At 58.1% G+C, this 1,063,909-nt stretch overlaps 55 protein-coding genes and 5 long non-coding RNA genes across 88 annotated transcripts; 28 read left to right on the top strand and 32 right to left on the bottom strand.

Annotated features, from left to right (window-relative positions):
- Window positions 1-1,348: 1,348 nt before the first annotated feature.
- LOC129119814 (uncharacterized) lies at window positions 1,349-9,296 on the bottom strand. The gene is made up of 3 exons (XR_008534154.2): window positions 7,955-9,296; window positions 4,186-4,382; window positions 1,349-1,826 (listed from the first exon to the last, which is right to left on the bottom strand). It is a non-coding gene; the product is annotated as an uncharacterized LOC129119814 (long non-coding RNA).
- Window positions 9,297-9,848: 552 nt separating this feature from the next.
- NME6 (NME/NM23 nucleoside diphosphate kinase 6) lies at window positions 9,849-14,140 on the bottom strand. Its single transcript, XM_054631157.2, is given in 7 exon segments — window positions 9,849-10,032; window positions 10,035-10,077; window positions 11,139-11,287; window positions 11,505-11,665; window positions 11,977-12,016; window positions 12,093-12,195; window positions 12,302-14,140. Coding segments are annotated over 7 exon segments (1,239 nt in total). The 5' UTR covers window positions 12,965-14,140; the 3' UTR covers window positions 9,849-9,952.
- Window positions 14,141-14,385: 245 nt separating this feature from the next.
- LOC129119104 (rab-like protein 2A) lies at window positions 14,386-16,790 on the top strand. The gene is made up of 4 exons (XM_054630854.2): window positions 14,386-15,037; window positions 15,653-15,750; window positions 16,007-16,090; window positions 16,349-16,790. Exons 2-4 carry the CDS (start codon window positions 15,658-15,660, stop codon window positions 16,427-16,429), a joined length of 258 nt encoding a protein of 85 aa, XP_054486829.2. The 5' UTR covers window positions 14,386-15,037; window positions 15,653-15,657; the 3' UTR covers window positions 16,430-16,790.
- Window positions 16,791-17,600: 810 nt separating this feature from the next.
- On the bottom strand, window positions 17,601-20,129 carry LOC129119103 (acrosin-like). The gene is made up of 4 exons (XM_054630853.2): window positions 19,766-20,129; window positions 19,336-19,595; window positions 18,330-18,475; window positions 17,601-18,186 (listed from the first exon to the last, which is right to left on the bottom strand). The coding sequence occupies exons 1-4, from the start codon at window positions 19,981-19,983 to the stop codon at window positions 17,785-17,787; spliced, it is 1,026 nt and encodes a 341-aa protein (XP_054486828.2). The 5' UTR covers window positions 19,984-20,129; the 3' UTR covers window positions 17,601-17,784.
- Window positions 20,130-25,094: 4,965 nt separating this feature from the next.
- ATP6V1F (ATPase H+ transporting V1 subunit F) lies at window positions 25,095-26,257 on the bottom strand. The gene is made up of 2 exons (XM_054630855.2): window positions 25,878-26,257; window positions 25,095-25,513 (listed from the first exon to the last, which is right to left on the bottom strand). Exons 1-2 carry the CDS (start codon window positions 26,033-26,035, stop codon window positions 25,312-25,314), a joined length of 360 nt encoding a protein of 119 aa, XP_054486830.1. The 5' UTR covers window positions 26,036-26,257; the 3' UTR covers window positions 25,095-25,311.
- Window positions 26,258-27,102: 845 nt separating this feature from the next.
- FLNC (filamin C) lies at window positions 27,103-56,749 on the bottom strand. The gene is made up of 47 exons (XM_054631212.2): window positions 55,589-56,749; window positions 53,383-53,631; window positions 52,991-53,088; window positions 52,440-52,590; window positions 51,769-51,887; window positions 51,567-51,644; window positions 50,665-50,827; window positions 49,902-50,102; window positions 49,375-49,512; window positions 48,856-48,982; window positions 48,328-48,464; window positions 47,443-47,636; window positions 47,218-47,331; window positions 46,802-46,945; window positions 46,290-46,413; window positions 45,746-45,906; window positions 45,514-45,604; window positions 45,133-45,302; window positions 44,445-44,562; window positions 43,586-43,848; window positions 42,637-43,234; window positions 41,809-41,982; window positions 41,153-41,315; window positions 40,305-40,465; window positions 39,673-39,840; window positions 39,088-39,211; window positions 38,841-38,997; window positions 38,407-38,596; window positions 37,937-37,960; window positions 37,592-37,839; window positions 36,765-36,852; window positions 36,539-36,679; window positions 36,197-36,325; window positions 35,896-36,069; window positions 35,147-35,308; window positions 34,620-34,823; window positions 33,805-33,957; window positions 33,590-33,712; window positions 32,592-32,852; window positions 30,915-31,184; window positions 30,385-30,522; window positions 29,958-30,073; window positions 29,384-29,513; window positions 28,753-28,929; window positions 28,336-28,554; window positions 27,651-27,860; window positions 27,103-27,329 (listed from the first exon to the last, which is right to left on the bottom strand). Exons 1-47 carry the CDS (start codon window positions 55,923-55,925, stop codon window positions 27,142-27,144), a joined length of 8,067 nt encoding a protein of 2,688 aa, XP_054487187.2. The 5' UTR covers window positions 55,926-56,749; the 3' UTR covers window positions 27,103-27,141.
- Window positions 56,750-61,249: 4,500 nt separating this feature from the next.
- On the top strand, window positions 61,250-63,926 carry OPN1SW (opsin 1, short wave sensitive). Its single transcript, XM_054631213.2, has 5 exons — window positions 61,250-61,592; window positions 62,211-62,379; window positions 62,545-62,710; window positions 63,091-63,330; window positions 63,804-63,926. The coding sequence occupies exons 1-5, from the start codon at window positions 61,250-61,252 to the stop codon at window positions 63,924-63,926; spliced, it is 1,041 nt and encodes a 346-aa protein (XP_054487188.1).
- Window positions 63,927-64,940: 1,014 nt separating this feature from the next.
- Window positions 64,941-80,033, bottom strand: CALU (calumenin). Of its 2 annotated transcripts, none has more exons than XM_054631380.2 (7): window positions 79,915-80,033; window positions 75,388-75,622; window positions 71,006-71,199; window positions 67,588-67,754; window positions 67,433-67,493; window positions 66,944-67,143; window positions 64,941-66,315 (listed from the first exon to the last, which is right to left on the bottom strand). In XM_054631380.2, exons 2-7 carry the CDS (start codon window positions 75,606-75,608, stop codon window positions 66,211-66,213), a joined length of 948 nt encoding a protein of 315 aa, XP_054487355.1. In that variant the 5' UTR covers window positions 75,609-75,622; window positions 79,915-80,033; the 3' UTR covers window positions 64,941-66,210. The 2 variants fall into 2 exon arrangements, with proteins under 2 accessions (XP_054487355.1, XP_077035470.1); XM_077179355.1 differs by having other exon boundaries at window positions 75,388-75,618; window positions 79,915-80,007.
- Window positions 80,034-87,583: 7,550 nt separating this feature from the next.
- On the bottom strand, window positions 87,584-90,249 carry LOC143694063 (uncharacterized). The gene is made up of 3 exons (XM_077178019.1): window positions 90,115-90,249; window positions 88,257-88,377; window positions 87,584-88,065 (listed from the first exon to the last, which is right to left on the bottom strand). The coding sequence occupies exons 1-3, from the start codon at window positions 90,210-90,212 to the stop codon at window positions 87,805-87,807; spliced, it is 480 nt and encodes a 159-aa protein (XP_077034134.1). The 5' UTR covers window positions 90,213-90,249; the 3' UTR covers window positions 87,584-87,804.
- Window positions 90,250-90,353: 104 nt separating this feature from the next.
- IRF5 (interferon regulatory factor 5) lies at window positions 90,354-95,716 on the top strand. 2 transcript variants are annotated; one of them, XM_077179354.1, is made up of 9 exons: window positions 90,354-90,539; window positions 91,808-92,005; window positions 92,696-92,882; window positions 93,138-93,190; window positions 93,282-93,312; window positions 93,389-93,670; window positions 94,029-94,418; window positions 94,698-94,816; window positions 94,891-95,716. In XM_077179354.1, exons 1-9 carry the CDS (start codon window positions 90,441-90,443, stop codon window positions 95,122-95,124), a joined length of 1,593 nt encoding a protein of 530 aa, XP_077035469.1. In that variant the 5' UTR covers window positions 90,354-90,440; the 3' UTR covers window positions 95,125-95,716. The 2 variants fall into 2 exon arrangements, with proteins under 2 accessions (XP_077035469.1, XP_054487248.2); XM_054631273.2 differs by lacking the exon at window positions 90,354-90,539 and adding an exon at window positions 90,760-90,886 and having other exon boundaries at window positions 91,655-92,005.
- TNPO3 (transportin 3) lies at window positions 95,694-119,031 on the bottom strand. Its single transcript, XM_054631271.2, has 23 exons — window positions 118,797-119,031; window positions 113,030-113,230; window positions 112,370-112,443; window positions 111,565-111,721; window positions 109,811-109,954; window positions 107,873-108,048; window positions 107,007-107,145; window positions 105,854-106,000; window positions 103,751-103,858; window positions 103,255-103,346; window positions 102,017-102,156; window positions 101,759-101,950; window positions 100,516-100,607; window positions 99,941-100,017; window positions 99,663-99,723; window positions 99,060-99,200; window positions 98,446-98,562; window positions 97,910-98,004; window positions 97,626-97,782; window positions 97,145-97,312; window positions 96,902-97,014; window positions 96,237-96,327; window positions 95,694-96,159 (listed from the first exon to the last, which is right to left on the bottom strand). Exons 1-22 carry the CDS (start codon window positions 118,920-118,922, stop codon window positions 96,267-96,269), a joined length of 2,778 nt encoding a protein of 925 aa, XP_054487246.2. The 5' UTR covers window positions 118,923-119,031; the 3' UTR covers window positions 95,694-96,159; window positions 96,237-96,266.
- Window positions 119,032-126,938: 7,907 nt separating this feature from the next.
- Window positions 126,939-129,835, top strand: LOC143694070 (protocadherin-8-like). Its single transcript, XM_077178037.1, has 6 exons — window positions 126,939-126,999; window positions 127,431-127,657; window positions 128,520-128,579; window positions 128,671-128,763; window positions 129,280-129,366; window positions 129,437-129,835. The coding sequence occupies exons 1-6, from the start codon at window positions 126,939-126,941 to the stop codon at window positions 129,647-129,649; spliced, it is 741 nt and encodes a 246-aa protein (XP_077034152.1). The 3' UTR covers window positions 129,650-129,835.
- Window positions 129,836-130,365: 530 nt separating this feature from the next.
- On the top strand, window positions 130,366-135,353 carry LOC143694069 (cadherin-related family member 5-like). The gene is made up of 9 exons (XM_077178036.1): window positions 130,366-130,533; window positions 130,632-130,722; window positions 131,448-131,554; window positions 131,842-132,042; window positions 132,742-132,876; window positions 133,144-133,222; window positions 133,689-133,885; window positions 134,388-134,408; window positions 134,943-135,353. The coding sequence occupies exons 1-9, from the start codon at window positions 130,366-130,368 to the stop codon at window positions 135,351-135,353; spliced, it is 1,410 nt and encodes a 469-aa protein (XP_077034151.1).
- A 3,522-nt stretch (window positions 135,354-138,875) lies between these two features.
- IMPDH1 (inosine monophosphate dehydrogenase 1) lies at window positions 138,876-149,810 on the top strand. Of its 4 annotated transcripts, none has more exons than XM_054631531.2 (16): window positions 138,876-138,938; window positions 140,284-140,379; window positions 140,828-140,876; window positions 141,221-141,322; window positions 141,870-141,944; window positions 142,649-142,855; window positions 144,139-144,226; window positions 144,962-145,161; window positions 145,853-145,943; window positions 146,760-146,855; window positions 147,636-147,779; window positions 147,988-148,132; window positions 148,206-148,349; window positions 148,426-148,509; window positions 149,002-149,018; window positions 149,184-149,810. In XM_054631531.2, exons 1-16 carry the CDS (start codon window positions 138,919-138,921, stop codon window positions 149,282-149,284), a joined length of 1,659 nt encoding a protein of 552 aa, XP_054487506.2. In that variant the 5' UTR covers window positions 138,876-138,918; the 3' UTR covers window positions 149,285-149,810. The 4 variants fall into 4 exon arrangements, with proteins under 4 accessions (XP_054487506.2, XP_077035465.1, XP_077035467.1 ...); XM_077179350.1 differs by having other exon boundaries at window positions 147,633-147,779; XM_077179352.1 differs by lacking the exons at window positions 138,876-138,938; window positions 140,284-140,379; window positions 140,828-140,876; window positions 141,221-141,322 and adding an exon at window positions 141,358-141,376 and having other exon boundaries at window positions 147,633-147,779.
- Window positions 149,811-150,687: 877 nt separating this feature from the next.
- On the top strand, window positions 150,688-157,550 carry PRRT4 (proline rich transmembrane protein 4). The gene is made up of 5 exons (XM_077179348.1): window positions 150,688-150,785; window positions 152,587-153,150; window positions 153,229-153,321; window positions 154,092-155,726; window positions 155,799-157,550. Exons 2-5 carry the CDS (start codon window positions 152,595-152,597, stop codon window positions 156,602-156,604), a joined length of 3,090 nt encoding a protein of 1,029 aa, XP_077035463.1. The 5' UTR covers window positions 150,688-150,785; window positions 152,587-152,594; the 3' UTR covers window positions 156,605-157,550.
- Window positions 157,551-157,694: 144 nt separating this feature from the next.
- RBM28 (RNA binding motif protein 28) lies at window positions 157,695-167,579 on the top strand. The gene is made up of 17 exons (XM_054631403.2): window positions 157,695-158,033; window positions 158,808-159,082; window positions 159,690-159,765; window positions 159,861-159,953; window positions 160,560-160,634; window positions 160,801-161,163; window positions 161,576-161,642; window positions 161,723-161,832; window positions 162,310-162,383; window positions 162,978-163,113; window positions 163,760-163,824; window positions 163,925-164,089; window positions 165,141-165,275; window positions 165,881-165,955; window positions 166,125-166,594; window positions 167,041-167,140; window positions 167,223-167,579. Exons 1-17 carry the CDS (start codon window positions 157,907-157,909, stop codon window positions 167,352-167,354), a joined length of 2,538 nt encoding a protein of 845 aa, XP_054487378.2. The 5' UTR covers window positions 157,695-157,906; the 3' UTR covers window positions 167,355-167,579.
- An 819-nt stretch (window positions 167,580-168,398) lies between these two features.
- On the bottom strand, window positions 168,399-172,316 carry LEP (leptin). Its single transcript, XM_077179349.1, has 4 exons — window positions 170,879-172,316; window positions 170,232-170,257; window positions 169,557-169,720; window positions 168,399-169,000 (listed from the first exon to the last, which is right to left on the bottom strand). The coding sequence occupies exons 1-4, from the start codon at window positions 171,274-171,276 to the stop codon at window positions 168,635-168,637; spliced, it is 954 nt and encodes a 317-aa protein (XP_077035464.1). The 5' UTR covers window positions 171,277-172,316; the 3' UTR covers window positions 168,399-168,634.
- A 6,240-nt stretch (window positions 172,317-178,556) lies between these two features.
- On the bottom strand, window positions 178,557-253,936 carry SND1 (staphylococcal nuclease and tudor domain containing 1). 2 transcript variants are annotated; one of them, XM_054632071.2, is made up of 24 exons: window positions 253,742-253,936; window positions 249,842-249,991; window positions 247,765-247,885; window positions 244,338-244,416; window positions 242,717-242,877; window positions 242,529-242,620; window positions 241,273-241,428; window positions 240,405-240,511; window positions 239,728-239,818; window positions 231,774-231,887; window positions 213,217-213,306; window positions 205,620-205,720; window positions 201,604-201,714; window positions 199,985-200,057; window positions 198,724-198,865; window positions 194,191-194,300; window positions 182,937-183,125; window positions 182,155-182,296; window positions 181,657-181,780; window positions 181,492-181,561; window positions 180,392-180,505; window positions 179,505-179,708; window positions 178,933-178,977; window positions 178,557-178,801 (listed from the first exon to the last, which is right to left on the bottom strand). In XM_054632071.2, exons 1-24 carry the CDS (start codon window positions 253,814-253,816, stop codon window positions 178,736-178,738), a joined length of 2,727 nt encoding a protein of 908 aa, XP_054488046.2. In that variant the 5' UTR covers window positions 253,817-253,936; the 3' UTR covers window positions 178,557-178,735. The 2 variants fall into 2 exon arrangements, with proteins under 2 accessions (XP_054488046.2, XP_077035462.1); XM_077179347.1 differs by lacking the exons at window positions 249,842-249,991; window positions 253,742-253,936 and having other exon boundaries at window positions 247,765-248,275.
- Window positions 184,948-190,336, top strand: LRRC4 (leucine rich repeat containing 4). Its single transcript, XM_054632072.2, has one exon. It carries the CDS (start codon window positions 186,851-186,853, stop codon window positions 188,819-188,821), a length of 1,971 nt encoding a protein of 656 aa, XP_054488047.2. The 5' UTR covers window positions 184,948-186,850; the 3' UTR covers window positions 188,822-190,336.
- A 12,725-nt stretch (window positions 253,937-266,661) lies between the features above and the next one.
- On the bottom strand, window positions 266,662-269,879 carry LOC129119278 (acrosin-like). Its single transcript, XM_054631205.2, has 5 exons — window positions 269,788-269,879; window positions 269,455-269,661; window positions 269,025-269,284; window positions 268,185-268,330; window positions 266,662-267,546 (listed from the first exon to the last, which is right to left on the bottom strand). Exons 1-5 carry the CDS (start codon window positions 269,856-269,858, stop codon window positions 266,662-266,664), a joined length of 1,569 nt encoding a protein of 522 aa, XP_054487180.2. The 5' UTR covers window positions 269,859-269,879.
- A 2,038-nt stretch (window positions 269,880-271,917) lies between these two features.
- GCC1 (GRIP and coiled-coil domain containing 1) lies at window positions 271,918-277,416 on the top strand. The gene is made up of 3 exons (XM_054632268.2): window positions 271,918-272,015; window positions 272,560-273,533; window positions 274,126-277,416. Exons 2-3 carry the CDS (start codon window positions 272,571-272,573, stop codon window positions 275,404-275,406), a joined length of 2,244 nt encoding a protein of 747 aa, XP_054488243.2. The 5' UTR covers window positions 271,918-272,015; window positions 272,560-272,570; the 3' UTR covers window positions 275,407-277,416.
- Window positions 277,417-277,925: 509 nt separating this feature from the next.
- LOC143694184 (uncharacterized) lies at window positions 277,926-281,978 on the top strand. The gene is made up of 10 exons (XM_077179346.1): window positions 277,926-279,026; window positions 279,125-279,842; window positions 280,077-280,175; window positions 280,341-280,396; window positions 280,488-280,607; window positions 280,697-280,739; window positions 280,840-280,920; window positions 280,988-281,144; window positions 281,395-281,465; window positions 281,758-281,978. Exons 1-10 carry the CDS (start codon window positions 278,866-278,868, stop codon window positions 281,911-281,913), a joined length of 1,662 nt encoding a protein of 553 aa, XP_077035461.1. The 5' UTR covers window positions 277,926-278,865; the 3' UTR covers window positions 281,914-281,978.
- A 1,896-nt stretch (window positions 281,979-283,874) lies between these two features.
- Window positions 283,875-300,834, bottom strand: DENND6B (DENN domain containing 6B). The gene is made up of 20 exons (XM_054631499.2): window positions 300,662-300,834; window positions 296,505-296,543; window positions 296,385-296,427; window positions 295,497-295,609; window positions 293,731-293,811; window positions 292,595-292,700; window positions 292,088-292,167; window positions 291,879-291,941; window positions 291,234-291,289; window positions 290,468-290,590; window positions 289,714-289,809; window positions 289,543-289,637; window positions 288,069-288,134; window positions 287,886-287,950; window positions 287,161-287,250; window positions 286,861-286,914; window positions 286,419-286,528; window positions 285,631-285,733; window positions 284,950-285,024; window positions 283,875-284,608 (listed from the first exon to the last, which is right to left on the bottom strand). Exons 1-20 carry the CDS (start codon window positions 300,797-300,799, stop codon window positions 284,486-284,488), a joined length of 1,719 nt encoding a protein of 572 aa, XP_054487474.2. The 5' UTR covers window positions 300,800-300,834; the 3' UTR covers window positions 283,875-284,485.
- Window positions 300,835-306,258: 5,424 nt separating this feature from the next.
- On the top strand, window positions 306,259-374,771 carry PPP6R2 (protein phosphatase 6 regulatory subunit 2). Of its 3 annotated transcripts, none has more exons than XM_054631172.2 (24): window positions 306,259-306,412; window positions 329,125-329,257; window positions 336,423-336,668; window positions 339,521-339,707; window positions 340,425-340,562; window positions 341,683-341,748; window positions 342,626-342,738; window positions 344,200-344,313; window positions 345,881-346,007; window positions 346,630-346,782; window positions 347,492-347,713; window positions 348,849-348,913; window positions 351,074-351,189; window positions 352,003-352,088; window positions 352,382-352,462; window positions 352,806-352,903; window positions 354,754-354,811; window positions 355,561-355,688; window positions 356,536-356,693; window positions 358,806-358,959; window positions 359,331-359,419; window positions 359,866-360,052; window positions 363,741-363,881; window positions 364,546-374,771. In XM_054631172.2, exons 3-24 carry the CDS (start codon window positions 336,442-336,444, stop codon window positions 364,595-364,597), a joined length of 2,760 nt encoding a protein of 919 aa, XP_054487147.2. In that variant the 5' UTR covers window positions 306,259-306,412; window positions 329,125-329,257; window positions 336,423-336,441; the 3' UTR covers window positions 364,598-374,771. The 3 variants fall into 3 exon arrangements, with proteins under 3 accessions (XP_054487147.2, XP_077035459.1, XP_077035458.1); XM_077179343.1 differs by lacking the exon at window positions 306,259-306,412 and adding an exon at window positions 306,583-306,683; XM_077179344.1 differs by lacking the exon at window positions 341,683-341,748.
- A 515-nt stretch (window positions 374,772-375,286) lies between these two features.
- SBF1 (SET binding factor 1) lies at window positions 375,287-438,244 on the bottom strand. Of its 6 annotated transcripts, XM_077179340.1 has the most exons (43): window positions 438,055-438,244; window positions 409,883-409,968; window positions 405,079-405,216; window positions 404,160-404,294; window positions 402,513-402,623; window positions 400,472-400,495; window positions 399,222-399,327; window positions 398,682-398,814; window positions 397,141-397,249; window positions 396,609-396,722; window positions 395,775-395,852; window positions 395,181-395,294; window positions 394,200-394,328; window positions 393,358-393,456; window positions 392,498-392,702; window positions 391,841-391,953; window positions 390,987-391,136; window positions 390,827-390,895; window positions 390,235-390,393; window positions 389,633-389,892; window positions 389,003-389,175; window positions 388,518-388,591; window positions 388,235-388,430; window positions 387,721-387,848; window positions 387,038-387,213; window positions 385,686-385,825; window positions 385,175-385,382; window positions 384,084-384,280; window positions 383,270-383,407; window positions 382,168-382,263; window positions 381,739-381,816; window positions 381,019-381,203; window positions 380,337-380,513; window positions 379,770-379,871; window positions 379,510-379,695; window positions 379,170-379,296; window positions 378,963-379,093; window positions 378,211-378,444; window positions 377,994-378,104; window positions 377,496-377,707; window positions 377,281-377,368; window positions 377,041-377,172; window positions 375,287-376,930 (listed from the first exon to the last, which is right to left on the bottom strand). In XM_077179340.1, the coding sequence occupies exons 1-43, from the start codon at window positions 438,107-438,109 to the stop codon at window positions 376,832-376,834; spliced, it is 5,775 nt and encodes a 1,924-aa protein (XP_077035455.1). In that variant the 5' UTR covers window positions 438,110-438,244; the 3' UTR covers window positions 375,287-376,831. The 6 variants fall into 6 exon arrangements, with proteins under 6 accessions (XP_077035455.1, XP_077035456.1, XP_054487144.2 ...); XM_077179341.1 differs by lacking the exon at window positions 381,739-381,816; XM_054631169.2 differs by lacking the exon at window positions 400,472-400,495.
- A 5,733-nt stretch (window positions 438,245-443,977) lies between these two features.
- On the top strand, window positions 443,978-448,087 carry ADM2 (adrenomedullin 2). Its single transcript, XM_077179345.1, has 2 exons — window positions 443,978-444,351; window positions 445,764-448,087. Exons 1-2 carry the CDS (start codon window positions 444,260-444,262, stop codon window positions 446,164-446,166), a joined length of 495 nt encoding a protein of 164 aa, XP_077035460.1. The 5' UTR covers window positions 443,978-444,259; the 3' UTR covers window positions 446,167-448,087.
- A 2,246-nt stretch (window positions 448,088-450,333) lies between these two features.
- Window positions 450,334-452,393, top strand: MIOX (myo-inositol oxygenase). Its single transcript, XM_054631208.2, has 9 exons — window positions 450,334-450,489; window positions 450,684-450,764; window positions 450,962-451,124; window positions 451,208-451,275; window positions 451,367-451,476; window positions 451,582-451,649; window positions 451,926-451,975; window positions 452,077-452,189; window positions 452,285-452,393. The coding sequence occupies exons 1-9, from the start codon at window positions 450,334-450,336 to the stop codon at window positions 452,391-452,393; spliced, it is 918 nt and encodes a 305-aa protein (XP_054487183.2).
- A 228-nt stretch (window positions 452,394-452,621) lies between these two features.
- Window positions 452,622-464,937, bottom strand: LMF2 (lipase maturation factor 2). Its single transcript, XM_077179336.1, has 14 exons — window positions 464,782-464,937; window positions 462,799-463,052; window positions 462,019-462,047; window positions 461,398-461,594; window positions 460,570-460,748; window positions 458,573-458,711; window positions 457,546-457,680; window positions 456,806-456,911; window positions 456,209-456,305; window positions 455,949-456,131; window positions 455,549-455,717; window positions 454,579-454,690; window positions 454,389-454,497; window positions 452,622-453,581 (listed from the first exon to the last, which is right to left on the bottom strand). The coding sequence occupies exons 1-14, from the start codon at window positions 464,882-464,884 to the stop codon at window positions 453,258-453,260; spliced, it is 2,136 nt and encodes a 711-aa protein (XP_077035451.1). The 5' UTR covers window positions 464,885-464,937; the 3' UTR covers window positions 452,622-453,257.
- A 20-nt stretch (window positions 464,938-464,957) lies between these two features.
- NCAPH2 (non-SMC condensin II complex subunit H2) lies at window positions 464,958-475,042 on the top strand. Its single transcript, XM_077179338.1, has 21 exons — window positions 464,958-465,005; window positions 466,105-466,351; window positions 467,732-467,833; window positions 468,343-468,398; window positions 468,824-468,899; window positions 468,991-469,062; window positions 469,490-469,569; window positions 470,194-470,336; window positions 470,410-470,484; window positions 470,949-471,046; window positions 471,229-471,300; window positions 471,401-471,467; window positions 471,970-472,077; window positions 472,288-472,341; window positions 472,980-473,050; window positions 473,153-473,219; window positions 473,375-473,452; window positions 473,572-473,615; window positions 473,710-473,811; window positions 474,657-474,806; window positions 474,882-475,042. Exons 2-21 carry the CDS (start codon window positions 466,244-466,246, stop codon window positions 475,029-475,031), a joined length of 1,773 nt encoding a protein of 590 aa, XP_077035453.1. The 5' UTR covers window positions 464,958-465,005; window positions 466,105-466,243; the 3' UTR covers window positions 475,032-475,042.
- Window positions 467,301-473,894, bottom strand: LOC143694182 (uncharacterized). 2 transcript variants are annotated; one of them, XR_013182532.1, is made up of 4 exons: window positions 471,955-473,894; window positions 471,390-471,456; window positions 470,392-470,538; window positions 467,301-469,057 (listed from the first exon to the last, which is right to left on the bottom strand). It is a non-coding gene; the product is annotated as an uncharacterized LOC143694182 (long non-coding RNA). The 2 variants fall into 2 exon arrangements; XR_013182531.1 differs by having other exon boundaries at window positions 470,392-471,456.
- Window positions 475,043-475,794: 752 nt separating the features above from the next.
- SCO2 (synthesis of cytochrome C oxidase 2) lies at window positions 475,795-477,605 on the bottom strand. The gene is made up of 2 exons (XM_054631847.2): window positions 477,520-477,605; window positions 475,795-476,562 (listed from the first exon to the last, which is right to left on the bottom strand). Exon 2 carries the CDS (start codon window positions 476,552-476,554, stop codon window positions 475,811-475,813), a length of 744 nt encoding a protein of 247 aa, XP_054487822.2. The 5' UTR covers window positions 476,555-476,562; window positions 477,520-477,605; the 3' UTR covers window positions 475,795-475,810.
- Window positions 477,606-477,936: 331 nt separating this feature from the next.
- Window positions 477,937-483,139, bottom strand: TYMP (thymidine phosphorylase). The gene is made up of 9 exons (XM_077179337.1): window positions 483,013-483,139; window positions 482,286-482,488; window positions 482,110-482,208; window positions 481,362-481,491; window positions 481,150-481,268; window positions 480,237-480,399; window positions 479,605-479,835; window positions 478,439-478,579; window positions 477,937-478,109 (listed from the first exon to the last, which is right to left on the bottom strand). The coding sequence occupies exons 1-9, from the start codon at window positions 483,137-483,139 to the stop codon at window positions 477,937-477,939; spliced, it is 1,386 nt and encodes a 461-aa protein (XP_077035452.1).
- A 757-nt stretch (window positions 483,140-483,896) lies between these two features.
- Window positions 483,897-486,712, bottom strand: CIMAP1B (ciliary microtubule associated protein 1B). The gene is made up of 5 exons (XM_077178018.1): window positions 486,208-486,712; window positions 485,597-485,698; window positions 484,606-484,721; window positions 484,056-484,193; window positions 483,897-483,971 (listed from the first exon to the last, which is right to left on the bottom strand). Exons 1-5 carry the CDS (start codon window positions 486,596-486,598, stop codon window positions 483,897-483,899), a joined length of 822 nt encoding a protein of 273 aa, XP_077034133.1. The 5' UTR covers window positions 486,599-486,712.
- Window positions 486,713-488,430: 1,718 nt separating this feature from the next.
- On the bottom strand, window positions 488,431-490,552 carry LOC129119282 (dromaiocalcin-1-like). Its single transcript, XM_077178017.1, has 5 exons — window positions 490,466-490,552; window positions 489,909-490,003; window positions 489,643-489,831; window positions 489,176-489,281; window positions 488,431-488,886 (listed from the first exon to the last, which is right to left on the bottom strand). Exons 1-5 carry the CDS (start codon window positions 490,530-490,532, stop codon window positions 488,819-488,821), a joined length of 525 nt encoding a protein of 174 aa, XP_077034132.1. The 5' UTR covers window positions 490,533-490,552; the 3' UTR covers window positions 488,431-488,818.
- Window positions 490,553-494,538: 3,986 nt separating this feature from the next.
- CPT1B (carnitine palmitoyltransferase 1B) lies at window positions 494,539-508,570 on the bottom strand. Its single transcript, XM_077179335.1, has 19 exons — window positions 508,472-508,570; window positions 507,152-507,314; window positions 506,942-507,081; window positions 506,181-506,352; window positions 504,924-505,025; window positions 504,696-504,833; window positions 504,030-504,107; window positions 503,833-503,940; window positions 503,027-503,111; window positions 502,751-502,946; window positions 501,135-501,320; window positions 499,845-499,950; window positions 498,807-498,931; window positions 498,273-498,429; window positions 497,761-497,895; window positions 496,666-496,818; window positions 495,452-495,565; window positions 495,087-495,179; window positions 494,539-494,769 (listed from the first exon to the last, which is right to left on the bottom strand). Exons 2-19 carry the CDS (start codon window positions 507,290-507,292, stop codon window positions 494,680-494,682), a joined length of 2,319 nt encoding a protein of 772 aa, XP_077035450.1. The 5' UTR covers window positions 507,293-507,314; window positions 508,472-508,570; the 3' UTR covers window positions 494,539-494,679.
- Window positions 508,571-510,402: 1,832 nt separating this feature from the next.
- On the bottom strand, window positions 510,403-520,101 carry CHKB (choline kinase beta). Of its 3 annotated transcripts, XM_077179328.1 has the most exons (11): window positions 519,799-520,101; window positions 518,865-518,973; window positions 517,191-517,304; window positions 516,989-517,122; window positions 515,863-515,967; window positions 514,993-515,051; window positions 514,825-514,909; window positions 513,653-513,761; window positions 512,401-512,510; window positions 511,691-511,772; window positions 510,403-510,701 (listed from the first exon to the last, which is right to left on the bottom strand). In XM_077179328.1, the coding sequence occupies exons 1-11, from the start codon at window positions 519,948-519,950 to the stop codon at window positions 510,645-510,647; spliced, it is 1,116 nt and encodes a 371-aa protein (XP_077035443.1). In that variant the 5' UTR covers window positions 519,951-520,101; the 3' UTR covers window positions 510,403-510,644. The 3 variants fall into 3 exon arrangements, with proteins under 3 accessions (XP_077035443.1, XP_077035441.1, XP_077035440.1); XM_077179325.1 differs by lacking the exons at window positions 510,403-510,701; window positions 511,691-511,772; window positions 512,401-512,510 and adding an exon at window positions 512,838-513,523; XM_077179326.1 differs by lacking the exons at window positions 515,863-515,967; window positions 516,989-517,122; window positions 517,191-517,304; window positions 518,865-518,973; window positions 519,799-520,101 and having other exon boundaries at window positions 514,993-515,856.
- On the top strand, window positions 520,039-522,462 carry LOC143694181 (uncharacterized). 3 transcript variants are annotated; one of them, XM_077179332.1, is made up of 5 exons: window positions 520,039-520,201; window positions 520,235-520,456; window positions 520,558-520,659; window positions 521,197-521,322; window positions 521,400-522,462. In XM_077179332.1, exons 1-5 carry the CDS (start codon window positions 520,088-520,090, stop codon window positions 521,547-521,549), a joined length of 714 nt encoding a protein of 237 aa, XP_077035447.1. In that variant the 5' UTR covers window positions 520,039-520,087; the 3' UTR covers window positions 521,550-522,462. The 3 variants fall into 3 exon arrangements, with proteins under 3 accessions (XP_077035447.1, XP_077035446.1, XP_077035448.1); XM_077179331.1 differs by having other exon boundaries at window positions 520,088-520,456; XM_077179333.1 differs by lacking the exon at window positions 520,558-520,659 and having other exon boundaries at window positions 520,088-520,456.
- A 5,748-nt stretch (window positions 522,463-528,210) lies between these two features.
- Window positions 528,211-554,422, top strand: MAPK8IP2 (mitogen-activated protein kinase 8 interacting protein 2). Of its 2 annotated transcripts, XM_077179322.1 has the most exons (13): window positions 528,211-528,368; window positions 534,116-534,221; window positions 534,461-534,703; window positions 536,921-537,023; window positions 537,748-537,882; window positions 538,012-539,946; window positions 540,458-540,533; window positions 541,921-542,093; window positions 547,785-547,894; window positions 549,626-549,745; window positions 550,879-550,949; window positions 551,747-551,845; window positions 553,480-554,422. In XM_077179322.1, the coding sequence occupies exons 1-13, from the start codon at window positions 528,304-528,306 to the stop codon at window positions 553,550-553,552; spliced, it is 3,309 nt and encodes a 1,102-aa protein (XP_077035437.1). In that variant the 5' UTR covers window positions 528,211-528,303; the 3' UTR covers window positions 553,553-554,422. The 2 variants fall into 2 exon arrangements, with proteins under 2 accessions (XP_077035437.1, XP_054487193.2); XM_054631218.2 differs by having other exon boundaries at window positions 537,748-539,946.
- Window positions 554,423-558,966: 4,544 nt separating this feature from the next.
- On the top strand, window positions 558,967-560,484 carry LOC143694180 (uncharacterized). 2 transcript variants are annotated; one of them, XM_077179330.1, is made up of 3 exons: window positions 558,967-560,040; window positions 560,247-560,304; window positions 560,356-560,474. In XM_077179330.1, the coding sequence occupies exon 1, from the start codon at window positions 558,974-558,976 to the stop codon at window positions 559,886-559,888; it is 915 nt and encodes a 304-aa protein (XP_077035445.1). In that variant the 5' UTR covers window positions 558,967-558,973; the 3' UTR covers window positions 559,889-560,040; window positions 560,247-560,304; window positions 560,356-560,474. The 2 variants fall into 2 exon arrangements, 1 of the variants encoding a protein (XP_077035445.1); XR_013182530.1 differs by lacking the exon at window positions 560,247-560,304 and having other exon boundaries at window positions 560,013-560,246; window positions 560,356-560,484.
- Window positions 560,485-561,040: 556 nt separating this feature from the next.
- Window positions 561,041-564,057, bottom strand: LOC143694179 (uncharacterized). Of its 2 annotated transcripts, XM_077179323.1 has the most exons (3): window positions 561,708-564,057; window positions 561,397-561,661; window positions 561,041-561,349 (listed from the first exon to the last, which is right to left on the bottom strand). In XM_077179323.1, exons 1-3 carry the CDS (start codon window positions 562,457-562,459, stop codon window positions 561,041-561,043), a joined length of 1,326 nt encoding a protein of 441 aa, XP_077035438.1. In that variant the 5' UTR covers window positions 562,460-564,057. The 2 variants fall into 2 exon arrangements, with proteins under 2 accessions (XP_077035438.1, XP_077035439.1); XM_077179324.1 differs by having other exon boundaries at window positions 561,041-561,517; window positions 561,680-564,057.
- Window position 564,058: 1 nt separating this feature from the next.
- On the bottom strand, window positions 564,059-709,416 carry SHANK3 (SH3 and multiple ankyrin repeat domains 3). Its single transcript, XM_077179334.1, is given in 26 exon segments — window positions 564,059-565,238; window positions 578,762-580,965; window positions 580,967-581,088; window positions 591,612-591,714; window positions 593,080-593,207; window positions 594,808-594,831; window positions 598,742-598,822; window positions 603,653-603,788; window positions 609,075-609,199; window positions 617,173-617,255; window positions 625,709-625,784; window positions 629,417-629,530; window positions 643,174-643,467; window positions 643,750-643,786; window positions 650,774-650,961; window positions 657,293-657,359; window positions 658,391-658,468; window positions 659,259-659,375; window positions 661,255-661,422; window positions 662,522-662,673; window positions 665,076-665,184; window positions 669,592-669,663; window positions 674,676-674,879; window positions 687,721-688,095; window positions 698,121-698,169; window positions 709,255-709,416. Coding segments are annotated over 24 exon segments (5,493 nt in total). The 5' UTR covers window positions 687,985-688,095; window positions 698,121-698,169; window positions 709,255-709,416; the 3' UTR covers window positions 564,059-564,691.
- On the top strand, window positions 700,291-717,967 carry LOC129119834 (acrosin-like). Of its 2 annotated transcripts, none has more exons than XM_077179329.1 (6): window positions 700,291-700,393; window positions 715,392-715,719; window positions 715,835-716,098; window positions 716,318-716,583; window positions 716,759-716,904; window positions 717,427-717,967. In XM_077179329.1, exons 2-6 carry the CDS (start codon window positions 715,568-715,570, stop codon window positions 717,790-717,792), a joined length of 1,194 nt encoding a protein of 397 aa, XP_077035444.1. In that variant the 5' UTR covers window positions 700,291-700,393; window positions 715,392-715,567; the 3' UTR covers window positions 717,793-717,967. The 2 variants fall into 2 exon arrangements, with proteins under 2 accessions (XP_077035444.1, XP_054488012.2); XM_054632037.2 differs by lacking the exon at window positions 700,291-700,393 and adding an exon at window positions 708,499-708,628.
- Window positions 717,968-718,639: 672 nt separating this feature from the next.
- ARSA (arylsulfatase A) lies at window positions 718,640-726,384 on the top strand. Its single transcript, XM_054631567.2, has 8 exons — window positions 718,640-718,984; window positions 719,752-719,992; window positions 721,178-721,396; window positions 722,389-722,558; window positions 723,368-723,492; window positions 723,862-723,989; window positions 724,899-725,001; window positions 725,109-726,384. Exons 1-8 carry the CDS (start codon window positions 718,743-718,745, stop codon window positions 725,450-725,452), a joined length of 1,572 nt encoding a protein of 523 aa, XP_054487542.2. The 5' UTR covers window positions 718,640-718,742; the 3' UTR covers window positions 725,453-726,384.
- Window positions 726,385-726,661: 277 nt separating this feature from the next.
- LOC129119294 (acrosin-like) lies at window positions 726,662-729,237 on the bottom strand. The gene is made up of 6 exons (XM_054631224.2): window positions 729,167-729,237; window positions 728,813-729,040; window positions 727,989-728,254; window positions 727,668-727,813; window positions 726,979-727,135; window positions 726,662-726,915 (listed from the first exon to the last, which is right to left on the bottom strand). The coding sequence occupies exons 1-6, from the start codon at window positions 729,235-729,237 to the stop codon at window positions 726,662-726,664; spliced, it is 1,122 nt and encodes a 373-aa protein (XP_054487199.2).
- Window positions 729,238-730,798: 1,561 nt separating this feature from the next.
- On the bottom strand, window positions 730,799-733,164 carry LOC129119876 (acrosin-like). Its single transcript, XM_077178016.1, has 5 exons — window positions 733,073-733,164; window positions 732,683-732,946; window positions 732,223-732,488; window positions 731,863-732,002; window positions 730,799-731,269 (listed from the first exon to the last, which is right to left on the bottom strand). The coding sequence occupies exons 1-5, from the start codon at window positions 733,141-733,143 to the stop codon at window positions 730,799-730,801; spliced, it is 1,212 nt and encodes a 403-aa protein (XP_077034131.1). The 5' UTR covers window positions 733,144-733,164.
- An 827-nt stretch (window positions 733,165-733,991) lies between these two features.
- Window positions 733,992-736,806, bottom strand: LOC129119295 (acrosin-like). Its single transcript, XM_054631225.2, has 5 exons — window positions 736,346-736,806; window positions 735,956-736,219; window positions 735,581-735,846; window positions 735,260-735,405; window positions 733,992-734,369 (listed from the first exon to the last, which is right to left on the bottom strand). Exons 1-5 carry the CDS (start codon window positions 736,654-736,656, stop codon window positions 733,992-733,994), a joined length of 1,365 nt encoding a protein of 454 aa, XP_054487200.2. The 5' UTR covers window positions 736,657-736,806.
- A 933-nt stretch (window positions 736,807-737,739) lies between these two features.
- Window positions 737,740-741,662, top strand: LOC143694062 (uncharacterized). Its single transcript, XM_077178015.1, has 5 exons — window positions 737,740-737,790; window positions 738,752-738,836; window positions 739,502-739,885; window positions 740,554-740,679; window positions 741,515-741,662. The coding sequence occupies exons 2-5, from the start codon at window positions 738,779-738,781 to the stop codon at window positions 741,601-741,603; spliced, it is 657 nt and encodes a 218-aa protein (XP_077034130.1). The 5' UTR covers window positions 737,740-737,790; window positions 738,752-738,778; the 3' UTR covers window positions 741,604-741,662.
- Window positions 741,663-742,460: 798 nt separating this feature from the next.
- Window positions 742,461-747,496, top strand: TSPAN33 (tetraspanin 33). Its single transcript, XM_054631942.2, has 8 exons — window positions 742,461-742,649; window positions 743,998-744,055; window positions 744,169-744,296; window positions 744,406-744,480; window positions 744,575-744,670; window positions 744,924-745,052; window positions 745,736-745,897; window positions 746,439-747,496. The coding sequence occupies exons 1-8, from the start codon at window positions 742,545-742,547 to the stop codon at window positions 746,538-746,540; spliced, it is 855 nt and encodes a 284-aa protein (XP_054487917.2). The 5' UTR covers window positions 742,461-742,544; the 3' UTR covers window positions 746,541-747,496.
- Window positions 747,497-747,605: 109 nt separating this feature from the next.
- On the top strand, window positions 747,606-756,290 carry SMO (smoothened, frizzled class receptor). Its single transcript, XM_054631951.2, has 12 exons — window positions 747,606-749,387; window positions 751,401-751,606; window positions 752,218-752,427; window positions 752,506-752,678; window positions 752,809-753,028; window positions 753,117-753,240; window positions 753,320-753,412; window positions 753,612-753,720; window positions 753,880-754,065; window positions 754,349-754,497; window positions 754,581-754,715; window positions 754,914-756,290. Exons 1-12 carry the CDS (start codon window positions 749,138-749,140, stop codon window positions 755,417-755,419), a joined length of 2,361 nt encoding a protein of 786 aa, XP_054487926.2. The 5' UTR covers window positions 747,606-749,137; the 3' UTR covers window positions 755,420-756,290.
- Window positions 756,291-761,698: 5,408 nt separating this feature from the next.
- AHCYL2 (adenosylhomocysteinase like 2) lies at window positions 761,699-828,866 on the top strand. Of its 2 annotated transcripts, XM_054630932.2 has the most exons (17): window positions 761,704-762,211; window positions 798,800-798,908; window positions 806,181-806,324; window positions 807,670-807,770; window positions 808,841-808,943; window positions 812,707-812,801; window positions 816,059-816,165; window positions 817,294-817,410; window positions 819,011-819,074; window positions 820,031-820,119; window positions 821,511-821,581; window positions 821,737-821,831; window positions 823,278-823,376; window positions 823,947-824,015; window positions 824,094-824,172; window positions 824,976-825,096; window positions 826,383-828,866. In XM_054630932.2, exons 1-17 carry the CDS (start codon window positions 761,786-761,788, stop codon window positions 826,387-826,389), a joined length of 1,896 nt encoding a protein of 631 aa, XP_054486907.1. In that variant the 5' UTR covers window positions 761,704-761,785; the 3' UTR covers window positions 826,390-828,866. The 2 variants fall into 2 exon arrangements, with proteins under 2 accessions (XP_077035435.1, XP_054486907.1); XM_077179320.1 differs by lacking the exons at window positions 824,976-825,096; window positions 826,383-828,866 and adding an exon at window positions 824,260-824,799 and having other exon boundaries at window positions 761,699-762,211; window positions 824,094-824,219.
- Window positions 828,867-830,079: 1,213 nt separating this feature from the next.
- Window positions 830,080-850,569, top strand: STRIP2 (striatin interacting protein 2). The gene is made up of 21 exons (XM_054630813.2): window positions 830,080-830,279; window positions 831,714-831,783; window positions 832,765-832,839; window positions 832,927-833,061; window positions 833,245-833,365; window positions 833,969-834,037; window positions 834,120-834,226; window positions 834,341-834,468; window positions 834,769-834,969; window positions 836,143-836,366; window positions 837,642-837,707; window positions 838,370-838,433; window positions 839,050-839,121; window positions 839,243-839,317; window positions 839,789-839,886; window positions 840,353-840,479; window positions 842,182-842,282; window positions 844,116-844,182; window positions 847,248-847,352; window positions 848,372-848,576; window positions 849,229-850,569. The coding sequence occupies exons 1-21, from the start codon at window positions 830,142-830,144 to the stop codon at window positions 849,477-849,479; spliced, it is 2,499 nt and encodes an 832-aa protein (XP_054486788.1). The 5' UTR covers window positions 830,080-830,141; the 3' UTR covers window positions 849,480-850,569.
- Window positions 842,276-869,039, bottom strand: LOC129119087 (uncharacterized). Of its 2 annotated transcripts, XR_013182529.1 has the most exons (6): window positions 867,603-869,039; window positions 860,965-862,561; window positions 859,250-859,360; window positions 850,907-851,459; window positions 849,966-850,068; window positions 842,276-842,964 (listed from the first exon to the last, which is right to left on the bottom strand). It is a non-coding gene; the product is annotated as an uncharacterized LOC129119087 (long non-coding RNA). The 2 variants fall into 2 exon arrangements; XR_013182528.1 differs by lacking the exons at window positions 842,276-842,964; window positions 860,965-862,561 and having other exon boundaries at window positions 848,742-850,068; window positions 867,603-869,019.
- Window positions 869,040-869,087: 48 nt separating this feature from the next.
- NRF1 (nuclear respiratory factor 1) lies at window positions 869,088-930,962 on the top strand. Its single transcript, XM_054630815.2, has 11 exons — window positions 869,088-869,240; window positions 883,242-883,473; window positions 885,621-885,735; window positions 887,711-887,837; window positions 888,815-888,955; window positions 895,989-896,147; window positions 896,801-896,995; window positions 899,853-899,954; window positions 903,341-903,498; window positions 905,519-905,643; window positions 929,005-930,962. Exons 2-11 carry the CDS (start codon window positions 883,251-883,253, stop codon window positions 929,166-929,168), a joined length of 1,509 nt encoding a protein of 502 aa, XP_054486790.1. The 5' UTR covers window positions 869,088-869,240; window positions 883,242-883,250; the 3' UTR covers window positions 929,169-930,962.
- Window positions 930,963-946,700: 15,738 nt separating this feature from the next.
- Window positions 946,701-1,001,865, bottom strand: UBE2H (ubiquitin conjugating enzyme E2 H). 2 transcript variants are annotated; one of them, XM_054631116.2, is made up of 7 exons: window positions 1,001,566-1,001,865; window positions 971,831-971,907; window positions 971,214-971,288; window positions 955,443-955,482; window positions 955,125-955,177; window positions 951,913-952,041; window positions 946,701-948,704 (listed from the first exon to the last, which is right to left on the bottom strand). In XM_054631116.2, the coding sequence occupies exons 1-7, from the start codon at window positions 1,001,616-1,001,618 to the stop codon at window positions 948,580-948,582; spliced, it is 552 nt and encodes a 183-aa protein (XP_054487091.1). In that variant the 5' UTR covers window positions 1,001,619-1,001,865; the 3' UTR covers window positions 946,701-948,579. The 2 variants fall into 2 exon arrangements, with proteins under 2 accessions (XP_054487091.1, XP_077035433.1); XM_077179318.1 differs by lacking the exon at window positions 1,001,566-1,001,865 and adding an exon at window positions 998,082-998,221.
- Window positions 956,040-960,227, bottom strand: LOC143694178 (uncharacterized). Its single transcript, XR_013182527.1, has 2 exons — window positions 957,528-960,227; window positions 956,040-957,328 (listed from the first exon to the last, which is right to left on the bottom strand). It is a non-coding gene; the product is annotated as an uncharacterized LOC143694178 (long non-coding RNA).
- Window positions 998,086-1,000,817, top strand: LOC129119222 (uncharacterized). The gene is made up of 2 exons (XR_008534107.2): window positions 998,086-998,323; window positions 999,881-1,000,817. It is a non-coding gene; the product is annotated as an uncharacterized LOC129119222 (long non-coding RNA).
- Window positions 1,001,866-1,004,478: 2,613 nt separating the features above from the next.
- On the bottom strand, window positions 1,004,479-1,022,599 carry ZC3HC1 (zinc finger C3HC-type containing 1). 3 transcript variants are annotated; one of them, XM_077179316.1, is made up of 11 exons: window positions 1,022,173-1,022,599; window positions 1,018,099-1,018,209; window positions 1,016,219-1,016,370; window positions 1,012,031-1,012,114; window positions 1,010,871-1,010,998; window positions 1,009,481-1,009,641; window positions 1,007,906-1,008,125; window positions 1,006,913-1,007,122; window positions 1,006,558-1,006,767; window positions 1,004,816-1,004,898; window positions 1,004,479-1,004,783 (listed from the first exon to the last, which is right to left on the bottom strand). In XM_077179316.1, exons 1-10 carry the CDS (start codon window positions 1,022,307-1,022,309, stop codon window positions 1,004,830-1,004,832), a joined length of 1,482 nt encoding a protein of 493 aa, XP_077035431.1. In that variant the 5' UTR covers window positions 1,022,310-1,022,599; the 3' UTR covers window positions 1,004,479-1,004,783; window positions 1,004,816-1,004,829. The 3 variants fall into 3 exon arrangements, with proteins under 3 accessions (XP_077035431.1, XP_077035430.1, XP_077035432.1); XM_077179315.1 differs by having other exon boundaries at window positions 1,004,479-1,004,898; window positions 1,022,173-1,022,597; XM_077179317.1 differs by having other exon boundaries at window positions 1,004,479-1,004,898; window positions 1,006,913-1,007,119; window positions 1,022,173-1,022,596.
- A 77-nt stretch (window positions 1,022,600-1,022,676) lies between these two features.
- Window positions 1,022,677-1,038,904, top strand: KLHDC10 (kelch domain containing 10). Its single transcript, XM_054631107.2, has 9 exons — window positions 1,022,677-1,022,834; window positions 1,030,985-1,031,206; window positions 1,032,011-1,032,165; window positions 1,032,911-1,033,059; window positions 1,033,660-1,033,744; window positions 1,034,304-1,034,370; window positions 1,034,902-1,034,949; window positions 1,036,227-1,036,366; window positions 1,037,405-1,038,904. Exons 1-9 carry the CDS (start codon window positions 1,022,705-1,022,707, stop codon window positions 1,037,612-1,037,614), a joined length of 1,206 nt encoding a protein of 401 aa, XP_054487082.1. The 5' UTR covers window positions 1,022,677-1,022,704; the 3' UTR covers window positions 1,037,615-1,038,904.
- Window positions 1,038,905-1,041,271: 2,367 nt separating this feature from the next.
- Window positions 1,041,272-1,046,787, bottom strand: LOC129119217 (uncharacterized). 2 transcript variants are annotated; one of them, XM_054631104.2, is made up of 20 exons: window positions 1,046,645-1,046,787; window positions 1,046,218-1,046,364; window positions 1,046,011-1,046,132; window positions 1,045,805-1,045,913; window positions 1,045,605-1,045,721; window positions 1,045,401-1,045,468; window positions 1,045,210-1,045,323; window positions 1,044,892-1,045,077; window positions 1,044,702-1,044,804; window positions 1,044,475-1,044,616; window positions 1,044,212-1,044,395; window positions 1,044,027-1,044,126; window positions 1,043,829-1,043,947; window positions 1,043,652-1,043,689; window positions 1,043,339-1,043,451; window positions 1,043,106-1,043,254; window positions 1,042,849-1,042,943; window positions 1,042,544-1,042,622; window positions 1,042,189-1,042,297; window positions 1,041,272-1,041,818 (listed from the first exon to the last, which is right to left on the bottom strand). In XM_054631104.2, the coding sequence occupies exons 1-20, from the start codon at window positions 1,046,703-1,046,705 to the stop codon at window positions 1,041,745-1,041,747; spliced, it is 2,229 nt and encodes a 742-aa protein (XP_054487079.2). In that variant the 5' UTR covers window positions 1,046,706-1,046,787; the 3' UTR covers window positions 1,041,272-1,041,744. The 2 variants fall into 2 exon arrangements, with proteins under 2 accessions (XP_054487079.2, XP_077035428.1); XM_077179313.1 differs by having other exon boundaries at window positions 1,046,218-1,046,373; window positions 1,046,645-1,046,785.
- Window positions 1,046,788-1,049,886: 3,099 nt separating this feature from the next.
- On the bottom strand, window positions 1,049,887-1,059,554 carry TMEM209 (transmembrane protein 209). Its single transcript, XM_054631103.2, has 15 exons — window positions 1,059,422-1,059,554; window positions 1,058,607-1,058,746; window positions 1,058,448-1,058,506; window positions 1,057,665-1,057,796; window positions 1,056,812-1,057,050; window positions 1,056,527-1,056,731; window positions 1,055,753-1,055,928; window positions 1,055,487-1,055,558; window positions 1,054,874-1,054,970; window positions 1,053,897-1,054,022; window positions 1,052,805-1,052,902; window positions 1,051,808-1,051,922; window positions 1,051,624-1,051,721; window positions 1,051,182-1,051,255; window positions 1,049,887-1,051,043 (listed from the first exon to the last, which is right to left on the bottom strand). Exons 2-15 carry the CDS (start codon window positions 1,058,741-1,058,743, stop codon window positions 1,050,989-1,050,991), a joined length of 1,683 nt encoding a protein of 560 aa, XP_054487078.1. The 5' UTR covers window positions 1,058,744-1,058,746; window positions 1,059,422-1,059,554; the 3' UTR covers window positions 1,049,887-1,050,988.
- Window positions 1,059,555-1,063,909: the final 4,355 nt, after the last annotated feature.

Here is a 1,063,909-nt window from a genome sequence, read left to right as displayed (position 1 = left end):
CCAAGCCCTTGTGACACAGCGCCCATGCTGACTCCAGCCTTGCCCCGGGCTGTGCCAGGTGCCGAGCAGTGCCGGACTCTTGCTCCAGCCTTGCAGCTCTTCAGCACCTGGGCACGGGGGGAGGCTGCTGGAGGAGCTGGGAGCTGCAGCTCCTGGGTGCCAAGTCCTTCCTACAGCCCCATCTTACCTGTTGCAGGACTGTGAGATGCCTGCACCCACCACTATCAGCAGAGAGGAGCAGTGATGGGGGCTGGCCTTTGGCCAAGCTGGCAGCAGAGGTGACTGCACAACACCCACGCTCCCTGTGCTCTCACTACCTGTGCTAACCGTGCCCATCCAGCCCAAGGCACAGCTCTCTGGGGGAGCTGACGTGGTCCAGAGGCCGGGAGAGGACTTGGACAGGAGGGACAGAGTCCTAGCAGTGGCACTGGCTGAACACAGAAGGCACCAAGCAGTGCCCAGCATGTCTGAAGGGCTCAGCAGTGAAATGGCTCCAGCTCAGTGAGATGGCTGGGTGAGCACTGCCTGCTCAGAGCCTGGAGCTGTTCCTGAAAAAGGAGTGAGTTCAGCTGGAGTTCACCATGTATTGCCAGGGAAATGTAAAGTGGGACCCCCAGGAAAGGAGGGCTGCTGCAGGGAGTGAATCTGGAGGTCGAGAGAGCTCTGGGATGTTTCTGCAGCAGGGAAGCACTATGGTGTCCTTGCAGCTTCTGCTCCCGATGGTGGGGCAGTAGGAGATGGTCCAAGCATAAAGTCTGGATCTGAATGTCAAGAGATGAGAGGATGAACAGTAACATCTTCTGGGAAGTAGGGAAAGTGTAGGCTACAGCCCCAGATGGGGATGAACACCCTGTGTGGAAATCCAGCATAGATACCAAGGGAGTGGCAGCCTCAGTGAGGGGAAATGCAGGTCAGAGAGTGTCTGGGGCTGAAAAAGATAAGCAGCAAGTGTAAAAAAAGAGCAGCTGTGGCTGTGGCCCCGTGTGTGTGTGTGTGTGTGTAGCTGCGGATCTGTGTCCTGTGTGTACATGGAACAGTGACTCTGGGCTCTGCCTTTCTCAAGCAGCTCTCAGCAGGGCAGCTGAGCTGGCAGGGCAGAGGGGCCACGGTAATGGGACTTTTTCACTCATTTGCTTTGAGTTTACAAAATTACACCTTTTGCTTGTGGCAGTGACGAGCATTTCCTTGTTTCACACAGAAACTTGGTGCCATGGCATTCCAATACAGCCTGGTCACTTCCCAAGGTTTTAGGGAAGGCACATCCTGGCAGCACTTGCAGAAACCCCCTCCCACTTTGATATTTGAAAAGGGACTTTTCTGAGACCACCAATAGTTGGCACAAATATTAAAATATACTGAAATCTCCCTGGATGCCAGAAACTTCAGTTCTGGTAGTCCATGTCTTCAGAACAGCCTTTAGGATAATAAATATCATGTTTGTGTCCCCCTCTGGTCTCCTGATGGATATCAAACCTGGCCAGTGGTGTCCAGCAGTAAATCAAATCTCTGTGAACTTGTGAAATGTTAAGGGAGATTTTTTTTTTAAACCAAATACCTCAAATTGGAGGTGCAGCCTTCAGAATTGGGCCCAGAGCCTATAAATACTTGTCACTTCTGAAAATCAGACTCCTAACTTACCTTCTCCAAGCATGTGTCATATCTCCCAAAGCCAAGGGCACTGTTGTAGCACCAATAGCTTCTCCCACTCCTGTTTCCTTGGCTGTTTTGAGGGATGCACCTTCCTGCTCAAGAATTCTTTCTCCAGCAGAAATCACCATTGCTTGTATCTCAGCTGGTTCTGGTCTCCACATGGGCACAAATGCTTCCTTTGAGGATGGGGACAAGAAAGTGGTGGGTTTTGTCTGGATTTTGGCTGCCGCCCCTCCTCCTCCCTCCATGTGCCCCTGCAGTGAGTGTGGCACCAGTTTTGGGATAACCTCCCCATAGGGACTGGCAGACAAACGGCTCCTTGGTGTCCCCAAAGCCATTCCTCCTGTGGGCAGAGTCCACTCAGCATTTCCAGCCCCTGCTCTCAGCGTGGGGCTTCATCCCCAGCCTGTTTGGGGGGTCCTCCCCGTCTCCTGAGAGGGTGGTGTGGTTTTTTTTCAGGGAGTGCTGGATGTAGGACCTGGCATTTGTCCTTGTTGAATTTTACCAGCTCCTTCTAGCTCCATTTCCCAGCCTGTCCAAGTCCTTCTGGCCCTGCCCTGGAGCACTGGTCCCCCTGACTTGTGTCACCCACAACCCTGACAGGAGAGCACTCTGTCACCTCTTTCCTACAACTGAATAGGATGTTCTACAGGACATGTGCCAAGAGGGATCCTGGTGACATTCCACTTGTCCCTGCCCTCTAGATAGAGCATGACCTCTTCACACCCTCTGAACCCGGTGGCCTGGCAGGTACTTTCCCTGACACTGCTGCTGCTCTGGCATGTGCCCTCTGAGAGCCCTCCTGCCCTCATCCCTGCTCACCCTGCTGCTGCTGCCCCGGCAGCCTCTGCCCAGGATCCCTGCAGCCACACCTGGCTCAGGAGCTCAGGGGGTTGTTGATGGCCACGATTCTCCCTGAGGCTGCAAGAGCTTCATGCTCAAGTTTTCCCCCTCAGTGGTTGTGGTTGTGTCAGATGCAGTTATGAGGGCACTAAAACTGTCCTCTCCTGCAGGAGTCACCCAAACAGCAGTTCCAGCAGATTTCATACAACCTAGAGCTTGTGCTTTTGTGTTCCCCTTTTCTTCTCCAGTTCAGCTTCCACATCCCTGAAGTGTCCAAGACCAGGCTGAACATGGCTTGAAGTGACCTGGTCTAGTGGAAGATGTCCCTGCCCCACACAGGGGGTGGAACTGGATGAGCTTTAAGGTCCCTCTCAACCCAAATCAATCAATCTGAGAGTCTGTGATTCTAGCACCACTTTTTGAAGTGCTCTCCATGGACACTCTTCTGTAGGATTTTCTCATGTCCCACTGTTTTGGGAGTGAGGAAAAGGGGGCCCTGACCACAGTCTGCAGTTGCCTCATGTCATTGGGAGAGGTGATGGGTACAGACTCTGCTCACAGCTACATGGTGACCACAGAGGCAACTTGCACAAGCTGGAACAGGAGACATCCTCACTGGACCTCAGGGAAAAAACCTTGGAACACTGGATCAAGGCCCTGAGAGGCCCTGGACTCTGACCTTGGAGATTCTCAGCACTCACCTGGCCACAGATGAGCCACCTCTGCTGCAAGGGCCTGCTCAAAGCACGGCTTGGACCAGCAGTCCCTGCCCAGCACAAGTCTGATGCTGGAATCAAACTCTCAGCAGGTTTTCCAATAATAATATTTCAGGGGTTTCTCCCAATGATTTCCTCAGAAAAAGCACTTCCTTCAGGATTTTTCAAATTATTTTAGCTAAATTGTCAGGGCCACCTGGTACTGGAACCAGGCAAGGAATAAGAATATGCTAAATTTGGCATTTCCACTTTGGCCTATCCAAGACAGGACAACAGCCTCACCCCACATCTTGTGGGGGAGGTCGTAGATTCCTGCCAGACTCCTCTCCCAACACTTGACAAGGAGATTTTTGTCTGAGGAAAATTGTACTGTTCCAAGCTCTTGTCCAGTGTAATTTACACTTGTGTTTAAGAAGACTGGGCAAGAAGGGTTGCAGTTTTATGGTCTAACCATAAACTGGCCAAAGCTGAGCGGAACTGCAGGTGTTTGCAGAGTGCTGATGTTTGCAGGAGCCCAAACACTGCACTCACAAACATGAAGTGAGTGCCTCTTACCCAGGGGAGGTCCAACACCTGCAGGGGCCTGGACATGGAAAGTGTGGTCACAGCAGCAGCCCTGGGGCCGCTGGCTCTTCCTGGCCAACTTGTGCTCTGAAAGCACCAAGGAAAGTCTCTTCTGTCATCACTGATCAGCACTTTTGGTTGCTCATGGTCCTTCTGGGCCGTGGTGGCACCTGCTGCCTGTCCCTTCTTCCCACTGCTCTGTCCCCAGCTGCACAGGGCCAGCCCCAGGTTCCTCATCCAGGTGTGGGCACCAGCTCTGAGGCCAATTAGGGCACTTTTACCAGGAGGCTGAAGTTGGAGAGAGAGGTTCCTGTGTTCCCAGTCTGCCTGCTTGGTCCCATTCCCCACAGCCTGTCTGGGAACAGGAGCTCCAGTGCCAATTACAAAAGCCCAGAGCACTCCACCTGCTCACCTGCATGTTTGTCGGTGTGCAAACAAGGCCCACAGCGGGCTGTTAAAAGTTCTGGGCTGGTAAAGGTTCAAGGCAGCCACTTAATCCACAGCTGCTGGAATCAGTCACATCCCAGAGGCACTTGGAGCAAGAAGGGCCCAGGCGGCACAGAGCTACCACCTTGAAATGTCTGTGCACAGGACACACGCCTGGAACTGCTGAAGTAAAACAAAAACAGAAAACAGTAAGTAATTGGCCAGTGCTTTGACAGGCTCTGGGAAATATTTGGGTGACAGGAAGCATTTTGAAAACATCTGTTTTTGCAACAAAAAATAAAATGTTAAGATTCCAGGGCAATTTGCAATCCTGGTTGTACCTCCTGCCCAAGTTCTTGCTCTCCTCCAGCCACAGCAGGTATATCCCACAGTAGGTAGGAGCAGTTACTACAGCATTGCATACCTCATACATTACTTGTTTGAGTCATTCTGGTGCCTCTTGGTCCTATGCTGAGTCACCTCTGATGTTTAACTTCCAAAGGGTTTAATTTAACACAATTTATCTAATTTTTCTCTCCTTGCTGCCCCTTTCCCATCCCTGATCTGTGGGTACAGACCAAGCTGAAACCAGAGACCTGGGCCTTGCCTCAGGCTTATTATTCTCTGTCACAAAGATTTTCAGTTGCTTTATCTGACCTCCAAACTTTGTGTCACAAAATAACAAAAACAATAACCTGAATTCTGGTTCAGCTTAGTTTTGTGATGGACGGTGCTGCCACAGTCTCACATCTATAGTTTTTCTGGTGTTTTCCTTCTGTCCAATGTTTAAACTTCTCCTGCCTGTTGTCCCTGTGCAGGTACCCAGGGATGGGCTTGGGAAATGCTGAACCATGGCTGCTGCTGCATGCAGGAGCTGCTCCAGGACTGCACAGACACTCCAACAGTGCTGTCACCAAAACTCATCCCTCCCATTGCTTCCAGAACTCTCCTGTAGTCAGGGGAGGGATGGATTTCTAAAGTGTTTCCATAAAACATCTGTTCTCTGGAAAGGATCAACACAGCCCCATGTTAAATTTAAATATTCAGCTCCAGCAGCAGCAGTAGCTGCTTTGCATAACTGATGGCTTTTAACTTTCTCCAGGTGCTATGGGAGATACAGAACTGTCTTTTGTTTATCTGGAATGTTTTAAAAGGCAGGGGAACATTAATGAGGAAATCTGGCTAATACAAGTACTCAATAGTCATGTGTGAATGGAGGGGCCAATCAGGTCCTGGACATGTTGATAATTGGGATCGGGATCTGATGGAGAGATGACAACTGGTTCTGCCTGGAGCCTGCCAGGGCTTTGGGCAGGGTATCACAGAGATGTGGCTGTCTGCATGCAGGTGAGGAGGAGCCCAGGTGGGTGGCTTGGCTGTGTAGACAGGAGTCTGGTCTGTGGCATCACATCAAGCTCAAAGTTACATTTGGTCAGTGTCCAGATCCAGCCCATCTTGGCCTGTCTGGGGCATGAGGTGAGAGAGTGTTGGGGAAGATGAAACAGGAAAGCCTTATAAATATGATTGCCTGGCAAAAGATTTTGAGAATATGGAACTATAAGCAAGATTGAAATGAAAGCAAGCTTTGAGATACCTGAGTTACTGAACAACAGGAAAACAATGGTGTGGCCCAAATGAAGGTGATCCCCTTTTGATGAAACAACACCCTCTGCTTGCAGACAGGCCCAAGGGTCAGAGCAGACCCTGCAGCTTGGCAGAAGGGGCCCAAAGAGGAGTTGTTAGGGTTTAAAATGTAACACAGTATGGTAATGTAATGGTTGTTATAGGCTGTATGTAAATTCTATAGGATTTGTATCTTGTACTAGATTGGTTAGTGAAAAATAGAATATTCAGCACAGAAGAAGATTTATTGTATTGTAATGGGAACTTTGCTCTCTTTCAGCCTCTCTTTTCCTCTTGCTCTCTCTTTCTCTCTCTTTGGGGCTCCTCTCTCAGTCCTGCTCTGAGCTGTGGCTGGCAGCTCAAGCAGGGCCCTGCACCCAAGCCCTGTGCAATAAACCTCAAATTCCAAAAGGCCCCTGCACCCAGGCCCTGTGCAATAAACCTCAAATTCCAAAGGGCCCCTGCACCCAGGCCCTGTGCAATAAACCCCAAGTCCCAAAAGGCCCCCGCACCCAGGCCCTGTGCAATAAACCCCAAGTTCCAAGCCCTGGCTTCAGAGATCTCTCGTCTCCGTCTGTCCCGACCGTCCTATCCCTGTTGCTCCTACAGGAGAGTGTTTCTTTTCTGTTCTAGGAAAAAACCAGTCCCAATCTATGAGGATTTTTTCTGCAGTTTGGTGTTTCTCTCACTCCTTGTTCCTCCTGCTTTGTACAGCAGCTCTGTGGGAAAACTGTGGCCAACAGGGTTGTGCCCCCCAAATCTGAGATGACTGTTTGCTAATCCCCTGGAGCTTTCAGTGTGGGGATGGATTGGACTTCTCTGGCACAGCTTTCCCTGAACACCATTACTTCTGTTTGCCTGGGATTTGATTCTCTGGCTGCTTTCCAGGCTCCTTTTCTTTTCCATGTGAGAACCCACAGTCTGATGCAAGATCAAATCCACAAAATCTCTGGCCACCGACAACACCCTTGTCTGTAGCTCTGCACAGTGAGATGCAGCTTTAGCGGAGACAAGTGCAGCCAGCACTGAAGCGGTAAATTTGTCTTTATTTCCGTTGTATCCATTTTTCCTTGTCCCTGGACTGGGAAAAGCAGGACACAGGATGTTGTGAGAAGAGCAGATCTGCTGGTTCTTGGCTTCTTTTCTGCCTCTGTCAAGGTGGGGATTGAAGCACTCAAGACAGTGTTTTGTGTCCAGACTCAGGTGTTTATTATTTCTTATGTCTATTACAAGTGGTGAGTTCTACAGTATTCTACTAACAAGCTACAAAATGGCTAACAATCTTCTGTACATGGTCTTTTGAGGCTAAACTATCCAATTAAGAAATGGCACCTAAGTTATTTTCATGTTTAACCCAATAACTAATCACTCAAAGTCTGCAATGCAGACTTTTCTGTCCAATTACACAAAATCACCCAAACCCATGAAGAAGAAGGAAGATGGTGAAGAAGGACCAGCTACTGTGCTAAAACCTTCATCTTGCTCTACATATATTACTATATTCTAAAACCTTAAACTCTAAGTTTTCCACCCTGTGATACTACACCCTTCTAACCAGCTACACACCCATAATACAAGTGCTATCAATCAATTTTGGAAGCCTTCTCCACAGCCTCAGGTCAAATGCTGTGTTCTCTTGGGGACCAGTGCATGTCAGCACAGAAAGTCTGGAATTCTCAGCATCCAGGGTTCCAACACAGATGAGCTGCAGAGAGGGAAATACGGAACAGCAGCAGAGCCCCCAGGTGGGGCTGGTAGGAATTATGGCCATGCTGGAGGAAGGAGAGGCCTGACCTGCTGCCCCAGTGCATCCCCTGCCACTGCAGCAACACCCCGGGGCCCACACCTGCCCAGCAGCACAGAAAGGAACTTCAGGGGGTGTTGAGGCCAAAGCCCTGCCTTGGTATAGGGACTCCTGACCTTATTTTATCACCCTTGGAGTATAAAAATAATAAAAGAGGGTTTTTTATGTCTCAGTGAAATTGCCAGTTTTCGGGTTGTTTCCATTGCCTTGTGTCCATACCTGGGATACCTGAGGTTCCCTTCACTGCTCACACCTGGGATTTCTACCCATTGATAAACCCCACTGAGCTCCTGAGTCTGAGCAGCCCCAGCCCTCAGCCTCTCCTTACCTGTCAGATTCTCAGATGTCCTAATCAGTCCATGCTGGACCCCAGTTCTGACCAGGCTGTCTTGTACTGGGGAGTCCAAAACTGGTGCCAGTGCTCCAGATGTGGCCTTCCCTGTGCCCCAGGAGGGGATGGGGGTAACCTGTGGGCAAATCCTCTGGCTCCCACACCTGAGGATGCTGTCAGACCATGGAGGTGCACCGCTGACTCAGGGGTGGCTCGTGGCCATCAGGACAGCCAGATGCTTCTCTGGTCTCTCATGTGAGTGTTGGCAAATGGAAACATCCCTGCCCAGGTGCAGGACACGGCGTTTTCCTCTAGAAACTTCATGGAATTCCCACTGGCCCATTTCTCCCTGAAGAGACCAGCCCAGGGAGGGATGACACCAGAGCAGGTACACACCTGAGGGACTGAAGCCTGTGGGTGTGCCATGAGTGAATAAACAAGGAGGAAAGAGGAAGAAACAAGTAGAAAAGCAAAGCCCAGCCCAGCCCCAGCCCTCTGTGCTGTGTCACCTCCCCCAGGGACTGGGAGAGAGGAGGCAGAACCTGCAGGAAAAGAGGGGACAAAAGATGCTGGACTGAAGCTGAACCTGGCAAAGTAGAGGAAAGGTGCTTCCCCACGTGTTTCTTTAGTCATTATCTTGGGTTTTCCTTGGTACCTGAATCAGTTACTAAAAAGTTTGTGTTACAGCAATAAATCAAATGAAATTCCTCAAGCTGAGAGGGTTCTGCCCGTGGTGGCAGGAACTGAGGCCAGGCCTGGGCTGGCATCAGCACTGATCTCCCTCTGAAGCCTTTCCTTCCCTTCTTCCCAGGCCAAACCGTGTTGTCCCCTCCAGTGCTGACACAAACTTGCTCAATTCTTCCAAGAGCAGATCAAGTTTAGGCCCAAACTCATAGGTCCCTGTGAGATGCCCTGTCCCAGCTCCACACCTGAGGTGTCCCTGCAGGTGCTGGGGCTGGACCTTGTGCCCCAGGCAGTGCTTTGCAGCAGCCCCTGGGCAGAAGCTGCTGCAGACACACAGCTGTGACCAGCCCTGTGCGCAGATCCCACGGCTGGGCCAGGCACCTGCAGCTTCCAGGAAAAAACAGGGATCTCAAACCGCCCTTCAAACCTGTACTGAGGTGCCACATTGTCTCGGTTTGAGATCAGCTGGGAGACTGATTTACTGCCGTAACACACACCCATCAGCATCAGCAGGGAATGGTTTGGGCTGGGAGGGACCATGGAGCTCATCCAGCTCCGTGCCCCTGCCATGAGCAGGGATGTCACACACTACACCATGCTGCTCCAGGCCCATCCAGCTCAGCCCAGGAAACTGCCAGCGATGGGGCAAGCACCACTGGAAAAGCAAAAAATCACTTACTGGGTATTTACAAGAAAAAGAAAATGGGGAAAAAAAACCCAAAACAAGCCCACTTTGATAAGAGCCCTCCAAGCTGAGTTACCCATGACATTTTGTAAGACTTCCTTGGAGAGAAAAAATCAGTTTTGACACTGTCTCTTGCATCAAACACCAAGTGCTTCAGCCTCAGGTCTCTGATAAAGTCTGCTGGACAGCTTTAGATTCACAAAATAAATCCTCTGTCTGGGGCAATGGGCTGCCCAGTATGAGCACCCGGGCTCAGGTACAGCCTCAGGGCCAGGGCAATGCTAAGATGCCACCAGCAGGTACCTGAATCACGGTGGCTGTAAGGTGGTGTCACTGGGACAATCCTGCTGGCAGAGTTCTCTGCACTGGCAATGTTCAAAAGGGCCCTTTTCCCAAGTGTAACCATTGCAAGTGAGTAGGAAAAAAGACCAAAACTTCAAAAGTGGCAAGTGTGAGCCAGGAATTATCAGTTAATGATTTTACCAAGGAATATCCCAAAAGGAAAGCACAACATAAAAGAAGAAAGGTGAAAAATAGTAAAGTTTAATAGTTAAAAGAAAAACACACAGATCTGAGCAAAACCTCCAGGAATCAATTAAAAAACATGACAAAATATCAATCAAGTATCAACAGCACTGGGGACAACAGCTCTCAGACCTGTGTGAAGACACACAGGATCCTGAGCAGATCCACTCTGGACACTGCTGGGACAGGAACAGCAGTGGTGTCCTGCAGATCCCTGGATCTGTACCTGGAACAGAACAATGACCATTTGATCCCAGACAGGAGGAGGAGGGAACACAGACACGTGAGTTGGGCGAGTCTGGGCCGTGCTTTCCACCACAGAGTCAGTCAGTCACTACCCAACAGCTCACGGGGTTCTGGAAGCACCTGGAGAGTCCCTGCCCTGGCTCTGTGATGTGCCAGGGCTCTGCTGAATCTCAGCTCAGCTTTCCTGCCCCAAGCCCAGCACAGCACACCTTCCCCAGCCTGAGCATTTGGGACTGCCCAAATGAAATTCCAACAGGGCACTGTAACTAAAATGGCAGCACTGCAAGGAGCCCATAGGGAGACAGCATAAATGGACTGAAACCCCACTGAGGAACACATCTCACACAGCATCACAGAGAGAAATGCAAATCAGCCACCAGGACCTGGCTCTGTACCTCCTAACTAAGCCCTCCTGCACCAGCCTGTCATTGTTCCACCACATATCTGGGTAACTCCATGGCCGTGTTCATCCCATTTCCCAGGACACGGAACTGCCCCAGCACCCAGTCGGGCCGTGGACACGGAGGGCTCCAAGTGCTCTCACATGCAGAGCTATTGACAAAGCTCCTCATTTCCCAGCCCAGTTGCAGGTGAGCAAGGACAGGACAGTTCATCTTGCCCTGCTGATGTCTTTCTTTATGTTCTTCTTCCTTCTTTTCTCCCTAAGGCACTGTGGGAACAGCCAGCTGGGAGAATCTGAGGCTTCCCATCAGCAAACCCAGGCCAATCCCATCTGGAACAAGCAACCCATCCTTCACCTGGCCCTTGACCAACTCACCTGTCCTGTTCACACCCAAAAACACTCAGGGAGCCAGTGAGCTGCACAGCCAGACTGTCAGCATGAGCACTGCTGGGGGAACTCTTCCTACAGCCCCCAGCACCTGCCTGTTACACCATTAATCTGATCCCAGGCAGCACAAGGCTGCTTTCCCCCTCCCACACTCCCCGGCATGCAGCACAGCTCTGTGTCTGCTGCCCCAGGAGAGTGCCCACAGGGCTGCCAGGCCAGCACAGCACCCCCTGCCCAGTCACTGGGGTCACCTGTGCGGGCTGAGCCCCGAGCAGGCGCTCCTGGGCGCTGTGGAACAGCTGCCCACGCCGCAGCCGCGGCTCCTCCTGCTCGTACCAGCGCTGCTCGTCAAACTCGGGGAAGAAAAAGGCAATTTCTCTGCTGGCTGAGGCAGGTGAGTCTGTCAAAAGAGAGGGAAAGGCAGTGAGATGCCAGTCTGCCACCACAAACACGTGCTGCACTCCAAAGGTGCCTGGCTAGGCTGCACCTGGCCAGGTGTGCGTGGGGTCTGCAGAAGGGAGCAAATCGCTCACTTGGAGCCCCAGAACTAAAGCAAAGGCAGACAAAGCACCACTGTTCCTGCCTCCCCAAGAACCATCCAGGAATGCTAGGCCTACCTGAGCCATGGGTCGTGTTCCTGGTGTCCGTAAGGCCGTAGGCACCTCGGATGGAGTCTGGGTCGCTGTGTCGGGCTCGGAACACTTTAGTGGGTCCCATGAGGGATCTCCAGAGAGGGACAGCGTTCTCATGGGCCAGGATGTAAGCCCACATGGGGCCACTGCAGCAAGGGCCCAGGAACAGCAGGAGAAAAGATTACGAAAATCTCATTACAAACAGGTTATTCGTCCTTACAAACCTGCACAGTACAGCTGCCATGGGCTGCCACGCTGGGCCCCGGCCTGCCCTGCCACGCCGTGGGGACGGGCACGGTCCCAGCGTGGCACCGAGGCCCCGGCGTTGGCACTGCTGGCCTGCTGCACACGATGACCTCCAGCACCTCCGGGGGTGCCACCCGCCAGGTATCGCTGCTGTCACAGCAGGCTGCGATGCCGAGAGCGCCCAGCTCCGCACACGGGTCACGGCACGTACCTGGCCATGAACTCCACCAGCCGCTGGTAGAAGAAACGCCCTGCGGACAGACACGGACCGAGTCGGCACCGGCCCGGGGCAGCACCCCGCTCCGGCCCCCCGAGCCCCTCTCGTACCTGCGTGCTCCCGGTAGAAGCGGCGGCTCTGCTCCGCGCCGCACCGCACCTCCTTGGCGCGGACGATGAGGAACCGGTGACGGAGGATAGCGGCGTGCACGGCCTGCGGGAAGAGGCGGCGCTGGGCGGGGTCGTGGCGGGGTCGTGGCGAGGCCTGCCGTGCTGTGCTGTGCTGTGCTGTGCCCGGCCCGGCCCGGCCCGGCTCTCACCTCGCACACGAGCGGATGGGCCACGGCGTCCGGCTTGAGCAGCGCCAGCGTCAGCTGCAGCCGCCGCGCGGGGGCCGCCATGGCCGGGCCGGACGGGATGGGGCGGGGCCGGGATCGGGGGGCGGGACCGGGATGGGGCCGAACCGGGATGGGGCGGGGCCGGGGCGCGTCGCGCGGCAGCGGGGACGCGCAGGCGCTGCCATGGCGACGGCGGCGGAGGAGCAGGGCCGGGCCGCGGCGCGGGAGGAGGCCCCGGACGGGGCCCGGGATGGGGCCGAGGCCGGCGCCGAGGAGACGGTGAAGATCATCTGCCTGGGCGACAGCGCCGTGGGCAAGTCCAAGTGCGTGGGGCACGGGCGTCCCGCGGGTCGGGGCAGGGGTCCCGCGGAGCCGGGCCGCAGCGCGGTGCCGCGGCTCTCCGGGACACGTGCTCGCTCTCTCGGCAGGCTGCTGGAGCGGTTCCTGCTCGATGGCTTGTATCCTTGGCGGCCGGGGAGCGGGGCGGGCACGGCGGGGGAGCGGCTCTGCCCCGCTCGGTGGGTCCTTAACGCGCCGCAGCCAGCCGCAGCAGCTCTCCACCTTCGCCCTGACGCTGTACCAGCACCGCACCCGCGTGGGCGGGCAGGAGGTCCGCGTGGGTGAGTGGGGCCAGCCCGGGGACATGAGGTGCCATGGCAGAGGGAACAGCTGGGAAGGGCAGATCCCCTCGGTCTGGGTCTCGGTATCGTGTTTTGATAGCCAACAGCATCGTCACAAATCTAGTGTCCTTCTGGGACGGGCTGCAGCATTGGTGGATGGGGCACAGTGACTGCCATCATCCCCCTGGGCTTGGCAGAGTGTAGGGCACTGTCCCCACGATGTCTTGGACTCTGAGCTGGAGAGACAGGGGTTGGGTGGACAGTCGGAGGATAAAGAATGGTCTGGATGGACTCCGCATCGAGTCACTGGTCATGGCTCATTGGGGCTGAGGCTGACACTGCTCAACATCTTCGTTGTGATACAGACAGTGAATGCAAATGTGGTCTGGTGGGGGCCTGTCTGTATTTGGGCAGTTTAAGAAAGTCACTGTCCAGTAGGTCTGACATGGAGTCCAGTCACAGTACCAGTGCAAAGGAATCCCTAAGGAAACTGGCTCATTTGGCTTTGGGTACAGCACCATGCTTGGGTCCAGCTGACAAGAGGTGTGACTACACTGAGGTTCTTAACTGAAGCTGTGCCAATTTATACAGCAAACCAGAGCCAGATGTGAACCTACAAACCCAGTGAGAGGTGGGGGATCTCCACCTGAGCTGCACCAACAGCTAAAGGCACGGCTGTGTCCAGGTCTGCCCCATGGTTGCTGGTGTACACAGAACTTCATGGACTGGGACCTGTTTGCCTCTGGCTGACTTAGCTTCAGCACTTCAGAATGATTCCTGCCTCTGGGAGAGCAGAGTCAGATGTCTGTGAGAGGAGCTGAAGCATTTCCCTCGGCAGGGCCCTGGCTGACCATCGCTGGGTCAGAAATCAGCAGTGCCCAGCATCTCCTGGAGTTTTAGGTAGTTTCCCATTGTCATCCCTAGCGACAGAGTGCCAGACATGGCTACTGCTCTGTGCACTTCTGCCTGTCTTGGTCCTGCTGTCCCACACAACTCTTGTCACTGGTGGCTTCTCCTTTGTTGTTGGCCTGTGCCAGCACAGCCCACAGCTGAGCCCAGTGAGGAAAGGTCCCAGTTTGGCACAACTTCTTAACCCTGAGGTGTTTCAGACTGGTGAGGTGAAGCTCAGTTTGTATCTCTGAGCAGGTGGGCTATGCTTTGCCTCCTGGGTGTAAGTTGTGAGAAGAACAGAGCTCGGTGAGTTGTGTCATTCTGAGCTGGTTTTGTGTTACAGACTTCTGGGACACGGCGGGCCAGGAACGGTTCCGGAGCATGCACGCCTCCTACTACCACCAGGCCCATGCCTGCATCATGGTGAGGGGGGTCTCAGCTGCACCTGTGGGAGCTGGGTGCACAATGGTCTCAGGGACACTTGGCCTTCGTGTTACTTTTATGGTTACACTGCCATGTGTTCCTTGTCTCTTCCAGTGGTTTAAAAAACTTTCCTAGATTGTTCTTTCTTCTCTCACCAGATAAACCCCCTGTAGATGGACCTGGTTAGCTCTGGTCTGTCTTTCCTGGTAACCCTTTTCCTCTATCCCCTGGCTCTTCTGTCTTCTCAATGTCCTCATGTTTGCCCCTGTTGCCAGTTTTGTTGGCTCCTCTCCTGCTCAGATCTCCTGGTTTGTCCTGTCACTCTCACTTTCCACTGTTCCACCAGTGATTTTCATTGGTGGTTTAGTTGTCAGAACAGAGGAGGCCACATCTGATCCCGTTTGGCACAAACTGTTCCCAGTGCCAGCTCCCTGTGTGGGTGGCAGGGACTTGCACAGGACACAGGGCAGTGTAAAGGACATCAAGGGGCTGTTTCCTGCTCGCTGGGCTTGGCAATACTGTCCCTTTCTCTCTCACCCTTTCTAATAACACCCAGTTCCCTTCATCTTGTCCTCCTGGGAACATTCTGGATTGTGTCCTTGTGTTGGTCAGAGCTGTCCTGGGTCAGTCAGTGCTGGGCTGGCCCCGGGATAGGTGGTTCTCTCTTGGAAGGTGTTTGATGTGCAGCGGAAGGTCACCTACAAGAACCTGAACAGCTGGTACAAGGAGCTGAGGGAATTCCGCCCAGAGATTCCGTGCATTGTAGTGGCCAACAAGATTGATGGTGAGTGTGCCTTCTGCTCCCAGCTATCCAGGTCGTGCTGGGATTCACTCCTGTCCTTACTGAGAACCAATGTCCCTTGTCTGTTGGGTCCAGAGGATTTCCTCAGTCCCCCAGGGCTGGGTCCTGTGCTGACCTCAGCTGCTGCCTTACAGATGCTTGTCTTGTGTCACCAGCAATTAAAAGTGCAAATTTCATCCATTTCAGTTTTATTCAAGCGTTTTTGTTCCTTGCCACACTGGGGACAAGTTCTGTCCTTGCCACACTGCCTATTCTATCTGTCAAGAACCCAAAATTGATTGGAGTAGCACCTGGTCAAAAATGGCAGCAAAAGGAAGCAAAAGCTGTTCTGTGGCTTCCCTGGATCAGTCAGGGATGGCCTTGGTGCTCCTTCAGCCTGCACAGATCCTCTGTGCTGAAGTGTCTCAATGTAGCTGCTGACAGAACTGTTCACCTGGCTCTGCAGGAGGCTGGAAAGTTCCTCCCATAGGGAATGCCAGCCAGCCCCTGGTGATTGCTGTCACAGGGCTGTGGCTCATCTGTCGTGTCACACAGAAGACACCACCTTCTGCACCTCCTGCCATGTCTGACTGACCATGTCTTCTTTGTCTGCCTCAGCCGATATGAAGGTGACCCAGAAAAGCTTCAATTTTGCCCGGAAGTTCAGTTTGCCCTTTTACTTTGTGTCTGCTGCTGATGGCACCAACGTGGTGAAGGTGAGATGGGCGTTTGACTGCTGGGCTTGGTGTCCACAAGGCCCCTTGGCAGCCCAGGGACATGGGGGCTGCTGTGGGCACAGAGAGCAGGAAATGGTCCATCATTTCAGCTCCATGTGAGTGGCTATGGAGAGCTGCAGAGGGTTTTTTTCCCATGGGATGTGGGAACCCAGGGGGAAAAAAAACCCTCTGTGCTACAAGAAACCCAGTGCCCATGTGCCCCATCCTGAGTGACGGGCCTTGTCCTTCCCACCAGCTCTTCAACGACGCCATCAGACTGGCCGTGGCTTACAAACAGCACTCGGGAGACTTCATGGACGAGGTCCTGCGGGAGCTGGAGGTAGGGAAGGCTCTGTCCCTGCTCAGTCTGAGCAGTTCTGCTCTTTTTCCCCTGTGGCAAAGGAGGGAAACTGTGCGGCACGGGAAGCTTTGCCCTCTGCTGGGCTTTGTGTGCTGCTCAGTCTGGGCTGGGAGGGAGGAAGTGGGAACCATCACAAGAATTCTCCCTGCCCTAGGCAGAGTCTAAAAGAGCCACAGCAGATACAGTTGTTGCAGTCTGTGTCTTTTCTCAGCAGTTCCTTGTCCTGCTTCTTTCCAGAGCTTTGACCTGCAGAACACAAGCAAGGAGTCGCCAGATAAAGGGAAGAGCTGCACTGAAGAGGAGCCCTCATCTGCCTAGGCCTGGACCCTGAGCCTGTTTTCCCTTGGCTCTGGACTTCTGGGGCCTGTGTGGAGGACAGTGATGCTTCTCTTGCCCTAGAGCAGTGGTGGTGGGCAGCTGGGCCTCTTCCCTTCTTGTGGGAGCCTACCTGGGCAGGATCTTCATTGGCTTGGCCCTCGCTGCTGCACATTTCGCTCAGGAGAGGGATGGGAGGATCCACATGATTCCACATGGATGGTGGCTCGTTCCTACTGCTCCCTCAGGACAGAGCTGCCTAAGAGAAGTGAACCATCCTGGACCTGCAGGAGGGATCCTGCCCAGGCACTCTAGTGGTACCTGCTGCAGAAAGCAAACACTAAAGGATATTTTTACAAAGCTATGAGATGGCATCCTTCCCACACTGCTGCTGTAAGGAGGCAGGTCCCAGGTTGTTTAAGGCCACAGGCCAGCCCAGCCTGCTTCCAGCTGAGCCAGTGCTGCCTCAGTTCACCCATGACATCTGCTGCCATCCCTGGGCTGCTGTCCCCATTCTGGCCCACAACAGCCAGATCCCAGGGGCTGCTGAGCACAGGAGGCTTCTCCTTCCCATCCGTACAGCTGACACAGGTGGACTCACACCCAGAGGCTGGTTCTGTACCAGCTTGTTGGATGTGGCCATGGCTCTTGTCTGTGTGTGAGTGTCTGCACAAGATGCTGCATTCCAGAGAGCTGGATACACACACACACTCGTAAAACAGTCATGGAAACATGGAATGGTTTGGTTAGAAAGGGACCTTAAAGGTCACCTCATGCCATCCCCTGCCATGAACAGGGACACCTTCCGCTATTTCAGGTTGCTCCAAGCCCTGTCCAACCTGGCCTTAGACACTTCCAGGATCCAGGGGCAGCCACATCTTCTTCAGGCACCCTGTGCCAGGGCCTCATCACCCCCTGAGTAAAAATTCCTTCCCAGCACCTCATCCCAATCTCCCCTCTTCTAGATTTAATCCATTCCTCCTTGTCCTATCATGGCCTGCCCATGCAAAAAGCTGCTCTCCCCCACTATTATAACCTGCTTTACAAGGGGCACTGAGGTTTCCCTGAAGCCCTCTCCGGACTGAAGAATGAATGTGAACAGCACACCAGATGGACAGACAGAGCAGGGACTCTGCGAGCCTGCAAGTGCACTGAGCAGGGCTGAAAACATGGGTAATGGTGAACACAGAAACTTTACTTCAACACCTCAGTCACGTCAGCATCGCTGTGGCCGCAGCACAGCAGCGTGGGCAGGACAGAGAAGCCTCTGGCCCCAAGGCTGCCTTGGAGCTGCCGTGATCCACTGTAGCCCTGGATCCTGCTCATCCTGCTGCTGCTGCTCAGGCTTTTTTGTCCTTCTAAAACAGCAGGAACTCCTGCACCAGATTCCAGAATTGCACCAGGATCTGGTGTGGGAATGCCATGGGCAGTGACGTGCCCGAGGATGTCACTGCTGGTTTCTGGCTGTACTCAGGGGTCAAGTTGATCTGTTCCTCTGGTTCCTCTGGTTCCTCTGGTTCCTCTGGTTCCTCAGCCTCCTCCTCGGGGGCTGAAGTGACAACTGGCTCTGGTGCTGGACCAGCTCTTTCTGCTGGGCTCAGGCCCGTCTGGAGCAGGATCCAGTTGTAGAAGTGCTGAGTGGAGGTGTAGATCCCAGGGTGCCTGGCTCTGTCACAGCCTCTTCCCCAGCTGTTCAATCCCACCAGCCAGTAGTAATCAGCTTGATTGTCCTTGCAGACGAGGGGACCGCCGCTGTCCCCCTGTGCCAGGAGAGAAGGTTCAGGGACTGTGGGGGGCTGCTGTGGGGAGAGGAGGGGTGGACAGGGGACAGGCTGGGCTGGATGTGGGGGATGAGGGGGTCCCTGCGCTGCCGGGGGCTGAGGGACTCATCACACACTCCTACCTGGCAGGTGTCGATGCCGCCCTGTGGGTACCCAGCACACAGGTTGTCAGCATGAACGGCCCCTGCATACCATGGGCTGCTGTTGCAGAGCTCCGTGTCCATGAGGTGGACCTTGGACTCCTGCAGCACCATGCCTGTTCCCTGAGCTGTGGGCACAGAGGGGAATGAGCCCCAGCAGCTCGGTACCCATCCCCTCCCCTGCCTAGGGTGAACCCCCTTCCCGGGCCTGGCTCTGCCCCTTCCCCATGGAGCGACATTGTCCAGCTGTGTCCCTGCTGTTGGCCTGGGGAAGGGGCCAGACCCATCTCCCCCGAGGTTTCCCAAGGCCAGCAGGAATTGTTTGGGTGAGCAGGGACCTTACAGCTCATCCCGTTCCGTGCCCCATCTTGGCGGGGACTCCTTCCCCCAGCCCAGGCTGCTCCGAGCCCGGCCCCGCCGGCGCCGTGAGGCCGGACCCTGTGTGTGCCCAGCCCGTGTCCCTGTGTGTGCCCAGCCCCTGTCCCTGTGTGTGCCCAGCCCCTGTCCCTGTGTGTGCCCAGCCCCTGTCCTTGTGTGTGCCCAGCCCCTGCCTCTGTCTGTGCCCAGCCCCTGTCCCTGTGTGTGCCCAGCCCCTGTCCCTGTGTGTGCCCAGCCCGTGTCCCTGTGTGTGCCCAGCCCGTGTCCCCTGGGTGCCCAGCCCCTGTCCCTGTGTGTGCCCGGCCCCTGTCCCTGTGTGTGCCCAGCCCGTGTCCCTGTGTGTGCCCAGCCCCTGTCCCTGTGTGTGCCCAGCCCGTGTCCCCTGGGTGCTCAGCCCCTGTCCCTGTGTGTGCCCAGCCCCTGTCCCTGTGTGTGCCCAGCCCCTGTCCCTGTCTGTGCCCAGCCCGTGTCCCCTGGGTGCTCAGCCCCTGTCCCTGTCTGTGCCCAGCCCCTGTCCCCTGGGTGCCCAGCCCTTGTCCCCATGGTGCCCAGCCCTTGTCCCCAGGGTGTCCAGCTTGCCCTCAGAGCACACATCCTGTTGGGAACTCACCTCTGGCAAAGTTCCAGCCGGCGATGTAGCAGGATTTCAGCTCCGAGACCCTGAGCGAGGCGTCGGGCACACAGCCCAGCTGGATGTAGTCGCTGCACTCCACGGGCTGGTCCAGCTCCACCAGGGCGATGTCGTTCCTGGCTGTGGCAGCCACATAGTGCTGGTGCACCAGGAGCCTCTGGATGCGTCTCACCACAGCCTCAGGGCCTGGCTGTCTCAGATCTGTGGCCCCGATCACCACATCCCACATGGAGATGCCCCTGGGGAGCAGATGGACAGAGGGGTGACAGGGAGCAGAGCCACGGGCTGCAGCAGGCCCAGCATTTCCCGGCCTTCTGCTTCCCCAGGTGGGCAGGGAAGTGGCCCGTGGTGCTGTGAGCTGGGCGCCTGCCCGTGCTCTGGGGACATCTCTGTCCCTGCTGTCTCTTACCCGGCCCTGGCGAAGCAGTGTGCGACCGTGAGCACCCACTGGGAGCTGAGGAGGACACCCGCGCACATGTGCCACGTGCCGTTCTCCCAGGTGGCCTGGATGCTGACAATGCCAGGCCAGGCCCCTGGCTGGACACTGGTGCCACCCACATGGGACGTGCCAGCAGCAGAAACCACGGAGTTGTAGTCAAGAACAGCAGAGCTGTGGTCAGAGGCCATGGGCCGGAGCCCGCAGGTCCCTCTGGAAGCACAAAGCCATCACTGCCCTGCTCGGTGGCTGCTGCTGCTCAGGCTGAAAGTCCCACCTGGTGCTGAGCAGCAGCAGGGCCAGACAACCCCGAGGGGCATCTTTCACCACAGTTCTGCCAGGGAAGTCCCCAAGTGTTCCTCCAGCTCCCTCCCAGAGCCTGGAACCACTGACCTGCAGGTGTCCCAGGTGCCCCACACAGGCCCGGCCAGGGCCAGCAGGATGAGCAGCCCCAGCAAAGCCATCGGCACCAGCGCAGGTGGCAGAGCCAGAGCAGAGGTGTCGCTTCCAGTGCGGCCACTGCCACAGCACCCACAGCCTTCGTGGTGCTCACAGTGCCCGGGCCAGGGCCGCTGTCACAGAGGGGCTGGTTCTGAGTGCTGGGCATAGCAGGGAGGGGCAGCACAGAGTCATAGAGACGTGGAATGGTCTGGGTGGAATGGACTTTATGACCACCCAGTGCCACCCCTGCCGTGGGCAGGGACACCTTCCACTATTCCAGGGTGCTCCAAGGCCTGTCCAGCCTGGCCTTGGGCACTGCCAGGGATCCAGGGGCAGCCACAGCTGCTCTGTGCCAAGGCCTGCCCGCACTCACAGTCAGAAATTCCCTCCTAACACCTAATCTAAATCTACCCACCTTCAGCTTAAGGCCATTTCTCTTGTGTCCTATCACTACACGCTCTTGTCCAAAGTACCCCTCCACCCCTCCAGCCTTTTTCTAAGCCCCCTTTAAGTACTGGAAGAGGCACCAAAGTCTCCCTGGAACCTTCTGTTCTCCAGGCTGACCAACCATAACTCTCTCAGCCTGTCAACCCTTCTTCCCACCCTGAATGAATATTTTAAATGTGGTGATCCTTACTGTAAAACAGCAGTGCTCTGCTAGTTAGCCTACATTCACCTTTTGCAAATTTTTATTTGCATCCATTTCAGAAAGGCACCTGACTTTGATTAAATACCTCAAGAAATGAAGGTTTACATTTTTTCCTCCATAATTTCTTGGACACCTCCAGGGACTGGGACTCCATGGGGCAGCCCGTTCCAATACCTGACCACCTCTCCAGGCAGAAATTTTTCTTGAAGTCCCCCCTGAACCTCTTCTGGCATAACTTGAGGCCGCTCCCTCTTGTCCTGTCCTTTGTTCCCTGGGAGGCTGAGTCTCCCCTGGCTCTGCTCTCCTGTCAGGGAGTTCTGGAGAGTGAGAAGGTTTCCCCTGAGCCTCCTTTTCTCCAGGCTGAGCCTCTCCAGCTGCCTCAGCTGCTCCTCAGAGGATTCACCCTCTAGGCCCTCCCCAGCTATGTTGCTTCTCTGGACACACTCCAGCCCCTCAATGTCCTCCTTGAACTGAGGGGCTCAGAACTGGACACAGGACTTGAGGTGTGGCCTCACCAATGCCAAGTTCAGGGGGACAATCACTTCTTCCCCACCAGCTCATTTTTAGGCACATAGGGACAGGCTGCTCCTGCACCTTAAAGGTTTCATTCTTGATGTATGCCCAGCCTTCCTGGGACCCTTTGTTTTTAAGTGCCGCTTCCCAAGGGACTGTCCCAATCAGTGTCCCAAACTGGCTGAAATTCACCCTCTGACAGTGTAGAGGTTTTGTTGACACACTTTGTTACTTCACCAAGCACTGAAACTCCTTCATTTCAGGGTCACTGTGCCCAAGATGGCTCCACCATCTTCCAGCAGCCCCTCTCAGTCTGCAAACACCAGGTGCAGCAGGGCCCCACCCTTGGTGGGCTGCTCAGCTACTGAGCCAGAAGTTCTCTTCATTCCAGGAGCCTCTCAGACTGTCTCCTCTCCACTGTGTTGCTTCCAGCAGACATCCAGTAGGTTAAAGACCTCCACAAAAACAAGGGCTGGCAACCACTAAACATCAGCCAGCACTTTATAGAATAATTCATCTGCCTCTTCATCCTGGTTGGGAGGTCTAGAACAGACCCCCACCAGGATATCTGCCTTGCCAGCCTTCCCCTTAATTTTCACAATGACCACTCAACCTTTTCATTACTAAGCTCCAGACAGCCAAAACCCTCCCTAAGGTACAGAGTCATCACACCACCTCTCCTGCCTCACCTGTCCCTTCTAAAGAGCTTGGAGCCATCCATTGCAGCATTCCAGTCATGGAGTCATCTCAGTTCCATGACAGCAACTACATCAGAGCTTTGCTGCTGCACCACGGCCTCCAGCTCCTCCTGTGGTGCCCACACTGCTGCATTGGTGTAGATGCACTTTAGCTGTGCTATCGATCTCTCCCCAGCACTGGCCTCCTGCCCCCAGCTTCATTTCTAGTGAGTGTGCTGTCATCCCTGTCTCCCTTCAAATCTAGTTTAAAGCCCTCTCAACCAGCCCTGCCAATCCACAGGTTGGAATCCTTTTGCCTCTTCTAGAGGTGAACGCATCTATCTCCAGCCTGGTGCTATACAAACTACCTCATGTTCAAAAAACCCAAAATTCCACCAATGGCACCAGTTTTTAAGCTACTTTTTAGTCCTATGGATTTTCCTGTTCATTTTGGCATTCATCCCTACTACCAAAGGAATCAAGACCACCACCTCTTGTACTTTGTGCTCTTGTCCCTTCAACCAGGCAACCCAGTGCCCTGAAGTCCTTTTCTGCTACCCTGGTACTTCTCTCATCGGGACAATGAGCAGTGGGCAGCACCTGGTGAGCTGAGTTAGTGCAGGGAGTCTCAGCAATGTCCCTTGCCTGGGCCTCAGGGAGGCCTCAGACTTCCCTGTGGGGTGGCTCTGGTTGGAACACAGGGTCCTCAGCCCCCCTCAAAGTGAATCACACACTACAACTGCCCTTCCTTTTTCCTTAATAACTGTAGTTGTGATCTGACTGACTGCACGGATCTGGGAGACCCACCAAGGAGACTTTCTGCTCCACTCTCAACTGTCTGACCCTCAAAATCCAGGACCTCGCATCGGTTCTGTAAGGGCACCTGGGAAGGCGAGGGAAGTCAGGAGGGGATTCTGCTACCTCCCTAAGCAGGGACCGGTTTCCATTCCCACCTTTTAGGTCTCCTCCTGCCTGATGGCAAGAGGGTAAGGGCCTACCTACTCTGACTCTTGCTGAGCTTTCATGCACTGCATTTCTCTCCTGGATGGAAGGTGCAACTCCACCAGTCTGTTTCTCTTGGCACTCCTTGACAATCCTCAGCCTCCCCACCTCCTCTGTGAGATCCCCCACCTGTTCACACCCCATGCAGTGCTGTTTCACTGTGCTCCAGCAGTAACAGTAAGCTCAGACACTCCCTGCAGCTCTGCAGGTGTTTCTTGGGGAGCTGTGTCTGCTTCTCCCCACTCCTGCCAGCAATGGCTTTTGTCAGTGCGTGAACTACTGCTGGGTCTAATCAAGTTGGACAAGTGAAAAAAATAATCCCCACCTGAGAGGAGCACACCTCAAGGGTCAGGAGGGTGGCTGTGCCCTCCTACAAATCCTGCTGCTTGAGCGGCCACCATGCCACGTCCTGCTGCTCCACGTCCATTTGCCTGCCCCAGTCACCACACTCTGGGTCACCTGCACAGCCTGGAGCCATTTCCATCTCCCCCTGCTCTTGGCAATTCCCCCTCTGTGCCTGACGGGCTGCCAGGGCTCCCAAGTCCATGTGGAGCTTTGGACTGCTGCTCACATGTCCACACTAATCCCTCACCTGAGGGGATTGCACCAATCCATGCAAACATCTGAGGGGGATCCCACCAAGCCCAGACCTCCCCAGGTGATGAGGATGGTGCCAGGCCCAGCCCCATCCTGTCCAGCGAAGGATGAGGAGTCAGCCCTGGGCTCCAACAGTCCCAGCTCAGCATGAGGCACAACCTCCCTCCATCATGGAAAGGCCAAGCCCTGGGACAGCTGCCCAGGAGGGTGAGGGGTGTCCCTCCACGGAGACACCCTAACCCACCTGGACAAGCGTCACCTGCTCCAGGCGACCCTGCCTGGGCAGGAGTTGAGCTGGGTCATCACCAGAGGGTCCTTCCACCTCACACTGTTCTGGGATTGTGTGTGCCATAAATGTGTATTTGTGGTATGTGTGTGACACTGTGTGTGGCACCTGTGTGTGTGTGGGACATCTGTGACAACTGTGTCCGTGCCCACCCCTGCCCATTCCCCAGTGCATGTCCCCAGCATGGCCACTGCCCAGGGCCCCAGAGATGTGGGTTCCCCCTCAGTGCCCTCCAGGTGTCACCCCTGTCTGCAGGGCACAGCAGGGGCTGCTCAGGAGGTGGGAGCAGAAACATGGGGGCAGGCTGGCTGGACGGGGCTCCCAGGCCCTCAGACCAATGCCGTCAGGCCCTGTGGGGCGTGGGGAGCTCACCCCTGCTGTCCCCCCGAGGCTGGGGGTTATGGGGGGGTCTCAGGGTGCTCCTGTGCCCTGAGCCCTCCACGGCTCTGTCCCTGGGCCCCACTGCATGTCCCTGTGCCACTTCCCCCCGTCCCCACCCCTCACAGCACCCCACAGAGCAGAGCAGACAGTGAGTGGTGTCAGCACATGTTGGGGACACTGTCAGGGAGACACACAGGGGACACAAATGACATTTGGGCACAGGGGGGAGGACAATAAATAACCTTCCCCCCAGGTTCTGCTGAGGCTGAGGAGGCTGGGGAGGAGCTGGGGGAATGGTGACAAGGTCACAGTGACAACTCCCAGTGTCCTTAGGGTGTTCCTTTCCTCCCCCACGGCGTCCCTCCCTGCCCACAGGCAGGACCTGGCAGGATTCAGCAGGATACGCTGGTGGCACTTCCCCATCACGGGACATGGCTGAGACATAGTCACGGGTCACCCTCAGGGCCCCTGTGGCAGCCCCAGACACCCTCAGAGACACGCCAGGCTCCCCGTGTCACCCTCAGACCCACGGGGCAACCACAGCCCCCAGCATCCGAAGGGCACCCTGGGAACCCCAGAGACCCCCCAGAAGCACCCTGGGATGGGCTGGGGACCCCCAGGCATGGGGCACAACTGCCCCAGGTGGGCTGGGGGCCCCTGGGTGGGCTTCCCTGGGATGGAGACCCCCAGGCCTGGCTTGTGACCCCATAGGGTGCCAGGGGCTGTTTTGGGGTACCACAGGTCGTCGAGTGTGAAGAAGCTGGGGGAGTGGTGGAGGACCTTTTGGGGGTGCTGGGAAGGTACCGGGGACTGTCTGGGGGTGCCACTCACCAGTGACTGGGTGCAAAGAGGCCACGGGGGCAGGGGACAGCTTGGGGGTGCCGTGGGGGCTTGCGCACACGGGGGTCCTGGGGAAACTGTCTGGGGGAGCTTAGAGGGGGATTTAGGGAGGGGCTGGGGGTCCTGGGGGGCTCTATCGCAGCTCATCGGGTGCGAAGAGCCCCCGGGCGCGGCGCAGCACCGAGTCCCGGGCCGGGTCGTAGGGGTGGTCCTTGGAGGGGATCTCGAGCACCGCGGGCAGCGCCCGGGCATGGGCTGCGACCGCCGGCCGGATCTGCTCCGCCAGCGCCTGCGAGATCAGGATCATGCCCACGTCCTCCCGCGCCAGGAAACCCCTGCCAAGGGGAAAAAGGGAAGAGTGAGGGGCACGGAGCGCCCGCCGTGGACGGCCCAGCCAGGCGGGACACGCTGCTGGGCCCCTCGGGCCCCGATCCCCTGAGCGCTCCTGGCAGCCTGAGCCCAGACTCCTGCCGGCCCTCTCCCTCCCCTCCCGGAACTCTGCGACCCCCGGAGCCCAGAGCCTGCCTGGATCCCTCCTCAGAGACCCCACTGTGGGCTCACACAGGCACCGCAGGGAGCCCTCAGGCAGCCCGAACCTTACCGACCGCCCCGGCCCCCCTCGGCACCCCGAACATTACCGACCCTCTCGGCCCCCCCCGGGCCGCCCGAGCCCTCCCGGGCCGCTTTCCCCCCACACACCGGAACGTCTCCTCGATCTCCGCCAGGCTTGTTTCCTTCTCCACCACCAGGAAGTTGGGCCTCCGGTGCTTGTCCAGCTCCCCGATGCCGCCCAGCAGAAACCCGGTCACCGTGTCCTCGTCGCCCATCACCGCGATCAGCTTCCCGCGGCCCGCCATGCCCGGGGCCCGCTGGGAACGGAATCCGCCGGGACACGGACCGTGGGAGAGCGGCTGCCGGGAGCCGGCGGGGTGGGGATGCGCCGCCGGGAGCGGCAGTGGGGATCGGGACCGGCCGGGACCGACCGGAACCCACCGCCGCTTCCGGGTTCCTCCGCCGCCGCCGCCGCTCCCGGAGCGCCCCGCCCGCCACTGCCTGGCAACGCGGCCAGGCCCCGCCCACCGCCGGGGGAGGTCCCGCGACCTTGGGCTACGCCCCTCCGCGGCCAGGCCCCACCCCCTACCGCCGGCCCCGCCCCTCACTGCGCGCATGCGCATTGTGCCGTGTCCTTGAGAGGACGCGGGTCGCTCTCTTGCACAGCGCCCCCTACCGGACGGCACGGGCCCCGCAGGCACCCCGGACCGCGCTGGCCGGGACCCCCGAACCCCCCCGGGCCCCCCAGGCTGCCGCTGTTCCTCCATGGAATCCCCTCGGACCCCCGAACCCCCCCAGGCTGCTGCTGTTCCTCCATGGAATCCCCTCAGACCCCCGAACCCCCCCGGGTCCCCCAGGCTGCCCCTGTTCCGCCATGGAATCCCCTTGGAGCCCTGAATCCCCCCAGGCAGCCGCTGTTCCTCCATGGAATCCCCTTGGAGCCCCTCAGGACTCGGGCATCACCTCCGGTGTTCTGTTCCAGACTCGACCACCTCATACCGGGCCCTCATGATCTCATCCTGCAGCCCACAGGATTCCCCCCACCCCCCAGGACCAAGATGTCCTGCTCTGGACTGCCTGGGCCCCACCATCCTGCCCCGGACCCCCAGGGCCACCCCAAACCCTGCTCTGTTCTGCACACCCCAGAATTGTGGTGTCTTGCTCCGGACAGCCCTAGACCTGGCGTCCTTCCCCAGCATGGCCCTGGCCCTGGCCCACTCCCAGCCCCACGTGTGCTATGTCCCCAGTCACCATGTGTGCCATGTCCCCAGCCCCAGGCATGCCGTGTCCCCAGTCACCACATGTGCCGTGTCCCCAGCCCCAAGCGTGCCGTGTCCCCAGTCACCACGCGGAGCCCGTTCCTCTCCCAGTGCTTTATTGCCAGGCCCGTGTCCCCCACACGCCGGGGCCCTCAGGCCGCAGTGACACGGAAGGGGCTCCCCGGGACGTCGCGGTCGCCCCAGCGCAGCAGCAGCACGTACTCGCCGCGCTCCCGCACGCTGTAGGTCACCGTGTACACGCGGTTTCCCTCGTGCTTCACGTGCACCTCCTCGCACGGCGCCTTGGGGCCGTGCACCCCCACCAGCAGCATGTTTGTGCCTGGGAGGACACGGGCAGGGTCAACCCTGAGCTTGAGACCCCAGGGTTGCCCCAAACTTCCCCCCTGCCTCCCAGACCCTCCACCAGACTCCCCCACTCACCCCCCCCATGCCCTCCAAGGGCCCCCAGGCCTGCCTTTAACCCACCCCATCCTTTCTGCAGACTCCCCAGAATTCCCTGAACACCCCACAGACCAGACCCACCACCTCTCCTCCAAGCCCTCACAGGACTCCCAAGGAGCACCTGCTGAGCCCCCATCTGCCCTTCCAGCCCCATGCCCCCTCCCAGCCGCCCCAGCCCCAGGGCCCCCAGTGCCCTCACCGGCCTTGCTGCAGTCCACGGTGAAGTGGTTCTTGTGGCCGAGGCGGGCGGCTGTCAGCCCTGGCCCCCGGGCCACCACCTGCCCAGCGTCTGACGGGGCCTTGGTGACCCCCCCAAAGGCGGGGGGGCCCCGCGAGCCTGCCCTCACCACCGGCTCCACCAGCACTGTCGAGGTCTCGTGCAGACTGTGCCCCCCTGACAGCCGTGGGCCTGGGGAGCACCAGGGGGACACGGTCAGCCCCCATCAGGGGACACCCCCATCACACCATGCTGGGGGACATCTTTCGGGGACAACCCCCTCCCCCTGGGACCCCCATTATGTCATCCTGGGGCTCCAACACCACGTCAGCCCCAGGACCCCCCACTGATGTCACCCTGGGGGTCCTGCAGGGTGGCCCTCCTGCAACTCTCCATCATGGCCATCATTGACCCCTTGTCACCCCACACGGGGGACTCCTGTGTCCTCCTCCCCCAGTCTCCCTTTTCCATGCCCCCATCCCTGTGTCTGCCCCCACCCCATCTGTACCAGTGACCTTGGCCTTGAAGGGGCTGCCCATGATGTGGCCCCGGTATCCCCATGTCCCCCTCAGTTCCCATGTCCCCACTAGTTCCATGTTCCCCTCTGTCCCCACATCCCTCCGAATACCCATGTCCCCTCCCAGCCCCATGTCCCCCCTGTTCATACCAGTGACCTTGGCCTTGAAAGGGCTCCCCACGATGTGGTGGGGGCCCCCATACTTGATGGAGATGAGGTAGTTGCCAGGGGCCATCGGGGTGTAGGTGACGCGGTGGCCCTCGGGGACCTCAGTACAGTCCAGCTCCACTTTGGAGGGGCCATCAATGGTGACAGCCAGTGCTCCTGCCCCTGCATTGGCTGTCTGCACCAGGAACTCTGAGGGCACTCCTGGGAGATGGACATGGGGATGGCATCATGGGGGGGGACACAAGGACACCATTGTGGTCACCACCCACGGCCACGTTCCCGTCATGGCAATGCCATGGCCACATCTCCATCATGGCTCTGTCCCCATCACCATTTCAGAGCCATGTCTGTCCCCACCCGCCTCCCACAGCCCCGTCCCTGTCCCCACAGCAGTGTCACCTGTGCGGCCACCCTCAAGGCCGGGCCCAAAGGCAGTGACGAGCCCAGGGTCCCCGGCCTGGCTCTGCTCGCCCACACGGATGTTGAAGGGGCTCCCAGGCACGTGGCGCCCATTGAAGCGCAGGTCGATGGAGTGCACGCCGTTCTCCCGTGGCAGGAACCCCAGGGCGTACCGGTCTGGGGGACACAGACACGTCACCATGTCCCTGTGTCCCCATGTCCCTACACCCCTGTTCTTGCACAGCAGGAACCCCAGTGCATATCAGGGGATACAGACACGTCCCCATACCCCTGTGTCCCATGTCCCCGCATCCCGGTATCTCCACACCCATGTCCCCATAGCCCTGTGTCCCGTGTCCCCACATCCCTGTATCTCCACACCCCATGCAAGAACCCCAGTGTGTACTAGTCTGGGGGATGCCATCATGTCACTATGTCCTGTGTCCCTGTGCCCCTGTGTCACTCTGTCCCCATACCCCATGTTCCCATGCTCTCAAACCCATTTCCCCACATCACATGTCCCCATGTCCTGCACCCTGTGCCCACAACCCCACATCTGTAGACTGCTCTCAAGCGCGATGTCCCCTCAGTGTCCCCACGGTGTCCCCATGGTGTCCCCATGTCCCCTCACCGCTGTCCAGCTCGGACACGTAGCACTCCTCCACCACCCCTGCAGGCGTGTGCACCTTGGCATCGATGACGCCGCGCGCCCCGTTCAGCTGCACCGCGAAGGATGCTGGTTGGTTCACTGCCACTGTCTCCTGTGGGGACACCACAGTGGCATCAGGGACAGGGGGACATCGTGAATGATGCTGGCTGGTTCACCCCCAGGAATGAGGGGATACGCTGGGGGGGCAGTGGGGGAACACCACGGGGCCCAAGGGTGACACAGGTGTGCAATGTGACACAAGGGATGTGAGACTGGCACCAGAGAGGGTCCCAAGGCTGGCACAGAGGGACATAAAGGTGGTCTAGGGGTGACATGAGGGAGAGAGAGGTGGGCCCAAGAATTACATGAGGGAGGGAGAGGTGGCCCCAGAGGGTCCAAGGGTGCCACAGGAGACCCAATGGTGGCACACAGTGGGCATCCCAAGAGTGCAATAGGGGCTCAGAGCAGCCCAAGAGTGACCTGGGGACCCAGAGGGCATCCTGTGGCATGTGAGCCCAGGGGTGCCCCAGGGTTTCACAGGGGCTGTCCCCAGTACCTGAAGGCTGGTGACAGTGAGGCGTCGGGCATCATCGGAGTGGGAGGCGACAGGGACAATGAAGGGGCTGTCAGGGATGTGCTCCTCGTTGAACTTGATGGACACCTCGTAGTCACCTGGGGGACAGGGGACAGTCAGGCAGGGAGCCCCCACACAGGGACACCTTCCCTTGGGAACACTGTTATGTGGGGACACCCATGCACAGAGACACCACTCATGGAGACACCCTCCCATGGGGACACTTCTGCAGAGAGACACCTTTATTTGGGGACATCCTCCTGGGAGGACACCCTTAATTGGGGATACATTTGCATGTGGGTTCCTCCTCATATGAGGGTCCTGTGGCCCCAGCCAGAGGCTGAGCACCCTGGAGGATGTTAGGGGCAGTTAGGGTGGTTGGGGGTGTTGGGGTACAGCCCCCCCTCACCTGGCTCCTGCACCAGGTAGGAGACGCCACAGGAGCCGTCCTTGCGGTCCTCAAAGGAGATCTCAGCCTTGCTGGGCCCCTCGACAGCAATGGAGAGTCCCCCCGCGCCCGCCTCACGTGTCCAGATGCTGAACTCAGCTGTGGGGGTCACCAGGGTCACCCTGGCCCTCAATGGCACCCCAGGATGGTGACACCCAGCACAGACCTGCACCCACCTCCCCATGGCACCCAGAGAACCCACATCCCACCCATGGAACACAGAGCACCTGTGCCATCCCTCCATTGCCCCCACACCCAGCTGTACCCAAATCCCCCGTCACAGCACCCAGAGCCCCCAAATTTCACCAACACCCCACACACACATAGCACCTACCCCCCCCATAGCCACCCACACCCCCAACAGCACCCAGATCCCACACACATCACCCCAAGAGCACCCCTCCCTCACTGCCCCCACATCCCCATCACACCCACACACCCATTGCCCCCACAGCCCCCAGGCCCCCATCACACCTGGCAGCCCCCCGTACCTGGCGTGCCAGCCACAGCGCGCTGCAGCCCGGTGCCCCCCGCGCGCACCTTGTGGGCGCCACCCTCGCCCAGGGGCCCCACGGTGAACTGGAAGGGGCTCCCGGGCACGTGCTGCCCTCGGAACTTGACGCTGACGGTGTGGGCGCCCGTCTCCTGGGGCACGAAGCGCACGCTGTACACCCCTGCAGCCCCTGGCACCACCTCAGCCTCGCGCCGCTGCCCCGATGGGCTCAGCACCTGCGCCGACAGCTCCTGCGCCGACGCCTCGCCTGCGGGCACGCACCATGTCACCGTGGGCACCCAAAACCATTGGCACCCCAGCAACACCCCAACACCCTACCCCTATGGCATCCCAGCTCCTGCACCATCGCCTCGCCTGCAGGCACGCACCATCTCACCGTGGGCACCCCAACACACTGGCACCCCAACACCCCACCGCTATGGCATCCCAGCTCCTGCGCTGATGCCTTGCCTGCAGGCACGCATCACATCACCCTGCAGGCATCTGGGCACCCCAACATCACCCCATTGTTGTCACACCACCACTGCGCCACTATGGCACCCCAGCACTCCATGACACACTGTCATCTTGTCACCAGAGCACCTTGTCACCACATCACTCCATCATCCTGTAACCTGGGTACCCCTGCACCCCAGCCCCTCTGCACCCCATTTCCATATCACCATGTCACTATGGCACCCCAGCACCTGTCACTGGGGCACCCTGTCATCCTGTCACCATGGCACCCCATAAAACATCACCCTGGCACCACAGCGCCCCTGCATCACCAGGGCCCTGTGTTATCCTGTCACCCCAACATCCTGTCACACTGATATCAGGGCACTGGGGCACCCCAATGCCCCATCACCTTCTCACCATCATCCCAAGGGCTCCCTGGCACACTAACACCCTGCTACACCACCACCAGGGCACCCTTGTCACTGTCCTCCCACCACCCTGCCACTAGTGTGCCCTGGCATCACAACACCCACCAGAGCCCATGTACATCCCCCCAGTGGGTGCACCCCACCCTGCAAGTGCACCCCCTCATGCACAGGACACATGCACTTGCCAGCGTGCATACACACACATTCACACACACGTGTGCACACACATGCACACGCCCTTGAGGGACTGCACACTCGTGCTGAGGGGACCCACAGCCCTCTGGGCTGAGCACACACACCCCGTAAGCAGGTGTGCACCTGCATGTGCAAAGAGCCAGAGTTTCCCCCTCCTCCGCACACATCCCATGTGAAGGGCACTCCCCATCAGCACAGCAGCCCCCAGGCATGTGCCAGGGAGACTGTCCCAGGTGTGTCCTGGGCACACACAGGTGGGCCCTTGTGTGAGCACACACAGCTGTGTGCAAGGGCACTCCCATGGCAAGTGTGCCCAGCTCTCATGCAAGCCCACTTCCCTGCACACCCAGTCCTTGTGCAAGCACAGCTCTGTGCAAACACACACTGATGCTCCAGTGCACCCAGCCCTTGTGCAAACACACTTCCCTGCACTCACACTCCCCTCATGCCCACCCGCCCCTCGTGCAAGCACAGTGCCCTGCACACCCAGCCCAGGTGTGCACTTGCCCCTCATGCACCCGCAGCCCTCGTGCCATCCCACTTTGCTGCACAGCCCCAGGCGCAGCCCCCAAAGGAGCCGGGGCAGGACGCACCCTCGTGTGCGCGCGCGGGGGCTGCGAAGGTGCCGATGCCCTCGCGGGTCCCGAAGGCCCCGAAGGCCCCGAAGGGCTCCGGGGGCGCGCGGGGGAAGGCGCCGCCCACGCGGGTCGATTCCTCCACGTGCACCTCGCGCGTGGTCTCGCCGCCGCGCGTCTTGCTGATCTCGGTGCGCTCCGTGCGTGTGTACGTGTGGCTGCTGCGCGTGAACGTGCGCGTCAGCCGCTCCTGCGCCGACACCATCTGGAACCAGTTCCCTGGGGAACGTCCCGCGGGACACAGAGGGACAGTGCGGACACGTGGGGACCACAGGGTGTGAGCACGGAGGGGGAATGGAAGGGTGCACAGAGGGGTGACGGGGACACAGGAGGATATGGATAGACATGGGGATAAATGGACAGAGGGATGGATGTGGTGATGGGAGGAGACATGGATGAGTGGAGACACGGAGGGACAGAGACAAGGATGGACACAGGGATGATGGAATCATGATGGGTGGAGACATGGGGGGTCACAGGGTTGGAAGTAGAGAATGGTGCAGGGAGGGGTGGAGCCAAGGGTGGATGAAGCCAGAGATGGACACGTGGATAGGAGCAAATGGACACACAGACATGTGGATGGAGGTATCAGTGCGGGGTGGCACGCACAGTGGGATGCAAGGACACAGGCACAGGCACACAGAAGGACACAGACATGGACACAGACGCACGGAGGGGAGAGAAAGAGGAAGCAAGGAGAAATCAGAGCTGGAGTGGCTGAGATGTGTCTCCATCCCCATGGCCCACAAAGCAGGAGGAGGAAGAAAATTAGGATGGGGAAGAGAGAAGAAGAGGAGCAAGAGAGGAGGATGGAGGATGATGGAGCATGAAGAGGAGGATAATGGAGGATGAAAGATGAGAAGAGGAGAAAGAAGAGGAAGAGGAGAAAAGAGGAGTAGGAGGAGGAGAAGGAGGGAAGTTGAGAGGAGGAGGAGGAGGAGGAAGGCCAACCCTACCAGGGATCTTAAGGTTGAGGTCGCAGGTGCTGCCAACAGTGGCGATGGAGGGCGCCTGCCGCCGGCGCGTGATGCTCTCCTTCATCCGCCCCTCACCCGTCACCTTCACCGTGAAGGGGCTCCCTGTGGGACACAGTTACCTCAGTCACCCCCTGGGGGTCCTAGCACCCTTCCCCACTACAACCCTCTGTCCCCTATGTTTCCCCCAGCCCCACCTGGGACATGTTTGTCAGCAAACTTGATGTTGATGATGTAGTTGCCAGGCTCAGTGGGGCAGTAGGTGACTTTGCAGGTGCCATCCTCCATGTCCTCACAGTTAATGTCCACCTTGCTGGGGCCCTCAATGGACAGGCCCAGCCCGCCGTAACCTGGGTGGACATGGGGACATGATCAGCGGTGTCCTATGGAAGCTGTCCTGGTCATGGTCAAACCATGACCACAGGCCCAAACTGTCCATGGTCACCACCCAATCCCAGGCATCACCCCTGTCCTGGCCACAGCCATGCCATGGTCACCACAGCATCACCCTCTTGGCTGCACCATGGACATGGCCACCACTCTATCCTGGCCATGGTCATACCATGCCCATAATCATGGCCACCAGCCCATCCTGTTGGCCACAGCCATGGCATGGCCTTAGCCACCTTTCACCTGTGCATTGGTCATGCCACCACCATGGTCACCATCCCATTTAGATGAAGGTCACAGCATAGCCACCACATGATCCTGTGCTGGCCACAGCTGTAGCATGGCCATGGTCCTCAAATCATCCCGGCTATGGCCACATCGCCACCACAGCCACCATCCAACCCCAGCCACAGGGATCATCCGGCCTTGGCCATGACCATCATCCTGGCCACATGTAGCTTTGGCCACCATCACACGTGGCCTTAGTACACCACTGCAATAACCATGGCCACCACCTCATCCTTGGGTGGCCACAACCTACTCATGGTCATGGCCATCACCCCATCCTGCCCTTGGCCATGGCTACCCCCTCACCCACGGCCATCCCCCACCATGTCCTCACCAGCGCTGCGTGTGTCCACGATGAACTCAGCTACCTCAAAGGTGTGGCCCTCCAGAAGCCCCTGGCCCCACACCTTGACCCGGCCAGCATCACCAATCTCTGACTGTCCCACCAGGATCTTGAAGGGGCTGTTGGTGACGTGCTGCCCACTCTTCCGCACGCTCACCACGTGCTCACCCACCTCCTTGGGTGTGAATGAGATGCCTGGGGAGGACACAGCGGTCACACACCACCACCAGACTTGGCCACCACGCATGTACCATCCCCATCCCCTAGCCACTGCCACCAGCCCCTGCCACCTCCATCAGCCCCTGGTCACCATCCAAGTCCCCTGACTATGGCCACCAACCCCCTGCTGACCCAATGCCACAAGGCCACCCATCCCTGTGACCCCATAGCCCCACTGTTCCCTGTCCCAACAAGTTCCCAGGTCCCACATCCTCCTCTCATGTGCCCATGTGCCAGTTCTCCTGTGCCCACATCTGCATGTCCCTGTGTCCCCGTGGTGTCCCCGTGTCCCTGCACACCGATGTGACGGTTGGGCAGCCTCTTGAGCAGGCATGGCTCCTCGTTGCCCGAGGGTGCGCGGATGGTGGCCGCCAACAGGCTCAGGTCTGTCTCTGCGATCTTCAGGGACACATCCGTTGAGGTGCCCACATTGAGCTGGGATGTGCGCATGGAGTCATCCCCTGCAGAGATGCCATCAGCAGGGACATCAGCCCAAGGTGGGCGACAAGATGAGTATGATCCCAGGGGTGGTGGAATGATGTTCCAAAGCCCCACAAGGTCCCAATGGACATATGGAGAGGGTCCTCAGAATCAGGGGTTGCCCAAAGGTGTGTGAATAGCATCCTCAAGGCCATGGATAGAGTCCCCACAAGGTCTACAGGGCCTTGTGATGGGGTCCTCAAAGCTCTATGACACCCCCATGGCCATGGGTTGGGGACTCCAAGGTTTCACAGTGTCCCCAAGGCCATGGGAGGGGGGATCCTGATGGCCAGGGATGGACAAGAGACACCACAGCTGTCCCAATGGCCATGGGGCAAGTGTGCCCATTACCCCACAGGTGTCCCCATGACCATGTCATGGACTTCGTGACCCACAGGTGCCCCCATGGTCATACAAGTGCCCCCACAGCCTCGCAGGTGCCCTCATGGCCATGACTCCATAGAGGTCTCCATGGCCAACCAGGTGCCCCCATGGCCACGCGGAGCTGCCAAGGACCCCCAGAACTCCCCCAGACCCCACTGTGCACTGTGCCCCCAGCCTGTCTCACCGGTGATCTTGGCAGTGAAGGGACTGCCCGGGATGTGTTTGTCATCAAAGCGCACGATGATGCTGTAGTCGCCAGGGGCTGTGGGCAGGTAGGACACGGTGCATGTCCCGTCCTTGTTGTCCTGGCAGGTAATCTCCGCCTTGGAGGGACCTTCGACCGCGAGGGACAGCCCACCTGGAGGCACAGGCATTGTCAGAAAGCACGGGACAAGGGGTGTCAGGAGGCAACAGGGGTCTCCAGTCCCTCTTGATGGCACTGGGGGGTCCCTATGACCTCCCAGCCCCCCTTGGCAATCACTCACCCTCGCCAGCATCCTTGGTGACAATGGTGAATGTGCATGGCTTGTTGACCATCCCATGGCTCAGCCCAGGCCCATAGGCACTGACGTGACGTGGGTTGATGGCATCCACATAGAACTGGAGGGGACTCCCTGGGGACACAAGGGACAATGGTCAGAGACCCATGGGGACACCCCAACACAAGGGTGACCAACCATGGACCCCACAGAGACATTCCACAGGGACATTCCACACCGTGGTGCGTGCCTGCCCCACAGGAGCCCAGCCAGGGCACAATTATATCAACCTCCCTCAGCCACCTCCCAGTGGCCCCCAGTGGCTCCCAGTGACCCCCAGTGGCTCACCGGGAATGTGGTTGCCATCGTAGCGAATATCCATCTCGTGCAGCCCCTTCTCAGAGGGGGCATAGTGCACTGTCACTGTCCCATCCTTGTTGTCGGTGATGCTGGGCCGCGCTGTCTTCCCCGAGGGCATCCGCACCTCACCTGGGGGTATTTTGTCAGTAGGGGCACCAAGAGGGGGGCTGGTGCCTGAAGGGGTGGTCCCCATCCCCACAACCCTGTGCTGTACCTGTGATCTCACCCTTCTGCACCGTGAAGGGGATGACGAGGTTAAAAGGCCGGAGGTTCTCGGCGGTGGCTGGGGGCTCCTCCGTGGCCTGATCGTGGGGCAGAGAGGGAGGGTGAGAACCTCATGGTGGGCTCCCAGCCCCAGGGTGGCCATAGAGGGGACATGAGAATGCCCAAGGTGTTCTCCTTGGGTTCTCCCAGCCCTGTGATCAGCCCTCATGACCTCCAAACCCAGGGTGTCCACCATGATCCTAACTCCCAACACTACAACCCTGGCCCCACAGTGCCCACCATGGTCATCCAGCCCCACAGTGCCCACCATAGTCTCCCAACTCTCAGCTCCATGATGGTCTCACTATTGTTCCAACACTGCCCCTCTATGGTTCCCCAATTCCAAAACTCCCATCATGGTCACCCAATCCTGCAGTGCCCATTGTGCTCTTGCAACTACACGCTGACTGACCCAACTCTCTGTCCCTTGGTGTCAACCACGGCCCCAGTCCTCTGTCTGTTGATGCCTACCATGATGTTCCAACCCCACCATGGTTTCACCCTGGTGTTCAAAATCTGTCCCATGCTGTCCGTTGTGCCCTTGACTCTTTGCCCCTTGGATCCACCACTGTTTCCCAACCCCATAGCCCCACCTGTCTGCCCCACAGCACCCAGCATGATCATCCAACCCCACGGTGCCCATCAGAGTCCCAGCTCTCTGCCCCATGGCACCCACCGTGGTCTCCCAGTTCCACGCTGCCCACACCGTGGTCTCCCGAAGTCTGACCCATCACAACTCCCCCAGACTCACAGTGCCCCCCACAGTGCCCCACTCACCATGACATGGAAGGGGCTGTTAGGGACGTGCTCCCCGCCAAAGCGGATGGTAATGACGTATTTGCCGGGCTCAGGAGCAGTGTAGAAGATGTCAAAAGTGCCATCGTGGTTTTCCACCACATCCACGTCCAGCTCGGCACCATCAGGTGTTGACACCTTGCAGGTGACCTTGCCCTGTCCCGCTGCCTTTGCATCCACCGTGATCACCGTCTCCTCCCCGATCTGGATCGTGGGGCCCAGGCAGGCACCTGCAGGGGAGGGTGGGCTCAGGGCCACGGGGGGACTCCAAACCTATCCCCCAACTGCCTCCTCCCAGCCCCCCAACTGCCCCCTGGCACCACTTACCCAGTCCATGGCCCCCAATGGATACTGCAAGAAAGACCAGGGAGAGCGGTGAGAAGGGGTTGGGGGGCTGGTTGGGGGGCCGGGGGTGCCGAGGGGGCCGGGGGGCTCCGGGGGGGCCGGCACATCCTGTCCTGGGGGCACCCGTTCATCCCCACCGCGCTGCGGGGCAGGTCTGGGGGCGGTGGCAGGGGTGCTGGGGGGCAGCCACGGAGCCATAGGGTGGTGGGGGTAAGGCAGGGGTGTCTGGGGTGGGTGCTGTGGGACAGCAGGGGGACACTGTGGGTCAGCATATGGATGTTGTGGGGCAGGAGGGGATGCTGTGGGGCAGGAGGGATGCTGTGGGGCAGGGAGGGGTGCGGTGGGGCAGCGAGGGGACATCGTGGGGCAGTGAGAGGATGCTGTGGGTCAGCAAGGGGATGCCAGCAAGGGGTGACATAGGTCAGCATAAGGACATTGGGGGGCAGCCCCACCTGTGACGAGGCACTTGCTGGCATCGCCAGAGGGCACGGCCAGGACCCGGAAGGGCGATGCAGGGATCTCGTCGCCCCCGTACTTGACAGTGCTGGTGTAGCGCCCCGGCACGTCGGGCACGTAGGACACTGTGTAGGTGCCGTCCCCGTTGTCCCGGATTGAGGCCTTCTTGGGCTGTCCCTCGGGGTCCTGCAGGCAACCCCCATCAGTGCCCTGTGCTGGGGGCACCCTGTGGGGCTCAGCACCCCATGATGTGAGGGAAAGGACAGCATGTGGGGCTCAGCACCCCAGGATGTGGGGAAAAGGGCACCATGTGGGGCTCAGCAGCCATGACCCCCCCTGCACTGACCAGGATCTGGACTGTGAGTAGCCCATCCTCAGTGCGCCCCCCACAACCCTCACACTCCCCCGTGTCTCCCCCTCACGCACTGACCAGGATCTGCACCGTGAGCAGTCCCTCGCCGGCGTCGCGGGCGTCAATGGTGAATTCCACGGGGAGGCTGGCAGGGATCCCTCCCGCGCTCAGCCCAGGGCCACTCGCCCGCACCTTGCTGGCATCGTGGGTGGGCAGCGCCGTCACCTTGAAGGGGCTGGGGGAGGCAGGGAGTCAGGAGGGTGCCGGGATCTCCAGGCTGTGTGGGGATCCTGTCCCCCTGTGCCCACCCGGGGCAGGGTCTCACCTGCGTGGCACCTCCTGCCCCCCGTACTTGACAGACACTGTGTAGGGCCCATCGGTGGCTGGGGTGTAGGTGACCTTGTGGGTGCCATCACCGTTGTCTCGGATCTCCACTGGCTCCGACAGCCCTGCGGGGCAGTGGGACATGTGGGGTGGGGACATGTGAGGCAGGGAGACGTGTGGGAGAGGAGGACATCGGGGGTATAGAGCAGCATGTAGGGTACAACCTCCCTGGGTGGATCTGAGTATCCCTGAGGAGGGCACCCCATGGAGTTGGACACCCTATGAAGAAGGGTATCCATGGGGCTGGATGTCCTATGGGGTAGGACACTCTATGGAGCAGGAGACGTCTACAGGTAGGACACCCTATATAACAGGGGACACCGTGAGGCAGGACACCCTTTGGAACAGGGCATCCATGGTGCCAGACAACCCAGGAGTCAGGGCACCCCAGGGGGCAGGACTCTCCATAGACCATGGGATCCAAGGGCCAGGACATCCTACGGAGTAGGACAAGAGGCAGGACACCCCAGAGGTCAGGACACCCCACAAGACACAGGCCCCCCATGCCCCCCATGTCCCCACGTACCAGTGGGTCCCAGCAGCGTCACCTCGAGGGCTGCACGTCCCGCAGCACTGACGTCCACGGTGAAGCTCTGGGGGAGCCGTGCACGGACACTGGGGCCCAGCCCTGGCCCCGAGCACGTCACCTTGGAGGCGTCCACAGCATCCCGCACTCGCACCCGGAACGGGCTCCCTGTGTGGAGAGAGGGGTCAGGGCATGAGGGAGGCAGCGTGGGGCAGCTGGGGATGGGGGCGGTGTGGCCACTGCCAATGTGAGTGTGGGGTCAGTGTGGGGATGGGGTCAGTGTGGGGATGGGGTCAGCGTGGGGACAAGGTCAACGTGGCCATGAGCTCAACAGGGGCACAGGGACAGCGTGGCCGTACAGTTGGCGTGTCCATCATGTGCGTGGACACTCTGTGGGGCCAGTGTGTCATAAGGTCAATGTGGCCATGGGGTCAATGGGAGCCATGAGGACAACACGACCATCGGTCAGCGTGGCCACAGGGGTACCAAAGCCATGGCTTTGGGGACAGCACAGGCAGGGGACAACTTGGCTGTGGAGCCACCATGGGTGGCATGACCACAGTGAAGCCCTGCGACCAAGAGATGACAGCCAGGACATGTCCCCCCACCCCTGTCCCTGTGTGTGCCCGCACCGGGGATGGGGTGGCCGCCGAAGGTGATGTTGACGTCGTAGTCACCAGGCGTGAAGGGGACGTACTCCACCGCGCAGCTCCCGTCCTTGTTGTCCTTGCAGGACATCTTCGCCTCTGAGGGACCCTCGATGGCCAGGCCCAGCCCCCCAGTGCCCGCGCCCCTGGGGACACGCCACCACTCAGAGAGGTGACACAGGCACGGAGGGGCCAGGGGGAACAACTGCCATGGTGGGGACATGGAGGTGCCACCTCCCTGGCAGGGGGAGGGAGGTGCCACCTCCCTGGCAGAGGTGGCACCTCCATAGCAAGGGGACAGAGATGATATCCTGGTGACATGGGATGGAGGTGGCACTTTCATAGCAGGGGGGGAGATGCCTGTTTGGTGACATGGGATGGAGGTGGCACATCCATGGAAAAGGACACAGGTGGTAGAGGATGCAAGAGGTTGAGTGTGGGACCTCCATGGCAGAACATGAAGATGCCAGAGTGGCAGCATAGGATGGAGGTGGCAGGCTGGTGATGTGGGATAGAGACGGGACATGCACATGAAGGGCACAGGTGCAAGGGGATAGTGGTGGCACTTCCACGACAGGCAGTGGAGATGGTGGCTTGGGATGGAGGTGACATCTCTGGGGGAGGAGTCTGTGGGTGTGGGAATGGAGGGACTCAGGGCTGGTGCCCACCTGGTCTCCGCACTGAAGCAGGGAGCCATGCCCACCCCAAACCCCCCAACACGGACAGCATGAGGGGTCCGTGGGTGTGGAACACGGCTCGGGCAGGGCATTTGTAGGGCAGGGATTTGGCCTTTGGGGAGCAGGGCTGGGTTGAGGCTGGGGGTCAGTGCCCACCTGGTCTCCACAGTGAAGTGGTTGGCAGTGCCCACCAGGCCGCCCTCCAGGCCGGGGCCGTGTGCCCGAACGCGGGTGGGGTCGCAGCCCTCGGCCACCCCCACACGGAACGGGCTCTTGGGGACCGCCACGTCATCGTATGTCACCTCCACCAGGTGCAGTCCTGCGACAGGGACACCATCACACACTGCCCATGGAGGGGGCACAAGGGCTCTCTGCGGTGGGGATTCTCAGGGGATTTTGGGGATCCCTCAGTAGGGTTTGAAAGGTCTTGGGGGTTTTGGGGATCCCTGGATGAGGTTTTTGGGGAGGCTGGGAGTCCCAGATTGGGATTTTGGAGGTGTCTCAGGGGTCTTGGGTGTTCCTGGTTCTGGGGATCCAGTGGGAATTGAAGGGGGTCCCCACTTGGACATGGTACGGGAAGGTCCCTCCCTCTCTGAAGGTCCCTCATGAGGAATGGAGAATGCCTGGCCAGGACTTGGGGTCCTGGGGGAAAGTTGGAGTCTGGTGTAGGAGCAGAGTCCCTGGGGGAGCTCATGGTCCCTGGAGGTTCCCAGGGGGCTGGGGGTCCCTAGGGGTTTGGGAGTCCCCCAGGATGTCTGTGTTCTGCAAGAGGACCTGGGGGTCTCTCCCGGGGGGTTGTGGGGGTCCCTCACCCTCCTCGAAGGGTGTGTACTCCACGCGGTAGGTGCCATCGCCGAGGTCGGTGACGAAGGTGTCGATGGGGGTCCCTGAGGGGTTCAGCACCCGTGCCCGGACGTGGGGTCCCCCGGTGGGGGCCAGTGCCCGTGCATCCACCGTGAACTCAGTGGCCACCTCCCGCAGCACTCCTGAGGGGTACAGGGTGGTCAAGGGGACCCAGAGCTCACCTGAGGGTCCCTTACAGCAACCTCTGAGAGCCCATTGCCCCCTCGGCACACACAGCAGCTTCAGGGGGGAACTGGCACACCCTTGGGGTGCCCACCCCACACCCTCTGCATCCCCAGAACTTCCCCCCAGGAATGAGGGGAAAACCACAGGGACCCTGAGTAGTGGTGAGGGCAAGGGGGGGTTGCCTGTGGGGTGCCCAGGAGAGCCCCCATTAGAGGGGATGCCCATGGGGAGGAGATGTTTGTGACCACGGGAGTGTCCACAGCGACGGGGTTGTCCATGCAAGGGGGAGGTGTCCATGGAGGGATGTCTAGAGGGTGCCCAGAAATCCCCTACGTGAGAAGAGCTGTCCATGGGGTGCCCATGGGGCTGGGATGCCTGTGGGCAGGGATGTCCTCAGAGAGGGGACATGCACAGGGACGAGGTGCCCACGGGGATGGGGTGCCCATGGGGATGGGGAGCCCACGGGGATGCTCATAGAGGGGAGATGCCTGTGGTGGTGTCCACAGGGGTACCCAGGAGGAGGAGATGCCCACAGGAACAGGATGCTGCTGGAGAGAAGGAGACCCCCACCCAAGGGAAGGAGGCGCCATGGTGAGTGGCCCCTCGCTCACCTCGCGGCTCCACGCCTTTGCCGTAGACCTTAACGCTGCTGGTGTCCACGGCCGGGTCCACGGTGACGCGCACGGGGCAGTTGGGCACCGGGAGGCCGCCGTAGTTGATGGTGATGGTGTAGGCGCCGGCGCAGGCCGGGGTGTAGGTGATAGCGTAGGTGCCGTCGCGGTTGTTCTGCACCAGCACCTCGGCCTTGACGCCGGCCTCGGAGCGGATCTCAATGGTGAGCTCAGCCTCGCCGGCCTGGGAGCAGTCCACGGAGAAGACGGCGGCCTCGCCGGCGCGGCCGCGCTCCAGCCCTGGCCCTGAGGCCGTCACCTTGGCCGGGTCGAAGGGCGCCGTGACCGCGGCCGTGAAGGGGCTGCCCGGGATGTGGCGCCCGGCAAACAGGATGTTGATGTGGTACTCCCCGGGCGCCGTGGGCAGGTAGGACACGGCGCAGGAGCCGTCCCCGTTGTCCTGGCACTCAATCTTGGCCTCGCAGGGCCCCTCCACTGTCAGCCCCAGCCCCCCACTGCCCGCGCCCTGCGTGGCAATGGAGAACGGGGCTGGGACCCCAACACGGCCGCCCTTCAGCCCTGGCCCCGAGGCCACCACCTGCAGGCACAGGGACACATGGGAGTCAGGGGGAACACAGGGACAGGAGGAGATGAAGGGCACAGAGGGACACGTAGGGGGCAAGGTGACAGAGGGACACGTAGGGGGCAAGGGGACTGAGGGACAGGTAGGGGTCACTGGACCCCCAGGTGACTGCCCTGCAGCCCCAGCCCCGAGGCCACCACCTGCAGGCACAGGGACACATGGGGGTCAGGGAGGACATGCAGGGGTTATGGGGGTATAGGCACATTTGGGGCTTGTGAGCAGCGCGTGGGGGTCAGGAGGGCAGAGGGACACACAGGGGCTGGGACACAAACAGATCCCTGCGGCACACGCGTGTGCCAGGCTCACCTTGGAGGGGTCAGGGGGCAGCAGAGCCTCCACAGGGAAGGGGCTGCCGGGAACCGGGTGCCCATCGTAGGTGACCTCGACGCGGTGGGGCCCCTCCTCGGAGGGGGTGAAGGTGACGGGGTGGGGGCCCCCAGGGGGGGCAGGCCCCACTGTGCAGGGCACGGGGCGCCGCGAGGGGCCCGTCACCTTCACCTCCAGCTGACCCTGGCCTCCTGCACCCTGGGCCTCCACCTGGAACTCCTGCACCTGCCCCACCTCTGCCTCTGCAGGGGAATGGGGGGTCAGAGGGGCACCCCATGCCCTGGGGTGCCCCCAGACCTATGGAGAACCCCATACCCAGATGTGTCCCCCAGATGCGGGGCAGGGTGTGTGTGTCTGTCCCAGGGTGTGTCCCCTCCACCCAAGGGTGTCCCCCATATCCAGGGTATTGTTTCCCCACAGGGTGTGTGTCCCCCCCATGCCCCCACCCATATCTGTCCCCCATATCCTGGTTGCTCCAATGCACAGGCAGTCCCAAAGCTCTCCAACTAGGGTGCCCCCCAACCCACCCTTGGGGCCCCCAAGCTGCACCCCATAACCAGGGTGTGTATCCCCCACCCAGGTACCCCCACATGCACTGTCCGTGCCCCCATGTGCCCTCACCCCATGCTGAACCCCACACTCAAGAGTGCCCTCCCCCACATTCAGAGTGCCCCCCCAGACTGATCCTGTCCCCAAGGTGTCCCCCCCAAGGTCTCTTTCCCCAGGGTGCCCCCAGTGCTCAGGTGTCCCTTCCAGGGCCCGCCCCCCACTCCACGCCACATGCAGGGCACTCCCCTCCCTCGGGGTCCCCCCACCATTCCCCCAGTGCTGCACTCACTGCTGTTGAGCCCCTGCACCTTGACCTTGCCCAGCTGCAGGGGGGGAGCCACAGTGACGGGGAAGGGGCTCTTGGGGATGGGGTCCCCCCCATAGGTGACCACCACAGACAGGGGGCCCTGCAGGAACAACTGCACTTCAGGGTGTGCCTGGGGACCCCCGCACAGCACCCAGCCATGGGGCAGAGGGCAGGCACCCAGGGGATGGTGCTGGGGGGTTCCAAGGGGGTGCCCACATAGCCATAAGGCTGAGGGGGGCTGGGGGTCACCCATGGCTGCTGGGGACGGTAAATTCCCAGGGGTGGGGGAATCCGTGGACCTGGGGGTGCCCTGGGTTGACAGGTACACATGTGGGGCTGCAGCTGCCCCTAGGGGTGCCCACAGAGGTGGGGTGTCCATGGCAATGGGGGGGTTCATAGAGGTGGGTTGCCCAGGAGCTGGGGGTGCCTATGGGGAGGGGGTGCTCATGGAGTGCCCCTACACACTGGGCTCTATGGGGGGGTGTCCTTGGGGGAGCCCAGGGAATGGGATGTCGGTGAGGGGGCCCCTCTTGGGTACCCCATGGGCCGGGGAGCCCCGGTAGGTTGGGCATACATTCCCCCAGGGGGTGACCCTGTGGGTTGGGGTGCCCCCACTGGTTGGGTGCCTCCATGGGATGTTGCCCGGGGTCCCGGTGCCCCCAGCACGCACCTGCTGCAGCGGGGTGTACTTGACAGTGTAGGAATAGTCGTGGTTGTCGATGACCTCGAAGTCAGCAACCGCCGGGCCCGGCCCCGACCCCACGAACCGCACGTCCAGGGGGGCCTTCCCCGCGCCCCGCGTCTGCACGCGGAAGTGGGTGGGGGTCCCCACCTCCACCCCTGCACCACAGCATCAGCTCAGGTCACTGCAGAACCCACAGCACCCACAGGACCACAGTCCCTGCCCCACAGCACCCAGAAATGGGTGGGGATCCCCACCTCCACCCCTGCCCCCCTGTGTCAGCCACCGTGGGACCCACAGCACTCGCAGCACCTGCCCCACAGCACCCATCACCCCCACCCCATGTGCTCCACCCCACTGGCCCCTCACCTGTCCGGCTGAGCCCAGGTCCCTCGGCTTTGACCTTGCTGGCATCGTGGGATGGGTCCACCTTGATGCGGAAGGGGCTGGAAGGGATCTCCTGGGGACCAAGACCAGGGCACAGTCACACGGGGGCTCCACGGCGTCAAAGCCTCGGCCCTACCTGGGCCCTGGGGCTGGGGGCACCCCACAGAGGGCAGGACGGGCTCCAGGGGATGTGGGGCAGTGCCAGGACCCTGACCTGGTTGGCAAAGAGCACCATGATGGTGTAGAGCCCCGCGCCCGGCGCCGTGTACTTGACCGTGAAGGTGTCGTTGTCATTCTTGATGATGTCAAAGTCGATGTCAGCCTCCAGCGGCCCCACCACGCCTGGGGCACACTTGATGCCAATGCTGACGTCACCTGTGGGGGTGGCCGGGTCAGTGGCCCTCCCAGGGGGACACCAAGGAGTGGGACCGGGGAGAGGGGGCAGGGGGCTGGATCAGGACTGGAGGGGATGGACAGGACTGATGGACCAGGATCAGAGATAATGGACGAGGGATGCAGGTGCAGGAACAGAGATGCAGGCCCAGGAGCAGGGACAATGGACCAGGATCAGGGATGCAGGATCGGGGATGTAGGACCAGGAATGCAGGACTAGGACCAGAACTGATGGGCCCAGAATAAAGGACCCTTGATCCAGGAATGATGGAGCAGGACTGGCGGAAATGGTCCAGGACCAGGGATGCTGGCCCAGGGACACAAGCCTCATGCCCACAGAGGAGTTCCCCCCTCATTGCACCCACCCTGTCCAGCCTCACTGCAGTCCACGGTGAAGTAAGTGGGTTCGTTGGCCTTCAGCCCCGTCTTCTCCACACCTGGCCCGTGCACCTTCACCCTGCCGGGGTGGCTGCCCTCACCCACGCTCACCTGCGGGCCCACAGTGTTTCATGGGGCAGGGGCACAGACCCCTCTCTCCCTGGCACCCCATGGGACCGGGACCTCCAACACCACCACCGGCACCCTGCCTCCATCCAGCCACTCCAGACTCCCATCCCCAGCACTCCATGAGACCCCCAGCCCTACCCCAGCACCCTATGGGTCTGGGACCTCCATCCCCATATCCAGCACCCCATGGGACCCCCATTTCCATCCACATCACCGCATGGGCCCCCAGCCCCACCCTGACCCCCAGCCCCATGGGACTCCCATGCCCCACACCTGACACCTTAACACCCTCCATGACCAACACCCCCTCCCTACACCTCAAGGGACCCCCACGGCCACCCCAGCACCCATGGGCCCCCACGACACCCACACGGAAGGGGCTGTTGGGGGTGTTGACGCCCCCCCAGGCGACGATGACCGTGTGCTTCATGGCCTTGGTGGGGACGTAGACACAGTGGAAGGTGCCGTCACCGTTGTCCTTCACCTTGATGTCAATGGGGAAGCCCTCGGCGTCCTGTGAGCAGCAGGGGGGAGGTGAGGGAGCCCAACAGCACTCAGCATTGGCCAGTGGCACCCAAAGGTGCCCAATGGCTCTCAGCTTTGGCCAGTGGCACCCAAAGGTGCCCAATGGCTCTCAGCATTGGCCAGTGGCTCCCAAGGGTGCTCAACAGCACCCAATAGTGCTTGAGGTGCCCAACAACACTGAACGGAACCCAGCATTGTTCAACAGTACTCAAAGGTGTTCAACAGCACCCAGTGTCACCCAGCAGCCCCTAGAGCTCCCACCTGTGCATAGAGCTTGAGGGGCCCCTTGCCGGCACCACGGGCATCAATGGTGAACTCAGCTGGGCGATCCACAATGCAGCCAGTGGGCTCCAGCCCTGGCCCAAAGGCCTTCACCTGTGGAGGGGGGGGTTAGAAGGATGCAATGGGGTGCTGGCACCCCCAGCACCCACAGGTGAGGTGCAATAGGGCACAGCAGGATCCGTGGGTTGCCATGGGTCGCAGCACCTTGTCAGGCCAGGAGTCGGGGGGAGCGGGGCGGATATCAGCCATGAAGGGGCTGTCCCGGATGTCCTCGTCGTCACAGACCACGTGCACGGCGTAGAGCCCCGGCTCCGTGGGCCAGTAGCGCACGTCGCACGAGCCATCGCCCTTGTCATCGCACTCGATGCGTGCCTGGGATGGGCCCTCGATGGAGAACCCTGCGGGCACCGCAGCCACCGTTACCTCTGCCTGTGCCACCACCCCCGGAGCTCATCCTCATCCCCCTCTGTGCCTGTGCCACTGCCCCCAGAGCTCATCCTCATCCTCCTTTGTGTCTGTGCCACCACCCCAGAGCTCACCCCCTCCCCCCACCGTGTCTGTGCCACCACCCCCAGAGCTCGTCCTCGTCCCCCCTCTGTGCCCAGGCCCCCAGCAGGGTGACACCTAACATGTCCTTATGTCCCCCCAGACCATTGTCCCCTCTCTGTGACCATGTCCCCCCAGTGTGGCACCACCCGTGTCCCCCTGATCCCCCTGGGGCCACCCCCAACCTGCCCCATGTCACCACCTCTGCATGCCTGTGTCACCACAGCGGTGGGGAACCCCACTATGGTGCCCATTCTCCAGCCTGTCCCCATGTCCCCAGTGGGTTTTCACACACTCCGTGCCCTAGTCCCCACCACACTGGCACCCCCCACAGTGCCACGCTGCCCCATGGTGGCCCCCATTCTGTCCATGTGTCCCCACCAGGGTGTCACCCACGCACGCCCTTGTCCCCACCACAGGACCCCCAGCCCTGTCCCCATGTCCCCGCCACGGTGCCCCAACCCTGTCCCCATGTCCCCCCCTTCAGGGCTCACCCAGGGTCCCCACCACAGTGCCCCCCACCTCCACACCCCCCCTGCTCACCGAGTGTCCCCACTTCAGTGCCGACGGCCTCCACCACGAAGTCTGCAGGGCGCCCCACGACGCCGCCCTCGAGCCCCGGCCCCCAGGCCCGGACCTTCTGTGCCCCCGGCTGGGGGGACACCTGCACCTCGAAGGGGCTGGGGGCACAGGCAGGTGTGAGGGGGGCTGTAACACACCTGTACACACCTGTACACCCCCATCCCCTCACACACCTGCACCTCGAATGGGCTGGGGTAATGGGAGGGAGGGGATTACACTACACCTGCACACACCTGCACCCCCAAGTTCCCCCAGATATGTCCCACCGCTGGGGGGACACCTGCGCCTCAGATTGGTAGGGAGGATGAGGGAGGGCTTGTACCCCACACACACCCCACACTCCCCAAACCCCCCACCCCAGGGGGACGCCTGCATCTCAGATGGGCTGGGAGGGTGGTGGGGCAGTGAGGGGTGGGTTTGTACATCCCCCGCCCCCCCCCCGCACAAACCCACCCCCTCCTTGCCCCTGCCCCCGTGCTGGGCACTGACCTGCGGGGGATGGCGTAGCCGCCCCAGGTGATGGACACCTGGTAGGTGCCGGGCACCCGGGGCACGTACTCGCACTCGTAGACGCCATCACCGACGTCCCGCACCGTCACCGGCTCCTCCGTGCCCCCTGTGGGAGGGGTCAAATGGGCACCCACCCCAGGGCACCCCCAGCCATGGTCAACCCCAGGATGGCCCCCAGCCATCCAACCTCCATGGACAGCCTCATGGGACCCCCACCCATGCACCCACCTCCCCGTGGTCACCCCCACGGTGTCCCCAACCCCAGACTCCCATGGGTCCCCCATCTGTATCCATTCCATGGGGGACCCCCACACGTACACTCACCCATGGCCCCCCCCGTAGGACCCTCCCCACATCCTTCCAGTGGCCAAGCCCACGGTGCCCCCAGCCTGCCAGCCCCACCATGCTCCCACACAGTGTCACACGCAGGTCCCCGCTGCCCACACCCACGGTGCCCCCAGGCTGCCAGCCCCGCCATGCTCCCACAGTGGCACGTACCTGGTCCCCGCAGTGTCACCCGCAGGTCCCCGCTGCCCGCGCCCCGCGTCAGAACCTTGAAGTCGGCCACGTCCTGCACTCGGACGCCCCGTGGCTGCAGCCCCCTGCCCGTGGCCCGGACCGCCGAGGGGGTGCAGGCTGCAAATCCCGTTAGCACCACCAGGAACCAGGGGCACCCTGGGGAACCCCCAGGGACAGGAACGGGGGTGTCCCAGGGCTGGGAGCGGCACATGGGGATGCCTTGGGGATGCCCTGGGGACAGGGGAGTGCCACGGCGTTCTCAGGGACACAAGGAACCAACCCCTGGGGACAGAGGTGCCAGAGGGACACCCTGGGGAGTGTGAGGGGACCATGGGTTCACCCGTGGTCACTTATTGGTGTCATGGACCACCACGGTCACCACTGGGTGCCTTGGGGCCACCGTGGTCACAGCTGGGCGACGTGGGGCCGCTGACAGGTGTCATTTTCATAGCTACAGTGGCCACAAATGTTCAGGAGCCACGTGGGGACGCAGGAGGGAGCCTCACCTTCAGCCACGTTGACAGTGAAGGGGCTCCTGGGGACCTGGGCACCAGCGTAGGTGACACAGATGGTGTGTGGCCCTTCGAGGACAGGCCGGTAGGTGCAGCGGAACACGTTGTCCCCCTTGTCCTCCAGCATCACCTCCACTGTGTCCCGTCGGCCCTGGGGGTCCGTGATCACCACCCCCACATCGCCCGAGCCAGCCCCTGCCATCGCCAGGACACGCGCTCAGTGCCATGGCCAGGCCACCGTGGGGACACGTCCCCAGAGTCACCCAGCCATGCCATGGCCCTGTCACCCTGACAACGTGGCTCCAAGGCCACCAGGCCACCTATGGCCATGGCACAAGAAAGACACAGTCTGGGTGCCACTTGCCATGCCATGGCCCTGCCACCATTAGACCACCCCACGGCCATGTCACCACAAAGGTGTGGCCCCAGGGCCACCAGGTCATGCTACATGGAGGCCACCTCGAGGACACGTCTCCAGAGCCACCTGGCCATGCTGGAATGAGGAGGAGGTGTCCCCAAGCCACCATGAGATCATGCCACAGCCCTGCCACTCCAAGGACACAACCCCAGGGCCACCAGGCCACCCCATGTCATCACGAGGACATGGACAGTGCCAGTGTGTCATGCCACAGCCACACCACCACAAGGACACGTCCTCCAAGTCTCTGGGCCATGCCATGGCCGTGCCACCATGAAGGCATGTCCCCAGTCTCCTGGCCGTGCCAGGGACATGTCCCCAGAGCCCCCGGTGCCCCACCTGCAGTGTAGATGTCGAAGTAGGTGGCCTTGTTGGCCACGTTGCCCACGGGCTCCAGGCCGGGGCCGCGCGCCGTGACCTTGCTGGCATCGCCCAGGGCCATGCCCACGTTCACCCCAAAGGGGCTCCCGTCAATGTTCTGCCCCGCAAACAGCACTGTCACCTGCAGGGCACGGGGACAACAAGGGCGTCAGGGGACACCAAGGGGGTCAGGGACCACAGCCCAGGGACACCCCCATGGATCCCCACAGACAAGGACAGCACCTGGCACACCCCAGGGACACTCTCATGGATCCCCATGGACATGGACAGCACCTGGCACACCCCAGGGACACTCTCATGGATCCCCAGGGACACCCCCATGGATCCCCAGAGACATGGACAGCACTTGGCACACCCCAGGGACACCTCCCAGGATCTCAAGCTGAAGAGGAGCCCCCCCCCCCTCCCCCAGCAGTGACCACCCCAGGGACTCCCCACTGTCCCCTCCAGGGACCCTAAAGCAGAGGACACTCAGGAATGCCAACGGGACACTCCAGGGTCCCCCATCACAGCACCTCTCCCCAGAGACTTCAGTGTGGCACCCCAGGGACCCTATAGGGCACCCCAGGGCCACCCAGTGCCACCCCCAGGGATCCCAAGGGGAGCCCCCCAGAGATCCTTAGGGACCCCCTAGGGACCCCCAAACCCCACTGTGCCAGGGGTCCCCCATTCCCCTTGGGAGGGAGGTGTGGGAGGGGCAGCCACCACTCTGGGACACAGGGGTGTCATGGGGCGGGGGTGTCACGGGGTGGGGGTGTCACGGGGACATCACAGGGGGTGTGTTATGGGGGTACAGCAGGGGGTGTTGCAGGGAGGGTAGCACGGAAGGGTTGCCTTGGGGGGGTCACCAAGGGGCTCACCTTATGCAGCCCCCCAACCTTGGGGACGTAGGTGACGCTGTACGTTCGCTTCTTGTCATTGTTAGGGACGACCTTGGCCTGCAGTGGAAGAGACCCCAAAATGGGGGGGGGGGGGGGGTGACACAGAGCTGGGGCACTGGGGGGGTCTCCCAGAGAGGGAGACTGGGGGAGCCCCCAGAGGGGGGGCCAGGACCCCCTGTACCTCCTCAGTGTGTCCCTCGGGGTCCTCTACGTAGACCAGGACCTCGCCCACGCCCGCCTCGAGGGTCTCCACGGTGAACTGGGCAGGGCGCAGCACCACATTCCCCTGGGGCTCAATGCCTGCACGGGGGGGGGAGTCAGGGGGGGGGAGTCAGGGAGGGGCCCAGCCCCCAAAACCCCCCAGGACTTTGGGCCCCCAGGTTGTCCTTGGTGGTAGCAGGGGGTCAATGGTGTTCTCCTGAGTATGGGCAGGTGAGCCTGGCAGGACTTTGAGGGGTCCCTGCTCATAGGGGGACTCTTGGGGAGCCCTGGGTGGGGAGTGGAGACCCTGGGGTTTCCCTCAGGTGTCCTTGGGCACAGTGACAGCCCAGGACTGGAGAGGAGTCCCTGGGCTGGGGGAGGGGGTCCATGGTTTACTCTCATGCCCTGACAGCCATAGCCCCCAGGTACTCTCTTGTGCTGGGCTGCAAAGCCCCCACGGCCCCCATCCGGTACCCTCCCCGTGTGCCCCCTGTGCCCCTGAGCTCCCCCTGCGTGGGCTCCGTGCCCCTTTTGTGTCCCATGTCCCACCTGTGCCAGGTCCCCAGCCCCCTGGTGCCCCCACAAACCTCCCCCCTGTCCTGGGACCCCAGCAGCCCCCCAGTTCCCCCCAGCTGCCCCCCAGCCCCGTACCGGGCCCGTAGGCGCGCGCGCGGCCAGGCTCGGGGAGCCGGGGGCGCACGGGGGCCCCCGGCCGCAGCTTGGCCTTGGGGAACTGGGACAGGTACGTCATCACCGAGTGCTCGTCCACGTTGGGGTCCACGATCTCCTCGGGGGCGATCACCTGGCGGGAAGCCCAGCACCCATCAGACCCTCCTGGCACCCCCACCCAGGGGGACCCTGCTGGGGAATCCCCCCACCACACACCCCCCTGCCAGGAGGGGCCCCTGACACCTGCCTGACCCTCCTGAGACCCCAACACCCTCCTGAGACCCTCCCTGCCCTGCTGGGGAACCCCCCACACCCACACCCCCACCACACCCACAAGTGCTATGGGGTACCCAAATGCCCCGGGACCCCTGTGGGGCCGGAGGACACCCCCAGACAGGCCCTGGCACCCCCAGCATCCTCTCCCAGTGCCCCCCCCCCGCCTGTTCCTGCCCTGCCCCGTACCTGGGCGAGTGCCAGTGCCCCCCCATGTACCTGGGACCCCCCAGTGCCCCCCACGCCCCCCATGCCCGTACCTGGGGGACTCCCAGCCAGTCGTCTGCCTGCTGCATGGCCTCCCGAGCGTTCTGCACCGGCTTGTTGGGGTCCCATTTCTCCCAGTCTGGGCACAGACCTGGGGGGCAGAAGGGTCAGGGGTGCACCCTGTCCTGACCCCCGTCCTGACCCCGCCCTGACCCCCAATCCTGCTCCCCATCCTGACCCCAATCCTGCTCCCCATCCTGACCCCCCTTCTGCGCCTGCTGCCCCCAGCATCTCCACCATCGGTGCCCCCCGAGCCAGCCTGCACCCCGTACCCCCCGTACCCCTGCCAGCTGCCCCCTGCCCCCGCCCCCTACTCCCCCCTCCCTCGGGGCGCAGTTTCCCCTCATTTGTCCCCCCATTTGTGCCCCCCGGCCCCGCCGCTCACCCGGGGCGCAGTTGTCCACCAGCGCTCCCAGCGCTTTCCCGTCGCGCCAGTCGCGGTTGAAGTTGGTGATGGGCAGCTGCGGCACCTTGTGCTGGATCCAGCCCAGCAGCCGCTGCTTGGGGGTCTGGTGGCGGCCTTCGTCGTCCTCCTCCTCCTCCCACATAGGCATCGAGATGGAATAGTGCAGGATGAGGGTCCAGATCAGCCCCAGGATCAGCTTCAGGTTCCCGTCCACGATTGCTTTGCTGTCTGTGGGGCAGAAACGGGGGGGCTGAATACCGAGATCCCTTGGGACTCGGGAGTCCCCCCGGGGCACCCCGACATCCTGTGGGACCCGCTGGAGGGACCCCCGCACCCTGACAGCCGCGGAATCAGCCTCAGGGTGCCGTGCTGGCTGTCTGCGGGAGTGGGGATAATGGGAGGGCCTGCCTGGGACACCCCGGAACCCCACAGCACCACCACGGGGACCCCTGACACCCCGAAACCCCACAGCACCACCCCAGGGCCCCTGACACCCCGGAACCCCACAGCACCACCACGGGCACCCCTGACACCCCGAAACCCCACAGCACCACCCCAGGGCCCCTGACACCCCGGAACCCCCACAGCACCACCCCAGGGCCCCTGACACCCCGAAACCCCACGGGCACCCCTGACACCCCGAAACCCCACAGCACCGCCACGGGCACCCCTGACACCCCGACATCCCGCGGCACAACGGGACGGACCCCAGACCCGTCCCGGGGCACCCCGACACCCCCGGCAGTGCCACGGGACCCTGCACCCCAACACCTGCCTGGGGACATCCCAGAAGCGAGGGAGGACCCCCCGAGCACCCCGAGCCCCCACACCCTGCAGCGACCCCAGCACCCGCCCTGGGGGGGGGCACAACCCCGGCCGCACCCGGGGGACCCCAATGAGCGCCCAGGAACGACACACCCTGCCCGCCCAAGGCATTCCTGGAGTGCCGCCGTGGGGAAACTGAGGCAGGGGAGGGCTGGGGGGGGAGGGGGGCCCGAGGCATCCCGGTCCCTCCCCCAGCGCCCCGCGGAGCGGACCCTCCCCCGCTCCCTTCCCCCGCCGCTTCCCCCCACGAGCGATCGCGTTTCAGGGAGGAAATGGGGGGATGTGGGACGGGGCGGGACAAACCCCTCCCCGCCGGGAGCTCCGGGGGGCAACACCTGGGGGGTGCCCAAAACTCGGGGTCACACCTGGGGGGTGCCCAAAACTCGGGGTCACACCTGGGGGATCCCGGGAGGGAGCAAAGACGCGCGTGGGAGGGGAGGTGACACCGCGGGAGGGGGTCTGGCAGCCCCGGTCCGGGCGTGCGGGGGGGCCCAGCCCTGCCCCGTGCCGGGGGGGTCACCGTGCAGCTGTCGGGTGGGGGTGGGCGCTGGGGCCCTGCAGGGGTGGGTGCGAGTGCGGGCCGGGCCCCCCCGCGCGTGAGCTCAGCGCCCCGGCCCCGGGCCAAGCGTGAGCTCAGCCCACCCGCACGGCACAGCCCGGCTCGGCTCGGCACGGGCCGGACCCCCCGCTCCGCACGGCACAGCCCGGCTCGGCACGGCACGGGCCGGACCCTCCCGCATGGCACGGCCCCGCGCGGGCCGGCCCGACACCGCACCGCCCTCGCACACGCACCCCCTGCACACCCGCCCGGTGCCTCCAGCCTCGCACGCTCACCCCCGTTCCCATCCCTCCGCCGCTCTTGCACACTCATCCCGCTCCTGTCACCCCTGCCCTTGCACATCCATCCCCATTCTCATCTGTCCATCGGCCTCACTCTTGCACACACCCTCCATTCCCATTCATCCATCACCCTGCTCTTGCACACTCACCCACGGGCCCATCCTCATTTGTCCATCATGCCCCTTGCACACCCATCCTCCACTCCCACTCCTGCAATCCCCACCCGTGCACTCTCACCCTATTCACACCCATCCATCCCTTTACACACCCATCCATGTCCTCACTTGTCCACCCCTGCCCTCCTACACTCACCTTCAATTTCCCATGCCCCCCTCACTCCCACCCTTGCACACTCATTCCTCATCCTCATTTGTCCATTGGCCTTACACACTCACGGCCAGCCCCATCCTCACTCTGTACCCACAGCCACGCTCTGCCCAGGGCACCACCCCTGCCCTGCCTTGCACACTCACACTCCCATTCCCCTTTCCCCCTCACACTGTTCCCCTTGCACACCCACCAATGGACACGAGCTTGATGTGCTCCCGCTCCAGGAACTCGAGGGCCACCGAGACGTTCTCCAGCTTCATCTGGCGGAAGTTGGGGCGCGGGTGGTGCTTGCGCCCCATCTTCTTCTGGCTGAGCACCTCGAGCAGCGCGATGAGGCGCAGCCCGTCGCTCAGGTCGCGCTGCAGGTCCACGATGCGCTTCTGCACACACTTGAGGTGCTCGTTGCACCAGCGCGTGAACGTGTTCTGCTGGATCTTCTTCCAGGGCGCGTCCTCCGCAAGGTCCTTCTCGGTGGCCGGGAGCTCCTCGGGGTCCTCGCCCGGCGCTGCCTCGTAAGTGGAGTTCATCCTGCAGGGGTCGGGGGCTCCTCGGTGGGCAGGGGGGTTCCTGGGTGCTGGGGAGGGTCCCGAGTGGGTGGGGGGGGAGTCCTGGGTCACTTCTGGTGCTGGGTGGGGGTCGCGGGTCAGTCCCAGTGTCCCGAAGGGATCCTGGTACCGTGGGGTGGGTCCCGAATCAGGGCCGGGGTCCTGTGGGGGTCCTGTGGGTGCCCGGGGTGGGGCTCCTGGGTCCCGGTGGCGAAGCTGGCGCTGGGGGCCGGTGTCCCGGGTCGGGGCCGGTGTCCTGGGTCACAGCTGGTGTCCCGGGTGGGGCCCTGGCTGGGTGCTGGTGCCCGCTATGGGTCCCGGGGCTGAGGGATGGCGTCCCGGGTCAGTCCTGGTTCCTGGGCAGGGGTCCGGGTGGGTCCTGGATGGGGTCCCAGTTCCCGGCGATGGGGGACGGCGTCCTCGGTCAGTGCCGGTGCCCGGGGAGGGTCCCGGTGCCCGGGGTCAGTACGGGTGCCTGAGGACGGGGGCCCGTCTCAGTCCCGCTGTCCCGAGAGGGGTTCGCTGCTCGGTACCGGTGCCCTGGGTAGGGGTCCCTATTGCCGGGGTCGGGGCTGGTGTCCTGGCTCTGTCCCGGTGCAAGTTCCCGGTGGTGGAGCTGGTTCCCGGTGGGTTCCCGGAGGGCTGGGGGGTCCGGTAGGGTCCCGGCTCGGTTCCCGAGTAGTTCCCGGAGCGGCGGGGTCCGGTGTGTTCGCGGTGCGTCCCAGGAGCGCTCCTGGGCCAGGGGCGACGGCGGCAAGTGGCGGGGCCGGGGGGCGGCGGCGGCTTTAAGCGCTGCCCCGGCCCGGCCCGCCCCGTCCCGGGGAGGGACCGAGCCGGAGGGACGGAAAGACCGCCCGCCCGGCCGGGGGTGGGGGGCCCGGCCCTCGCTATTTACAGCCCCGGCCTCACACCCGGACCCCCAGAGACCGGCACCCCAAAACCGCCGGACTCCGGCACTCCCCAGACCTCGGACCCCCGGACTCCGGCGCCCCTCAAACCTCGCACTCCGGCACCCCCAGAACCCCGGGATCCGGCACCTCCCGAAACACAAGATCCCAGCACACCCCGGAGCCCCCGACTGCGGCACTCCCGGACCAAGGCTCCCCCGAGTCCCGGGACCCCCAAACCCCCAAACCCCGGCAGTTCCAAAACCGCACAGACATCAGCACCCCTAAACCTCTGACATCCCTAAAACCTCTGTAACCTCAGACACCGGCACACCCAAACACCGACACTCACAAACTCAAACACCCCAAAACGCCGGCACCCACAGACTCCCAAACACGGGCACCCCAACACCCCAAAACTCCCCAGATTCCCGGAAGTCCAGTGTGACAAACTCCTAAACTCTGGCACCTCGGAACCCCCTGCCCCCAGTCATTGGCACCCCCAACCTTTGCGCGCTGAATCACTGGCCTGCCTAAACTTCAGCACCCTGAAACCTCAGCGCCCCAAATCTCGGCACCCAGGTACCCCAGCCTCCCTACATGAAACACTGCTACCCCAAATCCCGGCACCCAGACACCCCCGAAACTCTGTCACCCCAAAATCTCGGCACCACCAAACTCCAGGATCCACCTCCAATAATCCCAAATACCTGCAACCTCGACACCCCAAAACCTCAGCACCCTATGGCCCAGGCACCCCAACACCCTGATGCACCTGTGCTTGGTACCCCAACACCGCAGACACCCCAATACCACAGCCCCCCACACTACAACGCACCCCAAACCCCCCCAAAGACCCCCCCAAACTTCCTCAGAACCCCCTCACTCATCCCTTCCCCCTCGGGAACCCCTGAAAAACTCACACAGAAACTCTCCCCTAGCCCCAAGGGGCACAAGCGAGACCCCACAGACCCTCCCAGGATCCCCTCTGGGGAAGCCCCCCGGGACCCCTCCCCAGAGCCACCCCCGCCGTGGAACCCCCCCAGGCCCCCCTGGCCATGCCTCAGTTTCCCCATGGCAGTGGCCCATGCCTGGGGAGGGGGCTCGCTCATATTTGGGGTGCGCCCTGAACCCCGCTGCCCCCCCAATCTCTCTTGTGTCTCCCCCCCTTTCCAGACACCCGAGGCTTCCTCGACACCCTCGGGAGGGGGGGGACACTTGTGTGACCCACATCTGGTCCTTTGGGGGGACACTTGTGTGACCCACATCTGGTCCTTTGGGGGGACACTTGTGTGACCCACATCTGGTCCTTTGGGGGGACACTTGTGTGACCCACATCTGGTCCTTTGGGGGGGCGATTTGGGGAGTATCGTGTTCCCCCTGTTCCGGTGCCTGCCCTGGAAGCTTCCAAGGGAAGGGGGGGAGGGGGGGCGGGGCGGGTGCACCCCGAGGTGACAACGGGTGACAAGGGGTGACGTGGGGGGGTGACGTGGGGGGGGTGACGCGGTGGCGCCTGCGCCAACACCTAAAAATAACCTGCCGAGTCAGAGCCACGCACCGGCACCCAAAATACCCGGGGGGGCACGCGGGGAGGGCACCCCCAACACCTCATCACCCAAAATACCCGGGCAGGGGGCACACAACGGGGCGGGGGGGGCAAAACGCGACAGGGCCCCCAGCAGGACCCCCAAACCCACGGCAGGGGTGGGAAGGGGAGGGAGTGGATTGTGGGGGGGGAGTCAGGGTGGGCTGGAGGTGGGGTCAGGATGTTTGGGGGGGTCCAGGGGGGTCTGAGCAGTTAGGGCACGGTGGGGGGGTCAGTGCAGTCCAGGATGGGGGTTCAGGATGCTGCTGGGGCAGGCTGGGGGATCCAGGGGGGTCCCAGAGCCCCCCAGGATCTCAGCTCTGCCACTGCCGGGGCAGAGGAAGATGATGGTGAAGGCCACGATGAGGGGACAAAGGACCTGACCCCGCCAGCGTGTCCTGGGGAGGGGACATAGGGCAGAGCCACTGCTGCCTGTGGTGACACCCTGAGTCCGGTGTTCCCCAGGTTGTACCTGGCCCTGGCACTGGGGCTGGGAGCACTCAGGGTGCGGTGACACGGGGAGGGGACCACTCTGGGGCACAGAGAGGGGAACAGGGGACACTGGGGACATGGGGCCAGGGCTGAGGGTCATAAGAGACAGGAGAAGGAGGGGTGAGTGGGCAGTGGGACACAGGGAACGTGGCCATGGGGACAGCAGGGACACGTGTGGGGCCACATCCAGGAGGGCACAGGGGCAGCGACTGGGAGGCCCTGGGGGTCCTGTGAGGGCCACGGGGCTGGAGACAGAGCCGGGGGGCCAGGGGGGCCATGGGACCCGTGTGGAGGTGGTGCTGCCGGTACCAGTGGGTGCCGCCAGTACCAGTGGGTGCTCCCGGTACCAGTGGGTGCTCCCGGTACCGGTGGGCCCTGGTGGGTGCCAGGGGTCCCGGCAGGGCTGGCAATGCCGGCACTGCAGCCCCCGGAGCTCCACGCCCAGGCACCTCCTGCTGCTCGGCAGCACCCCCCGAGTCCCTTCCCCACTCTGGGGCCGCCATCCCAGAACCACAGAACCACAGAATCCCAGGATCCCTGGGGCTGGAAAAGCCCTCCCAGCCCATCCAGTCCCAGCTGTGCCCGATGCCCACCTTGTCCCCAGCCCAGAGCCCCGAGTGCCACCTCCAGGAATTCCTGGGACACCAACAGGGATGGGCACCCCAAAGCTCCCTGGGCAGCCCCTGCCAAGCCTGGCTGCTGCCATCGTGCCCCCCTCTGCTGTGGCCCCCCAGGCCCTGCGCTGTGTCCCCCCCTCCACAGCCCCCCAGCCTCAGTGACTGCAGCTCCACAGGGGAGCACCTGGGGAGGGACAGGGGGAGGGACAGGGGTCCCTCTGTGGGGTGTCTGTCCCCTGGGCCACCACCCTGTGGCACCCATTTGGGGGTGCCCCTCCGTGGGGATGCCCAGTACAGCACCAGCAGAGCTGGCCTGACCCAGTACAGCCCAGTACGGCCCAGTATGGCACTGTTGAGCCCAGTATGGCACTGTTGAGCCCAGTACAGCCTGGTACAGTACGACCAGACTCAGTACAACCCAAGAGGACACAGTACAATCCCGTGGCACAATACAGTGCAGTACAGCCCAGTGTGGTCCAGTACAAAGCCATAGAGCCCAGGACAAACCAGTACAGGCCAGTACAAACCAGTACAGTACAGGCCTATATTATCCAGTACAGCCCAGTAAAACATGGGCTGGGGGTTCAGCCCACCCCATCCCCCTGTTCCTCCCTGGCCCGTCCCTGAGCCCCCCTGGCCCCATCTCTGCCCCAGAGCTGGACAGACCCCCAGAGTGCCCCAGGGCACCCCCAGGGTGGGCACCCCACACACGCACCCCCCCCAGGGGCACAGCCTGGACGTGCCCCCCTCCCCCTGACTGAGCTCCCCCTTCCCTGAGGGTCCCCAGTGCTACAGTGAGGTCCCTGCTCCGGCCTTTATAGGCGCCCCCAGCCCGGGGGGGCCCTGTAATCCCCCCCTAAGCAGCTTCTGCTCATCCTTCCTGTTCCCCGGGGGTGCCACAGGCTGGGGGAGGGAAAGAGGGGGGAGGGAGGGCAGGAAATGCTGGGAGTGTTTGGGACCCCAAACTGACCCCCCATCAATGACCCCTGGCACTGCACCCCCAAAATGAACAGCCCCTCTCAGACACCCCACCTCAAGCAGTGCCCCCCAAGCTTCTCCCCCACCCTTTGATACCCCCAGACTCCCCCCCTCACCTGGGGTCTCCCCAGCACAGGGATCCCCCAAGCCCAGAACTGGGGACAATCACTTGAGGGGGGAGACACCTGGGGGGCACCCGGGGGTGTGGGGTGGGGGGCAGCGGGTGGGGGGGCTCATGAGGGAAACCCCGAGCTCTTCCCAAGGCATCCAGGGCTGGGCCATCCTGGGGGACTGGGATCAAGGCTGGAGACACCTGGGGACACCTGGGGACACCTGGCCATGCTGGGGGTGACCAGGACAGAGCTTGGGGACCCCTGGGGCACACTGAGGACCCTGATGGGATCAGGACTAAGGTTGGGGACCTCTGGCCATTGTGTTGGGATCGAGACTTGGGCTTGGGAACACCTGGGGACACCTGAACACCTCAGAAGGAAAAGGACCAAGCTTGGAGACCCCTGGGGACCCTCCCCATACCCAGATGTTGGGGGGAGCCCTCCTGCCCCCCCCCAAATCCTCCAGAGCACCGGCAATCGGCTCGAGCCGGCTCAGGGGGCCGATTAGGGGCTGAGCCCGGTTTAGCCCACCCTAATCCCCAAGTTTGGCCGGGCTGAGCCCTGATCCCCCTTAAGCAGCTTTGGGGGCGCAGGGTATATCAGGGGGGTGGGCGCCCCCCCCGGCACCGCCGCCATGGACGAGGAAGAGTTCTACCTGTTCAAGAACCAGTCGTCGGTGGGGCCCTGGGATGGGCCCCAGTACCACATCGCGCCCATGTGGGCCTTCTACCTGCAGACCATCTTCATGGGGCTGGTGTTCGTGGCGGGCACCCCCCTGAATGCCATCGTCCTCATCGTCACCATCAAGTACAAGAAGCTGCGGCAGCCGCTCAACTACATCCTGGTGAACATCTCCGTCAGCGGCCTCATGTGCTGCGTCTTCTGCATCTTCACCGTCTTCGTGGCCAGCTCCCAGGGATACTTTGTCTTCGGGAAGCACATGTGTGCCTTTGAGGGCTTTGCAGGGGCCACCGGAGGTACGAGGGGAGCGTGGGGGCGCTCAGGCTGCTGCGGCCAGAGATGATGGAGTGACCACTGAGGGCTACTGCGGCCAGAGGTGGCCACAGTGATCTCCAACAGGGGCTGAGGGAGTTGGGGTGACCACCATGGTCTGGTGGGGCTCAAGGTATCGTTGACCACCACATTCTGCTAAGGCTTTAGGAGTTGGGGTGGCCCCCACGGGCTGCTGGGGTGCAGGCATTGGGGTGACCTTCTGGGCCTTTAGGAGTTCACCACTGTAGTCTGGTGGGACCATAGGAGTCAGGGTGACCAATAGGTCTAGTAGAGCTGGAGGTGGGGGTGCCCATCATGTTCTTCTGGGGCTGGGGAGGTTGGGGTGATCATTGTGGTCTGGTGGGGCTGAAGGTGGCAAAATGGGTAAGGGCCATGGGTAGGGTTGAGCCCTGTGATCTGCTGTGGCTGGAGGAGCTGGGGTGACCACTGAGGCCTGAAGGGAGGGGTGACCACTACGTTCTGCTGGGGTCACAGGACGTGGGGTGACCCAGGGGCCTGTGGGGCTTTGGGAATTGGGGTGACCCCTAGCCCTGGTGGCCACGGGCGGTTGTGTGAGGCCAGTGGTGGCCCTGTTTCCCCAGGGCTGGTGACAGGGTGGTCCTTGGCCTTCCTGGCCTTCGAGCGCTACATCGTCATCTGCAAACCCTTCGGCAACTTCCGCTTCAACTCGCGCCACGCGCTGCTGGTGGTGGCGGCCACCTGGATCATCGGCGTCGGCGTCGCCATCCCGCCCTTCTTTGGCTGGAGCAGGTGGGACACGGGGCCTGGGGGCGGAACAGGGAGGCAAGGGGGGCTCGTGGGGGAGCCGTGGGGGTGCCAGGTGAGTGCCTGAGGCACCTGAAGTGCCACGGGGCGCTGTGGGGGCACCGGGGGGTGCCCCACGGTGCAGAGCGGGGGCTGAGCACAGGTCTGCAGGTACATCCCCGAGGGGCTGCAGTGCTCCTGCGGCCCTGACTGGTACACGGTGGGCACCAAGTACAAGAGCGAGTACTACACCTGGTTCCTCTTCATCTTCTGCTTCATCGTCCCCCTCTCCCTCATCATCTTCTCCTACTCCCAGCTGCTCAGCGCCCTGCGGGCCGTGAGTCCCGGAGGCACGGGGGGCACTGGGGTCAGGCACAGCTGTGGCTGAGAGCAAGGGATGGAGGGTGGAGAGGGGTTGGGGGGCAGGAGGGAGGGAGGGAACAGGGATGGAGAGGTGGAGAATTGACTGTGAGCAGGGAGGGCAGGATGGGGAGCAGGAGGGAGGGAGAGGTGACTGGAGGGATGAAGGGATGCAGGAAGGGAGGGGAGGTTACTTGGACAGAAGGTTGGGCAGGAGCACAGGCAGGAGGGTGGGCAGGGGGGCAGACAGGCACACAGGCAGGGGTCGGGGGCTGCACAGGGGATGGGCAGGGGTCAGGAGCCCGGGCAGGGGCCCGGCAGCCTGGGCAGGCCCAAGGTGTCCCTGTCGCTGGGCAGGTGGCGGCGCAGCAGCAGGAGTCGGCCACGACACAGAAGGCGGAGCGGGAGGTGTCGCGCATGGTCGTGGTCATGGTGGGCTCCTTCTGCATGTGCTACGTGCCCTACGCGGCGCTGGCCATGTACATGGTGAACAACCGCGAGCACGGCATCGACCTGCGCCTCGTCACCATCCCTGCCTTCTTCTCCAAGAGCTCCTGCGTCTACAACCCCATCATCTACTGCTTCATGAACAAACAGGTGACACCAGCGACCCCGGCACAGAGACACGGGGAGGGGGACACCCAGGGACACCTGGTGATGGGGGCACCCAGGGCTGCCCAAGGATATCTGAGGACCTGGGACACTCAGGGAGACCCAAGCACGGGGAACACTCAGGGATACCTGTGTGAGGGGACACCTCAGGACACTCAGATAAGGGGATGACATTGGCAAGGGGGCACAGAGAAGACAGGGACACCCCAGGACATTGGGGCAGCGGGGACATGCAGGAGTGCCCAAGGACCAGGGGCAGGGGGGCCAGGGACACCTGGGGATGGCACATCCAGGAGCACTTGCATGGCTGGGGGTACAGTGACCCCAGGGACAGGAGATGGGGCCAGTGTGGCATCTGAGGGTGTGAGGACAGTGCCAGGGCCGGACACAGGATCGGTGGGACCCCCAGGCTGAGCTGTCCCCTCTCCTGTGACCCCGTGTCGCCCGTGTCCCCGCAGTTCCGCGCCTGCATCATGGAGACGGTGTGCGGGCGGCCCATGACAGACGACTCCGAGGTGTCCAGCTCGGCCCAGCGCACCGAGGTCTCCTCCGTGTCCTCCAGCCAGGTCGGCCCCAGCTGAGGGGCTCCGGCACCGCCCCAGCCCCCGGGACCCCCGGCTGCCTCCCAGCTCTCCCCCAGCTGCCCCCCATGGGGCTGGCTCTGCTCTGGGGGCCGGGGGCCCCGGCCAGCCTAGGATGTAGCGCGGGTGGGACAATAAACCATGGCCGCGGTCTGAGCGCAACCAACGGGGACCCCTGAGCACCTGGGACCTGAGGGACAGGGCACCCATGGCACGGGCAGCCAGGGACCCGTGGGACAGGGCACCCATGGCACGGGTGTCCAGGGACCCACTGAGCACCTGGCACCTGAGGGACAGGGAACCCATGGCATGGGCACCCACGGCATGGGCACCCAGGGACCTGCTGAGCACCTGGGACCTGTGGGATGGGGCACCCAGGGGCACCGTGCCCCACTGCAGGGTGGCAATGGGAGAGCTGGGGCTGGCTGTGCTGCACAGTGGGATGGGATGGAGGCCTTGGTGGAGCTGTGCCCCATGGCTGGGTGGGATGGGGGTCCCAGGGGTGGCTGTGCCCCACTGCAGGGTGGGACAAGTCCTGGGAGTGGCTGTGCCCCACGGCAGGGACAGAGGGTGGGTCCCAGGGGAAACTGTGCCCCACGGTGGGGCAGGATGGGTCCCGGAGGTGGCTGTGCTCCATGGTGGTGCCATGGTGGGACCCTGCTCCCTTGTCCCCCTTCAGGCCTCACACACGGGAAGGGCAGGGAGGTGGGATGGTGCTACCCTCTCCATCTGTGGGGCTGGAGTGGGACCTAAGGGCCCCCATCTGCAGGGCTGAGCTCCCCATCCATGGGGCTGGGGCTGGGCCCCCCCTCTGTGGGGTGGGGGTGGGAATGAGGCCCACCATCCATGGGGCTGGATTCCCTCTGTGGGGCTGAGCCCCCCAAGCCCCAGGGGCAGAACTCCCACAGGCCTCGTGTGTCCCCACATCCCCAGCCAGTTCCCCCCCTCCCCAAACCCATCTGGCTCAGTCCAAGGGGGCTCTCCCAGATCCTGGTTTAGGGGGAAACAGGGAACTGGGGTCCGTCCCCCTCGGCCCATCGGGGGGTGAACAGTTTTATTGAGTTCCAACCGATCCGGATCCCTTCAATCAGCCCGAGGAGAAAACCGAGGAATAAACCCGGAGGAGGTGAAAAATCCATGTTTGGAGTTGTCACAGGGGCCCAAATCCTCGCGGATGGGAGCTGGGAGATGTTAGGAGAGGGGCTGCTGCAGGGCTGGGTGGCTGCACCAGAGGCTTTCCCAGGGTTCCAAACATCACTTCTGCTGTCCCAAATCATCCCTGGTGTCCCAAACCAACCCCGACATTCCTTGATCGCCCCAGCATTCCCAGATTCCCAAGCCCTGCATGGGGCCATATTCCCGACCCACTTACCACTGGATTTAGGGAGGGGAGGAAAAGGAGAGGTAGAAAGAGGAGGAGGAGATGGAAGGATCCGGTCAGCCCTTGGAAACCTTTGGGAAAGGATTTAAGGGAAAACCTGGGAATTTGGAGATGGCCCGGCCCAATTCCACGCAGCTCTGGTGGCTGCAGGGGGACAAACAACACAGAAGAGAGAAAACCTCGGGAATTGTCCCAGAGCGGGGTGGGATGAGGCCCTCCCCCAGGGTTTGGGGGATTCAAGGCACTTGGAGCGGGGCTGGGGGGAGGGGTCTCGCCCAGATCCCAGGGGGCAGCGACAGGGGAGGAGGGTCCAACCTCCCTGGGGTCACCTCCAGGTCACCCCCTGGGCCCTGCTGCTGCTCTGACGGTTTTTGGGGCTTCAATGTTCACTTTTCATTCCAATTTCACATCACTGTTTCCACTTAATCCAATTTCACTTATTTGGTTCCAATTCCATTTCAAGTTCAATTTTCAACTTTGATTTCAATGTTTAATTCCAATTCCATTTTTAATTAAAATTTCAGCCCAATTCAAATTCCAATTTTAATTCCAATTTCAACTTTAATTCCAATTCCAATTCTAATTTTTATTCCAACTGCAATTCCAACCCCAATCCCTCTGTGAATTTCCCACTCCCCCCCAGGCCCCCGGGCCCCGCAGCCCCGGGCAGCCCCGTCGCTGCCCCCGCGCCAGGGAAGCTGTCCCCACACGTGGTAAAACCAAAACATACAAAAATAACCCAAAAGTCGTTAAAATCCGGGGAAAACCCACAACAAGACGAGCCCCAGGTGCCGGGGGAGTGTGGCTTTCCCGAGCCCCGTCCCCGGGAGCCGGGATGGGGTTTCCTCCGCAGAGGAGCGGCCTCGGCCAGGGACAGAGCCCACGAGCGCTGCCGGCTCGAGCCTAGAACTCGTCGTGCCGCACCAGCGCCTCCCCGAAGTCCGTGGCCTGGCTGCCCACGAACAGGTCTGACTTGTCCACGATCTCCTCCCGCGTCAGCTTCCCGTCCTGCAGGGAACGCCACATCCCGCTATCTCCCCATCCCGCAGGGAACGCCACATCCCGCTGTCTCCCCATCCCAGAGGGAACACCACATCCCGCTATCTCCCCATCCCGCAGGGAACGCCACATCCCGCTATCTCCCCATCCCGCAGGGAACGCCACATCCCGCTATCTCCCCATCCCGCAGGGAACGCCACATCCCGCTATCTCCCCATCCCGCAGGGAACGCCACATCCCGCTATCTCCCCATCCCGCAGGGAACGCCACATCCCGCTATCTCCCCATCCCGCAGGGAACGCCACATCCCGCTATCTCCCCATCCCGCAGGGAATGCCACATCCCGCTATCTCCCCATCTCACAGGGAACGCCACATCCCGCTATCTCCCCATCCCACAGGGAACGCCACATCCCGCTGTCTCCCCATCCAGCTATCTCACTATCCCGCTATCTCCCCATCCCGCAGGGAACGCCACATCCCGCTATCTCCCCATCCCACAGGGAACACCACATCCCGCTATCTCCCCATCCCACTGTCTCCCCATCCCGCCGTCTCCCCATCCCGCCGTCTCCCCATCCCGCCGTCTCCCCACTCCTCCTCCCGCTCCCCAAATCCCCCCAGAGCTGCTGGCCCACCTTGTCCTGGTCGGACTCATAGACGAGGTGCCGGGCCTCAGCCTCGGCGTGGTCGTAGTCTGAGGGCAGGATCCAATCCTTGGTCTCCTCCTTGTCCATCTTCCCATCCCGGTTCTTGTCCCGGAACTCCACAAACTGTTCCCGCTCCGTCTTCACCCACTCAGGCTCATCAGCATCACCGTCCTGGCTGTACATGTCACCTGGGGGGACAGCAGCATTAGCATCAGCCCCACGGTCCTGTCCCCATCCCAAGGATTGACCCAAAGCCTTGAGTTCCCTAAAGCTATCCCCAAAACCCCAAAGCACCATCTGGGTCATGATTTCACCCAAAAATCCTCGGTGGAGGCCTAGGGGCAGGTGGAAGTTGAGAGAGAGAAGAACATTCTGTGAGGGGGAGGACTGGGAAGGACACGGCAGCAGTGGCTCCCACGGGACGGGGACACTGAGGGGACATGGACAGGACATGGAGCAGCAGCACCAGCGTCTCACCAATGTACTCCTCCAGGTCAATGAAACCATCGCCATTCTTGTCAATGTCCTCCATGGTTTCCTGCAAGAAGATGCCGGCGTGAGCCGGGCCCAAGGTGCCCCTCAGTGACCACCCGCCACCAGAGCTTCCCAAAGGGCCTCTGCGCCAGCCCCACCTGCACAACGATGTCCTTCATGTAGTCGTACTCCTCGGGGTGCAGGAAGGCCGTGAACTCCTCCTTGGTGGCAGCCAGGTCCCCATCCTTGTCGGCCATCTTGAAGCGCCGCTCATCCCGCACCATCATCTGTTTGTAGTTGAAGCCATCATCAGGATCTGGATCGTCTGGGGAGCACAGGGAGCACCCGGGTCAGCTCGGGCACGGCGAGCACCCGTAACCACCAACACAGCCTCAACCAACTCAACAGTCTCAGCTCAACCTCCTCTACTGAACCTCAGCTTCCTCTCAACTTCAACCTCAGACAACTTTGATCTCCCCAACCCAACCTCAACCTTCACCCCAACCCAACCTCAACCTCCCTCACTCAACCTCCTGAACACAACCTTCTCATCCTCAACTTCCTCAATGCAACCTCAACATCCTCCACCCAACCTCAAACTCAACTCAACTTCCTCCCTCTCAGCACAACCTCACGATGCTTTGCCAGCAAAAGCTCAATTGCAGCCACCCCTTCTCTGCCACGCCCACTCCCAGGAGGAGCTGCGGAAGCCCTGGGACCATGACATTCCCAGGGAGGGGCCCCAAAAGACAGGCCTTGGGGGCTTTGGCCGGCACGGCCAGAGGCTCAACGGGAACTATTTTGGGAGGGGAATGTGTAAGGGGATCTGACTCACTGCTGGCAGTGGCAGGGCCAGCAGGCACCGGCCGGGTGGGACTGCGGGGCACGCGTGGCCGCCTGGCACAGCCCTGCCAGCAGCAGGACAGGGGTTACAGACACAGCAGTGTCCAGCAGCCCTGGAGAACGTGGATCCTGGGGGACACTGCCACGCTCTGCTTGAGTTAAACCTGAGCCAGGCCCCATCTAACAAGAAGGTCCCAAAGCTCCTGTGTCCCTGCTCTATTACCTGAGGCAAAAGGCAGGCATTGAGGAGCCTGGGATTAAGGGGCTCTGGAGCATCCATAAAATATCCAAAGATTCTTACTTTAAGGCAGCTCTAGGGCTGAATGAACCCCAAATTGCCCATTCTGTTCCCACGGTTTTGCCTTGAGAAGCAGCATAGCCTCGAACAAGGAAACCTTCAGGACCAGCGCCATTAACAGATGATTCCTTAATTGCTGTTGGGCTAATTAATGGGTTTGATGGGGGAGTGGGGGGGGGGGGGGGGGCAGATGGGTTAAAAAGGGTTAAACCCTCCCAAAGCCCCCAAAGTTACTTCCTGCCTTGGTCCCTGGGCTGGGAGAGGTCTGGGGGAGCAGGGGGTTTTGCTCAGAGTATGGCAGCAAAGCCACAAACTCAACCCTCCATCTTGTGTCCTGGTCTTGGATCCCACCATGGGATTGAGGAATTAACAAAAATAGGAGTGGTGATGATGATGATGATAATATTCTGATTTTGAAGGGAGTTTCAAAGGAATTTCCAGTCTCAGATGAAGCTCTTGGACGTTTATCAGTTGATATTCCCTGCTTCCCAGGACTCCCCCCAGCAGAACCCCACACTGCTCCGTGACACTTCTGGGGGCCACCCAGTGACTCATCCTGGTGTGTAATTAATTAATTAATTAATAAAACCACTCCCAGCACCTCATTTTGCTGACAAAACACATTCTGGACCCTCCAAGGCAGCCAAGGGCAATGCCTGGCCCCATGCATCGCCTGGCCCCATGCATCCCTTGGCCACGGGTCAACACTCAGGAGGCACTTCCAGAGGCATTCCAGCCCCACTCTGGCCAGGGAGGGGAGCGAGGAGAAGACAGGGGAACATTTGAGCAGCAAGGAGCTGTGGAAAAGTAATTCCTGCCGAGAGGAGCCGGAGCCAGAGCGTGAGGCAGGATCCTCCCGGCGCTCCGTAAGGACACAAGTATGTGGGAGCAGCAGGAGCGGAGGCTGCACCAGGGCCTGCCAGGGGCACGCAGCCTCCGGGGCTGCTCCAGCTCTGGAACCGGCCGTGCCGGGGGCTGGGCACTCCCCACACCCTGCCAGACTGCAGGGTAACTGCTCCTCCAGCTCATCAAGGGGGCTCTGTTCATGCAGGGCTCTCTCACTAGGGCTTTTCCTCGTGAATGCTCACACTTTTCCCTATCCAACACCTGCAGGTCCAAAATGCCACCCCAGACCCCTCAAACTGGGCTCAACCCTTCCCAGGAGCTCTCTGCCCCTTCCAGGCTGGATTCACACAGGCAGATCAGCCCAGAAACCCGTGGCAAAGGGAGCTTTGGGAGGTGCTGCCCCAGCCCAGGGGTGTCACAGGGCCCTCCCTGGCCACCAGCACAGCAAATCCAGATCCTCCCCAATCCCAAGGGAGATGGATGAGCCTCCTGTGCAGCGGCTCCCCCTCTGCACATCCCGCGGAGCAGTTTGACTATTTTTGGCAATATTTAGGAAATTAGAGTGGATTCGACACTCCAGAGCTGCAGCTCCTCCGCTGGGCCAGCCTACAGTGCTGGAGGCCAGAGCTGGCACAGGGCTTGACGGTTTATGGTTTTAACCCCAAAAGAGCTGCTGCTTCCCTCAGTCCCAGGGATGTCTGAGGCCATGCCTCACTACTGGCCCAGCACCTGTCCCAAAATCCCTGAGCTCTGGGGTCTAAAACTGCTCCCAGGACAAGGGAAAGCAACTGAAATCTCTGCTAGTGGTTTGTTGGGTTTAGGGATGCAGTGGACACACCAAGGTGGCTCCACAGCTGCAGATCAGTGCATTCCACCTGCTGGTCCCAAATTCCCCCACAAAGCAGGAATTCCAAAGGGCTGGAAACCGCCATTCCCACATGCCATTCATCCCAAAATCACCTGGATTCAACCCAGAGATGCATTTGTCACCAGGAACATTAATAATGCCCAAGTGTGGCTGCAGAGGGGAAACTGAGGGTGTGGGGTGTGTAAACTTTCCGTTGGGGAGATTTCCATGTATTTTGGGTTCTTTTCCTTGGATTTCTCTTTGCTAATGCCACCAGGAGGTCAATTTGTAGAGTTTTAGAGGTTTCAAAGTGTAACATATTGGGGACATCTGCTCCAGCTGGCCCCATGTACACCAAGGCCACATCCTACATCATATTCCTGTGCTTACCCCAGGGGACAAATCCATCTCAGGTCAGCCAAACGCCAGCCCAGCACCACCCCACACTCTCAACCACAACTTCCTCTGGGCCTCCCCAATCCAGGTCCCAAACTCCCCCTCCACAACCCTGTCTGGATCCACGTCCATCCTGCCAACCATCACTCCATGAGCCCATCCCAGTCCCTGACCACCACTGACCACTGTGCCCTGAGCCCATCCCAGTCCCTGACCACCACTGACCACTGTGCCCTGAGCCCACCCTGATCCCTGACCACCCCACTGACCCTCAGTGACCCAAAGCAGAGCAGGACGTCCCAGCTGCTGGCTCCAGGAAAGGCCCAAGCCAAGAGCCAGGACCTACCCAGGATATATCCATAGGTGGCATTTTTATACTCCTCCCAGGAAACAAGCCCGTCCTCATTGAGGTCGTGGCCCTTCCACTGGCGCTCCACATCCTCGTAAATCCAGCGCTTTTGGGCAAACTTGATCCAGGCCTTCAGCTCCTCCACTGTCACAAACCCATCTCCATCCTCGTCTATTTTCCCTACAATCTTCCTGTGGGAAACACAGAGAAATGCATCAAAAGTTAAAAAAAATGAGAGATTAGGAAGGAGGGAATAGGAAGGGGCAGAGGGGGCAAGTTGAGGTCATTACAGAACTTGGGAATTCAACCATTTGGAGAGTTTATCCTTAAAAAGCAACATATGGTTCAGCTGCCAAAACTTTGGCTCAGACACGAAAATCCCTGGCTTGGCCACTTTTGGACTACTCAGGTTCTGGTTTCTTCAGAAATTCTGAGTTTTAGGGGAAAAGCTTCATTTTAAGCCCCAGGGAAAGACCCATCCATGAGTCCTTTGACCAAGATGGTGCAGGTGATGAGTACAGACCCATATTTGTATTAAAAATGGGAATATCGGCTCTGCCTCTCCTGGTGATGCCAGGAGAAAGTTTGAGGTGGTTATGAAATTTTCAAATTCAACCATTTGAAAAGTTTATCTTTACAACCAACATTTTGGGTTAGCTGCCGAAAAGCAAGGTCAGCTGCCGAAACTCTGTTTTGGACACAGAAAACACTGGCTCAGACATGGAAATCACCAGCTTGGCCACTCTCAAACTACTCAGGTTGTGGTTCCTTCAGGAATTACGAGTTTTAGGGGAAAACCTTCCCTGTTAAACCTTAGGAAAGCTCCATCTGCACGTCCTCCCGCCTCGCCGGCGCCGGGCAAGGAGCAGGGACGCACATTTCTGCTAAAGCCAGGAGGTTTGGGGAAGTTTGGGGAGGTTTGGGGAAGTTTGGCTCTGCGGGAGGAGCGGGAGCCGCCCAAGCCCAGCGGAGCAGAGCAGCCCCGGTGCCGGGCCGGGCAGACACCGGAGCCGCAGCCCCGGAGCCGCGTGCCTCCGTTATTTTTAGCAGCAGCTGTAGGAAAGGCCGGCAGGAATGCGGGACCCAGGGGCAGATGGAGCCGGGGGGTGGGGGCTGCTTGATCCGCAGCAGCGCTCGCTCCCCGGAGCACTCCCAGCTCTGTGCTGGGGACGTTTTGGGCTCCTCGGATGAAAATCACGGATAACAGTCCCAAAATCCTTTGTCTGGTGAAGCAGGATCCTGTTTTTTTTCCTCTAACATGAAGGTTTAACGGAAAACAGGTCAGGAATCCTGAGCTCCAGCCCAGGTATTTAAGGAATTTTAGACAGGTGGAAAACACAGAATTTTAAATTTTAGATTGCCGCTAGGACTATTAATTCCAAATATATTGACGCAAAGGGAAAACTGGGCACCGGAGCCACCCATGCTCACACCCAGGTTTCCGTGTTTCAGAATTGCCTCGGTCTAGGAAAACCAGGAATTCCTCTGTGGCACAAAGGATGTTCCTGGCAATGAGAAGCTGGAGAGAGACTGGAAGAACAAAGGGAAAATGTGGAATTTAGTTCTGACAGCGAGAGGCCAGAGTGGGGGCAGTGGGCAGGGCTTGGAGACCTGAGTGATTTTAAAGAGAAATACATAAAATAAATATGTAAATATAAAAAAATAGCTCATCAATAGCACCCAAATTTATGCACACGTATGTAAAATATTATAGAAATATTTCAGAATTTTATACATCAATGTGCAAAGCGTCCCTTCCGATATTTCTGATCAAACACAGAAATATGCAAAATGTCACATAAATATTCAAAATCTTCCGTATAAACATATAACAAATCAATATTATAAAATTCTGCATAGAACTATGTATATGTTTAATATCCATGTGGATAGTTACTATCCATGTAACTATCCACATGGATATTAAACATTTGTCCATGTAAATATATAAACCACAAATAAAGCTCTCAAATCCTTCCTAATTCAGGGAAAAATTCTGTGTTTCTGTCTCCCAAGAAGGTACACCACTAGCAAGGGGATTTATTAGGGAAAATCCCTGGAATGGAGGACCAGAGCCGGCAGGGATTGATGGCCAGGCAGTTTTTCCAGGGCAGTTTCTACAGGGTTAATTAGGGAACAGCTTCCCAGGGAAGTCAAACCCTCTCGAGTGCTCAGGAAGCTCCCAAACCTCCTCCCCACCCCGGTCTGGGGGCTGGCACCAGCTGCTCACGGCTGCTTTCCCAGGGCAGCAGCCACCAAACGCTTCCACTCTGCCAAGGGCCCGTCCTGCCCCCAGCAAGGGCAGGCAGCAGATGTTGGCGAGAGCAGCAGCTGCTCCCCGTTCCCACTGCCCGGTCCCATTCTCACTGCTCGCTCCAAGGGACCAGCACTGCCGGGACACACGGACACATCGACCAGGGCAGGCACCGGGCAGCAGCTGCTCCCCGTTCCCACTGCCCGGTCCCGTTCCCACTGCCCGCTCCAAAGGACAGGGACACACCGACCAACCGACCGACCGGGGCAGGCACCGGGCAGCGCTCCCAAGCCGCGGCCCCAGGGCAGGAGGGGAGGGAGCCGAGGCGGAGCTGCCGCAGGAAAAGCGGCCCCTGCTGCAGCACAGCCCCGCTGGGGCACAGAGCTCACAAAACCCCCCGAGATAAGGGGTTTACGGGAGGCCCTGGGCTCGGGATGGCCGGAGCTGCCCCACAGACAGCCCTGGGCTGTTTGTATGCAGGGCAGTAAATCCCCCGTGGAAAGGCGTTCCGGGTAACGCGGCAGAACAATGGGATTGAGCCGTGACGGGCTCTGGGATTGCAGCCCTGGCATCAAGAGAGGCCGGGGGGGGCCCAGCTTCCCTCCCATCTGATGCTGCTCCAGGGGCATCGAGGCACTCCCTCTGATTGTGCCAGGTGGCAAAAAAGGAGGCAAAAAGTCTCCTGGATCCTGTATTTTGGAACTTATGCAGCGACCAGGGCCTGGCTCCAAAGGATCAAGGGGTTTCCCAGTTTAAATTGTCCCTGGAGGGAGGAAATTCCCTCTGGCCACGAAGTGCTGGAGGAGAGGCCAGCACCTCCTTCCCACTGGGGGCCTGGACGACCCATAGGGATGGATGGAACCTGGCACCCCCTGCCCTGCACATCCCGCTGTGGGAATTGGCTCACTCTGGAGGTGTCCCCAGCACCCACATGTGGTTGAGCTTTCCTGTCCCATCAGGGAGCACCATTCCCAGAAAACAGCCCAAAATTCACTATGGGCTGTGGTAGGTGCTGCTCCAGCAGCAGAGCAAGGTTGGGATGCTTGGCTGAAAAAATCAAGTCTGACTAAAAAAGGGGGAGAGAATCAGGTGGAATCTTGGGAAGGGATTCCTGGCTGGGAGGGTGGGCAGGCCCTGGCACAGGGTGCCCAGAGCAGCTGGGGCTGCCCCTGCATCCCTGGCAGTGCCCCAGGCCAGGCTGGACACTGGGGCTGGAGCAGCCTGGGACAGTGGGAGGTGTCCCTGCTATGGTGGGGGTGGCACTGGAGGGGATTTGGGGTCCCTTCCCACCCAGCCATTCCATGAAAGCCCAGCCAAAGGCACCCAGTTCCAGGGTGACTGGAGCCCAGCACCCTGAGGATGTCCTGAGCTCCCCGGGGAGCCTCTGTCCTCCAGGCCCCCCCACCCCGCTGGAGCCTGCAGGTCCCAGGTTTGAGCCACCCTGAGCCCCAGAACAACTGCGGCAGCAGCTGCTGGGGGGCACCCGGCCCTGCACAGCTCCCAGAACCATCCTGGGCCAGATCCCAGGGGAGGCACGGCCGGATCCCAGGGGAGGCACGGCCAGATCCCAGGGGAGGCATGGCCAGATCCCAGGGGAGGCACGGCCGGATCCCAGGGGAGGCACGGCCAGATCCCAGGGGAGGCATGGCCAGATCCCAGGGGAGGCACGGCCGGATCCCAGGGGAGGCACGGCCAGATCCCAGGGGAGGCATGGCCGGATCCCAGGGGAGGCACGGCCGGATCCCAGGGGAGGCACGGCCGGATCCCAGGGGAGGCACGGCCATCCTGCATCTGAGTAGAGGCATGGCTATCCTGGATCTGAGGGCAGGCATGGCCATCCTGGATCTGAGGGGAGATGTTGGACGGGGAATCTCCATACAGGCTCTGTTTTTCCAACTCCCAACCAACCTCCAACTGAGAAACACCAGTGATCCCAGGGGCTCCAGAGGCACCCAGAGAACAGGGAGCGAGCACAGCACAGTGCAGAACCCCCCTGTCTGCTCTGGAGTGTTGGGGAATGCCGGGCACAGGAAATGGCTCCGGGTGACTTTTTGGGGGATTCCCGCAGGGGAGCGTGCCCGTGTGTGCCCTCCCGCTCCGGGCAGGGCGGGGATGCTGTCCTTACCCCAGGCGCTCCTTGCTCTCCTCCGGGGTGAGCTGGTCGAAGCTCTTGGCCTCGTCGGCGCCCAGGAAGGCGTCGTGGTCGTAGTCGAAGCTCTGGGCGTCGTCGTGCTCGCGGGCGCTGAGCGGGGCCTCGCGCACCACACGCTCCTTGCGCTCCGTGGGCTTGGCCGAGCCGCACAGCGCCCACACGCCCACGCACAGCAGCAGCCGCGGGAACCGCATCGTGCCGGGCCTGCCTGCGGGAACAGGGACAGCGCCGTGGGACAGGGACACCAGGACGGGGACAGGAACACTGCCCTGGGACAGGGGCTGGGGACAGGGACACTGCCATGGGACAGGGACACTGGGACAGGGACAGCGCCGTGGGACAGGGACACCGGGACGGGGACACTGGGACGGGGACACTGCCCTGGGACAGGGGCTGGGGACAGGAACACTGCCGTGGGACAGGGACACTGGGACAGGGACAGCGCCGTGGGACAGGGACACCGGGACGGGGACACTGCCCTGGGACAGGGGCTGGGGACAGGAACACTGCCATGGGACAGGGACACTGGGACAGGGACAGCGCCGTGGGACAGGGACACCGGGACGGGGACACTGGGACGGGGACACTGCCCTGGGACAGGGGCTGGGGACAGGAACACTGCCGTGGGACAGGGACACTGGGACAGGGACAGCGCCGTGGGACAGGGACACCGGGACGGGGACACTGCCCTGGGACAGGGGCTGGGGACAGGAACACTGCCATGGGACAGGGACACTGGGACAGGGACAGCGCCGTGGGACAGGGACACCGGGACGGGGACACTGGGATGGGGACACTGCCCTGGGACAGGGGCTGGGGACAGGAACACTGCCGTGGGACAGGGACACTGGGACAGGGACAGCGCCGTGGGACAGGGGCTGGGGACAGGGACACTGCCGTGGGACAGGGACACTGGGACAGGGACACTGCTGTGGGACAGGGACACCATGATGGGACAGAGACCAGGGGACAGGGACACTGCCATGGGACAGAGACACCGGGACAGGGACACTGCCGTGGGACAGGGACACTGGGACAGGGACATCGCCATGGGATGGCTTGTTTGGGAAGAATAGGGTTTAGGGCCAGTTATCTTGGAAAAATTGGGGATGAGGGCAAGTTATCTGGGAGAAATGGGGATTAGAGCATGTTATTGGGGAAAAAAACAGATTAATAATAATACAGATTATGGGAGCAAAAGTGATTAATTAATCCAAATGATCTGGATGAAATTATAAATATGGATTGTCTGGGCAAAGATGATGATTTAATGCAGACTGTCTGGGAAAAATGGGGAATTACTGCACGTTATTTGGGAAAATGGAGAACTAGTGCAGATTTGTGTGGGCACAAATGACTAATAAATGCAAATTATAGGGGAAAATGATGAATATTCTCAGGTCAAATTGATCAACTGATCCTAATTATCAGGGCACTGTAATGAACTGATATGGGTTATCTGGGCAAAAGTGATTCACTGACATGGATTATCAGGGCACAGGCATTCATTAACACAGATTATCGGGGCACAGGGATTAATTAACCCAGATTATCGGGCACAGGGAATTTCCAGCCCCGTGCACGTGGGCAATGTCCCGTTTCCCCAGAGCTGCTCCCGACCCCATCCCAGAGCCCCTCCGAGCGGCAGCTGGGCTGGGAAGGGATCCAGGGGTGGGGAAAGGGGTCCTGGAGGGAAGAAAGGAAGGAAGGAAGGAAGGAAGTGGATCCAGATGGAGGAATGAAGGACGTGCACACCCCAGCTCTGCCCCCACATCCCCTCCCCAGCCCTGGTGCTCCCCAGACCCACTGCAGGTGAATCCTCCCCCACACCGGGACTGCCTGGACAAACCACCCAAAAGGGCCTGGGATCCATGGCAGCTCTGGAGGGATTCCAGAGGCTCATCCCTTTAGACCCCAGCAGAAACTCAGGTGTTCCCCATGCTCGTCACTGAGATCCCATCTAAGATCCCATCTTAGATCCAGGTGCTCCCCATCCTGATCTCTAAATTTCAATCCAGGTATTCATCATCCTGGTGTATTTAGCCTTAAATTTTAATCAAGATATTTCTGGGTTTTAACTCTTTCATTCTAAATTTAATCCAGATAGTCACCACCCAGAGCTCTTAAATGCAAATTTATTTCAATATATTCCTCATCCCTATTGCTTTAGCTTAAATTTAAACCCAAGATATTCCCCATCCTTACCCCTTTAAATTTACATCCAGGTCTTCCCCATCCAGAGCTCTTAAACATAAATGTAAACCCAGGTATTGCCATTCCTTATCTCTTAAAGTCTGTGGTTTAAAATCCCCTTTAGCCTGAACCTCAGCCCTTTAACCTGAACTCTCACCAAGGAGTTCTGCCCTAGGAGTGACCCCAGAATGACCAGGAGTGACCTGGGACTGGTCCCACGTCAAACCAAGGCACTGGTGGCAGGACATGGGGGAAAGGACGTGGAAAAGCCCTTTCCTTCCTGTTTTTGAATGAGGATTTATCAGACCATTCAGAAAATCCACAAGCTTTAATTCCTTGGAAGTGGGGGAGGACAGGGCAGGGTGAGGGGAAAAAGTCACTATTTTAGTGTTTCTGGGGAGAAGAAACCTGCCAGGAGGGAAAGCCAGTGCCAGGTGTACGTGGAGCTCTGCATAACCCTGTCCTGAGGAGCTGCCTCCTGCTCCCCCTGGGTATCCCTGTCCCAGGAGCTGACTCCTCCTCCTCTGGGTATCCCTGACTCCTGCTCCCCCTGGGTATTCCTGAGGAGCTGCCTCCTGCTCCTCTGGGTATCCCTGTCCCAGGAGCTGCCTCCTGCTCCTCTGGGTATCCCCATCCCCAGGAGCTGATTCCTGCTCCTCTGGGCACATCCCAGCAGCCAGGGCCAGCCCAGCCCCGTGCTGATCCCAGGATCAGCCCAGCCTGGAGCACAGAGTGATCTGGAGCGGGTCAAACAGCCCGATGTTATCTGCCAGTGTCCACACAGAGCCCAGAGGCACTTGGAAGTGATCAAAGAGGGACAACCCCAGCTCCGGGCAGTGCCAGGAAAGGTGCTCAGAGACACCAAAACCCACAAACCACAGTTATCCATAAAGAATTCTCCAGGAAAACCTGGCAGCACCAGCAGCTCCTGCTGACCAAGGGATGGGCCCTGGACTCCCTGTGGGGATCCCAAGCTGAGGGAAAGCAGAGCCCGTCTCGTCCCAAAGGGCCTTTGGCAGAGGATCCCTCTCCTCCCGGATAAAGGGTCTCTGGGTGAGCCGCAGGGAAGTCGGGAGCAGGAACCGGGGGGGGAATATGTGGGGGTCAGAATGGGGGCCCAGACCCTCAGCTGGGGAGGAACTCGGGATTCCAGCAGGGCTAGGTGGGATACTGACGGAGGATATTGAGATTCCAAGAATATTGATGGAGAAACTCGGGGTCCCAGGTGGGTTTGATGGGCTGTTGATGGAGGAACTTGGGATTCCAGGTGGGTTTGCTGAAATATTGATGGAAAAACCCAGAATTCCCATTGAGTTTGCTTGGATACTGACAGAGGAATTCAGGATCCTGCACTGGGCTTGTAACTGTGGTGACATTTAGAGGAAACTGATGGGAAGAAGCCCCTCACATTTCCCATGTGGGAGGCCAACAGGACGCCATAAAGCCCCCCACGGGCAACACAATTTGTTCAGGTTTGGGAATCAGCCTGCTTCTGCTTTTCACGGGATGGATCCCATTGGAGCAGCCAGGGAACAATTAACTGGGACCCCAGGGTGCCACCCCGGGGCACGGCAAGGGGAAAAGGATGCACGGATGTGGGGGAGACACGGAGCCAAAACCAATCCCGGGGCAGAAACGGGCTGGTCCTGCTCCAAACCAGCCCCAGCGTTTGGGGTCACCGAGAGCTGCGGGAGAGGAGCACGGGCAGGGGTGGCACCGCCTCGGCCCAGAGCCCCCGCGCGGGGAAGCACCGAGGGTCCCACGGCCCGTTATCCCGGTGTCCCGAGGGTCCCACAGCCCGTTATCCCGGGGGTCCCACGGCCCTTTATTCCGGTGTCCCGGGGGTCCCACGGCCCTTTATTCCGGTGTCCCGGGGGTCCCACGGCCCTTTATTCCGGGGGTCCCACAGCCCGCTATCCCGGTGTCCCGGGGTCCCACAGCCCGTTATCCCGGCGGATAACGCCCCGGGGCAGGCGATGGATTCCCGCGGGCCGGTCCCGCCCTGGTCGTGAGATGCAGAGACTCCGTCCCCAGGACCGGCGGTCCCGACCGGCCCAGCCCACCCGCCCTGGGCCCGATCTCGGGCGGCCCTGGAACTCGGCACCACACAGCGGGACGGGCCGCAGGAATTGCGGACGCGGCGGCGCCGCCGCTCCCGCCCGTTCCCATGGAGACCGGGCCCGGCGCTGCCGCCGCCGCGTTACCGCCACACCGCAGCGGCCCTGCAGCGCCGCTCCCGCCGCTTCCCCGCGCCCCAGGCCCCGGCCCCGGCCTCGGTGCCCATCCCGGTCCCTTCCCGTCCCTCACCGTCCCCTCCGCCGCCGCCGCTGCCGCCGCCGCTCCGCGCACCGGAAGTCGGCGCCGCGCCACGCCGCACGGCCCCCCGCGCGCCCTCCCCGCCCACCAATCACGGGAGGGCCACGCCTCTTCCCCCGCGCCGATGCGCGCTCCGATTGGTCTTTTCTGCCGCCACTCCGCCCCTCTGCCCGCCCCCGCCTCGCGCCCCGCCCCCCGCGCCCTCCTACGGCCCCGCTCCCTCCGGCCCCGCCCACCCCGCCGGGGCCGGGGGCGCTGATTGGCTGGAAAGCGCCACGTCCTCAGGCGCGCGCCGGCCGCCGGCCCCGCCCACTGGGGCGCCCCGCGCCGCACTGCGCACGCGCACGCGGGAATTGCAGAGTCACGTGTGCGGGAAAGGCGGGAAAGGCGAGGCGGGGCTGGGGTAGTGGGGGTGAGTGTGTACCCTTGGTCACCCCCTGGTCAGTGCCTGGCCACCCCCTGGTCACTGTCTGATCACCCCTGGTCAGTGCCTGGCCACCCCTTGTTCACGCCCTGGTTACTCCCTGGTCACTACTTGGTCACCCCTGGTCACCTCTCTGGTCAGTGCCTGATCACTGCCTGATCACCTTCTGGTCACCCCCTGCTCACCCCTGGTCATTCCTGGCCTCTCCTGGTCACCCCTGATCAGTGCCTGGCCACTCCTGGTTACTGCCTGGTGTCCACCTTGTCAGTGCCTGGTCACTCCTGATCACCCCCTGGTCACTGCCTGGTCACCCCGGTCACCCCCTGGTCACCCCGGTCACCCCCTGGTCACCCCCTAGTCACTCCTGGTCACTCCCAGCCTTTCCCAGCTGGTCAGTGGGCCCAGTGGAAGGGATGGGCTGCCGTGGAGCTGCAAACTCAGTTACAGAGACCCCTGGGCAGGACCTGCTGGGGTCACTGAGCCAGATACCAGCTCTACGCTGACCCCACAGTGCAGGGAAATCCCACTGTGCAAAGCACAGAGCAGGCACGGAGGGGACAGAGCAGGCACGGAGGGGACAGAGTAGGCACAGTGGGGACAGAGCAGTCCTGCAGCAGTCCATCAGCTCAGCCCTGTGCAGACCTGTGTCATTTCAGGGCTGAGGCTGGCTGGGCCCTGTGACAAACCCACTGCAGGCATTCAGCCCCACTTCAAAGACATCAGCACCCACCCCCTCACCCGTGGAACTGTTTGTGAAGACATGAGCGTACACCTTTCCCATCACCAACAATCCCAGCCTGTGCATCCCTGGCAGCGCTGCCCAAACACTCCTGGAGCTCTGGGGCTGTGCCCGTTCCCTGGGGAGCCTGGGCAGTGCCCAGCACCCCCTGGAATAGAGCCTTTCCTGATGTCCATGCTGTCCCTCCCCTGGCACAGCTCCAGCTGTTCCCTTCATCCTGAAGTGTTTATCCTGCTGGGCTGGGCAGTTTGTCCAGAAAGATCTGGAAAGAGACAGAGCTGAAACATCTTAAACTTCAAGGAAGATGTCAAGGGTCTGGAGCCCCAGGAGGGCTGAGGGAGCTGGGCAGGGGCTGAGCCTGGAGCAAAGGAGGCTCAGGGGGGCCCTTGTGGCTCTGCACAAGTCCCTGCCAGGAGGGCACAGCCGGGGGGGCCGGGCTGTGCTCCAGGGAACAGGGACAGGAGCAGAGGGAACGGCCTCAGGCTGGGCCAGGGCAGCTCAGGGGGGAATCAGCAGGAATTTCCCCATGGAAAGGGCTCAGGCCTTGGCAGGGGCTGCCCAGGGAACTTTGGAGTGCCTGAGTGCCCATCCCTGTAGGTGTCCAAGGAATTCTTGGATGTGGCACTCAGGGCTCTGGGCTGGGGACAAGGTGAGGATGGGGCACAGCTGGGATTGGATGGGCTGGGAGGGCTTTTCCAACCTCAGTGATTCTGAGATTCTGGAAAAGCTTTACTGAGATCCAAAATTATTTGTTCTGTTTTCCTTGGATCAGCTCAGGAGGACCTTGTGGTACAAGGTAAGGAAGTTTGGCAATCAGGATGTTCTCTGGGGGCTGCAGCCTTCTCAATACCTCCCAGAGGAATCCATTCCAAGGTTGTAAGGGCGCCAAAGGGACACCAACAGGACTGGAGCTTGCAGCTTGTGCCTCTGGGCCATCTTGAAAACTGGGATAACTCTTGCCAGTTTACAGTTGATTTTGGTTGGAAAAACGTCCATGACCATTGAGTTTCCCCAGCACTGCCAAGGCCACAACTGCCCCTGTCCCCGGGTGCCACTCCACACGGCTCTGAAATCCCAACAGGGATGGGCACTCTATCCCTGTGCCAGGGCTGCACAGCCCTTTCCAGGAGGAATTTCCCCCCAATCCCCCCTGAGCTGCCCTGGCCCAGCCTGAGGCCGTTCCCTCTGCTCCTGTCCCTGTTCCCTGGAGCACAGCCCGACCCCCCCGGCTGTGCCCTCCTGGCAGGGACTTGTGCAGAGCCACAAGGGCCCCCTGAGCCTCCTTTGCTCCAGCCTCAGCCCCTGCCCATCCCCATTCCCTGGACACTCTGGCCCCTCTCTCCACGCTCCCAGCCACACTCCGGCCGTGCCCCAAGCCATGACCACATCATCCCAAAATATCCCCGGGCTCCGCGTCCGCAGTGACGGCCCGGCTATAAATACACTCGCTGCGGTGCCCAGGCTCCCTGCACACGGTGTGACCCCATCGGCAGGGAATGTCCCCAGGGCCCCGGTCCCGCTTTACGGGCTCCCAGCAGCGTCAGGCTCTATTCTCTCAGCGCTGCCCCTGCTCCGTGACACATCGGGGGCTGAGGTCAGCGCCGGAGCAGCCCCCGCACACTGACACACTGCGGGGAAAGCAGCAGCGCTACAGCCTCGGCTTCCAGCGCCGTGATTCATCCGCCCCGCAGAAATGCCTAAATTAGGGCAGCGGGAGCATCCCGGGGCTGCGGCTCTCCTCTCCCGGGGAGCCGGGCCGGGCAGAGGCTCCCTCCAGCAGATATTTACAGTCAGTGAGATAATTCCATAATTCCAGCCTCGCCGGGAGCGCTGCCAGCGCTGACACTCGGGCACGGCCCCGCAGTGAAGTCACGGGCTGAAAAAGCGCAGCCCAGAATTCCTTGGAAAACCGCCCACTGTGTTTTTCCCCTCGTTAAATCTCCCTTGGTGCTGGAAGCGCACAGTCTGGAGAGCAAAATGGTCCCAGATATGGGGAACAGGCACTGAAAGCATGAGATTTTTATCTTATTAAAAAAATACATCTCAGGGGTTGAGATGGTGAACAAAGGGCAGCTCAGGAAGGTTGAAATATTTAAATTTTTATTAACATGTAAGTTAAGGGGGTTTAGTTGGGTTTTTTTAAAAAATGGTTTGAGAGTAATTTTGGGTTTGTTTTTTTGTTTGGTTTTTTTTGGTTTTTTTTTTTGTTTGTTTGTTTGTTTTTTGTTTTTTTTTGTTTTTTTTAACAAAACTGCCTTAGGAGGTTGAAATGTGAGGGCTTTTTTGAGTGAAGTACGGTTTGGAGTTGGGCACTGGGAGGCTCTGGGGTGGGCACTTGTGCCCAGTCCCAGGGACACAGAGCAGCTCCCGGTGTCCTGGCCATGGCCCAGCAATGCCCACAAAAACCCAGAGGACTGAGGGGAGTCTGAGGCTCTTTCTGTGCCCTCCATCAGCTTTCCCCATGGCAGGGACCATTCTCCTCTTCCCCCACAGCCTCGTCTGACCATTCCTGGGGAGGCAAATCCCACTTGATCCACCCACCTTTTGAGTGCACAGCTGCCTTTTCTCATGTTAGCTGAGCCCGGAGCTCTCTGCTGCCCTGGGAGTGATTTATTGCATTTCCTTACGGAAGTGCTCGTGGAAATCCCTTTTCCTCCCCTTCCAGAGGAGCTGAATGACCTCTGAGATCCAATTCCCTCTGGAATCCCTTTTTTTCACACCTCACACCATTCCCATTGTTTCTTCTTTCAGTTCTTCCAGGTTTTCAGTCTTTTAAAGCCATTGACAAGTTGCAGCTGGATCTTCTTCTCTGCCTGTATTTAGCATAAGGCAAAGCCCACTCCCAATTCCTGTTTTCCTGTCTTGACCTCCCCAGTCCCTCAATCCCGCTGGTTTTGCCCAAACTGTGGACATTTAGGGGTTTCTCTGCTCAGACAGCACTGACAGACAACGTTTCCCTCCCCCAATGGTCTTGTCCCACTCCCAGCTGTCGGTGAGAGCAGATCCCAAATTGGGTAAAAATTCTGATTTTAACACACTTCCCAGCTGGGTATTTATTAGTGGGACCTTCAGACACTTCCAAATCCCAGAATTTAGGAACGCATGTTATTTATTAGCCAGCTTTTTGGCTGCAGCCATGTTTGCCTCATTGTCACAGACGCCAGCCAGCAAAGCTCCAGGGAGGATTACCTCGGGATTTGGGCAAGGGAGAGGGAATTTTATTGGTCTGCCTATTATTGATCCCCTCCGCCCACCACAGCCACCACGGGGCCCTGGACACAGACTCCACACCGGCTTCCCCTCTGTGAATTCCATGACAAACCCCTGGGGCACGAGCTGGGATGGTCTGGGAAGAGACAAAACACGAGGAATATGAGAACAGCCCCTGGAGGTCCCAGAGTCTCTGTGAGGATGGGAAACCTGTGCTTGAAATGTGGGGAAAAGAGGATATATGGAAATGTTTTAGCAATCTGGGAGGGTGTGGATGAGGGTGTGCATAGTCCAGGTCCAGCACACAGACCTGCAGTGGGAGAATTTGTATGGAAGGGACAGAGAAGCAGGGATGGAGAAGCTGGGATGCAGAACCTCCATCAAGGAGGCCGCCTGGAAGGTGTATCCCGACGGGAAAGGCTGACTCGTGCTCTGCTTCAGTTTCCCTCAGCCCATGGGAAGGAAGGTGGTGTCAGGAAACCAAACCACAGAGCTGTTCCCAGCTTCTTCCAATGGCTCATTCCCCATCCATCCATCCATCCATCCATCCATCCATCCATCCATCCATCCATCCATCCATCCCAATGCTCTGGTGCCTTGGTGTGACTCTCCGTGTGACCCGCTGTGGGCATGGGGCATTCCTTTACAGCCTCATCCCACACTCCAGAGCTCAGCCCCACGGCTGGGTTCAGCCCAATCCCACAGAACCCAGCCCAGGCCTGGGCCCAATCCCAATCCCACAGAACCCAGAGCTGGGCCTGGCCCCACATGGTGCTGCCTGGGCACTGTCCCCAGGCCCTGTCCCTGGGCACTGTCCCTGGGTACCGTCCCCAAGAACTGTCCCCTGGTCCTGTCCGCAGGCACCATCCCCGGACCCTGTCCTTGGGCACTGTCCCTGGGCACCATCCCCGGGCTCTGTCCCCGGGCTCTGTCCCCAGGCTCCGTTCCCTGGTCTGGTCCCCAGGCTCTGTCCCTGGGCACAGTTCCCGGGCCCTGTCCCTGGGCTCTGTCCCCAGGCACTGTCCCTGGGCACCATCCCTGGGCTGTGTCCTCAGGCTCCGTTCCCGGACCCTGTCCTTGGACTCTGTCCCCGGGCTGGCACCGCCGTGACCCCTGGGGACGGGCAGCGGCTCTGAAGGGCCCCGGGCTCCACGGGCGGGGCCGGGCGTGCCCGGGGAAGCCCAAAGGCCGCTGCCAAACGGGACGAGGGCAGCCGGGCTCGGGTGGCTGTGGGTGCCCCGCGGAGCAGGGGACGGGCGCCGTGAGGGAGGAGCAGGAATCCCGCGGCCGGGGGAGCTCGGGAGCGAGGCGGCGGTGGGAGGACGGTGGCCGAGGAATGCCCCGGCTAATCCTCCTGCCCGCCGCCGGCTATTTAGGGAAGAACGGAGGAGGCCGCGCTCAGCCCTGGCTCCGCTCCCGCTCCCGCCGGCTGGATCCAGGCCCGCGCCCCCTCCCGCGGCCGCTCCGGGCCGGGCCGGGCTCGGCCGGGCTGCCCCGGGCCGGGCTGGGCTCGCGGAGCCCCGGCCGGAGCGGCACCGGGCCCGGGGAGCGGAGGCTGCTGCCGGGGCCGGCCGCGTGTGCCCGGGCCGGGCGCTGGGAGCCGTGATCTCAGGGAGCAGCAATGCGGGGGCGCTGCCAGCCCGGCTGCCGGCAGCGCCAGCCCCGAAATGTCCTTGTCCCGGCACGGCGCTGTCCCCTGCGGCTCACCCGGCATTGTCCTGCCAGCCCGGGACAGCGCCGCTGGCCCCCGGCACCGGGCTCCGGGCAACATCGGCGGTACCCGTGCGGCTCCGCGCACCTCGGGCGTGTTTTGAGGAAGAAAGGAGGTTTTTGTTCCTGGTGAGGCTATGGCCAGACCTCCCGCTCCCCTCTGTGCACCCCAAAATGACGTGGGTGTCTCTGAGCCCCACGCTCCCGCTGGATGCACAGCCCGAACTCCAAGCGGCTGGATTTGGGAGCTCCCGGGATCCCGGGGCTGCGGGGAGGCGGCAGCTCCCAGCCCCGCGGCTTTCTCCGCCCTCCTCTCCCGCCGCAGGATGACAGATGGAGGTCAAAGATGACACCATCAGCGTTGAATTTTCCCAGCTCTCTTCACTTACTCGGCCTTTCATTGGGAGAGCTTCAGCCAAAAAGGAGAAACTGTACCGGGGAATTCCTGGTTCCAGAGCAGCCAAATTTAATCAAAACCACTTCAAACATTAAAGTGATTCACCAGCTAAATCAACGCAATGAGAAACCCCTCATCAATTCTGCCCTTCCCTCCTCGGGTTTGTTTCCCCAGGGAAAGGTCACGGGAGCAGTGATCATGCCAGGCCTGTGCCCCAGCAAGGGTGGAAGTGCCCAGGGACAATTGTGTGTCCCCAGTGTCCTGAGGAGCTCCAGACCCTGCGTGTGGCTGTCGTGGTACGGTGCCTGTGCCACAGGACGTCCTGGATTGGGTCCCTGTGCCCGCTGCTGTTTGTGCCCACGTGCGGCCCTGCCTGTCCCGGCTGCTTCCCGCTGCCCAGCAGCTCTCAGCGCCCGTTCCCGCGCTGCCCTTGGTCACCCGAGCCTGAGAGCTCCCTGGGGCTGGCTCCCAGCGCCCGGCCCCTCGTGGCGCCCAGGGAACATCCCGTCACGGCTCCGTGAACTCAGCACCCCCCAAATAGCCCGGCCAGCCTGGCCCCCAGCAGGAGCGCTCCGGCCCCGGCGCTGGCCCGCGGATGATCTTACAGCCGGGGAAGCTCCAAACATGCTGCTCCTGCCCATAAAAAGCAAAGGGCTTTGGGCATGGAATCATCGGGAACACGGGGATTGCGCCAGCCGGGGAGACGCTCCCGGGAGGCAGCGTTGTTGGAAGGGCGAAAGGGCAGAGGGAGCTGAGGCTGGGGTGGGGGAGCCCCCGAACACAGCTCAGTCTCTCCAAGGGTTTGTAAAACACACCCAGAGCTCTGCTGCCGCCGCTTGGCTCCTTGGCCGCCTCATCCCGATGGGAATACGTGACCCAAATCACGCACCAGAACCAGGTGCTAGGAACACAGAGGTGGTTATTCCGTTATATTGTGATCCTTGTTTTCCAATTGCCCCCACATCCCAGTCTGCCCCATACCATGGCTCTGGAGACCATTCCAGAGAGCTGGAAGCTGGCAGAAGCTGTCCCCTCCCAGCAGTGCCTGAGGCACAGGCCCTGGGCACCACCCCAGCCGTGAAGCCCATCTGGTGGCAAGAGACTGCACAGGGAGGTCCTACTCAGTGAGAAGCCGAGTTTTCCAGGCAGGAAGAGGAAAAACACCTCACTGGCGCAATGGTCCAATGGATAATATTGGAATTTAATTAAGTTAAGGAGATATCTGCAGAACTAGAAGATCCAAACTCCTCTCCCAGCACGCCATGTGCTGCCTCCTGCCCGGACACACATGGAGACAACGGCCCCTCCGGAGCTTCCTGGGCCACAGCTGCTCCCGCTCTTCCGCAATTCCCAGGAATTCTTCTTCCTTATCTTATCTTATCTGGGCACCCGAGGCTGCCCTCAGGCGCCGCTGTCGGCCGGGCCGGCGCGCAGGTCGGGGCGCAGGCGGATCTCCACGAGGCGCACGGCGCGGAGCAGCACGGCCAGCTGCGAGCACAGCCGCGCCACCACATCCAGCACGGGCTCCGCCAGGTCCCGCACGCCGCCCAGCACCTTCAGCAGGAACAGCAGCAGCGGCTGCAGCAGGCTGTGGAACAACGCCGCCAGGAATGGCTTCAGCACGTGGTCACCGATGGCTGTCAGGACACCGACCACCAGCGCCTGGATTTGGGATGAAACCCTGTGTTTGAGGGATACTTGCCAGCAGGAGTCACTAAACACGGGCTGAGGCACAAAAATCCCACAACGGGAGGGAAACGTGCAGCAGTGGAGGTTCGTGCTCCCGGTACCGAGGGACTCTGCCATCCCCAGCAGCTGCTCCGGCCGCGGCTCCGCGGGAACAGAGCGCTCACCTGCACCACGGCCTCGCCGAGGAAGCGGATCAGCTCCACCAGGAACAGGCTGAACACGCTGACCAGGCACCGCGGGATGGCAAAGAGTTCCCGCAGCTTCCGCTGCACCGGCCACTCGGAGCTGCAGGGAGAGCAGGGAGCGTCAGAGCCGGAGAGCCGGCCCGCCGAGGGGATGGATGCACTTCCATCCCAGAGCAGAGCCAGAGATCCAGCCCGCCGAGGGGGTGGATGCACTTCCATCCCAGAGCAGAGCCGGAGAGCCGGCCCGCCGAGGGGGTGGATGCACCTCCATCCCGGAGCAGAGCCAGAGATCCAGCCCGCCGAGGGGATGGATGCACCTCCATCCCGGAGCAGAGCCAGAGATCCAGCCCGCCGAGGGGATGGATGCACCTCCATCCCGGAGCAGAGCCAGAGATCCAGCCCGCCGAGGGGATGGATGCACCTCCATCCCGGAGCAGAGCCGGAGAGCTGGCCCGCCGAGGGGATGGATGCACCTCCATCCCGGAGCAGAGCTGGAAATCCGGCCTGCTGAGGGGGTGGAATCACCTCCAGCCCGGAGCAGAGCCAGAGATCCAGCCCGCCGGGGGGATGGATGCACCTCCATCCCGGAGCAGAGCTGGATTACCGGCCCGCCGGGGGGATGGATGCACCTCCATCCCGGAGCAGAGCCGGCACCTCAGGCAGCTCCTCGGCAGCACATCCCAGCTCCCAGCCACCAAATCAGGGAGGAGAAAGCGCTGGAGCCGTGCTGCCACAGGCTCCCCCTGCATGGCCCAAACCCGCCTGAAGTAGCCCCAAAAGCCAATCCCTGGGGATGGCACCCAGAGCAGCGGCTGGCCCGGGGAGCAGCAGCCCAGCTCCAGGGAATCCCGTCCAACACCGCCGGAGCAGCTCCGGCGTGGGCAGTTCTGAGGCTCCCTCTCATGGCCACGGCCACGAGGTGATCCGGAGATTTATTCCGGTTTCTCTTTCCGCAAAAATACCAAGTGGAGAGGAGGGTGAATTGTGCCGGGCTGGGAGGAAACCCCAACCCAGCGGAATGCAACAGCAGCAGCACCGGTTTGGGGTGGAAGGAGCGACTGCAGGATGACCCAAACCCCGAGGTTTTCCCCCATTTTGTCCCCGTTTCCCAGAATCCCAGGCGAGATGCTCCATGCTGCTGCTCACCCACCCCGGATCCCACTGTGGAGAAACCCCCAGTGAGGCCTGAGCAGATCCCTCTGGGGTCCTGGGGGACACATCCCTTCAGCACCCCATGCCTTGGGTACCTTTCCCCCTCCGGGATCAGGCCCTGGCCTGCGGCCAGACTCGCACAGGCTGCAGCTGTCCCTCGGGATCAGCTGGGATCCCGGGAAAAGCACGGACAGGGCAGGAACAGGCAGCGTGGTGGGATAAGCTGCAGAGCAGTCAGTGATCCAGCCAGGAACCCAGCCGGGAATCCACCTGCTCCGCTCCTACCCCCTACTCACAGGGGTCTGAGCCTCTTCCCTGGGAATCCACCGGGATCTGAGCTTCTCTTCTCCCAGGAATGCACGGGACTCTACTCCCCCAAGGGACTCTACTTCCCCTGAATCCAGTGGGATCCGCTCCTTTCTCCGAGCACTCCCCGGGATCTGCGCTCCCCTCCAGAAAGCCCCGCTCCCGTTCCCAGCGGACGCACCGGGATCGGGGCGAAAAATAACATTAAACCCTGAGATCTGCGAGTTAAACGGGGCGAGACTGGCCCAAGCCCGCCGGGGCCCCCGAGTCCCCTCCGTCCCCCCGGGGACATCCCGATACATCCGCACCCCGCCCCCGCGGGGCAGCATGTCGGGCTCCCGTTCACCGGCGGGGCCCAGGGCAGGGGGAGTCCCGGTACCTCCTTCGGTTCTTCCTCCCGGGGCGGGGCGGCGGCACCGGGGGGGCGCGGGGGGCACCGGGGGGGCCCGGCGTGCGGCGGGGCGCGCCCGGCGCCATGCGAGCAGCCCCGCCCCCGGCCCCGGCCCCGCCCCGACCGGGGACAGGCCCCGCCCCCTGCTCATTGCCATGCGAGTAGCCCCGCCCCCGCCGCGGGCCAGGCCCCGCCCATTCCAGATACGTTGTTGCCGCCCTTGGTCACGCCCATCTAAACCACGCCCCCTCATTGACAGACAGCTGGCTCGGGGCGGGGCTCAGGGGCGGGAGCGTGGGCGCGCCCACAGATGAATGACAGAGACTGTGACCAATCAAAGCCCGCAAAGGCGCCCCGGTGTTCCCGCCCACCGCGGAGATCCCCGTGCGTCACGTGGAGAGGGAAATGGTACTGTGTATGCAAATATATGCAAATCTTATGTTAATGAGGGTCTGCCAGCAGTGCGGGCTGACAGCCGGGCAGACGGGGCGGGATCCGGGAGGGGACACGACGGTGGGGACACGGGGGCTCATAGGGGAAGAAGGAGGGGGGACACGGGGGACGAGACGTGGGGGCCACACGGGGGGGGCTCGGAGGGACACCAGAGGAGTGACACGAGGGGGGGTCCCGTGGGGACACCGGGAGCCCCGCTCCACGCCCCGTGTCCCGGGGCGGTCCCGGCCGGTCTCGCCCCACGCCCACGCCCGGCCCCGCGTGCGGAAGCGCCGGGCGGCGGCGCCGGGAGCGGCCCCGAGCGCAGGTGAGACCCAGGACCGCTCCCGATGGGCGCGGGGGGTTCCCGTGGGGTGGGACCCCGTGGGGAGGGGGCCGTGGGAAGGGGGCCGGGGCCGTGGCGGGGCGATGCTGAGATGCCGGGGAAAGCCGCGGGGACACGCGGGGACAGTGCCCGGTCCGCGAGGGGAGCGGCAGCCCCGGACGCGCCGTGCCCAGCGCGGTGCCGTGGCCGGGCCCGTCCGTGCGACACGCGTGGGCACTGCCCCGCCAAGGGGGACCGGCGGGGACCCGCGGGGAGCGGGGGCTCCCCTCGCGGGGCTCCTGTGACTGCGCAAGGACCGCGGTCGGGACTTCCCGTGTCCCCCATGTGCTCTCCGTGTCCCCCCATCCCTCGTGTGCCACCCCCTGACCCTGTGTCCCCCGTCCCCGCTCATCCTCTGACCATGCCCTCTCCATCCCGTGTCCCCTCTCTCCTCATGTCACCCGTGTCCCTCCTCCCTTCTCCATGTCCCCTGTCTCCCGTACGTTTCCCGTGTCCCTCCACGGGACAGTCCCAGTGTCACTACATGTGTCCCCCATCCCTCGTGTGTCCCCTGTCCCCTTTGTACTCCCCTTGTCCACTCTGTGTCCCCGTGACTCCCTCCCCTTGTCCCTCGTGTCCCCTGTCCCGTGTCCCCTCCGTCCCCCTCACATCCCACGTTCCCTGTGTCCCACTCTCTCCTCTGTGTGTCCCCTGTCCCTCCTGTCCCTCGTGTCCCCTCCCCTTCTCAGCTCCTCTTTTCTTTCCCCGAAGCCACCGCAGCTTCTGCTTTCGGCTGCGGGTGTCGCCCCCACACCCCCGGGCGAGGCAGAGCTCGGGGGGGCTCCCGCACCCTCCCGGCCCTGAAAGCGGAACCGGAGCTGCCCCGCGGGACCGTGCGGGGCCGGTTCCTCTTTCGGGAGCGAGGGCGGCGCCCGGCGGTGCCCCCGGACCATGGAGCCCCCGCGGCGGGTGCGCCTCAAGCCCTGGCTGGTGGCCCAGGTGAGCAGCCGGCGCTTCCCGGGGCTGCGCTGGCTCGACGCCGAGCGCCGCCGCTTCGTCATCCCCTGGGGACACGCCACCAGGAACCCCCCGGGCCCCCAGGACCACGACACCATCTTCAAGGTGACACCGGGGACACGGGGCGGGAGTGACAATGGGCACGTGGGACGGGGACAATGGGGACCTGGGGACATGGGGTGGGGGCGGTGTGTGATGGGGTGACAATGGGGAGATGGGGTGGGTGACAGTGGGATATGGGGGACAAGGGGCAGGAGTGACAGGGTGATGGGTGACGAGGGACACAGGATGGGGGTGGCAAGGATGGTGGGGCACACAGGATGGGGGTGACAAGGATGATGGGTGCACACGGGATGGGGGTGACAAGGATGGTGGGGCGCACGGGGTGGGGGTGACAAGGATGATGGGTGCACACGGGATGGGGGTGACAAGGATGATGGGGCGCACGGGATGGGGGTGGCAAGGATGATGGGTGCACACGGGATGGGGGTGACAAGGATGATGGGTGCACACGGGATGGGGGTGACAAGGATGGTGGGGCGCACGGGGTGGGGGTGACAAGGATGATGGGTGCACACGGGATGGGGGTGACAAGGATGATGGGGCGCACGGGATGGGGGTGGCAAGGATGATGGGTGCACACGGGATGGGGGTGACAAGGATGATGGGTGCACACGGGATGGGGTGACAAGGATGGTGGGGGCACACGGGATGGGGGTGGCAAGGATGATGGGGCGCACGGGGTGGGGGCTGGCGGGCCCGCAGGCCGGGGGTGCCGCGCTGACCCCCGCGCAGGCGTGGGCGCAGGAGACGGGCCGGTTCCGGGCCGGGGACCCGCCGGACCCCCCCCGCTGGAAGGCCACGCTGCGCTGCGCCCTCAACAAGAGCCGCGAGTTCCGGCTGCTGCTGGACGGGCCCCGCGGCTCCCCGGCCCAGCCCTTCCGCATCTACGAGCTCTGCGATGAGCCCCCCGGGGGCGCAGGTACGGGGGGCTCTGGGGAGGCCTTTGAGCAGCCCCCGAAGTCCCAGCGCCCCACAGAGACCTGCCCCCCCCCCACACAAGGGACCCACCCCCTGTGAAGCCTCAGTGCCCCATGAGTCCCCAGGACTCTTCAATATCCCCCCACGAGTCCCCAGGACCCCTCAATATCCCCCCATGAGTCCCCAGAACCCCTCAATATCCCCCCCCAGCACCCCAGGTTCCCTCTGCATTTCCCAGCCCCTCTCTCCCTTGCAGATGGGGGGGATGAGGATGACTATGGCTGCAGCGGGGAGGAAGACGTCAGCCAGGTATCTGGGGGGCTCGGGGTGGGGGGATCCCCACACCAGGGATGCCTCAGAGGGCCGGGGTGGTCCCTGTAACGCCCACTCTGCCCTGCAGCTCCACAAGATGACATCCCTGAGCATCGATGGTGAGTGGGGGGCTCAGGGTGGCTCGGGGTGTCAGGGGGGCTGGGGTGCAGCCTCTGACCCCCCTCTCTGCTCCAGACACGCAGCACAGGGGGGATCTGCTGCCCCCCTACCCCTGGCCCAAGGAGGAGGCTCCCCCCTTTGCCACCCAGTGCCCCCCGGGGGGGCCCTTTGGGGCTCCCCCCCCGGCACTGATCCAGGGGGAGGCAGGGGGCACCCACGGGGCCCCTGAGCTGCTCCCTGGCGCCCTCGCTGAGATGGGGCCCCCCCTGGGCCCCCCAGGACCCTCGTCCAGCTGCCCGGTGGCACCGACAGAGCACCTGATCCCCGACCTGCTCGTCAGCCCCCACATGCTGCCACGTGAGCAGGGCTGGGGCCGGGGGAACTGGCTGGGCTGGCCATGGGTGTGGGGGCTGGAAGGACTGGGGTGGCCATGGGGGTGGGACAGAGTGGCCATGGCTGTGGGGTGGCCATGGGATGGACGGGAGCGGCCACAGGGTCACTGGGTGAGGGTGGCCATGGGGTGGCCATGGGGTGGCTGGATTGGGGTGATTGTGGGCACAGAGTGGCTGTGGGATGGATGAAGGGTGGCCATGGGGTGGCTGGATTGGGGTGACTGTGGGCACAGAGTGGCTGTGGGAGGGATGAGGGTGGCCATGGGGTGCATGGGTGGCCCTGGGGTGCTCCCGGCCCCGCTGACCCCGTGTCCCCCCGGCAGTGACTGACCTGGAGCTGAAGTTCCAGTACCGGGGCCGCCAGGTGTGCGCCCTGACCGTCAGCAACCCGCACGGCTGCCGGCTGTTCCACAGCAGCCTGGAGCCCACGCGGGAGCAGGAGGAGCTCTTCGGGCCGCTGACGCTGGAGCAGGTGCCCTTCCCTGCTCCTGACACCATTCCCAACGAGAAGCAGCGCTTCTACACCCACCAGCTGCTGGACGTGCTGGACCGAGGGCTCATCCTGGAGCTCCAGGGCCAGGACCTCTTCGCCCTCCGGCTCTGCCAGTGCAAGGTCTTCTGGACTGGGCCCTGTGCCACGCCCCAGCCCGGCCCCAACCCCATCCAGAGGGAGACAAGGACCAAGCTCTTCAGCCTCGAGGGCTTCCTCAACGGTCAGAGGGGAAGGGGAGGTGGCCCTGTGTCCCTTGAGAGCAATGGATTGGGATGGAGAGGCCAGCTGGGGTGGGGGCACACCAGGCACATGGTGGCATCAGGGGACAAATGTGCAATGGGGACACCAGCTGGAATGGTGGGGACACCAGGTGGCACATGGGAACAGAGCTGGGATGGGGGTCACCAGCTGGCTCTCGGGGTTGCCCTCACTGGGGTGCTGGTGGTCCAGGCAGGCATGAGGTCCCATCCTGTTCCTCACCTCGGTGTTGGCCCTGCAGGCCTCATCCAGTTCCAGAAGGGGCAGACCCCCACCCCGCCTCCCTTCGAGATCTTCCTCTGCTTCGGCGAGGAGTGGCCGGACCAGAAGCCCAAGGAGAAGAAGCTGATCACGGTGCAGGTGAGGGGCCGGCCCGCGGCTGTCCCGGGGCACGGTGGGGTCCCGGCCCCGGTGACGCCCCGTGGCTCCCGCAGGTGGTGCCGGTGGCGGCGCGGCTGTTGCTGGAGATGTTCTCTGGGGAGCTGTCCTGGTCGGCCGACAGCATCCCGCTGCAGATCTCGCACCCCGACCTCAAGGACAGGATGGTGGAGCAGTTCAAGGAGCTGCACCAGCTCTGGCAGAGCCACCAGCGGCTGCCGCCGGCGCAGCCCCCGCCCGGCCCCTCCGCGGGGCCCTGGGCGCTGCCACCTGGGCCCCTGCCCCACTGACAGGGACACGGGCACAGCTGGCACTGCCAGCCGGGGTGAGTCCCTCCGTGGCCAGCTCGGCTGGTGGGGCCACCCAGCACCGTCCTCACCCCTGTCCCTACCCCAGTCTCCATGCCTGTCCCCCCAGAGCTGGCAGGGACCAGCACCAGGGTGCTCTGCAGGGGAAGGGGACTGTGACCCCCCGCCCTGGGGCAGCTCTGCGCCCCTCCCTGCACTGCCAAGGATAATCCCCCTGGGACTTTTGGGGGAAACAGCAAGAAAACAGGGCTGGGGCCACCTTGGACCTGGAGCTGCCAGGGATGGGGGGGCACAAAGCAGCCCCAGCCCTGGGAGGAGAACCAGAGGGACCTTAGGAGGTTTTAATTTATTTTTTCAGTTTTTTGTTGTTTTTTATTGTTCTCGAGATGGCTACACACCCCCGGAGGGAACCGCATGCGCCCGCCCGCCCTGCCCGCACTCGAGCCACCGCCTCCTACCCCAAAATCAAACCAAAGAAAACCCTGAAAAAGGGAAAAAAAAAAAAAAAGAAAAAACCAAACAAGAAAACAAACAAAAAAAGCAGAACAAAATAAAATATAAATCTCTATTTGCAGAGTCCGTCCCGCCTGTGTCGTCTCTGGGAGTCGGCACCAGGCAGGCCACGGTGGGCTCAGGGGGGCAGCGCCCCAGGACCCCCAGACTGACCCCCCCATCTTCCTAAACAATTTGTACTGTTTGTTTTTTGTTTGTTTCTTTTCCTTCTTTTTTGTCTCCATTTCACAGAAAGTTTTTCTACTTCTTTTGCTGCCGGGTGGAGCCGCATGGCTCGGTGTGGCTCCGGTGCCTGGTGGGTTGCAGTCGGGTCGGAGGTGCTGCCCCGGGGCTGCTGCTCGGGCGGTGGCCCAGCCCCGGGCAGGCGGGGCCGCCGGGACCCCCGAGCCCTCCTCCCTCCCGTGGCTCCGGACTCCGGGACGCGCTGGAGCGGGCGAGAGCCCTCGGCTGATTGTGGGACACATTCTTGGGTTGCTGTTTCCTGTCTTCTCCTTAAAGACATTCCTGGCAGGAGGGAGGGAGCTTCAGCCCTTTGTCCCTGATGTCCTGTGGGGCAGGGGACCCCGGAGCCAGGCCCTTACCTGGGAGACAGGTGCCACATGGAGCCGGAGCTATCGGAACAGGCGGGTGAAGTCCCTCAGAGCCCAGCAGACTTGTTTACATTCCTCAGCACTGCAAGACAAGGCGGACATCGGGGGTGACCCCAAGGGGACATGTGGGACCCAGGGAAGGTGTCCTGCCAAGGGATGGGAGCTGGGAGTGTGACAGCTCGGCTCCAAGGTGTTGGGAGAGATGAAGGGACAATCATCAGGGCAGAATGAGGTTGACAGCCTCCAGTACTGTCCCTAGAGGAGACCTGTGTGCCACCACAGTGGTGGCTGGGTGGAAGGAACCAGCTGCTCCTGGCACTCAGCCTCTGGGATTTGTCCAGGGACGAGATGGAGCGAGGCAGAGGGAGGTGATGTTCCCAAAGCAGCTGGTGGCCCTGGGAAGGGACAGGCCTGGGCAGGGCCTGGCAGCTGGAACCAGTGACTCACAGGGATGAGGAGGTGGCTCAGAAGGGCCCGTGGCTCTGCAGGGATTGGGCTGGGCAGAAAAACCCGTTGGGTGATGGCAAAGGCGCCATACGGCCCCGGGGCCCCGTGCAGGCAGGTGGCACATCCCAGCAGCATCAACAGCACAGGCAGGGCTGGGGCTGCTGGAGGCCAGCCTGAAGGAGGGAGCTGGAGACCCCGGAGGCACTCACCTGGTGACCTGCTTGTGGAAGTCGGTGAGCTGTTTGTGTGTCACCTGGATGGCTCCGCCCGTGGTTTCCTTTGGCAACCCCTTCAGCGAGTTCTCCAGCCAGCGGCAGAACGTCTGTGCCAGGGAAAGGGAGCAACTCGGAATGTGGAGCCCAACCTGGCTCCCGGGCCCTGCCTCGGCAGAGCTTGGGGTCCCAGCCCTGCCCCTGGGGCCCATCCTGTCCCCGTGGGGTCGCTCCCCTCACCGGGCGGTCGATCTGCATGATCTCCCAGAGCACCTCAGCAACGTCGGGCAGGGTGTAGGGCGGGAGGCAGAAGCAGCACGTCTGCAGGAGCTGGTTCACGAGCTGCTGCCCCAGCTGGGTCATCACCTGGTTGATGAGCTCCTTCCGCACCTCAAAGTCCTCCTCATGCTGTGGGAGGAAGGACAAGGGGGTGGGCAAGGCCTGGGGACAGGGACACACTGGTCCTGGGGACAGGGATAAGCTCCTTGCTCTGCAGGCAACCCCCAGAGCTTCTCTGCCAGCAGTGGTGGAGAAAGCAGGGTGGTGGGTGGGGACAACAGCACAGGGCAGATGAGGATGGTGGGGCTGATGGGGTTTGGAGCAGCCTGGGACAGTGGGAGGTGTCCCTGCCATGGCAGGGCTGGCACTGGAGGGGCTTTGAGGTCCCTTCCCACCCAGCCCATTCCATGATTCCATGGTGACATCCCCGTGTGTCACTCACGTCGTTGGCCACCCCGGTGTGGATCAGATCCCGCAGGAATTTCATGACGCTGCAGTTGGCGTCCCGGTGGTCCAGGGTGGTGGCAGCGATGGCCCACTGCAGGATGGGGATCATCACCTGGCTGCGCAGGAGGGTGATGGGGCTGCGCTGGATGAACCTGCCCGGGGACACAGATGGACATCAGGACAGGGCCTGCCTCTCCCCGCTCCAGTGCTCCCCTGGGTGCTCCCAGGGGGACCCTCCATGAGGGGAGAGGGCCGGGTGGCCTGTGAAGGAGGTGGCACCTGGCTGCCAGGCGGAAGAGGTCATCCACGGTGTCTGGGTGGTTCTGGAGGCCGTTGGGTTGCTCGAGGAGCTGGAAGGTGGGGATGCAGAGAGCCTGGGGAGAACAGGGATCCATCAGCAACTACCTGGGATTACTCCTCAAGCTACCCTTCCCTGCATGGAACAGGCTAAGGCTGCCCCATCCCTGGAAGTGCCCAAGGACAGGCTGCAGGGGGCCTGGGACAACCTGGGACAGTGGAAGGTGGCCCTGCCCGTGGATGGGCTTCAAGGTTGCTTCTCACCCAAACCAGGTTGAGATTCTATATAGATGGGATATTAGGGAAAATTCCTCCTAGAAAGGCTGTCCAGCCCTGGGACAGCTGCCCAGGACAGGGGTGGAGTCCCCCACCCCCAGAAGGATTGAACAGCTGTGTGGATGTGGCACTTGGGGACAGGGTCAGTGGTGTCCTCAGCATGCTGGGGACAGTTGGACTCGATGGGCTCAGAGGGATTTTCCGCCCTGAGCGCTGCTGTGATTTGGGCAGGCAGACCCCACCTGCAGCATGTCAAGCAGGCCCTGCCGGCAGCCCTCCTCCATGCCGTACTCATCCACCAGGATGCTGCCCAGGTAGAGGAAACAGGAGTGCTGGTGTTCCCGGTACACATTCACCATCTGGGGAGACAGGAACGCTGCACAGGCACCGCCACATCTGCCCTGACCCCACATCCCTCTGGGCCCAGCCCGGCCCCTGTGGGCAGGGACACCCCAATGGACCTGCTCAGGTCCTGGGAGCATCTCCGTGCTGAGGCCACCTGAGCCAGCAGCGCTTCTTCATGGAAGCTTCCCCTTGGAGCCTGATGGGAGCCAAGTGGAGCAGGGAACACCCAGCTCTGGGATTCAGGGATCCTTCCCTCAGGCTGGGTTACCTCCCCAAGGAGCTGCACCATGCAGGGTTTCACACACTCCTCCCAAATCACACACACACGGGGATCCACAACCTCTCGGCACCCCCCACCTCTTCCAAAGCCTCTCTCCTCCCCAAGGGCTTATGCTGGAATTCCCAAGACTGCCAGGGCTCACTGCAGCACTTCCCAGAGCCCACAGCCGCCCCTGCGACACTCGCGGCAGCCACAGTGACCCGAGCGAGCCCCCCGGCCCCCCAGCCCCACCTGTGTGACGAGGGGCTGCAGCAGCGCGGCCGAGCCCTTGCCCACGCAGCGCACGGCGAAGCGCAGGCAGCGGCAGCAGCGCTCCACGATCCGGTTGTCGGCGCTGTGCTTGTTCAGGGTCTCCGACAGCACCGGCCAGATCTGGGCACGGACACGTGGCAGGGGTCACACCCGACCCAGGACGCTGCCCGCTCCCTCCCGGTCCCCAGAGCGCCCAGACCCCAGCGAGGGATGGCAGATGGGGGAGAAAAGCTTTCTGCGGAGCCTGGGGTGGTTTATCCCCTCCAGTGCAGCGTGGCAAATGGGACACGGGCAGGGAAATCAAACACCTGGGGCATTCCCAGAGCCAGGGCCCCTTCCAGGGGCTTGAAGCCTGAGATTTCCCCCTCCACACCCCAATCCCAGCTTCCACGAGGGACAGGAGGGTGCCCCAGAGCTCCCCTCCCGTGCAGCCCTGGGCAGACACATGGATCCACTGGCAGTCAGGAACTGGGACTCTGTACAACACCTCAGGTACCCCCATAAACCTAAACACCCCGGAAACCCCCACCCCAAACCCCCCACCAGAACCCTCTCCCCACATCCCAGCCCTCTCCCACGCACCTCCTGAATGACTTTTTGGCACGGGTGGACCTGGCCGTTCTCAACAATGGGGTTGGTGTGTCTGTGGGAACAGCCAAGGATTAAGGAGGGTTTGAGATTAAAGCCAAGGAAAAGGGTTGGAGCTGTGGGAAGTAGACCAGGAACTGGCTTGGGGAGCACCTCAGGAGCTGGAATGTGGGGAAGCAGAGACTTCCAGCCCATTCCCCAAGGGCTGGGGAGAAGGGAGCAGTGCAGAGTCAGGCTCTGGGGGAGCAGCAGTGCCCCAGCTCCTTCCTCACCTGAAGATGACGGCGAGTCGATCCAGGGGCACTGTAGGGTCTGAGGAGAGGCCATTGCTTGGCTCCTGGGAGAGCAGCTGGAAAACAAGGGAAAAGGATAGGAATTCAGGAGCACAGGTAGCCCTGGGAAAACACTGCCTGACACTGACCCCACCAGCAGCACCGCCTCAGGTGGGATTAGGGAAGGGCTCAGTCCTGGCCATGTCCTGTGTGGGTGCTGGGCCCTGCCCCCATGGAACAAGTGACAGGATGAGAGGGAATGCCCTCAAGCTGTGCCAGGGGAGGGTCAGGTTGGATACTGAGGAAATTATTCCTGGCCCTGGCACAGCTGCCCAGCGCAGGGGTGGAGTCCCCATCCCCAAAGGGATTTAGAAGCTCTGTGGATGTGGCACCTGGGGACATCAGTGGTGGCTTTGGCAATGCTGGGGAACAGTTGGACTCAAGGGGCTCCAGGGGCTTCTCCAACCCAAACAATTCTGTTACTCTAGGATACACCTCTGGCTCTGAGGACACAGCTGCTGTAGCAGGGCTGGGGCCTGGCCACTGTCCCCACTGTCCCCTCCATCCAGACACACCTTCTTGAGCGCCAGCACCTGCACGGCGCAGAGCTCACTCAGGCACTCCGAGATCTTCTCCAGGGGCAGCCGGGCCAGCACCAGCGCCGTGCCTGCAAGGACACACACGGCTCAGGAGCAGGGAGGGCAGAGAGGCGATGGCATTCCCAGATGGAATGGCTGCAGGACAGGGGTGGGGCCTGGGAGAGCTTCCCTGCAGCTGAACCTGGCTCTGGCTGAACCGGACGCCGAAACGCTTCAGTCCCAGCAGGGAGCAATGCTGGTGTGAGGGACAGGGACAGGCCACAAGCACATCTGGGCTCCCCATGTGTCCCCAGTGTCCCAGTCCCCGTCCAGCAGCATTATGAGATCCTGGGAATCTCCAGGGAAGGTGCTTCGGGGCTCCCAGCCACGGAAGACGAGGAGCACTGAGCTGCTCCCACTCCCAGCTCTGGCACAGCCAGGATCTGGCTGTCATGCCAGCCACCCTGGGGGGAAATCTCCCTGGCTCGGGAGTTCCTGGCTTGTTCTAAGGGAGTGGGAGAAAACCCTCTGGCAGGGAGAGGAGCAGCTTGGCAGGTGCTGGGGCATCCAGTGGGCAAGGGGAGTTTAGTCTCCCATGGCAGCACACAACTGCAGGGAGGGTAAAGGCTCTGGGGGTAAAGGCTCCAGGAGCACTGGAATTCACTAAAAATCTTTAAGGCACATCCCCAAAACCAGCCGTGGTTGAGGAGGCTCATGGTGCCCAACAGTCCAGTGAGACACCAACACTCTTGAGTTAAAAATCCGTTCTTGAGCCCAAACTCTCTCAAAGAATGACCAATACTCCCAAATCCCCACCCTCTGTGTCCAGCAGGTGATTCCCAGAGTTTGGATGGAGCAGTGACCCACTGCCAGCCTGGCTCTCAGCATTTCCCACACGCTCTTCCCACATATCCAGCCCAGGACAGTTACTGAGCTCTGTCTCAGGGATGGGGACAGTTACCAATCCAGGATTTATTTCTGCCTCCAGCCCCAAGGGAACTCCTGAGGACGCTCTGCATGTGGAATGGGACTTGGGGCCCATCAGGACAAACCCCAGGAGGTTGGGGCTCAGCACCCCGGGGAGCAACTCCCATGGATCCCCCAGCAGTTCCCATGGATCCCCTGGCAGATGCCAGGATCAGTTCCCATGGATCTCCCAGCAGTTCCCATGGATCCCCCAGCAGTTCCCATGGATCCCCTGGCAGATGCAGGATAACCCACAGAGCCCAGGCATACCCACCCTTGAGCAGCCCCACAGCGGCCTCGGGCGACAGCGCGAAGGAGTCGAGGGCACGGGCGATCTCCAGCAGCCCCGAGAAGTGCTGGGCCATGTGGTCCCGGCACACGGAGCAGATGTTGTGGATGGCCTTGGCCGCGGCCGACGCCAGGCGCCGGTCACAGAGCCCCTTCATCAGGTAGCCCAGCACGGGATCTGCGGAGACAGGGGCTCAGCGGGCACGGTGGGGGCGCGGTGGGGCCGCGGGGGCGCGGGACTCACCCAGGAACTGCGGGTTCCTGTCCACCACCTCGCTCATCTCGCCCACCAGCTCGATGCTGGTGTAGCGCACGGCCGTGTGCACCGACTCGGGCAGCCGCACCACGCCCTCCAGCACCTCCACCAGCGTCGGGTTGTTCTCCCTGCGGGACAGCCTCGGCTCAGAGCCTGGAGGGGCTGGCAGGGGCTGCCGGACCCTCCGCCACACAGGGACTCTGAGCAGACTCTGAGCGTACAATGTGACATGGAGCACACTGGGACAAACCCTGCGAGCGTGGGGCTCAGCCCCATGGACACCAGTGCCACAGCAGGGAACTGACAGGGAACACTGAATGCCTCCAGGGAGAGCCCCACCACTGCTGGGGGACACGAGAACGAGGGGGGTTAATTATCTGGGAACTGAGCCCCACCACTACTGAGGGGCACAAGAACCAGGGGGTTCATTATCTGGGAACTGAGCCCCACCACTGCTGGGGGACACAAGAACCAGGGGGTTCATTATCTGGGAACTGCCTCCTCTGCTGTAGGAGGGTTTGATGGGGTGATCCTGGGCTGGTAGGGGCAGAGCCCCCAGTGTTTCCAGCCAGCACTCCTGGGAACAGGGCATTGGAAAAGCGAGCAGGAGCAGCCTCAACACAGGTAACAGGAGCTGGTGATGTGAAGGGACTGAGGTGACTCCTCCAGGAGCCTGGGGAGCAAGGGGATAGATTCCCAGCCTCACAAGGAAGGGAGGGATGGCATTACCAGCCTCCTTGGGAAAAGGAGTGACAGCAATCACAGCCTCCCAGGGAAGAGAGGGATGGGGATCCCAGTGTCCCAGGGGTGGGAGGGACAGCATTCCAAGCCCAGGGAAGGTCAGCTGGGTTGTCCCACTGCTGGCAGTGCACAGGACTCGCTGTGGGCTCACCACCCTGGGTGTCACCTGTCCACGCTTCCACTGCCACTAACATAGCAGGAAACACTTTCAGGGACTTAACCTCCCCTAAGGATACCTAGGAAAACTCCACCTGGATGTGGAAGGATCCCCAATAAATGGTTTGGATGTGAACAGACCTCAAAGCCCCTCCAGTGCCACTCATGCCATGGCAGGGACACCTTCCACAGTCCCAGGTTGTTCCAAGCCCGGTCCAACCTAGCCCTGGACACTGCCAGGGATGGGAATGTCCTTGGGATATCTGTGGTGTCTGTGTCACAGGGAGACAGCCCTAGCCCCCAGCCCCCTGGACACAGGCAGGACTCACTGGTCGACGCTCTTGGCAATGGAGGCCATGATGAAGAGCACAGCTTCTGTCACCTCCCAGGGCGGGTTCCCGTCCTTGAGTGTCGCATAGAGCTGCAGGAGGGACGGTCACCGAGGGGCCAGGAGCCCCCATCCCCAACCCCTGCCCCACGGCCCTGCCCCTGACCCATCCCAGCCCCAAACTCCCCCCCTCACCCATCCCACCCCCAAACTCCCACCCCCAAATTCCCACCCCTCACCCATCCCACCCCCAAATTCCCACCTCAGCTGTGGGCCCACAGAAATCCCACATTCCACACTGTGGGACCACAGTGGCTTTCCCCAAAATGTCAGAAACCTCCTGCTGCTCCCACACCTCCTGCTCTCCCAGAACAGCTCCCACCACGCACTTCCTTGTGCACGAGATGTGTGTGACCTCCTCCAGTCCCAAAGACCACCAGGGCTTGGTGACCTCCCTTGACATTTGCCTGCACCTCACTGCACTCCCACAAACCCACCTGAGCAAAACACTCCACTGAGCCCACCAGGAAGATCAGGTCCTTCACCAGGTCTGAGACGCGCATCCGGAACTCCCCGAAGTCATCGGTCTCCTCCGGGACTCCCTCCTGAGGGAGAGGAGGGAGAGCACAAGGGCAGCTCAGGGGAGTTCAGGCTCCCCCTCAGCCACAGCCAGGGGAACACCAGTGATTCTGTTTCAAGGAGATCCAGCATTCCCGCCCTCCTGTCGCAGACCAGGCTGCTGGAGGCTCTGGAGAGCTGTGCCCAAGGAAAACATGACCAGCCTGAGCACACACCGTGTATTCCTGCTCCAACAAGTGGAGGAAGGGATGGGAAGCAAGGGGATGAGGAGGGGAGGACAAACGATCCCAGAGTGCATGGAAGAAGATACCAGCTGGGGCTAGTGAGCCATGCCATCCTGATCCCAATAAAACTGCCTCAAGCAGGGACAACACAGCTTCCAAGGGGACACACACATCCCACTGCCCAGCTGTTCCATAGGGACACACACATCCCACTGCCCAGCTGTTCCACAGGCACACACTTACACATATCCCAGCTTTTCCATAGGGACACACACACACATCCCACTGCCCAGCTGTTCCACAGGCACACACTTACACATATCCCAGCTGTTCCATGGGGACACACACACACACACATATCCCAGCTGTTCCAGAGGGACACACACACACACATCCCAGCTGTTCCATGGGGACACACACACACACACATATCCCAGCTGTTCCACAGGGACACACACACACATCCCAGCTGTTCCAGAGGGGGACACACACACACATCCCAGCTGTTCCATGGGGACACACACACACACACATATCCCAGCTGTTCCACAGGGACACACACACACATATCCCAGCTGTTCCATAGGGACACACACACACACACACACATCCCAGCTGTTCCATAGGGACACACACACACACACATATCCCAGCTGTTCCATAGGGACACACACACACACACATATCCCAGCTGTTCCATAGGGACACACACACACACACATCCCAGCTGTTCCACAGGCACACACACACACATCCCACTGCCCAGCTGTTCCACAGGCACACACTTACACATATCCCAGCTGTTCCATAGGGACACACACACACACACACACATCCCAGCTGTTCCATAGGGACACACACACACACACATCCCAGCTGTTCCACAGGCACACACACACACATCCCACTGCCCAGCTGTTCCACAGGCACACACTTACACATATCCCAGCTGTTCCATAGGGACACACACACACACACACACATCCCAGCTGTTCCATAGGGACACACACATCCCACTGCCCAGCTGTTCCATAGGGACACACACACACACATCCCAGCTGTTCCATAGGGACACACACACACACACATCCCAGCTGTTCCATAGGGACACACACACACACATATCCCAGCTGTTCCATAGGGACACACACACACATCCCAGCTGTTCCATAGGGACACACACACACACATCCCAGCTGCTCCACAGGGACACACACACACACACACACACATATCCCAGCTGTTCCATAGGCACACACACACACACATCCCAGCTGTTCCATAGGGACACACACACACACATCCCAGCTGTTCCACAGGCACACATACACACACACATCCCAGCTGTTCCACAGGAACACACACACACACACATCCCAGCTGTTCCAAGGGGACACACACACACACACATCCCAGCTGTTCCATAGGGACACACACACACACATCCCAGCTGTTCCACAGGCACACATACACACATCCCAGCTGTTCCAAGGGGACACACACACACACACACATCCCAGCTGTTCCATAGGGACACACACACACACACACATCCGAGCTGTTCCACAGGGACACACACACACACACATCCCAGCTGTTCCATAGGGACACACACACACACACACACACATATCCCAGCTGTTCCATAGGCACACACACACCCACATCCCAGCTGCTCCACAGGGACACACACACACACACACACACATCCCAGCTGTTCCACAGGGACACACACACACATCCCAGCTGTTCCACAGGGACACACACCCCCCCCCTGCCCATTGCACAGGCCCTTACGTGGTCAGAGTCGAGCTGGCAGTGCCGGGCCAGCGCGTGCAGCAGGCGCTGGATGTAGGCTTTGAAGATGCTGTGGATCACAGCGTCGTCCGTCTTGTACAGGTGCTCCCCCAGTCTATACCAGAAGTTAAAGGAAATTTCTACCACCTGTTTGGAAAGGAAAAATACAGCATTTTGTTACAGAATAGCAGAACATAGCAGAATGTTTTTTCACCACTCTGTCAGTGGTCTGGATGGAGAAACAGAAACCCTGGCCCTGGGTGGCAGCAGTGGCAGCACCACAGATGTGTGTCAGAGCTGCTGTGCCACATAGTGGTGACACAGGGACTGGTTGCCCCAGATCCACTGATTTCTCTGCCTGTCAGTTAACAAAGGGCTTGGGATCCCCCAGTGACACGGAAGAGCTGCCCCAGCCCTTGGCAGCTAAAGCCTCTCTGGCCTAGAACCACCCCAGAGCGGGGTTGGGGCTCTGGGAGCAGCTTGGGCTGCAAGTGGATGCAGCCCCTTTGTGGTGGGATCTTTTATTTATTGTGCAGTTATTGCACAAAAACCATGAGTGTAGATTTAGTCAGGACCAGCTGCAGAGCTCCATGTCCCCCTCAGCACTGAAGGCACAGGATGAGGTTGTGGCCAAGAAAAACTGAGCTTAACAGGCCTGGGAAGGGAGGAAAAGGGTCCCAGGGACCCCAGGGAGTGTATGGGGCCTGCTGGAACAACAGCCACCCTGCACCTCCCATGGCAAACCAGCCAGGCAGCAGCTTCCATCCACTGAACACAGGCAGGGATCAGCTACTGGCACTTAAAGGTTTGAGAAGAATAAAAGGATAAAGAATTAAATAAAGGATAAAAAGAGACCAAAACAATGACAAGTTTTGCTCCTAAGGCAGGTGGGTGGGCGCTTTAATGTGAACCAACATTTCAGTCACTCACAGGGCAAAATTCCCAGAACCACAAATCCCCACTGAGCTTGACTTTAACGTGTGGGAAAGCACTAACAGGGGTTTCAGAGCTGTGCTGGCAATCCCAGGACACCCAGAAGGAAACACGAAGCCCACGAGTGCAGAGCAGGGACTCCAGAGCCCGCAGCTCACAGGGCCATGACTGGGCAGCAGCAGCAGCAGCAGGATTTCCCCCGTGCCTGGCTGCAGCTCACCTCGTACTGCGGGTGCCCCGCGCAGATGAGCAGCAGCTCCAGCGTGCGCAGGTCGCCCAGGCCCTGGCCCGGCGTGCACACGATCTTGTCCAGGAAGGTCTCGCACAGCTCGGTGAACACACGGCAGTAGTTGAGCACCCTGCAGAGGGACAAGGGGACAAGGGTTGGATCAGCCTCAGGGGCTCTACCCCAGTGCAGAGGGACAAGGAGGGACAAGGGTTGGATCAGCCTCACGGGGTAAAGCCCCAGTGCAGAGGGACAAGGGTTGGATCAGCCTCAGGGGCTCTACCCCAGTGCAGAGGGACAAGGGTTGGATCAGCCTCAGGGGCTTTACCCCAGCGCAGAGGGACAAGGAGGCAGGGGTTGGATCAGCCTCAGGGGCTCTACCCCAGTGCAGAGGGACAAGGGTTGGATTAGCCTCATGGGTTTTACCCCAGTGTGGGGCACGGCTGGGCCAAAATGTGCCCAGGGCCTTGGCCAGAGTGAGAAACCCCAACTTCTGCTTTGCCAGCAGCTGGGAGACGCTCCAGCAGGGGAAGTGGGTGCAAACACTGCACTCCAATAAGTAAATCTGCTGAAATAGTGACCTCAAACTTCTCCAAAAGCCCAGTGAGGACATGGTTCCAGTCCAGCCCAGCCTCTGGCCCCTCCAGGTCTCTCTTACAGTGAGGGGCCCAGACCTGCCCCCAGGACTTGGGTGTGACCCTACAAGTGCCCAGCACAGGGATGGGCACTGCCCAGCCCCAGTGCCCCCAGCACTGCTGATGCCCTGGCACTGGTATCTCCGTTTGGAGGCTGACATGGCACCAGCAGGTCAGTGCTGTCCTGCCATCCCTCCCAGCCACAGCAAGGTCCCTGTCCCTCACTTGTCCAGGTCCTCCCGTGCCACAGCCATGTGATAGGCACTCTCGAGGGTGAGCACGCCCTGGAAGAGCTGCAGGGCCAGGGGCAGGTTGGTCTCCACATTCTCGATGGCATAGAGGGCCGAGCACACGCAGTCCGACGCAGCCTCGTGCAGGTTGGACGAGGTCTTGTCCTGTTGCTGCAAGGCACAAAAGCCCAGCAATTATCAAAGAGTCACGGAACATCCTGAGCTGGAAGGGAGCACAGGGATCACAGCTCCAGCTCCTGGTGCTGCACAGACACCCCAGCAATCCCAGGGAGGGGATTGCATCCCTGGGAGGGGAGCTCTGGCAGCCCCGGGGCCGTGCCCATTCCCCAGGCAGCCTGGGCAGTGCCCAGCACCCTCTGGGGCAGAACCTTTCCTGCTTTCCAGCCTGACCCTCCCTGGCACAGCTCCAGCTGCTTCCTGGGTCCTGTAACTGGTCACCAGAGCAGAAATGGGAGCTGCCCCAATTATATCATGCAACGAGGCAGTAATGAAACCACCAGGTTTTTGCTCTTGTTCCCACAATGGCTGGATTTGATCTTGGAGATCTATTCCAACCCAAAGAATTCTGTGGAAACACTTTGTACAGGTCCTGCACAGCCACAGCCCCTACTGGCCTCGTAACCTGCTTCCCTGGACATTCCAGGTGAGACTGACCCTTCCCCAAGGGACCCTGGCAACTTCCCTAGCAAGCACAGGAGGGGAAACACCAGCTGGAACCCAGGGCAGCTTGGAAGGAAGGAAACCACCATGCTGCTCATCACCTGGCTGGACACAGAGTCATCACTCTCACTGGGAGGAGAGGTGGGAGGTGGGGAGTCCTTGGTGGGGATGGGGACAAGGTTTCCACAAGCAAGTGTGGAATATTGACCAGGTCTGTGGGTCAGTGAATCCCATGGGTGGTGACTGAGTGAGGGGGATTTACAGGGGAGGAGACAGGACATACAGAGCACCAGGAGAGACAAGCAGGGAGGAAACAAAGGAGCAGAGACTCTGAGTCCTACTGGATGAGATTTCAATGGATTTGGGAAACAATTCCTGGTGCCACTGAAGGGAGAAGGGGAGGCCCCATTAAAGTGCCATTAACCACTAAACAGGCTGGTGAGCCCCACAGCCTGTCCTGGGAGCAGCTCCTGCTACAGCTCCACTCGGAGCAGCATCCCACATGGATATTCAGGATCCTGCACGGATGTCCTTCCCTGGGAGCCCTCATCTGCATGTGTCATTGATTGACTCATGCAAATGAGGGATCCCATGGGAGAGAGGGAGGAGGGACAGACAATGTCTGCAGCAGAAACCTCCAGCCACCAGGAATTCCTCACTCTGGCTCCACTCCCTGCCTGCCCTGGCTCAGTGGCACAGGACTCTCCACACCTCCAGCCCTGCCACACTCAGCTGGACAAACACCCTAACTCCTCCAGGAGGGGATCTCCCAGGGCTAAAGGGTCAGAAAAGGAATACTGCTTAACTGACAATCTGGGAAGAAACCAAAATAACCTCAACCCCCCTGATTTGACCAACAAAGGCTTCCAATGCCCAGCCATGGGGATGGCAAACTTCACCTGGGAGCCTGGGTGTGACAAACCTCACCTGGCACCCCCTGGGTGTGACAAACCTCACCTGGCACCCCCTGGGTGTGACAAACCTCACCTGGCTCCCCCTGGGTGTGACAAACCTCACCTGGCACCCCCTGGGTGGGACAAACCTCACCTGGCACCTCGTGGGCAGTGGCACTTCCCTGCCTGCACTTCCCAGCAAGGGACTGCCCATTCTGTGGAGCTGATCTGGCCCAGAGGGAAGCAGAGAGTCCCTGTGTGACACAGGAGGGATGAACGCCCTGCCCCACGCCTCAGTCCTGCTGGGATTCCCCAGTGTCCCCACCCTGGAACGCCCCTACCTCCTGGGAAACACTCACCAGCACCTCGAAGAGCAGGGACAGCAGCTTGCTGTTGGCCATGAAGGTGCTGTCCAGGACACCCAGGTTGAACCAGCTGCCCAGGCAGCGGAAGATTTTGATGAGCATTTTCTCCTCATTGCCTGCCTTCTCCACACATGTCACCTGCAGGGACACAGCAGAGCCAGTGAGGGTCTGACTCCTGCGGGTGATCCATGAGAAATAACCAGTAACATCCTCTGGAGTCCCCATGAGAACATTCCAGAGGCAGGCTGCTCCCAGCACCCCTGTCACCAACAGCCCTGGACTCAGTGAGAGGGAAGGACAGAGCCCACAGGAGCAGGAAGAGCAGCTGGAGCACCTCCCTCATCCCCACTCCTGCAGGATCCCATGTTGGGCCAGTGGAGCACAGCCATCAGGAATGTTCACACCTGACAATCCCAGTTTAACCCTTCTCCCAAAAAAACACCTCTGCAGAGAGAAGCTGGTGCTGAGAGACCTGTCCCAAGGGACATTCCAAACATGCCACCCCAGTGTCCAAGCCAGGATGTGCTGAGATGTGGGATGGCAGCAGCTCATTCCCAGTGCTGGCCGGTGCTCCAGCTGCAGCCCAGTGCCCAGCAGAGCCCTGCCCAAAGCCCCAGCCTCAACTGGCACAGGGAAAGGGGCAAGAGGTGGACAGGCAGGACATGGAGAAAGATCCCAGATCCCCTGGACTGGCCCAGGAATCCTTGCACAAGAGCTTCCAGAGATCTCCTCACTTGACACTTCAGTCCTAAAGGCAGAATCTTGGACCTCATCAGAGTCCCTAGAATGCTGCTTTAACCCCCCATTTTCTAACTGAAGATGGGAAACTGGTATTTAAATCCCACACAGAAAATAAAAATTTGGCTCTTCAGGTATGTGGTGGAAATGCCCATGCTGGCACCAACAGGAAAAGCTCAGGAAAGCTTCAGGCAGGTGCAGGGGCATCAGGAATGTGCAGGGACAGCCCTTGGTGATCCTGTGTCAGCTCTGAGCAACTGCGAGCACCAGAGCAAGGTGACACTGCCTGTGTCCCCAGCATGTCAACCAGGATCTCCCAGGGATCCTGGGAAAATCTGGGGCTGGACATGGCTGAAGGGGACAGCCCAGGGTGGGAGCCCCATGATGTGCCAGCTGGGATATCCCAGGAAAAGATGGGGCTGGAGAGGACAGCACAATGTGGGGACTCCTGATACTCCAGCCAGGATCTCCCAGGTGTCCCTGGAAAAGCTGGGGCTGGCTGGGCAGGGTGGCCCTGGAAGGGGACTCGAGGAACGTGAAGCAATTTCAGAGTGAGCAAGAACTTGCTCAGACAACTTCTCCCAGAAGGAGCTGGGCTGCCCCAAAGGCTGCAGGGAACTCTGCTGGGATAAACATGGAATGGGGGAAGAGGCTTCTCCAGCAACACTTGAGCTGCTGGGCAGAGGGCACAGCTCAGCTCCATCTCCTGATAAGGGGAAGCAGCCTTGAGCTGTGCCAGGGGAGGCTCAGGTTGGATACTGGAAAAATTCTTTCCTGGAAAGGGCTGTCCATCCCTGGCACAGCTGCCCAGGGAGGTTTGGAGTCCCCCATCCCTGCTGGGATTTCAAAGCTGTGTGGAGGTGGCACTTGGGGACAGGGTCAGTGGTGGCCCTGGCAGTGCTGGGAATGGTCTGACACACAGGCTCTGAGGGCTTTTCCAGCCCAAGCAAGGCCGCAGTGCCCTGAGGCGGGCTGGGTGCCGTGGGGCAGAGGCAGCTGAGGCTGCTCACCAGCAGGGACACCACGGTGCTGGAGTAGTAGGCCAGGTCCTCGATGATCTCGGTGCGGCGGTTGGCGCCGATGCGCAGCGAGCGGCTGTGCACCTCCTCGGGCAGCACCGTCAGGATCTCCAGCAGGAAGGGCAGCGACGTCACGTCATTGCTGTACCTGCCACGGGGCACAGGGGACACCTCAGCACTGGGGAACAGCACAGGCAGGCCTGCAGGGCGCCCTGCACCGTGGCATGGCTCTAAGGTCCCTTCCCGCCTCACGCATCCCACAGATTCGGCACGTCCTGCCTCAAGGACAGGCAGTGTCCAGCCAAGCCCTGCCAAGAGGAGCCTCCAGCATGGCTCAGCCCAGATTTACAACACAGCAGTGCCAGAAGCTTTCCCAGCCCGTGAGCTCTGGAGTCCAGGTGCCACTGCCCAGACCAATCCCAGCCCTCCTGTTGCCAATGGACTCGGGGCGGTGGCAGCCCCGGGGGCTGCTGCTGTCACTGTGCAGCAGCGTGTGGCATCCCGTGGGGACATCTGGGGACACCCAGCAGTGACTGGCTCCAGCCCCACTGCTCCATCCCACAGCACAGACACAGCTGAGGGAAGAGGGATTGTCCCTAACAAAACAGGGATGAGGAAAAGCGCTGAGTGTTGGGCTGTGAGCAGGGAAGCGTGCATGGCAGACAGCCCCTCCTGCCACCACCCAGGGCAGCTGAAATCAGCCATCACGGGAGAAAAACTTCCCTTTCCTGCACCACACCTGCCTGACACAGCCCACAGAGCAGTCCCCAGGCAAGAGACAGGAACAGTCACTCACTTCTCCACCAGTGTCTGCACACAGCCCTTCCACGAAGCCATCTGCAGGGCAAGGTCAGCTATTGCCAGGGCAAGCTGGAAGGGAATGAAACACATGGATCAGTGTGGGGAGTGCTGGGATGTGTCCAGAGACAGGGCTGGCAGGCAGCTCTGGAATCCACACCAACATCCCTGCCAGCAGGTAACTCAGGAGTCATTCCCAACAGGGCCCACGGGGTGGGAACTCCGGGATCCATGTCCCCCATCCCTGCCTGTGCACAGTCCCTGCGGTGAACACCGGCTGCCCCAAGGGCTGACGTTCCCTGCCACGGCATTCAGGGGCTGCAGGAGCACCCTGCCTCAGCCTGCGGGTGTCAGGCCCCCCAGTGCCACAGGAACATATGGATAGTGGGAATGAAGGGTGCAGGGAAATCCCCCTGAGCACTGCTAGGTTTGGTCTCCATGGCAGAGCACAGGAAAACCCCTGCTCCTCCTCTCCAAACAGCAAAGTATGGATGAAGTAATGGATGCAACTAAAGGAACCAAGTGATGAAGGAGGGAAAACAATCTTGTGCCAGGCCAGGAGCAGGGATCAGCCTTCCCTGTTTTCCAGCCCAGGGAGAGTGACTGCCAGGAGCAGGACACGGAGGGAGCAGCTCCATCCCCCCCCGCCATCACCCACCTGTGTGACAATGACCGGGGACAGGTCCTTCAAGTTCTGGATGTGGGACAGCAAAGAGTCCCGGAGTGAGGCGTGGGAATCCGTGGGGAGTTCATAGAATGAAGTTTGGATCTTCATCTTCATGGTCTGTGCTGCGAAGTAGCAGGACTCCACATCCTGGTGGATCTGCAGCAGCTGGTCCGAGATCTCCCAGGCATGGACCTGTGGGAAAACCACGCAGTGCTCAGTGGGCAGGGCTGGGGGGTCAGGGTGCTGCAGACAGTCCAAATCCCCACTGGACACACAGCCCTGTCCTGCCAGGGCGAGTCCAGAGAGGCCCCGGAGCTGCTGCAGGGCTGGAGCCCCTCAGTTCCCAGGGATCCAGGCTGGGAGAGCTGGGAATGCCCAGCCTGGAGAGGAGAAGGATCCAGGGAGAGCTCAGAGCCCCTGGCAGGGCCTGAAGGGGCTCCAGGAGAGCTGCAGAGTGACTGGGGCCAAGGCCTGCAGGGACAGCACCCAGGGAATGGCTCCCACTGCCAGAGGACAGCCAGGGATGGGATCCTGGGAACTGGGAATTCCTGGCTGGGCTGGGGACACCAGGCCCATCTGAGGGCCCATACCAGGACTCCAGAGCTGAACACGGATGTGCCTGAGAGCTGGAGGAGAGCCAGGCAGGAGCCCACGGCCTGCCCAGCCTTGGGGCAGCTCCAGCTGGTGCCAGGCTGGTCTGAACCCAAAGGCTCAGTCCTGATGTGGGACTGGGGCACTGGTGAGCCAGGGAAACACCAGGCAGACCCCAGAGCCCCCTGGCTGGGCTGGGGACTGGGAACAGACCCACTGCATCCCACAGTCACTGAGGGTGCAAAAGACCTTCAAGACCATCGAGTCCAAGTTCTGCCCCATCCCACAGCACTGAGTACCATCCAGGGATGGGGACTCCAAACCTCCCTGGCCAGCATGGTTAAAAAATCCCAAATCCAGCTGTGGAAAACCTGGGAACAAAACTTGAGCCAATTCCATGTTATTCACAGCCCTTGTCTCTGACAGCCTTTGGGCCACAGGACTTCCCTGAGCTCAATCCAGAGTGAAATAAAACATCTGCATCCCCAAAGCCCAGCTCTGGCCCTCATTCCAGCCTCACTAATGAAGGCAATTCCATCACAACCCTTGGCCAGTCCCTCCAACAGCCAAACAGCCCTTTGTAATAAACCACCACTGCCAGCCCACCCTCGCTTCCAGCTGTGTCCTGGCCTGGAAGACAAAACAATCCCCTTTCCAAACCTCTCCCCCAGGCAGGACAGCCGTGCCCAGAGGCTCCACCCCCACCAATGCTCCAGACCCAAAGCCCGGGCCAGGGCTCCCAGGGCTCTCCAGCATCGCACAGGGGAACCAGAGGGCAACACCAGGCAGGATCAGCATGATCCAGGCTGATTCCCAGGAAAACCCAGTCTCCTGCACATGGAACATGAAAACATTATAGCTGGCAATAGCACAGGGCCTAGCTCCTGACCCCACTCCCAGAATTTCTCCTAGGAGTTCTTTCCACGGCCACTGGAGCCTGGAAAGCAGCTGGAGCCAACTGCAGAACCCAAAGGGCCCAGACAAGCTGGGGAGGCTGGGACCCTCAGCACCCCACGTGCTCCCCTCTCCTCTCCCTCCCTCCTTTCCACAGGATCCTCTGAGCTGGGAGCCCCCAGAGCCCATGGAGTCCAACAGCTCCCCAGCCCTGCCGAGGCCACCACTGCCCTGTGTCCCCATGTCCCCAGGTGCCACATCCCCATGGCTGCTCAACCCCTCCAGGTTCAGCCCCATGGCCGGTGGATCCATCCCTGCCTCACCCAGGCAGAAGCTCCCCTCAGCTTCCCATGGGACACTTCCCATTTTCCCCATGGAGTGCTGGTCCATCAGCACCCCTGAGCACAGCGTGGTCAAGGAGAGCCCTTGCAGAGCCTTCAGACAACTCCTCTGCTGTTTCCAGGCTCTGCTGCTCCTTCCCCAGCTGCCTCCATGACAGGGGCTGTAACTCCAGCTGCCCCTGGTGTAAAACTCACCTGGAATGACTCTAACAAGAGTGAGAAAAGCCTGGAGCCACTGCTGTCATAATCGTCCCCCCGGATTTATTTATCCTCACAGGGAATTCCCACACTGGGAATAAACAAGAAGTTAAACTACACACCTCCAACAGCCAGAATCCCACCAAACCCTCTCACTAAACTCTTTCTTCCCTCAGTTAACAGGCTGGTAATTCCCACTTTGGATGGACACGGTGGCAGACACAGGAGATGCTCCCAAACCCACCAAGCCCAGGGCACATGGATAATCTGTCTGGGAGCCCAGCTCAGCAAAGAGCACAATTATTAATGGGCTGTGAGCACCAATGACTACAAGAAGCTGTTTCTATGCCTGAAACTCCTCATGGCACATTCAGGACTTCTACAAAGCCAGAGGATTTCCCTCCCAGAAAGCACTTCCTGAACCCCCACTGACACCCAAACCAACCTCCACTTGATCCACATCAGAACCCCAACACTCAGCTCACAGCCATGGACCCACATGGAACATTCCAACCTCCACTCAATCCACACCAGAGCCCCAACACTCAGCTCACAGCCATGGACCCACATGCATTCTCCCAGGGCTCTGCTCCAGACACCAGTGATGCAGAGAAACTCCAGCCATGAAGCTGGGACAAGGCCAATCCCACACTGGGTACAGCCCCTGTGCCTGAGGAAACCCCAGCTAGTCTGCAATCAGCCTTCACACAGCTCCCAGCACACAGCTGGCTGAAGGAGCCTCAAATTCTGGGATTTAGGTCAACTTGCACCGAGCTCCCCAGTGCTGTGCAGGCTCGGAGCTGCTCCGCCACGTCCGGCCCCGTTTCCCAGGAACAGCCAGCAGGAAAGGGAGAATGAGGCTGCTGGGGAGCTGAGGGACAAACCTGAGCCCCCAGGGCCCGCCAGACCCAAACCTGAGCCCCACGTCCTGCCAGAGATCCCAGGGATGGGAACTGTGGGGATCTCACTCAGGTTCAAGGGTCCCCAGCGCCAAACCTGAACCCCCACAGAGTGACCCAGGCACCCAAACTCAGCTTTAGGCTTTGCCTTCTCATCCCCACAATGCAATCTATCCCACAGATACAATTTCAGAAAGCTTCACCCCACACAGAGTAACACCACACTGCTTCAGGAGGCTTCAGGCATCTGCCCATCCAGAGCAACACCACACCACTTCAGGAGGCTGCAAGTGTCTGCCCTTGCTGTTCTTAGCCCACCCTTTTATGCCCTCGTGTTCATGCAGTGCACCTGTGTGCCCTCTGCTCCCTGGGTGGTTGCTCAGCACACCTGGGCACCCCATGGCTCTCAGTGCTGCTCACCTGGGCACCCCATGCCTGTCAGTGCTGTCAGTGCTGCTCACCTGGGCACCCCATGGCTGTCAGTGCTGTCAGTGCTGCTCACCTGGGCACTCCATGGCTGTCAGTGCTGTCAGTGCTGCTCACCTGGGCACCCCATGGCTGTCAGTGCTCTCAGTGCTGCTCACCTGGGCACTCCATGGCTGTCAGTGCTGCTCACCTGGGCACCCCATGGCTGTCAGTGCTGTCAGTGCTGCTCACCTGGGCACCCCATGGCTGTCAGTGCTGCTCACCTGCTTCTCCCAGCTGTGCCACTGGGGATGGGCTGGGGCAGCCCCACTCCCCATCACCTCAAACTTTGTGCCTACAAGTGCCCAAGGCCAGGCTGGACACTGGGGCTGGAGCAGCCTGGGACAGTGGGAGGTGTCCCTGCCATGGCAGGAGTGCCACTGGAGGGGCTCTGAGCTCCCTTCCCACCCCAAACCATTCCAAGATTCTGTGACTGCAACCCCAGAAAGGCAGAAACCAGCAGGAACCCCACATCCTGAGAGCTCGTCCCAGCAGAGGCAAAGGTGACAGAACTGAGCAGGGCTGGGCGCTCTGGAAGGGGCACAGCCTGCCCAGGGGTGTCAGCAAACAGCCCCTGGCAGGTGGCACTGCAGGGACAGGGCTTGGCACAGAGGAGGATCCGAGCAAACATCCCTTGGGGGGTTAATCCCAGTGCCTCCATCCAGACCAGGGCATGGGGACACCTGAGGGACAAACAGCAAGTGCCCAGCCAGTGCCACCAGTGCCACCAAGCTGGGAAAGGTCCCAGTGGAGCATCCCAGCCCTGCCAGGCTATGCCAGGGAGCCCCTGCTGTGCAGGGTGACCTCGGTGCCCCTGCCAGGGCTGGGGTAACTCAGCAGCTCCGAGGAGAGGAAGGTGCTGGACAGAACCAGGCTGGGCCTGGGACACTGGGAATAACTGGGATTCCTTCTGGGAGCAGCACACAAAGCTCAGAGAGGAGCAGGGGGAATAACCCAACAAAGGGAAAGAAGCAGGAGTGCTGCTGTGTTAATAACAACGTTGTTACTGCTGATTTTTTATTATTATTATTACTACTACCATTCTATCAGAAACAGCCAGAGAAACTGGAGCAGAGAGCCCAGGATTCCCAGCTACTTGGGAATACAAATTAGTCCCCAAAAGCCCAAACTCTCCTGGGGATGGGGCGGCCTGATCTGGGGACACCTCTTTACCCAGCAGCAATCCTGGGGGTCTCACCCAGGCAGCCCCCGGCCCTACAGGGTCACCCCAGATTTGGGGGGCCCTGGGACAGGGGTTCTGGGGTCCCACCCAGGTTCAGGGGAGGCTGGGACAGGAGCAATCCCTGAAATGGAACCTCCCTCCTCCAGCTGCCCCTGCCCAGGGGGAAATGGGGACAGCAGCAGCAGAGCCCCCAGACCCAGCAATGGACATTCCCTTGGGAACTCCCATGGGAACTGCAATGTGCTGCAGCACTGCACGGAATTCAGGGGGAAAACGGGAGTTTGTGGGAACAAGGAGTGGCAGGGTTGGTCAGAGAGCGGGAAGGGGCCGGAGCTGGGACACCCAGAGCAGGGAGGGGCAGGACACAGCCCCGCCCCGGCCCCAGGGCAGGGAATCTTGTCCCGCTGCTGGGGAGGGCTTGGGGAGAGGGGGGAGCACAGAGGGGACACTGCCCAGCTCCGGGGAGGGGAAACACCCACCCCCTGAGGGAGGGGGACAAAGCGGCTCCAGCAGGACCAGATGAGGCCACAAAACACCAACAAACACCCCAAACCCGGGGGGAATTGTGTCCTGAGGGCTCTGGGGACTGAAGGAGCCCTTGGCTCCATCCCCTCACGGATACCGGCAACTCTCTCACCCCAGCCGGCAGGAGAAGCCCAAATTTCCCTCCGGGAGCCAATTCCTACTTCCTAACTCCCTCACGATGGTGCCAATCATCTCAGCCCCTTTTCCTAGTGTTAATCACGGAATCAGTGAATGCTTTGGGTGGGAAGGGACCCCAGAGCCCCTCCAGTGCCACCCCTGCCATGGCAGGGACACCTCCCACTGTCCCAGGCTGCTCCAGCCCCAGTGTCCAGCCTGGCCTGGGGCACTGCCAGGGATGCAGGGGCAGCCCCAGCTGCTCTGGCAATTCCAGCACAGCCAGGAATTCCTCATTCTCAAGATCCCATCCATGCCTGCCCTCTGGCAGTGGAAGCCATTCCCTGTGTCCTGTCCCTCCAGGCCTTGTTCAAAGTCTCTCTCCAGAGCGCTCCCAGGGATGGGGCAGCCACAGAGCAGCGGCAGCGGCGGTGTAGAGGCACCCGAGGCCGCCGAGGGGCTGCCGTTCCCTGCCCCGCCCCACCCCGGATGCGGCCCGAGGCCTCCCCGCGAGCCCGGGCCCGGTACCCGCCGCCCGCGGCTCTCACCGAGCGCTGCAGTTCGCCCAGCCAGCAGCTCGCCCGCTCCTTGCCGCTGGGGTCGGGGTCGTGGTAGAGCGCCTGCACGGCCTGCTGGACGAGCTGCAGGCTGGGCCGGCCCGGCCCGTGCTCCATGGCCGGTCCCTCAGCGCCGCCCGCCCGCCGCCATCGCCGCTCCGCCGCACCGGGCCGGCCCCCGGAAACGCGCCCGTGCGCCTTCCGTTCCGCGTCCTCCCGTTCCGCCGACCTCCCTCGCCGCTGCCCGCTCCGCCCCGTTCCGCCTCTCCCATCTCATCGCATCCCATCCCATCCCGACCCGTCCCGTTCATCCTCTCCCATTCCATTCCATCGCATCCCGTCCCTCCTCTCCCATCCCGCCACGGTTTGTCCCACCGCCCCCCCCCCCCACCTCCACGCCCTGCCCGGAACGGGTTTCCGGCGGTGCGGCGGCCAAATGTGTCCGGGCGCACGCGGCGCGGCGGGAAGGGTCTGGGACCCGCCCCTCAGACCGGAGCGTGGGGTCCCGGTACCCCGGGAGCCTCCAGAGACCCCCTCAGACCGGAGCGTGGGGTTCCCGTACCCCCGGCCTGTCCCGGGACTCTTGACGCCCCCTCAGACCGGGGCGTGGGGTCCCGGTACCTCCGGGGGCTCCAGAGACCCCCCTTCAAACCGGAGTGTGGGGTCCCGGTACCCCCGGGCCTCCACAGACCCCCCCCTCAAACCGGAGTTTGGGGTCCCGGTACCCCCAGCCTGTCCCGGGGCTCCACAGACCCCCCTCAAACCGGAGCGTGGGGTCCCGTTGTGAAAAACGCCAATCACTTGTTTTTAAAATTTTAAAAGTTTAATAGTAATAAAATGGTTATAAAAATAGTAATACAATTAGACTAATAATAATTTGGACAATTTGAATTAGGACAATATGAGACAATAGAAACAAAGAGTTACAGACAGTCCGGGTACCTTTTCTGGGCAAAATAAGCCTGAAAAAGGACCCACGTTAACGGAGGATTGACCCTTAAAAACAATAACCTGTTGCATATTCACACACCTCATCCATGATGCATAAATTCCATTCAAACACAGGATTCTGTCTGGGCAGTGTCAGCTTCTTCCTCTTAAGATCGCCTTGGGGTGGGAAGAAGTTCGTTTCTTCTGATAAGAGGGCAATAAATTCTTTTTCTCTGAAAGATTCAGGTGTCCTGTGGCTGCTATCTCAGTGCGAGTGCCTCATTATTTTCTTAAAAAATTATCTCACATAGTTCTTATTTTAACTACAAAAGTTACCTTTTAACTACAAGACTACATTTAAGTGTTAATACAGCACTGCTAATCAATACATCAAAATACACATAGTAAATATCTGTGTAGAGCCATATTATATGCTCTTTTCACACCCCTGGCCTGTCCCGCGGTCCCACTGTCCCAGCCCCTCCGGGCCATCCCACGGGGGTCCTGCTGCCCCCGAGGGCTCCCCCCTGTGAAAAATGCGTATTTTATGATTGGCTTTTCGCAAATATTAAAGTGAATATTGTATGTGTTAGAAAGTAATGCTGTATCAATTCTCTTAAGTAGTGTGGTAAATATAGTTTTAGGTTATAACAAAATGTTAAAATAGAAACTATGCTATGTAGGATACTTTTTTTCTAAAGAAAGGACTCGCACTGAGATAGCAGCCACAGGACACCTGAATCTTTCAGAGAAAGAGAATTTATTGCCCCATTATCAGGAGAAATGAACTTCTTCCCACCTCGCTTAGCCCTGGAGACGCTGTCAGCATTCAGAGGAAGCAGCTGACACTGCCCAGACAGAATCCTGTGTTTGAATGGAATTTATGCATCATGGATGAGGTGTATGAATATGCAACAGGCCATTGCTTTTAAGGGTTAATCCTCTGTTAACGTGGGTCCTTTTTCGGGCTTATTTTGCCCAGAAAAGGTACCCGGACTGTCTGTAACTCTTTGTCTCTATTGTCTCATATTGTCCTAATTCAAATTGTCCAAATTATTATTACTCTAATTGTATTACTATTTTTAAAACCATTTTATTACTATTAAACTTTTAAAATTTTAAAAACAAGTGATTGGCGTTTTTCACAGGTCTGGACCTACGGGAGCCTCAGAAGGGACAGGGTGACATTGGCCGAGGGACTGCTCCCCCTGAGCTGCACAGGGACAGGGAATTGTCCCCAAACCCTGCCCTGTGCCAGCCCCAGCTGGCGGTGATGGGCCCATCCCAGGACAGGGAATTGTGCCCAAACACTGTGCCAGCCCCAGCTGGCGGTGATGGGCACATCCTGGGGGGCTCCAACACGGCTGCAGGAGGGGTGGGCGCACGTGAGGGGGGCTCTGGCTGGCCCCCAACGTTCGATGAGAAAATTCCAGCTGCAGCTGCGGTGGGATTTTGTGATGGGGGGGTTTCCCTGAAGCCCTGGTCCCACCTTGTTCCTTACCTCAATCAATGTAATTTTGGGATGGGAGGTTTCCCTGGAGTTATGACCCCACCTTGTTCCTCATCTCAGTGCTGGTTTGGTGATGAGCCTGGAGTCAAACCCATTGTGTCGGCAGGCAGGGAAACTGGATTGAGAAGGACTTTGGGGAAAAACTCCTTTAATTTCCTTTCCCTCACAATCACTGTTGAGTAATGATGAGGTGGCTTCTGAGGCCAGTGGTGCTCGCTCCCTCTGCCCAGGCTGGGACAGCCTCCCTGTCGCCTCGTGGTGGTGCCCATGGCAGGTGCTGGGACAAGGCCATCTCTTGCTCTTTCCCAACTCAGACCAGCCTAAGATTCCATGATTCCATGGCCAGTCCATCTGCAATTGCGATTTCCCTGGTGGGTCACAGGTCAGGCCACCACTGTGGGATACTGAGTTTGGGTGCTCAGTAGTGCAATGGTGCTGGTGTCACCCTGAGCTGGGACAATCTCTGCTCAGCTCCCGGTGATGGAGCTTGGAGCATTCAGGTGCCCCAGGGCACGGGTTCAGCCAGGCAGGAAGGAGCCGTGATAATTAACACCCAGCCTCGTCATCACACCCAGCTCACACAGCACAAACAAATAATTAACCACCAATCAGAAATGGAAATTATATTTTTGATAGCCTGGAGATCTGGCCCGTGATGCTGGGTGTCAGTGACAGGAAAGGCCAAAGGTGCAGGAGTGGAACTGATCTTTACCTTGAGCAGCTCCCAGGAGGGTGGTCGGGGCACACTGGTCCAGGCAGTGCCATCCTCCCCTCTGGGTGAGGCCAATTAAGCCATTAACGAGGTTTGGTTGCTCTACCAGCCCACAGCACCCACGTGGGCAGCACCACGATGGCTACATGCAAAGCTGGTGGCCCAGCCTCTCCCAGTGCAGGTGACATTGCCTGGGTGGCACCGAGGGCCCAGGATCCCGAGCTGTGGTGGGCAGGGCCACGCCGTGTCCTGGGCTCTCTGTGCCAGCCTGAACTCTGAGCCCTCTCTGCCAGCCTGAGCCCTGAGCCCTCAGTTCCTAAAGGTGACGAGCACAGAGACTCTGCTGGCCTGGACATGTTTGTGACCTGATCAATGCGTCATGGTCAGCCTGTCCTGGTCAGTCTGTCCTGATCAGTCTGTCCTGACCACTGTGTCCTGGTCAGCCTGTCCTGGTCAGTCTGTCCTGGTCAGTCTGTCCTGACCACTGTGTCCTGGTCAGCCTGTCCTGGTCAGTCTGTCCTGGTCAGTCTGTCCTGACCACTGTGTCCTGGTCAGCCTGTCCTGGTCAGTCTGTCCTGATCAGTCTGTCCTGACCACTGTGTCCTGGTCAGCCTGTCCTGGTCAGTCTGTCCTGGTCAGTCTGTCCTGGTCAGTCTGTCCTGACCACTGTGTCCTGGTCAGCCTGTCCTGGTCAGTCTGTCCTGATCAATGTGTCCTGGTCAGCCTGTCCTGGTCAGTCTGTCCTGACCACTGTGTCCTGGTCAGCCTGTCCTGGTCAGTGTGTCCTGGTCAGTCTGTCCTGATCAATGTGTCCTGGTCAGTCTGTCCTGAACACTGTGTCCTGTTCAGAGTGTCCTGGTCAGTGTGTTCTTACCAATTCCGCCTGCTGGTTTCCCACTACTGAGCCGGAGCAGACGAGGGCTAGGTCTGTGCTGGGTCTGTGCTGGGTCTGTGCCTGGGTCTGTGCTGGGTCTGTGCTGGGTCTGTGCTGCGTCTGTGCCCGGGTCTGTGCTGGGTCTGTGCTGGGTCTGTGCTGGGTCTGTGCTGGGTCTGTGCCCGGGTCTGTGCCCGGTCTGTGCCTGGCTCTGTACCCGGGTCTGTGCTGGGTCTGTGCTGGGTCTGTGCTGCGTCTGTGCCCGGGTCTGTACTTGGGTCTGTGCCCGGTCTGTGCTGGGTCTGTGCCCGGTCTGTGCTGGGTCTGTGCCCGGGTCTGTGCCCGGGTCTGTGCTGGGTCTGTGCTGGGTCTGTGCCCAGTCTGTGCTGGGTCTGTGCTGGGTCTGTGCCCGGCTCTGTGCTGGGTCTGTGCCCGGTCTGTGCCCGGGTCTGTGCCCGGTCTGTGCCCGGCTCTGTGCTGGGTCTGTGCCCGGTCTGTGCCCGGTCTGTGCTGGGTCTGTGCCCGGGTCTGTGCCCGGTCTGTGCCCGGGTCTGTGCCCGGGTCTGTGCTGGGTCTGTGCTGGGTCTGTGCCCAGTCTGTGCTGGGTCTGTGCTGGGTCTGTGCTGGGTCTGTGCCTGGGTCTGTGCCCAGTCTGTGCCCGGCTCTGTGCCTGGGTCTGTGCCTGGGTCTGTGCCTGGTCTGTGCCCGGTCTGTGCCCGGGTCTGTGCCTGGGTCTGTGCCTGGGTCTGTGCCTGGTCTGTGCCCAGTCTGTGCCCGGGTCTGTGCCTGGGTCTGTGCCCGGCTCTGTGCCCGGGTCTGTGCCTGGGTCTGTGCCCGGCTCTGTGCCCGGCTCTGTGCTGGGTCTGTGCTGGGTCTGTGCCCGGGTCTGTGCCCGGTCTGTGCCCGGCTCTGTGCCCGTCTCAGGCCGAGTGCAGGAGCTGCCCCTGGGTGATCCCGGCAGTTCCAGCCCGGGACAGGGATGGGGGAACAGCCCTGGGACGGGGCCTCAGCACCCAGATCCTGCTCCAGGTGGGATTGCTCCCAGCAGGAACAGCTGCTCCAGCACCGGGGCCAGCCATCCCCCCGGTGCCCGAGGAGCCGGCGCCAACACCGGAACCGGGTCCGGACAGGCTCCTGCTGATCTCGGTGCCGTACCAGAGCCTGGTGCAGTTCTGCAACCTGCTGAGGGATTTCCTGCAGTTCCTGAGGAACCAGCTGGGCTGAGCGCAGCCGGAGCGGACGCAGTTCTGGCTGCAGAACGCGGCCCCGGCCCGCTCCTTCCCCTCGCCCCTGCCCTGCCGCCCCCCGTGCCGCAGCCCCGTTTGTGTTGAAATAACGCTGTTCGTGCTCCACACACACACACAGAGCTGGCTCACTCACCTTTGCACACACACCTGTGTCACACACACACCTGTGTCACACACACCTCTGTCACAACACACAGGTGTCACACACACACCTGCCACACACACACCTGCCACACACACCTCTGTCACACACACACCTCTGTCACACACACAGGTGTCACACACACAGGTGTCACACACACACAGGTGTCTCACACACAGATGTCTCACACACCTGCACACACACACAGGTGTCTCACACACCTGCGCACACACTCTCACCTCATTTTCACACCCGCACTCCCCCCCTTGGTGGCCCCCGTGTCACTTCCCCCTCCCCCAGCTCATCCTCTTTGTCCCCAAAGCGGATTATGGCGCTGGCTCAGCGGGGACAAGCCAGAGTGCCAGGAGGGGCCACACCCCCGGCCAGCCTCAGGGCCTCAGGTGTGCAAGGGGTGTCACACCCTGTCCCAGGTGTGCACAGGGGTGTCACACCCCTCCCTGGGCCCACACCTGTGCAGGCAGCACGGGCAGGTCATGCACAGCCCAGCGGGGCAGGCAGGGCAGGTACTGTGGGCAGGGGACGGCCCAGGTGGGCAGGGAAAGCCCCAGGCACAGGCAGGTGGCAGAAATGGTGCAGGCAGGTGACAGGGGATGCTCCCAGGCAGCACAGACAGGTGACATCTCCTGAATCAGGCAGTGCAGGCAGGGATGGGGCACGCAGGTGATCCCCAGGCACGGCAGGTGGGGCAGGTGGGGCTCGGGGCAGCGAGGGCTGAGGGCAGGGCAGGAGATGCCCAGGCAGGTGCCAGCAGGTGATACCCAGGTGTTGGAACCCTGGCTGCTGAGAATTCTGAACTCTCTGTGCTGACGGGCACTGACCCCCAAGAGAAAACAGCATTGACCTGAGACCCGACCCCGGCACAAGAGAAGCAAGGAGGGAGGGTGATACAGGTGATGCCCAGGCAGGGCAGGTGATGCAGGTGCTGCCCAGGTGGTGCCCGGCCAGGCCAGGTAATGCCCAGGGCATGCAGGTGATGCCCAGGTGATACAGGTGGTGCCCAGGTGGTGCCCAGGTGGTGTGCAGGCTGGGCAGGTGGTGCAGGTGATTCTCAGGCAGGAGAGCTAATGCCCAGGTGATGCCCAGGTGGTGCCCAGATGATGCCCAGGTGGTACAGATCCCTCCCGGGCAGTGCACAGGTGGTGCCCAGGCAGGACAGGTGGTGCCCAGGTGATGCCCAGGTGGTGGCCAGGTGCTACCCAGGTGATACAGGTGGTGCCCAGGCGGTGCAGACCCTGCCTGGGCGGTGCCCAGGTGGTACCCAGGCTGAGCAGGTGGTGGAGGTGATGCTCAGGAAGGACAGGTGGTGCCCAGGCAGTGCAGGTGATGCCTGGGTGCTGCCCAGGTGATGCCCAGGTGATACAGGTGATGCCTGGGTGCTGCCCAAGTGATGCCCAGGCAGTGCAGGTGATGCCTGGGTGCTGCCCAGGTGATGCCCAGGTGATACAGGTGATGCCTGGGTGCTGCCCAGGTGATGCCCAGGTGGTGCAGGTGGTGCCTGGGTGCTGCCCAGGTGATGCCCAGGTGGTGCAGGTGGTGCCTGGGTGCTGCCCAGGTGATGCCCAGGTGATACAGGTGATGCCCGGGTGCTGCCCAGGCGGTGCAGATCCCGCCGGGGCGGGCCCAGGCCGGGCAGGACTGGCTGCCAGGCCGCAGTCCCGGGTCAGCCCCGCAGTCCCGGGTCAGCCCCGCAGTCCCGGGTCAGCCCCGCAGTCTCGGGTCAGCCCCGCCCCCGGCGCGGCCCCGCCCGGTCCCGCCCCCGCCCCCCCCGTGCCGGGGCAGCAGCGCCGGGGGCGGCGGCGCCGGGCAGGTACGGGGGGGCGGGGGCCGGGGGCTGCGGGGGGAGGGACTGGGGGAGGCCGTGGTCCCCGGGAGGGGGTCCCGGGCTGGGGGGGGGTCCCGGACACCGGGGGCCCTGCCGGGGGGGGCACACGGGCGGGTGGCACCCGGGGAGCGCAGGGTGGGAACGGGAGCCTCCCCCGACCCCTCCTGTGCCCCCCCCAGCAGGGAGGGGGTCCCGGGGAGCAGCACGGGGGACCCCGCACCGCGGGGCCGGGGGTGGCAGACGGGGAGCGCCCCCCCTTCCCCCGCCCTAATTAATTACCTGCCGCTAATTGGAGGGGGGGCGCCATATGGCTGCCATTGCCGAGCGCGGGCAGCGCCGGGGGTCCCCCTGCAGACCCCCGGGCTGGGGACCCGCACAGTGCGCGGGGAGGGGGCGACACGAGTGGGGTCGGTCAAGGGGACCCGGGGACAACTCCCGGGGGACACGGGGGGGGACATGGGGCGAGGTGCCGGCCTGGCACCTGCCGGTGAGACCCTCGGGTGGGGACAGGGACACCCTGGGGACACGCACCGGGGACAGGGACAGCGCCCTGGGGTCCTGGGGAGGGGGACGGCGGCCCGGGTGGGTGACACGGGCAGAGACAGCCGAGCACGAGAGTGCCAGGGGAACGGGAGCCCGGAGCGGTGACAGCGCTGGGGACCCCAGGAGAGGGCAGCTGGCAGGGGGACAGGGATGAGGACACGGGCACAGGGAGCCGGGAAAGGCGACCCCGGGGTGGTGTCAGCGCTCTCACCGGGGCTGTCCGGCCGCGGGGACACTGCGGAGGGGGCTGGGGACAGGGCGGCGGGGCCGGGGGTGGCAGCCCCGCTCCTCCCTCCCCCGCCGCAGGCGCCCCCCGAGGTCCCCGTGTCCCCATGGCGGCCGCGTCCTGCCCGGCGCTCCTGGCCGCCTGCCTGGCGCTGCACCTGGCCACAGGTGAGCACTTGGGGACACCTGGGGGGGACACCGGGGCTGGGAGGGACCCGGTGGGGACCCTGAGAGGGGACCCTGGGAGTGGCAACCGTGAGAGGTGGGACCCAGGGCACGGGGACACGGGGGACCTTGGGGGGGACCCAAAGATGTCACCCGAGTGCAGGACACTGGGGTTGATGGCCCACTGGTGTCCTGGGGACCGGGACTCGGGGGTGGGGACCCTGGGGGCATGCGAGCGACCAGTGCAGGGAGTGGGATTTGGCTGCTGGGGACACGGGGGGACCGAGGGGGGCAGTGGCAATGCTGGGGACACGAGGGACCTGGGGGGGGTCAGCAGGGACCGGGCAGGGCAGGACCTGGAGAGGGGGCCAGGAGTGGGACATGGGGACCCGCGGGGCCGCCCCGCACGGACACCCGTGTGCCATCCCCGGCAGCCCGGGGCGACGGCTGCAGCGGCTTCGGGAACCTGTTCACGGAGATCGCGGAGAACAGCGCGCACGGCAGCCTGGTGGCGCGGCTGCCCCCGCCGGGGGACGCGGGGGGCGCGGGGGGCGGCGCCGGCCTCCAGCTCTGCCTGGTGGGCGCCGACGCCGCCTGGTTCTACCTGGATGGGCGCAGCGTCCGCCTCAACGTGTCGGCAGGGCGGGCGCTGGACCGCGAGGTGACACCGCGGGGACACCCCCGGCCCCTGTCCTGTGTCCGTCGGGTGTCTGTCCGTGTCCGTCCTGCATCCGTCCTGCGTCTGCTGTCTGTCCTGAATCGACCCCTGTCCACCCTGCGTCCATCCTCCACCCACCTGTGTCCATCTACCTCCACCACCCATCCCTCCATCCTGCATCCTTCTGTGTCCATCCTCCGGTCATCCTGTGTCCATCCTGTGTCCATCTGTCCATCCTGCATCCTTCTGTGTCCATCCTGTGTCCATCCCGTGTCCATCCCTCCATCCTGCATCCTTCTGTGTCCATCCTCCGTTCATCCTGTGTCCATCCCGTGTCCATCTGTCCATCCTGCATCCTTCTGTGTCCATCCTCCATTCATCCTGTGCCCATCCCTCCATCCCTCAGTGCCCATCCTTGTCTGTCATCCATACTCCATCTATCCTGGGTCTACCATCATCTGGCCATGTTCCATTCATCCTCCTCCTTCTGCCCATCCTGTATCCATCCTCCATCCATCCCATGTCCATCCCATACTCCTCCCATGTCCATCCTGTGTCCATCCTGTACCCCTGTGTCTATCCCTGTGTCCATCCCCTACTCCTCCTGTGTCTTTCCCCATGTCCATCCCCATGTCCATCCCATCCTCCCATGCCCATCCCATGCCCATCCCGTGCCCATCCCATGTCCATCCCTTCACGCTCCCTCCATGCTGTGTCCATCCATCCCACAGCCCCTCCCTCCCAGATCATCCTGCCCCACCCCATGGGACCCTCCCGTTTGGCTGGGGACCCCAGCATGTCCCCGTGGGGCAGCCCCCCTGTCACCCCCTGTCCCCCAATGTCCCGTTGTCCCCTGTCCCCGCAGGAGCTGGAGTCCCCGGTGCTGATGGTGGCCCTGACGTGTGCCGAGGACGGCTCCTCCCCGGTAGGGCCACATGCAGTGGGGACCCCAGGGGGCTCTGGGGGCCCGGTGCCACCCTGGTCACTGCCTGCGTCCCTCCCCACGGCCCTGGCAGGTCGAGTTCCGGATCATCGTCCAGGTCCTCAACGAGAACGACAACCGGCCCCACTTCCAGGGGGCCACTGTGCTCACCCACAACGTCAGCGAGGTGACAGGGGGTGACATGTCCTGCACGGGGTCACGGTGATGGGGATGGGCACTGGGACAGGGATGGCTGTGTGCATGGACTGGGGACAGGCATGGGGACAGGGAGGTCAGGATCATGAGCACAGTGATGGGCATGGGCACAGGGACAGTTTGTGCCAAGTGGATGCCCAGGAGGGATGGGGACACCCAAAAGCAGGAATGGGGATATTGGGGGTGTTCGTGGGTGCTGGGGGTGTTGGGGGACCCCTGGTGACCCCCACGAGGCAGCTCAGGGGTGTTTGGGGACGCAGGGTGTGTTTGGGGACCATAGTGGGTGTTCAGGGGTGTGGGCTCTGTACGGGGTGTGGGATGTGTATGGGGTGTGGGCTCTGTACAGGGTGTGGGCTCTATGGGGTGTGGGCCCTGTACGCGGTGTGGGCTCTATGGGGTGTGGGCTCTGTGTACGGGGTCTCGGCGGCCCCGGGGGGCACTGGTGGCCCCGGGCGTGTCCCGGCTCCCTGGTGACCGCCGCGGGCAGCTGGCGCCGGTGCACTCGGTGGTGTTCAGCGCCCAGGCCGAGGACGCGGACGGGGACACGCTCATGTACGTCATCGAGCCGGCCTCGGTGAGCCGGGGCGGGGGCGGGGGGCGCGGGGGGGCCGGGGCCATCTGCCGGCCTGACCGACCCCCCCCAGCCCGACGCCCGCTTCTTCCGCATCGACCTCCCGAACAGCGGCCGCGTGGTGCTGGCGCGGGCCCTCGACTTCGAGAGCCGGCGGCACCTCGAGGTGGTCGTGACCGCCGTGGTGAGACCCCCGCCCGCCCCGGGACCCCCCCGCGTCTCCCGTCCCTCCCCATGGCCGTGGGACCCTCACCCGAGGCACTCGGACGTGGAGCCGCCTCTGTGAGCCCCCCACTTGGGGGACCCCGGTGCAGAACCCCACGAGACCCCTGCCCGCCCTCAGGACCCCAGCCCCGCAGAGCCCCCGCAGAGCCCCCGTCCGCGGGTCTGGGGTCCCCGTGCCCCCCGCACCTCTCGGGGTCACGGCCGTGCCGCGGGTGGGTCGCACAGGTGGGGTCCCCCCCGCTGCCCGTCCCCGCCGGCCCCGCTAATTGGGGGTGACGTAATCCCGTCACCTGCCCTCAATCCCCCTCATTTCCTTAATGGGCCACCTGCGCCCCCTCCCCCCTCCAGCGCCCCGCCCCTCGCCCCCGCCCCGGCCCCCCCACGGCACCCACGGCCCCCCAGGGACCCCCACTCCCGCCTGGGGCTGGGGGCTCCTGTCCCTCCAGGTCCCCTTTACACGGGGGGCCCTGTCCCGTGGGGGTCCCTGTGCCTGGGGTGTCCCTGTGCCTGTGGGGTCACCGTGCAGTGGGGTCCCCATCCTTTGACATCCCCTTTACATGAGGGGCCCTGTCCCGTGGGGGTCCCTGCTGTGTCCCCATGCCCTGAGGGTCCCTGTGCATGTGTGGTCCTGTGCCATGGGCTCCCCATGCAGTGGGGTCCCCGTTCCCTGGGGTTCCCCAGCCCGCCAGGGTGCCCCCATGCCATGGGGGTCCCTGAGGCTCTGTGTGCCCCCCCAGCAGGTTTTGGGGGGCCCGTGCCCCGTTTTTCCCGCAGGAGATGAACACCCGGGAGCGGTTCAACGCCTCGGCGCGGGTGCGGGTCAATGTGCTGGACGGGGATGACCAGTACCCCCAGTTCCTGCCCTGCACCCCCCGCGCCCCCCACAGCCCCCCGGTCTGCACCAGCCCCGTCTACACCGCCAACGTCACCGAGGGACAGCTCCAGGTGCGACACGGGGCCCTGGGGACACCGCGGGGTCAGGGTCAGGGTGGGGGGGCCTGCAGGGCTCAGCCGGACACCTCCTGTCCCCTCCTTGTCCCCAGGGCGGTCCCCTGAGCTTCAGCCCCGGCGCCGTCTATGCCGAGGATGGGGACAGGGGGCTGCGGGCGGCCATCACCTACTCCCTGCTGGCAGGTAGGGGACACGGGGGATGCGGGGGGACACAGGGGACACGGGGGGACACGGTAGGACACGGCGGTCAGGGACGTGAGAGGCAGCGACACGCAGACACAGCGGGACAGGGAGGTGGGGACACGGGGACTCAGGTGGGCACAGACGCGTGGGCAGGAACACGGGGACGGGATACCACGACAAGGACACGCGTGGGGACAGGGATGTGGGGTGGATGGGGACATGGGGTTCAGAGGGGGCCATGGTGCCCGCGGTGGGCCCCAGGGTCCCCCTGTGCCCCCCAGTCCCCGGCACTGCCGGGGTCCCCGTACGGTGGGGGTCCCCCCACACTGGGGGTGTCCCTGCCTGGGGTCCCTGTGTGGGGGGGTCAGCACAATCCAATTGCCAGATCCACCGGGCCAAATTGAATAAAGGGATTGAGCTGGGGGGGCCCTAATCCCTCCTCCGGCACGGGGGGGTGGGGTCAGCCCCTGGGGCACCCAAGGGTGCTCCAGCACCAGAGGGGTTAAACCGCCTCCATGCTGGGGTTCAAAGGGTTAATAACGCCCTCCCCCCTTCAAAATAAGAGGGGGTCCCCCTCGCCATGGGGGTCCAGGAATGGATAGGGGGGGACATCAGGGACCTCCCTCAGGGCTGCCCCAGGGGGAGTTTCCCACAGTGCCCCGGGGCAGGAGGCGGGGGGGGGGGGGGGGGGTGTCTCGGGGGTCCCCATCTCTGCGCCCCCCCAGGCCAGGAGAGCAGCAGGTTCCACATCGACAACGTCACCGGGGCCATCACCCTGCTGCGGGCGGTGGAGAGCAGCCGCCAGACCCCCGAGATCTGCCTCAGCGTCATGGTGGGTGGGGGGCACGGGGGAGATGGGGGGCTGCGATGGGGGGCTGCGATGGGGGGATGGGATGGGGGGTACCCGGGGAGATGGGGGGGCCCGGGCTGGAGGGTACCCGGAGAGATGGCGGGGGAGGCCCGGGCTGGGGGTCCCCAGGGGGATGGGGCTCCCTGGGATGGTGGGAGCTGCCCAGGGTGCTCTGGGAAGCCCCCGTGGGTGCAGGGAGCGGGTGGCAGTGGGTGACACCTGGGTGTCCCGTGTGTCCCTCCCCACCCCGTGCCCCCCGTGCCCCCCAGGCCTCGCAGGTGAACGACCCCTCCAAGTACGCGGTGGCGCGGGCCCTGGTGCGGGTGCTGGCCCCGAACCGGCACCCGCCGCGCTTCCCCCGCGCCCGGTACCGCGCGTTCGTGCCCGCGGCCCCGCGCCGCGCCGCGCTGCTGCTCACCTTCGGCGGGCAGGTGCTCGCACTGCGCGCACACGACCCCGACTTCCCCGAGGTGAGCGGGACAGGGGGCGCGGGCAGGTGGGGCTGCAGACAAGGTGTGAGCAGGGAGTGCAGGTAGGGGCGGGCGGGGCGCAGGGAGTGGTGCAGGTAGGGATGAAGGCAGGGATGGATGCAGGTGGGATGAAGGCAGGGAGGGAGGGAGGATGCAGGTAGGGATCAGAGGTGGGGATGCAGGGGAGGATCACAGGTAGAGATGCAGGTAGGGATCGCAGGGATCACAGGTGGGGATCAGAGGTGGGGATGCAGGTAGGGGTCACAGGTAGGGATCACAGGGATGGATCACAGGGATGCAGGTGAGGATCACAGGGAGGGATCACAGGTAGGGATGCAGGTGGGGGTTACAGGTAGGGATCACAGGTAGGGATCAGAGGTAGGGATGCAGGCAAGGATCACAGGGAGGGATCACAAGGAGGGATCACAGGTAGGGATGCAGGTGGGGGTCACAGGTAGGGATCACAGGGATGGATCAAGGTAGGGATGCAGGTGGGGATCACAGGTAGGAATCACAGGTAGAGATGCAGGTAGGGATTGCAGGGATCACAGGTGGGGATCACAGGTAGGGATCACAGGTGGGGATCACAGGGATGGATCAAGGTAGGGATGCAGGTGGGGATCACAGGTAGAGGAGTGGGCAGCCATCAGGTACCTGCCCGGGGGGGTGTGGGCAGGAGCTGACCCCCCCGGCCCGCAGGGGGTGAATCCCCAGGTGCGCTACACCCTGAGCCACGGCGCCAACCAGAGCCAGCAGCTGTTCCAGGTGATGCCCAACGGGCTCCTGGTGGCCCAGGCGGATCAGCTGCATCCCGGGCAGAGCTACAGCCTGCAGGTGAGGGGGGCAGGGGGGCATGGGGGGGCCAGGGAGGGTTGGGGGGCACTGGGTGGGCACGGTGGGGCTGGAGGCTGTGGGTGCCAGAGGGACACCAAGGGCTGGGTGGCACCAGAGAGGGGACACGGGGTAGTTCAGAGGGGACACTGGGGCTTGGGGGCACCTCCATGTGCCCTTGTGTGCCCCCCCGGTGCCACAGCCATGTCCCTGCGTACCCCCTGTCCTCACCACGTCCCCCTGTCCCCTCCATGCCCCTTTCCCCCTCAGGTGCTGGCACGGGACGAGGAATCAGGCGAGACCTCGAACACGACAGTGGAGCTGGAGGTGCTGTGGCCAGGGCAGGCAGGTACGGAGGAGGGGGACCCCCCCAGAAACCCCCCAGGGACCCCTCTGTGACCGTCCCCATCCCCACAGCACTGGGACACCCCCAGGGACCCTTTACAGGGAGGGACCCCTGCCCCACAGCACTGGGCACCCCAGGGACCCCCTGCCCCCAGGGATGGGGTCACCCCAGAGCCCCTCCCAGTGAAGAGGGGCCCCCCAGCACTGTGTCCCCCCAGTTATGGGGTGTCCCCCAGACCCCTGCCCGGTGAATAGGAGCCCCCCAGCACTGTGTCCCCCCAGGGATGGATTTTCCCCAAGTTCCCTACAGTGACAGAATCTCCAGGCTGCCCCCGTGATGGGATCCCCTCCCTCCCCCCGGGATGGGATGTGTCCCCCCCTCCCCGGGACCCCTCGTAGCCCCCCGGGCCGTGCCGGGGTTTGTCCCCGGCTTTGTCCCCCTCGTTTCTGACGTGTCCCCCGTGTCGCAGCCCCGCGGGACCCGTCGGAGCCGGCGGCCGGGCGGGGGGTGCCGGCGGGGGCGGTGGCGGGGGGCGCGGGGGCGCTGCTCCTGCTCGGGGCGCTGCTCCTGCTGGCGCTCCTGGCGCTGCGGGCGAGGCGGCGGCGGCGGCGGCAGCAGCGCACGGCGGACCGGGCGGCGCTCGCCATCGAGAAGCACCCCAACGTGGTAGGGGCCCCCCAGCCCCCGGGCACCCCACCTGCTCCTCCCGAGACCCCCGACACCCTCCTGCACCCCCGAGCTGCCCCCAGAGCCCCCCGAGACCCTCCTGCACCCCCCGACTTGCCCCCAGAGCCCCCAGAGCCCCCCCAACCCTTCCCCAAACCTCCAAAGCTCCCCCAGTCGCCCCCGCACCCCCAAACCGCCCCAGACCCCCGAACCTCCCGCACCCTCATCCCACCCCCGGGTCTGGGCTCAGGGGAGGGGTCCCGGGTCAAGGGGGGCGCTGCGGGACCGGGGACCCTCCGGGGGGGGAAAGGGTCCCCTTTTTGAGGGGCTGGGAAGGAAGGGGGGCTCCTGGGTCTGGGGGCCTGTGGGATGGGGGCGCTGCTGGTTTGGGGGGGCCGTAGGAAGGCGGTTCCCAGGCCTGGGGGGCTGGAAGGGGCTGCGGGAAGGAGGGAGCCCCCCCGTGCCTCAGTTTCCCAGCTGACCCCCCCGTTCCCCCCCACAGAGCCTGAGGTGGTTCCAGCCGGTGAGTGGGGGGTGAGGGAGGGGACCCCCAAAAACTGCTGGAGGGGGGGAGGGTCACCCTGCTCTGAGCCCCCCCAAAAGGGGGATGCGGGGTCCCCTGTGCCAGGGGGGTCCCATCAGGAGGGTCCCATGGCGGGTGGGGGTCAGGGTGCTGGGGGGTCCCATGGGGGGGTCCCGTGCTGGTCCTGCTGGGCGGAGTCGGGGTGATGGGAGTTGCCGGGGGGTCCCGGGTGCTGGGGAGACATTGGGGTGCTGGTGGGGTGCGGGGGGGTGAGGGTGCCTGTGCTGGGGGGGCCATGGGGGGTCCCTGTGCTGGGGTGTTCGAGGTGCCCGGGGGGGTCCCTCGGGGGGTCCCCAGTCTGGGCAGGGTTTGGAGCACTGGGGGTCCCCAAGGGAGGGTCCTCGTGCAGGAGGGACCCCATGGGGCGGTGGGGGTGCAGGGGGGCTCCATGGAGGGTCCCCGCGCGGGGGGGGGGTTCCGTGGGGGTGTCGGGTGTGGGGGTGCCCCCCTGACCCCTCCGTGTCCCCCCCGCAGGTGCAGGCCGGCAAGTCCCCGCCGAGCCCCCCCCGCCTGTACTATCCCAACGAGGGCTACAGCGAGGTGGGCGAGGTGCCCCCCCCGCCGCCGCCCCCGCCCCCGCCGCCGCCGCCCCCGGCGCCCCCGGCGCCCCCCAAAGCCCAGGCCAACTCCGTGGGGGCGGGGGCCCCGGCGGGGTCACCCCCGGCCCCCCGCGGCAGCCCCGGCTCCCCCCGCGCCCCCAGCCCCGGGGAGGTCCCGGGGGGGCCCGCGGAGGGCGGGAGCAGCCCCGGGGCCGGGGGCGGGCGGCGGGGGGCGCTGCCCGCTCTGGAGGAGCTGAGCGAGGAGAGCCTGGAGGAGGCGGCGGGGGGCGACCCCCGAGCGGCCCCCCCGCTGCTGCAGCTGCTCGAGGACTCCATCGAGTGCTGAGGGGGGCGCGATGGGCGGCAATAAACACCTGGAACACTCTGCCGGGAACTGGGATGGACTGGGAGGGACTGGGATGGGCTGGGTGTGACTGGGATGGACTGGGTGTGACTGGGCAGCACTGGGATGGACTGGGAGCTGGGCAGCACTGGGATAGACTGGGTGTGACTGGGAGGGACTGGGCAGCACTGGGATGGACTGGTTGGAACTGGGAGACACTGGGGGGGTCACTGGGCTCACTGGGATGGGCTGGGATTGACTCTGGGGGTTACTGGGGTGCTCCGGGTGTCCCTGGCGGTCACTGGTTCGCACTGGGGGTGTCACTGCGCTATCCCGGGCAGTTCTCACGCTGCCCCCGTCCCCGCTGGCATTTGGGCGTTTCCCGCGTTCCTGTGACCCCGCCCCTGTGGGCGGTGTCTCCATGACCACGCCTCTTAAAGGCGCCGCGTCCCTGAAGCGGCGCTGCCCCACGAGGGGGGCGTGGGTGCCCCTGGCCCGCGTGGGGAGGGTCCCGGGCCGGGGGGGTCGGAGTGTCCCCTGGGCGTCCCCCGGGGTGCCACGAGGGTGCCGTGGGGTCTCTGTGACCCCCGGGGGTTTGGGAGCCCCGGGGGGCCCTGGGGTGCCCCGGGGGTCCCCGAGGGTCCCCTGGGTGCCGTGGGGGTCCCCCCGGGGTGCCCTTCCCCCACGCGTGACCCCGTGGCCGTGGGCGGCCCCCGCTAAGAGGCTTGAGCGGGCGTTTGTCGCTAATCCCCGGGGTCACCGGCACCGGCGGGTCACCTCCGGAGGGTGGCACCGCGCGGCCGCACCGCCACCGGCAGCGCCGGGGCTGCGGGGACAGCGAGGCGCGCTGGGGGGCACTGGGAGCACTGGGAGCACTGGGAACACTGGGAGCGCGGTGCGCTGGTTTGTGCTGGGAGCGCTGGGCGCACCGGGCTGCGCTGGGAGCGCGGCGAACTGGTGTGTACTGGGACATACTGGGCCGTGCTGGGAGAACTGTGTGCTCTGAGAGCATGGAGCTACTGGGATGTACTGGGAGCACTGTGCGCAGTGCGCTGTACTGGGACACACGGGGCAGCTGGGTTACACTGGGTTATACTGGTTCATACTGGGAGCGCTGGGCGGAGCAGCACCGCCCCCCCATTACCTTCCTGCCCCTCCCCCGCCCCGAGCCCCCCCCCAAATCCCCCCTAATCCCGGCCGCGTTAATCCCCGGCAGCTGCCGCGGCTGCAAATGGCCCGGGGGGGGCGGGGGGGGCACAGGCTGCGACCCCCGAGCCCCCCGCGACCCCCGCGTGTCGCGCGCCCACGCGCGTCCCCCTGCGCCGCTCGGGGGGGCTGCGAGTGCGACCCCCACCCCGTAGGACGGGGGGGGGCACGGGGGAGGGACCCCCCTGTGTGACCCCTCCTGTGTGACCCCCCCCGTGTGACCCCTCCTGTGTGACCCCCCCCGGGACCTCCCCGCGAGCGTGGGGCGGACCCCGCGCCGCCCCGTGCCTCAGTTTCCCCCGTGTCGCGACCGAACCCCCGCGGGGTGGGCGGGGCCGAGGGGGCGGCACCGCCCCCCCCGTCCCCCCCTCCCACGGCACCGGGTCCCGCCGGCAGCGGCACCCACGGACCCCCCCGGCACCCACGGGACCCCGGGACCTCCCCCGCCATGGAAGCGCCCCCAGAGCCCCCCGAGGGCGAGGTGACCCCCGCGGGACAGGGGGAGGGCAGGTAAGGGGGGGCACGGGGGGGACTGGGGGGCTGTGGGTGCCGTGAGAGGGGGGGGGCAGTGCCGGGATGGAGGGGGGGGCAGTGCCGGGATGGGGGGGGGGGGCAGTGCCGCGGGGTCCCGGGGGTCGGAGCCGGGGGAAAGGTCCGTGACGGGGGGGGTCAGTGTGGGGGTCATTGTGGGTCAGTTGGGGGGGTCAGTGGGGGGTCCTGTGGGTCAATATGGGCGAGGTCAGTGGGGGGGTTCAGTGTGGGTCAGTGTTAGGGGGGTCAGTGGGGGGGGTTCAGTGTGGGTCAGTGTTAGGGGGGTCAGTGGGGGTGGTCAGTATGGGGTCATTGTGGGGGGGGGTCATTGTGGGTCAGTGTGGGGGGAGTCAGTATGGGGTCATTTTGGGGAGGGTGTGGGACAGTGTTAGGGGGGTCAGTGTGGGGGGGTCAGTATGGGCAGTATGGGGTCATTGTGGGTCAGTGTGGGGGGGGTCAGTATGGGGTCATTTTGGGGAGGGTCAGTGTGGGTCAGTGTTAGGGGGGTCAGTGTGGGGGGGTCAGTATGGGGTCATTGTGGGGGGGCTCATTGTGGGGGGCTCATTTTGGGGGGGCCCGTGCCGTGTCCGTGCCTCGGGTGGGCTCTGTTCGCTCCCCGCGGGTCCCTGTGCTGGGGGGGTCACCCGGGACACGGGGGGGTCACCTTGGAGGGGGCGGGGAGCGCGGCCCTGGCCGGGGGGGGCGCAGTGCCCCCCCTGCCCTGCCATGCCCGGCCCTGCCTGCGGGGGGCGCAGTGCCAGGCCCCGCACCCAGTTCGGGGGGCACCGAGCCCCGGGAGTGCAGGGGGTGATCCCCGGGCAAGGGGGGTGAGAGCGGAGGGGAGCGGGCAGGTGCGGCCAGGGGATCCCAGGTGAGGGCAGGGCACACAGGGGATCCCAGGTGAGGGCAGGGCAGTCAGATGGGCACACAGGGGATCCCAGGTGAGGGCAGGGCACTCAGATGGGCACACAGGGGAGCACAGGTGAGGGCAGGGCACTCAGATGGGCACACAGGGGATCCCAGGTGAGGGCAGGGCACTCAGATGGGCACACAGGGGAGCACAGGAGCTCACACAGGTGCAGACAGGGCACACAGAGGTGCTCGATCACAGGTGCTCACCCAGGAGCTCACAGGTGCTCACCCAGGTGCTCACAGGAGCTCACAGGTGCTCGCAGGTGCGGCTGCTTTGCCGCCCCATCCCCCGGGGCTCGTTACGGGCTGTCCCCAGAGTCACCCGGGGCAGGGGGACCCCGAGGGACGCCCAAAGCAGAGCAGTGTCCCCCCCAAAGGGGCGGCACCCCGAAATCACGGGGGGCACCCAAAAACGGGGAGCACCCAGAACACGGTGGGCGCCCTGAACAGGGGATTGCTCCCCAAAAAAGGCAGCGTACCCAAAAGAGGGGGTACCGGAAACAGAGGGGCGCACCCCAAAAAGGGGGGCCCCAAATGAGGGGGGCGCACCCGCACCACAGGCATGCACCCCCAAAAAGCGAGAGCCCCCAAAATAAAGGATTTCCCCCCAAAGCGGGGTGTACCCACAGAGAGAGAGGGGTGTACCCACAGAAAGAGAGGGGGTACCCTCAGAGAGGGGCGCTCAGCGCCGCCCCCAGGGTTGCCCCGACCCCTAGAGCGGGGGTGCCCCAATCCCGGGGCTCGGGGGTGCCCCAATCCCGGGGCTCGGGGCTGCCCCAATCCCGGGGCTCGGGGCTGCCCCAATCCCGGGGCTCGGGGGTGTCCCCGGAGATCAGGGGGCGTGACCGGGCGTGGCGTGGCCGGGGGCGTGCCCATAGGGCGTGGTCTCGTGGCCCCGCCCCCGGCGGCGCTCAGCGCCATGGGCGAGGGGGAGCCCAGGTACTGGGGTTACTGGGGGTTACTGGGAGCACTGGGAGCCACCGGGGCGCTGCGGGGGCGCGCCGGGGGCACCCCGGGACCGGGGCAGCGGCACCGGGGGACACGGGGGGCACAGGGGGAGGGCAGGGCTGTACCGGGGGCACTGGGAGGGACTGGGGCGTTACTGGGGCGGGAGGGAGCAGCGGCGAGGGGACACTGGGGGTGTTACCGGGGGATGTGGGGCAGCAGTGGCGGGGTGGGAGCTGGGGGGGTACTGGGAGCTACCGGGGCATGCGGGAGGGGCTACTGGGAGCGCTGGGGACTGGGGGGGTCCCCGGGCTGCGGGAGGAGTCACTGGGAGCGCTGGGAGGAACCCTGGTGCCCGGTGGGGTCACTGGGAGCGCTGGGGGGGTCCCTGGTGCCCGGTGGGGTTACTGGGAGCACTGGGGGAGTCACTGGGAGCGCTGGGGCCGCTCCCGGCGCGCTGGAGGCGCTGGGCAGGCTGGGAGGGTGGGGGGGGCTGCGGCGGCCAGTCCCGGTCCTGGTCACGCCCCCGACCACACCCACGGCCACGCCCATGACCACGCCCTGCGCCGGGGCCGCTGCGGGAGCGCAACGCGCGGGACCCCACGGGAACGGGACAGCCCCACGGGACCCCACGGGAACGGGACAGCCCCACGGGACCCCACGGGAACCTCCCGAGGACCCCCGGGACTCTCACCCTGGGACCCCCTCTAAAGAGTGACCCCTCCGTGCCCCCCTCAGGAACTCCCCCCATGAACCCCCCGTGATCCCCCCGAGACCGGGACCCCCCTCAGCCCGGCCCGGTCAGCCCCGGTGCGGTTCGGGGGTCCCGGCCCCGGGTGGGGACGGTCGTGGTGTGGGTGGGGGTCCCAGTCATGGTGGGGGTTCCTGTCCCGGTTTTGGGGGGGCGGATCCGAGGGGAGTCCCAGTCCTGGGGAGGGGGGAAATCTGTCCCAGTCCCGGGAGGCTCCTGGTGTGGTCGGGGGTCCCGGGGAGACCCCGGGGCTGTTCCCGGTGCCAGCGTCCCCCTGCATGGCCCTGGGCGGGGCGGGGTCGCAGTGTGCCGGTCCCGGTGTGCGGGTCCCAGTGTGCGGGTCCCGGTGCCGGTGCTGGTCCCAGTGTGCGGGTCCTGGTGCCGGTGCTGGTCCCAGTGTGCGGGTCCCGGTGCCGGTGCCGGTGCTGGTCCTGGTGTGCGGGTCCCGGTGCCGGTCCCGGTGTGCGGGTCCCAGTGTGCGGGTCCCGGTGCCGGTGCTGGTCCCAGTGTGCGGGTCCCGGTGCCGGTGCCGGTGCTGGTCCCGGTGTGCGGGTCCCGGTGCCGGTGCCAGCCTCCGCCCGTCCCCAGCATGGCACAGCAGCTGATCAGCGGTGCCGGCTACGTGCCCGAGGATGGGCTCACGGCCCAGCAGCTCTTCGCCTGCGCCGATGGCCTCACCTACAAGTGCGGGTACCCCCGACCCCAAAACCCCCTGACCCCCTCGGCACCACCTGACCCCCACAGGCGCCTCCAGACCTCCCCACGCTCACCCCGGCACCCCCAGAGCCTCCCAGGGAAACCCCAACTCCCCCCCCACATGGCAGCCCCAGAGAATCCCCACAAAGATCCCCCAGGAACCCCCCAGGAACTCCCCAGGGACTCCCAGGCCCCACCCCAGGAACCCCCCGACCCCCCTGCACCCCCACTGCCAACCCCCAGGCACCCCAGTAATGTCTCCAGACCCCCCCAGGCACCCCAGAAACCCCTCCAGACCCCCCCAGGAACCCCTGACCCCCCCCGCTCGCACATCCCCCCTCCCTCAGTGGCTCCCCAGACTTCAGGTGCCCCCTCGGTGGGTCTGGGTCAGTTTTGGGGGGGGCCAGTGAGGTCCCAGCCCTGTGTCCCTCCACAGTGACTTCCTCATCCTCCCTGGCTACATTGACTTCACGGCCGACGAGGTGGTGAGTGACCCCCCAGGATCCCCCTGGGACCCCCCTGTGCCCCCCAGGATCTCCCTGGGACCCCCCGTGCTCTCCCCACCGGGGTGGCTCCCCCTGGCTCAGGACCCCCTCAGTGACACCCCTGTGCCCCCATCCCCTCCTGGACCCCCCCAGTGGGGTTGGGGGATGCCCGTGGGGTCCCTGCGGGGTTTGGGGTGTGGGGGCTCATGGAACCCCAGCCCTTGGAGGGGGGCAGGGTCCCCGTGCTTTTGGGGGCGCTGGGAGGGCAGGGGGGGTCAGGTCGAGTCGGGGTCCCCCCATTCTCAGGGAGGGTTCAGGATTTTAGGGGTGCTCCCCTTCCCCAGGACCTGACATCAGCGCTGACCAGAACCATCACCCTGAAAACACCGCTGGTGTCATCCCCCATGGACACTGTCACCGAGGGGGACATGGCCATCGCCATGGCTGTGAGCAGGGGGGGACACTGGGGACACTGGGGGGACATGGCCATCGCCATGGCTGTGAGCAGGGGGACACTGGGGACACTGTCACTGAGGGGACATGGCCATTGTCATGGCTGTGAGCAGGGGGACACTGGGGACACTGAAGGGACATGGCCATCGCCATGGCTGTGAGCAGGGGGGACACTGGGGGGACAAGGGGGACACTGTCACTGAGGGGACATGGCCATTGTCATGGCTGTGAGCAGTGGGGGACACTGGGGACAGGGGGGACACTGGGGGGGCACGGTCACTGAGGGGACACGGCTGTTCCCAGGGCTGTGGGTGCACCCACACGGGTGGGGGCATCTTGGGGGGCATCTCAGGGGCACTGAGGGCATCCAGGGTTTGTGGAGGGGCCCGGGGGTCAGGGCTGGGGGGGCTCTGTCACACTGGGGGGAGCTGGGAGGGGGGCACAGTCCCCGAGGGGTGCGAGGGCAGACGGGGACACGGCTGCAGGGGGTGCCCAGGAACCCACGGCCCCCGTGCCCCCCGTGCCCCCCGTGCCCCCCAGCTGAACGGCGGCATCGGCATCATCCACCACAACTGCACCCCCGAGTTCCAGGCCAGCGAGGTGCGCAAGGTCAAGGTGAGCCGGGGACACTGTGGTGGCCCTGGTGTCCCCTGGGACTGGCTGGCCACCTGCTGGGCTGGAGCACCCCGCCACGGGGGGAGTCCCCTCCCTGTGTCCCTGTGCCCCCCCGTGTCCCTGAGCCACCTGTGACCCCGGTGACACTGTCCCTTGTCCCTGAGCCCCCCGGTGACACTGTCCCATGTCCCTAAACTCCCAGTGACACTGTCCCTTGTCCCCATGTCCCTGGGTGACTCTGTCCCTGTCCCCGTGTCCCTGGGTGACACTGTCCCTGTGCCCCCTGGGTAACACTGTCCCTTGTCCCCGTGCCCTAGGTGACTCTGTCCCTGTCCCCATGTCCCTGGGTGACACTGTCCCCATGTCCCTGGGTGACACTGTCCCTTGTCCCCATGTCCCTGGGTGACACTGTCCCCGTGTCCCTGGGTGACTCTGTCCCTGTCCCTGGGTGACTCTGTCCCTTGTCCCCGTGCCCCAGGTGACTCTGTCCCTGTGCCCCAGGTGACTCTGTCCCGTGTCCCCATGCCCCAGGGTGACACTGTCCCTGTCCCCATGCCCTGGGTGACACTGTCCCTGTCCCCATGTCCCTGGGTGACACTGTCCTATGTTCCCATGTCCCTGGGTGACACTGTCCCTGTCCTTGGGTGACACTATCCCTGTCCCCATGTCCCTGAGTGACTCTGTCCCTGTCCCCGTGCCCGCAGCGGTTCGAGCAGGGTTTCATCCTGGAGCCGCTGGTGATGAGCCCAGCGCACACCGTGGGGGACGTGTGGGACGCCAAGGCCCGGCTCGGCTTCTCGGGGGTCCCCGTCACCCACTCGGGGCGCCTGGGGGGGCGGCTCGAGGGCATCGTCACCTCCCGCGACATCGACTTCCTGCGCGAGGGGGACAGGGCCACCCCCCTGGCCCAGGTGCGCTGGGGACAGCGGGACAGGGGCGGGTGGGACCCGTGGGGTGGGGTGGGATGGGATGTGGGGCAGGGATGGGATACAGGGCAGGGATGAAAGGATGGATGTGGGGCAGGGATGGATGCGGGGCAGAGTTGGAAGATGTGTAATGTGGGGCAGGATGGAATGTGGGGTAGGGATGGGTGGGTTGGAGGATGTGCAGTGTGGGTCAGAATGAGATGTGGGGCAGGGATGGAGGATGTGCAATGTGGGGCAGGGATGGATGGATGGATGGATGGATGGATGGATGGATGGATGGATGGATGGATGTGCAGTGTGGGTCAGAATGAGATGTGGGGCAGGGATGGAGGATGTGCAATGTGGGGCAGGGATGGATGGATGGATGGATGGATGGATGGATGGATGGATGGATGTGCAGTGTGGGGCAGGATGGGATGTGGGGCAGGGGTGGAGGATGTGCAGTGTGGGGCAGGATGGGATGTGGGGCAGGGGTGGAGGATGTGCAATGTGGCGCAGGGATGGATGTGGGGCAGGGATGGAGGATGTGCAATGTGGGGCAGGATGGGATGTGGGGCAGGGATGGAGGATGTGCAGTGTGGGGCAGGATGGGATGCAGGCAGGGATGGAGGATGTGCAATGTGGGGCAGGATGGGATGTGGGGCAGGGATGGAGGATGTGCAATGTGGCGCAGGGATGGATGTGGGGCAGGGATGGATGGATGGATGTGCAGTGTGGGGCAGGATGGGATGTGGGGCAGGGATGGAGGATGTGCAGTGTGGGGCAGGATGGGATGTGGGGCAGGGATGGATGGATGGATGGATGGATGATGGATGGATGGATGGATGGATGGATGGATGATGGATGGATGGATGGATGGATGGATGGATGGATGGATGGATGGATGGATGGATGGATGTGGGGCAGGATGGGATGCAGGCAGGGATGGATGGAGAGATCCGTGGATCCGTGGCGGGGCGGGGGCTGCCCGTGGCGGCCCTGGGTCCCCCAGTGCAGGTGACAGTGAAGGTGACGGTGACACACAGTGCAGGTGACAGTGACAGTAGCTGTGCCTGGCTGGTGCCTGTGACAGTGCCAGTGCATGTGATAGTGACAGACAGTGATGGTGACAGTGCTGGTGGCAGTGGGGGTGACAGTGCCAGTGCTGGTGACAGTGCCGCTGCCAGGATCGGTGCCAGCTCTGGTGACAGTGACGGTGGCAGTGCCAGACAGTGCTGGTGCCAGCACCTGTGCTGATGGCAGTGACACGTGGGTCCCTGTGTCCCCAGGTGATGACCAAGCGCAGGGACCTGGTGGTGGCCCCAGCCGGTGTCACCCTCAAAGAGGCCAATGAGATCCTGCAGCGCAGCAAGAAAGGTGCAGGGGGCACCTGTCACACCCCGAGTCCCCTGTCACACCCCCTGAGTCCCCTGCCCCCCCCGAGTCACCCGTCACCCCCCAAGTCACCTGTCACACCCCCCAAGTCACCTGTCACACCCTGAGTCCCCTGTCACACCCCCCAGGTCCCCTGTCACCCCACAGGGACCCCCACAGCACCTCCCAGGTGTCACCCCTGGGGGTCACCTCCACTCGAGGTCACCTCTGTGCCACCCTGGGCAGCCCATGGGGGATGTCCCCTGTCCCCGTTCCCCTCACATTGTCCCCCACTGTGTCCCCAGGGCTGCTGATGGTGACCAGCACTGGTGACCTGGTGGCTGTCACCGCCCCATCCTTCAGGTCCCCTCCTCGTCCCTGGGGTCAGCCTGTCCCTGGGGTCACCTCCATGTCCCCGTGTCCCTGGGGTCAGCCCTGTGTCCCCGTTCCTGTCCCTGGGGTCACCTCCCTGTCCCCGTGTCCCTGCAGCCCCCCCAGTGCCCTCCACCCCCTGGTGACCCCACATCCCCCCCGTGTCCCCAGGGAAGCTGCTGGCAGTGACCAGCAGTGTCGAGCTGGTGGCCACCACGGCCCCGTGCTTGGGGTCCCTCCCGCGCTCCCTGTCCCCGCGCTGTCCCCGCAGTGTCCTGGGTTCGGGGTGACCGTCCCCGCGCTGTCCCCATGCTGTCCCCGCGGTGTCCTCGGCTCGGGGTGACCGTCCCCGCGCTGTCCCCGCAGGGAAGCTGCCGATCGTCAACAGCCGTGACGAGCTGGTGGCGCTGATGGCGCGCACGGACCTGAAGAAGAACCGCGAGCACCCGGCGGCCTCCAAGGACGGGCGGAAGCAGCTGCGGGTCGGGGCGGCCATCGGCACCCGCGAGGACGACAAATACCGGCTGGACCTGCTCGTGCAGGCGGGTGCCGACCTCGTGGTGCTGGTGCGGGACCCCAAAACCGCGGGCACCCCAAAACCCGGGGGCACCCCAAAACCCGGGGCTCTGAGCACGGCGGATGAGGGGGATAAGGGGGAGGAAGGGCACGGGGCTCGGGCTGCTGGTGGGTGTGGAGGGGTCCCCGAAAATGGGGGGCTGAGGGCACCCCAAAAAATGTGAGAGCCCAAAATGGGGGGGATGAAAAAGGGGGGACATGAAAAACAGGGAGCATCCCAAAAACGGGGGATGAGGATGGAGGAATGGGGGGGATGGAGCTGCTGGTGCGGGGCTGGAGGTGATGTCAGGGGGCTGCTGTGGGGGACCCCGAGAATGGGGAACCCCAGAAACGGGGATCCCCAGAAATGGGGGACCCCAAAAAACAGGCAGGGATAAAAGGGAGGGGAAAGAGATGCAGGGATGGAGCCGCTGGTGTGGGGGGGGAACCCTAAAAATAGGAGGGTGGGGACATGGGGACACCCCAAAAGCTGTGGGACCCCAAAAGGGAGGGGATGGGTCTGGGGATAGGGGTGGAGCTGCTTGTGCTAGGCGGGAGGTGCCCCAAAAAAGGAGGAGCCTGGGGGGTACCCCCTACTCATCGAACCCCAACTCTCTGTCCCACCCACACCTAAAAACCTGCCCCTGTGGCACCCCAAAACCTGCCCCTGTGGCACCCCAAAACCTGCCCCCCAATCCCCAGGACTCGTCGCAGGGGAACTCCCGGTACCAGCTGAGCATGATCCGCTACATCAAGGCCAAGTACCCCGAGCTGCAGGTGGTGGGGGGCAACGGTGAGACCCCAAACGGGGCAGGGGGGGCACAGGAATGGTGAGACCCCAAACGGGGCAGGGGGGGCAACGGTGAGACCCCAAACGGGGCAGGGGGGGGCACAGGAATGGTGAGACCCCAAATGGGGCAGGGGGGCATGGGAACGGTGAGACCCCAAATGGGGCAGGGGGGGCACAGGAACGGTGAGACCCCAAACGGGGCAGGGGGGGCACAGGAACGGTGAGACCCCAAACGGGGCAGGGGGGGCACGGGAACGGTGAGACCCCAAACGGGGCAGGGGGGCACAGGAACGGTGAGACCCCAAACGGGGCAGGGGGGGCACGGGAACGGTGAGACCCCAAACGGGGCAGGGGGGGCACAGGAATGGTGAGACCCCAAACGGGGCAGGGGGGGCACAGGAACGGTGAGACCCCAAATGGGGCAGGGGGGGCACAGGAACGGTGAGACCCCAAACAGGGCAGGGGGGCATGGGAACATCCCGGGCTGCAGATGGAGGGAGCACTGAGGAGCAGGGGTGACCCCAAAAGAGAGCGGAGGGGAAATGGGGGGCAGATTTGGGGTGTCCCCTGCAGTGGTGAGGTGGGATTTGGGTGCCATTTTGGGGGCTTTTTTGAGGTGCCCTCCATCATAATGGGGCAGGATTTGGGGAGGGTGGGGATGGATTTGCAGTGCCACTTTTGGGCTGCTGTTTTGGGGTACTGTGTTTGGGGTGCACCCCTGCAGTGCTGAGGTGGGCTTCAGGGTGCCCTGGGCAGGGTTGGGGTGCCGTTTTGGGGCCCTGGGCAGTTTTGGGGTGCCATTTTGGGGTGTCCCCGCAGTGGTGACAGCGGCCCAGGCCAAGAACCTGATCGACGCTGGGGTGGACGCGCTGCGGGTGGGGATGGGCAGCGGCTCCATCTGCATCACCCAGGAAGGTGGGTGACACCTGAGCCCACCCTGGCACCCCTGGACACCCTGCAGTGTCCCCAGTGTGCCCTTCGGGGTGGCCCTGTACCCACTGTCCCCCTGTCCCTGTGACAGTGTCCCTGTCCCCAGCAGTGCTGGCGTGTGGCAGCCAGTGCCCAGGCCCTGTCCCTGTCCCTCACGGTGTCCCTGTCCCCAGCAGTGCTGGCGTGTGGCCGTGCCATGTCCCTGTCCCTGTCCCTCACGGTGTCCCTGTCCCCAGCAGTGCTGGGGTGTGGCCATGCCCTGTCCCTGTCCCTCACAGTGTCCCTGTCCCCAGCAGTGCTGGCGTGTGGCCGTGCCCTGTCCCTGTCCCTCACGGTGTCCCTGTCCCCAGCAGTGCTGGCGTGTGGCCGTGCCCAGGTCCTGTCCCTGTCCCTCACAGTGTCCCTGTCCCCAGCAGTGCTGGCGTGTGGCCGTGCCCTGTCCCTGTCCCTCACGGTGTCCCTGTCCCCAGCAGTGCTGGCGTGTGGCCGTGCCCAGGCCCTGTCCCTGTCCCTCACGGTGTCCCTGTCCCCAGCAGTGCTGGCGTGTGGCCGTGCCCAGGCCCTGTCCTTGTCCCTCACGGTGTCCCTGTCCCCAGCAGTGCTGGTGTGTGGCCCTGTCCCTCACGGTGTCCCTGTCCCCAGCAGTGCTGGCGTGTGGCCGTGCCCTGTCCCTGTCCCTCACGGTGTCCCTGTCCCCAGCAGTGCTGGGGTGTGGCTGTGCCCAGGCCCTGTCCCTGTCCCTCACGGTGTCCCTGTCCCCAGCAGTGCTGGCGTGTGGCCGTGCCCAGGCCACGGCCGTGTACCGTGTGGCCGAGTACGCGCGGCGCTTTGGCGTCCCCGTCATCGCCGATGGTGGCATCCGCAGCCCCGGGCACGCCGTGAAGGCGCTGGCACTGGGAGCCTCCACGGGTGAGCAGGGGCCATGGGGGGCACGGGGGGCATGAGACGGGGCACCCGGGGGGGGTCTCATGGCCCCCAGCCCAGCCTGGTGCCCCCGGGGGGATCCCCCATTCCGGCCCAGCCTGGCGATGGTCCCGCAGCCCCCGGCCCATCCTGGGGGGGTCTCAGCCCCCACCCCGCGGGTAGGGGGGTCCCTGACGGGGTGTCCCCCCCCCAGTGATGATGGGGTCACTGCTGGCGGCCACCACGGAGGCGCCGGGCGAGTTCTTCTACTCGGAGGGCGTGCGGCTGAAGCAGTACCGGGGCATGGGCTCGCTGGATGCCATGGAGCAGGGCCCGGGCAGCCAGAAACGCTACTTCAGGTACCCGGGGGGCCGGGGGGGGGGATGGAGCCGCCCCCGGCCGCCCCCCAGCCCCTGTGTGTGTGTCCCGCAGCGAGGGGGACGCGGTGAAGGTGGCGCAGGGCGTGTCGGGCTCGGTGCAGGACAAGGGCTCCATCCACAAGTTCGTGCCGTACCTGCTGGCCGGGCTGCAGCACGGCTGCCAGGACCTGGGCGCCCGCAGCCTCTCAGCGCTCCGGTCAGTGCGGGATGGGGGTTTGGGGGTGCTGGGGGGGGTGGTCCCGGCCGCCCACCGAGCCCCCCGTGCCCCCCAGGTCCATGATGTTCGCGGGGGAGCTCAAGTTCGAGCGCAGGACGGTGGCGGCGCAGGTCGAGGGGGGCGTGCATGGGCTGCACTCGTGAGTGGGGATGGGGCTGGGGTGTTTGGGGGCGCTGGGGGGGGATTGGGGGGTTTGGGGGGCTGGGGAGGGTTTGGGGGGCTGGAGGGGTTTGGGAGAACTGGGGGATTTGGGGCAGATTTTGGGTGGCTGAGCGTGGTTGGAGGGGGATTGGGGGGCTGAGGGGGTTTGGAGGGGGTTTTGGGGGCTGTGAGGGGTACAGGAGATGGGGGGATCTTGGGGGGCAGGGGAGGTTTTGGGGAGCTGAGGGGGTTTGGAGAGGGTTTTGGGGGCTTTGGGGGCTGTGAGGGGTACAGGAGATGGGGGGATCTTGGGGGGCGGGGGAGGTTTTGGGGGGCTGAGGAAGGCACCACTTCAGATCCCACCTGTAGGGCCCCAGTTGCCCCAGCAGTGGCTCTGGGACACCCCCAGTTACCCCAGTGTTGGGGATGGGTTTGGGGTGTGGGGGTCCCTGTGCCCCCCTAACCCCCCTGACCTTGCCCTCCCCTGCAGCTTCACGGTTCTGCCCTGTAAGTACCGGCTCCCCCCGGGACGGGGGGCACTGGGGGTCCCGTTTACCCCCCCTTTGTCCCCTCCCTGATGGGCAGGGGGAGGGGGCGCCCCCAATCTCCCAGCCAGGATCTGGGGTTTGGGGGTTCCCTTCCCCCCTGTGACCCCCCCCCTTGTCCCCCCAGTGCCCAGAGGAGGCTGCCCTGAGGAGGGGTCCCCCCGGGCCGGCGCCCCCCGCCCGGAGCCTGCGGGGACCCCCCCGGCCCCCCGACACCGGCGCTGCTGACGGGCACCCCCCAATGGGGCACCCCCAAACCCCCCCGAGCACAGGGGCTGCGGGGACCTCGGAAACCTCCTGGAACTGGGGGTGCAGGGAGCCCCCAAATCCCCCCGGGGCACCTCAGGGGAGGGGGATCCCCAGGGCCCACAGAAATGGGGGTGTAGGGGCCCCCCAAAGGTCCCGGGGCACCAGAGGCTGCGGGGACCTCCCCGGCCTCCCCAGAGAGGGGGAATGCAGGGACCCAAAGCCCCCCCAATGGTGTGGGGACCCCCAAACCCTCCCTGGCACTGAGGAGCTTGCAGGGCCGGGTCCCCCTGTGCCCCCGAGTGGGGATGGGGGGACCCCCAGCACTGCAGGGACCCCCCAGCGTCCTGGGGGACCCCACAGTGCCACAGGGGACCCCAGAGTGTCCCGGGGGACCCCACAGTGTCACGGGGACCCCACAGTGTCCCGGGGGACCCCACAGTGTCACGGGGACCCCACGGGCCAGGGGTCCTGTGTCCAGGGGTGAATAAATTCTTGGAGCATCGGAGCCTGGCTTGTCCCTGTCCCTGTCCCCGCTCCCGTCCCCGGTCCTGTCCCTATCCCTGGGCTGGCCCTGTCCCTGTCCATGGTCCTGTCCCCTGTCCCTGCTTTGTCCCTGGACCGGCCCTGTCCCCGTTCCTGGCCCTGTCCATGGTCCTGTCCCCCGGCTGGCCCCTGGCGTGTCGCTGTCCCTGCCGGTGCCACGGGGGCCGGGGGACACACGTGGCACCAGGAGGGCACATGCCGTGACACAGGATGGTGGCACACATGGCACGGGTGGCACATGCTGTGACACAGGGTGGTGGCACACACATGGCACGGGCATGGGTGGCACACGCATGGCACGGGTGGCACACACATGGCATGGGTGGCAAAGGTCGGGACACACCTGGGACCCCCCACAAGTAGCGCCACCCAAACAGGGCACCCCAAATGTGGCACCTTCTCAGAAGGGAGAGCCCCCCCTCAATTGTGGGACACCCCCCTCCAAATTTGGGACAAACCCCAAACGCAGGATATTCCCCTCAACAAATGTGGGACCCCCTCCCCTACGGGGGGACACCCCAAATGTGGGAGGACCCCCCAAAAGTGGGACCCCCTTGAGATGTGGGACATGTCCCCAGTGTGGGACCCCCATGTGTGGGACCCCCCAGTGTGGGACCGCTTCAAAATGTGAGACCCCCCCCAAATGTGGGAACCCCACCATGACTCCCCCCTGCAGGACGGGAACCCCTCAGACCTCCCCCCCCCGACTGTGGGACCCCCCCAATGTCCCCCCCCCGCTCCAGCCGGGCCGCGCGGCCCCGCCGGGTCCCGGAGCCCGCGGGGGGGGCGGGGGCTGGGGCGGGGGGAGCCCGGGGGGCGCGGGGGGTGGGAGGAGGAGGAGGAGGAGGAGGAGGAGGAGTGGGGGGGGGCTCGGCCCGCCCCTCCCGCCGCTGCCGCCGCCGGGGCCGGGCCGGGGCTGGAGCCGCCGCCGAGGCCGGTGGGTGCGGGGGGGCGGGGGTGGCTTTGGGGGTGCGCGGGGGTTTGGGGAGCGGGTTTGGGGTGCGCGGGGGTTTGGGGTGCCGGGTTTGGGGTGCGCGGGTTGCGGGGCAGCGGGGGGGGCCCGCCGGGCGCTGCTGAGCGGGGCTGGGGGTGCGGCTGGGGGGAGCTCGGGGGGGGGTGCGGGTTTGGGGTACGGGGCGTGCCCGGTGTTGGGGTCCCCGGTGGGGGGGGCGCGGATCGCGAGGTGCCGGCTGCCGGGGGGGGGGGAGGGGGTGAGCCGGGTTTGGGGGTGCCGGGGTTCGGGGGCCCCGGGTTTGCAGGGAGGGGGGGCCGGGTGCGGGGGCGCCCCGGGGCTGCGGCGGTGGCGAGCGGGGTTCGGGGGGTTCGGGGGGGGTTCGGGGCTGCCCCCCCCCCCCCCAAAGCGGTGCCGAGCCCCGCGCCCCCCCCGCGCCGCCTCCGCGCGCGCTGTCCCACGCACACGCGCTGGCACGCGCCGTCACGCGCGCGCACACGTGCGCACACGCACCCACGCGCGGGAAAAGGGGGGGGGGGGCTGCGCGGGGGGGGCGCGGCCGGGGGGGGCTCGGGGGGGTGAGCGGGGCGGGGGGGGCGCGTGGGAGCGGGGGAGGGGGGGCGGCACAGGTGGGGGGGCACAGGTGGGGGGGGCACGGGTGGGGGGGCACAGGTGGGGGTGCGAGCGGGGGTGCGGGGGGGGCGCGGGGGGTGCCCACCCCGGGCTGTTCCCGTGTACCCCCCCCGGCAATGTCCCTGTCACACGCGTGGGCACAGCGGGAGGAGGCGGGCGGGGGGGGCAGGCGTGCGGGGAGCGCGGTTGTGACCCACGGGTGGCACCGGCGTGGGGCGGGGCGTGGGGACCCCCTTCTTGCCGCGGGGCTCTGGGGCAGGCAGGGCTGCGGGGCGGCAGTGCCGGGGGGTGGCGGGTGCGCGGGTGTCCCGCGTGGGGGTGGCAGTGCCGGGGGTGGCAGTTCCGGGGGGGCAGTGCCGGGGGTGTCCCTTGCGGGGGTGGCAGTTCCGGGGGCGCGGTGCGCGCTGTCCTGTGCGGGGGCCGCGGCTCCCCGCGTGTCCCGCGTGTCACTTCGCATCCGTCGTGCCCGCGCCGCCGCCGCCCTGACGGGCGCGGTGCCAGCCCGCGGCGACAGCCCCTGTCACCCCGATTAGGGACCTGGCGCGGGCGGGGGGGCTCCGGGGGAGGCGACACCGCCGCGCGCCCCCGAGTGCCCCCCGTCCCCGAGTGCCACCGCCGCACCCGGGCCGCTCCCGCCCCTTCCCTGGGGGGGCTCTGTGTCCCCACAGGTGCTCCTGTCCCAAACTCGGGGTACCCCTGCTCCCCCTCGGGCTGCTCCTGTCCTCCCCCCAGGGGCTCCTGTCCCCAGGTGCCCCGGTGTCCCCCCCGGATGCTCCTGTCCCCTCCCTTGGAGCGTTCCCGTGTGTCCACCCTTGAGTGCACCTGGCCCGTCACATCCTCTCCCTGTCCCCAGGTGCTCCTGTCCCCCCCAGGTGCCCCTGTCCGCTCCTGTCCCTGTTCCCCCCAGGTGCCCCTGTCCCCTCTCAAATGCTCTCTGGGTACCGGGGGGTGCCATGGGGGGCTCTGGGATGCCATGGGGGGGGCTCTGGGATGCCATGGGGGGGCTCTGGGGTGCCATGCGGGGCTCTGGGGTGTCATGGGGGGCTCTGGGGTGCCATGGGGGGCTCTGGGGTGCCATGTGGGGAAGGGTTCTGGGCTGTCATGGGGGTCTCTGTGATGCCGGGAGGTGACGCCCCCGTCCCCCTGTCCGCAGCCGCTCCGATGTCGCCGCTGTGCCCCGCGGGGGGGGCGGCCGCCCCCCGGCTGCTGCTGGCGCTGCTCTGCCTGGCCCGGGCCGCCGCCCCCCCGCCGCCCAGCGCCCCCCCCGGGACGCCCCCCGCGCCCCACAGCGACTCCCCCGTGCTGTCCCTCAACCTCGGCCTCAACTTCAAGATCAAGGTGCGGAGCCAGGGGGGCCCGCGCCCCCCCGCGCCCCCCACGCCCCCGGGCGCCCCCAGGAGCCCGGGCCCCCCCCCCCGCAGCGCCGCGCCCCCCACGCTGCCGGAGCCCGGCGAGGAGCCCGGCTCCGCGGGACCCCCGGAGGAGGCGCCGGGCCGGGGGGGCGCCCCCGCCCGCGGGGCCACGACCCCCGGCCCGGGGCGGCCCCGGGACAAGCAGCTGGAGCTGGACATCGCCATCGACCTGACGGCGGGGCTGGACCCCCCCCCGGGGGGCGCGGGGCCGGCCGTGCCCCCCACCAGCCTCCTGCGGGGCCCCCCCGGCCGCCCCCGGCTCCTGCCGGGCCTCTCGGAGCTGGCCGGGAGACTGAGCGCCGCCGGTGAGTGCCGGGCCGCGCCGGGCCCCCCAAAGCTGAGGAGCCCCCCAACAGCCACACCAACAGCTCCGTGCCCCCCAGGGTTCCTGTTCCCCACGGGGCCCCCCAGGATCGGCGCTGAGGGGGGAAACGCGTCCCTGGAGCTGGACGAGGCGGGGAGCGGCGCCGAGCCAGGTGGGGGCGGCATTTGAGGGACTGGGATTTGGGGGGCTGGGATTTGGGAGGTGGGATTTGGGGGGCTGGGATTTGGGGGCTGGGATTTGGGGGGGCCGGGATTTGGGAGGCCGGGGTTTAGGGGGCGGGATTTGGGGGCTGGGATTTGTGGGCGGGGGATTTGGGGGGCCGGGATTTGGGGTTGGGATTTGGGGGGGCCGGGATTTGGGGGGCGGGATTTGGGAGGCCGGGGTTTGAGGGGCGGAATTTGGGGGGCGGGATTTGGGAGGCGGGGATTTGGGGGGCTGGGATTTGGGGGGGCGGGGCTTTGGGGGGCGGGCTTTGGGGGGGCGGGATTTGGGGGTGCAGGATTTGAGGGGGCCGGGGTTTGAGGGGGTGGGATTTGGGGGTGGCCTGGGGGGGTTGGGAGGAGGGGGAGTCTGGGAGCTGGGGGTTCCTGGGGGGTGGGAGGGTCCTGGGCTTTTGGGGGTGTCTGGGGGCAGGGAAACGGGGGGGGTCCTGGGCTTTGGGGGTGTCGGGAAGGAACGGGGGGGGTGCTGGGTTTGGAGGGGCCCGGGGGATGCAGGGTCTGGGGGGGAGGCTGTGGACTGGGGGCTGGCGGGTTTGGAGGCAGTGGGGGGGGGGGGGGTTCTGGTTTGGGGGTCCCGGGGAAATGGGGAGATCTGGGAGTTTGTGGGTGCTTGGGGGTGGGCTGCCTCCCTCCGGATCCGTGGGGAGATGCGGGATGTGGGAGCCCCGTTTCCCCGCGCTGAGCCCCGCGTCTCCCGCAGCGCTGTCCCCCGGCCGCCAGCCCTCCCGGGGGGCCGCGCCGCCCCCCGCCGCCGCCTCCGCCTGCACCCCCGGCTCCGCCTGCGGCTCGGGGGGGCCGGACCCCGGCGGGGCCTCCCCCGCGCCCCCCTTCTCGTGGCCGCCCCACTTCCTGCCGCTGGGCACCCCCTGGCCCGAGGCGGCGGCGCTGTGGGGCGCGGCCTGGGCCGGGCACGTCTATGGGGCGGGGGCGGCCTTCGCGCTGCTGGGGGGGCTGGGGGCGCTGCTGCTGCTGGGGGGGCGCCGCCCGGGGCTGGCCCGGCTGCTGGGGGCGCTGCTGGCCCTGTCCGCCTTCGCCCGCGCCTTCCCGCTCTTCTTCGACCCCTACGAGCTGGGGGGGCGCCTGCCGCCCCCCGCCGCCCGGGCGCTGTTCGAGCTGCCCTTCCCGTGCCTGGGCTGGGGGCTGGCGCTGGCGCCCCCCGCCGCCGGCCCCGCTCCGCTGCTGCTGGCACTGGGGGTGCTGCACCTGGGGGGGGTCCTGGGCGCCGTGGGGGCGCTGGCGGCGCTGGGGGGGCCCCCGGCGCTGCTGCTGCTGCTGCCCCGCGCTCTGTTCGCGGCGCTGGCGGCCGCGCTGGCGCTGCGGGGGCTGCGGCGCTGCGGGACGGGCGGGGGGCGCGCCAAGCGCGGCGGGGCGGGGGGGGCGCGGGCGGGGGTCCTGCGAGGGCTGGGGGCGGCGGCGGCGGCGCTGAGCGCGGGGCTGCAGCTCTTCGGGGCGCTGCAGTTCTGGGGCTGGGCCGCGACCCCCGCGCCCGGGCCCTGGGCCTGGTGGGGGCTGCAGCTGGGGGCGCGCCTGGCCGAGCTGGCCATGGGGGGGGCGCTGGCCGCGCTCGCCTTCGCCGCCCCCCCGAGCGGCCGCGCCCCCCCCGGCGGCCCCACCGAGCCCCCCGAGGGCGGCGGCGGGCGGGGAACGGGCGAGGAGGCGGGGGCGCCCCCCGAGTCCCCCCTGGATGCGGACGGGGACCCCACGGCCGGGTACCGGCCCCCGTCCCCCATCGACCTGCGCCGCTCCATCGACGAGGCCCTGGGAGCGCCGGGAATGTTCCGGGCCGGGAACGGCGGCATCGGGGGCGCCGCGGGCGCCAGGATCGGCCTCATCGGCAACGCCGGGAACACCGGCGTCGGTGTCACGGGTAGCGCTGGGAACGGTGGGAAAACCAAGAGCAACGGGGTCAGCGTGCTCGGGAGCACCGGGAGCACCGAGATCAGCGTCATCAGCGCCGCCGGCAGCGCCCGCAGCGCCGCGAGCACCGCGAGCACCGGCACCAGCAGCACCGCCCTACCGGGGGGCGGCAGCACCGGGAGCACCGCGGGCACCGGCACCTCCGCCCTCCCGGGGGCCGGCAGCGCCGCCATGCCCGGGCTGGGCACCGGGAGCGCCATCGGCACAGCCGGGGCTGCGGCAGCGGGCGGCACCGGCACCGCGGGGGCGAGCGCGGATGGCACGGCTGGCAAAGCTGGCACGGCCGGCACGGCCGGCAAAGCTGGCACGGCTGGAGCACCTGACACAAGCGGAAAACCTGGCACAGCTGGAACAGCTGGCAAACCTGGAACAGCTGGAGCAGCTGGAGCACCTGGAACAGGCGGCACAGCTGGCACGCCTGGCACAGCTAGCAAACCTGGCACAGCTGGAGCACCTGGAACAGCCGGCACACCTGGCACAGCTGGCACACCTAGCACAGCTGGCACGGCTAGCAAACCTGGCACAGCTGGAGCACCTGGAACAGCCGGCACACCTGGCACAGCTGGCACACCTAGCACAGCTGGAACGGCTAGCAAACCTGGCACAGCTGGAGCACCTGGAACAGCCGGCAAACCTGGCACAGCCACCACACCTGGCACAACTGCAGCAACCAGCAAACCTGGCACAGCCGGCAAAGCCGGCCCAGCCAACACACCCAGCACACCTGGCACAGCCAGCACAGCTGGCACAGCTGGCACAGCCAGCACAGCTGGCACAGCTGGCACAGCCGGCGGGACAGAGCGCGGCACCCCCGGCACAACCAGGGACAGCAAAACCGCGACCCCGGGAATTGGCACCGCCAGCACCTCAGGGACGGGGACACCGGGCACCGCCAGCACCAGCAGCGCCACCGGCGCCACCAGCGGCACACCTGGAACCCCTGGCACAGCTGGCACAGCTGGAACCTCTGGAACGCAGGGCCCTGCAGCGCCTGGCACAGCTGGCCCGTCAGAGCCCAGCTCCTCTGGCACAGCTGGGACACGGGGGCCTGGCACAGCTGACACCCCCGGTGCCCCCGGTGCCCCCGGTGCCGGCAGCTCCGCCCCCCGCGGCCCCCCCACCGCCCCCCGCCCCTCTGGGCTGTCCCGCGCCGCCTCCTGCGGGGGGGGGCCCGGCCCGGGGGGGGGATCCCGGCGCTGCCCCCCAGGCCCGGGGGGCGCCGACCCCCGGGACCCCCGCGCAGGGCCCCCCCCGGGCGGCGCCGCCCCCGCTGCGGCCGTCGCAGAGCTGGGCTGAGGGGAGCCCCCGGCCCGGCCCGGCGCCCCCCGAGACCCCCGCGGGCGGCGGCGGCCCCAGCCCCGGCAGCGACACCATTGACTTGTAGGGAGCGGAGGGGAGAGCCCGGCCAGAGACCCCCAGGACCCCCTGAGCCCCCCGAGACCCCCAAACGAGGGTGACAGCCTCGGGACCCCCAAACTCCTGAGCCCCCCCAAGTGCTGGTGACAATCTGGGGACTCCCCAGGCCCCTGAGACCCCCCCCCCCAATACGGGTGACAATCCGGGGATACCCCCCCGCTCATGTCCTCCAGAGCCCCACAAGTGTTGATGAGAACCTGGGGACCCCCAAGATGCCCCCCAGGTCCCCGAGACCCCCAAATACGGGTAACAAACTGCCCTCCCCCATGTCCCTGAGACCCCTCCAAGTGCTGGTGACAATCTGGGACCCTTCCCAAGTTCCCGAGTCCCCCCGAAGAGGGTGACAAACTGCCCGCCCCAAATGAGCCCCCCAGGTGCTGATGAGGACTTGGAGACCCCCAAGCCGCCCCCCAAGTCCTTGAGACCCCCAAATACGGGTAACGAAGTGCCCCACCCAGAGCCTCGAGCCCTCCAATCGCTGGTGCCAATCTGGGGACCCCCCCCAGCTGCCCCCCAAGTCCTCGAGACCCCTAAGTGCTGGTGCCAATCTGGGGACCCCCAATTCCATGAGACCGCCCCCAAATACGGGTAAGAAACGCCCCCCCCCCCCCAATATCTTTGAGCCTCCCAAGTGCTGGTGCCAGTCTGGGGACCCCCCAGACGCCCCTCAGGTCCCTGTGACCCCCCTAATACGGGTAACAAAGCGCCCCCAATCCCCCGAGACCCCCAAATGTTGGTGACGACCTGGGGCCCCACAATCTCCCCCATGGCCCCCCCAGTCCCCCCCCCCCCCACGTGTACCCAATAAAGTGCCACGTGCGAAGGATGTGTGTGACACCCCCGGGCGAACCCTGAGCACCCCCAAACCTGGGGCGGGACCCTCTGACCCCCCAGCTCCGACACGGGACCCCCGAACGTGCCCCCATCCCCGGAACGGTACCCCAAGGGCTTCTCGACCCCCTTCCCGCGGGGTGGGACCCCCTGAGCCCCCCCAGTACCCCTCTGGGCTGTGCTGCGGGGTCCCGGAGCCCCCCAGGACCCCTCTGGGCTGTGCTGCGGGGTCCCTGAGCCTGCCCCGCCCCCGGGTGCCCCCGGTCCTCCGCGCCGCCAGGGGGCGCCCTGAGCCCCCCCGAGCCCCCGGGCGCCGCTCCGCCCCGCTCCCGGCACGCCCCGCGGCCCAAGATGGCGGCGCCCGAGGCGCGCACGGTGCTGGTGCGGGGCCTCCCCGCCGGAGCCACCGCCGCGCTCCTGGAGCGGCTCTTCGGGCACCTGGGGCCGATCCGCCGCTGCTTCGTGGTCACTGAGAAGGGTCCGCGCTCGGGGGGGGGCGGGGGGCAGCGGGGAGCGGGGTTTGGCGGGGTCTAAGGCGCTCTGGGAGCGGGCTCTGGGGCTGGGAGCGGGGATTGGAGGGGCTGCAGGGCTGGGAGCGGGGACTGGGGGGGCTGCAGGGGCTGGGAGCGGAGTCTGGGGGGGCTGCAGGAGTTGGGAGGGGGGGCTTCAGGGGCTGGAAATGGGGTCTGGGGGCTGGGCAGGGCCCTGGGGGCTTTGGGGGCTGGAGGTTGGGAGCTGAGGGGCCCGAGGGGCTGAGTCTGCGTCTTGGGGCATGGAGGGATTTGGGGCTGGGGGCTGGGGGGTTCCGAGGCCGGAATTTGGGGGGCTGAGGGGGATGGGGGGGCTTGGATTGCGATTTGGGGCTGGGGCCTGCAGGAATGGGAGCAGGGTGTTGGAAGGGAGGTGACATTTGGGATTGGGGTCTGAGCTGGGAGGCACAGGGGGGGCCGGGGCTGGGGGACTCGGGGGGCAGGAATCTGAGGAGTAGGAATTTGGGGGAGCAGGAATTTGGGGAGCAGGAGTTTGGGAGATCGGGAATTTGGAGGGGCAGGAATTTGGGGAGCAGGAATTTGGGAGGTCAGGAATTTGAGGAGCAGGAATTTGGGAGGTCAGGAATTGGGGGGCAGCATGGGGTGACTCGGCTGCCTCCACAGCAGGGCTCTGGGGCATGGCTGGTTTGGGGGGTCCCAGTCGGGTCCGGGGGGGCCGTGCCGGGGGTGTCGGGTCCCTGACGCGCCCCCGGCCCCCCCAGGCTCCCCGAAATGCCGCGGGTTCGGGTACGTGACGTTCTCTCTGAGCGAGGATGCGGCGCGGGCGCTGCGGGAGCCCCCCGAGCTGGGCGGGCGGCGCCTGCCCGTGAGCCCCGCCCGGCCGCGGGCCCGGCCCCCCGGGAGGGGCACGGATACCCCCGGGGCACGGGGGGAGCGGGGGGAACAGGGAGAGACCCCCCCGGAACCCCCCCGTGCCAAGAGACCGCGGGGCCCCTCCCGCAAGGCACGGCTGATCCTGCGCAACCTCAGCTTCCAGGTGAGAGGGGACCCCCAGCACCTCCTGGGACCCCCCGAGTGCCTCCTGGGTGCCCCCAACTCCCCCAGGCACCCCCTGAGTGTCCTCAACCCCCCAGGGACCCCCCAGTGCCCCTCAGGCTCCCCAGGCACCGCTCTCTTCCCAAGGGACCCCCATTCCCTGGGGACCCCCATCCCTCCATGGACTCCCACCAGGGACCCTCCCAGCACTTCCCCATCCCCAGGACCCCCCCAGTTTCCCCTAGACCCCTCCAGTGACCCCATTCCTCCCAGGGCACCTCCCCAGCAGCCCCTGACGCCCCCAGGACCCCCAAACCCCTGGTGGCCCTCATGTCCAGAGCCCCCCAGTGCTGCCCTCTCCCCAGGGCCCCACAAACCCCATAGTGACCCTGCAGTGACCCTGCAGTGCTCCCACAAACCCCCCCTGACCCCACAGTGACCCCGCTGTCCCTGCAGTGACCCCCCTGTCCCCCTGTCCCCACAGTGACCCCCCTGTCCCCACAAACCCCCCTGACCCACAGTGACCCTGCAGTGACCCCGCTGTCCCCACAGTGACCCCCCTGTCCCCCTGTCCCCACAGTGACCCCCCTGTCCCCCTGTCCCCACAGTGCTCTGAGGAGGAGCTCCGGGCTCTCTTCACCCCCTTTGGCCCCGTGGTGGAGCTGAACCTGCCCCGCAAGCCTGGTGAGCCCCCAGAGCCCCTGAGCCCCCCGGGGTGCCCCCCCAGGCCTGGGCCCACTCTGGGGCTCACTCTGGGGGGCTCTGGGGGGCTCTTGCAGACGGGACCCCGAGGGGCTTCGCCTTCGTCCAGCTCCGGAACCTGCGTGAGGCGGCTGCGGCCCTGCGGGGGCTCAACGGGGCCCAGATCAAAGGTTTGGGGGTCCTGGGGGGCTGGGGGGGCTCAATGGGGGCTCAACGGGGCCCAGATCAAAGGTTTGGGGGTCCTGGGGGGCTGGGGGGGGCTCAATGGGGGCTCAACGGGGCCCAGATCAAAGGTTTGGGGGTCCTGAGGGGCTGGGGGGGCTCAATGGGGCCCAGCGCAGAGGTCTGGGGGGGGTCCTGAGGGTCCTAGGGGGCTGGGGGGGCTCAATGGGGGCTCAACGGGGCCCAGCTCAGAGGTTCGGGGGGGCTGGGGGGTCCTGGGGTTCAGCAGGGGTTCCTGGGAGTTGGGGGTGCTGGGGGTCTCCATGCAGGGGAGATCAGAGGTTTGGGGGTTCTGGGGGATCCTGGGGGGCTCAGTGGGTGTCAGGTCTGAGTGTGGGGGTCCTGGGGTTCAGCAGGGGTCTCTGGGAGTTGGGGGTGCTGGGGGTCTCCACACAGGGGAGATCAGAGGTTTGGGGGAAATGGGGGGCGAGGGGAGGGAGCTGGGGGAGCCTGGGGGCGTCGGGGGTCTCTGGGGAGGGGCACACAGAGGGGGGGTCTGTGGGGCACAGCGGGCCCTCAGGAATTTGGGGCGCTGACCCCCCCGTGCCCCCCAGGGCGGCCCCTGGCTGTGGACTGGGCTGTGGCCAAGGACAAGTACCAGGGGACACAGGGACCCCCAAAACCGCCTGGTGAGACCCCAAAACTGCTCCCAAACCCCCCTGAGACCCCAATCCCCCCCAGTGAGTCCCCAAATCCCCCCAGACCCCGTGTGAGGGGCTGGGGGCCCTGGGGATTTGGGGGGGCAGAGGGGGGCGAGGGGTGACTGTGAACCCCCCACGCCCCCTGTTCCTACAGAGGGAGAGGAGAAAGGGGAGAAAAAAAAGGAAAAAGAGGAAGAAGAGGATGATGAAGGAAAGGATGAGGAGGAGGAAGAGGAAGAGGAGGATGAAGAGGAGGAGGAGGAGGAAGAGGAGGAGGAGGATGAAGAGGAGGAGGAGGAGGAGGAGGAGGAGGAAGAGGCTGCCCCGGCGCCCCGGAAGACCCCAAAAAGGGGATCAGGACTCAGAGCTGGGCTGGGGCCCAGGAAAAAAAAGAAGATAGAGGAAGATGAGGAGGAGGAGGAAGATGAAGAAGAGGAAGAGCAGGAAGAAGATGAGGAAAAAGAAGAGGATGAGGAGGATGAGGACGAGGAGGATGAAGAGGATGAGGATGAGGAAGGTTTGTTGGGTACTGGCGTGGCTGGGGCTGGGGGCTTCTGGGATGGGAGAGGTCTGGGGGGTCTGGGGGGGGCTCCTGGGGGGGTTTGGGATGGGCTGGGGGAGGTTGGGATGGGCGGGGGACTTTGGGGGGTTTGGGATGGGCTGGGGGCTCCTGGGGTGGTTGGGATGGGCTGGGGGCTCCTGGGATTTTTTTGGGGGGTTTGTGGAGAGGTTAAGGGGTCTGGGGAGATTTGAGGGAGGGGCTTAGGGCAATCTGAGGGGTCTTGCAGGGGATGGGGACATTTCTGGGTGTCCGGGGGTGCCCCTGGGTGTCCGGGGGTGCCCCTGGGTGTCTGGGGGTGCTCTGGGTGTCCAGAGGTGTCTGGGGGTGCCCTGGGGGGCTCCCAGGTGCCCTGACCCCCCCGTTGCAGAGGAGCCCCCCCGCAGGCGCAGGCAGCGCCCGTCGGACGTGGGCGAGGGCAGGACCGTGTTCATCCGGTGAGTGAGGGGGGCTGGGAGCGGGGGACCCCCACCCTGGGCACCCCCTGGGCACCCCCTGAGCCCCGGGGTCCCCCCAGGAACCTCTCGTTCGACACCGAGGAGGAGGAGCTGCAGGAGAGCCTGGAGCAGTTCGGGGGGCTCTGCTACGTGCGGCTGGTGCTGCACCCCCACACCGGCACCCCAAAAGGTGGCACAGGGCTGGGGGACCCCAGAGCTGGGGCTGGGGGGGCACGGGGTGCTGCTCCCCCACACCGACACCCCCAAAGAGGGGGGATCTGGGTGGGGGCTGCACCCCAGAGGTGGGGGGGGAGTCCTGGGGGGGATCTTTGGGAGGGATCCCAGAGAGTCCTGGGGTATCTGGGGGGTGTCTGTCCCACATTTGGGGTGTCTGTCCCACACTTGGGGATGTCTGTTCCACATTTTGGGGTGTCTGTCCCACATTTTGGGGGTGTCTGTCCCACACTTGGGGATGTCTGTTCCACATTTTGGGGTGTCTGTCCCACACTTGGGGGAGGGTCTCCACAATGGGCAGTGCCCACGATGGGGGGGTTATCCCATGTTTGGGGTGCCCCCACATTGGGGGTGTCCTATGTTTGGCCTTGGCTCCCACCCTGGGGGCTCCTCCTCCCTCGGGGGCTCCCCCTGACCCCCCCTGCCCCCCCAGGCTCTGCCTTTGCCAAGTTTGAGACCCCCGAGGGGGCCCAGAAATGCATCCAGGCTGCTCAGGAGGGGCCCGAGGTGAGGGGGGCCTGGGGGGGCAGAGGGGACCCTGCAGTGACAGAGACCCCCGGGATGGGGGGGCAGGGGGGTCAGGGCTCTGGGGGGCTCGGGCAGCGCCTGGAGGGGCTTGGAGAGGGGTCTGGGGGTTTGGGGCAGGGCTGTGGTGGGACTGGGGGGGTTTGGGGGATCCTGAGGGGGTTTGGGAGGGCTTTGGTGGGACTGGGGGGGTTTGAGGGGTCCTGAAGGGGTTTGGGAGGGGTTTGGGGGAGGGTCTAGCAGGGTTTGGGGGCAGTTTGGGGTTTTGGTGGGATGGGAGATTTTGGGAGAGTTTGAGGGATTTTGGGGGTTTCGGGGGGTTCTGGGGGACGCTGTGGGTTTAGGGGAGTTCTGGGGAGGTTCTGGGGGACGCTGTGGGTTTAGGGGAGTTCTGGGGAGGTTCTGGGGGACGCTGTGGGTTTCGGGGGGTTCTGGGGAGGCTCTGGGGGACGCTGTGGGTTTAGGGGGGTTCTGGGGAGGCTTTGGGGGATGCTGGGGGTTTTGGGGGACGCTGTGGGTTTCGGGGGGGATCAGGAAGGTTCAGGAGTGTCTGATGCCCCCTGCCCCCTGTCCCAGGGCGGGGGGCTGCGCCTGGGGGGGCGGCTGCTGCGCGTGGACCCTGCCCTGAGCCAGGAGCAGGCCCGGGGGCTCCCAGCGGGGACGGCCCGGCCCCGAGGAGGCACCAGGAACCTGTACCTGGCCCGGGAGGGGGGTGAGTCAGGGGCCACCGTGCCCCCCTGACCCCCCTTTCAACCTCCCCGTTCTCGTGGGGACCCCCAACCCCAATTTCCCCTTGCTCCCCAAATCCCCCACCCCCCATTCCCTCTGCACCCCCAGTGCTTCTCAAACCCTTCCCAAACCCCCCTGACCCCCCTCTCTTCCCCACCACATTTCTCTGACCCCCCCCAGAACACACTAATTCCCTGCCCCAAACATCTGCCCAGGCTCTCCCATTACCCCCTGACCCCACAAATTCCCAAAATTGTCCCATTTCCCCAGTCCCAGCCACCCCCCCAGGCTCCCCCATTCCCCTGAGCCCCCCAAACCCCTGTGACCCCAGTTCCCCTGACCCCAGTTCCCATCCCAGCCATCTGCCCAGGCTCCCCCATTCCCCCAAATCCCATGTGACCCCAGTTCCCATCCCAGCCATCCGCCCAGGCTCCCCCATTCCCCTGAGTCCCCCAAGCCCCTGTGACCCCAATCCCCTGACCCTGTTTCCCATCCCATCCATCTCCCCAGGCTCCTCCCTTCCCCCTGAGCTCCCCCAGTTCCCTACTCCATTTCCCACCCCAGTTCCCATCCCAGCCATCCTCCCAAGCCCCCCGTTGCCCTGAGCTCCCCCATTTCCCCATTCCCAGCCATCCGCCCGGGCTCGCGCGCTGCCGAGGGCGTCAGTGACTCGGACATGGCCAAGCGAGCGCGGGTGAGTGCGGCTCTGCGGCCTCGGGGGGCTTTGGGTGTCTGTGGGGGTGTTTGGGGGTGTCCCCCCTGGTGCCCAGCCCCTGACCCCCCTGTCCCCCCAGTTTGAGGAGCTGAAGCGGCGGCGGCTGCAGGACCCCAACGTGGCCGTGTCGCGGACGCGGCTGTGCCTGCACAACCTGCCCAAGGCGCTGGACTCGGCGCGGCTGCGCGCCCTGCTGCGAGCCACCCTGCGTGGCACCAATGGTGCTGCTCCCTGCATCAAGGAGGTGCTGGCCCCGATCACCCTGGGTCACCCTGGGTCACTCTGGGTCACTCTGTGTCCCCCTGGCTTCCCCTGGGTCACCCTGGCCCCAAGGCGCTGGCCTTGGTGCAGCTGCATGCCCTGCTGCGTGCCACCCCATGCAGCAACAATGGTGCTGCTCCCTGCATCACCGAGGTGCTGGCCCCGATCACTCTGGGTCACTCTGTGTCACCCTGGGTCACCCGGGTCACTCTGGGTCACTCTGTGTCCTTTTGTGTCCCCCTGGGTTACCCTGCGTCCCTCCGCATCACCCTGGGTCACCCTGGGTCACCGTGGGTCCCTCTGTGTCCCCCTGGGTCACTCTGGGTCCCTCTGCGTCTCCCCATGTCCCCCTACATGTCCTTGTGTCTCCCTTGTGTCCTTCTGTGTCCCTTTGTGTCCTTGTGTCCCCCTTGTGTCCCTTCATGTCCCTCTGTGTTCCTCTGTCCCCATCAGTCCCTCTGTGTCCTTCTGGGTCCCTCTGTTCGCTCAGTGTCCCCCTGGGTTCCCCTGTGTCTCACTTGGTCCCTCTGTGTCCCCCTGGGTCCCCTTATGTCCCCCTGTGTGCCCCTGGGTCCCTTTATATCCCTCTCTGTCCCTCCCATGTCCCCCCGTCCTGTCCCCCTGTCCCCTTTGTGCCTGCCTTGTGTCCCCCTCGTGTCCCCCTTGTGTACCTCTGTGTTCCTTCGTGCCCCTCTGGGGGTGCCCTGGGTGGGTTTTGGGGTGACCCAGGGGGTGTTTTTGGGGTGACCCCATCCCATCCCCAGTGCCAGGTGATGGCAGGAGCTGTGGGTGGGTTTTGGGGTGACAGAGGGTGAATTTTGGGGTGACCCGGGGGTGTTTTTGGGGTGACCCAATCTCCTCCTCAGTGCTGGGTGATGGGGGAGCTGCGGGGTTGTTTGGGTTGGGATTTGGGGTGTCCTGGGTGAGTTTTGGGGTGACCCCGTGCTTTCCCCAGTGCCAGGTGATGGCAGGAGCTGTGGGTGGGTTTTGGGGTGCCCAGGGTGAGTTTTGGGGTGACCCCGTGCTTTCCCCAGTGCCGGGTGATGCGGGAGCTGCGGGGCCAGGGCAAATCTTTGGGGTTCGCCTTCGTGGAGTTCGGTGAGCACGAGGAGGCCCTGGGGGCCCTGCGGCGCCTCAACAACAACCCCGAGCTCTTCGGGGCCCACAAGGTCAGTGGGGGCACCCCAAATCCAGGGGACCCCGTTTCCAGACCCCAGAGCTGCCCCTGGCATTTCCTGGGGTTCCCCCGGGTGGTTTTGGGATGCCCTGGGGGTTCCCCTGGGTGTTTTTGGGTGCCCCCCGGTTTTTGGGGCGTTCTGGGTTACCCTGTAATGTTTTTAGGGAGGTTTCTGGGCCCCCCCATGGATTTCGGGGTGCCCTCGTTGTGCTGGGGTGTCATGGGGATTCCATGACATTGCTCAGGACCTCCCCATTGCTCGAGGGGTTCCATGGTGCCCTCTGCAAGTTTGGGGTGTTGGGGTGTCCCCCACAGAGTTTTGGGAGCTTTAGAAATGTCCTCTTGGTTTTGGGGTGTCCCACTGGCTACTTGAGGGGATTTCAGGGTGCTCTGCAGTGTCTGGGGCATTTTGGGATGCACCCCTGCTGTTTGGAGTACTTGGCAGGTGTCCCCCCCAGTGTTTGGTGTATTTGGGAGTGTCCCCCCTGTTTCTGGGGCGTTTTGGGGTGCCCACCGTGGTGTTTGGGGTATTTGGGGTGCCCACCGTGGTGTTTGGGTATCTGGGGTATTTTTGGGGTGCCCACCGTGCCCCCCCAGCGCCCGATCGTGGAGTTTGCGCTCGAGGACCGGCGGAAGCTGCGGCTGCGGGAGCAGAGGATCCAGCGGGGGCTGGTAGGGACACCCTGACCCTGTGCCCCCTGTGCCTCCTGACCCTGTGCCCCCTGACCACTGTGCCCTCTGACCCTGTGCCCTCTCACCCTGTGCCCCCTGACCACTGTGCCCCCCGGGGCTTTCAGTACTGACCCCACACTGGCCCCACACTGACGCCCTTTCCCCACAGCTCAAGGCCAAGGCCAAGGCAGCTGCAGGATCTGCAGAGGGTCCCGAAGGAGCCCCGGACCCCCCAAAGGCACAGCCAGCGCCCCCCAAGGCACAGCCAGCACCCCCCAAGGCGCAGCCAGCGCCCCCCAAGGCACAGCCAGCGCCCCCCAAGGCCCAGCCAGCACCCCCCAAATCACAGCCAGCGCCCCCCAAGGCACAGCCAGCGCCCCCCAAATCACAGCCAGCGCCCCCCAAGGCACAGCCAGCGCCCCCCAAGGCGCAGCCAGCGCCCCCCAAGGCACAGCCAGCGCCCCCCAAGGCGCAGCCAGCGCCCCCCGCAGGCTCAGGGGGCCCCCAGCCCCCCTCGGGGCCGCCCCCCGGGGCCCCCTGGGCCGGGTTCCGCACGCAGGGCCCGGGGCTCAGGGGGGCTCCCGGCGCCCCCCGCACCAAGGTGCTGGCCCTGCCCTCGCACCGCGGCCCCAAGATCAGGTGAGGGGGCCCTGTGCCCTGGCCTTGTGCTGCTTTGCTCCCTTTCACCCTCAGTGTTCTCCCCGCTTCCCTTTTTCCCAGCTTTTTGTCCCCTTTTTCCACCCTTCCCTTTTCCTCTCCTTCCCTCCTCCCTCCTCTTTTCCTACCTGCCATTCTTTCATTTCTCCCCCTTTTCCTCCCCCCTCCTTTTCTCTCTCATTTTCCTTTCCTTTCCTTCTCCTTTCCCACCCTTTTTCCCCTTTTCTCCCCCGTTTTCCCTCCCTTCTCCATCCCTTTTCCCACCCCATTCCCTCCCTTTTCCCATTCTTTTCTCCCCTCTTTCCCCCAGACCTTTCTCCTTTCACTCCCCATTTCCTTTCCCCCTCCCCGTGGGTCTCTGCCCCTCGGGGCACCCTGGGGTCTCCCCCTCAATTCCCCCTTTTCCCAATTCCCCTTTTTTTCCCCAGGAAACGGGACAAGGGGAAGAAGGCTCAGCCACCCCCCAAGCCCCCCAAAGCCCCCAAGGCCTCTCGGCGGCGGGAGAAGCTCCGGGTGCCCCCTCCCCAGGTAGGCATTTGGGGTCTCCCGTGGGAATTGCCCCCCCCAGCCCGGGGTTTCGGGGTCCCCCTGACCCCGCTGTGTCCCCCAGGGCCAGCGGCGGCGCCGGGGGGGCCCCGGGGGGGCTGAGGCGCGCTTCCAGGAGCTGGTGGAGAGGTACAAGAGGAAGATTTTGGGGAGCACCCCCGCCACGGCCCGGGGGGGAAAGTGGTTCGAGAGCTGAGGCTCCCCCAGCACCCCCCTGGCACCCCAAAACCCCCCTGGGGGTGCCGGGGGTCCCAGACCTTACAGGGGGGTCTTGGGGTGCTGCCCCCACGCGCTCTGGGGGGGGCTGGGGGTGGGACCCTGCCCTGGGTCCCTCCTGGCTCCCCCCAGGATTTGGGGGTGCTCCCCCCCCATGGCTCTGTGTCTTCCTGGGTTTTAATAAAAATGGGTTTTTTGAGGAAAATTTGGCCTCTCGGTGCTGCCCCCCACCTCATGGACCCCAAAACATCTGCCCGGGGCTGGGGGGCAGGGGGGGCTCTGGGCAGGGACCAGGAGGGGCCAGGCCAGCGCTGCAGGGGACACAGAGTGACACCACCAGTGCCACCCGTGCGTGTCCCTGTTCCCCCATCCCTGTCCCTTTTGTCCCCCCTGTTCCTCTCTCCCTGTCTCCCATCCCTTTTCCCCTTTCCTGGGGGTCCCGGCCCCCGCCGTGTCCCCAGCCAGGCTGGAAGTGTCAGGGTCACACCAGGCCGGGGGTGGCAAAGCCACCAGCGAGTCATCAGCTGCCACTGAGTCACAGGGCCGTGTCCCCGTGTCACCCCTGCCCTGGGGGCCACGAGATCCCAGGGCCCCGCTGTCCCTTGTCCCCTGGTGCCCCTGTGTCCCGGGGGGTCCCTTGTCCCCGTGTGGCCTCTGTCCCAAATGTCCCTTGTCCCCAAGGGTCCCATGTCCCTGGGGTGTCCCTTGTCCCCAGAGGTGTCCCTTGTCCCCAGGTGCCCCTTGTCCCCAGGTGCCCCCATGACACTGCAGATCCCGTTTCTCAGGGGAGTCCCTTGTCCCCATGGGGGTGCTGTCCCCAGGGGTGTCTCTTGTCCCCAGGGGTCCCTTGTCCCAGAGGCCCCATGTCCCATGGTGTCCCATGTCTCAGGGTTTGTCCCTTGTCCCCATGTGTTTCCCTTTTCCCACGGGTGTCCCTTGTCCCCAGAGATGTCCCTTGTCCCTGTGTGGCCGCTCTCCCCAGGGGTGTCCCATGTCCCCAGAGTCATCAGAGACACGCCTGAGGCTGCTGGAAAAGGGGCTTTAAATTAAATAAATTAACAGTAACAGTAATAACAATAACAGTAGCAGTAATGTTGTAGAAAAAGGTGCTGGCAGCAGCTGGAGTTGCTCCGGTGCCCGCGGCCACTCGCGGTGTCCCCATGGAGCTCCTGGTCCTGTCGGTGGGGTCCTGCCGAGACCCGCTGAGGTCCCGGCCGTGTCCCCGCGGGCCGGGGGGTCCTGGGGGGGTCCCGAGGGTCCCTAACACGCGGGGACCCCCTCGAGGCGGGCGGCGACCCCGTCCAGGCAGCCGCGGAGCCGCGCCAGGGCCACCCCGGCCAGCGTGTGCGGGGCCTCGTTGGGCGGCGCGGGGGGCGCCGGGGGCGGCTCGCGGGGCGCGGGGCAGCCCAGCAGCGCGCCCAGCACGGCCAGCAGGCTGCGCAGGTTCTCCAGGTCGTTGGCCACCTGGGCCAGGCGCAGGTCGGCCCCGGGCAGCGCTGCCAGGAGCCGCTGGAACAGCTGGAGCCGCTGGGCGGCCCAGCCCAGCCCCGGGGGCGCCCCCCCGTCCGGGAGCGCCCCCTCCGGGACCCCCTCCAGGCCCGAGATGCGCAGGGTCAGCGGGAACAGCTGGGGGAACACACAGGGGGCGTCGGGGCAGGGCGGGGGGACACCCGGCCAGCCTGGGGAACCCGGTTTGAGGCACCCCCAGCTATGGCTGTCCCTGCTTGGGGACCCCAACCCTCGGGGAACAGACCCCATCCCTGGGCGTGCAGACCCCAAATCTTCCCCCAGACCCCATCCCTGGGCATGCAGACCCCAAATCTCCCCCAGACCCCATCCCTGGGGGTGCATACCCCAAATCTCCCCCAGACCCCATCCCTGGGCGTGCAGACCCCAAATCTCCCCCAGACCCCATCCCTGCGGGTGCCCGATTTGGGGTGAGACCCCCAGACCCACCTCGCCCCAGGCGCCCCTTCCTGGGGACCCCCCAAATCTGGGCATGGGGTCCCCCCCATGGCAGACCCTCCTGGAGACCCCACCCCGCTTTGGGAAACAGGATCCCCCCTAGTGAGGACCAGCCCCCCAGTCTGGGACATGTCCCCCCCATTGTGGGTGTCCCCCCAGCCCCTCCCGGCTGTCACAGCCCCTCCCCCCCCCTCATTGTGGGGGTCCCCGGGGTCACCTGGAGCTGCTGCAGGCGCGTGCTGAGGGTCCGGGTCAGGGCCCGCGCGTCCGCCCGGACCCTCTCGAGCCGCACGGGGCGACCCCCGCCCACCGCCAGCGCCACCGCCAGGCACAGCAGCGCCCGCAGGGACGCACCGGGACCCCGCATCCCGCCGGCGGCCTCTGGGGAGCGGGGACACGGCTGTCACCCCAAACCCGCGCGGGTCAGCCCCGGGGCGCCGGGGGCAGCGCACCGGGACGGGCGGGAAGCGGCGCCGCTGGCGCACGGGGCGCTCGGCACGGTGGCACCGTGTCCCCTCCCGCACGTGCCGCTCGGGCCGTGTCCCTGACGCCTTCCCGGAGCCCTTTGGCACCTGTCACCAGCGCCACCGCCGCCCGGCCCTGACCACGCGGGGGACAGCGACAGCGCGGGCTCGGAGCGGGAGGGGACGGTCACGGTGCGCGCTGGGTCCCCGGGGTTGTGTCACCCCCCTGGGGCTGCGGGACGGACGCTGGGGGGACCTTGTCACCCACAGCTCGGGGATGGGGGGGACGTGGGGGACCTGGGGGTGCGGAGGACAGGGGGACACGGGTGACACAGGAACGGGGGGGACACAGGGATGCGGGAACGTGGGGGTGTGCTGGGACACGGGGACGGGGGAAACCGAGGGGACACGGGGACAGTGCCACTCACCGGAGCCTCGCACGAACTCGCTGAGCCTGGAACGAGACGGTGCCGGTGATGGGGGGACACGGGGACCCCGCCAGTGCCACCAGCCCACCGGCCGGGCGGGGGCGGCCCGCGGTCTCCTGGGTCACCCCCGGTGTCCCCGCGGGGCCGAGGCACACGGCCGGTGGCACTGCCACCACCTCGGGGACAGCAGGGGCCGGGGGGACAATGACGGGGACAAGGGGGTGCCCAGACCCCCCAGGAGGTTCGGTGCCAGCCAGGCCCGGGAGAGCGAACCCGCAGGTGCCCTGGGGAGGGGGGGGACACTGGGGACCCCCGGGGGTGACACAGCCCGAGACCCCCGGGGTGAGGGGACCGGGGGGATAGCCCAGGGTGGGGGTCCCAGGGAGGGGGCGGGGGATGCCCCTGAGCGGGGTGTCCCTCTGGGGGTTTGGGGTGTCCCTGAGCACCTGGGGGTGTCCCTCCGGGGGGTTGGGGTGTCCCTATGGGAGTTTGGGGGTCCCTCCGGGGGGTTTGGGGTTCCCTCCGGGGGTTTGGGGTGTCCCTATGGGGTTTGGGGGTCCCTCCGGGGGGTTTGGGGTGTCCCTCCGGGGGTTTGGGGTGTCCCTATGGGGTTGGGGGTCCCTCCGGGGGTTCGGGGTCGGGCTCACCTGGTGGCCCCGCGGGTCCCGTCGGTCGCGGCCGTGGCTCCATCGCGCCGCCCCCGTTTATAGCGGCGGGGCCGCTCCCCAGCGCTGCCCGCCCCCCCCGCCCCCCCGCGCTGCCCGGGCCGGGTCCGGCCGGGGGGGCCCGGGACGCCTCCGGGGGTCCCGCAGCAGGAGGAGCGCGGGGGGCCCGCGGCGAGCCGGGGACACGGGGATGGCTCGGGGGGGTCCCGGGGACGCGCGGGGGCTCCGGGGGGGTCCCGGTTTCCCACTGCTCCCCCGGTCCCGTTACCCCCCCCGCGCATACGTGCCCAGGTGAGCGCAGCCCCGCCGTGACGCGCGCCCCGCGCGCCGTGACCGCGCACACGCGCCCGTGTCCCCCCGTGTCCCCCCGTGTCCCGCATGGCCCCGCGCGCCTCGCTCGGTGTCCCCCCGCCCCACCTGCCCCCAGTCTCCCCACAGCGTCCCCACGTCCTCCATGTCCCCTCCTCGTGTCCCCCCTGTGTCCCCCCGTGTCCCCTTCGTGTCCCCGCTTGTCCCCATAACCCCCCTCTGTATCCACCCTTGTCCCCCCCGTGTCCCCGCGCGTGGCACTCGCACACCGGGCACGGGATAGGGACAAACCAGGGACAGCACCGGTGTCCTCAAGGGTCCCAGGTGTCCCCCAGGTGTCCCCAGGAGCCCCCAGACCCAGGGGACACCGCCAGGGTGACACGGGGGGGGGGCGCTCTGTCGGGGGCACGGGCCACCCCGTCCCTGTCACTGGGGGGAACAGAGGGGTCCTGTCCCCACCTGTCCCTGTCACCCCCGGCCCGGGCTGTCCCCAGAGGGAGGGGCTGTCCCCGTGGGGGTCCCCGGGCGGGGCTGTCCCCGCGCTGGTGACGCCGCAGTTGGTGCCACCACGGCGGTGACACTCGGCAAACACCGCGGTGGCCCTTCCGGGAAGGGCGGCGGTGACACCGGTGACACCGGTGCCCGGCAGCCGCTGGCAGGGCCGCGGGGCTCTGGGGACACGCAGAGTGCCAGCACGGTGACCTGGCTGACGTCACGGCCTGTCCCCTCCCACCTGGCATCCCTCGTGTCCCGCTCCCGTCATCTCTGCCAGCACCCCGTGTGTCCCCAAACCTTGTCCCAGCGCCCTGTCCCCACTGTCCCGCATGTCCCCATTCCTGTCCCCATCCCCTCCAGGGACCCATCCCCGTCACCCCTGAGTGTCCCCAGGGGGTGGCTCGGCCACCGGGAGCCCTTGGGCCCCTCCCCCGTCACTGGGCAGCGATGGGGACCCAAACTGGGAGCACTGGGACCTGTTGTGCCCCCCCCCCCGGCTTGGTGTCCCCTCGGCACGCCCCAGTGTCACCCCCCCGCCCCCGAGGTGTCCCCAGTGTCACCCCCACAGGTCCCCGGCCGTGCCAGGAGCTGCGGTGGCCTCGTGTCCCCATTCCTGCTGTCCCCCCCTCCCCAGCACTGCCCCCCCCGTGTCCCCGCTGTCCCCTTGCTGTCCCCCCGTGTCCCCGCTGTCCCCCAGCACTGCCCCCCCCGTGTCCCCGCTGTCCCCTCACTGTCCCCCCGTGTCCCTGCTGTCCCCCAGCACTGCCCCCCCCCCGTGTCCCCGCTGTCCCCCAGCACTGCCCCCCCCCCGTGTCCCTGCTGTCCCCTCGCTGTCCCCCCACTCACCTGGGGTCCCCGCTGGCTCGGCCCCCCGCGGATGCTTTTTGGGGTAAGGGCTTCCTGGCTGGGGAGGGACAGCAAGCCCAGACCGCAAAAAGACCCGAGAGGGACAGGGACGGTGGCCCCCGGTGGCACCGCGGTGACAAGGGAGCAGGTGACAAGGAGGGACGGGGACGGGGACACGCGGAGCCCCCGGGACAGGGCCTGAGGTGGGACACGGCCCCCCTGACCCGAGGGCCCCGCCAGTCCCCGGCTGTCCCCTGTGCTGGGGACACTGCCACCCACCCCTGTGTGCCACCCTGTGTGCCACACGTCACCTGCCGTGTGCCACCTGTCACGTGTGCGCTGCCATGGCCCTGGCACCCGTGAGAGGTGGCACAGAGGGACAGGGACATGTCACAGAGTGGTGGGGACAGGGCACAACACCCTGACACCCTGGGGATGTGGCACAGAGGGATGGGGGTGACAAAGGGACAGGGATGGGGCATGGAGTGACAGGGACATGGCACCAAGTGATGGGGACGTGGCACAGCCCAGTGGGGACATGGGACAACATGGAGGAGATGTGGCTGTGATGGGGATGGCACAGAATGGCAGGGATGTGGCACAGAGGGACAGGGACATGGCACAGAACCATGGGGACTTGGCACAGAGTGAGGTGACATGGCACAGAGTGACATGGATGTGGCACAGAGTGAGGTGACATGGCACACAGTGACATGAATGTGGCACAGAGTGACATGGGTGTGGCACACACACCAGGGGACATGGCGCAGAGCGATGGTGACATTGCACAGAGTGAGGTGACACGCACAGAGCAATGCTGATGTGACACAGAGTGATGGGGACACAGAACAGACACTGGGGATGTGGCACAGAGTGACATTAACATGGCACAGAGTGACATTAACATGGCACAGCGCGATGGTGGCACGGGACAGAGCAGTGCCACCAACTCCTACCAGCACATCCAGGGTGTCCCCAGGCTCCTGTCCCTCAGCCACCAGAGCACCAGGGGGTGGCAGGAGGCCACCAGAGGAGCCAGTCCTTGGTGTCACCGGTGGAGCCGTGCTCGGTGTCACTGCAGGAGCCATTGCTCGGTGTCACCAGCGGGGCCGGTGCTCGGTGTCACCTCAGGGGCTGTTGCTCAGTGTCATCAATGGGTCCAGTCCTTGGTGTCCCCTCAGGGACCCTTGCTCAGTGTCACCGTGGCTGCCAGGTCTGTGTCCCCCAGCACTGCAGGGACGTGGCCCATGGCTGATCCTGTCCTTGGTGCCACTGGCTGGGTGGCAGCGCCCCAGTTCCAGGTGTCCGAGCCGTGTCCCAGGGCTGGTGACAGGACAAGCTCGAAGCTCCATGGCCGGGCAGTGTCCCCATGGCCCTGTGGCCGCTCTGTGGCTCTGTGGATGGTCGCTGTCCCCATGGTTGGTCGCTGTCCCCATGGTCACTCTGTGGCTCTGTGGATGGTCACTGTCCCCATGATTGGTCACTGTCCCCATGATTGGTTGCTGTCCCCGTGGTCACTCGGTGGCTCTGTGGATGGTCACTGTCCCCATGATTGGTCGCTGTCCCCATGGTTGGTCGCTGTCCCCGTGGTCACTCGGTGGCTCTGTGGCCAGTCCGTGGCGATGTCCCCAGCTTGGGGTCCCAGGTGTCCCCGAGGTCCTTTGTGGGGATCCCCTGCTGGTGGCACTCCGGGCTCCCCAGGGCAGCTCCATGGCTGGTGATGCCTGAGGTGCCACCCCAGGGACAGCAGGAAGCGGCTCTGAGGCCACCACTGATGGCTCCTCACCGACGTCACCTGGGCTGGGCTGAGGTGCCACCATCACCTGCCAGCAGTGAACGTGTCCCTGCTCCAGCCCACGTCATCCCCAGCCCCTGATCCTGCTCCACCCCAGGTCCCTGTTCCCCTCCCATGTCCCCGTCCCCATCCCACACTCCCATCCCCATCCATGTCCCTGTCCCCACCCTGTGTCCCCATCTCCATGGCACTGTCTCCACCCCATATTCCTGTCCCCATCCCCATCCATGTCCCCATCCCCATCCATGTCCCTGTCCCCACCACAGGTCCCCTCTCCCACCCCTGTCCCCCCCCTGCAGCCCCACCATGCCGGTGACAGGGATGGTGACGCTCTCCTGGCTGCCACCCCCATCCCTGTGTCCCCCATCCCTCTGTCCAGCCAGAGTGGGACAGGCTGGGGGGACGCGGCCAAGGCCACCAGGGCCCTGTCACCCCCCGATCCCGGGGGGACATCCCTGCCACCCCCTGGTGCCGAGGGAGCCCCATTTGGAGGGATGAAGGGGACACAGGGGACATCCCTTGGTGGCTGTGCCGGCGGGACCTGGGGGTGGCTCCCCCTCACCCGGGGGTCCCCCAGAGCTTGGGAGGGGCCCAGAGGGGACGGGGGGGACGCAGAGGGTCCCTGAGCAGTGCCGGCCCCGCGGGTGACCGCAAGGGGACAGTGACGGTGACAGTGGCCGTGAGTGGCACAGACCTTTCCAGATCCGCCAGGGCGGCTCTGGGGTCCCTGGGTGGGGAGGGCGGTGCCGCCCCCCGAGGGGGGCTCTGTGTGACCCCCCCGGGGGCAGCTGGAGCCGAGGGACCCCCGGCGCCCCCCTGGGACAGAGGGGACATGGGGGGCGGGCAGGGAGCGGCTCCGGGGGTGTCACGGGGGGGTCCCGGTGGGGTGGGGGGGTGTGGGTGCAGGGGGGGCACCCCCGGGCCAGCACATGGGGAGGGGGGGGGGTCCTGGGGGTGACACTGGGGGTCCTGGGCCGTGGGAGGGGGGGCACGGCCGGGGGGGCCGGGGCAGAGCGGGGGGGGTCACGGGCTGGGGAGGGGGCAGGGGGGTCCCTTGGGTCAGGGGCTTTGGGGTCCAGGGGTCCCGGGGGGCTGCAGGGGGGGCTGGGGGGGGTGCCGGGGTTCTGGGGGGGTCCCGGGGGGCTGCGGAGCGGGGTCCGGGGACTCCCGGGGTGCCGGGACGGGGCTCGGGCCCCCGGGGGTCCCGGGGGGCTCTGGCGGCCTCCCCCCCCCCGTGCTGTGCTCGGCCCGGCAGGGCGGGGGTCCCGGAGGGGGCGGGCGGGGGTCCCGGGGTTAGGGGGGGCATCCCCGGGGTGGGGGGAGGTCCCGGGTGGGGGGGTCCCCTGGGCGGAGCGGGGGTGGGGCGGGGGGGGCACAGGGGGATCCCGACCCCCCCCCGGCCCCTCGGTCCTACCTGGAGCTGCGGCCGCGCTGCGCTGGGCGCGGGCCCGGGGCGGGCCGGGGGTCCCGGGGGGGGCCCGGGGGGGCTCGGGGGTCCCGGGGCGCGGGGGGGCCCCGCGGCGGCCGCGCTCGCCCCGGCGGCGGCGATTGACCCGCATTGACGTCACTGCGTCATCAGGGTTCCCCTGGAAACACGCGGGGGCTAAAAATAGCCCGGGGGGGCGGGGGGCGGGGCGGGGGGCGGCCCCCCCTCCCCCGCGTCTGCCGCTATTCTGGGGACAAAGCGACAAATATAGAGCGGGAGGCCACTCCCGGCACGGGGACACCCCCGCGGGGGGGTGCGGGACACGGGGGGCGGACACCGGGACACCCCTGGGGCACGGGGGGACGGACACGGGACAGCGACAGGGACGGACACGGGGACAGCGACAGGGACGGACACGGGGACAAGGGAGGGACACGGGCGGGCAAGCACGGGGGGCACGGACACAGAAACAGCGACAAGAGGGGGCACCACCACAGGGGAAGGCGACAACCGGGGATCAAGGGGACACCGGGAGGCAGGGCAAGGGGACACTGGGAACTGGGGACGCCGGAACATGGGGACATGCGGGTAGTGGGACACTGGCACGTCAGGATATGGGGACACTGAGACCCTGGGACAAAGCGACACAGGGACATGGGGACACCGGGACAGGGGGACATGCGGGTACTGGAAAACCGGCACGTCAGGATATGGGGACACCGGGACACGGGGACACGGGGACACGGGGACACGGGGACACGGGGACACAGGGACATGGGGACATGGGGATACTGGGACACCGGGACACAGGGACATGGGGATACTGGGACACCGGGAAGTGGGGACACTGGGACATGCAGACACGGGGACACCGGGACATTATGGGGACGCTGGAACACGGGGACATGGGGGTAACTGGGACGCTGGGAGAGGGGACACTGGGACAGGCGGCCATGGGGACACTGGGAGAGGGGACAGGGTACAGGACGAGGGGACAGGAACAGGGACAGGCGGGGACAGGGATGGATGGGGCGGGACGGTCACAGCTGCAATGGGGCCGTAATGGGGTGGGGCCGTAATGGGGTGGGGCCGTAATGGGGTGGGGCTGTACTGGGATGGGTTATACTGGGATGGGCTGTACCCGCACTGGTCTGTACTGGGATGGGTTATACTGGGATGGGTTATACTGGGTTATACTGGGTTATACTGGGATGGGCTGTACCCGCACTGGTCCGTACTGGGATGGGTTATACTGGGATGGGTTATACTGGGATGGGTTATGCTGGGTTATACTGGGTTATACTGGGATGGGCTGTACCCGCACTGGTCCGTACTGGGATGGGTTATACTGGGATGGGCTGTACCCGCACTGGTCCATACTGGGATGGGTTATACTGGGATGGGCTGTAGCCGCACTGGTCCCTACTGGCCGCGCTGTTCTGTGTTTGCCGTTCCCGACGCTCCCGCCAGGTGGCGCCATTTCCCTTCCCGTTCGGGCCGACGGAGCCCGCCCGGAACGGACCAGTACGGACCAGTACAGAGCAGTACGGGCCCGGTACGGACCAGTACAGAGCAGTACGGACTGGTAAGGACCAGTATGGGCCCGGTACGGACCAGTACAGAGCAGTACGGGCCCGGTACGGACCAGTACAGAGCAGTACGGACTGGTAAGGACCAGTATGGGCCCGGTACGGACCAGTACAGACCAGTATGGGTCCCGTACAGACCAGTATGGGGCCGGTACGGCTCGGTATGGACCAGTACAGACCAGTACTGGCCCAGTACGGACCAGTACAAGCCAGTACAGACCAGTTCGGACCACTATAGGCCAGCAGAGCCCAGTAGCCTTCTCCACCATCCAGCAGCACCCCTGCACCTGCAGACCCCCAGATACACCCAGAGGCCTCGAGGGACTCCCGGAGATCTCCCGGCCCCCCCTTGCAGATGGAGTCAGAAACTCCCAGGGCCCTGTAAAGCCACCCAGAGCCGCCCAGACATGTCCAGAGACCGCCCACCCCCCCAGACCCCCGGCTGGGGCAGGTGAGGGCGGCCGGGCTGGGGACAGGACAGAATGTGGGACAAGGGACAGCCCCCCCTGCCCTCCCGCTCCCGTTAATTACGATCGTTGCCCGGCGTTAATTATCGATCCACTCGCTCCATGTTAATTGGCTTTGGATTCAATTAGCGCTGCCCCCTCCAGCCCCTCCCACCCCGGAATCGATCCACGGCGCTGGGACAGCGGGGACAGCGCGAGGGGGGCACCCGCGGGGTTGGGGTGACCCTGGGGTGGGGTGCGGGTGACAGGGGGAGCCCGGGGGGCTCTTCCGGGGGTGCTGCCCCCCCTCCGGTCAGGTTGGGGTTCAGGGGTCGCACTGGGGAGGGATCCAGGTTTGGGACCCAGAGCTGAGGTTCAGGGTCTGGAGCCACTCTGGGACCCCTAAATCTAGGGGCTGGGTGGGGGTCCAAGGTCAGGAGCTGGTTTGGGGTCCCAGGGTGGGGGGGGGTCTACAATTGGGTGCCAGGTTTGGGGTCCAAAGGAGGGACCTGCAGGTGGGACCCAGGGTGAGGTCCCAGAATGGGGTCCAGATTTGGGGGCCGCACTTGGCTCCAGGGGGGCTTGGCTGCTGTTCTTGGGGCTGTCCCCATCCCCCTCCATGCCCCCCAGAGCCAGGACAGGGCCGGGGGTCCCAGGGCTGCACCCCCAGAGCCCCCCCCAACCCCCAGTGCCCAGCCTTGGTCTGCAGGGGTGGGGGGGCTGACCCCAGCACAGAGGAACCCCAAAACACCAGGACGCTTCACTACGTTTATTGGGCCTCTGCAGCGTTAAATACAGGCCAGGCTTTGGGGGGCCGGGGGGCTGAGGGTGCCCCTCCCCCCGGAGCACGCCCCCCTGGGCGCCCCCCCGGGGGCGGGGCCGGGCGGGGGGGGCCCGGGGGGTCGGGGGCACCCCCAGAGCCCCCCCGGCCCCTCAGCGGCTGTAGCCGAACTCGTCGGCGTCGTCCGCGCGGAAGTCGCCGTAACGCCACAGGTTCAGCTGCGGGAACGGGGGGGACACGGCGGCGTCACCGGGGCTCCCCCGCAGCCGGGGGGCGCCCCGGGGGTGCCGCCCCCAGCCCCCGCCCCAGCGTGTGCCCCACATCCCCCATCTGGGGTCCCCCCACTCACCCGGGCGCTCTTGGCCGCCTCCTGCGCGTTCAGGTACTCGGTGACCTGGGGGGACAGCCCTGGGTGACCCCGCGGCCCTTGGGGGGCTGGGGACACCCCCGGGGTGCGACAGGGACCCCCCCGTCCTTCTGTGGCTCCCTCTGCCCGCAGGGGATGGGGGTGGGGTGACCTCCCCAGCCTGGCCCCAAGGGGACTCTGGGGTTTGAGGGTGGTGGGCAGCACCGGGAGCTGGGGGGACCCCCGTAGTCCCAATGACCCCATAGTCCCAATGGGGCAGCAGCTGGGCTGGGATGGATCAGCACCAGCGGTGGTGGGGGGGACAGGGACCCCTCAGCATCCACCCGACATCCCCAGCACCCCCAGCATCCCCAGAACCCACCCCACAGACCCCAACAGTCCCCCCAGCCCTCAAGCACCCACCTCAGGCCTCCCAAAAACCCACCCAACATCCCAGCACCCACCAAGAGCCTCCAGCCCCTCCAAACACCCTGAGTATCCACCCAACACCCCCAGAACAACCCCCCAGCACCTCCAGCACCCAGAACAACCCCCCCAGCACCTCAAGCACCCACCACTTTCTGGAACTGCCTCTCCTTGCGGGGCTCCACCATCACCAGCCCCTCCTTGACCAGCCCCAGCCCCACGTCGCTCTTGGAGTCAGCGAACTGCAGGGTGACGTGGGGACAGCCGGGCCCCAGGTGCTCCACGTTGAGCAGGCACTGCGTGTTCTGGATGTCCCTCACCACGCTGTCCACGGCGTCCGCCCGCGCCTCCTCCTGCGCCCGCACCCGTCACACACCCGCGGGGACACCCCGGCCACGGGGACACCCCACCCAGCAGGGACACCTCAGCCCATTGGGGACACCCCGGCCCATCAGGGACACTCTGGGCCACCAGGAATACCCCACAACCTTGGAACCCCCCCGTGGCTTCTGGGGACACCCCACACCCACAGAGACACACCATGGCCTTTGGGGATCCCCCAGACCCTCAGGGAGCTCCCATGTCTGTCAGGGATCCCCAAACCCTCAGTGATCCCCTGTGGCCTTCAGGGACCCCCCAGACCCCCAAGGATCCCCCCAACCCTCAGACCCCAGGGACCACCAGGTGTTTTGGGGACACCCACAACCCACCGTGGGCTTGGGGTATCCCTGGGATTGGGGTGTGGGGGTGCTGGGGTCAGTATCATTGGGGTTTTGGGGTTACCCTGGGATCATGGGTCAGGGTTGGGGTCGGGGCATACACTGGGGAGCTGGGGTTGGTGTTTGGGGTCAGGTGACACAGGTGGGTCCCAGGTTCAGTGTTCCCAACTGGGACCAGTTTGGGGGTGATGGTTTGGGGTCCAGATTGTGGTCCCAGGGTTGGGGCCCATGGGCAGGACACAGGGTGGAGGTTTGAGGTCAGGGGCCACAGTGGGGGCCCAGGTGTGGGGTGACAGCAGGAGCCCCCCTGTACTCACATCCTGCGGCACCTGGATGAAGGCAAAGGTGTACTCGGTGGCCTGGGGCGGCAGCACCCGCGGGGAGAACGCCGGGGGCAGCGGGGCCAGGCGGCTGGGGGGCAGCGTCTCCTTCTGTGGGGACACCAGGGGGACACCAGGGGACATCAGAGAGGGGAGACAGCGAGAGGGGACACCAGGGACACCAGGGACACCAAGGGGATGGATGGATGGATGGATGATGGATGAGGGATGGATGGAGGATGGATGGATGGATGGATGGATGGATGATGGATGGATGGTTGATGGATGGATGGATGGATGGATGGATGGATGGATGAGGAATGGATGGATGATGGATGGATGGATGGATGGATGGATGGATGGATGGATGGATGGATGATGGATGGATGCTGGATGATGGATGGATGATGGATGGATGATGGATGGATGGATGGATGGATGGATGGATGGATGGATGGATGAGGAATGGATGGATGATGGATGGATGGATGATGGATGATGGATGGATGGATGGATGGATGATGGATGATGGATGGATGATGGATGGATGATGGATGATGGATGGATGGATGGATGGATGGATGGATGGATGATGGATGGATGGATGGATGGATGGATGGATGGATGGATGATGGATGGATGGATGGATGATGGATGGATGGATGATGGATGATGGATGGATGGATGATGGATGGACGGATGGATGGACGGACGGACGGACGGATGGATGGATGGATGGATGGATGGATGGATGGGGGATGGATGGATGATGGATGATGGATGGATGGATGATGGATGGATGGATGGATGGATGGATGGATGGATGGATGGATGGATGGATGGATGGATGGGGGATGGATGGATGATGGATGGATGGATGATGGATGATGGATGGATGGATGGATGATGGATGGATGGATGATGGATGATGGATGGATGGATGGATGGATGGATGGATGGATGGATGAGGGATGGATGGATGATGGATGGATGAAGGATGGGTGGATGGATGCTGGATGAAGGATGGATGGATTCACAGATGGATGGATCCATGGATGGAGGGCAGTTTTTCCCCCCGTTTTCCCAGTGCCACTCACGTTGCCGTAGTCGATGTAGAAAATGTGCACTTTGCCACCCGACTCCACCTTCTCCACCCGGGCACGGTACCTGCAGAGCAGGAGGGATTTTGGGGATTTGGTTCTCACCCCACACCCCACTGCTGCCCTGGCCCAGCCCATGGGGTCAGCCCGTCCCCTCCTCACCATTCCCCGTCGACAAACTTGGCGATGCAGAAGTCGCCGCGGCGCGGGACGAAGGAGCCCTCCACGGGCGGGTGGGCGCCCACCTCGGCACGCATGTTCTCCATCAGCTTCTCCAGCTGGGCGCCTGCGGGGCCCCGGATATCCAGGATAAACCCCCAGCCCCATCCCAAGCCTGACCCCAACCCCGCCCCTCAGTGTGGCCCCAAAGCCTGAACCCCAAGTCCCAACAATGGCTTCAACACCAGATCCCAAACCTGGACCTCAACCCCAGACCCTGCCCCAAGACCTTTGGACCCCAAACCTGGATCCCAACCATGGACCCCTATCCTGGTCCCAAAAATGGCCCTGGGGGGTGGAGGGGTCACCTCACATCACCCTGGACATACAGATTTGGGTGTTACCCACCAAAGCCACAGATCCACATCCCAGCCAACTCGCCCCACCACCGGTCTGGGGAGCACCTCTGGGTGCTGGGGGGGCCCAGGTGTCCCCCCGTACCTGTCTCCACATCCTGCACGTAGAAGTGGAGGTCGTCGGTGATCTCGGTGACAAACACGGGTTTGTAGTTGGCCGTGCGCTCCTTCTCCTCCAGCACCGGCACCACCTCCTCCACCGGCGTCTCCTCGTAGTGGGACCACACCTGGGGGGACACGGGGACCCCTGCCATGCTCCAGGTGATAGCAATGGGAGGGCGGGGGGCTGGACCCGGCAGTGGAACATGGCCAGGCCTCAGCCTGGGGGGGTCATGTCCCTGGGGTGGGACATCCCTGGGCTGGGACATCCCTGGGCTGGGACATCCCTGGGCTGGGACATCCCTCATCTGGGACACCTCTTGGCATGCAACCATCCTCTCTCGGGGTGGGGACATCTATCTCCAGGAGTGGGGACATTCCTTGGGGTGGAACACCTCTTGGAATGGGGACATCCATCATGGTGGTGTGGGACATCACCTCTTGGTGTGTGGGCACCCAGTGGGTGGGAACTTTAATTGGGGTTGTGACATTTCCTGCTGTGGGGCCATCAGCTCTTGGGGTGCTCCCCTTTGCACAGGGACATCTCTTGGGACGGGGACATCCCTTGGCACGGGGACACCCCTCACAGTGGGAACATCTCTTGGCATGGAGACACCTCCTGGAGTGAGGCCACCTCTTGACACGGGGACATCCTTTAGTGGGCACATCTCGGGGTGGGGACATCGGTGTGGTGGGGCCATCTTTTGGGACAGGGCCATGTCTCTGGGGTGGTGACACTGCTGGGCCGGGTCCCCTGGCCCCCCTCACCTTCTCCTTCCTCTGCTTGGCCGCGTCCTGGGCCGCCAGCAGGGCCTTGCAGTAGGGGCTGCGCTCGGCCGTGAAGTGCACGCGGGACAGCGCCTGCTCCACCAGCGCCACCGACAGGTTCACGCCCTCGATGTGCAGCCACCCAATGAAATTCCCGGCCTTGTCCATGCTCTCCACCTCCACCTCAACCTGTGGGATCCCGGGAATCTCATGAGCTGTGGGCTCCTGTCCCCATCCCAGCCTGCCCCAGCTGCCACCTACTCCCAGCGCTCCGAGGTCGCCCAGGTGGGGCCCCCCCAGTCACCTCCCTGCACCCAGCCTGGACCCAGGGACCTGAGATGGGGGACAAGGGACATGGGGGACCCACCCATGGGGTACACAAAGTCACCAGGTCCTGCCATATCCTTTATCCCATTCCACCCTGGGTATCCCAACCTGAGAATCAATCACACCCTGGGTATCACACCCTGGGAATCACATCTCCCCCTGGGATGGGTGGGACTTGTGGCCAGTGTGGCCCTGGGGACAGCACATGGCACAGGACAATGCCAGGTGTGTGGCCGAGGCACTGGGGACAGCGAGGTTTGGGTCCAGGGTGACATGGGCCACACCATGATGTTTCAAGCCCCAGCCATGGCCTTTGCCCCCTCAGTGGGGTTTGGCTTTGCCAGTGCTGCCACACGGAGCCTGTCCCAGCCCTGAGCTCACCCATCCCACCACAACTGCTTCCGCTGCTTCCCAAAGCCTGGAGGTGTCCCCGTGTCCTCGCACTGCGGCGGCCGTGGCACCTCACTGGACACGGCAACAAAACCGGCCATGGCAGCAAAACCAGCCATGGCATCATATCAGACACAGCATTGCACTGGCCACAGCACCTCACTGGATATGGCACCACGCTGGCCATGGCACTGCACTGGCCATGGCACCACACTGGCCATGGCACCACACTGTCCATGGCACCACACCGGACACGGCACCACACTGGACACAGCACTGCACCGGACACAGCGCCACACTGTCCATGGCACCACACCGGACATGGCACTGAAAGTGGCCATGGCACCGGCCCAGACATGGCATCTCACCGGACACAGCACTGTCCACAGCCACTGCACCGGACACAGCACCGCACTGTCCACGGCACCACACTGGACACGGCACTGCACCAGACATGGCACCAGGCTGTCCATGGCACCACACCAAACACGGCACCGCACCGAACACGGCACCGCACCAAATACGGCACCGCACCAGACACCAAACCACACTTGCCAAGGCTGGTGTGTGGCAGGGACATGGCCCCAGGCCACCCGCTGTCCCCAGGGCTGCCAGTGCCAGTCTGGTCCCTGGGGTCAGCACCCTGTGCATGCCTGTGGTACCTCCCCAGTGCCTCTGGGTGACAACAGTGTCCCTGTCCCCTGTGTCACCAAGGCGTCACTGGCCCGGAGACATGCAGGACATTGATGGACTCAGGGACAAGATGTGGCCACTGCAGTGGACAGGGAACAGGTGGGACCCACCCATGGGGCACAGGAGGCCACCAGGTCCCGGAGCTCTTGGGGGGGACATCACCAGAACAGCTGCAGCCCCCTGGGGACGTGCCACCATCACGGGGACAGTGACTCCAGTGAGGAAGGACAGGAGGGTCCTGGGGTGCCCCCATGCATTGCCAGACAGGATGTCCCAGAGGGGCCACCAGCCCCACAGAGGTGCCCAACACCCAGTGGCGGCACTCAGGTGACAGCTCCAAGTGCCATCAGTGCCACCAAGTGCAGGGGGGCCATAGGGTGCTTACAGGGGCTGCAGGTGGCGTCGTGGCCCCCAGTCCCAGGGGGAGGGAAGGGACAAGGCACAGCTGGGGGTGCAGAGCCCAACCTGGGCCCCAAAGAGCAGCAGCGCCATCAGGTCTCGGGGTCCCTGTACCCAGCCCCTGGCAGTCACCCCGTGTCCCCCCTCACCCCTGCAGGGCTGGAGCTCCCCATCAGTGTCACAGCTCGGGTCGGGTCTCAGCCCCAAGGGCCGGGGGTCTTGGGGGGTCCCCTATCGGCGGGGGGGTCAGACCCGGGGGGATGGAGCCGGGGTTCCCTGGTCCTCGTCACCTCCAAGCCACCGAGCCCGGCGCTGCCCCCGTCCCTTCCGTCCCTCCCTCCGTCCATCCATCCCTCCGTCCGTTCGTCCGTCCCTCCGGGCCCCGGGGAGGGGTCGCTCGGGGAGCGGCCCCCCCCCTCCACAAGCCCCGAGCGGGGCTGCGGGGAGGGGGAGGAGGAGGAGGCGGCGGGAGGGAGGAGGAAGAGGAGGAGGAAGCGGCGCATCCCGCATCTCCCCCTCCCCGCGCACAAAACCGCTCCGGGGCCGCCGCACCGGCCGAAGCGGGGCCGGCGGGGGCCCCTCCGGAGAGCGGCGGGTGGGTGGGTGGGTGGGGGTGCGGGGGGGCGCGGGGGGGTCTGTGCGGAGCCGGGATGCGTCAGCAGGAGCAGCGGGAGCGGCGGCAGCAGCAATCCATCCGCGCTCGCACTGAAGGACAAAAGGATGAGCCAGCCGCCTGCGCGGCTGCTTCCCGCACCGCCCGCACCGCCCCGCACCGCACCGCCCGCACCGCCCGCACCGCCCCGCGCGGCCCCCGCCACCGGAGGATGCCCGCCGGCACCGCGACCGCCACCGCTGTCACCGCCGCTGTCACCGCCACCATCGCCCCGCGCCGCCGCTGAACGCGACACCCACGCGGGGACGCGGGAACGACACGCGGGAGGGGACGGGACGGGACCCCCCCGCCCCGCCACCAGCGCAGCCGCCGCCGCTACCGGGAGGTGCCCCCGCCGGCATCTCCCCCCCCCCACGCCGACGCCCTTTCCTCCCCCCCGCTCCCTCCCCGAACCGCGTTTTTCCCTCTCCCGGGGGGGGCTCCCCGCGATTTATTTATTTATTTCGGCCTATTTTTAATCTTTATTTTCCTGTTTTATTTTTAGGTTTCGTCCGGGTTGTTTGGGTTTTGGGCTTTTTTTTTTTAATATTTTGAATTTTTATTTTTAGTTTTTCATCTGATTTTAGCCTTATTTTAACTTTTATCCTCATTTCCGTTCCTATCTTGAATCGATTTTATTTTAGATTTTTATTCCGTTTTTACCTCCTTTTCCATTTCCCTTTCCTGGCCAATTTTTTTTTTTTTTTTTCCCATTCCCATTTCCCTCCCCGTTTTTCATTTTTTTTTCCACTTTTTCTCTCCTCCGCTCCCTCCCCTTTTCCCAATTCTTCCTTTTCTCCCGGCTTCTTTTTTTTTAATTATTTCCTTTTTCGCCACTTTCCCCGCGTTCCCCCCCCGCCGTTTCCCCGCGGCCTGGGGGGGGCGGCCATGCGGGCCCCGCCGAGCCCCCCGGGCCGGCCCCACGGGCGGAGGTGCGAGGCCGCGGGGTTGGCCGCGCTCGGGGGCTGCCGGGCCCCCGCTTAGCCGGGCCGGCCCCCCCCACCCTGCACCGCAGCCTCCAGGAGCCATTTTGTCTTTTTTTTTTTTTTTTTTTTTGGGAGCCGGCCCCCCCCCCCCCCCCTCCCCTCCTCGGTCCCGCGCCCCCCGCGCTCGCCTCGAGCCCCCCCGGACCCCCCGATCCCCCTTCCCCAGGTAGGTACTGGCGAGCGGGGCCGGGCGGGGGGGGTTCCTTCTCCTCTCTCCCCCCACCCCCCCCTCCCAGCACCTACCGCTGATTATTTTTTCCCCCTGCCCCTTAAATTTTAATTTTTCCCTCCTCAAACCCCTCTCCCCTCGGAGCTTCCCCCCGACCCCGGCACCCCGACCCCCCCCCTCCCCTCCGGCCGGCCGGGCCCCCCAGCTCGTGGGAGCCGGGAGAGGGGGGGGCCCCGAGCCCGTTCTCCTGTTCTCGCCGCCATCCCCAGACGATGGTGAATGATGAACGTGCCACACCATGAAGCTCTTGTGGCAGGTAACTGTGCACCACCTCCGCCGCCACCGCCGCCACCGCACCTGGCCGGGGCTCCTGGCCGCCTCCCTGACCCTGCACGCGTGGCTCCTGGCCACGGCCGCCGCCTCGCCGGGCCCCCAGAGCTGCCCCTCCGTGTGCTCCTGCAGTAACCAGTTCAGCAAGGTGGTGTGCACCCGCCGCGGCCTGGCCGAGGTGCCCCCCGGCATCCCCTCCAACACCCGCTATCTCAACCTCATGGAGAACAACATCCAGATGATCCAGGCGGACACGTTCCGCCACCTGCACCACCTGGAGGTGCTGCAGCTGGGCAGGAACGCCATCCGGCAGATCGAGGTGGGCGCCTTCAACGGCCTGGCCAGCCTCAACACCCTGGAGCTCTTTGACAACTGGCTGACGGTGATCCCCAGCGGGGCCTTCGAGTACCTGTCCAAGCTGCGGGAGCTGTGGCTGCGCAACAACCCCATCGAGAGCATCCCCAGCTACGCCTTCAACCGCGTGCCCTCCCTCATGCGCCTCGACCTGGGCGAGCTCAAGAAGCTCGAGTACATCTCCGAGGGCGCCTTCGAGGGCTTGTACAACCTCAAGTACCTCAACCTGGGGATGTGCAACATTAAGGACATGCCCAACCTGACGCCCTTGGTGGGCCTGGAGGAGCTGGAGATGTCGGGCAACAACTTCCCCGAGATCAAACCGGGCTCCTTCCACGGGCTCAAATCCCTCAAAAAGCTCTGGATTATGAACTCGCAGATCAACCTGATCGAGCGCAACGCCTTCGACGACCTGACGGCGCTGGTGGAGCTCAACCTGGCCCACAACAACCTGTCGTCCCTGCCCCACGACCTGTTCGCCCCGCTGCGCTACCTGGTGGAGCTGCACCTGCACCACAACCCCTGGGACTGCGACTGCGACATCCTCTGGCTGTCGTGGTGGCTGCGGGAGTACATCCCCACCAACTCCACCTGCTGCGGCCGCTGCCACGCCCCGCTGCACATGCGGGGCCGCTTCCTGGTGGAGGTGGACCAGACCTCCTTCCAGTGCTCGGCGCCCTTCATCATGGACGCGCCCGCGGACCTCAACATCTCAGAGGGGCGTGTGGCTGAGCTGCGCTGCCGGACGCCCTCCATGTCCTCGGTGCGGTGGCTGCTGCCCAACGGGACGGTGCTGAGCCACGCCTCGAGCCACCCGCGCCTCTCCGTGCTCAACGACGGCACCCTCAACTTCTCGCACGTGCTGCTGACCGACACCGGCCTCTACACCTGCATGGTGACCAACGTGGCCGGCAACTCCAACGCCTCGGCCTTCCTCAACGTCAGCACGGCCGAGCTCAACACCTCCAACTACAGCTTCTTCACCACCGTCACGGTGGAGACCACCGAGATCTCCCCCGAGGACGTGTCCCCCAAGTTCACCAAGCCCGTGCCCACCACCTCGACGGGCTACCAGCCGGCCTACACCACCACCACCACTGTGCTGGTGCAGACCACGCGCCCGCCCAAGCAGGTGGCCGTGCCCACGGCTGACGCCGGCGACAAGCTGCAGACCAGCCTGGACGAGGTGATGAAGACCACCAAGATCATCATCGGCTGCTTCGTGGCCGTGACGCTGCTGGCCGCCGCCATGCTCATCGTCTTCTACAAGCTCCGCAAGCGCCACCAGCAGCGCAGCACCGTCACCGCCGCCCGCACCGTGGAGATCATCCAGGTGGACGAGGACATCGCGCCGGCCACCGCGGCCACGCCCGCGGCCGCCCCGGCCGGAGGGGCAGGGGAGGGGGCCGTGGTGCTGCCCAACATCCACGAGCACCTCAACTACAACACCTACAAGGCCGGACACGGCGCCCACTGGACAGAGAACGCGCTGGGCAACTCCCTGCACCCCCCCGGGACCACCCTGGCCGACCCCTATTTAATCCAGACCCACCCCAAGGAGAAAGTTCAGGAAACCCAGATATGACTCTTTTTTGGGGGATTTTTCCTGCTTTTTTTGGGTCGTCGTCCCCCCCCCCTCCAACCCCGGCCCCGAATTATTATAAACGCAATAGATGCACAAAAGCAGAACTCCAAAAAGAAGGAAACCCAGGAGAATTCCTCAATACTAAGGAAAACCAGGAGAATTCCTCAATAATAGACACAACTTTTGTACAGGGGGGGGGAGAGACTCTTTTTCGTGTACATGCTTCTATAGCCAACCTCGGGGCCGAGAAGAGCAGCAGATTCTATTAAAATTTAACGAAACCCACCCAAAACTCCTACAAAAAACCACTATTTTCTAACTCGCAGGTTCTATTTAAACACAAAAAGAAACAAACCAGGAGAAACAGAGGAGGAAAAAAATAATCGGTAATAAGAGGAAAAATCCCCGTGCTCGGGGACGAGCGGCGGTGCCGTGGCGCGGGGGGACGCGGGGGACGCCGGAGCGGTGGCGGGAGCTGTCGGGGTGTTTCTGGGGGGGTTCGGGGTGTTTTTGGGGGTTATTTGGGGGAGGGGGTGAGGTCGGCCCCCCCACCCCGCGGCGCTGCCCTTGGCCGCGCGCCGGCGGCTCCGGCGTCACCGGAGCGGGATCTCGGCCCCGCGCCAAGACCTTCCCAATGCAATAAAGGAATGGATTTTGGGGGGTGGGGGGCTCGGGGGGGGCGGGGGGGCGCAGCCTGAGGGCTGGGGATGGACGTCTGCAATGTATTCAAGCAAAAAATTCCTCAAAAACCCACGGGAAGGGGGGAAAACCCCGCAAGCGCCTGGGGGGGTGGTTTGGGGGGGATTTGGGGGGGGGGGGAGAGCGGGTGCCCCCCCGCTTTGCTCTGCACCCCCTTTCCCACGGTGTTTGTCACCCCCCCGGGCCTCCCGGACCCCCCGGCACAGGGCTATGGCTCCTGGGGGGCTGGGGGGGCCCCCACGGGAGACCTGACCAATGATTGTAACCACCTTCACTAAAAATGGCATTTTTAGTCCTTTTATTTGATTGGGGGGGAGGTGTGGGAAACACCCCCCCGTCCCCGGGAGGGGGTGACAATGGGGACACCCCCCCCAAGGGCTGCTCATGGAACGGGGAGGGCTGGGAGAAATTAAGGGCTTGGGGAGGGGGGGGAGGTGACAATGGGGGGGCCACCAGCATCGGAGGTGGCGCCGGGGGGGTCCCGGTGGGGACCCCAAGTGCCTCGTGGGGGTCCTGAGGGGATGAGGGGGTCGGGCAGCAGCGATGGGGGGGCCCCCCGGTTGCTCGGGCACTGGAATTACTTTAATTTCTTGTTTTAGCTTTAAAATGTTCTTGGAGGGGGGGGGGGGCAAAGCTGAGCTAAAATTTAGGGTTTGGGGGTGTCCGGGGGGGGGGACGGGGAGGAAGGCGGGAAGGAGATGCAGAAGTTCCCTCTCGGGCTGTAAACGCTGGAAGGATCCGACTGTACCGCGAATCCAACAAAAAAAAAAACAAGTGTATTTTTGTATTTTAATAAATATTGTTCCAAATTTGTAACGCTGAGTGCCCGAGGGGTTAAACGGGGGCGCTCGGGGGGGCCGCGGGGGCCCCCCCTCCCCGCCAGCCTCAAAGGGGTTTTTTGTCCTCTCAGCAGGAAAAGCTTTGGAAAAATCGCAGAGCGGGAAAGGGAGATGGAGGGAGAGGATGGAGGAGGGGAGGGGGCGAGGACAACTGGGGGTGACACGGGGGTGACAACAAGAACTGGGGGGGACATCGGGGTGGCAAGAACTGAGGGGGGCTAAAATTAGGGGGTGACATTGGGGTGATGAGGATTGGGGGGCGGGACATGGAGGGTGACATGGGGGGACAATCACAGGGTGACACTGGGGGGAGTGATGAGAATCGGGGGGTGACAGCAGCAGGGGGGCACTGGTGGGGGGGGGCACAGCGGGACCCTGGTGTGGGGCTGGGGGCATTGGGGGTCACACCCCAGGCTGGGGATTCCCGGCTGGAACTGGGATTGGAGGGAGGGAGGAGGGATAGGGATCAATCAGGGGCACTTCCCTTGCCCAGGAGGGACAGGGGGACAGCAGGACCCCCCCTCTGAGGGGACAGTGGGATCACTCAGCCTGAGGGGACAGCAGGGTCTCCCATTCTGTGAATGGGGACACTTTGAGGGGACACCAGGAGCCTCGGCTGTCTGGGGACATTGGGACCTCCAGGTGGGTGACAGGACACTAGGACCCCAGCCTGGACATTGGGTGCCACCCCCAGGATGTGGGGTGTGCTGGGCATTGGTGGTGGGGACAAGGGACACAGGGAAGGGACACAGGGACAGGGACACAGGGACACAGGGACAAGGGACACAGAGTGTCCCTGTGGCGGTGGGGACACAGGGACCTTGGATAGTACCAGTGTCCCGAAGGTGCCACCTCCACCCCCGTGCCACCACCACATCTGGGGGGCTGAGCCCCTCCTGCAGTCACCACACAGCTGTCAGGGTTCAGTGTTGGGATTTGGGGGATTTTTAGGATTTTTGCTATTTTTGGCGGATCCGGGTTAGTTTGTCCCAAAATCATATTCCTGCTTTTCCCTTTATTCCTGAATTTTCCCACTCAAGCCAATCTGGGAATGCCAACACGTCCTGTTCATCCTGGGGTATGAACCCCCCGTCCTCCCTGTGCTGGGGACAGACAGGAATGATCCCAAAAATCTTGGGAATGCTGCAGGGGGCTGGAGGGATTTGTGGATTTTATTAGCACTGATTTTAGCCCAAAATTAGAGCAACTAAGTTCATCATCATCATCATTATCCCATCCTAATCCTGATCCTGATCCTGATCCTCAACCTCATCCTCATCCTCATCCCATCCCATCCCACCCCATCCTATCCCCAACCCCTCTGGTTCTGGACCCCCCCCACCCCGCCAGTCCCCACTTTCAGGAATTCCATCCTATCCATCTTGCTAAGGACAACCCCTGTGGCACCCTGGAGCACCCCCAGGTCTTTCCCTGAATGATTCCTTCGGAGCAGGGTGGGAATCAGGCCCTGAGATGTGGGGAAAGGCAAATACTGACAAATTAAATCCAGGGATTTTTAGGGAATGACAGGGAAGTCCCCATGGCAGCAGGATTTGGAGTTCTGCTCATGCCTCCTCCGGCATTGGTGGCTCTGGAGGGAGTGGGGTGAGGTGGGATGGGGTGGGATGGGGTGGGATGTGGGACGATGCAATGGGACACAGTGAATGCTCCAAGCACAGGGCTGGGATCGCCCCTGGGATTGGGATTTGTGCTGGGATCACTGCTGGGATTGGGATCAGTGTTGGGATTGACTGTGGGATCAGGGTTTGGATTGGTGCTGGGATTGGAGTTGGGATCAGTGCTGGGATCAGGCTGGGACTGGGATTGGAATCAGTGCTGGAATCAGGGTTGGGATTGGTGCTGGGATTGGAGTTGGGATCAATGCTGGGATCAGGCTGGGATTAGGATTGGGATCAGGCTGGGATTAGGCTGGGATCAGGGTTGGGATCAATGCTGGGATCAAGGCAGGACTGACCCCCTGGGAATCCACATCTCCAGCAGACAAAGGGCACTGGAACACATGGGGGGGCCGGGGCAGTTTCCCACATTCCCGGAGAAATGCTCCTGCAGCTCCTGCAGGATCAGCACGGCCGTGGAGGAGCCGAGGGGCTCCCGGGGGTCCCCTGGGCCCTTCCCGGGCGCTGCGGGAGCCGCGATCCCGCCGGAGCATCCCAGCACCCCCTGCCCCCCACGCTGCGGGGCCGGTTCGTCAGCGGCGGCTCCGGGCCCGTGAGTCAGCAGCAGCCGGAGCCGCTGGATAAAAATATCCCACGGCTGTGGGGGTGGGCAGGGACTCGGCTGCCGGCGGGAACGCGGCCGGGGCCACCGTGGGAACCGCGGGGACCCGCACCGGGACCCGCAGCCGGAGCCGGGAATCGGCCTGGGCGGCATCCCGGCTTCCCACGGCCTCCCTGCCACGGCATTCCTGCCCTGCATCCCCAGTTCCTGCCCTGCATCCCCAGTTCCTGCCCTGCATCCCCAGCTCCACGTGGCCTCTCCACCGCCACGTTCCTGGGCAGCAGCCCATCTTCCCACGGCCTCCCCACGACATTCCCGGGAAGCGTCCCGGCTTCCACGTGTCCTCCCTGTCACAGCATTCCTGGGAAGCAGCTCCGGCTCCATCTGGCCTCCCTGCCACGCCATTCCCGGGCAGGTGCAGTGCCTGAGCCTCCGGAATGTGCCGAGGCAGCGGAGCGAAGCCCTTGGGATGCGGGTCAGCAATTCCCGGCAGCGCGAGATGCTGAGCAGGGAGGGGGACGACTGCAGTGTCCCCGTGTCCCTGTACTCCTGTGTCCCTGTTCCTCCATGTTCCTGTATCCCTGCACCCCCGTGTCCTTGTGTCCCTGTGTCCCTGTTTCTCCACGTTCCTGTATCCCTACAGCCCTGTGTCCCTGTGTCCTCATGTCCTCGTGTCCCTGTTTCTCCTCATTCCTGTATCCCTACACCCCTGTGTTTCCCTATCCTCAGGTCCCTGCATTCCCATGTGCCTGCACCCCTGTGCCCCTGTGCCCCTGCATTCCCATGTCCCCACAGCTGGCACCACCAGCCTGCAGCTGCTGCCACATCTGGATACACACCCACATCTGGACCCACACCTGCATCTAGGTCTACAGCCACAACTGCACCTGTGTCCACCACATCTGCACCCATGGCAACATCTGGATCCAGAGCCACAGCTGTCACTGTGCCCACAGCTGCATCCCTGCTCACATCTGGATCCATGCCCAAAACTGCAGCTGTGTCCACATCTGCATCAACCGTGTCTGCAACCACAGCCACATCTGGATCCATAAATCCCATCTGGATCCATAATTCCCATCTCTATCCATGCCCACATCTGCACCAGTACCAACATCTGGATGGGAGCATCAGTCCCTGAATTTTGGCTCAGCAGGACTGACAGTCGGGGGGGAAGGATCCGGTATCCACCTCGGAATTGTGAATCACGGAAAAATTACCCAAAATGGGCCCCGAGCTCCGGAGCTGCAATCAGGGAAATCACAGGAGTTCCAGGGAATTTTAATATTTGGAGACAGTAACGGGAACAGCTTCAAACAGGGGGATCCATCCGGAACCCAACCCCACATCCGACCTCACATCCATCCTGCACCTGCCCAGCGCACTCTCAGTATCCCCTGGGATCTCCTGGATCTCTCAGTATCGCCTGGGATTTGCTGGTGACACCTCGGATCTCTCTGAACTACCTGGGATCTCTCCATATCCCACAGGATACTCCTGGTATCCCCAGGATCTCTGGGTGCAGCTGACAACTGCTGCCCCCGGATCCCCCCGGATCCCCCCCGGACCCCCCGTGCCCGGCTCCGGCCGTACCTCCCTCTGCAGCACGAGCTCCTTGGTGAAGAGCGTGGCCTCCTCGCTGAAGGGCTCCCCCTCCTGCGTCAGCCCCGGCACGTTCCGGGCACCCCGCGGGCACTCGATCCCTGCAGGAAAACCGGGAAGGGTCAGGGCCTGGGAATGGCACCCCGGGAAGGGCTGGGAGGGAAGGGGATACAATGGAAACAAGGGAGATGTGAGGAGCTCCAGTAGGGTCCAGGGGTGGCATGGCTGTGGGACAGGCTGGGACAGTCTGGGATGGAGACAGAGGGACAAACAGGGATAGGGACATGGGGACAAACAGGAATAGGGATATGGGGATGTGTCCGCAGGGATGGGGACACAGGGACAAACAGGGATAGGGACACAGGGACAAACAGGAATAGGGACATGGGGAAGTGTCCGCAGGGATGGGGACACAGGGACAAACAGGGATAGGAATACAGGGACAAAAAGAGATGGGGATGCAGGGGCAAGCAGGGATGGGGACACAGGGATGTGTCTGCAGGGATGGGGACTCAGGGACAAACAGGGATGGGGACAAAAGGAGACAGGGATGGGGACACAGGGACACATCCAGCCCCCCACCCAGATCCCTCTGTCACAGCCGCTCCCCTGCCCCCTTCTCCCGCTGCCCCCGGGATCCCCCTGCTCCAGCTCAGAGCACAGGGAAGTCCTGCATTATTAATGATCATTTACATAATTTGCATAATGAATGAAGTGCTGGGAATACAGCTCCAAGCTGGAGCCACGATTGAGGAGGTGACACATCCCCAGGGCCATGTCAGTGTCACCAACACCCAGGGACACAAGGACACAGATCCTGCCCAGAGCAGCTGGCAGCGCCCAGAGCCCATCCTGAGGGACAATATCCCTGTGCCACCAGGTCCTTCCTCATCCTCATCCTCACCCTCATCCTCATCCTCATCCCCATCCTCATCCCCCGCCCTGTTGTATCCCCATCCCATCCCATCCCAGTCCCCATTCCCAGGCCGTGCTGCCTCCAAAGGAAGCCATTTCCAGGGAATCCAGCAGGAGCTTCCCAGACCTGTCCCTGCCCTTCATGGCACACACATCCTCTGTCCCCAGAAATGGGGACGGAAAGGGGGATTTCTGGAAAAGGGGAATTCTGGGAAACACAGCAGAATGTAGGATGGGGAGCAGGAAATCCCGGGATCTTTGTTCATTATTTGGAACCATCAGGTGCCCCCAAGATCTGGGATCACCCCAGGATTCTCCTTCCAGCACTGGCTGGGCTCTGGCACAGCTCTGATCCTGACCCTGGCTCTGATCCTGACCCAGCACTGATCCCAAATTTTTCCAGCAAGGAGCATCCCCCAGTGCCGCACTGGGAATGGGAATGAGGGGCTGGAGCTGCCCGTCCTCCTCCATGGAAGGGGCCAGGCGGGCTCATGGGCCACAATGGAATTCTTTCCCTCAAAATAACAAGGGATGAGCTGAGGAAGCAGCAGAATCCCTAAACTCTGCCAGCTCCCAGCTCCTCGGGGCTGGGATCCCGCTCCGGATCCTCTCTGGCCTCTGACGCTTCCCAAGCCCACCTGAGGGAAGGTTCTGGAAGAGGGAAAGCTCTGAAGGCTGGGCTGGGCGCGCTCATCCCCCCAGGAATGCTGGCGGGAGCGGGGAGGGGACGCTTGGCACCCGGAAAAGTTCTCCAGCACTTTAAAAATAGCAGCTAATCCCGAATCCGCGGCTGTGCCGCGCTTCCCGGGAAGCCGTGACGGATTAATGAGGGATGCGGCTGGAAGTGCTGCAGCCACCGCGCTCCCCTGGGCTTCCCAGAGAATTCCAGCACAATCCTGCCCAGCCAGGGCCAAGGCTGGGATGGAGAGGGTGGCTCTGGGGCTGCTCCCATCCCGGAATCAGCCCCGGAGGGATGGGGGCAAGAATTCCGCAGCATCCCGGAGTACCCTGCGGCATCCTGAGCATCCCAAGGTATCCCTCAGCATCCCATGGACATTCCAGAGCATTCCTGGTGCCCCACAGCAGCCCTGAGATATCCTGAAGCATCCCAGGGGCATTCCACAGCATCCCAGAGTATCCCACAACATCCCTGCAGGATCCTGCACCAGGATTCTAGGAGGAATTCCTCCCTGGTCCTCAGTGGGAACAGACAGAATGGATCTTTCAGGGAGAATCCCTTGGAGCAAGGGCCCTTCCAGCCTTGATTCCAGGGATTTGAGCACTTTGCCCCCTCGCTGTGCCAGAGTCACACCCGGGATCGGGATCTGGGATGGCTCCAGGCCGGGATCAGCTGTGCTGGGGCCGAGAGCCAGGGATCGATCAATCTCCCACAGGATTTATGGATTTTGGGAGCAGGGGAGGTGAGGGCACACCCAGGAACTGCGGGAGTGGGACTGGAATGCCGAGGATCCACTCCGGATCCCGGCGGGAGCAGCACTGGTACAGCTCCACGTTGGGAATGCTCACAGGGAAAAACCCCGGATTGCCATCCCCGCCTCCCAATCCCGCAGCTCCCAGGGAAGATTTTGGACCCCTTGGAGCCACTTGGCCACTCCAACATCCCCAGAGGTGCCCCCTCATCCCTCGGGAATCCTCCCTATCCCAGCCCCCGCTCCGGGAAGGCGTCAGGCTCCGGAGTTTTGCCGGGAGAGAAGAATTCGGGATTAAACCGGCGCCTGTATTTGCACATATTTATAGTGCTCTGACGGATCTATTTTAGCTGGAAAGCCGGGATGAGCTCCCTCGGGAGCATCCCTGGAGTCACATTTTAAGGGACTTGGCATCTCTTTCTGGTGCTCATTTGCATTTGATATCCATAAAAAAGGCAGGCGTTGATAAAAGGCGGATATTTATCCTATTCCTGGCTTGGCAGAGGAGGGTTGGGAATGGCACTGGGGAGAAATCCAACAAAAAACAGGGAAAATAAAAGCCAGAAGGTCCCACCAAGATCATGGGATTCTATGGGATGGGATGGTCTTGGGGATGCATGCATCCCTTCTAGAACAGAGCAGGGTGGAGCAGGATTCCCAATGGAGCAGGAATTCCCATGGAGCAGGAATCCCAATGGAGCAGGACCACAGAGCAGGAGTCCCAATGGAGCAGGAATTCCCGTGGAGCAGGGATCTCCAAAGAGGAGAACCATGGAGCAGGGATGCCCATGGAGCAGGGACTCCCATGGAATAGGGACTCCCCTGTGGAGCAGGGATCGCAGCACCAGGAGACATCCCAGCATCACTGGGAGCAGGGATGGAGCCCCCACTTCCTAATGGCCATCCCAGTGCCAGTGTTTATGAGGGACAGAGACAGGACACATTCCCAACTCTGGGAACAAAGGGATGGACAAAGAATCCCTGACTCCATCCTTGCTCCCCCTAGGATAAACACTCCCACCTTTCCCAGTGTTTGATCCTAGGATTGAATCCTTTAAACGCTGATGGAATTCCGCCTCATCCTCATCCCCATCCTCATCCCATTCCCATCTTCATCCCCACTCTCATTTTGATCCTCATCCTATCACCATTCCCATTCCCACTCCCATTCCCATTCCCATTCCCATTCTCATCCCCATCCTACTCCTCATTCTCAATCCATCCTATCCCCATCCCCATCCTGGAATTCCCTCCCTTCTCCCCAGTTTGTGCTTCCCTACCTGCTCCCAAGTTTTTTGGGTGGGATCACCCTCTCCAGTCCCAACCTCCCCCACCCCTCCCAGCCTGGCCTGAGGGAGCTCCAGCATTAATTGTGACCACTCATCCCGGGATGTCCCAGTCCAGGGAATGTTCCCGTGCCAGCCCAGGGGATGTTTCAGTGCCGATGCCCAGAACCCAGAGGTGCCAATCCCAGAACCCCACAGTGCTGATCCTTGGATCCCAAGGTGCCAATCCCATGGTGCTGATCTCAGAACCCCACAGTGCTGATCCTGGAATCCCGCAGAGCCGATTGTGGGAACCCTGCAGTGACAATCCTGGGACCCTGTGGTGCTGATCCCAGGAACCCCATGGTGCCAATCCCTGGAACTCCACAGTGCCAATCTGGGAACCCTGCAGTGCTGATCCCAGAACCCCGCGGTGCTGATTCTGGGAACCCCGCAGTGACAATCCTGGGATCCCACAGTGCCAATCCCAGGAACCTCGCAGTGCTGATCCTGGGAACTCTACAGCACCAATCCCAGGAACCCCATGGTGCCAATCCCGGAACCCCACAGCACTGATCCCAAAACCCTGCAGTGCTGATCCCGGGAACCCCGAGGTGCCGATCCCGGGAACCCCATGATGCCAATCCCGGAACCCCGCAGTGCTGATCCCAGAACCCCACAGCGCCTCTCCTGGGATCCCATGGCACCAATCCCGGGATCCCACAGCGCCAGTCCTGGGAACCCTGCAGTGCTGATCCCGGGAACCCCATTATGCCAATCCCAGGATCCCATGGTGCCGATCCCGGAACCCCACAGTGCCAATTCCAGGAACCCTGCAGTGCCGATGCCGTGGTGCCAATCCCAAATCCCTGCAGTGCCGATCCCGGGATCTGGCGGTGCTCCCGGCTCCGTACCTGCGAGCAGGAAGGTGATCAGGCAGGTTTCCTTGGGCAGGAAGAGCTTGAGGCGGGAGCCGCTGAACACGTACTCCACCACAGCCTCGGAGCGGCCGGCGCGCTGCAGGAAGGGCAGGAACTGCTTCGCCTTCTGCGTGTCCTGCGGGAAAACGGGAATTCAGGGACCCCGGAACCCCCACGTGCGGGGCCGGGAGCAGGGGCTGCTCCTGTCCCTGTGACATCTGGGCACGGAGCTGAGCACTTCCAGCTGGGAATGGGCTGTGCGCCCCAAGCACAGCCCAAATCCCAAATATATCCCAAAACACATCTCCAAATACATCCAAAAATCCCAAATACATCCCAAATATATTCCAAAATGCATCCCAAATCCATCCCAAAATCCCAAAAATACTCCAAAACACATCCCAAATGCATCTCAAAACACATGTCAAAATACATCCAAAAATCCTAAACACATCCCAAAACAAATCCCTAATGCATCTCAAAACAAATCCCAAATACATCCCAAAATGCATCCCAAACATATCCCAAATCCATCCCCAAATCCCAAAAATACTCCAAAGCACATCCCAAGTACATCTCAGAACACATCTCAAAATACATCCAAAAATCCCAAATCCATCCCAAAATCCCCAAAATATCCCAAAACACATCCCAAATACATCTCAGAACACATGTCAAAATACATCCAAAAATCCCAAATAGATCCCAAAATAAATGCTAAATATATCCCAAAACACATCCCAAATACATCCCAAATCCAGCCAAAATGCATCCAAAATTCATGCCTAAACCCATCCCCTAATCCATCCCAAATACACCCCAAAGCCCATCCTTTCCCCCCGCACAGGGCAGATGCCTGGATCAGCAGGACAGATCCAGCCCCATTTCCCCATTTCCCCCATCCCTAATGGAGCATCCCATCACTCCCCTTTCCCAGGATCTGCTCCTCCCAATCCCAGCACTGAAGGGCTCCACAGAAATCCTCAAAAATATTAATTAATTGAGGAGAATGTAATGAGCTCTGCTGGGAGGTGTGGGGATCCCCAGATTCCCTCATCAGAGCGGGGCAATGTCAGATTCCCACTGGCATTTCTGGTTCCCAGGCTATGGGGCAACTCCCGGTTTATTTATCCAAGGAAAAAAGGGAAAAAAAACCCAAGGATCTCCCAAAACAACGGCACGTGTGGGTTTTATCCCACTTGATGTCCTGAGGAATTCCCGCCCATCCCACGTGCCCGAGGGGATGGATCCTTACTCCGGAGATGTCGGCCACCCTGTGGATCGGCACCTCCTTCTTGCTGTGCAGCCCCTTCCCGTTCTTGATGGCCCTGGAGAGGAGAGGGAGCGCTGGGAATCAGCTCCTGCTGCCGCATGATGGGAGCTGGAGCCTCCCCTGCGCCCGCTGGGACACCCGGGCTGTCCCAGCCATGGCACAAGGGGAATGTCACACACGGAAGGCACTGAACGCAGGGAAAACCAGCGGGATGCTGGAGCTGCTGCCAGATCCAGGCCCAACGCTGGACTCGGATCCAGATCCTTGTCTCGGCACAAGGACGCAGGGCTGGGATGTTCCCCTGGGATGTTCCCTCGGGATGAGGCCACCAAGCTCTCTGTCCCCACCTGGAGCCTGGAGTGTCCCCTCGTGCCCCAGGGCCTGGCCTGGAGGGTTGGGAAAGGCTGGAGTGTGCCAGGATTCTGGCAGAGCCAATGGTCTGGGGTGTGATTCCAGGCTCTCTGAAGAGCTGGGAATGCTGAATGGATCCCCTGAACTGCTCCAGGCCCTGCACCGCAACCTCATCCCAAATCCCAGAGTATCCCATTCCTGCTGCTCCTGGCATGGTCCCAGAGCTGCTGGCTCCTCTGCCTGGTGCCAGCACAATCCTGGATTTGGGATGTGCCAAAGCTCCCAATGGCATGGATGAGCCACCTCCACCACTGATCCACTCCAGGATCAGGCAGGAACATCCAGCACCTCCACCTGGGGACATCCAGGCTGAACCCCAACCCTGGAGTGTGGCTCTGGCTCCAGGTGCCACATCCTGGCCCCATATCCAGTTCCAGGTGTCAAATCCCAGCCTTGTATCCGGCTCCAGGTGCCACATCCCAGTCCCACATCTGGTTCCAGGTGCCACATCCCAGCCCTGCATCCAGCTCCAGGTGCCACATCCCATTCCTGTATCCCGGTATCCCGGTGCCCCCTCGGCAGCTCTGAGCTGCTGACTTCCTGCCAGGCTTCCCAAAAGGCACATTCCAGGCGCTGGGAAGGAGCCTGCGAGCAATCTGCCGGCCGCCCACCGCCCGGGCACGGCTGGGTGGGAGCGGGAGCAGCTCTCTCCGGATCGATCCGCCTTTTCCCAGCAGCCAGCCCTGCCCGGCGAGGCGCCGCGGCCCCCTCCAAGCTGCTCTTCCCGGCTCTCGGCATCGTGCCGGGATCTGCTGCCAAGGAGGAGCTGAGATCCCACCATCCCCGCCGGGCTCAGCCGCCACGGAGCCGCCTCCGGAGGGAGCGGGGCCGGGCAGGGAAGGGAAGGGTGTCCATCGCCATTCCAGCGGGAGCCTGGGATGAGGGACAGGGACATGAGGACACCTGGGGGGCTCCTGGGGCTGGGAATGGAGTGGACATGGGGGGCACCGGGATATGGGATCCTCTGCATGGGGAGCTGGGCTGTGCGCACCTGGATCTGGCGTACCTGAGACACAGCTGGGGACAGACGGGTGCCCAGGGGACACAGCTGCAACAGGACAGAGGGACATGGGCAGCTGTGTGTGGGAATCACCTCAAACCACAGGGATGGGACAGGGGGACACAGGACAGGGGACACAGGACGTGACACAGCACAGGGGACCCCTCAGAGCCCCCAGCCCCGCGCTCACCGGGCCTCAGCTGCCAGCAGCTCATCGTAGTGCGCCGAGCGCTGGTCGTCGTCCTGCCGGTAGCGCAGCACCGTGGCCAGGCCCTTGCTGACCAGCGCCTCCGCGATGTTGCTGTGGGAATGGGATGGGATCGGGGTGGGAATGGGGCAGGGAGATCCCAGTCCCATCCCATCCCACCCCAATCCCATCCCATCCCACCCCAATCCCATCCCATCCCATCCCAAGGGAAGGCCTTGGAGTGACACATCCCAGCTCTCTGGGCACAGTGGGGGACCCAAACTGGGCTCATGCCACAGGGAGAAGCCTCCCAGGAGCACCCCAAAAATCTCACCCCAAAACTCCCCTCCCACCCCAGCCCAAACGCAGCAGGCTCAGCATTCCCAGCCCACAGGAGCCTCCTCCTGGATTTCCCAATCCTGTCACTATTTTCCAGGAGCAGGGGGTGGGCACTGGTTTGGAGGGGGGGCGCCACCCCCGGATTTCCCCCAAAAACTGAGGGGTGATGGCCCCCAGCCCACAGGAATTTCCTTGATTCCACCATCCCACATTTTTTCCGGGAAATAATTTGGGCACCAGTCTGGGGGGGCTGGGACAGGGAGACCCTCCCACCCCCATTTCCGTGGGAAGGGGCTGGGAGCAGCGTCTCCCAGTGAACTGGGATTTCTGGGATCAGCAAGGGGGGCCTGTGCCAGGCAGGGGTGAACCCATCACATTCCACTGCTTTAAGCAAATCCATGAATTCTCCTTCGCCAGCACTTCCCTAATTCTCCTCCAGTCACCGCCCCCCCACACTAATTCCCTCAGTATCCCCAAAAAAAGAGGATCTGTCCAGAGGATGGAGGGACTGATCCCTTCCCAAATCCCGGGTGTGCCCCTTCATGAGTGGGGGGAAGGGCAAATCCAGCACCGGGAGCTGAAATTAGGTCTCGGAGCAGGGGGAGGAATCAAAAAATTCGGGATTGGCAAGAGACAGAATCGCTGCAGCCGGAGCAGCTGCGGCAGCCTGGGAATGCTGAGCACTGGGAATGGGCATCCTGGGAACAGGCAGCTCGGGAATGGGCACCCCAGGAATGGGCACCCTGGGAATGGGCACCCTGAGAATGCGCACCTTGGGAATGCTGGGGAAGGAGCAGGAGCTGGGGGAGGCCAGGGAAGGGCCAGGGAGGCTCCCAGTGCTCCCTGACATTCCCCATCCCAGACATCCCACTCCCCACCCCAGTCAAATCCTGCTCCTCATCCTGAACACATCTCACCTCATCCCAGCTGCATCCTGGAAATGGGTGTGGAAAAGTGTCCCCTCCCTGGGCCACTGGAGAGCCCGGAAGCTCTGGAGCATTCCCAGCACTCCCAGCCATGAAATTTGGCTGCTTCCCAGTGCCAGAACACTTCACTGGGCTGGATATCCCGGGAAAAGCCCAAATTCTTTCGGGGTTCAGAGGTTTTAAGGCTCAGAATTCCCACGGGGAGTGATCCTCGTGCCCAGGGAAGGAGGGCGAGGGGGAGGGAGGCAGGGATAATGGCTCAGAGAAGGAATTCCAGCACATGAATTCCAGACCCTGCTCCAGCCTGGCTCCCTGGGAGGAACTCCCCCATTCCCACCTCCCAGCAAAGCTCTGGAATGGAGCTGGAGCTGGGGCCTGGAAGGAAGGAGCGTCCCCCAGTTAATCCCAGATCCCAAATTAAAGACTGGGAATATGATGGGAAAAATCTCCTTAGCCTGAAAAATGCCAGTTAGGGAACTTCAAGCCAAAAATGTCAATTTTTAAGCTCCTCTCACATTTCCTTTCCCAAAGGAAATTTTGGAGGGGTTTCATCCCACCCGAGCTGGTGCCCAGCATGGATCGGGATCAGGATCAGAATCAGGATCAGGATCAGGATCAGGGGTGCCAAACCCATCCCATCCCCCAGTCTTCAAATCATCCCAAACTGCAGCATCTGGCCCCGCTGCCCCCGGGGAAGGGATCTCCCACTCCTGCCAGGAATTGCACCTGGAATTACAGCACAGGGTGCTCCTGAAATATGGGGTTAGGGATTTCTAGCTTTTTTTTTTTACTGGGGATGATGTAGGATGCTGTGGGATGCTATGGAATTGTCCAGGATGCTGTGGAGAGCTGTGGGATGCTGTGGGATCCTAAGGGATGCTCTGGGATGCTGTGGAATGCACCAGCATTTCTAGGGCAGGGATCAGGCCCAAAACTTGGAGGAGATGGAAGGGAGAAGTGGGATGGAGGGATCCTGGGATGCAGGGGGTGACACAAGGAGGGGTAGACAGGGATGCAGGCAGGGATGCAGGCAGGGAAATGGGCAGGATGCAGGCAGGGATAGGGGCTGGGAGATGAGCAGGGATCCGGGCAGTGATCCAGCAGGGATCCAGGCTGGGAGATGAGCAGGGATCCAGCAGGAGAAGCTGGGTTTGTGCTCCAGCCCCCCCAATCCCAGTGCCTGGAGCTGGGATTGGGGCTGCAGCTCCTGCCCTGGCTCCCGCCCCGGCGCCGCCGTGCCCAGAATCCCAAGCAGGCTCAGCCCAGCCCAGATGCCGGGCGGACACTCCAGGAGGACAAGCCAGGCTTTATTCCCTGCTCCATCCCAGCCTGGCAAAGGCCTCGGGACACAGACCCTGCTCTGTTCCACCCCCGGCATCCCGGGATGCAGCACCAGGAATGGCACAGGCACTGAGGAACATCCTGGGATACAGTACAGGGAATGGCACTGTGCAACATCCCAGGAATGGCCCAGGCACTGTGGAACATCCCGGGAATGCAGGGGCAGCTCTCCCAGCGCTGGGATTAGGGAGCAGGAGAAGGCAGCTCTCCCAGGTTTTGCAGGGAAGGGAAGGAAGGGAAGTGCAGCTCTCACAGCCCCTGGATCAGGGAGGGAAAGGCAGCGCTGCAGCGCTTTGGGCGCTTTCCAAAATAGCTGCTACCGGGAAAAAAAACTGGGAAAGCAACCAAGGGCCTATGACAAATCCTCCCTACGCAGCTCCCGGAGCCACTGCCAGCCGGAGGCTCGGCCTATCCACAGGGATGTGCCGGAGGCCTGGCCTATCCACAGGGATGTGCCAGAGGCCTGGCCTATCCACAGGGATGTGCTGGAGGCTCGGCCTATCCACAGGGATGTGCCAGAGGCCTGGCCTATCCACAGGGATGTGCCGGAGGCCTGGCCTATCCACAGGGATGTGCCAGAGGCTCGGCCTATCCACAGGGATGTGCCAGAGGCCTGACCTATCCACAGGGATGTGCCAGAGGCCTGGCCTATCCACAGGGAAGTGCTGGAGGCTCGGCCTATCCACAGGGATGTGCTGGAGGCCTGGCCTATCCACAGGGATGTGCCGGAGGCCTGGCCTATCCACAGGGATGTGCCAGAGGCCTGGCCTATCCACAGGGATGTGCCAGAGGCCTGGCCTATCCACAGGGAAGTGCTGGAGGCTCGGCCTATCCACAGGGATGTGCTGGAGGCCTGGCCTATCCACAGGGATGTGCTGGAGGCTCGGCCTATCCACAGGGATGTGCTGGAGGCCTGGCCTATCCACAGGGATGTGCCAGAGGCTCGGCCTATCCACAGGGAAGTGCCAGAGGCACTGGCACCCCGTGCCCTGAGGGGGAAAAATCACAAATTCTGGCTGAGGGGAAACTGCTCTGGAACACTCCCCACTCCTGAACCTTCTCATGGAGAAGGGAAATCAGGGAGGGGTCCCTTGGGAAGGACAAACATCCCGGGATACACAGCAGGGATTACTCCTCCAAAGCCACTCCCGAGGCAGCCAGATGGGGGGAACGTGATCCCGATATCCCCCAAAACTCATGCAGCTGTGGGGGCGCAGGTGTGGGGGGTCCAGGCAGCAGCATCCCAATGCATCCCACAGAATCCCAACGCTGGGATGCCGGGAATGGAGGCTGATCCCAGGCCAAGTGGGGAGCGAGCCACCCTCTGACCCCACGGAGCCCTGGCAGGGTGGGAATGCCAGGTGGGGAGGCCAGGTGGGAATGGCAGGCGGGCAGGGCAGAGGCCGGACTCACATTCCGCCGATGGAGACGGTGGCACAGGTGCGCTCCGAGAAGGCCGGCACGGTGTCGGTGGCGCTGCTGGCGGGGCGGATGTAATCCACGGAAACGTTCACCTGGAAAAGGGAATGGCTCAGGGCTGGCACTGGCCAGGGCCCAGATCAGACAGCCAGGCCCTCATCCTCATCCTCTCCATGCCCAAACCTCTGAGATCAGCCAGACAGGCTGTCATCCCCATCCCATCCTCATCCCCATCCTCTCCATGCCCACATTCCCACTGCCAGTCTCCATCCCCTCTCTCCATGCCCAGGGAATGGAGCCGTTTCCCAGCTCTGGCACCACCAGAGCTCCCAGGCACAATAAACCAGGAGCTTCCAGGCAGGACAAGATCCCAACTTGGATCCCAGCACCTGCCAGGTGTCCCCAGAGCTCCATGGGGATCCCAAGGTGCAGTGGCCCCGGCAGTTCCTGGTTTTTGGACGCGACATTCCCACCAGGACAGGGGGACGGGAGCGGTGCTGATGGCCCAGAACCAGGGTCTCCAGGAGGGATGGGAAGGGCTGGGGCAGGGCAGGGAGCATCCCGAGCCTGGAATCCCACAGTGCCCCCACAGCTCTGACAGTGCCCCCACAGCTCTGACACAGTGGGGAGAGATTGGGACAATGCTGGCACCTGCTGGGATCCCAGACAGGAACTGGGAACACCTTGGGGGCAGATCCTGCTGGATGCATCACCTCCCAGTGCACCAGGGTTGGGGTGAGCTGGGACATGCAGGGATCAGGGAATCCTGGAATGGGTTGGGTGGGAAGGGACCCCAGAGCCCCTGCAGTGCCACCCCTGCCATGGCAGGGACACCTCCCACTGTCCCAGGCTGCTCCAGCCCCAGTGTCCAGCCTGGCCTGGGGCACTGCCAGGGATGCAGGGGCAGCCCCAGCTGCTCTGGCAATCCCAGCCCAGCCAGGAATTCCTCATTGCCAAGATCCCATCCATGCCTGCCCTCTGGCAGCGGGAGCCATTCCCTGGGTGCTGTCCCTGCAGGCCTTGGCCCCAGTCCCTCTGCAGCTCTCCTGGAGCCTCTTTAGGCCCTGCAAGGTCCCCCCTGAACCTTCCCCCCCTCAGGCATCACCCCCCAGCAGTTCCCAGCACCACATCCCACATCTGCAGGCACCATTTCCATGAAAATCCCGCCCAATCCCACCCCTCAGCTTCCCCAGGGAAGCTCCATCCTCGATGCTTTCCTGGTATCAGCTGGAACACCACAAGGCTCTGGGATAGAGGAGGTGACACTGGGGTGACAGGGGGGCGATGTGGGGATCTTTGGGGACATCCCAGTGCTGCTGCCTTGGGGCTGGACCTGGCCCCTCTGGACTTTTCCCAGGCCCATCCCCTCTCCTTTTCCTGTTCCTGTTCCCGTTCCGCATGGCCGGAGCCGCGCTGAGCCAAAGGCAGCCAGACAGGCGAGGCAGGAGCATCCCTGAACCCCTCCAAAGCCTCGGCTCATCCCGAAAATCACTCATTAAACCAACATCAAAATGCAAAAAGGGCCGGAGCGTCTGGCAGGGCGCCGAAGCCGCGGCTTTTCCGTGCGGAGAGGGGGCTCCGGCAGGAAAGAGCCAATTAAGGGGAGCGGTTACAGCGATTCCTCGCAGCAAAGCTCCCGTCGGAACCACTGGAGGGGAAAAAGAGACGCCGATTACTCCGAGAGGCAGGTTGGGAATTCAGCTGCTCCAGGGCTTTTGAGATGTCTGGCTCAGGAGCGGCTGGCGTGGGAAACACCTGGCTGGGGATGCGGCACCGGGAACGGGGAGAGGCGGCGGCGGAGCAGCCAGGGGGAACAGGGGATCCCGGGGCTGGGGAGGAGTCACGAGAGACTGGGATGGGATCATGGGATCATGGGATCATGGGATCATGGGATCCATAGGATCCATGGGATGGGATCCATGGGGTGGGATCCATAGGATCCATGGGATGGGATGGGATGGAATAATGGGATGGGATGGGATAATGGGATGGGATCCATGGGATGGGATGGGATTATGGGATGGGATAATGGGATCATGGGATGGGATCCATAGGATGGGATCCATAGGATCCATGGGATGGGATGGGATGGGATGGGATGGGATGGGATGGGGTGGGATGGGGGCACCCCTCAACAGGAAAGCCCTCTATTGTGTCCCACTGTGTCCCGCTGCATCAGATGTGCCCAGGGGCAGGAAGGCTCCACAGAGGGATCTGGAGAGGTGGGATCCATGGGATGAGGACAATGGGATGAGGTTCCACAAGGCCAGGTGGAGCCCTGGCACAGGGTGTGGCTGCCCCTGGAACCCTGGAAGTGCTCAAGGCCAGGCTGGACGGGGCTTGGAGCCACTCAGGATAGGGGAAGGTGTCCCTGCCATGGCAGGGCTGGAACCGTTCCATGATCCCATGAAGTTCCATGTCCCCCTTTGGATCACACCAGCCCCATGGAACGCTCCAGACACAGAAAGCTGGGAAAGGCCCTGGGGGTGCCGCTCAGCTGGAGGGACACGGAGCTGCAGGGACAATGCCCGGGATCATCTGAGGGCAGGCTGGGCTCCATGTGACACCAGATGTGGCACTGGCACCCCACAGCCCTGGCACTGGGGACAGCAGGCAAAGAATTCCCGGGATCCAAGGGCGACGTGCCCGTGGAGGGGCCGGGAAGGGCTGGGGGTGCAGGGACCCCCGGCACCCCCGGGCTCCGCTCCCCCCGGAGCAGCCGGAGCCGCGCCTGGGCGGCTTTCCAAGGTCAGCTGCAGTCAGGGTGGATTAAATCACTCCAGCAGCTCCGCTCCCGGGAGCGCATCCAGCCCAGAACAGCGGCACCGCGCGGGCTCCGAGCGGCCACCGCCGCCAATGTCACCCACGGGGAGCCGGAACCCACGGGGACCTGGAACCCACGGGGACCCTGCACCCACGGGTACCTGGAACCCATGGGAACCTGGAACCCACTGGGATCCTGCACCCACAGGGACCTGGAACCCACGGGGACCCTGCACCCACGGGGACCCGGAACCCACGGGGACCCAGAACCCACGGGCACCTGGAACCCACGGGCACCTGGAACCCACGGGGACCCGGAACCCACGGGGACCCTGCACCCATGGGCACCTGGAACCCACTGAGACCCTGCACCCATGGGCACCTGGAACCCATGGGGACCTGGAACCCACAGGGACCCTGCACCCACGGGGACCCAGCACCTCACAGAGACCCTGCACCCCATGGGCACCCGGAACCCACAGGGACCCTGCACCCACAGAGACCCCGCACCCCAGCATTCACTGCCTGGGCTCACCAGCACAGAGCTGGGGGTGCCAGGACATGGGGGAACAGGATGGAGTCCCCAGGAGGGGCCCCTGGCCTTGTCCCCAGCATCAGGGTCCCAGAGAGGTTGTTCCCAACATGCTGCTCCCAGGATGGGGTTCCTGCCTCACTGTCCCCAGGACCAGGGTCCCAACGAGGTTGTCCCCAGCTCCTCGTCCCCAGGGTGTGGCCCCTGCAACCCTGTCCCCAGCTGGTCCCAAGGTGGGGGAGGCAGCCCCATGGTCCTGCCCCAGTTCCAGCCCCAGTCTGGGCTGGGGGACACAATGGGACATTCCAGGCACATCCCGTGCTGCAGCCTCAGGACCCCAGGCAGTGGGGACATGTCCCCATGCCAGGGGGGACATCCCGGGGGCTGCCTGAAGAGGGGGGAGGGGGGCTCATCCTGCCGGGAAGGGCCGGGAGCAGCCCCACCTTTGGGATGGGGAGGGTGGGGTGGGCTGGGGCCGTGCCGGTGCCATTCCCTGCTATTCCCTCATCCCACGGGGGGCTCCGAGGGGCCGCGGGGACACGGGGGGGCCGGGGGGGGACAGATGGGGGGTGGGTGGCAGCCCAGACCTGCCGGGCTAAAAATACCCCGCCCGCCCGCGGATCTCCCGGCCCGGCGGCGTCACCCGCTCCCGGGAATATTTTTACTTCCCCGGCAGCTCGTGCCGGGTGGAAGGGCCGGGGGGGCTGGGAAGGGGCTGCCGGGGGGCTCGGGGCGGTGGGTGCCCCCCGTGTCCCTCCCGTGCCGGAGGGAGGAGGTTCCCGGAGACCTGACGGGGGCCAGGGATTGGGAGCAGGAATGTGCATCGGGATGATCCCGGCGGGATGGGGGCTGCAGGAGGCACCGCGGGGCAGATCAGGGAAGCGCTTTCCCTCTGGAGCAGCGGTTTCCCTCCCGAGGGCCGGCTCATCCCAGCCCCCCCAACCCACGAATCCTGCTGCGGGCAGCGGGATTTCCTGGGAATGGCGAGCGGGAGCCGGCTGCGCTTCCCTAACCCCCTCCACCTCTCCATCCTCCCATCATCCCTCCTGGAAAAGGCCGGGATGTGGAACAAGGATGCTCCACAGCAGCCCCGGGAGCCTCCAGCGCCTCCGGCACCGCCAGGAGCGGATCCAGCAGGAGCCAGCTCCCTCCTCCCTCCCGCTCCAGCGGCTGCCGGAGGGGCCACGGAGACCCCCGGGGCAGGATTGACCTTGGAGCGGGATAACCCTGGCAGTGCCGGGCTGGGAGGCGTCGCGGGGAGGGCGAAGGGTGCGGGGAGAGGAGAGGTGCCTGGATTTGGGATCGTTAAAGGGCGATAATCCCGCTCGCCCCTGCCCCCTCCCGTGCCGGGGCCAGCCCAGCCCACTGCAGCAGCCGCGCATTCCAAGCGCAATCCGGGCGGGAAAACTGCGCTCCCCGACAGCTCTCCCGGCTCGGCTCGCGGCAGCCAAATCCTCCCCGGCAGCCAAATCCTGCCCAGTTCCACACGTGGAAGCGGCGGGTGACGCAGCCGGCCCCGTGACGCTCCAGAGCTGGCAAAGCCGCCCCGGCTCCCGCACATTCCCGGGCTCCGCACATTCCCGGGAACAGCATCCGGATCCTGGCTCGGGCACGGCGCAGCTCCCCGAGGGATGGGTCCCCACTGCCCCCAGCCCCGGCTGCATCAACAACTGGGATCTTCCCAAAATCCCCCCGGGCATCGCTGCTGTGCCGAGCTCTCCCCGAGCTCCCGAGCTCTGCTGTGAGACGCAGGAAAAATTGCCCGACATTCCAAAAATCCTCCAGCCTGCCAAAGCCTTCCCTCTCCCCGGGACTGAGATTCCCTCTCTCCCAGGGAGAAGGCTTTTCCTGGTCAAACCCATCCCTGTTTTATCCCAGCTCTGGTCCCCAGCAGTGCTGGCACCGGGATTGCTGCTGGTGTAACCCCAAAAGGAGAATCCCTGGAAGCATCTGAGGGGACCAGACAGGTGAATGCCCTGGAAAACCATCGGGAAACCACTCAGGGCTCTGGAGATGGGCAGCATTCCCAGCTGGAATCAGCCTTCCCAAAAGGGATATGGTGGGAACAATGTGACACAGGGATGGGGCACAGGGATGGGACACAGGGATGGGACACAGGGATTGGACACAGGGATGGGGCACAGGGATTGGACACAGGGATGGGACAGGATGGGACACAGGGATGGGACACAGGGATGGGGCACAAGGATTGGACACAGGCATGGGACACAAGGATTGGACACAGGGATGGGGCACAGGGATTGGACACAGGGATGGGACAGGATGGGACACAGGGATGGGACACAGGGATGGGACACAGGGATGGGGCACAAGGATTGGACACAGGGATGGGACACAGGGATGGGGCACAGGGATGGGACAGCATGGGACACAGGAATGTGACACAGGGATGGGACACAGGGATGGGACACAGGAATGTGACACAGGGATGTGACACAGGGACGGGGCACACGGATGGGACACAGGGATGGGACACAGGGATGGGACACAGGGATGGGACAGGATGTGACACAGGGATGTGACACAGGGATGGGACAGGAATGTGACACAGGGATGGGACACAGGGACGGGGCACACGGATGGGACACAGGGAGGGGGTCCTGGGACACCCCAGGGAGTCCCTCCTTTCTTCCCCCCGGAGCATCTGGCAAGGATGGGGCGGCACTGCTTCCATGCCCAGGGAATTTCCATCCCGGAGCTCTCCCTTGCCGGCTCCGTCCATGCGAGCGATTAATCCCAGAGTTAATTAGGGAAGAGCCACGATCCATCTCCCGCGCCCGGCGCAATTATCCGGAGCCGCTCCGTGGCGCAGCGCGATCGATGGGCGGAGGAGCCGGCCCTTCCCGACACGCTCCACGGATTTATTCCACAAATCCATAGTGGCCTGGGCAGCCGGGCGCCGGCCCCAGTTCATCCCGCGCCGCCGGGCAAATTCCAGCGGCTGGGAAGGACACGGTGGAGCTGGGAGAGGCTCTGGCACAAGAGCCAAAATCCCCAAATCCAGCCCTTATGCGCCAGGAAAATCCCAGCCTGGAAAACTCCTGCTGCTCGGGAATGAGAGGGCAAGAGAGAAAATACATTGCCTTCCATCCCTTCCCAGGGAGCAGGGAATTCAGAGGTGGATTCCCACATCCCAGCTCCTCTCCCAACAGGAGCTGGAGGAAAAGGAGCCGTGGCAGCCACAACAGGGATGGATCCTTCCTCATCCCCCCTCGGCGCTTTCTCCAGAGGGAGTTATTTTGGAAAGCAATGTCAGGCCTGATCCAGCACTCCAGCAGGATGGGATGGGATGGGATGGGATGGGATGGGATGGGATGGGATGGGATGGGATGGGATGGGATGGGATGGGATGGGATGGGATGTGTTCAGGAGGAGCCTCCCAAGGCACAGGGACACGATCCGTAAGGATGGGCCCCGGAGTGATGGGGATGGACGGAGCTCCCAAGGCAGGCCAGGAACCACGGCAGGCTGAGCTCCCCAAATTCCAGAACTCCTTGCAATCCCACAGCTCCTCAGAACAGCCAGGCACCCAGGGCAAGCTGAGCTCTAATCCCAGAACACCCTGGAATCCCAGGGATCCCCAGGGTCACCCTCCAAAGGCACCCAGTGCCAGAGCCAATTCCAATCCCTGATCCAACACAGGGCACAGCAATGGCAGATGGCAGAAACCTGGCACCAGTAATCCTGGAATGTCTCAGACTGGGACCACACTGAGGTGCCAGAACCCCATTCCAGACACGGTGCTCCCATCACAAATCCCACCAACACTCCCACACTCTTTTCCAACTCCGGGAAGCACCAGATTTCCCATTAAAAAAATCTCCCAAGCTGCTCTTTTCCCCTTTCCCTATTTCTTTGGACTGCCTGGGCAGGCTCCGGGCTGGAAAGATCCAATTAGGCACCGGAGCAGCCCCGACGAGCAGCGACGGCCGCGCCACGAAGGGAATTGATTTTATTTGACTGTTTTATGAGCATTGGAAAATTGCATCCGGAGCGTTCGCTCTGCTGGTTAACACATTCCTCATTCCCGGAATTGCTCTGAACCAGCCTCGGAAAACAGCCAGGGAAACAAAGGGAGAAGCGAGGCGGAATTCCCGGGAAATGGGGAGTGCAATGCCTCGAGGGGCACTCCAGGCTTGGGGGCATCCTGGAATTCCCCAAGGAGCCACACAGCAGCACCGGCATCAGACTCATCCCCTCCTTCACTCCCTCATCCTCATTGTCCCGTCCCTTGTCAGCCTCAGCCCCACCCCAGCCTTGTCCCTCCCTCTGTACCTTCTTCCCGATGAGTTTCTTGCGCAGGAATTCCCGGGCCTCGAACATGTAGGGAATGTCGTAGAGGGGCCTCAGCTTCCTGTTCTTGTCCTGCCGAGAGAGGGGACTCAGGTCAGGGGATTCCCAAATCTGCCCCAGGGTCCCCCCAATTCCACATCCCAGTTCAGGCTCTGCTGAACCCCCAGGGGACCCTGGGATAACCCCAGCATCCACAGGAGGAGGTGCCAGCAGCCTGGTGGTGCCAGGTTGGACATCTCTGAGTGACAACTCCAGGAGGGAAGGGGATGATGGAATTTGGGGTGGGGGTGACCAGGGTGACCCCCTGGGGTGCCCAGCCCCTGTCCAAGGGCATCTCCTGGAGTCACATCCCTGCAAAGGCTGAGCAAAAAGGGGAGACTCCCAAAGGAAATGAGGATTTGACCCAACACAATCCAACACAACCCAACACGACCCAAACATGACCTGAAGTGACCCAGTGTGACCCAACATGACCCAAAGTGACCCAAAGTGACCCCATACAACCCAGTGTAACTCAACATGACCCAACACGAAGTGACCCAAAGTGACCCAATGTGACTCAAAGTGACCCAACAGAACCCAATGTAGCCCAGCATGACCCAACAAAATCCATCCCGATCCAACCCAACCCAGACTCTGCTCTGCTTGCCACCACAGTGCCATGGGCACGGCCCCCTCACACCTCCCCGAGCTGGGGAGGAAATCATGGAAAAGAGGGAGATCAAGCCAAAGCAGCCAGAAATGGAGGAGTGCAGTCAGACAGAGCAGGAGAGGGCGGACACGGGCGGCGGCACTCGGCTCCTCCCTAATGAACGAGGCTTTGGAAGAGTTTATTGTCCTTGACGCTGCTCATTCCCAGACTGCTCCTTGGAGACATTCCCTCCTCTGCCTGCATCGACCGGGGATGGGAACGGGATGGATCCAGAGAGGAGATCCCCAGGAACACACAGCCAGTGCCAGGGATAGGAATGGGATGGATCCTGTGAGGGAATCCCTGGGAACCCACAGCCAGTGCTGATGATGGGAACGGGATGGATCCAGAGAGGAGATCCCCAGGAACCCACAGCCAGTGCCAGGGATGAGAATGGGATGGATCCAGAGAGGGAATCCCCAGGAACACACAGCCAGTGCTGGGGATGGGAACGGGATGGATCCAGAGAGGGGATCCCCACGAACCCACAGCCAATGCCAGGGATGGGAATGGGATGGATCCAGAGAGGGAATTCCCACGAACCCACAGCCAATGCCAGGGATGGGAATGGGATGGATCCAGAGAGGGAATCCCCACGAACCCACAGCCAATGCCAGGGATGGGAATGGGATGGATCCAGAGAGGGAATCCCCACGAACCCACAGCCAATGCCAGGGATGGGAATGGGATGGATCCAGAGAGGGGATCCCCAGGAACACACAGCCAGTGCTGGTGATGGGAATAGGATGGATCCAGAGAGGGGATCCCCGAGAACTTTGGCACTTCCTGCCCCCACAGCAGGTCCCAAAGCAGATCCCAAAGCAGATCCCAAAGCAGATCCCAGGCACTGCTCCAGCCCCTGGAGCTGCAGGAGCTCAGAACAAGCACGGAGGAGTTACTGTGGCACCACTAGCCTCTCTCTCTCTGCCCCTTCCCAGGGGAGCACAGCTCCCCTTTTCCAAACTTCCTGCCCATGGGCTCCTGGACCATTTCCGCTCCCCAAATCCTTGGGGTGACCCCGGACCCTTCCGTCAGTGGGATCTGATGGATCCAGACCCTGAGATGCTCCCACCCTCACCAAGGTCACGGCGGAGCTCCGACACCGAGCGCGGCTCCGCGCGACAAAGCCCTGTGCAAACGCTAATTAATCCTCACTAACGAACTCCAAATTTATGGCTTAGTTAAGTGTCTGTCTGGCACAGGCTGTTAAATCCCTAATCCCATCCATCCCATCCCACCGGAGCGCGGGAAGCGGGACAGCAAAGCCCTGGGTGGCCCTGACACCTCTCAGCAGGGCCGGGGGCTCAGGGGCTGGCAGGGAATTCCTGAGGGAGCTGTGGGGTGGGATCTGAGCCCTCCCCAAACCTCCTTCGGGTCTGCAGCCACTGGGACCACCCCAAAAAGGGACCATCCCAAAAAGGGACAACCAGCACAGACCCCCCCAGCACCAGTGCCATTCCTAAGCCATACTGAGATCCACAGTGCCATCCTGCCAGTCCTGGATGTGCCATGGAGGAGGGATATGAGCCATCCCCAAAGCTCCTTTGGAGCAGCTCACAAGTCTGCAGCCCTGTGAGACCACCCCAGAAAGGGGTCACCCCAAAAAGGAGTCACCCCAAGAAGGGACCACTCCAGAAAGGAGTCACCCCAAAAAGGGACCATCCCAAAAAGGAGTTACCTCAAGAAGGGGTCACCCCAAAAAGGGGTCATCCAAAAAGGGACCATCCCAAAAAAAGGAGTCACCTCAAGAAATGGTGACCCCAAAAAGGGGGTGACCAGCACAGGCACCCCGGTGCTGTGCCAGGACCCACGGCTGCACCATTCCAGCCCCGGAAGTGCTGGCGCTGACCGAGCCCTCCCATCCTGCTGCTGCTGTGCTGCAAAATGCCAATTCCCTCTGGGAATCCTCCCCACACGGCCTGGCAGTGCCAGGAGCAGGATAATGGGAACGTTTAAGCGCCCAGCCCAAAGGCCCCGCTGCCACTCCCTGTCAGCCCCACTAAATGTGGCTCTGTTGTCCCACAGCAGTGACACTCCCAGCACAGGGAAAGCAGCAGCTGACGGCTCTGGGAAGCTGTTCAAGACCTCGGACGCTCAGCGGAGCTTTTGCAAATAAACACGAAAAATCAATGGAACAGCGGGAAGTTAACGGAATTCCACAGCCGGCAAACTCCGGCAATTTCCGACACGGAGAAGGATTGTGTTGGGTCTAACCCATTTTCCGAGGCAGGAGCTGGATCCCAGCAATGAATCAGTTCGCAAGCTGTGGCTGCTCCATCCCTGGAATGTTCACATCCAGGCAGGACAGGGCTTGGAACAGCCTGGGATAGCGGAAGTGTCCCTGCCCGTGGTGGGGCTGGATGGGCTCTGAGGTCCCTTCCAACCCAACCCAACTCATCCCAACCCATTCTGGGATCCCACGATTCCATGAAATGCCTGTCCCGCCTCTCCTCGGCTGCTGGAGAGAGTCATCAGCCACTGAGAAGTTAATTAAACCCAGGGATCCGAGGCTCACTTAATTAAAGGTGAGCAGCGAGGACGTCGCTCCATTAGCGACGGAGTCGGAGCTGCATCTTCAGGGAGCTGCCAGAGGAGGGGGACACCCCCTCCCTTCCCTCCTGGAACACGGAGATTTCAATCCCAAGTTTGATGGGAATGCTCTGGTTTATCCCAGGCTGCGGAAGCCGGGCAAGAAAGCGACTCTTTGGTTCCAGTGAGGGACTGAGCAGCTCCAGAGGGGGAGGAGAGACTCCTGAATTCCTTCCTCCCAAAACAACCCCCCACAGCCCAGAACACCCAACAGGTGACAGAATTCCAGCTCTCCTCTCCAATTAACAGCATTACACAGGGCAGGGCCTAACTAAGGTCTACTTCCAGGGAAGCAGCAGCTCATATCTACTGCCAGAATTCCTGAAGAGGACTGACCATGGAGTGCTGCCATTCCCAGCTGCCGGGGATCCCGCTCCCAGCCCCAGCCCCTTCCCAAGGGCGCAGCGTGGGGGTGAGGATGGATGTAAGCACAGCTGGAGCAGCAGGAAATGCTCCAAGACCTGGGATGGCAACTCCAGCTCCACATTCCAGGACTTGTCAGGGACTCTGCAGCCCCTGAGGGATCCCAGAATGGGGGGAACCTGCTCCATTCCCTTTGTGGGAGAAGGATTCCACCCGGAGCAAGAGAAGCTCCTGAGAATCCATGGAATTGCAGGCTCCTGCTCCTGAAGCAGGGAAGGGGCCATGGCTCATCAGCGTGTCACGCCACGCTTCACCCTCGGCTGAACCCGCCTGGGATGTGCCAGGTGGGAAATCCATCCCAGAGATCCATCCCAGAGGCCATGACAGGGAACAGGCAGTGTCTGGAACACGCATCCCACTGATCCAGGGGTGCTCAGAGCAGGGGGAATGCCTGATCCTTCCGGGATGAGCCAGGGCTCCCTGCTCCCCATGCAAAGATTTTGGGGTTTTTCCCCAGAATTCCAGGTGCCAACATCCAAGGGGGGTCCCCAGCAGAGCCGAGGGGACCCAGAGCCTGGTGGCACCGTGGGATGGCAGGTGGGGAGAGCCCCCCCGTCCCTGCCAGCGCAATTAGGGAAGCTCATTATTTGTAAAGTAATTAGCAGAGCTAATCAACTCCCAGCGCCAGGGCGGAATGAGCGGGCGGAGAGCGGGAGCTGCCAGCTGGAAACGCCAGCGCTGGAGGGGGACCCGGGGACACTGCAGCCCCCAGGGTGCCCAGGGTGGGGCCTCGGGCTGGGGCACTGGGCAACGATTCCATCCCACCGGGAACAGGAGAGGCCCCAGGGATCCCGGGAGCCCTGAAGCAGGGAAGGGCCATGGCTCATCAGGGTGTCACAGCGCGCTTCACCCTCGGCTGAGCCCGCCTGGGATGTGCCAGGTGGGGAATCCATCCCGGAGATCCATCCCGGGGCCGGCAGGGCGGTGACAGGAACAGCAGGAGCGCCGGGGAGCAGCTGCTCTGCATCACAGCCTGGGGAAAGCTCTGCCCACCCAGGCCCGGTGCCGCTCCCACAGCTCCTTCCCAGCGTCCCGGGGGCCCGGCAGGGCTGGCAATGACACCGGGAGCTGCAAGGGACAGCGCTGAGGACGGCAGGGAAGTGCCGTGCGCGGGGGCAGGCATGAGCAGCTCCCGGTGACATTCGCAGGCAGCCCCAGGCAGGTGCTTGCTCAAGGAGCGACGCCTCAAGTGGGCACTTGGCCTCTCCAGCCTCTCCAGCCTCTCCTGCTCCACTGCTCCCGCTCCCTCCCTGTCCCCACTTGCAGCCGCTCGAGTACAGGAGCTGGGCGGTGCTGGAGCCTCTGATGGCACTGGGGGACAGAGGGCACAGCCAGGGGCTGGCAGGAGAAGGGCAGCACGGCTGGAGAACCGTGGGATAACTGAAGCTGGAAAAGCCTCAGAGCCCATCGAGTCCGACCATCCCCAGCACTGCCGAGGCCACCACTGACCCTGTCCCCAGGTGCCACATCCACACAGCCCCGAAATCCCTCCTGGAGTGGGGACTCCACCCCTGTGCCAGGGCTGCACAGCCCCTTCCAGGAGGAGTTTCCCCAATATCCACCCTGAGGCTGCCCTGGCCCAGCCTGGGGCTGTTTCCTCTCTGGGGACTGTCCCAGGGCCGTGACTCCGGTGCCGACCATCCCCACTCCCAAACACAACCAGAGCCACCCCAATCCTCCCCCTGCAACTCCATGGCATCAACATTCCAGCTGGGAGACCCCAAAGAGGGGTACAGGGCTGCAAACAGGGGGGGAGGTACAGGACCCCAAATGGGGGGTATAGGATCCCAAAGAGGGGGAAACATAACCCCATGGCCAGGACAAAGTTGGGGTCAGGACAGTGACCCCGAGAGCCTGGAGCAGGACAGCCCCAGCTCCTGTGGGATTGCTGCTCCCATGCCGGTCTCTGCTCCCTGCCCGCTCCAGGACACGCTGTGCACGACCATCCTCATCATCCTGGGCAGGGATGAAGGGCCAGGGAGCCTGGGCTGCGCCGGGAGCTGGAGCAGGAATGCCGCAGGACAAATGGGAACTGCGGGGAACGATGGAAGCGACGGCACGGAAATAACCGGGGCTGCTTCAGCACAACGCAGAACTATAAATAATAAAGTTATAAATTATAGAATCTGGGAATCAGGGATTGAGCTGGGTGGGAAGGGACCTCACAGCCCCTTCAGTGCCACCCCTGACGTGGGCAGGGACACCTCCCACTGTCCCAGGGCAGAGAGGAGAAGGATCCAGGGAGAGCTCAGAGCCCCTGGCAGGGCCTGAAGGGGCTCCAGGAGAGCTGCAGAGGGACTGGGGCCAAGGCCTGCAGGGACAGCACCCAGGGAATGGCTCCCAGTGCCAGAGGGCAGCCAGGGATGGCATCTTGGCAATGAGGAATTCCTGGCTGGGCTGGAATTGCCAGAGCAGCTGGGGCTGCCCCTGCATCCCTGGCAGTGCCCAAGGCCAGGCTGGACACTGGGGCTGGAGCAGCCTGGGACAGTGGGAGGTGTCCCTGCCATGTCAGGGGTGGCACTGGAGGAGCTCTGAGGTCCCTTCCAACCCAAACCATTCCATGGTTTTATGATTCCAACATTCCTGGCTGAGGAAGAACTGGGGAAGAATCCATTAATTTGGGCTGGGTGCTGACAGGAGCTCCCCAAGGGGCTTTAACCCCACTGGCAGCTCCATGCCAGCCCCAGCCCGGCCCCAAACCCCTCTGTGGGGGCAGCAGGGTGGGCAGGGCCCTTTCCATGGAATTACTGGGGAGCATCCGAGCACGGCGCTGCCCGCTCCCGGGGGATTCATCATCCAGCAGCACTTGGCTCCGTGCCCCTCTCCGGGGCTGATGAGGAAATTGAGACATCCCAAAATATCCGCTCCTTCCACAGATCACTCGTGCTTTTCCCTTCCTCATTTCCCCACTGCAGCGTTGGAATTTGGAGTTAAACCAGCCCGACTTCCCCGGGAGCTCCGGAAGAGCTGCTCCCTCCCAAGGAGGCTGAGATCCCTGGAAGAGCTGTGACAGCAGCATCATCCCTGCTCCAGGCATCCAGGATCTCCCAGATAAACAGGAAACATGGCTCTGCTGCCACAGGGGTCTTGTCCCAACCACTGGAATTCATCCACCCTCAGCCTGTGTCTGCCTCAGGAACGAACTGCCCACAAAAAGGTGGAAATCACAGGAGCTGGATTTATGCTGAATACCCTTTGGCTGCTGGAATGCAGATCCTCAGCAGCCTGGAATTGGGGCACGGCATTCCAGGCATCCCAAACCGGGCCCTTGGAATTGGGGCAGGCATCCTGGACACCCCAAACTGGGCACCTGGAAAAGGGCACTGCATCCCAGACTGGGCACCTAGAACTGGGGAATGCATCCCAGACTGGGTACCTGGAATTGGGGTGCTGCATTCCAGACACCCCAAACTGGGCATCTGGAATTGAGGGGTGCATCCTGGAGACCCCAAAGTGGGCACTTGGAACAGAGCACTGCATCCCAGACACCCCATCCTGGGCACCTGGAATTGGGCTGCTGCATTCCAAGCATCTCAGACCGGGTACCTGGAATTGGGGGATGCATCCCAACCCCTGCCACGGTGGGAGATGCTGGTTCCAGGCTGCCCTCAGTGCAGAATCCGGCTGGAGCGGCCTCGGGATGTGGCTTTGCAGGCACCAAGGGGATGTGGCTCTGAGGGCCACGCGGATTTGGGAATCCAGCGGCGTTTTGGCTGCTCTGCTCCCACAGAGAGGGGAAACGGGGTCAGCGTTCCTGGAACAGGAATGATCCCGACCCAGGGTCTGGCTGTGGGACACTGGGACACCGGGAGATGCCTCTGCTTCCTAAAACCGTCACCGAGGGGACGGGAACGGGGACAGGGACGAGGACAGAGGCAGCAGCTGCTGCCAGGCACGGCCATTTCAGGGCTCTGGGAAGAGCCTCCACACTGTCCCCGTTGTTATCCCGTATTTCAGAGGATAACTGCAGAGCCTGAGGGATGCACAGCGGGGCTGTCCCTTCCAGCCCTCCCTGCCCTGGATTTGGGGTCGCGTGGGAGGGGACTGGACTCACTCCCGGCCCCTTTTGTCCCCGCTCCCCGCGGGTTTCACTGCCGTGGATCCTCCCACACGGCCCCGCGGGCACCGGGACCCTGAGCAGGGTCAGGGCAGCACTGGGGAGTGCTGGAATGCGGGAGCAGCTCAGAGCCCAGCTCAGAGCCCAGCCCAGAGCCGGAGCTGCACCGAGCGCTCCAAGCCCACCCGCACGTGACGGAGGGAAGGAGGAAAAGCAGCTGGAGAAAAGTAGGACAGCGGGGCCGGGAGCGAGGGAAGAGCTTGGAAGGATGGAGCTGCCTCCCCTCTGCGGGGCTGGGACAGGGACACCCCGAGCTGTCACTGTCAGCATCATTGTCACTGTCACTGTCACCCCTGCCCTGCTCACAGGATGCTCTGAGACCCCCTCGCCAACCCCGGGGGGCTGCGCTGTGCCAGCGGGTCCGGGGAAAAGGCAGCATGGATCTGTCAGCCACAGCACAGACAGGAGCCCTGGCACAGACAGCATGGATCCATTATCCATGGCACAGACAGGATCCCTGGCACAGACAGCATGGATCCATTATCCATGGCACAGACAGGATGGATCCATCAGCCATGGCACAGGCAGCATGGATCTGTCAGCCACAGCACAGACAGGATCCCTGGCACAGACAGGATGGATCCATCAGCCATGGCACAGACAGGATGGATCCATCAGTCATGGCACAGACAGGATGGATCCATTATCCATGCACAGGCAGGATGGATCCATCAGCCACAGCACAGGCAGGATCCCTGGCACAGACAGCATGGATCCATCAGTCATGGCACAGACAGGATGGATCCATTATCCATGGCACAGACAGGATCCCTGGCACAGACAGGATGGACCCATTATCCATGGCACAGACAGGATCCCTGGCACAGGCAGCATGGATCCATTATCCACAGCACAGGCAGGATGGATCCATTATCCATGCACAGGCAGGATGGATCCATCACCCATGGCACAGGCAGGATCCCTGGCACAGACAGGATGGGTCTGTCAGCCACAGCACAGACAGGATCCCTGGCACAGACAGCATGGATCCATTATCCACAGCACAGGCAGGATGGATCCATTATCCATGCACAGGCAGGATGGATCCATCAGTCACAGCACAGGCAGGATCCATGGCACAGACAGCATGGATCCATTATCCACAGCACAGGCAGGATGGATCCATTATCCCTGGCACAGGCAGGATGGATCCATTATCCACGGCACAGACAGGATCCACAGACCAGCCCCAGTCCCTGGCACAGCCCAGGTCACCTCCAGCACACCCACAGTGACACTGGGGCCGTGCCAGGCCACGCCACCCCTGTGCCAGCAGGGGCCCAGCCCTTCCTCAGCACCAAGCCCTGCAGATCCAGGGCAGCTCCTCCATGGAAAGCCCTTTCCAAGGGTGCCCACTTTTCTACTTGCACTGGGAATTTTGGGAGGTTCTGAGGTGCTGCCAGTGTCACCAAGGATGGCCGGTGCCACCAGAGTCCAGGAACTCGAGCTGGGGGAAGGGGCTGGGGGGGGCTGCAGGTGCCCCCCAGTGAGGGATGTTCCCAATCCATCCCCCCTCCATCCCATCCATCCGTCACATCTCCAAATGTCTGGCACTGAATGCAGCCGGTGCTAACGGAGGGGGAATATTCATGATTCCCGATTCTGGGAGCGGCGCCGGCAGAGGTGCAGGAATGGGGGTGTTCCCACTGCTCCCACGGCTCCAACCCCCCAGTGCTGGGGAGGCTCCCAGCTCCCACTCCTGAGCACAGAGGGATGGGTGCCCTGGGATAAACACGGAGCCCTGGCCCTGCTGGGACCCCCTGTGACCACCGTGAGCCGGGAATTGGGGGTGGGATGTGAGCCTGAGCCAGGCCTTGGGGCTGGAGCTTCCCTGTCCTGTCCAGTGCGGATGGAGCTGCTCCTGTCCCCTCCCTGCCCCACTGGGTGATGGCACCGCGTGGCCCAGCTCTGTCCCCAGGGTCCCCTCGGCCACCCCCGCAGGTGACCGGGCGGGATCCGGGGCGATGCCGGAGCCGTGCCTGCTTCCCACCCGGCGCAGAGGCTCCGGAGCTGGGAGATGGGAAGGGAGCCAGTGCAGAGGCTCATCCCACGCTAAAATCAGGGATCGATTCCCGAGGCACAAGGGCCGGAGCATTAATTGCAGAGCTCAGCTCTGTGCCAGGACCGAGGCGCTGCTCCAATTCAGTGCAATTTCCCATGCGCTGAGGAATTCCAGCAGCTCCCGAGGAGCTCAGAAGGTCAAAGCTCCTCTCTCCCAGCAGCGTTTTCACGCTCATCCAGCCGAGCGACAAACAGCCGGGGCTGGGCACGGACCAAACCTCTGGAGCGGCTCCCGGAGCGCGTGAGGCTGGAGCAGCATCCCCGGGAATGCGAGCTGGCAGGTGCCTGGATCTCCCTCCAAGCATCGGTGTCACAACACCAGGCAGGAATTACAACAGAGGAATTGCAGCACTTAGCGGGAAGCGGCTGGGGAGGGATCTCGGCGCAGCCCGCTCGCTCTCCGGGGATTATTCCTGCCACGCGGCAGATCCCGGTTTCGCGGCAGATCCCGGTTTCGGCGGCGGCAGCAGATGGGCTGAGCGCGGCCTGCTCGGAGCAGCACGGCCCCGGGGCCTCCCGGAGCTGCTGCCTCATGCAAAAGCTGCTCCGTAATTGCTGGCAAGCTCCTGCCCAGCTCCCCGGCCGGCTGCAGGGCTGGCCGGCTGCTCCAGCACCAGCCCGGCTCCTGCTGCCGCTGCTGCCGCTCCAGCGCTCCGGGCTGCTCCCGTTTCGCTGCCGAGCTGCTGCTCTCTGAGCCATGAGCAATTTCCTGGGATGCCAGCAGCTGTAATCCATACAGGAACCCAACTGTGCCAGCTCGCAAATGAATCCAACCCGGAGCAGGCCTTGTACCTGGCGCTGGCGGCTCCCCCGGGAGCCGCCTCCGCAAATTTGGACATTTGCTCGTGGCCGGGCAGGGAAAAGGCTCCCGAGGCAAAGCGGAGCTCTCCCCCGGATCTCCCCCAGCCGGAATTTAACACCCTGCGCTGCCAGGAGCCGCCGTGCCACGATCCAGAGGCGCGGGTTAAACACCGAAGGGCTGCCTTTCCAGGCAGGAATGACTTTGGGAGCGGCAGGAGGCTCGGCAGCCGCAGATGCAAGCAAATCAGTTTTTACCGGCGCAGCACTTGCTGCCCGGAGGGCACATTCCAGGTTCCCAGAACATGCTGACTGCACTCTCTTCTCCCTGGAAGCGACTGCAGCTCCCATTAAATATTGATCCGGGAACTCCGGTGCCCCCGCGCCTCCTCTCCCCGGCTCTGCCAATATTTAGAATCCATTAAAGTCGCGTGCGGAGCACTCGGAGCCGCGGCGGCTCCGCACCGGCCACGCCGGCAAATCAGTTCGGTTACACAACCCTGGATGAGCTGCCATGATCCCTGTAGCTGTAATTTAGCGGGAGCGGGCCCGGATGAGTTCATGGCTTTGTTCCTCGTTAATCTTTCATGCTCGTTGAGTGCGGAGCAATTTGTGTAGTACAAACCCTGCGCCACAAATTGCAGCCGCGACCTGCTCCGCGTGCATCCCGCCTGGCATTCCCAGCGGGGCCGCGGCCCTGGATTCAACCCCGCATCCCGGAACCGCTCCCGGGACTGTCCTCACAGCACCCACAGGGACAGGGATTCATCCACGGGAACAGCTCCAGGACTGTCCTCACAGCACCCACAGGAACAGGGATCCATCCCCAGGAACAGCTCCCGGGACTGTCCTCACAGCACCCACAGGGACAGGGATTCATCCCCAGGAACAGCTCCCGGGACTGTCCTCACAGCACCCACAGGAACAGGGATTCATCCACGGGAACAGCTCCCGGGACTGTCCTCACAGCACCCACAGGGACAGGGATTCATCCCCAGGAACAGCTCCCAGGACTGTCCTCACAGCACCCACAGGAACAGGGATTCATCCCTGGGATCAGCTCCCGGGACTGTCCTCACAGCACCCACAGGGACAGGGATTCATCCCCGGGAACAGCTCCGGGACTGTCCTCACAGCACCCTCAGGGACAAGGACAACAAGGCGGGGACACGGGGGGAGCTCAGCTGAGCTGGAGATTCCCAGTTCCTCCAGGCTCGTTACCAGAAGGATCACGGAATGCTGTGGGTGGGAAGGGGTCTTAGGGACGATCCAGTGCCACACCTCCCACTGTCCCAGGCTGCTCCAGCCCCAGTGTCCAGCCTGGCCCTGGGCACTGCCAGGGATTCAGGGGCACCCACAGCCTCTCAGGCCCAGGGATTTGTGCCGGTGCCTCCATCCCTGCAGAAGGTTTGGCAGAGCCCACCCAGCCATTCCCGCCTGGAAATCGCTCCCTGTGCCAGCCCCTCCTCCCAGCCCTCGCCTGGCAGGGCTGTGGCATCGCCCGCGCTCCCGAGGGTGCCAGCGCAGCCTCTGCAGGGCCCAGGAACGTTCCCAGCTCCCGGCAAGGCGCTGCCAAGCCGTGCAGCCGCCCTCTTCCCAAAATCCAGCTGGCTGCTCCCTGGAAAAGCTCCCGGCGGACACCTGCAGACCATCTGTCGAGCGGCACCCACCGAGCGGGACCGGCCCCAGGCTCTCCATGGGTATCCAGGGTGGCTCAGAGCCGGGAGCAGCAGCTCTTTTCCAGGGATGGAGCAGCTGGGATTGCTAAAAATGGGTGGGATGGGATCTTTCCCAGCTCCTTTCCCAGTCCTCCCGCAGGGTTATGAATCCAACTGGAACAGCCTCAAAAACTGAGCTCCAGGGGCTGGGCCGGGCTGCCCTTGGCCCCAAGGTCATTCCCTGCCCTTCCCGCCTCCAGCAGGACTGGCAGAGATCCAGGCAGGTCGCTGGTACAGAGCTCTTGCAATCCCACAGAAATATCCCAGGAACCAGCGAGGCACAGGGAAAGGAGGAAGCACCAGCCTGGATGGGTGTGGGTAAAACGCTCCCTGAAATCTGCTGGAATGTGGCAGGATGAGCAGCCACATCCACCACCCCTCCGAGCAACCACGACATTCCTGACACACAAAAATCCCGAATCCAGGAGCCAAACCCTGGCACCTCCGAGAGCAACTGGAACCCCGGAGCCCCAGAGCCCTGGGGTCACTGGGATCTGCAGGATCCAGAGTGTCCAGAGAGACGGACACAGCCACGGGAATCCCACCAGGCACCATCTCCAGGAGCACCCTGGAATGTCCCACACTCCAGCTGGGATTGCTGATCCCTGGTGGCCAGGGTCCCACGGGAGCGGGGCCTGGATGATCCAGCAGCTCCCTGCCTTTGGAATCACAGCAGAAAGCCAAGGAACCTGCATGCAGCTCCTCTGAGAGCTGCAAAAAAAAAAAATCCAATCCCAAATCCATCTGTTCTCCCTCTTTCTGAAGCCATTTCCAGCTTTCCTGTGCTGCCAGTTTTTCCCTGCTGGGGTGGTGGCAGCTCTGGGAAGCTCCCATTGCTCCAGAGCAGGCAGAGCACCAGGATCTCCCATCCCAAATCCTGGCCAGAGGGGCCTGGGGTCCCTGCCCAGCACTGGTGTGGGGCAGAGGGACAGGAACGAGCTGCCATTCAGGGAAAACACGGAAAACCAGAGAGCCTCAGCTTTGCATCCCTGTAAAAGACACCTGGAAGTGTCCCAGGGCCATCCCAACAATCCCTGGAGAAATCCCACACCTGCAGTGCCAGCCTGACCTCGGCTGTGCAGGTGGGACCAGGGAGTCCTGGAGCAGCTGGGAAAGGAGCTGGGATACCTCTGCTCCCAATCCCACTCCCAGGGCTCCCAAAAGCTCCCAAACCCCGGAGCAGCCTCCAGGTCCCTGCTCTGGCCGGGGGCACTGTCCCCGTTCCAGCTCCCCGGCTCCCAGCCCACCCCCAGCAGCCTGCCTGTTCCCTGCTCCTCCCGTTCAATCAGGATCCATGTGCTCGGCTCCCCCTCCTCCAGAGAATTCCCAATTAAGAGATCAATTTAGATAAATTGGGGATTGGAGCAGATTTGTGCTGCAACTGCCGCAATCCAGAAAATTCCGCCGGAGCGGCTGACGGGGCCTGGAGTGTGGCTGTCCAAGGGAAAGAGCTGGTGATTGGAAAAGGGAATGGAAATATCCCAAACTCTGGGAACCGTGGTGGCACCGACACCCAGGGAAGCTCTGAGGCAGAACCACCACAGCTGGATCCAGCAGGTCTGAGCCCTCCTTGCTCTTCCCAGGAATTGGCTCTTCCTCCATCCCATGGAACTGCCAGACACGGCTCAGCTCCGCCTCTGGATGGATCCAAGGCCAGCAAACTGCTCCAGGGAACAGGATGGATCCATCTCCAAAATGGATGGATCCCAAACCCCACCAGAGGGTTCAGGGCTGAGCGCTGGCTGCACCTCGGAACAGCTTCCCTGAATCCACAGGCACCTGGAGCATCCCAGGGACGGGAGCATCCATGTTCATAGCCCCAGATGGGGGCTGCATCCCACGGAGATTCCAGCCAGCCTTCCAAGGGAGACATTCCAAACTTCCCAGAGAGAGATTCCAGATATCCCAGTGAGTTTCCAGCCATTCCAGTCAGAGTTTCCAGCCCTTCCAGTGAGATTTTCCAGCCATCCCAGTGAGATTTTCCAGCCATCCCAGTGAGTTTCCAGCCATTCCAGTAAGGGTTTCCAGCCTTTCCAATGAGTCTTTCCAGCCATTCCAGTGAGTTTCCAGCTACCTTGATGAAGACTCCACCCATCCAGGTGAGGTTTTCCAGCTGTTCCCCCACCTCATAGCACCAGTGCAGCACCTGGAGCAGCAGGAGATCCATCTCCATCCCGATCCGAGACGTTCCAGGACAGAGCCGAGCGCTGGGGACGCTCCCGGCCGTCGCTCCCGGGATTCATCCAGCACTGGGAGATGAAAGGCTGGAGATGAAAGGCTGCAGGATCCCATCACACTCCGTTTTCCGTCTGTCACTTCCCATCTCCTCCACCCGGAGCCGTGGGAGCAGCAATTAGCGCTCGGCAGGTCGGGATGGGATTCCCGGCGGAGCTGCGATATCCCGGGGCTCCTGCTCCTGCAGGGAGGAGAGGCTGGCAAGAGCCCTCAAAGGGGCACTGGGGGGAAAAGCCTTCCAGGGGAGCCTGGAATCAGGCCTGAATTGCATTTTATGCATTTTATATTTTATATTAAATAAAGGTGTGTATGCTCCTAGAATTTATATGGATCCCAGGATTGCTGAGGCTGGGAAAGCCCTGCAAGGTCACTGAGTCCAAACTGTGCCCAATCCTCACCTTGCCCCTAGCCCAGGGCCCTGAATGCCACATCCAGGAATTCCTTGGACACCTCCAGGGATGGGGACTCCAAATTTCCCCTTCCAAGGCCTGACCTCCCTTTCCATGGGGAAATTCCTGCTGATTCCACCCTAAGGCTCCCCTGGCCCAGCCTGAGGCCGTTCCCTCTCCTCCTGTCCCTGTTCCCTTGGAGCAGAACCCAAGCCCCTCCACAGGTGGATTTTCAATAAATGCTCAGATGTTATAAATATTCCTGTGGATGTTCTGTAAATCCTGACACATTCCACAGAGAGATGTCCATGCTGATATTTGATCCATAAACAGATGTGTCCACACTCCCTGAGCTCCAGATCCACCTCTGGAATGGCAGCTGGGATGGGGGTCCCCACCCTGAGCCCCAGCAAGGGTGGGTTTGATCCCTTGTGGAATTCTTGGATGTTTTTTCCATAATTTTAACTGCTGGTGTGGAAGGGAGACGCAAACCCATCATTAATTGCACTGCCAGGTAATTAATGACAGCACCAGGGATGGAAACATGACGGAGCCACGGAAGTATGAAACCCAGGGAGAAATAATTGGATTTAACGGGAGCATCCCAGGCCAGAGGGACCTCAGGGAGACCCTGGTGGGGCAGAACTGGGACCAGTACAGGACACAAAACCTCCCAGTCTGGATGCCCCAGGCAGGGCTGACACAAACAGGAGCCAGGATCAGCCCGAGGAGGAGGAGGAGGAGGAAGCAGAGGAAGCAGAAGGAAGCAGCTCTTCCTCTAAGGACTGGAAATTCCACCTTTCTGGGGGGGGTCTGGCAGCACAACTCGACCCCCACAACCCCTGGATGTGCCCTAAAGGTGCAGCTGATTCCAAATGCGGATCCCAGTCCATGGGAACAGACATTGAGCAGCCACAGGGCTGAGATCTGGGGACCTCAGGGTGCTGGGATGTAACACTGAGGGGATGGGAGGTGACCCTGGGGTGCCAGGATGTGACATTGGGGGGCTGGGATGTGACATTGGGGTGCCAGGAGATGACCCTGGGGTGCTGGGATGTGACACTGAGGGGCTGGGATGTGACTTTGGGGTGCTGGGATGTGACATTGGGCCTGGGAGGTGACACTGGGGTGCTGGGATGTGACACTGAGGGGCTGGGATGTGACTTTGGGGTGCTGGGATGTGACCCTGGGGTGCTGGGATGTGACCCTGGGGTGCTGGGATGCACAGGGACAGCCCAGCCTCGGGGACACAGACCCCACGCTGCAGGGCCCCCGGAGCCCCAGGGTTCGGGAGGAGCGGAGCGCCGCGCGGTTCCGGGGCCGATCCCGGAGGATTTCCAGCGGATCCGCCCGGCGGCAGGCGGGCAGGTGGGCGCTGCCTTTCCGCAGTCTCCTTGGAGACTGTGGCTGCTCCGAGGGGATCCCGCTGCTCCCCGGCTCGCGGCAGCTCCCGGCCCCGCCGTGCCCGTGCCAGAGGAGCAGCAGCAAGAGGCGATCTGGGAAGGCATCCATAGCTCCGTGTGGCCAGAGCAAGGCGGCGTGCAGGAGGCAGGAATTTCCAAATTCCCGTTCCCACAGCAACGCGGGGTCACCTCGGGAGCCGTCGCCCACCGGCACGGCCGGGCCGGCCCGTGGTGCTCCAGGATGGAAAACAGCCTGGAAAAGGTGGGTTTGGAGGAATCTTGGCTTGGCCCCCCTCGTGTGCACAGGCAGGAGCCTTCCCAGGAGCCTTCCCAGCATCTCCAGAGGCGCTGGGGGAGGAGGAGGAGGAGGAGGGATGTGCCAGGAACAAGGCAGGCGCTCCGAGGGTCTCGGGAGCTCTGTGATGCCACAGCTCCAAGTGCATCAGCCATGGAGGGAACGCAGAAACAGAGGGAACAGCACCAGCATGGGGATAAAAATCCCTGCCCTGAGGAGCCCCTGCTGGACTGGGATCACCAAGAGACGGCAGGAAATGCCCATCTCTGCACCCCCACCACTGTCCCAGAAAGGGACACAGGGATCGGAGCCACATCCTGGCTCCCGGAGCAGCTCCAGAGCTCCGAGTGGGATGGAGACTCTGTGAAGAGGGATCAATCCCTCATTCCAGTTTCTGGAACAGCTCCAAAGCTGTAAGCAGGGTCAAGGAGCCTCTGTGTAACACAGGAATCAATCCCTCATCCCAACTCCTGCAGCAGCTCTGGAGCAGTGAGGGGATGAGGGAGACTCTGTGACACAGGGACTTATCCCTTACCCCAGTTTCCAGCACAGCACTGAGCTCTGGGCACAGTCAGGGACACTCTGTGTGTGACACGGGCTGATCCCTCATCCTGCACAGCCCCAAAGCTCTGGGCACAGTCAGGGACACTCTGTGTGTGACACAGGCACTGATCCCTCATCCTGCACAGCCCCAGAGCTCTGGGCACAGTCAGGGACACTCTGTGTGTGACACAGGCACTGATCCCCACTCCCAGTCCAGCCCCAGAGCTCTGAGCAGGGCCAAGGGCTCTCAGCATGTGCTGCACACACACCAGGGCCATGTCCTGATTCCCAGCCCAGCTCTGGAGCTCTGAGCAGGGCCGAGGGCTCTCAGCATATGCTGCACACACACCAGGGCCATGTCCTGTTTCCCAGCCCAGCTCTGAGCGGGGTCAAGGGCGCTCCCCGTGCCCAACCCCAGCTCATCCCAGCGCTTTCATGTCCCTGCCGCGCGCTCGGATCCGGCTCCAGCGGCGCGGGCTTGAGAGAGCTCAAACACAGAGAGCAGGGACCAAGCTGTGCAGGAACAATGTGACTTTTCCAGCCCTTCCCAACGTTCCAGAGCCTGCCAGGAACCCATCGATCCTGAGCCGCCGGTCACGAGCCGGCCCTGGCGTCCCTCGGAGCCCAGGACACAGCAGCTGCTCCTCTGGGGTGGGGAGCTCCCAGAGCCCAGCCAGCCCCACGGCCCAGGGGAAGGAAAACCGAGGATTCACCCCCTCAGGAGCAGCTGTGCAGCGTCCTGTGCCTGCCCCACAGATGGGGACACAAGGGCACGAGGCCACAGGCACAGGTATCCCTAAGGAACATCCCACACCCCCGGCCGGGAGTGCCCACAGAACAGAGGGGAAACTGAGGCAGGAGAAGAGGGACGGATTTGTCTCCTTGCAGCCACCAGTGCATGCTCCAGCCCTTCCCAGGCCTCCTGCATCCCATGGGATGGGCTCCCGCAGGAAGGGAAAGGGGGCACGGGCATCCCAGAGGGAGCAGGAGCCCCATGGGAGGGGGGATCCACACAGAACCCACCCTGCCCCCTGCCCGGCCCTTTCCCACCCTGCTCCCATCCCCTCCCTGTCCCCGCAGTGTCCCCAGGCGCTGTCCCTGCAGTGTCCCCAGGCACTGTCCCCTCCCTGTCCCCACAGTGTCCCCAGGCACTGTCCCCTCCCTGTCCCCAGTGTCCCCAGGCGCTGTCCCCGCAGTGTCCCCAGGCGCTGTCCCCTCCCTGTCCCCAGTGTCCCCAGGCGCTGTCCCCTCCCCGGGCGCTGTCCCCGCGGTGTCACCTGGGTGCTGTCCCCCTCGAGCCGTGGTGGCCGGATGCTGGACAGGTGAATGGTTTTGTGGTCCCCGGAGTTGAGCTTCACCACGATGGCGTCAGCGTTGAGCACCTGCATCACCTGGGGACAGAGACAGAGCTGAGCATGGGGACACCGAGGGCCAGGTGCCACCGTGACACCGGCCCTGCCACCCTGACTGCCATCCCCAGCACAGCGAGCAACCCCAGCCCCAGCCTGGCTGTCACCGGGGGAATGTGGCTCCTGGCACGGTGACACGTGGCACACCAGGGCACTGCCAGCCGTGTGTGTCCTGTGCTAGGGCTCAGCCCCCTGGGTTCCATTCCAGAGGCAATTCCAGAGGGGCAGGAGCAGCAGCTGGACACTGGACAAGGGATGATGCTCGGGGAGGAGAGAGCCAGGACAGCCCGTGGTGGGAGCAAAATAATCAGGATCACACAGTCAGGGAATCCTGGAATGGTTTGGGTGGGAAGGGACTTCAGAGCCCCTGCAGTGCCACCCCTGCCATGGCAGGGACACCTCCCACTGTCCCAGGCTGCTCCAGCCTGGCCTTGGACATTGCAGGGATGCAGGGGCAGCCCCAGCTGCTCTGGCAATCCCAGCCCAGCCAGGAATTCCTCATTGCCAAGGTCCCATCCCTGACTGCCCTCTGGCACTGGGAGCCATTCCCTGGGTGCTGTCCCTGCAGGCCTTGTCCTCAGTCCCTCTGCAGCTCTCCTAGAGCCCCTTCAGGCCCTGCCAGGGGCTCTGAGCTCTCCCTGGACCCTTTCTCTCTCCAGGCTGGGCATTCCCAGCTCTCCCAGCCTGGCTCCAGGCAGAGGGGGCAGGAGGATCCCAGTGGGGCTCAGGACACAGGGGTTTAACAGTCCCAGTTCTCCAGCCCAGCTCAGTAGAGTGCTGCATATTCCCAGTGGCAGGACAGGAACCTTCCCCTGCCTGCTCCCAGCACAGCCCAGTCCCCCCAGTCCAAAAGGCTCCCACTGCTGCTTATCCAGCAGGATCCTGATCCCACACATGCCTGGAGCCACGGGGGGAGGCAGGAGCTGAGCCCACTCCAGCCCTCTTTGCCCTGCAATCACACCCACTCCTCCCAGCGTGCTGGGCCAGAGGGAGAGCAGGATTTAAGGAATTCTGATCTGAGCAGACACCACAGGGCACAGCAAAGCCCCCGGGAACGTCCCGGCCTCTCCCGGCTCGCAGCTCCTGGATGTTTCCTCGGCAGGAGCAGCCCAAAGCCGTGTGCCTGCCAAGTGGAGTAATCCAATCTCACGCTCCAGGGCATCCAGGGGCGAGGAGGGAGCGGCCTCTCTCCTTCCTGCCGCCCAAGACTTGGGAAAAGCGGGATGCGAAGCGGAGCTGCCGCAGCCAGGGCCGCTGCGGGTCAGCTCCGGGGGCAGATCCCGCGCTCCATTACACATCCAGCACATGCTTCCCCGGGAGCCGCGGGAGCCGCGGGAGCCGCGGTCACATCTCATTTGTTCCCTGGCAGCAGGAGGCAGCAGCCGGCCAGCGGCTCCCGGCGGCGCGGCCCCGATCCGTGCGGGAGCGGCAGCGGGGACGGGCCCGGCCCCTCCGGCCCCCAGCGCCCCTCCCCGGCAGCAGCGACTCCCCAGAGCCCGCACAGGGGGGCTGAGCCGGCTGAGAGGGGATGCAGGACACGGGATGCAGATAGCAGCACATGGATGCAGCAGGACACGGGATGCAGATAGCAGCACATGGATGCAGCAGGACACGGGATGCAGGACACGGGATGCAGGAGCACATGGATGTAGCAGAACATGGATGTAGCAGGACACAGGATAAATCAGAATACAGGATGAAGCAGGACATGGGATGAAGCAGGATACAGGGTGTAGGACATGGGATGCAGCAGGACATGGGATTCAGTACGACACAGGATGTAACAGCACATGCATGCAGCAGGGTACAGGATGAAGCAGGACATGGGATGAAACAGAATAGAGGATGTAGGACGGGATGCAGGAGCACATGGATGTAGCAGGACACAGGATGCAGCAGGACACGGGATGAAGCAGAATATGGGATGCAGCAGGATACAGGATGTAGCAGAATATGGGATGCAGCAGGACATGGGACGAAGCAGAATACAGGATGTAGGACACGGGATGCAGGAGCACATGGATGTAGCAGGACACGGGATGCAGCAGGATACAGGATGTAGGACATGGGATTCAGCAGGACACAGGATGCAGCAGCACATGTATGTAGCAAGACACAGGATGAAGCAGGACATGGGATGCAGCAGGACATGGATGAAGCAGGGCATGGGATGCAGCAGGACATGGGTGTAGCAGAATATGGGATGCAGCAGGATACAGGATGAAGCAGGATACAGGATGTAGCAGGATATGGGATGTAGGACATGGGATGCAGCAGGGCATAAGATGCAGCTGGACACAGATGTAGGATACAGGAGGCAGCAGGACACGGATGGAGCAGATGATGGGATACAGCAGGACTTGCAGCAGGACACAGATGTAGGACACAGGATGCAGCAGGACACGGCACCTGGAGCAGGGACATCGTGTCTCCCAGGCAGGACAGAGCTGGGTGGCAGCAGGAGCCAAGAGGGACCTCCAGGGTCCCTGCAGGGCCCTGACCCAGTTACAAAGGGTCCCTGCAGGACATGGGATGCAGCAGGATATGGGATGCTGGAGGACAAGGGACACAGCAGGACAAGGGACACGGGACACAGGGCCAGGGCTCCCACGGGATGCCAGTCCCAGGCAGGACAGAGCAGGGTGGCACAAGGGGCACGCCCAGGTGCCCACCCTCCCTGGGCAGCCACTCCCTGCTCTGCTGGAGCTGCAGGGAGGGCAGGAGGGTCACAGGGGGTGACACGGTGACAGAACGGTGACAGAACGGTGACAGAACGGGCGGCTCAGCGCCGCCCCGGGGCCGGGGCTTTTGTCTCCCCCCACGTTGCCAGCCCGCTGCAGCCACTTCCCTTATCCAATATTTATTGTGGCTTCTCCTGCCTGCGAGAGGCCCTTTGATAACGGGATTGGAAGGATTATTTTTTTAAAGCTCTGCAGCTGTTTCTTGCAGAGCCAGCACGCTCCGGCTGCTGCTTCCCACGTCCCCCGGGCTGGGAGCAGGGAGGGCAGCTCTGGAATGTCCCTGTGGAACCGGCCAGCCCGGTCACCCCCGTCCCATCACCGCTCCAGGGCACGGGGCTCGCAGCCCTCCCTTGTCCACATTTATCAGGAAGATTTTTTTCCTCACTGCAAGAGTTGGGCCCAGCAAAGCCTCCAGTTTTCCACCCCGGGCTCTGCTTGTCCCCAGTACTGGGGGCACACAGGGAGGGAGATTTGGGATCAGAACAGGACACAAAACCTCCCAGTCTGGGTGCCCTGGGCAGGGATGGCACAGACCCAGAGCCAGTACCAGCCCGGGGAGGAGGAGGAGGAGGAAGCAGCAAAGGGAAGCAGCTCTTCATCTGAGAATTGGAAATTCCACCCTTCCCAGCAGTCTGGCAGCAGGACCCTACCCCAAAAACATAGGGGACGTGCCCTAAAGGTGCAGCTGATTCCAAATGCTGATCCCAATCCATAGGAACAGGCAGGGATAGACACAGAGCAGCCACAGGGCTGAGATCCAGGGACCTTGGGGTGCTGGGATGTGACCCTGGGGTGCCAGGATGTGACACTGGGGTGCTGTGATGTGACCCTGGGGTGCTGTGATGTGACATTGGGGTGCTGGGATGTGACCTCAGGGTGCCGGGATGTGACCCTGGGGTGCTGGGAGGTGACACTGAGGGGCTGGGATGTGACCTCAGGGTGCTGGGATTCCACGTTTAGGGATGGTTTCCCTGGGAGCTGGGGAGGACAAGGACCCCCATGCCTGGGGACCATGGGGACATGTCCCCACTCCCAAAGCTCCTGACTGCTGTGCTCCTAGGACAGCATCCCCGTCCCAGGACAGCATCCACTCTTGGGATGCACAGGGAGCATCCCCAAAGCTGAGGGCGACCTCCTGCACCCCAACAAGGACGGTGGCACTTGGGGAGCCAGAGCCCAGCACCAGGAGTTGCTCGAGTGTCCCCCCACCCAAAAATGTCCTTTAGAGGGGTTTTGGCAGGGTCTGGCACTCAGCTCAGCTCAGGAGCAGCTCCCAGGCTCGGCTCTGGCACATCCCCCCGAGCTCTGGGATGATTTGGCCGCGACCAGAGCTCCCAGCAAAGGGACTGAAAGCCAGGATCAGAGGAGCCGGGCCGGGCTCAGGAGCGTGGCAGGGCGGGAGCAGGGGCGGGACACGGCCCGGGGCTGCTGGAGCCCCCCAGCCCGCGCTGCCGCAGCCCCCCCTGCAGAGGATGGCTCCCAGCCCAGCGCAGCCCAGCCCAGCGCAGGCACGGCTCCGCAGCGTGTCCCAAATCCCGCTGCTCCCAGACCAGCTGACGTAGGGATTTCGGGAGAGAGCCTCCAGCCCCTTTGACATTTCCCTTCCTCTGCTTTCTCCTCGCCCCTCACCAGCACCAGCCCCACAAGAGAGGCTGAGCCTCCCCTGCTCCCCCAGCCCAGCCCAGCCCAGCGCCAGCAGCCGCAGCCAAAATTAGCCGGAGCCGATTTGCCGCGGTTGATCAACGGTGCAAAGGCAGGTTGGGATCTTCCTCCTCCTCCTCCTCCTCCTCCCCCTCCCCTCGCAGCCCCTTCCAGCAGCTCCTGCGTCAGCTCTGCCGCTGCGAACGAGCCCCGCTGTGCCGAGCACGGAGGCGGCTGCGGCGCCATCCCTGCCTGCCCGCTCCGTGCCCGAACCCGGCACCGGCACCGGCACGGGCCGAGCCCCGGGAGCGGGACACGTGCCCAGCTGCGGGCCCCGCGGCCATGCAGGCATCTGCCCTCCTTCTCCCTGCCGCCTGCGATTCCGGGCGAGGGCAAAAAGACAAAAAAGCCCCCAAAGTGACACCGAAATGCGGGGGCGCTGCGGCTGCCAAAGGCCAAATTCCAGAGCCCCGTGCGAAGAGCAGGAGCGACCCAACAGGCGGAGAAATTCCAGTCTCCTCCCCGAAAAGCAGGACACGGTGTTTGCTGCCTTTGGGGGCTCCCAGGGACCCCGCAGAGCCGGGGAATTGGGGGCATCCTGCAAACTCTGCCCCCCAACCCACGGGGATCCCACTCCACAGCGCCGGGGGCCAGTGCCCACCATTCCCCAGGGAAAGCTGGATCCCCACCACTCCTGGGGATGGGGGCGAGATGCTGCTGACCCCAAAGCCACCCCGGACATCCCCTTCCAGAGCCTGGGGGGTCCCCCTGCTGCTATCCCACAGAATCACGGCGTGTTGGAAGCGCCGGGAGCATCCAGCCGCCCCCTCCAGCAGCTGAGCGGAGCGTGACTGACGGCCCTGGCACAGCTCCTGGCACAGCTCCTGGCACAGCTCCTGGCACAGCTCCTGGCACAGCTCCTGGCACAGCTCCGGTGGCAGCCGCTGCCAGCGGCGCTTCCCAGCGTTCCAGCGCCGGCACGCGGCCCTGCTGTGCCCACGGGACACCTGCCCAGGTGCCATTTGTCACCGCCACGGGGAGGGGAGGGGAGGGGACAGCCACGTCCTCATCCCGAGGGATGGGCTCTCAATTCCGGCCTCCCGGAGCCCCTCCGAGCTCGGTGTCCCTGCACTGCTCCCACAGGGAATGCCCAGCACACCCTCCCTGGTTTGGGCAGGTTTTGGGGAGCTCTGCTCCTGTCCCAGCCACATTTGAGCCCCGGAGCAAGCACAGGAGCCATTCCCAACCTCATCCCAGAGGCCACAAGCCAGCACTGCCACAGGGATCAGCTCTGAGCAGCTACAGGAGCTCCTGGCTGTCCTGGCAGCTCCAGAGCTTTTCCATCTCTGCTCCAGTCAACCCCCAGCATCCAAGAGACCCCCAGGGTCTGCAAAGGCTTGATCCCATTCCTGCATTCCCCAGGATCTGCCAGGCTTGATCCCATTCCTGCTTTTCCAAGGAGCTGCCAAGGCTTGATTCCATTCCTGTATCCCTCCACAGGATCTGCCAGGCTTGATCCCGTTCCTGCATTCCCCACCAGGATCTGTCAGGTTTGATCCCATTCCTGTTTTTCCCCAGGATCTGCCAGGTTTGATCCCATTCCTGTTTTTCCCCAGGAGCTGTCAGGTTTGATCCCATTCCTGCATTCCCCGCCAGGATCTGCCAGGCTTGATCCCATTCCTGCTTTTCCAAGGAGGTGCCAGGTTGATCCCATCCCTGCTTTTCCCCAGGATCTGCCAGGCTTGATCCCACTCCTGTATCCCCCCAGGAGCACCCAGGTGAGGCCAGGTTGCTCGGACACAATCCCGATCCCGGCAGGACCGGAGCAGCCGGAAGGATCCGACCCTGCGCAGGGACCAGGCCGACTTTCCAAGAAATGTGGCTGCTGCCCATTCCCAGGGAAATTCCAGCGGCTCGGGAGCCGCGGCCGCTGCCTGGGCGAGGCGGCAGCTCCATCTAGTGGGGCCGATGCCACGGATCCTGCCCGGCCCTGCCCGGATCCCGCAGCTCCCGCATCCCACCGGGACCGGCCTGCGCTGCTTCACCTCCCTCCGGCACCGCTGTGCCCCTGGATCTGTGCTGGGATAGGGATGGCCGGGCATCCATGGGCAGGGATTGCCGGGCATCCATGGGCAGGGATTGCCAGGGCATCCATGGGCAGGGATTGCTGGGCATCCATGGGCAGGGATTGCCAGGGCATCCATGGGCAGGGATTGCCAGGGCATCCATGGGCAGGGATTGCTGGGCATCCATGGGCAGGGATTGCCAGGGCTTCCATGGGCAGGGATTGCCGGGCATCCATGGGCAGGGATTGCTGGGCATCCATGGGCAGGGATTGCTGGGCACCCATGGGCAGGGATTGCCAGGGCTTCCATGGGCAGGGATTGCCAGGGCATCCATGGGCAGGGATTGCCGGGCTTCCATGGGCAGGGATTGCCAGGGCACCCATGGGCAGAGATTGCCGGGCACCCAGGGGCAGGGATTGCCAGGGCACCCATGGGCGGGGATTGCCAGGGCACCCATGGGCGGGGATTGCCAGGGCACCCATGGGCGGGGATTGCCAGGGCACCCATGGGCAGGGATTGCCAGGGCACCCATGGGCAGGGATTGCCAGGGCATCCATGGGCAGGGATTGCCAGGGCACCCATGGGCGGGGATTGCCAGGGCATCCAGGGGCAGGGATTGCCAGGGCTTCCATGGGCAGGGATTGCCGGGCATCCATGGGCAGGGATTGCCGGGCATCCATGGGCAGGGATTGCTGGGCACCCATGGGCAGGGATTGCTGGGCATCCATGGGCAGGGATTGCCAGGGCATCCATGGGCAAGGATTGCCAGGGCATCCATGGGCAGGGATTGCCGGGCACCCAGGGGCAGGGAACACACCACACCCACCAGGAGAGGGGCTCAGCAGCATCTCCAGCCTTTGGGAGAAGTGGAAACCAATACATGGGGCAGCCATTCCCTGGGAGGATCAGGAATTGATCCATGGGGCAGCCAATCCCCTGGGAACACTGGGAATTGATCCATGGGGCAGCCATTCCCTGGAAGGATCAGGAATTTATCCATGGGGCAGCCAATCCCTGGGAGGATCAGGAATTGATCCATGGGGCAGCCATTCCCCAGGAGGATCAGGAATCAGTTGAGATGCAATCCCATCCCCGTGGCCCCACCTGACCAGAGTGAGGTGCCAGGACACCCCCAGTCCATGCCCACAAACCAAAGCCCCTCTCTCTCTCTCTCAGGGCTCCCTCCCTTCTCCTGGCACCTCTTCCCACTGCAGCCCTGCTGGGGATCCCAGAGCACCCTGGGATCCACGGCCGTGATCCAGTCCAGGGAAATCCCTCTGGGGTTTGTGCAAACCCATGGAGAGGCCAGACTGGTAGCTGGGCACCCCATGCTGTGCCCCTGGTCCCCAAATGTCCCTTCCCAGCCCCGCTCACCTTGGCCACAAACTGTTTGTCCTTCTGATCCAGGTTTGCCGTGGGGGCCACGTAATCCCTCCAGATCCTCAGCTTGCGCTCCTTGGCAAACCTGGCGGGGTGGGGACAGTGGGACATCAGGGCTGGGACACCTGGACGTGCCAGGGGTGGCACTCCCAGCAAAGCACCCGGGAGAGATGGAGGGGAGATCCCATCAATCCCACCCCAGATCAGCCACATGGGGCTGGGGGGGGGGGCTGGAGTCACTCTGGGCACCCCATGGATGCAGCTGGGAGCAGTGGGATCAGCTGGGATCAGCTGTGTGCAGTGCTAACAGTGGGAGCAGATGGGATCAGCGGGATCAGCAGAGAGCAATGGGAACAGTGGGATCAGCAGGAGCACTGGGATCAGCTGGGAGCAGTGGGAGCAGTAGGATCAGTTGGGAGCACTAGGATCAGAGGGATCAGCTGGGAGGAGTGGGAACAGTAGGAGCAGACGGGATCAGCAGGGAGCAATGGGGGCAATGATAACACCGGGATGAGCTGGGAGCACTGATAACAGTGGGATTAGCAGGAGCACTGGGAGTAGTGGGATCAGAGGGATCAGAGGGAGCACAGAGGGAGCACAGGGATCAGCTGGGAGCAGCAGGAGAAGAGGGAACCGAGGGAGCAGAGGGATCAGCAGGGTCCCCATCCCACCTCTCGGCCGCGCGCAGTTTGTCGGCACCGCGGGTGTAGACGGCGATGGACCAATCCACACAGCGGGCAAAGCCCTCCTTCAGCAGCAGCTCCGTGATGTTCCCGTTCTGCAGGGAGCAGGAGAGGGCTCGGGGTCAGCAGGATCCCCCCAGGCTCAGCAGGAACCCCCCTGGCCCTGGCCCTGCTCTGGGGGACCTGCACAGCCCCTTCAATGTCCCCTGAGCTCCCAGTGCTACTGGAGACCTCACCAGTGACACCCCCGGGCTCTGCCCTCCTCACGCGGATCAGGATATCCCAAACCAACCCACAAATCCCAGTGACACCCCCGGGCTCTGCCCTCCTCACATGGACCAGGATATCCCAAACCCACCGGGAAACAGCCCATGAATCCCAGCGCCACCCACAGGCTCTGCCCTCCTCACATGGACCAGGATGTCCCAAACCCACCCACAAATCCCAGTGACACCCCCGGGCTCTGCCCTCCTCACAGACCAGGATATCCCAAACCCACCAGGAAAGAGCCCACAAATCCCAGTGACACCCACAGGCTCTGCCCTCTTCATGCAGACCAGGATATCCCAAACCCACCCACAAATCCCAGTGACACCCACAGGCTCTGCCCTCTTCATGCAGACCAGGATATCCCAAACCCACCCACAAATCCCAGTGCCACCCACAGGCTCTGCCCTCCTCACACAGACCAGGATGTCCCAAACCCACCCACAAATCCCAGTGCCACCCACAGGCTCTGCCCTCCTCACAGACCAGGATGTCCCAAACCCACCCAAGTCCCGGTTCCCCCACTGGGAGCAGCCTGTGACCCCCAGAGCGTCCCCAGGCCCCGGAGCCAGCCCGTGCCAGCTCTCACCGGGTGCAGGATGGTGCCCAGGATGTTCTGGTTGTGGCAGCTCTCCAGGACAATCTGCACATCCCTCTGGAGCAGCCGTGACTCCGTGAAGAATTTGGCTTCGGCCGCGAACGGCTCTGGGACCTCGGAGTCAGCCTCGCGCTTGAAGGTGGGACACTGCAGGACACGGGGACAGTCAGGGCATGGGATGGACCCAAAACCTCAGGCTGCCCCCATTCCCTGGCTCCAGGGGCGTTTTGGGGACTGAAATTGGGGATTTTGTGTCAGGACAGAGCCCTATGGCTGCCCTGGGAAACAGGGACCGACTCCAGCTCAGGAGACCCCTGGACAGGGACCTGGAGCTGCTGCAGGGCTGGAGCCCCTCAGTTCCCAGGGATCCAGGCTGGGAGAGCTGGGACTGCCCAGCCTGGAGAGGAGAAGGATCCAGGGAGAGCTCAGAGCCCCTGGCAGGGCCTGAAGGGGCTCCAGGAGAGCTGCAGAGGGACTGGGGACAAGGCCTGCAGGGACAGCACCCAGGGAATGGCTCCCAGTGCCAGAGGGCAGCCATGGATGGGACCTTGGCAATGAGGAATTCCTGGCTGGGCTGGAATTGCCAGAGCAGCTGGGGCTGCCCCTGCATCCCTGGCAGTGCCCAAGGCCAGGCTGGACACTGGGGCTGGAGCAGCCTGGGACAGTGGGAGGTGTCCCTGCCATGGCAGGGGGGGCACTGCAGGGGCTCTGAGGTCCCTTCCCACACAAACAAGTCTGTGGTTCTTTGAACTTGGACAACAGCAGGAATTTCTCCATGGGAAGGGTGATCAGACATTGGAAGGGGCTGCCCACGGAGTTCAAGGAATTCCTGGAGGTGGCACTCAGGGCTCTGGGCTGGGGACAGGGTGGGCATTGGGCACAGCTGGGACTGGATGGGCTGGGAAGGCTTTTCCAGCCTCAGGGATCCCGGGATCCCGTGAACTCCCAGCACAATCCTGACCAGGGTGTCTGACAGCCCCACCCAAGCCACACCTGTCCCCACCCCACGGTGACACCTCGGGCTGCTCCCAGCCTGGTACCGCAGGTGCAGCAGGTGACAAGGATGTCCCTCCACCCCTCCCTGCTGCAGCCTGGGACCCAGAGAGCTGCAGGTGCCAAGGAGGTCGGACAGGGAAAGAAATAGGCAGAGGGAATGTGACAGTGGGAATTGGGCAGCGAGAACTGAGCAAGGGGAATTGGGCAGTGGGAATGGGGCAGCGGGAATGGGGCAGAGGAAAGGGGCTCACCTTGATCCCCGAGAGCATGACGGTGACCAGGTAGAAGTCGGGCAGGAGCAGGGCCCTCACCACGCTGCCGTCCCGCACGTGCTCGATGATGGCTGCAGAGTGACACCGGAGCTCAGCCCACTGGGCTGGGGACACGGGACATGGGGACACGGAGACAGGGGGACACAGGGACACAAGGACACCCTTACCATTGACGGGTTTCTGGTGCAGGGAGTCCACGAAGTGCCGGGGGTTCTCCAGGGTGTACTTGAGGTCGCGCACGGTGTGCGAGCCCGTGCCCTCGCTCCACATGCCCTTCTTGGCGCTGCGGGCCTGCTCCTCCAGCTCGGCCAGCCGGCTCTGCTCGGGGCTAAGGGCACGCCGCACTCAGCCCCGCAGCCTCCGGGGCCATCCCCGCCCGACCCAACGCGGCTCCTCCCACCGCCCATCCCAGTGGGAATGCAGCGGGAAGCGCCTCTCCTGCCATGGATGGGGAGGAGAGCCCGGGAACCCCTCCAGAGGCTGCTCTGGGCACCACGGGGGGAGGCAGCAGCGTTCCCAGCTCCCAGCAGGGCAGAGCAAGGCTGGGAGAGCAGGGAAGGCACATTCCATGGGATTCCATGGGATTCCAGGGATCAGCCCGGCCCTGCACGCACAGGCAGCCATTGAGGGGCCACCAAAGTGCCCACAACTCCCTCCCAGCCCTGGCACCAGTCCTGCCACAACAAACTCGGGGATATTGAACAGAGCAGCTGGGGCTGCCCCTGCATCCCTGGCAGTGCCCAAGGCCAGGCTGGACACTGGGGCTGGAGCAGCCTGGGACAGTGGGAGGTGGCCCTGCCATGGTGGCACTGGGGGGCTCTGGGGTCCCTTCCCACCCGACCCATTCCAGGACTCCGTGACCCCACAAAGGAGGCTGACCCTGCCCTGGAAGCATCCTGCACCATTCCCATCTAGAATGGATCCTGTCCCCACAGCTGCAGCCCTCTCCAACGCCCCAGGATGTGAGGGAGCCCAGGAAAAGCCTCGGCTCTGCTGGCACAGGGATCACCCAGCCAGATCCAGCACCAGCCATGTCCCAGCACCTCCTCTCCACTGGGAATGAAGGGGACTCAACCCCACCCCAGGAGTGACTTTGGAGGCTCCCAGAGAGTCTCTGCTCCACAGCCCAGGTGCCTCTGCATCCCAGGAAAGGAGGCAGCCCCTGCCAGCCCCTGCACAGCCCCAAAGCCCAAGGGATGTGGGCACCTCAGGAGCCGAGGAGCAGGGCTTGGCCCCTGCAGCTGAGGGATCCAGGGGCTCCATGCCTGAGCACCAGCCTGGGATCGGGATCAGGATGGGGATGGGATCAGGATCAGGATCAGGATTGGGATTGGGATTGGGATCAGGATGGGATCAGGATCAGGATCAGGATTGGGATTGGGATTGGGATCAGGATGGGATCAGGATCGGGATCGGGATTGGGATTGGGATTGGGATTGGGATCAGGATCAGGATCGAGATCAGGATCAGGATTGGGATTGGGATCAGGATCAGGATGGGATCAGGATCAGGATGGGATCAGGATCGGGATGGGATCAGGATCAGGATCAGGATCAGGATGGGATCAGGATTGGGATTGTGATCAGGATCAGAATGGGATCAGGATCAGGATTGGGATTGGGATCAGGATGGGATCAGGATCAGGATGGGATCAGGATTGGGATCAGGATGGGATCAGGATGGGATCAGGATCAGGATGGGATCAGAATCAGGATGGGATCAGGATGGGATCAGGATTGGGATCAGGATTGGGATCAGGATCAGGATCGGGATGGGATCAGCACGCACTTGTTGGCTCGGATGCCCTCCCGCCGGGACGCCAGTCCTTCGGCCACCAGGGACTCAGCAATGTTCTCACCACTGGTGTCTGAGAGAGGAGAGGAGCAGAGGTGAGAGGAGACAGAGGGACACGGGAATGGGGCAGCATTCCCAGAATCCCAGGTAAGCAGTGCTGCAACAACCCCGGAGCTCCCCTGGCAACACAGCCTGGGCTCCCTGGGCTCCCCGAGCCCCTTTCCATGGGTAAATTCCTGCTGATTCCACCCTGAGGCTGCCCTGGCCCAGCCTGGGGCCGTTTCCTCTGCTCCTGTCCCTGTTCCCTGGAGCACAGCCCGACCTCCCCGGCTGTGCCCTCCTGGCAGGGACTTGTGCAGAGCCACAAGGGCCCCCTGAGCCTCCTTTGCTCCAGGCTCAGCCCCTGCCCAGCTCCCTCAGCCCCTCCTGGGGCTCCAGCCCCTGCCCAGCTCCATTCCCTGGACACCCCAGCCCCTCCAGGGCTCTCCTGGCAGGAGGGGCCCGGAGCTGCCCCAGGATTCCGGGGGTCCCTGGGCAGGCCCAGCACGGGGCACAGTCCCTGCCCTGGGGCCGTGCCCACCCTGGGGCTGCCACAGCCCAGGGCCCATCAGCCCCCCTGGCCCCCGGGCTCGTGCCCAGCCGCTGGCACAGCACCCCCAGGGCCCTTCCCAGCTCTGCAGCGCCCCAGGGGCTGGGGCTGACCCCAGGGCAGCACCTGGCACCCGGCCTGGCTGGGCCTCCCCCTGCTGTCCCCAGCCCACGGATCCAGCCTGTCCCCATCCCCCTGCAGAGCTCCCTGCTCTCCATCCTTCCCAGGCAGGAGCTGCTGCAGGGAATCTGTCACAGCATTCCCACATTAATGGTGTTTAAACCCTGACAAACTTCATCAGGAAACATTTTCTGCCTCATTTCTCCCGCCCGCGCCGCTCCAGGCGGGGCTGGAGCAGGGATGGGGATGGCTCCAGAGAGGCCCCAACATCCCAACCCTTCCCAGCCTCACTCCCTGCCCAGGATGGCCCTGGCTGCAGAGCGGCTCAGGGGAGAGCAGAGCAGCAGCTCCCCAAACCCAAGCTCCAAATCAAACATTGGATTCCATGGTCTTGGATCTCGGGGGTCCTTCCCAGCCAAAATGTTTGTGATTCCAATCCCTCCCTCTGCAGGAGGGGATCCCCATCCCAAAGGGCCTCCCTGGCACAGTGGGAGCTCAGGAGTGCATCGTGGCATGTCCTGAGTGGGAAGGGACCCCCAGGGATCACCAATCCAGAGCCAGGACGTCCCAAAATCCCACCCTGCGCAGGAGGGCGTTGTCCAAATGCTCCTGGAGCACAGAGGCAACTCTGACACCCCGGGATCTGTGGGACCTGGCAGCCCTGAGGGTCCCACTGCCCTCTGGGGCAGCCTGGGCCCCATGGGGACACGGGAGGAGCCCCCTGGGATGTGCCAGGGTGCAGCAGGGATGGGCTGGGGGCAGGGCTCCAAGCAGGCACTGCCCACCTGGGCACATCCAGCTGAGCCCAGGAGCCCCACGGAGGGAGCTCCAGCCTTCCAGGGGCACTGCTGGAACTCGGGGAGGAGCGGCCATGCCGGGCTCTGCAGCCCTGCACCCTCAGATCCCGGAGCCACAGGGAGCTCTGCCCACCCAGGGCTGCCTCCCTGCTCCCTCTGCAGAGCCCACTGCCCCATCCTGGGCTGCCTCCCTCTGCAGAGCCCAGTGCCCCATCCTGAGCCTGCTCCCTCTGCAGAGCCCACTGCCCCATCCTGAGCCTGCTCCCTGCTCCCTCTGCAGATCCCACTGCCCCATCCAGGGCCCCCTCCCTGCTCCCTCCAGGCAGAGCTCACTGCCCCATCCTGCCAGCCTCGGGATCTGCCTGGGACCAGCGAGCCCAGCTGGATGAGCCCATCCCTGCTCCTGCTCTGGGAAAGGCTCTGAGTGCCATGGGAGTGCCTGGAAAAGCTCCGAGTGCCACAGGAATGCCAGGAAAGCTCTGAGTGCCATGGAAAGGTCCTGAGTGCCATGGGAATGCCTGGAAAGGCTCTGAGTGCCACAGGGAGCCCACCTGCAGTACCCACTCCCCCTTTCCAGCCCATTCCCACATGGAAAACAGCCGAGTCCGCAGGGATGTGGGGCTGAGGGCACCCAACCCCCCCAGTCCCCACTGGGGCTCCCCAGGGACTTCCCCCAAAATCCAGCAGCCCCTTCCCAGTGCCTGGTCCTTCCCTCCTTCCCACGGGACTGCAGTGCCTGGGAGCGGTGTCCAAGCCCCAGGTATCCCACTGGTATCCCAAATACCCCACAGCAGGGCTGTCCCAGCTGCACACCGAGCTTCCCCTTGCCCCAGCAACAGGGAGGCTCTGGAGGATGAGCCCAGATCTCACCCCTGGAACCCCCAGGGCATGGGAATTCTGGGCAGGGACAAAGCTGGCGCCTCCAAAGGGCCACGGCTGAGGGGACACAGGGAGGGAGAGCCCCAAAACCCACCCGGAATGCTCGAGGTGAATTCCTTTTGGGATCTCAGCCACAGACAGGCAAGAGATTTGTAACAACAGAAAGTATGGGGAAGGGAAAGCTGTGGGAATTCACCCAGAGCTGCTCCTTGTGTCCATGAGCTCCAGCTCAGCTGGGATCAGCACTGGGCATTCCCCCTCTCCCAAAACTGGGAATCCATGGAGAAGTGGGAATGCATCCTGCTGCTGCCACAGCGTACCCCAACACCTCCACTCCCCACTGCATCCCCCAAAAGGGGGTTCCCAGCTGGATTTGTGCTTAGGGCATTCCAGGCTGAGCCCAGGAATGCTCCTGGAGCAGGGAGAGCAGGGCTGGAGCTTGGAAACCTGGGGGGCTGGACACCCCTCACTGCCCTCCCAGAGCTGGGGGCCATGGAAAATCATGGAAAAGTGATGGGAAAGCAGGCAGGCATCCTCCTGCTGATGGCACAGCCCAACACAGTCCAAACATCCCCTTGTGCTCCCCCCCAGAGCCACCTTTTCCCAGGAAAAACACCCTGGAACCACCTTTTCCCAGGTAAAACATTCAGATCCACCTTTTCCCAGGTAAAACATCCTGGAACCACTTTTCTCAGGTAAAGCACCCTGGAACCACCTTTTCCCAGGTAAAACACTCAGATCCACCTTTTCCCAAGGAAACCCATCCATCCTAACCTACCCATCCTGACCCACCTTTCCCCAGGTCCCCATCCATCCTCCCCTTCCCCAGGTGCCCATCCCTGCTCACCTTCCCCAGGTCCCCATCCATGCTCACCTTCCCCAGGTCCCCATCCATCCTCACCTTCCCCAGGTCCCCATCCATGCTCACTGTCCCCAGGTCCCCATCCATGCTCACTCTCCCCAGGTCCCCATCCATGCTCACCTTCCCCAGGTACCCCATCATGCTCCCCGTCCCCAGGTGCCCGTCCCTGCTCACCTTTGCCCAGGTAGACCATGCCGTACTCGCGGCCCTGCGGGGTCTTGTACTCCACGGTGAAGCACACCTCCTTCCCGATCAGCTTCTTCCGCAGGAACTCGCGGGCCGGGAAGCCCCAGGGCTGCCGGGAGGGAGGCGCTGTGAGCCGGGGGGATCCCGGGCGGGGCAGAGGGAGCAGCCCCCAGTGCCCCGGGAGCCCCCTTGTCCCCCAGAACTCTGCTGAGAACCGACTCCTGGGGAGGAACACCCACAAAGGGGTCCCCAAAGAGCTCCGGGGGCAGCCCCGGCTCCCATGGAGGCCCTGAGGGCTCCCACGGAGGCTCCGGGGCAGGAAGGGAGCGGGGTTTGCAGCTCTCGCAGCCCCGCCGGGGTTTTGGGGCACGGCAGGCTCGGGAGCGCGTTCCCGTTCCCGGAGCGCGTTCCCGTTGCGCGCTCCCGCTCCGGCACCGGCGGGTGGGCGGGAGCGCGGCCGGAGGTGGGAACATGACGCGCTCATAAACAATTAGCGGGGCTGACAGGCGTCACTTTGGCAGAGAGTGACATTTAGAGGCTGTTGGGAAGACAAAACTCCCCAGGGAGAGCAATTATCTGCCAGCGCTGCTCCCGCCGCCCCCGGCCCGCGGGAGGGGGGCCGGGCCCCGCCGGCACCGGCACCGAGCGGCTGCGGGACTGCCCCGGAGCCCCTGAGCATGCCCGGGTCCCAGAACAGCCACAGCATGTGCCCCAGAACAGCCACCCCATGTGCCCCAAAACAGCCATAGCATGTGCCCCAAAACAGCCACCCCATGTGCCCCAAAACAGCCATAGCATGTGCCCCAAAACAGCCACCCCATGTGCCCCAAAACAGCCACCCCATGTGCCCCAAAACAGCCATAGCATGTGCCCCAAAACAGCTATCCCATGTGCCCCAAAACAGCCATAGCATGTGCCCCAGAGCATCCCCCGAGTCCCAAAACAGCCACAGCATGTGCCCCAGAGCAGCCACCCCATGTGCCCCAAACCATCCCCCGAGACCCAAACCAGCTATCCCTGTGCTCCAAAGCATCCCCCGAGTCCCAAACTACCCCCCATGCCCCAAAACAGCCACAGCATGTGCCCAAAACCATCCCCATGTGCCCCAAACCACCTCTGTATGTGCCAAACCACGCCCCGGGTGCCCCAAACCACCCCTTCATGTGCCCCAAACCACCTCACGTGTCCCAAAACAGCCACCCCATGTGCCCCAAACTACCCCCCGAGTTCCCCAAAATTGCCATCCCCTGGGTCCCAAACCATCCCCCTGTGCCCCAAACCACCCCCTCATGTGACTGAAACTGTCCCATACATCCCAAACCATTCTTCGTGCCCCAAAACAGCCACCCCGTGTACCCCAAACCATCCCCTGAGCCCCAAACCACCCCTTCATGAGTCCCAAGCACCCCCCAGTGCCCCCCACAACACCGTGCCAAGAGCAGAGAGGCAAGAAAGGAGAAGATCCCCCCCGAGCCCCCCTGTGTGTCCCTGCCAGGCTGCCCCATTCCCCTCCCTGTCCCCTGTGTCCCTCACCTCGTCGGGGGTGTCCCTGCTGTCAGGCTGGCTGGCGTTGGCGCGCCGGGCCAGGCTCCCATCCCATTCCCATTCCCCTCCCTGTGTCCCCTGTGTCCCCTGGGTCCCTCACCTCATCAGGGGTGTCCCTGCTGTCGGGCTGGCTGGCTGGCGTTGGCGCGCCGGGCCAGGCTCCCTGTCCCATTCCCCTCCCTGTCCCTGTGTCCCCTGTGTCCCTCACCTCGTCGGGGGTGTCCCTGCTGTCGGGCTGGCTGGCGTTGGCGCGCCGGGCCAGGCTCCCTGCCCCATTCCCATCCCTGTGTCCCCTGTGTCCCCCGTGTCCCCTGTGTCCCTCACCTCATCAGGGGTGTCCCTGCTGTCGGGCTGGCTGGCGTTGGCGCGCCGGGCCAGGCTCCCTGCCCCATTCCCCTCCCTGTGTCCCCTGTGTCCCTCACCTCGTCGGGGGTGTCCCTGCTGTCAGGCTGGCTGGCATTGGCACACCGGGCCAGGCTCCCTGTCCCATTCCCCTCCCTGTGTCCCCTGTGTCCCTCACCTCATCAGGGGTGTCCCTGCTGTCGGGCTGGCTGGCGTTGGCGCGCCGGGCCAGGCTCCCCGCGCGGATGTTGCTGAGGTTGATCTGACGCTCCGGGGGCGGCCCCCCACGGGGCTGGCCCCGCACGATGATGGCACAGCCCGACAGCACCTGCGGGGACAGCGGGGACAGCAGGGACAGGAGGGTCAGCAGGGACAGGAGGGGACAGCGGGGACAGGAGGGGACACTGAGGTCAGCAGGGTCAGCAGGGTCAGCAGGGTTCAGAGGGGACAGAGGCGCTCAGCGGGGACAGCGGCACCAGCGGGGGGACATGGGGGGGTCAGAGGGGAGAGCGGGGACAGTGAGGGGACAGCGGGGCTCAGAGGGGACAGCTGGGACAGCGGGCAGCCCCTGGGCACAGCAGGGGCAGCCCGGGAGCAGGGACTGCACAGAAAGGTGACGCTGCACGGACACGCACAATTCCAGGGACAGAATTCCAGGGACGTGCCCTGCCCTGGCAGGGCTCGGGAACTCAGCACCACTGAGTGCCACGGGCCTGGAGAGCCAGGAGCTGCCCCAGCTGGAGATGGGACAGAATCCATGTTCTGGGCTCATCCCCAGCAGGGCAGGGGGATCCTGTGCCCCCTCAGGTGAGACCCCACCTGCAGAGCTGCCCCAGCCCTGGGGACACAGCAGCAGCACCTGGAGCTGCTGCAGAGAGCCCAGAGGAGGCCCCAGAGCTGCTGCAGGGCTGGAGCCCCTCAGTTCCCAGGGATCCAGGCTGGGAGAGCTGGGGGTGCTCACCTGGAGAGGAGAAGGATCCAGGGAGAGCTCAGAGCCCCTGGCAGGGCCTGAAGGGGCTCCAGGAGAGCTGCAGAGGGACTGGGGACAAGGCCTGCAGGGACAGCACCCAGGGAATGGCTCCCAGTGCCAGAGGGCAGCCAGGGATGGGATCTTGGCAATGAGGAATTCCTGGCTGGGCTGGAATTGCCAGAGCAGCTGGGGCTGCCCCTGCATCCCTGGCAGTGCCCCAGGCCAGGCTGGACACTGGGGCTGGAGCAGCCTGGGACAGTGGGAGGTGTCCCTGCCATGGCAGGGCTGGCACTGCAGGGGCTCTGGGGTCCCTCAGCACACCCAGACACGGGGTCACCTCCATGCACACAGAACACCAAGGAGAATTTGGAAAATCAGGATTTTACACCGGGTGGATGAGCCCAGCTGGGCCATGTCCCACCACAGCTCTGGCTCCGAGAGCTCCAGGCTGGGCACTGCCAGCCAATCCCCTTTGCCAGGGTTCCTCACACCCCCAGCCACATTCCCCAGGTCCTGCAGCAGGGCTGGGCTCTGGGCCAGCAGCCAGAGTGTGCTGGGATCTCCCTGTTCCTGGGATCTCCCTGTTCCCAAGTATTCCCTTGCTCCCAACAGGATCTCCCTGTCCCCTCTCCCAGCTCTCTGATCCACACTCGGGTCAGTTCCAGTGCCTGCCCTGGCTCCCCACCGCCCAAAACCCCCACGGATGCTCGCAGGGATCCCAAACCCCTCCAGCAGTGTGCCATCACCAGAGCCAGCCCAGCCCCATGCCCAGGACTCTGAGCCCCTCAGGATGAGCCCCCAGAGCCCACCCTGCAGCCCCTGCAGCCACGGCAGGGCCCGGAACACTGCGGGAGCCACCAGGAGCTGCGGCCCAGCCGCACCCGGAGCGAGCCCAGCAAAGGCTCCGTGCTCTGTGCTTAAGGCTGAGAGTTCCATGGCTGTAATTAACCTTAATCTTTAATTTATAGGGCACGGGGAGGCCAGGGGGTGCTGGAGCTGCTCTGTTCAATGCCCAGCACGAGCCCTGGATCCCGGGGTGGGGTCCTTGGCGGAGCTGCTCCGTGTCCCAGGGTCGGTGCAGTGCTCTGGGGGACATTCCATCCCAGCTCCTGATCCCTGTGTGGGCCTGTCCCTGCCCATGGAGCGGCCACACGCCCGGGTGGCTGTCGGGATCCCCCCGCAGATGGGGAACTGCTCCAGGGATGGCAATGGGATCAGGACACTGTCCCAGCAGCCAGGTGTCACTGTCCCACCCTGCCAGCAAGAGTCACCCCACAGCCCATCTGTCCCACTGAGGGCTCCATCAGAGAAATTTGGGCTTAAACGAGGCTTAATCCAGCCTGGAAACAGCACAGGCACATGGGGTGCACAGACCCAGCTCATGCTGCCAAGGTGGCTCCAGAGCACCGAAATCCCACGAGCACATCCAGAATCCAGAGCTGCCCCTGTGGGGCACAAAGGGTTAAAAATCCTGACAGGAGTGGGAGGAAAATTCCTGCTCCTCATCCCCATCCTGCTGCCAAACTCCTGCTCTCAAACCCCGTAGCCTCACTGTGGTTCCAGCGAGCTGCACTGTGATTGCAACAGGAAGGTGCAAAAAACCCCAAAAACCTCAAAGCTGTGACGGAGCCACAGCAGAGCACGTGGCTGGCACCACAGAGAGCCAGGGACGCCCCTCTCCCAGGGGGATTTTGGGCTGGCTGGCCTGGAAGGGAGCACAGAGCCCACCCCGGGCTGCGGGGCACAGGCACAGCTGCCTCCCAGCCAGCAGAGCCCAAAATCCTGCCCAGAATCCTGCCCAAAATCCTGCTGTGGATGGATCGGGCAGGGACAAGCAGCCAGGGGAGGGTTTCCTGAGCATCCCAAAATCTGCAGGGTGGGCAGGAGCCAGGGCAGGGTGGCAGCAGCAGATCCCCCTGTCACCAGTGACGCATGGCACAGAGCAGTGCCAGAGCAGACCTGCAGTGTCCCCAGACCCCCGGTGTCTGACCACAGACCCCCATGTATCACCCCCAGATTCAGTGTCCAGCCCCAGATCCCCGGTGCCCATCCCAAACCTCTGGGATCCATCCCTAGATCCCTATCATGCATCCCCAGCCTTCCAGGGTCCATCCGCCGGTGTCCCCAGCCCTGTCCCCAGCCCAGCCACCGGCTCGGGGCTGCAGTGACAGCCGGGAGCAGGTCTCACTCCAGAGGCAGCAGGGGGTGAAGGGGTCAGCGGAGACCCCCGGATCCACCCGGACTCGGGCACGGCAACCTGGGGGGTTCGGGGGCACGGCGGGGAACGGGCTGGGGCGGGCCAGGACCAGGAGGGGACACGGGACGGGGACACGGGACAGGGCCAGGAGGGGACACGGCATGGGAACATGGCACGGGAATACGGGACGGGGACACGGGACGGGGACACGGCGCCCGGGACTGAACGCGACCTTCGCTCCCGCGGCCCCGCTGCCGGCACACGTGGGGCCCTGGCGCGGGGGACCGGGACCCTTCCCGGGGAGCCCGGAGCGGCCAGCGGACCCCATCCCCGCGCTGTCCCGTGGGGACCCGACCGGGGCTCGGGGATCCCGCCCCGCCCCGCCCCGGGGATGCCCCGGGAGGGGCCGCGAGCGGAGCACGTGCGGCACCCCCGGGACGGCCCCGCCGCCGGCGGCACGGCGAGGCCGCTGCTCTGCGACCCCTCGGGGCACCGGGGGCTCCGGGACCGGCAGCGGAGCGGGACCACCGGCTCCGGTCCCGGGAGCCAAAACTGTTCCTGCCCATCGCAGCAGCCGGGACGGCACCGGGAACGCGCAGTGCCCGGTCCCGGGGCGGCGTGGGGGACCGGGCTGCAGGGGGATCCCGGGGTGCAGCGAGAGGTGCCGGGCAGCGGGCGGTAACGGATCAGCAACTGCCGCCATACGGGGCCCGGGAGCACCGGACGGGCTGCACCGGGCACGGGGAGCCGGGCACCGCGCGGGGAGCGGACAGGCTCCCGGTTACCGGCAAGGGAGGCGGGCGGCGGAGCGGGACCCCGGGCCCCGGAGGAGCCTGCGGGAGATGGGGGTCCCCGGTCGGTCAGCGGCGAGGCGCGGGGTCGGTGCGGGGAGCGGCGGGCACAGCCCTTACCATCTTGACGATGCCGCGCTGGACGACGGGCGGCGGCGCGGAGCCGCCCTGGCCGGGGTTGGCCGCGGAGGCCATGGCGGGGCCGGGCGGGCGGAGAGGCCGGGTCGGGCCGGGCCGGGCACGGGCAGCGGGAGCGCGGCGGGGCCCGGGGCGAGCGCGGAAGGGACCGCGGGGCGGGGCCTGAGCCGAGGACGGGGGCGCGGCCTCCTCGCGGCTCCGCCCCCCCCGCGCGGCCGGCGGCCAACGGGCGGCCGCTCCCGCCGCGGGCGCCGCCCCGCCCCGCCGCGCCTCGGCCAATGGCGGCGCGTTGCCGGTGACGTCGCGCCCCTCGCGGCCCCGCCCCAGCCCGGCGCGCGGGAGGGGGCGGGACTTCCGGGGCGCGCGGCGCCAGGGACACGTCGGCAAAGGCCGCCCGCGCGCACACGTGGCCTCGCGCCGCGACGGGGGCGGGGCCAATACGGGATACGCCCCTTTCCGTTACCCAAGGGCGGAGCTTGGTGTGGCCACGCCTCTTTTCGTCAGTGGCGCGCGCCCAACCCCGGGGCCGGGCCGAGGTGGGTCTGGGGTCCCGGGGGTCGCCGCAAGGGCGACCCCCGGGACCCCAGACCCACCTCGGCCCGGCCCCGGGGTTGGGAGAGACCCCAGACCCATCCCGGTCTGGCCCCGGGGTTGGGAGAGACCCCAGACCCATCCCGGTCTGGCCCCGAGGTTGGGGGGGACCCCAGACCCAGCCCGGATCGGCCCCGAGGTCGGGGGGGACCCCAGAGCCAGCTCGGTCCCGCCCCGGGGTTGGGGGGGACACCCGCGGTCCGGACACAGCCCGGGATGTCCTCCCTCGGGGACACTGGCACTGCCCGCCCCTCCGGGGGTCCCTCCCGTCCCACCCCGATACCCCCAGCCCCGAGCGGGGGAAACCCTCCCGCCGTGTCCCGTGTCAGCGGCTGGGGTGCCCCGGACCAGCCCCCGCCTCTCGGGAGCCGCTGCCGGTGCCCTTCTCTGTGTCACCCCTGCCGGCCCCGAGCGGAGCCGTGTCACTCGTGGGTGGCAGGGGACATTGGAGTGGCCACGGAGGGAATCCAGGGAACGGGAACGGAGCGGCCCCGGCGCCGCACACCGGGATGGGAGGGGGCCCCGTGTCACCTGGGGGGGCGATCGGGGCGCACGGGCTGAGGGCTGAGAAGGGATTGGAGCGCACCTGGGAGCGATCAGAACCCACAGGAATCCGCCCCGCCGGCGTCTCCCGCTGGGCACGGCACGTTTTCCCACCGTATGATATTTTTTCCCCGTGTTCCCGATGTTTTCCCGTGCCTGCTCACTCCGGGGTTTGTCCCCACGCTCAGGTCCCGGTGGGCGCAGCCCCCGCCCCTTTCCCGAGGGTCCCGGCGGTCCCGCTCCCGGATTTTGCTGCGCTGGCTGTGCCAGAGCCTCCCAGTCCATGAGGAATCCTCTTCCCACCCTCTCCCTACCTACCACAACATTCCACCGCTTCTGATCTCCCTGCTCCAGCCCTTTTGATGATAATTAATTAATTTATTGGTTTTCTCCCCATTTTTTAATACTTAGCCCCTTTTTCAGGGCAGGAAATCTCTGCCCAAAAACCTGGAAAAGCAGCTCCATTATCCTGATCCGTGGAATTTCTAGGCCTGCCATATCACTGTCCCATCTTGCACCTGCATTCCACCAGAAATGATGGGGAGGACACCTACAAGCCTCCAAATTGCCTCTTTTTAGCCCGAATCCTGTAATAATCATCATTTTGATGGAAAAGAAAGTGAAATTGTAGGTGGGAACGTGGGGATAAACTCCATTTTCTTGGTCGGCTGAGTCATCTGGGCTTTTAACTTCCACCCGTGCTTTCTGCAGGGGAAAACAATGGGATTCTCCAGGCATCCTGGTGCTCAGTGAGGAGCAGGAGCAGGGTGACCTTCTGCAGGGAGAAAGCCCAGAATGGTGCAAAACAGCCTTGGACCGGCAGACAGGAGCGACAGAGGGAGGGAAATCAGGGAATTCTGGAATGGGTTTTGTGGGAAGGGACCCCAAAGTCCCTGCAGTGCCCCCCCTGCCATGGCAGGGACACCTCCCACTGTCCCAGGCTGCTCCAGCCCCAGTGTCCAGCCTGGCCTTGGGCACTGCCAGGGATGGGAATGCTGAGTGGATCCCCTGGGAGCTGGACCTCATCCCTCTGCCCTCCCAGCCCTCTGGAGCTGGCTCTGAGCTGGGGCGAGGAGAGGGAACACAGGAACTGGGTGTGGAGCACCAGAACGGCCAGGTCTCCTCTGGGCAGGGATGGGAATTCCCAAATCTGGTTATCCCAAATCCGGTTATCCCAAATCTGGTTATCCCAGCACCCATCCCTGGGGGTGCCCTGGCACTGGGAGTGCCCTGGCACCTGGTTCCTCTGAGCCACTGGCAGGTGTTCCCTGTGGCATGGGGGCCCTGCTCCCACCAGTGCCACTCAGGGAATGCAGGCACTGAGTTCCAGACAGAACCCCAGCTATGAGCTGCGGTGCTTTGGCAGCTTTGCCTCGCTGTGGAAATCTCCTGGGATAATGGAATTGCCTGTTCTGCTCCCTCTGTGTCTGCTCCACTCCCTCTGTGTCCCTGTTCCCACTCCTGTTTCCTCCCTTGTCCCTGTTCCATTCCCTCCCTGTTCCTGTGCCACTCCATGTCCGTGTTCCATCCCCTCCATGTTCCTGTTCCACCTGCTCCGTTTCCCTGGTCCCGTGTCCCTCCATGTCCCTGTTCCGTCCCCTCTGTGTTGGTGTCCCCTCTATGTGCCTGTTCCACCTTCTCCATTTCCCTGGTCCCATGTCCCTCCACATCCCTGTTCCACCTTCTCCCTGTCCCTGTTCCCTTTTCACTCCCTGTCCCTGTTCCCATGTCCATCCCTGTCCCTGTTCCCTTTTCCCTCCCTGTCCCTGTTCCCATGTCCCTCCCTGTCCCTGTTCCCATGTCCCTCCCTGTTCCTGTTCCCATGTCCCTCCCTGTTCCTGTTCCCATGTCCATCCCTGTCCCTGTTCCCTTTTCCCTCCCTGTCCCTGTTCCCTTTTCCCTCCCTGTCTCCATTCCCGTGTCCCTCCCTGTCCCCGTTCCCATGTCCATCCCTGTCCCTGTTCCCTTTTCCCTCCCTGTCCCTGTCCCCGTGCCTCTCCCTGTCCCCGTTCCCCTGTCCCTCCCTGTCCCTGTGCCCCTGTCCCATTCCCGGGGTGGTGCTCCTGTCACTCTGGCAGAGCAGGTCCCCTCCTTCCTCCCAGCTCCTCCCCCACTGTCCCTGCAGGGTCCCTCTCGCCTCTGTCCCTCCCCAGCTCCAGACCCCAGTGCCCGGCGCACCCCGCTCCTGCTGCCAGCCTGGAATGGGGACAAGGATCCGCTGTCCCCGGGCGGGGAGGGCTCAGCGCCCCCTCCCTGGAGGGACACCAGAGGGCAGAGACGCTCTGGGCACGGCCGCTGGGACCAGGGACGGGGCAGAGCAGAGGGCAGCGAGCCCCGAGCCCCGAGCGGGGCAGCTCTGCCCCGAGCCACGGCCCGGCAGGCACGGGGCTCTCCCGGTCCCTCCCTCTGGAACAGCCCAGAGACACCGGGATGGGATGGGATGGGATGGGATGGGATGGGATGGGATGGGATGGGATGGGATGGGATGGGATGGGATGGAAACAGGGAGGAAGGTGGGGAATGGGATTGGGAGTGGAGATGGAGATGGTCTGGGAGGGGAGGAGGAGATGGGGTGGAGATAAAGGCAGAGATGGAGATGAAGTAGAGATGAAAGCAGAGAAAAAAAAAAGGATACAAAGATGGAGATGGAGACAAAACACAGATGGAGATGGAGACTAAGACACGAATACGGAGGCAGAAATGAAGATGCAGATGAAAATGGAGCCGGGTACAAAGGTGGAGGTGATGGATCTGCTCAGCTGGATCCCTGTGCCCTGCAAACTCCCTGCTTTGAGAGCCGTGGGGACAGCCCTCCCTGCTGAGCCGATGCCGTGAGCGCCTTTCCTGGGACACGCGCTCCTTTGGGGAGCTCTGTGCTCCCCTCCACAGCCCCCGGTGTCCCCAACACGCCCCTGATCCTGCCTGGGGACAGTGGGGACCGGGTTCTTCCTTTCCCCTTTCCCCTCCTTTCCTCCCCTCTCCAGCTGGAGTGGCCAGGTGCTGGCAGCAGGGGACACTCGGGTCCCCACCAGCCCCCGTGTGCCAGCTGCCGCCCGGCGTCCCCCGCCTTTCCAAAGGAAGCGTCCCCTCGCAATCCCTGGGGCTGCTCAGCACCCTCAGAATCCCTGCGAAGGCTCTTTCCGGGGAGCAGGGCGAGGTCACAGAAGCACAGAGGCCACGGTGGGTCCTGGATCTTCCCTCCACCTCTCCAGAGCTCTGTCCCCACCTCTCCGTGTCCCCAAATCTGTTCCCAGCGCTCCAATTCTGCCTTTGCACCTCTCCAAGCTCCCTGATTGCACCTCCACTCCTCTCCACCTCTCCTTTTCCTCCCTCTCCATCATTCCACGTCTTTACACCTTCACCTCTCCACCTTTCCATGTCTCCATAATTCTGCCTCCATGTCTCCACCTCTCCACCTCTCCACCTCTCCACCTCTCCACCTCTCCACCTCTCCATTTCTCCATCTCCACATTTTAGCATTTCTCCACTTGTCCCTTTTCACCTCTCTGTGTCCATGTCTCCCCCTCTCCACATGGTCACCTCTCCATGTCCCAACATCTGTCCCCCCTCTCCTCCTCTCCTCCTCTCCATTTCACCACCTCTCCATCTGTGTCTCCACCTCTCCCGTGCCCACCTCTCCACCTCCCTCCCTTCCCGACTCCGTCCCTCCGCGTCTCCACCTCTCCATTCCACCCTCTCTCCATCTCTGCTCTGCACGTGTCCATCTCTCTCCCCACCTCCCCACACCTTCCCCTCCCCACATGTCCCCGTCCCGTCTCTGCCCCTCTCCCCTCTCTCTCCCCGCCGTTCCCCGGCCCGGTTTCCGGTGCCCGAGGCCGCAGCCGCCGTCGCGCCCGAGCCGCGCCAGGGACGCACCGCCCGGTGCCCGCCGCCGCCGCCTCCCCCCGGGCCCGCGGGGCTCCCCCGGCTCCCCGGGCGGCTCCGGGGGCTCCTCCCGCCGCCGGGGCAGCGCGGGGCCGGCCCGGGAGGGGCGCGGAGCCGGCCGGGGCCGTGCGCACCGGAGCCCGGCGCGCCCGGTCCCAGCGCGCACGGCCCCGGGGGCGGCCCCGCCGCTCCGGGACGGGCCCGGAGCCCCCCGCGCCGCCCCCCGCCCGGGCCCGGGGGCACGGGGACAGGGCCGGGCCCGGCACCCCCGCCGCGCCGCCGAGCCCCGCGCCCCGCTCCCCGCGGCCGCGTTACGCACGGGGCTGGCCCGGCCCGGGGGCTCCTCCGGGGCTCCCCCGCGGCCGGGGCGGAGCGGGGGTGGTCCCGGGCGGCCGGCGCGGGGCGGGGGGACCCGGCCCCGGGTGCCGGCGCTCCCCGCGCCGCCGGGAGCCCGAGCCCGGCCCCGGGGTGCGGGACAGCCGGGGCGCCCCGGGGGCGGCGGGGGGGCTCCCCGGGGGCCGGGGCCGGGCCCGGGCCCCGCAGGGCCGTGGTTAATGTGTAATTCGGAGCATATGGTATTTTCCAAAGGCGGGCAGCAGTGCGGAGCCCGGGGGCCGGGGCCGGGGTGCAAATAACGCTGGGATGACTCGCGGGGCCGGGCGCGGAGGGCCACGGTGATGGGCTCCTCGCTGGCTAATATTTGCTCTTCAAATATTTTACTTGAAAGGTTTACAACGTTGTTTTTTTTTTTAATCTTCCAAGAAGGGGCCATCTGTGCCGGTGCTCGCCTGGAGCACACCGGGGAGTCCCCGCCGGGGCCCAGCCGCCACCCCGGGGGCCGCCTTCTATTTGTTCAGCACCCAAAATAAATTAGATCGATGTAATAAAAGCGAAGGTGGATTTATGATTGAATCCCATATGTCCCTGTTTGCTTTGCGGGAGAGACGCGGGAGCGAAGCCCCTCGGGGGGCTCCGCCGGGGGATCCCCGGGGATGCTCCGGGGCGCGGGGACGCGGCGGGGCCGTGCTGTCCGCCGGCCGCAGGTGCTGAAACACCGGCGCTCACCCGGCACCGACTCCGAGCCCGGCCCGGGGGGTCCGAGCGCCCCCGAGTCCCGACGGAGCCCCCCGGGCCGGGCGTGTGCTGGGCGCGGTCACGTCGGGCCGCCCCTTCCTCCCCGTCCTCCTCTCCCTCCCGCGGTGACATCACGGCCCCGCTGCCGGCACTGAGCGCCCGCCCGGCCCCCGGGACGCTCCGGTCCAGCTCCCTCGAGGCTCCGCAGGTACCTCCTTGCGCCGCTCCGGGCATCCCCGCTCCGCCGAGCGTCCTTCCCTGCGTGTGAAGGCTGCAGGGATTGCTGCAGGGATTGGTGGCGTTTATGCTTTAACCTGGAGGAGCTCCGGGGTCCCCGGGAGGTGCCGGCTCCGGCCCGGCCTCGCTGCTCCCCGCTGGCTCCTTGTCCCTGCGCCGCACAGGGACCGAGCTCACCCCGGCCCCGGGGCCCCTCGGCACCATCCGTGGGGCACCGAGGGCTCGCAGCTCGGCTTTCCCAGCGCTCCCAGCCTCCCCACAGGCTTTTCCTGGGGGAGAGCAATCCCTGTGTCACCCGCGGGCACAGCGCGGGCCAAGGCAGGGAGCGCTGGGGGCTGCGCGGCCCCGAGGGGCCTCGTGTCCCGTTCCTCCCTCCCGGAGCAGCCTCCGCGCATCGCCCCGGGCCGATCCATCCCTCTCCGAGCAGCGCCAGGCGGGACGCGCCTCGGCTTTGCCACTCACCTGAGGGAAACGCGCGGGCTTGCCCCTGGTGTTGGATTTATTTGGCTTTTCCTGAATTTCCGAGGGTCGGTGTGGCCAAACTCCCTCAGGCTGTGCAGGGAAGAGGCACGGTGGGGTTTGGGGACTGTGGGGGTGCCGGGGGCGTTTTGAAATGCTCCGGGTGAAACCCCAGGTGGACTGGGGGCTCTGGCAAGGCCGTGGGGGCAGCAGCAGCTGCCAGGCTCGGTGGCATCTCTGTGGCTCCGCTGCTGCTCAGGCAGGATGGGCACCGGCGCTGGTGTTCCTCTGGGAATCCTGCCGGGAAATCCTATGGAGCCAGGCTGGGACAGCTGGGGGTGTCCAGCATGGAGACAGAAAGGCTCCAGGGAGAGCTCAGAGCCCTGGCAGGGCCTGCAGGGGCTCCAGGAGAGCTGCAGAGGGGCTGGGGCCAAGGCCTGCAGGGACAGCACCCAGGGAATGGCTCCCAGTGCCAGAGGGCAGCCAGGGATGGGATCTTGGCAATGAGGAATTCCTGGCTGGGAGGGTGCTGGGCATGGGGGATCCCTCCATTCCCTGTGGATGCCGGCACTCAGCTGGGGTGGCTGTGGGGACCCCCTGTGCCCCGTGGGGTGTCCGGGGGAGCTCTGCAGGCGCTGGGATGTGGCTCAGCCACGGCGGCTCCATTCCGTGCCGGTGGCTGCTCGGTGCAGGCAGCACCAGCAGCATTCCCGGTGTCTCCCGAGCCTCTCCAGAGCTCTGTGACCTTTTTTCCCGCTATTTATCCGCTGTACCTGGAGCACAAGGACTTCCCAAGTTGCCCTCAACTGTTTCCATCCTCTGCTCCAAGATTCCTGCCCCTGTTCCTCCTCGCCGCAGGGTCGTGGCTGAGCCCTGGAAAGCGGCGCTGATTTATCCGGCCCCGCAGCATTGCCCGTGTCCCGCGGGGAGTTCCCAGGCACTCACAGCCTCCTGAAGCCTCTCCACGATGCAGCACCGAGGTGAGGAGCGCGGCGTTCCCGGCGGGACTCGGGGATGTGCCGTGCATCCATTCCCTGCTCCGGCACAACCGCACCCGCCCAGCCGCCCATTCACCCGCGGCTCCGCAGGGCCCTCCCGGCCCCGGGGACATCCAGGCCCCCAGCCTGTCACCCCCTGCCCTTCCCAAATTCTCCCCGTGCTCTTCAGGGGGTGTTTTCCTGCTTCCTGGGGCCGGCGCCCCCATTTCCTGCCTACCTCCAGCACCGCGCCCCGCGTCCCTCAGGGCCCCAGCTCCCCCTGCCCAGCCCCTCCGGACCCCTCAGCTGCCCCTGCCCAGCCCCTCCGGACCCCTCAGCTGCCCCTGCCCTGCCCCTCCGGATCCCTCAGCTGCCCCTGCCCTGCCCCTCCGGACCCCTCAGCCCCCCCGCTCTGGCCTCCTCCCCGGTGCCGTCCTGGGCAGCCGGCAGGGCAGGAGCGGCAGCCCCGCTCCCCCCAGCCCTGTCCTCCTCCCCAGGGCCCAGCGGGGTGAACCAGCTCGGGGGGCTCTTCCTGAACGGCCGCCCCCTCCCCACGTGCAAGAGGCAGAGAATCATCGCGCTGGCGGCGAGCGGCGCCCGCAGCTCCGACATCTCCCGCAGCCTCAAGGTGCGCCCGGCCCGGGGCTGGGGGGGTCTCCTGCCCCTCCCAAATCCTCCCCACGCTCAAGTTCTGTCCGCAGGTGTCCAACGGCTGCGTCAGCAAAATCCTGGGCCGCTACTACCGGACGGGGGCCGTGGGGCCCAAGGCGGTGGGGGGCAGCAAGCCCCGCATGGCCACCCCCGCCGTGGTGGCCAGGATCGCGCGGCTGAAGCTGGAGCAGCCCGGGCTCTTCGCCTGGGAGATCCGGCGGCAGCTGCACGCCGAGGGAATCTGTGCCGGCAGCGGCATCCTCAGCGTGAGTCCTGCCGAGAGCCCCGGGATTGCGGGAATTCCCGGGAACGGGCGGAGCAGGGGGTCCGGCCCCACGGCCGGGGGGCGGGAGGTGGGAATGGTGCGCAGGGAAGGCTCAGGACAGTGGGAATGGTGCACAGGGAAGGCTCGGGACAGTGGGAATGGTGCACAGGGAAGGGCTCGGGACAGTGGGAATGATGGACAGGGAAGGCTCAGGACAGTGGGAATGGTGCACAGGGAAGGCTCAGGACACTGGGAATGATGGACAAGGAAGGGCTCGGGGCAGTGGGGTGGAAGCCCCGGGAAGGGCTCGGAGTGATGGGAAGGGTTCGGGCCCATGGGAAGGACTCGGGAACGGGAAGGATCCACAGGGAAGGGCTCGGTGCTTGGTGAGAAGCAGAGCTGCAGCGTGGGGAGGGGAAGGCCGATCGCTCCTGCCCAGCGGAAGCAGAGCCCCGACCGCCACCCCCGGGCCTGCCGCCTCCTCGGGCCGCGGGACACCGCGGTGGCTCCGTGACAAGTGTCCCTGCTGGGCAGGGCGAGCTGTGCTTCCCAAGGACAGACCCGCCCAGCCGATCCCCGCCGCGCCAATGGCCTCCCGTTAGATTCTGTCGGTCCCCGGGATTCCGGGGTCACAAACCGGGAGCAGACGGGCTCGGCCCCGGGCCGGAGAATCCCTGGCTCCGGAGAGCATCCCAGAGACAGCTCCACCTCCATTCCCGTCCCCCCGCAGCCCCGGGGGTCCCGGCACATCCCCTCTCCCCTGCCCAGGTCTCCTCCATCAACCGCGTGCTCAGGACCCTGCCCAGCGACCTCCGGCTGGCGGCCGAGCCCCGGGACCCGCGGCCACGGGGTGAGCCCTGCCCCAAAGCTCGGGCCCCTCCTGACCCTTCCCGGCCCCTCCGGGGAGCCCCCGGCCCCGGGTCCGCCCCCAGCCTCTGCCCCTCTGTCCCCGCAGTGTCCCCGCAGCGCCCCGCGGCCCCGGGGAGCCCCGAGCCGCCGCCGGGCCCCGGGCACAGGAGCGGGGGCAGGAACCGCACCGTGTTCTCCAGGCAGCAGGCGGAGGCTCTGGAGGAAGGTGCGCTCCCCGAGCGGGACGGAGCGGGGCTGTTCCGGGGGGGAAATGCCGCTCTCGGGACGAACTCGTGCTCCTGTGGGCGGCCCGGCCATCGCTGCGGGGCCCCAAACCAGCCCAGAGCACGCCAAACCGCCCCAGAGCACCCCAAACCGCCCCAGAGCATCCCAAACCACCACAGAGCATCCCTAACCACCACAGAGCGCCCCCGAGCATCCCAAACCATCCCATATCCCACCAGACTACTCCAGAGCATCCCAGACCACCCCAGAGCATCCCAAACCATCCCATACCCCACCAGACTACCCCAGAGCACCCCAGAGCATCCCAAACCATCCCATACCCCACCAGACTACCCCAGAGCACTCCAGAGCATCCCAAACCATCCCATACCCCACCAGACTACCCCAGAGCACCCCAGAGCATCCCAAACCATCCCATACCCCACCAGACTACCCCAAAGCACCCCAGCCACGTCCTGGCATTTCCCGCCCGGGTGCCGGGGGTGGCTGCCCCGACCCGAGCCCGCTCAGCGCGATCCCCTTGCAGCGTTCCGGAGGGGACAGTACCCGGACACCGCCACCCGCCAGAGCCTGGCCGCGGCCACGCAGCTGCCCGACACCACCATCAGGGTAAGAGGGACCCGCCTCGCTCCGAACGGGACCGCGGCCACGTCCCGGTGGCCGGAGCAGCCCGGAGGGGCCGCCGGGACCGGGGCCGCCAGCTCCGGGGGACAGGGAGCCCCCCTGCCTCCGGGGACATCTCCGAACCGTGTCACCGCTGCTGGCGACAGGGCTGGGGACGGGCTCCGGATGGCGGGAGTGACTCCCCAGGGCTGCGTTTGTCCTGGCTCGGGGGTCTCCCCATGGCACACCTGGCACACTCCCTGGCACACTCCCTGGCACGCCTGGCACACACCCCTCCCAGGTTCCTCCCAGCAGCTCCAGCTCCACATCTCTGTGCCCCTGCCGAGCCTCCCTGGGTGCACGGCAGCCCCTTCCCGTCCAGCCCCAGCTCCCTGCCGGCCTCTGGGTGAGCAGGCAGTGCCAGCAGCGAGCCCCCCGTGCCAGGGCAGCGCTGCCCGTCCCCGCAGCACGGCAGAGCACACACGAGAGCAGCCCCGAGGGTCCCTGCGCCGGGGACACGCCCGGAGCCCGCGGTGCGCTCCCGGCCCGTCCGGTGGGGAAGGCGCAGGATCAAAGCCTTCCTCTGCCCAGGACCGTGCCCATTCCCGGGATGGAACCCCTTGTCCCTGTCCATGTTTGGGATCAACACCCTTCTGATGCCCAGAACCAAACCCTTTGCTCAAACCCATGCGCATGCCTGGGATCAGGACACGGGCATTCCTTTGCCCACGCCCGTGCCCATGTCGGAGATCGAGCTCCTTTCCGTGCCCGTGTCCCTCCCGTGTCCCTGCTCACTCCCGGGCAGTGCCGAGCCCGTGTCCCGGGGCTCAGAGCTGTGCCGCGGGGCCCTGGGGCGGCCGGGGGCCGCAGCCTCAGCTCCCGCCCTCTCCCCAGGTCTGGTTCTCGAACCGCCGAGCCAAGTGGCGACGGGAGAGCAAGCGGCAGCTGGAGGCTGGCGGCGCAGGTGACATCCCGGGGGACCGAGGGGACGGGACGTGGGACCCAGGGGCGCCCCTGGGTGGGACATTTGGCGCTGGGACCCCGGGGGCTGCTTCCCAGAGCCCCGCTGGGAGCTGGGGAAAGGACACGGCCGCTCCCCGTGCGCCCCGGGGAGCCGAGCCAGGGCATTGTCCGAGCCAGGGCATTGTCCCCGCCCGTGCCCACGCAGGCTCCTGGTGCGACTGGATCCCGCCCGCTGTCGGTGCCGCCGCCGCCGCAGCCGCCGCACGGGTAGGACACGGCCGCTCCCGGGGTGCTGGGGACACCCCAACAAGCTCGGGCACCCTCTGGAGCCCGCCGGGAGCCCCGTCTGGAGCGTCCCGGCCCGCTGCCGGCGCCCTCGGGGTGACCCGGTCCCGGAGCAGCCCTGTGACATTGGCGCTGTCTGCTCCGCACGCAGCCGCTCCCGGACCCCCCCGCGGGCTCGGCGCAGCCCCCGCACGGCCTCGCCCCCCACCCGCGCCCCCCGGCCCCGCTGCACCTCTGCGCCTCCGGGCCCTGCGCCTGGGACGACGCTTGCTGCGGTACGAGGGGCCGGTCTCGGCCGCCCCGGGCTTCTGGGGGTCCCCTGGGTGTCCCCTGCCAGGGCCCAGCGCGCCGGCGGCGATGCCTGAGCCCCGTGTCCATCCCGCAGGTCTGGCTCCCGGCGGCAGCCCCGCTCCAGCGCCCTGGCAGCCCCTGGAGAGCCCCCCCTTCGCCCTGCTGCCCCCCGGGCTCCCCCCGCTGCCGGCCTGGGGCCTGGAGCCCCGCTGAGCCCCCGCTGCCCCCCGAGCCCCCCACGGCCCGCGGTGTCCCGGCAGGATGGGGGGCTCCGACACCTCCAAGCCGCGAATTGAGGACATCCGTGCAGGGCGGGCTCCGGTGGCAGCCGGGCCAGCATGGCCGGGCCAGCCCGCGGCGGGTCCCAAACCACCTCCAGACGCGGGTGGATCGCGGAATTCAGGATCCTTGATTCGATCCGGGAGGGTCACCACGCTCCAGCGCCCCCCCAGAGCCAGGACAGCTCTTTGGAGCCGCGATCCCGCTGGAGCAGAGGGAATGTCCCGGGTCCGGGGATCCCCCCTGGGACCGAGGTGGAGCGGGGGTGGGACCGGGGGTCCCGGCAGGAGCTGGTGACAGAGGGGACAGCCCTGGGTGGCCGCGGCAGCTCGGGGTGGCACCTCCCGCAGCTCCGCGTCCCTCAGGCTCGGGGCTGCTGCCGTTCCCGTTATTAAACCGCTTTTCCCACCCGGCCCCGAGTGCTCCGCGTCTCCTCCCGAACGGGGCCAGCCCCGCTCGTTCTCCCTCCCGGCTCCCGGCGCTGCCCGCGGGCTGAAAGGCGCAGAGACCGCGGTGCTGGGGAGAACGAACAGCGTTATTTCAACAAGAACGGGGCTGCGGCACGGGGGGCAGCAGGGGAGGGGCGGGGGGACGGAGCGGCCCCGGGGCTGCGGCCGCCTCGGGCCCCGCGACGGCGACCGAGCCCGAACGGAGCGGGCCGGGGTCGCGTTCTGCAGCCAGAACCGCGTCCGCTCCGGCTGCGCTCAGCCCAGCTGGTTCCTCAGGAACTGCAGGAAATCCCTCAGCAGGTTGCAGAACTGCACCAGGCTCTGGTACGGCACCGAGATCAGCAGGAGCCTGTCCGGACCCGGTTCCGGTGTTGGCGCCGGCTCCTCGGGCACCGGGGGAGTGGTTGGCTCTGGTGTCGGCTCTGGCACCAGCTCTGGCTCCGGCTCGGGCACCAACTCTAGCTCCTCCTCTGGCTCTCGTGTCGACTCTGGCACTAGCGATGGCTCTGGCACCGGCACTGTTGTCGGCACTATTGTCGGCACTGTCGTCGGCTCTGGCATTGGTTCTGTCGTCGGCTCTGGCGTTGGCTCTGGTGTTGGCTCTGGCACTTGCACTGGTGCTGGGTCTGTTACCAGCTCTGGGGTTGGCTGTGGCACTGGCTCGGGCTCTGTTACCAGCTCTGGCTCTGGGGTTGGCTGTGGCACTGGCTCGGGCTCTGTTACCAGCTCTGGCTCTGGGGTTGGCTGTGGCACTGTCTCGGGCTCTGTTACCAGCTCTGGCACTGATGTTGGGTCTGTGACCAGCTCTGGCCCCGGCACCACCAGCTCTGGCGTCGGCTCTGGCACTGGTGTTGGCTCTGTTTGTGCCTCTTCTTCTGGCCCTGGCGTCGGAGTCTCCTCAGAAGCCATGGTGAGCTCTGGCTTAGGAGTCGGGGCGCAATTCGGCTCTGGTGCTGTACCACTTATGTCCGCAGGGCTCAGGCTTGTCTGGATCAGGATCCAGTTGTAGAAGTGCTGAGTGGAGGTGTAGATCCCAGGGTGCCTGGCTCTGTCACAGCCTCTTCCCCAGCTGTTCAGTCCCACCAGCCAGAAATAGTCAGCTCTGTTGTCCTTGCAGACGAGGGGACCGCCGCTGTCCCCCTGTGCCAGGAGAGAAGGTTCAGGGACTGTGGGGGGCTGCTGCCAGTCCCGGGGCTGGCTCCTCTATCCTAGTCCCAGGGCTGGCTCCTCTCTCCCAATCCCAGGGCTGGCTCCTCTCTCCCAATCCTGGGGCTGGCTCCTCTATCCTAGTCCCAGGGCTGGCTCCTCTCTCCCAATCCCGGGGCTGGCTCCTCTATCCTAGTCCCAGGGCTGGCTCCTCTCTCCCAATCCCGGGGCTGGCTCCTCTATCCCAATCCCGGGACTGGCTCCTCTATCCCAATCCCGGGACTGGCTCCTCTATCCCAATCCCGGGACTGGCTCCTCTCTCCTGATCCCGGGGCTGGCTCCTCTATCCCAATCCCGGGGCTGGCTCCTTTCTCCCAGTCCCTGCCAGGTCCGCATTCCCAGCGCATTCCCAGCACAGGTTGGGGACTCTCCCATCTCTGCACATGGGTCCCAGATGTGCAGAGGACAGGTGTTCCAGGGTCACATCTGCACTTTGGGTCTGCTGGGGCCACTGGATGGGCCTTGTGGGCAGGAACAGGCCTTGGGCACAAGGGGACATGGGACAGGGACCTGCAGGTGGGGAGGGGAGGGGTGGACAGGGGACAGGCTGGGCTGCGTGTGGGGGCTCCTACCTGGCAGGTGTCGATGCCGCCCTGTGGGTACCCAGCACACAGGTTGTCAGCATGAACGGCCCCCGCGTACCACCGGCTGCTGTTGCAGAGCTCCGTGTCCATGAGGTGGACCTTGGCCTCCTGCAGCACCATGCCTGTTCCCTGAGCTGTGGGCACAGAGGGGAATGAGCCCCAGCAGCTCGGTACCCATCCCCTCCCCTGCCTAGGGTGAACCCCCTTCCCGGGCCTGGCTCTGCCCCTTCCCCACAGAGTGATGTTGTCCAGCTGTGTCCCTGCCCCTTCCCCATGGGTGACATTGTCCAGCTGTGTCCCTGCTGTTGGCCTGGGGAAGGGGCCAGACCCATCTCCCCCGAGGTTTCCCAGGGCCAGCAGGAATTGTTTGGGTGAGCAGGGACCTTACAGCTCATCCCATTCCGCGCCCCGTCTTGGCGGGGACTCCTTCCCCCAGCCCAGGCTGCTCCGAGCCCGGCCCCGCTGGCGCTGCGCGGCCGGACCCTGTGTGTGCCCAGCCCGTGTCCCTGTCTGTGCCCAGCCCCTGTCCCTGTCTGTGCCCAGCCCGTGTCCCTGTGTGTGCCCAGCCCCTGTCCCTGTCTGTGCCCAGCCCCTGTCCCTGTGTGTGCCCGGCCCGTGTCCCTGTGTGTGCCCAGCCCGTGTCCCTGTGTGTGCCCAGCCCCTGTCCCTGTGTGTGCCCAGCCCCTGTCCCCTGGGTGCTCAGCCCCTGTCCCTGTGTGTGCCCAGCCCGTGTCCCCTGGGTGCCCAGCCCTTGTCCCCACGGTGCCCAGCCCTTGTCCCCAGGGTGTCCAGCTTGCCCTCAGAGCACACATCCTGTTGGGAACTCACCTCTGGCAAAGTTCCAGCCGGCGATGTAGCAGGATTTCAGCTCCGAGACCCTGAGTGAGGCGTCGGGCACACAGCCCAGCTGGATGTAGTCGCTGCACTCCACGGGCTGGTCCAGCTCCACCAGGGCGATGTCGTTCCTGGCCGTGGCTGGCACATAGCGCTGGTGCATCAGCAGCCTCTGGATGCGTCTCACCACAGCCTCAGGGCCTGGCTGTCTCAGATCTGTGGCCCCGATCACCACATCCCACATGGAGATGCCCCTGGGGAGCAGATGGACAGAGGGGTGACAGGGAGCAGAGCCACAGGCTGCAGCAGGCCCAGCATTTCCCGGCCTTCTTCTTCCCCAGGTGGGCAGGGAAGTGGCCCGTGGTGCTGTGAGCTGGGCGCCTGCCCGTGCTCTGGGGACATCTCTGTCCCTGCTGTCTCTTACCCGGCCCTGGCGAAGCAGTGTGCGACCGTGAGCACCCACTGGGAGCTGAGGAGGACACCCGTGCACATGTGCCACGTGCCGTTCTCCCAGGTGGCCTGGATGCTGACAATGCCAGGCCAGGCCCCTGGCTGGACACTGGTGCCACCCACACCGGCCGTGCCAGCAGAGCTGTGGTCGGAATCCAAAGGCCGGAGCCCGCAGGTGCCTCTGGAAGCACAAAGCCGTCACTGCCCTGCTCGGGGACAGCAGGGACAGGGACCCCCAGGGGCTCCTCTGTGCCCAGGCTGTGCCAGGGAAGCCCCGAGTGTCCCCAAGCCCCCCAGGGCCACTGACCTGCAGGTGTCCCAGGTGCCCTCCACGGGCCCGGCCAGGGCCAGCAGGATCAGCAGCCACAGCAAAGCCATCGCAGGTGCCAGCACTGCAGGTGGCAGAGCCAGAGCTGAGCTGTCACCTCTGGTGACACCCAGGGCCCTGGCGGTGCCCACGGTGCCACCAGGTCGGGGTGATGTCACAGAGGGGCCGGTTCCATGTGCAGGGCACGGTGGGGAGGGGCAGCTCGGGGTCACAGAGATGTGGAATGGTCTGGGGGCAGCACCCCAGGGCACCAACACAGGGTGAGACTGGTCCGACCCTGCTGGCACCAGGCTGGGCATGAGCAGCTGGAGCAGCCCTGAGAGAGGATTTGGGGGTGCTGGGGGTGAGAGCTGGACCTGACCCAGACCAGAGCCCCCCAGCCCTGGGGAGCAGGGGAGGGGGGGATCCTGCCCCTGTGCCCCCTCAGGTGAGACCCCACCTGCAGAGCTGCCCCAGCCCTGGGGACACAGCAGCAGCACCTGGAGCTGCTGGAGAGAGCCCAGAGGAGGCCCCAGAGCTGCTGCAGGGCTGGAGCCCCTCAGATCCCAGGGAGCCGGGCTGGGAGAGCTGGGGGTGCTCCCCTGGAGAGGAGAAGGATCCAGGGAGAGCTCAGAGCCCCTGGCAGGGCCTGAAGGGGCTCCAGGAGAGCTGCAGAGGGACTGGGGACAAGGCCTGCAGGGACAGCACCCAGGGAATGGCTCCCAGTGCCAGAGGGCAGCCAGGGATGGGATCTTGGCAATGAGGAATTCCTGGCTGGGCTGGGATTGCCAGAGCAGCTGGGACTGCCCCTGCATCCCTGGCAGTGCCCAAGGCCAGGCTGGACACTGGGGCTGGAGCAGCCTGGGACACTGGGACGTGGCCCTGCCCAAGGAAGAACTCGATACCCAGTAGAAGACAGAATGCTAATTAATGAAAGAGATTTTTATGTAATTTAGAACCAGTGAACATTTGTTTCTTTGTCGGCTCAGAATGTACACACGGGTGACAAAGTTTTGTGGTGTCAGTGGAGGCCGGAGCTTTGCTGGCCGCAGCCCCTGGCCAAGGACAGGGCAGGGCCGGACTCAGGGACGCTGAACCAGCACGGTTCGAGTTTTATTCATCCCGGCGGCTCCGGGGCATTCCGGCCACGCCATGAGCAGCCCCGGGGCCCTCCCGCAGGGGACAGCGGGGACAGGGGCCGGCTGAGGTGGCACTCGGACACACCGAGGTCGCTCCAGCTCCTCCCCGTCGTTATCCGGAGGGTTCGGAGCACCGGGATGCTCCTCCAGGCCCTCCCCAGCGGGGACACCCCCTTGGAGAGGGGTGCAGGGGCTGGGGGGACAGCGACCAACGTGGGGACAGCACGGGACGGGGCGCGACGCTGCTCGTCCCGCTCAGCTTGCGCGGCGGTGACACTGCTCGGTGTCACCTCCCTGCCCCGCCCGCCACGACCCCACTGCAGGCTGGCACTGAGACCCCCTCGGGGCGACACGGGGGACACGGAGGGGACACGAGGGACACGGAGGGAGCACGGGGGACTTGGGAGAACACGGGGAGTACATGGGGGGAGACGAGGACACATGAGGCACAGGATGGGACACGGGAAGAACACAAGGGGACAACAGGGGGGACACGGGGAGACATGGGTGGACACGAGGGGCCACGAGGGGACACGGAGGACACGGAAGGATACGGAGGGACATGGAGGGGACACGGGGGACTTGGGGGAACGCGGGGAGGACATGGGGAGACACGAGGACACATGAGGCGTGGGACGGGACACGGGAAGAACGCAAGGAGACACGGGGGGACACGGGGAGACACGGGGGGACACGGGGAGACACGGGGCACTCCAGGGGACACACGGAGGGACAGGGGACCACCCTGCTGTCACTGCCCCATCCTCAGACCACGCCCACACAGATGACCACGCCCCTTGAGGGACACCACAGTTCCTTTGCGCTCAGGCCACGCCCCTCGCCATAAGACCACGCCCCCAACGCATCGGGGCCGCGCCCACACCACGCTCCGTGTCGCGCGCAGAGGCCACGCCCCTTTATGGCGGAAGTCACGCCCACATCTGAGTGCACGCGCGCACGGCCCCGCCCCGCGGGGTAGCCACGCCCACACATCGCTTTATTTGGGGTGTGGCTCCGCCCCGCCTGTAACCGCCCCCTTTGCCCCGGCGGCTTCCGGCGGAAGTGGTGGCGAGGCGGAACCGGCCGGAGGTGAGGGGGGACCGGGGGGTCTAGGGGGTGAGGGTGGCGGGGCCGGGGATTGCGGGGCGGCCGGAGGGGTCAGGGTGGGAGTCGGGATGGTCCCGAGGGGCTGACGGTGCTGGGCCCGGGTGGTGTCCGGGGGGGGTCAGGGTGGTTCTGGGGGTCAGGGTGGTCCTGACGGGTCAGGGTGGTCCTGAGGCGTCAGGGGGGTCCTGAGGAGGCGACAGTGGAGGGCCCAGAGAGGTCCGGGAGGTGTCTGGGCGGTTAGAGGGGTGTCCGAGGGGTCAGTATGGGGGTCCCGGGAGGGGAGTTCAGAGGTGTCCTTGGGGGTCAGGGTCCTTTCCTGGCGGGGTCAGGATGGGGGGCTCGAGGGGGTCAGGATGGGAGCTCTGGGCAGGTCATGATGTGGTTCCTGGGTGGTTCAGGATGGTGGTCCTGGGCAGGGCATGGCCAGGGTGGTGTTTGTGATCTTTGCTGCCCGTTTGGTGCGCCCAGGAGGATGCTCCTGCCCATCCCAAAGCTGCCCTTTCTCCTTGCCCTGCTCCCCCCCCAGGTTCCCCCGCCATGGAGAAGTTCGGGATGAACTTCGGGGGCGGCCCCAGCAGGAAGGAGCTGCTGGAGACCATCGAGACGCAGAAGCAGCAGCTCCTGCGCTTCCAGGCGCGCCTCAAGGACGTCGTCCACGCCTACAAGAGCCTGCTGAAGGAGAAGGAGGCGCTGGAAGCCAGCCTGAAAGCGCTCTCCGTGTCCCAAGATGGGGAGCTGGCCGTGCCCCCGCCCGCAGCCGGGGACTCCCCGGACGACCGGAGCTCGGAGCACAGCGAGGACAGCGCGGGGACGGCCGCCAGCGCGGACACCGCGGCCAGCCCGCCCAGGGGGGACGAGGAGGACAAACCCGCGGCCGCCCCCGCCCCGAGAGCCGAGGAGCCGAGCGGCGCCGAGGGCGGGGAGCTGTGTTCCGGCGAGCCCGAGCGGCGGCTGCAGCAGCTGAAGGCGCAGCTGGCCACGCTGACGGGTGCGCTGGCCACGGTGACGCAGGAGAAGTCGCGCATGGAGGCCTCGTACCAGGCGGAGCGGCGGCAGATGAAGCAGGAGCTGGAGGAGGCGGCAGGGCGGGCGCGGGCCGAGGCGGAGCGGCTGCAGGAGCTGCAGGAGCAGCTGGCCCAGACCCGCGGCCGCCTCCTGGAGCAACAGCGCGAGCGGGAGCGCGAGCAGGGCGACCACGGGCTGATGCTGCGCGAGCTGCAGGAGCTGCTGCGCGCCGAGCGCGACGCGCGCTGCGCCGCCGAGCGGGAGCTGCAGCAGGCCCGGGAGGCGCTGGCTGGCACTGCCAGCACCGCGGAGCGAGCCCAGGGCCACGAGCAGCAGGCGCGGCAGCTGAGCCAGGAGCTGGAGGAGCTGCGCAGGGAGCTGCAGGGCGTGCGCGAGGAGAACAGCAGGGCCGACCCACGGATCCAGGAGCTGCAGGAGGAGATGGCCGGCCTCAAGAACCACTTCCAGCTGCAGCTGGTGCAGGAGATGAAGAAGGTGATTGCTGGCTGGGAATGAGGCTGGCGTCCAGGGTTTCGGGCAGAGTTTGGGGCCAGAGCAGCCAAATTCCCTCTCCCAGTCTCTCAGAGTCCAAAGAATCCTGGCTTGGATTGATGGGATGACAAACTGGGGAACAGTTTTCTGTGGGATGTATCCAGAGAGTGGGGCTGGAGTCAGACAAATTCCTTTTCCCAGTCCCTCAGATTCCAGGAGGTTTGAAATAAATGGCACAGGGTGCCCAGAGCAGCTGGGGCTGCCCCTGCATCTCTGGCAGTGCCCCAGGCCAGGCTGGACACTGGGGCTGGGAGCAGCCTGGGACAGTGGGAGGTGTCCCTGCCATGGCAGAGGCAGCCCTGGAGGGGCTCTGAGGTCCCTTCCCACCCAAACCATTCCAGGATTCCAAACACACAAATCCCTAAAAAGCCAGAACAGGGAGGTGTCTCAGGCAGGGCTGCCAGGGTGGGGAGGGCCCCTTGTTGGTTTGGAGCAGGGCAGGGTCCCTGTGTGGCCCCAGGTGTGTCCCTGTGTGGCCCCAGGTGTGTCCCCATGTGTCCCCGTGCTGCCCTAACCCCACTGTGTCCCCACACAGACAGCCCAGGCTGAGGAGCAGCTCCGGCAGCGCTCGCAGCGGGAGGAGCAGCGCGTGGCCGAGCTGGAGGCCCAGGTGTCCCAGGTGTCTGAGCTGCTGGGCACCTACGAGAAGGCCAAGCAGAGGGACCAGGGCACCATCCAGAGGCTCAAGGACCGCATCGTGCAGCTGGACCTTGAGAACAAGACCTTGGCCATCGCCGCCTCCAGCCGCTCCCTGGGCGAGGTGGCCGTGGAGGAGGCCACCCTGGACGTGAGCGTGCTCAAGGAGAAGATGGAGAAGCTGCGGAAGCTCCTGCAGGCAGCGGCTGGGAAGGGCCCGGAGGCGGAGGAGCCACAGGAACCGGAGACGGCCCCGGGCGGCGGGGACGGGAACGGGGACAAGGCCCAGGGCGGGCATTGCCAGCAGGAGCTGAGGCAGCTCAAGGAGGAGTTTGAGCGCTACAAGGTGAGGGCGCAGCAGGTGCTCAAGAGCAAGGCCAGCAAGGACGTGGGCCTGGCCAAGGAGCTGGAGGAGGCGCGGGAGCAGCTGGCGGAGCTCCAGGACAAGAACGTGCTGCTGCAGCTGGCCGCGGACGACACGGAGAAGCGGCACCGGCAGGAGCTGGAGGCCAGGAAGCAGGAGCTGTCCCAGCTGCAGCAGCTGCACCGGCAGGAGCTGGAGCGGTGCCAGCTGCAGTTCCGGGAGCGGGCGCTGCGCCTGGAGGAGGAGATGCACAAGCAGCGGGACCGGGCGCTGGCCGTGCTGGCCGAGAAGGACCGGGAGCTGGAGCAGCTCCGCGCCCTCACGCTGCCCCACGGCCCCAAGGGCTGCCGGGACGGCGGCCCCGGCCCGGGGGACGCTCCCAGCCAGGATTCCTCGGAGATCCTGCCCCAGGAGCTGCAGCTGTGCTCCGGCTCCGAGCCCACCTTCTTCCTGTACGCGGAGCAGCTGGCGCGCAAGGAGGTGGAGATCGCGGCGCTGCGCAAGCACCGGCACCGGCTGGAGGTGCAGCTGCACCAGCTGCAGGGCAGGGCCCTGGCCGAGGAGGACCGGCACCGCGAGGAGGTGGCAGCACTGCGGGACGAGATCCAGAAGAACTGCCGGGATAAGAGCAGGGAAGGAGCCAACCTGGAGTACCTGAAGAACGTGGTGTACCGGTTCCTGACGCTGCCGGACGCGCGGGGCCGGCAGCAGACGCTCACGGCCATCCTGGCCATCCTGCACTTCAGCCCCGAGGAGAAGCTGAGCATCGCCAAGAGCTCGGCCCACGGCTCCTGGTGGCCCCACGGGAAGAGATGAGGGCTGGGTTTTATTCCCTTTTCCGTAAGAGCTCCTTCCCGAGGACTGACTGAAACCTCGTCCCACACACGCCCGCATCTCTCCGGGATTTGGGCTCCAGTTGGGGTTTTTAGCACTAACTTGCCAGGATTTGGGCTCCAGTTGGGGTTTTTAGCACTAACTTGCAGTGAGGTTGTGCCAACTTTTCCAGCCCCAAAGCCTCCATGGTGGGAATTTGCTTCGAGTTGAGACTTGATTTGGAAACCATGGAATTGAAGATGCCGAGGTTTTTTAAAGGTGGTTTAAAAGCAATCCCTACCTGTCAGATGTGGCACCGAGTGGAATTCACTTGGATCTTCAAGCTCCAGTCAGGCTGGTGACTCAGGAGATGAAAGGGAAGGTGGGAAGCACTTTAGGTGGAGCTAAAATAGAACCAGCCCATGGAAAGCTCAGGAAGATGGGGCTCAGTGCAGGCAATCTTGGGCATTTCCCCTTAAGGCTCTTTTCCAGAGCCTAATTTAACCTGTGGATGCAGCTCCAGGCTCATCCAGGGGCTCAGGCTCTCCTTCCTTCCCAGGGATCCTCTCTGGGCAATCAGGGATTCTAGGAAGGAGAAAGGATCTCCCTGTGGATGATTCCCATCCTGAGGGTGTTGTTTTCCTGCCCCACGTTTGGAATTAAATCCTGGCTGCTAAAGCTAGGCCCAGAGACAGGGATAGGTCTGGATTAACACCCCCGGGGGTCCTGGAGCCCTGTCAAGAGCAGGTTTGGGAGCAGCTCCTGGTGCTGCACTGCCCAGAGAGCCTTGGGAAGGATCAGCCACTCCTGGCACTGCCAGGGACAAGGACAGGGGCGTGGAACTTCCCTCCTTTCCTTCTTGGCTGTCCTGGCCCTGTCAGCAGCCAAACTCCCTGGATTCCACTCTGGCCAGTGCAGCCCTTGGTGCCAATTTCTCCTCAAAAAAATCCTCAGGGAAACGTGCCCTGGGCAGAGCCTGTCCCTGCTGGGAGGGGGCCACAGCTGGGGGATGTTCCCTCCATCCAGGGATGTTCCCACTGGGAACAGCAGGATCCAGGTGCTGCCCTGATGGGAGAGTTTGTCCCAGGAATATTTTAAACGCTCCTCAAGGATGAAAGGGGTGGTTCAGACAGGGGAGAGCCCAGCCCCTGCTCCCAGTCTGGAAGTGTTGAATCAAGGAATGTCTCTGGAATGGCAGGGATGGCTCCAACTCTTTGCCTGGAGCCATTCCCAGGACTCCAGAGGGAGGTGGAGCCTCCTCCTGCTGTGGCTTCACTGCTCAGGCTGGGGGATGGATCCCTGTTCTCCCTCTGCTCCTGCAGGATGGAGTGACCTGGAATGGACCCCAGGGCTGGTGGGGACCCAGCAGGGCAGAGGAATGGGGTGGGACCCAGCTGGGAGCACAGCTGGGAGAGCAGGGAATGAGTGTGGGATCCAGCAGGGAGAGCAGGGAATGAGTGTGGGATCCAGCAGGGAGAGCAGGGAATGAGTGTGGGATCCAGCAGGGAGAGAGGGAATGAGTGTGGGATCCAGCAGGGAGCGCAGGGAATGAGTGTGGGATCCAGCAGGGAGAGAGGGAATCAGTGTGGGATCCAGCAGGGAGAGAGGGAATGAGTGTGGGATCCAGCAGGGAATGAGTGTGGGATCCAGCAGGGAATGAGTGTGGGATCCAGCAGGGAATGAGTGTGGGATCCAGCAGGGAGAGCAGGGAATGAGTGTGGGATCCAGCAGGGAGAGCAGGGACAGGCAGGATCCATCTGGGAGGATGCAGATCCATCCCCGTGCCCTCTGTCTGTCCCTGGCAGAGGAAGATGAGGAAGCTGCTGCGGGGGAGCATCTCTAGGAGTGCCCAGCTCTGTGTCACTGTCACCCTCCTGCAGCTCCTGTGCCATTCCTTCCTCTGCTCCCCTCCAGCCCCTCTCCCTCCTGCTCCCTCCTTCCCTCAGATCCTCCCTCCCTCCTCTCTCTCCCTTCAGGCAATATCCCTGAAATAAAGGTAAAATTCCTCTTTGAGGGGACTCTGGTGGCTCCTGGGGACGGGATGGGCATTGCTTGGGGACTTTTGGTGGATGTTGGAACAACCTTGGGTTAAAATTACCACAAAATTGTTAAATCCCGTGATTTCCTGAGGTTCCTGGGAATGGTTCATTCCTGCACCTGCAGTTGGGGTGTGGCAGCTGGGGGGATGCAGAGGAGTCTGGCACTGAGAATCCTGGAATGGTTTGGGTGGGAAGGGACCCCAGAGCCCCTGCAGTGCCACCCCTGCCATGGCAGGGACACCTCCCACTGTCCCAGGTGCTCCAGCCCCAGTGTCCAGCCTGGCCTGGGGCACTGCCAGGGATGCAGGGGCAGCCCCAGCTGCTCTGGCAATTCCAGCCCAGCCAGGAATTCCTCATTGCCAAGATCCCATCCCTGGCTGCCCTCTGGCAGTGGGAGCCATTCCCTGGGTGCTGTCCCTGCAGGCCTTGTCCCCAGTCCCTCTGCAGCTCTCCTGGAGCCCCTCCAGGCCCTGCCAGGGCCTCTGAGCTCTCCCTGGATCCTTCTCCTCTCCAGGTGAGCACCCCCAGCTCTCCCAGCCCGGCTCCCTGGGAACTGAGGGGCTCCAGCCCTGCAGCAGCTCCGGGGCCTCTCTGGGCTCTCTCCAGCAGCACAAGGAGCTCCCGGCTGCTCTCCCGGCGCTGCTCCCTCGTTCCCGGTGTGCCCGGGGGCATCTGAGCGCTCATTTGGGCTCTCCCGTGCCTGGGGCTGATCCCTCCCCGCTCCCGGGGCTGGCACGGCGCCGCTGCTCCTCTGGGAAGCTTCTGTCTCCCCGGCCGGGCAGGTTCCTCCGGCTGCACCGCGGCCGTGTCCCACAGCTGGGCGTGGAGCGAGCCCGGGCAGCAGCGGGAGCCGCTTCCAGCTCCCATCCCATCCATCCCGGGCTGCGGCCATGGCCAGAGCGCAGGAACAGCCCCCGGCTCTCTCGGATATCCAGGTAAAGGCGTGCGGGGCGCTCCGGGAGAGGCTCAGCTGAGCGCTGCGTTCCCATTCCAACAAACCCTGCCCGAGGGAGCGCCCCCCGCACGGGACTTGGGCCGGCGCTTTGGGGACCGCCAGCGAGGCAGGGCGACAGCCGGGCAGGGCTTTCGCTGGGGCCGCAGGGCTCTTTCCCGGCTCCTGCCCTTCTCTCCCGGCGCTCTCCCGGGCCCGGGGTCCGCCCGGCTCCGCGGCCGCTCCGGTTCCAGAGGCGCCGTCGGGAGCCGCCCCCAGCGCGGCCGCGGGCGGGACGCGGCTTCTCGGCGCTCCCCAGCCGCAGGTGAGGGAAGCTTGGGAGGGGATCCCAGCGGGAAAACTCGGGAGGAAGAAGCAGGGAAACCCCGCCACGTGCAGCCGCCGCCGAGGGGCTGCTGTGGAACCGGCCCTGCCCCTCCGCTGCCCCCGAAACGCCTTTGCTGCGGTTCCTGGGCACGGCTTCGGCCAGGGATGGCCGAGGGACGGAGTCCGGCCGTGCCCAGGGTCCCGCATCGCACCCACCGTGGTGGCTCGGGGTGGCCCCGCTCCCGGCCGGCCGAGCCCGCGCTCCCTCCGTGCCTCCCGCAGGTCCTGGTGCTGACGGGCATCACCCTCTCGGCCGCGCTGCTCAGGTGGGTCCTGTCCCTGTCCCTGTCCCTCGCCCTGGGCTGGCACCTGCCGGTGGCAGCGGCTCGGCCGGGACATTCATCACCCGCCCCGTCCCCTGCAGCCTCCTGGGCAGCGGATCCGTCCTCGCTGTCACCTCCTGGCAGGGGCGCTGCTGCCACATCCAGGTGAGTGCCACCAGCTTGTGGCAGTGTCACTACGCCACATCCAGGTGGGTGCCACCAGCTTGTGGCAGTGTCACTGCTCCACATCCAGGTGAGTGCCACCAGCTTGTGGCAGTGTCACTGCTGCCATATCCAGGTGAGTGTCACCAGCTTGTGGCAGTGTCACTGCTGCCATATCCAGGTGAGTGCCACCAGCTTGTGGCAGTGTCAATGCTGCCATATCCAGGTGAGTGCCACCAGCTTGTGGCAGTGTCAATGCTGCCATATCCAGGTGAGTGTCACCAGCTTGTGGCGGCGTCAATGCTGCCATATCCAGGTGAGTGTCACCGGCTTGTGGCAGTGTCACTGCTGCCATATCCAGGTGGGTGCCACCAGCTTGTGGCAGTGTCACTGCTGCCATATCCAGGTGAGTGCCACCGGCTCCCAGGGGCACAGGGCTGGGTCTGGGAAGGTCCGCGGGAGCTCCCGGGGAACGCGGCCGCTGCCGGCAGAGCTAACGCGGTGCCCTGTCCCCAGCTGCGGCCCCTGTTCCTCCTGGCCCTGGCAGATTTCCTGGGTGCCACCGCGCTGCTGGGCACAGGAACCATCCCGCTGCTGCCGGCCCCGCTCTCCGTGCCCGCCTACGCCGCCTGTCCCTACGGGCGGATGCTGACCACGGTAAGGGGACGCTGCTGGGGACAGCTGAGGCTGCGGTGCCCTGGGGACACTGTCTGGCGTCCCCTCCTCGGGGTGGGCACCGGGACAGGTCTGCCGGGGCCGGGGTGTGGAGCCCGAGGAGGGAAAGGACAGGGGCAATGGGGGCGTCGGGGGGCAGAGGGAGGGTGGAAGGTGCCCTGGCAGCGCTGGACACAGCAGGATCCGCGCTCCCTTTCCCTCTCCTCTCTCTCCCAGACCTCCTACGCCGTCTCGTTCCTCATGGTCCTTGTTTACGCGTACGAGTCGCACCGCACCGTCCTCGGGGGGCGAGCCCGGCCCCCGGCAGCGCTGCAGGTCCGTGCCTGGCCCGGGCACACGGCGCTGTGCCAGGGCAAGGGAGCGGCGGGGCGGTCCAGGGCAGCCCCTTTCGCCGGGAGTTCGGGGTTCCCCCGGTCCTGGCGGGGCGGACCCTCGGCTGCGGCCGCCCCTCAGCCCCGGCTCACGGCGGTTCCCCCGCAGGAGCGGAGCCGCTGCCTGGAGAGCGCCTGGCGGGGAATTCCCTACGCGCTGGCCTGGTAGGTGCCCGCTGCCAGCCCCGCCGGGGCGCCCCGGCCGTGCCGGGCTGGCCCGGGGCCCGCTCTCACCCGGGCCGTGGCCCTTGCCCAGGCTGGTGCCCGCGCTCACGCTCCTGGCGCAGCTGCTCGCCCGCGGCGCCTCCGCCGCCGACATCGCGCCCGTGGTGCCCTGGGCCGGCTCCAACGACACCTTCAGCCTTTACTGCTCCAGGTACGGCCCCTCCGCCTCCGCCCTGCCCGGGCAGCCCCCGCGACGCCGGGCGAGGCTTTGGGAGCTCCAGCACCGCTCTGTCCTTGCAGCTGCCTCCTCCTGATCCACCCCAACCGGGACATCTGCTCCCAGGTGGGCGCTGCCCCTCCCTCGCTGCCCCCCACCCACTGACCCTCCCTGCGGGGCCGGGGGGCTCCGGGGCCCGACCCCGCTCATTCCCGTTGCCTCCCAGTCCGGCGGGGGCAAGAACGCGGGGCTGGAGGAGAAAATCATCTTCCTGCTGTATCTGCTGCTGGTGCTCGGCTGCTGCTCGGTGAGGCCCCGGCCCTGGGGGAGGCACGGGGGGTCCCCAGGCCCCGCTGACCCCCGCCCTTCCGCAGCTCCTGTACCGGCGGGTGCGGCTCCGCTGCCGGGGGAACGCGGCGCTGCCGCTGCTCAGCCTGGACCGGGACGGCGGCTTCGGGGGCAGGAGCGGCCGCAGCGTCAGCAAAGCCTTGCTGTACTTCCAGCTGGTTTTCCTGCTCTGCTGGACGCCAGGCAAGGCCGGGGGGTGTCCCACAGCCCTGAGCCCTGCCAGGTCACACTGGGGGTGTCCCCAGCTCCCCCAGCCCTGCCGGGTCACACTGGGGGTGTCCCCAGCTCCCCCAGCCCTGCCAGGTCACACTGGGGGTGTCCCACAGCCCCAGCCCTGCAGGGTCACATTGGGGGTGTCCCCAGCTCCCCCAGCCCTGCCGAGTCACACTGGGGGTGTCCCACCAAGGAATGTCCTTCTGTGTCCCACCTGCAGCCTTCCTCCTCACCATCCTCTCCTTCACCAGCATCAGCCCTGCCTCACTCTTTGTGCTCTACATGTCCACAGTGAGTAAAGCTCCTTTTCCATGGCTCCCAGGCTGGACATTTGTCCCCATCCCACGTGGGAGCTGTGACAGCCCTTGGGGACACCCCGGGCAGGGGGAGGACACGGCCCTGGGCCCAGCGTGACTCTTCCCACTGGATTTTGGGTTGGGATTTCCCCCTTTGGCTTTTCCTGGGGGCTGGACGTGCTGTAATTGGCCACACCAAGAGGAAGCCCCTCCGTGTCCTGTGCCACCCTGCCTGGGCTGTGCCTGCAGGGACCGGGAGCCCTGACCCTCTGTCCCTGTGTCCCCAGGCCCTGAGCGTGTCCCTGCAGGGCTTCCTGCACAGCCTGGTCTATGGCTGGATGAGGGAGAACTTCCGACGGGAGGTGCTGGCCCGGAGCCTCTCCCTGCAGAGCCCCGGGGGGCTCAAGGCTTTCTACGATGACTCCCTGGGGGCTGCTCCCTGAGCTCATCCCATTCCCTGGGGGCTGGTCCCTGAGCTCATCCCATTCCCTGGGGGCTGCTCCCTGAGCTCATCCCATTCCCTGGGGGTGCTCCCTGAGCTCATCCCATTCCCTGGGGGCTGCTCCCTGAGCTCATCCCATTCCCTGGGGGCTGCTCCCTGAGCTCATCCCATTCCCTGGGGGCTGCTCCCTGAGCTCATCCCATTCCCTGGGGGCTGCTCCCTGAGCTCATCCCACTCCTGGGGGCTGCTCCCTGAGCTCATCCCACTCCTGGGGGCTGCTCCCTGAGCTCATCCCATTCCCTGGGGGCTGCTCCCTGAGCTCATCCCATTCCCTGGGGGCTGGTCCCTGAGCTCATCCCACTCCTGGGGGCTGCTCCCTGAGCTCATCCCATTCCCTGGGGGCTGCTCCCTGAGCTCATCCCATTCCCTGGGGGCTGCTCCCTGAGCTCATCCCATTCCCTGGGGGCTGCTCCCTGAGCTCATCCCACTCCTGGGGGCTGCTCCCTGAGCTCATCCCATTCCCTGGGGGCTGCTCCCTGAGCTCATCCCATTCCCTGGGGGCTGGTCCCTGAGCTCATCCCATTCCCTGGGAGCTGCTCCCTGAGCTCATCCCATTCCCTGGGGGCTGCTCCCTGAGCTCCCACCTCATCCTATTCCCTGTGGGCAGCCCAAAGCCCCGTCAGGATTTGCACATTCCCAGCAGCTCAGGGAATCCTGGAATGGTTTGGGTGGGAGGGACCTCAAAGCCCCTCTAGGGACGCCTCCCACGGCTCCCAGGGTCCCGGCAGGATCCCCTGGATGCAGCCCCTGGTGCCTGGAGAGGGCACAGGGGGGGCTGGACAGGTCCCACAGCACTGGAGACCCCCCCAACTTGCACAGATCCACAGGGATGGAGCACAGAATCCTGGAGCCACTGAGGCTGGGGTGGCACTGCAGGGGCTTTGAGGTCCCTTCCCACCCAAACCATTCCAGGACTCTGGGCTACTGGGCTTGCAGGAGGTGGGGTCTGGCCTCCTTGGGAGGAAGGCAAGGCTAAGAATACATCCCTGAGGGAGAATTCCTGAAGGAGGAAGTTTGGGCTGTTGAAGAACAGCTACAAGAGATGGGGGAGTGCCCATCCCTGGAGGGATTTCAGAGCCTGTGGATGTGGCACCTGGGACACGGTCAGTGGTGGCATTGGTGGGAATGGTTGGACTCAATGGGCTCCAAGGTTTTTCCAGCCCAAATGCCTCTGTGATTCTGTGATTCCATGTCTTGGGAAGGGCAGAGGGACACACAGCCACCCACAGGTGCTGTGAACCCTCCAGAAAACCGGGATGGCCACGAGTGACCAAGAGCAGGGACAGCCCTTCCCAACTCAATAAACCTCCCCAGCCTCCAAACCAGGACCCAGTTTGGCTCCAGGGTGTTTTTTAAACCACGATTTCCTGCTTTACAGGAGGCTTTGGGGCCTGCACGGACACACCTGGGATATGTAAGGCTTTACACTATCCCAAAGGATATTGCTCAGAACTCCTTACTCCAGCAGGGCAGGGGCACTGAGACACCCAGCAGCCTCCTGCAGCTCTGCCTGGCTCCAGAGGGGAAATTCAGGAAGAGTTCAGCCCCCTCTGAACCTCCCCAGCCCTGAGAATGGGCAGGGACCGATGGAAACAACCCAGCTTCCACTGGGAGCACTGGGAGCTGCCCCAGCTCAGGGCAGGAACAACCCAACAACCCCACCACGTGCAGAGGTGCTGGGTTCGACCCTCCAGGCTGCCACATCCCTCCCAAACCATTTTTTTAGGATAAAATTCCGTCCCTGGATGGACCCCCTAGTGGCGCAATGCAGTTTTGGAGTACCAATGCCCTGGTCCCAGCAAATCCATTCCCGAGGCAGGAAGGGGATCCCAGGCACAGAGGCTGCTCTGGAGGCAGGGGCAGAGCAGCAGGGCCCACTCCAGCTCGGCACAGGCTGTGAAATCAGCTTCTCCAGGTTTTATTGGGAAGGGGCTGGCAGGAGCTCTCCCAGTGCCTGGGGCAGAGCCCCAGCCCCGCTGTGTCCCTGGAGCTCAGGCTGGGTTTTCAAGCAGAATAAATAGGATTTGGGGCCGGCTCCTGCCAGCAGCCATTCCCAGGCACTCCGGGGAGCTCTGATCCCTGCGGATGCTCCTGCCCCTCCTCTGGCTCTGCCCTGGAGAAACAGAGCAGCAATTGTCCATGTCCAGCAACTCCTCCTCCTGCTCCCCCGGCCGCCCGGGGCAGGGACAGTTTTGTCACCTCCTCCCCGTCCCCAGGAGCTGCCCTGAGCGCAGCCCCTGCAGGGCCGCTCCTGCTGCTGCCGGGCGGGACGGGGCCGCGGGAATGCCGAGGATCCAAGCACGGGTAAGGATGGAGTGTCCGGGCGGGCCCTCCGGCCCTGCCGGTGCCGCCCAGGGGCCGATTCCGCGGGGACAGCCCCAGCCCAGCTCCGGGAGCGGCGCCCGGCCCCGCCCCGCGCTCCGAGGGCGATCCCGGCCGGCCCGGGCAGGAGCTGCCCCAGCGGCTGGAGCGGGCTGGGACAGGCTGGGAAGGGTCTCCAGGAGCCCCCCGGCTCAGGGGTGGTGCAGCACAGTCTGGAGGTCCTCGGGCAGCGAGCCGATGATGGTGTCGATGTAGAGACCCACCCTCTGCAGGGTCTCCTCCTTCACGGGCAGGTGCTGGCAGCGAGCCCTCACCTGCGGGGAAATGGGAATGAACGCATTCCAGGGGCCTTTCCCCTCTGCCCCGGCTCTGCCTGCTGCAGCCCAGGATAAAAACGGGCAGGAAACACCACCTGAGCCTCGGGAGGGGAAGGACTTCCCTGGATTGTCCTAATTCTGAGGGTTTCACATGAACACCGAACTTCCCTGGATCCTCCCAGCTCTGAGGATTTCACACAAACACTGAACTCCCCTGAGCTTCCCAGCCCTCCAGGGAGGGAGAGCAAGGTTTTCCACAGCACAGGTGGGATCTGTGTCCCAGATTTCTCCCCACCCAGAGAGAGGAAGGAGTGCAGGGGGAGGAGGAAGGGACTCACCAGCTTCTCCCGCAGCTTCAGCACCAGGTCCACGATCTCCACCTCGGACTTGTCCTTCATCCAGGCCACGATGTCCTAAGGAGAGAGTGGCTTCCCTCAGGGACACTTCCCAAGGGATTCCCCTAAGGAAAGCCTGAAGGTGAGCAGGGGCTTTCTCATCCTCATTCCTGAAACAGTGACAGAGCCCCTGCAGTGCCACCCATGGCAGGGCCACCTCCCACTGTCCCAGGCTGCTCCAGCCCCAGTGTCCAGCCTGGCCTGGGGCACTGCCAGGGATGCAGGGGCAGCCCCAGCTGCTCTGGCAATTCCAGCCCAGCCAGGAATTCCTCATTGCCAAGATCCCATCCCTGGCTGCCCTCTGGCACTGGGAGCCATTCCCTGGGTGCTGTCCCTGCAGGCCTTGTCCCCAGTCCCTCTGCAGCTCTCCTGGAGCCCCTTCAGGCCCTGCCAGGGGCTCTGAGCTCTCCCTGGATCCTTCTCCCCTCTGAGTAAACCCAGCCCTGTCCCTGTCACCCATTGCTTTACAGACACAGCCCTGTCCCTGTCCTTGTCCCTGTCCCTGTCACCCACCGCCTCACAGACACAGCCCTGTCCCTGTCCCTGTTCCTGTCCCTGTCCCTGTCACCCATCGCCTCACAGACACAGCCCTGTCCCTGTCCTGTTCCTGTCCCTGTCACCCACCGCCTCACAGATGGCCTCCAGGTGCAGGGCCTCGAGCTTCTGGGTCATCTCGCGGTGCCGCTGCCGGAACCAACCATCAAAGTTGGGGGACTTGAAGAATCGCCTGTGGAGAGGTCGGGAATTGTGATTTGTGGGGTGCTGGAGCTGGCAGGGACCCACAGGGCAATCCCATCCAACAACCCCACCCTGTGCCCCACACAGCTCCCCGAGGTGACCCTGGGCTGGCTCAGGGACACACCAGGACATGGGCACAGATTCCCAGAGCAGCTGGGGCTGCCCCTGCATCCCTGGCAGTGCCCCAGGCCAGGCTGGACACTGGGGCTGGAGCAGCCTGGGACAGTGGGAGGTGTCCCTGCCATGGCAGGGCTGGCACTGCAGGGGCTCTGAGGTCCCTTCCCACCCAAACCCATTCCATAATTCTGTAATTATTGTTTCTGATCACTTTCTGGGATTTTTTAATTTTCTATCTGTGCATTTCCCATTTTCCTTCCTTGGGTATCCAACTACTGGATTTTTCCCATTCCTATTTCACCAAGTGTCTTTTCCATCCCAGTCAGAACCCATTACCCAGTAAAACCCTGGACCAACTCCCCTGCAGGGTCTCTACTCATTTAAAACGCACAAACCCCAGGGCTGGATTTGCCCTGGATTTGGTCTCCCTGACCATCCTGAGCTAACCCATAGATGAGTTCTGCTGAGTCCCACAGCTCCCACAGGGTCCCAGTGCTGATGCAGGGTTTGCTGCCTGTTGGGACAGGCCCAGCAGGGGCTGGGATCAGGATTCTCACCTGTAGAGCCCCAGCCAGTCCCCCTTGAGCACACAGGTGAGCTGGGGGCCAGCGTGCTCCAGGCTCTTCATGAAATCCTCCTGGCAGAACGGGCGGATCTGGGGGGGATTCTGCACAGGGAAATCCACATTAGTCCATGGAAATCCATATCAGAGATCCCCAAAGGAAACCAGGAAAACAAGGGCTGCACTTCTAGTGGGAAAGGTGCCCAAGGCACTGAGGATAAAAACACCCCAAGGTCAATCCTCATGTGAGAGTCCCAGTAATTCAGCTCCTGGCAAAACAGGGAATATCTGTCCCAAGAGTTCTTCCAACTTTTCAATGAATTTTTTAAGGAGTAAACCCTCTCTTCCTTCAACAGGGGAGGTTCCCAGGAGTGTGCCCAGCACCCTGTAACCATTCCCACTCCCAAAGGGAAGGAGGACTGGGAAGTGCATCCTACCTTCCACGGAGTGATGGCTCTCTGCAGAGGCATCAGGCTGGCCATGTAATGCTCCTAAAACAAGAAAAGATAAAAATAATAACTTACAGTTGAGGGGTCTCTTGTGGTGCCCCTGGCAGTGCCCAGGGCCAGGTGGACACTGGGGTTTGGAGCACCTGGGGACAATGGGAGGTGTCCCTGCCATGGCAGGGGGATGGGGATGAGTTTAAAGGCCCTTGCCACCCAGCCCCTCCAGGGTTCCCTGCTCCGGGGTCAGTCACAGGCACCGCTCCCTGTCCCCCCAGGTGTCCCTGCACTCACCAGAGGGATGATGAAGCTCTGGGTGAGCTCCAGGAGGTGCCTCCTCAGCAGAGCGCTCTGCACCTCCGAGGGGCGCTTCCGCTGGATGCCCTGCGGGACAGGGGGGTCACCCAGGGCACAGCCGGGTCACACGGGGTCACAGGGGTCACCCACGGCACAGCCGGGTCACACGGGGTCACACGGGGTCACCCATGGCACAGCCGGGTCACACGGGGTCACACGGGGTCACCCATGGCACAACTGGGCCACATGGTGTCACCCACTGTCACAGCCAGGTCACCCAGATGTCCCCTCACTGTCACACACAACCTGCAGCTCTGCAACCACAGGCCCCTGAAGTGCTGCCCAAACTCCAGATCCCCAAATCCAGATCCCCAAACTCCAGATCCCCAAATCCAGGTCCTCAAATCCAGATCCCAAACTCCAGATCCCATAGCACAGATTCCATCCTCTATTCAAACACATTAAAATTTCAAGTTCCACTACACAAAGCCTGATTTTTTTTTTCAGGATTTTTTGATATCAATTCTTCTCACTCAGTTTATTGTTAGCACCAGGATTTAATCCTCAATATCAAGTGGAAAATCCTAAACCTGGCATGATGAATGGTCCCATTACAGACTAAATCATCCCAAAGTGTAAGTTTTGCTCCTTTGGAGAGCTCTGTCTGCTCAAAGCGAGCTCTTGGCTCAGTTTCCCACCAGGACAGAGAGGGAGGTGCTTACCTTCAGCAGCCTTTTGATCAGGGTTTTGTCTTTGTGAAGGAATGTTTTATAGGAAGTGTAGATTCCTGGATGGCAAAAACACGGGATCAGGAAAGATCAGGAGTCCCAAACGGACACAGCTCCCTGCTGCCAAATCCCCAGGGGAAGGGTCAGTCCTGAGGGATTCCCGAGGCCTGCACCCACCTGGTTTGGTGTCCAGGGTCTTCAGCTTGGCCAGTTTCTTCACCTTCACCTGCTTGGGCAGGTCTCCTGTGACACACAGCAGGGACAATTCAGGCTCTGTCCTTCCTGCTGGGACTGCACCTGGGACACCCAGCCCTGCCCTTGCCCACCCTCAGAGCAGTCCCAGCTCCCTTCCCTACTGGAATTCTGGGATGAGGATGTGCTAAAAACCAGCTCCTCCTCCCCAGGCCTTCCTTGGCTTCCCAGTCTACAAAGGTGCTTGATAAAGGAGAGGGGGTTTCTCTCTCTCTCCACCTCTCTCAATTTCCTGCCCAGGAAGGGCTTTTCCTCTCCTGGAAGCTCCAGGACAGCAATTCCTGCTCCCCACACCCTGCCCCAGCTCCGTGCTCATCCTGCACATGGCCACAGCCAGAGGTGAGCTCCTGTGGCTGCTGGGCTCTCCCAGGAGAGGAAATCATCACTGCCAGGGCTGCTCCCTGCAGCCTCCAGCTGCTCTGCCAGCCCCACAGAGCCCTGGGCCAGCTCTCCTTCCATCCTGAGCTTCCCCCTTCATCCCCAGCTCACCTGGCACCCTGAGCTCCCCTGACAGACACCCTGAGCTCCCCCTTCATCCTGAGCATCCCTGGTGTAGGTGCAGTTTGTGGTGATGGGGAGTGGGGCTGCCCCAGCCCATCCCCATGGCACAGCTGGGAGAAGCAGGTGAGCAGCACTGACAGCACTGACAGCCATGGGGTGCCCAGGTGAGCAGCACTGACAGCCATGGGGTGCCCAGGTGAGCAGCACTGACAGCCATGGGGTGCCCAGGTGTGCTGAGCAACCACCCAGGGAGCAGAGGGCACACAGGTGCACTGCATGAACACGAGGGCATAAAAGGGTGGGCTAAGAACAGCAAGGGCAGACACTTGCAGCCTCCTGAAGTGGTGTGGTGTTGCTCTGGATGGGCAGATGCCTGAAGCTTCCTGAATGGTAAGGTGTTACTGTGTATGGGGGAAAGCTTAAAGCTTTCTGAAATTGGGGGATGATGCTCTGTGTATCGTGGCTGTCTTGACTGTGACACCCTGGCAGCCACCCTGGCCCCCTGAGCTCTCCCTTCAGCCTGAGCTCCCCTGGCAGTCACCCTGAGCTCTCCCTTCACCCTGAGCTCCCCTGACAGTCACCCTGAGCTCTCCCTTCAGCCTGAGCTCCCCTGGCAGGCCCCCTGAGCTCCCCTGGCAGTCACCCTGAGCTCTCCCTTCACCCTGAGCTCCCCTGGCAGTCACCCTGAGCTCTCCCTTCAGCCTGAGCTCCCCTGGCAGTCACCCTGAGCTCCCCTGGCAGTCACCCTGAGCTCCCCTGGCAGTCACCCTGAGCTCCCCTGGCAGTCACCCTGAGCTCTCCCTTCACCCTGAGCTCTCCCTTCACCCTGAGCTCCCCTGGCAGTCACCCTGAGCTCTCCCTTCACCCTGAGCTCCCCTGGCAGGCCCCCTGAGCTCACCTGACATGCGGGGCTCGCCCACCCGCAGGATGTGTGGCCAGTGCTGCAGGGTCTTGATGAAGAAGGGGTTGGTGACGCCCACGACGATGTTGGGCCTGGAAGGAGGGGACAGGCTGAGCGCTGGTGGCCCTGGCAGTCCCTGAGGGGAGGTGGCAGGGCAGGGGCACTCACGGGGCCTGGGTGCGCGTGGTGTATTCCTTGAACTCGCTGTCGTGGATGGTGAAGTAGGGCCGGAAGTCGCAGCAGTAACGCAGGGGGGCCAGGCAGCTGCAGGGACAGGCACAGACCCATGCAGGGTCACCCCGGGCTGGCAGGGTCACCCCAGGCTGGCAGGGTCACCCCGGGCTGGCAGGATCACCCTGGACACAGCAAGGTCACCCCGGGCTGGCAGGATCACCCTGGACACGGCAACGTCACCCCAGGTGTGGCAGGGTCACCCCGGGCCAGCACAGGGCACAGTCCCTGCCCTGGGGCCGTGCCCACCCTGGGGCAGCCACAGCCCAGGGCCCATCGGCCCCCCTGCCCCCTGGGCCCGTGCCCAGCTGCTGGCACAGCACCCCCAGGGCCCTTCCCAGCTCTGCAGCGCCCCAGGGGCTGGGGCTGACCCCAGGGCAGCACCTGGCACCCGGCCTGGCTGAACCTCTCTGGGGAAGCTGCAGGTTTTTGGGGTTTTGTGCTAAGGCAGAGCTCTGAGCTGGGGAGAGAACATTCCTCAGAGCTGGACTTAGCAGGGGAGATTCCTTTGTACTCCTCTCTATCCTTGCTGGAAAACGAGCGTGGAATATTTGCAGTTTGTCTTGCAAAGCTTCAGTTTGCTAGCAAACTAAACCCAACCCAGGTGAGCAGCACAGAGTGCACGTGGGAGGGAAAAGCTGCCAGAATTTGCTGTCACAGCTCCCAGTCCCTCCCCCACTGTGGGTGTTACCTGGTGAGGGCCAGGACCATCTCTGAGGACATGGTTGGGGACGGTGCCATCACCACCATGGGCTCCCCCAGCAGCATCAGCTCCCAGAGCATCTGGATGTGGATCAGCACTGGCTGGAAGCACCTGGGACAATGGGAACAATGATAGGGTCAGTCAGGATGGACAGACACAGCTGTGGCCTGCAAGCCCCCCTTGGGGTGCTCCTATCTGGGAATTTGAGATCTAGGATGGACTTCCAGCATTCCACAGGGAAATTCAGGTGTTTTCACCTGGGCTGTCACTCAGTTGTTTCATACAAGTTTAAAGGAAATGCTCTAACTAAAGTCAGGCAAACTGTGATCAGAAAATCATGGAATGGTTTGGGTGGGAAGGGACCTCAAAGCCCATCCAGTGCCACCCCTGCCACTCTGGAGCCTCCTCTGGGCTCTCTCCAGCAGCTCCAGGTGCTGCTGCTGTGTCCCCAGGGCTGGGGGTCTCACCTGAGGGGGCACAGGGGCAGGATCCCCCTCCCCTGCTGCCCACGCTGGGGCTCAGCCCAGGGCTGGGGGGCTCTGGGCTGGGTCAGGTCCAGCTCTCACCCCCAGCCCCTCCGCTGCCCCTGGTGCTGTGCAGGGCACAACCCTCAGCTCAAACCCTGCCCAGAATCCCAAAGGAGTCCCTGGAATGCAGCAGTGTTCGATTCTGCACCATCCCTGCAATTTATGGGATGCTCCCAGCAGGGAGAGGGTGGCAGGTGGAGGGGAGAGGGTTGGGAGGAGCCTCTCACCTGAACAGATCCAGCTCATGAACACTGGGGAGAACCAGGGGGGCTGGTAACAGATTCTGGATGAGGAAGGGAGAAAAGGCTGTTAGTAGCTGTTAGTGAACTGTGAGGAGATGGGAGCAGCCTGCCTGGAATTCCACCAGCCAGCCACAGGGAACAAGGCTCACACCCTGAGGTGGGCAGCACTCAATCCCAAACTAATTCTTGTGCCTACAAACTAAGGAAGATTCCCTTTTTTTCCAGATGGGAAAGGCTGCCCATGCCTGCTCCTTTGTTTTCCAGGGTTTCCTCTGGTGGGAGAGCGTTTGAGACACAGCAGAGCCAGCGGGGTTAGAGATGTGGCACCAAACCAGTGTTAGTCACAGCAGAGAAAGGGAGAGGGAAGGAATCCAAACCAGAGCTCAACCAAAACACTGAAGCAAATTCAGAACAACTCCAGGATGAAGGCAGGAGACCCAGTAGGGCCTGACTTCCCAGGAAGAGCAAGGGGAGCAGTGAGTAAAGCACCCAGACTGGGTGCAGAGAGCCCTGTGTGACCCCAGGCAGGAGAGCCTGGTGTGGAGCTGCTGAGACCACAGTGATCCCGGGCCAAAGGGTTCCCAAGAGGATTCAGGATCCAGCTCCTCCCTCTGTGCCAGCCCCTCTCACCTCCTGGTTGCACTGCTTCACTGGGCTGGAGCCTGGCTTGTCCACCCGGGATGGGATCCTCACCTGCAGGACAAGGAGAGCAGGGATTGCACTGGGGCGGGATTGGCGGGGCAGAAACTTCCCAGCCACCATTTCCAGCGGGAAAGGCTGTGGGGAATGTGGGGTGAGCAGGGATTTCACATGCAGGACCGTGGAACAGGCCCAGGTACCTGGATGACAACTCCCATCACGGGCAGGTTCAGGGTCTGGCCAGGCACTGGGGGTGGCCACTGGTCGATCTCGTTGCACACTGAGGGGCACAGGGAAGGGAAGAGTTTCACCTGAGAGAGAATCCAGCTCATCCTGGCATTCTGAAAGGGAATTGTTCCCTTTCCCAGCTCCCACACCCCCCTGGCTCGTGGCAGACCCAGAGCTGATGGATCAGGATGAAATGACCCAGGCAAGAAAGGCCGGATGGAAGCGCGGCAGATTCCTGGCTTTGGGAATACACTGCGTTCCTTGGGAACAGCCTGCATCCAAACTGGCAGCCCCATCCCCTCCCTCCCTCCCCACAATCCCTCCTTTACACCTGCTTGTCCGCTTGGACAAGCAGGAGGAAGTTCTTCCCTGCTGGAATTTGCTCTAGAATGAAGCCATTTGGAGCCTTCCAGCTGTTTTCCAGCAACCTCCCAATGCAGCCCCTCTATCCCAAGCTGGAATTCCTGCCCCCAGCTCACCTGCCTCCAGGCAGGGCTCCAGCTTGTCGAAGTATTCTGGAGCAATCAGCTGCAGCAGGCACTGGAACAGGTTCACGTAGGGAAGGCGGGACACGAGCACCAGGGACTGGGAACGGCACATTTGGGATCAGGACCCCCATGACCCCAGCACTGCACATTTCTGTACTGCTTAGAGAGGGGTGAACTTAAAAAACCCAGCACTAAATCCGTGGAGCAGCTCCCAAGCAGCACTTTGGTGGAGTTCTTGCTGCCACCTGCTCGTGAGCCAGGATTTGGGAGAGCAAAGGGATGGGAGCATGGCCTGGCAAAGGAGCAGCTGGAGAGGGAATAAAAGTCAATTGCTGGTGGGTTCAAAGCTCCCAAAAACCATTTCAGGTGGAGAAGCACAAAAGAGTGACTCCTGAAATGGGAATTGGGCAGATAAAGTCAAGGAATGCTGGGGAAGGACAAAGGAGCTTGGAATAACAAATTGTGTCCAGGAAGGCCCTTTTTGTTCTAATTGGGGTTTTCCTGTGAAATAAATCCCTGGCTTTTACAGCTGTCCCAACCCAGCCTCACTGGAGGTTTCATTGTTACACTGACTCTCCTCTTCCTCAAGCCATTAATGAGTGCATTAATTAGGAATGCAGGAGTCATTTAAACCCCTCCTGTCCAGCCCCAAACTTGGCCATTTGAATTCAAACCTCATCCAAGTCTGATAATTCCTTCCCTGAGCAATCCCACTGTTCCAGTGGAAAACTCACTGGTTTAGTGGGGATGGAAAAACTGATTTCTGCATTTGCAGGAGTCTGAAAGGAACTCCTGGAGGTGGAGGGCACAAAGCTCAGGACATTGCTGGGACTGAGATGTCCCCATGGACCAGCACAGGACAAGGGGGAATGGCCTCAGGCTGGGCCAGGGGAGGGGCTGGGTGGACACCAGCAGGAATTTCCCCATGGAAAGGGGCTCAGGCCTTGGCAGGGGCTGCCCAGGAAGCTTTGGAGTGCCCATCCCTGTTGGTGTCCCAGGAATTCCTGGAGGTGGCACTCAGGGCTCTGGGCTGGGGACAAGGTGGGCATTGGGCACAGCTGGGACTGGATGGGCTGGGAGGGCTTTTCCAGCCCCAGGGACCCTGGGGTTCCAGACTCAGCACTGACCTTCTGGAAGTAGCCCCTCCTCATGGAGCTGTCCTTGACCTGCCGGAAGTACACGTACCCAAAATAGTGAGCAGCCTCTCGCTGCAGGGACAGAGGGACAGGCAGGGACAGAGGGACAGGGACAGACAGAGAGTGACAGAGGGACACAGAGAGACAGGGAGGAACAGAAAAAGAACAGAGAGAGACAGTTAAGGACAGCCCAGCCCCACTGCCACCAACCCCTCCTGAGCCACCGCCCTGCTCTGACACCTCCCAGCCCTCCAAGAGAGCTTCCCATGGGGACACAGGGAGAGACACAACTGGAGCCAGGCTGGGAGAGCTTCCCATGGGGACACAGGGAGAGACACAACTGGAGCCAGGCTGGGAGGGCTGGGGGTGCTCACATGGAAAGGAAGATTCCAAGGAGAGCTCAGAGCCCCTGTCAGGACCTAAAAGGGGCTCCAGGAGAGCTGCAGAGGGACTGGGGCCAAGGCCTGCAGGGACAGCACCCAGGGAATGGCTCCCAGTGCCAGAAGGCAGGCATGGATGGGATCTTGGCAATGAGGAATTCCTGGCCCTGGAACAGAATTCCTAGAGGAAAATCTGTGGCTGACCCTGGATCCCTGGCAGCGTCCAAGGCCAGGCTGGACATTGGGGCTGGAAGCAGCCTGGGGACAGTGGGAGGTGTCCCTGCTTCAGTTCCCTCTCCCAGAATTGCCGGGATCTCCCTGCTTTGGTTCCCTCTCCCAAAACAACTGAGGTCTCCCAAATTCAGTTCCCTCTCCCAGTGGACCTGGGGTCTCCCTAATTCTGGTCCACCTCCCAAAATATCTGGGGGGTACCCCTGACTCAGTTCAGTTCCCTCTCCCCAATTCAATTCATTCTTTGATCTCCCTGACCTAATTCCCTCTCCCAGCACAGCTTCCTCTCCCAGCAGTTCCCTGTCCCCTGATCCAGTCCCACCTTGATCCCATTCCCTGTCCCAGCAGTTCCCTGTCCCCTGATCCCATTCCCTGCCCCAGCAGCTCCCTGTCCCCTGATCCCATTCCCTGTCCCAGCAGTTCCCTGTCCCAGCAGTTCCCTATCCCCTGATTCCATTCCCTGTGCCAGCAGTTCCCTATCTCCTGATCCCATTCCCTGTCCCAGCAGTTCCCTGTCCCCTGATCCCATTCCCTGTCCCAGCAGTTCCCTGTCCCCTGATCCCATTCCCTGCCCCAGCAATTCCCTGTCCCCTGATCCCATTCCCTGTCCCAGCAGTTCCCTATCTCCTGATCCCATTCCCTGTCCCAGCAGTTCCCTATCTCCTGATCCCATTCCCTGTCCCAGCAGTTCCCTATCCCCTGATCCCATTCCCTGTGCCAGCAGTTCCCTATCCCCTGATCCCATTCCCTATCCCCTGATCCCATTCCCTATCCCCTGATCCCATTCCCTGCCCCAGCAGTTCCCTGTCCCCTGATCCCATTCCCTGTCCCCTGATCCCATTCCCTATCTCCTGATCCCATTCCCTGTCCCAGCAGTTCCCTATCTCCTGATCCCATTCCCTGCCCCAGCAGTTCCCTATCTCCTGATCCCATTCCCTGTGCCAGCAGTTCCCTATCTCCTGATCCCATTCCCTGCCCCAGCAGTTCCCTGCCCTGCTCTCCCTCCCCGTGAGCACAGAAGGAAATCCCTGTGCTGAGCCGTTCTTGTCTCACAGTTCCCACAGCCAGGAAAAGGAGGATTTCCCCAGGGCCCCCAAGTCCACGGCATCCTTGGCTTTCCCCGGCGGGTGCGGGGCCAGGACCCACCTGCAGCGTCACCGGGGCCTCGCGGTTGTACCTGCCGTCATCCTGGAACGGGCAGCTCCGGGAGCCCCCGGCCTGGCGCAGCCGGAAGCTGAACTGGGTGTCCCCGAGGCCACCTGGGGCAGAGACAGCACACAGGGACAGTGACAGGGAATGGCACAACGGGAGGGGCTGTGGGGAAATCCAGCAGGGAACGGGGAGGGACAGGGGAGAAACCACAGCAGAGAAATCCAAAAGGGAGGGGAAAGGGGAAAAGGAAGCGGAATGGGAAGGAAAAAGGAAATGGAGCTATAGGAAAAAACTTTTCCCTGGCAGGGTGGGCAGGCCCTGGCAGCTGGGGCTGCCCCTGCATCCCTGGCAGTGCCCCAGGCCAGGCTGGACACTGGGGCTGGAGCAGCCTGGGACAGTGGGAGGTGTCCCTGCCATGGCAGGGCTGGCACTGCAGGGGCTCTGGGGTCCCTTCCCACCCAAACCGTTTCAGGATTCCATGGAAATGCAGAAACCCTTTATGGGGTTATTATTCCATGGAAATGCAGAAACCCTTTATGGGGTTATTATTCCATGGAAATGCAGAAATCTTTAAAGCCCCAGGGCCTGGCAGGATGAGCGGATTTATTTCTCTTTGTCCCTTTGTGAAGCACAAACTCAGGTTTGGGAACATTTCTGCTGGAAGTGTCCCCTCCCCAGCTCCTGCTCCCAAACACAGGAATGTGACAGCTGCCACCCCTCCTGGCCCCACTGGGAATTCCCTGGGAGCACAGGTTCCCACCCAGCAGAGCACGGGGGCTCTGGCCCAGCCCCAGGGTGCTCCCTGCAGTCCTCTCGGCCCTGCTGCACCCCAGGGACTGTCCTTCCACCAGGGACACTTGTGTCACCCCCGGGGTCACCCACCTGAGTAGGAGTCTGGGAAGGACAGGTAGCAGATGCTCGTTTTCTGCAAAAAACCAACACCCAGTGAGACCCCTGCGAGCTGCTGGCAGAGGAGGGAGGAGGGGAAGGAAGGGTGGTTACCTCCTTCTCGGTGAGCCTGAAGTCGTGGGGATACACCAGCTGTGGAGAGAGAGAGCCTGTCAGCCCCTGTGCCCACAGCTCCACACACAGCAACGCCTCCCTGATCCCAACAGAGCCCGCAGGAGAGCACCTGGGATGATTTAAACTCTGAACCTGTCACTGAACCCGGCTTTGTTTGCATTTCTGGACAGACCCAAAGGCTCCTGGCTTCGATTTATTGCTGAGAGCTGATGGCTGAGTGAATGAACAGCCCCAAATCCTCTGGGAGTATTCCAGATGTGCAAACATCTGTTCTGTGAGGAGCAGGGCAGGACACACAGGAGGGACAGGGTGGAGAAGGAGCTGGGAAAGAGCAGGGGGTGTGGGGGGATGCACTGCAGGGGGAACCAGGAGGGCTCAACAGCCATGGCTGAGACAAACCCCAAGGGAGGAATTCCATCAGTGCTGGACTTGATAACCTTGGAGGGCTTCTCCAGCCTGACTCTGTGCTTCTCATAACCCACAGAGACCACAGAGTCAGGGAATCATGGAATGGTTTGGGTGGGAAGGGACCTCAGAGCCCCTGCAGTGCCACCCCTGCCATGGCAGGGCCACCTCCCACTGTCCCAGGCTGCTCCAGCCCCAGTGTCCAGCCTGGCCTGGGGCACTGCCAGGGATGCAGGGGCAGCCCCAGCTGCTCTGGCAATTCCAGCCCAGCCAGGAATTCCTCATTGCCAAGATCCCATCCCTGGCTGCCCTCTGGCACTGGCAGCCATTCCCTGGGTGCTGTCCCTGCAGGCCTTGGCCCCAGTCCCTCTGCAGCTCTCCTGGAGCCCCTGCAGGCCCTGCCAGGGGCTCTGAGCTCTCCCTGGATCCTTCTTCCCTCCAGGGGAGCACCCCCAGCTCTCCCAGCCTGGATCCCTGGGAACTGAGGGGCTCCAGGCCTGCAGCAGCTCTGGGGCCTCCTCTGGGCTCTCTCCAGCAGCTCCAGGTGCTGCTGCTGTGTCCCCAGGGCTGGGGCAGCTCTGCAGGTGGGTGGCACAGGGTGGGTCCCCAGGAGAAGGATCCACAGAGCCCCTCTGAAGTGCAGGAATTGCAGTGGAGCAGAAGGAGCCGGCACGGGCCGGACTGAGCTGGATCTCCCGTGTCAGCCTCGGGGCTGTGCTCCAGAATCAGCTGCAGCTGCAGCCAGGAGCTCCCCCAGTGCCTGACTCTCCTCTCCAGGCTAGAAATAGCCCGGGTGGCCCCGTGCCAGGGGCTGGAAGTTCACCCAGCTCTGACAATTCCCGCGGATCCCTTGGCGAGGGCGGCGCTCCAGCCGTGCCAGCCAAATTCCCAATTGCCAGCGCTGCTGATGAGCCCTGCTGGGAGAGAAAAGCCACCAAAACCCCGAGGCAAAATGATCCCCAAGCATTGGGACCTCAGCGTGGACAGGGAGGGCTGGGATGCTGCAGTGGGAGGGGATTGGGATTGTCCCAGGGCATCCATCACCTCCCTGCTCCCCTTGTTCTGTGCCAGGACCCCCAACACCTCCCCGTGGTTGGGACTAATGAGCCCCTACCCAAAGATTTATCCTGTTAACTCCCAGGGAATCATGGCCAGGCCAGGGAGCCCTGGACAGCTGATCCTGGTCCATCAGGAGCCTGTGAATCCCAGGAATTGTGCTTTCCTCAACATTTGCTGCCTAATTCAGAGCAGGAGTTGGGACAAGGCTTCAGCTTCTCCTGCTGGATTTTGGGGGGGCTTTCTGCCAGAGAATGGTTGGAAAATCAGGCTTTAACCTCCAGGGCTGGAATTTATGATCTCAGAGGTCTTTTCCAGCCTTAATCCCTCATCTCAGCTTCCCCTTCACTTAAACTCTGCTGTTCCTCTGTTTGGGGTGCGGGGAAATCATCAAATATCCAAAAGTTCAAAATCTCAAATCCAAGCCAAAAGGAATCTGAGTCACTGTAACTTTTCAAAAGCCAAAAAAAGGCAAATGAAAAGGAAATTGGGATGTGTAGAAGTCCCTGGATGTCTCCAGAGCAGCCCAAAAGGGCTTCAATCACATCCTAAAGTGTTTATTTGGTTATTTGAAGGTGGAGGGGCCAGAAACAGGAATTCCATTTAATTCCTGCCTTGATTTGGGTTCTGCTTTCCAACAGCTTCTCCACTGTCCATGGAAGCAGAGTGGGAATTGCTGAATTCCAGGATCTTTGGGCTCTCCCTCAGAGACTTCTGGATTTCTGAATCTCCCATTGCTGAATTTCAGAGACCCTCCAGGTTTGTACCCACAGAAACCCCCTGGGTTTGTATGGCCAGACCCCCTAAATTGGTACCCCCAGAGCCCCCCAAGCCCCCACAGCTTCTCCTCTTCCTGGCTTCCCTTCCCATGTCTCATCCCTGCCCCTTCCCTTCCCTCTGGAACAGAATTCCACAATGCTTTTCCAAAGGAAGGGGGACAGGGGGGCTGTGTCATCCCCACTGACATGTTCCCAGTTTTCCTAAGTCATTTGTGCCACATAAGGAACATTTTTCCACTGAAACTTATGCAGGCAAAGGGAGGAAAAGAAGGAAAATTCCTTTCTAGGGATGAACAAACTACATTCCTGCATCCCTCATCCACAAAGGCCCCTTCTCACAAAGGCAGACAGGTGAGAACCCACCTTTACACATCAAAACACAACTACAAAGTGTTGAATTCACCATGTTAATTATTATCCCAGTATTCCTCCCTTTCTTGGGGTATTTCAGGCTGGGTTTTGCAGGAAAAAGGATCAAACAGGTGAAACTCGGGTCTGGAGGAGATTTTTTTATTCACTTTGAGGCTTCAGGGAAAGAAACAATCAAGCGTTCAAGGCAAGGGAGCAGCAGCAACAAGGTGGAGTTGGTTCCTCCTGCTTCCTATTCCCTTTGGAAGCTCCAGCATTTAAAACTGGGAAGGCTGAATTCTCTGAAAACAAGATCAATCTCCCCAAAAAGGGCAGAGCAAGGAGTGACTCCCACAACCACACAAGAAATAAGAAGGAATTTGAGGTGATGCCTCAGGTTCAGACAAATCCACACTTCCCTGCTTTCCTCAGAGAGCAGCCCCTGAGGAGCCCAGCTCCCCCCAGACCCTCCTGCAGGACCAGCACTGGGCATTCCAGGGAACTGGGAACAGCCCTGTCCAGCCTTTCCCATCCCAATCCCACCCCCTCTGGCCCCACGAGGGGCTCAGCCCTGCTCCAACGCAGCCAGGGAACTTCCCCTCCCTGGGAATCCTGCACGGACACCTCCCTGCCCTGGCTGCTGGGAATGTGTGTCTTTGGAATCCTGGCATGGCTGGGTGGGAAGGGACCCCAGAGCCCCTGCAGTGCCAGCCCTGCCATGGCAGGGCCACCTCCCACTGTCCCAGGCTGCTCCAGCCCCAGTGTCCAGCCTGGCCTGGGGCACTGCCAGGGATGCAGGGGCAGCCCCAGCTGCTCTGGCAATCCCAGCCCAGCCAGGAATTCCTCATTGCCAAGATCCCATCCCTGGCTGCCCTCTGGCACTGGGAGCCATTCCCTGGGTGCTGTCCCTGCAGGCCTTGGCCCCAGTCCCTCTGCAGCTCTCCTGGAGCCCCTTCAGGCCCTGCCAGGGCCTCTGAGCTCTCCCTGGATCCTTCCCTTCCCTCCCAGCCGGGCTCCATGGGACGTGTCACCCCGGGCAGGTTTTATTCCATAAAGGTCTCTTGGATGCTGCCCTGGCCCCTCCCTGCCCTGTGCACCCCCCACCCCACAAAGATCCCCCTCACCCCAAATCTCTGCTCGGGCCCCCCTCCCCTCCCTGTTCGCTGCCCCCACCCCAACCCTGGTCCCCCTGTCCACACCCCCAGCCGTGATCCTGCTTTTCCCTGTCCATTCCTAATCCCGATTTTTCCTCTCCATTCCTTATCCCGCTTTTCCCTCTCCGTTCCTAATCCCCTCCGTCTCCATCCTTAATTCCCCTTCCACTCCTCCATCCCCGATTCCCTCTCTCCCCATCCCTGCTCGCTCCACACCCCCAGTCCCTGACTCCCCTTCTCACCTCCCTATTCTCGATTCCCTCTCCCCATTCCCGACCCTCAGCCCCATCCCTGATTCCCCCTTCCTTCTCCCCATTCCCGCTCCCCTCCTCTCCATCCCGGCTCCCCTCACAGCCCCGCTCCCTGAGGCGCTGTGCCCGTGCCCGTGGCGCACCTCCATGGCCTGTCCCAGCTCCAGATCGAAGGTCACCACACACACGCAGTCGATCCATGCGGCGAAGCGGCCCCAGGGCAGCGGGGAGGCGGCGGCGGCGCGGCGGGGCCGCGGCCCGGCCCGGCTCACCGCGTCCATGGCGGCGCCGCCCGCGCGCGGCCCGCCCCGCGCCGCGCCCCCTGCCGGCGGGGAGGACCCCGCGCCAACGCGCCCCCGCCCCGCCGCGCCGCGCCCCCTGGCGGCCAGGAGGTCCCGAGCACCATCGAGACGGGAGCGGGCGCGCAGAGCGGCCGGGCGGGGCTGTGCGGGTGTCATGGCGGCGGCGTGAGGGCTCCGCGGGGCTTGGGTCTATTGAACCCGCGGCGGCTTCACCGCTCGGCGCCCGGCCCCCGCCTGTGCCGGCCGGGGCCTGTCGGACCCCCGTGTGTGCCGGCCGGAGCCTCCCCGGCCTCCGCCTGTGCCCGGTCTGAACCCCCGTTCGCAGCCCCCCGGGCCCGTCCCGCGGGGCCGGTTTTAGGAGCGCTCCAAACACCGTTTTAGAAAAGGCGCCGTTTATTCCCTGCCGGGCGTGAGGAGGAGATTTCCACAAAGCAAGCTCAGGAAGGGGTAAAAAATGGCCCCTCTTTTACAGGAGAAGTTGCACAGACCCGCCCCGGTGTAACTCACACTCTCCACCTGCCTAACGCACAATTCGTTGTGTGACCTCACCTGACCCAGCTGAGAGTTGACTTTCGCTTGAGAGAGAGTTCTTTTATTGAGCGACTCCTATTGTAGAAGTTACCTGACGCCTCAGTTACGTTTACAAAGGTGAGAAAATGAATTAGATTCCTTTAGGAGCAGTTTTCCCCGGGAATGAGGATTCAGCGGGGAGCCCCGGGGCCGGGAGCTGTCCCGGGGGTGTTGGCAGAGCCGGGCACGGACGGGGGTGTTCCAAGGCAGAGGGCAAAGGCTGGCCCGGGATTGTTAGTTACCGTGATTTTTGTGGGATTCCAGGCACGTGAATGCAGTGCACGAGCTGCTTCCTGCTCAGGGACATCTGGGAAATGGGAAATATCGGGGATAAATCGCAGATCTGTGGCAGGTTTGCTGAGGAGCTGAGGAGCACCCAGGCACTTTGGGGGGTTATTTATTGCCAGGGTGAGGCCCGGAGCAGAAGAGGAGTAGGAGCAGTGTAAAGAGAAAATGTGAAAAGGAACCGTTCCACCCTGGCAGTGCCCAAGGCCAGGTTGGACAGGGCTTGGAGCACCCTGGGACAGTGTCCCTGCCCACGGGACTGGGTGGGCTTTGAGGTCCCTTCCAGCTAAACCTTTCCATGATTCCAGAGTGCCCGGAGGTGTCCAAGTGACCCTGAGTGTCCCCCCAGGCTCCCCGGGTGTGTGGTGACACACCAGCTCCTGGCAGGAGCTGTTTTCCACAGGAATCCCATGGCCAGGCTGCCGAGCTCCCACAGCAGCATCGCTCCCGTCGGTTTGGTTATTTGATTTTTGGCACTTCTTTGGTCCCCCCGTGCAGTTCGTTCAGTTTCAGCCCTTTAATGTCCTTGCCCCACCTGCCCCGCCCCTGTCGAGCTCCCCTGGTCAGGGAGCAGAGGAGCTGCACTAAAACACTGCCCTGTCCCGTGAACTGCTAATTAATGCTGATTATGATTTATTACAGGCTTGTAATAAAGCCTGCAACACTGCATTTACACTTGCCACACTTGGAGCTGATTCTTGCCACACAAGAGGAAGGAGGAAAAGACAAGGAAAATATGAATTAAAAATATTGGACATTTTTTCCTCAGTAACTCTTTGTCCCGCAGTAAAAATCAGTTTTAATCTTGTCCCAGGGGTCTCCCATGGCTGATTTCACTGCAGCCACACGAACATTCCCACCTGGCCAAGCAGAAGAAAATTAACTGTGAATAAAAAGGGCAATAAAAGTGGTTAGAACATCTGAGAAGTATAAAAGTGAGGGCTGGAGGGTTTCCATTAGAATGGGAGCAGAGCCCTGTCCCTGGGCATGGAACTGTCAGGGGCAGTAGGTCACACTCAGCATCCCCATTCCTTCACAGAGAATTTCCCAGAGTCACGAGGCAGGACAGACAAATGTTGAAATCACAGAATCAGGGAATCCCGGCATGGCTGGGTGGGAAGGGACCCCAGAGCCCCTGCAGTGCCACCCCTGCCATGGCAGGGACACCTCCCACTGTCCCAGGCTGCTCCAGCCCCAGTGTCCAGCCTGGCCTGGGGCACTGCCAGGGATGCAGGGGCAGCCCCAGCTGCTCTGGCAATCCCAGCCCAGCCAGGAATTCCTCATTGCCAAGATCCCATCCCTGGCTGCCCTCTGGCACTGGGAGCCATTCCCTGGGTGCTGTCCCTGCAGGCCTTGGCCCCAGCCCCTCTGCAGCTCTCCTGGAGCCCCTTCAGGCCCTGCCAGGGCCTCTGAGCTCTCCCTGGAGCATTTCCCACTCCAGATGAACATTCCCAGCTCTCCCAGCCGGGCTCCACAGGAGGTTTCCTTGACCTGAGGACCTCCCCAGAGCAGTTTTGGTTTCCTGTTGTTGAAACCCCCGAGACCTCAGGACTCCTTTGCCCGGCTCCTCTCGGTACCTCCCGGCGGGAGCCCTGCGGGGCTCGGGCTCTGCCCAGCCCAGGGGAGGCTGCAGAGCGGGATTTTCCCGGAGGGCTGAGCTTGGTGCTCTCAGGAGAGGCTGTGAGGGTCTGATGGCAGGAGCCGGCTGATCCCAGAGCCCGGCCTGAGCTGGGGAGCTCCGGCTGCTGCTGGACCATATTTGGGAAGGTCGGTGGTGCAGCTCTGCAAGCGCAGCGCTGGTGCCGAGCGCGGAGCTGCCGGGGCAGCGCTGGGGCCGCTGCTCATCTCCCCGGCAACCCGGCAAACACAACATTGCCCAACCCTGCCGGCTATAATTAACCGTGCGCCCCGGCCCCGCAGGAGCCGCTGCCCTGGCCGCCCGTGCTCCCGCACTGCCGGGCGGGATAATGTTCCCCAGAGCAGCGAGGAACATTCCCTGCAGCCCCGGGAACGTGCGGGGTGCCGCAGGCCAAGGAATGCGAGCTGCTCCTCGGGCTGTTTGCGCTCGGGCACTCGGAGCTGTGGGATTCGAACCAGGCCTGGTCACTCGGCCCAAAAGGCAGCCAGAGAGAAACGCCGGGGTTTGGAAAAGCTCCCAGAGCAGCGCCGGGTGCTCGGCAGAGTCTGTGGCTGCGGGAGGAGGGAGGAGAGCTCGTCCCCTCCTCCCTGCAGGGCCGCTCAGATTAATGTCAAACTGGCGCTGGGAGATCCTGTTCTGATGCCTGCTGGAGGCACCAGATCACGCCTCAATCCTGAGCCAAGAATAGATCCCAGAATTCTTCATCATCCACAGCCTATTCTGGGCCTGCAGCCTCCCACCCAGCGTGTGCCCGCTCCCGCTGGGAATCCTGCTCAGGCTCAGCTCCGCTCCCTGCTCCAGAGCTGGGAGCTCTGCAGCCGGAGCGCTCCTTGTGCCGAGGGGCTGCCCTCACACAGAGCACCTGCAGGGAATCCTGCCATGGTTTGCATTGAGGGGGTCCCTAATGGCACCCGCACTGCCAGGGACAGGGACACCTTCCGTGAGCCCAGGCTGCTCCCAGCCCCAGTGTCCAGCCTAGCCCTGCCACAGCTGGGCTCAGCCCCTTGTGTCGGTGCTGAGGACATTCCAGCAGTGGTTCCCAGTGGGATCCGGTGCCCTGTGTCACAACCAGGGCACAGAACCGTGGCCTGGGGTGTCTGTCCCTGTCCCTGTCCCTGCTGGGAGAGGGGAGCTGGCAGCTCCTGGCCCTGCTGCTGCCAAGCCCAGAGTTCAGCTGTATCTTAGTGTGTTCCAGAGGGCTGGAGCAGAGACGAAGGAAGCTGTTCCAAGGTTGGAACTCTAGAAATCAGCTGGAGGAGTCAGGCTGTACAACCCCAGCCCTCCTGGGGGTGGGAATGGGCTCTGGGGGTGGCTGGAAAGTTTGGGAATTTGCTTGGATGGTTTCGTCCTGTCCCCAGAAGCCACAGTAAGCCACAAAAAATGCTTTATAAGCCCATTTCCCTCCAACAGAACGAAACAGGGAAGTGAAACTCCTGAGACTGTGCTATTTTTTCCCGCATTAATGGCCACCAACGTGCTAATTACCACACTGGGTGCTGTATAAATTCTAGGAGTCCTTCCCTTGCTGCCCTCACACTGGAAAAGCGTCCATAAATGAGGAATTTTACCCACTCAGTCGTGGGGGACACTTCTAGTGGCATTTCTGTGGCACAGTCCCATAGCCAAACCCCAGCATGTGGCAGGGGGTGACACAGGCAGAGCCTTAAGCTCCCTCCCAGCCCTGACCATTCCAGGATCCCGTGATTCCGTGCCCCCTGGGAGCAGGGCAGTACAAAACCGTCCCTCTTTTCCCGTGGCAAAGGCCACGTTTTCCCTGTAAACTTTAACCACGTGCAGGAATCTGTGCAGGGTCAAGGCCTCGGCGAGAGCAGCACGGAGCAGCTTAGTGGTAAATCTCATGGCAGGAATTCACTTTGGAATGAACGATTGGATGGCTTCCTGCTGGTTCCTGGAGGATGCTGGCACTTGGAAAGCAGTTTATCCACGAGACAAAGACAAATCCGGGCACGGCGACAGCGGATCCAGGAGCCCAGGCTGCCAGCATGACTCAGAGATCCCTGCTCCAGCCCTGGCTCCCTGCTCCCTCCGTCTCCCTTTTCCCTTCCCTTCCCCGTGCTCACCCCACATCCCTGGACACGGTGGACCCTGTCCCCACCCCAGTTCCCTGACCCCCATCTCGGGGTCCCCCCCTTGCAGTAATGCTGGGGCCACCTGAAGGCCAGGGAGGGGCTCTCGCTGTCCCCGTGTCCCCCCAGCCGCGGGGTCCTGTCCTCGTGCTCCCCCCGAGGCCGTGACCACCCCCGGGGGCCGCAGCTCGCCCACCCCGGGGTCCCGAGGGCTGTCGCTGTCCCCTCGCCCCTGTCCCCGGGGCGGGGGCCGCCCCACCGTTCCCCTGTCCCCGCCCTCGCCCCACCATCCCGACCCCCTGTCTCCGTGTCCCCGTGGCCATCCCAGTGTCCCCGTGTCTCGGTCCCTGTCACATCCCCGTCCCAACATCTCCCTGTCCCCAGTCCCCGCCCCCGTGTCTCCATCTCCGCCCCCGAGTCTCCGTCCCCTTATCCTCATTCCCGTCCCTGTCTTCCCTGTCCCCGTTCCTGTCCCCCATCCCATCCCATCCCATCCCATCCCATCCCATCCCATCCCATCCCATCCCATCCCATCCCATCCCATCCCATCCCATCCCATCCCATCCCATCCCATCCCATCCCATCCCATCCCATCCCCATTCCCGTCCCACTGTCTCCCCGTCCCGTCCCCCCGTCCCGTCCCGAGTCGCGATCCCCGTCCCACAGTCCTCATCCCCGTCCTGCGGTGTCCGTGTCCCCATGTGCCCATCCCCATGCCCATCCCTGTCCCCGTCCCCATCCCTGTCCCCGTGTCCCCGCGGTCCCGCCCCAGCCACGCCCACTTCCGATAGCACCGCCCACAAACGACCACGCCCAATACAGACCCCCGCCCACTCTCCCTCGGCCCCGCCCCTCTCCCCCGCCCTGAGGGATCCGCGGCGCCGCCGCCATTTTGGAGCCGCCGCCGCCGCCGCTCCGCCGCCGCTGCCCGCGCAGCCCCGGCCGGCCCAGCCCGCGGGCCCGGCCCGCAGCCCGGCCCGGCAGCGCCCGAGGGCAGCCCGGCACCCGCAGGTGAGACCCGGCTGTCACCGCCGCCCTCGCGGGTCCAGGGTCGGGGCTGGGCCCGGCGCCGCGGACTGGGCCCCGCCGCCCCCCCGGCTCAGCTCCGGCCTCCCGGAGCCGCCCCCCGAGCTCTGGGGGTTCGGTTCCGTTTGGGGGGTTAAAAATCTCTCCCGCCGAGCCGCTGTCCGGGGCTGGGCCGTGGTCCCGCCGCCTCGCTCCGTGCGGATCTGGGTTAAATCCGCCTGCTCTGCGCGTGACAGTTTCCTTTTGCCGTGTTTTGGTGCGTGCGGGGCGGGTTGGCGGGGCTGGGGGCTGGGGCTGCGGCCTCCAGGTGGTCCTGGAGCTCACCTGGCCGGCCGGGAGTGGCCGGAGCTGTCGGGAGTGGTGGCGGTGGCAAGGTCAGGGGTCAGGTCACCCTTCCTGCCACTCAGATCCCCCTCCTATGGCTCAGCGCGCACTCCCGAGGGTCTGGCCACCTTCCGGGGGTCCCCTGCCCGAGGGTCACATCACCCCCCTGGGGGTCTGGTCCCTTTCCCGAGGGTCAGGTCCCCCTCTCGAGGGTTTTGCCCCCCTCCTGGGGGTCAGGTCAGTCCCGGAGGTCAGGTCCCTTCCGGGGGTCAGATCTCCCTTCTGAGGGTCCCCCTACCTGGGGTGTGGTTCCCCTCCTATGGGTCAAGTCACTCTCGGCTGTCTGATCCCCTCTGGTGGGTCGGATCCCCTTCCCAGGGCTCTGCTCCCCTTCCCGAGGGTCTGCTCCCCTTTGAGGGGGTCTGGTCGCCTTCCTGGGAGTCTGGTCCGTCCCCGGGGGTCAGGTCCCTCCCGGGGGTGAGAGGAGAGGGATCAGTGGTCAGGGTCCCCCTCCTGAGGGTCTGGTCCATTCCCGGGGTCAGGTCCCTCCCGGGGGTCACAGGAGGGGGATCAGCCTCCCACGGGTGTCACCCTCCTGGGGACCTGCCCACCTCAGGGTGCAGAGTTTGGCCGTAAATGTCACTGTGCTGGTTTTATTAACGACCAGAAACCGGGGTAGGAGTGGAGGCCCCGCTGGAATCACCACAAGATTGATCTGACAGGAAAGCGGCTCCTGGCAGAGGCTGGGAGGGCCCTGCTGAATTTGAGGGCCTTGTTTTGCACCAGCTAAAAAAAAAACCAAACTAGGAAGTGAAAAAGAGAAACTGAGAGAACTTGGAGGGGCCTAAGAGGTTTTTCCTCTCTTGATCCCCCGCTTGGAAATCAATGTTTTAAAAACTTAAAGGTTGTTTTCGTTGTTTATTTTGTGTCTCAGAAAGGAGAAGGTGGTGATTCCAGCCCTGCCCAGCCCCACAGGTTTGAACCAAGGTCTTAGGAGCAGATTTGGGTTATAAAGCTCTGTTTAAAGCCTGATGAGAGAAGAAGCATTTATGTTTTCTCTTATTACTCTGACACTTAAAAGCGAACATGCTGCCAAAATACTTCAGTGGTAAAAAAAACCCTTGGTGGATGGTAGTATAGGGATTTCCATGGCAACCAATGGTGATCTCATGGGAAGCAAAGTTAAATTTTGGGCTGTCAGTGGGAGCACATCATGGCCTGGGCTGGCCTGGGTGACATTTGCTCGGCAGAAGGTGCTGAGGGCTGGGTAGGAACAAACCGGTCTGAAACCAAGGCTTGTTCTCTGTGCGTACACTGATATTCCTGGTGCTTTCTGTACTTCCTTTGGATTAACGCTGAAATCCAAGGATGTGGGACGAGGTCCTGGCTGGCAGTGGGGACAGATTGGTGCTGCAGCAGCAGGTGCCTGTCGGGCAGGTGGTGCAGGAGAGGTTCCTGCAGAACCTCACGCTGGGGGAAGGTTTGTTGTGGGATGCAGGAGCTGTGGATCATCTCCTGCTCAGCCTGGTGTTCCAGGAGCTCTGCGTGTGCTGTGGGAGGGACAGGGTGGATTTCTGACTTCACAAATTGGAAACTGTCAAAAATAATAACGACGAGGCAGCACTGTGTGAGAGCTGCTGCTCGGGGGTTTGTTACCAGGAGAAAAGTGCTCTGTGGGCTTACAGGATTTTTGGGAAGCTCCAGGCCACTGTTGGCAGAGCTTCCCTGGGGAACAGGGGGCTGGGGGGCCCAGCTGTGTTCCAGAGTGGGATCCCCCGGTCCTGATCACAGTTTCCTGGTTGGATTGGGAGACAGCTGGAGGGAATCCCATCCCTGCTGTTCCCCACAGTAAGATCCTGAGCAGGAAGGGGGTGTTGGTTTGTTAATGCTTCCTCTCCTCTTTGCTAGGGAGATATTCCAGTGTTTTCCTGTGGTGCTTTTCCATGCTCTGTACAGGGAATGCTTCATTTGAGTTTTCTGGTGGCAAAAGGGACCCAAAACTTTTCTTCCCTGAGCCCAGCAGTGGTATAGAGGAATTCCAGCATCACAGAACCATGGAATATCCTGAGTGGGAAGGGCCCACAGGGATCACAGCTGCAGCTCCTGGCCCTGCACAGACACCCCAACAATCCCAGCCTGTGCATCCCTGGCAGCGCTGCCCAAACGCTCCTGGAGCTCTGGGGCTGTGCCCGTTCCCTGGGGAGCCTGGGCAGTGCCCAGCACCCTTGGAAAAGCCTTTCCTGCTGTCCATGCTGTCCCTCCCCTGGCACAGCTCCAGCCCTTCCCTGGGTCCTGTCCCTGCTCAGCAGAGTCTGGGGGGAGCTCGGGGCTGGGAGCAGAGGGATGAGCTCTCCTGCTCTCCTTGCTGACAGCCGGGGGTGCAGGTGGAGCAGCCCGGGGTTCTGTGCTGGGATCACGGCTGTGGATGTCACCCAGCAGGATGGTTTAACAGAGTCAGAGTGCCTGAAGGGCAGGAGCTGCAGCTCAGCCGTAAAAATGGGCAAACTGGAATGCCAGGAAATAGGAGAGTCTCTTGTTGGAGGAAATCTTGGGTTTGGAACAGGAGCAGAACAAGAATAACTGGGAAATTTGGGTGCAAATGGTGCGGGAGAAACGGGTGAGGTCGGTGAGCTGAGAGCAAAGGAGGAGCTGGGTGCTTCACTCACAGGATCAAGGAATATCCCGAGCTGGAGGGGACCCACAGGGATCATCCAGTCCAGCTCCTGGCCCTGCCCAGGACCCCCCAAATCCCACCCTGTGCAACCCTGGGAGTGTTGTCCAAGTGCTCCTGGAGCTCCGGCAGCCCCAGGGCCATGCCCATTCCCTGGGGAGCCTGTGCCAGGTTGTCAGAACTTCAGAGAACTTTACAGGGAGGAGGGTTTGTGGGAGGTCTTGTTTTGCTGGATGCAGAATTCCTGGAGAACTAATTGAGGAGTTAATAGAGGGAGTTAATGAGTGACGGCAGTGCTCGGGCCGGGCTGTCACTGAGCTCGGCCGGGAGCAGCAGTCCCTCACTCCTGGCCCTCTGTGTAGGGAACACAGCCCCGCTCCCAGTTACATTTATGGACTGCGGTGGTTTTACCTCCTTTTCATGGAAAATCCACAGATGTCGGGGTTTATTAAGGCTCAGGGAAGGAATGTGGCCTCTGTGTGACCAGGAGTAGCAACAAAGGCTCTTAAGTGTCTCCTTTGATTCAATATTATTGGAAGCAGGAGTGTGTTGTCTTTCCTGGCTGCTGCTCTGTTTCTCTACTTGAGCTTTTCTTTTTCCCTCTCTGTCCCTGTTCCTCCCACCATCCTCCCCTCACTCCTGATGGACTTCCCTGCTCCTTGTTTTGATCCTACCCAGCTGCCAGCACTGCAATAGCCAATATTGCCATTATTATCACTGCCTGGACTATTTTTACCTGCACCTTAACTCTGGTTTGGAGGGAAACTTGGGCAAATAAATATCAGTTATCTCAGGAAATGAAGCTTTTGCAGCCAAGCTTGAAAATACCAGACAAAAAAGGCTCAGATTTAGGTGGAATTTGAGTGCCACACATATTGCTGTTAGATGAGGTGTGGAAGTGGGAAGTTCCATCTTTGTGTTTCTTAGTGCCTGTTAGTCCCAGATGGAGCAGAGGCACCTCGAGAGTGACAGTAATAAACGTCTGCAGGGCCTGAAGCCTGACCAGAATTGTCATTTTGTCAGGGGCGCGTTTAAACCGAACCCCACGTGGCACGGAGCCGTGACCGGGGGCTGTCACCACAGCGAGGGTGAGGTGCTGTCAGGAGGAAGTGCAGCTCCTCAGCCTGAGCTGGCAGCTCTGCAGCTGCTGGGCTGGGATTGCTCCTCCTTGTCCTTCTCTGTCTCTCTTTGCTGTGTCCACCTGTTACCTGAAAGCCGGGAGCACGCTGGGGGTGGCTGTCCCTGGTGTCACGGTACCCACACACCCCATTCCTTCCCCTGGAGTCAGCCCGGGGTGCCTGAGGACACCGGGATCGTCTGGGCAGGAGGGGAAGCTGCAAGGCGTGAAGAGAAAACCTTCTGGTGAAATGGCAAAGGGCAGGGAGTCACTGGGGGCAGGCAGAGCTCAGAGCTCTTCCTTGGCCGGGGCAGAGTGAAAAGCTTCTCTGGCACAGCTTTCCACAGAATCTGCTGAGCTGGAAGGGAGCACAGGGATCACAGCTCCAGCTCCTGGCCCTGCACAGACACCCCAGCAATCGCAGGGAGGGGATTGCATCCCTGGGAGGGGAGCTCTGGCAGCCCCGGGGCTGTGCCCAGCACCCTCTGGGGCAGAACCTTTCCTGCTTTCCAGCCTGACCCTCCCTGGCACAGCTCCAGCCATTCCTTGGGTCCTGTCCCTGCTCTCAGGGAGCAGAGATCAGAGCTGTCCCTTGGGATGAGGCTGCAGCCCCTGGCGACATCTGAGCTCAGTCTCCTCCAGCTGGACATTCCAGGTGCCCTCAGCTGCTCCTCGTGTGGCCCCTCCAGGCCTTTCCCCATCCCCATGTCCCTCCTTTGGATGCTCCCCAGGAGCTTTAGTTGTTTTGTACATTGAGGTGCCCAGTCCCAGGAGTGGAGGTAAGGCCTCCCCAGTGCAGAGCAGGACAATCCCCTCCCTTGCTGCTGTCCCTGGTGCCCCCCGAGACAGGGATGTCCCTCCTAGCACCAGGGCACTGCTGACTCAGGGCCCCCTTGTCATCCGCCAGGACCAGGTCCCTTTCCAGAGCTGCTCTCCAGCCTCCCCATCCCAGTCTGTGGGTGCATCCAGGGCTGCCCTGGTCCAGCTGCAGAATCCAGCACCTGCCTGTGTTAAACCTCACGCTGCTGGTGGTTGCCAGCCCTCGGATTTGTCCAGTCTCTGCAGGGCCTCTCTGCCTTAGGGGAGGCAGCAGCTCCTCCCAGTTTGGTACCATCTGCACGCTTCCCTGGTGTCCCCTCAGGCTGCATCCAGGTCACCTGAGAAGGTGCTGAAGGGAGCTGGAGCCAGGTGGAACTTTGGCTTTGCAGGGAAACTTCCCAGACATCTGGGCTGCTCAGTTCAGGGTTTGTGTGGGCCTGGCAGTGCCCCTGCTGGTGCCTGTGCTGGGAACCTGGGGCTGCAGTGGGATTTCAGTCCTGCAGTTTGCTGCTGCTCAGAGCTCTGTGGCCCGGAGTGACACTGATGACTCCGGAGTCACTTTGATTCTGATTTCCCTGGGCAGCTTTCGGAACAGTGGCAGCAGAGCAGAGCCTGGCACTGGGAGAGGCACGGACCTGCAGGAGTGGGGATGGTCTGGCTGCTGCAGCCACAGGAAGGAAGAAGGAAATAGAACACAAGAAGCTGCTTCAGTTTCAGTTTTGTGCTCGATTCCTTGTGAGGACTGACTTGTGTCACACCTCAGAGAGCACACCGCTGGCTCTGCTCTGACATTTGGGGTTTTCTTCCGTGTGGCAGTTTCTTCCTTTCCTTCCGTTCCCGTAGCCCTGCACAGCCTGCAGCTGGTTGCAGCTCCTTGCTCGGCTGTGCAGCGGGCTGGGATGAGAAGGTTGTGTTTCCTTCGCTGTTTATTTGTGTTCTCTTCGCTCGGCAGATCCCCCGGGACGCCGTTTAATTGAATTCTTTTATGTTAAGATGGATTTCTTTTCTTTGAGAAGGATAATTGAGCCTGTGAGCTCACAGGTTGCAAACTGTCCCCGTGTCCCCGAGGCAGAGGACGAAGGGCAGGGCTGCCCCGTGCCAGGAGCGGGCAGAAGGCCAGGCTGCCCTGTGCTGGCACCGCGTCCGTGCGGGATGGCAGCGGCACGGCCGCGGGCACAGGGCCAGCACCGGGAGCTCCGCAGCTGGAGCGCACGGCAGCGCTGGCACCGGGCACGGCACGGGCACCTGGGAGCCAGCGAGGAGCACAGGGGCAGGGCTGTCCTGGGATTTAACCAGGGCGTGGTTGGATGGCGCTGGCAGCATCGTGGTGCAACGTGTTCCTGGTGTGGCTGTGCCTGTGCCGGGCTCACAGGGAGCAGGACTCAGACACCTCCCCTTCCTGGGAACTTCTGCTGCTGCCTCTGAGAGCCTGCAGCTCCCGACAGCACAGGGACCTGGAGCTGCTGGAGTGAACCCAGAGAGGCCATGGAGGTGCTGGAGCCCCTCTGCTCTGCAGCCAGGCCAGGAGAGCTGGGAATGTTTCACCTGTACAAGAGGAGGAACCAGGGAGGGCTCAGAGCCCCTGGCAGGGCCTGAAGGGGCTCCAGGAGAGCTGCAGAGGGACTGGGGCCAAGGCCTGCAGGGACAACACCCAGGGAATGGCTCCCAGTGCCAGAGGGCAGCCAGGGATGGGATCTTGGCAATGAGGAATTCCTGGCTGGGCTGGAATTGCCAGAGCAGCTGGGGCTGCCCCTGCATCCCTGGCAGTGCCCCAGGCCAGGCTGGACACTGGGGCTGGAGCAGCCTGGGACAGTGGGAGGGCAGGGGTGGCACTGCAGGGGCTCTGGGGTCCCTTCCCACCCAAACCCATCTCATGACTCTGCACTTCTGTTTCACTGAACTTGAGTCCCACTGCTGGAAGTTCTGCCAGGCAGTTGGAATATGGGGCTGAAATGTGATGGGCTTGCAGCAGTGGGGCTCCACTGGTGTTGACAGCCATGATTCTGGGTTAGGTTAAGTCAAGCTCAGCCCAGGGAATGGAATATCCAGGTTATCCTGAGAGCCCTCAGCTCTGAGCCATGACACCCCACTCCTGCTGAGCAGGTGCTCAGTCTGCAACATTTAGCAAATTGGAAAACACCAAAGGATGTTTTTTTAGCTTAGCTCTGCAGCTTGTTTCCTTTTTATTTTTCAGTTGGAAGATTGTTTTTCTTTGTGCTTAGTTGTTATTTACTTCTCCTGCATTCTCCTAGTCCTTGTTCCCTGCCATGGTTGGAATGAGGTGTTCTTTAAAGTCCCTTCCAACCCAAACCATTCTATGATTCCCTGATTTACTGTATCATTATTTCATGTTGTACTGTCCATGGTATATCCTAATTTTTCTTCCATGACTTTCTAAGTATTTCCCCTTCCCCAACAGTGTGTTTCATACTTTGCCTTGGCTTTCCAGGGGCTGGAACCTCTCCCTAGGTTCACACCTCTGTGATGTAAATCCTTCTTTCTGAGGTTCAGTGGCTCAGGGTTCCTTTTTTAGTCAGTGGAGGAGCCAGGTGCTCACTCCCTGTCTGTGCAGGGGTCTGAAATAGCTGAGTTGTGCTGGAGAAGCGCTCGTTCCTCTCCTGCCCAGGGCATCTGTGTGACTGACTGACATCAGTCATCCTCAGCATGAGGAGCTGCACCTCGGGGGAGACCCAGCCTGGGCAGGGCACAGGGACAGGGACAGGGACCTCCTCACCTGGGTCAGGCAGCTGGAGGACATTGGGCTGGGCGCTCCCCAGCAGCTTTTCCAACCTGAACGGTTCTGTGACTGTGAGATGCTGATGTTCAGCCATGTCCAAACCCTGGGCTCTGCCTGGGGAGCCCTCTCCCTCTCCCACAGCAGGTGGATGAGTTGAGTTTGCTGCTGGAAGCAGGCAGGGATTCAGAACCATGGAGATCTCTCTAGGGCCAAAGCACTGAAGCAAATCCAAGTTGTTGTTGTTGTGCACATGCCCAGCACAGCTGGTTTTCAGTTCTGTGAGGAGCATGGAGCACAGCTCTGCTGCTTCTGGCATCAGGAGGACGTGGAGCTGCTGGAGCAGGTCCAGAGGAGCCCAGCACATCCATACAGAGACAGCCTGGGAGGGTTGGGAATGTTCAGCCTGGGGAAGGGAAGGTCATGTGGAGACCACACAACACCTTCCAGGCCCTGAAGGGATCCAAGAGAGCCAGAGAGGGACCCTGAATCAGCACTGGAGTGCCAGGACACAGGGAATGGATTCCCAGAGGGCAGGGATGCATTGGTTTAGATCGGATATTAGGAAAAAATTCCTGCCTGGGAGGGTGGGCAGGCCCTGGCACAGGTGCCCAGAGCAGCTGGGGCTGCCCCTGCATCCCTGGCAGTGCCCAGGCCAGGCTGGGCACTGGGGACAGTGGGAGGTGTCCCTGCCATGGTGGCACTGCAGGGGCTCTGAGGCCCTTCAGGCAGGGGACAGGGGACAGGGTTTCCCCACCTTCTTCAGTGCCTGGCACGGGGAGGACCCAAAGCTCAGGAGAAGTTTATCAATATTTTACTGAGTTTTTTCTTCCTGCTTTAGAGAAAATTTGTTTACTTGTGGCTGGTCCTAGGCTGCTGTGTGTGACTGAGGGCTCTGGAATCTCAAGGATGAGGCAGCACAGGAGTTTCCAAAAGCTGTAAGGGGCTTTAGGGTGCCAGATGCTGGTGAGGGGTTTGGGATGGGGTGCCAGCAGGGACTGCACACCCGATTTCATGGCTGTTACACTGTAACTTCCTCTTGCAAAAGAGGCAATTTCAGGCCTTCTGTTTTTCCTTCCCTTCAGTCACCTTTGTTCTGACACATGAAATAACTAAATAACTGGTGCAGGGCAGTGATGTTAGTGTGGGGATCCAGTGTGTCCATGGCCTCCCTGCTCCTGCTTTGCCCTCCATTTCCAGCAGCAGCTCTCCTGGGGAATGCTGTGTCTTGCAGGAAAACAAATGGCCACTTCATTTTGGACAGGTGAATTTTGGGCATCAGCAGGAATTTCCCTATGGAAAGGGGGCTCAGGCCTTGGCAGGGGCTGCCCAGGGAGCTTTGGAGTGTCCATCCCCGGAGGTGCCCAAGGAATTCCTGGAGGTGGCACTCAGGGCTCTGGGCTGGGGACAAGGAGGGCATTGGGCACAGCTGGGACTGGATGGGCTGGGAGGGCTTTTCCAGCCCCAGGGATCCTGGGGTTCTTGGAGCTTCTTTGTGCTGTTTCCTCAAATACCTGGAAGCAAATGCTGAAATAAAGCAGTGCAGTTCCCAAGAACAAAACTGTTGAGTTATTTTTAGTTTTAGAAGAGGAAAGCAAGGAGAAGTATTGAGTGTATCCTTGGGATTTGGATCTGTGCTGGAGTTTTCTGAGGAGCAGTGGAGTGAGACGGGGTCACCTGGTGGGCACGGGAGACTTTGGCCATGTGGGGAAAATCCTGTTGTGTAATCCCAGTTTGTTTGGAGCTGTGGACAGTGCCCTGCTCAGGAATGTGTTACTTTGGGAACAGCAGGTGGGATCACCAGCAGCCAACCAGCAGGGCCAGTGCTGGGGGAAGCAGGAGGATCTCCAGGGCCTGCTGAAAGGATCCAGGATCTCCAGGGCCCTGCTGGTTTAGATTTTGATGCTTCAGGGGCCATTCCTGCTGAGGAAATTGCTGCAATTCCTGTGGGTTGGCCCGTTCAGAGTCCTGGGGGGAATCACGGGATCCCAGGATGGTTGGGGCCTTAAAGCCCCTGCCAAGGGCAGGGACACCTCTACTATCCCAGTGCCACCCAAACCATTCCAAGAGAACCATTGATGATCACTTGTGCAAGGTGGATGTTCAGTTATTTTCCCAGTGTTGATCCAATCTCTAGGATTCTTTAATAAGCTTGGAAAAACAAGTGTCATCCTTTTCAGTCTTTTGAAACGCTCACCCTACAGATTCCATGGGTTTTATGAGTGGTTTTGGTTATGATTGAGGTAATTCAGTCACAGTGTGAGTGACTCCTTGGATTAGTGCTCCAAGCCCAAGCTGGATGGACATTTCAGCTGGAATGCTGTCCCCTTCCTGCTGCTCCATCCTTCCTCCCTGCTCAGACATTCCTGCAGCAGTGTTGGAAGCTGGTTTGGGGGTATGACCCAGCTGGTTATTTTTTTGCTGCTAATGCTGTATGGCAGAGGAAACCCATTTTTTCCCAACAGTGCAGGTTTAGTACCCAGCAAGCCGTGGCCTCAGATCAGGAGTGTGTCCTGCTGGTTTGGGATTCCCAGAGCAGCTTGAGCTTTGATGTTTCTTTGTCCAGGTAAAACTCTGAAGGGTGGCTCTGAGAGTTCCCAGGGATTGTTTTCCTTTCAGGGTGTTTTATGATGGATGAAGCCTGCCTCATAAATAGAGGTGAAGTGGTGCCATGTAGGGAGAACAGCCTGGTGGTGCCTTGTTCTGGGAAAGATGTTTTACCCAATTCTGAGGAATTGGGTGAAGAGGGAGGAATTTCCCCATGGAAAGGGGGTTCAGGCCTTGGCAGGGGCTGCCCAGGGAGCTTTGGAGTGCCCATCCCCGGAGGTGCCCAAGGAATTCCTGGAGGTGGCACTCAGGGCTGGGGGACAAGGTGGGCATTGGCCACAGCTGGGACTTGATGTTCTTTTCCAACCTCAGCTCCTTCTGAAGAGTCTTTATTTATTTTAACTGCAAAACTTCTTAAACTTTGCATGGACTGTGTCTGTAATGCCCTGAAAGCTTGAGGCAATGAAAATGCATTTATTTAATGTCCTGTTTGAGGGCTCTGCTTTGCTGGGGCCTGGGTTCTGGGTCCATTGAGTGGAGGAGCACTGGAATATTCTGGCAGGAGCTACAGTGTGTGACGGGCTGGGCTGTTCTGGTGCAGGTACAGGCACAAACTCACCTTGGGAGCTTTGAACTGGGATGAAGGAGCAGGAAAGGAGCACAGCAGTTGTTTCACTGGCTCGCTTGAGGCCGGGTGTTGATCAAATAGGCGTCTGTGGAACGGGCAGCCCTTGATCTCCCCGTGGGGTGCAGCAGGAAATCTCAGTTTGCAAATGCTGGCCCTCAGTCTGAGTACAAAGAGGTGTCTTTTGTAGCATCGCCTTAGGCTGTGGGCAGCAAAGATGAAAACATCCAAGGTCCAGGCAGGGCAGAGTGGGATTCTGTGAAACGCTGCTTGTGCACCCCAGTACAACCAGCACCCTGCTCGGAGATCCCAGTGTGGTCATGAGCAGGGATTTCTGTGGGGCTGGGCTGGGGTGACCCGCGAGAAAATGTCATTTGTTGCTTGGAGCAGAGGAGCAACCAGCCCTGAGCGGCATCAAAGCGATCCAGGCAGGCGAGAGGGAGGAGCCTGGAGTCCTGCAAGGGAGGGAAATCAACGCTTCCAGCACCCCAGGACTTTGTTTTGCTGTCTCAATATTCAAATGCAGTTGCAAATCTCAGACTCAAAGGTTAATATTTAATGGGAAGCCCCGAGTCCCCCCAGGGTTCCTTGGGACTGGTGTTGCTTCTGTGGGGTCAGCACAGAGGAGCAGCTGGAAATACCAATCCTGCTGGATTATTGCTGAAATACAGATCACAAACTGGGAGATTCCTCTGCCCTCAGAGCTGATGTGAGCCCGGCAGCTCACAGAGGTGAATTTTAGGGATGTATTGAGCTCCATGTGTGCCAGCTGAGCGGGTAAAAAAGGCCTTTTTTGTGCTGTTCTGTTCCCAGAGCGTTTGGGATCCTTTTCTGCAGCTTTTTCCTGCAGCTTTTGAAGTGCTGCGGTTTCGGTTTCTTCGTGTCTGGGTGTGGAGCAGTTAATTTAAAAAGTAACATTTAAATCAAGAAGCTGTGCAAATTCTGTCTTTAGCATGGGGTAGGGCAGCAATTAGGAGGCTGCTTAACGAGATACTGGGTGAGGATAAGGTTGATGATCAAAACAAAGTACTCCTGATACCATCTCTGTTTTTGGGAGCTTCAGAGGCCAGGAAGGATTAGAAGGAGCTCTTTATTTCGGGTGTACATTTGTCCAACACAGAGGCCTTCAAGGGTTTATTGCCAGGGGCAGTTTTTTGTTAAAGAAAAAGCCCAGCACAGCCCCTTTCCATGCAGAGCAGCATCCATCCCACTGTGCCTGTGGTTCCTGCTGGTGGCCAGGGAACGTCGGGTGGCCCTGAGCTGGGTGGGAGCTTGCAGGGGGATGGGGACAGCAGGGGGAGGCTCAGCCAGGCCGGGTGCCAGGTGCTGCCCTGGGGTCAGCCCCAGCCCCTGGGGCGCTGCAGAGCTGGGAAGGGCCCTGGGGGTGCTGTGCCAGCGGCTGGGCACGAGCCCGGGGGGGCAGGGGGGGCCGATGGGCCCTGGGCTGTGGCTGCCCCAGGGTGGGCACGGCCCCAGGGCAGGGACTGTGCCCCGTGCTGGGCCTGCCCAGGGACCCCCGGAATCCTGGGGCAGCTCCGGGCCCCTCCTGCCAGGAGAGCCCTGGAGGGGCTGGGGTGTCCAGGGAATGGAGCTGGGCAGGGGCTGGAGCCCCAGGAGGGGCTGAGGGAGCTGGGCAGGGGCTGAGCCTGGAGCAAAGGAGGCTCAGGGGGCCCTTGTGGCTCTGCACAAGTCCCTGCCAGGAGGGCACAGCCGGGGGGGTCGGGCTGTGCTGCAGGGAACAGGGACAGGAGCAGAGGGAACGGCCTCAGGCTGGGTCTCAGGGTGGATATTGTGGCATTCCCTCCTGGAAAGGGCTGTGCAGCCCTGGCACAGCTGCCCAGGGAGCTTTGGAGTCCCCATCCCTGGACTGGATGGCTTTGGAGGGCTTTTCCAGCCTAAATGGTGCCAGGATTTTGTAATGCAAATGCAGAGATCTCTTTAATTTGTCAGATATTAAGGAATAATGAAGAAATTCATTTTCATAGCTCACAAGGGGAAAACAAAAGGAGATTCTTGGCAAATTGGTGAAATATTTTGGTTGAAATTTTATGTGTGAATTTTAAGTGTATCCCAGTGGTTTTCAATAAACAGCTCGAGCTAGGGAATGTCTCAGGGAGCTGAAGTGCCTCTTTTGGGGGTGTGTAGCAATGATGAACCCCCAGTGAGTTGGGATCACTGCCTCCAGGCCTCTGCTGGGTCCTGCTTTGCCTTTAGTCATGGATTCCAAAAAGAATTGAGCAAATGAGAGAGGCAGGGAGCAAAGGGAAAGGTGCTGAATGAGAATGGAGTTATGTAAAATCCTGCTGTCAGAGGAGCTGTTTGAATTTTGTGCTGCCCCTTGGGAGGGTGTCCCAGAGCTGCAGAGCTGCCCCTTGGTGGAGAACCTTCCACAGGTCCTGTCCCTTGGCTGTTCCTCATGGCTGGCGCAGGATGGGCTCCTGGCATGGTGTAATTTGAGAGCAGAGGGGCTGGGTTCATGGAATTGTGGAATCCCGGACTGCTGTGGGTGGGAAGGGACCCCAGAGCCCCTGCAGTGCCAGCCCTGCCATGGCAGGGACACCTCCCACTGTCCCAGGCTGCTCCAGCCCCAGTGTCCAGCCTGGCCTTGAGCTCCAGGATTGGTGTAGGAAGCATTTCCTTTCCTCCTTGGGAGTTTCTCACCATCCTTGGTGCCTCCACCATTCCTCTGAAGAGAAATCCACAAAGGTCTTGGATCCAGTCTTTGCTGTGTTAAAGATGAATGTGGGAATTATTCCATCTTGGAAGCAGAGACACAGTGTGTTGCTCAGGAGTCTGAGGTGGGAGCCTAAGGAGATGAGAGAGCTCTGAAATAACTGAGTAGCTCATGATTCTCTTCCCCTGGCAGACTGAATCCCAGAATCCCAGAAACACTGAGGCTGGAAAAGCCCTTTGGGATCACTGAGTCCAGCTGTGCCCACCTTGTCCCCAGCCCAGAGCCCTGAGTGCCACCCCCAGGAATTCCTTGGACACCTCCAGGGACGGGCACTCCAAAGCTCCCTGGGCAGCCCCTGCCAAGGCCTGAGCCCCTTTCCATGGGGGAATTCCTGCTGAATTCCTGCAGGATGGTGACTTCTTGTCTCCCTTGTCCAGCACTCACAGGAGGAGGACTCTGAGATGGGCCTGCAGCCGCCCTCAGGGCTGACCTGAGACATTCACAGGGTGCTCTGAATTCTGCACGGTGTTTGCTTCTCTCTCAAGGAAATGTGGGTCCTTTTTAGGGAAGTGGAATTGTGCAGTGGAGAAATGTTGATAACCCAAATGATCCAATTTCTTGGGGATAAAAATACCGGCGAGTGTAAGTTGTTGTGAGGTGGCAGTGGGGTGTTGTGTGTGAGCTCCTCGCCTGCTCTCCTGAGAGTGCTTGACAGGCCTGGGGATGGATCAGGGCTGGCTTCCAGCTGGGCAGGGAGGGAGAGCTGTGTGGCAGGAGGGGGGAAAGGGCTGGGAGTGACCCTGTCCCTGCCCTGGGAGTCACCAGGCAGCAGTGGGACACCTGGGCACCCTCCATCTCCCTGCAGGCGATGCTCTGCAGGCTCCAGCTTCTTCCCAGGGAGCCCTGGCCTGGGATAACCATAAAATGATAACAGCAGCAGCAACAGTGCCTCTGCTTGCAGGTGTGGGCGCTTCATTGCCACCAGGAACTGCACTGGGAAGTCCTGGGCTGTGTTTCCTCATCCAGGGCTGCCTGACCTTGGGGAGGGACCTGCTTGGTTTAAGTGTCTGACTGGAAAGCCACAGCAGCTGCACGTCCATCCTGTGGTGTACCTGGAGTCACAGAATCAGGGAGTCTCCAGAGCAGGAGGGGACCCACAGGGATCACAGCTGCAGCTCCTGGCCCTGCACAGACACCCCAACAATCCCAGCCTGTGCCTCCCTGGCAGCGCTGCCCAAACGCTCCTGGAGCTCTGGGGCTGTGCCCGTTCCCTGGGGAGCCTGGGCAGTGCCCAGCACCCTTGGAAAAGAGCCTTTCCTGCTGTCCATGCTATCCCTCCCCTGGCACAGCTCCATGGAGATTTGAAAAGATTTGGAGCAGGCTCTGGCAGCACAAGGTGCTGGTTGTGTGCTGGATCAGCTCCTGTGGAAGATTCCCAGAGCTTGGCCAAGAGTTTAAAATAGTAACTGGTCCTGGTGGCTTCTCCAGTTACCAGGATCATTCCAGGGATCTCGTGATTTGCATATCGTTTTCCAAATGTCCACATGCAGAAGAAAAGAAATTTGCTGTTGCTCTGACCCTGAGGTGATGAAGGAAGAGTTGAAATGATGTTTGCCAGGAGTGGATTTAGGGATGAGCTGAGGCTGGGAGCAGCTGGCAGCCTTTGGGCAGAGAGGGGTGGGCTGGCTGCTCCTCCACGGGGATGGAACAGGAACTCCAGGAAACTGCCAGAGGGCAGGGTAAGGTGGGATACTGGGGAGGAATTCCTGGCTGGGCTGGAATTGCCAGAGCAGCTGGGGCTGCCCCTGCATCCCTGGCAGTGCCCCAGGCCAGGCTGGACACTGGGGCTGGAGCAGCCTGGGACAGTGGGAGGTGGCCCTGCCATGGGCACCCCCTTGTCCTGTCCCTGCAGGCCTTGGCCCCAGTCCCTCTGCAGCTCTCCTGGAGCCCCTTCAGGCCCTGCCAGGGGCTCTGAGCTCTCCCTGGAGCCTTCCCATGTCCAGGTGAGCACCCCCAGCTCTCCCAGCCTGGCTGCAGCCCTGGAGCAGCTCTGTGCTCTCTGGACTCTGTCCAGCAGTTTGTGTCAGCTGTTGTTTATTTACTGTTAGAACCAGTGCCTCTGGGAGTATTTCAATTCCTTATTAGGGTTGAGGTTCAGAAGAGTTGCTGAAGGATCTTTATGTATGTATGTATGTATGTGTGTATGTGTGTGTGTGTGTGTGTGTGTTTATTGATTTATTTATTTGCTGGAAATGAGGCAGCAGCAGAGACCAGAGCCCATCCCAGTGAGCCCTGTGGAGTCAGGAATGGGGGCAGGAGTGTGTGGGTTGGAAGGAAGCAGGACTGTCTGGAGTGACCATCTTGGTCACTTGGTGTTTGTGGTCACTTGGCCGTTCTGGCTGGGCATCGGGGCGGTGCCTGCATGGTTTTACAGCTCTTCCACCCTTCAATCCCTGAATTCCTGGCACAGACACGGAGCCTTAGGGATGAGCTGCAGGTGTCATAAAACCCCAAGTTCAGCAAATCAGTGCAGGTGTTGGTGGTATAGAACCCCCAAAATGGGAAGGCCTCTTGACCATTTTTCCCAGTCTTTGCATCGCTCACTTCTGCTGGAGAGAAGAAGCTGGAAAGTCCAACTGGTTTAGGCTGGGATAATTTTTTTCCTTTGAGTGTATTTAGCTATGGAAGGGGCTGCCCAGGGAGGTTTGGAGTGCCCATCCCTGGAGATGTCCAGGGAATTCCTGGAGGTGGCACTCAGGGCTCTGGGCTGGGGAGAAGATGAGGATTGGGCACAGTTTGGACCGGATGGGCTGGGAGGGCTTTTCCAACCTCAGGGATTCTGGGATTTTGTTGGGGCTGCTCTTAAAGAAGGTGGGAAAAGGCTGAATAAATCCCAAAATTCATGTGAGTGGACATTGATTAGGGAATAATTTGTGGTTGTTCTGCTCTGTCAGCAGTGCAGGTACCCTGGGAAATGCTGCTTTTTCTTAATTCCAACAGCTTAAACTCTTCCTTTATCTGTGAAATCTTGAGGGAAGTTCTAACTTATATAAAAGGTTGAATTTAGCTCATCTGGGCTGATAGTTCTGATCAACCATGATAAAGTAACTGAGGCAGTGGGAAGACTTTAAATTTTGTTAAAAATAGCTGGATTTTGTATGTGCCTGTCCTTTTCCAAATGCTCCCATCCCACTGCTGCCTCCTGGGATGTGCTATGGGATGTATGGGAAAGGCAGGAATTCTGTTCCTCTTGTGAGGCTCATGTTTAAGGGTTACATGGACCTTTTGATTGTTTTTATTGAGGAATTCCTGATTCTCCTCATCCTTTTCCAGTTGCTTTTGCAGGCAAAGAACCTTTTCCTTATAGTTGGCTCAGAGCAATAGTGGGTATGGAATTCCCTCAGGGAATGGGCACTGCAGCCCCTGTGCATCCCTTCTCCCTGTTAATGGGCACTGCAGCCCCTGTGCATCCCTTCTCCCTGGGGAGGGGGCACTGCAGCCCCTGTGCATCCCTTCTCCCTGGTAATGGGCACTGCAGCCCCTGTGCATCCCTTCTCCCTGGTTAATAATGGGCACTGCAGCCCCTGTGCATCCCTTCTCCCTGGTTAATAATGGGCACTGCAGCCCCTGTGCATCCCTTCTCCTTGGGGAATGGGCCCTGCAGCCCCTGTGCATCCCTTCTCCCTGGGGAGGGGGCACTGCAGCCCCTGTGCATCCCTTCTCCCTGTTAATGGGCCCTGCAGCCCCTGTGCATCCCTTCTCCCTGGGGAATGGCACTGCAGCCCCTGTGCATCCCTTCTCCCTGGGGAAGGGCCCTGCAGCCCCTGTGCATCCCTTCTCCCTGTTAATGGGCACTGCAGCCCCTGTGCATCCCTTCTCCCTGGGGAATGGCACTGCAGCCCCTGTGCATCCCTTCTCTCTGTTAATGGGCCCTGCAGCCCCTGTGCATCCCTTCTCCCTGGTAATGGGCACTGCAGCCCCTGTGCATCCCTTCTCTCTGTTAATGGGCCCTGCAGCCCCTGTGCATCCCTTCTCCCTGTTAATGGGCACTGCAGCCCCTGTGCATCCCTTCTCCCTGGGGAAGGGCACTGCAGCCCCTGTGCATCCCTTCTCCCTGGGGAATGGGCCCTGCAGCCCCTGTGCATCCCTTCTCCCTGGGGAAGGGCCCTGCAGCCCCTGTGCATCCCTTCTCCCTGGTAATGGGCACTGCAGCCCCTGTGCATCCCTTCTCCCTGGGGAAGGGCCCTGCAGCCCCTGTGCATCCCTTCTCCCTGTTAATGGGCACTGCAGCCCCTGTGCATCCCTTCTCCCTGTTAATGGGCCCTGCAGCCCCTGTGCATCCCTTCTCCCTGGGGAATGGGCACTGCAGCCCCTGTGCATCCCTTCTCCCTGGGGAAGGGCCCTGCAGCCCCTGTGCATCCCTTCTCCCTGTTAATGGGCCCTGCAGCCCCTGTGCATCCCTTCTCCCTGTTAATGGGCACTGCAGCCCCTGTGCATCCCTTCTCCCTGGGGAAGGGCACTGCAGCCCCTGTGCATCCCTTCTCCCTGGGGAATGGGCCCTGCAGCCCCTGTGCATCCCTTCTCTCTGTTAATGGGCACTGCAGCCCCTGTGCATCCCTTCTCCCTGGTTAATGGGCACTGCAGCCCCTGTGCATCCCTTCTCCCTGGTAATGGGCACTGCAGCCCCTGTGCATCCCTTCTCCCTGTTAATGGGCCCTGCAGCCCCTGTGCATCCCTTCTCCCTGTTAATGGGCACTGCAGCCCCTGTGCATCCCTTCTCCCTGGGGAAGGGCACTGCAGCCCCTGTGCATCCCTTCTCCCTGGGGAATGGCACTGCAGCCCCTGTGCATCCCTTCTCCCTGGGGAATGGGCCCTGCAGCCCCTGTGCATCCCTTCTCCCTGTTAATGGGCACTGCAGCCCCTGTGCATCCCTTCTCCCTGGGGAAGGGCACTGCAGCCCCTGTGCATCCCTTCTCCCTGGGGAATGGGCCCTGCAGCCCCTGTGCATCCCTTCTCTCTGTTAATGGGCACTGCAGCCCCTGTGCATCCCTTCTCCCTGGTTAATGGGCACTGCAGCCCCTGTGCATCCCTTCTCCCTGGGGAATGAGCACTGCAGCCCCTGTGCATCCCTTCTCCCTGTTAATGGGCACTGCAGCCCCTGTGCATCCCTTCTCCCTGGGCCCTGTGCATCCCTTCTCCTGCCTTCCCCAGAGCAGCTGGCACAGAGCAGGATCCTGGCATGCAGGATCAGGTGGGATCCCAAGATGGGGATTGGGCACAGTTCGGACTGGTTGGACTGGGAAGGCTTTCTCAACCTCAGGGATCCTGGGATTTTGTTGGGGCTGCTCTTGAAGCAGGTGGGCAGAGGCTGAATAAATGCCAGGTTGTTCCAGGTTGTTCCCCAGAGGATGCTGGGCACTGAGCAGGGCATGGTGCTGCCTGGAGGCTGCCAGAGCTCCAGGAGTGTTTGGACAGTGCTCCCAGGCATGGGATCTGGGGGTGTGTGCAGGTGATCTCTGTGGATCCCCTCCAGCTCAGCATATTCCATGAGTCCAAGGACAGTTCTCTGCTTCCATCCATGTGCTGGGTGCTGAATTCCCAGCTCCCTTAAGCAGAGGGGCACAGGGAAGGATCCAGACTCTGTCAGAGCCCATCCCTGTCCCTGCTGGTTGGACTCAGGGATCCTGGTGCAGGCTCTGGGGTGGGCTCTGAGCCCCGTGTGCAGCAGGGATGTGTTACACACACAGCACTGGCACACGTTCTCACAGGAACAGTCACAGGAACAGGCACAGAACAACGGGTCTGCTCCTCCTGGGCTCTGCAGATCCTCCAGCAGGGCTGCTCCAGGTGCAAGTTCACTGAGGAGAGCTTGGGAGGGGAGCTGGGATGTATTGAACAGTTGTTCATGACTTGCTAATGTGTGAATGCTTTTCTAAAGGCACCGGAGAGGTTTTCAGTGGGTTTTAGTCTGCTCAGTAACGAGCTTTCCTTGCTTGCCTGGGTGGATTCCATGGAAAGTGGATTCCATTCCATATTCCTGTGCAATATCTTGGGGCCATCTGTCCTGAGGCATGGAAGGTGTGGCCAGGGTGGGGAAGGTGGGCTCTGCTCACGGGATATTGTCATACAGATGTGTGGAAAAGCTGCCACACACTCTGATTTCATTCATGTGCTTGGATCTGAGCCATGTCCCTGAAAGCTGTGGCCCCACCCTGGCAGTGTCCCAGGCCAGGCTGGACACTGGGGCTTGGGACACCCTGGGACAGTGGAGGTGTCCCTGCCATGGCAGGGCTGGCACTGGCTGCGCTTCAAGGTCCTCCCCACCCAAACCATTCCATGGCCTCCTGATTTATACAAAATGGAGTTCAGTCTTGACTGATATTTTTAATTTGTTCATATTATTTGGGCCGTGTCTTTCCAATGACAGCCACAGCTCCTTGTGTATATTTGGGATCTTTGGGACCAGCTGCTGTCTCATGGAGGAGCTGCAGGTCAGCAGCCTCTTGAACTCCCTTTGGGTTTTGCTCCCACCAGACTCGGGGCGAGGTCTGTGGGTGTTTGGCCAGCGCTCCCTCCCGAGGGGGACACGGCTCCCTTTGTGCTGCCTGCTGCTCCTGGCACCTCGGCAGGGCTGGGCTGCTGTGGGAATGGGGCTGGGTGGAGGGAACTGTGGGGGGAATGGGGCTGGGTGGAGGGAATTGTGGAGGGAATTGTGGAGGGAATGAGGCTGGGTGGAGGGAACTGTGGGGGGAATGGGGCTGGGTGGAGGGAACTGTGGGGGGAATGGGGCTGGGTGGAGGGGACTGTGGGGGGAATGGGGCTGGGTGGAGGGAATTGTGGAGGGAATTGTGGAGGGAATGAGGCTGGGTGGAGGGAACTGTGGGGGGAATGAGGCTGGATGGAGGGAATTGTGGGGGGAATGGGGCTGGGTGGAGGGAATGAGGCTGGATGGAGGGAATTGTGAGGGAATGAGGCTGGATGGAGGGAATTGTGATCATCAGTGCCAGCCCCTTGGCCCTGGGGAGCACTGCCAGCAGCTGCTGCTGTCACCAGGCGTGTCCCTTGGCCAGCAGATGTGTCCTGGTGACAAAGCATGACACGGGGTGGTGGCAGGAGTGCTGGCTGAAATGACACAGCAGTGACATGGAATGGTGACACACACAGAGAGTCCTGGCTGAGGTGACACAGCAGTGACATGGAATGGTGTGTGGCTGGCTGTGGTGCCACAGTGACAGGGAGTGCTGGCTGTGGTGACATGGCAGTGACACGGGGATGGCAGGGAGTCCTGGCTGAGGTGATGCAGCAGTGACAGGGAGTGCTGGCTGTGGTGCCATGGCAGTGACACAGGGGTGGCAGCAGTGCTGGCTGTGGTGCCATGGCAGTGACACAGGGGTGGCAGCAGTGCTGGCTGTGGTGCCATGGCAGTGACACAGGGGTGGCAGCAGTGCTGGCTGTGGTGCCATGGCAGTGACACAGGGGTGGCAGCAGTGCTGGCTGTGGTGCCATGGCAGGGACACAGGGGTGGTGGCAGCAGTGCTGGCTGTGGTGCCATGGCAGTGACACGGGGTGGTGGCAGCAGTGCTGGCTGTGGTGCCATGGCAGTGACAGAGGGTTTGCAGCAGTGCTGGCTGTGGTGCCATGGCAGGGACACAGGGGTGGTGGCAGCAGTGCTGGCTGTGTCTGGGGTGTCCCTCGAGGCTCTCCAGAGCTGTTCCCATGAGGATGTGACAGAGCTCAGGGTTGCTGGGGTCAGCCAGGCTGGGTCCCTTGGTGTCCTGGCTCCACAGGGACGTGCAGTGCCTGTGAGAACTGATGGAGAGAGGCTCAGGTTGGATATTGGGAACAAATTCCTGCCTGGGAGGGCGGGCAGGCCCTGGCACAGGTGCCCAGAGCAGCTGGGGCTGCCCCTGCATCCCTGGCAGTGCCCCAGGCCAGGCTGGACACTGGGGCTGGAGCACCTGGGACAGTGGGAGGTGTCCCTGCCATGGCAGGGGTGGCACTGCAGGGGCTCTGAGGTCCCTTCCCACCCAGCCCATTCCAGGACTCCATGGCTGTGGACTGCAAAGCCAACTGAGACTAAGACAAGTTCTCCCTTCCACACCCCCATTGCTCCCTGTCCCAGCTTCTTCTGTGCATTGTGAGAATTCCATGTGTTCTTCCATGGCTCTTCCAGCCTTGAGCTCTCCAAAGCATCAGTGTCCATGTAAGCCAGAGCTGTGCAGTATTTTCTGGAACTCTTGGCATTTGTGGCCCAGCAGAGAATTGATGAGAAGGTTCTTGTTTGAGGTGTCCCTGTTTATGGCAGGGGTCGGGCTGTGCTCCAGGGAACAGGGACAGGAGCAGAGGGAACGGCCTCAGGCTGGGCCAGGGCAGGGGCTGGGTGGGCACCAGCAGGAATTTCCCCATGGAAAGGGCTCAGGCCTTGGCAGGGGCTGCCCAGGGAGCTTTGGAGTGCCCATCCCTGGAGGTGTGCAAAGAATTCCTGGAGGTGGCACTCAGGGCTCTGGGCTGGGGACAAGGAGGGCATTGGGCACAGCTTGGTTGGGCTGGGAGGGCTTTTCCAACCTCTCTGAATCTGGAACTCTGTCAAAGACCTTTGGGCACAGATTCTGGGGAAAAGGGTGACAAAGTTTAGAAATAAAACCCTGAACAGTTTTTGTTCCAATCAATGCCCTTGGTTTGGGTGAATGTTGTACCTGCAGTTAAATAATCACTGATTGGATGATGAGGAAATAAATTTATATTCACATTACATTTAATTTCCATTGATGTGGGGACCTGCTGCTGGTTGGTCTCTGTCTGGGTGTATCCCACAGCACACCAGGAATTCCTGGATTTCAGGAGATGGGTTAAAGCCCAGCTTGGAGTTGTGGGGGAGCTCATGGGCTGAGCCAGGCTTAGCTCTTCCCCTGTGATGTGTGGTTGCTCTGAGCCTCATCCAGCCTGGCCTGGGACACTGCCAGGGCTGGGCAGTTCACGTTTGCCCAGTGCTGCAGGAGGAGGGGAACTGGGATAACTGGGAGGATCCTGGGTGGCCTGACTGGTGATTCCTTGGCAGGGACTGTCAGTCCCTATGATCTTCCTTTGAGCCAAATGGTTCTGTGAAAGTTCATTTAGGGAAAAAAATAAAAGCCTTTGGCCCTCAGGTACCTTTGCTTATTAGTAACTTTAAAAAATATTTTCCAGGATTAGAAGCTTGCAAAGAAATTCACACTGGATGAAAACCATTTCCTGAAGCTGGGTCTATTCCAGAAACTGTAACCCAAATGTTTCTCTGTCCGTGGAGGAGATTTCACATTTGAAGAAACTTCTACTGAAGGTAGGAACATCTCCCTGTCCTTTTGTCTTGGAATGCTTTGTGTGGGAAGGGGCCCCAGAGCCCCTGCAGTGCCACCCCTGCCATGGCAGGGCCACCTCCCACTGTCCCAGGCTGCTCCAGCCCCAGTGTCCAGCCTGGCCTGGGGCACTGCAGGGATGCAGGGGCAGCCCCAGCTGCTCTGGCAATTCCAGCCCAGCCAGGAATTCCTCATTGCCAAGATCCCATCCCTGGCTGCCCTCTGGCACTGGGAGCCATTCCCTGGGTGCTGTCCCTGCAGGCCTTGGCCCCAGTCCCTCTGCAGCTCTCCTGGAGCCCCTGCAGGCCCTGCCAGGGGCTCTGAGCTCTCCCTGGATCCTTCTCTAGGCTGAGCACCCCCAGCTCTCCCAGCCTGGATCCCTGGGAACTGAGGGGCTCCAGCCCTGCAGCAGCTCCAGGTGCTGCTGTTGTTGGCCCCAGGGCTGCTCTGCAGTTGGGCTCTCACCTGAGCAAAGGGGTAGAACCCCCTCCCCTGTGGGATCCACCCAGCACTGGGGAATTTCTGGCCAGGGCCTGTGAAGTTCCTCATTAAGGGGCCAATTAATTCCTAGTAATGAGGACGAGCTCTGTGATGCTGGGTGCTCAGTTCTGGTGGCTGCTCCTGCCATTGATCCTGGTCTTTAATACCTTGAGTCATCTGAGAGGGAATTGTGGAGTCCCAGGGATGTTCTGGGAATGGAGTCTGGGCTCAGGGCTCAGTCCCTGTGTCCCTGTGCCATCTTTGAGCCTGGCCTGCCTTTTTCCCCATGGAAAGGGCTCAGGCCTTGGCAGGGGCTGCCCAGGGAGCTTTGGAGTGCCCATCCCTGGAGGTGTCCAAGGGATTCCTGGAGGTGGCACTCGGGGCTCTGGGCTGGGGACAAGGTGGGCATTGGGCACAGCTGGGACTCAGTGATCCCAGAGGGCTTTTCCAGCCTCAGGGATTTTGGGATTCATGGTGTGCTGGCCAGGAGCCTCCCTAAAACCAGGTTCAACGGGGAAAAAATGCCTCTCAGAACCTGAGCTCAGGTCCATAATGGCTGGGAAGGGCATGGAACTCCTCTTTCCCTGTTCTCCTGGGCACTGCTGTGGCTGTGGCAGGAAATGCCCTGTGGCAGTGCCACCCTGTGCCCTCATCCTGGGGCAGGAAAAGGCAACAGGGATCTCTGACCACCCAGGGAGGAGTGGAACCATCCAGCAGAGCAGCTGAGGGCACACAGCAGGAGCTACCCTCTCCTGCAGCAGCAGTTCCATTGGGGATTCAGTGCCCTGGCATTCCCTGGAGGTGTGGGAGGAGCAGGATCCTTCCCAGGGCCAGCACTGGAGTGGCTGACTCGGGCATTTTCCTCTTGGGAATTCTGTTGGGAAAAGCTCCCCTAATGCTCCAAAGGGAGAGGTTTTATGAAAAACAAGTTCTCCCATGGAAATAGGTGATGAGTTAAAAGATGCACAGACTGGAATGGTTAGGTGGGATATTGGGAAGGAATTCCTGCTGGGAGGGTGCTGAGGGCTGGGATGGAATTCCCAGAGAAGCTGTGGCTGCCCCTGGATCCCTGGAAATGTCCCAGGCCAGGCTGCATGGGGCTTGGAGCTCCCTGGTCCTTGTGACAGCTTTGGTAGGCTCAGCCTAATTATTTTAGTGTCCCAAGCAGGTGTTGATTCCCTGCTGTTCCTCTTGGGAACAGTGATCCTTCTGGGATCACTCCCAAATCCACTGGTTTGGGATCTGCCTGTGCCTTTTCCTCTTTCTGATTTGTGCTGATTCATTTCTTCCCTTTCACCCCGCTGCTGAGTCACCAAAGGGAGGGAGATTTGCTCTAAGGCTGTTTGGGAATTCCATGCCCAGCCCTTCCGTGGGAATTCAGCTGAGCCATTGATCAGCCTGGCCTTGTCCATCTGTGTTTTCCAGGAGGATTTTCCAGTGGTGGAACAGTTGGCTGGAAAAGCTGATTTGGGGGTTCACGTTCAGCAGGTTCAGTAAAGTGAGATTTTATTCCCTGGAGCTGGGATAACTGTTACTGGATAACTGGAATTAAAGGTGGAGAGTTCTTGGATGGATATGTGGTCCTGGTGTTCTCCAGACTTCTTCCCATACTGGAATTGGAGGGAATTCCCTGCGTTTTGGGGTATTTTTTCTTGCTTTGTGTAGCAAAGCTTAAAATTATGTATTCTTATGGAGGAAATAGAGGAGATTTTGTATTAAAACTTGGCAAAAAAAAAGAATAAGCTTGAAATTCCCATCAGGAATCTGTGTCTGTCCAGGCTAAAATCCACCCTGGATGGAACTGAGACTTGCTCAGCTGGGCCAGAGCTGCTGGAGTTGGGGCTGGCTTTGGGATTTTGTACTGGGTGTTACTGGAATGGTGGGAGCATCCCAAAACTCTGTTTGGGAATGTCCCTCCTTCAGCACTTCCATGTGCCCCCACCTAGTAAAAACATTCAGTGATTTATTTTAGCAGGAATAATCTTAAATGGGCCTAAAAAATCAGTAAATCTTGGGAGTTTTGTCCTGATTTCCAGGAGCAGTGGCCTGGGGGTTCCTGCCCCTCCCTGTTCACTTTTCCTGGCTCTGAGTGCACAGAGCATTCTGGAAAGGTTGGGAAATGCTCCGGGTGTTTCCTCTGTGCCTGTGTTTGCTGAGGCTCAGGGGGGCCCTTGGTGACACAGAACTGGCTGGGAATAACCCTGGGAGAAATCACAGCAACCCAGGGCCTGGATACTGCTGGAGCTGTGGGATCAGGGGGCTGGGAAAGTCACCTGAGGGTGACCCTGTCACTGGAACCACGCTCCCGGGTCCCTTGGAGTCACCTGAGGGTGACCCTGTCACTGGAACCACACCCCCGGGGTTCCCTTGGAGTCACCCGAGGGTGACCCTGTCACTGGAACCACACCCCTGAATCCCTTTGGAGTCACCTGAGGGTCACCCTGTCACTGGAACCACACCCCTGAATCCCTTTGGAGTCACCTGAGGGTGACCCTGTCACCGGCACCACAGCCCAGGGTTCCCTTGGAGTCACCTGAGAGTGACCCTGTCACTGGAACCATGCCCCCAGGTTCCCTTAGAGTCACCTGAGGGTGACTCTGTCACTGGAACCACACCCCTGGGTCCCTTTGGAGTCACCTGAGGGTGACCCTGTCCCCAGCACCACGCTCCCAGGTTGCTTCCCTGCTGTTCCCACTGCAGTCCCCAAAGGGAGCCTTGGTTTTCTGGAGCTGCTGGCAGCAAGAAGCTGGGTGATCATCCATGAAAAATAAATAATTAAAGGACAAATTCCCCATTGGAATTCCAAGCCAGCAGCTCCTCGGCTCAGAACATTCTGTGTAAAACATTGATTTTGTCCTTATGCAAATGAGCAGCTCTGGGGCAGGTACTGTCCAGGACACAGCTCTGGGGAGGGTGGAAAATGAACCAAAATTAAATACAATAAAATAAAATAACACAAAATAACACATAACCAAAATAAATAAAATGTGTCCTCCCCCTAGCTCCTGAGCAAATGGAGAAGGAGAAGAAGAACAAAGCAGGGGTGGCAAAAGGGGTCCTTTGTTTGGGATTTTTAACAGCAAGTGCATTACTTGTTGGAACTTTCTATGAACTCAGCTGGAATTCTGTTGGCAGGGAATTGAATACTCCCAGCCCTGAGGAGGCAGGGTTTGTTAGTCTTGGAATTCTGTGTTGGAACAGGGAGATTAAATATCTCCTGCATTGTCCCAGAATTGAAACACCCCAACACTGTTTTTTATCATTCATTTATGGGTTGGAAACTGGTGCTGCAGTGCTGGGACAGGGGGGCTTCAATCCAGGTGGGGCCCAAAATCACCTCTACAGAAATCACCTTCCCTGGTGCCTCAGGCTGTGGAGGGCAGGCATGGATGGGATATTGGGAATGAGGAATTCCTGCCTGGCAGGGTGGGCAGGCCCTGGCACAGGGTGCCCAGAGCAGCTGGGGCTGCCCCTGCATCCCTGGCAGTGCCCCAGGCCAGGCTGGACACTGGGGCTGGAGCAGCCTGGGACAGTGGGAGGTGTCCCTGCCATGGCAGGGCTGGCACTGCAGGGGCTCTGGGGTCCCTTCCCACCCAGCCATTCCCTGGGAATTGCCTGGGCTGCAGTGCCCACCCAGAGGATCTGTAATTGCTCCTGTTAATGAGCTGTCCCAGAGCCTGGTGCCCGCAGGGGTTGCCGTGGGGCTCTCCTTGGCTGCAGCCTCACTGCTCCTTCCCAGCCCTGCAGCTCCTGCAGAGCCTTGGTGGCAAACTCAGGGCTGGGGGTGACATGGGAATTTCCCTGCACGGGGCTGGGAGCTGCTCCCTGGAATGCAGCTCAGGTCCAGCCCCACAGCAGGGACTGACACAGAGCTGCCCTCCTGGAGCCCTCGTGGGTGTTGCTCTCATTGGATATTCCAGAAATAAAATCAGCAGCTGGGGAGGGCTGTGAGTGTCCACCTGAAAAAGGGAAAACAGCTCTGCTTTACTGGTGGCAAGAGTGACCTAAATTTAAGCACTGAGATGGGAGAAGTAGCAAATCCCATGGAATCAGAGAGTTCTGGAATGGTTTGGGTGGGAAGGGACCCCAAAGCCCCTGCAGTGCCACCCTGTCATGGCAGGGTCACCTCCCACTGTCCCAGGCTGCTCCAGCCCCAGTGTCCAGCCTGGCCTGGGGCACTGCCAGGGATGCAGGGGCAGCCCCAGCTGCTCTGGCAATTCCAGCCCAGCCCTTCTCCACTCTTGCAGGGAAAGTCAGGCAGCTTTCCCTGGAGATGTATAAAAAGTTCAGGAAAGCTGTGGAATTGCCAGGATTACAATGGGTGTCAGTTTGGAAGGTGAGAATTCTGTGTGGATTCCACACCAATGGAAGGAATATTTCTGCATTTGGGTTGACTGAGCCCCCAAACCTCCTTCACTGTGAAGGCCTTTGGTGCCAGATTTTCCCTCGGTGAATTTATAACCAAGCAGAGATGGTTAAAAATACCCAAAGAACAGTTTGTGAGGAACACACCGAGCCCAGCAGTGCTGTCACTGCAGTGTCACATAGGTTGAACATTCAGATGGCTGCTCCCAGCTCCAAAATTCAGTGCTAGAATCCCAAAATCCCTGGGCTTGGAAAAGCCCTCTCAGCCCATCCAGTCAAATTTGTGCCTGACCCCCACCTGTCCCCAGCCCTGAAGGAATTCCTTGGACACCTCCAGAGATGGGCACTTCAAACCCCCCTGGGCAGTTCCAAGGTCTGAGCCCCTTTCCATGGGGAAATTCCTGCTGATTCCCCCCTGAGCTGCCCTGGCCCAGCCTGAGGCCGTTCCCTCTGCTCCTGTCCCTGTTCCCTGGCGCACAGCCCGACCCCCCCGGCTGTGCCCTCCTGGCAGGGACTTGTGCAGAGCCACAAGGGCCCCCTGAGCCTCCTTTGCTCCAGGCTCAGCCCCTGCCCAGCTCCCTCAGCCCCTCCTGGGCCTCCAGCCCCTTCCCAGCTCCATTCCCTGGACACTCCAGCCCCTCCAGGGCTCTCCAGAGCTGCCCCCAGGATTCCGGGTGGGAAAATCCTGATGTGTAAAAGAAACTCAGTTTTTCCTCTGATCCATGTCCTGCTTCTGTGAATGCTTCACTTGAAGACTCACTCTGGAAGTTTCACCATGAAGGACTGAGAGATTTAAAGTCTAATGAGAAGATTGGGGTCTTCAGCTTTTTGCAAAGCCCTGCTCTGGTGACTGGAAGGCAGAGCCCCCTCAGTGTCATTCCTGGGGGGAAAATGGGCTTTCAGGAGCACAATGTCCAGGCTGTCCTGTAGCTGAGGGCATGCAGAGTGCGACCAGCAGAGGATCAGGCACAGGGACATTTTTGGATGCTGGAAAAAGCCAAAGGAATGGATGGAGAGAGTTCTGTGTGCGGAAATGGGGATGTGGGTTAGGTTAAAAACAGCCTTGTGATCCTGGGTATGGAATCACATGGTGCTGCTGGATCATCTGGGAATGTGGCACAGGGACACAGCCCAGCCCAGGGGCTGCGTGTGCAGAGCGTGGGAGCCAGGGCTGGCACTGCCCAGGATGTGACCAGAGGGAGCTGTGTCCCCTGTGTCCCTGGGAATGAAAGCCATTGCCTGCTGTTTGTGTTAATGGCTGCAGAGGGACTGGGGCCAAGGCCTGCAGGGACAGCACCCAGGGAATGGCTCCCAGTGCCAGAGGGCAGGCAGGGATGGGATCTTGGCAATGAGGAATTCCTGGCTGGGCTGGGATTGCCAGAGCAGCTGGGGCTGCCCCTGCATCCCTGGCAGTGCCCCAGGCCAGGCTGGACACTGGGGCTGGAGCAGCCTGGGACAGTGGGAGGTGTCCCTGCCATGGCAGGGGTGGCACTGCAGGGCTCTGGGGTCCTTTCCCACCCAACCCATTCCAGGATTCCGTGAATTCTGTACCTGGTGCTGTGGCCAGAACAGGACTGTGAAGGGTTGTTGAGGAGCTGAGGTGAGATGGTGAAGGGCAGAATTGGAAGAGGAAGTGTTAAGCAAGAGGAAGAGCCCTGGAAGAGTCTCCTAGGAGTGGTCTGAACTTGCTTTGGTGTAATGCACAGCTTTTCCAAAATTTCAGGTATTAGGAAAGCAAAGTAGAAAAATATCATTAATAGTACTCATATAGAGAAAAATCAGAATAACAAAAGGGCAAACTAGGGTTGGGGTAGGAGTGCATGGAAATGGGGGATTCAAAGTGCAGTGCCCCAAGAACGACCCTGAGGGGCTGGAGCATGTCAAGGGAATGGAGCTGGGAAGGGTCTGGAGCCCCAGGAGGGGCTGAGGGAGCTGGGCAGGGGCTGAGCCTGGAGCAAAGGAGGCTCAGGGGGCCCCTGTGGCTCTGCACAAGTCCCTGCCAGGAGGGCACAGCCGGGGGGGGTCGGGCTGTGCTGCAGGGAACAGGGACAGGAGCAGAGGGAGCGGCCTCAGGCTGGGCCAGGGCAGCTCAGGGGGGATTTGGGGGAAAGCACTGGATGGGCTGGAGTGCTCATCCCTGGAAGTGTTCAGAAAATGTGTGGAGGTGGCACCTGAGGGCACGGGGTGGCAGTGGATGGGGTTGATGGTGGGACTCAGTGGTCTCAGAGGTCTTCTCCAACCTCAGCAATGCTGTGGTCATGCACAGTGGGTGTGGAGCAGTAACCGGTGCTTTCCTGCCCCCAGCCAGTCGTGTCCCATCACCATGTTCTGGAAGTTTGATTTGAACACAACGTCACACGTGGACAAGCTGCTGGACAAGGAGGATGTGACCCTGGAGGAGCTGATGGACGAGGATGACGTCCTGCAGGAATGCAAGGCCCAGAACCGGCGGCTGCTGGACTTCCTGTGCCAGCAGCACTGCATGGAGCAGCTGGTCACCCTCATCACCCACGAGCCCCCCGTGGACATGGACGAGAAGGTCCGATTCAAGTAGGTATTGGATCCCTGCTCCCCGGGACATGCCAGCCAGGGATCCTGGGGCTGAAAACAGAGATTCCACCTGGGCTCCATTGTGACCCCTCCTCAGGGGGAGGGAGGCTTTGAGCTCTGGGGATCTTCCAGCTTTGGAGGTTTGGAGGGAATTGGTTTGGTTTTGATGGTTTGACGTTGAGTTGGTCTCCAAAAAAATTCGTATTTCAAGTAATGTCTCCAAAAAAAACATAGCTCAAGTAATGTCTCAAATAATCAAATCTGAAATAATGTAAAAAAAATAGTCCTATCTCAAATAAAGTCTCAAAAAATCTGCTGTTCCCTCAAAATCCAAAGCCCCCTGAATAGGTTTTTATAGGAAAGGGAAGCACAAGAGGTAGAAATCTCTGAACTCAGTGGGTTTCCAATCCCACAGAACAAAGTGAGCTGGAAAATGAATACAATCTGGGGTATTTTCAGTGTGCTGCATGTCCAGATTCTGCTGATTTTAGGAATCACAGCTCTGGGCAGGCCCTGCCTCTGCTCAGACCACACTGAGCTCCTCACAGGGGTTTTCTCTTCACCAGAGTTGTGTTTATGTATTTTTAACCCAATGTATACTCAAAAATATTGACATTTGGGTTTGGGGAGTTTGTTTTCTTTTGTGAAGTTTATATAAAAATAAAAGGCTGCTCTGACTATAAATAAATGAAACTGAGCAGGTTTTTCCTGGTGGGGATGGATCAGGGCTGGGGTTGGTGGAAAGCCACAGAAGTGCCATGTTCAGGTGTGGTTTTGGGTAAGAGTTGATAATGATGTGGGGTGGCTGTTCCCAGGTGAGTGAATGCCCGGGAGTATGTGGGATAATAACTTGGAATATCCTGTGCCTGCTGTGCAAGGATCCTGCTCTGAAGGGTGAATTTTGGACCCACCTGCGGAGCTGCGTCAGCCCTGGGGCCAGCAGCTGAAGGACCTGGAGCAAGTCCAAGGAGCTGCTCCAGGGCTGGAGCCCCTCTGCTCTGGAGCCAGCCTGGGAGAGCTGGGAATGCTCCCCTGGAGAAGGGAAGGGTCCAGGGAGGCTTCCCAGCACATTCCAGGGCCTGGAGGGGCTCCAGAAGAGCTGCAGAGGGACTGGGGACAAGACCTGCAGGGACAGCACCCAGGGAATGGCTCCCAGTGCCAGAGGGCAGCCAGGGATGGGATCTTGGCAATGAGGAATTCCTGGCTGGGCTGGGATTGCCAGAGCAGCTGGGGCTGCCCCTGCATCCCTGGCAGTGCCCAAGGCCAGGCTGGACACTGGGGCTGGAGCAGCCTGGGACAGTGGGAGGTGGCCCTGCCATGGCAGGGGTGGCACTGCAGGGGCTCTGGGGTCCCTTCCCCACCCAAACCATTCCATGATTCCCTGGCTGTTACCATGCAGGTGAAGAATGAGGGAAGGGGGGCACAAGGACAGAGGTTTCAAGAAGGAAATTTCTGCTGGGCCACCAAGGGCTGATGTTCATGGAGCATTTTCTTGGCAGCTCTTGGGACTCCCAGGCAGAGCAGACCCAGAAGCGTCTCCAAAGCCTGGAGAGGGGAAGGAGGGTTTGAGCTCATTAGAAACCAGGGAAGCTTTTGGGATAAATAAAGGCTGAGCAGGAAGAATGGACTCTGTGTAAATCCAGATGGAATCCCACTTTGGCTCTTCAGGAAAGGTTTTAAATTTGGTGAAGTGGAACAGGGAGAAACTTGATAGCTTTGGAAGGATCTGGGGCTGGGGATGCATGGAGAGGGGATCATCCAAGGGCTTTATTCCTGGAACAGTGGGATGGAGGTTCATAAAGTCCAGAGGGGAATTTGCAAAGAGGAAAATCCCCAATAAATCCCCATCCAAGCAGAACTGGTGGAATGAAAGGAGGCTGGAGCAGGAAAGGAGAGTGTGAATCTTGGATCTGCCAATGAGCTGCTGAGCCCAGGGGTGAGGGAAGCTCGGCTTGCCAGGGTCAGAGGGGGAGCTCGGGTGAGGTGAGGTCCCTGCAGCTGGAAACCTCCAGGGCTGGGATGTGGTGTCACAGCGGGAATGGTGAGGGGTTGGATCAGACCTGGGGCTGTGAGAGCTGCAGGAGCAGAACCTGCTGAGACAGGGAGAGCTCCCATTTCTCTCCTGTCCATGGGATGTGTTTCCCAGGGAGGCTCCACACACAGATCTTTAGGAGCTGTGGATGTTCTGTGCATGGAATGAGGCAGGAAAAGGAGAAAAGAATCGTGGTGTCCCTTCGGGGGTGTAAGGGATGGAAGGGCTGGAAGGTCCCTCTGTGGTGGTGACAGTGACATCCTCAGCCTCAGCTCCTTGGGCAGAGCCAAGCCTGGAACAGCAGCAGCAGGGCCTGAGGGGCTTTTGGAACCTCCAGGGCTGGAGCTGCAGGAACAGGAGGAGGCTGCTGGGGAAGGGAATGGTGCAGGGAAAGGGTCAGAGCTCCCAGCTGGCCTGGAAGTGGCTTGTCTTAGTGGCTTGTAGGGAATGCAGAGATTGGGAAAGAGCCTGGTGTAGAAACCTGGCATGGTCACAAGTCACTAATAACCCATTGTGGGAAAAGTGCCCTCACCAGAGGGAATCAGTCATGGAATGGCTGGGTGGGAAGGGCCTCAGAGCCCCTCCAGTGCCAGCCCTGCCATGGCAGGGACACCTCCCACTGTCCCAGGCTGCTCCAGCCCCAGTGTCCAGCCTGGTCTGGGGCACTGCCAGGGATGCAGGGGCAGCCCCAGCTGCTCTGGGCACCTGTGCCAGGGCCTGCCCACCCTGCCAGGCAGGAATTCCTTCACTTCCTTTGTGGAGGGCAGATCTCCAGAGAGTTCCCATCTCACCCCTGGTGGCTCTGGGTGTGTCCCTGCAGGTATCCCAACACGGCCTGCGAGCTGCTGACCTCGGACGTGCCGCAGATCAACGACAAACTGGGTGGGGACGAGACCCTGCTCAACATCCTCTACGACTTCCTGGACCACGAGCCCCCCCTGAACCCCCTCCTCGCCAGCTTCTTCAGCAAGACCATCGGGAACCTCATTGCACGGAAAACAGAACAGGTGGGGATGGGTCTGTCCCGATCAGGGAATTCCCGTGCTGTGCCCTTGCTGTGAGCTCGTGGTACTCCTGGACTTGGGTTCAAGGTTGGAGGTGAAATGGGGTCTCTGGAAAGTTCTCAGAATTCCTCAGTGCAGGGACATGCTGGTGTGGACAGACTCTTCCCAGAGTTTTGGGTTGGGATCTGCCACGGCTGGGATATCCCCATGGCACAGCTAAAGCTTCACTTTTCGTGCCAAGGCATTTTGAGGATCATCAGAGTCATCTCAATCCATAAACAAGGCCTCAGGCTCATCCTTGTGGAAGGGGTGCTGAGGCATGGGCTGAACAGGGATTCAGGAATACTCACATCCCAGTAAATACCAAGGTTGTAAATGCTGTCTGGTAGGGAGCTTGAGAGGAAAGGAAAATCCTCCAGCTTCACTTATTTCCATGGCATTGGGTTTCTCTGTGGCACAGAGGGGAGAAAAGTTGGCTGAAAAGATCTGATTTGGTGTTGCCTTGGAATAAGAATTATTCCCTTGTTCCCTGGAGAGTTCCCAGCCCAAGGTCGGTGGTTGAGACACAAAGGAGAAGCTGTGAGGGAGTTGTGAGGGAGTTGAGGTGGATCTGTGAGGGAGTTGTGGGGGAATTGTGGGGGATTTCTGAGGGAGCTGTGGGGGATTTGTGAGGGAGCTGTGTATCCTGCTGGCAGCTGATGCAGGCTCCTGTTTCCACAGGTGATCTCATTTTTGAGGAAAAAGGACAAGTTCCTGAGCCTGGTGCTAAAGCACATCGACACCTCTGCCATGATGGACCTGCTGCTGCGCCTCATCAGCTGCGTGGAGCCCACGGCGCTGCGCCAGGACGTGCTCAACGTGAGGGCCTTCCCCTCCCAGCCCCTGTCCCTGCCTGCCTCGGGACAGGTGGGGTCTGTGCGTGTTTGATCCCAGGAGCAGATCCACCCCTCAGGCAGCTCCTGTACCCTGGGCTGGGGTCACTCCTTGGGGTTCCTCAGCCCCGTTGTGGCTCCAGGGCAGCAGCCTGGGCCACTCCTGGCAGCAAAGGGGTTCCCACTCATTTTTCATGGAGCAACCTCTCTTTAGTCCAGCTGGAGAGCTTGGAGAAAGGGAAACTGTGTTTTCCCAGTGTTCAGAAATTCAGACATTGATTGGGACAGTAATTAGTGTAATTCCTTACCATGTTCAAGGAATCATAGAGTCAAGGAATCCTGGAATGGTTGGGGTTAGAGAGGACCCTAAAGCCCCTCCAGTGCCACCGCTGCCATGGCGGGGATATCTTCCACTGTCCCAGGCTCAGGAGCAGAGGGGCTCCAGACTCATCCCTGGAAATGTTTTTCCTTGTAATGGAACTTTACTCATTTCCCAGGCAGCTGAGTTTGGGCATTGTTGGGATGAGTCTGGGGGATGTCACACATGCAGCAGTTTTCCTGGAGCAGGAGTGGGATGTGAATGGAAATGGGTAGAGATGAGGGGCTGAGCCTGCCTGTGGGGCTGGGAGGGAGGAGTGGAAGGGAGCCTTTGGAGAGGATGTTCCTGGTTTGCCTGGGCCAGAAAGGGGGATAGGGAATGGTTTGCATGGAGAACAGGAAGTTGTGGAGCAAGGTGAAGGTGCAGTGACAACTGTTCCAACATCTGGCAGGAGGTGGAATTGCTGGGTGTGAGCAGCAGGAAGAACAGGAGCTGCTGGGAGAATGTGGTGGGGTTCTGCCACCGCTGCTCAGATGAGGCTGTTTGTTCCTGGAGCATTCCATGTTTTCCAGAGGGGCCTGCGTGTTAGTTCCATGGCAGGATGCAAATCCAAATCCATCCCCATCCATGCTGATGCAGATCTGAATCCATCCCTGTCTCTGCCTCAGGGATGGGATTGGAGAGGGAAGGAAGGGCTTCCCCTTCCTGCAGAGTTTCCCAGAGCCCCTCTTGTTCTGAGTTCTCGGGCATCCATGGAGGATTTTCTCTGCTGCTCTTTTCCTTGCAGTGGCTGAATGAAGCCAGGATTATCCAGAGACTCGTGGAGCTGATCCATTCGAGCCAGGATGAGGATGTGAGTGGCACCAGGGCTGGGATTTGGGGGGCTGGGCCCTGCAGGGTCCAGGAGATTTCGTTTGCCTTGTCCCATGACCTGTGGAGGAGCCACTGGGGATGGCCTTGGCATGTCCCATCTTCTGCTCAGCACCAGATGAGGGGAATTGGAGTGGTTTCACCTGCTTTTGACTTATTTTACGTCAAATTTCTTGGTTCTGCTGCCTCAGTTCATCTCAGTCCTACAGACAGTGGGGATTTCCCTTGGGATTAGGGAAGAACCTGCTGTTCCTGGAAGATCCTTTAAAATCAGCCACTTTATGCCATTTTCATATCTTTCTAGCCCTAAGTAGGAATTCAGTTGTAAAGCCCAGAAAATGCAGTTCTCTGAGCCCAGTTCCCTCAGCTCATCCCAGGCAAATTTCCCTCTGTGAGGGGAAAACTGGGAACATCCCCATGGATTGGATTTGTGTTGGAGCAGATGCTGAGGTACAGCAGCTCCAGAGAGGCTTTGCCTGATGGCCAGAAGCGGAGGATGAATTCCTCAAATGCCCCTGGAAAGCCTTTTAAATCCCAGGAATTAAATGGTGAAGGGTTTTCTCAAGCAGGAAAGCTGAGCAGTGGGAGGAAGGATGGGATGTTTGTATTGCAGATGTGCAGATTAGAGGATTGAGGAGAGAAAAAGGAATCCTCACCCCTGAGCTCCTGAACTGCTCTTGATGGTCACGTTTGGGCCAATCTCCTTTGAGTGCAAAGCCTGTTGATGCTGCTGCTCCAGGAGTGTCCAGCCCTGAGTAACTCCAGGGGGAGCAGGAGTGGGGTTGATCCCAGCCAGAGCATTCCCAGCCTGGCCAGGCTTGGCCCTCCCAACGCTGACGCTGCTCCTGTCCTGTTTCCAGAGGCAATCCAACGCTTCCCAGACCCTGTGTGACATCATCAGGCTGAGCAGAGACCAGAGCACTCAGCTCCAGGATGTCCCGGAGCCAGATCCACTTCTCACAGCACTGGAATCGTGAGTACTGAGGGCACTGGGCGTGCTGGGGGCACTGGGTGCACTGGGAGTGGCTCCTGCATCGCTCTGCCGGGAGCAGACAGAGCAGGGATGTTCCTTTGGAGCTGGAGCAGCTCTGAATGGCCTCTTCAGTGTTTGGGGGTTGGGGCTCTGTCCAGAGGCAGGAGAGGGGGTCAGGGAGCCCAAAGCTCCCAGCCTGGTCCACGCTGAGGCAAAAACCCAAGGAATTCCAGCCTGGGGAAGGGAGGGTTGTGTGAAGGGACCTCACAGCACCTTCAGGGCCTGAAGGGATCTCAAAGGAATCCCAGGACCTTTAAGGAGGGCTGTGATTCCCTGCAGAGGCAGGGGTGATGGCCATGGATGACATGGTACTTACAGACTTTTTTTGGTAGTTTTAGGCTTTCTTTGTAGTTTTGGAGAGGGCTGTGGGACCCTGCACTTCCAGGAACCATTTCCATAATTCCTGCTCAAAATAAAGGAGCATTTTGGGCAAAGGGGTTCTCTTACTCCTCTTCCCTTTCTGCTGAAGGTCACAAAGCTCATTACCCTTCCTGGCCAATTTTCCCAGCATTGCAGTGACCTTTGGGTTTTGGATAACTTCTATCATCCCTGAGTCAGGAATGAATGATCAGCATGATGGAGGTGGGATCAGGGAATCAGCCCCAAATCCAGGTTCAGGAGCTGCTGGCTGGGTGCAATAAAGGGAATTTGGTCCATTACAGAAAATTGCCTCCTTTTCCTGCCTCTGCCTCCCCTGCTCTGCTGACAGAGGGTATTTAGATGCTCCTTATCAAATAATCCTCCCTCATGAATTATTCAGCTGTTTTTACATTTTTGTCTCATATTTTATTTATACCCATGGAAAGGAGACTTTTTGGAACATTAGAAAATAGTCAGGATAGGGCTGTGAACTCCAGGGATGCTGGGTTTGGCTGGATGTGGGACTGGGGAAAGCAGGGAAAGGGAAGGGACTTCCTGAGGGCTGGATTTTGGGGAGCTGTCCCTGAGGGACAGAGCTGGGATGTGGAGGGGAGCAGGAGCTGCAGGAACTGGAGCAACAACTGACAAAACCAGAGGACAGTCTCAAGCTGTGCCAAGGGAAATTCAGGCTGGAGAGCAGGAAAAAGCTTTTCCAGCAAGGGGGATCAAGTTCTGCAATGGCTGCCCGGGGAAGGTGGTGCAGTCCCCATCCCTGGGTGTGTTTGACAAGCCTGGATGTGGCACTGGCGGCCAGGGGCTGGGCTGGACTCCATGGCCTTGAAGGTCTGTCCCAACCCAGTGATGGTGTGAGCTGGGGAGCAGGGCCGGCCTCAGCCTCCTGTTCCTGCCACCCGTCATTCCTTGGTGTGGCACAGAGCTGTGGGAAGAGTGGGATCTTCCCTGTGCCTTCAGTGGCTGCCCAGACAGCGCCTGGGCGGGCGCAGCAGCGCAGCCCCGTGTGAGTGAGCCCTGTGTCCCCAGGCAGGAGTGCGTGGAGCAGCTCCTCAGGAACATGTTCGACGGGGAGCAGAGCGAGACCTGCATCGTCAACGGAACCCAGGTGCTCCTGACGCTGCTGGAAACGCGGCGCTCCGGGTGAGCCGCCACCGCCGCCACTGCCGGCATCGCTGGGATCGCTGGGATTGCTGGGATTGCCAGGGTCACTGGGATCACTGGGATTGCTGGGATCGCTGGGATCGCCAGGGTCACTGGGATTGCCAGGGTCACTGGGATTGCCAGGGTCACTGGAATTGCTGGGATTGCCAGGGTCACTGGGATTGCTGGGATCGCTGGGATTGCTGGGATTGCCAGGGTCACTGGGATTGCCAGGGTCACTGGGATCGCTGGGATTGCCAGGGTCACTGGGATTGCTGGGATTGCCAGGGTCACTGGGATCACTGGGATTGCTGGGATTGCTGGGATTGCCAGGGTCACTGGGATTGCCAGGGTCAACACGATTGCCAGGATCACTGGGATTGCTGGGATTGCCAGGGTCACCGGGATCACTGGGATTGCCAGGATCACTGGGATTGCTGGGATTGCTGGGATTGCCAGGGTCACTGGGATCACCGGGATTGCCGGGATTACCAGGATCGCTGGGATCTCCAGGGTCACTGGTATCACTGGGATTGCCAGGATCATTGGGATTACCGGGATCACTGGGGTCACTGGGATCCCTGGGATTACCGGGCTCACTGGGATCACTGGCATTGCTGGGATCACTGGGACCGCCAGGATTACTGGGATCACTGGGGTTTCTGGGATCACCGGGATCACTGGGATTACTGGGATCACCGGGGTTTCTGGGATTACCAGGATCACTGGGATTACTGGGATCACCAGGATTACTGGGGCTCCAGGCTGTGCTGGGGGCACAAAGGGAAAGGCACTGCCCAGACACAGGGAATGGCTTCGGGCTGGAAGATGGGAGTCTTAGATGGGCTACTGGGAGGGAATTCCTGGCTGGGAGGGTGGGCAGGCCCTGCTGCCCCTGCATCCCTGGCAGTGTCCAAGGCCAGGCTGGACATTGGGGCTGGGAGCAGCCTGGGACAGTGGGAGGAACAAACGTTTGTTAGGTAGCTCTTGCTGAGCCATTTTCTTTGGAAGTGTTTGGGAATTTGGAACTCCAGGAAGCACTTTGGGAATATGGTTTGCCAGCTCTGCTGGGAGGTTATTTCTGGTCAGCTCCTCCTGAGCTCGGCACAGGTTTGGTTGTGTGAGCAGCACCTGGGAAATTATACCAATATTAACTAATACAGTATAATAAATAATAGAAATAACTAATATAATAGGGTCAATACTGTGCAGGTATGGGAATGTGTTCAGGAGCTGAATATTATTATTTTTCATCCTCATTTTTGAAAACTACTGACATAGCCAGTGTGACTGGAGGCTCTTTAACAAAATCTGCACCTCTGGATACTGGGGGCAGTTCTGGGTCCCAGAAGAAGGAAGATGGAATGCAGGAAGTGTAGAAGGAAAATGGTTTTAGTGGAATTGCTGATTAAACCCCAGGTTGGGCACTGATTTAATATCATAAAGTCCCAGAATCCCAGGACAGACTGGGCTGGGAGGGACCTTGAGGACCCTGGTATCACTTGGTTGTTCAGAGTGGGAAGAGGGAATGGTGAGTGACTCGGAGTGAATCCTGGTGTTCCCTCAGAGTGGAAGGCCTGATGGACTCGTACACTCAGGGATTCGAGAGGTCTTACACTGTCAACAGCAGCATCTTACACGGCATCGAGCCCCGGCTCAAGGACTTCCACCAGCTGCTGCTGTGCCCGCCCAAGGTACCGCCCGCACTCCCGGGCTCCAGACAGCTCCAGCCTGGACACGGGGCCAGGGAGGGGAAACCCACACCAAATCCTGTAACTCAGGCCTGCAGGGATGAGCAGCAGGAGTCTGAGAGTTGTGTTCAGGGAAATCTTTGGGACGGGGGGATTGAGGGGAGATGGGAAGGGATGGAGAGGAAGAAACTTTCAGTGGATACTTGGATTTTAATCTTCTGATTTGGAAGTTAAATCTCCCAGTGGCCCCAGAACCATCCTCTTGGGAAGGTGGTTTAGGTTTCCCTGCTGAGAACATTCCTGAAATGGGTGGGTTCTGTTAAATCTGGGAATTCCAGAACAGCTGGGGTTGTTAGGGATCATCCAGTGCTACTCCATGCAGGGCAGGGTCACCTGGAGCAGGTGACACACAGGGACACGTCCAGCTGGGATTGGGATGTCTGCAGAACTGGGCAATGAGGCTTTCCCTGGGCAGTGCAGGGTTCCAGGGCTCTGTCCCCTCCGTGGGAAGCTCTTGCCCCTGGTGAGGTGGAATTCCCACGGCTGGATTTACGGCCCGGTAGAAGCCTGGTGCAGGTGTGCTGTGGGAACATTGTCCTGCCCTGACTGCCCTCCCTGCCCTCAGAAACCGGCGATCCTGACCACGCTGGGGGTGCTGGAGGAGCCGCTGGGGAACGCGCGGCTGCACGGCTCGCGGCTGATCGCGGCGCTGCTGCACGCCAACACGCCCAGCATCAACCACGAGCTCTGCCGGCTCGGCACCATGGACTTGTTACTTGTGAGTGTCCGGGGGCGCCAGGGATGGGACCTGGAGCCCTTCTGGGCAGGGCTTGTGCGGGGGGCCATGTCGTGGCGTTCCCCTTACCTGCTCCAGTGAGGAGCAGATCCCTGGAAGAGCTTTTGGGATCTGAATCCGGCTGTTTGGGGTTTGGACTGAGCCTCACACTTCCAATTCCATGTCCGTTCAGTGGAGAAGGTGGGAAACAGTCTGTGCTGTGCGTGTGAGCTCCTGGAATGATGAGAGATTAATTTTCTCCCCGGATCCCTAAGGCTGGAAAAAGCCTTCTGGAACCTGGGCTGCCTTAAGAGAATTGATTCCACCCTTAGCAGTGGTTTAGTTCCTGTTTTTCCTAGGCTTCATTGAGCCCCAGCAGAGTTAAGTTGTTTAATTCAGTGTGTCTGTGCTGTGAGTGCTGTGTGAGAGGATTCCTAAGTGCTCCATTTACTGGGAATATTCACTGATTTCCCAGCAGACTGAGTGCCCTGGGAATGCAGAGCCCAGCCTGCACTGGGTGCTGGCATGTAGCAGGAAAACCGTTTGAGTGGAATTGCTTGATCAAACAACAGCTTGGGCAACAATTTAATACCCCAGAGTCCCGGAATCCTGGGATGGGTTGAATTGGGAAGATTCCTAAAGATCCCTGATATCATTAAAACCAGGAAGATTTATCCTGAGTAAACTCTTCCATCTCTCGTTTCTCCTGCAGGATTTATTTTTTAAATACACGTGGAATAACTTTTTGCATTTCCAAGTGGAGCTGTCCATAGCAGCCATCCTGTCCCACTCGGTGCAGGAGGGGAAGCCCAGCCCGGGGGAGCCGGGCAGCAAAGAGGAGGCTCCGAGCGGGAGCGCGGCCCCGGAGCCCGCGGAGCCCGCGGAGCGCACACAGCCCCCTGCCGGAGCCACCGAGAACGTCATGGTCACCCACGTGAGAGCTGGGCTGGGGCTGGGGCCGCGGGGTGCCTGGGGTGGGCTGGGGTCACCGGGGATCTCTGGGATGGGCTGGGGTCACCAGGGATTTCTGGGATGGGCTGGGGTCACCAGGGATCTCTGGGATCAGATTGGGATCACCAGGGTCCTTGTGGTGGGGCTGGGGTCACCAGGGCATCTCTGGGGTGGGCTGGGGTCACCAGGGATCTCTGGGATGGGCTGGGGTCACCAGGGATCCTTGGTCTGGGGCTGGGGTCACCAGAGCATCTCTGGGATGGGCTGGGGTCAGCAGGGATCTCTGGGGTGGGCTGGGGTCACCAGGGATCTTTGGTCTGGGGCTGGGGTCACCAGGGATCTCTGGGATGGGCTGAGGTCAGCAGGGATCTTTGGGATGGGCTGGGGTCAGCAAGGTCCCTGGGGTGGGCTGGGTCACCAGGGATCTCTGGGATGGGCTGTTCCAGAGCAGGCACTTGTCTCAATGTAGATTTTTTTTTAAAATTATTATTTATTTTTATATGTAATTTTTAGTGGTTTTTTTTTATAATTTATTGCCTTTAAAAATTGTTTTTATTACTTATTATCAAATTTTCGTGGGCTTTATTATTATCTGTTTTTAGTGGGTTTTATTATTATTTATTATGATTTGTAGTGGGTTTTATTATTATTTTTATCTATTTTTAGTGGGCTTTGTTATTATCATTTGTAGTGGTTCTCATGGAGCTGTGGTGGCTTTTGTGCCTTTATTTGCAGCATCCCATTAAAACTCCCCTCATTTAATGACCCTGTGAATCCCTTGGTATTTATTAAAATTAACTCCATTTATTATTCAAATTCCATTTTTTAAAGTAAAATTTACTACAAATTTTGGACAAAAAGCTAACCAAGACCATTCCAGCTGTGAGTGGCCAGGCCTCAGTGTGGTGGCTGGAAAATGCCAGCAGTGCTTTAGTTCCTGCTGCTGGGGATGCTCCAGGTGTTGCTGCTGTGCTGGGATCCTCTGGGGAATAACCAGGAAGGAACTGGGCTCTTGGGCAGGGGAAGGTTTGAGCTCCTGAGGAGCAGCCAGGGAAGGAGCAGGAGGATCCACAGTTCTCCTTTGGAAAATCCTGAATATCCTCCCGTTTTCCCCACAGCTGTTCCAGAAGTGCTGCCTGGTGCAGAGGATATTGGACGCCTGGGAAGCCAATGACAAAATCCAGTAAGGAATTGCTGGCCTGGGGCTGCACACTGACTTGGGAATATTCTTGGAGAATTTCCATTTGAATGGTGTCCAAACAGACTTGGATTTTCGTTGGGATTTGGAACTGGGGTGGTTTGCATGCTGACAAGCCAAATTCCCAAATAGACAGAAGGCATGATTGGTTTTATGGATGTTTCCAGCACCCCATCCCAAACACTCGGTCTTCTGCTTTCCTGCTTTCTCAGGGAATCCCATGGAATATTCACTTTTTAAACTTTTTTGTTTGTTTGTTTCAAGTGCACAATTTTATTCTTCCCGGAGTAGAAAACTGTTGGAAGTTAGGGTGGCCAAGCATTTGTGGCCTGGATTTCCTATTTTAGCTTTATAAACCCCTTGTGCTGATTGGGCTGATAAGAACTTAATATTCTAAAAGAACTAAAACATTCAAGTGGAAATATTCCAGAGGCTTCAGTTTCCGTGTCCAGCTCAGTGTTTGGTCCTCCCTCTCTATTTTGAGCTCCTGGTGGCTTCCAAGGCCTTTGGAGTCCCACTGGAGTTGTTTAGGCCATAATTGGTGGATTGAGATCTGGATTACATTTTTTTTTTGTTGCTGTGATTTGGGGTTTTGGGTTTTTGGTTCTTTTTACAGCCTCTTGTCCACATAAGGAATTTTGCTGGGCATTTCCTTGCCCAGTTCTGTAGGACCAAAAATATCCCTGGGTGCTGCTTGGGAATTTTCCTGATTAAACCAGAAAGGAGCCAGAGCTCATCCCTTCTTCCTGCCAGAGTTCCAGCCACCACCACACTGGAAAGAATCTGAGTGGAAGGAAAAAACAGGGATTTAAGCAGAGGAATCTCAGCTGGGGCTTTGGGAAGGTGGAGTTTCCTTGGCTGCTCTCAGTGGGCAGATGGAGAGCGGCAGGGACCGACCCTGGATCCCTGGCAGTGCCCAAGGCCAGGCTGGACACTGGCAGGGCTGGCACTGCAGGGTCCCTTCCCACCCAAACCATTCCCTGGGCTGGCTTGGAGCACGGCTTCACTCTGCAGGAGAGGAAGCAGTGAGGAGCCAGAGCAGGGACTCGAGGCTGCTCGGGCTCTGTGTTGGGAACTGGTTTTATCCCAGGGGCAATCCCATGCTTGGATGGGAATATCTTCTGTTCTGGAGGAGTCACTGCTGCAATCCCAGTCCCACCCTGGAGCTCTGCCAGTAGCTGTGCTGTAGACCCTTAACTTTGGGTGTTATCTTCCCTGGGAATTGCAATCAGATTTATTCCTGCATCTTTTCCGTGTTTAGCTCCTTGTTTAGATCCTCTCCCATGTTACCTGGGCAGGAGGAGGGATCAGGAGGGAACAGGGCAAAATGAAGGAAGGTCCCTGTGCTGGGGCCGAGCTCAGCCCATCCTGCCAGAGCAGGGCTGATCCCTGTGTGGGGCTGAAATTCTGTGGGCATTGGGGTAGGAATGCTGTGGCCATTGTGGCTGGAATTCTGTGGGCATTGGGGCAGGAATGCTGTGGCCATTGTGGCTGGAATTCTGTGGCCATTGGGGCAGGAATGCTGTGGCCATTGTGGCTGGAATTCTGTGGCCAGTGGGGCAGGAATGCTGTGGCCATTGTGGCTGGAATTCTGTGGCCAGTGGGGCAGGAATGCTGTGGCCATTGTGGCTGGAATTCTGTGGGCATTGGGGTAGGAATGCTGTGGCCATTGTGGCTGGAATTCTGTGGCCAGTGGAGCAGGAATGCTGGGGCTATTCCCAGGGCTTTGTCCTGGCTCTGTGGTTATCCTGGCTCCATGGGCATCCCATCCTGGCTCCATGGGTGTCTCGGCTCCTTGGGTATCTCAGTTCCATGGGTGCCCTGGCTCCGTGGGTGTCCCAGTTCCATGGGTACCCGAGTGCCGTGGCTATCCTGGCTCCGTGGATATTGCAGTTCCGTGGGTATCCCGGTTCCATGGGTGTCCTGGCTCTCTGGGTATCCTGGCTCCGAGGGTGTCCCGGCTCCAAGGGTATCCCGGTTCCGTGGGTGTCCTGGCTCTGTGGGTGTCCTGGCTCTGTGGGTATCCTGGTTCCATGGGTATCCCAGTTCCGAGGGTATCCCGGTTCCATGGGTGTCCTGGCTCTGTGGGTATCCTGGCCCCGAGGGTGTCCCGGCTCCGAGGGTAGCGGCTGCTCTCTGTTCCAGGGCAGAGGGCGGCAGGAGGAGAGGGAACATGGGGCACCTGACCCGCATCGCCAACGCCGTGGTGCACAACATGGAGAAGGGGCCCATGCAGGCCCAGATCAGTGACTTCATCAAAGGTACTGCCTGCTGCTCCTGCTCCTCCTCCTGCTCCTCCTGCTCCTCCTGCTCCTCCTCCTCCTCCTCCTCCTCCTCCTTCTCCTTCACTTTTCACTGCTCTCCAGGGAAAAATAACCCTTGGGAGCTCCTGGGAGGGCTCACTGCAGGTATTTCCTCAAGATCCTTTCCCATTGGAAAGTGTTCCCAGGGAAATCCCACAATATGCCATCATTTAAAGTATGGTGAGACCCCATTTGGCTGCTCCTGGTTTTCACACAGTGAGGTTAAGATTGGACAGTGGGAGGTGTCCCTGTCATGGCAGGGGTGGCACTGGGTGGGCTTTGAGGTCCCTTCCCACCCAACCCATTCCATGATTCCATGACTCTCTGAGGAAGGAGACATGAGGTTGTGTCCCCAGATGTGCTCATCAGGGATATTCCCATTGCCAGACTGTGTCCATCCTGCCCTCACTGGATCCACTTGAAAAACTGGTTTTGTCCCATGGCTTTGGGTGGGAGGAAGGAAGATTTTCCATTTTCCACATTTTCCATCCCCACTGCTCAGCCCCTGCCAGGCTGGGAGGGGGTACAGGTGGGCAGTTACAATCTGGGGGCACAATCTTCTGCTCTTTTCTCCTTTTATTATTTTTCCATTTCCCTGCCTCAACCCTCAAGTTCTGCTCACCTTTGTGCTCCCAGTTGTGCTGGGCTGGGAGAGATGGGAGGGGAGGGCACCCCCAAGGTGAGAGAAGCTGTGAGTCCTCAGCCCGGGTGAGTCCCCAGGGAGTTCAGCTGGCTCAGAACTCCCATGGTTTCTGTGTCCTTTTGTTCCAGAGTTGCCTGAGGACTGCAGGGGCAGGTGGGAGAGTTTTGTGGAGGAGACGCTGACGGAGACAAACCGGAGAAACACGGTGGATTTGGTGAGTTGGTCACTCCAGTGCCTGCTGGGCTTCCCCTCACAGAAGAAAGGGATATTCCTGTTGTTTCTCATTTTCCTTCTTTTGCTGAAGAACGCTTCAAGGCAGAGTAGAAAGCATTTCCATAAACATGTTTCATAACAGTCCTTCAGCAGAGCTGATCTGTGGTGCTGAGCTGGTCCCTGGGATTCCTTGGGGCAGCACCTGCCTGGGCAGGAGTTTGGGCTTTGGTGGAACTGAAACATTGGAGCTTTTCCAGCTTTCCCTGGTTCCCTGACTGGTTTGTGCTTTCCCAGGTGAGCACCCACCACCTGCATTCCTCCAGCGAGGATGAGGACATTGAAAGTGCTTTTCCAAATGAGCTCACTCTCCAGCAGGTGAGTTGGGATCATCTGCACTAATTCTGGGAAACTCGCTGCTCCAGTTGCCTTTGGTCCATCCTGGTGTGGAGCAGCTTCCTGAACTCTGCTCCCAGTCTGTGTTCAGTTCCTTTGGGCTTTCCCAGAGCAGTTCCATGGCCTGGGATCCACCTGGGAGCAGGGCAGGAGGCATCAGGATGGGAATGCCAGAGCTCTGTGTGACCCTGCTCTGGGAGGGGGTCAGAGTGTGGATTTCACACTCTTCCCTGGGATTTTAGTGTTTTCCTGGAGGAGCTCCACTGACTTTTTCTGGAGTGTCTCTGAACACCCTACTGATGGATTTTTTGGGATCCCTTCCCAGGCCTTCTCTGAGTACCAGATCCAGCAGATGACAGCCAATTTCGTGGATCAGTTTGGCTTCAATGACGAGGAGTTTGCAGACCAGGATGACAACATCAAGTGAGTCTGGGGGTGTTTGGTGGCAGCACCGAGTGAGTCTGGGGGTGATTGGCATTTCAGCCTCTTTGCATCCCATCCTCCCTCTGCTTCAGGTTTACAAATGAGCCTTGTTATCCCTCCTCAGGTTGTAAACAGCTCCTTGTTTTCCAGGAGCCCAGCCCGATCTCCAGAGCCAGGTGGAGAAGCAAGGAAAAGTATTCTTTCATTTCAAAGAGGGATATTTGAAATAAAGCAGGCAACTGTTGTCCAGCCCTGGTCTGGAATGAGTTTAAAGACAAAGCATGAGAGCCAACTCTGGGCAGTTAAACAGATCTTTTCCAAGGCATTAAATCCTTTAGGAAGGAGGAGTGAAGGGACAATGCTCTGATGGAATCCATGGAAAATGCAGCCATTTTCCCCCTCCTGAGGAAGGGAGCAGGGGTGATCAGGAGCAGTGGCATTTCAGGGAGACAGGGAAGGGGATTCAGTGTTACACAACTTGCTGAATCCAGAGCTTGGAATTCGCTGCTTTTACAGAATTCATTCAATCCCATTTAAGCTGCAGCTCATCCTCTCTCCTTAGAAATGTACCTAGCACAGTGGCCATAACAGTCCTGAAATTGGGACCAATTATGGAAAGAGCAGTGCTCCAGGGGATCCCAGTGCTCCTGCGTTTGTCTCCATCCCAGGAATTCCTTAGGATCCAAGGCAGCACTTCTGCCCTTCCCATCCAGGGTTTTTCCTGAGCCTCAGAGATGTCAGAAATTTGATAAGCCCAAAAAGTTCTAGAATAGAATCAGAATTGAAACAAACAGAAATTATTCTGTTCTACACATAATTATTTTAAAATAAAATAAATAAAAGACTTTTCACTGCTAGCAAATACAGCCCCATGTGAGTGAGGGGCAGGGAGGAGTTAAATCCCTGTGGAGCTGCCCCAGGGACTTTGTGCCAGGTGTAAAATGAACATGAAACTGAAAAACATCTGCCTGGCATGTTGTAGCTCTGTTTGTGATTGGAAAAGGAGAATGTCCTGCAAAACCAGGAATATTCTGGGGGTGGTGCTTCCTGCCAGCTGTTTCCAGGTGGTGGACACTGGGCTGGAAGTGAATTGGAATATTTAAGGACTATCAGTCATGTGTCAATGTCCCTGCAATTGCAGGAGTGTTGAACAGGAGAGTCTTTCAAAGAAAATGACACTGGAAAAGCTGAGCTCTTCCTGAATCCAAACTCTGGGAATTGGGAATTTCTGGGCTTGCAGCACCCTCTGCTGTTCCCACCAGGGGCTCCCCTGCCTTGGACTGGGAATTGGGTCATCCGGGGATATTCACATCCTGGGATATTCACAGAACAGCACACCTTGGGATTTGAGACTGAGATTCACAGAATCCCAGGATCCCTGAGGCTGGAAAAGCCCTCCCAGCCCATCCAGTCCAAGCTGTGCCCAATGCCCATCTTGTCCCCAGCCCAGAGTCCTGAGTGCCACCTCCGGGAATTCCTGGGACACCAACAGGGATGGGCACTCCAAATTTCCCCTGCCAAGGCCTGAGCCCCTTTCCATGGGGAAATTCCTGCTGATTCCACCCTGAGGCTGCCCTGGCCCAGCCTGAGGCCGTTCCCTCTGCTCCTGTCCCTGTTCCCTGGAGCACAGCCCGACCCCCCCAGCTGTGCCCCAGGAATCCCCTCCAGTGCCCCCCCTGCCATGGGCAGGGAATGTTCTAGGCTGGAATAACCCTTCCCTCGTTGAGGGTACACCATGGGCAGGAGTGGCTGTGCAGGGATCCCAGCCCAGGAGTGGCTCTGGCCCTGCTGCTGTCCCTCTGGGAAGCACGGGCCACTCCTGAGGCTCTTCCCTCCCTCCTCCCTCCCAGCGCTCCCTTCGACCGCATCGCCGAGATCAACTTCAACATCGATGCCGACGACGACAGCGTGAGTGGGGCTCTGGGCTGGGGCTGGGGTCAGGGTGCTGCTGCAAAGGTGCTGCTTGCATGCTGACAGCAAAGCTTTGGGGGCTTTGGGCAATGCACAGGGGCCTGAGAGAGCTGGGCACTGCTGGCCCCTCAGGGCTTCCTGCCAGGGAATGTTCCCTCTGAGGCAGCACCCCTGGCACAGAGTCCCTGGCAGGGACACCTCCCACTGTCCCAGGCTGCTCCAGCCCCAGTGTCCAGCCTGGCCTTGGGCACTGCCAGGGATGCAGGGGCAGCCCCAGCTGCTCTGGCAATTCCAGCCCAGCCAGGAATTCCTCATTGCCAAGATCCCATCCCTGCCTGCCCTCTGGCACTGGGAGCCATTCCCTGGGTGCTGTCCCTGCAGGCCTTGGCCCCAGTCCCTCCACAGCTCTCCTGGAGCCTCTTCAGGCCCTGAAAAGGGCTCTGAGATATCTCTGGATTCCTCTCCTGTCCAGGTGAACACCCCCAGCTCTCACAGCTTTAGGTCATCTTTCCAGACACAGATTAGGGAAGCATAGGCAGAGATAGATTTCTCATGGATTTAAACATTGCCAGGCTGTTCCTGGCCTTTACTGGTTTATTGCCCCAAAGCAAAGCAGCACCTGGACTGTGGTGGTCCCAGGTGATCCCAGCTCCTGAGCAAAGCTGGATTTGGTCAGCCCTGAGACCTGGGCTTAAAGCAGTGTCTCCAGAGAACCTGTGGAAAGTGATTTCCCTTTGGTCCTGCAGCCCAATGCCTCCCTGTTCGAGGCCTGCTGCAACGAGCGCATCCAGCAGTTCGACGACAACGAGGAGGAGGAGGATATCTGGGAGGAGAAGGACATCTCCTATGCCACCCAGGTCAAGTCCAGGACACGGTAAGGTGAAAGCAGAGCTCTGATTTTCCCCCTGCTGCTGGGAATCTGCACATTTCAGTCCAGGCCAGGAGGAATTCCTTGGGTTTTGTGTGATTTTGGGGCTGTGAGGTTTTGTCTGACACAACCCTGAGCACTTTCCCTGCCACTTGTGTTGGGGGTTCTCCTGAACTGGAAACAGATCCAGTTCAAGGGAATTCATTAACAATGGGAACACCTAATTAATGAGTCTTCCATCAAACACATTAAAAACCCCCACCCTTAGTGTGAAACACTTGGAATTTGCTCCTTCTCTCATCCTTGGAGAGGAGGAGGAGGAGGAGGAGGAGGTGAGACGGAGGGGAGTGGGCAGAACATTCTTTCTCAGAACATTCAAATCAGAAAAGTGAGAACAAGAGGCCTCCCAGGGGCATCTCGGGCTTTGAAATAATTTTTCATCCCTTTGACAGAGCCACTCATTAAAATAAAGTTATTTCCATAATTCCCAATCTGCAGTGTGATCAAAGGAAACGGAGAAAACATCCAAGGCTTCCCTGTGTCCTTGCCAAGCATGAACAGCCTCAGGTCCTGCCTGGGCACAGGGTGGGCTCCACACCAGTGTCTGTCCCCTCTCTGGGCACTGGTTTGTGTGGTGTCCCCAGCCCTGGTCTGTCCTGCACCTCCAGGGAATGCTGGCAGCAAAGCCCTCAGGAATCTGGGGGAATCCCTCTGAGCACCCACGATTGCCCTGAGCAGTTGGGGGAAATATTTTGGGGGAAGCAACCGTGGCAAAGGCTCTGGGCTGTTTCCCCAGGGACAGGGAGGAGGAGCTGAGGGGTCCAGGTGTGGCTCATTCCCAGTTCCCGTTCAGGTTTGGAGCCTCACAGACGTCAGAGAGCTCCAAGAGTGACCTGGAGAATGGGGACCACGACGGCAGCGTGGACTCAGAGGAGGAGGAGGAGCGGCCACCACCGCCCTCCCCACACAAGGGCAGCACCCCAGAGCAGAAGGACTCAGACTCCTGCCAAGGTACCGGGCTTGGGAGAGCATCCCTGGGGCTGCAGGGATCACAGCAGCACTCACACATTGCCAGCTCCTCTGGGCAATCCCCAGTTCCTCCTGGCCAGGGGAAACGGGAATGTCAGGGCTCACCTTGTGCCTCTGGAGTCTCTGGAGCTGCAGCCCTGCCCCAGTACAGCCCTTGTGCCAGGCAGCCCCACAGGGAGAATCCCAGGGAAAGAGTCCCTGCCCATGGCAGGACTTGGAATGAGAGGAGCTGTAAGGTTCCCTCACACCCAAGCCATTCCATGGTTCTGTGGCTCTCTGAATCCCAGCTCCTTCAGTGCAAATCCCAATCAAAGCAGCAATGCAGGAATGTGACCTGAACTCTTCCCATCCCAGGACAGGAGTTGTGTGCCCACCTTTGCCAGGTGTCTCCACACCCTCATCCCTGCCTGTTCTCCTGCTTTTCCAGCTGTGCTTTGCCTGTGGCAAACCCATCCCTACAGTGACTGGAGCAGGAGTGCAGAGGGACTGGCTTTTCCTGGAATCCCAGGAAAGGGATCTCAAAGCCCCTGCAGTGCCACCCTGTCATGGCAGGGACACCTCCCACTGTCCCAGGCTGCTCCAGCCCCAGTGTCCAGCCTGGCCTGGGGCACTGCAGGGATGCAGGGGCAGCCCCAGCTGCTCTGGCAATTCCAGCCCAGCCCCTGCTCACCCTCCCAGACAGGAATTGCTTCCTAAGACCCCGTTTAAACCTGGGGCTGGAAGCCATTCCCTGTGTCCTGTCCCTCCAGGCCCCTGTACATTGTCCTTTTCCATTTTGTCTGCTCCCTTCAGGTGTTTTCACAACTCTCTGTGTAAATGACACCATGAGAATGCTGGACACACACGGTGCTGTTAGCAGAACAATTCCAAGGGACAAAACACTTTCCCAACCATCCCTTTTTCCACACTTTTTGAGTTCTATACCATTTTTTTCTCTGGGTGCTGCCTTTGTGTTGTCACTCTGAGCACCAGGCAGGATTATCCCAGGTTCCTGCTCTCTGCACCCCTTTGGAAGTGTCAGATAATTCCAGTCCATTGGGAAGAGCCAGTATGAACCTTCCAGTTCCAGTGGGCTCTCTGTGTGGCAGCCCAGTCACCCTGTGCAGATTCAGTTGGAATTTGGGATCATTTTTGGGGATACAGCCTCGAGGGGGCTCTCCTGCCTGGTTCTGTTCCTGCAGAGCTCTGCAATCCTCCCTTTTCCCTAAGCTAAGGAAAAATGCTATTCCAAAGATGGGATTTGTAGGACTGGAGGTTGGAAGTGGGACTAGAAGTGGAAGGGGGTTCTGGAGGAGGAATTGTCCAGGACTGTGAAAAAAGCAGTGGGTGATTTTTAGGATCTTAAATATTGGAATCCATTGAGCAGTTCTTTACCTGAAACCCAACCATTGGAGATGGAGATGGGACCTTTTGGCAGGGAACTGAGGGACTTGGAGCTGGGAATCACTGGCTTGGGGGATGAAGCCACCCCTGGTGTCATTTGTCTCCATGGGTGCCTCTCCTGGGGATAAACATCTGCAGAGGGATTTCTGTGGGACGCAGGCGGGTGGGGAAGGGGGGCCCTGGGATGGGTCCCTGTGTCCCTGGGATCCCAGAGGTGTTCCTGGGATGCATTGGGATGTCCCTGGGATGCCCGTGGGATCCCAAGGATGTTCCTGGCCTAGGTTGCTGTGTCCCTGGCATGTTCCTGGGATGTTCCTGGGTTAGGTTACTGTGTCCCTGGGATCCCAGGGGTGCTCCTGGGCTGGGTTACTATGTCCCTTCGATCCCTTGGGTGCAGTTGGGATGTCCCTGGGATGTCCTTGAGCTGGGTTGCTGTGTCCCTGGGATCCCTGGGATGTTCCTGGGATGGGTTGCTGTGTTCCTGGGATCCCAGGGGTGTTCCTTGAGCTGGGTTGCTCTGTCCCTGGGATCCATGGGATCCCTGGCATGTCCCTGGTCTGTCCCTGGGATCCCAGGGGTGTTCCTCGGCTGGGTTGCTGTGTCCCTGGGGTCCCTGGCATGTCCCTGGCATGTCCCTGGCTGCCTGCAGTGTCCCTGGGGTGCTCCTGGCCGGCTGAGGCCGGGCTGGCACCCAGGCTGTGGTGTCCCTAGGGGCTGGCTGGACGGCCGTGTTCGAGCCCGCGGGCCCCACGCCGCCCGTGGCCATGGACGTGGGCTCCAGCGTGTGGGACTCGGCCGCCCCGCAGAGCAGCGCCCCGGAGGAGAAGGGCTGGGCCAAGTTCACAGACTTCCAGCCTTTCTGCTGGTAAGAGCCATGGAATCCCAGCTCCCCTGGGGCTTGGGAAGCGGGCAATATTTGGGGTACGTTTTGATGGAGTGCCTGGCTGCAATCCTTTCTTCTTCCCCTTCCCATCGCTTCCCTTTTATTGTTTAATGCTGTCTGATGATCCTGGATCAGGGCTCCTTTGTGCTTCCCACTGCTTCCCAGTGCTCCTGACTGGGGTGGGACACAGCCCTGCTTTCTGTGTCCTCACTGGGGTAGAAAACCAGGAAATAAGGTTTAGAGAAATTCACAGTAGTGATGGGAAGGAAGAGCAGGGCTGGTGGCTGCTCCTGGGGCTGTTGGGAGGCTCTGGGATGATCCTGGCTCCGTGCTCAGGGCTCTTCCCTCCCCAGCTCCGAGTCCGGCCCTCGCTGCAGCTCCCCCGTGGACACCGAGAGTGGCGGCACCGACGGGACCCCGGCGCAGGGCCAGGACAAGAACTGTGAGTGACACTGGGCCACACGGGGAGCTCTCAGCCCTGGGAGCTCTGCATGGAGCCCCTGGGGCAGGAGAAACCTCCCTGCAGGGCCCCTGCTCTGAGCATTCCCTGCGGGGTCAGTGAGCGAAACAAAGGCAGAGATCCCCAGGGTTTGTTGGGACAGTGTCAGCAGGGAAGGGATGGAGCTGCAGTGGGGTGGAACTGATATCACAGGCACACTTCATTTATCCCTGGAAGTGTCCCAGGCCAGGCTGGACAGGGCTGGCAGCACTCTGGGACAGTGGAAGGTGTCCCTGCCCATGGTGGCACTGAGTGGGCTTTGAGATCCTTCCCACCCAACCCATCCCACGATTCCCAGACCATCTGCAGTGGTTGCAGGCCCTGTTTGACCCCTCAGGCTGGTCCAGGCAGCTTTCCCGAGGTTCCAGTGTGGGCTCTTCCTCCCCCAGCCAGCACTGCTGCCTCTCCCTGTGTGTGGAACGCGTGTGGGACACGGAAGGCACCGCTGGTGGCCTTGGACAGCAGCTCCTCGGGCAGCTCCGAGAGCGACGATGACGACGACGACAAGGCCAAGGCTGGCACGGAATCCACAGCCACGGCACAGGAGCCCAGCAAGGACAGGGCAGCTCCCTCCAGGTGGGAAGGGATCTGCGTGGGCTGGGATGGCCCCTGGGCTGGGATGGCCCCACGTGGCTCCAGTGTCCCTTCTCCTGTGGGCTCCATCCCCTGGGAGCAGGTCCTGCCCTGGCATGGCACAGGGGGCTGAGGGACATATTTAGCACAGGTTATTCCAAGGATATGGGCCACTCCAGTGTCACAGGAGCATCTCTGTCCCTGTCCTTTGAGCCACTCCAGTGTCACAGGAGAATCTCTGTCCCCATCCTTTGGGCCACTCCAGTGTCACAGGAGCATCTCTGTCCCTGTCCTTTGGGTGCTCCAGTGTCACAGGAGCATCTCTGTCCCTGTCCTTTGGCCACTCCATTGTCACAGGAGCATCTCTGTCCCTGTCCTTTGAGCCACTCCAGTGTCACAGGAGCATCTCTGTCCCTGTCCTTTGGGCCATTCCAGTGTCACAGGAGCATCTCTGTCCATGATCTGGGGTCAGACCCGGGGCAGGATCTGGGTAGGATCGCTCGGAAAAGAGGAGTAAAGGCTCCCATGGGATCCTCCTGCAGCCATGGGGGGAAGGTTTAACCCACTCAGGTTCTTGTTTTCCCCAAAGTCATTCAATGATAAAAGCACCAGGAAAGGCTGGAGCAGATGCAGGGATTGGGCAGGTTTGTAAGAGTTGGATCCTCAATCCAGCCTGCTCCAATCACAGGGGATGAGCTGCTGCCCAGCCCAGTCAGCATCTGCTGCATCCACAGAGATTTTACTCAGTTCTAAGATTCTGAGGTTTTTCCTCATACTCTTCCATGGATTTCCTTGTGTTTTTTACCTGAGTCCTTGGGTTTGTGCACCTGACTCAGGACCAGGAGTTTCCTTCAGCAATGCTTGGTGACAGCTTGGGGTCGTCCCTGGGTGTGCTCAGCCAGCAGCAGCTCCTGGGGGCCTGGGGCTGGGAAACCACTGGGATTGCAGAATTCCCTGGAATTAGGGCAGGAGCTATCCCATTGTCTGTTAGGTTGGAAGCAGCTTATTCTGAGAAATGCATTAATTGTGATAATTACATTAATTCTGATAAATACGGCTGATTTTGATAAATGCATTAATTCTGATAAATGCAGTTAATTTGGATAAATGGATTCATTTTGATAAACACAGTTAATTTTGATACGTTTCAGTTTGATAAATGCATTAGTTCTGAGAAATGCATTAATTCTGATAAATGCACTCTCTGTGCCTGGGAATGGCCTGGCTCTGGCTTGGTGGGAAGGCACAGCAGTTCCAGCTGTGCTGAAAGCAGCCTCTCCTTCTCTTGGATTGTGTGGAGTTGAATCCATTGGATCTGATCCAAAGGGTGCTCCAGGTGCTTTTCCTGCCCTGGCCCATGGTGTGGGCACAGCAGGACCTTGCCTGGGGCTGGCTGGGTTCCCAGTAGGATCAGGGAATGTCCTAAACTGGACTCACAGGCTCGTTGGCCCAACTGCCCAGGACAGCCCAACAATCCCAGAGTTGTCCAGATGTTCCTGGGGCTCTGGAGCCGTGCCTATTCCCTGGGGAGCTGTTCCTGTGTCCATCTTCCTTGAGGTGTTCTCACCTCTTCCCTGCTTTCCTGGCAGGAGGGAAGTGTTTGTTCCTGGTTTGGCACATGGGGAATGTTTTCCTCTCCAGACAAGTGTCTGTAGCACATTCCATAGGGACAAAGCTTCCCAAACCTGCTGCCTTTGCCTGCCTGCTGATTCCAGTGTGGCAAAGAGCACCCAGGGCCTCCCCTAACAGGTGCCTGTGGCTCTCCACAGCTGTGTCCATGGCCAGAGATCCCAGGGGAGCTGTGGGAGGACAGGGGCGGTGCCACAGCTGGGACTGGAGCTGCTCCAGGCCTGGGCTTCCAGTGGGAATCACCACCCAGAGCCCTCCCAGTGGCCTCAGCTCTCCCAGACCACTCTGCCTGCAGTGGGAATGTCCATTTCTTACCACATTCCTTAGTGATTCCAGGGAAATCAGGAACATTTTGGAGTCATTCTGTGGGTTGTGACTCTCTTCCAAGCACTTCCCCAAAACCTGCACCAAACCCCATTCCTGTTGCTGTAGGGGCAGTTTTTCCATCCCCTTGTGCCCCTGGAATAACTGGAATCCACACAGGGATCTCTGATTCTCCTTGGAGCTGCTCAGGGACTCAGGGTTTTCCTTCCCCTTGTCCCTGGAATCCACGTTGGAGGTCTTTTATCCTTGGAGCTGCCCAAGGCCTCTGTGGATTCCATGGAGAACCAGATGTTGCAGTCCAGTGAATCCTCCAGATGTTCCACCCTCTGTGAGCCCCATCCCATCTCCCCAGCTCCTTGGGGAGATGCAGCTCAGGAATTGCTCTCAGCTCCCCAGTTTGGATCCTGCTGCCCAGGGAGGTTTGGGGTCCCACCTCAGGGGTGTCCAGGGGACAACAGGACATCCCACACAAACTCCTTGTTTGGGTTGTGTCACCCCTGGGTGACAGGGGTGTGTGTCCAGCTGGGATTTTCCAGGAGCCCAGGGAAGGCAGAGAAATTCCTGAGCCCCCATGGGTGCTCAGGTAACTCTGGAATCCTCCTGCCCTGGAAACTTAAGGGACTGGGCTTCAAATATTTCTGAGCTATGGAAATGTTGAGCTCCAGTTTTTTGTGTGGGAAGTGTTTTTTTCCAGTGACATTCCTGGGAACACAGCTCCATCCGTGTCTCTCCAAGGTGTATTTTGGTACTTCTGAGGAGCTTGTGAGCCTGGAGAAAAAGGAATGTTTGGATCTCATTATTCCTCATTCTAATGGTTTTTTTCAAGAGAAGTGCTCCAGAAATAGAACCTCAGTCTCCAATCTCCATCACATGTCCAATTATCCAGCTGGGATTATTTTATTCCATAAACTCCCCCAGAGCCAGTGACAGGATTCAGCTCAGCCATCTCCAGCTTTTCTCCCTTTTGTGGAGGTTTGCTCTGGGAGAGAGGGAGAAAGAATTGTTCTGGATGGAAGCTGGGAAGAAAACATTCCTGGGGCAGCTCATCCTCTGCCTTGGAAGCCAAAAAATGGGATGTGCACAGAAATCCCTTCTCCAGCTGCAAATCTGGGTGGGTTTATTCCAAACAAGAGATTGGGAGGGTTTGCTCCTGCAGTTCTCCTTTCCCAGGATTTGAGCTTTGGTTGTTGGTGCCTCACTGGGGACATTGTCCCTCAGGTGGCACATCCATGGTCCCTGGAGTGCCTTCAGCATGTTTGGATTCTGGACATCCAATCCCTGGGGGTTTTCCTCCATGGGGTTTTAGGATCTACCCCTAAACCCAGGATTTTCTGTGTGTCCCAGAAGCCTGAGGAGCCCCTTGGGCAGAGCCTGTGGAGCAGAGCAGGGTCTGTGTCCGTGCCCGAGCAGAGGGGGCTGTGCCATCCCAGCAATGGCAGTTGGAATGGTGCTTTGGAGCTCTCAGACTGGACTTGCAGCAGGAGTTGGGAATGCCTCTCTCCAGGAGCTGTTCTGGTGTGTCCTGTTGGGTTTGGGATCTGGAGCCTCCAGGATTTGTGCCCGCTGATTTGAATCCCAGCTTATTGCCAGTTCTCATTCCCAATGGGATCTTCAGGCCTTTGTGAGGAGAGCAGGAGGAATTTTGTTTTCCCCATTGGAATTCGAGCCCCATTCCAGCCCCATTCCTGCTTTTCCCGTGGGCTGAGCTCCACTGAGGCGTCCCTGCCCTCTCCTGCAGTGGCTCTGACGGAAAGGCTCCGGAGACGCTTCCCGCGGCTGACGCCCCCCGTGCCCGGAACAGCGCGGCCACGCACACGGACGGGCACCAGAGAGTGGCCACTGCTGTCACAACTGCCACAGAAACGGCCACGAGAGACAGGTGAGGCCACAATCCTGGCATGGCTGGGTGGGGAGGGACCCCAGAGCCCCTGCAGTGCCACCCCTGCCGTGGCAGGGCCACCTCCCACTGTCCCAGGCTGCTCCAGCCCCAGTGTCCAGCCTGGCCTGGGGCACTGCCAGGGATGCAGGGGCAGCCCCAGCTGCTCTGGCAATCCCAGCCCAGCCAGGAATTCCTCATTGCCAAGATCCCATCCCTGGCTGCCCTCTGGCACTGGGAGCCATTCCCTGGGTGCTGTCCCTGCAGGCCTTGGCCCCAGTCCCTCTGCAGCTCTCCTGGAGCCCCTTCAGGCCCTGGAAAGGGCTCTGAGCTCTCCCTGACTGAGCATTCCTAACTCAGCCTGCCCTCGAGTTGGAGATGCCCCATCCCTCTGATCACCTTGGAAGGGGTTGGAAATAGACAGCTTTTAGGTCTGTTCCCACCCAGGCCATTCCCTGATTCCACATTGGTTTTCCCTGTAATATTCCATGAGGCACTGGGGGAGTTTCTCCACAGGGAGCTGAGAACACCTCACTGCACAGACAGAACACAACCGGGGGGGGCTCAGGTCCCGGCAGAAGGGCGTTCCCAGGAGGAATGAGGGCAGCGTTGGGAGCTCTCCTGGCCTGTGCCATGTCCCTAAGGCTGCTCCCTGGTGTCCCTGCAGGAGTGACGAGGCCTTGCCCTGCGCCGAAGCCACGTTGAACGGCCCCGCTTGATGCCGCCGCCGCCCTGGGACGTGTGTGAGCCAGGCCAGGCTGCTCCCTGGTGATGCAATTTGTCAATTCTTTTTTTTTTTTTTTTTTTCATTTTAATTTTATTTTTTAATAAATGCTGCATTGATGAGAGCGAGCTGGCGTTCAGGACCAGACACGCAGATCCAACAGCACCGATCCGTTCGGAAAGACACTCGGCATTGTCGAAATGTAGCATTGAGTTCAGTCCTCACGGGAATGACAGGCTCTTCCCAAGCCTTCTGCCTGATTTGAGTTGTCCCCTTCCCCGTGCCCCTGGTTTTTGTTTTGGATTTGGGGTTCAGTGCTGTTTTCCCAGTGTTATTGCACACAGTATTCAGCTTCTCTTGGGAAGGTAGCAGGTCCAGCGGCGGCCGGGGCCAGCGCACAAATCCCGCAGCCGTGTGACCAAAGTTCCTGATGGAGCTGTCCTCGGGCAGCCTTTGCACCGCTTTGTAGAGCAATAAAGCCTTACCAGAAACATTTCACAGGAGAGGAGGAATGCCAACACTTCCGTGGGGGGAGCAGGGAGGGCTTGGATTGGGTTGGCAGGGCCGAGGCCGGGGTTGTCCCCGGCCGGAGCTGGGGAGTGACGCTGAGGCCCAGCTGTCCAGGGAACGGGATGTCCCTGCATTCCAGCGCTGCTCCGGGCTCTCCATGGACACGTGCTGGGTCAGGGCAGGGGCTGGGGCAGAGGTGGCCTCTCCTGCCAATGTCCGTGCTGGCCGCAGGGGACCCTGCCCACGAGGAGGTGACCAGGGCTTTGCTGGCTCTTTGGAGACTGAATTAATGTATTTGCAAATGATGATGGAAAGCCTTTTTCTGTTTGTTTTGTTCTGTTTTTAAAGTTTTTAATGGATGCAGGAACAGCAACACTTTTGCACTTTGTACCTGGTGATGACAGCGTTGGGGAAGGGCATGGGAGAGCCCTGGGGGACATCCGGATCCCTCAGGGGGGATGGGAGAGCAGGGCCAGGTGAAGGGAGCACCTGGAGCTGGGATATGGCATGTGGGACATGGGATATGGGATGTGCCCAGGCTGGAGCTCACTGCCAGCCCAGCCTGGGGGGCACATGAGGGGCACTGGGGTGGCTGAGCTGGAACCCCCAGCATGTGGAATCCTGAGAAACCCTCCCTTTGGAGCAAAGGCTGGAGCTTGGCACACAGGGAGCCAGACTGCTGCTTTGGGATGATTCCTGAGGGTGGGAAGGACCTCGCACTCCCAACAGGCAGAAATCCCTTCCCTGTGCTGTGGTGTCTGCTGGTGGGATGTGCTCGGTGGGCAGGGAGGGCAGGGGGGGAGCCAGGTGTTGCCACTGTGAGGCTGCTCTGCTGGGTCCAAGGGCACCATTCCCACAGCCCTGGCTCAGCCCTGTGTGCCCAGGTCAGTTCTGCTCGTAGGGAAAGGGCTGGATCCAGGAGCTGGGGTGCTGAGATGGCTGGGATCCTGCAGGGTCCTGGGGCTGTGGGCCACTCGTGTGCTGCTGGCAGGGCTGGGCTGTCCCCCAGCCCCAGTTCCATGGGAGGCAGGTGGTGCAGGGCTCTTGTTCGGGAAGTCTTCACTCGCTGCGTGTAATTTAAAATTAATAATTTAAAGTTAATTGCACTGGGAGGGAAAAAAATCTCACTTTGTGCTTTGCTTCCCCCGCTTGGTGTTCAGGAATCAATCCCGCTCCAGCCAGGACTCTCAGACAGGATCAGTGGCTTTGAGGTCCTGATTGGAGACACATTAAAGTCTTAATTTTCCAAGGATTGGTGCTAGAGTTCTGCTGGACATCGGGCATCCTTGGGGCCCCAGAGCTGATTCCATGGGAGCTGAAGGATCCATGTGCTGGTACAGCCTGGCTGGATCCCAGGGGATGCCAGGGTGCTCTTCCAGCCTGTTCCCTGTGCCTGCCCCAGGGGCAGCTGTGCCCAGATCTGTGTGGGATCAGGGATGAGGGGAATGTCCTTGGCAGGCACAGCTGGATCATCCTTCCAGCTCAGATCCCTTCCCATGGGAGCTGTGCTTTGGGTGGGCTCTGAGGGACAGGACAGGGCCTCCACCCCCGGGCTGCTGAGCTTTGGGAGCAGAGATTCCACCTGGACAGGGATGGGGCAGCAATGACCCCGTCCCCAGAGCTGGGGCTGGCTGTGCCTTCTGCTGCAATTCCAGCCTGGCATTCCTCAGCTTTGGCTTTGAGTCCCTGCGTGTCAGTGAGAGCTTTAATAATAATAATTATATTAATAATAATGATTATAATAATAATAATATCCTTGGGCATATCCACATCCGAACACAGCTCGTTACCAGGGCTCATTAGTGGGTTAATTTATTACTTAGTGCTGAGACACATCACTGGGGCTTGGTCAGACCTGTGGAGATGCACAAATTCCATGGGTTGGGTGCCTGTGGATGATCCCTCCACGGCTGGGATTGAGGCTCTCAGTTCATTCCACTCTCCACTTCCCTGGGCTTGTTCTTCCCACCAGCCAGGGCCTGATCCTGGCCTGGCTCCAGTGGTTTTGTGGGGATTCCAGGAATGGGAAATCCTTCTGAAGCAGAGCTTCCAGTCCCTCTGGAGACACAGCGGGTGTGGAGGGAGGCTTGGAGTGCCCCACTTGGGGTTTTCCTTCTCCCTGTGCTCCAGGGAAGGGCTTCCCAGGGCTGGAGCAGGATCTCTTGGCTTCTGAGCATGGAATTCCCTGTCCCCCTTGTCCCCTCATTGCCTGGCCCTGCTGGGCTCAGTGCCCAGGTGATGAAGGCTCCCTCCAAGTCCTGCTCCGTGCTTCCCTCCTGCCTCGTGCTTGGAGTCTCCCATAATCACAGGTGCCCCTGGGGCTGCTGAGGGTGTGGGTGGACACAGATCTGTGTCATTCCATGGATGTTCATACACACACTTGGATCTCGTGAGAAGCCTGGGAAGGGGGCACGGGGAGCACAAGGAGCTGGGTTTTTATCTCCAGGCTCAAGACCCAAAGCAGCAAGGGCAGGTTCTGGGGGGTGGTTCTGGAATGTTCCGTGCAGTGGCTCTGCCTGCCTGGGCATTGCTGTGGGGATCTGGTGATCCCGCTGTGCCAGCTGCTCCACACTGGGATGGGAGGGAAGGGGGCTCCTGGGCACAGTTAGAGCCGAACCTCATCCCTTTGGCCAGTCCTGGGGAATCCCTGGATCATGGCACACCTGTCCTGGGTGGGATGTGGGAAGAAAGGGCTCCTTGGGGATGGGAAACCCCCCTGGTGCTGGGAGTGTCCCCATCCCTGTCCCATTGGGTGCCCCTTCCCAGTGTCCCTGGCCCTGTGGGGGCACCGGGTGCAGAGTGAGGGAGGGAGCAGAGCTGGAGGGTGGGAATCCCAAATCCCAGTGTGTGTGTGGAGCTGTGATCCCATGGCACATGGAGCCAGAGTGGCTGGGGTTGAACATTCCTGGGCTCAGGACAGGCTGGGGGTGTCCTGTACCCCCTCAACCCAGGGTTATCCAGAGGTGTGTCCAGAATTCCCTGCGTGTCCCAGGCTGGAGATCCCACTGCACCCTGGAAGGGCGGCCAGCGGGGAATATTCCCATCATTCCCTCAGCAATTCCACAGCCAAAAACTTCCCTAAAACAGAATTCCCTCTCCTCTTGAGGCAGACAAAATCCCAGGTGTTTGTTGGGGTCCTGTGTCCTCAGCAAAGCCCAAGGGAATTTCCCCAAGTGTCCCAAGGCTTTGCTGTCCCTGGGATGGAATCCCAAGGTTCCAGCACAAGGTTTCATCAAGAACATCTCTTTGGAGAGCTGCAGGTGTGCAGGGAATGGAAACCCTGGGGGTGCAGATTGGAAAAAAAAGAAAAATACCAAAAAAGTTACCAAAAAAAAACCCTAAAAGCCCAGTGTTGCCCTCAGTGTCTGTTCCAAAGGGCTTGGGCATCCCAGTTCCCAGACTGACCAGTGAAAGGTTTGGAGTGAAGGTGCAGGGACATTCCCAAAGAACATATCTGAAGGAAATATCATTTAAATTACTTTCTTGTTCTCCAGTGGCATCCCAGAGTCATTTTTCCCACACTGGCCAGGGAGCTGTCATTAAAATCCTGATTTATCAGTGGCAATCCTTGGAGCTCATCCCTGTGCCAGGCCTTGAAATCCCAACCCCTTGGGGATCTCCTTCATCCTGAGGGGACCTTTCTGCCCCACTGGGTGGGCTGGGAATTGATCCATTGGAAAAACCAGAACTGATCTATTGGAAAAGCCAGAGTGTGGTGCTTGGTGAAGGGCCCAGGGTGTATCCAGGGTGTGTCCAGGGTGTATCCGAGCTGAACCCGTCTTCCCACTGTCCTGTCACTCATGGACTGGCTCTGAACTGGTTTAAACTGGGGCTCACTGGGCTTGGTGCTGCCCTGAGAGAATCCCTGGTCCCCTCCTCACCAGCTGCACGTGTTGGGATTGGGAGCTCCTCCTGCCATTCCCCATTCCCGCTCTCCTGGCTCCGTACCACATTTGGGAAGCTGTTCCTGCCATGGAACATTCCCCATTCCCGCTCTCCTGGCTCCGTACCACGTTTGGGAAGCTGTTCCTGCCATGGAACATTCCCCATTCCCGCTCTCCTGGCTCCGTACCACGTTTGGGAAGCTGTTCCTGCCATGGAACATTCCCCATTCCCGCTCTCCTGGCTCCGTCCTGTGCCATTCCCTGTGCTGTCCTGTGGGGACACAGGGATGTGCCACCCTGGAATCCCGGCCGTGTCCTCAGGGAAGGGCTGGAGGCTGCTCAGTGTCCAGGCTGGGACACCTGGGACCCTTGGAATGGGGTGTGCTGCTGTGGTGTATCCATGGAAACTCCATGGCTGGAGGGGTTTCCTTGTGACTGTTCTCCCTTTGACTCATTATCGGGATTCTTCCCTTTGCTCTGCCCGGATTGGATTTGGGATTTTGGTGTTCCCAGTCAGGAATCGGCTCTGGGATTCGGCAGTGTTAATGAGTAATAGTGAATAATTGCCTGTGTTAGTTAATGGCAGTGGCAGTGGCAGGAATGGTGCCCTTGAAGCGCTGGACCAGCTCCAGTGTTCCGTCAGTGAAGGTCTGAGATCCTTTGGAAGATGGCTTGGATCAGTTCCCGTTGGTTTCGTCCTGGGTAACGTTTCTGACTTCATCAGGAATGCTGTTGGGCTTGGGCTGAGAATGGGATTTTTGGTCTGGTTTTTCCCTCTGTGGTGGGAAGTTCCAGCAAACCCAGGAGTTTTCCAAGTGTGTTTAGGGCTGAACTTTGGGACAAGTGGAACAATTTGGCTCCTCCCCGGTGGCTTTGCTCACCTGAACCTCTCTTACCTCATCCAGGAAGGGCTTTGTGGTGTCCCAGCTCCCACCTGGATTTGTACAGAATTCCTGGTATTCCGTGGTGGTCCTCATCACCTCTCCCAGCAGTGGGATATTCCCATGGAAACTGTATTTTTGTATTTGATGCTGTTGGGAAGAGAGGGATTTTCCTCTCTCCCTGAATTCGGGGCTTTTCTGGAGGGCGGAGCCTTCCCTTCTATTTTTGATTCCCTCAGATTCCTTGGACAGATGGAAACGAGGGATAAATCCTTTCTCCTGTAATTTTGATGCTCAGAGGTAGTTTTGCAGAACTCTGTAGGAATTCTGGGAATGCTGTAGGGATTCCCCAGCGGGGGGTGGGTTTGGTGCTTTTGCAGTGAGGGCGCTGCCAGAGAATCCCCTTGGCCAGATCTCATGGATCCAAACGTGAGGATCCACAGGCACAGCAAACGTTCTTCTCTCCATGGAAATGCTTCTCCCATTCTCCTCTTTCCCAGACTGCTGCTGGAGAACCTCGAGTGGCCCCTGGGCTGCTGGGATTGTGACAGGGAATTTTGGCTGCTCCGCTCCAGAGCCCAGAGCTGGGCCTGGAGTTCCCTTGTTCTGTGGTCCTTGTGTGCCTTCCATGTCCTCCTGTGAATTCCTGGCTCCCTGGAGTCCTCTCTGGTCCTTGGAGTCATCCTTTGTTCCTTGCAGTTCCCTGATCCTCACATCTGTTCCATGGTCCTTGCAGTTAATCCCTGCTCCCTGCAGCCCTTCCCTGCTCCCTGCAGTCATTCCCTGCTCCTCAGCTCCCTCTTCCCACTCCTGGCAGTGACTTTGCATGGACACTTCAGCTCTTCCCCTGCTCCTCTCTGTGGTCCCAGGAATGTTCACACTCCAATCTGTGTCTGATTGGCCAAGGCACAATCTGGAAAAATGGGGAAAATCCCCTTCCCTTCCCTTCCCTTCCCTTCCCTTCCCTTCCCTTCCCTTCCCTTCCCTTCCCTTCCCTTCCCTTCCCTTCCCTTCCCTTCCCTTCCCTTCCCTTCCCTTCCCTTCCCTTCCCTTCCCTTCCCTTCCCTTCCCTTCCCTTCCCTTCCCTTCCCTTCCCTTCCCTTCCCTTCCCTTCCCTTCCCTTCCCTTCCCTTCCCTTCCCTTCCCTTCCCTTCCCTTCCCTTTTTCCCTGGATCCTGTTAATTTGCAGTTAATTGCTGTGTATTCATCACATCCCTGTAATTCCCATCCCTGCTCCTCCCCTCCCTCCAGACCTGCTGCAGCTTTCCCAAAAAAGGTTCTGCTCCCTCAGACACTTCCAGCTCTGAGGCCCTTGGATCCGGGAGCTGTTCCAGGGCAGGCACTGACCACACTGGTGGTTCCAAAGCAATCCAAAGCCTTGGATTTAGTCTGGAAGGAGCCACCTCTTCCCATTCCAGCTTGGATCCAGTGCTGTTCCAGCCCAGTTCACAGGAGGAGAATGTCCTGTGCTCGAGCCCTTGGATAACAATCATTCCCAATTCCCACTGTTGCGAGTGCCTTAAATCCATCCCAATTCCAACAATGGATTTCTGTTCCCTGTGCTCTTCCCTCTACACCTCACAGCTCCTTATCCCACTTAGTGCATCCCAGTATCCCAGTTCATCCCTGTATCCCAGTTAGCCCATCCCAGTATCCCAGTTCACCCATCCCAGTATCCCAGTCAGTGCATCCCAGTATCCCAGTTCATCCCTATATCCCAATTAGCCCATCCCAGTATCCCAGTTCACCCATCCCAGTGTCCCAGTTCATCCACCCCCAGTATCCCAATTCACCCATCCCATTTCACCCATCCCAGTGTCCCAGTTCACCCATCCCAGTGTCCCCACGAGCTCTGGGCAGAGCTGGATGGGATTTGGTCACGGGAACCTTCCCTGCACTTGCCCTGGGTTTGGGATGTGAGGATGCTGTTTGGGAATGGGCCCTGTCAGAATTCCAGGGAACAGAAGGAAAAGGTGCTTTGGGAACGCTCAGCTCCCGGGGTTCCCTGTGGGGCCGTGCAGGGAGAAGTTGATCCCTTCCCAGGGGATAATGGAGATCCCGTGGGAGTGGGGCTGTGGGGCAGGGAACGGGAATTCTGTGTCCATTTCCTGTCTGCCCCACAGGGATCCCAGACTCCAGCCTGGGCGTCAGAGCTGTCTCCGAGTAGGACAGAAACTGGGCTAAAAGCACCAGAAAGAAAGGATTATTCCTGATTTTCTGATGGAATGGAATTAGTGTTTAATCCCAAATATTTTATTATTTAATGGAATTTAAATGAAAACTTCTGGACCTGTAAATATTCCCCCCCTTGGAATATAAACATTCCCCTGCTGGGTCTGGGGTTTGTGGAATGGAAAGGGATTTTCTGCCAGACAGTCCCAGAGAATTCCCTGGTGAGCTTTTTCCTCTTAAAATTGTCCTCGTGTCCCCTGGCAGCCGATGGTGGCAAACACCAGGGATGCTCTGATCTCCCGAGTGGAGGGGCCAGTGCTGGGATCCAACCTTAAACCTGGGCCTGGGCACAGAGGGAGGGGCTGGAATTAGGAAATCCCTGGGGTGGGTTGGGGTTTCCCTGGCTGGGATCCCCCTTTTCCTGTTGAGGATCAAAGGAGCTGCTGCAGGGCCAGAGCAGTTGGATGGCCTGGATTCATGGCGGATTTAGGAACAGGACCTGACCCTCCAGCCCCGTTCCCAAGGGAGCCAGAACCTTTCCTGTGGGTTTCCTGTTTGGCTGAGGCTGTGACTCGAGGGTTGGACCATGGAACTGATGAGGAGAGACTTTAAATCCTCGGGATTTCAGGGAAGGAGGTGGTTGGTTTCTCCCCCAGCCTTGGGGACAGGCAGGAACATTCCAGAGGGGATGGATCCATGGAATGAGGGCAGAGGGGACACTGGGGACAGGCAGGAGCATCCTGGCAGTGGCAGCAGGAGCTGCTCTGAGCCTGTCCCTGGCTCCTCCTTCCCTCCCCACGCTCCCATTCCCAGTGTTTGCTGTAAATAGGGAATATTTATAAAAATTTATTGCAGAGATTTCTAAACTCACCCGAATCCCATTTTTCCCAGAGCTTTTGGCTTTGCTGGGATCTCCTGGAGCAGGAGATTTGCACCTTCCCAGTGGCTCCGGCGTCCGTACAACTCAATCCAGTCCCAGTCCCAGTCCCGGGTGCTGGGCAGGGCTGGGAATTCCAGGGGTCCCAGGGCTGAGAATGGAGCAACTCCTTCCCTTAATTTTATCCCTGTTCCATTTTCTCCATGTGGGAGAGGCTGTTCCAGGCTGGAGCTGTCCCAGGGTGTCCCTGGCGCTCTTGGAGGTCATGGATTTTCCCTTTTCCTTGTTTCTGTCTTTGCCTTCCATGTCTGACCCGGCTGCAGCGGCAGTTGAGGGGAATTTGGGTGGAAATGTGGAGTTTTCCAGGCATTCTCCTTGGTGTGACATTTTCCAAACCTTTCCTTTATCCCTCCCAAGTCCCGGGATCTGCAGGGCCATGGGGGGTGATCCCAGCTGGCTCATCCCAGTCCCCAGGGGTTCCCGGTGGTTTTCCCTGGTGAATTGGCTCCAGCAAATCCCTCCTTGGCTCTGCTTTCCCGCCCGGCCTCCTCCGTCCATCTGCACTCAGAGCATTCCATGTTTGCTGTTGAGTGGGAGCCTCTGGAGCCGCTTTTCCAGGGCTTTTCCAGGGCTTTTCCAGGGCTTTCCCTTGCAGGGGCTTGCCGGGAACGTTCGGCTCTGTGACTGTTAGCACAAACCATGGATTCATCCCCCGGGAGACCCCGGTGCCGCCTCCGGCCCCAGGACCCCAGACTGATCTCAAAGTGACCCAAGCCAGGCTGTTTGGTGGGAATAATTCCGGATCTCCAGGAGAGCAGGAGCTTCTGGGACCGCAGCAGTGCCTGGGGCTGGCAGGGACATCCAGGCATCTCCTGAGGGAGCAGATTCTGATCTGTGCCCATCCCGGGGGCTCCGTGCCCATCCCAGGCCGTGCCTGGCTCCTTGCCTTGGCTCATTTTGGGAAAAGGCCTTGGGAATGGCACCTCTGCCATCTCCATGTCGCGGCCGAAGCAGAGCTGATTCCAGGCTGTGGGATGGGAGCTGGAGCCTTCCCTGAGCACAGGAGATCCCATAAATCCAACAGCCCGGGCAGGGGGAGGCGCTGCTGCCGCGGGGATGGGGATTCATGGATTTGGGAAGGTTGCAGGAGGGTCCCCAGGCCGAGCCCGGATTTTCAGCGTCGCTCCGCTCCTCCTCCTCTTCCCGCTCTTCCCAAATCCTGCCGCGGTGTCCCGAGCTGAGTCTCCCTGGAAAGCTGCGCTGGCACCGGGGACATGCCCCGTTCCCGAGGGAGTTCCCGAGGGAGTTCCCGAGGGGTGGGGGTGTCCCGGCGGGAGCAGCGGGCGGGGCGGATTCGATGCCTTTCTCCACAACCACCGGCCCCGCAAAGCAATAAAACCACGGAGGGGCCACGGGGAGATCCCGGGATCCGCTCCCGGCCCGGCGCCGGGGCCCGAGGGCGATGCCAGGGGAGCCTTCTCACGATGCCAACTGCCCTTAAACTGGGATCCGGGTCTTTGTAAGCAATGTCTGTGTATTATGTGTAAATATGAGGGACAAATTTGAAATTACTGCCTTTTCCCTGTTTATTTTTCTGAGTAATTCCAGATGTACTTTAGTCTCTCTACTGTCAAAACTTTTATATTGTAAATCTGATGCTGGTGGCTTTTTCGGTTATTTTGGTTTTTGGTTTGGTTTTTTTTTTTTGGTTGTTTTTTTTTTTTTGTAAAAAAGTGACCAAAAAAGAAAAAAAAAAAAAAAAGAAAAAGGAAAAAAAGTCTGCATCTCTCTATGTTGTCAGTTTTAGGCTGTAAATTCCAACTATCAATAAAAGCTCAAAATTCACGTGCCAGTGCTGGGTTCCTCCATCCTGCAGGACACGCCCTGGGGTGTGTCACGCCCAGGGTCCCGAGGGGGCTCTGGGATGGTCGGGGCCAGGAGTGTGGCTGGACTCCTGATGGAATCATGGAATCCCCGAGGCTGGAAAAGCCCTCCCAGTCCCAGCTGTGCCCAACTTGCACCTTGTTCCCAGCCCAGAGCCCTGAGTGCCACCTCCTGGAATTCCTGGGACACCTCCAGGGATGGGCACTGCCAAGGCCTGAGCCCCTTTCCATGGGGAAATTCCTGCTGATTCCACCCTGAGGCTGCCCTGGCCCAGCCTGAGGCCGTTCCCTCTGCTCCTGTCGGGTTGGAATGGTGGCAGCCGAGCAGGAGCGGGTGGCACAGAGCGGATCCAGCATGGAACAAAGGTTCCTGTGCCAGGATCCCCCTGCCCTGTGACGCAGGAGCTGAGCCTGTCCTGTGCTGGCCCGAGGCTCTGCCCTGTTTCCCTGTGCTCAGCAAGGCAAAAGGAGCATCTCTCATATTAATTTTTTTATTAAATTCCGTTAGTTTTCTCTTTATAGAATAACCTTTTCCTCTAGGCACAAATACAATACAAGGACTCTGCATGTTTGACACAATGTACAGAAACTTCAATAATCTACAACTGCTCGGGTAAGTTACAAAACCTCCGTGTTACACCTGCACAGCCAGGATGGTACAGAGGAACGGGGCGACTGTACAAAGAGCTCTGCACTGAAATAAAACGCTGGACTTTAAAAACGAGACGGGTGGAGGGGCTGGCGGAGCTGGGGGGGTCAGTCCTGGGGGTGCTGAGGGGTCCTGGGCAGCAGCGGGGCCGCAGTGACCTCACGGTGCCCTCTGGGGTCCCCCCACGCCGAACCCCCAGTTCACACCAGTGCAGGGGCGGGGGGGCTGCAGGAGCCAGTTCGGTACCGAGAGCCACCCCCGGCACTGAGGGGCAGCAGCAGCTGGGACAGGGACAGCGGGGCTGGGACAGGGACAGCGGGACAGGAGCTGCTCCCCTGGGTCCCCCCGGGCTGGGCACAGGCAGAGCACAAAGGGGGCACCCGTGGGGGGCTGGAGGCAGGAGAGCCCTGGGGGGGGGGGGGGGGGGGGGGGGGGTGTGACCTGTGCAAAGGGGACCCTGCAGAGACCAGGTGGCACTCGCAGGGCCACTGCCCCAGCCCTGTCGCTGCCCCGTGTGCCTTCAGCCAGAGGGGACCCTCATCCCGGGGCTGGTTTGGTCCCCACGCCCCGGGAGGGGACAGAGGGGCACCCAGGAGGCCGCAGCATTTGGCATCTCCCACAGGGAATGTGCCCCCCGGGACAGCCACCTGGAGGTAGAGACCGTCCCAGCCAGGACAGGGACCCCCTGGCCACAGCCCGAGGAGCCTCCTGCCCACTGGGAGCAGAGTGGCCACAGCCACGTCCCCTCCCAGGGACACAGAGCCAGCACCTGCAGCATCTCAACATTCCCATTCCTGTGCACAGCTGGGAGCGGCTCCAGGGTGGGACAGGACACGGGATGGTCCCGGTGCTCCGTGCTGTCCCCTCTGCCATCCCCTGAGCTGCAGGGCTCTGTCCCCTCTGCCATCCCCTGAGCTGCAGGTCCCGGCTCCAGCAGGACAGGAGCAGAGCCCAGGACTCGCTCCCGGGCCGGGAGGGGCAGGGCAGGTTCCGGGGGCTCTGGCAGACATGCAGGAGGGCAGGACGAGGGGCAGGACGAGGGGGCAGCTCTGCCTCCCCCAGCAGTGTGGGGCGGGGGTGTGGGGCGCAGGAGCCTCTGCCCAGGGAGCTGGAGCGGGGCTGGGGCACACGGAGGACACGGGGTCACGACACGGCTCAGACGGGGCCGGGGGCGGGACGGGGCCCCCGCCCGCTTCAACGCGAGGAATCCCTCCCTGTGCCACCCTCCCCGGACACGCCCTGCCCGGCGGCTGGGAGGAAGGGCCGCTCCTCCTCTCCCTCAGTCCCGGGCTCGGCCTCGAGCCTGGCGCTGCCTCTGCTCCCGCTGCGGGCCCGGCAGCCGTGCCTGGAATTGTGGCTCTGCTGAGCCGGGCTCACGCGTCCGACAGGCAGCTCTGGATGCGGTCGATCCACTGCTGGGCCAGCTGCACGTCCTGGGCGCAGAAATTGTAAACTCTTTTCGTCGTCTTCAGCTGCGGGCAGAGAGAGGAGGGGCTGAGGGCTGCACCAGGGACAGCTCCGGGGCCGCGGCCGGAGCCCAGAGCGACCGGAGCTGCCCAGCACCAGCCCCGGGGACACTCACGTCGAAGAAAGCTTTCTCATCCACCGTCTTGGGGGCCCCCATGGTGGGAGTCCCCGGGGTGATGGACTCCACCTCAGCCAGGTCAATGACGCCCTTGCACTCCGTGTCCATCCGGCTGTCGTAGTACCGCAGCTGCGGGAGAGCCACGCTCAGGGCAGGGATGGGATGGGATGGGATGGGATGGGATGGGAGGGGATGGGATGGGATGGGACAGGACAGACCCCAGGGCCCACCCAGTACCTGATGTTTGGTTTTATCCAGCACAAACCACCGAGACTTCCAGGGTTTCATGAAGGCGCCTTTCTTGTACAGAGACCCCTCGTAGGATCTGCAGGGCAGGAAGGGGCCGGAACAGCAGGGTCAGGGATGGAAGCCCACCGGGACCCATATCCTGCCCCCGGGAGGGATCCCCCTCCTGCCGTCACCATTGCCAGCCCATTCCCAGCCCCGCCTGCCTGTTCTCGCTCTCGGACATCTGGAACTGGCTGTAGAGGGTGGAGGTGCTGCGGCGGCCGCCCGGCTTCCCGCTGGATGGGGTGGACGTGCTGCTGGTGTCGCTGTCCAGACTGAGGTTGAGCGTGGAGCCCACCCCGCTCTCCTGCAGGTACACGCCCAGCGAGCGCCGGTGGTGGGACAGCCCCGATGACATCAGCAGGGAGCTGGGGGTCTGCGGGACAGGGACAGCGTGAGGGGGGCTGGGGCTGAGCTCCAGCAGCAGCAGCAGCAGCAGCAGAACCATCACCACAAGCACCAGAACCAGCAGCAGCAGCACCCAGAAGCAGCACCAGCCTGCCACGCCCTGTCACACCTCTGTCATAGTCCTGTCACAGCCACTGTCACACCATCACAGCCCCATCACAGCCCTTGCCACAGCTATGCCCACACCCTGTCACACACTGTCACACCCTGTCACATCCTGTGCCTGGCACAGCGCTGTCCCCCCCGTCACCTACCCTGTTGCCCTCCTGCCGCCCCTCCGTGCGCTGGGACGCTTTCACCTTGTCCCACGTGTCCTTCCAGCGCTCCGGGACCTGCCCCAGCTCTATCTCCAGGTTTTGCAACTCCTGTGGGGGGGATTCCAGCATCAGCCCCGGAGGGGACAAACCCCCTGGGGCCGCCGTCCCTGTGCCAGGGCTCTGCCAGGTGCCATCCCCGGGGCAGGGTGCCCACCTCGAGCAGTTTGGAGATGGCGTCGGGCTCCACGCGGCTGCGGTTGTCGTAGCAGGGCCAGATGATGCGGCGCTTGCTCTGCGGGGCCGCTGTGTCCTGGCGATCCGGCTCCTCCGCCGGCTCCGGCTGCCCCTGCGCCAGCTCCCAGTCGTACGAGGGGCCCTCGGACAGCGTCTCCTCCGTGTAATAATCCCACACCTTCAGGTTGGAGATGTTGCTGTACGGCCTCAGCACCTGCGGGAGGGGTGGGGGCGGCTCAGGAAGGGCAGCGGGGCCAGGCTGGACATTCCCGGCCAGACCAAGGGGACAGCGTGTCCACATGGAGAGCTGGGAATGCCCAGCCGGGAGAGAAAGAGGATCCAGGGAGAGCTCGGAGCCCTTTCCAGGGCCTGAAGGGGCTCCAGGAGAGCTGCAAAGGGACTGGGGCCAAGGCCTGCAGGGACAGCACCCAGGGAATGGCTCCCAGTGCCAGAGGGCAGCCAAGGATGGGATCTTGGCAATGAGGAATTCCTGGCTGGGCTGGAGTTGCCAGAGCAGCTGGGGCTGCCCCTGCATCCCTGGCAGTGCCCCAGGCCAGGCTGGACACTGGGGCTGGAGCAGCCTGGGACACTGGGAGGTGGCCCTGCCATGGCAGGGGGGGCACTGCAGGGGCTCTGGGGTCCCTTCCCAGGGGACAAATCCCAGCTCCAGCTGCTCCTGCAGGGAGGATCCCAGAGTGCTCCCAGCCCCCTGCAGGTGCCCCCAACTCTCACCTCCCCGTCCTCAGGTGCGTACAGGTAGTTGAAGAAGATGGGAGCTTTCTTGTTGAGGCGGTCGATGTAATCCCAGATGGATTTGGAGAACTGCTGGCCCTTCCGCTCGCCCTTCTCCTCGTACAGGAGCCCTGGGGGACAGAGGGGACACCGGGTGTGACGGGGGCAGGGGCAGGTGCCATCCCTGGCCCCGCACGCCGCGCTCACCCAGCTCGATGCGCTCGTAGTCCGAGTCCAGCAGGAATGTCCGGAAGCGGTTGGAAATGTAGTGGTAGCTGAGGAACTTCAGGTAGTACTGGCTGAACTCGAACTCCATGGGGAACTGCAGGTGGATCTGCGGGAGAGCCCCAGGAGGGCTGGGATCAGGCACACGGGCTGGGCCCTCCCGCCTGGCCCAGGGCACACTCGGGGTTCCAGTAGGCACTGAGGGGTCCCTCTGGGTGCTGGGGATCCCACCGGACACTCACAGCCTTGGGGGCACTTGGGGGGCACTCAGGGGTCTCCCCATGTCCCTTGGGGGTCCCGTGGCCCAGGTGCCAGGGCTCACCTGGTGCACACAGTCCAGGAACTGGAGGAAGATGGGGGCGAAGCCGCTGCTCTGCCCCGCCAGGGTCTGGGCGCCGCGGTGGCTGAAGCGGTGACCGAAGGACAGCCACTCCTTCTCCACCAGCAGCCGGAAGCCCTCCAGCGTCCGGTAGTAGGGGTCGGACAGGAGCTGCACCAGGGACACCACCTGCGGGGACAGGGAGCTCCAGGGGCTGTGGGGGGACAGCCATGGTGCCACCCCAGCCAGCGCCGTGCCCTCACCTGGGTGGTGATGTCCCAGCCGTCCTCCAGACTGACCAGCACGGACGAGCCCGTGTCCAGCAGCTCCACCACCAGCACCGAGATCTGCAGGATCTTGTGGATCTGCCAGGGCAGGGCCAGGAGTGAGGAGGGCACAGGAGTTCCTGGGCTGGGTGTGGGGGCAGCGTCCCCTTCTCCGGAGTGAGGCCACGCTCGGGGGTCACAGGGGCCACCACCCTGTGCTCGGACACGGCAGCAGCAGCAGGGACAGGGGACCCTCGCCCCCTCCAGAGTGGGACCCCTCCCATGGCTCCACACTGGACCAGCCCCCCTGGGCTGCTGCCCTGGCTCACCCTGGCACTGCCCTGTCCCAGCCCCTCTGGAGCATCCCGTGGATCCTGCCTGGCATTCCTGGCTGGCAGCTCTGTCCGGCACCATGGAGCTGAGCTCTGGATTGTCCCACCCTTGTCCCTCACACCCCTCTGCGTGTCCCCAGGGTGTCCCAGTGCTGCTCTGCATAGGGCACTGGAGCCCATCCTTGCTCAGAGCCCCCAGGGGAGGGGAGGGCCCTGTCTGTGGGTGCCTGACCTGGGACAGCCACTCCGAGTCCTCCAGGGAGCGCAGGTAGGCCACGCTGGGGTCGCTGGAGGGGCAGCCGGGCACGCAGGCCTTCATCAGCTTCTTGAAGCTGGCCTTGACCTGGCGCACGTCGAACACCTCGATGGGCACCACCTCCCAGTGCTGCAGCGGGTCCGGCTTCACACCCTGCAGGGGACAGCATGGCCTGGGCTGCCCTGGGCTGGCCTGAGCCACTGCCACCATCAGGACCAGGGAATTCTCTGGACTGGAAAAGCCCTTGGAGACCGTGGAGTCCAACTGTTCCCCAGCACTGCCAAGGCCACCACTGACCCTGTCCCCAAGTGCCACATGCACACATCCTTGAAATCCCTGCAGGGATGGGCACTCCAAAGCTCCCTGGGCAGCCTCTGCCAAGGCCTGAGCCCCTTTCCATGGGGAAATTCCTGCTGATTCCACCCTGAGGCTGCCCTGGCCCAGCCTGAGGCCGTTCCCTCTGCTCCTGTTCCCTGGAGCACAGCCCGACCCCCCCGGCTGTGCCCTCCTGGCAGGGACTTGTGCAGAGCCACAAGGGCCCCCTGAGACTCCTTTGCTCCAGGCTCAGCCCCTTCCCAGCTCCTTTGACCGCTCCTGGGGCTCCAGCCCCTTCCCAGCTCTGTCCCTCCCCAAGGTGGCAGTGCAGGGTGTGTGTCACCTTCAGCTGGGACTTGTCCCCGATGATGTAGAGCGAGGCGCGGTGCTGCCGCAGGAAGGAGGGCTCGGCGGGGGTCCCGTTGTGCTGTGTCCCCAGCAGGTCCTTCCCCGCCAGGCGGGACCCAATCTCCACGTTCAGGGCGTAGCTGCTCATGCGGCCGCTGGCCCGGATGCTGCCCCACTTCCCTGCGGGACCGGGGCCGGATCAGGGCGGGGCCGGGGCTCGGGGGCTGACAGCCCCACGTCCCCAGCCGGGGACCGAGCTGTCCCCGCAGCCCGGCCCGGGGGGCACATGCCAGGGAGGTGCTGGGCACCAGGTTTGCTTTGGCTCCTTCTCCCTCTGGGTGCTGCAGGAATTCCTGCCCGCTGGATTCCGGCCCCGTTGGCTCCGTGTCTCGTCACTGGCACTGTCACACCCCACTCCAGCGTAACCGGGACCTGCCACCTGCACCACGGCCCTGCCCGCTGTGCCACAGCCCTGCCACCAGCTGCGCCCCGCCCCGGCACCGCTGCCCCGCACCGCAGAGCCCAGGAGCCCAAAGCAAACCTGGCGAGGCTGCCCGGTACTTACCGTGCCCGTGGCACACCTGGAGCAGCGGGGGCTCGGGGGGTTACTGGGGTTACTGGGCATTAGTGGTGAGGGGCAGGGAGGGAGTGAGTGGGTGAGTGGGGGTCAGTCACAGGGGTCAGTCACACCCGGCCGGCTCGGGCGCGTCCGTACCTCGGGGCGTCTCGCGGCCCTTCGGCGACGCGCACTTGGGGGTGGACAGGGTGATGACCCTGGCTCTGTGACCCAGCCCTGGGGGCACAGGATGAAAGTGACCTCAGCAAGGGACACAGAGTCATGGACAGGGAATGGGATGGAGGCGATGGCACTGGGGCTGTGGGAGAGCCCTCCCTCCCTCCCTGCAGCTGCAGCTCAAGGGAGCACCTCCTCTTCCCAAGGAATCACCTGCTCTGCCCAGGAATCACCTCCTCTTCCCAAGCAATCACCTGCTCTTCCCCGGGAATCACCTGCTCTTTCCAGGGGATCACCTGCTCTTTCCAGGGAATCACCTGCTCCCCCCAGAGAAGCATCTACTCTACGAGAGCTGCCCGGGGCTGGGGGTCTCAGCGAGGCCCCCAGGCAGCGCCCCTGCCCCGTCCTCACCTCCACGGCTCAAAGTCCCAGGCCCTTCGTCCTTCCCTCCCATCACCTGCTTCATGAGCGATCCCAGCTTAGGCTGCTGCCTCTTGTCGGAGAAATCTGCAGCACCAAGAGAAGGTCAGCTCCCGAGGCCCTGCCCAGCTCCCGAGGCCCTGCCCAGCTCCCGAGGCCCTGCTGGAGCCGGGCAGGGCCGGGAGGAAGCGGCAGCAAGCAGAGCCCCGGGATGCAGAGCCAGCGCAGGAAGCACCATCCAGCTGGAGCCACGGAAAACCAGTGCCCGGGGCAGCCCTGGAGGAGGGGGCTCGGCCCCCAGCCCACCCATAGGGTGGGGTCACCCCGTGCCAGCCCTGCCAGGTCACCTGTGCCACCCTCAGAGCCAGGTTGAGCCCCCGCGCTCTGAACACATCCCTGTGCACTGGGGAAAGGCCTTGGAGGGGCTGCTGGGAAGTTCTCTGCCTTCAGGATCAGGGGGCCCCCCTGGGCTTCCCAGAGCCCCCAGCCCCTGATGTGTCCACAGTGATGATGGGTGGGATGACGGGACAGCATGGATGGCACTGGGACAGCATGGATGGCACTGGGACAGGACGGATGGCACTGGGACAGCACGGATGGCACCAGAGTTTGGCAGGGTGGGATGGAGCTCTGCCCTGCAGGAAGGGCCAGCTGGGAAAGGACAGTTGGGATGGGACATTTGGGAAGGTCTGGCTGGGAAGGGACAGCTGGGCACAGACTTACCAGGGGTCCCCAGACCGACCCCAGCACCACGCATGGGGGACACACAGTGCTGAGATCCTGGTGGGAAGGGTCTGTCCCCACTGGCCCCCAGAAAGTGCCCAGATCCCAGCTCCAGGGACAGGCTTTGGCTCCCAGCTCCAGGGACACTGGGCTTCCCAAAACCCCCAGGGCTCCCGGTGCTCCCAGCTCCAAGGACACCAGATGTCCCAAAGCCCATCCCCACCCGCAGCCAGGGAGACCCAGCTGGAGCTGGGAGCTCTGGAGAGGCGGCGCTGCCTCCTGGGACGTGGGAGAGCAGCTCCCCTGGGATGCAGAGCAGGAGCCAGGGCTGGCAGGAGCCCACCTGTCCCCCTCCCCTGTGCCCCCTCACCTGCACTGCTCATGTGAGCCGAGGTGAAGCCGCTGAGGGTGTTGCGCCCACCGGCGTCCGAGTAGTGGGGCATGGAATTGATGACGGCCTGCAGGTACTTCTCCTGCTCCAGGCTCGTGGAGTCGGCCTGCGAGGGGCCTGCAGGGGACACCAGCGTCACCTGGGTACCCCCAGGATGTCACTATCCAGAACCAGACAACCTCTGAGGGTAACCACCCAGAGCTGGGAGACCCCCGAGTGTCACCGCCCAGAGCTGGGGACACCCCCAGGTATCACTGCACCAAGCTAGGGAGACACCTGAGTGTCACCTCCCAGAGCCAGGGGACTCCCAAACACACCACACAGAGCTGGAGACCCCAAAGTGTCACTGCCTGGATCATGCAGACCCCCAGGTATCACTGCCTCAAGCCAGGAAGACCCCTGAGTGTCACCACCCCAGAGCCAGGGGACAGCTCAGTGTCACCCCAGAGCCAGAGACCCGAAAGCATCACCCCCCTGTGGCAGGGGACCCCTGAGTGTCACTGCCCTGAGGCAGAGGACCCCTGAGTGTCACCACCCTGAGCCAGGGGACCCCTGAGTGTCACCACCCTGAGCCAGCTCAGTGTCATCCCAGAGCCAGAGACTCCAAAGCATCACTGCCCTGAGCCAGGGGACCCCTGAGTGTCACTGCCCCGAGCCAGGGGACCCCTGAGTGTCACCGCCCTGAGCCAGGGGATCCCTGAGTGTCACCGCCCCAACCCCCAAGTGTCACCGTCCGGAGCCAGGGGCGATCCCACGGCCCCAGCCCCTGTTCCAGCCAGGGTGGGAGGGTCACCTGGGGTCGGGGCGTTCTGGGACTTGAAGAGGCCGACGACGCCCTTGCCGTGGAGGCCCCCGGAGCGCAGGAGCACGGCCTTGGTGCGGGAGTTCCTCCAGCACACCACGGGGAAGCGGCTCTGGCGGTAGCAGCGCGAGATCCGCTGGATGGTGTTGTCCTGGATGCTCTGTGGCACGATCAGCAGCCCGGGGTAGCTGTGGGCACAAACCCCGGGATGGCACGGCTCTCCTGAGCTGCTCTCCTTAGTGCTTTCATTAATCCTGAGCTCCACTTGGAGCCAGCACTGATCACCCTTCTCCACACACCTGACTGCTCCTCAGATCATTAAATCACAACTCCGAGTTGGGTAAAACCAACCCTGACAAGCTGCACTCAACAAACCCTGAGGGGGTTAAAGGCTGGACACCTGGGAGCCAGAATTCATGGCCCTCCAAGGACACGACAGAGTGACCAGGACTCATGGCCCTCCAAGGACACATTAGAACGACCAGGACTTATGGTCATCCAAGGATACATTAGTGTGACCAGGACTCATGGTTATCCAAGGATACATTAGTGTGACCAGGACTCATGGTCATCCAAGGATACATTAGTGTGACCAGGACTCATGGTCATCCAAGGACACATGAGAATGACCAGGACTCATGGTCATCCAAGGATACATTAGTGTGACCAGGACTCATGGTCATCCAAAGACACAATGGAGTGACCAGGATTTATGGTCATCCAAGGACACTGTAGGAGTAAATGAAGACAAAGGAAACACTAACAAAGACACTTCAGTCTTAGTGCTGGAAACTCCCCATGTGGGAAAAACATGATAAAACATTGGAAAATTCAGACTAACCACGAGAAGCGAGAAATCAATAATCAATAGAGGGCAGAATATCAATTAATGAAGAGGATTGGGCAATTCAGAACCAATGAACATTGGCTGAAAATGTATCAATAAGTGAGACAGTCACGGGGGGGTTCAGGCTGGGAGCAGGTTGGCCAAGGACAAAGCCATGATGGCACCATTTTTATTGGTGCCGGTGGCTCTGGGTGTGCCGGTGACACCGGCAGGGGCCCGTGCCCGGGCAGCTCACCTGCGGCAGATGGCGTACATGCGGTTGACGGTGGAGATGCGGAAGGGCTCGTTCTTGGAGCGGGTCAGGCTGCTGCTCAGCGTGCCCAGCCCCAGGCGCTGGTAGTCCCGGCAGCAGGCGCGCTCCACCACGTGCGTCATGGTCATCTTCTCCGATGGCCTCATGGTGCTGCTGGGCGTCAGGGTGCTCCTGTCCAGCTCCTCGGACACTGCGGGGACACGGCGGGGCTGGGACGCCTCGGTGCACACACGGTGTCCCAGAGCAGCAGGAGGAGGTGGATTGGTTGGAGCAATGTCCCACACCCTGCTGCTGTCACCCGCCAGCCCCAGGAGATTCTCCAGCCAGCCCAAGACCTCTCTCCGTGCCAGGCTCTCTGCCTGGCCACCAGCAGCAGCCAGGGGCTGGGGCAGCACCGGGAACCGGGAGATGCTCCCATGCTGCTCCCACCGCAGGGACGCCGGGACTTCTCCCAGGTGCCGCTGCTCCCTGCCTCCCTGGGGACATTCCCCACCTGAGATCTCGTCCTCGTTGTCCTCGGGGAAGTGCTGGCTGCCCCGCTGCTCCCAGGCTGGAGGCGTGTACTTCTTGCGGGTCACGTACTGCCGGCCGATCGTCCTCTTGGCGTTCTTCACCAGGTTCTTGGACAGCGTCCTGGGCACACGGGCAAGGACACAGAGGGACAATGCTGTCACCCAGGCAGCCAGAGCCAGGAGCAGCCCTCAGCCCTGCTGGTCACTGTCACACGGGAGGGGACGGACGTGTCACCTGCCAGCGACTCGGCCCTGCAGGAGCCACAGCTCCTGCCATTCCCAAGGGATTTGAGGAGCTGGGGAGATGGGATGGGGCAGTGCCCCAACCTCTGGACCAGAGCTGCCACAGGCTGAGCTCTGGCTCATCCCAGGGGAGGCTCCAAATCACAGCAAGAGACAGGGATCCAGCACAGGGACCTGGGCCTATCCCCCCTACCAGGGGATCCATGGCAGGGCCATTGCTAGCCAAGTCTGGGCTCAGGGCTGCAGCCAGTGCTGCAGGACAATGTCCCCAAGTCAGCCAGCACTGCAGCACTGCATCCCTAAGTCACCCAGCACTGCAGGACCATGTCCCCAAGTCACCCAGTACTGCATCTCTGAGACACCTTGAGCAAAATCAGTGTCCTCAAGTCACCCAGTGCAGGAATAATGTGTCCTCAAGTCACTCAGCACTGCAGGACAATGTGCCTGAGTCACCCAGCACTGCAGGGCCATGTCTCCAGGTCACCCAGCACTGCAGCACTGTGTCCCTGGGCCACCAGGCCACTGGAATCCCTCCTGTGGGACACCTCCTCAGGCAGGGGATGCCACTGCCACAAACTCCCACTTTGCAGTGTGACCTGTCCTCCCCAGTGTGACTGTGTGGGGCTAGGGACACTGCAGGACAGGGGACATCTACAGCTCTTTGGGCTCCACAGCTCCCTGACAGGAGGGGACAGCTGAGGGTCGGGCTGTGCTGCCAGGGAACAGGCACAGGAGGAGAGGGAACAGCCTCAGGGTGGATATTGGGGAAACTCCTCCTGGAAAGGGCTATGCAATCCTGGCACAGGGAGGGGGTCCCTATCCCTGGAGGGGTTTAAGAGCTGTGTGGATGTGGCACTTGGGGACATGGGCAGTGCTGGGAATGGCTGCAGTCATTGTCCCACAGGGCCTTTCCAAGCCTAAGGATTCTCTGATCTCCAGCGACGCAAACGCTGCACCAGGATGGGTCTGAGCAAGGAGGGCTCAGCTCCCCGTGTCCCCTTCCTGGTGGCTCTGCCGGAGCAGGGACAGGAGGGGGAGTCCCAGAGGATGAGGCGCATCCAGGTGTGATCCCCTCTCCTGGCACAGGTACCTGAGTGAGGGGTTCTTCTCCTTGGCCTTGGGCTGCATGGCCTGCTTGGGGGACTGGCCCACGGTGAAGGCGAAGGTGCCGCGCACGTGCTGGGGGTAGCGCAGCTTGTGCAGGTGCTTCCGGAAGATCTCGGCGCTGTCCGAGGCCACCTCCTCGTCAAAGGCAATCTTCAGCAGCTGGGGAGGCACAGGTGAGGGGTGATAGTGGGGTCGGGCCAGGGACAGCCCTTCCCATGGATCAGGGCAGAGCTCGGATCCACCCAGGAGCACCACGGGCACAGGCTGGACTGAGAGGCTGCCCTGCCTCTCCCTGGATTCCCATTCCCTTTCCCCTGCCCCATTCCCTCTCCCCTGTCCCATTCCCTTTCCCCTGTCCCATTCCCTCTCCCCTGCCCCATTCTCCTTCTCCCTGGATTCCCATTCCCTCTCCCCTGTCCCATTCCCTTTCCCCTGTCCCATTCCCTTTCCCCTGTCCCATTCCCTTTCCCCTGCCCCATTCCCCTTCTCCCCTGCCCCATTCCCCTTCTCCCCTGTCCCATTGCCTCTCCCCTGTCCCATTCCCTCTCCCCTGCCCCATTCCCTCTCCCCTGTCCCATTCCCTTTCCTGCTGGAGTCCCCACTCCTGCTCCTGGGTGTCCCTGTGCACAGCAGGTTTGGGAGCTCTCTCCCAGCACGGGGTCCCACCTGGAATGTGCAGGAGCGCAGCTGCAATCCCTCCTGGATGAACTGATCCGCCTGAGCCTGGATACTGATCTTCTTCTCTTTGGTCAGCGAGGCGATGGGGAAGGACCGGATCACCACCTGCTCCCCCACTGGACATGGGACAGGAAGGGGTCAGTTCATCCCTGCCTCGGCCCCGGGCAGGGCCAGGCCACCCCAGGCCACCTCCAGTGTCTGTCCCACCATGGACATGGGTCCACGGGACACAGTGGCCAGAAACAACCAACCCCTGCTCCCCAGGGATCACCAACCCTGCTTCACAGGGATCATTGACCAGCTCCCTGATCCCCAGGGATCCCCAACCCTCCCCCCTGCTCCCCAGGGATCACTGACCAACCAACCCCTTGACCTGCAGGGATCACTGACCAGCCCCCTGCTCCCTGAGCATCCCCAACCATCCCCCTGATCCCCAGGGATCCCCAACCCTCTCCCCTGTCCCCAGAGACGTCCCCCCTCTCCCAGGGCCGCAGCCCCTCACCCAGGGGGTCGGTGGGGGTTCCCTTGAAGATGATCCTGTAGGTGGTGAGGAACACGGCTCCCTCTGCGGGGAGCAGGGGGGGCCCCCCGATGCTGCCCCCGGCCCCCTCCTCGCGCCCGTCTGGCATCAGGTACACGCGGAGCCCCTCCATCACACACTCCTCCCCCAGCAGCAGGTTGGGCCGCAGCAGCTTTGGCTGGGGGAACAACGGGGGGGCTCAGGCCCGGGGGAAGGGTCTCACAGCCCCCCTGGCTCTGCTCCCAGCCCAGCAGGGCATCCCTACCTTCTGGATGGGAGGAAGCCTCTTGCTCTCCCTGTGAACGGCGTCCAGGGTCTCAATGTGCATCTGCACGATGTCTGTGGGACAGGGGGTGAGCCCTGCCCTGCCCAAACTCCACCCTGTCCCTGCCCAAATCCCACCTGCCCTGCCCAAATCCCACCTGACCTGCCTGAATCCCACCTTGTCTGTCCTGCCTGAATCCCAGCCTGTGTCCCAGCCCAAATCCCACCTACGATGCTGGAATTCCACCCTGTCCCTGCCCAAATCCCATCCTATCTTATCCAAATTCTGCCCTCCCTTACCTGAATCCCACCCTGCCCTATCCAAATCCTGCCCTGCCCCACTCAAACTCCACCCTGCCTTTCCCAAATCCACTCTGCCCAAATTTCATCCTGCCCCGCTCAAACCCCACCCTGCCTTTCCCAAATCCCGCCCTGCCCTCTCCCGCTGTTCCTGCGGGATCCCCGCGGCCACCCCAGTGTCCTCACCCGGGATCATGACGTGCAGCCCCTTGAGGTGCTCGTTGGTGACGCCGCTCTCGGTGCACACCTTGTCCACGAAGCGGTTGATGAACCTCACCACGGAGTTGGCCACGTCCGAGCTCTCAGCGTCCTCAAAGCCGCTCTCGGTGTCGTAGCTCTCGGCCACGCTGCCCGCGATGCTTCCCGAGGGAAACGGGGAAGGGTCAGCCCGGGATGGCCCTGGCCAGGGGCCACTCCCTGCACGGACCCGGGAGAGCTCCCACTCCTCATATGGTCCCAGGAGAGCTCCCACTCCTCATAGGAGCACAGGAGAGTTCCTACTCCTGATGTGATCCCAGGAGAGCTCCCACTCCTGACAGAGATCCTGGAAAGCTCCCTCCCACTCCTGACAAGAGTCCAAGACTGTTCCCACTCCCAGCATGGACCCAGCAGAGGTCCCACTCCCAGAAACCCCCTTGGGCACCACAGTCCGCCTCAATCCTGACATAACCCTGGAATCCCAGCATGGCTGGGATTGGAAAGAACCCTCACAGGGGTCCAACCCCCCGCACTGAGCAGGGAGATCTTTCCCTGACAGCAGCCTGGCCCACCCCAGGAGCTGTGTCCCAGCTCGGGTCACGCCGGTGTCCCCAGCACCTGTTGGTGACGAAGCTGTTGCTGACGCTCTCCACGTCGCCCAGGCCGGAGCTGCGCAGCAGGCGGTTCTTGCTGGTGTCCAGGGGCAGCAGCAGGTAGCTCATCCTGTTGGCGTAGTGGATGGCCTGGCTGAACACCGTGCTCTCCTCCTTCTGGATCAGCTCTTGCTGCTTCTCCCGGCTCATGGTGGGCCACAGCCGCAGCTGCTCCGACGCGATCTCCAGCGCCGACTTGGCCTCCTGCGGCTCCTCCGCGCTCTCCTGGGGCAGGGGGAAGGCATGGGGCTGTCGGCATGGACAGACCCACAGGGATCTCCCAGAACTGGGGTGCAGCCCCTCGTCCTCAGCTGAGCAGGGTGCCCAGAACAGGCAGCTGGGCTGGGATGGCCAGAGCAGCTGGGGCTGCCCCTGCATCCCTGGCAGTGCCCCAGGCCAGGCTGGACACTGGGGCTGGAGCAGCCTGGGACAGTGGGAGGTGTCCCTGCCATGGCAGGGCTGGCACTGCAGGGGCTCTGAGGTTCCCATCCAACCCATCCCATGATTCTCTAACTCCATGATGAGCCCCAGCCCTTTGGGAAGAGCTCTCCTGGGCCACCCTCCCACCTGCTCCGTGTGGTTCTCCTCGGCACTGTCCAGGTAGAGGGCCCGGATGTGGTTCTGGACGTCACAGTAGAACATGGCCTCCCAGAACTGGATGTTGGTCCACACCACGTGCTCCTGCACGCAGCTGTAGGCAAACTGGGTGATGCCAGGGCTCAGTTTCTGTGGAAGGAGGTGGAAAAGATCCATCTGCACAGAGCCTTTGTGCCAATCTTTCCACTCAGGTGTCCCTGCTCCTCCAACTGACCACTGTGAAAGCCCTGGGTAGGCAGCAGGGATGTCTGCACCAGAGCTCCTCCAGCATTCCCTGAAAATTCTCTTGCTCAGAGCCCACCCAGAGCCCAGAGGCTCAGCCCAGCCCATCCTGGCCATGGGATCAAACTGGCATTCCAGAGCAAGCCCCTTCCCACAGGTGTTCCAGCCTCCCTGGGAGCCTCGGGCCAGTCTGGGCTGGGTGGAACATTCTGGGCAGGAGCCATAGGCTGACAAGCCCTGAGGGGACACCCCCCTGCAGCCTCTGTCTGCCATGTCTGGGGGGTGGCAGCCTCTGGGGGGATCCTGAGGGCTCCGGGGCAGGGACACTGTGGTCACTCACCCTGCAGAAGGCAGTGACCAGCGGCAGCAGGGCGGCAGCGATGCCGTGCTCGTCCATGGCCGTGCAGTCCTGGGGAAGGAGCAGGGGTGACCAGGGGACACTCCAAGGGCAACCCCTGCCGTGTCCCACGGGAAGAAGGAGCCCCCCAGCCCTGCCCTACCTGGAGGCAGCAGTTCATCATGCGGATGACGAAGTCGAACTGCTGGTGGTCCAGCACGGCGCGGTTCTGCTGCACGTGCAGGTGCAGCTCCTGGGTCAGGCAGTGCCGGGCAGCCCGGCCCTTCATGGCGCGCAGCACGGCCGGGAACAGCTGTGGGAACGGGGATTGTGGGCTGGGATGGGCCCGGACAGCCCTGCTCCCACACCAGTGTCAGGGATGCACTCGGACACAGAGACAAAGCAGGGCACGATCCCAGCTGAGGCTGGCAGGACAGGGCCATGGAGGAGGGGGAGGAGCCCAGGGGCACCGGGACATGGAGCTGGGCTGGTGTGCAGCCACCAGCCAAAATCCCAGGAACACCAGGAGGGGGACGAGTCACAGGTCAGTAGTGGCCACGGTAGTGCTGGGGAATGGTGGGACTTGATGGTCCCAGAGGGATTTCCAATCCAAATGGCTCCACGGCCTGTTACTGAGGTGGGAGTGGGGCCCTGCTCCCAGGGAACAGGGACAGGAGGACATGGAACAGATTCAAGCTGGGCCAGGGAAGGCTCAGGGGGGACATCAGCAGGAATTTCCCCATGGAAAGGGTGGTCAGGCACTGGCACAGCTGCCCAGGGAGCTTTGGAGTGCCCGTCCCTGGAGGGATTTCAAGGATGTGTGGATGTGGCACTTGGGGACAGGGTCAGAGGTGGCCTTGGCAGTGCTGGGGATGGTTGGACCCAATGGGCTCAGAGGGATTTTCTAACTTCAGTAACTCTTTTGACCTCAAGCCAATCAGCAGGACGTGGGCACAGGACAGGGAACGTCCTCTCCATCCACAGTGGACACCAACCCCCATCCCCAGCCTCTCTCACCTTTTTGGCCTCCAGCATCTTGTTCTCGAAGACGTAGGAGATGCAGTTCCTGACCACCTCCAGGCGCCGGGCGCTGTTGGCCAGGGCGTTCCCGTTGCGCTCCAGGATGGCAGCTGGATGGGAGAGATCCTGTCGGTCTGGGTGGGGTGGGGCTGGCACCCCAGCAGGGACACTGTGTCCCCCTGCTCCAAGTGACCACGGGGCCTTCAGGGGCTCCCTGGGGAGCTGCGAACCCCAAGGGGGGTGGAGCTGCTGCTTCTCCATGTTTTACTCCTCTGGTGTGACCCAGAACAGGGTCCTCCTGTGCCCCACATACCCATGGGGTGTCCCAAGAGCACCAACAGCCCCCCAAAGCAGGGTCCCCTGTGCCCCACACACCAATGGGGGTCTCAAGAACACCAACGGCCTCCAGCAGCTCCCAGGACAGGGCCCCCTATGCCCTACAAACCAATGGGGGTCCCAAGGGCACCATGGCTTCCAGCAACCCCCCAGAGCAGGGTCCCCTGTGCCCCACACACCAGTGGGGGTCCTGAGGGCACCATGGCCTCCAGCAGCTCCAAGGACAGGATCCCCTGTGCCCCACACACCAATGGGGGTCCCGAGGGCACCATGGCCTCCCACAGCCCCCCAAAGCAGGGTCCCCCACACCCCACACACCGATGGGGGGTCCCGAGGGCACCATGCACTTTTTCTCAGCCTTGACGGCGGGCGGGGCTGTCTGCAGCTTGGCCGTGGCCTGGTCGATGATCCACTGCACGGTGCCCTCGTCCAGGTGTGGGAAGGGCTTCTGGTGCAGGCGCAGGTGGCAGCCCTCCGTGGGCTTCTGCACCTTGTGCATGGTCACGGCAGGGTACGGGTTCTCCTGCGTGGGGAGAGGTCCTGCTCAGCCCTGAGGTCACCCACAGCGTGTCCCCTCCTGGAGAGGAGCCCCCAGCCCCCTGCTCTGCTCCCAGCTGCCATCTGCAGGCCCCAGGATCTGCTCCCCCAGCCCCCAGGGATGCACGGCTGTGGCACGGCCGTGAGCCAAGTGCCAGCAGGAGCTCCATCCCAGCCAGCTGAGGCTCCCAGGGGCGCTCCTGCCTTCAGGTCTGCTGGGCCAGAGGCTCAGGTTGGATATCAGCAGGAATCTCCTCCTGGAAAGGGGGGTCAGGCCTTGGAAGGGGCTGCCCAGTCCCCATCCTCAGAGGTGTCCAAGGAATTCCCAGAGGTGGCACTCAGGGCTCTGGTCTGGGGACAAGGTGGGCATTGGGCATGGCTTGGACTGCATAGCCATGGGGGTCTTTTCCAACTTCTGTGATTCTGGGATTCTATGATCCTATAAAACCAGGGAATCCCACTCCCAGGACCTCTGGGCACACGAGGATGTGCATCACCACACATGACAGCACAAGGAGGGACAGGATCTGTCACCATGAGCTTATGGAGGGAGGACAGAGTGACCAGGACTGCACTCAGGCTCTCCCTGCCCCACATCCCCCAGTATATCCCCACTCCTGCCCGGGGGCTCCAGGACTCACATTTTTGTAGAGTTTCTCTGCCAGCTCCTTGATGTGCCTCAGGATTTTCTGCTTGTTCCCCTCTTCCGCCTTCATGCGCTTCACGTCGTGGGCCACAAGCTGGGGAGGACAGGACAGGAGTGACAGGGGCAGCTCCAGGGCCTCTCCCGAAGCTGAGGCCATGAAGGTCCTGCTCAGGCCATGGCAGGTCCCGCTCAGCCCCGCAGATCCCGCTCAGGCCATGGCAGATCCTGCTCAGACCATGGCAGATCCCGCTCAGCCCCGCAGATCCCGCTCAGGCCATGGCAGATCCCGCTCAGACCATGGCAGATCCCGCTCAGGCCATGGCAGATCCCGCTCAGACCATGGCAGATCCCGCTCAGGCCATGGCAGATCCCGCTCAGACCCTGCAGACCCCACTCAGGCCATGGCAGATCCCGCTCAGACCCTGCAGACCCCACTCAGCCCCACAGATCCCACTCAGCCCCACAGATCCCGCTCAGGCCCACAGATCCCGCTCAGGCCCCGCAGATCTTGCTCAGCCCCACAGATCCTGCTCAGACCCCACAGATCCTGCTTAGGCCCACAGATCCTGCTCAGCCCCTGCAGATCCCACTCAGCCCCTGCAGATCCCGCTCAGTCCCACAGATCCCGCTCAGCCCCTGCAGATCCCGCTCAGCCCCACAGATCCAGCTCAGACCCTGCAGATCCCACTCAGTCCCACAGATCCCGCTCAGCCCCACAGATCCCGCTCAGCCCCTGCAGATCCCGCTCAGGCCCCGCAGATCCTGCTTAGGCCCACAGATCCCGCTCAGCCCCACAGACCCCGGGGTGTGGGAAGGGGAGCTGCCCCAAGGCCCCACCTCGTCGAAGAGGTCGATGGGGCGGTAGGGAGCCCCGCGCTCGGTGACAAAGCCAGCGAAGGCCATCCCCTCCAGCACCTTGGTGAGGAAATCGTCCTCCGTGAGCCCCCGCTGGCCCAGGAACGCCGCCTGCCAAGGGAACAGCAGGGCCATCAGCAGAGTGGGTGACACCAAGCCTTGGGTGGGCACCTGGGTGGCACTGGGACAGTGCCACCTCCTTCCTCAGGGACAGGGTTGGCATGGAAACCTGAGCCTCTGGCCCATGGCAGCAGGACAAGGGGCAAGGGAAGGACTCTGGTGTCACCTTGGCATGCAGAGGCAGGACACAGGGACACAGGGCCAGAAGGACTCTGGGACATAGGGGCACAAGGATGCAGGAACACAGGGACACAGGGATATAGGGACAGAGGGACACAGGAATACAGGGACAGAGGGATACAGGGACACAGAGGCATAGGGACACAGGGATACAAGGCCAGAGGGACTCAGGGACACAGGGACAGAGAGGCACAGGAACACAAAGCCAGAGGGACTGAGGGACACAAAGTCAGAGGGACACAGGGACACAGGGACAGAGGGCCAGAGAGGCACAGGAACACAAGGCCAGAGTGACTCAGGGACACAAAGTCAGAGGAACTCAGGGACACAGGGCCAGAGGGACTCAGGAACACAAGGCCAGAGGGGCACAGGAACACAAGGCCAGAGGGACTCAGGGCCAGAGAACTGCAGGTGGTCCCTCAGCAGTGCCAAGATCTCCCAAAACACCCAGCTGCAGGCCGGGGCTCCCTCCTGGCTGAGCTCTGCAGGAACACCCAGGCAGGGAAGCGCTCCTGCCCTGGGAGACCTCGGCACGCTCGAGGACAAACACGGGATGCAGGTGGGCTGGCAGGGACGCTGGGGAGGTCACTGCCTGGAAAGGCAGGGCTGTTTCCTGGACTCAGCTGTCCCAGCCTGGCTCAGCCTGGCCCGAGGAGGCCTCACCTTGTGGAAGCGGATGACGGGCTCGGGGTGGATGCGGATGATGTGCAGGCACCAGCGGTAGCCCTGCAGCAGCTGAGCAAACAGGCGCAGGAACACGGCCCGGATCTCCTTGTCCTGCAACAGGGAAGCACAGCCCGGGCTGGTGGGGCTCAGGGGATGGATAGGGCAGCTCCTGGGGCAGGGATTTCCCCCCAGCACAGGATAAACCCCGGGGTGAGGGCAGGGAATGCGGCTGAGCTTCCAGGGAAAAGGGGCATGGGATTCACTGCTCTGCCCCCCAGAGCTGCACAGGGAGGAGAGGAACTCTCCAGCTCTGGGAATGCTGCAAGCCCAAACATTCCCTGTCTGCTCCAGCCTGGCTGTGAATCTGGAGCCCATGGCACTGCAGGATCCAGCCATGGCTTGGAGCAGTGGCTCGGATGGACACGGGGCTGGAATGGTGTGTGAGAGCCAGGATGGCCCTGGGGAACAGCCCCTCACCCAGGGACCCTCTCCTCCTGCCCAGCCCCTCACCCAGGGTCCCTCTCCTTCTGCCCCAAGGTGCCCCTGGGGAACAGCCCCTCACCCAGGGTCCCTCTCCCTCCCGCCACTCACCTGCATCTTGAGGGAAGAGGCAGAAATGGTGGAAGGGGGGAAGGCGAGGTCGGCCACCTCCAGCTCCGGGTCCAGGACCTGCCCAGGGAGGACACTCAGCTCAGGCCCCATCCTGGCTGGAGTAGCCAAGGGCATTTCCCCAGAGACCCCACAGCCCCTGTGGAAACGCTCTGAGGGGCCTGGAGACAAACCATGGGGGATCAGGAATGCTCTGTTGGGCCTGACCCTGCCTTGGGAAGCACGGCTGGCACTGGGATCCCAGGGAAGACCTTCACCCCCCACTGCCCCCAGGAGGAGCAGGAGCTGCTCCAGCAGCGCCTTGGGAACGCAGGAGCAGCCAGGCCACAGCTGCTTCCTGCCCTGGGCAGGGAGCCAGCACCACATTCCCAGAAACCTCTGCCAAAGGAACCCCCCCGGCACTGCAGGACATCAGAGGGCACTGGACTGGGAATGGCCACTGGGACAGGGGCAGCAGCACCCCAGGGCAGGAATCACAGAGGAAGGAACCCCTGCTGCTCCACTCCCAGCTCCCACGGAAATGTGTGCCATTCCCAGGGCGTTGGCCAGAGGCCATTGGATCAGGAATGGTCCCTGTGACAGGACCCCAAAGGCATGGACAGGACCCCAAAGGTGTGGATATGACCCCAAAGGCATGGACAGGACCCCAAAGGCATGGACAGGACCCCAAAGGCATGGACAGGAGCCCAGGGCATGGACAGGAGCCCAAGGCAGGAACCCTGCTCACAGAGGCGCCCTGTCTCCCGTCCCAGTTCCCTGGCCACTGTGTCATTGCCAGGGGATGCTGCTGGCACCCAGGGGTGCCGTGGCACTCACCATGGACAGGGCTTCCCGTGTCTGCTGGAGCAGGGGCTCAGGGAGCAGGGAGATGTGCACGCACTCCGGGACATTCACGGTGCCGCCGTCCAGGTCCGCGATCACCACGTCCAGCTGGGAGGGGACAGCAGTGGGACACAGCCCCACTTCCCAACCCCACATCCCTATCCCACAGGTGATGGGGAGCTATACAGCTGAGCTGGCTCAGGAAAGGGCTGGGAGCAGGCTCTGGCTCCTCCCCACCTTCCCTGAGCAGTTTCTGTGTCCCATCCCGTCCCCAAATCAAAGGACACACTGGGATCCCTCACTGGGGGGACAGAGGGACACCTGCCAGGAGAGGGACCCAGCCATTCCCATGTTATCCAGCCATTCCCATTGACCCAGCCATCCCCCTGGATGCATCCCGGGCTGAGCACACGGAGCCTGTGGCCCTGGGCACGCTCAGGACAGATGGAGCTGTCACCCGAGCTGTGACACCCACGCTGCTCGTGCCCAGCCCCCTGGCACCAGGGCAGGGAACGTGGCCTCTCACCAGCTCCTGGGTCTCCGACTGGAAGATGGAGTGGACGCCGATGATGAAGGGGGTGGGGGTGCTCAGCACCTCCAGGAGCTGGGCGGGCAGGATGGGCACGTAGGTGAAACTGCAACCAGAAACAGCCTCAAAGCCAGCCCCAAACACAGCCCCACTGCAGCCAGGCCAGCCCTGCCCCACACCCCAGCCCTGTCCTGGCACAGCCAGACACCATCCTGGCTCTGGAGCTGTGTCCAGGGTGCCCCTGGCACCCCCAGCCCCCTGGGCACCACACAGCGCCCAAAGGCTATGGCTGCCCCACCCCTGTGAATGCCCTGAGGTGACTGGGGCCAAGGCCTGCAGGGACAGCACCCAGGGAATGGCTCCCAGTGCCAGAGGGCAGCCAGGGATGGGATCTTGGCAATGAGGAATTCCTGGCTGGGCTGGAATTGCCAGAGCAGCTGGGGCTGCCCCTGCATCCCTGGCAGTGCCCCAGGCCAGGCTGGACACTGGGGCTGGAGCAGCCTGGGACAGTGGGAGGTGGCCCTGCCATGGCAGGGGTGGCACTGCAGGGGCTCTGGGGTCCCTTCCAACCCAAATTATCCTGGGATTTCATGATTCCATGATATGATCCCTGTCTGGTCTTGGGGTTGTCAAAGTCTGACCAAGGAAAGGATTTCCAGCAGAGCCAGTAACTCCAAAAGAAGAATTTCAGGAAAAATTCCCCATGGAAAAGGGGTCAGGCCTTGGCAGGGCCTGCCCAGGCTTGGAGTGCCCATCCCTGGAGGTGTCCAAGGAATTCCTGGAGGTGGCACTCAGGGCTCTGGGCTGGGGACAAGGAGGGGATTTGGAACACCTTGGACTTGGTGACCCTGGAGGGCTTTTCCAAGCTCAGGGATTCCATAATTCTGTGAAAAGGAAGGTTCCTCTGGGACACCAACAGCCTCTCTGCAGCCTGGGGACAGGAGCTGGCCAGGAACAGAGCTGCCAGGAGCCCCAGGGCTGTGTCTCCACTCCCCATGGGACATTCCCAGCTCCCAGGGTGAGCGAGGTCCCAGCCATCCCACAGGAGTCACCACGGGGGCCTGGCCACCACCAGCACAGCCACTGCTGGGAACACCTCACTCCTGCTCATGGAACCATGGAATCTCCTGAGTGGGAAGGGCCCACAGGGATCACAGCTGCAGCTCCTGGCCCTGCACAGACACCCCAACAATCCCAGCCTGTGCCTCCCTGGCAGCGCTGCCCAAACGCTCCTGGAGCTCTGGGGCTGTGCCCGTTCCCTGGGGAGCCTGGGCAGTGCCCAGCACCCTTGGAAAAGCCTTTCCTGCTGTCCATGCTGTCCCTCCCCTGGCACAGCTCCAGCCCTTCCCTGGGTCCTGTCCCTGCTCAGCAGGAAGTCCAGAACACTTCCCAGCACTGCCTCCAGTGCCAGAGCCCGTTTTGCCTGGGGGAAGAGAGAGGCAGGGCTGGGAGATTCCCAGTTATTGCCCAGGCCCTGGGACACACCGAGGGTGGGACAGGGGCACAGCTGGCACAGCTGGAGGCTCGGGGACCCTCACCTGTACTTGAGGGGGAACATGAGAGCCAGGAGGGCCCGGCAGGCGTCCGTCAGCCTCTGGTAGCTGCTGGAGAGGAACAGGATCTTGTGCTCGGTCAGCGCCGCGCAGAACAGGAACAGCACGTTGGTGATGCCTGGGCAGGGCACAGCAGGGGCTCAGGAATCAGGGGGCTCCCTCTGACACCCCTCAGAGACCCCTGACCCCCCCCAGGCTGCAGCCCACTCCCCATCCCTGCATCCTGCCAGGAGAGGAGCTCAGCATCCCCCAGAGGACCACTCGTGGTTCTGGTCACTGCCAGGTGTGCTCCCCCCTTCCCAGACAGCTCTGTCCCTCCTCAGGGCTGGTGGCCTTCCCTGGGGGGACACAAGGCCAGTGGCAGCCCCAGGCTGCTCCTCCACACCCCAGCCCCAGTCCCATCCTCCTGGAAAAGGGATGGCACAGCGGGGATGGCACAGCTCACAGCATGAGCTCGGGGCCACATGCAGGAGGTGACCCGCAGGGACCCCAGGTGCCACGGGGCAGGGTGGGGACACATCTCACCGAGCTGGCGGAAGAGCAGGGCCACGCTGCAGCTGCTGACAGGCAGTGAGTCATTGATGGGGGTCTGGATCACCTGCCTGTCCCCTGCTCCCAGAGAGATCGTCCTCTGCAAGGCAACACACACCTGGTCACCAGGGCCACCCAGAGAGGGACAGGGCCAGGGCAGGGGCAGCCAGACGCCCTGGGCACAGGGCCAGTGCCACCCTACCCCAGCACAACCCCCATCTGCTGTGGGAAGAGGGAAAGGGAAAGAGAAAGAGGAAAAGGGAAAGAGAGAAGAAGATGCTGCCACAGCAGCCACTGGGTGCTTGACTGGGTCCCTGGGCTGAGGGGAAGGAGGGCACCTCCTGCAACATCCCCAGGCAGCACCAGCAACGTCCCAAGATCCATGTGCAGATGGGACACAATGGCTCTCCAGGACACGAGGACTCCCCAGAACTCAAGGAATCTCCAGGCCACAAGGGCTCCCCAGGGGTCCCCAGGATCTGAGGGATCTCCAGGATAAGAGGACTCCCCAGGATTCAAAAGCTCTCCAGGATAAGAAGGCTCCCTTAGGATGGAAAGACTCCCCAGGACTCAAAGACTCCCCAGGACTCAAGGACTCCCCAGGACTCAAGGGGAACTCAAGCCTCTCCCAGGCCCTTGGAGCCAAGGGAGCAGCTCCCCTGCCCCAGCCTGGCTGTGCCCAGGAGCAGCCCCAGCTCCACAGCCTCTCCAGTGGAAGGAATATCCAGAGGAATATCCTGAGAAATATCCTGGGGGAAGGGATGAACACCCCGGGCACAGGATGGCTGCTTCTTCCCTGGTACCACTGAATATTCCCAGCCCTGAGCTCCTTCCCAGGGACACAGGGACACTCAAACATCCCCAGGCTGTATCCAGGCCCCTCTCCTCCTCTTTCCACACCTCTCCAGGGAAAATGCTCCTGCAGGAGCAGCCTTCCCAATGCAGCCACCTCCTGGCAGAACAGCCCCAAAATCCAGGGCTGAGCAGAGCCAGAGCCCTCAGCTGGGCTGTCACAACTCCAGCAGGGCACCCAGAGAGGTGAGCCTGGAATTCAGCCCCTTCCCAGAGCCCAGGGACACCCTGGCTGTGACACACAGGGACACACACCCGAGGGTGCCCTGAGACCACTGGGACCTGGGGATGGGTCACAGCAATTAACAGGGAGGCTGCTAACGAGGGGACAGACCCAGAGCCGGGAGAGAAAAGGTGGGGAAAAGAAGATGGGAAAGAAAAGGAGTTCGTACCACAGCTTCGTCCTCCACGTCAGGCTGAGGTGGGACAGACAGAGAGCACAGTCAGTTAGGACACACAGACAGGCACAGCAGGGACAGACACCAGCAGGGACAATGGGACAGGAGAGGAGCCCACAGACAGGGACAGGGACACCAGCAGGGACAACGGGACAGGAGAGGAGCCCACAGACACAGACAGGGACATCAGCAGGGACAACGGGACAGGAGAGGAGCCCACAGACACAGACAGGGACACCAGCAGGGACAAGAGGAGCCCACAGACATGGACAGGGACACCAGCAGGGACAATGGGAAGGGAGAGGAGCCCACAGACATGGACAGGGACACCAGCAGGGACAATGGGAAGGGAGAGGAGCCCACAGACACAGAGTGAAAGCAATGCCTATGGCACAGGGAAGGAGCGCTGGACACGGCAGGAGAGCAGGAAAACCACGAGAAGGGAAGTGCCACCACCAAACTGTCCCCCCTGTCACACAGTCCCCGTTCCCAGGGCACAGAGCCATCCTGCCCCAGCTGGGGGCACGGATCTGTGCCAAGCTCAGCGAGCCATGGTGGCAGGAGAAGCCGTCCTGCTGCGGCAGTCGCTCCTGGTCCCGCCGGGAGGAGCCGGATCCGGGCAGATCCCATGGGAAGGGACTGCAAACCCTGGCACAGCTCGGGCATGGGCAGCACCTCACTCTGCCCCAGCACTGGGACAGGCCTGGCTCCACCCCCCTGCACAAACCCCAGCAGCACTGCTGGCATCTCCGGGGACCCGCAGGGCTCTGGGTGCCAGAGAGAGCCCCGAACGAGGAGCAGCACCTGCCCCAAATCCTGCTGGGATTTGGGATCAGGGAGAGCCCCCTCAGGGTCAGGGCACCGCAGGAAGGGCACCCCTGTGGAGGCACCAGGGCCTGTGCTGCTGTCCCAGTGCCCCTGGTGCTGTCCCAGTGCCCCATGGTGCTGTCCCAATATCCTGTGCTGCTGTCCCAGTGTCCTGCAGTGCTGTCCCAGTGCCCCATGGTACAGTCCCAGTGCCCTGCAGTGCTGTCCCAGTATCCCATGGTGCTGTCCCAGTGCCCCATGGTGCTGTCCCAGCCTGGCCAAGGCTCCACCACTGGATCAGTGTGGATGTAGGATCATTCCTGGCCCTCTGTGCTGGAGGAAGGGGAGCTCAGCCGAGGGAAGGCACATGGGGACACAAGCACACATCCACAGGGACATCCCAGGGGCCAGCAGGGCACGAGAGCTCCAGGGCACAAACTGCTGTCCCCAGCCTCTGCCAGGGGGTCCAGCTGGCCTTTCCCTTTCTGCCACCCACAAGGAGCCTTCCAGCTCCATGAGCTGAGCCCAGCTGGCCCAGAGCAGGGCAGGCTGGAGGGACACGTGGCTCTGAGGGGACAGCAGGGGTGTTGGTGGCCTCAGCTGCAGGAGAAGCTGCTGCTCCTTAGGCCCCCAGCACAGGCACAGGACCCGGTGCAGACACAGACAGGGGACCTGGCACAGAGCTTGGCATGGCCATGGGCACAGGACCCAGCACAGGACTTGGCACAGCCATGGGCACAGGACCTGGCAAAGAACCTGGCACAGACATGGGCACAGCACCAGGCCAGTGCCCTGAGGAGAGCTCCAGGCTCTGTCCTGGCCCTGCTGGCCCGTGTCCCCGCAGCTGTCCCAGCCCTGCTCTCACAGATGGCCTGTGACCACTTGGCTCTGGAGCAGCTTTCTCTCCACAGGGGGATCCCACAGGGCTCAGCACAGAGCCAGACCCCAGCAGTGCCCTCGGACCAGGGAATGCCTGCATGGATTGAGCAGCACCCACGTCAAGCCCCTGGTGCTCCCTCCCACGGCAGCAGGAGCCAGGACAGAAGCTGCAGCAGGAGCTCCTTGGCTAATTGAGGATCTGAGTGGGATTTGTGCTCGGAAGCACTCGGGAAGGCAGCAGGGCACTGAGCCAGGCCTGCCCACGGGGCCCAATTGGGCATGGGGAGCAGGGCTGGGCTCTGAGGGGACAGAGCAAGGACAGGGAGGGGCAGCAGGACCCCAGACCCACCTGTGCTCCCCCCGTGATGGGGATGGTGCAGGTCAGCAGGTTCCCAATGACGTTCTCCAGGGACACGCTCAGCCCGTCCACGTAGATGGTGTAGATCAGCCCCAGGCTGTTCTGGAGAGGGGAGCAGAGCAGGGATGAGCAGTGCAGGCAGCTGGGGACACCCCCAGGGCTTGTCCCTGGCCACACCCTGGCAATGCCAGCTCCAGGTCTTCCTTGTCCACAGGGATGGGATATTCCAGGAGCATGTCCCCATCCCTGCACCGACCCCACTGGAGCAGGAGATGTGTCCCCAAGGCCAGAGCTCCATGGGAGCAGCACTGAGGGGCTCTCCAAAGCTCCAGCAGAGAGGTGACCAGAGCAGCTGGTGTGCTCCAGCCTGCTAGCACCCCAGTCCCACACAAACCCCAGGGAAGGCATGGCAGGAGATCCTTTCCCAGCGAGGGCTGGATGAGACGCCCAAAATTTGGGTGGTGCCGTTCACAGCACACCTCAACTCTGGTCAGCCCTGGGTGGTCACTGTGGGTCCCTTCCCACAAAAACACCCTATTCCAACTGGGAAGCAACAGCGGTCCCAGCTCTGGGGGCACCAGCACAGGGCAGCCCCCAGGACAAGCTGGGAATGAGGGATTTGAGGAATTTGTGTTGCAGGCACCCTTGGGACGCTGGTTTCCAACCACTGAGGAAAAGGGAAAACACAAATACTGGGATTTGGAGAGCAAGGCCAGGCAGACTCTGGCACAGTGGAATAATGAGGGAAGAGCAGGATAAACCCCTGCCCGCTGGAATAACGAGGGAAGATGAAGCTCAGATTCCTGGGCACTGGAATGAGGAGCTGGGAACTGTTTCTGTCCCAGGAGAGCAGCTGGCAGGACATCTCTGTCCTTGGGAACTAGTGAGGGGACCCTGTTTTCTGGAGGTGCCCCAGCTTGTGCTTGGCAGGACCCCACTCTGCTGTCCCAGGCTTAGGAAAACAGATCCTGTATTTCAGAGAATTCCCACACCACACAAGGCCAGGGGCACCTCCCACTGTCCCAGGCTGCTCCAGCCCCAGTGTCCAGCCTGGCCTGGGGCACTGCCAGGGATGCAGGGGCAGCCCCAGCTGCTCTGGCAATCCCAGCCCAGATAGGAATTCCTCATTGCCAAGATCCCATCCCTGGCTGCCCTCTGGCACTGGGAGCCATTCCCTGGGTGCTGTCCCTGCAGGCCTTGGCCCCAGTCCCTCTGCAGCTCTCCTGGAGCCCCTTCAGGCCCTGCCAGGGGCTCTGAGCTCTCCCTGGAGCCCTCCCTTCTCCAGGCTGGACACTCCCAGCCCATCCCCATGGATACAATCCATACCCAGCCCTCCCAAGGCCTCCCCAGGCACACAATGCAGCACCTCTGGAGCCAGCAGAGCTGGCACAGCCAGTGCTCCCAGGAACAGGCCGTTCCTCAGGGGTTCCCAGGACTGGGGCCGGCAGCTGCTCCGTGTCCCGCAGCCATCCGGGATCAGCAGCAGCTGCAGCCCCACAGCTCCGGGGTGCCAAGGGCAGGGCAGGATGGAGCCAGGCTCCCAGGGGCTGTGCCAGCGTGTTCCCACTCCCACAGGCAGGGAGCCTTTCCCAGCACAGCTGCCCTGCCCCCTGAGCAGCACCCCTGCTCCTGACTCACCCGGAACACCTCGGCGTGGTCCAGCCGCGACACCAGCACCAGGCTCTTGGGAGCAAACAGCTGGGCAGGCTGCACCAGGGACGAGGCCTCCTCCTCCTCCTCCTCGCCCTCACCGTTCCTGCCATGGCTCTGGGGCTGCGGAGACACAAACCAGTCCGGGCTGGGGGTTAAGGGATGCTCCTCCCTGTCCCAAGCTCCCAGGGCCAAGCTCCCGATTCCTGTGGCACAGGGAAGGCAGGAGCCCCAGCCAGAGCCAAAAGCAGCTGGGTGCTTCTCCACCAGCACTGCTGGCCACCCTTCCCATCCATCCATGGATTCCAGTGGCACAGGGAAAGCAGGAACCCCTGGCCAGAGCTAAATCCCACTGAGTGCTTCTCCACCAGCACTGCTGGCCACCCTTCCCATCCATCCACAGAATCCTCTGGCACAGGGAAGGCAGGAACCCCTGGTCAGAGCTAAATCCAACTGAGTGCTCCTCCACCAGCATTGCTGGCCACCCTTCCCATCCATCCATCCATGGATTCCTGTGGCACAGGGAAGGCAGGAACCCCTGGCCAGTACCAAAGGCAGCCGGATGCTCCCCCGTCAGCGCCACCAGCCCCCGTCCCCATGTCCCCTATGTCCCCATGTCCCTGTGTGCCCCCGTATCCCCATGTCCCCGTGTGTGTCCCCATGTCCCCATGTGTGTCCCCGTGTGTGCCCTCATGTCCCCGTGTCCCTGTGTGTGCCCCCGTGTGTGTCCCCCTGTGTGTCCCTGCGTGCACCCCCGTGTGTGTCCCCATGTCCCCGTGTGTGTCCCCATGTGTGTGTCTCCATGTGTGCCCCCGTGTGTGTCCCTGTGTCCCCGTGTGTGTCCCCATGTCCCCGTGTGTGTCCCCATGTGTGTCCCCTGTCCCCGTGTGTGTCCCCGTGTGGGTACCTGCGGGCTCTCCACGGCCTCCCAGAAGGTGAAGCAGGCGCAGTAGTGCCGCTCCGAGTTGATGTCAGTGAGCACAGCCACGAAGAAGGTGGGGGGGTTCCTCTCGGGGAAGAGCTGCCACCCGCTGGGCTGGCAGAACTGCGGGAGGGACAGGCTGGGCTCAGGACAGGCTGGGCTCAGGACAGGCCGGGCTCAGCACAGGCTGGGCTCAGGACAGGCCGGGCTCAGGACAGGCCGGGCTCAGGACAGGCCGGGCTCAGGACAGGCTGGGCTCAGGACAGGCCGGGCTCAGGACAGGCCGGGCTCAGCACAGGCTGGGCTCAGGACAGGCTGGGCTCAGGACAGGCCGGGCTCAGGACAGGCTGGGCTCAGCACAGGCCGGGCTCAGCACAGGCTGCCACCCTCACCCACACCGTGGGATCCAGCCCTGAGCCCTGGCCCACAGCGCCCACTGAGCCTGGGGGGAATGGCAGCTCCATGGGCCAGGAGCTGGGAGAGACCAGGCAGAGCCCCAGGGCTCCTGGAACTGCCAACCCTGCTGGGCCAGCTCCTGGAATTCCCAAATCCCCCTTGCAGGGAAGCAGGACCAGCAATATCCCCTCCTGTCTGCAGGGACAGCAGGAGCTGCCTGGAGAGACCCAGACTGGGAGGGGTCATGATGGGACACCCGGCCAGGCAGGAGCCCCCAGATCCTGGGGAAGGTCCCCCCAGGGCACACAGACCCCATCCTCTGCACTGACACCATGGAACACAGACCCCAAACTCTGCACAGCTCCAGACCTCCATGGCACACAGACCCCAAACTCTGCACTGCCCCCATGGCACACAGACCCCAAACTCTGCACAGCTCCAGACCTCCATGGCACAGAGACCCCAAACTCTGCACAGCTCCAGACCCTCATGGCACAGAGACCCCAAATTCTGCACTGCCCCTAGATCCTCATGGCACAGAGACCTCAAACTCTGCTCTGCCCCCCTGGCACGCAGACCCCAAACTCTGCACTGACCCTGTGGCACACAGACCCCAAATTCTGCACACCCCCAGACCCTCATGGCACAGAGAGCCCAAACTCTGCACTGCCCCCATGGCACACAGACCCCAAACTCTGCAATGCCCCCATGGCACATGGACCCCAAACTCTGCACTGCCCCCATGGCACATGGACCCCAAACTCTGCACTGCCCCCATGGCACACAGACCCCAAACTCTGCACTGCCCCCATGGCACACAGACCCCAAATTCTGCACACCCCCAGACCCCCATGGCACAGAGACACCCCAAACTCTGCACTGCCCCCATCCCACCGTGGGCCAGACACCCCATGCCAGCAGCACACAGAGCCCAGAAGGAAAGGGGACACGTGGGACACGGGCTCTGGAGTGGCTCCAGGAGGTGGCACCACTCCCCTGGCACAAACACAGGCCCAGCTGTGCCATCTCACTGCACCAGTCCCTGGCACTTCCCAAAGCCCCTCCCAGGGCCGGGGTAATTCCAGGCTCCCCCCGCTTCCCGAGTCTCAGGGGATTTTCTCGATTTCCTCAGGGCTGCAATTGGCTGCTGAGGAGCTGTGGAAAATTCCCTGGTGTGGGACAGCCCGGCTCCTTCCAGCCCAGCTCCTCCCGGGGCTGGAGGCACGCTGAGGACACGGGAACAGCAAACCCCGGGAGGAGAACTGTGGCACCAGGGCCTGGCGAGCTCAGGAGTCCTGCCCCAGCCCCCTCAGGAGCCCAAGGTGGATCCCACCCGAGTCTCCCAGCTGCTCACAGCGCCCAAGGATCCTCCTGTGCTCCCTGGGAAGAGCCCACAGAGCTGGGCTTTGGCTGGATCCTTGGGGTGGCAGCAGGAGGGACGGGAGGAGAAAGCACCCCAGGAGCTGCTTCCCACATTCTGTGTCCCTGGAAAACAACACCCACAGCCCCTCCATCCTGGGGCTTCATCCCGGGGCCCTTCCATCCCAGGGCCCCCTGCAGGCTCCCATGGGAGCACAGGGGAAGGTCTGGCTCAGCAGAACACCGGGATGAGCACGCGGTGTCACTGTCCCCGTGTCACTGTCCCGGTGTCACTGTCCCGGTGTCACTGTCCTGGTGTCACTGTCCCGAGGAGGGAATTGCCCCTCACTGCTCCCAGCCCCACACAATCTCCTGGCACTGTGGGAATGAGGAGCCCAGAGCACATGGAGCTGCTGGGTCAGGATCATGGAATCAGGGAATCCTGGAATGGTTTGGGTGGGAAGGGACCCCAGAGCCCCTGCAGTGCCAGCCCTGCCATGGCAGGGACACCTCCCACTGTCCCAGGCTGCTCCAGCCCCAGTGTCCAGCCTGGCCTGGGGCACTGCCAGGGATGCAGGGGCAGCCCCAGCTGCTCTGGCAATCCCAGCCCAGACAGGAATTCCTCATTGCCAAGATCCCATCCCTGGCTGCCCTCTGGCACTGGGAGCCATTCCCTGGGTGCTGTCCCTGCAAGCCTTGTCCCCAGTCCCTCTGCAGCTCTCCTGGAGCCCCTTCAGGCCCTGGAAGCTGCTGGATGCCCTGGAATGCTGGCAGAGGTGGAGCAGGTCTGGAGGCATGGACACACCCAGCAGGTGCCAAAACCATCCCAGAGCTGCCTCAGGACATGGAAAATCCCACACAGAGTCCAGCAGACCTGTGGGATCATGGCATGGAAGGTTCTAAAGCCCAGTGCCAAGGAAGGATCCAAAAAGGAGAGTGGGAATGGCCCTGAGAGCCACTGGAGCACAGGGAGCCCCTGGATTTACAGGGATCTCCATTCCCACCTGGATCCCCCTGCTCCAGCAGAGACCCTGGGAATGCCCTCCCCATGGAATGCCCCCACCAGGCAGCTCCTGGGGCTCTGCAGAAACAGCTCTGGGCCAGCAGGGAGAGGCTCCCAGGGTGCCTTATCCACACTCTGTGCCTGTCCCCAGAGGAACTCCATCCATTAAAATGAGATATTTCTGCTGGGAATTGCTGCTGGACACTGTGTACGGCCAGGAGCTCCAAAGCCCAGCTCCCTGCACACCCTGGGAACGCTTCTTTCCCCAAAAAGCTGTCAAGGAGATGAGCCCTGAGCGCAGGGACATGTCCCACCCAAGCCCTGGGACGGGCTCCCGTGGATTTCCCGAGCTGCCTTCGGAGCAGCCCCACGTGCTGCTCCCCCAGGACACTCTGAGAGTTTGTGGGAAGCCCTGGAGCCACCCCTGCCTCCCAACAGCACAGGGCTCCAATTGTTTAAATTCCAAGGATTTTTTGGCCGGACAGTTTGACCCTTGGGAAAAAAAGCAGCTTTGCTCCTGCTTGGGACAGTTCCCAAGTCCCTGCAGACACCAGGAAACTCGGAGCAGAAAAATAAAAGTCAATATAACAATAAATGTGTGGTTTTGCCTCAGATTAAACAGCACAGGAAGGTCCCAAATTGCACTGGAATTTTAGGGGACATGTGATGGGAAGAGGAGCTGGACACTGCTGATCCCAGTAACAAAGGGATGAGGAGCCAGTGATCCCAGGGATGATGGGCAGGGACACCTCCCACTGTCACAAGTGCTCCAGCCCCAGTGTCCAGCCTGGCCTTGGGCACTGCCACAGCTGCTCTGGGCACCCTGTGCCAGGCCCTGCCCACCCTCCCAGCCAGGAATTCCCTCCCAAGATGCCACCTAAAAGGATGCCCATCCTTGGCACAGCTGCCAGGGCAGTGCTGGAGTCCCCATCCCTGCAGGGGTTTCAAAGCCATGTGGATGTGGCACTCAGGGACATGGGCAGTGGTGGCCTTGGCACCACTGATTGCACTCAGTGGGCTCAGAGGGATTTTCCAACCCAATTAAATCCATGATTCCATGAACCCCAGGGAGAATAGAGCAGCTTCCAGAGGGCTCAGCCTGCAGGTCTGTTGCAGCCTTTTCACTGGAATGGAGCTCCAGCTCCTCCCTCAGGGTCCCTGGAGCTCCAGGGCACAGGGCAGGGATTGGGAAGAGCTCCCACTCCAGTTCAGCCATGAGGGGAACAATCCCACCCTCCTGGATGAGCTGGAGGATCTGGAGGATGCCCATCCTGGGAATGTCCCAGCTCTGAGCTGATCCCAGAGCACCCTGAGAGCTGGTGACCATGTCAGGAGGGCTGGGGACACCCAGGCCCTGGCCCTGGGACCCAGCCTGGGCAGGGCAACCGGAGCTGGGGGTGCTCAGCCTGCAGCAAAGGAGACTCAGGGCTGCCCCCATCGCTCTCTGCAGCTCCTGAAAGGTGCCTGGGCTCAGCTGCCCTTGGGCTCTTTCTCCAGCAGCACTGACACAACCAGAGCACACAGCCTCGAGCTGTGCCAAGGGAAATTCAGGCTGGAGAGCAGCAAAAAGCTTTTCCAGCAAGGGGATAAAGATCTGCAATGGCTGCCCGGGGAGGTGGTGCAGTCCCCAGCCCTGGGTGTGTTTGACAGCCTGGATGTGGCACTGGGTGCCAGGGGCTGGGCTGGACTCCATGGCCTTGAAGGTCTCTCCAAACCCGGTGATTGTGTGGATTCTGTGTGATTGCTGAAAGGCCTGGCCATTCTCCTGGGGGGCTCTGCACACTAAGGCTGCATCCATGGCTCCTCCAGGAGGCATTCCTGCATCCCAGAAGAGGAGGGGTAGCAGGAGGCCAGGAGAGGAGCCTGTGCTGGATCCATCCCACCATTTCTGGAGAGTTCCACAGCTGGAGATGCACCCAGGGCAGGAGGGAACTGCTCCCTCCTGGCCCCCCAGTCAGACCCCGTGGGATGTGTCCCAGTGCCACCCCCAGTGCCACCCCCAGTGTCACCCATGGGTCCCCAGCCACTCACCAGCTCGATGCCCTGTGGGAAGGGGTTGTCCTCCCAGTCCTTCTCCGGGAAGCGCTGCAGGATCTGGCCCTGTCCATCCCCGCTCCCTGTGGACACAAGATGGGATTAGAGGGCAGCAGGTACCCCCCACCCACTGGGAATGCCCAGCTGGAACAACCCCGGGGTGCTCCAGCTCTGCATGGATGGGGCAGCACAGGAGAGAGCCCAGCCCCTTCCAGGCTGAGCAGCACTGCCCACTCCAGCAGGGAACAGCAGAGATTCCAAGGAATCCCAGAGCAAACAGCTCCCAGAGCCTTCTCTGGAGGTGGCAGCGGTACTGGAGCAGCAGCTCTGGTCCCTCTCCAGGCAGAACTTCCTCCCTGTGATCCCAACATGGACAGCACCCCCCAGCCTGAGCTGCACTCCCTGCTCCTCACCTCCCTGCTGGCCTTTCCCCAGACAGCCCTGCCCAGGCTTTGCTTTTGGGTTCCTGACAGCTCCTGCTTCCCTGGGGCTTTATGGAGCACTGGGAGCACTCCAAACCCTCACCTGCCCCCCAGCCCACGCCATTCCAGACCCTAAATCCTGCTGTTTCCCATGGACAGCCTGGAAAAGGCTCAGCAGGGCAGGTGGGCACTCCAGGAGCAGCTGGCTCTGGGACAGCCCGAGGTGACAGTGCCACCAAATGCTCCTGTCACAGACCCTGCCAGGCTGGGAATGGCTCCCACACTGCTCACACCGCTCCAGAGACAGAGCTGCTCCTGGATCCAGCTGGGAATCACAAATCACAAGGATTCTGGCCCAGCCACGAAGGCAGGCAGCCCCATGGTGGGGAGAGGGGGCTCCTTCCAGCCCCTTCCAGAGGGAGGGATTATCCATTTCCAGGGACCACCCAAGGCCTCTCCCATCCCGGGAGCCGGGTGCTGGCCATGGAATGGGGCTGGGAAAGCAGGAGGAGCCCCAGGGAAGGGCTATTTTGGGAGCCCAGACAAGTCCCCAGGGTCCTGCTCACCACCCAGCAGCCACAGCTGGATTTAGCAGGGAGAGAGAAAGGGAAAGGGGCCATTTATAGCCCTGGGCCCAAAATGGAAAGGCTGGAGCCAAACTGGGCACCAAATATCCACAAGGATGGGGTCAACCAGATCCTGCCTGGCCACGTGCTGTGACACCACAGTCCTGCTCTGTCACCACAGCCCTGCGCTGTCACCACAGCCCTGCCCGTCCCTGCTCTGTCACCACGTCCCTGCTCCTGACCCTGCTCCATCCCCACGTCCCCCTGGCAGCAGCCCTGGCCCCGAGTGCTCCCAGCCCTGGCCAAAGGCTGCCCATTCCCAGTGCCAAGGGCTTGGCTCAAGCTCCAGACAGGAAAATCCCTTGAGATGCACACGTCAGGATTATGGCTCCAAGCTGTGCCCTCCACATGCAGTCCTGCCACAGCTTTGCTGCAGTATCCTCAGTTAAAGGGGAAAGGATACAAGACACAAAATCCTGGAGTGATTTGTGTGGGAAGGGATCTCAGAGCCCCTCCAGTGCCACCCCTGCCATGACAGGGACACCTCCCACTGTCCCAGGCTGCTCCAGCCCCAGTGTCCAGCCTGGCCTTGGACACTGCAGGGATGCAGGGGCAGCCCCAGCTGCTCTGGCAATCCCAGCCCAGCCAGGAATTCCTCATTGCCAAGATCCCATCCCTGGCTGCCCTCTGGCACTGGCAGCCATTCCCTGGGTGCTGTCCCTGCAGGCCTTGGCCCCAGTCCCTCTGCAGCTCTCCTGGAGCCCCTTCAGGCCCTGCCAGGGGCTCTGAGCTCTCCCTGGATCCTTCTCCTCTCCAGGTGAACACCCCCAGCTCTCCCAGCCTGGATCCCTGGGAACTGAGGGGCTCCAGGCCTGCAGCAGCTCTGGGGCCTCCCTGGGCTCTCTCCAGCAGCTCCAGGTGCTGCTGCTGTGTCCCCAGGGCTGGGGCAGCTCTGCAGGTGGGTCTCACCTGAGGGGGCACAGGGGCAGGATCTCCCTGCCTTGCTGCCCACGCTGGGGCTCAGCCCAGGGCTGGGGGGTCTCAGGCTCATCATCCTCAACACAAACAGAAATCATTCCAAGGGCTGCTGAGAACAATGGGAACCTCAGCTCCCAGGGCTTTCCCAGAGCCAGGAGCTGCCACCTTCAGCCAGCTGCAAGCAGGTACATCCTGATTTTAGGGACTGTCACCAACAGCCTGACTCAGGAACCCAGCACTTCCCTCAGCTGCTGCTGGGGCAGCCTGACCCCAGCTTTCCCACTTCCCAGCATTCAGCTCCGTATCGGGGCTGCGGGATGGGCGCGTCCCTTCCTGCCCAGGGGAGCTGGACCTGCCCCATCCATTCTCCTGCCATCCCAGCCGAGATCCCTGGGAATGCTGGAGATCCCTGGGAATGCACGTGTGCCTGTGAACCTCGGCCCGCAGGCAGCTGCTGCTCCGTCCTTCCTGCGGCTCCTGGGGGACACCTGGGGAGCCGGGCCCCGCCCCGGGCCGCGCTGGAAGGTCACGGGATGTTGTTGTGATACAGGAAATTCTAAATAAGCGCAGAGGTTAAACACGGGGCTGAGGCACGGCACCGGATGAGCCCGGCTGGGAGCGCTGGCACGCCGGGAACACGGCCGGACACTGCCGGGAACGGCTCCGGACAGGGTCACGGACACGCGAGCGCGTCCCCCGTGTGCCCTGAGTGGTGGGACAAGAGGAGCTGCACCTCAGCCCTGCACACACACCAGCCAGGCCTCGGCCCCCCAGCCTGGGGTGCTCCCGGGGCCTGCAGGAGGTGCCCAACCTCCCTGGAAAACCCCGGGGGATTCACGAGTAGAGCAGGGCAGCCCCGGCCCATGCCAGCCCCACAGGCAGGTCCTGCTCCAGAGCAGCCACGGGGTCTGGGCAGGGAACCAGCCCTGCAGCAGCTGCTGCAGCCCTTTCACACAATTCACAGAATCACAGAATTCACACAATTCACACAATCACAGAATTCACACAATTCACACAATCACAGAATCCCTGGCTTGGGAGAGACCCTCAAGGCCATGGAGTCCAGCCCAGCCCCTGGCACCCAGTGCCACATCCAGGCTGTCAAACACACCCAGGGCTGGGGACTGCACCACCTCCCCGGGCAGCCATTGCAGAACTTTATCCCCCTTGCTGGAAAAGCTTTTTCCTGCTCTCCAGCCTGGATTTCCCTTGGCACAGCTCGAGGCTGTGTGCTCTGGTTGTGTCAGTGCTGCTGGAGAAAGAGCCCAAGGGCAGCTGAGCACAGGCACCTTTCAGGAGCTGCAGAGAGCGATGGGGGCAGCCCTGAGTCTCCTTTTCCTGAGGAGCTATATACAACAGAGAGAGAGAAGGGAATTTTCACAGGGATTTGAGGCAAAGGAGCTTGTCTGGAACAAGCCCTGTCCCAGCCCTCACACCTGACACTCTCCACTCCCAGGTGACTGGAGGTGTTTCACCACCAGCACGGGACCACTGGTCAGGCCAGCCCCCAGGAACGGCTCCTCTGCAGGCTGGGACACGACTCCCACACCCCTGAACCTTAGAAATTCAGAATGAAATCATCCAGGGGAGCACAAAGTTCAGACAACACAGCTCAGAGCTGGAGCAGGCACAGGGTGCCCAGAGCAGCTGGGGCTGCCCCTGCATCCCTGGCAGTGCCCCAGGCCAGGCTGGACACTGGGGCTGGAGCAGCCTGGGACAGTGGGAGGTGGCCCTGCCATGGAACTGGATGAGACTTAAGGTCCCTTCCATCCCAAACTATTCCATGATTCCAAGTCCTCCCCAAAGGAGCCAGAGCTGTTCCAGCCCTCCTTCCCCCCAGGCTCCAACCTGGAGGTGATGTCCAGCCAGAAGAGTGTGGAATCACTTTGGAAACATCCAGTACCTTCAGATACCTTAAATTATTCCAGAAACATGCATTTCACACCGTTAATGATTCTCCAGCTCCCCCAGGTTCAGGGGCAGCCTCATCCCTGCTGGAAGCATCAGCTGAGGCTTCCGAGAGCTTCTTGCTGCAGGAATTATTTATAAATTCAGCAGCTTTACAGCACCAGAAAATCCTTGGTGCTCCAAAGCCCTGCCTGGAGACAGCTCCTGCAAAGGCAGGGACAGAGCAGGCACGAGGCCACACAACCTGCCAGGACCTGGAGCTGCTGCTGAGGGCAGCCAGAGCCAAATTCTGACCCCAGCCCAGCCCAGGGCTGCTCCAGCACAGGCAAACGAGGCCCAGCCCAGCCCAGCCCAGAGCAGGGCATTGATGGAGTTCTCGGAACGAGGAAAGAGCCACGGATCCCTGGGGCAGCACCAAACAGGGATTGGGAAATGTCCTGCAAGCCCTGGGAGCGATTGCATCAACCAGCACCAACCAACACAGTGGGGAGCCCTGCCAGCAGCCCCTGCCCCATCCCTGGGAGCACCCAGGCCAGGCTGGACACTGGGGCTGGAGCAGCCTGGGACAGGGGAAGATGTCCCTGCCATGGCAGGGGTGGCACTGCAGGAGCTCTGAGATCCCTTCCCACCCAACCAACTCTGGGACTCCCTGATCCTGCAGTCACACTCTGCCCTACCTGTGCACTGAGGGGTGGCTCCTGCCACACAGTCAGAGCAGGGAGGGCACTGCCAGGATGGAACATGGGCCCAGGGGGGCTGATGGGCCCTGGGCTGTGGCAGCCCCAGGGTGGGTACGGCCCCAGGGCAGGGACTGTGCCCTGTGCTGGGCCTGCCCAGGGATCCCCAGAATCCTGGGGCAGCTCCGGGCCCCTCCTGCCAGGAGAGCCCTGGAGGGGCTGGGGTGTCCAGGGAATGGAGCTGGGAATGGGCTGGAGCCCCACGAGGGCTGAGGGAGCTGGGCAGGGGCTGAGCCCGGAGCAAAGGAGGCTCAGGGGGCCCTTGTGGCTCTGCACAAGGCCCTGCCAGGAGGGCACAGCCGAGGGGGTCGGGCTGTGCTCCAGGGAACAGGGACAGGAGCAGAGGGAACGGCCTCAGGCTGGGCCAGGGGAGGGTCTCAGGGTGGATTTTGGGGCATTCCCTCCTGGAAAGGGCTGGGCAGCCCTGGCACAGCTGCCCAGGGCAGTGGTGGAGTCCCCATCCCTGTTGGGATTTCAAAGCCATGTGGATGTTGCACCTGGGGACAGGGCCAGCGGTGGCCTTGGCAGTGCTGGGAACAGTTGGATTCAATGGTCTGGAAGAGCTTTCCCAACCTGACTCCATGAATCCACGGTGTCAGGAGAGAACAGCCCTGTCCCCAGGGAAGCCCTGTCAGGCCATTCCCACGCTGATGGAACCCGTGGGATTTGTCACCAGCAGCCGCTGCCAGCCCAGGTGGGCCCAAGGAGCAAACCTGCCCCATTCAGCTGCTGGGACACACCCGGGGGCCAGGGCGGGATCAAAGCCTGGCACCGGGGCTGCAGCAGCTCCCCTGGGAATTCCCCAGGATCCGGGACTGGCACAGCCCCGGAGCTGGGCCAGGGCCAGGCCCGGCTGCAGCACCTGCCCCGCGTGGCACCAGCAGCGCGCAGGAAGCTCCAGAGGCAGGAAAAGCCTGTGGGAACACGGTGAGCCTGCAGCTGCCAGGAGTCCCAGACAGGCACAGGCTGTGTGCCACACCAGGGGGCGATGGCCTGGCATGGTGACATCCATCCTATGCCATGCCATGCCATCCCATCCCATCCTGGCCCAGCCCCAAACCCCTGGGACCACCTCCTGTCACGTCCAGGAGCTGCAGCCCCTTTCCCACATCTCCAGCACAATCCTGGAATGGGTTGGGTGGGAAGGGACCCCAGAGCCCCTGCAGTGCCACCCCTGCCATGGCAGGGACACCTCCCACTGTCCCAGGCTGCTCCAGCCCCAGTGTCCAGCCTGGCCTGGGGCACTGCCAGGGATGCAGGGGCAGCCCCAGCTGCTCTGGCAATTCCAGCCCAGCCAGGAATTCCTCATTGCCAAGATCCCATCCCTGGCTGCCCTCTGGCACTGGGAGCCATTCCCTGGGTGCTGTCCCTGCAGGCCTTGTCCCCAGTCCCTCTGCAGCTCTCCTGGAGCCCCTTTAGGGGCATTGGGCACTCTGGGACAGTGGAAGGTGTCCCTGCCATGGCAGTGGTGTCACTGGATGGGGTTTGATGTCCCTTCCCACCAAACCATTCCATGATTCTCGCACATGTCACACCAACCTGAGGAAAACCAGCCCATCCTTCACCCCTCTGCTCACCAGGAACCATCACCTGAGTGGGGAGCTGGGCTATTCCAGCCCTGGCCATCAGCTCCTGCCTCCCTCCCAAAGAGCAGGAATAAGGCACAGACAGGGATGAGCCATCCCATCCCAGCCCATCCCAGCCCATCCCAGAACAGCAGCCCTGCAGCCCCCCGCCCCCAAGCCCACCCAGAACAACACCCGAGTGTCTGCTGTGGGGACAAAGGGGCCTCTGTTCCCTGTGACGTGTCCCCGAGAATGGCCTTTCTATGGAAGGAACAAAGGGGCTGTTTGTGGGGCTGGGGCGGCCAGGAAAGCCCACCCAGCTCAGGGAGAGCACACAGCCCTGTCCCAGCCCTGGCCACCAGCATGGCATGGGACAGCCCTGTCCCCACAGCCCACCCAGCTCAGGGAGAGCACACAGCCCTGTCCCAGCCCTGGCCACCAGCATGGCATGGGACAGCCCTGTCCCCACCAGCAGCAAGGGCTGGTGCTGGCAGCTCCCTGTGGCAATCCCAGCATCCCTGAGGCTGGAAAAGCCCTCTGGGATCACCAAGTCCCAGCTGTGTCCAATGGTCCAATGCCCACCCTGTCCCCAGCCCAGAGCCCTGAGTGCCACCTCCAGGAATCCCTTGGACACCTCCAGGGATGGGGACTGCAAACCTCCCTGGGCAATGGAGTCCCTGTTCCAGTGCTGGACAACCTTTTCCATGGACAAATTCTTCCTGAAGTGGCACTTACTGGACCCCCAGTGTCCCCTCCAGCTGTCCCCAAGGCCACATCCTCCTGTGCCATGGCCTCTGTGCCCCCAGAACGGGACATGCAAAATCCCAAGGAATAATTTCCCATTCATGGTTCTCTCCATGTTTTAGTGCAATCCCATGGGACAAGGAGCTTGGGAAGGACACAGCCCTTCCCAGACAGCAGGAACCCTGCAGGAGCAGGGTGACAGGGACACCTCTGGCTTGGCCAAAGGGATTTGGAGGGGATTTAGGGCAAAAGTCTCCCCAAGTCACACCTGGAACAGCAATTCCTGTCCTGAATGCAGCTAAAAAAAGGGAAAAACTTAGGAATAAGGGCCTGTTTCATTCCCTGTTTAATGGTCACCGCGGTGATGCCTGAGGATGTGCTTGACCCACTGGACACAGGGAAGATAAGGATCACCCAGGGAAGATAAGGATCACCCACAGCCTGGGACACAGAGCTGGGTGAGGAAACAAACTGTCTGCATGCAATTCCAGGCTGGAAAAACTCCCTCCAGCCACGGAACGCTTCCCACGGGAGGCAAAGCCCTCCAGCCCGGGGTCACTCACTCCAATTACAACACCCTGGAGCAGCAGCAGGGGGAGTCACGGCCCGGCCAGCACAGGGAGCTGGACCTGGGGACACTCCCAGCATGGCACTTCCAGGGAGCTCCCATTCCCTGTGGAATTCAGGGAGCAATGGCTTTGGCAGGCTCAGGGTGAGGGTGTCTTAGGAAGCTGAAATGAGGCAGGTGATGGGAGGGGTCAGTGCTGATCCCCCCACCCTGGCTCACACCAGTCCTGTTCTGGGATGTCATTATTCCTCAAACCTCCTCCCAGTCCCTCTCAACCTCTCCCAAATCCCCCCCAAATTCAGGAGAAATGCTGGAGAGAGCCTTCTCTCTCTGCACACAGCCCAGGTGCCCTGCCAGGAGCTGAGGGTGCAGACTCCCAGGGATCAGAAACGCTGGCAAATCCCTGGCACAGAACACAGCTGGAAAATCCCGGGAGCCTGTGGAACGTGGGGCTCTCCACTCTCCCACCGCCCCAGATCCTGCAGGAAGATCCACTTGGATCCTGCCCACAGCCAGCACTTTTGGGATGGCACTCAGCCCGTGCCCCAGGGAAGATCCCAGATGCAGGAGCAGTCAGTGAAGAGGGAGCAGCCCGGCATGGAATCCCTGCTGTCCCGGCAGGGTCAGATCCTGGGAGATCCCTACCACCTCCCAAAGCTGTGCCTGGGAGCGGGCTCGGCACAGCCTGGGCAGAGCCCAGCTGTTCCCTGACCCCGTTCCAAGGGAGAGCTGTGTTTATCTTTGGAAACATTAAGGCAGAAGAGGAAGTAATTAAATTAAAAAAACCCCGCCTGCTTCCGAGAGCTCGGCGCAGGAAAGCGCCGGCGGCCCCGAGCGATCCTGGCAGCGGGACACGGACACGGCCTGCAGCTGCCACCGCTCACACAGCCACGGCTGCAGCAGGAAGGGCTCCCATCAATCCTGGGGACACGGCCCCACGAGCCCCCAAACCACCTCAAACCACCTCAAACCACCTCAAACCACCACCCACACGGGGCAGGAGCCAGAGGGTCCCTTTGGAGGAGCCCTCCAGGAAAACTGGAAGCTGTGAGGGCCCTGGAGCTGCTTTAAGGAATCCCAGGTGACCCCCAAAGGTCCCTTTGGACCTCACATGCTCTGGGGTTCCACCAAGAGCAGCCAGGTGACAGTGACACCCAGCTGGGGCGAGAATGTCCAGGAGGGCCTCCAGGAGAGCTGCAGAGGGACTGGGGACAAGGCCTGCAGGGACAGCACCCAGGGAATGGCTCCCAGTGCCAGAGGGCAGCCAGGGATGGGATCTTGGCAATGAGGAATTCCTGGCTGGGCTGGAATTGCCAGAGCAGCTGGGGCTGCCCCTGCATCCCTGGCAGTGCCCCAGGCCAGGCTGGACACTGGGGCTGGAGCAGCCTGGGACACTGGGAGGTGTCCCTGCCATGGCAGGGGTGGCACTGCAGGGGCTCTGGGGTCCCTTCCCACCCAAACCATTCCATGCCTCCCTGATTCCAGGACCTGGAGCCGGGTGGGTGCTGTGGCTCAGCTCCCCCAGGAGGAGGATCCCAGTGTCCAGCCATGGTCCCGTGGCCAGAGCTGCTAAAAGCACTTTGGGGAGGAACCTCTGCTATTTTTACCTGATGCCAAATTCCAGCTGCTTCCCGGGGGAGCCATTCCCAGCTCCACTGGCACCCTGGGTGATAATTATGGGGATGCCAACATTAACCCACAGCCTAAAAACAGCCCCGGCTGCTCCCATGGCCCCTCCTGCCCTGTAGGAAAAATATGTGGGAATTACAAAATGGTTTGGGTGGGAAGGGACCTCAGAGCCCCTCCAGTGCCACCATGGGCAGGGACACCTCCCAGTGTCCCAGGCTGCTCCAGCCCCAGTGTCCAGCCTGGCCTGGGGCACTGCCAGGGATGCAGGGGCAGCCCCAGCTGCTCTGGCAATCCCAGCCCAGCCAGGAATTCCTCATTGCCAAGATCCCATCCCTGGCTGCCCTCTGGCACTGGGAGCCATTCCCTGGGTGCTGTCCCTGCAGGCCTTGGCCCCAGTCCCTCTGCAGCTCTCCTGGAGCCCCTTCAGGCCCTGCCAGGGGCTCTGAGCTCTCCCTGGATCCTCCTCCCCTCCAGGTGAACATTCCCAGCTCTCCCAGCCTGGCTCCAGGGCAGAGCTGTTCCCAACTGGCAAAGGGACACAGAGGGACAGTGGGACAGGATCCAGCCACAGGCAGAGAGCAGCTCCAAGCTCCAGGACAAAAGGCCTCAGTGCCAGCCCTGGTCCTGTCTGTGCTGGGCAATTCCCTGCAGAGCAGCCAAGGACAGAGGGAAACCCCAAACCCAAATCCCAGCCAGGGCTGCCCCTCACGGATCACACGTGGGTGCCCAAGTCCCTCCCTGCTCCGTGCTGCCAGGCCCAGGGAATGATCCAAGCCCTGCCTCAGTTTGTCTTGACCCCGCAGGGATCATTTCCACCCAGCCTCTGCCAGCATCAACATCTCCCACGAGGGCAGAAGGAGCTTTTGTTCCCTGTGTCCCACACAGGCGGCGGCTGCGGGGCGGAGCGTGGCACAGCCAGGGGGGAGCCCTGCAGGGAGGGACAGGGACAGGGACGGCAACCACGGGGCAGGAATGGAGAAGTGGGAATGGGGTCAGCTTCCACAGGGGCCTCAGCTGGGCTCGGCAGAGCCAGAGCCACCAGAACTGACAGAGGAGGAAATGTCCCATCAATGAGGGAACTGTGAGAATTCCCCGAGAACACCACTGTGCATGTCCCCAAATGTCACATCCACACGGCTCTGATGTCCCTGCGGGGATGGGCACTCCAGCCCTGTTCAAGGGCTGCACAGCCCTTCCTAGGAGGGAATTCCCCCAATCCACCCTGAGACCCTCCCCTGGCCCAGCCTGGGGCCGTTCCCTCTGCTCCTGTCCCTGTTCCCTGGAGCACAGCCCGACCCCCCCGGCTGTGCCCTCCTGGCAGGGACTTGTGCAGAGCCACAAGGGCCCCCTGAGCCTCCTTTGCTCCAGGCTCAGCCCCTGCCCAGCTCCCTCAGGGCTCCTCACAGGATCTGTGCTGCAGAAGGGAATCCCCTCCATGAGGGAGGGCCCCCACCAGGGATCTGCCTCTCCTGGGGCAGCAGGAACAGCAGAGGGTGCAGAAGGAGGAAGAGGCTGAATCCAAGGGGAACTGAAACCCCACTGACCACAGACAGCTCTGGGATGGGGAAATGATCCTGCCCTGGAGCCCTCAGCTTCCTCATTGGCATTTCCCAGAGAACCAGGGAATTTTCTGAAGCAGGTACAGCTCCCATGGAGCACCTGCAGCCCCAGAGCCTGGAGCTGTCCCACAGCCTGGAGAGGAGCCTTGCTCTGCCCAGGCTTGGGAATGCCCATCCCTGGGAATGTCCATGCCCCAAACCCCATGGCACACCACCCCAGAGGGTCCAGCCGTGGTCCCAGTCCTGCCCCAGTGACCTGGAGCAGCTCCTCTCCCTCTGATCCTTGGGAGTGAGCAGGGAGATGGGAATGGAAGCAGCAGGAGTGCTGCCAGCTCTGAGCCTTGCCAGGGATTCCTGGGATTAGCACATTCCCAGCAGCTTCTGCTCCCAATGCACCCCACCAACACCCAGCTCCCCCAAACCCACCTCATCCCCCCACATGGACTATCTGGGAAGGCTGGAACAGGCTGGGATGAGTCCCAAGGTCACAGAGCCGAGTGGTTCTGCCCCAGAGGGTGCTGGGCACGGCCCCGGGGCTGCCAGAGCTCCCCTCCAAGGGATGCAATCCCCTCCCTGGGATTGCTGGGGTGTCTGTGCAGGGCCAGGAGCTGGAGCTGTGATCCCTGTGCTCCCTTCCAGCTCAGGAAGTTCCAGGATGCACCTGCAGACCTGTCCCTGGAGCTGCTCCCAGCCTGACCCTGACTCCTGGAGACCAGCAGGACATGGGCCCTTCCCAGCTTATCCCAGGGGTCTGAACAGGGGAGATGTAGATGGGATATTGGGAAGAAATCAATACAAAACATGACTCAAAATTCCCCATTTCAGTGGAAGTTCTTGGAGAATTCATTTGCCAGGTGCAGAGGGACTGGGGACAAGGCCTGCAGGGACAGCACCCAGGGAATGGCTCCCAGTGCCAGAGGGCAGCCAGGGATGGGATCTTGGCAATGAGGAATTCCTGGCTGGGCTGCAATTGCCAGAGCAGCTGGGGCTGCCCCTGCATCCCTGGCAGTGCCCAAGGCCAGGCTGGACACTGGGGCTGGAGCAGCCTGGGACAGTGGGAGGTGGCCCTGCCATGGCAGGGGTGGCACTGCAGGGGCTCTGGGGTCCCTTCCCACCCAACCCATTCCAGGACTCCCTGACCCCGAGGCACACCCAGAGCTGGGCCAGGGGCAGAGGCTCTGTTTGATGGGAAGGGCTGGGAATCACAGCCCCATGGGATCCTTCCCAGAAGGAAACACAGCTCTGCTCCTCCACCCAAAGCCAACAGAGCTGGGCAGGGGCTGGGCCCTCACACACCTGGGAGCCGCCCTGGAGGGGATCCCGGGCAGCAGAGGACACGGCTGGAACACTCCACGTGCTCCCAGGAGACTCAAGGAGCTCCTCCACCTCCACCAGCCTAAAATCTCCTGTTTCCTTAAAAAACTCAACTGAAATCCTTGAATCACTTTGACTTTGAAGAAGACAGGAAAGCCTCAGTGGAGTAAGGAAGATGAATTCCCTGTCCTGGGGAGCAGAGGAGAATCCAGCTGGAGCAGGAGTGCTCCTCATGGATGTGCCTGGCACATTCCACACATGGAGCTTCCAGCCTTGGAATGACAGCTCAGACCTGAGAGAGCAAACACTCATCTCTGCTGCTGCTCTGCCAGAAAAACTGAGAATTGTGGAATTCTGGAATGGGTTGGGTGGGAAGGGACCCCAGAGCCCCTGCAGTGCCAGCCCTGCTATGGCAGGGACACCTCCCACTGTCCCAGGCTGCTCGGGCATGGCCACCCCTCTGCCCTAAACTGCTTCACTTCCCCCACAGCAAAACCCTGATTTCCCAGAAAAAGCACTTGGAATTTGACCCAAATAAATCCCATCTCTGGCGTAGGTTTAGGTTTTTCCAAACCCTCAACAAGTGACTGACCCCCCGTTCAGCCAAACCATCTTGGGATTTACCAAGCTGGACAAAAAAACAACCATTAAAAGAGTTCAACAATAAAATAAACAACCCCAAACCACCAAGACGACATATGGGTAAAACCAAGTCAGACATGGGGCAAAGGTCAGGGAAAAATGAGCAACAAACTATTGAAAAACACAAAAACAATGGGAATTAACGATAAATTTGACAGAAACACCAAAAATTCAAACATTTTCTCCAACGTCAGCTTCCTGTCCTGCCTGGATTTTCAGGAATATTGAGTGATGTCCGTGCTAACCCCATCCCCCTGGGGATTTCAGCAGCACAGCTGGTTCCAGACACACCAGTCCCAGCAAAAAAACACCTAAAAGCCCCAAAACCACGGGCTAACAGCCAGGAAACGGGGCAAACACGCTGCAAGCATTCCAAACTTGGACATGGATTAAGGAGTAAGGCTGGTTTGGATGCACAGAGCTCGGGGGAGGCAGGACGGGAGGGACCCCCCCCGTGCCCCGTCCCAGGGCAGGAGCGACATTCCCAGAGGCAGGAATGATGCCAGAGCCCTGGGGATGATCCCAGAGCCCTGGGGATGATCCCTGCGTGGGCACACAGGGCTGGGACAAATCCCACAGACACATCCCAGGCCTGCTGGGAGCGCTGCAGGCACGGGGCGATCCCGGTGCGAGCGCACGGGAACGGGAACCAGCACTGACCCCAAAGGCTCCGGGAAAACAGCGGGGCCAAGGGCATTCCAGGGGGGTGATGGGGCTTGGGACACAGGCACAGCCCCTGCCCAGGGCTTCTGGGTGGACACCAGAGCGAGGGAGGACACGGAGGCTCCTGATGGCAATAACTGCATCAACTGGGAAGTGGGAAAAATGCCCCAGATCTGTCCAGAATGAGACAAGGAGCACTGGAACTGCACTGGATGAGCCCAGCACATCCCCACTGCCTCCTTCCCACCCATCCCAGACTGGAGCAGGAGCTGGGATGAGCCCAGCACCTCCCCACTGCCTCCTTCCACCCATCCCAGACTGGAGCAGGAGCTGGGATGAGCCCAGCACCTCCCCACTGCCTCCTTCCCAACATCCCAAACTGGAGCAGGAGCTGGGATGAGCCCAGCACCTCCCTGTCTCTCGCTCCAGACCCAGGGAGAAGAGTCCACATTTTCCACCAAACATTTCTGGGAAAAGATCCAAGAGCTGTGAGCAGCTCCCAACTCTCCCTGCTCCTCCAGAGCCCCTTCTTCATCCTCCTTTTGCCCAAAGCCAGGGCCAGGAGATGGGATTTTGCTTTTGGGGTGGTGCACTGTGACATTCCCACCTTGTCCCCCTTTTTCTGTCACTCCCTTCCAGCCACCCCAGTGCTTGGAAAATTCCATGAACCCCAAAGCCCTCATGGGCTGGGATGAGGCAGCAGAGCCAAGGAAAATAATGTGCAATAATCCCATTGAAATGACTTCAGGGACAGACAATGGGATGGCTGCAAGAGGGAAGCCATTCCCTGTGTGCTGTCCCTGCAGGCCTTGTCCCCAGCCCCTCTGCAGCTCTCCTGGAGCCCCTTCAGGCCCTGGAATGTGCTGGAAGCTCTCCCTGGATCCTTCTCCTCTCCAGGTGAGCACCCCCAGCTCTCCCAGCCTGGCTGGTGCCATGGTCCCCCAGACAAGCTTGGCATGGCTCAGGAGGACTTACCCTGGGTTATCCTGGGAATTCCTGTGTGCCAAAGCCTCAGCTCTGCTCCCAGCACTGGCACCTGGTGCTCCAGGAATGATCCCTAAACAGAATTTGGCACCTTCAAGGGCCTGGGTCCTTCCTGAGCCTGGGGCAACAGAGGCAGCAGAACCCCCTGGACATTGCCAGGGAATGGAGCTGGGCAGGGGCTGGAGCCCCAGGAGGGGCTGAGGGAGCTGGGAAGGGTCTGGAGAACCAGGAGGGGCTGAGGGAGCTGGGCAGGGGCTGAGCCTGGAGCAAAGGAGGCTCAGGGGGCCCTTGTGGCTCTGCACAAGTCCCTGCCAGGAGGGCACAGCCGGGGGGGTCGGGCTGTGCTCCAGGGAACAGGGACAGGAGCAGAGGGAACGGCCTCAGGCTGGGCCAGGGCAGCTCAGGGTGGAATCAGCAGGAATTTCCCCATGGAAAGGGGCTCAGGCCTTGGCAGGGGCTGCCCAGGGAGCTTTGGAGTGCCCATCCCTGTTGGGATTTCAGAGCCATGTGGATGTGGCACTTGGGGACAGGGTCAGTGGTGGCCTTGGCAGTGCTGGGGAACAGTTGGACTCGATGAGCCCCAAGGGATTTTCCACCCCAAACAATTCCATGATTCCATTAAAAACACCCAAGGGAACAGAGAAGCACAAGAGCTTCACGTGGGGGCAGGTGGAGCAGCTGCAGCCAGGTGAGCTCCCCCCATGCCTGAACAATGTCACCCAGCCCTCAGCACACCCCCATGCCTGAACAATGTCACCCAGCCCTCAGCACACCCTGAGGTCTCCTTCCCCCTTTTTTTGGATCTCCAGCATCCCAGGAGGGTGGGCAGGCCCTGGCACAGGTGCCCAGAGCAGCTGGGGCTGCCCCTGCATCCCTGGCAGTGCCCCAGGCCAGGCTGGACACTGGGGCTGGAGCAGCCTGGGACAGTGGGAGGTGTCCCTGCCATGGCAGGGCTGGCACTGGGGGGGCTCTGAGGTCCCTTCCCACCCAACCCATTCCATGAATCCATGTCCCTGTCCTGTGGCCACAGCAGGGTCCTGTCCCCTCCCAGGGGTCCCTGGCTGACCCCATCCACGTTCACTCCCCCCCGTGCCCATCCCAGCACCGCTCCCGCCCCGTCTCAGGCAGGAAACCCCGGTAAATCCCGGGATTTACTTGGAGCCTGGCAGTCTCCATCTGGACCAAGAGCTGCAAATCCCACAGCAGCCTTGCCCTGGATGGGACAGGCCCCAGGCTGGCACTGCTCCCAGGACATCTCAGCAAGTCCCCAAGGAGCACAGGTCCCTCCTCACCCCCTGCCTGCAGGGCAGGACACGATCCCTTCCCTCCCTTCCCACTGGGAATTCTGTCCTGGCCCCCGTCCATCCTTCCCTTCCCCCCCATTTGGGGTTCCCCACCATGCCAGGTGGGCTGCCAGCTGCTGTGCCCTGCAGCATTCCCAGGAACTTGGGGTCAAATCCTGAACAATTCCATGGGCTGACAACACCAGGAGGAACTGGGACTGGTTTGGGGCAGGGAGGCTCTTTAGTATGGCAGTTTTTTGTTTGTTTTTGTAACTCCACAAGGCTATGGATCCTCCTGGAGCTGCATCCAGTGCTTCCACTGGGACACAGATTGGAATTTCACCTCTCAAACTGGAACTGCCTCCTTCGTCAGGACATCAGCCCCACATCCCTGCAGCCCCATCCCAACTCCAGCCCCACATCCCTGCAGCCCCATCCCAACTCCAGCCCCACATCCCTGCAGCCCCATCCCATCTCCAGCCCCACATCCCTGCAGCCCCATCCCATCTCCAGCCCCACATCCCATCTCTGTCCCCACATCCCTGCAGCCCCATCCCATCTCCAGCCCCACATCCCATCTCCAGCCCCACATCCCTGCAGCCCCATCCCATGTCCCCATGGACACGAGATCTCCACCTCCTTTCCCTCACGGCCACACCCTCTCCAGCCTTCCCTCCTCAGATGTTCCCTTCTCCCACTCCCTGCAGACTCACACACACTCGGCACGAGGTGTGAAAGGAGAATTTCCCCTTTTATGGTGAAAGGCAGCAAATCGCGGCTGGGGGAGCTGCCCCCAGCCCTGCTCCTCCCCGCACACCCCAGCAGCCTCCCTGGGATGGGCTCCACGGCTCCCAGCTGCTCCCTCCGCTTCCTACGGGCTCTGGAGCCGGGAACAGATTTCTCCCAGGATGACTCAGAGGATCCCAGCCCTGTGCCTGTCTCATGACTCCAGCCGGCAGGCTCCGGGCCGGAGCGCTGGATCTCTGGGGCTGCCGATTCATGCCCACGTGCCGGGATGACAGATCACATTCCTCCTGCCTGGCCTGCTGCCACCTGCATCCCTCGGGCCAGGAGGAACGGCTGGCACAGGACCAGGGATGCTCACAAGGGCCTTTGGGAAAAAGGAGCCGCTTTTTCTTGGGAAAAAAACTTCCCTGAAAAGGCCAGGATTGCAATCAGGGGATCCTGGGATGGGTTGGGTGGGAAGGGACCCCAAAGCCCCTGCAGTGCCACCCCTGCCATGGCAGGGACACCTCCCACTGTCCCAGGCTGCTCCAGCCCCAGTGTCCAGCCTGGCCTGGGGCACTGCCAGGGATGGGGATGAAGGAAGGGGCTCCAGCAGCTCTTGGAGCTGCTCCTTGAAACCAGACCTGGATCCCAAACACGGCAAACCTCGAGTTCTGCACCAGCATTAAACATAAGTACAAAATCCCAACACCCTCGATGGAATTCCCAAGAAATCCAAGACTTGTGAAGGGTCCTCATATTAAACAAGAGTTGCCAAGAAAACCTTGGGTCAGAGGGAGAATCCAGAAGAAAATCCACATTTCTTCCCTCTGTGCTAATGATGGTAAAGTGACTGCACTGCCAGGACTTGGGAGGAAAAAGGGAAAACAGGGATGCCAGGGAAAGTGGGAAGAATGTGGATGCAGATCGTGTGTGACAGGAGCAAAGCAGCCTCCAAATACAGCCCAAACCCATCCAAGCAGAGGGGAAAGAAAACGTGAGGTGAAAACACAGACCTGAGCCAGGAGAGCCGAGAGGAACTCGGAGAGGGAGGAAGGAGAAGTTAAATGGACGGAGAAATGCCCCAGGAGAGCCCCACTCTGCAGGGAGGAGCCGGGGCAGGAGAGGCTCTGGGACACCCAGGGCTGCCTGCAGTGCCCCTGTGCCCCCTGCCCCGCTGGCATGTCACTGGAGAGGCACTTGGGACAAGGGGGATGGCCTCTGCTGCCAGATGGAATTAGATGGGATATCAGCAAGAAATTCTTGGCTGTGAGGGTGCTGAGGCACTGCCAGGGCTGGGCCAGGGCTGGACCAGCTTTTCCATGGGGAAATCCCTCCTGATATCTCCCCACCCTGCCCCTCCCCTGGCCCAGCATGAGGCTGTTCCCTTTCCTCCTGCCCCTGTTTCCAGAGCCTGACCCCACCTGGACCCACCCTCCTGTCAGGGAGCTGTAGGAATCCACCTTGCTGGGCTTTCCACACATGTCTGCAGGAATTCCCAGTGCTGGGAACCCCTGGCACATCCCCAGGCAGAGCTGAGAGCCCGCTCCTGCAGGAATCAGCTCCCCCTGCTCCCGTGAGGACCCGGCACTGTCTGACCTCCTTCCTGCTGAGCTCACCTTGATCCCCTCCAGGAGCTTATCCCTGTCCTTTCCAATCCCCTGCCCGTGCAGGGAGCCCAGCTGCCCTCCCTGGCCTCATCCCCTGAAGGCACCAGAGCCCCAGCTCTGCTCAGCCCAGCCCCAGCCCGGGCTGAAGGCAGCCATTGTCAGCCCTCAGCTGGGCCCTGACAGAGCCACTGTGTCCGAGGGACAGCGGGGCCATGTCCCCACAGCTGCGGCCCGGCCCTGTGTGCCCACAGCCCCGCAAGGGACAGAGCAGCAGTACCTGCCTTGGTCCCAGCCCTTCCCTGCCCCTGCACAGCTCATTCCCAGTGCTTCCAGCCCCTTCCCTGCCCCTGCACAGCTCATTCCCAGTGCTTCCAGCCCCTTCCCTGCCCCTGCACAGCTCATTCCCAGTGCTTCCAGCCCCTTCCCTGCCCCTGCACAGCTCATTCCCCATGGTCCCAGCCCCTCCCTGCCCCTGCACAGCTCATTCCCCATGGTCCCAGCCCCTCCCTGCCCCTGCACAGCTCATTCCCAATGGTCCCAGCCCTTCCCTGCCCCTGCACAGCTCATTCCCAGTGCTTCCAGCCCTTCCCTGCCCCTGCACAGCTCATTCCCAACGGTTCCAGCCCCTTCCCTGCCCCTGCACAGCTCATTCCCAGTGCTTCCAGCCCCTTCCCTGCCCCTGCACAGCTCATTCCCAGCCCCTTCCCTGCCCCTGCACAGCTCATTCCCCATGGTCCCAGCCCCTCCCTGCCCCTGCACAGCTCATTCCCCATGGTCCCAGCCCCTTCCCTGCCCCTGCACAGCTCATTCCCAATGGTCCCAGCCCCTTCCCTGCCCCTGCACAGCTCATTCCCAATGGTCCCAGCCCTTCCCTGCCCCTGCACAGCTCATTCCCAATGGTTCCAGCCCCTTCCCTGCCCCTGCACAGCTCATTCCCAGCCCCTTCCCTGCCCCTGCACAGCTCATTCCCAGTGCTTCCAGCCCCTTCCCAGGCCCTGCACAGCTCATTCCCAGTGCTTCCAGCCCCTTCCCAGGCCCTGCACAGCTCATTCCCAATGGTTCCAGCCCCTTCCCTGCCCCTGCACAGCTCATTCCCAGCGGTTCCAGCTCCATCCCTGTCCTTGCAGAGCTCATTCCCAGCGGTCCCAGCCCCTCCCTGCCCCTGCACAGCTCATTCCCAGCCCCATCCCTGCCCCTGCACAGCTCATTCCCAGCCCCATCCCTGCCCCTGCACAGCTCATTCCCAGCAGTTCCAGCCCCATCCCTGCCCCTGCAGAGCTCATTCCCAGCGGTCCCAGCCCCTTCCCTGCCCTCAGAGAGCTCCTCCCCAGCTTTCCCCGCTGAGGGACACAAAAGCTGGCAGGTGAAGGTGTGGATGAACACCCAGCTGGCATCTCCCAACGCCTGGCTGGGCATCCTGACGGGAATTTGCTGCAGGGCTGTGACTGCAGGTAGCTCAAAAACACCAAACACCAGGGCAAGGTCCTAAAAGCAGGGTAGAGGCTTTCCCCACATAAAACAGCATCATTACAGCAGTTTCTGAGCAGAGCTGACTCAAAATCAGGGAATTGTTTGGGTTGGAACAGCATTGGGTCCAACCATTCCCCAGCACCGCCAAGGCCACCACTGACCCTGTCCCCAGGTGACTCCATCCCTGTGCCAGGGCTGCCCAGCCCTTTCCAGGAGGGATGCCCCAAAATCCACCCTGAGCTGCCCTGGCCCAGCCTGAGGCCATTCCCTCTGCTCCTGTCCCTGTTCCCTGGAGCAGAGCCCGACCCCCCCGGCTGTGCCCTCCTGGCAGGGACTTGTGCAGAGCCACAAGGGCCCCCTGAGCCTCCTTTGCTCCAGGCTCAGCCCCTGCCCAGCTCCCTCAGCCCCTCCTGGGGCTCCAGCCCCTTCCCAGCTCCATTGCCTGCCCTGGACAGGAGCACTGGGAGGTTTGGGAGGGACAATGTGCAGGAGGCCACTGTCACTGTTCCCATGGATGCAGGGCCAAGCCCCTCAGAGCATCCAGGCTGGGATCAGAAGCTGATCAGACCAGCAGAGCCCCAAGCCTGCCCTGGGGAGGGTGTGACAGTGACAGTGGCAGTGACAAGACACAAGAGGCCTTATCTGGGCCATCAGCAGCCCAGGAAGGCTGGGCAGGAAGGTGCTGCAGAGCTCGTGGAGGAGCTGCTTTGCTGCACTTCCTGCAGCTGCACCTCAGCTGCACACACAGCACGGGCGGCTCCTCCTCCCCAAAATCCCCCTCGTGCTGCCACATCTCCCTCACACAGCTCAGACACACCAAAGTGACGTGTGAGACTCTCTGCATCCCGGCGAGGAGGCTGCAGGAGCTGGGGACGTGTGGCTGCTCCCTGCCAGGGGACACGTGGCACTGGAGCCACTCCACAAACGCAAAAACCTCTGGAACTGCCGCGGGAGGGAGGGACAGGCAGGGCCCCACTGCTGCTCCCCCCTGCCCCGACCCCCATCCACAGCCTGCCCCTAAACCAGTCCCCAGCCCCTTCCACAGGCTCCCACCAGCCCCTAAATCCTTCCACAGGCTCCCACCAGTCACAAACCCCTTCTCAGGCTCCCACCAGTCCCCAAACTCCTCCAGACGGGTCCCATCAGCCCCTAAACCCACCAAGAGGGTCCCACCAGCCCCCAAACACTCCAAGAGGGTCCCACCAGCCCCCAAATCACCCCACAGGGTCCCACCAGCCCCCAAATCACCCCACAGGGTCCCACCAGTCACCAAACCCTTTCTCAGGATCCCACCAGTCCCCAAACAAACCCCCAGAGGGTCCCACCCATCACCAAGGACTCCCACAGGGTCCCACCAGCCTCCAAACCCTCCAAGAGGGTCCCAAGAGTCACCAAACCCTCTGAGAGGGTCCCAGCAGCCCCCAAACTTCCCCAGAGGATCCCAGCAGCCCCCAAATCACTCCAGAGGGTCCCACCAGTCACCAAGGACCCTCTCAGAGGGTGCCTGCAGCCCCCAAACCCTCTGGGCCTCCCCTGGCAGCAGCTGCCAGCCCGGGCCGGTTCCCAGGAGCAGGAATTCCCTGCCCCGAGGCCAGCAGGCTCTCCAGCTCGCCTCTGCCACAAGAGCAGCATTTAGTGGTCAGGAGCTCTGGAGCCACAGGAGGAACAGAGCGGCCCTGGAGGCGTCACCGCCGCCATGGCGGAGAGAGGTGGCAGAAAAGCTCCTGCAGATCCCAGCCAGCCCCACGGGATGGTCCCTGCTCCCCCAGGTGCGGCAGGGAACCAAATCGAAGGCGTTCCGGGGGTTAACTCCTCCCCTGCAGTCCGGGCAGCTCCAGGGCACGTTCCAATGGGGTTTGTTTGTGTTTTTAGCGCCCATAAAACCGCAGCTGCTGCTCCAGCCCAGCACCGGGAAAAGGGAACTGGCTGCAAGGAAAGGCTTCAGATTCGGGGAAAACACGAGCTGGGGTGAGAGAGAGCAGAGAGAAAAGTGCTAAATCCTCACTGGCAGCACACAAAATACCACCAAGAAATGGGGTGAGGATCTGGGTACAACACCTGGGTTAGGGCTGTGTGCTCACCTCACCTTCAGCCACCTTCCCAAAACAGGGACTGCCACTCTCCAAGGAATGCCAGACACCATCCCTGGTGAGAGCAGCGGGGAATTCTGGCAAGGAAACCCAGCTGGACACAGGAATGTGCCCAAAGGGGGAGAAATGACCAGCCCAGAGCTGCAGCTCTGATTTCCCTGCCCAGGGGCTGCTCTAGGTCCAGCCTGATCCATCCTACACCGATAACAACAACATGGAAAAGGAGGGGCAGACAGGGGTGTCCAGGGCAGGGAATGGAGCTGGGAAGGGGCTGGAGAACCAGGAGTGGCCAAAGGAGCTGGGAAGGGGCTGAGCCTGGAGCAAAGGAGGCTCAGGGGGCCCTTGTGGCTCTGCACAAGTCCCTGCCAGGAGGGCACAGCCGGGGGGGCCGGGCTGTGCTCCAGGGAACAGGGACAGGAGCAGAGGGAACGGCCTCAGGCTGGGCCAGGGCAGCTCAGGGTGGAATCAGCAGGAATTTCCCCATGGAAAGAGGCTCAGGCCTTGGAACTGCCCAGGGAGGTCTGGAGTGCCCATCCCTACAGGGATTTAAAATCCTTATGGATGTGGCACTTGGGGACAGGATCAGTGGTGGCCTTGGCAGTGCCACAGATGATTGGACAGGATGGGCTCTGAGGGGTTTTCCAACCTGAACAACTCCATGATGAATGTTCATTCCAAGATGAATCTCTCCCCATCCACAAACACACCCCGGTGGAGCTGGAGGAGCTCAGGCTCAGCTCAGGCCCAGTTCAGGCCCAGCCCTGGCACAGCTCTGGCCCTGTCACTGCCCCTGTCACTGTCACTGCTTGGCCTCCTACTCCCATGTGGGACCTGCAGCCCACAGAGCTGCTCCTCCCGGGCAGGAGTTCAAAGGGAAGGAGAGGAGGATTCATGGAGCAGCTGGGATCAAAGAGCTGCAGTTCCCAGGCCTGGATGCAGCTGGAAGCTGTGGGGGCCGGCAGGAGGGGTGACCCTTCCAGAGGCAGCCAGTGGCTGCACATGGAATCAGGGAATCCCAGACTGGTTTGGGTGGGAAGGGATTAAACATCACCCAGTGCCACCCTGCCATGGCAGGGACACCTCCCAGTGTCCCAGGCTGCTCCAGCCCCAGTGTCCAGCCTGGCCTGGGGCACTGCCAGGGATGCAGGGGCAGCCCCAGCTGCTCTGGCAATTCCAGCCCAGCCAGGAATTCCTCATTGCCAAGATCCCATCCCTGGCTGCCCTCTGGCACTGGGAGCCATTCCCTGGGTGCTGTCCCTGCAGGCCTTGGCCCCAGTCCCTCTGCAGCTCTCCTGGAGCCCCTGGAATGTGCTGGAAGCTCTCCCTGGATCCTTCCCTTCTCCAGGAGAGCACCCCCAGCTCTCCCAGGCTGGCTCCAGAGCAGAGGGGCTCCAGCCCTGGAGCAGCTCCAGGGTCCCTCTGGATTTGCTCTGTCTCACATCCCCACCTTTCCCAAGGCTGGGCACGTGGGTGGGAGCAGCTCTGCACGTGGCAGGGCCATTCCCAGCCTCTCTTTCCCTGTGCAAATATTGACCCAGCAAACAGCTCCAGCACTGCTGCCAGCCCCGGGGGCTTTTCCACAGCTGGGATTTTGCTGGATGCTCCCAGAACTCAGCTGAGTCAAACCCTGAGTCACTGGGCCACGGCCACGGACGACGGTGACACGGATGGGTGCCACCAGGAGAGCTGGCATCCAACCCAAAACAGCTGGGACAGCAGAAGGATGAGCCCTGAGAGCCCTGCCCTGGCCTGCAGATCCAGTCAGCTTCTCCCACCAGGAAGCAGCTCCAGGAGCACCTGGGGAAGGGCAGGATGTGTCCTGTGTGTGCCCTCACTGCTCACAAAGAGCAGCCCAAAGCCTGCCCCAAGCACCTCACGGAAAGAGGCAGCCCCGAGCATGGAGCAGCTTCCTCCTGCCTCCCCAGCCACCCACGGAGCTGCTGAGCCCCAGGCTGGTGTCTGAGGAGGGCACAAGCGTGGGGCGATGCTGCTCCCTGAGCACGGAAATGAGAAACCACCGGGACTTCCCAGCAGCCACAGCATCCTCCACAGGCAGCCCGGCACCCATGGGACACCGGCACCCACGGGACACCCACAGGACACCCATGGGACACCGGCACCCGCAGGACACCCACGGGACACCGGCACCCACGGGACACCCACGGGACACCAGCACCCACAGGACACCCACGGGACACCCATGGGACACCCACGGGACACCAGCACCCACAGGACACCGGCACCCATGGGACACCCAGAGAACACCCATGGGACACTGGCACCCACGGGACACCCATGGGACACCCGCGGGACACCGGCACCCACGGGACACCCACGGGACACCGGCACCCACGGGACACCCACGGGACACCCACGGGACACCCACGGGACACCCACGGGACACCCACGGGACACCAGCACCCACGGGACACCAGCACCCACAGGACACCCACGGGACACCCACGGGACACCGACACCCACAGGACATCCATGGAACACCCACAGGACACCCATGGAACACCCACGGGACACCCACGGGACACCGGCACCTCCTGGGACTGCACAGGGATCAGTCATGGGATGGGCACCATGGGCAGGGACCCCAGAGCCCCTGCAGTGCCAGCCCTGCCATGGCAGGGACACCTCCCACTGTCCCAGGCTGCTCCAGCCCCAGTGTCCAGCCTGGCCTTGGGCACTGCCAGGGATGCAGGGGCAGCCCCAGCTGCTCTGGCAATCCCAGCCCAGCCAGGAATTCCTCATTGCCAAGATCCCATCCATGCCTGCCCTCTGGCAGCTTAAATCCCCTGGAATATCCCAAATCAATCCCAAGCTGAGTCTTGGCTCCAGTCATCCAGGTCATGCCCATCCAGTGTTCCCTTACCCAAAACTTCCAGACTCCTTCAGCCGCAGGGTTTGGAACTGAGCTGTCCTGGACTCTCAGGGTATGGGGGATGCACAGAGAAAACCCCTCAGATCCCGAGGTAAAACCAGGCACAATCCCAGCTCTGGGCAGCTGTCATTCCCAGGTAAAACCAGGCACAATCCCAGCTCTGGGCAGCTGTCATTCCCAGGTAAATCCCAGTACAATCCCAGTTCTGGGAAGCTGAAGGAAGAGCCAGGAGAATAAAACCCATCCATTTCCAGGGAATAATGTGAGACATCAGCACACAATAAAACAGACCCTGCCATGGAAGGAGCTGGTTCCCACTGCCTGGTGGCTCCCACTGCCGGGAGCGTTCACCCCACACTTTTCCCTGGAGCCCCTCTCCCAGGGAGCGGGCTGGGTGCCTGGCACAGCAGAGGGGCACAGGGACACTGTGCCAGGCAGGTGATGTGCCCATGCTCTGCATTCCTGGACATCCCCCACGGCTCCACAAACCAGGAAAAGCGTCTGGATGCCGGCCCTGGTCCTGGACAGCCCGTGCAGCCAGAGCAGCTCAAGGCCCCGCTCCACAGCCAGAGCCAGAGCCCTTGAGAGAGTTCAGAGCCCTTTGGTGCCCCTGTCCGAGGAGCAGGACATGGTCCCAGGCCCTGCAGCACAGCCCCAGGTCACGGGGATGAGGCTGTTCCAGGACACCCCAGGAGCACCCAGTGACCCCAGGGAAGCCAGCACAGCCCGCTCCAGCACGGATCTGCTTTCGGCTTTGTTCCCACAAACTGCACTGAGCCACGGCAGCATCTCATGGAGCCAGCCTGGGAGGGAAGGGAAGGATCCAGGGAGAGCTCAGAGCCCCTGGCAGGGCCTGGAGGGGCTCCAGGAGAGCTGCAGAGGGACTGGGGCCAAGGCCTGCAGGGACAGCACCCAGGGAATGGCTCCCAGTGCCAGAGGGCAGCCAGGGATGGGATCTTGGCAATGAGGAATTCCTGGCTGGGCTGGAATTGCCAGAGCAGCTGGGGCTGCCCCTGCATCCCTGGCAGTGCCCCAGGCCAGGCTGGACACTGGGGCTGGAACAGCCTGGGACAGTGGGAGGTGTCCCTGCCATGGGTGGCACTGCAGGGGCTCTGGGGTCCCAGCCCAGCCTGGCATTGTCTCTCTGGAGATGCTGCAGAGCCACCTCACCTCCCAGCACCCCGCCAGACCTTTCCCTTTCACATCCCCACTGCAAACCCCTCCCTGCCCGACCCCAAACCCCACAGGCACTGCACGCCCTGGCAGTGCCGAGGGGCTCATCCAGCCCTGGTGCAGCTCAGCCCAGCTTTGTTTACAGGTGAGGCTTACAGGGATGGCACAGCCCAGCCTGGCACAGCCCAGCCTGGCACAGCCCACGGCTCTGCCAGAGCAACCCAACCTGTACAGCAATTAGTCACCGGCAGATGAGCGCCGCTGCCCTTCCTCCAGCATTATCTAAGCAGGGAGGGGGGTGGGCAAACAGAGCTGGGAATGCTGCCAGCCTGATCCCAAAAACCACAGAACCGGTGTCAGTCCAGCCCTGGCGACACGGCTCGGACACCTCCAGCCTGGCAGGGCAAGGGGTTTGCCTGGGCCGGCACAGAGAGGCCACAACTCCTGGGTGCCTCATCCTGCACAGGCCACTTCTGACGGGGCCATCCCAGCAGCCAAGAGGGTTGGACTGGTGTCTGGGACCTGTCCCTTCCCAGGGGAACCTGGATCCATCTCCCCACAATATCCTGGAGCCATCCCCTCCCTGCAGAGGTGAGTCAAACCCAAAATAAAGGGAATATTTACACCAAAGGAAGATAATTTGTTAAGTGTGAGCTCTTCCCTTCCCAGTGGCACAGAATCATGGAGTGATTTGAGTGGGAAGGGAACAGAAAGTTCATCTTGATCCACCCCTGCCATGGCAGGGACACCTCCCACTGTCCCAGGCTGCTCCCAGCCTGGCCTTGGGCACTGCCAGGGATGCAGGGGCAGCCCCAGCTGCTCTGGACACGCTGTGCCAGGGCCTGCCCACCCTCCCAGCCAGGAATTCCCTCCCAATATCCCACCTAAACCCGTTCTTCCTTTTGGCTGTCCCACTGCAGCCAACCACATCACCTCACAGCACTATCCCTGTCCCCCAGACAAATCCCAAATGACCCCAGGCACACGTGGGACATTTCTGCTCTCTGGGAAACTCAGGCTCTGGGAGTCACAGCAAGGAGCCCCAGGCCCAAGGAGCCCCAGGCCCCTGATCCCCACCAGCCACCAACCAGCTGACAGCACCAGCTCGAGGGTGCAGGTCCCAGCTGCAGCATCCTCAGGGAGGAGATGAGGAAGAAGATGCAGGAGGAAGCACCTGGAGGCAGGACAAAGGGGGTACAGCCACCCGGCATGGCTCCTGAGAGATGTGGAAGCTGCTCCCAGATGGAATCCTGGAATCCCCCCTGCATCTCCCACCCCAGCACGGTGTGAGCCATGGGATGAGCTCCTGCCATGGGAATCCTGGAATCCCCCCTGCATCTCCCACCCCAGCACGATGTGAGCCATGGGATGAGCTCCTGCCCATCCCAGTGCCCGAGGACAAGGGGACACGGGGGGAACACGACTGCAATAACGGCAATAACAACAACAGCAAAACACCAAACTGACAGCACACCAGCAGAAAGCCCTGAGGGAACACCAAGCTCTGATCCAGAGCTCTGCTCTCCAGCATTCCCAACACACACCTCACTCATCCTGCCCTCCTCCAGGGACCCCGGCATGGGGCTGGGATCCACCCTGGGATTGTGCATCTGAGCCCCATCAGCATCCCCTGATGGACAAACCCACAGCAAAATGAGCATTCCCCTTCCCCAGCTGCGAGCACAGGCATGGAACAAGCCCAGCCCCAGCCTGGGAGTGTGCCAGGTGGGAACAGACACTCGAGAGGGGGGTTCTGCAGCAAAGGCCTCATTTCCTGATTTTAGGGCACTTCACCTCCTCTGTGACGCTGCCAAAGCTCGTTTGCCCCGACAGCTCTGGGGGCAGGAACAAGAAGGAAACACGATGGGAAGAGACCCTAAAGCCACAACAAGGAACACCCCACAACCACAACCAACAGCATCACCTGACAGCGAGCAAGGATGCAAGAGAGGACAGGGAAACTGTGGGACATCCCACAGATCTGGGGGTCAGGAGCGTCTGAGGGAGGGCACGAGGACCTGCCCGAGGGGGCAGTGGGTGCCCGGAGAATGAGGCTGGGGGTGCAGCCCCCCCTCGCAGGGAATGGGGCTGGGGGCACAGCCCCCCATCCCGGGCAGGGTCGGTGGGTGCCCACTGGAAGCAGGACTGGGAGCAGCCCGTCCCATGGCCGGGGCTGAGATGCGCAGGGGGAGCAGGCCGAGGACAGCAGTGCCCCCCCAGGCGCAGCCGATGTTTCCGGAGCGGTGACAGCCCGCGCACGGCGGGGGAGGGAGACAGACCGAAAACACCCAAACCGTGAACGCGCCGAGCCGCGCAGGGGCGGCTCCGGCTGCCGGGAGCTTCCCGGGGGCCGCTCAGAGCGGCTTCACGGCGGGCTGAGAACGGCCCGGTGCTGCCCGGCCCGGCACCGGCCACGGCCCCGCGGCCCCGCCACGGCTCCGCACCCCCGGCCCGGCTCACCCCGCACGCCCGGGATGGCCCCACAGCCCCGTCCGGGTCCAGGACCACCCTGCCCCGCCGCCCCGCACCCCCGGCCCGGGCTCACCCCGCGGCCCCGGCCCCGCGCCCACCGCACGGCCTCGGCCCCGCAGCCCCGGCCGGGGCGGCCCCGCGCGGGCCCGGCCCCCCCGCGTCCCTCCGCCGCTCACCGCGCTTGCCGGGGTCGTATCCCACGAGCACGAAGTAGTCGGCCAGGCGGGCCATGGCGGCGGGGGCGGCCCGGGCCGGCCCCGGGAGCCCCGCGAGGCCGCGCTCGGCTCCTCAGGGCGCCGCCGCCCGCCCGCGCCCACCGCCCGCCGCCGCCGCCATCTTGGCCCCGCGCGCACCGCGCCTGCGCCAGCGCCGGCCGCCGCGGGGGGCGGGGCCGCGCCTCCCATTGGCTGCGGGCGGGAGGGGCTGCGCCTCCCATTGGCCGAGAGCTGAAGGGCGGGGCCGGCCACGGAGTGGGCGGGGCCTGATTGGATGGGGCGGAGCCGGGCGAGGGGCTTCCCCGGGATGGGGGGAGGGTCCGGGAGTGGGGGGGACACGGGGACATCCCGGGGTATGGGGACATCCCGGGGTATGGGGACATCCAGGGGTGTGCGGGGCCATCCCGGGGTGTGCGGGCCCGTCCCCGAGTGTGCACGGACACACGTGTGGGGACCCTCCGGATGCAGGGGGACACCCCCCGTGAGCACAGACCCCCGCAGGTGTGCACGGCCCCCAGGGTGCCCACAGGTTGTACACGACCGCCATTGCACACAGTCCCCCGGGAAAGGACCCCGCAGGTGTGATCCCACTCGGGTGTGACCCCACACACAGGTGTGACCCCACACAGGTGTTATCCCACACACAGAGGTGTCCCCACATACACAGAGGTGTCCCCCACACACAAGTGTGACCCCACACACGTGTTATCCCACACACAGAGGTGTCCCCACATACACAGGTGTGACCCCACACACAGGTGTGACCTCACACAGGTGTTATCCCACACACAGATGTGTCCCCACACACAGATGTGACCTCCAAGACACGACCCTGAGGCTCGGTGTCCCCATCCCGTGGTGTCCCCGGCACTCGGGGCTCCGTGCCACCCCTCCGCCGGGGACAGCGGGGCCCTGCCCGAGGGTGGCGGTGGCCGCAGGGCCGCGTGGGCAGCGCGGGTCCAGTGCCGTTCCTCCGGGGGCTGGGGTCGGCCCGAGCAGTGCCCGTACTGCCGCTGTGCCCGTCCCGTTAAGTCCCGTCCTGTCCCGTCCCGGAGCTGGTCCGTGCCAGGCCCAGGACACACCCGGGACCCGGGCAGGACCCGCCCCGGTGCCCCCGGCCGGGGCACGGCCGCTGCCGAGCCGGGGATCGCCCATCGGAGCTCCCGATCCCCACCGCCACGGGAGCGGGACGTGGGGTGGGGATGGGGGCGGCCCGAGGGGCGCCGGGGTCCGGGCAGAGCCCCGGCAGCAGCGGCAGCTCCCGCAGCCCTGGCTCAGCCCCGGCGTCCCCGCGGCGTCCCCGGGCAGGGCCAGCCCAGGGCATCCCCATCCCCGGCCCTGGGGTTCACCCCCCGGCCTGGGGGGATCCCGGGGTGCGCGGCCGGTCCCGGCACCCCCCGAGCGGGGTCTCCCCGCAGCCCGCAGCCCGCACCCGGCCGGGGGTGATGCAACCCTGCCCGGGCCTTGCGCCTCCCGCCCGGCCCCGCCGCGTGTCGGGACATGTGCGGCGTGTCGGGACATGTGCGGCGTGTCGGGACACGGCTGGCTCCGTGCCGGGCACCGGCCCCGCCGCGCCCGCCGGGCACGGCCGCGCAGAGACCCCCAGTGCCCCGCGCCGGGCCCGCCCCGGGCAGGGCTGTACCAGGGCGGCTCCTGGGGACACCCGCGGGGTGGGCAAACGGTGACCGGTGGTGGCACCGAGCCGCAGGTGTCCCTGTGCCATGTGTCCATTGCAGACTGGCTCGGCCATCGGCCAGGTGCGGCCTGGCACCGGGGTGGCCGTGCCCGTGTCCCCGCATCCCCACGTCCCCGCATCCCCGTGTCCCTGAATCCCCGCATCCCCGTGTCCCCTCATCTCCGTGTCCCTGTGTCCCCGTGTCCCCACATCCCCGTGTCCCCACATCCCTGTGTCCCCGAGTCCCCTGCACGGAGCCACACCCGGAACCCGGTCTGCAGGGAGCACGGGGGGCTGTGCGGGCAGAGCGGGGGACAGCCGCTGTGACCCCGTGGGACAGTGACACGGGGCCACCAGCAGGGTGACCGCCCGGGGACAGCCCGAGGGACGGCTACCCGGCAAAGGTGACAGCGGGGACGTGGGACCGGAGCGGCGCCGGAGGCCGGGAACGGGAAAACCGGGCTGATCCAGCCTGGCAGCGCCCGGGACCGTGCGGCTGTGACCGCGCCTGTGCCAGGGTGGGACGGGCACGGCGACACCGCTGGGGTCTGCACCGGCGGGGTCGGGACCGCAGGGGTGGCACCGGCACCGCAGGGGTGGCTCTGACACCGCGGGGGTGGCACTGGCACAGCAGGGGTGGATCTGACACCGCGGGGGTGACACTGACAGCAAAGGGGTGGCACTGGCACCGCAGGGGTGGCACTGGCACCGCAGGAGTGGCTCTGGCAGCAAAGGGGTGGCACTGGCACCGCAGGGGTGGCTCTGACACCGCAGGGGTGGCATCGGCACCGCAGGCGTGGCACTGGCACTGCAGGGGTGGCTCTGGCACCGCGGGGCTGGCACTGGCACCGCAGGGGTGGCACTGCAGGGCCCGGTGGCGGCTGGCGGTGCCGCGGGCCGTGGTGGCAGCGGTGACACGGCAGCAGGGGCTGTGCGGGACCCGCAGGGGCAGCAGCGGGCACGGGGAGAGCAGGACACGGGCACGGGGACAGGAACGGGGCACGGGCACGGGGACACGAGGCACGTGCAGAGCCCGGTCGTGCCGTGTGCCCGGGATCCTCTCGGGCAAGAGCTGCTGCTGGGGACACTGGGGACTCTGGGGACGCTGGGGGTTGCTGGCGTTCCTGGAGATGCTGGGGACACTGGGAGCACTGGGGATGCTGGTGACAATGGGGACCCTGGTGACACTGAGGTGTCCGCAGGCTGGAGGACGCGGTTCCTCCCCTCTCCCGGCAGTTCCCGGCCGTTCCCGCGGCCCGGACACGGAGCCCGGTGTCGCGGAGTGTCCCTGTCCCCGCTGCCCAGCGGGACACGGCTCCGGGGCCGTGTGAGGCCACCTCGGGTGTCCCGGTGGGCTCAGGGATGGGGTAGCGGCTGCTCGGTTTGGGGGTCCCGGCTGTACCCCCCGCCCCCCGGGTGCTGCTCGGGGGGTCCCAGCACCCAGGGGAGCTTTTTGGGGAGCGGGTGCCCGGAGCGGGGCTGTCCCCGGGGCCTCAGCCAGCAGGCAATTAAGCTAATTAAAACTTCTCCTGGGTTCCCAGGGCCGGGAGCCAGCGGAGAGGAAGAGGGAGAGGAAGAGGGAGAGGGAAAGCGCTGCCGGGCCCCGGGGACAGATGAGGTGACCCGGGGACGGCAGCTCCCGGTGCGGGTCCAGCTGTGGCAGGAGCGGGTGGCAGCAGCTCCCGGGGTGGCTCCGGCGGTCACCCGTACCGGGGTGGCCGTGAGGGGACATCTGTCACCCCCCGCGACCGGGCAGCGCCCGGGGTCCCTCCCTGTGCCCCAGGGGTGGTGATCCCTGAGGAGGAGGAGGGTAGGGAAACGGCTCCTGCCCGTGCTGCGGGCCCGGGGGCTCAGCTGCACCCCTGCGGTGTCCCCAGAGCCCCCTCCTCGTGATTCTGGTGACACTCACCCTGGTGACACGGTTTTGTCCCCGGGGGTGACAGCGGCTGGCCCTGCCCGGCACGGGCACCCGCACAAGGGCCTGGGAGGGGAGCCCAGCCCGGAGCCCGGGATGGCCCTGGGGTCGCTGTGGGACAGATGTCACCTCCGAGACCCGCGCCCCAGAGCCACGGGGTGACACCCGCGGGCGCGGCCGTGGGGACACCGCGGTGGCGGCGTTGGGCTCGGGGCGGGGGTCGGAGGGCCCGGGGTGTCCCGCGTCCCCCGCCCGCGGCTCTCGGCCTTGTTTTGAGCCGGGTTTTCCCTCTCGCTGGGGCAGCCCAGCGGCAGAGCCCGCACCGCGGCAGGGATTCCCCGGGAGCCGGGCGGCACCGGGGGTCGCGGCGGGGCCCGGCCGTGCCCCCCCCGCCCCGCCCCGCTCAGGGCCGCGTCCGCCGCCCCCGCCCGTCCCCCCCGCGCCGGGATCAGGTGCTGCCCCAAATCCCCCCGCACGGGGCCGGGTGTGTGGAGCCTTTGTGTCCCGATAATGCGGAAGAATCCCAGCGATTCCGGGCACGCGGAGGCCCCCGGCCCTCGGCCTGGGGAAGCCGCGCCGGGGGGAGCGGGAACCCCCAGCCCCGGGCTCCGGGCCGCCTCGGGCCCCCGGGGGTGCTGGGGGGGCCTCCCCCGATCCCACCGGGAGCTCCGGCCCCGAGCAGGGGTGGGGGTCCCGGCCGGGGGTCCCAGCGAGGGAAGCTGTGGGGACCCCTCCCCTGCCCAGCTCAGGAGCAGCCCCCCAGGAGCCCCCCGGGACCCCAGGAGCCCGGTTTGGGGGAGCTGCTGCCCGGCGGGAGCGGGGCCGGTCTGATCCCTGCGGATTTACATTCCTCGGTTGTTCTGCAAGGCCCCATGTGATGCTTTAAACACGGAATCAGCCCTGGCAGCACCGGGGGTGGCGCTGCCCCCCGAGGGGCCCGGGGGGCACCTGCAGCTGTCGCTGCTGGGGCACTGGGCTGCACTGGGGGGTGCCGGGGTGCCCGGGGGTGCCGGGCGGGAGGGCACGGCCGGGCTTGGCAGGGCCCGGCGCGACGTGGCACGGGGCACACGGGGCAGCCCGGACCCAGCCCGGCCGGGGGCTGCCAGACCCCCCAACAGTCCCGGCCCAGCCCCGTCCCTCTGCCCCCCAGAGGGGTCCCCCAGCCCAGCCCAGCCCGGCCCCGGGGCCGCTCCCCAGACCCGGCCCCGAGCCGGGAACGTCCCGGGAGCAGCGGGGCCGAAGGGGCCGGGTACGTGCGGTACCGGGGCGAGGCTCGGGGCGGGCTCGGCCCCCGGGGGCTGCGGGGCTGGGGCGGTGCCAGGGAAGGTGCGAAGGGGGCGCGGGGCCGAGGGGCCCGGGGGCAGTGCGGGGCTGGGATGGGGCAGTGCGGGGCTGGCAGGGGCAGTGGGGGGCTGGCAGGGACAGTGCGGGGCTGGCAGGGGCAGTGCGGGGCTGGGATGGGCAGTGCGGGGCTGGGATGGGCTGTGCGGGGCTGGAATGGGGCAGTGCGGGGCTGGCAGGGGCAGTGCGGGGCTGGGATGGGGCAGTGCGGGGCTGGGATGGGCAGTGCGGGGCTGGGATGGGGCAGTGCGGGGCTGGGATGGGCAGTGCGGGGCTGGGAGGGGCAGTGCGGGGCTGGGATGGGCAGTGCGGGGCTGGCAGGGGCAGTGCGGGGCTGGGATGGGCAGTGCGGGGCTGGGATGGGGCAGTGCGGGGCTGGCAGGGGCAGTGCGGGGCTGGGATGGGGCAGTGCGGGGCTGGGATGGGCAGTGCGGGGCTGGCAGGGGCAGTGTGGGGCTGGAATGGGGCAGTGCGGGGCTGGGATGGGCAGTGCGGGGCTGGCAGGGGCAGTGCGGGGCTGGAATGGGGCAGTGCGGGGCTGGCAGGGGCAGTGCGGGGCTGGGATGGGCAGTGTGGGGCTGGAATGGGGCAGTGCGGGGCTGGGATGGGGCAGTGCGGGGCTGGAATGGGGCAGTGCGGGGCTGACAGGGGCAGTGCGGGGCTGGGATGGGGCAGTGCGGGGCTGGCAGGGGCAGTGCGGGGCTGGCAGGGGCAGTGCGGGGCTGGGATGGGCAGTGTGGGGCTGGAATGGGGCAGTGCGGGGCTGGAATGGGGCAGTGCGGGGCTGACAGGGGCAGTGCGGGGCTGGGATGGGGCAGTGCGGGGCTGGGGCGCTGCGGGACTTGGGGGTCGCGGGAGCGCTGCGGGGCCGGGAAGGTGCGGGGCCGGTGCGGAGCCGAGGGCGGTGCGGGGCTGCTCCTGCTCCCGCCCGCGGCTCCTCCCGTCCCGTTGGGCTCCTCCCGCCTGCCGGCCCCGGCGATATTTAACCTGGGCCGGGGCGGGGAGCGGCAGCGCCGAGCGGGGACAGAGCCGAGCCCGAGGCAGCGCAGCCCGGTCCCGCTCAGGCACCGCCGGGACCCCGCGCCGCCCCCGGCTGCGGCACAGGCAGGGAGCGGAGCGGGGGCAGGACCAGAAGGGGGCTGCGATCTGGAGCCGGACCCCAGCGCGACCCCCCCGCCGAGCCACCCTCCCCGTGCCTCCCGCAGCCGCCGCCGCTCGTCCCGTCCCGTCCGGCCATGCGAGCCCCGGCCCCGCTGGCGCTGGGTTGCGTCAGCTTCGCGCTGTGCCTGCTGGAGCTGCCCCACGGCCGGGCCCTGCCGCCGCGCAGGTGAGGGACCCTGCCCGATCCCTGCCCGATCCCTGCCCCGATCCCTGCCCGATCCCTGCCCCGATCCCTGCCCCGATCCCTGCCCCGATCCCTGCCCCGATCCCTGCCTTCACTCCCTGCCCGCGCCCCCCGCTCCCATCCCTGCCCGGACCCCTCCGGAGCCCCCTGCCCGGGGCGATTCCCGCCCTCGCCCCTGCCGAACCCCTCCCCGCTCGTTCTGCCCGCCCGCACCTCCTTTCCCCGCACCCCTTCTCCCGCACCCCCTGCCCGCCCCCCAGCTCCGCGCGCTCCCCGTTCCCCCCGGGATGGGGTCTGGGGGGGTCCCGGGGCAGCGTCTCCTACCGGGCCCCCACCCCGGGGACGCAGTACCGGGCGGGGTGCGCTGGGTCCCGGCCCCCGCCGTGAGCGCTGGGGGCACCGGGGGCACCCCCGGGGGTGCGGGAGGTGCCAGGTGTGCCAAGGTGTGCGAGATGTGCCAGGTGTGCCAAGGTGTGCCAGGTGTGCCAAAGTGTGCAAAGGTGCGCCAGGTGTGCCAGGTGTGCCAGAGCCGCGGGGGTTGGCACACGCCGGGACAGAGATTTTGTGTGTGCGGGATCTCGGGGGTGCCCGTGGCCGCTGTGGGGGCCCGGGGGGGTCCCTGGGGTCGGGCCGCCCCCCCCCGTGTGCGTGTGCACGCCCCGCACGTGCGGGTTCGCGTCCCTGCTCGGGGAGCGCGTCCGGGCCGGTCCCGGCGCCCGGGGATCCCCGCCTGGCTCGGGGCGTGCGGGGGGAGCAGCCCTGGCACCGCCGTGGGTGGGGGGCACCGGGGCACCCCGACCCCGCCGGGCACCCCTGCCGTGGCTGGGCTGGGCTGGGGGCCCGTGGGGCGCGGGACGAGGGTTGAAATGGGGAGGAAATGTTAAAAGAAAGGAAAAAGAGAAGGGCGGGACACAGAACCAAAAGCTCCAAGCTCCTTGGAACTGAGGAGGGGTCCCCTGAGGGAAAGGTGTCGCGGGACAGGGGCACTGAGGCACGGGGCGGGTGGTGGCACCGAGGTGGTGGCACCGAGGTGGTGGCACCGAGGCCGGACCCCCCCGCGGGTGCCCGGGGCTCGGGCGTGGGTGCCGGGGCCGGGGCACGTGGGAACGGGGTGGGCGGAGCGGGGGGAGCCGGGGGGGCTCCGGCGGGACCGGCGGCTGCCCGGAGGTGTCGTGTGTGCGGGACACGTGTCCGTGTGCTCGGGGTACGTGTGTGCCTGCAGGTAGCGGCTGCTTCCTCCTCCTCCTCCTCCTCCTCCTTCTCCTCCTCCTCCTCCGCCCCTCCGGAAGCCCCGGGCTCAGCGCTGGCTCCGGGCTCGGCGTTGCCCGGTTCCCCCCCAGCAGAGCCCGGGAGCCGCAGCTGTGCCTCCTGACCGTGTCCCTTCCCTCCTGCAGGGCCCCCCCGGCGCGGAGCCCCCCGGCGCGGATCCCCGCTCTCCCCGGAGACGCCCCGGCCCCGCAGCCCGTCGGGCCCCTGCGGCACCGAGCCCCGGTTCCCCGGCACGGCCCGTGGGTCGCCCCCCGGCACCGCCCGCCCGCCCCGCGGCCGCCGCCGTGGCACGTCCGGCGCCTCATCCTGCGGCACGACCGACGGCGGGACCCCCGGCGGGACCCCCGGTGGGACCCCCGGGCCGCCCGGGGCCGCCGGCACGCCGGGGCGCACCTGGTGCGGGTGGGCTGCGTGCTGGGCACCTGCCAGGTGCAGAACCTGAGCCACCGCCTGTGGCAGCTGCGGGGACAGTCGGGCCGCCGCGACTCGTCCCCCATGAACCCCAACAGCCCCCACAGCTACGGCTGAGGGGGGGGGCGCGCCCCCGCCCCGCGGGACCCCCCAAGCACCGCCGCGGGCTCCTCCGGGCGCCGGAACCTCCTGACGGAGCACCGGGGTGGCCAGGGACGGACAGGAGCTGCAGCGGCACCGCGGGACTGCCGGTGGCCCGCGATGACCCAACGGGATCCGTGGTGGCCCCAGAGACTGGCGGTGGCCCCAGAGACTGGCGGTGGCCCGGAGCGACTCACGGTGACCGGTGCTGGCCCGTAGTGACTCTCGGTGGCTCAGAGTGGCCCCTGGTGGCTGGTGGTGGCCCGTGGTGACCCGTGCTGGCTGGCAGCGGTCAGTCTGTGCGGGCCAGGTCCAAGGGCCACCGGGAATCCCGCTGACCGCAGCAGCACCGGCGCCTTGTGCAAGACGCTCCGGCTGACTCAGCGTTCCCGTGCCGGCCGTGGCACCCCCGGAGCCCCCCGGGGCACCCCCAGCGCCCCAGAACTTCCCCAGGGTGACACGGGGGCTGCGGGAGCCCCGCAAGGACAGGGCACAGGGACCCCGCTCCGGCCTGGGGGACAGGGCAGCCCCAGCAACGTCCCCACCTGGGGGTCCTGGTTGGGGCTGGCACCTTCCCAGGACAAATTCCTCAGTGTGAATATTGTCCCCTCCCCTGGCTCCTTGTCCCAGCCTGTGTCACCCACAGCCCAGCAGGAGCTGGCCACAGGGAGATGTCCCCAAATGTGGGGGGCCGCGGAAAGGTTGGGGTCCTGTGCCCCACTGCTGCCTGTCCTGGACCTGTCCCCGCTCCTGGCCCTGTCCTGTCCAACCCTGCCCCCTGCTGCACCCCCACACTGCGTCCCCACAGGGCTCAGTGGGTGCCCACATCGGCTGGTGGCCCATGGACACGAGGGGACACGTGTGACATCCCTGTCACCCCGGGGTGCTGCTGTCACCCCCAGGGCTGTCACCCCATGGCCCGGTGGGACAGGGATGTGTGACCCCAGGTGACTGTCCCACCCCCTCCTGGGAGCAGCTTAAGCAGCCCCCCAAGAGCAGCACCCCCATTCCCTCCCGAACAGCCCTGGCCTCCCAGGAGCACCCCCATTCCCAGAGAACCCCATTCCCAGAGCACCCCCATTCCCAGAGCACCCCATTCCCAGAGCACCCCAATTCCCAGAGCACCCCCATTCCCAGAGCACCCCATTCCCAGGAACACCCCATTCCCGGGGCACCCCCATTCCCAAAGCACCCCCATTCCCAGAGCACCCCATTCCCAGAGCACCCCCATTCCCAGAGCACCCCATTCCCGGGGCACCCCATTCCCAAAGCACCCCCATTCCCAAAGCACCCCATTCCCAGAGCACCCCAATTCCCAGAGCACCCCCATTCCCAGAGCACCCCCATTCCCGGGGCACCCCCATTCCCAGAGCATTCCCAGTCCCACAGGAATGTGCCTGTTCCCCCCAGAGCACCCCATTCTCAGGAACACCCTATTCCCAGAGCACCCCATTGCTGGGAACACCCTCTTCCCAGGAACACCCTATTCTCAGAGCACCCCATTCCCAGAGCACCCCATCCCCAGAGCACCCCAATCCTCCCAGGAGCTCCCCAGCCCCCATTCTCCATCGCCCCTGGGTGTCCCGGGAGGTTCTGGGACAGGACGTCCCCTGGGTGCCACACCAACACAGCTGCCCCTGGGTGCCTGTCCCTGGGTGTCCCAGTTTCAGGACAGGATGTCCCCTGGGTGTCCATCCCCACAGGTGTCCCAGGACTTCCTAAATCCCATGGAGCTGCTGAGGGGCGCTGGGGGACCTGAGGGGCACGAGGGTGCCCAGGCCTTTGTCCCCTCCCCTGGGTGCCCCTGCTGAGCCTGGTGGGTGCCTGACCCACCCTGGGCCAGGTCGCTGCTTCCTGGGAATCCTGGTTTGTGTGGAATAAACAAAGCGTGTGAGGAGGAGCTGGGATGGAGCGTGGTGATCCCATGGGGATGGGGCAGGGGTGGAGGGTGGTGATCCCATGGGGACGGGATATGGGATGGGGCACAGTGATCCCATAGGGATGGGACACAGTGATCCCATGGGGAGGAGGCACAGTGATCCCATAGGGACAGGGCAGGGATGGGGCACAGTGATCCCATAGGGATGGGGCAGGGATGGGGCACAGTGATCCCATGCAGAGAGGCACAGTGATCCCCTGGGGATGGGGCAGGGATGGGGCACAGTGATCCCATGGGGATGGGCTATGGGATGGGGCACAGTGATCCCATGGGGATGGGGCAGGGATGGGGCACAGTGATCCCATGGGGATGAGGCAGGGATGGGGCACAGTGATCCCATGGGGATGGGCTATGGGATGGGGCACAGTGATCCCATGGGGATGGGGCAGGGATGGGGCACAGTGATCCCATGGGGATGAGGCACAGTGATCCCATGGGGATGGGGCAGGGATGGGGCACAGTGATCCCATAGGGATGGGGCAGGGATGGGGCACAGTGATCCCACAGGGATGGGGCAGGGGGTGGGCGAGGGGCAGCCGTGTCCAGGGACAGGTGTTGGGTCCCTCAGGGGCAGGAGGTGACAGGCGGGGGCTGTGTCCACGGGGCTGTGGGGACAGTGGGGACACACACGTGTGTGTGTGTGTGTGTGTGTGTGTGTGTGTGTGTGTGTGTGACCCCTTTGCCCGGCTGTGTCCCTGCCCTGTCCCGCCGTGCCTGTGCCCACACGTGCCCATGTCTGGCCGTGCCCACCCGTGCCCTGTCAGCCGTGCCAGCCCGGGCCGTGCCCGGTCACACCCGCGCCATCGCCTCCACGGGGCAGCGCCATCCCGGTGTCCCCGCTGTGCCCCCGTCCCCAGGGTCCGTTCTGTTCCCGTGTCCCTGCGGGGTCACTCCGCGGCCCCACCCGGGGGTCCCCCAGCCCCCTCCGGGCGGGCGCGGGGTCAAACATTAACCGGGGCGGGTTAACTGGTCACCGATTGTCACCGATTGTCACCGATTGTCCCCGCGGGGCCGGGCGGGCCCCCCGCGCCACCCCCGCCATAAAAGCGGGGCTGCGGCGGCCACCCCCAGCCCCGGAGCCCCCAGACCCAGCATGAGCGGCCTGCAGGAGGTGAGTGGGGCGGGGGCCTCCACCGGGGGACAGACACACCTGGGAGGGGGGGACAGACACACCTGGGATGGGGGGACAGACACATCTGGGGGGGACAGACACACCTGGGATGGGGGGACAGACACACCTGGGGGGGGACAGACACACCTGGGATGGGGGGACAGACACACCTGGGAGGGGGGGACAGACACACCTGGGGGGGACAGACACACCTGGGAGGGGGGGACAGACACACCTGGGAGGGGGGGACAGACACACCTGGGGGGGACAGACACACCTGGGAGGGGGGGACAGACACACCTGGGGGGGACAGACACACCTGGGATGGGGGGACAGACACACCTGGGAGGGGGGGACAGACACACCTGGGGGGGGACAGACACACCTGGGATGGGGGGACAGACACACCTGGGAGGGGGGACAGACACACCCGGGCCTCCCCAAACCCAGGGGGCAGAGGAGACCCCTTGGCCATGTCACCCCTGCTGGGAGGTGCCACCCCACCCCAAAGGGTCCCAGCCCAGGGGGTCCCGAGGCTATGGGGAGCTGCTCCCCACCCTGGGTGGGGTTGGGGGGACAGGGCCAGCCCGGGGGGTGTCCCACAGCACCCGTGGGGCTGGGCAGAGACCCCCAACAGGGCCCCCCGGACTGGTGTCCCCACCGAGGGACAGCCGGGGCTGGACCCCCCCAGGGATCGAGGATGGCAGCCCCAGGTCCGTCTGTGCCCCGGGGACGGACAGTGCGTGGTGATTGTGACACCGTGTGACACCGTGATAGATAGTGTGTGACACCGTGTGACATAGTGTGTGATAGGGTGCGACACCGTGTGACAAAGTGTGACATTGTGTGGCGGTGTGTGATAGTGTGGGACATTGTGTGACAATGTGATCCCGCCCGACCAGGTCTCTCCTTGGTGCCAGTGTCCCCCTGTTCCCAACCTCCTGCCCCTGTCCTGCAGAGCCTCGGCCAGAGGAGCGGGACAGGACCCTTGATCCCCTCTATCCCTATCCCCTGTCCCCATCCCACATTACCCGGGCTGGGGCAGGATGGGGCCCCTGACCCCTCTGTCCCTGTCCCACATTACCCGGGCAGGATGGGGCCCCTGAGCCGCTCCGGTCCCCTGTCCCTGTCCCTGTCCCTGTGCCGCGGTGCCCACGCGGGTCCCCCTGAGCCCCCGTCCCCGCAGGACCCCGACAGCTCCGCGGAGCCCCAGCCCGGCGAGGCCAAGAGCGAGCTCCGCAACTACACCGTGAGTGGAGTGGGGGTCCCGGCTGCGCGGGGGTCCCAAACCGGGCGGCTCCCGGGGCTCCGGCTGTCCCCAGAGCCGCGCTGGGGGTCCCGCCCTGCTGGCGGAGCAGCCCCGGGGGCTCGGGCACCCCGGGCTGGGTGTGGGGACACGGGGGGAGCCCCGGCGCGCCCCCAGCCGCCGGTGCTGCCCCGCAGGAGGGGAAGCTGATCGACCGCGTGTTCAACACCTACCGGCTCATGCACACGCACCAGACCGTGGAGTTCGTCCGCAGGAAGGTGCCACCTGCCCCGGGCCACCCCCGGCGCCACCCCCTGTCCCCCGGTGCCACCACAGCGGCGGGGCTGTCCCAGCCCTTCCCCCCCGCACCCCAAACCCAGCCCCGCCGCCCCATCCCAGCCCGGCTGGGGGCACCGAGGGGCACCGGCCCCCCGGGGAGGGGATGGCGCTGTCCCCACGTGTCGCGTGTCCCCAGAGCGCCCAGTACGGCTCCTGCTCGCAGCGGAGGATGAGCGTGATGGAGGCGCTGGAGCTGCTGGACCAGCTCGTGGACGAGTCGGACCCCGACGTGGATTTCCCCAACTCCTTCCACGCCTTCCAGACGGCCGAGGGGATCCGCCGGGCGCACCCCGACAAAGGTAGGGCCGGAGCCCGACCTCTGCCGCGCCCTGTGCCCCGCCGGGTCCCGGCCCGGGGCTGACACGGCCCCGCTCGCCCCCAGACTGGTTCCACCTCGTGGGGCTCCTGCACGACCTGGGCAAGGTGCTGGTGCTGTTCGGGGAGCCCCAGGTGAGCGGCACGGCGGGGAGGGGGCTCGGGGGGATCCCCCCGCGGCCGGGGGACCCTCGGGGGGCGCTGTGACCCCCGTGCCCCCCGGCAGTGGGCCGTGGTCGGGGACACGTTCCCGGTGGGCTGCAAGGTGCAGAAGTCGGTGGTGTACGGGGACTCCACCTTCCACGAGAACCCCGACACCAGAGACCCCCGGTACAGGTGAGCGGGACCCCGGGGGGGTTTGGGGGGCGGGGGCTGCACCCCCGGCCTGGCCATGCTGCGGGAGGGGGGGGTCCAGCCCCTCAATTCCCACCCCATCCCCAGCACCGAGTACGGGATGTACCAGCCCGGCTGCGGCCTGGACAACGTCCTCATGTCCTGGGGCCACGATGGTGAGTCTGGGGGGCCGGGGGTTCCCTCCTGGCTGCAGGGCCCCCTGCCCCAAAGGGGTCCGGGTGCCCCCCAAAGGGGCTGTGCTGACCCCCCCATTGCCCCCTCTGCATGGACTGCGGCCCTTGGTGTGGGGCAGGGGCTGCTCTTTGGGGGGGCTGCAGCTCCTGGGGGGGCTCTGCGACTCTGGGGGGGCTGCAGCTCCTGGGGGGGCTCTGCACCTCTCGGGGTCCCCCCCAGCGGGGCTCAGCCCCTCCCCACGCTCACCCCCCTTTCAGAGTACATGTACCAAGTGATGAAGTTCAACAACTTCGCCCTGCCCAAGGAGGTGAGCTCAGCCTGGGGAGGGGGGGGTGCTCAGGCAGGGACCCCCGGGAGGTTTGGGGCTGTGGGGGGGAGCACCCTAACCCTGCGTCCCCCCCACCCCAGGCCTTCTACATGGTTCGCTTCCACTCCTTCTACCCCTGGCACGCCCACGGTGACTACGGGCACCTGTGCTCGGAGGAGGATCGCCGCATGCTGCCCTGGCTCCGGGAGCTCAAGTGCGTGCCCGGGAGGGGCTGGGGGCTCGGCCGAGCCCCCCCGGGCCTGTGGGGGGTGCAGCCCCCGCCCTGACCCCCCCCGTTTGCCCCCACAGCAAGTTTGACCTGTACACCAAGCAGGAGGAGCTGCCCGACGTGCAGCAGCTCCGCGCTTACTACCAGGGCCTCATCGACAAATACTGCCCGGGGCAGCTCTGCTGGTGACCCCCCTGTCCTGCGGGACCCCCGAACCCCGCTGAGCCCCCCCCAAACCCTGCTGGGACACCCAGACCCTGCCAGGCCCTGCACAGCACCCCCAGGCCCTGCCCTGGGGCTCTACAATAAACCTACTCCTGCTGCACCCCTGTGTCAGTGCCCCCCTCCACAGGGGTGACCCTGCCCAGGGCAGGACCCCCAAAATCCCAAATCCCAAACCCAGGAGAGCTGCAGGGCTGGAATGTCAAAGGCTTTAATTAGAAAATTATAGGAAACCTCTGGGCTCGGGCTGAGCCGGGCAAGGGGGGAACCATGGGATGGGCAGAGCCCGCGGGGGGGAGCACCCCAAAGTGCCGGGGGGGACCCCAAAGTGACCTGAGGGGCTGGGCAGGGTAACCGGAGGGCTGGCACTGCCCAAACTGCCCCAGCCCGTGGGCACAGAGCCCCCACCTGCTCTGAGCCCCTGACCTGTGCTGAGCCCCCCCACCGTGGGGCCTGGAGGGGTCCCTGGGCACTGGGGAGGGGTCCCCCGACATTGGGGCTGGGTCCCCAAGGGGTTTCTGGGCACTGGTGCAGGGTCCCAAGACACTGGGACATGTCCCCAAGCAGCCCCCAAACCCTAGGGAGGGGTCCCCAGGAGCGCCTGGACACAGGGGAGGTGTCCCCAAGGGTCCCCAGGTAGCGGTGGGAGGTGTCCCCAAGCCCTGGGTGTGTCCCCACAGGCGGTGGGAGGTGTCCCCAAGCCCTGGGCGTGTCTCCACCCCGCATGGCCACACCGTGCTGAAGGCACTGGCCCGGGCTGGGGTCCAACAAGCGCTGCCCCCCCAGCTGGGGACTCCCTCCCTGCCCCCCGTTTTTGGGGGGCTGCGGGGGCTACTTCTTCCTCTTGTTGGCCTGCCGGCCCTCGGGCCGTGTCCCCTCCGTGCCCCGCGTCCCCTCGGTGCCCCGTGTCCCCTCCGTGCCCCGCGCCCCCTCCGTGCCCCGGGCCCCGTTGCGCTCTCCCCGCTCCCGGGGCCCTTTGTGGCGGGCGGGGGGCGGCGCCCGCCGGGCCAGGGCCCGCAGCAGCCCCGCGGTGGCGGCCACCAGGTAGAGGGACCAGAGCAGGGCCGGGCCCGACACGGGCTGGCACAGGCGGCGCACGGAGCTCAGCAGCCGCGGCAGCAGCGCCTCAGCCCGGCGGCGAACGGGGGGCTTGTCCTGGGGGGAACGGGAATAAGGGGGAAACGGGGGTCAGGGGGCTTGTCCTGGGGGGGGAAATGGGAAAAGGGGGGAAACGGGGGTCAGGGGGCTTGTCCTGGAGGACAAATGGGGTTTGGGGGGCTTGTCCTGGGGGGAAAGGGGTTCAGGGGGAATTGTCCTGGGGGAAAGGGGTCAGAGGGCATTGTCCTGGGGAGAAAAGGGGTTCAGGGGGGCTTCTGCTGGGGGAAAGGGGTCAGGCAGGATTGTCTTGGGGGAGAACAGGATCAGGGAGGATTGTCTTGGAGAAAAAATGGGGTTGAGGGAAGGGATTGGGGGTGAGGGAAATGGGCCAGGTGTTGAAAAAGGGAATCAGGGTGAGGGAATGGGGTCAGGGGACAGGGAGAGAAGAGGGTCAGGGTAAGGGAAGGGGGGATCAGGGGCTGATAAAGGGGATCAGGGTGAGAGAATGGGGTCAGGGGCGAAGAAAAGGGGTCAGGGTAAGTGAAGGGGGTCAGGAAGAGGGGGCCAGGGGAACAAGGGACAGGGAAGGGGTCAGGGGGCCGAGGGACAGGGAGGGATAGGGGCTCAGGGGTGAGGGAAGGGGGGATCAGGGGCCAGAAAAGGGAGTCAGGGGAGAGGGATGGGGGCTTGGGGGGCCAAAGGTGAGCGAAGGGGATCAAGGTGAAGGAAGAAAGGGTCACAAGCAGTGGAACAGGGTCAGGGAGAGAGTGGGGGTAAGGGAAGGGGGGTCAGGATCATGGCAGGAGGGTCAGGGGTGTTGAAGGACGGGGGTCAGGAGCCAGGGAGGGGTGACCCCGTGCCCACCTTGAGGCCGTGCTGGCTGAGCAGGGACTCCAGCGTGGGGTGTCCCAGGGACACGGCTGGGAAGAACTCCTGCACGTGCTGCCGCCGCCACCACGGTGCTGGGCCTGGCCTGGGGGCACAGGGGGCTCAGGTGACCCCAAAACACACCCCCAGGGCCGGGCTGGGGGCACAGGGGCCCCTCCCCGCTCACCTGCCCTCGCTGGCGGATGTGAACCAGTACTTGTAGAGCTGGGCCCGCAGGAAGGTGGGCGGGCGGGCGTGGAACGGGTACCGGGACTCGTCCGTCTGCACCAGGCGGATCACTGCGGGACAGGGGACAGGGATGGGGACAGCCTGGCACGGGGGGACAGCCCTAACACACCTGGGGACAGCCCTGACACAGAGGGACAGCCCGGCACAGGGGGACAGCCCCAACACACCTGGGGACAGCCCAAACACACCTGGGGACAGCCCTGGCATGGGGGGACAGCCTAAACACACCTGGGGACACCCCAAACACACCTGGGGACAGCCCTGGCAGGGGGGGACAGCCTAAACACACCTGGGGACAGCCCTGGCATGGGGGGACAGCCTAAACACACCTGGGGACACCCCAAACACACCTGGGGACAGCCCTGGCAGGGGGGGACAGCCTAAACACACCTGGGGACAGCCCAAACACACCTGGGGACAGCCCAAACACACCTGGGGACAGCCCTGGCACGGGGGGACAGCCCTGGCACGGGGGGACAGCCCAAACACACCTGGGGACACCCCAAATGCAACCCAAACACACCTGGGGACAGCCCCAGCATGGCGGGGACAGCCCAAATGCAACCCAAACACACCTGGGGACAGCCCAAATGCAATCCAAACACACCTGGGGACAGCCTGAACCCACCCCAGACACAGCCAGGGACAGCCCCAACACAGCCAGGGACAGCCCCCAAACCAAAACAGGGACAGCCCCCAAACCGAAACCTGGACACCTCCAAGGCTGCGGGGACACCCCAAATCCATCCACGGACACCCCAAACCCAAACAGGGAACACCTCAAAACCATGGTGGCACCAATGCTGGGGAGGTCCCACCATACCCTCGGCCCCCAGAGCCCACAGCCTCGCTGTGTCCCCTGTCCCCAGAGCCCCCCAGCCCCCGTGTCCCCTGTCCCGGTGTCTGACCGTCGGGCTGTCCCTGCAGCAGGCGCAGCACCAGGGCACTGAACCAGGGGCTGTTCTGGTGGGGCCCGAGGGCGGCGAACCAGAGCTGCCAGTCCAGGCGGGGCTGGTGCGGGGCCACCACGGCCGGCGCCGTGCTCACGTTCCCGGGCTTGTACATGAACTCGATCTCCTGGGGACGGGAACCATGGCTGCCATGGCAACGGGGACAGGACACCTCCGGAACCCAGCCCCAGCCAGGGCCCCGAGTCACCTCAGCCCGGGAAAGGGATATTCCCACCCAAAATCCCGGGATTCTGTGACAGGGACACCAGCCCAGGCTCCCCATCCAGCTGTGCCCGTTCCTGTGCCCATCCCAGGCTCCCCATCCAGCTGTGCCCAGCCATGCCCATCTCAGGCTCACCGTCCAGCTGTGCCCGTCGTAGCTGCCCTCCAGGATGACCTCGGGCCGGCCGCCCACGCCGGTCATCCTGCGGAAGAGCCCGTAGGAATTGACCACCTGGAACCGCTCCACGGCCCCGAACATCTGGTGGATGCCGGGCCACAGCTTCCCGTTGGACTCGTGCTCGATGTAGGTGAAGGGCACCTGGGGGGGCATGGGGGCTCTGTCACGGCCTGGGGGGGTTGGGGGTCCCCAAGAGCCCCGTGGCCCCCAGGCCTCACCAGGCTGACGGCGAACAGGCCCACGGTGGCCGTGGCCATGATGGCCCACTGCAGGGTGGCCCACAGCTTCCAGAAGCATCCCCGGACGCAGGCACAGCTGGGGGGGCACAACTGGGGGGTTATGGGGGCAAAGAGGCTCAGCCCCCCCGGTTTGGGGGGGTTAAACCCCTCCACACTAAATCTGATAGCTCGAATCCTGTAGCGGGACCATCCCTTCCCAGCTCCCAGGGTGTGACACCCCAGTGTCCCCCATGCCCCTGGGGGCACCTCAATTCCACCCACACCCCTGGGGGCACCCTGGTTTTACCCACGCCCCTGGGAGCACCCTAGTGTCCCCCTACACCCCTGGTTTCACCCACAGCCCTGGAGACACCCTGGTGTCCCCCACACCCCTGGGAGCACCCCAGTTTCATCCACACCCCTGGGATCACCCTGGTGTCCCCCACACCCCTGGGATCACCCCAGTTTCACCCACAGCCCTGGGATCACCCCAGTTTCACCCACAGCCCTGGGATCACCCTGGTGTCCCCCACACCCCTGGGATCACCCCAGTGTCCCCCACGCCCCTGGGATCACACTGGTGTCCCCCACACTCACCGGTACATGGCCGCAAGGATCTCCCAGGACAGGGACAGGGAGGCCACCCCCACGAGCGGCAGCGTCACCGTGCGCAGCCACATGGTGAACTCATGGTAGGTGAAGGCTGCAGGGGGGACAGCCATGGGTCAGGGACAGCCCTGGGTCAGGGACAGCCCGGGGTCAGGGACAGCCATGGGTTGGGGACAGACATGGGTCAGGGACAGCCCTGGGTCGGGGACAGACATGGGTCAGGGACAGCCATGGGTCAGGGACAGCCCTGGGTGAGGGACAGCCCGGGGTCAGGGACAGCCATGGGTCGGGGACAGCCATGGGTTGGGGACAGCCCTGGGTCGGGGATAGCCCGGGGTCAGGCACAGCCCCTGTGCCCAGGAGGGGCACACGGGCTGTGCCCAGGAGGGGCACATGGGCTGTGCCCAGGAGGGTCACAGGGGCTGTGCCCAGGAGGGTCACAGGGGCTGTGCCCAGGAGGGGCACACGGGCTGTGCCCAGGAAGGTCACACGGGCTGTGTCCAGGAGGGGCACACGGGCTGTGCCCAGGAGGGGCACACGGGCTGGGCCCAGGAGGGTACATGAGGCTGTGCCCAGGAGGGTCACACGGGCTGTGCCCAGGAGGGGTACACGGGCTGTGCCCAGGAAGGTCACACGGGCTGTGCCCAGGAGGGGCACACGGGCTGGGCCCAGGAGGGGCACACGGGCTGGGCCCAGGAGGGGCACACGGGCTGGGCCCTGGCACGTACCCACTTTGGAGTCCAGCAGTTTCCTGTCCCAGTCGATCTCCAGGCTGAAGTAGTGCACGGTCCAGCAGAGCAGGAGCCCGTAGGTGCTGAGCTCCAGCAGCATGCCCAGCACTGAGCCCAGGCTGGGGGGCCAGCCTGGGGCACAGAGGGGCTCAGAGCCTGCCTGGGACCCCCCTCACAGCCCTGGGGTCACCCATGGGCACAGGGCCCTGCCTGCAGTGTCACCTGTCCCCTGCCCAGCCTGGAAAGGACCCCCCAAACCAGGGATGCTGGGGGTCCCACTGCTGCCAGTGTTGGAAAGGAAGGAGCAGGGAAAGGCCCAGGAGCAGCAGTACCTCACTGGGACACAGAATTCCAAAGGCTGGGAGCTCCTTGTGGGGTGACAGCAATGCCAGGAAGGATGATCACACAGATAATTTATCTGTTATTATTTATCTTCCTTAATTCCCTGATTTCAGAGGGAAGTGAAACCTCCTCCTCCTCCTCCCCCCACACCCAGCTCTGACCCATTGCAGCTCCAGCCCCAACACCAGGGAGGAATCAGGGAATCCTGGGATGGGTTGGGTGGGAAGGGACCCCAAAGCCCCTGCAGTGCCAGCCCTGCCATGGCAGGGACACCTCCCACTGTCCCAGGCTGCTCCAGCCCCAGTGTCCAGCCTGGCCTGGGGCACTGCCAGGGATGCAGGGGCAGCCCCAGCTGCTCTGGCAATTCCAGCCCAGCCAGGAATTCCTCATTGCCAAGATCCCATCCCTGGCTGCCCTCTGGCACTGGGAGCCATTCCCTGGGTGCTGTCCCTCCATCCCTTGTCCCTGTCCAGCTCCAGGCCAGGCTGGATGGCCCTGGAGCACCCCAGGACAGTGGGAGGTGTCCCCACCCATGGGGGCTGGAATGGGATGGGATTAACAGCCCCTTCCCACCCCATCCTTCCCTGATTTCACAGCTGGGGTGTCCCATGGGCACAGCCCCTGCCCTGGGGTGAGTGTGGCAGCTCCCACAGTGTCCCCTGTGCCAGCCTGGGGCTCTCACCATTGCTGGGCCTCCTGCGGGGCCGGCCCAGCCAGGGCCCCACGTGCTCCTCGTCCAGCAGGGAGAAGGCCAGCACGATGGTCAGCACGTTGAAGAAGTTGTAGTTGCCCGTGAGGATGATGAGGACCTGCAGTAGGACCTGGGGGGCACAGGGGGGGTTTGGGGGTGTCACAGGGCCAGGGGGACAGAGGACACTGGGCACAGCCCAACCAGCAGCTCCAGAGTGGCCACCTCACCTCCCAGTGCCTGTGGGGACGAGCCAGCCCCAGCCCTGGAGAGGCCCCCATGGGGACCCCCCTGGCACAGAGAGACCCAGGGGTGTCACAGACACGTTTTTCTTTATATCTTTTAAAAGCTTTAAACCTGCTTTACCTTCCTACTAATCCTATCTCACAACAAAAAGTGAGCACACCAGTAACTGACCAACACCAAACCCTCCACACTCATTATACGCCGCCCAAAAAATCCCAAAATTAATAAAATCTGAAATCAACAAAAAGTGAGTACACTAATAATTAACCAAAACTAAACCCACCATACTCACCAGTACACCACCCAAAAAAATCTTAATAAAATCTGAAATCAACAAACTGAGTGCACCAGTAATTAACCAAGACTAAACCCACCACACTCACTATACGTCACCCGAAAAATCCCAAATTACAAAGAGTACACAAGTACTCATCCAACACAAAATCCACCACACTCATTAGCACCCCACTCGAAAAATCCCAAAATTCATAAAATATCAAATTAACAAAAAGTGAATACACCAGTAATTAACCAACACTAAACCCACCACAGTGATTATTAGCACACCACCCAAAAAATCCCAAAATTAATAAAATCCCAATTTAACAAAAAGTGAGTACGCTAATAATTAACCAACACTAAACCCACCACACCCACTACTACACCACCCAAAACCCCCCAAAATTCATAAAATCCTGAATTTACAAAAAGCGAATACACCAGTAATTAACCAACACTAAATCCTCCACAGTGATTAGCACAACACACAAGAAATCCCAAAATTAATAAAATCCCAAACTTACAAAAAGTGAACACACTAGTAATTAACCAACACTAAATCCTCCACAGTGATTAGCACAACACACAAAAAATCCCAAGATTAATAAATTTCCCAGATTTACAAAAAGAGTACATTAATCTTTAACCAACACTAAACCCACCACACTCAATAGTACAGCACCCAAAAAATCCCAAAATTAATAAAATCCCAATTTAACAAAGTGAATACACTAATAATTAACGAACACTAAACCCTCCACAGTGATTAGCACACCATTCAAAAAAATCCCCAAATTAATAAAACCTCAAATTAACAAAAAGCGAGTACACCAGTAATTACCCAACACTAAACCCAGTACATTCATTAGCACACCACCCAAAAAACCTTAATAAAATCTGAAATCAACAAAGTGAGTACACCAGTAATTACCCAACACTAAACCCAGTACAATTATTAGCACACCACCCAAACAATCCCGAAACCAAGAAAATCCCAAATAATCAAACCCAAACCTCTCCAGCAGCCGCCCTGAAGTGCAGGATTGCCCACCAATGCCCACCCCCAGAGGCAGGAGCCCCCTGAGGTGCAGGATTACCCACCAATGCCCACCCCCAGAGGCAGGAGCCCCCTGAGGTGCAGGATTGCCCACCAATGCCCACCCCCAGAGGCAGGAGCCCCCTGAGGTGCAGGATTACCCACCCCAGCCCATCCCCACAGGCAGGAGCCCCCTGAGGTGCAGGGTTACCCACCAATGCCCATCCCCACAGGCAGGAGCCCCCTGAAGTGCAGGATTACCCACCCCAGCCCACTCCCAGAGGCAGGAGCCCCCTGAGGTGCAGGATTGCCCACCAATGCCCATCCCCAGAGGCAGGAGCCCCCTGAGGTGCAGGGTTACCCACCCCAGGGGCAGGAGCCCCCTGAGGTGCAGGATTGCCCGTCCCCAGAGGCAGGAGCCCCTGCCCACCTGGCAGTAGAAGGCGAAGAGGCGCAGGCGGCGCAGGGGCGCGAAGAAGAGCACGGGCACGGCCACCTCGATGACGTAGGTGGCCACCACGCTGAGCTTCTGGAACCACACGGGCAGCTGGTGGGCCAGCCACGCGCCCGGCGTGGGGATGCACTGGCTCTCGTAGTGGTAGGTCAGAGCTGGGGGGCACACAAACCCCAAACATCCACCCCAATCCCGGGCAATCCCGGCTTTTCCCATCGCTGAGTACAACCAGGGCTAACCAGGGAAAAGCTTCCCAGGGCAAAAGTGATTCCAGGTTAAGGGGTACCTCGGGGTTGAGGGATACAGGGGGCTTTGGGGGGGCTTTCCATAATTTACTGCCCAAAAATTTGCCCCAATTCTGGGTAATTCTGGTTTTTCTCACCCTCATCTCACCTGCACCCCTCATCTGTGAGCCCCCAAAGCTGCAGCCCTCACCTGTGAGCCCCCCAACACCTGAAACCCCAAACCTATGAGCCCTCCCAAACAGCTCACCCCCCTAAAGCTGCAACACTCCCCAACACCTGGACCCTGAAAGCTGCAGCCCTCGCATGTGAGCCCCCAACATCTGAACCTCCAGAGCAGCCCCCCTCACCTGTGAGCCCCCCAAGAGCTGAGCCCACAAAGCAGCCCCTGTCACCTGTGAGCCCTGCAAGAGCTGAGCCCCCAAAGCAGCCCCTGTCACCTGTGAGCCCCCCAAGAGCTGAGCCTCCCTCACCCATGAGCCCCCACCAGGTGGGGCAGCAGCTCATGAGTTTCACAACCCCTAAAACTGGAGAATTCTCCCCAAGAGCTGAGCCCCCTCACCGGTGAGCCCCCACCAGGTGGGGCAGCGGCTGGTGAGTTTCACCACGCCCGAGGCGAACATGAGGCGGAAGAGGAGCCAGCGCACGGCCCAGAAGGTGACGGCGTCGTGGGGCCTCCAGGCCGGGGACCCCCATCGCAGCAGGCGCAGGGGGGCCACCAGCACGGCCAGGAACCCGGCCTCCAGCAGCAGGCTGTCCCTGGGGGATGGGGGGGACAGAGCTGAGACCCCCACCCTGCACCCCACAGGGCACTGGGGACACGGGCATGTCCTGCTCGTGGGGCTGAGGACACAGGCATGACCTGTATGTGGGGTGGGGACACGGCCATGCCCTGTATGTGGGGTGGGGACACGGCCACGACCTGTATGTGGGGTGGGGACATGGCCATGCCCTGCTCCCCATCCCACTGTGCCCCCATTGCATTCCCCAGAGCCCTCCACATCCCCTGTCCTGATCCCCAGAGCCCCCTGTGTGCCCCAACCCAGTCCCCAGAGCCCCCCACCCCACTGTGCCCCCTGTCCCACTCCCCAGGACCCTCTGTGCCCCCCACCCTGGGGGCCCAGGATGGTTCCCCAGCCCTGAGCCCCCCAAAAGCCCCAAAGGTGAGGGGGGCCTGACTCACCACTGGAAGTACAGGAACACCTGTCCCACCTGCGGAGAGGGAGCGGGGTGGGGATCAGCCAGGGGGTCTGACACCCCCCAGGCACCTCCCCATGGGGAGAGGGGTGGGCACAGACCCCCTGGGCCCCCCTGGCACAGGAGCAGTGGGAGGTAACAGCCACCCCTGGGAGGGCTGGGCTCACGCAGATCATCTGCCCTTTCTTAATTCCTGATTTCAGAGGGAAGTGAAACCTCCTCCTCCTCTTCTTCCTCCTCCTCCCCCCACACCCAGCTCTGACCCATGGGAGCTCCAGCCCCAACACCAGGGAGCATCCAGGGAATCCTGGGATGGGTTGGGTGGGAAGGGACCCCAGAGTCCCTGCAGTGCCACCCCTGCCATGGCAGGGACACCTCCCACTGTCCCAGGCTGCTCCAGCCCGGCCTGGGGCACTGCCAGGGATGCAGGGGCAGCCCCAGCTGCTCTGGCAATTCCAGCCCAGCCAGGAATTCCTCATTGCCAAGATCCCATCCCTGGCTGCCCTCTGGCACTGGGAGCCATTCCCTGTGTCCTGTTCCTCCATCCCTTGTCCCTCTGCACCTCCAGGCCAGGCTGGACGGGGTTGGAGCACCCCAGGACAGTGGGAGGTGTCCCTGCCCGTGGGGGCTGGAATGGGAGGGCATTAACAGCCCCTTCCCACCCCATCCTTCCCTGATTCCATCACGGTGCCTCCTCCAGCACCCTGGGCACGCCAGGAGCTGGCGGGACGAGCCATCACCCCGCTGACCCCTGCCGTCCCCGCACCTGGTAGAGCGACAGATAGAACATCCTGAGCAGGGCAAACACCAGGCAGTCCCGCATGGAGTCGCAGAGCAGCGCCCCGAGCGCCGCCAGCATTCCCAGCAGGCAGAGCAGCTCCATGCCCTGCTCCGTGTCCAGCCCCAGGCGCGGCCCCAGCCACAGCAGCGTGGGGACATCGCGGAGCTGCTCCCAGAGCCCCTTCCCGCTCAGCCGCAGCACCCGCCGCGCCGGCAGCAGCCCCTCGCGGCCGTACAGCCCTGCGGACAGCGGGAAACACGGATTAAAACCGGCACTCCAGGGAAAAACCCGGCTTGAACACGGCATTCCGGGGAAAACCCGGCATAAACCCGGCATGCCAGGGAAAACACAGTTTAAACCTGGCATTCCTGGGAGAAAACCCGGCATAAATCCCACATTCCCGGGAGAAAACCCGGCATAAATCCCACATTCCCGGGAGAAAACTTGGGAAAAACCCCCGGTAATCCCGGGAAAAAACCCGGCATAAATCCGGCACTCCCGGGGAAAACCCGGCACAAACCCCATATTCCCGGGGAAAACCCGGCATAAACCCCATATTCCCGGGGAAAACCCCGCCATTCCCCCGAGAACCGCGGCATTCCTGGGAAAAACCCAGGCATTCCCAGGAAACATCCACAATAAACCCCACATTCCCGGGAGAAAACCCTGAATAAACCCGCCGTTCCCGGGAAAAACCCCGCCATTCCCCCGAGAACCCCGGCATTACCTGGAAAAAAAGCCCGGCATTCCCGGGAAAAAAACCCGGCAGCACCACCGAGGAGTCGGGGCTGGTGCCGGGACAAACCCGAGGCACCGGGAGTGCGACCCGGGCCCGTCCCTGCCTCCATCCCGGGCCCGTCCCTGCCTCCATCCCGGGCCCGTCCCTGCCTCCATCCCGGGCTCGTCCCTGCCTCCATCCCGGGCCCGTCCCTGCCTCCATCCCGGGCTCCATCCCGGGCCCGTCCCTGCCTCCATCCCGGGCTCCATCCCGGGCCCGTCCCTGCCTCCCTCCCGGCTCTCCCGGCCTTGATCCCTGCCGGAGCGGGCGGGAAGAGCCCAGGTGCGAGCCAGGAGCTGCCAAAGCCACGTGGAAGGGACGGGCGGAGGCGGCTGCTGGGGCTCAGGGGGACCGGAGCCGCGCCGGGACGGCCGGTGCTCCCGGGAAGGAGGAAACGAGGGGGGAAACGGGAGATGAAGGCGGCGGGAGGAGGGAAAATGATAACGGGGATACGGAAAATGATAACGGGGATACGGAGAGATCGGCCCCGCAGCGGGACGGGGACGGACTGTCCCTGCCCCGGCTCCGCCGGTCCCCTCCCGACCCCGATCCCGTCCCGGTTCCACGGGTCCCACTCTCGGCTCCACCGGCCACGTCCCCAGCTCTCTCCCGGCTCTGCCCCGGTTCCCCCAGACCCACTCCCAGCCCTATCCCGGTTCTCCCGTCCCTGTCCCAGTTTTCCCGGTCCCACTCCCGTCCCTAGCCCGCTTCTCCCGGCCCCACTCCCGGCTCTGTCCTGGTTCCCCCAGCCCTATCCCAGTTCTCCCGGTCCCACTCCCAGCTACGTCCCGGTTTCCCGGGCCCCACTCCCATCCCTATCCCGGTTCCCTCGACCCCCCTCCCGTCCCTATCCCGGTTCCCCCGGTCCCATCCCCATCCCTATCCCAGTTCCCTCAGCCCCACTCCCATCCTATCCCGGTTTCCCCGGCCCCAGTCCCGGCTCTGTCCCGGTTCCCCCGGCCCCGATCCCGGCTCTGTCCCGGTTCCCCCGGCCCCGATCCCGGCTCTGCTCCGGTTTCCTCGGTCCCACTCCCGGCTCCGTCCCGGTTCCCCCAGCCCCACTCCCGTCCCGGTTCCCCGGCCCCAGTCCCGGCTCTGCCCCGGTTCCCCCAGCCCTGTCCCGGTTCCCCCGCCCCAGTCCCGGCTCTGTGCCCGTTCCCGGTCCCGCCCGGCAGTGCCCGCTGCGGTACCGGGGATCTGTACGTAGAGGGAGCCGAAGGCGGCGATGTAGACGGCGGCCAGCCCGGCCAGGAACAGCGCCCGCGGCCGCGCCAGCTCCCCCATGGCGGCCATGGCGGCCCCGGGCCCGGCGGCGCGCGGCGCTGACGTCAGCGGGGCCGTGACGTCATCGGCGCGCGGGGTGCGTCGCGGAGCGCGGGAAGGACGAAAATGGCGGCGGCGATCGGGGGACGAGGTGGGGCTGGTGAGGGGCGGGCAGCGGGGACACGGCGGGATCGGGGTTTGTATGGGGACCGGGATCGGGACCGGGATGGGGATCGGGATCGGGATCAAGGTTTGGATCAGGACTGAGATCGGGATCTGGATGGGGACCGGGACCGGGATCAAGGTTTGGATCAGGACTGAGATCGGGATCTGGATGGGGACCGGGACCGGGATCACGATCGGGATTGAGGTTTGAATGGGGACCGGGACCGAGATCGGGATCACGGTCGGGACCGAGGTTTGAATGGGGACCGGGATCAGGTCGGGATCGAGACCGGGATTGGGATCTGGATTAGAATCACGATCGGGATCGAGGTTTGGATGGGGATCGGGACCGGGATCAGGGTCGGGATTGAGGTTTGAATGGGGACCGGGATGGGATCGGGGTCGGAATGCCGGTCGGGATTGAGGTTTGGATCGGGACCGGAATCACGGTCGGGATCGAGGTTTGGATGGGGAGCGGGACCGGGATTGGGATTGGAATCACGGTCGGGATCGAGGTTTGGATGGGGACCGGGATCAGGTCGGGATCACAGTGGAGATTGAGGTCGGGATGGGGACCAGGATTAGGATTGGGATCACAGTCGGATCGAGGTTGAGAGTGCAGTTGGGGTAGGGATTGGGATGGGAATTGGGGTCGGGATCAGAATTGAGGTTGGGCTCGGGACCAGGGCAGAGTTAAGGATGGGAATTGGGGTCAGGGTCAGGTGAAGGTTGGGATAGGGGATGGGATTGGGGTGAGAATCAGGGTGGGGAGCGGGATCAGGGCTGGGACTGGGTTCCAGATTGGGATTGAGTTTGAGGTCGGGGTCAGGGTTGGGACTGAAGTTAGGGTCAGGATCAGGTCAGGATTGGGATCACGGTCAGAGTGAGAATCGGGGCCAGGGCTGGGACTGGGGTTGGGGTCAGGGTCGGGGTTGGGATCACAAACAGGGTCAGGATCGGGACTGGGCTTGGCAGTGGGGTTGGGATCTGAGTGTCGGGATTGGGATTGCTGTTGGGATTGGGGTGGGGATCTTCCAGCCCAAACAATTCCCCGTTGCCTGAGCTGTGTCCCCGTTCCCACCCAGCCGAGCTGTGATTCCTGCAGAGCTTCCCCTGGAGCTGTCCCCTGCCCTGCAGCCCAGGACACTCATTCCCTGAGGGACCCTCCTCCAGGGCTGGGAGCTCCCAGGCCGCTTTTGGGGTGTCTGCAAGGGGGATCCCACCATGGAAGAGGTGGATTCCCGCTTCCTGCACCTGCTGCAGCCCATCCGGGACCTCACCAAGAACTGGGAGGTGGACGTGGCTGCCCAGCTCGGGGAGTACCTGGAGGAGGTAACGGGGTCACCCTCGTGTCCCCTGCCCCTCCTTTTCTTTCTCCTTTTTCTTCATCTTCTTCCTTTTATCCCTCTCTTTCCTGTTCTTTGTCTCTCTATTTTTATCCCTCTTTTTCTCTCTCCTTTTTGTTTTCCTTTTCTTCATTTTATCCCTTTCCTTCTTTTCTCTCTCTTTTTATCCCTTCTTTTCTTCCTTTTATTCCTCTCTTTCCCCTTCCTTTTCTCCTTTTTCCTCCTTTTATCCCTCTCTTTCCCCTTCCTTTTCTCCTTTTTCCTCCTTTTATCCCTCTCTTTCCCCCTCTTTTTCTCCCTCCTTTTCTCTCTCTTTCCCCCTCTTTTTCTCCCTCCTTTTCTCTCTTTTTCTCCCTTTTTTCCCTCCTTTTCTCTCTTTTTCTCCCTTTTTTTCCCTCCTTTTCTCTCTTTTTCTCCCTTTTTTTCCCTCCTTTTCTCTCTTTTTCTCCCTTTTTTTCCTTTTCTCCCTCCCTTTCCCCCTCCTTTCCTGTCTCCTTTTTCCTCCTTTTATCCCTCTTTTTCTTCCTTTTATCCCTCTCTTTCCCCCTCCTTTCCTCTCTCCTTTTTCATTTTCTCCCTATTTTTATCCCTCCTTTTCTCCCCTCCATGGCCAGGTGAATTTTCCCAGGTGAATCCCAGGGTCATCCAGCTGGGGTGGTGGCCTTGGGGACAATGACACCTTTCCCAGGCTCTCTGCCACCTCCCCTCATCCCTGTGGCACCCCAGACCCTGCCAGGCTCAGCCTCTCCTCCTGCCTGTGAGGAACAGATTTATAAAGAATTCCCAAAACCTCACAGAAAGCTCTCACAGTTTTATACATCTGTATGCAAACACTGAAATAAGGTGTGCTGACTTAAAACCATAAAATAGAAATGGCATTGTTGGGAGAGAGATTGAAGTAGGAACAAGTTTCAAAATATGGCCTTGTGAAAGAATTTTAAAGGAAAAAAATTAATTTAATTAAGTTTTAATAAAAAACTTAATCTTAGAGAATTAAAACTGGGAAAGACGCATGGTAGCAAGACCACATGGAGGAAAAATAGAAATGATTAGTGTTAGAATTAACAGCAATATTAGAATTAATATAATTAATTCTAAGTGATCAGCGTTAGAATTAACAGCAATATTAGAATTAACATAATTAATTAAAGTGGTCAGTGTTAGAATTAACAGCAATATTTTGTGGCAGAAGCTAATAAGGTGAAAAATATTTACAAGGTGTTGTAACCAGAAAATAAGTTAGCTTTTAGTAGAACAGTGCTGAGTTTGAAATCTTTTATATCTCACCCTTTGTTGAGACTGATTAGAGAATAAAACCTTTTCAAACACCTCTGTAAAAGCTAAACCCAAACCCTGCCCCTCCCAGCTGGACCAGATCTGCATTTCCTTTGACAATGGCAAAACCACCATGAACTTCATGGAGGCAGCGCTGCTGATCCAGGGCTCTGCCTGCATCTACAGCAGGAAGGTGAGCTCACACCTGCCCCATCCCATCCCATCCCATGATCCTGAGCCACCCCGAGTCCCTGGGCTCACCCCGCAATTCCCCCTTGGCTTCAAGTCATTGATTGTTAATTTCAGCTCATCCTTCCAAAACTGGATCCCTTTGTAGGTGTTGGCAGCCTCAGGGAACAGCAGGAATTTTGCTGTTCTCCAGGGTGGGATATAAAATCCTATTTTGTCACAAAATTGTGGCATGTTGGAGCTTTTGGACCACAAATTCCTGGAATGGTTTGGGTGGGAAGGGACCTCAAAGCCCATCCAGCGCCACCATGGGCAGGGACACCTCCCACTGTCCCAGGCTGCTCCAATTCCAGGGATTTCCCCCAGTCTGGCCGTGGAATGGCTGAAAAAAGGGAAAAGAGCACCAAACCCCAGGGAATTGATCCCCGTGATGGGAGAGGGGGAGTCCCTTGGGTGGAAGGGCTTTCCCAGGAGCTGCTCCCCCCTTTTCCAGCTCCAGGTGCTGTTTTCCAGGTGGAACACCTGTACATGCTGGTCTGCCAGACACTGGACTGCATCTCCAAGAAAAAGTGAGTGGGATTTTCCCTTCCCAGGGGGAAATTTCCCTTCCCAGGGGAGAATTTTCCCTTCCCAGGGGAGAATTTGTCCTGCAGAATCCCTGCCCTGGGTCTGTCCTGGGCCATCCCCACTCCCATCCCTGCCCTGGGAGGTGCATCCCAGGCTTAGGAATGCCATCACAGGGATAACTCCCTAAGCCAGGCTGGTTTTCCTTCTGGTTCATGGGGATTCAGGAGTCCAAAGGAGCCGGAGGGAGCCTTTTCCAAAAGGAAAATCCCTTCGGAATGTGCTGCCAGCTCCTTTGGACTTCCACACTGACACGAACGGGGGGGAAAACCCCGTTATTTTTTGGGATTTTCCCACCTGGAGGGGCCACAGCAGGGCTGGAGGGACCTTTGGCCACCATTCCCTGGATCCTGAGCCTGTTTTTCCCTAGGAGAGAGAAGCTCCCCACTTCCCTGGGCCCCGATGGGCGCGATGCCGACGCCACCTTCACGGAGAAGGAGGAGGAGGTGAGGCGGGCTCTGTGCTCCCTGTCCTGCTCCAGGGGGGTCCCCTGGTGTCCCTGCCAGCTGGGGTGACACTGGGGGGGCTTTCCTGCAGTTCCTGTCCCTGGATGACATCCCAGAAACCAGCCAGGCCAGCGTGGACATGAGGAGGGATCAGCAGCCTGCCGTAAGAGAAACCAGTTGCATTTTATGCCTCCTTTTAGTTCTCCTTTCCCTTCTTTTATTCCTCTGTTTATCCCTCCTTCCTCCTTTTCTCCTTCCTTTTTTCCTATATTCCATCTTTTTATCCTTCCCTTTCCCCCTCCTTTTCTCCCTCTTATCCCTGTTTTTATCCCTCCCTTTCCTCTATCCTTTTTCCTCATTTTCTTCCTTTTATCCCTCTCCTCCCCCTCCTTTTCTCCCTTTCTTTCCCCTTCCTTTTTCCTTCTTTTCTTCCCTTTATCCCTCTTTTTATCCTTCCCTTTTTCCCTTCTTTCCTCCCTTCCATGGCACCATTTTCCCAGGTGAATCCTGGGGCCATCCAGCTGGGGTGGTGGCCTTGGGGACAATGACACCTTTCCCAGGCTCTCTGCCACCTCCCTGTCCCTTTCCAGGCCGTGAGCATCGTTCCCCTCACCCCAATGTCCCTGGTGCCCCCGGAAGAGGGGGAGAAGAAGGAAAACCCCCTCCTGAGGTGCCACTCCTGGGATTGTCCCGTGTCCCCTCCCTTGGTGGGATTGTCCTGTGTTCCCTCTCCTGCTCCAGTCCCTGGATATGATTGTCCCATGTCCCCTCCCCTGCTCCAGTTGGGATCCCTGGGTGGGATTGTCCTGTGTCCCCTCCCTGGTGGGATTGTCCCGTGTCCCCTCCCCTGCTCCAGTCAGGATCCATGGGTGGGATTGTCCTGTGTCCCCTCCCCTGCTCCATCCCTGATGGGATTGTCCCTTGTCCCCTCCCCTGGGTGGCATTGTCCCACATCCCCTCCCCTGCTCCAGTCCCTGGTGGCATTGTCCCTTGTCCCCTCCCCTGGGTGGCATTGTCCCGTGTCCCCTCCCCTGCTCCAGTCCCTGGTGGCATTGTCCCGTGTCCCCTCCCCTGGGTGGCATTGTCCCGTGTCCCCTCCCCTGCTCCAGTCCCTGGTGGCATTGTCCCGTGTCCCCTCCCCTGGGTGGCATTGTCCCGTGTCCCCTCCCCTGCTCCAGCCGGGGTCCCTCAGCACACGCACACAGTTCCTGCTGGGATCTGTGGAGGAGCAGGCCAGTCCGGGGATGTGCCCAGGGGCCGTGGTTGGGGACAGTGTCGTGCCGTGTCCCCGCAGCCGGCGCGGCGAGGTGCTGGCCAGCCGCAGGGATTTCCGCATGAACACCTCCACCCCCCACGCCTCCGGCGCCTTCCTGCTGGAGCTGGCCGGGCTCTCCCCCACCCACCCGCAGCTTGAGCAGCGCCTGGGGACAGCCACAGGTACTGGGGGCTCTGGGGTGCCTCTGTCACTGTCACTGTCCCTGCCAGGACTCACTGTCGCTGTCCCCAGCAGCAGCTCCGGGATCCAGCCCCGCGGAGCATCCCAGCACGGCCCTGGTGAGGGCACTGAGCTTCTGCGAGGAGGCAGGTGAGGGGTGGCACCTGCCAGGGTGTCCTGGGGTCCCTCTGTCCGTCCAGGAGGCTGCAGAGGAGGGTGAGGGGTGAATTCATCCCTGACAGGAGGGGACAGTCAGGACTGGGCTCGGCTCCCAGGGAACAGGGACAGGAGGAGAGGGAACGGCTTCAGGCTGGATTTTGGGGAATTTCCTCCTGGAAAGGGCCGTGCAGCCCTGGCACAGGGGTGAGGTCCCTGTCCCTGGAGGGGTTTAACATCCCTGTGGATGTGGCACTTGGGGACGTGGGCAGTGGTGGCCCTGGCAGTGCTGGGAACGCTTGGATTTGGGCTCTGGGGGATTTTCCAACCCTACCAACTGCAGCATTCCCTGCCCCTGCCCTGGCAGGAGAAGCTCCTGGGGGGATTCCTTGGCAGACAGGGTGGGAATGGGTGGTTCTGGAAGCTTCTCCAGCCTCTGCCCATTCCCACCCCTCCAGATGATGCAGGACCTGAGGATGACGATGTTCCCGGGGCCCCCCTGGGGGCTGACATGGAAGCGACCCCGGTCCCTAACGAACACATCGTGGCTCAGAGGGTCTGTGTGGGGCAGGGGCTTGGGGGCCTGCCTGTGCTCCTTCCCTGGATCCCCTCACTCCTTCCCCAGAGCCTTGTGCTCCTTCCCTGGATCCCCTTGCTCCTTTCCTGGAGGCCTGGATCCCCCCAGCCCAGCCCTTCCCTGCCCCCCAGTCCCTCACTGTCCCTCTCCGTGTCCCCCAGAGCACGCCCCGGACCCGGGGGTACGTCCTGCGGGAGAGAGCCCCAAGCCACGACCCCAAAGCCCTCAGCAAGGTAAGGGAGGCCTGGAGCCAGGGAGATCCCAAATCTGAGCCAGGGAGATCCCAAATCTGGGATGCCCCAGAGCCCCTGCCCATGCTCACCCCTGTGCCAGGAGGAGCCCAATCCGTGGCAGAGCCTCGACCCTTTTGGAGACTCCGAGGAGAAGCCCTTCAGGAAAGGTATTTTGGGAAAAACTGGGCAGCTCCAGGGGAGCAGGGACAGCACAGCCTGTGCTGGGTCATCCCTGGCCACGTGTCCCTCAGTGTCCCCAGCCCCACAGCGGGTTATTCCCAGCCCCATGGTGGGTTCTTCCCAGTCCCACAGGGGGACATTCCCAGCTCATGGAAGGTCATTCCCAGCCCCATATCCCTCATATTCCCAGCTCCATGGTGGATCCTTCCCAGTCCCCTGGGAAGGTCATTCTTGGCTATGTGTCTCTCAGTGTCCCCAGTCCCACAGTTGGACATTCCCAGCTCATGGAGGGACATTCCCAGCCCCACATCCCCCCATGGCAGGTCCTTCCCAGCCCCACAGGGGGTCACTCCCAGCCACACTGGACATCCTCAAATGTCCCTGTCCCCACACTGGGTCATTCCAGCCCCATGACATCCAGAGGGGCCCCTTCCCCTTCCCAGCCTCTGGTGGTGGCCGCACACCCGGTGTCACCTGTGTCACCTGCAGGGAGGCCCTTCCTGGTGCCACACGGCCTGGATGACGTGGTTGGAGGCAAGAGGAAGAGGAGGAGCCCGAGGAAGCTCCAGGATTTCACGAGATGGTTCTCTGCAGCCTGTGAGTGATTTCTGTGGGATTGGGATCCAAAAGGATTTAAAAATCTTTAACAGAAGGATTTAACAGCCCTGTGCCTGTGGCACTTGGGGACACGGGCAGGGGTGGCCTTGGCAGTGCTGGGGGGGACCTGATGGGCTCAGGGGGCTTTTCCAACTTTGATAAATCCATGGAATTTCCATCCAATGATTGTTCCTGATCTGCTCGCCCCAGACAACAACGTCACAGAGGGACGGAAAAGCAGGAGGAAGGGCCCCACCTTTGCAGGTGAGGGGACAAGGGCAGGGACACATTCCCTGTCCTGGGGGACACCAGGGACTGGATCCTGCAGTGGGGAGGGCATGGAGAGGAAGGACACCCCAAAACTGAGGGGGGAATGGACACCAGGGACTGGATCCTGCAGTGGGGAGGGCATGGAGGGGAAGGACACCCCAAAACTGAGGGGGGAATGGACACACCAGGGACTGGATCCTGCAGTGGGGAGGGCATGGAGAGGAAGGACACCCCAAAACTGAGGGGGGAATGGACACCAGGGACTGGATCCTGCAGTGGGGAGGGCATGGAGAGGAAGGACACCCAAAACCTGGGGGGGACACCAGGGACTGGATCCTGCAGTGGGGTAGGAAGGAGGGGAAGGACATCCCAAAACTGGGGGCAATGGACAGCAGGGATGGGACCCTGCAGCGTGGAGTGCATGGAGGGGAAGGACACCCAAAACTGGGGAGGGGAATGGACACCAGGGACTGGATCCTGCAGTGGGGAGGGCGTGGAGGGGAAGGACACCCAAAACTGGGGGGAATGGACAGCAGCTCCTGCAAAGGGGAAGGGCCTGGGGTGCCTGGGAGGGTTCTGCTTTGGGGGGGTGCAGAGGGGCCATCCCAAATCCCTGCTCCCATCCCCTGCAGACCTGGAGGTGCTGTACTGGCGGCAGTTCAAGGAGCGGCTGGCGGCGCACAGGAAGCTCCGGAGCCGGGGGGTGAGCGGGGTGTGGGCTAAACTGGGAGGCTGGGGGGCTCCAGCATCCCCTTGCCATGCTCTGGGGGTGCTCAGGGGGGCTCAGGGCTGTTCCTCCCCCCAGGAGCTGCTGAGGGAGCCGGAGCCAGAGCTGGACCAGGAGCGTGGTGCCGACAGCGATGAAGGGGCAGGTGCTGGAACCCAAAACCCCAAATCCCCCCAGCCTGGGGAGCCTTTCTTTCCTTCCTGGGGGTCTGGGGGGGGGGGGGTCCTAGAAGGTTGGGGGGGTCTCAGGGGACACTGAAGGGGTCTCAGGGGACACTGAGTAGTGTCCCCATCCTGGCAGATGGGGATGATGATGATTTTGTGGAGCACGAGGACATGGAGCCTGAGGTGCCAGAGGAGCTGGAGGAAGGAAACCTGGGTGAGCTGCTGACCCTTCCCTCCCCAGTTCCCTGGCCCATCTGTCCCTGAGGGTCCCCTGTCCCTCCCAGGGGGGTGGCAGGGTGCTGTCCCCCACTCTGGTGACCCCTTTTCCCACAGACCCCCCCGAACCTGGCTACGAGGAGCTGGTGCGCAGGAACGTGGTAGGTGCTGGTGTGGGGACCTGGGGGCGACTCCAGAGGGTCAAGGTGTCCCCAGGAGGCTCGGACGTGTCCCCATTGCTGTCCCTGTCCCCAGGAGCTGTTCATGGCCAGCTCGCAGAAGTTCGCGCAGGAGACGGAGCTGTCGCAGCGCATCCGGCAGTGGGAGGAGCGCGTGGAGCCGCTGCTGCAGGAGCAGGCACGGACCTGGGCCGGGCTGGCACCTGGGGGGCACTGCCCGGGCTGGGCAGGGGGCTGGCACTGCCCTGCTCACCCCTGAACACCCAGTACCCACCCACTCTGAGCCCTCTGCCCTTCCCAACCCACCCCTGAGCACCCCATACACACCCAGAGCTCCCTGCCCACCCCAGAGCTCCCTGCCCACCCCTGTCCCCTCATACCTGCAGGAGTCCTGTGCCCCATTCCATGTCCATGGATAGGGGCTGGCACTGACTGGTGACACTCCCTGTCCCCTTGCTGTCCCCCAGGAGAGCTGTGTCCCATTCCATGTCCAAGCCTACGGGCTGGCACTGACTGGTGACACTCCCTGTCCCCTCACTGTCCCCCAGGAGAGCTGTGTCCCCTTCCATGTCCATGGATAGGGGCTGGCACTGACTGGTGACACTCCCTGTCCCCTCACTGTCCCCCAGGAGAGCCGTGTCCCCTTCGATGTCCGCGCCTACGGGCTGGCACTGACCGGTGACACTCCCTGTCCCTCAGGAGAGATGTGTCCCATTCCATGTCCAAGCCTACGGGCTGGCACTGACTGGTGACACTCCCTGTCCCCTCACTGTCCCCCAGAACAACCATGTCCCATTCCATGTCCATGGATAGGGGCTGGCACTGACTGGTGACACTCCCTGTCCCCTTGCTGTCCCCCAGGAGAGCCGTGTCCCCTTCGATGTCCGCGCCTACGGGCTGGCACTGACTGGTGACACTCCGTGTCCCCTCACTGTCCCCCAGGAGAGCTGTGTCCCATTCCATGTCCATGGATAGGGGCTGGCACCGACTGGTGACACTCCCTGTCCCCTCGCTGTCCCCCAGGAGAGCCGTGTCCCCTTCGATGTCCGCGCCTATGGGCTGGCACTGACCGAGCGCTGTGCGGAGCTGGGCCGGTGGCACTCTCTGGCCAGCCTGGTGGCCGGGCAGCCCCCGTTTGAGGTGTGCCGCTACCTGCTGGCCTCGCTGCAGCTGGTAAGGCTCTGGGGGCTCCCTGGGGGGTCGCTGGGTGTGCCAGGACCCCCCTGCCACCCTCTGTCCCCTCCCCAGGCCAACGACGCGGAGGTGGAGCTGGCGCAGGAGCCGGGGCTGGAGGCGGCGCTGGACACGGCGCGGCTGCGGCTGCTCTCGGCCCGCCCGGCGCACGAGAGGTTCCAGCACTTCCAGCTGCCCTCCCAGAGAGACCCCGGCCCCCAATAAACCCCCCCCTTTGCTAAGGAGAGGCCTCTTCCCTGGGGGGGGTGTAATGGGCATGGGGGGGTTACAGGATACACCTGCACAGGGACCCCCAGCCATGGGGAGGGGCCTGGGGGGTCCCTCTGCCCACCTACCTTTGGTCTCCCTTTGGGGAGGGGTCACTTCACTCACCTATGCAGAGTCCCCTGCCCCATGGGACGCTCCCGGGGGGCTGCAGGGGTCCCTCCCCAGCATGGGACACTGCTGGGGGGCAGTGGGGCTGGTGGGGGTCCCTCCACCTGCTCACCCATGTTCTCCCCCTCACAGGACACGCCTGGGGGTCACTCCACCTGCCCACGCAAAACTTCCCTCATCCCAGACCATTCCTGGGGACACTGGGGGCTGTCAGGTGTCCCCTCTCTGCCATGTGCCACCCCTGCAGGGTGTCAGCTCTGTCCCTCCCATGGGACACACCTGGGGGCTGTCAGCTGTCCCTTCCCTGCCATGTGACACTCCTGCAGGGTGTGGGCTCCGTCCCTCCCTCCCTCCCGTGGGACACACCTGGGGGACACTGCAGGTGTCAGATGTCCCCCTCCATGTGCCACCCCTGCAAGGTGTGGGCTCTGTCCCTCCCACAGGATGCCCCTGGGGGCTGCCAAGTGTCTCTCCCCTGCCATGTGACACTCCTCAGAGGCTGTGGGCTCTGTCCCTCCCATGGGACACACCGGGGGTTGCCATCAGTCCCTCCCCCACACCCCAAATCACGACAGACCCCACTCCGGGGCGGTGGGGGTCACGGCCGTTTATTGCCCTCCCGCGGGGGGCAGCGGCTCGTAGGCGTCCATGTGTCCCTTGACGCTGCGCGCCATCTCCTCGGCCGTGCGGGAGCGGCCGTAGCAGTCCCGGAAAACGCCGTCGGGATCCACGAGGAACGTGAGCACCGAGTGATCCACCACGTAGTCCCCGTCGTCGTCGCGGGGCCCGGCGCTGACGTAGACGCGGAAGGCGTTGGCGGCGGCCCGCACCTGCTCGGGGGTGCCGGTGAGGCCCTGCAGGCGCGGGTGGAAGTCCCGCAGGTACCGCGCCAGCGCCGCCGCGTCGTCGCGCTCGGGGTCCACGGTGACAAAGAGCGGCTGCAGCGGCGGCAGCGCCGGGTCGCGCTCCAGCAGCTCCACGGCGCGGCTCAGCTTCTCCAGCTCCTCGGGACACACGTCCGGGCAGTGCGTGAAGCCGAAGTAGAGCAGCACCCAGCGGCCCAGGAAATCCGCCTTGCTCCGCGCCGCCCCCGACGTGTCCTGCAGCTGGAAGTCGCCCTGGCCCAGCGCCAGCCGGCGGAGCTGCTGGAGGCGGCGGGAGCGCTGCTGCCGCTCCTTCTGCTGCCGCACGTAGAGCCAGCCCGCCGCCGCCGCGCCCGCCACCGCGCCCGCCACGCACAGCCGCTGCCGCAGCGGGAGCCCAGCGGCGCCGGGGGGCGCGGCCAGGCGGCGCCGGGGCTGCCACGGCCCCGGGGGGCACAGCCGCGGGATGGGGCGCAGGGACCGCAGCATCGCTGGGGCTGTAGGGAGCGGCGAGAGGGGGGTCAGGGGACACGGGGGCTGCCCCGGTGTCCCCTCCCCGTGGTGGGTTTGACCCCAACCCTGTCCCCCAAATGCCCTCTGACTCCTCATTTCACCTCTCCTGATACTCCTTGATGCCTGCTCTTTCTCCCAAACGCATCCTGCCCCCTACTCAATACGCTGCTGCTCTTGGAGCCCCCAGTCTGCTCCCCAGATGTCCCCTGACCTCTCATCCCACTCCTGATGCTCCTGGACCCCAACCCTGTCCCCTGAATGTCCCCCGACCTCTCAATCCACTCCACCTGATGCTCTTGAACCTCCCACTCAATATCCTGCTGCTCTTGGAGCCCCCATGCTGTCTTCCAAATGCCCCCTGACCCCTTATCCCACCCATTGGACCCCAACCCTGCCCCCAAATACCCTCTGCCCCCCGTGCCCGGCTGCTCTCGGACCCCCAGCCCTCCAACCCAAATGCCCCCGACTCCTCATCCTACCACTCCTGATCCCCTTGGACTCCAACCCTGCCCCTCAAATACCCCCTGCCCCCCGTGCCCTGCTGCTCTCGGACTCCCAGCCCTCCAATCCAAATGCCCCCGACTCCTCATCCTACCACTCCTGATCCCCTTGGACCCCAACCCTGCCCCCAAATACCCCCTGCCCCCCGTGCCCTGCTGCTCTCGGACTCCCAGCCCTCCAACCCAAATGCCCCCTGACTCCTTATCCTACCACTCCTGATCCCCTTGGACTCCAACCCTGCCCCCCAAATACCCCCTGCCCCCGTCGTGCCCTTGGACCCCCAGCCCAAATGCGCCCTGACCCCACGTCCTGCTGCCCTCGGGACCCCATCCCTGTCGCTGCTACTCCCGGACCTCGCTCTGTCCCTCGAACGCCCCCCGGCCCCTCATTCCCCGCTCCCGGTGCCCTCCCTCCACCCGCGGTGTGCAGTTCCCGCTGACCTCTGGCCTCCACCCGCGCCCCGTCCGCCGCCGGTCCCGCCCGGAGCGCCCGCGCCGCTGCCGCCGGAACCGGAAATACCAGGAGGAGGCGGGGCCACGGTGGGAGAGGGCGGGGCCACGGCGGAATGAGGCGTGGTCTATAAGGTGCGTGCCCGATGTGGGCGGGGCGTAGCTAAAATATGAGGGGCGTGGCCAATAGAAGGGGCGTGGCCGGACTGTAGATTGGGCTGCCAATGGGGGCGGGGCGTGATCAAATCGGGAGGGGCGTGGCCAATGTGAGGGGCGTGACCGGGCCCTCGTGCACTCTCCCCTTCACCCACGAGGTGGCGCCACCGCCCCGCGCCGCAGCCCTCAGACTCGTGGGTGGGGGGGCTGGGGTGAATCGCGACATGGCCCCGACATCGCGATCATCGCGGTTTATTGCGAGTCCCGGCATGGCCCGGGCAGGGCTCCCGAGGGCACGATGGTCTCGGCCACCAGCGGCGGCGGGTCCCGGGGGGGCTCCGGGCCGAGGCACAGCGCGTCCTGCAGCTCACGCCGGCCCTCCGCGCCCAGGGTGCCCTCATGGTGCACCCGCAGCCAGGGCTCGCCTGCGGGAGAGGGACACCGAGGGGTCATCGGCGGCTCTGATCCCCCCATATCCACCCCAACCGGGGTGCACAGAGGGGTCATTGGGGGGCTCTGATCCCCCCATAACCCGCCCAACCGGGGGGCACAGAGGGGTTATCGCGGGGCTCTGATCCCCCCATATCCTCCCCACCAACCGGGGGGCACAGAGGGGTTATCGGGGGGCTCTGATCCCCCCAGATATCCCCCCGAACCCGAGTGCACCCCAACCAGGGCTCGCCGAGGGAAGGGAGACACGCAGATGCCCGTGGGGCACACGGCGGCGATGGAGGTTCCGGGGAGCCGCCCTCACCTGCCCGCAGGTGCTGCCCGGTGCCCACCAGCAGCTCGGCGCCCACGCGGGGGTTCACGGGGTCCCCGGCCCGCGACCGACCCGCGCCCAGGCGGTGCAGGACCCGCGCCAGGGGCAGCGCCCGCACCTGCTGCACCCAGCCTGGAAAAAGGGGGTGGGGGTCAGGGACATGGGGGGACAGGGACATGGGGGGAGGACAGGGACATGGAGGGGGGACAGGGACATGGGGAGGGACAGGGATATGGAGGGGGACAGGGACATGGGAGGGACAGGGACATGGAGGGGGGACAGGGACATGGGGGGGGACAGGGACATGGGGGACAGGGACATGGAGGGGGACAGGGACATGGAGGGGGGACAGGGACATGGGGGACAGGGACATTGAGGGGGACAGGGACATGGAGGGGGACAGGGACATGGGGGGAGACAGGGACATGGGGGGAGACAGGGACATGGGGGGACAGGGACATTGAGGGGGACAGGGACATGGAGAGGGGACAGGGACATGGGGGGAGAGGGATATTGAGGGGGACAGGGACATGGAGAGGGGACAGGGACATGGAGGAGGGACAGGGACATTGGGGGAGACAGGGACATGGAGAGGGGACAGGGACATGGGGGGAGGACAGGGACATGGAGAGGGGACAGGGATATCGGGGGACAGGGACATGGCAGGGGGACAGGGACATGAAGGGGAGACAGGGACATGGAGGAGGGACAGGGACATGGGGGGACAGGGACACTGGGGGGGACAGGGACATGGAGGGGGGGAGACAGGGACATGACGGGGAGACCCCAGCCCGGGCGGGTCAGGATATGGGCATCCCCCAGGGATCAGGAACTGCCCAGGGACGGGGGGCAGGGGCACAGGTGAGGACCCCCAGAACACGGGACTGGGAACCAGGGACCCTCGAGGAACAGTGTGTGGGGCAGGGGGGTTTGGGCACCCCCAAGCACAGAGGATGGGGGGCAGGGGGCTGCAGATGAGGGCTCTCAGGGTGGGGGGAATAATCCAGGGGAGTCTTGACCATCCCGGGCAGGGGCGAGGGGATGGCGATGGACGGGGGCAGTGGGAATGGGGGGACCCTCAGCCCCCTGGAGGGGCACGGGGTGAGGAGAGGGTGGGGAGTTTGGGGTGCAGGACTTGGGCTGGGGTCCCCTCTGACCTTCCTGCAGCGTGGGCAGCTCCTCGCAGACCTTGGCCTCGCCCAGGAGCTGGCGGCGCTGGGCGGGGGTCCCGGCACAGAGGCCCCGGGCGGTGTCGGGGGGCACCCCCTGCGCCCCCAGCATGGCCTCGAACGTGCCCAGGGCCGAGCCATCGTCCAGAGCCCGGGCCAGGCGCTCACGGCCCTGCTCGGCCCCCGCGGCCATGCCGCACTGCCACAGCAGCACCCCGCCTGCACCCCAAACGGGACACGGGCTGGGACCCCCACTCCTGGGGAGCCCCCAAACCCTGCCCCACTGCCCCTCTGCGCCCCCAGCCCCGCTCGGGACAGGGAGGAGGGGCCAGGGCAAGGGGAGTGGGACAGGGACCCCTTGAGGGGACAGAGAGTGTGAGGGGGACCCCAGGATTGGGACTGGACACCGGATCCGTGTCTGCAGACCCTGGCCCCCCGTGTCCCCCCCCGTGTCACCCACTGACCCAGAGCCGTGACCAGGTGTCACAGGCCGCCCCCTCCCTTGTCCCCCCGTGTCCCCCCGTGTCCCCCACTGACCCAGAGCCATGACCCAGGTGTCGCAGGTCGGGCAGGCCACTCCCTCCCTTGTCCCCTCCCGTGTCCCCCCGTGTCGCACTGACCCAGAGCCGTGACCAGGTGTCGCAGGTCGGGGGGACCGCCCCCCTCCAGGCACTGCAGCGCCTCCAGCACCTCCAGCGCGTTGCCCACGGCGCGGCCCAGCGGCTGCTCCATGCGGCTCAGCAGGGCCGCCGTGCGGATGCCCAGGTGTGCGCCCACCTCCACCTGCTCGGGGACACGCGCGGGGTGGCGGGGACAGCAGGCGGGGACAGCGGGAAAGGACAGGGACAGCGGACAGGGATAGGGATAGACAGGGACCGGGACAACAGGAGCGGGGACAGTGGGCAGGGACAGGGACAGGGATAGGGAACAAGCAGGGATAGAGACAGGGCAGGGATGGGGGACAAGCAGGGACAGGGATAGGAACAGGGACAGGGACAGGGGCAGTAGGAAGAACAGACAGGGTCAAGGAACAGCAGGCAGGGACAGGGACAACAGGCAGTGTGGGCAGGAACGGGACACGTGAGGACACGGACAGCCAGGGACAGGGGCAACGGGCAGGGTCAGGAACAGGAGCAAGGACAGGAACAGCGGACAGGGACAGGAGCAGGGACAGCGGGAATGGCTCGGGACAGCAGGCAGGCACAGAGGACAGGGACAGCGGGAATGGCCCGGGACAGCAGGCACAGAGGACAGGGACAGCGGGAATGATCCGGGACAGCAGGCACAGAGGACAGGGACAGCGGGAACGGCCCGGGACAGCAGGCACAGAGGACAGGGACAGCGGGAACGGCCCGGGACAGCAGGCACAGAGGACAGGGACAGCGGGAATGACCCGGGACAGCAGGCGGGCACAGAGGACAGGGACAGCGGGAACGGCCCGGGACAGCAGGCGGGCACAGAGGACAGGGACAGCGGGAGGGGACGGCGGGCGGGGCAGCCGGGCAGGGGTCCCGGGGGTCCCCGGGGTCTCACCAGGCTCTGCGCCAGCTCCCGCGCGCTCTCCTGGGTGGGGTACAGAGCCGCCTCCCCGAACTTCACATCGAGCACCAGCGCCGAGAGCCGCTCCGCCGCCTTCTTGCTGAGGATGGAGGCTGGGCCGGCCGGGCGGGCGGGCGGGGGCGTCACCGCCTGCCTGCGCCCCTCCCGCGCCCCTCCCGCGCGTCCCCGCGGCCCCGTGCCCGTACCGGTGATGAGCGGCAGGCTGTCCACCGTGGCCGTGACGTCGCGCAGCCCGTAGAGCACCCGGTCCGCGGGCACCAGCTCCGCGCTCTGCCCCACGATGCAGCAGCCCACCCGCGCCAGGATGTGCTGCATCTGCGGGAGCCGGTGTGCAGTGGGACCCCAGGGACACCCCACCATGGACACCCCACCATGGACACCCCACCATGGACACCCCACTGACAACCCATGGACACCCCATGGACACCCCACGGACACCCCACTGACACCCATGGACACCCCAGGGACACCCCATGGACACCCCATGGACACCCCACGGACACCCCACTGACACCCATGGACACCCCACGGACACCCCACGGACATCCCACTGACACCCCATGGACACCCACGGACACCCTATGGACACCCCATGGACACCCCATGGACACCCCATGGGCACCCCATGGACACCCCATGGACACCCACACAACCCACGGGCACCCCAAGGGCACTCCCCATCTTCTCCTGCACCTTTTGGGACCCCGTGAGAACCCACAACCTGTTGGCACCCGTACCCCATCCATACCCCATGGCATCCACCCCCTCTTTGGATCCCATGGACGCCCCACTGGCACCCCACACCCCATGGACGGGAGCCCCAGTGGGACCCCATCATCACCCCACTGTCACCCCCAGCCCTCTGGAGCCCCGGTGCCCCCGAGCCCGGTTCCTGCAGGGTGTGAGGGTGCCCGTGGTGTCCCCGTCCGTCACCTCCTCGGGGCTCTGGGACACGCGGAACCCGGGAATGGCCTCCAGCTTGTCCAGGGTGCCCCCGGTATGGCCCAGCCCGCGCCCGCTGATCATGGGCACCTGGGGAGGGGCACAGGTGGGCACAGGAGGGGCTCGGGGACCTCCCCTTCCCCGCCCCATCCCCGGGTCCCCCTCACCTTGCAGCCGCAGGCGGCCAGCGCGGGGGCCAGGGCCAGGCTGACCTTGTCCCCAACGCCACCGGTTGAGTGCTTGTCCACCACCAGCCCTTGCCAGGCGGGCGGCCAGGCCAGCGTCCGGCCAGAGCTGGCCATGGCCCGGGTCAGGGCCAGCGTCTCACCCGCGTCCATGCCCCGCAGCCGGATGGCCATCAGCATGGCCCCTGCGGTGACAGCGGCCGGCCGCACGTCACCTCTCGAGTCCCCTCCCCTGTCCCCAGCCTGACCCGTGCCCCGCAGCCAGATGCCATCTGCGTGGCACCCGGGGACACGCGGGGCCACCGCAGTGCCCTCCCCAGGACCCCCACCCACCCACATCCCCTGGCCGCGTCCCTCTGCCGCATCCTGGGGTCCCCCTCTCTCCCCCCCAGATATGTCCCCAGCCCAGGACCCCCTGCCATGTCCTGGGGTCCCTCTCTTGTCCTCCCAGGGTGGTCCCCCAGCCGCGTCCCCTGCCCAGGACCCTCTGGCACATCCCGGGGTTTCCTTTGCTGTCCCTCCCGCTGCTGGGGCCGCCCGCTGGCCCGGTGTCCCCTGTGCCCGTGTCACTCCCCTGGCCGTGTCCCCCCGGCTCTGCCCGCGCTCCCCACCCCGTCCCCGTCCCATCGGCGCATCCCCGGCCGTGCCGCTCCCTCCGCTGCCCTCCCGCTCCGCTCCCGGGCTGTCCCCGCGTCCCTCCCGCCCGCACCGATCTGTCCCTGCTGCGCGGTGCCCTCGGTGACGCCGCGCACGAAGCTCCGGATCTCGGCGTCCTCCAGGCGCTCCCCGTCCCGCTTCTTGCGGATCAGGGTCGGCAGAGGGCTCGGGGCGTCCATCCCTGTCCCGGACAGCCGGCACCCCGCTTTGGGACGGCCGGCACTGCGATGTGGCAGCGGTCACAGCCCGAAGTGGCGCCGCTGGCACCTGAGCCCGCACGGCCGCGCCCCGGTTGCTCAGAGCCGCCACCCCGAGCCCGCAGGGCCGCGCCTGCCCCGGTGCTGCCGGGACCTGCCCGCTGCCCGGCCTGGCCCCGTGCCCGGCCTGGCCCCGTGCCCGGTGCCCGCTGCCCGCGGGCGGCGAGGCGGCTCCGGCCGTGGACTCTGAGCCCGGGGTAACGAGCGGGGCACGGGAGAGGCCGCGGCGGGGGTGACACGGGGGTGGCACGGGGGGTGACACGAGGGGTGGCCCCCGGGTCCCTCACTCGCCCTGGACGCTCGCAGGTGATGCCCTGGCAGGGATCCCCCCCATCCCACAGATCCCACAGAGTGGGGGCAGTCCTCGGGGCGCGGCGCTGGTGTGCACGTCCCCTCCCTGTTCCCTGTCTCCAGAGCCCCCTGTGCCCCGCGGTGCTGGGTGGGATGGCACTGGAGCAGGGAGGGGGTTGGCAGCACATCCCTCACTCCTGGCACGTCCCACCCCACCATGGGGTCCCTCTCCGTGGTCTTGCCAGGGTCTCCCTCGGGATGGGCCAAGTGTGGCTTTAGGGGAGCCCCCGGCCCCCGTGCGACGCAGCGGGACAGAAGGAGAGCGAGCGAGTGCTGCTGTGGTTCGTGTTTGTCACAGGCTGACAGCGTCACCCACGTCCCCGCTCTCCTACAGCTGCAAGTCCATCACGGGGACCACGGATTCCGAGTGGCGCACACCGAAGGTCTGTCCTTGTTTGCGGTCCTGCGGGAGGACAGAGGCCGTGTGAAGGTGAGGGGCTGTGGGTCCCTGTCCCCCAGCCCTGTCCCTGTCCCCGTCCCCGCTCACCGGCTTGGGGTAGTAGTCGCTGGGGCTGGGCGTGTTGGAGGTCAGGCGGGAGCGGGTCCGCCCCACTATGGTGCAGCGGGGCGCCCGTGCCATGTACAGGTTGGTGTCCACAGTGCAGTAATTGTTGGGTCCTGGGGTCTGCGGGGACAGGGGCGGGTCACATCACCCCCGGGACACCCCACACCCTCGGTACCCGAGCCCCTGCACCCCACACTCAGCCCCCCGCAGTCGTGGCACTCCAGACTCTGTGGTACCCCAACCCCACGGACCCCTGGCACCCCACACTCCAGGTACCCCAACTCCCCGGGACCCTGATACCCCAGATCCCAGTCCCCCGGTACCCCAACTCCCCAGGATGCTGATACCCCAGATCCCAGTCCCCCGGTACCCCAACTCTCTGGGACCCTGATACCCCAGATCCCAGTCCCCTGGTACCCCAACTCCCCGGGACCCTGATACCCCAGATCCCAGTCCCCTGGCACCCCAGTCCCTTTGCACTTGCCCCCCCAGCCCCCTGCCCCCCCATGCCCCTGGCCCTCCCAGGCCCCACCTTTTTATCGTCGTCGAAGATGCTGCGGCCTCGCCCTGTCATGGTGTACTGGGGGGTCGATGTCTTGTGCACCAGGCGGGGGCCCACCACGGGTGGCAGCTGGTAGGTGGCAGGGCCTGGGGAGGGGACACGGCTCAGGGGGACACGGGGCTTCAGCCTCCCACGGCTTGGGAGGGAAGGCTCAGCCCCGGGGCGCTGGGTGGGTCAGACCAACCAGGGGATGTCGGGGAGCCCAGTCTGGCCCAGGGGGATGGGGGATCCCAGCCCAGAGGAGGAGGAGATGGGGGGCCCAGCCCGGAGGAGATGAGGGGGTCCCAGTGCAGTTCAGCACAGGGGGAATGATGGGGGTCCCAGCCCAGCCCAGCACAGGGGGAATGATGGGGATCCCAGCCCAGCCCAACACATGGGGAATGATGGGGATCCCAGCCCAATCCAACACAGGGGGAGTGATGGGGATCCCAGCCCAGTCCAACACACGGGGAATGATGGGGATCCCAGCCCAGTCCAACACAGGGGGAATGATGGGGATCCCAGCGCAGTCCAACACACGGGGAATGATGGGGATCCCAGCCCAGTCCAACACAGGGGGAATGATGGGGATCCCAGTGCAGTCCAACACATGGGGAATGATGGGGATCCCAGCGCAGTCCAACACATGGGGAATGATGGGGATCCCAGTGCAGTCCAACACATGGGGAATGATGGGGATCCCAGCCCAATCCAACACATGGGGAATGATGGGGATCCCAGCCCAATCCAACACAGGGGGAGTGATGGGGATCCCAGGCCCAGCCCAACACACGGGGAATGATGGGGGTCCCAGCCCAGTCTGACACAGGGGGAATAATGGGGATCCCAGCCCAACACACGGGGAATGATGGGGATCCCAGCTCGGGTGCGATGTTGGAGGCCCCAGCCCAGCCCCAGGGGTATGACGGGGTCCCAGCCCGGGGGATGCGGGGGTCCCGTCCCGCCCCCCTCCCTGTCTCACCTGGCGTCTGCTGGGGTTTGTCCGGGCGGCTGCGGGACCTCACGGAGCAGGCGGGGGCCGAGGGCAGCGTCACCCTGGTTGCCTGCTCCGGGGAATAATGCGCTGCAAGGGGACAGCGGGGTCAGCCCCGTGAGCTGCGGCACCGGGCGGAGCTCCCGCCGCCGGGGCTGCGGCCCCTCACCCAGTCCGTCAGTCCGTCTGTCAGTCAGTCGGTCAGTCAGTCAGTCCGTCAGTCAGTCCGTCAGTCAGTCAGTCCGTCAGTCCGTCAGTCAATCAGTCCGTCAGTCAGTCAGTCAGTCAGTCAGTCAGTCAGTCAGTCGGTCAGTCAGTCAGTCCGTCAGTCAGTCAGTCCGTCAGTCAGTCAGTCCGTCAGTCAGTCCGTCAGTCAGTCAGTCCGTCAGTCAGTCAGTCAGTCACTCAGTCCGTCCATCAGTCAGTCACTCAGTCACTCAGTCCGTCAGTCATTCAGTCAGTCCGTCAGTCATTCAGTCAGTCCGTCAGTCACTCAGTCAGTCACTCACTCACTCACTCACTCACTCACTCACTCACTCACTCACTCACTCACTCACTCACTCACCCCCTCACCCCCTCACTCCCTCACTCTCACCCACCTGGCCCGGGTGTGTCGCTGGCCCGGCGCTCTCGGGGGCGGCCGCTCATGGTGAAGGCGGGGCCGCGTTCCGGGCCGCGGGCGGTGCAGCCGGGGGGCACCAGGTACTGGGGCCCGGGGGAGCGCGGCTCCTCGGGGCCCTCCAGCCTCATGCCGAAGGTGTAGGCGGGGGCTCGGCGGCCGGAGGGGTTGCGCTGGTCTTTGCCTGGGGGCGGGCAGGGGCTCCGTGGGACTCGGCCCCCCCGGCTCCCGTCCCCCGCGGGCCCCGCGGTCCCGCACTCACCGATGCCGCCGGGGATCCCGTACTTGGGCCCGGGGCTGCCGTACGCGGCCGAGGTGGGCCCCCGGGGCCGGTGGGGTCTCCAGGGGCCCACCCAGGCGTCGTTCGGCATGGGGGGTTCCGCTGGGGGCGTCTCCGCTTCAGGCTCGGGCCCCCGGCCGGTGGCCTCGGGGGCAGGCGCGGGTACCCCCGGCGGGGCTGCCCGGGGCGAGCGCAGCGGCGCCGGCATGCGGGGACGGCCGTGTTGGTGGCAGCGGCGCCCTGGTGACAAGGGACTCTGCGGGGCCGCGGGCGCCGGCGGCGGCGGGGTGGCCGTGGTGTCACAACGGCCCCGGGGTTCCAGCGCTTTGCCCTCCTGCGCGCTCAGCACCCCGCGGTGACAACAGTGACAGCGCCGGGAAGGAACGCTGGGAGCCCCATGGATAAACCCCGGCACCCCCATGGGTACATCCCAATGGGTACACCCCGAAAATACAACCAATGAGTACACCCCAATGAGTACACCCCAAAAATACACCTCAAAAATACACCCCATGGGTACACCCCAAAAATACACCCCATGGACACATCCCAATGGGTACACCCCAAAAATACAACCAATGAGTATACCCCAATGAGTACACCCCAAAAATACAACCCATGGGTACATCCCAAAAATACACCCCACAGACACATCCCAATGAGTACACCCCAAAAATACAACCCATGGATAAACCCCGGCGCCCCCATGGACACATCCCCATGGGTACACCCCAAAAATACAACCCATGGGTACATCCCAATGGGTACACCCCGAAAATACAACCAATGAGTATACCCCAATGAGTACACCCCAAAAATACACCTCAAAAATACACCCCATGGGTACACCCCAAAAATACACCCCATGGGTACATCCTAATGGGTACACCTCAAAAATACACCCCATGGGTACGTCCCAATGGGTACACCCCAAAAATACACCCCATGGACACATCCCAATGAGTACATCCCAAAAATACACCCCATGGGTACATCCCAATGGGTACACCCCAAAAATACAGCTCATAAGTACACCCCAAAAATACAACCCATGGGTACACACCAAAATACAACCCATAGGTACATCCCAATGGGTACACCCCAAAAATACACCCTATGGGTACATCCCAATGAGTACACCCCAAAAATACAGCCCATGGGTACACCCCTGGCACCCCTTGGATGCACCCCTCGGCTCCTATATCTGAACCCCCAGAACCCCATATATGAGCCCCCCCCGGACCCCGTGGAGAGGACAGGAGGGACATGGAGACACAGGAACACAGGAACACAAGGACAGGGGGACGGGAGGGGACAGGAGGGGACATGGGGACAGTGGGGGACAGGGGAACAGGGAGACCTGGATGTGAATGACGCGTGGGGGACATGGGGACATAGGGGGGACATGGAAAGGGCACGGGGACACAGGGAGAGGGTGAAGGGGTGACAGGGGACATGGGGACAGGGGGGACACAGGGGATGTGGGGACATGGGAATATGGGGGACACAGGAGGACAGGGGGACACAAGGACATGGGGGGACATGGGGACACAGAAACTGGCTGAGACCCCAAGGGGCTGCCTTGGGGACAACCCTTCCCTTGGGGACACCTCTGTCCTGGGGACACCTCCACTCGTGGCCCCCATCCACCTCCCATGGGGAACTGAGGGTCCCCGTCCCCTGTTGGTGTCACCCGTGGGGCGCAGACACAGCAAAGGGACACGGGGACATCCCGGTGCTTCGGTCACTTTATTGGGGGTCTCCGTGTAGGGGGGCCGGGGGGTGGGAATTGGGGTGCGGGACAGGGGTTTGGGGAAGGAGGGGATTGGGGGGCAGGGTTTGGGATGGGGGCAGGATGTGGGGCTGGGGGGCAGAGATCCAAAGGTTGGGGGGGCTGGGGGTGGGATTTGGGGGCTGGGGTTTGGGGGCGGTCAAGGGGCTGGGATCTGGGGGGCAGGACACAGGGTTTGGGGGACAGAGTGTGGGGTGTCAGGGGCAGGAGGTGGGATTTGGGGGCAGGACTGGGAGCAGGGATTGGGGTCTGGGATGGGGATTTGGGGGACAGGAGGTGGAATTGGGGGGCTGGGATTTGGGGGGCAGCACAGCAGGGGCAGGGTTGGGAGCAGGGATTGGGGTCTGGGATGGGGATTTGGGGGACAGGAGGTGGAATTGGGGGGCTGGGATTTGGGGGGCAGCACAGCAGGGGCGGGGTTGGGAGCAGGGATTGGGGTCTGGGATGGGGTTTGGGGGCAGGATGCAGGGTGGGGGTCAGGCCCCAAAGTCGGGGGGCTGCGCGGGGGTCCTGGCGCCCCTAGGCCGGGTATTTGCAGATGAAGGGTTTGCGCTCCCCACAGGCCTCGCCCTCCCAGGCCATGAACCCTGCGGGGACACGAGCCAGGGCTGGGACAGGGGACACACGGGACACTCTGACAGCCCCGGAGCCCCCCGGACACCCCAGTCCCTCCCTGACACCTCCTGACCCCCCTGTCCCACCCTGACCCTCCCTGACCCTCCCTGACCCTCCCTGACCCTCCCTGCGCCCCCAACCCTTGGGTCCCCTCACCAGCTGAGTCCCCCAGTGTGGCACAGGGCTGTCCCCAGCCCATTGTCCCCGGCCCATTGTCCCCAGGCCATTGTGCCCAGCCCCGGGTCCCAGTGCCCCCCTCACCTGCCGAGTCCTCCAGGGCGATGCAGGGATGTCCCTTAGGGCCATCGTCCCCCTCCCAGGCCCAGTAGTGCCGCGGGGACCCGTCAGCCCAGAGCCAGCCCTGGCGCTGTGACAGGGACACAGGGACACAGGTGGGACAGGTGGGACAGGGGCACAGGGGGACAGGGACACAGGGGGACAGGGGCACAGGGGCACAGGGGGCACAGAGGGACAGGGGCACAGCACAGGAAGCACAGGGGCACAGGAACACAGAGGGCACAGGGGCACAGGGGGACACAGGAGCAGGGAGGGCTCAGACACCGGGGTGGCACATGGAGACACGAAGGAGCGGCAGGGCGGGCTCGGGGCAGGTTGGGGCGCACAGGCAGGGCTCAGGCAGGGGACACCGGGGTGTGGCACCGGGGTGTGGCAGACAGGTACCGACAGGCACACAGGTACCGACAGGCGCAGCTCGCTCAGGCACCCACCCGCCGGTGCAGCCCGATCCAGACGCTCTCGTCCCTGTCCCTGTCCCTGTCCCTGTCCCTGTCCTTCTCGCCCTCCTCGTCGTCCTCTCCGCGCCGCGGCCGCCGCGCCAGGAAGGCGGCGAGCGCCCGGTGCTCCTCGGGGCTGTGCAGCGACGCCAGGTGGCCCCCGCGGGTGGCCTGGCACCACGCCTGGGGACACAGCCGCCTGCAGGGGGGCCCTGGGGGTCGGGGGGACCCCCGGCACCCCCACTGCCCCCTGCACCCACCTCAGCCCTCCTCCAGCTCAGCTGCTGCCCGAAGTAGCCGTAGCAGTGTCCCTCGAAGGACAGCCACCCCCGGGGACACCGGGTGGCCTCAGCCCCTGGGGGGGGGACAGGGGTGTCACCGTCACCCCCCAGCCCAGCTGCGGCGGCGTTTGGGGGGGGTCAGGGCACCTCCGTCCCTGTTTGGGGGGCTGAGGCTGGGGCAAAGGGATGGGGGTGGGAAGCAGAGGGTGGGCAGGGGGCACTCTGGGGGTCTCAGAGTGTGGGTGGGGGATCTGTGTGAAATTTGGGGCTCTCGGGTGCAGTTTGGAGGGTTAGAGTACAGTGGGGGTGTCTCAGGGTGTGGGCAGGAGGGTCTCGGGGTGCGGGGGGGTCTCGGGGTGCAGTCGGGGGTCTCAGGGCACAGTTTGGGGTCTCAAGGTGCAGTTTCGGGTCTCAGGGTGTAGTCTGGGAGATCAGGGCAGAGTTTGGGGTCTCAGGGCACAGTGTGGGGTCTCAGGGTGCAGTTTTGGGGATCAGGGCACATTTTGGGGTCTCAGGGTGCAGTCTGGGGGTCTCACCCGGCAGGGAGGGGGCCAGCACCAGGCACCCCAGCAGGCAGAGCCCCAGGAAGGTGGCGGGACCCATCCTCAGCCTTCCTGCAATGGGGGGGCTGCAGGGCCGGGGGGGCGGCCGGGCACCCACCCCTGCAGCCCCAGCACCGACCCCTGCAGCACCCACTGCTGCCCCAGCACCCACCCCTGCCCCAGCACCCACTGCTGTCCCAGCACCCACCGCTGCCCCAGCACCCACCCCTGCCCCAGCACCCACCTCCCCCAGTGCCCCCCGCACATTCACCCCAGGACCCCCAGGAAATCTCCCCAGCACCCCCAGACCCCCCCAGGACCAGTCTCGGGCACCCCCGGCCTCCTGGCACTGCCAGGACCCCTCCCCAGCACCCCCAGATTCCCCCAGGACCCCCCCCAGCACTCCCAGGACTCTCCCCATCGCCCCCAGGACCCCCCCAGCACCCTCGGGACCCCCCCAGCCCCCCCAGACCTCCCCAGGACCCCTCCCCAGCGCCTCCCCCCCAGCCCCCGGCACCTCGCAGCTCCGGCAGCGGCCCCGGCGGACGGGACAGGGGCACCCCGAGCCCTTTATAGGCCCGAGCGGGGGCGGGGTGCGGGGGGGCCGCGCCGGGAGCGCCCGCTCGTGGAGCCGCTGGCACCGCATCAAAGGCACCGGCGACAAAAGCGACGCTGGCACCCCCTGGGCCCCCCCTGGCACCCCCTGGGCACCCCCTGGCACCCCCTGGGCACCCCCCGAGCCCCCCGGCGCTGCCCCCGCTCTTGGGGTGCCCGGGACCCCCGGGGGGAGCGCTGGGGGCACCGCCGGTGTCACCGTGACAGCACCGGGGGTCCCCGGCGGGCTCGGGGGTCACTCTCGGGGCACCGGGGGTCACCCGGTGGCCGGGGGGGCTCGGGCCGGGCCCGGGCACTGCCCCGTGCGAGCCCCCAGCACGGGCACGGGCCGGGAGGGGACACAGCGGGACACGGGAGGGGACAGGGCCATCCCCGGGGTGCCCTGAGTGGGGACAGGGGGGTGAAGGGGCCGGGGGTGCCGGGTGCGCTCACACGAGGGATCTGATAAGGGATCTGATAAGGGATCTGATAAGGGATCTGATAAGGGAGGGGGAGTGGGCGCGGCTGCGGCGGATACGGACCAAGGGACAGAGGGACACGGAGCGAGGGACAGACAGAGGGACACGGACCAAGAGACAGAGGGGCAGATAGAGGGGCAGATAGAGGGACACGGACCGAGGGACACGGAGCGAGAGACACGGGCCGAGGGACAGAGGGACACGGAGCGAGGGACAGACAGAGGGACACGGAACGAGGGACATGGACTGAGGGACAGACAGAGGGACAGGCCGAGGGACACGGAGCGAGGGACACAGACAGCCCCTCGCGGTCCGGGATCCCAGCACAGCCCCCCCAGCGCCCAGCGGTGACCCCGGGGTCCTCACGGCACCCAGGACAGTCCAGGGCCAGCTCCGAGCCCCCCCCGGCCGTGGGAGCTCAGGGGGGGACACAGCCCCAGCGTGGGGACAGCGGGATGGGACCCCGATATGGGGTGGGGATGGGGGATGTCACCCCAATATAGAGTCAGAGTGTGGGATGTCACCCCGATATGGGGTGGGGATGGGGGATGTCACCCCGATATGGGGTCAGAGTGTGGGATGTCACCCCGATATGGGGTGGGGGTGCAGGATATTACCCCGATATGGGGTCGGGAGGGGGACATCACCCCGATATGGGGTCAGAGTGTGGGATGTCACCCCGATATGGGGTCAGAGTGTGGGATGTCACCCCGATATGGGGTCGGGGTGCAGGACACAGCCCCGGTGCCGGGGGTGACAGTGACCCCACGGGACGCTCCCCAGGTTGGGCGGACGCCCTCGGGGACGGGGTCTCTGTCCCTGGGCCCTCTCCCAGAGGGCTCTTTGTCCTTGTTCCCGGTCTGTCCCCTCTGCCGGGGGATCTCTGCCCCTGTCCCCAGCATGGCCTTCTCCGGGGGATGTCCCCCATCCCTCTGCTCGCTCTGTCCCCTCTCCCGGGGTGTCCCCTGTCCCTGTCCCCTCTCCCGCGGTGTCCCCAGTTCCTGTTCCCTGTCCCCTCTCCCGGGGTGTCCCCTGTCCCTGTCCCCTCTCCCGGGCTGTCCCCAGTCCCCAGTCCCTGTCCCGGTCCCTGTCCCCTCTCCCGGGCTGTCCCCATGCCCGTGCCCGCTCTGGCCCCTCGCCCGCCGGTGGCTCCGGGCTGGCGGCGCCGGGCGGCTGCGGGCGGTGGCGGCGGGCAGGGAGGGAGGGAGGGCGGGGACGGTGCCAGCGGCGCCACCCGGGGCGCGGCGACCCCCGGGCCGGACACGGCCCAAGGGCTCTGCGCAGGGCCCGCCCGTGCCGCTGTGCCCCGCTGAGCACCCCCGTCACCGGCACGGGGATGGGCACGGAACGGGCACGGAGCAGCGGGACGGGGACAGGCGCCGGGAACGGCCACGGAGCAGCGGGATGGGAGCGGATCCGGGGATGGGCACAGAGCAGCGGGACGGGGATGGGGATGGGGATAGGCATGGAACAGCGGGATGGGGATGGGCACAGAACAGGCATGGAGGAGCGGGATGGGGACAGGCACGGGGATGGGCACGGAGCACTGGGATGGGGACAGACATGGGAACAGGCACGGAGAAGCAGGATGGGGATGGGCACGGAGCAGCGGGACTGGGACAGGCGCCGGGACGGGCACGGGGCAGCGGGACGGGGATGGGCACGGGAACGGGCACGGAGCAGCGGGATGGGGACAGGCACGGGGATGGGCATGGAACAGTCGGATGGGGACAGGCACTGGGACGGGCACGGGGCACCAGGATGGGAGCAGATCCAGGGACGGGCGCGGAGCACTGGGATGGACACGGATCTCCGGGACAGGCATGGATCACCGGGATGGATACGGGTACAGACATGGGGATGGGCATGGGGCTGGGGATGGGAGAAGATCACTGGGACAGGGGTGGGCATGGGTCACCGGGATGGGTACGGATACAGGGATGGGCACGGATCACTGGGATGGCTCTGGATCTCCAGGATGGGCATGGATCATTGGGATGGGCACAGGCACAGATCACCGGGCCAAACATGGGCATGGGCATGGATCACCAGGACGGGCACAGATCTGGGAATTGCCATGGATCACGGGGATGGACACGGACCTGGGAATGGCTATGGATCTCTGGGATGGGCATGGATCATCAGGATGGGAATGGGCACAGATCACCCAGACAAGCATGGGCATGGGCATGGGGATGGGCACGGAACTGGGAATGGCCACGGATCACTGGGATGGGCATGGACCCTGGAATGGCCACAGATATGTGGGATGGGCATGGATGACTGGGATGGGGACGGGCACAGATCACCAGGACAGCAAGGGCACGGGTACAGGGATGGGCATGGATCAGTGGGGTGGGGCTGGGTATGGACCACCGGGGTCACCCCCCCAGGGATGGCCCTTTGGATGCCTTCACCGGCCCTGGCTGGTGCCCACCTGGCCCCCGAGGACACCCCGTGGATCCAGCCCTGGCTGCACCCCATGGATCCAGCCCTGGCACCCCATGGATGCACCCCAGCATCCCGTGGATCCAGCCCTGGCTGCACCCCATGGATCCAGCCCTGGCACCCCATGGATGCACCCCAGCATTCCATGGATCCAGCCCTGGCTGCACCCCATGGATCCAGCCCTGGCACCCCGTGGATGCACCCTGACATTCCATCCATGGATCCAGCCCTGGCTGCCCCCCATGGATGCACCCCAGCATTCCATGGATCCAGCCCTGGCACCCCACGGATGCACCCCGACATTCCATCCATGGATCCAGCCCTGGCACCCCACGGATGCACCCCGACATTCCATCCATGGATCCAGCCCTGGCACCCCATGGATGCACCCCGACATTCCATCCATGGATCCCAGCCCTGGCACCCCACGGATGCACCCCGACATTCCATCCATGGATCCAGCCCTGGCTGCACCCCATGAATTCACCCCAGCATTCCATGGATCCAGCCCTGGCACCCCACGGATGCACCCCGACATTCCATCCATGGATCCAGCCCTGGCTGCACCCCACGGACGCCCCCGGGGTCCCCCCCGTGGCACGGCGGGGTCACACCAAGAGCCTTTATTGGGAGCGGGTCCGGGGCGGCGCCCCCCGGCCCCCCCAAGCCCCCCGGGAGCCGCCGCGGTCACTTCCCGGCGGCGGGGGGGGGTTTGTCGAAGAGCGCCGCGATGTCCAGCATGGCCTGGCGGATGTTGCGGCCGAAACGCTGCGAGTCCTGCGGGCAGCACCGCTCAGAGCCCGCCCCGAGCGCCCAGAGGGAGACCCGAACCCCCCCGTGCCCACCCTGGGGCACCCCCGGAGCTGGGGATCCCCAGCAAGGGCCGCACCCCGGTGGGGGTGACCGGGATGTGGGGAGGGTCCCAGAGGATGGCCCTGGGATGGATGGGGTGGGGGTCCCACAGGAAGGGGAGGGGGGGGCAGGATGCAGCAGGGTTAGATCAGGGTCAGGGGCTGCCCCAGACCCACAGGTGACCCCGCAGGTGACCCCACGGATTCTGGTAGAGCCCCCACCCACCCCCGTGCCCCCCTCACCGTCTCGGGGCTGGAGAACTTGCTGGACACGTGGAAGGTGATGAGGTTCTCCCCGGCGATGATGTAGGACACCCCATAACCATCGTCTGCCACCTGCGGGGGGGAGAGGGGCCATGGGACACCTGGGACCCACCTGGGACCCACCTGGGGCACCCACCCGGGCTGTGGGCTTGGGCTGAAGCCCCCCGGGTCACCCATGTGGGGCTGGGGGCTCCCAGTGTGGGGCACCCCTGGCCCAAACCCACGGGGGGAATGCAGGACAGAGCCCACAGCCCCCCCGCACCCCAGTGCCCCCCGGAGCCCTCCCGGTGCCCCCAGTGCCCCCCGGAGCCCTCCCGGTGCCCCCGGTGGCCCCCGGAGCTCACGGGGCCGAAGCCGCCGCCGCTGGAGACGTGGTTGGGGAATTTCTCGAGGTCGAACATCTTGAGCTGCTGCTGCGGGGTCTGGCTGGTGGAGAGGCGCCAGGGCTCTGACAGCACCTGTGGGGACACTCGCTGCACCCCTGGCACCCCAGGGAACCCCACTGCACCCCACTGCGCCCCATGGCACCCCAGGGAGCCCCAGGGAGCCCCACTGCACCCCACTGCGCCCCATGGCACCCCAGGGCACCCCACTGCACCCCATGGCTCCCCACTGCACCCCGCTGCACCCCACTACACCCCACTGCACCCCACTGCACCCCAGTGCACCCCAGTGCGCCCCATGGCACCCCATGGCACCCCAGTTCACCCCACTGCACCCCATGGCACCCCAGGGAACCCCATGGCACCCCATGGCACCCCACTGCACCCCACTGCACCCCACTGCGCCCCAGTGAGCCCCAGTGAGCCCCATGGCACCCCAGCCCCAGAGTGGGACTCCACATGTGATGACACCAGGGTGCGTGGCAGTGTCCCCTTGTACCCGCTGTGCTCTCCCGTGCCCCTCCCGGTGCCACTCTGCGTCCCCCTGTGCCCCCCCCTTGCCCGTGTCCCACAGCGGCTCCACGTGTGCTCTCCCATGTCCCCGCCTGTCCCCCTCACGTTCCCCCGTGTCCCTCAGTGCCGTGTGCTGCTCCCCCTGTGCTCCCACCCGTGTCCTGTGTCACCCCCGTGCCCCTCGTGTCCCCCCATGCTCCCCCCCTCGTGTCCCTCAGTGCCACCCCCGTGTGCTGCTCCCACACTGCCCCCTCGTGTCCCTGTCCCGTGTCCCTTTCATGTCCCGTGTCCCTCAGTGTCCCGTGCGCTGCTCCCCCCGTGTCCCTGTCCCGTGTCCCTGTCCCGTGTCCCCATCCCATGTACCCTCATGTCCCCGTCCCGTGTCCCTGTCCTGTGTCCCCATCCCCTGTCCCTGTCCCTGTCCCATGTCCCATGTCCCTCAGTGTCCCATGTGCTGCTCCGCCTGTGCCCTGCCGTGTCCCCATCCCGTGTCCCCATCCCGTGTCCCTGTCCCGTGTCCCCTCATGTCCCCGTCCTGTGTCCCCATCCCGTGTCCCTGTCCCGTGTCCCCATCCCGTGTCCCCATCCCGTGTCCCCATCCCGTGTCCCCTCATGTCCCCATCCCGTGTCCCCTGTCCCCGTGCGTGTCCCCCCGCGCTGACCTTGGCCAGGAAGGGGCTCTGCATGCCCAGGTACCGCGACATCAGGTAGAGGCAGAAGAGGTGGCGGTCGATGCCGGCGCCGGTCATGGCGAGGCGATAGAGCTGCTGGTGCCTCTCGGCCGCCGCCTTGAACAGCTGCTGCCGCTCCGAGCGCTGCGGGTGAGCCCCAAATTACACCCAAAACTGCACCCCAAACCTGCACCCCAAACCAGAACCCCGGCACAGCCCCTGGATCTGCACCTTGAACAGCTGCTGCCGCTCCGAGCGCTGCAGGTGAGCCCCAAATTACACCCAAACCTGCACCCCAAACCTGCACCCTGAACCTGCACCCCAAACCTGCACCCCAAACCTGCACCCCAAACCAGAACCCCAAACCTGCACCCCAAACCTGCACCCCAAACCTGCACCCAAACCTGCACCCCAAACCTGCACCTCGGCACAGCCCCCAGCACCTTGAACAGCTGATGCTGCTCCGAGCGCTGCGGGTGAACCCCAAATTACACCCAAACTGACACCACAAACTGAGCCCAAACCAGAGCTCTGGCACAGCCCCCAGACCTGCACCTGGAACAGCTGCTGCCGCTCCGAGCGCTGGGGGTGAACCCCAAATTACACCCAAAACTGCACCCTGAACCGACACCCCAAACCTGTACCCCAAACCTGCACCCCAAACTGAACCCAAACTGGAACCCTGCCACAGCCCCCAGATCTGCACCTTGAACAGACACTGCCCCTCCAAGCGCTGGGGGGTCTGGGGTGGGGCCGGACTCCAAACTGAAGCCCAACACACCCCCAAACCTGCACCCCAAACCTGTACCCCAAATCTGCACCTTGAGCAGCTGCTGCTGCCCCTCTGCATGCTGGGGAGGGGTTGGGGAACTGCACCCCAAACTGCACCCCAAACTGCACCCCAAACAGGCACCCGGCACCCCATGAGGGACAGGAATCTCTGTCATCCCCATTTGTGAGGGATGGGGACCCCCGGGAGGGATGGGAACTTGTATGAAGGATGGGGACCTCCCTGAGTGATGGGGACCCCCAGGAGGGTGTGGAGGATCCCCAGGCCAGCCCCGTGTCGCTCCCGGGGGCACTCACGCTGCGCCGGGTGTCGGCCATGCTGCGCACGAAGGCCGTGGCCTCGGAGGTGCAGGAGCGCACGGTCTCGGTGCGGCCCTCGCGGAACAGCCGCGTCATGGAGGCCTCGTAGGTCAGGCAGAAGGAGCCCTTGTCCTGCGGGGATGGCGGCGTGGGGACACGGCGTCATGGGCCTGGCTCGTCCCAGCGCCCGCCTGCTGCTGTCACACCCCTCCCCGTCCTGGCCACGGCCCCGCCCTGCGCCCGGGACACATCCCATCCTTCCCTGGCCCTGCGCCACCCTATCCCATGGACCCCATCCCATCCTATCCCCCACCATCCCATCCCACCCTTATCCCATCCCATCCCATCCCATCCCATCCCATCCCATCCCATCCCATCCCATCCCATCCCATCCCATCCCATCCCATCCCATCCCATCCCTATGCCATTCTATCCCTATCCCTGTCTCATCCCACCCCGTTATCCCACCCCACGGATCCCATTCCCGCAGCTCCGTTCCCGTCGCTCACTCGGAAGTGTGCCAGCTGCAGGGCGATCTGGATGAAGGCGTCGGGGCTGGTGCGGCAGCGCTTGATGAGCCCCTTGCCGAAGGTGGAGAACGGGAAGCAGCAGAAATCCACGTCCTCGGCCAGCGCCCGCGCCACGCGCAGCGACGCCTCGATGGCCGCCACCCGCCTGGGGACATGGCATGGCATGGCACGGCATGGCATGGCACCTGAGCCTGTGCCCACACCTGAACCTGTGCCCACACCTGAACCTGTGCCCACGCCACACGCAGCGACGCCTTGATGGCCGCCACCGCCTGGGGACATGGCACGGCATGGCACGGCATGGCACGGCATGGCACCTGAGCCTGTGCCCACACCTGAACCTGTGCCCTCCCTTGCACATGGCACCCTCACCTGCTGTACCCGAGCCACCCCCAGTGACCCTTGGATGGCTGCCACTGCCTGGGGACACGGCATGGCACAGCACGGCATGGCACAGCATTCACCTGTGCCCTCACCCTCACCTGTAGCTGTCCCCGCCCTGTCCCCGCCCTGTCACCCACCTGGGGGGGGATGTCCCACTGCAGGCGCTGGGGGGGGGCCAGCTGCCACCTGGGGTCCCCCTTGCAGTGCCCCCCCTCCGTGTAGCCCAGCTGGAACGTGTCCGTGGCCAGCATGAACTGGGGGGGACAGGAGGCGTTGGGGAGGGGGCAACGACCCCTGGCCCCAAAACCCCCAGCCCCCAAAACCCCCGGCCCCAAAACCCCCGGCCCCCAAAACTCCCGGCCCCACAACTCCATAACTCCCAGCGCCCCAATTCCACGATCTGCCCGGACCCCAAACCCCCAGGACCCTCAACCCCCCAATCCATGACCACCCCAACCCCGAATTCCCAAGACCCCCGATCGCCCGATTCTGTGCCCCCAGACCCGCAATTCCATGGCCCCCCAACCCTTGAGCTCCCCAAACCCCAAATCCCCAAGCCCCCTGACCTCCCAATCCCATGATCCTCCAACACCCAAATCCCCACATCCCTTGGCCCTCAGTTCCATGGTCCCCCATACCCCAAATCCCCAAGGCCCTGGCCCCTGATCCCCCAATTCCATGGCCCCCAATCCTTGAGCTCCCCAAAACCCAAATCCCCAAGCTCCTCAACCCCGCAATCCCCCCCGACCACCTGCAAGCCTCTCAAACGCCCCTGTCCCCCAAAGCTCCCATCACCCCAACTCCCTGAGCCCCCCAGTTCCAAGCCCTCAGGGCCCCCCAGCCCCCCAGAATCCCGACCCTTACCCCGCACGGCCCCGGGCAGAGCCCCCACATCCTCTCCCCCTCCCCACCCCTAAACGGGGTCCCCAGCCTTGGGGGGCCTTACAGGGGTCCCCCCTGAGGGTCCCCAGTCTGGGGGTGCCTGGCAGGGGTCCCCAGCCCTTGGGGCACCCCGTGGGGTCCCCATCAGGGGGTCCCCAGCCCGGGCACTCCCAGCCCTGGGGTGCCCCACCGGATGGTTGCCCGTGCCGGGGGTGCCCCATTGGGGGTGTCCCTGCCCCATTCGGGGTGTCCCCACCCGGGGGTGCCCCATTGGTGCCCCGGTACCTCCCAGAGGTGCCCCATGATGGGGGCGTCGGCCCAGGAGTGCTCGGCGTTGGCCCCGACCTTGCCGTTCTTGTAGACCACGAGTGTGAAGGACTTGTCGAACCAGCTGGGGGCGGCACGGGGCGTTTGGGGGGGTTTGGGGAGGGTTTGGGGGCTTTGGGGGGGGCAGGGGGCACCAGGGGGGGTGAGGGCAAGAGGAGGATTTGGGGAGTTGGCAGGGGAAGGTGGGGGGTTGAAGGGGCAGAGGGGGTGTTTGGGGGACCAGGGAGGGTTTTGGGGTGCCCACAGGTGGTGGGAGCAGCAGGGATGGGGTGCTGAGGGTCTGTGTGGGGGCCTGATGGTGCTGGGAGGATCTGGGAATAAGTCTGGGATTGTAGGATGGGGGTGCTGAGGGTGCTGGGCTGGGGTTTGGGGTCCCAGCAGGGTTTTGGGGTGCCCATCGGTCACAGCAGTGCAATGGGGACTTGGGTGATGGGGTCTGGGGGGGCTGGGGATGATGTGGGGGGGTTCAAAAGGGCTGAGAGGGGGTCCCGGGGGTGTCTTTGGGGTGCTCACGGTCAGAGGAGAGCCTGTGCAGCAGGGCCTGGGCTGGGAGGGGATTTGGGGTGTCTGGGGGTATTTGTGGCTGTCTGTGGGTGTTTGGGGCACAGCTTTGGGGTCCTGGGGGTGGTTTTGGGGTGTGCACTGGTCATAGCAGTGTCTGGGCAGCAGGGACGGGGCTGGGTGGGGATTTGGGGTGCCTGGGGTGTCTGGGGTATCTGTGGGTGCCAGGGGCAGGTTTTGGGGCCAGGGGGTGTTTTGGGTCATGCACCGGTCGTAGCAGCGGCCGTGCAGCAGGGACTGGGCTGGGTGGGTGTTTGAGATGTTTGGGGTGTTTGGGGTGCCTGTGGGTACCAGGGGCAGGTTTTGGGGCTGGGGGTGTTTTGGGGTGTGCACTGCACACAGCAGTGAATGTGCAGCAGGGACTGGGCTGGGTGGGTGTTTGGGGTGTCTGTGGGTACCAGGGGCAGGTTTTGGGGTCCGGGGGTGCTTTGGGGTGTGCACCAGTCATAGCAGCGGCCGTGCAGCAGTGACTGGGCTGGGTGGGTGTTTGGGGTGTTTGAGGTGTCTGTGGGTGTCTGTGGGTACCCGGAGCAGGTTTTGGGGTGTCCTGGCTCACGCACCGGTCGTAGCAGCGGCCGTGCAGCAGGGACTGGGCTGGGTGGGTGTTTGGGGTGTTTGAGGTGTCTGTGGGTGTCTGTGGGTACCAGGGGCAGGTTTTGGGGTTTTGGGGTGTCCTGGCTCACGCACCGGTCATAGCAGCGGCCGTGCAGCAGGGACTTGGCGTAGGCGTCCATGCAGCCGGGCCGGGCGGGCTCCTGGCCGTGCTCGTCCTCGTCCAGCGTCAGGAAGAAGGCGGCGCGCTCGATGGCGTCCAGGGCCGCCTTGTTGGGGCCGCGGCTGAAGAACCGCGCCCGCGCCTCGGCCCACGGCACCCTGGGCAGCCCCGGTCAGCGCGGGGCATCCCGCATCGAGCATCCCGCACCGGGCAGAGCCGGGCACCCCGCACCGGGCACCGGGCAGAGCCGGGCACCCCACACCCCACACCCCGCACCCCACCCCGGGTGGCACCGGGGCCATCAAGGACCCCTCCGAGCCCCCCACCCCTGGGGAGTGTCCCGTGTCCCTGTGCGAGACCAGGGACAGGATGGGGACAGGGATGGGGACAGGGATGGGGACAGGGATGGGGACAGGACGGGGACAGGGATGGGGACAGGGATGGGGACAGGGATGGGGACAGGACGCCCTGGTGGCCCAGGGTTCCCAACACTCCCGGTGTTCCCAGTATCCCCAGTGTGCCCATTTTTCCCGGAGTTCCCAGGAGCCCATTATGCCCAGCATCCCCAGTATTCCCAGTATGGCCATTGCTCCCCTTATTCCCAGTGTTCCCGGTGTTTCCAGTATGCCCAGCATGCCCATTATTCCCGGAGTTCCCAGAGTTTCCAGGTGCCCAATGTCCCCTTTATCTCCATCATTCCTGGTGTTCCTGATGTTCCCAGAGTTCCCAGGTGCCCAGCATCCCAGTATGCCCAACATTCCCATTATTCCCAGAGTTCCTGGTACTTCCAGGTGCTCAGTGTCTCCAGTATCCCCATTATTATTCCCATTATTTCCATTATTCCCAGAGTTCCCAGATGCCCAGTGTCTCCAGTATCCCCATTATCTCAGTGTTCCCAGAGCTCCCAGTATGCCCAACAGCCCCATTATTCCCAATATTCCCAGAGTTCCTGGTATTTCCAGGTGCCCATTATTCCCAGTATCCCCATTATTCCCAGTGTTCCTGGAGTTCCCAGTGCTCCCAGAGCTTCCAGTTTCCCCAGTATCCCCATTATTATTTCCATTATTCCCGGTGTTCCCAGAGCTCCCAGGTATCCAGTATCCCCAGTATTCCCATTATTCCCATTATACCCATTATTCCCAGTGTTTCCAGACGCCCAGTGTATCCAGTGTCCCCATTATTCCCATTATTCCCAGTATTCCCATTATTCTCAGAGCTCCCAGGTGCCCAGTGTCCCCAGTATTCCCATTGTACCCATTATTCCCAGAGTTTCCAGGTGGCCAGCATCCCCAATATCCCCATTATTATTTCCATTATTCCCGGTGTTCCCAGAGCTCCCAGGTACCCAGCATCCCCAGTATTTCCATTATTCCCATTTCCATTATTCCCATTATTCCCAGAGTTCCCAGGTGCCCAGCATCCCCAGTATCCCCGTTATTCCCAGAGCTCCCAGGTGCCCAGTATCCCCAGTATCCCCATTATTCCCATTATTTCCATTATTCCCGTTATTCCCGGAGTTCCCAGGTGCCCAGCACATCCCAGTACGCCCAACACCCCCGCCATTCCCGTCGTTCCCAGTGCCTCACACCTTTCCCCGGCCGTGAGCGCCGCCAGCCGCTCCTCGCCGGGCTGCGGGGGCGAGGGATCCTCCAGGATCCTCTGGAATTGCATCTCCAGGTCGGCGGGCGGCAGCACCTGCCCCCCGTAGTACAGCCACACCTTGTAGTAGCGGCCCTTGTGGTACACGGCCAGGTGTTTGCTGTCGGTCAGGTGCAGCAGCGTGTCTGGGGGGGCACGGGGGGGTCAGGGCGGCGGGGACCCCCGGGACCCCCCCCCGGCGCGGTGCCGCCCCCCGGGCCCGTACCCGTCTCCTTTCCCGGGATGCGGGTGGTGTTGAACATCCGCTCCGACTGGTACGAGCACATGGGCACCACGCCCAGGGCCATCATCTGGGGGGGGGGACACGGCTCAGGGGGGCTCGGTGTCCCCATCCCTGCCGCTGCCACCCCCGCTCCGCGCCCCCCGGCAGCCCCGTGTGGCACCGCCCGGCTTCTGCCCCGCGGGGCTCTCCCGGGAGCCCCGAATCCATGGGGTCCCCACGGCTCCCTCCACCCCACGGGACCCCCAGGATCCCCCCATCCCCTTGGGACCCCCCCCAAAAACCCTATCCCCCTGGGACCCCCCCAAAAACCCCATCCCCCTGGGACCCCCCCCAAAATCCCCATCCCCCTGGGACCCCCCAAACCCCCATCACCCTGAGACCCCCCAGCTCCTGCGTCCCAGGCCGCATCCCCCTGGGACCCCTCAGCTCCCCCGACCCCCTGGGACCCCCCAAAATCCCCATCCCCCTGGGACACCCCAAACCCCCATCCCCTGGGACCCCTCAGCTCCCCCTGAGACCCTCTGGAGCCCCCAGCCCCATGGGACCCCCCAGTCCCTTCAACCCTAAAGAGCCTCCGAGTCCCTCCAGTCCCATGGGATTCCCCCCAGGCTTCCCAGTCCCCTTGGCCCCCCCAGCCCCATGGGACCCCCCTGGGACCCCCCAGCTCCATTGGGACCCCCCTCACCGGGGGTCTCCCCCCATTCCAGCTGCTGCCGGTACAGCAGGACCACGTTCACCCCCTCCCCCCGGGACCCCCCAGACCCCCGGGACCCCCGGGCCCCCCTCACCGGGGGGATCTCGCCCCGGTCCAGCCGCCGCCGGTAGAGCAGGATGGAGTGCACCACGTTGGCCGCCCGCGCAGCCTGGATGCGGCTGGGGGTCACGTACAGGAAATCCTGGGGACAAGGGACACGATGCGTGTCGCGGGGGGTGCCGGGGGTCCCCGGGGGCGTTTGGGGGTGCCCCATCCCCCTTCACCCCTTACCATGGCGTAGTAGTTGCTGTTGACCATGAGGGGGCTGCGGCCGCGCAGGTAAACGTACTCCTCCCACCAGTCACTGACCTGCGGGGACGGGGACAGGGACAGGGACAGGGACAGGGGACAGGGGACAGGGACAGGGGACAGGGGACAGGGACAGGGGACAGCAGGGGGAAGAGAGCACAGGGATAGGGATGGAGAGAGGGAACCGGGAAAGGCCACAGGGAGGGGGACATGGGGTATGGGACAGAAATGGAGACAAGGAATGGGGACAGGAGACAAGGAGATGGGAGAGGGACAGGGATAGGGATAAGGGTGAGGGGACAGGAATGAGGACCGGGGACAAGGGATAGGGGACAAGAACGGGGATGGGAACAGGGACAGGAATGGGGGACAGGGACAAGGGTTAGGAGGCAGGAAAGTGGACAGGAGACAGGGGGAAGGGACAGGGATGGCGAGAGGTGAAAGGGACAGAGATAGGGATGGGGACAGGAGAAAGGGACAGAAACAAGGGACAGTGACGGGGGACAGGATCCTCTGCCCCTAGCGCTCCAGCCAGGACACCCAGGAGATCCCAAATCCCTCCTCATGCTGCCGGGAGGGGACACCAGTTCCGGGGTGACCACCCCAAAGGCCGCGGGGTCCCCGTGTCCCCGGTGCCCCCACACTCACATAGTTGGTTGTCCACCAGGACTTGAGGCGCAGGTACCGCTGCAGCCGCGGCGCCGTCTTCTCCTGGAACTCCTTGGCCAGCGCCTCCATCTCCCGGAATTTGTCATCGTCCAGGAGCGGCCGCACCGACTCCAGGTACTGCGGGGAGGGGACACGGGTGACCCCCCGCCACTGCCACCGCCACCGCCGGGCACCCCTCGGGCCCCCAGCCCCACGGGGGCGGCGTACCCGGCTGATGGTGGCTTTCACGGGCGGCACCGGCAGCTTGGGAAGGGAGCTCTGGAAGCTGTAGAGGAGGGGCTTGCGGATGGACATGATCTTCATCACCGCCTGCGGGAGCGGCAGCGGCAGGAGGAGGAGGAGGAGGAGGAGAGATGGGGTGAGGATCCACGGCTCTCACAGCTCCCAAAAAATTCCAGGCACCCACAGCACCCACAGGTCCCATGGCACCCAAAGCTCCTACACCAGCCACAGCTCCCACAGCGCCCAAAAAACTCCAGGCACCCACAGCACCCACGGCAGCCAAAGCTCCTACACCGGCCACAGCTCCCACGGCTCCCACAGCGCCCAAAAAAAACTCCAGGCACCCATGGCTCCCGAAAAACCCACGGCTCCCAAAACCCCCATGGCTCCCAGAGCTTCAACAGCTCCCATGGCACCCAAAGTTCCCAGAGCTCCTATAGCATCTATGGCTGCCACAGCACCCAAAACTCCCCATTCCCAAAGCACCCAAGGCTCCCACACCTTCCAAGGCTCCCACAGCTCCCAAAGCTCCCCGAGTTTCCACAGCTCCCATGGCACCCAAAGCTCCCACAGCTCCCAAAAAACTCCAGGCATCCACAGCTCCCAAAGCACCCACATCTCCCAAAGCTCCCACATCTCCCACAGCTCCAACAGCTCCCACAGCTCCAACAGCTCCCACGGGATCCATGGCACCCAAAGCTCCCAAACCAGCCACAGCTCCCAGAGCTCCCACAGCTCCAACAGCTTCCACAACTCCATGGCATCTGTGGCTCCCACAGCACCCAAAACTCCCACAGCCCCCAAAGCTCCCAAAGCATCCGCGGCACCCAAAACTCCCAAAGCTCCCACATCTCCCAAAGCTCCCAAAACTCCCACATCTCCCAAAACTCCCAAAACTCCCACAGCCCCCAAAGCTCCCAAAGCATCCACGGCACCCAAAACTCCCAAAGCTCCCACATCTCCCAAAGCTCCCAAAACTCCCACAGCTCCCACATCTCCCAAAACTCCCACAGCCCCCAAAGCTCCCAAAGCATCCGCGGCACCCAAAACTTCCAAAGCTCCCACAGCACCAGAGCTCCCAGAGCTCCAAGAGCTCCCACAGTTCCCAAAGCCCCCACATCTCCCAAAGCCCCCACAGTTCCCAAAGCTCCCACAGCTCCAACAGCTCCCACAGTTCCCAAAGCCCCCACACCTCCCAAAGCCCCCACATGTCCCGCATCTCCCGGTGCGGGTGCCGCTCACAATCCAGAGGCGGGTGCTGCGGCTCATGCGCCCGTGGGGCTCAAACATCCAGCCGTGGTAGGAGAGCAGCAGGCGGAGCAGCCTCCGGAAGAGCAGCACGGCCGCCAGCCAGGCCCCCGTGGAGAACACCACGGTGCTGACCACGGTCTGCGCCTGGGGGGTCAGCGCCTCGCTGGGGACACGCGGGGGACACGGCCTCAGCGCTGGGGACAGCGCGGGTGGCATCCCTGGAGGGTGTCCCCAGGTGGGGCTGTGCCCCTGGTGGCACTCCCAGGGAATGTCCCCAGGTGGGGCTGTACCTGTGGAGTGGGACCCGCGGGGATGTCCCTGCATGGGGACATCCCCCAAATGGAGACGTCACAGGTCTCCTGCACCCTCTGGGGGTCAGGGTCCCTCCATGGGGTGGGGTCCCTTGAGGGACATCCCCAAATGGAGACGCCACAGGCCTCCTGAACCCTCTGGGGTTCGGGGGTCCCTCTGTGGGACAAGGCTGTGCCCTGGGTGGGACCCCTTGAGGGACATCCCCAAATGGAGACGTCACAGGTCTCCTGCACCCTCTGGGGGTCGGGGTCCCTCCGTGGGGTGGGACCCCTTGAGGGACATCGCCAATGGGGCGGGGATGTGCAGGGTGGAGCCCCCAGGGCTGGCCCGGGCCCCCACGGCCACGCAGGGTCTGGGGTCTGTCCCTGGGACACTGCCGGGGGTCCCTGCGGGCTGTCCCCCCTCTGGCCGTGCCGTGTCCCGGGCCGTGTCCCGCTCACCTGCGGGGCAGCCAGTGCTGGATGCGGGCGATGAGCCCCAGGGACGGATCCACCTGGCAGTAGCAGGAGCCGGCGGTGGCCATCACCACCACCATCCAGCTGGAGGGCGACGCGGGGTACACGCCGGTCAGGAAGCTGTTCTGTGGGCACAGCGGGGTCACGGGGGCACGGGCGGCCGCCACGGGAGGGGACGCGGGCGGCCGAGCCCACCTTGGCGCGGACCAAGCGCTTCTTCCATGAGTGCACGACGGCCAGGTAGAGCTGGCGCACGGCCTCGCGGCTCAGGTGGAAGTCCAAGCCCTCGGGGGTGACCGTGAACTGGAAGGCCACGGCCTGGTGAGCTTCCGCCATCCTGGGGACCCGCCGGTGACACCTGCGGGGGACACCGGGCCGGTGGGCGGGGGGACGGCCAGCCCCGGCACGGGACCTGGGGGCGGAAGGGGCACCGCGGGCACGGAGGGGACGGCGGTGCCCCGGCCGGTGTCCCCGGGGCGGGGCCAGCCCGGCGGCGGCCCCCGGGAGCCCCGGGCCGCGTCACGGCGGTGTCACGGCGGCGTCACGTGGCGCTGGCCCGGCGCCCACTGAGGGAAGGGTCAGCGCTGTCACCGCCGCCAGCGCGGCCCCGGAGGGGACATCGGGGAGGACAGCCCGGCCCCCGCGCCCCCGCACGTGGCACACGCCGTCCCCCGCCCCGCGTCCCCTGCGGGAGCGCGGGAGGGGCGGCACGGACACGGCCGGGGGGCTCGGGGTGCCACCAAGCCCCTGAGACACCACGGGGGACCCTGGAGACCCCCCCGCTCCGGGGGTTGCCACAAAGCACCCCCGGCTCTGGGACCCCTCGGTGCGGGCACAGCCAGGGCCGAGCCCCGGGGCGTCGGGGGGTGACCCCCCTGTCCCCAACACGGGCACCTTTCCCACGGTGGCCTTGGGCTGAGGGTGACAGCCACGACCCGATCACAGCGGGGCTGCTGCGCCCTCTGCACCTCGTGCGGTCACCACCCTGCGCCCCATGGCACCCCATGGCACCCCATGGCACCCCACGGCACGGCCCGGCCCGGCACGGCACACCTGGGCATTAAACCACATCCCCAGCGCTGCAGGGCTCCGCGGCACTGCGGCTGCCCGGCTGTGTGTCACCGCCCTGTGTCACCCCGCGGGGCACCGTGGCACGGCCCGGCCCGGCCCTGCCCGCCCCCCTGCGGCGGGTGGCACCGGGGACACTCCCGCCGTGTCCCCCCGCCCCGCCCAAGGTCACCGCGGCTCCGGGGCCGGGATGCGCAGCCCTGGGACGGCCCCGCCTGTCCCCCCCACCGTGTAGGGCCGGGCCCCGCTCCGGGACCCCGGGCGGTGACACCGCCAGGGCACCCGCGGAGGGGACCCCGGACACGCCGGGGGCGCGGGGGTGGCTCCGCACGGACACGCGTGGGAGGCGGCACCGGGCGCGACGCCACGGGAGGGACCGGGGGATGCCGGTACCGGGGGCGCCCCCGCGCGTGGGTCCCGTCGCGCCCCCTCCCCTGGGCCCGGTACCTGCGTGGGCAGCGCGGGGGCCGCGGCTCCGCGGGACGGCGGCTCCTGCGGCCGCGGCTGCCGGCAGCCGGTAACCGGACACCGGCGGGGCCGGGCGGGCCCGGAGCCGCCCCGCCCCCGGGGGGACCGCGACACCCGGGGGGACCCCGACACACCGGGACGGGCAGCGGCAGCGCGGGGGGACCCGGATCCCGGGACACGGAGCGGTGTCCCGGGGGACAGCGGCATCCCGGGAATATGACAGGAATCCCCGGCCGGGGGACAGCGACATGTCGGGACACGGACCCCGACATCCCCGGGACACGGACCCCGACATCCCCGGGGGTCCCCGTCCCGGGACGGGAATGGACATCCCGGGACAGAGCGGGCATCCCCGGGATGGGGCGTCATCGACAGCCCGGGCCACGGAGCGTCACCCCGGGGGGACACGGGGACAGCGACATCCCGGGGGGACCCACGTCCCGTGACAGGGACACATCCCGGGACAGGGACACATCCCGGGACAGGGACCCGCACCTGGGACAGGGACACGGGATAGGGACATGGGACAGGGACACGCACGGGGACAGGGACTCCCGTCCTGGGACAGTGACCCGCATCAGGGACAGGGACACGAACCCGGGACAGGGGCACATCCTGGGACACACACACGGGACAGGGACGCACGGACCAGGACAGGGACACGCACGGGGACAGGGAGACACACCCGGGACAGGGACTCCCATCCTGGGACAGGGACACGCATCAGGGACAGGGACACGGACCCGGGACAGGGACAGCGGCTCTGCCACGGGGTCTGGGGGCTCCGGGTGTCCGTGCCCGAGGCAGTGGCTGCTGTCCCTGTCCCTGTGCCCCGCCTGTCACCGGCCCCGTGCCCTGCCTGTCACCTGCTCCCTGCACTGGCTGTCACCTGCCTGCCACCTGTTTGTCACCTGCCCGACCTCTGGCCCCTGTCCCGGTTGTCACCTGCCCGTCACCCCGAGTGTCACCTCCCTGTCCCCTGTCCACTCCCTGTCCGCTGTCCCGGCTGTCACCGGCCTGTCCCCTGCCCCACGCTGAGGGGACACGGGGAGGGGTCTCCAGCACCCGGGACCCCCACCCCAAAGAGCCCCCCCATGTCACCCCCCCCCCGTGTGTCCCTTGTGTCCCCCCGGCCCCTCCCCCGCTCTGCCCCACGGCGATTGGGGGGTCCCGGGGGGCGGATTTGGGGAGGGGGCAGAAGGAGCGGTCGGGAATTTGGGGGTGGGATTTGGGGAAGGCGGGAATCGGGAAGGGGGAATTTGAGGGGTGGGATTTGGGGCGGGGGGAATTTGAGGGGGTTGGATTAAGGGCGGGATTTGGGATGGAGGAATTTGAAGAGGGCGGGATTTAGGGTGGAATTTAGGGCGGGATTTGGGAAGGGGGAAATTTGAGGGGGTGGGATTTGGGGCGGGATTTTGGGGTGGGGGGATTTGAGAGGGGGGAATTTGGGAAGGGAGGAATTTGAAGAGGGCGGGATTTAGGGTGGGATTTAGGGCGGGATTTGGGAAAGGGGAATTTGAAGGGGTGATACTTGGGGCGGGATTTTGGGGGGGAATTTGGGATGGAGGAATCCGAAGGGGTGGGATTTGGGGCGGGATTTTGGGGGGAGTTTTGGATGGAGGAATCCGAAGGGGTGGGATTTGGGGCGGGATTTTGGGTGGGATTTGGGATGGAGGAATCCGAAGGGGTGGGATTTGGGGCGGGATTAGGGAAGGCGGACTCGAGCGCCGGCCCCAGCGCGGCTTTATTGGTCTGAGTTTTACATTCTGCTGTCGAAACGGGGGCCCCGGGAGCGGCCCCGGCCCCAGAGCTGCGGGCGGGGAGCGCGGGGGGCACTGAGGTACAAACGGGGTCCCCCACCCCCTGTGCCACGCCCCAAACCCCCCCAAAACCACCCCAAACCCCCGTTACTGGCCAGGAGTGCGGATCTGGGGGTCCCCAGAGCCCCCCGCCCCAAATCCCACCCTTATGGGGGGGGTCCCACCCACCTCTGCTGCCGAGTCCCGGGGTGCGGGGGGGTCCCGGGGCTCAGCCCCCCCAAACCGTTGTGGTGCCCCCCAAACTGTCAGGGCCCCCCCAAACCGTTACCAACCCCCCCAACCGTCCCAACGCCCCCCCAGAGGCCGGGGGGGGCAGGATTTGGGGGATCCCCTCAGGAGCAGCGAGCCTTGTGCTGGAAATAGGCCTGGAAACGGCTCTGGGCGTAATCCTGGGGGAAAAAGGGGGCAAAAAAGGGGGAAAAGGGGTTAAAAATGGGGGGAAAGGGGAAAAAAAGGAGGGAAAGGGGGAAAAGGGGGGGAAGGAGGGAGAGGAAAAGGAGGAGGAAAAGGGGAGAAGGGGAAGAGGAAAAAGGGAGGAAAGGGCAGGGAAGGTGGGAAAAGGGGGAAAAGGGGGGAATGAAAGGGGGGAAATGGGCAAAAAAGGGGGGAAAAGGGGTTAAAAAGGGGAGGGAAGGGTTAAAAAGGGGGGGAATAGGATAAAGGGGGGAAAGGGGGGAGAAAAGGTGGGGAAAGGGGTAAATGGAGGGGAAAAGGGAGAAGGGGAAACAGGGAGGAAAGGGTGGGGAAGGAGGGAAAAGGGAGAAAAAAGGGGGATAAAAGGGGGGAAATGGGAGAAAATTTGGGAAAAAAGGGGAGAAAATGGGGGCAAATTGGGAAAAGAGGAAAGAAAAGGGAAAGGGGGAAAATGAGGGGAAAAGGGAGGGAAAAGGGGAAAATAGGGGAGAAAAAAGGGAGAAGGGGAAAGAGGGAGGAAAGGGCAGGGCAGGAGAGAAAAGGGAAAAAACGAGGGATAAAAGGGGGGAAATGGGAGAAAAATTGGGGAAAAGGGGGAGAAAATGGGGGGCAAATTGGGAAAAAGGAAAGAAAGGGGAAAGGGGAAAAATGGGGGGAAAAGAGGGGGAAGAAGGGGGAGAAAAGGGGGGAAAAGGGGAAAATAGGGGGGAAAAAGGGAGAATGGGGGAAAGAGGGAGGAAAGGGCAAGGGAAGAGGGAAAAGGGGGGATAAAAGGGGGGAGATGGGAGAAAAAGTGGGGAAAATGGGGAGAAAATGGGGGGCAAAATGGGAAAATGAAAGAAAGGGGAAAGGGGAAAAAACAGGGAGAAATGAGGGGAGGGAGGGGAAATAAGGGAGAAGGGGCTAAAAGGGGTTCAGGGGTCGTGGAGCCCCCAACAGGGGCACAGCGGCCCCCAGAGCTCACCAGGTACCCAAAGTGGATCGTGGAGATCTTGGCCTGCACCACGGACCAGAGCCCCCAGAAGAAGTGTGAGGCCAGGGTGAAGCTGGGGGGAAAAGGGGGGTGAGACCCCAAAATCCCCCCCGGGCACCCCAAAAACACCCGCGGGAGGGGGGCGTGGGGCAGGGGAGCCTAAAAATGGCACAGAAACCCCCAAGAGGGACAGAAACCCCAAACGGGAGCACAGAGACCCCAAATGGGGGCACAGAGAACCCTAAAAATGTCACAGAGAACCCAAATACAGGTAAAGAGACTGCAAAAGTGGAACAGAGGGCCCCAAATAGAGGTACAAAGCCCCCAAAAATCCCACTGAGGACCCTGAAAGTGGCACAGACATCCCAAAGTGGCACAGAGACCCCCAGTGGAGGTACAAAGACCCCGAAAAACCACACAGAGGACCCCAAGAGTGGCACAGAGGACCCCAAAGTGGCACAGAGGACCCCCCCAAAATGGCTCAGAGACCCAAAGTGAGGTCATAGAAACCCCAAAACTTGGCACAGAGGACCACAAAAGAGGCACGGAAACCCCAAACCGAGGTATAAAAACCCCCAAAAATCACACATGGGACCCCGAGAGTGGCACAGAGAGCCCCGAAAGTGGCACAGAGAGCCCCAAACAGAGGTACAAAGCCCCCCAGACATCCCCCTGAGGAGCCCCCGGTGCCCCGGCGGTACCGCTCGATCTCCCGCAGCATCTCCTCCTCCAGGCGCGCCTGCTCCTCCTGCGGGGCCCGCCCGGCGCCGCCCGACAGCGCCGCCGACAGGTAATGGCGGATGAAATGGAGCTGGGGAGGGGGTACAGGGGCTGGGACCACAAAGGGACCCCAGAGGGACACCCCAGTGCCAAAGGGACACCCCAGGGACACCCCCGGCCCCAAAGGGACACCCCAGGGACATCCCGGTGCCAAAGGGACCCCAAAGGGACTCCCCGGCCCCAAAGGGACACCCCAGGGACTCCCCAGTGCCAAAGGGACACCCCAGGGACACCCCCGGCCCCAAAGGGACCCCTGAGACCTCAGACAGGTAATGGCGGATGAAATGGAGCTGGGGGGGACACGGGGGCTGGGACCCCAAAGGGACACCCCAGGGACACCTCGGTGCCAAAGGGACCCCTGAGCACCTGGACAGGTAATGGTGGATGAAATGGAGCTGGGGAGGGGGTACAGGGGCTGGGACCCCAAAGGGAACCCAAAGGGACTCCCCGGCCCCAAAGGGACACCCCAGGGACACCCCAGGGACACCCCTGACCCCAAAGGGACCCCTGAGCACTGGGACAGGTGATGCTGGGTGAAATGGAGCTGGGGAGGGGGTACAGGGGCTGGGACCCCAAAGGGACTCCCTGGCACTAAAGAGACACCCAAGGGACACTCTGGTCCCAAAGGGACCCCAAAGGGACACCCCAGGGACACCCCAGTGCCAAAGGGACACCCCAGCCCCAAAGGGACCCCCGAGCATTCAGACAGGTAATGCCGGGTGAAATGGAGCTGGGGAGGGGCACGGGGGCTGGGACCACAAAGGGACACCCCAGGAACTCCCTGGCCCCAAAGGGACACCCCCGGCCCCAAAGGGACCCCTGAGCACTGGGACAGGTGATGCCGGATGAAATGGAGCTGGGGAGGGACAAAGGGGCTGGGAGCAGGGACTGGATCCCTCGGGAACCCCCCAGCCCCAAGGGACCCCTGCCCAGGGAATGTCCCCGGGACCCCAAAGGGACCACCCAGCCCCAAAGGAGCCCCTGCCCAGCCCTGGGACTCCCCGAGATCCCGGACAGGTGAAAAACCTGGAGGATGAAATGGAGCTGGGGAGGGTGGGAAGGGTTGGGATTGGGGCTGGGACCCCCCAAGGGATCCCCAAAGGGACCCCCCCCGCCCCAAGGGACCCCCCCGGGACCCCAAAGCCCCCCCCAAGGGGTCCTGGTCCCCCAGACCTGCTGCTGGCGGCTGGGGTAGTGCTCGGGGTGTGCCTGGAAGCAGGGCCAGCCCTCGTGGCTGTAGCTGTAAACCCACTCGCAGAAGTGATTGCCCAGGTCAAAGCCCCTGCAGCGGGGGGGTCACACAGCACCGACCCCTCTGTGAGCCCCAAAATCACTGGGGATCAGCACCGACCCCTCTGTGAGCCCAAAATCACTGGGGATCAGCACCGACCCCTCTGTGAGCCCCAAAATCACTGGGGATCAGCACCGACCCCTCTGTGAGCCCCAAAATCACTGGGGGATCAGCACTGACCCCACTGCCACCCCAAACCCACTGGGGATCAGCACTGACCCCACTGTGAGCCCCAAAATCACTGGGGGATCAGCACTGACCCCACTGTGAGCCCCAAAATCACTGGGGGATCAGCACTGACCCCACTGTGAGCCCAAACCCACCTGGGAGCCTTCAGAGGGAACCCCAAACCCCACGGGGAGTGTGGAGAGGGGATTGGAGCCCTAAATCCCACTGGGAGCATGGAGCGGGAACAGGGCACCCCCAAATCCCATCAGGATCATGGAGCAGGGAGGTGGAACCCCAAATCCCAACGGGGTCACGGAATACGAGCAGGAAACCCCAAAATCCCAGTGGGGTCATGGAGTGTGGGGAACCCTGTAGGGACCCCAAATCCTCTAGGGACCCCCAAATCCCCACAAGGGCTTCTAAAAGCTCCCAGGGACCCCCTAAAATCTCCCTAAAAAACAGAGCAGGGACTCAGAAGGGGGAGCCCCTAAACCCCACCAGGAATATGAGCAGGAAGCCCCCAAATCCCAGTGGGATCATGGAGTGTGAGGGACCCCCCCCGGGATCCCCCAAATCCCTGCAGGGACCCCCAAATCCCCCAGGATCAGGGACTTGTGAGGGGGAGCTCCTAATCCCACCGGGACCGTGGAACATGAGCGGGAGTGGGGAAATCCCAGTGGGATCATGGAACATGAGGGAACACCAGGGACACCCCAAATCCCCTCAGGGACCCCCCAGATCCCCTCAGGGACCCCCAAATCCCCTCAGGGACACCCCAAACCCCCCAGGGGCCCCCCAGATCCCCTCAGGGACCCCCAGATCCCCCCAGGGACCCCCAAATCCCCTCAGGGACCCCCCCAAACCCCCCAGGGGCCCCCAAGCCCACCGGTAGTTGTAGCTGCTGTACTCGAAGTCGATGAGCATGAGCCGGTCTGAGGAGGCCTCGCGCCCCGCCAGGAGCAGGATGTTCCCTGTGGGGTCGGGGTTTGGGGGATTTATGGGGTTTTGGGGGATCTGGGGGATGTGGGGGACAGGGCCACCCTGTGTCACTCACCCTCCTGCACGTCGTTGTGGCAGAAGACCACCGGGGACGGGGTGGCCTCCAGCAGGTCCCTGAGGGGCGAGAGGGGCTCAGAAGGGACACGGGGAGGGGTTGGGGGAACAGGGTGGGGACAGAGGGACAGCCCGGGGACAGCCCAGGGACATGGGAGGGTACCAGGAGTATGGGGACATGGGGACATGAGGGACAGCCCAAGGACATGGAGGGGTCCTGGGATATGGGAACATGGGGGGACAGCAGGGCCACGGGGACATGGGGGATGCAGGGATCTGGGGACATGGGGGCACAGGGACTTTGGGGGCAAGGGGGATACCTGGCATACAAGGACACTGGGGACACCGGAATCCAGGGAAATGGGGACATGGGGACACCAGGGGTACAGGGACACAGGGACGCCAGGGACATGGAGATGGTCCAAGGAAATGGGGACACAGGGATATGGGGGATACAGGGGACACCAGGGACACCCCAAGGATATGGGGGACACAGGGACACTGGGGACATGGCAGGTGCAGGGATATGGGACACAAGGGACATGGGGACACAGAGGAACAAAAGGCATGGGTGACACCAGGAGATAGAGGTGACACAGATACAAGGGACACAGGGGAGACACCAGGGTCACCCTGAGGACATGGGGGACACAGGTGACACCAGGGACACAGAGACACACAGGGATATGTGGGACATGGGGGACACCAGGGATAGGAGGACACGAGGGACCCGAGATAGAAAGGACAGAGGGGACAGAGGGGAGGACAGAACCACAGACGCCCCGGCCCCACAGCATCGCTGCCCTGGGGACGCCGTGGGGCCGGGCGGGGACAAGGGACAGCAGAGGGACACTCAGGGGGTGGCAGTGACCTGAGGCTCCTCATCTCCTGCTCCAGGTTGTAGCCCCGGAGCTGCTCCAGCTGCTGCAGCTGTGCCGGCTCTGAGAACGTCAGCTCTGAGATCTGCTGCAGGTACCTGGGGACACGGGACAGTGGGGACACGGGACAGTGGGGACACAGGGGACAGAACCCCCGGAGCTCTCTGCCCAGCCCCGGCCACCCCAAGGCCACCCCAGGGCCACCCACTGTCCCCTCTGTGTCACACGGGACCCTCTGGAAGCAGCCAGGAAACCCCCGGGCTCTGGACCTGCTGGGATTTGGGGTTCCCACTCCCTGATCCCAATGGGATTTGGGGTCCCCACTCCCTGATCCCAATGGGACTTGGGGTTCCCACTCCCTGATCCCAATGGGACTTGGGTCCCCCCTCACAAGTTCATGATCCCGCTGGGATTTGGAGCTCTCCCACCCCATTCCCTCTTCCCAATCGGATTTTGGGGACCCCACTCCCTGCTCCCAGTGGGATTTGGGTTCCCATTCCCCATTCCCAGTGGGGTTTGGGTCCCCCCCTCCCCACTCTCTGTTCCCAGTAGGATTTTGGTCCCCCTTCCCTGTTCCCAGTGGGATCAGGTCCCCTCACCCCATTCACCATTCCCAGGGGGATTTTGGTCCTCTCTCCCTATTCCCAGTGGGATTTTGGGTCCCCTCACCCCATTCCCTGTTCCCAGTAGGATTTTGGTCCCCCCTCCCCGTTCCCAGTGGGATCAGGTCCCCTCACCCCATTCCCTGTTCCCGGTGGGATTTTGGTCCTCTCTCCCCAATCCCAGTGGGATTTTGGTCCCCCCTCCCCGTTCCCAGTGGGATTTTGGGTCCCCTCACCCCATTCCCTGTTCCCAGTGGGATTTTGGTCCCCCCTCCCCGTTCCCAGTGGGATTTTGTGTCCCCCATCCCCATACCCAGTGGGATCAGGTCCCCCTGTTCCCAGTGGGATTTTGGTCCCCCCTCCCCATTCCCAGTGGGATCAGGTCCCCTGACCCCATTCCCTGTTCCCAGTGGGATTTTGTGTCCCCCATCCCCATTCCCAGTGGGATCAGGTCCCCCTGTTCCCAGTGGGATTTCAGTCCCCCCTCCCCTCTCCCAGTGGGATCAGGTCCCCTCACCCCTCCATGGTCCCAAAGAGCCACTTGGGCTCCTTGTTGAAGGGCATGGCCATGCCGTGGAAGCGCGCCATGGTGACGGCGATCTCGGCCGAGACGCGCGGGTCCCGCAGCTCCTCGGTGCGCAGCCGCCGGCTCTGGGGGGGCACGGGGGGTTGGGGGTGCCCGGGGGGGGCACGGGGGGCGCGGGGGACCCCGATCCTACCGGCAGGTACTGCTCCAGGCGGCCCTGCGGGAACACCCCGAAGAGGCGCGGCCCCAGCGCGCGCTCGGCCAGGATGGCGAACATGACGCTCTCCAGCACCAGCGAGTCCACGCCCTGTGGAGGGGGGACAGGGGCGCCCCAAAACGGGGACACAGATTGGGACACCGAAAACACGGGACACCAAACGGGGATCCCCAAAAATGGGACCCAAAAACGGGACCACAGACTGGGACACCAAAAACATGGGACACCAAAAGGGGATCCCCAAAAACGGGATCCCAAAGAACACAGGACGGCAACAGGGAGCCCCAAAACAGGACCCAAAAACGGGACCACAAATTGGGACATAGAAAACAAAAGACACCAACAGGGATCCCCAAAATGGGACACAAAAATGGGACCACAGATTGGGACACCAAAAACACGGGATGCCAAAATAGGATCCCCAAAATGGGATCCCCAAAAATGGGATCTCAAATTGGGACACAAAAAACACAGGACACCAAACAGGGATCCCAAAATGGGACCCAAAAACGGGACCCCAAATTGGGACACAAAAACACAGGACACCAAACAGGGATCCCAAAAATGGGACCACAGATTGGGACACCAAAAACACGGGACACCCAAACAGGGATCCCTAAAAATGGGACCACAAATTGGGACACAGAAAACACAGGACACAAATAGGGATCCCCAAAAACGGGACACAGAAAACATGGGACACCAACAGGGATCCCCAGAAACTGGACCCCAAATTGGGACACCAACAGGGATCCCCAAAAACCAGATCCCAGATCGGGACACCAAAATGGGGTCCCCAAAAATGGGACCCCAAATTGGGACACCAAAACCACGGGACACCAAACAGGGATCCCCAAGAATGGGACCCCAAATAGGAAATCCAAAAATGGGACCACTAAAACAGGACACCAAAATGGGACCCCCAAAATGGGATCCCCAAAACCGGGATCTCAAATTGGGACACAAAAAACACAGGACACCAAACAAGGATCCCAAAAAATGGGACTCAAAAATGGGACCACAAAAACGGGACCCCAAATAGGAAATCCAAAAATGGTACCACAAAAACAGGACACCAAAACGGGATCCCCAAAATGGGACCCAAAAACAGGACCCCAAAAACCAGGATCCCCATACCGTTACCCCAAAACCGAGACCCCAAAACAGTAACTCCAACACCAGCACCCCAAAAACGGGCCCCCAGCTCAGCACCCCCAATACTGGCGCCCCAAAAATGGGACATCAAACCCAACACCCCAAGGAGCCTCAGAACCCCAAACCCCAGCACCTCCCACCCCAGAGGGAGGGCACCCAAAAACCCTAATCCCAGGGAGTTCAGGGGGTTCCCTTGGGGTCCTCATGGGGTTTGGGGTCCCGGGGGTCCCCACGGGGAGTGGCTGTCCCCCCCACCTGCAGGATGGCCCCGGAATCCCCAACCCCAGCACTCCCACTCCAGCTGGATCCCCAATCCCAGGGCATCCCTTGGGGTCCCCACGGGGAGTGGCTGTCCCCCCCACCTGCAGGATGGCCTCGGAATCCCCAACCCCAGCACTCCCACCCCAGCCGGATCCCCAACCCAGGGGGTCCCTTGGGTCCCCATGGGGTCCCCGTGGGGTTTGGGGTCCCCGTGGGGTGTGGCTGTGCCCTCACCTGCAGGATGGCCCCATAGACGCGCAGCAGCACCTGCCGGGGCTCGTCCCCCACGCTCTGCACGTGCTCGGGCAGCGCACACTTGTACAGCAGGTTACTGAGCCCCCCTCTGTGGGACAGGGACATTGGGGACATCAGGGGGACACTGACACACCCCAGACAGCGCACACTTGTACAGCAGGTTACTGAGCCCCCCGCTGTGGGACAGGGACACTGGGGACATTGGGGACACCAGGGGGACACTGACCCACCCGGGCAGTGCACACTGGTACAGGAGTTCTCCACTGTGGGATTTGTGGGGTCAGGGGGCACCAGGACACTGGGAACCAGGGGGAGAAGGGGAGACACTGAAGTGGCACTGGTAACTGCAGGGGACATGGGGGGACAGCCACACCCCTGTTCAGGATGTGCTGGGTACCTGGCAGGGGATGGGGACACTGGGGACAATGGACTGGGGACACGGGGGACAATGCTTGGGGACACTGGGAGAGGCACTGGAGTACGAGTCCGGGGGAAAACTGGGGGCAGCTGGGAGAGGGACCAGGACACCAGTCCGTGGGGACAACCGGGGGACAGGGATGATGGTCTGGGAGGCGACTGGGAGGGGGACACTGGGACACGGCCCCGAGGGCAGCTGGGGACACTGGGGGACAGGGATGCTGCTTCGGGGAGGGGCAGCTGGGGACACTGGGAAGGGGTCGGGGAAGGGACTGGGACACTGGTCCGGGGACACTGGGAGGGACACTGGGTCCAGAGGACAGCAGGGACACTGGGAGGGGACTGGGACACAGGTCTGGGGACACTGGGAGGGGACAGGGACACCGCTGCGGGGTAACCGGGGCCGCTGTGAGGGACGCTTCCCTAAACCCCGGGACGAGACCACCGCGGAGAGGGCGGGGGGGGGAACACGCCTCTCGCCCGTTCCGCTTCCTACCCGATGGGCCAGATGCCGAACTCGTCCGGGCCGATGAGCTTCCAGGAGCCGGCCAGAAACTCGCGGCACCAGGCGTAGGCCTGCAGGCGGGTGGCGGCAGGGACATCGCCGTCCTCGCTGCCGCTGCCCTGGCCCCCCGCCGCCGCCGCCATGGTCGCCCCTGCCCCGTTCCGCTCGGCCAGGGCGGCGCCCGGGCAGCCTCTAACCAATAACAACGCGGTTCGCTGATTGACGGTTTAACCGACCAATAGAAAGCCACCTCGGGGAGGTGGTGCGTGCGCGGCAGCCAATGGGCGCGCTCGGCGGGATGCGGCGGAACGTGGAGGTGAAGGCGCGGCTGAGGGCGCGGGAGGAAGCGCTGAGGGCGGCCCTGAGGCTGCGGGGGCTGGGCCCGGTGTGCCCCGTGTGCCCCGGGGCCGGGCAGGGACCGTCCCAGGTGTGCCCCGGGGCCGGGCAGGGACCGCCCCAGGTGTGCCCCGGGGGCGGACCGGGCACAGGTGAGGGGCAGGAGCCGCCCCAGGTGTGCCCCGGGGGCGGACCGGGCACAGGTGAGGGGCAGGAGCCGCCCCAGGTGTGCCCCGGGGGCGGGCAGGTGCTGCTCCAGACCGACACGTTCTTCCGGGTGCCGCGGGGGCGGCTCAAGCTGCGCCAGACACAGGTGAGGGGTGGCTGGAGGGGCTTGGCCCTGGCCCTGTCCTCACGTGTCCCCGTGCTCTCCTGTCCCTGTTCTCACCTGTCCCTACCTGTGGCTGCCCCCAGGACGGCCGGGGGGAGCTGATTTTCTACGAGCGCCCCGACAGCGCCGGCCCCAAACTGTCCAGGTTCAGCATCACCCCCACGGCCGACCCCGAGGGGCTGCAGGTGAGCGGGGCTGGGGGAGAGCTGGGGTCCCTGTGCCACCTTGTCACCCGCTGTGCCACCCCTGTAATCCCCTGTGCCACCCCTGTCACCCCCTGTGCCCACAGGCGGTGGTGGCATGGGCCCTGGGCTCTGTGGGGTTGCTGTGTCACCCCCTGTCACCCCTGTCCCCGTGTCACCCCAAGCAGTGCTGTCCCAGTCCCTAGGCTTTGTGGGGTCCCTGTCTCACCCCCTGTCACCCCCTGTCAGCCCTGTCCTCATGGCCCCAGGCGGTGCTGTCGCAGTCCCTGGGCGTGCTGGGCACTGTGGGGTCCCTGTGTCACCCCTGTCCCATCCCTGTCCCTGTCCCCAGGCAGTGCTGTCGCAGTCTCTGGGCACTGTGGGGTCCCTGTGTCATCCCTGTCCCCGTCCCCAGGCGGTGCTGTCGCAGTCTCTGGGCACTGTGGGGTCCCTGTGTCACCCCTGTCCCTGTCCCCAGGCAGTGCTGTCGCAGTCCCTGGGCATGCTGGGCCCTGTGTCACCTCTGTCCCCTGTCCCCAGGCGGTGCTGTCGCAGTCCCTGGGCGTGCTGGGCACGGTGAGGAAGGAGCGGCTCCTGTTCCTGCTGGGCCAGACCCGGCTGCACCTGGACCGGGTGCAGGGGCTCGGGGACTTCCTGGAGCTGGAGGTGAGGGGACAGGGGGAGTGGCACCCCGGGTGGCCCTGGTGGCCCTGGTGGCCCTGGGTGACCGTGGGTGGCCGCAGGTGGTGCTGCGGCCGGAGCAGAGCGAGGAGGACGGGCAGCGCCTGGCGCGGGAGCTGCTGCAGGAATTCGGGATTGGGGAGCAGGACCTCATCTCTGGGGCCTACCTGGATCTGCTGCTGGCACAGGGGGACAACGGGGACACCCCCTGAGCCACCCCCCGGCCAGCCAGGGACAGCGGGGTGAGGGCACGGGGACCTGGCTGTGCCCACCCTATAAACACCTTGTGCCTTGTGCCACCCCATAAACACCCTGTACCCCCTATGGACACCCTGTGCCTTGTGCCACCCCATAAACACCCTGTGCCCACCCCATAAACACCCTGTACCCCTATGGACACCCTGTGCTCACCCCATAAACACACAGTGCCTTGTCCCACCCCATAAACACCCTGTACCCCCTATGGACACCCTGTGCCCACCCCATAAACACCCTGTACCCCTATGGACATGCTGTGCCCACCCCATAAACACCCTGTACCCCTATGGACATGCTGTGCCCACCCCATAAACACCCTGTACCCCCTATGGACACCCTGTGCCCACCCCATAAACACCCTGTACCCCTATGGACATGCTGTGCCCACCCCATAAACACCCTGTACCCCCCATGGACACCCTGTGCCCACCCCATAAACACACAGTGCCCCTATGGACACACCTTGTGCCTTGTCCCACCCCATAAACACCTTGTGCCCACCCCACAGACACCCCCAGCCCCATAATGCCCCCCAAAAACCCCATTCCCATCCCACAGAAACCCCCTGCCCTGTCCCCCCCCCACAGACACCCCCAGCCCCAAAGCCCCCCCTGGAAACCCCACACTGCCCCATGGTCACCCTGTCCCCCTGCCAAGGTCACCCTGTCCCCCCATGGCCACCGTGTCCCCTGCCCATGGTCACCATGTCCCCTGCCCATGGCCACCGTGTCCCCCCATGGCCACCGTGTCCCCCCATGGTCACCCTGTCCCCCCATGGCCACTGTGTCCTCCTGCCCATGGTCACCCTGTCCCCCCATGGCCACCGTGTCCCCTTCCCATGATCACCAATAAACTCCGGGCCCGCCCCGTGTCCGTGTCCAGCTGTGTTCATTCCTGGGGTCACCCTGTCCCCCCCGTGTGACATTCCTGGGCTCGGAGGTGGCAGCGATGCCCGGCCCCGATCCTGGATTATGTCCGGAACCTCGGGAAGTGCCGGGGGGGCCAGGGGTGACAGATGGGTGACGGGGGGTGGTGACATCTGTGCCAGCTGCTGCTGCTGCTGCCACCCCGGCCTGCCTGGGGGGGGGGATGGAGGCTGGAAAATCCCCTGGGATCCAGCGGGGCAAGGCCACCCCCCGTGTCCCCAAGTGCCACCTCTGTGGGGATGGAAACCCCTGTGGGGATGGTGATCCCAAACCTTTCTGGGAGTTTTCCCACATTTTCCAAAGGTGGCCCCGGTGAGGCCCCAGCTGGAATCCTGGAGAGCCCTGGAGGGGCTGGAATGGGGCCAGGAAGGGAACAGGGCTGGGAAGGGCTGGAAAATTCCAGAGGGCTGTGGGAGGAGACTGGAAAACTCCAGAGGGGATTGGGATTTGGGTTGGAAAACTCTGGAGGGGTTTGGGATTTGGGCTGGAAAACTCTGGAGGGGTTTGGGATTTGGGCTGGAAAACTCTGGAGGGATTTGGGATTTGGGCTGGAAAACTCCGGCTGGATTTGGGATCTGGGCTCAGCCTGGAGCAGAGGCGGCTCTGGGGCTCCTTTGGGACGGGCTCTGGCTCATCCCGGGATTCTCAGGGAAGCTTCTGGAAGCCCTGGCCTGGCCCTGGGGCTCCCTCATTCCCGAGGGATTTCCCTTTGCTTCCCAGATTTCCATCGGGCCTGGGCGGGGCTCGGGGCTGGGCCCTGCCGGGTGCTCCTGGATCCGGGATTTCCCGGCTTTGGCTTTTCCTCTTCCAAAGGGAAATTCCTTTTTTTTTTGGGTGGAATCTCAGCTCCAGCTGCTCCAGCTGCTGCTCCAGGAGCTGATGTTCCATGTTTGGGTGGGAAATGGTGGGGGTTGGATGCGGAGAGGGGCCGGGATTTGGGAATGAGGAGACCCTGCAGCTCTGTGGGAAGGACTTGGCTGGAAGTGAGAGGGAAAAGGGAAAACTTGGGATAAGGAGAGCAGGAAGAATTGAATGGATGGATTTTCCTCAGGCTGGATTTTCCCAGCGGGAATTTCTCCCATTTTTCAGAGCTCATGTGGGTCCAAATGGATCCTCTGGATCTATTCTGGAAGCCAAAGGTTTGGGATCGACCCAGGGTGGAATTCCCAGATCCTGGGAATGGAAACCATTGGAAAACTTCCTGGGACATGCCCGTGGGATCTCCTGGATCCTGGGGGATCCTTGGGATGGGCTGGGAGGTCCTTCCCAGGCAGGCCCCGCCAGGGTTGGGGAATTGTGGAATCCTGGCCCATGGAATGCCAGCAGTGCCTCGGGAAGGGCCCCCGAGCCCCCCAGGGATCCGTGCAGGGAGAGCCCGGGAAATGTGGGATGTGCCCCGGGCTGGGGCCAGGGCAGCTGTGCCGGGATCGGGGCAGGGATCGGGAATGTCCTTCTGGGCCTGCCCAGCTCCTGCCAGGAGCCAGCGGGGATCGGGATCTGCTCCAGGGAATGAGCCCCGGGAAAAGAGGGAGCGGCCTCAGCCTGGGCCAGGGCAGGCTCAGCTCTGGGATTTGGGATCGTTTTCCATGGAAAGGGCTCAGGCCTTGGCAGGGGTTGCCCAGGGAGCTCTGGAGTCGCCGTCCCTGGAGGTGTCCAAGGAATTCCTGGAGGTGGCACTCAGGGCTCTGGTGGGGATCGGGCCCAGCTTGGACTCAGTGACCTTGGAATTCTTTCCCAGACTCAATAATCTTGGAATTCTATGCTCACACCCTTGTGAATTGCCAGCACAACCCAATTATCCAGGGAATGAGCCCTGGGAAAAGAGGGAGTGGCCTCAGCCTGGGCCAATGGGGATATTTGGGATCATTTTCCATGGAAAGGGGGCCAAGCCTTGGCAGGGGCCAGAGGAATCCCGGAACATCTGGAGTGGGATCCCAAAGGAGCATCGAGCCCAGCTTATCCTTGGAAAACCTTTGAAGTCCCTTGAAGCCACAATTCCCTCTGGGAGTTTGGGAATCCCTGGGCTTGGGAAGACCCTGCTCGGTTTTCAGGGAATGTTTTCCCTGTGGAATGGGGGTCAAACACCCCGGGGGGAGCTCCTGGAACCCCAAACCCCGGCTGGGGTGGGGCCGTGTCCCAAAACCCCAAAGGAACAAAGATGGGAATGGGAATGTTGGGGTGGAAACTGGGAATGGGAATGTTGGGATTGAGATGGGAATGGGAATGTTGGGATGGGAACTGGGAATGGGAATGTTGGGGTGAAGAAAGGAATGGGAAAGTGGGGTGAAAACTGGGAATATTGGGATGGATCAGAATGTTGGAGTGATGTTGGATGGATGGATGGATGATGGATGGATGGATGGATGGATGGATGGATGGATGGATGGATGGATGGATGATGGATGGATGATTGATGGATGAGGGATGGATGGATGGATGGATGATGGATGGATGGATGGATGGATGGATGATGGATGGATGGATGATGGATGGATGATGGATGGATGGATGGATGGATGATGGATGGATGGATGATGGATGGATGGATGGATGATGGATGGATGGCTGATGGATGGATGGATGGATGGATGGATGGATGGATGGATGGATGGATGGATGGATGATGGATGGATGGTGGATGGATGGATGATGGATGGATGGATGGATGGATTGAAGGATGGATGGATTGAAGGATGGATGGATGGATGATGGATGGATGATGGATGGATGATGGATGGATGGATGGATGGATGGATGGATGGATGGATGGATGGATGGATTGAAGGATGGATGATGGATGGATGGATGGATGGATGGATTGAAGGATGGATGATGGATGGATGGATGGATGGATGGATGGATGGATGGATGGATTGAAGGATGGATGGATGGATGATGGATGGATGGATGATGGATGGATGATGGATGGATGATGGATGGATGGATGATGGATGGATGGATGATGGATGGATGGATGATGGATGATGGATGGATGGATGGATGGATGGATGGATGGATGGATGGATGGATGATGGATGAATGATGGATGATGGATGGATGGATGGATGGATGGATGGATGGATGGATGGATGGATGGATGGATGATGGATGGATGATGGATGGATGGGGGATGGATGGATGGATGGATGGATGATGGATGGATGGATGGATGGATGGATGGATGATGGATGAATGATGGATGGATGGATGATGGATGGATGATGGATGGATGGATGATGGATGGATGATGGATGGATGATGGATGATGGATGGATGGATGATGGATGGATGATGGATGGATGGATGGATGGATGGATGGATGGATGGATGATGGATGAATGATGGATGGATGGATGATGGATGGATGATGGATGGATGATGGATGATGGATGGATGGATGATGGATGGATGATGGATGGATGGATGGATGGATGGATGGATGGATGGATGGATGGATGGATGGGGGATGGATGGCTGATGGATGGATGGCTGATGGATGGATGGATGGATGATGGATGGATGGATGATGGATGGACGATGGATGGATGATGGATGGATGGATGGATGGATGGATGATGGATGAATGATGGATGGATGGATGATGGATGGATGGATGGATGGATGGATGATGGATGGATGGATGATGGATGATGGATGATGGATGGATGATGGATGGATGGATGGATGGATGGATGGATGGATGGATGGATGGATGATGGATGGATGATGGATGGATGGATGGATGGATGGTGGATGGATGGATGATGGATGGATGGATGATGGATGGATGGGGGATGGATGATGGATGGATGATGGATGGATGATTGATGGATGATGGATGGATGGATGATGGATGGATGGATGATGGATGGATGGATGGATGATGGATGATGGATGGGGGATGGATGGCTGATGGATGGATGGATGATGGATGCATGGATGGATGATGGATGGATGAGGAATGGATGGATGGATGATGGATGGCTGGGAGGGAGGGAATGGGAAGCTGGGATGGATGGGAATTTTGGGAAGAGGCACAGGCAGGAGTGGGTCATAGAGGGGTGGGGGTTGGGGTGCCCTGGGTGTCCCCTTGGCCCTGTGGTGGCACCAAAGTGGCCTCAGCCTCGCTTGGGGACATGGGGGACACTGAGGGTGTGGGGACACTGAGGGACATGGGGGACACTGAGGGTGTGGGGACACTGAGGGACATGGGGGACACAGGGGGACACTGAGGGACATGGGGGACACAGGGGTGGCATGCAGGAGCTGGGGACACAGGGGGACACTGAGGGAATGGGGGACACACGGGGACACTGAGGGACCCCACATCCCACGGGTGGCAGTTCGGGGCTCGCATTGCCCGCGCCCCGAACTGGGACCGTCCCTGGTGTCCCCTGCGGCCACCAGCGGCGGCCGCTGTCCGGTCCCGGTGTCAGCACCAGGGACAGCTCCGCTCGCGGGCCCTGCGCGGCCCCCGGCCCCGCTCAGCGACCCTACAGAGCGACCCCATAGAGCGCCCCATAGGGCCCGATCCCCTACAGAGACCTGACCCCCTTATAGGCTCCCCCAGATCCCCTATAGACCCCCTATAGCCCCCCGATCCCCTATAGACGCCGGAGCCCCTGTGCTCTGCTCCCAGTTCCCACACAGCTCCTGTCCCCTCTTACCGACCCCACAGACCCCCTGAGCCCTTATGGATCCCTCAGCACCCCTACAGAGCTTCGGGATCCCCTACAGACCCCCCCGATCCCCTATAGCCCCTCTGCCTCCGCGTACAGCCCCGGTTCCCCTTTCCCGCCTTCAGCACCGCGGACAGCTCCGCCCCCGGCCCTGTCACCGCCCCTATAGAGCCCCGCGCACCCTATGGACACCCCGACCACCCTATAAACTGCCCTGCCCCACTGCAGAGCCTGTGACCACCCTATAAACCGCCCTGCCCCACTACAGAACCCCTGAACCCCCTACAGACCCCCTGGCCACCCCTATAAACCCTCTGGCCCCACTTTAGACCCTCGACCCCTCCTATAGACCCCCTGACCCCACTATAAAACCCCTGATGTCCTAGAGACCCTACTGACCCCCTGTTCCCCCCCCCCCCGCGATCCGACCCCTTCCTGCCCCTCTCCGTCCCAGCTTTCCCTCCTGATCCCACCCCATTCCAAAGCCCCTTCCCTTCCCTTCCCTTCCCTTCCCTTCCCTTCCCTTCCCTTCCCTTCCCTTCCCTTCCCTTCCCTTCCCTTCCCTTCCCTTCCCTTCCCTTCCCTTCCCTTCCCTTCCCTTCCCTTCCCTTCCCTTCCCTTCCCTTCCCTCCCCTTCCCTCCCCTCCCCTCCCCTCAGGAGATTTCTCCCCCCCCCCCCCGCCCACCCAGGACCACTCCCCATTCCCTCCCTATCCCACCCCCATTCCCATAACTCCCCCAATCCCATCCCACACCCCCAGACCCCTCCTTCTCTAGACCCCTGGACCGCCCCTCATCCCATCCCACCCCATCCCACCCCATCCCATCCCATCCCACCCGATCCCATAACCCCCTCCCCGTCCCTCCCTCCCTCCCGCCGCCCCCGCCCCTCCCGGCTCCTCCCTCTCCCCCCGCGGCTCCCGCAGCTCCTCCCGCCCCTCTCCCCCCGTTTTCCCGCAGCTCCTCCCGCCCCCCGTCCCCCCCCGTTCTTTCCCGCGGCTCCTCCCGCCCCCCGCCGCTCCCCCGCCGCTCCCGCAGCTCCTCCCGCCGCTCCCCCCCCGCTCCCGCAGCTCCGCAGTCCGGCGCAGCCCCGGCCGGAGAAAATGGCGGATCGCGCCGAGATGTTCTCGCTCTCCACCTTCCACTCGCTCTCCCCGCCCGGCTGCCGGTGAGCGGGGGATGCGCGGGGGATGCGCGGGGGGGATGCGGGGTCGCGCTGCCCTTCCCCTGCCGCCGTGCCGCCCTTGCACCGGGCCCGCACCCCGGCCCCCCCGCCCGCCGCTCCCCCCGCCCGTGCGTTCACCTTGGGATGCGGGACCGGGGGGGCTCCTCCCGGCCCCCGCCCCAACGCGGCCCTTCCCGGCATTAACGGCGCCGCCATCCAGCCCCCGGAGCGCCGCGGGCGGGGGCGCGGGTCCCCTCCGTCCCCTTTCCCAGGCCGGGGCCCGGAGCCCGGAGCCCCCCCCGGCCTCCGGGGCCGCCGCATCCCGGGGCCGCTGCGGGAGGAGCCGCCGCCGCCTCTTTGTCTCTCCCGAGGCGCCGCAGCGGCCCCGGGATGGGGACGGGGACGGGGATGGGGGGGCCGGTCCCGGGAGCGGGGGGAGCGGGGGCTCAGCGCCCCCCGAGGCTCGGCGCGGCCGGGGGGATGCCGGGGGGATTCCGGGGGGGTTCCCGCAGCCGGGACGCCGCACCGGGGCCTCGGGATCGGTCACCTTCCCGCAGGGCCGCCGGGGGTCCCGCGGGGAGGGGACGCGGCGGGGCCCGCCCCGCTCCTGACCTTGGCTGGGCGCGGGGAGCGGGGTCGGGGTGCGGGGTCGGGGTGCGGGCCGGGCTGGCGCACTGCGGGGCCGAGGTGCCCGGCAGCGGAATGGGAAGGGCAGGAGGCGGCCGTGAGGGGCACCTGGAGGGCCCCGGGGATGCGGGAGCTGCGGAGAGAGGAGCAGGGGACAGCGGGGCTGCGGGACGTGCCCTTGGGTGGCGGTGGCCTGTGCTGGGCAGGGCTCCCCTTCTCTGGGCTGTCCCTGGCCCCAGGATGTCCCCTTCCCTCAGCATCCCCATCCCCAGGATGTCCCCATCCCCAGGATGTCCCCTTCTCTGAGCATCCCAGGATGTCCCTGTCCCCAGGATGTCCCTGTCGCCGGGCTGTCCCCTTCCCGGGCCGCAGCGCAGCAGGACCCTGGGGTGTCCCTGCCCGCGGTGGCGCAGGGAGGGGACGCCACGGCCTCGCTGGGGCTGCTCGGCCCCGGGCCGGGCCCTGGGGCAGCCGGGCCCAGTGCGGGGAGCGGGAGCTGTGCCCGGAGCCATCCCAAACCCGGGGCCGCTCCCTGGGGCTCCCCGAGCATGCCGAGATCCAGCCGGGAATGGTGAGGGAGAACCCGAACCCGAACCCGGCTGTGCCTTCCCTAAGGAGCCGCGGGCAGGGAGGGGGTGCCCAGCCCGGCTTGGGGAGCCCGGTGGGGTGAGACCCCCTGGCCGGAGAGGAGAGGCCGGAATGGGCTGGGAATGCTCCCTGGATGTGGGAATGAATGCCCGAGGTGGGAATGCTCCCTCAATGTGGGAATGCTCCCTCGATGAGGGAATTCCAGGCGCGCACGCAGCCGGGCCTTGGGAAGGCTCCCACCTCCCGCTCGGGCCGTGGCAGCCCCAGGTGCCAGTCAGGAGACCCCGGTCCCCAGTTTGGGATGACCACAGGGTCAGAGCCGGCTCCGGGAGCGGGCGGGCACAGAGCAGGAGGGGTCCCGGGCCGCTGTGGGGGTCCCCTCCCGGCCACTGTGGGGGTCCCTTCCCCTCCCGGCTGCTCTGGGGTCCCGTCCTGGCTCTCGGAGCTCCCCCGGGCGGTGCGCAGGGAGCGGGGCTGGCAGCGATGAGGAAATTCCACCCGCCCGGGGCCTGCGCCGCCGGCAGCACTCCCCGGGGAGGGAGCCCGGCCCTGGCAGCGCTGGCACCGCCGCCGTCCCCTGCCCAGCCCTCCCGGCCCTGGCAGCGCTGGCACCGCTGCTGGCCCCTGCCCAGCCCTCCTGGCCCCCTGCCCCCCGCCAGGTGATGCTGGGCCCCTTTGGGGTCCCCTCCGGCCCATCCCGGCATTGGGGTCACTGGGATGCTGTGGGGAGGGGGGGGGGGGGGGTTGGTCCTGCCCTTCCCAATCCTCTCTGTGTGTGCGGGGCTGGGTGAGACCCCCTGGCCTTGTCCCCACCCTCGGCTCCCTCAGTGCCAGCCGGTCCCGGGAGTGTCCCCAAGGTGGGGACGGGCACTGTCCTTGCTCCCGCTGTTCATCCCTGGTGCTGTGTTCCTGCACCCATGGCCAGGGCGCTGCCTTTGGCCCCAGCCTGGCCCCGAGGGGTCCCTCCCTCGGGATTGTGGGGCTGGATGGGCTCTCACTGCTGGTTCCATCCCATCACAGTGCCCCTATCCCATTGTATCCGCCCCATCCCACCACAGTGTCCCCATCCCACTGTGACCACCCCAATCCCACTGTGCCATTCCCATCCCACTGTGACCACCCCAATCCACTGTGCCATTCCCAGCCCACCATAGTGTCCCCACCCCACTGCAGTGTCCCCATCCCATCCCACGGATCCCATCCCATCCCATCCCATTCCCGTGTCCCCCAGCCAGGATCAGGAGTTTCTCCCCCACTGAGGGTGGGGTGCAGGAGGGGACCCCGAGGTCCCCACCCCAGTAGGACTCAGCCCCGCTGTCCCTGTCCCCCTCTGTGCCCACAGGACCCCCTAAGAGCCCGGGGACAGCAGAGGGTCCTGCAGGGGGGCAGCCCCCAATATTCTGTGGGGTTGTGGAGATGGTTTTACACCCCGTAAGGTTCTGCACCCCATAGGGCTCTGCTCCCCAGCATCCTGGGATCTCTACCCTGACATCCTGGGTTCTGCACCCCAATATCCCAGGACTCTGGTCCCTGACACCCCTGGGCCCTGCACCCCAAAAGTCTCTGCTCCCTGACACCCCAAGACTCTGCTCCTCAGCATTCTGGGGCTCTGCTCCCCAACAAATCAGGTCTCTGTGCCCCAAAGGGCCCTGCACCCCAACATCCTGGGCTCTGCACCCTAAAGAGCTCTGCACCCCAACACCTCAGGGTTCTGCTCCCTGACGTCCTGGGGTTCTGCACCCCAAAACCCCGGGGCTCTGTTCCCCAATACCCCAGGCTCTGACCTTTAATCCAACAGGATCTGCCCCCCAAAACCCCAGGACTCTGTTCCCCAATGGCCCAGGCTCTGGTCCCTACAATCCAACAGGATTTGTGCCCCAATATCCCAAAAAGGTTCTGCACACCAAAACCTTTCTGCTCCCCAACAGCCCGGGGCTCTGCGCCCCAACACCCCAGAGTTTGGCACCCTGAAATCCCAGAGGGTTCTGAACCCCAAAGGGTTCTGCACTTCCACATCCCATAGCTCGGCACCCCAAAGGTTTCTGAACCCCAACGTTTCTGTTCCCCTACACGCCAGGGCTCTGCACCCCAAAGGACTTCCCATCCCAGCACCCCAGGGCTCTGCACCCCAAAAGGCTGCGCTCCCCAACACCCCGGGACCCTTCACCCCCCAGCCCAGGGCTCCCCTGTCCCCTGTGTCCTTTGGGGCCCCGCTCAGCCCCGCTCCCGCCGCAGCCCCGGCCCCGGCTCCGTTTCTGCCGCTTTTGCCCCAAATCTGCGCGGATTCGGCGCGGCCGTGCCCTACTTCTGGGAATTATGGGATTAGGGGAATCTTCCTGCCAGGGAATCGGCAGCGGCTGCACCGCGGGGGGGACAGGGGACAGCCCTGGGTCCCCTTTGGGGTCTGACCCTGCTGCCACCCTGCGGGCTGAGCCCCCGCACCTGCCCGAGCCCACCGGGGGGGGGACACAGGGTCCCAGTGGCACCCAGGCACCCTTGGGACCAGAATGGGGGCTCTGGGTGTCCCCAACCCCATGGAGGGTGGGCACAGGGTCCCAGTGGCAGCCAGGCACTGCCATATACCCTTGGGACTGGAATGGGGGACCCTGGGTGTCCCCAGCCCCACGGAGGGTGACCAGAGGGTCTCACTGATGTCCAGGTGCTGCTGGGGGACCCTGGGTGTCCCCAGCCCCACAGAGGGTGGGCACAGGGTCCCACTGGTGCCCTGGTGCTGCCACACCCCGCTGGGGACAAGCTGGGGGGTCCTGGGTGTCCCCAACCCCATGGAAAAAGGGTTCTGCTGCCACCTGGGTGCTGCCACCTCCCCCTGGGGACCAGCTGAGAGTCCTGTGTGTCCCCAACCCCAGGGGAGTTGGCAGAGGGTCCTGCTGGCACCTGGCTGCTGCCACACACCCCTGGGGGTGGTCCCGTGTGTCCCCAGCCCCACGGAGGGTGACCAGAGGGTCTCAGTGGCAGCCAGGCACTGCCACATACCCTTGGGACCAGAATGGGGGGCCCTGGGTGTCCCCAGCCCCATGGAAGGTGACCAGAGGGTCCCAGTGGCACCCAGGCTGTATCTCCCCCCTCACTGAGCCCCCTCAAACCCCCAGTTTCTGTTTTCCAGCCCCAAACCCTGCTGGGATTTTGGGATTTCAGGATTTGGGGATTTCTCTCGGTTCCGTTGTTCCCGCAGGAGCCGCTGGTTTCCATGGCACCCCCGTTCCCTGGGAATGCGCTCAGGGCCCCTCGGGGTGTCACAGCCTTTGTCACCCCCAGCCGTGCCGCTGTCACCCCCCCAGCAGCACAGGTCACCCCAGACCTGGTGACCGTCCCCTCCCCACCTCGGCTCCGGGGATTCTGCGGGGACAGGAATTTGGGACATGCGGTGGCCTCGGCACCTCCGCCCAGCCGGTGCCACCGCGTGGTGACAGCCCTGGGTGACGTGTGCCCGTGGCTCGCCTGTGCCAGCGCCCAGGGGGGACAGGGTTTGGTGCCACGTCCGTGTGGCACCCGGAGATGACAGGGGTTTGGTGCCATGTCCATCTGGCACCCAGGGGGGACAGGGCTGTGGTACCATGTCCCTGTGTTATGGTGACATGTCCCTGTGTTATGGTGACATGTCCCTGTGTTATGGTGACATGTTCCTGTGTTATGGTGACATGTTCCTGTGGTTGTCCCATGCCAGCACTAAAGGATGACAGGGTTATGGTGACATGTCCATGTGGCACCAGGGATAACAGGGTTTGGTGTCATGTCCCTGTGTTATGGTGACATGTCCCTGTGTTTGTCCTGTGCCAGCACCCAGAGGTGACAGGGCTGTGGTGCCATGTCCTTGTGTTATGGTGACATGTCCCCGTGGTTATCCTGTGCCAGCACCCAGAGGTGACAGGGCTGTGGTGCCATGTCCACCTGGCAGCCAGAGGTGACAGGGCTGTGGTGCCATGTCCTTGTGTTATGGTGACATGTCCCTGTGGTTGTCCCATTCTGGTGCCAGGGGTGACAGGGTTATGGTGATGTCCATGTGGTACCAGAGGTGACACGGTTGTAGTGACATGTCCTTGTGGTTCTCTTGGTGTTGGCACCCAGAGGTGACAGGGTTTGGTGCCATGTCCCTGTGTTATGGTGACGTGTCCCTGTAGTTGTCCTGTGCTGGCATCAAGGGGTGACAGGTTATGGTGACATATCCATGTGGCACCCAGAGGTGACAGGGTTTGGTGCCATGTCCCTGTGCTATGGACACATGTCCCTCTGTCTGTCCTGTGCCAGCACCCAGGGGTGACAGTGTCCTGGTTCCATGTCCGTGTGGCACCCAGGGGTGACAGTGTCCTGGTGCCATATCCCTGGTGCTCCCATACTGAGAGTGTCACCCATACACGGACGGATGTCCCCGTGGTGCCACTCTGCTCTCATGCTGCCACGAGGGCCTGGCTGCTCTGTCACTGAGCTGTGTCCCCTGTGTCCCCATGGTGCCACTCTGCTCTGACGGAAGAGGGCCTGGCTGCTCTGTCGCTGAGCTGTGTCCCCTGTGTCCCCAGGCCCCCCCAGGACATCAGCCTGGAGGAGTTTGATGACGAGGACCTGTCGGAGATCACGGACGACTGCGGCATCGGCCTCAACTACGACTCGGACCACTACGAGAAGGTGCAGGAGCCTGGTGGCCCTTGGGGACACCGCGGGGGCTGTGGGGACACCGGGCTGCCGCCACTCACCCGCAGCGGTGGCTTTGGTGGCTCTGTGGGTGCTGAGGCAAAGGAGGCGAGCCGGGGGTCCCTTGTCCCCTTTAGGACGCCCCAGCGGGGACTGGGGACGCCGCCACCCCTCGGTGGCAGGGAGGGTGGCCCGCGGCTGTCCCCTTGTCCCTGACACGGTGCCACCCGCAGGACTGCCTGGTGCTGGAGCGCGGGGAGCAGCCGCACCCCGTGTGCACCTTCCAGGACGACTTCCAGGAGTTCGAGATGATCGACGACAACGACGACGACGACGACGAGGAAGAGGAGGAGGAGGAAGGCAACGAGCTGGAGGCGCCGCCGTCCCCCTCGGCCTCGCCCATCCCCTCGCCCGCCCTGGAGGAGACGCAGAAGCACCGCCCCACCACCCTCAACCTGACGGCCCCGGGCACCCAGGTGAGGCCGGGCTGGCTGCAGGTGTCCCCTTCCCCCGGGGTCACTGTCCCCTTCCCCCCGGGGTCTGTGTCCCTTCCCCCCTGAGGTCACTGTCCCTCCCTCCCTGGTCACTGTCCCTTCCCTTCCGTGGTCACTGTCCCCATTCCCCCTGGGTTCACTGTCCCCATCCCCTGGGGTCTGTGTCCCCATTCCCCCTTGGGGTCACTGTCCCCTCTCCCTGTAGTCACTGTCCCCATCCCCCCCGGGTCACTGTCCCCTCTCCCTGCGGTCACTGTCCCCTCCCTTCTGTGGTCATTGTCCCCATCTCTCCCCAGGGTCTGTGTCCCCATCCCCCCTGGGGTCTCTGTCCCCATCTCTCCCCAGGGTCTGTGTCCCTTCCCTTCTGTGGTCACTGTCCCCTCCCCCTGAGGTCACTGTCCCCTCCCTCCCGAGGTTCTCCGTCCCCGGTGCCCACCCCCACGCCGTGTCCCCCCTTTTGCCGGGCTCGGGGCTCCCCGGGGGTGTCTCCCCAGCCGTGTCGCCGCAGGGATGTCCCCGTGTCGCGGCGCAGGCGCCGCCGCAGTGTGTGGGAAGCGCCGTGCGGAGCGGCTGCAGCCGCCGGCGTTGCCAGGGAACCGCGGGCCCTCGGGAATTTCGGGCCCCCCGCCCTTTTCCCGGGAGGGCCCCGCGCTGCCGGGCTGGGGGGGCTCCGGGGGGCGGCGGTCACCGAGAGGGGACAGAGCCCAGGGGTCCCCGCGAGGCTCCGTCATCTCTTGGAGGGGCGGGTGGGGCCCCTGGATCTGCCCCATCGCGGGGTCCCGGGAGGAGGTGACATCCTGGTCCTTGGGCCCTGTGTCCCTGTCCCCCTGCAGCCATCCCTGTGTTCCCCGAGCACATCCCTGTCCCCCCATCCCTTGTACCCCATCTTTAACCCTTCCACCACCCTTCACCTGTCCTCCCACAACGTGTCCCCCATCCCTGTCCCCTCCAGCGCCTGTCCTCATCCCCTTTGTCACCCACTCCCATCCCCTCCCATCCCTGTCCCTCCTGCACCCATTCTCATTCCTCCTAGCACCCATTCCCATCCCTGTCCCTGCTAGGACCCATCCCCATCTCCCCATTCCCACATCCCCATTCCCATCTCCCCTTCCCATTCCCACATCCCCCATTCCCATCTCCCCTTCCCATTCCCACATCCCCCATTCCCATCTCCCCTTCCCATTCCCACATCCCCCATTCCCATCCCTCCCCTTTCCCACATCCCCCATTCCCATCTCCCCATTCCCATTCCCCCATCCCTGTCACCCCCCCATTTCCATCTCCCTGTCCCCTCGGTGCCCACCCCAGTCCCCGTCAGGGCCACCCCGGTTGGTTCCCCATGGCCCCGGCCGTGCTCCCTAATCCCTGCTCCCGCCGGGATGTGCTGGGATGTGCCGGGATTAGCGCTGCCCGTGCTTCCCGGCGGGACTAATCCTGCTGCAGCTGCCGGCGCGACATTCCCGAGCACCCCGGGCGCTCCGCACACCCCTGCGGGCTGGGGCCCTGCTGCTCCTGGGGTCCCTCACGGCTGTGCCGCGGTCAGCGCCGCTGCTGGGTTTGTCCCCGGGGTGGGCACCGTGCCACCCGTGCCATGCTGTGCAATGCCATGCCCGGCCCCTGGCGCGCTCTGGCCGGGCAGGGGATGCGGGGATGCGGTGGCCCTAATCCGGATAAACCCGCGCACGTGGCGTGGGGGGTGCCAGGCACCTCCGAGCCCTCCCTGTGACACCCCCGGAACCATCCCCACCCCAACACCCCCTCCTGTACCCCCATCCCTGTCCCCGCTAGGATCCATTCCCACATCCCCCATTCCCATTCCCCATCCCAGGGATGTCCCCCCATCCCTGTCCCCTCCTGCACCCATTCCCATCCCTGTCCCCCCTAGAACCCATTCCCCCATATCCCACATCCCCCATATCCCCATCCCCCATTCCCACATTCCCATATCCCCATCCCCCATCTCCCATTCCCATATCCCCCTTATCCCCATCTCCCATTCCCACATTCCCATATCCCCATCCCCCATCTCCCATTCCCATATCCCATATCCCACATCCCCCATATCCCCATCCCCATTCCCACATCCCCCTTATCCCCATCTCCCATTCCCTCTCCCCATCCTGGTGTCCCCCAGAGTCCCCGAGCGCTCCCGGTGTTGGGGGGTCCCCACTGATCCCCTCGGCCCCGCTGTCCCCGCAGGATTCCCTGAACAACAACGGCGGCTTCGCCCCGCCCGCGCCACGCCCCAGCTGGCAGGATGCGCTGCTGCACTCCTCCTCCTCCTCCTCTTCCTCACACACCGGTGAGCGTGGTGGCAGCGTGACAGTGGGGCTGTGACAATGGCACGGTGACAGTGAGGCTGTGACAGTGGCACGGTGACAGCAGGGCTGTGACAATGGCATGGTGACAGTGGGGCTGTGATAGTGGCACGGTGACAGTGAGGCTGTGACAATGGCACGGTGACAGCAGGGCTGTGACAATGGCATGGTGACAGTGGGGCTGTGACAGCAGGCATGTGCCAGTGGGGCTGTGACAATGGTGGGGTGCCACAGGGGCTATGTCAGTGGCAGGGTGACAGCGGGGCTGTGACAATGCAGGTGTGACAGTGAGGCTGTGACAGTGGCGAGGTGACAGAGGGACTGTGACAAAGCAGGTGTGACATTTGGGCTTTGACAGTGGGGCTGTGCCAGCGCAGGTGTGACAATGGGGCTGTGACAATGGCGGTGTGGCAGAGGGGCTGTAACAATGCGGGTGTGACATTTGGGCTGTGACAACGGGGCTGTGACAGTGGGGCTGTGACAACGCAGGTGTGACAGTGCAGGTGTGACAATACAGGTGTTACAGTGGGGCTGTGACAGCGGGCATGTGACAGTGGGGCTGTGCCAATGTGAGTGTGACAATGCGGGTGTGACAATGCAGGTGTGACAATGGGGCTGTGACCGTGGGGCTGTGCCAACGCGGGTGTGCTGCCGGCTCTCGCGGCCGCCCCGCGGGGTGACGCCGGCTCCGTGTCGCCCTCCCCGCAGGACACTCGTCCCCCCACGCCTGCATCCTGGACGGACCCTGCCTGGAGAGCCCGCCGGGCCCCGGGGGGGCTCCCCCCTCGCTGCCGCCCTCCCCCCTGGACTCGCAAGGCAACAGCCCCGAGTCCCTGGCACATGGTAACCCATCGCCCCCGAGAGCCGCGCCCGATTTTAACATGAACCTCATCTCCGCTGCGCTCCGAGCTCCGCTCTCCCCGCCGCGCCCCCGCCAGCCGCCCCCGCCTCACCCCTGTCTCTCTCCAACAGGGCCCGCGGCTCCCCCCGGCGCCCCCGAGGCCGCCCCCCCGCCCCAGGCCGCCCCCCAGGCCCCCACGCAGCCCCAGGGCGGCGGCAGCCCGGGGTCCCCCCGCCCGCAGCCGCAGCCGCGGCCCCCCCGGCCGGAGCGGGACGGGGCTCCCGCGGAGCCGCTCAGCTCCGACGGGGAGGGCCCCCAGTCCGGCCGGGCCGCCAGCGTGCGCGGCCACCCCTCGGGCTCCTCGGAGACCACCTCGCCCTCCTCGGACCCGGGCATCGAGGCCGACCTCACGAGCCGCACGGCCAAGCCCTTCCTGCCCGGCGGGCGGCGCGGGGAAGAGCTCAGCTCGCCCGGCTCTGACTCGGACGTGGACGGGGAGCTCGAGGCGGCTTTCGCCGGCGGGCGCCTGGTCAGCAACATGATCTCGTCCATCTCGGAGACCGAGCTGGACCTCAGCAGCGACAGCAGCAGCGGCCGCTCGTCCCACCTGACCAACTCCATCGAGGAGGCCAGCTCGCCCGGCTCCGAGGGCGAGCTGGAGCCCGAGCTGGAGGCGCCCGGCCTGCTGGGCATCAAGGACTCGCTGCTGCTCGACAAGGGCAAGGAGGACGAGGAGGAGCCGGCAGAGATGGGCCCGCCAGAGCATGGCGTGCTCAGGAGGGAGAGCCTGGCCGAGCTGAAGATGGACGCCTACTACGACAGCCTGGACCCGGCCGACGGCCCCGCGCCCGAGGGCCAGACCGACGTGTCCAGCGCCAGCCCCCTGGACCTGAAGATCGACCCCGACCACAGCCTGGAGAGCATCCGCCGCTCCTTCTACCTGCCCGTGGGGCCCAAGCTGATGCCCGAGGCAGACGAAGAGGACAACAGCGAGTACGACTCCGACTCGGAGTCGGAGCCTGACCTGAGCGAGGACTCGGACTCGCCGTGGCTGCTCAGCAACCTGGTGAACAAGATGATCTCGGAGGGCTCGTACCCCATCAAGTGCCCGGACGAGTGCTTCCAGAACAGCCACTCGCTGTGCGACACCATCTCACCGGCCTCCGACCTGGAGCCCGAGATCCTGAGCGAGGCGCTGGACGAGGAGCCGGGCCCGCGGGACTCGCCGGCGGCGCTGGCAGACACGGCCCCGGGGGCGCGGTGCCAGCGCGGCGCCATCGAGCTGGTGGACATGGAGACGCTGCGCAGCTCCCTGGCCGAGGCCGAGCACGCGGCCGCGGAGCCGCCACCGGAGCCGCCGGCCGAGGAGCCGGGGCCCTTCCTGTTCCTCAGCAACCCCACCAACGACACCATCGCGCCCGTGTGCCCTGGCCGCCCCGTCGCCCTTGGCCGCCTGGACGCCTCTGAGGTCCTGGCCACCCTGGGCTGCTGCCCGGCCTCGCTCCCACGGGCGTCCCCCGGCGCCGAGCCCACCGTCACCGGCGGGGATCGCCGCCCCGCCAGCCCCCGGCGCTGGGCCCTCGACGGGGACCTGGACTCGGGCGTGCTGGAGGCCGACTCCATGATTGACGACGTCCGGTTAGCGCCCGACGCCGACCCTGCCGCGCTGGACGTGTCCACGGCCAAGACCAACCGCGGCTTCACCATGGCCTTGGAGGAGGCCGAGCCGGCCCTGGTGGCCTCGCGCCGGGGCAGCCCGGCCGGGGAGGCGCCGGTGCCGCCGGAGCCGCCGGCGCTGGACGAGTCGCTGGCCTACGACTCGGTCAAGTACACGCTGGTGGTGGACGAGCACACGCAGCTGGAGCTGGTCAGCCTGCGGCGCTGCACGTCCGTGCTCAGCGACGACAGCGACATCCTGAGGGCCTGCGACGACGAGGTGGCCTTTGGGGACGGGCTGGTGGCCCCCGACGTGCGCAGCTCCTCCGAGGACTCGTCCCCCGAGGCCGACCTGCAGTTCTCCAAGAAGTTCCTCAACGTCTTTGTCAACAGCACCTCGCGCTCCTCCAGTAAGTGGCGGTGTCATGTCGTGATGTGTCACGGCATGTCATGGTGTCCTGGGCTGGTCTGGGTGACCCTGGCACTCCGGCTGTCCTCTGTGTCCTTCTCCAGCCATTCCCGTGTACTCTGTTGTGGCATGTCACGACATGTCACGGCATGTCATGGCGTTCTGGGATGTCATGATATGTCCCGGGATGTCATGACATGTGCCATGCTGTCCTGGCTCTTCTCACACCAGCTGCCCTCCCTGTCCTGTCCCTGGCACCATTCCCGTGTGCCATGTCATGTCACGATATGTCACGATACATCTGGGATGTCACGGCATGTCGTGACATGTCATGGGAGACAGGGCAGGCTCACAGTGACCACAGGGGTCCCCAGCCCTGCTCTGCTGGGCAGGGCCCAGGTGGGACCCCCAGGAGGGTTCTGACCCCTCGAGTGCCCCTCAGGGACATGGGTGGGGGTGTCCCCGTGGGGGTGGCAGCTGTCCCCGTGTCCCTGGCATTGCTGTCCCCACAGGCACAGAGTCCTTCGGGCTGTTCTCCTGCATGGTGAACGGGGAGGAGCGGGAGCAGACCCACCGCGCTGTCTTCAGGTGAGGCCACCCCAGGTGACACCCAAGGGACCCCCAGCCCCTGCTGGGGACACCCAGGACCCTGCAGTGCCACCCCAGGGCCCCCTGCCTGCTGCTAGAGTGGCTGTCCCTGGGTTTGGGGGTGTTGTCTCTCCCAGGACAGGCACCCCACAGCTGCCACAGGGTTTGGGGGTGACCACAATATCGGGGTGGCATCTGAGCATGGGGGGTGAGGAGGTGATGAGGGGGGCAGAACTGGGGGTTTGGGGGTGCCCAGGAGGGGAAGGAGTGTGGGTTTGGGGGTGCCCAGGAGGGGAAGGGGTGTGGGTTTGGGTTTGGGGGTGCCCAGGAGGGGAAGGGGTGTGGGTTTAGGTTTGGGGGTGCCCAGGTCAGGGGTGTAGCGGGGTGGATTTTTGGTGAATGGCCAAGAGGAGTTGCTTTAGGGGTGATGAGAAGATCAGGGCTCTGGCTTTGGGGCTGTCCAGGAGGTCAGAGCTGTGAATTTGAGGCTGACCTGGAGGTCATGGCAGTGGCTTTGGGGAGTGATGGTGATCTGAGGGGTGCTGAGCCATGGCTTTGGAGCTGACCAGGAGGTCAGGGCAGTGAATTTGGGGCTGACCAGGAGGCCAGGGGTGTGGATTTAAGGCTGAACAGTAGATCAGGGCAGTGGCTTTGGGGTGCTGAGCTGTGGCTTTGGGGCTGACTAGGAGTTCAGGGATGTGAGTTTGGAGCTAACCACAAGGTCAGGGCAGTGAGTTTGGGCTGACCAGGAGGGCAGGGCTGTGAGTTTGGAGCTGACCAGGAGGGCAAGGCAGTGGCTTTGGGGCTGACCAGAACATCGTGGCAGTGGCTTTGGGGCTGACCATGAGGTCAGGACAGTGACTTTGGGCTGACCAGGAGCTCGGGGCAGTGACTTTGGGGGATGATGTGATCTGAATGGTGCTGAGCCATGGCTTTGGAGCTGACCAGATCCGGGCAGTGGCATTGGGGAGCTGGTGACCTGAGGGTGCCAAGCTGTGACTTTGGGCTGACCAGGAGCTCAGGGCAGTGGCTTTGGGATGACCAGGACATCGTGGCAGTGACTCTGGGGCTGCCCACGAGGTCAGAGCCGTGACTTTGGGGCTGCCCACGAGGTCAGAGCCGTGACTTTGGGGCTGCTCATGAGGTCAGAGCCGTGACGCTGGGGCTGCCCACGAGGTCAGAGCCGTGACGCTGGGGCTGCTCATGAGGTCAGAGCCGTGACTTTGGGGCTGCCCACGAGGTCAGAGCCGTGACTTTGGGGCTGCCCACGAGGTCAGAGCCATGACTTTGGGGCTGCCCACGAGGTCAGAGCCGTGACTCTGGGGCTGCCCACGAGGTCAGAGCCGTGACTTTGGGGCTGCCCACGTCCCCCTGCGTGTCCCCCCAGGTTCATCCCGCGGCACGAGGACGAGCTGGAGCTGGACGTGGACGACCCCATCCTGGTGGAGCTGGAGGAGGACGATTACTGGTACCGGGGCTACAACATGCGCACGGGCGAGCGCGGCATCTTCCCCGCCTTCTACGCCCACGAGGTGGTGGGGCAGGCCCGCGACGCCGTCGGTACGAGCACAGGGACCCCGGGACGGGGAGGGGGCTGGGGGCGTGGGGGGCCCTCTCTGGGGGAAACCAACTCTGCTCTTTAGCGTCTTTAATTTTTCATGAGTGATAAAAGCGTTGGGGGTGCGGCCGTAGCTTGGTCACACTGCTTTATTATAATAATTTTTCTTTTTCTGTATTTATTTTTCTATATTTATTTTTCTATATTTATTTCCATATTTATTTCTATTATTTATTTCCTTTATTTCCATATTTATTTTTCTATATTGATTTTCTTTCTATATTGATTTATTGTTATTTATTTCTAGATTTATTTTTCTATATTTATTTCCATATTTATTTCTATTATTTATTTCTTTTATTTCTTTTATTTCCATATTTATTTTTCTATATTGATTTTCTTTCTATATTGATTTATTGTTATTTATTTCTAGATTTATTTCTATTATTTCTAGATTTATTTCTATATTTATCTCTACATTTATCTCTATATTTATTTCCATATTTATTTCTAGATTTATTTCTAGATTTATTTCTTTTATTTCCATATTTATTTTTCTATATTGATTTTCTTTCTATATTGATTTGTTGTTATTTATTTCTATATTTATTTCTATTATTTCTAGATTTATTTTTCTATATAAATTTTCTTTCCAGATTTATTTCTAGATTTTATTTTCCTATATTTATTTTTCTATATTTATTTCCAATTTCATTTCTCTATTTATTTCTAGATTTATATTTCTACACTTATTTTTCTATATTTATTACTATATGTATCTCTACATTTATCTCTATATTTATTTCCATATTTATTTCTATATTTATTTCTATTATTTCTATATTGATTTTTCTATATTGATTTTCTTTCTATATTGATTTTTCAATATTTATCTCTATATTTATCTCTATATTTATTTCTATATTTATCTCTATATTTATCTCTATATTTATTTCCAAATTTATTTCTATTACTTCCATACTTATTTTTCTATACTGATGTTCTTTCTATATGGATTTTTTTCTATATTGATTTTCTATATTGACTTTATTTATTCTATATTAACTTATACATTATTTATTTCTATATAATATATAAATTTTATATTATTTATAAATTATATATTATTTATATTGCATTGATTGCATACCTATTTATGAGGCTTATACATATTTAAACGTTTTTGAGTTCTTTTACATCCTTTGGGCACTTTTTAGTTTGGTTCCACCCCTGACCTGTCGTGCAATGGTGAATATTTGATTTTTGGGAGTGGTGAATGGCATTTTTGGACAATGTTTATGCTATTTTTTCCCAATGTGTATGTAATTCTTCACAACAAACGGGGAGTTATTGATAGTTGAAGGGTCAGTGGCAGAAATCTTCTTTACATCTTTTTTTCCCGTATTATCTGTGTGGTTTTTTTAATGTTATTTGATCACACAGAGAGTTTTAGTTATTTTCACAAACTTATCTGGGTTACTCGCACACTACTGTCAGTTAGTTCCAAAAATAAAAGCATTAGTTAGTAGTTCATAACTAAAATTACTGTTGTGAAAGTTAATGTTACAGCACACAGCACGTAGCTTCTATATTAATATTTTGTGAAAACAAAATTTAAAATAATTACACTTTAAATGAATATATCTATCTATAATATATGCTTATATATAATTTATTATTTGAAACAATGATATATATTTATCACACCAAAATATACAATCTACACAGGGATTAGGGTTTTGACCACAAAAGGCTGAGAAATTATATAAAAAATGACAAATTATATAAAATTATATCAAAAGTAGTTAAAAAGAGATTTAATAATTTATTATATTTAAAAAGAGATTGCAAATTTTAATTATATTAAAATAATTTACAAAAGTTAATATATAATAAATAGTATCTTAGAAAATAAATAAAATATATAATATAAAAATGTAATCTACATAAAATATATAAAAATATATAAAGAATAAATAATATATAAATAATATAGAATATATTAATATAGAAATAATATATAAGTTATATAATATATAATGTCAATAGTAATTGATATATATAATATGTAAATAAATAATATATATGTTAATATAGAATTAATAATTTATAAAGTTAATATAGAATAAGTAATATATATTATTTAAAAAGAGATTATCAACTGTACTAAATTAAAATAATTTTCAAAAGTTAATATAGGATAAATAATATATTAAAATATATATCAACATTTAATAATAAATAATAATATATACATTTATTATATATAAAATATCAATATATATTAATAATAAATAATATGTAAACACTATATAAAATATATAAATGTATAAATAATTTATATATAATATAAAATAATGTATAAGTTAATATAGAATAAATTTATAAAGCTAATATAGAATAAGTAATATAAATTATTTAAAAAGAGATTATCAACCGTCCTAAATTAAAATAATTTTTTAAAGTTAATATAGGATAAATAATATATTACAATATATTAAAAGATATATATACATATATTTTATATAATATAATATAAATTACTTTCTATATAAAATAAATAATTATATATAAATTTAATAACTATAAATATAAATAATGTATAAAGAATAAATAATATGTAAATACTATGTAAAATATACAAATATTTAAGTAATATGTAATTTAAATATAATATAAAAATAAATAATGTATAAATTAATATAGAATAAATAATCTGTAAAATTAACATAGAATAAATAATCTATATAATTTAAACAGAGATTACAAACGTTACTAAATTACAATAATTTGCAGAAGTTAGTACAGAACAGTGCCTGCCAATGGCTTCCATGGCCCTCTTGGCCAGCAGGGCCCATGGCTGGCTCAAGTTCAGGGCCCAGTGACGCTGACAGCCCCAGCCTGGCTCTGGGCTGGGGTCGGGGTGGCCGGGGCAGTGCCAGGCACAGAGGGACCTGGTGGGCAGCAGGACAGGAGCCCTGGTGTGCCCTGGTGGCCAAGGAGCCAATGGCACCTGGCAGTGTCAGCAGTGAGGGGCAGCACAGCAGGGAGGTCACTGTGCCCTGGCAGTGTCAGCAGTGAGGGGCAGCACAGCAGGGAGGTCACTGTGCCCTGGCAGTGTCAGCAGTGAGGGCAGCACAGCAGGGAGGTCACTGTGCCCTGGCAGTGTCAGGGATGAGGGGCAGCACAGCAGGGAGGTCACTGTGCCCTGGCAGTGTCAGCAGTGAGGGCAGCACAGCAGGGAGGTCACTGTGCCCTGGCAGTGTCAGGGATGAGGGCAGCACAGCAGGGAGGTCACTGTGCCCTGGCAGTGTCAGCAGTGAGGGCAGCACAGCAGGGAGGTCACTGTGCCCTGGCAGTGTCAGCAGTGAGGGCAGCACAGCAGGGAGGTCACTGTGCCCTGGCAGTGTCAGCAGTGAGGGGCAGCACAGCAGGGAGGTCACTGTGCCCTGGCAGTGTCAGCAGTGAGGGCAGCACAGCAGGGAGGTCACTGTGCCCTGGCAGTGTCAGCAGTGAGGGCAGCACAGCAGGGAGGTCACTGTGCCCTGGCAGTGTCAGGGATGAGGGGCAGCACAGCAGGGAGGTCACTGTGCCCTGGCAGTGTCAGCAGTGAGGGCAGCACAGCAGGGAGGTCACTGTGCCCTGGCAGTGTCAGCAGTGAGGGCAGCACAGCAGGGAGGTCACTGTGCCCTGGCAGTGTCAGGATGAGGGGCAGCACAGCAGGGAGGTCACTGTGCCCTGGCAGTGTCAGCAGTGAGGGGCAGCACAGCAGGGAGGTCACTGTGCCCTGGCAGTGTCAGGAACGAGGGGCAGCACAGCAGGGAGGTCACTGTGCCCTGGCAGTGTCAGGAATGAGGGGCAGCACAGCAGGGAGGTCACTGTGCCCTGGCAGTGTCAGCAGTGAGGGGCAGCACAGCAGGGAGGTCACTGTGCCCTGGCAGTGTCAGCAGTGAGGGCAGCACAGCAGGGAGGTCACTGTGCCCTGCCCTGGGCACAGGGAGGGCTCAGCTCCAGGGCTGTGCCCAGCTCTGGCCCCTCAGCCTGGGAAGGGCCTGGGGACACTGAGCAGGGCCAGAGGGCAGCGAGGCTGGAGAGGGGCTGGGAACACAAAGCCTGAGAGGAGCCCCTGAGGGAGCTGGGGGTGCTCAGCCTGCAGCAAAGGAGACTCAGGGCTGCCCCCATCGCTCTCTGCAGCTCCTGAAAGGTGCCTGTGCTCAGCTGCCCTTGGGCTCTTTCTCCAGCAGCACTGACACAGCCAGAGCACACAGCCTCGAGCTGTGCCAAGGGAAATCCAGGTTGGAGAGCAGGAAAAAGCTTTTCCAGCAAGGGGGATCAAGTTCTGCAATGGCTGCCCGGGGAGGTGGTGCAGTCCCCATCCCTGGGTGTGTTTGACAGCCTGGATGTGGCACTGGGGGCCAGGGGCTGGGCTGGACTCCATGGCCTTGAGGGTCTCTCACAAGCCAGGGATTCTGTGATTGTGTGATTGTGTGATTCTGTGTGACTGACTGTGTGATTGATTGTGTGATTGTGTGATTGACTGTGTGATTGTGTGATTGACTGTGTGATTGACTGTGTGATTCTCTTGATTCCCTGACTGTGTGATTCTGTGATGCTGTGTGATTGTGTGTGGTTCAGTGAGATTCTGTGAGATCCTCTGTGATCCTCTGTGATCCTGTGTGATTGATTGTGTGATTCTTTATGATTGTTTGATTGCGTGATTCCATGATTCCCTGATTGTGTGTGATCCTGCGATTCTCTGACTGTGTGATTCTGTGTGATTCCATGATTCCATGATCCTGTGATCCTGAGATTCCATGATTCCCTGATTCTGTGTGATTCTATGATTGTGTGATTCCCTGATTCTGTGAATCCATGATGCTGTGTGATTGTGTGATTCCATGACTCCGTGATTGTGTGATTCCCTGGTTCTGTGTGATTCCCTGTTTCTGTGTGATCCCCTGATTCTGTGATTGTGTGATTCCCCGATTCTGTGTGACTCCGTGATTCCATAATCCTGAGATTCCGCCGTTCCGTAATTCCCTGATTGTGTGATTCCCCAATTCTGTGTGACTCTGTGATTCCATAATCCCGACATCCCGCCATTCTGTAATTCCCGATTCTGTGATTCCCCGATCCTGTGTGACTCCGTGATCCCGCAATCCCCACGTCCCGCCGTTCCGTGATTCCCTGATTGTGTGATTCCCTGATTCTGTGTGACTCCGTGATTCCATAATCCCGAGATTCCGCCATTCCGTAATTCCCTGATTGTGTGATTCCCTGATTCTGTGTGATTCCGCAGTTCCCCGATCCCGTGTGTCCCCGTGATCCCGCAATCCCCACATTCCGCCGTTCCGCGATCCGCGATTCCGCGATTCCCCGATCCCGTGTGTCCCTGTGATCCCACAATCCCCACATGCCGCCATTCTGTAATTCCCTAATTCCGCGATTCCCCGATCCCGTGTGCCCCCGTGATCCCGCAATCCCCGCATCCCGCCGTTCCCTGATCCCTGATTGTGTGATTCCCCGATCCCGTGTGCCCCCGTGATCCCGCAATCCCCGCGTCCCGCCGTTCCGCGATCCCCGATTCCATGATTCCCCGATCCCGTGTGCCCCCGTGATCCCGCAATCCCCGCGTCCCGCCGTTCCGCGATCCCCGATTCCGCGGCTCCTCACGCTGCCCCGCCGTGCCGCAGGCCTGAAGCGGAACCCGTGCTGGGTGGAGCGGTTCAACGTGCAGTTCCTGGGCTCCGTGGAGGTCCCGTACCACCAGGGCAACGGCATCCTCTGCGCGGCCATGCAGAAGGTGAGCGAGCGGGCCAAAAACGGCCGGACCCGCTCCTTTGGGCAGAAAACCTGGGTTTGTGTTTTCTATGGCACAGCTCATATTTGATGGCATTATCAGAAGGTATTTTTATTAGTATACGTTGATTATTGTATATTTAATAATTAATATTATAAAATCGATTATGTATACTATAATATATAATATAATATAATATAATATAATATAATATAATATAATATAATGTAATATAATACAATACAATATAATATAATATAATTTATATTATGATTATAGATAAAATAAACATACCATAATTATTAAATTATGTTAAAGCAATATCATTGTATTATATTATTATATAATAATTATAACTATATAATAATATAATAATTATTATATAAAATAATAATAAAAGTATAGTATAAATATTATAAATATATTATAGTGTTAATTATATATTAATTAGACAAATTATTATATGCTATAATTATTAATTGTAATATTATCTATTAAATGTTATATATAATATATTAATACATAAAATAGATTCTATATTTATAATATAAATAATTGAAATAGTAATAAATAATACAATTAATGTCATATAAATAACAATATTATTAAATAATATAAATAATATTATCTAAACACAAACATATATAGTATAGAGTAATTATATAAATATATAGAATAATTATATAATATACAATGTGATATGATATGATTGATATGATATGATGTGATATGATATGATTAGGATGATATTATTATTATTGTCAGATCTAATTGTAATTAACAACACACACTCAGTTCATCACTATTTCACATATCTGTCAAACTTCTTTATTTTTAGTCCATTTCCACGCCTTTTCTGCTCATTCTCATGGAACAGATCTCTTCTTATTAGAGGCACAGCCTGTTTTCTACCCAGGAATAAATAAATTGTTATTGACTGACTTTTCATTCTCGAGATGGCGAAACAATCTTGAGAATGAAAAGTCAGTTGGTGATAATAATAATGATATGAAAAGTCAGTTGATAATATGAAAAGTATAATAATAATGATGATGATGATGATAATGATAAGGATAATAATAATAATAATAATAATAATATACCGTTGATTAGATGAAAAGTCAGATAATAATAATAATAGAGGTCTGCTAATAATAATATGAAAAGTCAGATAATAATAATAATAACAGCAATAACAGCAGTAATAATAATAATAATATGAAATCAATTAATAATATGAAAATTCTATAATATGAAAATTCAGTTAATAATATGAAAAGTTAATAATAATAATAATAATAATAATAATAATAATAATAATAATAACAATAAACCGTTGATTAGATGAAGTCAGATAATAATAGCAACAACAATAACAACAGCAATAACAGCAGTAATAATAAAAATAATATGAAAGTCAGTTAATAATATGAAAAGTCAATAATAAAATTCAGTTAATCATATGAAAAGTTAATAATATTAACATTAACATTATTAATAATAATAATAATAATAATAATAATAATAATAATAATAATAATAATAATAATAATAATAATAATAAATTAATAGTTAATAAATAATAATAAATTTGGCATGGGAACTTGGGAGCTGTTGCTGAGCCGTGCTTTTCAGAGGGAGCAGGCCCCAGCCTTGACCCCACAGGGCTCCCTGTCACAATCTCTTTTAAATATTTTATAATTTTCCCTTTGCTGCCATTCCCCGCTGTCCCAGATCGCCACCACGCGGAAGCTGACGGTGCACCTGCGGCCCCCGGCCAGCTGTGACCTGGAGGTGACACTGCAGGGCATCAAACTCATCCTGACCGTCACCGAGTACAGCCCCGAGCACGAGGTCAGGCACCGGGGGACAGGGGGGACACCGGGGGGACACCGGGGGGACAGGGGGGACAGGGCTCTGGGTTTGGGGGGACACTGAGGGGACAGGGCTCTGGGTTTAGGGACCAGGAGGGGACAGGGGTCTGGGTTTGGGGAGATGGGGGGGACAGGGCTCTGGGTTTGGGGGGGACACCAAGGGGACAGGGCTCTGGGTTTGGGCATAGAGGAGGGGACAGGGCTCTGGGTTTGAGGGGACAGGAGGGGACAGGGCTCTGGGTTTGGGGACATGGAAGGGACAGGGGTCTGAGTTTGGGGGGACACTGAGGGGACAGGGGTCTGGGTTTGGGGGGACCAGGGGGGGACAGGGGTTTGGGTTTGGGGACGGGGACACAGAGAGGACAGGGGTCTGGGTTTGGGGGGACACCGAGGGGAGAGGGGTCTGGGTTTGGGGATAGAGGAGGGGACAAGGGTCTGGGTTTGCAGGGACACTGAGGGGACAGGGGTCTGGGTTTGGGGGGTACAGGAGGGGACAGGGGTCTGGGTTTGGGGTGACAGGGGGGGACAGGGGTTTGGGTTTGGGGACACAGAGGGCACAGGGGTCTGGGTTTAGGGGGGACAGGGGGGCACAGGGCTCTGGATTTGGGGGGACCAGGAGGGGGACAAGGGTCTGGGTTTGGGGGGGACATGGGGGGGACAGGGGTCTGGGTTTGGGGGGACAGGAAGGGACAGGGGTCTGGGTTTGGAGGGACACGGAGGAGAGGGGCTCAGGGGTGTGGGTTTGGGGGGGCAACAGAGAGTTTTGGGGTGATGGGGAGGTGAGGAATGTGGGGGTGGGTTTGGGGGGTGATGAGGGGCTCAGATTTGGAGGTGACCACGAGGTCAGGGCTTTGGGGGTCTGAGTTTGGGGGGCAAGGACGTAATGAGGGGCTCAGGGGTTTGGGGGTGATCAGGACAGGAGGAATGTGGGGGGTGGGTTTTGGGGGGGCTCAGGGGTCTGGAGGTGAGTGGAGCAGATTTGGGGGTGCCTGGCAGGTGCAGGCTGCAGGGCTGTGGGTTTGGGGGCCGATGCTGAGGGGGGGGCACGGATTCTGGGGGGCTCTGGGCCCCCAGGCCTGACCCAGCCCCTCCTGTGCCCCTGTCCCGCCGCAGTTCGAGCGCTGCAGCCACTTCTTCCAGATGAAGAACATCTCCTTCTGTGGGTGCCACCCCCGGAACAGCTGGTGAGCCCCCCCTGCCCCCAGGGGCACCCTGAGGGACCCCCACCCTGCCCAGGGGCACCCTAGGGGACCCTCACCCTGCCAGGAGCACTCCAATGGATCCTTACCCAACTAATGACACCCCAAGGAACCCCCACCCCACCCAGGGACACCCCAAGGGATCCCCACCCCATCCAGGGACACCCCAAGGGACCCCACTCTGCTAGGGATGCCCTAGGGGACCCCTTACTCTACCCAGGGACACCCCAAAGGGCCCTCATCCCATCCAGGAGCACCCCAATGGATCCTCACCACACTTAGGGACACCCCAATGGACACCCCCACACTGCCAGGGGTACCCCAAGGGACCCCCACCCCATCCAGGGACACCCCAAGGGACCCTCACCCTACCCAGGAGCACCCTAAAGGACCCTCACCCCATATAGGGGCATCCCCAGGGACCCCCACACTGCCAGGGGCACCCTAGGAGACCCTCACCCCATTCAGGGGCACCCCAAGGGACGCCCACCCTGCCAGGGGCACCCCCAGGAACCCCCACCCTACCCAGGCGCCCCAAGGGACCCTCATTGCATTTAGGGACACCCCAAGTGACCCCCACCCTACCCAGGCGCCCCAAGGGACCCTCATTGCATTTAGGGACACCCCAAGTGACCCCCACCCCAGGTGCCACCCCAGAGCCCCCTGCCCACCCCAGTGTCCCTGGGGTGGCTGTCCCGGGGCTCTGGGGGTGTCCCCTGGCAGAGCCCGCCCGGGGCAGGTTTGGGGGCGCCCCCCTGAGCCCGTGCCCCCCACACCCGCAGCTATTTCGGGTTCATCACCAAGCACCCGGTGCTGAGCCGCTTCGCCTGCCACGTGTTCGTGTCACAGGAGTCCATGAGACACGTGGCCGAGTGTGTCGGGTACGGCACCGGGACACCAGGGGGACAGGGGACACCGGGGCACACGGGGGGTACAGGGGACATGGGCGACATGGGCGACATGGGGGGTACAGGGGACATGGGGGACATGGGGGACGCGGGGGGTACAGGGGACATGGGGGACATGGGGGGTACAGGGGACATGGGGGACATGGGGGAAACGGGGGGTACAGGGGACACCGGGGGACATGAGTGGCACAGGGGACATGGGAGGTATGGGGGGTACAGGGGACATGGGGGACATGGGGGACACCGGGGCTACAGGGGACACAGGGGACATGGGGTGACTGGGATGGGGCTGGGGGCATGGGGGTTATGGGGGGTACGGGTACACGGGGGGCACTGGGGTCATGAGGGACATGAGTGGCACAGGGGACACAGGGACACCGGGACACAGCAGGGGTACAAGGGACATGGGGGGTACAGGGGACACGGGGGGTACAGGGAGTGTAGATGACATGGGGGACATGGGGGCAGGGGGTGAGGGGGGTACAGGGGCACGGGGGCAGGGCATGGGGCTGGGGGCACACAGGGGGTACGGGGGACATGGGGGACACAGGGGACATGGGGGGCATGGGCACATGGGGACACCGGGGCTACAGGGGGTAAAGGGGACATGGGGGACACGGGTACACTGTGGGGTACAGGGGACATGGGGGGCAGGACATGGGGCTGGGGGCATGGGGCATATGGGGGTTATGGGGATATGGGGGGTACAGGGGACACAGAGGACATGGGGGACACAGGGGACACGGGGACACCGTGGGGTACAGGGGACATGGGGGGCACAGGGACACTGGGGGGCACTGGAGACATGAGGGGCATGGGGGGCACGGGGGGCAGGCACGGGTGCTGGGGCTGGAGGTTTTGGGGGATCTGGGTGCCAGGGATTGGGGTTTGGGTGCCAGGGATTGGGGTGCCAGGGATTGGGGTGTCAGGGCATTGGGGTCTGGGTGCAGCGTTTTGGGGGGCAGGGGGGGTCTGGCTGTGCTGGGGCTGGGATCAGGGGGTGCAGGAGTTTTGGGGTGCTGAGGGTTGGGAACGGGGGCTCTGTGTGCCAAGAGACTGGGGGTGCTGTGGGGCTGTGGGTGCCGGGGTCTGGCTGTGCCAGCTTTGGGGGGGCTGTGGGTCCGGCTGTGCCAGGTTTGGGGCTCCTGTGGGTGCCGGGGTCTGGCTGTGCCAGCTCTGGGGGTCTGGGTGGGTTTTAAGTCTGGCTGTGCCAGGTTTGGGGGTCTGGGGGGGCTGTGGGTATGGCTCTGCCATGTTTGGGGGGGGCTGTGGGTCTGGCTGTGCCAGCTTTGGGGGGCTGTGGGTGCTGGGGTCTGGTTGTGCCAGGTCAGGGGGGGCTGTGGGTCCGGCTGTGCCAGCTTTGGGGGGGCTGTGGGAGCTGGGGTCTGGCTGTGCCATGTTTGGGGGGGCTGTGGGTCTGGCTGTGCCAGGTTTGGGGGGGGCTGTGGGAGCTGGGGTCTGGCTGTGGCAGGTTTGGGGGTGCTGTGGGTCCCGGGGTCCAGCTCTGGGGGTCCCAGCCCCCTGTTTCAGGGTCTCAGTGGGTCTGGGGGTGCCGCTCTGTGCCCCCTCCCGTCGCTGACCCCCCCTCCCCATCCCTGCCCCCCCAGCCGAGCGTTTCAGGAATATTACCAGGAGCACCTGGAGTACGCCTGCCCCACAGAGGACATCTACCTGGAGTAGGGTCCCTGCCACCCCCGGCACCCGGGGCCACCCCCGGCACCCGGGGCCACCCCGCCAGGGACTCGGTGTCACTCTTAGGGACTCGGTGTCACCCCAGGGATTCTGCATCGTCCCCAGGGACTCTGTGTCACCCTTAGGGCCTCTGTGGGACCCCAGGGATTCTCTGTGTGACCCTTAGGGACTCAGTGTCACCCCAGGGACTCTGTGTCACCCCAGGGACTCGGTGTGACCCCCAGGGACCCTGTGTGACCCCCAGGGATTCTCTGTGTGACCCCCAGAGTCTCTGGCCCCCCCGCGCCCCCCCCGCACGCCCCCCCCCATCTCTCGGGGGTCCGGGGGTCCCCTCGGGGGGTGACACAGCCCAGCGGGGGGGTGGCCCGGCCCGAGCAGCCCCCCCTGCATGAGCACGGCCAGCCCGGGGGGCAGCGGGCCCGCGGCTTTGGGGGCACGGGGGGGTCCGGGGGGGGGGGTCCGGGGGCAGCTCGGGGGAGGGGAGGGGGCATCTCCGCGCACCCCCAAATCCGCGCTGCCCCCCCAAAGGAACGGGGATCCCCCAGAGCCGCCCCCCCCGCCCCGGGTGTGCTGCCCCTCGTGTCGGTGTCCCCGGCTGTCCCCACCCCCCCGCCCCCGCCACCGAGCTCGGGCCCCGGGGGGGTCCCGGGGCCGCCCCCTCCTCACTGCTGTGCCTGGTGGTCCCTCGCTTCGGCCCTGTCGCCCAGCGCTATCGTGACTATATCGCCACCCGCTCGATGTCCCGGTATTTATCTGTACTCAGCAGCCAGAGGAGCCCCCGAGCCACTGTGCCACCCCGGCTGTCCCCACGCCGTTGTCACCCACTTGGTCTTTCAATAAAATATATGCTTGGTGTGAGCTGGGGACAGTCCTGGGGACAGGGGTGGGGACAGGGGTGGGGACAGGGCTGGGACAGGGCTGGGACAGGGCTGAGACACTGCTGGAACAGGGCTGGGGACACTGCTGGGACACTGCTCAGGACAGTGCTGGGGACACTGTTGGGGACATTGCTGTGACAGTTGTTGGGGACAGTGTTGGGGTCAGTGTTGGGGGTGGGGACACTGCTGGGACACTCCTGGGGACATCCAGGGCAGGGCGGACACCCAGATGAGTTGGGGACACCCAGATGAGTTGGGGACATTCAGGTGAGTTGGGGACACCCAGAAAAGTGGGGACCCCCAGCCCCTTCCCTGTCCCTTTGTCCCTTGGCCGTGCCCCACGAGTGTCCCCCCCTGCCCTGGCCCTGGGGACACCAGCGGGTGGCCGGGACCTGATGGGGGTGTGACATTGGGGACAGTGGCTTCAAGCCATTGGTGTGGCACCTGTGAGAGCCAGGACACCCCAAATCTCACCCAGGGACACCCCAAAGCTCAGCCTGGGACACCCCAAATCTCACCCAGGGACACCCCAAAATCCATCCCTCCCATCCTACCCAAAATTCATTTACCCCAAAATTTGAGGGGCACCTCAAATTTCAGCTGGGAAGATCCCAAAATTAAACTGGGGCACCTCAAAAAAATTCAGCCGGGACTTCCTAAAATTCAACTGAGAACACCCCAAAATTCAGCCAGGGACACCCCAAAATTCAGCCAGGGACACTCCAAAATTCACCCGGGGCACCCCAAATTTCACGCAGGGACACCCCAAAATTCAGCTGGAAAAACCCCAAAATTCAACTGGGGACCTCCCAAAACTCATCCAGGAACACCCCAAAATTCAACCAGGAATACCCCAAAACTCATTCAGTGACACCCCAAAATTCAACGGGGACACCCCAAAATTCAGCCAGAAACACCCCAAAATCCACCCACGGGGCTCTGTCCCTTGGGGGCTCCCGTTGTCCCCCCCTGCGTAGGGCCGGGACCACCGCGGGATCTGAGCGACCACAGGACCAGGTGGAGCTTTCTTATAAATTTATTACATAATAATAATAATAATTAATAATAATAATATAATATAAGAAACATAGATCTCTGTGGGGGATGTGTATCACAACGTCAAGGGCGGGAGGCGAATGGCCGCACCTCCGTGACTCCGGAGAAGGAGAAAGCTCCTCCGAAAATCCATACAAAATTAAGGGTGAAGTCAAACTGACCCTGGGAAATTAAAAACGGAACGAAAACCCACAGGTGAGTCCGGCTGGGGGACGGAACCGAGAGTGTGGCGGGGCCGGGCTGTGCACATGCAGCGGGCGTGAGGGCGTGGCACATGCATGGGCAGTGAGGGCCTGGCCGGACAGCGGCCGGCCGGCCGGACAGCGGCCCCGCCGCGGATGGGGCTGGCAGGGCCGGGGATCCCCGGGAGCTGAGTGACCCCGGGGGGTTCTGCTCTTTGTCACAGTCGGGGGAACGGACGGGCGGATGGAGGGGGGCGATGGCGCCGGGCTGGACAACGGAAAAATATCGACAGCTTGGGGGGGAAAAAACCCCTTTGGAAGCGGGGGGAAAAGAAAAGGAAAAGTGTCTCCCTTTGTACAGCGGAAAAACCCGAGTGGTGGAGAAGCCATGAGAGGAATCACAGTAACGCCGCGGCCCGGGGCGGGGGCGGCGCGGCCGGGGGCGGCACGGCCCTGGGGTTGGCGTGGCCGAGCCGTGGTCAAGGGGTCGGCGTGGCCAAGAGGCCAAGCGGTGGTCAAAGGGTCAGCACGGCCGAGGGGTTGGCGTGGCCGAGGGGTTGGCGTGGCCAAAGGGCCGGCGCGGCCGTGGGGTTGGCGTGGCCAAGGAGTTGGCATGGCCGAGGGGTGGTCAAGGGCTTGGCACGGCCAATAGATTGGCATGGCCGAGGGGTTGGCGTGGCCAAGTGGTCAACACGGCCAACGGTTGGCATGGCCGAGGGGTTGGCACAGCCGAGGGGTGGTCAAGGGCTTGGCACGGCCAATAGGTTGGCATGGCTGAGGGGTTGGCGTGGTCAAGGGGTCATCGTGGCCAATGGGCTGGCGTGGCCAAGGGTTGGCACGTCCGAGGGGTTGGCATGGCCAAGTGGTCAACACGGCCAATGGATTGGCATGGCCAAGTGATTGGTGTGGCCAAGGGGTAGTCAAAGGGTCGGCACGGCCGATGGGTTGGCATGGCCAAGGGGTCAACACGGCCAATGGGCTGGCATGGCCAAAGGGCCAAGGGGTGGTCAAGGGATCGGCACGGCCGAGGGGCTGGCATGGCCGAAAGATTGGCATGGCCAAAGGGCTGAAGGGTAGTCAAGGACTTGGCACAGCCAATGGATTGGCGTGGCCAAGGGGTCAGCGTGGCCGGGGGCTCAGCATGGCTGGCGGGTTGGCGTGGCCAAAGGGCCAAAGGGTGGTCAAAGGGTTGGCACGGCCGATGGGCTGGCGTGGCCGAGGGCTTGGCGTGGCCAAGGGCCAAGGGTGCTTAAAGGGTCAGCACAGCTTAGGGGTCAGTGTGGCTGAGGGGTCAGTGTGGCTGTGGGGCCAATGGGTCTGAGGGCTGACCAAGGGTTTGGCACGGCCAATGGCTTGGCATGGCCAAGGGGTCAGTGTGGTCAAGGGGCCAGCCTGGCCAATGGGTTGGCGTGGCCACAGCATGGCCAAGGGGTTGGTGTGGCCAAAGGGTTGGCGTGGCCAAAGGGTTGGCATGGCCAAAGGGTTGGCGTGGCCGAGGGGTCAATGTGGCCGAGGGGTCGGCACAGCCGATGGGTTGGCATGGCCAAGGGGTCAGCGTGACCCTGGGACTGGCGTGGCCGAGGGGTCAGTGTGGCCAAAGGTTTGGCGTGGCCGATGTGTTGTTGTGACCGAGGGGTCAGTGTGACCCGGGGGTTGGCAGAGCCGGGGGTGACCGAGGGGTCAGCGCGGCCGAAGGGTTGGCGTGGCCGAGGGGTCAGTGTGACCCAGGGGTCAGCGCGGCCGAGGGGCCAGGCCGGGGTCAGGGGTCAGCTGGGCTCCCGCTCTGCCTTCTCCTGGATGGCTTTTCCAAAGGCAAGGTGGCCCCGGCTCCGGAGGTGGCTGGGGCGGGGACAGGAGCTGGGGACACCGGGAATCACTCCCGGGAAGGGGACGGCAGCGCTTTGGGAACGGCCACGGCACCGACCCGTGGCCGAGGGGCACCGTGGGGTCCTGGTGGTGGCACCGTGACACCGGGTGGGTGACCCTGGCTGCCGGTGGCACTGCGGGGCACAGGCTGGGGGCGCAGAGGAGCACTGGGGGGACACGGAGGGGACACCGGGGGTCTGTGCTGGCAGCTGGAGGGGCCGCCCCAGGCGAAACCAGTTCACCCGGGGACCCTGATGGCCTTTTGGAAGTCCCTTGTCCAGATCTGCCACATCCCCGTGGCAGAGTGGGGGACAGGGGTGGGCAGGGGACAGGGACGGGCAGGGTGGGGGACAGGGATGAGCGGGGCAGGGGACAAGGGTGGGCAAGGGACAGGGATGGGAAATGAGGGGGACAGGGATGGGCAGGACAGGGGACAGGGACGGGCAGTGCAGGGGACAGGAATGGGCAGGGCAGGGGACAAGGGTGGGCAAGGGACCGGGATGGGCAGGGCGGGGGACAGGGGTGGGAAATGAGGGGGACAGGGGTGAGTGCCACAGAGGACAGGAACGGGCAGGGTGGGGGACAGGGATAGGAAATGAGGGGGACCGGGATGGGCAGGACAGGGGACAGGGGTGGGAAATGAGGGAGACAGGGGTGAGTGGCACAGAGGACAGGGATGGGCAGGACAGGGGACAGGGATGGGCAGGACAGGGGACAGAAATGACGATGGTGGGGGACAGGATGAGTGGAGCGGGGCACAAGAACGAACGGGCAGGGGACAGGGATGACCTGAACAGGAGACAGGGATGAGTGGCACAGGGGACAGGGGTGAGCAGGGCTGGGGACAGGAATTTATGGGATGGGGGACAGGGATGAGCAGGGCTGGGGACAGGGATGAGTGGCACGGAGGCAAGGACGAGTGGGGCAGGTGACAGGGACAAACGAGACAAGGGGACAGGGATGAACGGAATGGGGATGAGCGGGGCAGGGAACAGGACGAATGACACAGGAGACAAAGGATGAGAGGGGCTGGGGACAGGGACAAACGGGACAGGGATAAACGGGACAGGGGGACAGCAATGAGTGGCACAGAGGACAAGGATAGACAGAACAGGGATAAATGGGACAGGGGGACAGGGATGAGTGGCACAGGGGACAGTGATATACGGGACAAGGGGACAGGGATGCCTGGTGCAGGGGACAGGGATAACGGGACAAGAGGACAGAGATGAGTGGCACAGGGGGCAGGGATGAGTGGCACGGGGGACAGGGATGCCTGGCACAGGGGACAGGGATGAGTGGCACAGGGGACAGGGATAAACGGGACAAGGGGACAGGGATGCCTGGTGCAGGGGACAGGGATAACGGGACAAGAGGACAGGGATGAGTGGCACAGGGGACAGGGATGCGTGGCACGGGGGACAGGGATGCCTGGCACAGGGGACAGGGATAACGGGGCAGGGATAAACAGGACAGGGGACAGGGACAGCAGGACGAGGAGGCTGCGGGGACACACGGGGCAGCTCGGTGGCAGCCCCGGGCGCTCTCGGGACGGGCAGCGCGGGTGGAAGTCGCCTTCTCTGGCGTGGGGCCTGACTGGGACGAGCCGTGGTGTCCCCGCGAGCGGCGCGGGTGACACTCAGTGTTCGCCAACACAGGTACGGCTGCAGCTGCTTCAGCGGGAGCTGGGGGTGCGGGCCGGGCACGGCCGCGGCTCCGCGGGCGCGGAGCGGGCACCGCCATTTCCGCCCTCGGGGGGCGCGGAGGAGGACGAGGAGGGAGAGGAGGAGGAGGGAGAGGGAGGGGAAGGCTCCTCCGAAATGGCGAGAAGGCGCACAGCTCTCCGGTCCCAGAGCGAGCTTGAGCGGAGCGGTTGCGCTCCGCGGGTTCGGCCTCTCGCGGCGAGAGGCGGCCGCGGGCGGGGGTCTCCGTCTCGGTGTGGCCCCAAAAAACAGCTGCGGAAGGGGCGGAGACCCCGGGACACCCGGCGGGACGGCGCCGGGCTGCCCGCGCTCAGGCCACCACTGTCACCTTCCACCCGCGCCCGTGGCGCCGGCGGAGCCCCCGAGCCCCAGGGGACAGCGCGGGGCTCCGCGAGGGGACACCGGGACAGCGGTGCCACCCAGGGGACACCGAGAGAGCCGGGGGCTGCCGGGGGCTGCGGGGAGTGGGGAGGGACAGGGAGGGACAGGCAGGGACAGGCAGGGACAGGCAGGGGCAGGCAAGGGTGGGCAGTGCCAGGCAAGGGTGGGCAGGCAGGGGTAGCCAGGGTGGGCAGTGCCAGGCTGGGGTGGTCAGTGCCAGGCAAGGGTGGTCAGGGGGTCAGACAGTGTGGTCAATGACAGGCAGGGTGGTCAGGGTGGTCGGGCAGTGCCAGGCAGGGGTGGCCAGGCAGGGTGGGCAGTGTCTGGCAGGGTGGTCAGAGTGGCCAAACAGAGTGGACAGGGCTAGGCAGGGGTGGGCAGGGCAGTCAGTGCTAGGCTGGGGTGGCCAGGCAGGGGTAACTAGGATGGTCAGGCAGTGCCAGGCAGGGTGGTCAGTGTTTGGCATGGGTGGGCAGTGCCAGGCTGGGGTGGTCAGTGCCTGCCAGGCCGGGCAGTGCCAGGCTGGAGTGGCCAGGCAGGGGTAGCCAGGATGGTCAGGCAGGCTGGGCAGTGCCAGGCAGGGTGAGCAGTGTTTGGCATGGATGGGCAGTGCCAGGCAGGGTGGGCAGTGCCAGGCAGGGTGGGCAATGTTTGTCATGGATGGGCAGTGCCAGGCAGGGCGGTCAGGCAGGCTGGGCAGTGCCAGGCAGGGTGGGCAGTGCCAGGCCGTGCCGAGGGCCAGCGCAGCACCCAGGGGACAGGGGTGGCCCAGCCGGGACCAGCGGTGGCCGTGCGGGGCCGTGGCCAAGCCGAGCGCTCGCGGGGGGCTCCGAGGGGTCCCCCGTGTCCCCAAGGCGGGGACAGCCAGGTGCCAGGTGTGGGGACAGCCAGGTGCCAGGTGTGGGGACAGCCGGGTGCCAGGCGCGGGGACAGCCAGGTGCCAGGTGCCAGGTGCCAGGTGCGGGGCGGCGCGGCCAAAACAGCCACGGGCGCGTCCCCAGCGGGATCCCCCGGGGGAGCGGCCCCGGGAAGGGACAGCCCGAGGAATTCCCGGGAATGCCCCAATCCCACAGCGGGGGAAGGAGCCCGCGCCATGGCACCGGGACCATGCCGCCGTGCGACATTCCCGCATGCGACATTCCGGCACGCGACATTCCGGCACGCGACATTCCCGCATGCGACATTCCCGCGTGCGACATTCCCGCGTGCGACATTCCCGGCGGGATGTGGAGGGGCTCGGGACAGCACCGGGAGGTGGCGGAGGGACACAGGGACACAGGGGACACAGGGGACACGGAGAGAAGGGGCAGGGGAGGCACAGGAGGGTGGCACGGGATTGTCTGGGATGGGATTTGGGATGGGAGGTGGGATGAGAGCTGGGGTGGGATTTGAGATGGGAGGTGGATGGGATCAGATTTGGGATGGGATTTGGGAAGGGATTTGGGGTGGGAGCTGCCAGCCTGTCCCTGTGCCTGGAGTGTCCCGGGAATGCCGGACACAGCGGGGACACAGGGCCAGGGTGGCACCGGCTGGTGAGGGGGGTGGGGATGGATTTGGGGGGATAGGTGGGATGGATTTGGGGGCAGGTAGGAAGGATTTGGGGCACGGGTGGGATGGATTTTGGGGCACGGGTGGGATGGATTTTGGGGTAAGGGTGGGATGGATTTTGGGGCACAGGTGGGATGGATTTGGTGGGTAAGGGTGGGATGGATTTTGGGGCACGGGTGGGATGGATTTGGTGGGTAAGGGTGGGATGGATTTTGGGGGCACAGGTGGGGTGAATTTGGGGTAAGGGTGGGATGGATTTGGGGGCACAGGTGGATGGATTTGGGGGCACAGGTAAGATGGATTTGGGAGATAAGGGTGGGGATGGATTTGGGGGCACAGGTGAGGTGAATTTGGGGTAAGGGTGGGATGGATTTTGGGGTAAGGGTGGGATGGATTTTGGGGCACGGGTGGGATGGATTTTGGGGCACAGGTGGGATGGATTTGGTGGGTAAGGGTGGGGATGGATTTGGGGGCACAGGTGAGGTGATTTTGGGGGCACAGGTGGGATGGATTTGGGGGCACAGGTGAGGTGAATTTGGGGTAAGGGTGGGATGGATTTTGGGGGCACAGATGAGATGGATTTGGGGTAAGGGTGGGATGGATTCGGGGGCACAGGTGAGGTGATTTTGGGGGCACGGGTGGGATGGATTTGGTGGGTAAGGGTGGGATGGATTTTGGGTCCCGATGGGAGGGCACAGGGTGGGGCTGGCACGGAGGGTTTGGGGGCCGAGGGTGACACTTGGTGACACAGCGGGGCTGGCAGGGCAGGTCTGGGGACACGGGCGCTGATTGGCGGCGGGAGAGGCCGGGGTTGGGACATTGGTGGCACTGCGGGGACGCGGCCGAGGGGCAGGACCTGAGCTGGGCAGGGACACCCGGCGGGCGCGGTGGCACCGCGGTGGCGCAGGGGAGGGGTCGGGACGTGTCCGGGCTCACCGAGCCCGCCATTCCCGGGTTTTTTTTATTTTGTTTTTCCCGGGATATTTTTTCCCGGCTCGTCGCCCACCGGGCCCTTCCCCGTTCCCGGCTGGGACAGCGGGGTGGCAGCCGGGGACAGGGACAGGCCACGGCCCCCGGGGGCTGCCGGAGAACGGCGGGGGTCGCCACGGGGGTGAGGGCTCGGGGACAAGGAGATGGCACCGGGGACCCTCCCGGGACAGCCCGGTGCCCCGACACAGGGCAGGGACATCCCGGGGACATCCCGGTGCCCCGACATAGGACAGGGGACATCCCGGGGACATCCCGGTGCCCCGAAACAGGGCAGGGACATCCCGGGGACATCCCGGTGCCCCGACACAGGGCAGGGACATCCCGGGGGGGTCCCGATACCCCGACATAGGACAGGGGACATCCCGGGGACAGCCCGGGGGAGCTCCGGGCCCTTTTCCCTGGCAGGGTCGGAAAGTTCGGAGATGTTGAGGGTCAGGACGGAGCTCCCTGTCCTCCCCTCTTAGCACCAGAAGAGTTTTTTGTTAATGCCTTCCTGGGGGCCTCGCTCGGCTTTTGGGAGCACCGAGCCCTCCCCTCCCGGCCAGCCGGGCTGCCCCCGCCCGGGGGACACGCGGGTGGCGCTGGGGACACGGCCACGGGGAGCGTCCCCTCCTCCGGGCATCGTCCCCGCGGCCACCACCAGCCCCGGGACCCCCAAAATCGGGGACACGGCCCCCGGGGACCTCCCTGCTGTGTGCCTGGAAGACTCGGTGTGTCCCAAAACGCAAGTTTGTGTTTTTGTGTTTTTTTTGTGTGTGTGTGTGTGTGTTTTTTTTGTGATTTCTCTGAATCTTTACAAATCCAGAGCGTCTGAAAAGAGCTGTTTCTGGGGGGGGGAGGGAATTTTAGGGGTTTTTGTGGTGTGTTTAAAAAGACTTTTTCACATTCATTCAGTCGCTTAAAAACTCCCGCGAGCCACGGGCGTCCCGGGAGCGTCTCCTCCAGTCCAGAGACAGGAATTCTTTTAGGAAAAATCCTAACAAAAATCAGGTGGCTATAGCTCTGGAGATATAGATATATAGATATTCTCTCTTTCCAAATATAGAGCTGCTTAAAAAGATGCAAAACGAGGGATGAGCAGGATTTTGTGGGGGGAGGGGGGCGGAAGGGGGGTGTGTGTGGGGGGGGAGGATCCTGTAATTCGTTATCTCGTGGGGCTTATCAGCTGCTCTCTAGATAAATGCACGGAGATTAAATAATTTCCCATCAACGCTTTTCCCCCCCTTTGGAAAAAACAAGACCCCAAGCCCAGAGGAAATCAAACCTTTCCCACCCCCCGCCCCCTCCCCTCTAAACGTTGCCAAAGCGTTTTTTTTGTTTTTTTCTTTTTTTGCTGCGGGATTCGTCCCCCCCCCAGCCTCCCGACATTCCCAAACATGCTTCGATCCATGCGCTCCTCGCTCCCTCTCACCCGGCCGGGGCAGCAGCTCAGAGTCCGGGGGGTCCGCCTGGCGGGGGGGGCTCTTCTGGCACGGCCTGGCACGGCTCGGGGTGGCACGGCCGCCGCTGGAGCCTTCCCGGCCCTTCCTTCCTCCTTTCCTTCATCCTTTCTTTCCTTTCCTTCCTCCTTTCCTTCCTCCTTTCCTTCATCCTTTCTTTCCTTCCTTTCTCCGGAAGCGCCGCCGGGATGGCCCCGCTGGAGCCGCCGCCTCTGAGCCCGATGGGGACACCTTGGGGGGACCCGGGGCCACCTCCTGGCAGGGACACCTGAGGGGGTCCAGGACCCAGGGACACCTGGGGGGAACCCAGGGCCATCCCCCGGCAGGGACACCTGGGGGGGACCCGGGGCCACCTCCTGGCAGGGACACCTGAGGGGGTTCAGGACCCGGGGCCACCCCCCCGATAGGGACACCCTGGGGAGGGGGACAGGACCTGGGGCCATCTCTGGCAGGGACACCTGAGGGGGTTCAGGACCCGGGGCCACCCCCCCGATAGGGACACCCTGGGGAGGGGGACAGGACCTGGGGCCATCTCTGGCAGGGACAGTTCTGACCCTGCCGGGGACACTTGGAGGGGTTCAGGACCTGGTGCCACCCCCTGGCAGGGACACCCGGGGGGGTTCAGGACCTTGGGGCACCTCCAAGCCTGGCAGGGACAACTGTGACCCTGCAAGGGACGCCTGGGGGGTGTCAGGACCTGGGGCCACCTGTGAGCGTGGCAGGGCCACCCGGGAGGTGCCACCCCCGCAGGTGCCACCCGCCCGCTCGGGGGCTCCAGGCCGTGTCGCCGCCCAGGTGCCACCACCGCGGCGCGTCCCTGCGTGTCGCCGGTGCCACCCCGGGCGGGGCACACGGAGCGATTTACAGGCCAGCCTCTCTGGGAGAACGGGAACGAGGAGGAATTTCATGCAACATTCCTGGGCCGGAGGCGGCGGCGCGGGGCCGGGGCGGGAGCGGGCGGGAGCCGGGGAGGGGCGGCCCCACGCCCTCAGTGCAGCGCTCGGAGAAGGAGAAGGAGGATCCGAGTGGGTTTTCTTGGCTTGGGAAATCCGCCCCGCCCTTCCCACGGCGGCTCCGGGCGCGGTCAGCTGTCCACCAGCTGCTTGAGCGCCCGCTCGATGTTCATGCGGTGCCCCACGCGGGTCACCCCCAACTCCACGAAGTCCTCCTTGGTCAGGGCGGGCAGGTGCGTGCCCTCGATCTCGTGGTCCTCGAACTTGTCCCGGTGCTCCACCAGGTTGATGCTCTCCAGCCAGTCCCCCACGTCGTACTTGTTCCACAGGTGCAGCGGCTTCTGCATGAAGGGCCGCGGCGGGTGCAGCGTGTGCAGCGGCGGCCCCGGCGACGGCGACGGCGACGGGGAGCGGCTGCGGGCGCTGACGCTGCGCACCACGAACCGGACTTCCTTGGGCTCGTGGGGGATGGAGAGGCTGGAGGACTTGAGGATGGTGGGGGGCGTCAGGCCGTAGGGCCGGACGGTGCTGAGGGGCTCGGGGCGCTCCAGCGCCGCGGGTTTGACGGGGCTGGGCGTGCGGCGGGTGACGGGGTAGCGGCTGCCGGGCCGCACGGTGAAGGTGGTGCCGGAGCTGCGCTGGGAAATGGTGCTGAGTTCTCCTAAACTACTGAAAAGTCTGCGGAGAGAGCGGGGAGGCGGGGGAGAAAAGAGAGGAGAGGGAAGGGGTGAGGCCGGGTTTGGGAATGGGGGCGCGAATCCAGCGGGGCTGGGGGAGGTCCGGGGTGCGGGACACGGCTCGGGAGGGAGATCCCGCTGGGATGCCCCAAAGGTTCCGGCAGCGCCTCCAGGGTGGGGGCTCCCGGCCGGTGCTGCCCTCCTGGCACGGCTCTGCGCCCCCCAAAGTGTCCCCAGCCCTGGGGACAGGGACCCTGTGCCTCACCCTGCCCCGTCCCCCCCGCCCCGTGCTGATCCCGCATGGAATGGGAGCGACCCAGCGGAGAAAAGCTGGGATAAGAGGGAACCTTCCAGCATTTTCCCGGGATGGGGGGGACCCTCTGGACACCCCTGGTGGCGGTCACCTGGTGGCCAGTGTGGCATGAGGAGCCCAGGGGTGGCCAGGCTGGCGTCCCCTTGGCACTGGGACATGTGGGACCCCCTGGCTGTGCCACCGTGGGAATCTTGGATGGGGACAAAGCTCCTCAAAGCGCTGCTGTCCCCTTGGCATTGTCCCCATCCTGCCATTGTCCCCATGGGATGGACAGGGAATGGGAAAGGAAAGGGATCTGACTCCTGGGTGAGTCCTAGAAAATCAGAGTCCTCTGCTCTGGAGAGACTGGGAGAGCTGGGAATGTTCCCCTGGAGAAGGGAAGGATCCAGGGAGAGCTCAGAGCCCCTGGCAGGGCCTGAAGGGGCTCCAGGAGAGCTGCAGAGGGACTGGGGCCAAGGCCTGCAGGGACAGCACCCAGGGAATGGCTCCCAGTGCCAGAGGGCAGCCAGGGATGGGATCTTGGCAATGAGGAATTCCTGGCTGGGCTGGGATTGCCAGAGCAGCTGGGGCTGCCCCTGCATCCCTGGCAGTGCCCCAGGCCAGGCTGGACACTGGGGCTGGAGCAGCCTGGGACAGTGGGAGGTGGCCCTGGAGGGGTTTTGAGTCCATCCCATCCCATCCCATCTCTGCCCCTCCACTTGTCCTCAGAACTATCCCATGAACTTCCTGCATCCCGGTGCCTCAGTTTCCCTGCCGGGCCTCCCATCTCAGCTCCCTCCTGGAAAACCAGGACACTCTGGAATGCTGCTGGGATCCACCACTGCCTCGATTGCCACCTCCTGGTTTTGGGAATGTTGATGAGCTCCAAAGATCCCATAAATCCATGGCTCCGAAGGGATGAGCTGAACGTGGCTGAAGATGTGCAACATGAGCCCCATTCCTGAAAATTCCCATTTTTGAGCCACATTCCTTCTAATTCCCATTTTTCTGCTTCCCTGGCACAGCAGGGAAGGAATCACCCTCAGGAAGCTCTGACAGGGAAAAGATGAATGTCCTGGGATTATTTGGATTGTTCCTGGGATCGCTGGGATCTTTCCTGCAATTATTTGGATTGTTCCTGGGATTGTTCCTGGGATCATTTGGATCGTTCCTGAGATGGCTGGGATTGTTCCTGGGATTGTTGGGATTGTTCCTGGCATGGCTGGGATGGTTCCTGGGATCATTTGGATCGTTCCTGAGATGGCTGGGATTGCTCCTGGGATTGTTCCTAGGATCATTTTGATTGTTCCTGGGATCTCTGGGATTGTTCCTGGGATCGCTGGGATCATTCCTGGGATCATTTGGATCGCTCCTGAGATCACTGGGATCATTCCTGGGATTGTTCCTGGGATTGCAAGGATAATTCCAGAGATCTCTCGGATCGTTCCTGGGATCTCTGGGATCATTCCTGGGATTGTTTGGATCATTCCTGGGATTGCTGGGATCACTCCTGGGATCGTTTGGATTGTTCCCTGTTCCTTGGTGAGGCTCCCGTGCGGTTGCTCCGGTGTTCCGTGGTGGCCCTCAGACCCTTGGAATTGTCTCCCACAATTCCCATGGTGGCTTCCAAAGGGGCTGTGACCACGCCCACCTTCCTCTGGCCTTGGTGTGCCCCTGTTCCCAACCTTCCTACGGATCCTCCTCCAAATCATCTCCGAATCTTCCTATGGATCTTTTCCCAGTCTTCTGACGGATCTTCCATCCAACCTTCCTATGGATCTTCCCGACTTTCCTATGGACATTTCCTGACCTCCTCATGGATCTTCCTCTTCTCCAGCCTTCCTGAGGGGTTTTCTCCAACATTCCAATGGAGGTTTTTCCAACATTCCCAAGGACGTTGTTCCAACCTCTCTACGGATCTTCCTGTGAGATCTCCCTTCCAATGGATCCTATGGATCCTCCTTCTTTTCTATGGAGCTTCCTCCAAGGCTGATCCCAAACACAGCCCTAACCCTGAGCCTAACCCTAATCCTAACCCTGATCTTAATCCCAATCCCGATCCTGATCCTAACCCTGATTCTGACCCTGATCCTGACCCTAACCCTGATCCCAAGTGCAAACCTGATCCCAGCCTTGACTCGGCCCCTAATCCTGACCCTGACCCTGACTCTGATCTTAACCCTGACTCTGACCCTAAACTTAACCCTGATCCTAACCCTGATCCTGACCCTGATCCTGACCTTGACTCTAAATTCACCTCAACCCTGATCCTGGTTTTGATCCTGGTCCTAACCCTAAACCTGACCCTAACTTCAACCCTGATCCCAAACTTGACCCTAATCCTGATCCCAGTTCACAGGTGGTCCTAACCCTGGTCTGGATCCCAATCCTAATCCTAACCTTGATCCAGACCCTGATCCCAACCCTAACTCTGATCCTGACCCCAATCCCAACCCTGATCCTGATCCCAATTCGCACCCCAACCCTACCCCTGGCTTTTCCTGGGAGCGGGGCAGGGATTCTGGGAGCTGGGCATGGATACTGGGAACTGGGCATGGATACTGGGAACTGGGCAGGGATTCTGGGCAAGGACCAAACACTGTCTGAGGTTTTCCTGATCCCGGTCACTCCGGTGGATGGGATGTGGCCATCCCAAAGGATCCAGGAGCAGGTGTGGGAGCAGGACATGGAATTCCTGCTGTCCTGAACCCGGGAGATGTGGGATGAGCCCTGGGAGGAACCTCGGGATGAGCCTTGGGATGAGCCTGGGAGGAACCACGGTATGAGCTTTGGGATAAGCCTGGGAGGAATCTTGGGATGAGCCCAGGGAAGAGCACTGGGAGAAATCTTGGGATCAACCTTGGGATGAGTCCTGGCATGAGCCCAGGGAGGAACCTTGGGATGAGCCCAGGGAGGAACCTTGGGATGAGCCTAGGGAAAAGCACTGGGAGGAATCTTGGGATCAACCTCGGGATGAGCCCTGGGATGAGGCCAGGGAGGAACCTTGGGATGAGTCCTGGAATAAGCCCTGGAATGATCCATAGGATGATCCAAGTTCCCCCAGTGCCAACACAGGGGACGGTTCCCCCCGGTGTCCCCCAAATATCCCAAATTTCCGTGACACCAGTGCCAGGATTGAGGGAATGAATCCCTGGCTGGATCCAATGGGATGAGCCCCCCACGGCCGAGAGGAGCCTTTGGAACGACCCCGCTCCGGGCGTTCCCAGAAAGATCCGGAGCAGGCCAGGAGCTCCCGAGCATCCCACGCCTCCGCCCCACCCGGGAGCAGAGCAAATCCCTGGGAATGGCATCCAGCAGCCGTCGGGAACGCGGCCCCCGGCATTCCCGGAGCGTCGGGATCCGGCGCCGCTCTCCCGGGACGGGGCCGCGGCCTCGGGAATTCAGCGCTTGGCAGAAAAGGACAAGGAAAAATCAACCGGGAACGGCTCCGGGAGCCGGGACACGGATGGAGCCGGAGCTCCGCACACGGGACGGGACACGAGGACGGGACACGGGGACAACACGCAGGAAGCACAACCAGGAGCACAGAGCCGGCCATGCACGCTGGGAAATTCCCAGGGGGAATTCTCCGGCCCTCCCAATCCCACGGGTGGCCCCTTCCAGCCCCAGGGAGCTGGAGTGGGAACAGCTTTTCCCGGGATCCCGCTGCTCTCCCATCCCAGCCTGGGGAGTCCTTCCAGAAGCTCTGGAAGCCACTGGGATATCCTGGAATCAGTGCTGGAGAAGGGGAATCCCTGGATCCCGGTTTTCCTGCTGTGGCCTCGGGTGGCTTCCCTGGGGGATCCCAGGAGCTCCCTCCTCTGCCTCATGGAATGTTTGCTCCAGAGGGCGACCTGGGAGCCCCCACCCTGGGGAATCATGGATGGATCCCGGTGCATCCATGGTTTGCTGGGATTGGAATGGGGATGCTCTGCCCCCCTTCCCAGTGTCCTTCCCACCTTTCCCAGAATCTTTCCCACTTTTTTCTGTGGTCCTTTCCCCTTCCTGGGATCTCTCTCACCTTTCCTGGGATCCTTTCCCACCTTTCCTGGGGTTTCTCCCACCTTATCTGGGATCTCTTCCAACATCCTTGAGATCTCTCCCACTCCTCCTGGGATCTTTTTCACCTTTCCTGAATTCCTTCCCACCCTTCCTGGGATCTCTCTCACCCTTCCTGGGATCTTTTCCATCCTTCTGGGGTCTCTCCCACCTTTTCTGGGATCCTTTTCCCTCCTTTCCTGGGGTCTCTCCCACGTTAGCTGGGATCTCTCCCATCTTTCTTGGAGTCTCTTCCAACATCCTTGAGATCTTTCCCACCTTTTCTGGGATCCTTTCCCCCTTTTCCTGGGGTCTCTCCCACCTTTCCTGGTGTCCTTCTCTTTTCCCACTTCCTGATGTCTTTCCCTCCCTTCCTGGGATCTTTTCCATCTTTCTGGTGTCATTTCCACCTTTCTTGGAATCTCTCTCACCTTTCCTGGGGTCTATTCCCCCTTATCTGGGATCTCTCCCATCTTTCTTGGAGTCTCTTTGAATATGCTTGAGATCTTTCCCACCTTTTCTGGGATCCTTTCCCACTTTTCCTGGGGTCTCTCCCACCTTTCCTGGTGTCCTTCCCTACCCTTCCTGTGGTCTTTTCCCACCTTTTCTGGGATCTTTTCCCACTTTTCCTGGGGTCTCTCTCACCCATCCCGGAGGACTGAGCTGCTCCGGGATCTCCCCACCCCATGGCCCCAATCCCCCGGGATCCCGACGGGAATTTCCTCAGCAGGAACACCAGCGGGAAGAGCCGGACACGCCACCACAGCACAGGGACAGGGCCATGCTCCCGAGGGACGCGCACATCCCGGAGCCGGCGCCGCTCCCTCCGGAACATCAGGAACGCCGGCGGGAGCGGGGCGGCAGCGGGGACGGGGGAGAGACAGGTGAGGAATGGGACATTCCCGGTGGGATGGAGCTATGGAATGGGAACGTGCTCACTTACACAACTCGCCCACCCTCCGGAGGCCAGAGGCGGATCTAGGACAGAGCAGCGGGACATGCACATGGAAGCAGGAAAAGAGGCAATGAGAGAAATGTTAGCTCCGGTCCGGGAAGCGCCACACGGAAAATAGAAGCCACCGGACGTCGATCCCGAGGGATTCGGGGCCGGGAGAACCGCGGGAATCGATCCGGCCTTGGTGTTCCCTGAGTGGAGACCCCCGGTTGGGTTTGGGGAGAGTTGGGGATCGGGAATGGGGGAATGGAAGGGGGTGGGAATTGCGGGGAGATCGGGATGGTTCCTGTGGGATGGGTGAGGGCGTGGCCGGCCGGGAATGGGGCGGTTGGAATTGCATGGATTCAGCCAAAGCCTGGAGGGTTGGACAGCGACAGAGCTGCTGGGAGGGCTGGGAAAAGAGGGAACAGCAGGGAGGGATTTGGGAAAGGACCAGGGATTTGGGAAAGGCAGGCAAATGGGAAAGAGAGGAATTCAGGAAAGGCAGGGGAATGGGAAATGCAGGGATTTAGGAAGGGCAGGGATTTGGGAAGGATTGGTGATTTGGAAAGGGAGGAATTTGGGAAAAGCAGGGATTTGGGGAGGAACAGGGATTTGGGAAAGGCAGGGAAATGGGAAAGAGAGGAATTTGGGAAAGGCAGGGAAATGGGAAATGCAGGGATTTGGGAAGGAGAGAGATTTGGGGAGGAGGGGGGATTTGGGAAAGGCAGGGATATCGGAAAGAGGGATTTGGGAAAGGCAGGGATTTGGGAAGGAACAGGGATTTGGGAAAGAGGGATTTGGGAAAGGCAGGGATTTGGGAAAGGAAGGAAACAACAAATGCATGAGAAAAATGCCCCACAGCCAAAACAACACCGAGCAGCCGACACAAAATTCCCAAGTTTTTCCATGTCCCCCCGGGGCTGGTGACAGTGACGGTGCCATCGGCCACCCCCAAAGGCCACGGGATGTTCCCGGGGATTCAGTGCTTCCCAGAGGGAATAACCTGTGGAAGCTCCCTGGAATCCCTGGGCTGTGCTGTCGGGAAGGGGGGAATGGCCTCATCCCACCCGGTTAAGGACCAGGAGCTTCCAGGTTTGGATTGGCGGCTCCAAACGCCCCAAACTCCCTGGATTAGTCCCAATTTTATCTCTTTCTGCAGTGGAACAGGCAGGAAAAGCCGGAGCTGTGCCGGGAGCGGGGACACCTTGGGAATGCCAAAAGTTGGGAATTGCCATTGGAGCAGAGCCTGGGAATGTTTGGGAATGTGGATTCAGGAATCTTTGGGAAGGACGTGTGGTTATCCCTTGGGAAAAACATCCCAAGGGGCCCAGGTTGGAGCAGGGATGGGGAGGAGACCCAAGGAGGTCTCAGCCTCCAGCTGGGATTTGTCCGGAACAGTTTTGGGATTGGGATTTATCCGGGAAGCTCCAGCAGGGAGCTCTGGCAGGGTCAGGGACGTTGTAACTAAAATTCCCTTTTTGTCTTCTCTGATCCCAGCAGGAAAAGGGAATTCCGGGCTGGAGCCCATAGGAAAATTCCCGATTCCTCGAGCGTTGCCCCTGGGCCTTCCCAAGCCAATCTCTTCCCGTGAGAGATCCTGCAGAACATCCGGAGCTCCCTCCTTCCCTGAACTCCTCCTGGAATGGATCCCTCTGGATTTCTCCAAGGAAAAACCCCTTTTCCCACGATTCCCACCTCAAGGAAAAGGTGACGAGCCCCAGTTTGATGGGAACATGGGGACACTTCCACTCTTCCCACTCGGAGGCTCCCTCAGGACCTGGAGCTCATCCCGTGGAGCTCCAGGCAGCCCCACTGCTCTTCCCAAATTCCCAAAAAAGCCCATTTCCCTGGGATGAGGGTGATGGGTGGTGCTGGGATGGGAGAAGCCAGCGGAGCGGGGACACGGGGACACCGGGACAGGACACGCGCTGGGGCCCTGTCTCCTTGTAGGCATCAAACCCTGCCCAGATCCCGCGGCACCTTGGGAGTGTCTGGGATCAAGGGCTGGGAGGGTCCCCTCAGTGCAGCCCTCCCAGAATTCCCGGTTTTCCACAGCTCAGCCTCCCTGAGGACCTCAAAGGTCCCCAGCCTTTGAGAACCTGGGGAAATTCCATGGGAACCCAGAGGGGAGGGGATCCAGGGGATCCCACTGAGCCCGGGGACCCCTGCAGCAGCCTCTTCCCACGGGAAGTGGAATCCATGGAGCCCAGTGCGAGGGAGGGTGGAGAACACAGGGGTTGTGGCCATCGGCAGCGTGGCCACCTCCATCCCAATCCTGGAATCTCCATCCCAATCCTGGAATCTCCATCCCAATCCTGGTCATCTCCATCCCAGTCCTGGTCATCTCCATCCCAATCCTGGTTATCTCCATCCCAATCACGGTCACCTCCATCCCAATCCTGGAATCTCCATCCCAATCCTGGTCACCTCATTACCAATCCTGGTCATCTCCATCCCAGTCCTGGAATCTCCATCCCAATCCTGGAATCTCCATCCCAATCCTGGTCACCTCCATCCTGATCAATCCTGGCCACTTCATTCCCAAACCTTCCCACCTCCTTCCCAGTCCAGGTCACCTCCACAATCCCGGTGACCTCCTCTCCAGATGTGGGGAGGGTGGCACCTCCTTCCCAATCCTGGCCACCTCCTTCCCAAACTTGGTCACCTTCCCTCCAAACTTGGCCACCTGCTCCTCAGTTGTGGCCACCTCCTCTCCAAATGGGGCCACCTCCTTCCCAATCCTTCCCAATCCTGGTCACTTCCCAAGCTTGGCCGTCCCCTTCTCAATCCCAGCCACTCCTTCCCCAGCCTGGCCACCTCCCCCTCAATCCCAGTCATCTCCTTCCCAATCCTTGTCACCTCTTCCCAATCCTTGTCACCTCCTCCTCAATCCCGGCCACCTCCTCTCCAGAAGTGGCCCCCTTGTCCCCACCCCTCCCTGCAACACGAATCCCCTCAGTTCCCACCTTCCCTCGCTCAGTGATCCCACTCTCCCTTTCCCTTCCCTCTCCGCAGCCAATTCCCTCGATTTTCATCCCAAATCCCTGCTTCCCGTGGGAATTTCCCCGGGAAAAGCCCCCAAGCCTACAAGGAAACAGGGGGGTGTTTTTCCAAGCTTTTGCTGGGATGTGACACCACTCCCGGGACACGGAATTCATTCAGGATCGGAGAAAAAGATGCAGCTTTACCCTAAAAGGAACTAAAACCCCAAAGGGCTCAAGTGTCTTCTCCTTCTCCCTCAGATCTGTGGGAATACAAAGGAATTCATGGAATTGCAGAGCAGCACCGGAAAAGCTCCCTTTGGAAGCTCGAATTCTGCTTCCCAGGAGCCTTTTTGGGGTTAAAGAGAAACAAAGGCACGAGAAAAGACACAAAAAAACCCTTGGAAAAGTTTCCCTCGGATCCAGAGCTCCAAACTGGGACACTTGGGATGCCCCTGAAACTCCCCAGGGGCCAGAATTCCTTGGAAAAGCTCCCCTGAATCTGGATCCAGAGCCCCAAACTGGGAAATCTGGAATGTTCCTGGAACTTCTGAGGAGCCAGAAGCCCCTGGAAAATCTTCCCTGAGCTTGGATACGGAGCCCCAAACTGGGACACTTGGGATGCTCCTGGGAATCACTGGAAAACCAGGAGCCTTTGGCAAAGCCCTGGTTGGGATGCTCCTGGGAGTCCCCAGGGGCCAGAACCCCTTGGAAAAGCTCCCCCAAATCTGGATCCGGAACCCCAAACTGGGACATTTGGGATGTTCCTGGAAGTTCTGAGGAGCCAGAAGCCCTTGGAAAATCTTCCCTGAGCTCGGATATGGAGCCCCAAACTGGGAATCACTGGAAACCAGGAGCCTTTGGCAAAGCCTTGCCTCACCTGGAGCCCCAGACTGGGACATTTGGGATGCTCCTGGAAGTCCCTAGGAGCCAGAACTCCTTGGAAAAGCTCCCCTGAATCTGGGTCCAGAGCCCCAAACTGGGACATTTGGGATGTTCCTGGGAGCCAGAAGCTCTTGGAAAATCTTCCCTGAGCTCAGATACGGAGCTCCAAACTGGAGCCAGGACTGGTTGGCAAAGCTTCCCTGACCTTGGATCCGGAGCTCCAAACTGGGACCAGCGGGATGTTCCTGGAATTCCCCAGGAGCCAGGTCCCTTTGGAAAAGCTTCCCCTGGCCCGGCTCCGGAGCCCCAAAACCTCAGAACTCTCCTGGAATCTGCCTCGGAGATTTATCAACACCAAGGAAAACTCTGGGAAAAGCTGGAAACCTGTGGCTGGGATTTAGCTGGGAAAACCCTTGGGATGGGTAAAGCTCCCACAGTTCTGGACTTGGAGCCTCCTTCCAAATTCCAGAGGAAAATACAAGACTCTACCTGGGAATGACCTGGACAAATCCTGGGCCCTCCACATCCCAAATTCCTGGGGATTAAACGCGATCAATCTGTTAGAAAAGCCAAAAGGTTTTTTGGGATGTTTGGGATGCTCCCAGTGAGTCCCAGAGGTTGGGAAGATGGGTCCAGCTGGGATTATGGATGGCGGGAGCCTGGCAGGGCCGGGCGGGGACACGGGACGGGAATGTTGCGGGGAATTTTGCGGGAATGCCGGCCTGGAGCGTTGGAGCAGTGGAGCTGGCTCCAGGCATGGAACGCGGCTCCCGGAATGCTGGGAATGGCGCTGGGAATGGCCGTGTCCCCAAAGACACACACACACCGGTCACGGTCACCGTCAGCTTTATTGGGGACACGGACGTCACACGCGGAACGCGCTCGGCCCCGGCACATCCCGAGCCTCTCCCGCGGCTCAGCAGGGTTTTCCCAGGATCCCGGGTTTTCCAGGATCCCGCCACCGCTCCAGGAATCCCGGAGAGGAATTCCAGCCGGGGCACGGAACAAGAGGGGGTCACCTCGAGGTGAAGTTGGGTTTTTGGGAAAATTTCCCTCCCGAGAAGTTGATGAAGCGCTGGGATGGGATGGCCAGGGAAGGGGTGGGAGCCCCATTCCCGGCGGGATTAAAAGCCGTGTGGATGTGGCACCTGGGGACACGGGGCAGCGCTGGGAATGGCTGGGCTCGGTGGGATCAGAGGGGTTTTCCAACCTCAACAATTCCAGGGTTTTGGATTAAACACGAGGAAGCTGCTCTTGGACGCGGCCACCAAGGGCCACCACGGATGAAGGGAAGTTGTCCCCTTGCTCCGCTGCCATTGTCACCGTCCCAGGTGTCCCTGGTCCCGGGATTGTCACCGTCAGTGGCCTGAACTGTGACCTGACGTTCCCACTGTCAGAATTCCTTGGGCTCTTTCCCAGTCCCTCGGCTCAAAGGTCCTTCCGTGGACGCCCGGCTTGGGAGGAGACAGAGCCGGAGTTAGAGCTCGGGAAAAATCCATGGATCGGGGCTTCCCGGGGTTCCCAGGGAGCATTCCCACAGGGATCGGTCAGAGAAAGGTGCTGGGCACTGCTCTGGAGCAGGGAATTCCCTGAGCTTGCATGGAATTGCTGGGAATTCAGGATGAATGTGGGGAGGGAGGAATTCCAGGATGATTCCCGAATGGCAGCTGCTCCGCCAATCCCACGGATTCAGAGCTGCTGGAAGGGCTGGGGGGGATCAGGTATGGGAATGTTGGTGTCCCCATCCCGCTGGGACTCCAGGCCACCTCAGTGTCCCCATTCCCAGATTCCAGGACACCTCATTGTCCCCTCTGGGGACTCCAGGCCACCTCCCTGTCCCCATCCCTGTGGAACTCCAGGTCACCTCAGTGTCCCTGATCCTTGTGGAATTCCAAGACCCCTCAGTGTCCTTTGGGATACTCCAGGTCACCTCAGTGTCCCTGATCCTTGTGGAATTCCAAGACCCCTCAGTGTCCTTTTGGGGATTCCAGGTCACCCCAGTGTCCCCATCCCTACAGAATTCCAGAGTCCCCATCCTGTGGCCCTCCAGGACACCTCAATGTCCCCATTTGGAATTCCAGGTCACCTCAGCGTCGCCATCCCTGCAGAATTCCAGGCCACCTCCCTGTCCCCATCCCTGTGGGGTTCCAAGCCACCTCTGGCTCCCGGCAGCCCTTGAGGGACATTCAGGTGACACTTCCCTTCTCTGGACAATTCCAGAGCCTGGAAAACGCATCCCAAACTGGGTCACCGCCTCTTACCTAACCGTGCTCCCATTATTCCCTGAATTCACAGCAATTCCATAAAAAAGCCAGGAGAACTCGGACAATGCGGGAGAGCAGCTGCCATCATTAAAAATTCCGTTCCCCACCGAATTCCCGGGAAATGTTTCAACTCTTTGACATCCCAAAATCTGGGAGATGAAAGGCTGTGACTTTTCAAAAAGGCAAAAACTGGGAATGTGGGACTCTGTGGGATTGCTGGAAGGGCCGGATTCCGGTGGGGAGTGAGGACGGGATGTGCAGGAAAACAGGAGGCTCCAGGGGCTGGATGAGCGGGGCACGGAGCCCTGGGAATTGCAGGGAAAGCAGGAAGAGAGGATGGAGAAGGGCTGATCCTCGAAATCGGTGAAATTGCTCCAGGGGAAAACCGGGAGATTGGATGGACACGGATGGAAGGGATAGGGACATGGAAAGGGACGTTCCGATGTCATGGGGAGACGGAGGATTCCCAGCAGGGAATCCCAAACCAGCGTGGGATCCTGGTAAAAGGCTTGTAAAAGCCCAGAATTCCCAAAATTCCAGAGCCACTGGAGATGGGCACAGCCTCGATTCCCGAGGATCCCTGAATGGCCTCAGCTCGGGATGAGGGAGGGGACCTCGGGTGACACCCGGCTCCATAGGGAATGACACCCTGGGGCAGGGAGACATCCCTGGATCCGCTCCCAGTATTCCCAGTTTGGATCTGCTGGGATGGGCCAGAGTTGACCCCAGGATGCTCCAGGACACTTTGTCCCCAAGGCCACCACCTGGAATGTCACCGTCTGCACCAGCACCCTGTGCCAGGAGCAGCCGTGGCCAGGATGGTTTGGTTGGAAAAGCTTTTCCCATGGGAAGGGCTGCCCTTGATCCAGAGCTCCTGGCACCCACAGGTGGCACTGGGTGACAGCGGGTGACACCGGCCCATGGCGGCTCTGTGGGGCCACGCCTGAAAGGGCAGGACAAGACTTGGAATATTGGGTCACTTCCTGCTGGGATTGAATATTCCCAAGCTTTTTAAGGGTTTGGGCTCCCGTTTGGAAGGTTTGGGATCGTTTTAGGGTCAGGGGGGTGAGGCAGAGCCAGGGTGGCGTTGGTGCCACCGTGTCCTGTCCAGGGGTGCCATGGGCCACCTTTGTCACCTCCTGAGTGGGACAACACCTGGAGATCATCAGAAATGGAAAAGGCCTGGAAAAACCCATCCTTGGTGCTTGGCCGGGAGACAACATGGAGGGGGTGACCCCGGACTTGACATTGTCATCTCAGCATTGTCACCACAGCGTTGTCACCATGGGATCATCATTGTCACCACATCGTCATTGCCATCACAGCATTGTCACCTCAGCATTGTCATCATCACCACAATATCCTCATTGTCACCACAGTGCCGTCATTGTCACCATGGCATCGTCATCGTCACTACAAGGTCGTCATTGTCACCACAGCATCGTCACCATGGCATCGTCATTGTCACCACATCATTGCCACCACAGCATTGCCATTGTCACCACAGCATCGTCATGGTCACCACAGCATCGTCATGGTCACCACAGTATTGTCACTGTCATGACATCATCATTGTCATCACAGCATCATCATCAGGACATTGTCATTGTCACCACGGCATCATCATTGTCACCACAGCATCCACATTGTCACCACATCGTCATTGTCACCATGGCATTGTCACTGTCACGGCATCATTGTCATCACAGCATCATCATCAGGACATTGTCATTGTCACCACCACATTGTCATTGTCACCACAGCATTGTCACCACAGCATCCCATTGTCACCACATTGTCATTGTCAGCACAGCATTGTCATTCTCATGTCGTCATTGTCACCATGGCATCATCACTGTCACCTCACCATTGTCACCTCACCATCGCCATTGTCACCACAGCATTGCCATTGTCACCACGGGGAGGGGAGGACACGGAGCGGCGGGAAGGGCAGAGCGGGGGGAGCAGCCACAGCCACGGCGCGCCAGGAGCCCATCCCAAACTCCTGCCGACATTCCAGCCCCTCCACCGAGCTCCCGAAGCTCCGAGGTGTCCCTCAAAGCCACTTCCAGCTCCTTGGCAGCGTCACCCGCCCCGTCCCCAGCCCCGGCCACGCGCGGCTCTTACCGTGCGGCCACCACCGGCGACTTCTTGCCGGGATCCAGGGCGGAGCCGGCCGGTTCCTCGCCCAAGGAGCGCGTGTCCTTGTTGAGCTGCTGGAGGCGGGAGCTCAGCTCGCTGATCACAGTTGGTTTGTCCTCTTCGGCCCCGTGGCCGGGCCTGCTCTCCATGGGGTCCCCCCATAGCTTGGACCTTCTCTGAAAGAGGTAGCGTGGCCGGGCCGCGCTGGTGGCCGCCAGCGTGGCCGCGTGGTGCTGGGAGATGAGCTCGCTGTCCGAAGACTGCTTCAAAAGTGGGTCCCTGAAAGTAACCGGCCCCTTGCTGAGCTGGGACTTGAGTTTGGGCTTTGGAGGCACTGGTGGCTTCTCGAGTAGAAAAGTTTGGCCGTCGGCGAAGGACGTGTAGGTGTCGGTGGGCTCGCCGCTCTCCGAGGACAGCGTGGACATGCTGGAGACCGTGGAGATGGTGCTCGTGGTCTCCAGGTGGTGGTCGCTGGAGCTCCTGGTGTCCACCTCTTCCACTCCCGAGTCCGCCGCCGACTCCGGGGCCGCGGGGGCGTCCGAGGGCTTCCCTGAGGGTGTCGCGCCGGGGGGAGAAGGTGCTACTGCTGCCGCTGGCAGGGACGGCGTGCCGGGCGCGGCCAGGTGGCTCACGGGGGTGCCGGGGGTGGTCACCAGCACCCCGTTGGCGAATTCGTCCGGGGGCGGCACCAGCCCGATCTTGGCCAGCTCCTCGCGGGTCTCCTCGTCGCTGGAGGACAGCTGGGCGGGCGGGAGGGTCACCGTGTAGGGCTCCACCTCCTCCTCTGAGCTGCCCTGGCCCAGCGCCTTCTCCGAGGCCGGGCTGGCCGGCGGCTTCCCCACGGGGCTGGGCTGGGGCTCGACCTTGGGCGACTCGACCGGTTCGGCACAGACCTCGGGCACGGCCGGGCTCTCCTCCTTGATCTCCAGGCCTATCTCGTCTTGACCATTACTGGTGGCGTGGACCATGATGAGGCCGGCGGTCTTCTGCTGCGACGTGTCCACGATGCTGATGATCATGGACTTCTTGTCCTCGGGTTTCTTCTCCTCCTTGCCCGGCGTCTCCGCTCGCACCTCGGGCTCCTTCCGCAGGGTGGTCGGAGTCCCCCAGGGGCTCTTGGTGGGGGTCAGAGCGCCGGCGTCAGCCGCCATCACCGCCTTCCCTCCGGGGGAGTAGGCGGGGGACACCAAGCTCTCCAGGTCCCCTCTGTCCGGTTCTTTGGTTTGGATGTCCACAAACAGGGGCGCGGCTCTGTCCGAGTCGGGGCTGTGGATCGGGGTGGGCGACCGGGATGGGACTTGAGAGGACAGCGCCCGTTCCCTTGCGGCCAGCGCCAGCGCCAGGGGCGAGTTGGGATCCAGGGGCTTTCCCGTCAGGGGGTGGATGAAGGTCGAGGAGGAGCTGCTGATTAATGGCTTTAAAGCTGACACGGGGGACGGCAGGAGGACATCCCGGCTGCCCAGGAGCCGCTCGTCGATGGAGCGCGACTGCTGCAGCGACGGCATCTCGCTGCCGCCCGGCGCCGGCCCCTCGATGGCTCCCACCGACAGGAACACCGTGGATTTCCTCCTCTCGTCCAGCCGCCGGTCCCGGTCCTTCATGACGCCGGCGGCGATGGCGGTGGCGAAGGGGAGGCCGGCGGCTTCCACCTGAGCGATGCCGGGGTGGTGCTGGTAGTCCAGGCGGTGGCTGCGGCGCGTGGGGGACGGCTCCCGGGAGGAGTAGCCGCCGGTGATGGCCAAGGCCGCCCGCTCCTGGGCGTCCTCCACCTGGAGCTGCTTGACCAGGGGGCTCTTCTTCCTCTGTGGCTTGGTGGGGGCGAAGAGGCTCACGTTGAACTGGCCCATGTTGGCGTAGGGGTTGTCGATGACCCGGCCCTTCCTCTTGAGCTTCTCCGGGGGCGTCGCCGCCGGGCCGGGCCGCGGGATCTCGGTGGGTTCCACGGGGAGGTGGGAGGAATCCTGGAGGATTATCATGGAGCGGGCCCTCTTCTGCCGCTCGGGGTAGGGCATGGAGCCCCTGGCCTGGTCGTACATCTCGGCGGCGCTCAGCACCTGCGGCAGCCCGTGCAGTTTGGCTTCTAAGCCCGGCTTAAAGCTGGACCTGATGGTGTCGTAGGCCCGGCCCGGCGGCGGCGGGGGCGAGAAGGACGGAGGGGGGCCGGTGTCGAAGTAATAGGGGGAGGGGGGGCGGGGGAGGGGCGGTCTGCGGGGGAGGGGGGATCCCGTGGCCTTCCCGGACCGTGTCCGTCATGGAGGTGCTCCGCGGGAACTTCCCGTCCAGCAAGGACGCGGCCAGCTTCTCGTCTTCCCCTGGAAAACAAGGAAAACGGCGGAGTCGGGGATGAGTTTCTGGTCTCCGGCTGGAGAGCGAGGAAAAGAGTGGAGTCAGGGAGAAGCTTCCCATCATCCACCTGGAAAACAAGGAGAACCAAAGTCAGGGATGAGTTTTTGGTCTCCACCCTGGAAAACAAGGGAAGCAATGGAATCAGGGGTGAGTTTCTGGTCTCCAGCTGGAAAACGAGAAGTTAAGTCAGGGAAGGGGTTTTTCATCTTCCCCTGGAAGAAGGAAAAGAACAAAGTCAGGGATGAAATTTTTGGAAAACAAGGAGAGAACTGAGGTCAGGGAGAAGCTTCACATCTCCACATGGAAAACAAGGAAAAGAGCAAAGTCAGGGCTGAGTTTCTGGTCTCTGGCTGGAAAACAAGGAAAAGAGTGGAGTCAGGGAGAAGCTTCCCATCTTCCACCTGGAAAACAAGGGGAACTAAAGTCAGGGATGAGTTTTTTGTCTCCACCTGGAAAACCAGGAGAGAAATTGAGTCAGGGATGAATTTGTTGTCTCCATGTGTAAAACAAGGGAAAGAGCAAAGTCAGGGATGATCTCCTTGTCTCCACCTGGAAAACCAGGAGAGGAAATTGAGTCAGGGATTAATTTGTTTTCTCCACATGGAAAACAAGGAAAAGAGTGGAGTTTGGGATGAGTTTCTGGTCTCCAGCTGGGAAACAAGGAAAGGAGTGGAGTCAGGGAGATGCTTCCCATCTTCCACCCAGAAAACAAGGAGAAAAACAGAATCAGGGATGAGTTTCTGGTCTGCACATGGAAAACAAGGAAAAGAGCAAAGTCAGGGATGAGTTTCTCATCTTCCACCTGGAAAAACAAGGAAAACTATGGAATCTGGGATGAATTTCTTGTCTTCCCAAGGAAAACAAGGAGAAAAGTGAAGTCAGGGATGAATTTGTTGTCTCTGGAAAACAAGGAAAAGAGTGGAGTCAGGGAGAAGTTTCTCATCTTCCCCTGGAAAACAAGGAAAACAATGGAACCGGGGATGAGTTTCTCATCTCTACCAGGAAAACAAGGAGAGCAGCGAAGAGGACATTCCTAGAGAATTCCCAGACTGGCACAAACTGGGAAGTGGCTGCGGTTGTTCCTCCCACCCCGCTTTGCTCCTGAGACTTTTCTTCTGCCCAAGCCTCACTGGAAAAAGCTTGGAGCAACTTCCAGTGGAAGCTCCGAGAACCAGCCAGAATTCCCAGGAAAGCCGTGGCTGCCCCCAGATCCCTGGGGTTGGACACCCTGGGATAGTGGAAGCTGTCCCCCATGGAAAGGCTGGGAATGGGATGAGCTTTGAGCTCACCCCAACCCCAACCACTCCACGATTCCTTGAGAGCCTCCCCACAGCCACATTCCCGTGGGATCAGCTTCCCCCGGGAGCTGTTCCCGCCCCTTCCCGAGCAGCTCCGGTGACGGAAGCGCCGCCACCGCCAACGTGCCAGACATCCGAGTGCCACCGGCACGGGCGCGGCTCCCGTCACACTTCCCGCTTTCCCGAGGGGTGACATCTGTTCCCGAGCGCCAGACTGAGCCCGGCAGGGTCTAGCAGGAATTCCTGCTTTTTCAGGGAATACTCGGGGACACTGCGAGGATTTGGATGGGAAAGCAGGAACAAACCAGGGGTGGGTTGGGATGATTTCAGGGCCTTCCCAAGCCGAGCCATTCCCTGATCCTAAAATCCATTCACGCCACAATTCCCTCCCTCCATTCCCAGCTCCAGCCTCATTCCCAAGCCTGGATCTGCCGTGCTCACCTGTCCTCAGGGAAAATTCCTCCTTCCCAATCCCTCCTCCGCTCTTCCCAAGCTTTCAAACGGCTCTGGAGAGGATTTGGGCTTTTTTTATTTCTGGCCTCTGGAGCGAATTTTCCTTTATGGAAAACGCTCTTCCAGTGGCACTGAGAGGCTCCGGCAGCTCCGCCCGGAATCCGTCAGCGATTCCACCCGAGGCAGAATCCAATGGGGACAAAAGGGAGGAATTTGGCACTGAAATTCCATCCCATGCTGTTGGTCGTGCTGGAAACTGGGCTATTTTTGGGAAGTGGGGATGTGCCGTGGGAATAAAGAACCGGCAGCACGGAACGGGTTCAAAGGGAGCCTGGACAAAGCCATGGAAAATGTGCCTTTCCCAAGCTTTTTGAAATCCTGGAGCCGAGACCAGCAGGGGGAATTTGGGAGAATGATCCCGTCCTTGCCCCTTTTTTCCCTTGGGAATCTGGGAACCTGCACTAGATGGAGCCGTGGAATGTTCTGGGAGCAGCAGGAAGATCCCAAAATAAACCCCAGTTCTGCCTTTCTGAGATTTCTGGGAATGGCTGGGAGGTGACACAGGGATATTTGGGAAGCTCTGAGCGCCATCCCTGGGCCCGGAATGTCCCAGGACACAGAATAGGGGAGCTTTTCCTGGGAATGTGGCATCCAGCTGGGCAGGAAATCCAGTGGGAAACCAGGATCTTCCCTCTGGAATGTCCTGGGCATGGCTGCTGGATTGGGGGTGACATTGGGATGTCCAGCCCTCGGATCCAGTCCTTGGATCCAACCCTCCTCCATTTTTCCCTAAATGAGGACAGGACACTATGGAAAACCACATCCAAGGAATTGCCAAATGCAGGGAATACCATGGAAAAACCGCATCCCAGGAATTGTCATGTTCAGGGAACGCTATGGAAAACGAAATCCCAGGAATTGCCAAGGGCAGGGGCACTATGGAAAATCACATCCAAGGAATTGCCAAGTGGAAGAGACTCTGGCAAATCACATCCCAGGGAATTGACAAAGGTAGGGAATACCAGGGGAAAACCAAACCCAAGGAATTGTCAAATGTAGGGAATGCTATGGAAAACCACATCCATAGGAATTGCCAGATGCAGGGAATACCAGGGAAAAAACCACATCCAAGGAACTGCCAAATGCAGGGAAAACTATGGAAAACCAAATCCAAGGAGCTGCCAAATGTAGGGAATACCATGGAAAAAACACATCCCAGGAATTGCCACATTCAGGGAATACTGTGGAAAACCAAATCCCAGGAATTGCCAAGGGCAGGGAACACCATGGAAAACAACATCTAAGGAATTGCCAAGTGGAAGGGACACTGCGGAACAGCACATCCCAGGAATTCCATGTTCATTCCCACCTGGCATTCCAGGCCTGGAGCAGCTCCCTGTGGCAGTGGCTGAGCTGCAGCCACGGGATCATTCCCAGATCATCCCTCAGTTTTCCAGCCATTTCCAGGAGGAGCAGCTGAGGCACCTTGGGGGTCACCTCGGCAGCGGCTCCGCTCCCGGATCCTGGAACTTCTCCCTGGATCTGGGCAGGGTTCCTTGGAAAAGGGAGCTCAGAGCAACCATGGAATGGGGGAGGAACCATTGGAGATGACGTTGGGAATGTTCCTCAGGGATGTGTCCGGCTGGATCGGGAATATCTCCAGGGAAGGAGATTCCACAGCCTCCAGAGTCCGGATGTTCTTCCCATGGAAAAATCCTGGAATGGTTTGAGTGGGAAGGGACCTCAAATCCCATCCTAATCCCACCCCATTCCAAGAGCAGGGACATCTCCCACAGGCCCAGGCTGCTCCAGCCTTTCCTTGGACATTCCAGGGATGCAGGGGCAGCCCCAGCTGCTCTGGCAATCCCAGCCCAGCCAGGAATTCCCCATTCCCAGGATCCCATCCCTGGCTGCCCTCTGGCACTGGGAGCCATTCCTGGAGCTCCTGCAGGTCCTGGAAGGTCACAGTTGGGTCACCCTCGATTTTTTCCCTTTTTCCCTTCTCCAGGCTGGACAATCCCAGTTCTCCCAGCCTTGGATCATCCTGGTTCCTCCTCTGGACTTGTTCCCACAATTCCATGTCCTGTCCCTTCCTCATCTTCCATTCCTCCAGGATCTGCTCCGGGAGCTCCCTCTTGTCCCAAGGATCCCAGACCTGAACCCAGCACTCCCTGTCCTGCTGGGAATGCTCTTCCCAATCCATCCCAAGATCCCGCTGGCCTCAGGGACAAAATTTTCGAGCAGGTCCTTCTCCGCTCCCAGCGGATCCTTTGGAATTCCAGTGGAGTTGCTGGGTTCAGGAAAGGATTTTCCCAAATTCCAGGGCTCTCGTTGTCTCCTCCTGCCCAAATCCTCCCCACATCCCAGCTGCCATGGCCAGCCTCGGGAGAGGAGGGAATTCCTCCCAGGAATTCCGAGGAGCATGGAAAAGCAGGATCTCTTTATTCCCAGCATGGATGCTCCAGACCCAAGCTTTATTTACTTTTTATGGAATACCGGGATCTGCCTGGGAATCTCCATCAGGGAACAAAAGCCACCAGCGATCCCCTGGGAGCAGCCTGGAATGCTGGGGGCTGGATCAGGTGTGGAGAATTTGGGGATTGGGCTCCATCCCCGCAGCACCTGGAGCCTGGAGATGCTCCTGGAATTCCCAAGGGAATTTGTCCTTGGAAAAGATCCCTAAAGGATCCTCAAAGATCCCTAAAAGGGAGCAGATCCAGAACATCCAGCTCTGGGACAGAATTCCCAGAGAATCTGTGTCCGCCCTTGGATCCCGGGAAGTGTCCAAGGTCAGGTTGGAAAAATGCAGGATGGTGGAATGTGTCCCTGCCCACGGAAGGGGTGGGAATGGGATGGGATTAAGGTCCTCAAACCATTCCAGGATTCCACGATTCACCCCTGGATCTCAATCCCTGCTCCCTGTGTCCCAGGAAAGCGCAGTGTGTCCCAACCTTCAAGTTCCCGGTGAATCCGGAGTTTTGGGAGCTGCTCCAGACTCTTTGGAGGCATGGGAGAAAAGTGGGAATATCTTCCAGGAAAAGTCCCAAAAGTCCTCCCATTCCCAGGAATTTTTAACCCCAAACCAAGCCATTCCTTTGCTGTTTTCCATGGAATTCTGCTCCCCTCAAACCCCGCCTGGGGCCATGGGAGACTCCCGTGCTTCCCACAGAACACCGGGACATCACTGGGATCAGATTCCGGAGCTCGGGAATAAAGAGCCGGGATCCAAATGGAGCCACCAGCAAGGACCAGCTCCCAGCATTCCCTGGAATGGGAATGGCGCTCCCAGCGTAGCCTGGCAACCCCCGGAGCCATTCCCAGCGCACTCCGTGGAATTAATCTCCAAGGAAAACACAAAGCCTCGCCATGAAAGCTCCCAGGCCGTTGCCATAACAGCCCAAATCCCTGGAAAACCTCGTTCCATGCATTCCTTAGCAATGGAATGAGGTTTTCCAGGGATTTGGGCTGGGATGAGGAAGTGAATCCCAAAAAAAGACCTGGAGCAGGAGGGTGCAAATACTGGAGTGGGAAAGGGGAGGGAATCCGCATCCTCTGGAGCCCAGGAATGGGAATTTCAATCCTCTGGAGCCTAAGGATGGGAATCTCCATCCTCCAGAGCCCAGGGATGGGAATTTCCAATTTTTGGTGTCCAGGAAAGGGAATCCCCATCCTATGGCATCCATGGTTGGGAATGTCCATCCTCTGGAGCCCAGGGATGGGATTATTTGTCCTATGGTATCCAAGGATGGGAATTTCCATCCTTTGGAGCCCAGGGCTGGGAATCTCCATCCTTTTGTGTCTAGGGATGGGAATCATCATCCTTTGGTATCCGTGGCTGGGAATCTCCGTCCTGTGGAGCCCAGGGATGGGAATTTCCATCCTTTGGTGTCCAGGAAAGGGAATCTCTGCCCTGTGGCATCCAGGGATGGGAATCTCCAATTTTTGATGTCCAGGGGTGGGAATCTCCATCCTCCAGCACCTGGGATTGATCCAAGATTCCCAGAGCAGCTGTAGCTGCCCCTGGATCCCTGGAAGCATCCCCGGCCAGGCTGGAGCACCCTGGGATAGCGGGAGGTGTCCCTGTCCTTGGAATAGGGTGGGATTTGGGAATCTCGAGGATCCTTCCCACCCAAACCATTCCAGGATTCCATCCCGGATATCACGTTGACACCAGGACACTTCCCAGCTTCCCCCAATATTCCTGATGATCCTGAGGGGGTCACAAATCCCTCCCATCCCTCCAAAGGCAGCGGCTCCACCCTCTGGAATTCTCTCCGGGAGCCATGGCAGCTCCGCAGCCTCCGGAGTGTTTTTAACTCCGCTGCCGGAGCAGATGGCGTTGGCAGAAATCTTGGAAGTCTGACAGGAATTATCTCCCCTCCCCTTCCCCCCCACTCCTTCCCTTTTTCCTCCAAATATTCCTCCCATCCCGCTTTTTTTTTTTTTTTTTTTTTACATTTTCCTCCCATCCTTGCTTTTTATTCAGGGAATTTTTCCAGGACTCTTTTTTTGATCTTTTCTCCCACTTTTTATTCCAGCCAGCCGGGGGTTAACCACCTTTATCCCGGGAATTTTTTTTTTCTGGAATATTTTCTCCCAGTTTTTTTCCAGCCAGCCAGGGGTTAACCACCTTTATCCCAGGAATTTTTTCCCAGAATATTTTGATCTTTTCTCCCATTTTATTTCTAGCCAGCTGGGGGTTAACCAGGTTTATCCTGGGATTTTTTTCCTGAAATCTTTTCTCCCTCTTTTTATTCCAGCCAGCCAGGGGTTAACCACCTTTATCCCGGGAATTCTTTTTCCCCCCCGGAATCTTTTTGATCTTTTCTCCCTGGGAATCTGCAGTGCTGCTGGAATACGCAAATGCCAGGGAATATTTATTCCCAAAAAAACCCATCCGAGTGCTGCTTTTCCATCTCCTTCCTTGCCCGTGCAGGGATTTTTCCCCGGGAATCAAGTGACTGCGCAGCTCCCGGCCGTGGGTGTGGAATGACAGCTCAAGGACTTCTAATTCCAGCCCCATTCCCACCCGATTCCTCCCTCTCCGCCTCTTTTCCATCCCCGTTTCCCTGGAATTCCATGGGAATGGTTTCTTCCAGGAGCTGCTTCGGGTCTGGGGTTGGGTCCCCTCCATTCCAGGGGTTGTCCCGCTGTGGGGATGGATCTGGTGCTCCTGGGGGGGATTTTTCCCTGGATTTTTCATCGGGATGTGCTGTGGCAGCTGCAGCCATTCCTGCCTGGAGCGGGGACTCTCCCACTGGAGATGGAGATTCAAGGAATGGTTTTAATCCCTTTTTTCCAGGGGGGTTTGGCTGCACGGGCTGGGAATGTCTGGGATAACTGGGATGTGCTGGGGATTCTCACGAGGGTGTGAGCACAGAATTCCCAGATTATTGAGTCTGGGAAAGAATTCCAAGGTCACAGAGTCCAAGCTGGGCCTGATCCCCACCAGAGCCCTGAGTGCCACCTCCAGGAATTCCTTGGACACCTCCAGGGACGGCGACTCCAGAGCTCCCTGGGAAGCCCCTGCCAAGGCCTGAGCCCTTTCCATGGAAAATGATCCCAAATCCCAGAGCTGAGCCTGCCCTGGCCCAGGCTGAGGCCGCTCCCTCTTTTCCCGGGGCTCATTCCCTGGAGCAGATCCCAATCCCCGCTGGCTCCTGGCAGGAGCTGGGCAGGCCCAGAAGGACATTCCCGATCCCTGCCCCGATCCCGGCACAGCTGCCCTGGCCCCAGCCCGGGCCACATCCCACATTTCCCGGGCTCTCCCTGCACGGATCCCTGGGGGGCTCGGGGGCCCTTCCCGAGGCACTGCCGGCATTCCATGGGCCAGGATTCCACAATTCCCCAATCCTGGTGTGGTTTGGGTTGGAAGAACCTCCCAGCCCATCCACTTCCAACCCCTGGACACCTCCCACCATCCCAGGCTGCTCCAACCTTTCCTTGGGCATTGCAGGGATGCAGGGGCAGCCCCAGCTGCTCTGGCAATCCCAGCCCAGCCAGGAATTCCTCATTGCCAAGATCCCATCCCTGGCTGCCCTCTGGCAGTGGGAGCCATTCCCTGGGTGCTGTCCCTGCAGGCCTTGGCCCCAGTCCCTCTGCAGCTCTCCTGGAGCCCCCGCAGGCCCTGCCAGGGGCTCTGAGCTCTCCCTGGATCCTCCTCCTCTCCAGGCTGGGCATTCCCAGCTCTCCCAGCCTGGCTCCATCCCTTGGACAATTCCATGGATGCATTCCCAGTGGATGATCCATCCTGGATAACGCCACCATTCCCACTCCAGATCCTTTTCCAAATCATTCCCAGCTCTTCCGAGCACACCAGCCCTTGAACAGCTTTTCCAAAGCTTCTTCCCAAACATTCTCACCCAGAAACTCCCGACATGCTTTGGGAGTCTCCTGGATCCTCCCAATTCCAATGCCACCAGGGCAGGATCCACGTCCAAGACCAAAATATGGGATTAACCAGGATAAAAGTCCCAGTTTCCCCCTGGACACTGCAGGTTTGGGATGCTGGGATGGGATTTCTCCATGTGCACACACGGATCCATCCCTCACATCCCACACAAACCATCCCGTTTTATCCCAGCTCTTCCAGAGCCTTGGGAACATCTTTTCCATGGAATTCCCGGCACAGGAGCAGCTGAACCAACACAATCCCTGAAACCCCCAATTTTCCTTTATATTTTAGGCTCCAAGGACCCAAACCAGCCAGGTCTGGGATTGGTGGCACCCAAAACCTTCTGGAATGGGGTCCAGGGCTTCCCATAGATGGATTTTGGGATTGGTGGCACCCAAAACCTTTGGAAAGGGGTCCAGGGCTTCCCACAGCTGAGTTTGGGATTGGTGGCACCAGAAATCCTCAGGGACAAGGTGAAGGAACCACCACTGAAAGTTCTGGCATTGGTGACAGCACCAATCTTTAGGGACAAGGCCGAGGACACCCCACAGCCAAGTCAGGGTTTGGTGACACCACAAACACTTTGGGATAAGCTCAAGGAACCACCACAACTGGATTTTGGGGTTTGGTGGCACCAAAAACCTTCTTGGACAGGGTCAAGGAGCCACCACAGAAGGTTTTGGGTTCAGCGGCACCATCAATCTTCAGGGACAAGGTCCAGGACCCACCAGAGATGGCTTCGGGGTTGGAGACTCCATGAATGTTTTGGGATAAGCTCAAGGATCCACCACAGATGGTTTGGGGTTTGGCGGCACCATCCATCTTTGGGAACAGAACCAAGAACCCACTACAGATGGATTGTGGGTTTGGGGGCACCATAAACCTTTGGGACAAGGTCCAGGACACCCCACAGATGGTTTGGGGTTTGGAGACTCCATAAATCTTTAGGGACAAGGTCCATGACATCCCACAGATGGATTGTGGGTTTGGCGGCACCATAAACCTTTGGGACAAGGTCCAGGACCCACCACAGGTGGATTGGGATTTGGGGGCACCATAAACCTTTGGGACAAGGTCCAGGACACCCCACAGATGGATTTTGGGTTTGGGGGCACCATCCATCTTTGGGAACAGAACCAAGAACCCACCACAGATGATTTTGGATTTGGAGACTCCATAAATCTTTAGGGACAAGGTCCAGGACATCCCACAGCCAGGTTTGGATTTGGAGGCACTCCAAACCTTTAGGGACAAACTCCAGGACCCAGCACAGATGGATTTTGGTGGCACCAAACACCTGGAATGGGGTGAAGCACTACCTCCAAATGGATTTTGGGATTGGTAGCACCAGAAATCTTTGGGATCAGAATCCGGAACCCACCAGAGACGGTTTTGGATTTGGGGGCTCCATAAATCTTTAGGGACAAGGTCCAGGACCCACCACAGCTGGTTTGGGGTTGGTGGCACCAAAAACCTTCGGGACAAGGTCCAGGACATCCCAGAGATGGATTTTGTGTTTAGAGACACCATAAATATTTTGGGATAAGCTCAAGGATCCACCGCTGGGATTTGGTGGCACCAGAAATCCCGAGGAACAACATCGGGGATCCTCCACAGCCAGGTCTGGGTTTGGTGGTACCAGAAATCTTTGGGAACGGAAATAAGAACCCAGCAGAGATAGTTTTGGAATTGGAGAATCCATAAATCTTTTGGGATAAGCTCAAGGATCCACAACGAGCAGTTTTGGGTTGGGAGACTCCAGAAATCTTTAGGGACGAAGTCCAGGACCCACCAAAGGTGGATTTTGGGTTTGGTGGCACCAAAACCCTTCTGGAACGGAGTCCGGGGCTTCCCACAGATGGATTTTGGGTTTGGTGGCACCATCGATCTTTGGGATCAGAATCAAGAACCCACCAGAGATGGCTTTGGGTTTGGAGACTCCACAAATGTTTTGGGATAAGCTCAAGGATCCACCACATCCAGGTGCCTCCCCCAGACCTCATCCTGCTCCTCTCAAGCCCCAACTCTGGCATTCCTGGTTCCAGTGCCATTCCCGCTGGGAATGCCCAGTGCCAACACTGGGGTGGCAGAGCCCCCCCTGCCCTTGGCAGAGCCAATCCGGGAATTCCTGGAATTCCCTCCCAAAATTCTCTCCTGGAATTCTCCAGTCCCACCTTCCGCTCCGAGCAGGACCAGGCATCCCTCCAAGCTGGAATTCCATGGAATGCTCCAAAATCCAAGAGCTGGAGCGACCTGGGAAGGGCCGAGCCTTTCCCGCCCACTCCACATCCCACAGGGACCCTCCCTCCTCATTCCCAAGGGATACTCCTGCGTTTTTCCTCACCTACTGACTTGGTCCGTGGAATTCCCTTCCGGAGGGACACATGGGGCTTCTCCGTTCCCGCCAGGACCCCGGGATGTGCCATTCCTTGGCGCTCAAACAGGGACTGGAAGGGAAAAACAGGGAATTCCCAGTCTGGATGCTGCTGGAAGGACCCGGCATTCCCACCCGAACTTCCAGCTGCGGGAAGATGGAAGCTCTTCCCAACGAGCTAGACCGCCCTTGCCTCCGCCTTCCTGCTGCTCCATCCAGCGGAATTCCAAATGCTGGGATAATTCCCTGGGTCCCATCCCATCCCATCCCATCCCCCTGCCCGCTCCAGGTGGGAATCCGGTGAGGATGGCTCCGGGAGCTCCTGTCCCGCTTTTCCTGGAGCTGCCTCCCACCCGCAGCATTCCCGGCACAATCCCGAGCCTCCTCCTCCTCCTCCTCCTCCCTCTGTGCTTCCCCTTGGATTCCAGCAGAATTCCATCCCCGCATCCAGCCCGGCTCTCCAGGCTCCCCCCAGGCTGCTCTTCCAGCCTTCCCTGGGAAATCCATGCGGATTCCCAGGCCTGGATGGGGATCCTGGGGAGCTGAGGGAGCGCTGAGGCCCCGCTGTGGATCGGAGTCTCCCAGGCTCCGCATTCCCGGGAATTCCGCTCCTGAACCAGCTCCCCTTGGCACCACGTTCCCCCCTATCCTCCTCCATGGGCTCCCTTCCCTCTCCTTCCATTCCTGGGAATCCCACTCCCTATTCCTGGGAACGCCGCTCCCCATCCCCTCCCATCCCTCTCCCTCATTCCAGGCCCCCGTTCCTGGTGGGATTCCCTCTGGCTCACGCTGATCTCCTCAGTGAGATCCTCCAGATCCTTCCCATCCCTTTCCATGTGCTCCCATCCCTCTCCTTCCTTCCTTGGGAATTTCACTCTCTGTTCCTGGGAATTCCAATCCCCGACTCCCGCTGTCTCACACTGATCTCCACAGGGGTGATCCTGCGGCTCTCTCCCATCTCATTTCCCATCCCATTCCCCCATTCCACCCCCTCATTCCCAGGGAATTCCTGCTGGCTCACACTGATCTCCGCAGGGGTGATCCTCTGGCTCCCTCCCATCCCATTCCCACATTCCACGCCCCCATTCCCAGGGAATTCCCGCTGGCTCACGCTGATCTCCGCGGGTGTGATCCCATATCCCATTCCCATATCCCATTCCCATATCCCATTCCCATTCCCGCTGGATTCCCGCTGGCTCACACTGATCTCCACGGGCGTGATCCCATTCCCATATCCCATTCCCATATCCCATTCCCGCGGGATTCCCGCTGGCTCACACTGATCTCCGCGGGCGTGATCCCATTCCCATTCCCATATCCCATTCCCGCGGGATTCCCGCTGGCTCACACTGATCTCCGCGGGGGTGATCCCATTCCCATATCCCATTCCCATATCCTATTCCCATATCCCATTCCCGCGGGATTCCCGCTGGCTCACACTGATCTCCGCAGGTGTGATTCTCCGGCTGGTCGGGCGCTGTTTCACCGTGGCCGCCCTGGAATCGGCCTCCACCAGCTCCGCCCTCAGCGCCGGCTCCGCGGCCGCCAGGATCTCATCCAGCTTCTCTGGAATCCAAGGAAAACCGGCTGATCCCGGGGGCCCAGCCCCGGCACCGCTCCCTTCCCGCAGCTCATCCCGGAGAACGGAGGGATCGCCCCCCACCGCTCCTCTCCCCAGCCGATGGTTTTCCATGGATTTGTGGGGGCTGATCCCGCTCGGATGGGATATTCCATGGATGCTCTCCCCCACTGCATTCCAAGGAATTATCTGTGTGGAGCTAACCAGTGAGTTCATCCCAAATTTTGAGTATTTGGGATCAGTCGAGTCCTGCCAGGAGGGTGGGAGATCCAGGGAATCCCAGGACATGGAGATGTCCGTGGGATCCACAAGGCTCCGGCACATCCGGTGTTTGTTTGGGATAAACTGGGATATTCCCAGCCGGAATGGACTCCTTGAATGATCCCAGCTTTCCATGTCTGGGGCAGGATTCGTGCCCACGGATATCGGGAATATCAGCAGAGCCACCACAGCCGTGTCCGAGCTCAGGGAATGGGGAGTGGGACTGGAATTCCCAGCTCCAGGATCCACCCTGGCACTTTTATCCCTTGGGAACACCAAGCTGTGCCTGGATGTGTCCCAGTGGATCCACTCCCTTGGGAATTCCAGCTGGAATCCTGAACCTCCAGATATGGGAAAAGGCAGGAGGTGGATGTGGATTCATTTCCATGGATCCCACCTGAGACGAGCCTATGGAATTCCCAAGTGGAATGGGAGGCTGGGGCCATTGGCTCTGTGCCGCTGATGGCACTTCCCAGATCCAGCTGGATCCGTATCCCAAATTCCTGCCCTGGGAGAGGGACTGGGCAGCTCCACCTGTGTCCAGGTGGGAATTGTAGCCCCAGGATTCTCCTGAAGCCAGACCGGTCCTCGGACCTTCCATGGAATTGTGGGACATGGAATCATGGACTGGTTCGGGTAGGAAGTACCTAAAGCTCATCCCAGAAAATCCTGGATCAGAAAATCCCAGGAGGGGTTGGGTGGGAAGGGACCTTCAATCCCATCCAGATCCAACCTCTCCCACCAAAAACTTCCCGGTTTTTCTGTGGCCCTCACACGACATTCCCGGCACATCCTCAGGGTGGGAACAGCGGAATAATCCACATGGATCCGCCAGGAACAGCGGGAAAAACTCCTTGGAACTGCCAGGAATAGTGGGATAAACTCCCTGGATTTGCCAGGAGAGGTTTTGGCTATTTGGGATAACGCTGGACACTGTCATTCCCAAGGATCCCACATGGAACATTCCCGTGGGCAAAACCCGGAGCAGGAATCACACCTGGGAATGGCAGGGTCGGGAATTCTGGGACACAGGAGCATTCTGCCCGTGCCCAGCAGAATCCCACGTGCCCGTTCCAACTCCCGGCCTCGCAATTCCTGGCATTCCAATTCCTGGCATTCCAACTCCTGGCGTTCCAGTCCCTACTGGAGCGGCTCCTGGATGCTGGAGCTGATCCCAAATTCCCAAATTCCTGGCTGAATTCCCTGAGACGCTGCAGGAACAGCGACCCTCGGGATGCTGGGATCTCTCCCCAGTCTGGATCCTGTGGGATCCCAGCGGGAGCTGGCAGGAAGGGGCGGAATCCCGGGAATTTTGGTTTCACTCACCCCCTTTCCTTCTCCGCATGGAGGCTTGGAATGGGAAACAAAACACAGAATCAACGGCATGGAACAATTCCCGCCCCCATTCCCAGCTCTTCCCACAATTCCCGGCCTCTGGCATGCGGGATCCGGCCTGGGATGTGGAATTCGGGCAGGGCACCTGGGAATTCCAGCCTTTATCCAGTGGGAACGTCTCTTTGACCCGGGATTTGGGATTTATCCCAGCTCCAGGCTGGGATCGTCCCTCATGGATCCTCATGGATCCAGGGAAGCCGGAGCGGGATTGGCTGGAATTGCATCCCAAGCCATGGAAAAGCTCCCAGGGCAATTCCCAGCATCCAAGCCCATGGATTTTGGCCCAGGAGGGATCCTGGAGCATCCTGCTGGGAATCTGCTGCTCCAAGGGGATTGGAATGGCAGGGAAAGGGTCGGGAAGGGCACAGGGGGTGTTTGGGATCCATGGAAAACGGGGTGGGAAGCACCCGGCAGAGCTTTCTTTGGGAATATCCCTTTTCCTGACTGTTCCTGGGGAAGGAGAGCGGCTCCAGACCAAATCCTGGGAATGCTGATCCACAGGAAAACCTGGAGTAAAGGATGGGAAGAGGACAGATCCCCTGTTTTCCCTGGAATGGCTTCAGCCAATTCCTTGGATCCATAGGAATGAGCACTACAATTCCCAGAAAAACTCATGGGAATTGTGGGATCAGAACTGGAGCGGCCTCCAGATCCTTCTCTGGCATTGCTGCTCCCAATCCCTCTCCAGGAAAACTAGGAATTGCTGGGAGGGTGGAAGGAGGAATCCCAGGATCTGGGATGGGGGAAAAGTGGGAAAAAGGAGCTGGTCTGGCTCTGATCCCAAGAATTCCCACCAAAAAAAGAGCCCTTGGATTGGGAATAATGGTCTGGAAATGCCAGGAATCAAGGGTGGGAATTCCAGTGTGGGAATCCAGGCGGAGGCTCAGGATAGAATCAATCCCAGCTGATCGAGTCTGGGAATTCCGGGATCTGATCCCACAGGGTCTGGCTCCAAGGAGGAGCACAGGGAGCAGGGAAAGGCTTGGAAAACTGGGAAGGGCATGGAAAACCAGAGGGAATGGGAAAACAGGAAGGGCATGGAAAACAGGGAGAGCAGGGAAAAAAATGGAGAGCATGGAAAAACCAGGATGAGCATGGAAAACCAGGATGAGCATGGAAAACAGGGAGGGGATGGAAAACCATGGAGAGCTTGGAAAATCAGAAGGAATTAAAAAAGAGGGACGGCATGGAAAAAAGGAGGGGGGCTTGGAAAACTAGAAGGAATGGAAAACCAGAGAGCATGGAAATCCATGGAGAACATGGAAATCCATGGAGATCATGGAAAACAGGGAGAACATGGAAAACCAAGGAAAACACGGAAAACCAGAAGGAATTAAAAAAGAGGGAGGGCATGGAAAAACCATGGAGGGTGTGGAAAATAGGAAGGGCTTGGAAAACCAGGAAGAGCATGGAAAAGCAGAAGGCATGGAAAAACAGAGAGCATGGAGAGCAGGGAGAACATGGAAAACCAGGATGAGCATGGAAAAGCAGAAGGAATGGAAAACTGGGAAGGGCATGGAAAAGCCAGGGAGAGCATGCAAAACAGGGAGAGCTTGGAAAACCAAGGAGGGTATGGAAAAACAGGGAGAACATGGAAAACTATGGAGGGCATGGAAAACCAAGGAAAACATGGAAAACCAGGGGTAATGTGGGATCCTACTGAGGCTCCAGGGAGCCACATTCCCACATGGAAAATCCCAAATTCCCATGGAAGCTGGGGCAGCATCGATGGCCTTGGAGCCAGCCCAGGGACGCTCCAAAGTTTTCCTGGGATCTGGGATCTCTCCATGGCCACATCCAGGGACAAAGCGCCACCAGATCCGGGAAAAGGGGAAGGGATGGAGAGGGATCAGCTCCCACCCTGCCAGGGGGTCCTGGGGACATCCCAGGTGGCCATGAGGGCTGGGAAAAACAAGGAATTCTGGCAGTGGGAAGCAGGGAATGGTGGGAGTAGAGAGGATTTCAGGGAATCTGGGAATGTGGAGCGGGATGGGAAAGCAGCAGGAAATGTGGGAGAGGCAGCGGGGTGGGGGGACGGGGCAGTCCTGGAGATCTCCTGGAATTCTCCCAGAGCTCATCTGGAATTCTCACAGAGCTCTCCCGGCACTCTCCTGGAATTCCAGAGCTCTCCCGGAGCTCCCCTGGAGCTGCCCTGGCAGGGTTTGGGATCTGCCCAGATATGGGAAATCAAAGCCTGGGACTGCCGGGTGTGGGAAAGGAGGGAGAGGAGCGGGATGGGGAAACCAGAGAGGAAAGAGAGGATCAGGAAAAGGAGCAGGAGCAGGGAGAGGAGCAGGAGCAGGGAGAGGAGCAGGAAGAGGATGAGGATCAGGAAGAGGAGTAGGAGGAACAGTGAAAGGAGCAGGGAGAGGAGCAGGAAAAGGATCAGGAAAAGGATCAGGAGCAGGGAATGGATCAGGGAATGGATCAGGGAACGGATCAGGGAAGGGAGCAGGGAGGGTATCGGGAAGAAGGGCAGGAGCAGGGAGAGGAGCATGGAAAGGAGTGAGGAAAGTGAGGAGAGGAGCAGGGAGAGGAACGGGGAGAGGAGCAGGAAAAGGATCAGGAGTAGGGAAAGGATTAGGGAATGGAACAGGGAAAGGAACTGGGAATGGAGCAGGGAGAGGAGCTGGGAATGGAGCAGGGAATGAAACTGGGAATGGAGCAGGGAAAGGAACTGGGAATGGAGTAGAGAATGGAAGGAGCACAGAAACGAGCAGGGAGAGGAGCTGGGAATGGATCAGGGAATAGATCAGGGAATTGATCTGGGAAAGGAGCAGGGAATTGATCGGGGAATGGAGCAGAGAACGGAGCAGGGAAAGGAACAGGCGAAGAGAGGATCAGGAAAAGGAGCAGGAGCAGGGAGAGGAGCAGGCAGAGGATGAGGATCAGAAAGAGGAGTAGGAGGAACAGGGAGAGGAGCAGGAAAGGAGCAGGAAAAGAGCAGGAGCAGGGAATGGAGCAGGGAATGGAAGGAGCACGGAAATGAGCAGGGAGAGGAGCTGGGAATGGATCAGGAATTGATCAGGGAACGGAGCTGGGAATAGAACTGGGAAAGGACCAGGGAAAGGAGCTGGGAATGGAGCTGGGAATGGAGCAGGGAAAGGAAGAGAAGAGAGAGGATCAGGAAAAGGAGCAGGAGCAGGGAGAGGAGCAGGCAGAGGATGAGGATCAGGAAGAGGAGCAGGAAAAGAAGCAGAAGCAGGGAAAGGAGCAGGGAATGGAAGGAGCAGGGAAAGGAGCAGGGAAAGGAGCAGGGAGAGGAGCAGGGAAAGGAGCAGGAATTGATCAGGGAAAGGAGCAGGGAATGGATCAGGAATTGATCAGGGAATGGAGCAGGGAATGGATCAGGAATTGATCAGGGAATGGAGCAGGGAATGGATCAGGAATTGATCAGGGAAGGAGCAGAGAAAGGAGCAGGATGCCCAAGGCCGGGGCACACCAACACCTCCACACCCACCTGGAGACTCCCAACATCCTTCCCACGCCACCTCCGCCGGGACGCGCCCCCGGAGCGCTGGACATCCCAATGGACATCCCCATGGACATCCCAATGGACATCCCCATGGACATCCCCATGGACATCCCAACGGACATCCCAACGGACATCCCAACGGACATCCCCATGGACAATCCCCCTGGACAATCCTCTGGACATCCCAATGGACAATCCTCTGGACATCCCTCCGGACAGGGACGGGATCCGGCTCCCCCGCGCCTCCCACACCCCCACGGCGCACATGCAAACCGCTGGGAAACCGCTGGGAAACCGCTGGGAAACCGCTGGGAAACCGCTGGGAAGCGGCTCCCGAGCACCTCCCGCGACTCCTGCGGGGTCCCAGCGCCGTCCCGGTGCCGGCCTTACCCAGCTCCTCCAGCTCGGCCGTCATGGACTTGGAGCGCAGCGTGAGGGTGGTGCTGGGCGCTCTCTTGGGCGGCGGCGGGGCTGCAAGGAACAGAGAGGGCATCTTGCACCGCTTCTCGCGGAATTTGCGCGGCGTGGCCAGGTGCAGGTGCCACTTCTTCTCCACAGCCTGGATCTCCTCGTACTCCCGGGACGAGGAGTCGCACTGCTGCAGGATCTTATTGAGGCTGCGCGTGGACGCGAACTTCTTCATGATTCCCGCCGGGAATGTGCCCGCGGCCCTCGGGAATGCGGGCCCCCCCCCGCTCAGCGCGGAGCCCGAGCCATGGCCCCGGGGAGGCGGGGGATGCCGGGAGGGATGCGGGGAAACCGGGAATGTGTCCAGCCTGAGATCGGGATCCTCTTCCCGCCTCGGCGCAGCCCCCGGAGCGCCTCAGCCCACCCCACCCTCCTCTTCCTCCTCCTCCTCCTGCTCCTGCTGCTGCTGCTGCTCCTGGCCGTGGATCCCAACCCTATGGAAGCGCCGGCGTCCGGCCGGGAGCTGCCCAAGGACGCATGGCCCGGGATGATCCCAAAAGCTCCCGATCCCGCATTCCCTGAGCGCCCCCCCCCCCCCCCCGCCCCGCGCTTCCCGGAGCAGCGAGGATGAGTGGAAAGCTCTTCCTCTTCCTCCTCCTCCTCCTCCTCGCTGCTCCTCGCTGACAATGCTGGAATAACGCTCCAGGATTGCCATGGCAACGGCAGCTCCAAGGATCCCTGTGCCTGCGGCAGGGATCCAGCGGGGCGGATTCAGCCCCAGCCGGGCCCACACAGGCGCTGTCACCGGGGTGGGGGGGACACGCCATGGGCCCCCCCCGGTCCCCCCGGCGCCCCCCGGATCCCTTGGGAAAGCGGCCGCGGGGATGCGGAGGAGCGGGACGAGGAAGGCACCGGGCAGGGCGGGAAGCGCCGAGGGGCAGCGGCTCACCCCGGGCTGCAGCGGCTGGAGCGGCCCGAGCGGCCCCGCCGGGGCTCCCAGCGCTGATTCCCGGCCGAATTCCCGAGGATTATTCCCGGCTGAATTCCCGGCTGAATTCCCGAGGCTGCCAGCCGTTCCCACGGCTCGTGCCTTTGTGCCGTGACAGGATAATTGGAGCTCCTCGTGCCAGCAGCGCTCCCTCCTTCCCTCCCTTCCCTCTTCCCTCCCTTCCCTCCCCCGAGCCCCGCGTGCTGCGCTGGGAGCGGCCCCGATCCCGGCCCCCCTCATTCCCCGCTCCCATCCCCCTGCTCCAGCCCTGCTCCCATCCCCCTGGCTCCACTCGCTACTCCAATCCCCCTGATTCCACTCCCTGATTCCGTTCTCTACTCTAATCCCTGCTCCCATCCCCCTGATTCCATCCCCCTGATTCCATCCCTGCTCCCATCCCCTGCTCCAATCCCTCTGATTCTATCCCTGATCCCATCCCCCTGATTCCACTCCCTGATTCTATTCTTTAATCCCTGCTCCCATCCCCTGCTCCCATCCCCTGCTCCAATCCCCCTGATTCCATCCCCTACTCCAATCCCCCTGATTCTATCCCTGCTCCAATCCCCCTGATTCCATCCCCTACTCCAATCCCCCTGATTCTATCCCTGCTCCAATCCCCCTGATTCCATCCCCTACTCCAATCCCCCTGATTCCATCCCCTACTCCAATCCCCCTGATTCCATCCCCCATTTCATCCCTGCTCCCATTCTTTACTCCAACCCCCCTGCTCCCATCCCTGTTTCCAGTTCCTGCTTCCATTCCTGTTTCCCTCCATCCCTTGCTCCTGTCTCCTGCTCCCATCCCATTTCCATCCCTCGCTCCCGTCTCCGGCTCCTGTTCCCCCATTTCCATTCCCTGCTCCAATCCCTCTGCTCCCAGCCCAGCTTCCATTCCTGCTCCTCTCTCCTGTCCCTGCTCCTGTCCCTGTGTTTCCATTCCCTGCTTCCATTCCTGCTCCGGTCCCTCCACTTCCACCCTCTGCTCCTTCCCCCATTTCCATTCCCTACTCCAATCCCTCTGCTTCTATCCCTGCTCCCATCTCCCGCTCCCATCCCTGCTCCTGTCTCTCCTGTCCCCTGATCCCATCTCCCACTCCTATCCCCCCATTTTCATTCCCTGCTCCCATCCCTGCTCCAATCCCTCTGCTTCAATCCCTGCTCCCATTCCTGCTGCCATTCCTGCTCCTGTCTCTCCTGTCTCTCCTGTTCCTGTCCCTGTGTTTCCATTCCCTGCTCCCATCCCTGCTCCTGTCCCTCCACTTCCATCCCAGCTCCCACTCCCTGCTCCTTTCCCCCATTTTTATTCCCTGCTCCTCTCCTTGCTCCCATCCCTCTGCTCCCATCCCGTTCCCATTCCCTGCTCCCATCCCAGCTCTCATCTCTCCTCCTGTCCCTCCTGTCTCCCCATTTCCATCCTCATGTTCCCATTCCCTGCTGCCATTCCCCCGTTCCCGGTTTTTATCCCTCCACTTTCATGCCCTGTTCTCATCTCTCTGCTCCCATTCCCTGCTTCCATTCCCTGTATTTCCATCCCTGTTTCCATTCCCTGCTCCCATCACTCTGCTCCCATCCTTCTGCTCCCATCCCTCCACTTCCATCTCCTGTTTCCATCTTCCTCCTCCTGTTCATCCCATCCTAATCCTGCTTCCCAAACTCCCATCCCCCTGATTCCAGCCCCTCTTCCCATCTCTATAATTCCACCCTCTTTTCCCATCCCTCTGCTCCCATTCCCTGGAATTTCAGTCCCAATCCCCCCAAACCCCTCCTGTCTCTTTCCTGTGCTTCCAGATGTTCCCGTCCCTTTGGACAAATCCCTGCCCTGCCCAAGCTCTTGGATCTGCTCCTGGAATCCAGAACCCATGGAATTAAATCCCAGAACTTTCTGGGATCCCTCTGGATTCCCAGCTGTGCCCAGGAATTCCCACAGTGACTCCCTGGCTCCATCCCGGAATTCCCAGTGATCCTTTGGGATCACCATCCTGCCCCACAACATTCCTAGAAATTCCCAGGCTTGCTTCCCATCCCAACAATTCCCAGGTGGAGCCGGAGCCTGGAGCAGCTGATGGGAATTCCAGGAATTCCAGATCATGGGAATCAAAAGTGATTCCCAAAACCCCTCCCAGGACTCCCCAAATCCCTCCCTTCCCACATCCATGAGTTCCCAAAACTCTTGTTCCTCGTTTGCCACAATTCCAGAAATTCCTGATCTTGGGAATTCAAGCAATTCCCAAAAAACACCACAATTCCACAGATGTGGCTGGGACCTTCCTGATCTTCCCTGACCACCTCCCACATTCCCAAAAATCAGCGCATCCCAGAAACTGGCACATCCCAAAAATCAACAAGTCCCAAAAATGGGAATATCCAAAAAAAGGGGCGCATCCCAAAACCAGGCACATCCCAAAAACAGAAACATCCCAAAAATGGGGACATCCCAAAAATCTTTGTATCCCAAACATTAATGCATCCCAAAAATCAGCACAACCAAAATGAGCAAATCCCAAAAAATTTTTGCATCCCAAACATCAATGTGTCCCAAAACCCAGCACATCCCAAAAATCAAGACATCCCAAAAAATGGGCACATCCCAAAAATCTTCACATCCCAGAAGCTGGAACACCCCAAAATGGGAACATCCCAAAAATCTGCGCATCCCAAAAATGGAAACATCCCAAAAATCATCACATCCTGAAAACTGGCACATCCCAACACCAACACATCCCAAAAATTGGTGCATCCTGAAATTGACGCATCCCAAAACCTGGCGTATCCCAAAAATCAGGGCAACCCAAAAACCAGCACATCCCAAAAACCAACACATCCCAAAAATGGGCGCATCCAGAAATTGATGCATCCCAAAAATCAGCGTATCCCAAAAACTGGCACATCCCCAAAAAAATGGCACATCCTGAACAAAATGGAAACATCCCCAAAACCAGCACATCCCAAAAAATCATCGCATCCCAAAAAATCAGTACATGCCAACACCAACACATCCCAAAAAGCGGCACATCCTGAAATTGGTGCATCCCAAAACTGGGTGTATCCCAAAAACCAGTGCATCCCAAAATTGGGAACATCCCAAAAACTGGTGCATCCCAAAAAAATGGACATATCCCAAAAATCATTGCATCCCAAAAATTATTGCATCCCAATGCCAACACATCCCAAAACCTGGCACATCCTGAAATTGGTGTATCCCAAAAATTAGCACATCCCAAAAAAGTGGCGCTTCCCACCTGGAATTTTCCACCCCTGCCGCTCCCTCTCCTTGCTGGGGCTGCTCCAGCCCTCCCTGAATCCCCGGAATCCATGAAATCCCATAAACCAGCACATCCCGAAAACTGGCGTATCCCAAACATCAACACGTCCCAAAAATCAGCGCATCCTGAAATTGGCGCATCCCAAAACCCGACATATCCCAAAAACCAGCACATCCCAAAAACTGGGACATTCCAAAAAACGGACATATCCCAAAAACCGCTACATCCCAACATCAACACATCCCAAAAACTGGCACATCCCAGAAACCGGCTCATCCCAAAAACTGGCGTATCCCAAAAGTCGGCTCATCCCAAAAAACTGGCACATCCTAGAAAATGGACACATCCCAAAAACTGGCACATCCTAGAAAAAAATGGACACATCCCAAAAATTATCACATCCCAAAAACCGGCACACCCCAAACTTCAACACATCCCAAAAATCGGCGCATCCTGGGACTGGCGCATCCCAAAACCCGGCACATCCCAAAAAACAGACGCACGGCAAAAACCAGCGCATCCCAAAACCCGGCGCATCCCACCCCAGGATTTTCCACCCCCGCCACTCCCTCTCCTCGCCGGGGCCGCCCCGGCGCCGTCCCGAGCCCCCGGAGCGGCGGGATTCCCGGGAATTGCGGCTCACCCTTTTTGCGGGATCCCTCCTCGGAGTCGGGCTTGCGGCTGACGGACACGACTTTCATCAGGAGGTGATTCCCGCCCTGCCGGATCAGCGCCACCACCTGCTTGTGCCCCACCTTCACCACGTTCACGCCGTTCACCTGCGCTCCCGGGGGAAAAACAAACATGGATCAGAATTCCCAGCTGGAAAAAAAAAAAAACTGAAATGGTCCGCAAAAAATCCCATTTTTCCTGTTGTTTTTTTTTTTTTTTTTTTCCCCCAGCTTTTCCCGTCTTTTTTGCGGCGTTCGGGAATCAGCGCCCGGTGATGGTGAGGAGGAGATGGGAATGATGGGAATGGCCAATTCCTGCTGGGAGATTCCAAAAGAAACAAAAAAAAAAGGGGTTTTCCCGGGCTTTTTGGAGTGTCTGATCAGGGAGTGTTCAGAATGGAGAGAATTCCCTGGAAAAACAATTCCCATGGGATTCACTGGAATCCATGGGATGGTTTTCCAGGGAATTCTCTCCATGTGCACTGAGCTCCTTCCAAACTGCTGGAATTCCACACCTGCATTCCAGAGCCAGGAATTCCTGGATCCTCATCCCTTTTCCCACCTCCTGAATCATTCCCAGCTCCCATCCCAATCCTGCTGGATCCATCCCCCATCCAGGATCCAAGTGGGAATTTCAGGGAGCTCAGGAACTTTGTCCTTCCAGGATCTGCCACATCCAACCAAAGAATCCAGGAGAAATCTAGAAATTCCTGGGAGAATTCCCTTTTCCCAAGGGAATTCCCGAGCCTAGAACCTCCATTCCCTGCCCGGCAGGGTTTGCTGGAATGGGAAATTCCCAAGGTTCTCCCGTCAGCATTTCCCAGGCTGGGAATGAAATCCTGGAATCTGGGAATCTCTGAGGCTGGAAATCCCGCCAGGAGCATTCCCAGCACTGCCATTCCCACCCCTGATCCATGGATTTGAAACCCCTTGGGAATGGCGATTCCCACTGCCCTGCTCAGCCCATTCCAATCCTTCCCAAACTTTTCCACAAAGGATTTTTCCCAAATATTCCATTCTTGGCTTAGCTTGAGGCCATTCCCTCTCATCCTGTCCCTTTTCCCTGGGATCAGATCCCGATTCCCACCTGGATCCAGCCAGGGAATTGTTGGGAATTGTCTCCCACTCCTAAAATTCTATTTACTTCCACCTGAATTTGAAGGAATTCCAACAAAACCCTTGGGATAACCTGAACCTGACCTCCACCCCCACGGAATTCCTTGGGATTTCAATCCTGGAATTCCCTGTGCTCCCCGTTCATCCCTGCCTTGATTTCCCTCAATTCCCTCCCTCCGGAAAACTGGGAGAGCCCAATGCTCATCCCGAGCCTCCGGAATTCCAGGGCTGAGCAGCATTCCCAGAGCCCCCTCCCGCAGATCTCCGGGATCCGCTCTCCCAGCCCGGTAATTTGGGAATGGATATTTTTAGGAATTCCTCTCTCCTTGGTTACTGGGAAACTTCGTGTTCTGAGCCATCTCCTGGAGAAATCCGAGCTCCGCATTCGCTCCCAACTCGGAGCAGAACATTCCAGCTTTTTTTTCCCCACACCAGAATATCCCAAATTTCGAGCATTTCCATAAAAAACTGGAGCTGGATCAGCCTCTTTCCTTTTTTTTTTTTCTTTTTTTTTTTTTTTCCCCCCAATGCTCCCAAATTCCCAATGATCCGAAATCCCGGCCTTTGATATTTCCTCGGATCCTTTTTATCAACCTCCCACGCTCCGGAGCCGGAATTATCCGCATTTCCTGCCTTTTTTGCTTCCTGACCTTTCCAGCAGGGAGAGGATCCGGGAATGTTTCAGCGCTCCCTCATTCCTGCAATTCCAGAGGGGGAATTTTTTGTCCCAGAGGATTTTTTTCCCCTCTCCCCTCCTGTATTTTTGGGCTCCGTGTCCTTAAAAAAAACTCTGGAATTTTGTTCATTGGGACCATGGAACGGTTGGGATGGGATCATCCCATTCCCACCACTGCCCAGAGCAGCATTTTTTCCTCATTCCCAAAGAAAATCATGGAATTGTTGAGGTTGGAAAAGCCCTCAGAGACCACCACTAACCCACATTCCCAAATCCAGGTTTTTTTGAACATTCCCAAGGATTTGACTCCACCACAGCTCCTTCCAAAGCTTCCCAATCTTTTCCATGGAGCAGCATTCCCAAATATCCCATCCAAACCTCCCCAGGAGATGCTGGGATCCCACCTGGATCTCTCATTCCAGTTTTCCCTTCAAAAAACCTCGGGATAACAATAAAATCCGTCCCTAAATCCTGGAAATATCCATGGATTTCCAGCCATGTCTATATCCCAAATCCTTGAGGAATTCCCACATGGATCCTCAAGGAATCATGGAATTCTCATGGAAGTGGTCAAAGTTCTCCACTTTCAAGGCTCCTCATGGAAAAAATTCCAGGACTGAAAACCTCCCAGGAGGGAGGGAGACAAAAGGCTGGAAATCCTGGATTTTCCTCTGGAATTCCGGCGGGATTTTCCCAATTTCCCCCCCCCCGGAGAGGTTGGATCTTGGCAATTCCCCAGCCTGGCACCGGGAATTTCCTCATGGAGCCATTCCCGGAATGTGGTTCATGGGATCATGGAATTGTTGGAGGTTGGAAAAGCCTTTGGAGATCAAATCCCAGAATTCCCAGCTCTGCCAGGGCCACCCTGGATCCGGGTCTCCCGAATCCACTGGGATTTGCCTCCCTCCAGGAGGAATTTTCCTGATTTCCAGCCTAAACTGTGGCTGTTCCAGAGGCTGCTCCAGATTTTCCGGGAGGAATTCCTGCCAGCGCCTTCCCGAATGGAATTCAGGGCTGGAATTGGCACCGAGGGCAGCTCGGAACACCTCCAGGAGTGACCCAATTCCCAAAGGGAATGTGGGGACTCCGGATCCCTCCGGATCCCTTGGGATCCACACCTGGAGAATTCCAGAACTTCCTCATCCACGCCTGGAGCGCTCCTGGCAGTTCCACCACCTGGAGGACCTCAGGGCCCTCTGGATCCACATCTGGAAAACTTCTGGAAGCTTCAATGTGTGGAGGACTTTGGATCCCTCTGGATCCACATCTCTGGAATTCCAGAACCTCCTGATCCACACCCAGAGGGCTCTGGATCCCTCTGGATCCACACCTGGAGGATTTCTGGAAGCTTGGAATCCACAGGAATTTCCCCATGGAAAGGGGGCTCAGGCCTTGGCAGGGGCTGCCCAGGGAGCTTTGGAGCCCCTGTCCCTGGAGGTGTCCAGGGAATTCCTGGAATTCCACTCGGTGCTCTGGGCTGGGGATCAGGCCCAGCTTGGGCTCGGCGCCCTTGGAATTCTTTTCCAAGCCCAGGGATCCTGGGATTCTGAGGAGAAGCACATGGGAACAGCTCCAGGATTTTGGGAAGCCTCTCCCGGGCGCTGAGCAGGGACATTCCCGGTGTCACACTGGCCCCAAAAGGAAGTTCAGGGAATATGCCAGGCTGGAGCTGGGAAATTATCCATGGAAAAGGCGGAGAGGAGGAAAATCCGGAAATTGGATTCCACGGATAAAAGGAGCTCCCAGAGCTCAGAGGGAAAGGGAAAATTCCCAGTGGGGAAGGAAGAGCTCAGGGAATTCCCAAAACAGCTCCTGAATCCACTGGGATGAATCCAGAGGAGGCTCTGGAGCTGCTCCAAGGCTGGAACCCCTCTGGAGTTGGGTTGGGAAATTTGGGAATGTTCTCCTGGGGAAGGGAGGGATCCAGGGAGAGCTTCCAGCACATTGCAGGCCTGAAGGGGCTCCAGGAGAGCTGCAGAGGAACTGGGGCCAAGGCCTGCAGGGACAGCACCCAGGGAATGGCTCCCAGTGCCAGAGGGCAGCCAGGGATGGGATCTTGGCAATGAGGAATTCCTGGCTGGGCTGGGATTGCCAGAGCAGCTGGGGCTGCCCCTGCATCCCTGGCAGTGCCCCAGGCCAGGCTGGACACTGGGGCTGGAGCAGCCTGGGATGGTGGGAGGTGTCCAGGGGTTGGAAGTGGATGGGCTGGGAGGTTCTTCCAACCCAAACCACACCAGGGTTGGGGAATTGTGGAATCCTGGCCCATGGAATGCCGGCAGTGCCTCGGGAAGGGCCCCCGAGCCCCCCAGGGATCCATGCAGGGAGAGCCGGGAAATGTGGGATGTGGCCCGGGCTGGGGCCAGGGCAGCTGTGCCGGGATCGGGGCAGGGATCGGGAATGTCCTTCTGGGCCTGCCCAGCTCCTGCCAGGAGCCAGCGGGGATCGGGATCTGCTCCAGGGAATGAGCCCCGGGAAAAGAGGGAGCGGCCTCAGCCTGGGCCAGGGCAGGTTTGGATTGGATTTTTGGGAATTTCTCCATGGAAAGGAGCCCCCAGCCATCCCAAATCCCTCCAGGCTTTGTTTTCCTCCTTCACTGGTCAGGACAAGCAGGAGTGGGAATGTCCCAGGTCTCCTCCCAGCTTTCCATGGAGACAGAGCCTGAAATCCTCAGTGTGGAGAAAATCAGGATCAGATTCCCACCCAAAGCACATCCTGCAGCACAAAATGCCAGAAATTTATCCCAAATAGAATCCTGGAATGGTTTGGGTGGGAAGAACCTCAAAGCTCATTCCGGGGACACTTCCCACCATCCCAGGCTGCTCCAACTTTTCCTTGGGCACTGCAGAGATGCAGGGGCAGCCCCAGCTGCTCTGGCAATCCCAGCCCAGCCAGGAATTCCTCATTGCCAAGATCCCATCCCTGGCTGCCCTCTGGCACTGGGAGCCATTCCCTGGGTGCTGTCCCTGCAGGCCTTGGCCCCAGCCCCTCTGCAGCTCTCCTGGAGGCCCTTCAGGCCTGGAATGTGCTGGAAGCTCTCCCTGGATCCCTCCCTTCTCCAGGGGAACATTCCCAGCTCTCCCAGCCTGGCAGGATCCGTCCCAATCCCAACTCTCTGCACATTCCATTTCCAAGCAAAGCAGTGCCTGGATCCAGTCCCTGAACCATTCCCTGGATTTCCCACTGGGAAACCTTTTATCCGCCTTTCTAAACTCCAGCCCTGTCCTGGTCCCACCAATCCCATGGGAACATCCCAAGTTCCTCCTCCAGCCAGGAAAATCCCTAAAGCACCAACAAATTCAGGGAATACCCTGAAAATCCCGGTGTGTTTTCCACGGGATGGAGCAGCCACAATTCCAAGGGGATTCACTGGCACCGAGGGACTCTGGATCCCTCTGGATCTCCACACCTGGAGAATTCCAGATCCTCCTGATCCACACCTGGAGGGCTCCGGGATCCCTCTGGATCCACACCCAAAGAACCTCTGGAAGTTCCATGACCTGGAGGACTCCGGCTCCTCCTGACCCATGCCTGGTAGAATTCCAAAACCCCTGGGCAATTCCCAAAATTCCCTGGGAAGGGGTGGAATTCCGGGAGGAGCTCACCTCGATCAGAAAGTCCCCCGTGCGCAATCCCGCTCTCCAGGCGACTCCTTCCACATCCACGGATTCCAGGTACTGCAGCGCTGGGAATGCTGGCGTGGGCGTGAACTCCTCGATCGGGGTCTCGGCTGGAAAACACAACGGGAAGGGGAACTGAGGGATTTCCAAGGAAATTCCGTAAGGGAAGGCTCAGCCCGTGCACAGCATTCCTAAAATCGTGGAATTACAGAGCTGGAAAAGCCTCGGAGTGCAACTGCTCCCAGCAGTGCCGAGGCCACCCCCGATCCGTGTCCCCAAGTGCCACATCCATGGATTCATGGATTTGAATCCCAGCCCTTGTCCTGCCCCTGTTCCCACCTCAGTGATGGAATCCGAGGTGGAATCAGTATTGGAATCAATGATGGAATCAATGATGGAAATAATGAAGGAATTCAAGATGGAATCAATAATGGAATCCAAGAAGGAATCAATGATGGAATTCAAGATGGAATCAATGATGGAAATAATGAAGGAATCCAAGATGGAATCAATAATGGAACTAATAATGGAATCAATGATGGAATCCAAGGTGGACTCAATGAAGGAATCAACAATGGAATCCAAGGTGGAACCAATAATGGAATCAATGATGGAATTATGAGTTGGAAAATCCTTCGGAGAGCATCAAATCCAAGTGTTCCCAGCAGTGCTGAAGCCACCCCTGATCCGTGTCCCCAAGTGCCACATCCATGGATTCATGGATTTGAATCCCAGCCCTTGTCCCGCCCCTGTTCCCACCTCAGTGATGGAATCCGTGGTGGAATCAGTATTGGAATCAATGATGGAAATAATGAAGGAATCCAAGATGGAATCCAATATGGAATCAATAATGGAATCCAAGAAGGAATCAATGATGGAATCCAAGATGGAATCAATGAAGGAATCCAAGATGGAATCAATAATGGAACTGATGATGGAATCAATGATGGTACTAATAATGGAATCAATGAAGGAATAAAGAAGGAATCCAAGATGGAATCCAAGATGGAATCAATGAAGGAATCCAAGATGGAATCAATAATGGCACTAATAATGGAATCAGTGAAGGAATCAATGAAGGAATCAAAGAAGGAATCAGTGATGGAATCCAGGATGGGATAAACAATGTACTCAGTCATGGAACTAACAATGGAATCAATGACGGAACCAATAATGGAATCAGTCATGGAATCAATGATGGAGTCACGGAGTCATTTGGGTTGGAAAATCCCTTGGAGAACATCGAATCCAACCGTTCCCAGCACTGCCGAGGCCACCCCCGATCCATGTGCCCAAGTGCTGCATCCACATGGATTTGGATCCCACCAGGAACGGGGATTCCCTGGACACCTCCAGGGACGGCGACTCCAGAGCTCCCTGGGCAGCCCCTGCCAAGGCCTGAGCCCTTTCCATGGAAAACGATCCCAAATCCCAGAGCTGAGCCTGCCCTGGCCCAGGCTGAGGCCGCTCCCTCTTTTCCCGGGGCTCATTCCCTGGAGCAGATCCCGATCCCCGCTGGCTCCTGGCAGGAGCTGGGCAGGCCCAGAAGGACATTCCCGATCCCTGCCCCGATCCCGGCAGAGCTGCCCTGGCCCCAGCCCGGGCCACATCCCACATTTCCCGGGCTCTCCCTGCACGGATCCTTGGGGGCTCGGGGGCCCTTCCTGAGGCACTGCCGGCATTCCATGGGCAAGGATTCCACAATTCCCCAACCCCAGCGGGGCCTGCCTGGGAAGGACCTCCCAGCCCATCCCAAGGATCCCCCAGGATCCAGGAGATCCCACGGGCACGGCCCAGGAAGTTTTCCAATGGTTTCCATTCCCAGGATCCGTGAACTCCACCCTGGGTCGATCCCAAACCTTTGGCTTCCAGAATGGATCCAGAGGATCCACCTGGACCCACATGAGCTCTGAAAAATGGGAGAAATTCCCGCTGGGAAAATCCAGCCTGAGGAAAATCCATCCATTCAATCCTTCCCACCCTCCTTATCCCAAGTTTTCCCTCATCCCTCTCACTTCCAGCCGAGTCCTTCCCACGGAGCCGCAGGGTCTCCTCATTCCCAAATCCGCCTGGAGCGGATCAGGAGCCAGGAGAAACTCTCATCCCTACAGATTATCCCAAGAAACGGATTTTTAGGAGTGGATGGATCCCAGATCCCTGAGGTGACCCCGGTGGCCTCTCCTTTGACGTCCTTCCAGCGACATTCCCAGCGTTCCCCTCCCTTCCCGCCAAACCAAGCCTCCGTTTCCACCCAGATCCAAGACTTTTCCTCCTCTCTCCGTTTTTTCTCCCACATTTTAGGCGGGATTTTTCCACTCCGGCACGGATCGCACCCAGGGAACCTTTCCCTGCCACCCCTCCCTGTGCTGAAGCTTCTCAGCTGCTTCCCACCAACGGCTTTCCACGATTTCTGCCTTTCCCGGGAGAAGTGGCAAACGCTTGACAGCTCATCCCTATTTTTAGACATTCCGACGGAATGTTGGAGCGCTCTCCAAACCCTCCAGGATCCTTCCAGGATCTCAGCTCCTGTGATCCCAGGATGCTCCAAGTGTCCGACCTGGCCTTGGACACGTCCAGGGATCCCAGCCATGGATTCTCTGGGATAAATTTCACGGAGCGAATCCCACATTCCCATGGATCCCACCGCATCCCATGCCCATCCATCCCCTGAGTTATCCATGTGTCATTCCAGGCACTTTTCCAGCTTTTTCCGTGGGCTGAGAGCCACCAGCCCACGGTGGGTGCACGTCGTGATCCAGGATTTGGGAAGCGCTGCCAGAGCCTGAAGGATTTGGCAAATGGGAAAATGCTCGGGAATTGGGAATTGTCTCCCTGCGGAATAATTCCAGGAGCAGAATTTTATCCAGGAGGGGACAAAGGGACACAGGGACAATTCCCACCATCCCAGATTTCTCCAGCCTGGCCTTGGGCACTGCCAGGGATGCAGGGGCAGCCCCAGCTGCTCTGGCAATCCCAGCCCAGCCAGGAATTCCTCATTGCCAAGATCCCATCCCTGGCTGCCCTCTGGCACTGGGAGCCATTCCCTGGGTGCTGTCCCTGCAGGCCTTGGCCCCAGTCCCTCTGCAGCTCTCCTGGAGCCCCTGCAGGCCTTGGAATGTGCTGGAAGCTCTCCCTGGATCTCTCCCTTCTCCAGGGGAGCATTCCCAGTTTTTCAGAGGGAAGCTGATCCAACCCTCTGGATTTGCTCCGGGATTTCCAGGTCCTCCTGGTGTCGGGAGCACTGGAGCTCCCCCTGGAATGGTTTGGGTGGGAAGGGACCCAAATCCCACCCAATTCCAACCCTTGGACACTTCCCACTATCCCACGGTGCTCCAAGCCCTGTCCTGGCCTTAGGAATTTTTCTCCCAGGTTTTACAACCCCTGGGACTGGAGAAGGGAGAGCAGAAGGACATCCCTGCTCCCGGCAAATCCTGGGAATCCTGATCCGCCTCTCCCAGCTCAGCCATTCCCAAAACCAGTTTGGGACCAAACCCGATCCAGGGAATGCTCCAGGTGTGGAAATCATGGAAAATCTATCCCTAAATGCCCTCCCAGGGAAGAAATCCAATGGGAAGAGTCTCCCATCCAATGGGAGAACCAAACCAAAAAGTTGGGAATTAAATCCAGGAAGCTCCCACTGGGAATGAGGGGGATTCTCTGACCAGGAGGTTCAGCCTTTCCCACCAAAACTCCAGACCTGGAATTCTGGGAAGCGCTATCGGAACCCCTGAGGAGTCACCACGGCCCTGGCTGGGGAATTGGGAATTCCCAGGCTTAAATTCCCACAATTCCCAGCTGGAATTCCAGAGCCAGCTGCTGGAGAAGCCCTGGCAGAGCCGGGTCACCAGGAAGGCCTGGGAGCTCCAAAATCCATCCTGGAGGGAGCCAAATCCCATCCCGGGAACACCAAATCCCATTCAGGGGGACAAAATTCCATCCTGGAAGCACCAAATCCCATCCCAGGGACACCATATCCACCCTGGAGAACCAAATCCCATCCTGGGGAATGTCAATCCTGGAGGGACTAAATCCCAGCCTGGAGGGACTAAATTCCATCCTGGAAGCACCAAATTCCATTCTGGAAAAACCAAATTCCATCCTGGAAGCACCAAATCCTATCCTGGGAACAACGAATCTATCCCAGAGAACCAAATTCCATCCTGGGGACACCAAAATCCCATCCTGAGTGACCAAACCCAACCTGGGGAATCAAATTCCATCCTGGAAGCACCAAATTCCATCCTGGGGACACCAAAATCCCATCCAGGAGGACAAAATTCCATCCTGGAAGCACCAATTCCCATCCTGGTCATCCCTGGAGTGGTGAGGCAGTTGGAGCAGGTCCCCATCCCAGGGATCCCGGAAAGTTCCAAACTCAGGGAATTCCCAAAGGATCCTTCAATCCTCGATGGATCCTGGCAAGCGCCAGAGCTCATGGAATTCCCAAAGGATCCACTGATTCCATAGATCCTGGCAAGTTCCGAGCTCAGGGAATTCCCAGCTGGAATATCCAACCCCCAGTCCAGCTCCAGGCTGTTCCCTTTCCTCCTTTCCCTTGGGATTGGCTCCTTCAGAAGATCCACAGGAAGGAATAATCTTAGGAATTTTGGGAATGACCCGGATCTCTCCAGGCACACCAAGGAAAGCTCATCCCATCCAGCAAAAACTTGGATTCGTTCCCTTAATTTGGATTTCAGGACACATCCTTGTTTTCCATAAAATTGTGGAATGGGTTGGGTGGGAAGGGCCCTCAAAGCTCATCCCATTCCAGGATGGCATTCCATGATCCCTGGGAATTCCCAAGGGACTGGACGTGGGGCAAAGCCAGCTCTGAGAGCCGCAGGGGCTGGGATAAACGGGAATAACTCCGATCCCTGGGAGGGAACGGGATGGGATGTTCCCCTCAGGAACTGGGAAGAGCCGGAGCTGGGATGGGCTGGGAAGGACCCCAGGGTGGGCAGGGCCTTTTCCCATGGAGTGGGAAAAATTCCAGGCAGGAATTTGCAGCAGGAAGAGCAAATTTCTTCAAGGATCATCCCAAAATCCGCCTCCCTCCCCCTGCCCGGGATGGAGCTCCAGCCCCGCCTTTTCCAGCCCTGCCTTTTCCAGCTCCTTTTCCCTCTTTTCCCCACAGGCCTGGAGTGGTTTTCCAGGAAAATCCAAAGGGAGCAGTGGTGACATGGACAGGGACAACTCCGGGTCTAAAATCCATGGAATTCCGGCCCAAAATCCATGGAATACCGGGATGAGGGGCTAGGAAATGGGGGGGATTCCAAGCCACTTCCCCAACTTGGGAATGCTTCTGCAGAGGGAGCATTCCCAGATTCTGGATCTTCCAGGCCAGGACCCCTCTGCATCCATGACCTCCCTGTGTCCCACAGAATTCCCAAATCCCACAGAATTCCCAAATCCCACATGCTCCATGCCCACTCCAAGTGCTTCCCTCAGCCTCAGCACATGAAGGGAAACCGGGAATGGCAGGAGAGCCAGGAAGGAAAAAAAAGAGGAAGAAAAACCCAGGGAATGGGATTAAATTTCCCATTTTTTTTTCTGACACAAAAGCTGTGGGATTGATCCCAGGAAAAAACCCCATGGATGCCATTTTGGGCCCTGAAGTTTCACTTGGGGCTCCACAGATGGGAAATCCATAGGGAATGGGAGGGAAATTCCCACTGGGATGCAAACCTTGGGACAGGAGGGACAGAAGGGACAGAAATCCAGGAGTTCTCCTGGAAAATCCCATTCCAGCCTGGATCTGCAGCTCTTCCCAGCTTTCCTCCCACATGGAAAACAGCTCCGCTGTCCCTCTGCTCCTGGGAATGCCGGGGGTGGAGAGGTCCCTCCATCCCGAGCTTTTCCCGCCTCCTCTTCCCTAGATCCATAGGAACATTCCCAAGTCTACAAGGGATTCTTTTTTTTTTTTTTTTTTGCAGCAAAAAGGTGGAATTCTGGCCAAAGGAGCCATGGGAAACTCCCAGGAAAGATCCCGGCCCTGGGAGAGCCCTGGGATGAGCCGGGAATGAGCTCCGGGGTGGGAGCAGCAGGAAAAGCTCTCCCGGTTTTCCCCAGGGATCCCAAAAGCCCCCGACTGTCCCCAGCCAAAATCCAGGGAAAAGCTCCGAGCACTCCAACCCCAGAAAGCCATGGATGGAGCTGGGCAGGGGCTGTTCACTCCCACAGGGAAAAGGAGTGAAAATTCCCAAAAATTCCAAGCAGCATCCACACCAAAATCCCCAGAAAGTGGGAAAGGAGAGGACAGAATGAGGGAAGGAAATCCCTTTGGAGCCCCCCAGGATTGCTGGGAATGGGGCTCTGGAGCTGAGCAGGGGCCACTCATCCCTCTGGGAAGCAAAGTGACAATTCCCAAAAATTCCAAGCAGCACCCACAGAAAATCTCCTGAAAATTCCGAGAGAGCCACGATGGCAGCAGGACACTGCACAGAACTGGAGAAACCCAGGGAAGAAAATCCCTTTGGAGCCCCTCCCCGGATAACCAGGAATGAGAATCCCGGGCTGTTCATTCCATGGGGGAAAAGAAGTGAAAATTCCCCAAAAATTCCAAGGCACCACCAGCACTAAAACCCCCAAAATTCCGAGAGAGCCACAATGGCAGCAGGACACGGCACAGAACTGGAGAGAACCGGAGAAATCCAGGGAAGAAAATCCCCTTGGAGCCCCCCAGGATTACTGGGAATGAGAATCCTGAGCCGTTCATCCCTCAGGGAAAAGCAGCGACAATTCCCAAAAATTCCAAGCCACCAGCACCAAAGCCCCTCCAAAACCCCAAATCCACAACCCCAGACCAAGACACCGAACAAGCCAGGGAGGAAAATCCCCCTGGAGCCTGGGAATGAGAATCCCGGGAATGAGAATCCTGAACTGTTCATGCCGCAGGGAAAAGCAGCGACAATTCCCAAAAATTCCAAGGCACCACGAGCAGCACCTGCCCAAAAATGTGAGGGAGCCACGATGGCAGCAGGACACGGCACTGAGCCGGAGAAATCCAGGGAGGAAAATCCCCTTGGAGCCCCCCAGGATTGCTGGGAATGGGGCTCCGGAGCCATTCATTCTCCCAGGGAAAGGGAGCAAAAATTCCCCAAAAATTCCAAGGCACCATGAGCAGCACCAGCACCACAACCCCCGAAATTCTGCGGGAGCCACGATGGCAGCAGGACACGGCACTGAGCCGGAGAAATCCAGGGAGGAAAATCCCCTTGGAGCCCCCCAGGATTGCTGGGAATGAGGATCCCGAGCCAAGCAAGGGCTGCTCATTTCCACAGGGAAAAGGAGTGAAAATTCCTACAAATTCCAAGGCATCACCAGCACCAGACCTCCCCCCCCAAAACCCCAAATCCACAACCCCAGACCACGACAGTGAACGAGCCGGGGAGGAAAATCCCTCTGGAGCCTGGGAATGAGAATCCCAGGAATGAGAACCATGAGCCATTCATTCTCCCAGGGAAAAGCAGCGACAATTCCCAAAAATTCCAAGGCACCACCAACACCAAAAACCCCCAAAATTCCGAGAGAGCCACGATGGCACCAGGACACGGCATTGAACCGGAGAAACCCGGGGAAGAAAATCCCTTTGGAGCCCCCCAGGATGGCTGGGAATGGGGCTCCGGAGCTGAGCAGGGGCTGCTCATTCCCTCAGGGAAGTGAACTGAATATTCCCAAAAATTCCAAGGCACCCTGAGCAGCACCAACCAGCACCACAACCCCCGGAACTCCAAACCCACAACCCCAGACCACGCCACCGAACCGACCAGGGAAGGAAAATCCCTTCGGAGCCCCGCAGGATTAGCGGGAATGAGAACCCTGAGCCGTTCATTCCCTGACGGAGAAGGAGTGAAAATTCCCAAAAATCCCGAGGCACCGCCAGCACCAAACCAAAACCCCAAACCCCAAACCCACGACCCCATTCCACGCCACCGCCCCAGCCCGATCCCCGCCAGCGCTGCACAACCACGCCGGAAAAAATCCACGGGGAAAAAAACCAAAAAACCCTGGAAAAAAAAAAAAAAAAACGGAAAAAAAGAGAAATCCTGGGAAAAAACGCCTGGAAAAGCGGATCCGGGCTTACCTTTGGCCCCGCGCAGGACGAAGCCGAAGCCCTCATGCTCCCGCTTCTGCAGCACGGCCGTCTTCTCCTCGATGATGTAGTCACTGGGCAGGAAAGAGCACAAGAGAATGATGCCAGGGTTAGAGCGCAGCACCATCGCTGCCAGCGCCGTGGCCGCTGCCACCAGCCGGGGGTGGCCCTGTCACCAGCCGGGGGTGGCCTTTGTCACCAGCCAGGGGTGGCCTCTGTCACTCTTCGCATCCAGCCTTTCATCTCCGCAGGGATCGCTGCTTCCCCTCCCCTTCTTTCTCTTTCTTTCTTTCTCTCTCTCTCTTTTTTCTTTTTCTTGGTTTTTTTTTTTCTTTTTTTCCTCCTGGATTTTTTTTTTTTTTTTTCGCCCAAAGTCACACCAAAAAGACGGAAGCGACTTTTGCCTCGGCGTGGAGGAGGAGGAGGAAAAGGAGGAAAAGGAGGAGGAGGAGGGAATTAAAAAAAAAAAGAAGAAGCAGCAGAAGAAATCGTGGATGTTCCCTGCTGCCCACCGGGCCCCTCGCAGTCACCTGCAGAGGAATGCAGGGATACGGAGCCCTCGCAGGAATGCAGGGATAACGGAGCCCACGCAGGAATTTCGGGAATTTCGGGATCCGGAGCTTCGCCCGTCAAACGCGGAGCCCCATCGGGAATCGTCTCTTCCCACACTTGCCAAGCGCGTCTCCCGCGGGAATAAAAACCGGGATTCTTGGATGGAAGCGGCGCTGCCTCCTCGCCGCTGGCCGGGCAGGAGCGGGGCAGAGTTTAAATCCTCATCCCGGCGGATTCGATCCCAAAATTTCCCCCCCTCGGGCGTTGCTAAGTGACGGATTGCCAGGAGCTGGGGGGAAGGAGCATCCTTGGGAAAAGCCGGGAATGATCCAGCGATGGATGGATGGATGGAGGGAGGGAGGGAGGGATGGAGCCCCCTCCCCAGATGGGCTCTAGGAGCGGCGGGAGGGGGCGGCGGCCGCAGGTCCCTCCCAGCGGAGCCGCAGGGGTGACATCAGAGCCGGGATAATCCGGGAGCGCCGGGAAGGAGCTTGGGAAGGAGCCGGGAAGTGGGAGCCAGAGCGGGAGGGAGCGAGGGGAGGGATGGGAACGGAGCTTGGGAGGGATGGGAACAATGGGAGGGATGGGGAGATGGAAAAGGTTTGGGAATACTGGGGAGGGATGGGAACAACGGGAGGGATGGGAACAATGGGAGAGATGGGAACAATGGGAGGGATGGGGAGATGGAAAAGATTTGGGAATATAGGGGAGGGATGGGGAGGGATGGGAACAATGGGAGGGATGAGGAGGGATGGAGAGATGGAAAAGGATGGGAGGGATGGGAACAATGGGAGGGATGGGGGGATGGAAAAGGTTTGGGAATATTGGGGAGGGATGGGAGGGTTGGGAACAACGAGAGGGATGGAAAAGGTTTGGGAATATTGGGGAGGGATGGGAACGGATGGGAACAATGGGAGGGATGAGGAGGGATGGAGAGATGGAAAAGGATGGGAGGGATGGGAACAATGGGAGGGATGGAGAGATGGAAGAGGTTTGGGAATATTGGGGAGGGATGGGAGGGTTGGGAACGGATGGGAGGGATGGAGAGATGGAAAATGTTTGGGAATATTGGAGACAGATGGGGAACAATGGGAGGGGTGGGAATGATTTGGAATATTGGAGAGGGATGGGAAGGGACAGGAACAATGGGGAGGGATGGAAAAGGATTGGGAATCCTGGAGAGGGATAAGGAGGGATGGGGAACAATGGGAGGGATGGGAACAATGGGAGGGATGGGAATGGATGGGAGGGATGAGGAGGGATGGAGAATTGGGAATATTGGAGAGGGATGGGGAAAGATGGGGAACAATGGGAGGGATGGGAAACGTTTGGGAATATTGGAGAGGGATGGGAGGGATGGGGAAGGATAGATGAGGAGGGATGGAGAAGAATTTGGAATATGGGAGAGGGATAAGGAGGGATGGGAACAATGGGAGGAATGATTGGGAGGGATGGGAGAGATGAGGAGGGATGGAAAAGGATTGGGAATATGGGAGAGGGATGGGGAGAGATGGGGAACAATGGGAGGGACAGGAAAGGGCGAGGAATGTTGGGAAATGATTTGGAATCTTGGAAAGGGATGGGGAGGGATGGGGACAATGGGAGGGATGGGGAAGGATGGGGAGGTGGGAGGAGATGAGGAGGGATGGAGAAGGATTGGGAATATTGGAGAGGGATAAGCAGGCATGGGAACGATGAGAGGGATGAGGAGGGGTGGAGAGATGGGAACAGATGGGAATGTTGGGGAATGATTGGGAATACTGGAAAGGAATGGGGAGGGATGGGAGAGATGGGAGAGATGGGGAGGGATGGAAAAGGATTGGGAATATTGGAGAGGGATGGGGAAGGGATGGGAGAGATGAGGAGTGACTGGGAACAATGGGAATGTTGGGGAGGGATGGGGAATTATTGGGAATTATTGGGAATATTGGAGAGGGATGGGAAGGGATGGGGAGAGTCGGGAACAATGGGAATGTTGGGGAGGGATTGGGAGAGATGGGAGCAATGGGATCAGTGGGAGCGCTGGGAATGTTGGGAAGTGTTGGGGAGTGATGGAAGCAATGGGAACGATGGGGAATGTTGGGAATGACAGGAACGATGGGGAGTGTTGTAAACCATGGGAATGATGGGAGTGATGGGAATAATGGGGAACAATGGGAATGATGGGAGTGATGGGAATGATGGGAATAATGGGGAATGATGGGAGTGATGGGAGTGATGGGAATGATGGGAGTGATGGGAATAATGGGAGTGATGGGAAGAGATGGAAAATCATGGAAGTGTTTGGAAGGGATTGATGGGAGGGGTGGGGAGCTCTGGAATTGGCAGGGGGAATTCCCCATGGATCCATTCCCAAGGCACAGGGAGGGACTGGAATTCTGCTGGGGAATGAGGGGCGGGGCTGGGCCTGGCCGGCTCCTCCAGAGGGAAAACCTCAGATTCCCGGGAATCCTGGGAGGGAACACTGGGAATACCGGGAAGGAAAAGATCCCTGACAGGAAAACCTTGGATTTCCTGGATCACTGGGAGGGAATGGATTCCTGCCGGGAACACTTTGGGAATCCATTCCACAGGGAGACAGCTCCTAATCCCGGAGCGTTTTCCCGCTTCCCAACTCCTGGAATCATGACATGCACCCACTGTGGGCTGGTGGCTCCCCTGCTCTTGGGATGGTGGGATGGGATTCATGGAATCATGGAAAAAGCTGGAAAAGCCCCGGGCTGGAGCAACGTCATTCCATGGAAATGGGAATGTGGAGGGAGGGAGGGAGGGAAGGAAGGAAAACTCTTCCTGGAAAGGTTTCCCTGGAATCCCAGTGGGAGCATTCCCAAGCCTCTGGAACTGTCTGGGGGCAGCAGCTTTTGGGATCAGTTCCCGCTTTCAGGGAGTGTCAGGAATTCTGGGAATCATGGAAGGGTTTGGGGGGTGGGAAGGGACTCCAAGCTCCTGGAATTCCATCCCATTCCGGGATCCCGGGCTGCTCCAACCTGGCCTGGGAAGCTTCCAGGGATCCAGGGGAATCCATGATCCCATTCCTCAGACAAAACGGGTTGGGAAAGTCTCAGTTCCATGGAAAACTGGGAATTCGAGCCTGAGGACACCGGAGTGGCTCCGTGGAGCTCTTTTCCCATTCTATGGGAAAGAGAGAGCATGGACAGATGGGATTTGGGAAGGAATTCCTGGCCGGGAGGGTGGGGAGGGGCTGGGATGGAATTCCAAGGGTTGGAATTGGGCGGGATTTCAGCTCCATTCCCACCCAACCCATTCCAGGATTCTCCCATGGAATTTCCATTTGCCTTCCCAGCCCTGGAGATGTCCAGGGAATTCCCGGAATTCCAGCTCCGGGTTGGGAATCAGGCCCAGCTTGGCCTCAGTGGCCTCGGAGGGCTTTTCCCACCTCAGGAATTCCATGGAATTCAGGATTTCTCCAGCAGCTTCAGCCGAACTCCAGTTTTCCTTGAGGAATCCAAAAATTCCCAGGGGAGTGGAATCCCTCTCCAGCCACTCCAACATTCCAGCGTTTCCCTGGGAAGCTGGGACACCTTCCGATGGCTTTTCCCACGGGAATATCCAAGTAGATCCATGAAAACTGATTTTCCTTCCCAATTTCCCCCGTTTTCCTTTAGAACCCCAGGATTGGGGTTGGAAAAGGGACTCAGGATCATTCCATGGGGCCGGGACAATTCCCGCTATCCCAGGCTGCCCCAGGGTTGTTTTCCCAACCTGGAATTCTTCCAGGCCTCTCCTGGCTGCCTTTTCCGGCTGCTCCCCAAACTTTGGGAATGCGGGCGGAGCGTTACCTCCGCGGGATCATCGGCGTCACCGGGAATGTGGGCGGGATCCAGGTGTGGGATCCGAGCCCGGAGCCGTCACCGGAGCCTCGGGAAGCGTGGGAGCCCGGGATGAATCACGCTCCATTGATTCCTGCAGATTCCATGGATTCTAAAAGGAGCTGGAATTGCCGGGGGCGGTGCTGAGACCAACGCCCACCTTTAACTCCCGGTGTTCCGCAGGGACGGAGAATTCCTGGGATTCCGGCTCCCGTTCCAGGTTTTCTGCTCGGCCTCGGGCCCCCAAGGGTGGAATGGCGGTGGCCTCTGCCGGAATTCCTTCCCCAATCCTTTTCCATGGGTTTTCCGTGGTTTTGCCTGATCCAAACCTGGCCTTTAACTCCCAGCGTTCCACAGGGACAGGGAACATTCCAGCTCCCATTCCAGGTCCCATTCCTGGGATTCCAGCTCCCATTCCAGGTCCCATTCCTGGGATTCCAGCTCCCATTCCAGGTTTTCCGCTCGGCCTCGGGCGCCAAAGGACAGGAGGGTGGGGCCTCTCCAGGAATTCCTGTTCCAATCTTTTCCCATGGTTTTTCTTTTTTTCTTTTCCATAGTTCTCCTTGATCCAGTGCCCACCTTTAACTCCCAGCATTCCACAGGGACAGGGAAAATTCCAGCTCCCATTCCCAATCCCATTCCCGGTCCCATTCCCAATCCCATTCCGGGTCTCATTCCAGGTTTTCCACTCGGCCTCAGGCACCAAAGGGCGGGATTGGGATGGTTCTGGCCTCTCCTGGAATTCCTTTTCCAAACCTTTTCCCAGTCTTTTTCCACATGTTTTCCATAGTTTTGCCTGATCCAAACCTGTCCTTTAACTCCCAGCGTTCCACAGGAAATTTCAGCTCCCATTCCAGGTCCCATTCCGGGTCCCATTCCTGATCCCGTTCCAGGTTTTCTGCTCAGCCTTGGGCACCAAAGGATGGAATGGCGGTGGATTCTCCAGGAATTCCTTTTCCAACCCTTTTCCATGGGTTTTCCATCGTTTTGCCTGATCCAAAGCCCACCTTTAATTCCCGGTGTTCCACAGGGACAGGGAGAATTCCAGATCCCATTCCCGATCCCATTCCGGGTCCCATTCCAGGTGGAATTCCAATGAAAACTCAGCCCCTTTGGATGGGGGAATTCCAGCTTTGGGAAACACGGGAAGGAATTCCCAGATTTCCAGAGGGATGGGAGAAGAGGCAACAACGCCATGGGAATCTCAGGAATTACAGGGAAATCCAAGGAAAACTTTTCTCAGTGGAAGCTCAGCTCCCTTTCCCTGTAGAATTCCCATTCTCGGAAACACGGGAAGGAATTCCCAGATTTCCCAGCTCCAGGAAAATTATTCTGTAATTCCCTAATCCCAACCTCCATTATTCCATAATCCCATCATTCCAACCGCCCTCATTCCACAATTTTCTGTCTCCACGCATTTTCCCAGCCTCGGCATTCCAGGACTGAGAAATCCCCTTTTCCCCCCTCCATGTTTTCCATGTTTTCCATGTTTTCCACGTTTTCCCTGTTTTCTGGTGAAGTCCCTCTCCCTAATCCCCGACACAAATCCGGGATTGGCTCCTGCTCCCGATTTTTCCCCTTCCCAGCTGCTCCCAGCTTTAATACTCAAATTAATTTGGAGCCTCTTTAATCCCCGCCTTTAATTCCGAGGGCAATTCCCACCGGGATTTCTCTCCCGGATAAAGCCGAGCTCAGATTCCTCTCCTCCGGGTAAATTTTTCTGTCCCGTATTTCCCATTCCCAGATTTTGGGAATGATCAGAACTTTGGAAGCATCCATAACATCCCGGCTCTGGAGCGGCCCCTGCTCCTCCTTGGAGGGATTCCTGAATCCCAAGGAAATCTGGGAATCCTGGGAATCCCATCCCGGGAGACTTTTTCCATCTCCAATCCGGATTTACCCCGAAATTCCTGGGGATGTCCCATCATTCCAAAGCATTCCATGATCCCACAATTCCATCATTCCCAACCATTCCATGTCCCGCAGCATCCGCAATCCAGAATTTTGGGATTTTTCCCTTTCCCAGCAATTCCCCAAACCCCCCAGATTTTCTCTGGGAGCTTCTTCCTGGAATTCAAACAATTCCCAAGGGATTTCCTGGAGCGGGACCAATCCAAGCCCTCCCTGTGGATCCAACCCCACTCCAGGCTTTTCCCAAGGCTTTTTTCCGGATCCCATTCCTTAAATTCGTCTTAAATTTGCCTTGGGCCAAGGAATGCTGCGGATCCATGGAATTCCGGGAATCTTGGAGCTCATCCGCAACATTTTCCTGCTTTTTTGAGCTCCTTATCCCAAATTTAGTTGGCCCTGAGCATTCCCAGCTCCAAGGAATTGGTGGAATTCTGGGGGTCTTCTCAAACCTTTTTCCATGCTGGATACGGCGCCTTGAATTCCCCTTCCTGCCCCACTCCTCCATTGGAATTCCTGGGAATCTTTTCCCAATGAAAAATTCCCAGGAATTCCAACTCCTGGCCCAAGAGCTCCTCCTGCTGTTTCCCCAGGATGTGATTCCCGAAGGAAAATTCCGTTGCCTGGGATTCCCATGGATTCAGTCCTGTCCTTTCTTCCTCTGAACCAATGGAATTTCACCTCATCCATGAATTCCCACTTTTTCCCGCTCTTCCCACGATCCCAGCAGGGATTTTTCAGAGCTTCCCTCCATTTTTCCCTCATTTTTTCCTCTTTCCTGATTTTTCCCCCACAGGAACAGCCCCAGAGCAGCAAATCCTGGGAATTTTAAGGATCCACCCAAATCCCACAAATTCCTTGGAGTCGGGAATGCTCCCGGAAGCAAAATTTGGGATAAGGAGCTCAAAAAAAGCAGGAAAATGTTGTGGATGAGCTCCAAGATTCCCAGAATTCCATGGTTCTGCACAATTCCATGGCTTCCAAGGAGAAAAACCCCTCCTCTGGCTCCGATGGATTTGGGAATTCTGAAACTTCCCTGGAAAAAGGGGAAACGTCCCCATTCCAGAGGAAGCAGCCGCTCATCCCTCCGGGAATTCCAGAGCTCGGGGACATCCCCAAATCCAACCCTTCCCATTCCCGATCCCAAATCCACCAGGAGAAGCCACAGTCCAGGAATGTCCCCCTGCTGTCCCACCTGGGAACGCGCTCACATTCCCAAACTCTTCTGGAACCTTGGATTCTCCACTGGGACTGGAGACAAGAATGGGAAACACTCCCAGACTTTTCCAGGATGTTGGATTCCCCCCTGGGACAGGAGCCTGGAATGGAAAACATTCCCAAACTTTGGATTCTCCAACGGGACGGGAGCCAGGAAGGGGGAGCACATTCCCAAACTTTTCTGGAACCTTGGATCCTCCCATGGGACACGAGCTGGGAATGTTTCACATTCCCAAACTTCTCCACAACCTTGGATCATCCACTGGGATGTGTCAGGAATGGGAAACATTCCCAGAATTTTCCAGAACATTGGATCCTGGAATGTGAGCTGGGAATGTGAAACATTCCCAAATTTTTCCGGGACTTTGGATTCTCCACTGGGACATGAGCCAGGAATGGGGAAGCATTCCCAGACTTTGGATTCTCCAATGGGACAGGAGCCTGGAACAGCACAACACTCCCGGACTTTTCCGGAATGTTGGATTTTCCACCGGGAAACGAGGCAGGGATGGGAGCACATTCCCAAACTTCTCCAGAACCTCGGATCATCCATTGGGAAACGAGCAGGGAAAGGGAAACATTCCCAAACTTCTCTGGAATGTTGGATCCTCCATTGGGATAGGAGGTAGGAATGGGAAACGTTCCCAGAATTCTCCAGAACTTTGGATTCTCCATTAGAACACGAGCCTGGAATGGGAGCCCATTCCCAAACTTCTCCAGAACCTTGGATCCTTCCCTGGAACAGGAGCCGGGAATGGGAGCACATTCCCAAACTTTTCCAGAATGTTGGATCATCCGTTGGAATACGAGCCAGGAATGCAGCCACGTTCCCAGAATTCCCCAAAACCTTGGATCCTGCCCAGGAACCTCCCCGCCTCTGGAATTCCTCCCACCGCCCAAAACTCCTGGAAAAATCCCCTTCCCGTGGAATTCCAAACCTCCGTGAGGAAAAGGGCGGGGTTTTTCCATGGAAACGGGAATTCCTGGGATTCCCAGGATTCCCGGGAGCGGCTCCTTACCTGTGGGAGGTGAAGTTGTCGTAGGACCCGACGGTGTAGTGCCGGAAAAGCCGCTTGGTCCGGTCTTCCCTGGTTTCTGTGGGAAAAATCCACATCCCAAATTATTCCCGGCTTTTCCCGCCCTCCCCAGTGGATCCACAAAGCCCAGGAATTCCATTCCAGGCGGGAATTTCTCCGTGGATGAGGAGAACCCGCGGGGGTGAGAGGCCCACGTGTGGCCGAGGAATTCCTGGGAATGTTGGAGCCGTTCCTGGAAATCATCCAGGGGGAAATTCCAGCAAAATTCCCGGGTGGAATGACAGAGGAGACTCAACCCTATGGAAACCCCAAATCCCACATTCCTGCCCCTCTTCCTTCCTTTTCCAGTGTTGGAATGGATGGGAAAAGCTGGGAATTCTGTGCTGTCCTGGAGGTCACCAGATCTCTGGGAATGCCGGAATCCTGAGGAAAACTGGGAATGAGGGAGACCCCGGCACCACTCCTGAGGGAGCAGCTCCCATAGAAAAGCTGGGAATGTTCTGGGGATCCTCCTGCTCTCCCAGAGGTCTCTGGATCTCCGGAAATGCCAGAATTCTGAGGAAAACTGGGAATGAGGGAGAGAATCCCAAGGGAGCAGCCACATTCCCGCCCTGCTTCCATGCTTTTCCCACCTGGGAATGGATGGGAAGAAATGGGAATGATCCCTCTGGAGTTTCCCAGCCCTTTTCCCTGGATTAGCCTGGGGAAATCTTCACCGCTCCAAGGGGCTCCTGATTCCAGGGGGAAATTCCAAGGAAATGAAGAAGCCTGGGAAGCTCCCAGGTAACGGCAGCACAAGGAATTAAAGCAGGGAATTCTCTGCTTGGATCAGGATGGGAAAATCCTCACGGGTCTGAGGGGTCTCTGATCCCAGAGGGAAATTCCAAGGAGAAGGAAAAACTCGGGAAGCTCCCGCTCGGCACCAGGAGACGGCAGCAGGGAGCAGCTGTGGAGCCGATCCAGGAATGAATCCCGAGGGAAGGGAAGGGAAAGGGAAGGGAAGGGAAGGGAAGGGAAAGGGAAGGGAAGGGAAGGGAAGGGAAGGGAAAGGGAAGGGAAAGGAAAGGAAAGGAAAAAGGAAAGGGAAAAGGAAAGGGAAAGGGAAAAGGGAAAAGGGAAAGGGAAAAGGGAAAAGGGAAAGGGAAAGGGAAAGGGAAAGGGAAAGGGAAAGGGAAAGGGAAAGGGAAAGGGAAAGGGAAAGGGAAAGGGAAAGGGAAAGGGAAAGGGAAAGGGAAAGGGAAAGGGAAAGGGAAAGGGAAAGGAAAGGAAAGGAAAGGAAAGGAAAGGAAATTCCCAGCAGATCCTGAATTTCCAGACCTCGAATTCCCAGCAGATCCCGACAGCTCCACGAGCTGATCCATCCAGGCCTGGCCTTTCCCGGCACCTCCCATCCCACCAGGAATTCAGGAATTCCCTCATCCTTCGGAATTCCCGATCCCCCTCATCCCTTCTCCTCATCCCTCCGGACATTCTCCCTGATCCCCAGCCCCTCCCGGATCCCATTCCCGAGGAAAAGCCGGGATTTATGGGCTGTCCACGGCCCAGCGGCTCCGCTCCCTTCCCGGCTCCCAAAAATAGCCGCGCTTTTAATGGAGCCGTCACGGAGCCTCCGGAGCTGATGGATGGATCCGGGAGCAGCCGGGATCCACAGGGACACGGAGCGGCTGAAATTAACGGGAATGAGCCCGAGGAGACCGGGATGGGATCCATGGGATCCAGGGGATGGGATCTATGGGATGGACGGGATATATGGGATCCATGGGATGGGATTGAATGAGATCCATGGGACGGGATCCATGGGACGGGATGGGATCTGGGATAGGGGAAGGTTTCCACAGGGAATGGGATCAGGATGGGCCTTAAAGCCCTTCCCAACCTAAACATTCCTCGAATCCATGACCAAAACCCTTGGCAATTCAGGCCCAGAATAAATCTGGGATGTGCTTGGATCTGCCAAGGGAGGGAGGGTGCAGAAATTTGGGAAAAGCCCGGATTTTGGCATCCTGATTAAATCAGTGGGAAAGGATGAGCCTGGTTTTTTCTGGGATAATGGACAGCTGGAAAATCATCGGGAAGGACTCAGTGATTGGAGAAGGGAAGGGATGGGATGGAATTCCATAGGATGCCCTTCCAGCGGGAATCTGGGAACAGGGAATGCTGGGAAAAAGCTGGAAAACCAACCAGGAATGCCTCATCCTCTTTTTTTTTTTTCCCGGGAATCAATCCTGGGTTGCAAATAAGTTGGGGAAAAAATCCCCTTTGGAATGTGGGGAGATCCCTTTTCCTCCTGTCTGGAATTCTGGTTCCACTGAGAGTTTGGAGTTTGATGAATTCCATTTAAAGGGAGGATTCCTGATCCTTGAATTCTTGGGGAATGGGATTTTTCCTTCATTTATTTTGGACCCAGGCAGGGAATTGTGGAATCCCAGAATTCCAGAGGTTGGGAAAGAATTCCAAGGACACGTAGTCTAAACTCGGCCCAATCCCAGTGGAATTCCAGGAATTCCTTGGAGACCTCCAGGGATGGCCACTCCAAACCCCCCTGGGCAGCCCCTGCCAAGGCCTGAGCCCCTTTCCATGGGGAAATTCCCAAAAAATCGAATCCCAACTTCTCCTGGCCCAGCCTGAGGCAATTCCCTCTTTTCCTATCCCTTTTCCCTGGGAGCAGATCCCAATCCTGCCTCGGATCCTGGCAGGAAGTTGGGAAAAGGGATAAAACCCCCCTGGATCCTCCTTTTTCCAGGCATGGAAAACTCCCCCTCAGCGGAACAGGAATTCCTTTGGAATTCCGGAATTCCCATCAGAGCTGGGGCAGTTCCAGCCGATTCTGTGGATCATCCTGGATCTTCCTCTTTTCCAGGCAGGACAATCCCAGTTTTCCCAGCTTTTCCTCTGCTCCTATCCCAACCAAACCCAAACTCTCCATTCCCTGCAGAAGATCCCGAAGAGGAGTCCATGATTGGAATTGACCCCTTGGGATACAATTCCCACAATTCCCTGGAATTTGGAACCATTCCCTGCCTCCTGTCCCTTAGAAATATTCCTGATATTCCCTGATATTTTCCTCTTTTCCACGGCCACTTCAGGCTCTGGATGCCACAGTTGGATCATCCTGGATTTTTCCTCTTTTCCAGGCTGACCGATCCCAGTTTTCCCAGGTTTTTCTTCTGCTCCCACCCCTCCATCATCCCAACCTCTGCATTCCCTGATGGTGAATCCATGATTGGAATTCATCCCTTGGGATACGAATCCCACAATTCCTCTCCCCTCCCCGCTATGAAGGAGCGCTCTGCTGATTCCGTTGGGAATTCCGGCCAGAATTCCAGGACACTGACCTCCAGCTACGCAATCCAAAATTTTCCCAGTTTTCCATCTGCTCCCATCCCAACCAATCCCAACCTCTCCATTCCCTGATGATGGATCCGTGATTGGAATTCATCCCTTGGGATACAGCTCCCACAATTCCCCTTCCCCCCGCACCTCACCGAAGGAGCGCTCTGCTGATTCCATTGGGAATTGCGTCTGGAATTCCGGGACACCCCAACCTTCTCCAACTGACCAGGCCAAATTTTCCCAGTTTTCCGCCTGCTCCCGTCCCGACCAACCCCAGCCCTTCCATTCCCTGACGATGGATCCGTGGCCAGAGCAGATCCCTCGGGACACAGATCGGGAATTCCGGGAGACACCGACCTTGCCTGGAGTCGTACTGGCGCATCTGCACCTCCTCCACGCATTCCGCCGGGAACCAGCCGCTCCTGCCCTTCACGGAGCCTTCCCAGAATCCGCCCTCGCCGATGCTCAGCACTGCGGAAAACAGGGATCGGGAGTCAGGGGGGGAATCCCGGGAAAAGGGGGGGCTCGGGATGGAGGAGGCGCCGCGGGAATCCGGGAGGCGAAGCCGGAGGGAATCTGAGGAGTGTGGAGCTTTCTGTGGGTTTAGTTCCTTCGGGAAAACCTGGAATTGCTGGGTTTTCCCACTCTGGATGCCAAAATTCCCGTAATTTTCCCACTCTGAATCCCCGAATTTTCCCACTCCAGGCGCATACATTCCCAAATTCCTGATTTTCCTCGCTCTGGATGCCACATTCCCAACTTTTCCCACTCCGGATCCCCAAATTACCAAACTGTCCCACTCCTGACCAAATCCCAAATTTTCCCACTCTGGATACCCAATTCCCGATTTTTCACACTCCGGACACCCAAATTCCCAAATTGTCCCACCCTGGACACCCAAAGGACCAAATTTTCCCTCTCTGGATGCTAAAATTCCCAAAGAGTCCCACTCTAAATGCCTTAATTCCAAATTTTCTCAATCTGGATCCCTGAATTTTCCCACTCTGGATGTCCGAATTCCCAAATTGTGCCACTCTGGATCCCCAGATCCCAGCAGCTCATTCCTGGTGTTCCCCAGGTGTGAATTCTCTCAGGAGTGTCCAGATCCCAGAATTCCAGGGGCTGGAAAAGCCCTCCTGGATCACTGAGTCCAGACTGATCCCAGAGCCCCGAGTGCCACCTCCAGGAATTCCTTGGACACCTCCAGGGATGGGAGCTCCAAACCTCCCTGGGCAGCCCCTGCCAAGGCCTGAGCCCTTTCCATGGAAAATGATCCCAAAAATCCAACCTGGCCCTCCCCTGGCCCAGGCTGAGGCCGCTCCCTCTTTTCCTGGGGCTCTTTCCTTGGAGCAGATCCCGATCCAAAGGCTGAAGTTGGGTGGATCCCAGACTTCTGCTGATTTTATGGAATTCTGGAATGGTTTGGGTGCGAAGGGACCTCAAATCCCACCTCGTTCCAAGGGCAGGGAAAGCTCCCATGATCCCAGGGGGCTCCAAGCCTTGGATTCTTCCAGGGATCCAGGAGCTGGAGCCAGGCTGGGAGAGCTGGGAATGTTCCCCTGGAGAAGGGAATCCACTGGAGCAGCCTGGGATGGTGGGAATTTCCCTGCCCTTGGAATGGGATTTAAGGTCCCTTCCCACCAAACCATCCCAGGATTTCATAAAAAGAAAAAACCCCTGGAATTCCTGCGGGATTTGCTGCCCCATTCTCGCGTTTCTCCTGACCCTTCCCAGCTTTATCCCAGCCCCAATTCCCGCGCATTCATCGGAGCTAATCCCAAATTTCTTCAGGCATCCAGAAATCCAGCCCTGCTCCATCCATCCCAAAGAATTCCCAGAAGGATCCAGGAATTAAACCCTGCCTGGAGGCATCCAAGGAAAAACAAATCCAAGGAAAAGCCAAACAGCAAAATCCTTTCAGGCTCCTCCAGGGTTTTTTTTTTGGGATGCAAATTCTCCATCTCTCCAAAGGTTCTGGTGCTGTCAGGCCTTGGAATGATCCCAAATCTTGGATTTCGCTCAATTCCCACTGCTCTGCTCCCAACAGTTACCCCTGGAAAATTCCTGCTTTGGAGCCCTTTGGAATTCTGGCCTCCCAGGAAGGAATTTTGGGATTTGGGGCTTCCCTCCAAATCTCCCTGGGCAGCCCCTTCCAAAGCCTGACCCCCTTTTCCATGGAAAAATATTCCCAAAATCCAACCAGAATCTCCCCTCCAGGCCGCTCCCTCTTTTCCCATCCTTCATTCCCTGGATTCTTCTTCCCTCCCGCAGCCATTCCCAATTTTCGCTCCTCTCTTCCAACGCTCCCCATTCTCATCCCGCAGGCCCTGGACCAGCCTGGAATTCCAGCAGGGATTTCCGCAGGGAATCTGAGTTCTGTGTTTGGAATGAGGGTTGGGAATGGATCCGATGGATCTGGGAATCAGCACCGGGAATGGATCTGGATGGATCCAATGGATCCGGGAATCAGCACCAGGAGCCAGAATGGCCCTGGAAGGATCTGGGAATCGGCACCAAGAATTGATCCAGATGGATTTGATGGATCTGGGAATCAGCACTGGAAATGGCTCTGGATGGATCCAGATGGATCCAGGAATCAGCCACTGGAATGGCTCCGGATGGATCCGATGCATCTGGGAATCAGCACTGGAAATAGATCCAGATGGATCTGGGAATCAGCACGAGGAATGGCTCTGGATGGATCCGATGGATCTGGGAATCAGAACTGGGAATCAGCACTGAGAGCTGGAATGGCCCTAAATGGATTGGGGAATCAGCACCGGGAATGGCCCCGGATGGATCCGATGGATCTGGGAATCAGCACTGGGAATCAGCGCCGGAAACCAGAACAGCTCCGGATGGATCCGGGAATCAGCACCGGGAGCTGTTCCTGCTCCGGGTGGATCCGGGAATCAGCACTGGGAATGGTTCTGGATGGATCCAGGAATCATCCCTGGGGCCGTTCCCGCTCTGCCGGCTCCAGCTGCGGAGCTGATTTGGGAACAGATCCGGCTCTGATTCCCGTCATTATCCCGTCCTTCCGGCTCTAATCAAGCATTCCTTGGAAAAAATAGCGGCAATCAAAGGGAACGGGAAAGGGAGGGAACGGATGGAGCCGGGAAAATGTTCCTGAGGAATTTTCAGCCTCAGCAGAATTTTGGGACTGGGGGGCAGGAAGGAGCTTGGGAATGGGATTTGCTGATCCAAAGGTTTCGGATCCTTCCCGTGATCCAGGATTTCCTCTCCCTTTCTCATTCCCATTTTCCTTCCCACACACACAGAGATTCCCACAGTGGGAATACCGGGGTTTTCTATGGGCTGGATTTCCAGGATTTCCCAGCCCCCCCCCCCCCCCCAGAATTCCCGGTCAAACCTTCCCAGAGCTGATCCCGCCTGGAAAACTGGGATGAATCCGGTCACAATTCATCTTTCCCAAATTCCCAGTCTGGCATTCCCAGCACTTTTCCTTTATCCAAGGAATTCCTGGCAGCTCCAGTGGGGTGGGAGCCACAGGAGCAGAATTCCCAAGGGAAAGTGGCCCTGGAATGGCCCTTAAAGATAAAAGGCGGGAATATTTGGAATATTTACAAGGGCCCCATTCCCAAAACCTGGGATCAATCCCATCCAGATCCCCCAGGATCCAGGGAATTCCAGCTCCTGGCAAAGCCACGGGATAGGGAAAGCTGTTCCCGAATCCCATGGATCCCGGATTCGTCAGGGAGCCAGTTCCAGGATGTTGGGAATACAGGGAGGATCCCGGGGGGATCGGGGAGGTCCAAAGGCACCTGGATTCAGCAGATTCCCAGGAAATTCCCAAGCATGGATATCCCTCAAATCCCAGCTGGCAAAGGCCAGAGGTCAGAAAATCCTGGAATGGCTGGAGCTGGAAAGGATCCAAAAGGATCAAAGCCAGGAGGGATTGTGCTGGAATGTTCCTTTTCCTGCTATTCCCTCTTTTCCATAACCCAGGAATGACAATGGGATCATCCCGGGGAACAAAAGGAGGGAAAACAAAACAAAAAAAAAGACTGAGCACATTCCATAGGAAAACCAGGGAGAAATTCCCCTTTCCTGCAATCTCCCAGCACTGGGAGAGCAGCGGGATCCTGGCATTGCTGGATCTGGACCAGCAAATCCAGGGAATTCTGAGGGGCTGAGGGGTCCAGGAGGGAAAAGCGGGAATGAGGCGCCAATCCCAGCCGGAAATCCAGGGAGAAGCCCATTTCCAGCTGGAAACAGAAATTCCCGAGCCTCGGGAATGCTGGAGCACAGAATGTCCTCCAATCCCTGCCCCAAGCCAGGAAAGAGCCAAAATGTGGGAGAAGCAGCGGGATTCCTGGGACTGCCCCTGGGAAAGGGATCCTGGAATGGTTTGGGTGGGAATGGAGCAGAAATCCCATCGAATTCCAAGGGCAGGGAAATTCCCAGTGTCCCAGGCTGCTCCAGCCCCAGTGTCCAGCCTGGCCTGGGGCACTGCCAGGGATGCAGGGGCAGCCCCAGCTGCTCTGGCAATCCCAGCCCAGCCAGGAATTCCTCATTGCCAAGATCCCATCCCTGGCTGCCCTCTGGCACTGGGAGCCATTCCCTGGGTGCTGTCCCTGCAGGCCTTGGCCCCAGTCCCTCTGCAGCTCTCCTGGAGCCCCTGGAATGTGCTGGAAGCTCTCCCTGGATCCTCCCCGTTCCCAGATTTTCCCAGCCTGGCTCCAGCTCCTTCTCCCAGTGTTTATTCCTCAGATGTTTCCCAGGCTTTTCCAGGAGCTTTCCTGGCTCAGCATTCCCGAGCTCCGGAGAGGAGGGAAGAGCAGCCGGAGCCGTCTCACACCCGTGCCCACGGAAAACATGGATGGGAAAGGAGTCAGGGATCCAAGGAAACCCGGCCCGGCTGCCAGGCTGCTCCAAGCCTTTCCCAGGAAGAGGAGGAGGAGGAGCCCCGGGAGTTCAGGGAATCCCTTTGGAACCCACAGGAATCCTCTTCCCGCTGAAAAGCCGGGATGTGTTTGAGGGATTAGCACCATTCCAGAGGCGGAAATTCCTTGGATAATCCGGCTTGGGAAATGTCTTGGGTGTTATTCGAGTCTGGGGGGATTTTCTTAATTCCCACCCAAACTCCAGGAAAAAAACTGGGATCAGCCCTGTAAGCAGGGATTCAGGAATATTTGGGGATCACTCCCTGGTGGAACTCCCAGCTGGAAAACAGCGGGATTTGGGAATTCCCCATCCTGAAAAATCCCAGGGAGACAGAGTCCTCAGCATCCTTAGAGAAGGAATTCCTGGAATTCCTACCCCAAGAGCAGCTCCTGGCAGGATGAGGAGCTCCATGGGAAGCCCTGGGAATGCTGGATCCTGGCCAGAATTCCCAGAGAATCCGGCAGGAGAGCCCTGGAAATGTCAGGGATTGGGATGGGTCCATCCCGCTTGGAATGTGGCACAAAGGGCAGAACCATCCCAAAAACCCATGGAAAACCTGGATCCACATCCCTCAAAAATCCTGGAAAACCTGGATCCACATTCCCCAAAACTCATGGAAAACCCCCAGTTTCCCAGGGAATATTCCTGGATTTTTCCTTATTTTTCATTTTCATGCACCGGGAGATGGAAAAATTCCTTCTCCAAGCTTTTCTATGGCAATGCCGACACTGGATTCCCACTGGGTCATTTGGGATAGTTCTGATTTCCGTGGATTAATCTGAATTCCAGGAAAACGTTATGGATCCCACTTGGAATTGGCAGCTCCAAGCGGATCCTGGTGGAAAACAGGGAGGAGGATGATGACGTCACCTTTTCCTTAAAAACCCATGGACGTTTTGCTCCCGGAGGTTTCATTTTCCCATGGAAATTCCAGGATTTCTGAGCAGCCTCTGCAGTTGGAGCAGAGCATGACACGGCACTTCCCAGCCCTTGGAAAAATCCAGGATTAAACCCTGAAATCCTGGAATTCCCAACCTTGGAAAAGCCCTCCTGGGTTATCAAATCCCACCTTATCCCCAGCTCAACATCCAGGAATTCCTTGGAATTCCTCCAGGAATGGTGACTCCAAACCTCCCTGGGCAAGGCCTGACCCCCCTTTCCATGGAAAAATTCCCAAATATCCAAACTGAGCCTCCCTTGGCCCAGCCTGAGGCCATTCCCTGTTTTCCCATCCCCTGTTCCCTTAGGAATTCTGTGGCACCTGGAATTCCCAACTCCAATGGCATTCCTGGGCTCAATCCGTGTGAATTGTAGGAAAAAAATTCCATTTTCCTGATGGGAACAGCAGCTCCCAGGTTTAGATCCAGCTGATCCCAACTCCAGTCGGATGGGATTTTCCTGGGAATGGGAATCCACCTGGAGCCAGCAGCAAACAGCAGGGAATGAGCGTTTTCCACGGGGTTTTCCATGGATTCGGCAGCAGAGGAGTGACGGGAGCACATGGAAACCTTGGGATGTCCAAGGGAATTTTTTTGGGACCAGCTCCAGCCCCCATCGGATGCTTTCCAATCCCCCCATCCCTGGATCCGGGATCGGATTTCCAGGATCGCCAGGAGGGGGTGGATTTTCCTGGCGTCGGAAATTCCAAAGCCGTTTCGAGAGCACCGGGAATTGTGTCCCAACATCCCAAATCCCTGAGCAGCAGGAATCCCCATGGAATTCCTCCTTCAGAATTCCCAATCCACAAATTCCCCCCACCAGTTCCTCCCCCACAGCTCCCATTCCAGAATATTCCCAGAAGGCGACTCCCAGTTTGGGTTTTCTGGGAATTTCAGGACGCACAAGGACAGGGAAACTTTGGGAAGTGCAGGAAAACCGGGATGGGAGAGGAAGATCCCTCTGCCCCCCCCCGATCCCATCTGGAATAAACAGCAGGAGTGGAGGGAAAACCGGGAAAAGCCGAGCTCCAAAAATCCTGGAAAACTCCCCACACTTGGAGGCCACAGCGAGGAAAAAATGTGGGAAAAAGGATAAAGCTGGGAAGGGGAAAAAAAAATCCCAAGGAAAAATTCCATAGTTACCTACTTCACGGAGCTGCTGGTCTGGAGCATGGATGGGAATGGAAAAGAGAAAAAAAACCATGGAAAAGAGAGAAAAAAAACATGGAAAAGAGAAAAAAAAACATGGAAAAGAGAAAAAAAAACATGGAAAAGAGAGAAAAAAAACCCCATGGAAAATGTGCAGAGGCACAAGCAGAACAACGTGGAAATGAAACATGGGAATGGTCTCCAGCTAAATCCCTGGAATTATGGCCTGGAATGTCATCCAGGGACGTGTGGACTCCTCAGCCAGGTCAGAACATGGACAATCCCAAAAAACCCAACCAAAGATCCCAAATCTGGTCGGAATTCCAGGTCAGGACCGTGGAAAATCCCTAAATCCCAACGCAAGATCACAAATTTTGGTGGAATTCCAGGTCAGGACCACAGGCAGCTCCCAACAAAAGAAATCCCAGCAAAAGATCCCAGGTTTGGTTGGAATTCCAGGTCGGACCATGGGCACATCCTCCAATCCCAACCCAAGACTCCAAACCTGGGTGGAATTCCAGGTCAGAGCACGGAGAGCCCCGGAAAACCCAAACCTGGATCCCAAACGGGGTTGGACACCCAGGCTGAGACCATGGATGCGCATCCAATCCCAAAAAAGGCCCCAAATTTCCTTGGAATTCCAGGTCAGACCATGGAGAACCCCTCCAAACCCAAAAAAGGCCCCAAATTTCCTTGGAATTCCAGGTTGGATCATGGAGAACCCCTCCAATCCCAAAAAAGGCCCCAAATTTCCTTGGAATTCCAGGTCAGACCATGGAGAACCCCTCCAATCCCAAAAAAGGCCCCAAATTTCCTTGGAATTCCAGGTCAGACCATGGAGAACCCCTCCAAACCCAAAAAAGGCCCCAAATTTCCTTGGAATTCCAGGTCGGACCATGGAGAACCTCTCCAAACCCAAAAAAAACCCCAAATCAGGTTGGACACCCCGGTTAGACCATGGACAATCCCAAAATCCCTAAAAACCCTCCCAAATTTCCTTGGAATTCCAGGTCAGACCACGGACAAGCCCTCCAATCCCCGAAAAGATCCCAAATCCGGCTGGAATTCCAGAGCAGGCCACGGACACCCCCTCCAACCCCGGATTTGGTCGAACCCCAAATCCAAGCCCGACCCCCCCCTTGAACCCAGGATCCCAAACAGGGCCAAGATTCCGGCCAGGATCCCGGGGAAGCCGATCCAGGAAAACCCAACGGCGCCACGGCCGCTCTTCCCACCTCCCCGAATTCCCGGCTTTTCCCAGCCCGGAACATTCCGTCGTTTCCATTCCCACGGGAACTCAATTCCCTCTGGAATTTTCCCGCCTATTTTGGGTCACGCTGGAAAACTGGGACAGCTCCGAGGTCACCGGGATGCGGAGTGGAATTAATGAGGAATTTTCTAATTTTGGGATGGGAATCGGGGCCGGCCGCCAGCTCAGCGTGCGGCGGAATATTCCCGACGGGAATATCTCCCGGGTTTCTTCACTTCCACGGAAAACCAAGGCACTTCCCAAATTCCAGCTGGGAATTTGGGGTCACTTGGAGCCCCTCGTTTATGGGTTGGAATTCCAGGTGGGAATAACAATTCCCAGGATTGTCTGGAGCCAAGGAGGGAGCAAATCCATCTGGAATTCCCAGGAAAATCCTGAAATTATTCCCAAAAAACCAATGGGATTTCCATTCTTGAGGTGCTACCCTGCTTTTTCTAGGAATATCCCATAATTTAGGGATCCCCAATGGAATTCCCATGGGAAGGGGGAAGCACAAGGAGACTTTTCCAGAGGATGGAGAAAAGCAACATTCCAGGACTAAATTCTGGAATTCAAACCCAGGAAGAGCTCCAGGAAACACAGGAACACCAAAATGAATCCTTAACATTATTCCTTAAAACGTTAAAGAGAGGGAATTTTGTTTCTTTTGGAAAATTCCGGGAATTTCCCCACTAAATTTAAGATTTCTGTGTCCGAAGATTTTTCCCACCAGGAGCATTTCCCGCTCCAGCCACTGATCCCAAAAATCTGATTCCCCAAAAAGATCCATGAAATCATTCCAGGGATCTGAAAAGCCTCGGCCTGGAGAATTGGATTTATAACGGAGGCTCTTCCCGAGAATTCCAGGAAAAATCCTTTTTTAAAATCTGGAATTCCCAGAATTCCAGCTTTGGGAATGAACTCAGGGAAGGGTTTTGGTGCCAAGGCAGAGTTTTCCAGCTCATCCAAGTGGGGAAATCGATCCCATTCCAGAGGTTCCGCTCTCCCTTTTTTCCAAAGGAAAAGATCCATGCAAAACCAAGATCTAGGGAAAATCCATCGGGATCAACCTGGAAATCAGAGTAAAACCTTGGGAATTCCCGTGCTGATCAATCCCAAAAGAATTTTCATGGATTTGGGTCCAGCTCCAGAGCTGAGCCCACAAATCCCAGCCCAGGCTTGGGATACTGGTGGGAAAAAAAGCAGGAATTGTGGGAATTCTGTCCAAAAAAACAGATGGAAAAAAAGTAGGAAATGTGAAATTATGTCCCAAAAAACAGAGAGAAAAAAGCAGGAATTGTGGGAATTCTCTCCCAAAAATCCAAGTTTTTGATGGGATCTCCCTGTCTTACCACCAAGGATTTTTCCAGGGATAACTGATAAGAATTCCCAACGTTCTCCCAGATTCCAGGAATGAACGTCATTTTTATGGGAATCTTCTGGAATAACCCAGCCTCATCCTGGATATTTCCATGATTTTCCAATGGATTTCCATCCACGCATTTGGAAAACCTCCCCTTTTTGGGAATTGCAGAAAGTCTGGGGTGACTCCAATGGATCCTGACCAAGGAACATCGTGGGAATCCTCGGTCTCCTCAAATAAGGAAGAAATTCCATTAAAAACAGGGAGGCGTGGGAATAAAAAACCCGGGAATTGTCCTGTCCAGCTTCCCTGCGGATACGGAAATTTGGGAAGAGGGATCTTCCCTGGCAAAAATTGATGCTGAAGGAAAAGCAAAGCACGGGAAAAGTTGGGAATTTTTGAATCCCGAGCAAGATCCCCCCACTTGGATGGGAGGTGGAGCCAAGAATTCCTGGGATTCTGGAATGGTTTGGGTGGGAAGGATCTTTGGGATCATCCCATTCCAATTCCCACATTCCCAGGTTGCTCCAAACCGGCCTCGGACGACTCCAGGGATGGAGCAGCCACAATTCCGACTCCTTTTCCAACAAAATCCCAAAAATCCTGAGGCCATCCCACCAAGCCATCCCTAAATCCTGATTTTTTTTTGTTTCCCCCAATATCCTGGAGAGGATTTTTCCTTGGAGTTCCAGTCAGGAAATTTGGACCTGGGGAAGTTCAAAGTGGGGTGGCTCCAAAAATTCCACAAAACTTTTCCTGGTGACCTGAAATCCCGAAAATCCCAATGGAAAAATCCCGGCCTGACCTGAAATGAAGGAATATAACCTGGGAAAAAGCGGGATTTGGGACAGATGGCATTCCCGAGGGCTCGGATGATTTTCCAGCTGGGAACCAGCTGCATCCTGGCCTCTTCCCAACCTTTCCCAAACGACCTTCCCAGAGGGAAAACCAGGAGCAGCGGGAGAAATTCCTGACCTTGGAATGAAGGAAAAACTTCCCAGGAATTCCGAGCCCTGGAGAAACCACGGGAATGAGCTGATCCTGGGAAATGTGGTGAAAAATGGGAATATGGGATTGGGAATTATCCCGGGAAGGACGCGGAGCTGTTGGAGCAAATCCAGGGGAGGCACCGGGAGGATTCAAGGGATGGAGCTGGGAGGAAAAGCTGGGAAAACTGGGAATGTTCCCCTGGAGAAGGGAAGGCTCCAGGGAGAGCTTCCAGCACATTCCAGGGCCTGGAGGGGCTCCGGGAGAGCTGAAATGTGGGAAAGGAATGGAAGGATGGGACACAGGGAATGGCTTCCCACTGGGAAAGGGAGATTGGGGTGGGATCCTGGGAATGAGGAATTCCTGGCTGGGCTGGAATTCCCAGAGCAGCTGGGGCTGCCCCTGCATCCCTGCAATGTCCAAGGCCAGGCTGGAGCAGCCTGGGATGCTGGGAATTTCCCTGCCCTTGGAATGGGATGGGAATGATCTCACGGGTAGGGATGAGATCCATCATCCCACAAACCATTCCAGGATCCTGTGCATTCCCAGGCTGGATTCCCATGGCTGGATTTCCTGAAATTCCAGCTCCCCGTCCTCACCCAGCAATCCTTTCCATTCCCAAACCTTTTCCCATCCTTCCAGCTCCATTCCCAACATTCCCGCTCCCAGGAATCGCCACCATCCCTGCCCCCGCGTCATTCCAGAACCCTGGAGAGCTCCCTCGGCCGGAATTCCTCCAATTCCAGCCTCTCCCGACATTCCCGGCCACCCCCGAGCTCAGGGATTGTCCCGAATCCATGGAACATGACAAAGCAGCGCCGTATCCGGAGCTGCCAAGATTCCCAAAAAAAAATCCACGGATCAGCCTCTCCTGGAGGAATTCCATGAGGGAAGGGATCGGTTTTGAGCCCCTCATCCTCCCGAACTCCGGGAATATCCAGCGGGAAGCGGTTCCCGCTCCCAGGGGTCACTCCACGTCCTCCTCCTCCTCCTCCCTCTTCCCACGGGTTGTTTTTCCCTGGAGATCACACGCCAGGAATTTTGGGATGGAGAAGCGAATCCCAAGGATTTTGTGGCAGCGACTCCAGGACCACCCACTCCACGGCAGCACGAGGAAAAACAGGGAAAAGGGAGGCGGGGGGATGGGGGGAAAACATCGGGAAAAGCATTTCACATCCCAGGAATCCTTCCCGGACCCTGGAATTCCACACCTGCGTCCCAGGAATGCCGGAAGCCCACGTGAAACTCACGGAATTCCAAGGAATCCACAGGAATTCCTCAGCACAGCCCCCTCCCCTTCCCAGCCGGCTCCCGCTCTCCGCAGGGAAAACAAATCCATGGGAAGGGCAGCGGGAATGTGGGAGCCGCAATTCCAAGCTGGGAATATTCCCGGTCTCCCTCTCCCGTCATTCCAGAGGCTCCGGCCCCGCGTCGTGCCAGGAATCCGCAAAAAAATCGCGGAGGAGGGAGAGGAGGAGAAGCTCCCGAAACTTTCCGGAGGGGGGGAAAAACTCTGGAATTCTCCGGCTGGCAGGGAATTCCCTTCCTCGGGAAGCTGGCAGCTGGAATTCCGAGCTTCCAGCAGAATTCCCAGCCCAACCCCACGGCAGCGCTGCCGTTATCCAGGAAAATCCCCCGGCATTATCCATGAGGATCCCCCCGGTTTTATCCATGAAAATTTCCTTGCCCTTATCCATGAATTTTTTTTTCCCTGGCGTTATCCATGATTTTTTTTTTCCCTGGCGTTATCCATGAGAATTTCCCGGCTCCCGCTGCAGCTCGGGAAGCGGAGCCGGGAGAAGCCGGAATGGGCGAGGGGGGTTGGGAACTCGGGATGTGGGAATGGGATTTGGGAGCGGAGCCGGGATGGGCGCGGGGGGGACAAGGACACGGCCCCGGAACGCCGGGAATGGGAAGGGAGCTGGGAATGGGAATGGAGCCGGGAATGGGAATGGAGCCGGGAATGGGAATGGAGCCGGAGCGGGGCCGGCCGGGAGAGCGGCCCCAAAATCGGGATTGGGGACCCCAAAACCGGGATGGGGATCCCAAAATCGGGATTGGGGACCCCAAAACCGGGATGGGAACCCCAAAACCGGGATTAGAGACCCCAAAACCGGGATGAGGACCCCAAAACCGGGATGAGGACCCCAAAACCGGGATGGGAGCCCCAAAACCAAGAGGGGAGCCCAGAACCAGGATTGGGGACCCCACAGAGCTCCGGCCCCAAAACCGGTAAGGGGACCCCAAAGCAGGATTGGGGACCCCAAAACGGGGATGGAGACCCCAAAACAACACAACAGGACCGGACACCCCACAAAGCTGCAGCCCCAAAACCAGGCTGGGAGCCCCACAACGGGATTGGGGACCCCAAAACCAGGCTGGGGACCCCAAAACCAAGATGGGGACCCCACAGCCACAGGAAGGGACCCCACAAAGCTGCAGCCCCAAAACCAACCTGGGAACCCCACAACAGGATTGGGGACCCCATAACCTCACAATAGGACGGGAGACCCCACAGAGCTGTGGCCCCATAATTGGGCTGGGGCCCACCCAGCTGAGCTGGGCACCCCACAAAGCTGCAACCCCAAAACCGGCCCGGGGACCCCAGAGCGCTGCAGCCCCACAGCTGAACCGGGGACCCCAGAGCGCTGCAGCCCCAGAACCGGCCCGGGGACCCCAAAGCGCTGCAGCCCCACAGGTGGGTTGGAAACCCCACAAAGCTACAGCCCCATAACTGGGCTGGAGACCAGCCAGGTGAGCTGGACACCCCACAAAGCTCCAGCCCCACAACCAGACTGGAGACCCCGCAGTTCTGCAGCCCCACAGGTGGGTTGGACACCCCACAGTCCTGCAGCCCCACGGGTGGGTTGGACACCCCACAAAGCTGCAACCCAACCAGCTGGAGACCCCATAAACAGCCTGGAACACCCCGAGGCCCTGCAGCCCCACAAGCGGCCCACAGACCCCACAGCTCTGCAGCCCCACCTGTGCAGGGGATCCCACAGCCCTGCGGCCCCACAGGTGGGCAGGACACCCCACAGCCAGCCTGGAGACCCCACAGCCCTGCGGCCCCACAGGTGGGCAGGACACCCCACAACCAGCCTGGAGACCCCACAGCCCTGCAGCCCCACAGGTGGGCAGGACGTGCCCAAATCCGCAACCCCACAGGCAGCCTGCAGACCCCACGGTTGTGCAGCCCCACACCTGCGCAGCGATCCCGGGGCACCGCAGCCCCACAGGTGGGCAGGACACCCCAAGAGCCGCAGCCCCACAGGTGGGCAGGACACCCCAAGAGCCGCAGCCCCACAGGTGGGCAGGACACCCCAATCCCTCCACGCCGCACCTGAGCGCTCCCATCCCGCCCATCCATCCCAGCCGCGGCCCCGCCACTGCCGCATCCAGCACCGGGGGCAGCACCCGCCGCTCCTCCCGCCCTCCCCGGCCGCTCCCCGCCGCCGCCGTCCCGGTGTCCGCGTCGCTGTCCCCGCGTCCCCGCCGCCGTCCCGGCGTCCCCGCTCACCCTTGACGGCCTCGCCGCGGTTGAGCTGGATCTCGCCATCGCCCTGCGGCGCGTAGCTCTTCACCACGATGAACTTGCGGCCGGGCACGGCGCTGTAAAGCTTCCGCTTGGGCCCGCGCAGCGGGGCGGGCGCGGCGTGGGGCGCGGGCTCGGTGCCGGGGCCGGCGGGGGGCCCGGCGGGGCCGGCGGGGCTGTAAACGAACACGTAGGTTACGGTGCTGATGCCCGGCAGCTCGCGGCTCGCCCCGCCGCGCCCCGCGGGCTGCGCCATGGCCGGGGGTGGCCCCCGCGGGGCTCAGCGCGGCCCCGGCGGCGCCGCCCGGGCGCGGGCAGCGGCGGAGGCTGGAGCGGCACCGGCTGCGGGGCGGCCGCCGCCCGCCACCGCCGGCTCCATGGCGCAGCGGCGCCGCCCGCCCCGCGCTCCGCTCCGCTCCCTCCGGCGCACCATGGCCCGGGGCAGGTGGGGCCGGAGCCCGCGGCTCCTCCCCCGGCGGGCGGGGACGCCGCCGGACCGGCCGCCCCCGCTCCCGCCGCTCCCGCCGCCGCCACCGCCCCCGCTGCCGGCGCGGTCCCGACCCCGCTCCCGCTCCTGATCCCGCTCCTGATCCCGCTCCTGATCCCACTCCTGGATCCCGATGCCGCTCCCGTTCCTGATACCGATCCCGGATCCCGAGCCCGCTCCCGATACCGACCCCGCTCCCGGGACCGATGCCGGGACTGTCGAGCACCACCCGCAATCCCGTGTGGGAATGGGAGTGGGAATGGGAATGGGTGTGGGACCGCGCCACAGCCATCCCGGGACCGATCCCGCTCCCGATCCCGCTCCTCATCCCGAGCCCGCTCCCCGTCCCGGCGGGGCCCGCCCAGAGTCGCCCCCTGGCGGCCGCTGCTGGCGCTGCCCCGGGGAGGGAACCGGGAAGCGGGAGCGGGAATGGGAATGGGATTGGATGTGGGAATGGGAATGGGAATGGGTGTGGGAGTAGGATTGGGAATGGGAGTAGGATTGAGAATGGGAATGGGAATGGGAGTAGGATTGGGAATGGGAATGGGAGTGGGAGAGGGAATGAGAGTAGGAATAGGATTGGGAATGGGAGTGGAAACAGGAGTGGGAGTGGGAATGGGATCGGGTGTGGGAACAAGACTGGGATGAGAGCGGGATCACATGAATGGAATCGGGTGTGGATCGGGATGGGGGCAGCAAAGGGAGCGGCTCCGGGACACGGGCAGGAGGGAGCAGGGAGCGGGACGGGAGCGGGATGGAGGGACAGGGATGGAGGGACAGGGATGGAGGGACAGGGATGGAGGGACAGGGATGGAGGGAAGGGCGGGAACAGGAGGGAGGGTCCCCGGTTCCCATTCCCGGTTCCCATTCCCGGCTCCCGTTCCCCGCCTGGGGGTCCTCGGTTCCCGTTCCCGGTCCAGGGGTGCCCGCGGTGCCCCTGCCCCGTGCCCCCAGTTCCGTATTTGCCCCCACAATTCCATCTTTTTTCACCCCAATTCCATAATTGCCCCCGCCCTCCCAAGTTACTGCGGCGCAACTGCGGGAATTGCGGGAATTCCAGGGATTTCGGGAATGCGGGAATTGCGGGATGGCGGGAAATTGCGGGAATGCGGGAAATTGCGGGAATCTCGGGAATGCTCCGGGAGGATCCCTGAGTGCACTGAGGGGGCAGAGCCCCGCCCAGGCACAGCGACACCGGTGCCACCCCGGGTGCCACTGTCCCCTGTGCCACCCCTGGGTGCCACTGTCCCCTGTGCCACCCCTGTTCCCCAGTGCCACTCGTGCCACCCTGTGGCCCACTGCCACCCTCAGAGTGACAATCTGCCACCACTGCCACCCACAGGGACACTTTGTGCTGCTGTCACCTGTGCCACCCGTGTCCCAGTGCCACTCATGCCATCCCTGTTCCCCACTGTCACCTGTGCCATCCTGTGCCCCAGTGCCACTCGTGCCATCCCTGGCTGCCACTGTCACTTGTGCCACCTGTGCCCCAATGCCACCCACAGTGACACTGGGTGCCACCACGAGTTGTGCCAACCTGCGCCAACCTGTGCCCATTGCCACCCACTCTGTGCCACTGTCACCTGCGCCACCCTGCACCCCAGTGCCACCTGTGCTGCCCCGTGCCCCGGTGCCCCTGGTGCCATCCCTGTGCCCCATTGTCCCCTGAGCCAGTGCCCACAGGGACACTTTGTGCCATTGTCACCTGTGCCACCTGTTCCCCAGTGCCACTGGTGCCATCCCTGGGTGCCCCATTGTCCCCTGTGCCACCCGTGCCCTCCTCCTGTGCCCCGGGCTGAGCCCTTTCCCGGCTCCTTCCGGAATTTTCCCTCCTTTCCCAGCTCCGCTCCCTTCTTTCCTGGCGGGCGGAGCCCCAAGAATTCCCGGGGAAAAGTGTGGGAAGAGCTCGGCTTTCATCACGAATCCCAGAATTCCAGAGCTCGGAAAAGAATTCCAAGGTCACCGAGCCCATCCTGAGCCCCCCAACAGAGCCCTGAGCGGAATTCCAGGAGTTCCTGGGACACCTCCAGGGATGGCGACTCCAAAGCTCCCTGGGCAGCCCCTGCCAAGGCCTGAGCCCACTTCCCACGGGGAGAAAAATTCCATAAGGAAAAAAATTCCACGAGGAGGAAAATTCCATGAGGAAAAAAATTCCATCAGCAAAAAAATTCCATGAGTAAAAAAATTCCGTGAGGGAATCTGCCCGGCTGGGGTTGGATGTTTTCCACGGGAGCAAATTCCCGGGCGCTTTTCCAGCGGAGTTTTCCCTTCATCCCTTTTATCTCCCCGCACCAGGAGGCTCCAGGCCCTCGTTCCATGAATCCCGAGCTCATCCTGGATTTCCGAGCGGCAGCCGGATAAACCCAACAGCGGGGATTAAGTGGCTCGTGAGATTCCCAAAATTCCTGGTGGATCCGGGATTTCTCCACGCTCGGTGCCCACATCCTCCCGCCGGGATTCCCACGGGATTCCAAAGGGAAAGGGAATTCTGGGAAGGAGCAGCAGCTCCCCCTCCCACCTTCAGTTTTGCGTTCCATGGAATTTTTTGTCCTGGATCGCCTCCATCCCGTTGGAATTCCAGGTGGGATTGATGGGACTCCGTGTCTGATTCCAGGGAGTTCCAGCCCATGGAAGCGTCTGGCTGGGTTTGGGCACCTGGTGGTGCTTCCATTGGGAATTGTCCCATTCCAGGATGGAAAAACCTCCTCGGGAATAAACTTGGAATAAACCCCCAGAGAATTCCCATTCCAGGTGGGTGAACGGACCACAATATTCCCAAAAATTGCTTCCGATGCATCCAACGATCCCAAAAATCCAGGACGTTTTAATTTCCGTGGGATTTCATGGGAATGATCAGAAGTGAATTCCAGGGGAAAGATTCTGGGTTTGGTTTAAACAACACTTCCCTTGAGAATTCCTGGAATTCCCAGAATTTCTGGCTCTGTTTTCCAGGATTCCTGACCCCTCTTTCCCAGAAAAATGAGCCCAAATCTCGGGAAGATCATCCGGAGGGAGCCGTGGGGGCTCATCCTGGGAAAAAGGAGGATCAGGAGGGACCTTTTCCCTCCAGAATTCCATGGCGGAGGCGGCAGCCGGGTGGGATTTGGGATCTGCTCCCAGGAAATCCCAGGGAACAGCCTCGAGCACTCCAGAGGAATTTTAGGTTGGATATCGGGAAAAAATCCTGAATTGTCTCACAGAATTGGGAAGAATTCCTGCTCTTAGGAGAATTCCTCCCTCCGGGAGCATCCTGGGATTCTCCTTCTCTGCACTTGGACACGATTCCAAGATTCCTGACCCTCTTTCCTGGGATTTCTGACCCTGTTTTCCAGGATTTCCAGCCCCTCTTTCCCAGGCTGGTGGGATCTGGGAGTGGCACCCGGAGCTGCCACGAATCCGGATTCAGCCCCAGGGATTCTCAAACTTTCCCAGGATCTTTCTCCCAACATTTCTGGGATCCTTTGCCTGACATTCCCAGGATTTTTTGCCCAGCATTTCCAGGATCCTTCTCCCAACATTTCCAGGATCTTTCCCCCAAAGTTTCCAGGATGGTTTCCCCAACATTCCCAGAATGATTCTCCCAACATTCCCAGGACTGTTCTCCCAGAGTTTCCAAGATCCTTTCCCTAAAGTTTCCTTTTCCCCAGCATTCCCAGGATAATTTCCCAACATTTCCTGGATCCTTTCCCCAAAGTTTCCAAGATGGTTTCCCCAACATTCCCAGGATTGTTCTCCCAGAGTTTCCAAGATCCTTTCCCTAAAATTTCCTTTCCCCCAGCATTCCCAGGATCATTTCCTAGCATTCCCAGGATCTCTTTCCAACATTCCCAGGACTGATTGTTCTCCATGGACAGGAACACCTTTCCCTATCCCAGGTTGCTCCAAGCCCCATCCAACCCGGCCTTGGGCACTTCCAGGGGTGGGATTTGACTCCAAACACCACCCGGACACCTGGAATTGCTCCTGGACAAATCCAAACCTCTGCATCCCACCGGGAAATGCCCATGGAGGGAATTCCCGCAGTTCACTTCATTCCCTTAATCCAGCAGCAGCAGGAAAAAAAAACCCAGGAATTGCTGGGAATTGCTGGTGTTCCTTGGGATGACGGCAGAGAGGGAAAGCTTCCCCATGGATGCGGAAATTCCAAGTTGCTGAAATCTGGGATAAGCAGGGAGATTTGGGGAAGATCCCACCTGGAAAGGAGCAGCAGGAATGACAGAGGGATTTTGGGATGAGCCTGGCCGGACACATCGGGAATGTTGAGGAGGGATTAAAGTGTTCCAATAATTATTTTGGAAACTCTGGTTGTGTGTCCAGGAGAGTGGAAAAAAAAACGGGAATAAGGAAAACCGGAGGAATTCAGACACTGAATTCCCTTGGGAATAAAAACAAACCAAACTGGAGCAAACAAAGCCTGGATGGAAGAAACGCGGGATCAGAGGGAATTGCCATGGATCAGTGGGAAAAGGAGCTGATCCCAAAAATCCCAGCTCTTCCCAGATCCAGGGGATGATTCCCTGCTCCGAAGCCTCCCTTCCCAAAATGGGAATATCCAGGATACACCGAGAGCTGAGCAGGAAAATCAGGATAGATCCCAGATCCTTCCTAAATCCAGAGGGCTCCAAAAACCAGGAATGAGGCTGGGATGAACGTAAGGAGTGAAACATCCGGAGGGATGATCCCAGCACGAGGAGCTGGATGGGGAACTCGTGGTGTTGGAGTGGGATTGGGAAGAGCGCGGAGGCTCCGGAGGCTCCGGCACGTGGGGGATGAGTCAGAGTCACGGCCGGGAGGGAGGCAGGGAGGGGGGATCCAGCTAAAACCTGGAAAAACACATGGAAAAGTTCTGCTGGCCCAGCCCTGCTGCTCCTGGGAATGGCTGAGGGATCCCCCTGGAATTCTGGGCGCAGCTCTGGAGCAGGAAAAGGGAAGGGAAGGAGCAGGGGAAAAGGGGCTGGAAAACCTCCCCTTGGAATAAAAAAGTTGGGACTACACTAAATATTCCTTATATTCCCTGGAAAACCTGCCCCAGAATCCATTTTTCTCCAGGATTTTTCCAGGAAAATGTGAGAGGACTCTGGTAATTATGGATATCCCTTGCCATGGAGTGAAGGAGTTTTTGTTGGGAATTAAAACTTCCAAGGTTTTTTTCCCAACCTGAGCTGTTCGGATTGCAAACCTGGGAATTTCTCCTGCCCCAGCTCCATGGAATGAATTCTGTGATCCCTCTATCCCTGGAAAAACCTGGAAATAAGAGAGCAAAATGCTCTTTCCTAGGGATATTTTCCCTGCAAAAGGTTGGGAATCACGGAGCCAGTTCCAGGAATCCTCGGGAAGTTTGGACAAGGAGTTGGGCAGAGCTGCTCCAGGGAATTTTGGGAACATTTCCAAGACTACGGATTTTAAAATCCCACGCTATTTTTGACCTCCCAATGCCTCCGTATCCCACTCTGGATCTGCCTCCGGATGTCCCAAATTCCCGAGCTTCCCAAATTCCAAGGCCAGGTTGGAGCGACCTGGGACAGTGGGGGGTGTCCCTGCCCTTGGAACGGGGTGGAATTGGATCAGCTTTAGGATCCTTCCCATTCCCGGGTTCCACAGAATTCCAACAGAATCCTCTGAATCCAAATCCAGACCCCGCGGTCACCACAGGGATGTCCCAAAATCCCCGGACACGTCGGGGACACCGGAACTGGTGGCCGTTCCCAATCCCAGGCAAACTAACATTCCCATGGGAATGGGAGGGGCTGGCAGGGATGAGGAGCAGCAGGATAATGTCAGATCCAATCCCAATCCCAAATCCAATCCCAATCCCACCAGAACCACCGGATGCCATATCCACGATATCCAGATAATCCACGATATCCATGATATCCATGAATCCATTACATCCATGGTATCCACGATCCAAGCATGGAATGGCAGGAAAACCCAGAGAAAAGCTCAGGGAAAAACTCAGGGAAAAACCCAAGGAAAAACCCAGGGAACAATGGAATCCGAGTATGGGACAGAGGGAAAACCCAGGGAAGAACCAAATTTGACGCTGGGATGGATGGAGGGAAAAACCCAGGGAAAAACTGGATCTGACCTCGGAATAGCAGGAAGAACCCATGGAAAACCCAGTGATCCACCATAACCCTGCTCCTCATCGGAATCTTTCCCACTCTTCCTTCTTCCCACCCCACATCCCACATTCCCCCAGTCCATGGGATCGCATTCCCAGCTCTAATTCCTTCTACACCCCCAAATCCATGGGATCGCATTCCCAGCTCTAATTCCTTCTACACCCCCAAATCCATGGGATCACATTCCCAGCTCTAATTCTTTCCACACCCCTTTAATCCATGGGATCGCATCCTTAACTCCATCTAATCCCTTTCACACCCCCTCAATCCATGGGATCGTATTCCCAGCTCTAATTCCTCCCAAACTCTTCCAATCCATGTTATCCCATTCCCAGCTCTAATCCCTCCCCCATTCCCCCCAGTCTATGGGATCCTTTCCCACCTCTAATTCCTTTCACACCCCAATCCAATCCAATCCAATCCATGGGACTGCATTCCTGACTTCATCTAGCTCCTCCCACACCCCAACCCAATCCATGGGATCCAATTCCCATCACTAACACCTCCCACACCCCAACTCAATCCATGGGATCCCATTCCAACCTCTGACCCCTCTCACACCCCAACTCAATCCATGGGATCCATTCCCAGCTCTAATTCTTCCCACACGCCCCCAATCCACGGGATCGCATTCTTGACTCCATCTAATCCCTTTCACACTCTCCCAGTCCCCGGCATCCAATTCCCACCTCTGCCCCCTCCCACACCCCAGTCCCAATCCATGGGATCCCATTCCCACCTCTGCCCCCTCCCACACCCCAGTCCCAATCCCAATCCCCGGGACGCGGTTCCCGATGATCCCGTACCTGCCCTTCCCGCGGCTGCTCCGGCGCAGCGAGGGCGCCTCGGCCTCCCTCTCCTCCTGCACGCGCTGCAGCGAGGGCGAGCGGCTGTGGGCGCTGCGGACGCTGGCCAAGCTCCCGTCCCCCATTCCCGAGCCCGCCATTCCAGCCGCCGCCATTCCAGCGGCCGCCTCCTGCATCTGGACCAGGAGCTGGGGCGGGAGGCTCCGCAGGGACGGCACCGGCGAGTAGGAGGCGCGGCTCTCGGCCTTCAGGTTGTTGTCGCTGGCCGAGCGCTGGAGGAGGCGCGGCGACGCCAGCCCGCCGGAGCCGAGGAGACGGCGGCGCTTGGTGTAGCTGGGGGTTTCTCGGAAAGGCACTGGGAACGGGAAAAAAAAAACACACCGGGAAATGCGGGATTAGGCATTGGGAGTTGCGGGAAAAGAGCGGGGAGAGAGCGGAGGGCGTGGAGCTGGGGTTTGGGAAGAAGGCTGGGAGTTTCACGGAGAGGCAGCGGGATTGGGAAACAGGAGGATGGGATTAGGTGGGAATCTTGGGCTGGAAAAAATGGGGATATGGCAGTAGGTGGGAATTTAAGGATTAAAAAAGATGGGAATTGGGGATTAGGTCTTGGGAGGGCAGTTGAGGGAAAAGATGGAAGAGAGGGGAGGAGAAGGTTGGGAATGGGTGTGGAGTTGGGTTGGGAAACTTCCAAGAAGTTTCTTGGAAAGGCAATGGAAATAAAAAATGGGAATGCGGGATTAGGTAGGAATCTAAGGACTAAAAATGATGGGAATATGGGATTAGGTGTTGGAAGTTGTGGGAAAAGATGGAAGAGAGTGAAGGAGAAGGTTGGGAATGGGTGTGGAATTGGGTTGGGAAGAAGGTTGGGAGTTTCTTGGAAAGGCAATGGGAAATGAAAAATTGGAAGGTGGGATTAGGTGGGAATTTCAGGCCCAAAAAATGGGAATATGGGATTAGGTGGGAACCTAAGGCCCCAAAAAGGTGGGAATATGGGATTATGTGTTGGGAGTTGTGGGAAAAGATGGAATAGGGTGGAGGAGGTGTGGGACTCAGGAGGAGAAGGTTGGGAATGGGTTTGGAGTTGGGTTGGGAAGAAGGTTGGGAGTTTCTCAGAAAGGCACTGGGAATAAAAAATGGGAATATGGGATTAGGTGGGAATCTAAGGACTAAAAAAAAATGGGAATATGGGACTAGGTGGGAATCTATAAACACCAAAAATTGGGAATGCAGGATTAGGCCTTGGGAGTGCAGTTGTGGGAAAAGAAGGAAGAGAGTGGAGGAGAAGGTTGGGAATTCCCATGGAGCTGGCTTGGGAAGAAGGGAATGGTCTCCCAGTTTCTCTCCCAGCACTGGAAATCCGTGGGATCCAACCATGGATCAGGGCTGGGAAGGGTTTGGAAGTGGCATCTCAGGAAGCTCTGACGGACCAGGACAGGGCCAGTGGAATTCCCAGCAATCCACATCCAGCTGCCACTGGGATCAACACTTCCACAAACCCCGGCTGCTCCTCCTATTCCAAGTCCTTATTCCATAGCTCCAGGGATGTGCCAAGAGAAAGATGGGAATATCCAACATGTGGAATAAATCACCAAGGACTCCCTGCCCTGAATTCCCTCCCAATCCTTGGGAATGCCGGGAAAAAGCGGCCTCCCGGATCCACCTGGAAGTGCAAACTCCGGCTCCACAGAGGGACCAGGAGCGGAATCCCCATCCTGGAAGGATTTCAATGGAATTTGGTGACATGGATCAGTGGTTGCTTTGGAAGTGTTGGGAATTCTTGGATTCAATGTCTTAAAGGACTTTTCCAGCCTGAACAATTCCATGATCCACGAAACAGATCCGGATCTTCCGGAAAGGGATGAGGTTCAGCTGTGGGGCCCCTGAACTCCAAACTTCCAGGAAAATGGGATTTTACAATATTTTGTTCAATGAGCTCGTTCCCATCCCGAAGTTTAACATCCCTAAAATTTGTCCGGCGCCTGTTGCAAAATCCAGCGGGAAATCCGGAACCGGCCGCATCCAGCCCATTCCTGCTGCCAAAACATCGGGAAAAACACGGATTGCTCCGGCACTGAGCCGGAACAGGGGACAAGGAGCAGGGAATTCCAAACCCTCTGGATTCGGGATATTCCCAGAGTTGCCATTCCAAGGGCACTGCTCCCGTGGCACCTTCCAGAGGTGAATCCCGAGGATGCTCCGAGGCCACCAGGAGAAGGAAAATCCTGGGATCGGGAAGGAGCAGCCCAGGCTGGGCACGGCCATGCTCGGAATATTTTCCCGAGGAATATTTGAGGTTCAAAGTCCGAGGATTTCAGGCTCCTGGAACTCTTCCCGTTGCCGTGGCAACGCCCGGCGTTCGTTCTCCGATGAGTTCCAGCCTCCGGTGTGGGAATTTCTCCCGGCACCAGCGGCGCCTCCCGGATCCTGTCGGCGCCCCCTGCCCTCAGCGCCCACCGCCATTCCCAACGCCCTCGGCCGTTCCCAATGGGAAAACCGGACCAAAATTGTGGAATTTCGGAGCCGGAGGGGTTGGAAAAGCCCTGCCAGACAATGGAACCCAACCGATGCAAGGCCACCACTGATCCGTGTCCCCAAGGGCCACCAGGAAGGATGGACATCCCACCAAGGACATCCCAGTGGGAAAATTGGGACAAAATGATGGAATTTCGGAGCCAGAGGGGTTGCAAAAGCCCTCCAGGGCCATCAATCCCAACCCCTGCAAGGCCACCACTGATCCGTGTCCCCAAGGGCCACCAGCAAGGATGGATGTCCCACCAAGGACGTCCCAATGGGAAAGGTGGACAAAACAATGGAATTTCGGGGCCACATCCCATGGGAAAGCCGGACCAAAATTGTGGAATTTCAGAGCCAGAGGGGTTGGAAAAGCCCTCCAAGGCCATCAAACCCAACCAATTCAAGGCCAGCACTGATCCATGTCCCCAAGTGCCACCAGGAAGGATGGACGTCCCACCAAGGACATCCCAGTGGGAAAATTGGGACAAAATGATGGAATTTCGGAGCCGAAGGGGTTGGAGAAGCCCTCCCAGACAACGGAATCCAACGACTGCGAGGCCACCAGTGATCCGTGTCCCCAGGGGCCACCGGAAGAGCGATGTCCCACCAAGGCCAGGGGTCACCCCGGCACGGGACACATCTCCAGGGGGTGTTTCATCTTGGACGCCATCACTCCTTACAGAAAATCCCCGGAAAAAAATCCGGGAAGTGAAAATCCTGCCTGAAGAACTTCCCAAGAGGGAATGGCCTCGAGCTGTGCCAGGGGAGGTTGGGATTGGATTTTTGGGATCATTTTTCCATGGGAAGGGTGGTCAGGCCTTGGCGGGGGCTGCCCAGGGAGTTCTGGAGTTGCCATTCCTGGCGTTGTCCAAGGAATTCCTGGATGTGGCACTCGGGGCTCAGGCTGGGCTTGGACTCAGTGACCTTGGAATTCTTTTCCAGCCTCAGTAATCCCGGGATTCTGGGATTCCAAACTGTCTGGGAGAGCACGATGATGATGGTGATGATGATGATGAAGAAGGAGAATCACCAAAGTCCAAACTCCAGGAGCCAGAATCAGGACATTCCCAGACTCCTGCCAGATTCCCAGTTTAGGGAACACTTCCTCATCCCACCCCCCTCAATCCACATTTCCCAGTGGGAAAAGGGAGGGAAAGGGAGGGAAAGGGAGAGAGGGTGGTGATGATGATGGTGATGAAGAACCACCAAGCCTGAATTCCAGGATCCAGGACCAGGACATTCCCAGATTTCCAGTTCCATGGAATATTTCCTCATCCCATCCTCCCGAATTCACAATTCCCAGTGGGAAAGTCCCGGGAGGGAGATGCCAAAGGAACAAAACTCGGAGCAAATTCCCACAATGAGCTCCGGATATTCCTTCCCACACCTTTCCCAGACTTTATTCCAGGTCTGTTTACCGAGTTTCTCCCGGCACAACGAATCCCGTCCGTTACCATGACAGCGCCGCTCGGAGCAGCCGGATCCGTGTTTTCCAAAGGAAAACACGGATCCCTGTTTTCCAAAAGGGGTCTGGATGCTCCCTGAGGGGAGCGGGACACACCCAAAGCTCCCTGAGGAATTCTCAGCCCGGAGATGCTCCAGAGGCTCCTGAAAATTCCTGGCAGCTGGAGGAAGGGAAGCGCAATCAACGCTCCGAGGTTTGTTTGGATTCGCTGCTTCCATGATAATAAATATTCATGGAAAAGCACGAGGAGTGCAAATGTCTGCTCGCTTCCAGGCCGTGATTCCATTTTAATCCTGGAAAATTCCAGAGGGAAGTGGGGCAGGAGCCTGGAATGGCCCGGAGGGGAAAAGGGGAAAAGCGTTTCCCAGACTGTAGAATTCCCACATTTCCCACACTACAGAATTCCCAGGACATTTTTCAAACTGGAGAATTCCCACAGTACATCCCAGACTGGAAAATTCCCACAGCACTTTCCAACCTGCAGAATTTCCAGGGCTTTTCCCAGACTGGAAAATTCCCGTGGGATGTCCCAAACTGGAGCATTCCCGAATCACCTCCCAGACTGGAAAATTCCCACAGCACATCCCAGACTGGAGAATTCCCCATGGAATCTCCCAACCTGCAGAATTCCCAGGGCATGCCCCAGACCAGAAAATTCCCATGGAACGTTCCAAACTGGAGAATTCCCACAACATTTCCAAGAATTCCCAGAAAATTCCCATGGCATTTTCCCAACTGGAGCATTCCCAAATCATCTTCCAAACTGGAGAATTCCCGGGGCACTTCCCAGACTGGAGAATTCCCAAATAATTTCCCAAAGTGGAGGATTCCCATGGAATGTCCCGAACTGGAGAATTCCCAGGGCAAGAGGGAAAAGGAAGTTCCAGCCCTGCAGAGCACTCTGGATCCCAAGGGAAATGCGGATGAGCCTGGAATTCTCCTGGGAAGTTCCCACCCCTTCCCCTCCTGCACTGGGATCACCAAATCCCACCTCAACCCAGCCCAGCTTCCCACTGGGAATTCCACAGGAAAACCCCTCCTCGAGCATCATTCCAGCCCCAATCCCACCAAATTCCTTCCTTATTCCCGTAAAACCATGGGAAAAGGACACAAGCAGGAGCCGTCCCCTGCTCCAACAAAATTCCTCAGCTCCTGCTGAACTTCCAAACCCCAATTCCCAAACCAAATTTTTCCAAACCCAATTCTTCCAAACCCCAATTTCCAAATCCCCATTTCCAAACCCCAATTCCCAAACCAAATTCCCAAACCCCAATTTCCAAACGCTATTTTTCCAAAGCCCCATTTCCAAACCCAATTTCTAAATCCCGATTTCCAAACCTCAATTTTTCCAAACCCCAATTTCTAGCCCCAGTTTCCAAATCCTAACTTTTCCAAATCCCAGTTTCCAAACCCAATTTCCAAACCCCAGGAAGCTCCCGGCCACGGGCAGGACCATCTGGACCTGCTGCTCGGGTTGGAATTAGTTTGGAATTCTTCCCTGACCTATTTTTTATCCGGAGCTGATTCCCAGACTTTCCATTGCTCCTGACAGCTTTCCGTGCTGGTTTTCCTGCGTTTTTTTTCCCAGGGAAAATCATGGAGATGCTCAGTCCCAGGTGCAGATCCCAAGGGGAATTTAGGCCGGACCTTTGGAGGTCGTTTATTCCCAGACTTTTTTCTTGGATTAATTCCATGACCTTGCAGGCAAAGGAGTTCTCAGGCTCTTCCCAAAATCCTTCCCAACTTTTCTATCCCACCCCCAGTTCCCAGTTCTGGCTATCAGGAATAGGGAACTGGGAAAAAAAAAATGGGAGAAAGGATTTTTGGGATTGAGCCAAGCTCAATCCCTGCTGCAAATTCCGGAAGAACCGAACCCTGTTTTCCTTAATTTCAGTGTTTTTATGGAATTCCAGGAATCTGGGTGGGAAAGGACCTTAAATCCCATCCAATCCCACCCCTTCCCACGATCCCAGGCTGCTCCAACCCTGCACATTAGCGGGATCCAGGGGCAGCCACAGGGAATTTTCTGGGAATTCTGTGCCAGTCCCTCCCAGGCAGGAATTTTTCCCTGAATTTTTTTTCCAGCTGCTGATCCCGTGACTCTGTTCCTTTGTGCTGGGGATTCCCACTGCTCCTTCCATTGGCAGCCCTGGATCCGTAAATTCCTCAGGATAATCCAAGGATAATCCAAAGGAGATGCAACAAGTGTGGATTTCATTCCTGATCCAAGCACACTTTTCCCTGGAACTTCTCCCACGGGGACATGGGAAGGACAGGAAAGGTGACCCAAAATTCCCAAAATATTCCTTAAAAAAGCAAATCCAACCAGAACAACACCCACTTTGCTCCTATTCCCAGAGGATTTTCCCTGCTTGCCCCACATCCCAGGATTCTGGGAATGAAATCCCTCAGGGATGCGGAAAGAGAGGAAAAACCAGGATTTTACAGCAGAGCAAATCCAGGACAATTCCACAGTCTGGGAATGTCAGCAAGGCTGGAAAAAACAGCCTGGATCCCATAGGAATCTCTCAGACACTTCCAAGATCCAAAGTGGCAGCAGCTTCCATGAATCCAACACTGGGAAAATCCATGGATGCAACACCAGGAAAATCCATTAATCCTCCCCCCACTCCCACCACTCCATCCCTGGGATCCACAGGAAAGGAAAAAAAAAAAGCCCAGGAAAACCAGGAAAAATCCAACTCACCAACATCAGACTCTTTGTGGGTTTTGATGATTTCCGCCAGCTCAAAATTCCCTGCAATGATGGCCACCTGGAAAAGAGCCGGGAAACCGGGATGAGCGGCTCCGGAGCGTCCATATGGATGGGAACAGCTGCTTCCCGTGGGGGGAAGCCAAGGATTCTCCTGCCCCGGATCATCCGGGAATTCTGAGGTGCCAACGCCTTCCCAGGACAGTGGCCGGAGCGGGTTTGGGTGGCCCTGGCTCGGGGACAATCCCTGTCCTCTGGAATCCTCAGATTCCAGCCAGGAATTTATCCCAAATCCTGGAATGGTTCCAGGGTGTTGGGTTTGGATCCTGGATAAAATCGTGGGATCTGGAAGAGGTTTGGGATCAGCCAGTCCGGCTGGATGTGTCCCCAGGGGCCGCATCCAAAGGATTTGGGGACATTTCCAGGGATTGGGAATGCCCTGGGCAGCCTGTTCCTGATGGGAGGGGATTTCCCAGCAGACAAATTCCCAAATCCCCAAATCCCCAAATCTCCAAATCCTTGGATCCCCAAACCCCCAAATCCTCAAGCCCCCAAATTCCCAAATCCTGAAGTCCTCAAGTCTCCCAAGTCCCCAAATCCTCAAGTCCTCAATTCCCAAAGTCTCTAAATCCTCAAATCTCTAAATACTGAAGTCCCAAAATCCCTAATTCCCCAAATCCCTGATTCCCCATTTCCACAAATCCCTAAACCTCCAAATCCTCAAACCTCCAAACCCCTAAATCCTCAAATCCCCAAACACTCAAATCCCTAAATCCTCAAATCCTCCAAGCATTCTGCTCCTTTTCCAAGGATTCTCCTCCTTTTCCCAGGATTCCCCTCCATCCCAAACATTTCCATCCCAAAGAACAACAACATCTTCCCCTTCCCACTTCCGTATCCCACAAAACCCCCACATTCCCATCCTGTTTCCGGAATTCCATGCGCTTTTCCCTCGCTCCTGCCCTGGCACTGAACGCTCACCCCAAATCCCACCCAGGCGGGACAAATCCCACCTGGAAAAATCCCTGGATATGTGACAAGCTTCCCAGGCATACCGGGAAGCTCCATGGGATTCCCGGGAATTCTGCTTACCTGGAACGCCGTCTGGCTGTTGTAATTCCGGATTTCCTTGCTGGCGCCTCGGAAGAGGAGAACCCTGGCACAGCTTTCCTGGGGAAAAAAAACAAACCAAACAGGGAAAAGGGGAATTAGACCAGGATTGGGAGCAACAGAGCCAGGAAATTCTTTGGGAAGAAGGAGGATGAGCATTCCCTAAGGATTTGGTATTCCTGACCCTAAAGGGAGCAAGTCATGGAATCATGGAATTCCAGTATGGATCGGGTTGGAAGGGATCTTTGGGAGCACCCAGATCCAAATTCCAAGGATTCTGCCCATTTTCCAAGGATTCCTTTGCTTTTCCAATGATTCTGCACTTTCTCCTAGGGAATGGTGAGATCTCCTAGGTTTCTCTTCCCTCCTGAAGGATTCTGCCCCTTCTCCCAGGATTCTCCTCATTTTCCAAGGATTCTGCTCCTCTTCCAAGGATTCTGTCCCTTTTCCAAGGATTTTCCTCTGTTTTCGAGGACTCTGTCCCAGCAAAATATTTTGGGAATGGGATGGATTAAGCCATGGAATGTTCTCTTGGGAAATCCCAAATCAGGCTGGGGCTCCAAGGAGGAACAGCCTCATCCTGGGACAGGGATGGATTCCAACTCTGGGTTTGGGAATGGTGAGATCCAGGAGTGTCCCGGGCTGATGTCACCTCCCCTGCAGTGTCCCCTGTCCCCAAATGCCCTGGATTCAACCCTGGGACCCAAACCCAGGAGCTCTGAGGAGAAACAGCCTCAAACAGCTTTATCCAGGGACAGGGATGGATTCCACCCTCTGGATTTGGGAATGGTGAGATCCAGGAGTGCCCGGGGGTGGTGCCACCCCCCGTGCCATGGTGTCCCTGTCCCACCTGGTTGTAGAGGGCGCAGATGTGCAGGGCGGTGTTTCCTGAGGCGTTCTGCGCCGCCATGTCGGCTCCGTAGAACAGGAGGTGCTCCAGGTGCTGCACGTGCCCGTAGCGGCAGGCCTGCTCCGGAAAACACGGAAAAGCGGGAATCAGGGACACGCGGGAGCCCTCCCCCAAAAAAAATCCCCCTCTGGATTCAGCCAGGGAATCTTCCATTCTGTGGGAATGGGTGTGGCTCCTCACTGCTCCACCTGGACAAATCCGCTCTGGGTCAATGGGAAAAGTTTGGATCATCCCATATCCAGGATCATCCTGGAGGTTCCTCCAGCTGGGTGGTGGCGCGGGATGAACTCAGCGCCCCAAATCTCTGGGAAATTGGGATGTTCTCCTCCAGGTTTGGTCCATCTCGGGATTCAGGGATCAGCCAGGGAGGATGGAAGCAGCAGGGAGGGTTGGATCCATAAACTGGGATCACAGGACACATCCCTGTATTTCCTACCCCCCGCTGGGTGTTTCGGGAGATATTCCAATGGGATCCCATCCCTCCTTCTCCCAAAGGATTGGGAAGCACAAAGCTTGGGATTCCCGACTCCCAATCCAAGTGTTTCTCTAAGTCCCCTTGTAGAAAGGGGATTCCATGTGGAAAACAGGGATAGGCACAACTGGGATTTGGATCTGGGATCCCAAAACATTCTCCTTGGAGCCAGCCATCCTTTGGCAAGATCCCAACCATGGGGAGAGGCTGGAAAATCTGGGATGGAGGCAGAGCTGGCCCCATCCAGCCATCAATCCTGGCTGGGATTGATGGGACAACCCCATCCATGGACAGCATTCCCAGAGTCCATCCCTCAGTCCAGGCATGGAATGATCCCATCCATGGGCACCAGGAGAACATTCCCAGAGTTCAGCCTTCAATCCTAGGGATCAGACAACCCTATCCATGGACAGCATTCCCAGAATCCAGCCCTCAGTCCAGGCATGGAGTGATCTCATCCACGGGCACTAGGAGAACATTCCCATACCAGGAGAGGTGGGGTGGATCCCATCCCACCTGCTGGATCTCCATCCATGGCACCAGGAGAACATTCCCGCAGCCCAGCCCTAAACCTCAGGCATGGAACGATCCCATCCATGAGCACCAGGAGAACATTCCCATGGCCAGATCCCATCCCTGTGGATCCTGTCCCCACAGATCCCATCCCTGTGGATCCTGCTGCACCTGCTGGATCTCCATCCATGGCACTGGGAGAACATTCCCGCAGCCCAGCCCTAAACCTCAGGCATGGAATGATCCCATCCATGGGTACCAGAAATACATTCCCGTGGCCGGATCCCATCCCTGTGGATCCCCTCTCCTCAGATCCCGCTGCACTTGGTGGATCTCCATCCACTGGCACCAGGAGAACATTCCAGGAGTCCAACCCTCAACCCCAGGGACAGAACCACCTCGCCCATGAGCACCAGGAGAACATTCCCGTGACTGGATCCCGTCCCACCTGGTTGATCTCCATCCATGGCACCAGGAGAACATTCCTGCAGCCCAAAACTAAACCTCAGGCATGGAATGATCCCGTCCATGAGCACCAGGAGAACATTCCCATGGCTGGATCCCATCCCTGTGGATCCCCTCCCCTCAGATCCCGCTGCACCTGGTGGATCTCTATCCATGGCACTGGGAGAAGAACATTCCCGCAGCCCAGCCCTAAACCTCAGGCACGGAACGATCCCATCCATGAGCACCAGGAGAACATTCCCGTGGCCAGATCCCATCCCTGTGGATCTCATCCCCACAGATCCCATCCCTGTGGATCTCATCCCCACAGATCGTGCCGCGCCTGGTGGATCTCCATCCATGGCACCAGGAGAGCATTCCCGTGGCCAGATCCCATCCCTGTGGATCTCATCCCCACAGATCGTGCCGCGCCTGGTGGATCTCCATCCATGAGCACCAGGAGAACATTCCCGTGCCCGGATCCCCTCCCCGCGGGTGCCCTGGCACCTGGTGGATCTCCTGCCAGCCGTTCTCGTCCACGCAGCCCAGGCGGGCGTAGTCGTGCAGCAGCAGCTCGCAGCAGTAGGGGTCCCCCCCGACCATGGCGCTGTGGTACAGCGGGGTCAGCCCCCGGCTGTCCTTGTAATCCGGGGATGCTCCCAGATCCAGCAGCGTCTGCCCAGGAAACAGGGAACGGCCCCATGGGAACGGGGAACGGCCCCCTTGGGAATGGGGAATGGCCCCTTGGGAAACAGGGAATGGTCCCATAGGAACGGGGAATGGCCCCCTTGGGAATGGGGAATGGTCCCTTGGGAATGGGGAATGGTCCCTTGGGAATGGGGAATGGTCCCTTGGGAATGGGAGCGGTCCCATAGGACCGGGAACAGTCCCTTGGGAAATGGGGAACAGTCCCTTGGGAAATGGGGAACAGTCCCATGGAAACAGGGAATGGTGGCTTGGGAACGTGGAACGGTCCCTTGGGAATGAGAACGTCCCCTTGGGAATGGGGAACAGTCCCATGGAAACAGGGAATGGTCCCTTAGGAAGGGGGAATGGTCCCTTCGGAATGGGAACGGTCCCTTGGGAATGGGGAATGGTCCCATGGAAAAAGGGAATGGTCCCGTGGGAATGGGAACATCCACTTGGGAACAGGAACACACCCTTGGGAATGGGGAACAGTCCCATGGAAACAGGGAATGGTCCCTTGGGAAGGGGGAACATCCCTTTGGGAAGGGCTGGGATGAGGGAATCACTTCATGTCCGTGGGGAACTGGCTGGGGAGAGGGCTGGAGGGAAATGAGGGGAAGGAAGAAAGGAGGAAAAAATCTGGGAAGGGGAGAGGAAAAGGGAGGGAAAGGGCAGAAGGAAGGAGGGACAGAGGAGAAAAGGAAAATCTGGGAAAGGGGAGGGAGAAAAGGAGAGAGGGAAGGAAAAGAAGGGGAAAAGGGAGAGGAGAGGAGAGGAGAGGAGAGGAGAGGAGAGGAGAGGAGAGGAGAGGAGAGGAGAGGAGAGGAGAGGAGAGGAGAGGAGAGGAGAGGAGAGGAGAGGAGAGGAGAGGAGAGGAAAGGAAAAGGAAAAGGAAAAGGAAAAGGAAAGGAAAAGGAAAGGAAAAGGAAAGGAAAAGGAAAGGAAAAGGAAAGGAAAAGGAAAGGAAAAGGAAAGGAAAAGGAAAGGAAAAGGAAAGGAAAAGGAAAGGAAAAGGAAAGGAAAAGGAAAGGAAAAGGAAAGGAAAAGGAAAGGAGCTGGAATGAGGATGGCAAACCCCGGCACTGACCAGCAGGGCCGCGTGATTCCGGCACCTCACGGCTTTGTGCAGCGCCGTCATTCCCTCGCGGGTGCGGAAATCCAGGTGGGCTCCGCCGTTCCGGAGCGCTTTGATCATCTCGGCGCTGAGCTCCAGCTGCGCCGCCGCCGTCAGCGGGCACTCTGGGAGGAGACGGGAATGCGGGAGATCCGTGGAATGCCCACCCATGGGATCCGCTGGAATGCGGATCTCACTTCCAGCTGGAAGCGCCCACCGAGATCTCCTTGGGGTTTGGGATCAAATCCATTGGAATGGGAATGGAGGCCAAATTTGGGAGATGCTGGCTCCCAGGTATTCCCAAGGGTCTCCTGAGCAGCAGGAGTGGGAATTGGATGGAAAATTCCAGGATTAGGCAACAACAGCAAAGCAGCCAAAATATCTCAGGAATGGGATCTTGGGAACGGGTTCTTCTCGGCCCCTTGGGAATTCCCAAATCTGGGGCTACCAATGGAAAAATCCTTGTCCTGGGATAAGGGGTGGATGGATTCCAATCAGGAGAAGCCTTCGGATGCTCCCAACTTTCCTTGAGGTTGTTGCTACAAATCCCACAGATACTGCTGGGAATCCCAAGAATTCCAAGATTCCCTCATTCCCTTGGGATGCACATGGGATTCCCAGAGGAGAGTGGGAATTGTATAATTTAAGGAATGCCACGGGATTGGGTCTGGAAACCCCATGGATACAAAAGGGAGAAGGAAAGTCTGGAATTCCGTGTCCATGGCCAGTTTGTCCCAGCAGGAAATCGTGGAAAAAGGGCTGGAATTAAGGAATGCCTGGGATCCAGAGTGGAAAGGGCTCAGGCCTTGGCAGGGGCTGCCCAGGGAGCTTTGGAGTCCCCATCCCTGGAGGTGTCCAAGGAATTCCTGGAGGTGGCACTCAGGGCTCTGGTGGTGATCGGGCCCAGCTTGGACTCAGTGACCTTGGAATTCTTTCCCAGACTCAATAATTCCATGATTTGGAGAAGGGACATTCCAAGGTCATCTCATCCCTATCCCCGGGATCATTCCCACCCCATTCCAAGGGCAGGGACAATCCCAGCATCCCAGGCTGCTCCAGCCTGGCCTGGGGCACTGCCAGGGATGCAGGGGCAGCCCCAGCTGCTCTGGCAATCCCAGCCCAGCCAGGAATTCCTCATTGCCAAGATCCCATCCCTGGCTGCCCTCTGGCACTGGGAGCCATTCCCTGGGTGCTGTCCCTGCAGGCCTTGGCCCCAGCCCCTCTGCAGCTCTCCTGGAGCCCCTGGAATGTGCTGGAAGCTCTCCCTGGATCCTTCTCCCCTCCAGGGAACATTCCCAGTTTTCCAAGCCTGGCTCCAGGCCCCTTTCCCTCCCCCATTCCCAATTCCCGCAGCAATTTTTCCCCTACACCATTTCAGGGATTTTGAATCCTCCTTTGTAATTCCAACGTTTCCCTGGGCTCCTCTCCCTCTCCCACTGTCCCTCGTTAAATATCCCTCGTTAAACATCCAAGGATTTTTTCTTCCCTCTTTTCTCCGGCAAAATCATCCCTGGGGTTTGGCTTTCATTCCAGAACAATGGAAACTTATCCCAGATCTGGGGGTTTTTTTTCATTCCCACTTTTTCAATGTCCCCACAGGCAGCAACTGTGAATTTTTGGGGCTTTTTCATCCCTTTCAAATCCCGGGAATCTTTCCTGGAATATCTTCCCAGCAACTGCAAAATGGGAACAGCCTCAAACAGGGCTGGAATTGCTTCCCAAGGTGGATTTTTCTGTATTTTTCCATCCAAGAAGAGCTTGGAAAATGGGAATAAATCCTCGGCACAGCTTAAAACCTTTCCCAAAATCCATTGAAATGAAGATTCCCAAAGTTTTGAATCCATGGGATCAGCTCAGGGGATTTTAGGGCTCATCCCAGTTATTTCCAGCCCATGAACGGGATTCATCCCTGCAGAGGAATGTTTTCCCAATATTTTTCATCCCAGTTATTCCCAGTCCATTTATGGGATTAAATCCTGCAGGGAACCATTTTTCCAAGCAGGATTTTCCAGTTTTCCATGGGGAGATTCTCATGGGATCCCCAAGGATCCACCCCCAAAAATTCCAACAGGAAAAGTGCTGGCTTATTCCCGGCTCATTCCCACCCTGCTCTTCCAGCATCCAGCCCAGACTTCCTGGGAAATGCATGGGAAGCCAACCAACATTCCCAAAAAAACCCAAAAAAACCCAAAGCTCCCAATCCAGGAATTTCTGAAAGATTCCAATCCCTCCATCCAACAGCAGCTTGGATTGGAAACGGGAATGGGAAAGGAAAATATTCCAAGAGGAGAAATGTGGGATCGCATCCCAGTGAACCCCAGAAGGGAGGAGTTTTCCCTAGGGAATGCCATACTCCCAAAATCCCCTGAAAAGCGGGAATTGCACCATAAAACCCCAAAAAACAACTGGGTTAGAGCGGGAAAAATTCCAGAGGAAAGCCTGGAGGAATTCCAGGAAGGAATTGGGAATGTTGAGCTGATTCCCTGTGGGAAGCGCTCCCAAATCCTGAGGAGGACGTGGAACTGACCTCCGGTGTCGGGATCATGGAAGTTGGGATCCAGCCCCTTTTCCAGCAGCCGGCAAACCTTCTCCGAGTTCAGCATCTGCACGTATTCCATGAATTTCTTCAGGTTCGCCTGGATTCGGGAAAAACCACCGCGTTAACATCCCGAAATTCTGGGAAAAGTCAACGGGGGAGCATCCCCATCCCAAAAATCCAAGGAAAACCGGGATGGCAGGACTGAATTCCATCAGGATGGGACACAAATCCACATGGAAATGTCAGGAACCGAGGGGAAAATTTGGGAAAACCCCAAGGAAACGGAGAAGTTGAAGCCGGATTCCACATCCAAGGAAAAAATTCCAATTCCAACATTTGCCACCTTAATTCCATCTGGGAAAATGATTCTTTTTAGGAGGGATGAATCCCAAAAATGCCGCATTTCCATGTTTATTTGGATGATTTCCAGTTGGAAAATTGGGAAAAAGCCTTGGAAATGCCAAGCAGGATGAGGAAAAGGTTTGGAAGGGAATTTGGGAATTCTGGAATGGTTTGGGTGGGATGGGAGCTTAAATCTCATCCCATTCCAAGGACATGGAGTCCTCCCACAATCCCAAATTATTCCAACAATTCAAGGGATGAGGCAGCTGAAGATTCCTTGGAATTACCGGATCATCCCATGGGAATTCAGGCTGCTCCCCTCTATCCCAAATTTCAGAATTGGAATTTGGTTCCCCCAGGCTGAATTCCCAAAGTTTCACCTTGAATTCCCAAATTTTGGGATTTTTCCCGTTCTTTCTGGCTGGATGAAGCCGTTATTAAATTCCCGGATTCCGGGAATTGCAGAGGCAGGAATAGCTCCATGAGGGAAATCCCAGCTCCCACATTCCCAGATTTCTAGACTTTTCATTGGAGGATTTTTTTTTGGGAGCTTATTCCAACCCGGGAAAAGTCCTGGAAAATCCCAAGAGCTGGAATTGAGGCCGGCCGTGCCCTTGGAGCCGGGAGAGGCCGGAGCAAATCCATGGATCCGCCTCCCGCTGCCAGGCAGCAGCAAATGGATTCATTGATCCCACAGAAACAGGGAATTATGGATTTGCTGCCGTGCCGGGACAACACGGAGCCTCTGGAATTGCACAGCTCCTCCCAGTGGGAATCTCCAGAGCCACGGCACCAGGAATCCTGGAATGGTTTGGGTGGGAAGGGACCTCAGATCCCATCCCAATCCCGTTCCATTCCAAGGGCAGGGACTCCAGGAAGGGTCTCCCTTCCCTTTTCCATCCCCAACTTCCATAAAAATCCCTCGGGATGGATTCTGAGCCTCCTTGATCCCAGAATCCCAGAATGGTTTGGGTGGGAAGGGACCTCCAACCCCGTCCCATTCCAATCCCACCATCCCAGGCTGCTCCAGCTGGGCCTTGGACATTGCAGGGATGCAGGGGCAGCCCCAGCTGCTCTGGGAATCCCAGCCCAGCCAGGAATTCCTTCCCAAAATCCTACCACAAGCTCCCTTTCCTAGGGAATCCCATCCATCCCTTTGAATCCCAGAAAATCCAACCTTTCCCTGCCCGAGGAACCAGACAGAGCCACAAATCCCAGGAAAGTCCCACCCTGGGACACAGAGGCAGCACCTCGGCTTTTCCAAGGAAAACCTCAATATTAAACACATGAAAGAGCAGGAATTCCCAGGAACTGAAGCAGAAATTCCCTGGATTTGAAGGACAGAAGGATAAATTCCCCACCAACAGGAATTGAGGCAGGAATTTCCAGAAACTGCAGCAGAAATTCCCTGGATTTGAAGCAGAGACCCCATAAAACTGCAACAGGAATTCCCCAGGAACTGAACCAGGAATTAAAAAAAAAAAAAAAAACCCGAAGCAGGAATTCTCAGAAAGTGAAGGAAAAATTCCCAGAAACTGAAATTCCCCCAAAACCAAAGCAGGAATTCCCAGAAATCAAAGCAGGAATTCCCCAGGAATTGAAGGAAGAATTCCCCAGATTTGAAGCAGAAATTCCCAGAAACTGAAACCAGAATTCCCCAGCTCCCGAACCTCACGGAATCTCCGTGCTGAATTCCAGCCATTCTGTGGATGACCCCATTCCGGGAATGATCCCTGCCCATTATCCCAATATTCCCAGGGAACCTCCGTGCTGAATTCCAGCCCCATTCCTGGCTCAGGGAATGATCCCTGCCCATTATCCCAATATTCCCAGGGAACCTCCGTGCTGAATTCCAGCCCCATTCCTGGCTCAGGGAATGATCCCTGCCCATTATCCCAATATTCCCAGGGAATCTCCGTGCTGAATTCCAGCCCCATTCCCGGCTCAGGGAACGATCCCCAGCTCCAGGAATGATCCCTGCCCGCTATCCCGATGTTCCCATGGAATCTCCGTGCTGAATTCCAGCCCCATTCCTGGCTCAGGGAACGATCCCTGCCCATTATCCTGATGTTCCCAGGGAATCTCCGTGCTGAATTCCAGCCCCATTCCCGGCTCAGGGAACGATCCCCAGCTCCAGGAATGATCCCTGCCCGTTATCCCGATGTTCCCATGGAATCCCCGTGCTGCATTCCAGCCCCATTCCTGGCTCAGAGAATGATCCCTACCCGTTATCCCAATATTCCCAAGAAATCCCCATGCGGAATTCCAGCCGTTCCCTGGATCACCCCATTCTGGGAATGATCCCTGCCCATTATCCCAATATTCCCAGGGAATCTCCGTGCTGAATTCCAGCCCCATTCCCGGCTCAGGGAATGATCCCCAGCTCCAGGAATGATCCCAGCCCATTATCCCGATGTTCCCATGGAATCCCCGTGCTGAATCCCAGCTGTTCCCTGGATGATCCCGGCCCATTATCCCGATGTTCCCATGGAATCTCTGAGCTGATTCCCAGCCCTTCCCTGGATGACCCCATTCCGGGAATGATCCCTGCCCGTTTTCCTGACGTTCCCCCGGATCCGGTACCGTTCCCGAGGCTCTCCGGGTGTCCCGGTGTCCCCGCGCCAGCCAGGATCCCATCCCTGCTCCCGCTCCCTCTGGATCCAGCTCCAATCCCAGCCTTTTTTCCCAGGAGCTGCTCCAATCCCAGCCTTTTTTCCCGGGAGCTGCTCCAATCCCAGCCTTTTTTTCCCGGGAAAGGTCGATCCGCGCCCGCTGCGCCGGCATCGCTCCAACGGGCACGGAATGAGGATGGATTGGCCGGAATTGTCCCTTTGGCTCCTGTCTGGCATTCCCAAATTACCAAGGGACTGGAAAAGGCCGAGGATTCCCACAGAACCCCACAGTTTTTCTGGAAAAGCAGCAGCCCAGGGAAGAGGGAAAGGGGAAAAGCAAAAGGGGGAAAAGAAAGGAAAAGGGGAAGGGGAGGAAAGGGGAGGAAAAGGGGAAAAAAATGGGGAAAAAAAGGGGGAAAAAGAGAAAAAAGGGGGGGGGAAGGGGGGGGAAAGAGCAAAAAAAGGGCAAAGAAGGGAAAAGAAGGGCAAAAAAGAGGAAAAAAAAAAGAGAAAAAAGTGGAAAAAACCAAGGAAAACGATAAAAAAAAGAGAGGAAAAGAGAGAAAAAAAGGAGAGAAAAAAGAAGAAGAAAAAAGGAGAAGAAAAGAGAAAAAAGGAGAAAAAAAGGAGAAAAAAAGGAGAAAAAAAGGAGAAAAAAAGGAGAAAAAAAGGAGAAAAAAAGGAGAAAAAAAGGAGAAAAAAAGGAGAAAAAAAGGAGAAAAAAAGGAGAAAAAAAGGAGAAAAAAAGGAGAAAAAAAGGAGAAAAAAAGGAGAAAAAAAGGAGAAAAAAAGGAGAAAAAAAGGAGAAAAAAAGGAGAAAAAAAGGAGAAAAAAAGGAGAAAAAAAAGGAGAAAAAAAGGAGAAAAAAAGGAGAAAAAAAGGAGAAAAAAAGGAGAAAAAAAGAGAAAAAAAGAGAAAAAAGAGGAAAAAAAGAGAGAGAAAAAAAAGAGAAAAAGAGAGAAAAAAAAAAGAGGAAAAAAAGGAGGAAAAAAAGAGAAAAAAAAAAAAGAGAAAAAAAGGAAAGCTCCTTCCCAAAATTCCACGGGCTTTGGAGAAGTAGCCAAAGGAAAAGGGAAAAGGGAGAAGGGAGAAGGAAGAGAAATCCGTGATCCCAGATTTCAGCACCCCAGGAATGCTGAAATCCATGATCCCAGATTTCAGCACCCCAGGAATGCTCTTCCAGCTCCATCCCACCCCATGGAATAAAATAATCCAAGGAATTCTGGATAAAAGCCAATAGAACCCAATAAAATCACGGAGCCAAAACCGCTCCTGTTCTGGCTTTGGCACTGGGAATGCTGGCATTCCTTGGGATATCCTGGAATTCCAGGGCTGGAGGAGTTTCCCAGGGTTCTCCAGGTGACTTCCACGGGAATTCCATGGGAATTCCAGGCTCACTACCGCTCCCATTCCGGTTTTGGTGCTGCCTTGGTTGGCTGCTGGCATTCCTTGGGAAATCCTGGAATTCCGGGGCCCGAGGGGGTTTCCCAGGGGGGTCTCCGGGGTTTTCCATGGGAATTCCTTGGGAATCCCAAGGGATGGGGGCTCACCTTGGTGTGCAGCTTGGCGAACTGCTTGTCGTCCAGCAGCGGCTGGGAATACACACGGCGCTTGTACCGGAACTGCGGGAGAAGAGATAAGGGCTGATAAGAGATAAGGGATTGATAAGGGATAAGGGATTGATAAGAGATAAGGGATAGATAGGAGATAAGGGATAGATAAGGGATTGATAAGAGATAAGGGACTGATAGGAGATAAGGGATAAGGGAATACACACGGCGCTTGTACCGGAACTGCGGGAGAAGAGATAAGGGCTGATAAGAGATAAGGGACTGATAGGAGATAAGGGATTGATAAGAGATAAGGGACTGATAGGAGATAATGGACTGATAGGAGATAAGGGATTGATAAGAGATAAGGGATAAGGGAATACACGCGGCGCTTGTAGCGGAACTGCCGGGAGAAGAGATAAGGGCTGATAAGAGATAAGGGACTGATAGGAGATAAGGGACTGATAAGGTATAAGGGATTGATAGGAGATAAGGGATTGATAGGAGATAAGGGACTGATAAGAGATAAGGGATTGATAGGAGATAAGGGACTGATAAGAGATAAGGGATTGATAAGAGATAAGGGACTGATAGGAGATAAGGGACTGATAGGAGATAAGGGACAGATAAGAGATAAGGGATTGATAAGAGATAAGGGATTAATAAGAGATAAGGGATAGATAAGGGATTGATAAGAGATAAGGGACTGATAGGAGATAAGGGACTGATAGGAGATAAGGGACTGATAGGAGATAAGGGATTGATAAGAGATAAGGGACTGATAAGAGATAAGGGATAAGGGAATACACGCGGCGCTTGTAACGGAACTGCCAAGAGAAGAGATAAGGGCTGATAAGAGATAAGGGACTGATAAGAGATAAGGGATTGATAAGGGATAAGGGACTGATAGGAGATAAGGGATAGATAAGGGACTGATAGGAGATAAGGGACTGATAAGAGATAAGGGATTGATAAGGGATAAGGGATTGATAGGAGATAAGGGACTGATAGGAGATAAGGGATAGATAAGGGATAGATAAGAGATAAGAGACTGATAAGAGATAAGGGATTGATAGGAGATAAGGGATAGATAAGAGATAAGGGACTGATAAGAGATAAGGGATTGATAGGAGATAAGGGACTGATAAGAGATAAGGGATTGATAGGAGATAAGGGACTGATAGGAGATAAGGGACTGATAGGAGATAAGGGATTGATAAGAGATAAGGGATAGATAAGGGATTGATAAGAGATAAGGGACTGATAGGAGATAAGGGATAGATAAGAGATAAGGGACTGATAGGAGATAAGGGATAGATAAGAGATAAGGGACTGATAAGAGATAAGGGACTGATAGGAGATAAGGGATTGATAAGAGATGATACGGGACTGATAAGAGATAAGGGACTGATAAGAGATAAGGGATAGATATCATCTAAGAGATAAGAGATAAACGTGAGATAAGAGAGAGGAGATAAACAGAGACAAGAGATAAGTGGATATGAGATAAGGGATAAGAGATAAGAGAATATTTCATAAGATATAAGAGATGTATGGAGATAAGATATGAGCGATAAATGAAAATGAGATAAACTAGATAAGAGAGAAGAGGTCAACAGAGATAAGGGACAAGAGAAAAGAGATAAACAGAGATAAGAGATAAATGAATATGAGATAAACTAGATAAGAGAGAAGAGGTCAACAGAGATAAGAGATAAGGGAAAAGAGATAAAGAGAGATAAGAGATAAATGAATATGAGATAAAGATAAGGTAAAGATAGAGACAAGAGAAGTGATAAGAGACAAAGATAAGAGATAACAAATAAATATAAGGGTTAAGAGATAAAAAAGATAAGAGATAAGAGATGAATGAACAAAAGTAAAAGTACAGACAAGTGAGGAAAAAGACACAAATGCAAGAGGGAGAGATAAGAGATAAGGTGTAAGGATAGATAAAAGGGGAGAGATAAAATAATATTAGATAAGGGAGGAGAGATAAACAGAGATAAGAGATAAAGGAATGTGAGATAAAGACCGGGGAGAAGAGATGAGAGACATTCAAAGCTAAGAGATAAGCAAGAAAGATAAGAGATAAACAGAGATAAGAGAGGAGATACTGGAGATAAGTGAATTTGAGATAGGGAAAAGACAGAAGAGATAAGGGACATACCAAGAAAAGAGAGGAGATAAACAGATGTAGGAGATAAGAGATAAACAGAAATAAGAGATAAGAGATAAACAGAAATAAGAGATAAGAGATAAACAGAAATAAGAGATAAGAGATAAACAGAAATAAGAGATAAGATGTAAATTTATTTAACTTGATACAAGATAATATAGAAAAGATAATATGAGATAAATGTAAGAGATAAGGGACTTACAAAGATAAGATGTAAGAAGTAAATGGAGATAAGAAATAAGATATAAAGATTATATGCAGCTTGAAATGGGAGATAAGAAATAAATGGAGATAAGATATGAAATAAAGAGAGATAAGAGAGGAGAGATAAGAGATAACAGATAAATGCATATGAGATAAGGGATAAGAGATAAATTAATATAACTGAGAAAGATAAGAGAGACGGGGTAAGAGACATAGAAAGATAAGAGATAAATGGAGATAAGTGATAATCAGAGATAAGAGACAAACAGATAAGAGAAGTAAGAGATAAATTAATATGATATAAAGATAAGAGATAAGAGACATCAAAATATAATATAATAATAATATATAATAATATATTCTAGATAAATAATATATAATAATATATCGATAAATGGAGATAAGAGATAAGGGATACCGTATAAACAGATATAAGGAGACAAATGAATATGAGATAAAAGATAAGAGAGAAATTAATATAAATGAGAAAGATAAGAGAGAAGAGATAAGAGACACACAAAGATAAGAGACAATATATAGATAACAAAATGTAAAAAAAAATAAATTAAAATTAAACAAAAATAAATGCAAATAAAATAAAACAAAACAAACAAAAAACATTTTTAAAAGTAAAATAAAACAAAATTTAAAAAATTAAATACATAAAATAACATAAAATTAAATTAAAACAAAATAAAAGAATAGAATAAAACAAAAGAAAATGACATTAAATAAAACAAAAATAAAATAAGACAAAATAAATCAAATCAATATAAAACCACGTCAAATACAATAAAACAAAACAAAATAAAATATTTTGAAATTTAAAATAAAATGAAACAAAATTAAATAAAAGTAAAAATAAATTGAATTACAATAAAATAAATTAAATAACATTAAATGAAATTAAAACAAAATAAAATAAATGACTAAAATAAAATAAAATAAATAACATGAAATTAAATTAAGATAAACAGAACAAAATAAATGAATAAAATAAAATAAATAAAATAACACGAAATTAAATTAAGATAAACAGAACAAAATAAATGGATAAAATAATATAAAACAAAATAAAATAAAACTAAAAAAACTAAATAAAATAAAACAAAATAAAACAAAATAACGTAAAACAAACCAGAATAAAATAGCATAACATGAAATAACATAGCATAAAATAACGTAAAATAACATAGCGTAAAATAAAATGAAATAACATAGTGTAAAATAAAATTAAAAAAAAAACAAAATAAAATAACATAGCATAAGATGAAATAATATAGCATACAATAACCCAAAATAACATAGCATAAAATAACATAAAATAAAAAAAATAAAATAAAATAACATAAAATAAAACAAAATAAAATAAAATAACATAAACCAAAACATAGTAAAATAAAATAACATAGCATAACATGAAATAACATAGCATGAAATAACATAGCATAAAATAACACAAAATAAAACAAAATAGAATAAAATAACATAAAATAAAACATAGTAAAATAAAATAACATAGCATAGCATAAAATAACATAGCGTAAAATAAAATAAAATAACATAAAATAACATAAAACAAAACAAAATAACATAGCATAACATGAAATAACATAGCATAAAATAACATAAAATAAAACAAAATAAAATAAAATAACATAAAATGAAACATAGTAAAATAAAATAACATAGCATAGCATAAAATAACATAGCGTAAAATAACATAAAATAAAATAAAATAAATTAAAAATAAAATAAAATAAAATAACATAGCATAAAATAACATAGCATAAAATAAAATAACATAAAATAAATTAAAAATAAAATAAAATAAAATAACATAGCATAAAATAACATAGCATAAAATAACATAAAGTACAATAACATAAAATAAATTAAAAATAAAATAAAATAAAATAAAATAAAATAAAACAAAATAAAATAAAATAACATAGCATAAAATAACATAAAGTAAAATAACAAAATAAATTAAAAATAAAATAAAATAAAATAACATAGCGTAAAATAAAATAACATAAAATAAATTAAAAATAAAATAAAATAAAACAAAATAAAATAACATAGCATAAGATAACATAAAGTAAAATAACAAAATAAATTAAAAATAAAATAAAATAAAATAGCGTAAAATAAAATAACATAAAATAAATTAAAAATAAAATAAAATAAAATAAAATAAAATAACATAGTGTAAAATAAAATAACAAAATAAATTAAAAATAAAATAAAATAAAATAAAATAAAATAAAATAACATAAAGTAAAATAACAAAATAAATTAAAAATAAAATAAAATAACATAGCGTAAAATAAAATAACATAAAATAAATTAAAAGTAAAATAAAATAAAATAACATAGTGTAAAATAACAAAATAAATTAAAAATAAAATAAAATAAAATAAAATAACATAGCGTAAAATAAAATAACATAAAATAAATTAAAAATAAAATAAAATAAAATAACATAGCATAAAATAAAATAACATAAAATAAAATAGAATAAAATAAAATAAAACAAAATAAAATAAAACAAAATAAAGTAAAACAAAATAAAGTAAAATAAAATAAAATAAAATAAAATAAAATAAAACAAAATAAAATAAAACAAAATAAAACAAAACAAAACAAAACAAAATAGCATTTAAGCTGAAGCAAGCCATCCCCGTGCCCGCGCGGTCACCTCCAGGTACGGCACGGGCGTGTCGGGGTTCATGGGGTATTCCCGCAGCAGCCGCTCCTCATCCAGGAATTTGCCGGCGCGGCCGTTGAAGGCGGGCTGGAAGAGGCCGTAGTTGAGCACATCCTTGAGGCTGTGGTTGAGCGTGCACAGGATCCTCTGCTTGGACACCCACACGGGCACGTCGGGGTTCAGCCGCAGACACTTCTGGGAAGGGAAGGGAACGGACGCCGCGTTAGCGCGGGGGAAAACCGGGAATGGGATGGGGAGGGAAAGGGGAACGGGGAATGAGGGAGGGAAACAAGGAGTGGGGTGTGGAGAGGGGAGGGCGGCGGGAAACGAGGAGTTCCTGGGGTTTCGTGGGTAAATTGTTTTAAAAACCCCCAAAATCGCATGTTCGCGTTGTTGATTCCAAAGGGAAATCCATAGGGAAAGAGAAGGACGGAGCAGGAATCCAATGATTCTCCAGGGGAATGGGAGAAAAGAGGGAGCGAAACAGGGGGAGTTTGGGTTTGGGGGGGGTCGGAGCTATGGGAAATGAGGAATTCCTGAGGTTTTATGGATAAATGATTTTAAAAAAACTCAAAAAATTGGGTGTTCCCACTGTGAATTCCAAAGGGAAAGAGAGGGAGGAAAAGGGAATTCACCGGGTTCTCCAGAGAAAGGAGGGAAAGGGGGGAGCTGGGCTTCGGGGGGTTCTGGGAGAGTCAGACCCCTAGAAAATGAGGAATTCCCAGGTTTCCCTGATTTCCTGATTTAAAGAATGAAAAAAATAAATAAATAAATAAAAAAGTGTTCCCACTGTGAATTCCAAAGGGAAACAGAGGGAGAAAACAGGAATTCACCAGGTTCTCCAGGGAATGGGGGAATAAAGGAGGGAAAGGGGGGGAGTTGGGGTTTTTGGGGTTCAGACCTATGGAAAACCAGGAATTCCCAAGGTTTCCAGGTATTTTGATTTAAAAAAATGAAAAAAAAACTTGGGTGTTCCCACTGTGGACTCCAAAGGGAAATTTGTAGGGAAAGAGAGGGAGAAAATGGGAATTCACAGAGTTCTCCATGGGAATGGGGGAAAAGAGGGAGGGAAAGGGGAGAGTTGGGTTTGTGCAATTCGGGGAGGAATCCTATGGAAAATCAGGAATTTCCAAGTGTTTATGATTTTTTTTTAAATTAAAAAAATGAAAAAAAAAAGGGTGTTCCCACTGTGAATTCCATAGGGAAACAGAGGGAGAAAATGGGAATTCACCAGGTTCTCCAGGGAATGGGGGAATAAAGGAGGGAAAAGGGAGAGTTGGGGTTTGGGGATTCTGGGGGAGGCAGAGCTGTGGGAAACGAAGAATTCCCAAGTTTTCCTGATATTTTTCTTTTTTTAAAAAAACCCCAAAAACTTGGATGTTCCCAGGGTGAATCCCAAGGGGAGACAGGGAGAAAACGGGAATTCACCAGGCTGCTCTTCAGGGAATGGGGGAAAGGAGGGGGAAAGGAGGGAGTTGGGGTTTGGGGGGTTCTGGGGGGAGGAGGCCGCTGGGGAATGAGGAATTCCCAAGTTTACGGATCCAAGACGGATCCGTGTCCGTCCCTGAGGAATTGCCACGCTCCGGGCACGGATCCGGACATGGATCCAAACGTGGATTTAGGGATGGATCTGGGCATGGATCCCAAAGTGGATCCTGACACGGATTCAGGAATGGATCCTGACATGGACTTGGGAATGGATCCAGGCATGGATCCCAAAGTGGATCCCGACACGGATTCAGGAATGGATCCTGACATGGACTTGGGAATGGATCCAGGCATGGATCCCAAAGTGGATCCCGACACAGATTCAGGAATGGATCCTGACATGGATTTGGGAATGGATGTGGACATGGATCCCAAATTGGATCCCAACGTGGATCCGGGAATGGATCCGGGAATGGATCTGGGCAGGGATTTGGGAATGGATCCCGATGTGGATCCTCCTAAAACCAGGACAAGGTTCCAGCCCCAGTCCAGGCCCAGGGAACATTCCTGGCTTTCCTCCAAGGATTCTCTTTGGATTTCTCCCAGGATCCTGGTTTTCTTCCCGATTCCTCCTCCCATGCCATTCCAGCAGCATTCCCATTCCCAGAGGCTGAAAAATCCCATGGGATTCTCCTGGATTTCCGTGGGTTGGTGGGAGAAGGGATCAGAGACGCAGGATTGGGAATATCCATGGGAATTCCCACCTGGAGCTCCCAAATCCCACCTTGGGCCAGGCTGGACATCATCATTCCCATCATTCCCAACCACAGTCCTGGGAAGGAGTTAGGATTTTTGGATATCCAGGGGAAAGCAATCCTGCAGGAGAGGAGGAATCCACAGGAATTTTTTTCCACCCTCCAAAGTCAAACTGGGACCAGTTTGTGGAGCCAGCTGGGGAAAAAAGAGCCGGAATTTTGGGGGCTTAGATCATCTCCTGAGGAAAATTCCAGCCCCACCATTCCCGGAGTTTAATTCCATGCTGGGAGAAACTGCTTCCAGCAAAAAAAAAAATGGGATAAGGGTGAGAGGGAGGATCCAGGAAGCACCTGGAGTTCCTGGAGCCAGAAGAACAAAGGATTTGGGATTTTCCAGTGAATCAGGGGGCGATCCATCGGGAAGGGCGTCGGACGTTGTGTCATCCCACAAAACCCAGCCCCAAAATCCCATCCGGTGACTCACGGTTCAAAACTCCATCCAAAAATCCCGGAATTCCGAACTTTCCGCAGCACTGACAGCCCCGATCCTCCCAATATTCCCAAAGTCCCCAAAGCCTCGGAATGTTTCCAGGGAATTCACTCCCCCCATCCCACCCAGTGGTTCCCATGGGATTTGCTCCATCAGTTTTCTGGGATAAAGGTTCCCCACAAGGAAAACCGTCAGGAATTCCAAGGAAACACCACAATTCCCTGGAAAAGCCTTCCCAGTCCATCCCTGGCAGCTCCTGATCCAACGGATCGAGGCTGGAATTTTCCCTTGGGAAGCAGCACCCTTGCCTCACTTTTCCAGCATTTTTCCCAATCCCTCTGGAATTCCAGGAGCCGCTGGATCTTTGCCCTCACGTCTCCTTCTTCCCAAAATTCCCTTCCAAATTCTGAACACCTTGGAATGTTCTCCCTCCTTTCCTCAGCACTTTCCCAAAAAAATCCACAACTCATCCTTGGGAATTTTTCCCATTCCAAGCTCCTTCCCTTCCCCCTGGAGCTTCTCCAGCCCTTCCAGAAATTCTTGGAATTCAGCTTCAGCAGGAGCCTCTGGAAGTGGCCATTCCAGAACTTTTATTTCAATCCAAACTGAAATTTTCAGACTGGGAATTTCTCAGAATTCCCTTCCTTTACATCCAATCCTATCCAAGATTCCAAACCCGTTTGGCCACCGCATCACCAGGAAAACCCAACAGTTCAACTTCCCCGGGAATTCTCTCCGGGATTTCCCGGTTTTCCATGGAAAATCCCGTATCCGTTCGTTGCTCTTTAGGTCTCGAAGGCGGCTCCTTCCCAAAAATCCCTTTTCCCTATGGAATCACCACTTGGAATGCCGTCATTCCTCCCTCCTCATCCTCTCCATCCCTGCAATCCCGGTGGGAATTCCCACCAGGAATTCTGGCAGGGATTCCTTGGAAACTCCAGCACTCACCGGCTGCTCCATCCCGGAGCGAAAATTCCCAACTTTTCTCACTGGCGGTTCCGTCCTTTCCTTGTCCTCCCTCCGTGTCCCCCCGGATGCTCCGAGGGGACAAAATCCCATGGAAGGGGTATCCCTGTTTTCCATGGATGGGGTATCCCTGTTTTCCATGGATCCTCTGGGAGCGGCCGCTCCGGAGCTTTGAATCCCAAGCCAAAGAAATCCTGGGAATGTTGATAAATTCATCCAACCACTCCCCTCCGGATCAATCCTGCCAGGATTGGTCCAACGCTTCCAGGGGCCGTTCCCAGGAAATTCCAGCCTCCAGCTCCACACTCAGATTCCCAGGAAAAATCTGGAATTCCGAGCTGGGAAATAAAGGGAATAAAGGGGGAATTTTGCCTCCTATCTGTACTTTACCCACTTAAAATTGGGATTTTCCTTCCACTAATTCCCAGCTTGAATTGGAATCCTGCACATTCCTATGGAATTTTCTCTCCTGCTTCCCACAAAAAACAAGGATCTGATTATTTAGGATGCAACAGCACCAAAAAAAAAAAAAGTTGGGAAACTACGAACCGGTCAAGAGAAAACAAGGATTTGATGCATTCCATGCAAGAAAAAATCTGGGAAAACACGGGTTGAAAATGATGTGGATAAAATTTCCAACTTTTTGCTGGAAAAATGGGAATTTACCACGGGAAAGCTGAATAATAAATGACAGGATTTTGTTTAATGCAAAATCAGATTGGGATTTGAATCCGACGAAATTCCAAAGGGGATTTAATGGGAAGGGAGGGAAAAGGAGGAATTGGGTAGGAAATTTTAATTAATAAAGGATTAATAAATGAATTATTAATCAGTAAATATTTGTTTATTGCTAATTAATAGAAGTGGGCTTGGATAATAATTCCTCATTTTTTTATTTTTTTAGGGAATTTTTATCCAATTTTGGGCAGGGTTGGATGACCTTGGATCATCCCGGATCCCCATTGGAATCTGAAGTTCCTTAAGGATTTCTCCCACCCCAATTCTCTCAAATTCCCAATAAAACCTCCCAGAAATCCCAAATTTTCTCAAATTCCCAATAAAGGAAATAATTTTCCAGGGGAAAAAAAACTCCCATCATTCCCAAGGACGAGCTTGTTCCCTCTCCCGCTCCTCACTCCAGGCTTCCCTCATTCCGTAAAAAACCAGGATAAAAACAAAAAGCCGGAATTTCTATCGATCCCCGACGGGAGCAGGGGGAAGGATTTGATTGGTTAATTAATCAACCATAATTAATTAATTAATCAGTGACCCGTGAATGTCGGGATAATTGAAGATCCGGGACAAAGGCGGCTGCGGAATGTTTGATTCCAAACGGGATCGTCCGGAAAAATGAGTTTTAACAGCCCGGCCGAAGGAGTTTTTCCATGGAAAAGCCAAAATTCCAGGAATGTGGGAATGGATGAGGGTTAATTAATCTGTGTTTTGGGGTGGTTTGAATTGATTCGTTAAAATTTTCATGGATATCAGCATGGAAAAAGCTGGGAAAGCCGGAATAATATAAAATGTGGGAATGAGGTGGGATGGGATCCGGGATTGAGAAAAGAAATCAGAAAAAAGGAATTTCCCTTTGGAAAAGCCAAAGCCGGGAAATCCCGGATCCAGGAGCACCCGGCCCAGCCCTGAGCCCAGCCCAGGCCCGATGGAAATCTGGGAAGCAAAGGGAAATCCCTCGGGAATGAGGGAGCCCCAGGGCCGGCCCAGGGCTTCCAGAAGCTTCCCTGAGAATCCCGGGATGAGCCAGAGCCCGTCCCAAAGGAGCCCCAGAGCCGCCTCTGCTCCAGGCTGAGCCCAGATCCCAAATCCAGCCGGAGTTTTCCAGCCCAGATCCCAAATCCCTCCGGAGTTTTCCAGCCGAGATCCCAAATCCAGCCGGAGTTTTCCAGATCTTTCCCAAATCCCAAATCCCTCCGGAGTTTTCCAGCCCAAATTCCAAAACCAGCCGGAGTTTTCCAGATCTTTCCCAAATCCCTCAGGTGTTTTCCTGTTTTCCAGCCCAAATCCCAAACCCCTCTGGAGTTTTCCAGCCCTTTCCCAGCTCCATTCCCTTCCCCGGCCCCGCTCCATCCCCTCCTTATCCCCAGGATCCAGAACTTTCCCATGGAATGTGCAAACCTTTCTCCTGCTGCTTCTTTCCCGCTCTGGATCCCGGGCATTCCTTAATTCCCTCATTAATTCCAGCCCCTTTTCCATCATTTCCTGCCGGGACAAACTGGCCATGGACACGGAATTCCAGCCTTTTCTTCTCCCTTTGGTATCCATGGGGTTTCCAGACCCGATCCCACTGCATTCCTTACATTTTACAATTCCCACTCTCCCCTGGGAATCCCATCTGCATCCCAAGGGAATGAGAGAATCCTGGAATTCTTGGGATTCCCAGCAGGATTTATGAGATTTTCCAGCCCCTCCAGGGCATTCCCGGTGGGAAGGGCCTGGAATCTGCAGACCCTCAGAGGGAACAAGGGCAGGAATTTCCTTCCCTTCCAAGAGTTCCTTTTCCTTCCCCATTCCCATCGTTTCAGGCAATTCCCAGAATTTGAGAACCCCCAGCTCCAAGATTTTGCTGGCCACAAGAAACCCTCATTTTTAAGGAATTCTTGGGGAAAAAAAATCCCTTTTTTTTTTCCTCCTGTTCCTTTTTCTCCTTTCCTCCTGCGGGAGCTCTTTGGTCGCTCCCACATTCCCAAGGAATCCAGCAGATGGAATTCAGAGCCGTTATTCCTGATTTATTTTTTTTTAGGAATATTTCCAAGCGCTCAGCTAATTTTCTTTTCACGCCAATTTTTCCTCGCCTCAAATGACTCAGAATTCCTCTTTATTAAGCACGGAATGTGCTCTTCCCAAAAAAAAATGGCTGGAAAAATGAAAAGATGGGATTGATGTTTTCCATGAAAATTGCCTCAATGGATGCATCCTGTTCCTGTTCCAGCAAATCCGCTTGGGAGGAGAAAAAAAGGGAATTTTGGTCGTAAAATCTTTTAAATTTATTAAATTGCAAATGTGCCGGTCACGGCTTGATCCGAGTCGGATTTTCCTTGGAAAAAGCCGTGGATTGGGAATGCACGGCAGCTCCGGCTGTTTGCGGGCGGATTTTGCTGCCGGCGGATTTCTCCCGGATAAAAATCGGGAATTGCTCAGATTCCCATCGATCCACTTTGTTTGATTGAGCTCACAGAGGGTGACTTTGCCCCCGGGGCAATTCCCGGGATTTGGGGTTGTGCTGGAATATTTCCGGAGGTTCTGCTGCTCGGCATCCGCTGGAATGTGCCAGGGGAATTGTTTGGGATAAATGGGATTTATTTCCATGGAATTGTTCGGATTTGGGGTGGAAAAAGCCACTTAAATGTGGTGGAACTGCAGCTTTCCCACGTTTCCTCTGGATCAGGGGTTGGAAAAGCTGGGAAGGGCCTGGAAAAGCTGGGATGGGGCTGGAAAAGCCGGGATGGCCATCCATGGAGGAATCCAAGGAATTCCTGGATGTGGCTCTCAGAGCTCTGGGATTGGGATCAGGCCCAGCTTGGATTTGATCTTGGAATTCTTTTCCAAGCTCAGTGATTCCAGGATTTATGGTTAAAGCACCTGAATCCTCCCAGGGGATTTTTGGGAATCACTCATTTGATTCCCACTGGTTTTCGGGACACTCTCACTCTGCTCCATCCGGATCCTCCCTCTGGATGCTCCAACGGCCGCCACGGGAAAAAAAACAGCTCCCAAAAAAAAAAAAAAAAAAAAAGCCACAAAAAGCCTGGAAAAATCCGCAGGCAGCACCTGCAGGAATTGGGGACGGGAAAAATGGAAATGGGGAAGAGGGGAGAAAAGCGGAGCAGCTGCTCCATTCATGGAGCGCGATGCGGCGGCTCTGAAAGGAGCGGCATTTCCATGGAAAAACAATGGGAAGCTCCAGGCAAAAAGCAGCTCCCGGCCTGTTTGGAAGCGCTTTGATTCTGCCCTAAAACGGGGGAAAATTCCATTGGAATTCTCGACATCCCGGGGTTTTTGCCGCAGTGCGAAAGGAGGGAAGGATCAAAGGTTTGGGGCCATTCCCAAGGGCCATTCCCAATATCCCGATTTTCCCCTTGCAGGAATCGAATTCTCCTGATTTTCCCTTTTTTTTTTACAGTGTTCCCATGGCTGGAGAGTGGAGAGTGGAGAATGGAGAGTGGAGAATTTCAGGAATTTTGGGATCTAAGGACTGGGAAAACAGAGAATGGAAAAGCCTCGGGATGGAGGCAGGGAATTGGTGGGAAGAGGAGCGATCCCTCATCCCACACTTTTCCATGCTCTCTCTTCCCTTGGAATCCACATGCCCACTCCCATCCCTCCTTTTTCCAGGTGTTCCCATCCCTTGGAATCCACATTCCCACGGAAGGACCTCCGCCCTCATCCTTCACTTTTCCAGGTGTTCCCATCCCTTGGAATCCACATTCCTGTGGGATCTCCACTCTCATCCCTCTCTTTTCCATGTTCTCCCTTCCCTTCCCAGGAATCGGCCACGTGGGATGGGCAGGAGCCTCCTCTTCCTCATCCCAAAGGAATTCCCAACCAGAATTCCCATTCCCACCCACCCTTGGAACACTGAGGGATCTCCTTGGCAAAGCCGGAGGAAAACTGGGATGCTCCCAGTTAAAAACCGCCTCGGAAGGGACAAAACGTGGGAATTCTCACTCCAGCATTCCAAGGATTGAGGGATCAGGGCCGGGAGCTCCCAACACATCCCGGAAACCGTGAGGAAAAACCTCTGGAATTCCAGATGGACACTCCCAGGCCATCCAGTGCCGGGAGCTGCTCCCAGATGAATCCAGCTGGGATTTTATTTGAATTCCGTCTTTTCCATGATTTCAAAGGGAAGAGGAAGAGTTTCCAGCACAAAACGGGGGAGGAAAACCTTTGGAAAATTCCAGAAAATTCCTCCCTGGCCGCACATCCCTGATCTTTCCCAGCTGTTCCCATAAATTCCAGCTCTGGGAATGCTGGCAGCTTCCCGAGGCTGCAGGAGCCTCCCCTCTCTCCACATCCCGGATTTCCTGGGATGTGATGAACTTGTGGTTCCTTGGGATGAGCTTTCCCCTGCTTCCAGAGGAAAAACAAACGGAAAACCTTTGGAATCACAGCCAGTGCCGGCCCCCACGGAGCCCATTCCCATGGGAGAATCCCAAGGTTTGCTCCGGCACCTCCAGGATTCCAACACTGCCAACAGAGAGGAAAACTCGGCACATTCCCGGGATTTTCCCTGGGTTTGCCACTTTTTCCCACCAAAGAGGGAGGCTGCTCCCAAAGCGCTCCCGCCAAATTTCAGGAATGGGTTTTCCCGTGGGATTTAACAGTGCAGAATCCATAAATTATTCCAGAGGAACCAACCCCGGCTCGGGCGTGTTCCTGTCTCCTTAAAATCCGGCTCCGAGCTCCCGGACCCCGTGGGAGGTTGGGATAATTTTATCCCGGGTCTCCACCACCCTTCCCACGGAGCAGCCGGAGGCGGGAATGGCTCTTCCCGAAGGATCTGAGGCTCTGGGATGGGACAGGGAAGCTCCAAATGATCCTCGGGGATTTCCGCACCCTCCTTTTGCCAGGATCACATTCCCAGCTCAGGGAGTGATCCAGGTCCTCAAATTCCAAAACTGGAAATCTCCGGAGCTCAGGGCATCCAAGGGAATCGGTTCCCTGCCCGATGGAAAAGCTCCAGGATGGGAAACACCGGGAGCTCCAGGCCGAGCCCAGATCCTGGATCACGGCTGGTTTCCCTGGAATGCTGCATAGGGATCAGTGGGACATGCCACAGATTCCCTGGAATCCTGTGATGGGATCAGTGGGACACCCCGTGGTTTCCCTGGAATGCTGCCCTGGGATCAGTGGGACACCCCTGGCTCCCCAACCTTCCAGATGCCTCAGGACATTCCAGACCTGCTCAGACATCCCAGGACATTCCCAACCTCCCACCTGGGCACCCCAGGACATTCCAGGACATTCCAGACCCCCTGGACATTCCAGGACATTCCAGGCCCCCTGGACACCTCAGGAAAACCCAACCTCCTGCATCCACAATCCGAGGTGGGAGAAGCGGGAATTGGGATCCCATCACCCCCGGGACGCTTGGGAAGGGAAGAGAAGGAGAAAAGAGGAGGAAAGACCCCAAAAATTCCTCGTTTCCCACAGCCCCGCTCCCTGCCAAACTTTCCCCTTTCCCACGGAATTCCAGAACATTCCAAGCTGGAACCACACCCCCCCCCAAGGATCTCAAAGTCCAACTCTTGGCCCTGCACAAAATAATCCCAACATTCCCAGCATTGACCTGAAGGCATTGTCCCAAATTTTTCAGACCTCTGGGACCTTCCAGCATTGTCCAAGCTCTTCCAGAGCTCTGGAAGGCCGAGGGTTGGGAGCAATTCCAGAGGTTTTGGGAATTGCAGCTCTCTGGAGCAGCCCCACCACCCACCGGGAGCTTTCCCAGGATTTTCCAGGTGTGGGGAATTTAAGCCCTCTTCCCTGGCTCAAGTGCAGGTGATAAAAACTGGGATGGGCCAATGGAAAAGGCCCTTTAATTCCCGGGAAAACTGGGGGGAGATTTGCACCCGTGAATTCCAGCACTTCCAGGGAATTCCAAGGATTTGGGATGAGCAAATTCCAGGAGGGCAGGAAAACTTCCCGGGACTTTCAAATCCCACCTGCAGGTTCCCAGAAAAAAAAAAAATGGGAATTCCATAACCCGAGCTTTATGGCATTCCTGACCTTGGGAATGCCGGGATGGAGCCAGACTTGGGGCTGGAAAACTGATGATCCCAAAGAATTCCCATCCCAGTGATCCCAAAGAATTCACAGACTGATGATCGGGAGAATTCCCATCCCGGTGATCCCAAAGAGTTCCCAAACTGGTGATCAAGAGAATTCCCATCCTGGTGATCCCAAAGAGTTCCCATCTCCAGCAGAGTTTTTATGGAAGAGCCGGTGGGACATTGGCCGTGGATCCAGAGCTCCAGAGGCACCTCTGGGATGCCCTCGGCCACCTCAGTGTCCCCAGTGCCACCGACCACAGGGGACAGTGTAGGCCCCGTGTCCCCAGCGTCCCCAGACACGGCCCGTGAGTCCCCAGTGCCACCAGCCTCCGACAGCTCAGTGTCCCCAGTGTCCCCAGTGTCCCCAGTGCCACCAGCCTCCAACAGCTCAGTGTCCCCAGTGCCACCAGACACAGGCCCTGTGTCCCCAGTGCCACCGGACACAGGCTCGGTGTCCCCAGTGCCACCAGTCTCTGCCAGCTCTGTGTGCCCAGTGCCACTGACCACAGACTCAATGTCCCCAGTGTCACCAGCCACTGCCAGCTCAGTGTCCCCAGTGCCACCAGACACAGCCCATGAGTCCCCAGTGCCACTGGCCACAGGCTCGGTGTCCCCAGTGCCACCACCCCGCAGTCCCCATGGGGACCCCATGCCAGGCTCCACAAGAGAACTTTCCTTGTCCAAGAGGCTCTGCCTGCCCTCGGTGCCCTCTGCTCACCCCAGGTCTGTCACCTCACCCTTGTCACCTCACCCTTGTCACCTCACCCTTGTCACCTCAGCCTTGTCACCTCCAGCTGCCCACTCCCCTAATGAGGGCTGTTAATTACCCCATCCTTGCGGCCCTTCAGCTTTTCCTGCTCCTCATTCCCTACACATCCCCCAAGTCCAGGGAATTCTGGTTTCCTGGATCCCTGCGCCCTCACCAGGGCTGTGCCCTCCTGGGTCACCCCGGGGTCACTCCTGGACTTCGGGGTCCCTCTGGGGTCATTCCCGGGGTCACTCTGGCACATCCCACCAATGGCACTGGCACATGACCCCCAGTCCAGTGTCCATCACCCCAAACCAGTGTCCATCACCCCACACCATTCCAGTGTCCATCACCCCAAACCAGTGTCCATCACCCCACACCATTCCAGTGTCCATCACCCCAAACCAGTGTCCATCACCCCACACCATTCCAGTGTCCATCACCCCAAACCAGTGTCCATCACCCCACACCATTCCAGTGTCCATCACCCCACGCCATTCCAGTGTCTATCACCCCCAAACCATTCCAGTGTCCATCACCCCACACCATTCCAGTGTCCATCACCCCAAACCAGTGTCTATCACCCCCAAACCATTCCAGTGTCCACCACCCCATGCCATTCCAGTGTCCATCACCCCACACCATTCCAGTGTCCACCACGCCACCACTGTCCAGCCCAGCGGAGCCCCCTGGGCACGAGTGACCGTCACACGCCGGTACTGTGGCCCCACAGCCTGGCCCCAGTCCCAGTCCCAGTCCCAGTCCTGGAGCCGATCCCAATCCCAGTCCTGGTCCCAATCCCAGTCCCAGAGCTGCTCCCGGTTCCAGAGCAGTGCTGGAGCTGCCCCTGCTGCCCATTCCCAGCCTGGTCCCAGTCCCACTCCTGGAGCTGGTCCCAATCCCAGTCCTAGTCCCGGTCCCGTTCCCAGCCCAATCCCTGTGGGTGCGGAGCCCTGGGGCGGGGAGCGGCCCCACGCCGCGGCCGCACCCCGGGATGGCAGCGCTGCCACCGGGCACCACGGGAGCGGGGGGACACCGGGCTGGGGACACCGGGGACCCGGGCGATGGGACCCGTTCTGCCGGGCCCGCGGCGGGGAGAAGTTTGCCGGTGCCGGGAGCGGGAGCGGGGCTGGGAGCGGGTGGGATGCGGGTCGCGGCCAGTGCCGGTGCGGCGCCGAACCCGCTGCGGACCGGGGCGCAGATCGGGACCCGTCTGAGTGAGGCTCGGGACCGATGTGGGTGCGGAACGGGGCCGGTCTGAGCGAGGTTTGGGGCCGGTCCGGGTGCGGATCGCGGCGCGGACCGGGCCCGCTGTGAGTGCGGGTGAGGGCGGCTCTGGATGCGGATCGGGGCCGCTCTGGGCTGCGCATCCCAGCGCGGGCCGCTCGCGGTGGCGCTCCCGGTGCGGCTCCCGCTGCGCATCCCGGCTCGGGCGCTCCCGGTGCGGCTCCCGCTGCGCATCCCTCCCGGCTCGGGCGCTCCCGGTGCGGCTCCCGCTGCGCATCCCGGCTCGGCGCGGTCCCGGTGCGCATCCCTCCCGGTGCGCATCCCGGCTCGGCGCGGTCCCGGTGCGGCTCCTGCTGCGCATCCCGGATCGGCGCGGTCCCGGTGCGCGTCCCTCCCGGTGCGCATCCCGGCTCGGCGCGGTCCCGGTGCGCGTCCCTCCCGGTGCGCATCCCTCCCGGCTCGGGCGGTCCCGCTGCCCATCCCTCCCGGTGCGCATCCCTCCCGGCTCGGGCGGTCCCGCTGCCCATCCCTCCCGGTGCGCATCCCTCCCGGCTCGGGCGGTCCCGGCGCGGCGGTGGCCGCTCGGGGCTCCCTCCCTGCTCCCTCCGTGCCCGGTGCCTCCCTCCGCACTCACCGTCTGCTGCAGGTCGGGGATGCCGATGCGCACCACGATGGCGCCGGGCGCGGGCTCCTCCATGCGCGCCGGGGCCGCCAGCTTGGGCGAGCGGGGCCCGCCGTGGCCCCGGGCCGGCTCCAGGCGCGGCTCCTCCCGCAGGCCGGGGCTCGGCTCCCCGCTGCTGCTGCTGACGGCGGCGACTCGGGGCTGGCGCTCCGGCGGCGGCTCCGGCGGCGGCGACTCGGGGCTCTCATGCTTGCTGCCCGCGGGGCTCAGAGGCATGCTCCGTGCGCCGCGGCGGGCGGCCCGCGCCCGCTCCGCTCCCGCACCGGCACCGGCACCGGCTCCGGCTCCGCACCGCGCCGGGGCCGCGCTCAGCGCCCGCCCGGGGCCCTGCGGGGGGAAGCGAGGGGTGAGAGGAGCGGCGGGACAGCCCCGGGAGCGGCATCCCCGAGCCCCCGAGGGAGCCCCGGAACCGGCAGAGCCAGCGGGGAGAAAGCGGCGTTCCCAAGGGATGGGGAAATCTGGGAAGGGACCCCCGGGACATGGACTCCCCCTCTGGAATGGCTCCCCAGGAAGAGCCGTTCCTCAGGAAAAGTCCAGGAGTGAATTCCCACTCTCCCCAGGGACATTCCCACAGGATCTCACAAACCTCCCCCCCTCCGGCAGGGATTGTCCTGAAAAAGTGACCATTCCCAAGGAGAAACCTGGGATGGGAGTCCCGGGATGGACACGGACATTCCCTCAGGGAGGGACCCTCTGGAAATAGCCCCAGGAAGGGCCATTCCCAAGGACAGAGAAATCTGGAAAGGGACCCTGGAACCCCCATTCCCAGCAGGGATCGTCCCTCAGGAAAGGATCCCCGGGATGGACACGGACATTCCCTCAGGGACCCTCTGGAAATAGCCCCAGGAAGGGCCGTTCCTCAGGAAATGTCCAGGAGTGAACTCCCACTCTCCCCATGGACATTCCCACAGGGATTCCCGGGAATATCCCACCAGGAAGGGCATTCCCAAGGATGGAGGAATGTGGGAAGGGACTCCTGGAATCCCCGTCCCCAGCTGGGAGTGTCCCCAGGAAGAACCATTCCCAAGGACAGAGAAATCTGGGAAGGGACCCTGGAACCCCCATTCCCAGCAGGGATCATCCCTTAGGAAAGGATCCCCCAGGATGGACACGGACATTCCCATAGGGACCCTCTGGAAACACTCCCAGAAAAAAGAAATATGGGAAGGGATCCCAAAAATTCCCCCAGCTGGGCCCATTCCCAGGAGAGATCCGGGATCAGCCCTGCTTTTCATACGGAATCTCCTCAGGAATTCCATGGAATTCCCCCAGCTGGGCCCATTCCCAGGAGTTTTCTGGGATCAGCCCCACTTTTCGCATGGAATCTCCTCAGGAAATCCAGGGAATTCTCCCTGTAGGACCCATCCCCTAAAGGGACCCCACAAAGGGATTCCAGGACTCCAACACTGCTCCTGCACGGAATCTCTCCAGGAATTCCATGGAATTCCCTGAGCAGGGCCCATTTCCGAGTTTTCTGGGATCAGCCCCACTTTTCACATGGAATCTCCTCGGGAATTCCATGGAATTTTCCCAGCAGGATCTATCCCCTAAAGGGACCCCACAAAATAATTTCGGGATCCCACCCTGAGGGAGGAGGAAAAAGAGCAGGAAAACCCCAAAATTCCAGCCGGGAAAATGCACTTGGGAAGGAGAAAAACTGGGATAAACAGGGAAAACCACGGGATCCTCCTGATCTGTGGCAGATGGGAAAACCCTTTGGATCCCTGTGGATCCCTTTGGATCCATGCCCCAATCCAATCCCAAATTCTCCTCTCCCCTTTCCCAAATCCCGGGTTTGATTTATTCCCATTTTTTCCCCTCTCTCTGCCTCGTTATCCCACAAATGGAGCGCTCCAGATGGCGATCCCTGGGATTTTTTTTCCCTTTTTTTTTTTTTTTTTCTCCCATACCTCATTAATTCCCAATAATTTTAAGACCCCATCTGGGAAAGGTTGGAAAAAATTCCACAACGGAATAATACCCCAAATTCCGTTTTGCAGAGTCGTTTTCCCTCCTTAAATCCATTTCTCTGCTCACGAAATCCAAACAATTCTACTTTTTTTTTTTCCCCAAGGAATCCATGGAATCTTTTAGCAATCACAGCCCAAAGAGCCTCATTCCAACAGCAGGGGGAAAAAACACAAGGTTGGAAAAGCTTCCAAGGGAGCTGGAAAAATATTCCAAGATTTTTTTCCCTGCGGTGGCATTTTCCTCGGGCTTCTGAAAATTCCTTGGATTTCTGAGCTTTCCTTGGATTTCTGAACATTCCCCGGATTTCCAAGCATTCCCAAGAGGGTTGGAGCAGAGCCTCCTTCCCGCCTTTTCCCGCGGGAACAGAATTCCCAGATTTCCTGCCTTCTTCCCATCATTTCAGGATTAAAAATCTGGAGCCTTGCCCGAATTCCAATGCTGGGAGAGGCAATTCCAGAGGGAAGAGCAATTCCAGAGAGAACAGAAATTCAGAGGGAAATTCCAGAGGGAATCCAGCCGGGAGAATCCTGGGGTAAGGGCAGTGGGATGGGGAGACCTGGAAAGGATTTTTGGGAATTTTTGGGGGGATTTTGGGGGGGGATTTTCAGATTGGATTGGAGCTTTTCACTGGGATTGAAGTTATTCCCTGGGATTTAATTTTTTCCCTGGGATTGGAATTTTGGGATTGGAGCTTTCCCAGGGAAATGGATTTTTTTCCCTGGGATTGGAGCTTTTCCCTGGAACTGGAATTTTTACCTGGGAATTGGAATTTTCCCCTAGGATTGGAATCAGGGTCAAATTCCTTCTCTTTCCCAACTTTCCCGGTTTTCCCAAGCTCAGGGATGGCTGGGAAGCTGCTGCCTCCTCTCCACACCCACATCCCAATCCAGAAAATCCAGGATCCTTTGGGAAAAGGGTTTTTGGGAAGCACCTGGCTCGGTGTGTGCCCAGGTGAGGCCGTTCCCGAGCTTTTCCTGGGAAAAACAGCCGGGAATGACAGGGCCAAGGGAGACCTGGCATCCTGCTGGGATCACTGGGAATGGGCCCAGGAAGAGCTGGGAAAATCCCAGCTGGGATTTTCCAGCCCTGGAATTGTCACTGCCCGGACACATGGGAGAGGGGCCATGGATCCCAAACTATTCCTGCCCTTCCAGGGATCCCAAACAATTCCTGCCCTTCCAGGGATCCCAAACTATTCCTGCCCTTCCAGGGATCCCAAACAATTCCTGCCCTTCCAGGGATCCCAAACTATTCCTGCCCTTCCAGGGATCCCAAACAATTCCTGCCCTTTTTTCCATGGATCCCAAACTATTCCTGCCCTTCCAGAGATCCTGAACAATTCCCGTGCTTTCAGAGACTTCAAACCATTCCTGCCCTTCTTCCCATGAATTCCAAACCATTCCTGCCCTTCTTCCCATGAATTCCAAACAATTCCTGCCCTTCTTTCCATGAATTCCGAACAATTCCTGGCCTGCAGAGCTGGATCCAACCCTGTAGCTCCACCTGGCCTGGATCAGGGATCCTGGAAGGATCAGGGGAAGGAAACCTGGAAGGATCAGGGATCCAATCCCTCTCCTGAAGAGATCTGGGATCCAATTCCTGCCTGGAAGGATCTGGAGACAATCCCTGTCCTGGAAATATCTGGGAGTCTGGAAAGATCAGGGAGCCAAAGCCTCACCTGGATCAGGGAATGTGGAAGGATCAGGGTGACAAAATCTCTCACCTGGATCAGGGAATGTGGAAGGATCAGGGGAATAAAACCCAGAAAGATCAGGGATCCAATCCCTGCCCTGGAAGGGTCTGGGATCCAATCCCTGCCTTGGAAGGATCTGGGATCCAATCCCTGCCCTGGAAGGATCAAGGGAGCCAAACTCGGAAAGATCATGGATCCAAAGCCTCACCTGGATCAGGGGGCCTGGAAGATCTGGGAATCCAGACCCACACCGGGAATTCTCAGGGGAGCCAAACCCTGCCCTGGAAGGATCAGGGTTCCAATCCCTGTCTGGGAAGGATCGGGGAGGGATCTGGAGCCAATCCCTCACCTGGATCAGGGATCCAGTCCCTCCTGGGAAGGATCAGGAAGCCTGGAAGAACCAGGGAGCTCAAGCCTCACCTGGATCAGGGATCCAATCCCTCTCCTGCAAGGATCGGGGATCCAACCCTGCCCTGGAAGGATCAGGGATCCAGACCCTCTCCTGGAAGGATCAAGCGAGCCAAACCCAGCCCTGGAAGGATCTGGAGACAATCCCTTTCCTAGAAATATCTGGGAATCTGGAAAGATCAGGGAGCCAAAGCCTCACCTGGATCAGGGGATGTGGAAGGATCAGGGATCCAATCCCTGCCCAGAAGGATCAGGGATCCAATTCCTGCCCTGGAAGGATCAGGGATCCAATCCCTGCCCAGAAGGATCAGGGATCCAATTCCTGCCCTGGAAGGATCAGGGATCCAATCCCTGCCCTGGAAGGATCAGGGATCCAATCCCTCCTGGGAAGGATCAGGGATCCAATCCTTGCCCTGGAAGGATCAGGGATCCAATCCCTCTCAGAAGGATCAGGGATCCAGACCCTCCCAGAAGGATCAGGGATCCTGGAAGGATCAGGGATCCAATGGCTCCCGGGAAGGTTCAGGAATGTCGCTTGGGCCCGGGGACAATCGGTGCCGTTCGTCACCTGCGGGGCCGCTCCTGAGTGACCCTGGAACCCTCGGGAATGGGGGGGACACACACGGGGGCACGGGGGCACGGGGGCTGTCCCGCTCCGTCCCCGCCGTGCCGCCCCCGCGGGGCTGGCAGTGCCACCGGGCCGGTCCTGGGGCGGTGCCAGCCCCGCCGCGCTGTCCCCGCGCTCATCCGGCCACGGTCAGGTCACCGCTGCTGTCCCCAAGCCACGTGACGGGGACACGGAGCGGCCCGGGCCGGCCCCGCGTGTCCTCTGTCACCGCGGGGGGGTCGGGGACAAACCCGGGGACAGGGACAGGGGACAGGGACAGGAGAAAGGACAAGAAGGGACAGGGACAGGAGCAGGGGAAGGAGCAGGGGAAGGGAAGGGACAGGATCAGGATTGTCCCCCTGGAGTCCCCGCCCGTGCCAGGACACGGGGACAGCGCGGGGAGCATCGATCGCCCGCGGGTGGCCGCAGTGTCCCCGCAGTGTCCCCGCAGTGTCCCCAGCGCCTGCCGGGTAATTCCATGGATTTTTCCTCTCCCGCTCTTCCAGGGGCACTGGGACACCGCGGAGGGGCCGGACCGGGCATTAAAGGGCGAGCGCCACCCCCCTGGGGACATGGGGACACCAGCGGGACAAGGGGGGACATCAGTGTCCCCAAATATCGGGATGGGGGGATTCAGGGATCCCGGGCGGAGCTTTTTGGGATTCCCCAGATTTCTGGAATAGGATCAGAGAATGACAGAATGGGATGGGACATTACCGATCACCCAGTGCCACCACCTGGGGACACCTCCCACTGTCCCAGGCTGCTCCAGCCCCAGTGTCCAGCCTGGCCTGGGGCACTGCCAGGGATGCAGGGGCAGCCCCAGCTGCTCTGGCAATTCCAGCCCAGCCAGGAATTCCTCATTGCCAAGATCCCATCCCTGGCTGCCCTCTGGCACTGGGAGCCATTCCCTGGGTGCTGTCCCTCCATCCTTTGGGGTTTTTCCCTCTCCCTGTTTCCCACAGATCCTTCAGGCCCTAGAAGCCAGAATTGGGTCAGCCCAGAGCTCCTTTGTTCTGGGATGAACATTCCCAATTCTCCTGGAGCTCCTGATTTCCAGGATGGACATTCCTGATTTTACTGCTGGAGCTGCTCCATCCCTGCCTGGTCCTTCCAGGATCATCCCAGAGTTTGGTGCCACAAAATCCCAAAATTCCCAGCGGTCCCAGGCCCTGGAGAGGGGTTTGGGGACAGGGCAGGGGTGTGGGGACAGGCCACAGGTGTGGGGACAGGAGGGAGATTTGGGGACTGGACAGAGGATTGGGGACAGGACACAGATTTAGGACAGGACAGGGATTTTGGGACACAACACAGATTTTGGGAACAGGAGGGAGATTTTGGGACAGGACAGAAGTTTGGGGACAGGAGAGGGGACTGGGGACAGGTCACAGGTTTGGGGACAGGACAGAGATTTGGGGACAGGACAGAGATTTGGGGACAGGACAAGGATTTGGGGACAGGACAAGGATTTGGGGACAGGCCACAGTTTTGGAGCCTCCCCATCCTGGGCCCCTCTGGATTGGGAATGGATCGGGAATGTCCCCCCTGGATTGGGAATGGATCGGGAATGTCCCCCCAGTTTCAGGAATGTCCCCCCAGTTTCAGGAATGTCCCCCCGGTTTCGGCAATGTCCCCCCGGTTTCGGGAATGTCCCCCCGGTTTCGGGGCTCCCCCATCCTGCTCCGTATCCATGGGAACGTTCCCGGCACCGTCACCATGGAAACGGCAGCGCCACGCGCGGCACTGCGGGACCTGCGCAGCCAGAGGGACAGACGGACACGGACAGAGACAGAGGGACAGGAATGGGACACGGACAGAGACAGAGGGACAGGGGAACAGGGGGACAGAGGGGACAGGAATGGGGACAGATGGGACAGCACCAGAGGAGACAGAGGGCACAGCAACAGGGGGGACATGGACAAAGGAGACACAGGGACAGGGACAGAGGGACAGGAATGGGAACAGGGACAGAGGGACAGGGGGCAGGAAGGAGACAGATGGGACAGCAAAAGAGGGGACAAGGACAGAGGGGACAGAGGGGACAGGAATGGGGACAGGGACAGAGGGACAGGGACAGAGGGACAGGGGGGACAGCAAAAGAGGGGACAGGGACAGGGGGGACACGGACAGAGGGGACAGGAATGGGGACAGGGACAGAGGGAGGGGGGACAGGAATGGGGACAGACACAGCAAAAGAGGGGACAGCGACAGGGCAGGCATGGACAGAGGTGACGGTGACAGAGACAGAGGGGACAGAGGGACAGGGTACAGAGGGACAGCAGGGACAGAGACAGAGGGGACAGAGGGGACAGAGGGACAGAGAGGGGACAGGGGGGACAGCAGGGACAGAGACACAGGGGACAGGGGGGACAGAGGGGACAGAGGGGACAGAGCAGTGCTTGTACGGGACACAGGAAATCCCTGCCAGGGCTGGAGCATTCCAGGGTCCCAGAGACCCCAGGGATCCCCGGATGGGGACAGCCCCCCCTGTCCCGCAGCAGCTCCCGCCTGGAGCGCCAGCATTCCCATGGATCGGGGCAGGAGCAGGCCCGGAGCTGCGCAGGGACAACCCCAGAGCCCCCAGTGCCACCAGGGGACCAACAGATCCCACAATTCCCGCCCTCATCCCGGGAAATCCCGCTGGTGCCACGCGGGACGGCTCGGTGGTGGCACTGCCACGTCCTGTCCCCTCTGCCACCCCCACGCTGACCCCAAAAGCACCGGGAGCCTCCGGGAATTCCGCGGAAGCGTTGGTGGAACCAGCAGAGCCCATCCCGGGAGCTGGAGCTCACCTGTTCCCGGGAATTCCGCGCTGCCCGAGGCCTCGGAGCCACCCGGAGCTGGATCCAGGCGGGACAAACATCCCGGGCCCCCCCGGCAGCGCCGCTAATGGGATCAGCCCCGCTCCATCTGCTCGGCGGGGCCGCCGCTAATCCCGAGCCAGAGCCGGGAGAGGCCGGGAAACGGAGCGGGATCCCGGGAATGGGGGGAAATGGATTCTGGGAATGGCGGGGAAATTCTGGAGATTGGAGAAATGGCGAGAATTGGGGAGAAATTGCGGGAATTAGGGGGAAATTAATTGCGGGAATCGGGGAGGAATTACTGGAATTAGGGGGGGGAAATAATTATGGGAATCGGGGAGGTATTCTGGGAATCGGGGAGGAATTATAGGATTCAGGGAGAAATTCTGGGAATTGGGGAGAAATTCCGAGAATCAGAGAGAAATTCTAGGAATCAGAGAGAAATTACAGGAATTGGGGAGAAATTACAGGAATCTGGAGAAAATTCGGGAATCGGAGGGAAGTTCTGGGAACTGGGGAGAAATTCCAGGAATCAGAGAGAAATTCTGGGAATTGAGGAGAAATTATGGGAATCGGGGAGGCATTCTGGAAATTGGGGAGATACCCCAGGAATCAGGGAGAAATTACGGGATTCAGGGAGAAATTCTGGGAGTCACAGAGAAATGGTGGGAATTGAGGAGAAATTCCATGAATTGTGGAGAAATTCTGGGAATTGGGGCAAAATCCTAGAAATCGAGGAGAAATCGTGGGAATCAGGGAGGAATCCCAGGAATCAGGGGGAAATTTGGGAATTACAGAGAAATCTGGGAATTACAGAGAAATTCTGGGAATCACAGAGAAATTCCGGGAATCGGGATAAAACCCCAGGAATCAAGGAGAAATTGCAGGAGTTGGGGAGAAACCCCAGGAACTGGGGAGGAATTCTGGAAATCGCAGAGAAATCCTGGGAATCAGGGGGAAATCCCAGGAAGTGGGGGAGAAGTTCTGGGAAGCGGGGAGAAATCCAGGGAATCGCTGAGAAATTCTGGGAACTGGGGCAAAATCTCAGGAATCAAGGAGAAATTCTGGGAGCCAGGAAGAAATCCCAGGAATTACAGAGAAATCCAGGGAATCAGGGAACGGCGCTGTCACCCCACCACGGCATCCCTCGAGTCTGGCACCAGCGGGAGACTCCAGACGCGCATTCCAGAGGGAGAACAGCTTGGGAAAGCTCCCACATTCCCGCATTCTCACGTTCCCGCGTTCCCACGTTCCCGCGTTCCCTCCCACAGCCGGCAGGGAAGCGCCTGCAGCGCCCAGAGTGGGAAAACGGGGATTTGAATGGTTTGGAGTGGCTTGGAATGGTTGGAAATGGTCGGGAATAAAGCGCTGGAAGTGCATTCCTGAGGTTCCGGGATGAGGCTGGAGCCGGGAGAAGCCCCCTGGGCTCCTCTGGAATTCCTGTTCCTTGGTTTGATCCCCGGTTCCCAGGATTTCATCCCAAAGCCTGGAACAGGCAGGGAAGGGGCCGGGAGAGCTCCTGAGGTGTCCCTGTGGGAATTCCAGCTCATCCCTGGGGTGGGATGGGATGGGATGGGATGGGATGGGATGGGATGGGATGGGATGGGATGGGATGGGATGGGATGGGATGGGATGGGGTCAGCCCAGGGACAGGAGCTGGAATCCCAAATCCTGATGATTCCCAGCACCAGGAATGGCTCCAGATGGGAAAAGCAGCAGGTCCTGGGGCTGGTTTGGGACTGGGATTAGGATTGGGATCAGGATTGAGATCAGGATTGGGGTTGAGGTTGGGATCAGGATCAGGATCGGGATTGGGATCTGGGTTGATCGGGATGGGGATCAGGATCAGGATCTTTTCTAGGAACAGAGGAGCTCCAAGGGCCACAGGAAGAGGTTGGGACAGAGATTGGGAAAACCCCTAAGGAAAAACCCCTTCTGGAAGGAGGGTTTGGATCAGGAGGATCCAGACACTTTTCCTTGGTCACCTCCATGGGACATCCCAGTGTCCCCATCCCAGTGCCACCGGTGCCAGGGGCAGCCGGAGCTTCCAAAGGGTCCGGGAGAAGCCCCACGGCTCTGGGGGGCCCTGCCCAGCCACATTCCCATGGGATTTTCCTGGGGGGCCTGCCCAGCCACATTCCCATGGGATTTTCCTGGGGGGGGGCCCTGCCCAGCCACATTCCCATGGGATTTTCCAGGGGAGGGGGGCCTGCCCAGCCACATTCCCATGGGATTTTCCTGCTGAGGGCACATCCCAGAGCCACGGCTGCCCCTGCCTTGCTCACAGCCAGCACCGCTCGGAGCCTTTCCAGCCTTTCCCAGTTTTCCCAACTTCTCCCATTCCCATTCCTGCCCTCAACTCTCCACACCCGAGCCAGGATTGCTCTGAGCCCTGCCAGCCTTTCCCAGCCCTTCCCAGTTTTTCCCAGCCTTTCCCAGTTTTTCCCAGCCTTTCCCCATTCCCATTCCTGGAATGGGACTGCTCCAAGCCCCGCCACCCTTTCCCAGTTTTTCCCATTCCCGTCCCCATCTCCCACCCCTGATCCCCAGAAGAGTTTTCTGGCTGGATCCCCCGCCCCAGGGGCTGCAGGGCCATTCCTGGTTGGCATTCCCGACTGGATCCCCGGCCTTAGGGCCACATTCCCAGCTGGATCCCCCATCCCAGGGCCATCCCTTACTCCAGGACCATTCCCGGCTGGATGCCCCAGGGCCATTCCCAGCCCATATTTCTGACTGGATCGCCCATCCCAGGGCCATTCCCGGCTGGATCCCCTGCCCCAGGGCCATTCCCAGCCCACATTCCTGGCTGGATCCCCCATCCCAGGGCCATTCCCAGCCCACATTCCCGGCTGGATCGCAGGGCCAGGCTCACCTGGCAGGAGAGTCACGGGCCGGGCTCACAGCGCTCCCTCCTCATCCACCTGCGGGGACAGAGGGGACACGTCAGAGCATTCCCGGGAATGGCAGCGCCAGGAATGCATCCGTGGGCACCGCGGGTGGCAGGAGGGTGGGAATGGGAGAATTCCCAGGAAAGGGACAGCAGGGACAGGGAAGGGCACCGCTGGTGTCACAAGGAAGTCAAAATTCCGAGCTCTGAGAATTCCTGACACACAAACCCATCCTTATCCTGAGAATTCCTGACACAGGAGCCCATCCTTATCCTGAGAATTCCTGGCTCACAAACCCATCCTTATCCCGAGAATGCCCAACACAGGATCCCATCCTTATCCTGGGCTGTCCCAGCGGGAGCTCCAGGGAACATCCCAGGGATCAGGGAGAGGGATGCAGGAACCTGGCTCATGGATGCTTCTCCCACCCTGGATCAGTGGGATCCCCCAGCACAAATCCCACCGTGGATCAATGGGATCCTTCCCACACTTTTCCCACCCCAAATCAGGGGGATCCTGCACTTTTCCCACCCTGGATCAGTGGGATCCTCCAGCACCATTCCCACTCTGGATCAAGCTCTTCCAGTACTTTTCCCACCCTTAGTAAACGAGGATTCTCCAGCATCAATCCCACCCTATATCAGTGGGATCCTCCACTTTTCCCACCCCAAATCAGTGGGATCCTCCACTTTTCCCATCCTGGATCAGTGGGAATCCTCCAGCACTTTTCCCACCCCAAATCAGTGGGATCCTCCACTTTTCCCATCCTGGATCAGTGGAATCCTTCACTTTTCCCAGTGGGAATCCTCCAGCACTGATCCCACCATAGATCAATGGGGTTTTTCCCACAATTTTCCCACACCAAATCAGTGGGATCCTCCACTTTCCCCAGCCTGGATCAGTGGGATATTCCAGCATTGATCCCACTCAGGATCAGTGGGATCCTCCACTTTTCCCACCCCAGATCAGTGGGATATTCCAGCATTGATCCCACTCGGGATCAGTGGGATCCTCCACTTTTCCCAGCCTGGATCAGTGGGATTCTCCTCCACTTTTCCCACCCCAGATCAGTGGGAATCCTCCAGCACCGATCCCACCATAGATCAATGGGGTTCTTCCCACACTTTTCCCACCCCAGACCAGTGGGATCCTGCACTTTTCCCACCCTGGATCAGCGGGATCCTCTCCCGGCTCACTCCCATCCTCCCTCAGGGGTCGCCCCTTTTCCTTGCTCCTCGGGGCCAGCGCCCACCTCCAGCCCGGAGATTCGGGAAGGGCATCCAGGGAATGGGAGCATCCAGGGAGCCTCTGGGGCCGCTCGCCGCCGCCAAAGCCGCGCTCAGGGCGGGCGCTGAAATGGCTGCTGGTTCTTAGGGAATTAAAAATGCATGGCTTGGGAATTCTCCGAGCGCCGCAGCTGCTGCCAGCCAGGAAGGGGGGGAAAGGGGGGAAAAGGGGGGGAAAATGGGAAAAAAGGGGGAAAGGGCCGTGCCCAGGGCGCCCTTTGTGCCCCAAAACCCCTGGAGCACCACGCAGGTGCCTGGCCGGAATCCTGGGAATGTTTCCCAAGGTCTCCTCCTTTCTGCACCTGGAAAAGTCGCGGCTGGTGTGGAAAATGACGCTGGCGGAATTCCCGAGGGGCCGGAGCTGTCACCGGCTGGACCGGGGCAGGGGACGCTCCTGGGGACAGGGAGGTGGCACTGGGCTTTGTGCAGGACCTACGGAAAGGTTCCTGGGAATATCCAGGGAATGCTCTGCCTGCAGGGACATCCAAAGTCCCCGAGCGAATCCTGGTTTTGGGATGAGGGAAAACACCCCCACAGGCAACCCCCCAAAATCCTGGATTTTGGCTGCTCCAGAGCCAGGCAAGGGCTGGGAGCAGCCCAGGCCTTCCCAGCCTGAGCTCCCCATAAAACACAAATCCCAGGAAAACCCGAAACGGGCGGGAAGAGCGGCCAAAGGGCGAGGAGAACTCGCAGGAAGGGGGAGGAAAAGGCGGAATTGGCGCCTCGGGACTTGGGAGAGGAGAGGGGAGTGAGATAAGAGCCGTGACATCCTGAGCAGGAGCGGAAAATCCCGTGGGATCCGGCGCTGAAGGGGAGGAGGAAACGCTTCCCTGCCTGGCAGGAAGCGCCAAGGAGAGAATTCCCAGCCGGATCCAGAGGTTCCGGAGGGGGAGGCGCTGCCGGGGGGGCTCCGGGGATCACGGCAGCACCGGGAGGGATTTTCCTGCTCTCCAGCCCCCTTCAGGGCTCAGGTGAGGCCCGGCTGGAATTCCAGCCCTGGGAACGCGTATCCAGGGATTCCAGAGGCGCCGGGAAGAGAAATGGGATGCTGGCAGGAGGAGATTCTCCTGGGAATGGGAGGGAAAAGATTCCAGAGTTTTTTACTGGCCCCAAGAAATTCAACTCGGCACAGGGAATGAATTGTGGCAGAGATCCAGGAGGTTTGCAGCCGTCAGGATCCCAACCCTGGCATTCCCAAAGATCCTGGATCCTGGGATTCTTGTTCCCATCCCAACCCTCAAATCCCAAAGGATTCTGGGTTTTGGAATTCTTGTTCCTATCCCAACCCTCGCATTCCCGAGGATCCTGAAATCCTTGTTCTCATCCCAATCCTCACATTCTCAGGAATCCTGGATCCTGGGATTCTTATTCCCATCCCAACCCTCAAATCCCAATGGATCCTGGGTTTTAGAATTCTTGTTCCCATCCCAACCATGACATTCCAGAGGATTCTGAGTTCTGGGATTCTTCTTCGCATCCCAACCCGCACATTCCTAAAGGATCCTGGGATTCTTGATCCCATCCCAACCCTGACACTCCCAAGGATCCTGGGATTCTTGCTCCCATCCCAACCCTCACATTTTTCCAGAAAATTCCCGTGGAAAAAAAACCCAAACCAGACCCAGTTTTTCTGGGAAAACCAAACTCATCCACGGATTTGGAAAAATCGTCACCTCCCACTGCCATCCCACTGTCCCCAAGGTCCCCTGGGGCTGGCGGTGACACCAGGGCGAGCTCCGGGATCTCCCATCCCAACGGGATCCCCCAGGGACCCTCCAAAGGCTCGGGAATCGCCGCGGGAAGGGCTCATCCCGGGCTCCCAGGCTCTCCGGGAGCTGCAGCCCCCGCTCCAGCCGGGAGCATCCCGGGGACGCGGCTGCGGGGCCGGGAAGGGCCGCGGGCGTTTCCTGCGGGAGGGAAGGGAAAGGAACGGCCGCCCCACGGCGCTTCCGGCCATTCTTGCCGCTCCCCGGAGGGTTTCCAGAAAAAGCAGAGAGATCCAGGCCTGGAAGCTGAAATCATTCCCGAAAAAAAGGCAGGAATGCCAGCCCTTCCCAAGGGATGGGGCGGGAGCCAGCCCCGACCCCAAATTCCACTTTCGGGGTTTTTGGTGCTGGGCACCGAACCCAAACCCATGGGGGTCTCTTGGTGCTTCCCATCCCAGCGTGAAAATTCCACTGGAATTTGGGATGGGATTCCCAGGGAAGTGTTGGGGTCCCCATCCCTGGAGGTGTCCCAGGAATTCCTGGATGTGGCACTCAGGGATCTGGGTTGGGGACAAGGTGGGGACCGGGCACGGGTCGGGGTCAGTGACCTTGGAGGGATTTTCCAACATAAACAATTCTGGGATCTGGGTTCTGGAATTCTGGGATTGTGGGAAGATGGGATTTGGGATTCTGGGATTGTGGGGTTCAGGGATTTGGGGGTTTTGGATTCTGGGATTCTCAGGTCTAGGGTTCTGGATTATGGGATTGCAGGTTTCTGGAGTTCTGGGATCTGGGATTCTGGGGTTTTGGATTGTGGGATTCTGGGGCTCTGGGATTCTGTGATTGTGGGAATATGGGATTTTGGATTATGGGCTTCTGGGGTTCCAGAATCCTGGATTCTGGAATTCTGGGATTTGGGGATTCTGGGTTCTGGGATTCTTGGGTTCGGGGGTTCTGGGATTCTGAAATCCCAGATTCTGGGATTTGGGGATTCTGGGATTTGGGGATTTGGGGATTCTGGGACTCAGGATCCTGGGATTCCCAGAAAGTGCCCCCCACAGCACCATCCCCTCCCAGCCGGGGCTGTGCAGGAGCGTGACCCCCAGCCCCACTGTGGGGTGCAGGGGGTGTCTGTGGGGTGCACGGGGCATCTGTGGGGTACAGGGGGCATCTGTGGGGTACAGGGGGTGTCTGTGGGGTGCAGGGGGTGTCTGTGGGGTACAGGGGGTGTCTGTGGGGTGCCCCCTGGGGCCCAGCCCTGCCAGAGCTGCGCTGCCACCCCCAGGCCCCGCCCGGCCCCGTTTGTCCCTGAGTCCCGCGCCAGGGCCACCCCGGTGCCACCGAGCCGCCAGGGCCCTCAATATTTCATGAGGGAGGAATCGGCCGCTCCCTGCTCGGGTTACCCCGGAGCGCGTCCCTGCTGTCCCCAGCGCCAGCCGGGCGGCCGGGCCAGTGCCACCTGCTGCCACCAGGCCTGACACGGCCTCTCGCTGCCACCAGGCCTGACCAGTGCCACCCACTGCCACCAGGCCTGACACGGCCACACGCTGCCACCAGGCCGGGCCAGTGCCACCCGCTGCCACCCTCTGTCACCCACTGCCACCAGACCTGGCAGTGCCACCCTCTGCTATCCTCTGAAAGCCTCTGTCACCTGCTGCCACCAGGCCTGGCCACTGCTACCCTCTGTCACCCTTTGTCAGCCAGTGCCACCCTCTGCCACCTGCTCCCTGGCCAATACCATCCTCTGTCACCTGCTGACACCCACTGCCACCTGGCCTGGACACTGCCACCCTCTGCCACCACTGCCACCCTCTGTCCCCAGGCCTGGCCTGTGCCACCCTCCGCCACCCTCTGCCACATGCTGCCACCCAGCTTGGCACCCACTGCCACTCTGCCACATGCTGCCACCATTGCCCCCTGCTGTCCCCTGACCTGGCCACTGCCACTCTCTGTCACCTGCTGCCACCCACTGCTACCAGGTCTGGCCAGTGCCACCCGCTGTCACCCACTGCCACTCTCTGCCACAGCTGCCACCTGGCCTGGCACCCACTGTCACTGCTGCCACCCGCTGTCACCCACTGCGACCCTCTGCCACAGCTGCCACCTGGCCTGGCACCCACTGTCACCCGCTGCCACCACTGCCCCCCGCTGTCCCCAGGGCTGTCCCTGCCCGAGCCGCTGTGGCACTGTCCCCAGTGTGGCACTGTCCCCAGTGTGGCACTGTACTCGCTGTGGCGCTGTCCTCGCTGTGGCGCTGTCCCCGCTGTGGCGCTGTCCCCGTTATGGCACTGTCCCCAGTGTGGCACTGTCCCCGCTGTGGCACTGTCCCCGCTGTGGCACTGTCCCCGCTGTGGCGCTGTCCCTGCTGTGGCACTGTCCCAGCTCTGGCGCTGTCCCTGCTGTGGCACTGTCCCCAGTGTGGCACTGTCCCCGCTGTGGCACTGTCCCCAGTGTGGCACTGTCCCCAGTGTGGCGCTGTCACGGCGGTGTCACCGCGGGCGCGGCCCACGCGGGCTCCGCCTGCCCCCGAGCCGTGCCCGTTGTCACAGTGACAGCGGTGACAGCGGTGACAGAGCTGCGCTGCCTCCGGGAGTGGGATGGTGGCAATTTACTCTTTGTGCTCCTTTTAGCTGCGGCCTCCCGCTCCTGCTCCGCCGTGCCGGGGGGAGGGAGCTCGGGGAGCCGGGAATTCGGGAACTGAGGGATTCGGGGAGATCGGGGGATTCAGGGATTTCAGGGGATTCAGGAAATTTGGGGGTTCAGGAAATTCAGGGGAGATGGGGATTGAGGGATTCACAGGATTCAGGGAAGTCAGGGATTCAAGGGAGTCAGGGAATTGGGGAGTTCAGGGGAGTCAGGGAATTCAGAGGATTCAAGGATGCAGGGAATTTGGGGGATTCAGGGAGTCAGGGAATTTGGGGGATTCAAGGGAGTCAGGGATTTGGGGGAATCAGAGGATTCAGGGAATTCGGGGGATGCAAGGAATTCAGAGATTATGGGGAGTCCAGGGTTGGGGGAATTCAGGGGAGTCAGGGGATTCAGAAGATTCAGGAATGCAGAGAATTTAGGGGTTCAGGGAATTCAGAGATTCGGAGGAGACAGGGAATTTAGGGAGTCAGGGAATTTGGGGGATTCAGGTAATTCAGGGGAGTCAGGAATTGAGGGATTCAGAGGATTCAGGGAATTCGGGGGATGCAAGGAATTCAGAGATTATGGGGAGTCAGGGATTCAGGGAATTCGGGGGAGTCAGGGAATTCAGAGGACTCAGGGAATTCAGGGGATTATGGGGAGTCAGGGGATTCAGGGAATTCAGAGATTCAGGGGAGTCAGGGAATTCAGAGGATTCAGGGATTTGGGGGGTTCAGGGAATTCAGAGATTTGATTTGAGGGAGTCTGGGGATTTAGGGAGTCAGGGGATTTGGGGGATTCAGGGAATTCCACCCCACGGGTCCCCACTCCATCCCACAGCTCCTCATGGTCCTGGAGCAGCACATCCCATTGGGCACGGAGCAGGAAGAGGACGGGACCCTCTCCCTGTGCTCCAGCTCCAAGTGAATTCAGGGATTCAGGGGATTTGGGGCATTGAGCGAAGCCAGGGGATCTGGGGATTCAGGGGAGTCAAGGAATTTGGGGAATTCAGGGAATTCAGGGAATTCCACCTCACAGTTCCCACTGAACGCCACAGCTCCAGCCGGGAAGAGCTGGAGCAGCAGATCCCAGCAGGCACGGAGCAGGAAGAGGACAGGACCCTGTCCCTGTTTCCTGGCTCTGCCCATCCCAATTCCCAATTTTCCTCCCGTGCACAGAGAGCCTGGAGTGCTCCAAGGACCCTCCAGCCACAGCTTTTCCATGGAAAATCCGGGAGCTGCCTCACTGAACACGAATCCCTGAGCTGCACCCCAAATCCATCACGGCCACAGAGGGGAAGGGGAGAACAGAATTCCCCTCTGGAATAATGGAGAGGGGAAGGGGAGAAGAGAATTCCCCTCTGGAATAATGGAGAAGGGAAGGGGAGAACAGAATTCCCCTCTGGAATAATGGAGAAGGGAAGGGGAGAACAGAATTCCCCTCTGGAATAATGGAGAGGGGAAGGGGAGAACAGAATTCCCCTCTGGAATAATGGAGAGGGGAAGGGGAGAACAGAATTCCCCTCTGGAATAATGGAGAGGGGAAGGGGAGCCCAGGCTGCTTCCCAGGAATGCAGGAGAGAAGGGAAGGGGAGCCTGGAACACTGAGAGATGGGAAAGGGAGCCCAGGTTTTCCCCTGGAATACCAAAAGATGGGAAAAGGAGCCCAGGTTTTCCCCTGGAATACCAGAAGATGGGAAAGGGAGCCCAGGTTTTCCCCTGGAATACCAAAAGATGGGAAAGGGAGCCCAGGTTTTCCCCTGGAATACCAAAAGATGGGAAAAGGAGCCCAGGTTTTCCCCTGGAACACCGAGAGAGGGGACAGGAAGCCCAGACTGCTTCCCTGGAACACCGAGAGAGGGAAGAGAAGCCTCCCTGGAAGAAGGAAAGAACCCAGGATGCGTCCCTGGAACACTGAGGGAGGAGAAGGGGAAGCCCAGGCTGCTCCCTGGAATATGAGAGGGGAGGGAGAGTTCAGGCTGTTCCCTTGGGATGCAGGAGAGGGCGGGAAGGGGAGCCTGGAACACGGAGAGAGGAAAGGGAAGCACAGGATGGCTCCTGGAACACCAGGAGATGACAAAGGAGCCTGGGCTGCTTGCCTGGAACATGGAGAGGAGAGGGGGAGTCCCAGCTGCTCCCTGGAACACTGGGAGAGCCCAGGATGCTTCCCTGGAACACTGGGAGGGAGGTGGGAAAGGGAAGCCCAGGCTGCATCCCTGGAACACTGCGAGAGGAGAGGGGGAGCCCACGCTGCTCCCTTGGGATGCAGGAGAGGGAAAGGGAGCCCAGGGTGCGCCCCTGGAACATGGGAGAGGAAAAAAGGGGAGTCCAAGCTGTTCCCTTGGGATACAGGAGAGGGGGGCAGAGGAGCCTGGAACACTGGGAGAGGAAAGGGGAACCCAGGATGGCTCTTGGAACACTGGGAGAGGGAAAAGGGGAACCCAGGATGGTTCCTGGAACACTGAGAGAGGGAAAAGGAGAACCCAGGATGGGTCCTGGAACACTGGGAGAGGGGAAAGGGGAACCCAGGATGGCTCCTGGAACACTGGGAGAGGAAAGGGAAGCACAGGATGGCTCCTGGAACACTGGGAGAGGAAAGGGAAGCACAGGATGGCTCCTGGAACACTGGGAGAGGAAAGGGAAGCACAGGATGGCTCCTGGAACACTGAGAGAGGAAAGGGAAGCACAGGATGGCTCCTGGAACACTGAGAGAGGAAAAGGGGAACCTAGGATGGCTCCTGGAACACTGGGAGAGGGAAAAGGAGCCTTGGCTGCTCCCTGGAATGCAGGAGAGGAGAAGGGGAGTTCAGGCTGTTCTCTTGGAATACAGGGAAGAAGGGAAGAGGAGCCTGGAACAGCAAGAGATGGGAAAGGGAAACACAGGATGCATCCCTGGAAACTGTGAGAGGAGAGAGGGAGCCCAGGCTGCTTCCCTGGAATATGAGAGGGGAAAGGAGAGTTCAGGCTGTTCCCTTGGGATGCAGGACAGGAGGGAAGAGGAGCCTGGAACACGGAGAGGCAGGAAGGGGAGCCCAGGCTGCATCCTTGGAATACAGAAGAGGGGAAGGGGAGCTCAGGCAGCCCCCCTGGAACACGGAAAGAGCCCAGACTGCATCCCTGGAACACCGAGAGATGGGAAAAGGAGCCCAGGATGCCTCCCTGGAGCACTGGGACAGGGGAAAGGGAATCCAGGATGCTTCCCTGGAACACAGGAGCGAGGAAAATGAGCCTGGGCTGCTTCCTTGGAATGCCAAGAGGTGGGAAAGGGAGCTCAGGCTGCTCCCTGGAACACTGAGGGAGGGAAAAGGAGCCTGGGCTGCATCCCTGGAATGCAGGAGGGGAGAAGTCCAAAATTCTCCCCTGGAATAATGAAAAATGGGAGAAGGAGCCCGGGCTGCATCCCTGGAACACCAAGAGATTGGAGAAGGAACCCAGGCCAAATCCCTGGAACACAGAGGGATGGGAAAAGGAACCTGGGAGGAGGAGAGGAGAGGAGAGGGAGAGGGAGAGGGAGAGGGAGAGGGAGAGGGAGAGGGAGAGGGAGAGGGAGAGGGAGAGGAGTCCAAAATTCTCCCCAGGAATAATGAAAAATGGGAGAAGGAGCCCGGGCTGCATCCCTGGAACACTGAGGGATGGGAAGAGGAGCCTGGGCTGCATCCCTGGAATACAGGAGAGAGGAAAAGGAGCCCGGGCTGCTTCCCTGAAATGCAGCAGATGGGAAAAGGAGCCTGGGCTGCATCCCTGGAACACCAAGGGATGGGAGAAGGAGCCCGGGCTGCATCCCTGGAAGGCGGGAGCCGGGAAGAGGAGCCCGGGCTGCATCCCTGGAACACTGAGGGATGGGAAGAGGAGCCTGGACTGCATCCCTGGAACACTGAGGGATGGGAAGGGGGGCCCGGGCTGCATCCCTGGAATACAGGAGATGGGAAGGGGGGCCCGGGCTGCATCCCAGGAAGGCGGGAGCCGGGAAGGGGGGCCCGGGCTGCATCCCAGGAAGGCGGGAGCCGGGAAGGGGGGCCCGGGCTGCATCCCAGGAAGGCGGGAGCCGGGAAGGGGGGCCCGGGCTGCATCCCAGGAAGGCGGGAGCCGGGAAGGGGGGCCCTCGCAGCCCCCCCGGCCGTGTCCCCTCCCCGCACTCGCGCTCCACACGTGCCTGGCCGCCCGCACGTGGTGCCGCGCGGGGGAGGCAGCGCTGGGAATTTTTAGGGGCTGGAAATCTCGGCAGAACGTTCCGTAGTGTAGGGCGGGCTGCTCGGCTCTGCTGGGAGTGCTCCACAGCCGTTTGGGGGGGGTTCGGGCGGTTTTGGGTGGTTTTGTGTTCCCCGTCCCCCCCCAGAGCACGAGCGAGCAGCACAGCCCCAAACACGGGAGGCTCGGGCCGGGGGGGTTCACGCCAGAATTCCCATAATACTGAGAATATTCGGGAATTATCCACAGCTTGGGATGTTTAGGGTTTTCAGGCTGCTCAGAGACACCAAAAAAAAACCCAAAAGAACAGCGGTGCCCCAGGCCAGGCTGGAGCAACCTGGGAGGGTGAAAAGTGCCCGGGGATGGGGACGAGCTTTAAACTGCCTTCCACCCAAAGCATTCCAGGATAATTTTTCGGGAATAAAAGGCCCCTCCTCGGTGCCTTTTTTGCCCCTTTGGCCTCGCCCAGGGCTCCCGTGCAGGTGCAGGAAGAACAAAGAGCCCCCCGGGTTATGTAAGAGCAGCTCTGAGGAGGAATTTTGGGAATCTGCTGCCTCCATCACCCACAGGACAGGAGGACAGAAGTTTCCAGGGAAGTTTATCCAGGGGAAACCCAGAGGGGACCTGCACCTGCTCAGCTCTGGAATCTCCTTCCTCAAACCCGGGCTGGGAGGAGCAGAGAGGGGTAAATTCACTTTTCCCAAGGCATCGGGGGGCGATTTCACCACCTGAGGCCCAGAAAGGATCCCAACCCCACAAATGCCATAAATCCCATGAATTCCCTGCTCAGGGCTGCCCAAAAATCAATCCCGAGTGCCGGGAACAGCTCCCGACCCGGGCCAGCCCGGCCGGGCAGAACTCCCTGCGCAACTTCAGCTCCCGCACCCACAAAATCGGATTTTTGAGGGGAGATCCGCACAATCCTGCCCGAACCACAACCGGGAGAGCCACAAAACCAACACCAGGCCCCGGCCAGAACCCCCCCCCCCCCGCCGCCACCCCCGAACTCTGCCTGCCGCCGGCTCCCGTTCCCGGCAAAATCCGCCCCCAAAATCCCGGCACGAGCCCATGGCTGCCAGCGCCGTTCCCCGCTCTTCTCCCCCAGACCCGCCGCGCTCGGCTGCCCACGCGCCCCGGGCACATCGCAGCCCCCGTTCCGCGGAAAGCCGAGCCTCGGCCTCCCCCCCCCGCCACTCCCGCCCATCCCCGCCGCCCCCGAGCGCTCCGGGGGCGCCGCCGGCCCCCGCAGCATCCCCCGCGCTCCCGCCCCCGCCCCGCGCATCCCCCGCGCCTCCCGGTGGCTCCCGGTACCTGCGGGGCTGCGGGCGGCGCGGCCCGAGCCACCATCGCCGCGGCGGCCGCCGGCGGCGGAGCGGAGCGGGGCGGGAGCGTTGCGGGAGCGTTGCGGGGCGGGGGCGGCGGCGGGGCCGGGCGGGGAGCGGCGCGCACGGCGGATCCCCCGCGGGCTCGGCCCCCGCCGCCGGCAGCGGGGCTCAGTTTTAGGAGTTGTCATGGCAACGGCCAGCCCGGTGCGCACGGAAGGGGCGGGCGCACGGAAAAACTTCGGCGGCTCCGCGGGGGTCCCGGTACCCCCCCCGAGCTCCCGCTGATCCCCCGGTCCTTGCGCATCCCCCGTCCCGGACCCCCCCGTTTCTCGGTGTCCCCCGGCACCCCCCGGCACCCCCCGGAGTTCTGCCCCCCCGCCCGGGATGAGCCGCGGGGGCGGGGGGCAACGCCGACCCCCGCGCCGGGCAGCGAGAGCAGCGCCGCTCCCTCCTCGGTGCCCCCCGAACCCCCCCGGACCCCGGGGCCGACCCGCCCGGTGACCCCGGGGCGAGGCACCGGCACCGCCCCGGCACCTCCGGGGGCACCGGGCGCTCCCGCCCCGCCGGTCCCGGCCCCACAGCCCCGCTGGGGAGCGGGGCAGCCCCAGCCCCGCGCTCGGGGGGCGGCCGGACCCGCCGGACCCCCCGGTGCCGTTACCTGGCCCGGGACCCCTCTCGGCCGGCGGCCGCTCCGCTGCTGGCGCCCGCGGGGCCGGATCCCGCAGGAAACTCCCGGCCCCGGCGGCTCCGCTCGGCCCCTTTCCTGCCAGGAAGGGACACCCGGCCCCGCCGGCCACCGCCCCCGGCCGCGTCCTGCCCGCCCAGGGGACAGCACAGGGCACAGCACAGGGCACAGCACAGGGGACAGCACAGGGCTCACAAGGGTACAGCCCAGGGCACCCGCGGGGACAGCACAGGAGACAGTACAGGACCCTGGGGACAACCCGGGGCTCCCACCGGACCCAGGGGCACCGCCAGTGGGGACGGAGCACAGGGAGCACAGGGTGGGCACAGGGGGCACAGGGTGGGCACAGGCAACTGCGGGTGACAGGGGGGATGTGGCATGTCCGGCTCCGGGGCCAGTGCCCGACTCTGGCGTCTCCGGGGTCCGTGCCAGCTCCGGGGTCAGTGCCTGGCTGTGGGGTCAGTGCCCGACTCTGGGGTCCGTGCCAGCCCCGGGGTCAGTGCCTGGCTGTGGGGTCAGTGCCTGGCTGTGGGGTCTCTGGGGTCAGTGCCTGGCTGTGGGGTCAGTGCCTGGCTGTGGGGTCTCTGGGGTCAGTGCCTGGTTTTGGGGTCAGTGCCCGACTCTGGGGTCCATGCCAGCCCTGGGATCAGTGCCCGGCTCCGGGGTCAGTGCCTGGCTTTGGGGTCTCTGGGGTCAGTGCCAGCTGTAGGGTCAGTGCCAGTTTGGGGTCAGTGCCAGCTGTAGGGTCAGTGCCCGGCTGTGGGGTCTCTGGGGTCAGTGCCAGTTTGGGGTCAGTGCCAGCTGTAGGGTCAGTGCCCGGCTGTGGGGTCAGCGCCAGCTCCGGACGCGCTGCCCGGCCCTATCGGGAGCGCAGGAAACACCTTGGCGGGACCGGGATTGTCCCTTCCTGTGGGACCCGGGCGGGGACAGAGCCGGCAGCACGGCACGGGGACAGAGGGACACGGGGACAGAGGGACACGGGGACGGGCGGTGCCCTGGCTGCGGCGCTTGCGGTGGCACTGCCCCGGCCAGGCGTGGGTGGGGACACAATGGGGCAGTGCCGGAGCTGGGCGGGGACAAGGGGACAAGGTCACAGCTCCTGCCGGGCACGGGGCCAGCTCACAGCGCTGTCAGCCTTGGCACGGAAGAAGGGACTCACCCCCTCCCCCTGCCCGTCCCCATGTCCCTTCCCCCTGTCCCCTGCGTGTCCCCAGACCCCTCCAGCTGCTGTCCCCACTCCCCCTTTTCCTGTCCCCCCTGGATGTCCCCACTCCCCCTTTTCCTGTCCCCCCTGGATGTCCCCATCCCCCTTTTCCTGTCCCCCCTTTTCCTGTCCCCATTCCCTTTTCCTGCCCTCTCCAGTGTCCCCAAGCCCCCCCTGCCCTGGTGTGCCCCTCCAGCTGTCCCCTGCCCTCTCATGTGTCCCCTCACCTCCTTTTCCTGCTCCCTCCATGTGTCCCTGTCACCCCCCCATGTCCCCATGCATGTCCCTCTCCCCCTATCCTGTCCCCATGTGTGTCCCCATGCCTCTCCCTTGTCCCCACGTGTGTCCCCATCCCCTGCACTGTGCCCCCATGAGTGTCCCTGTCTCCTCTCTGTGTCCCCTTCCCCTGTCCCCCCATGTGACAAAGCCACACAGGGCAGTGTCCCCAAGTGCCACCCTCCCTCCTGCCACAGCCCTGCCCAACATTGTCCCCACTTTTGTCCCCAGAGCTGTCCCAGAGTTTGGGGACAGAGGGGACACATCCACCCCTGGACAGCTCCAGCACTCCCAGGGATTTGTGTCCCTTCCTGCCCTGTCCGTGTCACCGTTGTCACCCCCAGCTCAGAGCAGCGCCCGGGTTTGTCCTTTGGCCTGGTTCAGATCCAGAGGTTTCATTGGGATTTTTGGGGTTTTTTACCTCAGGGAGGGGAAACGTCCCGGATTTCCTCCAGGAGAGCCAGGGAGGCGCCATTCCCTGCAGGCTGCCCTGTCCCCCAGATTCCAGGAGTTCCCTGAGGGGCCAGGACAATTCCAGCAGCCCCAGGGCACTGGGAACAAATCCTACTGGGAACAAATCCTACTGGGATAGCGGGAATGGGGCCAGACCCTCACATGGGAGTGGGATCAGGAACGGGATTGGGATTGGGAGTGGGATCAGGAAATGATGACTGGGCTGGGGAATGGGATTGGGAGTGGGATTGGAAACAGGACCAGGAACAGGATTGGGAATGGGATCCCTCTGATCCCTCCTGGATCTTGCCTGGCACACAGACAGGGCTGGCAGCTCCCAGGAAAATCCCCCTTCCTGTATCCTGAGTTCCCAGCTCCTGCTCTGGCAAATTCCAGGTGCTCCCCGGGCACCCGGCTGGGGAAGGGCCAGGAAGGATTTGGGAAAAATCCAGACAGGGCCCAGGAAAGGTCCAGGCAGGATTTGGGGAAAACCCTGGCAGGATCTGGGCAGGCTCTGGACAAATTCTGGGAAGTGTCTGGGCAGGGTCTGAGCAGGATCCAGGAAAGATTCAGGCAGGACCTGGGCAGGGTTTGGGACAGAATTTGGTCAGGATCAAGAGAAGGCCCAGGCAGGCTCGGCTCAGGTCGCCACCAAGCCCTGCAGGGCTGGCTCAGGCTGTCCCCACACCTGAGCAGGTGACACAACACACAGGGACAGAGCTCGCGTCCCTTCACTGCCAGCTCCACACTGCCCTGAATGCCGGGAATGCCAGGAATGCCAGGAAAACCCCATCCAGCCACCCCCTTAAATCCTGGGACAAACCCGTCCAGCTGCACCCCTGAATCCCAGGATAATCCCATCCAGCTGGGATAACCCCATCTACCTGCACCCATAAATCCCAGGACAACCCTGTCCATCTGCACCCATAAATCCCAGGATAATCCCATCCAGCTGGGATAACCCCATCTACCTGCACCCATAAATCCCAGGATAACCCCATCCACCTGCACCCCTAAACCCCAGGATAGCCCCATCTACCTGCACCACTCCCACTCCCAATCCCAGGACAACCCCATCCACCTGCTCCCCTAAATCCCGGGATAACCCCATCCACCTGCACCCCTAAACCCCAGGATAACCCCGTCCACCTGCACTCCTGAACCCCGGGATGTCCCCACCCAGCCGCTCCCCTGGATCCCGGCTTGGATTTTAGGGAGTGGATTTTCCCCTGGGGGCGCTGCCCAGGCTCCCCAGGGAATGGTGACATTCCCAGAGCTCCAGGGGGGGTTTCAAGGTGTCTGTGCAGGGCCAGGAGTTGGATTCTGATCCTCTCAGGGTTTCCGTAATGCCGGGATTCTGCCCCAAAACGGGCAGGAGGGACCCGCCCAGCCATGGATTTGCTGCCACCTAGAGCGGGCACCGGCGCTGGAACCTCGGGAAGTTCGGGGAATTCCAAGCCCCGCACCCGGGCAGGAACAACCGCCCAGCGCCGGGAACTGTCGGGAGGGAAAGCGGCTCTTCCCAAAAGGATTTGGGAATTCTGGCCGCCACCAAACTCCCGTGCCAGGCTTCCCTGGGCAAGGAAAACCTGGAAATGTGGGAGAGAATCTCCAAAAATCCCTCCTGGGACGAGGTGGGAATGGTCGGCCCAGGGGAGAGGAGGCTCAGGGGATTTTAGCCATGGATAGCAAGATGGGAAAAGTGGGAAAAATTCTTCTCAGTACCGCCCAGTGATGTCAGAAATTAAAATAAAACACCTCAAATCTTAAAAAAAATCCACCCCAAGCCACCGCCAGGAACACAAGAAATGAGCACAGGCACACAGAGAAGTTGTGGGATGTTCAAAATCCTTGTGAATATCCAAAACCCTGCACGTGCAGGATTTATGGGTGCAGCTGGATGGGGTTATCCCGGGATTTAGGGGAGCAAATGGATGGGGTTATCCCGGGATTTAGGGGTGCAGCTGGATGGGGTTATCCTGGGATTTAGGGGACAACTGAATGGGGTTATCCCGGGATTTAGGGGAGCAAATGGATGGGGTTATCCCGGGATTTAGGGGAGCAGCTGGATGGGGCTATCCTGGGATTTAGGGGAGCAGCTGGATGGGGCTATCCTGGGATTTAGGGGAGCAGATGGATGGAGTTATCCCGGGATTTAGGGGACAACTGAATGGGGTTATCCCGGGATTTAGGGGCGCGGGTGCATCTGGATGGGTTTATCCCGGCTGGATGGAGTTGTCCCGGGATTTAGGGGTGCAGGTGGATGGGGTTATCCTGGGATTTAGAGGACAGCTGGATGGGGTTTATCCTGGCTGGATGGGGCTATCCCGGGGTTTAGGGGTGCAGCTGGACGGTGTTATCCCGGCTGGATGTGTTTATCCCGGGATTTAGGGTCTGAGCAGCCCCCGGGATTAGCCCGGGTGGGCTCCAGCCCGAATCCCCGGTGATCCCGGGCCAATTCCTGCCGCTCCCGGAGCGTCCCCGCATCCTCCCCTCGCTGCTGCCGCTGCTGCTGGCGCCGCGGGAGGCGCAGATGGAGCGGAGCAGACGCCGTCTGTGGGAAGTGGCGTCGGGAACACGCCCGGGGACAGCTCCAGCTGGCGCCTGCGGGGTGGCAGCGGCTGCGCGGGGACATCCCGGAGCCATCTGTCACCTGCAGCCCGCCCAGAACCGCCCCCGGCCCCGGAGCGCTCCGTGGGGAGCGATCCCGGTGCCAGGGCGGGCAGGGATGGATTTGGGATCAGAGCTGGGATCGGGGAGCGGCCCCAAAGGGACGCACATCTTTGGGATCAGAGATGGGATCAGAGAGGAGTGGTGGCAGTGGAGCTGCCCCAAAAGGACACAAATCTTTGGGATTAGAGCTGGGACTGGGGAGCAGCGGTGACAATAGAGCCGCCCCTTAGGGGATGCAAATCTTTGGGACTGGGGAGACAATGGAGCTGCCCCAAAAGGACACAAATCTTTGGGATCGGGGACCGACGGTGACAATGGAGTGGCCCCTAAGGGACACAAATGTTTGGGATTGGGGAGCAGTGGTGACAATAGAGCTGTCCCTGAGGGGACACAAATCTTTGGGATCAGAGCTGGGATTGGGGAGCAGTGGCGACAATGGAGCTGCCCTTGAGGGGACACAAATCTTTGGGATCAGAGCTGGGATTGGAGAGGAGTGGTGACAATGGAGCTGCCCTTGAGGGGACACAAATCTTTGGGATCAGAACTGGGATTGGAGAGGAGTGGTGACAGTGGAGCTGCCCCTCACTGGACACAAATATTTGGGATCGGGGAGCAGTGGTGATAATGGAGCTGTCCCTGAGGGGACACAAATCTTTGGGATCGGGGAACAGCAGTGACAATGGAGCTGTCCCTGCGGGAACGCAAATCTTTGGGATCAGAGCCGGGATAGGGGAGCGGCGGTGACACCGGAGCCGCCCCACAGGGACACAAATCGCCGTGGCCCAGCCCCTCCATGGCCGCTCCTCCCCGATCCGACCCCTCCCTCCCGCAGGAGCCGCCCCGGTTCCCGGGAGCCGCGGCCGCCCCGTCCCCGGAGGTGCCCGGGGCCAGCCGGGCTCCCTGGGCCCAGCACAGGAGGTGGCCCTGCCCTGGCACGGGGGGCACCGCGCCGTCGTTACGGTCCCTGCCACCCGCACCGTTCCAAGGTTCCAGCGATGGTTCTCTGTGATGTCACTCCGGCCTGCTGGCAGCAGAGGTGACAGTTCTGCTCCGGCTCTGCCACCTGCTGCGCTGGCTCTGCCAACTGCGATGGCTTTGCTGCGGCTGCTCGTTCTGCTGGCCCTGGCCGGGCCCGTGGAGGGCACCTGGGACACCTGCAGGTCAGTGGCGCCGGGGGGCTCGGGGACACTCGGGGCTTCCCTGGCACAGAGGAGCCCCTGGGGGTCCCTGTCCCTTCTGTCCCCGAGCAGGGCAGTGATGGCTTTGTGCTTCCAGAGGCACCTGCGGGCTCCGGCCCATGGCCTTCGACCACAGCTCTGTGGTTGCTGAGTATTCTCAGGACAACGACTACGACTCCCTGGATTCTTCCGATGACACCGCCCAGGACACGGGTGAATCTGCTGGAGTCCACCCAGGGGCCTGGCCTGGGGTCATCAGTGTCCAGGCCACCTGGGAGAATGGCACATGGCACATGTGCTCAGGAGCACTCATCCACCCCCAGTGGGTGCTCACCGTGGCTCACTGCTTTGCCCATGCTGGGTAAGGACGAGCAGGGACAGGAGTGTCCCCACAGCAGGGACAGGCATGTCCCCACAGGAGAATCAGGGATATACCCAAAGCAGGGAGAGGGGTGTCCCCAGAATAGGGGCAGGGATGTCCCCACAGCACAGGAGGTGCCCAGAGCAGAAAGGGAGTTGAGCTGCTGCAGTCCCTGGCCCTGCTCCCTGTCACCCCCTCCTTCCATCTCCTGCTCCTCAGAGACATCTCCAGGTGGGAAGTGGTGATTGGGGCCACTGATCTGAGCCAGCCGGGCCCCGAGGCCCAGCTGCGCCACATCAAGACCCTGCTGGTGCACCAGTACTACGAACCCCGCACGGCCCGGAACAACATTGCCCTGCTGGAGCTGGACCAGCCCGTGGAGTGCAGCGACTACATCCAGCTGGGCTGCGTGCCCGACAGCTCCCTGGCAGTGTCCGAGCTGAAAACCTGCTACATCGCGGGCTGGAGGAACACCCCGGACAGCGGTCAGTGCCCACCCGGGGCAGGGCCGGGCCGAGCCGCGGGCACACGGCCCCGGGCAGGGACACGGCCCCGGGCCGGGGGCTCTGCGGGGACACGGCCCGGACCAGGCCCGGGGGCTGGGCCCTGAGCGTGGGGCTCTGCCCGGGGGCTGCCACTCAGTGCCCTCTGTGCCCACAGCCCCCAGCCCACGCCTGGTGCTGCAGGAGGCCAAGGTGCGGCTCATCGACGTCCAGCTGTGCAACAGCAGCCGCTGGTACGGGGGGGCCGTGCACCCCCAGGACCTGTGCGCAGGGTACCCGCGGGGCGGCATCGACACCTGCCAGGTGGGGCTGGGCCCGGGCTGGGCACAGGGACCCTGAGCCAACCTGGGCCCCATGGAACCCCCAGAGCCAGCACAGGGACCCTGAGCCAACCTGGGCCCCATGGAACCCCCCAGAGCCAGCACAGCGCCCTGAGCCCCAACATGGCCCCATGGAACCCCCAGAGCCAGCACAGGGACCCTGAGCCCCAACCCGGGCCCCATGGAACCCCCCAGAGCCAGCACAGGGACCCTGAGCCAACCTGGGCCCCATGGATCCCCTCAGAGCCAGCCAGGCCTCAAACATGGCGTGGTCCCATCTGGGCCTGCCCTGGTGCCCTCCCAGCCCCGTGTCCCCACCACTGACGGGTGTCCCTTGCCCATCCCCATGTCCTTGCCCAGTGTCCCCTTGTCCCCAAGGCTGGCACTGTGCCCACAGGGCCTTGCCATGGGAACCAGGCCAGGAATGCAGCTCCTGGAGGGGTCGGGTTGGGCAGGGCCGGCCCAGCCTGGCCCAGCCCATCCTGACCCCTCTCTCCTGTGGCAGGGGGACAGCGGGGGTCCCCTGGTCTGCAAGGACAACGTTGGTGACTACTTCTGGCTGGTGGGCCTGACCAGCTGGGGTAAGGGCTGCGCCGGGGCCAAGCGGCCCGGGGTGTTCACGTCCACCCAGCAGTTCCACACCTGGATCCAGGTGCAGATGGGGCTGCTCCCGCCTGAAGCTGACGCTCCTCCGCCCGAGCCCTTCCCAAGCCCGGAGGAAGAGCCCGACGCTGACTTGGAGGATGAGATGAATCCCAACCCGGATGACTCGGAGGATTACTCGAAGGTTTCCTTCCAACAACAGATCCTGGGGAAATTCCTGAACCTGCTGCTGGAGCTCCTGCAGTTCCTGAAGGGAGAGAAAGCCTGAGCAGCGGGATGAGCTGATCCAGTTCTGGCAAGCATTCCCTCCTGGGGCCGTGGCTGTGGGGCCAACCCAGCCCCGGTGCCCAGGGCTGCTGTGCCCTGCCCACGCTGACCCCTGCGCCCACCCCAATGGTGAATCCAGTTTGTGCTTCAATTAGAGTTGTTCCAGTTCCCAGTTAGCCACTGTGTCCAGTTTGGTCTCCTGGGAAAAACAAGGATGGGGAAAAGGGTGGGGTTGGGGTTGGTTTGGGGGAGGATGAGGGCGAGCCAGGGAAGGGAGGAGGGAAGGGAAGGGAGGATGGGCCTGGAGGTGGGGAGAGAGAAACTTCTCCAGCCCAGGTTCCGCAGCAGAGCCTCAGGTGTGCCATTCCTGGGAAAAGTCCTGGAGAGGGACAGCAAAGGGGACAGCTGGAGCTGCCATGCCAGGGTCCTGTGGAGGTGCTGGAAGTGCCACCCTGAGCTGCTGCTGCTGCCACCCAGGGCTGTCCCCTCTCTCCCCAGCTCGTGTCTCTGAGGCTGCCCGATCCCATCCCATGCTCCTGTTCTAGGAGCAGGGCTCAGGCTCTGCTCCGGGGGTCCCGGCAGTGGCACCAGAGGAGCGGGCAGGGACAAATCCCAGGAATTCTTCTGCACAGGTGGCAGGGCTGCCCTGGGCAGTGCCCAGCCCTGAACACAGACCACAGCGGGGTGGAGCTTCCTCCCTGGGGACATTCCCGAGCTGCCCAGAGGCCATCCCGTGCTCTGCGATGTCCCTCCCTGGGGACATTCCCCGCTGCCCCATCCCGTGCCTGGCACGGCCGCTCCGAACTACAACTCCCAGCGCGCCCCGCGGCCCCGGGGCCGCCATGTGCGTCACGTGATTGGCTCGGGCACTGCCGGCACCGCCCCGGGACCGCACGGGGACATCCCGGGACGGCACTGGGACAGCACCGGGACGCGGGGGGACCCCGCGCCATGGGGCCGCAGGGCCGACACCACCCCTGGCTGCTGATCCTGCCTCTGCTGCTGCCGTCGGTGGGCGCCGCCGCCGCCGCCCGGCCCAACTTCGTGCTGGTGCTGGCGGACGATCTGGGCTTCGGCGACCTGGGCAGCTACGGGCACCCCTCGTCCGCCACGCCGCACCTGGACCGGCTGGCGGCCCGCGGGCTGCGCTTCACCGACTTCTACAGCAGCGCCGCCGTCTGCAGCCCGTCCCGGTACGGCCCCCGCGGCGGGAACCGCAGCCCGGGCGGGGATGGAGCTGGGGTATCCCGGGATAAACGGGCGGGGATGGAGCTGGGTGTCCTGGGATAAATGGGCGGGGATGGAGCTGGGGTGTCCCGGGATAAACGGGTGGGGATGGAACTGCGGGACCCGGGAGGGACGGGGGAAAAATCTTGTCATGTCCCGGGAGAGGCAGAGGGATAAACCCACCGTGTCCCGGGATAAACGGGCGGTAGTGAATCTGCGGTGTCCCAGGACAGACGGGTGGTGATGAACCTGCTGCATCCCGGGATAAACCGGCAGTGATGAACCTGCGGTGTCCCGGGATAGATGGAAGGACAAACCCACCGTGTCCTGGGATAAACGGGCGGGGATGAACCCTCCGTGTCCCGCGATAAACGGGCGGTGCCGTCCCGGCGGTGTCCCGGGGCAGACGGGCAGTGCTGTCCCCGCGGTGTCCCCTCTGTCCCCGCGGTGTCCCGGGACGGACGGGCTGTGCTGTCCCAGCGGTATCTCCGCTGTCCCGCTGCCCGTGTCCGTGCCCCCGCTGTCCCGCTGTCCGTGTCCCGCGGTGTCCCCGCAGTCCCGCTGCCCGTGTCCGTGCCCCCGCTGTCCCGCTGCCCGTGTCTGTGCCCCCGCTGTCCCGCTGTCCCGCTGCCCGTGTCCGTGTCCGTGCCCCCGCTGTCCCGCTGTCCCGCTGCCCGTGTCCGTGCCCCCGCTGTCCCGCTGTCCCGCTGCCCGTGTCCGTGTCCCGCTGCAGGGCGGCGCTGCTGACGGGCCGGCTGCCGGTGCGCTCCGGGATCTACCCGGGCGTGTTCGATCCCGGTTCCCGGGGCGGGCTCCCGCTGGCCGAGCTCACCGTGGCCGAGCTGCTCAAGGACCGCGGCTACGCCACGGCCATGGTGGGCAAGTGGCACCTGGGCTTCGGGCAGAACGGCTCCTTCCTGCCCGTGCACCAGGGCTTCGACCACTTCCTGGGGGTGCCCTACTCCCACGACCAGGTGAGCCGGGACTGGCGGGGCTCGGCCGGGAGCAGCGGCACCGGCGCGGGTTTGGGGTGGGCAAAGCCCCCTGGGCTGCTGGGACAAGTGGGGATGGTGCCTTCAGTGGCTGAGATAGAACAGAAGCAGGTAAACAAATTTTTAATATTTAATATGGATAAATTTTAATTTTTTTAAATTATTTATTATCCTTTTAATTTAGATAAATATTAAATATTTCATAATTAAATAAATGAATAATATAGATAAAATATACATAAATAAAATATTATTAATATTATTGAAATATATAATATTATTTATATATTATAATATTTAATATATTATAGTATAGATTATAGATTATAGATTATAAATTATAAATAATACATATTACATATTATACATAATACATATATTATATATTTTATATATTATTAAATAATACTGAATATTGTATTATAGATAAAATAAATAAATGCATTTAGTATTTAAATTTACCCATAAAATATTAAATAAGTAAATTTAATAATATAATATATAATATGCTTATATAGATAGGTATATTATATATTGTATTATTAATATATATTATAATATATATACTTATATATAAATATACTGTTATATACTTGTATATATGTATAATATATAATATTATGGAAATGTAATATTTAATATTAAATAATATTTAATGTTTATTAAATAAAGTAGGGATTTATTCAAAGCATCTCCTCCATGGATGCACCTTGGGCAGCACAAGAGCCCAGCCAGGGCTGCACCCAAGATGAACCAAAATGGCCCCAAAATGCACCAGCGCTCCCGGGGTCTCTCCCTGGGATCAGTTCTGCTCCATTTGCATCTTGCAGTTCATTGTCCCATTCCAGCTTTAGCCCCTGCAGTCCCACCCTGCTTGTTTTTCTCTCTCCAGCCCACGGGGTTTGTGCTCCTGGGCTGAGATTTGGGTCATTTGTCCTTGGTGCCCAGCTGGAGCAGGAATTGTTTTGTCTCCCTGCTCTGTGCACAGAGCTCACCATCCCCTCATGTGAAGCTCAGTGTGGGAAATGAATTTGTAGATACTTTAGTAAAATAGAAAAAAATTTAAAATCTCAAAATTAAAAAATCTTAAATCAGTGGACCCAAACCAGAGGGAGGAGAACCGTGGCCAGAGGCGGACTGGCAGCCCCGCCGTGTTTTGTTTCGCAGGGTCCCTGCCAGAACCTGACGTGCTTTCCCCCTGACACCAAGTGCTTTGGGACGTGTGACCAGGGCGTGGTGGCGGTGCCGCTGCTCTGGAACCAGAGCATCGTGCAGCAGCCCCTGTCCTTCCCCGAGCTGGTGCCGCTCTACGGCCGCTTCTGCCGCGAGTTCATCGCCCGCTGCGCCCGGCAGAGCCAGCCCTTCCTGCTCTACTACGCGTCCCACGTGGGGAACGGGCATGGCCGGGAGCCGGGTGGGGATGGGGGGAGAGGGGAAGGGAAATGGGGAAATGGGGAGATGGGGAAGGGAAGGGAAATGGGGAAATGGGGAAATGGGGAAATGGGGAAGGGAAGGGAAATGGGAAAGGAAAGGAAAGGAAAGGAAAGGAAAGGAAAGGAAAGGAAAGGAAAGGAAAGGAAAGGAAAGGAAAGGAAAGGAAAGGAAAGGAAAGGAAAGGAAAGGAAAGGAAAGGAAAGGAAAGGAAAAAAGAAGGGAAGGGAGAAGGGAAAAGGGAAGGAGAGGGTAAATGGGGAAGGGAAAAGGGAAAACAAAAAGAAGGGAAGGGAAAAGGGTAGGGAAAAGGAGGGGAAGGGAAAAGAGAAGGGAAGGGAAAAGGGAAGGGAGGGAAGGGAGGGGAAGGAAGAAGAGAAGGGAAGGGAAAAGGGAAGGGAGGGGAAGGGAAGGGAAAGGGAAAAAAAAAAGAAGGGAAAAGGGAAGGAGAGGGAAAAGGGGGAAGGGAGGGAAAAAGGGAAAAGAGATGGGAAAAGGGGAAGGGAAAAGGAGGAAGGGAAGGGAAAAGGGAAAACAAAAGGAAGGGAAGGGAAGGGAAGGGAAGGGAAGGGAAGGGAAGGGAACAGAAAAGGGAACAGAAAAGGGAAAAGGGAAGGGAGCCCAAGTCCCATGGGGAGAACAGGACAGCATCTCCCCTCCTGCCACCCCAAAATCTGCTCCTGGATAACCTGGGCTTGCTATTCCTGATCCTATCGGGATGGTGCTTTTAGGCTGCTGCTTCCTGCAGCTTTCCCCCCTTCCCTGCACCATCCCCAGGGAAAACTTCCCATCCCGGAGCTCCCCGTTGTGCCAGCGCTGAGCCTCGGGGACAAACCTCCTCTGGGCTGGTGGCTTTTGTCACCTCCCCGCGGGGGGCTGGCTGTCCCTGGCTGTCCCCGCAGGGCTGCAGCCCCGGCGTTGATCCCGGTGCCCTCTCCCCTCCCCAGCACACGCACTACCCGCAGTTTGCCAGCCGGGAATTCGCGGGGACCACGCGCCGGGGACCCTTCGGGGACGCCCTGGCCGAGTTCGATGGCTCGGTGGGACAGCTGCTGCAGGCCCTGCAGGACAACGGCCTGGAGAACAACACCCTGGTGTTCGTCACCTCTGACAACGGGTGAGGGGCGGGCACGGCCACGGCCGGCATGGCTGGCACAGCTGGCACCCAGTGGGCAGTGCCAGGTGTCACCCCCGGGTCCTGCTCTGGAGGGGACGCGGGGTGTGAGCTCGGTGTTCTGTGACAGAAACATCCCAGGGGTTGAGCCAGGTGTGTGACAGCCCCAAATGTCACCCAGGGGTTGGGTCAGGTGTGTGACACCCCCAAATGTCCCCCAGGGGTTGGGTTGGGTGTGTGACACCCCCATATGTCCTCAGAGGTTTGGGTCACCAATGTGACACCTCCTAATGTCCCCTAAAGGTTTGTGCCAGCAGTGTGCCACCCCTAAATGTCACCCGGGGTTTGAACCAGCAGTGTGACACCCCCAAATGTCCGCAAGGGTTTGAACCAGGTGTGTGACATCTCCAAATGTCCCCAGAAGTTTGGGTCACCAATGCGACACCCCCCAAATGTCCCCCAGGCTTTGTGCCAGGCATGTGACATCCCCAAATGTCCCCCAGGGGTTGGGTCAGGTGTGTGACACCCCCAGATGTTCCCCCGGCTTTGTGCCAGGTGTGTGACACCCCCAAATGTCCCCAAGGGTTTGAACCAGGCATGTGACACCCCCAAATGTCCCCAGAGGTTTGGGTCACCAATGTGACACCCCAAATGTCCCCAGAGGTTTGGGACACCAGTGTGACACCCCCAGAGTCCCCCAGCTCCCTCTGTGTGGTGACACCACCGTGGGGTGCCCCTCCCAGATGTGTCACAGCCCTTGGCCACCCCCGAGGGTGGCAGGGCCCCTGGTGACAGCGTGTCCTTGTCCCCAGCCCCTCCACCCTGCGCATGGCACGGGGGGGCAGCGCCGGGCACCTCAAGTGTGGCAAGGGCACGACCTACGAGGGTGGCATGAGGGAGCCGGCCCTGGCGTATTGGCCGGGCAGGATCGCACCAGGTGAGCCGGGACAGACCGGGACAGACCGGGACAGACTGGGACAAACCGGGACAAACCAGGACAAACCGGGACAGACCGGGACAGACCGGGACAAACCAGGACAAACCGGGACAAACTGGGACAAACCAGGACAGACCGGGACAAACCAGGACAAACCGGGACAAACTGGGACAAACCAGGACAGACCGGGACAGACCGGGACAAACCAGGACAAACCAGGACAAACCGGGACAAACCAGGACAGACCGGGACAAACCAGGACAGACCGGGACAAACCGGGACAGACCGGGACAGACCGGGACAAACCGGGACAAACCAGGACAAACCGGGACAAACCCAGGCCAGCGGGGTGACGCTGTGCCCGCGCAGGGGTGACCCATGAGCTGGCCAGCACGCTGGACATCCTGCCCACGCTGGCCGCCCTGGCTGGCGCTGCCCTGCCCAAGGTGGCCCTGGACGGCTTCGACCTGAGCCCGCTGCTCTTCGGGTCAGGGAAGGTGAGTCCTGCTGAGGAGGAGATGGGGTTGGCGGTTTGTGTAAAGTTCTTTAGAATAACTTACCTTACATTATTGGAATTGTAAATAATAAATAATAATAAGTGTATAATAATAGTGGTATAACAACTGTATAATTATAATGGTATAATAATTGTGTAATAATAACAACAACAACAACATAATAATAATAATAGTTCGGATTTTTCATGCAGAAAAGCTGATTTTTATTAATTTATCTTAAAACAATTATAATAATGATAATTGATTAAAGCTATAATATTATTGATTATACCTTATTATTATGTTGTTTAAATTATTATTGATTATTACTAATTTATTAATATATTATAACTATAATTGATTCTCAAGTATCAATTATAATATTTTATAATATTCTACTTAAATATATTCTATTCTATAATATTCTATTTAAATATTTTTTGTTTGAATATTTTATAGTAGGTTTTGTAGTATTTTTAGAATATCTTTTCCAGTATTTTTATCATATACTTTCTATTCTTATAATATATTTTGTAATGTCTTTCTTATACGTTTTATAATTTTATAATATAATATAATGTAATATAATGCAATAATCTAATCTAATCTAATCTAATATAATATAATATAAAATGTAATATAGTATAATATAATATAATTAATATAATGCAATATGATATAATGCAATTAATATAATGCAATATGATATAATACAATATAACATAACCTGGAGCAGCCGGGCCCGGGGCTGACCCATGGCTGGCAGCTCCTCGCTGCTGCCAGCCGTGCCCAGGCTGCCCGGTGGGCTCCGTGCCCGCTGCCGGCCCCATCCCCGCGGTGGGGCCGGGGGCTCCGGGGGTACCGGGGGCTCCGGGGGCTCCGGGGCCGCGCTGACGCCGCTGTCCGCAGAGCCCCCGCCGGGCCGTGTTCTTCTTCCCGCCGGCCCCCGACCCCCTGCACGGCCCCTTCGCCATCCGCCTGGGCAAGTACAAGGCGCACTACTTCACCCAAGGTCAGCGCTTGCGTTTGGGGCGGTTTTTGGGGATTTGGGGATGGGCTCCGCCCGCTCGGAGCTCCGGGAGCAGCAGGGTGTGAGCTCAGCCTCAGGGGGTTGCTCAGGTTCCTTCCACAGCGGCACCACCCCGGACCAGGCGTGCCACGGGCTGACCCCGCTCACCCCGCACCTGCCCCCGCTGCTCTTCGACCTGGAGGCGGATCCGGCCGAGAACTACGACCTGCTGCAGGGCCAGCCGGGCCCCGAGGCGCTGCAGGCACTCAAGGACATCGCCATGCAGAAGGTGCTGCTGGAGCAGCGCCTGCACTTCGGGGAGAGCCAGATCGGGAAGGGCCGGGACCCCTCGCTGCAGCCCTGCTGCAACCCCGGCTGCAGCCCCAAACCCTCCTGCTGCCGCTGCTCCCCACAGCTGGGACACCCCAAAGGTGCCTGGCCCCGTCTCCAGTAACTCAGCTCGGCCTTGGGGCTGCCCACGGCTCGGGGACCCCTTGGACTTGTGGGGAGCTGGGGTGGAAAGGGGTCAGGGTGACCCCAAACGAGCAGGGCCCCATGGTCTGTGTGGGATGTTCCAAGGGAGGACTTGGGCAGGATCCTGACCTGTTCCAGGATCCTGAACCGTTCCAGGATCCTTCTCCAGACACTCCAGCACCTTCCCCAGAGCCAGGACAGCTCCTGGGAGCTGCTGGAGCAGAGGGAATGCCCCAGATCCAGGGATCCCAATGGGGACCAAGGGCACAGCAGGAGCATGGGATGGGTCCCAGCAGCCTCAGAGACACGAGCTGGGGACAGAGGGGACAGCCCAGGGTGGCAGCAGCAGCAGCTCAGGGTGGCACTTCCAGCACCTCCACAGGACCCCAGCATGGCAGCTTCAGCTGTCCTCATTGCTGTCCCTCTCCAGGACTTTTCCCAGGAATGGCACACCTGAGGCTCTGCTGGGGAACCTGGGCTGGAGCAGCTTCTCCCTCTCTCTATCCTCCCCTCCCCTCCCCTCCCTGGCTCCCCTCCCTGTTTCCCCCAAACCTGACCCAACCCCACCCTTTTCCCCCAAATTGTCCCATCCTTGTTTTTCCCAGAACGCCAAATTGGGCTAAAGATGTGGATAATGGGTGTGTGATTTTGGCCAGGGGAATCATTTTTTGCAGTAGCTGGGAGTGGGGCATGGCCAGGACCCCAGGGCAGTGACACTGGCACTGTGTCCCCTCTCACTTCCATGGACAAGGGCATTACTTCCAGGATAAAACGTGGTAGGGTGTTGCCAATCACTGGATTTCCATGTAAATCACTGCTTTGTCTTACACCCTTTCTAATTAATATTGCTGCAAATAATTGTTTGATTCCTTATCTCATGGCTGTTTACACTAAATTGTTTTTAACCCCTCATCTTTGCCTTTTGTGGAAGGGGAAGGAGCACGGCTTTGGTTTTAGGATCACTACACCAGAGAATTCCCTCCTAAACCCCCACCAGGGGCAACACAACTTTAAAACTTTAATCCAAGGATTAAATCAATTGGAGGATTTGTGAGGTGGGCTCAGGGCAGGGACATGGGCAGGGCACAGCAGCCCTGGGCACCGGGGCTGGCTTGGCCCCGCAGCCACGGCCCCGGCTGGGGCTGCTGGAGATCCTCTGCAGCCAGAACTGGATCTGCTGCCCCTCCCCTCACCCTGTCCTGTGCTTCAGGAGCTCCAGCACCTCCTGCAGCTTCCTGAGGAATCGTTTCAGGGTGTGTTTTGGGAAGGAAATGTCCATGTCCGGTTCTGGCTCCGGTTCTGGCTCCGGTTCTGGCTCCGGTTCTGGCTCAGGTTCTGGTTCAGGTTCTGGCTCCGGTTCTGGTTCCGGTTCTGGCTCCGGTACCAGTGGCCTCGGTTGTGTTGGCCTCGGTTCTGGTGGCCTGGGTTCTGGTGGCTGCAGTCCTGGTGGCTCCGGCGAGTTCAGGGTGGCCTTTGGTGCCGGTGCCGGCCCTGTCGGGCTGGGGCCGGCGTGGGCATGGATCCAGGAGTGGAAGTGCTGGGTGGAGGTGAAGATGCCAGGCCTCCTGGCCCTGGTACAGCCCCTGCCCCAGCTGGCCAGGCCCACCAGCCAGAAGTTCTCCTGAACGTTGTCCTTGCAGACCAGGGGACCCCCGATGTCCCCCTGCGCCAGGAGAGAGGGGTCAGGGGCTGTGCCAGGGTTGGATCCTCTCTCCCAGCCCCTGCCTGACCCACATTCCCAGCTCGGCTGGAGCCCCCAGACCCTCGCTGGGAATAGGATGGGGCTGGTTCAGGGTGGGCTCTGCCCCAGCCCCGCACAGGGAGCAGGGACAGGCAGGGAATGGCAGCTCCGGGATATCCACACCTGGGGCTGCCAGTGGGCAGGTGGGCACAGTGCCAGCCTTGGGGACAAGGGGACACGGGGCAGGGACACGGGGATGGGGAAAGGACATCTGTCAGTGGTGGGGACACGGGGCTGGGAGGGCACCGGGCCAGGCCCAGATGGGGCCCTGCCATATTTGGGGCCTGGCTGGCTCTGGGGGTTCCATGGGGCCCAGGGTGGCTCAGGGTCCCTGTGCTGGCTCTGGGGGTTCCATGGGGCCCAGGGTGGCTCAGGGTCCCTGTGCTGGCTCTGGGGGTTCCATGGGGCCCAGGTTGGCTCAGGGTCCCTGTGCCCAGCCCGGGCCCAGCCCCACCTGGCAGGTGTCGATGCCGCCCCGCGGGTACCCCACGCACAGGTCCTGGGGGTGCACGGCCCCCCCGTACCAGCGGCTGCTGTTGCACAGCTGGACGTCGATGAGCCGCACCTTGGCCTCCTGCAGCACCAGGCGTGGGCTGGGGGCTGTGGGCACAGAGGGCACTGAGTGGCAGCCCCCGGGCAGAGCCCCACGCTCAGGGCCCAGCCCCTGGGCCAGGCCCGGGCCGTGCCCCCGCAGAGCCCCCGGCCCGGGGCCGTGTCCCTGCCCGGGGCCGTGTGCCCGTGGCTCGGCCCGGCCCTGCCCCGGGTGGGCACTGACCGCTGTCCGGGGTGTTCCTCCAGCCCGCGATGTAGCAGGTTTTCAGCTCGGACACTGCCAGGGAGCTGTCGGGCACGCAGCCCAGCTGGATGTAGTCGCTGCACTCCACGGGCTGGTCCAGCTCCAGCAGGGCAATGTTGTTCATGGCCGTGACCGGGTCGTAGTTCTGGTGCTTCAGGAGCTGCTTGATCTGGAACACCTCAGCCGCGGGGCCTGGCTGAGCCAGATCCGTGGCCCCAACCACCACCTTCCAGTTGAGGACATTCCTGGAGGCCATGGAGTGACAGGGAGCAGTGACAGGGAGCAGTGACAGGAAGCAGTGACAGGAGCAGTGACAGGGAGCAGTGACAGGAGCAGTGACAGGGAGCAGTGACAGGGAGCAGTGGCAGGGAGCAGTGACAGCAATGACAGGGAGCAGTGACAGAGAGCAGTGACAGAGAGCAGTGACAGGAGCAGTGACAGGGAGCAGTGACAGGAGCAGTGACAGAGAGCAGTGACAGAGAGCAGTGACAGGAGCAGTGACAGGGAGCAGTGACAGGAGCAGTGACAAGGCTGGCACAGCCCAGCAGCTCCCAGCCCTCTGCTTCCCACAGCAGGGAATGGATACAACAATGGAGCAACACGTGGTGGTGCAGCCTGGGCACCTGGCCCTGCTGTGGGGACATCCCTATCCCTGCTGTGGGGACATCCTTGTCCCTGCTGTAGGGACACCTGTAACCCTGCTGTGGGGACACCCCTGATCCCACTGTGGGGACATCCCTAATGCTGCTGAGGGCACATCCCTGTGCCTGCTGGGTCACATCCCTGTCCCTGCTCCCCCTTACCCGGCCCCGACGAAGCAGCTGGCGGCTGTGAGGACCCAGCGGTGGCCGATGAGTGCCCCCGAGCACATGTGCCACGTGCCATTCTCCAGGGTGACCTGGATGCTGGCGATGCCAGGCCAGGCCCCCTGGTTGACATCGAGGGTTGTGCCCTTGGCAGAGTGCGAGGTTCCGTACTCGGGAATCACCAAGGTCTCGTTCAAAACCATGGGCCAGAGCCCACACGTGCCTCTGGAAGCACAAAGCCATCACTGCCCTGCTCGGGGACAGCAGGGGCAGGGACCCCCAGGGGCTCCTCTGTGCCCAGGCTGTGCCAGGGAAGCCCCGAGTGTCCCCAAGCCCCCCAGGGCCACTGACCTGCAGGTGTCCCAGGTGCCCTCCACAGGCCCGGCCAGGGCCAGCAGGATCAGCAGCCACAGCAAAGCCATCGCAGGTGCCAGCACTGCAGGTGGCAGAGCCAGAGCTGAGCTGTCACCTCTGGTGACACCCAGGACCCTGGTGGTGCCCGTGGTGTCTCCAGGCTGGGGTGATGTCACAGAGGGGCCGGTTCCATGTGCGGGGCTCGGTGGCCTCGGGTGGGGGGAGGGCAGCACAGAGCTCTGAACCTGGGCATGGTTTGGGCTGGAGGGACCTTTGGGGTCCCTCTGGAGCACAGGGAATGCCCCAGATCCAGGGATCCCAATGGGGACTGAGAGCACAGCAGGAGCAGTGGGATGGGTCCTGGCAGCCTCAGAGACACGAGCTGGGGACAGAGGGGACAGCCCTGGGTGGCAGCAGCAGCAGCTCAGGGTGGCACTTCCAGCACCTCCACAGGACCCCAGCATGGCAGCTCCAGCTGTCCCCATTGCTGTCCCTCTCCAGGACTTTTCCTGGGACTGGCACACCTGAGGCTCTGCTGGAGAAGTTTCTCCCTCTCTCCACCTCCAGGCTGTGCTGGTTTGGAGCAAAACCCCAAGGAGGAATTCACCCCACACAAACCCCACTCAGCAGGCAGGGGGTTTGGAAGCCAGGGTTGAAATTTGAAGGGAAGGATCCAATAAATGCACAGAATACAGAAAAATTGGCTTCAAACCATAAAGTCAGAGCACAACTGACACCCTGTGGGTGGCACAGACCAGACCAGCAGTGGTGGCAGCGCTGTTGAAGTGGCCTGGCTGGTCTGGTCCTCGTTCAGGCATCCAGTGAGGGTGGTTGTGTCCCAAATGCCCAAACCTTGGGATGACATCCCCTAAAATGCAGGCAGGAATGTCCACTGGTGGTGGTTGTGTCCCAGATCCCCAAACCTTGGGATGACATCCCCTAAAATCCAGGCAGGAATGTCCACTGGTGGTGGTTGTGTCCCAAATCCCCAAACCTTGGGATGACATCCCCTAAAATCCAGGCAGGAATGTCCAGTGGTGGTGGTTGTGTCCCAAATCCCCAAACCTTGGGATGACATCCCCTAAAGTGCAGGCAGGAATGTCCAGTACCTCCCCCAGGGTGAGGAGTTGCAAACAGGGTGATGGAACCCCATGAGTTTTAGGGTATTTCTGGGATCCCTGAAGGTTGTTCTGCTGCACCCTCGAGTTCCTGGTGGCCCATGAGCAGGGATGACCCCTCAGGGTGGGAGTTTGACCCTATCCCAGCCATCCTAAGAGCTCCTCAGAAGGTGCTGGAGGTGGTGGAGGACCAGACCCATCCTCCCCTCCCTCCCTCCCTGGCTGCCCCTCATCCCCCCCAAACCAGGAGCCAACCCCACCCTATTTTCCCCAGATTGTCCCATCCTTGTTGTGAGCAGAAGCCTGAACTGGACTGGAAATGAGGATAATTTGGAACAACTCTATTTCAAGAACAAACTGAAGTTCATCACCAGGGTGGGTGGGTGGAGGGGGGATAAAGAGCAGGGCAGAGCAGATCTGGGCACTGGGGGTGGCTTTGGCACAGCCATGGCTCCAGCAGGGAATGGCTGTGATCTCCCACAGCCAGAACTGGATCCGCTCCTCCTCCTGCTCAATCCAGTTTGTCCCGCAGGAACTCCAGGAACTCCTGCAGATTCGTGAAGAACCTCAGCAGGATGGCTTTAGGGAATGAAATCGTTATAAACTTAGGCGGTGGTGGTGTTGGCTCTGGTTCTTCTTCTTCCTCTTCTTCTGGTTCTGGTATGGGCTCCGGTTCTGGTATCGGTACCGGTATTGGTACCGGTTGTGGTTGTGGTTCTGGCTCTGGTTCAGGTTCTGGTTCTGGTTCCAGTTCTGGTGGCTCTATCTCAATGGTGGGGGTGGGTGGCTCGGGTGGAGGAGGCTGCGTTTTGAACGGGACCATTCCCATCTGCTTCTGGATCCAGCTGTGGAAGTGCTGGGTGGACGTGAACACCCCGGGCCGCTTGTCACCAGCACAGCCCTTGCCCCAGCTGGCCAGGCCCACCAGCCAGAAGTAGTCACCGGTGTTGTCCTTGCAGACCAGGGGACCCCCTGTGTCCCCCTGCCACAGGAGAGAGGGGTCAGGGGCTGCTCCAGGGTCACAGCCACACCTCGGGGTTATGGGGACACTGGATGGGATTTGGGAGCAGAGCGCCAGGCCTTGGGGACAGGGGGACACTGGGACAGGGGCCTAGGGATGGGGAGTGGCAGCCCTGGGACACGGGACAGGGATCCATGGATGGGAAAGGGAAGGGCCTCCACGGGATAAAGAACAGGGTGGGACATGCTGGGCTCAGGGCTCTGTGCTGGCTCTGGGGGTTCCATGGGGCCCAGGTTGGCTCAGGGTCCCTGTGCTGGCTCTGGGGGTTCCATGGGGCCTGTGCTGGCTCTGGGGGTTCCGTGGGGCCCAGGGTGGCTCAGGGTCCCTGTGCTGGCTCTGGGGGTTCCATGGGGCCTGTGCTGGCTCTGGGGGGTTCCAAGGCGCCCAGGTTGGCTCAGGGCCCAGTGCTAGCTCTGGGGGTTCCATGGGGCCTGTGCTGGCTCTGGGGGTTCCAAGGGGCCCAGGTTGGCTCAGGGTCCCTGTGCTGGCTCTGGGGGTTCCATGGGGCCCAGGTTGGCTCAGGGTCCCTGTGCCCAGCCCGGGCCCAGCCCCACCTGGCAGGTGTCGATGCCGCCCCGCGGGTACCCCGCGCACAGGTCCTGGGGGTGCACGGCCCCCCCGTACCAGCGGCTGCTGTTGCACAGCTGGACGTCGATGAGCCGCACCTTGGCCTCCTGCAGCACCAGGCCCGGTGCTGGGGTCGGGGCTGTGGGCACAGAGGGCACTGAGCACCTGGCACCTCCCTGGGCAGAGCCCCTGGCCTAGGCCCGGCCTGTGCCCCTGTCCCTCTGTGTCCCTGCCCAGGGCTCCAGGCACAGAGGGCCCGGCTCCTGCAGCTTTGGCCTCTGCCCTGGGCCCACCCGGCCACGTCCCTGTGGTCCCCAACTTGTCCCCAGCCCCGGGTGGGCACTGACCACTCTCTGGGGTGGCTCTCCAGCCTGCCACATAGCAGGTTTTCAGCTCGGACACTGGCAGGTAGCTGTCAGGCACACAGGCCAGCTGGATGTAGTCGCTGCACTCCACGGGCTGGTCCAGCTCCACCAGGGCGATGTTGTTGCCTGGAGAGGCATCGCTGTAGTCCTGGTGCTTCAGGACCCTCCCAATGTGGCGACACTGGGCCTCGGGGCCCGGCTGGGCCAGATCTGTGGCCCCAATCAGCACCTTCCAAGCAGAGGTGTCCCTGGGGAGCAGGAGATGGAGGAGGAACTGATGGAAGAGAGCCACAGACTGTGGCAGCTGAATTCCCTTCCTGCTCGGGGCACCTCCCTGTGCTGGGGGGACATCCCTGACCCTGCTGTGGGGACATCCCTGACCCTGCTGTGGGGACATTCCCGTCCCTCCTGCGGGGACATCCCTGTCCCTGCTCCTCCTTACTGGGTGTCCATGAAGCAGCGCGCCACCGTGAGCACCCACTGGGGGTGGATGAGGGCCCCCGAGCACATGTGCCATGTGCCGTTGTCCCAGGTGGCCTGGACGCTGACGATGCCAGGCCAGGTCCCTGAGGGGACACCGGGGCTGGCCACATCAACAGCAGTGCCATCAGAAGATGACAAAGGTGTGTAGTCATCGGCCGTGGGGTCGTAGTCCCGAACCAGTGAGCTGTGGTCATATGCCAAGGGCCGGAGCCCGCAGGTGCCTCTGGAAGCACAAAGCCATCACTGCCCTGCTCGGGGACAGCAGGGACAGGGACCCCCAGGGGCTCCTCTGTGCCCAGGCTGTGCCAGGGAAGCCCCGAGTGTCCCCAAGCCCCCCGGGGCCACTGACCTGCAGGTGTCCCAGGTGCCCCCCACAGGCCCGGCCAGGGCCAGCAGGATCAGCAGCCACAGCAAAGCCATCGCAGGTGCCAGCACTGCAGGTGGCAGAGCCAGAGCTGAGCTGTCACCTCTGGTGACACCCAGGACCCTGGTGGTGCCCACAGTGTCACCAGGCTGGGGTGATGTCACAGAGGGGCCGGTTCCATGTGCGGGGCTCGGTGGCCTCGGGTGGGGGGAGGGCAGCACAGAGCTGTGAACCCGGGCATGGTTTGGGCTGGAGGGACCTTTGGGGTCCCTCTGGAGCACAGGGAATGTCCCAGATCCAGGGATCCCAATGGGGACCAAGGGCACAGCAGGAGCAGTGGGATGGGTCCCGGCAGCCTCAGAGACACGAGCTGGGGACAGAGGGGACAGCCCTGGGTGGCAGCAGCAGCAGCTCAGGGTGGCACTTCCAGCACCTCCACAGGACCCCGGCATGGCAGCTCCAGCTGTCCCCATTGCTGTCCCTCTCCAGGACTTTTCCTGGGACTGGCACACCTGAGGCTCTGCTGGGGAACCTGGGCTGGAGCAGCTTCTTCCTCTCTCCACCTCCAGGCCCATCCTCCCCTCCCCTCCCTCCTCCCCTCCCTGGCTCCCATTTGTCTCCCCCAAACCAGGCCCAACCCCAACCCCAACCCCACCCTTTTCCGCCAGATTGTCCCATCCCCATTTTTCCCAGGAGACCAAACTGGACACAGTGGCTAACTGGGAACTGGAACAACTCTAATTGAAGAACAAACTGGATTCACCATCGGGGTGGGCGCAGGGGTCAGCGTGGGCAGGGCACAGCAGCCCTGGGCACCGGGGCTGGGTTGGCCCCACAGCCACGGCCCCGGCTGGGGCTGCTGGAGATCCTCTGCAGCCAGAACTGGATCTGCTGTCCCTCCTGATCAACGCAATTTGTCCCTTAGGAACTCCAGGAACTTCTGCAGACTCCCGAAGAATTTCAGCAGGATGGATTTTGGGAATGAAACTGTTATGAAGTTCTCCGATTCTGGCTTCGGTGTCGTCTCGATGACAGTCAGGGTCATGGTTGGGGACAGCATGAGGGCAGGGGCTGGGGTCAGGGGTGGCTCTGTAGGTGTGGGGCTGGGGTCTGCAGGGACCATTCCCATCTGGACTTGGATCCATCCTCGGAAATGCTGGGTGGAGGCGAACACTCCGGGGCGTTTCTCTCCGACACAGCCCTTGCCCCAGCTGGCCAGGCCCACCAGCCAGAAGTAGTCACCAACGTGGTCCTTGCACACCAGGGGACCTCCGATGTCCCCCTGCCACAGGAGAGAGGCGTCAGGGGCTGCTCCAGGGTCACAGCCACACCTCGGGGTTATGGGGACACTGGATGGGATTTGGGGACAGGGGGACACTGGGACAGGGACGCACGGATGGGGAGTGGCAGCCCTGGGACACGGGACAGGGATCTATGGATGGGAAAGGGAACAGGAGCCCCTGGACAGGGACAGGGACACAGGGATGAGGACAGACAGGGAACAGAGACAGGGGTGGGACAGGGGCTGACCTGGCCTGGGCTGGGCCTGAGGGGATGCAATGGTGGAAGGGGTAGGGAAGGGCAGCAGGCAGGCACAGGAGAGGGATCTGGGGATTGCGGAAGGGCAGGACAGCTCTGGGACGTGGGACATGGGACAGGACAGGGACATGGGGATGGGCAAGGGACACCCATCAGTGGCAGGGCAGCAGGGCTGGGAGGGCACCGGGCCAGGCCCAGATGGGGCCAGGCCATATTTGGGGCCTTGCTGGCTCTGAGGGGATCCATGGGCCCTGTGCTGGCTCTGAGGGGATCCATGGGCCCTGTGCTGGCTCTGAGGGGATCCATGGGGCCATGTTGGGGCTCAGGGTCCCTGTGCTGGCTCTGGGGGTTCCATGGGGCCCAGGTTGGGGCTCAGGGTCCCTGTGCTGGCTCTGGGGGGTTCCATGGGGCCCAGGTTGGGGCTCAGGGTCCCTGTGCTGGCTCTGGGGGTTCCATGGGGCCCAGGTTGGGGCTCAGGGTCCCTGTGCTGGCTCTGGGGTTCCATGGGGCCTGTGCTGGCTCTGGGGGTTCCATGGGGCCCAGGTTGGCTCAGGGTCCCTGTGCTGGCTCTGCGGGTTCCATGGGGCCCAGGTTGCCTCAGGGTCCCTGTGCCCAGCCCGGGCCCAGCCCCACCTGGCAGGTGTCGATGCCGCCCCGCGGGTACCCCGCGCACAGGTCCTGGGGGTGCACGGCCCCCCCGTACCAGCGGCTGCTGTTGCACAGCTGGACGTCGATGAGCCGCACCTTGGCCTCCTGCAGCACCAGGCGTGGGCTCGGGGCTGTGGGCACAGAGGGCACTGAGTGGCAGCCCCCGGGCAGAGCCCCACGCTCAGGGCCCAGCCCCCGGGCCAGGCCCGGGCCGTGTCCCCGCAGAGCCCCCGGCCCGGGGCCGTGTCCCTGCCCGGGGCCGTGTGCCCGCGGCTCGGCCCGGCCCTGCCCCGGGTGGGCACTGACCGCTGTCCGGGGTGTTCCTCCAGCCCGCGATGTAGCAGGTTTTCAGCTCGGACACTGCCAGGGAGCTGTCAGGCACGCAGCCCAGCTGGATGTAGTCGCTGCACTCCACGGGCTGGTCCAGCTCCAGCAGGGCAATGTTGTTCATGGCTGTGGCAGCCACGTAGTTTTGGTGCTTCAGGAGCCTCTGGATGCGTCTCACTGCAGCCTCGGGGCCCGGCTGCGCCACATCCGTGGTCCCCATCACCACTTTGTAAATGGAGATGTCCCTGGGGGGCGGGAGATGGACAGAGGGGTGACAGGGAGCCGGGCCATGGGATGTGGCAGCCCAACAGCTGACCCTGCTGTGGGGACACTCCTGTCCCTGCTCCTCCTTACCCAGACCTGAAGAAGCACTGGGCCACCGTGAGCACCCACTGGGGGCTGATGAGGGCCCCTGAGCACATGTGCCACGTGCCGTTCTCCAGGGTGGCTTGGACACTGACAATGCCAGGCCAGGCCCCTGAGGGGACGCCGGGGCTGTCCATGTTGAGGGAGGTGACATCAGAAGAACCCAAGGTAGCGTAGTCACCATCAGAGTGGTCATAGTTGGCAGACACAGAGCTGTGGTCAAAATCCAAGGGCCGGAGCCCGCAGGTGCCTCTGGAAGCACAAATCCATCACTGCCCTGCTCGGGGACAGCAGGGACAGGGACCCCCAGGGGCTCCTCTGTGCCCAGGCTGTGCCAGGGAAGGCCCGAGTGTCCCCAAGCCCCCCAGGGCCACTGACCTGCAGGTGTCCCAGTTGCCCTCCACGGGCCCGACCAGGGCCAGCAGGATCAGCAGCCACAGCAAAGCCATCGCAGGTGCCAGCACTGCAGGTGGCAGAGCCAGAGCTGAGCTGTCACCTCTGCTGCCAGCAGGCTGGAGTGATGTCACAGAGCGCTGGAGCCTTGGAATGGTGTGGGTGGCAGGGACCATAACGACAGCACGGTGCCACCCCTGCCAGGGCCGGGCCACCTCCTGTGCTGGGCCCAGGGAGCCCAGCAGGCCCTGGGCTGGTGGCGCCTCAATATGGAACTCAGAGATCAATGCTCCCATAAATACTTAATCATTAGGGCTCTTGGTGCTTCCTTAGATGTAATTTATAATGACTAATGGTAGTACAAATTTGTTTACCTCAGTGGTAACCTCGCTGTAGCATCACAGTGTTAATTGCCACTAATATTACTACAAATTTTTATTAATACATAAAATAATGCTTATTTGTAATGTGGTGATATTAATATATACATTTTAAAATTATTTGTTAATTATATAATGTAAACATATTTTATATATTGTTACATTAATTATATATACATTATTACATATCAATACATTAATATGTTATTAAACAGAAATACATTAATTATATATTAATACATTACTATATTACTCTATTAATATATTATTACGTTAATAGGGTATATTTATGGAAACAAAGGCACCAATCCTTGTAGTATGTGGAAAGAAACTTAATAGTGTTTTTTTCTATTTTAACACCATATTATTAATATAATATAATATAAATATATATATAACATAATATATTATATTATATTATATTATATTATATTATATTATATTATATTATATTATATTATATTATATTATATTATATTATATATTCCTATTCATATTATTTTGTATTATATTCCTATTTATATTATTTAATTCTTTATTATTATACCATATCATGTTAAAATCTATTTTCTGCATGACATCAATAGCCTATAATATAAAATGTGTAATTTCCCTGCATCCTTTATACAATATAAATTTATTTGCGTGTATGATAAAATCCTACACACACTTTTAATCCATGAAAATAGAAACTTGAAAAAACCTAAATATAAAAAAACTTAATATGAACTTTAAAAACTTAGTAAATTGTATGGATATCTTGCATGGAATATATTATTAAAAATGGGATCGGATCTTTTGCTTTGTTTCTCTTCTGGGCGGGGACGGGCACAGCTGGGTGGGCAGGGGGAACATCTGGATGGGGCACAGCCGGGCAGGACACATCTGGGCTTGGCAGTGGCACAGCTGGCAGGGGCACATCTGGATGAGAGGGGCACATCTGGATGACCGAGGCACATCTGGCGGGGAGGGGCCGGGGCGGGGCCGGGCGGCGGCGCCGGGGCGGGGCCGGGGCTGAGCGCGGCTCGGGCGGGAGGCAGCGGAGCCACGGTGAGGGACCGGGGCCGGGGCCGGGGCCGGGGGTGTCCCCTCTCCCCGGGCGGGGCCGGGGCTCCGACCATCCCGGGGACCGGGGGCTGCTGCCCACCGCGCTGCCCTACGCCCCCCCCGCCCCCTGCCCAGCCCCCAGCCCCATAGTCCCCTACCCCCTGCCCTATAACTGCCCAGACCCCAGCCCCAAAAACCCCCGCCCCCTGCCCTATAACTGCCCAGCCCCCAGCCCCATAGACCCCAGCCCCCTGCCCTATAACTGCCCAGACCCCAGCCCCATAGTCCCCTCGCCCATGCCCTATAACTGCCCAGCCCCCAGCCCCATAATCCCCTCGCCCATGCCCTATAACTGCCCAGACCCCAGCCCCATAAACCCCCACCCATGCCCTATAACTGCCCAGCCCCCAGCCCCATAGTCCCCTCGCCCATGCCCTATAACTGCCCAGACCCCAGCCCCATAAACCCCCACCCATGCCCTACAACTGCCCAGCCCCCAGCCCCATAATCCCCTCGCCCATGCCCTATAACTGCCCAGACCCCAGCCCCATAAACCCCCACCCATGCCCTATAACTGCCCAGACCCCAGCCCCATAGACCCCTCGCCCATGCTCTATACCTGCCCAGCCCCCAGCCCCATAATGCCCTCGCCCCCCGCCCTACAGCTGCCCCAGCCCCCAGCCCCATGAAACCCCCGCCCCCAGCCCCACAATCCCCTCGCCCATGCTCTGTAACTGCCCATCCCCCAGCCTCATTATCTCCCCGCCCCCTGCCCAGACCCCAGCCCCAAAAAGCCCCGCCCCATGCCCTATACCTGCCCAGCCCCCAGCCCCACACCCGCCCCTGCTCACGGCGGGTGTGGGGGGTTGGATACCCCGGGGGTCCCTCCCTCGCCATGGGGGGCTGTGTTTGGGGTGCCCCCAGGGTTTTGGGGTGCCCGCTGTTGAGGCTGCTGTGCCCCCAGGCGCTGCCCGCTCCGGATGCCGGCAGGATGGCGCTGCTCCCCGTCGTGGCGCTCTTGGCTCTGTGCCCCCTCCTCGCCCGGGCAGGTACCCACGGGCAGGGGGGTGGGGGGTCCGGGCAGAGCCCCCGCTCCCCGGGACCCCCTCCCCAACCCTCCTTTCCTCCCCTGCGCGGAGACCGCTCTGGGGACCCCGAGGGGAGGGCGGGGGAGCCGTTCCCGGCAGGGCGGTGACTCACGGGGCGGCTGCTTGGCTCCTCCGAGCCCTCGGTGCTGGCACCAGGCCCTGGCACCACCGAACACCCGGTCCTGGCTCCTCCGAGCCTTCGGTGCTGGGACCAGGACCTGGCACCACCGAACACCCGGTCCTGGCACCACCGAGCCCTCGGTTCTGGCACCTCCAAGCCCCTGGTCCTGGCTTCTCTGAGCCCTCGGTGCTGGCACCAAGACCTGGCACCACGGAGTCCCCAGTCCTGGCACCACCGAGCCCTCTGTGCTGGCACCAGGATCTGGCTCCACCAAGCCCCTGGTCCTGGCATCACCGAGCCCCCGGTCCTGGCACCACCGAGCCCTTGATTCTGGCACCACCGAACACCCGGTCCTGGCCCCACCGAGCCCCCAGTCCTGGCTCCACCGTCTGTGTCCCCACGGATGTCCCCTGTCCCCTTGTCCCGCGGGTGGCCCCTGTACCCCATTCCTCGTACACCCTGGTACCCCATCCCAGCGCGCTGACCCCGCTGTGTCCCCTCCCAGACCAGCCTCCTGTCACCGTCACGGTGACAGCGGCCATCGGCGAGGACGCCTGCCTGCCCTGCGGCTCGCAGCCCTGGGGTGACCTGCGCGGGGTCACCCTCAGCTGCACCCACCAGGCCGGCGACCACCACGCTGTCCCTGTCCTCAGCCACCGCCTGGGCTGGCAGCCACCGCCCCCCGAGCCGGGCTGGCAGCCGCCCGTGCAGCCCGACAGCCGCTTCAGGGGCAGGGTGGCCTTCTGCGCCGCGGGGACAGGGGACAGCGGCGTGTCCCTGCTGCTGAGGAACCTCAGTGATCCTGATTTCGGGAATTATTCCTGCTACGCCACCCGTGCTGCCGCCCCGCAGCTCCTCTGCTCCCTGGTGCTGCAGCCTGCGGTGGCAGGTGAGCGGGGCAGGGGTGGCACTGTCCCTTTTGGGGTCCCTCTGCTCCCTGGTGTGTCCAGCCCTGGGTGGTGCCAGAATTTGGGGGTGTCCCCAATTCCCTGACCCATCTGTCACCTCCTCCAGCTCTGTCCCCATCTGGGTGATGCCAGGTGTCCCTCCTTTGTTCCCCTGTTTGGGGTCCCCACAAGGTGTCTGTCCCTTGTCCCCCTGAGCAGTGCCAGGTGTCCCTGCCCTGTTCTCCTGTCCTGTTTGGGGTCCCCACAAGGTGTCTGTCCCTTGTCCCATCTTGGCAGTGCCAGATGTCCCTGCCATGTTCCCCTGTCCCCCTGTCCTGTTTGGGGTCCCCACAAGGTGTCTGTCCCTTGTCCCCCTGAGCAGTGCCAGGTGTCCCTACCCTGTTCTCCTGTCCTGTTTGGGGTCCCCACAAGGTGTCTGTCCCTTGTCCCATCTTGGCAGTGCCAGGTGTCCCTGCTCTGTCCCCCTGCCATATTTGGGGTCCCAGCATGCCCTGACGTGTCCCTTGTCCCTGGCGTGTCTGTCCCTGATGTGTCTGTCTGTCCCTGACTCTGCTCCCCGGGGACAGTTTGGGGTTCCCCCAGCCTGGCACAGCACAGGGAGTGGGGGGTGGCCCGGCTGGTGTCCCCACATGCCGCTGTCACCCCGCAGAGGTCCCCAAGGCCACGGAGCCGGACATGCTCATGGTGATTTGTGTCCTCACGGCCGCCTTCACCGCGGTGGCCATCGGGGTGCTGGTGTGTGCCCACTGCCAAGGCCACTGCTGGGGGCGCCCAGGTGGGTGGGGGGCACAATGGGGGTGCTGGGGGGCACAAAGGGGAGTGTGGGGGCACAGGGAGGTGTTGGGGGGTGCTGGGGGATATAGAGGGGGGTGCTGGGGGGCACAGGGGGGTGTTGGGGGATGCTGGGGGCACAAACAGGGGATGTTGTAGGATGGGGGCAGTTGGAGACCCTTTGGTCCACTGGGGATGGGATTCTGTGTGGGGAGGGGATTTGCAGCTCCCTTGTGGGGATAGGGCGGGATGGGATCCATGGGATGGAATGAGACGGGATCCATGGGATGGGATGGGATCCATGGGATGGGGTGGGATGGAATAGGATGGGATGGAATGAGACGGGATCCATGGGATAGGATGGGATGGGATCCATGGGATGGGATGGGATGGGATGGGATCCATGGGATGGAATGAGATGGGATCCATGGGATGGGATCCATGGGATGGGGTGGGATGGGATGGGATGGGGTGGGATGGGATGGGATCCATGGGATGGAATGAGACAGGATCCATGGGATAGGATGGGATGGGATCCATGGGATGGAATGAGATGGGATCCATGGGATGGGATGGGATGGGATCCATGGGATGGAATGAGATGAGTTCCTTAGGACAGGATCAATGGGATGGGATCCATGGGATAGGATCCATGGGATGGGGATGGGGATGAGGATGAGGAGGGAATGGGGTGGGGATGAGGACAGGGATGGAGACAGGGCAGGGATGAGGACGAGGGTGCAGATGGTGACGGGACAAGGATGGCGACAGGGATGGGGATGGGGACAGTGCTGTGTGGGGCCAGGCTTGTCCCATGTCCCCACTCTCTGTCCCCTCAGCGCGGGGTCCAGCCCAGGACCCCGCAGCCGTGGCTGCAGGGGAAGAAGGAGAGGTGGCCTTGAGTGACCTCAAGAGTGCCAATGCCTGAGGCCACCCCCAACGGGACCGGTCCTCATGTGACACTGGCACAGGACACAGCCCCGACTGCCCCAGTGGGGGGCACAGGGCTGGGGCGATGCTCTGGGGTGGGGGTGCAGGATGGGTTTGGGGGGGTGCACGATGGTTTGGGGTGGGGGGCTCTGCTCGGACCCCCAGGGATGGGCAGGAGACAGCGCAGGGTCCCCCTGCCCTCCAGGGGACACCCAAACCCGGGGTCCCATGGCTGGGGGGGGACAAACCCGGAGACCCCAAATAAAGAGCATTGCTCCAGAGTGGGGGTGACCCTTCCTTCCCACCCACCAGGGGTCAGGGGGCTTGGGAGGGGGGATGTGGGGTATGGGGGGACCCTTTTTGGGCTGGGGTCTGGGGTCACATGGTGTCCCCATTTAGGGACGGGCTGTGGGGTCACGGGGGGTCTCCATTTAGGGACAGGCTGTGGGGTCATGGAGGTGTCCCCATTTAGGGACAGGCTGTGGGGTCCCGGGATGTCCCCATTTAGGGACAGGCTGTGGGGTCACGGGATATCCCCATTTAGGGACAGGCTGTGGGGTCCAGGGATGTCCCCATTTAGGGACAGGTTGTGGGGGTCACACGGTGTCCCCATTTAGGGGTGGCTGTGGGGTCCCGATGTCCCCAAGCGCGCTCGTTCTCTCACGGCCGCTGGGCGGCGCTGTTGGCGGAGGGGCAGGGCTGGCCCCGCCCATGGACACGCCCACCACGGACAGGTGCGGCAACGCACGGGGGCGGGACCCGCGGGGCTGAGTGACGGGGCAGTTGTCCAATGGAAAGGCAGAGTGAGGAAGATCCAGCCAATGAGTGGGCGGGAAGGGGAACGGGACCCGGGGGCGGGGCTCGGTGGCGCTCGCCGCGGGGCGAAGCGGGGACCGGTGCGGTTCGGCCCCGCTCGGATCCGCTCGGCCCCGCTCGGCCATGGCGAAGCGGGCGGCGGTCCCCGCCGGGCCCCTCGGGGACGATTTTTCATTCGTGAGCCCGCTGGCCAAGTACATGCTCTTCTTCTTCAACCTGCTCTTCTGGGTGAGTGCGGGGACACCGGGACACCGCGCTCCCGAAGGACGTCCGGACCCGGGGGCTGGCCCCATCCCTGGGACACCGCCATCCCCGGGACTCCCCATCCCTGGGATCCCACCGGGACCCCCCAGTCCTTGGAAATGCCTCCATCCCTGAACCCTTTTGGGACCCCCCCATCTCCGGGACCCCCAGCCCCTGGGAATGTCTCCATCCCTGAACCCTTTTGGGATCCCCATCTCCGGGACGCCCAGCCCTCGGGAATGTCTCCATCCCTGAACCCTTTTGGGATCCCCCATCCCTGAGATCCCATCGGCACCCCCAGCCCTTGGGAATGTCTCCATCCCTGAACCCTTTTGGGATCCCCATCTCCAGGACCCCCCAGCCCTCGGGAATGTCTCCATCCCTGAACCCTTTTGGGATCCCGCATCCCCAGGGACCCCTGGCCCTCTCTCCAGCCCAGGACCTATTTGGGATCCTGCATTCCCCCAGCCCACCTCTATCCTCAGGATCCCACCGGGAACCCCCTGGCTTTGGAGCTGTCCCCACCCCTGGTCCCCACTGCAATCCGCTCTCCTCGGGATCCCTGGAGCCCCCCAACCCCAGTGTTCCCCCATTCCTGATGGACTCCTGGCCCCTAGGAGTGTTCCCATCCCTGGACCCCATTGGAATCCCCCATTCCAGAACCTACAGAAGGGGTTGCCCCATTCCCCGAGGGTTTTTGGGGTCCTTTGGGTCCCCACCACTTCACTGGGACCCTTCCTGGCCCCTCACAGATGACAACCCCCAGAGAGGGGGACAGAGGCCCCTCTTGTCCCCAGCCCTCCCCAGGGACATCTCCTGCAGGGAAGCCACAGTTTTCCACGTTTGGGGGCCTTTTTGATGTTTTTTTTTTAATATTTTGAGGAATTTTTATGTTTTTGGGAAGTTTTATGTTTTGAATAATTTTTAATGCTTCCAGGATTTTTTAAAAACGTTTTAGAGACTTTTGTACTTCTTGGGCGGTTTGGTGGGGTTTTTTTTATGTTTGGGGGTTTTTAATGCTTTTGGGAGGGTTTTTTTGCAGGGACTTTTTGTGGGTTATTTCCGTGTTTGCAATTCTATTTTTGAGGAAGTTCCGTACTTCCCATAAACCACATCGCTGTGTCCAGCCACCCGTAGAGGAACAGCGCTGGCTGGCAAGTCACCTCCAGGGAGGTGGGGACAGATGTCACCTCCCAGTAGGAGGGGACACAGTGCACACCATGCGACAAGGGGAAGCTGAGGCAGCAGCTGCAGCTCGGGTGCATGCCTGGCTTTGGGGAGCTGCAGGTGGGGCCGTGGGTGTGGCACGGGGGTCACCTGTGTCCCTCTGCAGATGATCTCCATGGTGATGGTGGCCGTGGGGCTGTACGCCCGGCTGCTGAAGCACGCAGGTGAGCTCGGGGGCTCCCCAGCCCTGCTGGTTCCAAGCCACCAGCACGGTTGGGGTGGCACGTGGGGTCCTGGGGGTGCTGGCAGTGTGGTGACAACTCGTCCATGGTGACAGAGGCAGCCATGGCGTGCCTGGCAGTGGACCCTGCCATCCTCCTCATCGTGGTGGGCGTCCTCACCTTCCTCATCACCTTCTGTGGCTGCGTGGGCTCCCTGCGGGAGAACATCTGCCTGCTGCAGGTGGTGAGTCCTGCCAGGGGTGGGGACCCTGCTGGGGACCATGGTGGCATCTCGGTGCCCCCCTCACCATCACCTTCCTCTTCCCCTCACCTTCACCTTCCTCTTCCCTCAGTTCTCCGTCTGCCTGACCATCATCTTCCTCCTGCAGCTGGCGGCCGGCGTGCTGGGCTTTGTGTTCTCTGATGAGGTACTGATAAGGGAGGGCAGCGGGGGTGCTGGGTGACCCCAGTCCTGTCCTGTTGGGTGGCAGCCTCACTGCTGTCCCCCCATTTGTCCCCCAGGCCCGTGGGAAGGTCAGCGAGATCATCAACGGGGCCATCGTGCATTACCGAGATGACCTGGACCTGCAGAACCTCATCGATTTCGGGCAGAAGGAGGTGACAGGGGGGCCTGCAAGGGCGGGGTGTCCCTCCAGTGGATGGGGACATGTCCCCATTTCCATGTCAGGCTTACATCTGTGGGGTAGCACAGGCTGGGGATGTTGGATGGCTCTTCCAAGACGTTCACAGTGATGTCCTGCCTGGCAGGGGGAGGCTAGGTAGGGCTGGGGGCACAAAGAGCCCTGAGTGTCCTGTCCCCCTGCCGTGGGCTGGGGTCCCCTCCCCACTGAGCCCCGTGTCCTGCCCGCAGTTCAGCTGCTGCGGGGGTGTCTCCTACAAGGACTGGTCCCAGAACATGTACTTCAACTGCACGGCCACCAACCCCAGCCGCGAGCGCTGCTCCGTGCCCTTCTCCTGCTGCCTGCACGACGCTGACCAGGTCTGTGCTGGGGTGGCCTCAGGGGACCCTGCCCCGTGCCTGTCCTCCCTGCCCCAGGGAGGGGACCCTGCCCCGTGCCTGTCCTCCCTGCCCCAGGGAGGGGACCCTGCCCCGTGCCTGTCCTCCCTGCCCCGCGGGCTGGGCTGGGCCTGGAGCCCTGCCCAAGGGAAGGGAACACTTATGGACCCCATCCTGCCCTCTGGGTTTGGGTTCCCCCATCCCAACCATTGGGTTTGAGTTCCCCATCCCACCCTCTGGGTCTGGGTTCCCCCATCCCAACCATTGGGTTTGGGTTCCCCCATCCCACCCTCTGGGCTTGGGTTCCCCCATCCCACCCTCTGGGTTTGGGTTCCCCCATCCCAACCATTGGGTTTGGGTTCCCCCATCCCACCCTCTGGGTTTGGGTTCCCCCATCCCACCCTCTGGGTTTGGGTTCCCCCATCCCAGCCATTGGGTTTGGGGACTCCTGTGTGGAAATGCTGTGGTGAGGTGGGGGAGAATTCTCCCTCTCCAGAGCTGGGATTGGCTCTTTGGGGCCAGGTGGCTCTGGAGGGACAGCGTGGAGACACTGAGGAAGGGACACCCCACCAAGGCAGGGGTCTGGTCTCTCCAGCTGCCCCCCAAGAGCAGGGAGCCCAGTGTGTTCTGTCCCCAGCCCCTCTGTGTTCTGTCCCCTCTCCCAGGCTGTCATCAACACCATGTGTGGCCACGGGATGCAGGCCAGGGGCTACCTGGAGGCCAGTGCCTTCATCCACACCAACGGCTGCATCGACAAGCTGGTCAACTGGACCCACAGCAACCTCTTCCTGCTGGGGGGCATCGCCCTGGGGCTGGCCCTGCCCCAGGTACGGGGCTGGGGGACCAGGGGCTGCCCCAGAGCTCTGCTTTGGGGGGTTTTTTGGGGGAGTTGCCTTAATAGTGGCTGGTTGTGAGATGGGGGAGCTGGGATGGGATTTGGGGTGGGGGAGTGATGCAAATGTCCGGCATGGGGGGCATGGGGTGACATTGCCTGGTGTTGCTCAGTACCTCCTTCTCCCCCATCCCTCTTGCCCTTTCTCTTGCTTTTCTCTCCTTCCTCTTCCTCTCCCACTTCCCTCTTCCCTTTCCCCTTCCCATCTCATTTCTTTCCCTGTTCCCCTTCCTCTTTCTCTTCCCTTCTCCCCCCTCTTCCTCTCCCCTTCCTCTTCCTCCTCCCTTCTCCTTCCTCTTTGCCTTCCCTTTATCTCACTTGCCCTTTCCTCTCCCTCTCCTCCATCTCCCCCTTCCTCCTCTCCCCTTCCTCCTCTGCCCTCCCTCTCCTGATCTATCCCCCTTTCCTCTCCCCATCCCTCTCCCTTTCCCACTCCCTTCCTCTCTCATTTCCCTCCCCTTCCCTCTCCCCTCCAGGTGGTGGGCATCATCCTGGCGCGGCTCCTCATCAACCAGATCCGCGACCAGATCAAGCTGCAGCTCTACAACCAGCAGCACCGGGCAGACCCCTGGTCCTGAGCCCGCACCCCCCGGGCAGCACGGCGGCGCTCCCGGGGCCATTCCGAGCCCCGGATCCGCGGGAACAGCCCGAGGGGCTCCGCTGGACGAGAGGGAATGCGGATCCGCGGTGGCCGCACAGGAGACTCCGTGCCTTCGGCAGCCGGTGCAGGGCTCGGCCTGGAGGTGCTGAGCTGAAGCAGCGCCGGGGAATCGCTGTCTGTCTGTCCGTCTGTCCGTCCATCCTGCTGGCGCACAAAGCTTCGCACTGGGAATGTGCTTCCCCTCCCCGCGTGCGCTGGAGAAGGACGTTTGTCTGTCTGTCTGTCCGTCCGTGCACCGAGCTGCCTTCGCCCAGGCCGGGCTGCGGGGCCGGGGATGTCCCCCGGACCCCGTGTCCGGGTGTCCGTCTCGGTGTCGCTGGCCGCGGGGACAGCCGAGGGCACAGCACGGCCGGCCGAGGGGGTGCCGGGCTGTGCCCATTCCTTGCCTTTCCCGGACAATAAACACACGAGGCCAGACGCTCCGGGCTGTGCCGGGCTGCAGGGGCCGGGGACACCGCGGTGGCTCTGGGGACACGCGAGGCCACGCCAGGCCGCGCCGCGGCCCTGTGCTGTTGTGAGACCCCAAAACGAGCGGGGAAAAGCGGCCGAGCGGCCTGGCCCGGCCCCTCGGAGCTGTCGCAAACCCGTGGGTGGAGTTTTAGGGGTTGGGTTTTTAGAGTTTTTTTCTTTTAATGTTCCCTTCGGCTCGGGCTGGGTGGTCCCTCCCGCGGAGGGAGCCGGGATGCGGCCCAGCGCCCGGCTCTTTGTGTGCGGCCGGGACGCTTCTCTCCCATAAAAAACCCTTTTTTTGGCTTTTTTTCCCCTCAAAACCCGCCTCATCCCCCCCACCGAAATGGGATTTCTTCCCCCAAAAGTGATTGCTTCTCCGAGCAATGGCACCTCCCCGCAAAATAAAAAAGTGATTTTTCTCCCTCCGAAACTCACTTTTCTTCCCAAAACTTCCCCTCCCAAGAGCTACTTCTCACCCCGAAAAAGCAAGTTTACTCTAAGATGTAGCTGCTCTCAAAAAAAAAGGCTTTTTCCCCTCAAAAACCCCGTCTTTTCTCCCCGAAAAGCAACTTTTCTTCTCCCAAAAGGGACTTGTCCCCAAAAACCAACTTTTCTTTACCCAAAAGTGTCTTTTGTCGCCCCAAACTGATTTCCCCCCCAAAAAAGTAACTTACCCCTAAAAAAGGGAGTTTCCTCCACAAAAATCAAGCTTTCTCCCCCAAAACTGATTTTTCCCCAAAAAGAGTACTCCCCCCAAAAAAGTAACTTTTTTCCCCCAGAAAAAGTGTATTTTTTCCCAGAAAAGTAACTTTTGCTCCCCAAAAAGTAACTTTTCTCTTTAAAAAGTAGCTTTTCTTCTCCCAAAAGCGGCTTCTTTCCCCGCAAAGGCAACTTTTCACCTCCAAAAAGTAACTTTTTACTCACAAAGGCCTTTTCATCAGAGAGACATTTTATTTCACAGGGAAAAAGGGATCTTTTCCTCACAAGAAGGAACTTTTCCCACACAAAATTTATATTTTCCTCATATAAAGTGATGGTTTTGTCACTAAAGTGACTGTTTCCTTCGAAAATTGGACCTTTTCGTGATAAAAATGAACTTTCCCCTCACAAATAGTGACTTTTTCCTCACAACAAGAGATTTTTTCCTCATGCTGGAGTTTTTCTGCACAAAAGGGAACTTTTCCCCTCAGAAAAAGGAATATTTTCCCTACAAAATGTGACTTTTTCTCACAAAAAACCACTTTTTCCTCACAAAGACCTTATGTGAGGAGGACTTTTTCCTCCCAAAATAAGACTTGCCCCTCACTTTTTAGCAACTTTTTCCCTCACAGAAAGTGACTTTTTCCTTATAGAAAGGAACTTTTCCTCATAAAAAGGAACTTTCCCTGACCAAAAGTGACTCTTTCGTCACGAGAGGAACTTTGTCCTCACAGAAGGAGACTCTTTCCTCCCAAAAAAAGCATTTCCCCTCACTTTTTAGCGACTTTTTCCTCATGAAAAGGAACTTTTCCTGACCAAAAGTGACTTGCGTCAAGAGAGGAACTTTTTCCCTCACAAGAAACTCTTTCCTCCCCAAAAAAAAATCATTGTCCCTCACTTTTTAGCGACTTTTTCCTCATAAAAAGGAACTTTTCCTCATGAAAAGGAACTTTTCCTCACAAAAAGGAGCTTTCCCTCAGAAAAAGGGAACTTTTCCTCAGAAAAAGGAAACTTTCCCTGACCAAAAGTGACTCTTCCCTCACGAGAGGAACTTTTTCCTTCACAGAAGGGGACTCTTTCCTCCCCAGAAAAAAGACTTTTCCCTCACTTTTCAGCGACTTTTCCCCTCACAAATCGCGTCTCTTACCCTCCGCAGCGCTTCCCCCGCGGTCCCTCCCTCAGCCCGCCCCGGCGGGGGGCGCGGGCCGGGCCGGGCCGCGGGCGGCGGCGGCGGCGGCGGAGGAGGAGGAGCAGCAGCAGCGGGGCCGCTCCGCTCGCTCCCGGCGAGCCCAACAAAGGCGGCGGGGCCATGGCGGGCCCCTCGCCCCGCTGCGAGCCGCCCTAAGCCCGCCGAGCACCGCCGCGATGTGGCCGGGCCGCGGCGGGCGGCGCTGGGCGCTGGCGCTGGCCCTGGCGCTGGCCCTGGGCGGGCGCTGCCCCGCCGCCCCCAACGCCTCGGCCGGGCCCCCGCGCTGCCGCCGCCCCGCGCCCTGCGAGCGGCTCCGCTTCGGCGCCTGCCTGGGCTCCGCGCTGCCCTACGCAGCCACCTCCACGCTGCTGGCCACCGACTCCGCCTCGCAGGAGGAGGCGCACGGGAAGCTGCTGCTCTGGTCCGGTACGGACGGGACGGCACCGGGAGCGGGGAGAGTGCGGGAGAGGCCCGGGATGGGGCTGGAGGGGGATGGGGAGCGGGGAAGGCGGGGAGAGCTTGGACGGGGGTTTGGGTGTAGTGTGGGGGGGCTGGGGATGGGTACAGTGTAGAAAACTTCATAGAAGGGGGGCTGGGGATGGGTAAAGTATAGAAAACTTCGTAGAGGGGGGCTGCGGATGGGTAGAGTATAGAAAAGTGCCTAGCAGGAGGCTGGGGATGGGTAAAGTATAGAAAACTGCATCCAGGGGGCCTGGGAGTGAGTACAGTCTAGAAAACTGTGTCGAGGAGGGGATGAGGATGGGTACAGTATAGAAAACTCTATAGCACAGGGCTGGGGATGGGTACAGTATAAAAAACTTTATAGAGGGGGGCTGGGGATGGATAAAGTATAGAAAACTTTGTAGAGGGGGTTTGGGGATGGGTACAGTATAGAAAACTGTATAGCAAAGGGCTGGGGAGGGGTACAGTAGAGAAAACTTCATAGGGGGGGCTGGGGATGGATAAAGTATAGAAAACTTTGTAGAGGGGATTTGGGGATGGGGACAGTATACAAAAGTGCCTAGCAGAGGTCTGGAGATGGGTAGAGTATAGAAAACTTTATAGAGGGGGGCTGAGGATGGGTAAAGTACAAAAAACTGTATAGCAAAGGGCTGGGGATGGGTACAGTATAGAAAACTCTATAGCAAAGTGCTGGGGATGGGTACAGTATAGAACACTTCATAGAGAGGGGCTGGGAATGGGTAAAGTATAGAAAAGTGCCTAGCAGGGGGCTGGAGATGGGTAGAGTGTAGAAAACTGTATAGAGGGAGGCTGGGGATGGGGACAGTATAGAAAACTTTATAGAGGGTGAGTGAGGATAGGTAAAGCATAGAAAACTTATATAGCACTGGCCTGAGAAAGAGTACAGTATAGAAAACTGCATAGAGGGGGGCTGGGGATGGGTGCACTGCAGAAAAGTGCCTAGCAGGGGGCTGGGGATGGGTACAGTATAGAAACCTGATTAAAATGGGACTGGAGATGGGTACAGTGTAGCAAACTGATAAAAAAGGGACTGGAGATAGGAGCAGCATGGAGGGGAGCAGTACAGTGGGTGTCAGGGGATGGGCACAGTACAGCAAACTGTACAGCACAGGAGTGGAGATTGTGTAATGTGGAGAGGAGCAGGAGATTGGGGTACAGGGAGGGTGTGGTGTAGAGGGGGAACAGGATAGAATGGCCTCAGAGATGGGTACAGCAGGAGGCTGGGGATGGGTGCAGTGTAGAGAATGGTTTATCAGGGGCTGAGGGTGGGCACAGTATGGAGGGGCAGCCCTGGTGATGGGCACAGTGGCCCTACAGGAGGGGTCCCCAGTGCTGTGTGGGTGCTGTGGGGACAGCAGGAGGGTCCCACAGAGGGGTCCCAGTACTGTGGGGACAGCAGGAGGGTCCCACAGAGGGGTCCCAGCGCTGTGTGGGTGCTGTGGGGACAGCAGGAGGGTCCCACAGAGGGGTCCCAGCGCTGTGTGGGTGCTGTGGGGACAGCAGGAGGGTCCCACAGAGGGGTCCCTGTGCTGTGTGGGTGCTGTGGGGACAGCAGGAGGGTCCCACAGAGGGGTCCCTGTGCTGTGTGGGTGCTGTGGGGACAGCAGGAGGGTCCCACAGAGGGGTCCCAGTGCTGTGTGGGTGCTGTGGGGGCAGCAGGAGGGTCCCACAGAGGGGTCCCCAGCGCTGTGTGGGTGCTGTGGGGACAGCAGGAGGGTCCCACAGAGGGGTCCCAGCACTGTGGGGACAGCAGGAGATCCCCACAGAGGGGTCCCAGCGCTGTGTGGGTGCTGTGGGGACGGCAGGAGGGTCCCACAGAGGGGTCCCAGCGCTGTGTGGGTTCTGTGGGGACGGCAGGAGGGTCCCACAGAGGGGTCCCTGTGCTGTGTGGGTGCTGTGGGGACGGCAGGAGGTGGCCGTGCCGGGGGTGGTGACGGTGCTGTCCCTTCCCCGCAGGCCTGCGCAATGCCCCGCGCTGCTGGGACGTCATCCAGCCCCTGCTCTGCGCTGTCTACATGCCCAAGTGTGAGGATGGGCAGGTGGAGCTGCCCAGCCAGACCCTGTGCCAGGCCACGCGGGCACCCTGCACCATTGTGGAGCGCGAGCGCGGCTGGCCCGACTTCCTCAAGTGCACCACGGATCGCTTCCCCGAGGGCTGCCCGGTACGGCACGGGCACGGGGGAGTGGGGGAAAGCCACTCTCTGGAGGAGAGAAGGGCTGGTGTTGGTCAGCCTGGAGAAGGGAAGGCTCCAGGGAGAGCTTCCAGCACATTGCAGGCCTGAAGGGGCTCCAGGAGAGCTGCAGAGGGACTGGGGCCAAGGCCTGCAGGGACAGCACCCAAGGAATGGCTCCCAGTGCCAGAGGGCAGCCAGGGATGGGATCTTGGCAATGAGGAATTCCTGGCTGGGCTGGGATTGCCAGAGCAGCTGGGGCTGCCCCTGCATCCCTGGCAGTGCCCAAGGCCAGGCTGGACACTGGGGCTGGAGCAGCCTGGGACAGTGGGAGGTGTCCCTGCCATGGCAAGGGTGGCACTGCAGGGGCTCTGAGGTCCCTTCCCACCCAACCCATTCCATGATTCCCTGGTAATTCTATGGAACCCAGCTGTCCCCTGCCTTCCACAGGGGACTGATGTCCATCTTGGCCATGGGGGCGTCTCCTCCTCCTCCTCCTCCTCCTCCTCCTCCTCATCCTCCTCCTCCTCCTCCTCCTCCTCCTTCTCCCCCTCCTCCTCCTCCTCCTCCTCCTCCTCACAGCCTGGTTTCCCCTCTGGCAGAACGAGGTGCAGAACATCAAGTTCAACAGCTCGGGGCAGTGCGAGGCACCGCTGGTGAGGACGGACAACCCCAAGAGCTGGTACGAGGATGTGGAGGGCTGTGGCATCCAGTGCCAGAACCCGCTGTTCACCGAGAAGGAGCACCGCGAGATGCACGTCTACATCGCCGCCTTCAGCTCCGTCACCATCTTCTGCACCTTCTTCACCCTGGTGAGGCACGAGCTCCTTCTGGGGCGCTGTCCCCAAAAGGGGATGGGCACCGAGCTGTCGCTTTCTCCACCCCTCCAGGCCACGTTTGTTGCTGACTGGAGGAACTCCAACCGCTACCCCGCCGTCATCCTGTTCTACGTCAACGCCTGCTTCTTTGTGGGCAGCATTGGTTGGCTGGCACAGTTCATGGACGGCGCCCGCGACGAGATCGTGTGCCGGGCTGACGGCACCATGCGGCTGGGCGAGCCCACGTAGGTGTCACCTCCATCCCCAGGGCTGTCCCCAACACCAAGGAGGGCTCTCAGGCTTTGCTGGCCTCCTGGAAGCATGGAGGTGTCCCCCCACGGGGGTGGGTGACGCTCTCGCCTCACCTCTCCGCAGCTCCAACGAGACGCTGTCCTGCGTCATCATCTTCGTCATCGTGTACTACTCGCTGATGTCGGGTGTCATCTGGTTTGTCATGCTCACCTACGCCTGGCACACGTCCTTCAAGGCCCTGGGTACCACCTACCAGCCGCTGCTGGGCAAGACCTCCTACTTCCACCTCATCACCTGGTCCATCCCCTTCGTGCTCACCGTGGCCATCCTGGCCGTGGCGCAGGTAACGGGGCCACCACCATCAGGGGATGGTGTCTCCGGGTGACACCGCAGCCAGCTGACCCTGCTGTCCCTGTCCCTGTCCCTGCCAGGTGGACGGTGACTCTGTCAGTGGCATCTGCTTCGTGGGCTACAAGAACTACCGCTACCGAGCCGGCTTTGTGCTGGCCCCCATCGGGCTCGTGCTCATCGTGGGGGGCTATTTCCTCATCCGGGGTAGGTGTGGCTCTGCTCTGGGAAGGGACGGGGTCACCGTGGGTGTCCCCACAGCCTGACCCCCTTGTCCTCCCCACAGGGGTCATGACGCTCTTCTCCATCAAGAGCAACCACCCCGGGCTGCTGAGCGAGAAGGCGGCCAGCAAGATCAACGAGACCATGCTGCGCCTGGGTGAGGGCTTCAATGGCACTGTTCCCCAGGAATCGGGGTGGGAACGGGGACATTTTGTCCCCTGAAGTCACACAGCCCCTTCCCAGGATGGCAACAGAGGGGGACAAGCTGTGGTGGTGGTGGTGGCACAGCCCCAGTGTGGTGTCCTTGTCTCGGTGCCACTGGAGCTTGGCTGGAGTTTGTCCCTCTTCTCTTCCAGGCATTTTTGGCTTCTTGGCCTTTGGCTTTGTCTTCATCACCTTTGGCTGCCACTTCTATGACTTCTTCAACCAGGCCGAGTGGGAGCGCAGCTTCCGGGAATACGTCCTGTGAGTGCGACAGGCACAGGCTGATGGGGACACGCTGGCACTGCAGTGGACAGCCCCACGTCCCACCAGCGGTGCCACCACATCTCCACCCTGCAGGGCTGTGGGGGGCCCTGGGCTGTCCCTGCTCCTTAGGGCCACTGTCCCCGTGTGTCCTCGCAGGTGTGAGGCCAACGTGACCATCGCCACGCAGACCAACAAGCCCATCCCCGACTGCGAGATCAAGAACCGGCCGAGCCTGCTGGTGGAGAAGATCAACCTCTTCGCCATGTTCGGCACCGGCGTCTCCATGAGCACCTGGGTCTGGACCAAGGCCACCCTGCTCATCTGGAAGCGCACCTGGTGCAGGTGGGACCCCGAGGGCGTCGCCCCAGCTCCCTGGAGCCCTTCCTGCCCCATCCAGTGGGATGTTGGAGGACATTCCCAGAATGTTTGTCCCTCAGCTCAACGGGTTGTGGGCTCACAGCAGCTCAGGAACGGGGTGGCCTCTCCCATGTGGCGTTTGTGGGACACCTCCAGCCCCAAGCCCATTCCCCGGTCTGGTGTCCCCATGTGCAGGAGGGGGAGCTGGGGAGGGTCCCTGTTGCCCAGCTGTGACAGCCGTGCCCCTGTGTGTCCCCCATGTCCCCAGGCTGACGGGGCAGAGCGATGACCAGCCCAAGAGGATCAAGAAGAGCAAGATGATTGCCAAGGCCTTCTCCAAGCGCAAGGAGCTGCTGCGTGACCCGGGCCAGGAGCTGTCCTTCAGCATGCACACCGTGTCCCACGACGGCCCCGTGGGTACGTGCCCAGGGCAGGGATGTCCCCAACAGCCCCCCGGGGTCCCCAGAGCCCCCCTTGACCAGGTCCCCCTGTCCCCACAGCTGGCTTGGCGTTCAACATCAATGAGCCATCAGCTGACGTGTCCTCGGCGTGGGCCCAGCACGTCACCAAGATGGTGGCCAGGAGAGGGGCCATCCTGCCCCAGGACATCTCCGTGACACCCGTGGCGACACCTGGCAAGTCCTTGGGGACCTCGTGGGGAATGTCTGGGGGATGAGCCGGGCTGGGGGTGTGCAGGGAGGGTGTACTCAGGTCGATGGAATATTCGGGATGGATCCCCGTGGGATCAGGTGGGTGGCGGGGGGTGGTGGGAGGTGGCAGGAGGGACAGGCAGGACGTGGCCACTCACAGCCACCTCACCCCACGTCCCCCAGTGCCACCAGAGGAGAGGGCCAACCTGTGGGTGGTGGAGGCCGACGTGTCCCCGGAGCTGCAGAAGCGCAGCGGCCGCAAGAAGAAGCGGAGGAAGAAGAAGAAGGAGGTGACCCCAGACCCTGAGCGCTGCCCGGGGCACTCCACCATGGCCAGCACCGTCCCTCGCCTGCCCCGCCTGCCCCCCCAGCCCTGCCTGGTGGCCTTTGCCCCCGATGTCCTTCCAGCTGTGCAGCCCGATGCCACCTTCCCCGGGGCCGCGTGGGACGGGTGCGGCCGCAGGGCCAACGTCCTGCACGTGATCAGCAACCCCTTCTGCCCCGAGAGCGGCCCCGCCGAGCCCCAGGGCTGGCACCACCACGGGGGCGCCCTGTGGGCCCCCCAGCCCGGGCCCCTGCCCCGCCCCGGGGCACCCAGGACTCAGGGCTGCCGGGCAGGGCTGGCCCCCATCCACTCCCGGACCAACCTGGTGGACGCGGAGCTGCTGGAGCCCGACTCGGACTTCTGACCCCAGAGGGATGTGGGGAGGGCGTGGGGGCACCAGAACCCACCTGATCCCACAGGGATCCATCCCAAATGTTCCACCCACCTGACCACGTCCCGTTGCTCCCCTTGGAGGATTTGTCTCCGTGCACTTCCCAGCCTGGAGAGGTTTTGGGATTCCCTCCAGCGTCACCGGGAGAAAGGAGCTGTCAGTGGGACAAGCCCCAGCTCCCACAGGGATTTAGGGACCAGGGGGACACCTGGGGACAGCCTAGATCAGGGTAGATTTGGGGCAGCTCTGCCCCACCCACGGCTAGAGGTACGTAGAGCTCACCCCCACTTGTGCCAATAGCAAATTTTTTAAAATTTCTGATATTTTTTTAATGTTTGTATCGTGGTGCCTCTGCTCGGGGTGAGCCCAGTCAGGGGCAGCAGCAGCAGCAGCAGCAGCAGTAGTAGCATCCCTGGTGTGCACCCCTCTTTTGGGTTCACCCCAGTCCCTTCCGAGACCCCAAAGTGCCTTCCAGCTCCCCAGAGAGCTGAGCCAGACCCAAATCAGGATTACTGGGATGGCAGCACCAGGGAGATGGGACAGGAAGCACCTTGGGCTGCCTGGGTGCTCCTGAGCAAAAAAAATAACCCCAAAAACCTCGGGGTGCTCAAAGTGAATCAGGGTCAGCAACCCCCAGAGCAAAGCTTTCTTTATTATTTTTTTAGGATAAAAAAAAATAAAAATCGAGTCACAGCAAACCCAGCGGAGCCCTGAGGCAGGAGGGCTCCATTCCTTGCTGGTGTTTGGATTTTCCCTATTTTTATTAAGTCCTGGTAGGCTCTTGGCTTTTTTTTTTTTTTTTTTTTTTTTTTTTTTTTTTTTTTTTTTTTTTTGCTATCCCAGTGACCTCCACCGGTTCATTTTTGCTGTGTAAAGGAAAAACCCTCCTGTATCAGTATTAAATTTACAGATTTTCAATCCCAGTGGCTGCTCTGGGCTCTTTGGGGAGGGAAAACATTATGGGAGGGGTTGTCCTTTCTCCTAAAAACCCTCTTGCTTCAAAAACCGCTTTAAAGTACCTTTAAAAGTGTTTCAAACTGCTTTAAAGCACATTAAAAACTGCTTTAAAGTCCTTTGAGCCCCCTGTTCCACCTGCAGGAGGGAGCTCTGAGGGGCTGGAAATGCCCTCAGAGGCTGTGGGGACATTTCTGGGGACAACTGGGCAGTTTTGGTGACAGCTGGGCAGTTTTGGGGACAAATGGGGCCTTTGCCAGCAGGTGGCACCACGGGCTAAAATATCCCCCAAACCCCCAAAATTTGGGCAGCCCCAAATTTTGGGGTGCTCCTGGGTGGGGTCCCACTGAGGCATCTGAAGTTTCCCACGGTGCTGGTGCTTTTTTTGGGGAGAAAATGCTGCTTTTGGAAAAGATCCTTTTTTTATTTTGCTTGAGGGCCATGCAGCTGCAGGGTTTGGTTATCCTGCAAACCAGACCCTGAAATTTAGCTGGAATTGGTCAGTGAAAATTGCATTTTTCCAGGGTTTGTTATTTTTTTTGGGACTGACCGTGCTCCAGAGTCAAAGCTGGATTGTCCTGGATGAAACAAAATATTTCTCTTTATCTCCCTTTTTTTGGCCTTTTTCTTTTTATATATTTTATTTTGTGGCTTACTTAGTTAAAACCCCAGTTCTAACAAAACTATTTGCCATTTTGAAACAGAAAAGCTCACATTATTATAATTTTGGAAGCAGCAGGAGATGTGCTGACAACATCACATCCCCTCCCAAAAACCCCACCTTGATTTGGTGCAGAGGGAGAAAATTTTGAAGGAAGAAAACACCCCCAGTTTGCCAAAATCCAGCAAATTCCCCTGAAATATCCTTAGGGAAAAGCTCCAACATTCCCATGGGAGATGCAGGAGAGCGAAGCACAGAGGGTCACACATCTCCCAGCACCCCCAGATGTTTCACTGGGGAAAAACGGGGGGAAATTTCAGGAAATTTGAGAAATATTCCCTGTGGATTCACTGAACCACTGATCCCCAGGGAGAGATTGGCATTTTCCACCCATCTGGTGGAATTAAAAGGATGGAATCTCAGTTGGAACAGAAAACAACCTGGAAAATGCAGGTTTTTCCTCCTGTTCTACCTCAATTCTGTTTGTGGGAGAAACCAAACTCTGCTGTGGATCTGCACCAGCCACAGCTCTCAAGGAGAGGAATTTTGCTTTTCCAAGGCTGTTTTCTCCCAGACTTCCGGGCAAAGCCATCCCAGGCTCTGTCAGGAGCGAGGGAAGGAGCCAGCCCTGAGCTTTCTGCTTCTCACAGAGCCCCAATTGTTGGAGCCTCCCTCCCAAAGGGCCTCTCCCTCCTCTCCTGATACCCGTTGTTTTCCCAGATAAATCACCAGGCACGGCCTGGATCCCTGGGATAACCTCCCTGTGCTCTCCCTGCTGCCTCAGGGCTTGGCTTTTCTATTTTTCCCATTCTGTGCTGCTTTGGTGTGTGGGTCTGAGCTCCATATTATGGGATGGTGAGCTCTGTGCACAGAGCAGGGAGACAAAACAATTCCTGCTCCAGCTGGGCACCAAGGACAAATGCCCCAAATCTCAGCCCAGGAGCACAAACCCCGTGGGCTGGAGCTCAGGAGGGCCCAAGTGTGGGTTTTGCTGTGTCAGATCCCACGTGTGCCCCTTGGAGCCCATGGAATCTCCAGGTGGGGCTGGCCCAGCAGCCCTGGCCCAGGGACAATCCAACCTTTGGGGCCAGGCCTGGCTCTGGGCCCAGCTGGATCCTGCCCAGAGGGGCTGGGAAGGCCGAGCTGCGCAGGGAGCACGAGGTCACTCTGGGGAGCTCCATGGCCAGGACAGGGGCCAGGACAGGAGGGAGCAGCCTCAGGCTGGCCAGGGCAGCTTCAGGGGGGACCCTGGGGACAATTCCCCATGGAAAGGGTTTCCAGGCATGGCACTGGGCTGCCCAAGGCAGGGCTGGAGCTCCCATTCCTGGGGGGGTTCCAGAGCCCTGTGCATGTGGCACTTGGGGACAGGGGTGTCTGATGCCTCAGGTTTGGCTTTTATATTTTCCCATTCTGAGCTGCTTTAGTGTCTGAGCTCCATATTATGGGATGGTGAGCTCTGTGCACAGAGCAGGGAGACAAAACAATTCCTGCTCCAGCTGGGCACCAAGGACAAATGACCCAAATCTCAGCCCCAGAGCACAAACCCCGTGGGCTGGAGAGAGAAAAACAAGCAGGGTGGGACTGCAGGGGCTAAAGCTGGAATGGGACAATGAACTGCAAGATGCAAATGGAGCAGAACTGATCCCAGGGAGAGACCCCGGGAGCGCTGGTGCATTTTGGGGCCATTTTGGTTCATCTTGGGTGCAGCCCTGGCTGGGCTCTGGTGCTGCCCAAGGTGCATCCATGGAGGAGATGCTTGGAATAAATCCCTGCTTTATTCTGGAGCTCTGCCCAGCCTCTGCTCTAGGGCAGATTCTCAGGGCATCAGCCCTGGGATTGATGGACATTCAACACCAGGAGTTTTGGGGGTGCTGGCAGCAGCACAGGGCATTTTTTCCCAGGAAAATACCATCCCTGCCAGTCTCCTGATTTTGAGAATATCCTTTAAAAGGTGAGGAAGGTCCCACACTGAGCCAGGTGGGTTCAGGGTCAGGATTTTGCCCTGGTCAAGGACTTGCAAAACAACCTGGGATCTTTTTGGTGGGATCTGAGATGATAAATTCCAGAGGATTTCTTTATTTCCAGGTTGGCTCAAGCTCCTCTCCTCAACAGAGGAGGATCAGGGTTGGGATTTTGTTTTTGTGAGGGGTTTGCAAAACAATCTGGTGGGGTTTTTTGTAGGATCTGTGGCACCAGGAAATGATAAATTCTGGAGGTTTTCTCTATTTCCAGGGCAGCACAAGCTCGTCTTAGCAGAAGAGGATCAGGGTCAGGATTTTGCCTTGGCCAAAACAACCTGGTGGGTTTATTGTGGGATCTGTGGCACCTGGAAATGATGAATTCTGGAGGGTTTCTCTATTTCCAGGGCAGGACAAGCTCCTCTCCTCAGCACAGGAGAACTCAGGGTCAGGATTTTGCCTTGGCTCAAACAACCTGGTGGGTTTATTGTGGGATCTGTGATGATAAATTCTGGAGGATTTCTCCATTTCAGGCAGCACAAGCTCCTCTCCTCAGGAGAAGAGGATCAGGGTCAGGATTTTGCCTTGGTCAAGGGCATGCAAAACAACCTGGTGGGTTTTTTGTGGGATCTGTGGCACCAGGAAATGATAAAATCTGGAGGATTTCTCTATTTCCAGGTCGGCACAAGCTCCTCTCCTCAGCAGAGGAGGATCAGGGTCGGGATTTTGCCTTGGCCAAAACAACCTGGTGGGTTTTTTGTGGGATCTGTGGCATCAGGAAATGGATTCTGGAGGGTTTCTCTATTTCCAGGTCGGTACAAGCTCCTCTCCTCAGCAGAGGAGGATCAGGGTCGGGATTTTACATTATGTCAGGGTTTGCAGAACACCCTGGTGGGTTTTTGGGTGCGATCTGAGATGATAAATCCCGGAGGATTTGCCCACCTCAGGTGAGCACCACCTCCCCTGCTCAGCAGAACCGCGGCGCTGCAGCAGCCGCGACCTTTCCTGCTCTCCATGGAAGGGGAGGGATTTTGCTCCAGCTTCAAATCCCTCCCACGGCGGCTCCCGAAGAGTTCCCGTTCCAAAGGGCGGTTCTGAGCCGGGATCAGCCCCGAGCCGGAGTTTTGTGATCCCGGAGAGAGGCAGGGACGAGCTGCGGGCTCGGGTCCCGTTCAGCAGGATCCAGCTTTATCTGGAGAATTGTGCTCGTCGCACTCAGGGCTCACAGGGATGCGCCGCTTCTCCTTTAGCTCCGATCCCCTCTGGAATTCCTCCCCTCTCCCATGCCTCTTTCCTCCCTGAAATCCTCCTTCAGCTTCTCCGCTGCTTCCATCTCTCCCCTCCCTCCTGGTTTTTGGGGAGGTCTCTGTGGATTCCTTCCCTCCTCTCCTCCAGCTCATCCCAAACACCGAGGTCGCCCGGGCTTTGAGAGTTGGACACTTGAGGATTGGAATTGGCACTTGAGAATTGAGAATTAATTAAACTCTCGCCCACCAACAGCTCCAAGTTCTTCTCTCAGGGCTGATCTCTAAATAAATAACAATAGTAAGAGGATGGGTTTGCACTCCAGAAGAGGCACATTCCCAGAGAACCGGATTTAGAAAAGGTGGTAAAACTTAAATCATTAAATGTTAATCATGTGGTGGTTTATTACTGATTTGTGCCTGCAGGCTGAGCTCAGTGCCTGGCAGGACAGCAAGTCCCAGGCTTTTGAATGGCACATTCCCCATGCCAGGTTGTTGTGGCTCCTCATTCCCATGGGTTTTTCTGGTGTTGGTTGGGATTGATGGTCTGGGAGGGCTTTTCCAACCCCTTTGGCTCTGAAATTCCATAATTTTGGCCATTGGGATGGCCTTGGTGGGATGTCCATCCTTGCTGGTAGTACTTGGGGACATGGATCTGTGGTGACCTTGCAATGGTTGGATTTCATTATTTGGGAGGGTTTTTCCAGCCCCTTTGGCTCTGAAATTCCATAATTTTGGTCCAGGCCTGGGGGGCTGCCGGGCCAGGCCATGGCACTGCAAGGACACCACGGCCTGTGACAGATTGAGTCCAGAGAAGGGACAAGGGAGCTGGGAAGGGGCGGCTGGAGCCCCAGGAGAGGCTGAGGGAGCTGGGCAGGGGCTGAGCCTGGAGCAAAGGAGGCTCAGGGGGCCCTTGTGGCTCTGCACAAGTCCCTGCCAGGAGGGCACAGCCGGGGGGGTCGGGCTGTGCTCCAGGGAACAGGGACAGGAGCAGAGGGAATGGCCTCAGGCTGGGCCAGGGCAGCCTCAGGGTGGAATCAGCAGGAATTTCCCCATGGAAAGGGGCTCAGGCCTTGGAACTGCCCAGGGAGGTTTGGAGTGCCCATCCCTGGAGGTGTCCAGGAATCCCTGGATGTGGCACTCAGGGCTCTGGGCTGGTAACATGAGGTGGCGATCGGGCACAGCTTGGTCTCGATTGTCTCGAAGGTCTTGTACAACCTCAGTGCTTCTGTGATTCCGTGCCCGGCGGCGGAAACACTGAAAATTCACCAAAACGTGAAAAAAGAACCAAACGCCTTCACGGGGCTGGTGGCCCCCCGCGGACTACAACTCCCACCAACCCCCGCGCGGCCCCGCAGGGGGTGCCGGGAGCTGTAGTCGCGACGGGGAGAAGCCGGGGCGGGAGGACTCCATGTCCCGGCACGCCGTGCGGCAGCAAGGGCGGCGGGGCGGGGCGAGGCGGGGCCGGCGGCCCTGAAGGAGCCGGAGCGGACCCGGAGCGGAGCCGAAGCAGTCGGCGGCGATGTCGGTGCAGGTGGCGGTGGCCGCGCCCGCCGTGGAGCTGAAGGAGCTTGGCGGCCCCATGGACAAGGCGGCGGGGCCGCCGTGCGAGCCTGTGGGCGCTCACGCAGCGGGGCACGGCGTGGCGGCGGCGGCGCCCGCCTGCCCCGTGCCGGGCGCCGAGCGTGAGGCGGCCCCGGCCCCCTCCGCCGAGCGGCCTCCGGGGGGCTGCTGCCCCGGGCTGTCCTCGGCCGCCGCGATGTCCTCGGCCTCCGGGATGTCCTCGGCCGCCGGCAAGGTGCCGCAGGCTTCGGCCATGAAGAGGAGCGACCCGCACCACCCCCAGCAGCACCGGCACCGCGACGGCAGCGACAGCAGCGGCGGCGCGGCCGAGGCGCTCGTGAGCCCCGACGGCACCGTCACCGAGGCGCCGCGCACCGTCAAGAAGGTAACGGGGGCGACAGCGGCAGGGAGCCCTCCCGGCGGGGCCGTGCCAGGGGACATCCCCGCGGGCAGGGCACCAGGAGCCGGCCCGGGGCTCGGGGAAGCGGCGCTGCCTCGGCCAGGCAGGGCCGGCCCGGTGTGCGGTCCCCGGTGCGCGGCGGGTGTCGGTGACCCCGAGCGGCTGCCGTGGCCGCGGGGGCGCTCCAGGGCTGGGGCTGCATTCTGGGGACGCGTTCTGCCGTGCCTGGGGGTCTGTCTGCGCCTTGTGCCCTGCCGTGTCTGTGCAGTGGGGACGTGTGAGGGGGACACCGGGTGCCTTTACACCCCGTTCCCTGCACCCCCAGGTGACACCGGGTGTCTTTGCACCCGAATTCTGCCCCGCCAGGTGTCTCTGGGTGCCTTTACACCCCACTCCTGCACCCCCAGGTGACACCGGGTGCCTTTGCACCCGAATTCTGTCCCCCCAGGTGTCTCTGGGTGCCTTTACACTGCACTCCTGCACCCCCAGGTGACACCGGGTGCCTTTACACCCCGTTCCCTGCGTCCCCAGGTGTCCCTGGGTGCCTCTACACCCCCAGGTGACACCGGGTGTCTTTACACCCCTGGGTTCCCACACCCCCAGGTGTCCATGCGTTCCTTTACACCCCAATTCTGCACCCTCCAGGTGTCCCTGGGTGCCTTTACAGCCCAATTCTGCGCCCCTCAGGTGTCCCTGCGTGCATTTCCCCCTTATTTCTGCACCCCCAGGTGTCCCTGGGTGCCTTTACAGCCCAATTCTGCACCCCCCAGGTGTCCCTGGGTGCCTTTCCCCCCTATTTCTGCACCCCCAGGTGTCCCTGGGTGCCTTTCCCCCTTGTTTCTGCACCCCCAGGTGTCCCTGGGTGCCTTTACAGCCCAATTCTGTACCCCCAGGTGTCCCTGGGTGCCTTCCTCCCCCTCACCTGCCCCCCAGGTGCAGGGTGTGTGGGTTCACATCAGGTTCACGTTCCCAGGGTTATCTGGGGAATGTGGATAAGATAAAAATGTCCCGGGCGTCGCCGGTGATGTTGGCACCTGGGGCAGGCCCAGGTGTGCCCATAGCTGGGTGTGGGGTTCATCGGGGGGGGTTTGGGGGTGCACCTCTCTCAGGGGTGCTGTGACCTGGCAGCTGCACCCCAGGAGTGTGTGGAGCTGGGGATCCTGGTGAGTCCAGTCCTGGTGAGTCCATCCACGTGTCTCCAGCTCCTCAGGTGGACACAGGTGCTCCCTGGAGTAGGGGGTTGTGTGTACCCTGCTGTGCCTTCAGGGAAATCCACATTTTCCTTGGGTTTTGGCATCATTGCCGTTGGGAATCCCAGGAGAAGGAGTTGTCCCCTGTGAACCTTTTGGGGGTGTAGGGAAGGAAGTGTCCCTGTCCTAAGGGAGCCTCTCACCTCATAGAACTTTGGGGTGAAGACCTCACCTCCCCTGCTGATGGACTTGCAGCCTCTTTTGGGGCTGCTCTGGAATTTCCTCTCCCTTTGGAGGGCCCAGGCTGAGGGGGTTTGTCTCCATAACTGTGATTTCCTCCTGGGTGACTTCCCTGAAATTCCAGTTTCTCCTTGGAGGGAGCACATCCCTGCAGGGCAAGGTCTGGGTCTTGGTTTCTTCCTCCCCCTGAAATCCCTTCTCTAGGGTTAGGAGGGGGTTCAGCTGCTCAGTCAAGGACATTTTTCCTCTGAGATCCTGACTCCCACCCCAGTGTTTGGAGTTTGATATCTTAATCCCATCTCTATTTTTAGAGACCCTCAGGGCACCTGCATTTCTCCTGAAATGTGCTTGAACTCTTCATCCCACCCCTCTCCATTCTTTCCTGGGTTCAACCACAAAAAGGGATCTCACCCTTTTTTCAGAGGGTGGCTGGGAACCTGGAGCAGCTTCAAACCTGCCTCACTCCCTGGCTGCTCCTAATCCCGGGAGCAGAGCCACAGATCCAGGAGAAACCTGGAATTCCCAGCTGGCTCCTGCATCCTCTGCTTGGGATGTGCTGCTGGAGAGGATCTGGGAGTACAAACTGCTCCTTCTCCTCCTTTTCTCAGCCACTTCAGCAGGTTCCAGCCTCTCAAACCAGGCTCTTCATTCATCCAGGTCCTCTCCTCCTCAGGAGGAATAAATGCCATTCAATATCCTGGTGTTACTGGAATAAAACCAGATTTGGGGGCCATCAAATCGTCCCCAGGCCCGTGGCTGTGAAATTGGGCACGTGGAGCTGAAGCATCTGCTGAAAGGAGCTTTGGAACAAAAATAAGATATAAATTTTTTTACTCAGATCCAACAGAACCTTGCTGTAATAGAGGTAAAAGTCTGATTAAAATAGATGAAATTTGTAGTGGAACTGTAATTCTTACGAGTGTTTGATAGAAACAAAATCTCAGTATTTTTTTCTTGGCTGGTTTATAGAAATATATTTTTCTTGGTTTTTTTTTTCCTTTCCTTTTTGTAACACCTGTCCTTGAGATACCAATCCACAAAACTGGGATTTTGCAATTCTGAGACAAAAAGAGTTCCCAGAAAATTTCAGTGACTCTTTTCCTCTTTTAATTCTCATTTTAAGTCTTCTTTTCTGTCAGTTCGGCATTTTATTGATCTGTCTGCCTTTAGATGTTCTGATTTGTATTTTACCTTGATAGGGTGTAAAACAGGAAGGAATAGATGGAATAGATGATATTTTTATATATATTTATATGCAGACATTATAGATGGTGCTGGGCTTTTCTCTGCCAGCTTTAGAGATCAAATCTTGAGGAAAATCCCAGGAATTTCTTGTTCCCTTTGAGTTCTTGCTGGAAATGCTGGAATTCCTCATTCCAGAGGTGAAATTTTGCAGGTCTGACCCTCAGCCACCAGAAACACTTAAATTTAATCAGATTCAGGTCTTGATTTAATGATGGTGAAGTGACAACTCCCTTTCTTCAGCTGGGAGAAGAATGGTGGAATCATGGGATGGGCTGGGTTGGAGGGACCTTAAAGCCCATCCAACTCTGGGCCTCAGCCACAAGGAAAGCTTAAATTTAAGCAGTTTCAGTCCTTGATTTAATGGTCGTGAGGTGACAACTCCGTGTCCCTTTCTTCAGCTGGGAGAAGAATCACGAGGTGGGATGGGTTGGGTTGGAAGGGAACTTAAAGCTCATCCAGTTCTGACCCCCAGCCACAGAAAAGTTACATTTAATCAGGTTCAGGTCTTGGTTTAATGATGGTGAAGTGACACCTCTGTGCCCTTTCTTCAGCTGGGAGAAGAATGGTGGAATCATGGGATGGATTGGGTTGGCTTGGAAGGGACCTTAAAGCCCATCCAGTTCTGACCCCAGCCACAAGAAAACTTAAATTTAAACAGATTCAGTCCTGGGTTTAATGGTTGTGAAGTGACAACTCCGTGTCCCTTTCTTCAGCTGGGAGAAGAATCACGAGGTGGGATGGGTTGGGTTGGAAGGAACCTTAAAGCCCATCCAGTTCTGACCCTCAGCCACAAGAAAAGTTAAATTTAATCAGGTTCAGGTCTTGGTTTAATGATTCTGAAGTGACAGCTCTATGAAGAATGGTGGAATCACAGGATGGGTTGCGTTGGAAGGAGCCTTAAAGCCCGTCCAGACCCCTGCAACAAGAAAAGTTAAATTTTATCAGATTCAGGTCTTGATGTAATTGTTTTGAAGTGATGACTCTGTGCCACTTTCTTCAGCTGAGAGAAGAATCACAGGGTGGGTTGCGAAGGACCTTAAAGCCCATCCAGTTCTGACTCTCAGCCACAAGAAAACTTAAATTTTATCAGATTCAGGTCTTGATTTAATGGTTGTGAAGTGATGACTCTGTGCCCCTTTCTTCAGCTGAGAGAAGAATCACAGAGTGGGTTGGGTTGGGTTGGAGGGGACCTTAAAGCCCGTCCAGATCTGACTCCTACCACAAGAAAAACTTAAATTTAATCAGATTCAGGTCTTGAATGATTGTGAAGTGACACCTCTGTGAAGAATGGTGGAATCACGGGATGGGTTGGGTTGGAGGGGACCTTAAAGCCCATCCAGTTCTGACCCTCAGCCACAAGAAAAACTTGGATTTAAACAGATTAATTTCTTCATTTAGTGGTCGTGAGGTGCTCGGGGCTCTGGGAGTTCCTGCACCCCGCACTGGGAAGGTTAAACCCCTCAGCAAGAGGCGAGTTTTACACGAAGCCAACACCAAGCTCCAAAGCAGAAGGTGATGATGATGATTATTATTATTATTATTTTTCCCTGTCCCAGGCACTGTGCAGCAAGCCCGGCTGCCCGCTCGCGTTTCCAGCTGTGCTCTGGAGCTCGGAGTGATGATTAAAGCCGCGTTTTTGTGCTGCCAGGGGAGGGATTGATTCTCCGGGGCTGTTGATTCATTCCGTGGGCTCCGTTCTCTCCGTGCCGCCGCCTCCGCAGCGCCGGGGGCTGCGGGGAGCGCTGCCTTTTGTCACCGTGTCACCGTGCGCCGCTAACGAGGTGCCACGGCCTCGCCTCGCGTCCCTGCCCGGGGCTGGCCCTCCGGAGAGCCCCGGCCGTGCCGACCCCGGCGGGAAGGGAGCCAGGAACGGCCAGGAATGGCCAGGAATGGCCGCTGCTCACTGGGCTGGCACATCACCTGACAGCCGCTGGAAATGACTCTCATGTGGCTCCGCTCTCTCTCAGCGATGCCCCTGACCTTGCTTCCCAGCACATTTCACTGGCATCAAAGCCTGCCCGTTCCCGTGGAAATTCCCACTTTGTTCTCAGGCAGAGCCATGAGGGTTTTTCAGCTCCATTAAGGATTTTTTTGGTTTTTTTCCTCTGCTATTTTTCCCTTCTAACCCCCAGCCAGTCGCTTCTGCCTGGTGATAAATGCTTCTTCCCCCGGGGCTGAATTCCCAGGAAATGCAGGGAATGAGGCGCCTGGAATGCTCTTTGGGAAAAGCTTCCCGGAGAGAGGTTTTTTGTATCAAATCCTTGAATTTGGTGTGATAACCTGGAGGAACCTGGGTTCGTTGGAGCAGGTGCCTGCGTGGAACCCAGTGCAAGGATCAATCCATGGGGCTGAGGAGCGGGGAGATGAGAAAGGAGAGGGAAATAAAATCAGGATCAGGAGGGAACCTTGGAACTGGGAATGGCCAAGCTGCCCTTTGCCAGGGGCTGTGGCACCGGGATCTGTTCCTGTGCTGGGTCAGAATTCCAGAATCACACCAAAATCCCCGTGCTGGAGCTTTCCTTATTGTATCTTATTACTTCTTGGGGTACACTCAACAAAACAAAAGCTTGTAAAAATGTTGGCAAGTGTAGTGGTTTTGGTTTGTTAATTTAAGGGGTTTTTTAATTTTAAGATTTTTTTGGTTAATGTATTAAAGAATGTGGTAGATTTCGGTGTTGGTTAATTATTAATATATTTATTTTTTGTTGTGAGATAGGATTAGGAGAAAGGTAGAGTAGGTTTAAAACTCTAAAAGGGTATGAAGAAAATTTTATTAATAGTTTCCAGGTTTCTTTTCTCTGTGTGTTTTTCACAGAGGCCTGTCCAGTTTTTTAATGGTTGGAAGCTTTTTATCACTTTTTTAAACATCTCTCATGTAAAACTGTGACAGCAAGTATGATTGATTGTTTTTCCCCTGTGAGTGCAGAAGTCAAAACTGTGCTTGAAGAAGCATCTACAGACACATGAATATTTTAAAATTTTCTAAAAGATGGGTATTTGGTAATACCTGTTTGCCATAGTTGTAAACTTTGCAACCCTCAAGGGCTGACAGCTCCTGCAGAATCAGGAGGTTGTACAAGCTGACAGGGTAAGCACCAATAATGGCTTTTGTCTGACCTGCACAGAACTCACAGAATCCCTGGCTTGTGAGAGACCCTCAAGGCCATGGAGTCCAGCCCAGCCCCTGGCCCCCAGTGCCACATCCAGGCTGTCAAACACACCCAGGGCTGGGGACTGCACCACCTCCCCGGGCAGCCATTGCAGAACTTGATCCCCCTTGCTGGAAAAGCTTTTTCCTGCTCTCCAGCCTGAATTTCCCTTGGCTCAGATGGAGGCTGTGTGCTCTGGTTGTGTCAGTGCTGCTGGAGAAAGAGCCCAAGGGCAGCTGAGCCCAGGCACCTTTCAGGGGCTGCAGAGAGCGATGGGGGCAGCCCTGAGTCTCCTTTGCTGCAGGCTGAGCACCCCCAGCTCCCTCAGGGGCTCCTCTCAGGCTTTGTGTTCCCAGCCCCTCTCCAGCCTCGCTGCCCCTCTGGCCCCGCTCAGTGTCCCCAGGCCCTTCCCAGGCTGAGGGGCCAGAGCTGGGCACAGCCCTGGAGCTGAGCCCTCCCCGTGCCCAGGGCAGGGCACAGTGACCTCCCTGCTGTGCTGCCCTCACTGCTGACACTGCCAGGGCACAGTGACCTCCCTGCTGTGCTGCCCTCACTGCTGACACTGCCAGGGCACAGTGACCTCCCTGCTGTGCTGCCCTCACTGCTGACACTGCCAGGGCACAGTGACCTCCCTGCTGTGCTGCCCTCACTGCTGACACTGCCAGGGCACAGTGACCTCCCTGCTGTGCTGCCCCTCACTGCTGACACTGCCAGGGCACAGTGACCTCCCTGCTGTGCTGCCCTCACTGCTGACACTGCCAGGGCACAGTGACCTCCCTGCTGTGCTGCCCTCACTGCTGACACTGCCAGGGCACAGTGACCTCCCTGCTGTGCTGCCCTCACTCCTGACACTGCCAGGTGCCATTGGCTCCTTGGCCACCAGGGCACACCAGGGCTCCTGTCCTGCTGCCCACCAGGTCCCTCTGTGCCTGGCACTGCCCCAGCCACCCCAATTCCTGCTGCTGTCCACCCGGAGCCTCCCCTGGCCCAGCCTGAGCTGCTCCCTCTCCTGCTGTCGCTCTGAATTCCTGTAAAAACAGACTGAGAGAGCTTTAACATCCCTCTCAACCCAAGCCATTCCCTGATTTTATAATGATTCTGTGATTCACAGAGGAATAATGGGGGAGAAATCCTTAAATGTCACAGCTGGGTGGAAAAATTTGTCATGCAAATTTTGAGGAAAACCTTGGGAGTATCAAAGCTCTTGTCGTGCTGTGGGGCACTTTTAAAACCCAAAGCTTTTTTCCTGTTTTAGTTTTAATTTAACCTGTTGTGTATGTGCATCTTGTGTTGTTTTTGAGTGAAAAAATACCAGATTTCATGAATTCGACAGCTCTGTTTTAACTGCTCATTCTTCCTTTTCTTTTTTTTTTTTTTTTGACTGATATTCCTGGCAGGTGAATTTTGAAATGTCCTTCCATGTGTGGAACAGCTGCTTTGCAGATGATTTTTCAAACAGATCAATTGTTTTGGTCAACATCTGGAGGAAAAGAAAAAAGAGAGAGAAAAGAGAGGAGGGAAAAATAATTGGTTTTTTTTTTGTTTGTTTCTAATTGTCAAATAGGTTTGTGTGTTTCTCTTGGAATTTCTGTTCCTGGGGGACACAAAGAATCCATAAGGAGAGGGTAACAAAACGTCCACCCCTGGGAAAGGCTTCACACCCTTTATTTTGTAAATACCTTTCCTACAGACTGGAGCCCAGAATGTTTAAGCTGAACCTGGTCCAAACTGATACAGTGTAGGAGGAAAAAGAAAAGGAGAGAAAAATTTAAAAAATCAGAACAAGTTTCACGTCTGGTTTAAAATTCTGATGTTGAGTGTCCACAGGAGGTAGAGGAGGGTTCAGGGAAGGCATCTGGGAAGGGAAGGCTGTTCCCAGAGCGGTTTTGGGGCTGTGAGATGAGGAAAGGGTTTGGGGTGGGGCTCAGCAGTGAGGATGTGGAGCAGAGCACAGGGGGTTGTGTGGATGGATGTGTTTGTTTAATACAACCAGGGGTGGTTTGGGCTGGAAGGGACCTTAAAGATCTCGGATTCCAGCCCCTGCTATGGGCAGGGGTGCCAGGCTTTGTCCCAGGGGTGCCACCTGTGGTGCCAGGCTTTGTCCCCAGGGGTGCCACCCGTGGTGCCAGGCTTTGTCCCCGTGGTGCCAGGCTTTGTCCCAGGGGTGCCACCTGTGGTGCCAGGCTTTGTCCCCAGGGGTGCCAGGCTTTGTCCCAGGGGTGCCCTCCGTGGTGCCAGGCTTTGTCCCTGTGGTGCCAGGTTTTGTCCCAGGGGTGCCACCCGTGGTGCCAGGCTTTGTCCCCAGGGTGCCACCCGTGGTGCCAGGCTTTGTCCCCGCTGTCAGTGTCAGTGGTGCCAGCAGAGCTCAGTCTCAGGGTTAAATCAGAGCAGAGTTCTCCATGCAGCCATTGCCAGCGTTCCCCATGGGAGTGTGGCACAGGCACCTCCTGGCACCCAGGGTGAGCTGTGCCCGAGTGGCACCAGAGAGGGGCTGGGCAGCTCTGCCCTTGGAGCAGGAGAAAGGGGCTGGAGAGGGGAGCACAGCCCTCGCTGCAGCAGCCACCACGAGGAGCCCAAAGGCTCCTTGGAAATGCAAACAGAGCCCAGAGCTCCCAGGGCTGGGTGTCCACTGCTGGGTTTGGGTGATGCCTGGAATAGAGGCTGGACAGGGTTAAAGGAATTAAATAGGGATTTATTAAAGGCCTTCAATAGGTACAGAGGCTACCTAGAACAGAGGCTGGGCAGTGTCAAAGCAATAAAACAGGGATTTATTAAAGGCCTCAGAGGATACACCTTGGGCAGTGCAGGAGCCCACCCAAGCTGGACCCAGGATGGACTCCTGGTCATGAGTTTTCACCCTTTTATCAGTTTTGGTCCATTTCCATGTTGGGGTTCATTGTCCATTCCAGCTCCAGGTTCTGCAGTCCCAGACTGCTCTCCTCCATTCGCTGCTGTTTGCACTTTTTGGGCCTGAAGCTGCCCAGAAACCAAGGGGCTGGAAAAGGATTGCTTTGTCTGACTGAGCTGTGAGGAGAACTTGCTGACACTTTATAGGAAGTTCAGAGTCACACATTAATGCAGAATACAGAATCTGGAAAACATGAAATATAAAACTTGAGGCATCATGGGGAGCGTGTCTGCTGCAGGGTTTGGGGAGCTGTGTGTGGTTTGGGGAGCTGTGTCTGGTTCTGGGTTTTGGGGAGCTGTGTCTGGTTCTGGGTTTGGGGAACCGTGTGTGCTGTGGGGTTTGGGGAGCCATATCTGCCCCTGGAGTTTGGGGAGCTGTGTCTGCCCCTGGAGTCTGGGGAGCCATATCTGCCCCTGGAGTTTGGGGAGCTGTGTCTGCCCCTGGAGTCTGGGGAGCCATATCTGCCCCTGGAGTTTGGGGAGCTGTGTCTGCCCCTGGCTTTGGGGAGCTGTGTCTGCTCTGGGTTTTGGGGAGCTGTGTCTGCCCCTGGCTTTGGGGAGCTGCTCCTGTGGGTACAGACCAGGAGCAGACAAAGGCAGGACACTCACTGAAGGGAGCCCCGAGGCGCTTTGGGGAGAAGGCCCAGCTGCAGATCGGGGCTTGCACGGGCACACGGGTTTGGAGAGCGCCAGGGGCCTCCAGATGGGCAGATAGGGAAGAGCTGGGAGCTGGAGCTGGGAGCTGATCCCAGGAGAAGCAGCAAAGCAGAGCTGGTTGGTGCCTGTGTGAAGGGAGGTGTCTGGGATGGTTCATTCTTCAGCAGCAGCAGGCACAGAAGGGCTGCTTGGCAGTTCCTGACAGAAGGAGAAAAACACTTCAGTTCCTGCTTTCCTGGCTCGTTCCTGGCCTCAAACACAGCACTGGAGGGTTTTTGTTGCTGTGGGTTTGGTGGGCTCGTGGCAAGCTGGAGCTGGTGTGGTCTGGGCTTCACCGTGGATGTGCCAGCCCAAATCTCACCCAAACACTGGAGGGAAAACCCAGGAGACACCAACTCTGATTGTTCAGGAAGGGTCTTGGATCCACTCCTCAGCATGGAAACCTCCCACGGGCTGGGTGGGTTCCAAGAGGGTTCTGGGCTCTGCATCCCTGGCAGTGCCCCAGGCCAGGCTGGACACTGGGGCTGGAGCAGCCAGGACAGTGGGAGGTGGCCCTGCCATGGCAGGGGTGGCACTGCAGGGGCTCTGAGGTCCCTTCCAGCACAAGGATCCACTCCTCTGTGGGGTGGAAGGGGCGTTAGAAGCAGGGAAATGAGGAACAGAAAATCCTCCTGTGCCTGGCTGGGGCTGGGTGTGGTTTTAGGGTGATCCGGGGCAAATCCCCCCAGCTCTGCCTGTGCCTTCCTCATTGCCAAGCCCAGGCAGTGCTTGTGCTGTGCTGTTTGAAGATCATTGCCACTCCAGGAGACATGAAATCACCATCCACTCCATGCTCCAGGAGAGCTGTTTGTCTGCCATCTCCCCCTTAACTCCCGAAACGCTCCCTGCTGGATCAGTCCCTGCTCCAGATTTGTTTCCTGCCTGGTTTCTCTGCCTGGACCCCAGCCAGCCATTCCCACACCCAAACTCTTCCAGCATCCCCTGTAAACCCTGCTCCAGTGCAATCCCAGCGATTCATTTCCGGACATCTGAAGGGGGAATGGATCCTGAGAGGATGGGAAGGAGCACTTGGGTGTGGAGGGAGTTTGCTCCCAGCTGTGCTCAATGCTGTTCCAGGATATCTTTTGAGCTTTTCAAAGGGAGCAGCCCCCAGATGAAAAAAGGGTTTTTAGTTCGTTCTAAACCAGTTATTTTTTTGTCTCAAATAAAATCGGCGATGACTCAAGCACCCATAAAAGTGTCTGGCAGAATTCTCGGGCTCTGAAGTTCCGCAGTGCATTGCTTGTAAATGTCATTTTTGTGGGAGCCTCTTCAAGTGGGGCCGGTTCTCTGAGGCAGGGCAGAGCCTCTGAGATCCACTTTGCAGCACTGACTGAAGAATTATTTTGGCTGATTTCAGGAAAGGATCCTGCACAGGGCTTGGGTTATCTGCTCACCACAGCAGAGAAGCTGTTGGGTAACTCTGAGTGCCAAGAACTTTCTGTGCTTTGCTTTTCATTCTTTTTTTTTTTTTTAATTTTTAATATAAATAAGCTGAAACATTTTCTGGTTTCTCTGCAGCAGAATGACCACAGATGAGTCACGGGGCTGCCTGAACATGTAAAGCACTTTCAGTGCTCCTTGTGATACATTTTTGGGTGTCTCACCCCACTCTGATCTGCTGAGACAGTGATTCCAGAGCATGAGGAAGCTGCTGCTTGGGTCAGGCCCTGTGAAAAGTCCAACCAAAACCTGCTGTGGAGCTGGAGCTGGGGTTGTGATGCTCTGCCTGATTCACTGAGTGATTTTGGGTGGGATTTTTTACATTTCCCTAGCTTGGGTTGCTTGAGGAGAACTGAGTAGGTGTGTGCAAAGACCTGCGGAGCTTCCTGGCCGAAACCCAGCCCAGACAAAGCTCTCCTTGTTCCTGGGGCCTCCGAGCTGCTTTTTCTGCTGTTTGTTTGTTCTCCGTGTCCTGCCCTCTGTTGTGTCTGCGCAGCAGCGGGGAGGCAGCGCCGGGGCTGCGGTTAAAGGGACCCTGCAGCTCTGCCCAGCCCCCAGGATCTGCAGCAAGGTGGAAAATCCATAGCCCTTGGAAACACCGGGAATTTCGGCCTTTATCCAGCAGGTGGAAGGTGTTGGGGGGAGCACCCACCACAGATCCTGCAATGGGTTGGGTGGGAAGGGACCTCAGAGCCCCCCCAGTGCCAGCCCTGCCATGGCAGGGACACCTCCCACTGTCCCAGGCTGCTCCAGCCCCAGTGTCCAGCCTGGCCTTGGGCATTCCAGGGATGCAGGGGCAGCCCCAGCTGCTCTGGCAATTCCAGCCCCACCTTCCCAGCCAGGAATTCCTTCCCAAAATCCCACCCAAACCTCCCCTTTCCTCCAATCTGCAGCCATTCCCTGTGTCCTGCCCTTCCATCCCTTATCCCAGCTCCCTCTCCTGGAATTTTTCTGACCCAGTGCAGCTCTCCTCAATTTGGCTTGGCATTAATTTCACCTTAATTAAAAAGTCTGCTCAAGTTTTGGGTTTATTTGGAGTCTGTGGCACTTCATCAGTTGGATGAAGAATTCCTCAATAATTGACTTTGTGCTGGTATTTTTGTCTTGTCCCTGCTTGTTCCAGCCATAATTCCCATTATTTTATAGTGAAACACTAAGGAAAATGTGGATGGAATTTTGGGATCCTGGACTCTGGATTGCCCCAGCCTCCATTTCTCATCCTTGTTGTTGTTGTTGTTGTTGTTGTTGTTAATAATAATAATAATAATAATAATAATAATAATAATAATAATAATAATAATAATATTAATAATAATAATAATAATAATCTCTCCACATCCAAATTCTGTGAGAAATCTCATTCCTCACTCAGTAATTCGTGTGTGGCTGGGGTTTTTTTCCTTGTTTTTTTTGATTCCTGGCCAATTTATGGCAAATATCAACCAAATCATTCTCCAGCAAATTAATCACCCTCATCAAGCGTGTCCTCGTTTTCCCTCTTGTGAGCACAGAGCAACACAAGAGCTGGTTTTGCTTTTTAATTACTTTTTTTCCTCTGCTTGGCCTCTCTTGTTTTGGCCTTGTCAGGGAGGGCCACAGAAGTGGAAAGTGGAAATTTGCGGTAGGAAATGGAATTTTGTCATGGAGGATGGGATTTTGTGGTGGAAAATGGAATTTTGTGGCGGGAAAAGAAATGTTGCTGTGGAAGACGGGATTTTTGTGGTGGAAGATGTAGTTCTGTGGTGGAAAATGGAATTTTGTGGTGGAAGATGGAATTTCATAGTGGAAAGTGGAAATCTGTCGTGAGAAATGGAAATTTGTCATGGAAGGAGGAACTTTGTCGTGGGATATGGAATTTTGTGGTGGAAGATGGAGTTTTATCGTGGGAGATGGAGTTTTGTTCGTGAATAATTTAATTTTGCTGTGGAAGATGGAATCTCATCATGGAAAATATAAATTTTTCACGACAAATGGGATTTCGTGGTTGATAGGTGGAAATTTGTGATGGAAGATGGAATTTCGTTGTGGAAAATGGAAATCTGTCGTGAGAAATGGAAATTTGTCATGGAAGGTGGAACTTTGTTGTGGGATATGGAATTTTGTGGTGGAAGGTGGAGTTTTATCATGAGGGATGGAGTTTTGTTCGTGGATAATTGAATTTTGCCATGGAAGATGGAATTTCATCATGGAGAATGGAAATCTTTCGCGACAAATGGAATTTTGTGGTTGAAGATGGAAATCTGTGATGGAAGATGGAATTTCATTGTGGAACATGGAAATTTGTCATGAGAAATGGAATTTTGCCGTGGAAGGTGGAACTTTGTCGTGGAAGGTGAACCTTTGTTGTGGGATATGGAATTTTGTGGTGGAAGATGGAAATTCCTGGTTGGAAATGGAATTTTGCTGTGGAAGATGGAATTTCCCTGTGGAAGATGGAATTTTGTGGTGGGAAATTGAATCTGGTTGTGGAAGATGGAATTTTTTGGTGGGAAATTGAATTTTGGCATGGAAGATGGAATTTCGTCACGGGAAATGGAGTTTTATCATAAGAGATGGAATTTTGTCATAGAAAGCGGAATTTTGTCATGAAAAACTGAGTTTTGTCTTGGAAGATGGAATTGTGCAGTGGGAAATGGAATTGTGCAGTGGGAAATGGAATGGTGCAGTGAGAAATGGAATGGTGCAGTGAGAAATGGAATTGTGCAGTGGAAAATGGAATGGTGCAGTGGGAAATGGAATGGTGCAGTGGGAAATGGAATGGTGCAGTGGGAAATGGAATTCTCCCATGGGAAATGGAATTCTGCCATAGGAAATGGAATGGTGCAGTGGGAAATGGAATGGTGCAGTGGGAAATGGAATGGTGCAGTGGGAAATGGAATGGTGCAGTGGGAAATGGAATTCTGCAGTGGGAAATGGAATTGTGCAGTGGGAAATGGAATTCTCCCATGGGAAATGGAATGGTGCAGTGGGAAATGGAATTCTCCCATGGGACATGGAATGGTGCAGTGGAAAATGGAATTGTGCAGTGGGAAATGGAATTCTGCCATTGGAAAATGGAATGGTGCACAGCTCCCTCATCCAAAGGCTCTGAATGGAGTTTGCCACCAAGCCTTGCTCTGAGCCCAGACCGTGATTTAAGCCCTGCAAACACTGGAAATGCCCCATTTCCTGCCATTCCAGCACTCATCTTTCCTGCTCCATGCATGCATCCCCTGCATTTCCACAGCTCCTGCTTGGCTTCATTTGCAATTCCGGGTCCTGCTCATCAGTCACTGCCAGGTTTTGGCTGCAGGAGAGGCAGGAATGGCTCTGCTTCCCCTCGGAGGGGCCCTAAATCATTTTCCAATTAGGAAAGGAGCCTGCCCGTGCATCCCACGGGATTTTCCGGGCTGAGAAACGCTCCTGCCACTCTGCACTTGCAGCACTTTCAGATAATAAGCCATAAAAAATGTGGTTGCAGCAGGATTTTTTGCCCAATTGGATTTTTTAGGCTTAAAAAAATATATATATATATATATAGAAAATGTGGTGTTGTGGTAATTGAAGCCATCCAAACCTCCGGGGTAATTAAGATTTTATTAAAGCAATGAGGAGGAGCAAAGGGAATGTTTTATTTGGAAGATCACACAAACTCTGCTTCCTCCTTTATTTGTTGTGTGTTTATTCCAGTTTGGAGGGGTAAATCCTGGAAATTCCAGTGTCTGGAAATGTCCATATTTCCCAAAAAAAACCCAAACCACCTCAGGCCTGGTTTGTGCTCCTCAGGGAAGGGAAATGGGTTTTCCAGAGGTAAATTTGGGATAAAATCATTGAGGGGATGGAGGGAATGATGGTGTTAGAGGTGGGCACAGAGAAGATGGGATTTGGGAAGGAATTCCTGGCTGGGATGGAATTCCCAGAGCAGCTGGAGCCCCGGGAGTGTCCAGTGATAAGCTGGGAAAGACTTGGGGCAGGCTGGGACAGTGGAAGGTGTCCCTGCCTGTGCTTTGAGGTCATTCCCACCCAAACTATTCCCAAATTTTCCCTCTTCCCTGAGCCTTCACACAGAGGTTGGGAGCAGTCCCCTCTAACAGCTGTTGTCACCCCAAAACAGCCCATCCCAAGCTGGCAGTGAGGGAACCATGAAATCCATGGGGAATTCCCTCCCAGCAGGCTGGATTCAGGAGAAAAGCAGAATTTCTGTATCTTTATTTTGGAATTGTTGCATTTTAGGTGATAAAATCCAAGCAGAACAAAGCCATGCCCTGGATTTCAGATCTTTGAGCCTGGAGATTCCCTTTTCCCCTTTTCCCCTTTTCCCCTTTTCCCCTTTTCCCCTTTTCCCCTTTTCCCCTTTTCCCTTTCCCCCTTTTCCCCTTTTCCCTTTTCCCCCTTTCCCCCTTTCCCCTTTCCCCTTTTCCCCCTTTTCCCTTTCCCCTTTCCCCTTTCCCCTTTCCCCTTTCCCCTTTCCCCCTTTTCCCCTTTCCCCCTTTCCCCCTTTCCCCTTTCCCCCTTTCCCCCTTCCCCTTTTCCCCTTTCCTTTCCCACAACAAAGCTTTTAAACCAAATTTCTCCCTCAAAAAAAAAAAAATGCTGGGAAAGGTTTTGTGGGCATCAGAAAGTTGCATGTGGAAGGTGCAGTTTGTGCTGGGCAACACAAGCAAAGTTCAGCTCTGAAATTCCTCAAAGGTGCAGCCCAGTCCTCAGGTTAATTAGGCAGGAATCCATATTTTTAATGGGATTTTGCCCTTTTCTTTTTCTTTTTTCCCCAAAAGCACCGAAAGCCAAAATCTTTGGTTGTGCAGGGGAGTGAGGAGTCCCTGTGGGGTGAGACAGAAAGGTCAGCGAGGACTTTGGGTTTATTTTTTGGTTTTTTCCATCCTTTTAGGGACTGGTTCTCCCTAGATCCATCTCATGTGGAGCTCTGGGTGCTTTTCAGGTGTTCTTTTCTCTCCCCTGCATTCCCAGGAACATTTTTGCCCAGGGAAGTTGTGGGTTCTGCATCCCTGGAAGTGTCCCTGGGATAGAGGAGGGTGTCCCTGCCCATGGCAGGAGTGGAACAAAACCCCAGTTTTAAGGTTCCTTCCCATCCAAACCATTCCATGATTCTCTGATGCAACAAAAATTTTGTCCTGGGATGAGGAAAACACAGAAAAGGACAGAAATTTGTTTTTCTTTACAGAGTTATTTGTCTACAGAGGAATTACTGAACCCTGTGAGGACTCTGGGCCCTGCAAGGGAAGTTGAGGTGTGAGGGTCTTGCTGGAAGGGCTAAAAATGCCAAAGTTTTGCTGGACAAGCTTAGGAATGGGGTGATTTGCCTTCCACAGCACCCAAATTTCAGTTGGAGAAACCAGGGGAGGAAAGGCTTAAGCTGTGTGAGAAAAGCTGGTGTTTGGAATCCTTTAAATAAACAGAATAATCCCTAAACAAACACTGGCACCGTGGGCAGGGCTCAGCCAGGCAGGAAATCCCACAGGGATTCAGGGTCACCCTGAACTGTGCCCCGGGGCTGTGGCTGCAGCAGGGGAGGCAAAAACCTTCAGGAAGAGCTTTGATTTTGGTGAATCTGGGGTATTTGGGGATTTTTGGCGTGGTTTAAAGGCTGTAATTTCACTAATTTAAAGGCAGAGCTGCTGTGGGCAGGGGTGAGGGGTGAGGCTGCTTCAGGAGAGTGGGGAGAAGGTTTGGGAATGGTTTGGGGTCCCCAAAATTTCATGGGGAAGGAAATGCCCTCAGGGAGGCTGGGAAAGAGCCAAGGATGGAGACTGGGAGATGCTAACAGCAGGATCATCTGGAAATCGTGGAATTGCTGGGCTTGGGAAAGCCCTTGGAGCTCCCAGTGCCACCAGCCCCAAGGCCAAGGCCACCACTGCCCGTGTCCCCAGGTGCCACATCCGGGTGGCTTTGAGACCCCTCCAGGGCTGGGGGCTCCAGCCCTGCCGCTGTGCCAGCCCTTTCCATGGAAAATGGTCCCAAACCTGGGAGCTGAGGCTGCTCCCTCTTTTCCCAGGGCTCATTCCCTGGATAACCGGGATGTGCTGGAATTCTCATGGGGTGTGAGCACAGAATTCCCAGATTATTGAGGCTGGGAGAGATTTGGGATGCAGGGAGAGCTTTGGGGTGGAGGGAGAGTTTGGGATGGAGGGAGAGTTTGGGATGAACAGAGAGCTTTGGGATGGACAGAGAGCTTTGGGATACAGGGAGAGTTTGGGATGCAGGGAGAGTTTGGGATGCAGGGAGAGTTTGGGATGGAGGGAGAGTTTGGGATGAACAGAGAGCTTTGGGATGCAGGGAGAGCTTTGGGATGGAGGGAGAGCTTTGGGATGGAGGGAGAGCTTTGGGATGCAGGGAGAGTTTGGGATGAACAGAGAGCTTTGGGATGCAGGGAGAGTTTGGGATGCAGGAAGAGCTTTGGGATGGAGGGAGAGTTTGGGATGGAGGGAGAGCTTTGGGATGGAGGGAGAGCTTTGGGATGGAGGGAGAGCTTTGGGATGAACAGAGAGCTTTGGGATGGAGGGAGAGTTTGGGGATGGACAGAGAGCTTTGGGATGGAGGGAGAGCTTTGGGATGAACAGAGAGCTTTGGGATGGACAGAGAGCTTTGGGATGGACAGAGAGCTTTGGGATGCAGGGAGAGTTTGGGGATGGACAGAGAGCTTTGGGATGGACAAAGAGCTTTGGGATGAACAGAGAGCTTTGGGATGCTTTCCCTCATGGCATTCCCTGTTTTCTGTGTCCTATTAAGAATATTTTGTTCAATTCTCTTCAATTCAATACCTGCCCAGCCCGTGTTTCACCAGTACAGGCAATTTCTCTCTCTAAAACCCGTTTGATTTTAACTTTGCTATTAACTTAATGAAATTCACAGCAGTGATTGGATTATTTCAGCTGCCCCAAACACGTGGGGCCCTTTCCAGATCCCACTCGGACTGAGGATGTTGGCAAAGGGGAGGAACAGCAATGAGTTGGGGCTGCTCTAATCTCATTAACTGAAATGTTTTCTGACCTGCCTGAGTGACTCTCAGGGCACCAGGAAAGCAAAAATCAAAGGCTTGGATGGCTGAGAATGGAAAAATTGCCATTAATGTGATTTTGTTGCCTTGACCTTTCTCTTCTCCCCCAAATTAAATTGGGAGCTTGGATGCAAAGCCAACATCCTGCCTTTAAAACAGGTTCCCACTTTTTGCCAGGAGAACCTGAGGAATCTCCTTTTCCCTTGGCTCCCACTCCTTTGTCAGAGGGTTTGTTGGAATTTTATTTGTTGGTTGTGCATTGTGTAAGGATGCCTTGAAGCGAGTGCCCAGGGAAATAACCATAATTCTACACACACTTCTATATTTTAGATGCATTTAACAGCAAAAAATCTGCCTAAAAAAGAGATTTTTTTTTGTTGTTGTTGTTGTTCCAAAAAATTGCTTTTAGTCCCCAGAACCAAAACTGCTAGGGAATTTTGACCAAGCTCAAAATTCTCATTTTACCCTTCTTAGCAGGGATCTCCCAGCTCCTGATGCTGCTCCCAGTGCACAGCTGAGCCCCTGGGAGCCTCGTGCTGGGGTGGGATGAGGGATCCCTGTGCCAAAACCATTCCTGCTGGAGCTGGAACAGCATGCAGAGAGCCAGGAGTGCTGTTTAAATGAGATTTCATTTGATATAAAATCTCAAAGTGTCCCTGGACAGGGCTTGGAGCACCCTGGGGTGGTGGAGATTGTCCCTGGGTGTGGCACAGGGCTGGAACTGGATCCCTTTAGGCTCCCTTCCCACCCAAATTCCTGGCTGTGATTCCATAAAAACCATTATTTACTGCTATTATCTGTGTGTCTGAAAAATCCTTCACCCTCTTTTTGCACCCTGATCCAGCCTGCAGGGCTTTGTGCCACACGTGAGCATCACTCAGGTGAGCAAACACCAGAGCTTTTCTCTTCCAGCTGGAAAACTGAGCTGTGATCCCACCTGGTGCAGCTTTTCCCTTCCTGTGCTTCTCTTCCCACTCCTCCATCAGCCTGGCCTTTCCACCCTGCTTTTTAAAGCCCCCACGCTTTGGATTTCTCAGCCTTTTGCTGCCATTATCTCCGTGGGTTTCCTTGAAACGCCAGGACATTCTTCATTAAATCTGCTGCTCCTTAGAAATCCGTGGCTCTCAAATTGCTCCTTTCAGTTTTCCCTCCTGCCACACTCATTAAATCCCATTTTCTGAGCTCTTGGGAATGCTGCTGAGGACAGGCCCAGCTCTGGGGTTCAGCTGCAGTGAAAAGGAGCTGCAGCACCTTTTGTGAAGGGCTCTGATGCTCCTGCAAATTCCAAAGGCTTTTCACTTCCTTGGGAATTATTATTTTATTGCCTCTGCATGGGGAAGCTGAAATGAAGAGGAGAGGGGACATGGAGGAGGTGATGCTGCCTGTTGAGCCTTTGGGAGAATCCATTTGGATTTCTGAGGAGAAAATCCATTCGAATTGTTAAGAGGAAAGCTCTAAAAGTGCCATAAACTGAATAAAAATGTAATAATAATAAAAATAATAATAACAATAATAATAATAATAACAAACCAACTCTCAGCTGGGGAGGGGGGTCTGTGCAAACCTGCGAGGATCAGCAAGGCCAGGGGCAAATCCTGCACCTGGGCTGGGCAATTCCAGATCCAGGCTGGGGATGGAGCGATGGGGAGCAGCCCTGGGAGAGGGACCTGGAGCTGCTCCAGGGCTGGAGCCAGGCTGGGAGAGCTGGGAATGTTCCCCTGGAGAAGGGAAGGCTCCAGGGAGAGCTCAGAGCCCCTGGCAGGGCCTGCAGGGGCTCCAGGAGAGCTGCAGAGGGACTGGGGCCAAGGCCTGCAGGGACAGCACCCAGGGAATGGCTCCCAGTGCCAGAGGGCAGCCAGGGATGGGATCTTGGCAATGAGGAATTCCTGGCTGGGCTGGGATTGCCAGAGCAGCTGGGGCTGCCCCTGCATCCCTGGCAGTGCCCCAGGCCAGGCTGGACACTGGGGCTGGAGCAGCCTGGGACACTGGGAGGTGTCCCTGCCATGGCAGGGCTGGCACTGCAGGGGCTCTGGGGTCCCTTCCCACCCAAAACCATTCCATGATCCCTCCCATCTCCATTTATCCCAAGCAGATCCTTTAAATTTTTCTGCTGCTCCTGAGTCACCCATTTGGTGGATGACAAATCCCTGACTTCCAAAATCCTGCAAATGAAGCAGGTTTGGGCAACGTGCAAGTCCAGAAAAATCCTTTTATTTTTAAAGACAAGAACCCAGTCCGTAAAACCCTTTTCTTTTTAAAGACAAGGCCCCAGAGGATTCCCAGGTAAACCAGCAGCTGGGATGGATTTTTCCAAGATATTCCCTCTATCAGCCCCTTCTCCAGCAGAATGTGACTAATGCTGTGTTAATTAATGCGTGTTAATTATCCCTGTTCATACGTGCTGTTCCCAGCCCCTGCTTTTTATAAACCCTGCACATTCCACCGGGGGCTGGGGTTGTCTCCCAAAACTCCTCAGGGATCTCCAGATTCCTTCTGCCCCTGCAAGCCCAGCCTGGTCAGCAAATAATGATTTTAGTTAATTTTGAGCTAAACCAGGTTGGGAACACCCAAAAATTCTTCACTGGGCAGACTGGAGGAGCTGGGAACTTCCCCTGGAGTCGTTTGAGATGGTGGCATCAGCACTTTTGGCTGTTTGCATCCCAAAAAATGTAGATTTTAGCATCTTTTCCATAAATCCAGGGGAACGATGCTAAGTTCAGTGTGTTACAGCGAGAAAAATGCTGAATTTAGCTTTGAGCAGTGATTTTGTGGTGGAGAACTGAAGGTGGAGCACCTGCTTGGTTTTCAGAGTGATTTTTTCTTTTCCCCTAATTATTGTCTATTAGTACACAAAGAGGGGGGTGGGTGAGCAGAGCAGATGGGAGGAAACCAGATTGGAGTGGGACCACGGGATCCAGGAAAGCTGGAAAAGGACACCAAGTACTGCTGGAAACCCTGGGTGCACACTCATTGATCCCTGAAATTCCTGCTCCAGTGTTCCAGCAAGGCTGGGAGCAGGTTCTGCCTGAAATAATCCCAATATAATTCACATAATTCACATAATTCAGTGCCTCTTTTGGAATCCTCAGTCCATAAAGAGCCAGTTTCACGTGTTCCACGCTCCCGTCACCCCCGTGGATCCCATTCCCAGGCGTGGGAGGGAATAACTCAGCTTTTCCTTGGGAGCTGTCAGGCCTTCCAGAGGGAGGCTCGTTAGTAATCCCTCGTTAGTCTCATTTTAAGGCTCTCTCACGGATTTTAACGTCCTCCTTGATCTTTTAATACACATGAAAAAGCCTTAATTGATTCACCTGCCTCTCTCATTCCTTTTGGGTTTATCGGGCGGCGTTTATTAATCCCATTGGAGCCCTCCAGGATGGCTCCTGCATAATTCCAAGGATAAATTCCAAGGAATTTATCCTTTATCCTCGAGTTTCGGTGTGTCCCTGCTTGGGTTGGGTTAAAATAAGCGTGGGTTGCTCTGTGTTTTCCCAACTCAGCAGGAGAGGAGGTCGGAATGGGAATAAATCCCAGACTTTGCTGCCACAGGTGGGAGGGGGAGCAAGGAAACGGGATGGAAAATCCCTATAAATCCCTGTAAATGTATGGGAATGTGCTGCAGGCTTCCTTTCCCAGAGCAATGCAGCTGTCTCAGGAAGGAGAGGGGTTGTGGGTTTTCCATCCCTGGAAGTGCCCAAGGCCAGGCTGGAATGGGTTTGGAGCACCCTGGGATAGGGGAATTTCCCCACCCCATGGCAGGGGGCAATGGGATGAGCTTTGGCCCCTTCCCACCCAAACCATTTTTGGATTAAAATGTGAAAATCACTCCAAATGTGGGTGAAAGCAGGGGCAGATCTGTCTTCCAGAGCAATCTAGCTGTTTGAAAATAAATCTGAATATTCATACAATTCACTTTTCCCAAAGTCCTGTTTTGAGACAGTCAAGGAAACTCAGTTTTGGGTGGATTTGGGCATCATCAGTGCTCAGGGCCAGCCCTGGGGATAAGGAGAGGAGGAAACCAGCTGGAACATCCCTGACTTTGGGAATCCCTTGGAGCTCAGGAAAATGAACCTTCACAGCTTTTCCATGGCTCTCCGTGCTGCCAGGAGCATTTTGGGTTCTCCCAGCTCTGGGGTCTGGCACAGCCTCTGGGTGCTGAGTGATTAAAGCCCCCAAATTAACAGCTCTTAATTGCGCTTGTCAGACTCCATTCTGCTCAGGAATTAACCTGGGGGAAACTCAGGATTTCCAGCCATTCCCCCCCTCCCTCTCTGTGCTTTGTTTTATTCCCCCTCAATAATTCCAAATTAATAACTGAGTTTGTATTTGATATTTTATCCCTGCTCCGTCCTTTTCCTCTTGGTGCAGGGGAAAGTCATGAGGATCTGTAAAATTCCATTATTCATTCCCAGGGCTGATTCCCATGCTGGAATATTTTGTCCTTAATGGCAGAAATACATCCCCAGTGTAAAAAAACCCAGCCCAGGTCGGGTTTGAGCTTTGCTTCAGCACAGGAAGGGGGAGATAAATTGAATTATTTGTAATTTCTGCAAGCACCAACTGATTTGGATCTTAAAAACAGAGATTTGTGTAAGTCACAAGGAATGGGAAGGATGCAATCCTGATTTAAATTGGTTTAAAATACAAAAATAAATTTTAAAACAGTGGATAAATTTCAGAGCAGTCCTGATTACAAGGCCTGCAGGGACAGCACCCAGGGAATGGATTCCCACTGCCAGGGGCAGGGATGGATGAGATCTTGGCAATGAGGAATTCCTGGTTGGGCTGGAATTGCCAGAGCAGCTGGGGCTGTCCCTGCATCCCTGCAATGTCCAAGGAAAGGTTGGAGCAGCCTGGACTCCATGTCAGGGGGGTGAAACTTTTGGAATTTGGGGTTTAAAACCCAAAATAAGGCAGGGGATGCCAGAACGGGGACTCACAGAGGATAAAAAGGGCTGAGGTTGTTCCAGTTGGGAGCTTTGACCTTGGGAAAGAAAAACCTCACATCCATCCCTCAGCTGGGAACATCCATGGAAATCTCTGAGGGATGCAGGAACTCCTTGAAGGATTGGGGAAGGAGCTGGGGTGGGGGTTGGAGTAAAATCTGTGAGGAATTTTCCCAGGATTTGCCTGGGAAAAGTGCTCTGAGAACTCCTGGATGCACAGGGGCTGAACCCTTGGAATAAACTGGAGGTGAACCCTTGGAATAAACTGGAGGTGAACCCTTGGAATAAACTGGAGGTGAACCCTTGGAATTTTGGGTGGGTTTGTTATTATCTGCCACGCACTGGAATTAAACCTGGCTTAACAAGGCCTGGCTTTGTGCAGATTTATGAGCAGTATTAATGAGAGAATGGGTTTCTTCTCCGTGTTCCACCTGTTCTGATCCTTCCCTCAGATCTCCTCTGCTCCGGCGTTCCTGAATGGCAACCCGAGGGAAAAGCTGGATTTGTGTCCTCAGTCCTTAATCTGGGATTTGGAGGGTTTTGCCCTCCCCTCTGAGACCCCATAACTTCACTCCCATGGGAAAGAGGCAGCTCAGGGAGTGCTGGGCTGTCATTCCCTGATCCAGGGGCTCCATTCCTCATTACACCAAGCTCCACTGATTAAAGCTCCACTCATTAACTCCATTTCCCTTTAAGTGGGAGCTGGAGCCACCCCCTTCCCTCGGGCTGTGGGGACAGTCCCGGTGTCACCGAGCTGCTCAGGGAGAGGTTTGGCTTTTCCATCCCAAACACCCAAGTCTGGGTTGGTGGTGGAGCAGGGCAGGGTTTTCTCATCAGCTTTTGGGTTTTGGAGAGGTTCCCTGGGATGAGACCTGTGGAGCCATGGAATGGTCTGGGTGGGAAGGGACCTTCAAGCCCGTCCCGTTCCAGCTCCTGGTGACTCCTTCCAGCTTCCAAACCCCGTCCTTGCCGTGACAGGGGTGGCACTGGGTGGGCTTTGAGGTCCCTTCCCACCCAAACCATTCCAAGATTCCATGGGCTTCCAGCAGAAATTCCACCTCCCACCAGACCAGGCTGCTAAACCACTCTCGCTGAGCTCTGTGCGTTCCATTGTTTTTTCCAAACATGGAATTCACCATTTCTGGCCACAACCTGCTCCTCCTTAGCCAGGGACACTTAACCCAAAAGTCTTGATTTATAGCTGAATTTCATTTTTCAGTTGTTCTCTTCCTCTTCCCATCACACATCAAAGCCCAAAGAAAGCTCCCAGCTCTCTCCTAAACTTCCATCTCTGATTCTTGTCCCAGAGATCCAATTCCATGGCTCTCTCCACAGTTCTCCAGACCGTTCTCCTGGTGCTCCAGCCCAGCTCCATTCCCTGCCCTGGGCATGCTCCAGCCCCTCCAGGTCGTTTGGGAGCCCCAGGATTTGAGATGGGGCCTCCCCAGCGCTGGATTTTCTGGAATTCCAAGGGAAGGGGAGAGCTGGAGAGCTCCCAGGTGAGCTGTGGCTGGAACCCTTGGTGGGGACGTGCAGCTTGGGAACACCAGGACACAAATGGGGACAACCCCCCCACCTTCCATCCAGGGACAGGCCCTGAATCCCTTCCCAATCTTCCATTCCCGAGCAGCCCATGGCATTTGCAGGTGGAAGAAATCCCTGCAAATGCCCGATCATGGATACTCCTCAAAGCCTCTCTGGTTTCTGCCGTTTTCCTCCATCCATGAAAAGGTTGGGATTTTCCCGCAGGCTCTCGCTCCCCCTCGTGCCTGCGTGGGGCTCCTGCAGCCTCTGGGCTGGAATTCCTCCCATTCCCTCCTTCTTCCAGCAGCCCGGCTTTGATCCCACCCTTCTGTCACGGAGGCGGGCCCGGCTTTCAGCAGGGATGGCAATCCCTGTATTTTTGAGGATTTGGGCAATAATTCCTAATTCTTGTTCTCCTGTCAGGGCTTTAATCCTATTCAGCCTCTGGATACTGTGAATTTTATATTTACTGAGGTTTTGGATTGTTCTTTGCTCTGAAACTCAACCCTAATTGATTTATCAGTCAAAGTAGGTTTAAAAGCTTTTCCTAATTGTTTTCCTTTTCCCGGAGCTGGGATGTGGAACAGCTTTTCCGAGCAGATCACTGCTGGTATTTCATCAATATTTTGATAATAAACCTTGGTTTGAGTCAGGGAATTGGAAATCATCATCCACAGGGAGTTAAATGTTGGGGAGCATCAGGATCTAGTGTGTTCAGGGATCATGGTAGGGAAGGAGGAAAATCCTGATTTCCTCATTCTGACCTAAAGCTGCATCTCATCTAAAACTTCAAAGGAGCCTAAATACTCATCATCCACATTTTTTAGTTTTTGGGGTTTTTTTTTCCTGAAATAAGGTTGTAGAGCCAGATGGGAAGAGATGGGAACATACCACTTGTGCTGAAATTCCTGATCTGAGAGATTATCCCAGGCTGGAAAGGTTTGCAGTGGAAAATGGAAACAACTTGGGGTTTAATCCATTGGAATGTTTGTTGGATCAAACTTCCCAGGAAGGTCTCAGGGGATCAGGTCCAGCAGGGCCACTTGGGGCAGGTTGGCCAGGCCCAGATCCCATCAGGTGTTGGATTTCTCCAAGGATGGAGCCTCCCCAGGGTATCTCTGTGCCTGAGCAGTGTCACCCTCCCAGGAAAACTGGGAATTTCTTGTGTCCCCGTTTGTCCCTGCTGGCTCTTGCCCACTCTGGGCCACACTGAGGAGATCCTGGCTTTGTCCTCCCCTTTCCTCAGGTGCTGGCACCATCCAGGTCCTCTTGTGCCACGGTGTCCTCGCTCCAGGCTGAGCATTCCCAGCTTCTCCAGGGATGCTCCTCTCCCTTGGCCACCACCATGGCCCTGCCCTGGGCTTGCTCCAGGTTCCTCTCCTGTCCTGGGATGCCCAGCACTGGACACAGAGATGGGAACAGGGAAGGGGACAGGGGTGGCTTCTGTGAGAAGCTTCCAGAAACTCCACGTTAGACCCACCCCTGTCTGGGGCTGGACCCATCAGGGTGGTGGGAGCAGTTCCTGAAGGACTGACCCCATGGATAAAGGGAGCAGTTCCTGAAGGACTGACCCCATGGATAAAGGGAGCAGTTCCTGAAGGACTGAGCCCATGGATAAAGGGAGCAGTTCCTGAAGGACTGAGCCCATGGATAAAGGGAGCAGTTCCTGAAGGACTGAGCCCATGGATAAAGGGAGCAGTTCCTGAAGGACTGAGCCCATGGATAAAGGGAGCAGTTCCTGAAGGACTGAGCCCATGGATAAAGGGAGCAGTTCCTGAAGGGCTGAGCCCATGGATAAAGGGAGCAGTTCCTGAAGGGCTGAGCCCATGGATAAAGGGAGCAGTTCCTGAAGGACTGAGCCCATGGATAAAGGGAGCAGTTCCTGAAGGACTGAGCCCATGGATAAAGGGAGCAGTTCCTGAAGGACTGAGCCCATGGATAAAGGGAGCAGTTCCTGAAGGACTGAGCCCATGGATAAAGGGAGCAGTTCCTGAAGGACTGAGCCCATGGATAAAGGGAGCAGTTCCTGAAGGACTGAGCCCATGGAAAGGGAGCAGTTCCTGAAGGGCTGAGCCCATGGATAAAGGGAGCAGTTCCTGAAGGGCTGAGCCCATGGATAAAGGGAGCAGTTCCTGAAGGATTGACCCCATGGATAAAGGGAGCAGTTCCTGAAGGACTGAGCCCATGGATAAAGGGAGCAGTTCCTGAAGGATTGACCCCATGGAAAGGGAGCAGTTCCTGAAGGATTGACCCCATGGATAAAGGGAGCAGTTCCTGAAGGACTGAGCCCATGGATAAAGGGAGCAGTTCCTGAAGGATTGACCCCATGGATAAAGGGAGCAGTTCCTGAAGGACTGACCCCATGGATAAAGGGAGCAGTTCCTGAAGGATTGACCCAATGGATAAAAGGATGCAGACTGGAGCAGTTCCTGAAGGATTGACCCCATGGAAAAAAGGGATCAACACTGGAGCAGTTCCTGAAGGTCTGAGCACATGGGAAGGACACTGGAGAAGTTCCAGGGAAGGTTTAGGTTGGATATTGGGAAAATTCCCTCCTGGAAAGGGCTGTCTATCCCTGGCACAGCTGCCCAGGGCAGGGCTGGAGTCCCCATCCCTGCAGGAATTTCAAAGCCACCTGGATGTGGCACATGGGGACAGGGTCAGTGGTGGCCTTGGAAGTGCTGGACTGGACTCCGTGGTCTCCAAAGGCTTTTCCAGTCACCTCAATGATTCCATGTTTTCCATGGAGGAAAGAATGCCCAGCCTGCAAGGACAGCGAGAGCTCTGGGAATCCTTTGGCTCCCTGGGAATATCCATGCTGAGCAAATCCCACATTTCCTTTTTCCTGGCACAAATTAAACTTGGTGTTCTTGGAGATGGGAATGGGGCAGTCCCAAGGCAGCGGTGACCGGAAGCTTCTTCCCATCTGCAAGGGGGAGCTGCCAGCAGTGGGAAAATACCACCCCAAATCTAACAAACTCCCAGGTGTTCCCACCCCAAATCTAACAAACTCCCAGGTGTTCCCACCCCAAATCTAACAAACTCCCAGATGTTCCCACCCCAAATCTAACAAACTCCCAGGTGTTCCCACCCCAAATCTAACAAACTCCCAGATGTTCCCACCCCAAATCTAACAAACTCCCAAGTGTTCCCACCCCAAATCTAACAAACTCCCAGGTGTTCCCACCCCAAATCTAACTAGCTCCCAGACGTTCCCAGCAGAGAATGGGAATTCCAAAGGACACAAAGAAGGGGAAATGCTCCCAGCTCCACCTTCACCCTGGCATTTATGACAGTCCAAAGAGGGCTCAGAAAGCTTTTCCACATTGGAAATGTGGAATTTTGAGTGAATTTCAGTTAAGATGATACCTCAACTCAAGCCTTCATCCTGCAGAGGGGCAGGATTGTGTTTGTATCCCGGTCTGGATGTGGAATTGTGCAGGAGATCCCTTTCCTAATGTTCCTTCCTGTCCTGTCTGCTCAGCAGAGGGAGCTGCAGCCCTTCCAACAGCTCCGTGTGTGTTCCTGCGCTTATCCTTTAAAAGCATTCACCGAGGAATGTGGAGCTCATTCCGAACTGGATCCATCCTTTAGAATAATTCCTCTTGGAATGTGGAATTCATTCCGAACTGGGTCGATCCTTTACAAGAATCTCCCTTGGAATGTGGAGCTCATTCCGAACCGGATCCATCCTTTAGAAGAATTCCTCTTGGAATGTGGAGCTCATTCTGAACTGGATCGATCCTTTAGAATAATTCCTCTTGGAATGTGGAATTCATTCCGAACTGGGTCGATCCTTTAGAAGAATCTCCCTTGGAATGTGGAGCTCATTCCGAACTGGATCCATCCTTTAGAAGAATTCCCCTTGGAATGTGGAGCTCATTCTGAACTGGATCCATCCTTTAGAAGAATTCCCCATGGAATGTGGAGTTCATTGTGAATCTGATACATCCTTTAGAAGAATTCCTCTTGGAATGTGGAGCTCACTCTGAACCAGGTGGAGCTGGAGCTGAGCTGGAGCTGGAGCTGAGCTTTGGTCAGGATTCGAGGCATCCCTGCTCTCTTTGGGTTGAGGCTGCAGGAATTTTGGTGGTCCTGAGTGAAATCCTCGGTGCTGGAAGCCTCCAGGTCTAAATCCCGGCAGGACATCACTGCCAGAGTCATGGGAATGTTGGAATTTTGGGGACGCCGGGCTGGGATCCTCAGCGGGTGATGGATGGACGCATCCTCCACACCACAGCCAGGCTGTTCCTGACTCAAACACCGAGCAGAGCTGGGCTCAGTGGGAAATCAGGGCTGTGGAAACGGGCTGGATCCGAGCCCTTCCCGGGTTTGGGATTTGGAGCAGGAATGAGGAACCCATCGCTGCCCTGAGCACGAGCCTGGATCCTGAAGGGGCCTCTCTGTGGGACATCTGTCCCTGAGGGCTCTGTGAGCCGTGGGGCTGGGCTGGTGCATCCCAGTGCATTCCCAGTGCATCCCAGTGCATCCCTGTGCATTCCCAGTGCACTCCCAGATGTGAGCGTGGAGGGATTCGCCGTGGGAGATGTGGGACGGTGGCGCCGGTGCCTTCCAGCTGCCCGAGTGGATGGTGAGTTACTGACCTGCTGCCTTTAACCAGCACTGGCCAGCTGGATTCCTGGTGAGAACTTCAGGAGATTTATTTCCAGCATTCAGCTGGAGTGAGGCTCGTTAAGGTGGGAGATTAACGAGCATCGTGCATGAATGAATTGCCCCGTTAATAAGGGCCAAGATTATCTCCCCCCAGTCAGGTCACCCCAAATCCGTTGTATTCACAACCAGTTCTTATAGGAATTTGGGACTGGTGGGGAGGAGGAGTGGGAGAACCCACAGCGTGTTCCAGAGATTTGGAATTTCATCCCAAGTCCACCTTTTCAGCTTAATTTTTACCAGCAGTTTACATTCTGCTGTCGGAATAAAACCTCTAAAGCTTCCAGACACCCTCCAGGGCAACAAGCACTCCCTATTTGAGTGGTTAAAGAGTTTAGAATAGATCCCAAATATTAAATCCACTTTTCCCTCCTTCTCTGGTGGAGAGAATTCCTGAAGCAGCTGAAAATAAAATGACATAGCTCCAAAAACCAGGCAGGGCTTGGAAGGCAGAATTCCCTCTCTGGGATTGTGTCTCCCGGGGTTTGTCAGTGTCCTGTGGCCCAAAAATGGACCAATATTTGTTATTTCTTCCTATATTTCTGCTCACATCTCCAGTTTCTGGATTTGAAGTTGTCCTTCCTGGTAGCTCTTCTAAAAACACTTGGGCCAATGCAATAAAAAGTTGGAATTCTGGTGCTCCTGCAAAGGAATTTGATTTTATTTACAAATATTGTCCATGCATTGGATTCAGACATCATTACTCCCCCTTATATCCAGCTTTATGTTCCCTGCTATCCCTTTTCTTAATGTTACGGATTTTATTGTAAAATTCCAGGTTGTTCTGCCTCTCACTCACTTCTTTGCAACGCGGTTTCTTTCAGCCTTCCCCCAGATTTAACATATTTTTATCAACAATCAGGAATGAATGTTGCATTTTAGGGGTGTCAGTGACAAACTTTGCATCATTCACAACTTCATTTATAGTCTCAAATGTGGATTTTTCTTTGTAAAAACTGCAGTTTTCCTTAAAAACAAAACCTCTCCCTGTGGGTTCTCTATTTTTTCCATTATGGATTCGGTGCTTCTGGGATCGGGGTCAGATGACAAAAACTTTATTTAAATAGACTTTTTTTCATTCTTGTTGCTTTAATAATTTCCTTTTCCAGCACAGTTTTATGATTTCATGGATGGTTTAAAGCTGCCGTGGCATCAAATCCATCTCCAAAGGGCTCCAAAGGGTCATGTCCTGCAGCGCCGTTTTTAATCAGGATTTTAACTCGGCTCATTTGCATTTTATGGGGTTCCTCGGGTCAGCGTGGGAGGGAGCAGCCACATTTCCAGAAATAATTAGCCCAAGCTCTAAATTGCTCATTATCTTTAAGGCCATTATTTCAAAGAGTCTTTTAGGTCTTAATGTTCTTGCTGAGTCCCTGTTTTTACATCCACCTCTTATTATTAACCAAATATTGGAAAATTGTATTAGTAGTGAACAACAACGACAACAACAACGATAATAATATAATATAGAATATATTATAATAATAGTATAATAATATAATATATATAATATAATAATATAGTATATAATAATAATAATAATAATAATAATAATAATAATAATAATAATAATAATAATAATAATAATAATTCCTTTGGATTGGTTCTTGGGAAAGCAGCTTAAAATGTGGGTTCTCCCATATTTTGGGACTCTGATGGAATCACAGAATCCCTGAGGCTGGAAAATCCCTCTGAGCCCATGGAGTCCAAGCATTGCCAGCCCTGCCCAGGCCACCACTGCCCCACATCCCCAAGTGCCACATCCACAGGGTTTTGAAATCCCTCCGGGGATGGGGACTCAAAGCTCCCTGGGCAGCCTTTTGCAGGGCTGGACAGCCTTTTCCATGAAGGAGTTTTCCCCAGAATCCCAGCTGGGCCCCCTGAACACCCTCAGCAGTCAGGGAAGGATTCCGTGTGCAGCTGTGGGAGGAACTGCGGGATCCCTCAGGATGGGGTGTCCTGGCAGGCGGTGACTCCACAGGGATTTTCCAGCTCCAGCTACTGAGATCCCACATCTTCAAATTGTAAAACACCCATGGCCTGTTGAGTGCAAGTTGAGGCAGTGTGGAAATACCAATTTCCAGGTTTTCCTGCTTTTTGTGGGACTGTGCCCAACGGAGCTGGGATGGCCCAGGGCACCCATTCCGCTGCTGAGGGAGGAGATTTTTCTCTTCCTTGTCCTTCCTGTTGTCCCCACTGGAAGCGCCTGGGTTAGGGATTTGCTGTTTTCTTCTTTGAAGGATTTCTCCTCCCTGCTCCCACCAGTTCCAAGGGATTCTCTGTCAGATGTCCCTGGATCCCTGGCAGGGCTCAAGGCCAGGCAGGACATTGGAGTCCCCTGAGGGACAGTGGGAGGTGTCCCTGCATGGCAGAGGTGGCACTGAGGGGCTTTGAGGTCCCTCCCAACCAGAATTCTGCTATTCCATGATCCAGCACTGGGCTTGATGCCTTGTCAAGGCTGCCCTAGGACAGAGGCTGGGCAGAGTTCCAGAATAAAGCAGGGATTCATTCCAAGTATCTCCTCCATGGATGCACCTTGGGCAGCACCAGAGCCCAGCCAGGGCTGCACCCAAGATGAACCAAAATGGCCCCAAAATGCACCAGCGCTCCCGGGGTCTCTCCCTGGGATCAGTTCTGCTCCATTTGCATCTTGCAGTTCATTGTCCCATTCCAGCTTTAGCCCCTGCAGTCCCACCCTGCTTGTTTTTCTCTCTCCAGCCCACGGGGTTTGTGCTCCTGGGCTGAGATTTGGGTCATTTGTCCTTGGTGCCCAGCTGGAGCAGGAATTGTTTTGTCTCCCTGCTCTGTGCACACAGCTCACCATCCCATAATATGGAGCTCAGACCCACACACCAAAGCAGCACAGAATGTGAAAATAGAAAAGCTGAACCTGAGGGATCAGGGTGATCCCTCCAAGGATCAATAGTTAGAATTCCCAACCCCCTTGGAAAAGCGCTTTGGCCCAGCTGGGCGACTCCTCATTCCCAGCCTTTCTCAAATCCTCTGGCTAAAACCAGCTTTAACCTGCACATTCCCTGGCTGCTTTCCACAAGGGTTAAACCTGTTTGTTAATCCTGGAGCTGAGCTCTGTGTGATGAATCCGAACACTCTGACCTGCAGCGAAATGTTTGGCTCAGGGGGGATCCCACATGGACTTAGGGGATCCCACATGGACTTAGGGGATCCCACATGGACTTAGGGGATGTGGAGCTCCAGGATGAGCAGGTTGGGACAATCCTTGTGATCCAGGCTTGGGAGGTGGCTGAGGAGAGGTGAGGCTGAGGGTTGGAGCTCATTCCCAACATGGAGAGGGCTGGGAGCCAGGCTCCTGCTGGCACCGGTGTCCCCAGCACCTCTCAGGTGTCCCCAGGAGCAGGAGGTGAAGGATCCCCCTTGGCAGCTCCGGCGCTGCAGGAAAACAACTTTTACTTCGGGAACAGGGATGAGGTTTGGAGTGGGACGTCAGGAACATCACCTCAGTCCCCTCACGTCACAGCACAAAAAATAATTTCTCACCCATTTTCACCCTCCTTTATTTAAAAAAAAAAAAAAGTAAATTGATTTTATCTCTCTGCATCATGGATGAATGAGATGTTTTTCCACTGGGAAAAGACTTCCCAGGAAGTTTGACACTGAGCAGTGGCAGTTATTCAAGGCCACCACCTTGTCTCACTGTTCCATCCATAAAACGATGGATTTTAACTCATTCCATGCAGAAATTTAAATTCCCAGCTTCTTTGCAGTTGGATTTGGAAGATCCAGCAATGCTGGAGAGCTTGCGCTGCTTAATCCCTCTTGTTTTCTCCTTTTGTTCCCAAGGAAAAAATATATCCGTGGCCAAGAATCAATTAAAGACACTCAGAACAAAACAATTTACTGGGATTGAGCGTAGTTCTCTCTGGTTTTATTTGACTGACCCAGATTGACACAGAAATTGTAGAAGATTCCTGAGCTCTGGGGTGGAGATGAAGCAAAAGTTTTTATTTTTAGCATTTTTATTGAATATTGGTTCTTAATTTTAATGTGTTGGACTCGACCTTCATTGAGGAAAAAAAAGAGGGTTTTTTTCCTAGGAAAAGCCTTTGGATTTAAGTAACTTGGTGTGAAAACCTGCTGGAAAAGGAGTTTGTGCTTTGATGGTACCATGAAATGAGTTTTTTACCCCCTTTAAAGGCTTTGAGCTGACTTACACTGACCTGAAGTCATGTGTCCCTTAGGATTTTGCAGGAGAAGGTTCATGGATAATGTGGAAAATGAAAAATTTACCTGGAAAACACAACTAGGGCTGCAATATCAAGTGAGAAAAACAATGCTGATCCCAGATTCTTATTCCCTGAGATAAATCCACACTGGAAATAATTCATATTTCCATTTTTCACATTTTTCAGTCATTGTACAACTCAGGAATTCTGGGGGGATTTCCTTCCTTTTTTCCCCCCATCCATTCCTCCAGGAGCTGCTTTCATGTAGCTCAGGAATTTTTGCTCTTTTAGTGGATTCCTTGAAGTTTCCCCTGGAGATGGAAATGCCATGGAAGGAACATTTTGGGGAAGGAATTTTCCCTGGCAGTGTTTTCCATCTTTGGGACAACTGTTGAGGAGCAGGATCAGATCTGACCTGGTGTAAATCAGGTGTAAATCAGGTGTAAATCAGGTGTACAGAAAGAATCAGGGCCGGGGGAGCTTTTTATTCCATGTTCAGTCAGAATTGGTGCTGAGGACAACCAGTGGTGCCCTGCTGCTTCCCAGATCCCTTTTCCTTGGAATTGCAGAATGGAATCATGGGACTGGTTGGGTTGGAGGAGACCTCAAAGCCCCACCAACCTCTGCCAGTGCCTCACCACCCCTGTTTTTCCCATTTTTTCTTCCTTGGATCATCTCCTCCCACCTAAAAGGCTGTGGAACGAGCAGATGCCGTGCAGGACAATCATTTTAATCCTCATTCAGCGTCTGGCTTTGTTATCCAAGGAGTTTTATCCCTGATAATTTATTACCTGAGATAATTCCCATAAAAACCCCTCAACGTCCTGCCCAGAGAATCTGTGGTGCTCCATCCCTGGAAGTGTCCAAGGTTGTCACTTGTCCAAAGTTGGAGCAACCTGGGATGGTGGGAGGTGTGGGGTGGAACTGGATGGGATTTAAGGTCCCTTCCAACCCAAACCATTCCACGATTCCATAATTCCCAAAGGACTGGAACAACACAGGGATGGGTGTTGGAGTCTGGACCCTTCCAAGGACAAACTCTGCCCTGGTTGCTGTGTGGGACACAGCGAGGAGCGGGATAATTAAAATAATAATAATTAAAAACCACTTTGCCATCCGACAAACGCCCCCGTTGTTTTAGTTGCTCATTAGTTAATTTCCCTGTAATGAGGCTCCGTTAACGCAATCATCTGACATTGGGGGGAAAGAGAGAGAGCGGGAGGGCCCGAGTTAAAGGAGCTTAATTAGCGAGTTAATTATAGCGAGCAGGGAAATGTTCTGGTTACATAAATAAGGCATTGTTATGCGCACAGCAGCCAGGCCACGCTCAGAGCTGCCGCGGAGCTCCCAGGTCAGGGAACGCTGTAATTCCACACAAAACACAGGCAGGAATTGTTTGTCGGGACGCCTCATTAAGTCTGCCAAAAAAACCAAAAAACAACAACAAAAAGTCTGAAAATCCAACCGGTTCCCTTCGCCTCCCCCCTGTGGCTGCGGTGAAACCGGAGCGGGCGGGATCGGGATGGGCTGAGGATATAAACGGGACCGGGGCATTCCCTGCTCCGTTTGGAGGGAGCCGCGCCCGGGGCAGCCGGCGAGGCCGCCATGCCCAACAAGAAGAAATACAACATCAACGGGGAGCCAACGGGGATGAAAGCCCAGGTGAGGGCACTCCTGGGGACCAGAATAATGGTTTTTCTACTCAAAAGCGCGATTGTTTCTCTGCTACCTCTCTCTTCTTCCTCCTCTCCTTGCTGTTTCCACCCAGTCACTTATTCCTGGAGCTCCTTGGTTGGAGGAAATCCCGATCTCTGGAGAGCTTCCCTTAATTTTCTCTTGGGAGCGATGAAGAGTCGAGGCCAACACGTTGCTCCGGGGTTGTTCTTCTGTCTGGAGGAGTTGGTGGGGTCGGCATGGGGAAGTTTTCCAGGAAAACCTTGGATAAGGAGACCTTTTTTGCACAGAGAAGTAGCTCAAGGTGGCTCTTTGTGATGGAAACCCCAGGTCAGATGAGCAGTGGCTCATTTGGAATGTAAAGGTGAAACCTCACCTGCATTAACCCCTTGTGCCCCTGCAGGTGAGGTTTTCCAGCAGGAATCATTTGTTCCTGCTGGAAGTCGAAAGCAGCAGCTCCTGTGTCACTTCAGAGCAGCTTGGACCCCTAAATTCAAGGAACTGCAGCTCTTCAAGGCTCCACAGTTTTTCCTTGAAGCTGTTGCCCTCAGAGATGTTTTGGTGGGAGCTGATCGAGCCAAATCTCTCTTTTCATCCCATTTGGAGCATTCCCAGCCCAGCTGGAACATGGCTCTTGTGGGTTTGGCAGGTTTGGAGCAGTCTGGCACAGGAGAAGGTGTCCTGTGGAACTGGATGATCCTTAAGGTCCCTTCCAACCCAAATCATTCTGGGACCGTGTGAAATTCCCTTTTTGCCCCACTCTCTCTATTCCCTAAAGGATTCAACCCAAAGGACGTCGGCCAACGCAGAAAAGCAGATCCAAGCCTTGACCTGGCCCCTTCCAGAATTTCCCTTTCCTGGTGCTTCCTTCCACTTCCTGGCTATCTCAGCTAAAGCTGAACCCAGCCTGTGGCAGTGTTTAAGGGGTTTAAACCTTACAGGGTTTATTTAAGTCCGGTTCTAATTCTGCTGGAGTCGGTTCAGGACTTCTTTTGCTTCGTCGTTTACTTGGTTTTGGATGTGTGAGGGCTCAGGGAGCTCTGGATTACCAGGATCACTGCATTGTGTGAGAAGTGTGCTTGATGTCCTTGAAGAGGTGATGCGGGAAAGGAAAATGTGAATTTAACCCAAATTATTCCCCCTTTGTTAGAATGCCTGCGTGTCTCCAGCTCCGCTTCACGCCAATAACCTCCTCCTGTGATGGAGCTGCTCAGCCGTGGAGGGATTTGTTCTAAATTAAGGGAAGAAAAAGGACAAAAAAGGGAAGTTATTTCAGGCCAGCAGCTTCTTAGAGGAGGAACATAAACCCCGGTGTGTGTGCAAAGCCCCCGTCCCGCCGGGATCAGGGCGTTAATCCTGGCACAGCCCTGGCTGTAACTTGAGTTTGGTGAGGATTTTCCCTTCCTGTGGCTGCTCCTGATCCGGTGTCGTTCTGTTGTGTACTCCTAAAAACTTGTGTTCTCCAGCCATCTGTGCTCCCAAAATTCAACAGCCTGGAGTGACATCTCTAATCTTGGCTGGAAGGACTGAAATTAAACAAAGTGGGCAATTTACCATATCCAGTCCCCATTAAATAACAGGAATTGTGCTCTGGGCCATGACTGAGATGGTGCTGGTGTCTGCTCAAGGCTTTGGGTTCTTGGGATCGACCTGTTGTGTTTTTTACAGAAAATCCCTGATTTCTTTCCACAGATCCAGTTTGCTGACCAAAAGCAGGAGTTCAACAAGCGCCCGACCAAGATCGGCCGCCGGTCGCTGTCCCGCTCCATCTCGCAGTCCTCGACAGACAGCTACAGCTCAGGTGCGTCCAGGCATCTCCCAGTCTGCTCTGGGCTCACAGGGAAGGCATGGAAATAGGGGTTTGCCTTTTTCCTCATTGTCCTGTACAGCTGGATGGAAAATTAAATTATTCTGGTGCTCTCCTGCTCTCTCCTTATAACCCCGGTGTGCAGCTGCTTCTGCCCTCCCTTCCACTCCCTCCTCTCCTCCCTGTCCTGATCCCCCCAGGAAAAGAGTGTTCCCACACTTTGTTCCTGCTTAAGCATCATCTTCCCTCCTGTTCCTGAACAAATCCATGGGGATCCCTCTGCAGGTTTGTTGCACATGAGGTTGGAGTCTCTGAGGACTTTGAAGGGCTCTTGGAAGGGGTTTCTCCTGCTGGATGGATTTTTGGGATACTTGGCAGCTCACGGTGTATTTGGGGAGAATCTGGGTGGTTTCAGGGACCTTAGAGCTCACCTCATTCCACCCCCTTGCTGTCAAGGACACCTTCCACTAGTCCAGGTTGCTCCAGGCCTCATCCAGCCCAGCCTGGGAGGTTCAAAGCTCTGATTCAGCTCTGGCAAGTTTGGAAAACCTCAGGAAACTCCAGCTCCAGCTGCTCCTGATGGCTCATGGCTGGTGGCCAGAAGTCCTCCTAACTGGGAACTCTCCTTGGTGTTTCTCCACACATTCCCACGATGCCGAGGATGTTGGAGACGAGCTGGGACAGGACTGGGCTGTGAGGAGCCCTTGTCATTCCTCAGGAGGTTTGGAAGAGCAGAGCTGGAAAAGCCATGGTTATCTGGTCACTCAGCTCCGGGCAGGGCTGCTCTCTCCAGAAGATGGAGGTTCTGATCTGATCCTGGACACCACAGTCCCAGGCTGCATCCCGGTTTTTGTGGGAATGCCAACTGTTCCTCGTCTCCTTTCCCAGCTCCCGGCTTGCTGCTTCCTCCGTGCTGCTTTGCAGGCTTGGAGCAACCTCCAAAGTCTCTTCCAGAGGTTGGGATGAGCCCCCCAGAGGCTGGGCACACTTGGGTGACCCATCCTGCGGGCACTGACTGCGTTTCCATGGAAAAGGGAGAAACTCAGGAATGCTCATGCCACATTCTCTCCAGAGGCACATCAGCCCAGGCTCTGTTGGGAATCCACAACTCCATCTGGTCCTGGAGCACCTGGGAATGTTTGGGACTATTTCTGCAGACTCTGAGTCTGCTTATCCTGGCCGATGTCACCGTGGCCGCTCCCAAGTCACAGCTGGAAGGACTTGGAGCAACTTTGGGGAATTCTGCTGCTCTCCTTGCAATTAACATCAGAATTGCAATTAATTATCTTGTGCAAATGTTCAATTTCCTGCTAATGAAAGGAGCGAGACTGGCATTCCTGATGGAGGACTTCAGTTCCATGATGGCAGATGGATGATGGATGCATGGATGGATGATGGATGATGGATGGATGGATGGATGGATGGATGGATGGATGGATGATGGATGGATGGATGGATGGATGGATGGATGATGGATGGATGGATGATGGATGGATGGATGGATGGATGGATGGATGGATGGATGATGGATGGATGGATGATGGATGGATGGATGGATGGATGGATGGATGGATGGATGGATGATGGATGGATGGATGGATGGATGATGGATGGATGGATGATGGATGGATGGATGGATGGATGGATGGATGGATGATGGATGGATGGATGGATGGATGGATGGATGGATGGATGGATGATGGATGGATGGATGATGGATGGATGATGGATGGATGGAGGATGGATGGATGATGGATGGATGGATGGATGGATGGATGGATGGATGGATGGATGGATGATGGATGGATGGATGGATGGATGGATGGATGGATGGATGATGGATGGATGATGGATGGATGGATGATGGATGATGGATGGATGATGGATGGATGGATGGATGATGGATGGATGGATGGATGATGGATGATGGATGGATGGATGGATGATGGATGGATGATGGATGGATGATGGATGGATGGATGATGGATGGATGGATGGATGGATGGATGGATGGATGGATGGATGGATGGATGGATGATGGATGGATGATGGATGGATGGATGATGGATGATGGATGGATGATGGATGGATGGATGGATGATGGATGGATGGATGGATGATGGATGATGGATGGATGATGGATGGATGGATGATGGATGATGGATGGATGATGGATGGATGGATGGATGATGGATGGATGATGGATGGATGATGGATGGATGATGGATGGATGGATGATGGATGGATGATGGATGGATGGATGGATGGATGGATGGATGGATGGATGATGGATGGATGGATGGATGGATGGATGGATGGATGGATGGATGATGGACGGATGATGGATGGATGATGGATGGATGGATGGATGGATGATGGATGGATGGATGGATGGATGGATGGATGATGGATGGATGATGGATGGATGATGGATGGATGATGGATGGATGGATGGATGGATGGATGGATGGATGATGGATGGATGATGGATGGATGGATGATGGATGGATGGATGGATGGATGGATGGATGGATGGATGGATGGATGGATGATGGATGGATGGATGGATGGATGATGGACGGATGATGGATGGATGATGGATGGATGGATGATGGATGGATGATGGATGGATGGATGATGGATGGATGGATGGATGATGGATGGATGGATGGATGGATGGATGATGGATGGATGGATGATGGATGGATGGATGATGGATGGATGGATGGATGGATGATGGATGGATGATGGATGGATGGATGATGGATGGATGGATGATGGATGGATGGATGGATGGATGGATGGATGGATGGATGGATGGATGATGGACGGATGATGGATGGATGATGGATGGATGGATGATGGATGGATGATGGATGGATGGATGATGGATGGATGGATGGATGATGGATGGATGGATGGATGGATGGATGGATGGATGGATGGATGATGGATGGATGGATGATGGATGGATGGATGATGGATGATGGATGGATGGATGGATGGATGATGGATGGATGGATGGATGGATGGATGGATGGATGATGGATGGATGGATGATGGATGGATGGATGATGGATGATGGATGGATGGATGGATGGATGATGGATGGATGGATGGATGGATGGATGGATGGATGGATGATGGATGGATGATGGATGGATGGATGGATGGATGATGGATGGATGATGGATGGATGATGGATGGATGGATGGATGGATGGATGATGGATGGATGGATGATGGATGATGGATGATGGATGGATGATGGATGATGGATGATGGATGGATGGATGGATGGATGGATGGATGATGGATGGATGATGGATGGATGGATGGATGGATGATGGATGGATGGATGGATGGATGGATGGATGGATGGATGATGGATGGATGATGGATGGATGGATGGATGGATGGATGGATGGATGGATGGATGGATGATGGATGGATGGATGATGGATGGATGGATGATGGATGATGGATGGATGGATGGATGGATGATGGATGGATGGATGATGGATGGATGGATGGATGGATGGATGGATGGATGGATGGATGGATGGATTTTTTTAGGTCAGCCCACCTGGATGACCCAAGTGCTCAGCATTGTGTGTTACCCACCACAGGCACGTTCTGAGGGTGGGATTAGGACAGGAATATCTGGAATTCCAGGCCTCTGACTTCATCCTGGTGACGTTTCATATTTTTGGAAGGTTTTACAGGGCATAAACCGGTTTTGTCCTTATTTGGTGCCTGTAAGAGGCTCAGGCCACCCCTTTTTTGCCCTTTGTGATGCCAATTTAGGCAGCCATGAGTGGACCCTCACCTCAAATATCAGCAAAGCCAGACTTGGCTGAGTTTAGGCTCTGATCTGGGCTTTGCTGGGGCAGGACATGGATGGAGGTCGCCTGAGACCTGCTGCTTTTGGATAATGGAAATCATGGAATCCTGGAATGGTTTTGGTGGGAAGGGACCTCAGAGTCCACCCAGTGCCACCCCTGCCATGGCCGGAGCACCTCCCACTGTCCCAGGTGGCTCCAGGCCTTCTCCAGCCTTGGGACACATCCAGGGATTTGGAATCCTCAGCCTCTCTGGACGGAGATTCAAACATGTAACACAAATAATCCAGTTGATGTTTCAGTTTTCTGTAGCTCACAGAATGCCAAGCCCAGGGAGGAAGTTTTTTTTCATTAATCGATTTTGGAGAATATTTTTATTAAACTGTCCCATCAATTAATGACAGGAATCCTTTCCTTTCAGTCCTTGTTTTTCATTTTACAGAAAAGCAAAGGCAAAATTGACTTTCAGAGATTTGGTTTGCTGTTATATTAACTATCAGCATTCATTTAATTACTGCAATTATATGTACACTTCTATACTTTAGATTTATTTAGTAGTATAGAACCTCCTGCTTATGAAAATCTGGTGACTCCAGGCAGGATTTTTTCGTTCAAAAAATTACTTTTAACCCCCAGAACCAAAACTCCCTGGTTTTTAAGCAACCTCTACACAGATTAACTCTCTTCAAGGAACTAATCCTCTTCCAACTAATTAATCCTTTCTCCTGGAGCCCTTGACATAGAGTTTGGTTTTATACAAGGTGCCCTTTGTGGTTAATCCTGGCTCCTGGTCCCTGGGGATCTGCTGTGGGATTGGGATCAGAGCTGGAGCCCCGCTGCCCCCAGGGGTTGTTGGCAAGGTGGGGCTCAACACTCAGCAAGGATGGGGAGAAATTCCAGCAATGCCTAATTCCCTCCTAATTCCCTGGGATCGGGAGCTGGGCAGCTCTGGGGGAGCCTGGCACACCCACAGCACCCAGGCTGAGCTTTTTCCTTGGAATCCTGGAACCCTTCCCACGAGCCAGAAGGGAAAGCTTGAGCTTGTTGGGTCCTGCAGGAAGCACAACCCCATGGCCCCAAAAGTTTAACAACTTTTTTGGGGTTTTTGTTGTGGAAATGTCACTGGAGCTGATCAGGGTAGAAGATTGTTGGATTTACTCTGAATGAATGAAGGGGCTGTTGGAAGCCATCCCCACTCAAGGCCTGGATGCCACTGGAATGCTGTGGCTCTCTGGGAATGCTGCTAGGATCAGCACTGCAAGAACCTCCCCCACTTCCTGCTGCCCCATTCGCCTGGTGCAGGTTTGGGGTGGAAAGAAACTGGGAATCTTGACATTGGCTGGAGCAGCTCCCATGGGTTCCAGAGGCCTGTGGGGATGTGGAAGGAGGAGTATCCATCACCGTGTCCATCATTCCCAGATATCCAAAGTATCGGCCAGCTCCATCAGGGCCATCATGGATGGAGCTGTTCCACCACAGAATTCCTCTGCGGTGGACACGAAATCATTGGATTGGATGCCAGGCCCCAGGTTCAGTTTACAAGCACCACAGGAGCTGGAGAGGAAGGACTTGGAGCAGAACAATTCCTTAAGGAATGAGGGAACGGCCAGCTGGGTCCTGGAAGGGTCACGTGGAGAGGAAGGACTTGGAGCAGAACAGTTCCATGAGGGATGAGGGAATGGCCAGCTGGGCCCTGGAAGGGTCACGTGGAGAGGAAGGACTTGGAGCAGAACAGTTCCATGAGGGATGAGGGAATGGCTGTGTGGATGAGGACTTGGAGCAGAACAATTCCATGAGGAATGTGAGAGTGGCTAGCTGGGTCCTGGAAGGTTCACCTGGAGAGGAAGGACTTGGAGCAGAACAATTCCATGAGGAATGAGGGAATAGCTGTGTGGATGAGTTGGGTTCTGGAAGGGTCACGTGGAGAGGAAGGATGTGGAGCAGAACAATTCCATGAGAAACGAGGGAACGGCCAGTTGGGTCCTGGAAGGATCACCTGGAGAGGAAGGACTTGGAGCAGAACAATTCCATGAGGAATGAGGGAATGGCCAGCTGAGTCCTGGAAGGGTCACCTGGAGAGGAAAGAGGAGCTGGGATTTGGAGCTCATTGCATTTCTCTGGCTGCTGGTGCCAGTCCTGGAGGATGGAAGGAGAGGTTTGGTTTCCCACAGTGGGGGAGGATTCCAGAGAATCCAAAAATGTGGCACAATCCGAAATCCAAATTCCAGGAAGATGTGGCACAAAGGATTCCTTCAGCTGATCCAAAGTGGTGGTTGATCCATCGTTACTCTAATCAAAAATGGATGTGATTTTATTCAAGTACATGGGATTTTAGGAATCCGACAGGAAAGGGGATTTCTAACTCCATGAAGGGCTCTTCCATTGGTCTAATTCCATAATCAGAGGTTTGGAGCACTCTGATAAGGAAGGAAGATGATTATTGACAGCTCCTGGAGTGAATTCAGCACATCCACACCCTCCCTTCAGGCAGAGCCTCAGTCCCATCCCATGGGGCTCAGGACAGGATCCGGTGATCCCCAGCTTTCCAAGCAATTCCCAAAATCCCCTGAGGTGGGGAGCCAGCAGCTCCCTGGACAGTCCACAGCAGGCTTGTGGATCATCCTCCCAGGGGAGAAGTTCCTTCCAACCATCCCACATGAGCCTCCCAAGCAGCAGCAGCAGCTCATCCTCACTGTGAGGGAACACCAAAACGGAGCATTCCAAGGATTGGGAACCCCACAGAAATGGGATCATCATCAACTCACCCGACTGTTTGGGATGAAATAGGGTCTGAAATTACAATTCTGCTGGTTTGGAAGTGCTCTAAACCTCAGCAGGCATTTTGTGGGATGTCTTGGAGCTGTGGAGGCCTGAATTTCGGGAGGAGAGGGAGAAGGTTTGGGAAGAGAGGTGGGAGAATTTTTGGGGAATGAGGTGGGAGAACTTTGGAGAGAAAGGTGGGAGAGCTTTGGGGAGAGAGTTGGGAGAGCTTTGGGAAGAGAGGTGGTAGAACTTTGGGAAGAGAGGTGGGAGAGCTTTAGGAAGAGAGGTGGGAGAGCTTTGGGGAAGAGAGGTGGGAGAAGTTTGGGAAGAGAGGTGGGAGAGCTTTGGGAAGAGAGGTGGGAGAAGTTTGGGAAGAGAGGTGGGAGAAGGCCGTGGAGATGAGCCCCGGTGGGAACCAGGCAGTGCTCAATCCCATCACCTCTGCCGTGGCGTTGAAGTAGAGGTTGATGAGCATTAAGAATTCATCCCAGGTGAATCCAGCTGGGAAAATTCCCCTTGTGAGGAGAGGGAGAGATCCCAGCTGGGGACGGAAGGAGCTGGGGTGGATGGACACCCCCTGTGGGCCACCCACCCCTTCCCTGTGGGTGCCGGGGGTTTTGGGAATGTTTTACCCCGTTCCTGACCCGCCCTGCTCCCTGCAGCTGCCTCCTACACGGACAGCTCTGACGATGAGACCTCGCCCAGGGACAAGCAGCAGAAGAACTCCAAGGGCAGCAGCGACTTCTGCGTCAAGAACATCAAACAGGCCGAGTTCGGGCGCCGCGAGATCGAGATCGCCGAGCAGGGTAGGGGCTCCCGCCTCTGCTCCTCGGGGCTCCTCCTGCCCCAGATTGTTGGGATGGGAAAGCTCCTGGGGGGTTTGGAGGGATGGGAAAGCCTCTATGGGGTTTTGGGGGATGGGAAAGCTTCTGTGGGGATTCTGGGGGATGGGAAAGTCCCTATGGGGTTTTGGGGGATGGGAAAGCTTCTGTGGGATTTTGGGAGATGGGAAAGCCTCTATGGGGTTTTGGGAGTTGGGAAAGCTCCTATGGAGTTTTGGGGGATGGGAAAGCTTCTGTGGGGTTTTGGAAGATGGGAAAGATTCTATGGGATTTTGGGGGTTGGGAAAGCTTCTGTGGTGTTTTAGGGGATGTGAAAGCCTCTATGGGATTTTGGGGGGTGTGAAAGCTTCTGTGGGGTTTTGGGGGATGGGAAAGGAGTTACAGGGCTGTGCTGTGTGGTTCCAACTACAACCATTAAGGGACTATTCTATGGTTGAAGTTATTTTGTTAAATCAGGTGAAATCCATCCCATAAACATCACAATTTTGGTTTATCTTGATTACCTCCAAAAAATAAAAAAGCAAGTGCCAGACAGGGTTTGGATATTGGAGAGGTGGAGCAAATCAGCAAATCTCAAATCTTCAGCCCAAAGCTGATCTTCCTGCTGCCTCAGCTGGGAGGCAAAAATTTGAACAAAACGGGAAAATCCAGCAGGATTTGGGGTCATTTTGATGGATTTGGGGTTTTCTCTCAAGGCTTTGGCTGTTTTGAAGCTGCCACAGCCATGCAAATTCATGGGAACACCAGGCAGGTGTTCTTGACCCCATTCCTATTGGGATGAGAAAGCTTCCATGGGATTTTGGGGATGGAAAAGGAGGTACAGGGTTAGGAGTACTCTGCAATCAAACTCATTTTGTTAAATCAGTAGGAAAGATGAAATCCATCCCATAAATGTCACAATTTTGGTTTAGCTTGTTTACCTCCAAAAAATAAAAAAGCAAAGGCCGGGCAGGATTTAGGTGTTGGATGCTGGAGAGGTGGAGCAGCAAATCCCAAATCCTCAGCCCAAAGCAGATTTTCCTGCAGCCTCACCTGGAGGCAAAAATTTGAACATAACAGGGAAAACTCCAGAGGGATTTGGGGATTTTGATGTGTTTGTGATTTGGGGATTTTGATGTGTTTGGGATTTGGGGATTTTGATGTGTTTGTGATTTGGGGATGTTGATGTGTTTGGGATTTGGGGATTTTGATGTGTTTGCTCTGGAGGCTTTGGCTGTTTCGAAGCTGTGTGAGTTTATGGGGATGCCAGGTGTTCCTCCTGAGCTGTTCCCACCCCATCCCTATTTTCCTTTTCCCGTTTCCCCCGCAGAGATGCCGGCGCTGATGGCTCTGAGGAAGAGAGCTCAGGGGGAGAAGCCCCTGGCCGGAGCCAAGATCGTGGGCTGCACTCACATCACGGCACAGACAGCGGTGAGAGCCCCAAACCCAAACCCAAACTGGGCATTCCCACTGCTCATCCCCTAAACTGACCCCAAACTGGGCATTCCCACTGCTCATCCCCTAAACTGGCCCCAAACTGGGCATTCCCACTGCTCATCCCCTAAACTGACCCCTAACAGGGCATTCCCACTGCTCCTACCCTAAACTGACCCCAAACAGGGCATTTTTACTGCTCATCCCCTAAACTGACCCCAAACTGGGCATTCCCACTGTTCATCCCCTAAACTGACCCCAAATATGGCATTCCCACTGCTCATCCCCTAAACTGACCCCAAACTGGGCGTTCCCACTGCTCATCCCCTAAACTGACCCCAAACAGGCCATTCTCACTGGTGTTTTTGCAGATAACCCCCAATGCTGCTGATTTCCATGGTGTTTCTATAAATAAAACCCCCATTTTGGCTGATTTCCATGGTGTTTTTGCAGATAACCCCCAGTTTTTGTTGATTTCCATGGTATTTTTGCAGATAACCCCCAATGCTGCTGATTTCCATGGTGTTTCTATAAATAAAACCCCCATTTTGGCTGATTTCCATGGTGTTTTTGCAGATAACCCCCAGTTTTTGTTGATTTCCATGGTATTTTTGCAGATAACCCCCAATGTTGTTGATTGCCATGGTGTTTCTGTAAATAAAACCCCAATTTTTGCTGATTTCCTTGGTGTTTTTGCAGATAACCCCCAGGTTTTGCTGATTTCCATGGTGTTTTTGCAGATAACCCCCAGTGTTGCTGATTTCCATATTATTTTTGCAGCTAACCCCCATTTTTTGCCGATTTCCATATTATTTTTGCAGCTAACCCCCAATGTTGCCGATTTCCATATTATTTTTGCAGCTAACCCCCATTTTTTGCCGATTTCCATATTATTTTTGCAGCTAACCCCCAGTTTTTGCCGATTTCCATATTATTTTTGCAGCTGCCCCCCCTTTTTTGCCGATTTCCATATTATTTTTGCAGCTAACCCCCATTTTTTGCCGATTTCCGCGGTATTTTTGCAGCTAACCCCCCTTTTTTGCCGATTTCCCGGTGTTTGTGTGCAGGTGCTGATGGAGACGCTGGGAGCGCTGGGGGCTCAGTGCCGCTGGGCCGCCTGCAACATCTACTCCACCCTGAACGAGGTGGCGGCTGCGCTGGCCGAGAGCGGTACGGACCCGGCATTCCCTGCTCTGCATTCCCTGCTCCCGCCCTTGGGGCAATTCCGACGGCATTTATGGGGAATTTCCTCCGGGATTTACGGGGAACTCCTCCTGGGATTTATAGGGAACTTCTGCTGGGTTTTATAGGGAATTTTTCCTGCATTTGTAGGGAATTCCTCCTGGGATGTACAGGGAATTCCTCCTGCATTTATAGGAAATTCCTCCTACATTTTATGGGGAATTCCTCCTGGGTTTTATAGGGAATTCCTCCTGGGATTTATAGGGAATTCCTCCTGGACTTTATGGGGAATTTCTACTGGGTTTTATAGAGAATTCCTCCTGGGTTTTATAGGGAATTTCTTCAGGGATTTGTAGGGAATAACTCCTGGGGTTTATAGGGAATTCCTCCTTAACTTAAAGGGAATTTCTACTGCATTGACAGGGAATTCCTCCTGCATTGACAGGGAATTCCTCCTGCATTTATAGGGAATTTCTACTGGGTTTTATAAGGAATCCCTCCTGGGTTTTATAAGGAATTTCTCCTGGATTTTATAGGGAATTTCTACTGGGTTTTATAGGGAATTCCTCCTGCATTTATAGGAAATTCCTCCTACATTTTATGGGGAATTCCTCCTGGGTTTTATAGGGAATTCCTCCTGGGATTCATAGGGAATACCTCCTGGGATTTATCGGGAATTTCTACTGGGTTTTATAGAGAATTCCTCCTGGGTTTTATAAGGAATCTCTCCTGGGTTTTATAGGGAATAATTCCTGGGATTTATAGGAAATTCCTCTTGAACTTAAAGGGAATTTCTACTGCATTGACAGGGAATTCCTCCTGCATTGACAAGGAATTCCTCCTGCATTTATAGGGAATTTCTACTGGGTTTTATAAGGAATCCCTCCTGGGTTTTATAAGGAATTTCTCCTGGATTTTATAGGGAATTTCTACTGGGTTTTATAGGGAATTCCTCCTGCATTTATAGGAAATTCCTCCTACATTTTATGGGGAATTCCTCCTGGGTTTTATAGGGAATTCCTCCTGGGATTTATAGGGAATTCTTACTGGGATTTATAGGGAATTCCTCCTGGGATTTATGGGGAATTTCTACTGGGTTTTATAGGGAATTTCTACTGGGATTTATGGGGAATTTCTTCTGGATTTTATAGGGAATTTCTTCTGGGATTTATAGGGAATTTCTGCTGGGTGTTATAGGGAATTCCTCCTGCATTTTATAGGAAATTCCTTCTGCATTTTATAGGGAATTACTCCTGGATTTTGTAAGGAATTCCTTCTTCATCTTATAGGGAATTCCTCATGGATTTTATAGGGAATTTCTCCTGGATTTTATGGGGAATTCCTCCTGGGTTTTGTAGGGAATTCCTCCTTCATTTTGTAGAAAATTCTTGCATTTTATAGGGAATTGCTTCTTCATCTAATAGGGAATTCCTCCTGGATTTTATAGGGAATTCCTGGGTTTTATAGGGAATACCTCCTGGGTTTTATAGGGAATTTCTGCTGGGATTTATAGGGAATTTCTCCTGGGTTTTATAGGGAATTCCTCCTGGGATTTATAGGGAATTTTTCCTGGGACTTATAGGGATTTCCTCCTGGACTTTATAGGGAATTTCTTCTGGAGTTTATAGGGAATTCCTCCTGCATTTTATGGGGAATTTCTCTTGGAATTTATAGGCAATTTCTACGGGGATTTATAGGGAATTCCTCCTGAATTTTATAGGGAATTCCTCCTGAATTTTACAGAGAATTCCTCCTGCATTTTATAGGGAATTTCTCCTGTATTTTATAGGGAAATCCTGTATTCTATGGGGAATTCCTGCTTCATTTTATAAGGAATTCATCCTGGATATTATAAGCAATTCCTTCTACATTTTATAAAGAATTCCTGGATTTTATAGGGAATTTCTCCTGGATTTTATAGAGAATTCCTGCATTTTATAAGGAATCCCTCCTGCATTTTATAGGGAATTCCTGCTGCATTTTCTGGGGAATTTTTGCTGCCCTGTTGTTTTTAACTCATTTATCACCCTTTGGAGGGTTTTTCCCCTGCATTCTCTTCAGTTTAGAATAAACCTACAGCACAAAATCCCTCCTTTCCAAAGCTCTGGAACTCTTGGAATGTTTTGGGGTTTTTTCTAGACTTATCCAGGTAAAACCCCTGGACTTACCCAGGTAAAATCTTTGATCTTTCCCAGGTAAAATCGTTGGTAAAAATGTCATTTATGAGCTGAAGCTGGAAGTGGCTTTGCTCAGAGAAACGAAGCTAAATTTGGTTTAAATTCTGTAATTTGGGGCATAACTCAGGTGAAAGAGAGAATTTGGGGGGAATGTGATTCATGGAGCAGAAACTGAGCATGTGGGGGTTACCTGGCTAAATCCAGGGCTTTTCCCTAAAACCAGGATTTTACCTGGGTGAGGCCACAGGTTTTAACCTGGATATGGCCGGGGATTTTACATGGAAAAAGATCAAGGGTTTTACCTGGATAAATCCAGGGATTTTACCTGGGTAAGGCCAGGGATTTTACATGGAAAAAGACCAAGGGTTTTACCTGGGAAAGGCCAAGGGATTTTACCTGGATAAAAAAAGGGATTTTACCTGGATAGGGCCAAGGATTTTACCTGGATAAGACCAGAGATTTTACCCAGCTAATACAAGGGTTTTACCTGGATAAATCCAGGAATTTTACCTGGGTAATGACAGGGATTTTACCTGGGCAAAACCAGGGATTTTACATGGAAAAGACCAATAGTTTCACCTGGATAAGACCAGGGGTTTTACCTGGGTAATGCCAAGGATTTTACCTGGATAAATCCAAGGATTTTACCTGGGTAATACCAAGGATTTTACCTGGATAAATCCAGGGGTTTTACCTGGATAAATCCAAGAGTTTTACCTGGGTAATGCCAAGGATTTTACCTGGATAAATCCTAGGGTTTTACCTGGGCAATTCCAAGGATTTTACCTGGGTAATGCCAAGGATTTTACTTGGATAAATCCAGGGGTTTTGCCTGGGTAAGGCCAGGGATTTTACCTGCATACAGTCAGGGATTTAACTTGGCAAAGTCAGGAGATTTACCTGAGTAAGTCCAAGGCTTTTACCTGGGTCATGCCAAGGATTTTATCTGGATAAATCCAGGGATTTTACCTGGGTAAGGCCAGGGATTTTACCTGGGTAAGACCAAGGGTTTTACCTGGATAAAGCCAGAGATTTTGCCTGGGCAGGTCCAGGGATTTTACCTGGATAAGTCCAGGAGTTTTACCTGGATAATTCCAGGGATTTTACCTGGATAAGACCAAGGATTTTACCTGAGTGAGACCAAACATTTTACCTGGGTAAAGCCAAGGATTATACCTGGATGAGGCCAAGGATTTTATCTGGATAAGACCAAAGAATTTATGTGGATAAGACCAGGGATTTTACCTGAGTGAGGTCAAGGATTTTACCTGGGCAAGTCCAGGGATTTTACCTGGATAAATCCAGGGGTTTTACCTGGATAATTCCAGGGGTTTTACCTGAGTAAGCCCAAGGATTTTACTGGATAAAGTCAGGGAATTCACCTGGCTGAAGCCACAGGTTTGACCCCGAGCTCTGGGACACCCAGAAGAAGCCAAACCCGCCGTGGGTCTTGCTGGCTGGAGCTGAGTAACAATTGAATCTATTAAATTAACACATGAATTAATAAATCAGTGTCCAGGAGCTGATTCCCACGGGATTTTCCTGCCCTTAAGCCCCTGTTCCTCCCTGGCCAGGGTTCCCAGTGTTTGCCTGGAAGGGCGAATCCGAGGACGATTTCTGGTGGTGCATCGACCGCTGCGTCAACGTCGAGGGCTGGCAGCCCAACATGGTGAGTTGGGCAACACCTGGGGAGCTCCCACCTGGAAAAATCCCACCTGGAGAGGGAGGGAAAGGCAGCTAAAATCTCCTGGATCTCACCAAGCGAGGCTTGGTTTCAGTGCTTCCAAAAGAAGCTGCATTAATGCTGTTTTTTGGGGCGTTTTGTTTGATTTCAGAGCATCTTGCTGCAGTTTAAGCTGCTAAAAATGGCTCCAAATCAGTATTTTTGAGAAGAGCTTTTCACCCTTTTCACCCTTAAATTCTCACCTTTGGCTGAGGTGATTTTTAGGAACAAAGCCCAGATTTTTCTGTGATTTCCACACTTTAAACCACACAAACCTCAGGTACCCAACTCCCTTTTTATCCTGCCCTTGTTTCCAGGGAAAACAGGAACCTGGAATTGGGTGAGCAGAATAATTTTCAGCTGTCAGATGTGCTGTTTTCATCACAGTTCCCCAAGGATTTTGAGCCCTGGAGCTCCTGATCTAAATATGGGAAGTGATCAAAGGTGGAAACGTGGATCTGAGTTGGGTTTTTACCAATGTTGGCTCGTTTGAGGTGGGATTTTTGTCCCTTCCAGTCGCTGTCACCTTTAAAAAGAGCCAGGAACATCAAAAAAATCCACCCCCGAGGTATCAGACTGAGTCTAGACCTGAGAGCAGCTTTGTTCTGCTCTTTGAGGAATCATTTCCCATCCAAAATGTCACTTTTGGAGCAAGTCAGAGTCCCAGAAAATGCAGAATTTGCTTTCCCAGGATCTCTTCATTCTGGGACTGATTTCAGACCTGCTCCTGGAGCATGGAAATGATGGAGGGAGCACCAAGATCTTGGAGCTGTTCCCAGAGATTTTTGCTGGATTTTAGAGATCTGTGGTTTTAGAGATAAGAAATTTTTATAAATGGTTTAAGAGATAAGAAATGGGACACTGGGTGAGGAACAGGATGTGAGAAGGATCCTAAAGTCATGGAATTATGGAATGGTTTGGGTTCCACAGGGACACCTCCCACTGTCCCAGGCTGCTCCAAGCCCATCCAGCCTGGCCCTCACATTCCATGGATCCAGGGGCAGCTCCAGCTGCTCTGGGAATTCTGTGCCTCTCTCAGTTTTCCCATCATTGCTCCCTGGTCCTTGGACACGGGGCCAGTTTATGAGCATTCCATTCTGGGAATCCTTCCTGGGAGGCTCTGGGGATTCTGACCTTCAGGGGAAGGCCCCTTCTGGACAGGAATAGTTCAGAAAAGGGATTTTTTTTTTTTTTCCTGGAAAATATGGAAGCTGTGAGGTTTCCCTCATGGAAGAGCCTCTCCAGGGATTTTCTGCTGGAGAAAATGTTGGATGGAAGGGCTGAGGGAGGGAGTTGGTGACCTGCAGAAAAGCTCCAGGGCTGCCACGCCTGCTTTTCTCTAGGAAAAACAATTTCCATCTCAAATAAATTGGTTTTCCCCCAAAACTCCAACCCAAACCTGCTTGGAAGAACAGGAACGAGGCCAAAGCAGCAAAAAGCTGGGAATACTGCAGGGATGTGGGATGGGCTGTTGGGTGTTGGGGTGCCACACCAAGGTGGCCTCCCAGCCCCTCCAGGGATCCCCTCTGTGGGCTTTGCATCCCTGCTCTCCCAGGAAAGGGGAACCTGCCAGGGGCTGGATTCTCCCTTGGAAGAGGATTAAACATTGAACAGGGAGAGTCCTGGGAGCCAGGGAATTCCGGATTCTGGATTCCAAATTCCTCCCTGGCTGGCCCAGGAGAGCTCCCAGTTCCTCTGAACCCTTCCCAGGCTGCAGATGGGACACGGAGCCGGGGATGGATTCCCTGGAGGACACCCTGTGCTCCCAGGAGCTCTGGAGGAGCAGCTGCTCCCTGGCCAGTGGAAATTCCGGCAATTCCAGAAAAGGCGGGAACGGAGCACGGCGTTCCCAAGGAGCTCTGTGTCCCCGGGGGGCAGCGTGGTGGCCCCACCAAGCCACCAGCAGAGCTGGGCAGTGTCCCCTCTGTGCCAGGAGAGGGAGAGCTCCTTTTCCCTGGGAAGGCTCCGGAGGGTCCCTGCCGAGCTCCAGCTGCGGCAAACGGGGAATGGGGATCTGGGACACCCCGAATTCCCCAAATCCCTGCAGGCCACCTCCTTCAACTCCTGGCTGCTGTGGGATGGGGAAATTCGGGGGGATGCCTCAGGGCAGGGCCCTTTCCTGGCCTCAGGACAGCTTTCCCATATTCTGTGAGGATTTCCCAGTTCTCACAGAATTCCCATATTCTTTTCATGGAATTGGGTGTCCCTGAACCCTCCTCAGCGTCCCTTGGGAAGGGATCGAGCAGCCTCTGGCCAGGGGACAATGATTGATGATGATGATGATGATGATGATGATGATGATGATGATGATGATGATGATGAAGTGAGAAATCCTGGAAGAGGAGGAGGTGGAGGAGGACAACGATGCAGGGAAAAGTTTTTGACGTCAGTGCATGGAATATGGAAGGGTGATGATGAGGATGATGAGGATGATGATGCCGACAGAATTTCTTGTGTTGGAGTAGGGAACATGCAAAGAAGAGGATGAAGATGATGATGATGATGGTGATGATGATGAAGTGAGAAGTCTTTGATCTCAGTGTGTGGAATATGGAAACAGGAGGAGGAGGAGGAGGAGGAGGAGGAGGAGGGTGCAGTGAGAAGTCTTTGACTTTGGTGTAGGGAATGTGCAAAGAGTGAGATGATGGTGATGATGATGATGATGATGATGATGATGATGCAGTGAAAAGTCTTTGACATCAGTGTGAGGAATATGCAAGGATGATGATGATGGTGGTGATGGTGATGATGATGATGGTGACTCTGAGGCTGATGGTGGCCGTGTTGCTGTCACCCTGTGCGGCCCCTGGACCCTTCTCCTGCCCTGGGTGACCTCTGCTCCCCGTTTTCCCTGGAATCCAGCAGGGTTCTCACACTTCCCACCTTGCCCAGGCCACCGGGGCCTCCTGGGGGCAGGAGGATGTGGCAAAATCCACGCTTGGGTTTTTTCCTTTTCTTGGACCTTTTCTTCTCCAGGGGACCCCTCTGAGCCCAGCACCTCCCCTGGGTGCCATTCCAGGTGTTTCCACACACCTAAGACTGGCCAAGAGCTTGGACCTCTCTTTTCCCTGGAATTCTGAGGTTTCTGGGACTGAGTTGTTTTCCTGCCAGAGTTTCCCTCTCCTCACTCCTCTCCAGTGTGTTCCTTGCAGCAGTGGCTCCCTGGCCAGCCCCAGGTGACTCTGTGGCTGTTTTCATTCCAGATCCTGGACGATGGGGGAGATCTCACCCACTGGATCTACAAGAAATACCCCAACATGTTCAAGAAGATCAAGGGCATCGTGGAGGAGAGCGTCACCGGGGTGCACAGGTTTGGCACAGAGCTCAGCCCTGAGCCCCCTCCAGCAGCTGGGCTCTGCATGGAAACTGCTTCAATCTGAGCAGGACACCTGGGGCTGCTCTGGGCTCCCACGAGGAGCAGGAGCCCCCCCTGGGGTGGGAGGAGAGGCTCTCACCTGGTGTGGAGATGGAACAGGAGGGATGAGGAGCACAGCCCTGCCCTAAATCCGTGGGAAGAAGCGAGATTTGGGAAGAGGAACTGAGCTGTTTTTGGGGAAGGGAGAACATGAGGGATGAGTGAGTGAAACCCCTGAGTCCCTGGCAGGAGCAGAGCTGGGGTGGGAGCAGCTCTGGGGGCTGGGAGGTGTCACAGGAGGTTTTCCATGGAATTCATCCCATCACAGGTGCCAGGGAATGGGGAGCTGAGGAGAGCAGCACTGTTTGCTGAGTTCCTGCAGGGGGAAAGGCTTGGCTGCAGCTCTGAGCTGGATCAGAGCTTGGCCAGAGGTTCAGGCAGCTCCTGGAGCAGGGAATGAAATGTGTGAAACAGGGAAGTGGCTCCAGCTCTGCACCAGTGGGGTCAGGAGGAGGACTGGTGATATTTTTAGGATCTGAAATCCCAGTGTGGGAAGAAGAGATTTCCAAAGGCAGGTTCTCGTTCCCAAGGGCTGGAGCAGGAACAGGATTTTCAGACTCTCTTGGAAGAAGAGCCACAGTGAGGTGTTTAAATTCATTTTTAGTGATTTTCCTGCTATGAGGAGTTGAGTCTGTGCCCAGAGCTGAGAGCAGGGGGATGATGGAGAAGGGAAGGATCCAGGGAGAGCTTCCAGCACATTGCAGGCCTGAAGGGGCTCCAGGAGAGCTGCAGAGGGACTGGGGCCAAGGCCTGCAGGGACAGCACCCAGGGAATGGCTCCCAGTGCCAGAGGGCAGCCAGGGATGGGATCTTGGCAATGAGGAATTCCTGGCTGGGCTGGGATTGCCAGAGCAGCTGGGGCTGCCCCTGCATCCCTGGCAGTGCCCCAGGCCAGGCTGGACACTGGGACAGTGTCCAGGGCCCCTGCCATGGCCAGGCTGATCTTTAGGGTCCTTTCCATCCCAAAGCCCCTGAGAGCAGGGGTGAATTCCCTGGATAACCCCTGGCTCTGTGCCTGTGCCAGGCTGTACCAGCTCTCCAAGGCAGGGAAGCTCTGCGTGCCAGCCATGAACGTCAACGACTCGGTCACCAAGCAGAAGTTTGACAACCTCTACTGCTGCAGGGAGTCCATCCTGGATGGGTGAGAGGGGTCCCAGGGGAATGGGGAGGGATCCCAGGGGAATGGGGAGGGATTCCCACAGGGAATGGGGAGGGATTCCCAGCAGGAATGGAGAGGGATTCCCATGGGGAATGGGGAGGAATCCCCACGGGGAATAAGGAGGGATTCCCAGCAGGAATGGAGAGGGATTCCCAGCAGGAAACAGGGAGGAATTCCCATGGGGAGTGGGGAGGGATTCCCACGGGAATGGGGAGGAATTACCACAAGGAATGGGAAGGAAATCCTGTAGGAAACAGGGAGGAATTCCCATGGGGAACGGGGAGGAATTCCTGCAGGGAGCAGGGAGGAATTCCCATGGGGGAACGGGAGAATGGGGAGGAGTTCCCACAAGGAATGGGGAGGAATTCCCACAAGGAATGGGGAGGAATTCCCACAGGGCCCTGCTCTGCTGCCATTTGGATCATCTTGGCTCAATTCGTGTGTCAGAGAATAAAATCCTTCCTTACCTCTGGTGCACATCAGAATTCCTGTCCTGTCCCTCTCCCCTTTGGATAAAATCTGCCTGTGTCCCATGTGTGTCCCTCTATCCCTTTTTTCTCTCCAGCTCTTTATTCCCTTTCTTTCCATGGAATTGGGTGTCTGTGTCCCTGCAGCCCCAAATTCCATCACAGCCAAGTGAGGCTGGGACAGGTTTTGTCCTTGTTGTGACATCGTTTGTGGCACAATCCATGAGCAATCTGTGAATTTGGGATGTGCAAGGAACGGGGAATGGGAATAACGAGGGGGTGAAATATGGGAACAGAATTCCCAGAGCAGCTGGGGCTGCCCCTGCATCCCTGGCAGTGCCCAAGGCCAGGCTGGACACGGGGGCTGGAGCAGCCTGGGATGGTGGGAGGTGTCCCTGGGATGGGATGGGATGGAATGGGATGGGATGGGATTTAAGGTCCCTTCCAACCCAAAAACTCCTGGGATTCCATGCAAACACCTTGGGGTAAATTGGGATTTGGGCTCAGCCTGGTGCAGGAGTTTCAGACAGGGTCAGGGCAGATGAGAGCAGAGGTGCCTCAGAGCTGCTGTGGGTTTTAGCTGAATTCCCCTGGAAAAGGGAGGGAATTTCACCTTCCCTGCACTGCTAACCTATTTACTCCAGAGCTAAAAATAGCCTGGAATGTAGGACACGCTCAGGGAGGGAGCAGGAGGAGAGCAGAGGAAGGGGCAGCTTCATTTGGGAAAAGCTCTGGGATCCTGGCAAGGGGTTCCCACTGCCCTGCTGCTCCTGGGGCTCTTCCTTGGGGGGCACTTGGGGTTGGCCATAAAAATTCAGATTGAAGGATTTTTGGAGAGGATTTTTAATATTTTGGGAGTGTCAAAACAAAGGGCAAATGAATAAAAATCAACAAAAAAAGGGCTCCAAACCCAAATTCCGTCCTTTTTGTTGGAAGAACAAAAGAACCCCAACCCTTCCAAAAGGAAAAGGGAATTTTTAGGTGCTTTTGGGGTTTTCCCTTCCCCTGGAATTTCAGGGATGCAGGGTCCAGCTGTGGCTCCATCCTTGGAGCAGCTCTTAGTGCTGGGCTGGAATTCTGACCTTTAATTGGGTTTTTTTCCCCTTTTTCCTCAGCCTGAAGAGGACAACAGACATGATGTTTGGAGGGAAGCAGGTGGTGGTTTGTGGCTATGGGGAGGTAAGGGGCTCCATTTTCCCAGTTTTCCTCCTTTTCCCACTGGGAATTCCATGTGTAAATCCTCAGCACAGCTTCCTCCACCCTCAGGTCTTTGCTCTGCACCTGCAGGACCCTCCAAACCTCAGAACTTTGCCAAAAACTGAAAATTTTCTTCATTTCTTTATTATTAAAGAGGTGCCAGAGCTAAATGTTAAAAACAAAAAAATACATTAAATATTCTGTGTATCTTTAATATCTGGACATTGGCATGCCCACATATTGATACAACACATATTTCTGTCATTTTAATATTATATTTAATCTGAATTTACTAAAATCAGAGGTTCTGCAGATGTTCTGGGCATTCCAGTGTGGTCAAGGGAGGATTAATCTTGATTTATCCCTTCACCCACCCTCTCTCCCCATGGGAATATTCCTCTTTTCCCAGTTTCTCCCAGGACCAGTTCACACCAGTTGCAGTGGGTGCTCTACTGGAATATTTTTAATGTCCAAGCAGCTGGAATGGGTCTGTTTTTCCTGCTGTAATCCCATTTTTGGGAACATTTTAACCTGGATTCCCTGCACTGCCTATGCTGGGCAAAGGTTAAAACTCATTAACCCTTTGAGATTAATTACCCCTAAAGCTTCCTGAGTGGAGCAAAGGCTGCAGGAGGCTCTGGAACTTCCCTTGGGATCACTTGGGATGTTTTGGGGGAAAAGAATCCCTGGGACCAGAACCAGTGGGGCTTTTAGTGCCCATCTTCCCTAAGGCAGGCCTGGGTCTCAGCTTGCTCCAGCTCCAGGGGTTGGTGCCCCAGCAGCGGGGTTGCTGCCCCAGGAATGGGGTTGCTGCCCCAGGAATGGGGTTGGTGCCCCAGCAGTGGGGTTTGGTGCCCCAGCAGTGGGGTTTGGTGCCCCAGGGATGGGGTTGGTGCCCCAGGGATGGGGTTGGTGCCCTGAGCCTGTCCCTGTTGCAGGTGGGGAAGGGCTGCTGTGCTGCCCTGAAGGCCATGGGCTCCATCGTCTACGTCACCGAGATCGACCCCATCTGCGCCCTGCAGGCCTGGTAGGGCTGGAACCCTCCCTGCCCTGGAAATCCCTTCCCAAAGGATCCCTGCAGCCCCAGCTCTGCCCTGGGGCCTGCCCTGGAGCTTCTCCTGCTTTATCCCATCCCAGAAATGCCCTAAAGCTTCTCCTGGTTTATCCCATCTGCCCTAAAACATTTCCTGCTTTATCCCATCCCAGGAAAGCACCCTGCTCTAAAACATTTCCTGGTTTATCCCATCTGCCCTAAAGCACTTCCTAGTTTATCCCATCCCATGAAACAGGCCCTGCCCTAAAGCAGTTTCCAGTTTATCTCATCCCAGAAAGGAGCCCTTCCCTAAAGCATCTCCCACTCTGTCCCATCCCAGAGAAGGGACCCTGCCCTAAAACATCCCCCAGTTTATCCCATCCCAGGAAAGGGCCCTGCCCTAAAGCTTCTCCTGGTTTATCCCATCTGCCCTAAAGCATCTCCAGTTTGTCCCATCCCACAGGTGCCAGGAGTTTGGGGTGTGGCTTGCAGGGATTTTGGGATGAGCTGCTGCTCCCTGGCTCTCCCAGGGCTGTGCCCCCACCTCACCCTGGGGGTGTTTGGGGTCCTGTGAGCCCCTGAACCCCTCTGGGTTTGGATCCTCCTCGTGCATCCCCAGCTCTGGGATCCCAAAAACACCCAGAGCCCCCCAAAACCCTCAGCCTGCTCCTCCCCAGGTTGTTGTGCTGAGGGGACTAATGAGTTCTAATTAGCAGAGCTGATGAACTTTTGGGCTGCTCTGTGACCTTCATCCATCCTCAGCTGGGAATTTCCAGCAATCCCTTCCCTTCCCTGCCCGAGGCAGCAGCAGCACAGGGCCCCTCTCAGGAGGAGCTTGCAGTGGGGAAAAGCTCAGGAAATGGGGACATGCAGCAGAAAAAAAATGACTTTTATTTTTTTAGTAACTACAATTTTGCAGCTTGTGAGAGGCACAGGAAGGAGCTCTGGGGAGGATTGTCAACAAATCCCAAAAAAACCCAGGCTGCCCTTGTTATCCCTGAGCTCACCTTGCTGGGGAGGGCAGGGCTCAGCACTCTGAGGGTTCTGCAGGTGCCTAAATAAGGATTTTGGGGTGGTGAGAGGCACCCACAGCTTTGGGGTGGTTTTTAGGATGCTCTAAATCCATCCCAGCCTGGATTCTGAGCAGATCCACAGCTCCTGGATGTTCCCTGCAGGAGGAACAGCTCTAAAAATCCCATCAGGGTCGAGAATTGAGGTTTGCAGATGAGAAGGCCTTGACAGGACATGGGAAAGCCCCAAAATCCCTTCTCACTTCTCCTCACACATGTCCCAGACCCTCCAGGATGGCCCCAGAAACTCCCAGTGGCTCATCAGGGGGTCAAAATCAGGATCTGGGCTCACTTTGTCCCTGTTTTCCCTCCCAGCATGGACGGATTCCGGCTGGTGAAGCTCAATGAAGTCATCAGACAGGTGGACATCGTCATCACCTGCACAGGTACGGGGCCAGCGGGGCGGGAGAGGGGGTGCACACCCCAAAGGGGCCCCAAAAGGGATCCACGCCCCAGAAGGGCCCCAGCCCAGCCTGGGCCTGAGGGAAAGCCCCAAAGGTGGAGCAGGACAGGGATTTATGCGGGGCTGTGCTGCTGGCAGGGAACAAGAACGTGGTGACCAGGGAACATCTGGACAGGATGAAGAACAGCTGCATTGTCTGCAACATGGGACACTCCAACACCGAGATCGACGTGGTGAGCACGGCCTGCGGGCCGTGGGGGCACAGCTTGGGGCTGCTGGGCTTTTAGGGGCGTGGGGTTTGCAGTCATGGTGCTTTGAGGGGACTTTGGCAGTGGTGGTGCTTTGAGGTAATGGTGTTTGCTTTGGGGTTACAGTGCTTTGGGGTGGTGGTGCTTTGAGGTAATGGTGTTTGCTTTGGGGTTACAGTGCTTTGGGGTGGCTGTGTTTGGGGTGGTGGTGCTTTGAGTGATGTTTTGGGGTGATGGTGGTTTAGGGCGGTGGCTGGGGGTGACAGTGTTCAAATGATATTTTAGGATAATGATGTTTTGGGCTGAACCGTGTTTGGGGTGACTCTTTTGGGGTGATGGTGTTTGGGGTTACAGTGATTTAGGATGATGGTTCTTTTAGGGTCAGAGTGCCCAGTTTTGGGCTAACAGTGCTTTAGGATAATGGTGCTTTGGGACAATGGTGTTTGGGGTGGTTGTGCTTTGAGTGACACTCTTTGGGGTAATGGTGTTTTGGGGTGATGGAGTTTTGGGCTGACAGTGTTTGGGGTGACTGTTTTGGGAAGATGATGTTTGGGGTGATGGTGTTTCAGACTGGTGGCATTTTCAGCTGTCACTGTTTTGGGTGATGGTGCTTTGGGATCATGGTGTTTTAAGGTGATGGTGCTTTGGGGTTACAGTGTTTTAGGATGATCGTTCTTTGGGGCAGTGGTGTTTGGGATGATGGTGCTTTGGGGCAACTCTTTTAGGGTCAGAATGCTTTGGGGTAATGGTGGTTTGGGTTGACAGTGCTTTAGGATGATGGTACTTTGGGGGAATGGTATTTGGGGTGGTTATACTTAGAGTGACACTGTTTGGGGTGATGGAGTTTTGGGCTGACAGTGTTTGGCCTGGTGGTATTTTGGGGAGATGGTGTTTTAGGGTGATGGTGTTTTAGGGTGATGATGCTTTGGGGTTACAATGTTTTAGAATGATTGTTCTTAGGGGCAGTGGTGTTGGGATGATGGTGCTTTGGCAACTCTTTTAGGGTCAGAGTGCTTTGGGCTGGCAGTGCTTTAGGGTGATGTGTTTTGAGGTGATGGTGCTTTGGGGCAATGGTGTTTGGGATAATGGTGCTTTGGGTGACACTCTTTGGGGTGATGGAGTTTTGGGCTGACAGTGCTTTAGGATGATGGTGTTTTGGGGCAGTGGTGTTTGGGATGATGGTGCTTTGGGTGACACTCTTTGGGGTGATGGAGTTTTGGGCTGACAGTGCTTTAGGATGATGGTGTTTTGGGGCAATGGTGTTTGGGATGATGGTGCTTTGGGTGACACTCTTTGGGGTGATGGAGTTTTGGGCTGACAGTGCTTTAGGATGATGGTGTTTTGGGGCAGTGGTGTTTGGGATGATGGTGCTTTGGGGCCACTCTTTTAGGGTCAGAGTGCTCTGGGCTGACAGTGCTTCCCGTTTTCCAGGCCAGCCTGCGCACACCTGAGCTCACCTGGGAGCGGGTGAGGTCCCAGGTGGATCACGTCATCTGGCCCGATGGCAAGAGGATCGTGCTGCTGGCAGAGGTGAGGGAGCAGCTGCAGCTCAGGCTCCCTGTGCTTCCTGGGGCTTGGCCCAGGGAATCCTGGAATCACAGAATGCTTTAGGTTGGAAAACACCTCTGAATCCACCAGGGCCAACCATTCCCAGCACTGCCAAAGCTGCCACATCCACAGGGCTTTAAATCCCTGCAGGGACAGGGACTCCACCCCTGCCCTGGGCAGCTGTGCCAGTGCCTGACCACCCTTTCCATGGAGAAATTCCCCCTGAAATCCAAACCTGCCCTGGCCCAGCCTGAGGCCGTTCCCTCTGCTCCTGTCCCTGTTCCCTGGAGCACAGCCCGACCCCCCCGGCTGTGCCCTCCTGGCAGGGACTTGTGCAGAGCCACAAGGGCCCCTGAGTTCCTGGGGTGAAGAAAAGCTCCCCTGCTTTAATTCATCCCACTCCAGGGTATCTCCCACTTCCTAAGGGCAGCCACGCCTCGGGGCTCAGTGCAGGTGACACAGCAGGGACACATTGCTCCGGTGGCTCCTGTCCCTCCTGTGGGGTTACAGACTGGGTGTGGGGCCCTGTTAACAGCCAGATTCTGCTTCCAGGGCCGCCTGCTGAACCTGAGCTGCTCCACCGTGCCCACCTTCGTCCTGTCCATCACGGCCACCACCCAGGTGAGGGGGCTTGGGCTGGGCTGGGGGCAGGCCCTGCTCTGAGGGACAGCAGCCCTGACCCCGGTGTCCTCTCTGCAGGCCCTGGCTCTGATAGAGCTCTACAACGCTCCCGAGGGCCGCTACAAGCAGGACGTGTACTTGCTGCCTAAAAAAATGGGTAACAATGTTCCCACTGCCTTCTGCTCCTGGGCGTTGGGCTGGGAGGTGCCACTGGGCCAGGCTGGGGCACTGTCACAGCTGGGAGGTGCCCCTGGGCCAGGCTGGGCACTGTCACAGCTGGGAGGTGGCCCTGGCCAGGCTGGGCACTGTCACAGCTGGGAGGTGTCACTGGGCCAAGCTGGGCACTGTCACAGCTGGGAGGTGTCACTGGGCCAGGCTGGGGCACTGTCACAGCTGGGAGGTGGCCCTGGCCAGGCTGGGCACTGTCACAGCTGGGAGGTGTCACTGGGCCAGGCTGGGGCAATGTCACAGCTGGGAGGTGGCCCTGGGCCAGGCTGGGCACTGTCACAGCTGGGAGGTGTCACTGGGCCAGGCTGGGCACTGTCACAGCTGGGAGGTGGCCCTGGCCAGGCTGGGCACTGTCACAGCTGGGAGGTGGCCCTGGGCCCAGCTCAGGGGCTTCCAGCAGCTCCTTCCCTCTGGCCCTGGGCTCTTGCTGCTCTCCTGTGGCACCTGTGGGGAGCAGGGGGTGCCTCCCAGTGCAGGGGGTGTCCTGTGGGGTCTGTGCCAGGGATGGGGCCTCACCCCTGCCAGCAGAGCCCCCTCCTGAGCACACTTTGGGCACTTCCCCGGGCTTTTTGGTGGGAACTGGGAGGTTTTGAGGCAGGGCTGGCTTATCCTGATCTTGGGGCGGGGTGTCACCAACCAGAGGTGCCAGGTGGGTTGTGCCTCAGCCCGGGGCCCTCGCTGTGGCCTCCCTTGGCTGCTGTGACGAGGCCTGGCCTCTTTGCCCTCCCCCAGACGAGTATGTGGCCAGCCTGCACCTGCCCACGTTCGACGCGCACCTGACGGAGCTGACGGATGAGCAGGCCAAGTACCTGGGGCTCAACAAGAACGGACCCTTCAAACCCAACTACTACAGGTGCCCTCCCAGCCCTGTCCCTTCCCAGTGCCCTCCAGCCCTGTCCCCTCCCAGCCCTGTCCCCTCCCGGTGCCCTCCAGCCCTGTCCCCTCCCAGGCCTCTGCTCCTGCCCTGCTGTGGGGGACACCTGGGGTTTAACCCCACACAAGCCCTGAGATGATTCCGAGGTCTCTCTGCTCAGTCCCAGCACAGGCAGCAGGAAGGGGATGGTGCACTTGGAGCCCTGACAGGAGCTCTTGGCAGGACAGGAGCCCTTTGTGCGTGGCAGCAGCTGTCACCCAGACGTGGCAGATGCCAGCGCGATGCCACCGGCTCGGTGGCAGCTTTATTTTTAAAGTTTGACGGAGGATGAGGTGGCACAGAGCGGCCTTGGCCCCAGGGCTGCTCCCACAGGCTCAGCTCCAAGGCTCCTTCCTGAGCATGGGCTGGGCAGATCCCCAAAATAATAATAATTTTCAGTAGGAGCCCTGGATCGCTTCCCTTTCCACATTTTTTTAGCCAGCACTGCCATGAATTTCCATTGTGAAAATGAAATGGCTTTGCACAAAAGTGGATCTGCTGGGGAGGGTGAAGCCCAGATCCTTTTCCTGCAGGAAAAGGGATTTTCTTGGCAGGCAGAGAGCACCAGAAGACTCCCAGTTTGGGGATCACTGGGTTTTCCCAGATCCTCAGCTTTTTTCCTTGCAAAATCCTGGTGCTTCCCTGTGGCTGTGGAGGAATTCCCTCTGGTTCAGTTCTCTGTGCCTGGTTTTGGTGTCTGGCATGGCCCAGCCTTGTTGGGAGTGAGGTTTGTCCCTGGTTTTGGTTTCTGGCATGGCCCAGCCTTGTTGGGAACAAGGTTTGTCCCTGGTTTTGGTGCCTGGCATGGCCCAGCCTTGTTGGGAACAAGGTTTATCCCTGGTTTTGGTTTCTGGCCCAGCCTTATTGGGAACAAGGTTTGTCCCTGGTTTTGGTTTCTGGCATGGCCCAGCCTTGTTGGGAGTGAGGTTTGTCCCTGGTTTTGGTGCCTGGCATGGCCCAGCCTTGTTGGGAGCGAGGTTTGTCCTGGAGAGGTTGGGATCCATTGAGGGTCTCAGGGTCTCAGGGAATTCCCTGCCCTGAGGGGGAGCCAGGACCCCTCCAACTTCCCATGGGCACCTCGGGGGCAGCAAGGACCTTCCTCAGTCCCTTCCTCAGCCATTTCTGTCCTTGGCGTCTCCCCCTCCCAAAATCCACCGTGGTGGTTCTGGGACAGCTGCTCATCCCTTCCTCACTCACCAAAGCCTCTTTCTTCCTCCTTTTCCCAGATATTGAGTTCCTGCCGCCGCATCCCGGAGAATCGCGAGGAACCTCAACAAGCACCCGAGTCTTTCTCAACTACTGTACAGGATGAAACCGCGCAAGCTTCCCACGCTAGAGCCGGGCTTGCTGCCATAGTCGACAGTGTGTTTTAGGTTATTTATTTATTAAATTAGAATACTGTTCATGTGGCCTCTGCCACTGGTGTTCGTCCTGCCGCGGGACTGGGAGACGCTGGATTTTCTTTCCGTTCCTTTCATTTTTCTCTTTGGGTTCGTTCTTTTCCGGGGCTGGGAGGACGGGGAAGGCGAGGAGGAAGCTGCTGGAATCGAGCTGTGGAATATTCCCTTATCCCTGCTCACCCCCCGCTCGGCGGGACCCGGCCTGGGAGTCGCTTTTGGTTTCCTCCAGCGCTTCTCCGGCGGCGCCGGATCCTGGCAGCCGGGGGATCCCCGGCGCTTTGACAACAGAGCCGAGATCCTCCTCGGCTCCAGGCGCTGCCGCCCGGCCGGGAGCCACCTCGGGAATCTGGCTGGAGAAGCCTCTCCGTGTGCCCTGGAGGTGCCCGGGGCCGTGCCCAGCCGGGGAACCTCGCCTTAGCACTGCCCGGAGCTGTGCCCAAGGGTTGGCGCTGGCCCGGGGAGAGCCCCGAGCGCGCGGAGGAGCCGGCGCCGCTCCCCTGGGCACAGCCCCGCGGCGTTTTCCTGCTGCTGTCGTTCCGAGTGCCAACCTCTCTGGATCAACCAAAGTCGTGTTCCCAGCGCTGCTGGAAGGGCCTCGCCCACCGATGCTGCTGCCGCGCCCGGCGGCTCCTGCCGCGCCAGGCAGAGCGCGCCGGCCGCCCGGCTGGGAGGACCCAGGTCCTTCTCCAGCTGAATTTCAGTCCTCATTGGAAACCTTCGGAGTTTTATTTTCTGGTCGTATTTGTACAAATCTGGAATTCCCCTTTGGAATGTATGAGACGTCCGCCGGAGCGGCCCCCACGGATTCTGTGTGAAGGGAGAGTTCAGCATCACTAAAACCCTTTGGTCACCTCGACGTGTCAGAGCTGATGGAGAATAAATTTGCCAGAGTTCCCTGTTTTATCCCAGGATGTCTCACCTGAGCACAGGACAGTGTGACCCTTAGCAAGGTGACTTCCCAAGTGTTTGAGCGGAGTCACTTCTGTCCCTCACGTGGAGAACGTGATCCTTCTGAAATGAAACTGCCCAGCCCCGTGAGCACAGAAGCCTCTGTCCTCCCTCTTGGTTCCCGAGTCTCTCATCAGCTGCAGATCCGTGTTTTGTCCTCCTGGGCCTCTTAGCCATCATGGAGAACTTTTTTGTGGCAGCTCGTTCACGCACAAGGAAGGGAAAACGGAGGAATTACGGCCTCAAGTCCTTCCCACGGCTCTCAGGAGATTTGGAGGCAGGTTGGCCACAAGTCGCTCATCTCCAGAGCAAACGTTCCCATGTGCCGGCTTATTCCAAGTTTCTCTTTGAAATCTCTCAAAATCAGGAAGGAAAACCTTGAGAAGAGCTTGAGGAAACCTTGAAGAGCCCTTGGGAAGGCGTCAGGGCTTTGTGAAGGCCTTGAGGAGACCTTCAGGCCTTGAGAAACTTCCAGTAGACTGATTGCTAAGCACAGACTTGAAATGACCTCTGCTCGTTCATTTACCCAGATCCTGAGATTTTTTGGGAAGAATCCCCTGAGCAATTTGAAACATCCCACCCAGGTCTTTCTCCCCGGGCTGGATCCTGGTCTGTGTCAGCCCCTGCTGTTTTCTGGGAGCGTGGGAGCTGCTCCTGGCCCAGGTGAGATGCAGCTGTGGGGTCCCTGGGGCAGAGCAGCTTTGGGAAGAACAGGAATCCCATCCCAACCCAAGCACAGCCACTTCCCCCTGGAAAAGCCCCTTTGGAAAAGCCCCTTTCATCCCAACCCCTCTCATCCCCAGAGCCGCGTCCCACCCCGTGCCTGCTCTGCACAGCCCCAGATCCCTCCGTGCCCAGTTTTAACCCCCCTTTATCTTCGAGGTAGATAGGAAGGGAAAAAAAAAATATATATATTAATACTGAAATCCCAACTGGCTTTTCCCACCTCGATTTTTAAAGCTCTTCTCCATGTTCTGCTTCTCCTGTAAAAGCTTTTTGGCTCGCTTGGCTTTTTTCCTAATCAACCTGGAATCATATCTTATGATCATCTCTAAATTAAACGTGTAATGGGGTTTGGTTTCTTTCATCTTTTTTTTTTTTTTAATGTAACACATTTTTCAAGACTTAGGAAAAATGAGATTTTAGGTAACACCAGCAAAATCGCATAAAGGAAATTAATTCTGTTCTGAACTTTAGAGATAATAATAAGACAAAACTCGTCATCAGCAGTGAGGAAACGAAAACGTCGCAACCGTAACATTTCAGAAGGATGTTTTAAATATTAATGTCTGAGTGATTGTATTAGATCAGCAATAAAGACTCTGTAATCTCAAAACACAAATAAAACATTGGAAAACTCAAGCTCTCCCGAGTGTCCTTGGGGTCAGGCGGGGTCAGGTGGGATTTTGGGGTGGGGGGGGACAAGGAGGGATCGGGGATGGTGGTGGGATGGGGGGGTTGTCCCCAGAGCCGGAGCCTTGAGCTCCTGCTGCTGCTTCCAGACCATTCCAGCTGGGGAAGCGGCTCCGGGGCCGCGTCCTTGGGGCAGCCGGAGCTGTTTGGGCGGCTGGGCCGGTGTGTCCTTGGGAGGTGCTGCGGGAACGATCCCGGTCCCGTTATCTCTTCCGGAGCAATCCCGTTATCTGCTCTGCTCCCGCCCTGCCAGCAGAGCCGCGCACGCTGCCGCGGCAGCCGAGGGAATTCTGAACCCAAACCCTGGGGGTTTTCAGCCTTCCAGAGGCTCTGAAGGGATGTGGGACGTGAGGGGCACGGAGGTCGGGCACAAACCTGACCAAGTCACCCCAAAAACAACCGGCCCGCCCTTACTGGGTGTGGGAATGGAAACAAACCCTGCTCCAGGGCCCCGGGAGCTGCCTGGGACCGAAATGGGGACGGCGGGGTTTGGACAGCCCGACGGGCCGGGTGCTCCAGGGGTGCCTCGGGGACGGGAACCTTCGGCCCTGCCTGTGCTGGGGCGGCTGCAGCCCCACAGGTGCCCCCGGCCCCTCCATGGCCACCCCACGGGCACCTCTGACACCACCGGCTCCTGCCCTGCTGCCCCAGTTCAGCGCTCCAGGGACACCCCGTGACCCCATGGCAGCATTCTGTACCCCCAGCACCCCAGGGACACCCCATAAATTCTCCTTCCCCAGCATTCCCTGCTCCCAGCGCCCCAGGGACCCTCCATAACTCCCCAGCATTCTCTGTTCCCAGCACCCCAGGGACCCCCCATAACTCCCCAGCATTCCCTGCTCCCACCACCCCAGGGATCCCACATAACTCCCCAGCATTCCCTGTTCCCAGCGCCCCAGGGATCCCCCATAACTCCCCAGCATTCCCTGTTCCCAGCACCCCAGGGATCCCACATAACTCCCCAGCATTCCCAGCTCCCGACGCCCCCTGTCCCCTCAAGCCCGTCTCCCCCACCGTGTCCCCAGGCCCCCCCATCCCGAGGGACCCCCGCGCCCCCCAACTCCCTCCACCGTCACCCCCGGCCCCGCCCCATCCCGCTCCGAACCAATGGAGACGCGGGGGTGTGTCCTGAGACCACGCCCCCGATCCCGGCGGGCCAATGGGCGTGGCGGGGCGTGGCGGGGCCCGGCCCCCACGTGCTGGCGGCGGCCGCGGGGCCGCGGGATGGAGGCGGCGGGAGGCGGTGGAGCCCCGGGCCCGGGCAGGGCCCGCCCGGGACAGCCCCAGCCACAACCCCAGCCACAACCACAGCCACAGCCCAAGGGCCGGGAGCTCTTCAGGAGCCAGCGCAAGGAGTCCGAGGTAAGAGCGCGGAGCTCGGTGCTGGCTCCCCCCGGGCTCCGCCGGGACCTGCGGTGGCGTAGGGGGTCCCTGCTCCGGGGCTGGGGTCCCTGCGGAAGGAGCCTTATCCAGGACTGGGGGAGCTCCGGTCTTGGGGCGCTCCCTACCCCAAACTGGACGCTTTAGGGGTCCTGCGATGCCCAGCCCGGAGCGGGGAGCCCCAGGGGCGCTCCGCGGCACTCCCAGACCCAGCTGCAGAGTTTTGGGGTGCTGGCTCAGCCCCAGCACTGGCACCTCCCAGCCCCACGCCCAGAGCCGGCAGCAGGGTTTTGGGGACCCACCTGGGCTCTGGGCTCCCCTTTGCCCCTCACCAAGGGCCGGGTGCCGCTGTTCCCTTCACCCCTCCTACCCCGATAACCCCGGGGCACGGGGGAACCACCAAACCCCGCTGGGCTGCCCTGCCCCAGCTGCGCCCGTGCGGCTTCGTGAGTGCCCGGCTGGGAGAGCAGGACCGGGATCGGGTCACCAGGATCCCAGCGGGATCTGATATCCCCGGCCACCCTAAAGGCATCTTTGGGGCTCCCTAACCGCAAAAGGGTCCCTGGGAACGGTGTCCAAGTGGTGCCCGACTGGTGAATTTGGGGTTTGCTTTGCTCTCCGGCTCAAAGCGGATTAGGGCTGCACGCGCTCCGCCGAATTCCTGCCCGGCTTTGAGCGCCCGAGCCGCGCCACGGCGGGGCTGCAGGAACGGGGCGAGACCCCAGCGCTCCTGAGCCCAGGGCTCATCCCGGGCTCATGCCTCATCAATATTTATCGCCACGATGCGCATCAGCTCCAGCCCGGCTGCCGAGCAGGGATGCGGAGCCTCGGAATGGGGAATTATGTTAATTTCGTTGATTACCCATTCATGTGTTCCCTTCCCCGGGGCAGGGCGGCGCGGTGCCGGCCTTGGGTCGTCTGGCTCGGCTGCCTGCTCGCTGCCCCGCCGGAATCCTCCGGCCAAGTTTCATGCTCCAGTTCCTCATCCGCAGGGGAGGAGGGGGAGCCCAGAAAGGCAAAGCGCGGCCCCGAGAGCTGTCAGATCTGCGGTGCTGGGCACGGAGCTCAGGGATCCGCAGCATCCTCCCGCGGGCTTTTGCTTTGAACCAGCCGCGGGGTTTGTTTTTAGGGCGTGAAGGGCTCAGAAATGCATCAAACATTCACCGGCATTTTGTGTCGTGCCTTTGCTTTCCCTGGGATTTGAGAAATGCTGGTTTTACACACGGCTTCCACATTTCCGCCGTGTTTTAAGCGGCCCCGCACGGAGTCCCCGCTCCAGCCCGGGAGCTCCATCCCTGCGAGTCGCGGCTGGAGCAGCTTTGGCGCAAAGGCTGCGAGTGCTGGCAGCCATCCCGCATCCCAAAATATCCCCGGGGATGTGCCAGCCCCCTCCTAACCCCATCCCGCTCTCCGCAGGGCTCCGTGGATTGTCCCAACCTGGAATTCGAGTACGGGGATGCCGACGGCCACGGCGCTGAGCTGGCAGGTGAAGCAGGTTCTGGGTGCTGCATTGTTAATTCCGGGTGCCCGGCAGGCAGGGAAAAGGAAAATCCCGCCGGGATGGGGGATGGATACAGAGCGGTGCCGTCCCTGCAGTATCAGAGCAAGCAGGGTTATTATTAGAGAGCCGCTCGCTCCCTGGGGACACGGAGGGACCCTGGGGACACGGGGATTGCCCCGCGACCCGCCGGGGTGGCAGCAGGGCGGCGTGTCCGGTGACAGAGCCCAGGCGGGAGGTGCCACCCACCCTTTATCGGGCGGGTCTGTCCTTGTCCCCATGTTCCTCCAGCTGCCTCTGCTCCCTAACCCCGCTCCCGAGCGTGTCCAGAGAAAATGGGGTTATTTTTAGCTCGGTGTATCTCAGCTGGCCTGGCAAAAACACATTTCCTCTGCAAGGGATCCTTCCTCCTTCCCTGCAGGATCACCTCAGTCCTCTGTGGTGCTGCTCAGCGCCTCGGGACTGTAGGGATTCTGTGGGGACAGGTAGGAGTCCTATAGGAACAGGTAGGAGTCCTATAGGAACAGGTAGGAATCCTACAGGAACAGACAGTAATTACAAAGAGCAGGTGCAATGTCGTGTCCCTCCAAGTCCAGCCCCTATTTGCAGGACCCAGAATGTCCAAGCTGCTGGATGTGGGATCAGTGCAGGTCCTGCCTGGGTGTTCCTGCATTCCCTTCATTCCCAAACTGCTTAAGTGAGACTCAAAATGTCCCCTCAAAAACCCCAATGAAATTGGAAGTGCAGCTGGAGCAGGAAACAGCCCAGCCAGGACATGGGGATGAAGGGGATGAGTTTGGTGGCATTGGGTGGCCACAAGGTGCCCTTGGAGCTGCAGGAGGGCTCAGGGACCAGTTTAGATCTCTGTCCCACGTCTGCCTGGGTGCACAGGGATGCTTCCCAAGGAATTTGGTAATGAGGAGGAGGGTGAATCCCCTCCATGTCCCTGCTGATCCCTGTCTCCATCAGAGCTGTACAGCTACACCGAGGAGCCTGAGCTGAGCCACAACAGGAGATGCTTCGAGGAGGATTTTCACACTCAAGGTACCAGCCCTGAGCTCAGCACCCCTGGCCTGGGGCAAGAGCAGCCCCCCAGGGCAGCACCTGGCTGGACTGGTGTCCCTTTTGCAGTGCCGGACAGGAGGTGGCTGGAGCTGGACAGGGCTCAGCAGAAGGCCTATGTCATGCACCTGCTGGATGGGCTGGAGGTGGTCAACAGGGACAAGAGGCTCAGAGTGGCACGGGCCATCCTGTACCTGGCACAGGGTAAGGACACGTCCCCCCTGGCTGGATGTGGCCTCAGATCTGCTGCCATGGGGCTTTGGAGAAGCCTTTCTCAGGCTGTGCCAGGCTGGTGCAGTGAAGCTCCTGCCTGGGGTGGTCCTGTGGACTCCAGGGGTTCAAAGGCAGATGCTCCCTCACCAGTGTTTCTCTCTGGGGCCTCTCCAGGTGTCTTTGGGGACTGTGATAATGAAGGTGATGTCCTGCACTGGTCTCGGCACAACAGCTTCCTCCTGTACCAGCTGGGAACCTTCTCTGCCTTCCTGGAGCTCCTCAACATGGAGATTGAGTGAGGGGACTGCACTGCCCTCACCCACCTCTCCCTCCTTGTCCTCTTCTTTACTTCATTCTTTCTTCTCACCCTTCCACCTCTTGGACTCGATGACCTTGGAAGTCTTTCCCAACCAAAATGATTCTGTGATTCTCTGATCTGCTTTCTCTCCTTCATCTCTTCTTCCATCCAATTTACTCTCCTCTTCAACTTCTTCCTTCCCACTTTCCTCACCTTCTCCTTCCATCCTCCTCTTTCTCTTCATCCTGTCATCTTCCTCCTTTTCATCTTCTTTCTCATCCTCCTCAGCCTTTTCCTCTTCATCTTCTTTCTTTTCGTCGTCGTCCTCCTCCTCTTCATCTTTCTCCTCATCCTTCCCACCTCCCTCCTTTTCATCTTCCTTCTCCCTATCTTCCTCACCCATTTCTCCTCATCCTCCTCCTCTTCATCTTCTTTCACCCAATCCTCCTCACCCTCCTCTTCATCCTCTTTCTCCCCATCCTCCTCCCCATCCACCTCCCAGGGAGGTGCCACAGCCGTGCCACGTGTCCCGGTGTGGCATTCCCAGGGGCTGGCTGGGTGGGATGAGGGGCTGGCCCTGAGCTCACCCCTGTCCTGCAGGAACAGCCAGGCCTGCAGCAGTGCCCTGCGGAAGCCAGCCATCTCCCTGGCTGACAGCACGGAGCTCAGGTACCCTGGGTGCTGGCAGGGGTGGGGGACATCCTCTGGGGACACAGTGGCCTCACACCGGCCTGCTGTGCTGTCCTGGCAGGGTCCTGCTCAGTGTCATGTACCTGATGGTGGAGAACATCCGTGTGGAGCAGGAGACAGATCCCCCCGAGTGGAAAACCTGCCGGGAGACCTTCAGGATGGAGCTGAGTGAGCCCCAAAGTTCACTGTGCCCTCTGGAGGTCCCTCTGTGGTGCTGGACCAGCGGGGAGAGCTCAGGGATGGGGGATCAGCTCTGACCCACTCCTGGTCCCTTCTGCACAGGTTTCCCTGTGCACACTGAGGAGCCGTTTGCTCTGCTGCTCTTCACGATGGTCACCAAGTTCTGCAGCGGCCACGCTCCACACTTCCCCATGAAGAAGGTCCTGCTCCTGCTCTGGAAGGTGCTCCTGGTGAGTGCAAACCCTTCCTGTGATTCTGGAACAGCGCTGCTGCAGCTGCATGTTCCCCACCATTCAGCCCAGCCATGATGGGGTTATTTAGGACGGCACCGGGAGCTGACACCAGGAAACTTCCTTCTGGGATGGGGGTGGGCTGAGGATGTGGGCTGGGGGAGGAATCTGGAGAGGGAAGGAGTGCAGTGATGCCTTCCCCTCGGCTCTCGCGGTTGATGGCCCCCAGCTGGGAGCTGCCCGGGAGGGGTGTGCGCTCCGTGTGTGTGCGCTCCGTGTTCCCTCTGTGTCTGTCCGCAGTTCACGCTGGGCGGGTTCGAGGCGCTGCAGGCCATGAAGGTGCGGCGGCGGGAGGAGCTGGGGCTGCCGCCGCTGCCCGAGGACAGCATCCAGGTGGTGCGGGGGATGCGTGCGGCCTCCCCGCCCACCTGCGCCATCGAGCTCGTGGAGCAGCAGCAGCAGCAGCCGCAGCAGCAGAAGCGGAGCCACCGCAGCCGCAGGGTGAGAGCGGGAGCGTCCTGCCGGGCCGGGAGGGGTTTCCAGCAGGCACCGGCAGGAGGAGCCCGGAGTGCTCTGGTTGTAAATTCCCTTTCCCCCCAGGTGCTCCGTTGTTTGCCAGTTTTAGGCTCACGGAATTGTTTGGGTTGGAAGGGACCTTAAGGACTATCCAGTTCCAAATGACACCTTCCATTAGATCAGGTTTCTCACAGCTCCAGCCAAGCTGGCCTTGGACACTGTCAGGGATCCAGGGACAGCCACAGCTGCTCTGGGAATTCCAGCCCAGCCCCTCCCCACCCTCCCAGCCCGGAATTCCTTCCCAAGATCCCATCCCTGGCTGCCCTCTGGCACTGGGAGCCATTCCCTGGGTGCTGTCCCTGCAGGCCTTGTCCCCAGTCCCTCTGCAGCTCTCCTGGAGCCCCTTCAGGCCCTGCCAGGGGCTCTGAGCTCTCCCTGGATCCTTCTCCTCTCCAGGGGAGCACCCCCAGCTCTCCCAGCCTGGATCCCTGGGAACTGAGGGGCTCCAGCCCTGCAGCAGCTCCATGGGTTCCTCTGGGCTCTCTCCAGCAGCTCCAGGTGCTGCTGCTGTGTCCCCAGGGCTGGGGCAGCTCTGCAGGTGGGTCTCACCTGAGCACAAGGGCACAGGGGCAGGATCCCCCCCTCCCCTGCTGCCCATGCTGGGGGGATTTTGGGCTCTCGGTACACGTGGTCAGAGCATGTCCAGTTTTTCATCCACCAATTTCAACTGCAACAGATCAGCCCCATGGGGTGTGTTTGATCCAGAGGAAGCCAGAGGACATCCTGACCTTATGGCAAAGGGCTGATAAGAACCGGGGAGCAAACTGCTCACAGCAAGTTCTTTTTTTAGCTCTGCTCTTGGAGTTGCTGTGTTGTGTTCTGAGGATGGAAATGCCTTTTGCTAAGGAAGAGATGTCAGATGGAAACCCCAAAAGTTAAGGTGGAAAACGGGGTCGCACCTCCTAGAGCAGCAAGGTTAGAGGTACAGAAGGAATTATTCTTGTGCAGGCTTTGGTGGCACGATCTAGGAGGGAAATCCTTACCTGAGGAACATCTGAGAGCATGATACTTTCAGGATGGAGAGATCTGGTGCCAGCACCTGAGAGGGAGATAAAATCCTTGAAGTGACTCGAGTGTTTCCTTCCCCTGCTGCTGCAGCCCCTGATGAAGCAGGACAGTTTGGATATCTACAACGAGAGAGACCCCTTCAAGAACGACGAGGGAGGGGTTGATGAAGAGGAGAACGACGACGTGGACGGCGGGATGGAGGGCGAGCTGGAGCTGGTGGAGCGCGACGCGCTCATCCCCGCCATGCCGGCTCAGCGCCTGCCCCTTGAGAGGGTGTCCTTCCCCAAGGGGCTGCCCTGGGCCCCCAAAGTCAGGTAAAGCCACCCAGCGTCACCGCCCTCCTCCCCACACCTACCTGTCCTAGAGTTCACTGCAGACTTTTGGGAAGTTTTTCAGCCTCTGGCAGGTTGAGCTGAAGTGAATCAGCTTCTCTTTTCTGTTGGTCCTTTCTGGATTGGCCACTTGCCACGTTTGGTGTGTAAATTCTGGGGAAGAGCTCAGCTAAATCCAGCCCAAGCCAATAAATGGGCAAACCAACTTATTGCCCCATAGGTGGTGATCCAGTTTGGATATCCCAGGCTGTACTGGGAAGGAGGCTGTGCTGGGGTGCTGTGGGAGCAGGGTCAGCTTTCCCAGCCAGGTCCCAGTGGATCTTGGTAGCACCAAGTCCTTGACTAATCATCCTGGGAGCTGGTCAATGACACCTTGTTGGGTGAGTAGGACCCCTGTGTTGCCAGGTGAAGCCTTTTTTGGTGGCAGAGAAAAACACCCAAGGATAAAGGAGTTGGGGTGTCTTTCCTTCCCAGGGCAGCTATTCACAAATGAAATGAGGGAATGTTAGGAAAAGAGGGTGAAAACCTCTGCCCCTTTCCCTCTGATCCATGTGAGGGTTTTTTTGCTGTTTATCCCAAGCCTGGATTTAATCCAGTATCTTTAAAACACAGGAGGAAATAGATATTTTTGAGATAGGAGCAGTGACAGGGTTAAGTCAGTCTGTCCAGAGCATTCCTAGCAGAAACAGCAGGAATTGGTTTCCCATATGGATCTCCATGGTGGTGCTGCGGTGCTCCACGTCACTTTAACACTCTCAGCTTTGAAATCCAACGGCTGCTGCTTTCCTTGGCTGCTGGCTGGAGATCCAGCTGGATTCCTTTCTGTCCAGGAGAGCCTTGGCTCACAGCTCATGTCCTGCTTGTAGTGCAGAGCTGCCCAGCAGTTCCCATGAAAGATGCCCAAGGTGGACAAGATGTCAGCTTGCTGTGGGAGCAGCGTGTGCTCTGACAGACCGTGGAGACAACATTTGTTCTCTCAGAGCCAGCAGATGCTCCTTGGAGATGCGTGTGAGGAGCACAGGAGGTGGATACAAAGGTGCTGGTTGCAGAAAACTCCTCTCTGTTTACTCCCATGTTCCCATGGAGTTGCCCAGCAAATACAAATGGTTTAGGTTCATGTTGTCCCCAGACAGAGAGGGCAAAGGTGGCTTTTGCCCACTGCTGTTGAGATCTCTAGGAATCCATCTGAGGTTGTGATCTTGTACGTGGCTGTTTTCCAACCTTCTCCTTCTTTTTGTCTCTCCGCTGCTCCATCAGACAGAAAGACATCGAGCATTTCCTGGAAGCAAGCAGGAACAAATTCATCGGATTCACGCTGGGACAGTGAGTGTTTCATCCACAAAATCTGCCCTGCAGCCTCCATCAGTGGGGGTTCAGCACAAAGCTCAGGTTTTCCCAGCTCGAGGCTTGCTCAGGATGAGGCAGTGCTGGCTTTGCCAGAGCTGCAGCAATGGAAGCAGTGCTAGAAAAGCATGTTCCTGGAGACACTGGTCCCCAGGGACCTCTTTCTATTAAAAATCAGACCTAGCCCAGAATAAGTGACCGCTGGCCCAAGCCAGGAACTGGTATGATGTGAAAGGCAGCTGAGACAGTTTGGTATCCACAGCAAATTACCCAGTTTGTGAATAAATCAAGCTGTGGGTGCAGAGTCATCCTGGGACAGGCCCAGCAGGGTACATTCATTTTTAGGTGCAGTGCTGAGCTCAGACTGGCTCCACCCCTATTTCTGATGTCATCTGATTTCACCCAAAGTCTGATTCAATCTGATTTCACCCCAGTTCTTCACCCCAATGTCTCTCCTGCCTCGTGCAGGCATGATGGAGAGGAGGTGGGAGGGCAGCTGCTCAGGCCAACACCTCTCCCAGTTGCTGACCCATCTGGGATGCATTCAGCAGACTCCAGGCTCCCTCTTTTACCTGTTGGGACATGGGAATGTTTGAGCTTGGATGTCCTTCCCAGTACTGACCTTCCTTCCTCTTCCCCAGGGACACGGAAACCCTGATAGGGCTCCCGCGGCCGATCCATGAAAGTGTGAAGACCCTGAAGCAGGTGAGGTGGTGGCTCCATGCATGGCATGGGATATCCACCATGTGGATCCTCCTGGCCACCCTCCCTGAAACACTCTTACTGCAGGGAGTAAAAAGTTGGGTGCCACAGGAAAAGCTTTTGGAGCTTCTTGCAGGAATTGAGGCAAAAAATTAAAAACTGAGTCCTCAAGTAGCCTCTCCAGCATTTTAACTTTCCCTTTCTCCAAGGTGTAGCATTCCTGTTTCCTGGTGAATGTCTGTCATGTGTTTTGAAGGTGACAGACTTTCAGAGCTGGGTTTGGACATACATTCCCAAATGGGCTTTTCCCAGAGGGAAGCATGGCCAGACTCAGCTCCTGCAGTGCTCTGTGGGGAATGAGACCCCTCCAGAGGCCACCTGACCCTATCCAGGGTCTGGGATGTCTTTTGGAGGTGATTGTCCCTCTAATTCCTTACAGAGAGCTCCTAGAAGGAGCAGGTGGAAGTAACCCAAGGCAGGAGGTGTGGGGAGCTTCAGGGATGTCCCAGCCAGGGATGAGCTGCCCGTGGCTGTGCTGTGACCTGCACACCTCACTGGGGGATTGCTGTGTGTTTCCTGTGACACTGTGACACTGCTCTGCCTCTGTGTGTTTTGCCAGCACAAGTATGTTTCCATCTCGGATGTCCAGATCAAGAACGAGGAGGAGCTGGAGAAGTGCCCCATGTCTCTGGTGAGGAGGAAGTTGTTTCACCCCATCACCAGAGAGAAGATGGGAGGCTTCCAAGGTGTCACATAAATCCATGCTTATTTTTAGTTCATTTTTCCTTGTTTTTAATGTTTCTCTGCCCTAGGGGGAAGAGGAAGTGCAAGAAACCCCTTGTGAGGTGTTGTATCGAGCAATGTTGTACAATCTCCCCCAGTACATGGTAAGCCCCCGTTCCTTAAAAGGAAGGAAGAGCTCTGGAGTAGGGAATGGTGCCAGTCCAGGAGCTGCAGAGCTCAGCACAGGAGGGTGTTCAGGACCTGGATTGTCAGATTTTGGTGGGAATCCTGAGCAGAGTTAGGAGGAAAGTGCAGTCCAAGAGGAGGGATTCAGAGATTCTGAGATGCTGGCTGGGTAACATGGGCTCTGTAGGGAGAGACAGAATTTAAGTGCATTTAAACTCCAGGTGTTCCTTGTGGTGTTTCACTCTCCCTGCCAGAGCTCAGGCACATTTGATGCCTTAGGTTAAGGATCAAACAGAGCTGTTGGCTCCCCACACTTGTCCTGTCTGTCAGAGGTTGAGTGTGGTCTGGTGAAACCCTGTAGAGTTGGCTTGGAGTTATCCAGTTTCAGCAAGTGGAGAAGGAAGGAATTCCCTTTCCTGGCCATCCCCCACACCTGCCCTCTCCTGCAGATCGCTTTGCTGAAGATCCTCCTGGCTGCTGCACCCACCTCCAAGGCCAAGACTGACTCCATCAACATCCTGGCAGACGTGTTGCCTGAAGAGATGCCGTAAGTCCCTCACCAGGTGGCCACTGGCCATCCCAGCCTTGCCACCAAGCCTTGGACCAAGCAGGAGAGCCAATAGATTTGGGGGGCTTCAGATTTGGGGTATCTGTTTGGGTAGGTGTGAATTACAGTTGGCACCAGGGCAGAGCTGTGAAAGCCAAGGCAGTGATGCTGCCATGATTTGAGTGCAGCCACTCCAAGCTAAGTGGCACAAATGATAAAATCCTGCTAATTGACCCAAATCATAAAGATTTGTCAGCATACAGGAGGTGTCCTTCCTACTGCAATCCACCTTTTTTACCTCCTTTTTGAACACATTTTGGCATCACCCGGTGCGATGGGTGGAAATGGGAGTCCTGGGGGGAGCGAAAGGTGCTTGGTTTTGTAGAGCTGATCCAGGTGAAGGAGAGCTCCAGGGTCCCTTGGGCTCCCTGCTGCCCCAGCCCAGAGCTGTGTTCCCTCCGCCCAGGATCACCGTCCTGCAGAGCATGAAGCTGGGCATCGACGTGAACAGACACAAGGAGATCATCGTGAAGAGCATCTCGGCGCTGCTGCTGCTGCTCCTCAAGCACTTCAAGCTGAACCACATCTACCAGGTGGGCCTGGAGGAAGGGATGGCCATTGCCCAGCTGGGCTCCAAGGTCCTGATAAACCCTCTCCTGGAAGAGTTTCCATGAGGAGCTGTACTCACATTTCCATAGCTCCAGGATTTGTTCAGGGTTGCTCAGGTTGGGATAACCCCGCTGTGCTTTGGCAACACCTTTCCTACTTGTGTGGCAGGAGCTTTTAGGCTTCTGGGAATATCCATTCAGGTTAAGTTTAGGAAATAGCATCAGCCTCCCTGGCAGAAGGGGGAAGAGGAAGGGGATTAGGCAAGACTCTCTTTTGCTCTGTCATCTCCAGTGCCCAGAAATAGTGCTGGGAAGGACCTCACGAGGTCACCTAATCTGCTTTTGGCAGGATCGGGTTCTTGGGGCTCCAGTTTCAACAGAGGAGGAGATCTGGGTCATAGTTGCAATCTGATTTTTGTTCCCAATGTGATTTTTGTTCCATCTGCATGGCACCAATCAAACTGCACCCACTCCAGGGCTTTCCTTGGTTAAAAAAACCCAAGGACTAATATGAGCTGTGGCCCAGTTCTCCACTCGTTCTGCAAGTCAAACAATTAATGTTTTCTAATTTTTTCTGTTAAAGCTTTCAGCACGCTACAAATCCCTCTGCGTTATAAAACCCACTGATATTTAACTGAGGATAAATATAAATCCACGTCCTGGATTGGGTAAAATGAAACCAACTCCCACATTTTTACAATCCTACGTTTGTTCTGCTCCCCCTCCCCACATCCCTTCATTAATTTTTCTCACTTCAAAGCAGCTCCTCTCCTTTCTTCCCCCCAGGCAGGAGGGCATTGCAGCCTGCTGCTGAGCCTGGAGAAAGCTGCAGGGTTTCCTGAATCCCCCTGATTCTGCTTTTCTTTGTGTCTGATCAGGCTGATTTTGTTCTCTCTGTGACAAAGGTGGTCTCAGGGAGCACCGTGAGAACTCCAGGAGGTCTGAAATGAAGGAACCACTGAACCACAGAATGGTTTGGGTTGGAAGGGTCCATTACTCACCAGCACTTCCCGGTGCTGTGTCATCTGTGGTGTTGTGTCATCTGTGGTGTGCCAATGCTGACAGCTGGCACCAGGCTGAGATGGGAACAAACTGTTCCTTCCCTCTCAAACTGGAGATCTGGATGGAGAGGCATGGGAAGGGCAGGATGGGATAGGACTGGGGTTTGCTGCAGTTTGTATCTTTAGAGGACAGGAGAGATTTGTTGTATTAATGAACTGTAGAGTGGTTTGGGTTGGAAGGGACCTTGAAGACCATTTAATGCTTTGAGGGAGAGAGGAATTAAAAGCAAGTAGGAAAATAGGGATATTGTTTCAGTCAAGATTACTGAGGGAACTGGGATTAGTGTGTGAGAGCAATAGGATTTATTGTATTTTCTCATGTAATAGCTACAGCCCCTTCCCTCTTCCCCACACACTGTTTTGCCAGATTTAATTTTGAAAAGCCATGAGGTGCAGCTATTCCCAGAGCACTGCTGTGAAGTGTGCGTGTCCTCTCTATGGCAAATGGAATTTTCCAGCTGCTGTGCGTGACACAAACCTTACACAGCAAACTTCAGGGACAGAATGCTCTGTGAGGTGTCTGGGGCAAACCAAGTGCTCTGCTTTTGGCTGGGAAGAGGTTTCCATTCCCAGGTGGTGCTCCCAGCTCTCCCCTAAAGCTGACCTGTTTCCCTTCTCTCCCCCAGTTTGAGTACGTGTCCCAGCACCTGGTGTTTGCCAACTGCATCCCGCTGATCCTGAAATTCTTCAACCAGAACATCATGTCTTACATCACTGCCAAAAACAGGTACAGCCCCTGGTGGGGGACAGACAGGTGATGGGGCAGGAAGGCTTCATGCTTTGTCCCCCCCTGATGTCCTGGGGGGACCCAGGTGGCCTGACAAGGCTTTGGGGTGTCCTGTACACTACAGAAATATGGGGAGGGAGCAGATCCCTTTGGCATGATGAGGATGAGAGGATGCTGGGTTTCCAATCTCTGATTGGGCTGCTGAAATAGTACTAAAATAAAATAGGTTTCTTCTTTAAAATGAAGTAGTTTTCATCTTCACATGGACTCCTGGGGAGCCATCCAGTGCCACCTGGTGTGGCCACCTGGTGTGGAGCATCTCTGGGCCACACTTCATCAAGGCCAGATGGGATAGGATCTTCCAAGTCTTTCCCACTTTTTGTAGCTGTAATTCAGCTTTCCTGACTCCTTCAGGTTTTCCATAGCTGTCACTGCCCTTTACTGCTGATCTGAGAGAGGCACCAGCCCTGGTTTGGGCACTGGCTGGACCACCATGGATCAGAGACCTGAGACAGCACAGATCTTTCACAGCTCACCAGGGCAGGATTTCTCTGTTTGGAGAGGAGCTCCACAGGGGTGTTGGGATGATAAAAAGATCCTTTTTCTTCCTTTTTGATGCTCTTTTTGTGGCTCTTCAGCTGCGTGTGTAGGCTGGTCTGTCTCCTGCATGGTATGGTTGTGTCTGTGCGAGGAGGCACGCATAGAAAAATAGGAAGTAATGTGTTGATTCTCCTGCTGTAAATATTTCCACTTTTGGTCCTGTGTTTTTTAAGTGAGGAGGAAACATATCCCAGGAGCACTCAGCTCCCTCCTCTGCTCTGGGATGGAGGTTTCACAGGCAGAATGTGCACCTGGGAGTCAGGTGGGATGTGCAGCTGGACGCTCTGAGCCAGGGAGGTGTAAATTCTGGTTCTGGGTGTATTTCATTGACTGCTTTTACAAATTCCACAGGCCTGGAAGCCTTTGAAAAACATGATACTCTAAATACTCGCCATGAATTTTCTTGCTGCCAACCAGATGCCTCCCTGTGAACCTCAGATCTATTTTGTTTACTTTTTTCCCCTTTTTAAATATGCATATGAATAACTCATCTGTCATGTCTTAATGGATCCAAATCCTTTGTGTCCTTATTAATGGACTCAGGATGGAGCTTTGGAGCCAGGAGGCATCGATGTGCTCCATTAAGCTGGGGGCTGAGGCAGTGCTGAGGCTGGGATCCCCTTTGGATGCTGTCTGTGCCATCAGCATGGCTGCTTCACGTGCTGGAGATGGGATTGTTCCCCACCCAAACCACTTGTTGCATTTCCAGGCACAGAGCAGGAAGAATGTTACAGATTCCTGGGCATGATCATACAGATCACCTTAAAAATTTCTCTCATGTTAATTGGTAGTATAGAAGGGCTTGACAGCTGGCCTGCAAGCAAAGCTAAGTTAATAGAAGAAGTAACAATTGCTGATTTTTGAGTGTATCCATAGCAAAGAAGAAGACAAGGCTGTCAGCATGGAAACAAATTAGAAAAGATCCATGAAAATTTTTGTAAGCTAGACTATGTGCATAAGTAGATGCGTATACGTGCCTTATTAAATTTCTGTAAAACTTTTGCTAATTATATTGATGTTAATTGCTTTGCACCAATGAAAATAATAAGTTATTGTGATATAGTTAATGACTTAAGATCATGCTTTGTTAAAGAGTATATAAGCTAGAGAACACACAGAATAAAAAAACCTTTTTCTTCTTAGACCCTGATCACATGTGTATGTCACATCCAGCCTAACGGTGACATTTGGTGACATTTGGCTAACAAGGCCCTTCTTTCCTGTTTTCTGCAGCATCTCTGTCCTGGATTATCCACATTGCACAGTCTGTGACTTGCCTGAGCTCACAGCAGAAAGTCTGGTAAGCAGCACAGGAAGGGTTTTAGTGGCCAGGATTGCTCTTTGTGACAGCATGAGGAAGGATTTGGGTTTTCTGTTCTCTGTCTTCTTTTTCTGTAGCCCCCAACCTTGCCAAAATTGGACTTTTTTTCCCCTCCAGGCTTGAACATCACTCCCATCACTGTTCTGAGTCACTGTCAGCTGTGGGGAAGTGGGGAAGAGGCACTGCTGGTGTTGGGCACCCCATAAAAATAGCTGGGTTTAGGGGGTTTCCCTTTGACAGAACAGAATCACAGAATCCCAAGATCATTGTGATTGGAAAAGACCTCCCAAGATCATCAAGTCCAATCTTTGATCAAACACCACCTTGTCCCCAGCCCAGAGCCCTGAGTGTCACATCCAGGAATTCCTTGGACACCTCCAGGGATGGGAGCCCCAAACCTCCCTGGGCAGCCCCTGCCAAGGCCTGAGCCCCTTTCCATGAGGAATTCTTCCTGATGTCCAACCCGAGCCTCCCCTGGCACAGATTGAGGCTGTTTCCTCTTGTTCTGACAAGACAAGACAAGACTCTTGTGCTTTGAAAGAGAGTTTACCCAGAGGCTGTTGCCTGCCAGGTTTCAATTGCTCTGAGCACTCCTGTGCTATGGGATACCAGTTTAAGGCATGAACCAAATTCCCCACAGAGAGGAGCCTTAAGTATTCCAGAGACTGGCCAGAGGATGGGCTGGGCAAACACACAGACTGCAGATGGGATAATAACACTGGCAGTGTAATCATTGTTATAATTACAATAATTCAAGTGCAGAGGAGGTTGGACTTGGACAGCACAGGGGAAAGCTTTGGGGTTAACGGGAAATAATGGCCAGGGAATGGACACCCTAAATCATTGAGAAGGATCCTGAGCAAACCCACTCCAGGCAGGGATGATCTCATGGTGCTGCTGCAATCTGAGGCTTGTGTTGCTTTCTTTGAGTGTGTAAAGGTCAAAAACATCAGAGAGAGAGATTTTCCCTGGGTCCACAGGCTGCTGAAGGCTGGGTGTCCCCATCCAGCCCGGCCAGAATCCACCGTATCCTGGACCGATGGGGACATCTAGTGACACTTCAGGGAGGGTTTCATGGCTTGTGGAATCCTCACAGTCAGCCTTAAGGCTGTAGGGGAATACTGAATGTTTTTAGGGAAAATACTCCCAGTGGGGTCTGGACAGTTTGAGAGCTGTCACCTTCAAGGACAGCACCTTTCACTTTCCTCCAGCAGACATGGATGTTATCCTCAAGGGAAAGCAATTTAATTAGAAAATATGCAGAAACCACCTTGAATTTTACCATAGGGGTTCATCTTTGGGAGGATACCTATGGAAGTAAGGATTTAATAGGGATCAGACACACCCTGCTACTCGAGGCATACGTTTGTGCACGTATTTATATTTTTTCAGCCAGCACTTCACGCGTTGTTTTAGCCATTTTTGCCACTCTGATGAGTGATTTCAACACCCCAGCGTAACACATTTCTCAGAGGATGTCACAGATGATTCTGCTCTCAGTGGGTTGAGCACAGTGATGTGTGTTTGGTTATCCCAAGGAGAACAGGATGAGTCCAGCACTGCTGTGTCCCAAGGGGGGGCCTGTGAGGTAACTGCTGTCCCCACCCGGTGTAAATCAGGAGTGGCTGAGGTGGTAGGGGATTCAAATCCTGGCCAGGCCCCATCTCCCCTCTCCTGTCCCTCCAGAGGGGTCTGCAAAGGGCCTAACCCACCCCTTAGAAGGGGGATTAAAGCCTGTTTGGCCCATTCCCTCCTCCCATAAATCTGATGGAAAGACCCTCCCTCCTTGAATATGTAGAGACAGCATCAGACTGGTGACAAACAAATCCATCAGCCTAAGAAATGGATACTGGCTTATTCCACGGGGATCTTTGGGATAATTACTTGGTGTAGAGAGTGCAAGTTAGTCCTGGGCACGATGTGACACTGCAGGGGCAATGCAGTTTGGGACCCCCAAAGCACCAGACAGCATCCACGAGCACCTCTGTGACATCCCGGTGACATCCCGGTGACATTCCAGTGACATCCCACCTCTGGCTGCCTCTCAGGCATTGGCAGGAGCTGCCCAGGGAGCTTTGGAGTGCCCATCCTTGGAGGGAATCCCTGGAGGTGGCACTCAGGGCTCTGGGCTGGGGACAAGGTGGGAATCAGACACAGCTTGGACTCGGTGGCCTTGGAGGTCTTTTCCAACCTCAGTGATTCCTTGATTCTGGCTGGCACTTGCCTTTAAAAGCCAAGGGGTTGTGCTGGTAGGATTTTCTTGGCTAAATCTCCTTTCAAAGCCCTCCCCAGGGTGCCCAGATCCTGGAATGGGTTGAGTTTTTGCCCTGAGTTAAGAAGGCTGTAGCTGGCTGTGAGTGGTTTATAAATTCAGCAGCCCTTGCTGTGCACTAATCCCCAAAACAGGATTTTTGAGGGACATTTCTCCTGTGCTTGGAGCTGTTCAAACATGGAGCAAGTTACTGCAGTGGTGGAATTAAATCTCCAAGTGCCACGGGCAGTATTTCCACAAGCTGGAGCTGGGGGTGTTTACAGTTACCTAATATTTAAAACAATGTCTCAGCAGCACTTAAGCTGGAGGGGTTTTTGTAACAGAAAGGTCTCATCCTCCTGATACAAACGTTGCTATTTGTCATCCTGTGCTGATCTGTGATTTCCTTTTCCTGGAAATGTGTGCCCTAAGCATGAATTAATTTATATATAGTTACCAAAAGCAGTGGTGATCACCAGGCTGAAATTTGCTCTCTGGCTGTAAACAAAGAATACAAATCTACCACAAAATACATTTCCCGTGATGGAATAATGGGATTTATCCCATTATTAGCTCCTACTCTAAATTAAAAGCAGATTAAAATTGGAATGTTTCAGAAGTGTTATCATCAGCAGATTCTGGGGAAAACCAAAGTGAGGAGGAAGCTCTGCTGCTTGCCCTCCCTCACAAATAAGACTTGTGCAGACAATAAAAACAAAGATTTCTGCCTAAGGACATCTCTGTGGCGGTGCTGATGAACGCTGTGGTCAGGGTTGCACTTCTCCCCTTGCAGGAAGCTGGGGACAACAACCAGTTTTGCTGGAGGAATTTGTTCTCCTGCATTAACTTGCTGAGGATCCTCAACAAGCTGACCAAGTGGAAACACTCCAGGACAATGGTAAGGGGGTGTCCCCTCCCCTGAGACCCTCCAGCGTTTCACCTGGAGCATCTCCCTGGCTCTACACAGCAGGTTCAGCCTGGCCTTGTGCTCAGGGTTCCTTGTGAAACTGCTGGAACTTCTGCTCTTCTTCATCCTCTCTTTTTGCTTTCACAGATTGAGCCTTGAGTGCACAAATACTTTTTCTCCTGAAAATAACATTATTTCTGTGACCCTCAAGCCTTGTGCAGAGTGTGTTGGTTGTGCTGAATGCTCCTGTTCTCCCTCCTGGGGGTTTGTGGTGTACAAGGCTGAGGTGTTGGTGCCCACATCAGCCCAGCCAGTGTTTGTTTGTGTGGCTCCCAGGTGTTGGTGCCCACATCAGCCCAGCCAGTGTTTGTTTCAGGGTTTGTTTCAGTGTTAGTTTCCGTGGCTCTCTGGGTGCTGGTGCCCACATCAGCCCAGCCAGTGTTTGTTTCAGTGTTTGTTTCAGTGTTTGTTTCCGTGGCTCTCTGGGTGTTGGTGCCCACATCAGCCCAGCCAGTGTTTGTTTCAGTGTTAGTTTGTGTGGCTCTCTGGGTGTTGGTGCCCACATCAGCCCAGCCAGTGTTTGTTTCAGGGTTAGTTTGTGTGGCTCTCTGGGTGTTGGTGCCCACATCAGCCCAGCCAGTGTTTGTTTCAGGGTTTGTTTCAGGGTTAGTTTGTGTGGCTCCCCGGGTGCTGGTGCCCACATCAGCCCAGCCAGTGTTTGTTTCAGTGTTTGTTTCAGTGTTAGTTTGTGTGGCTCTCTGGGTGTTGGTGCCCACATCAGCCCAGCCAGTGTTTGTTTCAGGGTTTGTTTCAGTGTTTGTTTCAGTGTTTGTTTGTGTGGCTCTCTGGGTGCTGGTGCCCACATCAGCCCAGCCAGTGTTTGTTTCAGGGTTTGTTTGTGTGGCTCTCCAGGTGTTGGTGCCCACATCAGCCCAGCCAGTGTTTGTTTCAGTGTTTGTTTCCATTGCCCCCCGAGCACCCTGCCCTGATGGCTGCTGCTTTCCTGGCAGATGCTGGTGGTGTTTAAATCAGCCCCAATCCTGAAGCGGGCTCTGAAGGTGAAGCAGGCCATGATGCAGCTCTACGTGCTCAAGCTGCTGAAGATCCAGACCAAGTACCTGGGGCGCCAGTGGAGGAAGAGCAACATGAAGACCATGTCTGCCATCTACCAGAAGGTGCGGCACCGCATGAACGACGACTGGGCCTACGGCAATGGTGAGTGCTGCCCCGTCCCTCTGCCTGTGCCTTTGCCAGCTTCACTTTGCTCCACTTGCTTTGGCCCAAAACCTCTAAAATTCTTGTCACTGCTGGGTATTTCTTCCAGAAGTTTCATGGCACCGCTCTGCACCATCAGATTTAGAGGTCATGGACATCCTGGGATTCTTTTCATATTATAGGTTTATATAATATGACATAATGTCATGGTTATTGCAGCTTTTCAGTACCATTCATAGTACATTTGCCCAAATTTTAAAATATTTGTGGTTAGGAGCTCATAATAAGCTCACCAGGTTTTAAATGTTTTAAATCTTCATCCCTGCTTCAATGGTCAGTGGAAGTTTTCAGTAAAAGCGGTGGGGTCTTTGTGAAAAAATAATATTATAATTATAATATAATTATAGAGAGCCCTTAAAGCAGGAATAATTACATTTTTATGGACTATCTTAAATAGTCCTTAATGCAGGAGTAATTATATTTTTATGGGACATCTTAAATGAAAATGCCCACATAATGGGATTTGGTTAGGAATAATAATAATTAGGAGTGACTGGTTAATTCACGTGCAACCTTCAGCCTTTCTTTTGCTCAGACCTTGTCAGAGTGGTGTTTCCCCCACTATTTGGATGCTGTCCCTCCTCCCCTGCAGACATTGACGCCAGGCCGTGGGATTTCCAGGCTGAGGAGTGCACGCTGAGGGCCAACATCGAAGCCTTCAACAGCCGCAGGTACGACAAGCCGCAGGACTCGGAGTTCGCGCCGGTGGACAACTGCCTGCAGAGCGTGCTGGGCCAGCGCCTGGAGCTGCCCGAGGACTTCCACTACTCCTACGAGCTGTGGCTGGAGCGGGAGGTGTTTTCGCAGCCCATCCGCTGGGAAGAGCTGCTGCGCTGCCAGTGACAGCCCCGCTCCCGCCGCCCTCAGGGCTGGGGTGGATCTGCGGGTTTTAGCACAGCTGGGGACAAAATTAAACCTTTCCAAAGAGACCAGGTCTCTGTGTGCCCAGCAGCCACCTCTTTTTGGAGGTCATCCTGTGACTCCTTGGAGAGCATAAAGCACGGGTTGCAGAGTGAGCTCGGAGCCCAGCTGTGTCTCCGTGTAGGGTAAGGTGAGGATTCCCATTGGGAATTCCACCCCTCCCGCACGCCCCATGCCCCACGGTCCCTTGTTTGGGCCTGTTCTGGCTGCTGATGTGCTCCAAACACAGGAACACAGGCTGGCTTGGGATGGAGGCAGCACTCTGTGCTGTCCCTGGGCTGGCACTGCTGCTGCTGCTGGGATGGCACAGCCCAGCTCAGAGCCCTGTGCCACCAGGGCCAGGTCCTGCATGTCCCCCGGCCACCCACCCATCGCCTTTGCACCTCTGCTCTCCTCCAGCTCACTCACCTTTATTGCAGCACCCCCGTGCTGTGCAGTTCCCAGCTGGGTGCTTGGAGATCCCTTTTCTCTCCTCCCTGAGGGTCATTGGGATTCCACATCCTCTGCAGCCCTGAGGGCACAGCAAATACCACGTTAAACACCCCAAGCTTTGCACAGATTTTTGCTTGTTTGGGGCAATGTCTGTGCCAGGCCTTGGGGTGGGGAGGGGAGGTGCTTTGGTGAACAATTTATGAGGAAAAGAGTGCATTATTCTGTGGTCCATAACTTTCAGGATGAATAGGATATGGAGCTGTAAACTTTCTGTCAATTTAATAACTTAATACTTAAATTAAATAATGAACAATACACTTGGGTAAAGCTGCATTGCATGAGGGTGGCATTTGTCAAAGCATTGTGTGTTCATATAGGGCAGGGAAGCCCTAAATAAACAAGTATTTGTTATGGCAGGATTTGTGCTAATTGCTTAAATAATTAATGAGCCTGGGAATGTTTCCTTCATGGGGTTTGTCCAAGGCCTTGTTCATGGAAATGGCATTAAGCCTTTTAAAGCCTTTTAAAATATGCTTTTGTTCAAAATAAACCAACTTTTAAAGGACACCTCTCTATTTAAGCATTTTCTTCCTGTGTCTTAATTTAAATGCTTCTTTTTTTTTATTATTTTTAAGGATAAAAACATCCCCCAAACTCAGCCCTCACCCCTGCCCATCTCCACTCAAGGAGAAATTGAATTAATTACTAAAATACTTAGAAAATCCCTTAGTATTTGGCTCAAACCTTTTTTTTCCCCAAAGTCTTTTTTCTCCACAATATATTGAAAAAAAAATAACCAGTGCATACCCAGTGTGCAATTTTATATTTTATATTTTATATTTTATATTTTATATTTTAATTGTGCTTTTCAGTGCCTGTTATTTTTACTGAGAGAGATTAGAGGCACAGATTCTTACCTGAATGTCTGGGTGGTGGAGGATGGTACAAACTTATCCTGGATAACAATTTATTCACACCATCACCACCAAATTTTCTGCTTCCCAGAGAGAGATCTCCACAGAAAACCTGAACCTCTGCCTAAAAAGTGACTTAGGGAGAGGCTACACCTTTATTTGAAATATCTTTGTCCCATCCTGGCAAGCAAGCAGCAGTTTCAAATTTTTTTTTTTGCTTCACAATGAGGATTTTCTCCTGCTTGAAAATTCTCAGAAGAGCTGGGGGCCAGCAATTAAGGAATTCTCATTTTATATGTTCAGCAAGGCACTTTCAGGAAGAAGTTTTGGGTGGTTTCTGCACAGCTGGATGAACATCTGTTATCTCACCCCAGCAGGACTGTTGGTTCCAGGAACCCTCCAGTGCTCCCAGTTCCCATTGTAATTGCAATAAAGAACTTTTTTGTTGTTTTGTTTTCACCCCACAGGTGTTGCTTTAAGTTCTGCTGTGGGTAAGACCTTTTCTTCAGCACCTCAGCACAGGTTCTTCTGTTTTATTGTAGATTCTTGCTGTTTCCTAGGGATATAAAGCATACAGAATTAAGTTATTAATTTCTCTAAGCAACTCTGGAGCTGTTTGGTGACTTTAATGCAAATTTCAGTGAAGAATAAAGGGCTGCAAAGCTACAAAGTTCCTTTCAGAGCTGAGAAAAGAGTGATTAAAAAAAAGGGGGTCATTTAGCCTTTATCCATTCAGTCTGGCAGCGTTAAAAAAATCCCTCCTTTGTCTCCTGTGAATATTTCCCTAAAAATAACAACACAGAGATGTCCTGGCTGACTCTGTATTTATCCACTTGTAACCACAGAAGTGACTGTATGAGGTCAGGCTTATTATACTCTGGAGTTTGAGAAGCTTCCCTCAATTATTTATCAAAGCCTTGCATGTGTAAACAGCAGCTTGTTCTGCAGCCAGGCCCAAGCTCTGCACAAAACACAACATTTGACTGCACAGGATGATTTCTGTCTCCTTGATTGAACATTTCAGTGCTCTGTGCCTTCCTTTTTGCCCCAATAATTATCATGTGGCCTCCTGACAGTTGTCTGTGCTGAAATTAGATAATTAGTGTAATTATGATTGTTTCTTTTATGCTGTGTGGTTGGTTAATACACAGAATTTCCCTGAACAGAGTGGAAATTCATTTTTTTTTAATTTTTTCTTTCATTATCCAAGGCTCATTCAAGAGAATTTACTCCCAAATCTGCAGACTTTTTCACTGAGCTACACTATCAAGACTTTTTATTAGGCAAGAAGGAAGGAAATTTACTTATGCACCATTAGAGAGGTTAATGTTAAAGGTAACAATAAACCCATGATCCAGGCAGACTCACTGATGTGTTTGTTGGAGTTTGGCAATAATGCAACTATGAGCTGTTTTGGTTCTTTTTTCTATAAGGCAATTCAGCCCCTACTGATATTTTTCACTTGTACCTATTTTTTAGTGCTTTGCAAATGAAAATCTGGTGCTGAGGGATGCAGAGAGACTCCTCTCTCCCGTATTTTTTCCCAAATTTAAAAATCACCCCACATTTAGAAGCATTACTACCCTTGGATAAAATTGCTGTGTCTAAAAAAGGTGCAGAGAACAAAATGAATCCTTCATGTCCCATCCCTCCCTCAGCCCTCTTCAACTCCTTCGATTCCCTGTGTCTCGGGCCTCAGTTTATGGGGATTTCTTGGAAATATCCAACCTCAATTACACATCATTTTCAGGACCTGCTGTCCAGAACTGTGGCTCTGCGAGGATGCAAAGCAGAGTTTGTTTTTAAAATATTTTATGGTGAAGGAGGCTGAGTCAGGTATTTAAAGAGACTCCCCCATGTCACGCAGCAATAACGTGAATATTCCACTAACTGTCCACCAAACGCCAATCTTTCCAAGACCTTTGGAAAGCACGACTTGCTCCCCTCCTCCTCTCAGCTCCAAGTTGTTGTGGTGGGGGTTTTCTGGCCTCCTCGTGACATTTCTGAGGTTTTTGGCTGAGGGCGGGACAGGGGCGGGGATGGCGGCGGCCGTTCCCTCACGCCCCTCACAGCTTTTCCCGCCCTTTTCCCCCTGACCACCGCAGTGGCGGGAAGCGCCCCCTGGCAGCTGATTGGGCGACGGGCGGGTGCGTCAGCAGCTGATTGGACACGGGGCTGTCAATCAGCACCAGACCCCGCCCCGGGGTCGCTATGGCAACGGGACGCTGAGGGGAGGGTGGGGCGGCCATGGCGGCCGTGCGAGGGGAGGGGGGACGGGGTCTCTTCAGAGCTGCGGGGACAGGACGGTGAGAGTCTGCATTTTCTACACGGGGCTGGGGCAGAAAAGAAGGTTCCGGAGGGAGCTGCTCGCTCCCTACAACTCCCTGACAGGAGGGTGCAGCCAAGTGGGGGTCGGGCTCTGTCCCAGGGAACAGGGACAAAACAAGAGGAAACAGCCTCAAGTTGTGCCAGGGGTTTAGACTGGGTATCCTGAAAATTCCTTCCCTAAAGGAGTTGTCCAGCCCTCGCGCAGCTGCAGAGCTGGATGGAGTGCTCATCCCTGGAGGGGTTTCAAAGCCCCGTGGATGTGGCACCTGGGGACACTTGGGGACACTTGGGGTCAGCGGAGGGCCTGGCAGTGCTGGGGATGGCTGGACTCGGTCTCAGAGGTCTTGTCCAGGATTCTGTGATTGTAAACCTCGAGGGCTTTGCTGAAAAGCTCAGAGTCCTGGAGTTTGACAATTAGCAGCTGATTTCACAGGTGACTATCAGCTTTTAGGGATGACCCTAAAAGGGACTATTTTTTTTGCAAGGAGCTATTTTCTCCCGTTTTCTCTTCAAAGTTTGGTGGGGACCGACACAGACGCAGGTGCTTTGCACTGTGTAACTAACTGTGTAATTTTGTGTTGCAGGGTTCATCTGCAGAGCTTGATGTGAACTCCAGGCTGCTCCATAAAAAGACTCAGCCATGGTAAAATACCTTTGATCCTTCAGAAGTGTTGATAACACTTTTTTAAGGAAAAGGGTTTATATCCAAAAGGTTCCTTCCCACAGCTGCAGGACAGAACTGACCTGCCCAAATTCACTTTGTGTGCAAGTGTAAACCTAATTCTGATTTTTAGCTTTTTTTTCTTCTTGGCTGCAGGCTGTAAAATTCTGTACATAGCATATAAAGCCTGTGAGCATCTTTTATATTTGGAAAGATCAGCTACAGGCTGAATTCCTACCAGGAGCCTACAAGTGCTCACAAAATCCACCAGAGACCCTGGGCAAACAAGGAATGAGATCCCATCCCTGGCTGCCCTCTGGCACTGGGAGCCATTCCCTGGGTGCTGTCCCTGCAGGCCTTGGCCCCAGTCCCTCTGCAGCTCTCCTGGAGCCCCTGCAGGCCTGCAATGTGCTGGAAGCTCTCCCTGGAGCCTTCCCTTCTCCAGGGGAACATTTCCAGCTCTCCCAGCCTGACATTGGATCCATCTCCTCTCCAAGACATTCATGGACCCAGGGGCTTCATTTGGAATCTCAGCAAACCATGAAGGGTCTCCCTTCCCTTCTCCTCTCTTTTCTCTCCCCATTTTCCATAAAAATCCCTCGGGATGGATTCTGAGTGTCCCAAATCCCAGAATACCAGAGTAGTTTGGGTGGGAAGGGCCCTCCAAGCTCATTCCAGGGACACCTCCCCTATCCCAGGCTGCTCCAATCCTTCCTTGGACATTGCAGGGATGCAGGGGCAGCCCCAGCTGCTCTGGCAATTCCAGCCCAGCCAGGAATTCCTCATTGCCAAGATCCCATCCCTGGCTGCCCTCTGGCACTGGGAGCCATTCCCTGGGTGCTGTCCCTGCAGGCCTTGGCCCCAGTCCCTCTGCAGCTCTCCTGGAGCCCCTTCAGGCCCTGCCAGGGGCTCTGAGCTCTCCCTGGAGCCTTCTCCTCCAAGTGAGCACCCCCAGCTCTCTCGGTCCGAGAGAGACAAAGACCCAGAACTGAGTGGGTTTGTGGTCATTTTCTCTCTGCAGGCGCGCAAAGCTAAAAAGGGTGGCAAAGACAAAAAAGGTGGCGGCAAAGGCAAAAAGGGTGGCAAAGGCAAAAGCTCCAAAAAGGGTGTAAAGAAGGAAGTGCAAGCAGTGGATCTGTTCAGCTCAGCTGCCATGCTCAACGCTTACTACATCTGTCACAACGCCGCCGCCTTCCTGCAGTTCCGGGGCCACCCCTGGCCTGGCTCTCTCAAAAAGAAGGGGAAGAAAAGGAAGTGAGAACCAAACTCTCTGGTGAAGACTCTGCTGTCATTAAACCCGCCCTGGCCTCGGCAGTGCCCAGCTCAAATCCCAGTGTCCCCTGCTGTTTTTCTTGGTCCCTGCTGTGTCCTACAAAAACACTTTGATTGCAGCTCGAGCACAGTGACAAGTGGCAGGGGACAAGTGCCATTGTCACTTCAGTCGTGGCCCTTCACCCTGTGGGTCTGTGTGGGATGGAGTGCTGTGCCTCCAGGGGCAGGGATGTGCTGGGGATGGATTCACCCACCCTGTGCCACTCCTTAGGGATGGGGAGTCCCTGAGACCTGCTGGAGTCAGGATGGACTGACAGAGGCAGTGGTGTGGGGAGGGGCTGAGGGAGCTGGGAAGGGTCTGGAGAACCAGGAGGGGCTGAGGGAGCTGGGAAGGGTCTGGAGAACCAGGAGGGGCTGAGGGAGCTGGGAAGGGTCTGGAGCCCCAGGAGGGCTGAGGGAGCTGGGAAGGGGCTGAGCCTGGAGCAAAGGAGGCTCAGGGGGCCCTTGTGGCTCTGCACAAGTCCCTGCCAGGAGGGCACAGCCGGGGGGGTCGGGCTGTGCTCCAGGGAACAGGGACAGGAGCAGAGGGAACGGCCTCAGGCTGGGCCAGGGCAGCCTCAGGGTGGAATCAGCAGGAATTTCCCCATGGAAAGGGGCTCAGGCCTTGGCAGGGGCTGCCCAGGGAGCTTTGGAGTGCCCATCCCTGGAGGTGTCTGGGGAACTCCTGGATGTGACACTCAGAGCTCTGGGCTGGGGACAAGGTGGGCTCAGTCCCAGGTTGGACTGGATGATCCTGGAGGTCTTTTCCATCCCCAGTGATTCTGGGAATGTGACTTAGGCCTTGTCAGGGATTCTGTTACACCCAGCAGAGGTGGTGATGGTCCCCCAGCCCCAGGCTGTCACTCACTGTGACATCCTCAGCCCAAACATCCTGGCTGGACACCACGAGCTCCGTGTCACATTCAGAGCCCTCTTGCTGCATCTCCTCCAGGGGTGGTCAACACGGCCCTGGGGAAGCCATGAAGCACCACACTGAGAGGAGCTGTGCATCTCTCCCAGACCTTTCCACCCCTCTGACTTCCAGGTAACAGTCAATTATCATCAACCCAAGCCAATAAAGGCCTGGAAATCCTGGTGCTGTTCCTCCAACCTGAAACATTCCCTCTCTGAGGAGGTTTTGACCAGGGAAAATCATAATTGGTGGCATTGCTGGTCAGCAAGCTGCTGTCATTTGCAGCTTGCTGCAAACTCCTCTGGGTTTGTGTCCTCTATGTGTGGTACAACCCACCCTAGAAAGCCAAGGGTAAAATTTGTGTTAGGGGACAAAAAATATATATATGAAGGGTTTAAAAATTATATATGTAGGTAATATATGAAGGGTTTAATTTAGAGCAATTTGGTTGCAGAAGATAACAGCCATGTAGCCATTTTGGCTGTTACTATCTATAGTAATATGACAATATGAAAACATAAAAGTAACACTTAAAATGTGATATAAGGAAAAAGAGAGGGAAGGGATAAGAGGAGGAGGAGGATCTCACCACCCACAGATCTTGTGATGAGACTTGGTGCTTGCAATCTCGGTGTCTGTTGGTGGTCACAGAGCGGATCCACCAGGGGATGAGGGGAAATCTCCAAGAAGTGGTGGGAGAAATGCACAGAACACAAAATGTGGGTTTGTGTTCGCTCAGGCTCAGTGGGGAGTCCCAGGTGCCTCCCCTGGAGGGGGGAGTTTCACCCTGGATGATGGAATGCTGTGGGTCATGGGACACTTGGGGACTCTGACACCTTCAAAGATGGTGCAGCTGCCTTTGATACCAGCACAGTTCAGTCCATTATGGCCAAGGTGAACACCTTGGGGCCACCTGTGAATGTCCCCATATTCCAGGGCAGGGGATTGCCCCATAAGTTCCCTTGGGCAGGGACAAAGAGGCAGTGCCCTGTTCAGAGCTGATAAAGGCTCCCTTATCAGTCTGTAGCCTGCTCTGGGCTGTGCTCCTTTGCACATGGTGACTTGCTCCCTGAATGTGTGAGCTGGCAGCATCACAGCTCTCTCCCAACACCCCCGTGGATCCATCCTTCCTCCCAGACCTGGCAGAACTGGACAAAATTAAATATCTGAACTGACAGGTTCAAAATCCAACATTCCAGTTAGAAGGGGTGTTTGGGGAGGGGTGGCTCTGGTGGCCACAGATGGACAGCAGCTCCTTTGCAGTTTGCTACCAAACTTTGTTTGTGGCCAAAATGACTGATGATTGATTGATTGATTGATGATTTTAGCAATCTCTAAACCACAAAACATGTCAGTCTCTCACAACACACCAAGAAAATAACCACAGGATGGAAGAGCTCCGAGCTGGAATGGATCACCAAGTCCAAGCACCAGGGCAGGTCCTCAGGAGGGACAGCAGGCTACTGGATTTCCTGTTTCCCTGCTCAGGAGCCTCAGCTCCCTGCTCTGATGACGCAGGGATGTGGTTTCCACTCTGCTCTGAGCTGTGCACCTACACCTCCTCCTCAGCCTTCTCTGTGTTCTCACTTCCCCACCACCCACCAGGAAGTCTCTGGTCACAGCAGCTCCACTCATCAGCCTGCTAAAGCCAGACATCTCTTGCAACCTCTGTATTCAGCATCTCCAGCTAAGAAATTAAGTAAAACCCAAAAATACTGGATTTTTGTATGATATTTTTACCACAGAGGGCTTTTAGGGATTGATGCTTCTGAGCACTCAAGTCTAACCACTGCTTAATGTGGTTAAGGATGGTTAAAAGTGAGCAAGGCCATTTTTACATCTCTGGTAAACTAGAGCTACAATGGTTTCAAAACTCCACATTCCAGTATCCAAAATTTACTGGAATATTTATTAAATAATAATTTTGTTCTCTCTTTAACAAAAAAATTCTGATTTCAGCGTGATGCCACTGAACTCAGGAGATGGTGAGCAGTGAAGTGCAGAGGACAAAGGCTCTGCTTTCCAGTGCATCTGAAAAGTTGCCATTCACTTCTTTGACAGCAGATGAAAAAACCCTCCCAAAAATCCCAAACTGAGTAATGAAACACTTTTCTTTTTCCCCCTCCTTTTTCCTTTTACCTCTCAGTTGAATTTTGCAGGTAATTCCATCTCCCTGGTGGTTAATAAAGGCCAAAAGACATCTCTAAAGAAAAGTCTGGACCTCAGATGGCTGGATTTGCCTCAAAGTGCTGCAGGCTGTGCCACGACTTCTGTGGATGTGACAGGGTGACAGTGGCAGCCAATCCTGCTTCATCCCAGCCTGGAAGAGTCTGGGGCTTTTCTGGGGTGCAGGATTTAAGCCGAGTTTAGGATGAATAAATCCTGCTCTGCCCAAATCCACGAGGAGGTTTGTGAGGGGAATCTGCAAGCTGGAGATGCCCTTTTTTTATGGCAGGGGGAACTTTGTGGTGTCCTGGCCTTGCAGGGAGTTTAGTTCTTGTAGTGCTGGGGTTTCCTGTGCTCTGCTGCCACTGTTTCCTGCAGGAAGTTGTGTACCAGAGCCCTGCTGTTAACAACACAGGAGATGTTGGGGTTTGTGGGTGGGGAGAGTCACAGGGCTGCTCTGGGATGGGGGTGGTGGACATAAATAAATATAAAACTAAACATTAATGTAAGTCTAAATTTAAACATAAATACAATTATAATTTATAACTATAACAAAATATAAATAAACTATAAATATTATACTATAATATAAATAATACAATATATAAAAATGTATAATATAATATAATATAATATAATATATATTTTATAATTACATAGTTTATAATTATATAATATATAATAGGTATTATATATAATAGGTATTATATATAATTTATATATTTATATTATTTATATTATATAAATATTATAATATATTATATATAATATATATTCTATAATATCTATATTATATATAGATATAAATATAAATATTATATATTTATATTATTTATGTTATATAAATATATAATATAAATAATATTATATAGATACTATAACTTATATTTATGAATTATGAACATAAATTATAACTATAAGTAGAAATTATAACCATAAATATAGTTTAACAAAATCTGTTATTCACCACATTTGGCATGAGGGTGTTTCAAGCTGCGGGTGAGCAGCTTCCTGTCCTTTCCCTTCCCTCCAGCCAGCATTTCTGGGTTGCCAGGTTTCTCCTTCCACATTATTTCACCTGAGGAAGAGCACAGTGGATTTTTGGATGTGTGAGAAAGGCTTGAGAAGGGGCAGGGATCCTTTTGTCCCCGTTCTCATTTGAAGAGCTGCCCTGGCTGTTATTTCCCAGCTCCAGGGGAGGGTGGGGAGCTGAGGACTCTTTTCCTCATAAAAGGTATCTCCATAACAAAGAGGCTCCCGTGGAGAATTTTTAAAGAAAAACTTCCTTGCAAGAGGCTTTTTAAATGTTGGCACTAAATAGCGTCAGCAGAGGGAAATAAAATCAAGTTTTCAGTGGGTTAAGTCCTCTCTCCTTCATTAATCTTTCACTGTCCTCGCCTGGTGCCATTTCAAGAACAAAAACCTTAATTTTACAGTCTTTTTGTAAAGCTCTGTTTTGCAAACTCTCTGTATATATTTTTTAAATGACACAAGCTGGTTTTTCTCTCTTTTGCTTCTGTAACTGTCCTACAAAGGAGCAAAAGGAATGGAGTTTGAGAGCTCACAGGAATGGTTGTTGGCAGGTGCCAGGACACCTGCAGGGACTGAAGTGTCCCGGGTGCAGCACTGGGATGGGTTTGTTACACCCTGGTGTGTTATCCACTCTGTAATCACCCAGGGCTTTTCTGGGGATGTTCAGGGAATTCAGGAGTGCTGCTTCTTTGGGTGTCCCCTCAGAGGAACCTTTTAGAGCCTTCCCACCTCAACAGCCTCAGACCATAAAAGGATCCTGGGAAAAAAACCTTCCTTTTTCTTTTTTTTTTTTTTCCTCTCTTTTTTTGGTTTGTTTGTTCAGGTTCCACATAATTTCATTTAAAAATATTTAATTACTTTAAAATAAAGCCTTTAAAATTGCTGTGTTCCTTTTAGGTTATTGCCACAAGATTTCAGGAGAAAAAATCAAAAGGAATTTTTTAATTTAAAGTCTGATATATTCACAACTAAGCTAAAGTAAACCAAGTGTGAAATCTTCTTTATGCAAAAGAAAAGTGTCAGCATTTGTCCTCGAGCTGTAACTGGCACTAAAAGAGAGAAAAACGAGGGAAATATTTAATGGAACTCATGGCTGCAGCAGAATCCTGTGCCATGAAAGGAACAGTTTTCTCTTTGGTGGAAATTTTTGACATAAATGTCCAAAAGTTCACCTGCATCTACTGCTGAATGTTGGAGTGTTTTTAATAGCTGAAAATACAAGGATAGGCCGAGTGCCCCCACAATCCTACAGGAAATGTCAGCAGGGAGACAGCACACAGATAATTGAAGAAAACAAAAAGGCTTAAAGCTGTTTAGTACAAGCCAAAAATTACATTGAAGTTCAGAATTTTTGTTTTCTCTCTCTCAGGATGATTCAAGTAGGTCATGCAAATCTTGGGGGCACTTTTCCCACATCATTTAATAGGAAGTGTCTGTTCTGTGAAGGATGGAGATAATCAGCCTGGAATAAGAGTTTTCTGTGCAGACTGAGATGTGAAATCAGAAGTTACAACACCAATGTTTGAGTTAAAGTTGTATCAGTGAAGCAATTAAATCACAATAATTATTGCAGTCGGGGTTTCCTGCAGTTTTCTCAGTGCTGACATGGCCAACACACCTGAAAGGGGCTTTAAATGTGGATTAGCTCACCCTGCTTTGCACAGCTGTGGGTGCTGAGCTGGTCATGCTGGGATCTCTGAGGGGTAAAAAGGAGATGGGAAACAGGCAGGTGAATTATGGCCACTTCCAAAAAACTCTGCTGTCTCTTTGTCACAATTGTGGTAAAATGCTCGTTCCTTAAATTAAGTAATTCCTGAAAAAAATTAATTTGTTTTTTAAGACTTTTTTTTATTTATTATTTCTTTCAGTCTGAAAAAGGAGGTTTGTAGAATGAATTTGCTCATGTGCTCAGCTGGATTGCTCCCACAGTGCAGGACACTGCACTCTGTGTGCTGAGGGCTTGGTGACAACAGTGACAATGGCTCAGATTGCCCAGGGGACCCCAGGAATGAGCTGGCTCCTTTGGTATTTACACAAAACCTGCTCTGGGACACTTCCTACGGGTTTCTTAGGGCAGTTCAAAATGTTACAGAGCCAGACCAACCTTGCTGGAGCTGTACCATTTCTGTCTGGAGGGAATTCCTGCTCTGTGTGGTTTGTTTGTGGGCGCTCTGTGTGTTTCCCAGACTGGGTTTGAGGTATCTGTACCATTTCTGTCTGGAGGGAATTCCTGCTCTGTGAGGTTTATTTGTGGGGGCTCTGTGTGTTTCCCAGGCTGGGTTTGAGGTATCTGTACCATTTCTGTCTGGAGGGAATTCCTGCTCTGTGAGGTTTGTTTGTGGGGGCCCTTTGAGTTTCCCACCCTGGGTTTGAGTATCCCTCACGAGAGGTGCTTGGGGAGGAGCAACTGGGAGCATTTTGCTTGTATAAAATGGAATTATTCTCAGCAGAGAAGGGCAGGGGCCTGCTGAGGATGATGATTTCCTGTCTGTGGGGTTTGATTGGGTTGTCAGCTGATTTCCTCATGCCACTGAGGCAGGGAACACCCCACTCTTCTTCTGGGTTGTACTGGAGCTTTCCAAGCTCTTGGTCTTACTCCAGTTGTAACCATTGAGTTTGGCATGGGGTCCAGCCCCTCTCAAACCCCACCACGGCCTGAGATGGGTCCTTGAAAGCTTCTGTCACCTGTTGTTTTGGCTCCTGAGGTGGTTCCTCAGGAAGAACTTCCTGAAATTAGGTACAATATTTGAGGGAGCACCTCATAATTATAGCTTGCCCTCTGGGAACTGTCCCAGGAGAGAGTTTGCAGTTTTTTACATGGCTCTGTTTTGCAAACTTTCTCTATATTTTGACAGTTTCTGTATATATATGACAGTTTTCTTCTTAGAAATCTGCACACTTTTATCAACTCCTCATCCTTTTCCACTGCCTTCCTCACATGCTTTGCAGAATTTCTGTTCCCACCACCAGAAAAGCCAACAACAGAGTAGGAAACACTTCCAGCTCTTACACCGTCAGCTGATATTTTGCTTTTCTCCCCTAGAGCCACAGCTGGGGTCTCTCAGAATGCTCCAGCAGGTCTTGGAAGTTCTCTTCTAGAAGCTTCTTCAGGAGAGGAGATGGAAGGAGGTGTGTGTGGGCTTCACACTGCTCATGCCCTGGGAGCACCTCTGGTGATCTCCCCGGTGTCCCCTGGCACGTCCCAGGCTCTTCCAGCTCTCAGGTGGCTCCAGGACTGTCCCAATTCCTGTGGAATTCCTGTGGCAGAACTCTGCTAATGCTGAGCTCACCTGAACCCACTGATCTTCCATGAAGTGAGTGTTGTTAAATCCCTTTTCTCTTAGCATCCTTCCTTTCATCTCTTAAAGCATCCTGCTTCCACCCTTTAATATTGTTACATATTCCAAACCTGTAATTCTTGTTGCTTTCCTCCCTTCCCCACAAGGCTGCCCTTGCATCAGCACAAGGTGACAATTAACACCTCCAACCCACACTCTTCCTTCCACATGCTGCTAAACTGGGACTCCTGGGACTGATCTTCCCAAACCTCCATGTCTGCATCAATCCTGGGACTTGTTATCTTGATTAACACAGGGACAGCAGCTCAGCATGGGATTCCTCTGATTAAATGGGTGCAGGGCCTTAAAGCAGCCGTGGGTGTCTTTGTTTAGGTACAAATTTAGGTATAAATCTCCCATTTATAAGATTTTGCTGAGAAAGCAAACTAAAATTTAGCGTGGCTGCAGAAATGTGAGTTCCTCACAGGGGAAATCACCACAGCCACGGCTTAGCCCTCAGGAATTTGGGCTAAAGGCCACAGAAAGGGGTGTGAGAACTGGAAAAACTCTGTGACATGGGTAAAACTGTGGAATATTCAGTGTCTGAAGGGAAACCAGGCTGCCTGTGCCTTTGGGGCACCTCAGAGGCCAAACCTGCGAGGGGCAGCGCAGCAGAGCTGGGGAATTCTCGGAGTTTATCTCTCCTGCCCAGGGGCAGCTCACCCCGCTGCTCCCGCTGACAAAAACCAGGGTAGGGCTGGGCTGGGCTGGGCGAGGACCCGCCCGGCCACGGGGACACCACAAAACCCAGGAGAAGAAAACAGCACATCCCGAACATCCCGCTCAGGGCAGGATCTCCCCAAAACCCGAGAGAACAAAACAGCGCACCCCGAACATCCTACTCAGGGAATGATACATCCCCAAAACCCAGGAGAACAAAACAGCGCATCCCGAACATCCCGCTCAGGGCATGATCTCCCCAAAACCCAGCAGAACAAAACAGCACATCCCGAACATCCTGCTCAGGGAATGATCTCCCCAAAACCCAGGAGAACAAATCAGTGCACCCCGAACATCCCGCTCAGGGCAGGATCTCCCCAAAACCCAGCAGAACAAATCAGTGCACCCCGAACATCCCGCTCAGGGAATGATCTCCACAAAACCCAGCAGAACAAATCAGTGCACCCTGAACAGAACATCCCACTCAGGGCATGATCTCCATAAAACCCGAGAGAACAAAACAGCGCATCCCGAACATCCCGCTCTGGGAATCATCTCCCCAAAACCCAGCAGAACAAATCAGTGCACCCCAAACATCCTGCTCAGGGCATGATCTCCCCAAAACCCAGCAGAACAAATCAGTGCACCCTGAACATCCTGTTTGGGGTGCTCAGGGAATCATCTCCACAAAACCCAGCAAAATCAGTTTAAAATAGGGGAAAAAAAAAACCAAAAACCAAAAAACAAACATTCTTTTTTTAAAATCCTTTTTTTTTTTTTGCCATATTTTTGTTGACAGAATCCACTTTAAAATGCAAATTCCTGGAAAATGCCTTTTAAAATAGACGTTTTGGGAAAATCTGTTTAAAATAGTTTTGGTGGCAGTTTTTTTGCTATTTTTGTGAAAGAAAAAAAAAATTTAAAACGGATTTTTCTTTCCTTGTTTTGGCGGGAAAATCCATTTTAAAGTGGAAATTGTGGGGGAAAACCATCTCAAAATGGAAATGTTGTTTTTATTTTTTTTCCTTTTTTTTCCTTTTTTTTCCTTTTTTCCCTTTTTTTTCTTTTTCCTTTTTTTTCCTTTTTCCCCTTTTTTCCTTTTTTTTCCTTTTTTTCTTTTTCCTTTTTTTCTTTTTTCCCTTTTTTCCCTTTTTTTTCCTTTTTTCCCCTTTTTTTCCTTTTTTTCCCTTTCTTTATTTTTTCCTTTTTTTCCCCATTTTTTCCTTTTTTCTTGTGGAAAAAATACAGTTTAAAACATTTTTTTGTTTGGTTTGGGTTTTTTTTTTTTTTGTTTGTTTTGTTTTATTTGGTTTTGTGTTTTGTATTTTTTCTAAGATACAGTACAAAAAGAAAGTTATCAGGTGCTCCAGCAGCCACGGGCAGGGAAACAAACCACTGCAGAAAAAACAATTGAAAAAAAAAAATCCTGGCCGGTGTGTGGGGATGGGAAGGCACCGCCTTCCTCCCAACAGGTCCCTGCCTCATTTCTCCTTTCTTCAGTCTGATCTTTGTGTCCTCATTAATGCTTTGAATGATGAGATGCTTTGAGTTCCTTCCCACCCAAACCATTCTGTGGGGTGAACTTGATCAAAGTATATCCACATTTATTTATATATATATATATAAATAAATATATATATATATATATAAATAAATATATCTATATATATTTGAAAATAAGAAGTGAAAAGAAGCTGAAAATATCGGAGGAGTGCCTGCAAAAGGGGAGAACTTTAAGGATCTAAATTGGAGAGAGGGAATATTCCGATGAAAGAGCAGAAATGTGCATTTGCAGAGCCCTGCCAGGCGCTGGGAGATGCTGCAGGAATCCCAAATCCCCCCAGCACCAGCTCCCCAGAACAATTCCAGATTTTGGGGGTTACAATCCCTAACAGAGGGGTGGTTCCACTACAGGAACCATCCCCACGTTCAGCCTTGGTTTTGGCTGGCTCCAGAGAAGCCGTGGAAGGCAGAGCCTGGCCAAGGCTGGGCTTAAACTTGAACCCACTGCACCACCAAAATTCTCCCTGGATGTGGGGAAAACCATCCTGGCTCTTGATGAGCTGTGCAAAGAGAGCTCAGAGCACATTCCCGAGCAAGTCCTGCTGCAAGGATGCACTTTAGAGTGGGGAATGGATTTGTAGCTTTTAAAACACCTCCAATTGCCCCATCTGTGGGTCAAGAGAAAGGTTATGTCCAACATTTTAAGGAAAGCAGTGGATGCTGTTTTCTTTTCAATCTGGCAAAGAGGGAGAGAAGAAGAAGAAGGCCAAGGAGCTGCAGCTGTGTTCTGTCCCCTCCCATCTGTGAGAAATGTATTGTGAATGTTGGAAAAATGCTGTTCGTGGTCTCTCAGAGTCAGTGGTTTTTTCACTTTTTTCAGGTTGTCCAAGAGGTTGTGGACTCCACATCCCTGGAAGTGTCCAAAGCCAGGCTGGAGGAATCTGGGATAATGGGAAGTGTCTCTGCCCATGGCAGGGGGTGGAGCTGGATGATCCCTAAATTCCCTTCCACAATTCTGTGCTTTTCCCTTCCCAGACCCAGGAATGGGGACATTTAAACCCTTCCCATCATCACAGGACTCTGGGATAATGGGAAGTGTCTCTGCCCATGGCAGGGGTTGGAGCTGGATGATCCTTAAATTCCCTTCCAAGCAAGCCCCTTCCACAATTCTGTGATTTTCCTGTGCTTTTCCCTTCCCAGACCCAGGAATGGGGACATTTAAACCTTTCACATCATCCCACGACTCTGGAATAATGGGAAATGTCTCTGCCCATGGCAGGGGTTGGAGCTGGATGATCCTTAATTCCCTTCCAAGCAAGCCCCTTCCACAATTCTGTGATTTTCCTGTGCTTTTCCCTTCCCAGACCCAGGAATGGGGACATTTAAACCTTTCACATCATCACAGGACTCTGGAATAATGGGAAATGTCTCTGCCCATGGCAGGGGGCGGAGCTGGATGATCCTTAATTCCCTTCCAAGATTCTGTGATTTTCCTGTGATTTTCCCTTCCCAAACCCAGGAATGGGGACATTTAAACCTTTCCCCACAGTTATTCCTCCTCAGGCTTTCCCTGAACACTGAATTTGGCATTTCCTGACCAGGCTCCAGCATTCCCATGGCTCCCATCCTTCTGCTGCCACATTTACATTCCCAGTTAAGTTCTTTTCCCACCTTCTATACGTGGGATTATGGCCCACCACATCTTGGATTTCCAGAACTCAGACAGGTGTGTGCTGGTGCTCAGTTTTCCAAAGAGAAAGGGTTGGTTTGTTCCCACTGGGAAATGATGCCTGTCCAGATCATTTCCAGTCATCCCAAATGGACATCCATGGTGTTCCCTTGCTCCTGAGTGCCCTCTGCTCTTCCCAGAGGTGGGGAAAAAAAAAAAAAAAAAAAAAGGAAATTTCCCTTTTGTACTGTATCTTAGAAAAAAATATAATTTTTATTTTTTAATTCTGGTTTAAACTGTATTTTTTCCACCAAAAAAATAAGCGAAACATTTCCATTTTTAACTGGCTTTATTCCCCCACAATTTCCACTTTAAAATGGATATCTTTCTGCCAAAACAAGGAGAAAAAATCAATTTTAAATGTGATTTTTTTTTCCCCACAAAAAAAGAGACCACACGTGCCAGCACTCGGCAGGCACAGACTCGGGGATTTTGGGCACTTTCACAATCCCATGTCTGCATGAGCTCATTCCAAAGCCATCAGCAGCACCTTGGGAAGATGCCCTGGATGGGAGATCCCCACCCAGCCTGCTGCCTGAGGCAGGAGCAGCTGCACCTGCAGCATTCCCAGCCTGCTGTGTCCAGCCTGCTCCCAAAACCTCAAACACGGCTCAGTTGTCACATCCTGCCCCTGGGGATTCTCCTGCTGCCTCACCTAAACCTGCATTTCTCCAGGACCTTCCTCCTACAGGGATCCCAGATCCCATAGAATCTCTATTTATCCACCTAGAGATATAGATATAGAAATATATAGGTAGATATATATGGATATATAAATAAGTAGAGTATATAATAAATATTATATTAATTATAATATTAGATTATATATAACATATATATCTATATAACCATACACATATATATGTATATATATATAAAACTATATATATATACATATATATGTATATATACGTGTGTGTATATATATATGTATGTATATATACGTGTGTATATATATGTGTGTGTATATATATATATATATAAATATATATGTGTATATATATATATATATATATATGGGGTGATTAATTTAAATCCCAAGGAATTTTTTCACCCACCAGAGCACGGAGCATGGAATAAACACAAATTGTCTCTAAATGAAGGGACATCCCTGAAAATATTTTGCTTTTCATGCTGCTCTTAAACAACTCCTGGGAACTCTTCTTGTGCCTGTCCCCGTCATGTTTTCCATGTCATTCCTAAGGAAAAAAGAAATCCATCAGCTTCAGGGAATTAGGTATCAAGTTCTACCTCAAGAGTCAAAAATCCCACAGATTTACACCCATTTTTATTATTTCCCTCAGCTCCTTTCCCCTCTGTTGTTTCAAATCCTTTATTTTTTAGCTCCCTAAAGCATGGAATTGTTTACATTGGCCTTTAATATTATTAAGTCCCACTGATAGTCCACTGAGGTGAATCTTGAGTTCCACAGAAAACGGAAACATTTGTATTTTTAACTGGTTTTCTCCACAGAAAACGGGGGAAATAAATTTAAAAATGGATTTTCCCACAAAAATGGGGAAAATGTAGATTTTAACACTGGTTCTCCCACAAAAAAGGAGAAATTTTCCTTTTGTGCTGTATCTTAAATAAAAATATAAATATAAACAAATAGTTCTAAACTGTATTTTTTCCACCAAAAAAATAAGGGAAACATTTCCATTTTGAACTACCTTTTTTCCACAATTTCCACTTTAAAATGGATTTTTCCGCCAAAACAATGAAAGAAAAATCCATTCTAAAAATTTTTTTTCACCAAAAAAAAAGCAAAAAACCCTGCACCAAATTATTTTGGACAGATTTTTTTTCAAAAAATCTTTTTGAAAATAAAATTTTTTTTTAAAAGGCATTTTCCAAGAATTTACATTTTAAACTGGATTTTTCCACCAAAATTATGGCCAAAAAAAATATCTATTTTAAACTGATTTTTTCGCAACTCTCATTTTAAACTGGGTTTCCCCACCAAAAATATGGGGGAAATAATAAATTTGAAACTGATTTTTCCACAATTCCCGTTTTAATTTGGATTTGTCCACTAAAAACATGCAAAACAAATATTTATTTTAAAATGGTTTTTCCGCAACTTCCATTTTACACTGGATTTGTCGACCAAAAAATTGTATTTTAAACTGATTTTTTAGCAACTCTCATCTTTAAACTGGATGTTCTCACCAAAAATATGAAAAAGACCCTATTTTAAAATGATTTTTCTGTAACTTCCATTTAAACTGGCCTTTCCCACCATATATATGTCCAAAATGAATTTATTTCAGATCGCTTTCCCCTGGATTTCCACGCCAACCCCGTTTTTAGCCCCGCCGCGGCCCCGCGTCCCTCAGCGCCCCCGAGGCGGGAACGGCCGCGACCTCCCCAACATGGCGCCGGCCCCTCGCGCCCCCCGCGCGGCCCCCGCGCCCTCCCCAACATGGCGCCGACCTCCCGCCCATGGCCGCCCCCGCCGCCCTCGCCCTCCCCAAGATGGCGGCGGCGCGGCGCTATGACGCCATACGTCCCGCTCCCCCCCTCTCGCTGTCCCCGGCCTCCTCCGCCGCCGCCGCCGCCGCCGGTCCCCGCCTCCCGCGCTCGCCACCGCGGCGGCCGAGGGCGACTCGCGCCGCCGCCCCGCTCGCCCGCCGCCCGCCCTCCGCCCGCCGCGGCCCCGCGGCGCGGGCCCGCCGCAGCGCAGCCGCTCTGAGGTGAGCGTCCTACCGCGCAATCTCCTCCAGCCCCGGCGCAGCCGCACCAACGCGGGGCCCCCGCCGCCCGCACCCGCTCCCCCGGCGGCCGCGACCGCCCGGCCGCGCCGGGCCCGCGGGGCCGCCCCGGGGCCGGGGCAGCGCGGGGGGGCCGGGACGGGCGGCGCGGGCAGCGGCCACGGGAGCGAGGGCCGGGGGGCGGCGGGTGCGGGGAGGCCTCGGAGCTCCCGCCCGGGCTGAGCCGGGCCCGGCCGGCCGGGGAAGTTGGGCCGCGGCCGCAGACATTGGCGGGGCTTTTGCTTCGCCCTTTTCCCTGCTGTTCTCGGAGCCCCTTCTTGCCTGCTTTTGGCCCTCACCCCCTTTTTTTTTTTAAGCCATTATCCCTCCTATTTTTATCCTCCTTCACCCTCCCCCTTTTTTTTCTTCACCCCCCTTTTTTTTCTTCACCCCCCCCTTTTTTGCCTTCACCCACTTTTTTTGTATTCACCCCCACTTTTTGGCTTTCACCCCCATTTTTTTACTCTTCACCCCCCCTTTTTTTTCTTTTAAACCCCCCTTTTTTTTTTGCCTGTTGCCCACTCTTTTTTTTCCCTTCACACCCCCATTTATTCCCTTTACCCCCATTTTTTCCCTTCATCTCCCCTTTCTCCCCCATAATCAATTAGTTTGTAAAAGGCCTTAGAGATTTTAAATGAGTGCAACCTTGATAAAGTTCCTCTTCATGCCCCTTTTTTTCCTCCTTTCATCTTTGGTGTTTTTTCCCCTTCACCTCCTATTCCTTGCCCCAGAATCACAGAACCAGTTAAGTTGGAAAAGACCTCTGAGCTCATTGATGAAGTTCCCCTTCATTCTCCCTTTCCCCCCCTTTTTTTTCCTCTCATCCCTCTTTTTTCCCCTTTTACCCCCCCCTTTTCTCCCTCCCCTTTATTTTTCTTTACATTTTGCACATGTATAATTTTCCTCCCTCTGTACAGGACATTGGGAGCGACTTGAAACGTGTTAATCACTCACCTCCCCTCCATTAATATACCCAAAAAAGGGCTGTAAATTGCCTATAAAAAAGGGGTGTAACTGGCTGTGTATAAAAATACTCAAAAAAGGGCTCTAAAACATCTGGCTCAGCACAGACCTGGCTGTGACTGAGGTGCTCAGGCCCCTTTTTAGTGTAAATAATAATTAAGGGACAGAAATAATTCAGCTCAAGACTTCCTACATTTGAGGTTACCAAGTCTAAGCTTTCTTTCAGCTGCAGATGATTTTTGTTGTGTGGGGAGATGTTTTCTCTGTTCAAGTTTGGGTACTCTGCTTTATGTTTTTATTATTTTTTTCTCCTTCACTGGACTGTTATTTCCTGAATTTGGGATTTTTAATCCCTTAGGCAGGGCCTGGCTGTTGAGGTTTTGTTTCTAAGCCTTGTTGGTCTCTGAGCACAGTTTTAGACCCTCTTCCCACATCCTGAGAGGATTCCCAGTGTGAACTCATCCTTTCTTCTCCTTCAGCCACATCACAATTGCTCCTTTCCAAATCCTCTCACGGTGATCTTTCATTTCCCAAATACTGAGGAAATGGGTGAGAGAATTGTTCATCTTTTTAATTGAAATTTTTGTGCTGGAGGTAAAACTGGGATCAATGATTTATTTTTTTTCTCTTGAGGGTGAAAGAGGAAGTGCACGATGATGATGATGATGATGATGGTACTTGTGGGAAGCTGAGGATGGTAACAACTGAATTTTTCTGGGTTTTAACCTTGCCCATCCATCCCTGGAAATGTCCAAGGCCGGGTTGGATGGGGCTTGGAGCAACCTGGGCTGGTGGGAAAATGGGATGGGATTGATGGTCCCCTCCAACCCAAACCATTCCATGATTCCACCGAGTGTCACAGTGCAGGCTTCATTTAAATCCTCTCTTGTTCCTCTGTAGTTTCTTGGAGTGTTTTTGGTGTTTTGCAGAGCATCTCAGCTGGTTTTTGTGGAGTTTTGTTGCATCCTGGTTGTTTTCCATGAGCCTCACATCATTTTTGTGAGGTTTTCTGATGAGCTCTTGTGCACAGGCCATAAACACAGCGAGCTGGGAGCCCTCAGCCTCCTCCCTGCGGGTTTTGTGCAGGTCCTGGAATATTTTAGGATTTAGGAAATGTGGGGTCTGACAGAGGAGCCTTGGCCACCCCATTCCAGAGGTTCAATGAAACCATCCTGGAAAACCCAGCCCTGCCAGTGAGAGTCCTTGGTGTGGGTGGGAGGTTGCACCTCTGTGCTGCTCCGTCAGGAAAATGGGAAATTTGGGGGATTAAGCCCAGGGAAGTGGTGGAATCCCCATCCCTGGAATTGTTCAGTTTGGCCCCTGAAGCTGAGGTTTGGTGGTGAACACGGCAGGGTTGAGTTGAAGGTTGAACTCAAAGCTCTCAGAGGGCTTTCCCAACTTCAGTCCATGATTCCGTGGAAAGGCCTCTTTGCTCCCAAGGGAGCTTGGCCACTGTGGGGTTTGTCCTGCCATTAAATTCCTGCCATTAATTGGGGTTTTCCCTGCCATTAATTGGCTGGAATTCCCTGGACAGAAGCCTGGTCAGCTGCTCTGATGTCCACCTGCAGCCCACAGGTATCTTGGTGTGAGGGATTCTCCCCATGCTGGGGTTTCATCACTTTTCTGTCTCTCAGGAGCCTGGATCACCTTTTTTTCAGCCTCAAACCAGGAGATTTAACTTCTGGCAAGCTCAGGCCTGGAATATTTCAGTCCTGTAGGGGAAACCAAGGAACCCCAAGAGAGAGAAGGAGCCCAGACTGGGAGCACTGGGGCCACTCTTGGTGTCCATCTCCCTTCTAGGGTGGTCATGTCCAACTTCTGCCATGTGCATGCACAAGCTCTGGGAACATTTCCATTGCTTTTCCAAAGGAGGGAGGTTTCCATGCAGATTCTTTCTCTTGAAGGGTTTGGGAATTATTATTTTTTTATGCATTACCTTTCTCTGATGTGGGAAGTTGTCCTCCAGGAAGGCAGCGGGGCACAGTGAACTCTGCTGTGCTCCTGAATCCCTTTTACCAAGAAAATTTAGTCCACCCTTTTCTACATAAGAACATTTTGTGCTGTCAGTAGGAGTGGTGGGGTTGTGTTGATGATTTTCAGTGCAGGGAGTTCTGTGAAATTCAGCCTTGGACTTTATCTTCCTTAGGCTGCTTCTGAAGTTGATCTGTGGGAAAAAAACCACACAGTTCAGATATTTTGTGTTACCCATTACCCAGTGCCCAAGATGTTTAATAAAATCATTTTAAACCACTTTCTTGGGAGGTTTTAAAATAACTTCTGATGCACAGTGGGGATTTTACTGGTACTGTTGAGTGCCCCACTACCCTCTGGGGAAAGAACCTTTTCCAAAATGTGGCTTAAACCCCCTGACACAGCTCCAGCCATTCCCTTGGATGAAGTGGAACCCTGTGTGTGTTTAAAGGGGATCCATCCTCTTAGGGTTTGGAGTTCAGCTTTTTGTTAGGTCGTTTTAATGCTTTCCCACACCCCTGCCCTGATCCATTTCTCGCTTATTTTAGTGATTAAATTTGCGTGTCTGCTCTCACGGATCTCTTCATCAGCTCATTTTGCCTGTGAATCCAGACCAGGTGAATAAATCCTGACAAAATCCCTGTGGTTTCCAAATATTGCAAATTACAGAACTCAGAACATCACTGGTGTCTTTTATCTCTTCAAACTAAAGCTCCCCCCAGAAGCCCTCACCAGGTCCCAGCCTAAAGGCTGCAGTGCAGTGTGAGAAAAGCTTTAAGGTCCAGAATTGTGCAGAATTGGGCTTTGTGCCAGGCATGAGGAGCCTCTCACCTGTCCAGGTAAACCTGCACCATCCAGGAGCTTCCAGCTTTGGGGAATTCAGGTTTGTTCTGTGCCCACTGCAGCAATTGCAGTAGGGTTCAATATTTGTGGATTCCCCAATTCTGGTCCTTCTGCTTTTTTTTTTCCCCCCCAAAACTGGTGGGGCTGCTCCAGTTGCCAGCTGGACAGTGGGGCTGGCTGGGATGTGTCCAGTTTCTGGGAAACCTCAGAGCCTGTTATCCTTTGGGAATGTCACAGCTACAGCCAGGAGCTGTCCCTGCGTTTCACCAGAGTCTGAGAGGTTTTTCCCAGGATTTTGGAGCTCAGGCTGCGTTCCAGTTTTTTGGGAAGGACTCTGAGGCTGCTCTGGGTTTGCTGTGGATGAGTTGCTCGCCAGACTCCGAGAAGGAATCCAAGAAGAAGTCCAGGAGGGAATCCCTTGCTCTGCCAGATGGAGCCCAGGGAGCTGCAGGCTGTGTTTGGTGCAGCTCACAGCTTGTCCTGATCCATGCTGACATTTTCATGTCAATGAAATTCCACCTTGGTTTTTCCCTCCTGGAGAAAAAGACGTAGCTGTACAAAACCCCTTTGGACACTGGGGATGGCAGGTGGATTCCATCTCAGTAGGACTGGGAATTCCAGTGTCTCCTTCCTGTTTTCCACCCTTTCTCAGGGATTGTGCTGCTTTTGCCAGGGACCGTAGCCTGGTTTTGTGCTGGAGGATGGCAGCAGGAGTCTCCTTAGTTTAGGGCATTATTTTTGTTGTTATTTTTGTTTGGCAGATGTGTGAATTGTTTGTGTGCTGCCTGTGGTGCCTATAAATAATAAATGGGTTGCTCAGATCCTGCAGTGACTCGGAGGGGAACTCAACTTTTTCAGCCCTACAAAATTCACCTGACCTCAAATACAGAAGGAAAAACCCATGAAAGTGTATTTTCACTCACAGACCACGTTTGCTTGTGATCAGTGTGACCAAGGAAGCCAATCCAGAAGTAACTGAGTCCCTCCCACTGTTCATTACATAACCATCTAATTAAAGGAATCAGACAGGGATGACTTGGAAAACTCCATACTCTGGGTCAAAAATACTTGCAAAGCCACAGCCCAGAGTGCCCATGTTTTATTTATGCTGAGGAGTGCTGTGTAAATGAAGAAGTTTATTCTTGGTGTCAGCCTTTAGAGTCTCCTGCTGCTTCTGCAGCCGCTTCCTTGGGCACCAGGAGAATCCTTTAACTCCTGATTTCCCTTTGGGAGGAGAAGGGACTCCAAGAGTGCTGCTCCCTTCCCTCCCTAGAAGGAGCTGGTGGATTCAGAGCTCTTCTTGTGGCTGCTTTGAGTTGAAAGTTGGGTTATTTTCAGGCTTATGAATTCTGCATCATGAGCATTCCCATGGATTTAGGGGTAAATCGGTGAATTTGGTGCCTTGCTCCAGAAGGAAACAGTGAATTTCCCTGGGAATGGTTGGAATACTTCAGCCCTGATAATCTGAAACTTGTGTAGATGGAGGTAGTGGTGGAGAGACTTGGAAGAAGATCTGAAGAACAAAATGTGGCAGCAAATAAAAATCCACAGTCCATTTTCAGCAGGTGGAACGTGGGGTTGTGACAGGAATTCCTGTGTGTGGAATTCCCTCAGGATTTGCATACTGTGCTCAAGGCAGGAAAAGCGCAGGGTTAGGGTGGCTCAGGGCTGGAATTGCAGGATGGCTCAGTTCTGGGTGCTCTCTGTGGGTCTGCAGGGTCCCCTCTGCCCGTGTGGCACCGAGGGGACACGGAGAGTGCAGCGCCCGGCCCGTCCAACAGGCTCTGTCAGCGTGGAGAGGCAAACCTGGGACCAGCATTTAAACCCACCTTGGAGGTGCTTCAGACCTGAAAGGCTGGCAGGCAAAAATCTCTCTGGTGTAGTTGGGCTGGAAATGCAGGTTTGTTTTTTCCCCTCCAGAAAACACAAATGTTGGAGGTGCAGAATGTGAGGCTGCAAGTGTGACTGAGCTGGGGTTTTCTGGTGGGATTTTCTCACGTACCTGCTGTGTTTGCACAGGGTCAGTTTCCCTTTCTGGGGTCGTGGAGTCATCATGGAATTGTGGAATGGGTTGGGCTGGAAGGACCTTACAGCTCATCTTGTGCCATGGCAGGGCCACCTCCCAGTGTCCCAGGCTGCTCCAGCCCCAGTGTCCAGCCTGGCCTGGGGCACTGCCAGGGATGCAGGGGCAGCCCCAGCTGCTCTGGCAATCCCAGCCCAGCCAGGAATTCCTCATTGCCAAGATCCCATCCCTGGCTGCCCTCTGGCACTGGGAGCCATTCCCTGGGTGCTGTCCCTGCAGGCCTTGGCCCCAGTCCCTCTGCAGCTCTCCTGGAGCCCCTTCAGGCCCTGCCAGGGGCTCTGAGCTCTCCCTGGATCCTTCTCTAGGCTGAGCACCCCCAGCTCTCCCAGCCTGGATCCCTGGGAACTGAGGGGCTCCAGCCCTGCAGCAGCTCCAGGGCCTCCTGTAGATTTGCTCCAGCAGCTCCATGTCCTTATGTTCATGAGTTCCCAGTGGATTTTCTGGGGAGTTTTTCCTCCTCAAGTGCATATTTTGCAGGGCAGCCAAGCAGATGTGTTCTTGAACCACTTGAACTTAAAGAAGGGGTGGCCAGGCTGCCATTTTGGTGGAAGTTTGATAATTAAACGTGGTTGGGACTGTACTGTCTGTCCTCACCACGTGCTGATCTTGAGTTAATGCCCTGTGAGGACTGAGTCCTTAAGGTGACCCATTGTCATTTTGGGCACCACCATAGAAAAAAGGTACAAAGGTATTAGAGAGTGTCCAAAGGAGGGACACAGGGATGAGGAAGGGGCTGAGGGGCAGCTGAGGGGACTTGGTTTGTCCAGCCTGGAGGAGAGGAGGCTCAGGGGAGACTCACTGGGAGCTGCAGCTTCCTCAGGAGGGGCAGCTCTGGTCTCTGCTCTGTGTGACCAGGGACAGGATCTGAGGAAATGGTTTTAAACTGTGTCAGGGGAGGGTCAGGTTGGATATCAGGCTGGGTATCATATATATATATATATATATATATAGATAGATAGATAGATAGATAGATAGATAGATAGATAGATATATCATATATATATCAGCTCTGGCACAGCCTTGAGGCTGCCAGAGCTCCAGGAGAATTTGGACAGTGCTGCCAGGCACAGAGTGGGACTGGGGTCTCTGTGCAGGATCAGGAGTTGGATGGATGTTCCCGTGGATCCTGTCCAACTGAGGATATTCCCAGATGGAGCCAAGGCTGGACAGAGCTCGTCCATGCCGGGCACGTGGTGATCCTTCCCACCCCGGAGCCTCCACAGCATCTCTGTCCCCTCCCTGTTGCTCAAACCTTTCTGTGTCACCCATTCTCTCTTCCTGTGGTAGTCCAGCATAACCACTAATCCTCTCTCTCCACGAAAGAGGATTAAAATGGGCACATTTGCACCTTACAGCAGCCAGGCAGGGCCATGCTCTGTCTTTTCCAGCAGTAATCCCAAGGGCTGCACCTCTGTGCCCAGCCAGCACCAGCAGCAGCCTGAGCTCCTTGGGTGAGGAAGAATCCTTAAAAGACAACTTCTGGCTGTTAATTAAAAGAGCTGCATTGACTAAAGATGAGTAACTCGCTTCACGCTGTTAGAACGACTCCTGGGTTCTGCAGGTCTGAGGAAAATAGGTTAAAATTGGGATTTCTGTGTGGCTCTTTGAATAAAATGCAAGAGTTATAAATTATTACCTCAGAGAGTGGCATTTATCATGTCCTGGTTCCTCAACCTGTGGCAGACCACACATCCTGCAAAAAGATTTGAGTGGAAAAAGGTGCTGCTGGTGGGTACTGGTGAGGGGGGGTCACCCCAAATGCGGCCTGTGAAACCTGCAGAGCCTGGGGCAGGCACGGGAATGCCAAATGAGAATTCCATCCAGAGCTTCACGGTTCTGGGTGCAGTTTCACTGCCAGGGTTGGGTTTCACTTGGCTGCCACAGCCTGGGATGCGGTGGTGCCCTTCCCGTGGCTTTCCAAATGGGAATTGTGCCCTTTTCTTTCTTGGACTCTTCCTGGGGAGGGCTGATTCCACTGGGATGTCATTTCTTGGTGCCAAAGCTTGAGAAGAGTCTTCAAGGGGAATCCACCTCGTCCTTGTGTTTACCCCGTGGCTTCCTGCTGGTGTTTGGTGCTAAATATATGAAATTTAGCTGCAAAAAGGGCCCATTGCAGGTCACATTGTCCCTGATGGCAGCTCTCAGCAGCACGTAGGAGCCATTATCCTAATAAATACCTGTGAAATCCTGTTGGTTTCTTTTCCAGAGCTGCCACAGTGAAAGTTTTTCCCCTGCAGGGGGATTTCTTTGCTCTTTGATGTGAGATTGTGACAAAGAGAGCGCGTTAATAGAAGGAATTTTGGCTTTGTTTGCTAGAATTCATTTGATTTCAGGGCTTTTCACGCCGAGACCAGGAGCATTGGGTTTTTGGTTGTTTTTGTACCCCGTGCTAATTAAAAGGATCATTTTACTAATGTTATGCCACAGGAGGACGCTGTGGAACGAGAGCTGGTTCCTGGTGTTGCTCGAGTCACCGTATCTGTGCCAGGCACGTAAATGAGATGTTCACTTCAATCTTGATAGGAAGGGAATAAACTGGAGTGTCTTATCTTGCTTTGTGCCTGGTATCAGCCGTGCTGCTGACAGGAGTCAGTGTCTCCAGTCCTGGGGAGTCTTTCCCATCCAAAACCTTGAGCAGCTTCTGGAGGGGCAGGTGCTCCACTGGAGGAAAAAAGAAACCCCAGTTTTTTATCAGGTTGTGGTGTTGGCTTCAGAGTTTTCCTCATGAACAAGAGAGTTTTTTTTTTTTTTTTTTCCATGGAAAATGGGATTTTGCTATTTAAATGCGCGTTTTCAATGAGTTGTGGTAATAAGTGAGATATTAATCGAGCTTATCCCGGTGAATGGTGGTGTTTGCTTATCAGACCCGCAGGGGTGATTCCCTCTAGGCGCAGTTTTATACAGGAGAGGTGTCAAGTTCACCCTAAATAGGAATTAATGAACGATACTTACCCAGTAAGAGATGCCAATGCAATGTGGAAATCAAGGGAAGAGCTGCATCTGTGTGACTGGGAGTCTGGAATCACCTGCTGGGGACACCTGGACGCCCTCTCTCCCCTGTCCCCGTGGGGAAAAGAGCAGGAGAAGCTCTGGGACTGGCGTGGTGGTGGTTGATTGGTGGGAGTGGGGGCTGTCCCTGGGCTCTCCCGAAGCTGGTGCTGTTGGAATTGGCTGGCACAGAGCTCCTGGTTTCTCCTGGAAGTGCTTTCTTCACCAGCACTCCCAGGAAATGCCGGGAGGGAGCTCCACGCCCCGGCTCGGAGGTGGATGAGATGCCAGGTTGGCCCAGATGGAGGAGAAACCGAGCCAGGACAACACCAGCAGTGGCCATTCCTCCTTTTTAAAGGTTGCCCTCTAATCCTCCCCTCAGCTGGAGCAGCCCCTCTAAGCCAGACCATGCCAGGAACCACCAAACCCAGCTCGTGTCTGGCTATTCTCATGGAGGGAAGACACAAATCTCTCTGACCACTGATTTCAATCTCATCTCCTGGTAAAAATCATGGAATACATCCCTAGGTTTGTGTTTGTTCCCAGAGGAGGTTGGCTCTCTGTGGTTGTGACCATCAAAATGTGATGTAGCAGAAATCTGCAGGTGCTAAACCAGGATGTGCCTGCTCTCCTGAAAAACTGCATAGAGGGTCTTGTGCCAGAACAGGAAAAGCAGGACTGGACAATTTCAAAGGTCTAATTCCACTCAAACAGGGTTTGATTTTATTAGGAAATGGCCAGTGATTGATTTCTTGCTAAGATCAGTTTTCACTTAGTAATTATCCCAGGCTGCCTCTGCAGGGAAATCGGAGTTTATCGAGATGCACAGCCAGAAGTGTGGAAGAGCTTTTTAAAGAACACATTCCTGAGCACTCAGTGCAGGGGAAGTGCTTTCCACCCTGATTGAATCCACCAAGTGTGACCCAGTTGAAAAATCTCCCTCACATCACTTCAGCCCAGATCATCAAAGGTGCTTTTGATCCCTCCCCGTGAGGAGCTGCCAGCGGTGCCCGTGGTGCTGTGGCAGGGAGGAGGAAGAGGAGTGGCAGCCACAAACTGTTGGTAGATCTTGAAATAAAATGGAAGTGGGGTCTTCCTTACCCTCCTGGGAGTGAGGAAGCAGCTCAGCAGGAGCAGGGAAGTCCTGGGTGCCACCAGCAGCATCTTGGGAAACTGCTCCAGCCTTGTTCTGTGGCTCGTGGAGATGAAGCAGCAGTTAGTGGGGAATCTCCCTCCCAGCAAGGGGAAGGGGAACAGCAAACAGTGGCCAGAACCTGATTTAGGGGGTGATTTCCTACAGAGAAGGAAAGGGTGACCTTCCCCAATGTCCCTTTCATGGTTGTATCCTAGGAGGGATCCTCTCATGAGAGGACAGAGCGAGCAGGTCTCTCAAAAGCTCCACAGAATTCCTATTTTGCTTCCTTTCAAAGTCATTTAAACCACCAAAGAAGCGAGACCCAGCGATTCTTTTTATTTATTGCTGATCTGAGCAGGGTTTCAAATTAATGAGGTGTGGGCTGAGTTGGTAAAAATGGCACCATGATTTAACATTGCAGAGGATAAATGCTCATCTCCAGCTTCAGTCTGTCTCAGTCGTGTCTCCTGCAGCATCTGAAGCAAAACCTCTTCAGTGGGATAAAGGTTTAAAATCATTCCAGGCCCTGCCTGTGTAAGGGGGTTTTTCCATCGTGCTGCTGTTTCTCATGATTTTTTCTGGTGTGGGGTTTTTATTTTGGACTCAGTTTTAAGCACCCTTTAAGCTGGATGGTGATGGTAGAGGATGGTGTCTGTGGGGGTTTTATGGGCTGAGTTGTGACTTGTTAGAATCACACCACAGAGACCTTCATTTCAATCCACGTGGGTTTAAATTTGGTGTGGAATTTATGGGGTTTGCAACCAGTTCCTGTTGTTTTCTGGTGGTTTGAGTGGGGCAGCTCTGCTGTTTCCTCCAGTGATGGTGTCAGCGGCCACTGGTCAGGGCTGACAGGACATCAGGGGAACCCCTTACACACTCCTGAAGCAACTGCACTGTGTGATGAGAGGGACTTTATCCTCGTATTTTTCTATAAACACTTTAAATGACTTTAAAACAACTACTGGCTGTCATCCAAGCCTTCTGGACTAAGGAAGTGTCCAGAAATGTCCTTGCAGTCACCGCTGTGTCATTAGGCTGTCCTTCCTCCTGAAACTGCTCTGGTTTTGGGAGAACACCGGGGATCACCCTTCCTTTCCTGGGGTGGGGAATGCTCCTCTCTGAAGGATGAAGGGAACAGCTTTCCTTTCATCCCTGTGCCCAAATCCCTGCTCAAATCCAGGCCCCATCCTTTGCATGTGTCACAGGGGTGCTTGGCTGGCCCAGCTTGGTGACACCTTCACCTGCCAGCCCACAAAGCCTGGCTGGGGTCAGGAATCCTTTGGGAATAATTGGAATATGGGAATGGCTTCCCAAGGTTTCAGTGTTGGTGGCATTAGGTGTAGGCTGCCTTGAGTGCAAGGTTTGGTTCCAGTGGTTTCATTTCTTGTCTTGGGGTCTTGTCTCCTGACTTTAAAGTCACTGTGCTCTATCAGTCATGTTCTGATCACATCTTCCCATGGGTTTTTTAAATTTTAATAGTCAGAAAAGCAGCAATGTCCCCTTTCAGGAAAAGCTCAGTGTCTTGGGAAATCTGTTAAGCTGGTCCATAAGGATTTACTTGAGATATTTTTTTCCCACCCATTTTTCTGTGGTGATGGCAGTGTGAGTTTCATGGCAGGAGTTTAGGGCTGATTGTTGCTCCACCAGGAATTTTCAGTTTGTCTCAATATACAGATATTTTTTTCCCACCCATTTTTCTGTGGTGATGGCAGTGTGAGTTTCACGGCAGGAATTTTGGGCTGATTGTTCCTCCACCAGGAGTTTTCAGTTTGTCTCAATGTACAGATATTTTTTTTCCCACCCATTTTTCTGTGGTGATGGCAGTGTGAGTTTCATGGCAGGAGTTTAAGGCTGATTGTTCCTCCACCAGAAGTTTTCAGTTTGTCTCAATTTGCACCTCAAAGTCTCAGTCCCTTCCTCGCTGGCACTGTTTGAACTCCTGCTATTTTTGGATGGTTCTAATATTACAACCCAAGTTGTAAACAGGGTTGGACAACAGCAACATCAGACTCCAGCAGCTTTTTTTGGGAGGATTGGGAGTCTGAAGCTGGTTTGGCTGTAGCTGTAGCCTCAGTAGGTTTGTGACAGTCTCACAACAGCAATTCTGCTGTCCCTCAGGCTGGAATATTCCAACCCTTCCCCAGCACTGCCGATCCCATCCCTAACCATGTCCCCAGGGTCTGTTAAATCCCTTCAGGGATGGGGGTCCAGCACTTCCCTGTTCCACTGGCAACCCCTTTGGAGAAGAAATGTTCCCTAAAATCCCATCTAAACCTCCCCAGCACAACTTGAACCCATTTCCTCTTATCCTGTGGCTTGGGAGAAGAGACCAACTCCCACCTGGCTGCAACCTCCTTTTTGTTTGGTCGAAATACCCCTCTTGACAAAATGGTTTGGGTTCCTGTGTCTCAGTGACCCCTCATGGCATTCTGTGATCTGTGTAAGTCAGGAGCTCTAATTCCATGACTGTTCTTACCAGGTCAGAACCTTTTTTTTTATTTATTTTCTTATTCCCTGCTGCTGGTCACCTCTTTCTGCTCTTTGCCCTGAGCAGGAACAGATTCCCTTTGGGGAATCTCTTTTTGAGGGTTGAAGTTCTAATTCTCCTGTTGGAAAATCTCTTAGGGATGTGCCTTTTCTTTTCCACAAACGTATGGCAGGGACAGACTGAAAATATCCCTGCACCTCCCATCCTGGTCCTTCTGCCCAGATCTGTGCTCCCAGTGTGTGGTCCAGGGCCCTGCTGGCTCTGTAAGCTGCTGCTTTGCTCGGTGCTTTGCCACTGGATGCTGTAATAATTCAGCTTTCTGTGATATTTGTGCTTGGGCTGTGATGGCTTTGCCTCTTTCTGGACTCTGAGTCCAGGTCTGGGCCCCTCCCAAGCAGAAAGATCTGGGGGGGCTGGAGTGTCCAGGGAGTGGAGCTGGGAAGGGTCTGGAGAACCAGGAGAGGCTGAGGGAGCTGGGAAGGGTCTGGAGGGGCTGAGGGAGCTGGGAAGGGTCTGGAGAACCAGGAGAGGCTGAGGGAGCTGGGAAGGGTCTGGAGCCCCAGGAGGGGCTGAGGGAGCTGGGAAGGGTCTGGAGAACCAGGAGGGGCTGAGGGAGCTGGGAAGGGTCTGGAGCCCCAGGAGGGGCTGAGGGAGCTGGGAAGGGTCTGGAGAACCAGGAGGGGCTGAGGGAGCTGGGCAGGGGCTGAGCCTGGAGCAAAGGAGGCTCAGGGGGCCCTTGTGGCTCTGCACAAGTCCCTGCCAGGAGGGCACAGCCGGGGGGGTCGGGCTGTGCTCCAGGGAACAGGGACAGGAGCAGAGGGAACGGCCTCAGGCTGGGCCAGGGCAGCTCAGGGGGGAATCAGCAGGAATTTCCCCATGGAAAGGGGCTCAGGCCTTGGCAGGGGCTGCCCAAGGAGATGGTGGAGTCCCCCATCCCTGAGGGTGTCCAAGGAATTCCTGGATGTGCCACCCAGTGCTCTGCTCTGGGGAGGGGACATAGGTTGGACTCGATGATCTCAGAGGTCTTTTCCATCCTCAGTGCTCCTGGGATTCTGTGCTGGCATCTTTGTTTGTGTCCTGAGCTATTGAGTCAGGGGAGACTTTGTGTCACCCTCAGGCCTCTTCCCTGAGAGCTGGAACTTGATGTGGCAGAACCAAGTCCCACCTTTGACCGTTCAGTGGAGAATCTTAGGGCTGCAGGGTCCTTGGGGACCTTCCCTCCAGCACAGGTAATGATGTCTGGGTGCCGTGTTCTTTTTGGAAGCGTGGATTTTTCAAACTCTTTAACCTAAAGAGTTTCAGGTTAAAACTCCCCTGGCTCCTGGCAGAGTTATTTCCCTCTTGCAGACACCCTGAGGGAGGCGATCTCTGTCCCTGCTGCTCACAGCCTGGCTTCTTGTAATGGCTTTTTGTCACGGTTTTTTGTCACCTTTTTTTGTCACACCTTTTTGTCACGGTTTTTTGTCCTGGCAGTGACTCTTGATGGAAGAGCACGGGGTGAGCCAGGCAGAGCACATGGCTACCATCGAGGCGCACGCCGTGGCCCAGCAGGTGCAGCAGGTGCACGTGGCCACCTACACGGAGCACAGCATGCTGAGCGCCGACGAGGACTCGCCCTCCTCGCCCGAGGACACCTCCTACGACGACTCCGACATCCTCAACTCCACGGCGGCCGACGAGGTCACCGCGCACCTGGCGGCCGCAGGTAACGCCCGGGGCTGCTCCGTCGCCTCTTGGGGAAGGTGAAACGGGAAAGCCTTGTCAAATGTGATTGTCTGCAAGAGTTTGGAGAATATGGAAACTATAAGTGAGGTTGAAGTGAAAGCAAGCTTTGAGATCCCTCAGTTACTGAACAACTGGGAAACAATGGCATGGCCGGCTGAAGGTGATCCCCTTTTGATGGAACAACTCCCTCTGCTTGCAGGCAGGTCCAAGGGGCAGAGCAGACCCTACAGCTTGGCAGAAGGGCCCAAAGAGGAGTTTTTAGGGTTTAAAATGTAACACAGTGCGGTAATGTAGTGATTGTTATAGGCTGTATGGAAATGCTCTAGGATTTGTGTATTGTACTAGATTGGTCAGTGAGAATATTCACCACCCTGACACACAGGGGGGCAGCTCCTGCTCTCACTCTGGCTGTGGTTTGGTTTGTATTACTGCATTGTTTATTTTAGATTTTATTTTCTTTCCTTATAAAGAACTGTTATTCCTATTCCCATATCTTTACCTGAGAGCCCCCCTTAATTTTAAATTTATAACAATTCAGAGGGAGGGGGTTTGCATTTTCCGTTTCAGGGGAGGCTCCTGCCTTTCTTAGCAGACACCTGGCTTTTCAAACCCAGACACAGGGCCTAAAACAGTCAGGTGTCCTTGAGTTTCAGGCCTAGAGAGGAATTGTTTTATCTGAATAAAATGGGAGAACAGCAGCTGACAGGCTAAGGAGTTTTAGAGTTATACACTAAAGCAGTACAGGATCTGAAAAATAGAAAAGTTAAATCCTAAGACATCATTATTCCATCTCACCCACAGGAATATTCCACAGGAAATTCTCCCTGCTGGCCACTTGAATCCCACATCATTTCTGTGTGCATCACAGAGGTGCTGGGAATTGCTGCTTTGCACAAAGGTCCCTGCTAAAATGCTACCTCAAGTAACAAAATTAAAATACCAAATATGTCAAAGAGCAAAGATTATTTCAGGCCCCACATAAACAACAGCAAACACTAACCCAGGAGTGCAGCCTTGCTGAGTCAGGGAGCTCACATGCCAGGCCTCTCCCTGGGAGATCCACAGAAAATCCTGACATATCCAGACTGGGAAGGTACTTCAGAATCACAGATTCCCCCCAGTGAGCCAAATGTCCTCCAGACTGGCCCTGTAGTGGGTCTGCATTGGCAGAAAAATGGGGTGATAATGAAGCACTGAGTCTGGCCTGACTCTGTATCAGACTTGAGACCAAACCTGTGAGGTTCCACCACCCCCTGAGCATCCCATGCCTCTTGCTTATGAACTTTCCACCCTCCCATCCTGCAGGAATTTTTCTTTCCCCTTCCCTTCTAGCACACAGGATTTTCAGGCCTGGGTGGTCCTCAGAAGGCTCTGGGAGAACACTGCTGGGAACTCTGGATTTTACATTTCTTTCCCTGGTAGAACACTGCTAGGAGCTCTGGATTTTACATTTCTTTCCCTGGTAGGACACTGCTGAGAACTCTGGATTTTACACATTTCTTTCCCTGGTAGAACACTGCTGAGAACTCTGGATTTTACATTTCTTTCCCTGATAGGGCACTGCCGGGAACTCTGGATTTTACATTTCTTTTCCTAGTAGAACACTGTTGGGAACTCTGGTTTTTAATTTCTTTCCCTGACAGGGCACTGCTGAGAACTCTGGATTTTACATTTCTTTCCCTGGTAGAACACTGCTGAAAACTCTGGAATTTACATTTCTTTCCCACTAGAACAGGTCCTTAATCCCTCAGCAAAGGCTCAGACTCCTGATGCTGTCGTTGAGGTGTCCAAGCAGGATTTGTGGAGCTGTACCTGGTTTCCTCTTCCCAGCCACCAGGATCTCCTCAGTCATTCAAATCTTGGGAGTTTTTCAAGATAAAAACACAGAGTTCTGTGAGTGTGAGGAGAACTTTAGGCTGAAAAATGTGACTTTCCCCCAGGACTGAGCTGGGATTTGGCAGCCTGGGGGATGGAGCTTTCAGCGCTGCAGAGCAGAGCTCAGGGAGGGATGGGTGTCCCTTGGGCCTGCTGGGGACACCCTGGGCACCCCTCCCTGGCTGTGGGGCACAGTGCAGTGTCCCTCCCGAGCTGCTGGAGCTGACTGACCCTCTGTGCTGTGCTTTGCAGGCCCTGTGGGGATGGCAGCAGCCGCTGCTGTGGCAACGGGCAAGAAGCGGAAGCGGCCGCACGTGTTCGAGTCCAACCCCTCCATCCGCAAGAGGCAGCAGACACGATTGCTCAGGTGAGCACCCACCTGGCCCTGCCACCTCCGTGTCCTCCAGCCAGCTCTGCTGGTCACACCAAGTGCTGTCCAGGAGTCACCCAGTTTGGGGGTTTTTTTTTGGGAATGTCTTTCTGGAAGCCAGGAAGTTATAAGTTATATTTAAGTTTGGTCCATTTACATGTCAGGGGTAAATCAGGGTTTTAGTTGGCATTAAAGGGTTAAATTGCAGCTCTGCTCATCTCTGATTGTATGATCACCAGGACTGACACTCTGGTGGATCCATTGTTCTGTTTTAACCCCAGTTATCTGTCACAGTGATATTCCAAGATATCCATAGTGGCTTTAGCAGAAATTGAAGCTCCTTCCATATCCCAGCTCTGCAAAGGATTTATCTGCCTCACAAAAAAAGTCTTTTCTGCTTGATTAAACCATTCTGGGGATGAATTCAGCGTGTGTATATCCAAATTTCCTTTGCCATTGTGAAGGCTGGCAAAGGAATCTCAGGCAGGTATCTCCCCCGGATTATTCCTCCTAAAATTGTGCTCTAAACCCCACAGTGAAGACTGCAGGGTTTAGAGCACAATTTTAGGAAGAATAACCCAGGGGAGATTCCTGCCTGAGTTGAAACACTTTTTTTTGGCTTTAGAAACTTCCAGTGGAGACAGCAGAGCTCCACAGCCCTGCAGGTGCTGCATTCCAGGTGCTCTGAGGCTCTTTGCCACCTGATGGCCCCCGAGCCACAGCAGAGCTGAGGGCACTGCACAGCCCTGGAGACTCCACCCAGGTTCCGTGCTCTGGAAACATTTGTGAACATCGGCTGCTACTGTTCCCTGCCTTTTGCAACAAAGCAGTTCCTGCTTTTTATGCTGTTTGGGATCTCATTGGACAGTTAAGGTTTAATTGTTGGGCAGAGTTGCTGCTAAATAATAATCCTTGGGAGTGAACTCCCTGCCTTTTCCAGCTCCATTCTGGTTTTCCCTCCTTCCCCCAACTCAGCCCTGTTTATTGCAGTTTCTGTGTTTATTGCAGTGTTTCTGAAGAACAAATCTTTTTCTCCCTTAAATATGAACAATATATTTTTAAAGAAACTGCTCAGTGAAGGAATTATTTCTTCTCCTTTCATGCAACTACTTCATTTTGCTACATTAAGATAATGACAAAACATCATTTTTTTCCCCACTCTGACCAGCTGAACACATGTTTGTGCTTGATTTTCACCCACTGGGAATCAAGTGGTAATTCCAAACCCCTGACAGTGGGATCTGTGTGTGGCTGCTGGTGCTTTTGGGCAGCCTCAGGTTCTGAAATGACCAGGACAGGGCTGAGCTGTCACCTCATGGACTGTTCAGGTTTTCTGGGGAAAACACTACTTCTCTCTTGCTGTTGGAGTTTCTGCCACCATTTCTGGCTCTTGCACTGCTTAAAAGGGAGTAAGAGGCAGAAAATATCCAGTGGAACATTTTAATTCCAAAGGGAGTTGCTGATGGGGCAGGTGTTGGGACATCTGGGTTTCCTGTGCTGAGCTGTTGCAATATTTCCAGTTCTTGCTTATCCTGTAGCTTGAATTCCTCCAGATCTGGTTTGAGCAGGACTTTGGTGCTGGAGAATTGCACTGCTATGATCTGGATGTAAAACAACCTCTGTCTGCAGGCCTCTTGATGAATCATTCAGGTGCTTCAACACAACACAAGTTTTGTGTTGCTGAGACAGAGTGGAAGTGCAGACTCTCGCTGCCCCAGCTTTGCTGCTCTGGTGATTTCTCTTTTTACATCAATGAGAAAAGGAGAGAGGGGAGAATAATTGACATTTGAGCTGCTGGGTGACTGCAGGGAGCACAGCAGGCCTGTGGGACAGAGGAATAAACTCCATATGTGGCCAGGCTGAGCAGCTGGGGCTCTGTTTCTCACCTGCTTTGTGCAGGGGAGCTGGCAGTCAGAGGGGTGGTGTTTGTGCTTTCAGCTGGTGCCCATTGCCAGTTTCTGCTGTGTTTCAGGAAGCTGCGGGCCACGCTGGATGAGTACACCACCAGAGTGGGGCAGCAGGCCATCGTGCTGTGCATCTCACCCTCCAAACCCAACCCTGTCTTCAAAGTGTTCGGTGCTGCACCCCTGGAGAACGTGGTAGGTGTCCCTAGGAAAGTGAGGAAGGAAATTCCTCACCTTCTCTGCAGGTTTTGTTCTGTTCAGGGCAGCCTTGGAAGCCTGGTAGGGATCTGAAGGTCATGTTAAAAACCCTGGAAAACAGAGTTTAGGTTTTATGGAATACAGTGCTGGACCTGTTGAGTCAGTGATTTCAGAGATCTTTTCCAGCCTTAATTTTCCTCTGACTCCCTGACATGAGGGCAGCACTGAGGTCCTCTCTTCTCTGCAAGAATGGCTGCCTGGCACATCTCACCAGGGGGGAATAGCCTGGATTAAAAATCAGAGGGAACGGGTCATGATCACAGAATCCCAGAACCCTTGAGGTTGGAAAAGACCTCCAGGATCATTGAGTCCAAGGTGTCAGAACCCCACTTTGTCCCCAGCCCAGAGCCCTGAGTGCCACATCCAGGAATTCCTTGGACACCTCCAGGAATGGGAGCTCCAAAGCTCCCTGGGCAGCCCCTGCCAAGGCCTGAGCCCTTTCCATGGGGAAATTCCTGCTGATTCCCCCCTGAGGCTGCCCTGGCCCAGCCTGAGGCCGTTCCCTCTGCTCCTGTCCCTGTTCCCTGGAGCACAGCCCAACTTGTCCCCTCCTGGCAGGGGCTTGTGCAGAGCCACAAGCTCCCCTCTGAGCCTCCTCTTGTCCAGACTAAACCCTAAAAAATGACATGTTTAAACTCAGCTCTGCTGTCTGCACCTTATTGCAGACCCTGCCCAGGACAAGTTCTACTTTGAGAACTTTTCCTTTCATCCCACAAACTCTTCCCTTGCCGGTGTTACTGCAAAGTTTCATCAGCAGGGCTGAGTCTCGGGGGGCTGCTGGCTGCTTCCTGCCAGCTGTGCCACTGTTTGCTCCTCCTGCTCTGCAGCACCTTGGGGAAGGTGGCTGGGCCTGCACCCTGCTCCTCTCCTGGTGCTGCTCACCGTGTTTACCTGAGCCTAACAACTCCCCACAGGTCCGCAAGTACAAGAGCACCATCCTGGAGGACCTGGAGTCGGCGCTGGCCGAGCACGCCCCGGCCCCCCAGGAGGTCAACTCGGAGCTGCCACCCCTCACCATCGACGGCATCCCCGTCTCCGTGGACAAAATGACCCAGGTGAGTGCACAGGTGACCCCGGTGAGCAGCCAGCCCTGGCACAGGCAGGGGAACAGAGGCATGCTGGGCATCCTGCAGTCACATCCTGTTGTTTTGTGTGGCTGCCTCTCCAGGGGATGGCTCTGATCTCCTCATTCCCCTGGGGCTGTAACAGCTCCGGTTGTGCTTGGAGGTGGAGCTTTGTTAGTGGTGCTGATTTGCTCTGTGAAAAAAAACTGCTGCTGAGGAGAGCTCAGGCTGCTGGGAGCATTCCCTTTGGAGCTGGTTTTGGTACCTCAGAAAGTGGGAACAGAGAAAATTTCCCTGTTTGTTCCATTCTTTGCCACAATCTTTTGGCACTGAGGTTGGGAAGGTCTCTCATGAACACCTTTCTGTGTCCTGTAGTTCATTCTCTCTTCCATTTCTTGCTGTGGATTGGAGCAGAGGGGGAATTTGCTGCTCAACCCCAGCTCAGACCCTGAGTGAGATTTCTTTGTTGGAGCTTTGTTAGTGGTGCTGATTTTCTCTGTGACAAAAAACTGCTGGTGAGGAGAGCTCAGGCTACTGAAAGAATTCCCTTTGGAGCTGGTTTTGGCACCTCAGAAAGTGGGAACAGAGAAAATGTTTGTTCCATTCTTTGCCACAATCTTAGGTGTCAAAGTTGGGAAGGTCACTCAGTCTGTGTCCTGTAGGTCACTCAGTCTGTGTCCTGTAGTTCATTCTCTCTTCCATTTCTTGCTGTGGATTGGAGCAGAGGGGAATTTGCCAAAGGTTCAACCCCAGCTCAGACCCTGGTGAGATTTTTTTGTTGAAGCTTTGTTAGTGGTGCTGATTTTCTCTGGGAAAAAAAATGGTGGGGAGAGCTCAGGCTGTTGGGAGCATTCCCTTTGGAGCTGGTTTTGGTACCTCAGAAAGTGGGAACAGGGAAAATGTTCCATTCTTTGCCACAATCTTTAGGCTCTGAGGTTGGGAAGGTCTCTCATGGACACCTTTCTGTGTCCTGTAATTCATTCCCTCCTCCATTTCTTTCTGTAGCTTGGAGCAGAGGGGAGTTTAACCCCAGATCAGACCCTGATGGGATATTTTTGTTGGAGACAGGGAATTATGTGCTCTGGGCATGTGGGAGATTCCCTTTCTCTCCAGGTCCAGCCTGACCTCCCTGCTGGAAGAAAGTGCAGGGGACTCCCCAGGGAAGCTTCATCTGGAAGGAAATCTCCTTCCCAGGGATGCAGGACCTGAATTCAGGCAGGTGTGGCCTGCAGGAGGCTCTGGGTACACCCAGTCTGAGGCACCACAACGAGTTTTAAATGAAAAATTAAATTAAAATTTAAATTAAAATTAATTAAAATTTTGCTGAAAAGCAATTTTTTTTCTGAGGGAGTAGCAAGATGGAAAGGGCAGCACACAAAGAGGTCAGAGCAGGGCAAAGATGTGCAGATTTTTCTGTGCTCTGCAGAGGTCACACCCTGCTCAAAGCACCATTTCCATTTCTTAGTGCAATCAGAGAAGCTCACACTCATAATAAAATTATATTGAGCTTACTGTGCTTTGTCTGGTACAGATAATTTCCCCAGTCCCTGACAAAGAAGACAAAAATGATTTCTTGGATTTTTAAACTCCTGTGAAAGGTGGCACTGCAGGAGCTGCTCCTGGCAGCTTTTGCTGTGTACCAGGAGCAGTTCCCCATGGAAATGTTTTTCTCCTCCTGGTCCTGCAGGGCCTTTGCTCAGCCAGCCCAAAGTGCTGATGTAGAACCTCTTCTTTCAAATCCCCTCCTGCTGCTCTATGGTAAAAAAACAAGGATTTTTTTAGGAGTGGCCCTCATTGTTCCAGCACTGTGAGGTAGCTCAGAAGAGCTCTGTAGAAAGGTTTCTCCTGAGCTGGGCACAGAGGTGCCATCATTTATTGTGGGAATCTTGATTCCCAGAGCTTCCAGTATAATTATTTGTATTTTCTAGTAAAAAATCGGCGCTTTTTTTTTTTTTTTTTTTTTTTTTTTTTTTTTTTAGCTAAGTTGCACAAAACCCTATGGAAAACTGGAACTAAAATAAATATAAATGTAATTAGGATGGCAGGGACTGGAAAAATGAGGCCTCTGCTTTCAGCAGGTGCCAGCAGGCAGGTGTAGAGGTGTCATCAGTGAGGAGGTGAAAATAATTCTCCTTTTAATTGCTCTGCTTCCCCAGTGGTCTGGAGGGAAATAAAGCCTTTATTTCCCTGGGCAAAGATGTTTCTCCAGCCTTGGGAATGGAGAGTATCACCCACCTGGGCTGGGTAGGAAAACCTGTGTTTTAGGGGGATTTTCAGCCTTCACAGAGGGGGATCTTGGTGCTTTCTGGACTTTGGTGACAGCTGAGTTTGCCCCTCAACTTGTTCTCAGCTGCTCGTTGATGTGATTGAGGAGTAAAATTGGGTAATCTGAGCTTAACCAAGCTGAGCTCAGTGCTCCAGTCAGCTCTCACTGTTTTATGAACACGTGATTTGTCCTTTAAGCTGATATTTTTAAGCCCCTGTGATTTATAACCTGCTTGTAGGAGCCAATAAAAGCTTTTCTGGCACCTACAAGCCATAAAAGAACTTGATAAAGTTTTTCAAGGATCATCATGGTGCCTGTTCACCTCCTGAGAGCTGCATTCCTGCTCTCCCAGCTGGAGCATCCAGGGCACATGGCAGGGGGAGAATCCTTGCTGGAATCAGCTCCCATGCAGCTGAGCCATAGCCTGGGTGGTTTTATGGTCTCCCAACTCTGGGAGGTGCAGCAGGGATGGATTCAGGGCTGAGTGTTCCCTGCCAGCCCTGGGAGGTGCAGCAGGGATGGATTCAGGGCTGAGTGTTCCCTTCCAGCTCTGGGAGGTGCAGCAGGGATGGATTCAGGGCTGAGTGTTCCCTGCCAGCTCTGGGAGGTGCACAGGGATGGATTCAGGGCTGAGTGTTCCCTGCCAGCTCTGGGAGGTGCAGCAGGGATGGATTCAGGGCTGAGTGTTCCCTTCCAGCTCTGGGAGGTGCAGCAGGGATGGATTCAGGGCTGAGTGTTCCCTTCCAGCCCTGGGCATTGCAGCAGGGATGGATTCAGGGCTGAGTGTTCCCTTCCAGCTCTGGGCAGTGCACAGGGATGGATTCAGGGCTGAGTGTTCCCTGCCAGCTCTGGGAGGTGCAGCAGGGATGGATTCAGGGCTGAGTGTTCCCTGCCAGCCCTGGGAGGTGCACAGGGATGGATTCAGGGCTGAGTGTTCCCTTCCAGCCCTGGGCAGTGCACAGGGATGGATTCAGGGCTGAGTGTTCCCTTCCAGCCCTGGGAGGTGCAGCAGGGATGGATTCAGGGCTGAGTGTTCCCTGCCAGCTCTGGGCATTGCAGCAGGGATGGATTCAGGGCTGAGTGTTCCCTTCCAGCCCTGGGCATTGCAGCAGGGATGGATTCAGGGCTGAGTGTTCCCTTCCAGCTCTGGGAGGTGCACAGGGATGGATTCAGGGCTGAGTGTTCCCTTCCAGCTCTGGGCAGTGCACAGGGATGGATTCAGGGCTGAGTGTTCCCTGCCAGCTCTGGGCAGTGCACAGGGATGGATTCAGGGCTGAGTGTTCCCTTCCAGCTCTGGGAGGTGCAGCAGGGATGGATTCAGGGCTGAGTGTTCCCTGCCAGCTCTGGGCATTGCAGCAGGGATGGATTCAGGGCTGAGTGTTCCCTGCCAGCTTTGGTGCAGTTCCTGTTTTTCCCTCTCCCACTTCCAGGTGCAGCCGAGGTCCTGCATGGCCTCAACTTTGGTTTTCCCAGAGATCCCGAGGCTGGGCTGTGGGGATGTGTAGAAAATTCCAGCCACAGGTTTTGCTCTGTTCTCAAAACCATTTTCCTTGGTGTTTCCAGCTCTGGAGAGCCTGGAATACAGCTGGCTGTGCTTTGGGCTGTTGCATTTGGGAATGGGATAGCTCAGTACCATTAATTCTTGAATTTAACGTTAAAGGTGAAAACACTGAGCCTGTGTGAAGGGTGGCAAAGAAACATTTCCCACAGTTTCTCCCAAATCCTCCATCCTGGGGGTTACCTGAGCCCTTTCCAAGAGCACAAACTGAGGGTTTTTCAGCAGAGGTTTGATTTTTGGGTGTTTCCTGGATGGTGCCAGCAGAACCGTGGCTCCTGCAGGTGAATGTTCCCCTGTGCCCCAGGGGTGTGGGGGACATTACCTGTGGCAGAGCCTGGCCTCGTTAGGGCACTAATTAACCAAGTCCTCTCTCCTGACAGAGCTGCTGATTGTCTCCCCGTGGATTAAAGACAAACCCTCCTTAACAAGCACCTTGAGCCCTGCACTGCCGTGGAGCAGTAATTGATGCAGCTGGAAACAAGGAGCTCTGCTGATGGCAGGGCAGGAAAGCAGCTTTTAACTGGTTTTGCAGCAGTCCTAAATGCTGAGAATTCTAAACTTTCTGTACTAAAAAACTCCAACCCCCAAAAGAATCCTACATTTAACCTAAAACCAGAATTGCTAATAACACTAAAACTACAAGTGTGTAGTTAATTAAAAGTGTGTAATATCTGAAAGTAAAGAACTTAAAGTTTAGAGTTTTAAAATATAATATATATATATTATTTAAAATACAATACATATATATTTTTTATATATAATATATATTTATATTTATATATAATATAAATATATCATATATAATATAATATATTATATATAAATATATATTATAATATAATATATATATTTAATATAATATATATAAAACAAAATATATATAAATATATATTATATATAATATATATTATATATATTATATAATATATATATATTATATATATAATATATATAAAACAAAATAGAAATTTTAAAACAAAAACTAATCCTTCTTCCTTGTTCTTCATAAGTTTAAATAGTATTTTATAACTAAACAAAAAAAATCCGTGTTACAGAGTTCAAATAATTAATTAAGTTAAAAATAAAAATAATTTAAGTACAATTTCTTAATTAAATAGTTTAACCGTAAAAAACCTTATACAGAAAAAGTTAACAATTTTGTAACTTATTAATAGAATACTATAAATATAAAAAATATATATTATAAATATATAATTCTTATATTATATAAATTTATAAATAGTTAATATTTATAAACTATTTATTTAATTAATTTATCTTAATATTTATAGATTATTCCTTAATGATTTAATTTATAGAATTATTTATATAATTTTATATATTATTTATATATATAATTTATTTATATATAATATACATTTATATAGATTATATATAATATATAATATATATTATATATTATATTATATATAAATAGATATATAATTTTATATATTATTTATATAAATAAAATTTATTTTTATATATAATATAAATTTAAAAATAACAAACATCTAAGCCTAAACACAAAACACTATCTCTAACACTTCAATTCCAACCTTACCAAAAAAAAAAAAAAAAAAAAATAAAACCAACCCAAAAATCAACAACAACTCCAAAAAACCCTGCTGCTATCAGGTTTATTTGAATAAATTATTGGGCAGAGTTGCTGCTAAATATTAATCCTTGGGAGTGAAGTCCCTGCCTTTTCCAGCTCCATTCTGGCTTTCCCTCCTTCCCCCAGCCCTGCTCACTCAGCCCTGTTTATTGCAGAGTTTCTGAAGAACAAATTCTTTTCTCTCCTGGGCTATGAACAATGTAATTTTAAAGAAACTGCTCTCTGGAGGAATTATTTCGTCTCCCTTCACCAGGCTCCATCCAGGGAACCTGGAGCATGTCAGGGTGGGTGTTGGCCCTGCAGTGGAAGGTGGATCATGGACAGGCTGGGAAAAAGGTGCTTTAGGGCATATTCCATGAGGAAGGTGGAAAAGGCGGCTGGAAATGAGTTCATGGACAGCTTGGAGCCCATGGATGCAACATCCAGACTGTGTCCAGAGAGGGGAACAGAGCTGGAGCACAGGGAGAAGGGTCTGGAGAACTTCTGAGGGAGCTGGGCAGGGGCTGAGCCTGGAGCAAAGGAGGCTCAGGGGGCCCTTGTGGCTCTGCACAAGTCCCTGCCAGGAGGGCACAGCCGGGGGGGTCGGGCTGTGCTCCAGGGAACAGGGACAGGAGCAGAGGGAACGGCCTCAGGCTGGGCCAGGGGAGGGGCAGGATGGGGATTTTAGGGAAAATTCCTTCCTGGGAACAGTGGTCAGGTACTGGCACAGCTGCCCAGGGCAGGGGTGGAGTCCCCATTCTTGGAGGGGTTTCAAAGCTCTTTGGATGTGGCCCTTTTCAAAGCCCAAGTGCCTGTGGATGTGGCACTTGGGGACACGGTCAGTGGTGGCCTTGGCATTGCTGGGGAACTTAAAGGTCTTTTCCAACCAAAATGACTCCATGGTTCTATGAAATATTTTACTCTAAAAGCTCTGAAGTGATGCAGGGAGGTGCTCCTCATTGCAGGTTTTAAACTAAATGTGGTTTCCTGTGATATAAGGAGAGCTCTCCCCTTCCTGCTCTGCTCTGCAGCTGAACCAGCCTTTTCCTGGTGCTTCAAGGAGTCCCTGGTGCAAAACCAATCTTGTCACGAAACCCTGTGTGAGTTTTTCATTTATTTTGGCAGGACAGGGCTGGAGAAGTGTGAGATTGTGGTTTCCACATTTCAGCTGTCACCAAAGCTCCATCCCCTCACAGCATCTCTGTAAATGATGCATCAGCTCATGCCTGAGTTCCTGCCTCTGTAGGGACATTGATTATGGGGTTTTTAATAGGTTATTGTGATTTTTTTTTCCCCATTTGAGGTTGGCTCATTCTCTTCCTGGAAGTGTTTGAGTTGTGAAGTGTCAATACAATGGCTGTGCCTTGGTGTTGTAATTTTGTATTTGCTGATTGAATTTTGTCTCTTCCCTTCCACCTGCTGCCAAGCTGAGTTCTGGGAGAAGGTGGCAAAACATTGTCCACCTTCCTTGGGCTTTCAGGCCTCTCTCCATTTGATGGCTCCAACAGGATGGAAGTTGAACCCAGTAATTCTGTACAACGGCCCCTCAAAACCACCCGAGATGTGAATTCCTGAACACCTCTCAACCTTCTGTTTGTTCCAGGCACAGCTGAGAGCCTTCATCCCCGAGATGCTGAAGTATTCCACGGGTCGTGGGAAGCCAGGCTGGGGCAAGGAGAGCTGCAAGCCCATCTGGTGGCCCGAGGACATCCCGTGGGCCAACGTCCGCAGCGACGTCCGCACGGAGGAGCAGAAGCAGCGGGTGAGTGTCTCCCTGTCTGCCTCCAAATGGAGCACAGGGGCTGCAGGCTGGGTTTTTGGGGGTGGTTTTTGCCTTGAGGGACAGAAGAAAGGGTCTGTGTCATGGCTTCCTGCAGGAGGGAAGGGATGCTGGCCTGTTCAGAGCAGCAGGGAGATTTGTGCTTAAAGGAAGGAGTCGTGGATGTGCGGTGGAGCCAGGGCAAATGAGACAACTGGGTGAAAAAGTAAAGTTTGTACCAGCCTGTCACAGAGATAATCAAAGGAAGCCGTTGTGGTGGGGAGGCAGCAGGACCTGTGCAGGCTGGTTCAGGGCTGGCTGGGTGGGGAGGTTGGAAATGGTGCTGTGGCAGCATTTTGGTGCTTTCCCAAATCACTGTGGTTTTCTGCTTGGAGTCACAGAATGGTTTGGGTTGTAAGGGCCCTTTTAAAGGTGTTCTCATCCAGCCCCTGCATCTTCACTGGATCAGGAGGCTCTTCAGGGTGATTCCTTGGGGGAAGGAGGAGATGAGCAGAGGGAGATTAAACATTGGGGTTGTTCGTGAATCCTTGCACACCACCCGACAAAGCCCAGTGAGGGCACAGTGCAAACCCCAGCGCTGAGCTGGCTCAGAACCCTTCCCTGGGCTGACTGTCCCCTGTCCCTGCTGCTGGAAGGTGTCCTGGACCCAGGCCCTGCGCACCATCGTCAAGAACTGCTACAAGCAGCACGGGCGCGAGGACCTGCTCTACGCCTTCGAGGACCAGCAGACGCCGCAGACCACGACCACGCACAGCATCGCCCACCTGGTGCCCTCCCAGACCGTGGTGCAAACCTTCAGCAACCCCGACGGCACCGTGTCCCTCATCCAGGTGAGAGCAGCCCCCTGCCTTCTCCATCTCCAGTACATTTAAACCACCACTCTTGGGGCTTTAACTGCTCACAGTGACCCCGAGATGTGTTAGAAAGTCTCTTTTCCCAGCCTGGCGCTCAAAGGAGTCAGAACTCAGCAGTTCTCGATCTCAAGGTTGTTTGTTATTTCTTATCTATAACATTCTTTCTCTGGCCTGCTGAGGTCTGTCCAGCAGGTCAGACAGAGGCACTCTGACTGCCCTCAGAGGCAGTGTTATCTTTTTATACTAAAAACTACGTGTACAATATTTACCATAACTTCCCAATACCTATCACCTATGTTAGACACTGAGCTTCTACTCTAAACCAGTCCAAAAGTGCCAACATCACCCAGAAGATGGAGGCCAAGAAGAAGGAGAAAGGACAAGGCATGCCCAAATCCCCCCATCTTGGGACCCTGAGCCCCCATCCTAAAAACATCAAAAATCTATTTTTCACCCATTATAAATTCACTATCATTCTACTTAAACTTTTGTGGCTTGTAAATCCTCATATAAGGTTGGTAATTTTTTTCCATGGGTCAAGATCAAAGGCACAGGGGTCTTGGGCTTTGTGTCAAGGTCTCTGAGCCCCCTGGGCAGGGGCTCGGGCCCTCCAGGGCAGCCAGAGGAATTTCCTGGGTTTCAACACCAAAGGTGGTTTAAGGAAACTCAGGAGCCAAACTTGTCCTTCAGGAATTTTGTCTTTATCACATGTTACCCTACAACAAAGATCCATCCTCATCCTCTCTCTTCCCAACTCCCACCCCTTGGTGTCCGGTGCAAGGATTTCTGTGATGTGGTCAAAAAAATTCAGGGGTTTGACCTGAGTTTAGTGAACCTACTTAGAACAAACCCAGTCCCTGGTGCCACCACACAGCACCTGTGGTGACAATGGGAGGAGAGGTGGTGGAACTGCCTTCCTTTAATGGTATGAAATGTAGTTTGATCAGCTACATTTCAGGTATTTTCATATATATATAACTATGTATCTATCTATAATATGCATATTATATGTATAAAATATATATCTATGTATAGAACATACTTATTATATATATCTCTATATATAATATACATATTTTATATATATATATATATCAGGTATTTCTGTGCTCCAGGTCTTCATCTGACACTTGAAGTGTATTATATTTATTACAAACACCAAATGCATATCTATATATCATCTATCTATCTATCTGTTATATATATATATATCTAGATCAGTTATTTCTGTGCCCCAGGTCTTCATCTGACACCTGAAATGTATTACATTTATTACAAACACCAAATGCATATTTGTCCTCATGGAATAAGGATTCCTCTCACTGTTCTTAGCTCAGTGCTGTTCCTGTTTTCCCTGTGTTCCCTGTGTGGGAAGGCAGATTCTGGCTGCTCAGGAAGTAAAAAAAAATAGGTTTTCTCTTGAAACTTCCCACAAACTCCTTGTGGGAGTGAGATTTGAATCTCAGTTTCCCTGTGCCTCCACACCACCACTGGTGGTGGTTCCTAACCAGGCCCAGCACTTTGTCCTTGAGCATGACATTTTTAGTGAAGTCTCAGACATCATGCAGATAAAAACTGGGTGTAAAAACTGGTGTAGGGTTTTTTTCCCAAATGAAGCTTTTCAGTGGCTGTCAGAGTTTTCTGTTCCCCACCAAGGCCCAGCAGACTTGCCAGGCTGGTTCTCTTTGCTCACCTGTCCATACAATCTCCCTTTGACTGGTGTTCTTTCAGGTGCTGGATACCTGAGATCCCATTGACTTCCTGGCATTTATATTTAATTCTCCTCAGAGACAAAGCTGCCCATCTCCCTGCCTTTGTCCTTTCCCAGCTGTTAAATGGGGAAAAGATCATTTCCAAAGGGGTACTGAGGAGGAGCTCATGTTTGCCAGGGTGCCTGGAGATGAGACCCAGGGACTGGGCAGCAAGGAGGGTGTGCAGGGAATTCTGAGCCAGTGCAGGGTGGGTGGGAGAAGGGAGTTCACTCCACCATGCTCCCACAGCTGCTCTTCCTGAGGCTGGGAGACTGCTGGGGCCTTCATGGACACAGGGAGAGCACAAGGAATGTGCAAAACTTGGTTCCAGTCTGGATTAATGACTTGGTGCCATGGGTTAGTGTGGCTCCAGTTTGGGATTTCCTCCCCCCTGGGGACAGCTCTGTGTTTTCTGTGAGCTCTGCAGTTACAATTAGTCACAGGATCATGGAATTTGAGGGGCTTGGAATGGACCTTAAAGATCCTGTCACTGCAAAGGGCAGGGACACCTTCCACCATCCCAGGCTGTGACTGTTCACAGGGGTCCCAGGATGAGGGAGGAGATGAGGATCTGACTCCATGTTTCAGAAGGCTGATTTATTATTTTATGATATATATTACATTAAAACTACACTAAAAGAACAGAAGAAAGGATTTCATCAGAAGGCTGGCTAAGAATAGAAAAGGAAAGAATTAATACAAAAGCTTGTGTCTCAGACAGAGTCTGAACCAGCTGACTGTGATTGGCCATTAATTAGAAACAACCACATGAGACCAATCCCAGATGCACCTGTTGCATTCCACAGCAGCAGATAACCATTGGTTATATTTTGTTCTTGAGGCTTCTCAAGAGAAAAAAAATCTTAAAGGATTTTTCATAAAATGTGTCTGTGACACCAGGCTGCTCCAAGCCCTGTCCAGCCTGGCCTTGGACACTTCCAGGGGTGGGACATCCACAGCCTCCCTGCACCCCCCTGGCAGTAAATTCCTTTATTCTTTTAATCTGACAGCACACGAGACCCTTTTGCCCTAGAGCTGTGGGCACTTCCTGCACTAACAGCTGCATTGTTTTCTCCCCACAGGTTGGCACAGGGGCCACGGTGGCCACGCTGGCCGACGCCTCCGAGCTGCCCACCACGGTCACTGTGGCACAGGTGAACTATTCTGCGGTGGCTGATGGAGAGGTGAGAGCCTGCTCCTCCTGGGGCACCTGCCTGAGCTTCCAGAAACATCCCTGGGATCACAGCAAACACCAGCAAACACCAGCCTGACAGATAAGGGTTGGCACACAACACAACAGGAGGCTGGGGTTGGATACAGAAAGGGATGAGTTGCTATTGTGGCTCAGGACTCTGCAAACACAATTATTTATATTTATATTTATATTTATATTTATATTTATATTTATATTTATATTTATATTTATATTTATATTTATATTTATATTTATATTTATATTTAATAAAATTGTATATCTATTATATACAATTATATATAATATATATTATATAATATTATCTATATAATTGTGTATATGTATAATTTCTGCTCAGGACTCTGCAAATGCAATTTTATATATATAATATATGAAAAATATAATATAGATATAAAATATTAAAATTTTATATATAATTATATATAACATATAATATACATTATATAATATTATGTATAAATGTCTATATTCATAATTTCAGCTCAGGACTCTGAAAACACAATTATAGATATAATATATAATATAATATATAAATTATAAAATATTATATATATAAATTCTATAGTATATTTTATACATAACTGTATATATTATATTATATTATATTATATTATATTATATTATATTATATTATATTATATTATATTATATTATATTATTACATGTTTGCAGAGTCCTGATCCAAAATTGTACATATACACAATTATATATATACTTATACACAGTTAAATATAATATAATATAATATAATATAATATAATATAATATAATATAATATAATATAATATAATATTTATATAATTATATAAAAGATGATATTATGTGTATAATTACATATATAATATAATATTTATATATATATATATATATAAATATAAAATTGTGTTTGCAGAATCCTGAGCCAAAATAAAAATTCAGCACTTTCTCTATAAAAAATATAAAATACATTATAAATAGAAATTATAAATATAAATTACATTATAAATATAATATAAATTATATTTTATACATATATATATGTATATAATTCCACAATCATCGTGGAAGCCTTAGGTCTGAAATTTGGGGTTTTTTAATATATACCTCCCATAGATTATTTATTTAGGGTTTTTTGACATTTCCGTGCCTAAATCTGAGCGCTCAAACCTGCAAACATTTATTTTTCCTTTTTTTTAAAATCAAATCATACATTAAAAAATTGATTTCTTTCTCTGGGTTGAAGAACCATTCCCTTAAAATCATAGAGATTTTTTTTTGCCCTTCTGGCTTCCAACCCCACCTTTAAAAGAGGCTGTGTGTCCCTTTGTGTCCCTTTCTGTCCCGTGCTGTGCCCAGCTGGGCTGTCACGGCGAGAGGTGGCAGCACAGAACAGCTTTGCTGGCCACAAACCCTGTTCCCATCTCAGACCCGACTGGAACAGCCTGGAGTGACCTTGAAGCACTTTGCAGCTGCTCTGGGGTTTTCCAGAGCCAGTTTTATCTGCTGAGAGCTGCAGGGAATCTTTCAAAGGCACCAGTAAGGCTGAGTGGGGCTCCCTGTCCTGGATCTGGATGGGTTTTAGGTCCTTTTACACCCTCTCAGCTGTAGAATCTCAGCAGCTCAGCCTTGATTGAGACAGTCCCAGCTTCTTTTCCTTCCTTCCTTACCCCATCCCTGTCCTGAAACTCTTTGGGCACCTTTGCAGGTCATTTCTGGGATCTCCCCACCCACAATTTCAGGTTCTCCTTCCCTCCCTCCCTCTCCATCCTTTGCTGGGATTACCCTTTGCCCAAAGGCAGCAAAGTCTCCTCGTGCAAAATTTTACCTTGAGCCTCAGATCACTTCTGCTTTTATGGCTTTTTTAACCATCTCCATCCCAAAAAATGGAGGTGTTTTTTTCATCACCCCCTGCAGCATCTTTATTTGTGTCTTAGAAGTTGGGGAGTGTCCTAAAATGTTTATGGGGATGGGAGGTGGAGGGAGCTCTCCACCTTGCAAAGCAGCCAGTAGGATTTGTCAGCAGATCCGCTGCTTTTTTGGTCCAAAGTATGTTTTGAGTTCTCATCCTGGTGCATTTTGTGGCCATATAATCATTATCTCACCAGCTGTGAAGCTCCACATGAAAATACAGGGAAAAATGAACAGCTGGGTGAACTTCAGGTAACATGAAAATTATCTATGGAATGTCTGGAGTTAGGGAATTTTAAATACCTGGGATAAATTAACATTTCCAGACACCATCATCTTTTATTAAGCAATATGGCTCAATCCCAACCGAGGTCACAGGTGCTGTCCAGATAAATCCTGCATGGGAACATGGACCAGTCCCCAAAAGTGCAAATAGAAACAGGGAGGAAAACACAGCTCATTTCCCTGAGGGATGTGATCTGTGCTGGGGCTCCAGCACTGCAGAAACACAGAATTCCAGAGCAGCTGGGGTTGGAAGGGACCTTTGGGAATCATCCAGTCCAAGGCAGGGTCACCCAGAGCAGGTGACACAGGGACACATCCAGGTGGCTTTGGGATGTCTCCAGACAGAGAGACTCCACAGCTTCCCTGGGCAGCTGTTCCAGAGCTCTGCCACTCTCCATGGAAGGAAGGAAGGAAGTTCTTCCTCATGGTGAGGTGGAACTTGTGTTTTAATTGATGGCCATTAATCACACCTAATTAACAAACAGCCCAGGCTGGCAGGCAGTGATCCAGGTACAACAACAACACCACTGCCCTGTTTTGTTGAGGATTTGGCAGGACAAGAGAGATTTGGAAGGGCTTGGAACACAAACCCTGAGGGAGCTGGGGGTGCTCAGCCTGCAGCAAAGGAGACTCAGGGCTGCCCCCATCGCTCTCTGCAGCTCCTGAAAGGTGCCTGTGCCCAGCTGCCCTTGGGCTCTTTCTCCAGCAGCACTGACACAGCCAGAGCACACAGCCTCGAGTTGTGCCAAGGGAAATTCAGGCTGGAGAGCAGGAAAAAGCTTTTCCAGCAAGGGGATCAAGTTCTGCAATGGCTGCCCGGGGAGGTGGTGCAGTCCCCATCCCTGGGTGTGTTTGACAAGCCTGGATGTGGCACTGGCTGCCAGGGGCTGGGCTGGACTCCATGGCCTTGAAGGTCTCTCCCAACCTGGTCATTCTGTGAGTTCTGTGATTTCTGGGTTTTTTAGGACCTTTCTGGATCTTTACACACTGTGAGCCTCATGGCTGATGCAGGGCTGCAGTGCCCAGCCCATCCTCAGCCGGGTCCCAACCTCCCTCCCTTTCCCCGCTCTCAGAGCTGGACACTGCAGGACTCTGTGAAAACCAACCCATTTTTCTTTTGGCAATCAGCCACCCCTGGAGGGGGTTCTCCTGATCCCACAGCCTGTGCTGTGTTCCCTGCAGGTGGAGCAGAACTGGGCCACGCTGCAGGGAGGGGAGATGACCATCCAGACGACGCAGGCCTCGGAGGCCACGCAGGCGGTGGCATCGTTAGCCGAGGCGGCGGTGGCAGCGTCGCAGGAGATGCAGCAGGGAGCCACTGTCACCATGGCACTCAACAGGTACCTGGAGAGGGCACAGCTGCCTCAACCTCAGCCTGGCATCTCCTGCCTGGGTTTTTCCTTCTCTTGGGGCACAGTTCACCCTGCTCAGTCCTGAAAGAGGCTTTTCCTCGGTGGGTTCATGCGGCGGGTGGTGTGTGCAGGGCAGCTCCTGATTCCTGCTTTGGTCAGAATCAGAATTTCCTCCACTGCCCGCTGGTTTTGGGGTTTTTTCCCCCCCAATATTTCTGGAGTAGAAGCTGAAGGAGCTGCAGTGGTTATTAGGGCTTTTGGCTGCAGTCAGGTTAGCAAGATCTGAGGTGTAGCTCCACAGGTCCATCCAGCAGGATGAAATATCTTGGCTCAGCTCTGCTGAGCTGCTTAAACTCATCCTGCTCTTCCTAAAACCTGGAAATGGCCGTGGCCATTTCCCATTTATCCCATTTCCCATATCCCATTCCTGAGGGATAGGAAATCACAGCAGAGCAGTGAAGGAGCTTTCCCACTGCTGAGGTGTGGACAAGAATTTCCCTCATCCAAACCAGGATCCTGGTTAGAGGCTGTTGGCTGAGCAGTCAGGGGGTGGAACAGGGCACCAGACCACACTGCTGGTAGCTGGAATAAAGCTCCAAGACCTTGTTCCATCCAGAAATTGCTGAAGGAATCACTTGGATCCCGGTTTGGTCCCAAGTCTCTGTTGGGATTGAATCCCAAACCCACCTTGAACTGTTTCTGCTCTTTATGATGCAGATTTGGGTCCTTCAGATATTTCTTGTCTGCTACATGAGGTTGGTCAAATTGGCTTTTTTTTACTAATATTTCCCTGAAAAATTCCCTTTTAAAACCAAATTATCTTTCCAGGACACTGGAGTTACAGGAAAAAGCCCCATCTCCCCAAATCAAACTTGCAGGATTTTATCCTGCACATTTCCACGATTCCAAATTTCCCTACGTGGGTTTTTTTTAAGAACTGGGAAGGCTGGGCATGGGCTTACACCTGATGCCAGGTTTGCTGAGCTGCCCTGGGCCTTCCTGCAGGGAAAATGCCTTCCCAGAGCTCCTGAAGGAGAGGGATGTGCCAAGGGGAGGAGGGAAGCCAGGCAAGAAAATATTCTGGTTCTCTACGAGTGTTTAAGAGCTGCTCTGAGACACAGAGGGGCTGTTGAGAACTGAAAATCCACCCTGAGTGGATGCAGTAGGAAAGTGTTTGGCATCTGAGCAGGAAATGAGGGAAGAAAAGGAAAAATATGGGAAAAGAGTTGGAAAATATTTGAGTCAATTGGTCGAGCAGAGAATGAGCAGAGGGAGAGCATCCATGGGGAAGCTAAAGGCAATCCTTACTTTTTTTTTTGCTTAATTCAGGCGGGAGTTGGTAGGAAATTTGACTTTAGGAATGTTTTACTACTGCTGAGCAGATATTGTCAAAATAAGTTGAATATTAGGAAATATCAGGAAAGGCATTAAGGGCAAGCCAGGCTTAGGAATAACTGATGGTGCATTCACACCTTGGACAGTGTGGGAAGCACTCACCACTCAAACAGAAAAGAGTGATCAAGCCCCAGGAATGATCCATGCCACATTAAAAAGAATTATTAAAAAGAATTATTGAGCCACTTGGCTGGGGAGGAGCTGAAGCCAGAGCTGGTGATGCTGGTCATGGCAGCAGGGCGAGGTGAAGGGGCAGAACCAGGGAGAGCTCTGAAATCTGCAGAGCCCCAGGATGTGCCAGTGCCAAAGTCTGATACCTGAATGCAGAGGCAGGAAGGAGCCACATGGAATTGTCCCAAAGTTGTATCCAAGCCCCAGGGGAAAGGGAGAGCACAGAGCTGTTCTAAGAGACCTGAAAAAATCCACCAGAGGCAGCTTCTTCCCATCCCTTCCTCCTGCAGTGCTGATTTCCTGCTGAGCATCACTTCCCCCGGGCCAGATAGGAATCCCTCTGCTCTGGGCTGCTCTCCTGGTGTGTGTTTGCTGGCTAAATGGAGTTTTATTTTATTTTATTTGTTTCTCTGCTGTTCCTAACCCCTGTCTCCCTCTGCAGTGAAGCCGCTGCCCACGCCGTAGCCACGCTGGCCGAGGCCACCCTTCAGGGAGGGGGACAGATTGTCCTGTCTGGGGAAACTGCAGCAGCAGTGGGAGCGCTCACAGGAGTCCAGGATGCCAATGGTAAGGCCTCTGCAAAGGGTTTGTTGAGGCTTTTTTTGTTTAGACTCTTAAAAACAGCATTTTCCTCTCTTTTTACTGATATGGCACAGTTTGGGTGGTAAAATGCTCCTCCCTCGCTCAGGGGGTCACTGACCAGTTGTGAGCTTTAATCTCAGGGTGGAATGGGAGCATTAACTCCTTTGCTCCCATGGTGCTGATCTTTCCCTCCTTTGCCAGCTGGTTCTACATCCTTAGGTTTTTTGGGAAAACTCAGCTGTGATGTGTGTCTGTGCCCAGCACAGGAAGGACCAGCCTTGATCAATTAACACATTTAGTTGGTGCCATTATAAACTCATCTCCAGAACTCTTAAACCAACATTTTATTACTTATTTTCTGCCCTTCTCAAGGCTTTTTTTCTGTACTTGGTGGCTATTCCTAAGTCAGCCTCAGGTCGTTTTCCTCCCGCTTCATTTTCCATCCTTCTACCACAGTCCCACAGTCTCTTGATCTCTTGATTCCAGGGATTCTCTGTAGCATTTCTCACCTGTTCTATGCCTTCTGCCAAGTCTGGTGACTTTTGCAGCTCTTCAAATTAGAAATAAAACTGTAAATCTATAAAATCCAGTCAAGAGATGAATGGAATATGAAAATGTGCCTCGTTGGGGCTCATCCACTGCCTTTAGTTGTCCTGCGCTTCTGCCTGAGCCTGGAGGTGTTTAAGGAACACCTGGACGTGGCACTGAATGCCTTGGTGTTGGGTCATAGGTTGGATTCAGTAATCCCAGAGGTCTTTTCCAGCCTGACTCTGGGATAATTTCCAAGCTCAGACTGGTTGTTATGGAATTCCCCAAGAAAAGAGCCACTGGTTGTTTGGGTTAGGTGGAAGGAGGTGTGTCAAAATCCGCCAGGAAAGAGAGCGCAAAGGGTGAAGTTGTAAAGAAACCTCACCTCGAGGGTGAGGCTGTTTGGACAGGAATTGTCAAAGAGGGGCCAAGCACGTGTGGCTGGGTGGCAGAGCTGTCACTTTGCACGAAAGCAGAAACCTGCTCAGGTGAGAGCTGCCTTCCATCGGGATCCTCATCCAGCCGGGAGCGCGCTCCATGTGAAACGTCGATGTTCAGTCTGCAGCAGAGGAGGGAAGAGAACTTGACTCGGAGCTGGTTTTGTTCCCTTGCTGTGGAGTCAGCCAGCCTGAAGAGGGAGCAGAAATGAAGGGAAATCCCTGTCCCCGGAGCTGGGAATGCATCTGGCACCGAGGGAAGAGCAGGGTTGTGTTTATTGTGCCGGCAGCCTGGCGTGAGGGCGATAAGTGCTGTGTGTTTATCAGAGGCAGGATCTGACCCTGGATGCTCAAAAGCAGCAACTAATCAGATTTGGAAAAGCAGATCTGCACCCCTGGCTCCTTCTGCTCTGCTTCCAAAATGCTTTCACAGTCTGGATTCCTCTGGATGCTTCCCCTCAAACTCCCCTTCTCCACACCCTCCCTGAGTCACTCCACCTCACTCTCCCAGCGCTGACATCATTTCAGTACAGGCTGGGCTTTTTTTTTTTTTCCTTTTTTTTCTCCTTTTTTTTTTTTCCTAGCAGCCGAGTTGGAAATCTGATGGGATTTAGAGTGCATTAAGAGGAGAGGCTGCAGCATTTTCCTGTGAGCACAACCTCGCCCACAGCCCCTCGCCTGCTTTCCACTCTCCTTCGATTTGCTCTAATCTCCGGTGGTATTAAGGGGAAGGGCTTTGGAGTCCTTGGAAGCTCCATGCTGCTGCTTCCTTACGTAACCAGCTAATAGATCTCCCTCAGGGATGGAGGAGATGCTGGTATCCATTGCTGCTGTCTCTGTCTGGGGAGGCAGAGCAGATGGATTCACTGCTGGCAGGATTTATCTCCATAGCCAGAGTGGGAGCATCCTCCTGGACACCATTTGATGGATGCAGCGGGAAAAATCCACTCTGTGCCCTTCTGTCCAGAGGAGGTGGAATTGGGAGTGATTTGGGGAAAACTGCCACAGCCAGAGTGGTCCTAACCAGCAAATTTCCCCTTCTCGTTGTTGCTTGCAAGGTCTTAATTTGCTGATATTCCCAATAAATGCTTCTCTCTGGGAATGCTCTGACCCTTCTGCAGGACTTTTCTGAGGAAAAAAACCTATCTGGAAGGGTAGGATAGAAATTTATCTCCATCTTATTGATAAGGCAAAGGAGATAGTTTGACACCTCCCCATCCCTGGGAGTGTCCAAGGTCAGGTTGGACAGGTTTGGAACAACCTGAGATGGTGGAAGGTGTCCCCATGGCAGGAATGAGATGATCTTTAACTCACTTCCAACCCAAACCATTCCCTGATTTCTGTGAAAATGTCTGGAGGTCAGGCAAGGTGTTTCAGTCCTGATTTTAGCCATTTAGTGTAATTACTCTCTTTTTTTAAATTTTTTTTTCATTTCTCTCTCACTATGGCAATTTTTCCATCCCTTCTCTGGAATTATCTGAATAATAATAACCATACAAGATGACCAGGATGGCTAAAAAGAGGAGACCTCTGAATATTCATGGAAACATTGGAATCTAGGGCTGGATATCTTGCAGGGAGCCCAGGAACGTGGCTGCACTGCGAAAGGGCTGTGGATAATCTTGTGATCTGTTCCATTCCCAGCTGAAGGAAACAAGATCTCCTGCTCCCAGGCAGTGTCAAGCCAGCTAAGTGCATTAAGGTTTTCCTGCTCCTCAGGAGCATCTGCTTCGAGTGGGGATGCAGGAACTGGTGACCCCACACTCGGAGCCTCAGATGGTTTTGTTCCTAAGTGGTTGGTATTGAACAGAGGGATATGGAGAGCAAGAGGAGGGGAGTGTGGCAGCACCAGGCCCTGAAAATGCTGGGAAATGCTCTGCTGAGAACAACCCTGTGCCCTGGAGCTGCTTTTGGAGCGAGAGGAGCTGGGGAGGTGCCGTGCTGGAGCAGCCTCCTCCCGCAGCCGCCCTTTGTTTGCCATTGATCGTGGGGCCCTGAGAGCTGCCAGGGCTTCCCGGCTGATGCTGAAATATTGATGAGGCTCCTGGCGGGGCCGTGCCTGCAGGGCTGCCCGGGAGGGGCAGGGCTGTGCCCCGGGAGGGGCAGGGCAGCTCCCTGCCCAGCCTGGGTTCAACAGCACCAGCCCGGGGCTGCTGTGGCAGCTGAGAGGAGTGGAACGCTCCAGCTCCAGCTGGGATTCAAACCAGGGCCCGGAAAGAGGAGCAGTGGGAAGAGTTGGGATAGAAGAAGAAGCTGTGGAGGATGTGTGGGATCCAGCCATAACCAGGGAATTAATTTCAGACCAGAGATCCAGTGGATCCTGCTTGTCCCCCTTGGCTGCTCTTTTCCTGTCCCCAGAGCAGATTTCCCTGCTGGATCTCCTCCTTGTGCTGCTGGAGATGCTCCTGGGGGCACAAAGGAGGCACTGAGAGGAGCCCACCCAGAGTCCTGCCCTTCTCCATCCCAAAAATCCAATCCTGCACTCCACACAAGCAGAGGGGGCTGTGTTCAGGGCTGAGCTGAGCCAGGATCTGTGAGGAGCATTAGGGTCTGACGTGGGCAGGGGGGATTAGAGAGCTCCCTGCTTTCACAAGCCCAGCAAGGAGGCATCAGTGCTGTTGGCTTTTGGCTTCTTTTTCCTGCTTCTCTCAAGGCTGGGATTGAAGCTCTTGAGATGATATTTTGTGTTCAGATTTAGGTGTTTATTATTTCTTACTTCTTTTACAAGTGGTGAGTTCTACAGCATTCTACTAACAAGCTACAAAATGACCAACTATCTTTTTATACAAGGTCTTTTGAGGCTAAACTATCCAATTAAGAAATGACACCTAAATTATTTTTACTTTTAACTTAATAACTCATCACTCAAAGCCTGTAATGTGAGCTTTTTTTGTCTAATTACAAAATACTACTTAAACTTATGAAGAAGAAGGTGAAGAAGAACAACTAGCCACTGCCCTAAAACTTCTATCTTGCCCCATATATATTGTTTTATTTTAAAACCTTAAACACTAAGTTTTCCACGCTGTGATATTACAGACTTCTAATCAAACTACAAACCCATAGTGCTGTCAATCAATTTTGGAAGCTTTCTCCACAGCCTCAGGTCAAATATAGTATTTTCTTGTGGCTCTCTGCCCTTCAGCACAGAAAGTTTCAAATTCTCTGCATGCAGGACTCCAACATGCACGGGATAAAGGAGCCTCAGCGGGGTTTGGGGTGACAGTGCCACACAGAATTGCTGCTCCAGGTGGTGATTTCCATGTGGGAAGAGGTTTAAATGCTGGAAAAGTTTCAGTTCTGGGCGAGGCTGCCCAGAAGTGAGCAGGTGGGGAGCTGTGCCCAGGCTGGGCTGTGCAGATGGGAAATGGGAATTTACTCTCCTCTGGCAGCTCCGCTCCTGGAGCTCTGCCTGCCAGTCCCACCTGGCTGCCTGCAGATGAGAACACACCCAGGAGGGAGAGGCAGGACTGGGATCCTGTTCCCTGTGCTGTGTGTGTCCCCCAGAGGGCAGGAACACAGGTGGGAAAGCCCAGCACAGGTTTGGGATCCCTGTCCTTGCTTTGGGATTCCTCGGGATAGGGAGGAGCAGCACGGAGCCACTGGAAGCTGGTGGCTTTTTCACCTGAGAAAAACATTTATGCATTTCATGGGGGGAGGCTGAGGGGCTGCAAATGTCACTTTTTATAAAGGAGTATTTCATGTTTTTCCTGTTGGATCTCCTTTTTAGGGAAGATGGAGCCAAATGAGTCGCTAGCAGCTTGGCAAAGTGCAGATCAGCATGTTTGCATCCAGGAGGACAGGAAGGAAAGAGTCAAGCTTTTTGTAGGGCCTCCCTGGTGGGAACAGAATTTTTTTATGAAGGTTTTCCCTGAAACAGGTAGGATTTAATCCCAATCTGAAGGAAAGGTGAGGAAAATCATTTTTGCAGGTGTGTTTCAGATGAGAAAGGGTAGAAGAGAAGCCAGCAAGGGGAGCAGAAGAGTGAATTCATTCCTGGGTTTGCTGAGCAGCTCCAGGAACAGGGAGAGGCGTTTCCTAGAGGACAAATTGCTGTGTATCAATGAATAATTATCAGCAACAGAGCTGTTGGGCTCTGAGTGAAATCCCTTGGCATAAAGCTCAGTTAAAAGGAGCTTCATCTGTGTGGGGTTGGGGTCTCTTCCCCCAGGGAACGAGCAACGGGACCAGAGGGACCAGAGGAAATGGCCTCAAATTGCATCAGGGAGGTTTAGGATGTTAGGAAAAAAATTCCTCACTGAAAGGCACTGAAATTCCTCTCCTGTCAGGCATTGGAACAGGGCAGGGCTGGAGTCCCCATCCCTGGAGGGATTTCAAAGCCATGGGGATGTGACACTTGGGGACATGGGGTCGGGCTGTGCTCCCAGGGAACAGGGACAGGAGGAGAGGGAACAGAGGACAGAGCCTCAGGGTGGATTTTAGGGAAAATTCCTTCCTGGAAAGAGCTGTGCAGCCCTGGCACAGCTGCCCAGGGAGGTTTGGAGTCCCCGTCCCTGGAGGGATTTCAAACCCCGTGGATGTGGCACTTGGGGACATGGGGTCGGGCTGTGCTCCAGGGAACAGGGACAGGAGGAGAGGGAACGGCCTCAGGCTGGGCCAGGGCAGCCTCAGGGTGGATTCTAGGGAAAATTCCTTCCTGGAAAGGGCTGTGCAGAGCTGCCCAGGGAGGTTTGGAGTCCCCATCCCTGGGGGGATTTCAAAGCCCCATGGATGTGGCACTTGGGGACATGGGACAGTGGTGGCCTTGGCAGTGCTGGGGGATGGTGGGACTCAATCTGGGAAGTGTTTTCCAACCTTAATGATTCCATGATTCCAAGGACACTCACTCCCCTGCAGAGAGGGGGTTCCTGACTGCATCCTGTGCCCACCCCCATTCCCTGTTGCTGGATTTTTTAGTTTTTATTGAGATGGGGTAATACTGAGTGATTGCTGTTAGAAGTAACAGCAGCACTGTGTGGCAAAAGCTAACAGGCTGAAAAGCATTTACAAAGTATTGTAACCAAACACCAGCTTCACTTCTGATGGAATAGCTTTGAGCTTTACATCTCTTGTGCCTCACTATTCATCAAAGCTGATAATAGAACAAAATCTCTTCAGACACCTCTCAGCTGCCCCATCTCCATAAAAGCTGGGAAAACCAACACTCTGTCAGTGTCACTGCTGGCTGTGACCAGGAATTCCCTGCTGGCAGTTTGGGGCACCAACCCCAGCTCCTTGCCAGCAGGAGGAGAGCCAGAACACCCCTTAGCCCCCAAGGGCTGCAGAGTGCCCGCCCTGGCACACCTTGCTGTGCCCACCCTGGCACACCTTGCTGTTCCTGCCCTGGCACACCTTGCCGTGCCCTTTGGAGCCCCCAGGAGGGCTGCAGTGTTCCCATCCTGGCACACCTTGCTGTGCCCTTTGGAGCCACCCAAGGGCTGTAGTGTGCCCATCTTGGCACACCTTGCTGTGCCCGCCCTGGCACGCCTTGTCATGCCTTTTGGAACCACCCAAGGGCTGCAGAGTGCCCATCCTGGCACACCTTGCTGTGCCCACCCTGGCACACCTTGCCGTGCCCTTTGGAGCCCACCCTGGCACACCTTGTGTGCCCACCCTGGCACACCTTGCCGTGCCCTTTGGAGCCCACCCTGGCACACCTTGTGTGCCCACCCTGGCACACCTTGCCGTGCCCTCTGGAGCCCACCCTGGCACACCTTGCCGTGCCCTTTGGAGCCCGCCCTGGCACACCTTGCTATGCCCTTTGGAGCCCGCCCTGGCACACCTTGCTGTGCCCACCCTGGCACACCTTGCCGTGCCCGCCCTGGCACACCTTGCCGTTCCCACCTGGCACACCTTGCCGTGCCCTCCGGAGCCCCCTCTGGGGGCGGTGTTTGCGGTGCTGGCCGATTGCCGCCGCTAATCCCGCCGTGACGCGGGGCTGGCACTCGCTGCCACCGCCCGGCTTTGCTCTGACATCCTGGCCCTGCTGATGACATCCTGGCCCTGCCGCTGGCGATTAGGATTTGTCTGCCCACCAACCGGGGTTAAAAATAGCCCCCCCTGTCCCACATCCGTGGCCGGAGCTTCCCCCGCTCTGGGTCCCGTTCCAGGTGTGGGGCGGAACCAGCCCCGCACTGCCCGGTTCCTTTGGGCTTCCGTGGTGGGAACACACGATGGTTATTTCTGGGGACAGTTTGGTCTTTTGGAGGAGAAAAACTTCATTTTATTGTCTTTATTTGGCCTGGAGAAGAGAGGGCTGCAGGGAGAGCTTACAGTGTAGAATGTGGATTTGCAGGAGTGAGGCTTACAGGAATGGCTTCCCACTGTCACAGGGCAGGGTCCTCTGCATGGGATGGGATTTTGGGAAGGAATTCCAGGCTGGGAGCAGGGGGAAGCCCTAGCACAGGTTGTCCAGAGCAGCTGTGGTTACCCCTGGATCCCTGGAATGTCCAGGGCCAGGTTGGACAGGGCTTGGAGCACCTTGGGACAGTGGGAGGTGTCCCTGCCATGGGGACAGGGGGCTGGAGCTGGATCTTCAGGATCCCTTCCAGCCCAAACTGTTCCATGATTCTTGTGGATATTTTGATATGATGAGCACTCAGGATGTCCCAAGGCCTCCCTCCTCTTCACAAAGTGCCTGAGGAGCACAAGGAGCCTCCCAGGTGGTTCCGTGCCCCTGTTCTGTATCCAAGTCTCATGTGAAGTCTCCTCTTTGAGAGCACAGAGGGAGGAGGCAGCGCCCTGGGGAGGCCCCAGGAGTGACTCAGCTCTTGATGTTGTCCCTGCTCAGTGTGTCTGTGCCAGAGTTCCCAATATCCCAAAGGGAACCTCTTCCCTGGGGCAGGGAGGGGTTTATCCCAGGGGTTTATGGAGCCCCTTCCCTGGGGCAGGGAGGGGTTTATGGAGCCCCTTCTCTGGGGCAGGGAGGGGTTTATCCCAGGGGTTTATGGAGCCCCTTCTCTGGGGCAGGGAGGGGTTTATCCCAGGGGTTTATGGAGCCCCTTCTCTGGGGCAGGGAGGGGTTTATCCCAGGGGTTTATGGAGCCTCTTTCCTGGGGCAGGGAGGGGTTTATGGAGCCCCTTCTCTGGGGCAGGGAGGGGTTTATCCCAGGGGTTTATGGAGCCCCTTCTCTGGGGCAGGGAGGGGTTTATGGAGCCCCTTCTCTGGGGCAGGGAGGGGTTTATCCCAGGGGTTTATGGAGCCCCTTCCCTGGGGCAGGGAGGGGTTTATCCCAGGGGTTTATGGAGCCCCTTCCCTGGGGCAGGGAGGGGTTTATCCCAGGCCTTTCCCTGGACACTTCCATCCCTTCCATCATTTCTGCCACTCCTGCTGGTCTCAGGGAGCTCCCAGCCCCTTAAGGAGCCGTGCCCTGTCTGGCCTTGTCTCCTGGCTCCTCCCTGACCTCACAGCATCTCCAGCCCTCCCCTGGTGAGCTCTGACATGCATTGCTGTGATCAGGCAGTTGAGCCTGCCAGGCTCCCCAGCTGTCACAGCCCAGGCTGGCCTGCTTTGAGCACAGGCCATTTACCTTCCACGTGTCCTGAATTAGGGGAAATGGACAGGAGGGCTGGGTCTGTTTAAAAATTAAAGCTGATTACAGGGCATTAACATTACATTTAAAGCAATAGACAGCAGCCCTCCTCTCTCCCAGCATAGTTGCAATATGTTCCCTTTTGTTCTGGGCTGCAAGAGGGAAGGGAGCAGCACTGCCAGCGACTCCAGGCTGGGCAGGATTTCTTCTTTAGCCATAAATTTTGAAAGAGGATCTGCCTGTTGGCTGGTGCAAGAATTTAAAGCAGGTCTGACTACCTAAAGCAGTTCCCATCTTTGCTGTGCTATCAGGAAGCTGAAGTTCTTTTGGCTGATCCTGAATTTCCCTTGGAAAATTCAGATGATCTGACACTGTCTTCTGAGTGTCATGTTGGGAAGTTTCATATTTGATGGATCCCAGTTGTTTTCTGTTAAATCCCACAATTTGCATGGTGACTCTTCATCCCAAAACCAGGAATTAGTCAGTCTGGCTGGGAACTCTCTGAATATGATGCTTGAGTGGGACTCCCTGTGGGTTTGGGTTGGATTTGAAGCCTGTTTGTTTGGTGGATTTGTAGGATGCTTTTCCAGGCTTCTGCACCTTCATCTCACAGCCCCTCAGGAGTTCAGGTGGCTTCAGCAGGAGCTGCTCAGAGCAGGATGGGTGCTGAAAAGAGGCCTTGTGGCAGGTGAAGGGATGTGTTTGTGTTCCCTGGATCCTGCTTTTCTCTGTGTTCAAGAAACCAAAGCTCCAGGGAGAGCTCAGAGCCCCTGAAGGGGCTCCAGGAGAGCTGCAGAGGGGCTGGGGCCAAGGCCTGCAGGGACAGCACCCAGGGAATGGCTCCCAGTGCCAGAGGGCAGCCAGGGATGGGATCTTGGCAATGAGGAATTCCTGGCTGGGCTGGGATTGCCAGAGCAACTGGGGCTGCCCCTGCATCCCTGCAATGTCCAAGGCCAGGCTGGACACTGGGGCTGGAGCAGCCTGGGACAGTGGGAGGTGGCCCTGCCATGGCAGGGGTGGCACTGGATGGGCTCTGAGGTCCCTTCCCACCCAACCCATTCCATGGTTCTGTGATCCCTTAGTGACCTTTCAGTTGCCTTTACCACCAGCAGCATTCACGTTAAATTCCAGGGGTTTTTTTTCCATTTATTGTGTGAAATTCCCCAACAACTTGGCTTTGAGAGCCATGCCCTGAGCTTTCCTGGTCCCCTCTGGGTGGCTGGGGCTGGCAGGGCCCGTGGCTCTTTGGTCACAGCAAAATTTTTGGGGTGTCTGTAGTAGATGGGAATTTTAATCCTTGGACAAGCCCCTGTCTAAAAGAGATGTGGTTGAAGCCAGGCAGGGCAGGAATGGCAGCCAGTAGAGTTGGCATCTTCTTCTAAATACATCTGAAAGCACAAGGAAACATTTCCTTGTTTGCCACTGTTTCCAGCCCAGGAATGGGGATGGAAAGGATGAAAGGATGGAGGTGTTTTTGAAGGGTGTCTGCAAGCAGATCTCAGCAGTGCCACCCTCTGGGATCAGAGTTTTGGCTCCAGGATAGGGAATTGCTCTCCTGACAATCTGCACCTCTCCAGCCTGGTGCTGTTTTATTTACAGCCCTTGGCTTAGGGAGAAGGGCACAGGTAGGGGCAGAAATCTCTCCTGACCCATCAGAGATGCTGCTGAGTCCTTTTTCCTGGTCTTCTCCTCCTCCTCCATGCTTACCCTAACCTTGGTCAGAGGCTTGAGCAGCAGAGCTTCTTCAGGGGGTCCAGACAGGATTGTGGTGCTCCTGGAAGGGCCACAGGCACCACCAGCCTGGAGAAAACAGTTGGGTGGACATAGATGAAGCCAAAATTGAGACCAGCTCTGCTTCGCTGCTCCTTTCTCCAGGATAAAATTCCCCTGTGGTGGATTCTCCCTGTAGTAACAACTCATTCCAAACCATCTGCAGCGTGTGGCAGCCCCACCTCAGCTTTTTGAGCCCATCTCTGGCAGATCTTCCAGCTTCACAGCAGAGATCCAGGGCAGTTTCGTGCTGCTGGCACCATCCCTGTTCATCCTGCTCCTCCAGAAACCCCAAAGAGTGGTCCCAGCTCTCCCTCCCTGTGAGCTGCTGCCCAGAGCAGAGCTAAATTTGTGCCTGGAGTTCAGGGCAGTTCCTCCAGCTGAGCCCAGGGCTGAGGCTGGGCAGTGCTCCCCACAGCTGGGGAGCAGCTGCAGCATCTCCCAGTGCAGATTTTGGCAGCTTTTGGCCTGCAAGGCCTCCTGCCTCACCCCATCCATGCTGGGGAGGGACAGTGCTGCACCACGGGCAGGGCTGGGGATGTCACTGCCACTTCCACCTGTGCTGTGCCCCTGGGAGTTCATTCCCTGGGATTCCCCTGGGCAGATGGAGAGGGGCTCCCTGACCCCCCTGCACCCCCATGGCACAGCCTGCTGCAGCCTGCAGGTGGGTGACAGCGGGACACAGCTCCTGCCACCGTCGGGGTGCCCTGCTGGCTGCGAGCTGGGCTGGCCCAGGGCAGAGCTGAAACGGGAATGGAAGGAGGCTGCTGTGACCCCAGGGCACTTTGTGAGCTGCGGGCCCTTAATGGCTGTCCCCGGGTGCAGGGTGCAATCTGATCCAAATGGGAAGCTGGCTGAAATCCCAGCAAGCTGTCGCTGCTGCGGGAGGCATCTTAGGAAATGAGCGGGGCTCTGGGAGCGCTCCCCCCGCCCTGGGGAAGGAGAAATGCCCTGCCCGCACCCTGGAGCTGCTCCCTGCGCTGAGGTTTGCTGGCTCTTCATTTACCGAGCTCGTGGCCTTTTGTTTTACACCAAAGTTTCCTCCCTGCGGGCCACTTGTGGTTTCTGTGCTCCCTCTCTCCCCGCTCCTCTCTGGAATGTGCGTTCCCCACTTCCTGGATGGACTTCTCCAAACTCCAGCTGCCTCTTGGCTTTCTTTGCCTTGAAAAGTGTTCAGCCCCTCTTTTCTGAGAGCCTCAGCTGCTTCCTCAGCAGGCTCTGACCTCCCAAGTTCCTCCATTGCTTTTTTCCTGAGCACACCCAGAGGCTCACTCGGTGCCTGGATTTATCCTCCTCGTTGGATCTCCAGAGCAGGCTCTGATTTTAAAGGCTAAAAGCACAGCCCCATCTGTCTTGTGCCTCTGGGGCATAGTAAAGAGCCCTGTCCTGCAGCTCCTGAGCCTGTGAGCAGAAAGGTTTTCCTTGTGCACCAGCCCTGCCCTGGCAGAGTGAGGAACATGGGAGGTTTTAGTGAATTTTCCCGAGGGGCTGCACTGAACTTTCAGATTTCTGCTTTCCCAAGTGAAATTCTTTCCTCTTCCTTGATGTTCAGCCATTAGATTCGGGATTGAGGAGGACATTTCCTGCTCTGGGATTGTCTGGAGTGTTGTTTGAGGCATCAGCAGGTTGCACAAGGGCCTGAGGAGATGCAGCTGCACCTTGGTGTCCCTTGGCTGGTAACCATTGGGTGGCTTTGTCCCAAACATTGGTGGGCACCCAGGGAAGAGAAGGCAAATCTGTCACCATAAGGACTCTTCCAGTTTCCAGCACTTTGCTTGGAGCCTGGTCCCTGGACAGCAGTGGCTCAGCACTGGGATTTCCCTCCTGTGATGTTGAGTCCAGCTGAGCAGAGGGGAGGAGGCAGAACCACCTTCCCTTGCCCTCTGAGCATCAGGAACGCCCTTCCCACAGCCTGGTGTCCCTTTGGGAAGGCAGAGGAGGGTGATGTGTCTGTCCCTGCAGGGCCCTGTCTCCCAGTGACCTTCTCAGCTCGTGGAGACAGCTTGGCTTTGCTGTAAAGCAGCTCATGTGACAGCAGTAATCCTCAGAGGGTAAACAGCTGTGCAGGAAGATTCCAGGGAATCGCCCTATTTTCCCTGCTCCACACACACTGGGAGAGGCTGCACGAGCCCAGCCCCACTGGATGTCTCTGGAGCCATCCCTGAAAAGCCAGGGCAGGAGCCCTCACTTCCAGGATGCCTCCTGGGAGCCCTTGTGGAGCTGCAGAACAGGTTCCAAGAATTTTAAGAAAGCCATTTCTCCTCAAGTGGTTTCCTCTGAATATTTTCCAAAACCATGAGTGGCATTTTTGAGCCTGCATTTGACTTCTGCCTCCCACCCTCCATATTTTTTTTGGCATAATTTATTCCCTCACAGTTACAGAAATTCCTCTCTCTGGGTAACACTTTCTGGTGGCTCATGTGGACCCTGTTCTGCTCCTGGGATACTCAATGGACTTTTTGCCATCTGCCCATGGGAAGTTCAGTTCTGCCCTGGAGAAGATACAGACTGAGGGAACACTAGCTTGGCATTGGTTTGAAATTAATCATGGGTTTATTATTCCCACCCCCAGCTTACAGACTGTAGCAAACTTCCTTTCCCTGTGGGTTTGCCCCCTTGTTGTTCAGATCCCTGAACTTCCCCATCTCCCTTTTCCCCATGGTTTTAACCTTGCAAGCCTCCCAAGGGAAGGTCAGTGAGTGTGTGCTGGTGCTGACAAGTCCAGGGAGCTGATGACAGCTAAAGCAGGTGGTTTTAGCCTGAGAGCCAGGTTCCTGCACCTCACAGGCAGCAATTCCCCTCAGTTCCCTGCAGGAATGAGGTGCCTGGGATCAGGTAGGCAGCAGTTGCTTCGTAGCCGTGGAATCCCTGGGTTTCTCAAGCAGAAACCACCAGCAGGGTGTTAGTGGCTGCAGTAAATTGTCCACCAGTGGCCTGAGACAATCCCTTATTCCCTGTAAGCCACAGCCCAGCCCTCGGGAGGGACCATCTGTTCCTCTGGCCTAGGGCAGATTGAGCAGAGCCCTCGCAGTGAAAGGCTCTCTGCTGTTCCCCTGAGCCGCCTGATCTCTTCCCTTCCACCTCTTCCCATGGGGGAAACAACCAAAAACCCCAAAGCTTTGTACTGCCAAGCATTAGGGGAGCTCTAATTGGTGTGTAAAGTGGGACTGCTGCCTTTAAGTGGTGGACATGGAGCTAATGGAAGTGGAATTTTATTGCTGGCATCAATGGGGGATGTTCAGCTCCTTTGAAGTGGCAGGGATCAGCAGCCAGGGGGTTTCTGCTCAGTCAGAGCCAGCAGTGAGTTTGGTCTCTGTTATTTCCCATTGCTCTGACCCAAGGATGAGTTATGATGTCTTTCTCAGAGGTTCCTGGTGTGTTCTCTCAAAAAAAAAAAACCAGTTTGAGTTGCACTTCCAAATAGGAATTACATAATAAGAGGTTTGAAGTCCAGCTTGGACTCAGCTGGGTTTTAGGGTTTCTGTGTATTTGCTGCTGTTGGAGAAGTGCTTCCTCACCTGTGGGCCTCCCATCTGAGCCAGAGCAGTGGGGATTTGGGCCTGAATCATCCCAGCAAATAAAAACCAGAATTCTCCAGTCACCACCACCCCAGCTCTCTCATTTTTCAACCTGTTCTGTCTGCCTGGGAAGGACAGGACAGGCTCTTGCACTGCTTGATTCTCCTCACAGATTTTGTCTGTGCAGGTCCATGTGCCACAAATCTCCACTTTGCACATCCACAGGGACAAAACAGCTGGAAATCTCCTTTTTGAGAAAACAAACTGATCCCTCTCCCTGCACCCATCATTGCTTCCTCTTGGTGTGCAAAGGATCCTTCCAACCCCCAGGCCTGGATGGTTGGAGCACAAAAGTTCTGGCCTTCAGTCACCAGGCCAGAGCCCAAACTTTGTGTTTTTAGCACCAGATGTGCAGAGTTTAAAAGGGAGGAATCTGCCAGAGGCAGCAGCATTCCAAGGATAAATACTCTCAGGGGAGCGAGGTGGGAGCCCATCTCACCTGCCGGGCAGCGGGGGACGGTGGTGTACAAAACAGGAGGAATGTGGACTGTAAAAACTTGCTCTTTACATGAAAAGTTCCACATCTGAGCTGTGTTTTCACTGTGATTTATTGCTTACCTCGCTGAGGATGGGCCAGGTCCTACCTGGGGGGAAACTGGGCCAAATGTGTCCCTTGTCCTATAAAGGACAGGCTGTGGACACCAAAGCCCAGGAGGCTGCTGCAGGAGGGGATGTGCTGATTTGCAGCAGGGATGCTTTTCTAGCTGGATTTGGAGGCTGTGCTTTGAGGTGAAGGGAAAAAAAGGAGCCTTCAGGTGCATTTCCAGCCCCTTTTCCCCTGAGGAAAAAAGCCAAACTTACCTCCTGGTAGCTGGGCAGGACCTGGTGCGAGGTGAGGCTCCAGCAGATCACCACAGCTGCAGCTTTCCATACCAAGGTAAAGCTTTAAATGCTTTCCCAAGGAGTTATCCTCCTCCAAAGGCTCTGCTGGGGGGCTGAAGCCACCTCTGTTGGGTTAGGAGCACAGAATTCCCTGGCACAGAGGCACTGATGGGGCAGGGAGGGAGAACCCGAGGCGTCGGACCCGCCGGTTGGCCATGAATGTGCACCCTGTTGTGGCAGGGAAGGCTCCTGGGGAGCAAATCTGCAAAAATGCTGGGAAAATGGCTTTTAGATGGAGCCAGGGCCTATCTGGTTACAGATTGCCTTTCTGCCAGCACAATGGCTGCTTTATGTCTCCATGTGCTCAGCGCTCTGTAGGATGTGCCCGCGTCCGTGCTCGCTCGCGATCCGTCGGCAGCGGCTCCGCTGAAACCTGCCAGGCACCCCGAACCTTAAAATCACATGGAGCTCCTCCCAGGCCCCAAGGAGTGCCTGGATTCCATGAACTTCCCAGCCTCGTGCTCCTGGGATATGTGGAAATTCCACTTTGGCAGCCATTTCTGCTCCTCATTAGTCTCTCACGGTGGGAATTGTGGAGAGCTTTGTTGGAGGCGGCCTGAGCTTCTCTGTGATGGATTTCACTGCAGACTTTCCTCAGTGGGCCTCTCTGGGCCAATTCAACATCTAAATGTTGGTAAAATATCTGGCAGTGCCTTATTCTTACCTCCCACTTTACCTCCCACTTACACACTCCATGTTCTGTATGGAATTAGAAATATTTTAGTTGCTCTGCCTGATATTGGGGTGCTAATTCTGTGGGGGCACTGAATTTTTGCACTCACCCAGTAAACCAAAGGATGCATTTCCTATGAATACATTAATCACCCCACTAAATCCCCCTCTCCAGCTGTAGTATCTCCCCTTTTACATTTGCATTTCATTGTCAGGCATCCTAGCAGCAGACTATTCGTGCTGCAAGTGGAACATGGCAGAGGGTTCATCAGGTGAGTGGATTTTTGTGGTGGTAGTTTGGAATGTTGGGATTTAGCTGGTTTTGCACTTGGACCTTTAGGTCCCTCTTGGTGTTTCTTGGGGTTAAAGGGGCTCTGTCTGTCTGGTTTTTGTGCCTGAACACCGTTTGGGGTTGAAATGCCTTTGGGATGTGGTGATTTCACTCAGGTAATAAAATGGTTTTGTAATTTTAGGTGGTGCCCTGCCATGCTTCACACAGTAGCCATTAATAAAAAATTATGGAAAATACAGGACACTAAAAGCTGTTTATAAAAGCAGGATAAGAATCCATCTCTCCCTCTGGGAGAGCCCCTGGGGATGTTAAAAGCAAAGTATTTTTGGCAAAATCTACCAGGGATCCCTTTGAGGTGATTGTTCAGAATCTTGTTCACCGGTTTAACACCTGATTCCTGAGGAGAGGAACAGGCTGATTTATCCTGAGTTGTTTCCTCTCCCCATTTCCTGAGAAGCTGGGCACAGATAACCCCTGTTTTGTACCAGCACCCAGCAGATCGTGGGGGAAGCAGAGCCCAGCTGGAGCAGACCTTTGAGGTTTGGACTTTCTCTATTTTTATCTGTGTTTCGTGTAGAGATGATTGACCACGATAGACTTCTAATCTTCTCAGGTGTGTCCACGCCAAAGCCAGCTCATCAGGGAGGCTTAGACAGGTTATTCTCTAAGCTTCCAGCCCTGGAGCCCAGGAAAAACCTTCCTTCCCACAGGCAGACACATTCCCTGGGTTTGTCACCTCTCCTTAGTGACAAATCAACTCCAGTTTAAGGTGCCATGCCCTGGAGACCCAGCACTAGAGGGGCAGGTCTAGGTGAGGACTGAGTTTAAGCAGGGACAGCTCAGTTCTGCCTCAGGTGATGCCCAGGGGCTGTTCTCCAGCTCTAAACTCACCCCATGAAGGGGAGAGGAGGGGACAGATGGCCTCAGGTAAGGCAAATCAAAAAGTGTGGAGCTAATCCACCCCCAGGACACCAAACTGCTGTTCTGCTATTCCCAAGCACCCTTTTCTTGGGAGTTTTTCCATCAAAAAAAAAAAGAGAAAAGCTGGGATTTCAGATTGTTTCCCATGTTAAACATCACTGCAAGTTTTTTTCCTCCTGGGACTGTCCTTGCTGCAAAGGCAGGTCCGTGGCACTGGTGTCACCAGTGAAGGACATGTTTGTCCCCAGTGCTGCAGACTGTGGGTCTTTGCTGTGCCAGGGAAGAGTCTGGGCATCATGTTGGCTCAATGGGATTTAATTCCCTTCTTTCCATGGAAGTGCTGAGGCTCCAGGGGAGATAATTCCTGTCAGTCAGGAGTTCCAGCTCTGTGGATTTTGTCTCCAAGTGCCGCTACCTTAAAAGAAGTCCAAAAACTCCCTAAACATCCAAAACAAACCCCAAAAACTCAAAGCCCCCACAAAAGATCTAAGAAGAAATAAGGGAGATCAAGCCAAAGATGTTTCAGGTCTTGGCTAGGCCGTGGCCCTTCCCTCTTCATAGGGAGGAAGAAACCAGGAGTGTCCCAAAGATGCTGATGCTCCCAGCCAGGGAAGGAAGGTTGGTCCCCGACCAAGATTTGGAGGTAAACCTCAACTTTGGATGTTTGGATTTTATTTAAAACAACACCTTGTTGCAAAATACCAACATCATGCTGAAGCTGAGTGGGTGGGAGGAAGATTGAGCTGTGTAAATGTGGTGTTGCCTCCTGGCCTGTCCCGTTCCCATGGTGTCCCAGATCAACCAGTGGCTTTGGGGGTCACTGAGACAGCAACTCCTGCTGCTTTGGGGGTCACTGAGACAGCAACTCCCGCTGCCCCGAGTGAGCAGAGAGGGAAAACTCCCTGCAGCAGATCCAGAGGAACCAGAATCCCACACTGCATCAGTTAGGTTGGAGGAGATCTCCAAGGTCACCAAGTCCCAGCTGTGCCCAATCCCCACTGTGTCCCCCAGCCCAGAGCCCTTGGTGGCACATCCAGGCATTCCTTGGAAAGCCCAGGAAGGAAGGAGTCACTGACCATGTTAAGCAGGCAGGAGACCCCCCCAGGGACAGTCTGAGAGGTGAGCTGTGACCATGGAGGTGTGGTGGATGCAGGGAAGGAGGCAGTGACTCCAGGGCTGCATCCTGTGCAGCTGTGGATGGGAATGTTGGATCTCATCTCCTGCATTTATCTTCCCTTCTAAGGAGAAGTCAGGGCTATGACGTAACTTAATTGATCTTTGATATCAAAGCCTCAGGTGCCTCATTAAATTGTTCTTTATTGGGGTTTTGACCAGAGTAGCTCCTGTAAAGACAGATGATGGAGGATCTTGAATGAGGACTGCAGCTTCCTGCAGATAATTTGGTGGAGAAGCCTTCACATTTTGACCTGGCTGGCACAGGGGTTCTGTAGGGAGGAGCTGTGACTTGTGAGCCTGGAAAGCTCTCAGAGCTTGCATCACTGCATGGGGGTTTTGTGGTTTGTCAGCATCACAGAATCCAGACCAGCTTGGGTTGGAGGGGACCAAAGATCATCCTGTTCCAGCCACACCTCCCACTATCCCAGGTTGCCCCAAGCCCTGTCCCAGCTGGCCTTGGACGCTTCCAGAGATGGGGCACTGAGCCATTTCTGATGGGAACAATCCTTCCAGTTATCATCCTGAAAGATGTCAGAGTCAATCTTGCAGCTGAGGTGGTAAAAGATGGAGGGTGAGCTTTCAGTTCATCTTATCTTAAACCCAGTGTCTGTGTTGAGAGATGTCTTCTGCTCCTCTGGCACTGCGGAGTGTGGTGGGATTCCTGAAATGCTTTGTTTCTGAGGCTGGCTTTGGGTGAAATCCCTTCTGGGGTGTCACGTCAGCACCTCGTGCCTCAAGGGACACGTTTGGTTTGGCACTCCAGCATTTGTCAGGGTAACACCTGACTCTGAGAGCTCTCATTTCAGCTGCTGTGCCTGGACCTTGTTAGAAACTGGTTTATCTCCCTGAAAATACACCCTGGTGCCCACTGATTGTCCCCTCCCTCCACCTCTTGAAGGCCTCTGCAGTCAGTTCCCCAGAAAGAAGGTGGTCAAGAGGATATTTTTTTTAAATCTTCACAAACCCAGTTCCCAGTCAAAGGAAACATCTAATAAAATATCAATTGTGGGACATTTTACCATTTGTGTTGAGCAGTGTTGGCAGTAACGCTCTGGGTGCTGTCCGAAGGTGCAGTTGGTGAGGACAGAAATGGGTTTTGCTCCAGGATTCTGTAGGACCAGCCCCTCTCCTGAGCCAGCCTCAATCTTACTTCCTCTAAAACACCTCCAGTGATGGAGACTTTGCTCCAGAGCTTCACCAACCTTGTTCAGCTGTCATCTGGGATTTTTCCACCTCCTAAGTGCAGGTTTCCGTGCTGCACTTCAAGCTCGTGTCTTACTGGGGGCAAGACAATCAGAAAAGATGATTATTCCCTACTTACCTGCATCAACCTTGATGTTTTACACCTGGAAAGACAGATCAAAGCATGCCCAGTGCCCCTTTATTGTGCTGCCCACCAAGGGCAAACATTTCATTTTTTGGAGGTCTTCTGGCTTGATTTTCTTTTTTTGTGTATTAAAATCCACTCATTCTGAATCATTGACAAAAATTCTTCCATCACATCTTCCGAAGTCACCCTTGGCTCTGCAGGGAGTGTGGTGATGAGATGGTGCCTGCTGCCCTGTGAGCCAGGGCCCTGCAGTGCATTCCTGAGCACAGGAATTTCAGCTGGATTCCCCAGCCCTGCCTCCAGAGGAGGGGAAGGAGAAGGTGCAGGAGTATCTGCCACAAAAGGCCTCAGCAGGATGGTGCTCAGCACAGCTTGCTCTGGTTTCCCCCAGTGCTGATGGAAACAAACTCCTCTGGAGGAGTTGGACATCCACAGCCAAGAAAGTCCAGTGGAAAATTCCACTTTTTTGAGCCTTTTCCATTTGGTGCTGAAACAGGGGGCTGAGGGACTGGTGAGGTCACTCACTCCTGACCCTGGCCTTTGGTGCCCAAGAAACCAGAGCAAGAAGAGTCAACCTTCACCTCTGGATCCACTGGATCCCCAATAGCAGCAGCAGTTGAGGTTCTGGGCTTTCATCTGGGTTTTCATCTGGGTTTTCATCAGGGTTTTCATCTGGGTTTTCATCATTTTGCCTTGCTCCAAACCAGACAGTGTCCTGTGCTCTCTGAGGGGCTCCAAGGTGATGGCTCAAGTCCTTGTGCATTTTCCATTTTGTGCCATAAAAGAACTCCCAAGAGCAATAGTTCTGTGCTGTTTCATGACCCCACACTTGTGTCCCCACTCCTCCTCCATGCCCAGCAGTGTTCCTCGTGACATCTCAACCTGCAGAGCCATAAACTCCCCTCAGGGGCCATCTCCACTCTTGGGTTCTTCCCTCAAGCACGAGGGTGCTGAGAAGTTCCCACCACCTGCTCACCTGCCTGGAGCTGGCTCCTCACCCCTGCTGAGGACAGGAGGGGCTTTTTGGGGGCTCCATGGCGGGGAAGCAAAGGCACAGCCTGGCTGCCCCTTCCTGGGAGCCCATGGGCATGGTTTGTGCTGCTCTGTGTGTGATCCCTCCCCTCTGCTGCTGTCCCTGCCAGGCAGGAGCTGCTCTGAGCAGCCTCAGGTTCCAGTGGGATCCCATTCCCTGCCTGCCCCGTTCCTCACAGCCCCACTCCACTTTCTGTGCACAAATGTATTTCCCAAAGACTCAAGAAGTTGGTTTGGGGCTGGCTGGGTTTTAGGTTTTTTTTTTGTCTAATGGATTTCCTGTTTTTAATACAATTGAAAGGGTCTGAAATCCATGCTTTAGATTAACATATGCCAGCTAGATTAGGGCTAATCAGGGCGCAGGTCTGAGCAGATGCAGCGCGGGGCCAATCCCAGACCTGATTACAGCATCTCAGTGCTTTAATCGTCTCTCTCCCAAGGGCGATCGGCTCTGCCCTAATGCACAGCAGACTTTGCAGCCCTCTCCTGCTCTGGTTTGTCACCACCCCTGGCAGGAAGGGCCACCACGTCATCTGCTGAGGCGATTTGTGTTAATCCCACGCAGAGCAGAGCGGGATCCGCGCCGCCTCTCACCGAGACTTCCCAGGAGCTCCCAGAGCTGCCCAGGCTTGGCCAAGCCCTGGCTGAACAAACTCACCCTTCCCAAACACCCCCACGGGTGCCCAGGGCTCGCCAGTGTCTGCTTTTGGCACGTTTGGACAGAGCGGTGGCTCGAGCGTGGCGCAGTCTGTGGCCCACGAGTGGTGGTGGTGGCTCTGCTCCCTGGGCTGTCCATGTTTGATCTCCTCTGGGTTAACAACCCAAGTAACCCAAAGGGCTTAGTTGGCTTGTTGGTCTGGAGCACGGATTTGAGGTGCATCCCAGGCCAGAGCTCCAGCTCTTGCCTAAACTGGGATGTGCTGTGTTCCCCCGAGGGGTCTGCTCGGAGATTCCCTTCAGCAGGGCTGAGCCCGAGCTCTGTTTGCTCATTTCTTCTGTTCCTGAAGTTCCCACTGACCAGAGGGAGCTGGGAGCCTCCTCCTGACTCTGTGCCTCTGTGGGAGCTGGTGCTGAACAACCAAGCAGGGAACCAGTTCCTTGGCTGGGCCTGGGGCGTGTGGCCAGGAGCCCTCAGGGCATCAGGAGCATTCCCAGCCCCGCAGCCCGAGGGGAGGGCTGAGGCAGCGCCGGGGTCACCCACCTGGTCAGCATGATTAACTCCTAAGCTTTCCTGTCTGCACACAGAGTTATCCAAGGACACAGAGCTGCCTCTGTTACCAAACCAGTGCCCTTGGTGGGGCAGAGCTCTGCTCCCTGCTCCTCAGCCCAAGGGGATTGCGCTGCTTTTTCGGGAAAGCCTCGCTCGGGAGCCTGGTGTCCTGGCAGGGCTGCCCATCCATCCCGTGCTGCTGCTGCTGCTGCTGCTGCTGCTGCTGCTGGAAGCATTTGCTGACCTCAAAAAGCTGGTTTTTCCCCCAGCAGAGGTGTGGGTAGTTTCTGAAATGTCTAAATGAGCTCTCTTGTCCAAATCCCCTTGGTCAAGCCAAAGGTGGAGGTGGGCACAGGGATAACACTGGGGTAGAACGATGGAGTTTCTCCTCCCAGCCTGCAGGATTTGCCATTCCCCTGCCCTGTCCAACTCTGTTGAGAGCTCCCTGCTATTTTTTCCTCCTCTTTCCACCATTCACATCACAGTGGCCCTCAGGGGCGCCGTTGTTTTGTTGTCACCTTGGTTGGTGTTTCCTGGCTCACCAGGACTCGCCTTTGGCACTGCAGCGTTTTCCTCCCAGCCCGAAGCTTTGCCAGCTCCATCCTCAGCCTGGAGGCATCTGATCCATTCCTGCAGCCTTGGCAAAAGCTGTTTCTACTTTGCTGGACCCATCCATGGCTGGGGAAGGGCTGAGAAAGGGGGATTGCTTTTCTTTCTCTGTGCTGTGTGTCACATGCACACTGTGAGAGCCTGGGGCCGGTGCCAGGAGCAGGGTTGGCTTGGCCAGGGCTTGTTGCCCTTTCCCTGTGAGGGCAGAAGGACCTGGCTGGGATGGAGAGGGAGCAGGAGGAAGGGAACTGTGTTGGAGAGGGTTGTAATGGGGTTCATGGATGCACAGCAATGGGATCCTCTCACATGCCACTGGTGGAGTGACCTGCAGAGTTACAGGGGATGGGAGAAGCCAAATTTATCCCTTCTTCAGCCCCACAGTTCCCAGTTCTTGGTATATCAAGTGGAAAACATAGGGGGAGTGTGTTCCTTGTCAGTGGGGGATCCCTGGTGGGCTGTGGGGTGGGTGGGAGCAATCCCTGCTCCAGGAAAACTCGGCCTGATGGGTTTGGCTGAGCAGCTCCCTGCTGTACCACCCCAAAACATGGCTGGGCTGGGTTCCTCCTCCAGAAATGATGTTATTTCTTTCCTCCTCATCCTTATTCCTTCCCTGGAGCTGCCACCCATCTCAACCCCATCCCATCCCTGTTCCCATCCCGTTGGCTCCAAGGAGGGCAGGTCCAGCTCAGCGAGGCCACCAAGGCACAGATCATCCACCCAGCCTGGACACGGCTGGGGCGCCACTTCCTGACGTTCTAAAGTCCTAAAATTCCTTCCTGATTGCTGCTTTTCATGGATAGAGTCATGGCATGGTTTGGGTGGGAAGGAACTTTGAAGATCATCCAGTTCTAACCCAAACCATGGGCAGGGACACCTTCAAATATCCCAGGGTGCTCCAAACCCTGTCCAACCTTGGACACTGCAGGGATGCAGGGGCAGCCCCAGCTGCTCTGGCAATCCCAGCCCAGCCAGGAATTCCTCATTGCCAAGATCCCATCCCTGGCTGCCCTCTGGCACTGGCAGCCATTCCCTGGGTGCTGTCCCTGCAGGCCTTGGCCCCAGTCCCTCTGCAGCTCTCCTGGAGCCCCTGCAGGCCTGCAATGTGCTGGAAGCTCTCCCTGGAGCCTTCCCTTCTCCAGGGGAGCATTCCCAGCTCTCCCAGCCTGGCTCCAGAGCAGAGGGGCTCCAGCCCTGCAGCAGCTCCAGGGCCTCTCTGGGTTCACCCCAGCAGCTCCAGGTCCTCACAGAGTAGAGAATCCCCTCCAGGTGGGAGAGCTCCAAAGAGCCACCCCCAGAGGCAGCCCCAGAGCCCTGGGCAGCTCCCGTGGCAGCTCTGTCCCCTCTCCTGACGCCGCGGGTGTCCCTTTGTCCCCGCAGGGCTGGTGCAGATCCCGGTGAGCATGTACCAGACGGTGGTGACCAGCCTGGCGCAGGGGAACGGCCCGGTGCAGGTGGCGATGGCGCCGGTGACCACGCGGATCGCGGACACGGCCGTCACCATGGACGGGCAGGCGGTGGAGGTGGTGACCCTGGACCAGTGACCCCGGAGCAGCCCCACCCTGCCCAGCCTCCTCCTCCACTGCAGATTTTTTACGCCTCTCCAGAGATGCAATCAGGTGGCATTTGAATCTCTCCTGGCTTTGGAAAAAAAACTTTTTTTTTTTTCTTTTTCTTTTTTTTTTTTTTCTCTTTTTTTTTTTTTTTAATCGAGAAAAACAGAAAAAAAAAAACAAAAAAAAAAACCAAAAAACCAACCAAATCCTGGCAGAGGATGTGTGTAAAGTGCATTTTTCTAGCGCCACTCTGCTCTCGGAGGAACGAGAAGCCAAATTGTGACGGGACTTTGATTCTGAGGAGGTTGGAAAGAAAAGAAAAAGAAAAATACAGCGACCCTTTATGCCCCCTTTTCCCCCACGTGGGATCGAGCAGGAGGAGGCTGGGGGGCAGCACGGACACCCTCAGCCAGCACCGACCTCGACAGCAAATTAGGTATCAAAGATTTTAATATGGACTTTTATATTCCGAAAAACCCACCCTGGATAAACAAACAAAACAAAACAAAACAAAAAAGAAAAAAAATAAAAACAACAAAAAAACCAACAAACCACAAAAGGAAAAAAAAAAAATTTTGGGGAAAAAAAAAAAAAAAGACTCCTCTCCTGGGAAGGAAAAAAAAAAAAAAATTAAAAAAAAAAAAGAAATGCATGTGTGACTGCAGGGGGGTGGATGGAGACCTCCCGAAGGGATGATGCTCTTCCAGGAGCCTGCCGGAGGATCCGCGCCCGCTGGGCTCCCTTGGTGCACACTGGAGACCTGTTCCTACTTCTCTGCTCTCCTACCTGCCATTTTACATCCTCGGGGTTGTTTTTGTTTTTTTTTTCCTTTATTATTATTATTATTGTTGATGTTGTTGTTATTGTTATTATTATTTCGTGGCTCTAGACTGGAGCGGAAGCGCCTCTAAAGGGGCTCTGGCTGTGTCCCCCCCCTTTTTTCCCACCACATTCCTGGGATTTCCCTCAAAAAGGAGCCACCTCGGGCTCATCCCAGTCCCTGCTGCCAGCCCCAACCTCTGCTCCTGCAATTCCTACAGGAAAAGCTTTGCCTGAGGGGGGATGCGAGTGAGACCCTTCCCTTTGGGGGCCCCTCTTCACCCCAGCCCCTGCCCCATCCTGGTCCTGCCCTGTGCCTCTCCCAGCACGGTTTTAACCCCAAAATCCTTCCCAGGAGGGTTCAAAAAGCCTTTGGGGTGGGGTGGGGGTGTTTTTGGGGGGCAGATTTTACTCAGCATCCCCATGGGCCAAACCCTCGTGCCCAACCAAACCCCTTCCCCCCCTGCAAGCACTTCCCATGGGATTTAATTTTTGGGGTTATTTTGGGGGGTTTTTTATTATCATTTCCAAGTGGCCGTTCAAGTTCTCCACGTCTCGCTCTGCCTTCGAGGGAGTTTTCAGATTCTTGTATTTACTTGTTTTATATGGGGGAAAAAAAACAAAAACCCACAAAAACAAACCTATCCAATGTTCTTTGTATACAGTTCTTGGGTCCTTTTTCCGAGGGGAGGGAGATCTTTCCATAGAAACAGTCCTGGTTCTCCAATTCATGACGTTTTTTGGGTTTGGTTTTTTTTCTAATGATTATTTTTTTATCGTCGTTGTGAAGATGTCGGTGGCTTTCCAAGTCAGTGTTTCTTTGGCAATGAAATGAGGTTCTTTTAGTCCCCCCCCCCCAAAAAAAAGAGACAAAAACCAGGCAAATAGCAGAGCATGGACCCCCCCCTTGTTTTCCCAGTGTCTATTATTGCCTCATTCAATAAATTGTTACAAATGTGTCTACCCGGCTGTGCAAGGCTCCTGTTTTGGGGGGACTTTTGGGGATATTTGTCATCCCTCCCTTCCTGGTGGCTGTTTTGGGCTTTGGTCCCTCCCCCTCCCGTGTTGGGGCTGGAGAGGAGAAGCTGAGCATCCCCTCATGGGGATGGTTTTGGGGTTTAATCCTTTCTTTTTGGTGCCATTTATCTCATTTTCATCTTCCAGCATCCACCTTGGGAGTGCTGGAGCATCCCCCCATGCTCCCAGCCAGGGGCTGAGGGAATTTTGGGGTGAATTCCTCCATTTTCAGCCCCATCTCACCCCCTGGGCCGATGTTTTTCTGGGATGCAAACCCAAGGAGGAGCCAGGAAACGCAGGGATGGCTTCAGCAGCTTTATTGAAGGATGGTTCTGGATCCAGGGAATCCTGCAGGGCTCCTGGTGGCCTGGGGTGGGAGGAAGAGCAGGAGAAGCTGGAAGGACAAAGAGAGGGAGGGAAGGAGCAATGGGGCTGCTTCCCTGGGGATGCTCCCAGGAATTCCCAGGAGCTGGAGCGGATCCCTGGGACATCGAAGGTGCTGGGAGGGTGAGCTGGGGGTTTGGGGACCCCAGGACATCCCATGGCCCCAAAGGGGTGCCCCAAAGGGGCCCCGGGTGCAGCAGCAGGGCCGGGGCAGGCGGCGGGGCCTGGCAGACGCTGCTGGGAGGTTTTAATCTTCATTAATCGGCCTTAATCAGCAGGGCAGGGCCTCCTGCTGGGGCAGCTCCTGCAGCCCCCAGCACCAACAGCCTCCCGTCCAAACTGGGAGAGACTGGTGGGGATGGGCCCTGCACCAGTAACCTGCACCTCAAACTGGGAGAGACTGGTGGGGATGGGCCCTGCACCAGTAACCCCAACCCCAAACTGGGAGAGACTGGTGGGGATGGGCCCTGCACCAGTAACCTGCACCCCAAACTGGGAGAGACTGGTGGGGATGGGCCCTGCACCAGTAACCTGCACCCCAAACTGGGAGAGACTGGTGGGGATGGGCCCTGCACCAGTAACCTGCACCCCAAACTGGTGGGGCTGCACCCATTCTCTGCCCCCTGGCATTGGGGGGGGATCTTCGTGTGGATTTTCTGCCTCTAAGCACCCCCAGGGAGGGCCCTGAATTGCAAAATGTGCCCCCAAATTGGAGGATTTGACCCCAGAAATGCAGGTGGACACTCAGGATGAGCCTGGCTGCTGCAGCTGGGAAGGGCCAGGATGAGGGGGGGTCCTGGGGGGCTCCCCCAGAGGGAGCAGATCCTGGGAATGCTGATCCTGGGAATGCCGATCCTGGGAATGCTGATCCTGGTGGGACCGGCTGCACCGTGGGGCGGAGCCTCTGGGGAGGGGCGGAGCTCCTGGGGGTGTGGTCAGGGGTGGGGCTGGGGATGCTCCACCCCCAACCCCCCCAAATCCTCCCCCGGCGGGGCAGGGCCTGCTCTGAGTGAGGCGGGGGTTAAAGCCAGCACTGGGGGAGGGAGGGATGGACAGACAGACTGGGAGATGGGTCAGGGGATGGACTGACGGACGGACGGACGGACGGACGGACGGACGGACGGATGGATGGAAATGCAGGAGGATGGATGATTCCACACCTGGACAGACAGACAGACAGACAGACAGACAGGGGCTGGGTGTCCGTACAGCCAATGGACGTGGCTGCAGGAATGCACAGACGTTGGGTGTTGGTTACCTGGACGAGCAGACGGATGAACGACCAGACAGACACACGGACACCCGTGCCCCCACAGCCCCCACCGGCCCCAGCAGGGCGATGGGGACCCCCGCCCGTCCGTCTGTCCGTCCCTCCCTGCCCCCAGCACGGGGGGGATGATTGGAGCCTGCAGCCTAATCCAGCGTGATCCAATCTCCGTGGGCTAATGCCGAAAGCTCCGTAATCACCAGCGCTGCCCTACATTCCCTGCACATCCCAGCACAGCCCAGCACAGCCCCAAGCCCCCTCCCCTCATGCCCCTGTCCCCTGCGAGCTGCCACCACCCCTGCTCCTGCACCTGGGGACAGGCAGGGGACACGGGCCGCCCACTGCTCCATCCCTGCCTCAGTTTCCCCCCTGCATGGGGCTGGTGTGGGGTGGGATCCAGGAACAAGGGTCAGATCCAGGAGCAGGGGCAGGATCCAGGAGCAGGGGCGGGATCCGGGAGCAGGGGCTGGATCCAGGAGCAGGGGTTGAATCTGGGAGCAGGGGTGGGATCCGGGAGCAGGGGCAGGATCCGGGAGCAGGGGTGGGATCCGGGAGCAGGGGCTGGATCCGGGAGCAGGGGCTGGATCCGGGAGCAGGGGTGGGATCTGGGAACAGGGGCAGGATCCAGGAGCAGGGGCAGGATCCGGGAACAGGGGCAGGATCCGGGAGCAGGGGCAGGATCCGGGAGCAGGGGCAGGATCCGGGAACAGGGGCAGGATCCGGGAGCAGGGGTGGGATCCAGGAGCAGGGGTGGGACCCAGGGCTGGGGCAGGGGCCGGTGGCCTGACCCCATCCCCACAGGGCCCTGCCCAGACCGGGGCAGGATGAGCCTTTGAGGCCCGAGTCACACCGGGACACGTGGCCATGCTGCTCCAGTCTCCAGTATCCCGCAGATCCCAGTTCCCCCCACCATGGAGATGGGCTGGGATGCCAGACCCCCCCTCTGGGGCTGGGGGCAGCCCAGCATTGCCGTCCCCCTTCAACCACGTATGCAGGGCACCCACAGCATCCCCCAGACCCACAGTGATGGAGCGGGGCCCTCCCCGGACCCCACAGGGCCCTCCCAGCCTGGCAGCAGAGCCCTGGGGGTGCCAGGGGACACCAGGGGACACCAGGGGACACCAGGGGGACTCTCATGTCCGCGGTGGTGCCCCGGGGCCGTAGTTGGCAAGTCTAGAACCACCGGATCCTGCTACCGCACCAGTGTGAGTTCTACCATTGCCAAAGGCAGCCCCGGGGCAGCCAGGCCCAGCCTGGGGACAGCCAGGGACAGCGGCCACCGTGCCGGGCCTGGAGAGCTGCAAAAAATAGGAAAAAAGCATCATTTCACCCATCCGGCCAGAAAACCCCACACGTGGCTCCAGATCCCCTCAGGGAGGTGCGGGGTCCATCCTGCTCAGGGCGGCCACCACGAGGACACAGCCTGGCCATGGGCTGGGACACCACGTTGGGATGGACACATCCTCAGTGTCACCATGGCATGGATGTGACGGACACACCCTCAATGTCACCACGTAAGGATGGACACCCCCTCAGTGTCACCACGCTGGGATGGACACGCCCTCAATGTCACCATGTTGGGATGGACACCCCCTTGGTGCCACCACGTAGGGATGGACACACCCTCAATGTCACCACAGCATGGGTGTGATGGACACCCCCTCAATGTCACCACGCTGGGATGGACACGCCCTCAATGTCACCATGGCATGGGTGGGATGGACACGCCCTCAATGTCACCACGGCGTGGGTGGGATGGACACCCCCTCAATGTCACCACGCTGGGATGGACACCCCCTCAGTGTCACCATGTTGGGATGGACACACCTTCAGTGTCACCACATAGGGAATGACACCCCCTCAGTGTCACCACACTGGGATGGACACCCCCTCAGTGTCACCACGGCGTGGCTGTGATGGACAGATGGACACTCCCCCCCTGATCCCAGCAATTCCAGAAGCGTTCCCAGCACCCCATCCCAGCACCCCCACCCCGAACCCCGGCGCTGCTCCGTCCCCCGCCCGGCGCTGCTCTCCCCGCCCTCTCCCATATTGGCACTACACATAATTGCTCAAAAGCTACAAATCAAAGCAAAAATGTGCTAGTGCCAAAACGGGCCAGGCGGCGTCGGCGACGGCCCCGCGGCGCTCGCGGGTCTTTCTCTGCTCTGTTTATGGCCCTATGGTAATTCACTGACCGCGGGGTTGCACAGTGAATTCTACCAGTGCCATACACAGAACAGGAGTAGCGAGCTGGCACCTGCCCTTTTTCCCCTGGATTTCCACCCAAATCCTCCACCAGCAGGAGCCCGACGCCCCCGGAATGGCGACAGGAAAATGGGAATTGATTATTATTGATTGGCAAAATGATTCAGGAGTGGCCGGGCGAGGGGAGATGCTCACCCTGGTGGGGAGGATCCGGTCCCCAGCTCAGCTGGGGGATTTTTTGGGATGGGGATGCTGGAAGCCGTTTCCCACCCTGCATTTCCAAGGTTATCCATGAATCCCAGCCCCAGGTTTGCTATCCTCAGGAGGGCTGCAGACCCCCCAAAATGGTCCCAGACCCCCAAAATGTGGCAACCTCCCCCCCCCCCGATGGCCACAAGCCCCCCGAAACGGCCCCAGATCTCAAAATGCTGCAAAGCCTCTGGGTGGTTCCCCAACCCCCAGAACGCCACAATCCCTCCAATTAATCCCAAACTGTCCAGACAGCTGCAGCCCCCATAAAATCCTTCAACCCCCCAAAAGGTTGCAACCTCCCTGGATGACTGAAAGCCCCCCAAAATTTGCAACTCCTCTGGATGGTTGCAAGCCCCCAGAAGGTTAAACCCCCCCTGGATGGTCACAGACACCCCCAAAAGGTTGTAACCTCCCCTGGATGCTTTTGAAGCATCCAGATAATTTGAATTCCCCTCCAAAAAAAATTATTGCAACCCCCCTGAAAGGTTACAAACCCCCTGAATGGCAGAACCCCCAAAAACATTTGAGAAGACTTTTGATGGCTTTGGACCCTCCAGAATTGCAACACCCTGAAAGGGATGCAGACCTCCTGGATGGCTGCAAACCCCCAGATGGCTGCAAGCCCCCCAAAATGCTGAACCAGCCCCAGATGGCTGCAAGCCCCCCAAAGCTTGCAGCCCCCCTTTGCTGCTGAAGATCCTCCAAAAGCATGAGCCCACCCAAGAGGATGCAGATCCCCTCCAGTGGTTGAGACCCCCGGATGGCCGCAGGTCCCCCTAAAATTTCCAACCCCCTCGGAGGGTGGCAAAGCCCCCCTGGATGGTGCAGACCCCCGGCTGGCAGTGACACCGTCCCCAGGGCCGCGGCGGCCGTGCCGGAGGAGGAGGAGGAGGAGGAGGAGGAGGAGGAAGGCACAAAGTCTCCTTTGTGTGGCAAAGCCGAGGCCCCAACGAGCCCAGAGGGCCGGGATGAGCTCGGGGTCCCCCGGATCCGGTGCTGGGAGCTGACCCCCCTCGAGGACACAGCCCCCAGCCCCTCACACCCCATCTGGCCTCGAATTTGGGGACAAAGAGGAGCAGCGGCGCTCGCTGGGCTCGGCCACCCCCGTGGCTTGGGAGTGACACACGCAGAGGGGTCAGCGCCAGCAGGGACAGACCTGTCCCCGCCCTGCACCCACCTCTGGGGCTCCAACAGCAACGCCCCCAGGAGTCACCCAAAAAACTCCTGGAGAAGCCCCAAATCCCCGTGGGGCTCAGCCAAGCAACCCAAAGGGAAGAGAAGAAGAGAACCCCCCGTGACCACAGCTCGGTCCTCACCTGGGGGACACCGCCCTGGCGCCGCGGTGGCCTGGGGACAGCGGGGACAGCGGGGACAGCGCTGCCAGGGGACGCGGCCAGGCCGAGCCCGTGGCCATCCTTGGCCATCCTTGGCGTGACTTTGGGCGACGCCTTGGCCCCGATCCGGCCCTGGCCGCCCGCGTGGCCCCGGCACCGCGCCAGGCAGGACCCGGCCACTGCCCCCGGCCTTGGGGTGCCCCCTTTGTCCCTGTCCCCCTTTGTCCCTGTCCCCAGCCCCCGCCCAGGGCCGCTGCGGCAGCCGGGCCCGGCTGAGCCAGCCCAGCCCCTCTGCGGAGCCGCCCGTGACGTTGGAGGTTGGAGCTGCCGCATTGCGGATGGGGCCCCCCCGGGCCCCCCCGGCCCCGCGCCCGCTGCCCCCTCCCAGGGCTCCCACACCTCCAGCTGGGGACATCGGGGTCCCCTGGCCACGCTCTGGGGGCCAATGGGGCACAACAGCATCCCCAGAGCCACCGGAGCCACCGCCGGAGTCACGGGCAATGCTCACGGCACCGGCGGCACCAAGATGGTGCCCGGGCACAGCCCCTGGCACAGCAAAGGATGGGGACATGGTGGTGGCTCCTGGATGTGGCTGCCCTGCCATGGGGGCAGTGGGGGTGGGCACCCGGCCGGCCTCGACACCCTGACAGCAGGGCTGCCTCCATGGGGACGGCCAGGTGGGGATGGGGACAAGGACAGGGACAAGGTGGGGATGGGGACAAGGACAGGGACAAGGTGGGGATGGAGATAGGATGGGGACAAGGACAGGAACAGGGACAAGACAAGATGGGGACAGGGGCAGGGACGAGATGGGGATGGGGACAGTGGCAGAGATGGGAACAGGGACTCGGATGGAGATGATGGGGATGAAGTGTGAGACAAGGAGAAAGAGGAAAGGAGAGGTGGAGAGGAGAAGGAGAAGGAGACAGGGATGGGCATGGGGATGGGGACAGGGACAGATAAAGATGGGCATGGAAACGGGACAGAGACAGAAATTTGTTCAGGGGTAGAGATGAGGATGGGGATGTGGCTGGAGATGGGGACAGGGACGGAGACAGAGGAGGACAGGGACAGGGACAGGGACAGGGACGGAGCTGCCGGGAGATCCATTTCAGGCTAAACCGGGCAGATTTGTGCCGCAGTGCCCGCAGAGACACCGGCCATGGCCCCCGCCCGGCGCCCGGGGACGCCTCCTCCCCCCAGAGCAGCCCCCGGCCCGGGGCAGGACCCCACCGTGCCACCCCGACCGAGGTTTGGGGTCCCCAGACAGGACTGGGGACACGCCTGAGCCCCCCAGGGTCCCCCCAGGCTCCGCAGCACCGGGCGGGGCAGGGGGGCAGGGGGTGCGCGCCCCGGGGGTTGGGGGGCTTGGGCAGCCCCCAGAGCAGCCCCGCCGTGCTCCGGGGTCCCCCTGAGCCGGGCTTTCGTTTGCGGCACAATTCGGGGCAGCGGAGCCGCCACCGGGGCTGCACGGCGGCCACGGAGCGCACCCGGGGGGCGGGGGGGGCACCCCCGGAGCCCCGGAGAGCCCCCCCAGGGCCGGGGGCCGCGGGCGCTGGGGCTGCGCCCCGATCTCGTTGTCACCGCATCGCCCCCGGGATGCGCCCGCGGCGCCACCGCCCCGACGGGAGCGGTTTGGGGAGCCCGGGCGGGATGGGGGGCGCCGGGAGCGGGGGTGAGGCACGGGGGGCTCAGCCCGAAGGGGTTTGGGGACGCCCCCGTCGAGGAGAAGCGCGGGGAGGGGGGAGCGCAGCGCGCCGGGCTCGGGTCCCGCCGGGAGTGGGTGCGGGGGAAGGGAGCGGTTCAAGGGGGGTCCCCGAGCCCCGGGGGGGTCCCGGCAGGACCCGACCCCCCCGGGCCCGAGGGCCGCACTTACCTGCGCTGCTCCGAGCGCTGCCTCCGCTCCGCACCGGGCCCGACGGGGGAGGGGTCACCGTGGGGCTGGGGGGGACGGACGGACGCGGGACCCCCCCCCCGGCACCCGCAGCCCCCGGGGGGGTCCCCGCCGCCGGCCGCAGCCCCGGCGCTCGCACAAGTGGCGGGGAGCGGCGGCGGCGGCGGCCTTAGCCCGGCCGGGGGACCCCCCCTGCGGCTCCCAATTGGCCCAGGTGCCCCGGAAGGTGGAGCCGGGCCCGGGGCGGGGAGGGGGGGGACGGGCTCACCTTGGGCCGCCCCCCCTCCCACGCACCCCACCCCCGGGGCCGCCCCGCCGGGGTCGGTCGTGCCGTCCGTGCCCCCCGTTCCCCCTCCGGGCAGCCCCGGGGGTGATGGCGGGGCCCCCCCAGGGCCGGGCACGGAGCGGGGGCTCCTGGACAGGCGGAGCGCCCCCCCCGCTCCATCGCTGCCTGCGCTCCGTGGGGCGGAGGCGGTGCCCGCCCATCCCCGCGGCCTCGGGGCGGCTCCGTCCGGCGGCGGCGGCGGCGGGCAGGGCCCGGGCAAGGCTGAGCCCCGACCGGCGCTTCCTTCCCCTTGGGGGGGCATTTTTATAGCCGGTGCCGTCCCGCCCCGGGGCCGCCGTCGGGGCCGCTCACCGGCTGTCGGACACCGGAGCCGCGCACCTGAGCCGCCCCGCCAGCGCCGATCCGGTTTCCCGCTGCCGAGACTCCCCCCACATCCCCCCCCGGGGCCGGGGGGGCGAAGGAAACCGATCCCGAGCCCCCCCGCACCGCAACTCGAGAGGCGCAGCTGCCGCCGCCCGCCCCGAGGGGCTGGGATGGGCTGGGATGGGATGGGATCCATGGGATGGGGTGGGATGGGATCCATGGGATGGGATGGGATGGGATGGGATGGGATCCATGGGATGGGATGGGATGGGGTGGGATGGGATCCATGGGATGGGATGGGATGGGATGGGATCCATGGGATGGGATGGGATCCATGGGATGGGATGGGATGGGATGGGATGGGATGGGATCCATGGGATGGGATCCATGGGATGGGATGGGATCCATGGGATGGGATGGGGGCTCGGGGGGCGCGATCCCCGCTGTGGATGCGGGGAGGGGGGGGGCTCTGTGATGGGTCCCGGGGGTGGGAAGCGCTCCCGGTGGTCCCGGTCCCCTCCGTGTCCCAGCGCTGCAGGGATGGGGCGCACGGAGCAGCCCGGCCCCCATCCTGCTAAAATTATATCCCACCCCCCAAATTCCGTTTCTTGTCACCACATTAAACCCCCGAATCGCCCCCAAATCCTGCCCAAAGCCCCCCAGTGCAATAACGCAGGTTCAAACCATACGTAAAAACATAAATAAATAAAAATACAAATTTATAAGAATAAAACTCTCTCGGGGGTCAGTGCCCCCCCCGGCCCAGGCGCGTGTGCAGCGCGGGGCTCCAGCGCCGCAAACCAGCCCGACCAGTTTGGGGCCGGCCGCCCGCCCGGAGCGGGATCGGGTTGCCGGGGCCGGGATGGAGGGCGGGAGAAGCCATCGGGGCTTCCCGGAGCTCTGGTGGGGCTTAAACCCCCTGGGCATGGGGGGGCAGGGGGCTGGGTGGGGTAACCCCCCCAGAGCGATGGGGCAGAGGGCGAGGGGAGGAGGAGGGGCTGGGATGGGCGCGGTGCCGGATCCCGGGACTGGGAGGTGCTGGGGATGCTGCTCCGTGGGACCCCGGGGTGGCGCTGGAGAAAGGAGGCTCCTGGCACGGTCCCCAAACCCAGGGTGGTCCTGGAGCCTGGGGCACCTCTGGTGGTGCCCATGGCCTGGCGTGGTCCCCACGAGCCAGGGGTGGTCCCCAGGGGTGGCCGCCATGCAGAGAAGCACCTGGGATGGTCCCTGCATCCCATCGGATGCATCCCAGGATTCCAGGAGGGGCCCTAAGCAGGGGGGAGCCAGGATGGGCCCCAGGTGCAAGGATGGTCCCCAGGAGGGTCCTGGAGACCTCAAGACACTTCTGGAGCCTCCAGGATTATTCCCAAGAATAGAAGAACCCCAGATGGTCCCAGAAGTCAGGATGGTCCTCAAGACCCCAGGATGGTGCCCAAGAGCCTGGGATGGTCCCTGAGACCCCAGGACGGTTCCTGACACCCCAAAACCATCCCCAAGGTGGGAACCATCCCAGATGATCCCCAAAAACCAGGGTGATCCCTTCCCAAGGGAGGGATCCAAGGTCTCCAAGCAGGAAAGAACCTGGGATGATCCCCAAGAGCCCAGGAAGGTCCCCAAGTTCCTGGGATGATCCCCAAGAGCCTGGGAAGGTCCCTGGGATGATCCCCAAGAGCCTGGGAAGGTCCCTGGGATGATCCCCAAGAGCCCAGGATGGTCCCTGAGTTCCTGGGAAGGTCCCTGAGTTCCTGGGATGATCCCCAAGAGCCTGGGATGGTCCCTGAGTTCCTGGGAAGGTCCCTGAGTTCCTGGGATGATCCCCAAGAGCCCAGGAAGGTCCCTGAGTTCCTGGGAAGGTCCCTGAGTTCCTGGGATGATCCCTAAGAGCCTGGGATGGTCCCCAAGAGGCCGGGATGGCCCCTGAGTTCCTGGGAAGGTTCCTGAGTTCCTGGGAAGGTCCCTGAGTTCCTGGGATGATCCCTAAGAGCCTGGGATGGTCCCCAAGAGCCCAGGATGGCCCCTGAGTTCCTGGGATGGTCCCTGAGTTCCTGGGATGCCCCAGCTGAGGACGGTCCCCAAGCAAGGAGGCTCCTGGGGTGGTTCCCGTGCCAGGGGATGATCCCAAAGCTGGGACACCCCCATGCCCTGCACGGTGCCAGCCCAAGCAGGGGATGGGGCCCTCACTCGGGGCCCGTCCCTCTCCTGGCATCTCCGATATTTCAGCTCCACCAAGGAGCAGCCGCAATTTCCCGTTGGCCTCGTCCCGCGTAAGCTGAGCGGAGCCAAGGGCCCTGTTTAAAAATTTACATCTCCTTCTTGGGTTCCTGTGCCCAGGCTGGGATGGATGGGGCTGGAGGAGGCTCCAGGAAGGTGGAGGGGGCCGGGCAGGGCAGTGCTCAGTGGGGGCTCAGCAGGGCTGGGCTCAGGGCATGGATGGATGGAAGGATGATAAGGATGATAAGGATGATGAGGATGATGAGGATGATGAGGATGATGAGGATGATGAGATATTGATGTGCAGGGAGCTGCATCAGCCAGGGAACCCTCTCAGCACCTTCTCTAGCCAAACCCTCCCTGTTCCATGAGATCCTGGCTCCAAAATGGGATGGAAGCTCAGGGACAGGCAGGGGGAGCCTGGTTCACCCTGGTGGGCATCACCCCGGGCTGGGATGAGCAGGGATGAGCAGGGATGAGCAGGGATGAGCATCCCGTTCCTGGGGGTTGGGGGTTTTGGGGTTTTTTGGTCTGGAGCTGTTGGATTCAGCATCACCATGCTCAGGTGGGGAGAGGAAAATGGGATGAAGGGAGGAGTTGGGGAAAAGAGCTGAAAATTGGGAAGGAGCAAAGCAGAGAGGGAGGAACCCCGGCTCCAAGAGGCTCAGAATCACTGGATTTGGGGAAAACGGAGACATTTGTCACCAAAGGTGCCCTGAGCTGGGAGTGTTCTCTGCAGGGGCACTCCTGGGGTGTGACAGGGGCAGTGGTGGGATCCAGCTGGGCAGGTCCATCCCGGCTCCAGCCCCACCATTCCAGCCGGGCACACACACACACGTGTCCCGCAGGCCACGGCTCGCTCCCTTGGCACATCCTGAGCTGGAATTCGGGTCTGAATGGAGGAAGGAGGAGCCAAAGCCTTCCCCACACCCCCCTGCCCCTCCTGCCCTTCCCGGGGGTGCGGAGGGGCCGTGTCCCACGGCAATGTCATGCATTAGTAATGGCCACCGATCCCATCCGCCGGCGCTGACGGCATTTCTTCCAGCGGCAGGAACAATTGGGCCGTAACCGGAGCCGGCCCGGGGCCGGCCGGGAGGCTCAGGTGTCCCCCGGGGACAGCGGGGTCACCACACGGGGCCCGGCTCGTCTGGGTGCCCGCCTGGGCTCGGGGGCATCCGGATGGACACACGGATGGACACACGGATGGACACACGGATGGACACGCGGATGGACACGCGGATGGACACACGGATGGACACATGGATGGACACACGGATGGACACGTGGATGGACACACGGATGGACACACGGATGGACACGGGGATGGACACACGGATGGACACGCGGATGGACACGCGGATGGACACACGGATGGACACGCGGATGGACACACGGATGGACACGCGGATGGACACGCGGATGGACACACGGATGGACACACGGCACCGTCAGGCTGGGCAGGATCCCGGAGATCCCTGGGGCTCCCAGGGTGGAGGGTCCTGGAGTGTGGCACAGGGACGGAGCCAGGAGGGCTGGGAGTGCCCCGGAGCCACCAGGAGCAGCCCCAGGAGCAGAGCCCCGAGCAGCGGCCAGCGCTGGGCTGTCCCCATGTGTCACAGGGGCTGTGGGTGGCACCGGCCAGAGCCTGACAGGGGTGGCACCCACAGACCCTTGGGATGGCACCCCCAGACCCCTGGGGTAGCACCCACAGACCCCTGGGATGGCACCCAGAGACCCTTGGGGGTGGCACCCAGAGGTCCTTGGGGATGTCACCAACCAAAGCCTGATGGCGATGGCACCCAAATCTTCACAGGGGTGGCACCCAGGTCCCCACAGGGATGGCACCAAGCAGCAGCCAGAACCCAATGGAAATGGCACCCAAACCCCTTCAGGATGGCACCCAAAAGCCCGCAGGGAGAGCACCCAGAACTCCAGAGTCCTCAGTCCAACATTCCATGGGGACAGCACCCAAAGCCCTGTGGAAACCCAGAGACCCACGGGGATGGCACCCAGAACTCCACGGGCTGGCAGCCAGAACCCTGTGGGGCTGGCACCCAAAATCCCTGAGGGGTGGCACCCAGTGGAAATGGCCCCAAAGCCCCTCTGGGGTGGCACCCAGAGCCCATGGGACACCAAAAGTCCCATGGGAATGGCACCCAAAGCTCCTTGGGGACAACACCGAAAGCCCTGCAGTGGTAAAAGCCAGAGCTCCATGGGAATGTCACCTGGATCCCATGGTAATGTCACCTGGAGTCCCATGGGAATGTCACCTGGATCCCATGGGAATGTCACCTGGAGTCCCATGGGAATGTCACCTGGGTCCCATTGGAATGTCACCCACAGCCCCATTGGAATGTCACCCAGAGCCCCATGGGAATGTCACCCAGAGCCCCATGGGAATGTCACCCAGAGCCCCATGGCAATGTCACCCAGAGCTCCATGGCAATGTCACCCAGAGTCCCATGGCAATGTCACCCACAGCCCCATGGCAATGTCACCCAGAGTCCCATGGCAATGTCACCCACAGCCCCATGGCAATGTCACCCAGGTCCCATGGCAATGTCACCCAGAGTCCCATGGCAATGTCACCCGGGTCCCATGGCAATGTCACCCCCCAGTGATGCTCCCAGAGCCCCCGAGGTGTCACCCACATCCCCGGGAGCCCCAGGCCTTGCCCTTTGACCCCGTCACAGACCGGCCCGGGTGGCACCTCCGGGAGCAGGAGCAGCGCCTGCCACCAGCTCTGTCCCCCCTGTCACCCTAACAGTGACCCCCCAAACCACAGCCACGCCCCGAGGGGGACAGCGGGGACAGAGCAGCCATGGGGGCACTGCCGGGGGACACCCAGGACCGCGCCCGGCTCTGCCCCGGACTGGGAGCCACTGGTGGGGCACGGGGGCCACCTGCCGGGCAGAGGGGACAGCGACAGTGCCACCCCCGCTGGCCCTGGAGCCCCCGAGGGAGGGGACACAGCGAGGGGCGCGGGACTGTCCCCCCTGCCCGCCCTCCGCAGGGACACAGCCCGGGGACAGCGGCCGCAGGAGGTGGCCGGGGACAGTGGAGGTGGCCCGGGGACAGTGGAGGTGGCCGGGGACAGTGGAGGTGGCCCGGGGACAGTGGAGGTGGCCCGGGACAGTGTCACAGCCCCGCTGGCAGCAGGTGGCACTGGCGTGGCACAGAGCCGCCAGCGTGTCCCCAGGCTGGTGACAAACAGCCCCGAGCCGGGGAGGAGGAGGAGGAGGAGGATGATGGAGAGGAAGGTCGGGCTCAGCTCCAGCTGCGCGGTGGCAGCTGCGGGGGTCAGGGCGGGTGAGAGGGGACAAGGGACGTGCCAGCCCTGTCACCTTCCCTGGCCCTGCACAGCCCCTGGGGTCCCTGAGCCGCTCCCCCCGTTCCCCGCACACCTCATCCCAAATGAGGAGTGAGCACCCAGCAAACAGCCCCCTCCGCCTAATTAGCAGCGTTAATTAATGACACAGCTCCCGGGAATCCCGGGCAGCCTCACCTGGGACAGCTCCAGCTCCAGGAGACCCCGGCATCCAAGGAATGGGAGCAGTGAGTGCCTCGTGGTGCCTCATCCGGCCCCAAAATCCCAAAAATCCTAAAAATCATCCTGGGGCCGTGGCTGTGCCACAGGGACGGAAGGGCATCACCTGAAGGGCTGCGAAAGGAATGGGTGAGGTTGGAGAAGCCCCAGGAGCATCAGCCTCGCCACCATCGCCTCCAGGCGGTCACTGCAGGTGGGGAAGGGCCCGGCGGTGCCTCCGGGGATGCAGAGCCCGGGGCCGTCCCTGCAGCCCAAACACCAGGCAGATCTCAAGGTATGTACAGATTTTATTTAAAAAAAAAGAGGAAGTTTACAGTTGAATTATACACAGCTATTGGAGAGGTTATACCCAGAGGAGAGGCAGCTGTGCCACTCTACCAACACCAGGAAAAAAAGAGGAGAAAAAAAGGAAAAAGAACAAAAACTCAACCCAAGGGCAAAACCAGCCCCAGATCTCTGCTCTCACCTGACAGGAACCCAGCACGGGGGGGGAATTGTGGCTGTTGAAAGGGGCAGCAGGATGTGGAGGAGGGGGGAAAATGGGAAAAAAAGGGAAAAAATAAGAAAAATAAAAAAAAAGAAATAGTGAAAGATATCCCAGGTTCAGGGAGGAGGGAAGGGAGCACACACAGTGAGGGACGGGGTCAGGCTGGTGGCACAGCTCTGCTCCCTGGGCCAGCATCCCTGGGTGGGGACAAAGCCACCCCTGGGTGGGGACAGCTGGGGCAGAGGGGCCTGGCAGTGCCCACCCGGCCTCTCCTTCCATGGAAAACCTCGGGGCAAGAGGAGAAACAGCGGGGGCAGGGGGCAAAGGCTGCTCCCAAAGCAGCTCCAAGGGCTGTGGCAAAGCTTGGCAGTGAGGAGCTCAGAGCAGGGTGACGCCACCACCATGGGTGAAGAAGAAAACCACCCTGAAGATGGGAAAAGGAAGGACTGGAGATCATCAAATAAAGCTCTTGCTCCACCATGGTTCCACATTTCCATCCAGATTAGGTGGGTGAAGTTTTACAGACATCATTTTGTGAAGGGGAGATTATTTTGGGGGGAAAAGGGAGATTTGGGGTGAAAAGAGAAGAGGTGGGAGATGCAGGAGGGGAAGCAGCAGCAGGGTCTGAGGGGGGACACAGGGGAGCCCCCAGCCCACCCTGAGCACCTTCCCCTGCACCCTTCCCCAAGCACTTTGGCAGCTGCTTTCTCCTCCCAGGACAAAAGCTGGGCTTGGTCTCAGCCTGGCAAGGGCTGGGAATGGGCATTTTTGGGGCTGAGCCACCAGCGTGGAAGAGCTCAGTGAACCCATCCCGTGGTGTCTCACAGCCAGCTGTGCTTTCCCAATTTTTGGGGTTTTTTTTGGGAATCCCAGCTTAGTGTTTCCCATCCAGCAGTTGGATGCCCTAAATCCACGTCAGGGGAATGATGGAGATGAAAAACTCTGCAAGGGAAGGGGGTGAGGGAATTAGAACACTATTTTTATACAATATTGAAAAAATACAAATTTTTATTGTGATTTCTTTTTTTTTTTTTGGTTGCCTTTTTTTTTTTCTTTTTTGTTCTGTTTTTTGTGTTTTTTTCTCGTTTTTTGAAGCTTTTTAAACTGAAATCACCACCCAGCACTTGACTCTACTCCTAAGTAGCACCTACAAGTAAAGGTTTATAGCACAAGCAAAACTGCCAGGGCAGCAGGAAAGCGAGTTAAACGTGGCCCCTCCCTCCCCAAATTAATGAGCAAACAACGTGCTAGATAAGAGTTAATTACATCATTACATGTTAAATAATTAATATTACCCTCCAACAAGCCACAAATGCTAGATAGAGAACTTCAGCACAGTACTAGCCACAGCCCTACACCACTGCTGGGAGAGGATGGGGAGGAGGAGGAGGAGGAGGAGGAGGAGGAGAGGGAAAACCTTCGCTTCGTGCCCGGAATTAACAGAAAGGAAATTCATGGTAGGTTTTTTATTAAGGAAATTCATGCCAAAGCCAAGTGGGACTTGATGGAGTTTTTGTTTTCTCCCCCAAAAGCAACAGAAATAAAAGGAACTGATTGTGCTTTATGAATCTGAGGTGGGGTTGGGGTGTCCCAGCCCCAGCTCGGTGGAGTCTCGAAAGGAAAAGGAAACGAAGCCCAAGAATTCTGGGGAAATGCAAATGTACCAGTCTGACATTCAACACTCTGCTCCAGAGCCGCTCAGGGTGGGTTGATTTCTTCCTGCAGGTCGCATCACAAATGAAAAGATCTTGTCCAAACCCCTCCAAAAATCCCCAAAAGAAAACAGCAGGTAACATTCAGCTTTAAAAATTCATCTCAGCTTGAAGCTCCGATGCACAATTATCCCAATTCAAGTATCCCAAGGAGACATTTACTTATCAGATTTCTAGGAACAACAGCAAAAATAAAAAAAAAATCTCTCAGTTTGCTGCAAGACACCAGGAGAAATCCAACATTCCAATTCCCAAACATCCTGGAAAAAAACCCCAAAAAACCAAAAAAACCCAAAAAACCAAAAAAGAAAACCAAACCAACCAACAAAAAAAAAAACCAAAGAGCGAATTCATTTGCTTCCTCAATTGGTGCTTTTTAGGCTTTTTTTTTTATTCAGCTCAAATTTTGTGTGGGTTTTTTTTTTTTCTAGATAATTTTCTTTGTTAACTCTTAAGGAATTTTTATCCTGTTGTACACACACAAGCAGATGGGAACCAAGCTGGTGCAGAAGGGGGAGGAAAGAAAGATTTAAAAAGAGGAAAAAAAAAAGACCAAAAAAGGAAAATCAAAATCGGTGCCGATGGATTCGTGGACTTGGGCCAACGGGACAATTCCGTGGAGGAGCTGAAGCTCTGGCAAGGCCAATCCATCTGGTCAGAGGAGAATTCCCAGGACACAGCCAGCGTCTGTCAGGTGTCTGAACCACACTTCCAGCAAAAGAGGAGGGGGGGAAAAGAAAGGAAGAAAAAAAACCCCAAAATGCCAAAGCCAAGTGGGAGCCGTGGAAGGGCAGCGGGTTCCAGAGCGGGGCAGAGCAGGAGCCGGGCTCCAGGTGCATCCCAGCTCCAGGAGCTTCCTCCTCCTCGTCCGTGGCTGGTTCTGGCTGGTTCTGGGTGGTTCTGGGTGGTTCTTCCCTCCCGGGCGGAGCAGGAACAGCCCCAGCTCCTCCAGAGGCCCCGCAGGCAGCTCCGTCCCGCGGTTCGGGAGCGCAGGGAGGAGCCGCGGCTGAATTCCGTCCCAGCGAGTCCCGTGTGCTCCGGGCCCCTCCAGGCCTCTGCACGGCGCCGCTCCGGGGCTCAGCCCCTCCTGCTCACGGCCAAACACGGCCTGGAGGAGCCCCTTCCATCCCCTTCCATCCCTACAGCCCCGAGGGTTTGGACCTGGAGGGAACACCACCGGCATCTCAGGCGGAAACAGCAAATCCCACAGCAAATCCGTCTCTTTTCTCTACCTTTTGTTCGGATTTTTGGGGTTTTTTTGCTAACTCCCCCCCTCCCAGGGCAGCTGTTTGGTAGCACACCAAAGCTGGCTTGGCCAAATGGAAAATCTCAAGGCATGCATCCTGCATATTGCTACCAGAATGGAATGTTGGGAATGCTCTAATGCACCTCGGGAACCGGGACATGACCGAGAAAACCAAGACCTAAAGGATGATATATATATATTTATATATAAACACACACATATATATAAATATATATATATAGCTCAATGCTAGAATTCATAAAAACCTTGTTTAGTAATAAAAAAAATTGCTTTGTTTAAATATGAATATTATAGTCTGCTTCTCATGGTTAGGAAATTAGAGTCTCTCTGAAAAGCAGGTGGCCTCCTCTACTACAACTCCATGTCCTGAGCCTCATCTTCAGAGAAGTCAGACATGGAGCTCTCGGATGAGCTGTCCCCGGTGCCTTCTTCCTGTTCTTTTAGTGCTTCTTCTGTTGCATATTTCTGGATGTATTCTGGATGGCAGAGGAAAAAAAGCAAAAAATGGGATGTTCAGGGATAGGTAATCAACAGCTGCGGGATATTTGAGAAATCAGAGAAATGATTCCTTATGGAATTGGTGTAAAATATATATATTTATAAAAGAAAATATATGTATTAAAATATATAATAGATATTTAAATAGAAAAATACATATTTATGTATAAAAATATATATTTATGTTGTAAAATATAATTGTGAATAAAAATTATCATGAAATAGGATAAATGACCATACATGATTTATCAGTATTCATTTTTGTGATCATTTAAGTATATGAATTATAAATGGCACGTTTGATAAATCAGAGAAAAGATTTCTTATAGAATTGTTGTAAAATATATATATAAAAGAAAATGTATGTATAAAAAGATAAATATATAAATACATATTTAAATATATATAAATATATATTTTTATATAATATATGTATATATTTATGTTGTAAAATATAATTGTGAATAAAAATTATAATGAAATCAGATAAATTACCATAAATTATCACAAAAATTAATACTGATAAATCATGTAATATATAAATTATAAATGGCATGTTTGATAAATCAGAGAAAAGATCTCTTATAGAATTGTTGTAAAATAAATATATAAAAGAAAAAATATATAAAAATATATTTATATATATTTAAATATATATAAATATATATATTTTTATAATATATGTATATATTTATGTTGTAAAATATAATTGTGAATAAAATTATCATGAAATAGGATAAATGACCATAAATTATCACAAAAATTAACACTGATAAATCATGTAAGTATATAAATTATAAATGGCATGTTTGATAAATCAGATAAATGACTTCTTGTAGAATTGATAATGTAAAATACAACTATTTTACATAATAAAAATAAATAAAATAAAATAAAAAACATATAAATATATATATAAATAAATAAAAATTATTAAAATTATCATGAAATAGGATAAATTATCACAAAAATTAATACTGATAAATCATGTAATATATAAATTATAAATGGCGTGTTTGATAAATCAGATAAATGACTTCTTGTAAAATACAACTGTTTTACATAATAAAAATAAATAAAAATAAAATTGAAAAAATATATAAAATACATATAAATAAATAAAAACTATTAAAATGATCATGAAATAGGATAAATTATCACAAAAATTAATACTGTTAAATCATACAAGTACATAAATTATAAATGGCGTATTTGATAAATCAGATAAATGACTTCTTGTAAAATTGATAATGTAAAACACAACTGAATAAAAACGATGAAAATTCTCATGGAATAGGATAAATTTTCACAAAAATTAATACTGATAAATCCTCCAAGTACATAAATTCCAAATTATCCCATTGCCCAGAGCAGCAGCTGTGGCTGCCCCACCCTCAGCAATGTCCCAGGGCTTGGAGCAGCCTGGGCTGGGGGGGATTCCCTGGGATTTGGGTGCTCTTTGAGGTCCCTTCAGAGCCAAACCATTCCCGGGCTCTGTGGCACATCCTGGAGCTGGCTGCTCCCTCCCCAGAGCTTTCCCAGAACTCATCTCCCTCTGGAAAAGGGGGAATCCCAAGGGAGCTGCTGTTATTCCTGGCACACTCCCCCTTTGTGGGAACCTCTGGAATTCCCTCTGGGGTTATTCCAAACCCCCCCGGGCTCTGGCTGGAGCAGCTCTGGGAGCTGCAGGCCCCAGGCAGGACTGGAGGCCACCAGCACCTCCTCCCTGGCTGCTCCAGGGGACATTCCCACCTGCAGGCTGTGCCTCCTCCAGCCCAAGCTAAAACTCAGAGCCCTTCAAGCTTCACATGCCACTTTTTTATAGCCAGGAAAGCTCCTGGGCTGGGTTTTTTGGGAGGTTTAACCCAGGAAAAGTGAAATTTCCAGGGAGTTTCCATGATGAGTGGGACATTGATTGGGATTTGTGTGGGGATTTTCAGTCCATCAAGGAAAAAAAAACCCCAAAATATCTAAATAGTGCCAGAGCATCTCGCACAGAAGGGTGCTCAGGAAGGGGAAGCCTCATGGCACCAATTCCTCCCAGGAAAAGCCCACTGGGTTCCTGTGTCCCAGAGCCTGGAGCAGCAGGAAGGAGCTGTGCTCACAGCCCTGGTGTTCCAAGGGACCCCACTGCAACTCCAGACACCTGGGCTGGCACAAGTGACCCAGACATGTCCTGAGCTCCCACAAAAACTCAGCCTGGACATCCTCCAGCTGTTCCTCACCCTCCCAAAGGAGATCCCCTAAGAAATCTTCCAGAGAGGAGGCAGAGAAGAAAAGGAATGACACATTTTGGGGCACACCTCTGTGCCTGTGCCCCCCTCCCCAGAGCACCAGGAACAATCCCTGTGCTCCCAGAGATGAAAACAGCAGGAGCAGCAGCAATAAATAAAACATTGGATTTGCACTCCCAGAGCACAGGGGCTGCCAGGCTCCTCTGCAGCACTTTGAACGTGCCCAAGGTTCTTTTTTAGAACAGGGGATGGCAGAGTTTTAGCTCCATCCCACCCTTGTCACGCAATCCTGGCAGGAGCTGCTGCACTCAGGGCTCTGGGATTTATGGAATGCGTTCCAAGCACTCCCAACTCCTTCCAGATCATCTGTACCTGGCTGCAGGGGTGGGAATGAGGGAGCAGGTTCTCCCTTCATCCCCAGGGATGTCCTCAGAGCTTCCTCTGGTGAAATCTGGTTTTTCTGGCTTTTTTCCAAGGGTATTTTTGGGTTCTGTTTTCATGAAAGCCTGGAGGACTCTCAGTGCTGACACTGGAGATTCTATCTGACAGATTATTTTTCTGGTTGCAATTGTTTTGCCCTTCCCTGGTATAAAAAAGCAGGGAATGGACTTTGGGATACTGAGCAGGGCAGATCTGCAGGGAAGTCTCCACAATCCTGTCAGAGGAATCAGCCAAGGGAGGCTGAATAATTCACAATTTCCATCAAATTTTGAGAGTTCTACCCTCAAAAATCAGGGCATTTCACACCAGAACAGTGACTCCAGGTTTAACCACTCCTGGGTGATGTGGCAGAGCTGATCCCAGCTTTTGGGATACCTGAGCTTTCCCAATTCCTGACCCCTCCCTCCTTCACATCATCCCATGGAAGGGGAAAAGCCAGGCAGAACCTGCAGCCAAGAGCCATCATTGCCTCGGGATGGAATCCCAATTAACTCCGCTAATTAGGCCTCACCTTTAATTTTCTGTTTGTACTCTTCTGGTCGGTGGAGGTACATGGCTGCAGCGTCCCCATTGAGAGGATCTATGGGGTTGGGATAGGCCAGCAGCTGGGGCAGGAACGACTCAAAAATATTGGTGAGATCTGCAAGGCAAACACAACCTTGGTGTCAGTGTCCCCAAGGCAGGGCCAGCCCAAAAAACCACCCTGAACACCCAGACAGCAGCACAAACTCCAAGGGAAACACTCTGGGAATGAGGGGGAATAAAGGGAGGAAAATCAAAACTGAAAATAAAGGTTGATGGAATCAAAACTGAAAATAAAGGTTGATGGAATCAAAAGTGAAAATAAAGGCTGATGGAATCAAAAATGAAAATAAAGCTGATGCTGCAGCTCCAGCTCCTCACAAACTCCTCATCCCCACACACACATGCTGATAGCCATGGGTTCAGCAAGGAGGGGATGGTGCTGATCCCGACCCTAAATCCTGCCTGGAACTTTGGGGAAAACCAAGGAAAGGGTGGAGAGGGTGGGGAACACGCTGGGAATGAAACAATCCCTTCCTTCACACTGTCCTGGGGCTCAAGCCTCCCAAATGGAAGAGCTGCTCTGCAGGCAAGGACAGGAGCATCCTCTCCCTGCTCTCCTTCCCAAGGATTCCCCCCAGCCCCATTCCATGCACACAAACTGCCCAGGCCAGGAGCAGCTCCATGGAAATCCTCCTTTTGTCCTGATCCAGGAACGAGCACAATTCTCTGCTCCTTTCTCTGAACTGCAAATTCTCCTGTGCCAACAAAAATAAAACTCCTCACAATCTCCTCATGCTGATATCCATGGGTTAAGCAAGGAAGGGGATGGAATTTTCCTGATTTTTCATCCTGGCTGGAAAAATCGGGAAAAAGTCCCAACCAACAGTGCTGTGCTTTGGCCTTGCCTGAATTCTTTACCTCTTCCAATCCCTATTTCAATGGAAGCTCTCTGCCATGGAGCAGGGCTGGAGCTCAGCCTCTGAGGCCCTTCCAACCCAAACCATTCCATGATTGTGTGGAAAACACAAAGTTCTTCCAGAGCTTTCCATGATCTGGTTAGCAGCAACCAGCACTAAAAATCCATCAATTGAGGGAATGTGCAGAGCCCCCAGGAATCTGTCACCAAACAATGCAGAGCAGGAAACTGCCCAGGGTGCCCGGGGATGCACAAACCCCTCTTGGGAAGCACCAACTCCCATTGCAGAGCTGGGGAGGGCAGGAGCCAGCCCTGGGCCATCATCCCTCCTTGGAAATGCTCCTGCTCTGGGGGATTCCTGTGGGAACGTTCCAGAAATCTTGGATCTGTCTCTGGTTCCTTGTGCCAGGAAAATCCTGTGGGTGAGCATCTCCACCTGTCCCTGCTCCTGGAAAAAAGCTGGAGCCCATTCCTGAGCCACCCCAGAGCTGCTGAATTCAATGCCCAGAGCCCTCAACGTCCCAAAAAGTTCCCCACCAAAGGGGAAGGAGATCTCCAGGTGCTCTCCCTGTGCAAGAGCTCCTCCAGCTCTGGGATGCAGCCACAGAATTCCAGGCTCCAGCTCTGGATGAGGTGCCCAGGTTTGAGAGGAGCTCCTGGGATGGAGCACAGCAGCACCTGGAGAAAGGATCTGAACCCCAAAAGGGACCCCAGGAAGCAGCAGGAGTGCCCTGGGTGGGTATTCCCTGGGTCTGAACCCCAAAAGGATCCCAGGAAGCAGCAGGAATGCTCTGGGTGGATATTCCCTGGATGTGAACCCCAAAAGGACCCCAGGAAGCAGCAGGAGTGCCCTGGGTGGGTATTCCCTGGATGTGAACCCCAAAAGGGACCCCAGGAAGCAGCAGGAGTGCCCTGGGTGGGTATTCCCTGGGTCTGAACCCCAAAAGGGACCCCAGGAAGCAGCAGGAGTGCCCTGGGTGGGTATTCCCTGGATGTGAACCCCAAAAGGGACCCCAGGAAGCAGCAGGAATGCTCTGGGTGGGTATTCCCTGGATCTGAACCCCAAAAGGACCCCAGGAAGCAGCAGGAGTGCCCTGGGTGGGTATTCCCTGGATCTGAACCCCAGAAGGATCCCAGGAAGCAGCAGGAGTGCCCTGGGTGGGTATTCCCTGCCCTGGCACTGCCTGGCCCTTGGCAGCTGCAATTCCCAGGGACTGAATTTGGGCCCTGGCAGCAAAAAGCTGATTTGAGTTGGTGAAATTGGTGCCAGGTGCCTCCCCTTGGCTCAGGAGCCTCTCTGTGGCCGCTGAGGGCTCCTGAGGATGAGGGAGCCCTGGAATCCCTTGGGGCTCACAGGACACCCAGGAAAATGAGGTTTTCCTGAAGGAGGTGCCCCACACCTGAACCAAAAGATAAATTTTGTTTTCCAGCTGGTTGTGCAGGAATTTCAGCCCCAGCACTGAGGAAGGAGCAGGAATTGAACCAAGAGGTGCTCAGGAATTTTTTTGGTGCATATTCCAGGTTTCTCCCACCTTGGTTGCTGCTGGAATTCTCTCACCCAGATCCTCTGCCAGCTCTGCCTCAAAGGAATTGAAAAATTCCTTTTTTAAATGCAAAAAGGAGAGGAATTATTCCTCCTTTTCCATTTCTTTGTGAGGTGCTGCTGGAATCTTGGATTGATTTTAGAGGGAATTAAGCCCAGTGTCCCCCTGCAGCTCCAAGGCAGGCCCTGGAATGCTGGAGCACAAAACCACTGGAATTATTCCTTGTTATCCTTTTTGTGGGGGAGCTGATCTCCCACAACAAATCCATGCTGTGATCCTCATCCTCCACCACATGGCAACTCCAGAGTTCCAACGAGGAATTCCAGCTAAAATCAGTTTTCCAGGGAAGAACCTGAAGGATTTGATGCCCACATTCCCCTGGATTTCTTCCACAGAGTGTACCTGGAATATCTGAAATTCCCATTTTTAAACAGAGACTCAGCTGTGCTCCTCCTAACAGTTCCAGCTTTCTCTAAGTTGTATTTTAAATCGATTTGGTTTTTAAATTGACCTGTTTATCCCTAAAAAGCAGATTTTTAACCAGAAATGAGCCCATGGAAACCACTCTGCAGCATCAGAGGCAACACCTCCTCCTAACCTGTAAAAAAATCTTATTTTTCTCGAGATCTTGGCTCGGGGAGGAGTTTCAAATTCAGTAAAAAAACCCAAAATCAAAGGCAAAAAACCTCCAAAAAGTGGTCAGAAATCATCAGTGGCAGAGGGAAATGCCCAACTCACCGTAGAGAGCTGTCCAGGTTTGATTGATTACATCTAGACATACAGTTCCTGACCTGGAACACACGGAGAAAATGGAATTAACACTGCAAAACACTCTGGGCATTGAAAAACTCCTCGCCAGCCCCTTCCCCGGGGCCTGGGGTAAGCCCTGATTGATTCCTATTTATGGCCTTTAACCACCTCCATCTTCCCACTCTGCCCAGCAGAAAATAAACTGGAATTGTACTGCCAGGGAGGCTCCACACAGGCAGGAAATGGTGGGGAAATAGTTGAGATTTTGCAGGATTTTCCACAAAGATGAAGGAAGGATTTACTCACGCCTCGTCAATGTTGGGATGGAAGATTTTATTCATGAATCCTGCAAGGAGAAACAGAGGGAAATGAGCAGAAAAACCCCCAAAAATATAATTTTTTTTACATGAGAAGTCTGGAATTTATAGACCAAGGAGCCAAAGCCATCCCAGCCATAAATAACCTTTAAAATAAGCAGGCACCATTCCCACCCTGGGTCCATTCCCTCACATTCCAGGGAATCCTGAAGTCAGGAAATTCAGGAAAAGTCTGCAGTGCAACCACAAAGATTTTGTTGGATCCTGAAAATTCCTGTCCAGGAGCCCAGGGGAGCTCCCCCATTTGATGATCTGGGCTTAGAAGGGCCAATCTGAACACAAATTTTAGCCCAACATTTGAATTTTAAAATATATTTTATATCTATTTTCTATATATTATATATATATATATATATACACACACATATATATAAATATAATATATATTATATATTATAATATATAATATATATAATATATAGTAATTATAATATTATAATGCATATTATATATAATATTATAATATTATATATTATAATATTATTTATTTATTTATTTATAATATTTTAATATATATATCAATATATTTTTCCCAACAGAGATTTTCTATGAGCTTGGTATCACAACATTACTCTACAGTTATGAGCCAGGGAGGCAATAATTGAAATTTTCCATCAATACAGCAATTAATTCTCCTGTTGGTGCCTCTGGTCTCCTAAAAAACAAGTTTAGGAGGAGGGAGCTTGATGTGGCTTTGTCCACATTTCAGATTTCTGGATTTGAGAGGGATTTTGAGTTGCAAATTAAATTGTGAGATAAATAAAATAAATTTTGAAATCAAAACTAAATAAATTTATTTTGAATTTTTTTAAATAAAAAAATATATTCAGAATAAAAATTTGAAAATGGTTTCAAGCCTTACAATGTCCCCAACACGTGAATCAAAAGATAAATTTTGTTTTCCAGCTGCCAACTTCAACCCCAAGTTCAGGACATTTGGAAGCCCCAAACACTCTTTTTTATCCCATAAATAATGATAAAATAAAACACATCAATGGGATTATGCACCATCCCCAGCCTGTGGGGAAGCAAAGCACATCCATCCAAAAAAATAAAAGTTTCCAATGATGGCTGAGAGCGACTGCAGAACCCAGGATCCCAAACTCCTCAACAGGGGAACCCAAATATCCGGATGTGGGACAAACTGAACATGGATCAGGGGGGAATGAATTCCTGCATTCCTGGCTTGGATAAATCACCTGGGATCTGCCCACAGGGGGGGCTCCAACCAGGAAAAGCTGCTTCCAAAACCTGGAGTTGCTTTTTGGATTGAGAATTCACCATAAATCCTCATTTTCCCTGTTGTGCCACCTTTTTATTGAGAATTCGCCATAAATTCTCCTTTTCTATGTTGTGCCACCTTTCTGAATTGAGAATTCACCATAAATCCTCCTTTTCCCTGTTGTGCCACCTTTTTATTGAGAATTTGCAATAAATCCTCCTTTTCCCTGTTGTGCCACCTTTTTATTGAGAATTTGCCATAAATTCTCCTTTTCCCTGCTGTGCCACCTTTCTGAATTGAGAATTTGCCATAAATTCTCCTTTTCTATGTTGTGCCACCTTTCTGAATTGAGAATTTGCCATAAATTCTCCTTTTCTCTGTTCTGTCATCTTTTTGGATTGAGAATTTGCCATAAATTCTCCTTTTCCCTGCTGTGCCACCTTTCTGAATTGAGAATTTGCCATAAATTCTCCTTTTCTATGTTGTGCCACCTTTCTGAATTGAGAATTTGCCATAAATTCTCCTTTTCTCTGTTCTGTCATCTTTTTGGATTGAGAATTTGCAATAAATTCTCCTTTTCCCTGTTGTGCCACCTTTTTATTGAGAATTTGCCATAAATTCTCCTTTTCCCTGTTGTGCCACCTTTTTATTGAGAATTTACCATAAATCCTCATTTTCTCTGTTCTGTCATTTTTTTGGATTGAGAATTTGCCATAAATCCTCCTTTTCCCTGTTGTGCCACCTTTTTTATTGAGAATTTGCCATAAATCCTCCTTTTCCCTGTTGTGCCACCATCCCAGAGATCCCAGCAAACACAGCCCAGGTGGGAATTTCCCTGAATTCTGCAGGAATCCTTTTAAACCAACAGCAACTCTTGCTTCTGACAGGGATAAAAACAGGGAAGAAACTCATGTCTGGGATATTGACTCCATCCATGGAAAAAGCTCCTTCCAGGACTCAAAAAACACGGAAGTTTTCTATTCAGAGCAGCCAAAAAAGCCTGAAAAAATCCGCATTTAACCATTTAAATGCTGCCAACCTCCCCCACCTTCATGTGAACCCCAGGAGAGGCACTGGGGGCCTCCCTGCCCAAAGCAGGAGCAGCCCCAGGTGAGTGCAGCACGGAGCCCAGCTGGGGCTGAAATCCCTCCCTTGTTTCCCAGGAATTGGGACACAATCACAACCCCAGCCTTGCTTGGACTGGGGGATCCTCCACAAACCCAAGGCTGAAGCCAGAACCACCTCCAGGAGGAGGGAGAGCTCCAAACATCTCCACGCTACCAAGGGAATTTCAGGAACAGCCTGGCAGGATTCAGCTGCAAGAGCTGGAGCAGATTTACCAAGGGAAGCTGGAGTTCCATCAAATATTTACATTCTGCAGCTCCCACAAGTTGAAATCAGGTCATGGATCCATTTTGCTGAGCTGAGCTGCAGCGAGCGCTGATCCCGACCCTAAATCCTGCCTGGAACTTTGGGGGAAACCAAAGAAAGGGTGGAGAGGGTGGGGAGCACACTGGGAATGAAACAATCCCTTCCTTCACACTGTCCTGGGGCTCAAGCCTCCCAAATGGAAGAGCTGCTCTGCAGGCAAGGACAGGAGCATCCTCTCCCTGCTCTCCTTCCCAAGGATTCCCCCCAGCCCCATTCCATGCACACAAACTGCCCAGGCCAGGAGCAGCTCCATGGAAATCCTCCTTTTGTCCTGATCCAGGAACGAGCACAATTCTCTGCTCCTTTCTCTGAACTGCAAATTCTCCTGTGCCAACAAAAATAAAACTCCTCACAACCTCCTCATGCTGATATCCATGGGTTAAGCAAGGAATTTTCCTGATTTTTAATCCTGGCTGGAAAAATCGGGAAAAACTCCCAACCAACAGTGCTGTGCTTTGGCCTTGCCTGAATTCTTTACCTCTTCCAATCCCTATTTCAATGGAAGCTCTCTGCCATGGAGCAGGGCTGGAGCCTCTGAGGTCCTCCCAAGCCCAACCATTCCATGGAAAGCACAAAGCTCTTCCAGAGCTTTCCATGATCTGGTTAGCAGCAACCAGCACTAAAAACCTGACTGGCTCTGTGTTTATTTTTATGGATAAAAAGGACACAGTGCCCATAAACATCCAGCTAAAAATGAAATTCCAAGTTCTACAGGAAGCAGGAGGGAGGGGAAAAATTAATTCCCAGCACTGGGGCAGGTTGATTGTCACACAGCACATCCCTGTGAATGCCCTGTGCAGGAATCCAGGTGAGCATTCCATCAGACAGCTCCGGGATTTTGGGGTTCTCTCCATGACATGGAGCTGAGGTCACAGCAGGGATTCCAGCTGCTGCACTGGTTACAAATATCTAATTTAATATTTTACAGCCAAATTCCCACTGAACTCCTGGAAAAGGCAGTGCTTGGGAAGGCTGTGAGCAGCACAGTCCACACCCCTTCTGTATGGAGAAAGGTTACAAATATCTAATTTAATATTTTAAATCAAAATTCCCACTGAACTCCTGGAAAAGGCAGTGCTTGGGAAGGGCGTGAGCAGCACAATCCACACCCTTTCTGTATGGACTCCAGGATTGCCTCTGGAATAAAAGCATAAAATCCATGTGGATAAAAAGGCTTTGGGTGATAACAGAAAAGCCCTGGACATCCCTAAGGAATTCCACACCAGGAAGGGATGCACATGTTCCCACCCTGGAAAACCAACCTGGGAAACCAACCTGGTGCTGCACCCACAGCTGGAGTGAGAATTCCCTGGATTGCCAAAAACCCTGGAGGAGCAGGGGTGTTAAATTCAAACCCCAGCTCACCAAAGGCTGGCAATTCCTCGGGGCTGGAAACTGGGAATGGGGAAGATTCCCACCCTAATACCTTGGGAATGGAGAAGATTCCCACCCTAATGCCTGGATAACTTAGGAATGGGGAAAATTCCCACCCCAATACCTGGAAAATTCGGGAAACCTGGAAGATTCCCACCCTAATACCTTGGGAATGTGGAAGATTCCCACCCCAACTCCTGAATAATTGGGAAATGTGGAAGATTCCCACCCTAATACCAGAATGACTTGGGAAACCTGGAAGATTCCCACCCCAATACCTGGATAACCTGGAAATGTGGAAGATTCCCACCCTAACACTGGGATAACTTGGGAATGTGGAAGATTCCCACCCTAATACCTGGATAATTTGGGAATGTAGGAGATTCCCACCCTAATACCTGGATAAGCTGGAAATGGAGAAGATTCCCAAGCCAATACCTGGATAACTTGGGAATGGGGAAGATTCCCACCCTAACATCTGGATAATTGGGAAATGTAGGAGATTCCCACCCTAATACCTGGGAAACCTGGAAATGGGGAAGATTCCCACCTCAATACCTGGATAATTGGGAAATGTGGGAAATTCCCACCCTAATCCCTGGACAACATGGATGATTCCCATCCTAATACCTGGATAATTGGGAAATGTGAAAGATTCCCACCCTAACACCTTGGGAATGTGGAAGATTCCCATCCAAACTCCTGAATAACTGGGAAATGTGGAAGATTCCCACCTCAATACCTCAGTAATTTGGGAAACCTGGAAGATTCCCACCCCAACTCCTGGATAACCTGGAAATGTGGGAGATTTCCACCCTAATACCTGGATAACTTGGGAATGTGGAAGATTCCCACCCCAATACCTGGATAATTAGGAAATGTGGAAGATTCCCACCCTAACACCGGGATAACCCGTAAATGGGGAAGATTCCCACCCTGATATCTGGATAATTGGGAATGGGGAAGATTCCCACCCTAACACCTGGATAATTGGGAAATGTAGGAGATTCCCACCTCAATACCTGGGAAACATTGAAAATGGGGAAGATTCCCACCATAATACCTGGAAAACATGGAAGATTCCCACCTCAATACCTGGATAATTAGGAAATGGAGAAGATTCCCACCTCAATACCTGGATAACTTGGGAATGTGGAAGATTCCCACCCTAACACCTGGATAATTGGGGAATGTAGGAGATCCCCACCCTAATACCTGGGAAACCTGGAAATGGGGAAGATTCCCACTGTAATACCTGGGAAACATGGAAGATTCCCTCCTAATACCTTGGGAATATAGAAGATTCCCACCCTAATACCAGGATAACCTGGGAATCCTGGAAGATTTCCACCCTAATACCAGGATAACTTGGGAATGGGGAAGATTCCCACCCTAATACCTGGATAATTGGGAAATGTGGAAGATTCCCACCCTAACACCTTGGGAATGTGAGAGATTCCCACCCCAATACCTGGATAACCTGGGCATCCTGGAAGATTCCCACCCCAATACCAGGATAACCTGGGAATCCTGGAAGATTCCCACCCCAATACCAGGATAACTGGGCAATGGGGAAGACTCCCACAGAATCCCAGGATGGTTTGGGTTGAAGGGCTCATCAAGCTCATCCATCCCCCCTGCCATGGGGACATTTCCCACATTTTCCTGGTTGTTTTTCCACTGTCCAGGCAGAGCTGAGAGTCTGGGAGCTAAGTGGGAAGAGGAAAGGGGGACATTCCCAAGGGCACATCCCAATCTGCCAGCCTTGCCAGGATGACACCAATGTGCTCTGTGCTTATCTGGGCAAAGAGAAAGGACACAGTGAGCACAAACATCCATGAAAATGAAAATCCAGGTGCACTTTGGGATCCGTTCCAGAGGATTTCCCACCCACCCCAAAGTCCCCACACGTGGATTTGCTCATGGATTGAGGCCAGCTGGACACTTCTCCCTCCCCAGGCACCCAAGGGCCTGCAAGGGAAGTGGTTTTTAAATTGAAATGTTGGGTTTTTAACCCCACTTCGGACCAATTTCAGGGACTCCCTGCCTGGGAGCCACCCCAAGAAGGCTGAGGACCCGTGGCAGGAGCTGGGGAGAGGGCACCAGGACCAATCCTCTGGGGATGGCCTGGGGATGCTCCCATTTTCCAGGGATGCTCCCAGCCTGGAGCTTCACTCCCTGTCAGGTCCCTCCTTGGCAAAGGCTCAAATTGATTTTTGAGGGAATTTGAAGTGAGGAGCCCTCTAGGAGCACTCACTAACACAAGGAGTTTGTATCCCTCAGATCCCAGGAGCTTCCCAAAACAATAAATGGAGCACAAGCCAGGAGAAATCTGTGAAATCCTGGCTGGAATTCAATGAAATTTAAAAGAAAATAAATAAATTAAATCCAGCTGCATTCCTGTACCAGCTGCCACAATGCCTCATTCTACACACAAATATATATATATTTATACATCTATTCCATATGTTCTGTGCACACACCAGGTGTTCTGCTGGGAAAACACTTGGAAAAAAAGGGGAAACAGAAATGCAAGGGAAAATAGAAATATCTGCACCTGCAGGTAACTGGGACAGAGATGGAGGAAAATGAGAGCTGGGTGTGAGGATACAGAAAATATAATAATACAGATAATACAATATAGAAATAAAGATATAAAATTTATAAATATAGATAAATTTATAAATTTAGATAAATTTATAAATATAGATAAATCTATAAATATAGATAAATTTATAAATATATATAGTTTATAACTATAGATAGAATTTATAAATATAGAGAGAGTTTGTAAATATAGAGATTTTTTTTTATAAAAATATGTCGCATATATAGAATTTATTTGAGAAATTGAGGCTCTGGGCATTGTGAGTGTAAATTTTCCAGTTGTGGTATTTGATTATTAACAAATCCTGCAGATTTTAAACTAGATAGTAAATAAATAGTAAATAAATTCCAGGTTGTTTCTGCTGTATCCAAGCAAGGCAGGACATTCCCAGTCTGGATTTCCTCCTGTTTGTGGCATTAAGGAGAATTCATCTCCAGCTCTCTGCAGGAGCAGGGAGTGATCAAAAACACCAAATTCCCACAAATTCCTGTGACCTGGAGCTCCAAGGAGCTCTCCCAGTCCTCCCCAATTCCTCTTTGGGAAAGCAGGAAAGGAAGGAATTTCCCTGAAGATTTTAAATCCCAGGAAAAGGAGAGAAACAGAATCCCAAACAGGGAAAGGAAAACCCCAAACAGGGAAAGGAAAATCCCAAACAGGGAAAGGAAAATCCCAAACAGGGAAAAGGAGAGAAGCAGAATCCCAAACAGGGAAAGGAGAATCCCAAACAGGGAAAGGAGAATCCCAAACAGGGAAAGGAGAATCCCAGACAGGGAAAGGAGAATCCCAAACAGGGAAAGGAGAAAAGAAAAATCCTAAACAGGGAAAAGGAGAATCCCAAAGAAGGAAAAGAGAATCCCAAACAGGGAAAAGGAAAATCCCGAACAGGGAAAGGAGAGAAGAAAAATCCCAAACAGGGAAAAGGAGAATCCTAAACGGGGAAAGGAGAATCCCTAACGGGGAAAAGAAAATCCCAAACAGGGCAAGGAAAATCCTCAACAGGGAAAGGAGAATCCCAAACAGGGAAAAGGAGAATCCTAAGAAGGGAAATGAGAATCCTAAAAAGGGAAATGAGAATCCTAAAGAGGGAAAGGAGAATCCCAAACAGGTAAAGGAAAATCCCAAACAGGTAAAGGAAAATCCCAAACAGGAATCCCACAATTATTACCCAGAACTCAGGCAGGGTTAGGAATGGGAAAATTCTCATTTCCATCATTCCCAGTCTCTAAAAATCAGAGATTTCCACAGGAAATTCCGTCCCTATTAATAATTGTAATTATTTTCCAGAGCTCAGGCAGGGTTAGGAATGGGAAAATTCTCATTTCCATCACTTCCATCTCTAAAAATCAGAGATTTCCATAGGAAACTCCTTCCCTATTAATAATTGTAATTATTTTCCAGAGCTCAGGCAGGGTTAGGAATGGGAAAATTCTAATTTCCATCGCTCCCAGTGCTCCCAGTCTCTAAAAATGACAGATTTCCACAGCAAACTTCTTCCCTGTTAATTATAATTATTTTCCAGGCAGGGTTAGGAATGGGAGAATTCTCATTTCCATCGCTCCCAGTCCTAAAAATCAGAGATTTCCACAGGAAACTTCTTCCCTATTAATTACAATTATTTTCCAGAGCTCAGGCTGGGTTAGAATGGGAGAATTCTCATTTCCATCACTCCCAGTGCTCCCAGTCTCTAAAAATCAGAGATTTCCACAGGAAACTTCTTCCCTATTAATTACAATTATTTTCCAGGCAGGGTTAGTTAGGAATGGGAGAATTCTCATTTCCCTCATTCCCAGTCTCTAAAAATCAGAGATTTCCAGAGGAAACTCCATCCTTATTAATTATAATTATTTTCCAGAGCTCAGACTATGTTGGGAATGGGAAAATTCTCATTTCCATCACTTCCATCTCTAAAAATCAGAGATTTCCATAGGAAACTTCTTCCCTGTTAATTATAATTATTACCCAGAGCTCAAGCAGGGTTAGGAATGGGAAAATTCTCATTTCCCTCATTCCCAGTCTCTAAAAATCAGAGATTTCCACAGGAAACTTCTTCCCTATTAATAATTGTAATTATTACCCAGAGCTCAGGCAGGGTTAGAATGGGAGAATTCTCATTTCCATCACTCCCAGTCCTAAAAATCAGAGATTTCCACAGGAAACTTCTTCCCTATTAATTACAATTATTTTCCAGAGCTCAAGCAGGGTTAGGAATGGGAAAATTCTCATTTCCATCATTCCCAGTCTCTAAAAATGACAGATTTCCATAGGAAATTCCTTCCCTATTAATTATAATTATTTTCCAGGCAGGGTTAGGAATGGGAAAATTCTCATTTCCATCGCTCCCAGTCTCTAAAAATCAGAGATTTCCATAGGAAATTCCTTCCCTATTAATTACAATTATTTTCCAGAGCTCAGGCTGGGTTAGGAATGGGAAAATTCTCATTTCCATCACTCCCAGTCCTAAAAATCAGAGATTTCCATAGGAAACTCCTTCCCTATTAACTATAATTATTTTCCAGGCAGGGTTAGTTAGGAATGGGAAAATTCTCATTTCTCTCATTCCCAGTCTCTAAAAATCAGAGATTTCCACAGATAACTTCTTCCCTATTAATTACAATTATTTTCCAGAGCTCAGGCTGGGTTAGAATGGGAAAAGTCTCATTTCCATCACTCCCAGTCTCTAAAAATGACAGATTTCCATAGGAAACTTCTTCCCTGTTAATTATAATTATTACCCAGAGCTCAGGCAGAGTTAGGAATGGGAAAATTCTCATTTCCATCGCTCCCAGTCTCTAAAAATCAGAGATTTCCATAGGAAACTCCTTCCCTATTAATAATTACAATTATTACCCAGAGCTCAGGCTGGGTTAGAATGGGAAAATTCTCATTTCCATCACTTCCAGTCTCTAAAAATGACAGATTTCCATAGGAAAGTTCTTCCCTGTTAATTATAATTATTACCCAGAGCTCAGGCAGGGTTAGGAATGGGAATTCCATCACTCCCAGTCCTAAAAATCAGAGATTTCCACAGGAAACTCCTTCCCTATTAATTATAATTTTTTTCCAGAGCTCAAGCTGGGTTAGGAATGGCAGAATTCTCATTTCCATCATTCCCAGTCTCTAAAAATCAGAGATTTCCATAGGAAACTCCTTCCCTATTAATTATAATTATTACCCAGAGCTCAGGCAGGGTTAGTTAGGAATGGCAGAATTCTCATTTCCATCACTCCCAGTCTCTAAAAATCAGAGATTTCAATAGGAAATTCCTTCCCTATTAATTATAATTATTTTCCAGGCAGGGTTAGGAATGGGAGAATTCTCATTTCCCTCATTCCCAATCTCTAAAAATCAGAGATTTCCATAGGAAATTCCTTCCCTATTAATTATAATTATTACCCAGAGCTCAGGCAGGGTTAGGAATGGGAAAATTCTCATTTCCCTCATTCCCAGTCTCTAAAAATCAGAGATTTCCACAGGAAACTTCTTCCCTGCTAATTATAATTATTATCCAGAGCTCAAGCAGGGTTAGGAATGGGAGAATTCTCATTTCCATCCCTCCCAGTGCTCCCAGTCTCTAAAAATCAGAGATTTCCATAGGAAACTCCTTCCCTATTAACTATAATTATTTTCCAGAGCTCAAGCAGGGTTAGGAATGGCAGAATTCTCATTTCCATCACTCCCAGTGCTCCCAGTCCAGGTTTTTATCAGCCTTGCCCACAGCAGAGATAATCAGGATCCCCCAGGAGCCTTCCCCAGGCCTGGCTCTCCCAGATAAGCTGGGCTGGGGCAGCAAAAATGGGAAATAAAGGCAGAAACCCCTCCCCTGCAGCCTCCTGGGAGCTCTCCTGAGCTCCAGAACTTTCCCTGGAGCTGCCCAGCTTTTCCTGAGCATCCCAACTCTTGTGGCCAGCAAGAGGCAGATTCTTTTAGGGAGAAAAACAGGGGTTTTCAGAAAAATGGGGGTTTTCAGGAAAATGGGGGTTTTCAGAAAAATGGGGGGTTTTCAGGAAAAAATGGGGGTTTTCAGAAAAAAATGGGGGTTTTCAGAAAAAAATGGGGGTTTTCAGAAAAATGGGGTTTTCAGAAAAATGGGGGTTTTCAGAAGAATGGGGGTTTCAGAAAAATGGGGGGTTTCAGAAAAATGGGGGGTTTTCAGAAAAATGGGGTTTTCAGAAAAAATGGGGGTTTTCAGAAAAAAATGGGGGTTTTTAGAAAAATGGGGGTTTTCGGAAAAATGGGGGGTTTCAGAAAAATGGGGGTTTTCAGGAAAATGGGGGTTTCAGAAAAATGGGGGTTTCAGGAAAATGGGGGTTTTCCGAAAAATGGGGGTTTTCAGAAAAAAATGGGGGTTTTCAGGAAAATGGGGGTTTTCGGAAAAATGGGGGGTTTCAGAAAAATGGGGGTTTTCAGGAAAATGGGGGTTTCAGAAAAATGGGGGTTTCAGAAGAATGGGGGTTTTCAGAAAAATGGGGGTTTTCAGGAAAATGGGAGTTTTCAGAAAAATGGGGGTTTTCAGGAAAAAATGGGGGTTTTCAGGAAAATGGGGGTTTTCAGAAAAATGGGGGTTTCAGGAAAATGGGGTTTCAGGAAAACGGGGGTTTTTGGAAAAATGGGGGTTTTCAGGAAAATGGGGGTTTTCAGAAAAATGGGGGGTTTCAGAAAAATGGGGGTTTTCAGAAAAATGGGGGTTTCAGAAAAATGGGGGTTTTCAGAAAAATGGGGGTTTCAGACAAGCCTGAGGAGGGGTTTTTCAGGAAGAGGAAACTTTTGGGAAGGAAGAAAAGGATGAAGACTGTGGGAAGGAAATAAATGAGGTTTCAGCAAGAGCTCAAAGATCAAAAAAGGGTGTTTTCTACAAGAGGAAGATTTTGGGGAGGAAAAAAGCAGATTTTGCAGCAAGAGGCAGGTTTTGGGAAGGAAAAAATGAGGTTTCAGCAAGAGCTTGAGGGGGAAAAAAAAGGATTTTCTGCAAGAGGAAGATTTTTGGGAAGGAAAAAAGGAGACTTCAGCAAGATTTTGAGGAGAAAAAAGGGGTTTTTCTACAAGAGGAAGATTTTGGGAAGGGAAAATTGGATTTTCCAGCAAGAAGCATTTTTTGGGGAAGAAAAAAATGAGGTTTCAGCAAGATCTTGAGGAGGAAAAAGTGGTTTTTCAGCAACAGGAAGATTTTAGGAAGAAAAAAGGATTTTTTCAGCAAGAAGCAGTTTCTTGGTAAGAAAAAAAATGAGGTTTCAGCAAGAGCTTGAGGGGAAAAAAGGGATTTTCTGCAAGAGGAAGATTTTCTGGGAAGGAAAAAAAGGATTTTCCAGCAAGAAGAAGACTTTGGGAAGGAAAATATGAGGTTTCAGCAAGATCTTGAGGAGAAAAAAGGGGTTTTTCTACAAGAGGAAGATTTTAGGAAGGAAGAAAGGGATTTTTCAGCAAGAGGAAGATTTTGGGAAGGAAAAAAGGGGTTTTACACCAAGAAGCAGTTTTTGGGAAGAAAAATATGAGGTTTCAGCAAGATCTTGAGGAGAAAAAAGGGGTTTTTCTACACGAGGAAGATTTTGGAAAAGGAAAATGGGATTTTCCAGCAAGAGGAAGATTTTGGGAAGGAAAAAAGGGATTTTCCAGCAAGAGGCAGGTTTTTGGGAAGAAAAATATGAGATTTCAGCAAGATCTTGAGGAGAAAAAAGGGATTTTTCAGCAAGAGGAAGATTTTAGGAAGGAAAAAAAGGAGGCTTTAGCAAGAGGCATTTTTTAGGAAGAAAAGAAGGGTTTTCTGCCACTTGAACAGAGACTTTAGGGTGAGGGAAGCTCCTCATGAAGTCTGGGATGAACACAACAGATTGAAACAGGAGAGGGATGGAAAACGGAGAGAAAAGCAGCAGAATCAGCCCAAAAAGGGCCCAAAGATGTGAGCAGAAACTGCTCCCTGCACATGGGGCTGGCCTGGATCCCTGCAGTGTCCAAGCAGGCTGGACTGGGGCTGGAGCAGCCTGCGACACTGGGAGCGGCTGGGGCTGGGGTTACAGATCCCAAGCCATGATTCCAGGAGGTTTAAAATCCCATTCCATGGGGTTACAGATCCCATATCCCATTCCATGATTCCAGGAGGTTTAAAATCCCATTCCATGGGGTTACAGATCCCATATCCCATTCCATGATTCCAGGAGGTTTGAGATCCCATTCCAGGAGGTTTGAGATCCCATTCCATGAGGTTTAAGATCCCATATCCCATTCCATGATTCCATAAGGTTTAAGATCCCATTTCATGAGGTTTAAGATCCCAATCTATGATTCTATGAGGTTTTAAATCCTATTCCATGATTCCATGAGGTTTCAGATCCCATTCCATGAGGTTTAAAATCCCATTCCATGAGGTTTGAGATCCCATTCCATGAGGTTCAAGATCCCAATCCATTATTCTATAAGGTTTAAAATCCCATTCCATGATTCCACAAGGTTTAAGATCCCATTCCATGAGGTTTAAGATCCCAATCCATGATTCTATGAGGTTTAAGATCCCAATCCATTATTTTATGAGGTTTAAAATCCCATTCCATGATTCCCTAAGGTTTAAAATCCCATTCCATAAAGTTTAAGATCCCATTCCATGAGGTTTAAGATCCCATTCCATGAGGTTTAAGACCCCAATCCATTATTCTATGAGGTTTAAGACCCCATTCTATTATTCTATGAGGTTTCAGATCCCATTCCATGATTCTATGAGGTTTCAGATCCCTTTCCATGAGGTTTCAGATCCCCTTCCATGAGGTCTGAGATCCCCTTCCATGAGGTTTAAGACCCCAATCCATTATTCTATGAGGTTTAAGATCCCATTCCATGATTCCACAAGGTTTGAGATCCCATTCCATGAGGTTTCAGATCCCTTTCCATGAGGTTTCAGATCCCATTCCATGATGTTTCAGATCCCCTTCCATGGTTTCAGACTGCCCTGGGCTGCACTGGTTTGGGAAGGGGGGAAGGAGCAAGGGCCAAGGGCGGGCAGCAAACAGTGGGAATTCCCATGGGAATGTGCCTCTCCAAGAGGGATTTCCAGAGCTGGCTCAGGGGGAGGAAAAGGCTCCTCAGGGCTGCAGATTCCTGCGTTCTCTCCCTCAGAAATGTTTGAATGTTTGCACATTCCTGGGGTTCACAGAGGGTCTCAAACAACAAAAAATAAAATTAAAAAAAGGTGAAGGATGGTGCATGGACAGCAGCAGCCTCTCCCAAAAGGCACAATTCCCACTGGAGCAGAGGATTCCCCATCCCACAGAGCTCCCAAAAAACCCTGAGCCTGAGGGGGTATTTGAAGGAGGCAGCCAAAGGAGGATGATGAGGCTGGAAAGGCCTTCAGCCCCTGGAGACACCTGAGGTGGTTTCCTGCTCCCCAGGCACGGATCCAAGCTCAAACCATTTCCCAGTGGAATTCCCCATTGCTCCCCAAGGTGAAACAAGAAGATTTTTGGTGATCAATCCCTGCTTTTCAGTTCTCCCACATGTGCATTCCCTGCTCCAAGAGGATGGAGGCTGCAGAGCAACAACTTCCACCCACTTTTGGACAGAAACCCCCAAAAGTTGGGCTCACCCCAACACCAAGAACTGCGGTCTTTGCTCCCCCACTCCACAATAAGTGCAGTTAATTATTAAATTTTTAAATTTAATAAAATTAAATGTAATAAATAAATTCATTTATAAATTTATATAAAATTTAAATAAAAATAAATTCAATAAATTTAAATTTAATAAATTTTAAAATGTAATATTTAATAAAATTTTAAATTCAATAAATTTATTAAATTTAAATTTAATAAATTTAAATTTAATAAATTTTAAATTTAAATTTAATAAATTTAAATTTAATAAATTTTAAATTTAAATTTAATAAATTTAAATTTAATAAATTTTAAATTTAAATTTAATAAATTTAAATTTAATAAATTTTAAATTTAAATTTAATTTTTGTAATAATTAATTCCACAATAAGTGGAGTTAATGATTAAATTTTTAAATTTAATAAAATTAAATGTAATAAATAAGTAAATAAATTCATTTATAAATTTATAGAAAATTTAAATAAAAATAAATTTATTTAAATTTAAATTTAAAAAATTTTTAAATGCAATAATTTAATAAATTTTAGAATTTATTAAATTTATTAAATTTAAATTTAATTTTTTTAAATTTAAATTTAATTTTTGTAATAATTAATTCCACAATAAGTGGAGTTAATGATTAAATTTTTAAATTTAAAAAATTAAATTTAATAACTAACTAAATAAATTAATTTATAAATTTATATAAAATTTAAATTAAAATGCATTTAATAAATTGAAATTTAATAAATTTTAAAATGTAATAATTTTTTTAAATTTAAATTTAATTTTTGTAATAATTAATTCCACAATAAGTGAAGTTAATGATTAAATTTTTAAATTAATAAAATTAAATGTAATAAGTAAGTAAAAGTAAATTCATTTATAAATTTATAGAAAATTTAAATCAAAATAAAATTAATAAATTTTAAATTTAATAAATTTTAAAATGTAATAATTTAATAAATTTATTAAATTTTAAAAATAAATTTAATTTTTAAAATTTAAATTTAATTTTTTTAATGATTAATTCCACAATAAGTGGAGTTAATGATTAAATTTTTAAATTAATAAAATTAAATTTAATAAATAAATAAATTAATTTATAAATTTATATAAAATTTAAATAAAAATAAATTTAATAATTTTAAATTTAATAAATTTTAAAATGCAATAATGTAATAAATTTTAAAATTTGATAAATTTATTAATTTTTAAAAAAATTAAATTTAATTTTTAAATTTAAATTTAATTTTTTAAATAATTAATTCCACAATAAGTTGAGTTAATGACTAAAAAAACCCACATGGAACAGAGATTGAATTGATCAACACACAAATATGCAGCCAAATCCCACTCCCAGCTCCTCCTCCTTCCAAAGCCCAAAATTCCTCTTTTCTTGGGATCTGAAATCCCATAGAAGTCCTTGCATTACACCTGCAAACTGCAGGCCCCAAGCCCAGGATTTGGATGGAAATGAGTCTTTGTTACCTATAGACGGGGATTTGAAGGGGTATTTGTCAGGAAGGTCGACTCTAACTTTCCACACTCCACCTTCATAGGGTGCTGCAAGGGAGGAGAAGCAGGAGTTAGAGACTGCTCAGCTGAGAGAGGCCAAACAGAACCACAGCACCAGGGAAAACATCCCTGGAATGATCCACAATAATCCACAGCTCCCCTGGGAGGGAGATTCCAAAGCCCTTCCCTGCTCTGCCTCCCAGGGTTTGAGGAGATCCTGGAGAAGATCTCAGCACAAAGGCACCAGAGCCTGGTTCAAACCAGGCACTGAGGGACGATCTCCTCACCTTTGGAGAAGGGCTAAATGAAGGGGGGAAAGCCATTTGAATTGCAAACTCCATGGAAATTCCCACCAGTGACCCAGGCTTGGCCAGCTCTGGGAAAGCTCAGGGATGCTGCAGGAGTCTCCCAGAGCTCCAGGGATGGGGCCTATCCATGGCCGTGCTCCCAGCTGGATCCTGCCCACCCTCAGAATGTGGATTTCTCTCCATCCCACTCAGATCTGCTCATCTGTTCCCCTCTGGAATGGCATTTCCCTATTCCCCAGGCCAGTGGATTGCTTTTCTGGAAGGGCAGGGTCAGGAACTTACTTCCTTGTGGTCCATAAAACTTCACAACAAATTCGTTGAGTCCTCCTAGGATTGTGACTTCGTGTTTGCTCTCGATCCTGGTGCAGCAAGTCAAGGAAAAACATCCAATCCAGGAAACAAAAAACCCATTTACTCACACCCAAGGAATGCACCCAAAGCCCACTGACCCAAAGATTCAAATTATCCCAAGCCCCACACGGAATTTGAGCGTCCTGACACATCTGAGTGACCCCTGCCCCACAGTGATGCTGGCAAAGCCAATTCCCCACCCTCCCCTGCCCTGAGGAACCCTGGGATGAACCCTCAGGCTTTTCCATTTTCCATCCCCTCATGCACAGAGCAAGCTCAGATTTGGGAGAGCACTGGGACACGTTTGAAACAAACCCACTGCTCCAATGAATTCCATTTCCCCTCCCACAGCTCCCATGCAAATCCTGGCAGTCTCTGACTTGCAAGACCAAAAAACTCCTGAGTCTGGGGAGAAATGGGGTGAAAGAACAACAGGGAGAATCAAAGTGCTTTGGGAGGAAGGGAACAGAAAGGGAAAGGCAGGTGGGAAAAAAGGGAACAGAAAGGGAAAGGCAAGTGGGAAAGAGGGGAACACAAAGGGAAAAGCAAGTGGGAAAGAAGGGAATGGAAAGGGAAAGGCAAGTGGGGAAAAGGGAATAGAAAGGGAAAGGCAAGTGGGAAAGAGGGGAATGGAAAGGGAAAGGCAAGTGGGGAAAAGGGAATAGAAAGGGAAAGGCAAGTGGGAAAGAGGGGAATGGAAAGGGAAAGGCAAGTGGGGAAAAGGGAATGGAAAGGGAAAAGCAAGTGGGAAAGAAGGGATACAAAGGAAAAGGCAAGTGGGAAAGAAGGGAACAGAAAAGGGAAAGGCAAGTGGGGAAAAGGGAACAGAAAGGGAAAGGCAAGTGGGAAAGAGGGGAACACAAAGGGAAAGGCAAGTGGGGAAGAGGGGATTACAAAGGGAAAGGCAAGTGGGAAAGAGGGAATACAAAGGGAAAAGCAGGAAATCTTCATCCCAAGCCAGGCCCAGTTAAGACAATTAGTGGTGGTGTTTCAGCACTGAAGCTTGATAAGGAATTCTGCTGTAAATCAGGGTTAATGGATGGGGAATAATGTCCTCCAGCAATTGCCTTTCATCAGTGGCGTGGCTGAGAATTACAAGGGAAGCAGGAGCAAATCAAAGGTTTGTTCCCAGCTGAACTCTGGCTCTGCAGCACCGAGGCCGCTCCCATCTGAGGGAAGGGACAGGGAATATTTCATAAAAAGATCCTTCACAGCACAGCAGGGCTGGGCAGGAATGTTCCAGCTGTAGGGAAATGCAGATTCCCCCTTTTTCCCCTCCTTGGATGGAAAAGATGTTCTGCTTTCATGGCACCAAGTTTGCCCAGGATTGTAGGAATTCCACAGACCCTGATGACACCTGGGCACACACTGGAATGTTCCCAACCCACCAGGAATTCCCAAAACCCACCAGGAACAAAGAATTCCCAGCTCAGAGCCCTGAGTTTAAGTGACAACCTATGAAATGTGCTGGATGTCACCACGGGCTGGGTGAGGCTCTGCAGTTTTTGGGAGGAGATCCCAGTCCCATCCCTGGGGTTCCTCAGGATTTATTTATTGCAATCCCTCAAGTACAAGAACTCCCAGATTGGACAGACTTTATCCACAGAGTCAGCTCCAAAAGGGCTTGGACACAAGAACCTCCTTCCCCTCATTCTCACAGGGAGAGGGAAAAGTTTACAGCTGTTTGTTTGGCTCTGGAAGTTTCTGGGCCCAGCAGGAGCAGCTCTGCCCTAAAACTCCACAGCAAGGAATTTTACTTGCTGCACCCACCCAGGAGCAGCTCCCAAAGGGCAGCTGGGAACAGAAAAATGCCCTCAGTGCTGTGATTTTCCTGCTGAAATCCAAAGGAATCTCTGGAAAAGCAGCATCACCACTCCAGGTTTGGGGTGAGGAGCCTCCCAAGGAAGGGTCGTGGCTGAGGGACATTTGTCACCAGATTGCTTCATGGCACTCAAACTTTAAAACTTCCTGTTGTGGTACTGATTCCTTAGGAAATGTATCCCTGGATGACCATTCCAGGTTCCCAAAGTCCTACACAGCTCCACTGTGTGCAATGATGGCCCAGGAAATGTTTAATTGTCTGGATTTTCACGCTCACAGAAGCTTCATGGATCAGATTAAGCACAAATGGTTTTACTTTGGACTAAATCAAGTCCTGCTTAATAAAAAGCAGCTCTCCCAGGCTGATCCTGAGCAGCTCCAGCCTGGATGCTCCTCAGCCCCCTGAGTTAATGCCAACTGTAAATTCAAACTGAGTTTCCCACACTCGGACTCGATCCTGGTGTTGCCAAATTCAAAAAATATTCATGAGCCACACAGGGCCATAGCTGAATATTGTCCTTGTTGTGGCAAAGTCCTAAAATTCCTATCGAAAAATCAGTGAGTGAATTAAGGTCATGAAAGGGAGAAATATTGGGGTGAAAGGTTTGGGAACAACCACGTTGTTTATCAACAGGAGACCAGAAATTCTTCCCTGTGAGGGCAGCGAGACCCTGGCACAGGTGCCCAGAGCAGCTGGGGCTGCCCCTGCATCCCTGCAGTGCCCAAGGCCAGGCTGGAGCAGCCTGGGACAGGGGAAGGTGTCCCTGCCCATGGTTTGGGTTGGAATCTCTAAGGTCCCTTCCCACCCAAACCATTCCCTGAGTCTGTAAGTGAGGACAGACTGAAAATGAAGTGGATTTCAGCCACAAAGCCCTTGGATCAACACAGGGGAAACCTCTGGCAGTGCATCAGCAGAAATGAAGCTGGGAAAGGCCTCCTTCCTTGAAATGAGGTGAATTCCAGTCACTAACACAGCTGGGGTGAACCACCTGCCCTTGCCCTCCTCCACCGAGGAAAAGATGCCCAGGAAAGTGAAATCTTGGAATGCCACCAACAGAAGAGCTGAGAGCACTCCTGGGAGAGCTGCATGGAGCTGGTGCAGAGAACACTCCCACCCTGCAAGCCTTCTCCATCTCCAGAAAGTCCTCAGGAAAGGGCACAGTTACTGCAGGAGCTGGGACATCCAGGAATGTGAGGCAGATAATCCCACAACTGCTCTGTCCCAGCAGCACAGGGGAGCAGCAGAAGGGACTGGACACCTCTGGAGCAGTGTCCAGGCCCCATTCCCACAGAAAGCTCCACCATCACTCCTGGGGATGGATCTGGCAGCGAATCCAGGCTCTGTTCTCTCAGCTCACGCTGAATTTTTTCCGAAAGGCGAAAACCTCACAGCCCAATCCCAGATGGATTCTGTCCCAAACACGCCAGGAATTAATCAGCAGGAATTAATCAGCAGGAATTATTAATCAGCAGGCTCCCATCCAGGCCTGCTGGAGACCCACAGTCCTGAAGGAACCCAGCTGGGGGATGTCCTCTCCTGCATCCACGCTCTGCTGATGGATCCTGCAGTGATTCCAAGGAACTCCGGGAATGAGAAATGCTCCAGGTCTTCAGCAAAGTGAGCACAGCTCCAGGAAACAACAGGAAAGGAGCACCAAGAACTTGGAGAAAGATTCCCACAAAATTAAGGTGATCTCCAGAAGTTTCTGCTGGGATTGCTGCATTTGTGTCCAGAATTGCCAGCCACCCCTCTCACTGGATACTGCTGAGCATCCCTGCAGAAAGCCCCCAGCTACTCAACCACACATCCAGCATTTTTTGGGAAGACCATTCTGGAAGAACATTTTCTGGACCTTTTAGTCTACCCTGTCCAGGCCAATCTCTCTGCACCCACATTCTCTCTCAGCACACTTTTTGCCACTCAAATTTACAAAACCCCAAGCAATTAATGAATAAAGACTTGAAACATTCCTGATTCCAGGGGTTCACCCTGCAAGGAGCCCTTGTTCCCACAGCAGGACACAGAGCCAAGCTCACAGCTACAAACCCAGCCTGTAACACATCCCACGCCCTAAAATCTTTAAAAACCATCACCCAAATCCCTCCCAAGGCTCTTGGCCTTGCTGCTTTTATCTCCTCATCACCTCAGGATGCCAACTGGACCTGGTGCCAAAAAAAAGCCAGAGGAAAAGTCAAGGGAAAAGAGAAAAATCTGGACACGAGTCAGATCTCTGAGTTCAAAAGCCACAGAAATGAGAAATGAGTCCTGAGGAGCTGAAGATAAATCATCTTAGTCCCAGGATGATGAAGAGAATTTTACACCAGCAAACACTGGAATATTGAGATGATGCTATGGAAGCTTGTTTTCAAATATCAGCTGGGAAGGGCTGCTAGGAAGGAGCCAAGGGAATTTTACAGACTCCCCATGCAGGGCCTGAAACATGCCAGGAGCTCCAAGGAGGACAGAGATGTGGATTTGTATAACAGGAACAGCCCAAACTCCCTGGGACAGTGTGACAGGAACAGCCCAAACTCCCTGGGGCAGGAACAGCCCAAACTCCCTGGGACAATGTGACAGGAACAGCCCAAACCCCCTGGGACAGGAACAACCCAAACTCCCTGGGACAGTGTGACAGGAACAGCCCAAACTCCCTGTGACAGCAACAGCCCAAACTCCTTGGGACAGAACAGCCCAAACTCCATGGGACAGCAACAGCCCAAACTCCCTGGGACAGGAACAGCCCAAACTCCATGGGACAGGAACAGCCCAAACTCCCTGGGACAGGAACAGCCCAGACTCCCTGTGACAGAACAGCCCAGACTCCCTGGGACAGAACAGCCCAAACTCCCTGTGACAATGTGACAGAAACAGCCCTGTCCCTGGGACACTGTGACAGGAACAGCCCAAACTCCCTGTGACAATGTGACAGAAACAGCCCTGTCCCTGGGACACTGTGACAGGAACAGCCCAAACTCCCTGGGACAATGTGACAGGAACAGCCCTGCCCCTGTGACAATGTGACAGGAACAGTCCAGCTCCCTGTGACAGGAACAGCTCAAACTCCCTGGGACAGAACAGCCTTGTCCCTGTGACAGTGTGACAGGAACAGTCCTGTCCCTGGGACAGGAACAGCCCAAACTCCCTGTGACAATGTGACAGGAACAGCCCAAACTCCCTGTGACAATGTGACAGGAACAGCCCAAAGTCCCTGCAGGAATCAAGGCTCTGCTTTCAGGGCTGAACTCATTGAGCAAACTGAAACAGTTTCCTCAGTCAGAATAAAAAGCAATTTAAAACATTTTGGGTTTTCTACATCAGGACTAAATCCCCCCAAAAACCTTTCAAATCTGGACTGGCAGGACCTGTCCAGCAGTCAGGAAAAAGTGGCCACTGTGGATTTGCCTGTTCCAGGGTCAAATTCCCATTTCCTCATCCTCATGCAGGGCCACCCAGCACTGCAGGGCTGCATTTCCCCTGCAGCAATAAAATAAAATAAAAATTGGTTAGGATTTGACTTCACAGCCAGACCTGCCCAAATCCCAGCTGAACATCATGGCCCACAGATGGTCTGGCTGCTCACAGGGTGGAGTGGCTTTTTCCTGGCAAACATTTCACTCAAAAAGAAAAAAAAAAAAACAACTCTCATTAAGTTTCTTTAAAATTAACATTAGGTCCAAGCTTGGGAAAATGAGTTTCCCAGCTAAAAATATTCAGCAAGCAACACAAATGGCAAAGAGGAGCAGAAAGTCGGAATATTCTGTAGAAAAATAAAGTTGTGGGTTTATCTGGGGGTTACAACTGAAGGGAGAAATGGGTTGAGGGTCCTGATGAGGAATTAGGAATTTTTAAGGATCTCTGTGATGACAGAGATTTTATATTTCTATTTATATATACACTAGATATTATTTCTATATTTTATTTTATATATTTATATATTTTATACTTTTATCCATGTTTTCCCCAACTCCCTGCCATTACTCACGTTTCATTTCCCTCCTCCAGCCCTGCAGGGCACCAAAAAATGGACTTTTAGAAGTCAAAAAGGTTAGAAAGGCCACAAAAAAGCTGTGGTTTCTTGGAGCAGCAAGAGGTGGATTTTAGCCCCTGATTTGTTGCAAACTTCATGAGAACTCCAGGCTAAAATTATTCCCAAAATATTTATCCCTATTTTATATATTTTTATATATTATTATATTTTAAATATTTATTTTATATTTTATATCATATATTATCTATATATCTATTTTTATTATAATTATATCTTTTTATACTATATATTTATATTTAATATATTTTATTACATTTATATATACTATATATTATTTAGATATTTTATTTTATATATTTATATACTTTATGTATTTATTTTATATAATTTTTATATATTATTTGTATATTTATATTTCTTTATATATTTATAGTTATATATTTTACATAATATATCTTTATCTTTATTTACTATTTATATTTATATGAAATATATATTATTTGTACATTTTATTTTATATATTTATATTTATATATATATATTTATCCCTATTTTCCCTTTATCCCTGTTTGCCCCAACTCCCTGCCCTTACTCACATTTCATTTCCCTCCTCCAGCCCTGCAGGGCACCAAAAAAAGGACTTTAGAAGTCAAAAAGGTTAGAAAGGCCACAAAACAGCTGTGGTTTCTTGGAGCAGCAAGAGGTGGATTTTAGCACCTGATTTGTTGCAAACTTCATGAGAACTCCAGGCTAAAATTATTCCCTTATTAAAATCCATGGGTTTCCCTCAAGCCAGGAACTCTCAGTGCCAAGGGCACCCTCAGAGTTTCTGCCTTTAAGCAAAGAGGTTTCCCAGCACCGAGCCCAGCTCTGTTATTTGCCAAGGATGTTCTACTGAGCAGTTCCTGGGGTTTTATCCTCACATTCCTGGGGCAAATCCCAACTTTCCTTCCTCTGGATTCTCCCTCGACTCTGCCCTGATGAGATCCCAGCTGGATCCAGCTCTGGAGTCACCAGCAGGACCTGGAGCTGGACCAGAGGAGAGCAGGGAGCTGCTCCAAGGGCTCCCCTCTGCCCTGGCAGAGCTGGGAATGCTCCCCTGGAGAAGGGAGGGATCCAGGGAGAGCTTCCAGCACATTGCAGGGGCTCCAGGAGAGCTGCAGAGGGGCTGGGGCCAAGGCCTGCAGGGACAGCACCCAGGGAATGGCTCCCAGTGCCAGAGGGCAGCCAGGGATGGGATCTTGGCAATGAGGAATTCCTGGCTGGGCTGGGATTGCCAGAGCAGCTGGGGCTGCCCCTGCATCCCTGCAATGTCCAAGGAAGGATTGGAGCAGCCTGGGATGCTGGGATTGCAATGGGATGGGGTTGGAGGTCCCTTCCCACCCAAATCATTCTGGGATTTGGGACACTCAGAATCCATCCCGAGGGATTTTTATGGAAGTTGGGGATGGAAAAGGGAAGGGAGACCCTTCCTGGAGTCCTGAGATTCCCAGTGAAGCCCCCGGATCCCAAAATCCCTTCCTAGAGAGGAGTCGGGGTGGGGATGGATCCAATCCCAGGCTGGGAGAGCTGGGAATGGAGGGAATTCCCTGGAGAGGGAGACTGGGCTGGGATTTTGGGAAGGGATTCCCAGAGCAGCTGGGGCTGCCCCTGATCCCTGCAATGTCCAAGGTTGGACCCTGGGGCTGGAGCTGCCTGGGACAGGGGGAGCTGTCCCTGCCCAGGATCTTTGAAGGTCCCTTCCAATCCACACCATTCTGGGATTCCATGGGCCTGAACTGGACTTTTGCAGGAACCCCTACCCAGCTCTGAAAGCCACAAAACTGATTTTAATCCTACAGAATACACAAAAAGGACAGCAAAGCTCAGAGGCCTGGAAAGCTCAGAGGACAAAGAGCTTTCCCTTGGCTCTCCTGCTCCCTGGGCCAAGTGAAGCAGGGACACCCCAGCACAGAGGGGTTCACTCCCTGTAAGACAACACCAGCTCTGCCTGCTGCCAAAAACGCCCTGGAAGGGCAGGAATTGGGAATTAATAACTGAGCAGCAACCTGTGCCTGGCTGCTGAGCTTTCATTTTACTGCACACAAGAGTTTCCTTGTTGGAAATGCACTGGCCACCTCTCCACCAGGTTTCACCTGCCTGAAGGAAGAAATCACACACACACAAAAAAAAGAATCCTTCAATTATTCCACAGGCATCCCTCCCAATTTCACATAAGGATGGCAGATTTCATTTTACTGCACACAAGTTTCCTTGTTGGAAATGCAGCTTTGCTGTGAAGAAAGCCCTTCCTGGCCACCTCTCCACCAGGTTTTACCTGCCTGAGGGAAGAAATCACACACACAAAAAAAGAATTCTTCAATTATTCCACAGGCATCCCTCCCAATTTCACATAAGGATGGCAGATTCCCCCCAGACAAAGCCCTTGGTCACCAGTGACCCCATCAACTTTCCTGGGAAGCAAAAGGCACCTTCTAGATGAAAGCAGGGATTTGGGGAGAAGAAAATACTGTTCCAGCAAAGCCTCCAGCCTGCCCTGCTTGCTTTGGAGCTCCTGGTGATTTACATCTGGCTCATTTCCACCAGCTTTGTGCCAAGAAGCCGGAGTAATAAAGAGAAGGTAGAAGGAAAAGTCAGCTTTTCCCTGGAGACACTCTGCAGCCGAGCTGGCTGCTCTGAGGCAGCACAAACCAAGTCAGCATTTTCCTCCAAAGCTGCTTTTCCTTCCCCAGAAGCACCACAGAACACGAGGTGCATCCCATTCCACCCTGGATGGAGCTGCACTGCCCTTCCCCTGCAGAAATAAATCCATTTACTGCCCTCCCCAGCCCTCTGCTGCTCCCTTAAAGTTACAACTGGAAAAAAAAGGAAAGCAGGTACAGATTGGGTCTTTTATCCATGAGGGGAAAGGAGCTGGGCAGGGGCTGAGCCTGGAGCAAAGGAGGCTCAGGGGGCCCTGGTGGCTCTGCACAAGTCCCTGCCAGGAGGGGATGTTGATCTTCTTAGTTTTTGTAGGGATGGGGTAATTGAGAGGTGTTTCACAAGATTTTATTCTATCATCAAATCTCGATAAATAGTAAAACTATTTCTTGAGATTGATAATAGAATTATTACTATTATTACTATAATAAATAGTATTTACATGTAATATATCTAATATGGATAAATACATATTATATATATTGTATGTATAAATTAATATGTATATAATGTATGAATATATATGTATATAATGTATGTATAAATAAATATATAATGTATGTATAAAATAATATATATAATACATATATAATATGTATAATAAATAGTATTTATATTCTATTATAGAATATTACTATTTATTTAGTTTTACTATTTATTATAGTAATAATATAATAATAATTACTATAATAAATAGTAAAACGAAATAAATAGTAATATTCTAATTCTCTAAAATATCTAATATTTTTACACAACCCTATTTTAAAACTTCTCTCAACAACATCATCTCTATTCTATAACCTTCCTAAATCAACACACCTTATTTCAGTATCTATATACAAATATACCAAACTATATACACTTTCTAACAAATTGTACAAATCCTTTACAAATCCATTCCCCACAAGGAGACAGCCAGGGGGTCGGGCTGTGCTCCAGGGAACAGAGACAGGAGCAGAGGGAATGGCCTCAGGCTGGGCCAGGGCAGGGGCAGGATGGGGATTTTAGGGAAAATTCCTTCCTGGAACAGTGGTCGGGCACTGGAAATGCCCAGGGAGGTTTGGAGGGATTTCCCTGGGGATGTGGCACCTGGGGACGTGGTGGCCTTGGCAGTGCTGGCAATGGTGGGACTGGATGGGTTCAGAGGCCTTTCCCAACTAAACTGATTCCATGACCCTGTAATTTTATGTTCTTGCATTAAAGAAATCAGCTTGGGATGGGCCAATGCTGAACCGCAGTGAGGGCACCAGGAACCCCCTCCCTCCATCCCATAAACGGATCACAAACCCTTTAGACCCTGACCTCCACCCTCCTGGCAGGGAGAAGCCTCGGCCAAGGAGAGGAGAAGCTGGCACAGGAATTTCAAGGGGGTTGGATTTGAGGGAAGGGAGCTGCACTGGAGCTGCTGGGATCAATGAAGCTGAAGGGATGTCCCTGGGTGTGACCACAGTGACAGAGCCACCGCCACAAGCAGGAGATTTCCTTCCAACAGGGGTCCGAGAGGGACAATTAACACCTAATTAGAGGCAACTGTCAATGAGCAAACTCCTTACAGGGACCCTACAGGGAGGATTTCTCTGGGATAAGTGGGGAGGCAAAACCATCCCCAGGATTCCACTGTGACCCGAGACTTTCCCAGGGAAGTCCCTGAGAGCTGGGAATAATCAGGAACCAGAAGAGCCCCCAGTCCCAGTGTCAGAGCTGGCTCCAGGAGCACCGAGGATGGAACTGGAGCCCTGCTGGTGGCCACACTCGTGTCCCCAAGCTGAGGCACCAGATCTGAGCTTGCACCACTGCAGGCTCCCACCCAGAGGAGTGGTTTCCATGGAGATGGGACACACCGGTGGAACGCAGTGGTTTGGGTACAAATCATCAACTTCTCAAACAGCCAGAAATTTCAAGTGTGCTTTCAGAGAAATCTCAGAGGGGGAAAATACAACCTTTGCTTTTTTCCAGGTGTGCTGGCAAAGGTTCATTTCCTCTGTGGGGTGACTCAGGAAGTGCTGAACCTCTTGTGAAAGAGAAGCCCTGGTTGTGAAACCACAGGACTGAGTGTGACCCCAAACCTGTGCTAGACCTGACACCAAGCCCAAGAGCTGAGTTTATTTTGGGGCTGGGCCTCATCATGTGATTTACAAGAATGCAGCAGGTCTGTCAAGAGCAGATTGCTTTGACATAGTCAAATATTTCTCTAATTTAGTCTTCACAGGAAAAAAAAAATATTTTAAGATGTGGCCTTTTCCCTCCAGGGGAGTTTGGGTTAGGTTTTTGCAGATTTTAGTGAAATGCTTTTTCACTTGCAGAAAGCTCCCCAGTCATTCAGAAAGTGCCTCAAAGCACCTCAGCAACGGTGACATGAAGCCCCCAAGGGACAAACATCCATCTCCTCCTGCTGGAAAACCCTTGGGAGGAGATGTTTGCACTCAGAGCAGATGCAGAGGAGGCCAAGAGCTGAGCTTTGGCAAGGGCTTATTCAGGGGAAAAAAAACAATCTAGAATTATGTCAAGGTCTTGATTTTAAACAAGATAAAAGAGTTTTGTGGCAGGAAGGAGAAAGTGTCAAAGGAAATATTTTAAGCTTAAAATAAATGAAGCTTAAATTTAGCTTTGGCATGGAGCAGGTCCAGTTCTGGAGGCAGACTGCACATCCTCTCTGCTGCCCACTGCCAGGACCTTCCCTTGCCTGCCAAAGATGCTGAATGGACCACAGGACTGAGGGAGAGGACGCTGATCCTCAGCTCCACCTGCAGCCTGACACTGACTGAGGGCAGAGGGAACTGAGAACTGCTTTAGCAAACCCTCCATGCTGGGGTGCTCCAGGAAAAACCAGGCCTGGAGAGGCTTCCCAGGACCAAACTGAACCCCGAGCTCTGAAACATCACAAAGAGAGGAAACCCCTCCAAAGTCCTGCTCAGGACCCTGACAGGATCCCTGCAGGGCCTGGAGCAGAACCCAGTGGGAGTTTTGCTGTCCTGCTCCCCAAGGCTCTCCAGCACCAGGGAGAACTGAGTTCTCTCCATGTGCATTTCCTGATCCCACTCACACCAAGGTTTTAACCCATGGTTTTCAGAGCTGAGACAGCACCAACTGCTTGGAATCCAGCCTGGCCAAGCTGGGCTTGCACTCTAAACCAGGCTCAGAGCCCACAGAAATGGACAGTGCCACTGAAAATGAGGCAGCTCTGTGCTCACAAAGCTGCTTCAACCTTAATTCCCCAAGAATTGGCTCCCAGCAGGAACTGCCTCCCACCCAGGTGTTTCCTGCTCCAACCACCACAGCAATAAGGTCTCCCAAAGATATTTTGGGGGTGTTTTGTCCCCTGCTCTCACAGAACCAGAAAATTTGGGTGGGAAGGGATCTCAAACCCCTGCAGTGCCACCCCTGCCATGGCAGGGACACCTCCCACTGTCCCAGGCTGCTCCAGCCCCAATGTCCAACCTGGCCTTAAATAATTCCAGGGATCCAGGGCCAGCCCCAGCCAACCTGTGCCAAGGTTTCAGCACCCTCACAGGGAAGAATTTCTTCCTAAGATTTAATCTCAACTTATCCTCTGCAGTTTTAGGCCATTCCCCAGTTGTTTGTTCCAGAATTCTTTGCTACTTGAGCCAGAAGCTCCAGCAGTTCTGAGCCTTCCTGGTTCTTGTCTGCCAATCCTCAAAGAAAAGAGCTTTAAAACAAATCTCCAAACTCACTGGGATTTCTCCAGCACAGGTGGAGGGAATAAAAACCAACTGAATGTGGAAATTAAGCTTGAGATTAGAGCAATTCCTCTAACCTAAAGCAACACAGAGGAAAACCTTGCTTTGCCTTCAGTGCAGATTTGCCAGCACCCAAGCTGAAGGAATCCACCAGGTGGATTTTTCAGGGGGGATCATTCCTGAGGCACCTGGGGGGTTTTGTTCCATTCAAGACACTGTTAAAAATACACTTTTTTTGCAAGAACAAGTGAAATTCTGCTCTTGTGATTCCCAGATGCAGCAGCAGAGGAGGCACAGAGCAGCTCACAAACAGTGGGAAATCAGGATGAACATCAAGCCTGTGGAAGTGGCTTGCACCCCAAATTCTTCCTTAAGTGCTGAGGCAGCACCCACGCCTTGGAAAGGCTCATGTGAAACCCATCTGCAGCCCTGGTCAGGATCCTGCTCCTTTGGTTAGGGTTATGTTTCCAACAGCTCTCCATGGGCTGCCAGGAACACAATCCTGGGGGATTTTTCCTTCCCTGCTCCCCAAGCACCCCCAAACTCCATTTTCCTTGGTGAATCTCCACCAAGGGTTGTTTTGCAGAGCTCCTCCCAGTCCCACATGGAAATATTCTGGAGCTGGGGGCCTGAGGGTGCTGTGCCTTTTACAGATCCCTCCCAAACCCCAGAGGATGGGATTTGCTCCCTTCTTTCCCTGCCAGAACTTCCAGAGGGATCACATTTGCTTCCCCCCTCCTTGGCTTTGTTCAAAGCGTTTCAAAGGAGCAGCTCAGGCAGGATTTACACACAATTTCCTTGGGTTTTTAGCACGAATTCCAAACCTGACTCACAGACCTGGTGAAGTTACAACAACCACAACTTCCCTTTTTCTCTCTCACACGAAAGCAGAAAAAGCCCAAGTGATTTAGGAGCAAGCACCCTGGTTACACCCAGCTGAAGTTTATCAAGTTTTCCTTCTTTCCAGGTCACCTGCCACATAAAACCACCACAAAGCCACCCAGCAGGAAACTGCAGCCCAGTGCTGCCACAGGAAAAGGTGCAGGAGCTTCCTGCGTGCCAGGGGTTTATCCAGAAATCCCTGCAGCAATCCAAGGTGCCACTGTCACAGCTATTAACCCAATTATCCTCTTCATCCTCGCCGTGGAATGAGGGCAATGGGGCACTGTGGCTTCCCCAGTGCATCCCATAAACACATCCAGCGCCCCAGGGCTGCCTGGGGACAGCCAGGCTGCACAAGTGGCTTTGTCCCTCCTTTCTGTCCAGGGCATGTGGCCACTTCTATTTAAAGAGTTCATTAATAAATCTGAGTTCATCACTCAGAGCTTTCTGCCAAGTCAGGTGGATTCCACTGCTGGATCAGCCCTGAGAAAATACAAATACACAATTTCCAAGGTTGGGCCAGTACAAGGAGTTCCCATCAAGCCATTAACTCTGGAACCACAGGCTGCTTTGGCTTGGAATGGACCTTCAAACCAGCCAGTTCCACCTGCAGGGACACCTTCCACTACTCCAGGCTGCTCCAAGTTCAACCCAGCCTGGCCAGCTCTGCTTAGAACGTAAATTAAAGACGGGTACTGGGGCACTTAATCACCAAACCACCTGCAAAAAGTTCATTTAATCACCAAACCACCTGCAAAAAGTTCATTCATGAGCCCAGGAAGTTCAGGAAATCAGGCTGGTGCTTCCTTTAATCCCAGCAATTCCTCCTGATCCAGCTCTGCTCACAAAAAGCCATTTTCAGGCTGGAGCTTCCGAGGGGTTTTTGGCCTTTCCCAAGGGATTCCTTGGGAAAGGACACAGGATTTTCCTGCAAGCTGAAGGTCTAAAGACACATTGTGCTTGAGAGCCAGGCTGGGTGAACAATGACCCCGCAGGAGCAGCCAAAGGCAGCGGCCAAGGAGGGAGCAGCACAGCCTGGCAGCTCTGGGTGCTCATGGCTGAGCTGAGCTGGCCAGCAGCACAAACCCACAGCCAGGGCTGGAGGCTGCCCAGGCCCCAGCACAGCTGCCATGGCAAACACCTATTTGTAATTAATTTTTATGGTTTGCAGGCTTTGGAGATCCTCCTGCCTCAGCAGCTGCACCAGAAGGAGAAGGAAGAGGCCCAGGCTGTGTTCAAGCACTGGGGATTCCTCTGATTATGGGAAGCCTCTGATGATAGCAAGGCAGGGATTAAAATCATGGAATGGTTTGGGTGGGAAGGGATTTTAAAAATCACCCAACATCTACCCCCTGCCATGGCAGGGACACCTTCCACCATCCCAGGCTGCTTCAAAGCCCACCCAGCCTGGCCAGGGATGCAGCTGCTCTGGGAATTCCCTCTCAATACCTGACCTGCAACTCCCCTCTCCCAGTTTATGGCATTCCCCCTCATCCTGTCCCTCCAGGCCATTCCAAATCCCTCTCCCTCCTTTTATAACCTCCCTTAAAGCACTGGAAGGGTTCATTAAAGCCACTTTGGCACAGGTGACACCAGCACAACCAGAGGAAAGGACAAAGGGAATTTTTTTGTAACAGCAGCAGCAGAGGGTGTTGGTGGAGCACAGAACACAAAGTCCTGGTCACTGTGGCCAAGATTCCTCCCAAACAACCTCCAGGATGGGGAGTGGGAGGGCTGAGAAGGACTGGGATGTTCCCCTGGGAGAGTCTGGAAGGTGCTGTCACTGCTGGAAGCTCTGGGAAGTGAATTCCCCCCCCAGAAGCACCAAACCCACCTGGAGAGGGAAAGCAGGACACAGGGGAGAGTTTGCATCTGCTGGGATCAGGAGCAGCTCATCCTCACTGCTGATCCAGACCCTGCTCCAGCACAGCTGCTCAGGCTCCATTATCCCAGCCCTCCCAAGTCAGAGCCCAGGGGAGGGTCACCACTCAGCCATCCCTGCTTCTATGTCCTTCTATTTCACAGAGCTGCAGGAAGGAAAACTCACCTGGAGCTTTCCCCACAGGAATAACAGCACCTGGGGTTTGTCGTGTGGATCAGGAAGAAAAAATACCAGCAGGCAGTTTAAAATGGAAGCTGAGCTTTGGGTTCAGGCCTGGAATACACCCCACACTCTCAGGACACTGCCATGCCCAGCTTTTGGGCTGTGTTTGGGTCTCTGAAGGCAGAGCTTTCTCATAATTAGTTAAATTCAGCTGAAACTGAAGATTCCTTGACATCCTCTCTTTGAAGCACCATTATAGGAGAGACAAAGCAGCACCACTGCAACTGCACTAAAAACTAATTAACAGTTCAGTCGTTAGCAGGTGCAGCTGCCTGGAAAGTGGGATTTTGTCACAAGTTTGAAGTGTCTCCTCCTTCAGAGAGGAGCTGATAAAAACCCCCCGAGCTTTCCCCAGCACAGAACAAAAAGCCTGGAGCCGACCTCTGCCAGATGCTCTGAATTCCAGGTGACCCCCGGCAGAGGCAGGCAGCCTTTCAAAGGCACACATTTACCACAGCCTGCTCCAAGAAATCAGAATGAAGCAGCCTTGACACACTTGAAGCCATTTGGAGGACAATATTACTAATGCACAAATAAAAAAATCCCAATTAAGCAGCGTGCTGCTGCTGCACAGAACCAGGATGCTGCAACAACCAAGGAAGTTCAAATAAAGACAGCTTGGAATTCCAGAAGCAGCACACTGCTCCCAGCAATTTTCCCTTGTGCTGCCACAGTGACTGATTTTCCTCCCCTTTACTCATCTCTGCCATGTGACAATGTTAGCAGAGATGTGGGGCTTGGAGGAAAGAAAAAAAAACAAATCAAAACAAAAAAAAAGAAGTGGGAACATTCCTTCCTTGAGATAAATGTACAGGGTAATGAGAGAAGTGGTTTTCTCCCTTTCCCACCCTAAACCTACACAAATCTCCAGCAGCAAGCAGAGCTCAGCAAGGCACAGTTTTTTGGGATATGGAGCTGCTCCATACACAGAAATGGGCCAGGATTCTCCTCTTGGCCACGCTGGCAGCCCTGGATGGGACTCAACCCCTGGTCCATGCAGAATCTCCATGTCCTGTTACTCCTCCCTGCAATTCCACCTCCAATTCCTCCTCCAGGAGCTTCCCAAGCCAAGCTCAGATTGTCCCTGCCCAGTGGGATTAAAACCCCAGGGATTTCAGCAGAGGCACAGCCCAGAAGCAGGGATGGGGCAGGAACTGGGATCCAAAACCTCCCTCTTCTGGCTCACGGGCTAAATTTAGCCCAGTCTGGTAATGACCTAAAAAGCAGCTGATGTGGGTTTGTGTGACGCCTGTGGCAGCTCCAGCCACTTCCTGAGAGAGGGATGGGCACGTGGCAAAGCCCTGCTGCCTCCTGGGTGCTCCAGGAGACCCAAATGGGAGTGTGGGCAATGCTTCACACCTGCACCCCAAGGATCTGCTGCCTCCTGGGTGCTCCAGGAGACCCAAATGGGAATGTGGGCAATGCTTCACACCTGCACCCCAAGGATCTGCTGGGTGCTCCAGGAGACCCAAAATGCCAAATGTGGGCAATGCTTCACCCCTGCACCCCAAGGATCTGCTGGGTGCTCCAGGAGACCCAAATGGGAAATGTGGGCAATACTTCACCCCTGCACCCCAAGGATCTGCTGGGTGCTCGAGGAGACCCAAAATACCAAATGTGGGCAATGCTTCACACCTGCACCCCAAGGATCTGCTGGGTGCTCGAGGAGACCCAAAATGCCAAATGTGGGCAATGCTTCACACCTGCACCCCAAGGATCTGCTGGGTGCTCCAGGAGACCCAACCAATGCTTCACACCTGCACTCCAAGGATCTGCCTGAGCCAAGTGGTTCCTGCTCCTGATCCATTCCATATCCTCACAGGATTAGGGGAAATTCCCCTTTCAGGGTTTTTTTTTGCTGTTTGAAGCACCTTGTAAAAGAATATCAAAGCTTTCAGCATCACAGCCCCATCCAGCTTTTCCTGGGATAAAACAAAATCTGCAGAGGATTATGGAGTTCACCCATCCCAGGCTTCACCTCTGGAGCTTTCCAAGTCTGGAGCAAACTGGCAAGAGAAACTCACACACAGAATACCCTGAAATGCCTTAATGGCACTGAACTTGGGGTGGCACCAGAGAAACCTGTGACTCTGGAAGCCACCAAGAGCCACAGAGGACAATTTAAAGGATTCGGTGGCTATTGAGCTGAAAAAAACCTCCAAAACTCTTTAAAAAACCCCATTAATGCATCTCAAAACTCTTTAAAAACCCCATTAATGCATCTCCTGAGCCTGCAGAATCCTGCACAGCCACACTCAGCAGGAAGCCCCTGCAAAACTTTGAAGCCCAAAAAGAAACAAACTTCAGCAAACTCAATTTTTAGCAGCACAGGACTAAAATTTGCCTCTCCCGAGACAGAGAGGCTGGTTCAGGCTCAAAGCAGCCAGTTCATATGGAATTTTGGGTGGAAAGGACCTGAAAGATGACCTGATTCCCACAGCTTCCCTAGAGCAGGTTTGCTGTGTTATAACACAAACTCTTCTCACACACAATTCCCACTTATCCAACCAACTCCAGATAAAAATTAATGGGAAAAAAGCCCCAAAGCCACATTGAGAAGAGGCACCAGGGCTCTCTCTCAGCACTCTGCCACCACAGAATCCCTGCACAAAGCCCACAACCCCATTTCTTGCTACATTTAAACAGGTGGAACAGGTCAATCTTGGCTTACCCCTCACTCTTTTCCAATAAATGCTGCTGAAGTGAGGAAAATTCCTGATTTTTTCCAGAGAAATGACCTTTAAAAAGCTCTGGCAGTTTGGGAACACTCCTGGGGAGCTGCAGGGATTGTTGGGATGCAGCTGAGGGGGATTTGACCCTCTGGGACACACCAGAAGAGCCACACACAGCCCTGTCCTCCACAATCTATTCCCTAAATGTGTAAAACTGAGTTTAGCACCAGGATGTGCAGATGCTTTAAATACAGGTCAGCAAATTTCCCGATCTCAGAGCAAGAGCAAAGTTGTGGCAAACCTTGAAATGCAAAATGGGGCCCTCCCAGGGACCAAAGGGACCCATCAGGGGCACATTCTTGCTCACCAGCTCATTTTAGGGGATCTTTTGTTTCATCTGGCAAGGCTCAAGTCTCGATTTTACTCCAAGCAGGGCTCACAGCTGAACAGTGAATTTGCTAAAATTATGTGGGAATATTTCTTCAGTCCTGCCAAACTGGGGGTCTGAAGCACTTCCCAACCCTGTCACTGCTGGTTTTGGGTTTTCTCCACACTGGCTCTGCCTCCTGCCCAGTTTGCAGAACGTGGTGATTTTCTGGGCAATTTTTGCTCCAAACTGGGCAAGCATTTAAAAGAGAATTAAAATTACCTTTTCATGGCAACACCAAACAAACCACGGCAGAAACCACGGAGTAAAAAACCAGTGGATTCCGAGTAACCTGCAGCCTTCTCAGCAGCTGTGAGCATGACAAAAAGTGTTTAAACCCCACACCCTGGGGCTTCCCAGGAGGCACAGGAGCTGAAAAAAGCGTGGAGCAGCTCCAGTGGGACAGGGTGAGTTCACACCTCCTCACATACCTTCCCTTTCAAGGAACACAGGCTCTGGCTCTCACTTACCGGCATCTGATTTCTGACATCCCAGCTTTTCAACCAGCCCCGAGTGCCCCCTTCTCAAAGCACATTCTGCTGCTGGGATCTGAGCTTTCTCCAATATCCAGGCAAGGATTCCTGCCCTGGGCCAGGAGGATTAAATTACCAACGATGTTAAACAAAGCACTGATCGTTCAGCTTCCTTATTTCCACTGCTTCCCTCAATTCAACACTGACACAGCCTCAAAAGAAAAAAAAAAATTAAATATAAACAGTGGGAAACAAAAAGTAGGAGGTGGCTTCAGGAGCAGCAAGGAATAAATCAGTGCAGCCACGCTGAGTCACCTCAGAGATGTGACATTCCCAGGGTAACTCTGCACTCCTGGAAGGACTGGCCCTTTATTTCAGCCCTGTAGATTTGGAATTGAGGATTCCCAGGCAAGGCCATTCCCAAAACCAGCAAAAATCAGTCCCTGACTGTCTCCTAACCCAAACAAAGCCTCTGCAGAGATGTGACATTCCCAGATAACTCTGCACTCCTGGAAGGATCATTCCCTTTATTTCAGCCCTGTAGATTTTGGAATTGAGGATTCCCAAAACTAGCAAAAATCAGCCCGACTGTGTTCTTATCCAAACAAAGCCCCTGCAGAGATGTGACATTCCCAGATAACTCTGCACTCCTGGAAGGATCATTCCCTTTATTTCAGCCCTGTAGATTTTGGAATTGAGGATTCCCAAAACCAGCAAAAATCAGCCCCTGACTGTGTTCTTATCCAAACAAAGCCTCTGCAGAGATGTGACATTCCCAGATAACTGCTGCACTCCTGGAAGGATCATTCCCTTTATTTCAGCCCCCTTGACTCTGGAATTAAGGATTCCCAGGCAAGGCCATTCCCAAAACCAGCAGAAATCAGCCCCTGACTGTGTTCTTACCCAAACAAAGCCCCTGCTGGTTTCCAAACCTGGCTCTGTGTTTAGAGAGCTCCTAAAGCTCAGCAGCACAGCCAAGGGGGATGGACTGGGTGCCTTGGGAAGGGATCCCAGTGCTGCTGAGCCATGGGCACGTCCTGCCACAGAAGATGAGCTCAGCACCAAAGCAGCCGGGGCTTTGTGAGCTTTAAAACCTGCCTGGCTGCCATGTGAGAGCAGGGCCAGCCCTCCTGGCTTTGGGGATCTCAGGGGGAAGGTCACTGAGTCTGAATTAATGGCATCAGACAGAAGAAAAACAAACCCAGTTTCAGTAGAAAGGAGAGGGTGAGGGAGCCGTGGCTTCCCCTGATGGAGCAGCTTTCACCTGATTTAGCAGCAGGGAAAAACCTCCCAGCATTCCCAAAAAGGAAGAAAAAGCAGGGAAATAAAAGGAGAATTTAAACAAAGGGTGGATTAGAAAAGGGTTTTGCCTGAACAAATCAGTTTGGGAGCAGCCAGGAACCAAAGGCAACGTTTGGGCTGCATCTCTCACCAATTCCATGCCCTGTTCTCTCTGCCCAGGCACATGGGGGTTCCCAGCCCTGGGAGTGCCCAAGGCCAGGCTGGATGGGCTGTGTGGGACACCCTGGGCTGGGGAAGGGTCCCTGCCCATGGCTTGGCTGGGAACTGGATCAGCTTTGAGCTCCTTCCCACACAAACACCCCATGATTCCATGTCCTGCTCCTCCAGGCTCCTCTCAGTGCAGACCTCCCAGTTTTATGTTTTAAAAAGCCAAAAATTCCCCTCCCCAAATGCACCTGCAAGCTAAACCTGGCCCTTTGCAAGCTAAAAAGAGATCTGGCTTCACAGCACTCACACTCCACTGAGCAAGGCTTAAAGGAGCAGCTTCATTTCCCAAAACCAAGAGGAGCCTTGGCTCTTAAACCGTGGCCATGCCGATAATCCCAGAGCTTCAGAGCCCAGTTTTAAAACTGCATTTTGACTCAGAAACTCCTTTAAGAGCAAAATCACTTTCAGTCCCTGCTCAGGCAAGCCAGGGATGTGTTCTCATGCAGCTCTCCTGCTGCAGAACTCGGGAGTCTCCTCGGACACAGCCTCAGAGCAGGCCTGGACCTGCCAGCACCAAGGCAAAACAAAGCACCACAGCCCACAAAAGGGAAAAAAAAAATTGCCAGCGTGGTTAAGTTAATAATTTATCAATCTTTTCAACTTTGCATCCATTAATCTACCACGGTGGAGGTTAATCCAGGACACTCAGGCTCAGTATCACACACTGGATTTTACTTCTTCAGGGGGTTATGCTTGGAGCTGATCCTACCCTAAAATCTGTTTTATCCAAACTCCTGTATTTTACAGCCAGCCAGTGTCTGTCCCTGGTGCTAACATCCCAAGCTCACCTTCCCATGCCATTCCTGGCTCCTCCTCTCCCAATGCCATTCCTTCATCATGCAGGGCAGCACCTCACCCCTGCCCTTCCCTGCCATCCCCACAGATCCCCCCAGCAGTGCCCACAAACTGTGCTGTGACACAGCTGTGACACTGAGAAGGCAGCAAGGGCCTGCACAGCTCTCATTTCCACCCCTGTCACTGCTCAAAGCCAGGTAAAAGCCCCCTGGAATTTGGCAAATAATGCAAAATTTATTTAATAACCAACTGTCAGCTTTTAACCGCTCACAGGGAATGACACAAAGCCTCCGGGGCGAAGCTCCTCTAAAAGGCAGCAAATGTCATCAATGTAGACTTTTCCCCAAGAAAACATCAACAAATTCAAAACATTTTTAAGGAAATAACACCAAGAACCCCCAAACAATTAAAGCCAGAGATTGCAAAACCTCTCCGAATTGTCCACCCAGACGCTCTATTTGTACAATCCTTAACAAAAAAATATTTTCTGCTGTTTTCTTGTAGTGATTCCAAGGAAAGCAAGCACAGGGAAATGCAGCAATTTCTGGAAAGCAGCATCTGACCCTCAGCAAAACCACTCCAAAATGGCTCTAGCCCTTCCTGAGGCTGAGTCACGAATATCTGGGAGTCTCCATCACCTCCTGGATGTGGATCATGGATCATGCAGGATGCCAGCCCTGCTCTGTAAGTCCCAGTTTAAAGGGATTCACGGCACAGAGCACCAGCTCCATTTACAGGTGATCCCCCCTCCACTGCTCTGCAGCATCTCGTGCCAAGTGATCTGGGAGTGGTTTGGCTTCTCCTGGAAGGCTGCACCAATCTGCTCCAGGGAATCACTGAAGGGATTTAAGATTAGAGGATGGCTCTTGGAAACTGCAAAATAAAACAGTGGCCAAGTCCTGGATCCAGAACCAACCCTATCATTACTGCATACACAAGAAGCAGCAAATCACTGTTTTCCAAGAGATTAAATCCACCCTCAACCTCAGGCAGATCTCTAGGGAGGCTGAGGAGCTGGGAAGAGATGGGGAGTGAAGATGAGGAGGCAGCAGCTGGAGGTGAGGGGTTGTAAAGGCGATGGGATGAGTGTCACAGACACATTTCATGAAAAATCCTTTCCTTAGGATTTTTCCTCCTGAGAAGCTGTGAGGCCTCAGGAACAAAATGTAACCAATGGTTATCTGCTGCTGTGGGATGCAACAGGAACAAAATGTAACCAATGGTTATCTGCTGCTGTGGAATGCAACAGGTGCAGCTGGGATTGGGCTCATGGGGCTGTTTCTAATTAATGGCCAATCACAGCCCAGCTGGCTCAGACTCTGAGCCACAAGCCTTTGTTATCATTCTTTCCTTTTCTATTCTTAGCCAGCCTTCTGATGAAATCCTTTCTTCTATTCTTTTAGTGTAGTTTTAATATAATATATACCATAAAATAATAAATCAGCCTTGTGAACCATGGAGTCAGATCCTCATCTCTTCCCTCATCCTGGGACCCCTGTGCACAGCAGCACAGATGAGGGGGCACAGCAGATGGAAATCCTGGGAAGAGACAGCCTTGGTGATGGCACAGGGAATCCTGCCCTCCTCTGCACTAACAGCACTCCAGGGGCACCCTCACCCAGGCACAACCAGCTCTGAGCACCCCAAGGAGGTGAAAAAAAGGAATAAAAGCAGCAGGGAAAAGTGAAGTGAGACCCAGCAGCAAAAGCAGGTGAGCCCATGTCCCTGGGATGGGCTGGGGGATCCATCCCATCCCAGAGCTCACCTGTGGGAGCCCAGCACATCCCCCCGGCTGTCCTGAGCAGCCCAGACCCTGCCAGGGGCTCAGAGACCCTGGCACAGAGCCCAAGATGCCCCTATGGTTCTGATCATGGAGCAAATGGAGCAAATCACCAACCTCAGATGGAGATCTGCAGGCCATGACAGTGCAGTGGAATAACAGTGATAACAGTGATAATATCACGGGGTGGAAAAGTAGATTTTGGGGTTTCTGGTATGGGGGTTCAGGGGGCAAGATGGAGGAATCTGGGCATGTCCAGCCTTTCTCCTTCTTCTTCCTGGCCTCCATCTCCTGCTGTGATGGTGGCACTTTTGGATTGGTTTAGGGTAGAAGCTCAGTGTCTAACATAGGGATAGGTACTGGGAAGTTATGGTGAATATTGCACAGGTAGTTTTTAGTATAAAGACATAACACCACCCCAGGGGCAGGCAGAGTGCCTCTGTCTGTCCTGCTGGATGGATCTCAGCTGGACAGGAGAAAGAATTTTCTAGATAAGAAACAATGACCAACCTTGAGACCAAGAACTGAAGAGCCCTGACTCCTTCTTCAAGCACCAGGCTGGGAAAAGAGACTCTGTGACACATCTTGGGGTCACTGTGAGCAGCCAAACCCCAACCCTCACCAGAGGCTCCTGCTGGGAGGGACCCACAGGGGCTGCACAGCAGAGATGCCAAGGTTGGGTGATCCTTCAGTCACCAGGGCTCTGTTCTGCTGAGGAGACACAAAGAGCAGGGCCCTGTGCTCATGGCTCCACACATGCCTGGACAAAACCCCCAGGGACATGGAGGCACTGAATGCACACAGGAAGACACAATGAAGAGCTGAGCTCTGATACTCACACCCACATCTATAATTCACCTCTCATATTTGGAAAAATAAAAATGTTATTCAGCATTTTTGCTGCCAGAATAAAGCCCAGGACAGCAGGAAAATTCAGGCACTGCTGCCTCAGAGTGGGATCACCTCTGACTCAAGCCCACAGTGAAGGCAGGAGGAGTTTGGCTGGGAATCTGCTCCATATGGGAGCCTGTCACTTGAACTGTGGGCTCTCTCCTCCCTCCCTTCCCAACAGCCTGGGATGTGCTTACCCCAATCCAAGCACGGTTAGAGGAGGGCACTGAGCACCAACAGGTGCTGAGAACATTTGGTGACGCTGCACCCAGCTCTGGGGGCTTCCAGAGGCACCTGCCCTCCCCAACAGCCCCATTCCTGCTGCTCTGCCTTCATGGAAGGGGGAAAAACCAGGAAACCAACAGGGGAAAAGCCTGTCAAGGCTTTCAATCTAGCAATGAAACCTAGAATAAATAATAAATAAATGTTTCCTAGGATAAAGAGACAAAGAGGGGGAAAGTCTATCAAGACTTGACATTTAGGGGAAAACAAAGAGGGGGGAAAAAGTCTATCAGGACTTGAAATTTAGGGGAAAACAAAGAGGGGGGGGAAGTCTATTAAGAGTTGAAATTTAGGGGGAAACAAAGAGGGGGGGGAAAGTCTATCAAGACTTGAAATTTAGGGGAAAAAAAAGAAGAAAATAAAGAGGGGGAAAGTCTGTTGAGACTTTCAGTTTAGGAATAAAACCCAAGGAAACAAAGAGGGGAAAAGTCTATCAAGACTTGAAATTTAGGGGGAAAAAAGAAGAAAACAAAAAGGAAAAAAGTCTATCGGGACTTGCAATTTAGGAATAAAACCCAAGGAAACAAAGAGGGGAAAAGTCTATCAGGACTTGAAATTTAGGGGGAAAAAGAAGAAAACAAAGAAGGGAAAAGTCTATCAAGATTTGCAGTTTAGGAATAAAACTCAAGGGAACAAAGAGGGAAAAAGTCTATCAGGACTTTTAGTTGAGGAAGAAAAAAATCCAAGGAAGCAAAGAGGAAAAAGTCCATCCAAACTTTCATTTTACCCCCTCAGCTCCCAGACTGTCTGCTCCTCCAGGAACAGGGCAGGACAGGAATTCAGGGTGAGTTTGAAGGAGAAATTGATTTAAAAACCCCCAGAACATTAAAAAACCCAATCATCATTGACGATGAGCAGAAGCAGGACAGAACACTCCTGTGAAGATTAAATGTAATTTTCCCCTGGAAATGAAACAATGCAGGGCCTCAGTGAGGGGCATCTCCTGCTTCATCCAAAACCTGGGACCTGCCAGGGGGTGCAGGGCTGGGGGCTCAGCTCCCAGCTCCCATTATCAGCTCCTGCTGCCCAGAAATGCCCAGTACATGGGAGTCACTCCGGGAGGTGCTTCCAAAAGCTCACCAGGATGGTCCAATAGTCCTGGTGACACCTAAAACCAATCCCCTACTAAAATCCCAGCCCAGCTTCCCCAGGAAAGGCAGGAAAAGCAGCTGGCACAGCCTCCTGGACCCAGTGCAGGGGAGAGCAAGGAGATCATCTGACAGGGAATGTTTGTTTTCCTGGAATCCCGGGCTCACTTTTGGGGTTTTTAAACTGTTACAGCAAAGAAAAGGCCTCTAGAATTTGTTTAATCAGCATTTAGTGCCCAAATGCCACTTCAGAACTGGGAATCTGGGAAGCATCATCCTGCCAGACTCCTCCTCAGTATTCCAAAAACTCTGCTCTGAGTCTGGGGAATGAGATGGGGAAATAATTAAAATTACCCCTATTTTTCATTATTTTAAGCAGGGCTGGGATGTCAGGCTCCACCAGGCACTCTGCTCCAAGCAGCCCTAAGCAAATCCACATTTCCCAGTTTGAACTCCATGATTAAACAGGTGCACTTGGCTTTCAGGCCTGCTTGAGGAGCCCCAGCTCCCAAATCCTGCCCTTTGTCAGTCCAACTGACAAAGCAACAAAGGGAGAGGGAACTTCCAGCTCCAGCCAATTTTTTGGGAAAAAAAACAACATCCAGCCACCAGCAAAGGCTCTGAATTCTGCTCTAAAAGCAGCAAGATGATACCCTTGGAAGTTGTCATTTAGGCAACAAAGATTATTTATTTTCCTCCAGTTGGTTTGGTTTAGGCAGAGATTTATGGATGATGAGTTCTCCTAAAGACAGGCACCACCTCCCAAGCCACGTTTACCTGATTTGATTTATAAAGCACCACCTGTGACAGCATTTCTGGGAAAAGGGGGGGCTCTCCCAGTTCTGGCAAGGGGCTGCTGCCAGGTCTTTGTGCATTTTGAAGCATCACCACACGATTCCCCTCATCCCTGGAGACCTCATTAACACAGAGCCCCAGAAGTGGGGCAGAAAGAAGCGTAGCGTGACATTCGAAAATTTACATTCAAAGTTTCCAGAAATATCAGTCCTTTAAAACAAAACAAAACAAAAAACCCCAAACAAAAAAAACCAACAAAGCCCCACCAAACCCTACCAAAACAAGACATTCCAGTGCACAGGCTCTTCCCTGGGGACAGGCCAAAGAGAGCAGAGCCACGTGACCCCGCGATTGCTCAACGCCGCTCTTGGAAGGTGTTCAAGTGGGATGAGAAGTGCCATGTAAGCCTATAATGAGCAGAAAAAGGAATTTATCCCAAATGTAAACTCCGTCCTACCCTTTGCCTCCACGGAGCAAACACGGCCGGGGGAGTGTGGAGATTACAAAACGCTCTGCAGGTAAACTAAGGAGCTTTGTACCTTTATTCTCCTTGACTCAGGACGAGCCTAAAATTAGCAGGGAGCGCGAGGCTCCGTGAGCCACGCTCCCAAAGCCCCGGCTCTGCAAAGCGGGCAGCGCAGGGAGCCTCAAACAAAGCTGCCCACTATTTATAATTCCTTTCAGGCACAAAACAGGGTGACACTTCCCTTTTCCAGCTCTGACGCTTAAAAATAGAGCTTGGGGACTACGAGGCAGCCAGCAGCGTTTCTCCACAAAAGGAGGAAAATAAATCAGCACTAAATAAACTCGCGGCCAAGGGGAAGCTGCGGGCGCAGCGCAACAATGAACCCCGGGGCTGGAACGGGAAACGGCTCCGGGGGTAGGGGGGTGCCGGGCTGGGTCCCCCATGGGTGTAAACAGCCCGGCAGGGGCACCCCTGGATCAGCTGCAGCCTCGCTCCGCCCCGGGCCCGGTTTCCGGGTAGTAACAGAGCAGCCAATCCGCGGAGTTGCGAGAGCTCGAGGCCTTTTCCCTGCAAACAGAGCTCCGGGGCTGGCACTCGCCCCAAAGCCGGGGGAACCACAAAGGGGAGCCCCTGTTCTGCCATCCCCAGGGTGGGAGCTGCCCAGAGAGGCCTGGCCTGAAGGCCCAGGGCGTCCCAGTGGGAGAATCCTACACTTCCAGGCCGCCGGTGGGGTGTTTTGGGGAGCACAGAGCCTTCCTACAAAAGCCTGCTCTGAAGGGTCACGGGTCACCCAGGAAACTCTGCCTGGAGCCCCCCAAAAAGGGGAGGAGGGATCGTGGCTCTCTTTTCCCAGCCCCAGCAGCACAAACCCGGCCTGGAGGGAGACAATGAGTGCCGGGGAGTTGGAGCACATCCTGGCCCGGAGATGATTAAACATCGGCTGCACACATCCCCGCAGAGCTCTGCCCTTCCTGCAGCCCCTCCGAGAGAGAGCAGGCACCTCTCCCCTCCCCTCCTCACAAAGAGGCATCCACAAAAGGACACGGACGTGGTAGGATTGAAAATAGGAGCCATAAAAAGACCTCGCTCGGCTCCTAAACCTGTCAGAGCAGGAGAAGGCAGGAGTGTTATTCACCCTGCTCGTGCCCCCTCCCTCCTGGGAAAGGTAGCCCTTGGCAGGCCATAAATCCATACTATTATTCTCCGTTGGATGAAGGGGATGAAAAGGGAAACTGTAATGAAAATGGCAGCAAAAAGGGGGGGTAAAAAAAACCCCAAACAAAAACCCTCCACAGCGACAAAACCCTGAAAGGCCCAGGAGGAGGAGATGCCCTCAAGCACATTCCTTCAGTCCCTCCCCTGGACAGCACCGAGACCCTCCCGGCTGCCGTGTCCCAAAGCAGAGCCTGATTCCAGAGCAGCTTCCAGAGGGGGAGATTCCCCAGGGAAGCTCTCGGGGCCTAGCGAGCGGCTCACCCCGGGCGAGCCAGGCAGACAAACAAAAAAGGCCGGGGAGGGAGGGAGGGAGGGAGCGAGCGAGCGAGCGAGGGAGGGAGGAGTGCTGAGGAGTCATCTGACACATCCAACTTCCTAAGTTTGTTGTCCGCAGGAGACCGACTGCTCTAACCCTCACCCCTCGGAAAACAAGGAAAGCAGAGCCGACAACGAGAGCTTTGCTTTTGGAAAAGCCACTGGGGTTCCTTTTGTCAGGGGGCAGAAAGAGCAGGGCAGAAACTGCCCGGCACCGAGAGGAATCCCGGATATTCGGGGCTTTCTACCTACCCAGCTCCTAGAAACACACAGCAAAGCCACTTCGCAGGGAAAAACCTGCTCTTTGTCCTCCAAAATGCTGCGATCGCTGGAGAGGCCGGCAAGGAACCGAACAAAAAGGGGAAAAAAAAAGAAAAGAAAAAAAAAGGAAAAGAGGGGGGGAGGGGAAAAGGAAACAGAGCAGCAGCCGATCGGGTCGGGCCTCGGCCCCTCTTTCCAGGGTATCCCTAAGAAAGGTTTTCCCCCCTCGCTGAACAGCTGGAATTCCCGACCCTCCTCCCGGTGCGATTAAGCATCGATCGCAATTGGCGGAGTCTGACATGTGTGTAACTTTAAACCCCCGGATAAAAATAGCTCCGATTCGAGCACCATCAGGACTCATTTCCTATTTGCTTCAAAACAGGGCGAAAAATACACCGAGAGCAGCTTTGTGGGGAGAAAGGCGCTGCGAGAACGTCAGACAAGTTTCCTTCGATAAGCCACAAACAGGAGCGCTGCTGCTGCTCCTCCCTCCCCCCCCCCCCCTTTCCAAAAAAACACCACCAAATCCAGATAAGTTTGTTTATCTCTCTCTGGGAACTAAATCAGACCCGTTTCTCGACCCCTGAGAGCAGCAGGGCAGAGTCACCAGCCCTGAGTCCTGCTGAGGGAGGTCGGGCACGTTCAGGAGACAGATCCGAGAAACATTTCATCCACTCTTGTCATTGCTACCCTTTCCCGGCTCGCACCGCCACCTTGTAAACAAAAACTATTAATAAAACAATCCCAGAACCGAATTCCCAATGGTATTTTTCAACGCCACCCACTCTCCAGACAGAGAGAAAAAAGGGATTCACCGCCCCGTAAAGGGCCAGGAATAAAAACAAGGAGGAAAAATATAAACAGATCTATGTAGGAAGAAGGGGAAAAATAAAAAGTAATAAAGCCTAACCAAACCTGGAGGGTTACATAAACCTCTTGGGAGACGGGCTCGGGCCCTGATGCCCTTCACCCACCCCTGGGTCTGCTGAGCCAGACCCCGAGGGACCCCCCCCCCGTCCTCCCCAAAAAATCAAATCCCTAAGCCGGCACCAGAAGCTTCATGAACTGCGGGGTGAGATGGGGGAATAAATAATAATAATAAACCCCACAAAAGCCTTTCTTTGGGCTGTGGCTGCTGGAACTGCTCTCCCCCTCCTGGCCCGCCCCAGGGCAGGCAAGGGGGGGTGCGGGGCGCCCAGATTGGGGGGGCACCACGAGGGGCGTCTGCAGAGACACCCCCAGGGCCGCCTCTCAAGCCACAGGGGGGGAAAACCTCCAAAATACGGCAGAAGGGGGGGTTAGGCCTCCACTGGTGGGGGGGGAGGGCAGATCCGACCCCCAGCTCCGGGCAGAGGCCGCGGGGGTGCGAATCGGGGGGGTTTGGGGGGCGACCCCGGCGGGGTCCCCGGTGCCCCCCGCCCTCCCACCCCTCTGCAGGCCCGGCCCTGGGGGGGAGGGCAATCCTCGTCCCCCGTGGGCCCGGGGGGGGCACGACAAGGATACAGCTTGACCACGTCGGTGTCCATCCGCCTCTTGCCCGGGCTGGGGGACGACATGGTGGCCGCGGCCGCCCCCGGGGCTCCGGGCGGGCTGTCAGCGCCGCCGCCGCCGCGGGCCGGGGCCGCCCGGCGCCGAGCGGAGCGGGGTAACGCCGGGCCGCGAGGCGCTGGGACCCGCCGCTGTCGCTGTCGCCGCCGCTGTCGCCGCTGTCGTCGCTGTCGCCAACAGGGCCCCCCCGCGCCGCTCGCGCTCCCTCAGCCGCTCCGGCCGCCTCTGCCCCAGCCTCTCTCTGGACCCCTGACGTCACCCGCGGTGACGTCACCGCCCCGCGGCGCTACCATTGGCCGCGCCCTCAACGCTCCGCCGGCCCCGAGGCACGCCGGGAGTTGTAGTTCTGAGCGGGGAGGGTGGAACGATGGGTGGGCCGCGGGTTCGAGGCCCCGCTGAAGCCGCAAGCTCCAGTTCCTCCCTTTCCAAGGTCTCCCGAATTCCCCACGGCTCCCAGTATTCCCCGTGTCCTCCCCGTATTCCCCATGGATTCTGACACTCATTCCCCCGTTTCCATTTTGCCCGTTCCCACTATGGCCAGGGAGCCACCTGATAAAATACAGGGTGTACCTATGTCAGGGCCTTGCAATTCCCCTTGGCTCCCCCATTTCCAATGTTTTTCCACAATTCCCCATGGCTCCCCCTGCTCCCAGCATCTCCCTTGTTCCCCAATGGATTCTGACACCCCCTTATTCCTCTATTTCCTGTCTTGTCCTTTCCCCAAGGGGCTCAGGGAACCACCCCACAGAATATGGGGTTTGCCTATACAGAATATGGGGTTTGGTTTGCCCATCCAGCATATGGGGTTTGCCTGTACAGAATATGGGGTTTGCCCATATAGCATATGGGGTTTGCCCATCCAGCATATGGGGTTTGCCTATCCAGAATGTGGGGTTTGCCCACCCAGAATATGGGGTTTGCCTATCCAGAATATGGGGTTTGCCCATATGGAATACGGGGTTTGCCTATCCAGAATGTGGGGTTTGCCCACCCAGAATATGGGGTTTGCCCATCCAGGATATGGGGTTTGCCTGTACAGAATATGGAGTTTGCCCATCCAGAATCTGGGGTTTGCCCACCCAGAATATGGGTTTACCCATGGCAATCCCATTCAATCCAGGCAGGAATGTGGCAGCTGGCCAGGCCCCACAGCAGGAGTCATCACTCCGGATTTCCGCTGGGACATCACCAGAGCATTTCCCTGTGCCTCAGTTTCCCCAGCCGGATGATGACAGCACCAATGGGTGTCTCCTGAACTGCTGGGATTCCTGATGGTGTGGAACCTCCCCACCCCACATTCCTGACCCCGGCATCATCCCATAAATCTGCCCCGGTGCTTCCTCCCCCTGTGGGGAGGAGACACAGCCAAAGAATCCCAAAAAAGCTCCTCCATTTAATGCCCCAACATGCCCGGAGTTTGGCAGGGGCAGGAGGTGACACCACCTGGGGGGGACTCAAATCCACACCCCACATTCCAGGGGGGAATTTGGCAGGGGAACAGGGTTCTGTTTGAGCAGAGCAGCTGGAAAACTTGGGATAAAGGATCCTGTATTTCCCAGACCACAAGGAAAAAACCAAGGATTTTACCATCATTTCTTGGAATGCTTCTATTCCATCTGTGAAACAGCAGCTTTGAAACACCAGGGATTATTCCAGGATGTCAGGGACTACAGCAGCACCCTGCTCCTTTTTGGAACACCTCAAGGCCACTCTTACAGCACCCAAATCTTGGAATGGTTTGGGAAAATTCCTGAGGGAATTTTGGGGATCCTCTGAGCACTCCGCAGTCTGGAAATGAGGATGGAGGGGTTGTGGCTGGGCTTTCCCACCCTGGCATGGGAATATCATCCTCCCTGGACTGGGTGCATCCCATGACTTGTGGGGTGGTTCCCTGATCAGAGATGAGGGGGAGCCAGGAGAATCCATGGATAGGGAATGTAGGGAATACAGGGAGCCAAAGGGAACTGCTGGAAACCACTGGAAATGGGGAAAGCAGAGTTCCAGGGAGGTCTAAGGAATGGGGAAAGCTTGGGGGGCAGTTGGGGGATCTGTAGGTCCAGGCAGCTGGAAAAGGGGCTCTTCCCTGCCCATCCCTCTGGATTTGGGGTATCCCCATTTCCACCCCAACTCCCAGCCCAGCAGGGCCATGGGTGCAGCAGCCCCTCATTAGGGCCCCTAATTAGGGAAAGGAAGGGAACCCACCCAAATTCAGACCCTGCTGCTTCCCATGGGATCCCAAAACGGTGGATGCCAGGAGAAGCCCCCAGGTGGGGGCACAGGTGCACCCCCAAGCTTTGGGGTTCAGGGAGAGCCAGGATCAGCCCTGACCAAGGCAGCCACTGCATTCCCAAGCACAGGGCAGCCAAATCCCAAAATCCATCCAAGGCCATGAGACAGGTGAAACCTCAGAGATGGGGCTGGGAAAATGGAGGCAGGAGATCCTTTCCTCAAAAAAAAACCCAAAAGAAATGACAGATCCCTGTGCCTCCACCCACAGCACAGACCTGGAGGGAGGAGATCCAACTGTGCCAGGTTGTCTGTGGAATCCCAGCCCTTCCCAAAGCCCTTTCCCCAATAACCTCAAGGATGGAGATGACACCATTCCCCTCCCAGCAGCCCAAACTCATTTCTTCCCAGGTTTTGGGAATCCCACCCTCCAACCAGAGGGATTCATCACCCCAAACTGGCCATCAGCACAGGGACAGGGATTGAGGCAATGGAAAAACAAAATGTGGGGTGGGATGCACAGGGAGGCAGTGGGATGTTGATCCCAGAAGGACAAGAATCCTGAGGGATACAGGAGCCAGGTCCTGACCTCCTCCTGCCCTGGGAAAAAGCACCACACCAGCAGGAAGGAAAAAGAAAAAAAACCAACAAAAATGAAATGTTTATTCCCACCTGGCATCACTTCCTGGGGAGGTGACAATGTCCCCTTGTCACCCCACGGGCCCACAGCACATCCCAGCTCCAGGCAGCCCTCACAGGGAGGGAGGGAGGGACAGACACAGCAGAGGTTTGTGAAGGCTCCAGCAGGGCAGGCAGGGAGGGGATCCCAGCGTGGCTGGAGCTGCCTGGGGACACGGAGCTGCCCAGGAGCCCCCAGAGCTGTGGGTGTGTCCCCTGTGGGTGTGTCCCCTGTGGGTGTGTCCCCTGTGGGTGTGTCCCCCTGTGGGTGTGTCCCCCTGTGGGTGTGTCCCCCTGTGGGCGTGTCCCCAGGGCTCAGGAGGAATTCATGCTCTCCCACTGGCGGAAAATGCGGAACACCTTGCAGGACTTCTCCGAGAGGCTCTGGAAAAGATGGGAACAGAGCAACAACAGCCACGGGTCAAGGCACTGGAGCAGGAGCTGCCATTGGCAAAGGGCATGAGGGGAAACTGCAGCAAAAACCACCCAAAATATCCCAGCTGGCTGCCAGGACAGCACTTGGCTCCTCATCTTCATGATCCCAATTTGCCAGCGGAGAGGAGAACAAGGAGACTACGAGCAAGAAGCTGGAATGGAACCCAAAAAGCAGAAAGGGACCCCAAAAGGCAGAGAGGGACCCCAAACAGCAGAGAGGGACCCCAAAAAAGCAGGAAGGGGCTCCATAAAGTAGGAAAGGACCCCAAAAGGCAGGAATGGAACCCAAAAAATATGAAGGGACCCCAAAAAGCAGGAAGGGACTCCATAAAACAGGAAGGGACTCCATAAAACAGAAAAGGACCCCAAAAAACAGGAAAGAACTCCAAAAAGCAGGAAAGGACTCCAAAAAGCAGGAAGGAACCCCAAAAAGAAGGAATGGAACCCCAAAAGACAGGAAGGGAACCTAAAAAGCAAGAAGGGGCTCCAAAAAAGCAGGAAGGGACCCCAAAAAGCAGAAAGGGAATCCAAAAAGCAAGAAAGGAACCCAAAAAGTGGGAAGGGGCTCCAAAAAGCAGGAAAGGATTCCAAAAAGCAGGAATGGACTCCATAAAACAGGAAAGGACCCCAAAAGGCATGAAAGGAGCCCAAAAGCAGAAAAGGACCCCAAAAAGCAGGAAGGGACCCCGAAAAGCAGGAAGGGACCCCAAAAAGCAGGAAAGGAGCCCAAAAAGCAGAAAGTTTTCCATAAAACAGGAAAGGACCCCAAAAGGCATGAAAGGAGCCCAAAAGGCAGAAAGGGAACCCAAAAAAGCAGGAAAGGACTCCAAAAAGCAGGAAATTATCCCAAAAAGCAGGAAAGGATGCCAAAATGGAGGAAGGGACCCCAAAAAGTAGGAAGGGACCCCAAAAAGCAGGAAAGGAGCCCAAAAAGCAGGAAAGGAGCCCAAAAAGCAGGAAGAGACTCCAACCACCCCCTGTTCCAGTGGGTCTGGTGCCTCTGATTGTGACTGGCCCTGCTGGACCATCTGGAGTTTTCCTGGCACATGGCAGAACCACAGAATCGTGGAATGGTTGGGGTTGGAAGGGACCCTAAAGATGAACCAGTTTTAAGCCCCTGCTGTGGGCAGGGCCACCCCTAGAAAGGACCTGTTGGGGACACAAATCCCATGAAAGTGCCAGGACAAATGCTGAAGGGGGAATGCTCCACCTGAGCTCCAAGAGAGGCAGGAAGGAGCTGGCAGGAGGAATCCAAGTGGATCAAGAGATCCAGGGAGGCAGCAGCTGCTCCACAGCCACATGGGGAGGGAGTTGTGGCCTCAGCAAAGCTGGCACCCCAGGAGCCTGGAGCCAGGAGCTGGGATGGCTGCAGAGAGGAGCTCTGGGGACACTCTGGGGAATGAAACCAGATCTTGGGCAGCACTGTTATTTATAGCAGCCCTGGGGCAGCTCCAGCACAGCCCAGCCTTGGATGGAGCCTGCCTGTGGGAATGCCAGGGCTCACGCTCTGCAGCTTGGTCCTTGTCACCTGGCTGGGATTGATCCCACCCAAAGCCCACCCATCCCAAATTTTTGCTGCCTGGACAAGTTGGGATACCCCAGACTCACCACTGGCTCCGTTTCGGGCACTGTGTCACATTTCTGGATGCCAAGGAGCCTCTTCAGCACCACCTCCCAGCCTGGCTCGGCCTTCCCAGGCTCCCTGTCTGTCTGGGATGCAGCGTCCTCCAGGGATTCCTGTCCCTCCCCAGTGCTGACCCAGGGACACCAATCACGGTGCTGAGAGCCGGGGTGAAAGAAGCTCCTCAAGGAAGCGTCCTGGGAAGCGAGGTGGTGGCAGAGAAGGGACACAACACCGGCGTGCTTAGAGACACCAAGAAACCCTCTCTGTGCCCAAAGCCCTGAGCAGGGGCTGGCACCCCAAATCCCTGGATGGGGGCAGCTCCCTGGCAGGGTCACTCACCGAGCTGCTGGAGGAGCAGAGCCGCGCGCGCTTGGCCCTGCGCACGGGGCTGGACGGCACCTCCATGGTGTCCCCCTGCCCCATGCTCCGGGTCACGGGGCGGCTCCTCAGGGCAGGGCTGCTCACATCCAGCTCCCCCCTGTCCATGGAGCTGGGGGAGTCCCAGCCCCGGGGCCGGGCCAGGGCTGGGGATGGGCTCTTCTCGTGCTGCTGGGGGAAAACGGCATCATGGAGCTCCTCTGCTCACCTTGTCCAGCTCCAGCCCTCCTCAGGAACCCCACAGGAGCCCTTCCCACCACGGATGTATCCCTTGGATGTGGGTGAGGGATCTGGAGCTCCTGGAGCTGACCAAGTGTCCCTGCCCAGAGAGGGATGAGGGATGCCCATTGGATGTGGGTGAGGGATCTGGAGCTGGCCAAGTGTCCCTGCCCTGCCCAGAGAGGGATGAGGGATGTCCATTGGATGTGGGTGAGGGATCTGGAGCACCTGGAGCTGGCCAAGTGTCCCTGCCCCACCCAGAGAGGGATGAGGGATGCCCATTGGATGTGGGTGAGGGATTTGGAGCTCCTCTGCTCACCAAGGGGGCCTTGTCCAGCTCCAATCCTCCTCAGGGACCCCACAGGAGCCCTTCCTACCACATGGATGTGTCCATTGGATGTGGGTGAGGGATCTGGAGCTCCTGGAGCTGGCCAAGTGTCCCTGCCCTGTCCAGAGAGGGATGAGGGATGTCCATAGGATGTGGATGAGGGATCTGGAGCTCCTCTGCTCACCAAGGGGGCCTTGTCCAACCCCAATCCTCCTCAACCCCCACAGGAGCCCTTCCCACCCCACGGATGTGTCCCTTGGATGTGGGTGAGGGATCTGGAGCTCCCGGAGCTGCCAGGTGTCCCTGCTCCACCCAGAGAGGGATGAGGGATGTCCCTTGGATGTGGGTGAGGGATCTGGAGCTCCTGGAGCTGCCAGGTGTTCCTGCCCAGAGCCCCCAGGATGTACCTGCTCGGATGCTGGGTCCTGGCTCCGTGTCAGCATCCTGCGAGGGGAGGTGGGCACGGGCGGGAAGCGCTCGGGAGCAGCCGGGGTGGTGCTGCTGGAGCCACAGGAATCCAGCTCTGGAGCTGCAGCAGATTCCAGCTGGTGGAAGCCCCACAGCCCCACCTTCCTCATGCAGCGGGAGCAGGTGATCACCGAGAGGTTCATGGAGCCCGAGGCAGCGCTGCAGGGACAGAGCCAAGTCAGGGGATCCTCACAGGATCCTTGTGGAATCCTCACGGGATCCTTGTGGAATCCTCATGGGATCCTCACGGGATCCTCACGAGATCCTCATGGAACCCTCATGGAATCCTCACGGGATCCTCATGGAACCCTTATGGGATCCTCATGGCATCCTCAAAGGATCCTCATGGAACCCTCATAGGATCTTCATGGAATCCTCATGGGATCCTCAGAGGGTCCTCATGGAACCCTCTTAGGATCCTCATGGGACCATCAAGGAATCCTCATGGGATCCTCCTGGGATCCTTATGGGATCCTCACAGGACTCTCATGGGATCCTCATAGGGTCCTTATGGGAATCCTCATGGGATCCTCATAGGGTCCTTATGGGAATCCTCATGGGATCCTCATGGGAATCCTCATGGGCTCCTCATAGGAACTGCATGGGATCCTCATGGGATCCTCACAGAATCCTCATGGGAATCCTCATGGGATCCTCATAGGGTCCTCATGGGATCATCAAGGAATCTTTGTGGGATCCTCATGGGATCCTCACAGGACTCTCATGGGATCCTCATGGGATCCTCACAGGACTCTCATGGGATCCTCATGGGGTCCTCATGGGATCCTCATAGGAACCTCATGGGATCCTTGTGGAATCCTCATGGAACCCTCATAGGATCCTCACGGGACCCACATGGAATCCTCATGGGACCCATATGGGATCCTCATGAAATCTTCATGAGATCCTTGTGGGATCCTCATGGGATCCTCATGGGATCACAGGATGGGATCTTAAAGCTCATCTCATTCCAACCCCTCATGGGCAGGGACACCTCCCACTACCCCAGGCTGCTCCAAGCCCCATCCAACCCGGCCTTGGGCACTTCCAGGGTTGGGGAAAGGCAGGAGAGGTGCTCAGGGATAAGCCTGGGCTTGGAAAAGTCAGGGAAAAGAGTCCATTAAATCCCATTTATGACGTTGATTGAAACTGGCCCAGTTGTGTTTTGCCTTGCCAGGAAGCAGGAACAGAAGGGGAAAAGAGGGGAAAAAAGGGGTAAAATAAGGGAAGCAGGAATGTAGTGGAAAAGTGGGGAAATGGTTAAATAAGGGAAGCAGGATCCTAGTGAAAAAAGAGGGAAAATAAGGAAAATAGTGACACAAAGGAAGCAAAAAAAAAAAGGGAAAATGGGAAAATACAATAAGGTAGGCAAAAGCATGGTGAAAAAGAGGGAAAACAGTGAAAAAAGGGACAGTGAGCATTCCACAGGAGGAACATTCCCCATCCCTCCAGCCCCCAAGAGCTTCCGTGGCCAGCCCAGAGTGTGAGGGACACTCCAGGCCAGCCCTGCCCACCTGCAGGTCCAGCCACACAGCGCCAGGATGCAGGCAGGAACGTGCACCTGCAGGATTTCTGTGGAAAACTTCCCGGGAGGCTTCTCCCCCTCTGTGCCTTTGTGCTCCAGCTCCTCCCCAATGAGCTGGAGGAGCCGAGTGATCCTTTCCTCTGTCAGGGACTGCAGAGCACAGGCATAAAAGGCACTGGTTTCACTCCCAAATCCTGTCCCACATGGAGAACGAGCCCTTTTGTACCCCCAGCTCTGGGGACAGGGAAAAGGCACTCAGAGCACTGCTCCCTGCCCCTGGCTCCCCATTCCATGCAATGTGCCCAGGCCCCAGCTGCTCCCTGAGGAGGAGCAGGTCCCACTCCTGCTGTGCCTTGCTGAGCTCAGCCAGCCCTAAAGCACCCCTGGGTTGTGGAATCCTCGTGGGATCCTTGTGGGATCCTCGTGGGATGCTGATCTTGAGTGACCCAAAAGGAAAGGCTCAGTATTCCCACATGGCAGCAGGAATGTGCCCCCTGTTCACTCCCAGGGCGATCACAGCCAGGAGAATTGAGAAGTGGGGATGGCACTGCCTTGTGGGATAATAAATTCATGAATTATGAATTTATTATGCACTCAGAGCACTGCTCCCTGGCCCTGGCTCCCCATTCCATGCAATGTGCCCAGGCCCCAGCTGCTCCCTGAGGAGGAGCAGGTCCCACTCCTGCTGGGCCTTTGGTGCTTTCCCAGCTCAGCCAGCCCTGAACCACCCCTGGGCTGTGCTGAATGGATGAAGATTCCCTGGATCCCACACAGCTCCTGGCTGCCCAGAGCCATCTGTTCCCTGGCAAAGGAGTGTCCAACCAGCCAGACTTGGCTGCAGCAGAGCAGGGCCACGACAGGTCCCTGCAGGGTGACAATTCCACACTTGTTCCTGGCTCTTCCTGCTTTTCCCTCCTGCCTGTGGAGCCTCCTCGGGCTCCTTCACCTTCCCAGGTCTCTGCCCATCCCTGAGGTTCAGGGTGGCAGCCCCTGGCATCCCAAATTCCTGTCTCCAGACATCCCAGCTGAAGGAGTGATCTGTGGGCTGCCCCTCCTCATGGAGTGCTGGAGCTCCCAAAGGAGTCTGTGGGATCCCAAATCCCCTCTCCCAGGCACCACAGAGCAGCCTGGACACTGGGAAAGGTCCAGGCTGGGAACCAGACACACTTCCCAGCTGATGAGCCATTCCAAACTCCTCTTTACACGTTTCCATGTGGAACCACCACATGGGGAATGTCCAAGGGGAAAAACAAAGTGGGAGCAGATCCCTCACACACACACACACACACACACAGGCTGAAATTCCTGATTTTGGGTGGGCCCAGGCTCGTCCCTGGAGCCTGGAATGCTGCAGATTTTGGGAGCAGGAGGGAACTCACCATGTTCTTCAGGTCTTCTGGTCTGAGGGAGGGCAGCTGCAGCTCCAGCTGACACAGGCTCTGGAAGCGATCCAGGAAATCCTGGAGAAGAACTCTGGGCTCATCCACCAGGAGCCTGGCAAAGCGATCTGGGGAGGGCAAAGCTGTGCTCAGCATCCCCAGCCCTCCTCATCCCACAGGGAATGGCAGGAGCCCAGCCAGGCTCTCCAGGTAAATGCAGTGATGGGGTAAGAGGGAGTGACCTTAAGCTGAAGGAGGAAAAGTTTAGGTGGGATCTTGGCAATGAGGAATTCCTGGCTGGGCTGGAATTGCCAGAGCAGCTGGGGCTGCCCCTGCATCCCTGCAATGCCCAAGGAAGGATTGGAGCAGCCTGGGATGGTGGGATTGCAATGGGATGGGATTGAAGGTCCCTTCCCACCCAAACTGCTCTGGGATTCTGGGATCAAGGAGGCTCAGAACCCACCCCAAGGGATTTTTATGGAAGTTGGGGATGGAAAAGGGAAGGGAGACCCTTCCTGGAGTCCTGAGGTTCCCAGTGAAGCCCCTGGATCCCAAAATCCCTTCCTAGAGAGGAGTCGGGGTGGGGATGGATCCAATCCCAGGCTGGGAGAGCTGGGAATGGAGGGAATTCCCTGGAGAGGGAGACTGGGCTGGGATTTTGGGAAGGGATTCCCAGAGCAGCTGGGGCTGCCCCTGATCCCTGCAATGTCCAAGGCCAGGCTGGATGGGGTCTGGAACAACCTGGGACAGTGGGAGGTGTCCCTGGAGTGGCACTGGAAGGGCTTTCATGTCCCTTCCAATCCCAACAATTCCATGATTATTTTCCTGGCTTTTAAAGGAAAAGCTCAGCACAGTTTTCCCTTCTCAGCATTCCCAAGCAGCACAGCTCCCAAGACAGGATCTATCCCTCTCTGAGCATTCCACGACACCAAACTTCCCCTGTCCCCTCCCAGGTACAACCCCAAAGCAATTTAAGTGCTCCAGAGGCACCCAAAGGTCAGGAAAAGCTGGATCCAGCCCTGGGGCTTCCAAGGCTGCTCAGGGATGCTGCTTTCCTGTTGTATTCCATCATTCCCACAGGGAAGAGCAGAGTGTGATGGCAGGAACAACAACGGAAAGGGGGGAAAAATGGGAATAATGCAGGAATCTGAGGCACCCACCTGGGCAGGGGCTGTCTGGCCAGAAGCAGAACTTCTCGTGGGCAGTGCTCAGGGCCTTCCTGAGCTCCTCACAGCGCTCCTTGTCTGCAGGGAGAAACTCAGGGATATTCCCCTGCACTGCCACCTGCTCAGGGAATGGCCAGGAAAACCAGGCCAGCTGGTGGCAGAGTTCCCTGGGATGCTTTCCCAGGATTTCCCAGGATGCTGCCCAAGGCTGGAGGCTGCACGGCCTGAAGCCTCACCTCAGACTGTTCATATCATTTTAATAATAATTTTAAAATTATATATTCTCAAAAACAAAAAAGTGTCCTAATTAAAAAAATAAGTTTTTTTAAATACTGTAGTCAAAGCAATAAGTACTCAAATTTAAATATTAGCACCTAATATAACCACTACTGGATGCTGAGAATTCTAAACTCTTGTGTTCAGAACTCTGAGAATTCTAAACTCTCTCAGCACAGTAAGTTTAAAACTCTCAGCATCCAGGATTCCAACCTCAGACTCGCCCCTGTTCCCAGCAAGAGGAATTCCAGGCTCCCTCAGGCAGCCCCAGAACAGCAAATGTCACCTCAGCAGTTCCACCTGCCCAAAGCCAAAATCCCTCCCATTCCCATTCCCAGGCACAGGGGAGCCTGTGGAAAAGCAGCCCAAGCCAGCCCTGGGCACAAAACCTGCTGGATCCTGCCAGTTTCTCCTCCTGGGATGCTGCCAACCCCTGGCTGAGCTGATCCCTCCACCCCAACTGTAGGAGCCAAATCCCAGCCATGTCTGGAAATCAAACTTCCCCAAAAACCCCCCAAAAAATTCTGACATTTAATTTCACTTACACTTTCAGAATAAAAAAAAAATAATTCTTTTTCACTTTGTTTTTCAATGCCTCCTTCCCAATCTTTGATTAGTTTGGATTTCCCTAACCTGGTGTGATTTCCAATGGAATAATTAGGCCAAGGTTTATTTAACAGAGATAATCTGAATAAATAGGGAATGTTGATCTTGAGTGACCCAAAAGGAAAGGCTCAGTATTCCCACATGGCAGCACCTGGCAGGCAGCAGGAATGTGCTCCCTGTCCACTTCCAGGGCAACTGCAGCCAGGAGAATTGAGAAGTGGGGATGGCACTGCCTTGTGGGATAATAAGGAGTTCATTAATTAAATCTCACAATGGAATTTCTGCCTGAATGGCTTTGGTGAGCAGCAACCACCAATCAATTTTTCCATGCCGGAAAAATTCAGTGGAGGATCAGGGAAGCAGATCCAGGAACTGGGAAAGAAAAGAGAAATTTTAAAAGGATTTTCAGAGCCTTAAATGCATCCAGAGGGCAATGAGGCTGGAGAAATGGCTGGAAAACCTGGAAAGAGGCTGAGAGCCTTGGGATTGTTTGGAGAAAAGGAGGATGAGGGGTGAACTCTGCACCTTCTGGGGGAGGGAATGCTGAGCTCTTCTCCCTGGAATCCTGTGGCAGGACTGGCATGGAATTCCAGCATGGGAATGGCTCAGAGCTGCACCAGGGCAGGCTCAGGCTCAACAGGAGGAACCATTTCTGTACCAGGGTGAGCCAGCTCTGGAACAGTCCAAGAGGTGATCAGTGCCCCAAGCCTGGAAGTGTTCCAGATGGTTTTGGATCATTCCCTTGGGTCTGATTTGAGCTCTGGAACCTCACTGGGGTTTTCCAGTCCTTAAAGGATGGGTGCAAAGAGGATGGAGGGTTTCCTTTCCATGGACAGGACAAGGAGCAGTGGGACAGGGTGTGTGGGAGAGGGTCTATCCCAGCATAAAAAAGACATTTTTTACAGTGAGAATTTCATCATTCCCTGGAACCACTGTGCCATGGAACCATCACTCCCTGGGATCATCATTCCTGCCACTATCATTGCCTGAAACCATCATTCCCTGGAACCATCATTCCCTGGGACCACCATTCCTTGGAACCAGCATTCCCTGAGACCATCATTCTTTGGAACCATCACTCCCTGAAACCTCCATCCCTAAGGAATATCATTCCCTGGGGGCATCATTCCTTAGGACCTCATTCCTGGCACCATCATTCCCTGGAACTGCCATTCCTTGGAATCATCATTTCCTGGGAGCATCATTCCCAGAAAACATAATTCCTTGGAATCATCATTCCCTGAGACCATCATTCTTTGGAACCATCACTCCCTGAAACCTCCATCCCTAAGGAATATCATTCCCTGGGACCATCATTCCCAGAAAACATAATTCCTTGGAACCAGCATTCCCTGAGATCATCATTCTTTGGAACCATCACTCCCCAAAACCACCATCCCTAAGGAATATCATTCCCTGGGAGCATCATTCCCAGAAAACATAATTCCTTGGAATCATCATCTCCTGGGACCATCATTCCCAGAAAACATAATTCCTTGGAATCATCATTCCCTGAGATCATCATTCTTTGGAACCATCACTCCCTGAAACCTCCATTCCTAAGGAATATCATTCCCTGGGGGCATCATTCCTTAGGACCTCATTCCTGGCACCATCATTCCCTGGAACTGCCATTCCTTGGAATCATCATTTCCTGGGAGCATCATTCCCAGAAAACATCATTCTTTGGAACCATCACTCCCCAAAACTACCATTCCTAAGGAATATCATTCCCTGGGAGCATCATTCCTTAGGACCTCATTCCTGGCACCATCATTCCCTGAACCCATAATTCCTTGATATCATCATTTCCTGGGACCATCATTCCTTAGAACAATCATTCCCTGAACCTATAATTCCTTGGAATCATCATTTCCTGGGTTCATAATTCCCTGAGATCATCATTCCCTGGGACCATCATTCCCTGAAACCATAATTCCTTAGAATCATCATTCCCAGAGACCACCATTCCTTGGAACCACCATTCCCTGAGACCATCACTCCTTAGGACAATCATTCCCAGAGACCATAATTCCTTGGAACCACCATTCCCTGGGACCACCATTCCTTGGAACCATCCCTCCTTAGAACCACCATTCCCTGAAACCATCATTCCCTGGGACACCACCATTCCTCAGAACCACCATTCCCTGAGACCATCATTCCCTGGGACCATCATTCCCTGGGACACCACCATTCCTTAGAACCATCATTCCCAGAGACCACCACTCCTTGGAACCACCATTCCCTGAAACCATCATTCCTTAGGACAATCATTCCCTGAACCTATAATTCCTTGGAATCATCATTTCCTGGGGTTCATAATTCCCTGAAACCACCATTCCCTGGGACCATCATTCCCTGAAACCATAATTCCTTAGAATCATCATTCTGAGACCACCATTCCTTGGAACCACCATTCCCTGAGACCATCACTCCTTAGGACAATCATTCCCAGAGACCATAATTCCTTGGAACCACCATTCCCTGGGACCACCATTCCTTGGAACCATCCCTCCTTAGAACCACCATTCCCTGAAACCATCATTCCCTGGGACACCACCATTCCTCAGAACCACCATTCCCTGAGACCATCATTCCCTGGGACCATCATTCCCTGGGACACCACCATTCCTTAGAACCATCATTCCCAGAGACCACCACTCCTTGGAACCACCATTCCCTGAAACCATCATTCCTTGGAACCACCATTCCCTGGGACCATCATTCCCTGGGACACCACCATTCCTCAGAACCACCATTCCCTGAAACCATCATTCCCTGGAGCCATCATTCCCTGGGACACCACCATTCCTTGGAACCACCATTCCCCGAAACCATCATTCCCTGGGACCATCATTTCCTGGGACACCACCATTCCTTGGAACCACCATTCCCCTGGGACCATCATTCCCAGAGACCACCATTCCTTGGAACCACCATTCCCTGAAACCATCATTCCTTAGGACAATCATTCCCTGGAACCATAATTCTCATCATTCTTTGGAACCAGCATTCCCTGGGACCACCATTCCCAGGAACCACCATTCCCTGGACAGCAGCACAGAACAGGAGGAGCTTTAAAACGCCTCCCAACCCAAACTCCCTACAATCCCACGACCTCTCCCAGCTGGAATTCCCAACACAAACCAGGGTTTGATTATTCCATCCCCCCAACAAAACACCACCCATCGGCCTTGAGCCGCTTTCCCAACCTCCCCGCCCCTGGAAGCCGCTGTGCCCCGCCATCCCACAATCCCACAATCCCAAAATCCCAAGCTCTGGGCCGTCCCCACTCACAGTTGCTGAGGTCCAGGGTGAGCTGCAGGCTCATGCACAGGTAGGCCTGGCAGCTGGAGCACCTCAGCATGTCACACTCCACGCTGACCCAGCCGAAACGCGCGCACACCAGCGGGGACAGCGCCGGCGGCTTCCCCGCCCACCGCAAGGGGTCTGCCCGTCAAGGAGAGACAGCAGCAGCATTCCTGGCATTTGTGGGATGGGAAACGTTCCCAGGCAGGGAGAGCCCGGGGTTTGTGGGGTGGGGGAACATTCCCAGAGAGGGAGAGCTTGGGGTTTGTGGAGAAACATTCCCAGAGAGGGAGAGCTTGGAGTTTGTGGGGAAACATTCCCAGGGAGAGAGAGCCTGGGGTTTGTGGGGTGGGGGAACATTCCCAGAGAGGGAGAGCTCAGGGTTTGAGAGGTGGGGGAACATTCCCAGAGAGGGAGAGCTCGGGGTTTGTGGGATGGGGGAACATTCCCAGAGAGGGAGAGCTCGGGGTTTGAGAGGTGGGGGAACATTCCCAGAGAGGGAGAGCTCGGGGTTTGTGAGGTGGGGGAACATTCCCAGAGAGGGAGAGCTTGGAGTTTGTGGGGGAACATTCCCAGAGAGAGAGAGCTCGGGGTTTGTGGGGAAACAGTCCCAGAGAGGGAGAGCTCGGGGTTTGTGGGGTGAGGGAACATTCCCAGAGAGGGAGAGCTCGGGGTCTGTGGGATGGGGGAACATTCCCAGAGAGGGAGAGCTCGAGGTTTGTGGGGGAACATTCCCAGGGAGGGAGAGCTCAGGGTTTGAGAGGTGGGGGAACATTCCCAGAGAGGGAGAGCCTGGGGTTTGTGGGGAAACATTCCCAGGGAGAGCTCGGGGTTTGTGGGATGGGGGAACATTCCCAGAGAGGGAGAGCTCGGGGTTTGTGGGATGGGGGAACATTCCCAGAGAGGGAGAGCTCGGGGTTTGTGGGATGGGGGAACGTTCCCAGAGAGGGAGAGCTCGGGGCAGGCTGCAGCTGCCTCAGGAGGGGAGGCACAGGGACAAGGAGCAGGGCAGGAACGCAGGGAGCTGTGCCAGGGGGAGTTTAGGAGAAGGTTGGATTGAGGAAAAGGTTGGGTTTAGGAAAAGGCAGGATTTTAGGAAAACGTTAGATTTTAGGAAAAGCTTGGGTTATAGGAAAAGGTTATAGGTCGGATTTAGGAAAAGGCTGGATTTTGGGGAAAGCTTGGATTTTAGGAAGAAGCTGAATTTAGGAAAAGGTTGGATTTAGGAAAAGCTGGGATTTAGGAAAAGGCTGGATTTTAGGAAAATGTTAGATTTTGGGAAAAGCTTGGATTATAGGAAAAGGTGGGATTTAGGAAAAGGCTGGATTCAGGAAAAGGGTTGATTTAGGCAAAGGCTGGATTTCAGGAAAAGGCTGGATTTAAGAAAAGCTTGGATTATAGGAAAAGGCTGGTTTTAGGAAAAGGTTGGATTTTAGGAAAAGGTTGGATTCTAACAGGTGGGATTTAGGAAAAGGTTGGGTTTTAGGAAAATGCTGGATTCAAGGAAAAGATTGGATTTTAGGAAGAGGCTGGATTTTAGGAGGAAGTTGCATTTAGGAAAAGCTTGGAATATAGGAAAAGTTGGGATTTTAGGAAAAGGCTGGATTTTAGGAAAAGGCTGGATTTAGAAAAAGGCTGGATTTAGGATGAGCCTGGATTTCAGGAAAAGGCTCTTCCCAGAGGGTGCTGGGGCACTGAGCATTCCCCAGGGAATGGCCACAGCTCCCAAGCTCCAGGAGCGTTGGGACAGCTCTCAGGGCCAGGGAGGAATTTTGGGATATTCCTGCAAGGGTGGGAATTGGCCTCAGTGACCCCTCTGGCTCTTCCCCCACAATTCCAGCTGGAATTCCAGCATCCCAAAGGATATGGTGAATGTTTCCACCCTGCTGAAATAGGCCTCCCTGCTGGCAGATTCCAGGGAAAGAGCCTCCAGCTGGGAGGGTCCGTTGGCTCGCTCCGAGCAGCCCGACGTGTCCTTCCTGAAAGGAAAAGCAGCAAGGGAAACTCTGGGGAAGGGTGGACATGGCAACAGCCTGGGGCTGGGGAGAGCGGGGAGCTGGAACCAGGCTGGAGCTGGGAACAGGCTGGAGCTGGGAACAGGCTGGAGTCGGGAACAGGCTGGAGTTGGGAACAGGCTGGGTTTGGGAAAGGCTGGGTTTGGGAAAGGCTGGAGCTGGGAACAGGCTGGAGTTGAGAACAGGCTGGAGCTGGGAACAGGCTGGGTTTGGGAAAGGCTGGAGTTGGGAACAGGCTGGGTTTGGGAAAGGCTGGAGCTGGGAACAGGCTGGAGTTGGGAACAGGCTGGGTTTGGGAACAGGCTGGAGTTGGGAACAGGCTGGGTTTGGGAAAGGCTGGGTTTGGGAAAGGCTGGAGTTGGGAACAGGCTGGGTTTGGGAAAGGCTGGAGCTGGGAACAGGCTGGGTTTGGGAACAGGCTGCAGTTGGGAACAGGCTGGAGTTGGGAACAGGCTGGAGCTGGGAATAGGCTGGAGCTGGGAACAGGCTGGAGCTGGGAACAGGCTGGAGCTGGGAACAGGCTGGGTTTGGGAAAGGCTGGAGCTGGGAACAGGCTGGGTTTGGGAAAGGCTGGAGCTGGGAACAGGCTGGAGCTGGGAACAGGCTGGGTTTGGGAAAGGCTGGAGCTGGGAACAGGCTGGGTTTGGGAAAGGCTGGAGCTGGGAACAGGCTGGGTTTGGGAAAGGCTGGAGCTGGGAACAGGCTGGAGCTGGGAACAGGCTGGGTTTGGGAAAGGCTGGAGCTGGGAACAGGCTGGAGCTGGGAACAGGCTGGAGCTGGGAACAGGCTGGAGCTGGGAACAGGCTGGGGTTGGGAACAGGCTGGGGTTGGGAACAGGCTGGGTTTGGGAAAGGCTGGAGCTGGGAACAGGCTGGGTTTGGGAAAGGCTGGAGTTGGGAACAGGCTTAGTTTGGGAAAGGCTGGGGTTGGGAACAGGCTGGAGTTGGGAAAGGCTGGGGCTAGGGAAAGGCTGGGGCTAGGGAAAGGCTGGGGCTAGGGAAAGGCTGGAGTTAGGAAGAGGTTGGGTTTAGGAGAAGGTTGGGTTTAGGAAAAGGTTGGATTTAGGAAAAGGTTGGGTTTTAGGAAAAGGCTGGGTTTAGGGAAAGGTTGGATTTAGGAACAGGTTGGATTTAGGAACAGGTTGGATTTTAGGGAGAGATTGGGTTTTGGGAAAATGTTAGATTTTAGGAAAAGGTTGGATTTAGGAAAACCTGGATTTAGGAAAAGGTTGGATTTAGGAAAAGGCTGGATTTAGGAAGAGGTTGGGTTTAGGAAGAGGTTGGGTTTAGGAAGAGGTTGGGTTTAGGAACAGGCTGGATTTAGGAACAGGCTGGATTCAGGAAGAGGTTGGGTTTTAGGAAGAGGTTGGATTTAGGAACAGGTTGGATTTAGGAACAGGTTGGGCTTTAGGGAGAGATTGGGTTTTAGGAAAATGTTAGATTTTAGGAAAAGGTTGGATTTAGGAAAAGGCTGGAATTAGGACGAGGTTTGATTTAGGAAAAGGCTGGGTTTAGGAACAGGTTGGATTTAGGAACAGGTTGGATTTAGAAAAAGGTTGGGTTTTATGAAGAGGTTGGATTTAGGAAGAGGTTGGATATAGGAAAGGTTGGGTTTTAGGAAAAGGCTGGATTCAGGAACAGGTTGGATTCAAGAAGAGGTTGGATTTAGGAAAAGGCTGGGTTTAAGGAAAGGTTTGGTTTAGGAAAAGGCTGGGTTTTAGGATAAGGCTGGATTTCAGGAAAAGGCTGAATTTAGGAAAAGGTTGGATTTTAGAAAAAGGCAGGATTTTGGGAAATGTTGGGTTTTAGGAGGAGGCTGGATTTAGAAAAAGGCTGAATTTAGGAGAAGGCTGGATTTCAGCAAAAGGTTGGATTTAGGAAAAGGCTGGATTTTGGGAAAGGCTGGATTTGTGGAAAAGGCTGAATTTTGAACAAGGTTGGATTTTAGGAAATACCTAGATTTTAGGAAAAGGTTGGATTTTAGGAAGAGTTTGGATTTAAGAAAAGACTGGATTTAGGAAAAGGTTGGATTTTGAACAAGGCTGGATTTTAGGGACAGACTGGATTTAGGAAAAGGCTGGCCTTAGGAACAGGTTGAATTTAGGAAAAGGTCGGATTTTAGGAACAGGTTGCATTTGGGAAAGGTTGGGTTTTAGGAAGAGATTGGATTTAGGAAAAGGCTGGATCTTAGGGACAGACTGGATTTTAGGAAAAGGCTGAATTTTGGAAAAGGTCGGATTTTAGGAAATGGTTAGATTTAAAAAAAAGTTGGATTTTGGAAAAGGCTGGGTTTGGGAAAATGCTAGATTTCAGGTAAAGGTTGGATTTAAGAAAAGGCTGAATTTAGGAAAAAATTGGATTTATGAAAAGGCTGAATTTAGAAAAGGTTGGATTTAGGAAAAGGTTGGACTTTAGGGACAGACCGGATTTTAGGAAAAGGCTGAATTTAGGAAAAGGCTGGATTTAGGAAAAAGCTAGATTTTTAGGAAAAGGTTGGATTCAGGAAAAGGTTGGATTTTAGGAGAAGGTTGGATTTAGGAGAAGGTTGGATTTAGCAAAAGGCAGGATTTTGGGAAGCTGCTGGATTTTAGGAATAGGATTAGAAACAAAGCACAGAGCACTTTGCAACTCCCCACCCCTCAGGCCTGTCCTGACAAGGATTTTCTCCAGAGCTCCCCATTCCCAGCTTTTCATTAATTCCTAATAAAACAATGAATAAAATTCCAAGGGTGCCTCAAATGTGTCCCCAGTGACAGCTGGGCCAGTGGGATTTGGGACAAGGAGGGGACAGGGCCTTGTTCTGTGAGCCCAGCAGGGGCAGACTGAGCACTGGGATGTCCCCAAAACTGCAATGTCACCCCCACGGCTGCCTTTGGCCTCCTCCCAGTGCCTGAATTCAGCCAAAATTCAGAGAGAGAGGGCTGGGACAAGGGAGCCCCTGAGGCACCCCCAAAGCCCAGCCCCCACTGCTCCCAGTGCTCCCAGTAATGCCTGGGGCTCCCAGTGCCCCACCGAGCTGGGACCAGGACATGGCCAGTTCAGGCCATGGGGACTCCATGGGTCACTGACCTGGCCTGCCCTCCCAGTGTCCCCAGTGCCCTCCCAGTGTCCCCAGTGCCCTCAGTACCCCCCCAGTGCCCTCAGTTACCCTCCCAGTGCCCCCCCAGTGTCCCCAGTGCCCTCCCAATGCCCCCAGTTACGCTCTCAGTGCCCTCTGTACCCTCCCAGTGCCCTCAGTTACCCTCCCAGTGCCCCCCCAGTGTCCCCAGTACCCTCCCAGTGCCCTCTCAGTGCCCTCAGTTACCCTCCCAGTAACCCCAGTACCTTCCCAGTGCCCTCAGTATCCTCCCAGTACTCTCCCAGTGTCCCCAATACCCTCAGTACCCTCCCAGTGCCCTCCCAATGCCCCCAGTTACGCTCTCAGTGCCCTCTGCACCCTCCCAGTGCCCCCAGTTACCCTCCCAGTGCTCCCAATACCCTCCCAGCACCCCAAGCATCCTCCCAGTACCCTCAGTACCCTCCCAGTGCCCCCAGTATCCCCCCAATAGCCCCCCAGTATCCCAGTACCTGTTTCGACTCCTGCCTTCTTGTCCTTCCACTATTCCCAGTGCCCCTGAGTCCCTTCAGTATTCCCAGCGCCTCCCAGTTCCACCAGTGGTCCCTCCCAGTGCCCCTGAGTCTCTCCAGCATTCCCAGTGCATTCCCGCGTTTTCCTTTCCCGCTCTCCCTCCCCAGTAACAATTCCCAGCACCTCGCAGTCCCCTGCAGCCTCGCTCCCTCCGACTCCAACTCCCCCTCAGGACCCCAAATAACCCCGAGGGGTCCCCGATTCCCTCACGAGTCCCCAGCGCTCCCCTCCCCTCACACGGCCGGGCCTCCCCCCGACTCCCGCCCGGTGCCGGCGAGTCCCGGTGCCGCTGGCCCTCACCCGCCGGGCCCGGGCCCCTCGCTGGCGATGCCGCCGTCGATGAGGTCGCGGATCTGCCGGGGGGTGACGGGGGGCGGCCGCCCTCGGTTCCCCCCGGCCGCCGCCGCCGCCGCTCCCCCGGCGCTGGGCGCCGCCATTTTGGTCCCTCCCTCCTGTCACGGCCCGGGAAACGCGGGCCCCGCACGAACGTTCCGCTCGCGCACAATCGTTCCGCCCGCGCCGCGGAGGTCGCTCATGGCCTCGTGCAAGGCCCGCGAGGCCTCCGGAACCTCGCCGAGGGCTCGGGAGGCGTCGGCGACCCCGCGAAAGTCGCCGCAAATGTCCCCGTGGGTGTACGCGGGAATGTCCCCGCGCCCCCGCTCTCGGCGTTCTACTGCTCTAGCCTGGATCGATCGCTCAGCTCTCCCAACAGCGGTGCTCTCGCCGCAGCCTCCCCCCACCTGCCAACAAGCCCGCAGCTGATAGGTTCCGGCCGAAGAAGCTCGGCGCTGATTGGCGGTTGGCGCTCCGTCCCTCAGGCAGCGGACGGGCCATGTCGGCGGCGGCCGCGGCCCGGGACGGGCTCGGGGAGGGCGCGGGCGGCGCCGCGGGAGGCGGCGATGGCGGCGGGGGAGGGATCCTGAACCGCTTCGTGCAGCTGCCGGGCAGGCCGCGGGCGGCGGGTGAGTGGCGGTCAGCGCCGGGGATGACCCCGAGCCCAAGGCCCAGAAGGGGTTCGGGAGCGGGGCAGCCCCCACCCCGAGGGGTCTGAGAGCGCAGCATCCCCATCTCAGGGGACCGCGACCGGGATAGCCCCGTTTGTAAGGTCCTGAGGGGGTCGGGGTCGGGGTCGGGGCATCCCCGTCTCTGGGGGTCAGGGACCGGGACACCGCCGTGCCCAAGGTCCTGAGGGGTCCTGGACCGAGCACCCCCATCCCAGAGCATCAGGGCTGGGACAGACCCATTCTTCAAGCAGTCTGTGATCAGAATTACCCCTTCCCACGGTGCTCGGGAGCGGGGCACCCCCATTTCTGGGGGGTCCTTAATGGGGCACCCCCAACCCCGGAGAGGTCTGCTGACCCCAGCCACACGGTCCCGCTGTCCCAGGCTGGGACACGCGTGTCCCCAAGGCCATGAGGGGACAGGGACACCGAGGGGACAACTGTCCCTGCCTCTGGGACATTCCCAGGGGCAGCTGGGGTGCCCCAGCAGACCGGGAATAATGGGGTCACCCTGTCCCCCAAAGCCGGGAATGGTGTGGGGGGAGCTGGGCTGTTCCCATCCCAATGATCCGGGGGTATGGAGCCTGGAATCAGGGGTGGGGGGCAGTTATCCTTTTATAAATGGATTTGGGGTCACCCTCTCCTACAACCCATGTAGCGTCCCCCAGGTGCTGGGAGGTGCCTGGATGCCCCCATGGGTGTGGGGATAGGGGTACCCCACAGGGATCAGCCCCATTTCAGCCACCTTGGATAAGCCTGGGCTGACCCCTGGGATCCCCCCACTCTACAGTCCCAGTCTGTTGGGGTTTTTGGGACATCTACCCCACTGTATCGGGGTTTTGGGACATCCCTACAATCCTGGCAGGGGACATCCTGCCTGGGCTGTGACATCAGCTTAGTCCTGGTCCCTGGGAAAAGTGGGAAATTTTCCCTGGGACAATTCCAGCTCTCTCCTGCAAGGCTGGATGCTGAAGGGTTATTCCATCATTCCTGGATCTCTGTCACCCCAAAACCCCCCAAACATTCCAGGGGGAGGCTGAGGTTACCCCGGGATCACAGGATTGGGAAGTTGTGCAGCACTGGGAGGGCTGTGGGACACTCCTGGCCCTGTGACACTCCCAGCTGCTGTGGAATATCCCATTTTCCCTTATCCCTCCTCCTGACCTGGAGCTGCACATCCCAGGGCCAGGAGCCCTTTGCTGCCACTCACATGTGGAACAAGAAGCCCCTCAGGGGTGGCAGCAGCAGCAGCAGCAGCTGGGAATGGCCTTTCCATCCACCTTCCCATCCCTGAAACCTGCCCTCTCTTTTCCCTACAAATCTATTTCCCTCATTCCATGCTCTGGCTCAGCCTTCCAGGCTCTTCCAGCAGCACTGGGAATTTGCTGAGTGGCTCCACACCTTCTATTTTTGGGCAAATGCTCAGCCCCATCTCCCTCCTTGCCTGGAAATGCCTTTTTTGGCACCACAGGCCCTGCTGCTCTCCCCTTGCTGGGTTGGGAGCGTTGGGAATTGCACCCTCCTGATCCTGCACGGATCCTGTCCCTCCCTGCAGCTCCCCAGCTCACCTGGCCACCCAAAGCAGCCTAAACCCACCCCAAAAAAACCCTGGATTTTTGGAGTTTGCCACCTGTGAGGTCCTATTTATAGAGCTCCAGCAGCAGCCCTTACATAACCACTGAGAGAGGAATTTTCCCCCTCATTCCATTTCCTCCAACCTGATTTGTTCCTGGGCTCCAAGTTCTCTTCCAGGGTTCCCAGGTTTGTTTTCTTACATGGAACCTCCCTGGGGTTCCCCAGGCCCTAAAGAATGGAGATGAAGAGGATGGAGGGTCTCCCTTGCCATGGACAGGACAAGGAGCAGTGGGACAGGGTGTGCTGGGAAGCTTCATCCCAATGGAAAAATGACATTTTCCAGTGACAAGCAGCATTGTCTGGGACCAGCATTGTCTGGGATGTGCTGGAGTCCCTGCAGGGCTTCTGGATGTGGCTGCTCAAGGTGCCCAACAGCCTCGTGCCAGGTCCTTTTCCCACAGGACTTTGGGCCAGGTGATCTTCCCAGCTCTGTGGTTTTCATTCTCCAGAATTCCTCTTATTTTCCTTTATGCTCCAACCCAAGGATCACTCAGTTTTAGTGGTGTAAAATCCTTTCAAATGGGATTGGCCCAAAGATTTTGGAAACAAAGCCTGGGAGAGCCAGACCTGTTCACAGAATCCCTTGGCTGGGAGAGACCCTCAAGAGCCCAGCCCAGCCCAACCCCTCAGGCAGCCCCTGGCCCCCAGTGCCACATCCAGGCTGTCAAACACACCCAGGGCTGGGGACTGCACCACCTCCCCAGGCAGCCATTGCAGAACTTGATCCCCCTTGCTGGAAAAGCTTTTTCCTGCTCTCCAGCCTGAATTTCCCTTGGCACAGCTCGAGGCTGTGTGCTCTGGCTGTGTCAGTGCTGCTGGAGAAAGAGCCCAAGGGCAGCTGAGCCCAGGCACCTTTCAGGAGCTGCAGAGAGCGATGGGGGCAGCCCTGAGTCTCCTTTGCTGCAGGCTGAGCACCCCCAGCTCCCTCAGGGGCTCCTCTCAGGCTTTGTGTTCCCAGCCCCTCTGGACATTGATCCAAACCCAGGATGATAATTCTGGAAACACACCTTGGAGCTCTCAGCAGTACCAGGAAATCTCTTGGCTGACCTGCAGGTTGTGTTTGGCATCCTTGGCTGGATCCTCTGGCTTCTCCCATTTTCCCTCAGCCCCTCAGAGCCGTTGTTCAGGGACCCAGCTACAGCTGGGAATGTTTCCCAATTCCCAATTTCCTCTTGGGAATGTTTCCTCATGGGAATGTTTCCTCTTGGGAATTGCCCAGGCGTGGGCAGCCTGCCCAGGAAGGGGAGGGTGGGATCTGAACACAGCTGGGTGAACAAAGAGGTTTTAAACCTCACTCTCAGCAGTGCATTCCCAATCCTGCTTATCCAAACATTCCTGAGGGACTCCAATTCCACGAGTTCCAAACTTACTTTGTCCAGCTGCTGTGGAAAAGATGGAACTTTGAAGATGGGAGTCAAAGTCAATATTGACTTGTCTTGTTCTGGTTCAGCCCTTGTCCTAAATGGCCTTCAGGATTCCTGCAGGGATCAGAAATGGAAAAGGAGAGATTCAGTCCTGCTGTTGTGGATGTTGAAAATCCAGGCAGGAGGAAAAATAATCACAAAACCATCTTTAGAAAGCTTTAAAAAGCAGAGAAAAGGACGTGTGCACAGGCCTGGATATTCACCATGGATGTGGGATGTGCAAAAGAGGAGGATCCAAAGCCATGGTGGATTTGTTGGGTTTACACCCTGTAGTTATTCTGTTTGTATTTCCAAAAGTAGGGCTGGAAGTAGAAATTCTGCTGCTGGTGGTGCTGCTACTGAGGTGGTGTAACACACACCTGGGGGGTGGCCTTGCACTGGCATTTGTGGGGTTAAATCATGGATTGCTTGGGACAGACACCCTGAGAACAGCACAGGCTTTTCACTGTTCCTGTTCCCCTGACAGGAAGGACTTTGAGGTTCTCAAAGTGCTGCAGATAACCCTGGAGTGGATACTGGGATTAAATCAGCTTGGGAAAAAAGGGAACTGATAAAGGAGTGTACAATTATGGGATGGTTTGGGTGGGAAGGGAACTCAGCCCATCCAGTGTGACATGGCAGGGACACCTCCCACTGTCCCAGGTGGCTCCAGCCCCATCCAGCCTGGCCTTGGGCACTGCCAGGGATGCAGGGGCAGCCCCAGCTTCCCTGGGAACCTTGTTCAGTGCCCCATCATTCTCAAAGCAGAAGTTTTTCCTCATATCCAGCTGGAATTTCCTGTGTTTCAGTTTGTGCCCATTGTCCCTTCTCCTGTCACTGAGCAGTCTGGCCCCATTCCTCTGCACACCCACCCCTGAGATAGAAATGGATTTGTTTAGGGTTTCTGACAGTCATAAGGAAAAGGATGGTTTCAGGAGGCTCTCAACAACCTCATATCCATGCAATGATGGAATCTTTGCAGTTGGAAAAGGTCTCTCAGACCACTGAGTCCATCCATTCCCAGCCCTGCCATGGCCACCACTGCCCACGTCCCCATGGGCCACATCCACAGGGCTTTGAAACCCCTGCAGGAATGGGGGCTCCATCCCTGCCCTGGGCAGCTGTGCCAGTGCCTGGCCACCCTTTCCATGAAGGAATTGTCCCAAAATCCCCCCTGAGCTGCCCTGGCCCAGCCTGAGGCCGTTCCCTCTGCTCCTGTCCCTGTTCCCTGGAGCACAGCCCGACCCCCCCGGCTGTGCCCTCCTGGCAGGGACTTGTGCAGAGCCACAAGGGCCCCCTGAGCCTCCTTTGCTCCAGTGTCACATCTGGAAACACCTTCTTGTCTCAGCCCTGTCCTAATGACAGCTCCTGCAGGAGAGGAGTTCAGTCAGGAGCAGCTTGGGATTGTCAGTGCAGCAGCTCCCTCAGAACTCCTGGGTGAGTCAGGGGAATGGAGCAGGACAGTGCCCAGCCAGCCCCTTTCTGTTGGATGGCTCAGCCCTTAATTAGGATTTTCCTTAATTCTGTCCCTGTGGTGATGCTTCAGCCTGGAATCACTGAGTCCATTGGGTTGGAAAAGCCCTCCCAGCCCATGGAATCCACCCTGTGCCCCGTGCCCACCTTGTGCCCAGCCCAGAGCCCTGAGTGCCACCTGCAGGAGTTCCTCAGACACCTCCAGGGCTGGGCACTCCAAAGCTCCCTGGGCAGCCTGAGCCCTTTCCATGGGGAAATTGCTGCTGATTGCAGCCTGAGGCTGCCCTGGCCCAGCCTCTCACCCTGAGGGGCATTTTCAGGCCAGGCTGCCCCAGGACCCACCTTCAGCACGTACAGAGGCCGCTGCTCGTAGCTCTGCCCCATCTGGACCTTGCTGACCAGGCTGGGATGCTCCTCCACCAGGACATCCATCCACTCATAGATCTGCAAGGAGGAGCTGCTGGCTCAGGAGGCTCAGCCTGGTGCTCACCTTTTGCTTTTGAGGCTGTCCAGCACCAGATGCAACAAGCAGAGCTTCCCTGGGGAAGATCTGCTGCTTCCCTGGAGACCTGGGACTCCCCTGGAGAACATGAGGTGCCTGGGGCTCTGTGTGAGCAGGGAGAGGCACCTCAAATTCAAGCTGTGACTAATTCCCACCTTGTCCCCAGCCCAGAGCCCTGAGTGCCACATCCTTGGACACCTCCAGGTGGGGATGGAGACTCCAGACCTCCCTGAGCAGCCCCTTCCAATGTTTAACAACCCTTTCCATGAGGAAATTCCTCCTGACATCCACTCTGAGCCTCCCCTGGCACAGCTTGAGGCTGTTTCCTCTCATCCTGTTGTGAAATTTCATTCTGATGCTGGAACTTATTCCCTGAAAATGTTACTGTTCCCATTTTTGCCCTCAGCACTAAGGAAAAAGAACCTCCTTGTAAATGCACCTTCCCATCCTTCCTTCCTGCTTCTCTCTGGAATCTTAAACTGGGCAAGTGTGTGCTTCCCAGATCATATCCATCCATCCATCCATCCATCCATCCATCCATCCATCCATGTTAAAGCCATTTTCCATCACTTTACAACCTGTTCCCCCCAGACCTGGCAGATCCTGCTGCTTCCCATGTCCAGCATCAAGGAATTCCCAGCAGGACCTGCAGAATTCCAGCTTTTCATACAGTGGGGCCTTGCTGCCCTGAGCTTTGGGTGTTTTGGGGTTCAGCTCTGGGAAAAGGGGCTTTGCTCATGACAAAACTCAGCAAATCCTGGGATTTTCCCCACCTAAAAGTTACACGTGTGGAATGGGCAGCAAAACCTGCTGCAAACCTCTCCTGCATGTCAGCAGGAGCTGTGAATCACCCAGTGAGCCCTCATGACATGGAAATGCAGCTCTTTATGGGAGCCATGGAGTTTGGCAGAATTCACCCTTGAGCAGGGTTAGTTCTGTCCCAGGGTGCTCCAAGCCTGGCCTTGGACCCTTCCAGGGATGTGGGACCCCTTCCTGTTGAAAATTGGAATTTCTGGCAAGGTCAGCTGCCTTCCCTGGGTGATTTTGGGAGGTGGATGGCAGTGAAGGCCTCCTGGGTGGTGTGGTTTAATTTATTTTCTTAGAATTACTCCTCTTACCTTTAGTTTATTTGCTTTATATAAAACTCAGCCTTATTCTTCTCTTTTCCCTCTGGAAAATTCTCATGGCAAGTGTTAGAACTAGAGGGAAATGAAATCTCTATTTGATATAATATCTGAACTCCTAATTCCTTACCAGCTCTTAAATTGGGATGTGGAATACCCCCCTCTTCTGTGCACAAACATTCATGTCCCCAGTACAGATTTTCCCCTTAATTCCTTAACTTTCTTCCCCTCTTTTCAGCCAGTGCTTATTAGTTTTCTAAGTGGGAATTGCTGTGAGACACAATTACTCCTGGAAACACCCCAAATCTGTCAAAACCTTGTCTGAACCCCGGAGAGCAGCTTAATTTTGGACCAGAGCTGAACATGATTAAGCAAAGCTGCTTCTGCTCAGCTCAAGTTCATTATTTGGTCTGGACAAATCTTTTTTTTTTTTCACTTTTTCTGTAGGAAAAATGCTTCATAACCCTTTTTTCTTTTTTTTTTTTTTTTTTTTTTTTTTTTTGCAGTGTTTGATTCACTGCTGGGAATGATAACAGAAGAAAACATTCTGGGTCCTCATTAGATGCTACCCTGGCTCCTTTTCTCTCCTAAAATCCAGGAGCAGGTGGGAGGTGAAGGTCACTGATTTGTTTGGGTTTGCTTTGGCCAATTGTCAGCCAAGACCTTGATTTCTGTTACTTGTGAATATTCCTGGTTTGTTTTTCCTGGCTGAATCCATCTTTTTATCTGTTCCAGTGGAGAGCTGAGCTGGCATTGTCCTCCCTGCTTTTATTTCCATTGAGTTTTTAGGGGTGGGCAGGCAGAGGATTCCTTTTGGGCAGGGCTGCATCTGCCTGCAGGATCTCAGCTGGATTCCCTGCTCCTCCCAGTGCAAATGCCTTAACTCAGGAGCAGATTTCCCTGCTCTGTCAGACCTGTTCAGTGACTGAGACAAAGTCTTGAGATCCAAGGAGCAAAGAGGGAAGTCACTGGGAGGTGTCCTGGAGGAGGAAAAGCAAATCCTTCATTCTTTGCTCTATTGGGCAGTTTTAAATACAGACATTTGCAATTGTTTCTAAGTGAAATTTGCCAGACAGAATGAAAGAAGAGGGATTTCCTCCAACACCTCAGAAGGGCTGTAGTGCCCACAACTGCCACGTGGTCCAGGGATGGGCTGGTGACACACAGAGTGTCCCTTTGCCAGCTTGTCCTTCCAAAGCCCTTTCCTCGTGCTGCACAGGCCCTTCCCAGTGGATTCCCCGTGGAATCCAGCCCAGAATTTGTTCATTAAATGCCTGGTGCAGCTGAATGAGAAAAGTTGGATTTAAGGAGGGGTTCGTAGTCAAAAACCTTCAAAAGCCAAAACTCAAAATGAAAATGAGGAAGTAATTTAAGGAGTGGTTGGTAGTCAAAACCTTCAGAACCCAAAGTTCTAAATGGAGATGGAAAAAGTGATTGAAGGAGCGGTTGGTAGTCAAACACAAAAAACGACAAAACACAAAATAAAACACAAAACTCTAAATAAAAATAAAAAAGTGATGTAAGGAGTGGGTCATAGTCAAAACCTTCAAAACCCAAAGTTCTAAATGGAGATGGAAAAAGTGATTGAAGGAGTGGTTGGTAGTCAAAGCCCTTAAAACACAAAACTCTAAATAAAAATAAAGAAGTGATGTAAGGAGTGGGTCATAGTCAAAACCTTCAAAACCCAAAGTTCTAAATGAAGATGAAAAAAGTGATTGAAGGAGTGGTTGGTAGTCAAAAACCTTCAAAACCCAAAGCTCTGAATGAAAATAAAAAAGTGATTTAAGAAGTGGTTGATAGTCAAAGCCCTTAAGACACAAAACTCTAAATGCAAGGGTTCCTTTCTATTACAATTACCCTTTTTAAGACTGTTCACAGAGTGGATGAAGAAGGTGTCTTGTGCCCTGCAGGGCCTGGGGCACACCCTGAGCCCTTGTGGAGCTGTTGTTTCTCCTCCTCCTCCTCCTGCTCCAGGGCACAGGTGCCCCCCGGCCAGGAGCGGCCATCGCTGTGTGGCCGACAGTTCCAACCTCTACGTCTTTGGGGGCTACAATCCCGACTACGATGAGTCTGGGGGCCCAGAGAACGAGGACTACCCCCTCTTCAGGGAGCTCTGGAGGTACAACTTTGCCACAGACACCTGGCACCAGATGGGCACCGAAGGCTACATGCCCAGGGAGCTGGCCTCCATGTCACGTACGTACGGAAATCCAGCTCCTCCCGTGCCTGCTCCTGGAGCTATTTTAATCCTGCCTATTTTAACCCAGGCAAGAATTGGAAATCTGGATGCTGTTTTTCCAAGTAGGCCCCGAGGTTGGGTCGGGTTTGGGATTTTTCTTTCCATTTTTGCTTGGTCGAGGCAGAGGGAAAGAAAAAAATGGGAAAGCAAGAGGTGTTTTCCAGGTGTTTACCTTGATGTGCTTTCAGCAGGAAGGTGCCTCATGCAGACATCTCCAAGCATCCAAAAATAGCTGTCTTTGTTCACTTTTCAAAGCAGACCTTTGGTTACCATGGTTTTAGTTGGGATCCTTTCTCCTTTAGAGCCTCTCAAAGCCATCAGTGCAGGGGGTGGATTGTAGGGAATTTGAACAGCACTGAGCTGTCTCCAGAGCAGGGAAACCTGGAATGGTTTGGGTTGGAAGGGAGCTTAAGGATCATCCAGTGATCCTTAAGGACACCTCTAGGACACCTTCCCTAGAGCAGGTTGCTCCAAGCCCAGTCCTGGAAAAATGATTTGGGAATGGTTTGGGTTGGAAGGGAGCTTAAAGATCATCCAGTCCCATACCATGGATAGGGACACCTTCCATAGAGCAGCTTGCTCCAAGCCCAGCCCAGCCTGGACAAATTATTTGGGTTAGAAGAGAGCTTAAAGATCATCCAATCCCATGCTATGGGCAACCTTCCCTAGAGCAGGTTGGTCCAAGGCCAGCCCAGCCTGGATGAACCCTGTTCTGCTGCTCTCCCAGCCATGAGCACACCCCTGTTTTCCCCTGTTTTCAGTTGTCTTACATGGCAACAACCTCCTGGTGTTTGGGGGCACCGGGATCCCCTTCGGAGAGAGCAACGGGAACGACGTCCACGTGTGCAACGTCAAGTACAAGAGATGGGCTCTGCTCAGCTGCCGCGGCAAGAAACCCAACCGCATCTACGGCCAGGTACGGGCCTCAGGGAGCCCTGAGGAGGGCTCTCAGCTCCTCAGTCCCCTCTCTGTGCCTCACCAGAGCTGCTCCCCCTGGGGAAAAGCGTGAGGGAAAGCAGGTGTCCTTCGTGAAGAAATGAAGCAGCCTTGGTTCGTGGGGATTTCAAAGGAAAGGAGGTTTTCTCCTCGTTAGAAAGGGCAGAATTTGTTCATTAAATGCCTGGTGCAGCTGAATGAGAAAAGTTGGATTTAAGGAGGGCTTGGTAGTCAAAAACCTTCAAAAGCCAAAACTCGAAATGAAAATGAGGAAGTGATTTAAGGAGTGGTTGGTAGTCAAAACCTTCAGAACCCAAAGTTCTAAATGGAGATGGAAAAAGTGATTGAAGGAGTGGTTGGTAGTCAAAGCCCTTAAAACACAAAACTCTAAATAAAAATAAAAAAGTGATGTAAGGAGTGGGTCATAGTCAAAACCTTCAAAACCCAAAGTTCTAAATGAAGATGGAAAAAGTGATTTAAGAAGTAGTTCATAGTCAAAACCCTTCAGACACAAAACTCTAAATGCAAGTTCCTAGGGTTCCTTTCTATTACAATTACACCTTTTAAGACTTTTCCTAGAGTGGATGAACAAGGTGGACAAGGAAATGAATTCACACTCACCACAGGACTGGCCCTTTTTGCTGGTGCCCATCTGCTTTGGAGGAGCAGGAATTCCCTGTCCTCCAGCCCCAGGTGTCCCAAGCCCTTTCTGGTTTCTCTGCCAGGCCATGGCCATCATCAATGGGTGTCTCTACGTGTTTGGAGGAACAACTGGCTACATTTACAGCACTGACCTCCACAAGCTGGACCTCAACACCCGGGAATGGATCCAGCTGAAGCCAAACAATATGTCCTGTGACATGCCAGAGGAGAGGTGAGCGCCTGGGCAGCCTCAGGGAGCTTTTTTGGGGAGGCAGGGAATGGGGAGCTTTGGGATACCTTGCTCTGGTTGCCATTTCCAACCCTCCTTTGCCTGGAACTTGTTGTGGCACTGGGAGGAAGGATTTTGGTCTCTCTCATCCATGGTTTGGTGTCCAACTGAGAACAGGGAATTGGGAATGAAAGAATCCCAGAATGGTTTGGGTTCATAGGAATCTTAAAATAAATCCAATTCCACCCCCTGCCATGGGCAGGGACACTTTTCACTATCCCAGGTTGCTCCAAGCCCTGTCCAGCCTGGCCTTGGACACTTCCCTTAGAAGGGGCTGGAATATTGATGGCTGTCCTGATATTCACTAATCCTTCCACTTAATCATTTAATAATTACTCTGCAATCAGAAAATGCCTTTCAGACCTCTGGGCTGCTGCTTGGAGGGCTCAGGAAAACTCCCACATCTCCTGCATGCTCCCAGCCTGAGGGGCTGATGCAGCAGAGCCAGGCTTGGGATTTCTGCTCAAATCCTGGAGTTTGATGGTGATTTCTGTTTGATGGAGGGTTTCTGTTGTTGCTAATTGTGCTGCTCTGCACCTTCAGGTACAGACATGAAATTGCTCATGACGGTCAAAGGATTTATATCCTGGGAGGTGGAACTTCCTGGACAGCTTATTCCTTGGATAAGGTGAGGCATTTGGAACCCTGGACAGGAGATTTTCCATACATACCAGCACAGCCTCTGCATCTGGCTGTGCCTGGAGAGCCTGGTAAAAAAAAAAATAAAAATAATTGGGAGCACATTGTTCTCCTATTTCTGTAAAACCTGGATTTGCCACAGAATGTCTTAGTGATGAATCTGTGGTCACTTTAAATAGTGCTCTGCTTCCCAAAAAGTGGAGTCTGCAGCACTTCATATGACATTTCATCTCTCCATTGTCCCATTTTTCTCCCTGTGTGCAGCAGGAGAAAGGTATTTCTAAATCCTTCTGAGAGCTCGAGGGTGTGGATTTTAATTGGTCCAGCTCTTTTCAAAAGCAATATTCTTTTCTTTTTTTCAGCTGTAGGGCTGAAATAGCAAAGCTGGGATGGAGCTTGAAAGGTGATTTTAGACCTGCTTAGTCACTGGCTGGGATCAGCTATTTTTGGGTTTGCCACTTAATGGAAAAAAGGGATTTATTTCTGGTGGGTCAGAGCCTGTGGCTGCATCACCCTGAAGATCTCATGGCTCCTGTTCTTGCCCCCAGATCCACGCCTACAACCTGGAAACCAACACCTGGGAGGAGATCACCACAAAGCCTCACGAGAAAGTCGGTGAGCCTGGCATTTCCTTCCTTTCCCTGTGAGCCAGAGTGGCCACAATGCTTGAGGGTGCAGTTTTCTTGTTCAGTATGTTCAGTTTGTGGCTTTATGCTGGATTTGAGATCCTGCTTGTGCTGCAGCACTGAGGATGGACCCATCCAGGGGAGTTTGGCACTCTGGCTCCCCTCTCTCCCTGCCTGTGAAAGGTGGCAGTGCCTGGATCTGCTCCCAGAGGATCCAGATCATCCCTGCTCCCTTTGAGGCCCTGGGCTGTCCCTGGAATCTCACAGCTGCTTTTCACCAAGCCAGATTTGAGACTCTGGGGAACAAAATTCCAGCATTTTTCTTCCTTCCCCAGAGAGGAATTAGGACTCAAACCTGAAACAGCTGCTTAAAATTGCACCTTTTATACCTGGGATAGCAGGAAAGTAAAACATCTTAACAATGAAACTCCATTATTAAACGTTGAGACAAAATCACCACTTGCACAAGCACTTTAAAGCAATTATTGCTGATACATATTTTCAAAATTATTCTCCCCAGGTTTCCCAGCAGCCAGAAGATGCCACAGCTGTGTGCAGATTAAAAATGGTAAGATTTACCTCTGGAAAATTGGTGTATCTTGTACAACCAAACAGGGGAGGCTTGGAGAGAACTGCAGGGACCACATGGCTTTTCTGGAAGAGGATTTTTTCCTCACTAACAGGCTTGAAGCTGCCCACTTAGCACCATTCCTTCTCCTGCACTGAAAAGCCAGTTACAATCTTGGTCCCTCTTTTCCAAACCCTTCAGGTCAGTGGCTGAATGCTCTCTGTTGAAGGGTGGAGGGAAAAGCTGGATTGTATTTCCTAGGAGTGTTGATTGTGCCAATAAAAGTAAGGCAGGAGCTGGGAGATGCTTCCAGCCCACCAGGATTTGGCCACCCCTGAGCTGAGAACTTGGGCAAAGCTGGGAGCAAGGCAGGGCTGGGAGCTGGGGCTGCTCCCTGGGGGTTCAAAACCCCTGGAATCTGATCAAGCCCAGGTGTCTGGGCTATGAGGAGAGGGAATGCTCCCCTGCCTGCAGTGGCATCCAGCCCTGAGGCTGCCATGGGGGGCTGGGGCTCATGGGCAGGCTGGGAAGGGGGACATGAGGCAGAAATCCATCCTGACCCCAGTGTGGGCAGCAGGGCAGGGGGATTCTGCCCTTCTCAGGTGAGGCCCCACCTGCAGAGCTGCCCCAGCCCTGGGGACACAGCAGCAGCACCTGGAGCTGCTGGAGAGAGCCCAGAGGAACCCATGGAGCTGCTGCAGGGCTGGAGCCCCTCAGATCCCAGGGATCCAGGCTGGGAGAGCTGGGGGTGCTCACCTGGAGAGGAGAAGGATCCAGGGAGAGCTCAGAGCCCCTGGCAGGGCCTGAAGGGGCTCCAGGAGAGCTGCAGAGGGACTGGGGCCAAGGCCTGCAGGGACAGCACCCAGGGAATGGCTCCCAGTGCCAGAGGGCAGCCAGGGATGGGATCTTGGCAGTGAGGAATTCCTGGCTGGGCTGGGATTGCCAGAGCAGCTGGGGCTGCCCCTGCATCCCTGGCAGTGCCCAAGGCCAGGCTGGACACTGGGGCTGGAGCAGCCTGGGACAGGGGGAGGTGTCCCTGCCCATCAGGCTGGAACTTGATGGGCTTTGAGGTCCCTTCCACCCAAGTCAGTCTGGGAATCTTTAGGTGGCCTCTGCTTTGTGGTGGGCCTGATTTGGGAGGTCCTGGGAGTCTTTGTTGAGCTCAAACAGTTTCTGATCCCAAAGCTGTGTGGGGAGGGATCCCTGAGCTCTCTCCCAGCGTGTCCCTGGTTCCTGCAGGGCTGGTCTGGCAGCTCCCCACATCCCCTCTCTTGCAGATGTGTTCGTGTGCGGGGGCTACAACGGAGAGGTGATTCTGGGAGATGTTTGGAAGCTGAATCTCCAAACTTTCCAGTGGGTCAAGCTCCCAGCTGCCATGCCAGAGCCTGTGTACTTCCACTGTGCTGCTGTCACCCCAGTAAGTGACTCCTTTTGTTCCTCCAAGCACTCTTACCTTGCTGTGGGCTGCAGATAGAGCTGAGATTCCCAAGGAAGTGACCTCCACTGCATGCAGCAGCTTTTGGGAGGCTCTTCTTCCTGCTGCTCTTTGAAGAGTGGAGCCACACTGTGCATTTTGCTTTCTGAAAGAAATGATGCAGAATTCGAGCTTTTCAAGTCAGTGTGGGAACAGCAGTTCCTGCTTGTAAAAGGAGAAAAAAAAAGCACAAATACTCCCTGAGTAAAGTGATTTTATCCTACTGAGAACAGCCTGAGGTAAAGGATTGGATGAGGCTGTTTCCAACCCTTTGGAAGCCACTAAGGAATGTTGGTATTGCCAGAGCTTTTGGCCTTAAGTAGAAGTCTGGAGACCCGGGATTGATAATTACCAGGCAGCAAGAAGTGCCTGGGCTGTGCCTTCACCTCCCTCAGCTCCTCAGGGCAGAGATCACATTCCTTGGTGTCACTGCATTTGGGGAATGTTATAAAAGCAGCTTTTCCTGGGAAGTCTGATAAAGGTGTTTCCCAGGCAGCTCAGTGACTGCCTGGACAGCTGGAATGCCCTTTCTTTGCCAGCCTGTGGAAAAAAAACAAAAAAAAACCCACTCAGCAGCTGAGTTTTGCCCATCTCTCTGTGTTCCTGTCATCCCTGGAGCAGGGTTGTGCTGAGCCAAGGGAATGCAGGATGTCTGTGTGAGGTGGGTGGAGTTTAAAAATCCATTCTTTTGAGCTGGAACATGAGTATGGCTCTGTACTACTGTATGAACAGTTTGCCACACTCCTAAAATGGATTTCTTGGGATAGAAGTCACCTCAACCTCAGAGCAAAGCACTCAGGGTGGTGCATAAGTGGTTTAGGATGAGACAGGGCCCCTCCAGCAGCGATTCCTCCCTTGACTCAGAGGATCCCAGAGCGAGTGGCAGAGGCAGGGACAGCCCTGCTGAAGGCTGGGAGGTGGGAATGAAGCCCATTCCTGCTTTTCCTGCCTCTGTAACTCCTGTCCCCCTTTCCCACCCAGGCTGGCTGCATGTACATCCACGGAGGGGTGGTCAACATCCACGAAAACAAACGGACTGGCTCCCTGTTCAAAATGTGGCTGGTGGTGCCCAGCCTGCTGGAACTGTGCTGGGAGAAGCTCCTGGAATGTTTCCCTCACCTAGCAACTCTCTCCAGATCCCAGCTTTTGCACCTTGGACTGACGCAGGGACTCGTTGAGCGACTAAAATGAGCAATCTCCCACTTCTGTCCAAGACTCACCACGTTGAAGAATTCCCCCTCCCACCCCCTATTTATGGATTCCACGGATGGTCTTGCTAAGAACATGGAGGAACCTGCTCAAGGCCTTACTCAGCAAATACATCAATGCCTTTCCAGACATGGTTACTTTTAGTCATTGGAAAAAAGAGAAAGTCCCCTTTTTATTTATGGAGCTCTTAAGTTACACCATTAATCCAAAAGTATTTTCTGAGACTAAGCAGCCAACCAGCACCCTGTCATCAGCACACGCTTGCAGTTAATTGGGGAGCTTAATGAGTTACTGAATGTCCGAGCCCGTGCTCAACGTGGCACCTTCACCGTGGTGCTCCCACCATGGCATCCAGCGAGGGACACGATGCAGAACGAGCACCAGGCTGCTCTTTGGCTGTGGCTGCCCCCTCCCTGGCAGCCAGCTGAGCCCCTGTCCAAAGCCAGCCCGTTCCCCCAGCCCTGCATGTTCCCTGGGCATGCTCCCACCCCGAGCCCCCGCAGACGGCTGGAACGTCGCCCGGGCCGCGAGCCCAGCTGGGCCTGCAGCTCCCCCGGTGCAGTGTCTGTGTCCTCCCCTTTTCACAGCGAAAGGTTTGCTTGGAAGACTGGGAAAAGGTTGCCACTTGAGGGACTACTGTGTAGTTTACTGGGGGTGGGGAGGGAGAAGGTTTTCCTGAGGCTTTTTGAACCTTTTTGGCTCGCTTTGCACCCACAACGAGCTCCAGCAAGGACTTACCCTGTAGATTTCAGAGCTCTTGGAACCTGCTCAGCCAAGCCATGGTTCTCAGCATCTCCCAGCTTTTGGTTTTCCTTCCTCCCACACATGCCAAAAATTGGCCTTTTTCTTCTTGTTTCACGTTGCCCTGAGGGTGGGAGATGTGATTTAAAGCTGGTTTGGGGAGTGGCTTTGTGGATCGCTCAGCCCAGGAAATACAGCATCCAAAAAAGAGAGAGGGAACAACTGTCCCTCCTTCTGGGGACAGGGATTGTCCCTGCACAGGAAGGGGTGCCTCTGGTCCTCTTGTGCTCTCTACACTGCATTTGTTTAAGTGGCCACTGAACTCTGAACAGCTCCAGGCATGAGGTTTGTGCAAAATCCTTTTCAGTTGGAGCCCATTTTTAAGTGCCTTTTGTTTTTAAAATCAGCTTTTCCCAATGCTTTCCTCTTCATCAAAGGCAGAGGTTACACTCTGAGGTTTTAGTTTCTTTTTAAGAAATGGCATTTATGTTTAAATAAACCATAGCATTGTCTTCATGTTGTTAATCCAAAGGTGCTGCCTGCTGGAGTCACTGCCCTCCACGAAGGGAACTCGCCCCTTGTCCCAAAATTAAGCTTCCCCTGGTCTTGAGAACAGATTTTCCTCTTCCTCCAACTTCAGTTGCTGCTTTTTTTCCCCCCAAGGCTCAGAAAACAAAAGTCTGGACCTCACAGCTGAGGCTTTCTCAGGTGCTTGGACCACAGGAAGTGGTGGGAGCTGCTTGGAGCTCTGCTGTCTCCATCCCCTGCATTGCACCCTCACAGGAACTGTGCATCTCAACCCCTTCCCAGCCTCCCTGGCTGCTGAATCCAGACCCTGCTGGCAGCTGTGGCTGGGGAGGGTTCCCTGCTCTGCTACCCTGGTTTGCAGTGACCTGCAGGACCATTTCTCCAGCTCCTTCTTCCATCCCAAACTGAGGCTGGATACCCACACTTCATCTTTGCCTTGTGGGACCTTTGTCCTGGAGCAGCCTGGCCATCCCTGTGCTGGTTTTTCTCTCAGCTGCTTTCAAGAGCATCTGCCCTCATCCCCAGGGGGATCCTGGAGCCATCCAAGATCTCTGAGCAAGCACATTCCTTAGGTTGTCCTTCCTCTGGAAACCTCTGGAGCTTTCTCTGAGGTTGTCACAAAGCCTCTGTCGATGATGTTGGAGCAGTCTTGGGACTCTGGAGAGGTCTCAGCTGGCTGGAAGCTGGTCCCAGTTTTCAAGGGATGACTGTGGAAACCACAGGGCTGTCAGTCTCACTTCAGTGCCTGGTAAAACCCTGGAAAAGATGATTCTGGGAAATACTGAAAAACCTCAGGTGGACAGCACAGCCATGGGTGACAGCCAGCACGGCCATGGGTGACAGCCAGCACGGCCTCAGGAGAGGGAAGTCCTGCTTGGCCCCCCTGATCTCCTGTTCCAACAGCACAACCCACCTGGATGATCCTGGAAAGCCAGGAGATGGAATCTTCAGACTCAGCCAAGTGCATCCAGGACAGGCTGGGGAGCAGCGTTGGGAAGGGACCTGGGGGTCCTGGCCGGTGGGACAGCAGTGCCCTGGAGCCAGGAGGGACAGGCCAGGATTGTCCTGCTCTGCCCAGGCTCCCCAGGGAATGGGCACGGCCCCGAGGCTGCCAGAACTCCTGGAGCATTTGGACAATGCTCTCAGAGCCAGGGGGGATTGTTGGGGTGTCCTGGGCAGGGCCAGGAGCTGGACTTGATCCCTGTGGATCCCTCCACCCCCAGCAGCTGGGAAAGCATCACCAAGAAAACCACAAAGGAAGGTCCAAGGAGTTCTCTTTTGCTGATAAAAGCTGTACAAGCACCACCCACGGATGGATTTTCCAGGGATCTTTCCCATTCCATAACCTCCACTGGCTGCTGCAGGAGGGACAGCAGATCTTTGGGGGCTGCTCTTCCTGAAAAAATGACCTGGTTTAAGCACTGAGCTCACAGCTCCTGCTGAGGGGGGCTTTAATTGCTGCTGGGCTACTGCCTGTGGTTAAAAGCTTAATTAAAGTTCCCTAAGGAGAGGGAGAGGATCCAGCACCTGCAGCAACTGCTGGAGAGGGGTAGAAGCATCCACAGTGCTGCCTGGGATGGGGACAGGATGGGAGGAGGCAGGGAAGGCCAGCTCAGAGCAGAATTCCTGAGCAGGTTCTCCTACAGCTCCTGCTCTCCCATCCCTTCTCCATGTCCTGCCATCAGAAGCTCCAGCCACTCACCTGGCAATGCCCCAAATGTCCCAGGCTAGGGACAGCAGGACTGGCCCTGCTGATGCCTCCCTAGGAAAACAAAAGGCTTAATAAAGCAGCTTCATGAATCACTAACGCGCTGCTGCCTGCCCTGCAGAGGAGGGCAGCCCAGGCTGCTTCCTGCCTCACTCAGGGCTGTCCATCCTGGCACAGTCCAGCCCTGCTGTGACAGCACTCCCTGGCTTTCATGCTGAAGGAACAGGAGAGGGAAGAGGCACCAGAGCCCCCTTGCCTGTGTTCGTGGGTCTGTCAGTGTTTTGCTTTGGGATTGTTTTTGTTTTAAAGATAATAAACATATCCAAGCCCCAACTTTGTCCTCTCACCTCCTCCACCAGCATTTCCCTGCGTGGAGGGACATGTCCCCAGCCTGTCACACCCTATGGACAACACCAGGAGCAGCCCTGAACCTTCTCAGGAGTCTGGGACAGCCCTCAAAGCCAGGAGGACCAAAGACAATCAGAGAAGACCAGGCTGGGGATGAGCTGGAGCTTTGGGAGGGTCATGGAGGAAGCTGGAGCCCACAGCCACCCCTGCTGGCTCTGTCCCTGGGGTCAGGTGACAGAGGACAGGGAATGGTGGCCACACAGGGCCCAGGCTGGTGCCTGAGGCCCATTTAAGGAGAAACAAACCTGTTTCTGATTTGTACAAAAGTGCTTTAATGACAAACAGCTGAAAATACCTTTGGGTGCATTTCTGGTGCCATCAAACATCCCGTGTGCGATTCCCAGGCCCCTGGCAGGCCTGGGAGGATGAGGGACTTCTCAGGCACCTCCTCCCAGTGCAGCACAGCCCCAGGGAGGGGTCTGTCCTCGAGACACACAGAAATCCCTTCCAGACCCTCCTCTAAGGACAGTTTTCCTTCAGCCACTCCAGCGGGGCCTGCAGATGCCCGTGTGACGTGCTCTGCCTTCGAGGCTCCTCATTTTGGGAGCCATCCCATTGCCACCACCCTTGCCATCCCTGAGGGCCACAGGGCAGCTGAGCAGCAGCAGGAGCTTCGGGAAACAGCGCTTCCAGACCGGAGCCAGCCCGGCCAGGTCCCTGAGACACTGGAAAAGGTCCTGATGGGTGCTGATCCCAACAAGGGGCTTGGAGACACAGAATCCAAAGCTCAGCAGCCACTGGGCGACGGGGCGAAGAAATACACGGCCAGCAGGATGAAGTAAACCATCACCAGCACCGTGCCTGGGCAGACAGACAGGGGTGGAGGGAGTTACTCCCTGGAGCAAGGAGGGACATGGGTTTAGACCTGGAGGGGTCTGGATTAGCCCCCTGTAGAGGACTTCCATGGTTCTCTACAAAATGTCCATTAAAAGGGAGTTTTAAACCTTGAAAGGAGTTTAAAGGGGGAAATGGGAGTGGATCCCCTTGGAGCTGCTGCAGGGGAACAGCTCCAAGCTGGTCAACCAAGACCCCAGGATCGCTCAGGTCACCACACGCCAAGAGCCCCAAAAAGCAGAAGAGCCCAGGGCTGGAGCCAGGAGCCCCCCATGCCACATCCCAGGGAATACAGGGGTGCTCCAAGCCCCAGAGCAGCCCTGTGGGAGGTGCTCACCTTGGAAATAGTCACATTTGCCATCCATGAAGATGTAGTTCATGAGCACCACGCTGAACATGCTGGCGTAGACATGGAGGTCGCTGAAGACCAGCGTGAAGTTGGTCGGCTGCGAGGACGAGGATTTGGGGTTTATGGTCAACCAGGACAACCCCGCACTGACTCTGTCTGGGGACGTGTGTGTCACCCCCTAAACCCCCTCTGCCACACGTCCCCAGGGTGGGGACAGCACCAGGAGACATCTGACCCCACTTGCACTGAGCAGAGAGGAGACACTGGCAAGGGCAGCTGTGTCCTTTCCATGTCCCATGGACACCGTGGGACAGTCCCCCAGGGCTGGCCTGGCGTTACTCACGTAGAAGATGGTGAAGAGCACCAGGATGGGGATCTGGAGCATGCAGACCTGCACTGCGATGCAGTTCCCAATCTCGATGCTGAGGAGGAAGGACAGCTTAGGGGCTGTGTCTGGGTGAGAAAATCCCAAACCACAGAGCCCATCCCAGTTCTGACACCACTTTTTGGGTGACTCATCTCCTTGAGGACAAGCTGACACAGACTCTAACCCACCAGTGGCTGGGCAGCTCATCATGGACACCAAAGCAATGGGACTGGGACAAGGCACAGGAACCACCCCAAAACTCGTTCTTGGAGCCATCTCACCTCAAGCTCAGATTGTTCTGCAGGGCAAACTGGATGCCATTGACAATCTCTGGCAGCTCAGGCACCATTGCCAGCACGGTGACACCGATGAAGTACTGCAGGGAAGAGGTGACATCAGCCTGACCACATCCTGGCCAACTGTGCAGAGCATCTCAGCACCTTCCCCCACTGCTTTTGGGGCTCCAACTGCATCCAGGGCAGGTCCCCTTCCCTGGAGGGCACATCTTGGTCCTCGGGGCCAGCCAGAGGCAGCTCACCTGTGAGATGGTGGAGTTGGTGAGGATGGGGCTGATGTGCTCCGTGGCCAGGTCAGCACAGGCCGACATGCAGAGGGTGGAGAGCAGGAGGATGACCAGGGCCCGCCAGCGGGACCAGTGCACCACGGCACTGTGGTGGTGGCCAGGCACTGGGGAGAGAGCAGAGACGTGTGGGACACTGCAGAGCAGTGACGAGAGCCGGCCCTGCAGCCAGGACGCTTGGGGACACTCACTGTGACAGTCGCTGATGTGGATGTCGTAGATGTGTGTGTGGGTTTTGAGGGTGAAGAAGAGCCCGATGAGGTAGGCAGCAGGGAGCAGGATGGACACCGTGTACACCAGGGGTCTGTGGGACACAGGTGACACTGTCAGTGCCACCAGGGTCTGGCATGGACACCCCAGGGGACTTCCCCTGGGGATGAGGAAATGGGGGGCTGGATCACTGGGGTGGAGAGGGGCCCTGGGAGGGATGCAGGAACATGACCAAACCCAGGAGGTGCCACCCCAGTGTGGGGACAGCTCTGTCCCCACTGCATGGACACTCACTGGACGTGGCTGTAGTAGAGGGTGCCATTGTTGTCCATCTGCAGAGAGAGCACCTGTCAACAGGGGTACAGGGGACAAGGGACAGCCCTGCTGCCACCACCCAGCACAAGAGCCAGGGGGGCTCAGAGCATCCCTGACCCCAAACTCCCCCTCTTGGGGGTCCAGGTCCCCACTCACCAGGTCAAAGTGACAGTTGTGGCAGAGGTAGTGGCCCAGCGGGTTCTGGGTGACGTTGTGGCACTCGCCACAGACCAGCTTCCCGTAGACCTTGGAGAAGAGCGTTGGGGCAAAGACACCTGCAGGGACAGCACATGGAGCAGGCACCCACCCTGGTGGGACCCCCCAGACCTGGGGACAGCCCTGTCCCCAACTCACCTCCCACGGAGAGGAAGAGCAGGGCCGAGCTGACGCCCGCAGAGCGGCTGTTGAACCGCTGCTCCTGGTGCCGGATGCCCCCAATCACCATGCACAGACCCTTGGGGATGGAAAAAACCCCCCAAAAATCCCCATCAGTGCTTTGCTTACAGCACCCTCCCAGCCCCCAGCGCCACCCGTCTCACCGGCACAAAGAGGACACAGCCCACCAGTGTCCCTGTCAGCGCTGACTTCACCACCTCGGCGTAGCAGCGGTTGCCCTCGCGCGAGCCCTTGATGAGGGCGGTGATGTAGAAGGTGAGCTCGGTGATGGAGCCGAACGTGGCGTTCACCACCGCCCCCACCGCGAAATTGCTCTGGGCTGAGATGCTGCAGAGGAGCAAAAGGGTGTCACAGCAGGGCTGGAGTGTCCCCACTTGGCCACCAAGCGTCCCGCGTCACCTCTCACCTGGCGATGGCCATGCCGATGTAGTAGGAGAGGGGCATGATGGAGAGCAGGGCCAAGGTGAACTTGACGGCGGAGCCCGTCAGGTGGTTGGGGCTGTCCACATAGCCCAGCACCAGCGTCACCAGCACCAGGGGCAGCAGGTCTGGGACAGCCAGTCAAGGACACAGCAGAGGGGGTGGATTTGGGGCCGCTCCCCTCCCGTCCCACTGCAGCTCCCGGAAGGATACTGACAGCAAAGACGTTGATGCCATCCACAGCATACTTGTAGTAGTAGGGGTTGGCAGCGCGGTAGCAGCAGAGAATCACCTCTCCCTCCAGAGGCACCTCTGTCTGCAGAGGGACAGCAGGGTCACCCCCAGCCCCAAAATCCCCCCAAAGCAGAGTGTGAGACCATTGGCCCTGGCCAGAGTCACTCACCATCCTCAGGCACCGGATGAGCACGCACTCCGGGGGCAGCAGCAGCACGCGGGAGGCGGCGCGGGCGCTCAGCTTGGCCACGGGGATGAGGACGATGAGGAGCCAGGCGGTGACACACACGAGCCCGTGGGCCAGGGCCAGCGCTGGGTATCCCAGGCACAGCCACACCGCGGTGCTGGCACGGCGCTGTGAACAGGAGGCACCTTCAGGCACTGACCCCAAACCACTGACCCAGGGGAGGGAAGGGGCCCACGGGCACCTCGCCCACCACGCTGGGGGCTCCAGGGGTGATGGCACTGGGGGCAGCAAGGGGCTCACCCAGTATCCGGTGCCCACCCAGCACCGTGGGCGCCAGCGGAGCGCCGTGGGACCCCCGAGCAGGGCTGAGCTCTCCCCCACGCCGGCCTCACACGCCTGATGGGATTTGGGCACCTGGGAAAAGGGGGGGGATGTCAGGGTGTGCACAGGGCACCCCAAGACCCCCCCAGGGGCTCCCAAGGCACCCTTACCTCCACTCTCTGGATCACTTTGCCAAAGGGCCAGAGGAAATACCCGGCCAGGTCCCAGCAGAGCCTCCCTGCGGGGACACAACCATCAGTGTCCCTTCCACCTCCAGGGACATTCCATGAAGGGACCCAGGAGACCCCACCACCCATCGGTGCAGTTCTGAGCTAATCCAGCCCTCACATGGGGGTCCCGAATTTGGAACTCACCATAAGGAGCCCCCATGATGGTGATGAACATCACAGCAGCCACGAGGACGTAGAGGAGCGAGAGCCACCAGCCAAAGAGCAGCAGGTAAAGGACATTCCCACACGTCAGCGTGGACCCTGCAGGAGGGAAGGCACCAGGTGGGACCATTGTCACCTGCAGCTGTCCAAATCCACACTGGGGTGTCCCCAGGGCCACCCACCTCCAGAGCCTCGGACGATGTTGAGGTCTGAGTAGAGCTCCTTGACAATCTCTGACCGGTCCTCCCAGGGCCGCGCCGTCACGTGGCTCTTCCATTTCTTGAAGCCAAACTGCAGAGAGAGGAGGTTTTTTTGGGGATGAGTGAAGAGGAAGGAAATTAAACCCCATCACAGCCGTCCAGGAGCAGCCATGGGTGCCCCCACCCACCTTGTAGTTGTTGGAGAGCTTGTTGGCCTCCACAGCGTTCTCAGCCGTCAGGGTGGTTTTCACCACGCAGCTCTCGCACACCTCCTCCGAGGGCTGCTGGCAGCAGGACGGGGTGGACGTGGCTGTGGGTGACACACGGGGGGTGTCACAGCAGCAGCTGTGGGACCCCCCAGAGCCCCACCCCAGCCCATCCCGCCGCCAGCCTACCTGGGGGGACCCGGGGCCGGTGCAGGTGGCAGCCCAGCTCCCCCAGGTCGCCCTGCACGTTGTTGATGGCAGCGCAGTGCCGGTCGCAGAGGGAGCCCCGGCGGGGACCGTCGCTGTCACCGCGGGAATCCGGGACCTTGGGAGCATCTGCGGGAGCTGCTGGAGTCACCCTGGGGCCACATCCCCACCCCCTGCCCGGGCTCAGCACGGCCGAGTGCCCGGTCCCCAAACCCCGCAGGGGGGACACAGAGCGGTACCCAGGGATGCTCAGGAGGGGGGACCGCACCAGTGCCCGGTACATGGCGGGAAATGCCGCTCGGTGCCCGGTGTGTGGCTTGGGAGAGGTGTGGCCCATATGGGATGGGGGAGCCCCGGCGGTGCCCGGGGATGGGGGAGCCCCTCTGGTCCCCACCCGCTCTCAGCTCACCGGGCGTGTCCTGCGCGCAGCAGCGGCGGTGGCGGCGGCCGGGCTCGATGTCAGCGGCCATGGCGAGAGCCGCAGGTGCAGCGCAGGTGGTCCCGGCCCGGCCCGGCCCGCCGGAATTTAACGGGCGGGGCCGGACATGCGCGCCCCCGGGAGCCGCCCCCGCCCCGGCGGGAGGGGCCGGGCCGCCCCCGGCGCGAGGGGGATGCGCCCGGTAACGGGGCGGGAACGGGGAACGGGGAGCGGCGTGAGCGGGTGGGCTGGGGGGCGCAGGGATCGAGAGGCGCGGGGACCGCGGTGCGTGGAATAACGGGGTGCAGAGAGAGCGGGGTCCGTGGAATAACGGGGTGCAGAGAGAGCGGGGTGCAGAGAGAGAGCGGGGTGCGTGGAATAACGGGGTGCAGAGAGGGCGGGGTGCGCGGTGTTTGGGGTGCAGAGAGGGGTGTGCGGTATTTTGGGGTGCAGGGAGAGAGGAGTGCGCGGTATTTTGGGGTGCAGAGAGAGAGGGGGGCGCAGTGTAACGGGGTGCAGAGAGAGCGGGGTCCGTGGAATAACGGGGTGCAGAGAAAGCGGGGTGCGCGGTGTTTTGGGGTGCAGAGAGGGGTGCGCGGTGTAACGGGGTGCAGAGAGGGGTGCGCGGTGTAACGGGGTGCAGAGAGAGCAGAGTCCGTGGAATAGCGGGGTGTGCGTGCGGTGTTTTGGGGTGCGGAGAGAGAGGGGTGCGCGGTATATGGGGATACACAGGTGAGAGGGTGCAGATATTGGGGTGCAGGGGGACCAGGGGGCACAGGGATATGGGGTGCGTGGTATGTCGGGGTACCCGGGAATTGGGGTGCACGGTGTATGGGGTGTGCCCAGGGGTCAGAACGAACAAGATCTGGGATGTGCAGTGTTGGGGTACACGGAAATGCGGGGTGCAGAGTTAGGGCCTGCAGGAACGGGGGTCTGCCATGTATTGGGGTGCACGGGGAGCAGGGGCTGTGCAGTGTTGGGGTGCACATGGAGCAGGGGCTGTGCAATGTTGGGGTGCACGGGGAGCAGGGGCTGTGCAGTGTTGGGGTGCACATGGAGCAGGGGCTGTGCAGTGTTGGGGTACAGAAGGAGCAGGGACTGTGCAGTGTTGGGGTGCATGGGAAGCAGGGACTGTGCAGTGTTGGGGTGCACGGGGAGCAGGGGCTGTGCAGTGTTGGGGTGCATGGGGAGCAGGGGCTGTGCAGTGTTGGGGTACAGAAGGAGCAGGGACTGTGCAGTGTTGGGGTGCATGGGAAGCAGGGACTGTGCAGTGTTGGGGTGCACAGGGAGCAGGGGCTGTGCAGTGTTGGGGTACAGAAGGAGGGGGTGCACGGGGAGCAGTGTTGGGGTACAGAAGGTGAGCAGGAATGGGATGCACAATGAATTTGGGGTGCACAGGGTGTCAGGGGGCACCAGGGCTGGGGCACACAGGAGGCTGGGAGCTGTGCTGGAGTGCAGAGCGCTTTGGGGTGCGTGATGGGCTGGGGTGCACAGGGGGCAGGGTGGATGGGAATTAGGGGCACAGGGACTGACTGGGGTGTGGGGTGCACAGAGAGTGGGGTTTGTGATGTATTGGGGTGTACAGGGAACACAGCGCACCAGGTATTGGGGTGCACAGGGACTGGGGTGTGTGATCTATTGGGGTGCACAAAGACTGGTATGTGTGATCTATTGGGGTGCACGCTGTATTGGGGTGCACAGGGACTGGGGTGTGTGATCTATCGGGGTGCACAAGGACTGAGAGGTGTGATCTATTGGGGTGCACAGTGTATTGGGGTGCACAAAGACTGGGGTGTGTGATCTGTTGGGGTGCACACTGTATTGGGGTGCACAGGGACTGAGGGGGTGTGATCTGCTGGGGTGTGTGATGGGCTGGGGTGCACAGGGAGCAGGGTGGATGGGAATTAGGGGGCACAGGGACTGACTGGGGTGTGGGATATATTGGGGTGCACAGAGAGTGGGGCTTGTGATGTACTGGGGTTTACAGAGAGCAGAGTCCACCTAGTATTGGGGTGCACAAAGACTGGGGTGTGTGATCTATTGGGATGCACAGGGACTGAGGGCTGTGATCTGTTGGGGTGCATGATGCAGTGGGGTGCACACGGACTCAGGGATGTGATCTTTTGGGGTGTGTGACACAGTGGGGTGCACAGGGGCTGAGGGGTGTCATGGATTGGGGTGCACAGGGACTGAGGGACATGAAGCAGAGTATTGGGGTACAGGGGGACTGGGCTCTGTCACCCTTTGGGGTGCAGAGGGACTGGGCTGTGTCACCCTTTGGGGTACAGGGGGACTGGGCTCTGTGACCCTTTGGGGTGCAGGGGGACTGGGCTGTGTCACCCTATGGGGTACAGGGGGACTGGGCTCTGTCACCCTTTGGGGTGCAGGGGGACTGGGCTCTGTCACCCTTTGGGGTGCAGGGGGACTGGGCTCTGTCACCCTTTGGGGTACAGGGGGACTGGGCTGTGTGACCCTTTGGGGTGCAGGGGGACTGGGCTCTGTGACCCTTTGGGGTGCAGGGGGACTGGGCTGTGTCACCCTATGGGGTACAGGGGGACTGGGCTGTGTCACCCTTTGGGGTACAGGGGACTGGGCTCTGTGATCCCTTGGGGTGCAGGGGGACTGGGCTGTGTGACCCTTTGGGGTACAGGGGACTGGGCTCTGTGATCCCTTGGGGTGCAGGGGGACTGGGCTGTGTGACCCTTTGGGGTACAGGGGGACTGGGCTGTGTGACCCTTTGGGGTGCAGGGGGACTGGGCTGTGTGACCCTTTGGGGTACAGGGGGACTGGGCTCTGTCACCCTTTGGGGTACAGGGGGACTGGGCTCTGTCACCCTTTGGGGTACAGGGGGACTGGGCTCTGTCACCCTTTGGGGTGCAAAAGGATCCAAGTGGGGGCTGTGTGGGAAGAGGCTGTGCAGGATCCTGAGAGCACAAAGGGATGTGGGGTTCTGGGTACCCCAAAACCCTACAGGGTCCTGGGGCTGCAGAGCCCAGGGCAGCCAAGGGTGCCCTATGGGATGGGCTCTTCCTGAGGATCCCCACTTTTTGGTGAAAGAAGGAATTTGTGCCCTTCAGGTTTTTAGAATGTGACACTAACAGAGCTCATGGGGCTGTGCTGTCCTTGGAGGGGAGAGTTTTGGGGTAAAACCCAGCTAAACTGGTCCTTGAGCATTCCTCTGTGGTACATGGATGGATGTGGCCATGCTGAACACAAGAAAAACCCAACAAGTGTTTGATAAACCAAACTCATTTAATACAAGAACCAAATGAGCCATTTTGGTACCAGTTCTTGGAAAAACCCAGGTCCCCCAGGGAAGAGAGCCAGAGTCCCCAAAATCAATCAGTTCACACCAAAAACCAGCGAAGTTCCAAAACCTCCTCCTTCCCTCCCCTCAGTAAAAAATACAGTACAATGATTCCATGTGATTATGGTCCTATATAACCTCCAAAATACTCATTTACCAGAGTTTACAACAGAGTCTCCCCTGCCCCTTAGAGAAATGACAAATATTGACTGATCCTTTCTTTGAAGCAAATCCAAGTGCTTTTACCAAAAAAGGTACATTCCCAATAACCTGTGGGCGTGTAGGGCCTGGATTCCCACCAAGGTGCATAAAGCTCCCCCATTAGGCGGTGATTAGTGAAAAAAGCTGAAGGAAAATTCAATTCAGAAGCAAAGGCAGGTGAGAGTTGGTGGCAGTGAAGGTACCTGGGGAGTTCAGAGCTCTCAAGGCCCCCTAAGAGCAGAGGCCACACTGGTTTTGTACAAAACAATGAAAATAAAAATTAAAAATAGAAGTAAAATTCTTATTTGCTGAACTCAGCAAGACAAACATGGTTTAGTCTTTCCTTTTCAGCTGCAGGAAGATCTTGAGGGGTCAGAAATCACAATTACACCAATAATCAGGGATAAAAATAATGGGTTTTTATCATGCAGAATAAAATGAAGCAAAACTGAGTCTGAGCTTCCAGACTTGGAATTTCTTGGATCCTTAAGTTGTCCAAGTTGTTTTATCCCTCCAAGTGCTCACAGCTGTGCACAGCCTTGGGGAGGCTGTTCCAGCTGCACCTTCAAAGGTTTGGTTCAGTTTAGTTTAGTTTAGTCTGAGATCAGTGAAGCTCAGTTTAACAGGACTGGTTGGGGTGAGGAGCAGGGAGGAGAGCTCCTGCCCAGAGCTGATTCCCCCAGTGAAACATTCTGTGTAATGCCTTGACAAAATCCACAGGGAATCACAGGCACTTCCTCCCTCTGTGCTCAAAGCTGAGCTTTAATGGTCCTGGTTGTAGTAAACCCCAGTTTCAGTCCAAGCTGGTCCCTCAGAGCTGTGTCCCCCTATTCCCCAAAGATCCACAGGACGTTGACTCCTGACAAACCCAGGTTCACACGCCTGCAAAACCAAAGGGATCACAATCAGCCATTGCCATTTAAAAGCTGCTGTTTGTTCAATTGTAGCACCATGAATTATCACCCCACGTGGTGGTGTTGGTCTGACACCATTCCCATCTTGTTCCCATGGGATACCTACCCCAGCATCCCAGATTCCTTCGTCTTTATGATGTACAGGAACATCAGCAAGGTGTGGAACATGTTGTTCCTGCCCTGGAGCCACAGAGAGACACAAGGATTTAGAAATCAAAACACCTCAAAATCACAGAATTTTCCTACTTTGGAACTTCCCCTCAGAATTTGCACTGGCCTCAAGGGGTGACATCACCCACCAGGGATTGTGATCTGGGGTTTTACAATAAATTGGCAGGAATTGATAAGAGTCTATCTCCTAAACAGAGATAGAAGAGATAGAACAGAGACAGGTGGAATTCAGCAGCAGAGTAAGCACCACGTGCCGGGCAAAGACCAAGCTGGACCAGCCTCAGTGTAAACGGACAGAAATGTGCCTAGGATTTAAAAAGAGCCCAAAGCAGCCCTGAAGAGATCCCTGAGAGCAGGAGGAGAGCAGAGCCCTGTACCTTGGGCAGGCTGTAGACGTGGCACTCGTAGATCAGCTCGTAGTGGGGGGGGTTGATGCTGCTCTGGTAGATGCAGAACACGTTTTCGTTCGAAGTGTCTGAATTCAAAATTAATTAAAACCACAGGTTTCAGAGGAGCTGCTGTGAGCCCAGAGGAAAAGAGCAGCTGCAGAACAGCCCATACCTGGTTTATCTGGAGTCTGGATGAAGTGCTGGGAGGTGAAGGTTTTGCCATCGGGGTACTTGGGGTGAGGCGGGAGCCTGGAGTCCAGGTAAGTGCAGAACACGTGCATCAGGATCTGGGCAAACACAGCCAAACCTCACTGCAAGGCCCAGACCCAGCAGCTTCCTCCCCCGGAGCCCAGCAGCTAATCCCAGCCTTTGCTGATCTGTGCTTACAATGCTGGCCTAGCCCCGGCCTTAGGAGCAGCTTCACTCCTAAATCACCGATTTCAGATTGGCTGAGAGCAGCAGAGGAGCTCAGAAACCAACTCTGCCCACCCCAAACCCAGCAGGGAACCTTCTCCCTTTCCCTCGTGGGAATCACTGCAAAGTCTGGGCTGGCCACAAACCTTAGGAATGCCAAAACTGTGAAATAAAGTCCTGGGATGAGCACCCAGATAAGCAGGGACAGCCTGAGGGTTGTTTCAGCCCTTTCTGGAGAGTTCCCAATATTTTATGTGGGTAACATCAGCAAGTTATCTGTGATCTGGTGCTCTCTGTGTTCCTTACACCCAACAGGAGCTGCTTGGCAGAGAGAACAGAGGATTTGCTGGGAAAAAATGCCACAAATCTTTAAAAATCTGGGAGATGCACCTTGGAGCTCACAGCATTTTATTACCCACAATTAATAAAAATATGAAATTGTCGAATTTTATTTTCTAATAGCCTTAAATTAATGTCAAAACTTCTTCATTTGCACTTTTGCTGTTTATCAGGACACTCACAGCTGCTCCATAGCTGGACAATTCCAAATATTCAACCACGTTCCCAACCAGAAAATCAAATCCTATTTCCAGGTTGATTTTCCACTCTCAGCAATGGAATCCCTTTCCTTATCCAGCAGCAAAGCTCTGGTTCTCTGATTTCCCCATGCTCCTCCAAGGCTTCCTGGCTGCTCCCTCCAAACCCTCGCCCCGAAGCCCAAGCATCCCTGGGATCCAGGTGAGCCTGGAACTCACCGAGGAGTCGGTGGGAAGATCCGTGTCCCATTTGCGGCCCTTGAAATCCCCTCCTCCATTCCAGCGGAACGAGCTCATGCAGCCTCCCTGGGACAGCTCTGCAATGGCAGCAGTTTGCACCTCATTGCAATGACAGCAGTTTGCACCTCATTGCAATAACAGCAGTTTGCACCTCATTGCAATAACAGCAGTTTGCACCTCATTGCAATAACAGTTTGCACTGCACTGCAATGGCAGTTTGCACTTCATTGGAATTACAGCAGTTTGCACCTCACTGCAATGACAGCAGTTTGCACCTCACTGCAATAACAGCAGTTTGCACCTCACTGCAATGACAGCAGTTTGCACCTCACTGCAATGACAGCAGTTTGCACCTCACTGCAATAACAGCAGTTTGCACCTCACTGCAATGACAGCAGTTTGCACCTCACTGCAATGACAGCAGTTTTCCCTTCACTGCAATGGCAGCAGTTTTCCCTTCACTGCAATAAGAGCAGTTTTCCCTTCACTGCAATAACAGCAGGTTTCCCTGCACTGCAATGGCAGCAGGTGTTCCCTGCACTGCAATGGCAGCAGGTGTTCCCTGCACTGCAATGGCAGCAGTTTGCACCTCACTGCAATGACAGTTTGCACCTCACTGCAATGGCAGCAGTTGTTCCCTGCACTGCAATGGCAGCAGGTGTTCCCTGCACTGCAATGGCAGCAGGTGTTCCCTGCACTGCAATGGCAGCAGGTGTTCCCTTCCTGGGGGCTGGAGGTGCATCTAAACAAAGGGGGGGTTCTGGTGTAGGAAATGGGAACAATCCCAATCAGTAGGGAAGATATTGGTCAAGGGGGTGAAGTGACAGGAGGATTTTTGTTTGTGGAGAATGAAGTGGATAATTTCACCCCGAGCAGGCAGGAGGAAATCATGGAATGGTCTGGATTGGAGGGAAACTGGAGGAGCACCCAGTGCCACCCCTGCCGTGGCAGGGACACCTCCCACTGGCCCTGGGCATTGCAGGGATGCAGGGACAGCTCTCTGGGTACAGAGCTGATTCAGTTCCCTGCAGCATGGAAGTGTCTGGCAACCAGAACAGCAACAGCACAAACCTCTGATCCTTTCCACCAAGTACTCCTGGTTTGGGGTGAGGTCCAGGTACTGCACCAGCGCGTTGAGGGTGGGGATGAGCGGAGCCTTCACCAGGGCTGCCTGCTTCAGGCTGCTGATGCTGGCTTCTGTAACACACACGGCTCAGGGCCTGCCAGGGAACGGCCACACCCACACACCAAACCCCCCAGACTCCACAGAGCAGCACAAACCCCCTTCACAGCAGCTACAAGGAGGCAACAGCAACTTAAAGAGCAGCAGGAGAGAAACAAAGTGAAAACAAAGTGAAAACGAAGTGAAAACAAAAGCAGCGCCTCTGGGTTCTTTAAAGAGCAGCAGGAGAGAAACAAAGTGAAAACAAAGTGAAAACAAAAGCAGCGCCTCCGGGTTCTTTAAGCACTTTACAACAGCAGCGTTGGAGGAAACACTCTAAGAACAGCCCAAAAAGAATCACTTCATTCCAAGCCAGCACATCAAATCAGTTAATCTAAAACAACAGGAGAAGAGCTGCTACAGAATCCTAACCTGACATGAAAAACAGGACCCCAGCTCATCAGTATTTTTAAAAAATCGACAGAATTTTAAAACCCCTGTTCTTTCAGGAAGTGGGTGAATTGAAGGAAGAACTTGGAAAAGCACATAGCAGTGGAGACAGTGAGACTTTTGGGAGACACTGAGAATTGACAGCACATCTGCCTTTGAAATGCTTTCTGCCTGATTAATAATCAATTATTATTAATGATAATTTGAGCTGTAAAATTAAATTTATGGGAGGAAAAAAGAGGAATTTAATAATTGTACCTAAGTGTCCAAGCATGGATATTTATAGAAGTACTATGGCAAACCTTCCCAGCTTAAAGAAATGCAGGAGGTGGAACAGAGACAGCATCAAAAGAGAGCAGAAATGGAACAAAAATATTTCCCAGACCTAATTTCTGTACCACCCCCTCCAAGGGAATCCCCAGGCTGCTGACCCTACCTCCAATCTGCAGCTCTGGACAGCCCATCCTCCTCAGCTGAGTGCTCACCGATTCCATCTCTTCCACCAGTGGCACCAGGATGGTGTCGTTGATCCACTGGGAGGGAAAATGGCAAAATTCAAGAAGCAAAAGGTGTCATTGATCCACTGGGAGGGAAAAGGGCAAAATTCAAGAAGCAAAAGGGATGTGTAATAAACCCCTCAGCTTACACCCTGCCACCATCCCCACCACAACCACAAAGCAAACAGAAACACTGAAGTCAGTCAAAGAGAGAAATAATTTAATTTAATTGTCAATTTAAGTGGCCCCTTAACAGCTTCTGAAAAGGCAGAAAATTCAATGTAAAGGAGTTGGGGAAACCCATCTGTATCAGGTGGAGCTTTCCTGGGCAGTGAGGGAAGGGGGCTGTGACTCCCAGCCCTGCAAGCACAAAGTGATGGATGCAGTCCCTCCCCTGTTGGGCTCAGGACAGCAGGGAGGTCACAAATGTGTGGCATTTGTGTGTGACAGAGCACCCAGCCCTCAGCCAGGCCCTGCACCCCTCCCCTCCCGGGCACACAGCACAGGACAGGGAGGAATTTCCCCCTTGGAGCTCCTCAGAGAGGCACTTACATTCCTGAACTTTGCTGTCCAGGAATCCATGTGATCCAGGAGCTGCCGGTTCATTGTCACCCGTGCCCACACCTAGGAAAGGTTTATTAGATCCACATGAGAACCTCACAGAGCTTTTAGGGTCTGTGACAATTCCTGCTGCTGCAGAAGGAAGGAGCTGGCTGAATGCTGCAGGACTTTTTCCCCCCACATTCCTGACCCACCTCAAAGGTACATTTTTAAATCCCATCTCTCCCTCCTGACCATTTTTTTGGTGTGGAATTTACCTCTTCTGCAGCCTGTTTGGAGGTGAGATCAGCTTCATCCTTGTGTGCAGAAGGAGCCTGGGACCTGCAGGCCAGCTGGTACTGGAACTTCCTCAGGATCTGTGCATGGTCTGCCATGGAGCGGCTGTAGTTCCAAAACGTTGGGCTGCTGGAGGGAGAGCTGGAATCTGAGCTCCCTGGAAAGAATAATTCATTGAGAAGTTAAGGTCAATTATTGCCAAGTGATTCTGGAGAAACAGCACGGGGACAACAGGTCGGTGTGGGTGAATGCACTGCAGTCACTCTGCAGAAACACTGCAGTTACCCTCAGCCTGATTGTCCCAGCCCAGGAGATGAGATAAAACTTCCTGGCTGGAGTTCATCCCCTTTATCCTTAGCCTGATTGTCCCAATCCAGGAGATAAAACTTCCTGGCTGGAGTTCATCCCCTTTATCCTTATCTTGAGAAAAGTGCACTGGATTCAGCCCCTTATCTGAAAGCACTTGGACAAAATCCCCCTCTTATCAAGGTGATCTTATCTCAGCTCCTTACAGCCACCAAGTGCTACAGAGATAATCCAGCAGCATTCCCACACTTGGATCCTGTTCCAAGGAATAATTGGAGGGAAACTGCCTTAGGGGAAACAATGGGGCTCTACCTCACAGCCCAGCTCACAGATGATCCAGAACCGAATGGAACCTTTTCACTGGTACCTCTCCATCACAAAAACCAACACTGCATAAAACCAACACCTCTTCCCTGCCAGTCTTCTCCCAGCAAACCCCCCCAGTTTACCCAGCTGAACTCGGTGCTGTTTCTCCTCTTCGTTCCTCAGGAAGGTGTCCAGGGATTTGACATCTGTGATGCAGTCGTCCTTGTAGGTGGAATTGTTGTACAGGATGGGAGAGAACCGGTAGTGAGACCTGATCCCAGCGCTGTCCACAGGCCCCACGCTCATGGAATAGGGAGACCCATTGGGGGAGTGGCTGAAGCTGGAAACCTTGGGAGAACACAAGAAGGAATTCATTTCTTTTTCACTCCCAAGGGCGGAGCCGTGCCCCGGGAGCGTGCCGGCCCTACCTTGGTGTAGCTGCTGCCGGGTGAGCAGGTGCCCGCGGGGCTGTGCGAGGGGCTGGAGCCCGGCAGAGCCTGGAGCTGGGCGCCGTAGCCACTCAGGCAGCCCGCAGAGAACTTGGGGCTGGCGCTGGGCGAGCGCGAGGGGCTGTAGCTGAGCACGCACTGGCCCTGGATGGGCGGGGACGGCGTCAGGGACAGCACCCGCTTGGGCGCCGCCTCCCGGGGCGGGGTGATCTGCACAGCTGCAAGGGAAGCACCGCGCGTCACCGAACTGCCCTTCTCCACGTCAAATACATGATTCGTGCAACTTCAGAGACCTTCAAAGCTACAGGTTCCTACACAACTCCCGTAAAACTGAGACCCGTGAGCCCAGCTCGCAATAAACCCTGCAGGGGGGTTCCCTAATGTCCCACCAGCTCCTCCACCTGCCCACTGCTCCCATCTGTGCCACACAATTCACCTCTCAGTTACCTAAAACACAATTAGTTCCACCTGCTCCCATCTGTGCCACACAATTCACCTCTCAGTTACCTAAAACACGATTAGTTCCACCTGCTCCCATCTGTACCACACAATTCACTTCTCAGTTACCTAAAACACGATTAGTTCCACCTGCTACCATCTGTGCCACACAATTCACCTCTCAGTTACCTAAAACACAATTAGTTCCACCTCAAACAGCCACAAACTAAACCACAACATCGAGCCCAGCTCCTGGCCCTGCACAGCACAACCCCAAACACCCAGCTCAGCCTACAGCTCTTTCTTGTCAGGAGAGAATTCAGCACAAAGACCCCAGAAGTGCAGCCACAGCAATAAAACCACGGAAAAGAACAAGGGAGGGTTGATTCCCCACCTGCCCTGCGCAGCCAGCCCATGAGCTGCTGGCTGGGGCTCGTCACCAAGCTGGCTGGTGCTGCTGTGTAGGTGAAGTACCTCCAGAAATCAAACAGGGCATTGAGGCTGAACAGGGCTGCCAGGGCAAATTCTGCAAGAAACACACGAGTTTCTGTCATGGTTTGAGCAAAAACTGCATTGTTGGCAAAACCAGGCTATGTCTATTGAAAACAGGTCATTATTAGTGCTGCCAGTTTGGGGAAGAATCCAAGATTTCTTCACTTCCTTAGGCAAGAACCATTGGAGATAATTTTCCTCGCTGTTGAAATTAATTTATACATTTAAAATTTTGGTTTTTAAAATGGGATTGTTATTTTCCAAAAAGGAAATCTCATGATTCTTGCTTCTTCCCATGCTGTTTGACAGAGCTTAGAGTCTCCTCCTCTGAAACCAACTTGAATTGTTGTAAAATTTCACCCACACCCAGAACACAACACAGCAGGAAAATAAATCTGAGGCTCTCTAAAGCCTTAATCCACACATTAGGACAGATTTCACACATCAATTAAGTCCTCCCTGCCCATTTCCCCCAGAGAAAACGCTGTTCACACTCTTTATCTGCCCCTAAAAAGGATGGGACTCCAGCAGTTTCAAGGGAGATCACAGAAAGGAAAACAAAATTTTGGTTTAAAACTCACACAGAAAAAAAAAAACCAAAACCCTGCCTTAAAAACAACCTCCCAGCAATAAAAATGAGTAAAAATCAATCCTGAAATTTGATTTAAATGCTGCAACGACTCACCAATGTACCAGAGTGGAAAGCAGGTGATGTTGTAGTAGGTGCTTAGGAGTTTCCCAGTCCTGAAAAGCAAAACAAGGGAGAATTTAGCAGAAATTCCATCCTGAGGCTGCACACGGTGGAATCTTTGCTGGTTTGAATCAGATGGAACAATTAACTCACATTTCAGTGTAGATCATGCCTGCTACAGATATATTGAGGAGTCCCCAGGCCAGCACCACCTTCCTGGTCTCAGCCTGTTTCCTCATCTTCACAGCCAGGTCGATGAGGGAAGTGTCTGGGCTCTTATTCGGTGTCATTGTCTGTGGGAACACAGGGAAAAGACAAAGTCTGTGAATTTTGAATCAACAGGAAGATTCTGAGCCAGGTTACTGAGGAACAGTGTCTATCTTCTCCCTCATTTTTGAACAATGTCCTTCAAAAGGAAGAGGGAAAGCTCCTGCCTCCTCCAGGCAAGAGCAGTGTTTTTAGCGAAAATTCTCACTTATTTCAGCAGGTAACAGTATTTTCTGAGATCTGAAACCCACTGATTTTATTTCCTCATTTATGCCCAGTAACACCTTACATGAAGGCAATAACTCTGTCCCAGGCAGGCAGCCCTCACATCTCCCCCCAGACCTCAACCCCTTCCCCGAACTTCTTCTATCCTCTCGCCACCACAAACCTCTTAGACGATCCTCCTCAAACTTCTCTGATCCCCTCTCCAAATTTAAACTCTCCCGCTTCTCACACTTCCCTTCTTTCCCCGCCCCAAACCTCTGCTCCTCCCACTCCCCAAACCTCTGTGGTCCCCCTCCTCACATTTCACCTCTGCAGAGCTCAATGTCCTCCTCCTCAAACCTCTCTGATCCCCCTCCCCGAACCTCTCCGGTCTCCCATCCCCGAACCTTCCATCTCCCCTCCCAACCGCCCTCCCCAAACCTCTCCGCTCCCCCTCCCGAAGCTCGGCCGTGCCTCCCTCCCATGTTCCACCTCACCTCTCGGCAGCTCGGTCCCGTTTCCCCTCAGCCCGGGCAGTTTTTTCCCCTTTTCCCTCCGGGGCTCTCCGGTCCCCTCACGCCGCCGCGGCCTCGCGCTCAGTGCGCCTGCGCGGGCGCTCGCGCCGCGTCACCGGCCGCGCCGGGGGAGGGGCGAAGGGGGCGGGCGCTCGCGCGCGGGTTTTGGCGGGAAGGGCGCGAGGGGGCCGCCATGTTGGGGGGGGCTCGCGCGCGGGTTTTGGCGGGAAGGGCGCGAGGGGGCCGCCATGTTGGGGGGGGCGAAGGAGCGGGTTTTGGCGGGAAGGGCGCGAGGGGGCCGCCATGTTGGGGGGGGCGAAGGAGCCCTCACAGTTTGACTCTGGGTTTTTTACTTGTCTTTATCGCTAAATTGTTTAGTTGCTGTGAAAAACGCCAGTCACTTGTTTTTTAAAATTTTAAAAGTTTAATAGTAATAAAATGGTTATAAAAATAGTTGTAAAATTAGAGTAATAATATTTTGGACAGTTTGGATTAGGACAATATGAGACAATAGAAACAAAGAGTTACAGATAGTTCGGGTACCTTTTTATGGACAACATAAGCCCGGAAAAGGACGCACGTTAACAGAGGATTAACCCTTAAAAACAATAAGCTGTTGCATATTCATACACCTCATACATTATGCATAAATTCCATTCAAACACAGGATTCTGTCTGGGCAGTGTCAGCTTCTTCCTCTGGATCCTGACAGCGCCTTCGAGGCAGGAAGAAGTTCATTTCTCCTGATAATGGAGCAATAAATTCTTTTTCTATGAAAGATTCAGGTGTCCTGTGGCTGCTATCTCGTTGCGAGTCCTTTCTTTAAAAAAGTATCCTACATAGTTTCTATTTTAACAGTTTTATAACCTAAAACTATATTTAACACGCTACTCAAGAGAATTAATGCAGCATTACTTTATAACACAACACATATTCATTTTAATATTTGCGAAAAGCCAATCATAAAATACACATTTTTCACAGTTACACATTGCCATGTCTGTCAGACCAATATGTTGCCACAGCAGGTAAAATGTTAAGGGGTTTTGGGTCTATTTGTGTGCTGTGCAAGTGTAGTTTTATATTTCTGCATTGGTGTAACTTCATATTTCTGTGCAAGCACAACTTCATATTTCTGTACCAGTGTCACCAAAACCGTGGGGATAAATAAGACTCCTAACACTCTTTTTAAAAATGTCACAGTATTTATTCTTGGCCAAGGTTTGTGTGTGTGGCTGACAAAGTTCAGGCTGCCACATAAGCCCTAATATAAAACTTTTCCACTTGCTTGTGCATTATAACAAACAAATTAATGTTCATTGGTCCTAAATTGCATAATCTTCTTCATTAGTTACTATTGTAAAATATGTTCCCTATTCATTTCCTCACTTTTTATACTGATCTGGTCCAAATTTTTAGTAACTTTGTTATCTTTTCCTCAGACATGGAGTCTCCAAGCTTTCAGGCCTTAATTTCCTCTAATTTTTTGGTTACTCCAATATCCTTGAAGTGCCAAAAATTTAATTTCCCACATGCCCAGCCTTCAAATTCTTTGGGTCTGTTCATTGAAGTTTGTCAGGTTTGTCTTAACAAACTTATTTGATGATTTCATGATCAGAGTAATAATAAATGCCTGTGGAGAAGCTTTATTAGTGCTTTAAAAGTGGGTGCTGCTCATAAATCATTAAAATGACCAATTAAAAATTAGGAAAGTTGTATAATTTCCAACACATGCACAACTTCAAATTTTTGTCCAGGTGTAACTTCATTTTTCTGCCCTGAAATGCTGTAAATGGAAAGGGTTGTGTGAGGATAACCCTCCAAATTTGAGGGTCTTGATTTCCTAATTTAAGGAAAAATGAGTTGGAAATACATGGCTCCATTGCAGCCGGGGTTATTACACTGACATAAACTCTGATTTTCCTGACATGAAGCCTAAAGATTTTCCAGAAACATCAAAAATATGGGCTGTGCTTCTAAAATGAATTCTCAGTGTACAAGTGGTGAAGCACATACTGAAATCCCTACTCATTCCTTATCCAGGGCATTTCCAAGGGGGATTGGGGACATGGAGGCAATCCATCATTTACAGAAATAATAATTCCCCCATTGGTAATCCAAAATAAATTGGCGTTATGGCCAATTAACACTGATTATCCAGGAGATGAGCTGCCAGTGGAGCCCTTTGCATGCCAGTGAAATATTTCTATGCAAAGGTGGAAAGTTTCTGGGATTTTTTTCCCTAAAAATGACAGGAGAGGCTACAACACTGGATCTTGGTTTGCATCATTTGGGGCAGCAACAACAAAGGGTCTGGATTTTACAAAAATGGACCGAGCCCACTGAAATGTAATGATTTTTAAGGCTTTTCCAGTTGTTGTTGCTGGGGGCACATGTCCATTCTGGCCTCTCTCAGTGAGAATTTGTACCAATACAGGGATTTTAGGCAAGGAGGGGGTTTGGCAGGCTGAGAGTGATTGAACGTTTGTCTCGCCCAGTGTCCCCAGGCTGCTCCTGAGTCACTGGGTGAGTGCACAGCTCTGCAGGGCAGTGGGGAGAGCCCTGCCTGCCTCAGCCACACACCCTGCACCCACCCACGGGCTGGGGAACTGCACTGAGCCTCAGCCCAGCTGTCTGGGGCTTGTTTGAGCTGCACTGAGCCTCAGCCCAGCTGTCTGGGGCTTGTTTGAGCTGCACTGGGCTCAGGGGGAACCTGGGCCTGTCCTTGGTGACATCCTGGCTGTGGAGCTGCCCTGAGGACCTGCTCAGTGCCACCAGACCTACCCTGCTGCTGGCTGGATCCCGTGGGGCTCTGCTGCTTCTGGTGAGCTCCCTTCCCCACTGCCCTGCTGTGTCCCTCCCTGCTGCTGCCCTCCTGACCCTGGGTCAGCACTGTGCAGCTTTGCAGCCTCTAAAAACCCCAGAATGGTTTGGGTGGGAAGGGACCTTAAAGCCCACCTGGCCCCCAACCCTTCAATAATCCCAATGTCCAGCCTGGCCTTGGACATTGCAGGGATGCAGGGGCAGCCCCAGCTGCTCTGGCAATCCCAGCCCAGCCAGGAATTCCTCATTGCCAAGATCCCATCCCTGGCTGCCCTCTGGCACTGGGAGCCATTCCCTGGGTGCTGTCCCTGCAGGCCTTGGCCCCAGTCCCTCTGCAGCTCTCCTGGAGCCCCTTCAGGCCTGCAATGTGCTGGAAGCTCTCCCTGGAGCCTTCCCTTTTCCAGGGGAACATTCCCAGCTCTGCCAGCCTGGCTCCAGAGCAGAAGGGCTCCAGCCCTGCAGCAGCTCCGGGGCCCCCTCTGGATTCACTCCAATTTCATGGATGCCCATGGCTCAGGGCTCATCTCCAGACCCTTTAGCACCTCGTGGTCATTCCAGCCCCCCAGGGATGAGGGGTGAGTCCCAGGTTTGGATTTAGATGCAGCTCCTGAAATGCTGTGGGTGGAGGCCCCAGAGGATGCTGACCAGGGCACTCAGAGCTTGTTGGGATACTTTGGATGCTGCCATCAGGTTTGGCAGGGTTCCTTGGCAGCCCTTAAATCCATGTGGGCTGTAGCATGAGTAATGAAACGAGCTCTAATTCTGCCCTAGATTAAATCCCTTCTTCCTGTTTTCAAAGAGTGGCAGGTCGTGTGGGCAGTCAGCTGATTCCTTAGGAAATATTGGAGTCTGGAAGCTGCAGCTGGGGTTTGACTCCCACCACAGTTCCTCTGCAGGTCCAGAAGCAGGAAATTCCTGTGATGGCTCCTGTCCTGGGGGATAAATTTTTATTATTTGGTTTAAGTTGAGGGAGTGGAGATCCTTTTCCCCAGGGACTGGGTTTGGTTAAACCTTAGAGACCAGAGCAGTTCTCCTGTGCCCCCAAGACACAGCAGTTACACCATGACTCAATCCTACAGGCCAAAACAGGACTAATCCCTGCCTGGGGCTCCCTTTGTTCCCAAAAACCCGAAACAAAGGACTTGCCTGGGACTGGGAACACAACAGGGCACCTGAGGAGGAGTGGGGTGGGAGTGCAGGTGAGAGGAGACTCCTCGGGAGGTGCTGACAAATGCCGAGTGATACAACTGAGATCTTTATTAAAAGTTTCCTCTGGGAATTCCTTCCCATTCTCCTCAGGTGGACTGAGCAGCTGAACACCTCCCCTCTCTCTGCTCCCCGGGAAGCCCAGGTGTGCCAGAAGGGGCAGCTCCTGGCTCTTCTCAGAAACCTTTTCATTCGGATAAACACAAAGTTTATCCAGCAGCCCCGTGCTCACCTGCAGCCGTGGGACAGCCACAGCTGGGGCTTCCCACGGGAGAGCATTCCCAAAGCTCAGGCAGGACTCTGCCTCCCACGTGGATAACAACTCCTCAAACATCCTTTGGAACCAGGAATGGGCAACTCAAAACCCCAGCCAAGCGTGGGCTGGCAGAGCTGCTGCCCCCAGTGACAGCTGGGATGAGTTCAGTGTGTCCCTGCTTTGCT

This window comes from Agelaius phoeniceus, chromosome 5 (assembly GCF_051311805.1).
Source record: "Agelaius phoeniceus isolate bAgePho1 chromosome 5, bAgePho1.hap1, whole genome shotgun sequence".
NCBI lineage: Eukaryota > Metazoa > Chordata > Aves > Passeriformes > Icteridae > Agelaius > Agelaius phoeniceus.
This window is presented reverse-complemented; position numbering and strand designations above follow the sequence as displayed.

Excerpts from the sequence above, each read along its gene's own strand:
- LOC129119104 (XM_054630854.2), top strand. The coding sequence starts at position 15,658 with ATGAAGGTGACCCAGAAAAGCTTCAATTTTGCCCGGAAGTTCAGTTTG. Across the intron at positions 15,751-16,006 it reads ATGGCACCAACGTGGTGAAG|CTCTTCAACGACGCCATCAG; the intron begins GTGAGATGGGCG and ends CCTTCCCACCAG. Across the intron at positions 16,091-16,348 it reads AGGTCCTGCGGGAGCTGGAG|AGCTTTGACCTGCAGAACAC; the intron begins GTAGGGAAGGCT and ends GCTTCTTTCCAG.
- LOC129119103 (XM_054630853.2), bottom strand. The coding sequence starts at position 19,983 with ATGGCCTCTGACCACAGCTCTGCTGTTCTTGACTACAACTCCGTGGTT. Across the intron at positions 19,596-19,765 it reads CACTGCTTCGCCAGGGCCGG|GGGCATCTCCATGTGGGATG; the intron begins GTAAGAGACAGC and ends TCTGCTCCCCAG. Across the intron at positions 18,476-19,335 it reads CGGCTGGAACTTTGCCAGAG|CTCAGGGAACAGGCATGGTG; the intron begins GTGAGTTCCCAA and ends CTGTGCCCACAG.
- ATP6V1F (XM_054630855.2), bottom strand. The coding sequence starts at position 26,035 with ATGGCGGGCCGCGGGAAGCTGATCGCGGTGATGGGCGACGAGGACACG. Across the intron at positions 25,514-25,877 it reads GAGATCGAGGAGACGTTCCG|GGGTTTCCTGGCGCGGGAGG; the intron begins GTGTGTGGGGGG and ends TCCCCTTGGCAG.
- FLNC (XM_054631212.2), bottom strand. The coding sequence starts at position 55,925 with ATGAACTCCACTTACGAGGCAGCGCCGGGCGAGGACCCCGAGGAGCTC. Across the intron at positions 53,632-55,588 it reads CATCAAGCTCGTGTCCATTG|ACAGCAAAGCAATCGTGGAC; the intron begins GTGGGTGTGCAA and ends TCTGCCCCACAG. Across the intron at positions 27,861-28,335 it reads TTTCAAGGCCAAGGTCACTG|GCCCACGGCTGTCAGGGGGG; the intron begins GTATGAACAGGG and ends GGTGCTCCCCAG.
- OPN1SW (XM_054631213.2), top strand. The coding sequence starts at position 61,250 with ATGGACGAGGAAGAGTTCTACCTGTTCAAGAACCAGTCGTCGGTGGGG. Across the intron at positions 61,593-62,210 it reads CTTTGCAGGGGCCACCGGAG|GGCTGGTGACAGGGTGGTCC; the intron begins GTACGAGGGGAG and ends CTGTTTCCCCAG. Across the intron at positions 62,711-63,090 it reads TGCTCAGCGCCCTGCGGGCC|GTGGCGGCGCAGCAGCAGGA; the intron begins GTGAGTCCCGGA and ends GTCGCTGGGCAG.
- CALU (XM_054631380.2), bottom strand. The coding sequence starts at position 75,608 with ATGCGGTTCCCGCGGCTGCTGCTGTGCGTGGGCGTGTGGGCGCTGTGC. Across the intron at positions 71,200-75,387 it reads GAGAGCAAGGAGCGCCTGGG|GAAGATTGTAGGGAAAATAG; the intron begins GTAAGGACAGCA and ends TGTTTCCCACAG. Across the intron at positions 66,316-66,943 it reads ATGAGTCCGACCAGGACAAG|GACGGGAAGCTGACGCGGGA; the intron begins GTGGGCCAGCAG and ends CGTTCCCTGCAG.
- LOC143694063 (XM_077178019.1), bottom strand. The coding sequence starts at position 90,212 with ATGGCGCCGGGCGCGCCCCGCCGCACGCCGGGCCCCCCCGGTGCCCCC. Across the intron at positions 88,378-90,114 it reads GGGAGGAAGAACCGAAGGAG|CTCCGAGTGGCCGGTGCAGC; the intron begins GTACCGGGACTC and ends CTCTCCCTGCAG. Across the intron at positions 88,066-88,256 it reads TCGGCGAGGCCGTGGTGCAG|GCGCTGGTGGTCGGTGTCCT; the intron begins GTGAGCGCTCTG and ends TCCCAAATCCAG.
- IRF5 (XM_077179354.1), top strand. The coding sequence starts at position 90,441 with ATGACAGAGACTGTGACCAATCAAAGCCCGCAAAGGCGCCCCGGTGTT. Across the intron at positions 92,883-93,137 it reads TGAGCCCCCCGGGGGCGCAG|ATGGGGGGGATGAGGATGAC; the intron begins GTACGGGGGGCT and ends TCTCCCTTGCAG. Across the intron at positions 94,419-94,697 it reads CCTCGAGGGCTTCCTCAACG|GCCTCATCCAGTTCCAGAAG; the intron begins GTCAGAGGGGAA and ends TTGGCCCTGCAG.
- TNPO3 (XM_054631271.2), bottom strand. The coding sequence starts at position 118,922 with ATGGAGCACGGGCCGGGCCGGCCCAGCCTGCAGCTCGTCCAGCAGGCC. Across the intron at positions 102,157-103,254 it reads ATTGCCAAGAGCGTCGACCA|GGAGAACAACCCGACGCTGG; the intron begins GTGAGTCCTGCC and ends GCTGTCCCGCAG. Across the intron at positions 100,018-100,515 it reads AGGTGCTGGCGCTCAAGAAG|CTGCTCTCCCAGGAGCCAAG; the intron begins GTGTGTCTGGAT and ends CTTGTTTTCCAG.
- LOC143694070 (XM_077178037.1), top strand. The coding sequence starts at position 126,939 with ATGGCGGCCGCGTCCTGCCCGGCGCTCCTGGCCGCCTGCCTGGCGCTG. Across the intron at positions 128,580-128,670 it reads CCGAGGACGGCTCCTCCCCG|GTCGAGTTCCGGATCATCGT; the intron begins GTAGGGCCACAT and ends CGGCCCTGGCAG. Across the intron at positions 128,764-129,279 it reads TCACCCACAACGTCAGCGAG|CTGGCGCCGGTGCACTCGGT; the intron begins GTGACAGGGGGT and ends CGCCGCGGGCAG.
- LOC143694069 (XM_077178036.1), top strand. The coding sequence starts at position 130,366 with ATGAACACCCGGGAGCGGTTCAACGCCTCGGCGCGGGTGCGGGTCAAT. Across the intron at positions 130,534-130,631 it reads TCACCGAGGGACAGCTCCAG|GGCGGTCCCCTGAGCTTCAG; the intron begins GTGCGACACGGG and ends CCTTGTCCCCAG. Across the intron at positions 134,409-134,942 it reads GCCTGAGGTGGTTCCAGCCG|GTGCAGGCCGGCAAGTCCCC; the intron begins GTGAGTGGGGGG and ends TCCCCCCCGCAG.
- IMPDH1 (XM_077179350.1), top strand. The coding sequence starts at position 138,919 with ATGGGCGAGGGGGAGCCCAG. Across the intron at positions 144,227-144,961 it reads CCTGCAGCGCAGCAAGAAAG|GGAAGCTGCCGATCGTCAAC; the intron begins GTGCAGGGGGCA and ends CTGTCCCCGCAG. Across the intron at positions 148,133-148,205 it reads AGCCAGAAACGCTACTTCAG|CGAGGGGGACGCGGTGAAGG; the intron begins GTACCCGGGGGG and ends TGTGTCCCGCAG.
- PRRT4 (XM_077179348.1), top strand. The coding sequence starts at position 152,595 with ATGTCGCCGCTGTGCCCCGCGGGGGGGGCGGCCGCCCCCCGGCTGCTG. Across the intron at positions 153,322-154,091 it reads GGGGAGCGGCGCCGAGCCAG|CGCTGTCCCCCGGCCGCCAG; the intron begins GTGGGGGCGGCA and ends CGTCTCCCGCAG. Across the intron at positions 155,727-155,798 it reads AGGCGGCACAGCTGGCACGC|CTAGCACAGCTGGCACGGCT; the intron begins CTGGCACAGCTA and ends CAGCTGGCACAC.
- RBM28 (XM_054631403.2), top strand. The coding sequence starts at position 157,907 with ATGGCGGCGCCCGAGGCGCGCACGGTGCTGGTGCGGGGCCTCCCCGCC. Across the intron at positions 159,766-159,860 it reads GAACCTGCCCCGCAAGCCTG|ACGGGACCCCGAGGGGCTTC; the intron begins GTGAGCCCCCAG and ends GGGCTCTTGCAG. Across the intron at positions 161,833-162,309 it reads CCACACCGGCACCCCAAAAG|GCTCTGCCTTTGCCAAGTTT; the intron begins GTGGCACAGGGC and ends CTGCCCCCCCAG.
- LEP (XM_077179349.1), bottom strand. The coding sequence starts at position 171,276 with ATGCGGGACACGGGGGGACACGGGGGGACACGGGCGCGTGTGCGCGGT. Across the intron at positions 169,721-170,231 it reads CGAGTTCGTGCGAGGCTCCG|AGGCCGCCGGCGGGATGCGG; the intron begins GTGAGTGGCACT and ends CCCGCTCCCCAG. Across the intron at positions 169,001-169,556 it reads CGCGCCTGCAGCAGCTCCAG|CTGTTCCCGCTGACCCTGCG; the intron begins GTGACCCCGGGG and ends GTGTTCCCCCAG.
- LRRC4 (XM_054632072.2), top strand. The coding sequence starts at position 186,851 with ATGAAGCTCTTGTGGCAGGTAACTGTGCACCACCTCCGCCGCCACCGC.
- SND1 (XM_077179347.1), bottom strand. The coding sequence starts at position 248,260 with ATGAGCGCGTCATGTTCCCACCTCCGGCCGCGCTCCCGCCCACCCGCC. Across the intron at positions 201,715-205,619 it reads ACCGTCTCCATCGGCGGAAT|CAACATCGCGGAGGCGCTGG; the intron begins GTGAGTCCGGCC and ends CCATTCCCACAG. Across the intron at positions 178,802-178,932 it reads AGGCGGCCAAGAGCGCCCGG|CTGAACCTGTGGCGTTACGG; the intron begins GTGAGTGGGGGG and ends CCGTTCCCGCAG.
- LOC129119278 (XM_054631205.2), bottom strand. The coding sequence starts at position 269,858 with ATGGCTTTGCTGTGGCTGCTGATCCTGCTGGCCCTGGCCGGGCCCGTG. Across the intron at positions 269,285-269,454 it reads CACTGCTTCGCCAGGGCCGG|GGGCATCTCCATGTGGGATG; the intron begins GTAAGAGACAGC and ends TCTGCTCCCCAG. Across the intron at positions 268,331-269,024 it reads CGGCTGGAACTTTGCCAGAG|CTCAGGGAACAGGCATGGTG; the intron begins GTGAGTTCCCAA and ends CTGTGCCCACAG.
- GCC1 (XM_054632268.2), top strand. The coding sequence starts at position 272,571 with ATGGAGAAGTTCGGGATGAACTTCGGGGGCGGCCCCAGCAGGAAGGAG. Across the intron at positions 273,534-274,125 it reads TGGTGCAGGAGATGAAGAAG|ACAGCCCAGGCTGAGGAGCA; the intron begins GTGATTGCTGGC and ends GTCCCCACACAG.
- LOC143694184 (XM_077179346.1), top strand. The coding sequence starts at position 278,866 with ATGGCCGAGGGACGGAGTCCGGCCGTGCCCAGGGTCCCGCATCGCACC. Across the intron at positions 280,176-280,340 it reads GGCCCCCGGCAGCGCTGCAG|GAGCGGAGCCGCTGCCTGGA; the intron begins GTCCGTGCCTGG and ends GTTCCCCCGCAG. Across the intron at positions 280,740-280,839 it reads ACCGGGACATCTGCTCCCAG|TCCGGCGGGGGCAAGAACGC; the intron begins GTGGGCGCTGCC and ends GTTGCCTCCCAG.
- DENND6B (XM_054631499.2), bottom strand. The coding sequence starts at position 300,799 with ATGGACGCGGTGAGCCGGGCCGGGCCGCGGCCCCGCCGCGCCGCCGCC. Across the intron at positions 292,168-292,594 it reads GGAGCCCTGCCTGGAGGCAG|TGTGCAACGAGATCGACCAG; the intron begins GTGAGCTGGGGG and ends TGTGCCCCTCAG. Across the intron at positions 287,251-287,885 it reads TGATCAAAAGGCTGCTGAAG|GGCATCCAGCGGAAGCGCCC; the intron begins GTAAGCACCTCC and ends CCTGTCCCGCAG.
- PPP6R2 (XM_054631172.2), top strand. The coding sequence starts at position 336,442 with ATGTTCTGGAAGTTTGATTTGAACACAACGTCACACGTGGACAAGCTG. Across the intron at positions 342,739-344,199 it reads CTTCTCACAGCACTGGAATC|GCAGGAGTGCGTGGAGCAGC; the intron begins GTGAGTACTGAG and ends CTGTGTCCCCAG. Across the intron at positions 351,190-352,002 it reads GATCAGTGACTTCATCAAAG|AGTTGCCTGAGGACTGCAGG; the intron begins GTACTGCCTGCT and ends CTTTTGTTCCAG.
- SBF1 (XM_077179340.1), bottom strand. The coding sequence starts at position 438,109 with ATGGCCCGCCTGGCCGACTACTTCGTGCTCGTGGGATACGACCCCGGC. Across the intron at positions 391,137-391,840 it reads AGATGCTGGAGGCCAAAAAG|CTGTTCCCGGCCGTGCTGCG; the intron begins GTGAGAGAGGCT and ends CCGTTCCCACAG. Across the intron at positions 390,896-390,986 it reads TGATGAACTGCTGCCTCCAG|GACTGCACGGCCATGGACGA; the intron begins GTAGGGCAGGGC and ends CTCCTTCCCCAG.
- ADM2 (XM_077179345.1), top strand. The coding sequence starts at position 444,260 with ATGCGAGCCCCGGCCCCGCTGGCGCTGGGTTGCGTCAGCTTCGCGCTG. Across the intron at positions 444,352-445,763 it reads CGGGCCCTGCCGCCGCGCAG|GGCCCCCCCGGCGCGGAGCC; the intron begins GTGAGGGACCCT and ends TCCCTCCTGCAG.
- MIOX (XM_054631208.2), top strand. The coding sequence starts at position 450,334 with ATGGGGCCCCTGAGCCGCTCCGGTCCCCTGTCCCTGTCCCTGTCCCTG. Across the intron at positions 451,477-451,581 it reads ACCAGAGACCCCCGGTACAG|CACCGAGTACGGGATGTACC; the intron begins GTGAGCGGGACC and ends CCCCATCCCCAG. Across the intron at positions 451,976-452,076 it reads ACTTCGCCCTGCCCAAGGAG|GCCTTCTACATGGTTCGCTT; the intron begins GTGAGCTCAGCC and ends CCCCCACCCCAG.
- LMF2 (XM_077179336.1), bottom strand. The coding sequence starts at position 464,884 with ATGGCCGCCATGGGGGAGCTGGCGCGGCCGCGGGCGCTGTTCCTGGCC. Across the intron at positions 462,048-462,798 it reads TCTATCTGTCGCTCTACCAG|GTGGGACAGGTGTTCCTGTA; the intron begins GTGCGGGGACGG and ends CCCTCTCCGCAG. Across the intron at positions 453,582-454,388 it reads TCAGCCAGCACGGCCTCAAG|GACAAGCCCCCCGTTCGCCG; the intron begins GTGGGCACGGGG and ends CGTTCCCCCCAG.
- NCAPH2 (XM_077179338.1), top strand. The coding sequence starts at position 466,244 with ATGGAAGAGGTGGATTCCCGCTTCCTGCACCTGCTGCAGCCCATCCGG. Across the intron at positions 471,047-471,228 it reads AACACATCGTGGCTCAGAGG|AGCACGCCCCGGACCCGGGG; the intron begins GTCTGTGTGGGG and ends CGTGTCCCCCAG. Across the intron at positions 472,078-472,287 it reads GAGATGGTTCTCTGCAGCCT|ACAACAACGTCACAGAGGGA; the intron begins GTGAGTGATTTC and ends TGCTCGCCCCAG.
- SCO2 (XM_054631847.2), bottom strand. The coding sequence starts at position 476,554 with ATGCTGCGGTCCCTGCGCCCCATCCCGCGGCTGTGCCCCCCGGGGCCG.
- TYMP (XM_077179337.1), bottom strand. The coding sequence starts at position 483,139 with ATGGACGCCCCGAGCCCTCTGCCGACCCTGATCCGCAAGAAGCGGGAC. Across the intron at positions 480,400-481,149 it reads GGGAGCTGGCGCAGAGCCTG|GTGGAGGTGGGCGCACACCT; the intron begins GTGAGACCCCGG and ends GTCCCCGAGCAG. Across the intron at positions 479,836-480,236 it reads ACACCTGGTCACGGCTCTGG|GCGGGGTGCTGCTGTGGCAG; the intron begins GTCAGTGCGACA and ends TTTGGGGTGCAG.
- CIMAP1B (XM_077178018.1), bottom strand. The coding sequence starts at position 486,598 with ATGCCGAACGACGCCTGGGTGGGCCCCTGGAGACCCCACCGGCCCCGG. Across the intron at positions 484,722-485,596 it reads CAAACCCCAGCAGACGCCAG|GCCCTGCCACCTACCAGCTG; the intron begins GTGAGACAGGGA and ends TCCCCTCCCCAG. Across the intron at positions 484,194-484,605 it reads TCTTCGACGACGATAAAAAG|ACCCCAGGACCCAACAATTA; the intron begins GTGGGGCCTGGG and ends CTGTCCCCGCAG.
- LOC129119282 (XM_077178017.1), bottom strand. The coding sequence starts at position 490,532 with ATGGGTCCCGCCACCTTCCTGGGGCTCTGCCTGCTGGGGTGCCTGGTG. Across the intron at positions 490,004-490,465 it reads GCTGGCCCCCTCCCTGCCGG|GGGCTGAGGCCACCCGGTGT; the intron begins GTGAGACCCCCA and ends TCCCCCCCCCAG. Across the intron at positions 489,832-489,908 it reads TGAGCTGGAGGAGGGCTGAG|GCGTGGTGCCAGGCCACCCG; the intron begins GTGGGTGCAGGG and ends CTGTGTCCCCAG.
- CPT1B (XM_077179335.1), bottom strand. The coding sequence starts at position 507,292 with ATGGCGGAAGCTCACCAGGCCGTGGCCTTCCAGTTCACGGTCACCCCC. Across the intron at positions 498,932-499,844 it reads TCATGGGGCACCTCTGGGAG|TTCATGCTGGCCACGGACAC; the intron begins GTACCGGGGCAC and ends TGTCCCCCCCAG. Across the intron at positions 494,770-495,086 it reads AGTTCTCCAGCCCCGAGACG|GACTCGCAGCGTTTCGGCCG; the intron begins GTGAGGGGGGCA and ends TGCTGCCCGCAG.
- CHKB (XM_077179325.1), bottom strand. The coding sequence starts at position 519,950 with ATGGCGGCGGCGGCGGGGGGCCAGGGCAGCGGCAGCGAGGACGGCGAT. Across the intron at positions 517,305-518,864 it reads TCTATGGGGCCATCCTGCAG|GGCGTGGACTCGCTGGTGCT; the intron begins GTGAGGGCACAG and ends CCCCCTCCACAG. Across the intron at positions 517,123-517,190 it reads GCCTGGAGCAGTACCTGCCG|AGCCGGCGGCTGCGCACCGA; the intron begins GTAGGATCGGGG and ends GTGCCCCCCCAG.
- LOC143694181 (XM_077179331.1), top strand. The coding sequence starts at position 520,088 with ATGGGCGCGCTCGGCGGGATGCGGCGGAACGTGGAGGTGAAGGCGCGG. Across the intron at positions 520,457-520,557 it reads TCAAGCTGCGCCAGACACAG|GACGGCCGGGGGGAGCTGAT; the intron begins GTGAGGGGTGGC and ends GGCTGCCCCCAG. Across the intron at positions 521,323-521,399 it reads GGGACTTCCTGGAGCTGGAG|GTGGTGCTGCGGCCGGAGCA; the intron begins GTGAGGGGACAG and ends GGGTGGCCGCAG.
- MAPK8IP2 (XM_054631218.2), top strand. The coding sequence starts at position 528,304 with ATGGCGGATCGCGCCGAGATGTTCTCGCTCTCCACCTTCCACTCGCTC. Across the intron at positions 539,947-540,457 it reads CAGCACCTCGCGCTCCTCCA|GCACAGAGTCCTTCGGGCTG; the intron begins GTAAGTGGCGGT and ends CTGTCCCCACAG. Across the intron at positions 551,846-553,479 it reads CACGTGGCCGAGTGTGTCGG|CCGAGCGTTTCAGGAATATT; the intron begins GTACGGCACCGG and ends CTGCCCCCCCAG.
- LOC143694180 (XM_077179330.1), top strand. The coding sequence starts at position 558,974 with ATGCCTGGCACAGGGGACAGGGATAACGGGGCAGGGATAAACAGGACA.
- LOC143694179 (XM_077179323.1), bottom strand. The coding sequence starts at position 562,459 with ATGTCCCCGGGATGTCCCTGCCCTGTTTCGGGGCACCGGGATGTCCCC. Across the intron at positions 561,662-561,707 it reads CACCCTTACCCCAAATTCAC|CTCACCTGTGCCCCCAAATC; the intron begins CTCACCTGTGCC and ends CCCCAAAATCAC. Across the intron at positions 561,350-561,396 it reads CAAATTCACCCCACCTGTGC|CCCCAAAATCCATCCCACCC; the intron begins CCCCAAAATCCA and ends ATCCCACCCGTG.
- LOC129119834 (XM_077179329.1), top strand. The coding sequence starts at position 715,568 with ATGTCACTCCGGCCTGCTGGCAGCAGAGGTGACAGTTCTGCTCCGGCT. Across the intron at positions 716,099-716,317 it reads CACTGCTTTGCCCATGCTGG|AGACATCTCCAGGTGGGAAG; the intron begins GTAAGGACGAGC and ends CCTGCTCCTCAG. Across the intron at positions 716,905-717,426 it reads GCGGCATCGACACCTGCCAG|GGGGACAGCGGGGGTCCCCT; the intron begins GTGGGGCTGGGC and ends CTCCTGTGGCAG.
- ARSA (XM_054631567.2), top strand. The coding sequence starts at position 718,743 with ATGGGGCCGCAGGGCCGACACCACCCCTGGCTGCTGATCCTGCCTCTG. Across the intron at positions 721,397-722,388 it reads TGCTCTACTACGCGTCCCAC|CACACGCACTACCCGCAGTT; the intron begins GTGGGGAACGGG and ends TCCCCTCCCCAG. Across the intron at positions 725,002-725,108 it reads GGCGCACTACTTCACCCAAG|GTTCCTTCCACAGCGGCACC; the intron begins GTCAGCGCTTGC and ends GGGGTTGCTCAG.
- LOC129119294 (XM_054631224.2), bottom strand. The coding sequence starts at position 729,237 with ATGGCTTTGCTGTGGCTGCTGATCCTGCTGGCCCTGGCCGGGCCTGTG. Across the intron at positions 727,136-727,667 it reads GCGGCATCGACACCTGCCAG|GGGGACATCGGGGGTCCCCT; the intron begins GTGGGGCTGGGC and ends CTCCTGGCGCAG. Across the intron at positions 726,916-726,978 it reads CTGGATCCATGCCCACGCCG|GACTGCAGCCACCAGAACCC; the intron begins GCCCCAGCCCGA and ends CGGAGCCACCAG.
- LOC129119876 (XM_077178016.1), bottom strand. The coding sequence starts at position 733,143 with ATGGCTTTGCTGTGGCTGCTGATCCTGCTGGCCCTGGCCGGGCCTGTG. Across the intron at positions 732,947-733,072 it reads GGCACCTGGGACACCTGCAG|AGGCACCTGCGGGCTCCGGC; the intron begins GTCAGTGGCCCC and ends TTGTGCTTCCAG. Across the intron at positions 731,270-731,862 it reads GCGGCATCGACACCTGCCAG|GGGGACACAGGGGGTCCCCT; the intron begins GTGGGGCTGGGC and ends CTCCTGTGGCAG.
- LOC129119295 (XM_054631225.2), bottom strand. The coding sequence starts at position 736,656 with ATGGGAGCATTGATCTCTGAGTTCCATATTGAGGCGCCACCAGCCCAG. Across the intron at positions 735,406-735,580 it reads GAGGAACACCCCGGACAGCG|CCCCGAGCCCACGCCTGGTG; the intron begins GTCAGTGCCCAC and ends CTGTGCCCACAG. Across the intron at positions 734,370-735,259 it reads GCGGCATCGACACCTGCCAG|GGGGACATCGGAGGTCCCCT; the intron begins GTGGGGCTGGGC and ends CTCCTGTGGCAG.
- LOC143694062 (XM_077178015.1), top strand. The coding sequence starts at position 738,779 with ATGGCGCTGCTCCCCGTCGTGGCGCTCTTGGCTCTGTGCCCCCTCCTC. Across the intron at positions 738,837-739,501 it reads CCCCCTCCTCGCCCGGGCAG|ACCAGCCTCCTGTCACCGTC; the intron begins GTACCCACGGGC and ends GTCCCCTCCCAG. Across the intron at positions 740,680-741,514 it reads CCACTGCTGGGGGCGCCCAG|CGCGGGGTCCAGCCCAGGAC; the intron begins GTGGGTGGGGGG and ends CTGTCCCCTCAG.
- TSPAN33 (XM_054631942.2), top strand. The coding sequence starts at position 742,545 with ATGGCGAAGCGGGCGGCGGTCCCCGCCGGGCCCCTCGGGGACGATTTT. Across the intron at positions 742,650-743,997 it reads TCTTCAACCTGCTCTTCTGG|ATGATCTCCATGGTGATGGT; the intron begins GTGAGTGCGGGG and ends GTCCCTCTGCAG. Across the intron at positions 745,898-746,438 it reads TGGGGCTGGCCCTGCCCCAG|GTGGTGGGCATCATCCTGGC; the intron begins GTACGGGGCTGG and ends TCTCCCCTCCAG.
- SMO (XM_054631951.2), top strand. The coding sequence starts at position 749,138 with ATGTGGCCGGGCCGCGGCGGGCGGCGCTGGGCGCTGGCGCTGGCCCTG. Across the intron at positions 753,721-753,879 it reads AGCTTCCGGGAATACGTCCT|GTGTGAGGCCAACGTGACCA; the intron begins GTGAGTGCGACA and ends GTGTCCTCGCAG. Across the intron at positions 754,498-754,580 it reads GTCCCACGACGGCCCCGTGG|CTGGCTTGGCGTTCAACATC; the intron begins GTACGTGCCCAG and ends CTGTCCCCACAG.
- AHCYL2 (XM_077179320.1), top strand. The coding sequence starts at position 761,786 with ATGTCGGTGCAGGTGGCGGTGGCCGCGCCCGCCGTGGAGCTGAAGGAG. Across the intron at positions 820,120-821,510 it reads ATCTGCGCCCTGCAGGCCTG|CATGGACGGATTCCGGCTGG; the intron begins GTAGGGCTGGAA and ends TTTCCCTCCCAG. Across the intron at positions 821,582-821,736 it reads CATCGTCATCACCTGCACAG|GGAACAAGAACGTGGTGACC; the intron begins GTACGGGGCCAG and ends TGCTGCTGGCAG.
- STRIP2 (XM_054630813.2), top strand. The coding sequence starts at position 830,142 with ATGGAGGCGGCGGGAGGCGGTGGAGCCCCGGGCCCGGGCAGGGCCCGC. Across the intron at positions 834,970-836,142 it reads GGAGCCACCGCAGCCGCAGG|CCCCTGATGAAGCAGGACAG; the intron begins GTGAGAGCGGGA and ends CTGCTGCTGCAG. Across the intron at positions 838,434-839,049 it reads GTGTGAAGACCCTGAAGCAG|CACAAGTATGTTTCCATCTC; the intron begins GTGAGGTGGTGG and ends GTGTTTTGCCAG.
- NRF1 (XM_054630815.2), top strand. The coding sequence starts at position 883,251 with ATGGAAGAGCACGGGGTGAGCCAGGCAGAGCACATGGCTACCATCGAG. Across the intron at positions 887,838-888,814 it reads CTGCACCCCTGGAGAACGTG|GTCCGCAAGTACAAGAGCAC; the intron begins GTAGGTGTCCCT and ends AACTCCCCACAG. Across the intron at positions 896,148-896,800 it reads CGGAGGAGCAGAAGCAGCGG|GTGTCCTGGACCCAGGCCCT; the intron begins GTGAGTGTCTCC and ends TGCTGCTGGAAG.
- UBE2H (XM_077179318.1), bottom strand. The coding sequence starts at position 998,206 with ATGGCACTTCTCATCCCACTTGAACACCTTCCAAGAGCGGCGTTGAGC. Across the intron at positions 971,289-971,830 it reads GTTTTATGGACCACAAGGAA|CACCCTATGAAGGTGGAGTG; the intron begins GTAAGTTCCTGA and ends CCTCCCTTGCAG. Across the intron at positions 952,042-955,124 it reads AACCTGGACAGCTCTCTACG|ATCTCACCAATATTTTTGAG; the intron begins GTGAGTTGGGCA and ends TTTGCCTTGCAG.
- ZC3HC1 (XM_077179316.1), bottom strand. The coding sequence starts at position 1,022,309 with ATGGCGGCGCCCAGCGCCGGGGGAGCGGCGGCGGCGGCGGCCGGGGGG. Across the intron at positions 1,016,371-1,018,098 it reads AGCAGGGTGGAAACATTCAC|CCCCTTGCGGTGGGCGGGGA; the intron begins CATATCCTTTGG and ends TTGACGGGCAGA. Across the intron at positions 1,009,642-1,010,870 it reads CAGAAGACCTGAAGAACATG|TCCCTGACAGAGGAAAGGAT; the intron begins GTGAGTTCCCTC and ends TGTGCTCTGCAG.
- KLHDC10 (XM_054631107.2), top strand. The coding sequence starts at position 1,022,705 with ATGTCGGCGGCGGCCGCGGCCCGGGACGGGCTCGGGGAGGGCGCGGGC. Across the intron at positions 1,022,835-1,030,984 it reads GGGCAGGCCGCGGGCGGCGG|GGCACAGGTGCCCCCCGGCC; the intron begins GTGAGTGGCGGT and ends CTCCTGCTCCAG. Across the intron at positions 1,036,367-1,037,404 it reads ACTGTGCTGCTGTCACCCCA|GCTGGCTGCATGTACATCCA; the intron begins GTAAGTGACTCC and ends TTTCCCACCCAG.
- LOC129119217 (XM_077179313.1), bottom strand. The coding sequence starts at position 1,046,705 with ATGGCCGCTGACATCGAGCCCGGCCGCCGCCACCGCCGCTGCTGCGCG. Across the intron at positions 1,044,396-1,044,474 it reads ATCGGCATGGCCATCGCCAG|CATCTCAGCCCAGAGCAATT; the intron begins GTGAGAGGTGAC and ends GCTCCTCTGCAG. Across the intron at positions 1,042,944-1,043,105 it reads CCAACTCCACCATCTCACAG|TACTTCATCGGTGTCACCGT; the intron begins GTGAGCTGCCTC and ends TCTTCCCTGCAG.
- TMEM209 (XM_054631103.2), bottom strand. The coding sequence starts at position 1,058,743 with ATGACACCGAATAAGAGCCCAGACACTTCCCTCATCGACCTGGCTGTG. Across the intron at positions 1,055,559-1,055,752 it reads CCAAACAGGCTGCAGAAGAG|GTGTGGGCACGGGTGACAAT; the intron begins GTAAATTCCACA and ends AACCTTTCCTAG. Across the intron at positions 1,051,722-1,051,807 it reads CCAGACTCCAGATAAACCAG|ACACTTCGAACGAAAACGTG; the intron begins GTATGGGCTGTT and ends TTTTGAATTCAG.